Source organism: Canis lupus, chromosome 22, assembly GCF_048164855.1.
Source record: "Canis lupus baileyi chromosome 22, mCanLup2.hap1, whole genome shotgun sequence".
Taxonomy (NCBI): Eukaryota; Metazoa; Chordata; class Mammalia; order Carnivora; family Canidae; genus Canis; species Canis lupus.
The window spans coordinates 12,855,691-14,000,699 of NC_132859.1; the positions used below are offsets into that span (position 1 = coordinate 12,855,691).

Here is a 1,145,009-nt window from a genome sequence, read left to right on the forward strand (position 1 = left end):
TGAGGCAGGGGGTGATAAATAACTTCAAAATATTATTTAATGTCTATCTTCTAAGCTTTAGTACACCTCTGACTCTTTCTCATTCAGCAAAGCCAGTGCTGAGAATAGGTGGCAGTAAAAAAGAAAGGCTGCCTTTGCAGTTTGTTTCTACTCTTGGCTCCTCCTTGCCCTGAGCCTGACATAAGTTGCAGTTGTCACCAGCAGCTCAGGTAACAGACAGAAACCCCAGCCTGTTCTGAGACCTTGCCAAGAGCAGCAATTGTTTAGCACCAGTGGGTGCAGGAGTACGCCTGGCACCTCCATGGGAGCATTCTGAGCTGAAAGAGAAACCTCTATTAATGGTGCATACTAATGATCTTTACATTTTAATTAGAAATGCTTGAGTTAAGATCACTCGCTGAAACCTTAATGAGCAAAGGAAGGCTTACTACCTCTTGCTCCTCTGCTTTTCAACTGCAAGAAAAAGCAATAAGCTGACCTGAATCAGGTCAGAGCAAATATCAAGAAAACTCATTAGAAATCTGTGATTTAGTCCAAGCTGGAAATACCAGATATTTCCACTTCAAAGCCAGGAAACATAAGGTTAGCAAAGGAAATAGTCCACAGAGGTCTCTCTCTCTGTTTCCATTCACTTGCACGCGCATACATTTTTGACTTTGCCATATCCAATCCTTTCAATATGCAGAAACCAAAGCCACATGCTTAAATCAATGTCTAGAGGCTCCATCAAGTTTGAATATTTTCCTAAGCAGTTTGAAGGTTTTTGTTTCCTTTGTCTAAAAGCACCAAGTTTATGCTAAATAAACTCAAATTTATTCCTTAGCTATTGAAATAACAAAAAAGGGTAGATTTAATACTTTGGAAAATATTTTTGGAAAATTTCCTTTAAACTGAAGACTAACAGGCCCCCTTTGAAAATGGAGACAAGACATAGGCAGTTTTAAAAGATGATTTTATTGGGGAAGAAAGTTCTATGAGGTTCTGCTTTCCTAATGCCAATGACTTCTAAAGCACCATCATCACCATGGAAGCTATTGAACACTTGGTAAAAAGCTCTCAAATGTGGAGAAGAAAGTATCAGCTCTCGGCTCCATACCAGGAAATGGCTTTGAGCTTCTCCACCAATAGAAATAAATGCATGATGAGCAGCATCTCTTAACTATTCCACTTCTGTACAATTTTAACCCAGATGTTGCCTCAACTTTTATTCCTCAAATTTGTGGAGGAGAGTTTCCTGAAGTGAAGTTTCCAGACATTTAGGGGTCAATCAAGTAGTCTTCAGCTAAACATGAAAGCTTTAGAAGAAAAAGCAAAGGGACAATTATGTTAACAAGCATTTCATAAACTTGTGATGTGAAACAATTTGATTTTCACAGAAATCTTATTACATGTAAAATCATCATCTTATGAAAATTTGTCATAGGCACCATAAGTGTGTTTATCAATTCTTCTTGCTTATTTTTCGGTTAACAGAATACATTTTTGTTTCTGCTGGTGAATCATTCCACTATTTGTGGTATATTTTTTCTAATCATGAATTTAATATTTTCTATTTTAAATATCATGCTGAGTTAATGCCCTTATTTGAAAATTTGGATCAATGACTCAAAAAGGGTTCAATCATGCATGAAAGTAATGATGACAATAATAATAATTTCTATATCTCAGAAGGTCATTCAAATAAAGAGAAAATGGAACTCCATGGCAAATAGAGATTATGAGTTAGTATGTATTCGAATCTGCTTTTGTGATGATTTTCTATAAGCAGATGAAAGGAGACGTGAATAACTGAAAATGGATATTTTAGGGAAACAACAAAGGTATTGGATCCTAGTCCAATTCTATTTTCTATTTTGAAACTTTTTCCCAAATAATGACATAAACCCACAGAAGTTTCATTTCTAAAAATAGCAAAGTGATTTCTTATGAAAACAACTTGACTTAACACAATACAAATATTTAACAATGCTTTTCAACATAAAGTTAATTTTGTCATCTGGCCAAAAGGGACCAAACTAGAGTGGCATCATTCACCTTCCCATAAGCCTAGATCTTTTTGTTCTAACAATAGTGTAAGTCTCTTAAACCATTAATAGTCTTAAACACTTGCTCATTAAATTCTTGATTTTCTATTTTAGATTATTGCATCATTTACATATAATGATTTTTGCCTCTGCCTTTCCAATAGTTCTCATTTCCAATAGTTCTCATTTCTACTTTTTTTTTTTAAAGATTTTATTTATTTATTCATAGAGACACACAGAGAGAGAGAGAGAGAGGCAGAGACACAGGCAGAGGGAGAAGCAGGCTCCACGCAGGGAGCCCGATGTGGGACTCGATCCTGGGTCTCCAGGATCACACCCCAGGTTGCAGGTGGCACTAAACCACTGTGCCACTGGGGCTGCCCTACTTTTTTTTTTTTTTTAATTCAAACGTATTGCTTGGGCTTAGTTCTTGAGTACAGTGTTGAAAAGCTGCAGTAGTAAGATCTTCATCTTATTCCTAAGAAAGCTTCAAAAGTTACACCATTTTCTGTGATGTTTGCTATAGTTAGCCCATGTTACCTGTTAACACATTAAGAAGCTTCCCTTCTTCAGAGGTGCCTGGGTGGCTCAGTCAGTTAAGTGCCTCCCTTTTGCACGGGTTATGATCTCAGGGTCCTGGGATCCAGCCCAGTGTTGGGCTCTCTGCTCAACGGGGAGTCTGCTTCTCCCTCTCCCTCTGCCCCTTACCCCACTGCTTGCATCTCTCTCTCAAATAAATAAATAAAATCTTTTTAAAAAAGAAACTTCCCTTCTTTTCCAAGTAAAGAGTTTTTAGTATTAATTGGTGTTAGATTTTATTAAATGTTTTTACAGGGCATCGATTGAAATCATTATATGGTTTTTTCCCCTTAATTTGTTTCTATGTAGAATTGCATTAAATTTCCTGATGAAAAATCTGAATTAAGTTATAACCCCTACCTACTCATACCTTCAATACTCTGCTGCAATTTCCTTGCTAATAACTTATTTGAATTTTTGCATCTTTATTTATAATTAAAATATACTAGAAGTTTACCCTTTTTGTATTAAAATCATACTGTTTTGATATCACTCTAAAGCTAGCTTTGGAAGGTTGATTAGATAGCTTTCCACCTTTTTTTTAAAATTTATGATAGTCACAGAGAGAGAGAGAGGCAGAGACATAGGCAAAGGGAGAAGCAGGCTCCGTGCACTGGGAGCCCGACGTGGGATTCGATCCCGTGTCTCCAGGATCGCGCCCTGGGCCAAAGGCAGGCGCTAGACAGCTGCAACACCCAGGGTTCCCAGCTTTCCACCTTTTTAAATCATCTGGAAGAATTTCTAAAACATGAGAATTAGTTATTCCTTAAAATTTTTATAAAACAGTAAACCATCTGGCATCAGTTTTTCCTTTGAGAGAAATTCCTGACTACGTTTCCAATTTCTTCTACAGTTATTTATTGCTGATTTTAAATTTTCTACCTATTTTTGAGTCATTGCTGTTAATTTACATTCTCTTAGAAAAATAATAGCAATTTTATTGGCACAAATCTGTAAATAGTATTTTGTTCAATTTTGTTCGTCTTCACAGTTCCAGTTAATAGCCCTATATCTTATATTCTATCACTATTTTAGTATTCATGTTATTCCCCTTTGATCAAACTTAGCAAATATTTATCAATTTTGCCATCTATCGCTATTATTGATCAATAAGATTTTTATTCCATATATACTTCAAATTTTATGTGTATTAATTCTTTCTCATTATTTATTTCTTTATTCATCTCATATATAAGAATTGGGGCATAATTTCAATTTGATAATGCTATTCACTTAGATCACCTGATTAACATGGGATCTATCATGTTTCTCTAAAGTAAAACTTCTTCCTGTTTTATGAGAAGGTACTATGAAGCCATTTAAGTACCCTGTTTCTTATCAAGCTTTTAGTCCATTCATTTAATTGTATTATTATGGACTCATGATTTCCTATTTTATATGGGCTATAATCTACTAATTGTTTTGATACTCAAATTGAACTTTGTTTAGCCAATGGGAACCCCTCCGAGAAAGCTTTTATTTTTTTGTGTGTTATAAGATGACAGGCTTATCAAACTTCCCGCCTCAGGCCTAAAAGCAGCATTTCTCAAAGACCCCTGAATTCTTTCTGTGGAGAATGGTTGCTCCAGGGTACTCTCAGCAAACAGACCTAGGGAATATGTATACACAACACATTCATAGACACACACACACACACACACACACACACATATCAATATTCAGTGAGTTTATAAATATATAACTATATTTATTTTTAGTTATCTATCTTCTTCAATCTATACTGAGAGTCATAAATTCACACCAACAGTGAAAATCCAATCTACAGGGTCCATTCTAGTTTTCTCTCTTGCTATGTTTGTAATGCCTTTTCAACCATGGGGAACTGACTCCCATTATCTTTAATATATGCGTTTATTTAATTATTTCTTCTTTAGTATAGCTAATGTTCCATCTCTGCCACCACCCATTCCCTTTCTAGAGACTCAAACTGAGCCTGGATATTCTCTTCACCCCAACTGGGTCCTCACTTCCCATGCCGGCCACTCCACATACCACACACACACACACACACACACACACACCCTCAGCTTGCTTGGACTCTGACACCCTACAAAAGGCTAGCCATCCACATGGATTTTTCAGGTTCTGAATAACCATGAGGGGCCACCCTTATATGTAGAATCTCTTCTTACCCTGTGAGACCCCTGACCCAGCCCACTCTGGACCACCATGGCTCCCCATTACTAATGACACCGACACCTTTATCAACCTCATCTGAATTATTAAGGAAGGAAAGGGAAACAGGAAAAAAACCTTCATTCTATCCTACATTGATATTTCTTAAATATTATTAAAAACTCAAGAAAAGTTTTTACAAGGATAAGTATTTATTCATATAGCTCAATCAACAAACATTTATGGAACACCTGTTTTGTGCTCAACTCAGGTAATGAGAAAGAAATATGAAAAGGTTCTTGTCATATAGCTACTTGAAATTAGATTGGAAACTGAATAAGGAACAGAATAATAAAGGTTCATTATATTTTCTATAACAACAGGAACACAAAAAGGAAAATATATAACTATTAGATTCTCAAATTGTTATAATACATAGTTTGCTTTGAGGTAACCTTTTCACACCTGATGTCTACGCCTTTTCTTCCAATTGCATGGAAGCTCACTTAGCACCAAGCTTTTTATTAATGCTTCAAAATGGATGGTGGTAAGTTTCACTCTGTTAAATTACTGGAGCAGACACTATTATTATTTTAGTAGTACTGTCATCAGAACTAAAGCATAATAAAGTCACAATACAATGCAAAAAATCATGACTTAAAAAATAAAAGAAGAAAAGAAATATATTGCAGAGTAATTCTTAAAATGTGCTTGCTGTAGGTTGGTCTGACTCAGAAATGCAATTTATATTTTAATCATTTCCATAAAGGTCTACATTTCATTTTAGAAGTATAAAGCCAAAAAGCATAGCTCCCTGTTCTGGCTGAGAGGATGGAGGTTGTGATTGTGGACACATGCAGTCCTCTACAGGAGGATTAAAAAACAGAACAGGTACCCGCAGGGAGAGGAAAAGGTGAGGAGCCAAAGGAAACAAAGGAAAAGAACAGTCTGCTGGGCAGCCCTGAGGAGTGGACGGAAAAAGGAAGTAGCTGCTGCCAATTGCTACTGTCACCACAGCTATCATCATTTTTGATGGTTCAAAGAGAATTGCGGTCACTGTGTCTTAGTCTACATGGATTTTTTTTTTTTAAAGAGTGATTACAGTGGCTAAGCATATAACGTCATAGCTGAAGGCCAAATACTGACTAATGTCCATAGCAAGACATGACAACTGTTATGAAAATCATTAATTGTTGTCCTCAGATACTGCTTCTGTCAAGGTAAGTGTGCGGAAATTATCATTGAAGCAATTATTCATGCTTTTCTATTTTACAAGTATGTTTGAACATTACTCCCTTGCTTTCTACAGGAGTGAGTGAGACTCAGTATTTTTTTTTTTTTTTTGAGAGGGGATAAGGGCAGAGGGAGAGGGTGAAGGCAGGTGCTAAACCACTGAGCCACCCAGGCGTCCCAAGGGCACAGCTTTAATTAAGGTACAAAATATTTCCCCCAAAATATATCCTTCAAAGAGGAACTGAAAGCTGATTCCTGAATGCTCTGGTTGTCCTTCCTTGTAATGGACAAAAGCTCCCATCTGGTCTTCACTTACTGCAAATGTGTTCAGTCTTACATTCATTATATGAGATCTTTATAAATGCTGCCTCTACTAAAAGCCTTTCTCTGAAAGCCTACCTGGTAGTCAACCTCTAGGACTCCATCTCTTTTGCCTAATTTTTTCTGTTAGGTAGATACTCACCCAGGCTGGATTTATGTGATCCTCCCTCCTGTGAGTTTACATTAGGACTCAGGGACTCTCATCACTTACCTGATGACCCTGAATTTTTAAGAATCTCTAACTGTAGGGACTGAGGCAACATGCTTCATGTTTGTATTTGTAGTTTTTACATGAAGAAGCAAAGAAAAGTGATCTAAACGTGATTTGAAGGTGAAGCAGACAGGCATGCAGAAACAGGACATCTGTCTGTCACGTTTCCATTCTGGAGCCTTCCAGGGGGTGAAATTCCACCAATTCCTATTTATTTATTTATTTATTTATTTATTTATTTATTTATTTATTTATTTATTTATAAATTTATTTTTTATTGGTGTTCAATTTACCAACATACAGAATAACACCCAGTGCTCATCTCATCAAGTGCCCCCCTCAGTGCCCGTCACCCATTCACCCCCACCCCCCCCTCCCCTTCCACCTCCCCTAATTCGTTTCCCAGAGTTAGGAGTCTTTATGTTCTGTCTCCCTTTCTGATATTTCCCACACATTTCTTCTCCCTTCCCTTATATTCCTTTTCACTCTTATTTATATTCCCCAAATGAATGAAAACATATAATGTTTGTCCTTCTCCGATTGACTTACTTCCCTCAGCGTAATACCCTCCAGTTCCATCCACGTTGAAGCAAATGTCCACCAATTCCTTATAAACAACCCCCACCTTCATCCTGCCTTATATTTAATCTGACTAGAACTAGACAGAGTTGAGGAACCTTTTTGTTCCATGCATTTATTTGTCAGTGGTTTACAAGTCTAACCTCTCACTCATTGACCTATTGTTCTCACTGGTGGCAGCATGTACATGGAACACCAGTGAGATTTGTTTATAGACCTACAGGTGGCTATCAAAGGCTCCCTGAGCACCTGATCACAGCCTCATTGCTCAGGGCCTCCTTTCCACTCAAATTTAATACCATCAGTCCTGGAGCAGGTGATCCAAGTAGTAGCACCCAAGACTGGGAAGTTCTAATCAGCAGCTTAGAGTATCTCTGTTCGAGGTACTTACTGGAGATTTCAATGTTTCTTTCCTACTCAGGTCCTGAAAAGTCCATCTAATTTTATTAAGGCTATGGAATATGCTAGTTAATTATGCTAATCATCGGATTGATTATGCTAATTACCTAGTTCCTCAAAGAAAAGCCTCAACAAACAAGTTTTAATTACGTCAGAAACACTGTGCACCGTGTTCCCTTAGAATGAATGTACAGGAGATTGCCTTAATGAAGCTAGCTTTTTAGCTTTCTTTTCCCCAACCCATTTTTATTATTTGGCTCTTATTGTTTCACTTTGCTTTTCATGCTTCTTTGTTGTTTTTTAGTTTGGTTTTTATTGTGTCATTACTGTTTGTTTTTTGTTGTTATGTTCAGTTTTATTTTATCTATACTTTTTTATGGTTGATGTCCTCAAATTACTCTTGAGTAAAATAATAAAAACATAATAGTGAAGTTAACTATGAGAGGAGAATACTGTTTTCAGATTCATCCTCTTTGCTGATGAAATGGCCAGAGATGTTGGAGGCACCATGAGATGAAGCATCATGCAGAAAAGAAGCTACTGGATTCTTTTTCCTGCAAGAGTAATGATACCATGTGCTGCCATGTGCTTGGGCCTCTTTCAGGAAATTTTATCCATGTGAATAATTAGTGAATTAGTGAACAATTACTCTCTACACAGGAAACAGAAGTGAAGAAGAAAAATTCCTTGAACTTGAGGAATTTAGTCAGTGATAAAGACATGAAGTTAGCTAATAAGAACATAAGAAAGAATGAAATGAGCTCTAGGAGCAAGGCACATTTGCATGATAAGATAGTGAATAAGCAGCTGTGTCATGGACTGGACAAACAGGGAATGGTATTTAAATCTGGCCAGAAAGGAAGGATACGTTGAGAATGGAGGAAAAAAAAACCCTTAAGGAAATCAAGACATCCCAGAACAAAGAGATATTCTGAGCAAAAAGGTACAAATGCCTAAAGATTCATCTTCTGTTTGAGAAAGAGTGAAAAGCCAATCAGGAAAATCTTAATTTTTTAGACTTTGTTAGAAGTGTAATCTGTTCAGAAAGCTATGTTAGGATATTTAGACTGAAGACATATCAGATCATGAATCCTTCACTCATAAGGCTAAGCTTTTGTCATTTCAAGGGCTTCTGAAATAAAAAATAATCTAAAGAGAAGGAATAAAATGAGGAAACTCAAGCTGCATTGGTGGGAAGACAAGTGAAGAAAATACACGATAGGCCTCAGGACTGAAACCTGCTGTTGCTGTTTTTGCTGTTGTTGGATCCCAACATCAGTTCAATCACGACCTGAATAGCTTCATGTTCTACCAACTGGGCGAGTCAGCTGAAACCCACTTTTTAAATACATTCATATCCCTTATAAATCTTGAGATCAAATGTCTCCAAGGTAACTGATCTCCTCCCCTCATATGCCAGATGACCAATGTATAGCTATAGTGGCATCACATTGGGATTCTTAATCTTTCTGGAGTCATATACCATCCGAGAGTATAACATAAATACATAGAACAGTCATCTCCTTTGATAAAGTAAGCATCCCTATTTTCACTAATAAGACAAATTTGTACATAAATACAGGATGGACATTTAATGTAATAAAATCACTCATTTTTCTGTTCAAAACACTTCATTTCTTATAAACTAGATATTAAAACTTTTTTATATCACATAGACATGGTTCTTAATTCAACACAAAACAAATTAACTAAAAACTAATTTATAGTTTGTGCCCCAGGAGCTACTTCTGTCTTTTTCCTGGAGGATATATATTCAGCACATCACATCTCTTCTTGTCAGTGTATGGGTGACAATATGCTACAAGGAGACACATAACTAAAACTGTCAAAACTAAGCTACTGACAGCACATTTGTGTGACAGGACAAATCTAGGTTGACATACTGTGATAAGAAAGGCAACCCAGTCAAAGGGCCACAGGGCAGCTATTCTAACACCCAGTGGATGGTATCTGTCCAAAGCACAAGGCAGTTCTCACATGTTGAGATAAATCCGTAATTTTTAAAGGGAGTTTATGGGATGGCCTTACATTGCAATTTTTCACAAGTACTCATTTAGAGGATACCTTATAATGTTGGGTAAGGTAAGAAGTGGTGGAATGGGGAGGAGAGAGAATTCCACTGCCAAACAACTACGGAGGCTACATAATCAATTCGGTGCAAAGGCAATTGCTCTTCAGTCATCTCACACTGTCCTCCAAGGCCTTCTCTCTCACTGCAGTCACAGAAAGTATACAAATCTGCAAGGAAAATCTGTACATACACAAGCAAGCTCAAGGAGTTTCGGTTTAGTTCTTATCATTTATTTTGTTTCTGGAAACTACAGTGAAACAACACATACGATCTATCTACTGGAAATCAGCCAGACTTTGGCCCCCCTCTTAGCACCTTCACTTGTACAGCTGCCTTTGATCTATCTTCATACAAAAAAAGAAAAAAAAAATAAGTCAACAGGAAACTTCAGAGGAACTGATTACTAAAGGATTTGAAGGCAGATATAAAGATTTATCAGTTCTTGCAGAGAATTTGCGTAGTGACACATTTATGATGTGTCCTTACAGAGAAGAAACTCCTATCCAGCCAAGCAGAGATTGGAATAGGATTAAAAAACAACCTCATAACAGCGTCCTTTGAGGCCCACTGTTCTCTTGCCAGCTGGGCTGCTCCCTTCTCCTGTTGAGGAAGCAAACAACTGGGTGGCAGAGGTGCTTCTGGACTCGTGTCTAGGGCTGGACTAAAACAGATCAGGGAAGAGTGCTCTGCCCATTGTCAAGTGTATCAGCATCCCCCGGCTGTATGGGAATCCCCCGCCCATCATCCTGCACCTCAGAGACTCTCCAGGCATAAATAAAAAACATTCCACCCACAATCTATTATTTACAGACCTGGGGCTTCTCCAAGTTTATCAGTAGAGGCACCAGATGCTCCATTAACCCCCTTATCTCTGAGTTCTTCCATGGACAGTAAGGGAGCATTAAGTATATGATTACCACAGCAATTATCTGACAGTCAGACTTCCAGCCACTCAACTATTAAAAACAGCTCCTCCCTGTATTAAACAAGGAGAGGTCTCTGAATGACAAGGAAAGACTTATTTCCTTTCCATATGGGAGAGACAGTGGAGCTATTATAAATATTCATTTGACCAAAAAACTATTGATTTAATATTGTACCTAAAATGAAGGTTATCGATTGAATAAATTAGATTATGTTCATGCTAAGCGTTCCCATTCTACCCTAACAGAGGAGCACACATTAGAAATGGCAAAGGTTGATTGAAGCAGAACCAACTGACAAAGGAAGCAATGATACTTGAGAACAAGAAAGGAAAGAGGAAAAACACCCAAGCTTGGTAGATAAGAATGTAGGGCCCAGAACCAGACTTTCTGTGTTCAAATCTGTCTTTACCATTGGCTGCTTTATGAATTGAACCAGGTACTAAACTTCTCTGTGCCTCAGTTTCCTCAGTTATAAAGTAGGAATAGAAGTTCACACCTCATCTGGTTGTTTTGAATGAGTTTAAATGAGTTAATTCCTGTGAAGTGCATAGAACTGCATTTGGCCCAGAGAAAGTTCTTGGTAATTATTAGCTATTAGTAAAGATGGTATCAAGGAAACACAGGGTTAAGAGAATTTGAGTAAGAGCAAAGGATCTTACACATCACAATAAAGCCAAAGGGGATCTCTGTGTTAGAGTCTACAACAGACAGTAGTTGGTATTTATAATACAGCTCCTGAGTACTTCTGTAAAAAAAAAAAAAAAAAAAAAAAAAAAAGGTTCAAACTGTAATTAATATTCTATAGTCTGATTTTTTTTTTATTTAAGGTTTAGAGAACATATTCCTGTGACATTAAGCATAAAATTCATCATATGGTCATGGGCATATCTTGTGCCAGTTTCCTATTATCAAGTTTTTTTCAATTTTTGATATTGATAGATGTAGTGAGAAGAAAAATATCAATTTGAAAAAAAATGTATTACACAGGGCTATTTCTATATACCAGCAAAGATGGTTCTTTATTTAGGAAAATATTTGGAAAAGTTTCTTTGGATATGAAAAATAATAATCCATTAATGATCTGAAAGAAGAGGAAATTTCAAGAAGAAAGGTGACTGTCTTGCATAGTAAGGTGAAAGGAATTTTGTTTTTCCTTGGTTGCCAGGGGAGAGTAGATGGGGCTTGGGATTGAAGAGGCTCCACAGGGGAGAAGTGCTCTGGCTCCATGACTAGAATACATGAAGTGTATGTAAGGGCTCTATTGAGGACCTACTGGCAAGAAATTTCCCAAGGTGTAGGATGATTTTCTAGTCTTGGTAAAATTTGACATTGACATTAAAGCTGTTTCTGGTTAGCATGCTATTACTTCCCACTGTTATCCCTAGACCCGATTACCTCCAAGCAATACCTTCAAATCACTGGTAACAAAGGGAATTGAAGGAAGATCCATGTCTACTGTGGAGAAAAACAGTTCACCAAGAAAGGTCAACAGACAACTTTTCTAGCAGTGAGATCTTTAGGAGAGTCACTAAACTGCACTGTGCTTCAGTTTCCATCTTATAAAGTGATGATACTGACACTCATTTCAGATAGTTGCAATGTAAAGTTTAAATATTAGAAAGTGGCTGGCAATAGTTTGTGTTCAATAAACATTAACAATAAAATCTACTCCAGGGATCCCTGGGTGGCGCAGCGGTTTAGCACCTGCCTTTGGCCCAGGGCGCGATCCTGGAGACCCGGGATCGAATCCCACGTCGGGCTCCCGGTGCATGGAGCCTGCTTCTCCCTCTGCCTATGTCTCTGCATCTCTCTCTCTCTCTCTCTCTCTCTCTGTGTGTGGCTATCACAAGTAAATAAAAATTTAAAAAAAAATAAAACTTAAAAAAAAAATAAAAAATAAAAATAAAATCTACTCCAATGATTGTACACATCCCTAATTCAATTACTGCCTACAAAGTTCCCAAAAGAATTTCTAATAAAAATTTCAGGTTTTTCTTCTTCTGCAGATAAAAACTGAGAAGGAGTCAAGAATTCAAGTGAATACACAAATACTAGAACAAATGTGATTAACTACATATAGTATATAATCTTTCCAAATTCTTTTCTGTAAGAAATATGCACATAAGATAAACATTGTGGAGATAGAGAATAGACTCCTAAAAAAAGAAAAGAATAGACTCCTATTAAGGACCCTACTTCGTATCAATAGCCTTTGTTTACATGTGATATTTTTCAACCAAGCAAAAATTATACAAAAGAAGACTCCTAAAATATCTAGAACTCTGCCTAATTCTAATTATTTCTAAAATACAGTTTTCACTAATAAATATTAAGAGTAATGTTAAATTATACAGTATATATTCAATTTAATAAGGCAGAGAAGTAGGCCTTTTAATTGTTACTTATTTTTTCTAGACTTTATATATTTTTTTAAGATTTACTTATTTATTTGAGAGAGAGAAAAAAAGAGAGAGTGGAGGAGTGACAGAAGAAGAGAATCTCAAGCAGACTCCCCGCTGAGCGTGGAGCCTGACACCGGGCTCAATCTCAGGAACCTGAGATCATAACCTGATCCAAAACCGAGAGTTGGTAACTCAACTGACTGAGCCACTCAAGTGCCCCAGGCCACCTTTTTAAAGAGGGCTTATTCAAAAAGCAAATATATGCTTTGAAGAGTAAGTTTCACTTATTCAGAAAATTTAGTTATCTAGAATAAGTCATCTCCTAAAAGTGCCAGCTAACTTAAGTTCTAGTTTACTACTCTTCTGAGCTTTGTGCATTTCATCCCCCTCATGAAAAAGCAACTTGCAGAAAGTTTTTCCAGCTATTTATTCTTTCACTGGCTGCAAGCATTCATTTACCCATTGATCATGAGGCCAACAAATACTTATTGTGTAGATACCATATGTCAGGAATTGGGCACTGTGTGGGGATATATTCTGATTTCAGAGTTTGGTTTCACTGAACATAAGTCTACATATATATGCTGTTGTCCTTTGGTTATGCAGAGTACATACTCTTTTTGCTTGCCAACTGTCATGAAGGATAGCTTGGGAAAATTTCAACAAGGTCATTAGTGCAGACTAAAGAAAGGGCTTCACTGGAGACATGTTCAAGCCAAGCCTGCAAGGCAAAGGCCCCACCTTTTCATCATTCAGCAGACATATGTGCCTGAACACACCATGGGTGAAGTTTCCAGACTTCCTATTTATTATTAAAGCTATCATATTATTATGTGAGCACAATATTAGTGTTGTCCAAAATGTGCAAGAGATGATTTTACTTTTATTTTGATGTATATTTAAAAAATATACAACCAGTGCTTCAAATTTTTGCAAATATTGCTTGGGATGAGGCCAAAGGAGCAATAAATTTTAAAAATAGGTGTGTGTGGGGGTAGTTGGTTGTTAAAATGTGTTAAGGAAATAATAAGACAAACAGAAGCCAGATATAACTTTAAAATGTTGCTCATATGGTATGTGAATTACAAGTATGGGAAACACCACTCCCGGCCACTGAATCCTAGCAAAATTCTGTGAGGCAGGCATTAATATATATTACTGTCAGAAAATGGACTCAGAGAAATCTAGAACACTCTTGAGTTCCTCAGGACATGAAGGACAGATTTCCTGGCTCCACAGCCCTGCACTGACATCAGGAATGCCAACGATCATCAAATATTCTAATTCATGTAGGATTTTCCCAAATGCTAACCCTGTGTAATTAACTCTCTATCCCACAGAGCAATCTGGAGCCATCATGCTGAGGACCATGAAACGAGTGGCAACTTGCTTCTCCCTGCCAGGAATCAATTGCTCCGTGCTAGTAGCATTTACTGTGTCTGTGCCTGTGCATCCCCAAAACCTGAGGGCAGTTACTTTAAAATTCAGGAAAACATCTACCAATAATCGGTGGTCCCATGGAGAGGTTTTCCACCATAGGAAAAATCAAGGAGAAGAGGAACTAAATATGGAGTGAGAGAAAACTGCTGAGCTGGCTTCTACCATGAAAGTCATTAACCAAGTTGGATTAGTAAACTCTTCCAAAGCCACATCTGCCCTATTAAAGCTTTAAGGGCCATATGCCAAAGTGAAAATTAAATAAAGCAACAAAAAGACTGTGCCCAAATGAATTTGGTTTTATTTTTACTACACAGAGTGAGGCTCTGCACTATAAAGCAACCACAGAGAGACCTTGCCAAGTTGTGGCGGTTTCCCAGAATGCATTAAAAACTCAGGAGTCTCCACCATCTCCACTAATGATGCTAGCTACTGGATCACAAAATGACTTCTATTCTGACTGTTACGGAAAAGCCCATCTAGTGAAAATTTCATCAAGCAGTGTGAAATTTGCACATCAATTTCAGGATAGTCTGTTAGACATGGCTTAGAATCCTGCAACAATAAAGGTTTTAAAATGCCTTGTTATAATCAAAAAGTCTTATTCCTGTCCTAATCATCTCTTTTGCTTCCAAGGTTACTTAGTGGTTCATCCCATAAGAGAAAAAAAATCTTGGCTCTACATTTGATAAAGGACAAAAGATATATAGCTCCACAGAATTAGATCCTATGCTCAAATGCTGCTATGATTGCAAAGAACCTTCCCTGTGTTGTTCATTGCTGGTGGAACGCAGCATCAGAACAACTGTAGCCCTAGAAGAGTTTTAATATTGCCAAGTATTGAAGCTTAAATTATTTTCAAATTATTTTCATAGTATAACTTTTGTGTATCTTCACCAATTTTGGCAGATGATAAATCTGAACTGTGAAATATTTGTTTTGCCTCGCTTTGCTTCTTTCATCATTTTTTTCTTTCAAGTATATGCAGTAACTCAAACCAGACCCCCAAATTTTCCTAACAATCTGTTTCAGTGAATAAGAATAATAAAAATGATTTCTAATTAGTGCAATAAATGTTCTTGCTCTCAAGCGCCAAGAATGGTTTGTTCACCAAATTATAAAGACGTTTTTAAACCAAATTATCCTTCCCAATCTTTGTTCTATAATCAGTGGAAAAATCAAATTGGTAGACTATTACATAAAAAAAATTTCTAATATAAACATTTGGAAAAGCTGGATGAAATATAACAAGTTCATTTCTCAATACACAGAATAGCTTAATAAAACATAAGGGTAGAATCTTAGGTGTTAAAACTCGAGAGAGTTCTGAAAACCAATGCAGTGTGTGTATGTGTGTGTGTGTGCGTGCGTGTGTGTGTGAAATAATACTGGAGGTATTCAGGGAGACAGCATCAGTCTTATTAATCTAGGGACTTGGCTTTTTATGTTCAAATAGGGACTAAAAAGTAGTGGCATTGGATTCCCCATGGTCTCAATGCTTGAGACCCCAGCAAAAAGTCATAATATTTGAATCACTGGCCACTCCATGAATTGGTGGCTTTAGAGTATAGGGGAAAAATTTTTAAATTCCTATGGAGGGACCCACTCACAACTTAAGCCACACAAAACTAGTGGAAAAGCCAACCTTGCTAAAACTTACTTTGCAACCAAAGGTAACATAATGCATGGAAAAAAATATATCCAAGCAAGACTCAAAAGACATGACAAATAAGATTTGATCCCATAGAATTTTATGTAATAGAACAATAACCCAGTTTCTAGGTAAGCTGGAGTCACTTATGGCAGACCAATATTTTTTACAAGAATAATAGGAAAATCTGGATAATAACAAGAATGATATGTTTGGAGATAGTATTAGAGGACAACAGATCAAGGAAATCCAAGAGGGTCTAGATTTGGGGGACAGTAGAACCATAGAAAAATGAGCTGACTTTTTACAGTTGTCTTTTCTCTAGCCTAGTTGCTGATTTGGGGAACCAGATGAAAAGCGAACCATTCAGATTCTTCCCGGGCAGAAAAATTCTTCTAGGAATAGAAAAAACATCAGATTTTAGTGGTCTAAAAAGATAGATAAAATTGGAGACTCCTATTGACATTTGCCAAATTATGAAGCAACACAAGGAAGGACAATGAAGGTGTGCCAAAGAGGGAGCTCAGAAAAGCAGAGCAGAATTGTCTGGGAAACCCATGTTTCCAGGTAGAAAGTAAGCTAAGGTTCAAAAAGTTCCAAGGAGAGGAGTCCCAGGACCTAAAATAGGCTCCCAGATGAATGCTCTGGAGGGCTATGACCTAGAGAGATGAATGAGGGGTAGACTCCACGAAAACTGTAACCCAATTTTGAATCAACTTAACTTCTGATTGAATTAATGTGCTCAGCCCCACTCTATCAGACTTGTGAAGGAAGAAATAAGTCCCGATGGAGGAATATAATAAGCTCTGGATCTCTGTAATTTAACTTACGTGGTATCAGGCATTCAGTCAAAAGTAACTAGACTTTCCCAGCTTTTAGCTACTGTCCACATTCCTTGGTTTGTGGCCTCACTGCCTTCAAGACCAGCAACCACACGTCTCTAACATTGCTTCTATTCTCACATCTCCTTCTCTTACTCTTATACCTTCCTCATCCATCTTTGAAGGACCTTTGTGATTTTATTGGGCCTACTCAATTAATCCACAGCAATCTCATAAATATATGAGATTATATATATCTCATAAATATATGAGATATATATCTACACACTCATATATTTATGAGATATATATATTCTCATATATATATGAGAATTTATATATATATATATATAATTCTGGGATTAGGATACAGACATTGTTAGGGGACCATTTGTGTGTCTACCACAAGAATGAAATTTAAAAAAATAAAACAACAACGAAATCTGTTATACAGCAGGTTAGAAAATATATATTCGCCTATTGACAGCAAATCTTGGTAAAATGTAATGTAAAGGGAACTTTTTAAACACTACTGGTGAACATGTAGAATTTTATAGTCACTTTGGAAACTATTTTGACAATATCATTTCTTGGTGCCTACCCTAGAGAAAAGAGTACATGTGCACAAGTTGACAAGCCCAAAATTACTTATTGCAGCTCTGTGAGTAACAGTGAAAAGGGAAATAATCTGGTTTTTAGTGAGAAAAAGGGAAGTAATGGTGGTTTATTTGTGCAATGGAATTCTATACTTTAGATATAATCAATAAGATGTATATTAATACAGTAACATTTTATAAACTATTCTTAATAAATGTTAACATTATCTAAGCATCAGAAACAAAAAAATAGGGGGAAATTATTGGGTAAATTTATGGAAAATCATGGTAATGAGGAAGATGGAGCCAGTTCCCAGTACTACATTTACTTTTTTTTTTAAGACTTTATTGACTTATTCATGAGAGACAGAGAGAGAGAGGTAGAGACATAGGCAGAGGGAGAAGTAGGATCCTTGCAGGAAGCCTGATGCAGGACTTGATCCCAGGACCCCAGGATCATGACCTGAGCAGGAAGCAGATGTTCAACCACTGGAGCCACCCAGGTTCCCTAGACTTAACACTTTTAAAAGTACATGTGCAGGGCACCTGGGTGGTTCAGTCGGTTAAGTGTCTGACTCTTGGTTTTGGCTCAGGTCACAATCTCAGAGTTGTGAGATCAAGCCCCGCGTAGGCTCTGTGCTCAGTGTAGAGTCAGCTTGAGATTCTCTCTTGCTCTCCCTCTGCCTCTTTCCCATGCTCTCTCTCTAAAATAAACAATCTTTAAAAAATAAAAGTACGTGTTCATTTTCCAGTATATACAATAGTAGTATTTTGCATATGAATACATATCTGTATAAAATAATACCCCAAAATTTCATATTATAGTTGTTTCAGAAGTGGAAAGTGGCTGAAAAAATAATGTAAGAGAATTAGATTTATATATAATATTTAATTTTTTTTAATTGTGTAATAGTGAGGGATGCCTGGGTGGCTGAGCGGTTGAGCATCTGCCTTCAGCTCAGGGCGTGATTCCATGATCCTGGGATCAAGTCCCACATCAGGCTCCCTGCATGGTGCCTGCTTTTCCCTCTGTCTCTGCCTTTCTCTCTGTTTCTCTCATGAATAAATAAAATATTTAAAAAATAGATAAATAAAAAATTCTGTAATAGTGAAAAACTAACTTCTACTTAGTCTACCAGGAAGTGGTATGTTTCCAATGTTTCCAATGATGTTTCCAATGATGTTTCCAATGATTTTTCTTCATATTTGCATTTTTAAAATAATAAGTATATATTAATGGTAACTTTCTTTTTATTCCATTTCCAAATTACACAACCTTGAAATTAAAGGAATCAATGTAAGTAGGGATTGACATAAGCCAAATCATATGCATATTCGTGAATAGGACATAAAATTAAGCATAACAATACAAGTGATTAGAAAACAGTGTTAAGAAAAGGAATTACTAAATCTTACTGTGTGTCACAAGGCTAGATGTTTTTATCCAAAGTATTACTCAATGTTTATGGAACTTCCACAGAAAATCTATCCAAGAATAAGGGTTCAAAAACTTTAATGTCTAGCAATGTATTTTTATATCTACCATAGATTAGCATTTTCTCTAGAATATATTATATTAAATTCAGAATTTCACCCTGCTATTTCTACTCTTTCCATCATTCATAATGAGCTTTTGTTTTGAGGGGGGAACTGTTGGAGAACCTCCCGCTCTCTGTCTCATACCCTCTCATGGCCCTGCTCCTGAGACTTGATTGATACAATTTTGTTCTTTTTGTGTATGACAAAGAATGTGAAGAAAAATTTATTGACAAACCTAATACAAGAAAATCCATGCCAAGTAAATTCCTTGTCACAGTCAAATTGGGTCTCATAATATTTGGATCACACATAGGATTATTATACCTTTTGAACCTGCCTCAATTTTCAAACTTTCCCTATTTTAAGATCTGCTTCTAAAGTTGGTTAATTTTCCTCCAAGCTCAAATTGAGAAATAAAAGTCTAGAACTTGGTGCTAGCTCCTTCTGTCTTGCTACAGGAGTTTTAATTTACCCATAGATGAACAATAATAAATGAAATAACACAATTGTAATATATGTTGCTTCCAAATTCCAAGTTACAGCAGCCTGTCCTTTATTTTTGCAGAAACTTCCCTGTAAGACCCAGACTGCTAGGCCTCAGAAATTGTAATAAGGAAGCAAGCCTCTGTTTTCATGGAATTGCACTCCAGTCTTCTGGCATGCATTTTGCATTTTTTAATCAAAACATCTTGATAAGAAATTTGCTCTTGGTTTTCAATGTTGGTGAAAGAAGAAACATGAGGGCCTTCTATATAGTTCCTTGTATCATAACAACTGTCACTCAAAGATTGAGGAAGCTACCAATGAGAATCTACCATTTGCCAACTATATTTATAACAATTATATACACAGAACTTGGAGCAGAGCCAGATAAGGGTTTTGAGGCACCCATGAGCTATCCATGAAGTTGAAGTAGATCAAAATTCCTTTCATTTGATCCACATAAGCCTCCATTCTGACTGGTGGATGAAAGCAATGCCTGGGACCCAAGGATTTATGTCTGTTCAAGTTCATTTCCAATGATGCCTGAAAGGTCTGATTATTTCTCTTTTCCTAGTACATAATTACTATGGTAAATGGCCACAGAACATTTTGGAAGAGACTTAGGAGGGGTCTGTACATGCTTGTGAGATTTGCACCTGCTCCTTCCTTTTGTCAGATGTTCTAGTCTGTGAATAGACTAAGATTTGAGATTTGGGTGAAAAGCTATGTCACTTAAGTCAGAATTCTGTTCACTAGACTCTTCTTTTTAGGTTATAAAAGTCAAGTAGGGTATTGGTAGACTTTTTAGTTTGGGGGGGGCAGGGATCAATAACCTATTACCCTTTAACATATTTTACTGTGAGTTAAAGCTCTCTAATGATCACATCTATCCCTCTGTCAATTATTGCAGCCATGACTGTACCTCTCACATTTAAGGGCTGCTATGAGGGATCCACTGCTCCAGGACCCCATCTCTGCATTTGAAATGAAGCATTCCATTTCAATAGCAGTGTCCCCTACTAGTATCCCAGGCCAACAGGAAATAGTTTTCAGAACACTTATCAAAGATGACAGGGCAGCTCTCACTAATGCATTTTTTAAAATTCTAGTATGTTTAATATACAGTGTTATATTAGTTTCAAGTATACAATATAGTTATTCCACAATTCTACACGTTACTCAGTGCTCATCATGATATGTGTACTCTTAATCCCCTTCACCTATTTCACTGGTCTCCCCACCCACGTCTCTCCGGTAACCAGTAGATTGTTCTCCATAGTTAAGAATCTGGTTTTGGTTTATCTGTTTTTTTCTTTGTTTTGTTTCTTAAATTCCACTTGTGAATGAAATCATATGGTATTTGTCTTTCTATCATTGACTAATTTTGCTTGGCATTATATTTCTATATCCATCGATGCTGTTACAGATGGCAAGGCTTCATTCATTTTTATGGCTGAGTAATATTCATATATATGAATATTCATATATATAATATTCCTATATATTCATATATATATCACATCTTCTTTAACCATTCATCTATTGATGGTCATTCGGGAGGCTTCCATAACTTGGCTGTTGGAAATTTGCTGCAATAAAAATAGAGAGCATCTACCTTGTCTGATCAGTGTTTTTATAGTCTTTGGGTAAATACCTAGTAGTGTGATTACTAGATCATAGGTTAGTTCTATTTTTAATTTTTTGAAGAACTTCCATACTGTTTTCCACAGTGGTATACCAGTATGCATTCTCACCAATAATGCATGAAGATTCTTTCTCTCAATAAACTTCCCAACACTTGTTTCTTATGCTTTTTGATTTTAGCCATTCTGACAGGTATCTCATTGTGGTTTTGATTTGCATTTCCCTGATGATGAGTGATATTGAGCAATTTTTCATTTATCTGTTGGCCACCTGGATGTCTTCTTTGGAGAAAGAACTGTTCATGTTTTCTGCCCATTTTTAAATGGGATTTTTTTGTGTGTGTGTGTTGAGTCATGTAAGTTCTTTATATATTTTGGATATTAACCCCTGATAAGTTCCATTCAGTAGGTTGTTTTTGGTTTTGTTGATTATTTCATTTGATGTTTCAAAGGTGCTTATTTTGATGTAGCCTCAATTGTTTATTTTTGCTTTTGTTTCCCTTGACTTAGGAGACATATCTAGAAAAATGTTGCTACAGCCCATGTCAACAAAATTACTGCCTGTGTTCTCTTCTAGGATTTTTATGGTTTCAGGTCTCATATTTAGGTCCTTAATCCATTTTGAGTTTATTTTTTTGTATGGTATAAGAAAGTAGTCTGATTGCATTCCATCCTTTTGCAGGTAGCCATCTAGTTTTCCCAACACTATTTGTTTTTTTCTTCCAACACTATTTGTTGGAGAGACTTTTTCTAATTGCACATTCTTGCCTATTTTGTTGAAGATTGATTCACCATATGATTGTGGATTTATTTCTGGCCTCTCTATTCTGTTCCCTTGATCTATGTGTGTTTTTATGCCAGTATCATACTGTTTTGATTACTATAGCTTTGTAGTATATATTGAAATCTGAGATTGTGATACCTTCAGCTTTGTTCTTCTTTTTCTTTTTTTTTTTTCCAAAGATTGTATTTATTTATTTGAGAACATAAGGGCACGAGCAGAAGGGGAAGGCAGAGAGAAAAAGAGGGCACAGACAGAAGGAGAAGGTAGAGAGAAAGGGAGGACAAGCAGGTTCCTCATTGAGCAGGGAGCCAGATGTGGGGCTCAATCTCAGGACCCCAAGATTATGACATGAGCCAAAGGCAGACACTTAACTGACAGAGCCACTCAGGGGCCTGTTCTTCTTTTTCAAGATTGTTTTGACTATTTGAAGTTTTTGTGATTCTTCATGAATTTTAGAATTGTTTGTTCCAGTACTATGAAAAATGCTCTTGATATTTTGATAGGGATTGGATTAAAACTGTAGATTTTTTGGGGTAGTATGGACATTTTAACAACATTTTTTCCAAGCCATGAGCATGAAATATCTTTCCATTTGTTTGTGTTGTCTTCAATTTCTTTCATCAATGTTTTATAGTTTTCAGAGTACAGGTCTTTCACCTCCTTGGCTAAGTTTATTCATAGGTGTTTGGGGGCACCTAGGTATCTCAGCATTTGAGAATCTGCCTTCAGCTCAGGGTATGATCCTGGGGTCTGGGATCGAGTTCTACATCTGGCTCCCTGCCTGTGTCTCTGCCTCTCTCTGTGTGTCGCTCATGAATAAATAAATAAAATCTTGGGGAAAAAAAAGGTTTATTCCTAGATGTTTTATTATTTTTAGTACAGTTTTAAAGGAGATTGTTTTCTTAATTTCTCTTTTTATCAATGCATATGTAAAGAGAGTCTTTTCCAAAGGCCACTTGGTAAATGCAGGGGAGTAAATTAATGTGTTTTATGTGAACAATCCACTTGAAATTCTGATTTCTCTAAGTCTTTAGATTCCTTCCCAAAGCCTAACTTTCACACAAGAGACCTGACATGGCTGTGAATTTAGCTGCAAATAGTGACAAATGCAAGGTCAAAATATGGTTTTAGGTATTTCAGCCCCATGATAGAATTAATAAAATATTTTTTTTACCAGGGAAATTCCATGGCTTTCTTTCTCTCTCTTGAACAATGGATTTTGGATTTTGAGTTTGTAATTCTTTTTAGGTTGTCATGTGCCATTAGAATCAAACACTCACTCTGTATTCCTTGAATTCTTTATGTTCCTGCATATGATTCTCTGGCTGTGGCTCTGGTTCCCTCAAAGACTCGCATTCTGTGACTACTTCATTGCAGGTGTCCACTGATGAAAATTAGAAGGCTGTTTCACACTGCTTGCCAAGAGCATTTCATATTGGCTGGATTTCAGAACTTTTGGCCTGATTCAGACCAGATAACCAATTCCAGATACCTATTTGCTGAGGTTCTGTTTTCTAATATGACTTCTGGAGTCATAATCTATATAAGTCAGAGTTATTGGTTACAAACAAAAGAAGCTAATTCTGATAGCTTAAGCAGAAAATGAGTTTATTATAAAGATTTGGACAGCTGACAAACTTTCGAGAGGGATGGAGGAACAGGCTAAAGGTTAAGATTCCAGAAATTATGCCCACAACCATATCACAGAACTGGCCCAAGGAGGGAATAGTCACTGGCACCGTCACTGAGCACTTGATACTTGAATTTATATGACTGCCAGTGATAAGACTTTATTTGCATCTGATACTAAACACACTTCTATGCCAGGAATTCATTCCTGAAGACAATTCATCCCTAAGAGCCAAATGTTTAAGTACTGAACTAACGAGAGTGGTAGTAAAATGGATTCTTCACAGAGCCTCCTTTTCCTATGTTGTTCACTTCTGAACCACAGTCTGGCTCCAACTAGTTTAATCAGATTTACCTATATCACACTTTTGTGCCTTAAGTGCAAGAGAGGCTAACAAAATGATTTTTCTGATTTCTACATCGAGGATGCAGAACACATAAGTAGGAAATTCTGCAAACATAGGAAGTTTTTTAAAAATGCTAGATAACCAGAAAATATGATAAATATTCACTATTACTTATGTGTACTCTTTTATTTTTAATTTTCCTCTGTGAATAATTTTGTCTCAAGTTTATTAAGAATTAATAAATTGCATAAAGTCCTGTCTTTGGGTTTTGTTTTTTTTGTTTCTGGTTTTTCTTGTTTTCTTGTTTTGTTTTGTTTTTTTGTTTTTGTTTTTGTTTTGTTTTTGGTTTTTGGTATTTATGTTTTCTTTCACTTTCTCATTTTATTTTTCTTTTATAATATGTCTATGTTACTCAAGTGTTCTTAACATTTTTTTCTCATGTAGTTTAAATTTTCATTTTCAGTGCTTATCCTTTAAGTTAAATTAACTTTTAGAAGTTGAGCTATTATTTCTCTAGTACAATCAAAGAAAAGAAATCTCCCATCAGCAGGATAGAAAATTTAGCCTACATTTACTTCTTTCATTCTATACTCATGGTTTTCAGTAAAATTTTATATCTAAATTATTTTCTCTTACTGTGTCCTTTCTTGATAAAATAAGATCTTGACACATTATTTCATAACTATGGTAATGATTTTTTTGAAACTCAAATTTTCTGTGTAACTTATAGATTTATTTAGCCTCATTTATTAAGTAGCAAGAGAATGTTTTTTGGCAATTTTTTCCAGGAAGGCTATTTGGGTTGTCTACTTTCTAAATCATTGCCTGTCTAAAATTCCTTTATAAAGCCTTCACTTAAAAGTATAAATTCATAGGTTATAGAATACTTTGTTCACAATTATCCCCTTAAAACTGAAGAAACTATGTCACTGCTTCCTTCATTTAATGTTATGGGGAATTTAATGGCACCGTGTGTGTGTGTTTCCTAACTCCTTGTTAGGTAACCTGTTTTAGTTTTAAAAAGCTGGGAGGGAGTTTAACTATCTGCAAAACCATGAGTGGATTTTCTTTTTGTTCTGGAAATCCAGTTTTTACCAAGATTTATTCTTAGTGTGTCATTTTTGTTAATTTTACCTGTTTTTAAAATCTGAAAGTTTGATGATATTCTTTGTCACTGAGGCTATAGGGAAACAGTCTCATATATTGCTCTGTTGAATAATAAACATAACTTCTCTGGCAGATAATTTATTAATATCTATTGAAATGATTTATATATTACCTTCTGATCAGAAATTCTAAGAATTTTCACCAAGATACCCTGGCAAAAGTATGAAGTCATTTACACAAAGTTATTCATTGCAAGATCATTACCTTATAAAAACCTAAGTGTCCTTCAATAGAGCTAATTAAATAAAGCATGGGTATATCCACAAAGAGGGCTATGCAACTCTAAAATGGAGTAAGGGATTAGATGCTAATATGGAATGACCTCCAAGAAATATAGTATAAAAAAATTAAAAAGCAAAGCGGAGAAAATTGCATACAGAATGCTATCATTTGTGTCAGAAAGGAAGAATATGAACATTATTATGTATCTTCTTATCTTAAAAAGTAAACAATAGAAAAATTAACCATAAACAAAGGCAATGGTTTCCTTCAAAATGAGAGAAAGAGTATAAAGAGTTTACATTTCCTTGGAAGTATCTTATTTTTTAGATTTTTACATAAGTAAAACTATTTTTAAAGCAATCCTTGACAAATGAAAATAAAAGTTGGGAAATAAACAATGTGCATTTAGTTGATGCTCAGAGATTGTTCCAAGAGACTTAAAAGAACAATAATTTGTATATCCCCAGCAGGATATACTTCAGAAAGTAAAAGAAATTAAAAACACACTTTTTAGCAATCATATTGGAGGTGAAATGTTGGTATTGTTAGGTTAAATTCTGCTGTGGGTGTATTTTGGGACAAAAAAAATGTGAATGTGATATTTTTGTTCTACAATTTTTCCATATTGAGAAGCAGGATTCTCAGCATGAGAAAAAGGAGGTACAGATGTAATACTGAAACGTTTAAGTAAAATCCCTTATTATTTTGAATTGCAACTAAAAGCATCCACGCAGGGACATCTGGGTGGCTCAGTGGTTGAGCATCTGCCTTTGGCTCAGGTCGTGATCGTGGGGTCCTGGGATCAAGTCCCACATCAGGCTCCCCATGGAGCTTGCTTCTCCCTCTGGCTATGTCTCTGCCTCTCTCTATGTGTCTCTCATAAATAAAATAAAATTTAAAAAATACAAGTGCAAATTTGTGATGGGTTTTCCTTTGGAAAAAGCATTTCCTAACTCGGAATAGTAAAAAAGCCAAGAGAGAATGACCAATCCATTTATAACAAATGCTCTTAGCACCTAGATTATGGTAACTACATACTACTTCCCACTAGAAGTAATCAGGGCTCCTTGGAGAAATGACTGATTCCAGGGCTGCAGCAAAATTTTACAAATTTCCCACTATACTGTGCCATACCATATAGCAAGGAGACTCTAACACTACTATGGTCATATCAGAAGACTTTGAAGTCAACCTAAAGAGACTCATAGAGGTCAAAGATAGAAATTTTCAGGAATAATAAGATAAATAAAGTAGTGTGAAACTCATCATAAATACTTAATCTATAGGTGTCTATGATACAAAAAAATAAGTTTATAGGATGTTAGCAAAACAACTCATAATTTTAAAAACTAGTAATAAAGGGAAGGAATAACCAATCTCTTTTGCCTTTCCTTTATAACATTGCTTCTGGGTGACCAGATATTAATGAGGGAGATTTTTTTTAGATAACAATTCTAGCTAATAACTAAGGAATAAATGATAAAATTGTAACATTGCTATTTTTCAAACCATAAAGGATCTAGGCATTGATCATCACCGCTTGTAATATCACAAAAAGACAAAAACTCAAACACTATATGCTAAATGATAGAAACACAATGCTACTCATGAAGTGGCCTTTTTTTTTTTTTTTTTTTTTTCAAAATGAAAAGAAAAGAAATCAATTTTTTTTTTTCTTTCTGCTCAAACCTCTCCATCCATGTATTAACTTTTAGGAAATTCAGAGGTTAGAAGGTCTTTTTTTTTCAACACACCAGGGAAGCAATTTGAAAAATGCAGACTAGAAAACTACAGTATAAAAAAACTATGCTTCTTCAACAAATAATATAAAAATAAAGAAAGATATAGACAGGAAACATATTTTTAAAAAGGCACTTAAGATACATATTGGGCAATTCCTCTGTGAGGACCTCCTTTGGAGCTTGATTTGAGGAAGTGACAAAAAATATTTTATAATATTGAGACTAATGCAAATTCAAACAATGGATTTAATATTTAATGATATTAAAGAGCTATTAAAAATTAAATCTTAAGAATTATAATGGTTATACTTTTAAAAAGTTTTTGTTTTAGAAATAAAAACTAAAGTATTTATGGAGGAAATGATATGGTGTCTCTGAGATTTGCTTCCAAATAAATTGGGAGGATGAAATCGGTTTGAGTGTTTCACATGAAACATGATTAGCTAAGGGTTAATAATTGTAGCTGGGTGATGGATAGATGAGAATTCAATAACCTATTCTGTCTACTTTTGTATAGGTTTGCGATTCAACAATAAAAAGTTCAAAAGTATCTGCTACTTAATAAATTCTATGATTCTGAAGATGTGAACATCTGCATTTGAGGGCAACTAATTTAATATCTGTTTGATTTTGCTTTTCTATTTTGCCTTAGTTCTTGACATTTGGGATTCCTGTTGTACACATTTTGGATCTACTGGCTCTATCTTTATGGGCTTTTGTGTTTTCTCTTATTATAGTCTTCTCTTCATAAAGGCTTTTTCTCTGATTTAGTTTTTGAACTTTTATTTAACCCTAACACAAATTAAATTAGGTTTTTCTTCAGTATCCGAACTTTTATTCACTACTTTTATTGCACTGTTTTATTTGCTATTACATTTGCCATCTCCAAAGCAATGAATTTCTTTCTCAATCTCATAGAGAATATTATTTTTATTAAATAATGATAGTAAAAAGAGTTTCATTAAATGTGATGTTTCATATAAATTTGCATCCATTATACTTTTACATTATTTATATTTAACAGACAAGAAACCTGGGGTTTATAAAGCTTTACTAATATCATAGAGATGCAAGTTGGACTTGGCTGGGCTCACTCAACAGTTCTGGGACTGATATAGGTTGGATGATCAAGGTGAAATTACCTCGGGTAGTTCAACTTTGCTCCATGTGTGTCTCTCTTCCTCTTGCTGAGTCATATGAGCCACCCTACACACGGTCATTTCATAGTAATGGTAAAGATGCAAGGGGACAAGTAAAAACATGCAAAGTCTCTTAAGGCCTATTCTGGGAAACTGACACATCATCAGTTGAAGCAAGGAAATATGTATCCTGCCCCTTAAGTGGGAGGAATCTCAAAGTCACAGAGTAAAGTTCTCTGCAGATGAAATGACAAAGTCAGAACTGTGGACAAAAACCTGTGTCCTTAACCACAATTTGCAAATGAGCTTTTTAAAGTTTTCTGCTGATTTTTGTGGTATCTTTCTTCCAAGGAGAGGCACTCTCATTGATATAAGTGGTTGTTGGGATCTGTTAAATCTATCCACACACTTGTGATTTTTTTTTTCTCTTTTCTCAAATAGAAGAGTGAGGGACATTTTTTTTTTTTGTACAGTATTATGAACTGGGATGGTTTTTAGGTTTGTGCATGTGTTGCTTTCAATTTTTTTTTACATCAGGTAATTAGAAGCATTCCAAAAGATCTCATAGGATTATAAGAATTAAATGCAACATCTGGAAATACCTGGCACATAGTAGTAACTTGATTATCCCCATTATCTCCCAAGAGTTCCTTCTTCTCTTACATGTAAACATGAACAATGCTTTCTCAATGTTCCTCAAACTTTCATCAACACTACCTTCTATTTATGTTCCCTACTTTCTCATGTCTTAATTATTTTTCAGTCTAACTTTCCCCAGCCTCCATCTCTTAGCCACCTTGAAAAATTGAGCTCTCAAGTGACACCAGTAATCCAATTTTCTTCAATTCCCATGTATTCCTCAGACAGCTAACACTTCATAAATTATTTTGGGGGTCACCAACATCCTCCATACTGCAAAGTCAATTATCACATTTCTTTCCTCATAGAATTCAAATCCTTAAAAGTATTTTACACAACTGATCACTTATTCCTTCTGGAAATACTCTCTTCTCTTGCCCCATGACTTCATACTCCTTGAGTTTTCCCCCTTATCTCTCTGGCCATTCAATCTTTCTCTCTTCTACAATTTCTTCTCCTCTACTCAATCTCTAAACACATGAGTTCCCCAAGGCTCACACCTGGAATCATTTCTAATTTTCATAATGTGTTTCATCCTTTCCAATGGCTTTAGACAACTTCCAGATGCTGAAAACTCCCAAATTTATATCTGAACCTAAATCTCTCCTTCAAATATCATGTTCTTCCCTGACATAACAAAGTACTTTAGTATGTCCATAGATAATTCTTGACTTCTACTATTGGCTCCGAACAATTCTGACAGCCATCTCTTGGAGACATTAACCTGAACTAACTATCCCAAAACCCTAATTCACGTCACTTTGTTTTACTGTATTACCGACAAGAAAAAAAAAATCTAAAATAATCCTTTTTCCCATTTATTTGCATCTTGATTGTTTTCTATCTGACCATTAGTGTAAGCTTCATGAAAGCAGAAACTTTGTCTGTTTTGCTTGCTGCATTATCTTTAGTAGTGAGAATACCGCCAGCCACATAGTAATAATGTAGTAAATATTTTTGGAATGAAAGATTGAATGTTGTCTTACTTTGGTTGGTTTTCTAAAGAACAAGCTGAGATATACTAAAAAGTATATTAATTATTGATAATAATTACTCACTTACATATGCTGTGTTATGTTTTACAAATATTTTAATTTAAAATGTTTCATTTAATGATCATAGCAACCCTGAGAATAGAGATTATTGTCCTCATTATAAAAGTGAAGAATATTGTGACCAAGAGGGCTCATACAGATGTGAAGCTGAGTTTTGATTCTAGGTTTCCTGATTCCAAGCTCACTGATGTTTCTATCATACCATCACATTTGCTATTTTTTCCTATGGTGTCAATAAGCAAAGAAAATTTTAAAATGCATAACTTAAAAGAAAAAAGTTATAAAAGGCACATAGTAATAGCCAATATTCATTCATATAGATATAAACCATGATATCGATAGTTTTTCTGTTGTTGAATTTTTTAAATACCTCCATAATAAAAGATATGTTTAGAGTACTATGCTCAGTGACTTATAGCATCATTTTTCACCTGCAATTTTTTTAATGGTTCAAAGAAAAAGTTTCATGAATCAATATGACTGGATCTAAATGACAACAACAATCACAGTCTTCATAACCATTATAATGTTAATGCCTTTGTATGATATTTCGTATATTTTCACTGTGCTTTTATGATATCTGCCCTTTTGATTTTCACACAGACTATAATGTGAGATATTCTGGCTAACCTAAGCAAAAGAGGAGCTATTAGAAGGTTATTGAAATCTTGCAACACAAAGAAATGGAAAAATGTTCCATGTTCATAGATTGGAAGAACAAATACCGTTAAAATGTGTATACTACCCAAAGCAATCTACAAATTCAATGCAATCCCAATCAAAATAACACCAGCATCTTTCATAGAGCTAGAACAAGCAATTCTAAAATTTGTATGGAACCAGAAAAGATCCCATATAGCTGAAGTGATGTTGAAAAAGGAAAGCAAATTGGGGAAGCATCACAATTCTGGACCTTAAGCTATATTTCAAAGCTATATTCATCAAGACAGTATAGTATTGGCATGAAAACAGACACATAGATCAATGGGAGAGAACAGAGAACCTAGAAATGGAACCACAACTATATGGTCAACTACTCTTCAACAAAGCAAGAAAGAATATTCAATGGAAAAAGACAGTCTCTTCAAGAAATGGTGTTGGGAAAACTGGATAGCAACATGTAGAAGAATGAAACTGGATCACTTTCTTATACTACACATGAGAAGAAATTAAAAATGGATGAAAGACCTAAATGTGAGACAGGAAACCATAATCCTAGAGAAAAATACAGGCAGTAACCTCTTTGACCTTGGCTATAGCAACTTCTTAGTAGACAGGTCACCAGAAGCAAGAGAAACAAAAGCAAAAATGAACTATTAGGACTTTATCAAGATAAAAAGCTTCTGCACAGTGAAGTAAACAATCACCAAAACTAAAAAGCAACCTATAGAATGGGAAAAAATATGTGCAAATGACATATCTGATAAAAGGTTTGTATCCAAAATCTATAAAGAACTTATTTAACTCAACATGCATAAAACAAATAATTCAGTTAAGAAATAAGCAGAAGACATGAATAGACATTTTTCCAAAGAAGACATCCTGATGGCCAACAGATACATGAAAAGATGTCCAACATCACTCGTCATCAAGGAAATACAAACCCAAACCATGATGAGATACCACCTCACACCTGTCAGAACAGCTAAAAGTCAACAACCCAGGAAACCATAGATGTTGGGGAGGATTTGGAGAAAGGAGAACCTTTATGTACCAATAGTAGGAATGCAAACTGGTGGTATAGCCACTCTGGGAAGCAGTATGGAGTTTCCTCAAAAAGTTAAAAATAGAACTACCCTACAATCCAGCAATTGCACTATTAGGTATTTACCCAAAGGATACAAAAATACAGATTCAAAGGAGTACATGCACCCTGATGATTACAGCAGCATTATCAACAATTGCCAAACTATGGAAAGAGACCAAATGTCCATCAACTGATGAATGGATAAAGAAGATGTGAGACATGTATATGTATCTCACATCATATATATATATATATATATATATATATATATATATATATATGATATTCCCCATACTTGTATATATATGAATGACATGGATGGAAGTAGAAAGTATTATGCTAAGTGAAATAAATCAGTCAGAGAAAGACAAATAACATATGATTTCACTCATATGTGGAATTTAAAAAACAGATGAACATAGGGTAAGGAAAGGAAAAATAAAATGAGGTAAAAACTGAAAGGCAAACCATAAGAGACTCTTAATATAAAGAACAAACAGGTTGCTGGAGGGAAGGGGGGGGGAATGGGCTAAATGAATGACGGGTGTTAAGGAGGGCATTTATTGTGGTGAGCACTGGGTGTTATATATAAGTGATGAATCACTAAATTCTATTCCTGAAAAAAAAAAAAAAAGAACAACAAGAAGAAAATAAGTCTTGCAATACAGTTTGAAGGTAGGAAGCCTAGTGAAGGAGTTGTGTAGGGAACAAACCAGGCTATATAATGGACAATCAAGCCAATACAACATGACTACCATGACGAAATCTATTTCTAAACATAATATTATTAAACTAGATTGAAGAGGGCATCCAAGTCACTTCTCTTGGGTCATGTGCTGCCTTTTGGCTAAGGGAGGATATTAATGTTAAAACAGACCCACAAAAAAAAAATAAAAATTAAAATAAAAAAAAATAAAACAGACCCACAAGATCATATTTAGTGAAGAGGTAATTATTTGTGAGTGAATAGGAGGCTAGTTTAAAAAAAATGATGTTTTAATAATGAAAAAAATCTTCTACAGCCCACCTCTTTGACTACACATTATCTGTATGTCTGAACTGTCACATATACAATGCCAACAATATCCCTGTATGACAAAATTAATCTGTTCACCCAAAGAGACAATCAAAGTTCATCCAGTCCATGGTTTCTATCATTGTTCTTTTCCTCTTCTAGTTCCTTTATGATCCCCTCTCACTATTCTACAGTCTAGAAATCAAATGGAAAATGTAATCACCACCATAACATCTTTTATAAAATAGAGGGGTAGTGAAAGAAAAAGAGATTTTGATTTAAAATACAGAGATGTGTGCATAACACCCATGGAAGAAAATAATGGTAAAGTTTAATTCCATAATTTCTGCTACTGGTCTTGAAGCTGTTTCTTATTTCTTTCCTCTACAGGTTCTCATGGCCTTAAGCCAGTATCCCAGCTGGTAGAAGTTATTTATTTTATAATGTAATCCAAACTTCCATTCTGAGAGATCTCTGTGCTTGACAGTACTGTATATATAGGAATGTAATAGTCTTACATTAACTTATTCTTCTAGCCATACTAAAACAAGTTGATACCCTAAATAGTCTCCCAGTTTCCTACCATCCATCATCCTGTCTTGACCATATTGCAGAAACCCTAGTTCCCCTAGATAAGCAGGGCCAATAACCCTATTAATGCCATAATTTGTTTTTCGCAATTTTCCCAGTTTCATGACAAAGACCAAATTACTACATGGTAGTCCCAATGCAATGAACACATTGCTATGTTTCCAGGTGGAAACAAAAATTGAAACAAAACTAAAACCTGCATGGAAGAGTCACGGTATCAGAAAGTGAATATCAGCCCCGTCCACTTAGTTTTTTTGATTAATAAGTCCATATTTTCTAACACTAGGGAATCACCCATTTTACAAGATAACATTTGCCAAATGGAATCATAACTGAACCTTTAATAGTTTATTAAGCTATTTTATGACACTAGTGAATTCTATGGACATGAGCCTTTGCTTTTTACTTCTTTAGCTTAAACCAAATTCCTTGGTTAAAAGTAATGAAATTAGGGACATCATTACAGGGTATTAGGAATTTCATCAATATGCGGAGTCATGATGTGGAGAGTAAACAAATGCAAATTCAGAACAGATATCTATCCCAGTGAGTATGAACTGCAAGCAGTTCCAAGCATCATTAATCGGCCAGCATGGTCATAGAGGAACAAAATTATATTAAGACCCCAGGTTGTAGCTTTCTTGCAAACTGGACTCCCAGTAATTGTAATCACCACATCACCTTGGTGAGAAGTATATACTCATGGAGTCTATCCTACCAATATGGCTACTTTCTTTATGAGCTCATGAAACATTAGAGTGGCATTAGTTAAATGGTTGACTGAAAATCAAAGTGGACATCCTATCCATCTGATTTTTATGAACTTCTTTTATAATGGAGACTCAGATGAACATTTGTGGACTTAGTCTGAGAGATTCACCTAAATTTTTTTCTAAAACTTTTTGTCACTACTTCTCCAATTATATTGTTTTCAATTTTCCAAACATGTGGCTAAACCATTAGCTATTGCCCATTACTTTATATAAATCTCCACTTCATGCCATCATTCCTGTAACACAGGCCACATATAGAACAATTGTACAATATTAGGATGATTATTTCTTGGAGAAGAGGGTTGTCAGGCAGCCACAGGAGTGGAGGATTGTGCTGGGCATTTGATGAGCTTCTTTCTTTTCATTATCCAAATTCCTTTCTAACATCATCCCAGAAATCTTGACAAACTATTTCCAATTGAATTATTTTGAATATATTTTAAAACCAGAAAAACAAGACAGATGTGGCAGCCTTGCAACTTTCTGTCTTCCCAGCTTGTCATGGTAAAGGAGTATGTGGGAACCAGATGAAGAAGTTCAAACCAATAATAAAGAGTACACATTTGACCCAAGCACTTCCTGTAGTTTATGGATAATCCTCAGTATAGTAATTGGCAATTGGACCATATCTATTTTACAAAAGTAATCTTAAAAAACAAAAATCAGGAGAATGGAATTCTAAAATCTAAGGAATCCTGACAACCAAATTCCAAAATAACTGCCTTTTCCACAGTATGATGTGGATTCTTAACAATCCTTGTTCACTATTTTGCGTATGTACAATATTTTATTCTTCATCATTTTAATTGCTTTCTCTAAGATTTGGGGATGGTTGGATACTTGGGAATATTGGAAGTTGCCTAGTTCTCATAATTTCTTATATTTCTGGAATTTTATTCTTTTTTTACATCAAAAATAATTATATTTCCAATTGTTCTAAGAGCACTACCATGTTTCCATGACTTTTAGCGATAACATCGGTGAACTTTTGAGTTCTAGTTCCAATAGTACTAGAGACAAAAATTTATTTGGGAAAGTATGTGATTGAATCTCTATAAAATATGCATTGCATTATAAATCATGACTACCAGTGGAAGTGTATTATTAAATGTGCATAAAAGATGCAGCAGTTATTAATGCTACTGTGCATTCAGTCATCTGTTTAAGAATGTAAGCTGAAATTCCTAAATTGTAGGTCCGGTTAATCTTTCAATCTAATGAGCAGACTTTTGTATCTATCATTTTTATATTTATCTTCATCTTTTAAAATTACAGGTTATTAATTTCTTCTGGTATCAAGCCATCAGCCTTAAAGTTAGTTTTAGATTCTAAAAATCTTTTCAATGACTGTCTTTATTATAGATTGCTGGAACTGCTAGAAAAGAATATATTTTTACCACTTTCCCCTTGAATATGTGACCTGTTTCTAGGAAAGTGAACCATTTTCAAATTCTCAATGATTCAGATCTATTTCCTCATCCTGAAATAGCTACATGCAATGAAAATGAGGAAAAATTTATATCTACAAAATGGTGACATATCACCCTGAAAAAATTTCAGCATTCATGAACATCTGATTTGTACATGAAAGCTGATAATTGAATTTCAAATAGGTTCGAATTATTAAATGGTTAACTTCACATCTCTCTCACTTTTTTTTTTTTTTACTAAGATTTAATTTTCATTCCTACAAAAGTAGTTGAGGTTTACAGTTTAACAAAGAATAGAGGTGACTGGGTGACTCAGTTGGTTAAGCTTCTGACTCAGTTTTAGCTCAGGTCATGATGTCAGGGTTGTGAGATCATGCCCCACACCAGGCTCTGTGTTCAGTGAGGAATCTGCTTGAGATTCTCTCTTTCCCTCTCATTCTACCCCTCTCCTGCCACTCTCTCTCTCTAATAAATAAATAAATCTTTAAAATTAAAAAAATTAAATTAAAAATAAAAATGAATATGCTAGACAAAATGATAAATTGTCTTCTGTCTCCTCTCGCCCTACTCCTGAGTCTCCTCACCAACAATTGATTTCCACTCATAAGAAGTATCCACTTTCATCATTTTTAGTTTTTTGTTAGGGCATTTGCATTCAGGTTCCAAACTAACATGATTATACTGATATTAATTATTTAATCCTTATATGAAAGAGAAAGATTAGCTGTCTTATGTGCCATTCTCTATACATGAGTGCATGCAAGTGTGCGTGTGCATGCACATGCACACTCACACTCAAACACTCTTCACCAAATATGGTGATGGTTATATCACCTTTTTGGGTTCAATTAGTATTCAATGTTTACATTATCATGACCAGGTAAATATTGTTTACAATTAATCTGGTAAGTGCACTATTATTTCATTTTCTTTCTTGTACAAACTCTGCTTCTCTGCAGATACATTTGCAATATATTTTGTATTTTATTTAAAATGTATGTATATTGGGGTGCCTTGGTGGCTCAGTCAGTTGGGCATCTGCCTTCGGCTCAGGTCATGATCCCATCAGGCTCCTTGCTCAGCAGGGAGTGCACTTCTCCCCCTGTTTATGCTATCTCTGTCAAATTAATAAAATATTGAAAAAAATAAGTGAAAATAAACTGCATGTATATCTACAATTTATCCGAATTGCTCCAACTTCTAAATACATTTACCCAAAGTTCTAGCAATATTACCTATTCATTGGAATTTCCCTACTAAATCTTTTGTCCATCTACTTCAAACTGCATTGTTTGATCTACAGATTTTATCCTAAAATTTTGTTTAATCAATTTTCTTGCAAATCCCCTTTATCTCTTTTAGTAGCATTCTGAAAAGGGGTGTTTAGGAGGTAAAATATTCAAGATTTTACATGTCTGACAAACACCATTCTTCTACATCCATGGCTGATTTGTAGTGTGGCTGGGTTGCATTATCAGTTATAAGTCATATTTTCTCATAATTTTGGAAAGATTTTAGGTTTCCAGGTGTTGGCAAATTTTCTTCTATAAAGAGCTAAATATTTTTTTAGCCTTTGTAGGCTGTGTGATATTTATTGCAACTACTCATCTGTGCTGTGGCAGCTCAAAAGTAGCCATAGAAGATGCGTAAACAAATGGACATGACAATGCTCTCATAAAAATTTATTTACAAAAACAGGCCAAAATTTGTTAGTCTTTGTTTGGGATTCTAATGTTACTTAATGCCATTGTGATTTCTGATTCATTTGCATGTGACAATTTTTTTTTCCTTTTAGAACGTTTGAGTTTTAAAGGTTCTTTAGTCTGAACTTGACATTTGAACTATCCAGATGATATATTTTGTTAGGCACTTTAGATTTCTTGCTGAAAACTTAGTGGATTTTTCAAACTGGAGAGTCTAGAGAAGGTTCGTATATTTTGGTAATTTCCATCCATCTCCTTTCTTTGTTCTCTCCTTTTGGAACTCATATATTAGTGGAATGTCAGGCCTCCTGGATTTATCATTTTTAACTTAACTCTATTATTTTCATTTTACTTCTTAGAAGATATTTTAAAATTTATATTCCAAACTTCAGTTTGACTTTTATGTTACCAATTTTTTTTTTAATTTCTAAGAGCACTTTATTATATGACTGTTCTTTATTTTATGGTCCCTTGTTCTTATTTCATGTGTACAATCTCTACCAGGATTTTTTTTTAAGATTTATTTATTCATTCATGAGAGACATAGAGAGAGAGAGAGAGAGGCAGAGACACAGGCAGAGAGAGAAGCAGGCTCCATGTAGGGAGCCCGATGCGGGACTGAATCCCAGGACCCCAGGATCGTGCCCTGGGCCAAAGGCAGCTGCTAAACTGTTGACCCACCCAGGGATCCCTCTACCAGGGTTTTAATTAAGGTGGGGTTGTGTGTGTCTATGAGAGAGAGAAGAGTCTGTTTAGGCTGCCGTAAAAAAAAAATGCCAAAGACTGGGTGGTTTAAAAATAGCAAACATTTATTTCTCTTAGTTCTAGAGATTGGGAAGCCGGAGATCAAGGTGCCAGAAGATCCACTGTCTGGTGAGAATCCACTTCCTAGTTTGTAGATGGCTATCTTCTCACTGGGTCCTTACATAATTGAAGAACTTTTGGAGGTCTCTGTTAAAAGGGCACTAATCCTATTCATGAGGGATCCACCCTCTTGAGCTAATTGCCTTCCAAAGTCCCACCTCCAAATACCATCCCATTGGAGATTAGGTTTCAATATATGAGTTTGGGAGGGACACATACATTCAGGTTATAGCAGTGTGTGTGTGTGTGTGCGGTGTGCTCATGCATGTACACATGTGTTTGTCTGTCTGTTACCTCTATTTCTTCTGATTTTATTCTCGCCTTTTCTTTCCCTTCCCTTACTCTATTTTCTTTCTGTTACAGAGGTTTCCTTGAAAGTTGAGTGAGTTCATTATCCCTCAGTTCAGAACTTGTCTCACTATCCATAGTGAGAAAATTTGACTCTAGTCTTCTTTGTGGGTTGGAGAAAGGTAGTCATGTGTGATCAAGAAGGGAATCTAGAAGTCTGATGCTTTCGAGACTTTCATCAGATCTTCTTTTTTTTTTTTTTTTTCAGTTCAATCCTATATCTTGTCCTGAGGTACCTGATACCACCAGTTCTTTAGTCTTTCCAAGCATCCATAGTATAAATCAGCTTAGTTCTTGATTCTCCCACTAGCAGACTTCGATTTAAGATTACTGTAGTTTGATATGTTAATTACCACTCATCTATCAGCTTCCCAGAATTTACAAATTTTGTTAATGTTTTTAGTCTATCACAGTTTTCTCTTTTATTCTTTTTTTTCTCTGTGGTTTTTCTTAAAAATCTTTTTATTTATTTGGTGTCATTTTAGTAGGATTTCAGGGAGGACCAGACATAAATTAATATGTTTAATCTAACATGTTTCATGTAATTATATTCCAAATTTTAGGAAAATCATACCTACACCAGCTATTTAAAAGTTCCAAAGGGGGGCAGCCCCTGTGGCTCAGTGGTTTAGCGCCACCTTCAGCCCAGGGCCTGATCCTGGAGACCCGGGATCGAGTCCCATGTGGGGCTCTCTGCATGGGGCTTCCTTCTCCCTCTGCCTATGTCTCTGCGTGTCTCTCACCTCTCTCTCTGTCTCTCATAAATAAATAAATAAAACCTTTAAAAAATAAAAAAATAAAAATTCCAAAGGAAGCTCTGAAGCTGGAATGGACCTGAAGAGTTGCTCTAAATTAAAAAAGGAGGACTGGGCTTTTATATATGAGCATTGCCCAGTCAATGAATGCCAGATACCCTAGGGAGGTGACACATTCTTAAGCAAGGCAACTGAGGGCAATTCCAGGACAGGGCTTGGAGTTGAGGCCTGCTAACTCAGATAATGGGGACCTGGACAAGTACAGATATATCTGCTACATGTGTCTTTTAGCAAATTTAGTATATGAATTATCTGTACCAATAAGTAAACTTGAAAAAAATTAAAAGATCAAGTGATTTATTTAGCAAAGAAAACTAATGCTTCTTTTGAGACAGGCAGGGTTACAAATTCTTTAATTGTGGAGATGACATATAATACATCTCTTTATAGCATATTGCCTTCCACTTGGTTCATAGTTAATCCACACTTAATATTTATTTAATAGTTAAGTGACATTAGTAAATAGGTTTTAAGAATTAGCTTCTATTCAAAACTTATCCCTCATGTTGACATTATCTTTTATAAAAATAAAACACTTTTTCCTGAACAAAAAATTCAGTGTGTAGCAATCAATGAAAAGAAGATTGTAATAAATGGAAGAGTTTGATCCATGAGACACATCAAAATCGAAAGGCCACAAAATGTCACCATTGTCACAAGTAAGAGACAGAAGAGATATCTCTGTCTCTGATGCCTACAACCATACCAATTTATTTTTTTGACAAAAAATAATTTGGCTTATTTAGGGAAGTAGTCTAATGGCCAAGAATGTTGGGGATAATTTCAAGTCGATAAATGGATTATCTTCTCATCTTCAATAAAATCAAGGAATGGAAAGAGTCGGGATTAATGATGCTTAAAAAAAGTGATATTTAGAATGCAGGAATAGATTCCCAAGCCATTACTACATAGAGAAATAACACTGCAGAGAAGATCTCTCTGCTTTCAACTACCTGTTCTCTATTGGCCAGTTTACTACGTCTGGATAGTTGAGGAGCACAGATCCCCCTGGGCTTGTCCAGCTCATTTACATAGGCCAGTTGTCCCAGACTCAATGGTCACATGTTAAACTAGCAAATAGCTAGAAGAAAATGAATCCCTTTCAACACATATAGTTCAGAGTCATATTTTTCTCATGTTGATGGCTTGGAGAGAGCGCTGCTTCCCAATTTTGTACTCGATGCTTAATGTTATGCTGCATCAGTCAAATCACATTATATCAGGTTACAGAGCAGGTCAGCACAAATGGTCGTGTTCAAAGAAGTCTCTGTCTTCCTGCCAAGTCGTTTGGCACTGCTCAAGTTGTCATCAATTTGAATTACTTGTAGATCATTTCAGGAGATATTAAGATAATTATTGGCTGTTCTCATAAGAGTAGGAAGCCAGCAAAGCACTCACTGAACCTCTGCATTCATCTATAAATTGAGAAACACACTATATCTTAAAACAATATAATTCATGTCATGTTAATGTATGCACCATTTCAGTTTATATTCTATTATCCTACTCTTAAATTATATAATATATTTGGGTAATTTATCCAGTTGATATTAGAATGCATGCAGCCTTGTATTTAAGATACTTTCTCTTAGTGCTTTGCTGAATTTTCCCACAAAATAGGTATTAGAGGGTATACGGCACCTTAGTCAAGTTACATTCAAGAAACAATCGAAAATTGGGTTTCAAAATTTCTCTTTTTAAAAGAAATATGTGCACAACAACTACAGAAATACTCTCCATTTATAGTGAATTACATTCCAAAAGTCTGTTCAAACGTTGGTTGACTAAAATGACATTTCACACAGAAACAATACAATTATGGCTCCCATAATCTGGTTATGGTTCAATAATGTCTTAATAATGATGTCTTATTTAAAATGTTGATGCTGTGAAGAAAGCCACTCTATCCTAGAGGAAGCTTTAAGACCTCATATCCTGGCATGCAGAATGGAGAATAGCTCCTGGTAAAGGGGATTCATTTCCCTAAGTCAGTAACTTTTTCATGAAGAATGGAACTAGTTACTTCCTCTCTCAATGTCAACATTTATTCCACAGTTTCCTTCTCTACTCCTTTAAAGCTTATCTTTCTGTCTCTTTTCTTTGGATTACTTATTCCAATATATCAAAGAAAAGTAGTTAAAAGTGCAAAGTCAGACTGGACTAAAATAGACTCATTGCCACAAGACAATTCTCCATGGGTCTCTCACATTTATGCACATCCCTCCAGCTAAGTAAGGCACTGACAGCCTTTACTTGGGAATTTTTTTCAAAGCTTTTTGTATGGTGAACAACCTTGGAAAACAGAAATAATCCACATGTCTCCAAACAGAAAGCATATTAATTTGCTGTCCACTACAATAAAGATAACATCTCCATCCAGGGCAAATGTTGGACAAGTTTGCATGCAACCCATTAAAACCACCTGGCTCCACGTCCACATTACTTCCCAGGTTTGGGGGCAAGGGTAACCAACAGGACCATGATACCCATGCTGCCTGCTCTGACCTTTGTCTTTGACCCAGGTGTTGCATGTTTTTGCCAGCACCCATGAAAATGAGAGGCTAACATGTTACTTACAAGTAAGGTAAATCTCAGACCTGACACTCTGCCACTTACTAGGCATGTGACCTTGGAAATAAACCTCCAGTTTCACATGGAAAGAATGAAGTTAATGATAGTCTTTACCTCACAGGATTCTTAAATAAGAAATTGTACAAGAAATATTTAGGACAGTTTCTGGTACTGTAAATGCTCAAAAGTAAGTTAACTGTTATTGATTTGTGTGTGTGTGTGTGTGTGTGTTTAAAACATTTTTGGCTTAAAAAGTATTTTTGTTCCTCTTATATGTGTAATTCATCTTTTTGGGAGTACATATTTATCTTTTCCTTTGTTTTAACCATATGAATATTTGTATGGAAATGGAAGGTAAAAGCATTCAATAAAATACAATAGAACCTAAGATTTGTATACCTAAGCACCATCCAGAGATCTCCAGAGGCGAGAAAAGGAGCTTATTGCTTTTGCTCTCACAACTCACACAGCTTTGGGTTTAGCTCCAGATATGAATACAGAGAAAGTAGAGAAAGTGTTGTGCAATAAAGAAAAATCTCAAACAAATTAAATGAGTGCCCCCAGGCACTGACAGTCCCTCCATATTCCCCCAGGTGACCTAATGTTCAGCTGGTTGAAAACTACTGTGCTGGTAGAAAGGATTTCTTTCTCATCTTCGAAGATGGTGGTTCAATCTTGATTGGACATACCTGGAGAACTTTAAACAGTACATATGGATGCCTATGCCACATCCCAAAAGTTCCAATTTAATTAGGTTAAGTGACTTTGGCATCAGGATATTAGAAACGTCAGGTGATTTGAATCTATAGCCAATGTTTTAAGCAAAAGAAGCAGCCAGAAGCTAGACTTCTCTTTTTGAATATTTCAAGGAGGTATGGCAAGGGATGTAATAGAAGTATGAAAAATTGAAAGGATGAACCCATACTTTCTCATACTTCAGAGTTTTTAATGTCCAAAATTAAGTTGAAGACTTTCCAAATCATCACTCCAAGTCAACTAGCTTTGCTTTCAATGTGGTCAAAGTGGTGCTGCAATTCTTTCCCAACAGAAAAACTAAATTGTGGCACATTGTAAAATAAGCATTGTGTATTTCCATGTTGATGATTCAAACAATTTCTGTAGCCAAGTGTGCTATAAGCAGGCATTAGTCAGACGAATTGTGTAGACAAGTCTGTAGTTGATCCTCATGATTTGGGAAGGTTGTGTTTGTTCTGAATGAACGAGTCTTTGTTTTTTACATCAGCATGTTTCACTCATATGTTTTTAAAATGTAATACTATCCAGGGTAAGAAACTCAAAACAAGATTGTTATTGAATTATCTGCAAAATAAACAGTTTCATCTAAAACACTCGGTTTCAGACCACCCATAGACAAGACTTTACAGGGATCCTTCAAGTTAAACATGAATGTTTAAACCATAAAAATATGGCTTAACAAATGCTGTTTGAAAATGAGGAACTTGTGCAAGCAATGTAGAAAAAAGTATTATTTAAAAATTTGATTGGTGAGGGACATCTGGGTGGCTCAGTAGTTGAGTATCTCCCTGAAGGGATCCAGGGTGTGATCTCAGGATCCAGGATCAAGTCCCACATCGGGCTCCCTGCATGGAGCCTGCTTCTCCCTCTGCCTATGTCTCTGCCTCTCTCTATATATGTCTCTCATGAATAAATAAATAAATCTTAAAAAAGTTTTTGATTGGTGATCAACCTCATAATTCTTCTCCCCAAAATCAAATATATTGATCAAGACAAGTGAATCAATATTTCATTTTATTCCTTATTGGTAACATTAAAAATGAATTAACATTTGAACAGTTTATGTATATGCATATATATGTACACATATGTATGTGTACATGTGTATTGTTTAAAGTTCTCCAGACACTTTACCAACATCATTTCACTTTCATGCAGACAATAGCTCTATTTGGTGTTGTTATTACTGAGGCTCATGGAGCTTAAATTGCCTGGAGTAGTGTGGTGAAGGTAGGAGTGGACCTCATCAGTCTCACATAAAATTCTCACTCTTTCCCATAACATCACTTGGCATTAACAGTGAACTCAACACATAAAGGTACCTAATAATGGTGTTATGAACTGAATCGTGCCCCCCCCTTCACAGGTTGAAGCCCAAGTTCCAATGTGACTGTATTTGGAGACAGGGACCTTAAGGGGGTAATTAAAGTTAAAGTTAGTCATAAGGGTGGAGCCCAAATCTTATAGGACTTGTGTCATTTTAAGAAGAGACACCGGAGATCTCTCTGTCTCTCTGTCTCTCTCTCTCTCTCTTTGCTGCTGCTGCTCTGTGAATGGAAAGAGAAGAGGCTATATGAAGACACAATAAGAAGGTAGCCAACTACAAGCCAGAGGCCAATTCTACTGGTACCTTCATCTTGTACTACCAGCCTCCAGAAAGTAAATTTCTGTAATTTAAGCTACCCAGTCTATGATATATTGTTATGGTTATAAGAGCAGACTAATCAGAGGGAAATGGATCTCTGATTCACTTATAACCCAGCTATGTATGTCTAGAATCATGAACTGCTGAATAGTGAAGAAATCCCTGGACCAGGTGTTGGAAGATCTCATACCTTCTCCTACTAATCATATGAGCCCATATCATGTAAACTTGGACATACCAAAAACTCTTTGAGCCCCAGCTTACTTATTTGTAAATGGACATTCTGCTATCTGCTCAGCCTACCCTTCCAAATTATTATGAAGATAGAAGTACTAGGGGATCCCTGGGTGGCGCAGTGGTTTGGCGCCTGCCTTTGGCTCAGGGCGCGATCCTGGAGACCCGGGATCGAGTCCCACATCGGGCTCCCGGTGCATGGAGCCTGCTTCTCTCTCTGCCTGTGTCTCTGCCTCTCTCTCTCTCTCTCTCTCTCTCAATCTGTGTGTGACTATAGTAAATAAATAAAAAATTAAAAAAAAAAGATAGAAGTACTAATGCTTTATGAATTGTATGGAACAAAACAAGCATAAGGGCAAAGCATCAGTAAAATCTAAGTACATGTGCTATATACCCAGAAAATATCAACTTCCTTCAAACAAGCATGGAAAATATTTATAATACCAAGGTACTGACAAGAGTTACACTCAGAATAGATTTCAAATGGCCTGTTCTAACATATAAAATCTAAATTTCTCTGTCAAGTGCTTAATCTCTTAATAGAATGCAGGAGATCGCTTAGGAGTCTCCAGGTGAGCGGCAGTAGGTGTGCAGACTTACAACCCCTCCTTATGCATCACCAGCTTTTACATTCTCTTATTAGTCTTCCTTTCAAGGGATTTCTCTTCTACCTGCAGCATATTATAGGGTTTATTTCCTAAGTACCCAAGAATCAAAAGAGCTGCATTCTTATCCCAGAAAAACTACATTCTAACTATGGATACTGGCATGTTTAACCCCTGTGAACACAGCTTCTTTATCTAGAAAATGAACATGTTGGGCTATGTCTTGGGTTGCCAGAGAAAATACAAGAAGCCTAGTTAAATTTGAATTTCAGTTTAACGAAAAACAGTTTTTAAGATTTATTTATTTGAGAGAGAGAGACTGGCAGGGAGAGGCAGAGGGAGAAGGATAGAGAATCTTAAGCAGACTCCATGCTGAGCATGGAGTGCAACATGGAACTCAATCTCATGACCCTGAGATCATGACCTGAGCCAAAACCAAGAGTCGAATGTTCAACCAACTGAGCCACTCAGGTGCACCAAAAAAATTTTTTAGTAGTAGTATATTCTGTATTTTTATTTACTACATTTTACAACCCTGACTGAGTAACTTTTCAGGTCTTGCATTCCCAGAATGGTATTACTTCAGAAGATATAAACTAATAATAACAATAACAATAGCTGCTTTTATTTAAAGTTTACTCTGTACCAGGCACTATTCTCAGTGCTTTAACATATATAGTCTAAGTCAACTTTCAACAAAGCTGTGTATGGTGGTATGACATTAGAAACATAATCCACAAGGCTACCCTCATTACTGACACTAATTCAAAGCTCAGAGGTCCTCAAGACAACTCTTAGTTTCAATTATTTACTAGAGGGACTCACAGAACTTACTGAAAGCTATCATATTCACAGTTTACACTTTATTATAAGCTAAAGAATGCAAATTAAAATTAGTCAAGGGAAGATACACATAGAGCAGAGTCCAAGAGGGTTGCACACATTGAACTTCTAGTTGTCTTCTCTCTATGGAGTCATGGATGATATTAACTTCTCCTGGCAATAATGTCTGATGGTATCCACAGAGCTTTGTCAACCAGTAAAGCTTACTTGAGCTCTAATGCCTTTACTGGGGCTCTATCAACTGCCATATAGCTGACATTAGTCTTCAGTCCCTTTATAGATCAAGCTAGTATTGTAGGACTCAAAGTCACTACCATAAATCTCCTTTTAGACTTTTTGACATGGCTCAAAACCCCCAGGTAAACAAAGACACTTTTATTAGACAGCATTCCGAGGACCTAGAGATAACTTCAACTAGTCAAGGGCAAAGGCCAGACCTTTCTTTGGACAATTCTAGTCTAGAATTAGGAATTCTTACATATTTAGCTAAAATAACATCATTACTAAAACCCAATAGTTATCACATATATCATGCTACCAAGAGTAGAGAAAACTGAGGACCACAGCAGTTATGAGGAGGCCAGAGTCATATATCAAGTCAGTGGCTATGCCATCTTTTGTATATACTGGAGGGGTAGGGGAGAAGGAAGATAGGAGAGAGGGAGAGAAGGAGAGAGGAAGAGAAGAAGAGAGGGAGAGAGGGAGCAAGAGAGCCAGAGCCAGAGAAAGACTTTACTCCAGATAACAGAAGATTAACCAAAAGATAACAACAGGAAGCAATCAGCTGACACTCAGTCAAACATGAAGTAACTAAAAGATTAATAGCTTAGGGAAGATTTTCTGAAACCAACAGATTTTTTTTTTGCTATTGTTGTTTACACTTTACATTTTTCTTAGCAACACGTCAATAAAATGGTCTCTAAAAGGAGTATTTTGTTGTTTGGACTGAGTTTTTTATTTTATTACTTTGTTTTTATTGGAAGATATAGTAAAAGATAAGAGGAGTAGAATTTGAATTGTTGGAAGTTAGACAATACAAAGGCTTTTTTGTCCTTCTAGTTTTGAAATAGTCTCACAACAACATACTACCACCTTTGTAGTAGTTCAGCCACCAGTATACCAAGGAAACCAACTAATTAGGTTCAGACATCACCAATCACTCCATATGCTGGCCATAGGTCATGGGTTTGGAAAAACAAAGATACTGAAACATGTGAATGCCAATATTTTACAACTTATGAGTCCTAGTATTTATTGAGCATTATTATGGACTGAATATTTGTCTCTCCCTTCTTCTAAATCCACATGTTGAAATCCTAACCCCCAATGTGACGGTGTTAGGAGGTAGAGCCTTTGAGAGGTGATTATGTCATGACAGCAGAGTTTTCATTAATTGGATTTGTGTCGTCATAAAACAGACACCAGAGAATTCCCTTGCCACCTCTGCCATGAAGGACACATCAAGAATATGGCCCACTATGAACCAGAAAATAGGCTCTTACCAAATGCCAAATTTTTGGGCACTTCGACCTTAGACTTCTTAGCCTCCAGAAATGTGAGAAATAAGTTTGTTAATTTGTTGTTCAAGCCACCCAGTCTATGGCATTTTTCTTATAGTAGCCCGAACAGACTAATCAAGCATTTATTTTTAATGGGCCACCATTTTACAAACACCCTATAGAACTTAATATTCCCAAATCCCATTCTATAGATGAAAAAACTGACATCTAAAAAGGTTAAATAACTGCCCAATATTTCACAGCTAGTAATTGGCAAAGTTTGAATTTGTACCATTTCTGCAACTTCTGAACCCATAACACATAAAATTACCTCATTATATGGTGAAATAATAAGATATATTGGCTATTGATTAGACATTATTGATTGGATGGTTTGGCTTGGTTCATTTTGGTTTGTTTGGACTTAGTTTGGTTTTAAGCTGACAGTCCCAAAATAAAAATACTGGAATCAATATTTTGGTTTAAACCACTTTGTCTTGCCTCAAAGCAAGACATTTCAGCACATTTAACTTGTCAACCAAAATTCCACATATAACATTTCACATAATGAAGAAGCTAAAAGATTTAAACAAATAATAATAAGCACTTGTAAAGTACTTCTCATCTTCAAAGGGTTTACCAGTAGTCAGCCTATTAATTTTCTCAGACCTCTACATTTATTCTCACAGGTGACTGAGGAGTAAACTCCAGAATGAGGAAGATGGGCATGAGAGAGCTATGCTTTGTGGGAGCAACTATCCTCAGATCACAATATAGCTTTGTGCACCTGGCTATTTGCAAAGATTGTATAGCATGGAAATGCCACATTGATCTTCCTTCCTACATCAAGTCCAAGTGGACTCAGACTCATGAGGAGGGAGACAGTTGATTAATGCTGCACTTTTCCCACAGATGTTGGGGAGATCCAGTGCTCAGTAAGGTAATCATTCCAACATGTGGATATATAGGAGGATAAACTCCACTGAAACAAAAAGTATTACTGCAAGGCAGGAATTAACATTGAAATTAAATATGGAAACAGTTGTTTAAAGAATGGCTACATTAAAAACAATTCAAGTATGAAGTTATTTGGTGGAAGACCAAATCAGCATTTCTCTTTTGGTTATACTGACATATACCAATGCCTGGTGTTACTTGACTATACTGCTTCAGCATATTACAGGAAAAAAAAAAAAAAAAAAAAAAGAAGTGCTAAGAGTCAGCAACAGATCAAGGAAAATAACATGGAGATGAGGGCACATTATTAATTACACTGTGGTAACAATCGTGTAAACATGTTGATAAAAATCTAAGCCGAGTGTTGAATGAATCTGAAAGGCTTTCTTCTCCCAGTGTTAGCTTAGATAGCAGTTTACCTGCAATCCGAGGACAAAAAGAGTAGAATATTTCTACATCATCATCTGTGTGGGTCACATACCTGGGTCTCTAAATTGGGCAGTGGAGAATAAAATAAATAGCAACCAAAAGGAAAATATTGGGGAAAAAAAGGACATATTCAAGAGTCATCAACGACAGTTCATCTAACACCTGTGTTTGGAACTGTGGGTATTAACAAGCCGAGTTGCAGTGTATATCCAAACTCCAAAATTGACAAATCATAGACATGCCGGTTCTCACAGACGCATTAAGTTCACACCTAAAATCATCTCATGAGACTGTTCATCATTCCAAAGCCTACGAACCACACCAAAGAGTGACAAGACCAAGTTGCATGATAATATCAAGGTTCATTCCAAAGGTATTTCTTTGGCTTCTGAAGGAATCTAGGATATTTTGTTTCAATACAAATGAAGTCAGACTAGCACGTTATGAAACAAGTGCACTACATATGACTATTTTAAGCAAATGAGCCACTTACAATTTCTTTCCATCATTCCATATCAGCATCCACTCTAGTAATCAGCACAAAATTGGCCCAGATAATAATGATTATGGTGAGGTTTCATCAAATAAATAGCAATGGTTAAAATTCTATGCCAACTTGCTACTAATATTTGCATATGGGAAATAAGTAGATTTATTAGAGATTCAGGGTTGAGGGTAAGTGAACCTCTTCATTTGAGGGGCAGAAATCATATCAACCAAATTTGCCAGAGATTGCCCCCAGCTGCTACAGCAGCCCCACACCAATCCAGAAGAAAGTTTAGCTGGGTTTAGTTCCATCTGGACTCCGAGATTGAAGCCAATGAAGAGAATTAAACATCACTGTAGAATGGAGACCCCTAGAGTCTGATTGATTTACTTTGGAAATGGCTGATGGGTTTGGAAAAGGAAACTAAATTGACCATTTGTTTACTTCGTATCAGGACGTTTTGGAGAGAAATTTACTGTAATATGTGTCAACCCCTGTGTTCCCTAAGATTGTGCGTGTGTTGTTTTGCTTTGTTTTAAAATTCTGGTTTCACTACATATGTGGCATGAATCCTACTTAATCAGGAATGGCTTATAGGCTGCAGTAGTGGCTGACATTAAAGCTGTCACTTAGTAAAATAGTACTAAACTCCTGGGAGAGAATGTGGCATTGGAGGAAGCCAGAGCCTTAGCAGTGGGCAAGGGCAGCTGCCTTATTGAGAACAGAGATAGATCAGAGGGGCAGAGGAAAGGAACAGACTACAGATGTTTCAGTGGATCCCAGAAGCCTATATTCAAAATTACCCCAATGATAACAATGTGGAAGTTCCTTAAATTTTAAGAGTTAAATATACAAAAATCAGCAATTTAACTTTAATTTCATAAGTGACATAAAATGTTTTTTTTTTAAAACCCCAATATTATGTCCTAAACTTTAAAGTTTAATTTACACTAAAATTCTGTCCTACATGGCTACGGGGTATATTACTTTCAGAAATTATTTCTTTTGCTAGAATATTTTTGTTTCTTTGTACTCAGGTCACCCTTCCTCATTCCCAGCCCAATCTTTAGGTAATTACTATTAGCAGCCCAGAGTTAATTGTTTCACATCTTCCATTATAAATTCTGCTTATAAATATAAAACAGTAATTTATAGTAATGTAGAGAAAAATGATTGGAAAAATAACTAACATTTAAAATAATTTAGTTTTTCTTGCCATTAAAAAAAAATCAACTTTTTCTATTTTAAAAGCAATCGTGAATATAAAATAGAGAAAGAAAAAGAAAACTTTCACAATGGCTTATTCTAAGATGATTATGCTAATATTCTTGAAAATATCTTTCTTGAATTATTTCTCTTCATAGATTTAGGTTGTTTTCTATGGCTGATCTATCTATCTATCTATCTATCTATCTATCTATCTATCTATGTATCATCTATCTAGTTTTATTATATAGTTTTAAAGCCTTATTAAATTTACCCACAGCTTTCAATAAAATTAAGAATTGGTTTTAAAGACACTTATAAACATCTGCATAATATTCTACTAAATAATGCATTATGTATGTGGCAGGATGAGTCCACTCAGCACCAGTATCCATGTGCTTCACTTCAATCCCAAGAGTCCTTGCAGTTAGACCCACTATATTCTAGTCAGTGGAGCATAGATGAGAGTGGTGTTGGTCACAGCTAAACCTGTCCCCAGCCTCTTCCCCATAATTCCTTGTGTGCTGTCTTCTTTATTCCCTCACCTGGATACAGAAGAGCAAGTTGAAGACTCAAGAATCATAGAAGATGAAAAGAATCTGCATTGTTGAATCACTACACAAAAGGCCATTTACCCAATACCTGATGGGACTGTAACACGAGGAAGAATTAGGACTTTATTATATTATCTCATCCGGGTGGTTGGTTGTTACATCCTCAACCCTACTCTGACTAATGCAGCTTACCTTAAAACTTTACCTTCTAGACATATTGGTGATATGCTGTCATGGAGGTGTACTGCTCAGATCTCCTCCTGGAGGAAGTGCAGCAGTTAGTATAGTTAACTGACACCCCCAACTGACAGTTCCTTTGGCTCTGCCATAGTGTTCACACCAAGGACAGGTTCTCCAGGGCTGTTCCCAGCCAATGACAGACCACAGAGTGGGCTCTAGAGCCAGAATATTCCATTCAAAGCAGAAATCCCACAGCCTTTGTTCAAGGACCCTCATCATTATAGCCAAGACTTTCTAAGACTCTCCACTCCAGTCTGAGGCTCATTCTATCCAATCCTTTGTTCCTCCTCTCCTTTCACAGGTGTCAGAAAACTGTATCATAGTCTGAAAGCTCTTCCATCTCCTGCTTCCCATTATATTTCAAAGGAGTTTCATCCAATAAATTTCTGACATGCATAGTCTCATCTACATCTTTGTCCTGTAGGATCCAAGCTAATATAGGTTATTCCAAAACTTTTTCACTCCTATATATAAAATTGTGATGAAAATAGTTATGCATATTTTCTTGAATTTCAGACACGATTTTCAAAAGAGATTCTTTAGTAGGTAATATGAACATTTTTTAAAACTCTTGGCACATATTGCCAAGTAGTGTCCTAAATTGTTATATTTTACTCTGATACAAATAACAGAAGTATTTGTATCATCACATCCTCAACAGAACTAAATATTACAGTTAAAATTTTTTAATAATTGAAAGGGCAAAAATCATCATTCATAGTTTTCTTATCATGCACTTCTTCAAACCCAGCAAACTTGAACATAATTCTAGATATTTATATATTAATTGCATTTATTCTTTTGTGAGAATTCTACTTGCATCTATTGCTCATTAACTCTTACAGATCCAGTTATTTTTATAGTTTTAACATTTATTTTTACTCACTAAAATCTCTAGTCTTTCTTTAATTTCCTTTAGAAAAAAATTAAAATGAATTTTAAAGATATAGTAACTAAACAGAAAATGTGTCTTTATACATACATCAATGTTACATGTGGCTAATGATAAAATATGAGCTGTTTTTAAATAACACCCTTCCAAAGTGATATAAGCTCCTCTTTTACCAGAATGTCAACATCTATTTTTTGGCAAATTTTAAATGTTAACGATGAAATATGTTGTAGAATTACCTATCATGGAAAAACAGAACCTGTGCTAAAGATACTTAAGAAAATAAATGTTTTAAATAAATTTTGTTTTCCTTTTCCAAATATAGCACTGTTGACTGTTCTTTACCTATTTCTCTAAGGCAATGAACTCAGTTGTGATTATTCTTCACCTGTATCTTTAGTTGAAGAGACCGTAAGGGAAAAAATCACAAGGAAAAAGGCTTATAGTTTTATACAAAATCTTTGTTAGACCATTGAAGTAACACATGCTTGCATGCACACACACATATACTTTTAAGTCCTAATGTTGATATACAAACATATAGAAAATAATGTTACAAACATCTTTGTACTCACCACAAGTTTAAGAAACAGACACTGCAGGGTACCTGGGTGGCTCAGCAGTTAAGCATCTGCCTTTGGTTCAGGTCATGATCCTGGAGTCCTGGAATCGAGTCCCACATCAGGCTCCCCGTGGGGAGCCTGCTTATCCCTCTGCCTATGTCTCTGCCTCCCTCTCTGTGTCTCTCTTGAATAAATAAATAAAATCTTAAAAAAAAAATGAAAAGGACACTGTAGATCATATCAAGGCCTCAGATAATTTCTACATCTTTCCTGTCCACTCCCCCAGATATCTATTTGGAATTTAATATTTATCATTATTGTGCTTGTCTTTACTCTTTCGTGACATATGTCACACATCAGTAAAAAAAATATTTGCACTATTTAAATTTTATGTAAATTGTATCAAATCCTACATATCCTTCTGTAATTTATTTCTTTGCTCAAAGTTTTACTTTTGAAATTTATTTATCTTGGCAGGTATGGCTTTGGCTCATTTAGTTCTCAGTAGAAACTTACTACTCCAGGGGTGTCTGTGGATCATCAGCATTGTGTCCCCCAGGAGTCTGTTGGAGATTCAGAATCTTAGGATCCACCCGAGATCTACAGAATCAGAATCTGTATTTTAACAAAATCTCTGTGTGGTTTAGATGTACTCTAAAGTTTGAGAAATACTGGCATTCTATTCTATTATGTTAAAACTTTACAATTTATCCATTTTCTGCTAATGGATATATAGGTTTTTCCTATGTTTTTAATATGCTGATTTGACATTTTGCTTGTTTTAATGTTTTTAAGACAACTTTCCCATCCACAAAACAGTAAAAGTTTCATGAATGGTCCCCATTTAGACATGTAAATCACTTACTGAAGGAGTAGTTTTTTATCTATGGATAAAAATGGATTAGTAACGTATATAATCTTGCAACTGTTGACCAACATCAACAAAATGCTCAATATCATAGTTTTTTATGGCTTACTCACCCTCACACCCATTATATTAGAACCTAAATCCGCAAAGATATGTCTACCATGTGGATGGTAAGGATGCTCCCTGACAAGGCCTACAAAACCCTTTCAAAAGTCTGTGGCTCCACCACCCTCAGCATTAAGCACCAACAAGGATGAATTTACTGAGCCTAGTGGCCATCCACCTATAGGCAGACATTCACATCAAGGTCCTGTCACTTGCAGGATGCTGTGTCTCAGCCTTCCTTCATCAGATCACTTGCAACCCTTTTATTTCCCTTCTCAGTGCTTGAGGCATCAAACTCTAGGGTAGGGCGATTCCCCACTGAGCAAAGTATATCTTGCTCTTTGGGTCAACTCTTGCGTGCCTGAAACTCTGTTTTTCATGTAAGTCTGTTAATTCTCCTTTGGAGACAAAGGAGAGCTCAGATCTTGAGAAGAATCCCAAATTAAGTCATCTTGTTTCTTTAGGGAGAACATACAAGATAGAAAAATAATGCGAGGTACCAATTCATTTCTCCTAGCTTACTCTATTACAAGCTTAACATTTGCTAAAGTTAAAGGATCTAATTCAGGGAGAGCCAACCAAGTTCTCTTCAGGACCGACTGCCCTTAGCACTGAGTCACTATTATTTTGGTTTAAACCCATCTTCTCCACCTCAATACCTTCCCTTTTGTAAATTAGGAATTTGGCTGAAAAGAGTTTAAATGGATTAACCAGTGTCCCCAGCCTGCTCTGGAAAAGATGGAGTCCAGAGTTCTTCTGGAAAACATCACTTCAGAAATGGCCTCATTCTTTTCATGTAGCATAAAGTCCAAAAGGACTCCTCTTTCCTAGAACTATATGGGAGTTCACTCAAAATGCTTCTTCACCAATGAAGTTACAATCACACAACCAGCCCCTATTATCAAGGAATTACAAAGCAAATTTTTAAAAATGGAGCATTTGATGCCTAAGCAAAGTAGAAATGGATCAGAGGAATTGTTAAAATTGACAGGTTGTGTGAAGGCAAAATCCCATTAGTCAACAATAATTAAATACTTGTTAATGTGGAGAAGCTAGTTGATGGCAGAGCTAACAAAATTCTCAGCCTTGCTGCCCAGGCAACTAAGTCACTAAACATGTTCACCGCCTACGAGGTGCCAAGTACTCTATGCTTTATCGCACTCACTCTATAAAGTCATCCTATAGGGCAGTACAACAATCATCATATTACATATAAGGAAGATAAAAAAGGATTTATATACTTGATAAGAAACATAATTGGGTTTGCTTTAAGGGAGATTTCTGGTTGCAGGTCCAGCTCTCTTTCCTGTATACCTCACTAAATACTCAATAAAAATACCAGGCAGTTATCAGCCCAAAGTCAAATTAACAGTAATCATCCAGATCACTTCATCTTTGACCCTTTACTGCTCTGTTTGACTCAATCCACCTGAAAAGAAGCTAGGAGACACGCTCTGGAAAATACCTGCTCCTACCCCGACACAAATTCTGAAGTATTTCTTCTGATCAGACAGGCACCATTTTTCTCATCAGATATTCACAGGACACTTTCATCTCTGGCCACAGCTGGGACAACAGAGAACTCAAGATTCCAGACTTGCACTTTGTTCTATTGTGTTATAACAAAGAATTTCTCTATCCCTCTCTCTTTCTTCTCAATCTCTCTCTCTTCATTCTTTTATAGAGATACCCAAATACAGCTATTATTATTCTTCACACAGGCCTTATATCGAAATTGCTAATCATTTTTACCGAGATCTTTGTCCCTGCTCCCAGTCACCATAGTACTTAGGCACAAGTCAAATGAGGGCTTTGACATATCTAAGGGACCAGCCGTCACTTAAAGTTATTTCCCCTATAGTCTCACCTGTATAATAAATAGGTAATATGTAATAGTCAGGCTTCTTGAATCTAGATTCTTCTTTTATCAAGGATCCCCATATTAAGAGGCTTCTGGACATCCCACACCACCAGTGTTTGGCAGATATGATCCAGTCCCATTTGAGGCCAGCCCCAGGAGAGCCTCACAAGGATAACAGAGACAATATTTATTGGGTTCCTGCCCTGAGTAAGCCCTGGGTCAAGTGTTGTATTTATATTAGTTATTCTTTTCATAAACTTGAAGTAAGTATTACGTACCTTCATTTTTTATAAGGAAACTGAGACTTGGAAACTTTAAACTGCCTGAGCTTGTACAGATCATAAGTAAATCACTATTATTTTACCTCAAATCTTCCTATCTCTGAAACCTAGTCTATGAGTTATGTCTCCTCAAAATTCTTATGTTGAAGCCCCAATCCTCAATAAGACTGAATCTGGAAATGGAGTCTTCAGGAGTTAAGTAAGGTTAAATGAAGTCATAAGGATGGGACCCTAATACAATAGGACTATGGGTTTTTGAGAAAAGGAAGAGATTTCTCTCTTCTCTTCTTTCTGTCTTTTTCTTTCTCACCTTCTCCTCCTCTTCCTCTCTTGTGTAAGGATACAGCAAGAGAAGACCAACTGCAAGCCAAGAAGAAAGGTCTCACCAGGAACCAAATCAACCCAGACTTTGATCTTGGACTTTCCAGCTTTCTGAAATGTGAAAAATAAATGTCTGTTGTTAATTCACCTGGTCTGTGCATTTTGTCAGAGTAGCCTCAGATGACTAAGACACTCATTCTCTTACTTCTATGTCTATGTCTGTATAATGTGTGTATGCATGTGTCTCTGAAGTAGCTTCCAGGCCTTTCTATTCTCTCCGCACAAACACTCACTTACCTTATGTGCCCAGTGCTGTGTGTGGGAAATATAATGATAAGGAAAAAAAGACATGGCCCCTACCATCATGGAGCATACAGTCCAGTGGAAGAAGTAAATAGGAATCAAATTACCATACACTATATATCATAAGATTATTAATATCAGACTCTTTGGCCCCCGAGTCCATCAGGCATATCTCTATGACTCTAAAGGCAATTTGTAAATTCAAGAGTTATTTTTCTAAGAGACTTCTTATTCCCTAGGTTAACTAAAAGATACATAAAAGTTTCATTAAAGAGGGACATGATTCACCCAACCCTACCACTCAGATTCATCCAAGTTCAGTTAGGGTAAATCTAGATGCTGCGATGTAGCAATTAGTCTTAAAATAAAAATTACTCTGGGAGAGGTAGTACATGACTGCACTGGTACACTGAGGTATAAATCTAAAAGCAGACATTCCTGAGAAAAATTTTGCCAACAGAGTACGTGCAACTATTTCCTATAGTATCACTTTGCCTTAGGCCTGTCCTGAAGGAGAACTATGACTTCAGAAACTCAATACAAGTTTAAAGTCTTACTAAGGTAATTGTATCGCCATTTTATAAGTCTTGTGTACATTTCAGATAGTTTTAACTGCCTTGGGAAAAAATATTAGAAATGAAGGTTGGAACATTTCCTTTGAAGGAAAACACTCATACTATTAGACTGTTTGGAGAAAGGTTACTTATGGCAGAATGATTAGGAGAATTTTAAGATAATTGCTGCTCAGTGCTCCAGTTTAGAATTTGAGGTTGGAGTTTGAAAGGGCAGAGTTGGCAGAAACTTTATGACATCTTAAATAAATTAGAAGAGAACACTTCCACCATATTGAAAAGAGCATTATTTTTCAGAACCAGAGAAAGTCTCTCTCAAGAGCACATTACGCCTTTAACTGCTATAGGGTCAGTGAGTAACCTCATCTCCAAGATGCCTGCAATGGAGGGAAATGGTTGCTGGTATAGGGCCCTAGGATCTTTAAGAAAAACAAGTAGAATTTTTTTTTTAAGAAAATTTGATTGGGTAGGTCATAGAGGCTTGGTTGCATTATATATATATATAATTATATATTATCCCATATAATAAAGGGCCTATGGATTGGTCAGGGTGATCCTTCTACAAGCTATATAATTCTGTTTCCCTTGGGAGTTCGGAGATGAAATTGGAAAGGAAGTGGCTCAGAACTCTGCCCCTATCTTTTTCTGACTTGTGATAGCAGAACACCCAGAGATTTGATGGAGAAAAATCTTGTGGCTTCCTTGTACTTGGAGAGGAAATGATGTCATGCCAGAAACAATGCTTACTCTCACAGTGAGTCACCTTATGCTGGACAGTCCTTGAGGACATAGACCCATGTTTAATAGCACATCAGCTGACAGGCTTCAGTAGGGAATAAAGATGCTGCCAGTGAGCAGAGAGCTCATTAAAATAGCTCAATCTACACATCCAATCATGCCACTCTCCTGCTCAAATTTCTTCAATGGCCTCCTGATGCCCACAGAATAAAACATAAACTCCTCAGTATGGCATATTTCTATCTAAGTGCCTTTTATCTACCTTAGCTCTTTCCCATACCTGGTGATTGAGGATGCCACCATACTCTCCACCATACTGTCCTGTCCTCTGGGTATTGTTCTCACATTTCTTCCCTCCTACCCTGCCCCCAACTTTGGAGCGCTTTTTTTATCCTTTGGGGCTTGACTCCAGTATAATGTTGTCTTCTCTGAGAATATTCTTGTTCTAGCAGGCAAGAATACAAAAATCACAGCACTCCCCATGCCTCCCTTATAGCTCTTCTTATCTCTTTGTATGGTCATCCTTTGCCTTGTTATGAGACTATAAGGTCCCTGAAAACACGGCCCATCCTGTAGTCTTTCTAACTTACTAGTTGGGTGACTTTGGGCAAACTACTTTGTATCTCAGTTTCCTTGCTGGAAGGTGAATATTTATGCCCTATTTCCTTGTACTTTGAAAAAAAAGTAGATAATTGTACGACTTGCTGATGCTGAGTGTAAAGAAGTTGTACATAAAATTCACAACAGAAAAAAGAAAAAATTCACAACAGAGGAGGTATAACTGAGAAGTCAGAACTCAAAAACTAAAGTGTATCCAGAAAACTAATTCCCTGAGATCTCTGGAGATATTGGGAAGGACCACAGGGTTGGGGTTCAAGGAAACCTGATTAAATCTTGAGGAGTAAAGTTGTCCCAAGAGACTGAAAGACTTAAGGTTATCTATCCCAAAAATAGCTATATACACCTGTATTCCCTAATACTATATTATTGGTTTTGTCCTGATAGTTTCTATCTTCAATCTTTGCCCCAGGAGTTAGTTCTAACTTCTCTAAAGCCTTCTATCAGATTATGTTACACACAAAAAAAGACATTGGTAAGGCTTTCATAAAGCTCGTCTGGGTACTGGGTAAATGCACATGACTCAGCACTAATTAATTCAGAAGGCAATCTCTTCAGAGTGTACCTCAAGACTGTAGCCTAGAAATACTCCAGACTAGGAACAGTGAACCTGTAACATCTCTAAATCTTGATCTAGTGATCTTTATACGATAAGTATAACCATTTTGAGATGGTTACCCTGGTGTTTTTAAATTCATGAGGTTGACTCCATTTTAGCACTGATAGCATCCTAAGAAGGATTATCGTCACTTTCATCTATAGTGTCTGAAACATCCTTAGGTTAGTCAGCCAGTCAAAATACAGACCCTTGATATCTCTGGATGAGAAAGATACTGCTACTGTGACTGTTCCTCCAGCCTCATAAAAATAGCATCATAATTGAGGAAGAGCTCATTGTCACCTTTATATTGGCCCTCCATGACCTAAACTATAATGGCAAAACTTCCTTAACCTCCACAAAAATGCAAACCATTTTGGGATGGAATCTAAGAAAAAAAGTTTTCCTCCTGAAACAGTCTTTTAAAATCAGTAATGATTCTTGACTCTTTTCTTGGTCACCTTGGAAATTTGGTGTTTTCTCCAGGTTTGAATATCACTATCTTTTCCAGATCGTGAGGCATTGTTTCTTGCTAATGTTTTCAGGTAAACAATATCTGAAAATATTATGTATGTATGGTTAACATCTTCTAAAATAATATTTTGCTAGAAATAGAAATATGGTTTCATGTGTGGATAGTTCACATTGAATGCTTATGACAGTGTGAATCTTGAAGCATGAAGGCAGGTGAGGTCAAAATCTATCACCTGGGAAAAGTGGCAGAGAGGTGGGAGGCTTCAAAGAGGAGAGTTTACTTTCATGAGTCCAGCATGGTCTTAGATTAGTATCTTTAGCTTGCTAGGTTCAAACTTCAATTGCCAGCACGCTGAAAGCACCCTCCTATCTAGAGGGGAAATCCACATGAGCTAAACACACACTATTATCAAATAAGACAGAGTATTGTTTCTTTCTTACATATAATAATTCCAGAGGTGAGAACGAGGGCTGTTGTAGTGGTTGCGCTATCATCATAGACCTAAACTCCATCTCTACTCCACTATTCTTACAATTGACTTCCACCATCAGGGTTGCCTCATTATGCAAGATGGTCACTGGAGCTCCAATAATTATGTCCACATTACAGAAAAAAATAAGGAAGAAGAGGTAGAGAGAGAGGGAAAAAAATGACGTGGTAGTTTTTGGTCTGTTCTTTAAGGAACGTTCTGGAAGATTCACCCAACATCATTACCTACATGTCCTGAATAATTGAAAAGGTAGCCTGGATATTTAATATTTTATTAATTCCCCTTGGAATAAAATTGGGGTTCTATTAGTAAGGTAGAAGTGGAGAATGGAGATTATTTGGTAACTAGCATATCTTCCACAAATGTATGAATCAGAATATTAAGTTACTAATTTACACCAAGAATTATTACTGCATTATATTTAGGAGTAGGCAAAATTGGGATGGAAAGTCAGATCAAGCCATTAAATAGGACTTGGCTGCAGGTATGTGGAAAGAAGTTGCCAAGAACTGATCCCAATCTAAGCAGGTGGCCACAAAAGAACAAGGGAGAACAGAAGTCAAATAAAAGAGGACAAATGAGGAAACGAATGTCAGTGCAACAGAATAGCAAGGAAGCAGACACAAGAAAGGCAAACCAGATCAAAACTCAAAAAAATGTGTAAAAGAAATACATTTGCAGAACTAAAAATAATTCTGCTATAATAAGGTGTCTCAATCTCAGTGTTATTGACATTTCAGACTGAATAATTCTTCATTGTAGGGAGTTATCTTGTATTGCAACATCCTTAGCCTCTACCCACTAGATGCCAGTCATGACAATCAAAAATGTTTCCGGATATTGCCCAATGTCTTCTGACCTGGGAACCCTGTTGAATACCATTGTACTGGAAGCTTTGCAGGTTTTGTAGTTCCAACTCTGAAAATGCTTTAAAGGCATCAAGTTACTGCTATTTCATAGATCTTCTCTGAGAAGATATGACTCTCAAAAGCACCGATTGTGGCATCAGGGAGTTGGAAGTGACCTAAGAGAAGTGTCACTAGGGAAGGAGTCATAAAGTGGTGTGGCTGCATGCTCTGGAATTCTAGGTAGCTGGTGGAAGCAAAGATCTAGATGGATGTACAGCCACATGGGTTTAGCTTTAAAACATGATGTTGTTTGTTTGTTTGTTTTTCATAATTAAGGGAGAATCTATCAAGTAAGTGTATAGAAGTTTAAAATACAGATACATACAGATTTTACAAGAATATAGATTTCTAAAGTACAGGTATCAACCATATTAGAAGGGATGCTTATGTAGGGATAGGGACTGGGATTGGGAATAATAGAAAACAAAATTAAATTAAGGATGAAGCCTTGTATAGTACAGTGAGTTAGTATGCCATGAACGAAAGAGTATAACTAAATTGACTCTCAGTAGTTGCTGTTCAATAAGAAAAAAAAAAAAAGGAAGAAAAAATGACACTATCTGAAATTCACATTTTCACTAGATGGTTGACATATTGTCATGGCAAAGGTCCTCCTGGCACCAGGCAAGCTCATTATTTGTAGATAAGTTATGCAGCATCATGCTGATACCTTCCTAATTATGATACAGCTCCCAGGCTCTCAGTCATGTGAATAATCAAGACTCATGACAGAATGTGAGCTAAACTTCTACAGTACTAACTGAGCTCCATTTTGATTATTTTAATAATCAAGCTATTTTATCATCATTCTTTATGTAGACTCTGTATTCTCCTTCCCTGAACTGGACACAGAGCATTGGCGTATCACTTTTTGCCCTGATGAGTAATATTTTGCATGGAACTTGTTTTCAAACAATGGGAAGCATCTATGACTCAAACTGTTGACCAGCATTAGCCCCTCTAAAGTTAGTAGGTGGTCATAGAGATGATGTTTCAGCCGTGGATGGCTCAGGTGGTGAAGCCATTTCTCTACTCTAGAGTGATGCTGTCCTGACCCCTTCTTGAGCTGTTCATTACAATTGGCCAAAGTGATTGAGTCAGGAGGCATTGTTCAATGGCTTTATCATAAACTCAATATGCAAGAGAAGCCAATGAGGAAAATCTCCAAAAATGTTAGTGCTAACCTAGAGGTACAATTTTATAAGACTGACATAAACTCCCACAGCTGGCTCTTATGAACCTATGGCAGTTTAAACCTCTGAATGGTAGCTGGCTGTAGCAGACATCAAGATGCACCACTTAAGTTTCTTTAGGAAAGGACTCACTGCTTATCTGCAAGGACTATGATTAGTAGATATCCACCAGCTTATATCTCCTTAGGATTCCCTTTAAGAATTACCCCCAAGGTCTCACTATAGCCCAGAAAAACTTCAGTGATCAATAGAGCAAGGCAGCTGTTTAAGGGCCAAGCCATTCCTGCCCAGTGTGAGACTCCTCCAATAGACAACCTGAGCTGGAAAGTCCCCCACCATTGCATTAGCAGAGTTTTCTCAGTCCTACATAGTTATCTGGCTCCTCCTACCTGCCCAACCCTATTTCCTCCCCTTTTATTTCTACAAGTATTTTCCCCCCAAAATGCTTTAAATCTTCTAACTCCATCTAAGATCTACTTCCTGTGACACTTGTGGTCCTGCTGAAAAATTATCACTGATGCATTTCATATTCCTAGAGAACTTAGTTGGACTCAAGGGGAGATGAAAGTCTTCAAAACCCTAAAATCATATTAAAATATGTGTGTGCATATGTGAATTTTTTGAAAGGGGTCTTAGCTCTCAAAAAGATTCTTAAAGACATCTGTCCCATGGAATGATGATTGCCAACCTTCCCAATATCCATTCTTCCCTTCATTTTTGAAGACCAGAAATGGTCATTTCTGAGACCAGAAATGTCTTCCCAATATCCATTCTTCCCTTCATTTTTGAAGACCAGAAATGGTCATTTCTGAGACCAGAAATGTCAAAATAAAGACTGTATTATTCAGCTTCCCTTGCAGCAAGGCATAAAGAGGTGGCCATGTTACCAAATAAGAAGGTAGTATCTCCATCCTCCTTCTATCCAAATGATGGGCTGAAGCTTCACCAGACATCCTGGTATGTGAGGTGGAAGTCAAATGTTGAAGATAACAGGAAAATACATTAGAAGTCTACAGCCTTGGCAATCACGAAGGTGACATTCTAGTTACAGACTGCCCAGTTTTGCAGGAAGTAGAAATAAACTACCACTTAGTTTAAACCATAGAAGTTTGGGATTTTTCTGTCACTTCTAGCTAAATCTAATCCTAGCCAACCCAAGGTCCATGCCCTCCCCCCAAAATTAGAAACTATACAACAGTTCCTCAAATCGTCTAATTTGTAAACTTCTTGAGGTCAGAACCATCTCTTATTCATACTGTACAACAGTGTACCCAGCATCTAGTTGAAATTCAGTATGTATTTTGATCTTGAAAAATGTATGGTAAACGTCTAAGCCCCACATATTGTTGGGAGCTACACGTTTCAGCTCAAGACTTTCCATTTAATTTGTTTCTAAATTCAATGAAAGCCTCTCAAGCTATAAATCCCAGGAGGTGGGCTTTTGTCATCAAACTGTTGAATATGTCCCAAGATATCTATTTTAACCTCAGAATCTGATCTGGTTCCAATATTATTTCAGGGTTGATTTAAACTGTATACAATTATCCCGCTTTTTAAAATGGAATTGCCTTTTTATAATGGAAAAGATGCTCCCTTTATTGAATCTCTGTGAAATAACTAAGCAGATGACAAGCAGTTTGTCCCAAGATAGGGCTTCGGCTGGGAAATTACCATACATTAGTGAAGGACCCCTTTCTCTACACTGGCCAAATCACAGCAGCCCAGGAACTCAAAAGAGCTAAAATAAGAATACTGAAAGTTGATGTTTTATGACAATCACAGCCAAGAACAATTCAAAGTTGTTTTTTTTTTTTTTTCAACTTTCAGTATTCAGCCATAACTTACTTTCAATCTATTTCCCACTATCCCACTAACTATCAGTTCTGGGTTACATTTGAGGTATAAAATGCCCCCAGTTTTCTACTAGTAAATTCCATGTATCATTAAGATAAAACAAGCTCAGTTTGAACCAAGTGTCTCTGGCCAGTTTTGTATCTGACAGAGAAAATCTGAAATTTGAGTAAAGCAATCATTTCCCTCAAAGGCTTTGGAAATGAGTGCTTTTCCTTTTATGGCAAGTAGCTTCAGTCACTCCTCTGTTCTCTGGCAAGTCTAAACGACAACCTAACCACTTTTGTACTTTGTTCAAATCTTGGATAAGAAAAGTTATTCGAGGACACAGTGCTAATGCTTGAAGTTCCACCGCTTTCGCCAGAATGAATTACAACCTCTGCGAGATGCGGAAAGAAAGTTACAACCCCCAATGTTTTTACTTCCTTCCATGCCACCCTGGCCACCACAGAAGCCTCTAGAGGCTCAGCAGCTGTGTCAGCAAAGCCACACGAGGCCCCGTGTGCTGACTCTGCCCGGGGATTCGATCAGGGCTCCGGTCCCAGGCCCTTGGCTGGTGTGTCATGTTTGACTGCAGTGAATCCTGTGCTGACACAGACTCGAGAATGTGTCCTCTCTGCCAGTGGTGGCTTCTTGGAGCCTCACACTTGTGAGGCTTGTGACCAGGCTGCAGAAATTGCCAGAGGAAGTCTTGCACTCCAGTAACAGTTTTCCAAGAGAGAGAGAGAGAGAGAGAGAATCGCCCAGCACTCCAAACATGGTCCACACCCTTGGAGACACAGCGTGGAGCCAGGCTGACTGGGTTTGAACCTCAGGTCTGTCATTATTCACCATCTGATCCGCAATAAGTTACTTGCCCCTCCACGCCTCACTCTCCTTATCTGCAAATTTAGGATAATAGGACCTAACTCTTAGGCCTCTTATGAAGACCAAAGGAATTAAACTTTGGAAAGCACTTGGAACAAGGCCTGGCACATGGTAAAAATGACCTAAGTGTTGGTTAAATACATTTTTTTGTTTAAGGTTCATCCAGTAGAAGATGCATCCAAGGCCTCGTTTCTCACATGGAACAGGCTACTCAAGTGTGGCTTCTCATGAGATGTTAGTCTTGCTTCTATTCTCCAAGATAAAATTCACGGCGCATAGTTAAGATTCAATTTAGCTCATTTCAGCTGATTCGTACGGCACCATCAGTGCCGAGGCACTGGGCACCCCCGAGCACGCCCCAGCAGGTGCCACAACGGCGCCCCTCGGGGATGCTATCATGTACTAGGTGGAACAAGAAACTGTGTGATCTTAGGCAAGTCACGTAACCTTTCCCTCTGAGCTTGGCTGCCCAGGTGCCTGATTATAACCGATCTCAGGGGTATCTTCCAGCTTCTCAAAAATCAAATAATTCAAAATAAAAGGCTGACAGCAAAGAACGAAAGGAGAAGTGCAAAGTGCCGGGTGGGCCCAAGGGAGGGAGGACTCTGTGCTACTATTTCTCTAGGTTTAGTTGTAATACGACGCTCGCCGTCTCACCTTGAGTTGTTGCCCCCTCTCTACTAATTGAAATCATCGAAGGCATGCAGGTTTAGGTCAGGGAGCGTATTCTTTAGCATCAATCAGTACAATTTAAATTATGAGCTATTTCCTAATTTTAATGACTGAGCTTTAAATGTGGAGCTCAGAGAGAAGTCCCTCCCTGGCAGTGTAGGGGAATGTTTTGCCCCTAGCCTAAGTCACGCAGGTCTCTACTTGAAGGGACCTAAGTTGCCCTGAGTCTGGCTCCCATCAGCTTAAGCAAGAGCTCTGGCACACCCACCCGGACACTCCCTGTCTGAGGGGTCCCCGTGAGGGGTGTCACGTGTGCTCGCCCACCCGCCTACACACCACCGTCCAAGCTGCTCCCCCAGGCACTGCTGTTAACCTGCTCACTGTGTCTACTTAGAACTTTAGTGCCTTCTCTGGGTACGGCAATCTCTCCCTTAGCTGGGACAGGGGCCCCAAGGTGCCAGTGACAGCTGCACCAAGCACCCAAGCTGCCTTGTGTTGCTTCCCCATGGGGGGTCCTCCTCCCTGGAGGTCCCTCAGACTCCGCACAGTCCCATCTAGGCGCCCTCCTGGGTCTGCGAGGTGTCGAACTGCAAGGTCATATTGTGCGACAGGAGGAAGCTGGCTCTCCTATTCATGTTGAAAGCTACTGGAATGGTTCCCCAAAGCAATGTGTCTTGGGTCAAAAATGTTACAGGTTTTGGTAAAAACAGTTCTTTGGGGTGTTACACAATGCTCCTCGTCCCAGTGACCCAAACATGCTATCAGTGGTTAGGTGACAGTCACCACTGGGCTGTAGCTGTGCTACCCCCTTCCAAGGCAAAAAGGCCTCTTCTTCAGGCCCTGCTGGCCTTCGCAGCCTTCTTGCCTTTGGATGAGATCTCCCCGGGGAGGTCCTTCCCTCTGCACAGACTCCTGTTGGGATGTTCACCAGTTCCCCCACATGCCTCGAGGTTTCTTAAACTTGGCAGTGAACACGAGTTACGTCCTTTCCCCGGCATCTCCTCGATTCTCAAGAAAATGGGCTTCAAATAATAGTGCTCAAGCTTTGAAGGAAAAAAAAAAAAAAACACTTAATATAAACCAAGTCTTCAGGTAAACCTCTAGAGAGGTGGGTGGCCAAAATTAGGAGGAAAGAAAAACGTAAAGGAAGTGTGGCAGCTTGTGAGTTATTCCTCCAAAATCCATTCTTCCCTTCTTCCAAATTATGAAAGTTTAGCTGGGCATGAGGCCGCCCAGCCAAGACGGCTTTGCCCAAGGCCCACTTCTCCCAGAAGTCACTATGTAGCTGTGTTCTCACCCACAGGACATGAGTGAAAATCCTATGTGCGTTACTTGTGCCATTTGCTTAAAATGAAATCTATGCTGCCCCCCCCCAACCCTTCCCATTGAAAGTAACCAAGTTTCAGTCACCCAGAAGGGGACAACACCCAAGGGAAAATGAAGCAAAGGTATGGAAAAGCCATATACTTGGAAGCTGCTAAGAGAATAAATCTTAAATGTTCTCACCACACACACACACACACACACACACACACACACGTACACGTGCCACACACAAGTAATTATGAGAGGTGATGGAGCTATGAACTAACCTTAGTGTGGTAACCATTTCACAATACATACGTGTAACAAGTCATCACATTGTACACACTAAACTTACCCAATAAATCAATTTTATCTAAAAAAAAAAATAGGGGAAGGAAGACAACAGCAGAGTCCCTACTAGGAAGATCAACACTAGCATAAGAATGTCTCTTGAGGGAAGAAAAGTTTTCTCTGGAAATCGAATATTTATGCTACTGGTTCTCGAACTTCAGTGTGTGAATGACCTGGGGAGTTTGTTAATATCAATTCAGAGCTCTGGCTCCTGAAAACCTCATTTCAGCCAATCTTTGGTAGAGGTCTTAGGACCACATTTTTAAAACTCTGCTCTCAGCAGCCACAGCTGTGCCATCAAACATCTAAATATGTCTGCAATGCCTAGAAAACCCCACAGCAAAGCATAATCAAAGAACTGAAGAGATCTTGAGGACAGGGGAAACCTGTAAGAAGCCTCAGGAAATAATAGACTCATTTATTACCTTCCAGCCAACTTTACTTGTAGGATGCTCTTCTGAGCAAGTAATATTGCTTGTATTTTCTCATACAAAATATTTTCTACAGGGCATGTATCATTATTTCGAGCTTTCTATTATTTGCTTGTTTCCAAGTTCTTCTTATGATGAAGATTACAAAGAGATCTCATGGACTCATCTCTCCAAATTATTTTTACCACCCTAATTATGGAAACCTGAATCGATGAAGTTCCCTCCAAATCTTTCTACCTCAATTTCTGTATCATTCATGGAAGATAAAACTGCTTGGTGCTAAAAACCTTTTGATCTTAGTCCATATTAGAATCAGAGATTTAGGGATGCCTGGGAGGCTCAGTGGTCGAGTGTTTTATGAGCCCCGGATCTGGGATCCAGTCCCACATTGGGCTCCTGAAGGGAGCCTGCTTCTCCCTCTGCCTGTGTCTCTGCCTCTCTCTCTTGTATTTCTCATGAATAAATAAATAAAGTCTTAATAAAAATAAATCAAATTAAATTTTAAAAAAAGAATCAGAGACTTGACAAATCATGAATTTCCTACCTGATCTCTCATTTTGATACGAGCTGTTTCTAACTTGTTAATCCGATAGGCTGCCAATTCAGCACTTGCCTCGGCTTCCGAAGGAGGAGTAGATTTAAGCCATGGCCCACTGGAGGCAGAGTGGTGCATGTCACCTAGCCCAGAGGTCCTTGAAGTGTGGAACCCAGACCAGCAGCAGCAGCTGCAGCATCACCCCGGAATGTGTTAGAAATGCTACTAAGCCCCAGGCCAGAACTACGGAGAACTCGGGGGAAAGGGTGCTTTTAGGTACTCCCATTGCTTACTGGAGTTTGAGAACCATCACCCTACACTTCTCTCTCCTGTGTTTTCTAAATAGTAAGTGCACATCATCACTGTATGCCCCTTACTATTTCTATCAGTTTCCTCTTTTCCTATCCCAGTCTAATCCCTTATCATATGTCATCCATGCTCTGGAAGACACCTCTAGGTGGTCTCCCTGACTTTAATCTTGCGCCTTCTGTATCCACCCTCCACAGAGACTCCAGAGTCATCTTCCTAAATGCTAATTTGCCCGTGAATCTTCCTAAAATCCTTCTGACACCTACAAGATAAAATCCAAATGCCTTACCTTGTCAAAAAACCCTTTTTAATCTGGCCCCCCTTTAAGGCTTTATGCCTTGAAAAGCAACGCTCCTTCACCCTCTTTAATGTTTCTTGCCTTGGCATATGCTGTTCCCTCTGCCTGGAATGAAATAGCTAAGCCAGAAACTTTAATTTATAAAGTTGTGCACATCTATTCCCTAAAGCAGAATTTCCTCTCCTTAGTGTTCCCTATTCTAACCGCTGCTGTCATCTCATGTACACCCTGTAGCAAAAACAAAATCCTATTTATTTGTATAAGTCAGTCAAGTCTCACTTCCTCTGGGCAGCCTCCCGTGATCACTCCCGGAAGATTCAGCTGCTCCATCCTTTGTGCTCTGAGGTACTCTAAAAAGGTCTCTTCTGAGCCTCTTGTGGACTTCTTGCATCAATCACTATGATGGTCTTTCTACTGAGGACAGGGACTGTGTTTTGTTCCACTCGGAGTCTCAATAACGCCAGAACCTAGCATTGTACACAAGGACCAAAGAAACCAAATGAGGCTGTTAATTGGTAAAACCAATGAATGAATGGAGTAAATGAATAGCAAATGAGGGGAAAGGAAATATCCTGGGCTTTGAAGTCATTTACAACCTGGACTTCTATTTCCTGCTACGTTATTTTCCAGGTTGCAAACCAGTAGCCAGCAATCCTATACTCTCCAAGGCCGTGTCTTATTTTATCAGTACAGTGTTTAAATTTTTTTCAAATGCCTTTAGGTGGGACATGTACCCTTTTTCCAGCATCTAGTCCCCTCCATCCATTTTTGTCTTGTTTCTACCAGACCCACACATTCATGTCACCAGCTTGGCTCATGAAAGCATGTGAGTCAGCACAGGCCTCATGCATTTTCTGGACCTTTGGTCCTTTGCTCCTGTTTCTGGGCCATAGCTCTTGCACTCCAACTCAGCTGCTGCCCAGGTCCTCCCTTCTGCCACCAACTGGCACACTTACAGACGCAAGTACACATTCCAGAATTCTCAGCATCTCTTTCTGGCACTCCTGGTGAGCCTGTCTGAGTTTGAGACCTGCTATTTCTCTGGGTTGGTGCCTTCTCGTGGTCCCAGCTCAGGCTTCTCCCATCCCCCAATACATGTGGGGTGAACTTTAAGGCACGCACACCGGCTCTAACACATTCAAATTGTGTGCCCTCGGAATTCTCTATTTCTAAGCTTCAGTTTCCTCGTCTGTGAGAGAAAAATCATATCCTCCCTGTAGATTTGTTGGAAGAATTAAGAAATTCTTATAATTAAGAAATTATAAGTCAAAACATGTTGTATAGTACTGCAAACTAGTAGAGCCTTATATAATTCTATCTGCTTCAAGTTGGCTAAGGCAACACAGCTCCTATAACATAATTAAAGAGCATCTACTATGTGTTGCTCTGTTCGGATACATATTTCAATGAATTCTTCCAAACAACCACAAATGTGAGCTGGTACTATTATTCCCATTTTATACAACAGAAAATTGAAGCTCAGAGAAGTTAAGATATTTGCCCATCAAAAGAAATGTTGTACACCAGTAAGGAATGCTACAAGTAATGAAAGTATTTTTTTTTAACCATCTTACAAGGAATTAGAAACGAATAACCTCAGGGTTGCGTCAATGAATTCAACCAGGTAGGGGCACCAGGTCAGGGTCATAGGCATCTTCTAGTTCCCCCTTCTTGGTCAGAAGATAACTACGACCATTTTATCCACTTACAGATCCAGTTCACAAAGAAGCAGGGGTGGTGGCAAACAGGAAAGGACTTTCTTCTCATGTAGTTCTCTCTTGTTTTAGGAAAATACTTTCTAGAAATGCCCTAGGACCTTCCCCTTAGAGCTGAATGGCCATAAGTGGACCACACAGCCTAGTTGGAAGGCAGGCTAGGGAAGATAGAGTCTTACCTCTCAGCCTTTCTGTGGAACGTTGGGGGAAGTGGAGAAGTCTGGGAATGGGTTTGGAAGGGCTGAACCAATCTGGTACTGAACCAGATTCCAGTACAATCCAGTTTGACTTCAAAGGTCTCATCTCGGGATGCCTGGGTGGCTCAGTGGTTAAGCATCTGCCTTCTGCTCAGGTCATGATCCCCCGGAGTCCTGGGATCAAGTCCCACATCGGTCTCCCTAAAGGGAGCCTGCTTCTCCCTCTGCCTATGTCTCTGCCTCCCTCTCTGTGTCTCTGATGAATAAATAAATAAAATCTTTAAAGGTTTCATCCCTTTCACTATACTCTATGTTGTTATATAAATGTAAATTATTTTACAGAAATTTAATATATTGGTAAAAAATCCAGACTAAGATTTTGTTTTTGTTTTACCATTCTGAACTCTTTCAAAGAAAGCCTGATTACTCTCTCTAGTGACCTATGATAAAAATGGCATGTTATAAATACACCATTGTACCTTTATGGAATAGGATATAACCCTCTTAAAATTTGTTTTCCCTTTGATATCAAAAATATAAGTGATGGTATAAAGCAAGAGTCATCACATTGGCAATAGACTTCAGATAAATTTAAATTGGAGAAGGATGGATTACACGTTTTTCAAAGATCCATTTTATATTTTCTATCATAAATTCATGTAACCTAGGTAACATGTTTCCACTACATCTTTCAACCAAATATGTCTTCAACATTTTCAAATTTCAAGCCAGATTCTTTCTCCAAAGGATTTTTGTGTGTATTTGAGGACCCGAGTTGCATTTCAAATTATTTTAGCAATCTACTAATATTCATCAAGATGTGAATATATAGGAACTAGGATATTTCAATTCAATTCCTTAAAGATACATATTTACTTAACTCAATTGCAGTGCTGAAATGCAATTCAGATCCAAGTCTTATTTGAAAGTTAAAATCGCCATTCAGTTTTGTAAGAAATGATTGTATCTGCTTTATTAAAAGCAAAGAAAAGGACATGTCTGCTTATTTAAAATTTAACAAGAGGTTAGTTAATTTAGGACATAAGAGAACAATCCCTTCTCTCAGTCTAAAAAAATCATCATAGTTAACTAGACTAGTTGCCAATGATGGAGTAGTTTCTCTGGTTTAATATTTCACATTTTGATTCATGGAATAACCTTCTCTGTGTTATTGGTAGAGTAGGAAGGGATGGATTATAAATACTGTGCTCAGATTTGTCATCTAAAAGCAAGACATTTATAAAAGAACACGAAAGCAATATCATCTGCAGGGGTGCTAAAAACACCCCCATTAAAAGAAATTTTTAAAAGACTTCATGTATCTAATGAAAACAAGGTTTATATTGAAGATGATTACAAAATACTTGATGAATGCTAACTATGGTTATTGATCTGACTACTGATGAGCAGCATTAAGTTTAATGCTGCAATCATTAGAAATGCATTCAGCTCTTTGCAACAAAAAACTAAGGGTGGCTTCACTATATAAGAGTGTATTGTTTGAGGATGAGGGTGCTGGAAAGAAAAAAAATTGCAGTTTTACACAATAAGAAAATGAGAAAAGGCAAGATGGCACCTATGTGATCTCATTAGGGGCCCAGGTCCACAAATCTTAGTGTACAGGCCTTCATCCTCATGATCAGAAAGTAGCAGCTTTCCTGCCAGGTAATGATTCTCGTTCCAGGTGAGATGAAGAGGAAAGGAAGGTGCGAGGTCTGGCCGGCAGTCCTAGAGACACCATTCTGAAATTTTATGACACAATTTTAAAACCATTGATTCTAATCCCCTCATTTTTCAGTGGAAAAAAAAAACCCTAAAATACTGTGATAACAAAGGGCTTGCCCTAGGTGGCCCAGATATTATATCTAGGACAAGAATAAGTCCTTTTAGTTCTTGGGCTGATGTCATCTCTCCTGCACCCACCACTCTCTGGCTGTACATGGGCTTCCTTTGGAATGCTAGTAATGACGTCGTTGAGGACCTCTCCATATCCTAAAGGGGACAAGTTAGGAAAGGTTGGGTCTCACTGATGCATTAGAACCTTTACAGTATGGATACCAGGCAAATGGGGCATTCTTCTCTCTCATCCTTCTCTATGATTCCATGTTTTTCTATTGTCTACAGAGTCAACTCTTGGCTTCTTGGAACCAAAAGGCTGAAGCATAAAGAAACCTCAGTGAAGATAGCAGTGGTCACAGTTACAATGATCCTCACAGTTAAGAGGATCATGATGGTAAAGATGGTAGGACCTGTGGAGGAAAGAGAATCCAATTTATTTCAAAATGTAGATGTACTTGGCATCCATTTTCCTCAGCTTTGGCTACCACATTGAAGCACAGGGACGAATGCAAAGGTCTTATAGGATCCTTTTACAACACAAAGAGAGAAGAGAGCTCATAGTTACCATTACAAGTATACAGGCGGCCTAACACCTCAACCACTACCAAGCAGGTTCGGTAGTTCTGGTTTGAGAAGAGGACGGAATCCTGGTTATCAAAAGAACTGGGTCATGTAGTTCGATGGGATGACTGAGAGTGGAGCCACGTAGTTACTCAGAGCTCCATTTGGGGAAGCTGAGACACATCCTGCTCTGTGTAACAGCAGATGGCCTCAGCACGCCTTCATGCTTGGTCAGATGTTATTAATCTGTGACCAGAGAAGCAGGTGGCAACCCAACACCGCGTGATTGCCTTCAGAAGGCACCCGAGCTACAGAAAACTATGCACCGTCTCAACATGTTAAAATCTTCACAGTGCTTATTTTTAATAATTGCACTTTTTAAGCAAATGGAAATGAGGAACTGACATTTTATCTCCGTTTTCTTGGCATCTATGAAAGACTCCATTGCATATTTAAGTGAGTAATCACTCACTTAAATACTCACTGGACAAAAGTAATTCTAAAATAGAACATTAACTCCACATTTAAAGAAAAATTCATTAAATCTGAGTAGTTCATTACCATGAAATGCATTTGATCCTATTTTATAGCATGAATAGGAGTTTCCCCAGTATAAAGCATTCAGCCAAATGTTTACAGATTAAGGTGTATTAGGAATGTAAATTATTCTGGGATCCCTGGGTGGCGCAGCGGTTTGGCGCCTGCCTTTGGCCCAGGGCGCGGTCCTGGAGACCCGGGATCGAATCCCACGTCGGGCTCCTGGTGCATGGAGCCTGCTTCTCCCTCTGCCTGTGTCTCTGTCTGTCTCTCTCTCTCACTGTGTGTCTATCATAAATAAATAAAAGTTTAAAAAAAAAAGGAATGTAAATTATTCTAAACCAAAGACTATTTCCTTTGTGGTTCACTTCTCTGCAGCCCTAGGATATCACCCTAGGATGGGAGAAAGCAACACCTCCAGGAGTCTTCCTGGAGGAAGGGTCCTAATAGGCCTCATCAGTCCATCAGTCCGCATGGATATATTTCCGTAAAGCAGTTAAAATACCAGCATCACAAATTAAAACCTTAAATTTATTACCTACAGTTATTAAAATGCCATGGTCAGATGCTGTTCAGCATCCCCCAAATAGCTTTCCTTTCATATTATTATTTGTATTAGTGAAAGCCATTTAAAAAGAAAATCCCATTTCAATTTATCTTTGTGTTTAGATTGTTGTTCTGGCCTAGGAAAAAAAAAGAAAAAAACTAATCCCTTTACAAATGAAAATTGCCTTCTTGTGTTCTCAACTAATTTAATCTAAATTGTTAACTCTGCAGAAGGTGCATTCAGAAGAGAGAAATCTCATCCCAAGGGCTAGAGAGGTAACAGGTTTATCTTACTTATGCATCTGGTGCCCTAATTCATGAAGACTCTGAAACTCTGGACTTACCACACAGCTCACAGCCAGCAGCGGCCCCCTTCTCTTCAATAAATTCTGCAGTGGCAATGCAATAAGATAATAAGCTCAACCCAGTGGAGTGTCCAAGATAAATATGGAGCTACGACATAAACCTTCAGCAATTGCAAAGGAGCAGCTGTTCAGTATCACGGAAAACTGCCTGGGGTTGAAGTTTGGGAGGTAGGAGGAAGGCGACCGGGAGAGACAACAACTTCACTTTGCCCAACTTGCAAAGGGCAAATGCAGCATTCCAAAGCAAACAGCTCTGAACCATAAGTATGAAGTCTGGTTTTCCTATGTGCACGATGGCCAAAATATGTTTATTTGTAGGTCTTAGACTCACCTCTGCAAAAACAAACATATATTCTATATTTGGAGCAAAATGCTGAATGCTCTCTTAGATAAATCCACCCGAGGTCTGTTTCTCCATCTTGTATCAACAGAGAGCCCCAAGTTGATGGCCTAGGTTGCTTCTTTTCCACCTCCCACGTAGAGCAGCATTATATCTGGGATTCGGAAACCAGACCCTGACAGGAGTTTTAAAGAGCATAAACAAGTCTTCTATCTACAAGGAATTCGTTCCTTGCCACTCTTCCTCTTTAAAGCTCAGCCCCTGACACAAACAATTAGAAAACCCCATTTTACTGGATTGTGGTAAATGATTCCATCGTAATTTGCTTTCTAATTCCAGTTGATTTGAAGGAGGAGACATGGAAGTCATGGCTAAGATTTTCCCCAAGCCGAGCCCTTGAAAGAAGCGTCCCAGGCAAGTCTGTTCCTGCCTGAATATTTGTTTCACAGAACTTGAGAAACTTCTGTCAAAGTAAAGCTGTTCGACAGGTTCATGTTGGAGAGCTCTGGTAAACTCCACTCTTAGCTGCAATTACAGCACCTACTAAAAATAATTTACAGGGATCCCTGGGTGGCGCAGCGGTTTGGCGCCTGCCTTTGGCCCAGGGCGCGATCCTGGAGACCCGGGATCGAATCCCACATCGGGCTCCCGGTGCATGGAGCCTGCTTCTCCCTCTGCCTGTGTCTCTGTGCCTCTCTCTCTCTCTGTGACTATCATAAATAAATAAAAATTAAAAAAAAAAAAAAAAAAATTTACAGAGACTTGCAAAGCCCGAGTGTGAAGGTGAGTATTTGGAATATTTCTGCCTCCTGTAAGCAAGATAAAACAGCTTATCATTGTGGTTGATGAAGTCCACAAAACTACTGAGTACTCCCCTAACTCTGAAGCAGCTTGGATATTAAGTAAGAAGACATTTGATGTGTCAAAGCCCCCAGGTGGGTTCCAGCCGCCTCTTTCTTTAAGGAAGTCCACATCCATGAATGAATTCAGTATAGGCAGGAATACAGGACATTGTCTGGAGTCGTGTCTTCGCTCTGGGTTATAATGAAGGTGCCTTCATCAGAAAACAAGGAGCATGAACACAGATGGGTCCAGTGCTTCCAGGAGAAAGATCATGTTCACCTGTTCACATCAGCTTGGGGAGATTATAAATACAATGCAATGTGGCTGCTGACAAAACTAGGACTGTTGAAGCATCTGCCACTTGCTAGCGTGGCAATCTTGGACTCGGAAAGCTCTCTTTTACAGTTTCCTCATCTGTGAAATGTGGATGATAACTTCTGAGATTATTTTTAGGACTAAATAATAGACAAAACGCTCAGCATTGTGTTGATTCAGAGGATGCTTTACAAACCTTACTTTTCCATTCCAATCAGATAACCCTCCCTCTCTGTGGGAGGCTACAAAAGGAACCCTCCAAATGGTATCCATATCCTAATGCCTGAAACCTGTAAATGCAAATTCTTTGCAAAATGGGTCTTTGGAAAGGTTAGGGATTTTGAGAGGAGGAGATTTTCCTAGATTACCTGTGTGGGTCTTAAATCCAATCCCAACCATCTTTATAAGACAGAGGCAGAAGGAGAACATGCATGGAGAAGAGGAGACAGCAATAACCACACAAGCAGAGGTGGGAGCGATGAGGCCTTAAACCACGGAGAGCCAGCACCAGCAGCAGCAGGGAGAGGCAAGGAGCGATTCTTCCCTAGAGCCTCTGGAGGGAGCACAGTTCTGTGACACCTGAATTTGGGGCTGTGAAACTGATTTCAGATTTTGGCCTCCAGGACCGTGAGAGAATCAATTTCTTTTGTCTTAAATCATGACATTTGTGATTTGTTATAGAAGCTACAGGAGACTAATACTTCCCTAGCCTCATCAGTGTCACACACTGTGCTACCAGACACTGGCCAGCCTCCTTTTAAGGCCTTTTGCAATCCACAGATACAGCCATCTTGTCTACTATATGAAATGTTGTGCACTTTGGTTGGAACATCCAAATAAAAAGTATTCATTTTCCCTTTAGTTGCATACTTTTCACCTCAAAATAAAGAGGAAATCCTAGGAGGTTTAGGATACACTACACCATCAATTGTGTTGGTTAGAAGGCATTTTTGCAGCCTACACAATCTAATTCCAGCTGAAAGCCCACCATTTGTTTGCTCTCAAACCCTCCATTGTGAGGGCAGTTCCAGCAGGTACTCCAGAGCATCTGGCTGGCTGTGGCAGGACCAGCTTGTCCTGCACAGAAGAACATCTATTTTTCTCTTAAATTCCATATTTCCATGGTCGTCAACAAAGTTCATCGAAATGATTGTAAGAAATATAGCAGATGGTTTTTAGTGGTACATGGACACAGAATTAAACAGCATCATTTCAATTCTCTTTCAATCCTATTTACCTAAGGAGAAAAATCTAATAGCATGTATATTGATTATGACCTCCTAATTATGGCAAAGGTTTCTTTTTTAACCATTTTTGATAATCATACAAATATCTGTTTTTAAACAAATGTATTTAAGTAAAACATGGTGAATCAGTTTAAACAAAAGTATTAAAGAAATGACACTACAGGTATCAGAGTAAAGCTAGTCCTCCAATGCTTAACATTTGGGGCACACTACCCTAAAAAGATAGGAACTTCTGTGCGAAGTCCATGAACGACTACATCCAACTCCAAACTTTCCCAGACCATATACCAACTCACAACAAAACCTTACCCCCGCCTTAAGCCCCAAACTGCTCTCAGACAGTTTCAGTAGATTTTGCCTAAGAATCCCAAAGTATACTTGAAGGGCCCTGTTTACCTGGAAAGCACCCTGGGCATTCATTTGATCCTGCTGAGTCAGGCTCTGGCACATCTGAACTGCATTGTCCACCCACTCCCTCGACTGTCTCTATGATTGTCAGGAGAGTCATGTATATATGACATATATATACATTTCTTAATATAGAATAATTATAATTATAATATAGAATAATATACTAATATATATATTTCTTAAATTAAGCATTTGTCCTATATGATTTTACTATCCCCTATCTTTCCAGAAATAGAAAAGTAATTGGCTTCTACATTTATCATCAGAATAAATTATGTGGCTGAAGAGACTTGTGTTCAAATGGTCATTTAAAAAAATGCAGTACAGCAATCTTAAATAATTCAGGAGTCATGTAATTATAGTAATTTTTACGTAGAAAACAAAACAGAAACCACTTAGATAATCTTTGGTTGAGTCATACTCCCACTTTTTACTCTGATTAGTGGAAAAACGATAACAACATACCTAGAATTTATTTTTTCCCCCTACGGATGGTAACAAAACTATACTCCAGAACCTTCAATGCACAGAAAAAGAAAATTACTTCCAGTCTTTTGGGTACTTACATTAACCACATGTGCAGGGAAAATGCTGCTCCCTTAACTTATCTATTAAGAGTTAGCTTCCCTCCTGAGTCCTACTCACAAAGTGGCAGAGAAAATAACTAGTCCAATAATTAGTCCAATAGAGTCATCCCAGGCCAAACCCATCATTGAAACATCAATTTAGGCCACATAGTCTTGCTCCGATAAAGGCTATTCTTTATCTTTACTCCTTTCTTCCTCAAGTTGGCAGTAGGTATGTGACAGAGACTGACATGCTATTAGAGCAGCAGGTGAAGAGGGTGGCATACTTGTATTTGTGTTTTTTGTGTAACTCTCCTTATGCTGAGCCTCCTAACAACTCTTATTAATTAGTAAAGATTAGCCCATCACTTATCTACCTCTTCATCTAACTAGGGTTCCACAGGCTTCTTAAGTTGACTCTTGATGATGGTCTGGACAACCTGAGGTCTAGCCCAGGCAGTTTGCAGTGTAGGCCCTGGTTAGAGGATCACTTCATTCTTAGCAATGATCATCCTCCAGATTCTAATCCCAGATTGTGTTTCCAGATCACTGCTTCCTGTCTGAGACCTAGGGTAAAGCTAGTGAACATGCTAGTATCTGGGTGTCCAAATCTATAAAATGGGGAGGGACTAATGATAATGGCATCTACCCATCAGAGTTGCTATGAGGATGGATTAATAAAGATAAAATTTTTGACCAGTATCTGGCACATTTAAGTGTTATATAACTATGACAAGTGCTGTCATTGTTGAGCTAGGAAGGTATCTAGCCAGAGAGTCAGCTTACTTCTACATCTGCCATGGGAGCATGTGAGAACCTCTAGATTACATTTTGATCACATACGAGCCAAAGGAAAACCCAGATCGTTGCTATGGTAGGCCATGGTGCATTCTCAGTTGTAACCAGCTCCAGGATAGTAGGAGAGCAAGCTATGAGGCAGTCTTCTCCTAGGATCCCAAAATGAATCAGGGAAAATTTGGCCCCATCATTCCCCGTGGCTTGTCTGATCACCATGCCCAGGCCAAAGCCAGAGAAAGGAGCTGGGGCTCAGGCTCACTTTATCTCTCTGGCCACTCCTCCTCTTCCTCTCCCAACAAGCCTCAAAATGCTATCAGGAACTTGTCCCTCACTTTTTCCTCCTGTCTTCCTTCCCTTGCATCGTATTTTCCTCTTCTAGACTCCAGGTTTATCAGCTATGGCACCATGGTGAAAAGATGAAGGAGAACTTATTAACAATGAGACCTAAACTAAGAAGCTTTCTAAAATATCATACATACTGCACTAGTTTATAAGCTAAAATATAGCCAGAACCATCTTCAAACACTCAGCAATAAAAGGGGAAAAAGGTAACAACACTCTATGAGACTGAAGCCTGGAATTCAGAGAAGTTGCAGGAATCCAGGATTTTTCAGCTCATGGGAGCAATCTTCTGAAGAGACCTCTCCAAGCCTTCTTCCAGTGACTTTTGTGGAGAAGGAAGGACATTTTCTGCAAGAAATGCCAATTTCTAGACTTCACAATCAATACTTATTTTTTTAATGATACCCCAAAAAATAGCTAAAAAAAAAGGACAATCACTCAGCTCCTGGTAGCATCCTCCTGTGATCAAATAAGGTAGACCACATGACAGGTTCAAGACCTTCCTGCTCACCATTCTGCAATAGCATGAAAAACCATACTGTTCTGATACAAAGTGCTTTGGGACCTCTCCAAGCTACTCTACTAAAATATAAAAACAGAGAAGATTCCACAGAATATATAAATCTAGAAATACAGATATCTCCAAGCTTCAGAGCTGTAAATCACCACAAGGACCACCAGTCAACAAACTGCAGTGTCTCCTTATAAGCAGACGTCACTGCTGATGGTTCCAGATGCAAACTACACAGTCTCTTCTAGTAACACTGCAGCCACAGGTATGCTGTATATTTAATTTCCTGAGGTTCTATGTGTGTGTCCATGCACATGATGAAAAAGTTAAACAGGCTCAAAGTCAGAAAGAAAACTTTGGTAGTTCTAATTGTGTTGCCTATTTCTGTCTGCAAGGTCATTCATTAGCTGCAATTTTATGAAAGTGGCAGGCCTTACTCATTAAAGCTATTGGTGTTTTTTAAATGGAAATGGTTCATAACAGTTTAACAGAAGAAAAAAGCCCTGGGGTCATGCAGAAGTTTCTTCATTAAAAGAAAATTAACCCTGAATTTGTAGCACCGTGATTTAATAAGCAATGGTAATGCTTGCCCCAAATTTACAAGATCAAAAAAGTACCATATGGCTTGATTATATGCAGTAATTAGGATGGAATTGGGAAGTAATAGAATCATAGAATTTTAGGCCCCAAAGAGTTGTAACAGATCATTTCATCCAATCTCTTTAGTTTGTTCCTCCCAACACCGTCCCCATCCCTCCCTCCCTACAAACACATTTTACAGACAAAGCAACTGAGTCCCAGAAAAAAACTCCTTTATCTAAGTTGCATTTTTAAATATTATAACTAAAAAACAGTATACTCATTTCAGCACAGAAAAGGACAAAAGAAATTCTAGTGTACACAACAATCTAGAACAAAAGTTTATATTATATAGGATAAAGCGGTTAATAATTTTAATATATAAAGAATTTTCCACTAATCAATAAAATGTTTAACAGCCCAAAGTAAAAATAGAGAAAGCACATTCATAGAGAATTGAGAAAAGCATCCATAGGTATTCTCGATAAATATTCAATCTTAATAGAAAGCAAAGAAATGAAAATTGAAATAAAAGTTCATGTTCACCTATCCATTGATAAAAGATTTTTAAATAGGTTAATAGTATTGCTGAGGGTTATAGAAAGGGGTTCTTGTATAAGGGGCTAGTACTGATGAAATTTGGCATAAACTTTCTGAACTTCGGTTTAGTAATATATCAAAAGGCTTAAAAATATTTACGTCCCTCCACCTACTAATTCAATTTCTAAGCGTTTATTCTAAGGACTAATTAGAGGTACACATTAATAATTATGTAAAATGCAATGTTATAGAGTGAAGAGTTGAGATCACTGAAATGTCCAATAATAGGGATTTCATAAATACATTTTTTACATTTATTCAACTGACTACCACACAGTAATAATGTCATATGACAAAATAAATTTCATGCCACAAAAAAGCTTATAGAAATATCAGATTATGGAAGAAAGGTACAGTGTGATTTAATAAATTATTCTATCAATAAAAATAAAATATATGGAAAATAGCTAAGAAAATGTAAGGTACTAGCATTATAAGTATTTTTCTTCTTTATTTTCCATAATTTTTCAAAATTTTACCAATAAGTATGTATTACGTAAAGACTGAACCCAAACGATTTAAATGTCAACAAAGCATCTATTAAGATAAATCTGACTTGTTTATCAAAGTGGAAGTAGAATGTTATAATCTCTAGGGACCCTTCTAAGGATATCATTCTATAGTTGAAAACTAAGACTTTGGAAAACCACTCTCTCTGTTGATTCTGCCTTAGTGAGAATAAGACAAATGATCACACACACACACACACACACACACACACACACACACACAGAATTATTTTCATACTGCATTTAACCTTTTGACAGTGTTGGGGGTGAGGAGAAGGACCCAGTGTCCTTTTAAATCTTAAGCATCACTTTGTAACTTCCATCACTGAAATAAGGTCACTGGTTTAAATGCCTTTAGCACCTGATTAATTAGTAATCAGGACAGAGTAGATAGTTTTTCTGCTTCAGAGCCAGTAATTATCATTCCTGACACAGAATTCAACTTTTGGTAGGCAGCAGGCACACTGCTGTCACCATTATACTCTGCTCCACACTCCAAATTTATTTTAAGGTTCTGTTTGGAAAAAAGAGAAAGAATCCTTGTGAAGATTTTACCCAAAACAGCCTCTTAGTGGAGTCATGTTTTGTTTTTTGTTTTTTTTTAATTTCTATCAGATCAGATTATATTATATAGGTGATGTAATTGATTATTTGCCAAAAGCAAAGAAACTGTAGAACACTAGTATGTAGCTCGGGGTTATATTAAACATTTTTGAAACTCATATCATGATTATTAAAACAAAAAAGGGAGGAGATGAAATGGCCACTGTATTATAAGAAAGATTCCTAAAGCAGCATGGAGAAATTAGAAAATCTGGCTTTCCCCTTTTTAATTTTGAATGTTGTACCTACAATCAAACATATGTGCATCTAAGGCCTCTTAATTAAGGAACCTTTTGGGGAAACACCTGTACTGAATGGCTAGCATCAAAAAGACAAGAAATAAGCAGTGTTGGTGAGGATATAAAGAAAAGGGAACCCTGACACCCTGTTTGAGGATGTAAATTGGTGCAGCCACTATGGAAAACAGTATGAAGTTTCCTCAAAAAATTAAAAATAGAAACAACATACAATCCAGTAATTCTACTATTGAGTATTTACCCAAAGAAAATGAAAACACTGATTTGAAAATATACATATACCCGGATATTCACTGCAGTAGTATTTACAATACCCAAGATATGGAAGCAACCTAAGCATATATTAATAAATGGATTAATAAAGAAGATGTGATACACATATACACAAACACACACACACACACACACAATGGGATGTTACTCAGCCATAAAAAAAAAAGAAGAAAATCTTGCCATTCATGGTAACATGGATGGATCTAGATGGTATGATGCTAAGTGAAATAAGTAAGGCAGAGGAACACAAATACTGTATAATTTAAATGTGGAATCTAAAAAAACAAAACAAATGAACAAACAAACAAAAAAAAACAAAGGGACTCATACAGATAACAGACTGGTGGTAGCCAGAGGGGAAGAAGTTGGGTGCATTAAGTGGAATAGGTGAAGGGGCTTAGAGGTACAAATTTTCAGTTATAAGTAAATAAGTCACAGAGATGAAAAGTACAACATGGGAAACGTAGTCAATAATATTGTAATAACTGTATGATGACAGATGGTGACATATTCCTCATGGTGAACATATAGAATTGTCAAATCACTGTGTTGTATTCCTAAAACTAATATAAAAATGTATGTCAACTGTACTTCAAAAATAAACAAACAAGCAGATAAATAAATAAATACACCCATAATAAGTTAACTGCCATCGTATATGGAGTGCAAGTAACCAAACTACCAGCTATATGTCCATTTTTTCCTCTTTCAATGTTGGGTGCTGAAAAATACAAATGAAGAAACAAAAAATAAAACTAAAACACAGCAAAAAATCTTAAAATCCCTGTCCATGAAAGTGTAGTACCACTGTGCAGAGCCATACAGTCAAACAAGAAAACAGACAAATTCAGTGTACTATATGGCAGGTCCTTATCGGAGCAAACCTTCAGAGTCCCATTCTAATTACAATGCTAGACCTTTTGTGCTCCACTGGCATTTGTTGCCTTCCAGTTGGAATCTTGGGATATGCGGAGTCAGGCTTAAGAGGCATTTTTTAAATACTGTAAGTAATGTAGGATTCCATGATCAAAATATCCTTTACAAGAGTCTAAGTTTAGGGGCGCCTGGCTGGTTCAATGTGTAGAGCATGCGACCCTTGATTGCGAGTTGTGAGTTCAAGCCCCACACTGGGTGCAGAGTTTACTCAAAAATAAATAAAATCTTAAAAAAACAAACAAACAAAAAAAAACAAAAAAAAACAAGAGTTCAAATACATAGACCTCAGAAATGACGATTACCCATTTCCTTAAGATGCTGATGTTCTAGAGGGAGAGAAGGAAGCGTGTGTGATGCATAAGTGGTGGCTTGATGCTCAGAAACAGAAAAGTCCTAGGTCAGAGCAGCAATGCAGTATAGCAGTGACTCTATGGAAGCCAGACAAGGGGAGAAACATGCCAGCAGACAGCACAGTGACTCTGCGTCTTTGTGTTGAGTTTTGGACAAAGACACTGAGGATAAGATGAACAGGTTGTCTTGGAACCTGGCATGGTATTAATAAGGATCACTTAAGAAAATGCTAGGAAGGCTGTTAAAAAAGAACTATTGGAAGATGTGGTATAGTGAGAATGAAGGTTTCAGAAGTCTGCTCAGGTAGCCCGCATAATCATCCTCATATGTCCAGTTCTCTGACTTCCAGGAGCTTCCAGGCATCCCTATGGGTATAGTCATGTGACTATTTCTGGTTAATGAGTAATAAGCTGCCTATGGGAGACACTCAAGCTCCCTCTCACTTTTTTTGTTGTTGTTGTTCTTCTGGCATGGTAACTGGCCACATTCAAGATGGGCACTTTTCTCTCAACCTGAGTTCCTAAGGGGTTATGATGAATCTAACCTCCTGCAGATCCATAATACACATGATTGATTGGATGAGGAATAAAACTTGGTTATTCGAAGCCACAGATATTTGGAGTTGTTTATTACCTCAGCATAACCCAATATCCTAACTGGTATATACAGTTACATTCAAATGGATATAGCCTAGATAAAGCTTTTACTAGCCACTCAAGAAATCAGATATAAATGTTGCAAAAAGGCCCAAAGGGAGGATGCCTGGGTGGCTCAGTGGTTTAGCGTCTGCCTTCAGCCCAGGGCATGATCCTGGGGTCCAGGGATCGAGTCCCATATCGGGCTTCCTGCATGGAGCCTGCTTCTCCCTCTGCTTGTGTCTCTGCCTCTCTCTGTGTCTCTCATAAATAGATAAATAAAATCTGAAAAAAAAAAAAAAAGGAAATGTTTAAAAAAAAAAAAAAGGCCCAAAGGCCATAAAAATCCTAGAAGATTTAGAAGTGAAGAATGTAAAAGGGCTAGCAACGCAGCCTTGAACTGATAGATTGGGGCGGGGCGGGGGGGGGGTGTGCAGGAAACTGCCAGAAGAGGAAAGGAGTGAACCAAGAGCTACAGGCATAAATCCAATCCATAATTTCCACATAGAAATTCTCTTATGTTTCCTATAGTTTTTCAAGCAAAGCAAAAATAGCTCGTAGAATAATTAATTTTTATAAGTGCTTAGAAATAATCTCCTTACTTTTGATACATAAATGCACCATTCCATCATTCTGACACAACTGTCACTCATTTTCTATGAACTACCAACTGAAAAGCTATAGGATCATGGTTTTATTATACACACAAACACCCTGCCAACCAGTTAATCTTTCATCCTAAACTAGCTCATTTCTCAAAAAAAAAAAAAGAGATTAAAAAATAAAAATATGGAGGATATGGATTTCCATAAAGCATTTAATTCTGGTTTTACCTTGTTAATAACAAAAAAAATCTCTATTAATTTTGAGAGATTGAATTTGTGCTACTTAAATCTGGTGGTTTCAGTATAAAAATATATTGGAATGATGATTTCTATGATAGTCTCATTTCATAAGTGAAGAAAGAGATGCCCAGAAGCATCATGAAGTCAGCGAAAATGCATTTAAGGATCCATCTTTTAGTATTATTCAAAACTTCTGAAATGCTTGACATTCCTTGGTTAATGAGCCCCTACCATGTACTAGGTGAGCAAGACATACTCTAATGGGTAAGACAAGTATCAGTTAGTAAAAAGACACAATGGTAAGAAAACTGGAAGAGAGAGAGCCACAGAGAGTCATGTAACCCAAGACAAGGGGCTGAGGGAAGGATTCCCAGTAGTGATATCTAAGATGACACCAGACTAAGGGAGCGAAGAGCGAGAATTTCTAGGAAGAGCTTAAAAGGAAAAAAAAGAAAAAAAGAAAAAAGAAAAGAGCCTTAAGTAAAAGAGAGTGTGGGCTATTGGTCAGTAGCTTGGAGTCCTCATAGGCCAATGGAGACTGCCCAGAGATGCAACAAAAGAGGTAAATTTGACAGGATTCAGATCTTGAAGCTCCTTTTAGACAACATAAAAGGAATTGTACTTTTGATTAAAAACCAGGAAGCCCTTGAAGGATTTTCAGCAGAGAGCCTGCTGTGCTTGTATTTGAGCTTCAACAAGGTCATGCTGTCTGTGCTCTAGAAAATGGATTGGACAGGGCAAACCTGGCAAAAGAGTGGCTGATTGGGAAGCACCTTAAATAATCCTAGTGAGCTAGAGTCTTCCAAACTAGGATGGTGGTGGTCAAGATAGAGAAAAGTGTATAGTTGGAGAGAAAAAAGAGTCAAGAGAATGTCCACAGGTCAGAAGGTAGGAAGAACGGTCAAGGACATCCCCCAGGGACTCTGGGCTTACTTGCCTGGTGTGGGATTCTAGATGCACCGCTTACTATTAGGTGACCTTGAGGGCCTTTCTCAACCTCTTTTGCAAAAATTTCCTCACGTAACAAATAAAGATAACAATCATACTTACCTTATAGATTATTTTGAGTTTAGCAGTTCCATTAAGTATTAACACATAAGTCCTCAATAAATATCAGGCCTTAGGTTGCAAAGTAAATGAAATAGGATTAGGACCAAGAATATCCATTAATTCTGTGACTTTGGGGAAAATAACTCCAACATTGAAGGGAGAGAACTGAAGTCACGTTGCAGTGATCTGAGGAGTAAAAGAGATAAAGGAGAGATGGACAAATATGGTTAAGTCCCGGGAGAAGGAAGGATAAGAGGCAAAATAGCTCCCAGAAGGAAATATGAGACCAAAGAGGGACTTAAAAAAAATTTAAAAGGTGATATATGTAAGGATTAAGTGCTGATAAAAAAATAGACAATTCAGAGAGGAACATAGAAGCTTCTGGAGATAAAGGGCATAAGCAATGGCACAAGCTCCTCAAAAAGGAGAGAGAAATGAAGATCCAGAGCACAGCTGGGGGAAATCAGCCACAGAGGAAAGAGAAGAGCAGCTTTTTCAGATTCCAAGTCTTCCCTACAGCCTTTTTTCAGACAAATTGTTTATATTCCAATCAAAATATTTTTGTTCAGTTGGATCCTAAGAAGAGGACACTAAAACAAGTGACACATAGGACTCAACCCAAAAAATCACGTAACTGTGAGCAACAGTGAATGAACCTGAGTTGTAGGTTGTTTGCAGCTCACAGCGCCAGCTCCACCCTAGTCTTCTGGATGTCAGTGATAGAACCACGGGAAGCCACCGTTCAAAGAGTCCTTATGAGGTCAGGGAGAAGGGGCAATGATGGATTGGTGAGCAATCAGGAGGATTCAGCAGCAGCACAGTAAATTGTACCGAGCCAAGAAATATATAGATAACCAGAAATTAAACTCTGAGAGCAAGGATTTATATAATATAAGGAGAACAAAGTGTTTAGATACATTTAAAGGCTAGGGCAAGAACCAAGGTGGGTTCTTGTACAAAATATTTATCGGTAGAGAATATTTAGACTTCAGTATTTCCTCAGAAAATAGTCTACTAGGCTCTGTTACAAAGCAAAGGCCTAGGCTCACAATGCCTTCCAGGGTCAACATTCTATCGGGGAAGCTTATAATTGAAACTCAAGTTCACATGGTCATTTGCAAGGCTGTTAGCAATGTAGCGACCGCAAATGCCACTGGTACACAATTGATTTTCTGGACCACAGTAGACATATGTCAAACTTCATACTCTTATTCATGATTACCTCAGGTTCCTTCAGAAAGCAGCATATTAGAAACCTACTTGAATGAGCTTGGTTTATATTTTTCAGAAATTTGTCTAATGGATCGTGCTGTGAAATATCATGGGAACATGAAACTATCCTTTCAAATTATAATAACAGCACAAAAATAATAAGAGTGCTTGGATGTTAAAAGACCAAAGAGCAATTCTTTTCAAAATGTTAGGTACTTCACTATAAATAAATTTAGAAAGCAAGTTAACGATATGCTTGCTGAAATATTTAAGGAGTGAAGCGTACCAATATCTGCAGCGTCTTTTGAAATGCATCAAAAATTAAGATGCCGTGATGAACAGAGAGAAGGATGGATAAATGAGATACATAATAGAGCCAAAACAGGAAATGCAAAATGCTAGTCGTAGAATCTAGGTGATAGATACAGGGTTGCTAACTTCACAATTGTTTGACTTTTCTGCCTATTTTAAAATCATCACACCAAGATCGCTAACTTCACAATCGTTTGACTTTTCTGCCTATTTTAAAATCATCACACCAAAATGTTGTAAAAAAAATATTTGTGAGTAATTATTTCACTCAGGTTCTTGGTTTCATCAGCTACCATCCTCTCAAGGGCCTCGTTTCATACATTTGGTCTGTCTCACACCACTTTCTCATTTTCTCTCTACTTGTTCTCTCTACCTCTCAGCACTTTTAATTGTGTGTGTGTGTGTTATAAAAATAGAAACGTATTCCAATTAGTCTTATAGAAGAAAGGCTTCCATACTAGCAGTTTTCAAGCTACAGAAACCTAACTCATTCTGACTCAGGCAAAATGGAGAATTCACTTAACTCACAAGTCCCGCTGCAAGAGGTGGGGTATCTGGAAGCTTCAGGCACAACTGGAACCAGGAGCTTAAATTAGGTTGTCAGGTATCTGGCTTTCTCTCTCCCTTCCCTTCATTTTACTACGTTGGTGTCTTTTCAGGCACTGCAAGATTTTTTGAGAAGCAACTGTATAATGGGAAGGATTGTAGGACTGTCTGACAGGTCCATTGTAACGACCTCTCCTATTCTGGAAAACTCTACCTTTGAATCTGTGACCCCTTGTAATTATCACCTTATCCCTTGCCACATTTTTTGGAAGTTTCATCTGTATTCATTTTCATTCTTCCTCAGCTCAAAACTGCTCCTTGGTTCTCTGCGATCTGGATTCTGCTCCTGCAGCTTCACGGAAACTGCTCTTACAAAAGTGACCAATGACATCCCTTTTGAGGAAGCCACAAAAAAGTTTGGTTCTTATCTTATTAATCCCTCTGTGCAGCATTTGACTCTACTGGCCACTTGCTTCTTCTCTTACTTTTTATTCTCCCATTTAGCAGATCCTGAGACAGGATTTGGGGTCAAGCAGTTTATCTGAAAGATGATCTAAGAAGCATGAGTGAGGAAGCAGAAAGAGTGAGACACAGAAGGAAAAAATGACACTAAAAAGGCAGGCCTTCCTCAGTTTTCCTCTGGACTGCAATAATGGTGTCCTAATGGGCTACCTGGCCTGGGTTTTGCCTGCCTGAATCCATCCCTCAAAATGCGGTCAGGGAACACGACACACCTCTGACACCCCACTCCTTCTCCAAGGCTTTTCTTATTTAAGGTCCTACCAGATAAATCCAAGCCTCTTTGGCATTCAGCACAAGGCCTCCTACCACTTAACCCTCATTTACCTTTCTCGTCATCTCTTGCCCTGGTCTCCACCTGTAGTGTTGCACTCCAGTACTCCGTGACCAGGGGACACCCGATACTCTCACACCTTTTTATCTCTACCAAGGTTCCATTCCTCTGCCTACAGCAGTCTCCCTACTCTCCATGCCCAAAATGTCTTACACAACCTCCCTGACTAGACCAGACAGGCTTCTTCCGTGTCTCATTGCATCTTGAGCAAACTCTGACATTGGCACCATTAATGCTATCGTATCAACACAATCTGTTCTCTTTTTCCATCTTGCATATTAGACGGTGAGGACCTCAAAGATAAAGGTCATCTATTATTCAGCAGGCACTTAATAAATAACGAGCTGAACTGTAAAAATACTAATAGTACCATTACTGACATCTCTCAGTTCAAGCGTATAAAATTGATTATAATTTCTTTTTGGACAGCTACAAGAGCTATATCCTGAGGGAGTGAGGGAGTGCGCAGCAAAGAGGTCTGTTTCACTCTGCATACTAGTGTGTTGGAACCAGCAAAATGCCTATGGCGTAAAGGCTGGAGCTGATGAAGGGGGAGGCCAATAATCCCACTTTGTGCTCCTTGGCACATGCTGGTGAATTGGCCAGGGTTTCCCGGATGTGGAATTGGCTCTAGCTCCTAGACTGAAGATTTGTTTTTATAGATAAGTAACAAGAATTTAAGCTGCTCTTCATCTTACCTATTTTAGCTGGACATAAACTTCTACCAGAAAAAGTGGGTGACTTGGGGCATCTGGGTGGCTTAGTCCGTTAAGCGTCTGCCTTTGGCTCAGGTCATGGTCCCAGGTTCCAGGAATCGAGCCTCATGTCAGGCTCCCTGCTCAGCGAGGGGTCTGTTTCTCTCTCTCTCTCTCTCTCTCTGCCCCTCACCCTGCTAATGCTCTCTCTTGCTCACTTGCTCTCTGTCTCCCAAATAAGTAAATAAAATATTTTTAAAAAAAGGGGGGGGGGTGACTTGATTGCATTACTTGAGATTCCCAGAATGGGTTGTTAGTAGAAAATTTTTAGTCAACATTCTTCATTCATTCAACCAATATTTTGTTTTATTTTAGTTCATTTTGTGAAAAATAAACATAAATAGTAAATAGTAAAAAAAATAAAATAAAAAAGGATATAAATAAATAAAAAAAAGGATATAAATCAGTGCTATCCAAAACATCATTCTTCAATGAGGAAAATATTCTGTATCTGTGCTGCCCAATACAGTAGCCACTAGCCATATGTGGCTATCAAGAAATATGGCTAGTACAACTGTGAAACTGAATTTTTTTAATTTCTTAATTTTAGTTAAATCTAAATAGCCACATAGGACTAGTGGCCAATATCTTAGTGCAAGATAGATAATAAAACCTCTCTTGCCCTTTGTTTCCCCTCAACCACCAACTCCTTCTTCTCAGAGATATCCATTATTATCAGATTCTCAAACATTTTTCCCGTGATACTCTAAACATTTATAAAACATGTTTGTGCACAAATAGCAACATACAAGTTATACACACAACCACTTCGAATTCTGGCTTTTCCCTTAAGATATTTCGTCAACATTTCTAGAATACATGATTGTCTCATACAGAAGGACTGCAGAGTATCCCATTTGGTGTGTGTGCCATCACTAGTCCTCTCTATTCACAGACATTTGGCTTGCTTTACAATTTTTCTATAAAAATGATTTATAATGAGTGTTTCACAGATCCCCAAGACCACCCATATATTTCATGATTCATTAGAACTTTCAGATCTCAGGATATAGTTGTGCTCACAATAAGGTTTATTACAGCAAAGGGGTACATAACAGGGTCAGCAAGTGGAAAAGACACAAGCAGAGCCTGAAGAAATCCAAGCGTAGGCTTCCTACCATCTTTTCCTCCAGTGAGAAGACACACTGTGCCCCATTCCTCAGCAGCAAGACACGCAAGAACATGAATGCGATGTTTCTGTCTGGTGAAACCCAGTAGAGACTCACTGCTAAGGTTTTCCCTGGGGACTGGTCACATAGATACCCCCTGCCTAGCAACTGAAACTCCACATTTCCATCAAAAAAGCAGTTGTTCAGTGCTCCAAGTGGGTAAAACAGTCTTATCACCTTGGCAACATTTCATATCAGGGAACTGTTTACCAGCTAAGTTTCTGGAAGCCAACCAAGAGCCAACAGTGTAAGCAAGCCCTTCTAAGACAGCAGCCTCAGACTTGCTATGTGTGTACAAAATGGATATCTTTGCACATACCTGATTTTTCACATGTGCAAGTGTATCTGTAGAACGAACACCTACCATGAATATTTCAAATATTAGATCTTGCTGAACCACACCAATTTACACTTGCAGTTGCAATGCATTGGAGTATTCTCCTAATCACCACAAACACAGTGAAACAAAGATTTAAAAATATTTACTATGTACAAAGCAGCATTCTAGGTACTGGGAATTGAGCATTAAAGAAGGCAGAAGTTCTGGCTTACATTCCCTAGGACAAAAGGCAGAAACAAACAAAGGAGTATGTGAACAGAGTAATTTCATATAACAGTAAATCATATGAAAGGAAAAGTAGAATTAGATCACATAATATATGGGGGCAAAAAAAAAAAAAACTACTTTGGATTCGTGGTAAAGGAACTTCTCTCTGACAAAGTGATCTTTGAGAGATCTCAGTTACACAAAAAGAGATAACTATCTCAAGACTGGAGGCAGAGGCCTGCAGATAAGCCTGAGGGAATAGTCCATAGGCCACAAAGCAGGAACAGAAGAAAGGTCTCTATGACCACAACACAGTGCTGGACCAAAGGAGAGAATGGCTCACGTTAAAGTCAGAGAGAACGATAGGGGGTCTCTATCGATGTAAGAACTTGTGGTTTCATTCTGAGTGCTGCTGGGAAAACTAACTCCATGCATGCAATCTTTTGATCCCCTTCTGGCTACATAAGAATGGGACCTGGGCTTTCCTTCCCAAAAGCTAAGTACTCACAGTCTCACAGTCTGTGCTGGGCTTATCACCTTGTGTGGATTTATCTTTCCCTGTTTCAGACTCAACGCATCCTCTCTTGGTCTGCTTAAGTGTGTGGGCCCTATGGCACCTGGTCTGTCCCATTATTATACCTGTCCCACACAGTGAGGGGACAGGAAGCCCAAGAAGGGCACAGACAGGCCAACTACGCAGCATTGGCTGTGATGGAGGGACCCACTGGCCATCAGATGCCCACGACTGAAGCTGATCTTACTGTTTCTTCCCTTTATGAGTAAAGCGTTGTTCCACCCAGGGCTCGCCAGCATTGCGTTTTCTTGGCAACCCTGATACCAAGGTGCATGGGGCAGAAGTATTCAGACTTCCACCTCTGGTAATAGGTTAACAGAGGCCACTGGCTCATCAAGTACAATGTGACACTTGTGGAAGATTTTAAGTAGAGGACAGACAGTTCAGTAAACAACTGTGTAGAGAATAGATTTTAGAAAAGTAAAAAGAAAAGCAGAAAGAATTTGGAATTTATTACAGCATTCCAGGTGAGAAACGATGGTGATTAAACTGTAGGAGTGGCGGGGGGGTGGGGGAGCGGTTGGAGGAAATGAAGCCAACAGGAGTGGCTGAGAGTTTGGGTGTGTGTACATTGGGGACTGAAACGAACATGATTTCTGTCCCTGTGTCAAACAATCATAGGACCAGGCATATTTTCTTTTCCCTATGTTAAACACTAATGAGGACAAGCATAAAATAACTCAGCTAATTGCTTGAGAAAACACTTGCTCCTTAAGCACAGGATTGTGGAACCAAAGGAGACTAACAGTATCAATTACTGCCTTGATGTACCTATCTATCCAAAGCTATTATGTCATAAACTCTGTCTAATCTCAACTAGTTTCTTGCTTTGTAAGACCTACCTTACAAATCACCCATCCAAGGCCCTGAGACCCTGTAAATATCCTCCCTGAAGGTCCAGAAGGGGTTGGGAAAAAAGAGAAAGAAGCAAAGAGAGTCTTCTGGAAGATTATAATCTTATTGCTATTACTGTCGTTTCAGAATCTTAGTGTGAGATCCTGGTAGAGTGAGTCCTCGGTTAACATTCAAAATGCTTGGTCTCTGGCAAACCCATTGACTTAAACATCCCAAGGCCCCAAGCTCCTCTTCTTCTAAGTAATGTACAAATATAAAGTTAAACTCCAGCCCACCTTCAAATAATATGAAATAACGTATGTAAAAATGGAGTAGCTTGAGGGGAAAATTGAACTTTATGAAATCAAGAAACTGTATTATTTTCTGACTGGAGCGCAATGTTTGACTCACATTCAACCATCTATCTCTTGAAGTACAAGATGAGATTTTCTGATTCCTCAGGAAGTGCCTGGAAACCAACCTAATTATGTTTTACATGAATTTAGATTCTATCAAAATAGGTGACAGAAGTAGCATCTGGGTGCTAATTTTCCTTCACGTACTAGGAAATAGATAATAATCTCAGATCCAGCAGGGCCTTAAAAATAGACATAATCCTAAATCACACAGAATAATGGTATATAAAACAAGGAGTACAAATATTGGCAGGTAACCATATAAGGCTTTATTCAGGTTATGCGAAGTTCAATTTTAAGATATTATGTTTCTCAAAAGAACCCATGCTTATTATCATAGGTATATTAAAGTTTGGGGCTGACTTCGAAATGCATAGAAATCTTTGTTCAAACGGAGAGAAAATAATTATACTTCTCTGTGGCTTGAATTTATTTTTCAGTGAATATTTCTCATCCTTATACATTGCCTGGACCAGATGCTACAACAAACCAGTATAAATCTTTTCAATGAAAACACAATAGTTACTCAGAAAAATGAAGGCCAACAAACAGTGTGTCGTGGTGTACCATCTTGCAAAATCTAAATATAGTGCTGGGTCAACTCCTTTAGGTCACTAAACAGAACTGCTGGCACATCCAGACAATTACTTTTTGTATTTTTTCCCCTGAACATTTTCACCACCTGTCTTCATGTCTGACCTCTCCAGTCATTTCAAGCAGTTCACAAAAGGAAGAAGGAAAAAACCTGGCAAGCCCATATGCCAAACTAAATCATATCCAGGAGACCAAATGCCTGCTGAATCCAAGAAATGGTTATTTATAGACCTGTAATTAGTGATTAAAACCCCAGGGAGTATTTTGTTTTCCTTTTAACCTTAAACTCCTCTCAGCTTCTATGTATTCTCATACTAAATGTGATGCTGTACAGCTCTACCATTTATTAGAAAACAACCTAGTAATTATTGTGGGAAATGTGCACTTCACAGTATGTCTCGTTTGCCTCATGTTTTTAGTGGTCAATTATTTTCCAAAATAAGATCAGAGCCTAATTTTTCCTGATTGGCCATCAGAAAACTCAGCAATGTTTCCCCATGCAGAAATTAGGAGATAGATTAAAAAATAAAAAGCAACTTTTAATTAGTCGTGATATTTCGATATATTTAAGCCAAAATGGTGTTATTTAAGAAATGGGTGTACAAGCAGGAAAAACAGAACCACATGTACTGTATCATCACAGATTTAATAACTGAGAAGTGAGTAATGTTGGACTAAAAGTATGCCTATCTATTATCAATTGTTCAGAATATTTAGCAAGTCCAGGAGTATATATTTGCTTAATTAAAATGTGCCCAATAGAAACAGGCATTTCACATTCTAGCAGTGAGAAATCAATACCAGAAACCAGAACAAGAAAATGAATGACTAAAGATCCCATGCAAAGAATTTCAAATGATTCACTTTAACCTTTTACCTTAACCTTAACTCCATCTGCCTTCCAGGAGGGAGAACATAATGCTTCACCGCTTAAGTAAGGGCTGTGCACTGTGACTTTCTTCCAAAGAACCCAGGATGGAAAGGCGGAACAAGAGAGAAGCTTTGCAGTGGAGAAACCTGACAAACACTACCTCAGCCACATGATCAAGGTCAATACCAATAGGGATGATTCATGATGACAGTATGTACCCCTAATATGATATGATGAGAATGGCATTTCACCTCTAGATATTGCTCCCCCAAACCCATAACCCCAGTCTAAACATGAGAAAAACAGCAAATTCCAGTAGAGTTGCAGCCTATGAAATACATGGCCAGTACTCCTTAAAACCTTTAAGGTCATCCAAAACATAAGAAACTGTCACAGTCAAGAGGACCCCAAGGTCACATGACAACTAAATGTCATATAACATCCTGGATGCAATTCTGGAACAGAAAGAGGACATTATGCAAAAACTAAGAATATCTGAAGAAAGTTTGGACTTCAGTTAACAATATTTCAATATTGGTTCATTAACTGTAATAAATGCACCACAGTAATACAATACAAACTCTGCAAACTACTTTTCTAATTGTATCCATAAATCTAAAACTCGTGTTGAAAACAAAATGCACTTAAAATGATAGTAATGCATATGAGCACGTGAGGGCCTGGATCTTGGTTTCTAGTACTAACGAATGTTAGTTTTGTTACAGGAATGTGACTTGGGGTACCCGGGTAGTTCAGTCAGTTAGGCATCCAATTTCTGATTTTGGCCTAAGTCCCGATCTCAGGGTTGTGAGATCCAGCCCCAAGATGGGCTCTCACTCAGTGGGGAGTCTGCTTGAGATTCTCTCTACCTCTCCTTTTGCTTCTCCCCCTCTGTGTTTTCTCTCTTTCTCTGTCTCTCAGCTCCTTAGACAAGAGGCTGATTCTTGGACTAGAGCAAGGAATAAAACCTGGAGCATCTTGTAACATCAGAAAGTAAGAAAATGGTCACATACGCAAACACACACACAACGAATAGCGCTCCTAACAGACAAAGCTGAAAAAATTAATCATTTAGCTTTTACCGCTGATACAAGGAGGAAAGAAATGAATATTGATGGCAGGCTGTTTGTGAACCAGGCACTGTGCTGAGCATTCATGCTGCATTTAATCCAAGGACGACTCTATGAGGTAGACGTGATTACCTTAACTTTACAAACGAGGAAGCTGAAGGTCGACAAGTTTAGTTAACTTGACCAAGGTCACACAGGTCTCAAGGACACAAGCAGGTTTTAAGTTGTAGGATTGCCTAGCTCCTACATCCAGACTTTTTTCACTACCCAGTGCTGCCTCTAATTCAAATTCAATCTTCTTCTGGTCATGAAACTCAGTTCTAAATCACCTAAAGTTTTCCGCTAAATACCCCTTAAAGAGTCTTAGAAAATGGATGAGGGAGGGGAATCTTATTTTAGAATTATTATGATTCTGTTAGTGATCATGATGGACAAATTATAAACAAACAAGCTGCAAAGTGGAGGAAATGATAAAGCCAATCAAGGGACTCATGGCTTAACTGTTCTGGGAACTATAATTTGCATCCCAGCAGTGACATCTAACACTTAGTCTGCTCCTTAAAAAGCCGAATGTTTCTGCTTCATTTCTGTTTACATAGCCTCCAGGAGGATCGGTTTGTACTACAAACTGTTCATGAGTAAACAGCTAATAGAACCTTGGTGTGACCTCGTCAGAAGAAACAACCCAACATACCTCATAAGGCTGCTCCCATCAAGCTGTCACTCTAGAAAAGCCAAGAGGAATCTAGTTAAATAGAGCATCACTAGAGTGTGTTTTACTGTAAAAACACAACCCAGCATAGTATATATGCCCAAGTTGGGATTAATTACATACCACATATCTCCATTCCCATCTCTCCTGCCTGTCCCCACCAGCCACATCACGTGTTTCTGGCTTACCTTGTCACCTAAAGGCCTCAGTACCCAGATGCTGACCCAGTGACTTGTCACTTTTGTGTTTTTTTTTTTCACTTTTGTGTTTAATCAATATTCTTCTACATTGCTTTTGTCGAAGCTATTTCTACTTTAAAGATAATTAACTCACATTGGTTGTTTTTGGACTGTAGGAGTTTTATTTAAATGTTTCTTCCTTTGACCTCTATACCTAATGGCCCATTTAATCACATTTTCAAGTTCTAACCTAATAATTGTCTTGGGAATTGTGTAGCCTGGAAAGTTTAAGTCCTAGAGAATGGTCAGGTCTAGGATGTATCCCTTAATATAGATTTCTCACTTTGGGAGTATATCCTTTCAGATCCCCTTTCTTCCTTCCAAATCATGTTCTTTACTGTTACTCAGTTGGTTTTCTATGTAGGTCATTCTCATTATGTCTTTATTAACAAGCACTATATAGTATATGAAAGAACTTTTAAAATCTTCTTAGGGTCATGCTATTTTACAATTTTCTTTTTTTTTTAAGATTTTATTTATTTATTCATGAGAGACACAGAGAGAGAGGCAGAGACACAGGCAGAGGGAGAAGCAGGCTCCGTGCAGGGAGCCTGATGCAGGACTCGATCCCAGGTCTCCAGGATCACTCCCTGGGCTGAAGGCAGGCGCTAAACTGCTGAGCCACCCAGAGATCCCCTATTTTGCAATTTTCTCTGCAAATAAAACCCTAATCATTGAAGAACAGAGTAAGAGGTTGAAAAATATCAGGCCTTATTACACTGAGAAGGCATCTGAGGCCTTCCAAATTGGGTTTACAGACTCTGGGAAACTTTTATGAGGCCACAGACTCATGCCCAAAAGGCTTGATGTACAGTAAATCACTTCAAGTTTCTGTGTCAAAGAAAAAGTCCTGCTATTTGAGATCACTTCTTGGGGGTGGGTGAGGGCATTAACCAATAAAGATAACCAATCTTTTTGCAAATAAATTATGAAACAATTTTAAACAATTCATTTTCCTTTCTTAAAAAAATGTGTGGCTAACTTCCAAATAAAATGTATATTTTGCCCACCTTATAGAGATTAGCAAGAGTATAGGTGACAAAGTTTTATAATCAGAGTTTGAAAAATATTATTTCTAATATTTTCTCACAGCAACAGTCTGGGGAATATTTGTTCTTATGAGATAACCAAGAAGCTAATTCTGTATAATGTTCTGGCAATTTGCCTCTTTGGACAAGGGTGGGAAAAGCAAGTATTCAAACTCTGGGAAAAGCCATCTCCAAGGTAACCCCCATGTTTACCCTTCTTTGGGGAAGTTGTATGAGTGCAGGACAGTTGGTGTCTAGGCAGGTGACTGGCAGAAAGAGCTTTCAGAGAAGGGTTCAACAAAGCCCCTTCCCAGCAAATGCCTCAGGCAGTCATTAGCTTATTAGACTTCTTTGGTAATTAAATGTCTGTGTAACAGCCCAAAGCCACATGCTAACACGAAAAATGAAAACTCTGGGAATTTAGCCCCTGAATCTAATGGCTGACAGAGAGAAATGGCCAGAAAGAGAGATGGGGTTGAGGAAAGGTTGGAACTAGTTAAAAAATGAATGGGGTCAGAGCTCAGAGGCGCTCTCTCTCTCTCTCTCTCTCACACACAAGCATCCGGTGTTTCTAATTAAATTTGGATTATTTGAGAGTCATTCCCTTTCCTGTCACAAACTATTTTAGAAAGGATTAAGCATGATGCTAAAGAAGAGATTTGGGGTTCACAAACCACTAAACAAACAGCACCCTTTTAATATGATAGGTCAAATAAAAGCCTGCCTGCCAGTACAGAAAAACCTGGGAAATGTACATACTGGGTCTTACTATAGTTAATATTAGATTTTGTACAAAAAAGGGTGAAAGAAATAGCCAAATGTATCATAGATGTAATTCTATGCTACTTGAATCCCACTCAAGAGAGCTTCTAAATTAGAAAAACAACTAAAAGGATTCTCACAAAGACTAAGATTCTATCATTGTTCATCAAAGGAGCATGTTGTCTGGCAGGGTGATGAAGAAAGTGTATTCTAGAGTCATAGCAGTAATGGGGCCCAGGGAATGTAGAACCTATAGGTTTAGAAGAGTAAGATCTTTATGGGCAAAGCATATCTGAAATAAGCTACAAAGGAGAAGAACATACATTGAGTCTTGCTAGGTGGAGATAGGAGAGATAGCATCCAGGGAAAAAGCAATGGTTAAAAATTAATAAGAATAAATATTATTTTAGGTACAGAGAATTGGTAATTTGTTTAGGGCAGTGATTATTAAAGTATGGTTCCTGGACCAGCAGTACCAGTACTTGTTAGAAATGTAAGTTCCTCCAAGGAAGATATTCAAATGACCAGCAGGTACATGAGAAGGAGCCCAACATCACTAATCAGCAGGGAAATACAAAGCAAACCCACAATGAAATAGCATTCCACACCTGATTAGGCTGGTAATCATCAAAAAGACAAGAGATAACAAGTGTTTGGCAAGGACGTAGAGAGAAGGGAACCCATGTACACTCTTAATAGAATTGTAAATTGGTACAGCCAAGATGGAAAACAGTATGGAGGTTCCTCATTAAATTAAAAATAGGACTACCATACGATCTAGTAATTCCACTTCTGGGTATTTTTTCAAAGAAAACAAAAACATTATCTCAAAGAGATATCTGCACCGACATATTCATTGCAGCATTATTTAGAAGAGGCAAGACATGGAAACGACCTGTGTCCATTGGCAGATGTTTGGATTAAAATGTGACAGATATAATGAAATACTATTCAGCCATAAAAGGGAAGGATATCCTGCCATTTACGACAACAAAGGTGGATCCTGTAGACATTATGCTAAGCAAAATAAATGAGACCAAGAAAGACAAATACTACTCAATCTCGCACATACGTGGAATCTAAAAAAACCAAGTCATAGATTGGTAGGTGCCAGAGGCTCAGGACAGGAGAGGGGAAGGAGGGAATGACACATTTATTCTCCTCTTGTAATGGTTGCTATTCCTGCATTCTTTTAACTCTCTTATTTCATAAATATGTTATTTTTGGGGCTATTCCAATTCATTTTTTGAGATAGCTAGAAATTAATCATGTACATAAATATTATAAATCTTTCCAGTTCTGGGAAACAATAGATGCAATGCTGATTATTTCATTGCAGACTGTATCGTAATGAAGGGATGTCAGTATTCAGACACTAATAACTTTTAGTTATTTTTGAAGTAATTTAATGTATATGCAGAAGGAACATGTAGGAATAAACATTGACATGAGCTAAAAGAATTCATACTCCGATCGATATTCAGTGCCTAAGTGTAGTAATCTACCCAGGTTTTCTGGGCTGATTCAATAAAAGTTCTCAGTGTGAGAAAGCTTCCTTAGCTAACAAGCCAATAAATAGTAGAACTTATATCATTTATGGAGAAAATTTGTTACACTTGGAGAGAAGAGGGAACTATGAAGTAGGGGGTAGGAGTTTTGGCTTTGAGCTTGAAGGGGTTCACATTGATCTCCCCAATTTGAGTCTCCAAGTAAATAATAAATGCAGTGGATAATATTTCACTAAATAAAATAGGAATCCAGGAGCCTAAAACTATAATAAATGAGTGAATGAATGCATACAAGGATAAATGAGGGGTACTGGGGTGGCTCAGGCAGTTAAGTATCTGCCTTCTGCTCAGGTCATGATCCCTGGGGTCCTATAATCAAGCCTCGCATTGTGCTCCCTGCTCAACATGGAGTCGGCTTCTCCCTCTCTCTCTGCCCCTACCCCTGCTTGTGCTCACTCTTAAATAAATAAATAAATAAATAAATAAATAAATAAATAAATAAAAAAAATTGTTTAGAAAGATTTTAAAGAACAAAAACTTTGATAAGAAAGTTACCTCAAACTGCCTTTGCAAAAATTACTTCTTAACTGCAAGAGGAAAAGAACAATTTTATGGTGGAGAGACCTGTCAGGCACCACCTTGATCAAGTGATCAAAATGAAAATCATTAGACATAGAAAATACTGAAATTATGTGCCACCTGATGGGATGCAATGATAAGAGCACACTATCGCTTCTGAGATAGGCCTGACAAAGATGCCCGAATCTAATTAGAAAAAAAAAAAAAAAATACAAACCCATATGTCCACGTAAGGGGCATTTTACAAAATAATTGGCTGGTAATCTTCAAACATTAAAGCCCTGAAACGCAAGGAAAGACTAAGAAACTGTCTCAGACATTAAGATACATGACAATTAAATACAACCTATGATTCTGGACTGGATACTTTTGCTGTCAATCCATTACTGAAGGAAAACTAAAGAAACTAAAGACACTTGAATGGGATCTCAGAATTAAACGTTAACAATATGTCAATGCTAACTTCTTGATTTTTATAGTTGTATTATGACTCTGTGAGAATGTTCTTGCCCGTAAGAATTATATAATTAGATATGCAGAGGTGACAAAGCATCATGTTAGCAATTTACCCTAAAGTGGTTCTGTAAAAAAAAAAAAAAAAAAAAAAAAAGTTCTTTTACTATACTTGCATCATTTTGAAAATGTTTCAAAATAAAAACCACTAATAAAAAATTAAATAAAAACTTTTGGTTTTGGAAAGGACTGCATTCATTGCCAGTGCTTGAAATCCAATGTAAAATTACAAAGCCAATGCATAAGCAGGGAAAGTTCCAGTTGTAGGAGTAGGACAGAGCACCAGGAAGTTAATCTGAGTCATTAAAGGAGGCAAAGTGCCTGTAGGGCGAGTAGTCAGTCCCAGGGCAAGTCAGGCAAGAGTCAAAACTGTATTACTAAAAAAAAAAAAAAAATCAAAACTATTTTCCTATGTTTGGGGAAGATTCCATGGAGTTTAAGGAAAGTCTGGCACAGCAGCAACACAGAAGCCCAGCTAGCCAACCAGATCAGATAAAGCACAGCGTGTCATCTTCTGAAGAGGACTAGGAATGGTGAGCGTCTGAGGCCCAGAGCATTCCTTCAGCTCTTTCCCTCTATTCATTGCAGGATTCTTTTTAATAGCAAAAAATACTAGGGAAAAAACTTAGAGGTTCATCAATAGGTGACTGGTTAAATACATTGTATGGCTGTATTACACTTAACACTTCACAACTATTTAAAAGATGTGCCTTACCATCCTGTCAGTCCAGGGAGCAGGCAATTTGTCTATACCATCACGTCCTGCTCTATACCTGGTGCCTGAAAAGGGCATGGCATGTAGCACTTGTTCAATAAATACTTGTTGAATACTTGTTGAATACCTTTTTATACATAAAGGAATAAATATTAATTTTTTTAAAAAGTTTGCAAAGTAGTATGAGTAGTCCTATCTCATCTAAGTTTTACATGGAGGTCCCAAGTTCTCCAGTTTTTTTTTTTCTTTTCCTTTATTCAAATTGAACTACTCTAGCCCTAATCACTTTTAACTTTTTTTTGTTTTGTTTTGGTGGGGGCACATTTCTAGGGGAGAGTGGACTTACCCTCTCTTAGAGGCTGCCTGTCACCTCTCATTCCAATTCCCTGCTCAGCCCCTTGCCAGCCCTCCCTCTGGCATGTCTGTGTCCTGTTCCCCACCATGTGGCACAAGCATGGACTGTCCCCTTCTTCATTCCCTCTATAGCTACGAAGAAAAGGATGTTTTATACCGTGTATTTTCATTGAAGATTTGTGAACAAGGGATGGTTCTTAGTTCAGAGAACAATTTGAAAATGAACATGGGGCATCACTCACTATTCCTAAAAGCACAGAGCAGGCTTTCTGGCACTTGTCAGCTTCCCAATCCCCATAAAACCCCTTCATCAGCTCTTTACCGCTGGGTCTGCATGTCCATCTCCTATTGGCCCATATCCAGGGCTCCCTTCATCACATACACACGCCTGTGTTCATGTAGCTCTAAACAGTGAAAACAGCACCTACTTCATAACGCACAGCAGTTTTGGTTTCTTCTGGGTCTTAAGCGCTCTCATTCACCTAATCCCCAAGCCTCTACTTTTCACAGCCACTACATCAACCCACTATTATTTTTCTCCCACCAATATGCAGGGATCTCCCTAAAACAATTTGTGCCTTCCTAGATCAATCTACTCAAAGCTAAGGCTGTTTTGGAAATAGCAAATGCCCTCCCTTCATTATGCACAGATATAATAAAAAAGAATATATATGCCAAACTGTTAGCAGTAGTTGTGTCAGGCAGATAAAGCACCAAGTGTTGAAATCATAAATACCTACAGGACGAGGGAGGCAACAAAACCAAGCGAATCAGGCTGACCTAAGAAATTTCTTCAGGCGAAGCAACAAAGTTTGCAGGAGCACTGCTTTCCCAGATATGTGCCTAATTTACTTTAAAAAGTTACAGATATTAGTATAATGTAGTCAGGCTACCTCAGTGCACGTAGGTTTCCCTAAAATTAATGTATAAATACTTGCTTCAGATTTTCATAATTAAAGAATAGTCTACCTAAATCCTTAACAGAGCCCAGAAGAACCAGATCTGGAGATTTTTATCGCAGACATCTGAGATTCAGATAAACTCTTCTGACCTTTAAGGAATATTTCATTAAAAACAAAAAACAAAACAAAACACACACACACAAAAAAACAAAACCTAAAATCTGGCTCAGTCAGGGAAGTCTCTGCCTTCAGCTCAGGTCATGATTTCAGGGTCCTGGGATCAAGCACCGGGTCGGGCTCCCTGCTCAGCGGGAAGCTTACCTGTCTCTCTCCCTCTGCCCCTCGCCCTGCTCCTGCTCCTGTGCTCCTTCTCTCTCTCTCTCTCTCTCTCTCTCTCACAAATAAGTAAATAAAATATTTTAAATAATACTAAAATGACAAATCACCCAAATGTTAGGCCAAATTAGCTAAGCAAACATTTCTCCAAGGAGGAAATACGGATGGCTATGAACAACATGAAGAGAGACCATTCACCATCAGGGAAAAATAAATTGAAACCACAAACTGAAAGAGGATGCCACTTCATACTCACTAGAATAACTAAATTCAAAAAGGCAAATAACAAGTGTTGGGGAGGATGTAGAGAACTTGGGACCCTCATAAACTGTTGGCGGGAACGTAAAACAGTGCAGCTGCTTCGGAGAATAGTCTCGCAGTTCCTAAAATGGTTAAAGAGAGTTACCCATGACCCAGCAATTCTACTCCCAGCTGTATACCCAAGAAAAAAGAAAACAAACATCCACACCAAAACCTGCACACGTATTTTCATAATAGCCAAAAAGTAGAAACCTCCCAGATGTCCACCAACTGATGAATGAAGAAACAAAATGTGGCTACACCTATACACTGGAATTTTTTTTAATATTTATTTATTCATAGAGACACAGAAAGAGAGAGAGAGAGAGGCAGAGAGACAGGCAAAGGGAGAAGCAGGCTCCATGCAGGGAGCCTGATGCCGACTCCATCCCAGGTCTCCAGGATCACACCCCAGGCTGCAGGCGGCGCTAAACCGCTGCACCACGGGGGCTGCCCACACTGGAATATTATTTGGCAATAAAACAGAATGCAGAACTGACACGTGCTATAACATGGGTAAACCTTGAAAACATTATACTAAGTAAAAGAAGTCGGTCTCAAAAGACCACACATTGTATGATTCTACTTTGATTAAATCTCCAGAGTAGACTTCTATAGAGAGAAAGTAGATTAATGGTAGCCAGGTGGTTGGGGGAGGGGGGGGGATAAGGAAAAATGGGAGATAACTGCTCATGGGTACACAGTTTCTTTCTGAAATAATTGAAATTAGTTTTTAAGATGTTATCTATTTTTTTGAGAGTAAGAGAGAGTTTGCACACATGCTTGCATGAGCAGGGAGATGAATAGGATCCCCACTAAGCACAGAGCTCAGTACAGGGCTCTTCCCAGGACCCTGAGATCATGACCTGAGCCAAAACCAGGAGTCCGACTTCCAACCAACTGAGCCACCCAGGTGCCCCTCCTCAATTTTTTTTATTTTAATAAAAATAATGAAATCTCTAGTTCCTTACAGTTTGGTTTTATCTTAAAGATTGGAATGTAAGCTTCATGAGGATGGGAATTTCATCACTGGTGAATCCTGGCTATCTGACATAGAGCTGGAACTCAGAAATATCTGAGAAGGAAGGGAGGGAGGGAGGAAGGAATAAGATTCAGGGACCTAGGGCTGAACTTGCAGGTGGGGATTACGAACACAAAGCTAGGGATCCCCAGGTGGCTCAGCGGTTGAGCGCCTGCCTTCGGCCCAGGGCATGATCCTGGAGTCCTAGGATCGAGTCCTGCATCGGGCTCCCCACAGGGAGCCTGCTTCTCCCTCTGCTTGTGTCTCTGCCTCTCTCTCTCTCTCTCTTTCTCTGTCTCTCATGAATAAATAAATAAAATCTTAAAAAAAAAAAAAAAGAACACAAAGCTATAGCACCTATAGGGCTGCAGAAGCCAGGAGTCACGTACTCTGGGGACTTCATCCCAAAATTTCACCTCCTTCATTCAGGCGTCAGTGTTTACCTAAGCCTAACCTCAATTTAAAAGATAGGCAGTGAGCTGAGGTATAAGTGATTCACCGCAAGGCAATCCCTGAGCCCTGATTTAAACAATTCCAAATGACACAGATGTAGCAAGGCCACCTACACAGCGACATGGATCAACACATTGAATCAGAGGTCAAGTGGCAGAGAGTCAGAACAAGCCTCTGTGTGCAAGGAGGCGACAGGGTCCAGTCCTGTGTCTTGGTGGACCCTGACAGCTTGTGCAGCAGCAGACAGTGAGGTCAGGGTGGGAGGCAATACCGCAAGCTTCCTGGGGTTTTGTCTGCAACTGGGTAGTGCCTATAACCCGTGTCCCTCATCTGTCAAGGACGTCAAGAGTTGCACAGCATCCCTGCGACAGCTGCATTCCCGTAAGCCAAGCTGCTGACCACATCTCAGGGTGCTCCTTCCGTGACTTCACCCTCACCTCGGCTCACATCACGGTCTCACGTCCTCGCCTCCCCTCACACTCCACCTTGTTCCTTGAATGGACTTCCAGAGGCAAGGGCTGACATGTTTTACCTAAGGACAGAATCACAGCAGTGTCTAAAGGAATATCCAACCTGATTCTGCTTTTCAAGCACACAATCAAAGAACTCAGCAATTGGAGAGAAATTTCCAAGAAGCAGCAAAGAAACCAGAACAGTGTTTAAGTGGCTCTTGGCAAGAAATCCCGCATTATATTGGCATAGTTCTTGACACATAACAAAGCACTTTCACATATTTAGCCCATCTGATCTTTTTGAATCCTGCAGGCATTATCATCTGGAATCTGAAGCTCAGAGAAGGGAGATGATACAAAAATACTGCGGACTGAATGGAGTGTTTATGCGGTCCAGGCACTGCTCCTGGTGTTTAGATGTGTGAGCCCATTTAATGTTCAGGACAACACTGGTGGGAAGGTGGTTATTACCCGGCCAGGGAATGGGGCTCTCAGAGTGTAGTCAAGATCCCACCAGCAGACACAAGAGCCAGCAGACAGGCAGGGAGGCAAACTCAGCCTGGCTGGCCCCCGAGGCCCTGGCCGTGGCCTCTGCGCTCAGCGGCCTCCGTCTATGGGTAGCAGAAGCAGAAGCCAAAAAACCATCCTGGCAATTCCAGAACTTTTCTCCCATCCGTTCGTCCAGGTCATTACTGCTGGAAGTGGTAGTGCTGGAGTGGTGGGAGTATTTGATTTGAGTTTTAATAAAGGTAGATGATTTATAATCCTGTCTTTCTGAACTTCCATATCCTAAAACTAAGTGCATATGCACCCGCACACATGCGTGCGTGCACATGCACACACACACACACACACACACACACACTATACTTGTATGGACTCATGAATGAGTTTTCTTCTGCCTTTGGTCATTGAAATAAGAGGCATGCTAATTAGTCTTTGGAGAAAAGGGTATTATATACCTTCCCAACTCCCCGAAGAAGAGGAAGGAGCTGGAGGCTAAACACAGTGGCTGTGCAGGTGTTAGTGAAAGAGTGGGATGGCTGGAAAAATAGGTGCAACAAGACGTGCTTATTTTGCTTCTATTATTATGTGTCGAACTCTGGCAACTATAAAGATATTCTTTTCGAGAACTGTCCCTTAAGAACTTTGCATTGTCAAGGGGACAAACCTTGCAAATATAAAATAATTAGAGAACATCACTAACAAAAGTGCTAAACAGTGTGGTGTAGACAAGTGAATCTCATCCTGGGCATGAGGATCTAGGGCCACATATGGTTTATTATGTAAAAGTGATACAGTTGCATATGGCAGCCCTATAAGGAGCCTTTTGTACATGGGGGGGGTGGGGCAGAGGAAAGTGCATGATGGTATGATTATGATTATACTTTCAATCTCTAATGATTGAGCAAATACATGTAAGTGTAGATGGATTCATGAACACCTTGGAATAAGAATGCAGATCCCCCTTGAATACAGAACCCTCATGCTTTAAACTAAAAATAAGCAAAATGAGTCCGAAAAGATAGGAGACCGTGAGAATTAGGATATACAAAGAAAAACTAGTAAAATGTGGACTGAAAAATAAGCCTGAAATCATTCAGCGCAGAGTGAAGATGAAGCTAAGGCTTAGATGCAGGCATAAATTTTTGAATTTGGGGATTTTATATGGAGTAATGCCATTTTTGACTGTGACTTTTTTCATGGATTTCTCTGGTCATAATCTAATTTAGTCAAGCAAGTACCTACTTGGAATGAAATTGTCCTACATACTTTCTTGGACAAATAACCATGGAAGTTATTTGTGTAGCTGCTTTTCCCATCACAATGTTTCTACTTAGGTAATTCACAGCTGAAATGTATGGACCAAGCCAGATCATCTTTAGCACATTGTTTATATTCTCATTGGTTGGGAAATTCTAAAGTGAAAACCATAAAATGTCACATACTGATTTTGATAACTACCCAAAGACAAAATTGTGTATATAACTGAGATTCTTTTTAGCAACATCTAGTAAAATGGATCGTGCCACGTCTGGAGTAGTAAGCCCTCTGGAGGGGCACAAAGGCAGTGCTGCATTTACCACCAAGTCACCCACCTATTCATTGCACAATTGTCCTGAGAGATACCAGTGATTATTTCTGATTTTCCAAAGCAGATGAAACAATAGGGGGAGAAATGATTAAATTCTTCTCAGTGCACAGGGCAACCTTTTTAGCTTCATAGCTTGACATCTGAGATTACACACAGGCAACTTTCGGTTTCCTATAGCCTCAGGCTCACAATATTTTATATCCCAAAAAAGACTGTTGTTTCCCGGCTTCAAGATAGAAGCCCTAAAGAGGAAAAAAGATGTTAGACTCTTTTTTGTGTGTCCCACTAATCCAGAGAAATGGTGGCAGAGCCAGAGGTGCAGGACTTGTGCTGTTCCACAAGAGAGAGCAGAATGGAGAAAGAAGGATGATGTATCAGTCAGCTCCTGCTACAATAATGCAGCATAACAAAATATTCCAAAACTCAGGGGATTGCAACATAAGCATCATTTTTTCTTATACACAGGCATCCGGTTTGGCAAACATGACAGCTCCAGGCTGTAAATGGGCTCCAGAATGAACACTGGGACCAGATCTACCCCAGATGTCTTTCATCTTCCCTGGAAAGGTAACTACCTAAAGCAATTTCTTCCTAACACTCAGCAATTCATTATATAAAACCAAGAGTCAAATGTGAGAAAAAGCTGGTGCTTCTTAAGCATCTCTTGACACATAAGAAGAGGAAAAAACATACTATTCATGACTTGGGAATCAAGGTTCTCTCCAAACAGGGTTTCTGACCTCACATATTTGCTCCCACCTTCCACATATATTTTATGATGGGATTCTCAACTTTTTCTACTCCTTAAGATCTGCTGATATATGGCAAAATTCATAACTCTAAAAGCATTGATGTTAAAGAAAAACAAAGAAAGAGAACAGACACCCTTCGATAACAAATAACAGACCACTCTTTGTAAGTTACTCATTTCCTATGAGCCTCAGTCTCTACAAAATGCAATTTTTTGGTGGAGACAATATTGGCAGCCTAAAAGCAGAAAAGCAACTTAGAAGGGAATAGAATCCAAAGTCTTGAGTGCCTTGCTGAGAGAAATGCTAGAATTACACAAATTTAGCAGTATCTTTTCCATAAATAAAAATCACAACTAAGAGAGTTTCTAAAGCCCTAGTCTAAACCCAAAATAAATATGTTAAGAGATACTTAAGGGAAGGGGAGAGATACTTATTGGAACAACTGCCCTGAGAAAGAGATTTCATTTTGCAGCTGAATTTATGTTCTCCGAGGGTGGGTGTCAGGGTAGGGAGAGAGATGAGGAACAGGAATGAAGAAGGCCAGGAATGATTTATAGGACGCAGGTTTTTTTCTTGCAGTAATCACAGGTGCTGCTAGAACGCTATCCCCATCCCCATCGAGCTCTGTCTGTTCCCCACACTCCATGCAAATGAGTGAAGAGGGGGATCAGAGGGCGTAAGCCAGCAGAGCCCATGCAGGGGTGCTGGGTGCACTGGTCTACCTGGGTCGTGGCAAGTGGCCGGGTGCTGCATTTAGCCCTCTACAGAACAAGTTCACAGGCCAAACAGACAAGCTGCTGTGAGTTTCTTCCTACAACCACTTACCTCAGGTGATGAAGAGCAGAGCATGGCGGTGAAGCCACCTAGTCCTTGCCCTTCTGCTTGTGCTGTTCAGTCTGGGAGGTGTTACTGCCATGGGACTCCAGGCTCAAGACAAACACCTCAACCTGCCGGAACAGCACAGTCTTGTGTTAATCCCCGGAGTCCTGTCAGCTGCTGGAGGAAGCGGAGGCTCCTATTCCTGGGCAGTCAACTTGGTAGGAGGCACCGGTAGGCAGCAGACCCAGTTCTCTGCTCTGGGAGCAAACGGAGTGGGGAAGGGGTAGCCTCATGTGATGGGTAGTGGGGAAGGTGCCAGCTCTCATGTTGCTGCCCTGAAGCTGGAAACGGATTCCCTGATAAGGTGAGCAAAACTCAGTCCCAGTCCTTTAGGATCACCTTGCAGCATGGGGATGGGGACCAACCCCTAGCCCAGAGAGAAAACAAGCAAGAGTAGGATCATAAGACTGCCAGCTGGATGATTTCTGTGCTCTGGGTGTTTCCTTGGTATCCTTTTCTTGTGTTCTCCCTCAGTATTGACTAAGAGCATTGTGAAAAGTCATGTCAGCCCATCTCAGTGGTGAAACTTGCCAGAGGAAACAGGCCTCCCCCAACCCAGGGCTGTGCGTAGTGGCAGTGGTCACTGCATGAGAGTGCCTCGGGGGCAACGGGGCTGGAGCTGTCCTGTTCAGGTGCATTTCCCCAGAGCAAAAGTGGTTAAGTTTCCATTTGAAGGGAAGGATCTCCCTCTCACAAGGGACGGCGTGTCATTTGTTGTATAGGGAAGAAGGTCATTCGGTGGCCAAGAGTGTGGTCCCTGGAATAAGACCTATTACTGAATTTGGTCCCAGCACTTACAGCTGTGTGATCTTGCATAAGCTTCTTAATCATCTAAACCAGTTTTGTCACCTATAAAATGGAGATAATTATTATAACTTACAAGGTTGTTGTAAGGATTAAATAATGTAATGCATGTAAAGTTTTTGGCACGAGGCCTAGGAGAACTGAATATATATTTATCAGCATTACTATTATCATTATTATTACTCCTTATGCTTTCTGGAAATTTGGAGAACAGAGGTAATATTGTCACTCAAAAAGATGTGGGATGAAAGGAATTGCTAATTCTTTCACTTCCCACTCCTACTTCTTTCTCCCCATCATAAGTGAACTGCTGATTCCAAATAATTTAATAAAGGCCACACTTTCCCAGGTGGGAGAGAGAACAGTCACTTAGCATTAGTGAAGCTCTTTTGTAAGACCTGCCGGCTCCTGAGATGAGCAGGAAAGAAAACGAGTGTTCCTCGTGTGTCCTGGTGCAGAACTAGGGCCTGAATGTTGATTAAATTCTCAGGAAAAACAAAAATGAAAAACAAATGACCCTTTCACCAACACTAAAATTTGCTTTTGGAGGATAAGCTTCTCTTATTAAGCATACATTTTATAAGAACTGTCCGGAGGAAAACTTAAACTGGGGAAGCCACAACCCCCGCCCATGGAAATGAAACCCCTCCTCTCCCATAATCAAAGCAGCAAGGTTCGCAAATAAAAAATAAGAGAAATGATCCAAGGGGCCAGATGTTTTACTTTGAGGATGGGTATTTTTAGATCATCTGAAAAGGACAGGAGTGTCTGGGGGATGGGAGTGGAGAACCTGTGCACCGGGGAGTCAGATCAGAAGAAAAAGGAAGTGTCACCAGAGACCTCCCTGCAACATATTTTATACAGTACCTCCGACTTCATCAGGCTTTCCCTATGAGAATCAGTAGAAAATCTAAAATAACTGCACTAGTCTTCCAGTAGAGAGAACTACTTATATCTCCAGAGGACAGAATGCCAATGGTGGTGAGACTGAAGATACCCGGTGGAAAGACGGAGGAAGGGGTCCTGCTTGGGCCTATCTCCAAGCACACCTGAGAGGCAGCAGCCAACTGTCAGGTGAACAGCATCTTGAAATTCCAGGTGATCAGCGGTACAGGTTAACGAGGTCAGCAAACTCCAAAGAGACAGGAAGACTCAATAGGTCAGAGAAACACTGGAGGTGAGGGGCAGGGAGACGTAGACATTAAAAAATGAGGAAAACTGAAATCAAACAATAGCTGTTACAGAAACAATAGCGAACCAAAGCTTGCTCGACCAGAAGAAATCAGGCTAAGAAAATTATGTAGGCAGTTTTATCAGAACTTCAAGTAACTGATATCAATCTTACAGAAATTGTTTCAGTGATCAGAGACAGTAAGAAAGCTACTTAAGTCGTTTCAGAATGCCAGTATAGCCTAGATACCACAACTGGATAGTGACAGCACAATGAAAGAAAAATTATCTGTCTCACTTTAAGCCTAGATTCAAAAATACGAAGTAAATAATAGCACATCAAATTCAGCACATCCCCCCCCCCCCCAGCCTGTTTTAAAAAATGAGAAGGGTTACTTCAGTCTTAAAGTTTCAGGGTTTTGTCAAAAGGAAACAACCCTAAGTTTTTGAAAATCAGAAAATCAGGGCTCAGCGGTTGATCATCTGCTTTCAGCTCAGGGTGTGATCCCAGGGTGCCAGATGGAGTCCCACATGGGGCTCCCCACAGAGAGTCTGCTTCTCCCTCTTCTACCTATGTCTCCGCCTCTCTCTCTGTGTGTCTCTCATGAAATAATAAATAAGATCTTAAAAAAGAAGAAAGAAAGAAAGAAAAGAAAGTCAGAGAACTTCCAGTTTTTGCCAACCTGATGAGGAACTCTATTCCATAGTACAAAGCTCCAGGGAATGCATAAAGGGCACCTAAACAGGACCTTAAAACCATTTGCCTGATGCTTCAGTCACTGCATTCTGACACCAACCAATAAGAAGGGCATGACTCCGCCTTTAGGTGCACCGTCCTCAAAGCCTCATGGAACATACATTTACATACCATTGGCTGGAACTTTGTGAAATGTCCACCCTCAACTTCAAATGCAGATGGGAAATGTCTTTGTTCTAGGCAACCCTATTCCCAGTTAGCTCAGCAGATCCCCTAATAACATAGAAAGATGATGGATGGATGGATGGATAGATAGATAGATAGATAGATAGATAGATAGATAGATAGATAGAGATAGGCACAAAATGGATAGAAACACAATAGTAAAAATGTGATAAGGGTGCCTGGGTAGATCAATTAGTTGAGCAGCCAACTCTTGATTTCACTTCAGGTCATGATCTCAGGGTCATGAGATCAAGCCCCCATGTCTCAGTGCAGAGTTTGCTCATCTCTCTCTCTTCCCATCTGCTTCTCTGCTCATGCACATGCACATATTTATGCACATAAATAAAACCTTTAAATAACTAATGTAAAAAATGTTTCCACTGATAATATGGTACGTAGGAGTAAATCTAAAAATCAGCAACAAAAAAAAATATGTGGGCAAGGCTCAGTGGTTTAGCACCACATTCAGCCCAGGGTGTGATCCTGGAGACCCGGAATTGAGTCCCACGTCAGGCTCCCTGCATGGAGCCTGCTTCTCCCTCTGTCTGTGTCTCTGCCCCCCCTCCCCCACTCTGTGTCTCTAACAAATAAATAAAATCTTAAAAAAAATATGTTGGCAAAGATAGTTATTAAAGAATGAAATGGAAAATTTGAATAAGTAGAGAGATATACCATACCTATGGAAAAAATGATTCAGTAGCACAGTTTATTCTCATAATATTAATCAATAAATTCAAAGCAATTTCAAGAAAATTTGAGCTGGATTTTTAATGAAATCATCAAGTGAGTCATAAAATTCACATGGGAGGGACACTGGGTGGCTTGGCAGTTGAGCATCTGCCTTTGGCTCAGAGTGTGATCCCAGGTGTGGGGATTGAGCCCCATATCAGGCTCCCTGCATGGAGCCTGCTTCTCCCTCTGTCTGTGTCTCTGCCTCTCTCTGTGTGTAGTTTATCGCTGTATACCCCAATTCAAAGGCTTTCCCTGTCTACTTCTGCTCTTTCTCACCTTTATCTTCCTCCCCAATAAATCACCTGTACTTCTTACTGTTTTAGCTTCTGCTTCCTGGAGGAACTAAATTGACGTTAAGAGAAATAAATATTTTTGCCTCAAAGGAACTTATAATCTAGACTATAATATGAATTAGAATATAATATAAATCTATATAATATATATACAACCCATAATATAAATTATATTACTATGGAAACATGCAAAATTTAAAAATACATATGGTCAGTCCACTGAAAAACAATTATAGCTTAATTCCCACCACCAAAGCTAATAAAATTCAATGACTTAATATATATATATATATTTATATATAAATATATATATATATATTTCTCAGTCTTTCTTTCTATGATACTCTGAGAGCAACAGGACAAGGTGGGGCAGTAATGCAGAAAAATATCCAACTTTTAATTATTGGATCCTACCATCACTAACAAGAATAGTAGCTATAGTTACTCTAACCAATGCTACCTGACACTATTGAAATACTTTCCTGTTTGAAGAATTATAGGGTGTAACTGACTTTTACTTTTCAATTCCAAGAGACCATTCTTGAGTTTATTGATGGCTTTTTGAATTGATACAGTACATACAAGCAAGCTATAAAAATGGTGTTTGAGAAAAATATGGCAAGATAGCCAATGTATTTATTTATTCCACCAATATTTGCTGTACCGTATGGGCAAGGCTCAACATTACTGCTATCCTATTGGAAAATTATAAAAATGAAGCAAATGTGCATTTCCTCAAGGAGCTTACAGTCCAGCTGGAGGATTCAAAATTATTTGGCTATTTCCTTTTGGGGGGAGGATATTTCTTTTTTAAAGTCATCCTTGCAAATTTGGAAATATTTGAAAAGCAAGGAAAAGTAGTCAGGAGAAAAACATTTAAAAAATAAAGTTGTGGGATTCCTGGGTGGCTCAGCAATTGAACGTCTGCCTTTGGCTCAGGGCATGATCCCAGAGTCTGGAATTGAGTCCCACATCAGGTGCCCTGCATGGAGCCTACTTCTCCTTCTGCCTGTATCTGCCCCTCTATTTCTCTGTGTCTCTCATGAATAAATAAATAAAAACTTTAAAAAAAATAAATAAAAAATAAAGAATAAAAGCATTAATTTATTTAAAAGCCAAAGATAAAATATTTTGGGAATTCAGAATTGGAGGAAATACTTCCATCCAGGTTGAGAGAGGAGAAAAAGATTATCATAGAAAATTTCACAGGGAAGATGGAATTGAAGATGGAAGGGACAGGATTTAGACATCAAACATAGACATAGAGCCATGCCTGTGGAGAGGGAAGTAAATATGTGAGGCAAACAGAGCAGCAAAGACATGAGGAGGTTATGGAGGATGGGACGGGGAGGACATTAATTCAGGTTTTCTGATACAAAGAATAAATCAAGACATATAGTGAGAAGTTGGGTTGGTGAGGTAAACTGAGGTTGGAATTGGCAGGCCTTGAGGGGTACCTAGATGGCTTTTATTTTATATCATACATCCCACTGCCAGGAATAGGAGAATGCTGAAACAAATACAAAAGTGTGATTTAAAAAAAAAAAAAAGATTTACTTATTTTTTATTTTTAGAGAGAGAGAGAGAGCAGGTGGAGGGGCAGAGGGAGAGAGAGAATCTCAAGCAGACTCCCCACTGAGCACAGAGCCTGACACAGGGCTTGATCTCGCAATCCTGAGATCATGACCTGAGCTGAAATCAAGAGTCAGACATTTAGCTGACTGAGCCACCCAGGTGGCCCTCAAGTGTGATCTTTTATGGTAAGTGAGCACCAAACTAAATACCAGAATTGTCTTGGACTTCAATGTCACAAAGAGGCAAAACTTTTCCAACTATTTGGAAAAATGATTGCAATAAAGAACAAGTGTCCTAGCCTGCCTAAAGAGAAACAATGGTTAAAAAAGAAAACAACAACAACAAAAAACTATGCATTTCATTTAGTTAACTTTGTAAATATGTATTTCTATACCTGCTTTTATCCTGGGGAAAAAAGGTTTTCTAATATCTTTCTCCATAAAAATTATAAGATTTCATATCTGAGAAGGTCTGTGTGCAAGAGGACACAGCATATTCAAAGCTTCACTTAGCTTTGAGTAGCAGATTTAGGTTCTGGATTGTATCAGTTAGAAAGCTTTAAACTCTTAGTGAAGGAGGAAGTGAGGGAAGGGAGAAGGAAGGAAGGAAAGAAGAAAAGGAAGGAAGGAAGAAGGAAGCAAGGAAGGAAGGAAGGAGCCCAACTCAATTAAACAATAAAGAATGACTGCTTCATATAACTAGGAATTCAGGGCAGAAAGTTTCTGAAACTGGTTAATTCAGCAGCTCAACAACATCATCCAGAACCCCTCAATTTCCATCCTCTGCTTTGCCATTCTCAGCATGCAGCTCCCTTAGGCTAATGCCCATCATGGTGACAAAATGGTTGCTTCAGTTCTCGGCACTAAATCTCATTCAGCAACGTGCAGCTGAAGAAAGGAGGGTGTGTGTGTCTGCTTTCAGGAGCTAGAGAACCTATACAAGAAGCTCCTCAATAGATGTTCCTTCCCACTTTGTTGGGCACTTACCAGCGGGGGACAAGTTGACAAGCCCCCTCTTAAGGCTGAGACCCATTGGATTAGCTCTGGGTCAGTAATACAAGGGCGGACACTTAAAAAAATCAAAATCAGCCACCAAGAATGAAAGGCCTTGGGTTGACAACCAACAACGCCTGCTGTATCATCTACCACTATGTTCTTGTATGATTGTGTATGACATTTAACATCTCTGAGCCACAATATCTTCATCTGTAAAAGAAGGAATTTCATAAGTTCCACATGTTATTTTTTTTCTCTAGTTGACACAATGTTACATTAGTTTCGGGTGTACAACATAGTGATTTGACAAGTCTATACGTTATGCTGTGCTCACCGTAAGTGGAGCTAGCATCTGTCACCACACGATGCCATTATATTCCCTCTGCTGCACCTTTCATCCTCCTGACGTAACTGGAAGCCTGTACCTCCTACTCCCCTTCACCCATTTGGCCCTACCCCTCACTCATCTCCTCTCTGAAAACCACCAGTGTATTCCCTGTGTTTTATGGGTCTGTTTCTGCTTTTTTTTGTTTGTTTGTTTGTTCTGCTAAGTGAAATAAGCCACATGTTAGTTTAAAATTTACTGTTAATTATCCCACATGAAAATTTATCTTTGTCTTCAAAATTCTTCCCTAGAGTTGTATGTGTCTTGTTTTCCTTTTGACTGAAATTCAGTAATAGATGAGTTAATGTTGCAAAGGATTTTAGATAAAATTATGATGAGCAGAAAACAAACTGGTAAAAGAAAGCATTTGCCATTCACATGCAGAAAAGGGGCTGATTTCACATATATGTAATAAAGACAGAAAGAAAGAGAACTTCTTCAAATTGGAAAGAAAAAAAAAACAATTAAAAAATGGGTAAAGTTCATGAAGAGATAGATCCTGAAAGAAGAAATGCGTGAAAATGACACAAACGTGGTTGTAATGAGAGCAGTGATCATGAAGGCTACACTGTCATGCCATTTTTTAACCTGTTGGATTGGCAATGGGCCAAAAGTTTGATAATGCCTTCAGTGGGCAAAACTTCAAAACAGCAAGAACCACATGTGTTGCCTGCAGGACCGGAGACCAGGGAGACTCCTAGGAGGATAAATTGCCTGTAGCTTTCCAAATCACAAATGATCTCTCTGTCTCTCTTATGAATAAATAAATAAAATCTTGAAAAATAAATAAAATCTTAAAAAATAAATAAATAAAACCAAATCACAAATGAACTTGCCCTGACCCAGAAAAGCCAATTTTAGGAAATGATCCTGCATATGTACCTTTGATAACAAGATAACTCATTGCAAATTTATTGTTTTTTAATACCGAAAAATCTAAGTGTCTATTAATAGAGGATTGGTTAAAAAATAAACTCTACAGTGTCAAAACAAATAAAAATAAAGTACACTACATACATACAGAAAAATGATATAAACCTGAGGAAAAGCAAAGAGAAAAAGAAAGACTAAAGTGATAATGTATATACTAAAGTGAAAATATCGCAAAGAAGCACATAAAAGAATGCATATAGTATTCCATTCACTACAGAAAAGGAGAAATAGCTTAGAAATGAAGTACATTGATTACCAGTGTGGAAGAAAATTTGACAACTGGGGAATAGAGTTGGGAGAAAGACCTTTTTTTTTTTTTACTGTAAATTATTTTCTATTTTTTGAGTATATGGACGTACTGCCTATTCAAAAGTGAATAAAACACTTCTAAATTGTTATGAGAGATGCTTATATATTTAAAAAGGTTGTTCCCACCTATCTCACCGAATGTCACAGTATTCATCATAGGTTGAAAAAAAAACAACAACAATATATATTTCTATCCAGAAAAGGTCATTTCTTTTAATTTAAGAGAATATACAAATAGACCTTCTGACTTAAAAACAGTCTTTTGCTCTCTAATTATTGACTGTTCCTAGGAACAACACATATGGGGTAGCTGATGTTGATGCATAAAACTGTTCATCTAGAAATCTATTATGTACAGAAATCTAAACTTCAGAATTCTACAATCAGCTGCTGTGGCAGACATGTAGTCCATGCACAGGAGAGCCTTCAGGTCAGGAAAGATACCAGTACCTCTCCCTGTTTCTTGGCTCATCTGCCACAAACCAGGAGACCATGACCTGGCCATAGATAAAGATCAACCCTAAGCTTCACTTGTATCATTAAGGAGACTGGATTTTTCTTAAAGATGGGAATCAGGATGACAATTTAGGTGAGTACACATAACATTTATTTTGAATGCTGGGAAACAAGAAACTCCCCTCATTTTAGTTATAGCAAGCTATTTGGGGAAACTCTAAAATAGTGGGAGTGTTGTCCAGAACAGTCTAGTCAGCCACTGCCAGAAATGAAACTCCTATTCATACATTTCTTGTTGCATGGCAGCAGTGGAAGTTTCTTTACTTCATATCCTTCATATCCTATTTACAAATGAATTTATTTGCATATTATCTACATGTACTTCTTTAGTGATAAATTACATACATTATGAAATTTGCACAAGAAATAGCAATTTATAAAAGATCAAGAGAAAAACATATATAAAAGTTCTAATATTTTCTTTCCATACTCCAATATTATGTACTCCCCTTGATATGAACACCAACATAGGATATAAAAAATTAAGTAATTTAGCTATTTTGTCAAAATTTTCATACTATTGGACATTCTTCTTTGTGAGTATAATTACAATTAATATCTGTATCTAAATAGACATGGTGACTTATTTATCCAAAAAAAATCATAATCCTGAACTGCACAGAAAGCTGCATTCCACATGCTTTGAATGAAATGCTTTAAAGTTTAGAGGGCAGACAAAAGATAATTTCAATAGGAATCCACAAGAAAGACTTGACTAAAGAGGCTAGGTTATATCTTGGCTTTGAATCATAAGAAGGTTTTCAACTGATAAAGAAGGATGCAGGCAGAGCTGTTATTCCATGTGAGGAGAACGGCAGGAGCAATATGGTAGAATGATGAGAGGTCTCCGAAGGACAAGGAGAATGAAGCTGGAAATGTGAACTGGAGTTAGGTTGTAAAAGACCTCTAATTGTTGACTAAGAATTTTTTATGTTCACGTGATACACACTAAGAAAATTCTAGAGAAGTTGTGAAGGAATTAAAAGAATTCTAGAGTAAGAATTAGGGCACCTGATTCGAGTGCCACTTACATTTATTTGACATCAAGACCATTTCTCAATTTCTCTAAACCTCATTTCCCTTCCTAGATGAAAGTTTCCTGTATCACTAATAGTCTATAATTCCTCATGGACTTCAGAGCCTGCCTTGGCTTAAGCTGGACTCTGGTTATTGGTATATCATAATAATCCAGAGAAAGGTCATGGTGGCCTACATTGGGGATGGGGCAATGGGAGAAAGCAGCAGTGTCTATTAAGGCAAAATTGCTGTACTACTGGCTTTACTTACAGAATTGTTCAAGCAGGAATGGGAAAGAAGAAAGAATATGAATAACATTGCCAAGATCATGCCACTGGATCTTACTGAGTAACTGGAACAGGGCAATGGGGGAGAGAAAAATGCAAGAGTATTAAAAAATTGTTAGCCTACATTACCAACAGAATTTTAGCAACATTCACAGAGAGATTGGGATATTAAAAAATATGTATTCTAGAAGGAGGAGGTGAAGACAGTTAGGGCTTATTGAGTTTAAGTGGGCAGAAGATTGCTGAGGTCAAAATGTCCAGCAAGAAGTTGGTAACTTGAAACTAAAATGATTGATTTAAGAGTCATTCCCTAAGAAGGGAAAATTGAAAATCAAAATATAATAAGAATAAATGTTTTCAAAGGGTTTATAAATACATAGAAAATGTTCAGAAAATGTTTTCAAGTAAAAAAAAACCCAAGATTATATATACATATATAATATCTATAATATATGCATGTATATTTTATATTATATATGGTGGCAATGAATGCTAATATATGTTCATAGAAAAAGGTTGAAAGAAAATAATCAAAATATCAGTTATTCAATCCATATTAAGAATATATGAGCAATTTTTATTCTTTATACTATTTTTTGGTATTCTAGTTTTCCACGATGAACTTATAAGCAGAAAAGAGAAACAGTTAAAAGAAAAATGCAAAAATAAAGTGGTGATCAAAAAGCTGCTATTAAATCTTGATAAGACATTTTAAACATAAATTTCTCTGAAAAACAAGTCTGTTTCATAAGTGCTCAAACTGACCAAAAAAATCACACTCACCTGAAGTCCAATGGGGCATAATGCAAAAATCAATTATTTCAGGTCTACATAGTTCCAGTTACAAGAATGAGCTGTTTACTCTCACATTCCTGGTAGAAGCAAGCACATTTTACCTGTCTTCTTCCATCACAGGTTTCTGGAAACTTAAAGGAGATGGGGAAATACATCTGGACACCGAGATCTCTGAGGGAGAAAAGATAACACTAAGTTCAAGGTAGAAAACATGAGGTTCAACAATACTGCCCCATTAAATTAACTCTATCAGCAAGCATTAAAACTGAAACTTCATATTTAATGTTATGGTTTAATCCGTGTTGGCAGCATGTATCTTGTTCCTTACCCCCTGACAAAAAGCTGTATCAGGTATAGGTGGAGTCTTAAGCTATAAAAGAGATTCTTTTACTTTATTTGTAAAATATTTTATTTATTTATTTGAGAGAGGAGGAGAGCATGGGTGCGGGGAGAGTAGAAGGGCAGAGGGAGAGGGAGAAGCAGACCCCCCATAGGGAGCCAGATGCCGGGCTCAATCTCAGGACCTTGAGGTCATGCTCTGAGCCAAAGGCAGATGCTTAACCAACTGAGCCACCCAGGTGCCCCAAAGAGACTCTTTTATTAAATCTAGAATTAAGCATCCTAATTCATTAGGTCCAATGTAACCAAAGTATAAAAAATAAAATAAGTAAACTGGTTTTGTCTATTTAGACTCACACTTATGCTGACATTAGGCTAGAGGATAATCCAGTAGTCAATAAGATGCAAAGTTCCAGGATTCTTCAGAATGTGGTATTTTCCCTTCCCAGCTATTTGAAAGGGAGCCATTTGTGTTACACCACGTGGCCTGAGACATTCATTTCTCCTAATGAGAACTCTCCTATCGCCACTTGGATGTAGGTAAAAACATAAGTGACTCATGTGATATCATGAATTTAAAAAATAGGGACAGAAACAATAGTCATTCCTTTGTATAATATTCAGGTGGGAGGTAGCTTGGGTGCTAGGTGCTCATCTAGAATTTCTTAGCCCCATGGGAGTGATCACTAGCTCAGCCTAGGCTGCTGGTCCTACATTTGGAGCACCAGAGTGATGTCCAGCTTCATACCGAACCTAGCCTAGAAAAACTCCTCAAAACAACCATTGCATCATTGTTGACTTTCTAATATCCTCTGCTTGTGATCTCTGTTGAATTTTACAACACAACCATAGCACATTAGAAGGTACACAGGTTTAGGAACTAAAGAGACATGGATTTAAATCCCAGTGCCACCATCTCTTATCACCTTACCATATGATCCTATAATAGTCATTTAATCACTGGGAACCTGAGTTTTTGCATCTGTAGAAGAGTTAGGGGGGAATCTACAACAGCAATAATCATGAGAATTAAGTGAGATAGCAACATATAAATGTTGTAAATATATCAAATGTATTGCTAATAAAGCAACTTGCCACGTAGCAAAGAACTACTAGTCGTCCACTTCTCCAGAGAAGCAGAATATACAGACACACAAATGTTGTGGGCATTTAAAAAAATATTTCAAGATGAATGCAAATCTGACAAAGCCACTATTAATCCTAGTGAGAGAGGTTTGTGATAAGGAATTGGCTTACACAATAATGGAAACTGAGGAGTCCCAAGATCTGAAGTGAGCAAGCTGGAGACCCAGAAGAGCTGAGAGTATAAATCCCAGTCCAAAAACTGGCAGACTCCAGCCCCTAAAAGAGCTGACATGTGATTGAGTTAAAGGCAAGAAGAGACCCACATTCCAGCTCAAGTAGGCAGGAAGAGATTCCTCTTTCTCACAGGAGGCTTAGCCATAGATTCAAGCCTTCAACTGATTGAATAAAGCCCACCCCCACTGGAGAGGGCACTCTCCTTTACTCAGATTCACATGTTTGTCTCATCCTAAACCACCCTCACAGATACACCAAAATAATGGGCATCTTGCGGTCCTGTCAGGTCAACACGTAAAGTTAACCATCACTACAAAAACCTTAGTGATTTACAAGGAACATTCATCCTGCTTAGACCGGTGGCTACCCCATGCATCATCTCACAGCGATAGCAGAGACACGAGAATGCCCACTGCATGCACAAACACAGTTAAGCATCTGTTCACATCATGTCTGTTAACACTTGATTAGCTAAAGCAAGCCTCATGGAAAGCTGAACATTGATGGAGTGTGGAAATATATCCACCTCTGGTAGGAGGAATACAGCAAAGCCATAGAGGAAAGGGCTTGGATACAGAGAATGCCAAAAACTGAGGAAATAATGCAATTTACCATGGTAACCCAGTGCCTGGCACCTGTCAGATATTCAACAAATTTTATGTGTATGCCTCTCCTATCCCTCTACTCCAGTTCTACTTGTTGTTTTCCTAAAATTTTCCCTTTTCTTTTTGCAATGTTCTACATTGAATGCAAATACTGTCAACCTTGAACGATGCAGGGATTAGGGGTGCTGACCACTCTCACCTCCACATAGACAAAGATCTACATAGAACTTTTGATTCTTCCAAACTTAACTATGATTAGCCTGCTATTTACTAGAAGCCTAAAATAACAGTTGATTAACACATTCTGTGTGAGGGATGCCTGGGTGGTTCAGTGGGTCGAGCATCCAACTCTTGGTTTCGACTTAGGTCATGATCTCATGGATCGTGAGATCTAGCCCCAGGTCAGGCTCCACACTCAGCGAGGATCTGCTTGAAGATTCTCTCCCTCTGCCCCTCCTACCACCTGCATGCACACTCTCACTCTCTATCTCTTTCAAATAAATAAATACATCTTAAAATTAAACATATTTTGTGTGTTGTATATATTATATACTGTATTCTTACAATAAACTACAGAAAAGATGATGTTATTAAGAAAATTAAAAGGAAGAGAAATTACATTTATAGCACTGTACTGTATTTATTGCAAAAAAAAAAAACCTGCATGTAAGTGGACTCACACAGTTCAAACCCACAGTGTTCAAGGGTCAACTGCATAATATTTTTAAGAATTAAGATAAGGCTATTTTAATAAGAAAATGCTCTTTCACCCAAGGAAGGCTTCAGGTACCAGGCAAGTTGCTTCTTTAACCCACAATGTCTGTTAGTTCATTTCCCTGGGATGTTTTACAATCAATTAGGAATGTACAATGTGTGGAAGTAATTTATATCCTATTCTTCAGTGTGCCCTACTTCACATTTCCTTATGTTGAATTTCACCTGCTCTTATTTTGCTCAATTAACTATGTTTGTTCCACAATTATCTAATCTATTTAGTATGTTCTGGAAGTCTTTAAAGCTCCTTTCTCATCTTTTCCCTGACTAAATAATTTATCATCTGTTAACTGCCTTAACCATTCAGCCCTGCTTGTCAGAGAGGTCTTTGAAAATATGAACATTTCAAATCCCAGTGTAGAAGGCAAGGATGTTGTACAATTAATTTCTTTTCATGCTGTGACTTGCCTTTTTCTCTTCCTTGTTTTACTAATCTCTCAACTCGTTCTTAAATCCATAGTAGAATTTTAAGTCTCACCACAATGCTGCCAGTTTCTTTGTGTACTTCTTTATGGAACAAATATGAAGATCTTATCAAGATGTCAACAGTCACAGTTAATAACTTGAGGCAAAGTGAAAATCACTTATAAAGAACTGAAAGGTTCATATGGAATTTTAATCTTTAGAAGCCGAAGTCTAACATGAATGTGTATTTAGCCCATAAGATCTCTTATTTCAAAGGAAGAACATTAATCTTTATTGCTTCTTCTGGCATCTATCAAGCACCGTATGGGCATGGTCAGATAATTTATTTCAATTTAATTATCACCACAACCTTACCAAATTGTTATTTTTATATCTACTTTACAGATGAAGAACTGAGTTAATCTCAGTTTAAAGGATTTGGCCAGGGCTACCACCAAAGATGTGAATGTCCTAGTGATTGATTCCAAAATCCATCTTTCCTCTTCTAAACCTCACCTAATAGCTCTTTCTCATTCTATGACTCTTGGTGGTAAACAAAAGTTCTCAGCACCCCACAGCTATATTGAAAATTAAATATGTCATTTGAAAAATAAATTGAAGCAATAGGACAAAACATCACTTTTTTCAAACGATGTTCTTTCTCTAAAAAAAATTTAGATATGCATTACTATGGGAGTTTCCCCCTTTCAATTTGAGAATCAATCCCTTATAACATTAAAACCTATTATGGGGGGCAGACCAGGTGACTCAGCGGTTTAGCGCTGCCTTGAGCCCATGGCCTGATCCTGGAGACCTGGGATCGAGTCCCATGTCAGGCTCCCTGCACAGAGCCTGCTTCTCCCTCTGCCTGTGTCTCTGCCTCTCTCTCTCTCTCTGTCTCTGCCTCTGTCTCTCTCTCTCTGTCTCTCATGAATGAATAAATAAAATCTTTAAAAATAAAAAAAAATAAAAAAATAAAACCAGTTATGGGGTGCCTAGGTGGTGCAGTCCGTTCCCACATCCGACTCTTGGTTCCACCTCAGGGCTCACCTCAGGTGGAGATCTCAGGGTCTCTCAGGGACGTGAGTTGGAGCCACACACCAGGCTCCATGCTCAGGGTGGGAATCTGCTAAGATACTCCCTCTCCCTCTCCCTCTACCTGTCCCCACTCCCTCTCCAATAAATAAATAAATCTTTAAAAAAAACAGTTATAAAAAATACATTCCCCACACCATCTGCAAATTCACTAGGGTTACCTATTGCTCTCACTATACAGTATCTGCACATAGTTTTGGTCACACATCCCTCTTACTAAAATATTTTCCCTATCCATCTCCAATGTAAATATATTGATTCATAAATCATCCTCATGGGCCACTTTGATCTGTATGCTAAATTTTTCATGAGGTTAATATTTTTCCTGTTTTTAGAAAGTTTTTAATATCTCCTCTGCCACCTCATTGTGGGAAGAAGGTTAGACACCAGTGCAGAATTACAAGCTTCTCAAGGTCCTCAACAATGTCTTATTTGCCCTTATCTGACTCTTCAAGACCTGGACCATGGTAGACACAGAATCAAGGCTTTTAAGGCAAACAATGAATGACAGAGCTGATTTCTTAAGATCAGAGCCAAGCCTTTGTTGTACTTCTCTAACTCCAAAATAATATTGTTTGCCAAGGACATATCAGACCTTACATTCTTTCCCCAAATAATATGAATTTTCCCTGTGAAATGAACCTGCCTTGCCACCATTACACTCAAATCCCCACTCTGAGATGGGATGGTTCCTAGGAAAGAGCACTGAAGTGAGACTTCCAGATTTGAGTTTCAGCTCCATCACTGAATGACTTCATGACTTGGTACAGGTCCCTCCAACTCTCTGAGCCCCTTTCTTATCATGTATTAGAGAAGCTTGAAATAAATAATTACGAGCAACCCTGCAGGTGTACCAATCATAATAGGAGAATGCTTATGATTTTTCTCTAAAAGTTATATTGTATATACTTAAATATTTATATAAATATCCTGAAAAAATAATTACTTGAACCAGTCTAATAATGAGAAGAAAAGTCCAAAAGTAGTTCTTCCTTCTTGGTAATCCTTAGTAAAGGATGATGTAAGGATGATGAGTAAATCCTAAGCAAATAATGCCTAGAGGTGAGTATGGATGTGACTGGATTTGGAGTTCTGCTAGATCAAAACATACGAAGTGTTTTGATCATCCTTCAGAGACTCCCACATACACCCCGTGTCTGTAAACTCCATGCTCTGTTCCCCTATGAAGCCTACCCGTCTGGTGGACTCTAAGGAGAGATAAACACAATCCAATTAAAACTAATGAATGATGCAATGAGAACCAAGTCATAAATTTTTTTGTGCTGGTCTGTTTCTTTCTGCTCAAGGAATGAATGCAACTTGATTAAATTACAGGATGCTATTACAGGAAAATACAAATAAAAGAGAGTGGGGGTCAGAGGAGAGGCTCTTTCTTAGAATAGCTGAGAATTTCCATTTCAGAAGGAATAACATTTATTTATATAATTAAATACGTATAAATCTTTCTGCCAGATATACAATGCATCTAAAAAATGCCTCTTGGAGTTTTATCAGACTTTGATGTTTCAAAAACCACACTAATATGAAACTTTGAAATAAGTTATACTGTATAAATGGAAAATTCTACCATCAAATGGCAATTTTCTATAAGGGATCTTTTGTATTAGATCTAGTTGCCTTTCTGGAAACAAACATTCTTATCAGAGACTGAAGCAATCACAACACAAAGGAGAAAGTTTAAATACTCTAGAGTTTCACAAAGCAGGCCCCTGACTTCCCAGTATTTATTACTTTGACAGAGAGTAAAGTCACAAGCAGAATAGAGGTAAAATAGAAGATGGTAAATGTTAACGTATATTCAGAAGGGCTACAATAGAATCCTTAACTTTTTCTCCTCCACGTAATGGCTTACTTACGGAACTCCGTAATCAAATGTTCTCTGTGACAAAGGCTGTCCATTGGACAATCTCTCAGAAAACAGCAGATTGGGAAAATTCTTCCTTGTTTAAATGTTGCATTCTTTGCATAAAGGGTTCTGTTGCTTTTTTCTATTCTACTACAGCGCTTCCTACCACAGAGGTGAAATCCTGAGCAAGGAGAGCCCAAAGCCAACGTTTGGGTAACTACTAATAGCCAAGAGCTTTCAGTATGTCACCTAAGCATGGATAAGCCAGTATTTTCCCCTTTTTACAGCTAAGGAAAGGCTCAGAAAAGTTCAATGACTTGACCAAATCCAAACATCTAGCAAATGGCCAAGGTATACTTACCTCAAAGCTCACTAAAGCATGCTAGTATGTGGACAAGCTGCTGACACTCTTGATGTTCCACTTTTGTTTTCACCTCAGCAATGGTGGAATAAAATATAATTTCTTCCAAGCATTGCTGTTACCTCATACAAGGTTAATCCTTACTTTCAATGTGACTTTATGTTGTGGGTCTCTTTTAATAATCCAAGTTGGGCACAATTTTTTCTTCTAAAAACAAATCTAACGAAGCCCCAATTCCTTAATTAATCATGTGCTACATAAAGTTTAAATCAGAAAAAATGGGACACCTGTGTGGCGCAGTGGTTGAGCATCTGCCTTTGGCTCAGGTCGTGATCCTTGGATCAAGTCCTGCATCAGGCTCCCTTCAGGGAGCCTGCTTCTCCCTCTGCCTATGTCTCTGTATCTCTCTGTGTGTCTCTCATGAATAAATAAATAAAATATTTTTAAAAATCAGAAAAAGTGTGTTACATGGATGTATAAAGACTACTGTAACATGTAACATTTCTACTATAGTAATAACTTTCTCCTTAAGAACTTATGGTGTATCCATATCTATCATCCCACTCCTTACAACATCTCTCTACAAAATCTAATTACCACATCTCATGATTAGTCATCGTTTCCAAAGACTGCTTTCGCTAAGCTAGCTCATTCAAAGATGTGGGAGGAAAGAAAGATTTACTTCATTGTCTTAGCCTTAGCAAAGGCTTTTCCTAAATAAAAACAGAATCAAGGATGGAGAGTATATGTTTTAGTTGAATATAACTCTAACCTACCCATACCTACAGCTCAGTGGCTTTTCACTAAGGAGTACTTCTTTGTGTTCTGATTCTGCTGCTTCTTTACCTTTTTCCTCAAAGAAAATTAGGACATAATTTAGAATCATGATCAAGTGACTTTCTCCATCATTCTCGCAGCATACACAACGCACGTGCTCCTTATTTTATTTACTTATTATGTAGAAAAAATACAGCTTAGAAAAGCTACAATAATATGCCTTTCCTTACTAAAGCCTGGTGATTACACAAGCCCAGGCAAGAAGAATTTATCATTTTCTCTGGGATTCCATAAGCTTTGAATTTCTCACAATTTTCTTTCCTTAAAAACTAGTGAGTAAAGCACCACAATTATACAGATAAAGCAGGGTTGGGGGGAGCCGATATACATGACTTTAAACAAAACTAGACTAGTAATTAGACTCTGAATTTGATAATGAAATCAGCCTCAGGAAGTTTCATATGTACTCATCTCATTCCACATGTCCTTAGCCTGCTCAAACATAAATTTTCATGGCATTTAATAGATATTCACTGCAAAATGGGCAAAGGATTAGAATATTTTCAGTTTCAAACACAAGTAAAATAACACTAAGATCTACTCAAAATGCACAATATGGCCCTACTGTATGGCTCAGAGTTCCTGGAATAAGAGGCTTCATTGCCCTCCCAAAGCGAGTTAACAGGTCACCATGTGAGTTAATGATGGGGTTTCACTACTCATTGTCTCACTACCATACCGAGTATCACTGATCCAAGTGATATTTGCTCTTATTAGGAAACATATTTCATCCATTTGCTAAAAAGCTGTCCTTGTGCTTGAAAAAGAGTCTTATAGAAAGGAATGCAATCCAAACTGGAAATAAGAACATAACTTGATCTCCAGCTTTTCTTTTAGATGAGAAAGATATGAGTTTAGAAGTATCTTTATGACTTCACTTCCATACACCTATCAAATAGGATATCACAAAGAAGGAGGCATGCAGACCTCATAAGAGGGCTACCAAACTTCCCTGATTTGTATCTATCATTATGATAAATACCAATGAGTTTCCTGGCAATACACAACTCTTCTCTACGTGGTACAAATGACACTGGTCAGAGCCATGCCCATTTTCCCAAGACATGTGTTAGTTTGCTAGGACTAACAAAGTAACAAAGTACTACAAATTGGGTGGCTTAAATAACAAAAATTTATTGTGTCACATTGATAGAAGCTGTAAATCCAAAACTCAAGGTGTCAAGAGGCTTGGTTCTGTCTGAGGGCTTCGAGGAAAGATCTGTTCCAGCCCTCTCTCCTTGGTTTGTAGACAGTTGTATTCTCCGTGTCTCTTCACATCATTTTGCCTCTGTGCACACTCTGTGTTTAAAATTTCCCTTTTTATTGAGACACCAGTCATATCTGATCAGGACTCACCCTAATGACCTCATTTTAACTTGATTACTTCTGTAAAGATTCTAATTTTTTTAAGATTTTATTTGTTTGAGAGAGAGAGAGTACAAGCTGGGGCAGAGGTGGTGGGTGGGGGGTGCAGACAGAGAGGAAGAAGCAGACTTCCCATTGAGCAGGAGCCTGACGACACAGGGCTCAAACCCAGGACCCCAGGATCATGACCTGAACCAAAGGCAGATGCTTAACCGACTTAGCTATCCAGGTGCCCCAAGATTCTATCTTCAAAGAAAATCACATTCTGAGATACAGGACTTAGGATTTCAACACATGAATTTGGGAGTAGATGCGATTCCACCCATAACTAGAAATTACTAATTAAATATCATGTACACTTTAAGAGAAGTGGACCACATTTTATGCAGTAAGTTATTGATATTATCACCAAATTTTAAGAAGAGATTGGTGTGTGGGCACCCCGTTGGCTCACACTGGCGGTTTAGCACTGCCTTCAGCCCAGGGTGTGATCCTGGAGACCCAGGATCTAGTCTCATGTCTGGCTCCCTGCATGGAGCCTGCTTCTCCCTCTGCCTGTGTCTCTGCCTCTCTCTCTCTCTCTCTGTGTGTGTCTCTCATGAATAAATAAATAAAATCTTAAAAAAAAAAAAAGAAGAGGCTGGTGTGGATACAGGAGATTCAAATAGCATAAGGCCCAAAGTCTGCCCTCAAAAACTAATCTAATTTAGAAATTGGATATATATACACAAGATAAGTAATAATATGATGTGCTCCTGAAGAATAATAAAATAACATTTTATAAGCTAATGATATTTTTCTATATCCTTTTGATTTTTTAAAAGGTTTTATTTATTTATTTGAGAGAGAGTATGAGTGATGAGGAGAGGCAGAGGGAGAAGAAGACTCCGCACTGAGCAGGGAGCCAGACTAGGGCCTTGTATTTCCTTTTGATTTTAATTATGCATTTACCAAACACAACCAAATCTGACTTGTTTGAGCAACCAGAGCAGCAGCTGCAGCCATGATTTAATCAGAGGGAGTAGAAGCCAAATAGAAATAGAAAAAGTATCTGGAAATTGCCTAAAGGTGTAGTAGGCCAGTATCAGAGCTCAGCGCACCATTATACAGCCATAGAACCTTTATGTCTGGTTTACTTGCGCTCAATGCTAGCTGCCATAATTATGCTAGCAGAGAACACAAGTGCCTCCCATTACACAGGTCATTTTAGTTGGTTTCCCAACACTGAGAGATGTGTTGTAAATTTATAAATTAAGACACTGGAATGTGGGATCCCTTAGTTGATCTGGTCAAGGTTATACCAAAACTTGGCAGTAAAGACAAGTGTAGATCTTGAGTTCTTTCTGCTTCTCCACACTCATCTGCTTCTCATTCAGTGAAGGTAGAAGATCCCAATCTTACATGGCTAAGTTTGTTTTGTGCAGTTTTTCAGCTCATATATACCTGATCCAGGCAGCTGTCTCATAAATGTGTTTTGTGAGCTACAAGGCTTATCAGTAAAAGGTTGTGGGGGAGTCAATAAAAACAATTCAAAATTAATGCTCTACCAATTTTGGATCAAGAGCTACCTAGTCATTTTCTTAGATGAAAAATGTACTTATAATTATATTACAGATAACCAATTCAAAAACTGGCATTCTTTAGGGCTACTTCTGTTCCCATAGCCTTGATACAGAGTTTACAAATATGTTGCTATAAATCCATGCATTCCCACAATAAATACCTACTTTTCTGAGTCTTATTCCTCCTGGCTTTAAGGAATAAATGCAGAATCAGGACATTTGCAGAGTGGATGAAAGAGAGAAATACAATAGTCATTGGAACAGTTGAGTTTACACAGTGGTGATTCTCAAACTAAAGGAGTCATGTTCTTAAGGAAACCCCAGAATCACCTGGTATTTAGATTATGCCCCCAAATGATGGCAGTAATCCCCTCAGATCCCCCATGACCTTTCACAAATGTGATTATATCTTCCTCTCATGGAAAGGTTGTGTCTATTTCCCCTCCACTTAAAGTTTGTGCTGGCCTATGACTAAGTTTGACTTCAGTGCTCTTTGAGTTTTGGATGTAAGTCATACCAGAATTTATAATTTCTGTTTTAAACTTCTTGGAAGTGGTGCACCATGTAATGGAGCAGGGGCTAGCCTACTGACTGACTAATGGCCATTTTCTCAGCCTTCTAGACATCCTCTTCAATGCTCCAGACATATTAGTGTGGGCGAGGCTATCTTGAACCCTCCACTGACCTGGATGCCAGTTGAATTCAACAACTTGAGTGGCCCCAGGGAAGACTAGTAGAAGAGCCACTATGCCAACCCACACAATCATAACAAAATCATTGTGTTTGGATTTGTTTTTCTTTTAGCTACTCAATCGTCGAGTGCCTGGGTGGTGTAGTCAAGCACCTGACTTGGTTTTGGCTCAGGTCATGATCTCAGGGTCCTGGAATTGAGTCCTGCATTGGACTCCATGCTCAATGGGGAGTCTGCTTGAGAGTTTCTTCTCCTTCTGGCCCTCCCTGCCACATTCTCTCTCTGTCTCTTTCTATAAAATAAATAAATACAATCTTTAAAAATAAATAAACTACTCCAGTTGTGGGGTAGTTTGTTATACAGAAATAGAAACCTGAAAAATCTGAGTTTTTCAAAAATACCCATACATCCCTAACTCCTTCTTTTGGAGTTGATTCACTACCCACCTTCCTAGGAACTTAAGACTTAACATGTGAGAATCAATAACATGACATTTCTTGTCCTCCAGTTGTTCATGTGAGGATAATTAGTCATAGTACAAACCAGCTTATAGTAAGTGCCACTTATAGTAAGTGCCATAATTTAGGACCATAACAATTTTATACTTTATCAGGTGTGCACCTCACCCTGATTATCAAAATAAAAATTGAGAATGTCTGTTTTAAAGAATCATTAAAATTTATTCTTATTAAACAACAAAAAATCAAACAACCTGATTTTTAAGATAAAAAGTTTTGGTTAGGATATGTAGAAAAAGAACTCTCATGTACCATTGGTAGGAATGCAAACTGGAAAACACTATAACCATTCCTCAGAAAATTAAAAATAAAACTATCATACGATCCAGTAATTCCACCACTGGGTATTTACCCAGAGAAAGCAAAAACATTAACTTGAAAAGATATATGCACATCTGTATTTTATTGCACCATTATTTACAGTAGTCAAGATATGGAAGCAACCCAAGTGCTCACTGATAGACGAATGGACAAAGAAGGTGTGTTTTATTTATATATAATGAAATATTATTCTACCGTAAAAAAAAAAAAAGAATGAGATCTTGCCATTTCCAACAATACAGATGGACCTACTGGGTATTATGCTAAATGAAATAAATCAGAGAGAAAAAGGGCAAATAACAGATGATAAACTGGTGGTTGGCAAAAGAGAGGTGTATTAGGGGGATTAGGTGAAATAGACAAAGGGTATTAAGAAGTACAAACTTCTAGTTTTAAAATAAACCACAGAGATGAAAAGTACAGCATAGGGAATATAGACAATAATATTACAATATTATTTTTGGTGATAGATGGTGACTATACTTATTAAAAAAATGGATAGTGGACTTGAATAGACATTTCACCAAACAAGATACACAAATGTCCAACAAGCACAAGAAAAGATGCTTATCAGGGAAATACAAGTCAAAACCATAATGAAATAACACTAGTATGGTTTTCACCCATTTTTATGACTATTATCCAATAAACCAGAAAATAACAAGTGTTTACAAAGATGTGAAAAAAATGGAGCCCTTGTGTACTGTTGGTAGGAATGTAAAATGGTATAGTCACTGTGGAAATCACTGTAGTATGGAAGTTCCTCAAAAAATTAAAGGATTGGGATGCCTGAGTAGCTCAGTGGTTGAGTGTCTGCTTTAGGCTCAGGGTGTGATCCTGGGGTCCTGGGATCGAGTGCCACATCAGGTTCCTTGCAGGGAGCCTGCTTCTCCCCTGCTTATGTCTCTGCCTCTGTGTGTCTCTCATAAATAAATACATACATACATACATACATATATACATAAATTCATAAATACAAAATTTTTTTTAAAAAATTAAAGGAATACCATATGATCCAGCAATTTCACTCCTAGGTATATAACCAAAAGAATTGAAGCAGGAGGGACTCAAATGAAATTTGTACACACATGTTCACAGCAGCATATTCATAATAGCCAAAAGGTGGAAACAACCCAAATGGCCATTAACAGATGAAAGGTTTTGGTATATACACGCAATGGAATATTATTCAGCCTTAACAAGGAAGTAAATTTTGGTAGATTATATGACATGGGTGAATCTTGAAGACACTGTGCTAAGTGAAATGTTGAGAATCACTATGTTCAATACTGGAACTATCATCAGTTAAAATACGGAGAGAATGGAGAGGATCACTGTAACTACAAAATCATATTTATATTCTTAAAGACCTTTTCAGTTACTAATATAATATTTGATTGAAGCTATATTCAGATGATGCTGAAAACTAAAGCCCACCCATTCATTTTTTCATTCTGCAGCAAATGGAATTGGTATAATGTTAGGAATTGATATAGTTTTAGGAATAATAAATACATAAATAGGTATCATCACACAGCCTTTATATTATATATAATTAATGTCACCCTCTCACTTCTTCCTCACATTGCTCCCAGTTTTTAATTGGCTTCTGCCCCACATGAGGTTTGTCCAAACTTGATTCTGCAAAACTGCCTAAATATATTAGACTCTGGGAAAAGAGGGGTTGATATCATTTTTACCCCTGAGCCATCCACTTGGCCCTTGTTTTTCCTCACCAAGATATTATCTGTATCATTCTCCAACCTGATCTATAGTTTATCACTTTGCTGGTGACCTCTAGAGTGCCTGGGTACCAATCCCCCTCAAAGGCATGCACATTCTCTGTGTGGGCATCCATGGTGAGCTGAACCAGGTCCATGCCATGTTTCCCAATATTTTCATGTCCCTCATTGCTCTCCCACACACACACACATCATGTAGAGCTGAATAGGCTTATCACAAATTACTGAAAATTTGGGGAGCTAAATGAAGTAACATTGCAGCACTGAAAACAACCATAAAGAGGATAATAGACATCTCTAGTTTCAAAAAGCCTTCAACGATGTGGAGCAATTAGAACTCTAGTAGGAATGCAAAATGGTACAGCTACTTTAGAAAACAATTTGGTAGCTTCTTATAAAGTTAAACAAACGTTTACAATGAAATCCCAAAATCCACACTTATATATTTATCCAAAAGGAATGAAAGTTTATCTTCAAGGAAAAACCTATTCACAACTATTCATAATTGCCAAAAACTCAACTACCCTTCACTGATAAATGGATAAACAAACTATAGTATATTCCTAGCATGGAACACTACTTAGCAATTACAAGGAGCAAACTGTTGCTACGATAACATGGATAAATCTCAAATGCATCATGCTAGGCAAAAGAAGCCAGGCTAAAAACTCTACATATTCTAATTCCATTTACATGATATTTTGAAACAGGCAAACTTTAGGGACAGATCGATGGTTTTCAGAGGCTGGGGAAGGAGGAAAAGTAGACTATAGGGGGGTACTAGGAAATGTCATGTTGGGTCATAGAAGTGTTCTATATCTTGGTTGTAGTGTTGATTACATGACTGCTGCATTTATAAAATTCTGGTAACTGTACACTAAAATGGGTGAATTTTATCATATATGAATGATACCTGAATCCTTGATTTAAAAAAAAATTAAAACTCTCCAAACATAGCAGGGACAATGGGCTTTATAACCCCAATGCTTATCACCATGACTAAAATACAGTCACTGTTCAAATAATATAAACAGCCTCCTGGTAGTACACTAATATTTCTCACCAGTCACCCATCTCAGCTGGTTCCAGCTGCCTGTCATGTCCTCTGTCTTCTTCTCTCTGCCTGCTCTTCCTCTTGCACTCTTTTCTTCCTCTCTACTTCCCCAAATTCCTATTTGTTTTATAGGCTGAACTGTTTACCTATTTCATTTTTTACAATTTAATTATTAGCCCCATGATCTTGAATAGTGCCTAATATAGAAAAAGAGCTAAGGAAAGGAGGTCTTCCAACCTTTGCCCAGGGACCAAAGGTAATAAATTTTGACCTTCAAAAGTTAGAAAAATAAGATACAGGATCTTGAAAGGTAGTAGTAGAATGGCCAACAGATCATCAATATATGTACATCTAAGGGGACACTTTTGTTTTCTAGAAGTACTAAATAACATAAATAGAATAAGATAATAATTTTATCAGAGAAATGATAGAATAAGATAATGTGGCAAAAGAATGAAGAAGTAGTTCTGGTAAACTGCCTCAATTTCCCCAATGCAAATGGGGGTCATAAGAGGAGATTAGGTCTGAGAACACTCAGATAGAAACATATGAAGATCTTAATTTTGTGAGAATGGCTTTCTAACATATATCCCATCATTCATCATGACCAGGAAGCTTCCTGGTAGAACTGTAAAAGGCAGGCCTATGCCATACCAACAATGGGTAACATAAGGGAGGCACTCTATATGGTTTCATATCAGTCTATTCTTAATCACAATGAAGAAATGAGATATAGATAGAAATGAAGAATGAATAAATGACCGATCTCTGTCCTTGGAGCTCAAGTTTAGGAAGGAATTACACACCAAGAAATGCTGACCATCCAATAGTACTTGGCGTAATAGGGGTATGTATGGAGAACCATGAGAATACAAGAATGATCCAGGCAATCAAAGAAGATCTAGGAGAAGAGATATGGGGGATTTTTTTGTTTGTTTATCTTCTGTGTGATAATAACTTTTAAAATTTATTCTCTTAGCAACTTTCACATGTGCAACATAGTATTATTAAGAGTTTTATGTTTAACAATCATGTTAAGCCATCAAGGAAATATAACTAACTGAAAGCCACAGGATACCATTTCACACCCACTAGAATGACTAGAATTAAAAAGACAGATAATTAAAAATAAAATTTAAAAAAAAGACAGATAATAAGTGTTTGAGAATTTGGAAAAATTGAAACCCTCATATACTGCTGGTGGGAACTTAAAATTTTAAATGCTTTTGAAATAGTTTGGCAGTTCTTCAAAAAGTTAAACATAGAGTTACCATATGACCCAGCAATTTCACATAGGTATATACTAAAGAGAAATGAAAACATATACTCACACAAGAACTTGTATACAAATGTTAATAAAAGCCAAAAAATAAAAACAACCTAAATGTCCATCAATTGATGAATGGATAAATAAAATACGATATGTCACTGCAATGGAATATCATTTGGCAATGAAGCATTTGTACAATATGGATGAACTTTGAAAACATTATGCAAAATGAAAGAAGCCAGGAGCTGGAAGGGAGGAATGGAGAACTTCTAATGGACATAGGATTTCTTTTGAAGTGGTAAAAATATTCTAAAATTTATTAAGAATATGAATAAAAAGCCATTGAATTAAATAGTTTAATGGGTGGATTTTGTGTTTTATGAATTATATGTTAATAAAAATATAAACAATTTCAGAAGAAAATAAGACAAAAATCATTGTTTCTAAATCCTTGGGTTGAGGGAATGGGACGAGGGGAGAGCAGGTTATTAATTTAAGTTCTTCAGAGGAAAATATAGGAAGGGAATTCCAGGATAGAGAAGAGCATTATCCAAGGCATGGAGGCATCAAAGACAATGTTGTACCGAGGGATTCGTGAAAATCCATATGGTTCTAGATGAGCACGCAAAGTGTGGAGGATAAGACCCGAGGCTGGGGAGGGCTTTGTATATTTGGTAAGTGAATTTGAAATTTGTTTTGAAGGTAACTGAGAACAATATGTTTGTAAGCAAGAAAGTGAGTCATTTTTGAGGAATACTTTTTTGGTGCATGAGGTGAATTATTGAGGCAGTGACTGGAGACAGAGAGACCAGTGGAGGATAGCTACAATAACCAGCATGACAACAGTCAACGATTTGACACACTGTCATAGCAGTTGAGATGAACAAGGGGAAAAGGATATGAGAGTTAGTTATGAAAAAGTCAAATAGACTTGAAAAGTCACTTATGATGCTGAAATTTCTAGGTTGAAAAACTAGGCCAACACTGGTATCAGCTTTAATCCCAATAGTAAAAACGAGTAAAGACCAAATTTGGGGTGTAGTGTCCATGAAAACGCAGCAGTGAGAGTAATGATTGAGAATTCCAGAGGCTCTGAATCCCCCACTGTGTTAGTACCAAAGCTGTGTGCTTCCCCCAGGCTCAGCCAATTAATTATGATGTGGTAGGAATACTAAGGCAAATCCTTCCTGCAAATATGACTCCTCTAATGGCAAATTTGACTCAAGAACTTCTTGCTGCAGCTTTCTTAGAACTATGCAGTGATCTGTGGTTCAGCCAGTCCCATCCTTACTCCTTCTGTCTCCTACACAGAGGTCAGACCTGCATTGGTCTAACAGCTCTTTCAGCCTCTTCCAGCTCTCTCCCAGGTTCCTCTTACAAATTGTTAATGATTGAATATGTCCCCCCAAACTCACATGTTGAAATCTGAACCACCAATGTGATGGCGTTAGGAGGTAGGGCCCTTAGAGGGTCATTAGATCAGAAGATAGAGCCCTCATGTATGAACCCCCTCCCCCTTACGCCTTCTTTCATGTGACAATACAATGAAAAGATGGCCATCTGTAACTCAGAAGAGGCCCCTTACCAGAATCTAACCTGCTGGCAACCTGATATTGGACTTTCAGCCTTCAGAACTATAAGAAATAAATCTCTGTCATCCATAAGCCACCCCATCATGGTATTCTGTTATAGCAATCCACACTAAGAAAGAAATCAGTACTAAGAAGTGGGGATCCTGCTGTAACAAATACCTAAATATGTGGAAGTGGCTTTGGAACCGGATAACAAGTAGAGTCTTGAAGAGCTTTGAGGTACATAATTTTAAAAGCCTTCATTGCCAGAAATAGCCTGGTAAGGGTGACTGTAGTGACAGCTCCCAAAAGAGAAGAGGAGAGGTGGGCAGAAAATCTCCATCTTCCTAGGGAGTATCTAACTAATCATGAACAGAAGGTTGGCAGAAATGTGGACAGTAAAGTCCATCCTAATGAGGTCCCGGACAAGAATGAGGAACATGTTATTGGACAATGGATAAAAGGTAATCCTTGTCATAAAGTGGTAAAGACCTTGGCTGAATCGTGTTCATGTTCTAGTGTTTTGGGGAAGGTAGAATTCGTGAGCAATGAAATTGGATATTTAGCTGAAGCAATTTCTAAGCAAAGTGTTGAAGGTGCAGCTTGGCTCCCCCTGACTGCTTATAGTAAAATGTGAGAAAGGAAGAAATGACTTAAAAATGGAATTGATAAGCAAAAAGGAACCAAAGCTTAAAGATTTGGAAAATTCTAGGCCTTTGGATACTACAAAAATAATGAGATAGCATGATAGAAAGAGAACAAACACTAAGGGTGTGGCCAAGTGACCACTTAATAAAGAGGTTAGTCTAAGGACCTAGTCAGGTATTTCAACAGAAGCCATTCTCCAAATGGAAGAATGATCCCGAAGGCAATTCAGAGAGCACCAGAGTTACCACAGCCACCACAAGCCCAGAGTGCAGGGTAGGGGTGAGAGGTGGGGGGATAGGAGGGGCTGAGTAATTTCAAAGTCAACAGACCGGTGCCTATGGGACCTCCATGCATATGAGCTGCCCAGTGCTGCCTCACATTACAGCTTCCAGTCCCTGCATTCCAGTGGCACTCCTTAGCCACCCCAGGCACAGCTCTGGAGGCCTTGGTGCATCACAGGCTACACTGGCTGCCCCTATAAAGGGTGAGGCAGCATCACTTTGGCAGCCTCCATGTGAGCTTGGGATGCATGGCTGACTCCACCGGGATCTCAAGAGGCAAGGCTTCCCAGGAGAGCCTCTGGCTCAGGACTCCAACCCAGGAGAGCCCAGAGGCCCAAGCAGAGAGCTGCTGCAGGGCCATCCCACTGAGCCATGGGAGGTGGCATTGCCTTCTCCATGGGCCTGAAGGAGAGACCAATCCTTCAGTCAAAGAGGATTATTTGCAAGCTTTCAGATTTCATAGAGTTTGCATGTAATTTGTACCTATTTGGGATCTCTGTTAACTCCTTTCTTCTTTCCTATTTCTCCCTTTCGGAATGGAAATGTCTATTCTGTGCCTATTCTACTGCTGTATCTTAGAAGCACATAATTTGTTTGGTTTCACGGGTTCACAGCTAGAGAAGAGCTTGCCTCGGATGAGTTGTACTTTGAGTCACTCATATCTGATTTAGATAATATTTAGATGAGACTTTGAACTTTATACTTTCGAGTTGATGTTGCACCAAGTTAAGACTTTCGGGGCTCTTGGAATGGAATGAATATTTTGCATATAAGACGGATATGAACTAGAGGGAGGGCAGTGGTGGAATGCTATCAATTGAATGTTTGTATCTCCCCAAAATTTACATGTTGAAATCTTACCCCTCCCCAGTAGGTTGTATTTGGAAATAGATTCTTTGGACAGTGATGGTCATGGGGATGGAACCCTCATAAATGGGATTAGTGCTCTTATAAGAGAGGTTGCAGAGATCTGCCCTGCCTCTTAGCCCTGTGAGGACACAGCAAAAATATAATTATCTATGAACCATAAAGCAGGTCCCAGAAATTTGAGAATTACATTTTTGTTGTTTATAAACCACCTCATCTATGAGACTCTGTCATAGCATTCCAAATGGACTAAAAACACAGGTGTTTTCTCCAAGCAATTTCTTACAGTCTAAGTTTATCTGGGTATCTCCTTCTCTGAGCACCCAAAATAATAAATGGGGGAAAAGAGATGAAAATAATGCTCCTTATTCCTTTAGCTAATTTTCATTGAAATTCAACATTCATTGAGCATGTATGTTCTGAGCACCTATACATACAAAGATCCATAGAATAACTGAAAGAATAATACAAAGAATTTCTTGGTGACAGTGTTCTCCAAGGTTCTGTGGTTTTGTTATTACATATTAATGATTTGGCCTTGGTTCAGTACACCTTTTATATTGTAGAGGAATATCTGTTATTATAGAAAAAAAAACACTGTATAATACTAAGAAAAAGATAACAAAGTGAAAACCTTAAGGTTGCCCCCAATTTTTTAAATGCATTTTTGTATATATAGAGAGAAGACCAAAAGAACATAACAACAAAGAAGAATGTTGATTTCTGAGTGGTAGAATTTTGGGTTATTTTCTACATTTACTCTCTTCTTCATTATATTTTTCTAAATTATCCAAAATTTATGCAATAAACATTTTGGTAATGAGCAAGATTTCTATTTTTTGAAGTTACCTAAAGAAAGAACTAAACTTCTGGAAGCATATAAGATTATTTTCTAGTTTCAGAGACCTTGGCTAGACTCATTTAGTGTGTTGCCATGGGAATGAAAATAAAAATAAGAATTGCTATAATTTTTTAAAAATCTAGAAAGATCCATATATAGTGTTGAATCTCCTAGATTATCTGAATCATTCCCCTGAAGTTCTGTGTAAATGTTTTCTTAGGTCTTGTTATTAAAACCAGGTTTGAGAACTTACCCCTACAAATTGTGCTATGAACTAGGAGAACTAGGAGAAACCACCCTTTTAAATACAAGAATAAATACATGCCCAATGCTCACTAATGCTGAAGGGCTATTTAGATTCAACTCAATTCAATTGAATATTTAAATGCAATTCAAAAGAGAAAGTTTTGGGGTAGTAATATCTGCACCCCACATGCATTTCAGTTCCCTTTCCACCACACCCCCACTTTTTTTTTTCCTTTTTGATCTTTTTCATAAGAATTCATCCCTTCACCTTGGCTCCTTTTTTGCCCACAGCAAGAAAGTAAGATGTGGCACAAGCCTGTACCTAAAAGATAAAAAGTAAAGGACATTATACTTTTATCCTTGGGAGATTTCATTTTGCTTGCTTCATTATGTCCACAGCAAGCTAGTCTTTCAACATTTGTGCCATTCGATTTCTCAACCAGAATCCAGTCAAGAATAAAATATAAATGCTTTATAACTCTTGCCAACACCCTGAACAACCATTCAAATAGAACTCCAGTTTAAAAGATCCACTAGATACAGAAAAATGAAGGTTACCATTCAAGAACTTTAGAGCAAAAAAGCCATTAAAGTAAGAGAAATAATGGTGTGATTAGAAATATAGAATCATTTTCCTCTCTTTGAGAAGGCTAATTTAACTGTGTAAAAGACTATATTCAGTTTGAAGTATAGATCTCTGGGCCAAAATCTCCTTTTGGAGATTTTACGCAGCTTTGACCTCTTGCTTGACTTTCAGCCAGGATCAGTGGGTGCAGGTAGCTCTAGGTGAATGGTGAGAGCGATTTGATTTTGTGATAGCGCTAAGGAGGAACATGAGTTTGGAAAATATTGAGTCTATTCTGGAGGAACCAGAGTAATCTTTTACATATTGCTACAAATTTAACTAGTGTTCTCAATCTCAAATTAGCATCATTTTAAAAAAGTAAATGTTTCCATTACACAAAACCAACAGGACTCATTTCACAGCAACTACAACAGCAAAAATAAAGCAGGTTCTTTTTATAAGGTGGACCTTAATCAGTCACAAGTAATATAATAATACTGGATTGAGAATTAAAGAAAGCCAAATTCTAATCTCGGACATACCCTCTACTCGTTGTGCTAATTAAAGCAAACAGACTGAACTTTCTTATCTCTTCATTTACAGAATGGGTTTAGTAATACTTGCTCTACCAAAGTCAAGGAATTATTTGAGATTTTAATAAGAAAACAGCATAGGGACACCTGGGTTGCTCAGCAGTTGAGCATCTGCCTTTGGCTCAGGGCATGATCCCGGGGTGCTGGGATCAAGTCCCACATCAGACTCCCTGGCAGTGGCCTGCTTCTCCTTCTGCCTATGTCTCTGCCTCTCTCTCTGTGTCTCTCATGAATAAATAAGTAAAATAAAAAAAAAAAAAAAAGAAAGAAAGAAAATGGCATAAAAGTGCTGGGACATCATGAAGCATTACTCAAAATAAAGATGATTATTACTTCCAGCTGTAGTAAATTATTAACATACAGTAAATGGGAAAGGTGGCAGTGTGAATCCATACTCCATAAGCAATGTCAAATAGATGGCAAGGGACTTAGGACAGAAAGAATTAGATAGAATGCTTTCTCTCTCTCTCTCTCTCTCTCTCTCTCACACACACACACACACACACACACACACACACACACACACCCTAATCATTCAAAGTCAGCTATGAACATTGGGTGATGAAAGAGTAGTACTTTAGAGCAAATTAAAGATATTCTTTCATTCATTGAAGAAAAAATTCTTAGTATTTAATATATCAGTTGATAAAATATTTCTTTCTTTTTATATGCATACATGAGAAAAATAATAAAATTAGAACTCTACTTCATACCATTCACCAAAATGAAATCTACATGACAAGAAGAAAGAATTTTTTTCATTTAAACCAACCAGAAAAAAAAAAAAAGATGACTAAACATCTCATATGAAAATGAAAACTTTCTGAGCACAAAAGCAAAGGTAAAAATCATAAAATAAATCACTGATAGAATTTAATGAAATTAAAACTTTATGTATATCAAAACAAAATTAACAACAATTAAAAGGCAGATAAAAAAAAAGGCAGATGATGAATTGGGGAAATACTGATAACATATTTACATAGTATTAGTATTCCTTTTTTTAGGATTAGTATTCTTAACATATAAATAACTCAAAATCAATTAATATAAACATTACAATAAAAAATCTGATGACAATATAGTCAATAAAACATATTTTTAAAAGATCAATTTCACCATAATGAAATGATAAATTAAAATAAAGCATAATCATTTTTCTCCTATCAGCTTGGTAAAGGTTTCAGGAAGCCCAGCATAACCATAAATGACTGATGGGAATTTAAGTTGTTACAGCATCTATAAAATGTCATTTGGCCATATAAAATAAATTATCTCATTTGTTTAAGATATATTTTCTGAGTGTTAATACAAATCAGATACTCTGCTACAGACTGGGGAGACAATTCATGCAAAATCCCATCAAAAAGCTCATGATCTGGTGGGGGAAACAAGCATTAAATTGTTTTTACAAATAGCTGTAGTAATGTAGCACCAGTAAGAGATGACTGAAAGAAGGAAATGGACTTGAGATCTATTTTGAATATAGATTCCGTAGACCTTAATGTGCAGTATTTGCTTCAAGAACAAGTCTCTAACTTGAGCAAGTGACCAGTGAGTCACCTGGGTAGGCAGTGGCTCACTCATTAATAGAGGTCAAACCTCAGAGATGGAAGGGTGGGGGAAGAGGAGGAAGACATTGGGTCTGAAGATGTTAGATGTGTCATGCCTGTGAGACATTGAAGGTGAAGATGTGAAAAAGACAGGTCAGGAAAAAGATATGTATGGCCAATAGAAATTTTGAATTGTCAACATACAGTTTATATTAAAGGATTTTTTTTATTTAAAGGATTTTATTTATTTATTCATGAGGCACAGAGAGAGAGGCAGAGACATAGGCAGAGGGAGAAGCAGGCTCCATGCAGGGAGCCGGACGTGGGACTTGATCCTGGGTCTCCAGGATCACACCCTGGGCTGAAGGCGGCGCTAAACCACTGAGTCACCCAGGCTGCCCACGGTTTATATTTAAAGCCAAGGGAGTAAATAAGATAGGCTAAAAAGAGAATAGAGAGAGAAATTGGTGAAATTGCTGAATTATGGAGGAAAAAAAGGGTGGGTGCAACATTTCTGAGAAGTCAAAAAAATACAAGAATAAAAAGTGTCCTTGGGATTCTGCAACCTGGAGGTCATTGGTGTTTTAGTGAAAGAGTTTCAATCACTCTATTTCTAGGAATTTATTCAAAGGAAATAATTAAAGGAGTGCAGAAAGCATTAGGTACAAAGATGTCACAGAATCATTTCTAATAGGAAACTATTAGAAATTATCTAAATGAATGAAAAGAAGTATTTAATTAAATTATGTTTCTTCTATAAATAGAATACTGTTTAGCTATTCAAAATGGTTTTGAAGACTATTAAAGTATACAGGGAAATTTTCATGACAAAATGTTTTACAAATCAGACAAAATATATAGCATGATTTCAAATTTTGTGAAAATGCAAATGCGAATAACATAAACTATATTTGAAAGAAATATATCAGATTCATCTCTGTGTAAAGTTATTGATGATTCTATTTTCTTATTTTTTTAAGGTTTTCTCAATATTTCTACTGTGACTATGGGTTACTTTAATAGAGAAGAAACCATAAGTTATATACATATTTTAATAAGATTCTAAAGATGCTACCCATGTACCTCTGAGCTCCCTAGAGTTTTTAGTGATACTAAAGTCAATTTTTACAATTCAAGCATAAGTTTCAAATGATGTGTCTGACCAGGCACCTGGATGGCTCAGTGCTTGAGCCTCTGCCTATGGTTCAGGTCATGATTCCAGGGTCCTGGGATCAAGTCCTCACTGGGCTCTCTGCGAAGCCTGCTTCTTCCTCTGCCTAGGTCTCTGCCTCTCTTTCTGCGTCTCTCAAGAATAAATAAATAAAATCTTTAAAAAAAAATGATCCATCTGACCAATCCAAATGGTTTTTTTATAATAACAAATGTGGCAAATATTGGTCCAAAATTTTTTCACATGCGTAAAAAATCCAAAAATAGCAAAACTAAATCCCTCAAGTCAATAAATAGTATTCAGTAAGAGTTTACTGCACATATAAAACAGCTTCTGAGCTGCAAGTTTTCAAATTCAAAGACTGATATGAAACTCAGGGACGTGAAGTTACCAAATGCCTTACATAGTGAAAATGAGGAAGCTATTAACTCTTTACAATGATGGGTTATTACAACTCAAGTTTTTAGATGGCAGGGTATTGGTTAAAAGTGATCGTCTCATATAATTTTTAGGAAGATGACTTAAGTTCCTTTTATGATTGTCAGAGGCATTTACAAGTTAAGTTTAGCTTATGTTCATGAAATAAGCTAGTTTGCTTAAGGAGGCTAAATGGTTTTGTCTGCTTGAGAGGATTCTCAAGTCTGGTTTCGATTTTGTTTTTAATTTTAACACATAAAATAAGCCTATGTTATAGGAAAGAGATGGGAGAGAATGTATGACCCAAGGGACAGTCAAGGAGAAATTCTAATGTTACATAACAAAAATTCAATTGAGTAAATTTGGAGATCACATTGGCTTTATTCAATAATTTAGGAATCAAGCAGCATCTCATCTAGCAATATAAAGGAACTCTACCAAGTTGTGGAAAAAGGAAGTTTTTTTTAAGTTGGAAAGGGTGCAGAAAAAGGAAGTTATTGGTAAATAACAGATTGATTCAGACCAAGTCCCCTTTCTAAGGGGAATGGATGGGATCTATGGAATAGATTGTCTTACTAGTGCTGACCAGGTAATCCCATGTTGACTGGCTTAAGGTTATATTCCTTGGGATTTGAAACTGCAATTAGATTAGGTAAATCTTGATTTACTGACATGGGATTTAGCACAAGTAACTCTATTTTGGTCCTGCCATCTCTCCATTTAACATTCAAAAAGAAATAATCTCTTAGGTTTCTTACAAATACCAAACCCTAAACTCAGGAAGGCCAGCCCCTTGCATGCCTTCAGAAGAGCTGCAGAAACAGAGTGAATGAGCAAGCCTCACATCTCAAGCCAAGACACTTCCATTTCTATTTCTTTAGCTAATTTAGCTACTGAAACTGCTAACCGGTCGAAAAGCCAGAAACTCTCTACCAAGAGTTAAATTTCTGTATCTCTCTTTCTAATGTGGTATAAATTAAACTAGCAAACATCAGAAAGAAAAGGACAATAATTGATCTAGGCTTCTGGCTTCAAAACTCAGTGTTCAAATCCACTGCCTATCAAAATGACACTTTAGGGAGGAGGCTAATACATTTAGATAATAGCTTCCAGCTAAAAAACAAAAGAGCAATAGAGTAGGTTTTGAAAGGGTCATTGAGTTTCTGGCCTGGAGCAAGTCACTTTGCTTTTCAAAAAAAAAAAGAAAAAAAAATCAGTTTTCTACACTGTCAACATGCTTTCAAAACAAGAATTGAAAAAAAAAAAAAAAGAGGAAGTTTGTGATAAAAGACAATACCTCCTTGCAAAAAAGAAAAAAAATGTATGGTAAAACAATTATAGAAAATAGACAAAATTTTCATTACACAACCCCATCACAGACACACACACACACACACACACACACACCTGTCAAAGATAGATGCCTACTTCTTCATTCTGGATTGAAAAAATATTGAAAACCTGGTGGCAAAAATTACTGCCAGTATACCAAGACAAAGTTTGAGATAAGAAACCTAATATTTTGTTACAAACATCATACTTTGTTATTATTATTATTATTTTTAGATTTTATTTATTCTTGAGAGACACAGAAAAAGAGGCAGAGACACAGGCAGAGGGAGAAGCAGGCTCCTCGTAGGGAACCCAGTGTGGGACTTGATCCCAAGACCCCAGGACCAGGCCCCAAGGGAAGGCAGACACCCAACCACTGAGCCACCCACGTACCTCCCAACACCCTTCTTTCTGAACACTTCATATGTACTTTTCTACCCAACCATATGCCCTCGAAAGTTCTCCAGCACTACTTATTAACATGGAAATCCCTTGGTTCTACTTCAATATACCTTAAACTGAGGTTATCCTTTACTATCTGCTTTGCTTGCTTCCAAAGAAATTCTGCATTGAAGCAAAGAACTTAAAAAAAAAATTCAAGTATAAGTTCATCTGTTTTGTAATAACTTCAATCATAAAGGCTAATAAGGAAAATCACTTTTTTAATGGAAAGCATACATTAGCACATTTAAGTTTGTAATGTTAGAATATCTTTCTTGGTAATCTTACCGCCTTTCTTATTAAAAACCTATCATTTTTTAGTTATATTTAACTTTCTGCCTCAATTCTTAAGAGACATTAAATGTCTATCTTTCATTCTGACAGACTTCCAACTTTCCAAAGTTTTCATCAAAGTGGACTGTTAGTAGAAGCTTTAAGATAATTTACTCAGCATTTCCTTCTACTCTTTATCTCCTTATTACTATTGACTCAGTGTCCAGTAGGTCTCTAAAATATATCTGCAAAGTATGATAATCCTCTCAACAGACAGAATTGCTTATTTTCTAAGTAATGGTTAATTTTGACCACAGTAATACAAGAACTTACCCGTGATTTTAAAAGATTTAGCCAACTTATTAAATCTAAAAGATTTTTTTCTGATTATTTAAAAGCTGATTGATACCTGAAACTTTAGTTTGATATCAAAGCAGAATATTTAATTTATTAGTTTTACTTGCTCCCTAAATCTAAGGACAGGTGCATACACAGACCAACTAGACCAGGATTTCCAAACGCAAATGCCAGCCAGAGTCAAGAAGGTCAAGAATGTGAGAAAAGAAGAACTGCATTTCTCAGTAAGATGACAGGACCCACTAAGGAGGTCACTACCTCTCAGCACTAGCCAACTTTTGCCAGGAGGGATCATGGACCAGATGAAACCAAGACTTTGGATTTACCAAGAAAAGCTAGGAACTCAAATTTATATATATTAGCTACTAATGATTAAGAAGAAAAATAAAAACTCTGAAGGTTAAACCAAACAAACAAACTAAAAATGTTTGTGGCCCATGTCCAGCCACCATTTTGCTTCTTGTGGTGTAGAAATCCATACATGAAGTAACTTGGTGAAAATTTTTCTCACACTATGCCTGAAACTCCCACTGTACTTCCTCCTTTAGACTATAAATGATATAAAAGATATAAATGAGAGGCATCTGGGTGGCTCAGTCAGTTAAGCATCTGCCTTCGTCAGGCTCCCTGCTCAGTGGGGAGTCTGCTTCTCCCTCTCCCTCTACCCCTCCACCCAGCTTTCTTTCTCTCTTGCTCTCAAATAAATAAATAAAATCTTTTTTTAAAAAAAGATATAAATTATGGTTAAATGTAATTATGCTGACAGGAAAAACATGAATAATAGCATTTATCATACTATCTTAGCTTATAAAATCAGAAAAAAATTAACCTGAAACTAACATAAATGAAACACAGAATCAATTAATCAACTGATAAATACAGTATAGAAGGAGAGTTGCTCATTTTTATTTTCATTGATCATGTTAAAATTAAACACTAGGCAGAGCATTCAAACATTTAATAATCATATTATTAAACCACCACCAAGTCTTGGCAACCAAGACGCAACAAGGAATCAAAGCAAAAGAGGAATTTTAATAGGTCAGCAGCTGGTGTTTTTTGCAAGCCAATTTGTTTATAGGTATTGGGTAGCAAACTAGAAAGTTCTTACAGGACTCAAAAAGGGGCCAAATACTGAGATAAACCTAAATTACATATCCCAAGTACCATGAGGTCAACTCCCCCAATCTTCACTTCGATTACTTCTAATCTACTTGCACTCCTTTGTTTTTTTCTGATAAAGCACAAAATTCTCCTTTATTATGGCACTTACCATAAGCCGGCCTGTACTATGGTTAATTGTGTTCACTTGAACAACTGGAGGGCAGGAAAAGGTTATGTAATTATCACTAGCATACCTAGCAGAGTCCCTGATAGAGGACACTGGCTCGGCTCCATAAACTCTGACATGAATCAGAATAATGGTGGCATTTCCTAATGCTTACTGGTAGCTCCTTCTTCTTTAGCTATTCTCCACTAAACATCTGCTCTAGCTTCTTATCTGGCTCTGCTGCCAGCCTTATCAAGAATGGTCTCACTTCTCCCATCAGAATCTGCCATGAAGAAACTGTTTACAGAGTAGGCTTTTCATAATACTCTTACACTGGCTCTAATGTTGTGTTTTGGTATTGAAAATGGTCTTTTAAAAACTAGCTTATCCTTCACATTTTAGAAGTTATTCCTGATATAAAATTTTCCCAATCTCCTATAAAACCTAAAAACTATTAAAACTGTCCAGGATAGCCAATAATCTTCCTAAGGTTTTATGATGATAAAGACTTGAGCTCTGTCACATTTCACCTCTAAATTTTCTAGTTTTGCAAATTCCTACCTCTTCATAACCATTATTTAACTCTCTCTTAGGACACGATTTGGTCCCTAACAGGTACTGACTCTTCTTTCTGGCAGCTCAAAGACACCTTCATCCATAGCAATAGACAAGTTTTAATTTCTTTTCTCTCTGCTAAAATAGCTGCTAAGAGAGATGACATTGCTGAAAAGTGAAACCAATTCTTCATTTGGCCAATAAATCCCTGTGCTTGAGAGGGCATCCTGAAAGCCTACCAGTGACCTCGGGAGAGCACAGAATCTCATTGTGCTTGAAAAGAACCTTGACAGAAGAAGCACACAAGATTGGTGCTTGTTAAACTTTAGTGTGCATATGTGTATGTGTGTACATATGACTTACTGGGGATCTGGGTAAATGCCCATTCTGACTCAGCAGATCCAAGTCTTGTATTTCTCACTTGCAACTGGGTGCTTCTGTCTGGACCACACGTACCACATACACCACACTTTGAGTACCAAGCATCCAGACAGTGCTATGAACTCTTCTCTGATGCTTTTTCTACTTTTCTTTCCTCCAAAGCACCCACCAAACACTGCAATAACCTGTCCAAGCTACCATCCATGAACTACCCCACCTCAGTTCCTTATTATCCTCTATCCATCCTCTGTATGATTCCTGTAGGGCCCTGCCCTCAGTAGGTCACAACATTGCAAGAGAAAGCTAGTCAACTAACTCACATGAAATATTAATAGCTGTTTTTTGACCTATCCTTTATTTTACCAATCTCTAATTGATCCAGAGGCAGTGAGAGAAAGATTCTAGAGCTAGGATAGGGCCTTTTTCTGGACTCCTTAAATAGCAATCCATTGAAGCTACCTAAATTCACCTGTGTCAGCTGATTCACTTTTGCTCTTGTACTACACTGGAAATTTCCATTATTTGGCACCTCTCAAGTTCCTCTGCCTGGAGCAACTCTGATTCTCCTTATTTTCTCCTAACCCACAGGTTGCGATGCCATGACAGCTTACTCAGGAACTGAGACTGTTAGAGAGGTTGAAGAGTTTCTGAAATCCTATCAGACTTGGCAATATTACAGGGATAAATCAGACACAGAAGAATGTTCAACTTTTGGCTGAAATGAGAATGTCTTTATCTAAATTCCATTAAACCTGGCACCTCTCAAGAGAGTTCTCCGACAGGAACAAAACTCAAACACAGTGTCTGCAAGCCTGCCAAGTTCCCCTTATCGGAATAACCTTCGATTTAGGGCTGGTCTATATCACTGACTTTAGAAAATTACCTGTCATTCCATTTTTGCTTCTTGTGTAATTTAGGTTTTGTTATTGTCAGGTTCAAGTATCATTTACAGCATAACATTAAAATTCCTTTATGGTCATTATTTTAACCTCCATAAACATACATGTCCATGAATGAGAAGGAGAAGAGATTTTAAAATTAAAAAATTTAAAGACTGCATGATTAACTGTTCTTGTACCAACACAGAAGAAACCCCAATTTTGGTTATATTTGTTCTTGAGAAATGTTTTGAAGCAGAGTTGAAGGTTGGGTCCTCCATGAGGACACTCCATCCATGGATGAAAGTGTCCTTCCTCTTTCATGGATTAACCATCAATAGACACAGGACACATCAAGACAACAATAAATGAACCGTTTCACTAGGCAATGAAAAATAAGAGGATTACCAGAATGGGAATCAGAGAAAGTAGGATATTTGTATCAGGTTTCTTCCTTAATCCACTAGCGTGATTCTGATTAAAGCTCCTATATTTGCCTCTTTAAACAAAGATTATCTTAATTATCCTAATGATTTTTTCAACAATTATTTAGAAAAGCATTGCCTCACTTTCCCAATTAAGCAAACAAAAATAGGATGTGATTTTACAACATGGGCAGGATGAACTCAGCCCCATCCCAAGGTCAGCAGAGCAAGGCACTGACAGGCACTTCTCCTGAACTCCTAAAGGCGCACGAACTGTTTCCTACTTTTCCAATTCTGGAACTCCCCAATTCTTTCTCCTTAACCACAGAAAAGTTGAGACCAAAAATGTCAGTCTAAAATGGTATACACTGGGCATGGTAGAGTGATGTGAGGAACCTCCTATACTTCTGAGTACGTCTAAAGCTGACCAGCCTTAAAAGCTGGGATGTTCAATTTCACAAAATCCTGGTTACCTATGTGACTGAATTATCAAGAAAACTCCCAGCTGGCTTCAAGGCTCTGGCTTGGAAGGAATAAGCAAGAAATCATTAGTTATGGAGCACACACAGCAAGCATGTGCTGGGAAGTTATATAAATCCAACTAGCTCTCTAAATCTGAGATTTAGAGCTAGAATCCTGGGATGACCTCTTAGCTTCCCACCAGCAGCCTCTGTGGGGTATGAAAAAAAAGAAGCAGTGAAGCTAAGGCAAGTTAGAAATCCACTGTGATGGATTCCTCAGTGACCTTGGAGGATGAAGAGAGGGCTCTCGGGTGAAAGCCCTGGAAGCCTGCAGCTGTGGTGACTGCCTAGCAGTTGTGAAACATAATCCCAGAGTCAGGAGCAGCATCTAACAAGCATGAGCTGCTTGCAGGTTCCATATGTCATCCTTAATAAATGCATATTAGGTGTCTATCATGTGCAGGGTTCCAGTCAGACAGAAGGAGAGATAAGTATAGCAAGGTCCTTGCCCTGTTATCCTCTTGTTTACTTTATCTATGAACACCACTCAACCCCTTGGCCCCCAAGAAACTCTTAGTGAGCATCTGTTGAAAAGGCATATAGCCCAGAACTGAGAATGGGAACATTTCAATAGATTAAAGGACAAGAGCCAACAGATCCACTTATAAATTAAAAAAAAAAAAAATTGGAAGAAAGAATTGTAGACAGAAGTTGGCTTAGTGAGTCTGGAAATTAATCAAGTTACCATCAGTATTATCTGGATTTCAAAGACATGGCATTTTCAGAAATTGCCTTCTCTTAATTATAGAATGCCTAAGTTTTCCTTCCTGAAAATTACCAATTCATGGAATAAAATATGTTATATATACAATATATGGAGATGTATTTCTCCTCTATTCTGAACTCACATGAAATCTGGTCTGTTCTGTTTGAAAACACACTTAACAATACGCAGTTTTACAAATATCACCAACACTTGATTATTTTATATCACTTCTTCAGGAAGTAGGCCTAAGGTAAAATGACAGAAATATGTTTTACTCTTCACTCAGCAAAGACCATTATATGCCTAAGGCAAGCAATTATTTGCCAGACTAAACTATTAAAATATTTTATGACTCAGAACCGATTGTCAACAGTATAATGCAAATATTTTAGGAAGCTTGATTACATAAGACTAGCTCATGAATGAGAAGTTCAAAGTATATTTATTTAATAAATATAATAAATATGTATGTTGATCAATAAAATATTAGAGGTAGGTTAGGTTTTTTAAGGCATTTCCATTGCAAAACAGAAAAACAGCTATTGCCGTTATAGTGCATTTTGCTGTTCAATGTCCTCTACATTAGTAAAGTAGAATATTACCCAAATATATAGAAAGCCATACCCTAGAATAGATAAAGACAAGGGTCAGCAAACATTTTCTGTTAGAAGCCAGATAGTAAATATTTTAGATTTCATAGGCCATATAGTCCCTGTGGCAACTACCCACCTCTGCAGGTGCAACACAAAAGCAGCCACACATAATATATAGAATGAATGTAGCTGTAAGCCAATAAAACTTTATTAACTAAACAAATGACAGGCCAGATGTGATCAATAGACCATAGTTTGCTAACTCCTCAGTAAAGCCAAACCCCAGTATAAAAATTGAATCCCATAATGTTGTCAAGATTTACCTAATCATTTTAGCATTTGAAGTTTACTCCAACTGCATTTTCAAATTATACTGACCTTGTATTTTCACAAATAGGTAGGGAACAAAAAATTCTGATTAAGCATTAGGTCAACAGTTTTTTAATTAGTATCCATTAAACAAGAATACATCACATAATATTACGCTATTAGATTATGTAGACAACTGCATGAAAAGTGAATAATATTCTGCCGAAATATTATAATCATGACACATTTCAGGATCCTAAAATAGGCTGAAATGTAACATACACAATTTTCATTATATAATATTGCTAAAATATAATTTCAAAAAGGCAAATTGTGGCTCTCAAGCAAATATAGAATGAACATGTTAGAAGATTTTATTTAACTCGTTATTTAATGAGAAAACCAGTAAGATGGCAAAACTAATCCAAAGAGCATTTGAAAAGGTGTATGTAGGTAATTTAATAAGAAAATGTTAGGATAAGATTACTGAGTTAGATTTAAAACTGGTTAATGACCAACAACAGAGGTTATCTGTCCCACTGGACAGAAATTATTTGCATATCTACCTGACAAAAATCTGCAAGTTAAACTTTGTCCAACAGAGCTGTGAAAGGCTCATTCAGTAGAAGCCCATCACTGCATGGAAAGAACACCCCATAATCTCCTTTACCTGTTTGGAAGTTTCACATAATTTTCCTGACAATATTGGAGATTAGCCTATATCTTCTCTGCATCTATGAAACATCCCGAAATGTATTAACACATTCTAAGTCTTACCTTATTGTCCTATATTTTTTCCCCATTAAGAAAACAGAGTTAGAAAATAGGTGACCTTCTCTGCATCATAGCACTATGAAGACTCAAAAAATTAATGACAACAAACAGCCTTCTCCCAAGTTGCTCTGCACACCCATGTCCTTGGGCTTTACTGTTCTGAGAGTCTATTTACACAGCCAACGGTGGACAGCTGAATGGATGATGGGATATTAGCCCCATGGAATAACCGCAGCTGTTGCCGTCATGTTGTAGAAATATTTATTGGCATGAAAATATGTTCACAATACATTCACAGGTGAAAAAAGTAAGCTACTAAATGGTGCAGATAGGCATTTCTTTCTGTATGTACATTTTCTCAGTTTTCTGCATTACTTTTAGTTTAAAAGTTTATAGTTTTTAAAGTTTAAGATTCTCTCCCCATTCCTGTCATGTAAATCGTGCTTAATAACTTCCTTGCAAAAAGTCCTCTATGGAATGGTGGGAAAAAGGTAACTTTGCAGTGGAGAAACTTGATAAACATGACCTCAGCCAGGTGGTCAAGGTCAGTATCAACAGTGATAACCCATGTTGGTGGTATGTACCCTTGTCAAGATGTGATGAAATGGCATTTAATCTATGTGATCTTCCCCTTCAAAACCCATAGCCCTGGTCTAATCACGAGAAAAATTTCAGACTAATCTGAATTAAGGGGATATTCTAAAAAATGCCTAAATTATACTACTCAAAACTATCATGGTTATCAAAAACAATAAAAGTCTGAGAAACTGCCACATCTGAGAGGAGCCTAAAGGAGACATGATGGCTGAATTTAATATAGCATCCTGGAACAAACAAAAGGACATTAGGGGCATCTGGCTGGCTCAGTCAGAGGGGCATATGACTATTGATTTTGGGGTTGTGAGTTCGAGTCCCACATGAGAGGTAGAGATTACTTAAATAAATAAAAAAATTTAAATCTAAAACTTTTAAAATTTAAAAGTTTATTTATTTTTTTTTTAGATTTAAGAATCGCTATTTTTTGCATCATTATTTTTTCACTCAAATTTCTTTAAAATTTTTCATTCTATTTCATTTCATTTTATTTCCATAAGATATTTTAAGAAAGGGAGGCATATTCTGTAAATTTATGTATTTTCAAAGCTGCCTTCTCAAGTCTCAAATTCTCTTTTCTCAGGAAAAGAATGCTTATATATGTGTCACACCACAATATTTTAAACCTTTACTTAAACATTCCCTTTAAGAGAATTTTCCATGAAAAATTATAATTTTGTTTTTTTTTTTAAGATTTTATTTATTTCTTTATTCGAGAGGGAGAGTGTGTGTCTGTGTGTGTGTGTGTGTGTGTGTGTGTATAAGAGAAAGCATGAGCAGGGGCAGAGGTAGATGGAGAGGGAGAAGCAGGCTCTCTACAAAGCAGGGATTACTGGTGTGGGGCTCCATCCCAGGATCCCAGGATCATGACCCGGGAAGAAGGCAGACATTTAACTGACTGAGCTACACAACCCAAGAAGTGTAACTTTGATATAATGAGATTTAGAATTCTTCATAAGGCTCACATGGTTGATTTCTTATCACATCAACTATCTTCTGTAATAATATTTTACTTTATGAATATCACTCTGATAACCTAAGTTTAATCAATGCAGCTTTATTGGTAAGGTAAGAAATGAACATATGAAATGCAGGTTTTGCTTTATAAACATTCCAGAACAGGTTAATGTGACAGAGGAATCAAAAAGCGAGAAGTCAGAGTTGATTTGTGTCTCAAACTTCACTCCCTATTTATTGAGAAGTCAAATTATTTATGTGCTAATTTATTTTAAGCATAAATAATATGATATATATGTAACTTAATTTTAATCTATATCCCCACAGTGGCATATTAGTGTTTGGAAAAACCCTCCATTCAGAAATCTACATAACAGAGGAGTCCACTTCAAATGCCATCTTTGAAATCAATATCAGAATATCGTTAATTAAGTATATCTGGAAAACGATTTTCATGGGTGAAATAAAAGATGTTCAATGGTATTTTACCTGATTATATAGATTGCACCACATTTGAATGAAGTAGGTATAAAGTCGGGAAGCCCAACACTCTAAGCCTACTGCTCCATTGGGTTCTCGGTCCTCCCCATTCCCCAGGTGACCTTGTCGTCTGACTGCCCCAGAACACTGGTTGGTCCACTAGACCAGAGGATCATTGTTTGTGTCCAGGTCAGTAGTATTTAAAATACTATTTTAAAGTAAAAACAAACATTTGTCAATCACCTACTGTATGTCTGACACTGTTCTAAGCCTCATACATCTAGATACTCATTTGGTCTCTCTAAATCCTCTAAAATAGGCAAAGCTATATATCGCAAAAAAAGAAACAGGCACAGAGAGGTTATTTGACTTGTTGAAGTCTCACTACCAGTAAGTGATGTGAAGGAAAGAAGCTCTCCTAACTCACTGAACTTTATTATGTCCTGTATTCTAAAAATTAGAAAGTCCAATAATAATATCTTTAAAATGTTGACTCCCTTGATTATACCAGGGTGATATGAAAGCTCCAAGGTCACACTCTCCTCTGTTCTTCTGAAGCAACACTTGAATCCCTTTTATTTCAAATGGTTTGTTTATGGTGATACCCCTTCGTTTTAAAATGTTTGTCTAAATCTCTTTTGCAAATGTTTATTTGACCTTTTTTCATTGGATCTCCTAAAGTTGTGAAAGTAATACTTTGCTTTTATTTTTTTTAAAGATTTTTTTAAGATTTTATTTATTTATTCATGAGAATACACAGAGAGGAGAGAGAGAGAGAAAGAGGCAGAGACACAGGCAGAGGGAGAAGCAGGCTCCATGTAGGGAACCCAACGTGGGACTCGATCCCAGGTCTCCAGGATCACTCCCTGGGCTGCCGGCGGCGCTAAACTGCTGAGCCACCGGGGCTGCCCAATACTTTGCTTTTAAAGTGCTATATTGAAAACGATTGTGTGATAATCCATGGACTCTGGTCAAAATGATTGAGCCATCATTTTAGCCTCTAAAGTGACAAATATCAAATAAATTTCCACATTGCACTTTGGTGTAGTCTTGGCCTGACCTGGCATAATAGATCCTGACAAAGAAGAGATTGGCTACAGGAAAAAAAATCTCATGTAAAAAAATCTCACTGAAAAGATCTCGTGAAAAAAAATATCACTTCCAAAAACCTTCCTTGAGAAGTTTTCACTTCAAAAGGCTTTCATCATTTCAAGTAGGAATCATACTGAGCCCATCTTCTGTGTTTGCTTGTTCTATCTTCTATTCCTTCCCACCACTTAACATATTTTCTGTAAATATTTTACAAATCATTTTTTCTAGGTAGCCTATTTTCATAAATAGGCAAGACCTACTTAAAAAAAAAAAAAGATTTATTTTAGAGAGAGAGAACATGAGTGGCAGAGGAGATGGGAGGAGGGAGAGGGAGAGAAAGAATCCCAAGCAGACTTCTTCCCAATGTGGAGTTTGATTGCATGACTTGAGATCATCACCTGAGCCAAAACCAAGAGTCAGATACTTAACTGACTGAACCACACAATTACCCCCAACAAGACCCACTTTTTATGGGCATTCTCTGTCCAACAGTCAGAAAAGTGCAGCCCCAGCCTTGCACAATTATTTTTAACCGAATGGCCAAATGGACTCCATTCTGAATAATTGGTATACTAGAGATGACCCAAAGTATTCCTTTGATTACTTCTAGGACCATCAATGACATGAATCACCTAAGAGAAAACAGTTTTTTTTTTTTTTTTTTTTTTTGCCTAATAGAAAAATTTCATCCAAAAAAAAAAAAAAAGAAAAGAAAAGAAAAGAAAAATTTCATCCTGGCCAGATAAGGTCTGGTATCTATGGAAGAAGAAGCATACAAAAGAAAACCAAATTTTAGTTGACTCCTCAGATGCTGGAGTCTGGAAAGCTTAATGAGTACAGAGAGACAAGAGACAGAGTGAGACACAGAGAGACAGAGATAGAGAGAGAAGTTGGGGATAACCTTGTAAATCTATTAAAAGCCCCCATTCTCCATCCTTTATGGGGAGGCTCAGGTCCTCCCACCAGACTATGGGAGGAAACACCTAACTGTGAAACACCTGGTATTGATGAAGAGTATCCAATAACCTCAATAACCTTATACTTTGTTCCTAGACTGATGAACCACCCATGCAGTGAGCCCCTACCAGCTTCCAGATTTCCTTCTTCAGAGATGCCAGAAAAGTTTCTATACAATTAGTTCAGCATAAGATTAAATATTCAAACATTATTATTGAAGTTCCTAAGCCCTGAGGAGGTCACACCTTAGAAATAATAGCCAGTAGTGGCTACTCTGCTTCAGAGTGAATGGAACAAAGATCAATCCCTAGGAAAAGTCTATCTTTCAGAAACCAATTCCTTTGCTGTCCATTCCTTAACTTTAACTTTTAAATGATAGGAAGTAGATCAAAATAACCATTCTCCTAAAGTAAGCCTGAATTGCAAAGGACTGTGAGATAAAAAAATTATTAGTCCAGCAGGAAACAGTGAGTACATGTTGATATCCAAACAAGTTTAATTGTAAGCAACTCTGCTTCAGGTTGCAATGTAATTTCTCTTTTATAGATAGATACAATTAGGTGTTCTCCCTAAAAATACATACATACATACATACATGCATACTTGCTTGGATAGTTACAAATATAAATTTACTGAATTACAGATGATGTTAAGAATTTTTTAAAGAATCTTAACTGCCTTTTTGGGAAGCAATACTCAAATACATTTACCTTACAAAATTTCTATTTTTAAATGTATATGGTTAAAAAGTATAAAATATGTTGAATCTATATTAGAAAATTTTGATGACTTCTGCACAGCAAAAGAAACGGTCAACAAAACTAAAAGACAACCTACAGAATAGGAGAAGATATTTGCAAATGACATATCAGATAAAGGGCTAGTATCCGAGATCTATAAAGAACTTATTAAACTCAACAGCAAAGAAACAAACAATCCAATTATGAAATGGGCAAAAGAGATGAACAGAAATTTCACCAAAGACATAGACATGGCCAACAAGTACATGAGAAAATGCTCCGCATCACTTGCCATCAGGGAAATACAAATCAAAACCACAACGAGATACCACCTCACACCAGTGAGAATGGTGACAATTAACCATTGTCACCTGTAAGGCAGGAAACCACAAATGTTGGAGAGGATGCGGAGAAAGAGGAATCCTCTTACACTGTTGGTGGGAATGTGAACTGGGGCAGCCACTCTGGAAAACTGTGGAGGTTCCTCAAAGAGTTAAAAATAGACCTGCCCTACCACCCAGCAATTGCACTGTTGGGGATTTACCCCAAGGATACAGATGCAGTGAAACGCCGGGACACCTGCCCCCCAATGTTTCTAGCAGCAATGTCCACAATAGCCAAACTGTGGAAGGAGCCTCGGTGTCCATCGAAAGATGAATGGATAAAGAAGATGTGGTCTATGTATACAATGGAATATTCCTCAGCCATTAGAAATGACAAATACCCACCATTTGCTTCAACGTGGATGGAACTGGAGGGTATTATGCTGAGTGAAGTAAGTCAGTTGGAGAAGGACAAACATTATATGGTCTCATTCATTTGGGGAATATAAAAAATAGAGGGAATAAAGGGGAAAGGAGAGAAAATGAGTGGGAAATATCAGAGAAGGTGATGGAACATGAGAGACTCCTAACTCTGGGAAACGAACAAGGGGTAGTGGAAGGGGAGGAGGGCGGGGCGATGGGGTGACTGGGTGAAGGGCACTGAGGGGGGCACTTGACGGGATGAGCACCGGGTGTTTTACTATATGTTGGCAAATTGAACTCCAATAAAAAAAAAATATACAAAAAAAAATTTTTGAAGAAATATAACAGTTGATTTTTTTTTAGCCAGAAATACAACTAGTTGATTTTTTAACCAGATGAAATAAAACAATTAATTTCTTTTTAAGATTTTATTTATTTATTCATGATAGACATAGAGAGAGAGAGGCAGAGACACAGGCAGAGGGAGAAGCAGGCTCCATGCCGAGAGCCCGACGTGGGACTCGATCCGGGGACTCCAGGATCACACCCTGGGCCAAAGGCAGGCGCTGAACCGCTGAGCCACCCAGGGACCCCCAACAGTTAATTTTTAAACCAGATTCATACACATAAAGTGAGTGTATGAAAACTTAAAAAATAAAATAATCTAAAGCGCAGAAAGAAAAAGTTATCTTTGGTTTGGTAAAGACCAGCAACAAGCCAGTAATTGATAACAGGCTTGTGCCTGAGGCTAGCCTCTGAAAGTAAATAAAAAGAGAGGGAGGAAGGGAGAAAAGATGCCAGTTTACAATCTGCAAACAGCAAAGGCTTCAGCCCTCCAGAACTGGAGAAGGGGGTGTGACCTAATTACCTCCCTCTTTATTCATATTTTGTCTCATTTTTATTTCTCAAACATTCATGGCAAGTTTGAGGGTGTTTTCGTTGTTGCTGTTGTTGCTTCTGCTCTTTTAAACACCTCTGTTAGGAAAAACTTAGCCAATATAAGGAAAAAAGGCCAAAGGATGGCTCAGTCCTTTCATAGTTGTCCTGGAACATTGGTTAACAAGCCAGCTGCCTATGGGATTATACTTTTTGTTTGCCTTACTATTTACCATTGATTAAAGTTCAGACTCTGTGAAGTTAGGCATTAACTTGTAGAAGATTGATAAGCTGCAAATGTTTTTGATCTGGCAGAGATGTAAATAATTTCTACCCCATAGAAAATACACCCCCAAAAGATTAAAGCTCTATTGTCCCATTGGGCACCTAATTAATTACTCTTATTTCAGCATTCTTTTTTGAATCCTCCTCGGATCCAACTTTGCCACCCTGCTGGTTCCCTTTTTAAGGAGTTAAACATATCTTTGACTCACTTTACATTTGCATGAGAATTTTGTTTTTAACTATGTAAGTATTATATTTTGACATCTTTAAATCTAAAATTCCAATTTTAGAAAATATTGTATAATAAAAATGAAATTCTATTGGTTTACATAAGTTTTAAGAAATACAATTTTATATTGTACTCTATAGTTACAAGCGCAATTACTATAAAGTACGAAATTGGAAATCTTGAGCATGGTATATTTGTTCCATTTTAAGAATTTGAATTTCTGCACTATAACTAAAGAGCTAACATTTTATGTAAAACATGATATTTCTTTCATTTGAAATGAATTGTAACTGAAATGTGCTGCAGTTGTAAACCTGCATGTTTTTTATGAATACCATTCTAACAAGACCCAGATGATCTGAAAATTATATGAATCCACAGAAAAGTTTCCATTTGAATTTCTTGAGCATAAAATCTGCCACATTTTCCAATTATTTTTTAAATCGATTGCATTTTATTTTCATATACTCTTGATGTTTTTCTAACATTCTTAGTTGGATTTTAGAAGTCTGAATTCATAAGTCATAAGAGAATATCTCTTTGTATCTACCTAAAGGTTTCTGAAAAATAGTTGTGTTTATTAGACCTGTTATTAAACTAAGGACATCAATAATATATATGAAGTGGTTTTGACCCATTATTTTGACCCATCATGACCCATATATAGAAGCCTATATATCCATGTTTTTTGTTCTTTGATAATCGTAAGAGTTGTAACACAGGAATTATTGCCTTGATATTCCTGAAGCAAAATTAAAGACTTTGCCTGAATGGCTCAGTCAATTGAGAGTAGACCACCTGGCCCTCTGTTTGGGGTCAGGTCATGATCTCTGGGTGGTGGGATGGAGCTCCAAGGCAGGCTCTAAGTTCAGCAGGGAGTCTGATTGAGATAACTTCCCCATCTCCCCAACTCCCCACCCTACTTACTCTTGAGCTCTTTATCTCTTTCAAATAAAAAAATAAAATCTTAAAAAAAAAAAAAAGACTTTGATGGCACTAGGTTAATATGATCCTAATTGGGAGATTTGGATTCATATACTTTAAACTTGTATAACAATGTAAGTCATGAGATGTTGGATTTTTAAGGGGATACGGTAATTGTAAAATAAAAAATAACTTGTAGCTCAGAAAAAGAAGCAAAATAAATTTTAAAACTTGAAAGATCAGGAGATGATTTAGCAGAGTTTAAAATATATACAACTAAATACATAAAATATATAGATTCTGATATTTTAGAAATTCAGTAATATTTATATTTATAAATATAGTTTAATTATATGTTTTTATTAGGGATGATGATGTTATAGATGATGTACAAATTTCAAAGATTGAGCTATTTGCATTTTATTTTATCTCAAGTAGAGCAGACTCTTCTCTCTTGAGTTGACAATAGCCACCAAGAAAAAAAACTAGCAGCTAAAAGTTTCCACTGCTTTAAGAATTTGGATTATGAGCTGATAATATACCAAAGTCCTCAAAATGAAGGCTAATGAGAACATGTGAACCAAACTATCAATCACTTGGTAATTATATAGACACACAAAGACTATACAATTCTAGAACAAAACAATTTACTGCAAATCCTTAGAGTAAATGCAGTTTAAAATTAAAAAGAAATACATAGAAAGTTTAGACTTTGTTCTAGTCATTTTCTTGTTTGTATTAATGTTGTATTTTTATGTTGGAACTATGATATTGTTAGTAAATAACTATGTTGATCGGGTTAGGAATCTAGAATTCTATAAGATATACACAAAAGTATACTATATATTGTATAGTACAAAAGAAAGGAGGCAATATTTTAAAATCAATAATTAAGTTTGGAACACTAATGATAGAATGGGATTGGAGATTTCCCAAGGGAAATACACCCATGAGGCAAAATTATCTCACGTCTTTATAAAATTTAAAAAACAATACAAAATGAAACTCCCCCAAAACTTTCTTTTCTAGCTCTGTTATGTCACTTCTAAAATGTCACTTCTAAAGCCAGGCACCAGGTTCTATGGCCTCCCATACTATTTTTGCCAGGCTTCTTAGAAAAATAGTTGATGCCTCGTCTAGGACAGGAAGGTACAAGGCAAATGAAGATCACTCTACTGGCCAATGAGCAAGAGAGCTTTTAAAGTTTATGAGATCACGTCAAAATTATACCAGAGCCAAACAAAATGAGGGTCCCATTGGCCAAAATTATGATAATCTGAGAATAAAAAGGAGAAAACTGGCTCAAGTTCATTGTCATACTTTAAATCTGAAAAGCCATAAATCCATAGTAATACATGAAAAAGGCTAAAAAAAAATAACCTCAGAGAGAAGAGCAACAAAAAAATGGGGGTTTCTACCCAGTTTTATATTCAGCCAAGCAGATCTTACTGAATCATTTTTTATATCCATGAAGAGTATAGGAACAAATAATTATAAATACATCAGTGAAAAGGCATATTCTGATTCATGGAAAATATCAGTAAAAAGACTCCATAAGGTATGAGGTATAAGGTAATATATGAAGTATTTGGGACTGGGTGGCTCAGTGGTTGAGCCTTTGCCTTCGGCTCAGGGCGTGATTCTGGTGTCCTGGGATCAAGTCCTGCATCGGGCTTCCCCTGCTTCTCCCTCTGTCTATGTCTCTGTCTCTCTGTGTCTCTCATTAATAAAAAAATAAAATCTTAAAAGAAAAGAATATGAAGTATTTTTAAGAACTGTATGATTTGAAGAATATAAAGGAATACATGATTATATGAGATCCCAAGACTTTGTATTTCCCAGGATACCAACATGAGAAAGAGACTGACTTGGGTGGGAATGGAAGATTCTACGGCTAAGCAGAAGAATTTAGGCAAGAGAAATAACTGGAATTCAGGGATATGGGCTATAGGATCATCATTCTCTTGAAGTTACAAGAATTATTAAAATAACAATCATAAATGGGGCTTAGTATATCGTTGAAAAAACCATATGGTCGATGTTCCGCACATATACCTGTGACAGTTTTATACGTCAACTTGACTGAGCCACAGAGTATCTAGATATTTAGTGAAGCATTATTTCTGGATGTGTGTGTGAGGGCATTTCTGAGAGAAAGTAAAGCAGATGGCCCTCCTCCACGTGGGTGAGGACCTGAATAGATCAGAAAGGTAGAGGAAGAGAGAATTCTCTCTCTCCCTGACTGCTTGAGGTGAAACCAATTTTCCCCTGCCCTCAGACTGGACTTACACTCTAGGCCTTCCTGTGCTCAGGCCTTCATACTAGAACCTACACCACCGGTCTTTCTGGTTTCAGGCCTCTGGACTCAGAACACACCACTGGCTTTCCTGAGTCTCCAGCTTGCAGATGGAAGATTGTGGGACTTTTCAGCTTCCAAAACTGCGTGATCCAGTTCCAAATAATTGCCTACTATAACACGAATACAACATGACAACAAGGAAGTCTGGAGTAAGTGCTTGGAGGCACAGGACAAATAACCTCAGGACCATGTTGTATATTTTAAAAGACATTCCCTAATAGTAGCTATAGGAGTCATTCTGTCTTCACTTCCATGATAGTTGTAGTTTGCTGCTGCGTGACAAGAGGTCCCTTCTAACCCACGTCTTACCACATTCACCTTCCTCGAGTGTTTCTTACCATGAACAGTGATAGGGCTTGGAAAGGTAGAGTTAAGACTAAAATATATATAAGCATAAATGTGTGGATTTTTATACCCAAAAAGGAGATACTATGATGACAAAACCAGTCCCTACATCATCAACAGAAATGTGTATGAAGTGTTGTAAAATTTAAAATAGCAATTTGTCTTTAAAAAATCCTTTATTTTTACATATTTTCATGGGCGCTTCAATGTCCTACTGTTTTTCGTCCTTCCAAAATAATACCATGATTCCCATTCTTTTCAATGTGCATCTGAATTTTTTTCAGGTCTGTATTTACTTTATTTACTGGGTCTCCCTTTTTTCAAATATATATTTTAATTTTCTCAATTCCCATTTAATTTAGTGTTAATAGTCCCATTTTCAAAGCACATACTTGAGTCATTTTTAGTGTCCTAAGAACTGAGGTGTCTGATTTCTGGCTGAGAGATTATCCCTTGTTTTTTCCTGCATGCAAATCTTATACGGGTAACGAAAGATTGATTTTCAAAAGCCTGAGTCTATAATCTTTTTCCATATCTGTGGCAGAACCTGGGCATAAAATCTGATATCTCATTGATTAATTGATGACAGGGGATAGGGTGTTTAAGGTTCAAGAAGGTTATATGGTACCCCTCCACCAATAAGTAATGGTTTGCTTGATAGAATTTGCCTAAGACTTATTCTCATTCTAATATACCCCTGGCACATGGTGGTGGGAAACAGACATGGCCTACAAGATCTTGAATCACCAGAAGTTCCTATTATTTATTGGAAGAACCTAATGATTGGTGAACAGCTCTGATCATGGCACAAGACTATTTTACTACATTAAGTATTCTTACTGACTAGATCAAAATAAATCAATAATCAGAATTCATACTGTATTTTGTGCAATAATATTGGGCAAAGTGATTTTTCAGCTACTTTTATAAGCACCTAAAAAATAAACAGGCTGGGCAGCCCAGGTGGCTCAGCAGTTTAGTGCTGCCTTCAGCCCAGGATGTGATCCTGGGGTCCTGGGATCGAGTCCCACATCGGGCTCCCTGCATGAAGCCTGTTTCTCCCTCTGCCTGTGTCTCTGCCTCTCTCTCTCTATGTCTCCCATGAATAAATAAAATCTTATAAATAAATAAACAAACAGGGTAAAGTTTGTCGATTAATCAATAAAATATGTTTAAATTTAACATATATTGATTTCTAGTCATGTAGTCCAATTTTTAAAAAGTCCATATGCCCCTGGAAAGCCAGGAGATCCTAGATCCAATTCTCTTCCTGTATTACTTTGAACAAGTTATTTGGAGCTTAGTACCTTTTTTTATCATTCCTGTTTCTTAAACTATTGTGGTGAAAATCAAATAAGACAAGATATGGGAGAGTCCTTCAAAAATTTTAAATCAAATAAATAAGGCTACAGCTCTCAACATCATTTTCCTACCAAAGCACACATAGCAGACAACATTAACATACACTATTAACTCCTATGGGAATATTGATGTATTTTACAAACAGTCACACAGTCCTACTATATTCTAGAGAGCATTCTCAGCAATTTGTAAATAACAACTCATTTAATCCACACCCCCCAAAAAGTAGATATCCTTATAATTTCTATTTTACAGATGAGGAGACTTAGGCACAGAGAGTCATGTAACTTGCCCAAGATCATGCGAGCAGATGAGTCACAGAATTAAAATATAAGCCTAACACTGTAACTCCTTAAGTACCATGGGAAATAATCTCTAACAAAAAAGAAGAAGAAGTTGTTAATCATGCCACTGTTTCTGTTTGTTGTTTGCTTTTGAGTTTTCAGCAGTTATACAAAGTCACATGAGAGATAAAGTCAGCTATTTGAAGACCCCAAATGGTAATTTTTCATGGAGAAAATAAAAGGCCTGTTTTAAAAATTAAACTTTTTTTTAAAATGTCAATTTTTAAAATAAACTCCTCTCTTCTCACTTCAAGGTAATAATAATGATACAATCACTTGGGAGGTACATGGCATTGGAGTAGAGAGGGAAGTTTCCAGAGTTAGACTTCAGAATAACTTAGCACGGGAATGAATCCCTGAAAGATCCTGTAATTGTGAGACTTGAGTATTTCAGGTCAAAGAATAATTTTTGTGATTTTCCTCAATCAAGACCTGCTGCTGAATCATTTCCCACAGATTCAGGAACCCCAGGGCCTTTTATCTATTCTACATGGGAAAAAAAGAATTGGACATGATGCTTTTCAGGCTATAATATAAAATTCCTATGGTCTTTGTTGTTTTCTTTCTAATCAGACAGATAATGTTTTAATCATTTAAAAAAAAAAAAAACCAAAAAGAGATCTTTTTTTTCAAGCAGAAGTTCTAGTGATAGCTGCTTGTAAGGTATTTAGTGCAGTTTAGTAACAATGGATTTCCTCTTCAGCTAGTGTTGTCACTGGTAGACACTCCATTTTATGAATATTTCAGCAAGATAATGTTTCAGAAATGATGCCTTAACAATCCTGCATCCTTAACAGAAACAAAGAGCTGTAAGCACTAGAGCAAGAATAATGTCTCAGTTCTTATCATACAATAACCACTCCTGCTCATCAATGCCTATATGTGTCAGGTCCCCCACTCATCAAGGGAAAACAAGATAAATCATGGAACATGTCCTAAAAGACACCCCACAGCAGTGGTGGAAACAGTCGTAGGAGTAAATAACAGGATGATATGATTCGTGTTCTGACTCTGGCATATAAAATATTGTAGAAACACTGCAGGTGAATAGCTCCATCATCCTGGGGAATCACTGATGAAATGACCTTTAGTTTTGCCTTGAAGGGCAGTAGAATTTTAATAGGTGCAGAAGGGAGGCAGAAGGTGTCGATATTTCAAGGAGGAGGAACAGCACAAGAAAGGGCACAGAGGAATAATAGGCAATAATTTGTTTGTGGGACTGATGATAATTCCTAGTGGCTGGAGAACAGTGCCCAGGGAGGAGGTTGGTGGGAAGTGAGACTGGAGAGGACTATGGGGGTGACTCGTGAAGAACCTTGTAGGGCATTTTAAGGAGTTTATATTTTATGCCATAGACAAATAGGGGATTTTTTTTTTAAGTTTAAAAGCAAGCCAAATAACACTTTTAAAAAATTGTAGTTTTCAAAGGTCGCTCTGGTGATAATGCAGAGGTTAGAGCAAAGGAAGAAATTAAAGATGGGAAGGCTCACTAGAGTGCTGCAGTAATCCTAATAGAAGATAATAAGGGAGTAGCCAAGGAGATTGAAAGGATGATCCAGGTGGACTTCACAAGTAGATCAGTGGTAGCTGGTGACCATTTGGTTAATTGAGATGAAAGGATGACTCACAGGTTCATGGCTTGATCATTGATACCACTAGCTAAGCTGGGAAGAATACAAAAAGATAAATGTAGCCATAAAGTAAAAACTGAAAACATACCTGGAACTCATGCTCTGCAAGAAAATGACGATGGAGAGTCAATGAATCAGTCTCCGAAAGGAGTATTTGAATGCAAAACACAGAGAAATAGGAGGGGCTAGCAGGCTTAGAGGTTGAGACCGTGGATGCAGGAGAGAAAAGGAGAGTGGAGAGAAGTCACCAACAGAGGCAAGAGCAGTCGAACCAGAGAGGGTGCTCCATCATTGTCAGAGCCCCTCCAGAGTAAGGTTGCTGGCTTTAAGGAGAAGAATAAGTCCTAGAGGTTCCACTGGGCATCCAGGAGTGCGGCAGGTCAATTCCTGACCTGTGATTGCTGACCATATGGCTGTTCCAGGTCTTCTACTCTTCCCCCTGCATCCTGACAACAAACACCTAGCACCTGCGTCAGCCTGAGCATGTCCTTGTTTCTTGAAAACAAACAAAGACCAGGAATACAATGTGCAGCACCTTTGAGAGTTTCAGGACAATTAAACTTTTCTTTTTTTTTAATTTCCCTTTTATTTATTTATTTATTTATTTATTTATTTATTTATTTATTTATTTTATTTTTTTTTTTTTTTTGAGAGAGAGAGCAGTGGGGAGCAGGGGTAAGGGCAGAAGGAGAGGAGAGAGAATTCTAAGCAGGCTCCATGTTCTCAGCTCAGCATGAGCCTGATGCAGGGCTCAATCTCACAACCATGACATCATGACCTGAGCCGAAACCAAGAGTCAGACACTCAGCCAACTGAGCCACCCAGGCACCTCAACAATTATACTTTTCAAATAGTAACTTAGTTATTTCTTTTTGGTGTTTTTTGTTTTCATATTGCATATTGTTTTCATATTGTCTGTTCACACAGACACACAAATACAATAAACTACACTTATTATTGACTTTAAATTCACGCCATTGGACTTTCTTAGCAAGCACCTCTAGAGATTTGATACTATACTGTATGTAATGATATTCAAGGAATAGATCCTTCTTAGAAATTAATTTCTGAAAAAGCTCATGCTTTTGAGTTTAAAATTTCATGGTCATATGGATATGATTTTAATGCTGATGCAACTTCAGTACACAAAAGCTATCCTACAGACACTGTACATGGCTTGCTAATTATATCTGCCCATAAATTCTAATTCCTTTGCCTCTCACGTTAGACCAGGGTTAGCTGTAAGCTCTGAAGTTTTATTTGAATCTTAATAAAGAACTTGCTGTAGGAAAGTACAGGATAGATGATGTGGCTGCTTCAACAAATAAATCAGAGGGGAAAAAAAGAAAGAAAGGGTATGAAGCCCATAAATTGAGAGACTTAAAATCATATTTATCATAATGTGGGGGCCTGATTTAAGTTATTTAAATACACTTAAGTAAAAATGCAAGTAAATATAGAAAAACTATGACATTTATAAGACATTTGGAAATTTGAACACTGGGTTTTGATGGTGAGGAGGAATATTGTTAGTTATATTTATTTGTAATAATGCTTTGTAGTTATGCTTAAAAAAAACAATCCTTATCTTTCAGAAACATATACTAGTATCTGGGATTTGTTTCAAAATAATACAGGAGGAGGGAAATGAGTGAGGAAATAGATGAAATAAGATCAGTCATGAGATAATTATTGAGGCCGGGGATGGAGATTTATACTATATTTTAATTCCTTTTGTGTATATTGTAAAATTTCTCACCATAAAAACTTAAAAAATCAGTAACAACCTTTAGCATCTGCCCTTTCTGAGCCTTGATACTATATAACATAAGTAAGAGAATTTTGTCTCCCTCCAAATATGTGTTTATATGTATACATAAAAATATGATTAGAAACAAAATACCAAAATATTAATAGTGACTATATGTCAATGTTAGGTACTTTAGACTTAATGTATCCTTCCCACTACCAAAATTCTTATGTTTGAAACTACTCTCCAATGTCATGGTGTTTGGAGGTGGGCCTTTGGAAGGTGACGAAGTCATGAGGGTGGAGCCCTCATAAATGGGACTTCCAAAGAACTCCCCTGTTTCTTCAGCCATGTGAGGACACAGTGAGAAGATGGCTGTCTATTATGAGGAAGCACATCCTCACCAGACACTGAATCTACTGGCAACTTAACCTTGATCTTTACCTAAATATGTAGACATTCCCAACAATGAGACTCCCAGTGGAAATATATGTATGTGGGAATTAAGACAGAAACACAAGCAACTATAAATATAAGGCAAATATAGTGGGGAAAATAAAGGAGGGAACAGATTCCTTCTAGTGAGCTACTTTTGGAATTTTCTTGGAGTTAGTGGCATTTGAGCTGGGTCTTCAAATGTGGGTGGCATATAAAAAGCAGAAATGCATAGAAGGATATTTCTCCCATTGTCTAGGAAAAGCACTTTGGTGTTTTCCTTTACTCATATATTTAATACCTCTGACACCAGATGTGTGGGTTTTCCACACATCAGGCAATTCTCTATAACACCAAGTGGATGCTCTATAATTCAATTCAATTGTAACACTATTTGAAGTTAGCATCACATCCCCTAAGTTAAACGCTCAGTCCCACAAGACTGCTTCCGTTTCAGACACCAGTCTCAAGTCTCAGATTGTCACCTGTATTTCTGACTCATTGTCCATTATTTGAGGTTCCCACTACCACCCCCTTGGGCTCAACACTTTGTTAGAATGGCTCACAGAACTCAGAAAAACACATTTACTGGTTTATTATAAAGGATACTATAGAGGGCACGAATGAACAATCAGATGAAAAGACATATAGACTGAGGTCTGGAAGGGTCTCAAGTATAGGAATTTCTGTCCCTGTGAAGGTAGGGTGTGTACCCTCCTGGCATGTAGATCCAACAGCTTTTCAAACCAGTATTATTGAGATTTTTACGAAGATTTCATCATATAGGAATGATCAATCATTAACTCAATCTCCAGCCCCTCTCCCCTTTCCAGGAATGGGGGAGGTAGGGCAAGGACTGAAAGTTCCAAGCTTCTTAATCACAGCTTGGTCTTTCTGGTGACCAGCCCCCATTCAGCTCACCAAAGGTTACCTAATTAGAACAAAAGACTCTCCTTATCACCCAGGAAATTCCAAGGGATTTAGGAGCCTCGTGTCAGCAACCAGGGTCAAAGACCAAATATTAGAACAAAAGATGCTCCTAGTGCTCTTATCACTTGGGAAATTACAAAGGTTTTAGGAGCTCTGTGTCAGGAACCAGTGGAAGTGACAAATATATATTTTCTATTATTTCATACTCTCTGATTAAGGGAAAGGACTAAAGAAGCAGTTCAGCAGCACACAGCATTCAAGAGTCATGAGAGACAGGCCTGGAGAGATGAATTAGAGTCAAATCACAGGCAGCCTTGGATGCCATATTGAAACCTCAATGCAATTTTTTAAAAATGCAACTAAAAAATTAAATTTTACTCCGATGCAGTTTTATTGGTGTTATAATGGTCTCTAAATGTAATTGTCTAGTTAATGATCATAATCAATACCATTGAAAATTTTGTTCAAGTGGGCCCCTCAGAACAATTGGACCCAATGCTTTGGCTGGATCAACTTAGTTTTCCACTGACAGGCTCATTCTTGGCAATATCTACATAGTTAAGAAATAAGTAAAATGGGATGGAAAAGCATACTAATTGAAGGAATATCCCTCAAATTTCTTTGAGGTTTTTGCTTAAAACTCATGTGATACTTCTCCTCCCCATCACGTGTCCTCTTTCTGGTGTCTTATACATGCTTTTCCCTGACCTCCTAGTTGACATTCCTTCAACGGCACTGGGGTCTCTATGGTCACTGGGCATAGAAGACCTAGCTTGACTCTGAACAGGCCATATTCTGGCCTTTGTATCAAAGCTCATATGCAAAGAAATATTGTCCTTCTAAGGACATAGTTTTGATACTACCAGTGCCTGTGACAAATATTAAATTAGTAAAATTCCACCACCATACATCCCAGGTGGACAGAATGGAAAGCATTGTACATGATCCCTTCTTGAATAGAGCTGAAAGAACACAACTCAGGCTGGTCCATGTTCACTGAGCAGACCCAACTTGGGGCAGGACAGAAAAGCCCAAAGTGAGAATTTTATAATCAACAAATTTCTAAAACAAGCAGTTATACAAAGCAGCCTTAGGCGGCAGTATATACAACTGTGTGTAAACACAATGGCCAGTATTAAAATAAAATCCAAATGTCAGGCATAAAAATGCATTTTCTTACCTTATTCTGAAAGAATGCACCAGGGAGAAATTCAGCAAATAAAACTTGTTGAAAAAATGAGCCTTCCTGCAGGCTTATTTCCAGTGGGACATTAACACAGGCTTGCAGTAATACCTCTATTAATGAAGAGAATGTGTTCCAATGACATACTTTTTCATCAGATATTTCATAAGCAAGACAGAAAAAAACTACAAAAGATCGAGATGGTAGCTTCAGAACTTCATGTAGGAGGGTAAAAATATGACATATAATATAAAAATATGACAAAATACTAAAGAAAATAGCATCAAATCTGCTGGAAAACATGAAATAGGACTCCTACAATTTAGTACAGAAGTGAATGGGGAGAAATCATGCTAACAGATTTTAGGAAATAAACCCAACAGCAGCGTTGTTGTCAAGGTAGGTGGAAGGCTTGGGGGAAAGGTTGGTGAGCAAAGGTGCCCCAGGTGACCTGCTGAAAGGCAAGGCAGTGTAGGTTTCAGTAGGTCACAGTGATGAAGGACATCATTTCATCTAGATGCAGCCTTCTCTGTAGCTGCCACTGGTGACCCAGGGAGTAGAAAGAAGGGAAGAGTCTGGGAGGGGTATTCTAGGGAAAAAGCCAAAGTATCCAATAGAAGTAACTGGACTTCACTTTCATGACCTAAAGACCTCATGCATGACTTGAGTCTCTAACATACTTGTTTCCCGAGATCTGATAGTCTTTTAAGAGGAAACCAAAACTTTCCCTTCACAATTTGAATGAATACGTAAAGAACTTAAGTTCATAGGACGTAAGTGCTATTTAGGATAAAATTGTCATCAGATACAGGAGTCAAAACAAATGCTCATGAGGGCCAGCAGATGAAGCAGTTGAAGAATGGGAAGGAGACCCTTAACTGCAGAGGACGTGCCCTTCAACAGTGGACAGATGTCACTCACCCAGTTTCAATTGAAAGTGGCCAAGGGAAAGTCTGGCTGGTTACAAGGTGGTTCAAGAGAGATGCTGATCTTTATTTTTAAGTAAAACGTTTGTGCCTTCAAACATTGGTTCCCAGCTCACAAAAGCCAACAAAATGAAACACCGCAAGGGCAACCAAAAGAGTTTTGCCGCCAAACTCAAGACATAGATTGCCATTTTGCAACGTGCTCATCAAAAAGTATTGAGTCAACTAGTCAAGCTGGTGGAAGTGAGAGTTAAAAGCTTCCTCTTTGGGCAAAACTGAGAGTAAAGAGAACAAGAAGGCACTGGTTTAAGGGGGTAAAGCAAAAAGAAGGTGAAACATATTTTGGAAACCTCACAATTTTGCTCATTCTAGTCCTGTCTGCCTGTATTTAGATGGAACAATTGGAAGCTGTGCAGATCCATTTGTCAAGCCTTACCACATACAAAGCTTCACTTCCCACAGTTTTAATACTGCCAGTTTCATTATAAAGTAGATTAGTTCCCAGAGTTCTCACTAATCAAGGTATCACACTATATGTTTTTTGGCACAAAGCATATTCATGAATCACATTAAGTTCCATCTACAAGGATGATTTTTCCAAGATGCCACAGACTGAGTGTGGTTTTAGATTCTGCAGCCCAAACAATCTGAGATACTGGCTTTTTTTTTTTTTTTTTTTTTTTTAAGGAATTAAATTGTAATCTGCAATGCAGCAATAATTTACTACAGAGCTTTGGGCAAAAAGCCTGCTGCAAATCGTCAGTCTGAAATGTTATTAACACATCAGCTATCAAGGTCAACAAAAGACGCTATAGAAGTTTCTTTTACTGTTCTTAGATAGTGAAATATATAAATCACTTAACTGGTGCACAGAAGTTGTTCTAAACAAATAAATTCAACATTTGCTATCAATCTATTTCAAGGAAAGGAGCAAGCTGACAAATAGTTCTTATGATAGTAAGAATCCTAAAGCTTAGGTTAGGTAGTAAGAATCATTCACAATGATATCTAAAGATACACATATACCTCTGAGTAAAAGGAAAGTATATATGTTTATAGGTATATGCATGAGGTATCTGTAGTATATGTGTGAGTACTTTCCTGGAGAAACTAGAAACATTCATATGGTTTCACTATAAATTTTTTAAAGCTGGTACTGCTTGCTCGCTTCCATGCTTTTTGCACTCTGCTGTAAATTTATTTCTATACAAATAAATATTATCTCATTACCAACCATCTCCATTAGAATCTAGCAGACCATGAAATAGGCTTTGCAAGATCAAGCAATGCACTTAGGCCCAAAAAGACATTGTTTTGGCTTCTAGCTTAAGAACTCATGGAGAAATAAAATTTTACATAACAGTTTGGAGAAACATACACTATATAATCCTTCCCAGTCCAAGGCATTTCTAAAAAGGACAGCAGATTACTCATAACTGTGAAAAATAAATGTTTCTATTTCTACCTACTTCTTCTTTGTCTACCTTTCTAGCATTTCTAACTTTTACATTGTTTTCAACAATCCATATTTGAGTATATTTTTGCTAATGCAAAAATAACTTAAGAACAAAATGTCCTGCGATTTAAATCTACTCAATTAAACAGTAAGTTAAGTGATCAATTCACTCTTCCATTCATTTTAAGCACATAACTTCCAAAGATAATGCCACTAAGAATATTATAAAATTCAAGAGCACGTCAGAGGTCACATTCTAGATGCCATTCTGAAATGCTGCTAAAATATCAACAATGATAGAACATATTCCATTAATTACGAAAATGATGCCTAAGAGCAACCACAGCAAATACACACAGTTGATTATGGCTACAGGCATTCATTTAAATCTTTATTCAAATTGCATAAATTTTAGTACCTTTCGTATAGTACATGTGCAGAGTTCAAGTTCAAAAGGAATATTTAAGTATCCTCCCAAAGAAACAAAGAGTTACGTTTTTGCCCAGAATTTAAAGTGAGTGGGAAATGTAGCAACATAAATTTTTGCAGCATAAGTTCTATTGCCAGGTTTAGGAACTGGCAAAAAACCAGCAACCATGAAAGAGGCTGGCAGAGAGGGAATGGTCAGTTTTGATTGGCAGAAGGCAAGCCTTGAGAGGCACAGGAAAGCACACAAAAGCACACTTGTGTTCTGTGTCCTGAGAGCCCCAGAAAAGAGGGATTGTGAAGGCCCCTGGACATTTAAACAGCAAAAGCCAACAGTTCTGCAACATGAACAAAACATATCAATATTTCTACTTACTCACTTACTTATATTCCTACACACAGGAAAGTTTTAAAGGATTAAATTTATACTTGAAGAAAAATTAATCTGTTAAATCATTTGGTCTAATACCATGTTTCTATTGCTTATTATAGGAGGACATTGATTTGGGATGGCTATATTTCAAAGTCAAAGACATTTTTCACATACTCCAAGAGATTTCCAAAACTAAATGTATTTAAATATGAAGTTATATAGACAACTCTTTTTTAAAAAGCGATCAATCTAAAAGTTCAACTGCATGGTAGTTACCATAAAGCATTACCATAAAGACTATAGTTTGGATGGGAGAAATGTGGCTTTGTGGGGAGGAATCCGGCTAGGGCCTCTTACTCAGGGATCAGTCTTGGCATGATGATGGAGGGGCAACCATACATCATGCACTTTCTAATGGGATGTGTTAGGAGCTAGGTGGCTTCATTCCTAAAATATTTGTGCACAAAATGTTCAACCTGAATCTAATCACTCCTAAAGATCAAATTTTTCACTTATAGTAAAACAGGAGCTGGAAGAAGGAACTAAATCAGCACCATCAGGAATCAATTAAATAAATTTAAAAAGTAGGTTGTTCTACAAGTGTCCCAGTCTCATCATAAAGTTAATATCATGGAGAGGTAAGGAAGTAAGGGAAGGAGCGAGGAAAAAGCAGGTGTGGTAGATAAAAACAGTCAAGAGACATCACAAAAAAATGCACCATGTGTCCCTCTATTAGGATCCTGGTTTCAACAACTGGCTATAAAAGACATGTTGGGGACAGGACAGGATATTTGAATATGGGCTTAGTACTAGATAGTGTAAAGTAATTATTATTAAACTTTTAGTTGCAATAGTAGAATTGAAGGTGTGTGGGAAACTTCCTTCATTTTCTAAGAAATCCATTCTGAACTATTTAGGAATAAACTCTCATGATGTCTATATTTTACTTTAATAAAAGACTTAAGAAAAAATAGACAAAGCAAATATGGAAAAAATTTTAAGAATTAAAAAAATCCAAGCAGTAGGTATATATGTATATACATATACACATATAAGTAATATATACACAGACATATATATGTATGATACATATAGTATTCTCTGTATTTTGGGGTATGTTATAAAATTACAATAAACAAAACAAAATTATTTATTTTTAAGTTACTTCTGTTACAACCTTTCTTAACTTTAGATATTCAAAGCAAGATAGTCTCTGTATTGTATTTAGCTATCTTCCTGTCCCATAAGTTCTAATAAATATTTTTTTATTTCTATTTATTCATATTCTTTAATGCATTTCAAAAAAGCAGCAGCTTTCTATGCCTTGATTTGATAACTTGCACGAAACTTGTAGGAATATATCTTATTCCACTACTCTAAAATACAAATTAAACATATTTTTTAAAAGGTAGCAAGTCACTCAATACCATCATCCGAAAATGACTGTTAATTTTAATATTTTAATCTTTTTTAAGAGTAGATATATTTCTATGTACTCAAAATATTACATACACCTTTTTATTCTGCCTTTTTCATGCATTGTGATAGGACCCAGGCATTACAGTCTTTTTCTAAATATTTTAAATGGTTTTAAAGGACTCTCTAACCACAAGGTAGATTCTACAACTATAGCACACTTAAGCATACAAAATAATTTTTTTCCTAGCCGCAGCAATCAGACAGCAAAAAGAAATGAAAAGCATCTGGATTGGTAAGGAAGAAGTGAAACTTTCACTCTTTGCAGATGACATGATACTATATAAAGAAAACCCGAAAGACTCCACCAAAAAACTGCTAGAACTGATAAACAGATTCAGTAAAGTCACAAGCTACAAACTTGCATTTCTATACACCAGTAATGAAGTAGCAGAAAGAGAAATTAAGAAAACAATCTCACATATACAATTGCACCAAAAATAATAAGATACCTAAGAATAAACCCAACCAAAGAGGTAAAAGACCTGTGCTCTGAAAACTGTAAAACATTGATGAAAGAAATTGAAGACAACACAAAGAAATGGAAAGACCTTCCATGCTTATGAATTAGAAGAACAAATATTGTTAAAATGTCTATACTACCCAAACAATCTATACATTTAATGCAATCCTTATCAAAATACCAACAGCAGTTTTCACAGAACTAGAAGAAAGAATGCTAAAATTTTTATGGAACCACAAAATACCCTGAATAGCCAAAATAATCTTGAAAAAGAAAAGCAAAGCTGGAGGCATCACAGTTTTGGACTTCAAGCTATATTACAAAGCTGTAGTAATCAAAACAGTATTGTACCATTTTATACAAAATAGACATGTGGAACAATAGGACAGGATAGAAAATCCAGAAATAAACTCACAACTTTATGGTCAATTAATCTTTGACAAAGCAGAAAAGAATATCCAATGTGAAAAAGACAGAAAGACAGTGTCCAACAAATGATATTGGGAAAACTAGACGGACAGCAATATGCAGAAGGATGAAACTGGACCACTTTCTTACAACACACACAAAAATAAATTCAAAATGGACTAAAGACCTAAATGTGAGATGTGAAATCATAAAAATCCTAGATAGGAGTAGAGGCAGTAATTTCTGACATAGGCTATAGCATTTTTTTTTTTTTCTAGATAGGTCCCCTGAGGCAAGGGAAACAAAAGCAAAAATAAACTCTGGGGACTACGTCAAATTAAAAAGCTTCTGCACAGAGTAGGAAGCAATCAATAAAACTAAAAGGCAAACTACAGAATGGGAAAAAATATCTTCAAATTACATCTGATAAAAGGTTAGTGTCTAGAATATATAAAGAACTTATAAAATTCAACACCCCCAAAACAAATAATCCAATTAAAAATGAGAAGACATTAATAGACATTTCTCCAAAGAAGTCAGGCAGATGGCCAACAGACACATGAAAAGACGCTCATCATCACTTATCTTCAGGGAATTGCAAATCAAAACTACAATGAGATAGCACCTCACACCTATCAGAATGGCTAAAATCAACAACACAAGAACCAACTGGTGTTGGTGAGGATGTGGAGAAAAAGGAACCCTCTTGTGTTATTTGTGGGAATGCAAACTGATGCAACCACTGTGAAAACAGTCTGGAGAATCCTCAGAGAGTTAAAAATAGAACTATCCAACAATCTAGTAGTAAACACCCTATTTGGTGTTTACTCAAGATTATAAAAACACTAATTCAAAGGGATACATGCCTGCCTATGTTTACAGCAGCATTATTTATAATAGTCAAACTATGGAAGCAACCTAAGTGTCCACTGATAGATGAATGGATAAAGAAGATGTGGTGTGTGTACACAGTGGAATACAGTGTATTGCTATATATATATACACACACACACAGTGGAATACACATGTATACTATATTCCCCTGTGTGTGTGAGTGTGTGTGTATATATATATATATATATATACACACACACACACACATACATAGTGAAATATTATTCAGCCATAAAGAAGAATGAAATCTCACCATTTGCAACAACACGGATGATGGATGGAGTTAGAGAGTACAATATTAAGTGCTTCTCATTGTTTGCATCCAGCCCGAGATGCCACCAAAGGTTCATTCCCTTCAAAGCTGCACAATACTGACAACCAGTTTGCTTAGGTTTACACGACTTAAAGCAATTTACCCTCGGGGGATTCTCCTTTAGAAAGGAATAGCTGTGAAGTGAGATAATGAAAATTACATATAGAGATAAGACTTAGCTGAACCCAGAAGAAAGCACGGCATGGATACTTGGATTGGGAGTCAAGGTGAAGGTAAGAAAACAAGGGAAGTGATTGAGTTGGAGAAGCATTTGAAAATGGGTATCTCTGGCAGAGACAATATAAGCAAAGGCGCGGCATTGCGAAATGCACCTAGTACAGCCAGACACCAAGCTATAGCAGAGAGTATAGTCTGAGGAGATCTAAAAGACAATTTTTGTAAGTAATATTAGACCAACGACATAAGATGACCTGGAATGGCAGTCAAGTTCAGTTAGCTTTGAAACTTCAAGCAGGATAGTTACTGAAAGTTCTCCAAGCCGAAGAAAGACACAATGAAAGCAATGTTTTAGAGAGATAAACCTGGCAAAAATGTGGTGAACTGGGGGTAAATAAAATCTGGTAGAGGAGTGAAATTCTATAACAATAATGAGTCAGTTGAGGTTTTGTAGGTATGGGACTAAGAAGCAAGAGACTTTTTTCACTGTAAAGAAAAGTAAACAGGACCCCATGGATAATTAAATAAGGGAGATAATGAAGAGGAAAAAATTGAATAATGCACCCCTTAGTGACCAGAAGAAAGGTATGCCCTAAAAGAAAAGAGAGTGGATGATGGGACAAAATTCCAGGTGAAAGGGAGGCTTGATTTGGGAAATCTGAGTTTGAGCTGGAAGTGGGACATGCATGTGAAAATACTCTGTAGGCATCTGGAAAGATGAATCTAGATGCAGAGTGTATGGGGAAATCTGACAATAAAGTTAGGTAAAGAGTTTCATGAGTAGTTTGCAGAATCCAGCATCTTAACTGAATGGAACTCCTTATATAGGTCAATAGCTTAGGTGGTCATTGAAATGAAAGTAAGGGACAGCTGGGTGGCTCAGTGGTTGGCTGCCTGCCTTTGGCTCAGGGTGTGACCCCGGGATCCAGGATGAGTCAGTCCCACATCGGGCTCCTTATGGGAAGCCTGCTTCTCGTTCTGCCCGTGTCTCTGCCTCTCTGTGTGTGTGTCTCTCATGAATAAATAAATAAAATATTTTAAAAAAAAAGAAAGTAAAAATGCATTCATTCATTCATTCATTCATTCAACAAATACACATTTACTTTCATCATCAATGACATCCTAATCTCATTCTCATTAAGAAGATTGACAAGTAAAATTCAAAGTACCTGAGAGTCAGTTCAGGATATCTAGGGAATATGTGCTGTCCTCTTCTATGTTGCAAATTGCTTGTATGTTGAAAAATCAAGGCAAACTGTTTTCCTATCATGGAAAATATAATGTGAGCCCATCTCCACAGTTTGACAACACATTCCGACCATTTAATAATATATTAGCAAACCCAGTCTTAAAATGCTATTGCATCTAAATTCAACATTGCATTAAACCCACTTATAAAAAATTCCCTGCAATCATCTTTGTGATAACCGTCAATATTACTCAGACCCCATTATCCACAATATGATTAAGTCCCATTGAATCTATTCCGACTGTCTTACATAATTATTCATGGCATTTCTGCTAAGTCCCTAACCCAGGTAAGTAGATCACATAACAATTCACAAAACTGTCAAAAAAAAGTGAATCGAAAAGTCATTAATGTAACACCTTAATCATTCAAAAATGAGTGGTAGTAGCTTCAGACAGGCAAGTCATACCTTTTTAGTATTCTTTCCCACGGTATCAAATTATTGATTTTCTTTATCCTGTGCCATGATCTAAAGGTCTTAGCATAGCTTTAACTTTTTCATGAACATGTTAATAAAAGCCAAATATCAGAAATAACCATTTTTAGTATTTCATTTATCAGCTGATAATAGCTAGAATGTTTTCAGCTGCAAATAAAAATCTGATTTAAGCTAGTTCATATAAAGATATGTATCATCTTATACACCTAGAATTCCAGGGAAGGCACAGTAGTTTTGAAACAAGTCAATAGCTCCAGTCCTATTTCTCCATAATTCTCTCCACTGAATCCTATGTGAATTAATTTCATCCTAAGATTAGCTTCTGAGTAATGGAAAAAGAGCTGTGGCAGTTCTGAGCTTTTTATCTGCATCTCCCTGATGACCAGAGAAAGAGAGACTATCCCTTTTGACTGGCTCTTTTTTACTTGCAAAGAAATTTCTTTCCTTGAAACCCTCAGCAAGCCTTTCCTCACATCTTGCTGGCACAAAGGGTCACATCACATACCCATTTCTGAAGTAGTCACTGGCAAAGGAGAGGGATTATTTTGTTCATGACACTAATCCCTAGAACTGGGAAAAAAGGGTCTTTTTACCTGAAGCCCATGGTCTGGAAAGGGCAAAAGGGATATGTTAACCAAAAAAATGGGGGGAACCATGAGAAAGGAAGAAATGGATGCCAAAGCAGAGCTTGTTGGTCTGCAACTGGCCATTAACTTGTTTTTTAAGAGGGGATATTTGGTGTGTGGTAAAAGAGAAAATGAAAAAGAAGCCACTCGACAGTTCTTATGGTTATCCACTCCTTCTAATTACCTTAATTTTTCTGTTTTCACATTCCTCAAGATACTTTGCCTGCCACGGCTCTCCATGTATATGTCTAATTGCAAGTTTAATTTCTCAGTAAGATTAGTGACTAGGATCCCATATACTGGGACTACTTCTTCCAAGTAATTCTTTCATGTATGTATTTTTCTTTCTTCTATTTTTGGAAATATTAGTAAAGTTCCTAATAGTTGGAGGGAAAATTCATCAAGAAATAAAAACTTGCTGAGTGCCATGTCAAATCTTTTCCAGGGATGGCAGTTATGTGTGGTATTTTAAAAATAGCATCAGTTTATCGAAGGAAATCTCACATTATCACTGCTACAATAAAAGGTAAAATTCTAAAACACAATATACTTGAGACAAGTTGGATTTAATCTTTCCTCTATCTCCTACATGCTGCTTCTGAAAAGGCTGGAGGTTCATCTATTGCCTCCTGAGGGCCTTCAGGCACTGGGAGCATGCCATCATCGCACATGCCCCATTCTGCAACTGGGATGAAGGATAAATCCCTTGGCCCCAGTAGGAAGGTACCTCAGTTACTCCTCATATCAATCCTGCAACATAAATATTACTTAATTACTTTATTCCTGAGAAAACTGAGGCCCAGAAAAGTTAAATCTCACGAAGTTATCAGACAAATGATTGGTAGAGTCAAGATTCAAATAATGTTTTTCTGATTCAAGGGCCATATTATTTCCAATGTGTCAAATAGCTTCTCAATTCCAAATGCCCTTCAACATTTTTTTTAAATGAATACATTTTATTTTCTTAGAGCAATTTTAGATTCATGGCAAAACTGAGCAGACGCAGAACAAGAAGTACAGAGGTCCCAAGTATCCTCTGCACCCCACATGCATCACCTCCCCCACTATCGGTATCCCCAACCTGAGTGGTATATTTGTTGCAGTTGATTTACTCTTGTACATTCTATGAGTTCAGACATATGTGTGACACAAGTATCCACCATGGCAGTGTCATGTAGAATTAGCTTCACTGCTCCCAAAATCCTCTGTGCTCCACCTATTTATCCCTGCCACTACCCTACTTCTGGCAACCACTGATTGTTTTACTGTCTCCATAGTTTTGCCTTCTCCAGAGTGTCAGATAGCTGGAATCATAGTACGTAACCTTTTCGAATTGTCTTCTTTCACTTCGCAATATGCTTTTTAGGTCCCTCAATGTCTTTTCATTGGTTCATAGCTCATTTCTTAGCACTAAATAATATCCCATTGCTTGAATGTATCACAGTTTATTTATCCGTGCACCTATGGAAAGACACCTTGATCACTTATAAGTTTTGGCAAATACGAATAAAGGTGCTATAACATCTATGTGCAGGCTTTTATATAGACATAAGTTTTCGATTGAAGCAACAATTTCCAATCACTTCCATCCCTTAGAAATACAATCTAACAAATCCCTTAGAAATACAATTGTCACAAAAATATACTGCAGGCTTGTGCTCTGAGTGGGGTTTCCCAGGGACATAAAGAACTCTCTAAATAAAATGAAAATGTTTTAGAAATATAGATTAGCAGTTAATATTTTATGAGATAGTTTATATATCCTGATATTATAAAAATTGAATTTGAAGAATATTAGATTTATGTAGATTAATTTTCACTATTCTTCAGTTAATAGAAATGCAAGTCACAATGCCAAATGAAAATGACAAAGAGGAATTATTTTCCAGGAATTATATATTCATATACCATCCATTCTTCGTACATACTTGAGGGTAAACATATAAGGGAAGGGAAGACATTTGTATAAACAAACACAGGAACCTTATCCTCAGAGGTCTTAGATCCTGTGCTCTCATATGGCAGGTGAAGAGTGTGATATCTGTGGAGAGCAAAATAATTCCATATCATAAATTCTGCTGAGGGCCTAATGCCCAACATGGGCCAAGACGATCATGTTAAAACAAGGACACATAGGATAAATTCCATTCTTCAGTACAATTTTAGGATTTCAAATCAATTTGAGGGAGGGAGGCAAGATGGCAAGAGGAGGAGGGATCTTGATTTATCTGGTCCTCCAAACTTACCTAGATAACTTTCAAAGCATCCTGAACCCTATGAATCCAATCTGAGATGTAAAGAGAGAACAGCTGGAATGCTACAGAGAGAAAAGCAATCACTGCTGACAATGTAGGATAGTGGAGAAGAGGAAAGGCAGGAGAGGGGAGCTGTAGAAAGCTGGGACAAGAAAGTGGAGCTAGGGACAATTGGGAACTTTAGAAATCTGTGCCTGAAAGAGTCTTCCCTGACTGAAAAGCACTCAGTGGGGAAATAGGGTGAATCGCAGGAGGGGCAGTGAAGTCTCAATATTCCCAGGGCCCAGGAGAAAGCTCACCACAAACCGTGGCTCAATGGCGGTAAAGGGCTAGAATACTGCAACCCTCCCAGGGCAACTGGGAGAAGCTGGCCAATCACCCTGGCCAGCACCAGAGCTCTCTTTACCCTAGAGCCCGGCAACGGACAGAGGCGGGCTGTCCTCCGTTCCCTTCAGAAGTGGATCCCAGGAGCATCAGTCCAGTGGTGCAGGGCCCTCCATCCAACGGTGCCCCAGTGGACAAAGCCAGGTATCTTCCCTTCCCTCCAGGACAGGTGGAACCGAGGAGGGCAAGGGACAGCAAGAATTCTCCTGTGCTGGGCGCCCTTCAATTTGTGCAAATCAGCAACCTGGTGCCTGCCCCAGGAGGATGTAGGCCAGTGTGCATGGAAGACTGCGGTTTGGTACACTTGGGGAGCTCTTGGTTCTGGGGCTGGAGATCTGGCTGCCACCATTTTTGTTTTTCTTTTCGCCTTTCACCTGGGAGAGGTGCATCCTCTAGGGAACAAAGGCTTTACAAGATAAACAGCTCACACTGAGCCAGGCCACCTGGTAAGGGGAGGAGCATCTCCACCTAGGCACAGACACCTGAGAATCAACGCAGCAGGCTCATCTCCCAGAAGAACTGCTAGAAGAACAAGGGAAGAGCAAGTTTATTGACCAAGCAGCACTGGAAAGCTCCAGGACTGAGGGAAAACAGTATATAGAACTCATAGTTTTTTTTTCCTTACAATTCGTTTATCTTTCAGGTTTAAAATTTCTAATATTTTTTTCTCTTTTCCTGCCTTAACTACAATATTTTACCAACTCTTCATTTTTAAGCTTTTTCCTTTTTGATGTTCATATTTCTATAATTACATGTCTTAGATATACTCTTCATTTTTGGATTCCTTTCAATGTATTTAATTTAATTTTGGTAGATATATTAGTTATTGGTTTTTGTTTTTGGTGGTTTTTTTCTGTCTAGTTTTGTTTTATAATGGTGAAAGTTAGTACCTTCTAACATATGGACCAAAATACATCCAGAACCAAGTGGGAAACTGTCTTAGTTCATTCTGTGAGACTATATTCTCCCTTCCCATTCTGCCCCCCTCTTTTATCTTATTTCTGTTTTTGTAGTAGATGTTGGGCCTCTATATAAGTTTTCCTGGTTTATCTAAGTTTGGAATTTAGCATCTTCTAACATACAAAACAAAATACACCCAGAGCCAAGAGTATCACCCTCTAGGTCTACTTGGTGAGACTATATTCTCTTTCCACCACCACTTCATCTCCACTTTTTAAAAAAATTCTTACTATTTTTTTTTAATTTGTGTTTCACTTTTGTGGTCCTTTTGTTGTATTTTGTTCTGTTTTTCTTTTTCTTTTATTTTCTGGTCTCTGGCCTCTTCTGAATTGTCAAGTGTCTAGTTTCCTTAAGTGGTTGATATTCTTGACTCTGCTCACTCATACAGCCATTCTGAACTGGACAAAATGACTAGAAGTAAGAATTCACCACAAAAGAAAGAACTGGAAGTAATACTCTCTGCCATAGACCCGCTAGATGTGGATTTATGTTCCATGTCAGAGACACAATTCAGAAGTACAATTATAGAATTATTGGTGGTTCTGGAAAAAAGCTTAAAGGACTCTAGAGATCCTTTTACTGCAGAATTAAGATCTAATCAGGCCAAAATTAAAAATACTTTAACTGAGATGCAGTGTAAAATGGATACTCTAACTACTAGGGTTAATGAGGTGGAAGAGAGAGTGAGTGACATAAAACACAAGTTGATGGAGAGGAAAGAAGCTGAGGAAAAAAGAGAAAAACAATTAAGAATCCACAAGGAAAGGCTCTGGGAATTAAATGATAGCTTAAGAAGGAATAATATTCATCTTATTGGGATTCCAGAAGAAGTAGAGAGAGAGAGAGAACCACAAAGTATATTTGAACACATCATAGCTAAGAACTTCCCTAATCTGGGGAAAGATACAGGTATTCATATCCAAGAGACAGAGAGGACCCCCCAAAATCAACAAAAACCAATCAACATCCTAACATATAATAGTGAAGCTTGCAAAATTCAAAGATAAAAGAAAATTAGTTGTGAGCTCTCCTCTTTCATTCATGATTTTTTAATTTGAGTCTTTTTTTCTTTTTAATAAGACTGGCTAGGGATTTATCTATCTTATTAATTCTTTCAAAGAACCAGCTCTTGTTTCTTGGTCTGTTCTAAAGTTTTTCTGGTCTCTATTTCATTGAGTTCTGCTCTAATCTTTATTATCTCTCTTCTTCTGCTTGGTTTAGGCTTTGTTTGTTGTTCTTTCTCCAATTCCTTTAGGTGCAAGTTAAACTTGTGTATTTGAGGGTTTTTTTTTTTACCAGTTTTTTGAGGGAGGTTTGTATTGCAATGTATTTCCCTCTTAGGACCACTTTTGCTGTATCCCAAAGATTTTGAACAGTGTACTTTCATTTTCGTTAGTTTCCATGAATCTTCTCTAATTTCCTGGTTGATCCATTCATCTTTTAATAGGATTCTCTTTAACCTCCAAGTCTTTGAATTTCTTCCAAATTTCTTCTTGTGATTGAATTCTAGTTTCAAAGCATTGTGGTCTGAAAATATGCAGGGGATAATCCCAATTTTTGGTATCAGTTGAAGCCTGCTTTATGACCCAGTATGTGGTCTATTCTGGAGAAAGTTCCATGTGCACTTGAGAAGAATGTGTATTCAGTTGCATTAGGATGGAATGTTCCGTGTATATCTGTGAAATCCATTAGTCTAGTGTATCATTCAAGGCCCTTGTTTCTTTGGTGATATTCTGCTTAGAAGATCTGTCGTTTCCTGAGAGTGCTGTGCTGAAGTCTCCTACTATTAATGTATTATTATCTACGTATCTCTTTACTTTTGATATTATTTGAAATATTTGGCTGATCCCATATTAGGGGCATAAATATTCATAATTGTTAGGTCTTTTTGTTGTATAGACCCTTTAAGCATGATATAGTGTCCTTCTTCATCTCTTATTACCATCTTTGGTATAAAATCGAATTTATCTGATATGAGGATTGCTGTCCCAGTTTTCTTTTGAGGACCATTTGAATGGTAACTGGTTCTCCACCCCCTCATTTTCAGTCTGGAGATGTCCTCAGGTCTAAAATGAGTCTCTTGTAGACACTATATAGATGTGTCTTGCTTTTTTATCCAGTCTGATACCCTGAGTCTTTTGACGGGATCATTTATCCCATTCACATTCAAGTAACTATTGAAAGATATGAATTTAGTGTCTCTATACTGTCCCTGTTTCTGCAGATTGTTTCTTTGGGCTCACTCTTTCTCTTACAGGGTTCCCTTTAATATTTCTTGCAAAGCCAGTTTGGTGATCACATATTCTTTCTGTCTTTTCTGGAAGTTCTTTACCTCTCCTTCTATTCTGAATGACAGCCTTACTGGATAAAGTATTCTTGGCTGCATGTTTTTCTCATTTAGTACCCGGAATATATTATGCCAGCCCTTTCTGGCCTACCAGGTTTCTGTGGATAGGTCTGGTGTACTCTGATATTTCTCCCCATATAAATTAAGAATCTCTTGTCTCAAGCTGCTTTTAGAATTTTCTTGTTATCTTTGAATTTTGCAAGCTTCACTATTATATGTTAGGATGTTGATTGGTTTTTGTTGATTTTGGGGGGTCCTCTCTGTCTCTTGGATTTGAATACCTGTATCTTTCCCCAGATTAGGGAAGTTCTTAGCTATGATGTATTCAAATATACTTTGTGGTTCTCTCTCTCTCTCTCTCTCTCTCTCTCTCTACTTCTTCTGGAATCCCAATAAGATGAATATTATTCCTTCTTAAGCCATCATTTATTTCCCAGAGCCTTTCCTTGTGGATTCTTAATTGTTTTTCTCTTTTTTCCTCAGCTTCTTTCCTCTCCATCAACTTGTGTTTTAATTCAGTAATATGGCAGGATACAAAAGCAATGCACAGAAATCAGTGGCATTTCTATACACTAACAATGAGACTAAAGAAAGAGAAATTAAGGAGTCAATCCCATTTACAATTGCACCCAAAACCGTAAGATACCTAGGAAAAAATTAACCAAAGAGATAAAGGATCTATACCCTAAAAACTACAGAACACTTATGAAAGAAATCAAGGAAGATGTAAAGAGATGGAAAAACATTCCATGTTCATGGATTGGAAGAATAAATGTGAAAATGATTATACTACCCAGAGCAATTTACACGTTCAATGCAATCCCTATCAAAATACCATGGGCTTTCTTCAGAGAATTGTAACAAATAATTTTAAGATTTGTATGGAACCAGACCCTGAATAGCCAGAGAAATGTTGAAAAAGAAAACCACAGCTGGGGGTATCAAAATGCCTGACTTCAAGCTATGTTACAAAGCTGTGATCATCAAAACAATATGGTACTGGCACGAAAACAGACATATAGATTAATGGAAGGAGAATAGAGAACCCAGAAGTGGACCCTCAACTCTATGGTCAACTCATCTTTGACAAAGCAGGAAAGAAGGACACCTGGAAAAAGGACAGTCTCTTCAATAAATAGTGCTGGGAAAATTGGACAGCTACATGCAGAAGAATGAAACTGTACCATTCTCTTACACCATACACAAAGATAAACCCAAAATGGTTGAAAGATCCAAATGTGAGACAAGAATCCATCAAAATTCTAGAGGAGAACACAGGCAACACCCTTTTTGAACTTGGCCACAGCAACTTCCTGCAAGACACATCTATGAAGGCAAGGGAAACAAAAGTAAATATGAACTATTAGGACTTCAAGATAAAAAAAAGTTTTACACAGCGAAGGAAACAATCAACAAAACTAACAGACAACATACAGAATAGGAGAAGGTATTTGCAAATGACATATTAGATAGAGGGCTAGTATCCAAGATCTATAAAGAACTTATCAAACTCAACACCTAAGAAACAAACAATCCAGTCATGAGATGGGCAGACATGAACAGATATTTCTCCAAAGAAGACATAAACATGGCCCAGAAGCACATGAAAAAATGCTCCACAGCACTTGCCATCAGGGAAATACAAATCAAAACCACAATGAGATACCACTTCACACAGTGAGAATGGCTAATTTTTGTTAAATTAAAATTTAAATCTTGTTAACTTTAACAAGACAGGAAACAACAAATATTAGAGAGGATGTGGAGAAAGGGGAACCCTCTTACACTGTTGGTGGAAATGCAAACTGGTGCAGCCACTATGGAAAATAGTGTGGAAGTTCCTCAAGAAGTTAAATATAGAGCAACCCTACCACTCAGCAATTTCACTATTGGGTATTTACCCCAATGACACTGATGTCATGAAACGCTGGGACACCTGCACCCCAATGTTCACAGCAGCAATGTCCACAATAGCCAAATTGTGAAAGGAGTCACTATGTACTTCGACAGATGAATGGATAAAGAGGATGGGGTTGGGACGCCTGGATGGCTCAGTGGTTGAGCGCCTGCCTTTGACCCAGGGTGTGATCCTGGAGACCTGGGATCGAGTCTCACATCGGGCTCCCTTCATGGAGCCTGCTTCTCTCTCTGCCTGTGTCTCTGCCTCTCTGTGTGTGTCTCTCATGAATAAATAAATAAAATCTTTAAAAAAATTAAAAAAATAAAGAAGATGGGATATATATATATATATATATATATACACACACACATACACACACACACACACACACAATGGAGTTTTACTCAGCCATCAGAAAGGGTGAATATGTACCATTTACTTTGACATGAATGGAACTGGAAGGTATTATGCTGAGTGAAATTAGTCAATCAGAGAAGGACAATTATATGGTTTTACTCATATGCAGAATATAAGAAATAGTGAAAGGGACTACAAGGGAAAAGAGGGAAACTGAGTGGTGAAAAAATTAGAGAGGAAGACAAACCATGAGAGGCTCCTAACTCTGGGAAGAAAAATGTTGCAGAAAGGGAGGAGCATGGGGGTACGGGGTGACTGGGTGACGGGCACTGAAGAGGGCACTTAATGGGATGAGCACTGTGTGTTGTACTACATGTTGACAAATTGAATTTCAATAAAAATTTAAAAAATCAATTTGAATCTGATGAATTATGTTTAATACAAATTTTTATTTGTAGAATTCATGTTTAAATCATTCTTTTTATTATAACTGTTAGAGTTACAGATAAAAATTGTTTATAGGAAAAGAAGTATTGAATCAAGTCCTTGCAACCAGTAATTTCAGAGTCACTGTATAGAGATTGTATAGCTATGCATCAACCAAGAGGGATCGACCCAGTGTGCAAATTGGGTCTAGGAAAGGGTAAGGATGGAAGGAAGAGAGCTGACTCTACTCTAAATCATGTGAAACACAAACTTGACAATGACAGAAGTGGTCTGACAAATGGAAATAACTTTATTTCTCCTTTTGAACTTAGAAGAGAAATCAGTCAGGTAACTCACATTCCTGCAAGGACCAGGAAGGTACCAGGTAGGGACTGAAAAAAACTGGAAAATTCATGCCTAATCTAAGGTGGCAACTGCTATTCAGTTCCAGACAACTATCGCCATGTAGGAATGAGGATTCAGTGTGGCTGGATCTTATTACTTGGTGAATTGTCTTTTCAACCCCTTTGCTCATTTTTAAATTGAGTTACTTGTTTTCTTATGAAGTTTTGAGAAAGTTTATATATGCTGGATGTAAGTCTTTTATCAGATGTGTGCCATGCAGATATTTTCCCCAAGCCTATGGCTTGTCTTCTCATTTTCTTGACAGTGACTTTTGAAGAGTAAAGATTTTTGCATTTGATGAAGTGCAATTTATCAGTCTGCTCTTTTATGGATTGCACTTTTGGGGTTGTACGGTAGTCCTCCCTTATCTGTAGGGGATACGTTCCAAGACCCCCAGTGGATATGTGAAACCGGGATAGTGTCAAACCCTGTATATACTATGTTTTTTTCCTATGTGTATGTGTCTATGATAAAGAGTAATATGTAAATTAGGCACAGTAAGAGATTAACAATAATAAAATAGAACAATTATAACAATATATTGTGACAAAAGCTATGTGAATATAGTCTCTCTCAAAATATCTTATTGTGCTATATTTACCCCTCTTCTTCGATGATGAGATGATAAAATACTCAAATTATAAGATAAAGAGAGTGAATGATGCAGATATTATGACCTAGGGTTAAGCTATTATTGACTTCCTGATGATGTATTTTCTGCTTCTGGATCACGGTTGACAGTGAGTAACTGAAACCTCAGAAAGCAAAACAACCTTAATCTAAGACCACAAAGATATTTTCCTATGCATTCTTCAAGAAGTTTTATAGTTTTAAGGTTTACACTTAAAACTCCATTTCAAGATACTTTTATTATATTGCATGATTATAAATCAAGTCCATTTTTTTTGCATGTGATTTCTAACTGTTCCACTAACAATTGTTGAAGACTTTTCTTTCTCCACTTTATCACCTTTGCAATTTGTTAACAATCAGTTGTCTAGACTTTTGCTACCAAGAAAATAGAGCTAACGCCCTTTACCCTATTTCCTCCTTGAAGTACAACTAGAGACTCTGAACATTGTATATAAAACAAGGAGAAAGAGACGGACTCTGAGGGATGGAGAGAAAAAGACAGATTGGCTAGTGAACTTGGGACCCAAGGAATGACAAAGCAATGGGTTCTATGGGCCCTCTTTTTGCCTCATATAGCCCAGGCTTGGAGCTGAAGAAATCAATCATCCAGAAATGGCAATGGATTCAGACAATCAAAAAAAAAAAAAAAAAAAAAACCCAGCAAAAGCCTACTCCCTCTATCTTAAACGATCAGGAAAAGAACAATGTAGAAAACAGAATCTTTTATACAATTATCACTACACTCTGGCCAAACACACACACACACACACACACACACACACACACACACACAAGCAAGGCCTCCTTCACATCCAAGCCAACAAAGGATGAGTGGGGAGCCTAGAGGTCTAGCCTGATGAAGATGTAATGGGGTGCTCCAACTCTCTCTGGCCCTACTGTCAAAGAAGGCAAAGTAGGAAGTAAAAACTTCCATACTAGAATAAACATCCTTGTCTTGCATAGTTTCTAACAAATCTGCTGTCAATCTTATCTTTATTCATCTCTAATGTGTTTTTTTCCCTTTTTTCCTCTAGCTGCTTTTAAGATTATCCTTTTATCATTCTTACTAGCTAATTTAATTATTATGTGACTTTCTGTCATTTTCTTCATGTTTCCTGTGCATGGAGCTTCTTGAATCTGTGGGGTTTAAAATTTCAACAAGTCTGGAAATTTTTAGTCATTGTTTATTCAAACATTTTTCTCTACCCACCACCCCCTCATTCAGAGACTCCAATTACAAGCATACTAAGATGCTTGAAGTTGTTCAAAAGCTCACTGATGTCCTCTTCTATTCCTTTCTCTCTCTTGGTGGTTCATTTTGGATAAATTTTACTGGTACATCTTCTGCTGAACTCATCTTTTTTTCCCTTTCAATAGCTTATCTGCTGTTTATCCTATTCAATATATTTTAAGGTCTCAGTCATTCTGGCTCTCATCTCCAAAAGTTTAATTTGGGTCTTTTAAAGATATCCTTTTTAGCTCTTTGAACATATGGAATTGAGTTTAATAACTGTATTAATGTCCTTATTTTAACCCAGTTCTGCATCAGCTTCAATTGTTTGACTTTTTTCATCATATGGGTCATATATCCCTGCCTCTTTGAAAACTGGCAAACCTTTTATGCCAGGCATTGTGAATTTTATATTATTGAAGGCTGCGTTATTTTGTACAAATACTTTTGAGCTTTCTTTTTCAACACAGATAAGTTACCTGGGAAAAATTTAATCTTTTTTTCTTTTGTTTTTCAGATTTGTTATGTAGAACTAGAATAGCATTTAAGTTTAGGGCTAAGTATTCTCCACTACTGTGACCATTTCGAGTACTCTGCTCCATGGCCTGTGAATTGTGAGGTTGTTCCAGTGTGGCTGATGAAATCAGGTCCTCTTCCTAAGTGTATGAATACCAGGTTCTATGACCTCTAATCTTTTTTTTGGATGGTCCTTTCCTTGACCTCCGCTAGTTTCCTCACATGTATGTGTTGATTAGTACTCTACTAAATCCTAGAGGGGGACCCGCTGCAGATTTCCAAGATGTTCTCTTGGTGTAGCTCTCTCTTTTCAACACTCAGCCCTATAAACCCACGCACTAGAATTTTTCTGGACACCCAGAAGCACCTTCTTAACTCAGGGAGTCCACTGCTCTGTGCCTTAGTTTTCCCTCTCAGCACCACAGCCTGGAGACTCTCTTGGACAATGAAACAGGTAATAGTAGACCTCATTTCATGTGTTTCTCATCTTCCCATCTTTTAAGTATCACTATCTTTCATTGCCTGATGCCCAGAGCCTTAAAACTACTCTTTCATATATTTTTGTCTTGTTTCCTACAAGAGGGTATCTTCAATCTCTGTTATTCTCTCATGGGTGAAAGAAGTCTGGTGATACCTTGAAGAAAACTAGGTTTGGAAATTGTAAGTCAGAAGAGAAAGGGATTCTTTAGTGGAATTTAGCATTCCAGTAGCCACCACTAAGCAAGTTTCCTTACCTTCCTAGTCCCTACCTTCACTGACTCCTAGAATGCCTCAGCCCAAGGGAAATGTATGATTAGGAAAAGGGGGATAATTAGATATTGGACCTGGATCATATTCCTCTGTATAGGAATAGACTTTTTCTGGAAAGTCAGTGGAGATTCACTCAGCATGCTTTCAACAGAAGCTTGGAACTAAGGATACAGACTTGAGATTAGGACCTGACATTTCTCTGTGAAGACCTCAATTTTTTTAATGTATTTTCATCCAGATCTGAGAAGTGCACATGATCTGAAGCTACAAACTCTTCTAGGGAGAAATCAGGAGGAACATATGCCAAAATCTCCCCTTTCCTAATATATCATACAATAAGCATCTCAATTATTTAATTTTTCCCAGAATAGAGTATAAATAGTAGATTCACAAATACAGGGAGAAGAAACTGTGGTGAAAGTCACAAGTTACTAAAATTAGACTCATTTGTTTAGTCTGAGAGATTGCTGAAACTCGACATTTAGAGTGCAGTGTTTCCTGGCTGTGCAGAAGCAAGTTTGTTCTTAGAGCAAAACAATTAAAGAAATGACCATTGCTGGGGTGCCTGAGTGGCTTAATCAGTTAAGCATCCAATTCTTGGTCATGATCTCAGGATTCTGAGAAGGAGCTCCGCATCAGGCTCCATGCTCAGCACATGTTCTCTCTGTCTCTCTCTGTCTCTCTCTCAAATAAATAAATAAATCTTTTTTTTAAAAAATGACCATTGCAGAAAAAAATGGGGCATCATACTGCAACTTGCAACACATGTTGCAATGTTACCTAAACCTGCCATTCAAGGTGAAATTCTAGTAAAAAAGTTAATGCTTGTGACTAACCAGCACCTTCTTCCAAACACTACTCAAACTTCTTTTTCAGAGAAATTCATTCTGTTTAAGTAGACATATATCTTATATCCTCATGAAGTCCATTCCTCAGGAAGACAGCCAAAAAGGAAGAGAAAAGAAAGAAAACTATACTTGTATTACTTTGTTTGACTCTCATAAAGAACCGAAGACCTTGATCAACTTTATGAGAAAACCATGAGGTCCTAACACTAACATTCAGTCTTAACTGCAGATATCCTACCTTTTCATAAAATCTAACTCAAGTCTTTCAAATGTATAGAGATGATTTAAAATAAATTCTTGCTTCATTAACCAAATGAAAAAAAATCTCTACTAGAAACCCAGTTTAGTAAATAGCTATAGTCACTTCTTTGCTTCTCAAAAATTCTTTGTCTTCACTTGAATCTGGGATATTTGCAATAGCCATGAAATAATAACCTGTAAGTGACGACAAACACTTCCTCACAGAGGGTATAGGTGTCTGGTGTGCTCCAGGCCCCTTTGTAGTTTGAGTAGATAATTTATTGTCCTATACTAAGATTGGACCTCAAACCAGCTGGTAAGTCTTGATTTTCCAACTTCACTGAAGCATAGGTATAATAAGTACTTTAAGGCCCCCAATGACATGGGACGGCAAATCCTGCCTCCAATAGAACTAGAAAGAACTTCCCTCTGCTCCAGAACATCGAGGTACCCTATAATCTTCTAGCTCCTAGTGCTACATACTGCTCTTAGCTCCAACTCTGTAGTAGCAATCTATGCTCCTAGTCATTTATACAACAGATATTTATTGTGTACATTTTATGTGCTAGGTATTGTGCTAGATGATAGAGACACAAAGAGAACAAGTCAGAAAAGGCCTATTATGTCACAAAAAGCAGAAGGTGAAAACAGACAATAGATTAGTATAGAAATAAGATAATTTCAGAAAAGTAAGGACTTTAAAGGATACAAAACAAGGTAATTGTAAAAGAGTACTTTGAATGTGGTGTGGAGGTACTTTTAAATCGAGTGGTCAGGGTAGACCTCTCTGGATGGTGACATTTGGGCTAAGATGGAATGCTAGCCACACAAGGATTCCAGATAAAAGCATTCTCATAATTAAAAGAGCAAGAAGGGCAAGGTAAGGCTCTATAAGACCCGGGCCAAGCTGCTAGTCCTTTTCTGGTGTTTTCATCTCCTGGACATCAGGTGTTATGAACACTGACTTTCTGATTTGTGCTACTATGACACACTTGTTCTATTCCCAAACTCTCCCCATGTTAAGTGCAAGCCCTAAGGATTCCCATCTCTTTCAGAAGAGTCACGTCCCAGGTCTAGCTGTCTGTCTGATAATGACCAACACTCCATCTGCCACATTAATTTTATCTTTCAAGTCTATGTAGAAATGATCTTTGTGTGTCTTCCCAGCCAGGAGTTAGACCTGTGCTAAAAGTACACTTACGAAAAGAAGCAGAGACAAGGGCAGCCCTGGTGGCTTAATGGTTTAGTGCTGCCTTCAGCTCAGGGCCTGATCCTGGAGACCTGGGATCAAGTCCTACGTCAGGCTCCCTGCATGGAGCCTGCTTTTTCCCTCTGCCTGTGTCTCTGACTCTCTCTCTCTCTCTCTCTCTCATGAATAAATAAATAAAATCTTAAAAAAAAAAGAGAAGCAGAGACAAGGAATGGGGAAACACTGATATTTTCCAGACCCTGAATTTACTGTCTTCCTAAAGCCTGGCCACATTCATGTTTTGGAGTATGAGACACTTATAATATAATATAATATAATATAATATAATATAATATATATTTCACATATGCTAAATTGAGTTACTCTCTGTTACTTACAATCAAAGAATATTAACCATAGCACTCTCTCCACTTTTCCCTCTACCATGCAAGTATTTCTCTTTAGCTATGTACCCAGTGATTTAATATAATGATGAGCGACCACATTTGGTCAGCTTTCTCATGCACTTTCTTCCTGATGGTAGAGAAGTTTCACCACACAGTCTGCTATTTTTTAAGTGCTAGTGGCTTGTGCTCTTTTCCAAATATAATACTGGAAGTATCTAGCCTTCAAATTGCCCAGCTGCTATTTATATCATATTTTTCATCTGATGGCTGTGCCCTTTGATAACATAATGTGTTCATTTTCCTGGTCTTTTCATGTTTGCATGTTTTTCTTAATGTTCATTTTGACATTAGAGTCTTATTTTTCCCCCTATAAATATTTTAACAAGCCTTCTTATAATATTTGCCTTTATATCATTGAAAGTTTCTAGGTGAGTTCTATTGGAGCAAAATACCCATACTCTATTCTTTGATCTGTAATAATGTCTAAAAGAAATGTCACTTTTCCTTCCCACTTATTAATTTAGTTCAGTGTACTTGGTATGTAGTATAGACGATATCAATTTTAATCTCATATACAAATACACAGTGAAAGCAAAGTCAAGACTAGATGCTAAAATTTTACAGGAAAGGGGGCACTAGAAACTATTTCACAAAAAATAATTTAGAATCTTTTCCTGGTAAGGGCAAGGTTTCCTGAGGACACAAATTCTCTTTTCATGGTATCCATTATCATTTCTACTTGTAAGGAACAATTTTAATGGAAGAAGGTTGTTGAAAACAAACAATTGTTGCAAAGTTCAGACTTATAAGTCACTTTCCTTCTTACTATCAATGAATGATCCTTGTTACTATTTCTAAGATGATTTCAGCAATCCATCTACATTTGACTTAATTAATTATGGCAATAAATATTCTTAATTCAAAAAATAAACTTCATTTAAACAAGTGATATCTAATGGAAACTGGATCCAATTTCAAGTGTATAAAGAAAGACTTTGAAGATGTGATGTGTTCCTATTTGGTGTTTGAAGTTCAAAATGTAATGGAATAATCTAGGAATCTACTATATGTGTCTAAGTGGGATTGCTTATTTTCAAAATACTAGACCAATTCATTAGTCATTTACCCTATTCTCTTTCAAATGCCACCCCCCACCTCCGGCCCCAACACACTGAGCTGAGATCTGGCAGCCATTTCTGCAAGTGGCAATAAAAAATGAGCAACTGAAATACATAGTACATAGAAGACAAAAAGTGCCACGAGAAAAATAAACCAAGGAACAGGCATAGTCATATTCAGTGAATCTTTTCCACAGGAAAACATTCATGTTCTGTTTCAAATGTGAAAATAATTTTATTTCACAAATATTTGAGAGAAATTTGATGAGAATCATGGTGAGTTTAGGATCTAATAGAATGAATAACTACTTAGAAACTTAGAATAATGTGCAAAGGAGGGACGATATTATAATGCTTTAAAAATAGTTCCTATAAATAAAAAGGATTTACCAAATTCTAGAGAATAACAATTACTTAGCAACATGGTCATCCTCCACATTCATCTACATCAACACCACATTCTCCTCAACAAAGAACACACCACACACATACACAAATATGCATCAAAGCAAATATATTTCATTCAGATACTAAAAATCCCTCACAGGAAAGTATGGAAAAATAAGCCTAAGAGGAACATTATCCCTTGGTTTTACTGTCTGCATCAACATGTTTCTCATACAAAGTGTGCTATGACCCACCACAGCTTACAGAACATATCCAATCCTTCGCTAAGCTTTTAATATAAGTCATCTTGCTTCACACTATAGTTATAAATGTTCACTTCCCATCATGCTGACAAACTTCAATTCCTTAAAGGCAATTAAGGAAAGTATTTATTTATTGAAAGTATTTATTTATTGAAAGTATATTTTTAAATATTTAACAACTCTTCAGTAACTTGCTCATTAAGACTTATCCAATGATATAGTATTTGCTATGTTAGAACATATTTATTTAGAATATAAATTTTGAGAATTCTTAAAATATGGTTTTTTAAGTATATTCTAAAGACCACAATAACTTTATATCAACTTGAAACTATAGGAAATTGCAGCTGTAAATGTCCTTAGGAATAATTTAATCCTTCTTCCCTTTAAGAAGAGAAAATTGAGAATCAAATAAACAAAGTGATTTTCCCATGATTATTCAGCTGACTAGTGGTAAAGAGAAGCCTCAATCATGAGTATCCTGGTATCCAAATCATATCTCCTTTCTCTAAAACTTAGTAAATTCCTTCGGTCTTAAAATTTAATACTCTGAATTATTTAGCAAACTGAATCTTTTTAAAGAATTAGATAAAATATCCTTAAAGTGCTTAGATATACTCTGAGAATGTATAGCTCTAAATATATTCATAGGCACCACTAGTTTTAGCATAGCAAAATAGCAGCATTTAAATCTTCTCTGGCAAATCATGTTTAACAGAAGTCAACACAGCCTTTGCCTTGAGGTAGCAGCCATCCTGAACTTGTCACATCATTGTCTACGATGCAGACATTTAGGTAGACATCGTAGTAGCTCTCAGCAAAGAGCATCTATTCTGAAATCCAAAGAGCTAATTCAACCTTAAGGATGAGGCATTTTCTCATGTTATTCTCTAGGCTCCAACCTCAAAGACAAAGAGAGATTATTTGTGGTGACTCAGCTCTAGAGTGGCAGCAAAGGAGCTAAAAGGTGAGTGCAGATGGACTTTAAATCTGAAACATTATAAGAGAGGAGATTAAAAAGAGTTCTTTTAAGACCTTGGGGTCCATATGGAAATCACATTGAAGATTTGTGAAAGACTGCCTCCCTACATGTTGCAGAGTAAAGCACACAACTGGAATGTTATGTTTCTGAGTAGAGATCAAAGAAATGTCCAAATGCTCTCTTTCCTTCAGCCAACCCATCTACTGACCAAGCAGGCACATTTATTTACAAGGCAGCTGCTCAGAGGAATAAGGGGAAAACCCACAATTTCCCCCAAACTTTTAACTTACAGCAAACTAATGGACGAATGATTAACTGTGATAAGACAGCCCAAAGTGATGTAATTTTAACTCTCTTTAAAGTGGTAAAAGTGAACTTGCTTTCCTAAAGACTTCAGATGAAAATAGAAGAAAAAAAATTAATGAACGTGTCTCACTTTTTCAAATTAGGCTTTTCCATCCTTTAAGAATGATTTTCAACAGTCTCTTATTTGGAAACAGTCTAAAAATGGTTGGAGCATTTCTTCTTGGTCTTGTTGGAGACAGGAGGTGAATAGATGAAGGATAAGTTCCTGTGGTCACAACTCTTCTTCTTTATCTAGTATCTCATTTATGTAACTCCAGGTACATTCATCCACAAATAGAAATGCCCTCCAAAGAAAGGACAACCTCTCAAAGTGTGGTAACACGTACAAGCATATATTTTGTTCAGCTCAAGGCCTGGTGCAAACTAACTTTTTAGTGTCAAAAAATAAAATGGTGCAAGGCAAGTATTGAAGATCACATCACAGACATATATTTTTTAAAGCATCAAGTTGTCAGAAACTTGCCAAAAGGAAACAGATATCACACACACTGAAAAATCTTGCCAAAAACTTGAACAAAGTTGAAAGATCTGCAGACCCATAAAATTTTTTGCCAGTAGCATTAAATATAACCTAAGGTGGCATATAAACTCAAAAGCTAATCTCATCCGATGGGTCATTTTCTAACGTGACTTTAGAGTATCTTAAAAGCAAACACAAAACAGACATGAACGTTACTTTTAGCAGTTGTCAATATTCAGATTTAGAATTTTTATTAAAACCATATATAAAGGGTAAATAAAAAGTTCAAGGCTTGAATTCTTGGTTTTAAAAAATCACTTTTTTTTATCCCTATAGAAAGCACCAAAAAAAAAAAAAAAGCAGTAAGTAAATGTTTCTTAGTTAAAACAATTTAATGCTAGTTAAGTAAAAACTCTTATGAAAAAGAATTGCTGGGAATTTCAATTGGGATCCAAACTACTGACCTGTTTTTTTAAAAGGCTTCTTCATGCAAAATAATATGACATAAATAAATGTTATTTCAAGGACCAAATTATCTAGTTAGGTTTTTGACAGCCTGGACAGCATGTCAGAATAACAAAAACATTGCTAAAGATCTAGAGAACTTAATATTTTTTTTTGCCATGAGCACTAAGATTCCTCTAGTTTTTAGAAATGGTAACAGCATACTTATAATTCAGAATTTAGTTTTATGAATTCAGTTAAGGGTGAGCAAATCATTTTCTCAAAATCAAAACTGAAAAGCCTCTACTTGAGAAAAGTATGCATTGCAAGAAAAAAATTAGAATCTAGTGAGAAATTCAAAGATACTTCTTATAGATTAGAAATTACCAGAGCCTGGGGGAAAGGGGAAATAGAGAGTTATTACAAAAAGGGTAGAGTTTTGTTTGGGGTGATGAAACATTTTGGGAACGATAGTGGTGATATTTGTACAATACTATGAATGTAATTAATACCACTGAGTTGTACACTTAAAAATGGTGAAATGAGGGTGCCTGGGTGGCTCAGTCGGTTAAGTGTCTGCCTTCAGCTTAGGCCATGATCCTCGGATCCTGAGATCCAGCCTTGCATCTGGGTCCCTGCTCAGTGAGCAGTGCTCCCTGAGTAAAAATCTTTAAAAAAGGGTGAAATGACAAATTTTGTTGTATATATTTTACCACAAAACATGAAAAGGAAGAAAAAAAGACTCATGACATGCAGGGAAAACAGCACTATAAATCATCAATTATAATATAAATATTTCTTTGAATTAAAATTCATATCTCAAATTAACATTTGTTGTACAATCAATGGTGTCTTATACTTGCTGTTTGCCAGGCAGTAGTTGTGAAGCAGAGGCATTGCCTGCACATGTTCAAATTTGGTTGCTATTCACATTATTATTGGAAAGATAGAATCCTAACACTTCACTCAACACACTATTTAAGAACCATTTCTGAAGGAAAATGAGTCTGTTTTTTTGTTTTGTCTTGTTTTTATCTGAAACCTATTACATCTACTGATAAATTCATGAAAGTGCCAGCATAAATAATTAGAGAATTGGTGACTATGGCTTGAAAAAAAAATTCTAATGACAGTAATGAAGAAATATGGCTCTGAGAAATATGACTGCACCAATGTATTTGATGACACAGATGATATATAGTGTGGAAAAACATGTATAGCAAGGGCTCTGGACAGAAAAACTGAGTTAGGAGAGTTGCAAACTCCGAATAAAATGTTTTATGAAGGGGCACCTGGGTGGTTCAGATGGTTAAAGCGTTTGCCTTGGGCTGGGGTTATGATCTCCAGGTCCTGGGATTGAGCTCCAGGTCTGGGATCCAGTCCCATGTCAAGATCCCAGTTTAGCAAGGAGTCTGCTTCTCCCTCTCCCTCTGCTTCTCCCTGATTGTGTTCTCTTGCTCTGTCTCAAATGAATAATAATAAAAAAAATATTTAAAAAAAAAGTTTTGTGTATACCTTAGCCAATCTGTTTTGCTTATATTTACCTTTTAGTATACATACCAAAAAAAAAAAATCTGAGCAAGCTATTTCAATTAATATAAATTCTAAGTGATAAGACTCATTGTGAGATAGCTTACTTAACACGGTGTTTTTAACCTCCCCCCATTAGGAGTATATAAAATAATGGTGTCCTATAAGTAATGGCATCTTAATGGGCAAGGGAGGGACACCTGGGGGGCTCAGTGGTTAAGGATCTGCCTTAGGGGGATTGAATCCCCCATCAGGCTCCCCAGGAGAGCCTACTACTTCCTCTGACTGTGTCTCTGCCTCTCTCTGTGTGTCTCTCATGAATAAATAAAATCTTTTAAGAAATGGGAGAGGGATAAGAATAAGCAGCTCACAAAAAACTAAATGGCCATCAGACTCATTGAAAAGATGGTCAGCCTCACTGAGGCTGGAGCTGGAGTGTTCCGGGAAGACATGGACTTCCTACTCATGTTGGAAGAACAGTCTAAGAGCGGCATTCCTGGTGGGTCTTCCTCACTGCCCCAGTGACTCATCTAACTGGTAAGTATGGGAAAGGGAACTGATTGGGTGTAGTTCAGCCACTTTCTCTCTTTCCTTTTGGGATATGATTGTCTTATGAATCACAAATTCTGTTTCTTCATCTATGTTTTCCAAGGAGACTGCTAATGGCAGGTCTGTTATTTTCCAATATTGTCCGTGATAAAAAAGTGAGGAAGATTAATTCTAGGATATAGGATTCAGAAAACTGTTGTTATCACAGATACAGGCCAATCTGTTCAACAGCTTTATCAATAGCATAGGTGATACTCCATGTTTTGATTCCTGCATCTGCCTCTTAATTTGTTCTAAATCAGACAGGAACATAAAGGGGTGTAACAAATCAACAAATTATTAAGGAGTGCAAATAAAAAAAAGGACATAATATTTAATTTTGGTAAAAATAAAAAAAATGGTGTTGGCAGGTAGTAAGAGATCCATTTGCTTACAGTTTTGGGAGTATAAACTAGTAAAGGCCTTTGGAGAATTTAGAAGCTATATTTATAAACATACACATCTGTAAATAAATGAATAAATAAACAAACACATCTTTGACCTGTCAATTTCACTTCTTACAGAAGTACTCATACATGTACAGGATTATTTATATAAGGATGTTCATAACAGTAATGTTTAATAGTGAAAAACTGGACATGATTACCTAGAGAAATAGTTAAAACAAAATATGATGATTTTTATGCAGAAATACTATGCAATAATTTAGAATAGTTTGGTCAACTGCAACCCATGGGCTAAACTTGGCCTGTTTTAATGGCAGAATTTAGTAATTGTAACTAAGACTACATAGCCTGCCAAGTCTAAAATATTTATTATCTGATCTTTAAAGAAAATCTTTGCTGTCTCGATTTAAGAAAATGAAATAGTCATTTAAACTAATAGGCTGTGAGGTCAATCATGAAAAACAAAACTGAAAACAGCTGAAAGCTCACATGATCCCTATTATATAGTAAGCATGATCTTCATTATATAAATAATCTATATGTGTGTTTACATAAATCCAGTCCAACACAAACAACATTAACAGCAGTTACTTATTTGAGGGAAATAAGGGCTTGGGTAGGGGAAGGGAGCTGATTTTAATGTGCATATATTCACGTATTCCTTTTGGACAGTTTTGTTTAGTGTAGACATCAAAAAGGGCAAAAAAAGGGTGGGGGGTGGCAAATTAAATGTCCGGATCTATCCAGGAATTTCTCTTTGCCTTCTGTAGGGTATCCAGTATCTCCACTAAATCCTTGCCTAACACCATGTTTTGTCAAGCCAAGAGTTAAACTCTTTATCTGACTCTACCATTTTTACTGGGACTGTCACTTTCCAATGAGGAGGGTTGAGATGAAGTGGTTTATTAGTAGTAGTAGTAAGATTGCATATTTTGCCATGTCTTTTCCCACTGTGTTTCCTCTTTTGAGAATTCTCAGTAACACTTAAGTTATACAAACTGGTTCCATTTAATTTTGATCAGATAAACTAAGGAAAATTCTAAGTGAAACCATGAGCTGAAAACAAGTAGCCATACCTAAAGTATCATGGTAACTTACCTTTTTTTCTTAGTTTTGATATTTCAAAAAAAAAAAAAAGGTGAAAAAATAAGTTAAAGAATGAGAATTAACTTCACCAAAAGTTTGTGAAGTTTTTGCCTGCTGATTATAAATTATTATTCTATAAAGCAGGAGAAACTGGAATCCCTTAAAGTTATAATTTTGAATCACATCTTTGGCAATTTCACCTAAACTACAAAAAGTTTTCCAAAAATATCTGCTTCTCCCCTTCTGCTAAAAGGATTTAATCTGAGGGATGCCTGGGTGGCTCAGGGGTTGAGCATCTGTCCTTGGCTCAGTGCATGATCCTGGGATCCTGGGATGAAGTCCCATATCAGGGTCCCCACAGAGATCCTCCTCCCCCCTCTGCCTATGTTTCTGTCTGTCTCTGTCTCTCTCATGAATAAATAATCTTAAAAAAAGCAATTTAATCTGAGTTATAAAGAGATAAAAGTCATGGTGGTCATGCACGGACAGCAAGAAGCCAATTTTTAATTCTTAAATGAAGCTCCTTCTCTCTCTGGGCAAACCATCAATGTTTATTAAAATACACTTGTATACTGCTTTGCAGCTACAGTCTTACTCTACATTACCCTATCTGTCCAGTAAACTTACAATAGAGTCAAAGAGGAAATTCAGAGTTTCCTTGATGTGAACACTGTCTCATAGACGTTAATTTGTCTAGGGTAAAAACTGGTAACTAGTAAGAGATTGAGACTCTCCTTCTCAGAAACATCTAAGTATACATTTTTAATTGTTTCCTCACTTTTTAATTGCCTTTTCTCAAATGACTTAAGAGAAACATTATATTGTTAAGTGTAAGATTCCTATTTATTATGGTTTGAATAACAGCAAGTGACTTTTTTTTTTTTTTTTTTTTTTTTTAGAGAGAGAGAGAGAGTGTGCATGAGAGGGGTGGGGAATGGGGAAGATCAGAGGGAGAGGGAGAAGTAGACTCCCCACTGAGCATGGAGCCCAACACAGAGCTTGATCCCAGAACTCCCATATCATGACTTGAGCAGAATGCAGACACTTAACCAAATGAATCACCCAGGCGCTCCAAGATAGAATCTTAAGTAGGCTCCACAACAGCATGGAGCCCATTGTGGAGCTTGATCTCATGACCCTGAGAGCATGACCGGAGCTGAAATCAAGTCAGATGCTTAACCAACTGAGCACCCTGCAAATGACTTTTTTTTTTTTTTTTAAGATTTTACTTATTTGAGAGGGGAGGAGGGGCAGGGAGGGAGGGAGAGGGACAAGCAGACTCTATGCAGAGCGTGGACCCCAGAGCAGGGCTCAATCCCAGGACTGCAAGATCATGACCTGAGCCAAAATCAAGAGTTGGCCACTCAACCACCTGAGACACCCACGCACCCTGCAAATGACTTTTTAAAAGAATAATTGATCCTCAAAACTTCATCACATCTAAGAGTGAAACAATTATCATTAACTAGTTCCATTAAGGGCACAATCTGCTTGTAACTCAACTCTTAGCTTATCCTACTTTTCCAAACACTTGAAAATAAATGGTCTGAAAATCATTACATAAAATGACCACAAAAAATATATATAGTGTCCCAGTAAAAGTGAGAAAATCAAAGAAACTCAACCCATGGTATTACTATAAAAATATAGGCATTGATTTAAAATAAACTCTAAAAGGTTGATTTTTAAAGTTGCTGATGACAGCTAAAAACACAGCTTTTAAAGCAAATCTCAGAAAATATATAATTTGGGCTGGGTGTGTTTTTCTCACCACTCCCTCCCCACCAACTCAGTATTACTGATTATTCAAAAAATGGAAAGACAACCTCCATAAACATCCTTGGAATGCTGCAAGTATAATGAAGTAATTTAGGTAACTAAAAAAAAAAAAAAAAAAAATGGATGAAGACATATTACAGGAAACTAAAATAAATAAGAGTACAAAAAAAATTAGAGTCCACTTAATGACATTGGAGGGCCATTAACTTTCAGATTAAAATGAAATACTGAAAGATCATTGCTTTTGTAGTCCTGTCTTCATCTAACAGCCTATAAGACTTCTTTCAATATTTACTTAAACATGTGATACACATAGAAAACGAAAAGCTAAAATTAACAAAACACCATGCCTAACTGTTGAGCTTAGTTTTTAATGTCCCCTTACAAGGGAGACTTTTTTACGAATATATATTCTTAGAACTTAGAGTACAGGACAAGGCCTACAGTTTCAACAATATCTGTGGGATTAAAAAAAGGTGAAAGTAAACAAAATTTTAAAGGCTGGTAGATTCCCTAGAGAAAAGATATTTGTAAACTCATTATGGGAACAGTATTGTGGGAACAGTAATCTTACTATATAGATCTAAGAGAAGTCAAAGGGAAAAAGATCTTACTCCTTTATGAGATTTTGTTTTCAAACCTTTTTCATGTCTCTTCTGAACCCTGACTTCCACTTCTTGACCTTGTCTGTATCTCACTTGGGATTGCACTCTCATTGCACTCATAAATCTCCTCCAGTAATTTATAGCAATTGAGGAAATGCATATGAATGTGTTTTACAATTATATATACATATTCTTTCCTTAAACTATAACTTCTGATTCTCAAGAGCTGCAACATGGTATATAGTAGAAAGAATATTGAAGTCAATCAGAAAATCACTGTTGAGACCCAGGTCTGCCACTATTTTTGTGATCATGGGCAAGTAACTTTTCAAAAGAAAAAGAACTAAAATAGGGATGCCTAGGTGGCTCAGTGGTTGAGGATCTGCCTCTGGCTCAGGGCGTGATCCCAGGTCCCGCAAATGAGTCCCCTTTTCAGGCTCCCTACGAGGACCCTGCTTCTCCCTCTATGTCTCTGCCTCTCTATGTCTCTCATGAATAAATAAAATTTTTAGAAAAAAAAAAAAAACGAGAATACTCTTACTCAAAATTTAGACATGTAGTTAACTTTGTATAAAGTATATAACCCAGTATAGAATAGGTACTTTTGTTTTTTTCCACACATTAAAACAAAGTACACACTAAAGTGGATGAAGTTATCTAAGATCTTATTGTTTAGTTGTTCGAATCTGTTTCCAGTTTTAAAGTTGATTTGTTCGAATCAGGATACAAAGGTGACATTTCCATTTATTCTGTATGTTAAGATTCTTTTAATGTGAAATTTGTTAAACAAAACCAAGTCACTTATCCTGCAGAATTACCCATGTTCTAGATTTTGTTGACTGTAGGTCCATGCTATCTTTTAACACTTTTCCTTGTGTTATAGATCTCCTATTAATAGATCTAGGGGCTTGATCCGATTTTTTTTTTCCTTTTCTTGCCAATTTTTTTTTCTCCTTTTCTTGTGGTGCTGGATACTTTTCTTTGAGTCACAGTATAAGGCACATCATTAAGATTGACCAGTGTGTTCAGGTCTTGTCATCTTCATCTATCCATACAAAGTTCCTCATTAGCTTTTCAATTAATGGCTTCAGTAGCAACTGATGAACATTGTCTAGCTCTCCTTTTATTAGGAATTATGAAATGGTGATATTCTAATACTCCTTCTGCATTTAACTGTTATAATTCTATATATTTTATGAATTCTTCTGGTGAATTATTTGATTACCCTGGGGTAAGGCAGGATGAATGCTTCTTTGTCTCCAAGTTACCAGTTAGTTTGCACACTAACCCCTTAATATCCTTCTAAAGGTGAATGGATTGGTTTGTCTTTGTTTGCTGTTAGTATTTTGAATGCATAATTTACATATTTACAATGTTTTGGTCCATTTTAGTTATTATCCTTATTGATCATCAAATTAAATCCCTGTATATAGCCAGCAGGATCTTGAGTTTTTGAGAAAAGACAGTGGTATTTGAGAATTTTCCTGCTTTGGTGATGCTGAGGTATTACTGTTAATTTTTAGATGTAAAATGGTAATGTGATTTTGTTGGAAGAGAAATGTATATCTCTGAATCAAATAACATTTCAGATTTGCTCAAAATAACCTGGGGTCAAGTAAGTTGGGACATAGATGAAAGAAGTTTGGCCACATGTTTGCTAACTTTTGAAGTTAGTATAACCATAGTTAACTATTGTTCCTTACATTATTCTCCTGTATACATTTGAAAAATCCCATGTTTTATTTTATAACTCCCATTTCAGCAGTAAAAGTTATCTATTACAGAAAAGAGTCTACTACAGAAAAACAGAAGAAAACACACAAACTTTAAGTCCAGCACACTACCAACTGGATAGTTTCTGAAAATGGTATCATAATACATGCAAAAGGAAAAAAACAACTTATCTACACAACCTCACTTTCCATTCAAAAACATTTGGATATTTGAAGTTAAGAGATAGTCTGAAAAGTGTGATTCTTAAAGTATTCTTTATTAAGATCATTAAAAGTTGTAGAAACAACTTTATATTATAAAGGCACAGGGAGACAGTTCTGATAAAATATTCAAATTAAACAGTAACTTACAGTACAAAAGACAATTTTAATGCACATACAAACCCCAAATGTCTGATTCAAAAATATTTTACTGTGTCTATTAATGGGCAATGATTAAAAATATAAATTGCTGCTGTATAATAAATATCTGATAGTGAACATCTTGATAGCAAAGTGAACAAAATATTTATTGCTTTTCACGTACATATTTTTCCCTGTAATTTAAAATTCCTAATTCTTTTACTATCTTCTCAACTTTTTCCAAGGATAAAAGAAATTCCACATAATCTCATGGGGGAAATGGTAGTTTTAAGAACTACCTCCAGTAGCAATCACTGCTGGCAGTATTTTCTCACTTCCTTTTCTGCAATCACAATCACTTTTCCAAAGTAAGATAAAGGTTTGCTAAGCCGCATAAAGACAACCCTCTGTGACTGGCATTCTAAAGTTTGTAATGAACACTTATCAAATATAAAAGGTGCTCTGTTTTGAAAATGTGTATTTTATTTGAAGTTCTGAGTAATGGTGAATGACAAATAATTTTACCTGCTCCCCTCAAAAATTTCTGAAGTTGTAAAAAGTCAGCTTTAGTAAAATTTCTAGGACTTAAGTGTTTCTTTGAGGGCTAGTTGATACCTGTAATATATGGATGTATAGAAATTAACATAATGCAATCTATTTTATAATGGAGAGACCTTACTTTTCTCCTCCCAGTTTTATACTGGGGTTAACAGTATTCATTTCATCATGCTTTTTTGTAGCAACCCAGTTATAGATGGTACAAGTAGAATTTCTATCACAACAGTAAAATAACATGAATGTACCATACTAACTCAATGCTATCTCAACTTAAATACCTACATTGAAGTATTTGATAATCATTGTAAAGTTACTTAACCATATGTCATGTTCAGACAGTGTGTAGCAGCTAGTAATGTGCCTGGCACAGAGTTGATGCTCAATAAATAGTTGCTGAATGAATGAAACAGAAAAGAAAAACTTGGCTTTGGTTGTGCATATTTTAATCACTTTCTGATTTAGAATAAAGTCAGTTTAGAACTAGATACTGCGTACTATACCAAATTTTGCCATAAGTTAAAGCAGTAACTAAAAAAAAAGTTATCACCTATGTTAGTGATAGTCAATTTATATACTGTAACTTTTTAAAATAGCCCACAAATTTCACATAGTTGTTAATTTTTATCCAAGTATTTAAATTTGATGTTTTGATGCTTAACAATGGGGTAATGAAGACCAGGCTGGGCAGACTGGCTAAACTATGCTTTTGAATAAAAATTACTAGTCCATCAATAAATAAAAAGTTATGATGCCCAAATAAACTCAAATGATGACTATACTGTGTTAATTTCTGTTACTACCAATGAATATAAAGTAGGATATCTTGAAGTCACATATGCTTGGAAGCAGTAGCTTACCTTTGCAACATAAAATAACCAGTAAGATGTGAATGTAATAATGACATAGTATTGGAAGTGTGACAGTAAGAATATGTAGGTGATCAATTTTAAAGTCTAACCGTGACACTAGATCTAACATTTCTTTGGCATATGCATTGGACTATATTGGACTAGTTAGCATTTAAAAAATACTGTTGTTTTTTTTCTCAATCAAAATTAACATAAAGGTGTAGATTGCTAGTATACTCTTCTTAAAGCCTTTTAAAGGACAAGATGACATTTTGTAACATATGCCAAACTTCCGTGTTTAGTGTACACTTATAGGCATAGAGGGATGTAACTGTTAAATAACCTTGAATGATTTCATGCAATGGTGAAACCACAGAAAGTGGGGAGAAAAGTATTTACATAATAAAATATTCAGCTCTCTGAAAATACAGTAAACCTGGGAATCTTGCCCTACCAGGAAATGTGTACCGCATAGCACTGAACAAAAGCTAGTTCAAATTTAAATAAACACCTAGAATAACCTGAATGTGTGAAATTTAATAAAAAACATAAAAATGGGGGGAAAAATACCTACACATCAGAAGGAAAAAGTGGCCTATAAAACAGGCCAATCTAACTTGACATTCAAAGTAAATGCAAGAGATTCACAAAATCATGATAGTAATGCAAACTAAGTCAAATACCAAGTACCCTTTGATACACAAGCCAATGTAACTATCAGACTCATTTCCAATAGCTTCACAATATTTAATAATCCACTCAGGCATTCAAGGGAGCAAAGCAGTCAATGATAGCTCAAGTCTCCAAAGTGTAAGAACAAACTTATTTGCAGAAGCATCATGTGATTTTTGAAGTAATGTCTTATTTTGATGTTAACATAAGATATCAGTGCAAGGTTTATCATTCTCTGAATGTATTACTTCCAAATTTCATTTTTCCAGATAGTTTTTGGTGGTTTAGTTTTAGCCAGTGCTATTTAAATGGAGAAAAGAAAAGTTCACCATAGACTACCTCACATTGTTACTCAATTGTGCTAGGTATTCACGCAGTTCTTTTGCAGCCTGGAATCTGCCATAGCGCTTCTTTGGGTTGGCACACTCGTCCAGCAAGGCCTCTAGACGGCCATCTTTGGCAATTTCACTTGGTGGATCATGAAGAAGTCCTCCAGAAGTGCCACGCCAGGTGGCATGTCTGGATAAGAGGTTCTGACAAACAGCGTAGTAATTGTGGTCCACAGTTGCACGAGCACAAAGAATTTCTTTTGAAAATGATAAGCAAGCCTCCTTATCACAGTCATCAAATTTGCTTTCGTACCACACATCCCAGTTTTCAGGTTTATCTGTAAAAGGGGGAAAAGCAGAAAGAGAAAAATACATTTTAAGAGAGTTTCCATTCCTTCCCAAAATATTTTACTAATTAACAGAGTAGTATTTGTTCCTAAAATTGTATTATAATTTTAAATACTGAAATTTATTGATTTATATATAAACATGGGAATTCATCAATGCCAGGGCAAAAATCAGAAGAGGTCTCTAACTATTGAAGGGTTCAGTCTAGATGGAAACTTTCTATCACATAGAGAAAGTGCCACACAGAGAAGCAGGACGCAATGCTTCAAGAATACAGAGAAGCAGTACTTCTGCCTGGCACTGAAGAAAGCTGTGTAGAAAACATGTGATTTAGGTCTTTACTAAGCAAATGTGAAAATAAATGAGGGAAAACTGTATTTTGGGCCCAGTATAGTTTGTGCAAAGGCATACACTTAAGGGTTTGTTCAGCTGATTCAGGAGACAGTAATAAGTTCATGGAGGCTAACCTGTGAGACAGCTACCTGGGGAGATGGTACAGATGAGGCTACGAAGAGATGATTATAACAACCTGTAGTCCAGGAAAAAAAGCCAAATTGTAGAAACACAGGAGTTTAGTTTTGAGTAAAGTTTAAGGTTCTAATTGGATGGCAAGGTAGATACTATTTACATACTAGTATTAATATTTTATATATAAATAGAGAGTAAATATAAAGTAGCTATGAGGTATTCAGGTGGGTATATCACATATGCAACTAGAAATAGACTTGAAACTTAGAGGACTTAAAAAAAGAAACTTAGAGGACTTTGAAGTCAGAGGTACAGTACACATATTTAGAACACATCAACATACAGGTGCTTAATGGAGCCAAGAGAAGAGCTGTATTATATTGGAAAGCATGTTCAAAGCAAATGAAAAAAACAAAGACAGGGCAGACCCTTGGAACTTAAGGGGTTGGCAGAGGAAAGATAAGTGAAAAACATTCATTCAGCAAGTAACTATTTGCCTACTCTATAGCAGGCAAGGGTATATACTGGTAAAGAAAATAAATAGATGGTTTCTGCCCTCACCAGCTCACCAGCTTACAATCAACTATGTGAAACAGACATTAAATAAATAGATAAACAAATAATGGGAAATGCTACAAAGGAAACAAACCTTTTTATAGTAGAAAGGTTTATGAAAGAAACAACCCTCTAGCATTAGATATACTGGTCAAATGTAACATTTAAGCTAAGGTTCAAAGGACAAGTAGTTAGCTGTATACAGAAGAAAGAGGAAGCATTTTTTAAAATTTATTTTTATTTTATTTAAATTCAATTAATTAACATATAATGTAATATTGGTTTCAGAGGTAGAGGTCAGTGATTCATCAGTCTTAAAGAATACCCAGTGCTCATTTCATCATGTGCCCTCCTTAATCCCATCACCCAGTAACCCATCCCCCACCTCCTCCCCTCCAAGGAACTTCAGTTTGTTTCCTATGGTTAAGAGTCTCTTATAGTTTGTCTCCCTCTCTGATTTCGCCTTGTTTATTTTTTCAAAACTCTTTCTCTATGATCGTCTGTTTTATTTCTCAAATTCCACATTTGAGTGAGATCATACGATAATTGTCTTCTCTGATTGATTTATTTTGCTTAGGATAATATCCAATAGCTCCATTCACATGGTGAGATGAGGCATTTTAGGCAGAGGAAACAGTATATAGAAAAGCCCAGAAGCAAAAAGGTTCATTCAAGAAACCAAAAGGCCACTGTAGCTAAAGCATCAAGGGCAGTAGACAGTGGAGTATTAAAACTGAACCAGATTGGGCCCTGATTAAGAATTTTTTTCCTGGGGATCCCTGGGTGGCTCAGTGGTTTAGTGCCCGTCTTCGGCCCAGGGCGTGATCCTGGAGTTCCATGATAGAATCCCACATCAGGCTCCCTGCATGGAGCCTGCTTCTCCCTCTGCCTGTGTCTCTGCCTCTCTCTGTCTCTCATGAATAAATAAATAAAATCTTAAAAAAAAATTTTTTTTCCTTTCTTTCTCTTTAAGGTTCCTTTTAAATATTAGAGAGTATTAGTCTACTTTTGTTTGAAACATTCACATTCAAATGTTACAAAACATAAAAAATTCGTTCACCCTAAGCATTTTGTAATTTAAGTATAATTAAGATACAATATTATGTTAGTTTCAGGTGTACAACATATTGATTTGCCAATTCTATACATTATTCAACGCTCACTATGATGCTGTCAACTGTCACCACACATTACTACATAATTGACTATATTTCCCATGCTGCACTTTTCTTCTTTTGACTTACTTTGTAACTTTAAATTTATATACCTTTATCCCCTTTATCTATTTTGCCCATCTCCCCTCTGACAACCATCAATTTGTTCTCTGTATTTAAGTGTCTGGGTTTTTTGTTTGTTTTTTCCTTTATTTTTTTATATTCCACGTAAGTGAAATCATAGTATTTGCCTTTCTCTTTGTGACTTATTTCACTTAGTGTAATACCTTCTAAGTCAATCCATGTCATTGCAAATGGCAAGATCTCATCCTTTTTTATGGCTAAACTTTCATTTTGTGTATGTATGTGCGTGTATATCATATGTATATGTGTGTGTATCATGCGTGTATACACACACATATACCCACCACTCCCTCTTTATCCATTCACCTTGAATTCCTTCCGTATCTAGGCTATTGTAAATAATGGTATAGCAAACACAGGGGTGCATTTATCTTCTCAAATTAATGTTATTGTTTTCTTTGGATAAATACACAGTAGTGGAATTACTGGATCATGTGGAATTTCTATTTAATTTTTTGAGGAACCTCCATACTATCTATTTTCCACAGTGGTTGCACCAATTTATATTCACATCAGCAATGCATGATGGTTCCCTTTTCTCCACATCATTGCCAACAGTTGTTAATTGTCTTTTAGATACTAACCCTTCTGACTAGTGTGAGGTATTATCTCACTGTGGTTTTGATCTGCATTTCCCTGATGATTAGTGATGCTGAACATCTTTTCATGTGTCTGTTGGCCAGCTGTATGTCTTCTTTGGAAAAATGTTTAATTGAATTCTCTGCTCATTTTTTGATAAGATTACTTGTTTTTGTGGTGTTGATAGAATGTAAATAGGAGCTTGATTTTTACTTAAAGAATAATGGGAAGTTAACCCTACCATGAGACACTTGGAAAGAATTGGTGAGAGTTAAAGTAGCACTGGGGCAATGTTCACTGTATGAATATACTGGTGTGGCTGTGTTCATCCAAGATAAGGAATTAGTTGGTATAAAATTGTGACATATTATTCCAAGAATGTCTGCATAAAAAAAGTTACAAGAAATTATTTTTTTCAAAGAATTTTTTTTTTTAATTTAGTCAGGAGAGACACAGTGAAAGAGAGAGAGAGAGAGAAAGAGAGGCAGAGACATAGGCTGAGGGAGAAGCAGACTCCATGCAAGGAGCCCAATGTGGGACTCAATCCCAGATTCGGGGATCACACCCTGGGCCAAAGGTAGACACTTAAGTGCTGAGCCACCTAGGTATCCCAAGAAATTATTTATACAAACACATTTCAGTGTTTGTAAATTTGTAAAGTTTTGAAAATTTTAAAAGTTTAGGCAAGTTGCACAACTTTGTAAGTACACTAAAAACCACTGAACTGTACATTTTCAAAAAGAAAAGAATGGTATAGGGCAGCCCCGGTAGCGCAGTGGTTTAGTGCCGCCTAAGCCTGGGGTGTGATCCTGGAGACCGGGGATCGAGTCCCACATCGGGTTCCCTGCATGGAGCCTGCTTCTCCCTCTGCCTGTGTCTCTGCCTCTCTCTCTCTCTCTCTCTCTCTCTGAATAAATAAACAAAAATATTTGTATAAAAAAAAAGAAAAGAAAAGAATGGTATAAGTTACTGCAACATTCACAAATGTAGGAAGAAGTGGAGAATAAAACACTCCAGCAGGGTGTTTACTCCCTGTAGGAGGATCTATGTGGCAAGTCAAGAAATAATAGTTTCGTGAATATGGAATCAGAACAAGATACTGGGAAAAATCAAGTATTTAACAGGATCAAGGTAAGATCATGCCACATCTAAGCGTCAACATAATAAAATGCTGTTGTTGCTTTCACTACATTCCCCAGGTGCCACACATTTTTGGACTGGGTTCATCAAAAGATCCTTATATGACAGGGGAGAAGATTAAAAATATAAGACCCTCACACCATAAAACAACTACCTTTCAGTTTCTTTTATTAAGTAGATTAATTATAGAGTTACAGGCTTTGTCCCTGGCACTTTAAAATTCCTGTGCCATTTAATTTTCAAAAAACTACAGAGAGTCTGCCCACCTATACCTACCATACAAGCTCATAAACCAATGGAGAGCTAAGTTTGGGAAAGATGTAATATCAAACCAAAGTTAGGGGTCTGCAGTGCTAGAAATTATATAAATGGTTAAAAGAAAAAAAAAATCACCACAGGAACCCCAGAAAACAATGCACAGAACATCACTGTAGTGACCCCACAGAAAAATAAGACCTCCATGAGAGCAGAACAGTTTCTCTGGTAGTCTGTAACTAAATAAAAACCTAATTCTTCATTATACTCCTAAACTACAGAATGTAGATTAGATTGTAAGAAAAAGATGTGCACATACACACACATAGACACAAAGTATATCTGTGTCTGTTTATATCCAAAGGATATTTTATGAAACATGGAGAAACTGATTAGGAGTACAAATGTAATAAACTGGTATGCATTTACTGATACTGGTCAACTAAAACAATGAGGCAAGGCTTCCATCTAAGAAGGAAATTAAAAGTTTGTTTCATATAAATATAAACTTTGACATAAAAAATGTATACAAGAAGCAAATATAAGTTATGTACTTACTTTGTCTAATTAACCTTTTGTCAGCAACCAAAACATTTTCAGCATCCACAATGATTACCTTCCCATCTCTAGGACCAACTGCAAAATTGTCAAAGCTGACATCCAGGAGGTAGAGTGCAAATTCAAAGTCATTGTTTGTAAGTTGCTCTGCTATTTCCATTAATTGCCAAGCGAGGTCAACTCGTTTCTCCCATGGTGCATTAAAGTAACTCCACAGTTCTTCTCCAACATAATTTACAGCCACCATTCTTCCACAAGCTCCAAGATATTTTGCAAATGGCCAACCTTCATCAGATGGAAAACTCTACAAAAGAATTACCTTAATATTATAAGAGATTCAGATGAAAATATTTTAGGTCTACCCCAGATCCTCTCAGCAGACATTGTTACTAGGTATATGCTTGGATGTTCTGTTATATTCAGGAGCTGAAAAGAGATAAACTTGATTTCTTTTCTAATTCTACCATTACTAGGGAGGGACCTGAAAAAACTTAAATAGGTAACTTTACATCATAAAGCTAAAACAGAATAAATAAGTCTTGCTTATCAAATTGCAGAACCAAACTGATAAACATATAAGGCACCTTCCTTATTACCAAATCTAGAAATATTTACATTTTCTTGTATCTTTTTGACTTAAGTACAGTCAACCATCCTTACTTTTGAATGAACAGCACTGCAGGCCTATTAGTCAGCAAGTATTTACCAGGCACCATGCACTGTGCTATGCTGGCAATTAAGAGTGAACAAAACAGAGGGTCTCTAAAATACAAATTTTTGAAGAGAAGACAGATACTAAGCAAATAATTTTGAGTATAAGCAGTGTTAGTTACTAAGAGTAGTATAGGCCCTAAGAGAGCATGCATTTATTTATTTATTTATTTATTTATTTTTAAACAGAATTATTTTTTAATTTTTTATTTTTTTATTTATGATAGTCACACACACACACACACACACACACACACAGAGAGAGAGGGAGAGAGAGGCAGAGACATAGGCAGAGGGAGAAGCAGGCTCCATGCACCGGGAGCCCGACGTGGGATTCGATCCCGGGTCTCCAGGATCGCGCCCTGGGCCAAAGGCAGGCGCTAAACTGCTGCGCCACCCAGGGATCCCCCTAAGAGAGCATTTAATAGAGACTTTACCTAGCCCACAAGCAGGCAGGGGTACAATTTACAGAGAGATTCAAAGAAGTGTTTCTTAATGTACACCCAAAGGTTGGTTAAGAGCAATCTGATATCCTATTGATGCAACCTGCACTCTACGTACCTTTCCCAAGTCAGTCTCGTTTCCCTTTCTACTGCCACTATATTTTCTGTTCACCTTTAGTTCAATTTCAAAATTATTTATTCGCTTAATCTTAGCAAGGTTTCCTAATGGATTTTATAAACACTGGGAAAATTAATATCCTAAAACAAAAGTCTTTTGTGTTGATGAACAAGTCACTTTAAACTTAAAAGTAAGGCTTTATCTAAGATCTTTCCAGTGCTAAAATGACCACCTACAAAATAAGCACTGTGGTGCAAAAGGATGGGAAGTAAGGTTTTAAACTTCTTGGAAAATAACATGACTACATGAAGTATAGAAGAAGCCTAGCACCTTTCCTTAAGTTGGGGGGAAAAAAAATTACAAGATGATATTTACACAAACACTGTAACAGAAACAAAGCAAGACACTGCAGAATATAAATATAGATTACTTCAATTGCTAAAAATTGAACAATCTACATACATTTAAAGAGCTAGCGATGAGGCTCTTCTTATGAAAATAAGTAATATTAACTTTACCTTGAACGTTCATAAAATTGAAAAAAAGTCAGTAATATCCTTAATATTTTTATCAACTGTAAAACAAAACGTTCTTAGAACTAAACTTGATCCGTAATTACCTATTTTCATTTGTGCTTCCTTTCAACTATGACTATTAAGGCATAGTAACTATAACTTGTTTCTTTAGATGTGTAACTTTCTAAAGATTTTATGTATTTATTCATAAGACACACACACACACACACACACACACAGAGATAGGCAGAGACACAGGCAGAGGAAGAAGCAGGCTCCCTGCAGGGAGCCCGGTGCAGGACTTGATTCCAGAACTCCAGGACCAAACCCTGAGCCAAAGGCAGACCGCTCAACCACTGAGCCACCCAGGCATCCCCGTATATGCAACTTTCTTTTAAATTTTAATATCTGCAGTTTTGTGATAAAACACTAATTATGTAAATTAAAAATTTAGATATGATAGTATGAATCTTTAAATATAGTAAGTGAATTGAGTCCATCTTAATTCAAAGGCAACATCCGATTCTTTAGCAAGAAGGAAGAGGGAAACACATTTCTCATCTTATACATGAGAATTTTTTTTTTTTTTTTTTTTACTTCCTTGGGTACTGGGAAAAGTGAGATTGCTCATGTCCAATGTAAACTGCAAAAAACTGTCTGCTAACCAGGTTATTTTCAACTTTTTCTCTCAATTTTAAAATGCTTCCTTGACCTTGAAAATCTACACAAATTGCAAAAGATTTAACTCTTTCCCATTAGTATTCATGTACAAAGTCCCTGACGTAAAAAAAAGGGGGGGGGAGGGAAGACTAAAAATTGGTAATATATGAAAATGAAATTGTATAGTTTTGTCCCACAAAAAAGTAAAACAAAATTCCTCCATACATTATTGGTATATTATTCACATGCCATACTGTAAAACAGATACAAACATATCTTTGTGAAAATAAAATGGTCTTTGACAACAGGAGAAAAGGGAACCCTGCCAACATCTGCACATGTACAAATGCCTCCTTGTTTTTGGAGCCTTTCCAACTGGCAAATGACAGTCAAATATACACTTCATTACCCAAGTCCCTAATAGGAGAAGATAAAATATATGAACAAATGTCACATTGAGCAATTTTGTATTCATACAGTGATTTCTGACAATGTTAACTGAAATCCTGTTATGCCTCATTGTAAGAGCACTACAATTCTTTCATATAGCTTGTTACCTAATCTTTTGGAAGAACTTTAATAAATGAATCCACATTACTACTAGCTCAGATGACAAACATTTTTATTGTATAATCAAAATAGTCGGATTTCATTAATGATTAAGGAATTGTATTGAATACACTGTAGTACAAAGAAAATGCTCAAAGGAAGCCAAAACATAATTTTTATTTAAAACAATTCTGGCTTAGAACCAAATTATCATAGTCAAGCAGAGTTTGAGAGTTAAAATGTTAAGATGTAACAACATGGATTTGTTAAATATATCGAGCAATGAGAAACCTAACTTCTTACTTTTTGATTATCAAACTCTCAAAGGGCAAAATAAAATCCAGTGTAGCTGGAATAAGAATTTATTGCTGAGATCCACAGTTTTTATTTTAAAACAAATCTTAAAATCAGATTTTCAAATTGCCTACAACAGGCACGTGGTCTTCATAAAATGTGTGTATTTTAAGGAGTTATTTACAACTGAGAAAATATGTAAAATACTTTTCATTTGAAGGAAGGAGTCTTTAAACTTGGAATGGTTTAAATTCTAACTGGACTGGAGGCTCTTGAATTATCTGTCCAGGGCTTTAAATCAGGTGGAATGTACATCGAGGTGTAATATGTAAAGTTTTTAAAAGTAAATTATTAGTTTAAAATTCTACGGAGGTATAAAATAGTTATAAAACTATGTATTTCCTTCCATCACTGTATTTTTTTAATTAAATTGGTGAGCACCCAAAGACAACTTCTATGATTATAACTACCAATGTAAAAATTAAAAATGGAAACTTAAGATTAACACTCTCAACTGGTAAGATCTTATGATCCATTAAATGTCTCTTGTTATGAAATCTAAGATAAATCAGTATGTCCCTTTATCTCTCTCTCTTTTTTTGGTAACAGAAAACTGCAAGCTACCTCTTGGATACCATAAAACTCAATACTAATAACAGTATTACAAGCAGTGACAGTAGCTTAAAGCCAAAGTTTCAGAAATAAGTAAACAAAACCACTAAGGTCATTTTCCATTTTAAAAGAAAATGAAATCAAGGTGACAAAATGCACATACTTGATATTAAAATAACGATTAGGAAATTTAGGTATTTTATATTCTTTATGGTATATAACATTTTATAAAATTTGATATTTAAAAGACAACAGAATATACAGGTAAATAATGAACTTGAAATCACAAGGGGAGCTTGAAGGTCCACCTTCACTATGCATCTCATAAATGTGACTGTGGCAAAGCCAAAACTTCTTAGAGTTTTAGTCTCTTCCTCTGTAAAACTGGAATATTTGTACCACCATATATATTCATCAAGGCAATCCAAGAGCCAAAGGAAAAAAAGAGTATGAAGTGTACTTTGCAGATTTATACTACCTTATAAAGAATTGCTTACCAAAACATATTATCCTTCCTATTTAAATAAGAAGTCCAGGTATTCATCAGGTTATGCTTATTTTCATATTACATACTAAAAGTCAGCTACAAACAATGAACAGCTTCCAAATATAGTCAAGAACCACCAAATTAGAAAAGCATCACCACTATCCTCTAGCAGTTTCTAATTTACAATGAAATATATAAATTAGCTACCAAACTTTAAGAAGGCTTACTGCTATGAAAAATGTATAGGGCATCCACAAGCACCAAAAATACAAAAAAAAATTAAACCTTGATACCATGTATACACATAAACTTAGCATTGTAATTTGATTTTCATTTATATGAAAATAAATTCTAAATGCTGAAGTAATCTATCATCTATTTATTGATCAAAACCATCATGTTAGGTTATGTGATTCATAACGGGGATATGAAATCTAAGAATTCTTGAGTTGGAAGTACATGAGTTGTAAATCAAGTTCAATCTTACAAGCACAGTTTAAATGATTTGCCTAAAGTCATACAGATAAAAGAGGTAAAGTCAGGCTAGCTAATACAACCCCTCAATCCACTATCTTCATGTTTCAGAAGTTTCCAAATTTTGGAAAAGTTAATAGTGCATATATTGCATACTCATGTTATGGAGAGTCTGGGAAATATTATGTTGTGAATATAATGTAAGCTTATACATCCTAAATGGGATAAAGTACATAAAAATCTCATGTGTTTTTATATTTTTTTAATTTGACAACCCCTATTTTTTACAGGTTTTTAAGTCTGGAATTGCAATTAAGGGATTGTAGGTTAACCCACATTTCACTGACTGCTTACGCAGCTAGAGTAAGAGAGAGTGTCACTGTAGAATGAAGAGAATACAAGTTTTGTATAAAAAAATTCTAGATCTACCCTAACACCATCATGAAATGCTAAGTAAACAGTTGTAAATAAACAGTCCCTACTCTCAGGAAGCTTTTTTAACTTGAGTTGGGAGAAAGGTTACTAAATACACATAAATTATAAATTACAGAATTTATTACAAATTATAAGTAGAGTATGGTGAAAAAGAAACATAGGGATCTATTTCAGATTGATAAAGGGCAGCCTAAGAAAGTGCTACTTAGGCTGAGATCAAAAGGATGAGTATAATATTAGACAGACTGGGGAGGGGGCAGTAAGAATGTCCTAGGCATAGCAGAGTCAGAAACAGTATTCTCAGTACTGAAAAAAAGGCCAAAGCAGCTTCAGAAAAATGGATGAGGAAACGGCTTGAGGTAACAGTTAATAAGGGGAGGTAGGGATCAGATCATGTTGGGACTTAGAGAATGAAACTCAAAACTCCACAACATGGTTGATGTGCTTTGAAAAATAAAAACCCCAAAGCAACCAAAAAAAATAAAAAAATAAAAAAATCTTTAACATTCAGAAACATTGTACATACTGGAATTTAACAAATATCCTGTGATATATAATGCTCTTCTTAAAACAAGGTTTTTACAATACCACAATACCCTTTGATGAATAACCACACTGTCCTACCAGATTAATAAGATCATTTTATTCTGTCAGAACACAGTCACTTTAAAGACATACAGCATGTGAGTAAAACTGATAGATTAAAAATAAAGTCAACTCTAGAACTTGTGATCTATTCTTTTTCCTTCCTTACATGACCAAAAGTAGGGTTTGCATACTAAATTTAAAAGACTGGGGCACCTGGGTGGCACAGTGGGTTGTTTCCAACTCTTGGTTTCAGCTCAGGAGGGGATGGATCTCAGGGTTGGGAGAGCCAGCACCTTGTTGAGCTTCCTGCCCAGCTTAGGAGTCTGCTTAGGACTCTCTCTCCTCTTCTGTCTCCCTCCCCCACACTCACTCCTGCCCTCCCGAGTGCGCTTTCAAGTGCTCTCTCTAAACTAAATAAATCTTTTTAAAAAAATCATACTTTCTTTAATACAAGATATGAATATTTTATAAAAATGCCATTTACTTCCTCACAACATTCCATTAAAAGGAACATAATAACTTTGTAGTTTGCCTAAAGAGATATATTATAAGACATTTTTTAAAGGAGGAAATTCCTAGTAAAAAGAGGCTGACTTGAAAAAAGATCTACTAATAATCAAAACATACAATCTAAAATCTAGTTATAGGTTTTCTACAGAACTAGCATTTCTGCACACACACAAATTTAAACTTGAGAACACTTATAGAAAGCAAATGTTATCAAAAGAATAGAAAATGCTTAAAGGTTCAATTTAAGTTTCAAATTATTTTTAAAAGCCCAAATCTGAACAAAATCCCATTGTAGTAACGCATGTTATAACAGCTGTTCATAGAGATTAGTCAACCATACTGGTGACAGACTAATGTGTTCACAGTTTTGTGAACTGTCTAGAGGGGGAATATAGTAAAATTACTGGAATGATTTAATGGTTACCTAATTTTTACTAAAATTTCTCTAAGACCGTTGCTTCTTAATTTTTACTGCTAAATAGTGGCCAAAATCCATTGTAAATACTGTAGAATCTTAATAATCTCAAGATTTTTCAAGTTACAGGATATGTTCCATTTATTTCATTAAATCATTTCCTGAATGCCATTTTCCACCCACCTAGAATTCCAACAATATTAAGCAATGCCTTGAAAATAGCAAGGTTATGTTATTTCTCTGAATATCATATCCAACAGCTGTTTCTAAAATTGGAAACTAATGTCAAAACGCATCAACAACAAATCTACATAAGTTTAATAGAAATTAATAAACTTTAAAACTAAATAGCTTAATAAATGCACCCCCCCCAACCAAAAAAAATAAACATCTGGCCAAAGAGATGCCAATTAGTGACAACTTAATTAATTAATGCCATTTAAATATGCATAAATTTACTAGTCTCAACTGATGCTTTACCTACAGTCACAATCAGCAAGTGTGATCCACATTTCTAAGCTGAAATACCTATCTACAAACACTATACTCAAACATTTACTTCTAGTAAGACAAAACTTCAAAGAAAGAAAAAGGATATAATAAGCTTTTTTGGACCCAATAACCCAAGAATCCTTCCTTGCTTTCTTTAGTCAAGACCTGATTTCTTTAAAATCTGCCAAGTACTAACTTTTTTTTTTTTTTTTTTAAAGATTTTATTTATTCATGAGAGACACAGAGAGATGTAGAGACATAGGCAGAGGGAGAAGTAGGCTCTCTGCAGGGAACCCCATGCGGGTACTCGATCCCCATCCTGGGATCATGCCCAGACCTGAAGGCAGATGTTCAACCGCTGAGCCACCCAGGCGTCCCAGTAAGTACTAACTTACTCCCCTGGTTCCTTTAAAACATAAACTGAATTAACTTCGCCCTTCCAGAAAAAAACAAACTACCCGCTAGTAGCACAGTATCTCTCTCTAGTAAACCTGGTGCCTAGTTTTAAGATTTGTTTTCCTGTTGTTGCCTTAATTCAATATATACAAGACAAAATTCTTGGTTCCCCTACCCCAAAGCCATTCCTTCTCTGGGCTTACACATCATAAGAAGGATACACATCATAAGAAGGAATTATTCCAGTAGTTGCTCAGACCCAAACCTCAGGAGATATCCTTTATTTTTCCCTTTCCATCTTACCTTTCATCAGCAAGTCTTGTCAGCTATTTTTCCAAAATATTTTGGTTCTGACTTTTTATAACCTTCATCGCAACCATCTTAATCCAAAGCACTATACTTTCCCATAATCTCGCAAAAAAGTTTTTCAGATTTCTATCTTATCCTTTACAACCCATTCTGCCAAACCAAGTCCTACTAAAAACACCTCTATTGTTTCACATTACCCTGAAAATAAAACTCTAAACTCATTAAGTATGGTTACACAGCTGTATTAGGTATGATCCTTGTCTACCTCTATGACCTTATTATACATGCTTCCTACTCTTCTGGATTTGCCATATCTCTTGTCCAAAAACACTCCGCCCTCAGACCTTCGCATTACTGGCTATATCTCTCATCATCCACTACTCAGCTGAAATGTGACTCTTCCTGACCACCCAATCTAGAGTATTCTATCCCCAATCCAATTCTCTATCACAGGAGTCTGTTTTGTTATTTTTATAGTACGTAAAATCTGAAATTTCCTTTGTTTTTTGTTTGTTGCCCGCACATAGCATCCCAGAACACATCGGCTGCACGAATTGTACCCTGGCCTGCCATCTTCACTGTATCCTAAGGGTATATAGATCAGTTCCTGGAACTACTGAGCAATGCCACACAATTCTTGCCAGATCTTTTCACTTCAGTTAAAAATCCAAATGTGCTCTAGAAAGGCAAAATATGGAGAAGACCCTGAAGCATCTATCTTTTAAGATTCTGTCTCAGAGTCTAAGAAATTAGACCAGACTTAACCTTTTTTTAATTATCGCTTGTTACTGTACTAATTAGAATTACTAAACTATAATAACTTAGAGAAAAATTGAATTATTTGCTTTGTATTGCTGAATCTTTATCTAAACCCTATTTTCTACAATATTCTTTCTATTCAAAGTAATTCGTATGGGACAAATCCCTAACCCTCTTTTTAATTACTATTCAAAAAACCTATAGCCTGAAGCAGCAACTACATAGGTATTTATGATGTGTATATATGTAAATAAGTTAACATTTCAAAGTTTGTCATAGGAAGAGTAAAACATATATTTCTAAGATAGATGTCAACATAATATACTAAAGAAATTTTCAACTCTAGGTATCTAAGAATGAAGTAAGTTGATCTGCAAAGTAGTAACATTGTAAAAAACCTTTCCAATTAAAGATATTACATATATATTATCTGAATAACCCTATCTCCTTTAATCTTTAAAACAATATTCTTATAAGTAACTTATAATTCCTATTTTATTGATTAAAAAACTAAGGTTCTGGGATCCCTGGGTGGCGCAGCGGTTTGGCGCCTGCCTTTGGCCCAGGGCGTGATCCCGGAGACCCGGGATCAAGTCCCACGTCGGGCTCCCGGTGCATGGAGCCTGCTTCTCCCTCTCTCTGCCTGTGTCTCTGCCTCTCTCTCTCTCTGTGACTATCATAAATAAATAAAAAAACATTAAAAAAAAAAAAAAACTAAGGTTCTAAAACATTAACCATTCAACAACTTTGAGTTAGTATAGAATGCCATTTCAATACTACCCCCACCACTCTGCCTGTCCCCCCACGCCCCTACCCCTGACCTCATTCATGGACAAAATCTCATTTATCCTTCAAAACTCAATATGCCTATGAAATCTTCCCTGGTATCCACACCTAGAAAGGTACACTCAGATGTCCCTCCCTAAATGAGTCATTTGACAGAATATAGGTATCTTTTAATAGGACTTATTATGCTATACTTATTATAATTATTCTTTTATATACCTACCTCCTACATAGTACACTACTTGCTGCCTAGACAGATCCTTTGAATCTCAAGGCCTTCTAAAGGGCTATTTACCAAATGAACAAATAAAGTCCAGTTCTTCTGATTCTAAATCCAGGGCTACAAAGTCCAAAGAGCTTCCAGGTATTTCACAGATAACTCCCCATCAAAAATCTATTTTAGTAAAGACATACAAATTGGACAAAAGATTTGATTACATAATTTAAAACCTTTCAGGGTCTATGTCCAGGATGAATAACTATCCACATCTTACACTAGTAATTTACAATTACTTACTAAAGTTCATTGTATATGTAGGGAAACTGCAGGGCCTATATTCTAAGGTCACATTAGTTCAATATATGCATAATGAATGAAAAGTGAAGACAGAAATAAATATCAGCCGTTCTGTGAAGTTAGCAGCGATGACTGCAATACAGGAACTAGGCCAGAGATCATAAACCAGAAAAACAGAAAATAAAAACCAGTCTGATGATCCCAAGAAATTGACTACCCATGTCTAGAAAGTAGATACCCAAAACGTAAGCTTTCTATTCCCGACTAACATGTGTGAGGAATATGTAGTTATCCATATGGTGGAAATATGAAGGAAAACAGTTCGAAAATTAGACGAAAGTACAGAAAGAAACTCAGAATTAATAATGGTGAGAAGCGATGAATAAATCCAGAAAATAGGCCAGTGGAGCAAAATAATTTTGCTTCACTGATCTGGAAGTGGTGCTATCCTAAGGGTGAACGCCTGTTTCTTTAGGCTTTCCAAAATAAAAGTCTCCTTGGATATGAGGTACACAGAAATATTTTATTATTTTTGTTTTTTCATGAAGGGTGTTCAAGTGTCAATGTCTCTTCTAATTTAAAAAAACAAAACAAAACAGGAGAACACTAAACCTCCAGATTTAAGGTTATGATTACATAAAAAGTGCTCTACTTAGAACTACCTATGCAGAACCACCTCTGAAAACTAAATATGGGAATGCAGTTACCACCTTACCACTGTAGCATCCAGTGGGAAAGTAGGTGGCTCCCTAAGCTGTTTCTTGCAAAGAAACTCCTGATACAAAGTCTGGAACATCTTTTCATAATGCTATTACCCCACATGACACTTGGCTACATTTAGCTCCATTTTTTTTTTTTTTCCTTTAAAGGCAAACTTTGTTTTTTTGTTTTGTTTTTCGTTTTGTTTTAAAATCTGATTTAGTGTGTGTAAAAATTTGGGAGGAAAACAAGCTCAAAAACAGGGTTATCTACCTTGGCCTCCCTCCCATACCTTTTAGCAGGGACCAAGTACCAAACCCCCAATCCCCTTTTAGAAGTTTAAAGCCACTAGTCAAAATCAAACTCAGAAGAGAAGTAGAGAAACAGTAATTTCTCAAATCAAGGGTTTGAGATTCACAGGATACTGGGGCTAAAAAGGAAAGGACCTAATTCATTAGTTTCATTTTATAGGAAAGACCCATAAAATAGTTTACCAACTTGTCCAAAGTAAGGCAGCTAAATGGCCATAATCTTTTGTTTACTTCAAAACCTGTATCTTAGGCAGTGCACCTTAAAAATATTTTCCTCTTTAGGAAGTATTTTTAAGGACAAAACAACAACATTCACTCAAGGTTTTCTATAAAAACTCATTCTGTAATAAGGGATGAACTAAACCAATGTAACTAAAGGTACGGTTCATAGTCTGAATCGTAACTAATTTTAAGGTGATCCATATTCCAAACAAGCTTCAAAACAGCTGATTAAGCAGATGGTTAAAGTTACTTTTACCTTATTTAATGTCTAACACTTACTGAGTGCTTAATAGGCATTTAGCACTATACAATGCATTTTGCATGTACTATGTCATTTATAAGAATTGGAATAAAAGATAAAAATCTATGGCATAAGTGACAGCTACATACGGTAAAAATTAAGGAACTTCTATTAAAACCATGATTCAGGAAATTTAAGACAAAGTCCTATAAATGTAGTGAAACATATTCCTAAATCCTCCATCCTAAACAAACAGCTTTGTTTCTTTAAGTAAGATCATCGTCACTAGGTCTCTAGGTCATCAAGTCAGAGATAGTTTGGGCTTCAGGAAATCCAGACAGTATTTTTCTGTAACAAACACCCAACTTCTATAAATTCAAGAATAAGTAAGTGCAAATATTGGTAGAAAAATTTACCAACAAAGTAACAGAAAACATCTTGACATCTTGCCAAAACAGTTCAACATCTTGATTTTCCAATATTCCAAGAATGCTATTACACAATATAAAATCCACAAAGTCCCTCTCTCCATTTGCTTCATAGGATTATGGTACTTATAATCAAAACAAACTTCTTGGTGAAGTAAAACCATGAAGGAAGGAAGGAAAGTATCAGTGGAGAAGATAATAGTTCTAGCGTTATCTTGTTGTTTGAGGTTTATAAATTTTTTTAGAAAATGATAATTCTATGGCCAAACTACTTTCCTTTAGTTCAAAGGAAACTAGATAAGCTGCTGTAAACTAGTAAAACTATCCAATGATGGGAAGAGTTGTACTTTCACACCTTTTCATACTGGTTAAGTCTATATTACAAATCTACACAGCCTTAAGTAGATGAGGTATGTGCGTTAATAGGTCTTACAGACACTTAGTACCTTTCAAAGTCTTCTTTCAAGGCATAATAGAAAATGCAATTTGTTACTGTTTCTTAAAATCCGAAGAGGCAAATTTAAGTGAGCAAAATCTACCTACATTTTCAGTTCTTTCTTTAGTACCTATCAAAGGAAATCTTTAAATATTTATTTTGGAAGCATATTTACCACACTGAAACTTTTAAGAATAGTTTGATGAAGTCAGTTCAAAAGACTTTTTTCCCCCCTAAGTAGTTAATTTTAGGACAATATAAGAAAAATCTAATTTGTCACCAAGTGTCCAAAAATTCAATAAGTAGCTCCCTCTCCTGGAAAAAAGAAAAATGTGAGTTCCTCTTCAAGCTGTAAAATACATGCTTCGATCTTTAAAATATTTTTTAAGGTACATGAACCAAAATACATAGTCAAATTTGAGTGAGGTTTTCAATCATTGTTAATACCGCATACTACCATAAACAGCAATTAACAGTTTTATAGAAACCTATATAAATACCAAACTTGTATGTCTCGTTAGCAGAAATAACGAACATCATGATTTGACTTAATAATGATCTTTGTACCTGATCACACAATTTTAAGATTCACTTTAGTGGTTTTGCTCCATCATCAAACCTCAAGTGCATTGTTTATACTTCTTAACTCACTAATATTTCCCCCAGATGAAGTAGTTCTATAAAGAAAGTAGCATCTCTGTGAACATTTATTTGAAAATAAATCCTATTCAATGTGCTTGTTCATCATATAAAAAAATAAACATAGCAATAGGAGTACTGGTATTAAAGACCCCAAATTTATATTTCACAGAGCACTTAACAGTTATAGAACTGGACTGCCTAAATTTCAAATGCAACACACAGAAGTCAAAATAAGAAATGTTAACACGTATTTCCTCACATACTAAAACCAAACTCTTATTCCATAACCCATCTATCCACTCATTTAGAGCAATTGTGTCACCAAGTCTAAATTACAAGACTATAACTGATTTTTTAAAAATTGTTTATCACCAAAGATGAAAATAGAGAAAGATTGAGGGAAGAGTTAGTCAGAAAACAAGATACAAGCACACCTGACTATCTCAATCAGAAAGTAAACTGAAAATGTCAAGACAGCTTCAAACTTCAAAAATTCATATAAAAGCTTCCCAAATAAAACAGATTTTCCTTAGTGCAAATCAAGCGCGAAGCTATCTTTACAAAGAGCTGGACCTAGAATGTTCTTAAAATATCAGTCCTAGTATTTGTTGTTGCAACACATGCAAATGTCCGTGTTGAATACATCAATATTCAGAGTTACTTGATAAAAATCTTTCGGTAGGCACCCACTATTACAAGTGCAGAAGATGTGTACTACTACTCAGATAGGTCCTTTTAAATTTCTGGGTCCCAGGGAATTTGACAGATTATCTGCAAATACACTGCTAAAGCTTTCTACAGGGATCAATCTTCCTAATATAAACATCTATTCCTCAAAGAGAAAAAAAATAGTTTAAATAAAAAAAAAAAAGTTGAGGCAAATGTGTACTACAAATATGATCTTAAGCTTTATAGGGTGACTAGTTGCATTGAAACTACTTAATAATTTCTTAGAGGAAAGTTTAACCAGTTTTATACCCCATTCACTGTTAAAGTGTTTAACATACAATCTGTACTTGAAATGTGACCCATTATGTACATCCTATCACAGCTTAAAATTAACTAAGATCCACACTAAAGTTTTGAAAAGTAGTTATTTTGTGTTGAAATTATTCGGCTGAACTAATCAAATGAAGCTGGTTTCCCTTACCTAAGATGGGCATTAGGGAACTTGAGAAAAGAAAGCAATATAAATGAATACTGTACATTCCTATTGCACTTGACTTTAAAAAAAAAAAACCCACCAAGAATCCTGTTACAACCACACCCCCCCAATAGTAACATTCTCAGCCGCACAAAGAGCATTAAGTATATCAAAGTTAGTAATTACTAATTTTAAGTCATGCCCCCCTCATATTTGATAAACAGCAAAACTGGTATGGAAAAGGGGCAAGGTAACTTTCCTGCAGTTACAGGAAGGATCACAAACCCACAACTGTTACCACTATTAAAGAACCCCGCACGAAAGCGGGTGGGAATGTGTGGAAACTTGGGAACTACTCCAAAGGTCAACAGTTTTTTGTTTTGTTTTTTTTTGGAGGGGGGGGGGTTCTTTTTTTTCCCTGTCACCTGTTAAAAAGATGCCAACCTATTCCCCTAAAAGGTGTGTTTGTTTTCAAAACAAAATCACGAGAAGGCCAGTAACTCAACTAGACCAGAGAAAAGAATCTCTTTCCCCTGTTTCTCACCCTGGCCTAACATTTCATCTCCTTCCTGCAGCCAAATCACTAGATGAATAAGGCAGGTCACAGAATCAGGATGCAAATGTCCGTGTTGACCTCAAATCCTCGCAGCCCCAAGTCCGACGATGCCTCACTTTCTTTCCTTCCTCTTCCTAATCCCACGCAAAGCACAGCCCGAGGATTAACCTGACCGCAGCCTCGATTCCCCCAGCTTGCCCCCCAACGACCCGCCCGCCAGGTAAATGAGCTAAAGGATAAAACAAAGACTGTGGGGCCGAAGTCAGGCCAGGCAACAAGAGTACTGCTACTAGGGGGGGAGCAGACGCTCGCTCTCTAGGGGCTGGAAACACTGCAGAAGAACGAAGGCAGCTCCGAGGGCTCGTCCACAGACTGCGCTGGGGAAGTGCAAACCCCGGCGGATAAAAGCAGAAAGGCGGAGAGAAGGGCCCCCAAGGAACACTCACAGGAGAGACATTTTGGGAACGTACGAGACGAGACGCGCTGCTCCCTCTGGCGTTAAAGGATCCGCAGTCAAATGCGAGGCGCGCCCGAGTCGAGGTGCCAAGAGCGGGCTCTCCAGCAGCCGGGCCGCCGTCCGCCGTCCGGGGTCTCCCCGCGCCGCCCCCTTCCCGCGCTCGCGGGCTGGCCCAGCCGGGCCGGGTCCACGGCGGGCGACCAAGGAGCGCCGGCGGGGCCACTTCTCCGACTCCAGCCCCCGCGCCCCCGCCCCGCGCCGCCCCTCGCGGCAGGACGCCCCCCTCCCGGGCTCCGCGCCTACCTGTAGCACCAGCGGCTCGGGGTTGAAGGCCAGGGTCAGCAGCAGCTGCATGCGCTCCGAGTCCTTGAGGTTGCGCAGCAGGAAGCTGCCCGAGTCCTTGGTCTCGGCGTAGCGGCGCACCAGGCGGTCGAGCAGCCGCTGCGAGGGGCAGTGCACCAGGTCCGACCAGCCCTCCACCGCCTCGGGCGTGAGCAGCCGCACGTCGCCGTTGAGGCGCGCGAACTCGGTGCGGGGCATGGCCTGGAGCAGGTCGCAGCGCGGGCGGCCGGTGGCCCGCTTGCAGATGCTCTGGTCGAGCTGCGCCAGCTCGCGCTGCGAGCCGAGGCGCTTGAGCACCACTCGGCGGCGGCCGCCCTCGCGGGGCTCGCCGTACTGCGCGAAGTAGACGTTCTTCACGTTGAGGAAGTCCAGCAGGCGCAGGCGGCCCCACGCCTCGAACACCACCTGCCCGTTGAGGAAGCGGCGGCACCAGCTCGTGCCGAAGCACGCCGGGCACTTATTGAGCTGCAGGAAGCGCCGGTCGGCCAGCTCGTTGCGCTGCCAGGAGGCGAGCAGCGACGGCGAGTGCAGCACCATCAGCACCAACAGGCTGCCCAGCGCCGCCAGCTTCAGCGAGCGGGACAGGCGGCCCAGCTTCGGGGGCACCAGGCGCCACATCCCGCCCGCCGCCCGCCGCCCGTCCGCACGCACCCGGAGGGCGAGGGCACCCCGCGGGCGCCCCCGCCGCGCCGAGACCCGGGGAGCGAGCGGCAGGGGCCCCGGGCGAGAGACGGCGCGGGGCGCGGGTCCGGGGCGCGGGTCCGGGGCGCGGGCCGGGGCGGCAGGCGGCAGGCGGCGTGGGTGTGTGAGGCGGAAAGGCGGGGAGCGGGCAGGAGCCGACCCGAGCGGGCTGCCACTTCCCCCCGCCACTAGTCTCCACAACTCTCGAGCTCCCTCCTCCGAGCTCCCCGCCCTCCGACTCCGGCGGCGCCTCCCGCACGCCGACCAAGTTATAGAGGGCCGGGCCGGGCGGGGGAGGGAGGGAGCGCGGGGACCCGACGGCCGCGCGCGCGCGCACGCGCACTGCTCGCTCGGGGCGCGGGAGCGGCGGCGGCGGCGGCGGCGGCGGGCGCCTGTGGGGCGAGCGGGGTCTCCGAGGGGCGAGAAACAGGGACTCACGGAAGGGGAAGAGAAGCTGGAATGTCTCACACCGAAAAGTAGCAACAGTGTAGGAAGGTGGGGAGGAGGAGGCGCCCGCGCGTCCCTGACGCCTCACGCCCGGATTCGTACGCGCCGGCTCTCCAGAGGGAGGGAGCGGGGCGCGGGCGCGGGCGGGGGCGGGGGGGCGGGGGCAGGGGGCGGGGCTCCGGGGCGGAGCCAGCGCGTCGCGCGCCGCCCGGAAAGCGTAAGCGCGAGCCCGCGGGGGAGGCTTGCGGGGCCCGCTCCGCGGGGGCGGGGCTCGGGCTCGGGCTCGGGCTCCTGGAGGAGGGAGGAGCTGGCGAGGTCGGGCGCTGAAGCGACTTTGGCTTCGCAGCTCATCTTTTATGACCGCGGAGGCTTCCTGGGGTGGCCTCTCTCTGGCCGTCACGGAAACCGTCCTGTGAGGGGGAAGGGGAGAAAGAGACGAATCGGCGGAGGCCGCTCGCCCGCCCCGGGACTGCGCGCGCCGGGGGAGGTGGAGGGGGCGGGGCAACGTGCGCCTCGGCCCTCGGGCGGGTGCGGCGCGCGCCGGGGGGCGGGGCTGGGGGCGGGGCGCGCCCGGCGGGACTTGGCAGAGCCCGGGGGCCGCGCGCCTCCTGGCCGGGGGCGGGCCTGCGCTGGGAACGTGGGAACTCGTTGGGGGCCGCGGCCTGGGCGTCTGTTATTATCTGCGGAGGCCTCTCAAATTTCCTGAGCGGGTTGCCGGGGCTGGGGGGGCGGTTCAAAAGGCAGCTAAGTGGGAAGTGTGGTGAAGCGAGAGGCGGCGCGGCCCGCGGTGGCGGCTGTGAAGAAGCGGGGAGGAGCCACGTGGGCAGGTTCGCCTCGGCCCCCGGCCCCCGCCCCCCGCCCCGGCTGGTTGCGCAGCCCGCGCCTGGAGCCGCTTTCCCTGCTCGGAGAAGTGAGTTTCCCGGCGCCGTCCGAGCGCCGCGGGCTGGTGTTTCCAGCCCCGCCCGCGGCGCCCCCGGGGCTGGGGGCTGGGACCTGGGACCTGCCCCCGGGCCGCGGCGCGCTGCTGTGGCGGTAGCCATGGGGACGCGGCGGCCGGGATTCGCGCCACGGCTGCAAAAATAGCTCGGAAATGCCGAACCGTAGAGCGCCTAGTTTTGGTATAAGTTTCGGGGCTCTAGCAGCAAGCCGGGAACACGGGAGCCGCTCCGTGTTAGCGCCCTAAGAGTTCAGAGGAGTAGCTGGTCTGAGAAGAAGCGAGTTCCCGAGTTAACTTTAGGGACGGAGCCGTGATTTTTAGAGGACGGCGGTGCCCGGCACGTACACAGGCCGACTGACTGCGGGGCCAGCCCCGCTGCAGGAGCCGAACCGCCTCCCCGTGGTGGTCGCAGCCGCTATTTGATCGTCCCAGTGAAAGGCGCAGCCATCCTCTCGTGGAGGACTATTGAGTCCTTCCTGATACAAGAATTCAAGCTTAAAAAAAAAAAAAAAAAAAAAACCATCCTGTGGACAATTCAGTATATTCAACACAGAAGTCGTTTTTAAATGATGCTACATCGGATACAGGCACATTGGAAGATGTAGTGTTCAGTTTTGTGTAAAGCGGCTGAGAAAGCTGGCTGCTACAGCTAAGGACTTTTTGCCCCCCTCCGGCAGTAATTTTTACATAACTTGCCTCCCAGCGTCCCCCAAACTCCCATGCAATGTGAAATCATGAGCGAAATATCAAACGAGGACTTCCCAAAATAAAGCGTTTGTTGTGATTAGTCTGGATGTGTCCACTCTGCTGCCGCTGCTCCTACTCCTGCTGAATTGTAAACTAGGCAAGTCTTTCCTAAACCGCAAGTTTCCTATCCCTAATCTCTTTCTTACCTGTCCCGTAGGTGTGTTTGGTTAATACCAGATAATCAATGTGGAAATTCTTTTAAAAAGATAAAAGCATTACATACATACATTTTCGTATTTATAGATAGAATGGATGATTCCATTAGCATTCTTGAGGGTAAACTGATTAAGCTGAGAGAATTGGAGCATAGAGACTATTTAGGTGACTAGTAACAGGATTTAAGAGGTAGAGCTCCTCTGTATGGAAAAGATCTTGAGTTCTGAAACTATTCTCAGCCTCCAAATCCTTGGATTTTTATTAAGGCATTATCTGAAGAGTGGAAGTAAAAAAGGTTACTAGTTTATACAAGTTGAATTTTGAAAAGTATTTGCTTTGTCTCTAAATATTTTGCATTTGTTTAAAAGCTCCGATACTTTCAGTTAAGGTTTCTAGACCTTTATTAAGAAAGATCCAAAAATTTAATGACATTTTAAAGTATATTTTAAAAATGGCTTACACCTATAAGAGAGAAACTTAGAGTGTTCCAAGTACTTACTATATTAGGGTTTGGAGAAAGATCAGTAAGTGAATGTTAAAGTACGTTACCCACCTATCCTATAAATTACAGGATGCTTTTGGCTAATGGATTATAAACTAACATCCAAAGCTTTTCCCCTTAAGCTTAAATAATGGCAAATAATGTAATTTCCAGTGCACCGTAAAATGTTATAATATAATAACAGTCACTTTTAAATGTGTGCCACGGAGTGAAATACGGTATTTTGATACCCATCATCCATTTTTAAAAAGTGAACTAACACTTTGATTATGTAAGTATTTTATTGTATTGCTGTTTTATTCTTTGCAGTAGTGATTTTCAGGAACTATTGCCTCCTTCCCAGGGGACGTTTGACCATATCTGGAGACATTTTTGGTGTCCTAGCCAGAGAGCAGGGGCTACTGGTTATCTAGTGGGAGGAAGCCAGGGATATGGCAAAACATCCTACATTGCACAAAGCAGCCTTCAACAACAAAAATTCACCAGCCGAAAATGTCAATAGTGCTATGCTACTGAGAAACCCAGGCCTACAGAATTCTGCTCTTATGTAGAATGGTTTGGGACATTAAAGTCTTAGTGTGGTTATCATTCTTTGTTGCAGCAAAAAAAAGTTGTGTATATTGCCTGCATGTCCTGTGGTCATAATGTTCTAAATGTTAAGTTAATCCAGGGAAATTTTTTTTAGCACTATGACTATTATTAATATACAACTGATCAATATATAAATATTGCAATTTTGAATAATTATAAAAAACTATACTTTATTGAGATGTATTTCTTGGTAAGATTGGGCTCTATCATTTAGCTTAAGTTTTCGTGGATGAATATTATTTATTGCTAGCATCTGACAGAGTTCAACATCAATTCTTTTTCTCCTTTTCATTTTGTGAGGTGTAAAGGCCTAAACATCTTGTTCTTTTGAGAGGAATAAAAAGAATTGGTAATATAGCTGTGTTGTTCAATTCCTTTTATTCCTATTGAGTTATCTGCCAAAAATCATGGCATATCATGATTCTGACGGCCCATCATATCAATTAGATTCTTCAGTTAAGTTCGGTTTAGAATGGAAAGTATTAGGATCACAACTTGGAAAATAATACCTGACCTAGTTGTTTATTTTCTCAAAATTGACTTTTAGTTGCCCTGGCAGTTATGTCCTGGAACAATGCACCATAGTGAGATTCAGAATAGATAAGAGGTATTTATTTCTTTTGTAAAGGCTAAAAGGGCAATTCTCTGTGTACTGAAGTATCTCAAACAGTATCTGATTTAAGTAGTTTATTAGTAATTATTGGACGGGTGGATGAATAAATAGTTGAAGGAACACTTTAGGATTAAATATTATTGTCATAATCCAAGCTAGAAATGATGGGTGATGCAAGGAAGCTGGTGGGAACACTGGATATATTCTGAAGACAGACCTGACATAATTTACTCAAGGTTTGGATGTGAGAGAAGGAAGCATCGGCTATCACTGTGTGGTTTTTATCCTAAACTACTGGAAGATTTACTCTTTGCTGCTATGGGAGATGCTGAGAAGAAAAGAATGAGGCAGTTAGAAATACACTTCCCCCTGTCCATTTTCTTTAGTGCCATATTTGTGCTTCTAAGTGTAAAGTAGCTGTTGAAGTTTTTAGTTACCTATCAAAATATAAATAATATTATACATTACTCTCAGTCCAATTAAGACGTCCCACAAAATGATGGGGTCTTTTCCTTTGTTTCTAATTCCATTGCTTAAAATTCAAACACTTGACAATATTAATTGTAACTCTTTGCTAAGCAATGTTAATCATCTGATTTGTGTATATTAGGTTACCTTGAGGACAGCTTTTATAGTTGAAAGCTGCTCAGTGTTTTATTTATTTTTTATTTTAGGCAGATTGTATTTTAAAACAATAACTATACACAAGTACTTTTTTAAGACAGGTTCAATGTCAAACAGTTGGCTTCATTGGATATAGAAAACCCAAACACTCAAATTATGATTTTATTTTGATAATTGAATCATATAGTTTTCTGACTTGTGCAAAACAATGCAACTTAGTTCAGATGCAACTGCAACCTGTGTTTTATGATTTCTATTAATTCAAATTAACCTTCGATATTATTGGCTAGCCTAACCAAGAGAGGCACATACTTCTCTCAGTAAATTTTTATACTTGCTTTTTTTCCAGTTTGTTTCAGCAAAGAAAATAATATATGCAAAAACAAAAATTAACACCATTTCAATGACCGGTTATTTTCATACTCACTTGTTACGATCTTTTGAAAAGTTAGCCCAAAATGTGTACACTTGTGTAAATTAACATTAATACTACCTATTTTACAGGTTGGCATATGTACTGAAAGTGCCCCTTAAGTTTCACCCAAATTCAAGAGTCTGGGGGTATGGGTTCTCAGTCCAGTGGATGAGACAGATACATGCATACCAGCTTTATTACATATCTGTGATAAATGTTGAAGTATAAACAAATATTGGAGCATAAGCAAGTTGGAAATTCCTGTAGTTACTGGCATTATATTTGCATTGATAGCTCTCAGGAGAGGGAGTTGTGTGCACTAGGATAATATTGCTTCTTTCTCCTTTGACAGCCTGTTTTCTTCTTAAGCCTCGCATCATCCTATGTCTCTTGCCTCTCTGAATCTACTAACTTGTGCAGATGATTTTCCTGTCACCTCTAGTGGATGATGACAGCTGCAGCCCATTTCTCTAGCCAGCCAAGCATGCCAGAAAGCTTGGAGAACCTCAACTGCCCTTTACAGAGCAAAAGCATCCTCTGAGTAGCTGAAGCTCAGACTTCTAAATAAGGTATCTTTACCAAGATCCCTTTATGGAAACCACATGTAAAAGACTTGCCCTAGTCTTCAGCCTGCTGGCTGTGCCGGTTGTAAAGATGAGCCACAGGTGAAGAAGGCTATTTATGTTTTGCACTTAGGTATCAAATGTAATATGTATTTAGTGTTCAAAATTATATGGTTCAGATGTTTTTGTTTGTTTTCCTTACAAAAGGGCGTATAAACCCTGTAGTAAATAATTAAGAATTCCCATTTTGGGAAACTTAAAGATCCTGGCCAATTCTAACATGTGGGGTGTGTGTGTGTGTGTGTATTTATGTATATGTATGTATGTATTTATATGTGTGGAGGGGTGGTTTCCCACGTCAGCAAGCAATTCTCCCAACCCCAGCTGAGTATCCGACAACTTAACTCAATTCTGATACTATCTACCTGGAGATAGCATCAAATTCCACAGGTTAAGGGCTTGGTCCCATAAGACACCAGGTGCAAGTCCAGGTAGTTACCTATGCTTCTGAATGACCAGCTATAAGTCAGAGGTTCCCACGACTCCCCCCTTTGGGTTACAGGTTAAGGGTTCAGTCCTATAAGACTTTCTGTTCCCATATCAGATGCCAGTAGCAAGTCCAGGTTGTCATCTATGCTTCTCTCACATAACCCCTCCTCAGGTTTGATTAATTTGTTAGAGTGCCTCACAGAACTCAGAGAAATGTTTTATTCACTAGATTACTTACTTATTATAAAAAGACATAACTCAGGAATAGTCATATATATGGAAGAGATGCATGGGGCAAGGTGTGGGAAAAGGGCTAGGAACTTCCATGCCCTTCCCAAGTGTGCCACTCTCCCCTGACCATATGTTCACCAACCTGGCAATTCTCTGCACATCTTTTTGGAGTTTTATAGAAGCTTCATTACATAGGTATGATTGATTTGGTCTTTGGCCATTGGTACTGATTCAGCCTCCAGCCCCTCTCCCTTCTCTTTCTTTTCGTCAAAGAGTGGGACTAAAAGTTCTAACCCTCTATTCCTGGTTGGTTTCCTTGGCAACCAGCCCCCATCCTTCTATGCTATTCAAGTCATCCATTAACATAAACCTAGTTGTGGTGGAAAGAGTCTTGTTATGAATAAAAAGACACTCATTTACCTTTATGGCTCTGAAGTACTTTCAGGAACTGAGGACAAAAGACAAAATATTATAACAAAAGATGCTTCCATTGTTCTTATGCTCAGATATTCCAAGGTTTGGGGGATCTGTGAGCCAGAAACCATGGATAAAGACCAAATATGTATGTATTATAAATCACAGTATCATAGAAACTAATTGCAGGGATGTCCTGTCATCCAGTGTAATGTAATTACAGAATGTGGCCCATTAAACTATGGGTTTATGGCAGATTTACCATCTTTGAAATGTAACTGATTCACTGGTCTATCACTTTGACAGATCATCTACTACTTTCTATCTATCCTTGTGCTACCATGTACTTACTGTAGAGAGTAGACTGATATGCAGGGCTTTTTCCTACTCCCCCCCCCCCCCCCAGGAAATAGTAATGCTTTAGTTATTTTTTTAAGAAGCCAGAAATTAAGAATTGAAATCACAGAATTAATACATGTCTTTATTATAAGTAAGCTTCCTTGAAGATTTGCCTTATTCTTAGAAAGTAGAACTTGAATATTTATAGAGAAAAAATACTGTGTGCTGATCTAATCACAAGATAACACCATTAGAATGTGTTGACAAACTAAAAATAACAACTTAGTAGATTAAACTGAAATTTCATAATAATTTGTATTTTTATAGACGTTATATCATTCTAAGGTAGTGTAACATTTAATTTCAGTTTTGAGTTTGCAGACTCAGGAGTAAATATAGTTTTGAAGTTATAGGACTTGTTTTATTTTTTTTCTTTTATTTATTTATTTTTTAAGATTTTATTTATTTACTCATGAGAGACACAGAGAGAGAGAGGCAGAGACACAGGCAGAGGGAGAAGCAGGCTCCATGTGGGGAGCCGGATTGGGGACTGGATCCCAGGACTCCAGGATCACGCCCTGGGCTGAAGGCAGGTGCTAAACCGCTGAGCCACCCAGTGATGCCCAGGACTTGTTTTAAAACAAGCTTTAAATTTTCTGTAAGGGTAGGTTTTAATTTTTTTATTAGGTTTTGATTCCCAAGTCTTTAAGGCACTAATACTTAATTTCGAAGAGTATGTAGTGAAAGACAATTGAAAAAAAAGTTATGTAATCTCCAGTATCAAAAAGAAAAAAATAGTTCCGTGTGTTAAAGTCTCAAATATCAAAGAAATGAGCAACAGTAAATAGTAAAAACTTTCCTACAAAAATTATTAAACTGTAGCATTTCTTTTATTTACTTTTTAGAGCATATGTTCCTACCATGATGACTACCAACGAATTACATTTTTTACATTGTTCTTCTCTTGAAACTGGAAATAACTGCAAAGGAAATTTCAGGGAAAATATTTTTTTAGATTTTATTTTAAAATTATTTTCAAATTCCACAGATCTCTTTAAAAGCCATGCAGGGAGCCCAATGTGGGACTCGATCCCAGGACTCCAGGATCACGCCCTGGGCAGAAGGCAGCGCTAAACCACTGAACCACCCAGGATGCCCTAGCCTGTCTTTTTTAGATTTATTGCTTGTATTTGGAAATAAAGTATTTTTGTTTATTGTGTTCATATTGGCAATAATGTTGCATTTCTTATTCTGATTGAAGATTCTTTGGGTTTTTTTTTTACACACACCATTCATAAATTATAGTAGCATCATTTAAAAAAATAATTTTTAGGAGTAAATCTAAAGAAAGAAAAATGGACAACTCAATATTGAAAATTACAGATCATTATTGAGAGACAAGAACTAAATAAATGGAGATAGTGATATACCATGTTTGAGAAATAGTAGACTTAATGTTGTAAAGATGTTAGTTGTAAAGATGTTATTTTATAATTCAACATAACCCCCATCAAAATCCCAACAGGTTTTTTAGATTAAATTGACAAGCTGAAAACTCATACAGATATACACAGAGCCAGGAATAGCCAAGTTGTTCTTGAAGAACAAAAAGCAGGAGGGCTGAGTAAATACAAACAGTAAAAACAAACACATAGGTAGTCAGCTGATTATAACAATCTTGACCTGTGTCTTCACATGCCAAATACCAAAATCCAAAATCAGTTCTAAAGGAATTAAAAACTAAATGTGGATGATAAAATACTAAAGTTTTCAAAGGAAACAACATTTGCATGACCTTTGATAGGCTATGATTCAGAAAATCCCTAAGACCACTCCCAGGTTCAGTAATTCACTGGAAGAACAGAATTCAGCAAAGCTAGTATACTCATGGTTTTAGTTTACTATAGTGAAAGAATACAGATTAAAATCAGCAACAGGAAAAGGTGCATAGGGCAGGGTGCAGGACAGACCAGTCACAGAGAGCTTCCAGTTTGTTTTCTCCCAGTGGCATTATGTGAACAGTGCTTGCTTCTCCCAACAGTGATATGTGGCAATGCGCACAGAGTCTTGTCAACCACTAAGCGTTAGTGTCCAGGGTTTGTTTGTTTTGTTTTGTTTCTATTTATATTCAATTTATCAACATATAGTATAATACCCCTTGCTCATCCCATTAAGTGCCCTCCTTAGTGTCCATCACCCAGTCACCCCATCCCCCTGCCCTCCTCCTCAATGTCCAGGGTTTTTAATGGGCATCAGTCCTCATAATCATGGCTCTCTTCCCACATTGCTAATCTTAGTCTCCATTTCCTCCAAAGGTCAGTGTGATACCATAGGGGCCAAGGCCCCCCCATAAATCACATTGTTACTATAGACTATTTGGCATAGCTTAAGACCCCAAGTAAACAAAGACACTCTTATGAGGCAGGACATTCAAGGCTTATGGGTTACCTCCTGGGAGTCAGGGATAAGGGCCATACTTTTCTTTGGACAAGATTAATCTTTTGCTACCCATAGGTAAACAGAGTTCTTAAACAGGAAGTATCAAAACCTCTAGACATAAATATAAAATGATAAATTGGTCTTTATTAAGAACTTTTATTCATTCAAAGAATGATTAAGTAACTCAGTTTAGGAGAAAGTATCTCCAATGCACACATTTAACAAAGATGTATCTAGATTATGTAAAGAGCTTGTAGAAATTAATAAGAAAAAAAAACCAATGATGGTGGGGGGTAGGGGCACAACAAGCAGAACACTTAAGAAGTTACTTTAAAAAAGATAAACTTCACCTTTATTAAATCAATAAGAAAAAAACTCAGTGATGGTTGAGGGTTAGGGGGACAACAGGCAAAAGACTTAAGGCACTTTAAAAAACATAAATCTCACCTTTATTATCAGCCTAACAAATTAAAGTCATAATACTACTATGTACTTAGACAAATGACTAAAAGGAAAAATATAATACTAGACTTGGCAAAAATGTGGAGCAATCCTACCTCTTATACAATGCTGGTGGGAATGTCAATTAGTACTTTGGCAGAATCTACTAAAGGTGAACATAGGCGCTGAGTGAAGTAAGTCAATCGGAGAAGGACAAACATTGTATGTTCTCATTCATTTGGGGAATATAAATAATAGTGAAAGGGAATATAAGGGAAGGGAGAAGAAATGTGTGGGAAATATCAGAAAGGGAGACAGAACGTAAAGACTGCTAACCTGCGAAACGAACTAGGGGTGGTAGAAGGGGAGGAGGGCAGGGGGTGGGAGTGAATGGGTGACGGGCACTGGGGGTTATTCTGTATGTTGGTAAATTGAACACCAATAAAAAATAAATTAAAAAAAAAAGGAAATTTGCCAAAAAAGAAAAAAAATTACCATAAAAAAATAATAAATTAAAAAAAAAAAGGTGAACATAGGCGTACCTTATGACCTGGCAGTTTTATTACTAAGTGTATACCCAAGAGAAAACTCATGCATTCATTCATCAACAGACATATTCTAGAATGTTCATTGCAACTCTATAATACAAAAAACTGAAGAATGGTCAAATGTCCTTTAACAATAGAAAATGTGGTTATATTCAAATGGTGGAATATGACAGAGCAATGAGAATTAGCAATCTACAACTGGGTAACACAATATGGATGAATTTCACAAAATGTTGAAGGAAAGCCAGACCGTGGATTCTGCATTATTGTACTTACATAAGTACAAAATCATAAATTAAGAATCAATTTAGCAGTTATTCTTAGGCAATACAAACGGCATATAGTGACTGGGAGGTGCACAAGAAAGGTTCCAAAATGCTTAGCTTCTCTGTCTAAGGTATGTACATTCAAGGTATCTGAAGTTTTCCTAGATGTAAGTAGGTACTTGATTTTCATTTGCTTTACAGGCCATTCTTAAAGAGACAATCTACTTTAAAGGTAATTAACTTCTTAAAAGGTAGACATAACTTATAAATGACTTTTTTATGGTTTGTATTTATGAAGGTTTCAAAAGCAGTGTGCCACCATTTTGCACAAACATGAGATGATAAAATATTTTATCTTTGTCCCTGGTTCCTGACACAAAGCTCCTAAAATTTTGGAATTTCCTCAGTGATGAGGCAGGCCCCTAGTAGCTTCAGGATGGGGCTGGTCACTGACTGGAAAGACCAAACCATGATTAAAAGCTTGGAACTCCCAACTTCCAGAAAGGGGAGAGGGGCTAGAAACTGAGTTAATCACTAATGACAGAATAATCAGTCATATCTATGTAATTAATATCTTCATTAAAAACCCCTAATTGATGGGGTTCGGAGAGTTTCCCAATTGAACTCATTAAGGTGCTGAGCATGTAGTGCACTCAGGGAGGAGTAGAAGCTCCATACCCCTACAACCACCCCTATATCTTGCCCTATGCATCTCTTCTATTTGACCATTCCTGAGTTATGTCTTTTATATTAAACCAGTAATCACCAGTAAAATGCTTTCCTGAGTTCTGCAAGTTGTTCTAGTGAGTTATTAAACCCAGGGAGGCAGTCAGAGGAACTCATAAATAATTTAGTTTTGCTAAGAAGAAATGCAGGTACCCTTGGCATCTGTTTCCCTAGCTTCTGAAGTGGGTGCAATCTTGAGGGACTAAGCTCTGAAACTTGAGGAGCCTGATGCAAACTCTTAAGAGTTGCTGCTAGAATTGAACTGAATTGAATTGTTAGATACCTAGTTGGTAGAAGAATTAGTTGATGTGAAATAAAAAACTCAACAAATATCTCTTCTTACAGTGACATTATTTACGATCTGAATTGTGACTCCTCTCATCCTCCAGTTCATGGTGAAATCCTTATCCCTAGCACCTCAGAACGTAACCATATTTGGAGATAAGGTCTTTAAGGAGATGATTAAGTTAAAATGAGGCCACTAAGGTGGATCCTAATCCAATCCAATGTCCTCATAAAAATAGGAAATTTGGACATATAAGCAGAACCAGAGGTGTGTACACATGGAAAAAAAAAAAAAAAAACGTGAAGAGGCAACAATGTACATCCTCTACAAGCCAAGGAAAGAGGCCTCAGAGGAAACCAACACTGCTGGCACATTAATCTTAGACTTTCAGCCTCCAGAACTTTAAGAAAATTAATTTCTGCTATTTAAGTCATCCAGTCTGTGGTATTTTGTTATGGCAGCCCTAGCAAACTAACACAACAGTTTATTATTCTCTGATTTTATATGCTTATTCCAGACCAGATTCATTGCCACTGACTTTATATGCATATTTCAGACCAGAGGTGTTAGCCTGGAAATTTTAGGAGAGCCATTAACTAGTATCCCTATCTCATGCTATCCCAACCTAAGGATTTGAATCATGATTTTCATACTTAAAAACAACACATGAATCATACATCAGTAGTTGTAGCATGAAAGATCAAGTGGAGGAATAGCTCAAAGCACAGAACAAAAACACAAACAGATGGAAAGTATGAAAGAAAAGATCAGAGAACTGAAGGACACATACAGAAGACCCAAAACTAAATAACACAGGAGTTCCAAAAGGAGGAAGAATAAAGATGAGAGAACATCAATAATTAAACATTTTATGGGGAAAAAACTGCCTTGAACTGGAGAAAGCTGTTTGTCTACAGAATAAAAGAACTCACTCAGGATTGATGAAGAAAAATGCTGTTGTGGAAAATAAGAGCATAGGCTAAAACTTAAAGTAAGACTTTGTTGTTTACTAAGAATGACACGGCAGAAAAGGAGGAGAGTTCCCATCAGCTATTGCAGGGTGATCATAACTGATTTCTTAATATATCAAAATTACTGTGGTTTGCTTCTATACAATAGTGCAATCCAACCCCAATTCCAAGATTTACATTTATAATCAACAGGGAAGACACAACTTCAGTGACAGTTAACAAGAAAGGAAATACCAACAGTCACAAATCAGCAAATGATTACCTGAAAGAAGTGCCAGTATCATACAATTAGTAAGTGTCATGGAATCTATTAATATCTCAAGGACCTATCATTTTAAAAATGTTTTTAAAGATTTATTTATTTGAGAGAGAAAGCATGAACAGTGGAGAGGGGCAGAGAGAGAAGTAGACTCCTCACTGAGCTGGGAGCCCCACAGAGGGCTTGATCCCAGGACCCTGGGATCATGACCTGAGCTAAAGGCAGCTGCTTATCTGACTGAGCCACACGGGTGTCCCATTAAGGACTTGTCATTTTGTTGAGATTTCAACTTTTTTTTCCACATACTGGCTTAGTACAAAATTTTTTTATGGACATGTTAGAAATAATCTAGTTAAATTTCCAAGTCCAGAGAATAAAGAAAAAGAAACATTAGCTAATGGAGGAAGAATAATTATGAAAGAAAAAGAATCAGACCAGAACCAATTCTTTACTTAGAATATTAGAAGTTAGAAAGTTTAGTATAATTTATATTGAGAAAAAGGACTATATGTATGACTGTAATACAATCAAGATAATATTTATCCGCGTCAAAGAAAGTTGTTTATAAAGATGTGCTAGAATATATCAGAAGCACAACTGAGGAAATAGCACAGGAAAGGACAGTAACCAAACAGCAAAGAAAATACCTCTAGACATGAGAAGATGAGTAAATGAAAGAATGATGAGCTCTGACACATCTGTGACCTAGGAAGATATCTAAACAGATGTAGAGTGAATGAGTATGTGTAATATAAATACTAACTGGTGCCTCTTGAAATAAAAGTAGCATGCTGCATAGGAACCCTGATAATAGACTCTAACTAACGGGAATTAAAATATATCAACAAATCCTAGTTTGTAGGTGGGGAGAGGGGAAGTAAAAGTGTTTTAAAGGGCTCATCCAGAGAAGGAAGAGAACACACAGCAAACAGAAATAGTTGGTATCTTATTTGCTTATAACCTTTACTTTCATATGGATTTCATTTTGACTGTATAAAAATATAATCACCAGTTGCATGAAAAAAGTACAATAGAATTTCATAATTAAAAAGAGGAAAAGATAAATAATGATCAAACAGGAAAACTAAGGGAAATACTTAAAGTAAAATAGGGAAATATTTTTAAAAATGCAAACAAACAAAAAATAAATAAAAAATAAAAATAAAAAATAAAAATGCAAACAAAGTAGGGTGAAAGGAATAAAATATGAATGATTAATCTCTCCAATGTATAAAATAGTTTCTCAGATTGGGTTGAAAAAAATAAAATCTATCAATATACTCCTTAAAAAAGAGAGTTTAAATGAAGTTGAAGAAATGTTGAAAATTTAAAAATCGCATAAAAGAGAAACAACTACATACAAAAAAATGGAGGAAAGACAACAATAATAGATAAAAAGAGTTAAGGTTAAAAGTTCTAAATAAGATAAAGACTGGGCAATGACAAGGCACAGTCTACAAAGAGCATGTATAGTTATAGCCACTTTTTAAATTATTATCTCTCAGGTTCAAATTTACTGTTCTGTATTTTGCTTTTTTTTTTTTTAAAGATTTTATTTATTTATTCATGAGAGACACAGAGAAAGAGAGAGGCAGAGACACAGGCAGAGGGAGAAGCAGGCTCCATGCAGGGAGCCTGAAGTGGGACTTGATCCCAGGATTCCAAGATCACACCTTGGGGGGAAGACAGGTGCTAAACCGCTGAGCCACCCAGGATCCCCTGTATTTTGCTTTGTAATGCTGGAATCAGAACTCTGAAATTTGCATTTCTTATTTGTCGGTTTGCTCTCTGTTAAGCTCTGGCAATAGGGGGCATTAAGGGTTATCACAACACAGAAGATAAAAGAAATTATTCTTTTTCTTACCATTTGTATCTTGTTCCTATTAGTATCATCTTAATAAGCTTTACTCTGAGTGACATTTCCTCAGTAGGAGCAGTTGACTCTAGTTTGCAGTTTTCTGAACACTGTGCTTATTGTGCCACTTCAGGTAAACCAACAGCAGTGGTCTTCCAGTTTCTTCTATGGTTGGACCCCAATCCCATGAATCCACTCATCTGAACTCAAATACCAGCATCAGCCAAGCAGTACATACACCCTTCTTTGGCATCTCAGCTCTAGATATTGTAGTTGCTTCCTACAGTTTCTAGAACTGTGATATTCGAAGGCTCTTGTTATGCCTTTTGGTTCTTTAATATTTAATTAACTTTTTAATATTGTCTCAAGTGAGATTTTGAGAAGATAGTCATGGAGATGGTAGCATAGATTTGAGATTTTTTTTGAATTCCCACATAAAAGCAGACATTACAATTATATCATCATATTATAAAGCCAGCAACAAAAATATTTACAAACAAATAAAACAACAGTATATCCTCACAAGCTTCAAAATACGAGCAGGTGGGAAGAAGCCATTAATAGTCACAAGACCTGAATCTTGTGGGTATCTATGCAGGGAAAAGCAGAAAGAAGCAATGGAATATCTGATGGACCTGAGGACAGAAGAGCCCCACATAAACTAAAAAGTATTCACTGGAAGTCATGGCAATTCAATTTGAGGACAGTTAGCTAAAACTGGAAGAGGTTTAGCATATTTCAATGACCAGTAAGTCTTAAGAGCTGAGTAGTTCTCATAAGTTCTCATAACTGACCCAGAAGGGCTTCCTCCAAGTTCAGGCTTCATACTGAAGAGAAACTGCTTTTATGAAACAAAATTGTTCAGATTAGGAACAACTGAAATGAAGGAAAAAGAAGGTCTAGATAAAAGGGAAAAGGAGGCAGCTAGAAACTGCCCCAAGTAAGCCATTGTAGTTATATGCACTACAATGAAATATATGAAAGCAACATAAAAAGGATCTCATAACTAGTTAGAAAAGCTATCTGAACTAAATCTTCTAAGAAGTCATCAAAATTAAATCTACATAAAAATAAGCATTAGAAAACTAAGTAAAATACTAGACAAGTAACTATAAGAAAACATGACAAACGAACTAGGGGTGGTAGAAGGGGAGAAGGGCGGGGGGTGGGAGTGAATGGGTGACGGGCACTGGGGGTTATTCTGTATGTTAGTAAATTGAACACCAATAAAAAATAAATTTAAAAAAAAGAAAAAAAAAGAAAACATGACAAAAATAGAATAACCCTGTGGCAAAGAAAACACACTAGAAAGGCATGCTTAACATATATGCACATTGAAACATGCCATTTCAAAATGAGTTAAAAATATTAGGAAAAGATATAAGATTAAAAAACAACAAAAATCAGAACTAGAAAAACTCAAAATTAGCTGATAAAACTCAAAAAGAATTAAAAAATGATTTCAAAATTAGTGAATAAACTAGAGAAAGCATATACTTCAAACACAGCAAATAATATCTTATTAGGATAGTAGATTAGGGATGCCTGAGTGGTTTGGTGATTGGGCTTCTGCCTTTGGCTCAGGGCGTGACCCCCAGACTGGGGATTGAGTTATGCATCAGGCTTCCTGCGGGGAGCCTGCTTCTCCCTCTGCCTGTGTCTCTCCTCTCATTCTGTGTCTCTCATGAATAAATGGATAAAATCTTAAAAAAAAAAAAGTAGATTAAAAGAAGAGAGTTAAAAACAAAAATAAAATGAAAGTATAAAAGAAATTTGAGAGAAAATGACAAATATTGAAGATATAAAAAGATTCAACATACAGAAATGGCAGTTCATAAAAAAAGGAAATCTAGGTAGTAGAACAAATATTTAAAACCTGCTGAAAGTATTATTATAAAATGCATTAAAAGATCACACTGTTACCTGATAATATCAACCCAGAACAACAAAGACCAAGACATATTCTAATAAAATGACTAGACTCAAAAGAAGAGAGTCCAGAGGAAGAAGATGGAGATAGGGCCATGACTAAAGGAATGTAAGAAATGCAGCTCTAATCTCTAGAAACAAAAAAGATCTCACCTAGAACCTTTGGAATGAGTATGGCCCTGCTGAAACATCTATTTTAGCCCCAAAAGATTCATTTCAGACTTACAAATATAAATTAAAGAAACAAGCATTCGTTTCATCTTTCCTAAATGAACCATACTACTTGGTGAGTAGTAAACAAGGGAGAATCTTGTTATTAACTTATTCCAGCTAATAAATAAAAACATTAGGATATCACTATTTTATAAATATCAATGAATTAATGAATTTAGACATTGAATACACATGACTACTAACATCAAAACTGAACAAAAACACACGAGGAAATAGAAAAAAAATAGAACGTGGAATTATACCATGAGTATGTTATCAAAAAAATCCAGACTGTGAGAAACCAGAAAGGAGAAACATCTTACTCCCTTAACAGATAAATAATAAAAGAAAGGACATCAAGAACACCTGTATATAAAAGGAGACTTTTAAAAGACAATCCTAGTTAAAAATGGGTTAAACTAAGCTGTAGTGTCTAAGGATGTCCACTTGGATGATTAAAAGTCATAACAACAAGGACATGGGTATCATAAAAGTTGGGATAGGGGATATAGGTGGGAGGAGACTGTCAGTGGGAAAGGACACACAGAAAAGTTTCTAGGATGGTTAACCTTTTTTTTTTCCTTTGGCAAGGTGGTGGTTATAAGGGTATTGTATTAGACCATTCAGGCAGCTGTAACAAAATACCACAAACTGGGTAGCTTATAAACAATAAAAACTTATTTTTTACAGTTTTGGAGGCTGGAAGTCCAAAATTGTAACATTGGCATGCTTGAGTGAGGGCTTTCTTCCCAAACACAGACTATATCGTCAGTAGGCAGAAGGGGACAGGGAGCCCTTTGGAACCTCTTCTAAGAGCACTAATTCAAAGTTCCACCTATGAATACCATCACCTTTGAGGGTTAGGATTTCAACATATGAATTATAGAAGAGGGGGACACAAACATTTAGAATATAGCAGGTATTTAACCTTATAGTAATTCACTAAGCTACATTTTCTTTTGTGTGTTTTTATGTAATTTTATTTTATAATAAAAAGACAAAAATAAATAAGCAAGTAAGAAGTACTGCACTAATGCTCCCACCATAAACAACTAAAAATTTGGACAAAATGTAGGAAAGAACTGTTTTGAGACTTTGGAAAACAGTACAATAATGTGATCCTAAAGAGAAGAGAAACAAATAAAATGAGTTATTCCATCATTCTACATTCCTAATTAAAGGCAGTTTACAAACTGGAAAGCAAGAAGGGAGAACCTGAACAGGCCTAGGAAATATTTGAGCCAGAATGGAGGACATTATTGAGCAATCAAGGCATTCAGTCGAGATCCGCAAATGGTCTTACTTTAGTAACAGGGTTAAATTATGGCCATATTAAGAATTCTGTCATCACATGAACAAGCTTTTTAAAAAACCTTGCATAGATGAAATACCCAAGCCACAGGGAAAATCAGCATTCCTTAAAAAAAGATTAAAAATTCAGAATCAGCAACATAAAAATCATATTCAGCATTGGATCCAAATTTACTACACATGCAGGGAAAAGTGTCTAATAACTAGAAGTGCAATTAGTTAATAGAAATAAACCCATAAATAAAATAGATGATGAAATTAGCAGACACATTCTTTAAAATAGTAATTATAAAGATTTTTAAAGATTTAGAGAAAAACATGAAAATGAGAGGAATGGAATTTATGAAGAAAATCAAATGAAACATTTAGATCTAAAAAATATATCCAAATAGAGAAAAACAAAACCCAAAAACTAAATGAGCTAAATAGTTGACTGTACACTAAAATAAAAGATATATGAACTAAAGATATAGCAAACAACAAACTGTTCAAACTAGAGGACAAAGAGCAAAAGGGCTGAAAATAAATGAACACATTAACTCCTGTGACTGTGGGACAATATCAAGTGATCTAAAATAAATATAGTGTCCCCGAAGGAGGGGGAGCAGAAAATTTTTGGATGAAACAACAGTCAAATATTTTTCAAATTTGAAGAAAATTATTTATGCACAACAGACTAAGATCTAGTGAGTCCCTAGCAGAGTAAACACCAAGAAAATCATACCAACAGACTTAAATTATTGAAAATTAATGACAAAAAACTTTAAAAGAGCCATAGACAAAAAAAGACATCTTACTTGTATTTAATAGAATAAGAATTATTATTGACTTTTCATTAGAAATAATATAAGCTGGAGGGCAATGGGAAAACCTCTTCAAAGTACTGAAAGTAAGACTCAAAGATCTATAATCAGATTCTATATCTAGTTAAAAAATCCTTCAAAAAATGAAGGCAAAGACATTTTCAGACAAAGCTAAGAAAATATATCACACTCCAGCACTATAAGAAATGATGAAGTTATTTTAGGCTTAATAAAAGTAATGCCAAATGGAAATTTGGACCTCCACAAATGTTCTAACAATCCAATTAGAGGCAGAGATTTTCTGGCTAGATAAAAAAGAGAAGAAAACTTTATGGTGGGCACAATAATCACTTTGAATATAAAGACAATGGTAGGTTTAGCTGTAAAGCTAATATGGCTATATTAATATCAGAAAAATAAACTTCGGATGAAATGATCTTACCAAAGTAAAGAAGGTCATCTCATAATAATTAAAGGATCAATTCATCAAAAGAGTATAAAAGTCCTGAACATGTATTCACCTAACAACAGAGTTTCCAAATGCATGAAACCAAAACTAAGACAATTGAAAGGAAAATCACATTAATCTATAATTATAGTTGAAGATTTCAACACAGTTCCAAAACTGATAAAAGAAATTGACAGAAAATCACTAAGTTTATAGAAGATATGAATATCATCCTGCTTAGCCTAATTGAAATATAGATAACTACATCCAACAAAAATTACATGTTCCCTTTGAGCACACAGGAAATATTCATCAAGATAGATTGTACATTGAACCACAAAAAATTCCAATAAATGTAAAGTAATCAAAATCATACAGCATTACTCTCTGACTACAATGAAATGAAATTTAAAAATAACAATAAAATTTATCTGTACATAAATACTTAAATATTTGATAATTAAACTACACAGTTTTAAATAACCCATGATTCAATGAATAAATAACATGGTAATTTAGAAAAAAATGTTGAGTTAAACTGAAATGGAATGATATTATTTTTGAATTATAATGAGAATACACATCAAAACTTGTAGAGTGCAGCTAAAATGATTCCTGGAAAGAAATTTATAGCTTTAAGCTAATATTTAAAAAAAAAAAAAAAAAAGAGGAAACATTTAAAAGTCAATGATCTAAGCTTCTATTTTAAAAAGCTAAAAGAAAAAAAAAACTAAGCCCAATATAAGTTGAAACAATGAAATAAGGAATAGAATTATGAATTAAAATAAACAATAAAAGAAAAAATCAATTGAACAAAGAGCTGGTTCTTTGAAAGATCAATAAAATTGATAAACCTCTTGATAGACTAATCAGAAAAAAAAAATGAAGGAAATAAAAATTGCCAAAGATAGGAATGAAAAGGAGAAACCTATGGATCATACATTAAAAGAATGATAAGGACCTATTTTGTGAAAAAATTTTACTACTTAACATTGATAAAAATTGAAAATAATCTGAAAGATCAAATTAATAAAACTGGAATAGGAAAAAAATATATATGTGAAAAACTCTCCCATTAAAAATGAAATTTAGTTTTTAAGTACTCCCTACCTCCAAAATAAAAACATCAGTTTTACATGATAGGACTGGTAAATTTAAGAAAATATTTTTTTTTAATTTAAGAAAATATTAAAAGAAAAGTAACACTAATTTCATATAGACTTGAGAAAATAATGGGAATGAAATACTTACAACTCATTTTAAGAGGCCAACATTATCATAATACCCCAAAACCAGACAGAGAGATTACAAGGAAACAAAATTACAGACCAGTATCCCTTATGAACATAGGCGCAAACATTCTTATCTTGGAATACTGTAAATCCAATCCAGTAATACGTAAAAATACTGTAACATTACCAAGTAGTATTTATCCCCGGTATGCAAAATTGATTTAATTTTCAAAAAGCACAGATATTTAACTTGAAATGGATCAGAGATCTGAACATAAAAGCTAAAACATTATGGAACTTCTGGAAGAAAAACGAGGAGAAAATTATTACAGAACTGAGGTAGACAGATTTTTGAGATAAAACACCAAAAGGCTCCTATCATCAAAGCAAAAAATAATAAATTTACTTATCAAAATAAAAACTTTTTAAATTTTGAATGTCTTTTGTAAACTTTAATACATTATTTAATAAAACAAGGAATTAAAGCGACTGTGAAACTGGTCACAAAGGTTAAGAGAATGGGCAAGTGGGATCTGAGATGTAATTTTTGGATATGTAAATTTCAGGCATTCATGAACAGATCATCCTGACTCTGTTGACCTCCTGAAGTAATGCTCAATGTCAGGAAATCTCTTTGACCTTTAAAAATCTGTTTGCCAAGGTAAGGCCACACTTCATCCCAAGGTAGAATGCAAAAGCAGCCATATGCCTTAGGACTCATTTAAAATCTAACATTCCTTTGTAAACATCATTTACTTTTTGACTCTGAATCTCTTACTCTTTTTCTCCTTTCCAATTCCTTAATTATAAGCTGTTGGTTTACAATGCTCATCCAATTTATCCTTACTGAATTGTTCTTCTTTGCTTGATGCTGTAGAGATGCTGGAAGATCCTGTAGTGATAACTGCCTTTCTTCTTTTCTTCTGTGGCTTCCCATTCAGGATTGTTTTATAATCCTTTTCCTAGGTGTAAACCTGTATTATAGTGTATTTTGGGTTTTTTTCCCCCTTTTTTAAAAAGATTTTATTTATTTATTAATGAGAGACACACAGAGAGAGAGAGAGAAAGAGAGAGAGAGAGACAGGCAGAGACACAGGCAGAGGGAGAAGCAGGTTCCATGCAGGGAGCCTGATGCGGGACTCCATCCTGGGACTCCAGGATCACGCCCTGGGCCGAAGGTAGGCACTAAACTGCTGAGTCACCCAGGGATCCCCTATAGTGTATTTTGTTATGAGACAATTACACTCTTAGTTCCTTTTGGAGTGGTTTTAATAAACGTTATTATTTTAGGTTTTGCAATAGTATTTTTGTTTTATTTTTTTCTAGGTTTTTTGAGATATAATTGACATATAGCACTATATAAGTTTAAGGTTTTTAGCATGATTCAACTCACATATTTGTGAAAGGATTACCACAATAAATTTAGTTACCTTCCATAATTTCATATAGATATAAAAGAATGAAAAAGGAAATGCTTTTTTTCCTTGTGATTAGAACTCTTAGGATTTATTCTCCTAACAACTTTCAAACATATCATACAGCAGTGTTAATTATAGTCATCATGTATGTTATATCCATAGTATTATTTATCTTATAACTGGAACTTTGTACCTTTTGACCACCTTCATCCAATTCCACCCTCCCTGACCCACTATCTCTGGTATCTGCAAATCTGATCTTTCTTAATGAGTCTGGAGGGTTTTTTTGGTTTTTGTTTCTTCAGATTCTGCATATAAGTGAAATCATATGGTATTTGTTCTTTCTGTTTAACTTATTTCACTTGGTATAATGGCCTCAAGGTCCATCACTATTTTCCCAAATGGCAGGACTTTGTTCCTTTTTATGGCTGAATATTCCTCTGAATGTATATATGTATATGTATTATACATGTATATGTATATATGTACATATTACATATGTATATGTGTGTATATATATATGTATATGTATATGGACACTTAGGTTGTTTCCATGTCTTAGCTATTATAAATAAAGCTACCATGAACATAGGGGTCAAGATATCTTTTTGACATAGTGTTTTCATTTCATTCAGATATATTCCCAGATATAGAATTGCCGGAGCATATGATAGTTCTAATTTTAGGTTTTAGTGAAACCTCCTTATTGTTTTCCATAGCTGCTGTACCAATTTACATTCCCACCAACACTGTACAAGTGTTCCCTTTTCTCCACATCCTTATGAGCATTTGTTATCTCTTTACCTCTTTGGTTATGGCGTGAGGTGATACAGTGATTTTTATTTGTAGTTTCCTGATGTTTAGTGAAGTTGAGTACTTTTTCATGTACCCATTAGCCATTTGTATATTTTCTTTGGAAAATTGTCTATTCAGATTCTTTGCCCATTTTTTAATTAGATTATTTGTGGGTTTTTGCTATTGAGTTGTATGAATTCTTTATATATCTTGGTTATTAATGCCTTAGTAGATACATAGTTTGCAAATATTTTTTTCCATTTTGTAGGCATCTATTCACTTTGATTTTTTTTTTTTTTTTTTTTTTTTTTTTTTTTTTTTTTGCTTTTGGTGCAGAGCTTTTTAGTGTGATGTAGACCCACTTATTTATTTTTTACTTTGTTGTTTTTTACTTTAGGTGTCATATCCAAAAAATCATTGCCAAGACCATTTCAAGGATCTTTTTTCCTGTATTTTCTTCTAGGAGTATATGGTTTCCAAAATTCTGAGGGGGCCACAGAAGATAACTTGAACTAATTTGCTCTTTTCTAAATATCAATATGTAGTTGATAGATTATACTTCTCCAGAGAGTATGGCCCTCCACACCAGAAGGTGATATCTTCAGGAGCGATTTCCTCATTTGGGGGCCTATATCTACTTAGATCCCAGCTATCAGATATCCTTAAGTTTCAGGGGAAAGGTAATGTTGAAATGTTGCTGAGAATAGCAATATAAAAACTGTTTTCATTTATCTACTTTCCATCATACAGAGGTTATGAATCATCAAAGCCTTATACAATTATTAGTAATTCCAGGTCAGTCCAACCATGTAATGAGAATGATCTCATTCCTGTCATATCCCTTTGTCTAGATAATTTCTTTTTCTATATTGTGTACTAACTGTTGACATAGAGTTATGGTTTGGGGTTCTTCTGGTAGCAGACCTTTTAACTATAAACTAGTTGCTAATTCTTTGTTACCATTTTTATTGCTAAATATATCTTGTTAGTATCTCCTGGAACCGGTTTTCAAATCTCTCCTTTAACCCATATGCAATCCTATGATTTTCTTTCATACAAAGTGGAATTTTCTGGTTTTTTCTCTTTAAGACCTAAAGAATTTCTGGCTATGACATTTGTACATTTTTCTTGCAGATGATCTGGTAGTTGTAACTAGTGATAGAGTGTTGAATTATATCAAGTATTAAAAGGTATTTGAGCAGTAAAATAGCACCACATTTTATATTTCAAAGTCCTATTGAACTGCTCTAAATCTCAGCCTTAAACAATCACTGTTGACAAAATGATGGATGTTATACTCCTTTAAAAGTTTCCTTATGAGATTATTTAAAATTCCCCCTGCTTACCCTCCCCCATCTGTCTGGAGTGTCTGTACTTCCTTGGCCCAAATCAAATATTGCTTTAGGATTTTGGGCAACATAATGGCCTCCTTTGTCTTTTAGACCCTTGGCTAAGGTAAAGTTTAAAAGTACATCATTGAATGTTAAATCATCCTCTGTTACACTTATAAAACTGGATCATATTCCCCAAGTCTATTTGCCAATGTTATTCCATATCTAGAATCACCCTATTGTTCTCTTAAAGTGAGAAAATAAAAGGTGCTTTATTATAAAGAGCATAAACATTTTTTTCACTTAAAGACTTAAAGACTGTACAATCTGATTCAGTTTTCCTTCTTGTTCCTCCTTAACTGCTTCTGAAAAACAAGAGACACAGCCCATTAGCTGATAGTTCCTAGGAAAGAGTAAACCCCTAAACAAATCCTGGGCATTGTTAAACGCAAAGGACTTATTAAAATAGTAGTTGTATTTTCTAAAGTTGCCATAATAAAGTATCACAAACTAGGTGGCTTTAAAAAAGAAAATACAGAATGTATTGTCTCACAGTTTTGGAGGCTTGAAGTCTAAAAGCAGGTGTCTAGAGGGTTATGATCCCTCAGAAGTCCATATGGGTATCTTCCCTATCACATCATTCTAACTTTTGGTAGTTTGCCAACAATTTTTGGCATTCTTTAGCTTATAGATGGATTACTCCAGTCCTCCATCTTCATGTGGTGTTCTACCTATGTCTCCTGCTGGCAGCACTCTTCCTTTTGAAACTCAGACCTCTGGACCAGTAGAATGTAAGGTTGTGGGTATGGGAAGCAAAAATTTTGCTGGTGGATACTAGGAGTAATAGTGAATGATGCCTCTCCCATATCCTTCAGGAGTCTACTTATGTCTAAATTAGCATCCAGTATATGATGTTGTTTTTCCTTTAGCCAGGATTCACAGGTCCAGGAATCAAGGGATAGAAATGGGATTGAATCCATTTACCGTTTAATAAAACTATTTTCCATACTCCAAACGTTGACCAATAATAGTGTTTTGCTGATTACTTAAATTAACTCTTAAAAAAAACTTTCAGCAGTAAATAATTACTAAAATAAATAAATAATTATATATTTCTTATGCTGTACATTTTATAGGAGAGTTAAGTTGTTGCTTATTTGTCTTTTTTTCTGAATTCTTTATAGTTTTCTTTTTCTCCATTTGTCAGTTATTACTCTTTAGTCTTACCATTTCAAATATCTTATTTTTCCCTATAAAAGAGGGAAAAAGATACACCCAATCACCTTAACAGCTCACAAAAAAAATATAAACTAATACCACCAGAGAAACAAGTCAAAAAAAAAGAGAGACAAGATTTTTAATTTCATATTCTTGAGTTTGCTATACTTTTTCACTAGCTTATTATAGTGAGGTTAGCATCATTATCATTCACTTTGAGTTCTTGAGTACAGGATATTTATTTACCAATAGAAAAATATGTGGAGGGGCATCTTGGTGGCTCTGTGGTTGAGTGTCTACCTTTGGCTCAGGTTGTGATCCCATGTGGCTAGGATTGAGTCCTGCATCAGGCTCCCAATGGGGAGCTTGCTTATCACTCAGCCTATGTCTCTCCCTTTCCCTCTATGTCTCTCATATATAAATAAAATCTTTTTCAAAAGAAGTATGTGGACACTATATTGTGGTTTATTTACCTCTCTTTTATGTGTAATTTTATTTTTTTGAAATATTTTTACATATATATATTTTTAATATTTTATTTATTTACTCATGAGACACAGAGAGAGAGAAAGAGAGAGAGGCAGAGACACAGGGAGAAGGAGAAGCAGGCTCCACACAGGGAGCCTGATGCAGGACTCGATCCCAGGTCCCCAGGATCACGCCCTAGGCCGAAGGCAGGTGCCAAACTGCCAAGCCACCCAGGGATCCCCGACATATATTATTTAGACAAAAGACCTTTGAAGTAGATTTATTGCCTAAGAAAGCTAGATTCAAGGCAGTTAAACGATTTGTGGTCTGGTATGTAACTAGTTTATTGGGAAATATGAAGCTCAAAATCCTCTTTTTTTTCTTTTCCCTCCTACAACTCAGCTTTGAAACACTTTATAAATGGAATAGCCTAGGAAATATTGTAATAAAGATTATTTAATGTATTAAAATTCTCCTTTTAGCTTTTTAAAAATTGATGCTACTTCTATGACTCTCATTCTAAAAAATACAATAGCTTAAAATCTAATTTCCATTCATCATTTACTTCTTTTTTTAAAAGATTTTATTTATTTATTTATTTATTCATTTATTTGAGAGAGTATGAGTGGGGGGAGTAACAGAAGAGGAGGGAGGAGGGAAAGAATCTCAAGCACACTGGCACTGAGCACAAAGCACAAGGCAGGACTCGATCTCACGACCCTGAGGTCATGACCTGAGTCAAAACCAAGATTCAGAGGCTTAACTGACTGAGCCTTTAACTGATATCCCTTTTATCATTTACTTCTAATAAATACTCTTGCATTATTTGAATGAATATTAAGTATATGATAAAATAACTTTAAGAAAAACAGTTATAGCTGAGAATTATCATTTCTTAATCATGAAAAGTTTTTTTAGTTATAGTCTAAGAAGACCTCATGTATCATCCAAAATAATTTTCACAATTACTTTCTATATCCATTCTAAGGACATTTAAAAAGTTGTAAGGGCAATATTCCCTTTTATATATGTTTTCTGTAGTAAAGGAGTGTAAGTCAGCAGGTGCCAGTATTTAGGTCATAGATATAAGTCCCAAAGGAAGTAATATACTGAGAAAGAAAATGACTGCCCCACTTTGAAAACAGTCTGGTGTGTTAAGAGAGAAAAAAAGTATACCTTTATGTAGAGATGATGATCTAAATATATATCTGAAGCCTTGATAGCTTCTCTGAGCTCCAGATGTGTGTATCTGCCATAATGATCTTATCCACTGGGATGACCATTAGGCACATCAAAACTTAATCTGGTCCTACCAGAACTCTTGTGTCAGCCTTTTGTCCTTGTTTTCATAGAAGCTAAAATCCAAGAGATTCTTATTTCTTCTTTCCTTCACACTCTATCTCCAACCTCTCTGCAACAATTGTTGGATTTTCAAATTATATCCCAACCGCTTCTGGAAAACTCTACTGCTACTACCCTAGTTCAAGTTGCCATCATCTCTTAACCTAACTACTGCAGTAGTCTGCCTGCTTTTATGAGACTATCCCCCTACCATCCAGTCTTCTCATGGAAGCCAAGGTGATATTTTATATTTTTATAACGTAAATTAAACCATATCTGTAACTCCACAGCCCAGAATGTGGCCCAATGTCCTGATCTTGATTGAGGACCTAAATAGCCTGCTGTCTGGCCTCATCTTCTACCACTCTCCCTGTACCACTGCTGTCACCATACCATCTTTCCAGCTCTTTGTGTGAACACACCAAGCTTGTTCAGACCTCAGGGCCTTCCCATTTGGTATTTCTTTTGCCTTTCACTGGAGATATTTATGTAATTCAGTCCTTCACATCATTCAAGTGTCTGGCCAAATGTTCCCTGAGGAACTTTTGCTGGTTGCTCTATCTAAAATGCACTCCTCGGGGAGATCCCTGGGTGGCTGAGCGGTTTGACACTTGCCTTCGCCCCAGGGCGTGGTCCGGGGGTCACAGGATCAGTTCCCACATCGGGCTCCCTGCATGGAGCCTGCTTCTCCCTCTGCCTATGTCTCTGTCTCTGTCTCTGTCTTTCATGAATAAATAAATAAAACCTTAATAAACAAATAAATAAAATGCACTCCTCCACACTACTTAATTGCTTTTGACCCCTTGATTCATTTTTTTCATAGGAAGTGTTTATTTTTTTATTTTCACACTAATTGTTCCCCCTGCATGAATAGGTTTGTCTTTTTCACAGCTCCATCTCCAGCACTTGGTGCAATGCCCAGTGCTTAGACAGAAATAAGTATTTTTGAATGAATGGAGGAATGCATTTATTTAAATATTTTATCTAAAATGGAGGCAAAATAATTTAATTTAAAAATGTATAATGCTGGCTTAATAAAGAGTTACATTGGTTTGGAAAAATCATAGTTAAAATTGTCTGCAATTTGCTTAAGAGTTGATTGGCTGAGTGACTCAGCTATTATTAGGCACACCTGGTGGCAGATGCAGGCATTGCAGAAATAAAGACAAAACAGTCTGTTTTCATCTACTACAGTGGTTCTCAAACATGGTCATACATTAGAATCATCTGGGGAAGTTGTAAGAGTCTAATAACCAGGCCAAATCCCAGAACGAATAATTCAGAATCTTTAGGGTTGTATTTAGGATTCTATTAATATTTAAAAAAAAATCTCCCCATATGATTATAATGGATATCCAAAATTGAGAACTACTGATCCATGAGGCAAGGAGTTTTGCAAAACTATTCCTGTTGCCAACAACAACAGTATAGGAAGTATTCTAATACCTGTTAAATTAATTAGTGAGTTAGTTAATGAATGAATGGGTGAATATAAAGGGTGTTGATAGCCAATCGAACTGAATACCACTTGAAAAACATTCAGAGGGCTTGGCCTACCAATAGAGTTACTAGATTTAGTAAATAAAAATATAGGACATCTAGTTACACTTGAAATTTAGATAACATCTTTTTAAAAAGTAATGTAAGTCCCAAATATTTCAAGGAGCATACATATATTAAAAAGTATATTCATTGTTTGCCTGAAATTGAAATTTAATTGGGCACCCTGTATTTTATGTGGCAACCCTACCTATTAATGAGTGAACAGTTCAGGTTCTCTTGTAAAATGTTATTAAAATATTTAAAATAATTCACTGTTGAAGTGGCAATTTAATCCTCTCTCTTCAACTATACAAAACTTCCATAAAAACAGTCTATTATCTATCCTTAGGAATGAATTTAATTTTGCCTTTTTAAGCTATTAATAGAGTAATCATAAAAATGAGGTGAGTTCTTGCATATTATAGATTTTCCAAATGAACTTAGAATTAAAATCTTCAGTATCTGTTTTTTGAACTATCAAATCTAACACTCTAGAGTAAAAAAAGAAAATTCAGTGTTTTTAAGACCTATGCAGTATACTCTCAGCATAACTTCTGAATCAGAGACTATATCAGGTGCTGTATTTTGAATTCTCTTTGTACCTTTATGAAGTGTGAGAAAGACAGGAATCCTTCAGGCTATAGACCTGTATTTCTACCTAGCTATTCTCAACTTATTATACTGACCAATTAAAACTAAGATTAATGTGAATAAAACTGGAGTTTAATGCTGGAAAAATAAAGTGATTGAAGCAAATCAATTGAATACTCGATCATACAAGCAGAAGTCTCAAAGACACTACCTTTTTCTTAAAGGATTGATAAAATTCCCATATTTTGCAAATGGTGGATAACACCTTTCTACATGTGTTCAGAAACTCTCCCATGGGTGGGTGACCACCAAAGATATCAATTATGGTTCATCATGAGAGTGGAAAGAATGGAGTGATGACAATATAAAAAGGAAAAACTATTCACATTTCTAACATTTTCTTTCTCCATTTGGGTTGCACAGTATGGGGTAGATTCTATGCCCTGCAGAATTTGCAGGAAATGACTTGCTGAGAGTTAGTAAAAAAAAAAAAAAAAAAAAAAATTTATTTGCACGGTGTCTTTTATTGATTGAAGACCCCCTCTTCAAAATTTGCCCAAATGTAACAAAAAATAAACTTTTGCAGCAATTTTTCAGGTTACATGCCATTTCTTTGTAGACATTTTAAGCTACCATCCCTAAATCTAATGATGGATAAAAAAACAAAACCAAAAAATCTGAAAAGGATGAAATCTATGCAGACAGAAATTCTAATTCATCCATCCCATAATTCTGAGATGATTTCAACAGGGGTAAAGTCAGGCAAGCTATATATTTTCTGCATATCGCTCTGGCTGACCATCTGCAGTAAAGATACAAGAACATTAGAACTCAAATTGATTTTTCTGGCATGAAGTGTATCTGGCACCAGGTTCTTTCATAACATTAGTGCACCTTTCTTAGAGCTTGAGATGAGATAATTGCTGGATTTGTACATTTTCAGTAACACACACTATTTAAGATATCTGATCTAGATAGATATTACATAACTTTGAAATATAAAATTTTAAACTGTGTTTTTAGAAAGATTGTCCTGGGAAAGTGGATCCAGGTGGGAGCACTTAGCTCTATCTTGACTTTTAGTAGTCCTCATATTTACTTTGCTATTCAGTACAAAGGTAAATGCTCTCAATTCAAGATGGGACACTCTTCCTACTCTTGCTGATACTCTACTATATAATAACTGAAAAATACATAATTTGCTCTAAGTTTTTAGGCCTTTAAAAAAATCATAATGTTATCTTTTATCATTCAGACAATGGGAATATAGAGATTGCATAACCAAATGGGAATATAGAGATTGCATAACCAAATAAAAAAATAAAGAAACCAATATTTTTTAAACTATCCAAAATGTCTGATAAAATTATAGACTTAATTGTACATTTGGTGCATTTTAAGTGAGCAAGAAAGCTAGTATTTAAAACTAGAAGTATTTTGAACAACGATATTACATGGAATTATTATTTTTACTTTTAATGTTTAATTTTTACCTCAAGTATTTACAAAATGCACCTCGCTAAATATAAATAAGTCAATCAGTTAGTGTTCCAGATGTCTTGGGAAATATCCAGATGTTTGTGATCTTAAAAAAGGATATTTTCAAAACAACCATTTTATTTTCCCACTTTTCAGCTGCATGTGTTAGCCCAGCTATTACACTGACTTAGCTATAATTTGCTTTTTAGTGTAAAATAACCTGAATCTTTTCAAAGGGAAAATCCAATTCCAAAAAATATAAACTTTAGATCACTTTGAAAATATTTTAGAAAATCAGAATGGAAAGAAAAAGAAGGACTATCTAAACCAGGGATTGGTGAAATTTTCTGTCAAAAACCAGATAGTGAATACTTTAGTCTTTGTAAGTCACGTGATCACTCTTGAAACTATACAATTCTGCTTTTGTAGAATTGATAGGCATGGCTGAGTCTCAAAATTTTACTTACATAAGCAAGCAGCAGTGGGCTACGTTTGGTTGGCCTGGGTCTAACCACAGTGAAGATACCAGATATATTCTATTTTGGATAATAAGTAAACATTTGCCAACATAAGTTAGAAGAAATTTCAAAATAGTGGGATCTATCACTATCCATGTGGCCTTGAAGATGTAATAGTGATACTTCATTTGCCCCCAACTACTTACTCCTCCTGCTCTGACCTCCTTTGTCCTCAGGTAGCTGACTTTAACAAACTACATCCCCCTTAGACTTTTGGGTGACATCAACCAGATGTGAGAAGTTAGAAGAGAGAAATTCTTACAACTTTGGAGTGATTTACCTAGGTATATCTATACTTAACTGCCTTCCAAATCTGGACTGCTGTGTCCTAAGGGAAATTCACACTGCGCACAAATTTTCCCCCTCTCCTCCGAACTGCTTCTCTATTCTCTCAGGGTAAGCTTCCTGCTGATTCTCACTTAGAAACACGTGATACATCTGCTGAGTGTTAACTACTCCTCAGGGAGGGATTTCTCTTTATTAGAGGATTTCAAGAAATGTCTTAAAAAGTAAATAAGGAATTTATAAAGATGGTACTGACAGCTACTCTGTGGAATGTGGGGGCAAAAGAGCCATTCTGGCAACTCTTACCTTAGAGAAAATCATTATCCATAAGGTCAAACCTTGATACTAGTAACACACCAAGATTTGGGGACATTGATGTTTTTGTATCGTCTCACCAATTGCCAATCAGGCCTTTTTTAACAAGTGATGTAATGTTTATTCATCTTTGATACTGCCTTAACCAATATTCTCTTTCTATTTTTTAATTAATCTAAATTGCCAGCTACTATGGTACCCATGATGTAATTAAGAGATGATGACATAGAACAAAGTGGTAATTTATTTCGTGTTATCTTAATAACAATTAGAAATTGCTAGTTTGACTAAGTATGTGTCTACAAAGAATCTGCTGTTGAAAAAAAATCACTTTAAAAGTCTGTTAATGAACCATTTGTACTTTTATATTTCCTGAAGTGCACTTCTTGGAACACTAATCTTATGAGTCTCTATAAAGGAGTGTGGACATATTATCTATAGCCTGCTCTTAAAGGATGGCAATGCACAGGAGCAGATTGAAGGCTCTGAGAAGTATTATAGTAACTAATGTGTTTAAGTTTCTTCACAAAATATTTCCCAAGCCTACTTAACCATGAAATCTTATTTTGAATGTGATTTAGTAATACTTCATAGAACTTACTTTGGGAAATGCGGGTAAAGGGTATTAAAATATCTGGTTTGGGGGCACCTAGGTGACTTATTTGGTTAAGCATCCACTCTTGGTTTCAGCTTAGGTCATGATCTCATGGGTCAGGAGATTGAGCCCCCTTCTTCCACCTCACCCCCACCCCAACCCAGGTCCTCACTCAGTGACAAGTCTGCCAATAGATTCTCTCCCTCTACCCATTCACCCATGTGTACCCACGAGTGTGCTCCCTGTTTCAAATAAATAAATCTTTAAAATTTCTGGTTTTAATCACTAGGAAAATTGCCACTATTCCATTTGATTATTTTTGGCATCTATCAGTTGAATATTTGTTGTTTAAAATTCTTGTCTTTGAAAAATTTAGAAAGAAAATAAGTAAATAAGACATTTCCCCAAATATCTAGTAAACATAGCTTTTGCGTGCCTCCAGGTATTAGGACTGCTTAAGTCAGGTCACCAATAGTTCTTGAGAAGAAGTACTACCTATCCATGTTCAACATTCAACTCTGGTTCCTTTTTGGAAGCATTTTTGACCCATGATCCAGGTACTTGCCCCTTCCTTTACATTTCTCTTGTTACAACATTTAATGATTGTGTTTATAGTCCATGATTTACTTATCTAATTCCATACCCACTGGATCAGAAAATCCTAAAGGGTAGAGACTATGATTAATCATCTTTGTTCCTATTATATAACACAGTATTTGATTTTAAGTAGATATTTAACAAAGTGAATTCCTATGACAGTTCTACATGATTTGAGGCTCCTATAGAAATAGTTTGCACTCTCACTAGATATTTTGGCAGTTATATGCTGGAATTGACATGTGCCAACTCATGAGAGTAGATTGTCAAAATTTGAGGAAATTTGCAAGTTGGTTAATTTCACAGTGGTACCTTGATATCTGCTAATGGTGAGAGTCTTTTCACCACAGAAACTATAAATCAAGGCTTTTTGTTTGGTCCCAGAGAGCCAGTTGTTAAATATTTTCCTGCATACCACTATATATGATATGTTTTATTATTTTAAAATAGTAATTTAATAAAGAATAATAACATAAATTTAATGTTTTAAAAATAATTTCTAAATGAGTTTTTCTGTCTTCTCATTTGTATTGCAGATTCTCTGGGGAAAGGGCTATTGCTTTCTTTTCCACTGCCCCAGTGCCTAGGAACAAACATAAGCCCTCAATAAATAATTGTATGGGGAGGGATTAATGTCCTAAATAAGCTTTGTGTTTTGAGGAGTGGACAAAGGTGGGGTGGGCATGGCAGCATCTGAAAGGAATAAAAAATACAAGAAAATATTTTGAGTTGATCTTAACACTGAATTTTACGTTCAGAACTTTGACTATACCATATATTTTTTTCCTTCTAATTTTATATTTACTCTCAAATTTTAAACATGATGAAAAGTTTATTAAAACCAGTGACATAATCCTAGCCACAAATGATAATCTCAGGGATATAGAATTTTGTGGTGGTTGGACTACAGACAAAGACATAGTTTCACTGCCACAAAACTGCAGCAAAATTAGCTGGAGTTGTGGAATTGCATTAGCTTCCCATTTAAAAAAAAAAAAGTCTTAAAAGACCATTAATTTCCAGGGATATTATCCAACCTCATGAACTAATTTATTATATGGAATGTGATAAGAATTTCAATACAAGTTTATGACCACACATGAGGAAAATACTGCCTGCATATGTAATATTTATGCTTATGTTATAAATGAGACAATTCCTTGAAGTCAAAGGCATCTAAATCTAGAATTTTACCTAAGCAAAATATGTTTTTTAAAAATATTTTAAATTAAGTGATATTTTACATATAGAAAAATACACAAATGTTAAAAGTAAAGCTTGATAAATTTTTATGTACATACAAAACTTCCAACACCACTACCAGATCAAGATGTAGACATTTCCACCTTGCTAGGGAGTTCTTTTCTACTATTTTGACAATGTATTTTTTGTTGTTGTTAGCAAATATATAAAAAAGGAAAAATTACTGTTTGGGTACTAGTTTGGGACAAATGAATATAAAACAGATTAGTGGATATATTTAATAACAATAATAATTAGGTTGGACACTCAGGTACCTAGGAATACTTTATCAAAGTGATTTTTAAAATATCTACCAAGACTTTAGGTGTTGTCGGTAGCTACTGATTTTATTTACTCTTTGCCTACGGTTCAATTAAAGTCATGACTGTTACTGTAAGAAGAAGTTTTTTATATTCTTTGAGTCCATTGTTAAAAGACCAGAAGTAGAGATTAGACATATACACTTTTGTCAAGAATTTTATAATCTGATGTCTGTAGATCTTACATGCCTTTCATCATTCACCATTGTTTGCTTTATTAGGCTTTCTCTCCTAACTGGTATGTTTAAAGTCAGTCTAGTATTGGAATCTGGTTCTCCGCAACTTTTACCCTCGGGTTACATCAGCCTAGTAAAAAGAAAACTAAAAGATCTTTCCTTTGACAGTGGGCCACAGAGATGTAGCCACAAAGCCAAATACTCTTGTTCAAGTGGAACATTGTAGGCCCTGAACAGATGGTTTCTGGGAAAAACATAAAGGGCATGATTTTCCACAATGTGTCTGCACAGACAAGATGGACTTCAGAGGCTGGAATGATAATAATTATATTTTGTATGGTCTAGAATTTCCCTGCTTCCCAAAATGTTTTGGAGAAGGGGCAGAATGTGAATGAAATAAGCTCCTCAAGACAGCATTCTTTGGGTGTTGCTTTTCTGGGCTGCTGCCCAACTCTGAACACCGCAATTCTGTCTGTAATTGTCAATGGGGGTTCAGGGTAGAGATCAACTAGACCCTCTGTAACTTTAATCTCTTCATCCAGTATTCTATACTGGCTATTACTGTTGGCAGTCAACATCACACCCCCAACTTATCCCTCTATTCTCTTAATGGAGGGTAACAAAAGCCTTACGAAAGAAAGTATAGTGATTTCTGTATCTTCCCTTTAATCTTGTTTTAATTATTATTCCCTCTAAAAAGTCCTGTTTTTTTTCAAAGATATTCGATTCAATCTGGTTCCTTCAATATCTCAAACTTAAAATTCAAGTTAAAAAATGTACACCTGGAATTTTGCCTAGATAATTATTTTATTTCTCTTAGTTCTTTTTATTTTATTTTTTTTAAAGATTTTATTTATTTATTCATGAGAGACACAGAGAGAGAGAGAGAGAGAAAGAAAGAGAGAAAGACAGGCAGAGGGAGAAGCAGGCTCCATGCAGGGAGCCTGACGTGGGACTTGATTCCAGGTCTCCAGGATCATACCCTGGGCTGAAGGCAGCACTAAACTGCTGAGCCACCCAGGCTGCCCTCTTAGTTCTTTTTAAACTTAATTTAAATGAATTCAATTAAATAAATCTTTTTTTGGTTTTTGTTATGTGCCTAACACATACCTGAAGTCCTGGGGAAACGACAAAGAAGATCATAGTCTATAAGGCATAAGTTCTCAGAGGAGCCGAGGTCAGGGAAAAGGAGTAGATCTGGGAACATTTTTCTTTTTAAAAATATTTCCACTGTACTGGGAATTTTGGGAAACAAAATGTAGTAAATATTGTGGTGTGGCTATCTCCCCAGCATCTATTTGTTTCTTCTTAGAAACCTTCCTAAACTTTCATTTTAGTAGCCTTGACTACTTCATACACCTCTGGCTCTTTGGTAGGGCAGGAATCTCAGGTCTAAGGTAGATACCATATTTTCATGTTTTGATCTCAGTGATTGGTTAATAGTTGCACCACTATATGAAAGCCAGCCTCAGCATAGAAGACATAGAAAACAGAGACCTGGAAAGGAATGAGTCTTTAATTGAACCAATCCTAAAGCCCACTGAAGCCCTAGACTTTCCAGTTACATTAGTCAATAAATCTCTTTTGTTTTCAAATTTGTTTCATCTTATAGTAAATATTAAGCTACATTAGCTTAACAATTCCTTTTTTTTAAGATTTTATTTATTAATTCATGAGAGACAGAGAGGCAGAGACATAGGCAGAGGGAGAAGCAAGCTCCATACAGGGAGCCCGATGTGGGACTTGATCCCAGGAATCCCAGATCATGCCCTGAGCTGAAGACAGGCGCTTAACCTCTGAGCCACCCAGGAGTCCCTAGTTTAACAATTCTTAACAAAGAAATAAAAACCAAAACTGATTGTTAAAATAAGATGGTAGTTTATTTCTTGTGTAATAGTTTGACTTCGTTATTTAAGGGTAAAATGCAGCTTTGTTAAATGAAGTCATCCAGGGACTGAGAATCCGCTACATTATTACTCTGCTATCACTAGGATGACCTCCTTTTGGGGATGGTTGAAGCTGGGTCACTGCCACATCTATAGCCTAGCATACAGGAAAAGGAGAAAGAGAGATTGGGGAATATATCCCTAATGTTTTAAGGCCAAAGCCTAGAAATGGCAAACATCACTTCTACCCACATATCATTGGTCCGTTTCATTACCTGGCCATATCAAACTACAAAGAAACCTGGGGAATGTAATCTCTAGCTCCATGCCTACCTAAAATTTGATTACTAAATAAGAAGGAGAAAATGATTTTGGAGATAGCTAGCAATCTGTCACACATGTTTAAGTTTTTTTCTGTTCGTAATAACATCATAAGTTCTAAGACATAATAGGAAACATTCATGTTAACATTTGCATGTAATGAGGTAGACAATAAAGAGGAATTTTTCCTTCTAGGTCTTGCCTTGATAAAAATTACAATTCTAAGGAACTATTTCTTCCAACATTATTAGCAGGGCTGATTTAAGCCGCTAGAAATTTCTTGGTGATGTTCAGAAATTTTTCTTTGACTCATTGTCTCACAGTTCTTTCTAACCTGATCTATTATCTGTTTTTCATTCAGTCTCCTGCTTTACTTCAAAGCACAGTCTCCAGAATGGACATTTATTGAATATGTTGAGTCATTGTCTTTCTGAGCACATGCAAAACAAAACAAAAAAAAAATGTTTTCCAATGAATCATTACTTTTACTTGTTTAAATGAGAGTACAGAAATAGTCAATGGCATTTATAGAAAAGTACTTCAACAAAGCAAAACTTGGTTGATATTTATTATACTCTTTGGGCCATCTATGTGTAAATGGCTCATTTTGGTCATATAATTTCACTGTAAAATTACAATAATGGAATGTTTTAGTTAAAACCTAAGAAAAGGATATTATAATTTTATTTGAAAAAATATTTGCTTCCTATTAAAAAATAGCATAGCATAGCTTATAGATTTTTTAATAGACTTTACTTTTTTTAAAGCAGTATTAGATTCATAGCAAAACTGAGAGGAAAGTTCAGAGTTCTCACACTTCACTACTCCCACACATGCATAGTCTCCTTCATTATAAACATCTACTGTAAGATTGATACATTTGTTACATTTGATGAACCTGCATTTACACATCATGATTACCTAAAATCCATAGTTTATATTAGGGTTCGCTCTTGGTGTATATTCTATGGGTTTTGACAAATAGATAATGACATGTATCCACCAGCATAGTATCATACAGAATAGTTTCACTGCCTTAAAAATCATCCTATCCTTGGCAACCACTGATCTTTTTACTGTCTACATAGTCTTGCCTTTTCCAGAATGTAATATAGTTAGAATTATACAATATATAACCTTTTCAGGTAAGCTTTTTTCACTTAGTTATATGTATTTGTTTTCTTGATCAAGAGATCTCAAATATAGCTATCACCTTTTTATAATAGTCCAGATGATAATTTTCACTTGAATTAATTTTTTTCCATTTAAAATATTCTGATTCCACATTAGATCTAAAGTGAGGTTTTTAAATGCTTTGGGAATCATTACTGAGGTTTCCCAAGAAGCTATTTTCTTCCTTTTAACTACTAATATTTTATTTAACCCTTAATCTCAAAGAATTGCTCCTCTATGAAAGGAATTTCCATTATAGCATTACTTCCTTCTCTTTTCAAATTCTATATGGTTTATGGATACAAACACAGACACAAATTCATTTATTTATAGATATGTATATGTTTTTAAATTTTGAGATTTTTAGTATCTTTAAAAATATTTCACTTTCCTGAACATATCCTTAGCAACTAGGTCTATTTGCCTTTTTCATTCATCTTCTAAAAAGTTTTTCAAAACATTATTAGTATAGCAATAAGATTAATTATAACAACACCACTTCCCTTATTTTTTTAAAAAAATTGAGTAAAGAATCATAACTATTAATCGGTCAATATTTTATCAACTACGTAATAGACACTATATAATGACTATTCTGTATATTGTATTGGTACACCATTAAATTTATTTCATATTGATTAGTACAAAGGTAAAGAAATAGTAAATAAATATTTTATTTTATAGCTCTATATTCTCTGTCAGAATTCTAAGCTGGGATATTTATTTCATGCCATGTATTACTTGAGTTATCAATCTAAAATCATAAGACAATTTGGTGTCTGGACAATTGTCTAAGTTTGAAGTTGTTTTCTTACATTGACATGTAATTCTTAAATTCACATTACATTTTGAAAAAGGTGTATTCATCTGCAAAATAGTTCAATGGATACACTTGCACTTTACAAATACACTGTTTAAATATCAACAGGACAGATGCATTAAACATTGAACAACAGGTTCAGTGGTCTTCAAAGTGAGACATGCAAACACCTTAGTTGTCATGCAAATTGATCCAGGGGTGTGGCAAGAATATATTAGAATATGTATTTCTTACTAACTTTTGGAAATCTTATTTATTTAAACTGGCTATTTTTAGGAATTTCCATAACATATAAGATATCAGTATAGGAACACATTTATGTAATTTATAAATAAATATATCTAATGGGTATAGTACCTTTTCTCCTATTAGCATTGCGCTTTAAAAAGTTTGTAGACCCTGACTCTAGATATAAACCTCATTGTTCTCTGTTGTATGGCTCATACCTAATACAGTCCTTGATACAAAGTAGAGATGTTCAGTAAATATTTGTGAATGAATAATTAATCAGAATGGGTAAAGAAGGGCTCCATGCATTATTTAAATCTTGGAATGCCATGGAAATAGGCCCAATATATAAATAGGTCAACAAACCTTTTCTAGACCTGTTTTTTTTTTTTTTTTTCTTTTTCAGGACACTTAGACTTTTAGTGATTGCTGTGAAGCTAGATTATCCCAGAAAGCACAGAACCCTCTAAAATGCATCCCCCCATTGTTTTCTCTTAGCTTTACTGCAGAACAACAACAACAAAACAAGTAGTTGATATACTAGAATCACATTTGGACTTAACAATGAAGAGACAATTATGTAAGAATTTACTATTGAATCTAAAAATGTTGAAAAGGAGCAAAATGAGGTGTTGACAAGGATACTTACAAAGACACATCTTCTATAATATTCAAAGCCTAAACCTTTAAGAACAAATCTGATGTCATTAATTTAATTTATTAATTTTAATTTTAATGTCATTAACAAATTTCTACAAGGCTTTATACCTTTAAGTTTCTACAGTTTTTTTAGGGTCTTTAAAATTAAGTGAAAAGGAGAAATAGGAATTTAGAGAACAATTAATTTTAAAACGGAGTGAGTGACAGCATGGCTTCTTATACAGAAATTATAGCCCTGTTATTTTGGAGAAAGTGGTAGTATTTTCTCAGGAACCTATAGTGTGGGACTCAGCAAGGTGTTGGAAATAAAAGAAATAAGATTGCTTATTGACAGTTAAACTTGAAGGTCAAAGCAGAGAGGATAATTGCATAGGTATGCAAAGTCACTGGAAAGACAGTCTTAGTTGTCCCCAGACTGAATGAATTATTATGTCCAAAGAAAGACTTGCTAATAATATGGGGGCTACTCAAAGAGCACAGCTTACCTAGCTGCTAGACTTGAGTATCTGTCCTCAGATGAGTTCCAGTGTAGTTATGGATGCAGGGGGTGTTGCCAATGGACTTTCAAGGGTGTTTGGGTTTTTTTTTTTTTTTTTTTTTTTTTTCTTAAACAGGATCTTCCCCATCCTGAGGTTCAAAATAATGTTTCTGCTTGATCTGATTTTATTCCCCCAAGGGGCCTCCTGAACAAGGGTCCTTCTTCTGATTTGGTTGCTCAGCTGTACTCACCTACAAGAAGAAAAATATACTGATTATATGAATTTGAGCCCCTTTCAATTCCTGTGATAGTGGTTTCTTAAAGTGAACCAATTAAGTGGTTTATGATGATGTTTGGTGTTCAAGCTGAGAAGGTGACCATGCCAAAGATGCAGGCACTCCCATCTATAAAACAGAGTTTTTGTTTGCATGAGCTGGTGTTTTCCTTCAGTCTGGATTCATTTTAGGAACCATGAAAACTTCTCAGATCTTATTATTACTGAGAGAACAGAAATAAAGTATTTGGCTTTTTTTTTTTTTAAGATTTTATTTATTTATTCATGGGAGACACAGAAAAAAGGGGCAGAAACATAGGCAGAGGGAGAAGCAGGCTCCCTGTGAGGAGCCCAATGCAGTGGTGGGGGGAGGGGGGCTCAATCCCAGGACCCTAGAATCATGACCTGAGCCTAAGGCAGACACTCAACTGCTGAGCCACCCAGGCATCCTGTATTTGTCATTTTAAAATGTTAAAAGATTGACCTGAATCCAAGATTTGGTATACAACGAGTTCCACCCAGCTTCTGCTTAAAGAATTTAGTTTGGCTACCTCTTCTTTGTGTTTTCTCACTTACTCTGAAAGGGAATTGTGCACAAGCATAAAATACTTTTGTGTCTACCTAAAAGAACAAAAAAACTTGGCCTTTGGTATTTTTTTTTTTTTAAAGAGTGACACAGTAATTTCACATTGTGCATTTTATTTTAATTTTTTTTAAGATTTTATTTATTTATTCATGAGAGACACACAGAAAGAGAGAGGCAGAAAAAAAAAAAAAAAAAAAGAAAGAGAGAGGCAGAGACACAGGCAGAGGGAGAAGCAGGCTCCATGCAGGGAGCCTGACATGGGACTCGATCCTGGGTCTCCAGGATCACGCCCTGGGCTAAAGGTGACCCTAAACCGCTAAGCGACCAGAGCTGCCCACGTTGTGCATTTTATAGTAAAGCTTCTTCCAAATCTATTAGCTCTCCTCAATGTTTTCACCCTTGGAGCAGCTCTTTAAAAATCAATCTCTCTCCCTACCCCGTTTTCTTTGCAAGTGGTCTTCTTTCTTGTACACACAGTCCTCAGCACAGACCCTACCCCTTTCAAAGTCCCATCTAACATCAGGCCTGCTCTCCCCATGCGAAGAGCAGTCTTGTCTCTGAGTACTCTCCTTCTGCTGAACAGTCCCCCTAAGATTCTGAAGAAAAAAAATTCCATTACCTCAGTACAACAGTGAGAACAAAAACTTCCTTAGAAAGACAATTTGAAATGATGTAACATTTTTGTTTTAAAAATAAGCAAGTGGGGATCCCCGGGTGGCTCAGCGGTTTAGCGCCTGCCTTCGGCCCAGGGCATGATCCTGGAGTCCTGGGATCGAGTCCCGCATTGCGCTCCCTACATGGAGCCTACTTCTCCCTCTGCCTGTATTTCTGCCTCTCTCTCTCTCTCTCTCTCTCTCTGTGTGTCTCTCATGAACAAATAAATAAACTCTTTTTAAAAAAATAAAGGGATCCCTGGGTGGCGCAGTGGTTTAGCGCCTGCCTTTGGCCCAGGGCGCGATCCTGGAGACCCGGGATCGAATCCCACGTCAGGCTCCCGGTGCATGGAGCCTGCTTCTCCCTCTGCCTGTGTCTCTGCCTCTCTCTCTCTCTCTCTGTGACTATCATGAATAAATAAAAATTTAAAAAAATAAAATAAAATAAAATAAAAAAAATAAAAAAATAAAAATAAGCAAGTATCAATTGGGTGATTTCTTTAGCATCGGCACAAATTCTTTAAAAATGTGAAAATTAAAGCAAGAGGAAATAATTATTTAAACCTTTGAGTTTGGTAATGAATGACCCTATCATATGTGGGTAAAGCAGGAAGGACTTCGAAAAGAATTCAAGGGGTAGGGATGTTTGAAATTGTTAGATAATGAAAGAATACATAAATAATTACATTTATTTTTTATATTATAAAATTGGTTAATAGAAAGACATTCCTCTTAATCTCAGGCCATTATCCAAGTTATTGCATTTTATTTTTTAAATAATTAATTTGGTGGTCTTTTGTTTTTCTATTATTACATACTATGAGGTCTTTATACATATTTCCTCCTCTAGATTTATTGATATGTAATTGACATACAACATTGTATAAGTTAAGGTGTACAACATGTTGATTTTATGCACTTATATATTGCAAAATAACCACCCCAGAGCATTAGCTAAGACTGCCATCACACTCTCTTTTTTGTGGTGATAACATTTAAGATTTACTCTCTTAACTTTGAAAGGTTATTATATTTTGTTTTCATTTTATTCTAAGGAAAATCACTTGTCTAGTCTTCACCCAATGTCAAGCAATATGATACTAGGCAAGTCATTACATTTCATTGAACTTTAGTTTCTTCATCTGTAACAGAGGACTAATATTTGTACTGTTACAAAGATTAGATGATATAATTAGTATATGTATAATAAGGAAAATTTTAACAACTTCCTTTTTTTTTTTCTTTTTTTTTTTTTAACAACTTTCTCCATAAACTTTTCCAGGGAGGAAGTTAAGGGACAATTGCCTATTTATATGCTAGATTATCAGGTGAGACTTTGGGTTTTATTCTTCCCCTCAACATCATTTATCCCTTCCAAAAAAATAGGAACCTTAAATTCAAGTCTTATACATCTTCTTTCAATAGTTTCACGTTGGACAACAAAGAACTATTTGGGGAAGATTTGTCTGAAAGAGCTTCGATCAATGTTAATTTCACTTGTTTATAAAGGCCACCTGAGAGGCTTAGTTATAAAGAAAAAAAAGGAGGCAAAGAAATTTAACTCAGCTATAATCATTATTCCCCAGGGTGACGTCTGATTGTAAGTGTTGAATGTCATTGTAAATAAGGCTTAAAGGTCACCTTAAAAAGCAATAAATTAAATGATTACAATGGGGAACATAAATAACAAGTTCATTCTTATGACTTGGGATAAAATTTCAGTATAAGCAGTCTGGCAGGATTAAACATGCTGTACTTCCAACTAGTTAGAAAGAAATGAACTTGATGTGTTTCGGAGAACTATGTTAGATGACTTAACAATGGCTCTATTGATGGCGAAGACACCCATGTCAAGTGTGAAGAATTTTCGTAGACTGTGAGAACAAGGATAAAAACCCTGTATTATAAAAAGCAGTATAGTCCTATATCATCTGTGTTTTTAAGTATAATTGTGTGATTCAATTGATACACTCAATATTTTAAGAAAACATTTGAATGTGTCTCCTATATCAATCATTTACTTACATATTCAAGTTGGTCGGAAACTAAAGTTTTAAAGGGCATCTTCTCTTTAGGAAAATGCATTCTTGGATCGCATATTCAGGTACAGATGGTATCTTGATGAGCATCTTGTTAGAGAATTTGTGGCTCTAGAAGAAGAGAGGAGTTTATTTGCCCCTGAAAGTAGGGAGCAAGAAGAGAAGGAGGCTATAATCACCCCAAAGTATGGGGAGATGGAACAGTGCACATTCCCAGTGATGGAGAGACTGAACGACAGGAAAAGAATAGAGATGAATATGTGCATCTAAGATTACCTGTGTACTGCAAAACCCCTCCCAAGTCTCCCAACACCCCCTAACTCTTCAGAAATCTATACACTTTCATGTGCTTTGTGAGAGTAGAGTTTTTTGTAGAACTCACGAAGGGGGGGATGTCTTACATCTGAGGTAACACTGGAACTGGGGCAGAAGGAGCCTGGAGGCAAAAATGATCTTAAGAATATAGACTATTCCCTGCTCTCTCACCTTGTACTTAATGGAAAACTTGAGGAAAGCTCAGAGCTTTCACAGGAAGCCCGCCACAGGAAGGGGGCACCAATGACATGTAGGACAGAAACGTGTGTGTTAGGAGCACTAAAGCACTTAATAAAGTTATTATTATTATTATTTTCTGTCCAATAACTTGTATCAGAGTGTTAACTACTTCTGATATAAACACAATGGAGTATTTTAAGTGTCTAATTCCGACCTTAAGAAAACTTATTATGTTTGAGGCCTTTGTATATTTTTAGAACTCGGGTTAATTTTCTTTTATCTCATTTGAGACCTATTTTCAAAGAAAGAAATTTGAGTAATTGATTGTTAATTTGAAAATAAGTATTTATGAAATAATAATAGAGCGTCACAGTTTATTGAAACCAAACCTGTCACTAAGTGGGTTTAGATCTTCCTCACTTAGTTTTACATGAAAATTAAGCGCTTTTGCTAGAGTTGCACACTTTCTCAATTTTTCTGTGTACCAATTTTATAACTCATTTTTATTTTACAAAGAGTCATATGAGAAGTTCAACTTCATTATCTATGTTATCAGAGAGCTTTTCTTAGGAACATGAATACTGGGAGTAAAGAACATCTAGGTCATTGAACCCAAGTGGAGGAGGGCTCAGATAAAACATTTAGGAACATTACTTTTCAAAATTAATGATAAAAGCATTAGCTTTAAGAATCATAACCTATTCTTTAAAATCAACAAGATGGAATTCAAATATGTTCTAATTTTTTTCTAAAATGATCTTCTTTGTATATCTCTAGTTTCCACAACAATAAAAGGAGCTTTAATCAGTTTGGTAAAGAAAAGTAGCATTTTATAAGCTTTGGAAAGAAAAGCAGTTATATGAAGTTCCTTCTGTTATTAAGATTGCTAAATTAGTCTTATTTGAGCCATTTTACTTCTTAAATAATTTTAAGCATGTATCTGTTATGAAAGCATGCACCTAGCTTATGCAAGACTGAATGATTAAGGGAAAAAATCAAGTTAACAGCTAGAAATGCTTTGCAGTTTACTGTCCTGTACAGTAAGGATTTATTTTTGAGCATATTTAAGATTGGAGGAGTGGGGACGGGCTGAATGCCACTTTTTTAGTCTTGAAAGGGCTTTTATCGTGATCCTTATGTTTCTTGTCTTGAATCTATTTCTGTAAAACTTGTAGTAGCTATTTTCTAAAAGAAGAATTTGAGGCACAACTGCTGATATATAATTACAGCCGTATTATTGTGTCTCTTGGTATAATCCACTATAATCAAAGTTGTTTACTCCCTGATTATATATCCAATTGTTCTACCAACCATGAAACAGTTGCTAGGAATGTTCTTGAGAACCATTTTTTTCCCTCCTTCTCAGTGCATGAAATCTGCTTCTGTGTTTCCTATAAAATCTGGAAGAACTTGTCTCTTAGACACTCATCTTCTATACAAATTTCATATGAGGAATTTCTTTCAGAATTTAATTTTGAGGCCCCCAGTTTTCTCTACTGACAGAGAAGAATGAGAATTCAGAGACACAACCAGGAAGAAGAAACTAAAAAAATAATTCAGAGAAAAAAATTATCCTTGGCCTACCTTGTTTAAAGATTTTTTTTTTTATTCATGATAGTCACACAGAGAGAGAGAGAGGCAGAGACACAGGCAGAGGGAGAAGCAGGCTCCATGCAGGGAGCCCGATGTGGGATTCGATCCTGGGTCTCCAGGATCGCGCCCTGGGCCAAAGGCAGGCGCCAAACCGCTGCGCCACCCAGGGATCCCGGCCTACCTTGTTTATAATATTTTTGTTCTTCACACTGGAAAGCTTTTTTTGTTCATTCGTGAGGACTCCATTTTGTCCTGGGGTTGGAGTAGCATTTCTAATCCCAAGTTCACATGCTGCACACTCCACTTCTGTGCCTGTGACCAACGTTGCTAGATAATCTAGATTTTCTTTCATAACATGATCTCACAATCCCTGTCAATACACAGCATTGGCAGCAATTGCCAAGCAATCAATTGGCTTACAAGATGAAACCCATCTCTCACCTTCAGGTTAGAGAGTATGAGTAACAACTCCCCTTTAAACACTTTTATTGATGTTTGTGTGCAAATACTGCAACCTTCTTATCAAATTTGCAGATGACATCATGGTGTGAAGATTGATTGTTATAAGGGCAGCTTAGTGGTAGGTAGAGAATAGTGGCCTGGGTACAAATTCTGATTTTGTCCCCCTCCCAACTGTGTGACACTGCACAAATCACCTTCCTTCTTCTGTCCTATTTCCTCTTTTAGAAAATGAGTATTGTAATGTACCACTTAGATCTGTAGTTAGAAAATTTTTAAATAATGGATGTGACAAGCTTTGTAGATTGTCTAGTGATATACACATGGAAACTAGTATTATCTTTATGTTTTCCTTGGAAAACTGATTCAGGCATGTATTTTGCTCTTTTGTCTTAGTTTGCTCAGGCTGCTGTAACAAAATACAACAAGTTACATAGCTAAAACAACAGAAAATTATTTTCTCACAGTTCTGGAAACTGAAAAGTCCAACATTAGTGTCTGGCAAGGTTTGAATTCTAGTAATGGCTTTTTTTTTCCTGGCTTACAGACAACCATCTTCTCACTGCACCTTCACAGCGGAGAGAGTAAAAGCTCTGATGTCTTTCTTACAAGGACACCAATCACTAATGATCTCGCTTAACCTTAATTATTTCTATTAAGGCTCTATCCTCAAATACAGTCACATTAGGGGATAGGGCTTCAACATATAAATTTAATGGGGACATGGACATTCAATTGATAACATCTGTATATCTTGAACCTTTGACCTAGGAAGGCCTGACAGTCACATCAGCCAGTATGAACCTGGGCACAGGGAAGCCATATCTATTTTTACTATGCCAGAGGAAATCCAGGAGGGCTAGCTTGATAAGTGTAGTTCTTATAATAGTAGGAGAAGGGACGCCTGGGTGGCTCAGTGGTTGAGCGTCTGCCTTCGGCTCAGGGCATGAACCCGGGAGTCCCAGGATCGAGTCCCACATCAGGCTCCCTGCATGGATCCTGCTTCTCCTCCCTCTAACTATGTCTCTGCCTCTCTCTGTATCTTGTGAATAAATAAATAAAATCTTAAAAAAAAAATAATAGTAGGAGAAGCCAGAGAAATTGGAGTTCTGTTAATGATTCAAAAGAAAGAAGTGAGATCCGCCTTTGGAGGCTGGCTGAGGGTACCTGAGTATTGGGCCCTGGCTCACCTTTTCACAGAAACCTACTCAGGAATTATATAATGGAAGGCTAGAGGCCTAGAGAGACCCATGCCAAGGATAAGGAAGCCCTAGGATATAGCAGTCATGAGATCCTATACAAGGGGTAGATATGCTGTTATCTGCCCATTATCTCGACAGAACTAAAGTTAAACAGAGCACTCACCCCTAATAGGCAACAGAAGCAGGTTAGTCCATTAGACCCAAAGAAATTTTCTCTCCCTTCCTCTTCCCCAACCCTCTTCTTCCCTGTCTCCTTTTTCCTCTATCTTCCCCTCCTTTACATCTTTCTTCCAAAATATTTCAGGGGAATATTCAGCTAAAGGTAGAGAAGACTCCCTTCTCTCTGCCAGCCCTCAAATAAATTAATAAACGTTGATACACCAGTGAATAAAAGGTTCAAAGGCCAAGAGATAGACATTAGTCAAGTTTTTGATAAAGTTGTTTCATTGTCTACTCAAGAAAAGATGAAGTGATAATTATCAGATGTTACCTGCACAAGTTTTTCATCCCTGATAGATGAGTCCTTGCTTCTTCAGTTATTTTAAAGATCTGACCAAAAATGCATCTTAGGAAGGAAAGACTCGGATCCATGGTCAAGATTAGTGACACCTGGTTACTATTCCCCCCTCCCTGAGATGAAGTATCTCTCTTCTTTTATAACCCAAATGGATAATTAATAGTGAAGACATCATCTACAACTTTCCTGTTCTTTCTTGGGATGACAAGGTCAGCTTCCTTTATTCTCTTTTCCTTCTGACAGATTAGTTTACAATCATGCAAAACTATAGGACAAAGAGTGAGCTATAAGGAATATTATGCTTTTGTTCATTTCCCCTTGCTTTAACTAATGTAAATTACTTCATGGGAATGGACCAGGTTAAGCTTGCCAGGTAAGACTTTCGTGGAGAGCAGATTCCCATTGTATGTGTTCACTGACTGCATGAGCCCGGATGCTCTTTCTGTGTGCTTTACAGGATTAGGTAGAGGACCCTTTGAGTGGAACATAAGAGCCCATTCTGAAAATGAAATCTCACACAAGATCCCAATGTGAAGAGCAGATGGAAGTGTGAATGCTTTGCTGGGAGGGGAATGAAGGGGTGAGTTCAGTGAGAGGCACACTTTGAGAACCCTAGCTTTGGGCAAGGGCTCACCAGCAGACTGACTCACTTAATGGATTCTATCAAGCATTATGGAGCTAAGAGGAAGAGCCTGGATGTTATAGGACAGGATTTAACTCAGTTTGAAAGAAAACAACAACAACAAAGAAACAGAAACAGAAACATCTTTGTTTACAGCCTATGTAAAAATGGAACAGGCTCTTCCACAAAGCAGTGAACTTCCCAACACTGTAAGTATTGAAGGGATGGTTGCCACATGGTAGTAGAGTTTTCCTCATCAGGTGAGAGTTTGGCTCAGATGACATCTGACTGTTTATTATAACTCTAATATTAATGGATTTCCTAGTTCTATAGGACATCTTAGCAGGGGACAGAGACCACAAACAACTGAAATATGGAGAAGTAGTTAAGTAAAATAATGTTGAGCATATATAATATAGAATTCTATGCGCTAGAAATGTAGGTGCCAGTTCTAGCCACAGAAATTTATCAATACCAACCCACAAAAGCTGTCTGCAACTGGTGAGGGCTACCTCAGCCTTCCAGCATTTATATTAGGTCAGCATAATTTGCATATGTCTAATAATAGCAAGAGTGTAAAGAGCAGTAGTTCTGGGTGAAACAGTAATAGAAAGGAGCAGTTCCCTACAGAGAGCAGAACCCAGGCAGTTTCCTCAGAAAGAAAAGACATGCATACCTACAAGGTGACCAATGGACCAACGCAGCTACCCTACTGGAAACTCTACCCCTAAGGAATATACTGTGGGGGGAGGGAAGTAAAGTATTAATAGAAATGGTTATACATTTATAATATAACTCTATAATAACTGTAAGAGAAGGCTACTCTGGTCAATTTCCACTTATTACATCAAGGCCGTGGATATTACTCTATTCACTATCCATCTCAGACCCACCAGAAGCTTTCAGGGATTAATTTCAATATCTCAGTACTTTGGAGTCATTTCCAGAGAGTCCCCCACTCCAGGGTTAAACTCTTCTGGGAATCAGAGAGCACCTAGGGATTTTATTAACCAAGGTAAGTCTTACCCCCAGATCCACTCTGCTGAGACACTGAGACCATCACTGATAGATCTGCAGTCCCATTCTGGTTGATTCTGACTGTAGCAGGACCAAACAGGGGCATTAGGAGCTTTCATCTTGCCAGTGGGAGGACAGTAGGAGGTGGAGTGGGATGTAGTTTTAGCTTAATATATTTAGCAAGCCTTGGGGCTCTATGTATTAATAGCTCAGGTCTTCCACAATAGTAAGTCCCTGCATTAAGGGACTGATGAAAGTCAGCACTGTTTCTACCTCAACCTTCTGTTCACCACTCCAGTTCTCTAGAGAACTATATAGTCTTAAATAGTCCTTAAGCCTGGGTAGAAAGGGCCATTGCCTCAAGAGCTGGGTTTTGGGCAGCTTGCATATCAAATATCAAATTGTGGAGACTATGACAATTTTTTTTGGAAGATTGGTAACTGATACAAAAAATGCAAATTATAAGAGAGGGATTTATGAGCTGAACTGGGTGTCCATCAAAGCCAGGGGATTCAGGGCTGAGAAAACTTCATCTGTGATAGTGGTTGGAGGGTGGGGAAAGAGTGGGTAGAGAAAATCACAGATTCTGCCTGGGAAATCGAGTAGTTGTTTTTATTTGCTGCTGACCCCTATTCATTTAAAGTAGCACCTAAGCAAACTGGATTCTATAGATAATTGTCCCTTTCTCTCCTTTGGGAGGCACTACAAATTCTGAGAAGGAAAAATGCATTGTGGGGAGGAGAACTGGCTCCCTTCAGCATTCTAGGGAGCTGTCTAGGTCATCAGGCATGGGCCCAGTTTTTGCTCTGTGCTGCTATATCCCAACAGATCTGTGCAATATCAGAAGAGGGGCCTGATCCCTTTGTCATCAAGGCTCCAGGATAACATATGGAAAATTGGTGAGGGAGAGGGTGCCTTGCAGCCCCTCATTACACTTTTTCCAATTCCCTGTGCTCTGTTACATGAGAGAGACTGTTTCTTGAATCTCAGATTCTGGTCATGGTGTGGGGTCTGATTCCATAAACTGATTACCTAAAAGAACAATGATATTGCCAACTCTTTTGGGTTTGAGTTGTTATTGCCTAGAACCTTCTGCTGCTATGTCCTTACCCCCTAACTCCTAACATCACCACATCACCACCATGACTCTTATATTGGGTCATCTTGGATAACTTGGTAAGCCTGAGCTAAACCCCAGTTTGCCTTGGCATATTGAATATCAGGTAAAATTAATTCTCTCTTAACTCCATTTTCTCCCAGACTTGATTTTCTAGTGAAAATTGAGGATTTCAGGATAGTTGCAGACTAGATGAAACTTCTGGGTTGATTACTATAATTAGTTTTCTAGAACTATCATAATCAGTAACACAAACTGGATGGCTGAACAGAAATTAATTTCCTTGCAATTCTAGAGGCTAGAAGTCCAAGACTGAGAAGTTGGCAGAGATGGTTTCTCCTGAAGCCTCTCTCCTTGACTCATAGATGATTGCCTTCACATAGTATCCTCACATGGTCTTTCCACTGAGAATGCACATCCTTAATGTCTCTCTCTTCTTATAAGGATGCCAATCATATAGAATTAGAGTCTATCCTAATGATTTTATTTTAACTTAATTACTTCTCTAAAGACCATGTCTCCAAATACAGTTACATTCTGAGGTAGTAAAGGATAGAACTTCAACATAGGAGTTTTAGAAGGGACATAATTTAGCCCATAAGTGTCACTTGTAGACTATGTGATCTTTGGAAAGTTATTTAATCCTTCTGAGCCTCAATTTTTATAATTGTAAAGTGGGGAAAGGAATATCCACCCTACAAGGTTATTATGAGAATGAAATATATACTATATGTAAGTAATCAAAATGATCGTTGGTACAGAGTAAAACCAGAGACCCTGGGATGCCAACTTGACTACTGTGGAGTGGATGAATATGTAATCAATGGCTTCGCTTACACAGATCACTCATACTCCAGTGTCTGTATGTATATATGAATGTGGGTAGAAAACACTTGACTTCTAGATAACTATTCATGCATATGTCTTTTTAGTGTCTGATATGAATATTTGTAATTTAGTTTGAGGAAATAGCCCTGTACAATTTCAGAAATGAAAGTTGCAATCAAATTCACGTGTTAGAAAATGAAGGAAAGTGTGTTTTCATTTTGCTGCAGGTTTTTTTTTTTTTTTTTAATCTTTCAACACTCTAACTTTGGAGTGAAGCAATTCAAACTATGTTCCCTAATAATTTTTGGTGTGCATTTTACCAAGTTAAGAAACAGAGCAAAACAGAAGAGAGAATGTACCATTGGTATAATAATTTTTCTTGTTTCTTTTCAATATTGTTTTTGAAGTGGATTCCCACAAGAATAGAATTTCCTTCATGAAAGTTGAAATGAAACTGAAGAGCTCTTCATATACAGAACACCGTGTGATTCCAAATGTGCTTCCTATTTCTTTCCATGTTGAGAATGGATTTTCTGTGACATCATTCTGAGGAATGTGTGCACTATGGCTGGGGTTATTCAGTAGGGGAAGGTCCATCTCAGGGAACAGCAGCAACAAAGAGAAAACGAGCTAGAGAATTTGCTTTTCCTTAGTGTGCTTGCCATGCACAGCTGGTAATTTCCAGAAGCTTTGGTCGAGAGCTCATCTGGAGACAGGGCTGAGCAGAGCCCACTCTAATTCAGGTCAGTAGAGCAATTCAGGAGGAGTGCTCAGGCCCAAAGCTACTCCTGCAGCCTGATACAGGGGACAAGGCGTTTGCACCTAAGGGAGGGTGTTCTATTCCATAGGCACTAGCACATTTAGGAAGTAAGGAAAGGAGGCCCTGCATTGCTAGTTTGTCTTTTTAAAAACATTCTGGGGACATTTTTAGGATATCTTTCACTCATTTTTGGTAGACTTTTCCATTCTATCTAATAAGATAGTTCTTTTGCCCTGGCAGTTAGTCAAAGTGCAGATAGCTTTCCCTTATGCCTATAATCCACTTCTCCCATCTCTCTGAAAGCCCAAGACCCAAGCCTCATCTCTGGGCAATGGCTATGTCTTCTCACTGGTCTCCCCAGCCTTTCTCAAATCCAAGCTCCATACTGGAACCAAAGTGCCCAAATCCTTTTTAGATCTCATAGTAATGCCAGATAAAATACAGGATACCCAGTAAGTTTAATTTAGATAACAATGATTTTTTTTGTATAACTATGTGCCATTCATATTTATTTTAAAAAGTTTTTTGTTGTTTATCTGAAACTGAAGTTTAATAGGGCATCCTGTATTTTCATGTGCTAAATATGGCAAATCAGGGCCCTACATACTCTGGCCCAACCTTACTTTTACTTTTTTCCTTATCACAAGTTCTCTCTGTTGGTTAGCTGCTTGGAATCCCCCAAACAGGCTGCTTAGTCTGAATTCCCCAGAGCAGACCTTATAACAAGGACTGATGTGCAAAACCATGTGCTTATTTGGGAAGCACAGGAAACACTGGTGCAGAGTGAGGCAGCAGTGACACAGGAAAAGGAAGTGAGTGCCCACAGTGGGGAGTGGAGCCAAATCCCTGGGGAAATTCTGGGAAACATTGTGAAACACACTTAGAATTATTCTGTCTGAGCGGAGAATGAAGAGGGAAATTTACATATCAATTGCACCACGCTGTCATTGGTTGAGGACAACTCTCGGAGGTGTCATTCCTCCTAGGTTTTTTATCAGCATTTCCTAGAAGAAGGGAGGAAGCTTTTCTGCCTCCTGGGGGAAAACTCTCAGATGGGGATGCAGATGCAGGCAGATGAAAGTGCACTACAGAACAAGGAAATTGTCAGGCCCAATGGAAATGGGCAGGGCAGCCACCTGCTACACAGGTACTATTTGTCCTCTTCTAGGGCCTTTTCTTTGCTACTCTCTCAGACTGCTCCCACCTCCCCATTGCCCTGTGTTCTACTCATTCATAGTATTCAATTTAGATGTCACTTCTGAATGAATGCCTTCTTCTTCCACCCCCACTCACTCATACATTCAAAATTCAAGTCTTACCCACATCCTTGTGATAACTTCTCTTACAAACCTGAGTAATTTTCTACTGCAATGTTGAATAAGATTTTTCAGGCAATTTATGAGGATGTGTCAAAGGTTTATTAGAACTTTGCTATGAGGAAAAGACCTATAAGAGAGTATATTGGCCTACTTAAAGATGCTTTCTTGGCAAGAAATTTTACAGTTTGAAGAATGATTAGATAATTCTTGTTGAATCAGATAAAAATAAAAGAAAAAAAAGGTTAAAGATCATCAGACTCTTGATAGACAGTCATCAGGGTAATTGATCACTTGATTCCCCAGAGCAAATTTTTATCTATTAAAATTTGTAGGGAGGGATCCCTGGGTGGCGCAGCGGTTTGGCGCCTGCCTTTGGCCCAGGGCGCGATCCTGGAGACCCGGGATCGAATCCCACGTCGGGCTCCCGGTGCATGGAGCCTGCTTCTCCCTCTGCCTGTGTCTCTGCCTCTCTCTCTCTCTCTCTCTCTCTCTCTCTGTGTGTGACTATGATAAATAAATAAAGAAAAAAAATTTAAAATTTGTAGGGAAATTGCTTAAAAATTAATTAGGAGTAATACTTTATTGCAAAAGAACATCATGAATTACATCACTCAAAACATGTTCTTTCTCAGATCAGGATTGGGATAACTTTTTCTCTTTTAAAAATGTGATTATATGTTTCCTTCTATCTTCCCTCCCCCCAACTCTTTGAGGTTGGTAATTATAACTGGCTTCTATTATATATGCCCTGTAACTAGTATAGTTGCAGAACCCTCAATACACAACTTATCCCAACTTTGTTGGGACAAAATAAATGCATGCTAAACAAATATTTAGTATTCTCGTAGTCTGTTACTAGGCTGGTAATATAGCCTTGAATCTTGCTTCTCAGCTCTTATTGAAACTATGTTTCTGAAAAATAGTTTCAGCAGGGACTTCTGGCAGATAGGCCAGCATGTAAGGAGCCTAGAAGTGCACCACTCTGTCCCAATAACAAATAAAAAGCTGAACAAACCGGAAAATCCACATTTCTTCTTAGATCCATCAGAGCTGTGAGTTAACAGGGTAATTCAGTGCCCTAAAAATCAATCATAGTCAGTTTGGGCTACTATAACCAAAATACCATAAACTGGGTAGTATAAACAACAAATGTGTATTTCTTACATTTCTGGAGGATAGGAAGACCAAGGTCATGGCAGCACCAAATTTGGTGTCTGGTGAGAGCCCACTACCTAGTTTATAGACAGCTATCTTCTCACTGTGTCCACAGAATGGGGAAGGGCAAGAGAGCTCTCTGAGATCTTTTTTATAAAGACACCAAACTAAAGACCTCAATCTCATTCATAAGAGCTCTATCCTTACGACCTAATCACTTCCCCAAAGCTACATCTCCAAATACCATCACATCACCATCACATCCAAATACCAGGTTAGGATTTCAATAGATGAATTTTGAAGGGACACAAATATTCAGTCTAGAACTTTCCATCTCTGGTCTCCCAAAATTCATATCCTTCTTGCATATAAAATACATTTATTCCATCTCAACAATCCCCAAAATCTGAACTTAATCCCGCATTAACTTTAAATTCCAAATCTAAAGTCTCATCTAAATTAGATATGGGTGAAACCCAAGATAAGATTTATCCTGAGGCAAATTCCTCTCTAGCTATGAAAGTTATGTGCCTTCAAAATACAATGGTGGGATAGGCATAGAATAGACATTTCCATTCCAAAGGGAAAACTAGGAAAGAAGAAGGAGCTAATGGGTTTCAAGTTAGTCCAAAACCTAACAGGCAAATAACATTAAGTCTTGAGGCTTGAGAATAATCTTCTTTGGCTCAATGTTCTAACCTCTGGACCCACTAGGGTAACAATATCACCCTCAAGACTCAGTAGGGTGTTATCCATGCCTTGTTTTCTGTGGTGACACTGCCCTTGCTGCCATTTTCTGCTGGGGCCCCACCACTGGTCAGGGGCATTTTAGTCTACCTGAACTGGAAAGTCAGCCTCACTCTTTGAAACTATTCTGTTTCCTGGGCCTTTTCAGTCTGGGATGTGGTAGAAATGGCAGCCACAATGATCTCTGCATCACCTTGAGTGGAAGGGATGTCATTTGATCCTTGTCTTGAAAAATAGCACCTGGTTTTTGTTGAGATGGCTAGTTCTATCCATGGTTTGTATCCACAGTAATCTCTTCAAATGATCTCTTGGCTGTACCCTTAAAAGAGTGTCCTCTTCTGAACATGCTTCCTCAAGTTTTTATAATAAGGATAGCCTGAGAATTTTCCAAATCATTAGGTTTTGGTTCCTTTTTGCTTAAAAAAGAAAAAAATTCATTTTCAAAAGATACCTCTCTTGTCAAATTTTATTATAAAAAGTCAGGAGGGACCAGGCTACTCCTTCAATATTTTGCTTAGAGGTCTCCTCAGCCAAATATCCAATTTTATCATTCACAAGTTCTACTTCTATAAAACACTGGATCACAAATACAAATCAGTCAACCTTTTTTTTTTTTTTTTTTTTTTTGCCATTTTATAACAAGGATTTACCTTTTCTCCAGTTTCCAAAACCATGTTTCTCATTTCCATCTGAGATTGCATCAGAATGGCCTGTACTGTTCACATTTCTACCAACATTCTGCTCAGGATTACTTAGGTATTTTCTAAGAAGATTAAAGCTTTCTTTACAGCTTTTTTTTTTTTTTTTTTCTGAGCTTTCACTAGATCATCTTTAATGGTCTATTCATGGCAATGTAGCTTTTAACTAGCATGTACCTCAAAACTCTTTCAGCTTCTACCCATTTCCTAGTTTCACAGTGCCTTCACCTCCTTGGATAGTTGCAATAGCAGCATTCCCATTTCTTGGTACCAATTTCTGTGTTAAGGTTCTCCAGGGAAACAAAATCAATAGGAGACTATGTAAATATGAAACATAAATATGTATAAAATGAGGAATTAACTAACAGGATTATGGAGGATGAATAGTCCCATAAACTGCTGTCTGCAAACTGTAGACCTAAGAAAGCTAGCAATATAATTCAGTCTGAATCTGAAGGCCTAAGAGACAAGGGACCTAATGGTGCAAATCTAATCTGAGGGCAGGAGAAGATGAGATGAGAAGTTCCAGCGGAAACAGTGAGGCAGAAAAAAAAAAGGAGCAAATTGCTCTTCCTCTGTTTTTTGTTCTATTCAGGCCTTTGATTGGAGGATGCCCACCCAAACTGGATCAGTCTATTTTAAAGATTCCACTGATTCAAATGCTAATCTCATCCAGAAACACCCTCAGAAATACTCCCAGAAGTGATATTTAATCCAGGCACCCCATGGCCAGACAAGTTGACATATAAAATTAACCATCACAATCAGAGACAACCAGATGGATACAGAAAATCACAATTTACTGGATTAGAAACCCATGATAACTAGTGCCAGAGTAGGAAAATTTAAACTGTAAATGATGAATTTCTAGAGGCTCAGTGTGGACGAGTTTCAGAATTAAAAATTCCAGGAAGACCCAATAATAGGGATGTCCCTATGATATTTTAAGGTTTACCTCCAGGAACTCCACCAGATCCTTATAGTGAATATCAGAGACAAATCCACTCATGCATCCAGCAGGAATAGATGAAAAGGAACATTTTCAAATACACCAGAGCATTCTGTTCTTATTAGCTAATCCTGCCCTCAGGAGAAAGTATTTTACTAGATCCTAAACTTCCAGGCAAAACCTAATCTATCTGGGGAAAGGGAAATAACCAAATCTAGCTGGCTCTAGCCTTCCATGGGGGGGATGGTTCTAGCCTCCCACGTCAAAGTAGGAAAATACCCAATTCTTGCCCCTTCCACCATCCTATCCCATCTATGATGGGGGAACTGAGAAGCACTGGTGAAATTCACAGTCCAGGGTCACAGGCTCATCAAAAGACTGAAACCTAATCATAAGACTGTAGAATGTTTCACACCTCCACACACCTTACCACTACATTATTAAAGGCCTGTTTACCACAGTTCCTTTTTATCCAGTGCACCGTATCAACCTTTCAAAATTACAAGGCTTGCTGAAAGGCAAAAAACATGGAAGAGACTAAACAGGTATTGGAACCATGTCAGTTATGGCAGAAATGTTGGAATTGTCAGATCAGGACATTTTTTTAAAGCTATGATTAATATGCTAAAGGTTTTGATGGAAAAATAGGTAAGATGTAAGAACAGAATGATAATATAAAGACAGATGGAAACTCTCAGGGTTGGGGGGGAATTTTAAAAAGGCTAGAGATAAAAAGCACTGTAACAGAAATGAAAACTGGCTTTGATAGGCTTATTAGTAGACTTGGCACGGCTGAGAAAATAATCTCTGAGCTTGAGGATGTAACAATAGAAGTTATGTTCTATTGTTACATCCTCAAGAGATAAAAGGATATATTTTTATCTATAAAAAGATATATTTTTATCTTTTTTTCTCAAAAGAAAGAGAAAAAGGGACTGAAAAGAAAAACCAGAACAGAATATCCAAAAATTATGGGACAATTACAAAAAGTGTAACATATGCATAATGGTAATACCAGAAAGAAGAGAAAGATAGGAACAGAAGAAATATTTAAAGCAATAATGACTGAGAATTTCCCCCAAATTTATGTTAGATATCAAACCGCAGATTCATGAAACTCAGAGAACACTAAGCAGAATAAATGTCCAAAAAACGCTCTACATCTGGACATACCGTATTCAAACTTCAGAAAATTAAAGAACAACAAAAAAATCTTGAAAGAAGCCAGAAGAAAAACATACCTTACCTAAGACAGAATCAAAAATAAGAATTAGGGCAGCCCGGGTGGCGCAGCGGTTTAGCGCCGCCTGCAGCCCAGGGCCTGATCCTAGAGACCTGGGATCAAGTCCCATGTCAGGCTCCCTGCGTGGAGCCTGCTTCTCCCTCTGCCTGTGTCTCTGCCTTTCTCTTCTTTCTCTGTGTATCTCATGAATAAATAAATAAAATATTTAAAAAAATAAGAATTACATCCAACTTATCCTCAGAAAGGATGAGAGCAAGAGAATGAAGTGGAATGTGTAAGTCTTGAGACAAACAAATAAACCCACCAACCTAGAAGGCTGTGCCTTGCAAAATTATCTTTAAAAAATGAAAGAGAATAAATACTTTCTCAGACAAACAAAAGTTGAAGGAATTTGTTGTCAGTAGACCTACTTTGCATGAGATATTAGAAGGAGCTCTACAGAGAGAAGGAAAATAATATAGAAACTTGAAGCTACACAGAGAAAGGAAGAACACTGGAGAATAAATTAGTGAAGTTAATTTCTTTTCTTATTATGATCTAACAGTTTGTTCAAAGTAATAACAACAATATTAAATTAAGAATGCTTATGTATAAATGAAATCAATTATAGCGATGATACAATGGATGAAAAGGAGGAATTAGGAATATTTTATTGTAAGGCATTACACTAATTATGAAGTACTATAGTTTTACTTGTTTTTTTTAATATTTTATTTATTTAATCATGAGAGATACACAGAGAAAAAGAGAGAGGCAGAGACACAGGCAGAGGGAGAAGCAGGCTCCACGCAGGGAGTGTGATGTGGGACTTGATCCTGGGACTTCAGGATCACGCCCTGAACTGAAGGCAGGTGCTAAACCACTGAGCTATCCAGGGATCCCCCCCTCCTTTTTTTTTTTTTTTAAGATTTTATTTGTTTTGTCTTTTTTAAGATTTTGTTTATATTTATTTGACAGAGAGAGCATAGGCAGGGGAAGTGGCAGGCAGAGGGAGAGGGAGAAGAAGGCTCCACATGGAGCCCAATGTAGGACTTGATCCCAGGACCGTGGGATCATGACCTGAGCTGAAGGCAGCTACTTAACTGACTGAGCCACCCAGGTGCCCCCTATAGATTTATTTGAATGTGGATTGGATTAGTTGTTAATATATATTGTACCATAATCATTAAATTTTTTTAAATTACAACTGAAATACTAAGAAAGGAATCATGTAAAATCCTTAATTAAAGCCACAAAAGGCAGAAAAATAGCAAGAAATAAAAACAGGAACAAAGAACAAGGGCAATAAATCAAAAACACTAATATGGTAGATATTAATCAAACTGTATCAAGAATCATTTTAATAATTTACAGTCTATATATACCAATAAAAGGGAGATTGCCAGAGGAGATTAAAAAACAAGACCCAACTATATGTTTTCTATAAGAAACCCACTTTGGGGATGCCTGGGTGGCTCAGCAGTTAAGCATCTGCCTTTGACCTAGGACGTGATCCCGGAGACCCGGGATGGAGTCCCACATCAGGCTCCCTACATGGAGCCTGCTTCTCCCTCTGCCTGTGTCTCTGCCTTTCTCTCTCTTTCTCTGTGTCTATCATGAATAAATAAATAAAATCTTAAAAAAAAAAGAAACCCACTTTAAATATGGAGATGCATATAGATCAAAAGTAAAGGTGTAATAAGGATATACTAATCAATATACATTGCTATATTGTTTAAGATGTAGGATACTAATTAAAAAAAAAAACAACAAAACCCTGAAACTTGCTATATTAATTCCAGACTGAATAGACTTAAAGAGTAAGGAAAGTTCTCAGGGATAAAGAGGGGCATTATATAAAGATTAAGGGAAGATATAATCATTTTGTGTGCCTGACAGTGTATCAAAATACATGAAGTAAAAACTAATAAAACTACATGGAGAAATAAAGGAATACAAAGACTTTAACACTTCTCTGTCAGAAATGTACAGATCCAGGTGACATAAAATCAGCAAGGAGTTCAACAGCACCAGTAATCAATTAAATATAATTGACACAAATAGGCTACTTCATCCAACAACAGCAGGTTACACATTATTCTCAAGCTTAGACAGAATATTCACTAAGAAAAACCACATTCTGGGCCTTAAAAAACACTTATCAAATGAAAAACAATGGAAATTATACAATGTCTACTCTCAGACCACAATCAAATTAAATAGAATAAGAATCACAGAAAGATAATCAGAAAACTCCCCCAACACTTAAAGATTAAACAAACCACTTTTGTTTATTTTTAAAAATATTTTATTTATTTGACAAAGAAAGAGAGACCACAAGCAGGGGGATCAGAAGAGGGAGAAGCCCGATGTGGGGCTTGATCTCAGGACCCAAGGATCATTCTCTGAGCTGAAAACAGGCATTCAACCAACTGAGCCACCCAGGCACCCCAACAAACCACTTTTAAATAATACTTGGGCCAAAGAAGAAATCTCAAGAGAGATTAAGACATTTTTTGAACTAAATAAAAATGAAGACACAACTTATAAAAATTTGTGAGATCCAGCAAAAGCAGTGCTTAGAGGGAAATTTGTAGCCTTGATTTCTATGTTAGCAAAGAAGAAAGACGTAAAATAAATCCTTTAAGCTTCTAGTTTAGGAAAGTAGAAAAGGTGGATTAAGTTATGCCCAAAGTAAGCAGAAGAAAATAAATAAAAATTGAAGGAGAAATTAATGAATTGAAAACAGAAAATCAACAGAGAAAACCAAGGAAATAAAAAAGTGATTCTTTGAAAAGTTCAACAAAATTGATAAGCCTTTAGCTACACTAAGAAAAGAGAGTATAATACTTCATATAGTACTTTGTAAGTAGTGCAAAACCTCATAAAATATTTCTAAACTTTTATTATTTTTATGTTTGAAAGTTTTATTTATTTATTTGAGAGAGAGAGAGAGAGAGAGAGAGAGAGCATGAACTGGGGGAGAGACAGACTCACCATTGAGCAGGGAGCCAATGTGGGGCTGGATCCAGGATCCTAGGATCGTGACCTGAGCTGAAGAGAGATGCTTAACTGACTGAGCCCCCCCCAGGTACCCTCCTAACCACTTTTTGATACAATACCAAAAGTACTGTGCATGAAAGAGGCAACTGACAAACTGACTATTAAAATTAAGACTTCTGAAGGGGAGTGATGTCACCAACATAGTGACATAGATCACTCCTGACTTTTGCATCCCATCACAAGAAGGACAACTAGAAACTATTCAAGATGACAACATCATTGAAAGAATTCTAGAATATGAGGGGGAGTCTGAGGCAGCCCCCTGAACCACAGAGACAAGATAGACTGCGTTAGAAGGATAAGAGAAGTGAGTACATATTGATCTCATTTCACCTCCCACAGAGAGATCTTCCCTGAGCCACCAGGTCCTCCAGTGAGAAAAGAAAACCCAGGAGGAGACAACCAGTCCACCCCCTCAACCATTGGGGTTGCTTTGTGGGGACCTGTACTCCAATCTCACCCCATGGATTGCCCGGGAACGTGGGGGCTTGACCACTGGGATTCTGACTGTGATGGAGAAGCAGGGAAGATCTTATAACAACCAGCACATGGATCTTGGCAGACTGAGTTTTATCTGCAATGGCCAAATTGTAATCTCAAACAGTGGTTTTGCTCATTTGAAGAACCACACTGGTAGTGCACTTTGACAAGGGAACTCAGTGGGGTGCAGATCTGCCTGATTTGGATTTTCAAATAAGGAATATTGCCAGCCTCAGAGCCTGGTTTGCCCATGCCCAGGCAAGGAGATGAATCACAGCCCTGTCTGATATGGAGAGTGTCTCCTGGCCATATCTCACTAGAGGAACACCTAAAAGCCATGTAGCACAGTGATGCTCAAACTAAGAGGGGGGTAGATAGAGCTGTCACCTCCAGAGCAAAGCCAGTACCAAACATGAGGAGTTTCTGTGCTACACATAGACAGGAGGATTGATCCATAGCCAAAGCTGAGGGAATTCCCAACTAGACAATCTATTTGGGAAATTGAAAGTAACCCCTCCCTTTCCTGGCCAGATAAGGGAGCAGGGACATAGCCCCACCTGCTGTGGCTCCCAGTCCCATCTGACCAGAAGGGTTGGCAAGAATGCTTAGAAGCCGTGTGCCTTAGTAGTGCTTAGGCTGAGACACAGGCAAGAAGAACCAATAGTTTGCAGAATAAAACTAGTGGTCCTTTTCAGCCAGGGAATTTGGGGCATAGGCTGGCTTGCATTTTAGACAAGAAAGAGCTTTATCAGCTTTTCAGCTGCTGCTCCCACTATGCCCAGATAGGGAAACTAAATTGTAGCCCCACTTATCACTGAATACAGCCTCCAGCCTGCATAACCAGGGAACCTAACCAAAGCACATTGGAAACTGCATAATCCATCCAGCAGCCCTACTTACAGTAATACTTGAACAGAATCATGTGTGGCTTTCCCTCTCTGCAGAGTGGAGCTCATCTGAAAAGTGAATTTAGTGCACACTTTTGCTTCATTCAGGTTCCCAAACAATGAGCTCAGGCCCTAGGTCCTATCCTGCTGACAAGCCAGGGCAGAAAAAATAATTCATAACCCCATCTATTAATGAATATAGTACCCAGTCCTGACCATCTAGTAAGTCTAACCAGAGAATCCAGGCAGCCATGGAGCCCATTCTACAGCCTCACTTGGGTAATGAACCAAACCAGTAGTCCTATCCAACTGTTCTTAGTCAGTGGCACCCCCCTCATAGCTGGCTTCAGAATGTGGAAATTGCCTCACTTCAAAATAAATCATGATAGTGGTTCCCACCTGCCCAAAACATTATCAGCAGACATGCCCAGAAATTCAAACTGCTGACTATTTGAATCTGACTGTTGAAGACCTATCTCTGCCAAAGCAAATCTGTGGTCTGGAAGAGGAATGTGATTACTCAAATGCACAGACACCAATATAAGGAATCAAGGATCACAAAAAAGCAGGTAAATATGACACCACCAAAGGAAATTAATAAAACTCTAATAGATGATCTTAAAGAAATGATGATCTATGGACTGTCCAACAAAGAATTTGTAATAGTCCTCTCAAAGTAGTTTAGTGCACTACAAGAACACACAGAAAACTAAACAAAATTAAGAAAACAATGCATGAACAAAATGAAAGTTTAAGCAATAAAAATCATCAAAGGAAAGAAAGAAGAGAGAGAAAAGAAAAGAAGACAAGAAAAGAAGGAAGAAAAAAAAATCTAGAGTTGAAAAATATAATACTAGTGAACAAGAAGGTGGCTGAGTAGGTGCCCAAGTCAGTGATGTTTATGTGTCTGGATAACCTCTGTCAGTCATCCATTGCAGAAGCAGTTTTCAGAAACTTGTAACTGATCAAAAGCTTTAAGATAATTGGAGAATAGACAGTGTAGCAATATCCAGATATGAAATAGGAAACCTTCCTGATTATTGAGGGGAGAATTGCATAAAGAAGCATGGTATTCTCATGAATCACATTGCCTGGTAGTTTACCAAAGAAGACTTTGTCACATTTGATTATATATTATTTATGGATGAAAGCAAACTGGGAGACTTGAATAGAAAAAGTAATACCTAAACTGAAGAATTCAATAGAGTTCAAAAGCAGACTCAACCATGCAAAAGAATTAGCAACCTGGGGGATTGGACATTAGAAATTATGAAATCGGAGAAACAAAAAGAAGAAAAGAGAATGTAAAAGAATGAAGAGTTTACAAGACTTATAGGACACAATGAAAGGAAACAATATTCGCATTACAGGAATTCCAGAAGAAGAGAAAGAGAAAGAGAAAATATACTTCAAGTATTAATAGCTGAAAAATTTTCAAAACTGGGAAAAGAAATGAACATGCAAATCCATGAGATCTGAAGGATCTCAAATAGATTGAATCGAAATAGGTCTACACAAAGACAAATTATAATTAAATTGTCAAAAGTCAAAGACAAAGAATTTTAAAAGCAGCAAGAAGACAAGTACATACAAGGGAACCCCTGTAAACTATTGGTAGATTTCTCACCTGAAATATTTCAGAACAGGAAAGAATGGGATGACATATTCAAAAATATTAAAAGAAAAACCCATCAACCAAGAATACTATACCCAGTGAAGCTATTCTGCAGACATGAAGGAGGGATAAGGACTTTCCCAAAAGTTGAGGGAGTTCACTACTGCTAGACCTGCCATATAAGAAATGCTAAAGGGAATTCTTTGAATGGAAATAAAAAGGTGCTAACACCATAGAAACACAAAAAGTTAGTATAAAACTCACTGGTTAAGGTATATATAACCAAAGTTAGATTATGTAATTTGTAATTGTGGTGTATAATTTATTTACAACTATGGTTTAAAGTTAAGAAAGTGAATATAATAAAAATGATCATAACCACAATAATCTGTTATTGGTTACACACTATAAAAATATGTAAATTGCAATAGCAATGGCCTAAAATATGAGAGAGTAGATAAGTAAAAGTGTAAAATTTAGGAATTCTGAAGTTAAGTTTTGTCAGAACAAAATAAGAAATTATAATTTTAAGATATTTTATGTAAGGCTTATTATGGTCACCCTAAGGGAATAACCTGTAGCAATTATACAAAATAATAATAATAATGAAATCAAAGCATACTGATACCAAAAGACATCAAAATATAATAAAGACATCAGGATACGAAATGTGGAACAATGGTTATACAAAACAACAAGAAAACAATAAGCAAAATGGCAATAGTAAGTCTTTACCTATCAATAATTACTTTAGGGGCACCTGGGTGGCTCAGTAAGTTAAGCATATGACTCTTGATCTCAGCTTGGTTCTTGACCTCAGAGTTGTGAGTTCAAGCCCTGTGTTGAGCTCCATACCAGGCATAAAGCCTATTTAAAAATAATAATAACAATTACTTTAATATAAATGGATTAAATTCTCCAATCAAAAGACATAGAATGGGTGAATAGATAAAAAACAAGATCCAATGAAATACTGCTTATAAGAGATTCACTTTATTTTCATTCTTATTTTTTTAATAAACCTTTTACTTTGAAGTGATTTTAGGTTTTACAGAGAAGTTGTAGAGATGATGCAGAGGGTTTCTGTACCCCTTGCTCAGTTTCCCCTGATGCCAGCCTCTCAGGTTTCCACAGTACTTTTGTCCAAACCATAGAAGCAGCACTGGTTCATTGACTGACAGAAGGCTCTCTCCCCTAGGCATCCTTCTTAGGCCTGGCCAGGCCAGGCCCCACCTCACATATAGCAGTTCTTCTGAGCCTTCTTTGGGCTGTGACAGTTTCTCAGGGAGCTTTATTTAGGGTCTGCCTGATATAAGGTGAGGTTCTGGGCTTTCAGGCAGAAGACCACGGAGGTGACTGCCCTTCTTATCACATCATAGTGGGAACTTGCAACTTCTTGTCACCAGGATGCTGGCCTGTGGCCCCTCTGTAGCCACAGTGGCTTTCATTCTTTCTCCAAAAAGGTGTGGGCTTGCTCAAGAGAGTGGTAGTGTTTCCTCTTCTGTCTTTTTCTCCTTAGGAGGAAACAAGGGTCCTGCAGATAGGGTGGTTGGTGTTGTTTTCAATTGAAGGGACAGCTGGCATGTGCAGACTTCTCAATAGTGCCAACTGTCACTGTGCCTTGTTTTTTCCCTCAGGACCCTAGGTGTTGCTTCATTCTAGCCTTAAAGACAGACATAGACTCGGAGTGAAGGAATGGAAAAAGTCATCTCAAGCAAGTGGTAGCCAAAACAAAAAGAGAGAGAGACACCCACACATAGAGATAGAGACAGGGGTAGTTATACATATATCAGATAAAATATATATTAAACTGAAAATGAGAGAAAGAGATAAGGTCATTACATGATAAGAAAATGGTTAATCCATGAAGAGGATATAACAATTTGTAAATATATATGTGGCCAACATCTGAGGACCTAAATACATAAAGCAAAAACTATCAGAAAGGAGAAACAAACAATAATACAATAATAGCTGAGGATTTTAATACCTCACTCTCAACAACAGAGAGACCATTCAGAGAATCAATGAAGAAACAGCAGATTTGAACAAATTATGGACCAAATGGACCTAACAGACATACAGAACATTCTAACAATAGTAGAATATGCATTCTTCTCAAGTGCATGTGGAACATTTTCTAGAATAGCCATATATTAGACCACAAGTCTTAGAAAACTCAAAGAGATTGAAATCATACCAAGTATCTTCTCTGACCACAATAACATAAAATTAGAAATCAATAACAAAAGGAAAACTGGGTAACTAATAAATACTTGAGAATTAAATATTCTCCTTAACAACCAATGGGTCAGATTATATGATTCCATTTAAATGCAGTGTCTAGAATAGGCAAATCAATAGAGGCCAGAAAATAAATTAATGGTGGCCAGAGACTGGGAGGAAGGGCCATAGATAGTGATAGCTTAGGAGTAAGGGTTTTTCTTTGGAGTATCTTAAAGTAGATTGTGATGATGGTTGTACTAGTCTGTGAATGTACTAGAAACTATAGAAGTGTGTGCTTTGAACTTTCTGGTTTGTAAATATATCTTAATAAAGTTGTCTGATAAAAAAAAAAAAGGATGAGGCAAACCAAGAACTAAAATGACCATGGGGTGTAAGGAAGGGGAGATGGGAAGAGAGATTGAAAGGAGAGGAGTTTCCTGGCTATCCTCTGAACTCCAGCCTCAGAGAAATCTCCACTTGGGGATTCTTCATATTTTAAAGATTAAGCTTCAAGTTTCTAAGAAACTATTGACAAATAAAAGTCAAGAAGACAATCCTGAATCTCAGTCTTTCTGTGAACTATGTAGGGATTGGTATAATCAACTTGAATCAAAGGAAGAGGCAATTTTGCACATACTTCTGGACTCCCTCTGCATGCCTGTCTATCTAACAAACAGCGAGGCTGTTTGGGACCAACTTCCATTCACTCTAAAGGGAAATTCACAATAGGGAGTTACCTATTTTTGAATTCCTCTTGATGTTTTAAATTTTAACATTGGGTCAAACATGAACCTTGGAGAGCTATGTAACCAGACTATATTCTTTGGTCCTCATAAAATTGTTTTTATTTAATTGTGCTTTGTCATTTTGGCACCTTCCACTATTGAAGAGTGTATTGAAAGAAACAGCACTTGAAACTCAGCATTATCCTTATTGCAAGGGTGGATCTTTAGAGCATGTTTGTAGACTTGACTACATCAAAAGCACCTGAAGCTCTTGTCAAATGCACAGATGCAAAGCTACTCAATCATAAACCTGAGACCGGGGCCCAGGGCTATGATTCTATATGTTAACATATAATTGTGTATGTTAACAAAGGTCCCCTTCTGTTGCATATCCCAGCTGAAAAATACTATACTACATCATATATTCTTCTGTTATAAGAAACTATGAAAAACATCGCCCTTACTTCAGTTCAAGGAACAACTATTTTGAGCAGATTATCCCACTCCCACCTACATTCTAACCACCACCAATATAGAAATTAAGAGACAGTGAATTTTATAACTGATCATATTTTTCTCTTTAATTCACCTATCAGGATAGTCAAAAAACAAATTTTCTACCTGTTTATATGTGATCTGCTTGTGTCAGACTAAACTTGTTTTCCTTTTATTCCAATTACTGCATTAATTTATTTGATTCTGCTTGTTATACATCTTTGTAGGTCATCTCAAATGCTTTTTTGTAACAAAGGGGTATAAATTTGTTAATATGCAGGATCTTAACCTAAAGCACCAGAGGCTTACTTCATCTAGTCCTATACCTTTTTTCCCTTGAATGTGTTATGGCATCATTGTCCCCAGGGAACAATTGTACATCATTCTTGTCTGAGTAGCTGAAATGCACATATGTTATTCCTTAGTTTATTAGTCATAATATTAATTATGGAGATACCATAACACCCCTACATTTTTAGAAGAAACTGAGGCCCAGAAATAATAACTGATTGGCCAAAAGTTACTCAGGGAGTGAGAAGGCTGGGATAAAAAGGAAATTCTTAATTCTTTTCTTACTGTACTTATATCCACATCACTTACCAATCTTCTAATTTCTAGGGGTCAATCAAGGAGGACTCTTACTTCTCATTACAAGTAGACATATTCTATACACCTCTAAACATGAGAGAGATGCTCTGGATGACTCAAGAATTAAAAACTAGTAATACCTTATTCTTTGGGGTTAGCACATGAATGGAGTTGGTAACTAAGGGACTCTAGAGAAATCAGATATTAAACAGACCAGAAGTCCACAGGCTTTTGCCTTATTGTCCACTAGGTTTGTTTGGTTCTCCTCCCCGCTATCCCTATAATTCCAGTGTCTCTTCTCCTTTCAGTGGGAATATCTCTTAGAAATAAGAAAATCCTCATAATTTCCTTTGAGCAGCTCAGTATAATATGAACATTTTCAAAGAGAAGATAGTTCTTTGAAGAACATATTATTGATGAGATTTTTCCCCTTAAGAAACAAGAAAGGTTTGGTCTGAGAAGTCCATGTATTAGATGGAATCATTCATACTTTGGAGTTTCCAGGGACCAAAGTGCATACAAAATTACAACACTCAGAAGAGCAATTTATTTATATTGTATGTTCATTAGTAATATGTGGATGTCCTAAAGTTGGTTATGGTTGTATATTATGATAATTTCTAATCTATTACTCATAAGGTGACCAGTGAAATTACAAAATACAGCAACAGACTTGATTCCTCTTGAGTCAGTCCACCCCCATTCTGGCTCACATGTTCACTTTTTCTCTACACATGCACACATACACAGAGTACATAACTCAATCACTCAAAGATGGAACAATTTGGGGATAAAAGTTTATACATTTCTAGGTTTGAAGGTCTCTTAAATAATTAAACACATTCTGAAACCACTTAAATTTTCATAAATCTCATTTGCTTTTTTCAAGTTCTCTTCTACCTAGTTCATCAAGGGGGAATGTCTTGAAGAAAAGCACTTGGGGTTAATGTCCAGATGGTTTAAGAAATAAACCAAGCCACATTAAAGGTGATCTACATTTGTAGCAATTATCCAACTAATTTGATTCAGTTGTTATTATTCCAGAATTTATGCAACTGAATATAAGACTAGAGTTCCTGGTCTGTTCCTTGGACAGATCATGTTTTGGGCTGTCCTGTAAGTTTTTGAGCCTTAATGGAAATATTGGAAATGTGACCTTACTTCCCAGAACCTGTCTCCCCATGTAGTAGTTTCTATACTACAAGTTTGTAGTGAGAAGTAGAGATATAGATGTAAATCACTTAGAATGTGCCTGGCACATAATAGGAAGTTATCATTATTATTACTGATAGTGGCACAGAGGATCTTATTCTACCATAATAAGAAAAATCAGCTTGTTTTATAGCACAATTAGAACAATTATATAGTCTTCCTCAACTTAGGAAGTTATAGAGTTGAGTGCCAATAAAACCATCATGAGTTGAAAATATTTTAAGTAAAAAATGAATTTAATACACCTCACCTACCAGACACTATAGTTGAGTGTAAACTACCTAAAAGGTGCTTAGAACAATTACATTAACTTACAGTTGGGTAAAACCGTCACAAAGCCAATTTTATAATGAGGTATTGACTTTTTTATGTAATTTGTTGAATATTGTACTGAAAGTGAAAGCAGAATAGTTGTGTAGGTAGAGAATGGTTCTAAGTGTATAGCTTGTTTACCTTTGTGACCACGTGGCCAACGGGAGCTGTGGCTTGCTGCTACTGCCCAGCCTCACTGAGAGTATGGTACTGCATATCACAAGTCCAGGAAAAGATTAAAACTCAAAATTTGAATTACAGTTTCTACTTAATGCCTATCACTTTCCCACCATTGTAAAGTTGAAAAAGTCATAAGTTGAACCATCATAAGTTGGGGACTATCTGTGTAGCTAGAAACTACTTTCCATATCATTCTACAAGCATCATCTTCATTTTCCTTAAAATTCCCTAGGACTTCTTCTTAAATGATTTTAGAGTATTTATACTTCAAAATTTTCTGTAAAATTATGCACTGGTAATATAGCATATTGACACTTTTTTTTTTGTGATGGTGTCTCACATCTATTTAAATAAATTAATGTTATCTTGATTAACATCTTTGATAGAAGTAAATGTAGGAGCCAATGAAAAAGCTGATCCAAAATGTCTTTATTAGCAAAATTCTGTTTTCACGTCCCTTACTTTAACATACTTTGAGATGCGCCAAGAGTTTCTTCTTCCTTTCTGGTTGTGCAGTCAGTTTTAACCTTCTTCTGGCATTTTGTATACTAGAACCATGTCACTAGACAGGTACTTTTTAAATAGACCTTATCTTTTAAAAGCAGCTTTAGGTCTTCTGACATCAGTCCTGAGCAAGATTTGATGCTATAGCTGCTCCCTTCCTCCATGTGATTTGGCACAAACAAGGTTGCAAAATGCCAAGATTCACATTCTAGGGAGATGACACAATTGCAATAAAATAAAAGTTTTGCCCAGCTTTTGTTGAGTGAGTTATAGGATTTATAAAGACAAAGATACATTTCTTTATATTTTCTGTTTTTTTTTTAAGATTTTATTTATTTATTCATGAGAGAAACACACACAGAGAGGCAGAGACACAGGCAGAGGGAGAAGCAGGCTTCATGCTGGGAACCCGATGCGGGACTTGACCCTGGGTCTCCAGGATCAGGCCCTGGGCCTAAGGCGGGCGCTAAACTGCTGAGCCACCCAGGGATCCCCCTCTTTATATTTTCTTAAGAATATGAAAGCTAAAAAAATAAATAAATAAAAATAAGAAAGCTATACAACAACAAAAAGGATCACAAAAATATCAATGAATATCATCTTTTCCTATTAGTTCTTCTAGTATTCAATGATGAAATATTGATAATGAACATTGCAATACTTTATAATTTCCTTATTTGGATACATTTCCAGAAATTGATGTTTTAAAAATCAAAAACACTTAACAAGATCTATAAATGTTAATATTCAAGTATTGTATTAGCTCAAGTTTCCATAACAAATATCATAGACTGGGTGACTTAAATAATGTAAATTTATTTCCCAGAGTTCTGAAGTCTAAGATCAAGGTACAGGCAGATTCAGTTCCTGGTGAGGGCTGTCTTCCTGGGTTGTATATGGCTGTTTTCTTCCTGTGTTCTCATATGGTTGAGAGGAGAGGAGATCTATTCTGTTTCCCATCCACCGCCACCCCCCGCCCCCACCCCTGCCACCAAACTAACAATCCTATCAGATTTGGAGCCCACTCTTATAACTTCATTTAAACTTAGTTATTTTTCAAAAGCCCTATCTCCAAATACAGTTACACTGAGGGATGGAATTCAATATATGAATTTTGGAGGGACACAATTCAGTCTACATAAGGTATGTTTTTAATATAAAAAATAGAGTAGGAAGGGAGGGCAAACAGGCAGGGAAGGGAGAATTTTTCAGGGTACAAAGAGGTAAATATTGGTGTTTTGGCTTTTTAGTTATCCAAATATGGGCTGGATAGTTTATGGACTCAAGATTTATTGGTACAAACAACTATTAACTAAGAAACATTTTCTGGCATGCTGTCTCACAAAAAGGTGTGAACCAGCATCCTTCTCACAAGTTTCCACAGAATTCTCAGCTAACTGGCATTGTTATAGCAACTGGAGTGCCAGTGGAAGCAGTCATGGTCTTTATCATCATCATGTATCACTATGGCAACAGGAGCCTCTGGAAACTAAAAGAAAAAATCTTAAACTGTCAACTGGAATCAAAGAGGTTTGTGAGGGAAAAAAGGTGGAGGCTGAAATGAACATGAAGCTGGAGCAAAGGCCAGAGCAAAGAGAAATGATTGTACAGAAACTGAACAAACAAGAGAGAAAGGAAACAATAAGCAAAACAGAGGGCAGAGACGTGGCTTGCATAGGAAAGAGGAAGGCAGGGAGAAACATGCAAACATAAAATAGTGACAAAACGTTTGCAGTGAGAAGGATTTGTAAAATTTATTGATTTGAATAGCTCAGCTATCCAGAGATACATAAACATAGGATGTTAAAGTCTATATTGTTGGAACAATCCAGTATGCTGTTATTAACATTAAGGAAATATTTAGAATGAGGCCACAGATAGTAGGAAAGGGTAAACCAATCTGTGGAGTGGTCTTGGCATAGCATACTGCTGACTAGGAATTCTTATAATATTTGGTGTTCAGAGGCACCACATTTAAATGCGGATCTTCCTTTATTGGACAATATGATTGCTTTAGACAAGGGCATGTTGCCATTTGGTCCATTACAAATATATATTTCCGTCATTAAAGGATCTTAATGGATTTTTTTTCAAGAGAGAATTAAGATAATTACTCTAATACTATTAAAAAGTAAGTGGCAATGTCATTTGGAATAAAACATTTTTACTTAATATTTTCTGTTTTATTAGTGGTCAGACAGATCAAAGTTTTTATGGCCCAAAATTACTTTTGTGAAGGGAAGTGTATAGTTTATTAAAAGGTGTCACTAAAATATTGATAATTTTTTTTAGAATTAAGAAATGATTTTGAAAATTAGAGGTTGGAGAGGAAATGGAGACAGAAGCAGGGAAAGAAGTGATAATTGTAGTCTTAAAGAAATAAAGCAAAAGAAAAATAACAAACCTTGAGATTAAGCCACAGAAATAAACCCAATTGTCTGATCTGGGTGCTTTGCAGAAATTCAGTCCCAAGGATTTTAATAGGATTTAATATTTTTTCCTATTTTTAAAATATTAATTGCAACCATTTCTCTCCAGAACTGTATTTTAGGTGTCATTTGCTAACTTGGCAAGGGGTGGTTTGTGGCCATTTCTCTTCTGCTCAGGAAAAGTCAAATGGTTGACAGTAGGGACGAACAGACCTCTTTAAGAGGGCCTGAATTTTCAGTGGCCAGAATCCCCTGCTGACCTGCTTCCACCAGAAGTACAGACCAAGCCCCAGAGTACATCACAGGACAAACATCCATCTGGTCTTTGGATCCATTCCAAAAGCTTGGATACCAACAACAATGGTGCCTCTTTCTTCAAGTTCATGGTTTTCAAGCTATGTGAAGCTTTGTACTGGATAATTCTCACTTTAAAATAAATTTCATTCTTCTTTTCAATATGACAGCTATTTTTAAAAATTTTTTCCTATTTTTCTGCCAAAACACAAAAATGCCATTATTTATAAAATATGCATAAAATTCAATAAAATATGGAAATAAAATAGCCAATTCTAAATATTCTAGTTACTTAAAACATGAAACAAAAAAGTGAAGAAACATGCAAACAGAAGTCAAATTAGAGATTATACAAAATGTAAACTTTTTTTGAAGTATCCTGTATAAACAAAAGTGCATAAAAACTATATGTTGCTTGATGCATTATCTTGTAGTGAACAAACCAGTTTAATCATCCAAATCATGATATGAAGCATTATTATTATACCTTTTCCATGGTTTTCTAATAGTGTAAGAAAAGAGCTTTGACATACTTTGCAACTACATATATTTAGACTTTTAGATAAGCAAAACAAAAATATTCCATTGCAACTTCTAAGAATTTTTGAACCATGTGCAAAGAGAGACCCCTGCTGGAACAACTTTTTTTTTTTTTTTTTTTTTTTAGAAAATGTCTAACCCAACCCACAGAAACTATAGAGAAAAAGAAATAGTTTTGACTCTACTGGCTTTAAAATAATATTTCTGAATGGATTTTATTACAAAAATAAAAATGTTTAATTTCTACAGAAAAAAATTTTAATATATTTATTCCACCTCTTTTTAAATTTTTTTTTATTCATGAGAGACAGAGAGAGAAAGAGAGAGAGGCAGAGACACAGGCAGAGGGAGAAGCAGGTTCCATTCAGGGAGCCCGACTTGGGACTCGATTCCGGGTCTCCAGGATCAGGCGCTGGGCTGAAGGCAGGCACTAAACCGCTGGGCCACCCGGGCTGCCCTGGAAAATTTTTTTTTCACAAGATTCTATTTATTCATGAGAGACACACAGAGAAACAGAGACATAGGCAGAGGGAGAAGTAGGCTCCTCACAGGGAACCTGATGGGGACTGGATCCCTGATCCCTAGATCCCTGATCTCTGGATCCCTGATCCCTGGATCCCAGGATTGCACCCTGAACCAGGGCAGGTGCTCAACCACTGAGCCACCCAGGTGTCCCAAACAATTTCTACAGTAAGGGAGGCTTTGGGGTTTTCCTTCATATTTACTTCTCTGATTTTCCTTTGATCTCCAAGCTTGGGTAAAAATAGGATCTAACTTTTTCTGCATGTCTTGAGATCCCTCCCTATTCCTTTGCTCCCTGCTGGGCTGATCCTACTCCTCAACTTCTCTTTGGCACTATTACCTAGTTTTCAAATGCACTGTCTATGGAGGTGGCAGTTGATTCTAGAGCATAAACCACAGTTTCATAGTTGGATGGGATACATATCACTTATACTTTACCAACTAATTCATTCCAAGTTAGATACTATGTGCTTGCTCTTTATCATGGTCCTGCTGGTGGTATATCTGGAGTGTGCTATTGCAAATCATGATGACCGATTTTCCTACTCAGTCCCCTGATGAGGAGTACCAGCTGAGATGGGAAACCAAGAGAATCCAGATTTGACATGATAAGTGCAGGAGGATGTTGCTTATCTTGAAGTAGGAAAGTGAAGGCTAGAGCAATTCCCTGCCCCAACTTCCATGCAGGTGGGAAGAATTTATCAAGAGTTCCTTAGGCAGAGAATGGGGCATACCCAGAGGGAATCAGGCGTACAAAATGTGGGAATGATGAAAATAATTTTAGAACCTGCACTGCTTTAATTTTACTTAAAGTCTCCTTCCCCTAAACTCCATACTTACAGTCTTTCTGTGTTTCCTGTCTCAGCAAAATACTACAAAATAGCTTTTCTCTCACCCCAAAATGCAGGCTACCTGCACACTCATCTCTCTCCTTTACCTGAACAGCTCTTAAAAAGTTACCAAGATCTACTGAACTCCAATTCCTATCATGTTCTGTATCTATTCATTTTGGCTTCTGGAATGCTCTGGGGTTCCCAGTGAAGACATCATGATCTTTCACCTGGACCACCATGACAGTAAAGAATTAGTGTCTCCAACTAATCAGTTCTCCACATGACAGGACTAAAATCATAGCTCTCTTATAATGAAAACATTCATAATGTATACAAATATTGAATTATAAAAATGTATACCTGAAACGAATAGGATATTATATATCAATTATACTTCATTTAAAAAATTAAAAAGAGAAAACCCATTCTATCTCAGTCTTCAGTGTTTTTATGGTCAAAATTTCTTGGTACAGCATAAAAGGCCCTCCATTATCTAGATGCTTTTTGGGTTTTTAGTTCCATCTCTTGGTAGGCATTTCCTCACAACCCTACACTCTGACATTCTCAGCTGTTTGGGGTTTTCTGAAAAGCTGTTTGCATAAGCTATTCTAATAGGAACATCATTTTCCTCCCTTATTTACCATGCCAACAGCTTGTGAGGATCTCCTTTTTGAAGGTTTTGTAATCCTTCCCCTCCCACTTCAATTAAAAAAAGCCATTTCCTCTTTCATGCTATTATTTGAACCTGTATATTCTTTTATGGTCCCTCCTTTGCCGATTTCTTGAATCTATTTATTTACCTGCCAATTTCTCCAAGCTGGAATAGAAGAGTGAACCACACCTGATTGATATTCTTAGTGTTTAGCCCAGGCTCTGACTTCTGAAAAGAGCTCCTTAACTATTTGTTAAATGTGTAGTAAGATGCTTTAAGGCTGAACCTTAGTTTTTCTGAAGGAATGATTGCAGGAAATGTAGATAATTTGTCATTTTAGCTAAAGGGCAGACAAAATTTATTTTAAGAAAATCTATTAACGGGCCTTTTGTTGTGCAAAGGTAAAGACAAATTCAATTCTAGAATGTCCAAGTCAGGACATAGAGAAGCTGAACTGAGCCACATTAGTACATGCAGATTGTCTTCATTTTGGCCAGAGTGGTACTTTGTTTTTTGTTTTCTGTTTTTTGGCTTTTTTACAGAGATTATCATGGCATTCATTCAATGGACACCAGGTGGGAGATAGGTTGAAGTAAGAAAATAATATTTCTTCACCTTTGTGACATGGTCAAAGGCACTTAGAGGTCTGGGCAGTAGGCTGTCCCTAAAACATAGAATCTATCTGAGGGCTAAAGAGATAGTGGAGTAGCAGATAGGCCCAAGGTAAGATAAGAACACTGATAGAGTTTTACTCTTTCTTGTTTCTTTTTAATTTCCTCTGTAAGCTCCCAGCCTCCAGTTGTATTTAGTAGTCTTTCAGTTGAGTTTTGGGGATTGAATGGTAGTGAATGGTGGTATCCACCTAGGACAAAGCAGCTTCTTAGAGCAGTGAGGGTACCTCACAATGTGCCCAGAGAAGCTCTGAGTTTAGAGCAAAATGACCTGGAGAAAGCTGCTGCTAGCTCTTATGGCACTCCTGTAAAAGTTAGAAGAAGGTGCCCATTCTTCAGGACCCCTTACTTACCTCTGCCAGGAAATTGATCTAATATACTTATGTTATGATTTTTTAAAATTTATATTTGTTAAGTGGAACACAGAGTGCCAGATGGTGATCTGCAGTTCAACAACAGACCATAAGAAAAATTAAAATAGAGAAGTTTATTATTCACAACCCTGGAGGAAGTATCTGGTACTTTCAACAGTTATAACAACTGTTCCGATGGTTAATGAAAATTGGAAATGGGTAATTATTTTTGAGCTTTCTATGGATTCTGAGTTTCTTTCCAATAAACCAGCTTTCAGTGTAAATAGAATGGAATTTTCTTGCTTGTATCTGAAAGTTCTGCTCTCCATCATAGCTAATTGTCCTTTGGTTTATAAAATGCAATATTCTTTACTTGCTCTGGGTGAAGGGTGTGTGTGAGCATATACATACGTGTGGGGGCTTAGGATAGGCAAATATAATGTTTACAGCTCTAGAACAAACTACCAATTTTGAAAAATTTGAAAATTTTTCAAATATTTAAGATACCGTATTACAGGATATGAGGAAAGGAACTAGCATTTGCTGAGGGTCATTGACTATACCAAGCGTGTTGTGTATGTTATTTTATTTAAACTCCAGAACAACTTTTGTCATAGGCATCAAAAATACTACAGAAAGTTTCAACATAGCCAGAGTTGCTTAGGCATGCTTTAATTGCCCTTTCTTAGAAATTTTAATCTCTACTTTATGTAATATTCTCTCCCTTCAATATCTTTATTCCTGTTTTGTTGTTATCTTTGAATTCTTCCCTGTGTTTAATACAATACTTCTTACATAGTAGGTCCTCAAAAGTGTTTTAAAAACAGCATTGAAGTCATATGCCATATGCTACCCCAAACTGCCTTTTTCAGAGTAAGTAAAAAGCTACTTTGTATTCACTCGATTATAGCAATGGGTTTTCATTTTCTCCTGGACAATGTACAACATAGCAATTTTGATGTCTCATCAAACTTGTTAAAAGAATTTACCTATGTATGTCTGTGTATGTATAGGTCTTTTGTTTTAGAAAACGACAGTGACTGTGATTACTATCTGCAAATATTTTAAATGACTGCTATATAGTTAGCCATTATTTTCTACATTGTACACACAAAGATTCCCATTTGATTTTAACCCATTGGTGCTATTTGTGGGCTGTTAACTTTTCTCATTGTAGATTGCACCACTCTAATTTACTTTCTGGCAGATTATTTTATGAGACAATTGGGAATCTCTTGTCCCAGTAGCTCCTAATGGTGCTGCATTCATTCATTTAAAGACTGTTTATGAAGCACATATTTTGTGCCAGGTGCTGGGGGAACTTTGGCACTATTTGGACTTCAATGAATTGTGAGCATTGCCTTAATCTTTTACATGGGCCCTTGGTTTTTATATTAGTAACATGAAAATCTAAGTTGTTATAACAAAGAACCTAACAAACCAGTGGATTAAGGAATTTGATTCTTATGTAATGGTCCAGGATGGGTAGCTGGACTCTCTGTACCATATGGCCATTCATTCACCTACTTCCTTCTCTCTTGATTCTGCGGTAAATCAGCACACTTAATTGAAGGTCAAAGGTCTGTCACAAGCACTTTCCTGTTCTAGTTCACAAAAAAGAAAAGTAGGAAGGAAGCTGCATGTACATTTTTTTTAAAGGCCCAGGCTTAGAGTGACGCACAACACTTCTGTTCATAGTCCATTGTCCACATCTGCATGCAAAGGGGCTAGGGATGTGGTAATCTCTAGCTAAGTTTTCACACGCATAGGTCCAGGTACATTTGCACATAGGAAGGGAAGATGGAAATTTTTCTGTCACAGTCTCAGGACACCTAGGACTCCTTATGCTTTGCCTTTTGTCTTTTGTCTTTTGCCTTTTTAAAATCACCACCATTCTGAAGCCTCACTTTTTTTTTCTATTTTTTTAATTGAAGTATAATTAACATACAATATCCTATTAGTTTCAGGTATACAACATAGTGATTCAATATTTTGTATAACATGAAATAACCCCCACAATAAGTCCAGTTACTGCCTGTCACAAAATTGCTACAGTAGTATTGACTATATCCCCTATGCTGTCCATTACATTCCCAGGACTTATTTATTCTATAACTGGAAACCTGTACCTCTTAATTCCCTTTACCTATTTCGCCTATCCCTCAATTCTTCCTCACCCTGAAAACCAGTAGTTTTCTATATCCATGGGTCTGTTTCTGTTTTTTTTGTTTGTTTGTTTGTTTGTTTATTTGTTCACTCATACTATGTGATTTCACTTATATGTGAAATCTAAAAAATAAAACATGTCTTTTTCTGTTTGAATTTTTTCACTTTGCATAATGCCCTCTAGGTTTACCCATCTGCCACAAATGAAAATATTTTTTCTTTTTTATGGCTGAATAATATTCCATTATATATACATATATATATATACACCAAGTGTGTATGTATATATACATATATGTGTGTGTGTGTGTGTATATATATATATATATACCACATTTTTTAAAAAATTTTTATTTATTTATGATAGTCACAGAGAGAGAGAGAGAGAGAGAGGCAGAGACTCAGGCAGAGGGAGAAGCAGGCTCCATGCACTGGGAGCCCGATGTGGGATTCGATCCCGGGTCTCCAGGATCGCGCCCTGGGCCAAAGGCAGGCGCCAAACCGCTGCGCCACCCAGGGATCCCTATACCACATTTTTTAAATCTATTCATCCATTCATCCATAGGTTTCCATATCTTGGCTATTGTAAATAATGTTGGAAATGAACACAGAGGTACATATATCTTCTTGAATTGGTGTTTTTGTTTTGTTTTTTTGGATAAATACCCAGAAGCAGAATTGTTGGCAGTTCTATTTTTAATTTTTTGAGAAACCTCAGACTATGTTTCATAATGGCTCTACCAATTTAATCCCCACCAATAATGCAGAAGAGTTCCCTTTCTCTACATCTTTACAACACTTGTTATATCTTGTCTTTCTTATTATAGTCAGTCTAACAGATGTGAGGTGATATCTCATTGTGGTTTTGATTTGCATTTCCCTGATGATAAGTGATGTTGAGCATCTTTTCATGTACTTGTAGACCATCTGTATGTCTTCTTTGTAGAAATGTCTATTCAGATCCTTTGCTGTGTGAAATGCTTATGTTTTATATTTAGTGTTTATTTTCTGATTATATAGCCGGGCCTTTCCCTTCCCCTGCATTGAGTTAAGAAGAGGAGCTATACTGAAACCTGGAAACAGAAGTTACCTGATGTTCTTGCTTTTAAAAATATGAGTTAATTGAATGGATTGTATTAGGTCAATCTGTCTCAAAATTAGCCTCCCATCAGAGTCACATGGAGGGCTTGTACAAACACTTCCTACCAGACCCTTACCTCAGAGATTCCAGTTCAGTAGGTTTGCAGAGGGCCTGATAATCTACATTTCTAGCGAGCTCCCTAGGTGCTGCTGATGCTGTAGCTCTCAGGATCACACCTAAAAATCCCTGTAAGACGGGTAAAATGGGGAGAAGAGTGTCCTAAGAGTATTTCAGAATCAGGGTAAGAAAGAAAAACAATTTCCTTAGACTGAGAAGGAGTCAGAGGCTCCAGGGACCTGAGGCTTTCTAGATGTCCTGGGGAGATGTCAAATGTCACACAATAGCTGCCAGAGTCAACCATCTTAGCCCAAGGAGAAGCAGTGCCCCTGATCTCAAGGGAACATGTATGTTTTGCTAACTTACATCACAAAGAAGGACCCAACTCCTGGCTGCCTCCCATTCTTCCAAATGTTTTCTTCTGTGTAAGATTCCCTAGACCTTCCCATAACTCTCATGAGCAGGCCTAATAATCCTGAAGTTCAATTTCCCAACATCTCTGGCTGATCAAGACATAGACTTGAGACTGAATTTGATTTGAGTAAAGAAATATGACATTCTTGCACATCTGGATCTGTAGAGTAAAATTCTTATATGCTTTATTGACTAGGTTACTAACCAGGAATTGGCTTAAGGCACCAACCTTTCTCTTTATCCCTGTAAATCTTTTTAAGGCCACAGGGAGAGTACCTCAAAAGATTACATATAAGCCTTGTGATTTAGATCTGAAAGAGGACTGGAGCAAGAAGAATACATTCTTGAGCCTGTACTTATGACCCTGGCCCTGGCCCTCTGCCCATCCAGCTAGCACAGGTGTTCTGAGGGAGGTAAACTAGTACCCTGATTCAGCAGCCGTTCATTTGCTTTAAACTTCAGGGCTACACTCTGCTGCCAGACATCTAGAAACACTTTTACATTTAAGCACAGGTGGAAAACTTTTGCAAAAATTACTGTTCCCCATTCCTCCCAAACAAAAGGCCATTTTGTATATATCAAGATGTTTAAAACAAGTGTTCTAAATCAGAAATGCTTACTATCCAAACATTGTAAAGAAAGACACTTTTCCATTTGCCAGGTACTTACCCAAATAAAGTGTTTTCTGGAACAAAGTTTCTTCTGGGAAACATGTGTCAGGGAAATCTCCAAAATATCTGGAGTATGTCATATAATGCTTTTTTCTGTCCTTTCAAAATTACCCTTCATTTTGGCTTTGGCCTGTTTTTTACTGATTGAAGTTCTAAGCATAGCCAAAAATAGTGCCTGGTTTCTGAATTATTTTCTGACAGTTTCATAGAAACATGGAAGGAGAGGGTCACTATATTTAAAGGAACTGACAATAGAAAGAAAGAGTGTTATAAATAAGGCTTAAATACTCATCAGGTTTTGACAGTGAAGGAAACCACTGTGAAAGAAAATAGAAATGTCTGTATTATAAAAGCATGATGTTCATACTGGATTAATTCATACTTTTTTGTGTATAGACCACACAACTATTTGACATAGAACTTGCCAAGTTTGGTCCAGGGCTAAACTTTACATTATTTGTGTAGAGGCCACAACTCCTCACTTTCCGTACCTAGATGAACCCCTCAGGTCACATACTATATGATTCTACTGGGTGTGGCAAAAATGCAATACAACATGCAGCACCCCTTCAAAAGGCAACGCTGAATTATTATTTATCTACTGTAATATATTAGGTCCAATACACTTTTGGTAGCTGTGAAAGAAAATCAAGCTGCACATCAGAGACTGATACTACTTCACAGTTCTAAATTTGAAGTAAATCAGTAAATGTAGCAGCTTCTGCAGCAAAAGCATCACAGGATCCAAAACTTTTAGCAAGAAGAAAGAAATACAGTGTATGGGGGCACTTCTGAGTCAGCTGAACAGTCAGCTTCTGTCTACTGTGGTTTTCAGTTCTTTTTCGGTTAAAATGTAGGGAGTTCCTATATATGTCATTTGGTTACCATTTAAGGAATTTTTAGACATTGTGCTAGGAGATGCACATATATTTGTCATTTAATCCTTCCAATAATGCTATGAAGTTAGTACTTGTTTTAGCTTAGGCTACCATAAGAAAATACTATAGTTTGGGTAGCTTAAATAACAAAAAATTATTTCTCACCGTTCTGGGGTCTGGAAGTCCAAGGTCAATGTGTCACAAGAGTTAATATCTAATGAGAGCTCTCTCCTTGTATTAGATTACCACTTTATCACTGTGCCCTCACATGATGTTTCCTTGATGTGTCTGGATAGAGAGAGAGAGTTTTCTGGATGGAAAGAGAGTAAGTTCTCCGGTGTCTCTTCTTATAAGGGCACTAATCCCAACACCCTTATGACCTCATCTAAACCTAATTATCTCCCAAAGGCCTCATCTCCAAATAATATCACATGGGGGCATTAGGACATCAACATATGAATTTTGGAGGATACAGCTCAGTTCATAGCAGTACTACTAATATATCCATTTTATAAATGGAGAAATTGGAGCCCTGAGAAGTTTAGTTAATCAGTGAAGGACCCAGGAATTGTATGCTTTCTGATGCCTTAGAGACCATACTACCCCCATGGAGCCATCACTAGGGAAATTTCACTGGCTGTTGTCAATATCATTTAATTCCCAGGCCTCAGCAGCTTATATCTACAAATGGAGTCACAGTTCCAACTTGACATCTTTTCCTGATCATTCAGGCCCTCATCCCTTATAAAGTGTAGCCCTCCAGTCCTTCTGGGAGATGACAGGCAGATATTTCCTATGGGCAACAATAATTCACCTTCAGTAGGACTATCTCTCCTCAGGCACATATCCTCTCCACCCTAGTCCCAATGTCTCACCCTGGGCTGAGATCTTGGAGACTTCAAGCTTTATGACTTCCTACTGGAAATGTTTATTGAATGTTTTCTGTGTTTGAGATAGAATGTAAACAAATGAAAAATCAAGTATATATATGACTCCAAAATATAATACATGTTTGCATGTGTATTGCAGAGGGCAAAAGACATCTTTCTTCCCCTTTTTATAAATGTATTGAGGAAAAATACCCATACTCAGCCATCAAAAAGAATGAAGTCTTGCCACTTGCAATGACATATGGAGCTGGAGAGTATTATGCTAAGCAAAGTAAGTTGCTTAGAGAAAGGCAAATCCCATACAATTTTACTCATATGTAGAATTTAAGAAACAAAATTGATGAACACAGGGGGAGGGAAAAAAAGAGAGGGAGGCAAACTGTAAGAGACTCTTAACTAGAGAGAATAACCTGAGGGTTCCTGGAGAGGAGTTGGGCACTGTGTTGGGCTAAAAGGGTATTGGATATGAAGGAGGGCGCAGTTGTGATGAGCACTGGGTGTTATATATAAGTGATGAATCACTAAATTCTACTGCAACCAATATTACACCATATGTTAACTAACTAGAACTTAAATAAAATTTTGAAAGATAGAAAAAGAAAGAAAGAAAGAAGAAAGAAAGAAAGAAAGAAAGAAAGAGAAAGAAAGAAAGAAAGAAAGAAAGAAAGAAAGAAAGAAAGAAAGAAAGAAAGAAAAAGGAAGGAAGGAAGGAAGGAAGGAAGGAAGGAAGGAAGGAAGGAAGGAAGGAAGGAAGGAAGGAAGGAAGGAAGGAAGGGAGGGAGACAAAAACATCCAAAACTTGGAAAAAAGCAAAAAGAGAACTGTGTGCTCTTTTAAAATCATATTCTAAACCAGGGGCAATTTTGTCCTCCAGGAGTCATTTGCTAATATCTGGAAACAGCTTTAATCGTTATGATTGGGAGATGTTCAGTAGATAGAGGCAGGGGTGCTGCAGAACGTCATATATGACAACCTCCAATAACGATTATCTAAATTATCCAGCCCAAAGTGTCAATAGTACTAAGGTCAAGAAACCTATACTAGAGCATTATCTACCAAGCCTGATTGAGGGTCATCTGATGTTCTAGCAGACTGCAAGTTTGACTTTCTATTTACTATTGATTATGTCTCCATTATGTGAAGTTGGATGTTAACTTCTAGAAGATTGATAGGCTGCCAATGATTTCTGTCTAGTACAAAAGTTTTATTGTACTACTAGTTATAGTCACTGGCCACTTTTTTAAAATCTAGCTTTGCAATTTTATTCCAGTGTTCTTTTTTTCTCTGACTTATATATAATTGGTGCTCAGTATTTATGGCAGTTACATTCTATAAAGTCACTGTGAACACTGAATTAGTGAATAATGAACAATTAAGTCTCTACTCTGTAAAGTTGATGTTAAATTCTAGAAAATTGATAAGCTGCCAAAGATTTCTGCCTAGTACAAAACTTTTATTGCATAAATACATGGTTAGATTCCTTCAAGCTTCTTATCACATTTACATCAATTAACACATAACCTTGATTGATGTGTTTTTTAAAAAGACAATTCATTTAATATATATTGTTGATTCATTAACATTGAATTCACAGCCAACAGCACCATAACTCATGTTTGAAGGAAGCTTATCTAATACACATATTATCTCTGTAAGGCAAATCATAGTTTCCTTGAGCTAAAAACAATAGATGGCATCCCAACACTACATGTAGAAATCATTTTGAACAGTATGATCATCAGGAAAAATATAAAAATTTTTAAAAGGTGGAAATAGGGGATCCCTGGGTGGCTCAGCGGTTTAGCGCCACCTTTGGGCCAGGCCATGATCCTGGAGACCCGGGATCGAGTCCCACGTTGGGCTCCCTGTATGGAGCCTGCTTCTCCCTCTGCCTATGTCTCTGCCTCTCTCTCTCTCTCTCTGTGTCTCTCATGAATATATAAATAAAAATCGAAAGAAAGAAAGAAAGAAAAAGAAAACAGACCTCAGAAAGGACACTCATTTATAGTATGAGAGCTGAATCAAGGAGGCAGTGTCTTACTCTTTGATGGCAGCTGGGAACTTAAGTGTTGGGAAACTCAAATTTTTTGTTTCTTTGCACCACACTACTGCATGTCTATGAAAGCTACATAAATAACCACAAAAGTGCCATGAGTATTGATTTTGGGGTTACAATTAAATTTTAGTGAGTAGACAAGTTTACAAATATGAAATCTGTGAATAGTGAAGATCTGCGATTTTAGTTTCTTATATTCTTTTTTTGAACCAGATTTTCATCCTGTTAATTCCTTCATTACCGAATTAAATATTTGACACATGCTTACTACATTTATAAGAGAGCTATGTTCTTAACTTTTTGAATATTAAAATAGAAAATTTAACACTTTTGGGGTATCAAAATTTATTATTAGGTAGACAAATGCATGATATCTTGGGGCATGAGCATAGTGGGAACTAGACCCAGAGACCAAAGTACATGGCAGATAATTCACTATGTTCACAGCCTTCTCTCTCCTCAAGTGTTTCTGAGCTAAGTCCCCTGTGGCTGTCACTTATGTCCCTCAGGGTGAATTTTCCATTAGGAGTTTCTTAGTCCTTGGGAAAAAAGCTTCTACTGAGCCCACTGCACAATTTCCAGAAATGTCACATATGTCTGAATCCCAGGATAAATGCAAGCCTGAGACTTCTAGAGACAGGTAGGAAGCTGCTCTTCGGAGTCACAACAAGAGTAAGGTCAAGGAGGCTGAGGTCAGAAAAAGTTCAACAAGATTAAACGAAGAAGAATTGTGAGGGGATTCACTCCCCCAGAGTGAATCTTCTGGGAACTAAGGAAATTTGCTTTCATCAAAGAACTTTCTGGAACCTAAAGAAGTAAGGCCCACAGCCTGTAGCAAAATAAATGTATAGCATCCTCAGCATACAATTGAGAATCTACCAGAAAATTAACATGTAAGAAGTCTTTGCAAGTAGTAGGTGCTACATTATATTATGCTGCTAAAAGGAAGGCTGATTTCTTGAGAACCAAAAGTAACTTTATGATCCCTATGCCCTTAGGATCCATGTGAGTTGTATATTTTGATACCATCATATACTTTTTGTTTGGAGAGTTTTTACATTACAAAGGTTATTTGTAGTATTTTCTTTCTCTTTCCCTTCCCTTCTCCTTTCTTATCTTTTAGCAACCTGGATTATCCTTAGAGTTTTGTGAAGATTGCAGGGGTGCTGTTTTCATCATCGGCAGCAGTCGTTCTCAATCTGGATATATTTTTGTTAAGGGTGGATAGGGAGTGATCCAAAATATCAATAGTATCAAGATTTTGAAACTGATCTACCTAGGGGTCAGCAAACTATTTCTGCAAAGGAATGGATATTAAGCATTTTAGGCCATACTCTTTTGCAACAACTCTACTCAGGTTGTAATGTGAAATAGACAATGTGTAAACAAATGAGCATGTCTGTGTTTCAATAAAATTTTATTTATTGATAAATAAACAAGGAGGTCATTAGGTTCAGGTAGCTCTATTGCCACAGTGGTCTACATAAGCAAACTAAAGTCTAAGCCTGTAAATGACTCAAATTTATGAAATTGAAACCTCAGGACAACCAGTTACAAACAGCCAAGTATAGGCTTTTAACTAGCCAATCAATAATTTCCTTACTTTGCTTCCCTCTTTTCTCTATAAGTCTCTCCCCGAGTCCCTTGTCAGTGGAGATCTGCTAATTTAGCAATGCCCAATTACAGTAGATTTTTGCTTAAATAAATTTATTTAAAATGTAATATGCCTGTTTATCTTTTAGCACCATTGAAATTTGAACTTCATGTAATTTTCTTATATTACAAAACATATTCATTTGATGTTTTCTCAAAAATTTAAAAATATAAAAGTAAAATCATTACTGAGCCTGCAGCCCATGAAATAAGAGGTGGCAGGCATGATTTGGCTCATGGTCCCAGTGAACAGAAAGCTTTTTGCTTCCATCTATTTCAGAGGAAGCACAGTATTTTCATTCAGCAAAGCATTTTTTTTAAACTCAAAACATTGTAAAGTATGATCTCTGTTGGGTATTAAATACCAGTGATTCAGCTAAGAAGAGCTGTGGATGAAGAATAGTCCTTTTTATGCAAGCAATCATGTTATGTTCTGGTCATTAAGAACTGAATATTTAATAGGTTCATGGACTGAGGAAAATTATTCTTTTTCTTTAGTGTTTATGATTTGCTTATTTAATCTTTGTTCCCCCTTTCATCCTTTTTGGCTTTTTTTTTGGCTCAGTACTGGATTTTCAGAGTGAAGCAGACCCAATTTTCTTTGGGGTTGATATTTCACCAGTGGTGAGAGTTCATTCAGATTCTGGGTCATTTACATTTCAAGCCTGCAATTTGATCTGATTATCACTGGCTGAAAAGAAACACTAAGAGCTTTATTATGTGAATTGAACTGGATAACCCATCCTAAGGGCAGGGGTAAAATTGGGAGAAATTGGGAGTCTGGAGAGTAGTTGCTTTCTTTTTATTTCTTTGCAGTGGAATATCATGGAAAAGTTTCATAAACACCATTTTCCAAAGAATAACTGAAAAAAACTTGAATTTTTGCTAAAGAATCAAGGAGGGAAAACTACCCTTTCCAGGGTGAAAAGAAGAAAGAACGGGAGGAGTACAAAGAGGGGTTATTATGGAATGGCTGAGACATACCTAAGAAGAGGAACCGGGTACAGTATTGTGCTTCTAGTGCTTTATCCTTTCCTAAGTGGTGTTAAAGGGTACCAGAAAAAAACTTCTAGAACTGATAAAGGAGTTTGCTACAGTACTCAGATATAGTATAAAATATATAAAAATCAGTAGTTTCTCTAAGTTTACCTATTAGAAGACATGGTAAGGAAAACACAGTAACCCATTCTTGATGTTAACAAAAGGCATAAAATAGCTAAGAATTAAGCTTATTAAGGATTATACAAAATGTACATGATGGAAACTACAATATTTTACTAACAAGTACAAAGAAAAAAATAAATAAATGAAGAGAAATTATTTTAGTCAGGATTCTATTAGTGAAGCAAAACTATTATAAATGATGGAGAGTAAAGGATTTATTAAAGAGCAAGACTTAACTGTGGGAACCAGTTGAGAAATCAATGTAAGGCAGTTGTTTTTGCATCTGGCACTGGCCTTGTGTCAGCAGAGTTGGCAAATGGTAAAGAAACATGGTCTGAAGTGGAAAGAAGAGCAGGGAAAGACTGAGAGTTGTGTTTTTCTCTTGTCATCTCCAACCTCAATGATATGGGTGACCTGTAGGACAAGCTGACATCCTTTCCCATGGTGATCCTGGCACATGAACTTGACCCAGATTCAGTGTGGCATTAACTGGAAGAGCTGTAGGCCCAGCTGGTGCTTCATTTCTTCCCTTCAAATCTTGTCTACATTTCTTCTGTGGACAACCATAACCAGAATATAGGGGAGGAGAGTGTGAGAAGCATAGGTCCAGCTTAGCTAAGTTGACCCTGTATAAAGCAACCATACATATCATGTTTTAATAATACAGTAATAGAAACACATAGCATGTGTTACATGTTAGACACTTTTCTAAATGTTTTTCATTTGTTAACTCTTTTTAAGCCTCACTACAACTATCTGAAGTATGATGATTAGCCTCATTTCATAAATGAGAAAACTGAGCTTTTAGAGGTATTAGCTAGCCCACAGCCACAGAGTTTACAAGTGGCAAAGCCATCATTCAAACCCAAATGGTCTGGAAAAACTGCACTTTTTAAAATGTCAAGCCTTCCCAGATTGATGGATTTTAATATAATCTCAATTAAAATTCTAATATGCTGAGTGTTGAGAATTTGTGACATTTTTCTGAAGATGGTATCTTGAAGAGTGAACATGTAACCACATACTATAAAAATTCAAATAACTGAAATACGGAAATTATATTTCATAATATGAAATTATGGAAACACCATATTTTAAAAGAATCAACAAAGAATCAAAGATAGCCCTAAGCAGAGTTTAACATATACACCTAGAAAAAAAAAAAACAAACAAACAAACATATAGGCCTAGAGAAGAAGAAGTTGAACTTGACAAATGCACCCTTGGGGATAACAGGCTTCTGGGTAAGAATCTAGTGAGACCTCATTCCCTGTATTACACTGTGATCGACATTGAAAGAGATGAGGCAACATCAGTCAGTTTCATACTTTTCTCACTGCCATCCTTGTGAACCTGCCTTGTCAGCATTTTTCTTCCCATATACCTGGGTACTGTCCTGGGCATGTAAGTCCCATCACTTATCCAACTATTTCCGGATTGATGTCATAATCAGTCACATTCAATCATAAAATGGAGCAGTGGTGAGGAACAGAAAATTCTAACTGACAGGAATTGAGGTATTTTGAGCCTGCTTGCCATTGTTGTTACAGATGTCTAAAACTGACCCTGTTGTGCAAGGGTTTTCTGTTTGCTACTCTGAGTCCCCTGCTGGGTTCCTTCCGCAGAAGAGCTTCCAATGGGCTAATTTCTACCTCCCCGCCTTAGTCTTTCTCCCTTTTCTCATGACTTCTTGATTAAGATGTTAGGTTACCAACCACCTTGATTTACTTGCGACTGAGAGGTTTCCCAGGATGTGAGACTTTCAGCACTAATGTTGGGATAGTCCTGGACAAATCGGGAGGGTTGGTCACTGGAGAAGGTCCCTATTAAATAATAACTCTGCACCACCATACCTGTCCACATCTGCCCCCTGAAAAGTAAGCACTTTTGACCCACTATTACTTCCCAAATGCAGGCTTTGCTGCCATGGGTTACTTTGGCTAATCAGTCCCCAGGAACTATTGGCAAGTGGCTTGAGTCACCCTAGTACTCTGAGTTCCCAAATGCCAGGGAACTATATACCTTGCTCCCAGGATGGCTTCCTAGAAGCCCTCAAATGGGCTTCAGATAAAGAGGAAGAGTTCCTAATTTGTGCCGTAGCAGTAGGTGTGGGACTTACACCAAGTATCTCTAAAAAGCCACCCTCCCTTGACTTTTCATTGTCAATCTCTTTAGGCCTTTTTCTATGGGTTGGTTAAGGGTCATGCTCTGGTGTTCGTCGCTCTTTTGCTAGTGCTACTAAGGCACTTGGGAATCTGGGAGCACTTGCCACCCTTTTGTTTTTGTCATAGCCTCTGTAGCCCTTAGACAAAAATGTGACAGGAAGAATTAGAGTTTTAATATCATGTTTATAAACCCATTAACCACAAAGAAAGAAAATATCAGGACAAGAGAGGATGAAAATAACTGACTTGATAACCTGGAAATGCTAAATCAAAACTCATATGTCAAAAGTCATATACCAGTTATGAAGGTTAAATGACAACCAGCAATGTATTTCCAACAAAATAACAAACAAGAGACTGATAAACATAATTATATATTTTTTAAAGTTTACAAATAATAACCTAGAGTTCACTTCTCATCACTTGTCACCACTTCCCCTTCTGGCCATGCTTAAACAATTTCCTGGCCTAGAAGCATAGAAATTTAGGTTAATAGATATCTCCCGTACCTCCTTATGTTCTTTTCATAACCAACAGTAGGAATGAGCCTTTAAACTTGTAAACAAGATCATGTCATCTCTATCTGAACTTTTTTTATGTCTTTCCATTACATATAAAATGAAATTCAGGGATCCCTGGGTGGCGCAGCGGTTTGGCGCCTGCCTTTGGCCCAGGGCACGATCCTGGAGACCCGGGATCGAATCCCACGTCGGGCTCCCTGCATGGAGCCTGCTTCTCCCTCTGCCTGTGTCTCTGCCTCTCTGTCTCTCTCTCTCTGTGTGACTATCATGAATAAATAAATAAAATCTTAAAAAAAAAAAAAAAAAAAAATAAAATGAAATTCAAAATCCTTACACAGAGTGGCACAGAAGGCCTCAGGCCATCTGGTTGCTGCATTTCTGACCTTATTTACAACCTACCCCTCTGTGAAAACAGGGGCTTTGTTTATGGCTATCACTCAGCACTTAGAACTGTGCTTAGCATGGGGCAGGCTTTCACTAAATTTTTGTTGAATAAATGAGTTAATGGATGGATGACTGGAAGAAAAACACCAGGGAAACATAAGGAATTTATTTAAAGAAAGGATTCATCACTGACTAGTTGATAAGGGCACTCTCATATACCACTTGAAGAGATATAAATTTAGACAACATTTTTGGGAAGTAATTTAGAAGTAAGTTATGTCACGTATATGAAGTTCACATCATTTTAAGATTTAGTAGTTTTAATACTAGAAATCCAGAATATGACACATCAATTGATTTAGGTAAAAGGAGTTCATTAAAGCATTATTTATCATAATGGAAAACTGGAAACCACCTAAATGTCCAACAATAAGGGAAAAATTTAGTAAATTTTTATTTACTCACATGATGTAATACTAAATAGATACTAAAATGATTTCCTTTATTGGCATTTTTTTTAAAGATTTTATTTATTTATTCACGATAGTCACACACACAGAGAGAGAGAGAGGCAGAGACACAGGCAGAGGGAGAAGCAGGCTCCATGCAGGGAGCCCGGCATGGGATTCGATCCCGGGTCTCCAGGATCGCGCCCTGGGCCAAAGGCAGGCGCCAAACCGCTGCACCACCCAGGGATCCCTAAAATGATTTCCATCAGATTTTTACTTCTAGGTAATTCTTAGGAGAATATGCATACAAAAATGCTCAGTAAGAAAAAATGTAAAATTTTAGATATCATGTGATTGTACTTTTAAAGATCTTTGCATAAATGAAAGATTGGAGGAAATCCTTACAATGTTAACTATAGTTAATTCTAGTTGGTGGGATAGATTTTCTTCTTTATACTTTGTTTAAATTTCAAATTTTGTTATTTTTAGAATCATGAAGGTATATTAATTAATTTTAAAAATTATTGCAATTGCCAGAGAAACTACTGGTCAGTGGATGCTCGTGGTCCTTAACACTTTCATAAACAGGTGTAGGCCAGTAGATTGATGAAGATGAATCAAATGTGCATGAGATTAAATTCATTTCCTTAGAAAACAAGGCCAGAGAATGATATGATAGGATTTAATGTACTCCTATGGTCAAATGTGCATAAAAAGGACTTCCTTTATTTTTTATATCTGGTCCTATATTACTCTACCTTTTTGCAAGCCTCTTGATGATAGAAAATATTTGATTTGTCAGGTTAATTGTTTCCATCTCATCCAATTTAAAATAGTATATTTTTTATAATTATTCCGTGTTATTCCATCTTTTCCTTATGTGGTTGATGTAAATCTGGGAGCATGTTTCATGAGTTATCTCTAGAAGTATTTCATTTCATCTTTGTTGGCCCTGGTTACAGTTTCTCACTGTATCTCCCATTTGCCCTATCTGCCACAATGTCTTTTGCCTCTTAGTGACTGGGATCCTGCCCTGTCAACTATGGGAGTGAAGCTGGTCTATCCTGGTATTAAGGGCAGTGTTTGCAACTGATGTTTATAACAACTAGCTTTTATTGAGCACATACCATGTGAAAGGGTATTGTTCTAAGAACTTGAGGTATACTAGCTTGTGTAATTCTCATAGCAGTTCAGTGACATAGATACAGATAAGGAAACTGAGGCTCAAAGAGATGTAAATGCCTTGCCCAGAGCAAGTCAAGTCAGAATGTTCATGAACCTTGCCACTGCCCCTCATTGTCAGCTCTCCTCACATTGCAGCTTACTCAGTTGACCCAAGGACTCCTTGGGACCCCTTTCTCAGGTTCTAGAACACTTCGCTACTTTTCCACAGGCTAGCAGAATGGTCAGGCTCTGTGAATTGTTCTGAGATGTCTGTACCTTAATTCTCTAATCATTGTTGCCTTACCTTGCCCAGGCTGGATTGGAGGCCGGAATGAGAGGTTGGAAGTTTTCCCAGGGTTCTCACAGAGAAAGAAGATAATTTGTTTCATTGATTTCAGTTTTCCAAAGCCTGTTCTCCCACGGACTTCCAAGAGACATGCTCTCTCACCAGTTCTGTTCCTTTCGCCTCTGTAAGAGCTTTTTCTTTCTGAGCTTTCTTCTTTCTCCTTCTTGTCTGATCTTCAAACTTTAAACCTTAATGTGTGAAAACTCAGATATGGGATATTTGAGAAAAACATTGACTAGTTAGGTTTTTAGGAGAAAAAAAAAGAGAGACTCATTAGGAAAAAAGTTCAAACAAGTTTTCGCAACTTTAGGTGTTACTTGAGTTTGTTGCTTTCTTGATTGGTCTTTATAATGAAAAACCGAAGAGGGAAAAACAAAACAAAACACCTGCATTGCACAGAAAAGACACTGAGTGGTATTTGACAACATTACCCTGCTTCTCGTCATCATTAACCCTATCAGATCCGTGTTAGCCTGGCTATTCTCACCTTCCTTAGTCAGTGGTCCTGCCTCTCTCCTTCCGCCAACACACTCGAGAGCTATTAGTATCTGAATTCAGCCATTCGCATCCACATTTGGAAAGCTCTTGGATTTCAAAATGTTCTTACTTCATGGTGGCGAAAGTAGAACCTTAAACATCAAAACTAACATCTTAGCTATAATTAGGTTGCATGTGACAAGTAAGAGTGGGAGAAAGGACATAAAGAGGAAGCCCATAGAAGGCCCACAAGAGCATCAGCATTTTGCCCAAAATACCCTCTTCTTTCTATTATGAATGTTCTCATTGTACAAAGGGTTGTGCTACCTGTGCAGAAAATTACTTGCAGGCTAATTTATCTATGGGGCAAATCACTATCACAAAACTAGTGATAATGAGTCTTGTTGATATCTTTCATTTTGTCCATACATCTAGATGCTAGGTTATGTTTTCCTCATGCAGAGGAAATAATCAGCATTCTCTTTTTATATCAAAGCATTCAGACTCACATTATAACTCTATCCTCCTTCTAAAACTCAAGGCTGTTATTCTACTTCAAGATTAAGATATATATAATACGTTTGGTTCACACCTCTTGCCACCTAGGGCAATTGGAGAGGCAGGATGAAAAGACACAATGCTTATAGACTACAAATTTGGGGGTTATCTGGGTCCCTTTACTGCCTTGTAAGACTCCTCTAGAGTATGGCAGAGCAAGGAAGGAGGGAATCCAATTGGTCATTTGGGTTACTTATAAGGTCTCTTGGAAAGGCTTGAGGTAATGGGAAATGCTCCTTCATCCTCTTTGTATTTGCCATGGTGTCTACTTCCTATTCTGTCTTACTAAGCTCAGTATCGTGGAAAATCCAAAGTTGGTCATGTCCAGAGTGGTTCATCATAGCCTGATAAGGAGACTGCTTTATTAGCCCTTTGGTTTCAATGGATAGTCACCTTCCCCTTCTCCCGTGTTCACTGCCACAAAGCACCCCAAAACTGGCTGAACAGGATTTTCATCCTCAGTTAGACTTTTAGCTGATGATATATAACCCAAAGAATCCTATTCTATAATTAAAAATATATTTTCCAGTTTAGGAATATAACAAGATGAGTAAAAGGATCAAAAAAGCAAACCATAGATTGTGCTTACAATAGAAGAATCACTTTTACAGGTATTTTTACCATAAAAATCTTTTTTTAAAGAATTTATTTATTTATTTATTTATTTATTTATTTATTTATTTATATTTCTTTAAGAGAGAGCTTAAGCAGGTATAGGGGGCAGAGGGAGAGAGAGAATCTCAACCAGATTCTGAGCTGAGCATCGAGCGCCATGCAGGGCTCAATCTCATGACCCTGAGATCGTGACCTCAGCCGAAATCAAGAGTCAGGTGCTTAACCAACCAAGCCACCCAGATGCTCTTACTATAATAATTTTAATCAAAACAGTCTTGCCTCAAAATTGGGAACAGTCTATTTCCCTATGAAATTCATTTCTTTCTTGTTTTAAAAGACTAGGAGGCTGTGGGTGGTTCAGTTGGTTAAGTATCTGACTCTTGGTTTCCTCTCAGGTCATGTTCTCAGGGTCCTGGGATTGAGCCCCTTGTCAAGCTCTGCACTCAGCATGGGGTCTGGTAGTTCCTCTCCCTCTGCCTCCCCCGCCCCACTCTCTCTCATTCTTTTTCTCTCAAATGAATAGGTAAATAATCTTAAAAAATAGAAAAATAAAAGTCTCAACTAAAGGGTGGAACAGTCCTACCCTAGACACAAAGTTTTAGAAGTTGGAAGTTCACCTAAGTTAGCCTTTTATGGTCTTCTCCCTTCTTCCTCCTTTGAGTATTGTCATGTACTTGATTCCTTAAGTTACTGAAAATAAAATTCCTCTCTTTTCATTTGTTTGCTCAGAGCTATTTTAATATGTGAATCATGAAATTAAGAAAAGAAAACCCCTCTTTTTTTTTTAAGATTTATTTATTTATTTATTTATTTATTTATTTATATATAGAGAGAGGCAGAGACACAGGCAGAGGGAGAAGCAGGCTCCATGCAAGGAACCTGACTGGGACTCGATCCCAGGTCTCCAGGATCCCACCCCGGGCTGCAGGTAGCGCTAAACCGCTGTGCCACAGGGGCTGCCCAGAAAGCCCCTCTTTAAAAGATATTTCTTCTCAGGATGCCTCGGTGGCTCAGTGGTTGGGCATCTGTTTTCACCTCAAGGTGTGATCCCAGGGTCTGGGATCGAATCCCACATCAGGCTCCCTGCAAGGAGGTTGCTTCTCATTCTGCCTGTGTCTCTGCCTCTCTCTCTCTCTGTCTCTCATGAATAAATAAATAAATAAATAAATAAATAAATAAATAAATAAATAAAATATTTTAAAAAATAGATGATTTCTTCTCTGATGTTCATTATTTTAAGATCTTGCCCATCTTAGGTCCTGTCTCTGTCTTTGCTTTAGACTTCTGCATTGGCAATGGCATCTAGGGTATGGTTGTGGATATCTGCCAATGGATCAGAGCTGGTTCATTGCAAGAAGCAAAATAGCGGTAGTGGTGGTGGTGGTGGTGGTGGTGATGATGATGATGAAGTTTTTGCTTGTTAAAATAGTCCTTGAGGATAAAAGATATGAATACACAGTTCAAAGAAAAGCAAATATAAATATCTCTTAAGTCACACATACACAGATGCACAGCACCATTTACCATGAAATAAACATATATTACTCAAGGATGTTATTTTTCACCCAGTAGACTGACAAAGATCAGATAGTCTGATAATATCCTGTGTTAGGAAACAGGTTAGAAACAGCCACTCAGAGTTGGTGCTGGGATTTAGCAAAATCTAACAAAATTGCCAATGGTTGTAATTGTTAACCCATATATTCCACTTCTAATAAATTTGTCCTATAAATATACTCCTATACATGCAAAGTGAGAGATAAAGAAGATTGTTTATCACAGAGTTGTTTGTAATAGCATTATTGGAAACAATCTTAAATGTTTGTTAACAGGTTACTGGTTACATAAATTATAATACATCCTTATATTTGCATACTAAGTACCCTTAAAAAGACTGAGAAAATATATAGAGAGATACATGATAATCTCTAAATATAAGTGAAAAGAGTAAAATACTGAAAGGGGGATACCATTTGCATAGAATAGTTGGAAGAAAGGTCTATGTATATGTATCACATTTTCTTATTGCAGCAAAAAATAACTCTTGGAAGACTTACAGGAAACTGATAATATGTCTTGTCCCAACAGAGGGGAACTGAAGGTCTGGGGGGTAGGGAGTGACACTTTTCACTATATTTCCATCTATATACATACATGCACAAATTATTTTTTGTGTGACCTACAAATAATCTATTTAAAAATTAAATACACTTTGTAAGCAGAAACACTTTTATTTTTAAGTAACTATGAGCTGTTTTTACTTACAACACTTCTAGTATCAAATGTGTGGTATTTTCCCAGTATCGACAAATTCTCCAACTCTCCAGCCATCAACTATGTATTCTACAGTTCAATTCAGTTCTGACACTAGCTACCCAGAGTTAGTACGGACCACACAAACTAAGGGCTTATTGCCACAACAGTCCCTATTTCAGATACCATTTGCATCTCCTACCCTACTTCTGACCAACTTTCTATAAGAAAATTAATGATACATTGTTTCAGGCCACTAAGTTTTGGGATGGCTTGTTGTTATACACCAATGAATGAATAAAACGGGAAATTGTTGAAAGTTTTTGAGAAGACCTCTGGGGTACTTTCATGAAATAAAGGCAGCGATGCAGCTTGATGTCAGGCACAGCTAGAGGCAGATTGGTCACTTCCACAATTATCTCTCTCTCTAGTTTTTGCCCTATCTGTTGGTCATTGCTGCTTCTCTTTTCCTGGGTATCATTTTTGCAGGTCATGTGGCTTCATTTGCATGATAAGCTTTCCCAATTCCCACTTCATAAGAAGAACTAAGGCTCTTTTCTTAGTTACACATACATACTAGCCCCTGTGGCACAGCGGTTTAGCGCTGCCTGCAGCCCGGGGTGGGATCCTGGAGACCTGGGATCGAGTCCCAGTCAGGTTCCTTGCATGGAGCCTGCTTCTCCCTCTGCCTGTGTCTCTGCCTCTCTCTATAAATAAATAAATAAATAAATAAATAAATAAATAAATAAATCTATCTTTAAAAAAGTTTTAGTATAGTATGATCGCTAGTTGATCAGTGTGTGTTGAAAGGCAGCTGTGATGGGAAGGGAAGTGGCTTCAGCTTCCTGGTCCCTGGATCACAGAATTAGCAGTGAGTTTTGAGGTGACCCAACCCAAATGTCATCTTCTGAAGTCCCATGTCTCTATATATGTCAGAGGTAGCAGTTCTCTTGGCAAGTGTGTTGTATGATGTTGACTGGGAGTTATTTCTGTACCTTACTCCTCTAGTCTGTCCAACACTTACATAAGCATCCAACTTCCTGCATTATATTTTTTAAGCTCTTTTTCTTGCAGATAAACTGACTGATTTGGACAGGGAACCACAGAAGTTGTCTCCCCTGTTGCTGTCCTCTGTCAAATGATTAATTTTTCTAATTTATTCAATATGACCTTGCTGAACTTCTCTTTATAATGGAGAACAAGAAAAGGAGGGCAGACTGAGTGTGGGACTACTGATAAAAAATGATTCCTTGAAAACTAACAAGTTCATCATGTGCACGGGGGGAAAGTCATTTTTCTGCTGTAGTACCATTATGGAGGTATATGGGATCAAATAGTTAGAGTATCAAATAGTTAGAGTAAATAGGTAGGTTAGGCCTACCTCAGCATGATCATCTCTTGAAAAATCTCAGTTGACTATGTAAGTTATTGATAGCTATTTCCACTTAAGCAGAAAGATTCAGATCTCTTTTAGTCTTCTTTGCTGTGCCATCTTGAAAAAATGACTCTTTAACGCTTCTCATTCTTCATCAACATTAGCATTGGCTTCTCAAAGTTGTTCTCAGCCCTCTTATTCTTTCTACCTTTCTCTACAGAGCCTAAAAAGCCATATACCCACTGCCTTCCCTTTTCTTGCCCTAGCAAGGGTCATGTGATCTAGTTTTAGAGTAACTCTGCCGGGGATAGCTTCTTAAAAAGCTTTTGTTTTCCTTATAAAGGAAATCATGTCGTTAGTGTGGTTTCCTTATACCTTGAAAATAAATATGTTATCTGGAGCCATAGTAGCCATTTTGTGAACATGAAGTGACACCAAAGATAGCAGAGGGAAAAAACAAAATTCTAAATCTTTGATGACACCACTGAGCCTCTTTATCTGCCCTAACCTATTAACCCTGGGCTTTTCCTTAAGTGAGGATAATAAACCCCTATTTGTTTAAACGAGTGTTTTTAGGGTATTCTATTTCTTGTAGCCTCATTCCTACATAATATGTTATTTATACCTCCTAGAGTTTTTGTGAGGATCCAATAAGATTAACTGGTGTGAAAGTACTTTGAAAAACTATAAAAAGAGAACGAGTTTTAAAGTCTTATTTTAAAAAGAATCAGATGTTTTCTGAGTAGCTCAAGGTAGAGGAAGTTTCAGTGAAATGATAAATGATTGAAATAAATATGCCACATATTCCTTTCAACAACTCAGATGAAGGCTTGCTTCTCTCTTAAATCATTAATAACCCCATTTAATACTTTCAAAGTGCTTTGGCATCATTTGATATTTAAGCCTCAGAATTTCCCTAGCAGATTGTAAAATCTCATTTTACAAGGAAAGAAGTGAAAACAAGGTTTTTCAAAGACTTTCTCAGAGATATATGCCTGTGGCAGACTCAGAATTAAAAATCAAAGAATCTAACAGTCCAGTGTGTAATTGGCTTTCTCCTGTAAGTTTGATATGCGGGGTGTGACACAGCCCATGGAAGCCCTAAGCATTTAAAATTATATCTTATATGTATACTCAAAATAAAGTCCAACTAACCTATGATACTTCTTATACTTGAGAATAAAATGCCTCTATATAAAACATTAGAAGAGGGCAAAGAAAGAATATCTTTTACCAGTAATGAACTTAAGTCTACTTGATACTACCATAAACTACATAATAATTTTGTACCTCCCCCCGCCCCACCCCAACCTACAGCCCCTGCAAATTCCTTATGTTGAATCCTAATCCCCAATGTGATGGTATTAGGAGGTGGAGCCTTTGGGGGGGGGGCGGTGATTAAGTCATTAGTGCTCCACGTAATGGGACTAGTGCCCTTACAAAAGAGATCCCAGAGAACTTGCTTGCTTCTTTCACCGTGTGAGGACACAACTAGAAACTGTTTGTGAAACGGGAAGTGGATTCTCACAGGACACCAAATCTGCTGGCACATTGATTTTTGGCTTCCTGTCCTCAAACTGTGAGAAATAAATTTCTGTCGTTTTTAGGCCACCCAATCTGTGGTAATTTGTTATAGCTGCCCAAATTGATGGTAATACACACCAAAAGCCTTATCCAATGCTGACATCAAGTAAATGAGTCCAGATTACTTTATTGTTTTCTTTTTTCTTTAAGATTTTATTTATTTATTCATGAGAGACACACAGAAAGAGGCAGAGACCCAGGCAGAGAGAGAAGCAGGCTCCATTCAGGGAGCCCGACATGGGACTCAAAGGACTCGATCCCAGGACTCCAAGATCATGCCCCAGGCCAAAAGCAGACGCTCAACTGCTGAGGCACCGAGGTGTCCCTACTTTATTAATTTCTTGATATACATTGTTATAAGCAGTAAAATGGCTCTTTTGATTACTACATGTTGGGAAAAAAACGGGGGCAAAATAAAGTCAGATTTCTAACTGCCTAAACAGGAAGTGGGTTCATGCTCACCCTTAGAAATGGAAGCAAAGAATAGTGATAAATATTTCTTCAGAAGTGTGGTAATCAGGGGCCCTTGGTGGCTCAGTGGTTGAGCATCAGCCTTCAGCTTAGGTCATGATTCTGGGGTCCCAGGATTGAGTCCCACATCGGGCTTCCAGCAGGGTACCTGCTTCTTCTCCCTCTGCCTGTGTCTCTGCCTCTCTCTCTGTGTCTCTCATGAATAAATAAGTAAAATCTTAAAAAAAAAAAAAAAAAAACAAAGTGTGGTACTCAAAATATTCTTCTGCCTTCAACCCAAGAAAGTATTCTGGAAACTTTAACCTTATTTTTTTCTGATGAGACAGAAATTTCACTTTTAATTAATGTTATTTTTGAGAACAAGTTTATGCATTTCATAGCCTTTTATCCAAATTCTGACTTAGTAAGATTTTTGTGATAAGAGATCAAAGAGGGAAAAAAGAAGAAAGAGCTCAAACAGAAATAACAAAAAGATCTTCAATTAAGTCCATATTTTCACTATCATTATTTTCAAATCCAGAGATGGATATAAAGGGATTTTCTCTCCCTGTTCTACTACTTTCTAGTTGTAGGACTTTGGACAAATGCCTTTCCTCTGCACTTAATTTCCTCTTCTTGCAAATGAGCATAATGATAGTGCCTACTTCATTGGGAGAATGAGCTAATTGTATGAGTCAGTATGGTAACAGTAATGTTAGCTATTATTACTACCTGTAAAACAAAACAAAATGAAACAAAACCCATAAAGCAATGGGAAAAACTATGAAATGGTCACATAAGACAAATACTATAAAAGTTGTCTGAACTTCTAGCTTGGTTGGAGTGGCAGTGAAGGTGGAATGCATTTCCAGGACAGCACTGCTGCATCTTCTCACTTTGGGAGTTTGAATTATTATTTAGATCTGTTTCCTTGACTTGTTAACAAGCCTATGTCAAATACATTTTGTAATCTACTAAGGAGCAGATTGTTGAGGAGTGACAAAGCACACATTGGTCCAGTTCTGCCATCCTTAAGTGTGATAATAGTTACTGGACATTGAAGCAGGGGGGCACAGTTGAATCTGAGGAATGACAAAGGTGGGGTTCCACAAAAATCAGATGTGTTCCTGAATAGAAATCCACTGTTAATGGAAGAAAATTATCAAAACTATTGAGGAATTATTATCTGACACAATAGGAAGTAAATGGCTGCCCAGAAATGTGCTTTCCAGAAAGCCAGAATAGTAGAATTACAACATGCCCTCTGGATTTCTTACTGATACTTAGGAATTTATAGGAATAGTATACACCTTGGGAAAATGAGAATTCCGTGAGATGTTGAAATCTGTGTTACCTGGTGATTTAAGGCCGTTGCATATGTCCATTCTGTTTGTTAACCACCTCTTCTGCAATAGTTTTACAGTAATGCAGGGTTAGGGGCGCATGGGTGGCTCAGTTGGTTAAGTATCTGCCTTTGGCTCAGGTTATGATCTCAGTGTCCTGGGATCAAGTGCCGCATCAGGCTTCCTACAGGACGAGGAGTCTGCTTCTCCCTCTGCCTCTCCCCCCACTCATGTGCGTTATCTCTCTCAAATGAAAAAAAAAAAAAAAGAATAAGGGTGTAAGGTTATAATCTTGCCTGTTTTATATAACAGATATTCGCAAAGTGTAGTGAAGCTGGAATTGGAGAGATAGGAAACGGAAGCCAGAGAAAGGAAGTGCTTGATACTAGAATAATTAAATGGGGTGAACTCCAGGGGAAAAAGGTATATAGAACATAAGCATCAGGCCAATCCTGGCTTGCAGATATTGTTATGGCCAGGAGCACCCAGTACAGGACTTGACCCTTCACTCAGGACACCTAGTGTTCTCAGTGTACCAAAAGTGCCTTGCATATTTCCTGTCTGCCTCCCAGCTGGCTTAGCCTCTCCTGACTAAGTTGGTCTGCAAAGGGAAATATGCTGAAAGAAGGGTGAAGGAGAGAAGACAAGGGAAAGACAAGGATCTGATGAAGAATACAGGAGTGAAGGGAAATTTAAGAGAAAGGGAAGAGAAAGTAAATGAAGGAGTAAAATGAGATAACACATGGGGAAGAAAGAAAAGAAAGCCTGAGGGTGGGACAAGCATGGAATCACAAAGATGTCACTAGACAGCTGGGACTGGAAGGTTGAGGTAGAACCCAATGCATAACAGGTGAAAGGGAACATTGTATCTGGAGGAGCTTCCTCAGAGTAGAGGTGTTAGGGAGATAGGAGAGAAGAAAGGATAGAGGATAAGAAAACACTTTATCTCACATATCTGGATAATAATTATCTTTATGCTTATTGTGTCAACGTTCTTAGTGGCCGTGTGCACAGATCCACATTGAATATTATTTCAAAACAGCAATATACCTTTTCATGAGGCAGAGTGTATGAGGGAGAGAGGGGAATCAGGTAAATGATGAAGGAAGAGAGAGGAGGCCAGTCCTATGAGACACTGCAGACAGAAGCTGGTGCTGAGCCCTTGGGGATGCAAGTGATGCAATGCCTGGGAGAATGAGCAGGATGTTTACTGTCTTCTTGTACACTTAAAAAAAGAAAAGGAAAACGTTGTAGCACTGGCTACATGCAACTGTTTCTTAAATAACAACACATTGGCATCCAATTTATCCACGAGTGGGTTAATTAGTATCACCTCCAGGTTTTGCATGTGTGGTATTATTTACACGCAATGTTATGCAACAATTATTTCACTATGTATTTTTAAACCAGACTAGCACTTTTTCATCTGTGTATTAGATCTTTTCACTGTTTGACATGAGTCATTTCTTGTTGTATCAGTACATCCATCTATCAAGGCATCTCTTGGACCAGCAATTCTCAAACTTTAGTGAACATCAGTATCTCCAGAGGGCTTGTTAAATGCAGATTTCTGGGTTTTGCCCCACCAAAGTTTCATATACAGTGGTCTGGGGTGGAGGAATCTGCATTTCTAACAAATTTCCAGGTGATGCTAATGCTCCTGGTCCAGACTTTACTTTGAGAATCCCAGTATTTGGCAAATAATAGTGCTCCTACTATGTGAAATTACTATAACCACAGAGATATGAAATATGAGATTGTATTTCAAGGATGGAATTCTTAGAGTTTAGAAAACTTTATTAGAGTCATTACTATATAAAGTTATCAATTATACTATATGAATAGTAAAATCAAAGGGTTCTGTGATATTTTGTAGGGAAATCTTCTGAATTTGTGACTTTCTTTGATTAGATGACTCATTTGAAAGTCTGACCTTCCCAGTACACTCTCTTCAATTTCAAAACCTCAAACTTAAGAGTTGTGGAGGAAAATTTCTCTTCTTCACATAATTCCATCTTGGCACAAAGGGAGAGACATATTCACCAACACTTCTGTCCTTTTGGAATAGTCCTGGCCTGGAAGCTTATGTCCCTCCCTCTACCCCCTTCAGAGCGTAATACCTATTAAGTCATATTGGAAGCTGAAGGACTATACTCATGACAGAGGAAGAGTCCACTTTTCTCTCTTTCCCTGACCCCCTGAGCTTTCAGGTACAAAAGAATTAACCTCCACTTCTGTGGCAAGGCATAAGCCCACTTGGGTAGCATCCTTCTGCAGGCAGTACTCCTTACTGGAGACAGCACCCAATGTAGGCTTGTCCTTGCAGCTGGCTGGGTGAGTGGACACACAGTCTTATCCGCAGCCTGAACACAGCCCCATGGTGAATGTGCAGATTCTAGATCTAAGAAAATTTCATATCTAAGCTGCATTCTCCAATGTGCTTTATAGCAGACGCACTGCCATTATTACAATTGGCTCTGTGTTTTTGTGTTTATTTACTTCATCAGTCAGCACCCTGGAGGAGAGCAGGAGAAAATTTGGGACCCAAAATACCTCTAAAATATGGGCTGAGAAACAAGTATATACACAAAATGGGCACTTGGGCAGTATAAGGAAACCTTGGGAGACTGAGGATATTAGTGTAGGACTTGGTGGTGAGCTTAGGCTGAGGTAGCTCATAATGGCTTATAACATATCCACAGCTGGTACATCAGACACAAGGATGCTCAGAAGCAGAGTTCCAGTTAGAGAGTTCCACCTTACAATAGGTGATATTCACTATTTGAAGTCTTTTTATTCTTTTGATAGAGAGCACGCGGGGCATGTGACGGGAGGAGGGGCAGAGGAAGAGGGAGAGGGAGAGAATCTCAAGCAGGCTCTCCACTGAGCATGGAGTCTGACATGGGGCTTAATTGCACAACCCATGAGATCATGACTTGAGCTGAAATCAAGAGTCAGACGCTTAACTGACTGAGCCATCCAGGCATCCCTGCTATTTGAGGCATTTTTAAACATTTGTGGAAAGATTATTGCTTTCATGGCATCTTTTATCTTCATATAGTGCTTCTTCACCAGGTCTGCAAATTAAGTTTCCCATAGGGCACAGGGTACTTCTGTGTTCATTCTCTTCTCTAGTTTGTAAGGATCAGGCCTCAGTAGCAAATCTAGATCGATTGCTTCAATTCTGACTTCTTTACATCAAGAGCCAAATAATTTCTGGGGCTCATGAGGCTACTGCAGAGAAAACACCTCATCTCTACCTCCAGTCATAAATTGGTTCTGAATTGAGAATGTCAGGAATTCTGCTCATGAGTGTGGATTTCAGAGACTCTAACTATAGTGTTTTATTTTTAAGATTTAATATTTATTTGAGAGAGAAAGAGAGTGTAAAAGAGAGTGAGCATGAGAAGAGTGAGGACAGGGGAGAAGCAGACTCCCTGCTAAGCAGGTAGCCTTATGTGGGGCTCAATCCCAGGACTCTGGGATCTTGATCTGAGCCAAAGGCAGACACTTAACTGACTGAGCCACCCAGGTGCCCCATAAATATACTTTAACCATATAAGGTTAGTGGAACAAAGAAAGAGGAATAACCGACCTTCTCCAGTAGTAACTATGTCACATTTTTAAGTGGAAGTAGAGGGCAAAACACAACCATCCTTATTATGAACCAAAGGCCAAGGAGGAACAATTTTAAGAATTTCACCATGGAACACTGTCATTAGGAATTTTGTTTGCTTAGTGACATATCAAGGAAAGAAAACTCTTTGGAAAGAAGTTTGATCTTGCAATCAGAGCATCATTGGGAAAGGTGAAAGCAAATGAAGGCATACATATTGAGAAAGAGGTGAAGTGAGATCGAATTCTTAAAAAAAAAATAGGACTAGGAGAAAGGGAAATATTTTAGTTGTTAATCAAGGACTTTGGGGAGCTCAAGAGAACAACTAAAATAAGTAAGATGGAAAGAACTTAACTGTAACTCCCCCAGTGAGAACCTACATGGAGAAGACTGGGAGAAACTATTGGGGCACTGGTGGGTCAGTTGGTTAAATGTCTGACTCCTAGTTTCAGCTCAGATCATGATATTAGGGCCATGATCTCAGGGTTGCAGGATGGAGCCCTGCAGCAGACTCTATTCTCAGCATGGAACCCGCTTGAGATTCTCTACCTCTCTGCTCCTCCCCCTGTTTGTGAACTCTTTCTCATAAATAAATAAATAAATAAATAAATAAATAAATAAATAAATACTCTTCTCATCCTTTTCCTTTTTTCACATTATAATTATTATTAATTTAAACTTTTTTATTATAGAAATTTTCTAACATACGCAAGAGTTCTCCCCCCAAATCCCAGTACCTGCTGGATTATTTTAGTTTCAGATATCATGTGATTTCTTCTGTATTATCTTAAAGAAATAAGGATTTTTTAAAAACCAAATTTTTAAAAATATTTTGTTTATTTATTCATGAGAGACACAGAGAGAGAGAGGCAGAAACATAGGCAGAGGGAGAAGCAGGCTCACTGAGGGAAGCCTGATACAGAACTCGATTCCATGACCCTGGGATCATGATCTAAGCCAAAGGCAGATGCTCAACCACTGAGCCACCCAGCTGCTCTAAAAAAAAAATTTAACCACAATATTATTTCTCTTTTTTTTAAACCACAATATTATTTCACATCTAAAAGTACTGATAACAACTCTTGGACCTAATAAATGTTTATAGCAAGGTAGCAGGATATAATATTAACATATTGAAGTCTATTGTTTTTTCATATACAAACAATGAATAAGTGGAATTTGAAGTAAAAGCATAATATTATCACATTAACGTCTGAAGACATGAAATATTCAGGTATCAATTAACAAAATGTGTATTAAATCTATATGAGAAAAACTATCAAAAATCCAATTAATAAAATCAAAGAACTAAATAAATGAAGACATATCTCATGTTCATGGGTAAGAATACTTAATATTGTCAATATCTTAGTTCCTTACAAGTTGGTCTATAGATTGAATATAATACTAATAAAAATCCTAGTAAGTTATATGATGGATGCTGACAAACTAATTCTAAAATATATATGGGGAGGCAAAGACTCAGAATAACCAATGCTATATTAAAAGAGAAGAACAAAGTTGGAGGACTGACACTACCCAACTTCAAGACTTATCTAAAGCTACTATATTAAGATAGAGTGGTATTAGTGAAAGAATAGAAAAATAGATCAATGGTAGAGAACGGAGAGCCCAGAAATAAATATCTATAGATATAATCAATTGATCATTGACAAAGGAGCAAAAGCAATACATAGGAGCAAAGATAGTCTCTTCAAAAATGGTGCTGGAAAAAAAATGGACATCTACATGAAAAAAAAAAGGAAAAGAAAGAAAAAAGATCTAGGCACAAATTTTACACCATTAACAAAAATTAGAGACCTAGATCAGAGACCTAACTGTAAAACACAATAATGTTAAACTCAGAAGATAACATAGGAGAAGACCTGGAGTCCTTGGGTATATTGATGCTTTTTTAAGATACAATACTAAGGCACAATCCACGAAAGAAATAACTGATAATCTCAATTCCATTAAAATTAGAATCTTCCCTGTGAAAGACAAGATCAAAATAATGAGAAGACAAGTCGCAGACTGGGAGAAACATTTGCAAATGACTCATCTTATAAAGAACTGTTTAAAATATATAAAGAAGTCTTAAATTCAACAATGGAAAAAAAACAATCCAACTTAAAAAAATGAGCAAAAGATTTGAACAGACACCTCACCAAAGAAGATATATGGGTGGCAAATAAGCATATGAAAAGATGCTGACATTATATGTCATCAGGGAAGTGCAAAGTAAAACAACAATAAGATACCACTATACATCTATTAGAATGGCTAAAGTCTGGAATAGGGACATCAAACGCTAGTAAGGATGTAGAGCAACAGAAATTCTTATTCATTGTTCATGGGAGTGCAAAATGGTATTGCTACTTTGGAAGACAGGTTGGCAATTTTTTACAAACTTAAAACTACTCTTATTGTATGACCCGGGGATTGGAGTTGAAAACTTATGTCCGCACAAAAACTTATGCAGGGATGCTAATAGCAGTTTTATTCATAATTGTCTAAATTTGGAAGACACTAAGATGTTCTTCAGTAAGTGAATGGACACATCTGGCACATCCAGACCATGGAATATTATTCAGTGCTAAAAATAAATGAGCTCGGGGATCCCTGGATGGCTCAGCAGTTAAGCATCTGCCTTCTGCCCAGGGCGTGGTCCTGGAGTCCCGGGATCGAGTCCCACATCAGGCTTCCTGCATGGAGCCTGCGTCTCTGCCTCTCTCTCTGTGTGTAAATGAATACAATCTTTAAAAAAATAAAAATAAAAATAAATGAGCTACCAAACCATGAAAAGACAGGGAGGAACATCACTAAGTGAAAGAAAATAATATGAAAAGTCTACATACTATATGATTCCAACTATATGACATCTGGAAAAAGAAAACAATGAAGATAAAAAGATCAGTTGTTGCCAGGGTTGGGTGTAGGGGGTGGGAAGATGACTTTGCAGAGCACAGAGGCTTTTTAGGACACTGAAAATGTTCTGTATGATATTATAATGATGGGTATATGTTATTATACATTTTTCTAAACCCGTAGGATGTACGACACCACAAGTGAATCTTATGGACTTTGGGTGATTATTATGTGCCAATGTAGGTTTAGTTTTTGGTAAAAAAATGTACCATTCTCATGAGTGATGCCAGTAATGGGGAGACTATGCATGTGTGGGCAAGGAGTATGAGGGAAATCTCTGTTCTTCAACTTAATTTTTTTTTTAAGATTTTAATTTTATTTATTCATGAGAGACAGAGAGAGAGAGAGAGAGGCAGAGACACAGGCAGAGGGAGAAGCAGGCTCCATGCAGGGAGCCCGACATGGTACTGGATCCCGGGTCTCCAGGATTCCACCCTGGACTGAAGGCGGCACCAAAACGGCTGAGCCACCCGGGCTGCCCTTCATCTTAATTTTTTTGTAAACATAAAACTACTCCCCCCCCCCAAAAAAAAATAAAACAAAAAAAAACAAAACTACTCCCCAAATTGTCTTTAAAAATATTAATAATAACTCCTTCATATTGTATGTATGCATATATATGTATATAAATCTTGTGGAAATGCTGCACTGGTGTTTACAGAAAAAATTGGACAACATAAAAGGACTGGAAGATTAGCGAAAAACGCACTAAACATTGATAAGTTTGAAGGTGATACAATCATTTTAATTGGCAAAGCTCCTATGGCTATGATTTGGGGAAAGATGTCAGGAAATTTATAAGGTTAGGACTCTGAACAAGGATTTAGGAAAGATAAGATACCATAAAAGGAGCCCAGTAGTTTAAAAGATAACGCTCAAGCCAGGTTAGCTGCTAGGCTGATGGAAGGTAAATTATAGCTAGAATTTTCCAACCTAGAATGAAGAGGATGACTGGATATGTTTTTTTTTTGTTTTTTTGGTTTTTAATTTTTTTTTAATTTTTTATTTTTATTTTTATTTTATTTTATTTTTTTATTTATTTATTTTTTGGATATGTTTGAACAGTGAACACATTTCATTAATCCAGAACTCATTGATCTTGTACTGGGGACCCTAGAACAATTAATTGTCTTGTCTGAAAAGAAGAAGAGGTCAGGAGCTCTAATTCAGCTATCAGTACTACCCAGGAGAAAAAAATACGAAGCTCTGTGATCTTGTAGGATTCATAGAAGAACAGAAGGGAATGGAACACGAGAGGATTATCAAACTGCTGTAAGAAAGGACGTATCTGAAGGAATAGTTCTATCACTGATTATGTGGGAAAAATGTATTCAAGGACTGGAAAGTCCAAAAGCCAAGGAAAGGCAAGGTTTCAGGGAAAAACACATGAGAAAAAAAAAAAAAAAACATAAAGCAGTAATCAAAGAGAAATAAAAAATTCATTTGAAAAAAATTTTATTGTGGAAGTTTTCAGCTCTCATAAAAGTAGAGAGAATAATACAATATTCCCATCATGCAGCCTCAATAAACCATACAATTTTTGCCATTCTTGTTTTAACTATTCCCTCACATGATTTTATGGTGGAGTATGTTAAAGGTCCAGATGTTTATCATTTCATTAATAAATAATTAAGAGGTTTTCAACAACAACAACAAAAAGAGGTTTTCAACATACGGGGGTGGGGGTGGGGGTGGGCGGGGAACCAATAAAGCCATGGGTAAAACTGGAGGACTGGACTAGAGGTGTCCTCAGTGCACATTTCATAGTTTTAAAAGAAGATAGTATTTTAAATATTACGTTCTTATGGTGAGATAGTATATTCAAATGAATTTCCTCATTGGTGTAGGAAACACAATGTGACAATGAATGGACAATTTCTCCATTGTGGGTTTAAATTCACTGGTAATGGCCTTTGGACCACATGCCCAGATAGACATCTGTGTTGGTCAGCCTGATATCAAAATATTTTACCTGTAACTTTGTATTTTCTTCACATGCCTGCTTTTCCCGATGATAAAACTCTCAGCAATGTTCTGTGGATCCTAACAAATATATAGACTTGGGTTGTACTATTTACAAAAATGGGGACAGATAATTTTGAGTGGGATGATGCTCTAGTGGCACAGGAATTTCTGGCTTGTTTTTTCTTAACTTATTAGAGAAAGTCTGGTGCTGTGATTCTCAGGCATCCTGTTCTTTGGCACACCAAAATGAATTTGTGGCTGGATTAATTTAACTTTGTACTTACTGAAGAAGCGATGGTCATCTCAGTGCTGCAAAGATGGCCCAAAGTACCACAGCTGCTGAAGGAAATCTGGCCCCATCAGAATGAGACCAAACCAACAAAATCAGAAAGCAGGAAAAAAATGAATGTAGTTTACAAGGAGAAAGGGAATTTGATTTGGAACTTTAGTTGCTTCCTCTTACAACTTAATAAATAATTAATATTCAAATTTGGGATGTTTGTTATTTTATGGCTTTTCATAAGTGACTTTTCATCCTTTGGGGTGAAGTGGAGTTAAGGCAAATTTATAAGTTCTTATCTCTTCTCAAGGGCTTGGGGGCAACAATAAGCCCACTCAACACACTGGTTCCAGGAGGATTGAAAAAGAAGCATTCTCTTGAACATGGGAGCAGGACTGCTTAGACACCATGCTGGTTTCCTCTCTGGAGACAGCCTAATAGCCTTGGCAGTCGAATCCAACAGGTTTCAGATGGGGAGTGCTCTTGCTACTTACTATCCCTACATTTCACAGTGGTCTATGCAGGAGAGAGCTTCTATCTATACATCTGACCTTTTGGAAGTGCCATGAGGGAGCTTCCTTGGAACAGGAATGTTCAGTGGGTGATCCTGCTATCGTATCAAAAATTGATACAGACAATCGTATCAGTTGGGCAACACCTTACTGGAGTGAGTTTCCAGCTCAGGAACAGAGAAGGTTGAAACTTTTGTCTCTTTCTTTGATCATTGCCGTCTAAGTAAGACCTGAAAGTTGAAGGGTAGGTAGATCCCTAACATTCTTCTCTTCCTTTTCCTGCTGTGTCTTTGTAGAATACAACAGCTAAGTGCATGGATGTGGAGTCTGCCCTGCAGACTTAACTCAGGACTTACCTGCAAGTCTTACCTCAGGATCTGTGTCTTTGAAAGTGCTCTCCTCACCTTCCTTGTAGATCTTGGGTGAGCTGGGAGACCTCTGGTCTAAGCCAGGCTCTCAGATGTAGCTCACCAAAAGCATAAAGCTTGCTTACAATGTTCTTGCTCAGCTATTTGGGGTTTTTTGGGGTGTGTGTATATATCATCCTTTTGTTAAGATGATGGATGGGAGGAACTGAGGTTAAATTGCTGAGTCCTAACAGAACAATTCCATATTCACAGGGCTATAAACCTAATTGTAAGAGTAAGTTTTGTTGGAATTCAATACTACTTCAATCTTAAATTGCTGACGACCAATTGATTCTGCTTTTTCTTAATTTAACATTTCTGAAGATTATAGTGAGTTAACAGACAAGGTTCAAAGTAGAGATAGGAAGACATTTTTGTTTTTTTTTAAAAAAAATTCTTTAATTAACATTTACAAATTGTGTATTGTTTATACTCCCTCAATTGTGGAGTCCAAATGTCTGGAAAAAACAATTTTTGTAGAGAGAATATGGAGTGAGTATATATTGTCGATTTTTTGAAAATTGTCAATTTTTTCAGGAATTTTGTTAAGGAATCTGAGGACCTTGAAGAGCCTTTCTGATAGCTGCTATAATACAATGTTCTCTTGTTCTCTGTTACAACTTCAGCTGAGGTTTATAGGTTCTGATACTATCTTGAGTTAACAATTTTTCCCCTACCTAGTGCCTTAGTCTGTCTGGGCTGGTTTTTCCTTTTGTTTTTGTTGTGGGCTTTTTGTTGTTGTTGTTGTTTTCTGTTTTTGTTTTGTTTTCATTTATTTCTCATAGTTCTGTAGTCTGGGGAGCCCAAAATCAAGGTGCTAGCAGACTTAGTGTCTCATGAGAATCCTCTTCCTGGTTCATAGTTATTTTTAAGCTGTGTCCTCACATGATAGAAGGGGCAAGGGAACTTTTGGGGGCTTAAAAAAATTTTTTTAATAAGCCCACCAGTCCCTAATCGCCTCCCAAAGGCCCTATCTCCAAATATTATCATGCTAAGGATTAGGTTTCAACTTATGAATTTGAGGGGGACATATACATTCAACTGGAGCTTAGAAATGAGAATGGATTATTACCTACTCATGTCTTCTAACTGGATAATGCAATTATTTGCATATCCATACTTAGTCTAAGTTAACAAAGAAACATTCTTGGATCTAATGTAATTAGAACAACAACAAAAAAATGCCATTGAAAAGCTCTCTTGTGAATTTGTTGTTTTTTCCCCACAGTCATGCAGGACATTTTTACAGAACTAAAATCACATTGTCCTAGGACATCCCTTAAAACTTGTGAGGCTGGATTAAAATGAATATGTAGCCACTTATTGTTGACTGAAACTTTATTTGAAGTGAGACATTGGGGTTGTGTGTAATGTATGCTTGTATGCACATTCTCCAACTTACATAGTCTTCAAAGGGTCCCAGGGTAGCTTTAAACTTTTAATTTAAAACTTTAACTTAAAAAAAAAATAAAAATAAAACTTTAACTTTAGATATGACATAATCATCATAAAATAACATTTCAAAGCAAATTGAATTTCGTCTCCACAGGTGATTAGGGACTTTAACTCTGTTGGCCATAGGGCATGATTTCCTTTCTTATCTAACAGACCCATGTTATTTGTCATGGAATTCATTATGTAATTTAGTTGCCTTAAGCATTAATAAAATTAATCTTAGGTGCTGCTTAAGGAATGTTTTCAGCATGCCTATAAATTACTAAATTTTCAACGTACATAGACCCTAAAAGATATGGATGAAATGGGGAATGGATTAGACTACAATGAGGCTTATAATTTTATTTCTGAATAATAGCATTTCCTAGTCTTTAGGCAAACTTTCTCACTTGCGATTCCTGGGATCATCTAAATAAACAATCTGTGGCTGAGTCCTTGTCTCAGGCTGTGCTTTTGAGGTATCTCACATTGAGATATCATCCAACAAAGTCTGCCTCAAAAGATGGATTTTTAAAATAGATTTAAGAGACACTAGAGGCATTTCTGTCAAAACCTGCTTGTCATTTACATACTTCATTTCAGAAAAATATTTTCAAGATTATTCAACTTCACCTTTTTGAGAACTCTGCTTTCTCTCCTTCTATGTTCCTTTCCCTCACTAGAAAAAAAAAAGTGTAGAAATCAGGGGAAGGTAAAGGGCATGGTGCCTTTCTTTGTTAGTTCATATAAAAATTTTATAACTTAACAGGGAAGTGATAGGGCAAAATGTATTTTAGCTAATGAGATCAGAATCATTAGTTTTTAAGACATAGAATAGAAATTATATCCTGAGAAGAATGTTAATTTATAATGTGGACACTTAATAGGAAATCAAAGAAATAACGTTTTTTCAGATCTTTGATTGCTGGAGATTTTTACTTAAATAGCCTGCAGCTTAGAGTGGCAGTTTTCCACTTTGTCCTACCTGCCCTTGCCTCCAGAGCTCATACTTCCCTTTATCTCTGAAGCTTCCCTCTCGGTTGGGGGAAGCCAGTGTGGCCAGCTTGACTTACTTTACCTTGTGAAAAGTTGACAGAGATGAAACAAAACCAAAAGCCAGTCGGTGAAAAAAACCAATGGGTTTCTCAAGCCTGACTCTTCCAATATGTGCAAGACAGAAGAGGGGAGCAATGGACTGAAGCTTGTTAATTCTTTTTTTTAACCTTTTAAAATTAATAAATAATTGACATGTAACATTATTCCTTGAAGAGGTACTCTATACATGGAAAGGGATGATGATGTGCTGCCAAGAGAAAGCTGGGGACAAAAGGGAAAGAAGAGGTTGAGTTAGGAATTGAGGGCTATCCACTTGGAACCCTTTTAACTCCTGAGGTTTTAGCTGTGAAGCCATTGAACTTCAATGGCGTAGGGCTGACATGGCTAGTTTAGAGGCACAAGAAAGATTTGCTTTCTTCCCACCCCATAAAGCTTTGGGATTCTACAGTGAACAAATGCCTAAATAAAAAGTGGAGTTTGGTATGTGTTTGCTGGGGCAAGGCCAGCAAATGGCATGCAATGCAAGTGCAAAGGAATCTCCCTTCTCTCTGCTTATCCCTGGATGAGAGACCTTCTTATGTACCCCTGGGCGTCAAGGATCAACAATCCAGAGATAAGTGCTCCCCTGGGAAAACAGTGATAACTGTTTCCCAATTTTCCCACTTCAGAGCACTGAAGCAACACACCTTGTAGGATAGAAGAAGGAAGAGATCCTCATTCATGCCACATGTTTCTGTACATGAGTTATTTAAATAAAATTATGCAAATTCTCTCATTTCCCTAGTTTGCAATGACTTTTATTTTATCTTGACACCATAATGAAGAGCAGTGTAAAGAACATGGACTTAAGGGTTATGTCTTTGGTTTATGGCCCTGTGTTCCAGAGACCTAAGACACTGCAGAGGTGGAAAAAAATACCAGGTATTGGGTAGTGCATTTTTGGAGGAGTTAATCCTGTCTAAGTGTTTTTCATGGAATTTAACTTCCCTGTGAAGTTTTTGAACTCTCATTTCTCTGTGGAATCTACCAATGGGAGGGGTACATATTGTTCAAATTATGGGCATTTTTGTGCTAATGTGACTTTTTTGGGGTAGGAGAAGCTAAGATGTGTTAAAAGATAAACTGAGGTACATTAAAATTTTCAAGAGTTTCTTTGAGTATGCATCCATTCAAACTGGGCAGCGCTAAACTGAAAGTGTTTAGTAGGGGTACTCCACCAACAGGAACTAAGAAGTTTTTATAGAAAAGATATGGATGTGAACCCAGGAAATTGTTTATTGACTATGAACTTAAGTGATTGCCTTACACGGGATAGTCTAGGTGGCTAGAGGCATTTGGCTCTAAGCAAGAGCACTGGCTCTTGCTTATATGTGGTTTCCTTGCTACCAAGCAAGCTACCAAGGTGTTAGAGTCACCCCGGCCTGATGGTCTCCTTATTTAATAACTTTAACAGATGGATTTATGATGAGCTTGACAATAGAATAGGGGGTGAATTTTTGATGCAGGACATTGTATGGCCTTTAAGTAAACTTAATTACAGCCCTGCCCTGGTCCATTTCAGAAGTGTGGGGGCAAAATATACAACCCCACTCTCACTGGCCTCAGAGGGGGATAAATATTGATGGAGAGGCCAAGTGAAAGAGACAATGGGTTGACTTAAGAATTTCTTGTTAAGCCCAATGGTTGAGAGAGAACTTGGCAGGGTGGGACTCCAGTAAGTTAGGAAAGGGAACTCTCAGCATCTCTCCTCAACCTAGGAACATCTCCCTTCTTGATCTTCTGAGCCCACAGTCTCCTTTTTCCTTCTGAACAATGAGGAACTCTAAAATGATTGGTTAGATTCTGAAACGCAGTCTAATGGGTTCTAATTGGTCACATTCACTAGTGGCTGAGATTACTATGCTATACAAGGTTACCTGGCCTGGGATGCTCTTCTCTTCAAATCTTTCCTTCCATGTGCCAGATGGGCAAGCTAAGGCAGGGCATACTCACTATAATGGACTGAACCATCTTGTTTTTCGCTTTACTTCCTCTTACCTGCGTGTTACATCTTGCAGGAAGAACTTTTGATTCACTGGCCACCAGATTTTAAGACTGGGATTAAGGGAAAATCAAGAATGTTTCTTTGGGCCTAATGCCTTAAATTCTGGGTTCCATTCCAACTTCATCGGCGAACCTGGCACTAAGGGTTATTGTTACCAGCTAATAAAAGAATGCCTTAATTTTTAACTGATATTCATTCATCTTTGTGTGAATTCTCCCTCAGGAATGTCAGAAAGAACAGTTATTATTGACAGTACAGGATTTTCATGTTTTGGAAACCCTGGCTGTTAGGATGACTGGTTTGCCTATCAGTAAGGAATTTCCTGAGGAACAGGACTTTCAGTGCTAAAACCAGGAAAGTCCTTGACAGGCCAACATGAGTTAATCACCCTGCTGAAACAGCATCTCAAACCATTAAACCTCAGACATAAATTTAACTACTATTAGTTGTGCAACCTTAGATATGTTATCAACTTTATCTGAGCCTTCAATTTCTCGGTTGTAGAAGGGTTTTTATGAATATTAAATTATACTAAATTAAATTTCCTAGACTATTTCCTGGTCTGTCATAGACGCCATGTTAATATGTGTTTCTATTTTTTTTTAACTTTTATTAATGCAGCAGAAGATAAAATGATATTCTGAGGAAAAAAAAACACAAAACAGGAAAAATTGAAGTGCTTTTCTGATTTAAAGAATTGGAAAGGCTTTCTGAGTCTCCTTTTCTTCTCAGCTTTCCAACCTAATGGTAAGTAGCATCAGGATTGGACAATGAAACAGTGAACGTATTCCATTCCTATAATAAAGTAGGGGCCACGTATTTAAATGACTGCAGAGGCTATGTGGGAAACATGAATGAATGAAATGGGATGAATGGGGCTTGTGGCAAACAGATCGTGGCCCTGTGGGAAGGAGAGCCCAAAATGTGTCAGATCTTACCAGTTTTCTCTAGAGAAGCCATGTATATAATTTTTTTAAAAAGAGATTTTATTTATTTATTCATGAGAGACACAGGGAGAGAAGCAGAGACACAGGCAGAGGGAGAAGCAGGCTCCATGCACGGAGCCCGATGTGGGACTCGATCCCGGGTCTCCAGGATCAAGCCCTGGGCTGAAGGTGGCGCTAAGCCGCTGAGCCACCCGGGCTGCCCTATAATTTTTAATTGTGAAATATGCTTATTTGAATATGTTGACATCCAGTTTAGGACTTTTAAAACAATGTATTAGCCAATCGAAAACATCCCAAGGACCTTTAATCCTCTCATTGAATTGTCTTACTGGGGAAGAGAGTGCAATTGGATGTCACAAAAAGACAACTGAAGAAAGTCTATTCTACCCAAATGGAATAATCATTATTATTAAAAGGAAACCAAGGTAACTAAATGATGATTGAAACAGAAAAAAAAAAAAAGAAAAAAAAAAGGAAAGAAAAGACAGGGAATTGTCAGGCTTTGAATCTGGGTTATCTTGTAAATCTAGCAACTCAAGACTAAACCTGTGGGGTTGCAAAATTATAAAGGTAGGACCTGCTAACAAAGCTTCATGATATTCTTGCAAGCATTACCTGACAGATTTCAAAACAGTTTGAATATTAGTCATCACAGATATGCCTGCCAAAAAGGGTAGTGTGTTAAAAGAACATCTGCAGCCCACATAAATACCCCCTGCTGAGTTAAACTCAGAGAGGAAATCGCCTTCAAAAGTTGCAGAAAGCAAAGAAGCTGAAACAGCAGTTTCACAGTAAGTGGTTGATAGGCTTTCCTGTGGGTGAAACTGTTATGAGGAGTTAGTTAGCTCCCAATATATTACATGTTTGACCTTTAGCTTTTGGTGACAAGATCTTTTGAGGATATATTTGGACTCCTCCTACTCAAGGAATGGTGTACACCATAAATTGAATACCAATTCTGTCAAGTATGGGGATACTAAATGATTAATACTCCTGAGTTAAAATAATACCATGAAATGAAAAAAAAAAAAAAAACCAAAAACAAAACCTCACTTAACCCTTGAATGTACCTAATTGCCTTATAGAACCAATAAGGCAAACAAATCATAACAGTTGCTAAAAAACAGCATAGCATAGTATTGTCTTGAATGTTTTCAAACAGCATAAAAATATAAATTCAAACAGAACCAGCCTGCCAAATGGAAGGTGATCTGAAGAATCATCGCTGGTACTGTCTGAGCCTTGTGCTTTCTGAAGCCTTCACAGCTGATGGCAGACTGTTCCTTAGTGACCTAACCACATTGTTTTGCCACAGGACAGAGGAGGTTTGTGATTTGCAGCACATTTCTGTGGATCCTGAATGTCTGGGCTAGAAACTATAGAGAAATCCATGTATGTGGTACTACTGAGGATGGTGGTATAGTTTCTTCCATCAGAGATCAGTGTTTAGTGTCTCTTCTTTTTTGACTCAACATATCCAAACAGCACAGCTGTAGAGATGGGAACAGGATTTTCTTTCGGTCTTTTGCTTACATTTATTCTTGTTAAAAGGGAAACAATTGATTCAGAGTTTAAATGCTGTGCTTGTGACTACCAGTTACATAAAGCCAGAGAAAGAAAGAAAGAAAGAAAGAAAGAAAGAAAGAAAGAAAGAAAGAAAGAAAGAAAGAGAGAGAGACAAAGAATCATATCCTAAACTCCTTCTTGCTTCTCAATTTAAAAGAAAATTCCTGTGAAATATCTTTAGGTCAAATCAGAGCTGTCAATCAATCCCTATCACATTGGTAGACCTTGGCTGAAGAGGAGAAATCTGGCCTGTGAGTGAGTGAGGGTAGGACTCGGGAATCAGCCTCTTGAACTTAGAAAACGTTGCTGATGAAAGGTGATCTGTTTGACTCTTCATCTACGATTCACCAGTTATCCAGCTTAAAGAGCTCTGCTCCTTTGAGACAGTGAGAATCATGATTCGAGATCTCGGGAAGATGACTCGCAGGGCTGTCCAACGTGAAAGATAATTTCGTGGAAATGAATCATTGAAAGACATAAGAGTCCCTGATGAAACTACACCCTGGAGTTTGAAAAGAGCCAGGGCTGCTTTAAGAGAGAAACAGGAAGTTGTAACTAGAAGCCATCTGAATACTAAGCCAAGGCAGACGCTCATGAAGTAGCAACTTCGGTGGCAGGGCTTATTCTGAAATCTCCAGGCGGCCAGCCCATCTCAGCCCATCTGCAGATCCTGATGAAATAGCCCATATCCAGGGTTTTGGCTTCAGGGGTCCCAAGAAGACCCGAGAATGGAGAGACAGCAAAGGTTTATGTCAGAGAAGGATGAGTATCGGTTTCAACACCAGGGAGCAGTGGAGCTGCTGGTCTTTAATTTTTTGCTCATCCTTACCATTTTGACAATCTGGTTATTTAAGAATCATCGATTTCGCTTCTTGCATGAAACCGGAGGAGCCATGGTGTACGGTGAGTGCAGAAATCGCAGGATTGATGTGAAACTTGTTGCTTGGTCGCAATTAGAGACTTGTGCTCAGATGGCAAAGTACTGAAACTGGAGAAAATGTGCTGATTGAAATGTCATTAGCTTGATGAAAGGTGCCGCAGCATAATGAATGCTCATCTCTCTCCAGATGAGCTGCCGAAAATTTGCCCTGTCACAGGAGTAAGTGTCACAGTCATGTTATGTTCTCACGCCGCACAGAACGCGAGCCTGTTGACAGATGCAGGGCCATTGTCATGTGGGGAGCCAAAGGGAGCAAACTGTTTGTTTCTGTAATGATAGATATTGGGAAGTCATGGCTCCTCAGTCACAAAGAACAGCCCGTCTTTCACAGGAGGGACTGAGAAGCACTATAAAGTCCTAGAAATGACATCTTTTAAAAAATGTACGGAGTAAATCCTCTTTTTGTCACCTAGTTTCAAGGAGGAGATGTGCAGAAACATACCCCACCCCTCCTATTGGGATAATTGTACCCAAATCCATTTTAATTACATGGGCAATGTTTTCTTTTCTCATATGAGAGTTTCTTTCTGCAATACTTCTCATTTCTTAGGCTGATTTCAGACTTTCTAACTTGTAATTCTTGCCATTTTAATATTATGTGCGATGTGTCTTTTTTGGGAGGAGAGGGGGCAAGACGTGGAAAAGCATTTTACAATTTAAACTCCCAAAGTGTTACTCCTTCTGTGCAATTTACCATGTCATGCCTTTCAAAAAGTTGAATAAAACGTGACAGAGATTATCTGTACTGTACTCTCATCTTTGAAAGTAAAACGCAAGGCACTAGTAGTTTTAAAACAAATTCAGCTTGATAATAGGAATTTTGAACACAACGAAAACAGTGAAGCATTGCTGTAATTCATTGCAAAAAATGTACTTCTATATTTTATTTCCCTCATTTTGAAGTCTTGAAACTGTTTCTGTCCCTGAGGTTCAGGAAACAGGATCAATGAACATTTTACATGCAAACCATGTGACGTCCTGATGATAACGATGTACAGTCATGATTTGAGACCATGAGAAATTCTATGCCTTAACTGGATTCTGCTGTGAGATACAAGCTAGGAGCTACAAGTTTTAGGCTAAGCAATATAATTTCTTTCAGGAGGCTTGATGTGCTGATTTCTTCAGAGCATAGAGTTAAATTCCTTTGTATTGAGGTTCTTAAAGCACAAAACTCTCTTTTGAGAGGAGAACACAATCAGGTTGAAGAGAAAGTCAAAGAGAAAGAAGGTGATTCCATCAGATGTAAAGCCCTAGGCGGCAGTCATTTGCCCTTCTCCATCAAGAATGAACCACGATATTTCTCTTGACTTGGCTAATCAATAATCAATGAGGATATGGGATGTAATCTAAGAAGCCAGAAACAATGTAATTCTTGGCATAAAGTCTATGTATGGTTTTGTAAGACAACACAGATTTTAAAATCATAAACTTTTATAAAATTACTTCTAATAAGAAGAAAAGATTTCTTCACAGCACTAAGTTTGATTAAACTATGACTCCTTTTGCCAATTTCAGTTTATCTATCATGGAGATTCCATTTTGTAAAACTTTTGATTAAATTTTGGTGATTTATTAAAATTCAACTATGCTTTGTACTCACAATAAATACGTGCAGCTTTTACTTTTGAGCCTGAAAAAATCCCAGATTACCTTTAATTCTCAAAACTTCATGAAATACTTTTAAGTTATGATTAAAGTCATAAAATATTAGCATATTGCACATTAATTCAGATAGCACTTCTTTAAGTTGCTTTCTTAAAGCTTATGGTTTATAAGAGTGGGATTAAGTTGTCTAATTACTGTTCTTTCATGAACTTTTTATATGTCAGTTATTGAAGCAAGTTCTGAAAGCAAAGTAAAATGATTATAAGAATTGTGAGAACAGGGTCGCTTGAGTGGCTGACCCTTGATTTTGGCTCAGGTCATGATCTCAGGATCATGAGATGGCCTCAAATTGAGCTCCACACTGAGCATGGAATCTGCTTCTCTCTCTCTCCCTCTCCCTTTGCTCCTCCTCTCACTTGCCTACATACATGCTCTCTCTCTGAAATAAACAAATAAAACTTAAAAAAATTATGAAACATATATATATGCATAACTATTCCTTTACTAGGATCCTGAGTATCCTTGGGTTATGTTGAACTATATAAACCAATGAAAAAACTTTTATTTTATTGTTTAATTTTTTTGTTGGTATAGAATTATACTTGTTGAAATTTGAGGGGATCTTAGAGGTTATCTTCTCCAGCTCCTTTGTTATACAGAGGAAGAAACTAAATCTCAGAATAGTGAAGTAACTTCCTCAAAACTGGACACTCATTCATAACAAGGTCCATGTGCTTTTATACATCTATACACATGTCTAATAAGATTGGTTCCTGTTCATTGTTACCAATAGTCTCTGAAAACAGTCTATATGGATGGCATTAGTGACATACCATGTTTCTTCTTCAGGGATGATCTAAATGTTATATCTGAAATGTTTATCAAGACTTTCTGTCTGTGATAAAATAGTCTGAGACTACAAAAAAGGAACAGGATTGGACATTCTAATAAACATGTTTAAATGAGAAGGGATAGGAAATGCCAAGTGAATGAAGTGACCAGTGCCTATAAAAGAATTTGAAATTCATGAATTGGGAAGGGGTCTTAGAGATGATAATTCCAACATCTTAATTTCACAGGCAAGGAAAGAAAAACTTATACAGGCGAAGGTCATGTAATTAGCTGCTGATAGGGAATTCAACCTCATCTCTACTAAGACATTCTGCCTTTCTGCTGGTATTCTGTTGAAATATGTCTAAGATCCTTAATATCTAATAGATGTTAATGCATTTTATCAGCATATCAGGAATCCAATTTAAAAATTCTAAGGAGCAGGGGCTTAGGAAAGTAGTAAAGGAAAATGAGGGGGAAAGTTATCAAACAGCATTTAACTGTTATTGTTAGAAATAATTTCCAAGTTGTCAACCTTAAAATATCATCCAAAGGGTTGTAGCGGCCACGAAAAGTCATGTGTAGTGTTTGGTTTGATTCCCTGTTCATTGGAGGTAAATCTGATGTTCCAACTACAAATAATCTATTATATGAAAAATGTCTTCTTTTTTGACATAAAGGGGTCCTAAGATGCTTTTGAAGAGCAGTGGCAGCATTATAATAATATTTTTGCTTCATGAGGAACAGTAATGGGTAATTGTTTCTCATGACATTCTATGGCTCTCATTATTTCAGAATTCAAGGATTGGAATCTATAAGTGGTTTAATATCTAAGCAATGATGATATTCCTTTAAATTGGACTAAAAGCTTAAATGACTATTAATGGTCAAAATATTGATTGATAGCAGCTGGTGCACTTAAGCCTGCTCACTTAGGACCCTGTGTCCCATGTTCATTGTTCATAAAAGAAAAATTGCTCCATGTTCCCTGATAGCATTAAGAATTTCGTTACCCATCACTGGGGGCTCTCATACTCTAGAGGATATGCATAATGCTATACGTTTTAGGATTGGGATCTAAGCTTTAGGATGGAACAATTTAAACCTCTTAGAATTCTATCTTCGATTTTTATGGCCTTCCGATATGAGGGACAGTCTCTGAACTCATGTGGAAATTTGCTCACTGTTTAGTGGACAGAAGGAAAATTTCAAGCCACAAACTTTAGATTTTGAATTCATTAAACTGTGTCATATTAAACTATGTAAGCTATGTCTGATCTTTTAACAGTACACTTAGCAATTTTATAGGATCAAATAATTCACTCAATAGCATGTTTTTTTTAAAATTTAAAGATATTATAGTTACATGATGAATCACTAAGGTTTTAAAAGCTATCTTTCTTGAAAAATCGTAGGTTCTTAATTTCATCGTAGCACTGCTTGGAGGTTCCTCAGGATAAAATTGTGCTGCTGAACACGATGTGGCTCCACCCTACTGATCCATGTTGCTGCGTTTCCAGCACTGCCTTCCTGGCTGCTAGGACCATAAAAGATGTTTATTACCACTTTGCACTCCTCCCCCTGCCTGGAAGGCTCTTCTGAGGCTTCGTACTTACTCAAATGTGCTGTGCTTTATGGAGAAAGCATTGGATGCTCTTGTGGGGATTTGGGTTTTAAAATCCTGATGATTTTTTTTTTTTCAGTAGCTAGATGCATTACTTTGGGTGAATGACTTAATCTCTGGCCTTATTTGTTTCATCTGTAAAATGAGGAAGAAATGAAAGCATACTCCCAGCTGCAAAAGTCCTTCAAAATTTAGGCCAAGACTAACTTCAGCCATCAGGCATCTCTCAGCCACTCCAATCTAAACCAGTAACTTTCTTCTTAGAACCCTCTTGGACAGGGATTTAGTTAGTGTTATTTCACCACTCTTCTTGTAGTTCTGCTCTGATTTTGTAATGGGTGCTCGGGAAATTTTATTGAATTCCTGTCAGAAGGGTAAGGAGAGGGGTTCCTAGGTGGCTCAGTCAGTTAAGCATCTGCCTTTGGCTCAGGTCACGGTCCCAGGGTCCTGGGATGGAGCCCCACATTGGGAGGGTCCTGGGATGGCTCCCTGCTCAGTGCAGGGAGTAAGCTTCTCCCTCCGCCCCTCCCCCTGCTTATGCTCTCTGTCTCTCAAATAAAATCCCTAGAAGAAGAAGAAAAAAAAAAAAGAAAGGTAAGGAAAGCAAGTTATATCACCAGAACAGAGAGGGTAGGTTGAGGATTCAGGGGTTTATGGATGCATGTTCTGTGAAAATCAGAGTGGTTCTGGTTTAATTTGAAGGGACCTGCAGGAAAAGTAATTAGAGTTAAGAACCCAATGAACTGAACTTGCTCTCCCTTTAGTGTAAAAAAGTTGATTTTAAGGAGCTTCAGAGATCAGGGCAAGGTTTTCCGTGCTGTAAAGTGAATATTCAAATAAATGTTGAAAAGTAAAAAAAAATCCAAGGTATATTGCTTTCTGTAGGTTTTCAAAAGTTGATTTTAAGAAAATAACCTCCTATACATTCTGTTGTGCTTCTGATTCTCTAAGGAGCTGCAGAGGAAACCCTGAGTGCAAACTATTGTGCTGCCTCGGAAGATCTTCTCTCAGGGTATTAGAGGCTAAGGAGTGTACATACCAAGAAAATGAATCTATGATTCAAACTTCTTATGATGTTTACATATAATCTAGATTGGATTAAAGTTATATGGTTAGGGAAGAAGAGATATAAAGAACTAACATTTGTGAAGCACATCAAAATATAATAGTAAAAATAGCTAACATAAATAGTGTTTACGATGTGAACTATGTTGTCATAAGGGCTTTATGTATGTTCACTCATTTAATCTTCACAACAACCTTTTTTTAGATGGGAAAACTGACGCATCAAAAATCAAATAACTTGTTTAAGGTCACATAACTACAAAATGCCATAGCTGGGACTCAAACCTTGGTAGTTTGACTCCATGTGACCACTGGATATCACAAACCTGGGTGTATTCATGTGTGCATGTGTGGGTTGGGAAGGAGGTATTATCATTTTCATATTACAAATGAGGAAACTGATCCTCAGAGACATGAAATAACTTGCTGGTAACAGGGCTGTGCTTCAAGCCCAGGACCGTAAAACCCACGTTCTTTCACACAACTAGCCATTATTTAATAAATGTCTACTCTGTGCCAGGTGATAGTATCATAGGAAGTTTACAGAAGAAAGATAGAGGCTGAGATATCTAACTGTAAATATTGCTAATCCTTACCACATCCATGCAAAATACAGTACAAAATAGAGTTTGGATATAAGGACGCAAAAGCTCAGAAAATTTACAACTTTGGCCAAGGCTTCACAGAATAATTGTCAAGGCCATTTTGAAACCTGGGACTCTCAAATTTTGTTCTCTCACCGAAGTCTGCTGCTGATATATAGGCAGGAGTGGGGAAAGGTTGGGGAAAGGAAGCAAGTAGTTAAGTTTTCCTTCTACCTTAAGGCCTCAGAAATGTTATCCTATCATAGCAAAAAGCCCAGCATGAGAAATACAGTGGGAGCAATATTTTGAAAGTACATCCATGCCAAGAAGCTGGGTTAAAATATCCCAGGGAGAGTGATGAGGCTGCCCTGGAAAAATCTGCCCCAGCATCAGGGAAAGCAGTGTTGCAAGTCCACAGTCGCTCTGGTTTTAAATGTCTGGGGCTGTCAGAATGGGTGGGGGAAGTTACTGTAAATGCCTTATTCTTGTGAATCATGCAAAATAGGCTTTCATCGGATGTTAGTTTAATTGAATTGAATTTTAGGAAAGAACTGAAGGTAGAATCTTTAATTATGCCTCTGGGATCTCCATGCTGTTTGAAACCTGTGTGTATGAGCCTGACGTGGCATGGACATTGACAGAGTTCTGTGACTGAGATGGTACTCATATGGTAGAAACTATTTGTTGTCTTTTAAAAAAAAATAATTTATTTATTCAGGAGAGACACACCAAGAGAGAGGCAGAGACGCAGACAGAGGGAGAAGCAGGGAGCCTCATGTGGGACTTGATCCCAGGACCCTGGGGCCAGGACCTGAGCCAAGGGCAGATGCTCAAACACTGAGCCACCCAAGTGCCCCTATTTGTTGATCTTCTATGACAGTGCTTCTCATAGCATCAGCATCACCTGAGAAACTTAGAAATGCAAGCATGTGGGCCACAACCCAGACCTACTGAATAGGAAACTTGGGGCAGCGTCCAGCAATCTGTATTTAACAAATCTTTCAGAGATTTCTAATGCACTAAAGTTTGAGAACTACTTTTCTAGGAAAATAAAGTTGAACATGGTGGTTCCTGCTTTTGTGTCCTTTACTTTCTTCTATCTCTTCTCTTTCTCCATTACCCTCCTATGATGAAAGTGGGTTTGGGAGAAAATCTTCACTTATTAGAGAGTTCCTTACTCCCCTCTGCTCTTTCATTATTTATATTACTTTGTAATGTTTCCTCCTCTGGTCTAAGGAAAAAATAGATTGTTTTGTGTAAGCATTATAAAGTAATGGGGATCCCTGGGTGGCTCAGTGGTTGGGTGCCTGCCTTCGGCCCAGGGCGTGATCCTGGGGTCCCGAGATCGAGTCCCACGTCGGGCTCCCTGCATGGAGCCTGCTTCTCCCTCTGCCTGTGTCTCTGCCTCTCTCTCTCTGTGTCTCTCATGAATAAATAAATAAAGAATCTTTTTTAAAAAGCATTATAAAGTAAGAAATCATTTTATTTTAGTCAGTACGTGGCTAGTTAGATATCTCTACCTCTATATTTCTTCTGTAAACTTCCTAAGATGATTGCAAGGAAGGATGGTAGCTATGCATAAGCTGGTGGCTAAGATAATTTCTAGAGAAAAGTTACCTATAATCCTATGTTAGGAACCTCAGAATGCTGTGAAATGTGCGGGATGTGTATGTCTGTGTGTGTGTATGTTGTGTGCATGCGTGTGTGCCTATGTATGCTGTTTGGTGTATACCAAGAATGGGGAAAAACGTTGGACACCCTACCATGATAGAAGATCTGATTGGTTGTTTCTTTCCGTCATTTCCCATATGACCCTAACTTATAGGAAGATAGAACTTTGAATGAGGCATCCTAAGGTGGGACAGGTTCATGGACCCCTTTCCACCTTGGAATATCATGGGATACTCAGACTGGCAGGTGTCCCAGACCTGTTCTGAAACCCTTACAGGATTTTTTTCTTCACCAAAGCAAGATGACAGTGATCCAGCACAGAGCAATAAATTGTGTCCCTTTTAGCAACACCCACAATTTCCTTTAGTCCTTTGAATTTAGAAGATTGGTGGGAGGGCAGAGAAGGAATGGAATCCCTAAATAATCAGAGAACATTGTATATTTTTACTTTCGGTTCTATCTGTGATTAATCTCAGTGTAAAACTGAAGTACTCACAGCAAAATTTAGGCAATACATTTAACATTTGAAATTTCAAACCCATATCATCTCTAAATCACTGTTCTGGTAAAGGTTTTGATAAGATGGGGAGGTACATAACTATTGAGCAAAAAGGTAAAAATTGTGGAGATGACACTTAAAGTCTACTATTTGTGAATACTATCTTGCAGGCAGTTAAATGGTGTCCACTGATTTGGCTTCCTTACAATATTTGTCACACCGTTTCCTTCTTCATTTCCACATTTTTGAATCCCTAATTCATATTTTTTGAATCTGGGTGACTGAAATAGTACCTTAGAGTCTCTGCTTTAAAAAGTCCTAATAGGGGATCCCTGGGTGCCACAGCGGTTTGGCGTCTGCCTTTGGCCCAGGGCGCGATCCTGGAGACCCGGGATCGAAACCCACGTCGGGCTCCCGGTGCATGGAGCCTGCTTCTCCCTCTGCCTGTGTCTCTGCACCTCTCTCTCTCTCTCTCTCTCTGTGACTATCATAAATAAATAAAAATTAAAAAAAGAATCTTTAAAAAAAATTAAATAAATAAATAAATAGTCCTAATAATGGTAAACAACCCTTGGGGTTAATTTTACTACTGTCGTCTTAAAATTCCTGTACTCAAATTCCTTTGCTAAATTCTTCCTCAGGAAAATTAGACAAATTCTAATGTTAACTTCCTCTCCATGTCCTCACCGTATCTTAATTCTTATTTTTCCCTTCACATAATTGTCTCCCAATGGTTTCCTTAGCTAAAAATCACAGTGAATCTTTCTCCCAACAAGAAGGTCTTTCTCAAGACCTTCTTGTCAACCATCTCTCCTTCTTGAATACCCTCTCTGTTTCTCAGCTGTGGGGCCCCTTGATCTCAGCTACCCTAGTCAGCCATCCCAAACTGCTTGATGTGCCTGATTAGCACCATGCTCACTGATTTCTGAATGCTTCTTTCTGGAAAGTCCTTGCCCTCTACTCTACCTGGAGAATGCCTACATATCCTTAGAACCTCCTATGTGAGGCCTTCCCTAACACTTTGGGGAGTGGAGTTTTAGTCTCTCCTTTAGGGTTCCTTAGGACTTTGTACATTTACTTGTTTAAAAAATAGCTTACATATATGAGGATGCATTCAGTTGCTGATAACAGAAACCTTGACTGAAACAGACTTAAGCAATAAAGACATTTATTATCTCCCCTGACTAAAACTCTGGAGAATAGTCTTCAGGGCTGATTAATTCAGCAGCCCGTTTTGTCATCAAAGGCTCAGGTTCTTTCCTTTTCTTTGCTCTGCTATTCCTACTGCTGACTTAAAATCACATGAGGAGTAAGATGAATATGGAAGTTCCTGGTATCCTAACCAGGCCCAATAATATCCTGAGGAAGAAGAGAGCTCGTCACTCTCTATCTCTCTCTTTTAGGATGTCAAAGCTTTTCTAAAAAGCTCACTAAGCAGCTTCCCTTCATTTTTTATTGACTAGAATAGAGTCATATGCCATTCTAGTACCAATTATCAGCAAGGGGAATGGAGATACCCTTGGAGCGGAGGGAGAGGTCAACTTACCCTCAGTACATAGCTGTGTGAGGAGAGGTGGACAGCTGAAGAAATCAGGGCTTTGTTGGGAAAAGAGGGGGAGACGGATGCTGGGTTGGCAATCAACAGTGTGTGATACACTAATCAAGTTGATATATAATATATAGGATCAAGATTCATTTTCTTGTTTTAATAAGGGGCAATGCTCCATTTATCTAGGGTTATTCTTGGTAGCCACTCAATGCATGCAGAATGAAAGAACTACAAAACTCATTTCTTCTTTAGTCTTCACATATTAATAACTACATGCATTTGCTTTAGGCTTCTAAATTCTCTCTGATATCATGCTGCATTTAAATATGTACCCATGGACTAGTCTGATTAGATGCATGTGTATAGATGGGTTTGTTGCATTGTGCTCCAGGGGAGTATCTGGAATCATATAGAAAAAGAGTCTAAAGGGAGCCTGCTGGAGTGTGCCATGCAGTATGGCAGTGTGTGTGATAGTGTATGAACACAATCATGGATCGAACAGAGCCAGAGAGATTTTAACACTTTGTGTTTTCAAAATCATTCTGTAATCTGTTTATTATATATAAATATAATAATTATATATAAAAGTAAATCCCCATCTATATTCCTCTAAGAAAAACCCCTTTAGGAAAATGCTTCAGCATCATATAGAATGACTGTCAATAAGATGCAGGGGGATTGGAGATGAAAAATAGCCTTAATAGAAGAAGACACAGGAAATACTTGTACCTTTTTATTTCTGAGAATCATGATCACAGGATTGGGCAAGAGGAAAAGGCCTGGTAGGATTAAAATATTTTAATATTTTACGGTCAGGACCATATTTTTTCATTTTTATAATTCTCCCAAGTCTTAGAGCAATGCCTTGTGTGTCTGTGGCATGAAAGCACAATGAGGGAGGGAGTGGAGTTTTCTTATATTTTCAATGTGGAGAATGAAGCGAAAACCAGTTCAGAGAGACAAGGCTCATATTTCTAAATGTTTCTCTATTGCGTCCCATTAGGCACTTTTTCCTCCCTTCATCTCTCCTTTCTTCTCCTACCAACATCATATCCATGCCTGTTGGACATCTGTTATGGGTGTTATATTGCAAGCTCTGCAAGGAAAGGAACATCACAGCATTCAGTGTGATGTCCCTTACATTTGACATTTTGAAATTTTGGTCACTGACCAACTACATAAACTTGGAGGATCCTTTTCTTCTTGACTGCAAGGGAGTTTGTGGGCTTAGAGAAAGTTGGGTTACAATTCTGCCTAAAGTGTAGCTTTTCTCAAGGAAAAAGAGAGGAAGAATAGCACAGAGCCTCTGTCCTAAACAGTTGCATTGTCTAGTGGGGGAGACAAAGCCAAGGTCTGCAAAGCAATGCTGAATGAACAATGTAAGCCTTTATAAAATTGGGCCATAAAGGGTGTGGTTTAAGCTGTGAATGCTGTGAGAACTCAAAGATGAGGGAACTCATTGAGCACAGGCTGTATCAGAGCATGGGCCCCTCACAGTGGGACTTGAGATGGGATTTGTAGGACTATGAGTGCTTTAGGGATGAGGTATATTGTCCAAACTCCATCCAGGAGCTTGTATACTGATAGGGAGAGGTCAGAGTTCACTAGAGAGCACATCTATACTATTGTCATCCCAGTTGTCCAAATATATCCAAACTTGCAGGGGCAGGGGATGCATCTGGACTAGTTTTGCTTGGAGAAGGTGATGCCACCAGCTGACTAGGGAGCAGAGCTTAGGGAAATGTCATGCTTGTGAGAATATAACCTAGAACCAGGCCTGTGCATATGTGCTCCATGGCGTTGCTTTGCTGGGACGAGCTGCCTCTTTTTTCTCCTGGGAAGGTAAGGTCAGGGCTTTGTGGCTTACCACTGGGATTGGTGGTTTGTGTCCATAAACTGTGGCAGCCGGTCTCTTTCCTTCTGTGTATAGGTGGCCAGTGCTTTCTTTATCCTACACCTTTGTGGGGATATACAAACAACCCTTTTCAACAGCATTTTCTTCCTATGAGCACTCCTACTCTGTCACCTGCTTTCAAACAATATTGTGTTGGAGTGCCTTAATTCAACTCCCCCTATTCATTTCAACATATGGCTAAAGCACTGAATGGACGTTTGGCTGTCAGAAGCATCGTCAGGCTCTATGGGCAGGTGTCTGGCCTCGGACATTAAGAATTTTCCAGCTGCTGCTACTGTAGTGGGGTTGCACAAATGGGTGTTTGCATTTATTAACTGAGTACACCGTGCCACTTCAGTTTCCCCACTGGCCATCACACTGTGTCAAGATGTTGCTTCCTCTCAAGACTTGGGGTCAAGGGGAGCAGGACTAGAACCTTTTGTCAAGTGTGTTCATTTGGATCCTCTGAGGAGCAGACACCGGGAAGAGATTAATTGTGTGAAAGATTTCTTGGGGAAACTTTTCTGAGGGAAAATGGGGAGGGTGCTTTTGGATTCTGAGACAGCTGTCAGACTTTGGTATAGCAGCGGCCCCTGTGGAGGGAGGGAGGGAGGAGAGGAAGGCTGGGTCGGAAAAGGCTTAGATTATGGCACAATTCCAAGAAAGGTTTAGCAAGGCTGATGAGGTATCCTTAAGCCATGGTGACCCTTCAGAGCAGCCCCACCTCCCTGCCTTGATACCCTTACTGAACTCAGTCATTGACTGGCTTCAGTGAATTCGGTTGTGGACTCCGGAGCACAGTAAGTAGCTGACACCATCGATCAACTGCAGTCCTCAGAGTGGGAGATTTATTTGAGAGATGCCATTACACCTGGTCACCCCTGTTGACAAGCATCTTACTCCATTTAACTCCAGCATGCCTCTTGTTGAAAGCTGGGACCTGAGCTCTTACAAAGGTCCAAGCAGGGCCGTTCAGGTTTTGAGGACTTGTATGAATTTAACCACAAGGGCCCAGGGTACTACGCACTCATTATGACAAAAAGTTGAGTTCCCTGCTTGGGAATAAACAGTGGACACTTCATGTTAACTTGTTATTACACTGAAAGCATATTGCAAAAATAAGTGGCTCACCTTCTGGGAATTTTGAATGGTATTAGTATAGGTTCTCTCTATTCGGGCCCAATGCAGATAGCGCCTTGTGCTTCCTTTATTTATATCCCACTTAAATAGAAAGCACAGGTCATAGAATCACTCATGGTACCTGCTGAATAACTTAGAAAATGAATCCTTCTTAGCCAAAGAGTATTGGAAAAGTGATGTTCTTCACAGGCACCCTAAACCACTTGCAGCGTAGATAATGTGTTTTCCCTTCTCTTTCCTGATTAGTTTTATTGTAATTGTTTGACATGGCACATGACAGTCTGCCCCCTGTTTGATGGTGCCTTAAGCACTCACGGTGGTTAGGTACCCATCACTTATATTCTCTGCTAACGAAGGTTAGGACACTGTATTTCTCTATTATGGAGGAGTGGGCCAAATACTGAAACTGGAATGAGGTAAAAATATTCTTGAAAGAAATCTGTTTTTATTCTCATCCATCATTCCCTTCAGTTCTCCACATTGTTGCCAAAGTGACAGCTCTTACATAAAAATTTTATTGTTTTATGTTCCTGCCTAAAATATTTCAATAGTTTTAGATTACCATCAAATTAAAAATAAACACTTTATACCATGACTGAGGAACTTCTTTATGACTTGGTCTCTGCCTATAGTCTGCGGTCTAGAGTTTTCAACCTCTCTCTTTCTTTCCATCTCTATGTCTATCTTCGTTATCTCCCTCCATTTATTCTCTTCCTGCACCACTGCTTACTCTCTAAAACCAACATATTCCTTAAGTCATTCTGTATTTATAGATAATCTTCAGTACGTTATCCTGGTTATAGTTAACACATTAACCCTACAATTTCGGGAACAACACAACAGAAGTTAACTTTTCATTCACATAATAGTCCAATGTAAGGTATTCCTGGTTGGCAGATAGCTTCCCCCCATCTGGTATCTCAAGGACCCAGACTCCTTCAGTCTGGTGGCTCTGTCTCTCTATATGGCTTTGTTTCCTCCCCATCTGACACATCCAAAGCTGTGTTCCAGAAGTGACACCTATCACTTCTGCTTATATTCCATTGGTGAGAACCCAACCAGATACAAGACAATCAGGAAACACAATTTCTGGCTGAGCATCTACGCTCCTGCCAGCTTATGCTACACACTTGTGTGAACAGAAATCCTGGAGATCTTTTAGCTGTCTCTGCTGTTATGTACTGCCACCCACGTGTGCAACCTGGATCCCAACTTACTCCCTGATTCAGCTTATCTGGACAAATCTTACATGACCTTTTAAGATTCATGTAAAGCTTTGCATCATTCAAAGGGCTTTGGACTGTTTTCTCTCTATACTCATATAACACAGAGGGCTTACCAGCTGTCATAGCACATGTCACATTGCATTATAGTTGTTTGCTTAAGGGTTTTCATTTTACAAACTTTAGCTCCTATAGGACTGGGGCTATATTTTTATTTTAAGTCTGGAAATGTCTTGTAAAAAATATGCACCCAACAAATTATTAAATAAATGAAAGGCTATTAGGTGACTGGATTCACAAGAGTGGTAAAACCTTCGACATTTGATGTTTTAAAGACTGAATTGTGGATTTATCCTGAAAAACACATACAGCAGTCCTAATTTTAAATGGAGGAATGTACAGGCTTCTGAGGTTTCTTTGCTATTTATTAATAAATCTATAATATTAGGAGAGTTTACGTTACCAGATTACCATGAACATCCATCCTAACAGTATATAAACCTAAAAGTCAAATTGTTACTTGGGTTTAACTCTTCACTGAAAGGAATGTTTTATCTTTAGAATCCATTTACTACAGATAAACAGAAATTTGATTCAAAGTTGTTTGAAAAATGAAAGAATGTATTGTGTCACATAACAAGAAGTCTAGAAGTAGGGTAGCTCCACAATAGGTTGATCCAGTGGTTTGGTGAAGACGTTAGGACCTAAGTTCTGTCTGTATCTTGGTCCTACCATTCTCAGTATATTGACTGTTTTTGGACTGGGTCCCCTCATCGTCATAAGAAAGCTGCCAACAAAAAATGGGGAAACAAATTGCCTTTTTCATATCCCAAAAGAGAAAACAACACTTCTCTCCCAACCATGGTATATATAAGTGCTTCCTTTTAGTTTGATGGCACTGTCTTAGATATGTGCTGATTTGTGGACCAACAACTTTTTGGGAAATTTGATTCCTGACTGATTAGATTACTCAGTATCTGTTATAGAACAAAGGTTTTCTCGAAGCACTTAGTTGGATAGAAGTGGGTAGCTTTTCTTTCTAAAATGTGTGGCTCCATTAGGAAGTGGGTAGCATTTCTTTCTAAAATGTGTGACTCCATTAGGAAGGAAGGGCAAAGGAATATATGCTGGATATTTAAGCAATAATGTCCACACTACAAATATCTTAATACAATCTATTGAACTTAATACAATCTATGGCAGAGTTAACAATTTTCTAAGTCAGGTAATAACATAACCTTTCCTCCTGCCACTCCTACAAGTTCAAAATCATATATTTAAAAGCATCCAATAGTGAGCATTTTAGATTCAGTTCTTCCAATGCAATTGTTTATTCTTTATTCTAGGCCTCATAATGGGATTAATTTTACGATATGCTACGGCACCAACTGATATTGAAAGTGGAACTGTGTATGATTGTGGAAAACTGGCCTTCAGTCCATCAACTCTGCTGATTAATATCACTGACCAAGTTTATGAATATAAATACAAGAGAGAAATAAGCCAGCATAACATCAGTCCTCACCAAGGCAATGCGATACTTGAAAAGGTAAGGATTTCATCTGGTCTTATATTTTTGTTTAAAGAATTGAGCCATCGTATGCAACATATTAACACACATGTATATGTCCTTTTTAAACACCACACTATTGTGCCAATTTAGTTGACTAAGGGGATATACTTAATATAATTGTTTATCAAATCATAGATACATCCCATAAAAGATGGTAATACTTCTGACTCTGCCTTTCATGATACTTGTTTCAAGTTTTTTGTTTTTGTTTTTGTGGGTTTTTTTTTTTTAGAAGGAGTGAGCAGGGGAGGGCAGAAGAGAAAGAGAATCTTAAGCAGGCTTCACACCCAGGATGGAGCCCAACTTGGGGCTCGATCCCATGATCCTGAGATCATGACTTGAGCCAAAATCAAGAGTTGGACGCTTAAACCAACTAAGCCACCCAAGTGCCCCTACTTGCTTCAAGGTTTTACATGTGTTCTAAGTATCATTGTATATATTGCCAGCTGGCTACTCAGACCAAATCTCCCTTAAGTCAGAAGAAATACAGAGGGGAGTGAAAAAATCTTCACCTGTAAACCTTGATTTAGGATGACTGACTTTGGGGCACCTGGGTGGCTCAGTAGTTGAGTGTCTGCCTTTGATTCAGGTCATGATCCCAGGGTCCTGGGATCAAATCCCACATTAGGCATCCTGCAGAGAGCCTGCTTCTCCCTCTGCCTATGTCTCTGCCTGTCTCTTATGAATAAATAAATAAAATCTTAAAAAAAAAAAAGGATGACTGGCTTTTGGCTGCCAACACAAAACACTGGCCACTTGGCTATTTATAAATACTTTTTTAAAATGCATTTAAAATAATTTTAATATGAATTTACTCTAGTTCTGACTAGAGCTGGTGTTATCCAGAAATATGTTGGTGTGATGGTACAGAAGAAAAAGAAAACAATGAAAAATTTAAAAATGGAAATATGAAAACAAATGCTAAATATTTCTGATTTTCAGAGACACCTGGGTGGCTTAGCGGTTTAGCGCCTGCCTTCAGCTCAGGTCGTGATCCTGGAGTCCTGGGATTGAGTTCCACATCAGGCTCCCTGCAGGGACCCTGCTTCTCCTTCTGCCTGTGTCTCTGCCTCTCTGTGTGTGTCTCTCATGAGTAAATAAACAAGATCTTTAAAAAAATGGTTTTATTTTTGCAAATTTTGAACTGCTTCAGTTATTGGAAGGAAGTTTCCCTCTGCTCTCAGAACTCTGGGTCAGAAAACAGAATTCTTTTTTTTTAGATTTATTTATTTATTTTAGAGAGAGAGAAAAGGCAGGGATGGGGCCCTGGATCCCATGACTTTGAGATCTGGAGCTGAGCTGAAACCAAGAGTACAATGTTTAACCGACTAGACCACCCAGGTGACTCAAGATTACCTCTTGGAGTGTGTTATGCATTCTGGATCAGTCATTGGAATAAGGAATAAGTGAAATTGTGTTTAATGATACAAGTACATGCTAAGAACCAGGATCTCATGTGACTCATTCCAGAACATTTTGAGTTAGACCTGAGAGCTTCCTTGATTTTATGGAAGTTTGTTTTATTACTTTCACCCATACAGATTTAGTTTTCTTTTAATATATAGGCATTTGTTTCAATTTTGAGAATTTTGGGGTGGGAGGGGGAAATACTTAGTCTGTAATTTTTCCTCATTCATGATAGATAATTTTTAATGGCACTATTTTCATGTTATCATCCACTAGCATATTTCTAGATTAACTTCCTTCTAGCACTTGATGAAGGCTCAGTAAAGTCAAACTAATTATAATATTAGCCTAAGTCAGACTTAGGAGAGTGAATTGAAGCATGCAAAAAGCAAATTAAATAATGTGTTTCTGAAATAAATAGGAGCAACTTTTAGATTTTTTGCTCTTTTGGATGATTTCTTCCACATGATTCTTTCTGTTCACATGGATAATAGAAACTTATGTATCTTGAAATAAATAATTTTTAAAAGGCTTTGTTGGCAGCATATGACTTTAATTAAAACCACACTCTTCAGTTTACCTCTCTTTAGCACTTGGACATAATTATTTTTTTAAATAATTTTTAAATAATTTTTTAATTTTTTAAAAAGATATATATATCTTTTTTAAAAGATATATATATACATATATATGTACATCCTCACTCTCTTACCTATTTTTTTAAAAGATTTTATTTATTTATTCATGAGAGACAGAGACAGAGAGAGGCAGAGACACAGGCAGAGGAAGAAGCAGGCTCCATGCAGGGAGCCTGACATAGGACTCGATCCGGGGTCTCCAGGATCAGGCCCTGGGCTGAAGGCAGTGCTAAACCACTGAGCCACCAGGCTGCCCTCTCTTACCTACTTTTATCTACATTTCTAAGCAATACTATTTTACCAAACAAGTTGACACCCAACTGATAGCTGATAACTATCTCTTTTACTATAACAATTTTTTTCTAGCTGGATTGCCAATAACTGATCAGAAATTTTGTTACTGTGTTGTTGACATATTGATTCCTTTATATCAGCAGCCAAACTCCAGTGTTTGCTTTTGAAAAACTAAGGCAAGAGTTAGAAAAAATGTCCAGGTTGCTGGGGCCTTCTTTGTTCTTTAATTGGGTGTTATGAATTCTATACATAAAAAGTTTAATTGACCTTGAATGGTTCAAGTATTTTCTAGATTAATGTCTAAATCATGTGACTCATTTGTCGTAATTAGCATTTGTCCCTCAAGGTAGCCAAGATTGGCGATAGGCAACTCAGTACCCAGAGTAAACCCTTCCCTCGTTACTGGTGGGGAAAGAGGCATCCACTGGTACACTTATCATATTAGATGACTTAAAGTGGAAAGAACTTTGTTATCAATGGCCAGAGTATATTTTAATGTACATTTGTTTCTTATGTGCTAGTGTTGGGGGGGGTGCTAGTTAGTCTACGAAAATAAAAAACCCACAGTCTCTTTCTTACTAGGAATTCTCCACTGCACTCAACTATTCATATCAATCAATTATTCAACCAATCTATCTCAGATGCAAAAGCATTCCAAAAAAAGGTTCATACATTGGATGCCTTATAAGGAAGCAACATGGTGTAATGGGAAAAAAATTCAGGACCAGATAGATTTTCTCAATATCCTTAGTAAGTTCCTTAAACTCCAACTTTCTTATTTGTAAAGTGGGGAGATTACAACTATTTTGTAGGGTTGTTTTAATGTTTAAATGAGATGATGTATCTGATGAGTCTGGATACCACTAGACCCTTTACATTGTACTACTATTACTGTCTCTGTTATTATTATTATTACTGCTGCCAATTCTACTACCACCAGCAGTACCGTCACCACTGCACTACCTCTAACACCAATGCTATCATTGATTGCTATTACAAGGTAATGTTTAAATGCTTAGCAAATGCCAGGGATTAAGGAAATGTGTGGTTTTTTTCATTCCTTTAACATTTCTTGGGGAGAAAAGATCAATATATAATATATACCTGTATATAACTCAGTTCTAAATTATATCACATAGATTGTGAGGACTGTAAAATACCATATGCCAAGCTTGTTTCATTCATGCTCAATACATATAGAAGTGTAGAAAAGAAAAAAATAGTTTCACTTAGAGATTTAAAAAAATGATATTTTCCTATACATTGTGAACAACTGATGATCTCAAAACAACCTTCTGGGAAAATAAAACTAAGTGGTATTTCTTTGTATTTATTTTGTTCATGTTTCCAATTATTTGGAAGCCATTAATTATTCTGTGGACCCCAGTTATCTTTAACTGGTTTTAGCTGAGTGGGGCCTATATTCTGTTATATGATGGCTTTATGTTAATTTGTTATGTAATATTTAAGAACACCAAAATGTCTACTGAGAATTTCTGAATTTCATATCAGTAGGGAGTTTAAAACTTGCTTTTGAAAAGCAGATAATAAAATAAGTTTCCATCACTCATTCATTCTTTCAACACAAATGAGTTGGGTGAGTCCCATCAGTTTCAATTCTGAAATAAGGAATCATGTCAAGGAGTTTATTAATGAATCAGGGGAAAACACAGCAAATAAATAAATGAGTTAATGCCCCACAAAGCTGGTATTAAGGGAGGGGGCCAAGTACCACAGACTATTCAGGAAGGACAATGTTATTTCTTATTAGGGTGATAGAAAAGATTTCAAAGGAAGATAGTTGACGGACTCTGGTAGTGGTGATGTACATAATGTGCGGAGGTGGAGAGTCATTATAAGCAAGGCAGGGATCCCTGGGTGGCTCAGCGATTTAGTGCCTGCCTTCGGCCCAGGGCATGATCCTGAAGTCCCAGGATCGAGTCCCACATCGAGTTCCCTGCATGGAGCCTGCTTCTCCCTCTACCTGTATCTCAGTCTCTCTCTCTCTCTCTCTCTCTCTCTCTCTCTCTATCTATGTGTGTGTGTGTCTCATGAATAAATAAATAAAATATTTTTAAAAAAATAAGCAAAGGCAATAACATGACACAAAAATGGAAAGAAAAAGATAGAGAATATTCCAAGAAAGAAAAAAATTTCAATTTGTTGAAGTATGGAAGACCAATGAAGCATAGGGCTAGAAATAAAGGCAGAGTTTGATTACAGAAACCCTTGAATGCCAGGTTGAATAATGTATACTTTATTTGAAGTCAGTGGAAGAGTGTTATGTTGACAAAAGCAAAGGGATACTTTGCCTGCTGTGTAGAGGGTAGAAAGTGAAAGCAAGCAGAAAATGAGGCCTAAACTTGGATGATAACCAAGGGGCAGATGAAGAGAAGCAAGGAGGAAGGTGCTGTAGAATTTGGACCTAGTGAGCATGAGAAGGGAGAATGGCTTACTCTGCTACTAGGTCTTGTGGGTTCATAGAGATGGTAGGGCAGAAATAGGGAAGTTAGAAGTTAGGGGAAGATGCTGGTTACGGGAAAATAAAAAATATGGTTTAAAATTGATGAACGAATAAATCAATCTAATCTCATCACTAATTTATCTGTTATTGATTTAGCACATTGTTTTTACCATATTGAGTTTGGGGGAGTCAGCAGGCCGTTTGGCTGGAAAGGCTTGCAGATCTAGTCCATTTCCAAAGAGTTGTCAGCACAGTTAAATTTATACTTCCTATCATTCATAAATCAGTTGACTGTAATGTAAAAAGTCAAAGGAAACTACCCAGTGAAAATTTTGCCAAGTCTTCACTTCCTGTGTGACAAGTGACACTATCATTTGGTCAGGAAAGTTATTTTGGAGTATGTTACCCTGCTGAGTAATCAGTCCTGTCTGTTGTTTCAATGAAGAGAATTGCTAAGCTGCAAATAGGTCACACTGAGGCTATTATCAATTGTGTTGGTAATACTTTATATTTTAGAGATATTTTAAGGAAGCCTTTACAGCAACAGCTAATCATGTGACTTTTATAAATAATTTTATATTTGCAGTATTAAAACATCAGTGTCTTAATTTATTCTCAGTGTCCAACTTTTTCTAATGGTTAATTTAGACTTTTTGTGGTTCAGATCCTTAATTCTTATGTATTTATTTGTGAACTATTTTTGTTCTTTCCAGTTTTTCCCTTTGCTTGATTATTCTGGCTTCAGAGGCCAGAGGGCAAAGCTCTTCTGGTAACAGGAACAGCTTGACCAGAGTCACTGGATCATGGGATAAATATGTCCAGTTAATGCTAGGACACTTTTGGGAAGAATAAGAAAAGGCAGGAAAGAAATCTCTAAAATTGTTCTCAGCACACTGAGAGAAGAAAGCAGCACAATAGAATAGCACTTAGGATTTGGAGAAACATTTGTAGAATATTATCAATTATTCCTCCATTTCTAGAGAATATAGAGACCTGGGGGATCTCAAACCTGCCAGTGAATGGGATAAGGCTGTCTGAATAGACTTAGCTATTTTCATCCTAAACTTTGGTTAAGAGATCTATTGTTACTAAGGAAACTTAACATTTTTAAAAGTGTTTCTTTCGGCCTGAGAAATGATTTCAAAAATATCTCAAGACTCTTAAGTATTCCATTTGGTTTTGGTTTTTCCTTTTTTTTTTTTCCTGTGAAAGTATTTTTATTTTTTCTAGTCTTATTGAAATATAATCAATATATAAGATTGGATTACAACATTAATGATTCGATATATGTATGTATTGTGAAATGATTACCACAATAAGTCACTATCCATTACCTCATACAGTTATAATTTTTTCTTATGATGAAAATTTTAAGATCTACTCTTCTAGCAACTTTCACATATACAGTACAATATTACTAACTATAGTCACTATGCCATATATTATATCCCCAGGACTTACTATCTTATAATTGCAAGTTTGTATCTTATAACCACCTTCACTCATTTCCCTCACCTTCACCTTTCACCTCTGGCAACCACCAATCTGTTCTGTTTCCGAATTCGTTTTTTTAGGTTTGATTTAAGTGAGAACTTACAGTATTTGTCTTTTTTTTTTAACATCATTTCACTTAGCATAGTGTACTTGAAGTCAATCCATGTTGTCACAAATAGCAGGATTTCCTTCTTTTTTTATGGCTGAATAATATGTGTGTGTGTACCACATTTCTTTACCCATTCATTCATTGATGGACACTTAGTTTGTTTTCATATCTTGGCTTTTGTAAATAATGTAAATAATTGTAAATAATAATATTGTAAATAATGCTGTAACGAACATGAGAGGGCAGATATCTTGTAAAGATGTTAATTTCAATTCCTTTGGCTATATACCCAGAAGTGGGATTATCAGATCATACGGTAATGTTAATTATAGTTTTTTGAGGGACCTCCATACTGTTTTCCACAGTGGCTGCACCAGTTTACATTCCCACCAGCAGTGCACGAGGATTCCTTTTCCTTCATATCTTTGTCAACACTTATATCTTGTCTTTTTGATAACAGTCGTTCTAACAGGTAGGAAGGGTAGCTCATTGTAACTTTGATTTGCATTTCCCTGATGATTAGTTCCATTTGGTTTTAATTTAGTCATTGAATTTATTTTCTTCATTCATTTAGTCATTCAACAAATATTTATTTATTGGACATTCATCACATGCCAGGTACTTGTTTTCAGTGCTGCAAGGACAGTAGCAAACAAAACAAAGTCCTTGCTCTCATGCAGTTTAGATTCCTGGGTAGACATAGACAGGGGACAGTTTCGGACAATCATTTATAATGTAATTTCAAGTAGAGATATGTGCTGTGAAGAAAAGTTAATAAAATGAGAAAATGGGGAGCAGAGTGTATTTAGGTACATGCTGCAGGAAAGAACTCACTGAAGAGGTGAAATTGGAGCTGAGATCTGAATGAAGTTGAGAGTGAGCCATGCAGAGATCTGGAGGAAGGGAATTTTAAAGCAGGGGGCAAGATAAAATAACATTAGATGCCTTTGCTTTCTGGAAGTCATTTTTTTCCCTTGTCAGATCTTTGCTATATTTTTCATCAATATTTAAGATCATTTTGTCTATATCAAAAATCCTGGAAAAGTTCTATTTATTGTGGTAGGGAAGGGTAGAGGAGAAGAGACATGATTGACTTGGAATTGGGATTGAAAATGCACAAAATGCAAAAGTAACAAGAAGCCTGGCAGGTTCTACATGATGTTCTAGCCTGTTTTGCAGGCTTCCCTTCAGAATGCACAGCCCAAACACCAGGGGGTTGTTCTACTATACTTTGACTATAACTGGGAGCAGCCCAAACTGCAGGATTAAGAATTACCATAGACAGCATTCCTTTTGCAGGTATGTTTGGGAGAGTTTGGGTTAAGGCCTTGCCCCTTGGAATGCAGCTTAGCTTTCTGATACAAGGCTATGGACATGGCACTTGGAAACTCTTCTGACCTCTAGATAGAGGACTTTTTTCTTCTTTGCAAATCATCACTCAGGATTTACCTTCTAAGGAAACTAACCATTGGAACATTTATTTGGGGGCAGCGATTGTGTTTCAACCAGCTGTTCAATTTTATCTCTTAACAAAAACCCTAGCTATTCAAAACAATACAAAGGCTATTAATGACAAAGGGCTCTTGGAATGCCATGTGATTTGAGCACAAAGTTTCACACTCCATCTTGGTTGGGAAAAGAAAGGAATCATGTGATAGTGTATAAGTATGTTTAATACTGGAGTTAGTATTCTTTCTAACATGACAAAATTTAGTAAGAGGTAAGTGGCTAGGAGGGAATGAATTCTCAAGTTTCTGGCTTCAAGCCCTAGGAAATATCCCAGTGGGAAGAAACAACTGGAATTCTCACTCATCTCTCAATCACCCCTGCCTTCTGAACTATTGCCTTATCTGGGACCATGTTAGGTCACCAAGAACATGACGGTAGTTCTTGAGCCTTTGTAACCTTGGCCATGCATAGAAATCCCATGTTTTATCCTCTGACTATCCACTTACTACTCTCAGAAATGACTTACAGTGTAGTACAGACACATCTAGGAACCATGGAGCCAGCACTGCAGAACACACCACAGACCAGTGCTTTGTGATGCAGAGTAGTTGCCACCCATTCAGGTACCAAAGGACAAGTTTTCACAGCTGTTTTGGGAGGAGATTGGATGGCTGGGACCTTGGAAGCTGTTCTTTCTACTTCTCTATCCTACTGAGTTCAAGGTCATGATAGATTATGTTCCATGGGAAGCTGATCTTTGGAAAGTATGACTCATACTTTGTTATTGGATACTGTTTCCATACTTCTTAATAAGCTATGTATTTATTATGTGTTATTCCCAAAGTATTCCTCCTAAGTAATCTTCCCCCAAAACCTCAAAATATTATTCTTTTGAACATCAACACATACGTAGTGGCAATCTGGCATATATAAGATAGCTCAAGACCATGCTTAGAGTCCCACTCTACAGTTAGAATACCGGAGTTCAAATCTTCATGTCTACCTTTAATCTGCTTGGTCATCTTCAGCAGGTGAACTAACCCTTGGTGTCTTATTTTTGTCAAGTGAGGCAATACTAGTACCAACATCAAAATATTATTATTAGGGCTAAATAAAATTATTCATAGAAAGGGCTAATATGCTAGGCATATAGTAAGTTCTTGGTAAATTTTAATTATTATTATTATGTGGCAGCAAACTGATAACTACTTTAAAACACTGATTTCCAAACTTCTGATTATGCACCCCATCAGTAAAACACTCTTGAGTGTAGGTATCTAATACATGCCTATTTACATACAAATAAAATGCAAGTACTATTAATATTGTATATATATATATATATTGTGAACATACTACCAGACCGATATATTATGTATGTTATGAACCAGTATCAAATTAGAATTTTAAAAATATAAGATAAAAATGAGATATGAAAAGATCTTTGCAAGGGATCCCTGGGTGGCTCAGTGGTTTAGCGCCTGCCTTTGGCTCAGGGTGTGATCCTGGAGTCCCAGGATCTAGTCTTGCATCAGGTTCCCTGCATGGAGCCTGCTTCTCCCTCTGCCTGTGTCTCTCTTCTCTCTGTGTGTTTCTCATGAATAAATAAATAAAATCTTTAAAAAAAAAAAGAGGGGGATCCCTGGGTGGCTCAGCGGTTTGGCACCTGTCTTCGGTTCGGGGTGTGATCCTGGAGTCCCGGGATCGAGTTCTGCGTCGGGCTCCCTGCATGGGGCCTGCTTCTCCCTCTGCCTGTGTCTCTGCCTCTCTCTCTCTCTCTGTCTCTCTCTGTGTGTCTCTCATGAATAAATAAATAAATAAAATCTTAAAAAAAAAAAAGAAAAGGAAAGGAAAGATCTTTGCACAATCTTTGCCTCAATTTAGAGACCAATAGAGCAGGTAAGATTTTATTAAAATTTTATTTTTATATTAACTGTATTGGATATCTTTCTTTAATAATTATGCTGTTTTCTGAAATCTTAAATACTGTATTTTGAGTCTCAGCAGTGCTAGTATATATGTGGGCTCTTGGCCTGAGATAAGAATATTCTTAGGGGTTGATTAGCTTTGTGGAAACACTGGTTCTCATCCCAAGTAACTCCATGCTGCTATATACCAGTATCCAGTTATTTTGTTTCATAGCTCTACCTATGGTTCTCCCACTAGTATCTTAGCTGAATTATAAGTTAATATTTGTATCTGTGATGTTCACATTGATTAGACTATAGACTATAGCCACTAGACTGTAAACTCCAGGAGGGCAGGGACAAGGTCTGTCTATGGTTATACTGTATTTCCATCTCTAGGTGGGATGCCTGGCACATGGTAGATGATGCTTTGTGGATGCTGGTAAGTGAGTTGATGATATAATGAAGTATCAGTCTCTTTTTGCCAGCTGCAACTTCTCATTGCTACTCTGCACTGTCTTAGTTGCTGACCATCTTACACTCAAGTACCTATTATAGGTTTCCTCTCAGTGAAGAGCCAGGGCTCTGTGGTTGGTTGTTTGCTACTCAGATGGTTGAATTGCTACAAGTCTCATCTCCAAATAATCAAATTGGGATGGAGGGAGAGAGAGCAATAGAGGCTGGGCACAGGAAAAACAAACAGGGGAGAGGGAGAAAGAGATTTCCCATCAGACTTTTAGTCTGAATAGATGAAATGGATCTTTCAATTCTTTCTCCCTTTGCTTTGTTCCTTTTAAAAGATTAAACTGTGACAAGAGTGTACACTTATCATTGCTGGCCTTCAGTGAGTTCTTACATAAGGTTCCTTCCTACTGTATTTCCTGATTTTTCCCTAAGGTCAGTAAAAAGCTGCTCATTAGTAGCTTATACAGTCTGAAGCTAGGACCTACGTCCATCAGCACAGGAGGGGTGGAAATCATCAAGAAGGGTGGGAACCATAAGGAAACTGTGCATTTAAATGACTTGTCTCCTGTTGCTATTTAAGCCTATGTTGAGTTAGGTGTCTCCCAGCTGCTCCTTTGAGATCCATTTCCAATTGTAAGACTACCTGGACACTGTCTAATTTAGAGAGTTCTGCCTCAGGTGGGGATGTGTGGAGCAGAAATTTCCTGCAAGTTTAGGTGCTCTTCACTTTATCTCTGACTATTGCATATTGGGTTTCCAAAGAAGTAGACTCTGAGGTGGAGTTTAGTGAGTGGAATGGTTAAGTGTCCTTGAGATCAAGACATGAATGAAAGAAAGAAGGTTGAGTGGGCCAAGGGAGAAGTTAAGCTGTGGTACAAGCCCAACAATTTTGGCTAACTCCTTGGGAAGCTCTGGAGTTAGAATGGCTCGTCAGCCTTATACCCAGTTGGACTGAGATGGCCTGGCCTCTAAAATACCAAATCAATCTGTCTTTGTATGTGGACTACTCTGAAAAAGGGCTGACCTTAAGTGAGGTGGCTATTTGTAGCACTCCTAACAGCAGGACCAGCAAGGCCTTCACTGAAGGAGAATCCCAGTAGCCAATATACTGAGGAAAAAAAAAATCTTTTTTTCTACCAGTGTAGGTTCTTGACTAGGAATCTTAGTCAAAAGATGGCTTAGAATTTAGGCTTAAGTATCATTTTCAGCTAAACCAAAGAAAGAGGGGTATGGGAAAGGCAAGTTTTAGGAAGATGACCAGGAAAATTAGTGTAAACAAGAATAAGGTTGTCATGCAGATTTGTCTATGCCTTCTTCATTGATAAGTTCCTTATGATTTAGGGTTATACTTTTCTTCTTGGTACTGAGAAGAAGACAGCCTTACAAATGGAGATTTCCTTAATGTAAATTTTCCTTACAAAAGGAAAAACGCTCAGTCCTCAGAGCTTCTCCTGTTTCTCAAAATAATCAGCTCAAAATAATCCTTAAACCAAAAAAGATTTTTCTTCAGGGAAGGGGAGGGAGCATATTGTGGTATTCTATAATTTATGTAGGCTGGGAACCTTATATAGATTTTGTGCTTAACAACAGTACCCAAATAATAAGTTAACATATGGTCAGAGTAAAATGACAGAGTGGAGTACTAGAGTAGGCTTGTCCTGGCTTTTGAGAGCTGATTAAATATCCAGGTATTTTGTAAAGCAGTTGTTAAAACATTAGTAGATTGAAATGTACCATGGTAGGAGCATTATTTACACCACAGAGATTGTCAAATCAGGGATGCCTGGGTAGCTCAGTGGTTGAGTGTCTGCCTTTGGCTCAGGACATGACACCAGGGTCCTGGGATCAGGTCCCACATCCGGCTTCCCGCAGGGAGCCTGCTTCTCCCTCTGTCAATGTCTCTGCCTCTCTCTGTGTGTCTCTTATGAATAAATAAATAAAATCTTTAAAAATTTGTCAAATCAAAGCTTGTGGGCTTTTTTCCTTCACAAGTATGGTTTACCAGCACACCACTGAATATATTCCTATATAATCCCATTTTTAGGAGAATTGGAAATATCCAAACACCTCATTTTTCACCTTACCAACAAGTCATTTCCCACAAAATGATTGTCTTAAAATTCTACTATTTGAGCTTTATATTATCAGCTTAAACTCTGCCTTCAAGGTGATATAAGGACATGCATAAGATTTTTGTCTTAGTCTGAGCAGCTATAACAAAAATGCCATAGCCTGGGTGATTTAAACAACAAACATGTTTTCTCACAGTTCTAAATTCTGGGAAGTCTAAGATTAAGTCACCAGCAGATTCTGTGTCTGGTGAGGGCAAGTTTTTTTGGTTTAGAGATGGCTGTCTTCCCACTGTGCCTTTATTTGGTGGAAACAGAAAACTCTCTTGTATCTCTTTTGTAGGAGCATTAATTCCATTCACAAGGGTTCTACCCTCATGACCTGATCACCTCCTAAAGGCTGCACCTCCTAATACCAACATCTTGGGGGTTGAACTTCCATATATGAATTTTGAGGAGACACAAATATTCAGTCCATTGTGGTTTTGCAGTTAAGCAGGCTGAATCCTATCTCTGCTACTTCCAGCATTGAGACCTTGGACAAGTAAACTTCTCATATTTGTGTTTATCTATAATATCCACAAAACAGAGACTAGTGATACCTACTTTAGAGGGTTGCTTTCAAAATAAATGAAAAAAAGTTATGTTTAGTATTAGGTATGCTGTAAATATTACTCTGCTTCCTAAACATCTGCCCTTGATGGGCATGGATTTCCTCTTTGCGATGAAATTTGAGGTGGGCATGATGGAGAAAGTTTAGTGTTGTTTTTTAATGCACCATTTTTAAGGTGAATGCACCATCATTTTAATTTTAAATCAAGCTGTTTGGCATCTACTTTCTGCTGATTTCAGCACCTGTCTACCCCCTACACCTTTTCAAGCAAATCTGTGGTCCTTGCTGACTCAGCCCTTCCCTATCCAGCTTCCCCAGGCCAGTTGCTTCCTGGTGAAAGCTTGTGATGGGGAAGCTGAGCACACACTTCAAAGCTAAGGCCTGTAAAGATTATGCAAACTGAGAAAAATTGTAAGGCGAAATGGAAAACTCTAAGGGACTGTAATGCTCCTGTATATTTTGAGGAATAAAAGGCAGTTTCTTTTGCTTACAAATAAAGATTGGCCAAGATTGGAATCAATTCCAGAGTGGGGGGGAAAAGTCCATCTTGTTGCAAAAGTTTTCAGTTGTGTTGTATGTCTCTCCTTTTGCAATTCTCACCTGGGTATTGAGAAATGAATACTTGAGGTGGGATACTATGCCCTTCTCACACCCACTTGTTATGTTCCCTTCTCTTGCTGATATCAAGTTAGGCTTAGAATGGTGTTCCACTGTCATGTCAATGCTACGGCTAGTGAGAGAAATAGGTAACCCACACAATGAAGAGCAGGCCCACAGGGGACCAGCAGCCAATCCAAATTATATGCAGTTTGTTAAAAGGCCAGGAATCTAGATCTAGGATCAGGAGTAGGAAACAATATCATTTGTGATAGTGAAGTAAAGGGGGGCAGGGCACGATGGATAATTAGGCCAGGACAACAAGCATTATCTGGAAGTGTTCTGGTGAAAGCAAGATGAATGGCTACCTTCATAAAGAATCACAAAGATAATAGAGGTAAGTTTATGTGTTAAGAATCTTATGCAGAAATGTAGGAGACCCTCTGACCATTGATGACTAGGTGCCATGGCAACAATCTGGAAAACCTAGGTAGAGTCAATCTATTTGCAGCTAATGAGGACATATCCAGCAGTGGAGTTGGTAACCTAAACCCAGGAGAATGGCAAATGGAATATTGTAGTTAAGAGGATAGCTCCTGGAGCCTTGTTATTTGGTTCAAATACCACTTACCAGTGTATGATTTGGGGTGAGATAATAAATGCTTTAGTCTCCCTATTTATAAAATGGGATAATCCTAACTACTCTGTAGGGTCATTGTGAATTGCAAATGAAAAAGTACATGTAAAGTACTTAGAATAGTGCCTGGCTAAAGATACTAGGAAAAAGAGAAAAAAGAAGGAAAGAAAGAAAGAAAGAAAGAAAGAAAGAAAGAAAGAAAGAAAGAAAGAAAGAAAGAAAGAAAGAAAAAAGAAAGAAAGAAAGAAAGAAAGAAAGAAAGAAAGAAAGAAAGAAAGAAAGAAAGAAAGGAAGGAGAACGGAAAGAAAGAAAACTATAGGCCAATATCCCTAATGAACATAGATGCAAAATCCTCAACAAAATATTAGCAAACTGCATTTAACAATACATTAAAAAGATTATTCACCATAATCAAGTGGGATTTATCCTGGAGATGCACAGATGGTTTAATATTTTAAAATCAATCAATGTGATACACCACATTAACGAAATGAAGGATAAAAATCACATGATCATTTCAATAGATACTGAAAAAGCATTTGACAAAGTACATTGATTCATGATTAAAAACTCTCAATGAAGTAGGATTAGAGGGTACATACCTCAACATAATACAGGCTGTATATGACAGAGCCACAGCTAACATACTTAATGATGAAAATGGGGAGCTTTTCTTCTAAGATCAGGAAAAAGAGAAGTTGTCTACTCTTGTCACTTATATCAAATATAGTACTGGAAGTTCTAGCCCCAACAATCAGACAAGAAAAAAAAATTTAAAAAGGCATTCAAATAGATAAGGAAGAAATAAAATTGTCACTATTTGCAGATGGAATGATACTATACATAGAAAATCCTAAGGACTCCACCAAAAAACTATTAGAAGTCATAAATGAATTCAGTAAAGTTTCAGGTTACAAAATTAATATACAGAAATCTGTTGCATTTCTATATACTAAAAATGAAGTAGCAGAAAGAGAAGTTAAGAAAAAAAAATCCCATTTACAATTGCACCAAAAAGAATAAGTTATCTAGGAATAAACTTAACCAAGGAGGTGAAAGATCTGTACTCAGAAAACTATTGAATATTGATGAAAGAAATTAAAGATCACACGAACAAATGGAAAGACATCCTATGCTCATGGATTGGCCCAATTAATACTGTTACAAGTGTTCATAGTACCTAAAGCCATGTATAGATTCAATGCAATTCCTATAAAATACCAATAGCATTTTCACAGAACTAGAACAAATAATTCTAAAATCTGTATAGAACCTTGAAAGGGAGAACTAAGTTGGACCTTACATGCATCCCTCTATTTATTGCAGTATAATTTATAATAGCCAAGATATGGAAGCAACCTAAGTATTCATCTATGGAAGAATGGGTGAAGAAGATGTGGGCAAAATATAAGATATCATTTTAGTAATGATTATACTGCCAAAAATAGTGAAAGGTGACAGACCATCAACAATAGTTCAAAATAGTCCAGTTAATTTTTCCAAGTTGCTTTTTTATGCTTGTTTATATTTATAAAAATTCTTTCACTTTGACAGTGCATAGCAGAACTGACCTCCTATGGTTAGTAGGATTAAAAACTGCTGTGTCTCATCTTATTCTGAATTTTAGATAGATAGAGCTGTTTAAGATAGTGTATTCCTTTACATGATTTTTACACTGGCCCTGTAGACAAAATGCCTGAGTGTGAATACTGGCTCTGCTAGAGAATATGACTAAATTGCTTCTAGTATAATATTGTGGAGTAGTAGAATACAAGCAGCAAGCAGGAAGCTCTGAGGTCTAGCTTTGCCTTTACCCTGGCTTCCTGTGTGAATTTAACGAAAAATAAGAAATGGTGGCTTAAAAGGAAGAGAAGACAAATGGTAAACTTCAATGCCAGAGAATAGACTATACAACTTAGAAGAGATCATGTCATACAAGTAAATATACTTGTAACTCTCCAATTTTTTAAGGATTTTATTTATCTATTTATTTTATTATTTTTTTAAACTTTAAAAAAAAAAGATTTTATTTATTCATGAGAGACAAACAGAGAAAGACAGAGACATAGGCAGGGGGAGAAGCAGGCTCCCTGCAGGAAGCCTGATGCGGAACTTGATCCTGGGACTCCGGGATCATGCCCTGAGCCAAAGGCAGATGCTCAACTGCTGAGCCACCAAGACATCCCTATCTATTTATCTATTTATTTTAAAGAAAGGGAGAGCATGAGCAGGGGAGGGGCCAGAGGGAGAGGGAGAGAGAGATTCTCAAGCAGACTCCGTGCTGAGCCCTACGTGGGGATTGATCCCATGACCCCGAGATCATGACCTGATGCAAAACCAAGAGTTGGACACTTAACCAACCACCCGTGCACCCCTGTAACTGTCCAATTTAGTGACCATGGAACAGACTTTAATTAAAAATATGGAGGATCCCTGGGTGACTCAGCAGTTTAGCACCTGCCTTTGGCCCAGGGCTGATCCTGGAGTCCTGGGATTGAGTCCCGTGTGGGGCTCCCTGCACGGAGCCTGCTTCTCCTTCTGCCTGTGTCTCTGCCTCTCTCTCTCTCTCTCTCTCTCACTCTCTCTCTCTCTCTCTGTGTCTCTCATGAATAAATAAATAAAATCTTTTAAAAAATTAAAAACAAATAAAATACAGAAACTTAAAAAAATATGGAGGCCAGCTATTGATACCTATTTAATCTCTCTCTCTCTTTAGAGAGACAATGCAGTATTATTCAGCCATAAAAAAAAGAGTGAGGTCTTGCCATTCATGGCAACATGAATGGACTTAGAGGGTATTATGCTAAATGAAATAAGTCCGAGAGAAAAAGACAATTACCACATTCCACTTTTATGTGGAACCTAAAACACAAAGCAAATGAACAAACAAACAGAAACAGATCCATAAATACGTGAGCAAACTGATGATTGCCAGAAGGGAGGTGGGTAGGAAGATGGGCAAAATGAGTGAAAGACCGTAGGAGATATGTTTCCAGTTATAAAATGAATGTCATGGGAATGAAAGATACAGCATAGGGAATATAGTCGATGAAACTGTAGTGGCGGTGTATGGGGACAGAAGGTAGCTACACTTGTGAGAGTAGCATAATGTGTAGAGTTGTCCAATCATTATGTTGAAGCTAATGTGACATTATATATATATTAATATTGAAGCTAATGACACACATATATATATATATGTGACATTATACTTCAATTAGAAAAAAAAGAATAGTACCTGACTCATAGTAAATGTCCAAAGTATATTACCTATTAGTTTTGTTAGCATTGTTATTAATAAAGCAATGGACTTGGAAGGTAGAGTTTGAGTCTAAGTCTTGCTACTTACAAGGTATGTGACTTTGGAGAAGTCACTTAACGCTCTGAACCTTGGTTTCACCTCCGTTAAAAGGCAGTGTTCAGAATACTTATTTCAGAGGGTTGTTGTGAAGAAAAAAATGAGAGACTATATATGAAGGCATCTTTTCAAACTGTAACAGCCTCATGGAAATGTCAGTTGTTATTTTTTTATTAACTATTATTATGATTAATTGACAAGTGGTAACTGTACCATTCTAAAAGTGAGGAAGACGGTCTCTGAACTTCAGCCCCACCTAAGTTAAAATGACCGTGTATTCTCTCTTCCAAGGTAGTTTGTTATTTACAAAGGCTTTTCTTATTGCAATATCCATTTCTTTAAAAAAAATGTTTATTTTATTTGAGTGTGAATGCATGGAAGTGGGGAGGAGAAAGGGAAAAGAGAGAGAGAGAATCTCAAGCAGACTCCCTGCTGAGTGTAGACCTCTCCACACACACACACATGGGGCTCAATCCCATGACTCCAAGGTGACGTGACCTGAAATCGAGTCAGTCACTTAATGAGCTGAGCCACCCAGGTGTCACTGTGGTGTTCATTTCAATCTCACCATTATTCCATCAGGTGAAGAGATATTACCCCCACGCTTCAGAGTAGGCAACTGAGGTTCTGAAAGCTTATGTGACTTGGTCAAAATTGATCTGTGATAGAACTGGTTTTAGGACCAGGTTTTCTGACTCAGATTTCAATGTTCTTTTCAAAATTCCCTACACTGGGTTAAATATTTAGAATTATAAAAATGTTTTGTCCTCAATTCTTCACCTAATTTTACCTAGAGTTGCAAACATTTACCTACCTGTGTTAAAATACCAATATTTATATCTGTCATTTTTGCATGTATGATGTTCATAATGTATTTCTAATTTCTGGAATTTTACTTACTTCAAAAGTGAACATAGTTTTGTGGTATCATATTCTCATAATTTCTCAATGATAATTTAGGATTATTAAAATTTTCTCTTCTTTAAAAGTTCTCCTTTTGCCATTCCTCTGTAATTTAGTTCTTCTACAAACTGCAATGCAAAATGCTTACATTTCAGTGGTTCACCACCATTTTAAACCATTAACATTCATAATACTAGGTATTCTAATTGAGGGGAAGTATTTTTAGCCTTCCAGGAATTTTTGAAAAGAATGAAAATAATTCAATAAATTGGACATGACATGAGTTAACTTTTTTTTTAAAAGATTTTATTTATTTATTCATGAGAGACACACAGAGAGAGACAGAGGCATAGGCAGAGGGAGAAGCAGGCGCTTTGCAGGAAGCCCAACGTGGGACCCAATCCCAGGACCCTGGGATCATACCCTGAGCCGAAGGTAGATGCTCAACCACTGAGCCACCCAGGTGCCCCATGGGCTAACTATTTAAGGAGCACTGATTGCTCACTTGCCTGATTCTGTATCAGACCTTTTTTTTTTTTTAATTTTTTTTATTTATGATAGGCACACAGTGAGAGAGAGAGAGAGAGAGAGAGAGAGGCAGAGACACAGGCAGAGGGAGAAGCAGGCTCCATGCACCGGGAACCCGATGTGGGATTCGATCCCGGGTCTCCAGGATTGGGCCCTGGGCCAAAGGCAGGCGCCAAACCGCTGTGCCACCCAGGGATCCCTGTATCAGACCTTTTAAGATATCTTATCATATTGCAAATTATAACACATCTGGGTCCTCAATTCTTAACTTTCCCTCACATATTATTTATAATGTTTTATTGTCCCTTAATCTTTATAAATGTTCCATTCTATTTTAAATGTTCATAATTCTAAATGATAACTTTACAAGATGTTCATTTGGGACGGACTGGAAAGGTGTTTTTTTTCCTTTAAATAAGAATTCAAATAATCCTACAACATTATGCAACCACTATAAATTAAATAAATTTCTATCCAGTCTTTTTACATATATATTTTTCCATGTGGCTTAAATCTGATGGTCTCTAAAACTTTGTAACTTGCTTTATTTATTATCACAACCTAACCCTTTCCTCAGGCTTTTAAAAATTCAGGATAATGGATGTAAATGTGCCTGAGTTTTGAGTTGTTTCTAACTTTTCACTAGTGTAAATAATACTTCAGCGAATACCTATGTCTATAAAGCTGCTCTTATTTTGAATTATTAAATAGGCTATTGGGTAATAGATATCAAATATTTATTAGAATGAATGTCTTATGGATCTAAGAAAAAGCACTGGACAGAAGAGTCAACTAATATCAGTGGAAAAAGGATGAACTACCAAATACTTATGCATATCTCTGGGAAAATTGGCTCTCCATATGGAAGAAAAAGAATTTGATTCCTATTTCACATCATACAACAAATAAACTTGAGATGAATTAAACAATTATAAACAGCCAATTTTTAAACTTGAGAATATATATTTATGACATTAGGACAGGGAAAGATTTTCTTTTTAATTTTTTTATTGCAGTTCAATTTGCCAACATACAGCATAACACCCAGTGCTCATCGCACCAAATGCCCCCCTCAGTGGCCATCACCCAGTCACCCCAACCCCCGCCCACCTCCCCTTCCACTACTCCTTGTTCATTTCCCAGAGTTAGGTGTCTCTCATGTTTTGTCACCCTGACTGATATTTTCACTCATTTTCTCTCCTTTCCATGTATTCCCTTGGAAAGATTTTTTTTAAGAAGTTACCAAAAGTGAAAATCACAGGTAAAAATGGAATAAACTTTACTACATTAAAATTAAAACAAAAAATTCTGTGTGAAAAAGTCCACAATGATAGAGTTAAAAGACAAAAGTGAAAAGTTTGAGGAGGTGACATAATAGAATATATCTGAAATATAAATAACCAAAACAGAATAGTTACAATATTGTATGATGAACTAATCAGCAAGAAAAAGTCATCCTGGATAAAAGATATGGCTCCAAAATTTACTAAAGAGATATCACAAAAGATCGGGAAACAAGGACAATGTGCTCATTTCATTAATAAAGGGAAATACAAAGAAAACAACAATAATGTGATAAGAGCTCATACTTCGCCAACTAGCAAAAATTAGAAATTTGTCAATACTAAGTGTTGGATAGAATGCAGGGAAAAACTTTTATACTCTCATGTAGGAATCTACATCGGTATAACCACTTTAAAATATTTGCCAGCACGTATTAAAGTTGAAGATTCATACACCTTATCATCCAGCCCACCTCTGGGTATTTTACACTTGTAGAGAATCTTTCACATTTATGCACTTAAGTACAAGAGTATCCATTGCATTATTTTTAGTAATAGCAAAAAATAAGAAACAAACTAATTATCCTAATTCCCTTGTTAGAGAAAGGAAAAAAAACAATGATGATATATTTATCCAATAGAATACTAAACAGTTTGAGTGAATGGACAAAATCCACATGTACTAATATATATAAATCTTTTAAAATACTGTTGAATGTAAGAAACAGAATGCAAAAGGATATTTATGGTTAAATTTCTGTAAATTTTTAAAATACACCAAATGCAATATAGTATTTATATGTATATTAAGCTTCTGTAAAAAATTTAAATATACTGATTATATATAATATTCTGTACTAAAAAGAATATCAATTATTGCTCACAAACACATATATGTGAAGTACAAGAGCATAGTCATGGAAAGAAAAAAACACTTTCTAACTTCAGTGTATTGGTTACTTCCAGGGAGGGGTGGAGGGAAGGACTTTAACTTTGAGGCATCATTTAAGACATTGAGGCAAAATTAAGAACATAAATACCATAAAAGAGAAACAGCTGTGGTTTAGGATTTTTTTTAAGCTCAGTGCTGCCTCTGAGTGGCCCACTGACCTTCCACATGTTCCTTGAACTTTCTTGGGGGACAGTAATAGGTCGGAACTTAAAACTAAACATTTTTTAGTAAAGGAACTCTTCATTCAAAGAAAATCTAATGCTTCTTCACAATGTATAAAAACAAAGCTGCTCAGGCAGAAACGGGAGGGCAGATCCAGGGCAGGTGCCAGATCACTTGTTCCCACTTCCCATCAGCCCACCCCTTCCACGCAGCCCAGACATGGGCAGAGATCAGTTTGCAGACCCCAAGGTTGGGTGACCTATAAGGCAGCTTCTCCCTCTGACAGCCTGTGTGTCGGTGATATTAAGGACTTCTTAAACATCAGCCTATATGAGGTATTTCTTTGACGGATGCTTGTCACATACAAGGGCTCTGGAGGAAACATCCGGAGGAATGGAAAAGGCTTTTTAATGTGGATAACCATTTCCTAATGGGGCTGTGCCACAGATTTGAATGTCCAGAGTAGGATTTCTCCCCATTAAAAAAAAACAACAACCATGAATTGGCTTTTGCTGCTCATATCACTTATCTCCCTAAACTTATGCCCTTACTATTCTATGTTTTGATCCTCTCCTGCCTCCTTATCTTGTGGCTTTTGTCTCTTTGTTTCCTCCCTATTTCTCCATCTCCTCTACAAGCCATTTATCAGGTTCCCAAAGGACCCTGCCACCAAACCTCCCAAATGAGGGACCAAGACCACACTGCTTCCACTTTCTCATCACTCACTTTTTCCTCAACTCTCTGTACCCACTTCCTTGGTTGAAAATCAATTGAAAGCAACCACTTCCTAATTATGAAACTTAAAGGATTTCTTCTTAGCTCTCAAACTCCTTATTGTAACCATGGACATCAGAATGGGGGAGGTGGAGTCAGCTGCTCCTCTACTGTTCCCTCAGTCAGCCAGGTATAAAACACAGGTTCATTTTGGGGTCTTTCATTCTTGCCTCTGTCTCTACTTACTGAGTTTCAGATAAATAATTAATAATTGAGAAATGTCCCAGATGTGGTACTAAAGAATTATTCTAGAAAATAATTATTTATCTGAAGTTCAATTTAACTGGGCATCCTGTATTTTTATTGGCTAAATCTGGAAGCCCTATGTTAGGGAGTAGCACCTCCTTCTTACGCTACACTTCTTCCTGGCTTTATGTGGCCCTGAGCTTCATTCTCTCCCATTCTCTGAATATTTCTTCATTGTCTTTGTCTCCCTCCCTGGTAGTGCCTTTCTTTCCAATTCCAGGATTTGGTCCTTGGTCCTCTTCTCTTTTCTATGGTGCTCACTCTTTCAGAGATCCCATCTACACTTGTCAAATCATTTCCTCTATGCTGATGATTCTGGATCCTTTCTCCGTGGCCTTAACCTTTCTTCAGCCACAAATTTTCGAGTGTCTCACAGTCACCTTGGACTCCATAAGCAGAGGTGTCAATTAGCCCTCAGCTTCTCTGACCTCTCTTAATCTCGGCCACATCAGCTCCTCCCCAATCACGTTCTCTCAGTAATTGATCCAGGTGGCAAAACCATGGCTTCCTTTGCTGCTCTATTTTACCTGCAAGCCCTGCTCATTCTCCTTTCCACATGTGTGGCTTATTGTAAGTAAACACTTGTTGAATGTATGGTTATCTCTTGGGTTTGCTTCTTCCTTTCCATTCTGTCACAGCCACCTGAATTCACATGGTCATTACCTTGACTCATTTTGGTAACTGGAGCTTGACAATGGTTTCACTTTATTCAGGCCAATCTTGAGGCCCCTCCAAATTAATCTGCCCAAGACATCTTCTTAAAAAAAAAACACATTTTATTTTTTGATTGGGTAATACATTCACATAGCTCAGTGTTCAAAAGATACAAAATGGTAAGTGAGAATCTTGGAGAGGTCATTCAAGATCCTCTCGTTTCTCTACTAGTTGTATCTCTTTCGTAGCTAATTGAGACATAGGTACAAAAGTGAGAGAGACGAAGATCAAAAATTAGTTGAAACAGTGAGGACTGGTTTTGAACTGGCTTGCTCATATTTCTCTAGAACTAGAAAGATTTACATACCTAGCTACAGACTCATCTGGAGTGTATGGGCCTTCCTGCTGAGCTTTGCTCTTACAAAACTTAGGGCTGGGGGGAGCCAGGCTGAGTGGCTACTCTCAGCAAGCAGGCTGATTCCAATATGGAAAGAGGATAGCACTGAGCTGCACACACTCAATTCCTTTTTTCCAACTCAGTGACCACAGTAGTCACTCTGTTTCCTGGTTTCCTGGGGATGAGTGAATGAAAGGTGGGACCAGGGCCAGGAGTGTTAAATCCTGCACAGCACTCCTCAGCTGGTGCATGATGGGTTATATGTGTGCCACAACATATCAATCCCCTCATCCTTGGGCTGAGGATGGTCAGAGCCCCAAGTCTGATCCATTCAGTCCTGAGCAGTCTCATCAGAACCCTAATTTTCTCCCCACTGACCCAATATAATCATTTTCTGTGTCATGATGGGGAAATGCTGGATGCACTGCTCTAAGCAGTGGTCATCTCTTTATTTATAGATACAAAGCCAGGACACAGATAATCACCTGCTCACTAAGCATACAGAAAATCCTTCTTCCAATTTCCACCTTTCTTTTCTGCCACCAGTTTCTCTTTCCTAGCCTCACAGGAGGCAACCAATGGTTTATGTGTGTGTGTGTGTGTGTGTGTGTGTGTATGTGTGTGTGTGTAAATATTCTACATCCCCTTTCCTTGCACCAATCTTGGAATTAGCAAAATGCCTTAACAAACTACCCCTCAAATCTCAATGATTTAACATGATAATGGTTTATTTCTTGCTCATGTCCCAATCCATTGTGGACTTTGGGCCAGTGAGGGGAGTACTACAGTCTTCAGTAGCTGTTAATCATCCCAACTGACTTTAACCTACTGGCTCTGAAGTCCCTGGGGATTTGAGCCCTCTGCCAGATGCTCTATATGAGCTCACAAAGAAAGGAATAGAGCATGAAAGATTTAGGGGATTTTTAGGGATCAGGCTTGGAAATAATTCATATTACTTTTGTCCACATTTAATTGGATAGATAGATCTCTGTCTTTGACCCCATATGACTACAAGGATATTAAGTCTAGGTGTCTGACAAGGACAAAAATGAAGTGAGGTATGGTGAGCATATAGCAATCTTTGTTATATGCACCAGACATGCTGATCTTATTATACCTTGCTCTTTTGACTTGACAACAAATTATAGAGAGCAACCATTTCAATGCATAGTTTCCTCAGCCTTTCTAAAAGTTGTATTGTATTCACTTTTATGAATTATGCCATAATTTAACCAGTTCATCCCCAAGATCTTCTTTAATCATCTCCAAGATTTTTTTTCATGCTTTTATCTGCAGCGAATGCTCTTGTTCTTATGCTACTCCATACATATACAAGCATATCTGCAGGATAAATTCTCAGATGGAATATTGTTGAATTGAATGGTATAGACATTTAACATTTGGATATCTATTGCCATATTACCCCATTAAGAGGTTATACAAATTTATACTCCCACTGGCCATTTTATTGTTTAATTCTACCTCTATAAAATAGTTTTACTTTTCTCCATGTTTGAATGAATGTAGTTTAAATCTATCTCCACAGGATCAGAGAGAGCTCATAGTCTAGGTAATATCCATCTGCATTAAACTCCTCTCCTATCTCTCAGGAGCCCTACACTGTCTATTTCTATTTCCCAAGTGTGTCTGGCACCTCCTCTCAAAAGCATAACTTAGGGCAGAGGAAAGGAAATGCATACTCTTGAGCTGTCTCTAGGTATGTCTCAAAGCTGCCTGCCCTGAGCTAGCCAAGTTTTCTTTGAAGTCTCCTATTTATAGTAAAAGCACATACAGACTTTTTGAGATTTTTTTTTACTATGCATTTATTTTAATATTTAAAATGTTTCAAATCACTTGCTATAGAGTATAACTGAAACTCCAGGAAGCTACCAGTTTCCTCTGTGGCTTGGTGAATTGGCCTACTGCCCCCAGGACAGACAAGGGATCCTGTTCTGTATGGTGGTGCCCCATGGATAGGCTTCTATCTATCCTTCAAAACCCAGTTCATATGCTGCTTAAACATCAAACCTCCCAGGGTTGGCAAGCCCAGAATGGTGTTTCTGCCTTAAAGAACTCTGAATTACAGCCTAGCCCCATGCCTTTTACTGTGCTTGCATATCGTCTTTCCTTTCTCGGACTATAGCCTTAATGGATTTAGTAAATCTATCCTATATCTTTAAGTACTTTGTAGCTGAGAAAAGACTTGTTAAATTTTTAATGAAAAAAAGATGATTGAACACATTATTGTGTTAACTACTTCTACTTTTCCAAAAGACTCAGGAATTACCAAAATAATAAAACCCACTTCTGAGTCCCAACTCCTCTTAAACACTCCTAGATCTTATTCTAAATAGTTAGGTTAGCCTCCTGGTTCCTCAGAAACTACACATTTAGTTTGCCTATGAAAATACACTCAATTCTCAGTGATCTGCCTGTCACATTGATTAGCCCTGAGCCATTCATTTCTTCTCCTGTCTCTGGAAAATGGGCATAAATGCATTTGCCAGCTACCACTCGGGAGATGTGAAAATAAAAAATTCAGTCCTTCAGTTGCACTAGCCTGCAATTCAATTACTAGCTCATGTGGCTAGTGGCTACCATATTGGATAGTACAATTAGAGTATATTTCCACCATTACAGGAAGTTTTATTGGACAGGGATGGTGTTTACACTCTGTATCTTAATGGACTGATGTCTTAGCTGAAATAATTTTAGCTTTTTGCTTTCACTTGTTTTAGATTTTTCTCCCTCATACTATATTGAGAAATTTTAATTGTTTGGGCCTTAAAAACAGTCTCACCTCCAAGGCCATGATTTGAACACAAAATCTGAGGAAAATGACATGTGGAATCGCCATCTGGAGATTGGTACAGCAGCAGATCCAGCCATTTCTGAGAAATTGTCTGGGTTTGGAGTTACTCCCAGAACTCTGATTTAGCAGTTCCTAAGCTTATAGCAAGTCTGAAAGGAACACAAATCTGTTTTGTATATACAAATAAATCCTCGTATGCTGCATGCCATTCTCAGCCTGCCAGTTTCATCTGGCTGCTCCAGAAAATATAATTCAATAGCACATTAGTTAACCTGCATGCAGGGAATGGGGCATTCTGATTATTGAAATGTTCTGGTTGAGTGATTAACCTGATTTTTGCAGAAAAACTGCTGAGGCAAGGGATTTTCTGTCCAAAATGTTGGTGCCACTGTGTTTTTTTTTTCTTCCAGATGATCACAGCTGCATTGCTTCATTCCTGCAGCACTCAGAAATATATCTCTTTGCTAAAAACTTTCAAATATGCAATTGATATACTTTCAAAGAGACCTCATAAAAATAGATCAATAATAGTATATCAGGTAATCTTAGAAAAAAGAGCAAACTTAGAAGGAAACATAAATATCTTGGCCCAAATTTTACACAGCCATAGCCTTCAAGAATTCCTAACAACAAGGCAATTTCTTCAAATAGCATAACTTGCAAAATATTTTATTTTCTTTAGTAATAAGTACTTAAAAGTGCTTACTAAATATTAGGCAATGCAGCAAGGGCTTTACAAATATTAATTGGTTTAATTTTTATAACCACCTTAGAAATAGATATCACATTATTATATTCATTCCAAAGATGAAGAAACTAAGGCACAGAGAGCTATGGATGGGCCATAGTTGATCCACCTGAATGCTCATTGATACAAGCCGTGTAGCATCAATGGATGACTAAGGTTCTGAGAAGGGACCTGGCTGAGTTAGGTGACTCCTACTTCCTGCACCTACCCCTTCTCAAATATTACATGAGTAGAGTTGAGGGGCTGTTACGGAAACAGAGAAGGAAGATACAAAGTGCTGAAAGAGCACAGAAGTGACTGGGAAATCAAAGTGGATTTCAGAAAAGAGTAGCTTCTGAAATCCAGCTTTAGAGATGAGTTAGAATTAAGGCAAAAAAGGGAGAGAAAATTAGATACTATAGTTGTGAAACCCATACATCTGAAAGATTTTATGAACACTGTAATGGTAAAAAGGCCCTAGTGGTGAATAATGAATACCATTGTGTCTGTGTTTGTGGAGTGGGGTAGAGAAAGAAGAGGATGAGTCTAAGTGAGATTTAAATATTAAAAGAGTTTAATTTTCGGACTTCCTAGCAAATAGTGGATATTGGATTCAAGAGTCTTCATATTTCATTTCATTGTATTTCACAAGTAATTATTTTTTTTGCCCAAATTTAACATTTAAATAAAAGCCAATAAACAAATATCAGAAAAATCCATTTTCATTTTCAAATAGATTTTTCCGTAAATAATATCTTTAAAAAAAGAGAGAGATGCCTGGGTGGCTCAGTGGTTGAGCATCTGCCTTCAGTTCAGGGAGTGATCCCGGTGTCCTGGGATTGAATATTGCATCAGGCTCCCCACAGGGAGCTTGCTTCTCCCTCTCCCTATGTCTCTGCCATTCTTTCTGTATGTCTCTCATGAATAAATAAATCAAATATCTTTTTCCACAGAGTCTGGAAAATGTTTTAAACTCGGGAATTGGATAAAGTAAGGAAAACTAAGACCAAATTTTTAAAAATGTTTTATTTGGGAAAAGTTTAAATATATTCTTGTCAGAAGCTAAAATGTTTGAGCACTACCAGAAAATTTCTTGGACCAGAAAAAAAAGAAAACATTTAAAATGTGAAGAATGAACAACTAACCAAAATAAAGGCAAAGAGTTTTCTTTGCCCAGAGGGTTTTTATTGAGTTATTAGCCATGGAATGGACTATAGGCTTTACATTGAATGTATTACTTCGCAGTTGTATTGGATTTATGAATTTCTAAGCTTGCATTTTTTCTTACTTTCACCTGTGTAATTTAACAGCATGCTAATATGCCTCATAGAAACTTAGCAGAGATGACTATAACTGTATTTTTAAATCACATTTTTTAGTGACCCAAAGGGGCATCTTCCTAACTGCTCTTTTATTTTTTCTGGCAGATGACATTTGATCCAGAAATCTTCTTCAATGTTTTACTGCCACCAATTATATTTCATGCAGGATACAGCCTGAAGAAGGTAAATACACAGTGATTGTTTTTTTCTTTTATCCATAAGTAGAGAATTGTACCAGTGCTAATGAAAAAACAACTATTTTATGGGTTTATTTGTTTCATAAAGATATCATTATATTAGATTATGTGCTAAAGATTCAAATTCGACATGCTTAGAATTCTTCTAAATCTGCTCTGCCCAATATACTGGCCATTGGTCACATGTAACTATTAAGCCCTTGAAATGTGGCTAATTTGAATGAAGACATGCTGTAAGTGCAAAATATGCACTGGATTTCATAGACTCAGTATTTAAAAAGAATGTAAAATAGCTACATTATGTGATATTGATTTCATGCAGAAATGATAATGTTTTGGATATATTGGGTTAAAGAAGATATATATTATCAAAATTCATCTCACTTTTTAAAACTTACTTTAATGGGGCTACTAGAAAAATCTTAAACAACGTCCATGGCTTACATTATATTTCTATTGGACAATATTATTCTAGATGATTGTAACCAAAGAGTTAGCTGTTAATTGAGATAGATACTGGGTTTTTCAATCAGAGTGAAACCTCAAGAGGCCTTTGCTGATACTTAGCTGTTGATGCTCATAGAGAGAAAGCAGTTTTGTGGCTTCTGTGCTCTAGCCTCCCATTACTTAGGTACCACCCGACTGTGCACATTTCAGAGATTAGTAATTCCCTGAATAGTTTTAAGTGCTAGCACCCCCTGTACCACAGACTGAGGCTCTGGCCTGTATGAATTTTGAGAGGCAGAGGTAGTGCCACCGCTTTCCTGCTGCCCACACCCTGCCTCCGAGACTGGGGGACTCCCATCCCCTTGGCCTGGCGGCTCCAGCAGCCAGGCAGCTTGTTCAACACAGACCTGATTTTCTCACGTACTCCAGGCTCCCTCTTGCTGCTGTCAGTTTCAACTGCTGGGCTCCCACTTAAAGAGCTGGAAGGGAGCTTTCCAAAGCCAGCATTGCAGGAGACTTAGAAGGCTGCGTTTACTCAGGTCATCCTTCCTTATCCCTACAGCCTTAATACTGGGCATCATTCTGTGCGATTCATTAAAATAAATTGTCGGAGGTGATAAGATTTTGTTTCATTACATTCAGAAGAAATATAAGTCAGAGATCCAGTAATTCAAAGGCAACTAAAATCTTTTAGAACCGTATTTTTAAAATGCCCAAGGGGTTCCACTGACAACAAAATTTTTTTAAAAACTTTGTCTTCCGTTAATCATTCCAGAGTCCTGCATGGATGCTGCCCTGACTCTTTACCCTCTCCCTCAGGCCCAGCCAGTTTTGGCGGTCATTCTCTCATCTCTACCCTGTTGTTTTCTGGATGTATTTGTTCCCCCATTTCTTTGAGAACCCTCTGTCCTTTGCAGTATAAACCAGTTCAGCCTTATTTGTACAGTAAGACCAGGAACTAAGACTCCAAAGCCGAAGCTTGCCTAAACAGAGTGGGAAGGGAGGGTCCATGGTGTGTGCATTTTAAAAAATTTCCTGTTAAACTAAGAAAATACATGGATGTGCTATATGAAATATTCTTTTCTCCCCAGAGACACTTTTTTCAAAACTTAGGATCTATTTTAACATATGCCTTCTTGGGAACTGCCATTTCCTGCATCGTCATAGGGTAAGTGACATCCGGAACTCCTGTTCCAGGTGGCTGGGGGGCCAGTGATCTGTGGGAGGAATCTCACTCTTCCTGGACTCACACTGCCAGGGTGAATCGTCTACCTTTTTCTGTATATCACATCTTTACACATTTTTCTGACTCAATTCCAAAGCTTATGTGTCTTCTGACAAACACAAGCCTTCAAATCAAAGCAAACTGGAATTAGATTGCTGGCTTTGCTCTGTGAGTTTTGGACCTCTGACTTAGGGAATGTGGATAATTTGGTTTGAGTTATGTGAAGCACATTGCATTCCCCACCTTCTTTTTTTTTTTTTTTTTTTCCTTGAATAATGCAGGTAAGCACACTGCATTCTTTTTTCATCTTCTTTGCAGGACCCTACCTGTATTTATTTGCAGGAGTATAATAGTAGCTATATGTCAAGGGTTTGCTTTATAAGTGGAAGTTTATAAGAGACAGCCTGAGACAGACATTTATAAATATCAGCAGAGCTGCTTAATGCTGGGATGGCTTTTCAGTTAATACACTATAGAATGCAGCCTTGTTTCTTTCTCACTATATTTTATTTGTTATGTTGCTAAGCCCCCAAGTCTAACCATACAGACTCTGGCTTGCAGCTCACCACAAAGCAAAATATGATGCAAAATCATGACGCCAATCCAATTCTCTTATAATCCTATCTAATACGTTAAATCTCCACTGAAGAATATGTTTAGCTGCTATGACTCTGATGGTGTGGATGTCTTAAATTGTCTGATACAGCCAACTCTACCCTTGCATTTTACTGCATACAGCTGTTATAGCCCTAATGTAAGAAGCTGAAGCTAAAAACACATGTTCCTCACTTATTCAGTTCTTCCCTTATGAAGTATTCCATGTATATCACTAGAAAACTAAGGAGGTATCATTACTTGGACAGGGGAGTGGGCGGGGGGCGGGTTATGTTGAATTCTCTGTTAAATTTTTATTGATTCAAGCCTAGAATGACTCAGGCTACATTACATGAAAATGTCCAGCATAGTTAGGGCAGTGAGATAGCTAAAGATTTTAGTACCTGACGGTAGAGGCTTGCAGGAATATAGATTAAGTCTGAGCACCTAAGAGGTCTTTAAACTATGGCTGAGAGGCAAACATGGATTTTATCCTTCTCAAAGAATGTTTAGAGGAGAGCTGTTCTATTCTGTGGGTATGCCATAACTAAATATTCAAATTTCAAAAGTGGCAAGAGCCTTAGAGATTCATGTATTAAAGCCCCTTGTTCTGTTCTATTCTGTGGGTATGCCATAACTAAATATTCAAATTTCAAAAGTGGCAAGAGCCTTAGAGATTCATGTATTAAAGCCCCTTGTTCTGAAGATAAAGAAGGTAACATCTTGAAAATTTAATCAGTTGTCTTAAGAAATATGTGTGTGAATATATATATATATATATATATATATATATATATATATATATATATATATATGGCCATGGTCAGGACAGAATTCAGACTTTGGCTCCTGATTCAGCAGGTCTTACCATCATCCCCTCTTTCTTTTGGAATTCCTGTTCATCCCTCTACATTGTTCATATACATTGACAGAAGGCTCTGAAATGTCTGGACTCTCAACAATGTGCATCAGTTTGTAGCAAAGATTGATGATTAGCAGTTCTATAATGGGATCTGAAATGTATAATGGATCTAAATTTTCTAAACTTGTGGACAATGCTGTTAAATTATGGAATAGTCAGTTTTCATTATTACCCTATTTCCTTTGTCTGATTGTAAGTATACTTGAGTATATTATTTTATGCAATATGCTTTCACCATCATGAGAATTCTATAATCTATTTTTTAAAAGGAGCAACAATGTAGTGTGTGTGTGTGTGTGTGTGTGTAACTGACTTTTCTAAAAACATTCAGTTCAGGAGATTTGGTAAAATTCATTTACTGGAGCTGATAACCTCTTCTGATTTTAAGGCTGCAATCAATGATTTTTGATGGAAAGTGATTTGAATAAAAGTATAGCCCTGGGAAAACTTTTACAACCCTTTGCTTTGTTCGAACTGGCATAATCTGAACAACAAAAACTTGTAGGACACCTTCCTAATGTGGGTCATTAAAGTGCAGAAGGGATAGGTAGTTTGAAGATTTTAAGGTCTTATTCAGCAAGGTAAAAGAAACCATTAAAGAACTTTAGTTTGAGGGTGACAAGGTCAGATTTATACTTAAGAAAAGTCATTCTGGCAGTTGTGTGAAGGAGAAATTTTAAAGTGGGGAAAAGATGGCAGCCAGGGGACAATTTAAGAGGTAATTTCCATAAGCCAGGTTGAAAACTGTAAGGGCCTGGCCTCAGACAGTGGCAGTAAAGATGGACGTGGAGTCATCAACATGTTGAAATCCTGAGAGATAATGGAGTAATCCGAGGCAAGTTTATGGAGTGAGAAGGAAGTTACCTGGGCAACAGCATTATCTGAAGAACGGGAAGAGATAACCACAAAGGACTATGAAGTAATGGGCCCAAGATATAGGAAGAAAATAGGCAGGACATGTGTCTGGAAGTCAGTGGAAGAGAGAAAGGGAGGGTAGACAGTGTCTAACACAAAGAGGTTAAATGGGACAGGAATTGGAGTATCTGCTGGATTCAAACCCTAGGAGCTGTGATTTGTGATTTCACATTCATCCTGTGAGCAGAAGTAAAGAAAGTATTGGCAACTCCAGTTGTTTTGGGTGCTGTGTGATGAGAAACAAGAATTTATTTTTATGCTATTGTTCTCCAGATACAATTTCAGAACTTCTGAAGGAAAGGCACAAACTTGAATTCAGGCCAAACTGACACTTTGGCAAGTTAGTGATTCTCATTGTAGGAGTTGTTCAAACACACACTCAAGCCTTAGAAAATAACTGGTTATACTTTCCTAGTAAATTAATTAATTTTGATCATCAGATTCAATTAATTAGTTGTAAGAACAACACAACAAACATTCATTGAGTGCTTGATACATATGTAGCATGCCCTTTTTTAAAGTACATGGATTATTTAATTTAATCCTCAAGATAACCCTATTTAAAAAAAAAGATTTATTTATTTATTCATGAGAGACAGACAGAGACACAGGCAGAGGGAGAAGCAGGCTCCATGCAGGGAGCCCGATGTGGGACTTGAGTCCAGGACTCCAGGATCATGCCCTGGGTGGAAGGCAGGAGCTAAACCCCTGAGCCACCCAGGGATCCCCAAGATCACCCTATTAAGTAGATACTATTATTACCCTCATTTAACAGTTGAGACATCTGAGGTTTAGAGAGAACACAGTGTAAGTAACAGAGCTGACATTAATAACTAAATAGTTTGGCTCCAGAGTCAAATTCTTAATGCCCAAAATGTGCTTTACTTCTATTTATTATCATTACTGAAAAAATAAAATGTAAAACATTAAACTAAAAAATAAAATTGAATACATCAGTCAATATTCACTAACATACCACATGTTTCTTCACTAGCCCCATAGGAGTTCTCACAGATATGAAAGATTTTCATTTGGGAATCCCATTCAAAAGGAATTCACATTTTTAAGAGGTAAAAGGAATGCCTGGGTTTATGCAGGTATACTCATACTTGCATGAAATGGGCAGAAGCAGAGATTCAGGGCAGCCCTAGATTGAACTGAGAAAAATGTCACAGAGGAGGTAGATTCTGGGGAGTCACTGAGTGGAGAGGGATGAGGTAGTTGGATTTTCTATGCCTTCAGGTACATTAGTCCTGGTGGGTGCGGGAACATTGCATCAGATTCAAAGCTGGAAGGTAGGTTTCGTAAGCAGCGTAAGAGAGTGTAGAAACTAAAATGCTGGAGAATCAGCTGACAGAGAGCAGTGAAGCCTGGCATCAGGAATTTATGAGAATGTGAAGGCTATGAAGAGTGATTTGGGGGCATGAATGAAAACTGAGCTAGTGGGCCGTGGTCTTTTGTAGGTAAAGACTGGATTGAATCAAACTACAGGTTGGTTTTAGATCTGGACTCAGATGCTTTATAGGAATTGAGGTCATTGGGTCTGTTTGAATGAAGGAAATTCATAGTTAAGTTTTATTAACCTCACATAATTTCAGAAATTAGATGTAGACCATCTTTTATATTTCATGAGAAAGTTCAACAATACGACTTCTGGCAATAAAATCAAAGAAACTTTAGAAAAAGTTTAATTTTATTTATTTTTTTTTAGAAAAAGTTTAATTTTAATTTGTTTATGTTCTTCAAGAATTTAACCACCTCCCATCTTACCATTTAAGAAAAATCTTAGATACATCTCTGTTTTTAAATAAAACCCATATATTTAAAATATTTCTCTATTCATCTCCTCCACGTTTGGAGACTATTCCTTTATCTTTGGCCCTATGTCTCTACCCTTGTGTATGACACAGATGTATCATCACAAGGACAACCTACCTAATGCTTCCTGTCAGCACATACATTTTGTCTTTAGAACTTACTATTTTCAATGAAATGCTTCTTTAAGAGTAATGAAAATTACATTGTTTTAATTTTTCTGTTAGTGAGGAGTTAAATTCCATAATTTCAAAAATACTTGGAGAAAGGAATATGGATCTAAATGATGAAGAATGAGGTGTTAATTTTAAGAATAGCTTACTTTTTAAATTTCATCTCATGTGCCAGACACTGACCTATGCTTTTTACAGACATTGTCTCATTTTATTATCACAATGCCTCTGTGAGATAGGTACTATCATTAACCTTACTTGACATGGAAGGATGTTGAGGCTGAGATTTGCCCAGGATTGCACGATAAGTGAATGGTAGTAAATGGCAGATCCAGTCTCACTTCAAAACACATAATCTTAGAATCTCCTTATCCTGCTTCTTTTCCTAATATGATACTTTACATTTCTATAGTGTTTTACTATTGGTAACTATATCTGTCAGACAGACCATATCTTCAATAATTTCACATTCTTACACTTATCATGGTGGCTGACAATTATAAAAAATCTGAATAGTTAAGAATGAGCAATAAAATTGCAAAGTAGAAATGGTACCTGTCTTTTCCTAATGGAGGTAGTTAGAGGGATGATATAATTCATTTTACTTGGTTAGAATTGCTGGTCTCTGGGTAACCTGGATTCATAAATGTGAGGTTGTTTATATTATTTATCTTCCTCTGGAGTATTGATTTTCCCACTGGGGTGTTTAAATGCACACCACAGAAACTAAGCCTCACACTGCCCATCTGTCCATCAGGCATATGAGTGAAGGGGCCTCATGGAAGCTCTTGCTTTGCCTTCTGGTATCATCATGCCTGCTGACCTGGGGACCTTTAGGCCTAAGTACCCTTGGTGCTGGTTGTGAAATTACTGCTATTCTATTCTTAACTAGGATAAAGTGTGTTGAGTGTTAGTATTCTCAAAATGCTGATTCCTAAACCTGGAAGAAGGAACACATTTTCTAGTCTAGAGTCAAAACCTGAACAGGTATGGTTCCTAGATGGAGGCTAAGGCATACCTCAGTTCCTTAAATTCTAGCCCTGGAAAGAGAATGATTCAAGAGAGTTAGGAATTCTCTTAACCCAGAAAACATGGATCTGAGATGATACAGAAGGACTTTAAGGAGTCAGTGAGCCCCTTTAAATTCCCCATGAATTTTTCATGGGAGAGGGTCTGCACAGATTTCACTGTTAATTCAGATTTTCTAGGAAATTGCTATCCACAAACACAAAGAACTAGTATGTTTTTAAGCGCCTGAGCAGAAGTAGTTGGGACAGGAAGGATTTTACATATTGCCATATTTAATTAGAACTGAGGAAGTCTCTAGGCTGCATTCAGGGGAGTCATAAAGTCTGGAAATATGCATACTATTATTTTATCATGTATTATAATATAGTAACAATAAACCAGTTATTATGTATTTGTCTGTGTTCCCAGAATCTGTGGCCATCCCATGTATATACCTAAGGGTGGAAATGCCAGGTGGTAGGATCTACAAATGAACATTTATTTTTACAATGTAATGCCAGATCATTTTCCAAAGCAGTTGTATCAGTTTTTCCTCTTAGTTTTTTGGCAATCTAATAGGTGTGAAATGAAATTATTGTATTGTGGTCTTTATTTGTAGTTCCTTGATTCTTAATGAACTTGATTATATTTTCATATGATACTTGCTCAGATTCTTTTCTCCATTTTCCTGCTAAATTGTTTTATCATATTTTCATTAATTTGCCACACTTTTTATGTTTCATATTTCATTGATTTGCCATATTTTTTTATGTGTCAACCCATATTCAGCTATATATGTTGCAAGTATTTTCTCCTACTTTGGTCTTGTGCTTTTACTTTGTTCATGATGTCCTTTATTAAACAGAAGTTCTGAAATTTAATGTAGTGAAATTTATAAATTTTTTCTTTTATGGGTAGCATTTTTATGTTTTGCTTAATAAATCCCTTCCCACCCTAGAGTTAGAATCGTATTTTCTTCTGAAGTGTTTTTGAAGTTTTGCCTTTTACAGTAAGTTCGTTTTCTGGAACTGATGTTTTTACATATGATATGAAATAGAAAACCAATTTTTCTTTTTCAGATGGGTAACCAATTATTCTAACATCATTTATTGTCTAGTCCTGCCATTCCCCAGGACCTACTATGCCTCCCGTACTATGTACTGTGGTTTCTTTCTCTAGACCCTTAATTTTTTCTGGTTCTGTATTTGGTCTGTAATCCATTTCTGCACTACTGTCTCACTATCTTAATTGCTATAGTTTCATTATAAGTCTTTGTATCCCATAAGATAAGGCAAAAAGGATACTCTTCTTCAGGATTACATTTTATTACTTTTTAGCTTGTATAAATATAAGTATATATCTAGGAATGTATAATTTTTAAATTTATAAATATATTCTTATATACTTTGTTCATATTGATATGCCTTATAACTCTGTTTCTTAGAATTTTCCTTAGGGAACAGTTTGCACATATGCACTAGGAAACATGCATAAAAATATTTGTAGCAGCATTGTTCACAATAGCAAAAACTTGAAAACAACTCATACTCCACTAAAAGGAGAATGAGCAACTAAATCTGTATAACATGATATTACCCAGCAGTAAAAAACCATGAAGTAATGTTGCTTATGATAGTGTGGATGAATCACAGATTCAACAAATCCAGTCCCATAAGACTACATGTAGTATGGCAAGATTTTTATAATGTCCATAAATGATGAAGATTAAACAGTATTAAGTGTGCATGCATGTAGGTGAGAAGGCATAAATGCATTTGTGTAGTAAGGAGGGGAATTAAAAACAAAAATTCAGGGAAATGGTTATTTCTGGGGGAGAGGGAAAAGAATGGGATGAAAGAAACACGTAAAAAAAGAAAGAAGTTGTTAGTAATATTCTGGCTCATGGATTAGAGTGTGTTTTCGGGTGTTTTATATAATTTGCATATATTTTCTATATATTTTCTTGCATGTATCAATTATGTTAAAAAGAAAATAAAAGAAAAAACAAATAGAAGGTGCTATTTAAAACATTTATAAAACTCTGCTTGATTATGCTGCTTACTTCCATTTCTGGGAAACACTGATTCTTTTATTGTTTCTCTTTGTGTGTTTTAATAAGAACAACTCAGTTTGGCAGGCAGTAACAGGGAGGCAAAGGCGCCAAGAGTGTATTTGCCAGTATCCCCCTGGTTCATTCTTATCAACCACAAAGCCCTATATTTTTCTTCTCTTCTCTCATATATCTCCACCTTCTCTCTTCCTTTTCCTCTCCCCTTACCCCCTCCCTCCCAACCATGTTTTTCTCACCATCCCATGAGACAATGTCTGGGCTGCTGCTTCCTGAGAGTCCATTTTCAGTAGGCTGCAAAACAGCAGAGCTCAGGGAGGCTGTGTTGAGTCAGACTGGAAGGCCCCATGTCTCCTCTGTGCATTCATTTATTCTCTAGATTCGGAGCTGGCACAGTAATAGCTGTCACTTGTGTCAAAGAGAAAAATAAATACACTGCTGCCCTGACACAGCCAAATAAGAAAAAATAATCTCTAATCTGTCAAGTATAGCCCAAGCTGCTTAGCAGTGTGGTTTCTCATATCCATATCACAGCATGTATGGGCTGTATTTCTGGCAGTAGAGAGGAGAGTGAAGTTTTTGACGAGAAGAAACAAAAGGTAGGATGGAGGGGACTGTGGAGAACATCAGAGAAGTAGCTTGGAGATAAAGGAGTTGTCAGAGCCATATGGATCTTTGCATTAGTCACCTGTCTAGTTCTACTATCACACCCGTAGATGTCAGTGATAAGAATGACAGAACAGGACAGAAAAAAATAAATTCTGAAAGAATCAAGAAGGAAAGCCTATAAAACCTAACTCCAAATTAAGAAATGTTGAACATCATGCAGAAGGAAAAAAAATTAAACTGTTGAGGCAAAAAAATAAATGTACTAATGAAAGAAAAAATGTATGAGAATAATTGAAACATACTCTTTCTGAAAAAAAAAAGAATTTACTGAGAAGTCTGATTATTAAATAATCCCTACTAAAAGATTCTAGCTGTAGTATTCCTTTGAAATGAAATAGTCAAGTCTTGGAATTTTCCAGATCACTTTCATTCTTCAGCACTGTCAAATTAAAAATTTTTCTCAATGTGTCCAAAATCTGATGGAAGAGCTATAGTAAATGTGGCCCAGCTTTTACACACACACACACACACACACACACACACACACATACACACACAACCACCACCACCACACAACCCCCCTTGGATAAAAGATAATCAATTATCTATTGCTTTGTAACAAAACACTCCCAAAACTTAGTAGCTTAAGACAACAACCATTTTATTCACAATTTTGTGGCTCAATAGTTTAGGTTGCACTCAGTTGAGCAGTTCTGTGGTTCTCACCTTGCGTCACTTATGTGACCACAGTCATCTGGTGCTTGACTGGGATTAGGTAGACCAGGATGAGCTCGCTCAGATGTCTGGTGGCTGATTCTGACTATTGGCTAGTTGATCTGGGGACTCAGCTCTGTTCTATGGAGCCTCTCATCTCCCAGGAGGCTACCCTGGCTTTTTCCCATAGTAGTCTTAGGGCAGCAATCCAAGGTGATAGGAACAGAAATGCAAGACTTCTTAAGGTCCAGTCCCAGAAGTCACATAATATCACTTTCATCATGATGTATTGGTAAGATTATCATAAGAGCAGCCAAGATTCAAGGCATGGGGATATAGGTTTCAGCTCTTGATGGAGAGATATGATGAAGCCACATTACAAAGGAGTATGCATACAGGGATGGGAAGAATTATTGTGGTCATATTTGCCACATATTTGTGGTCTACCACTGGAAGGAATTATAAAATATCTTCAGGGATTTCAAGGTAAGGGCTTGCAGTAGCAAGAGAGATTCAGAACCTGGAATAAAGTCTATGGCTACAAAAGAAAACGATGGAAAATCAAGTCAACCATAGAGAGCCTAACTCACTGGCTTTCTCTGTTAGGCTTCCCGATATTCTGGAAGTGGTAATAATGAATTCCTAGCCTGATGACTTAAGTGACTTACTAAGAAATATCTTATAATGCTCTATCTAGGTTTCGATATAAAACTTTTATGGAAAGATATAGATATATAAAGCTCAAAGGAGATAAGGTAGAGAGAATGAGTCACTAATATTTTATGCTACTAGGGGACATTCATGGAAAATTGGCCCTTGCTCAGATAGAGCAGGCAATTATGGAGAAGTTTTGTTTAAGTCGGGAACTCCAGTTGCTCTTTTTACCATAGTGATGCAGAGAATGTAGAGGCGGAAATGTGGCCATATTAGTCATAAATGCAACAGTATCTCTGCTGAGGGGATTTCTTCCATGGCTACCCTTTCCTTGTCAAGGGCTATCACATCAAGCCTGGTTTGCATCCACATTCATTTGGCTGGTGGTGGTGTTCTGGAAAAGAGGGTAGCTTTGGAGAGGGCAAAAGCTTGATCCTGGCAGCTTATTCACTTTGCTTGAATAGTTTAAGAAGAAATAAGGTTAAGGAACTATGCCACATGGATTTTATTCCACCCTTCCAGGGTCTTGAAGAATTTCTTAAAAATGGAAGCCAATGAGTTCTTCACCTAACCATAAACTACATTATCCAAACTCTCAAACTTACCTGTGTATATTCCTCCCTATTCTCCATGATCTCCCATCCCTAGGGGTAAACCTTATCCTGAATTTTACTTATAGTGTTTCCATGTACTTTGGAGCTTTATAAAAATATTATTGTACTCTTTGTTGTCAAGCCATTCACTTTTTTTCCACTCATGACTTTTTTTAAAAAAATCCACCCATATTTTGGTTTTCAGCTATAGTTCATTCACTTTTATAGATAATATGCAAATATGTGAATATTCCACATTGTACCTATTCTATGGACAGAGTTGCTTCCGTCTATGAATATTCCTGTACAAGACCCCCGGGGCCCATGTAAAAAGATCTTTTAAGTAATGAATTTGGAATGGAATGTGCAACCAAATTGTTTTCCCAAGGGATGTCCCCACCAGCAGGTATAAGCATTTCCATTGCACCAAATCCTCACTAATGCTGACTTTTGTCAGACTTCTTCATGATCAATTTCTCTAGCCCTGTGACAATACCATCCTATTTTAATTATTATTGCCTTTTAGTAATTAACTCTTAATACCTAAATCTTACCTCCTTCCCTACATTATTCTTCATAAGTATCATAACTATTTGGATGTTTTTCTTTTATTGTAAAATTTTAGACTTATCTAATTTTTTGACTCACCGTGTTGGTATTTTGATTAGAATTGCATCAAATCCATAGATTAGTTTAGCGAGAACTGACATATATATGATACTGCCTTTTTGTTCCTAAAATCTGGTGTCTCCCTTTTATGTTTCCTGTAAGTCATTTAATAAAAATTGAAAGTTTTCACTCTAAGAGTCTTGCACAACTTTTATTCAGTTTAATCCTAGGAATATTGTATAATATTATAAATGGTTTCATTTTCAACATTTTGTTTTCTGAGTATTGCAGTTGAGCAGCGTGATGAGTAAGAAAATGGCCCAGTTCCAGGTAGCCTGGAGCTTATAGTCTATGAAGGGGGCAAAAGTACAACTACAGTGAGTCTGAGCAAGAAGTGAATGGTGCAAAGAAATAGAGTTGGAGGGTCTGCTTGAAGGTAGGGTCTGGTGTGGTAGGAGCTACAAAGAGATAGGTAGAAGGGGCTGTGGGAGCACACTCAGGGGCCAGGAGGAGGCTTCTGGGGAAATGACTGCTAACCTGAAATCTTAAATTTATTTCAAAGGAGGTAGCCAGGCAAAAATCTGGGAGATGCCCTTTCAGGCAAAGAGGATAGCATGTGGGAGGCTAGTAGCAAGATGGAACTTCAGTCCTGCCTTTTGTCAAGGGAGACCAGACCAAGGACAGGAAGCAGTGTGAGATAAAGATGGTGGAGAGGGAAGTTAGATTCTGAATGTAAACCTTCTTTGGGAGTTTGGACATGGTTCTGTAGGCTTCAGGGTGCTAAATGGGGGAGATGTATTTTCTAAAATGTCAGTCTGACTAGAATATAAAAATGGATGAGAGGAAGTTGAGGTAGTACGCAAGAGAACAATTAGGAGGTGATGTTTGTTTAAATCCAGAGACTACTTGGTTGGAGCTGAGAGCAGATGGGGAGATGCAACTGACAAGGCATGGCTATTGAACAGATTTAGAAAAATAAAGGCCATTATGAGTGATTATCCACTTTTTGGCTTTAACCATAAGGTCACTCTGCATTTGACCGTCAAATCTGATACAGTTTGGATCTCATGTGTTATTCTCTTCCATCCCTGTTTTATGTTCCCTAGTAGACTTAATCTCTTAGTTATGCTTTTTTAGTAGGAGTTAATAAGAGTTCGTGTATTGCCAAGTGATCAATGAATTAATGAGATTTGAGAAATACCTATCCTTTCACTGGCAAAAAGGTAACAGAAATAACAAAAGTTACAACAAAAGCTAGCTTTTTTGGGTCCATTTTCTATGTTCCTGGCTTTGAACTTACCATTCTGCATTTATCATCTCACTTAATCTTCACAACACGAGTAGAAATAGATACTTCTATTATTGCCTTTTTTAAAAATTAGAAGTCTGAATCTCAGATTGCTTAAATAACTTCCAAGGTGTGACTGACTCCAGAGCTTGTATGCTACACTCACCATTGCAACTTAAATTACATCCATTGACCTGCAGGAACAGCACCTGGAACTTTAGAAAGGTAATCTTAGGTCTCAACCCAGACTTCCTGAATCTTAATCCGCATATTACCAAAAGCCCTAGATAAATTTGCTATTCTATCCTCCCAAACTGATAGAGAGGTTTAATACCTTGCTTAGTATTTAGTAAGGACAGATTTATAAGAATCAAGGTAATTTTAACCTACGTTTAATCTATATTATTCAGGTATCTTTGAAACTAAACCAAATCAATTATTTTTCTATTTTGCATCTACAAGATTAATATGTAAATCTGTGTCCATGCACATGTCCGGGTCAAATATTGTATGTGTATTATGTAGAAGATAATTGGAAGAATTCTGTCAGTCAGGCACACAGAGCCGTCAATGAGAAAAGCCCAGTGTTCTGGTCTAGGGACTTTAGTACTACCAGTGGGGGAGGCGCTCAACCTGATTTAGCAATTACATTCTGATGTCATTAAAATGAAATGGCCCCAATAAAAGGAATAGAAGTCAATCTTGACTACAATTCTGAGATGCTTTATTGCTCTATCTTACCCTTACTTACTAAATCCCACTGCATGAGAGGTAGCTATAAAGGTTTCCAATAGGCAAGCTACATTATCAACAGAATCATGCATATGAAAGATGACGTAAGTGTTTTAGCTTCAGTGAGTAAGTGTAATCTTGAAGGTCAATGCTACTGGATCATAGGTACCTACGGTCGTTATTTCCATATGATTCTTGACTCTTTTTCCTGCGGTTGCATTCTCTTCCACCAATATGTAAGTGTGATTTTAACATCTATATGAATTTGACCTGATTTTCACTGGATTATTTTTTGGAACCTCTGTTCCAGTGGTTTGTAAAATAGATTACACGGTCTTTTCCTCAGATTCCCAAAGATACCGTATATCACCTTCCCTCTCTTTACATAAGTTCTACAAGTATGAAAAGTGTTAACTATAATGATGACAATTGCTTGCATTTATTGAGTTTTTACTGTGTGCCAACCATTACCATGTACTTTATATTGCATTAAGCTCATTCATTAGCCTAATTCCCCATTAAATTTTTTCTCATCATAAGAATATATATTTATATCTATAATAAAAATTTCCTCACTTTATCAAAACAATTTTTAATTTTTTCCTTAGAATGCTAAAGAGGTTAGCAAAATATTTTCATAAATATTCTTATTTATGGCATAGACTCCTGCTGAGTATTTTAACTTATGGTAGAAGCTTAGAGTTCTTAAGAAAAAGTGTCCACAAAGACAAAGAGTGAACCCTAATGTGAACTATGGACTTTAATAACCAATGATGTATCAATATTAGCTTATAATAGGGGATACTGAGGGTGGGAGTGAGAGATTATATGGGTACATATTTAGAGGTTGAATACTTTCCATGTAATCTTTGTGTGAATCTGAACTTACCCAAAAATAATAAAGAAAGAAAGAAAGAAAGAAAGAAAGAAAGAAAGAAAGAAAGAAAGTCTGTTAATTAAAAAAAGAATGTCGACATTATAAATCTTTAACGTAACCTCTTTATCTGACAGCAAATAGGATATACCAGATATTTTCTATGTCCCCCATGGTCCAATACTGGATGAAAACTGGAGACTTTTAGTTCTCATTAAACCTAGGACTCTGGGATCCCTGGGTGGCGCAGCGGTTTGGCGCCTGCCTTTGGCCCAGGGCGCGATCCTGGAGACCCGGGATCGAATCCCACATCGGGCTCCCGGTGCATGGAGCCTGCTTCTCCCTCTGCCTATGTCTCTGCCTCTCTCTCTCTCTCTCTCTCTCTGTGTGACTATCATAAATAAATAAAGAAAAAAATAAAAAAAAATAAAAAAATAAATAAACCTAGGACTCTAATTCTTGTAGGCTCATGAACTCCCAAAGTGCACCTGGTCTGTTTTGGTGGTAGTACCTTTGTTGACCAGTTTGGCAATGCCCTTAGTATACGCTTCGTCTCTATCAGTGTATCAGGGATCTGAAGAGTAGCACTGAAGCTGGGCTCTTATGGCTAATGGAAAATTTTTCCTCTGGTTAGCCTTACCTATACAGTGGTCTCCTTCCCAATGCCTTAGAATAGATGCTGTGAGACCAAAGATTTCTTAATTGCCCAAGTTAAACTTTACTACTTCTATTTTACGGAATGGATATTAGCCCTCTTGAGGGTCTTGCCTCTCCTCTCTAAGTGTCCAAACTACCCTATTGATAAAGTCATGAGTGGATAAGAGATTTCACGAAATGTTCATATGTTCATATGTCAATGTATTATATTAATTGACTGTGGTTCATTAATCACATTTTTTCTTTTTTTTAAAGATTTTATTTATTTATTCATGAGAGAGACACAGAGAGAGGCAGAGATATAGGCAGAAGGAGACGCAGGCTCCCTGTGGGGAGCCTGATGCAGGACTCGATCCCAGGACCCCAGGATCATGACCTGAGCCAAAAGCAGACACTCAACCACTGAACCATCCAGGTGTCCCTCAATAATCACATTTCTGAAGATCATTTTCTCCATCGCTATGATAATAATGGCTTCCAACATATACAGCTAAGTTGCTGACATGATTGTCAGGGTGTTGCTTTTAATTTGGAGGCAAAAAAAGGTATTTATTCTAGGTTACAAATTTAAGGCCTCTACAGAAATCAATAACCTGATTATTTGATAAGTTATTCACTGTGCTTCACAGAGCTAAATGCAATTACAACCTTATCCCAGCAGAGAGAAATTAAGAATGTAGGAAAAGGTAAACATTATCCTCTAAGAGTGGAAAATAAATGGAGACTCATTTGGAAAGTGGTTATTGTGAATGTCATTTGCTTTAAGAAAGAATTTCAAAATGAACTGTTTATATAGAGAGGATACTCTAATGTTAGAAATATAGGCAAAATGTACTATTGTCATAGTTTTTATCCTCTTCATATAGTGTTTTCATTTGCATTTCATAAGCATACAGTATAGGTAAGGACAGAAATTATCCTACTTTATGGATAAGACAACTGAGTGTTAGAGGAATTACTTTCTCCAATACTGTTCATTGATATTTATTAAAACTGAGGATGGTATTTATTTTTTCTAATTCTTAGATCTCTGGAAATGCTTTTTATAATGTATCAATGACCTGTGTCCTCCTTGAAATTCATTCTCTTGTTAATCACTCAATATACAAGTAAAGTTTGAGACTTATGGTAGATGGGGTAATAACCATATAATATATATATGGTATATATATACATAACAAACCTATGCATACATATATACACCACTTTCAATTTTTAATGAACTGTTTTTTTATATCTATTATTTCACTTGTGCATCAAGTCACTTGGGCTTTGAGATTTCCCAAAAAGCCTCCCCGAGCTAGATCTAGAAATGAATATAAATACAGTGAAATTGTTTGGGACACAGGAAGTATAACTTCATGTCACTGTAAAAGTCCCACAGTGGTAATAGTGCCATGTTCACAGAAGTTTGGAGAACTGTATTTAGGTAACCTCTAGAGTAAATTACATGCACAGAGCTTGCGAGTCAACTAGCATTAACTCACTCAATTACAGCCCAAATTATACTTTTTGGGAGTTGTGTCTCTAATCTTTTCTTAGACTCAACTGATCCATTACTTCAACTGATGTGCAGTTTAGCTTGGCTACTTGTAATGAATAACTTTTTGTAAGGAAATTGGTTTTCCTGTTGGAAAAAAAAAAGTACAAAAATCTCCCCAAAGATTTTTCTCTTTTTCCTTCTAAATTTAACTAATTTTCCATATATCCGATTAGGAAAATACAGCTATTTTTAAAGATATTTTCTTACATAGATTTTCAACCCTCCTTTTTCTCTTCCTCCCTGCCTCCCAAATGGATAAGTTTACCAGGGACATACTTAGGCATTGTTATATAGTTCCAAAAGCCTTTTCTTATTCAGTTGCTCCCCTATTGAAGAATTTCAGCATTTAGTAATAGTTACAAGATTTTTGTTTTAAAGTTTCACAAGATGAAAGGGACTTTACTTACACCTTGAGTTATTCATAGCTATTTAGAAATTTTGAAGCACCTTTTGGATAGTGTCAGTACTCTTTGGACAATGCAGTTAGGAGAACACATCAAGTTTTTTACCACTTTAAGAGGAAAAGCCATCAACATAATGCTATTGGAAGTGCTGTCTGCAGATCTGAGCTGGTCTGTGGCTAGACGATACTAGAATGAGAGGAATAAGTCACAAAAACTGAGAATATGCATTTTAGGAATGTCCTCAGTGATTTACCAGAATCATTTTATATCTGCTTAATCTAATAATGAAATATCTGGGCTTGTATTTGTATAATATAAAAATACCATTTATCCAGCATTTCATTTTTATTGTATTTTACACAAGTATTAGTGGCAATAGTTTTGAATAACAGTAACCAATTGGTTAATTATTGCTACTTCGCCACAGAGAGTTTAAGAAGCACTGCTCAGGGAGGTCAGTTCAAAGAGTTTTTCATGGTAGGGGCATTTCATATAGAAAAAGAAAATGGCTAGAAAATCATTTTTAGGTTATGATTTGAAAAATAGTTTGGTTAAAGTTCCCTAGATCACTAGTTTTTCAGAATAAATCTTAATTTCATTAAAGCTCATCAGAAAATTACTCAAGCATTTTTAAGGGATGGCATTTTTTTTTTTCTAGAAGGATATTCTTGATAAAAAAATGATTCTCACTCAAGTAACTTTACTTCAGGTTTTCTTTTATTGGTGTCAGAGAGAAGAGGGAAGCAGTTCATTCAGTTGGAATACCTGGAATCTGAGTAAACTGCATTCCTTCCTTCCTTAAGTTTTCCATATTGAGTAAGTTTTTTTTTTTTTCAGGCAGTTGAGCTTCAAGTAACTCTGGTTGTCCAGTTTTCAATGAAATAGCTGTTTTTCAGGAAGGGCCCAGTAGAACTGAGCTTCAAGCATGAACTCTGTAATGGGTACACCAGTATCAGCCTGGTATGTCTGAGGAAAGAATGAAGCTAGGAAGAGGTGACAAAAATGCTCTTTAGTCACACCGTTTGTACTTCCAAAGAACTAAATTAATTTCTTTTACCAGGTAGATATTCAGTTCCTTATGTTATGAGTTGTTTCTCCAAAAGATAATTTTTACATCAAGGGCAGATTTTAATGCTCCTTATAAGTGAGTTTACCAAATTCTTATGATGCGAGGTGTTCAAAGTTTGCCATCTTTCTAAAATAACAAACATATGTAGGGATAGATATTCCTCAGTTGAAGCATTCCTACCATGGTGTGAAATTCATTCACGTTGAAAGGGAAATAAAATATCGCTTTCAATGATTACTTGTGATTGAAAAGAATTCTGATGTAGAAAAATAGCCCCCACTTTAGATTCTCTCAGATTTTTTTAACATCTAATAATATTTATGAGGCTTTTGTTTTATTAATTTGAATTAATAAATAAAATAAAATAAAAATAATTTTGAATTGTAGACTTTTTGCTCTATTTACATAGTTTATAGAAATCTACGAGTCTATAGAAGTTAAAATCATGGGAAATAGTTTTTATATTATAAATAAATAATATGTACATATTATATATAATTTAAATGACATATTACCTGTTCTCTCCTTTTAAAAAGAGCAGGGGGTGGGGAGGGTAGGAAATATAACAAATTACATTTCTTAGAAATAAAGGAATTGACTGTATAATGCTTTAGAGTTTATTTTCACCACCTGCTTTGCTGTTAAGATTTCATGATTTTTCACTAGTCTACAACTGCACTATGAGTCCATTAAATCACAATGAAAAATGTCTCATACTAGGGAGAAATGCCCCTAACAAAATTTGGTATGACTAGAGACAGGGAAAATTCCTCCGACACAAAGATTGGAAAGGACTTTAATAATGATCTTTATACCTATTTCCTTCAAAGGATAGGAATAAAATATAGTTTGCAATTATATGTATTAAAATCACTTCAAACTGCCAATATTTTAAATAAACACATATTTTGAGAAAGCAGAAAGGAACGGTAGATTAGTTTTAAAATGTGCTGATTTTGGGATGCCTGGGTGACACAGCAGTTTGGCGCCTGCCTTTGGCCCAGGGCGCGATCCTGGAGACCCGGGATCGAATCCCACGTTTGGGCTCCTGGTGCATGGAGCCTGCTTCTCCCTCTGCCTGTGTCTCTGCCTCTCTCTCTCTCTGTGTGTGACTATCATAAATAAATAAAAATTAAAAATAAAATAAAATAAAATGTGCTGTTTTTGATTTAAAAAACCTACATTAAAGTTTTGAAGGTGATAGATTTTCTTTAGAGCATGTAAGGACATGCACATTTCTTCAGTGTCCCAAGGATTTGCATATAAACTAGATTTAGAGTACAAAACAATTGGAAAAGCTACACCCATGCTTTTTAACCACTAACATCCACACAAAGTTGAAGTCAGATTTTAGCAGTGTTTAAAAGCACCACGGTGTGTTATCATAACTTTACATTTCAAGAGCATTTCAAAGTTATAATATCTTGCCTATTGGAAAGAAAATTTGGAAGTTTAAAAAAGGTCTGTTTCAATAAGCAGATGTGAATAGCCTTTTTGGTAAAATTATTTGCAGGTTTCAGACTCAGGCAAATCCTAAACATGTGAAGAATGGATTGTGGATTATATTAAAATGGATGTTAAACAGAAGGGGGCAACTCTCACCACCTAGGAAGCTGAAACTCTATTCCAAAATCAACAGAATGAAATAATTATCCACAGTAAAACGCTGCGCCAGCTGTAACACAGCAGCCATTGGCTTTTATATTGTGCCCTCTGGTGGGAAAATTTATAAATCACAATTTTACCAGTTTTGAACTGACCGAACTCAAGTGGGCTTGTGGTTTCTTATTCCTGGGCTTTATGTATAGTCAAACTTTAGCCTGAGGGAAAATACTTGATGATTTTTGAGCAGAGTTGCTTTAGGTATCAACTAATCTAAACACCCAACTTTATCTGGAGGTGATAAATGATTTAGTCAGACTTGAAAGTAGTGAACTATTTATTATTCAGTTCTCCTGTGTCCCAAGGAAAGTATTAATTATTGAATACCTCTTAAGTGCCAGATACTGTATAAGCATCGTTTCACTTGACCTCGTTAACTCTGAATTTAGTCCAATGCTTTTCCTCTTCATTTCCCTGTTACCTTCAGGTCTTCCCAGGGCTAAAATTACATCTCCCGTCTATTCATACTTGCATATACAGGCTTTAAATGTTATTTGATTCCTATCCCCCTTCAGGCAGGGGCCTCTGAGGGTCAAGACTGGTAGGGGTGGGTCCCAAGAGGTGCTGCTATCTCTCAGGCTAATGAGATCAGAGGCCTGAGACCTGGGGTCCTTCACATAAGTTAGTAGTGGGACTGAGAAATTTAACTCCAGACTACCTTTTCTAGGCCAGGTGGGGACAAAGGTCCATGGTGAAGGGTTGCAGTGGGGTTTGTGAAGACAGGAAAGCTGAGGAGAAAAGAATGGAGAAGGTGAGTGAGAGGAGGCTAAGTGGGTCCGAGAAGGGGGTGGGAACACACTGGGGCATTTTCATTCAGCCTTCAGGTGGGCTTATCCACATGGACTAGGTCAATTTGAAAGACTCAGAATGGGCAAATGTGAGTAGAATTTTTTACAATTAGAAAATGTTGCTACAATATGTAGTTCAACTTTTGGATTTTTAAAAATTGTATTTTTTTTCTTCTTTATAATATGATACACGATTCACATAAAAAATTAATAGCTAACACTTTTAGGCTACCTTTTATGTATTTTGTTCTAAGCACTTCATATATCTTAACATATGCAATCTTCACACATACCCAATGAAGCAGGTAGTGTTGTCCTCAACCTGCCGATGAGGAGATTGCAAATCAGAGGAAATAAGTATCACGGCAGGTGTCACATGCACAGTAAGTATAAAAAACTGAGGTTTGAACCCAAGCCATCTGGCTTCAGTCTGTGCTCCTAACCAATACTCTATGCCTACCTGAAATTATGAAAGCATAATAAAAAACCAAACACCTATAAACCCTTAAGTTAGTTCAACTTAAGAAATAAAAGACATCACTGGTACCAGTGAAGGCCCCCAAACAACATGCTTTTCCCAGAAAGGCTAAATGACTGGGCCACAGTTGGTTATTATATCTCACTGAGCTTAAAATCCAACTCTTAGGGGCAACTGGGTAACCCAATCAGTTAAACCTCCAACCTTTGGTTTTGGCTCAGGTCATGGTCTCAGGTGAGATTGAGCCCCACATCAGGTGCCACACTCAGTGCGGAGTCTGCTTGAGATTCTCTCCCTCCCCCATCCCCACCATTTGCATGCACTCACTCTCTCTCTCAGATAAATAAATAAAATTTTTAAAATATTCAGCTGTTAAGCTATATGGATGTTATATAGTGGCAAAGATAGAATTTATCAGTTGATTATTTATTGATACCAACAAAACAAAATTTTTGCCTTATATGTCTTTTTGCCTTACTTGGAAGGATTACACCTTATATATCCCTAAAGTGATTTTAAACAAACCTGAGTGTTTTATTGCATTTGCATTTGGAAAACTTTTGGGCTCCAATAGTTACTCATTAACTAATGAACTAATTCACCCACCAAACATGTAAAACACCTACCGAGTGGCAATCACCATGCTAGGGATAGGGTGATTATCAGTGGCACCCTGGTGTAGCTTATACTGGCTCATGAGAACCAACAATTAATATTTCAGGATTTTTGTGAGTCCATTGTCAAATGCATTATTAAATATTAAATTAATATAGAAATATAGAAATACTTAAATTATATTTTTTAAAAAGTTAGTAAAGGCCTCTTGGAGACCACGGTGATGCCACGAATGTTTCTAATATAACTTGGTGAACTGGCAGTTTTTCACAAACTGATCTTTGGAGCAACTAACCAGCTTGCTTATTAGATCTTCACAATAGTGGTCACTACTCTTATTTTGAGGTGAAAAGGTCTTTTGAAGTATTTAACTAGTAGAGTTTAAAGTGCTGTGGTTTCTTGCAGGATCTGCTTTTCACTTCAGATAACAACAAAGCAGAGAACATGCTCAGAAACAACCACAGAGCCTCTGGGCTTACAGAATAAACCACACATGACTTAACCTGGAATTTAAGGCCCTTTTAACTACAACCTTTCTTCTCAAATATCTATACTGAATTCTACTGACTGTTTTGTAATCCACAAGCTTTAATGTGCCAGAAATAAAATTTTCTTTACTTTTTTTCTATAACTAAAATTAGTTTCTGTTTTGAGGCTCTAATATTCTGGGTGACTGAAACTAAATGTGTCTCCCTGGGATTGTGTCCAATACTAGAAGATTTTGAAGCAGGGGGTATCAGGGGCAGGAGCCTCCTGGATTTTATTTGGATATGCTGATGTTCACAAAGACAACCCAGTCTGGACTTCAGGCATTGGTCCACATGTTTCACTTCTCATACCCTTACTTGTCCTGGCAGCAAAATCTCACCAGGGCTGCCAGGAGTGTAAGTCATGTGTGTACCATTCTAGGGCCTATGGGAAACATTATGTTGTCCCCCACTGCCCAACACACACACACACACACACACACACACACACACACACATTCCCAGGGTCCTCTGAGGCTGCCTTGGATCCATCTGTCCAGGTCTAAAGCCCAGCTGTGGCTCAGCAGGACCATCTGGCCATCCTTGAGCATTTCTTCTTCCATTTCTGCTGCCCAGCCTGGTGGGTAGTCTGGAAAGGAAGCTGTTTTGTCCTATCAATTCAGAAATGGGATGTAGTTACTCCTCTGCCCCCTGGTAAGTGAAAAGAGGAAATGAAGTCCTTGACTGGCTACCTTCAAGTGATGCAAGAAGAGAAAAAAGTCTGAGTCATTTCTTTCACAGCAAAATATATGACAAGGAAAGGCAACAAGAGTAGAAATCATAATGTCTTATTAACTGTATCCACCCCAAAGTCAATAAAATTCCTGCCTATAATTAATTCATTTCCTGGAAATTCAATTACAAGTTAGGCTTAAATGGGACAGTTCCATATAAAAAATAACTTCTGATTCAGTATCTTTAGTTGTCCTTGAACTTGAGATCTCAGCCTTTCTCCCCATAGCATCTATTCTTGTAAGCTCAGGGTGTCTGTCTCCGTGTATGTTTGTGTGACTATCAAGAATATTATTAATATGGAAAGACAAGCTTCACTCATTCTAGTCTCTCCATCATTGCCCTTGTTTTGTATACACCGTGCACTAGATGCAATTGAATAAGAATCCTACTCAAAATGTCAAAAAACCAAAATAAATATCACAAAGGACAGCATCTTCATATGGTTGGCATTCAGTGAATATTGGTTCTATTTAGAGAACATTCCTTTCTCTATTCCCTACCGTTGCTCTTATCAGCCACTGATAAGCCACAATTCAGACCTGTTATGAGATCCCCTTGCTTCTTTGCATTGTTGTACTGTTATGGACTGAATGTTTGTATGCCCTCCCACCCCTCAGTTAAGGATGTTGAAGCCTTATAAACCTTGATAATGATGGCATTTGGAGGTGAGACCTTGGGAAATAATTAAATTTAGATGAGGTGATGAAGGTGAGGTCCCTATGATGAGATTAATGTCTTTTTTTTTTTTTTTTGATTAATGTCTTTCTAAGAAGAGGAAGAGAGATCAGAGCTCTCTATGTCATGAGGATATAGGTATCCCCAGGCCAGAAAGCAAGCTCTTAACCAGGAACCGAATCTGCTGACACCTTGATCTTAGACTTCCCAGTCTCCAGAATTGTGAGAAATAAACATCTGTTATGTAAGCCCTGCAGGCTGTTGTATCTTGTCATGGCAGCCTGGAATATAATGTAATGTGTACTTGAAATCAAGAATCCAAGTACAACACTATAGGGGAGGCATTTTTTTCTTCTACACACCTTTTGATCTGATCTTTGTCATATTGATAGATGCAGAATAATAGCTTGTAGTTTTCATTTCCATTTCTTTTATTATAAGGCTGAGCATCTTGAAATTTATGTAAGAACCATTTATATTTTCTTTAAGTGAATGACCCTTATCTTTTGCCTATTTTATTTTGTCTTTTTCTTATTGAATTGTAGAACTCTTTAGACTTCAATGAGAAAAGTCCATTGTGATGTGAGTTGCAAATATTTTTCACCCAGTTTGTCATTTGTTTATGATGAAGGCTCTTCCCTGCCAGGAATATCTTTTAAAAAAATAAATAAAATTGGTGTTAGTTATCAATATTGTATTTTATTAAGATTTAGGTCATTCTTACAAAGACATTTTCCAGTCTTAAATTTTATTAAAACTTTTTTCCTTGCTTGCTTTAGGTGCTTTCATGTCTGTTGGTTTGTGTTTGGATTTTTGTTTTGTCTATCTCCGATTTCTCGTAGGTACAAAAGTTGTGATATAAGGTTCTAACTTTACCCTCTTTCCAACCTCACACACAAGAGAGTTATCCATTTATTCCTATAACATTTGGTGAACAGTGCATCTTTTCCTCATCTATTTAAGATGTGATTTTTCTCATATGCCATACTCAAAAATTTATTTGGGCCTGTTCCTGAACAATGTAATTTATTAATTGTCTCTTTTTCAGTACCCTGCCTCACTATCTTAATTGTTATGGCACTGGAATAGGTTTTAATATATGATAGATCTAGTGTCTCTTCCCTTTTTTCCTAGAATTTTTCTGACTGTTCTTGCTTGTTTATTTTCAATATTAACCTATGAATCGCTTGTTTAATCTCATAGCCAAATCATCCAGAACTAGATGCTTTTACTAGGATAACATTAAATTTTATAGAATAACTTGTGAAGAAATTATATATCTATGAGGTTGAGTTCTCCTCTTCGAGACACATGACATGTTGCAAGTAATTTATTATGAGTGATAAAGCATCAATGAGAAAAAAACAATTTATATTCTTTACATAGTTAAAATGAATTCCACACTACCACAAGCACTTATACTTACTTGCATTCAGATACACCTTCCCTTGACTCAAAGAAAAAAAGGACCATAGTTGCAGCTAGCTCCCTATGAATTCCACACACCTTTTGGCATATCTTATCTCTGCACTCAAATGAGTGAATTCTGCATGTAAACACCATCCATCTCTATGTCATATTATGAGGGGAAAGGTTTTGAATTGCAGCCAGAGCATATGCTCTTATTTATCTAACACAGATTGCCGTGCTTTATTGACCTTTTCCTGGAGTACCCCTCACATCACTATTGGCCTAACTTGCTGCTATAGTTTTTATTTTTTATATGCTCGTATGTACTTTTTATTCATTAGCTAACATGGAATTACAAGTTAGTACAGCTTCCTGGAGATTTGGGGGCTACTCTTGGAAAATAGCAAAAGAAATCATTTATTGTATAGTGTGGAAAAGAAACAGTTCTCACATTTTCTAATGTTTTCTCCTGGTTTTGCTTTTGTTTCGGAAGAATACCTTAGGGACTGAAGAATAAAACATTAAATAGACTGGGCTGGTATCAGCAACTGAATTCAACATGGGCTTGTTTTCAATCATGTTAACATGGGTAAGGATTGTATAAATCCATGGAGGGGAATAAAGAGACATTTAGGTCTCTGAATATAGAAAAACCATGATGCTATACAGAGTCCAAAGCAAGTTGCGGCTGTGAGAGTTAAAGATACCAGTCCTATGTTTTTAAGATTATAAAATATAATTTTGCTCTCATTTACTTTGGCAACTACTGTTTCTTTTTTTTAAGATTTTATTTATTTATCCATGAGAGAGAGAGGCAGAGACCTAGGCAGAGAGAGAAGCAGGCTCCCTGTGGGGAGCCTGATGCAGGACTAGATCCCAGTTCCCTGGGGTCACTACCTGAGCCAAAGGCAGATGCTCAACCACTGAGCCACCCAGGTGCCCCTGGCGACTGCTGTTTCATCTTCAGTTGCTAGTAGTGACAGTATTTAGTGTATCCACCTATGTGTCAGTTGCTAAGTATTTTACATATATTTTCTCCTTTAATATGATAACTCTATCATGTTGTTTCTTCCCATTCTACAGATGAGGAAATCAAAGTTTAGAAAAGTTAAATAATTTGGCCAAAGTCACACAAACAGTAAATGGGGGCAAATGAGTGGATACGTGAACTCTTAACTAGTAAACCTTGCTTAACCTTTTATACCAAAATAAAAGATCTTATTTTTTTAAGCACTTCATATTTAATCTGAAACCTTTTTCTCAAAGTAATAACATATAAACATTCATATTAACTGTTGCACAGAGGTAAGAATCTAATTGTGTTTTAAATAAAATAGCATTAGTATTCTGGAATTGGAAACTTGGCTAAGAAATCCCATTTCTCTTCATTAGCTTCCATATTTTGCTGAATGAAAACATAATCATACCATTCATTCAACAATTACTTTTAAAGTATCCATCATATGCATAGCCTTGATTATCTCAGTAGCTACACTATATAGAATCTGTATTTCTTTTTATATGCATGAGTAGAAGCTCTTTTTACCTAAAGCCTTTTCGTATCTCAAACCAGTTTCCCCTATGGTTTAGATGAGGTACACACACCATCCAGTTCCAATACCTTTTATGTAATGTTCTAGAACTAGAATCACACGCTCAGGGGGATATGGTACATCTGATTCCGAGAGAACAATCTTTAATTTTCTTAAAAAAAAAAGGGGGGGGGACGCAGGAACGCCTGGGTGGCTCAGGTGGTTAAGTGTCTGCCTTTGGCTCAGGTTATGATCCTTAAGTCCTCGGTTGGAGCCCCACATTGGGTCCTTGCTCAACAAGGAGTCTGTTTCTCCATCTCCCTCTGCCTGATGCTCCCCCCTTATATTCACTCACTGTTTCTAATCTCTCTGTCAAATGAATAAATAAAAAATTTTTAAAAATTGAACAACTTTTTGAATATCCATAACTTGGGGATAAAATACAACACTGATTGTAGTGAAGATTAAATGATTAATATATGCAAAATTCTTAGGACAATGCTAGGAACATTGTGGTATTCTGGTTGCTTATTATCACATTCATAACTATTATTTATGGGTAGAAATGTTTGTATGGATTTTTTTTCTTCTGCCTGAGAGTCATTTAGAGAAAAGCCCCTCATGTGTGTATAATTGGCAAGTGAATGTTGTATGAAAGTGATATATGACAGTTGTATGAAAAGGAAGTGGTATAAAAATAAGAGGGTAATGGAAAGAAGATGGAGAAGTTCAGCTGGAGGGACAAGTGGGAGCATAAATAGATAACAGCTACAGAGATATGGAGCATATCTCTGTAGCTGTTATCTATTTATCTTTAATGCCTGGTACACACTTTGCAACAAGTAGACAAACATTAGAATTCATACCAGCTCTTTTCAAGAGAACATACTTTGATCATTAAGAAAATTCTGAGGGAGTGAAAGACTAGAAATATATAATTACTGCCTGTATAGTTAATTCTAAATCATTAAGTTTCCCGTTTATAATCTTTAGGTTAAAAGATAGAGAGGTGTCATAGAAATACATGAAATGATAAAGATAATTGGGAAACTAGACCTCTATCTAAATGGCCATTTCATTATGGAAATAAGTTGTTATTTCTAAATATTCATTGAATTTTTTTTAAAAAAAATCATACTATAAAGGATGGAGGATGATTCGTACTTACTGTTGAAGACATTCTCAACCATCTCACCTCTATAATACTAAGGATGCACTAAAAGTTCTTTACCACAAAAGAGGAGAAACAATAGAACATATTTATTGAGGGTCTACAGTGTTCATTCCAATGGGCTTGAATGCTACAGGTATATAAAAATGAGATGGGTCCCTGGTCACAGAAAGTTTTCTAGTCGAGATTAATGAGACATTTGCCCATGAAACTATCTCTCTTCTCTCAAAACACAGTAGGCAGCTAAAGCAGCCCTTGAAATTAATTTATTTTTCCACACTTGAAATTTATTTTTCCACTTTACAAATACACACACACACACACACACACACATTGTTCATTTCAGTAACCAAATCACCTTAAGGGCAGTGCCATTTCATATGTGTACATGATGAAGAAGGAGTAAGTAAATTTACTCAGTATGGGAAATTGCATATAGGTGAGAGATCATCTGAATATTCAAGGTTCTTGTTACTCAGTCCCATCTGAAGATACCCTAACATGAATAACAGGCATGAAATTTCCCATGTTATTCTGGTCAAACTTCAGTTCTTTCACTCTGTTCCCTGCAGAAATATCCAGAGATCCAATCAAGGAGCTTGCCTTCTAAATGAGACATGTATTCTCAACTCCCTAACCATATTATTAGCGTAATTCTCAAGAGGTATTCTTCAGCTCAGCACACCCAGATCATAGTGATCTTAATTCTATCAATCCTGTTGTCTTATTGCATATAGCAATTTGTAGGATGGCTACAATGCCTTTTAAGGTTTGTTTCACAAAATGATAAATCAGTATATGAAAATAATATAATTATGGGATATGTGGAAGAAGCTTTGGAACTCTTCTAGTATATCCCTCCATTTACAGCTAAAAATAAAACCCCAAGACCTAGTTGTAGAAATGATCTATTTGCAATTTTTAAAAGAAATTCATTATTTTAAAATCCGTAATAGGAGCAAATATTGGGTGGTAGCCACTTTCCTCCATCAGAATCCTTTTCTTCCCTACATTTTAGCTAAGTATGGTTATATTGATTCTGACTTTATTGTCTGATATTATATCCTTTTCAACTTTCTTAAAATGTCAACTTATGAAGTTGACATGAAGAACTTTCCCCATAAAGAACTTTCATACCTTTGTCTCCTCTCGCTTTCATCTTTCATATCCCAAACTATAGTTCTCCTTTGCTCAAAGATTATTGTTTTCCAATAAGAACTTCCTCTGGTTAACCCCTAAGCTATTCCAAAACTGAATGTGCATCCCCATCAGTTATTTGTTTTCTCTATAATGCTGCATACATAACAAACCACACAAAACTCACTGGCTTAAGATATTAATAGCTTAAGAACCTGATTGTCCACAATTCAGGCTTTGCTCTGCTGGCTGGCTCTTCTTGTGCCAATTTGTCTTATCTAGGCATGTTTTCATGGTGATGGCAGAAGTTTGCAAGAGGGAACAGAAATGTGCAGGTGCCTTGTTGGGCCTCTGTTTGAGACAAGTCTGTTAATATCCCATTGGCCAACAAGCCACATGGCTGAGGCCACAGGCAGAGTGAGAGGGAGGTGCAAAGAGAGCAAAAGAATGGAAGGATGAAGAAGTTTAGCCATTAGTGCAATTATCTCATCATGCATCTTAAATAAAAACTCAAATCTAACATGAAAGTAATACTGAATTTGGCTAAATAGAGCCTAGGGTGACTATGAACCACAGATTTATACACTGATCACAGACTTATAACTTTTATAGGTAGCAGTCTTTAGTCCCAAGTGACAATTGATACCTTTTTTTAATAAAGAAAAATTATAATGTAAGTTAAATATTATTTATTTCAATTTAATAAGCATTTATATACCAAATATGATGTGCTGGTGATGAATAAACAGCAAGCCTATTGAGTAGTATAACTATAACTAGATGCTTATTGAACCCCAAATGCTCCTCACATCTTTCTATGCAGCATATGGATAGAATGATGACAGACTCATAAAGTCTGACACTGAGGAGTTAGACAACAGGGATTTCTCTTAGTTCAGTGATCTCTCAGGAATTATTGCTGATGGACTCAGGTGCCTGAAACAAAATACCAATGTAACAAAAAGAAGATGGAAGATTCAGCAAGGAAATTCTTAGCTTTTCTATAGCTTTGGGCTGGTCACATGAGGTGGTAGCTATGTACCCAGAGGTTCTCCAGAAACTACTCTGAGGGCAGCAGTTTGTACTACTTGTGGAAGTGTGACTTATACTGCATATTTTTTATTTTTCAAGGGGAAAAAAGCTCAGAAGTGGTCTGTCTGTAAAACGACATGCTGTCATTGAAATTTCTCCAGCTGGCTACACAGAAACAGTCTGTATTCACCCTAGAAGTAAATGGAAGCCCCATGATTTATTATGTCTTTTTAACCTAACTGAGAGCACTTAAATCAATTGTTAGATACTATCAGCAACTTTCTCCATCAAACTTTTGATGACAATTACTAGAGGAAAAAATGGTCTTTTCTGAGCAGCAGTTCCTTTCCCTACCCAGTCAGAGTGGAATTTTTTAAAAGCAGTGAAATCTTTTAATATGAATTTGGCAAAGGAAAGGAGGAAGAACCCAAGTAACCTACCTACGATGTGACAAAAAAAATAGCTTTCAAGAGTCAGAGATCTTAGTGGAGAAAGTCTTTTAATAATAACCTAGTAAATGTGAACCTTTTCAGTTAAAAAGAAACATTGACTTATTGTATCAAACCCTCAGTAAATACATTTGTGTAGAAAGAAAAGAAAATCACTCATCTGAGTTAATGGCTCCATCCCCACGTTTCTTGTGTTTTACATTTTATAAGTTGCCACTTGAAAGATTCCACTAGGTGGAGATCCTGAGCCATATTCCATTTGCTTCATTTAAAAAAAAAAAGAAAAAGAAATGTGAAAAACATTTTATTTTGCTTTTTACTTCACTTTTAGGGCATTTTTTTTCTATTTTGTCATTTTTTTCCTTTGAAAGATTGCAGAGTGGAATTATTTATCAGTTGGCATATTAAAGAAAATTTGGCATGTACAAACAAGCACTTCAGAGGTTTTTAGTAACACCTATCATAAGAGGCTGAATTGATGCCAGAAACCAGGAGTGTAAAATCTGTGATGGTATTTTATTATAAAAGAGACATACAGGGGTTTGTACATTTCTTTAGAACCACAGTGGCCAAATCACATATCAATTATTTGAACTGATCTGTTTATAAAGGCATTTACCTTAAATCAGAGGACTGGATTCTTTGAACTCAAAATTGTTCAGAGTCTAATAAGATAAAGTCAAGATGAAAAAAAAAGTAGAAGGATATAAATTTCCAAGGCTTGTGACCGACCTGGCTCTTACTTTAGTGACTAACACAGATAACTGAATGTCACTGTGAGTTGGTTGTATCCCACATACCTTATCTGGGTTCTGAAGGAAGAGAGGTGCGGAACTCCCTTGGCTCCCAAGAATAGCATATGAATTTCTAGTTCTCCCCACTCATTAGGTAAGCCAGTAGAAGCTGTTACCAAGGGTCCTCCAATAGGGAGGCTAGCCAGGTCTTCTAGAGGCATCTAAGGACTCTCCAGGAAGTCAACAAGTCCTTGGGGCCAACACTTCCTCTTTTTTATGAATAGAACCCTAAAATATAACTCGATAAATGGCAGAGCCTGGACCAGAACCCCACCCTCCAATGTGCAGCCATTCTGCTAGCTGTCTCTCACCTGAATTGATCCAAGTTCCTCCATTCTGAAGGTTATGAAACTTGTAAAAGTCATCCATAAAGCCTTCTCAAAGAGGTAAAATGTAAAGAGCTTTAAATATCAGCAGATTGAAGATCTAGTGCTAACCTGGCTACTAAATTGTATGACCTAGCTTTTTAGACCTTAGCATCCTTATCTGTAAAACGAGGAGGATGGAGAAGACAATCTTCTTATTCTATCTGTGTTCAACCACAGGCATATTCATTGCTCAGACAGGCTCAGGTCAACTTGAAAAAATAATCACAGGTATTATCCTTGTCTCCATTTTCCTCATAAAAATATAGATCATGTGGGAGTATTGCTTTGAGGATCATCATACTAATAAAAAAAACCCACTGCAAATTTTTATTTGAGGAATAGCAGTTGAGCTTCCATCAGGGACTATTTAATTATTTATTAAGGATTGCAATAGAATTCCATTTTAATGAAATTGGTAGACCATCAAAATTGCTCATTAACATTAAAGTACCAAAATTTCAAAATGCCATTGAAATCCACTCTAAAAATAAAAGAAAAAGGGCACTGATGATAATAGATATGGTGGCTATTATTATCATTATTATTAAACCATTTCCATAATGCAAATGTGTACTGTCCTCACTGCATTTACAACAGTACCAAACTCATCAGGAGATGCTGTCTAAAGAGGGCTACTTGAGGAATTTAAAATTTAAAAGAAAGGCATATGAGAGTATGGCTCTGGGTATATTCATTTGCCTGGTTGCTATGTTGTATGTATATTCATTTTCTCTTCTCTATTAATTCCAAACATCTTCAAGTCTGCATATCCCTGAGACTTTCTTACTTTCTTTAAAGATATGTGTGGGTCATTAGTCTATCAGAGGGAATTCCTACAGCCATTAAGTTCCCATAGGTTACAACATTCTGCACTCAGAAGAAACAAAGGAGGCCTACTTTGAGAATTGATGCCAGATTTACAAAGGATATTATAACATGCAATCATCCAAAAGTAATTTCTATTTTTGAATGCAACATTATATCTCAATAGTTATATTAACTAGATTGACTGAACAATGACTTGAGAATACATCTGTTCTACATGAGTTTCCCATTTTAAGAAGCTAATTATATCCATAACAGCAACCTTTGGTTGATGTGGCTGTTGACCATGAGTTGGCAATGGCCTCATTATGTAGAACTGGATGTTATAAATGGTAGTCATTAGACAGGGTTCTACTTTTATTTAGGGGCCAAAGATACGAATGCAAAGTTTCTCAAATTGGACATTCTGGGAAAGTTCCAAGATGATGGAAAAGGATGAAAGAGAGCAGCTTTGAAAAACTGTATAGTGGTAGCAATAATAAAAATCACTAGTCCAGTCTCTACTCACATACTTTCCCTGCTGTTTCCTTTGCCTAGTGACTGCATTGACTCGTCCTTTGATCATTTCCTCCTCATCTCATTATCTTCATATTTCCTGCCAACTCCTTCATCATACCCTTTCTAATTCGATGTAAGACAAAGGAAAAGTTTGCTATTATACTGTCCGTCTTTAATCCTGAAAATCATGTTATACCTTTATCATGAAGAAAGAAAAATACAAGGTGGAATATGAAAATGTCACGAGATAGAATAGATGCGCTACAAAACGACACTATGGTTCTCACCTTGGAGGGCAAGAGACACATGTTTGAAATTTGTAGGGTTGGGGAAACACTTTCAGTTGTCTGAATGGTGTTATAGCTTTTGGTTCTTGGTAGACTCAGATGTCCAATGACCTGCAATGCAGCAAAGCTCTGCTTAGTGAAAAATTGTTCCATTCTAAGTGCCAGTGGTTCTGTTGTTAAGACACTTTATGGAGTAAAATATTTTGATTATTTAGGTTGGGGGGTCACAAAATGGCCATTGAGCCAACAACTATGGTCAACAGATGTGTTTTATTTTCTTTGAAGCATGTTTTTTAAAAATTTAAACTTGAATGGTGTGGAGATAAATTCCCCATTTACCTATAAGGCCTACCCTTATAGGTAGGGTTGGGTTTTTCACCACTTCGTTCAATTATGCTACCTACTTGAAACTTGAAAGCATTTGAATCGGCCCATTGATTTTTGATTTTTATTTAGGTGCCACAAATCTATATTATTGAAAAGAAAAGCAAATATTGAATTCTCCTTGTTATTGACTTAGTCTTTCTTCCTCTGGCATTTGGAAACTGGCCCTTAGACCATATGTGACATTGTTTCCAAGGGACAGTTCCTGGGATATCACAAATAAGAGCATTTATTCTCTTACTTCTCTTGTACCCTGATATGGATCTATTGGTTCCTCCTCCAATTTATCGCAGCCCCTGTGGAAAGCACTTTTATTTTCTTATTATTGTTTATATGTGACTTACAGCTTTTAAAAAAGCTTATAGTAACAGGACAATTAAAAATACAAACAGAACCATTTAAGATATCAATTAAAAGGAGTAGAACTACCAGTATTGTTACTCCAGTCAGACATTTAACTCTGTGCTTCCTTAGATAAACCAAAATATGGATTATTTAATACTTATTGCCCAATTAAGGGAAGCATACAGAGAGACAGATAGATTTTTTTGAGCTTATATTGAAGTCTGAAACTATTTTAATGCATAAATTCTTATAATGTGACTACTCTTACTAGTGTTTTCAGCCTATCTGTATTTATTTCTACAAAAATGGGTTATCCATCCAACAAACCAACACTGTCTTGAGTGCCCTGGTTTCTAATGTACAAAGATATGGAGCCCCAGTAAATGCTTGTGAAAATAATTCCTTTGAAAGGCTTTGGGTGTTTAATATACATAAAGCATATTTGCAAAGATTATAAAGCAAATGGATGTTTGGGGCATAGATATTATTTAGGAAGCCACTACAAATATGGTACTAGAATTTGATATTGTGTGGAGGCAGTTATAGGTAACTCCCTTTTCATGGTATAGCCCTTTCCTGGTAAGTCAATGTCTTTAATTGGTTTATTCCAAGGCTTTATAAGGCCTGGATACTGCCAATGTTCTTGGAAAAGAGCTTTTCTTTCCTAAATCCTGGGGTCTAATTATGGGATTGTGGCCTTCTTGCTTTGTGACCACAGGCACAGAAAGGCCTCTATTTTCTCTTTATGAGACAGTATGATGGATGAAAAGTGATTTGTTTGATTTTGTGTGGCTGCAGAGAGGAGGAAGAAGATCTGATTGGAAAGAAATGGTGATTTATCTGCCATGGTGTTCATAGAGACTTGGTCCCTGGAGCCTTCACCGCATTACCCTAAGACATGCCACTGAGCAAGTTTCTTACCAGAACCTCAATTACCCCAACAGTTATATGGTGTCTGTCATCTTTTCTTTTCTTTTTTCTTTCCTTCTCTTTTCATTTCTTTTCTTCTTCTAGGAATCTCAAAGAGACATTTAGAACCAAGCAACTTTATTTTTATCTTATTTTTTAAATGTAAATTCAATTAGCCAACATATGTACATCATTAGTTTCAGATGTAGAGTTCAGTGATTTATCAGATACATAGAACCAAGCAACTTTAATGGAATTCTTGATATCCAACATAATTCTCTTGTACTCTTCCCCTCATACATTTTAAAAATTACATACACACAAAGATGCATATTTGCACATATATATATATAAAATATGATATATTTGGCATAATATATATTATGAAAGTTTATTCTAAGTGACTTGAAACTCTCTTTGGAAGTCAGAGTGGTATATATTACAAATAAATTAGACAAAGAAATGAATCATGATATTTGTTTTTAGTGTTTTTTAGCAACCCTGCCATATTTCTCTTTACCTTCCAACTGACTGCTTAACAGGACATTTCTATGTGGCCATATAGGGGCCTCACAATAAATAGATTTTTAAAAGTCTGAGTCTTATTGCTCTCACAAGTTTCAAAACAGAACTTCTACATTTTAATATTAAATTACTATGACCAAGGTTGCATACTGATTGAGGCACTCCTTTCCCTGTGCCCTTGGATGTAATGTGGAAAACTCTTCCTTGCTCTGAGATGCCTGTGAACATGACAAACACTTGAAGACACACCTGTTGTCATTTTGGAGATCACTATCTTAGAAGATCACTAAGTCTTGAGGTTGTGTATTCCAGTGTGGATTCAAACATGTTCTCCCTGGAGAAACTAAGGCAGTGAGCCTTGGCAACCTACTGATAGGGGAAGTGTCTTCAGTGCCATTCTGATGTGGCTTGGGGGTGGTTGGGGAGAGCGCACCAGCCCTTTGTTCTCTCTGACAAGGTCTGAAGGCTCCTAATATCATCCATTGGGTAAACCCACCTATTCATTGCCAAATTATGGTTATGAGATTATACGTCTATACCAAGGTTTGATGGTGCTGTAAACCACTTAAGCCCAGCTCTTATAATTTATTGAAACATCTGCTCCTCTCAAGGGAATTACAGGCCAATAATTACCATTTGTCCAAGTACTATGAACCAAGTTGAGCAACTTCGGGTTTCTCCATGGCAGACTGAAATGCAATGTTGTATGTAATGAGAGGGGAGAGAATGTTTATTAAAACTAAACAATTTGACAGAAACCATGCCATCCAGATGGGGTACTTTTAATATACATACTCCCTCATCTATCCTCAACACCCACCCTTGTCTTAATCCCTGAATATTCCTTTTTTGAAGGAACTTCTGTGATAACCAGCTTTCCTTTTGAACATCTCAAGAAGACTTTATTTTCATCACAGGCTTTGTTTCAGCACTTCTGGCTCAGCTTCCACCCCTCTGTTTTCCCCCTGTCACTTTCCTCTCCTGGTGTCTGCCTCTTTCTGACTTGGCCTTTTCAGCGGCTCAGCCTTTTCAGTCACCAGCTCACATGGGGAAAAGTCTATTCTGCTCAGGGACCCACTGAGGCTTCCATGTCAATAAACCAAATTGATGGCAGGTTTAACACATTTCCCAATTATTGTCTGCAGATGCTTTTCAGAACAAACAATCCCTGAAACCCTTCACACACAAGAAAACACTCCCTTGGCAAAATGATCTTGTTGGGAGCTTGAAAAGGAAAACCCTGACAAAAGAAGAATAGAAAATATTCACTGGCAGGAGCTTCCTGGCTAAAGACTGCTCACTCCTGTTCAGAGGGATAAGAACAGGAAAAAGTCCCAGAGCATCATAGCCTGACCCTGGAGTTACCATTTTGGAACTAACTGCTGCAGGGAGAGAGGCTATAAGAACACTTTCCCTTATTTTGTCATATAGATGGTTATGTGTTTTGTTTTAGTTTGTTTTCTATTCCTTTTGTTTCACTGTTCTCTGTTGTGAATCAGGTGATTGACTCTGCCAGCTACTTGTCCCTTCTCCATATTTTTGCTTAGAGACTCTCCAACATAATCTCTGACAGGTCTATCCTGAACTGTGGAGGATGATTGGACTTCAAGCCCATCATAACTTTGAGAAGAAGGAGAAATCCTGAGACCTAGACATGCCCAATTTTAGGGAAAGATTCAGCAGATGTGTAGGCCTGTCCCCTGTCAGCCAGCAATCTCTGGAAAGTTGTTTATTGACTTTATTAACTTTACTTTTTTTTCCTCTTTATTAAAAAGTTTTGTTCTTCTATATCCCTTTTGCCTTCCTCTTTCCACATAAGGAATTAGAAATTAGTTTCAAGACCTTTTCTTATATCTGTTATTATTACACACCCTCTGGGCAATGTTGGCTTGCAAGTGACCCCAGCAAGGCTGGGGTTGACTGAACTGAAGGCCCGAGAGGACTAAGTCCCCTCTGCACCCAGCCACATGTGTCTACAGTGAGGGGCAATCAGGGTCTCACAAAGCTCCAGGAACTGCTGTGGCAGAGGACAGCATCCATCCCCTGGAAACCCTCTGAGAGGCTTGCCATGGATAGTCCCTATTCTGGAACTCAATTTGTGGTAACCAGTGAGGGTCCTGAAGGGTACTAGGAAAGAACAAAAGTCTGGCGCTGCAACAGACCCAGGGGGACAGCCTTTGTTGGCTTCCTTTCTTTTCTTCTCTTGGAGGAAAAATGCTACCTTGTTCTCCCACCCATCTGAAGAAGGGGCTGGAACTCTGCATGGCTGCAATCAATGGGAGATAGGGAAAAGAAAGTAGACCCTTCAATCAATGCTTGGTCCAGCTAGTCTGCTGCTCCCCAACTTGCATGCATTTGGAGTGGGCAAAGTGAAACATCTATACCTTTTTTCACATAGGCCAAATCCTAATTACAAGGAAGCTGAAAAGCTTTCCAAATGTGGCAAAACGCAAGGCAGAACTACAGCCTAGGGGAAGATATGAGCTTTCTAAGAGCAAAGAAAACTTCTTAGGAGTCATTCTGTTAAGGGGAGTGGGGTAAGAAAAGGAACAAAGGTCTGAACTTCAAAGAAATGTAAATAAAACATTCCTCCTGCTCTGATTTTAATCTTTTCACTGGACGCTTTCTATGAGGGGGTACCTAAGTGAGTGGATTTGCCTACCCCTTCCATAAATCAAAGCTTTTTTAGAGAAACATCGGTGGGGACTCTTTACCCCAGGAAACTATAATTGGAGGTAAATATTAATTCCAGAGGAAGGCCTCTGAGCCCAAGAAGTGCAGCAACAATGTGCCTCCAAGGAGCCACTTCTTTTTTTTTTTTTTTTTTCCTGTAGCCTTTGGAAGCAGATTGTGGGAGCAAAGCTTATCTCCCATTTTTATCCGTTTTAACAATGCTCTGCCTACTGCTAGTTAAACTGAGCTGCCTTAAGCTCAACACAAAAAGCTCTTTTCAGAGCATCTAGCAGATAACTTTTAAAAAAAGAAAAGGAACCTTTTCACACAGCTCTCCTGGTGCCTTTTTATGAGCTGAGGCTGTGTGCAGACAGCCAGGCCTGAAATGGCTTTTGGGGACAAAGACATCACCAAGTATTAGGTCTACACTTATTCTTTCAAGTTGCCGCTACGCTTTCGCTTCTACCTCTGCCTTTCTTATAACACCTGCCCCCCCCCCACTCCCCCTAGATGGGCAGGTCTATGTTGTCAGCTGTGATGGTTTTTTTCCTTGCATATTGGTCAGTAAAGCCCAGCGAGGCTCTCCTGTATTAAATCACGGTCACCGTCATCAGGTAGTGGTTTCTAAAATTCATGGTCTCACCTGGAGACTCACCTGACCTCCTGTGGTGAAAGTGATAAAAAGACAAAAAATGGCCAGGATGGTATCGAGATTCTACTAGAACTCTGTGAGTAGTTTGTTTCCATATGAGTAGTGCTAGAGATGGGCTGCCATTCTCTCTGCTAATGAATTAGATCCCTGGAATGCCGTTTTCCTTCCACGGTAAGGGCAGGGGTGGTACCTATCCTGCTGGTGCTGCTGCTGAGGAGATTTCTGACAACTCTGGAGTTTATTTTAAAATCTCTGAACATCACTTTGAAGTAAAGCTTCTTTGAAGTAACTCTGAAGCTGTTACTGAAGAGTTTGATGAGTGTCTGGGAGGTGATTAAAAAGACTCTGGATGGAGGAGTAGCCCCCTCCTTCCGACCCCAGTTGTCTTTCCTTCTCAGTAGCAAGCCAAGTCGGAGAGAATAGATTTTTCAACAGTCAGACTCATTGAGGATGCCCCAGGCTCTGGTCCAGAAACTACTGGACTCAACATAGTCTGAGGAGAAAGGAAACATTGCCTACTTCATTTTATTTTTATTTTATTTTATTTATTTTATTTTATTTTATTTTATTTTATTTTATTTTATTTTTCCTACTTCATTTTAGTATTCAGTGTGGCCTAGTCTCCACCTGTACCTCCAAGTACTCTCTTTCACCTCCTTTTAGCATTTACCTATTGATGCCATGCCCACCTTGTTACTCTGATCTTGATCAGTATCATACTATTTACTTCTTCTGGAATGGGACTTCCTGTCATCTCTGTCATGGGTCAGTTCCCCCAGGAAGCCTATTCCAAAGCAGAGGTTAATGTGCAGAGATTAGGAAGTGCTCTTGTGATGCAGGCCTGTGGAAGGAGGTAGGAAAGGCAGAGTAAGAAGTAGAGCTACAATGCAGTCCCAACAAAGGCCCAGCTGACCCCAGGAGGATGGGAGAATCTGATGAGGAAGCTGCGAAGAAAACCAACAAATGTGTACTAGTCTGGGAGGGTACAGCCAAAGACCGGAGCTTTGGGGAAATGAAGTTCAAACTGTGCCCTACAGAGAACATGGCTCGAGAACACTTCCAAAAGCATGGGGCTGAACACTACTGGGACCTTGCACTGCGTGAATCTGTGTTGGAGTCTACCGACTGAGACTACTGTGAGCCCTTGCCTCCCCTCCTGCCTTTGTCTCTTCAGTCCTCTTATTCTACTTCCCAGCCCAGTCCCACTTGTGTGTGTGATCTCAGAACTGTGCCAAGCTGACATTGGGACAAAGGAAAAACACCTTAGTCCCTTCCCCAGTCAGCCTGGTGCTGCCCTTTATTCCCCTTATGTGCATATGATTAAAGAGTTATTTTGGAGCCAGGCTGGCTTTTTGGAGTTGTCCTAAATTGACATGAGGAGGCCAGGTCTTTATATCATTGGAGGTAGGCTGCCCCTGAAAGGAAGTATGTCCTTGGACAAGGTGAGTCTCTTCAACTAAGGCTATCCCTATAGGGAGCCAAAGGCTGAGGGTTGTCTGTCTTTGCAGCATCAGAGGAGTAAGTTTTGCATTCCTGAAGGGAGACTAAGGCTGGGCATTGTATCATCTACCATGGTCTCCACATTAGACCATTATGGGGGCCTCCTGGGAACATCCTACCATGAATTTAAGGTGATAGATGCTTAGAGAGGAAGATGCCTTCCAAGAGTGTGCCTTCTCCTTTCCATGCAGCAGGAACCTGATAGAGCAGTGGTAAGAGCCTTGCCTCACCCTGCAATGCCAAACTGGAGTCCCAGTTAGCCTGGCTTCCAGCACAGAACTGCCCATTAATGATGACTTCATATCTCACTGAGGCAACATTTGATGTGAATCCTCTCCAGCAGGCCTGGAAACTGGTTCTGCCAGCTGGAGAGAAGAGAGCCAACGTTTAGACTCAACAGGAAGCCCAAATTTCAACAGAGAAAAAATATATAAATATTTATCTAATCACATAATTAAAGGAAATCCACTGTCCCTGTACAGTTGCAATCTAAATGGCCCACTTCATTAAAATGCAAAAGTTTTTGTGAAATACTTTAAACTCTTCCCTCAAAAGGTTCTTTTCTCCATGGATTATTTTTTTCAAAGAAAAAACAAATATTTAGGTTTTTATATAATATATATTTATATATTTAATATTTATATATTCCTTATAATATGAAGGGAATATATGTTAAATATATATATTTAATTGCATTTCACTTTTCTCCTGTACCTTCCTTCTCCTCATTTTGTCATAGGATGGTTACCAGTTACTGGTATTTAACAAAGATATTATCAAATAACATCATGAACCATTTCTTCTACATTACCCTCATAGGACAGTGGGTAGACTTGTCTACACAGGTGAAGGAAGTGAAAAGCTGAATTATTCAATGACTTTGATTAATGTTTATGTCAGAGCAGGAACTAATGTATCAGTAATAGGGAAGTTCAATTAGTGTTCTAATTAATTAGACTTCTGTTTTTAGCTCCATTGTGAACGATAATTATTTGTTGGCTTTGCTTAGGACCTGTGTGAAGGCCTTGATTACAAGTATAACAAAAAATATAATGCCATGAAGATTGGGGTTCTTTGAAGAAATGTGAAGTTTGTGAGAATAGAAAATGTCAGTAAAAATTCAAACATGTTATAATTTACTAAAGCTCTTAAAGTTTCCATTGAAAGTTAGAATAGGGGATCCCTGGGTGGCGCAGCGGTTTGGCGCCTGCCTTTGGCCCAGGGCATGATCCTGGAGACCCGGGATCGAATCCCATATCGGGCTCCCAGTGCATGGAGCCTGCTTCTCCCTCTGCCTGTGTCTCTGCCTCTCTCTCTCTCTGTGTGACCATCATAAATAAATAAAAATTAAAAAAAAAAAAAAAAAAAAAAGAAAGTTAGAATAGGAGCACCTGTGCAGCTCAGTCACATAAGTGGGGCTGCCTTCAGCTCAGGTCATGATCTCAGGGATCCAACCCCATGTTGGGCTCCCTGCTCACTGGGGAGTTGTCTTCTCCCTCTTGCCTCTCCTTCCCCAAATAAATTAAAAAAAATAAAAAATCTTTAAAAAAAGAACAAAGTTCAAAATAAGTGATCGTAACTGAAGATAGGATTGTAACACCCCTTTGATGCATTAATTGTCTTTCATTTGAATTTAGGGTCACTTTTACCTTCAATAACAACACAATACAGTATGATGCATTTTACCAAGAAGCTGACATGAGAGTCTTTCTCTCTCTCTGCAAGAAACTTTAATCCTTACAATGATAAATCTAACAAATATTAAGATCATAGAAGCTTAATATTACAACAAAATAGAGTAGCACCTGCAGGGGAGCCTGCATAATTTAGATTTCTACCCCTACTCACTGCTAGGGTTTAATCATATCTGGAAGGCAGAGTAATTTAGATGTCTAAGCATCTGCATATAGATGCTCCTTATTTTAGTCTGTCCAGTGGTCTTCAAACTTTAATGGTGAGCTCAAGGATTACTATACAGGGTGTGCTCTTGTAACCAGTATAGTTGTACCTCACGGACCAATTAAGAGATGTTCAAGGGCAATTTTGGCTGAGAATGATAATAAGAGACAAATCAACTATTGGGCCACATGGGCCTAGAAATTAACTAAAGATCAAAAGTGTTGGGACATCTGGGTGGCTCAGTGGTTGAGCATCTGCCTTCGGCTCGGGGCATGATCCCAGATTCCCAGGATGGAGTCCCACATCAGGCTCCCCACAGGAAGTCTGCTTTTCCCTCCACCTATGTCTCTGCCTCTCTATCTGTATCTCTCAAGAATAAATAAATAAAATTTAAAAAAAATCAACAGTGTTACCCCAAGTAGCCATTCTCCTCAACTCTGCTTATAAGATCTGACACAAATAATAGGCAATTGATAATGTGTCGAACATAATGAATGATTTGCTTTTTTCCTTTTGAATGAGGTAGAGAACACTTAACATCAGTTTTATAAAGTAGCATGCTTCATCTTTGTCATCTGGGGATGGTTTCTTGAGTGGGAGAGAAGGAATTCCAGCTAACTCTCCTGACACGAAATTCTTAGCCTAGCTCTTTGATGCTATAGCATTTTGCTGTGGGTTGTGACTCTTTGAAATTACTATAGTGTTTCTGAACTATTATATTACAGCTATTTTTCTTCTTAACTTTAACCGTAAATACATTTTTCAAAAAAGAAGGAAACAGAACAGTGGAAGAAAACATCGTGATTGTGTATGCTAAAGAATAACACTATAGCTATTTGTTTTTAATGTCACAAGAGTGGCAGTGCCCTGTGGTGGACAAGAACTTTTCCCTTATTCTCTTCTAGGTGATTTGGCTGTTCTAGTTATCATATTGACATGAGAGATTAACAGAAGGATAAAAACAAATTTAATTTAATATATACAGAAACCCCAAAGACATGTGGCTCCCTGACAGGCAATTGAGGCTTCTGTGCCATTCTGAGCTAAGAAAAGGGTAGTGGTCTGGGGCTTCAAAGGGGAGGAAGACAATGCACAGGAAGATGAGAAGAGCAGATGTTTGGTAAATTTTTTCTATGCCATGCAGAAAAGTCTTTCTGATGTAAAAAGTTATTTTTGGCCATAACTCCATTCCTGCCCTCCCCCCATCTAAATTATTTCAGGCAATTAAGGGAGAGGTAAAAGGCTCTTCTCAAGTCTTTTGGACTTTGTCTTCAGCTTAAAATAATACAAATTCTCATTCTGGGGCAGCCTGGCTCTGAACCTCATCACTCCCAAATAAGGCAAACAGGTATATGCAGCATTTATGGATATTAATTTAAAACAACAAGCAAATAAATAAAACTATGTGTTTATAATATTTAGAATAGCAGAGTACTTTAAAATTTCTTTAATAGTCTATACTTGAATTCATGAAGTGAATGTAGATCTACAAAATCAAAACTTACAATATTAAGTTCAGGTAAAAAATAGATATGCCATACTTAACTATTTTCTGTTAAAAATAACAGAACAGTAGCTTTTATTACTCATTTACTTATATAATGTTATCATGCTCATTTTTATTATGTTTGAGGTTTCTTGGTCTACAATTTTAGCTTTTTTCCTATCTTCAATTAGTATCATCCTTATTTTTATATCTTCTTTTACCCCAATTTCAACTATTTTATATAGTTTAAAGAAATCTTTCGTATTTTACATTTCCCTTGTAGGACTTCTGAAATCTTTTTTGTGAAGTGCATGTATGTATGTATGTATGCTTATATATGTTTTGGGAAAGAGGATAGTGCTAACAAACAAGCAAGTAAATAAACAAAGACATTTTTTTTTAAAGATAACCATTTGTTTTTTGTTTTTTTTTTAATTTTATTTTATTTTATTTATTTATGATAGTCACACAGAGAGAGAGAGAGAGGCAGAGACACAGGCAGAGGGAGAAGCAGGCTCCATGCACCGGGAGCCCGATGTGGGATTCGATCCCGGGTCTCCAGGATCGCGCCCTGGGCCAAAGGCAGGCGCCAAACCGCTGCGCCACCCAGGGATCCCCAAAGACATTTTTAAAACCATATAGACATATGTGGCCTTGTACCTCTTACATGGCAATACTTGAATGGATAAATAAATACAATCAGGAAGAAAGCTCTATTTGATTTTATATGCATTAAATATATGTATTGGGGGATGCTGGGTGGCTCAGCGGTTGAGTGTCTGCCTTCAGCTCAAGGTGTGATCCCAATCCATGGATCAAGTTGCGCATCAGGCTCCCTGCAAGGAGCCTGCTTCCTGCTTCTCCCTCTGTCTTTTTCTCTGCCTCTCTCTCTGTGTCTCTCATGAATAAATAAATAAACAAATAAAATCTTAAAAATAAATAAATAAATGTACATATTGAACATACATATTCATTGGGCTTATTGGATGTACTTCTCACTTGCAGGAAAGAGACAATTGATAAGATGTGACCCCTGCTTCATATGAGGGGAAAATGAAGTATTGCAGTACCAGATAAAGCATGAACATTCTTAAAGCAAGAGCTAGTGAGGCCAGAAGGTCATGATCACACATCCTATCAGAGGGAGGGGGAAGGAGGACCAGCATTTCTTAAGGGCTTCATGTGAGATGAGTGACCTACCTGTTTAACTTTCAGAGCAACCCTATGACCGGTATTCATTCAGGAGGTAGTTATAGAGCAAACACTGTGCTAAGCACTGGGAATGCAGCAGGGAACTAGCCAGCAAATCCCTGCGCACAAGGGGCTTCCACTCTACTAGGAGAAAAAGTCAATAAGTGAGCAAACAAGTGAACACAAAGGTTCTAGTAGGAAGTGATGTTATGAAATGAGCCAGGGAGTGGGCCATCAGGAAGTGATAATTGAGCTGGGAGGTATTTGGAAGAAAGTATCCAATCCTGAAGAGATGTAAGGATGGAATATTCCAGTTAGATATCAAGGACCCCCCAATGGAAATGAACACTGTGTCTAGAGGAGACGTTACTAGTGGAGACATCAGGGATGAGGGAGGATTCTGCCTAAAAAATCTCAACAGATTTCTTGCTGAAGGCAAGTCTAGGTGATTAGATATTGAGGATGGAGATTCTTAATAAAATGACTCAGGAGGATTCTTGCCCTTAAGGACAATACCTAAGGACAGACCTAGGTGAAATAGGGTAGGGCCCTGACTCAAGTTTGGTCAAGGAGAGAGACTTTGTCACTAACGGATCTGATTGTCTTGTTAAAAAGATTACTTTAGCTGCTGGGAAATGGACTGGGTGTGGGGGTAGGCAAGAGTAGAGACTCTGAAGTCACTGCAGCCGGGCAGGTAACAGGCAACTGAGGTTCCATGAACTTAAAGAATGTGCCACCAATAGTGGCAGAATTAATGCCCAGTCTGATTCCAAAGCCTCAGTTCTTGTTATTGGAGCCTGTCCCCTCTTGGCTATAGCAGTGTGCAAGAAACTTCTATAAAAAGTCTGATCAAGGAGTTCTAGGACAAAGAATGCTCTTTAAGCTAGCTATCAGACAGTAGGACAGAGGAAGTCACATAATGTCATCTTGGTGAGTCCAGACCTATCCACGAGTCTTTAACATTTGTGGAGCTCAAGACAAGAGTGTAGATGGATACCTACATACCATGTGCCTACATATTTAAAGTTAAAAGTCAAGTCAGAAGACTACTAAGTAAATATGTTCTTATGTCTACCTTGACTAGTATACGCTAAGTTCCAATTTGGAATTTCCAAGACTCCAACTTCAGTGCCAGAACATATAGTCAATTAGATCATGGGACTCTGATCTCTGGCTACCAGCCCACTGTGGCTCCATCTCAGTCTTAGGAAAAGGGCCCATAGAGTCCCAAGAAAAGGCATTAATGGTACGAGATCACAGAATCTCAGACACTGGAGTGTGGTATGAATAGGGCAGTTGTAGATTTATATAGGGTAGCCACATATCCTTGGCTCCATCCACTCTCTACCATGTGGGGAGGGCACTTCTGGGCCAGGTCAATAGTTGGGTCTCTAAGGCACAAGACCTTGGATAGGTGATCATTTCACCAAGTCTTAGAGCAGTGCTGCCTGTCCAGTAAGTTGAGATGTGAACTGGGAAGCTACAGAGGCAGAAAGCAGATCAAATCTCTAAGGAGAATTCTTAAAAAAATAAATCAAAGCATAGAATTGCTGTATTACTTTCGTACGGCTGCTGTAAAAACTATCACAAATGTGGAAGCATAAAACAACTGAAATGTATTCTCTCACAGTTCTCATGGCCAGAATCTGAAATTAAGATCACTGGGCCAAAATCAAGCTTCAGCAGGGCTACTTTTCCTCCCGAGGTTCTAGGGAGAATTAGTTCTTTGCTTCTGTCAGCTTCTGGTGCTACTGGCATTCTTTGGCTGCTTGTGGCTACATCATTCTAATCTTCAAGGCCAGCATCTTCAAATCTCTCTGTGATCTACTTTCATGTCTCCTCCCTGTGTGTTCAAGTTTCTCTCTTCCTCTGTGTTGTTAAGGATATATTTAATTGCATTTATGGCCCATTTGAATAATACAGCATAAATTTTCCACCTCAAGATTTTTAACTTTTTAAAAAAAGATTTTATTTATTTATTCATGAGAGAGGCAGAGACATAGGAGGGGAGGAGCTTGCAGGGAGCCTGATGCAGGACTCGATCCCGGGATGCCAGGATCATGACCTGAGCCAAAGGCAGCCCTTCAACCACTGAGCTACCCAGGTGCCCCCAAGATATTTAACTTAATCACACCTGCAAAGTGCCAGTTTTCATATAAGGCAATATTTACAGGTTCTAGACATTAGTATTTTGTAGGCCCATTGTTCAGCCTACCACAGTATTGTCATTATCTGATGATTCGAGTTATAGTATTTGGTCAAAAAGGGATTTAAAAAATACTACTTTTGAAGGAAAAAAGCCATTGGACTTATCACATGGTTTACCATGGAGAGAGAAATATTTTTATCTTGGATGTTGTAAAGACATCCAATGAGGACAAAAATGTTCTATTTGGTCATCTTTTTCTGTGGTGAGGGAGGAAAACAGAGAGCAGATGATTGAGAAAGGAAGGATTTCTAGCCAACTGTTTTCTAATTTTGTTTATATAATTGGTGCTATTTTGGGGATGGGTAGGTGGCAAACTGCACCATGTTGGAAAGGAATTATTTGAGCTCTTTAAAAAAAAGGTGAATGTACACAAAAAGGCAGAACCTGATGACAAGCTTTTTTCCTGAAAATTTGAGATAGGAGTCTTGAATTCAATTCAACATTTCAATTAAACTCAAAAACATTTATTGAGAGACCGCTAGATGCCAAGCACTAGGCTTTGGAAATAGAAAGATAAATTATATCCCATACATGGCCTCCAAGAGCTCACAATTTATTATGTGAGAGTCACAAAAACAAACAATTAAGAAAATAAAAATACAGTGTGTTAATGTTGTGAGGCAGTATGATTGAAGCACTGGAGATAAAGGTCTAAAAGGAGAAAAGAGATGGAATGTATCTGACACTCAAAGGGCACTCGGTAAATATTTGAAATGAAAGGACCACTTCCCCTTCCTCCCATACCTCCCCTACCCTACTCTGAGTTTGAGCTACCAGCATCTCTTGCCGGAACCACTGTAATAGTCTCTAAATTTGTCCCTGGTTACCACCCTCATTCCCCTAAATCCTTTCCCTATGTGGGAAATCCATATTTCCTCTGCCTAAAATCCTTTGTTTCCTACCATACGAGAATAAGATTCCATCTACTTGCCATGGCCTACTAGGTGACGTGACATCTCTGCCCACCTTTTGATTGTTGCTTCTGTTCACCTTTACCCAGCCGCACTGGCCTTCCTTCTCTTCCTGGAATCTCTGACTTCATTCCTGCCTAGAGCCTTTGCTCTTGCCTTTTCCCTTGTTCTATCTTAACCTCCTCCTTTCTATCCAGTCTCTGCTCAGGTCTCCCCCTTGTTAAGGAACTCATCTGACTACTGATCTAATTTTTTTTCATAGCAACTATCAATTTCCAAAGTGATCTCTGTGTTTATTTATTTTCTTCCTTTTCAATTGAAATGCAGTTTCCTTGAGGCAGGAACCTTGTTAATCCTCTACAACATTGTATCTCCACTGGTTGTCACACAATAGATAAACATTTTAGCACCTGGCATGGATATGAAAGTTCAAAATCTATACTGCCCCAAATCAGGGCCCTGATGAAAAGAATTTCCAGAAATATATACAGCAGTCCTAGTGTTCTAGGCATTGGTGACATTATTACCCAAAACCTTTAGACTTAGGAGTCAATTCCATAAAGGCCGCAGTGGACTGCTATAAAATTTTCATGAAGGATGATTTTAGTGTTCTTTCCAGACTCCTAGGCTAGTCATTGAGCTACAATTATGATATATCAGTAAAAATGAACTTTAAAAAATAAAGTATCACTTTAAAATTAGAACAATGCAAGAAATAAAATTGTGTCAGGATGTCTGGGTTGCGTAGTGGTTGAGTGTTTGCCTTTGGTGCAAGGCGTGATCCCAGAGTCCCCGGATAGAGCCCGACATCAGGCTCCTTGCACTTCTCCTATCTCTGCCCTTCTCTCTGCCTCTCTCTCTCTGTGTCTCTCATGAATAAATAAATAAAAATCTTTTTAAAAAATAGTGATAATTTGAATTAGGTATTTGGAAATCTCTCTTCTTTCTTTCTCTGGAATCTTTTTCTTGTACCTCAACAATAAAAATATCTGTAAGTGGTTTGCAACCAGAGAAGCTTATTTTAAAAACATATCTTAAAAAAACATATCTTGGGTGCTTAAAAATTCTCACTGGTCAGTACTTTTCATTTATCAGTCTCTGTGCTGTGTTTTGTCTGGAAGCCTCATCTGTTTCTCCTTTGAGTTATTGCCTAAGCTTCAAACTAGTATATTTTGTTTGCCAGTCCTATTATTACATTAGAGGTTAAACTGAAAAAGCTCCTTTGTGTAAAGGTCAAGCTCCTTTCAAAAGCTTCTGGCATTCAAAGTTGAAGCAGTAAACAGCGAAAGAGGATGGTGAAGTTGAACAAATGGGCCTTAATTGGCCATTAGACTTGGACTGATTTAAAAACGAATGTTTAACTCTGTGTTCTGGGTATCCACCATATGTAAGGTAGTTCTCCTTTAGTGGGCTCGCTTTAGATAACTATCATTTAATTCCGTTCTCATTAAAAACTTCCTTTGGATGTTGGCATAGTAAATACCTGGTATAAAAAGCTACCCCTGGCTCACACCCCTTTCCTCTGATTCTCCACTTAATCAGGCTTAATCATTATTCATTTGCGTAATTCAGGAAATGTTTAAAGCTGTTTTTCACTTAATCATTTTGACTAAAAAAGCCTCTAGACCAGTAGAGATTTTTAAAGCCTGTTAAAACCATTAGAGCATAAAATGGTGAATTTTAATTATTATCTAAAGTTGGGGGGAGGGGAAGAATCATGAAGTACTTTTAATGGTGAAAGGAATACATGTAGGTCCTGGGCAGACTGGTGAGTGAGCAGAGATGGGGCTCTGGGGAAAGGAAGAAGATGGGGCCCTGTGGCTTAGGAAGGGGTTTTGACTTAGGGACAGCTATGTGGGAAAAGACTATGCAGGCAACTGTCATCACCAATTAACACAGCCTACAGTCCTGTGATGGGGGAGCCACATACTGGGTCTGTTAGAGAGTCAGTCTCTCCAATCAAGAGGTGCCATGAGGGATGTCTTTGATAGGTGTGAAGCAACCTTTGCCAATATTCCTTTTTTTTTTTTTTTAAAGATTTTATTTATTTATTTGACAGAGAGCAAAAGCAAGCACAAGTGGGGGAGCAGCAAAGGGAGAAAGAGAAACAGGCTCCCCACTGGGAAACAGGGAGCCCAATGAGGGACCTGATCCCAGGACCCTGGGATCACGATCTGAGCCAAAAACAGACTCTTAACTGGCTGAGCCACCAGGTGCCCCCTTTGCCAAAATTCCTAAAGAGGACAAGGGCATCAGTAGATGTCTGAGGACACTGAAATGAAGGGCACAACTGGGACATTGTTATGCTGTAAAGAACTGGCATTACCCTGGGGCATTAAGGATTCTAGACTTTTCAAAATTACCTTGAATTCTATATTGCTGGTACCCGGGACATGGTTAAGTATTTAATTGATGTTAGTACTATTATTACTATTAATCATATTAGCTACTCACTACCTATATCCACAGAATAATAAAACCTGGATAGTCACCTGGTCCAAACTTCTGCCTTTAGGGGCTTAAATGTGTCAGAAGAATTTGAGGTGAATTTCTCATTTGCATTTATATCTAAAGAATTGTGTAGCAAAAAAAAAAAAGTCTTCGCCTCACACTAATACTTTCATTATTGAAATAGTTAGGAATGCCATGAGAAATTAACACACACCAACAAGCACATACCAATACCTTTATGCAAATTATGCAAAGATGCCCCCTCTGTAGTGGTGCAGCCTATTACCTGAACCACAGGCTAAATAAGCAGAGTGGGGGTTGGGGTTTAGTTCCAGCTCACCTTACTAAACTGGAATAAATTGCCACAATCCTACACAGCAGTATATTAGAATGAGCCAAAGAGAGTCTCCTAGAAACAAGCAGCAGGTTCTCTTGGAGAGGTTGATATATTTATTTTAATTTTTAAATAATAATAAACTATATTTTAGAGCAGTTATAGATTTATAGAAAAATTGAACAAATAGTACAGAGTTCCTATTGCAGCTCTTCCCAACCCCACATATGCAGTTACCCTTATAATTAACACTTTATATTAGTTTGGTACATTTGTTACAACTAATTGAACCAATACTGATAAGTTATTATTAACTAAAGTTCAGACTTTATTTAGATTTCCTTAGTTTTTACCTAGTATCCTTTAACTTTTTAAAAAAGATTTTTATTTATTTATTTGAGAGAAAGAGAGAGAGAGAGCACCTGCACACTAATGGGGGGAGGGCAGAGGGAAAAGCCTACTCCCTGCTGAGCAGGGAGTCCCACCTGGGGCTGGATTCCAGGCCCCTTGGAATCATGACAGGAGCAGAAGCAGATGTTTAACTGCTGGAGCCACCCAGGCATGCCCTAGTGTCCCTTTTCTGTTCCAGGATCCCATCTAGAGTGTCACATTACATTTAGTTACCGTCTCCTAGGCAACTCTTGATTGTGATAGTTTCTTAGACTTTCCTTGTTTTTGATGATTGACAATTTTGACTACTGGTTAGATATATTATAGAATATCCCTGTACTGGAATTTGTCTGATTTTTTTTTTTTCATGATTAAGACTGGATTTGAGGAAAGAAAATCACAGAGGTAAAGTGCCATTTTCATCACATCATATCAAGGATACAAACTATCAACATGATTTATGACTACTGATGTTGACTTTGATCACGTGCCTAACCCAGTGTTTATTTTTCAGGTTTCTGCACTACGAAGTCCCCATCCCCCTTCCATACTCTGCTCTTTAGAAAGAAGTCACTTTGTGTAGCCCACACTTAAGGGATGGAGAGTTATGTTCTCTTTCAGTAGAATATATCTATAAATTTGTTTTGAAATTCATCTACATGGAGAAATTTGTCTCTTCTCCTCATTTATTAATTTATTCAATTATTTATTTATTTTAGCCCAGACACAAATATTTATTTTAAGCTTTGGTTTATAAGTCAGTACTACTTTATTCTATTGCTCAAATTATTGAAATACTTTGACCATTGGCTCTGGCCATTGGGAATTCTTTTGGTGGGCTTCTGTGCTTTATTGACAGACACATTCCCATCATTTTGGAGTTTTTAGGGAGGTGAGTCACTTCCTTATTTTCTGCCAGTGTAAGATGCTCCAGACTCATGTTGTATATTTCCTGATCAGTGCTAGAATTAGCCATTTCTCCAAGGAGTACCGGTTCCTTTTATTGGAGGGTGATTAGATTATTAGAAACCAAGATCTGGGTGCTAGGTGTATTCATTGCTCCTAGTGTCATTTCTTTTAGGCACTCTCAGCTGACAGAGCAAGAAATATATACATGTTTGCTGTGTATATACATATATCTATAAGTATTTCTATATGTAACCATCTATAACTGTATTAACTTAGAAGTGAGTTCTTACCAATAATGTCTCCAACTCTAATCCATTACCACATGGATCATGCTAGCCTCCTCCCCTTCTGATCTATAAATTTTCTCTCCAATAGGAAGAAACCCCTTATTTACTTATTTAATTCTAGTACACATGTATAGCAGTATGAGCATTTTTAACCATATCCCTATGGAAAACAATTTTATCCACTAGTAATTATGGGCAGCTCTTTTGCCTTTAGTTTTACTTCAGTCCTTTTCCTGTACCCCCTTTAGTGTGGCTGCTTTATACATTTGTAATATAGCTAGATTCTCTTGTCACAGTCTTCGTTCTTTCCTGGGATTCCTTAATGCGTTTTTAATTTTAATAAATAAATTAATCTAGTGTTTACCAAACGTATCATTAATGGTAAGCAAGGTGGTTTTTAAATAGATTTCTTTATTTTAATAGATATGCATATATTTTAATTTGAAATAAATAGAAATAAAGTATATAACTAGCTTCTAAAAAACTATAATTTTATAACTATTACTGATTAGGATGGAAGTAAATATATTTAATTTTAAAACTAAGTCATATTAATGAAAATTGATAGTGACAGGGGAATGGCTGAAGTTTGAGAAAAACTAAATCAGTCTATGCACAGGACCCATCATGGTACATCATACCTGTATCTACTTTTAAAGAATAGCCAGGTGAGAATCTAATTTCAGCTTCAGATCCCAAACCTCTGGCATTCTTGATAGTTCAAAACAGTAATCTAGTATATAGATAATGATAATCTGATGTACGTTATCCATCTCTTAATTTTTTTGTGTAAAGTAGCAATGCTGTTCTTTCTGTTCTAGACTCATAAAATTTTATACTACTCATTCCATAAATTTTGCCAGCTACTCACTGAGTTCATAGCTCCTTTAAATGGCATAATCTAGGGAACTCCAGAATCTCCACATGGAAGAAGATGGACTTTGTCAGAATCTTAAATAAGACAGTCCTGTTGGCAACACTAAAATTCTAACTCACTAAATAAAACCCAACTGAGAGAAATAGCATCTCAGATGATAGATGGATAGGACCAAGATACTCAACATGAATGGGGATAAAGATAATATTTTAAAAATGACAAAAAAGTCTTGGGGAATTTATTTAAACAGATTACTGAGCCCCATCTTCAGAGTTTCTAATTCAGTAGGTCTCCATGGGGCCCAAGAATCTGCACCTCTACGAAATTCCTAGGAAATACTGAGGTGTTGGGAATAGGGAGGGACCATACTGTGAAAATCATTGGTCTAATTGTTCAGGCAATGGCTTAAAGAAAGCAAAAAGGCAGATTACCCCAGGATATGTTATTATAGAAAATATCATTCCTTGAAGGCAAAATCCTCAAATGAAATTTTAGTTACCTAAGTGAAATTAAACTTGAACCCTGCAGTTTCTTTAATTTTATCATGGTTATTGATCATAAGACCAAATAAGGTTAGTAAGGAAATTTCAACTTGTTAATTTAATAAAAGTGAAAATTATCATCATCACCTTTGTTGTAATTCTTTCGCTGTCATGGCAAAGAGCTTCAGATTTTTAATGAACATTAAATAAGAACTATTTAGTTTTGACCAAATGTGGTTTTTAAAATCAGAGATGTTGTTAGTTTAGGGGATGGTAGTTGACAGGAGTAAGTAGCTGAGGCAAGAGGAAAATTTTTTCAATATATTTTTTCTTTTGGTTTGAAAAAAATACCTCAAATTTGTTTCATTTTTCATATGCTCGTTTAAGGTTATCTTAAAATATAAGCATAAAAATCTTAAAAAAATTCAGAGCCTGAGATCTAGTAACCTAATTTTTAGAAATCTCTCTTTGTGGTACAATATGAAGTATAGACAAAGTTTGAGAACAGAGAGGATCACTTCAGCATTATTTAAGGGTAAACATTGGAATTCTCCCCAATGTCCAATATTAAGCGACTGTTTATTTATATTATGTTACGTAAAATGGAATGTTCTGTAGTTCTTAAAAGTCAAATGTGCAAATGACAAAGAAAATCTTGACATCATGTAAAAAAATTGCAAATTGAAACATTTTATAAATGACATGGTCACAAATGAGTTAAGTGCATAAAAAATTACACTGGCATAAAACATGCCAAAGTGATATACAGTTTATCATAACTGTTAAAAGTGCTACCTCTGAATACAGACCTCGTGGGCATAAACCTAAGCCCTAATACTTTCTACCATGTGACTTTAATGAATTTATTAATTTCTTTCTGTTCTCCACTGTGAAATGTCAGTTGTGGGGTACAACGGGAAATATATATCTGGCCTTTGTCCTAGGTTCCTGACACAGAGCTTCTAAAACCCTTGGAGTTTATGGAGTGATAGGAGTGTCTTTCATTATTCATAACATACTTCTTCCAATCATATACCTGAGTTTATTCTTATGAGGTACTCTTTTGGGTTTCTAGAGAGCTTCAGGATGGGACCTGGTCACCAGAAAGCCCAAGACTTTGAATCTTCAGCCTCACTCCCCAACTTCCAAGGAGGAGAGGGGGACTAAAGATTAGCTTTAGTTACCAATGGCCAATGATTTAGTCAATCATGCTTATGTAATAGAACTTCCATAAAAACCCCTAAATGATGGGGCTTAAATACCTTCCAGGTTGGTAAACGCATCAAGGTGCTGGGAGGATAATGTGCCTGGAGAGGACTTGGTAACTCTGTGCCTCCCTCTTGGCCCCATACTTTGTTCTATGCATCTCTTACATTTGGCAGTTCTCAAGTTGTATCTTTTATAACAAATTGGTATAGTAAGTAAAGAATTTTCCTGTGTTCTGTGAACCATTCTAGCAAATTATTGAACTAAGAGGAGTTTGGGGAACTCCCAATTTACAGCTGGTTGGTCAGAACTGCAGGGGCCCCAGAGCTTGCAACTGGCATTAGGGCAGTCTTGTGGGGCTGAACCCTTTACCTTATGAGATCTGATGTTGACCCAGGTAGATAATATCAGAATTGAATTTAATTGGACATTTAGTTGGTGTCTGGAGAATTGGAGAATTGGTTGTTGGTGTTGTAAAGTATCTTACGAGTTATATGATTATTTAGTTTAACACTAATGGTTCAGTTGGGAAAACAGATCCAGTATAGGTATTTCAAAAAAAGGATGTAATAATATTTGAGGACTTGTAAAACTGCTGGAAGGGCTGGAGGGGAAAGTCAAGAGGGTGGTCATTAGATTTTGCAGCTGTGTCTCAGAGAGTAGGGGAATTACAGAGCCCATTCAGTGGTGAAGGACTATGGAAAACCTTGATGTTACCTCAGTTATGTCTAGGCTCCTTGGCATGTGGCTGGAAGAGGATTCAGAGATCACTGAAAGACTAATTTCTGCTAAAGCCCACATATTTGCCACTGCAGGGGGAAATGCAGTTTCCTCTTATCTCCCAAATCTAATGCTAGAACATTTTACTAGCTGGCAAAATGTAATGGAATGCAGAACCTAAGTGGAAATGCAGTCTAGGGCGTATAGTTCTTGGCCTTTCAACCACTGTGATAAAGGGAAAAACACAACAAAGAATGGGGATAAAAGCTAATCTTTAAAAATAATTTTAAAAATCCAGCATACTATTTTATAGAGTTTTTGTGAGAGTTAGATAAGAAATGCATGTAAAGTATTAACAGAGCATGTGGATACATTTTAAGTATTCAGTTACTGTAAGCATTGTGATGATAATGATAATGAGGATAAGGTCTTAGCGGGTGAAGGAGACCATGTGTAGTCTGTCTTGCTGTACATTTCCCCCACACTTTCAAATTTTCTATAGTAAAACCTTTATTATATACTTAGTAAGTAAATCCTAACATAAATGTAAGAAAATCATGTTTCCTATAAGTGCATATAAAACATTAGTATAAGAGCATATTAGAAGAAATTGTAATATTAACTCATAAGCAAAGTATGTTTTCTACACAAGCCAAGTACATAGACCTTCGTTCTGCACGTTTGAAACTTGAGGTTGATATGTGTCATCAGCAAAGTCCTTTCTCGCTTTGCTATTCATGGCAGTTTAAAAAAAAAAAACTTTTTAATAGGGTTCTTATTTTAGATATTGAGTGAATTCTGATTCAAGCCTTACTTCTGTGATTCAAACTTAATTATTCTACCTGCTGTCTTCCAAAAATAAAAATGGTTCCAATTTTATGAGAACATCTTGGTAAAAATTGGAAAAGGCAAATGACTAACAGGAAGAACATTAAATGTACCTAGAACATAAAGAGTAATAAGAAAACGAAAAGACCTAATTTTTCAGGGAACACAAGGAGACAATTCTAGTTAAAGGACTAATTAAAATACAGATAATGTTGTTTTCATTATGAAATGATGTAAAAGACCTAGAAAGCATGATCCTTCCAGAACAAATTTTAAAATGAGACATACTGCCTTGACATTTTTAATGTGGCATGAAATCTATTAACTATTACCATAAATCTTTAATAATATAAAATATTGTAACTTGGTATTTTAATCAAAGAATATTAGTAGAATGACTCAATATCTGAGCTTTGCTCTACTTAGTGTATTAAAATAATTCTTTCAAATGTACCAATTATGATTGTCAGAGTAAGTGGAAAATAATTTATTTAGGAAGTAACCGCATTCTTAATGTTCCCTACCCACTGACTCAGAGCTGATTAATACTTTACAAACCAGATGTGATTAGCCAGCAGCCTGGCTCAGAAGCGTTGTCTCATTACTGGCCCATTATTGTGTTAGCCCTTTGCTCAAGAACTGATTAGTGAGCCAATTAACTACCCTCTCCTTGTGTTCAGGAGCACAGAATTGTGTGTTTCTCTTTTACACATGGCACCTACCATAGTTATTTATTTTGAATAGCAAATAGCAAATAGAAGAAAGATGTCACAGTCTTCAAGCTTCTCACTCTTGGTCTGAAAAATACCCCAGAAATTTAGGTGAAAATTGAAAAAGGTAGTTACTCGTTATATACTTCCACAGATTCCCCTATTTAGGGTGAGCTCTGTGTCCATTCAACATTTATTGAACATATGCTTTCACTAGAACATATATATATATATATTTTTAAAGATTTTATTTTATTTACTCATGGGAGGCAGAGAGAAAGAGATAGAGAGAGAGAGAGGCAGAGACACAGGCAGAGGGAGAAGCAGGCTCCATGCAGGGAGTCCGACGTGGGACTCGATCCTGGGTCTCCAGGATCACGACCCGGGCCGCAGGCAGCACTAAACCTCTAGGCCACTGGGGCTGCCCTAGAATATATTTTAACAGGGCAGGATTTTGTTTTGTTTACCTTGGAATCCAAATCCTGAAAATTCTGCCTGGCATGTAGTACATATTAAATAAACATGTCTATTTAATGAACAAAGGAACACTTGACCTGATGCTAGTGTATAATGGCAAAGAGAATGTGGTTTTTGCCTAAAAGGAACTCTCAGGCTAGAAGAGAAACATGCACAAACAGATAAGAATATAGGCAAATTATAATACATATGTAATAATAATGAACGTCATAATACAGATATAAGGAAGAATGTGAGGCAGGGAGAGACTAAGTTTGTGTCAGGACGAGGTGGAGGATTAGGGTAGGGGCAAAATTCTCAGGGATAGAGACACATAGATTTTAAAGAATTGAAAGGAATTCAGCAAACCAAATGGAAGGTTCCAGACAAGGAACACAACATATATAAAGGTACAGATTCTTGGAAGATCAATGACTATTAAAAATATAAGAGAAGTTGTTTGCATAACCTACAAATGTTTGAGGTTTTATGGTTATGACTTTCAAAGAAAGAAATGACAACACATGATAAAGAACAGGTAAGTTGAAAGGAAAATCTGAAAGTGGCATATTAAAATCATTATTGACCCTCAGTTTGTTTCCTATGATTAAGAGTCTCTTATGATATGGGAGATGGGTGGGGGGATTGGTAACTGGGTGATGGGCACTAAGGAGGGTATGTGATGTAATGAGCACCAGGTCTTATATGCAACTGACAAATCACTGACCTCTACCTCTGAAACTAATAATATGCTATATGTTAATTAATTGAATTCAAATAAAGTTAAATTATAAAAATGAAAAGTGAAATTTTAATTAAAAAAACCTTTTGTGATGATCATGAAATCCGACAAAAAGAAGGCTTATAGTTTGAATGTTTTTTGCAGAATCCTTCTTTCCCTTTAGCTTTCCTTAGATTCATTGCTTCTCTGTTTCATTCAGCAGTTCCTAGCTCATGTAGCCAGGCACAGTGCTGAGCCTGATTCATAACGGTCCTTGTCCTGAGCTTTGTAGGACAGACAATAAGAAATGTCTTAATCTCCAACTCTCCTTTCCCAGACTCACTGGAGTGTTAATGCAAATCTAATTTTACAAATAGCATATCTTTTTAAATCTAGGATTCTAGGGTTGAACAAAATATTACTTGAGTAATTCCTAGAGTTTCCCAAAAGGCAACAGTCCTTTTATTTAAGGACTTTAGGGGCTATTGCCTATTTTTCTGCTTCTCATTACTGAAGAAGCTTTAATCATTATTAAGATTTTCATTTAGGTAGTTGGTTCTCAAAAGCCATTCCATGATTGCTTTCTATTTAGGGAATGGGGGGAAATAAGAGAGTTTACTTTCATTTTTATTTTACCAACAGAACAAGAAATGTGGCTCTCAAATGTATGAATATAGATTTTGTCGAGGACTGCATTCTATGTCCTAGTGAATAGACTCTTCCTTCTACCCCAAGCAAATATTTGATTCTGAGTATGCTAATGATTGCATTTGTTAAATGGATCTGATTGGTCTGTAACCAGATTAAATAGTGCACATTGGCCAAAATCCAGGTGACAACACAGTTCACGATCTGTTCATCTTTATTATGACTTAATTACAAGCTACATCACCTGGAACTTTCTTTAGCCATCTAGAGAATGAGAGTACAGGAAAGTGCATGGACATTTTATTTGACCTTAGTTAACCCTTCAACTTGGCCTGTCACCTCTGTGACTTTGAGCACATTACTGAACTCTGATAACAGAGTTTACTTACCCATGTGCCTCTCCAACAGGATATTTATGGGGATTAGAGATAGTACCTACATATAAAGAAGTCCTCAATAAGTGCTAAGTGCTGCTATTATTATCTAGAACCCATAGATACTTTGTTCATTAGTATAGTAGCAAATATGCATAGGAGGACATGAGAACATTGAAAAAGGGAGAAGAACCACAAGATTATTTAGAAGGTTGAAGAATGAGCTCTGGGTGGAAGATTATAGAGACTGAAGTACATGATATTAGAGATGAGAAGGAGAAGAATCATTTATTAGTGGTGTTGAGCAATATGAAGGGTTATTATCATAAAGATGGCAATCAGCTGTTTGCTACTTAACTGAATACAAAGTAGGAAAGTTGGAGTCTGCACTATAGAATGAGGAGTAGAGGTTAGGTAAGCTGATATGATGCTTGCACACACTGGACTCTTGATCCAGTAGTTGAATGAAAACATACATGAAATAATGAATAAATGTAGAATAGTTTCCTAGTATTTACGTTTCTAAAACATTACAAAAAGGGATTGAAGAACTCTTCTATCTGGTGAAATAGATTAAAGATGTGATTGAAGAGGGGTCTTCGACTGCCTTGACAGCATTTTATTTCTGAGTTGGGTAGGTATATGTATGTGTTTATCATAGTTCTGTATTGATTTATTCCCCATTTCTCTTTGATGTTTGGCTTATTTTGCTTAACATAACGTTTTCAAGTTTCATCTTTGTTGTATGTGGCACATGTTAGAACTTCACTCTTTTATGGCTGACTAAATTTTGTTCATTATAAGTCCATTGAGTATCTACATTTTCACAGCCCTGGATTAGCTAAACAAACATAAATAAATAACACATGTTCTGTACTCTTAAGAAGTTCATGATGCAGAGCGAGATGAGGGAAGGAGGGAAGGACTCATGGAAGGTGGGAAACAAACAAGTAAATCAGTCATCATTGATTGTACCATATGCTAAGCATATACACCATGTAGCAATGCTGCAAGTAAAAGACCAATGAACAAGAACAATTCAAAATGCCTTGAACAATAAGTGGATTTACTATTTCAAATAGCCAGGCATCTGGAGGTCTCACAGTTGGTTAACTGGGCGACTTAAATCCAAGCCATTTTCCTTTCATCTTTTTTTAAAAGATTTATTTATTCATGAGAGAGAGAGAGAGAGAGAGAGAGAGAGGCAGAGACACAGGCAGAGGGAGAAGCAGGCTCCATGCAAGGAGCCCGACGCAGGACTTGATCCCAGGACTCCAGGATTGCGCCCTGGGCCAAAGGCAGGCGCCAAACCACTGAGCCACCCAGGGATCCCTCCTTTCATGTTTTTGCTTTGCCATCTCCAGTATTTTCCCATCAAGTTAACTCCCCTCCTCATGGTTGGACAGTAACTGACACATTTCCAGGCAGCTATTTCTCATACACAGACACCCAGAAGCTGAAAGGAGGATTACCTTTATCTTGACTCTCCTTTTAAGAGCTAAGAAACATTTTCTACCCATCCCCTAGCATATTTCCTCTGATGTTTCATTGGCTTAAATTGTCCTGCTTCATTCCTGGGTATGGGGCCTGCCTCACCCAGAGTGCACTGAGGGAGGCTACCTGAACAAACTCAGGGTTCTGCTGGTTAGGTAAGGGCCTAGGATGAGCAACTAAAAATTCCTGCTATATCCTGCCACAGAAATGCTCACATCAGCATGCAGAAAGGCCTAGATAGGATCTTTTCTTACTGAGGCTCATAGACTGGTTGCTTACATTGAATTCTTCTTCCTTTTGTAATGAATAGTTTTATTTCTCATATTAAGGTCCACATGTTTCTTGTAAAATGTTTAAAATTTTAAAAATATGTAAAGAAGAAATAAAAATAAGACATAATTATGAAGTTTTTATGTATTTATTTCACATATATATAACATTTCACCATTCCAAGTATTAGTTTTTGCTCAGCATATTAAATCTGGGACAGCCGTGTGTTCTGGCTAAACTTGTTATGGTGAAAATCATGTTATATTTTACTACATTTTGTTTCTCTGATCCAAATTTCCTTTCACTGGAGTTCATAAATTGGTCACTGTTATTTTCTGTAAGTAAGGAAAGCTCCTTTAGAGAAGAAGCTCAGTGGTGCCTTGGATTCCCAGGAGGTATCACTGGGGAAGAGGTTAATGAAGTATTTAGATGGACTCTATTGAAGCATGGATTTGTCTATTGTAAAATTGGACATTAAACATTTAAGCAATGGCTTTGTTAATGAGAAGTTAAAGTCAAAGTGGTCAGAGGCTGTCCTCAAATCCTCATTCACAATTCCCATAGGTCTCTCTGAGACATTCACACATACAGCTAGAGGCAACATTTTATAAAGTTCTTTCTTTGAGGTTAACACTATAAACACACACTTTTGTTTATGAGAAAAGGGTTTTTAATGTTGCTTGAGGTATCTCTGCCACATGGGGAGAGAGCAATAAAGAGTTGCTCCACTTTTCGCCTTAGACTCCCTACTTTGTCCATGACCAGATCTCAGATTAAACACAAACTAAGATGTTTACAGATGGAAATATAAAATAGGACTTAGTAGGCTAAATTAAAGGACTGGATATTTGACAGAAGCATAAACTGACACCAAGTTTTAGACAAAGTAAAATATTTTAAATTCATGGCACAGTGTGCTTATCTTTTGAGGTGTGAGATCTGGGCCTTCTGTTGTCATCAAGTTCATCTTCTGAATCCATGACACATGCTCCAATAAACATCAAGTGACAGCTCCTAGTCAGTAACCAACACAGGGTTCTTGGAGCAGATCCAATCCTTAGGAACAGAAGCCATGTAAATAAACTCTGTTGAGCAGGTCATGCACTGAGAGCAAACCAGACAAAGACATCAAAGCAATTCCTGGACATATTGCTGTAGCTGAACAGATGGCAAGCAAGAGAAGTGCTTAAAGGAGCCACTGGAGCACAATTTCAAGTGATGTCTCACATCCTTTGACAGTAGGAGAGTGATAGAAACAAACAGATCATGTGGATATATTACCACTTGGAAAGGAATGATTTGGTTCAAGGATGATGTAGGCAAAAGACAGTGGAATCTGCTCAGAAAACGGTAGTGGATATGGAGAGGCGGCTACAACTTGGGCATCAAAGACATAACCTGGGTCAGAAATAGAGCAAGTATGACTGGCACATCTTAAGAATCTCATGTTTATTGTGGTACGTTGTAATCCCCATCATCTTATCAGTAAGAAAACTTGATATTAGAAGGGGACAGGTGCATTTCTGGCAAGAGCTGCAGCCATTTTACAACTACAAAGGAACCAGTCTATGTTGATCAGGTGAAAATGCAGAGGTAAAATTACCAGTATGAGTCAAGGATTTTTTTTTGTCACTTGTAGTCTTTAGATCTTAACTGGCTAGATTTTTTTTAAGTCATAATGACTTCAGAAAGTTTAATAGACATGGGGAAGTGAGATGGCTTAGCCTATAAGGCCATATCTTCTGCTCTATCCATTTGTATATCCATCCATCATTTATTAGGTGCTTAAAATATTCCAGTCACTTAGATGAACATTAAAGATGTGAAGATGAATTGGAAACAGCCCTGCTCTTGCAGTGCTCACAACTCTGTTAACAGATGATAATATGATATAATAGGAACATAGGAATGTACAAAATGTCTTGGTACTCAAGAGTAGAGAGTGATACATTCTTATCTCCAGGTCAGATGAAGAGAAGTACCTACAGAGAACTTGCCCAGCAGAAAGTATGTTCTGGGGAGTGGGAACTGTAGAAACAAAGAGCAGCAGTAAAGAAATCCCGATTGTTTCATCCCTAACAATAAGTCCTTGAAGAAAGGCAGGCCATATGGAAAGGTCTTCATCGTAAGGGATGCCCAAAGAATGGTAAACAATAACAGAACAGAGGTCAGTTTATTTAGATACTGAAAGAGGAAGAAGGTAGATTTGAAGAAGGAGGGAAGGTGGGTTAGAAGATGAATCCTTGCTCTTGAGTTACACAGTCATGCCAAAAGTCTCCAAAATACTTCCCTTTCAAAGGGTGGGGGGGTTTCCAGAAGTGAGCATACTCTCTGAAGTCTTCATGACCCCCTTTCTGGTTCTGATTACCAGAATCATAGAAGTACTTTTTTCCACCCCACTTGACCTTAATATGTACATGTCAGTTCCACAAACATTTATGTAACAAACAACTTGCTATATGTGATACAATTTGAAGAATGAGATGTGGACTTAAATACCAGGCATAATAACTGAGGAGGTAACAGGATAAAAGAGAAAATATGGACATAATAAATACTTATCATACATTAGGAAACATTATAATAAAAGTAAATACACAAGTAGAATTCTTCATAGATATAATGAGGGGAGACTGGACAGATAAAGAAAGTAGATTATATTTCTGTTGATGCTGAATGATAAGTAATAATAGTAGTTTTCAGGCTGGGGAAACTTTTCCAGATGGAAGAACCAACAAAAACAGGGAACCCCAGAACAAAAGGGTGCCCAAGGTGAAAATCTTCTAGGGACAAGAAGTCACAAGGAGCTGAGTTGAGGGGGTTGGCACAGAGGAGTGGATGGAGTGGAGTCTGAGGTGACAGATGGAAGAGGGTTTACAGATCAATAAAAATATTATATGCCATCTTGAGGAATCTGGATTTCGTTTATTATGTATGCATCAAATATCTCCCATGTGCCCAGAACTGTTTGGATTCACAGATAAAAACACAAGACACAGTCCCTGCTCTCAAGGAGGCCTAGACCAGTGGCGCAGATAGATACATGGAATACAGTAAGGAGAGGTAACATTTATAGATCCTTGACTTTGTCCCAGTATTCTATCTAGAATATATCATGTATTCCTTGCAACATTCCATGAGATAGATACAATGCTGATTTTACAAATGAGGAACTGAGTTATAGAGAGGTCAAGTAACTATTCCAAGACCTCATAGCTAAAATATCAGAGTTTTAATTCAAGCCCAAGTCTATTGAATTCCAAGGCCAACACAATAATTTGTAAGTTTGGAAGCTCAATGCAGTGGTACTTATCTCAGGCTGGGAGTCAAGAAAGGCTTCCTTAGGGAGATGATGCATAACCTAAGTTTTTAAAATAAGAAGGAGTTGGCCAGGTAATGAAGGGAGCGCTCTAAGCAAGGAAAATAGCATGTGCAGGAGTGTGGCAGTAGGGAACTGCCTGGTCGTAGAGGGAATTAGGTGTTAGTATAGCATATATCATGAGGCAAGAGGGCAAGAAGATGAGCCTAAATATGTCAACTAGGATGAGATTATAGGTGACCTTGATATCAGAGGATGATCAGACATTGTCAGTCCTAATTTACAAAGAGGCATTTCAACTATATCGCTGTTACTGGCTCCCTGCAAAATATCTCCACCACGTCAGTTATCGGGACCAATATTTGTTAAAGCTAGACTTTGAGAGTCACCCTTGATTTTTCCATTCCCCAATTCCTTATTCAGTGCATCAGAAGTTATTTCAATGAGGTTATTTTCTCTTCTAAATATAACTCTAATCTGCTCCCCTCCCTATCCTCACAGCTACTCCTGAAGTCCAAGCAAATTATTCTCCACCTGGATACGAGAGCCTCCTTTGTGACCTCTGAACTTCTACTTGGCAGCCACAAATATCTTCTAAAAATTTAACTTAGAAAAATAAATAGGGCAGCCCCAGTGGCTTAGTGGTTTAGCGCTGCCTTCAGCCCAGAGTGTGATCCTGGAGACCAGGGAATGAGTCCCGCGTCCCGCTCCCTGCATGGACCCTGCTTCTCCCTCTGCCTCTCTCTCTCTCTAATAAATAAAATCTTTAAAAATAGATAAATAGATAGATAGATAGATAGATAGATAGATAGATAGATAGATAATAAATAAAAATAAAATATTAACTAGGGCCTTGTACCTCCCCATACCTAATTGAAATCTTGTGGCTTCTCTTATATTTCAGATGAAATCCAAATACTTGGCATGACTCTGCCTTCCTTTCCAAGCTCACCTCACCCCTCTCTCCCCTTCATCAATTTTGTTTTACTTCCTTCTGGGAAGCAGAGGATGCTATACTTCTTTGCTGTGAGGCCTTTGTCCATACTTCTCTCCCTGCCTTCAATGATCCTTTTCTAGATCTTCACATGACTCTCTCATTCCTATTCTGCAGATTTCAACTTAGATGATGCTTTACTTGATTCTTCCTTCTATTTCTCTCCATCCCCCTCCAATTTGTTATCCATCATTGGTATTGTTATTTTTGTAGCATCCTCACCATAAGCAGTCACTGTGTGTTTGATCATTAAATGTCTATCTCTTCTGGGGTCTGTAAATTCCAAAGAGGGCAGCACCATTGTGTTTTGTTCACCTTCTACCCTAAGTGCCTGGCCCAGAATGGCCACAGTCCCCAAAATGTGGTTGTCTCTTGTTAATTGTTTAGTAATAGCTCCACTTACTAACAACTGGGGCCCCCAACAACTTTAGGTAATAGTATAAGATGTAGAAGAACATGGAGAAGAAATAAAATCTGTATAAGAAATGAAGGGAAGCATAGTGATAACTCTGATTTAGCAGGCATGGCATGCGGACACGGGGACTACTCTGGACAGTGCCTGGCACAAAATAGGCATCAATAAATATCTGACACATAAATTAATGTTAGCTAAATGATTGAATCTGTTGATAGATAAGTAATTCAATAATAACAGCCTCCATAGTGGCAAGTAAAAGTAATAGCCCAAAAGGATCGTTGTCAAAAGCATTTTCTTCTTCTATGAAGGGAAAGGATTTAGTAAATTAATATGTTTTATTTGCTCAGCTGTCTTTTTTTCTTTGCTATACAAATTTGAAGCCAAGATGCACTTTGTTGTCAAAGTTGAGCCCTGCTAGCCAATACAGTTCTGACAGGATGGAAGTAGAAGCCTTTTTCTGTTAGTAGTAAATAGAATATGTTTCACTGAAGAGTAATCTAATAATTGTGAGAGAAATAAGTGTCAAACCTAAAGAGTGGCCAGGACATTTTTGGTCCTCATAAACTAATGTAGATAGGGAGATACTTTAATTCTAAATGTTTGCAATTCAAATGTTTATAATTTAAATGGCACAACACTTTGGGTCATTTGAGTTGGTTCTTAAAAGGTGACAGTTGTCCCACTGATGCCCCAAGTAGCATTTTTATTTATTTATTTTATTTATTTATTTTTTTTCCCAAGTAGCATTTTTAGAGAAAGTATCTAATAATGCAGATTTTCTTTATTGTTCACCACTTATATTTGGAAATGTAATCTTTTTTAAAAAAAAAAAAAAGATTTTGTTTATTTATTCATGAGAGACAGAGAGAGACAGAGACAAGCAGAGGGAGAAGCAGGCTCCATGCAAGGAGCCTGATGTGGGACTTGATCCTCAAACTTCAGGATCATGCCCTAAGTGGAAGGCAGATGCTCAACCACTGAGCCCCTCAGGCATCCCATGGAAATGTAATCTTATACTTGAACTACCTTGGTTAGAAATAATGATAAGATTTAGAGAGTTGTATCCTTTTCTCAAAGTACTTCAAAACTTCTTTTTATTTCTACTTATCAGTCAACAAATATTTATTGGATATCTGCCATGTGCCAGACAGTGTTAATTAAAGTTTGTTTCTCCTTTGTTATGTTAAAACTCTAGGCCTTTATCATTTGTTTACCCTATAATTAGGAAGGCAGCTTCTTTTCTTACTATTCATTTTGTTTTTTTTCCAATTACTCATGATTTTTTGTGGGGGTAGAGATCTCTTATGTTCAGAATCCTTTATGATTCATCTCAATCCTCAAGTGATTATTAAGAAATCCCACCGAAGCAGTAAATCCAATCTTAGAGGCACTGAGATGAGTCCTTTAAACTTAATGCTGCGTGCTTTTGCAATGATGGATTCCTTGAGAATTAAAGAAAGATAACTACTATCCTCGTTACTATATTTCCAATCAACCATATCCTCCCAGAGTATTTCCCTCAGGCATTTTAGAAAGGAGATGGATTTTTTCCCCAGTCTATGAAGATATTATTTAATTAACTGGGTCAATACTTTTTAAAACTCTGACCACAAAATGTACCTGTACATCTCCATGCCTCTTATCTGAACATATTTATATTATAGCTTATTCATGGGCAAATATTATCCACTAAAGAGATATGTCACAGACTGTATACAGAATGTTCAGAGGCAAGCATAAATCTAATAATGTGTTAGAAGACAAAAAATTAACAATATGTGTGATAGTTATTTTATGTACCTGTTAAAATGAATTTTATCAAGGTATAATTCTCAAAGAATAAAAGGCACCCATTTTAAGTGTACAATTAGGTGAGTTTTAACAAATATATGCCCCATTTAAACACTATTTCAATCGATGCAGAGAGCATTTCCATCGTCCCCAAAGTTTCCTTGTTGCCCCTGTGCAGTCACCCTGATCCTCACTGTAGTCAACCACGGATTGTAACTGTGTTCCTAACTTTATCCTAGTCACTGGACAGTATAAAGGACAAATCACATCTGCCTTCAAAGCCTTTATACAATAGTAGGAGAGGGAAAAATGAACACCAAAGAAGTTTAACAGCAAAATAGTGATATACTCAAGTATAAAAGTCAGAACATGGGAGTTCAGGCACCATCTCCCCAGGGTGGGAGGAGACCTGGATTCAGCAATACGAGGCCTGGGCTCTTTTTCATATGATCTGTTTCTAACTGTCTTGGTTTCCCATCTATAAGGCAAAGAGCTTGAACCATCTGACTTCTAAAGATCTTTTTTTCATTGTACCTTTGTATTTCACCTGTGAGGAGTGAATACTCTAGTCCCTGGGAATGCCACTGGTTTGGTAGTCTTTACCCTGTGGTTGGTAAAATGTCTGACTTCAAATACATTTTCATAAAAGTTAATTTTTTAAATGCTTTGTATATTAGGCTCTTCTCATCAGAAGCAATCAATGGAGTTTTATTGTAGTCTATTTACATAATTTGAAATAATTTGAAGGAGCTATTTTTTGGTTCAGTTTTGAGAAATATGTTAATTGCTGTTTTCTAGCCAGGAATTAGCCACAAGAGACTGTCCTCAACTATCCATCATCTCCCCTATTGGCCAATCTCCTTCACCCAAAGGTGGCTTTCCACAAGGTTTACAGAAATTTCCACAAATTTCCAGAAAGTTACAATTCATCAAGTCAAAGAATGAGATAGGGAGTGAACACATGGAAAAAGAGAATTCCACAATGAGAGGATGACTGGGTGGCTCAACGGTTGAGCTTCTGTCTTTGGCTCAGGGCATGATCCCGGGATCCAGGATCAAGTCCCACATCAGGCTCCTTGCATGGAGCCTACTTCTCCCTCTGTCTAGGTTTCTGCCTCTCTCTCTCTCTCTCTCGAATGAATGAATGAATGAATGAATGAATAAATAAATAAATAAATAAATAAATAAATAAATAAATAAAATCTTTAGAAAAAAAAGAGAGAGAATTCCACAATGGGCTTCAATTCCCACAATGGCAAAACTTTCATCTCCAGAAGTCAAATAAATGGGGAATTATCTGAACATTCTTCTGGTATCTCTGACCATTGGGGTCTTTTATTTTTATTCAATAGGCAGTGCTTCTTAACTTCTGAAACTCTATTCACCTGGGAATCTTGTTAAAATGCAGATTCTGAGTAAGTCTGAGGTAGGGCCTGAGATTCTGCATTTCTAACACACTCCTAAGTGATACAGATGGCCCTAGACCAGGTACACACTTGGACTGGTGATTGGAATGATGAGGTGTTTGATAGCTTGTCTTCTCTGTATAATTGTTCTACTGACCACCCTCCTTCAAATTCTTTATGTTATAAAAGGTGCATAGTTAAGAAATGTCAGCTTATCCAGAAATATGTTTCCTGTGTGTTGAGTTCAGTAGAGTCAATACTCTGACAGTGCTGCAAATGCCTTGAAATATATATTTCTATAGTGCAACCAACCTGTTAGCCTAGTCTCCTCATTAGAATATGTTTCATCCTTTGGATTAACATGAAAAGTATGAAAATCATTTCAAATCCCCAGACACCTGTATTATCAGATGTGGAGGTCCCATCCATTACCATCCTGGCCTTCTGATGGACTTAAACTTGAGGCAATGGCAGATTTGTGTACCCTCTACCCAGAGCATCTGGTTTTGGAGTTTAGTATCCAACTCTACGTGTGTAAGAGTCGATCAAATGTTTGTCCTGACCTTGCTTTTAGGAATACAGTTTTGTTTGGTTTTTCCTGCTTATTGGTCTGTTGATTTCTAAAAACAATCTTTGTTTCATCAATCACATACCCAGGAAGATACATTATTTTTATCACCTAAAGAAGGCAGATGCTGAAACTTAGAGCAGATTTATACATTGTTGGTTTGTTTATCTGTAGGGGTGCCAGAGCTCAATCAGCCTGTTGGGTTGACTTAAGAGGACTGAAGTGGAGAGTAATCATCAAACTATAGTCAGGAGACCGAGGGAAAAAATTACAACTTGGAAGTTATACAAAAGGAATAGGCAGCATTAGCACTAGCTAGAACTGATGATGTGGGCTAAGGATTATACAGGAATGCATTTTTATTTTATTCTTATTTTAATTTTCATTTTGGTGAAGGGAGGAACAAAAGGAGAAAGAGAATCTCCACTCAGGCATGGAGTCTGAGAAAGGGCTCCATCTCACAACCCTGAGATCATGGCCTGAGCCGAAATCAAGAGTTGGATGCTTAACCGACTGAGCCACCCAGGTGCCCTCAAGTTTTTATTTAAATTCTGGAAGGAAGTTAAGGGAATGCTCTTACGGGAAAGTTACCCACCTCCCCAGCCCATGTAATAGTTCCTCTCCCTGGAAGCCAGAATGGATTATTTGGCATACCTCTAGTTCTTCCCCTCCACTCCCCTTTTACTAATTACCTCTTTTCCAGAGGTTCCATCCCTGAATCTTCAAGGCATCCCCAGGTTTAGATAGTGGAAACTTATCACATCTAAGTATTTCTTTATACCACACCACAAAAAGGACTAAGAAATGGAAGTCCTCAGCATTTCTCCTCCTTCTATCTGCCCACAGAACTGATTTCTGACTTAGTGCTTTCCTAGAACTCTCTCTCGGGGTGTTGGATATGATTGCAGTAAGTTGGAGATATAAGGGGGCATTTTAAAAAGTATTGTTGTACAAAATTTGTATATGATGACTTGGACTTTGTTCTTTTAAGTAAGGTAAGGCTTAAGGAATACTTAAGGACTGAAGTATACATGGGTTGTAGTTGCAAAATATTAAATTGTCCTTTCCTGTACCTAGATAGCCAACATGCTCATTTACCCATTCTTTTGCCTTTCTAAACCAGACTTAGAAAAGAGATTTGAACATAAGAATCCAAGAAGGTGTTTTTCAACACTTTGCCTATTTTTCTGTTGAAGGCTACATATGTTCCTGAGGGACAGGTAGATGGAAGGTAGAAAGTAGAGGAAGCTGAGTACTGTTGGAACCCACAGAAGGTGGAAGTGGAAAGGATTTCTGGCTTGTTGCAGTTATAAAGGGTGTATCAGGACACATGTAGGCCTAGCAGACATTTTGGGGAGCCTTTTACTGGCAGGAGGGCCTGCTTCCCTGATACCTCTTTATGTCTTGGTTGAATTAAAAAAAAAAATAGAACTCTGTACCTGCTCATTTGTTCTTTCCTCAGCAAGTGAGGTCCAAATGTGTCCTTCTCAGGTGGCTTCCCCTCACAGTAATCCTGACTTTGATTGCCAGGGAAAGAACAGTAAAGAAAAACTCTGAGCCTGGGTAGGAATCTGTCTTGTTGTTTTGTTTTGCTTTGTTTTTCAAATTATTTGTCATGTGTATAGTTTTTTTTTAATTTTCATTTATTTATGATAGTCACAAAGAAAGAGAGAGAGGCAGAGATACAGGCAGAGGGAGAAGCAGGCTCCATGCACCGGGAGCCCGATGTGGGATTCGATCCTGGGTCTCCAGGATCACGCCCTGGGCCAAAGGCAGGCGCCAAACCACTGCGCCACCCAGGGATCCCACATGTGTATAGTTATATAGATAGAACTCTTGGAATAGTTGCCTCAAAATTCCAGTAAAGAACCCAAACATGGCATGTTTTGTGTGTATGTGTTTGTGTGTGTGTGTGTGTGTATCAAAATCTTTACAAATATCAATTGGGCTTAATTTAGAACATTCATTTGGAAGCTTTTTGAAAAATGCTGCCAGCTATTAGGGTTAGGAATTACAGCCAAGTATGAGAGAAAAAGTAGATTAGTTATCTAATTGAATAATTATTGGGCATGTACTTAATAGTAGGAGCAATAATAGAAGCAGTTTTTCAGGATGAATCTTAAAGGAGTGTTCATGTGGGAGGGCCTCTGATTCTCTGATTGAAAAGTTGGTCTACAAAAAATGTTACCATGTTCAACCTACATGCATATGTGTTGATGAGTGAAAAATAGAGGGTAATATTCCAGAATAAGAAGAGGGCCTTACACAGGAATGGGATTGGGGATAATTCAACACTACTACTATAGTATTGCTTTTTTTTTTCATTTATCATAAATGTTTTGAACAATATTTAGCATCTCTTAAATTCCAGGCACTGTGCTAGGTATTGAAGATAAGAAGAGTAACATATGGTACCTGCCCCCTAGGGCACCCGCAGCTTAGTTAAAGCAAGTAAATAATGTTACAAAACAATATGACAAGCTATATCTACCATGGAATCATGGATAGGAGAAGAAAGGAGAGAATACATATTACTATCTCGGAAGATCCAAGGTAAACAGTGAGCAGGTCGAGATGGCTTCCCAAAGATAGCAGCCACTCAGTTAAGACTTGAAGGATGAGTAGGACCATTTCAGATGGATATCAAAGGGTGGGAGTGGTAGAGGCAAATATATTTCACTTGAAGACAACAGCAAGGTACCGTGGTGTGATTTTATTAGCCCTACATGTTTTTCAACAAGGAATATCACACACATATTTGCATGTATTTTATATTCAGATAAAAATATGGATGCTGGTATTTTTCCAGACAACCATCTCTTACATGTTAAGATTCTTACCATCTCCCTGTTTGCAAAAAAAAGCAATACTCAAATAAAAAAAATGCCTAGCTTAATTGAAGACAAGGTAATTAAAAGCTGAGGATTCAGAGCTCTATTTTTTTAAAAAACTAATTCCTATTCCTGAAAAGGCTTACTTGAAAGCTAAAGAATATATTGTGATTGCATGGCTTCATCTGTATTTTTATTAAAGACACAAGAAAAGAAGGCTTTTTTTTCTCAAGTGAAAATGATTTAAATTTACAATTTACTTTATCATTAAGCATCATGCTTGAGCATTTGGTGCCCGTGGGCTGCTGCAGTCCAGATGTCTCCCCATAGGAATGGAGAGGCCTTGAAGGAGGTACAAGTCTTGCCCCAAAGATCTTATAGAATAGAAAGCAGTAAGGTACCTGTCTGCATGAGGGAAATCAGAGCTCTTTATCTGCCATGGAATACAAATTCGCAGTTAGATCCCCTCAGTAATTGTGAGTTGTGTTCTATAAAGAAGCAAATGTGAACCAAAAGAACACGTTAAGAAATTAATGTCCATGAACACATTAGTATGAATTTTTAAAATCTGGTTAAGATTTGACAGCCATTTTTTGAGCTACCTACTGTGTGTTACCCTAACAACTCTCCGGGTCAGTATTGTTATCCTCGTCATACGGAGGAGGAGACTGACATTCTGAGAGGCTAAGTTATCTGATTAAACAGCCTCTAAAGAGCAGTGCTTGGAGCTAAAGCCAGAATTTCTTACTGTTAATGCTCTTTGCTCTATATTCGGTTGTCACTTTGAAACTCAGAAAGCAGAGTCCTAAAGGAATGGAATTCATAATTAATAATTTTTGACAAAAGGATTGAGAAAAAGGAAATTTTCAAACCATGAGATACCATCTGGGTAGGCTGATCCAGGTGAGCTGTTATAGAATTGGGCCTGTACCGGTAAGGGTGCTCTGAAGGGATCAAGGGCAATAAACCTGCCTGTCCAGGTGGTATGTGGAAATGGTCAGGGGAGGTATTAGGATTGAGGCATTTCACTGCATAAAGGATTCAGCTCCAGATAAGAGCTGCTGGTAGAGTAGGGACATGACTGAGACTGATCCAGTTGTGCTGGCACATTGCTGCCTGCACTTTTCATTCAAACCTTGGTTCCATAGCAAGGGCAAAAATATTTACTCTGTGAGGACTTTGTTGGTGTTCTGGATAATGTTTCAACAAAAATATGAAAAAAATTATGCAAGGAAAACATTTTCCCCTGAGCTTCTCAAAATCTTATGAGTGGGGGAAAGAAATATGTAAGAATAGAAAAATGTAAGTAAACAGTGCAAATCAAGCCAGTAGGCGAGCTTGTATGTCCAACGATTGCATGAAGAAAAAGGAGTTATTTTAGCTTTATGTTGTTTTCTGAATGTTTCTTTTTTGTTCTTAATGTTTTCAAGTCAGAAGCTTATAAACTTGCCAATTCCTAAGAAATGGCTTAGGTGAGATACACTATCTTTTTTTTCCTTAGTTTCAGTCATTTGTTTCTCTCCTGTTGAACACACCATAACCTATTTGATCTTCAATTTCTATGATTTGAAATTTCCATCACTATCTAGATCCTTTAGTCACCATTGAACATGAGTAGCCTCTTAATTCTTATCACTTGAGAATGTTCCGTCCACATTGTGTAGTGTAGACTGGTTGACCCTGCCATTGTATATTCAGCTGTTCACTTTTTCTTTTCTTACCTGCAAATATATAAGGCCAACTTGCAACATAAAATGTGTTCTTTGTGGGCTCTTTCCATCCATAATGCCAGTAACATAGCCCTTCAAAAGTTGTATTGATAACTGAGCAGACTTTACTGGGAAAAAAATGTTCTTCTAATAAATGGGGTGCATCTTGGTTCAAACTAGTATATCAGAAATCACAAACACATATGCAAAGAGGAATCATGCAGGGAATGTCAAAGACCACAGTCACATAGATATAAGAGTAGGTTAGACTGTGGCAAGATAGAAAGTGCATACCTCACGTAAAACAGGAAGCCGCCAATGGATCATTCCTATGAGGGAACATTGTCTAACACTGCTAGATCTTATTTTACAGGATAGGTTCATAGTCTGAATTTTTATGTGTAATCTTTTACTGTGAGCCAGTTATCCTAACAATTTTGAAAGCACTCAATTGCTGCTCAGCAGCAGATTACAGCCTCTGTAGTAGGTGAGGAATGAAAGAGAGAAGTCGTGCTCAGATAGTGCCATTCATTGGAAAATGACTACTTTGTATGTAGTTTAGGACCTTGCTACTTAGTGTGGTCCATTGCCCAGCAGTATCCATATCACAAAGGAATGTATTAAAATTCAGAATATAGACTCCACCCCAGACCTACTGATTCTACATTTTAACAGGATCCGTAAGTGATTGGTCTGCACATCAGAATTTGAAAAGCACTGATATCGGTAAAAGGTTATGTGTAGTGTAAGGAAAACTCTGATCCTTGAAGGGGAGCTTCATCAGGGTGTGCCTACCCTTGGAGAGGCACTTCACCAGGGTGTGCCTACCCTGGGAGGACTAGGAGCTATAAGTTATAAAGCAGATGAAGGCTGTGATTTATTTGCAGTTCTTCTCTCCCTCCACTCTTGCTTTTTCCTCTGTACATTCTTGGTCTCACAAGTTGTAGTCAATGAAAATATTGCTGTTGCCCAACATAGACCTCTTGGACATCCACGCTAACAGCAAAAGACTAAGAATTTCCTAGATTTTCACTGTAGAATTATTTCTCCTTTCTTCTCTTCAGACTGCTGCACATTCCCTTACTCACCATCTCCCCCTTGATCATCATCTTGCTTATTTTTTTGTCTGTTTGATCTTGTTTTGCCTCAGCCTTGTCCATCACCATTCGATCTGGCAACCCCATTATGAATTGATTTCATAACTTTGACTTTATATGCCCTTAGGATACCTTTTCTGAGTGTTCTTCCTTTTATTGATTCTTACAACTTCATAACAAGAGAGACTTGCCTGAGTCTTGCATAGGCTCCCAAGCCAATGGTGGCCACTTTATTTCTACTTCTCAGGAGTCTGGGATGAGACACTTTAATCTCCTCTTTGACATGAACAGATGAACCTGAATTAACAGATAATAATACGAAATTAAGTATGTGTCCCTTTTTTGAGGGGGAGGGACAGAAGGGGAGGGAGAGAGAGAATCCTTAGTAAGCTCCATGCCCAGTGTGGAGACTGATGTGGGGCTCGATCTCACAACCCTGAGATAATGACCTGAGCCAAAATCAAGAGTCAGATGCTTAACTGACTAAACCACCCAGGAACCCCAAGTATGTGACTTTTCTAAAAATATTGACAATTGCTTCTTGAAGAAAAAATGCCATTCCTCTTTAGAAAATAGTTCAAGGTAACACTAATATGAAATCCAGTCAAGTTGCTATGGACTGTGATGACAGTAAGGAAGAAAATGACTTACTCTTTTGGGTATAAACCTCTTCACATTTTGAAAATGAATTCTAATTGAGGATACCTTCTTTGACAAATAATATCCTTATAAGATATATCCTGCCAAACAATTTTTTGATATCATGCTTTCCCCAGGTTTTCTATGATGGTGACAGGACCAGTCTATGTTCCCACACTACAAAGCCAAGTTGCAGTATGAGAGTCCTTGGTTTGTGATGATTCTGGTCACTCTGACCAGGGCTCTCTCACTCCTGCCCTGGTCTTCCTACCTCTGCTCCTCTCCACTCTCATCATCTCTTTTATTTGATAAATAGCCATTGAGTACATACATGTAAGTGCTCTAGGGACTTGGGGATAGCTAAAAGAAAAACGGACTCTGCCCTCATCCAAGCAGGAAAGACGGACATTAAACAATCAATCACACAGTTAATTAATGAATTCAATGATAATGGGGAATTATAACCATTATAAAAGCTTCTATTGAGCAGATTTTATTTTTGTAGGAGGGTGCAGGATAGTTTCCTTGAGTGAGTGATGTTTGAGGACTAATTAAAAGATGTGGACAGGGAAAAGAAAAACCATAGGGGTAGTCCATTTCCCCAAGGTTAGTAACAGCGGGGCACCATTATCTGAAGGGGAAAGGGATGAAGTGATAGTAGAACCTGAAAAGAGATCTGTGTGACAGGACCAACTAAATGGAGCTGTGACCTTTGACTGGAGGACAATTACAGTCCATATGGGCCCTGAAGGGAGGGAACTGAAATAATAAAAAATAAATACCCTAACCTAACTCTTATAACCCACTCTGATCTCCTACCAGTGTCCTTTCACCTCCATTAGTCAAATCTACCGAAAAACCAGCGAATAAAGGAATCCATACAAGTCAGTCTCATGGGGCACAGAGTAGGATGAAAAGGATGGAGAATGGACCTGGAAAAGAATAACTATTCACAAGTATTTGGGCATCTAATCTAAGAGCAATGGGGGAGTCATGAAAAGGTTTTGAGCATGGAGATACATGGTCAGATTTGTATTTTTAAATGACTCTGGCTACACATTGGCAGGAAGTGAGGGAGATACAAAGACACCATTTCAATAGACAGAAATATTCAGAGGAGATATAATTAGTCTGGACTGGATAGTGGATGTATTTGAAATCAATTCAAGAGGCAGAATGGCATTTTAGTGACAGATTGCACATGGAGAGGAGCACATCCAGGTAGAGATGTGTCCAAGATGATCTCAGGTTTTCTGAGTGGGAGTTGGTGCCTTAGCTAAGAAAAGATACACTGAAGTAACATCTGGATTCTGGATAAGATCCTCTATTCAGGTTCAGAGCTGGTGAGTTTGAGGTGCCTATGGGTCTCCTAGATGTCAGAATAGGAACCTTGGTATTAAATATGGTAGAGAGGCTGCTAGACATCGTGTTTAATGTTCTCTGGGAAAGCAAAATGAGTTGTTCTCCAGTCTTGAGGAATTAAATGAGTTTTGTGAATGTTTCCTTCTATCTCCTGAGAAGGTTGAGGTGTTTGACACAGATAGGGATAACTTCATCTGTTCTAACTCTAATCCCAAACCAAACATTTGTGAAGAAGCTATTGTCAAGTTAAGAAAACAGTTCTAGCTAACAAAATCAGTTCCTGGCATCAGATTTTAGGTCCTGTCAAACTTGTCTTTATTTTTACTTTGATAAGTGGCTAAACTCTAAAAATATTGTCAATTACAAAGTTTCTCATCATTTCTATTGGTCTTTGCTTTTATTTTATTTCAGATTTTTGTAAAATCGTAAGTTTCAGAGTGTGGAATCACCTTAAAATCTAGTTCCATCCTCCCCAATTCATTCCCTCAAGTATCTTTTTAATAGAATAAACCAGTATCCTTTTTGTAGAACACTTAAGGGATGCTTAAATTCCTCCATGGAGGGAAACTAACAACCTCCAAAGTGCATTTCCAGCTCATTCTTTGGACAGTTTTTCAGTAGTCTGATCTGACTCTAATGTCCTCACCTCCCCCCTCTTTTTGCCCCTGGCTTTCTGGAGGAACACAGACTAAATCCTCTTTCTCCCTTCCTATGACCACCATCCAGTTCCAAACTCTGGGTGTCATGTTGCTTGTTGGCCTTCTCTCAGATGCCAAACCCAGACCTACATCTCTTGCCCATCTAACATGTTTATAACCCCTTAGTTTCATAGGGGGCATTTCCAAATGGTTGTTTTGAACAAGAAACTATTTTAGCTGAGATCTGTCCAATGTTGAATATAATGGAATTATTATGTCTCAAAGTCTGCACAAGTATACTTCCATTGGGGGTACTTGGATGGCTCAGTCAGTTAGGTATCCAATTCTTGGACTGTTGATTTCAGCTCAAGTCATAGTCTCAGGTTTGTGGTCTAGCCCCAGGTTGGGCTCTGTACTCAGCAGGCAGTCTGCTTGCAGATTCTCTCTCTTTCCCTCTCTCTCTGCCCCTCCTCCTGCTCATAGGCATATTCACTCTCCCTGATTCTCTCGCTCCCTTTTTAAAATAAATAAATATATTGTATACATATATATACAATACAATATATATACAAGCAGTGGACAAGAAGGCAGCTGGAGCTGGCAAAGTCACCAAGTCTGCCCAGAAAGCTCAGAAGGCTAAATGAATATTATCCCCAATACCTGCCACCCCAGTCTTAATCAGTGATAGAAGAAAGGTCTCAGAACTGTTTGTGTCAATTGGCCATTTAAGTTTAATAGTAAAAGACTGGTTAATGATAACAATGCATCGTAAAACCTTCAGAAGGAAAGGAGAATGTTTTGTGGACCATTTGTGGGTTTTTTTGTGCGTGTGTAGCAGTTTTAAGTTATTAGTTTTTAAAATCAGTACTTCTTAATGGAAACAACTTGACCAAAAATCTGTCACAGAATTTTAAGACCCATTAAATCAAAAGTTTAATGAGAAAAAATATATATACATACACTATATATATATAAGTATATAATATATATAATTATACAAGTATATAATATATATAATTATATATATATATATATATAATTATATATACTTCCATTGATACAGGTCTCTTTTACCTCCACTACTTACTATTCCATAGATCTGTCTTTTATTATTTTATCTTGTCACTTCATTGGGTCTTAGGAATTTTGTAATATCTGTTTGAATATTTTTAGTATATGGGTGACTAAGCCAATTAAGCTATTTGTGACTTCCTGACAAATGTGTTATCACCATCTTTGATTACTTTCTTCAGGGAAATCTGAGATTGGGATGTGGTGGTATCGAAAAAAGTGATGTCTTTGATTTGGGTCATTTTTGCTGCCACCTTCTGTCTTTATTTAATTGAGGTATAATTAACATACAATATTATATTAGTTTCATTACAACATAATGCTTTGATATTTGCCTATATTGTAAAATTATTACCACAGTAAGTCCACTTAACATTCATCACCTTACGTGGTTATCAATTTTTTTCTTGTTATGAGAATTTTAATATCTACTCTCTTGACAATTTTCAAATATCCAGTACAGTGTCATTAACCATAGTTGCCATGAAGGTGGTCGCTTTGATGTGTGCCATGCCAAGGACACTAGATCATGTATGAAGAATCACTTAAAGGGTAATCTCTTTCTAATGACGTTGCATCAACTTTCCATAGTGAAATTAAATGAAAATATGTGTTTCAATACTGAAAACAACTTATTAAAATCTTCTCTTGAAAGCTCTGAATCTGAGCCTTTCTCAATTCGCTGGTTCTCTGAGAGAGATATTAATGCTAAATGGCCTTTTGTGTTTCCCACCAAAAGTAATAGCTGGAAGAACTAAGGAACCCCTTGGATTGTTCAACAGTAATCGCAAAAGGATAACTATTATCATACTCACTTTATGGGCAAGGAAACTGAGGAAATGATGAGATGGCTAACTTACCTAGAGTTAAAGAGCTAGAAATTGACAGAGGCACTTGCCATGCTAGGTTTTAACAGGCTGTTTTTTCTCTACATGCCTAAAAAGGCTGCCCAATACCTTTTTTTTTTTTTTTTCCATTTTATGCCCAGAACCCTACCAGGTGCTGGGTATATAGTAGACATTCAATGAACAGTTTATTATGTGGCTGACTAAATAACCCTGATTCCTTCTTCTTCCTCTGAACTTCATTTTTATAAAGAAGACACTTATTCCTTATGTGTTGTGTCCTTAAAGATAAAACCACACTTGATAATAGCATGTGCTTTGTTCTCCATAGGAATAGAGTTGTTAAGAAATGAAATCATTAACTATTGGCCAATTTACCTGGCCTTCATCTACTGATAGTTCACTTTACCAATTTCTGTCTTATTGTTCAATTCAAAGTCTATTCAATGCAAATCACATGGGGACATGAAGAACTGTCTACATTTCAGTTCAATGCCCAGTAGTGTAAAGCCAATCCATATATCAAGAGGATATAGGTTAGTAGATAGGAAGTAAGGGCATAGATGAAGAGTAATTTATATTAATTGTCAGGTATAGAACAGACATTGTATAGACCAGATGACTAATGATTTTCAGAAATGTTTCCATAGATTGGTAAGGCTGGCCCCATGTACATCTAGCCCTAGAGTCCAGTCAGTTAATATGCCAAAGACACTTGGGAGTAATAAGATTTAATAAACCAAATAACCTTCTTTAGTAGATGCTTATGTTGCTGGGGTGGTGTTGTAGGAGAAGTGATCTTAAGATCAGGGTATATATAAGGGAATAATTACTTTATGGTAGTAAATATTTCATTATTTTGTTGTTGTTCTTTATGGCATTTTGCTGATTTCTTCTTTATTTGACTAGTGGGTAAACTCTGTTATTAGAAGAGAAGCCCTTAAGAATAGTCTATCTGCTCTGAAAAGTGATTTGAAGTATTACCAAAAAAGTTCACTGTACAACTACAAGGGAATTTCAAGTAATAAGTTGTATTACATGCATCATAAGCAAAACAGGCCATTTGAAACTTTCCATTCTTGATCAAAAAGTTTTTGAAAATGTATTGACATGGTTGACAAAGAAGAATTGGAGCAAGGAATTAATACTTGATTTTCATTACTCATAAGATAAGTTGTTCATTATATCTTGTCACCAATAATGATAATAAATCCTAAAACTATCAATCAAACAGTAAATAGTATAACATCTTAATTTGAGCTAAATATGTTTTAAATATCTACATTATTTATGAGCTTTCTGCTTGCTGGAAAATTTATCTGATTAGGGAAAATCCAGAGAGTTGCATTTTCTTGTTATTTACATTTTATTACAACCAGCAGTTGGCTTTGGGATTCCAAATGATAGAACTATAAAATATAAATGTGCTTTAGGGTATCTGAAAAGGGATGGGAAATTTTCTGGGAATAAATTATCAAGTTATATTCAAATCACAGATTTTATTCCCTTTGCTAAAATTCCAGGCAGCAGAGAATCTGTGAAAACTGCCAATTCTGCAAAATCACTTTAGAAGAAAACTGGCATTCCAATCCTGGCTTTCTACCAGCCAGGTTCACTATTTTGACTAAGTCATTAACCTAGATGGACATGGTTTCTATATTTTTAAATAGATATTCTGGGCTAAATATTTTTTACGTTTTTTTTTCCCCCTGATGTAAACAACTGATTCCAACCAGTGTTTCAGTTTCATACTTGAGGAAAAATGGCAGAGCAGAGTCTATAAGGTGGTAGGCAGGCCTCTAAGCTCCTTGAGGTAGATCTTCATCTGTGAAAGAATAATGGACCTTGATTTTATCCAACTTCAAGGAAGAGTGAGAGCAAATGGGATAACAGTCATGCATGTGTCTTTACAGTGAAAAGTAGTGGCCAAGGACCTGCATGTAAAGGGCAGCAAAGCGCCCTTCTTGCTACTTTAGTATAGATGAATTTCATACTTTGAGATATTTTGTGCAAGCTTCTTGTTTTTAATAAAAATTATTGTATGTATGTGTATACATACACATGTACATATACACAATTGTACCACCAATCAAAGCTTCTGAGTTGATATAGCTCATCCCAAAGCAAAGAAACCTGTTTGTTTGTTTTTTTATAAAGATTTTATTTATTTATTCGAGAAAGAGAGAGAGAGAGAGAGAGAGGCAGAGACACAGGCAGAAGGAGAAGAATGCTCCATGCAGGAGCCTGACATGGGACTTGATGCGGGGACTCCAGGATCACACCCTGGGCTGAAGATGGTGCTAAACTGCTGAGCCACCCAGGCTGCCTGAAACCTGTTGTTTTATTTAACTGGTGCAAAACTGCTTTTAACAAACATGCAGTTTCTGCTAGAATTTTTAAAAATATTTAAAAAGAAAAGTTTGAAGATTCTCTCACCGGTTTTGAAAACTTGGTAGGACATTGCAGTTACCGGCCTCAGGTGAGACCAAAATAATCATCCGGTTCTTTCCCTCTGGCAGGGAAAAGAGGTTCTCTGTACCTAGGAAGAAAGTCTCAATGGAGCTGTAGATCACAGGCATAACAAAGGTCTGTTAAACTTTGTATTGTAGTGGGTGAGACATCCTTTCACTCTCTGGCCCCCACCCATTTTTATTTTCTTCTACAGGGAGTTCCAAATTGGAGCTGAGAAGTAATAGCACCTTGAATCCTCACGCGCTATGTCTGGAAGACCAAGTCACTAAGCTATAGGTGTTAGGTGCTTTCCATATGTGGATCTGTAACCTAACTGCATCTCAGGCAAGCTCCATTTATGAATTCAAAGTGCTGCCACATTACGGAGTTTACCATCAGAACCAGAATGCTCACCTATGGCTGAGCCATTTTGCTTAGTTAACGGGGTCCTTCCTCATTTAGAGTCTCTTACTCAACGTGTGGCCTGGGACCAGCAGCACTGGTACACCTGCAAGGTTAAATATGCAGAATCTCAGGTCTTACCCCAGATCTTCTCATCCCCAGGTGATTGGTTTGAGCATCAGAGAGAAGATGTAGTGATTTAGAACACTTGTTCTAGGTCCTGGCCACATTTCAGAACAATGGAAGAACTTTTAAAAAATACTGATGCATGGGTTCCATCTACAGAGACTGATATACTTGGTCTGGGATGTAGCCTGGGCACCATGATTTTCAAAGCTCCCTGTGTGATTCTAATATGCAGCAAAATTTGAGAACCATTGAATTAGACTACATAACAATGCATAATGGAAGAATTCATCACCCTGAGTTACCCAGCCTTCACTTTCCATAACTCTGTGTTACCACCCACTTGTTTTATTAGCCTGTGTTACCTTCTTCTGTGCTGATTACCCCTGTTACTCCTCCTCCTACCACAACTCAGGTCTGACCCCATCTACCTTTCAAGAAAAATTCATCTCCAATATCTTCTTCCCCCAGGCCATGTTTTCCATACCTCCTTTGAAACCCACATCACTTTGCCTTTAGCTTTTTTACTGAAACTACAGTTTTTTAAAAATATTTATTCATGAGACACACAGAGAGAAAGAGGCAGAGACACAGGCAGAGGGAGAAGCAGGCTCCATGCAGGGAGCCTGATGTGGGACTTGATCTCAGGACTCCAGTATCATGCCCTGGGCTGAAGGCAGGTGCTAAATACTCTGAGCCACCCTGGGATCCCCTGAAACTACAGTTTTTCACACAGTAGTCCAGTCATTTATACACATGACTTATCCTTTCTCCTAAGCTATGAGCTTCTGGAGGGCAGAAGCCACATCTGATTCACCTTTGTAACTCTTAGGATCTAGCAAGACTGGGTAATGTGTGCATAGAACGGAGATGGGAGCAGAAGACAGAACAGCCCAGATACGCTCTCTTCAAATTAGTTGGGTAAGATGAGCCCACAAAGAATGTATGGCTAGAATCTAAGGCTTTGATGAAATAGAGGAGAGAGCTTTGTAAACCACATCAGAGGATGAACAATGGGGATACAAATTGATAGAGGGATGGAGGCAAGAAAGTAGTGATTGTATCCAGTGAGCACTAAGCATCGTTTTCTGAAAGGAGGAGAAAGAAGTAGAGAGTAGAGTAGAAATGAGGGAGTAGGAGAGAAATGAGGAATTTAAGTTACTCAGAGAATTTAGGCATCCCAGCATGCTGGTGCAGGCGGTCATTGAGTAAGTGTGGCTCAATTCTGCACTGACTTCCATTGTTCCTTTCAGTCTTCTCAGAAGTGATCCCCTTTCATGCCTGAATGAGCCAGCATGCTCAGATAGCGGATGTGAGTCGACACACAACATGGATGCTTGGTTAAGCTCTTAGCTGTGTTTAGTTCATCTTTCGGTAGATCTCTACCTCTTAGTGCATGTCAGCATTGCAATTTATGCCCATTCCATATTCATGCTTGGGATTTATATCCCATTTCCTCCAAGAAACTTGAAGTACTTTACAGAAGGGAGGATTGATTGTCCGAGGCAATTGCATAAGTTGCTGTAGAAGCAGGAATTGTCATAAAAGTGCACAGGTGAGTGAGGCCTCCAGGAAAGGACCAGTAAGGTGGCAAGTTAAGAGGCAGATGGGCAGTAGAGTATTTGAGAAATGTACTTGCTTAATTTTGTTCCAAGGGACCCATGGTTTAGACCAGAGCCTTAGGCCCCCGCCATGGTTAAAAACAGTGTTTCATCACAACCTCCTCTCAGCAGCTTTTCTCTTATTGAAAAATGTGGCCATTTCTGGCTCACAGGAAGCCAGATATAGAACTGGCTTAAAGGACAAATCATGGAAGGCATGGTGCTTTCCAGACCCTTTTACACTCTAATCAAATGCCTGAACAGAAGGTCTCCTAGGCCACTCCTAACCCTTGAGGAGTTACTCCCAGTATAATATCATGTCAAAGACATTCTATCAGGGACAAAGAATATAGTAATTGGCTTCTTAAATTCGTAAAGCCAAGACAGAGATATCTTAAATTTTCTACTTGGCATTCAATAGTAAAAAGTAGAAAGTAGTAAAAAGTAAAAACAGTAAAAAGTAGAAAACATGTATTAAAATTTCACTTCTATTACTTGTTGGGTTTCCTTGTTTATAAAATAAGAATCATCATGGCTGCCCAACTGGTATGTGTGTGTGTATGTGTATGTAAATTGAAAAAACATATAAAATGCATTAACATGGGGTCTGGCATAGAGAAGGTACTCAACAAATGTTCAGTTGTTTGTTCTCTCTTTCCTTCCCTCACTTTTATTCCTATGACAGTCTTCTTAAAATCTCAGGGCCACTTGACGGGATGAGCACTGGATGTTATTCTGTATGTTGGCAAATTGAACACCAATAAAAAATAAACTTATTATTAAAAAAAAAAAAATCTCAGGGCCAGAGAGCCTACAAATCAATGGCAGATAGATGGCTTGAGAAAAATCAAGTTTCCATGGAGTGGTTGGCAGCTAAGAAAAGAAGAGAGGCCAGAGATAGAAAACAAACAAACAAACAAATATGGGAGTGTGGTCATTCTGGTGATGGCTTTTGCAAATAAAATTTTTGAGCAGTCAAATATCCTAGCATAGAATTTCCTTCCTAACCTCAACATACACACACTTAGGCCCTTGACAATTAACCCTCCCCTTATTGCTCTCCTTCCTCCTACCCATTACCTATTCAGCTTCCTCTTTCAATTTGGGACATTAAAACTGAGGGCAACTTTCCCCTTCCTCTAAAGTCTGTCTCCCTCCAACCCTTTCAAAGAAGAGAAGATGAAGGGCAGATACTTTTGACATGCCCTCAAGCCACCCAAATGACTCTTTAATCCACCCCCACCCCCACTGGCATCCCTCCCATCCCCACCCCACCCCAACCTTCAATAAAACAGAAGAAACAAAGTCTTAAGATTGGTGGGAAAAGTAGAATGGGCCAAGGAGGCCATATTGTATTGTGAGATCTGAGTACCTGCTTCAGTTACAACAGAGTCTCAGGATTCATGGGCCCCCAGAGGCAGAGCAGCCTGGACTGGGTGCTGAAGTGAAAAGCAGGAATGGAGTCACAGCTTAGTTAGGAAAGCCTTTTTCCCTCATCTCTACAATGAGTGGCAGATGGGAGATGGGTCCCTGGATTGCCAAAGGAAGGGTTTCATTTGTTTGTCCATTGGATTTTGTACTGATTGAAGAACAAGCCACCTTCAGTGGGAAAGGTTTTGCATTTTAGGGAAAAAAAAATCAGTAGTTGGGACATCCCACATATTGATGCAACACTGCTGGCAGTTTCCTTACTTGAATGTATATTTCAGGTTCAGCGGATATGCCACCTTCCTCTCAAGCCCTGTCCTGAGTTTCCAGATAAAACAGTTTCTTCTCTTCTGTGATGTTAGTGCACTTGATCTGCACTTCTTCCAGGGCTGTTATAGCACTTTCTATCATGTGTTCTGCTTATGTAGGTGACCTGTCACTTCTCTCTGAGGGTAGAAATCATGTCTGGCTTATCTTTGTATTTCTCATAAGACTAAGTAAAGTGACAAAACAATGGCAAAAGAAGAGAATCGTTTCTTTGACACCTGTAGGAGCCCACTGTTGTATAGACTATCTAAAGCTCATATCATTCCACCCAAAGTCAGATTTACCACCTAATGCCAGTAATCTTAACAAAGCAGAATTACTGTTTTGTGTCCTCTGTTTATGAGTTCTCATGAGATGTGAGCTTCTTTACAACTTCTTCCTCACACCTTTATGATCAACTCAAGTCTCACTTCAATCTCCCTTCTCTCTCTGGAGACAGGGTTGGCTTCCCTCATAGCCAGACTTCTCAGAGGAGTTGGGTATGTTGCCTGTCTTAATTTCCTCATTTTTCATAGGCTTTTCAACACTCCCTAATCTCACTTTAGCTCCCACACTCCTAATGACATTAAATAAAATGGCCTGCTGGCAACATTCAACTCTATCAATGCCCTTCTTCTTGAAACACTTTCTTCTCTTAACTTCTGTGACACTCTACTCTACTAGATTTCCATTCACGTCTCTGACTGATCCTTGGTATCCTTCACTGCTTCATCATCTTTGCTTCATCTTCAAATGCTGGATCTAGGCCTCCATCATGAGCCCTCTTCCACTTTATGTTCTCTTCTGACTTTCATGGGTACCTAAGGCTGAAATAACATACAACACACTATGTCTGCACTTAAATCTGTGTCCTGAGCCAATCCTTTACTGAGATCCAAATCTGTATACCAGTCTCACCAGCTGCTCAATCTCAACATTTCTTATTTTTTTTATCTCAACATTTCTAAAGTTGAACTTGTGATCTCTTCCATAAAATAAAAATCCCCCTTTAGTATTCCCCAACTGGAGAAGTGTGCACATGTGCAGTCTTTACTTCTCTCCATAGGATTTAGACACGATATTAATAAAATAATAAATTATAAATTAGCTATTAAATACCTGGTTCCCCCAATAAAATGTAAACTCCCTTGGGAGGAATTATATCTTTGAGTAGTTTTTTGTTTTATGAATGAGTCAATGGGCAAATTAGTGAATGCATGAGTGAATGAATAAATGAATTTGGCTAGAAGACCTTCCCAACCCCATCCAGCCCAGCATTAAGAAATTATTAATTCTCTGATAGAAATAGAGAATAGATTGGTGTTTGCCAGGGGGAGAGAGGGAGGATGAGAGATGTGAATGAAGATGATCAAAAGGTACAAACTTCCAGTTAGGAGATGAGTAAGTTTGGGGGATGTAATGCACAGCATGATGACTATAGTTGATAATACTCTATTGAATATTTGAAAGTTGCTAAAAGAGTAGATCTTAAAAGTTCTCTCCACACACAAAATATTATAACTGGGAGGTGATAGGTATGTTATCTAACTTTTTGGGTAATCGTTTTGCAATATATTCATTGTATATCATGACATTGTATACCTTACACACAGTTATATGTCAACTGTGTTTCAATAAAGCTCAAAATAAAAAAGAATTTATGAATTCTCCAGTGGGGTACTGCTCTTGAATGCATGCTTCAGAAAAAAAAAAAAGAAATGTGAGATATATACTATTAATAAAGTCTGAACAAATAAATAGGGAAAGATATTTATCTAAAGGAAAATGTTTGGGTACAGAAATTAGAACTCTAGATGTAGATTATAACCTTCATATTGCTTCCAGAGCCTGTTGGTTTGGGATTTTCCCACTTCAGAGTGAACTTCACATAGTGGCCTATTTCACAGGCAGGGATGTGGTTTTTCCAACAGTTAAGGGAACTGGTCCACACAGCTGTATCTACAAACTGACAACTCCCTTAACTTATCCCTAGCAATTAAAAAGAAACTTGCCTCTTTAGTAAATCTATTCATTACTTGATTAAAACTATTTTTTTATAAGAAGATATTTTTTCTTTAAAATACTGATAGAGATTAAGATGGCATACTTAAAAATCATCCAAGCAAATAAACCTTCTGGAACTTTTTTTTCTTTTTTTGTGAGTTTTTATTGAAATTGTAATTAGTTAATATCCAGTGTAATATTAGCTTCAGGTGTACAATATAGTGATTCAACACTTTAATACAACATCCTTTGTTCATCACAAGTGCCCTCTTTTATACCCATCATCTATGTAACCCATGACCCCACCCACCTTTCCTCTGGTAATCGTCAGTTTGTTCTCTATAGCTGAGAGTTGTCTTCTAGGTTTGCCTCTATCTTCTCTTTTCTATGTTTCAAGTTTTTATTTAAATTCTAGTTAGTTAACATATAATGTAATATAGGTTTTGGGAGTAGAATTTAGTGATTCATAACTTAAGTATAACACCCAATGCTTATCACAAATGCCCTCTTTAATACCCATCACACATTTAACCCATCTCTCACCCACCTCCTTCCATTCACCCCCCCACACACACAGTGGAATATTACTCAGCCAGTAAAATGAGCGATATCTTGCCATTTGCAATGAATGTTGTGGATGGAGCTAGAGTGTATTATGCTAAGTGAAGTAAGTCAGAGAAAGACAAATACCATATGATTTCACTCATATGTGGAATTTAAGAAACAAAACAGATGAACACAGGGGAAGGAAGGGAAAAAAAGAGGGAGGCACACTACAGAAGAAGACTATTAACTATATGGAACTTTTTTCACAAGTCTTTAGGTGTGGAAATTTAATAGTGTAAAATATCCTCATGAAATTTAAAAATGAGTTCTCATGTCATAAACACTCAATAAAGTGAGTGTGTAGAGTATTGTATTGGGCATTTCCCCAAATTCTCTTTTACCCAAAGCTTTCTATTAGCATCAATGACATGATTGCCATCCTGTAATACTCTACTTTTTGAGAGCAGGTAATGGATTTCTACTTTTAGGTCCTCCATAGCACAAGCACTTTGCTTTTCAAAGAGTAGAACTAAGTGGATATTTGTTAAAATCAATGTTATCAACAAATATGGTTTTTATGAGGTAGTTCTGCTTCTGCCCATCCCTATAACCCAGCCTGTCACTAAACACAGACTGACCCCTGGGGGACTTTTTATTCAGGTCTATCATCTTCACAGCATTGCACGCATTGGACTTCACCAGATTCTCTATCTCCATCAAGCCATATCCCTCCCAGAGCCTTCTGAAACACTTTCTGTGAAGTGCTAATAGAATGTACCCTATGAGAATATGGTAGTTGCTAATGGTTTCATTTTATTAGCTTCCCAATTAATATAGTTATAACTAGTTTTTATTAATAATAATGTAGCAACAATGACAATAGTTACCATTTATAAAGGAGGGTGTGGTACATGGTATATGCACACTAATCATTGGAGTATTATAATTGCCAATGATGATGACCATTGTTATTAGTATTGAGCTTGTACTGGACTGGACTTTTTTTTCTCCTTTTTTTAGTATTATCTCAAGTAAGCTATGGAATGATAGGTACTTTATGTCCAGGAGTTGATTTGAAGAAAATAAACAAATCATGTGTGTAGGTGTGTGTGTGTGTGTGTGTGTGTACATTCATGTGTGTTTCTCCTGATTTCAAAGCAATTAAAAAGCTTTATAGAGTTGGTGGTTAATGATGTAGGCTTAGCATCCAGCTCCCTGGGTTCAAATCCAGCTAACTTTTGTGACCTTAGGCAAGTTATTTAACCTGAGTCATAATTTTCTCATTTGAAAAAGGAATGATTATAGCCCCTAACTCAGAATTTTGAGGATTAAGTGACACAGTAAAAGTCTATTGTGTTACATAATAGCATTCACTAATGTATGTTATTTGGTTTTAGTATTATCAATTTTTTAAAAAGAACTAGAAGAATAAAGAAAAGCAAAAAAGAAAAGTTGTCACATTTAATTCCTTTAACCATTATTAACTTTCTAGACTATATACTTTTCATCTTTTCCTGTTTGTATGTATGCCTAAGTATGTTCAATTTTTATAAAATTAGAAATTATTTACCACTTAATAATTTGCTTTACCAATTTACTTTTTCTGTGTCTAACATAAAGTCTTGTATATAGCAGTATCAATTGCATATGAGCCCATTTATATGTGTTTTGTAATTTATTCACTGGATATTTAGATTTCTTTGACTTTTTTCACTCTTACAAACAACAGAAATCTGATGTAACCTGAATATACATGTTTTCGTATATGTTTGATTAACTTTTGGCATAAATTTGTAGGCAACCATTTAATAAGCTATAGAATATTTAAAAATTAATACTTTCATTAAGACTTTAATTTCATTTACATCAATAGTATATGAGGCTTTTAGTTTCTGTATAATATTGCCAAGCCTGGGTAGTATATATGCATGTATTTTTTATTTTACCCAATGTAATGGCTTCTGTGCAATATGGGAAAAGTCATTTTAATTCTGAGCCTAGGTTCCCAACCTGTAAGATTAACTAATGGGTATAAAATTCAGAAATATAGTCACAGGTCATAAAGTTTATATTGATTCCAGAGCCTGTAAATGCTCAATATTTGAATGTAGCTCGAATGGGAAAGGACTGTGGTGAAGTTGAGTTAACACCAGAAGATAATTTTTATTGCTATTTGCTAAAATGTATGCTTCCTAAGAGCGGGGATCTTTGTTTTATTCACTGATGTATCTTAAGCACCTAGCATGGAGCCTGACACATTGTAGGGGTTAAATAATAAATGTCTATTAAATGAACATATAAACTGAATGAAGCTGCCCTACACCTATCAAGAGGCTGCATGACCTGATTGAGGCCTCTGGTACTTGCGTGTTCCCAATAACCGTCGCTGTGTCCCGTGACGTAGGCTTTCTCAGATGTGTTAACACCTTCAGCCTAATTAAGATTTAGCCTCCCCAGTATAGTCCACACTCTTCACAGTAATGTTGCCCACCTACTCAAACCCACTATGTCTTAATAATTATAACTCAGAGGCTTGTATTATTTCCAAGTTCTTAAGGATACTCCATTGTTGTGCCTTTGTACAACCCAGGACAACCACCTAACAGGATAGTGGTGATTATATTATATGGGATAATATATAATGTAAAATATATAACTGTTCATCTAGGCAATATTATGTGGTAGTTAAATACCACATAGTATTTAACTGGGCTCAGGAGCCAGTTCTCCACAGTTCAAATCTGGATTTTGCAACTTAATAACTGTGTAATCTTGAACAAGTTACCTGATGGCATTGTGTTCAGTTTTCCAATCTGTAAAGTGCAAATAGTACCTTCCTCATAGGATTAATGTGTGGATTAAATCCATTAAAGTTTGTGAAGAAATATAAAAAGTAAGTAAATATTACCTATTTTGATAAATATTATTAGCAATAATAATAACCTCATTGAGACTGTACTCTGTGCCAGAAACCAAATGTATATTATCTCAGGAAATCCTTAAAATAATTCTATGGGTTATTATTATTATCACTATTTTATTAGTAAGGATATTGAGGCTCAGAAAATGTTATTAACATCCTAAAACCATATAGCTGGTGAGTTGTAGAACCTAGATTAAATGCAGATGTCTCCAAAATATTTTCTCATGGAGAAAAAGTTTTTAACAGAATCTGAAACATCTGCATTCTCATTAACATTATAATTTCTAATATCTCTTTTCTACCCTTTTTAGCCATGCTCACAACCTTAGAACATTTTTTAAGAAGTTAACTTTCAAAGCATGTAAATATTTAAACCCCCATCTATTGATCTGAGGATCTACAATTTCTAAGGACTCTTAGAGTCACTTACAGTGATTTTACTTTGGTCCTGTTCAGAAATCTCTGTATATCCTCTACTAGGATTTTGACAAAAATCAGTCCGTTAAATAAATACAATTTAAAAGCTATAGGGTGGCAAATAATGACCAAGACAGACAAATGGTGTTCCATGATGTGAGCTTGGTAAGCTTATAATCTCATGAAAAGAATAGCTATCCTTGCAAGATTAAAACATAAACCTTTCAGGATTCATTTTCAACAGTGTATTGAAGTTATAGGGCTCTAACCTGCCAGTGATTCTGTACCCAATGTGGCAGTGTCTTGACACTAGCATTAGTATATATTGTAAAGTAACTGGTTGGCTGGGTGTGCTGTGTGTGACCAATATCTTTCTCATCGGAATGACAGACTTGAAATTTGAACACTTTTCAGGCATGCAACCACACAAAACAATAAAACCTGAAAAGCAACCCATTAACAGATGCTAACCTGGCTGCTATATTTGTGGACATAATTTGCTATGACATATTTGACAGATTATTTTATATCCTTGAGATTTATTTATAATCATTGAAATATTCTATAAAATGTTCTGTTACTTTTTGCTAGATGATTGAGTTGGAATATTTGGTAAAAGTGTCTTTCATCGTCAAGAGTTTAGATAATGTACTGAGAGCCAGCATGGCCATGAATCGGCAGAGTGGTGGTAATTTATGCATGATGCTTATTCAGGAAGCACATTAGGATGTTAGCTATGATAGCATGGGTTTGCACAAGATTCAACTTGATGTTTGAGGATCTTATTTTTCTCTTTAACAGGTTAATTATGTATGGCTTTGTGAAAGCTATGGTATATGCTGGCCAGTTGAAAAATGGAGACTTCCATTTCACTGACTGCTTGTTTTTTGGTTCACTGATGTCTGCTACAGATCCAGGTAATTGCTCAGATAGTATTTTTTTTTTTATTTAAGAATCAAACATTTAAATTAAATGTTTCTCTAAAGACTATCATCTGTGTCCACATCATAATAATTCCTTATTTCTCTTCACTTGCAATTGACACATAGATTAGTGACTAAAAAAGGAAAGGAAAGAAATAGGTGAATATTCTAATGGCTTTCAAAAAATGGATCTGAAAGCAATTTCAGTAGTGGGAATTTCAGAATTTAAAATTCATTATAGCTTATTTTTCTAGGATGTATAGCTGTTTTGAGCTGAATGTCTTAGTTTTTTCTCCAACGTCTTCTTTCAAAAGTGATCTATTGAATTAAATGGTAAAACAATACTTTCAAAAAGATTGTTTACTATGGAAATTTTCAAACACATGAAGAGTAAGGGGAATAATAAAAAGAATTGTCATATACCCTTCAGCAATTACCAAATATGGCCAATTTTTTTGTCTATACCCCCCTACACTCCTTTTATCATGACTGGATTAAAGTAAATCTCAAACAGTATATCATTTTATTTGTAAATATTTTGAAAAATGAGCACTGACATTATGAAACCTAAAAATACTTATAATTATTCTTTAATATTACCAAAGAGCTATTATCTGTTCAAATATCCCCAATTGTCTTTTTTATCATTATCATTATTAGTTTGTGTAATAGTTTGTACAAATGGGGGCAAATAAGGTTACATTTTACAATTGATTAATATGATTATTGAATCTCTTTTAATTTATATGTTCCTCCTCCGTCTTCTATTTTTGTCAGTTATTTGGGGAAAAATAGGCAGTTTGTTTCATGGTTGAACTGAATATGGCTCCTTAAGATGTTCCTCTATACAATATATTTCTTGTAAAACTGATGGTTAAATCTAGAGATTTAAGGAGATTCATGTTCTTTTTGGGAAAAATTACTTTATAGATGGCGCCATGAGTTTCTATAGCAAAACATCACATAGTGATTAGTGACTTAGCTGTCAACCTGACTCATCACACTATTTTAGTTTCTCCAACAAAAACCACCAGAACACACCTGTAGCTAAACAAGATGTGTTTATTACATGTTATGATGAGAGATAATGAACCCCAGAGGAAATACTGGGACCTTTCAGAGGGTGTTAGAAAGGACTTATTATAGGCTTGAGCTTATGTTTGATGATTTTAGGGAAGGTTTAAGGAATTGGAGCTTTGCTCTGGAAAAGATGCTATCAGGAAGTGGCAGTGATTGGGCATTTTATTAAGTCTTATGCAGAATGAGGGAAGACTGGATTGAGCCTAAAGTTAAAATTGGTAAAGAAGTAGTGAACTCTTAAAATAGCCAGAATAGGGGGATATTTGGTCAATTTTGTGGTTTGGACAACGTTCATTATTTCTGTTGAAACATATTATGCAGTAGTCTTGTTTTTGTCTTTTTAAAAAATATATATTTTTTTAATTTATTTGACAGAGAGAGAGCAACAGAGACAGAGACAGAGAGATAGAGAGAGAGAGAGAGAGAGAACACAAGCAGGGGGGAGAGGCAGGCAGAGGGAGAGGGAGAAGCAGGCTCCCTGTGGAGCCTGGGATCATAACCTGAGCTGAAGGGAGACAGACACTTAACTGACTTAGCCACCTAGGCACCCCTTTGTCTCTCTGTTTTTGTTTTTTTTTTTGTTTTTTTTTTTGAGATTTATTTATTTGACAGAGAAAGAGAAAGAGCTCGGGGAGAAGGCAGAAGGAGAGAGAGAGAAACTCTCAAGCAGACTCCCGACTAAGTGTGGAGCCCAATGTGGGGCTTGATCCCACGACCCTGAGATCATGACCTGAGCCAAAATCAAAAGTCAGATGCTTAACCAACTGAGCCACCCAGATACTCGTTTTTGTCTTGATCTATCATAGTCACAGAGTGACCTTGTCTGATACTGTTCTGTGAAATTATCTGTGTATGCAGAACGCCAAGGTTCAGATAATAATACTAGGTCAGCCCCCAAATGTCAGGGGCTGTTTTGTCTTTCTTGGATAGCCTCTGACCAGTGGTATTGGCACCATGTGTTTGCTTGTTGTAAATGCAGAGCCCCAGGCTCAACTCCAGATTTACCGAATTGGATTCTAGAATTTAAAAGGGAAGCATTACCTTTTAGAATTCTCCATTTTAGCTAATGATTTTAGTATGTATTAATGGCTACTGCTTAGTTAGCCCAGTATTAATTAAGGGTTACAAGCTAGTAGTATGCTAATTCTAGCTGATGTTTATATTTATTGGCCAGTGCTCTCGTATAAATAACTATTTAAGTACCCCATAATGTCATTTGAACAAAAAAGCAGGATAAATGATTGATTCTTTCCCTTTATTTACCAATTTTCAAAATAATGAGTTGTTTCCTTGGCATCCTCCACATATGATCAAGGATATTTTTCTTTTTTAAAGTATTATTTCAATACATGGATTTTAACATGGCTGACATGTTTCTATCTACTGCTGTCATTATTCTTTTTGATGTTCAGAATACTCCAACATGATAACAGAGAACTTCTTCAGGTTTCTTCTATTTCCTTTTGTCATGACCCCATGGGTCTTTCATAGCTTTTTTGTCGTTGGGTAAGACTAGATGTTCCAACTTTAATTTGTGTGTTTCCTGCACCCTTACTTAGAACCAGTCATTTCTCCCAGAAGCCTTAGTTCTTTATAAGAAGGAAATTTATTTGGAGACCAAAATTTGGGAATTAGGGGTTTTCATTGGTACTGGATTGGTCATTGTTTCTAGATATTTTTATTTGTTTTAAAGGAGAAATAATATCAAAAATGTATATTAATATTTTCAGCTCAAATTTAAGATTACAGAAATTTTACTTAAATGCCTTAAATTTTTATTTTATTTTTTCTTCTGCCTACTTTTCTTCTTCCTATCACATATATAATTTCTTATTTCCTTAAAATAAATATTTTCAAAATTATAATATGCATATTATTATTTAAAAATATGATTATTGAAAACGCTTAAGATTTCATTGTGGTTCTTTTTAACCTTTGGATATATCTAACTGGGATGAACAGTTAAAAATTACTGTTCTAAGAGCTCTTGAAATAATTCCTCTGTGGATTGTATATTGTGAATATACAATAATGTTCATTTGTTTCATTTTGTTTTTAACTTTTATTTTAGAATTAAATAGCTACAGAAGTCCAAAATGAAAATCAAGAACCAAATAAGAGACATTGAGCTTCTATCCCTGTCCCCTCTACCCTAACTTTCCAACCATTTTGGTTGGTTTTTCTTAAAAAACTTCTACTTAAAACTTCTACTTTTAATCTAAGTCAATACACAAACATAAACATACTCTCCTAAATGCTACTGTACACGTTTCCTCACTTGATTCTTCTTTAACAATATTTTAGAGAATAGTCCATAGCAATATGTAAAGCTCTCTCTCTCCTTGTTTTTTAGAACTCCTTTGTACTCCATGGATTATTCAACCAGTTATCTGTTGACAGACATTTACTTTTCTTCTTGTCCTTTGCAATTATGAATGGCGTTGCAACTATTAACACTAAAATAAATACCTTTCCACATTTTTACAGTGTTTTAGAACTGGGATAGATTTATAGAAACAAATTAGGAGGTAAATGCATTTGTAATTTTCCTAGATGCCGAATTCTTCTCCATAAAGTTTGTGTGATTTTGCATTTATACCAGCAACATATACCTATTCTTTACAGCTTTTCCAATGCAGAATTCTATCACAGTTTTGGATTTTTACTTATATAGTTGGTGAGGATTTATGTCTCCATCTGGTTTGACTTAATACTTCTCTTATTATGAGTAAGGTTAAATATGTGTTCATACGTTTAAGAGACATGTGCTTTTATTTTTTTCTGAAAATGAACCATTTATAAGATGGATTTGCTCTAGTAGGGTTGTTAATTTTTATTTTTCAAGTTTTAGAGGACTTTAACATATTAGAGATATTAACCTTTTGTCTATAATAGAAGTTATAAATATTTTTCCAAGTTTTTTTATCTGTTTTTTTGGTTTATGCTATGAAAAAGGAAAAATAATCTTTTAATGCATGATGTTGACTCATTTCCTGGAAGAAGATGAAATAAAAGTAGGAAAAAAAAGAAATAAAAGTAGGTCTCAGATTAAGAACTCACGGTGTAGATTAGAGGACCAGAGCCCCAGAGTCATGTAGAGGTACAGACTGCTCCATCTTCAGGGTTAGAGATGACTCAACTCCCAGGTCATTGCTGGAAGATCTCATGCTACACTCTCACAGCTCCAGGGAAATGTAGAAGTTCCATGGTAGCGGTGGGAAGCATGAACTCAAAATGAGATATTTTCAACCTATTAGTGATTTCTAGTTATGTAGGGTTAGTCTTTTCTGCCCATATATTGACATTTTGCTTTTAATGGTCAGGTCCCATTTCATGTCACCTTTGCACAAATCTGCATGTTAAAAAGCATTGTATCCAGAGTTTCTCCATCCTAGTGCCAAAGGCCAAGTTTGTTGAATCCTACTGAGTGATTCAGTCAGCTCCAAGCACAATTGTATTTTGTTAAAGCTTTAATTCTTCTGTGGCTGGTGATATCCCTGAGGTTATGTTTACATGACACAGGAAAATTGATTGAAATAGAAAAATAAATCCAACTTGGTAAGATGGGTATTTATCTGCATTGTGTCAAACAATTGGGCTGACTAAACTTAAAAAAACAAACAAAACAACAACAACAACAAAAAAAAAACAGAATTGACTCATAGCCATGAAGAGAATCCTGGGAACCAAATCTACTTTCTAAGTCTGGCACAGACAATCTGTGCAACTTTGGGCACCATTTAGCCTTTCTAGATTTTATGCGTTCTTGGAAGTGGAAGATATTTGATCTCATTTCTCCCAACCCTTTCATTTTACAGATGAAGAAACTGACTTTTCATCTGTAAAATGAAAAGTTTTGACTAGAGCCCTTTCCAGCTGTAACATTCCCTGTTTCTTATTTCTATAAGCTTGGTTTTCATTTTAAAACAAGCTTTTGTTTTAAAGTACGTTAAAAATCAACCCAAAGCCCCTCCACTCAGGCATTCTTGGGTTCCAACACTGATTCAGCAAATGTTAGAGAAGATCTTATGTAGTAGAGACCCACATGTGAACAGGAAAAAGCTTTCTTCTTTTACTGGGAGCTAATTGTTATATTAAAACACGCTGAACCTACTCTGCAATTTAAGATCTTCAACAGCCTTAAAACACCTAGTTAATCTTACCCCACAATTATTCATTTATTGTCTAAATTATTGTGACTCACTAATTTATGAAAGAAAACCTGTGCTCCCCAGGTCTGACTTTTCTTGGCCTTCTTTAAATTAATTCTTTCTCATTTAGCCTTAGCTAAATCTTAGCTAGGTGTTATTAACTATTCATATTTTTCGTTTATAGACACATATTTAGACTTAAACCTAATTCTTCTTGCATGTTTGACTCTCCTCAGCCAATTTTCAGTTTACCTCCAGTTAGGATGATTTGACTATTATTTAATTGATTTAATTTCCTCTTGTCCTCACTGACAAAGATCCTACTGATGATGTAAAGGTCAGCAACAGCACTTAACAGAAAGTGGATGATTAAAGGCAGAGCCCCCAAAGAGATCATGTATGGTAAATGGCAGGATTAGGAGAGGAGAGAAGTACTTAGACGGCTTAGTCAATGAGTCTGCTCAAGAAAAAAGAAAAGACAAACAATATGGCAACAACTAGAAATGTTGCTTTGGTTAATATTCTTCAATTTACAAATGATTAAAGCCCGTAAGGGAACCCTCTGACCTTATACTATCCTCCTGTCTCTTTCATCATTGACTTGGCTCCCAGTTTGGTAAATTTGACTACCCAAGATAGTGGATTTTTATTGATAAGTCTGAAATGTCCCTTTATATATGGGCTAGGTGAGATTGAGAGGTCCTTAAGGTGTACAAAGACATTTGGGAGTCCTGGTGTACCCAACACATCAATAATGTTGCTGCCTCAGCACATTTGCATTTGTTGTTTCTCCCTCCTTGCTTTCTTCAGGTATTTGCCCAAATATTACCTCAGAGACCTTCCCTAACCATCCTATCAAAAATTGTACCCTGTCTCCTCTGCTACACAGTCACACTAAAATCGTGATGCAGCCCATCCCTTTTCCTTGCCTTACATTCTTGTACAGCACTAATCACTATTGATCTACTATTTATTTCCTTATTTTTTGTCCCCTATGAAGAAGTTTTTTTTGTTTTCCCCCACTTTTCACTCTTATATTTTTAGTATCTAGAACAACAGATTCTTAATAAATACATATTAAATTAATAAATTAATACATTTGTGAAAGAAACTGCTGGAGTAAAGTGTGAAGCTTGAAAGGGGATCTTTTCTCAAATAGAATGTGAAGCACTTAGTATTCCAGATCATTCTTAGAGATTTGGAGTCTCATGACCCCAGGAGGGACAGTGACTCAAGATGAGGGTAGAACTCATGCACATGGCTGAACTTCCAACTGAGTGGCAGTGCTGGTTTCTGTCCTCCAAAAAGGATACGTTCAACTAAAACACAAATACATGTCTTTCTTTGTGTCTGGCCATGCAGCCAATATTTTTTCCCCATGTTTACCAGTTGGTCATTGGTTTAAAATTTTCTAGAGCACCAAGCCATAGATTGTAGAGCTGCAAAAGCAGTTATAATAGTGTGGGAGTTTTTTGTTGTGTTTTTTTTTTTTGGGGGGGGGGGGGGCTTGTTGTTGCTGTTTTTTAGTTTGGAAGATGTTCAAAATAGGAGCTTCCTTTAGGAAAAGGAAAAACTCAGCACATTACATTAAGTATTAATCATTCAGAAGATGCCAGAAACCCATCCTGGTATTTACAGGGCTGAGATTTCTTTCAAGGTCTGCAGGAAGCCACTCATTCAAGCACATTTGGGCTGTGCATTTTCTCACTTCATCAATTTCTCTGTTTCCTATTTGGATTAAAGTGTCTTCATTTTATATGATGCAGCTGCATTGAGACTCAAATACAGCTGTGCTATTTTGAACTCCAGAAGTATTAGTCCAGTATTTAAAACTAGAAAATAATTCTTACTTCATAGACTTGTCCTATTTTTTCCAAGAAAATGGTTGTCCTGATTTAGGTAACTTCAGATAGGGCTTGCTCAAAAATTGCTCTGTCCGATATGATGGCTACAAACCACATATGGCTACTTGAAATGTGGCTACTCCAAATTGAAGGGCTATTAGTGTAACATACACCGTAGATTCAAAGACTTAATATGAAAGTACAATATCTCATTGATAATTTTTATGTTGATTACATTTTGAAATTATAAGACTCATTTCATATTGAGTTAAAATATATTATTAAAATTAATTTTACCCATTTTTTTACTTTTTTAATGTGGTTACTAGAAAATTTAAAATTACACATGTAATTTATATTATATTTTTGTCAGACCGTACTGCTATAGAGCAATATAGACATGAGAGCTTTTTTCCACCTTTATTGAGATAATGACATATGACATATGTACATTTAAGGTATACAATGTGATAATTTGATACCCATATATATAGCAAAATGATTACCGCAATAAAGTTAGTTAACATCTCTATCCTTTCACACAATTACCTCTGTGTGTGTGTGTGTGTGTGTGTGTGTGCACCCATGCAGTGTGTGTGGTAGCAACATTAATGATCTACTCTTTTAACAACTTTCAAGTACATATTATAGTTTTGTTAACTGTATTAACATGCTATATCTTAGATCTCTAAAACTTATTAATCTTATGGGTGGAAGTTGATACTCTTTGACCAACATCTACCCATTCCCCCCAGCCTCTGGCCACCAACATTCTGGTCTCAATTTCAATGAGCTCAACTTTTTAATATTACATACAAAAATATGATCCCTAATAAAAATACCACAACAATTTTAAATTGAGTAGAAAAATTAAGCACAAATACAATGCACTGCACAAATTATGGCATTTTGGTGAAATATAGGCACTTTATTTCTCTGATTTTGAACTAGTATGTCTGAAATTTTCTTCCTAATGTCTCTTTTTTCCAGTCTTATTTTTCTGCTGTAGCACATAATAACCCATAAACTAGCTTCACCCATGCTTCAGAATCAAAGCAAAGAGAAACAAGATTAACTCTGTATGATTTAAATATCATATATGTGCCATTCAAAACTATAAATACTGCAACCTCTGACTTGAGAGAAACAGATTAAATAAGTTCCTGTCCAAATGTCTCAACTGTGTTTATTCCCTTAGTAGAAACATAAATCACAAGTTCCTAAAGTCTGACAATCTGAGTTGTTTTTTAATGCCCATTACTGTTTTGTTTTATAGAGCTTGTCAGAAATCCAAGAAACTTGACATTTATATTATGTTACCCCTGTTCCAAAGTATGTTGACACATTTAATGGCCCTAAATTGGGTGGACTCAATATCAGAAATAAATATTTACCTCGAAGAAGTAAATAGAGACTACCTGTGTAGCCAATTGGGAAAGTATAGTTTATAATTCTTCTCATTAAGTTTAGAATTTAAAAATCTAGTTCATGTAAATTATTAGTTCAATTCTCCAATTAAGCAAGTCAAAATATATATAGTACTTAATAGGATCCATTTCTTTCTTTTTCTAGATTTTATTTTTAAGTAATCTCTATACCCAACATGGGGCTCAAACTTACAGTCCAAAGATCAAGAGTCACATACTCTACTAACTGACCCAGCCAGGTACCCCATATTTCTTTATCTTCATCATCAGAAGATACTTAATGACTAGATCTAAGAAAGCATCTATAGATCTCAAAATATAAAAATCCTGTTGAGTTTTACACAGGGCTAATAAATATTTACTGAATCAATAGAATAGTCATTGAATATTGATTAAGAGCACTGACCATAGAGTGGAATAGGTCTTTGTTTAAATCCACATTCTGTCTGGCCTATTTGAGCCTCAGTTTCTCCATCTATAAAATGAGGATAGTAGGACTTATTTTAAAGGTTCTTTATAAAAAAAAATAATAATAAAAAAAAATAAAAAAAATAAAAAAAAATAAAGGTTCTTTATAAGGATTAAATGAGATAATAATAATTATTATTATTACCACTATTAATATATTGTTATTTTTACCATATACTAAGATGAGGCCATTTTACCCTCAGCAAGTAAGACATGCACTTTTTTGCCTGTTTTCTTAGTAGCAGTAATGGATTTCCATGAATCTACATACTTGGTTAGTAGAATGCTCCCTTGACCAACTAATATTTTTTTGTGATTTGCATGGCTATAGCTGGGAGCATAATATATGTAATGTGGTAATTTTGCTTTTATAAAACACAAATATATAATATTTTTAGAGGTAACAGATAGTAATATATGAAAGCAAGTCTTAGACACTGTCATTTTATCCACATGTATTTTGGTATACATTTCTATAATTATGGGCATTGTTCTTATGTAACCATTATCAAACCTACAAAATTTGCCATAATCCATTAGTATCATCTAGCACCTAGTCTACATTCAAATTTCTGATTTTCTTTTTATTATAGTTGACATACAGTGTTATATTAGTTTCAGATGTAAAATATAGTGATTCAACAGTTCCATATATTATGCTATACTCACCATAAGTGTAGATACCATCTGTCACCATTTAATGCTATGACAGTGCCTCTGACTATATTCCCTATGGCGTACCCTTCATTCCCGTGACTTGTTCATTCCACATGGAAGCCGGTACCTGCCTCTTTCCTTCACCCATTTTTTCTATCTCTCACCATCTCCCCTTGGGCAACCACCAGTTTTAGTTTTTTCTCTGTATTTGTGAGTCTGTTTCTGCTTTTTTTTTTTTTTTTTTGATTCTTTGTTTGTTCTTTTGTCTTGTTTTTTAGATTCCACATGTAAGTGAAATCATATGCTATTTGTTTTTCTTTGTCTGACTTACTTCATTTATCATAATACCTCTAGGTCCATCCATGTTGTCACAAATGGCAAGACCTCATTCATTTAAAAAAAAAAGATTTTATTTATTTATTCATGAGAGACACAGAGTGAGAGAGAGAGAGAGGCAGAGAAACAGGCAGAGGGAGAAGCAGGCTCCATGCAGGGAGCCTGACGTGGGACTCCATCCCGGGTCTCCAGGATCATACCCTGGGCTGAAGGCGGCACTAAACCACTGAGCCACCTGGGCTGCCTGACCTCATTCTTTTCTATGGCTGACTAATATCCTATTTGTGTGTGTGTGTGTGTGTGTGTGTGTGTGTGTGTGTGTGTATCTCACATCTTTTTTATCCATTTATTATCAACAGTTAGGTTGCTTCCCTATCTTGGCTATGGTAAATTATGCTGCATAAACATAGGGGTGCATGTATCCTTTCAAATTAGTATTTTCGTTCTCTTTGGGTAAATATCCAGTAGTGGAAATTACTGGGTCATACGGTGTTTCTATCTTTATTTATTTTAGGACCCTCCATACTCTTTTCCTCAATGGCTGCACCAATCTGCCTTCTCACCAACAGTGCACAAGGATTCCTTTTTCTTCATATACCCATCCACACTTGCTGTTTCTTATGCTTTTTTTTATTCTAGCCATTCTGGAAGGTATAAGGTGAGATCTCATGGGAGTTTTGATATGCATTTCCCTGATAATTAGTGATGTTAAGCATCTTTTCATGTGTATGTTGGCCATCTGTATATCTTCACTGGACAAAAGTTTATTCAGGTCCTCTGCCCATTTGTTAATCAGATTATTTGTAGGGTTTTGGTGTTGAAGTGTAAATTCTTTATATATTTGTGATGCCTACCCCTTATTGGATAAATCATTTGCAAGTATCTTCTCCCAGTCAGTAATTTGCCTTTTTGTTTTGTTGATGGTTTCCTTCACTGTTCAAAAGCTTTTTGTTTTAATGTAGCCCCAATAGTTTAATTTTGCTTTTGTTTCCCTTGCCAGAGGAGATATATTTAGAAAAATGTTTCTATGGATGATATCAAAGAAATTACTCCCTGTGTTTTCTTTTGAGAGTTTTATGGCTTCAGGTCTCACATTTAGGCCCTTTATCCATTTTTAGTTTATTTTTGTGTGTGTTGTAAGAAAGTGACCAGTTTCATTCTTTTGTATGTAGCTCTCCAGTTTTCCCAACACTATTTGTTGAAGAGACTTTTTCCCGTTGTATATTCTTGTCTCCTTTATCATAGATTAATTAGTCATAAAAGTATGAGTTTATTTTTGGATTCTGTTCCATTTATCTATGTGTTTAGTTTTGAGAGCTCTGTTCTTCTTTCTCAGGATATCTTTGGCTATTTGGTCTTTCGTGGTTCCATACAAAGTAGGAGTATTTGTTCTACTTCTGTGGAAAATGTTGGTTATTTTGACAGGGATTATGTTAAATCAGAAGCTTGTTTTGGGTAGTATGGACATTTTAATAGTATTCTTCAAATCTATATTGTTTTTTTAATCCACTCCTTATAATATAAAAAGAATATGCTGATCTTATCTGGATCCTTGATCAAATAAAACAGCCATAATAAATTTCATTTTAAACATGTAGTTTAAACATAACCCCAATGTCATCATCACACCTAAATTATTAACAATAATTTTTGTTGTAGGCAAAATAATGGTCCTTGAAAGATTTCCTGGTACTAACCTCCAGAACCTGTGAATATGTTACTTTGATGCCACAAGGCCTTTGCAGATGTGATTAAATTAAGGACCTTGCAGTGTGGATATTACCTGAATTATCTGGGTAGACCCAATCTTCTCACATAGGTCCCTAAAAGCTTGAAGGGGAAGATGTGACAATGGAAGAGAAGCACAGAAAGATATAATTTTGCTGATTTTGAAGTTGGAGGAAAGGGGCTATGAAAAAAAGCATGTGGGTGGTCCCTAGAAACTGGAAAGGAAAGGAAATGGATTCTCTCCTAGAGCCCCCAGAAAGGAATGCGGCCCTACTGACACCTTGTTTTATCCCAATGAGACTCCTATCAGACTTCTGACCTACAGAACTGAAAAATAACACATTTATGCTGTTTTAAGCCACCACGTTTGCAATAATTTGTTATAGCAATGATAGAAAACTATTGTAATTTTAAATGTTATCAAATATATAGTTAGATTTAAATTCCCCAAGTTGTCTCATAAAATTTTTTATAGCCATCCTATTCAACCAAAGATCCAGACAATTGTCGACACATTGCTTTTAGATGATATAAGGAGTGATTTAAAATTAAAGAACTGTAAGACATTTTTGCAGAAAGAGACTTTAGGAATCAATCCAACACCTTTATTTTATAAAAAGAGTAAACTAAAGTTTAGTGATGAATGACCTAGCCCTAAGACAGTAATGTCAAAATAGCATTATAATCCCTTTGAAAAATTCATGAAGATTGGGCAGGCTGTAGCTCAGTGGTTTAGCACTGCCTTCAGCCCAGGGTGTGATCCTGGAGACCCGAGATCGAGTCCCACGTCAGGCTCCCTGCATGGAGCCTGCTTCTCCCTCTGCTTGTGTCTCTGCCTCTCTCCCTCTTTCTGTGTCTCTAATGAATAAATAAATAAAATCTTAAAAAAAATTCATGAAGATTAACAGTAGATTCCAGGAAAGATGTGACCTTAACTTGACCTCTTTGCCCTTTATTTACCCTCTCCATCTTACCTGATTTTACTAAAACCAAATATATGTCTACATTGTAGCTGAATGCTGGCGAAGTCTTGGGCTCTATGCGGCCCCCACAGAAATAACAGATACTGAGCTTTCTCTGTCATGAATAAGATGAGCACCTATGCACTAGCTTCAGAGATGTTTTTTGATAGAGACTAGAAAGCTGTGAATCCTCAGCAAAGGTTGAATGATAGGAATACATGGATTTTGGTGATGGGAAAGGGGGAAGTATGGTGCCCTGTTTGACCCTGCATGAGTAAACTTGGTGTCTCTGATTAATGGGTGAGGGAACGGCCTCCTCCAGGTGCTTGAGGGGTTTCTATTACCATTGGTCTACCTTACGGTACTTACAGGACTGCTATTCTGGAGGGTAGCCCAACAAACAGTCTTGTCTTAAGACTCCATAAGCCAATAAAGAAAAATAAAAACACAACGTGACTTTTCAGCAGCTTGAGAGAAAAAGATCAGTCAGAACAAATGGAACATACATGCATGGAATAAATTCCTGAAGTTGTCAGAAGACAATTTGAACAAAAACCTTATAATAAATCTTAGGAGGGTCAAGAACAGGGAAAAACAAAAAACAAAAAAACATGATTTTCCAAGTAACCAACTGAATAGATAAATTAAAGAGAATGGAGGAGTCAAGACCTGCCCTCCACAGCAGAGAAACATCTGGCCCCAAATGTTACTAGTGCCAAGATTGAGAAACCTACATTAGCCAATTTCTCAAGTTAGGGCTAATTAAGACCCTTAGGGAGAAATTCTAGTAGTAATCCACCAGCCCCAGGATTTGTAGAGAAAGAGAATGCTGAAGGGTTTCATCCCCTTCTCATGCTAGAAGATCTTCTGTACTATCCTGGTATTACCCCCCATGAACACCTATCTTAGTGCCTAGCCAATTGTGTATGCTTTCTGTGGCAAGGAGCTGAGTAATAATTACTTCATGGAAATCCAAGTGAGTCAAAAGGGTGGAGCTTAAACTTTTTAAATTATCTTTTCACAGCTGTGCATAGCAGCCCTTTGAAGGTTGTACCTTCCAGCCTCCCTCACCTTCCTTCCACAAGCAGCAATCCAAAACAGCCTTCCTTCTTCCTGGAGATTTCTTGGCTTTTCTTGGTATTATTATTTTTATCTCTTAGTGCCAATTCCATTTTTCTCTGTATACTTCCTCTATCATTGAGTTTTTGGGGAGCAAGACAGTAACCTGTCCTAGCTCACTGTCTTGGTAATGAGAAGAATGCTTTAATAAAAATGCCACCTTTTCCTAAATTAATATAAAGTTTTAATGCAATTCTCATGAAAATCTAATACTTTAAAAATTGGAACTGGACAAAATTATATTAATGTTTATGAAGTAGAATAAAAGCATTAAGGAAGGGACACCTGGGTGGCTCGGTGGTTGGGTGTCTGTCTTTGGCTCAGGGCATGATCTCTGTCAGGGGATTGAGTCCCGCATCGGGCTCCCTGTGGAAAGCCTGCTTTTGCCTCTGCCTGTGTCTCTGCCTCCTCTCTGTGTGTCTCTCTCATGAGTAAATAAATAAATCTTAAAAAAAAAAAAAAGCATTAGGGGAACTGCCTAACCAGATAAAAGAATATATTACAAAACTATTATAATCAGATAATATGGTATTGGCCTAGGATTAGACAGATCAGTAGAAAAGAATAAAGGATCCATAAACAGATGCCAGTATAAATGAGAATTTGACAAAATCAAAAATTTATAATTATGCATATAGTTATAAAAGTTATTTATAAAAAGAGTTATTCATAGATAGATAGATAGATAGATAGGGCTATATAGAGCTAACAGGTATTTAAATCCAGTGGGAAAGGATTATTTATTTAACAAATGGTACTTGCACAATTTAGAGGATAATAAAATTGGACTTATCTAACCATTTACAAAATATGTTTAGAAGAACTAAAATATAAATGAAAAATGAAGAAAATGAAGTAAAACAACTCCTGCAAGAAAATCTGTAAATCTTTATTTACCAACAATAGATAGGAAAATTCTTGTTAAAAAAGAATGGAAACCCAGAATTTATAAATAAAGAATAGACAGATTTGACCAAATAAAAAACAAATTTAATAAAAGATACATAAAAAAAATCCACAAACAGCACATTGGGGTAAAAGCATTCAAATATAGAGGACCAAGTATGACTATTTCCTCTTTTTTTTTTTTTTTTTTAAGATTTACTTATTTATTTTAGAGAGAGAGAGAGAACAAGCAAGCAAGCAGGGGAGTGCAGAGAGAGAGGGAGAGAGTCTTCCAGCAGACTTTCTACTGAGCACAGAACTCAAGGTGGGGCTCAATCTCAGAATCCTGAGATCATGACCTGAGTAGAAATCAAGAGCCTGAGCCAACCATCCAGGTGCCCCCAAATATTACTATTTCTAATATAGAAAGAACACTTTACAATGAAAATCTGAAAATAAATAACAGAAAAAATGGACAAAGATTATGAAGAGGAAGTTTTTAGAAGAGTGAATCAATGTGGGGTTCAAATGTGCAAAGTTATTCAAACTCGCCAGAAGTCATAAAAATCTAAAAAAAGTAACAGCATATCATTTTACCCCTAGCAGTTTGGCAACAATTGTAACACCAAATAACAGTCATTGCTGGCAGGGAGGCAGGGAAAAGTAGACTGTTACACATTTCTAGTGAAAATTTAAATCATTAACAGACTTTTGGAAAGTGGTGTGGCAACAGCTATTAGAATTTAAAATACATAGTTCCTTTTGACTCAGTGATCTGACTCCTGGGAATCTGTTCCACACGAGTAAAAATATTGGATTCTTAAGGATATATGGTCCGGGATGTTTATTGCAACATTTTTGTAAGTGGAGGGAAAGAAAGCAAGAAGGAACAAAGTGAATCCTATCAATAAGGGAATTATTGAAAAGGTTGTAGGACATCTACACAATATCATGTAGCCATTAAAGAGGATAAATTAGTGCTCATCCAGCTAACTTGAGAGTTTTCCAGGAGGCATTGTTGACTTTGTAAAGCAAGATGTAGGAAAGTATATATAAAATGTGATTCTAATTTTTAATATATAGATGAATACGTATATGTGTATATAAAGCAGAATTCATGGGATATAGCCAACGAAACTGCTTTTTTTCTTTCTACTATTCCTTTATTATTAATTTTTAAATTTTTAAAAAAACATTTAAAATTTTAATTCCGGTATAATTAACATGTTATATCAGTGGCAGGTGTACAATATAATGATTCAAAAATTCTGTATATTATTCTATGCTCATCACAGTAAGTATATGCTTAATCTCCTTCACCTATTTCACGCATCTCCCTACCCACCTCCCCTCTGGTAACCATCAGTTTGTTCTCCATAGTTAAGAGTCTGATTTTTGGCTTGTCTCTTCTTTCTGTGTTTATTTCTTTTGTTTCTTAAATTCCACATATGAGTCATATCATATGGTATTTGTCTTTCTCTCACTGACTTTCTTCACTTAGCATATACCCTCTAGATCCACCCATGTTGTTGCAAATGGCAAGATCTCATTCTTTTTGATGGCTGAGTAATATTCCACTGTATATTTACCCAGTCATCTATTAATGGACACTTGGATTTTTCATCCATTTATCTATCAAGGGACATTTGGGTTGTTTCCGTAAGTTGGCTCTTATAATTAATGCTGTAACAAGCATAGGGGTGTACATATCTTTGAATTGGTGTTTTTGTCTTCTTTGGGTAAATAGTAGTGGAATTGCTAGATCATGTGGCAATTCTATTTTTAACTTTTTGGGGAAACTTCATACTGTTTTTCTTGGTGGCTGCACCAGTTTGCCTTCCCACCAACAGCACACAAGGATTCCTTTTTCTGCACATCCTCACCAATGCTTGTGTCTTGTGTTTTTGATTCAGCCATTCTGGCAGGTGGTTTTTTTGTTTTTGCTTTTTTTTTTTTTTAAGATTGTGTTTATTTTTTTTTTTTTTTGACAGAGAGAGAGAGAATACAAACAGGGGGAGAGGGAGAGGGAGAAGCAGGCAGGGAGCCCAATGTGGGGCTTGATTCCAGGACCCTGGGACAGTGAACTGAGCTGAAGGGAAACACTTTAACTGACTGAGTGACCCAGGCACCCCCTCTTGTGGTTTTGATTTGCATTTCCCTGATGATGGGTAATGCTGAACATCTTTTCATGTGTTTATTGGTCATCTGTATTATGTCTGCTTTGGGAAAATGTCTGTTCATTTCCTCTGCCCATTTTTAATTGGATTATTTGTGCTGATGGTGTTGAGTTGTATAAGGTCTTTGTATATTTGGGATGCCAGCCCCTTATTAGATATGACATTTGCAAGTGTCTTCTCCCATTCAATAGATTATCTTTTTGTTTTATTATTTCCTTTGCTGTACAGAAGCTTTTTATTTTGATGTAGTCCCAATAGTTCAATTTTGCTTTTGTTTCCTTTGCCAGAGGAGACATATCTAGAAAAATGTTTCTATGGATGATGCCTGAGAAATTACTGCCTGTTTTCCTCTAGGAGTTTTAGGGTTTCAGGTCTCATGTTTAAGTCCTTAATCCACTTATTTTTGTGTATACTGTAAGAAGGTTGTCCCATTTCCTTCTTTTGCATGTAGCTGTCCAATTTTCCCAGCACCATTTGTTGAAAAGACTGTCTTTTTCCCATTGTATATTCTTGCCTCCTTTGTCATAGATTAATTGATCATATAATTGTGGGTTTATTTCTGGGCTCTTCCATTCCATTGTCTCCCATTCTTTAAAAGTATTCAGTGAGGTTACATTTTTTTTCCACCCGCTGGATAAAAGCCTTTGGTCTTTAAGTTGCAATTGGAGTTTCAATTCAGCAGTGAACATATCCAATCCCGTGTAATACTGGCAGTTCTCAATTTAATTTAAGACCCTGCCCTACCTCCCTTAGCCTGCCCTACTTCCGTTGAGGCAGGCTGCCACCTTTGGGAGAAGAGGTGTGGTTGGGTTCTTCATCCTTTCTCAGGCTTCTCATCTACCACTTGCTAGATGTAGTTTCTGAGTCCTAAAAACATAGAGGCAGAGATGAGGTAAGGGAATTTTTTTTGACTGATAATTAGGTGCCATCAGAGCAACTGGGCTCATTAGATTTCTCAGGTGAGAATCAAACAGTATTTCACTGTGTCCCCAAACTCTAGTCACAGAGTAGGCTGTCTGATAGCCTAGCCAAAGTCCCTCTTCATAGGCTTGAGATAAGGGTCAAACACTCCCAAGTGGGATTCACAGTTCACAAGTAGCAAAACAACTCCCTTCATAAATCTTAACCTCTAGATTAGAGTCTAGAGAGAAACACTTTCTCATTCTCCATGTGGGTGAGAGGTTTAAGGGAGTCATGTAACTGGCTTTTGGATATTTTAAAATTGTGTATCTCGCTGTTGGATATATTTTTTCTTCTTTAAACTTCTGATTTAATATCTATTACAAATCCTTATATTCTTATTAGAAAGAAAATTTGATGTAAAGAGATTTTGGTAGGACATATACTAAATTATAAATTGGGTTAGTTAAGAGGAAGGAAGATATGAGTTTAGGAAAGGAAAGATGAAGAAAAGGGAGACATGTTAAAAAGAAAAAGAAAAAAAGATAATGAAAACCAAGCAAATAAACAGAGTGTGCACGATGTGGATCACATTTATGCATTTATATGGATGTACATAGATGTACGTAAAAAAGAACTCTTCAAAATTTCATACAAGTGAGAAAATTAACCAATCACTTTTTATATCATGTTAGTAAATCACTGTGAAATGTGACAAGAAGATCTTAAAGGAAAATCTTCCAACTCAATATATTATTGCACATGCCATGAAGTAAAAAAATATTCAATGACTTTGTATATTACATGTAAGTCACACATCTTGACTTACTCTGGCAGCTAAAGTGTGCTAAGAATCCCAAGTGCTTGATGAAGCCCTGAGCGCTGGATGTTGGCTTTCATAAGGAGACTACTAGCTCTTGTTAATTGAATTTAGAAAATTCACTCTGGCATTATCCTGTCTGGAGCCTAAATTAAATGCATGAATGATAATTCATTTATTGAATTTAGAAGCCAAGAGGAATATAGATACAAAGTCAAAGTCTCTGCTTTCCTAATGTTGAGCCCAACCGGCTCCTATTTAACAAGTGTCATAACACCGTATTATTTTTATTACTGGGACTTGGGAGATCTGAGACCCAGTTCGGTTCCTGCTACTAATTCACAGGGCAAATCAGGTGGCTACATTGCCTTTCTAGGTTTAGTTTGCTCATATATTCCTAGAGGAATTAGATAATTGCTGAGGTAAATCCTGCTCTACTCAGTAGTTCTCCAACTTGAGTGTACTTAAAACTCACCTGGAGAGTTTTTTAATATGCATATTCCTGGGCTCCTCCTCCAGATATTCTGATTCATTAGATCTGGGGTGGATTCCAAAACTGCAATTCTAAGTGTCCAGTTGATGCTAATGATGCTAGTCCAGATATCTAATGGATATAAGAATCGATGGTAAATATTTGCATTTCTCAGTAAACTGGTGAATTATAGAGTGAAGCAAGCTACTTACTGCTCTCTGAGACTTCCACCACTTGCAGTAGGCACCTCCCTTCTGAGATGCCACCAGTCTGGCTATCTCCTGGCAATCTCCATTACCCAGTTCCCAATATGTGCTACTTGAATCACAGATAGGTGTCGCTCTAATTTTGGGGCGAATTGGTCATGAGGAGAAATGTGAGCTAGGACACTAGGGAGTATGTCACCAGCTCCTATGTTTGTGGATTAAATATCTAAGAGAGCTCTTAGGAAATTATCTGCATAAAATGATCTCAATTAGGGATGGGTCATAAACTTTCAATTCCCAGAGGAACTGCCACTAGAAATAAAATAGGTGTGTGATGGGGTAGGAGAGTTACCTAAAAGTAAAGTCAAAATAGGGTCTTCTAGTGGCTGGATTATCCTGAATATTGAAAATATCTGCTTATTAAGGCCATATTAATGTCATGGGTGAAAGGAGCACTACATTTTAGTGCTTTAACTTCTCTGAACCTCACTTCCCTTGTCCTTAAAATAGATACTATAAAAACAAAACAAAACAGAAAGTACCTCCAATGTCTTCACAGAATTGCTGTAAGATCCCATGAAATGCTATATAGAAAATTATTTGTAAATTGCTAACTTATTAAATACATTATTACTAACAATGAGTTCTTCTAAGGCTTTTTATTTTTATTGGCTTTTTAGATAACATTGCCATTACATTCTTATTTGTTTACAATTGAAAGTAAAATTGCCAGGTATCCATTCTTAAGTAGCCATGATAAAATAACTGGTTTCTCAGATTTCATTACTTGTTCATCCACTTTCATAGTTAATCTCCAATATAAAGAGATTTAAAAGAGAAATAAAATTGAATTATATTTATTTTTATGTGGATTCTCTACTTTTTTGTAATATCTGCTATACATTTAGATATTTATAATTCCATGTAGTTTCCCTGTGCTTTCAGATGTTGCTCTTATAGTCACATGAGGCATTACAAAATGCTGTATAAAGGCTTGTATATCTATTTGAATTATATAAATCATAGTTCCTCAGACAAAATAATTGGGCATGGGTATTCTAGCCTTTATTCTCTGTTCACCCTTTCCTCCCCATTCCATCCTACCCCAACCACAAATTATAAAGTCAAATTCAGGTCTGTGTTTGGGTTGGTACTTCACTGCTTTTTAAAACAAGTTCCACTGTTTCTCTAATGAAAAGCTCCTTTTCCTCATAATTGGACTGCCAATCCATATCCCGAATCACCATATATAGCTTATCCCATATAATGTATGTCTACAGTCACCACTAACCATAGCCATCCTCCAAACACAATGGACACAAAATATGGCTTCTCATCCTGCAGGGCACCAGAGGGTGGAGTTTTCCCTGTAACAATTTCCCCAACTGGGCAAAATGATTATTATTGTCTCCTTGGCATAATCAGATGAAAGCACTGGAGAAATGTATAGCTGAATTTTCATCTTTTAACACTTTGAGGGAATAAGAGTGTTCTAAAATGAGAGATGTTTTTATATACTGTACTTGCAAGTCACTATTTTCATTCAACATTAAGTTGTGGGGGGAGAAAAGCTACCTTTATCCTTTAAAGTTTGCCTCAGTGTAACTATTCCAGAGGCACATGAACTATCTTACCTTTGATCGTGTTGATAATCTGAAGACCCTTTCTATTTGGGGTTACTATGGTTACGGCTGCACGGGTGATGTGTGAGCTGCACTGCTGTTTTGATAAAAATAGGTATTAACTACCAGTCATAGTGCTTCTCATTTCACAGCAGTTCTTGCAGAAGAGCAGCATATAGAAAAAAGAAAGAAAAGAAAAGAAAAAAAAAAAAAACCTTTCCAAATAACCATGAAGGAGCATCTGCATAAATAATGGTGATTGATCATGTGTATAAAAATATTTTTAATTAAATCTTTTTTAATTAAACAGGGCATTTTGCTGAATCCTTGTCTGTTATTTGCACCGAGCTTAGCCTTGAGGAAGATGGCTGATTAACAGACCCAAGAACCTATAATTAAAAGTAGAACTGTTATTTTTGGAGAAATGCCTCTCCAGTAAGGGTGACTTAATAGGGCTGTCTCATATTTTTTCATTTTTCATCGAATTCTCTGGTTAGAATTTTGGGTGTTTTTTTTTTTCTTTAACATAGAAGAAATGATTACCAACATTGTCATAATCAGAAGAGTTTTTATTTCTTACCTTAGTTTTCCTTCAGTCCCTTTGATCACACTTTCCTTTCACTATCACTTTTCAATATTTATTTGTGGTCTTCATTTATTTCTTTTGCTCAGGTCATGTCCTCTTTTGAAAGTCGTATACATTGTGTTTTTTTCACATCTGACCCGCTCTGCCTCTGCATTTCAGAGTTTTAGACTACAGTAAGTTTGTGGTTTCTCATCACTGGTGTTATCAATATTCAGCACAGGAATTCAAGAGAAAACTGAAGAACTTTCTATTTGCAGTCAAAAATACGATGTAATGTACAAAGTGGTTCCTTCAGTACCAGGCTGGCTTAGAGAACAGAGACAACATTCATTTAATATCTGCCAAGCAGCATAGGAGGAGACTGTGATGGTTTTATGCCCACATTCGGAAGGAAAAAAAATTGCTCACGCATAGCTTAAGGTTCATGTCCTTGAACCATTTGTGCAGTTATTTGTGGACAGACTTGGGTGACTCTACTTTTAGTACCGTATTTGGTAGAGAAGTAGTGTATTAATGTTACTGTGGGAGAAGGGAAACAGTGAAGAAATATTCAGGGTCTTTTCTTATGCTTTCATTGAATTCCAGGGGGAGAAAAATGACACCTCTGAGGAAGTCAGAGGATATTAGACAGCACACTTCCCATTGAAAGCAACAGGCTTCTAAAGACTGCAGAGCAACTGGCCATTTTCACTATGCAGTGTGTTTCAAACCTGTATATAGTGTCACTTAACAGAATTCAACTGCATTTTCTGTATCTATCCAATTCCATATTAAGTGCACTGGGGTAGTATCAGTTTAAAAGCCTTTACAGAAACCTAGGTCTATAACACACCGTCATATAAACTCAGATACTATTCTTGAACAAATTTACTCAGAAGTAAAAATAACAGCTTAGATTTATATTGTGTATCTCTTTCAAAGAACTCAGACAGCTTCCACACATAGCACTTCAGTTATTTTTCATGTAGTGCTCTTGGGAAGAGAGGATGCATTTAAGTGAAATAATTGGGTGCAGAGAATTTTTTAAATTTTCTCAAGATTTCACAGAGAAAGATTGATACAAAAGCCAGAACCTCTATTTCCTTAAATAACTAGATTATGTTTTTGCAAGATACTAACAGCCATGTGATCAAAATATATTATTGACTTTAGCTAATTTGCAGCTAGTTCTAAAATCGGTAAGATCTTTATTCTACCCATCAAAATAATGGTGCACTTGAGTCAATATTTAGAAGCAAACCAAAGCCACCAATTGGCAGCAAATGAAAAGCTCCATCTGATTTTTTCTGCTTGGGAGTATGTCATCTAGTGATAACAACCATTAACTAAGTGTGTACACATATATCATCTAATTTGATCACCACCACAGTCAATTATCTCCATTCTAATAAACTGAGGTTCTAAATACTTAAATGGTTTATTTGAATGTACAAGGCTCATAAGTGCCAGAGATGGGAGACAAAGCATGTCCAATATTCTTTTTTTCTAGACCACTGCTACTTCTGAAAATAGAACAGTGATGTGCCAATTAGGCTAAGCACAAAATGAAACCCAATAGTCAAGTTTTCCTTTTATGATTAATTTCACTTAGCAAACATTTATTCAGTACCTGCTATGTATGTCCTAAGTACTATAGGTCTGGTTGAGGGAAGGGGTAATAAACCAGACGCAGATCCTGCCCTCAAGAAGCTCCAGTCTAAAGGGGGCTGTAGGAGCTTCTGGGTGGCACAGTTAGGCATCTGACTTGGTTTGGGCTCAGGTCATGATCTCACATTTGGAGATCAAGCCCAGCTTCAGGCTCCATGCTCAGTGTGAGTCTGCTTGAAATTCTCTCTTTCTCCCCCTGCCCTTCTCCCCACTCTCTCTCAAATAAATAAATAAATCTTTAAAAAAGAATCTGTAAAGGTGGCTGTAGATAAGAGAGATAAGACAATGGTAGTCTAAGCAGTTTGTAAGCACAGAGGAAGGGCCCCATGGGCCCCGGTTCCCTCTGGTGAAAGGGAATCTGGGAAAGCTTAGAGCTCTCTTCACTTTAAGCCAATATTTGCCTGATTGAATAAGATAACATGTCATTTGGAGGAAGCATGAACCATGTTTCTCTCCTGTAAGAGATGGCCCTATGATTAGCAGTTTTTCATTCCCATATAGGACCATGGACAATATGACCTGCTCAAACTTGGCAAGATCTCCCTGGGCTCACACACTTTTGGGGGTGTCCTGACTTGATAATCCTGAGGGTCAGGGTCAACGCAAGGAGGGCACGTGTACTTGCTATTATAACAACTTTCTCCTCACTCGTGCAGACAATAATCAAACTCAACGTCATTTGTCCATGACATTATTCTCTACTTGCTGTTCTGCAACTCCTGGTTTCAGTACTGCACATAGGCTCCATCAGCATAATTAGGAAAATATGTTCCCTCTACATCTACAGTCTTTAGTTTTGAAGTTTAAGTCTGAGAGCCATAGAATTTTAGCTTTGGAAGTATCTTAAAGGCAACCTCACTCATCCTCATTTTTAGATGGGGACCCTGGGTCTCTGAAAGAGAAAGTAAATGCCTAGTAAGAATTAGGTGCTTTTTCCAAGTGCAGAAATTCAAGGAGTAATTTGTGAGAGAGGGAGTCATTTGTGAGAAGAGTTACCATTGCTTCTCTGCTTGATAATATCCATTTTTCTCTCTTGAAGTAATTTTTGAGGGTCAAAGGAGAAACATGCAGGTAGAAGGTATCATTCCATCTTATAATGGACAAACTGTCTAATGATTTTGATGACATAAATAACAGTAATCATACCCACCATTAATTGAGATACAGCATACCAGACCCTTTACATGAATTATCCCACTTAATTGTCATCCAAAACTCTATAAAGAAGGGAATATTTTTATCTCCACTATACTGATGAACATTACTGAAAGCCTAGTGAGGTTAAGTAACTGGCTCAAGATCACCAAGTTTATTTGCATCACAGCTAGGATCCGAATGCAGGTTGGTTTTATATCAGAGTCAAGTTCCCAACCATCATCTCTGTATTGGGACAGACCTTGGCACAAAGGTGTGTCTTTAGATATTGGAAGCCCAGGTATGGAAAATCAGCTCCACAGAACAGAAGTGGAGAAGATAATAGATGACAACCAACTATATAAATGCTTCAGGATATTGAAAGTAGATAAAGCAAGACTCCAGGTGTTCTGAGGATGGGATTTCAAGAACACACTGAAAAAATCATTTGAAGCAATTCAACAGCTCCGTGGACAGCTGGGAAACAGCTGTGGCTGACAGACCTCTCTGGCTCACTGCTTTGGGGAACAGAATGGCTCTCTTTAAATGAAAGCAGTTCATTCTCAGCAATACTCAAAGACAGACCTGCAGGGCAGAAGTTTTGAAAGTCAGCGTCCAGCCCCCGCGTTCCATTTATGTGCTAACGAAGACATTGCACATTGTGGCAAATTGGATTTGGAAATTTCTTAGAGAGTATTTCCTTGGATGAGAGGCTGTCTGGCTCCCTCTAGGGCTCAGCTTGGCTGACTGAGGTCAAAACCCTGGAGGAGGAAGGCAACTAGGGAGTCGAGTTGAAGATGGCACTTAACTCAGGGTCGTGTAAGTGCAGAGTCAGCATCTGCACAGCTCGGAAAGTGAGTGCCTCCTTAAGAACAAGATGCCCAGAGGAGCCAGGAGCACCCACTAGTAGCAGACTGGGGTTGGGTCCTCTTGCCCTTCACAGCCCCTCAGAGGCCCCTTGCTTTAGAATTCCTTGTGAAGTGGCTTCCCTCCTAGAACACAGCCAAGAAAGGACAGAGGCTGACCTTTTACCTGGGCACTACAGATAAAAAGCATTGTATTGTTCAATTTATTATTTTGAACTGAAATGGAGACAGATTTTTATAAAAAGTGCTGCCAGGTGAGTGAGTGGGCAAGGAAGTGACTGATCACAGTGGGAGAATATAAGAGAGGCAAGAACTGCCTTGAGGTCTGCTCCTCAAGGAGTTTGCTACATGGTGCATGACCATCAGGCGTCATTCATTCATTCACTCATTTAATCAACAGAATTAATTGTCTACTGCTTGCCAGAAACTATAAAAGGCATCAGTGAATATGTAGATGAACAACCGACAACCAGCAATGACCAACTTTTTATTCAAGAGAACTAGTTCGAGGAAAAGTTAAAATGCTTGCAAGCTCTTTCTCAGGGTTTGCTTTGTTTTGTTTTGTTTTTTAATGCTGCTTTCACATAAGAAAATGCATTTATCTACAGTCGAACTTCTACGTTCTTATATTATTTTCCAGTCCAGAAAGGATTACCATAGAAGGGCTAAAATTTCAGATATGACAAAGTGAGTTCATGCTGCAGTATCTGATGTAATTTAGCACCTCTGAAACTGTTTTCTTTTTCTTTCCTTGACTGACCTTGTAAACTACTGAACTGCAAAGTGTGGTTTGCCTCTTGATATCATATCCTCTACAGTCCAGAGATCTTCCCACTGCAAATAAGATAAATCACAACATTTTTTAACACAAGCGAAGAGCTTCTTGGTTGGTGATAATGTCATTTCTGAGTAATTCAAGACTAAGAGCAGCAGATTGACTGGGTATGACTAGTGAGTGGGGAACACCCCCACCCAGTGTCAGGCACACAGTTGGTGGTTAATCAGTATTTGTCCCAGATAGAAGAACTCCAAGTGGAACTGTCTTCTCAGTGGCTGGATATGGGAGTCTGTTGACAGAGAGAAAGGGATGGACTGGAAATTAAGATGACTGGGTGTGGATAAGATTGCCCAGGACTAATTGGTAGAGTGAGAAGGGAACCAAGGAGATATTCCTGGCCAGTATTTGTATTAAAGGGATGGGTTCACAAAGGAGAGACAGGAAGAGAGGTTGGAGGGGCTGAAGGGAAGCAAAGAGAGGTTAATTTCCTCAGTATTAAAAAAAAGAGACAGAGCAAGAGCACTTGGGAGACAACAAGGGTCTACATGCCCTACTACTAAAGGGCTTGGTAGTCTGGAAACTCTGGAGGAAGTCCTAAGAAGGAGTGTGGGGAGGAGGGTCCTCATGCATTGCTTCCTGAGATGAGGGAAGAGACTTCGAGTTCCACATTTTATCTCCTCATTAAATTTTACCAATTTTTAAAATGACTTTTATCCTTTCTTATCTTACAAGGAATGCATGCTTATTATAGTAAATTTATAAAATACCAAAAAAAAAAAAAAGGTTCAAAGAAGAAAAATAAAAGTGGCCATTGCTTGCTTAAAAGCTGTTTTATGACTTTTGGCTTTGCTCTCTTCAGACTTGGTTTGCCCAGTTGTGCTGACCTCCCATCCTGGTTTAGACTTTGTTATTCCTGCCTCAGCACCAGTTCTTCATGCTGACCATGCTCAACTGTGTACCCTAGATAGGGGTAAACACTGGAAGCTAAAGTGATCTGATGAGCTATGAAAGAGTACATTCAGAGTGAGTGATCTGTTGTGCGTGACAACTGTACTGAGGGTGACACACAAAGATAATTAGCACATAGGGCCCCATAGCCACATATTCCCAAACCACAGCCTTCTCATTGGTCTGTGTTTTTCCTTGCTAAGCATGATCTAAGACATGGATGTATCTAAGTGACTTCTTTTCTACCAGTGGTGGGGTAGAAGAGAGGGGGCAGAGAGGACTGTGGCTTATGAGAAGTCATTCTAGCCACATCCCTACTCAGTAACTCCTATTAAAAAGTCAAATGCTGGGAGGCGTAACCTGCCCATTCATTTTGTAGCTCTTCCTATGAGAGGGGAGCAGAGTGTACTGGTTTGCTAGGGTTGCCTTAACAAATGACCACAAACAGTTTAAGACAATGTAAACTTATTATTTTTATACTGCTGTGGGTCAGTAGTCCGGGTGATTCAACTGGGTTCTCTACTCTGGGTCTCACAAGGCCAAAATCAAAATGTTGATTGGCTGCCTCTTATGGGAAAACTGTAGGAAGAATCCATTTCCAGGGTCATTCAGGTGATTAACAGGATCTGTTCCTTACTGACAGAAAGCTGGGGACACCCTTGCCTCCTAGAGATCTCTCTTTGGCCCTTGTAGGTGATCTCCTGCATCTCAGTCACTCAGTCAGCAACACTGTAGGTATCCTTCTCAAACATAAAATCTTCCTGACATTTTTTTTTTTTTGAGTCTCTTTTCTGCCTTTTCTTCAGCTGCATCTCTCTGACTCCAGGCAAAGAAGTTTCTCTGCATTTAAGGTCTCATGTGACGAGGTTGGATCCAACCATATAATCCAACATAATCTACTTGTTTTAAGGCAACTTTAAGTATATTCAGACAGTCTCTTTCACCACATATAATATATGCACAGCTTCCCCATAGATGTATGGACATCTTTGGGGGACACTATTCAGCCTACCACACAGAGTGATGAGGAGAATGAGTGGATTCATAATGTGATTTCTCTCCTCATGTTTTTTTTTCCCCTTTCTTTCTCACATGCTCAGTGTTGACTCTCCTCAATATTACTTTTGTTCGCTCTTACCAGCTTTGCTGATCTGCTTAGAAAACAGGAATATTCACCCTTCATTTTGAAACCTTCTTGAATTATCCCTCAGGGTTTTGATCCACAACTTGAGAAATGATAGTAGATGACACCATTTGTTTCATATATTTTTGTAGCAAGAGAAAAATTTGTTTGTGAGGCCCACTTATTTTACGTGCACTGTGATCATGACTAACACAATTATCTCTTTCCTTACAATTGTTACATTTAATGGGTCACAGTGATATCTTTACCTCCAAGTGCTGATTTCTTGGGACTCATCCAAATTTTAGCTGTTTTATGGCTCCACTGAGCTTTTCTCTGAAGTTATTTATAAATAATTTATATATAAATAAATACACATTTATATATATGTAAATAATTTATTATTTTGTGATTTGTAGGCAAACCCTTGTCTACCATGTTCATTTTTAAAATGGCAAAATGCTTAAGTAATGATCCTGATTGGAGAATTCTTGTACAACAGGATGAGTCATCCTCACTCAGATATTGGGCTTACTGCAAAAATTCCCCATTAAACTGCAGCATGGCTCATTAAACACCATTGGTGAGAAAATTGGGTCTTCGTTAAATGTTTATGTTCTGTGCTAATGTTAAATTTAGAATATTCCTATTGTAGATACCTTTGGGAAAAATTTTAAAGTACTAGCTAAAGTGTGAGCAGATTTCAGGCTGTAAATTCCCAAATACAGGATCTGGAAAACATCCCCCAACCCCAGATTTATTCTCAGGTTTCTCTCTTTTCTATCTTTATATATTTTATTTATTTTTCTCTTCTCAATGCCAAACATCATGATCTTCAAATGACCCTTTTATACTCCCTATGACTTCTAAGAACCTTACTTTTGGTTTTTAAGTGCAAAAGAAGGCAGATTATTCTGGAACACCATTCAGCCATGTTTGAATCAAGGACGTGATTATCAATGTTTTTATTATGCATCTAAATATTGAAGAAACAGTCTCTGTCCACAAAGCACTTACATTCCAAAACAAAGGACTTAAACAAATACAAGTACCAATGACAGAAATGTGATTCCAGGAGTGTGTTAGTGGAGTTAATGTGAAAAGAATAATTTCCTTCATTTAAGAGTTCATAGAAATCCTCTACATGTATGCCAAAAGAATCAACTTGTTATTATGTGACAAAAGACATTAAAATCTAGGGAGCCTTACTCAACAGGAATCCAACAAGAGAATTAAGCTTTACAGAAAATGATTTGAGGGACTGTTCTTTCACTTATTTACAAGATGATGCTTATCTTAATGCCTAGAATGTAAATTAATTCATTACATACAAATGCCTTAGGACAATGCTTCTCAAGTTTTTTGTTGTCACAACCCCTTTACAACTCTTCAAAATTAGGGAAAGACCCCAAGGAGTTTTTGTTTATGTATGTTATATCTATCAATATTTACCATATTAGAACTTTAAAATTTTTGAAACATATTTTGCTAATTGAAAATAGCAATCATAGGGGTGCCTAGGTGGCTCAGTTGGTTAAGCATCTGACTCTTAATTTGTCTCAAGTCATGATCTTATGGTCCTGAGATCGAACCCCGTTTTGGGCTCTATGCTGGGTGTGGATCCTGCTTGATTTTTTCTCTCTGTGTGTACTAACCTCCTTCTAAAAATAACAATCATAAACCATTAACATCTCAAATAACATATTTTTATGAAAAATAAATTAATTTCAAAATCAAAAACATTTTACTAGGCAGAGCCACATTGTTTTACATTTTTTAATGTGTGTTGTAATAGAAGACAGCTGGATTCTCACATCTGTGTCTGCATTCAATTGCACTATCTCACATCACATAGCCGCTGGAAAATTCCACTGTATACAGATGAAAGATTAAGAATGAAAAATGCAAGTAATATTTTCACATTATTCTGAAAATGGATTTGACCTTGGGGATCTTCCTGAATAGGTCCCAGAAAGCCCCAGGGGTCCCTAGATGATACTTTGAAAACATTGCCTTGGGGCATTAGAGCTTATTTCTCCCAAGGGTCCCTGGTAAAGAAGACTATAATAATGTGATTGCATATAGTATTTTCTCCACTACTAACTCTGTACCAAAATGATTCATCATATTGATGGCCAAAATAAAATTACAATGTTTTAAGGCTAAATCATTCATGATGTTTTGTGTAACTTCTCATTTAGAGTTACCTCAATGAAGTAACATCTAGTGATTAACTTTCTAGATCTAGTATTGTTTCTTTGATCTATTTTAGAAAGGTGAGGTTTTCTAGTTGCATTTCTGGGATATGATTAGCAGGGCTTGACTGGCAAAACCAATTTGTGTACTGATTCCGCTGCTGAGTCTCCACTGAGAAGGTTTAGGATAAAAAAAAAAAATCCAGTATTTCAACCTGTATCCAGGATACTTCAATTTTCTTTGGAAGCCTCTCCTTGAAATCTCACTGTGTACAATATTTCAGAAAAGTGGAGAAAGTTACAGGAGACTGTCTTCCTCTCTCAACCCTCTGAAAAAAAGAAAACACATTTGCACAATATTCACTTTTGGAAATGGAAAAATGCTACCTTGTTTATGAGAATTCCAGGGTTCTCCACCTGTCAGGCCTGACAAAATTCCACTGAACAAGCCTGAGGTATTTGATTCTCCATGTGTCGGGGACAAGTGTCCTACATACTGATTTGCCCGGAAAACCACAGAGAGTACTCTCCAGGGAAAGCCAGCATTTTGACAAGACTGAGTAATAGCTTAGAACAATAGAGGTAAGGATTATTGTGTGGGGTTGTCCATAGAACCCAGGCAGATCTTGTGCCAGGTTGCTGAAAGCTGCTGCATTAAAATATCATTTGAAATGTAAATTCCTTGTAAAACACACACACACACACACAAATATATATATATATATATGTCAGAAAGCTGCTAATGGAGATCCTAGGGAAGGGACTGTCATTAAATCACCCTGAAGACTTAGAAGTGACTGAAAGAGAAAGAGCATTGGGAAAATAGTTAAAATGCTAGCATTAAAAAAAAGGGGGGGGGACATCTTTTTAAGATTTGGCACATGGATGTATTGATGAGGTCTAGCAGTCCTTATCTGTATTTTCATCTCCAGTTATGCTTATTATATTTGAGAAGAGAAAGTATTAGTTTTGATGCTAAAATAAGGTTGCAGTAGGGGATAAGACTCTTGGTATGATGAAGAAATTAATCAAAATATATTACTTCACTGTTAGGGCTTTTCTCTTGAAGAATAAGAATTATCCTATATATGACCTTAACAATTTTTCACAAAATTTGAAACATCCCCCCCAGCAGATATTCTGGATATTTTCAACCCTCATTTAGCCTCTAATTCATCCGTTGGTCCCCTTGCACTGAGCAAATGTTCTTTACTGAGAAGACAACTTTATTTCAACTCCTCACTTGTTCTCTGCCTTCTCTTGATCTTGATCCAGCAGCTCCCTTTGTTTTTCCTCTGTCTTCAGCCTCTCTTTCCTCTGGCTTATTCTGTTCAACCTATAAATTAGAAATCTAAGAGAAAGCCCCATATGGCTTTCTACCCCATTGGCTACTACTTTTTTCTCCTTCCTTCTTTCATCACCAGCTTCTTAGAAGTGCAGTCCACACCACTGCCTCATCATCCATGTTCCCCACTACCCCTTGCTATTTGACTACTATAGTTACTTTCTCAGAAATCTCCAATGATTCAATGACATTTCTCAATCATCCACTACTCTCTCCTGGAGTAGCTGTGTGTGTGTGTGCGTGTGTGTGTTTGTGCTCATCTACTTAAGCCTAAGATTTTAAGTGCTTGTACCAATTTGAGAGACAACATGGGTTTTTCTCTAGCTAAAAAGTCAGATGGGGAGGGTATATGGTGGAGGAGCAGGAGTCCCAAGAACCAGTTGGAGTGTTAGAACCCGCCACAAAAAGATAAGTAGAACTAAAATTTGACAAAAGCAAATATAACTAAATCCCTGCTAAAATCGGAGGTTTAAGAAATTGGATTGTGTCTCCACCCCTTCCTATCTACATGATGTCCAATGTGTTCTCCTCATAGTCTCATAGGAAGGCTCATCTAAATAGGCGTTGCTTTTTGGCCAGCCTTGGGCCCAGGTTGTCCTTACAAACCCAGCCGTGTATGGGCAGAGCTGATGTTTGCGTGTCCACACCATTCCGAGGAGTTATCTCTTAGGAAGGTGCCACGGAGTCTTGGACATTCCGTGTAAGATTGAGCCCTGCCAGTGAGCTAATGAAATGAGTTTTTAAGAGCTCCAAGCTTAGCAGCAAGAGTGGGTTGCTAATTTCCTGACTCACCTATTCAACTCATTTGTGGTCCCAGCAAATATTCCATCTTGTAGGATACACTGCCTGGCTTTATTTCGAATTTGTTCCATTTCTTCACAGGGTAGATAGGAATGTGCACAGTAATAGTTTTTCTCTTTTGTGTGGGATATCGCTTATGAAGTGGAGTTCAGTTCTTTGTGCAAAAAGGAATTATGGGAATGCCAGAACAGTTTTGAACAAAACTGGATATTCAGTTAAAAGCCTTTCCCTCCAAATGCCTAAAGTTCTCACTGAAAAAATGAAGAGTTCCTCTCAGCACAGAGGGGACCCCATAACTGGGGAGGTGGGGAGAGGAACCCATGTTCTTCATCCCTATTTGTGAGCCTCGGAAACCTCTCTGGGAATGCAGATGAGCTGCAAGTCATCTCCAGAGCTTAGAAATACAAATAACTGCAGAGACTAAAGTCAACAATAAAGCTTCAATGATAGAATTTTGTAGTTTAAGAATAACTGCACTTTTATTCCACAAGATCCCAGTAAAAGGAAAATGTTGCTAATTAAAACCCCCAACTGAAACCTCTTTGTTTTGATGAGGTATAGGGTCTTGACTCTATCCAAGAAGGAGAAACAGATTACTTAGCAGAGATAATTGCTACCTTCTCCTCCTACCACACTACCTGCAAAGGCTAAGGGTTGTAGCAAATGTGAACAGCTACCCACTACTAGAGAGTACATCTCTGCCATTTTGCCCATCATAATTAAGGACCTATTCAGCTAGAATAATGAAATTGATTCTACGTCTGGCAAAATGGGATCTGCCTAATTGTCATGCCAATTCATGACATTTTATTTCTGTTGTCTCTTCTATCCCAAAGCTGGTTGTTGAGTTCAATATTCCTTCCTCTGGGATAATTTTTAGTAAATAAAAATCTGTCTACAGAAATTCATGATGGATGTAGTTTCCAGCTGACTTGTTCATGTTTAGGGTCAGGTTTGGCAAATATACCACATGTGTTTTTCATGCTTCTTTTTCTCCATTCAGCCCTCTAAAAATCTCTTATGGACTCTCTTCTTTACTTATATACTTTGCCCAGATGCTCAGCCATTCCTGTGGCTTTGCGTTTCATCTATATGCTTATAACCCCCCAATTTTTTCTTCTGCCTTAACTCTGGACAGTTCCAACCTTTTATTTCCAGCTTTCTTATTGAAATTCCCACTTGAAATTCCACCTATTTAAGTCAACATGTCCAAAACCAAACTTACTAGATTCCCCTGTCTACAAACTAATTTCTCGTTTGCAGCAGCCCATCCACTAATTGTCTAGGATTGAAACCCAGAGTCACCCTTTGCTGCCTTTCAAATACCAAGTCTCATCAATTCTCCATCCCAAATATCTTGGACATATAGTCTCTTTTACTATGTCCTCTCTGACATTACCTTTTATTTATTCACTCATTAAAGGCTTGCTATATCGTAGCCTTGTCCTAAGGGCTACTGACACGTGGGAAAGATAAGAATCCATGAATAAGTGAAGTACAAAGTACTGTGGCCATTGACCTATCAGAACCCAGGATGGTGGATGTTCTGGGTGAAGCAGGATTTCCAGGAGTTGGTGAGTCTGCATCTAGGACTCTTTCTAGCTCATTCATTGGAAGAACTTTCGGGAAAGCCTCTTGCCACATGTTCATTCTGCCCTCTGCCCTGCTGCCTGTGCTTTATTTCCAAAACTAAAATCAAATTGTCACTCTTCTGATTAAAATTCTTCCGTGGCTCCCCACTGCAGCAGAACAAGTGCCAAACTTCTTGACTCAACTTACAAAACCTTCCAACTCAGCTTTTGTTCCCCATAGTGCTATTCTTTTATACAATGTGGTTACTAACTTCACAGTCCATGAAGTAGGAAAGGAAAGAACAGAACTGAAAACCTACCATCAGTATCATTCTCAATCATCCTCTTTTCAATGGATCATTTTCCTAATGATTGCTGTTCATACTCTGCATAACTGTTTCAAGTATCAAGACACTGAATGGTTCTGATGAACACATATAATCAGTGTGTGATTATTTACTGTCCTAATGTCTACTCAGAGGCTCCATACAATATGTGTGCATATAGGAGCCATGCAGCAGGCTGCCAGAAACAAGTCCTTAGGTCCTGCTCTTAGGAACACAGGGTTCATGTTTGTAGTTGAGCATAACCTCAAGAGAGAATGAGACCAGGTGCTGCGCTACCTCTCCCGTCACAGGAGTAGGCCATGTAACAACACTCATTCATTAATGTATTCATTCACTCTGTCATTCATGCATCAATCACTTATTGTGCATTTGCCTAAGTACTTTGTGTTACAAAGATGCACCCTGTCCCTAGGGAGCTCACAGTGACTTCTGTGATAAGTTCTGTGATTTGATTCAAATATGGGGATCAAAAAAGATTGAGCCAGATTTCTGCTGAGGAATTGGGGTCCTGGGGGACACTTGAGAGGTTTCTGACTCTTGAAGAATGGGTTTGGAGGGAGCAAGAAGGTGTGTGTGTGTGTGTGTGTGTGTGTGTATTTAAGGAGTGGGGAGAACGGTAGTTCATGGATGGGAAAGAAATTGCTGCTCTGGTAAAGAGAACCAAAATGCAAAGTTAATTTAGAAAGTACCTGATTTGGGTGATTTGGGGAAATTATGGCAAGTTCAGTGTGACATGAGGCAGGCAGTAAAGGGCGAGCTGAGGACACAGGGGGAGATTCTGGAAGGTAAACAGGGTGCAAACTATAGAAGACTTGTACCAAGGAGCTCAAACTTTATCTGGGAAGCCTAGAGAAATCTGTAAGCAAGGGAATGGTGACTCATCATAATTTTTTAAAAATAAACATCCAGTGTGGATACAGTGGATAGATTTGAGAAGATGAGCATTTAATGAATCCTTTTTAGAGGTGACCACAACCAAGGACAAATCCATTGCTGTGTTTCAGCTAACTGCATATTTGTGTGTTTCCTCCTAGTGACAGTACTGGCCATTTTCCATGAACTGCACGTGGACCTCGACTTATACACACTCCTGTTTGGGGAGAGTGTGTTGAATGATGCAGTGGCCATTGTCCTCACATAGTAAGTACCAGAACTTGGCCTCTGTTTTTCTGACCACATGAATAAAATATGCGTCCTTCCAGTTGGTGATGATTCCCAGTAGCTTTAAAGTACCTTTTCTCTTATGTCACAGAGATGTGGCAATTTCTAGTTTTTAAGAATTGCTACCATAGACAATCTCTAATAATGAGTATAATTCATTAGGTACCTAACTTCTAACACTATTAATGAGTTTCATGTTTCCAACCTGTTATAAGATACTACCCAGAGGGTAAACTCTTTTTTTTCCTCAGGTGCATAGATTTAGCTGATTTACTTAGACTTCCTAAAATGCACATAAATGAGCTTCCCTCATTTCAAATCAACATCATTTCATTTTTTTCTTTCGACAAGCCATTTTCCAGATAATGGACTAATGCTAACCATTGTATTTATAGTAAGTTTGACAAATTGGAGATAGAACCTGAGAGTCAGAATGCTCTTAATTTCTCAGTCCAGTTGTAATGTGTTATAGGAACACACACATCTTTAAATCCGCATATGACATGTGAAACTAATGGAGCTTCAGCTAAGCGCTAACATAATTTTCTCTTGATCCTGGAAGAATTTTCCTTTCAAGATGGGAACTAGTGCTCTTTCCTCACCTCTCCTTTAGATACTTGCCATTTATATTTAATAAATGCTGCTTCGGTGGCTTTCATTATGTCAGAGGTCTCTTCTTCGTTTTAGATTAAGACCAACATTTTGGGCAACTGTCAAATACCCCAAAAGAAAATAGCTATCTGATAATTAAATGTGACAACAGGACTCCATTCCGGGTGTTAATTACCTCAAATGCATTTGAAAATGTATTGTGCAGTAACAAAAGATTTTTAAAAGTCAGATCTCACAGAGAGGAGTAGGAAACAGCAGTGCAGCACTACTCTTCATCTGCCTGATGACATTTCCTAAGGCTGCCACCCAGAGTTGCCACTGAACTCAGCAACTTTTAAGCAAGGTCTTCAAATAAACTCGTATTTCACCTGGCCTGAGAAGTGCCTTTCCAGCATTAAAGGAAAATATCAGTGACTTCAAATTGAGGGCAAAAGCCATGGCAGATTCATGGATACTAAAGGATGCTTTTAAAGAAACACCGAGAACAATTAATTAGGACATCAGGAATCTCTGTCTAGGAAATAGTCGTATCAAAGGAACATTTGGAGTAAAAAAAAATTTAAATCTGCTGAGTCCCTCATTTTTGCTTCCTGGCCTGCCAAGTTGTAAAAGGCCAAGCAAAATGAAACCACGAAAGCACAAATGAGCTTGAGAAAGAGTAACACAGCTACAACCAAGCGAGAGTTTGGCCTTTTCCACTTCCAGCACCATCGTTCATAGTAGTTCCCACTAAAAATGCAGACTCCAAGGATGAATGCTGTTGCTGTTGCTGTTGCTGTTGTACACCAGCCCTGGGGGCATTTGAAGCAGTCTATTCTCTCCTCAAGTAAATACATGGTTATTATGGCAGGGCCTTTTCTCTCATGTACCCATGGGTTGCATGTCTTAAAAAGTGTTTCCCACCATGGCCAGATCTCTTCCTTACTGGGCAAGACCCCTGCCATTCTAGCCAAAATCTTATAGTTCCCAGATTTGGCAATTGAGGTGTCACACTGAGTGACCCCAAAGAGTTCTACCTTTAAAGTAAAAGAAAACTAAGTTAGGAATACGTGACATGGGAACTTCTACACATTCAAATCTGCAGGCTCTTTAGTCTACCTGGTGCACCTGGACCCCACTGGCTTCTTCCTGAGCTCTCCTGAGTAGTGTGTGCCTGCACCATCCTGGGTCTGGACTGTTCGTCCACCAGAGCCATCTGTTGCTGGCCACATCCTCCGCCCTGTGCAATTTTCCACCATGTCATACTCTTCACTTGCTCACTTGCTTATGTGCTTTTTAAACTTTGTGTACAGCACATATGATGATCTCTTTTTATAAATCTACTCTCACACACACACATTTGCTCTCCTTTTAATGCACCATCTCCAGACTCTCTCTTCCAACTACCTTCTTGCTCCCTTGGAAAAGCCCTATTTAAAAGTTGTGCATGACTTTCAGACCAGAAGTTCAAATATTTGGCTCTTCACTTTTTTCTTCCTTCACATTTAACTGTGCATAGCACCCTGACACAACTCTCTGCCTGGTAATAACTTATACCTTTGCACACACACACAGTTCCCTCTTCCCCAACTTTTGTTTCTGTCAAATTAAGTCCTTTACCACTTACCTCAGTCTCTTTGAGGAACCACAAGCCCCTACTTCAGCCTAGCATGAACCTCCATCAGTTCCCATCCAGCATAGCAGGGCAATCTTGGGTTCACACTTATATTTGCCTTTTGTGAGATAGTAACTTTTTGAAGACAGAGTCTATATGCTTGAAATGCATATTAAAAGAACAAATGAGGGGTGCCTGGGTGGCTCAGTTGATTAAGCGTCTGACTCTTGTTAAGTGTCTGACTCCTAGTTTAAGTCCAAGTCATGATCTCATGGATTGAGGGATGGAACCCAACGTTAGGCTCTGCGCTTAGTGGGGCATCTACTTGGATATTCTCTCAAGATTCAAATTTGATGAGCACAACTATTGTACACAGCAGCCGGTGGTGGATGGTGTCCCTATGGCTTAAAATGATCCAGAAACTTTATTTAACAAAGAATGTTGAAATTAGCCTGTCTCTTTCTGACTCATACTGTCATTTTAAGTATGTAGGGAATGTCATGCCCAAACATGGAGAATGTGAATTGGTTCATAAATGAATGAATTCCACATGATGGTTGTGCATTTCTAAAGATTGTTTAATAGGTTATAAAGGAAAGCAAAAGATATACTGAAGAGGTCTTAAAGGATGTGTGTTTCTGAATCCCAAACAAAGACATTACTTTCAGAGGCAGCATGGTAGACTACAAAAAGCCCTAGATTGAAGTAAAAAGAGCTGGTGTCAGGATTACTACTAATTAACGGTGCAGTTATTCCAGTTGACAGGAAACCAACCCAAACTGGAGTAAGCAAAAAGGGAATTTGTGTTGGCTGATGTGACTGAATAAAGGAATAAAAATGGCAGCAAAGGATCCAGCAAAGAGCAGGACTCTTATTTTTTTTTTCCTCAGTTTCTTCAAAGTTAGTTTCTTTACCTGGTCACAGGTTGGCTGCCAGCAACTCTGAGGGCTGAAACTTTCTTCAGGAGAATAGAGCAAGAGTCCTTGTCCCATTATTCCCAATCCAAATCTTAATACACTTTATAGATTGGGATGTCTCTTCAGACCCAGTGTGGCCAGGGAAATAAATGTCCTGCATTTATTGGCTCAGCTCTAAGTAGCACACTTCATGAGTTTAAGACTATACCCATTTTCTCTTGGAAGCACATAAACTAAGACTGGGGAAAGGTAGGATTATTGCTTAGAGTAATATTGCCACCAAAAAGAAGAAGTGGATGTTGGACAGAAACAAAACCAAACCTAGAAGAACACGACAGTGACTGTATATGGCTATAAACTCTCCAGGCTTGTTTCTGTATCTATGAAATGTGAGAATAGTTGTTCTATATCCATTAAAAAATTATTCTGAGCAATAAATAAAGCAATATATTTGGAAAGACTCTAAAATCTCTATAATCTATGTAATCTATGCCGTATAAAGATATGTATAATTTATATAACCATTTATATCAATATCTTTCATTCTACTTACACAGATCCCTTTGCTTTCATTAAAATGACTAAGGATAGACTTGCTTCTAGTGGAGCATTCTTTCATAAATACGGCATTTTATGATCCAAGGAATATAGAGAATAACCATTTTCACATGTGATTTCCCCCATTAAGAATGAAGCACTTAGTTAAGGCGTACTGTCTAAAGTTGATAAATCAAGAAATAGAGGTTGAAGTATATTACATAAAGTTATAAAGGCACTCACAATCAAAATTGATGTTACTCACGGGAGTTAGTTGGAGAAGGGGAGAGGGAAAGGAAGGGATAAGTTAACTAAAATGTCACATCTTTCATAATAGTAAATCAATATATATCGTGTGGAGTTGATAAATCAAGAAATAGAGGTTTATCCATATTATTTAGAGTTCTAGGACAACCATTAGAAGAACTAAAAACATAAAGAGTTAAAGGAAATACTTTGCTTTATAGAACTCGGATTCATATAAAGGAGAAAATGTAATTTAACTGTTTTATAATGTTTTATACTACTTGAATGTATTTAAAATATTTAAATTTATTTAAAATATTCTTTTATTTAAAGAATAAATATTCTTAGGTGAATATTTATATTTTTTAGGTGATCAGGATACCAAAAGCAGAAACAGAAAAGAAAAGCCAATTTATTTGAGGGCAATAGAGTCCAGCTAATCCTTGCAGGCAAGAGTCACCACAAATAAAATTAAATGTTGGAGGATAAACCAATGAAAGCACTTTCAACCACATGTTGATAGGTTGATGGTCTTTGTAATGTGCAGGATGAATTGTTAATCTCCTTAATATAACAAATTTACTAGTTATGTTACCTTAGGTAAACTACTTAACTTCTCTATGCCTAGATGCCTTGTTTATAAAACAGTGCTGGTGAAAGCACTCACCTCATTAGGCAAGATTAAACATAAAATACCCAGAACTGGCTCATAACACTTAATACACGTTAGATATTAGCTGCTGATATTACTGTTGTTATCAAAGACCGATAAAGAAAAGGTAAACATAATAGAAAAATGGGCAAAGTATTTAAGTAGGTAATGAACAGAAGAAACATAGATGGCCAATAACACTGCTAAATAAGATCAGTTTCACTAGTAATGAAATGAAATAAATTAAACCAATAACAGTATTATTTTTTGATGAGAATATCTTCAAATCTTCAGAACTCATGAAAGAACAATGATACTTGGGGTAAATTGTAGTTTGTTTGTTTTTTTTAAATTGGAGTTTGAGGAAGTGGGAACCCTTCTACATTCTTGGTGGAAGAGAAAAGCAATAGGATTTGACAAAGGCAATTGCCATTATTTGTTAAGAATCATTGTTCATTCTCTGATCTACCTCTTTCATGTCTAGAAATTTATCCTAAGAAGTAATTAAGGGCCTGTTTCTCCATATAGATGAATGCATTGATTTGAGCAAGAAGTTGTACATAAGTTACTAGTTGGTTGAGTAAATTATAATATATTAATAGGTAATCTTTATGCAGTCATTTGAAAAGTGATAGAGGAAAATGCATTGATGTGAAAAGATATTCACAATATATTTTTAAAGAAAGTAAGACATTTTAAAATGATATACACAGTAAGACCTAAAAATCACAGCCAAATTTGTATCTATGAGTGTATATATAACATATTATAACCATAATCTATATTTAAAATCAACATGTTAGGTGGGGTTTTAGGTGATTTTCATTTTCTTCTTTTGGCTTATATGTATATTTATTGGAAATAGATTAAGCTACTTATGATCCACTCCCATCCAAAGAATCCCTCATAAACATACTTAATAATAGGCAATCTTCATTCAGATATAGACTCTAGGGACGCCTGATCACTCAGTCGGTTAAGCATCTGACTCTCGATTTTGGCTGAGATTATGATCTCAGGGTTGTGAGATTGAGCCCTGCAGTGGGCTCTGCACTCAGGGGGAATCTGCTTGAAAATTCTCTCTCTCTCTCTCTCTCTCTCTCTCAATCTCTCCCTCTCTCCCCCCAACCTGTTAAATTAAATAAATAAATCTTTAAAAGAAATAAATACAGATTCTATAAAGATTTAAGTCTAAAATTCTTTTCTACCCATGAAAGAGCAGAAAGAGGATGTTGAGTGTTCTTGCCCATTTATTTGCAAAACAGAAATATTGCCAGTATTGTACTGAAACACCTACTTGTGAAAGAGTTCCACAGTGTACAAATGCCTCTAGATTTTCTTAGAGATAAAATAAGAATCCCATTAAACAGCTGGCTCCTGGATGACAATAAATACACACTAGATGCCTTTGTTCCCTATTAAGAAAATGCTTCTAAGGAAATTCAATGTAGATCATCAAAAAGGAAGGGAAAAATGGAGCACTAATTTTCTTTTTTAAAATAAGAGTGTTAGGTTGCTTAGAGGTTCTTACCAGAATATGTCATTTAAAATATACCGATGAATGCCTGGCAGTTAGAGTGAGTGACATTTTGAAAGACCACACTTTTTATATTCCATGCATCTTAAGCAAAATTTAGCATGGAAGCAAATGGGATGGCTATGAGACTCAAAGAACCATGTGACTAGGGAAACTCAAGACATCTATCATCCATTCATTCAACAAAAATGTACTGAGGATCTATATGTGCTAGACTTTGCACTGAGCATTGATGATATAGATGAATAGGTACAGTCACCCACCTCTGTCCTCACTAAAATAGGTGAACAATAGCTTCTAGCTATTTAATTTAATGTGTGCACAAACCTTGCTCTAAAAATCAAAAAAAAGTAGCTGTGTAGGGTTGACTATAAACAAATATCACTAAGAAAATTCATTATTTCTCTTGGTGCCATCATCTCTAAATAGATTACAAGCTCCTTGAAGACAAGTTCTACCCTTCTGCATCCCCCACAACACACAGCTAATTACTTGGAAGGTTCTTAAATAATTACTGAAGGAATGAGTTAGTATACCTTTTCAGATGAAGGGAGAGGCATTTTACTAATCCTCTCATTAAAATCTATTCCAGAGCATGGATGTTTCATATTCCTCTTACTGCTTCTTCCAAATATTTTTAAAAGCTTGTTAGTTATCTCATTAGCTCAACTTCCTCTCCCATTTGACCCATAGTTGTAAACACAGAGGTGATACGAAAGTGTCTCCTTTTGATGAGAATAAACCAAAAGTGTTATTACAACCAGAAAACTTATTCCTCATGAATCTGCTTAACTTAAAAATAAGTTTCTTATATCTTGACACATCTTTCTGAAGGTAATTCACTTTGATATTTGCCTTGGAAACTGATCATCAGCATGAAACGCATTTATTTTGATGCCTGTCTAGATACTGCTATGACATATAATTTAAAATAAAAATGTTACAGCCCTTCTTGCTTGTCTGGGCAGTCAATTCCATGCCAACTTCATTTTTTGGACACCAGGTGGCATCACCTAGCAGGAATGGGTAGGCGTCCTGGCATCTTTAAGTGGCTGGAAGGCAGAGCTCAGCTGACCTCCAGCTTTAGTCAGAATGCCCAGGGCTTGCTGCCCACACCCCTGCCTGCTCCCCTGGCTGTTTGTTTTTTCTTATTCCTGATCCCTGGTTCCTGTTTCCGGGCTCTGACTCTGGCATCTCCCTATGCTAGCTCTTAATATCCCTGTTCAGATTACTGGGAAGTGACCTTGGTTTATCCTGTGACTGTTCCTTGTCTCTCAGATTAGATCTGATCTTCACTCACTGCTTCTCCAGATCTCAGCCTCATGACTTAGAACTTCCTTCGCTCCATGTTAAGCCATGCATGACAAATTGACCTACCAAAAATAAACAAACACACATATTGATACTTTCTTATCTTAATTCCATTGTACTTTATTGGCATATCAGTCAGATGTGACAAAAACCCAATTCAAATTAGCATAGGCAAAAAGAATTCATTGGCCTCTTTAGCAGGGTCTGGGCTAACTCTGGGCAAGCCAGGACTCAGGGATTCAAACGTGTCTATTTTTTCTTTTCTATTGACTATTCTTTCCTTTTCCTTATTTGGTTCTGATTTCCTCTTAGTGCTAGCCTCACTCTTTCCTAGTACAGATACATGACTTACTGTAACAAGCCGAAGAGAGTGGCTAATGGCATCTCCAGGCTTATCTTGTTCTAGCTCAAAATTACACTTCATACTCCCACTATTTGCATGTCAGACACAGGAAGGACTCCGGGTCTCTGCTCTGGATTGGCTGTGCTCAGATCAGAAGATCACCCCTAGGCCAATCACATTGTATTTTAAGAGAATTAAACATGATGACTGGCCATATCTGAATCATTTCCCTATTCCTGGGGGGGCCAATGGCATGGAATCTATAATTAGAAAAAAATGACTGGAGGGCAAATATAATGGGCATCCCAGAACAGAACTATGGTATTTCATGATAATAAAATATTCAGAACATGGTGGATTAAAATGAAACAGATAGGCCATATGCCATTATAAACTGAAAGAAATGCTTTGTTTAAAAACGCAAAAATTCCTTTCTAAATGTAGAATTGATTTTGAGGAAAAAGAAATTCCCCAGGTGTAGGAAACAAGAGAGAAATCACTTACTGTGGGAAGCTACCACTGTCAGTGGCCATAGGATTTTGTATGTTGGAGCTGCAGTTCTATTTCCATGTGAAGTTATAGAAATCAAACCTTTTTAAAAATAATTAATTAATTAATTAATTTTTTAGTCAAACCTTTTTGAATAAAGCCTGGAGTCCAAAGTGCTCCCTCAGTCACATAGACTCCATTCACCAGCCTTAAGGAATAGTGAGAAAACTTGCCATCTATGTGAAATTTGAATCAAAATCCCTGGTCTGTGCACTTGTGAGAGGAATCAGAAGCCAATAAATTAATATAAAAGTTTTCAGTACTATTGAAATGCCTGCCCCAGCCTCATTTCTCTTTCCTTATTTCCTAATATGCTGAACTGCTCTGAAATGAAACTTTCTTAATCCAGGCACATGGAAATCCCACAGAAAAATAGCACAATTTTTCCTGAAAATGAGCTCATAGTAAAAGTTTACAGGCCACGAAGGGAAAAGAATCCACCATGAAGAAAAGCCACGAGATAAACAAAAAAGTAAATCGTAACAAGGACCCCAAACCACTAAACAAAAATTACAAAAATCTGAGAACAATTATAAAATGGACATATTAAAAATGACTGAAGAGATAAATGGAAAAGCAAGGAAAATAGGAAAGAATACTAAATAAGAACTTTTCAAAAAGAAAAATGCAGATATTGGCTTTAAAAGCTGATTGAGAAAAATGTCATACTGAATCCAGCTGGTGACCTAGAAGATAAAGTTGGCCAATGACCCAGAATGTAGTACAGATTAAAAAAATATAAAAAGTTGGCTAAGAGACATGGAGGATAGCATGAAACATTTCAGAATATAGCAATAAGTTCAGAAGGAGACACTAAAGAGAATCAATTTGTGACAATATTTAATAAGGTAGTGGGTAATAATTTTTCAAAATTGAAGAAATTGAAACATCACATTATATACAGAGTTGGATAAATTAAAACTAATTCACACAGAAACATGTTGCAGTGAAACATGAGATCATCAAAGACTAAGTGGAAATTTTAAAAGCAAACAGAGAGGAAAGATGCATCCTTACAGTGGAAAACTTAGATGACATCGATTTTCTCACTTATGATAATAGCTACTAGAGGACAGTAGAATAATATGTACAACTACCAAGGGAAAAAACCAAAAACCTAAATTCTAAACTCAACTGAAATATCATTCAAGGGTAAGAATGATAAAAAGATATTTTCAGGTAGACAGAACTTACCACTCATCAATAATCAGTAATAGAAATAGGAACTGAACTACAAAGAAGTGGGAGACAAGGAGTGGTGAGCAAAAAAGTTGAAACAATCATAAATTTAATAAGGAATGATTGTGACAATAATAATAATGATTATTAGGAGAAGGGTAAAATAAGGTGAACAAACACTCTATTATCCTCTATAATATTCAAAGACAGTGGACACTAAATGATAGGGAGGGAGAAATGGTGTTATATAGAGAAAGTGGAGATGGCAAAAGACCTGTTTAGGAACATAATCCAATTTTCACTCAAGTAGCCATGTTCTTCAAAATGTTTCTCAAAATGGTGCCGGAGATGCTGACAACAGATTTCAATTTGGATGAGAAATGTTGAAATCAATTCATATGTTGAAATCAGTTGTAGTCTTCAATAATTTCAAACTGTGCGAAGGATTCCTATATTTTAGGAAGCTGGTAAAGTATCTTCCCTGGGGTCCTTCCATTTTCTTTGAGATTTTAGGCTCTGGCCTTTGTAGCTATAGTGTTTCCAGTTGTGGAACTCCTCATATTCTCTCTCGAGGCTATCTTTCATCTTCCCCATTGTCTTCCTAGTTTCTCTTACTCTCTATTCTGTTTACCTCATGTTCTCTCATTGTCAGATTTATAATCTATGCTAGGAAGCAAGCTGTTCAGTTCTCTCCAATTCCTTGAAAGAGGTTACCTCCATGAGTGGACAGCTGGGGACATTTTGTGCCATACCAGTTGTTGATTTGCTGTAAGATGCAGATATCTTAAAAATTGTCCTTTATGTGCTACAAGTAACTTTGAACTGATGTTCTAGGCAACAAATCAGTTTTGAGAGACAGTTGAAAAGTTATTTCTGGCTCCTGCTATATTTTGTCACTAAGCTATAGGTAGTTCCTTAATCATTTTAGCGTCGGTTTGAAATTTTAGCTTCCTACATTGAAAGGCTTAGTTATGTTCTCTAGTCTGAGTCCAGGAATGACCAGCCATGTAGTAAGAAAGTGACTTATACTAAGCAAGGTACATCTGAGGCAGAAGTAGACACCAGGGTGCTGACATAATAAACACCAAAAAATGACTGCCCCAATGACCAGAATATAGATGCTGGCATGATCAGCTCATTTTCTTTCCATAGTCAAGCTACTTAGAAAACAGAATCATAATCAGCATCTACTTTATTAATTCACCACAGGAAACTACCTTCACTAGAATCTCAAGTAACCCAAAGATCATGTGATAAAAGCAGTCTTTCCTATAGGCAAACTTGCACATTAAGGCCAATAATATCCAGAGGGTTGTCTGGTGAGCATGGGGACAGGTGACTGACAGATTGATGACTCAGTTGTTTATCTGCATCCTTCCCAGAAAAGATATTTTTTTCTGATAGACCTTGAAATTTTGAAATGCTTGGCATCCACCCCCAAATCCATACAAACATTTAGGATAACTTAAAACTACCATAGTATGTTAGAATAACTAAAATTTGTTTTCTCCTCTTTACATAGAGCTGGAATGGTCACTTGCAGTGTTTGATTCTGTGATTCTTCTAGATCTTCCATGACTAATCAATCCTTCTTCTGATTGATACATTGTATTTTTGCCACTATACATAAATGCTATTTGTCTTTATCCTAATATCCTTTACTATCTGGTGGGAGGGGGGTTAATAGTGATTCTCTCTTCTCTATGTTGTGACCAGTAGCATACATTCCCAAGACAGTGGCCTAGTGACAGGGAAAAGTTCATAACTAGATATCAGGCCCATCTATAAGAAGAACTGATTATGACTTTAGCCTCAAGTGAGAGTAGATTTAAGGTTGTTAAACTGGCTTCTATTAATAAAATGATCTAAAACACTACACATTAAACTTTTGAAGAGGAGGTCATAACTTCCTTTAGTGTCTGAAGAAACCTATGGCTCTCACCTAAGGGACTGAAGTGAAGTGTATGTAAACAAAAAGATAAAACTTTATAGTTTTAGGAGCTCTGGGTTAAGATTTTTTTGGTCCTAAGGTATATTTTCTCTCCAATGTGTTTAAACCTGACTTTATTCCAAACAACTAAGACCATGCCTTTTATTTCAGGTGATCAATTCTGATTTTTTTCCTAAAAAACTTTTCCAGGGGAAAAAAAGGGGGGCCCAAATCAATATGCCATCATTATTTTGGTCTAAATTAAAAGTGCTCTCTTGGCCTGAAGAATATAATCTGTTTATATTACTTGGGCTCCATAATGAATTTACATAGCAGGCTTATTGCAAGTTTTATGTGAGCTCTCCCTTACTGGGGCATGTAATGCTCAGGGAATCTGATTAAAACTTTGGGAAGGAGCAGCTGTTCAGCTATAGAGGGTGAACTCAGGGCCCATTTTTCAGAGCCTGACTGCAAGGCCTGACACCCTTGCCAGCTATTGGATGATAAATGAACTGTCTTTGAATGCCCAGCTCCTGTGTTAATAGCTTTAAAATATTGGTTGTTTATGAGAAAGAAGTTGGGAGCTCTTATCAATTTTCCTGACCCAGAGGTCCTCAAATACATCACTTTTTTTTTTCATTGCCGGAATGACAGGCACTGCTGAAGGGAAAAGGAAGACATTTTTTTTGCCATTTAGTTTGTTCTTCGTGGGTTAGCAGTTAGTCTCTCATTGCAAAAGATAGTGGAATGAGTGCCAGTGAAATTAAACAGATAAAAGCCAGACTACATACTTTCTAACATCATTCTGTGGTGTCAGAATCATAATCTAGTTAAATCTGATTCTTCTAAAGGTGTGTAATTCAAATTAGGTATATGGAAGTCAAATTCTGAAGCCTGTGCTAAATAGCTTACTACCGGAATGGCAGTTAAATGGTCAAACTACTTAAAGTTTAACCCTAATATGTTTGGAAATTTATCTTTTTTTATCTTTAACCCCATCTCCACCTGCCTACTTTGTTTTTATGGACATCAGAATATCTTCTAAGTGAGTGAATTCTTAATTATGTAACTGTTGACCATTTAGATTTTTAGGCATTGTCCTTTTCTTATAGCAGTCTACTTTTAGCCTTTTCATTAGCATATTTATAAGAAAAGTAGAAATATATATACATATATATATTCAATTTTCTTTTTATTAGTAATTCTGGTAAATGTTTTGGTGGAAAAAATTTAATCTAGAACATACCTCATGTGTGGATAGTATGTTTTATTTTTTCATGAAGAAGTTAAGGCTGGTCTGGAAGTCTAGATGATGGCTCTGTCCTTTACTAATTTTATACCATTGAGTAAACCAGTCACCCTCTTCAGTCTGTTTTCTAATTTCATAAAGAGAGCAGCTTTAGTATATATATATATATATATATATATATATATATATATATATATATATACTACACTAGCGTGCCTGGGTGCTCAGTCAGTGGGGTGTCTGTCTTTTGCTCAGGTCATGATCCCAGGGTCCTGGGATTGAGCCCCACATCAGGCTCCCTGACCAATGAGCAGCCTGTTTCTCCCTCTCCACCACTTGTGCTCTCTCTACATATATTTTTTAAAAATTTTAAAATAGAAAAATATATAAATCTATTAGGAATTTAGAAGTGAGATTGTGCTGAAAACATAGATTTGAAAAGAGATAAGACCAATGTTCTAAGGAAACAAAACTGCAGGAAACCAAAGCCTAAAACATGTTAATTATTTACTAAGATGGATACAAAAGACTATTTATATCCATAAAACAGGGATGAGTTAAAACTTAAAAAAGTAAAATCATAGGAATTAAAAATATAAAAATCAAACTAAAATTACAATACAAAAAATGATATATGATATGATAAGCATGATTATTTACTTAAAAATATAAGAGACTTGGAGCACCTGGGTTGCTCATAACCTGGGTTATGTGTCCTACTTTTGGTTTTGGCTCAGGGCTTGATCTTATGACTCATGGGATCGAACCCTGCATTGCAGGCTCTGTGCTCAGAAGTGGGCTTGGATATTCTCTCCCTCTGCCCCTTCCCTCCCTCTCTCTCTTTCTCTCTCTCTCTCACAAATGAACAAATAGATCTTCACAAAAATAAAAGAGACTCAAGTGGGGAAATATTAGAGAGCTCAGAAATTTGGCGGCACAGAAGATCAACACAAAAATCAATAGCTTTCCTGGACTTTAACAACAACTGATGATAAAATGTAATGGGAACATTATTTTGTTCCCATTAGCATTTTAAAATCTAAAATCATTAGAATAGCCCTAAGTAATAAATATACAAGATATCTGAGAAGATAATAACTTTAGTAAAGGACAAAAAAAGACCACCTCAATAAAGGGGGGGACCTGCTGTGAAATAGGATGGGGAGATTCAAGATTGTAAAGTAGTCAACTCTCCCACAAAGTAATCTATGCATTCAGTATAATCTCCCTCCTAAAATCCCAACAGATATTTTTAGGATGATTCTAAAGTTCATATGGAGCTTCTGCTTAAGACATCAGGGTAAATTATTTCCCTAGCCTCAAAACAAATTAAAATTATGAAAAACATTGAAAAATAGAAACTTTTAATAGTCCATGAAATGGAAATAGCCACCGTTCCAAACCATAAACTATGAAAGATTTAAGTATGAAGTATTACTGTCAATAATGTGAAATCTTGAACCAGAAATGGAAATATGCCAAGCCAAGTTGGTTTCTCTCAGACTTGACAGCAGATCACTTACTGAAAGGATCAGCCAATTCCGTTGTTTAGAGAACAGATAAGATCAGGTAAGCGGGCCAAGGGAGAAATGGGGGAAATAGTCTGACCTTTCAAAATGAAAGATGAGTAGAAATCGCGCTGACCAACATTCTAGTTTTCTAGCTAGGACACTGCAAAGGCTATTTACATTGGGGGGTGAGGGTAGCAATTTCCAAATCAAAACATAATTTGTCTGCAACTTATGGGTCTTTTCTCTATGCCACCTCAATTTGAATGCCATGGACTGTGAAAGGATGTATTCCCAGGAGAAAGGAAACAGATTTGGTGACAGATGCTTCAGGCGTTTTAAAACATGGCCCCCAAATTCTTTGACATTCCTTTCATGGAGAGATGAAGTCTATGTTCCCTTTCCCTTGGATCCACAGAAGACAGAGGTAGAGATGCTGTGCCAGTTTCCAAACCCAGGCCTTTAAGAAACCAGCAGCTTCCATTTCCTGTCCCTAGGGACATTCCCTCTTGGAACCCAGCCACCTTGCTATGAGATGGTCAAGCTGGTCTGTGGAGAGTACTACTACCTGGGAAGGGAATGATAGCCAGCAAGACTTCCCAGACAGGTGGATGATCTGTCCTTGGGGCTGACTGCCCAACCCCATTCCACTTGTCCCAGCTGATAATACCAGGTGCAGCTGAAATGAGCTGAAACTACTGAGCTCTGCCCAATTTGCAGGTTGTTGCAAACAACTGATTTAAATAACTGATTGTTGATTTAAACCACTAAGTTTTAGAGTGATGTTACACAACAATAGGTAATCAAAACAAAACCCAAATTAAAACTTAATCAGCCTCTTATTCAACTTTATTTCATCCCTTACCTTGTATCCCTATACAATTCTCTGATAAATAGCCCGTCTCTTTTAAAGATGTGTAATAATCAAAAAGGAGGGCAGGGACATGTTCATCAGAAGTGCAAAATATATTTTTTAATTTAATCCAAAGAAGAGCCCATAATCCCCAAATAAATTTACCAAAGAACTACGGAAAAGTTTAGACAAAAGAATTCTCCATTATCATGAAGGTCCATACAGATTTTCTCTATATCTATATTTATATCTATATCTATAATTCAGGATCTCAAAGAAGAGACATAAGATAATCAAAGGAGATTAAAAATGTACTAAGAGAGCTCAGGAGAAAGCCTGGAGAGATAAATAAGATTACCGAAGATATAAAAGACACTTTACAAGCAACAAAAATAGAATGAACTTCTCTGAAAACACTGTCAGAGACATAAAAAAGAGACTTGAAATAATCCAAAACAAAGTAGAATAGAACAAAGATGTAATAATGACTATAAAGAATATAATAGAAATGGATGGCAGACATTTGAGTGTTTTTGAAGGAGAAAACACATGGAAAATATTTTAAAACATAAAACAATATTCTCTTGAAATGATATAATATGTGGATTGAAAGACTTAAGGAACTCACTGAAAGCCAGGAAATTTTCATTTGGAATCATCCACAACATGAGATAATCTGGCAGACTTACTGAATTTCAAGTTAAAAGAAAGAATTATGGGGCCATCTAGGCAGAAAATCCAAGTCACTTACAAGAGCAGAAATAATCAGGTTGGCCTTGGACTTGACCACAGTGACATTCAATTTCAGAAGATGGAAAAGCAGCACATTTTCACTTATGAGGGAAAGAATGTGAATCCTAAGCCAAATTGTCCTTCCAATATAAAGGCAACAGATTGGCTGTTTTAATAAATAGTATGGGGCAATGGGCTATTCCTTTGGAAGAAAAAGTTAAATGCCTAATTCATACATTCTTAAAAAGAATGGGTTACAGAGCTGAATGTTAAGAAAAACTATGAAAATATTAGGAGACATTTCTATAATTTTGGAATGTTGATGGTCTTCCTAAATAAAATTTAAAAAACAATAAAGTAAAAAATTAAGCAATTTAACTATACAAAATTTTAAAAAATAAATAACAGCAGAAATAAAAAACAAATGATAGACTAGAAGAAAATAATTGTAAAATTTTTGACAAATAGCATTTTAAATACACAAAGAACTACAAATCCATGTGAAAAAGAAAACTGGATAAAAATTTGTATAAATAATTTATAGATCTCTCTGTATATGTGTATATATACATATACAGAATACTTATAGTCAAGTAAAATGATGTTTACTTACAGACAACATCAACATTTCCTTTTAGCTTACAGGAAAATACAGATTAAAATGAGACATTTTTTCATCTAGCCAATTAGCAAGCTTTAAAGTTTATTCATGTTTAGATCAGTATTGGCAAGAATAAAGAAAATCAAGCATTCTTACTCACTTTTTGTCACTATCACCCAAAATTTTAAATGCACCAAGTAAAACTATTTCTAGTGAAATACCTCAATAAATATTTGCTTATGTAGATAAAGATAACTATACAGTGCATCAGTAGAATGACAACAAAAATGTGAACAGCCAAAATGTCTATTGATAGGGAAGATATTAAATATATTGTACTATATACAAAGTAGGGAAAATTTTTGAACCTTTAAAAAGTAGATGACATAGAAAAATCTGTAAGACATTTTAAGTTACAAAATAATGTTTCTGAAGAATACATATTGAATACTAACACAGGCAAAAAATAACATTTGTACATTAGTTGCATATATATATAATGTCTTTTGCATTTTACTCTACATACTTTCACTTTTCCTTAATCTTTAATGCAGATAGTATATTTTTGTTTTGTGTCTGCAATAAAAATGATTTAAGTAATAAATGCCTTTTAACTGAAATAAAAATATCTCCTCTGTTTACATAATAGAGGTTTTAAGTTGTGTTTACTGTTACATTCTGGCCTTCTATTGTTATTAAGTCTCCATCTAATGAATAAATGAATAGATAGGCAGTGAGGACCCAGTGGGAGGATGCTTGTAAAAATCCTATATAAGCATAGGTATTTATATTACAGCAAAAACTGATTTAAAATTATGTGAATAAATCTTAGAGATGTGTGTGCCTCTGATGCCAGAGCAATTGATTGAAAATTGAAATCCTTGTCCAACCAACCAGTTTGCTTGACTGATAATTTAGACTTGATTGGCTATTTCAGAACAGAACAGGCCCAACCAGACCTGATAGAACCCTAATACTCCTGCAGAGTTGTGTCCAGGTTTGTAAAAAGGTAGCACCAGGTTCCCAAACTGTGGAGACAACTTATCAAACAGCTAAATATAAGATATATTACCAACTGTGTGAACTTCCAAAAATATAAATGAAATTCTCCTCTACCTTCAAATCAAACCTCCAATTTTCCTTTTAGATTATTTTTTATTTGAAGTTTTGAATTCCTAATCATATAATAATTTTTGATAGGTATTAAATTTATGTATCATGTATTTGACTCAGGAAATACATTTACAAAAGTCACAAATTATTGCTGGTGGCAAGGTGAGAGGAGGGGAATTCTAACTACTTTGGGGACTGGGCAAGTAATGTAAATTTGTGATAGACCAACATAGGAGACAACAAGAGATGGTGGGACCAGTGGCTAAATGGAGAGTGCATGCCCTCCAAAAGTACTTTATTCAATTTTAATTTTAAACAGTGTAATGGCCAAATATAACTGAAGGCGGCTAGTTTGAGACCTCAGGTTTAGTTGCCGTAAACCGACTATTCCATTAGAATCTTCTCATTGCCATTCTCATCTGAGGCTACTCTCATTTCCACCTTTACTCTTTGGTACTTATTGTTTTGTCAGTCAGGAATTCCTTCTCAGGCCTTCTATCTCTAAATGGTAATCATTTTGCAAAATGGAGATCATCCTACCTCTCCAGTAAATAGTCTCAAGAAGCTTCCAACCATAGATCCTCTCTCTGAATCCCAGGGAAAGCTTTATTTGGAACCATGGACTCTCAGAATGAGTCAGGATCTTAAAGATCAATGAATCCAGGGGCAGATAGAACTGCCTTCCGGGATCCCTGGGGGGCTCAGCAGTTTGTGCCTGCCTTCAGCCCAGGGTGTGTTGTTCCTGGAGTCCTGGGATCAAGTCCCACATCGGGCTCCCTGCATGGAGCCTGCTTCTCCCTCTGCCTGTCTCTCCGCCTCTCTCTCATAAATAAATAAATAAATAAATAAATAAATAAATAAATAAAATCTTTAAAAAAAAAAAAAAAAAGAACTGCCTTCCAATATGAGCAGCAGGTCAGTCCACCCAGATATGGTGGTCTGTTGGGAAATCAGAACAACTTTGAGTAGCAGTGAGTTTTTTCTTCTACTTATCTCTTACCTGATTCCCTGTATCTTCAAGCCAATGATCCTGGTCCAACTTCCGGGAATCATGTAGTATAGTAACTAGCAGCTGGGCTTTGATGGGCCTCGCCAGTGTTGACTGGCAAAGAGTTTTGTTTTTGTTTTTGTTTTTAGAAACATCTGAATTTATTGCCCAGATGTAAAATGCAAGAGAATTAACGTAAAAACCCAGACCTCTGGTTTCTTTTGAAAAAGCTGTAAGATATATTAATATTGTATTGAAGAAGACAACTTTCATTTCTATATTAGGAAAAAAAACCATTTATATATTAGAAAAATAAAATTATCAGAAGGAATTAATTTTCTCCTCTGCAAATCCCTACTTCTGTTCTATATAAGACATAGTTCCAATTCTATTCATCATCCTAGTTTCCCTCCTGTAAATGAGTTTGCTTCTATGTTTTTAAAAGTGAATTTGAATTTTTGACCCAAATTCAGGGATTATTTTTAATCCCTACTAAATTTTGTTAGGATTTATGCAAGGCACTTGGCCTCTCATCAGAAACTTGGGACTAACATGGAGAACTTAGATGTAAGCAAAATTAAATAATTGACTATTGATTTAAGTAGCAATAAAAGTCAATATTTCTAGCAGCTTGACAGAGAGGTCTATTTAAAGGCTTATTCTATTTAATATTTTTATCAATGACTGAGATCTAGGGATAGATTGCAGGCTTGTCAAATTTGTAATTGATATGAATCAGAGAGGTAGAGCAAATACCCTGGATAAAATATTCAGTTTCCAAGAGACAGCAACAGGCTGGAGAAATAAATTACCACATGTAGTTAAGGTTAGCTTGACATCACTAGTCTCTGAATTATTAACTACTGTATTATAATCATCCTATCAGATTTTGTTTTAGGCTATTAACTAATTAATAATCCTAGGTAAGTGCTTTCCCAGAGAAATATACTTAAAGCAAAGTTTCTGTTCAAAAACTACATTGGAATATAAATTTATTCTTAAAATTTTTCGAATGAACAAATAGAAATTAAGCTATAAATCAGAATTTCATTGTTTCCTCTATGATTTTTATATAAATCATGACCTGAAACGTAATCTCAGATCATTTTTTCACCATGAGCTGCATTATAATTAATACAATGGATGTTATCTGAAAAATTTCACGGTAATTGTCAAGTTAGAAAGAATTTATCTAAACTTCTATGATAAGAGGAATGGCTGACTCTGTGCTCTTACCCATAAGAATCACTTACTTTTCCCCCAAATAAACTGATGTTCAGAGCAAAAAGACAATTCACTGCAGTGTGAGCTTTAGATCAACAATGAATACTTTTAAAAAGAATATTTATATTTAATACTGGCAATTCTAAATACTGTACCCTGATCATAGCACTTATCATGATTTGCAATTACATATTCACTTGTTTACTCATTCATTGTCTATTATGTTTTACTATTTTGTAAACTCCACGGCAACCGTGACCATGTCTGTTTTCCTCATTAACATGTCACCACTCAGCGCAGTTCCTTGCACTAGTAGATGCTCAGTATATATTTATAGAACAAATAATTTATAGAGATCAGATGAGCTACCAAGATTGATTAGTGATTGTCCATTAATTGATGAGTTGAGTGGACAGACTATTTATTTCTCAGTGTTTTCCCCCAATGTAGTCAGTTACATGTGAAGAATATTACCTTTTCCTTTGATAACATCACCAAAAAGTGACCTCTTTACATGCAGATGACCCAGAGGAAAACAAAAGTAGTCATGAATTTACTCAAAAGAGATTTAGTTAGTAAAATATTTGGAGTGAGTCTCCTCTGCTGCTAGCATTTGTGTCTATTTAAACCTTTTTGGCAAAAGAGAAGTACTTAACTGAGCTTTATTTATTTATCTATTTATTGCACAAGAAGTTTTGAATATAATAATCTCAGAGAAAATAAAATAGTTTGACAATGATATTTCAGACATATTTAAACATACTCTTTGGGCCTTATTAATGCCATCTATAATATGAGTGTTGACTAAATGCCTCTTATTTCATGTAATGTGACTGATACCACCAAGGTATGGTTCCGAAAACAATTTCACAGTTCAGAAAATGATTGGCCCAACAGAAATAATCAATTTAAGTGACTTAAATAGCTCTCTATATTCCATCTCACTAACAATGAGTATTGTTAGCAAATTATTATGGCATTTTCCCTATCCTTTTATCCTTCCAACCTTCCACCCCCATCCATCTGTTTAGGGAAATATCTTCTGCTCCCTAGTTTCTCACATTCTAAACAAGAGCATGCTACTTCTAAGAGATCATGAACAATGAGAAGGTAGTGTTTTCCTAAGAAATTAGTGTGTTGAAATGATTAACACATATCCCCAGGGTAGGATACAGACTACATTAAATTAAATAAATAAAATATATTAAATATAGATACATTAAATAAATAATGGCCTGTTCTCCTGGCAGCTCACAGTTTAATTGGAGAAGTAAATATTCTTCACCTGAGCTTGTGCATTACCATTTTCTACTATTTTCTTTTTAAATTTGAATATCTATTGAGCATTTACTATGTTATGTACTAAGTGATTTACATACACCATCACATTCAATCCTCCCAACAACACTATGTAATAGACATTTCTTATCCCTATTTAATTTAAGATGAGACAACTAAGGGTCAGGAAGGTTAAGATATTTGCCCAAGACTCCTCAGCCAGAAAATGGCAGAACTTAGTAAAAGAGCCACTGCTCAGATATTTGGTAAATTCGAAGCAAAATAATTAGAATAAATGTCAAAAGCAAGAGGTCCTACAAGAGAAGGATCTTTGTGCAAATGAACACAAGGGATCATGTCATGATTTCCAGACATAGGGGTCACTAAGAAGAAGAAGGGTTCCCCTCAGTCTCATTGCTGTTCCATGGCCAAGGTACAGCTGTGACAAGGGATTCAGAGGGAAGAGCAGGAGGTGACCCAAAGACTGCCTGGATTGAAGCCCTATCTCTCCCACTTCCTAACAATCCTGGACAAGTTACTTGACTTATTTGACCTGCATTGCTGTCATCAACAAAATATAGAAGCAACTTTTATGAAAACTTAATGAGGGGGCTCTTTGTTAATAGTAAAGCACCATGAACATGCTATTACTTGACTTCTTCTGTTAATGGGACCAGGGATACTGTGAAAGAAAAGATTATTCTTAGAAGTGCTTCACTTCACTTCTTTCTCAAGCTTCTGGCCATGTGGGTAGCCCTCCAGAGTCAGCTGGAGGATAGCAGAGATTAAGGAGGACTAGTTTATCCTCTTACCCAGAGCTATTGTCCTGGTAAAATAAGGATTTATATGCCTTTCCTCAGGATTGACACAGCATGACACCCCAAGATGAATTTTTATCTGGGACAATGCAAAATGTTGTACACGTGCATTACACTAAATAAAAGGTTCTGCAAAGATTTTAATATTTGAATGCTGTGCATGGAAAATATCTGTGCATTATGTATAAAATGCAAATTTTTGCTAATTTGAAAATCCCGTTTTCATCAGACAAGCATAATGGTTCTGGTTTGCTTCGAGTTAGCTTCCTTTCTAAATATTAGTTCCTGTTTGGAAATGTGTTTTCTCTCTCTCTTTTTTCTTCATACACAAACAAAATTACTCTGCTTAGAGTGTTGATCACAAGTTCTCTCAAATACTGAGTATTCTCTGGGACTTTGCTTTAGAAACTGTAATCTTTAGAGTGACAACATTTTCTACATTTCCTTTTTAACCTCCTTGCTTTTCCTCTTGTCTTCCAGTTACTCCTTGTGGACATTCTTCAACATCTCTCTATAACATTAATAAAATATAGTGCTCAGAAAACTGCCTCAGCAACTCTGATGAATGGGTTAGATAGAGGTTCGTGAGTTGTTGAGGTAACATTCTTTCTTTCCTGTAGAGATTCTTTTCACTGTTATGATGGACTTGGCTGGGGGAGGCTATCACAATTTTAAAAATGCAGGATAGCATGCTATGGGTCCCTTTGATGTGATGCACCATAGAAACTGCCATTTCTCTCAGAAGAGAGAAAACCCATGTGTCTTTCATTCTCCATTTTAAGAACATTGGGACAATATCTATAGAAAATTCTATTTACTTGGGTTTCTTTTCTGTCAAATAATTGTTTTGAGATTATCGCTCTGTTTATAAGTGAAAGTAGCATTTCAATTCTTTTTTTTTTCTTTTTTGCATTTCAATTCTTTATAGTGATATTCCCCACTATTAGATGGGAATAGATCCTCATTGCAAGGCTCTGAAGGATCCTTCCAGCAGGAAAGAAATGATCAGGGAAGCTGAGCAGATTGGTATGCCTCCTCTTACAGTGCCAGGTTGGTCCTTAGGCAGCCTCTCTCCCACCATCAGAGACACCATTGGTTTTAGACACAGAATTATGAAACAGTGAGAAGAAGCACATGGATTCAGTACTGTCTTGAGCCCCTGTGAGCTCTCTGTATCTATCTACTAACTTTCCAAATCTGGGATGCACATTGGATCTCATGGTCCTTGACAAAGTTATTTCTCCATTTAACCACCCCAATGTTCTGCTTCTATCTGTTATGCAAGATCATGGCCTCTGCCTTCATGCTTTTTATAGTCTCTTCCAGAGCTTCTCTGCCCCACTTCAACATTTATCATTTCTGAAGTTCCTGATGCATAAGCCGTCTTGATGCAGGTTGATGAGTAGGCCACACAAAATAGGGCCTGCACCTTCTTGACTTTAGGACACTGTTGAAAAGATCCAAGTGGGTTCAGGAAATAGTAGGTGTTAATGCCCTTTCCACACCATTCCAGCATGAACAGTAGTAGTAGCTGGCTTTTGTCAATCTAATATCTCCTGCTCGTAGCTCGGTCCCAGCTATGCTCATGGCAGCCATGTAAATATTCCTAATATTCATTTCTTCTTTGCCTTACCTCTGACACTAAGTTAAGACCTTTCTCAATCTTTTCCTGGACTTCTTCAGCAAAATGAAGCCCATGGACCATCAGTTTATAATTTGCCCCTCGGCCTCTATCCACTCTAACCCAAAGTTCTGTAATTTTTTCCCTATAAATCATCAGATGATAAATATTTTAGATTTTACAAGCCCATATGGTCCGTGGCAACTATTTAACTCTGTCATTGTACTAAAAAAGCAGCCAAACACTCCATGCAAACAGATGAACATGGCTACATTCCAATAAAACTTTATTTATAAAAAATAGGTAGTAGGCTAGATTGGGTACATGAGCTGGCTGTAGTTTGCTGACTACTGCCTAATTAAACTAAGGTATCTGATATTTCTCTACAGACTCTGTGTGATGATAAATTCTCTTTCTTTGCCTGAAATGCCATTTCCTCCTTCACCTACCCGGCTGGCTTCTAGGCATCCCATCAAAACTGAACTCAAGAACACCTGCCTCTATACTGGATTCTTTCTAAATTCCATCTGCATTAGAGGTCCTCTGAGCTCCCATTTTTCCTTGAACACTCTTTCTACCACACTGAACTTTCTGTGTTGTCTTATTTCTGTCTCTCTAACTAGATCATGATTAGGCAAGCATTTATCTAATACCTAATTTATTGAACAAAATGGAGTAATTGATATGATAGAAAAGTAAAAAGTTAGATATCTAATTCAACAATGACAAATTATGAGATTTCTTTTCTTAATCCGTAGTTAGGAGAGGCTTTATCGGAGGTGTTACAAAGTGTTGTTAGGAGCAGAAGCCAGGAGGAACTGTCAGCCTCCTGAGCCTGGAGTTGGGAAAACAGAGGCAGAGATCTGTGCTTAGCTCTGCTAGTAACCAGTAAGTGTCTGGGTCAACTCTGAAACCTCCTGGGCTTCAGTAAAGTCAGCTCAATATATTGATCCATAAATATCCTTTCTATCTCTAAAAGTTTCTGGGAAATTTTCTCAATATTTTAAATCAGGATAGAATGAATATAATTTAACACTATTTAATGCCATAATCCAGTAATAACTTCAGAAATTATTGGGGAACACACAGAACCATTTTTGTCTTCATTCAATGTCTCCAGATTATTCATTTGGTGGGGGGCAAGTGTTTTTTTAAAATAGCTTTCTATTCTCCTAAATTTTCAATTCTAAGTTTTTGCACTTCTGGAAGTCTCTCAGATCTTTCAATTTCACTATTTCTAATATGTTTTACATCATAAAACCAGGTAGTCAACTTTTCTAAAAATCTTAGAATTCTGTAGAGGGTAAGGGTGAAAGGAAGCAGAACACTGTACTGAAAAGAAAACAAACTTTTGTCAAATAAAGATTCAGTTTCTACTTCTGTCATTCACAGTGTGCACCTTTGGGGAAGATACCTTCCAAACAGGTTTTCCTCATCTATAAAATGGCGATAATTATACATACCTCACACAATGTATAATTATACATAACTCACACAGTTGTTATGAAGGTCAACAATCATATATTGTTTACAGCACCTAATACATAGTAAAAACTCAGCAAATGATGCCTCCTACATTTATTTTACTATTTTTATTGGTTCTGAGGTATTCCTGTGGTCATTTTAATGCGTGGACTTAAGCTTTCACAGCCTTTTTTTTTTTTTTTTTTTTTTAAGATTTCAAATGTGTGGGCTCACAGCTGTCCTTTGAAAAGCTCAGATTGGTATAGTCAGATAGTACCTGTGAGAACACCAATACCCCAAATGACATGTAAAAGGATTCCATAAATGTGGAATCTGAATTGATAGATCTACCACTCATCACAACAGTGGAAAGTTTCCAATGTCCTAACTATGGTTTATATCTTTTTCATTCTAATAAAGAGACCCCCCCAAAAAAAAGAAAACCACCTTTAATCGCCCTAGATCCCTATTGAATGCCATGTGAGCAAAGACATGATCCAATTATAGCACATTCGGAGAGCAATTTCTCCTCATTTTATTAGGCAATCAGTAAGATGTACTCTATTGTCTGTTGGAGGACTATGAATTAAAGTGCCCAGAATCAGAAGAGAGCTCTGCACAGTCTATTTTCTCCCAAGCTGGAAGTATATCTGAATGTGCTTTGTGGCTCATTAGAAGAGAGAGGCAGAAATGATTGAGAGCCAGAAAGACTGATCAAAGAACTAAATATACAGCTTACCAAATGACGCGTAGCAAGGGTGAGAGGGGAAAATGGGATCAGAAATTGATACAGGCATACCACAGATTAGTAAAGGAGCTTGTTTAGAGAGCTAACCAGAAGCAGGACCATGAAATTGAGCCCAGGAAATACTAATCTTAACCCTCAGAGATGGTATACTCATCATATGGTTTGTTGAAGACTCGCATAGGAAACAAAGGAAGAACCCACACTCAGTCAAGCAAAGCAACTGATTGCTGCTCTGGAGCAGGTGGGCAATCGAAAAACACACACACACAGGTTATGCTTAGAACCTATAGGAAAAGAATTATAAAATTTTAATAGAGGAGGGATATACTATATTCTTGCTTAGGAAAAGTCAATATTAAAAATGCTACTTCTCCACAAATTAATTTTTAAAATGTAATGTGGTTCCCCAAAACAATAGGACCACTCTTTTTCTAAAATTGGATAAAATTATTGACAGTTCATATGGAAAAATACATGAGTTACAATAATGTCTAAAGCAATCCTGAAAAGAACAGATTAATAGAATGATACAATTACTATAATTATTGCAATGTGGTACCAGGTCAGGAACAGACAGGTCAAAAAAACAAGATAGAACACTCAGAAACAAACACATGTGTGTCTCAGACATGCATACACATGTATTAGATGTTTAAAGTAGATTGCAGTTCAGTAAAAGGAGATAAAATTGGGCCGTGTTGCTGGCTAATTATGAAAAAAACAAAAGAGAAAGTATGTTACAACTCTACCATCATAACTTACACATGAAAACAAATTCCAGATATTTTAAAATGTAAAAAAAATAAAATAAAATACATAAAATCACCAATTACTACTACTGAATACTACTCAGTAGCACTTAATAAATATTTGTGAAGTAGTGGTCATAAAATACGATTTAAAGAAATGATTTTATTGCAAAATTTGAGATTTTCTCATTTATATTCTAAAGACCCTGGTTGCTAGGGCTTGAAACATGCTGAAATTACCGAATATTTCACAAATTTTGCAGGACTCTGTAGTTAATTTTCTTTTTGGTATTATCTACGGCTGCCAGAAAATTAATCATTTGCTATTGGTATTTGGAATTCCTTTTCTATACTTTTCAATTCTAAGGTGGTTTTTGAAAAGAAAGAAAGGAAAAAAAAAAAAAAAAAAAGAAAAGCATACCTCAGACCCCCCTGAGTTAAACATTAATCATGTGACTCTGACCACAGCACAGCATTTGGGAGGAAGGTAATTGATCACAGTCAAAGCAGCTTGCCATAAGAAAATGTTTTGTATCTTTTCAGTAGTTCCTGGAGTCAAGGAATCAAACTGAGAGGAGAATACAAGCAGTATATTATTGGGAGGCTATTGCAATCAGCACAGCTGTTTCCAAATTGTTTGTCACATATTTCAGCCCCCGCTGTTTTCTTGTTTTTCTTTTTTTCTACATTAGGGGGAAAAAATCCATATTGTTCGGATTTAGCTTTCTTAAAGTGCTTCAGGTTTCTAAGGCAGTTCTTTAAGTAAGTTGCTACTGAGGTAATTCCTTTTGTTTATGTGTAATATGCAAATCGAAATAACAGTACTCCCCTCTATGTGGCAGGCTGGAACGTTTCAGTGAGAGGTGTCATAGAGTTTGCCCTCAGGGAAGTATGAAAATATAACTTGGTGCCAATCAGCTGGGAACTCCCGTGTGTGTCATTTCAAATCAGCTCACACTAGTTACAGGTATTTTGGTCTGTTTTGCTATAAACAAAAGGATACCATGAAATGGAGGTTTGACAAACACTCAGTTCTATTGGGGAACCTTGACATCACCTCAAAAAAGCAATTATTTGCCTCTACTTTCTTTTTAAAAAAAAATAATTTATTTATTTAGAGAGGGAGAGACAAATAGCACACGCAAGGGGAGAGACAGAGAGAGAAGGAGAGAGAATCCCAAGCAGACTCCACCTTGAGCTCTGTGTCCCATGGCTCTGACTGAGGTCGTGACCTGAGCTGAAACTGAGTTGGATGCTTAACTGACTGAGCCACCGAGGAACCCCTAACTTTGCTTTCAACTGGGCATCCATATTGGTGGCCTGGCATCCTAACTGCCAGGTTCCTCTTGCAAACCTGTCAGAGCACTAGGGCACCACTCTGAAGGTCAGTGTGACTTAATGCCAAGCCAGCTCCTTGCTAGCCATGAAAGATTATCCATGAGTAAGAGATTGTCTGAAGGCAATAGGATCGCACACGATTTGGCTCTACTTGGAGGGCAATATTCCACTTCAATAGGCTGCATTCAAACAAACTCACATGGGTTCAGAGTTTGAAACTTTGAAACAGGCTACACGCAAATTTTAACTGTTTTCTGTCATATACAGTGATATCTACTTCTCTGCAATCTTGATGCTGCCGATGGCAATCACTGTCTATGTGGAGACAAGGCCAGTGCAACTCTGAAGTGACCTAACCCATGTGGGGCAGGCTGGGATGCTGTCTTGAATAAAGGCCAGCACTCACTGTCTTTTAGATGCTTCTAACATTGATGATTAACCCAAATCGGTTTAAGAGTACCCCATGCTTTAATCTCTAATTGCTTCACATTGACCTCTATGTCATTGTCCTTGACCTCTTGATTTTCCTTCCAAGATACATTCTAAGTTAAGCTACTGTGTATTTTTTGGGTTATGCTCCCAGGCCCTAGAATACTTCCTAGTCACCTTATAGAAAAAGATCTAATTTTAAGGCAACTTTGCAGACTAATTGGGTGCAAAGTGATCCGTCAAAAATTCTTTCCATAGATGAATATTCCATTCTGAGGGTTTTTTTTTTCATGTATCATTTTGATTTTTGAGGTGCCACAGATCAGGTTTATACTGCTTTGTTTTCTTCTCTGAGTATCTTTTTGGTTTTTTGCTGTTTCCTCCACCCACTCACACCTCCATTCCCAGAATACAAGGGAAATTAAATGTTCAAAATGTATATTCATTTGAAAAAAAATCTAAATAATCAACATTTAGGATTGTGCCCAATACTCCTGATTGGAAAGGTTTTTAATGGATTGAAGATAAAAATTGATTAAAAATGAATGTTTCTCTCCACTATGTCATGATTTGGTAACCTTTTATATAAAGGATATGGGGTGGTATAAGAGGAGAACATAGAACAAACGTAATAGCCAGAGATTAGTTAGCTGAAGTTAACTAAGGGTTAAATTAAATTTTATAAATTAAAGAAAAAATATCGAAAGACCCAAGTCTGAAAAATTTTAGTACTTGTCCTTGTTTGTATTTTTATTGCTGTCCCACCTTTAAATTAATTGGTGCACTTTAGAAAACAATAAATTGTAGACAAGCAAAAATAAGTACACTAGAACCCCTGCCATGATCCAACCTACTCAAAGACAGCCACTATTATATATATACCATTTCTTTTGCTCATACATATACATAATATATACATATAAACAGGCATACCTCAGAGATATTGTGTGTTTGCTTCCAGACCTCTGTAATAAAGCAGATATTGCAATAGAGTGAATATTACAAGAAAGTAAGTCAAATGAATTTTTGGTTTCCCAGTGCATGTAGAAGTTATGTTTATACTATATATGGTAGCCTATTAAGTATATAATAGCATTATGTCTAAAAAATGTACATACTGTAATTTTAAAAATACTTTATTGTTAAAAGATCCTAACCATCATCCGAGCTTTCAACAAGTCATAATGAGGGGTCATGTGTCGATGTTGATGGCTGCTGACCGATCGGGTTGCTTGATGATTGGGTGGCTGTGGCAATTTCTTAAGATGACAATGAAGTGTGCTGCATCAATTGACTCTTCCTTTCACAGTGATTTCTTTGTAGCTGCTTTATAGCATTTTGCCCACTGTAGAACCTCTTTCAAAATTGGAGTTAATCCTCTCAAACCCTGCTGCTACTCTATCGAGCAAGTTTATGTAATATTTTACATCCTTTGTTGTCATTTCAGTAATCTTTGCAGCATCTTCCCCAGGGGTAGATTCCATCTCAAGAAAGCTCCTTTTTTGCTCATCCGTAAGAAGCAACTCCTTATCTGTTAGTTCAATCATGAGATCGCAGCGATTCAGTCGCATCTTCAGGCTCCACTTTTAACTCTAGTTCTCTTGCTATTTCCACCACATCTGTATCTCCTCCACTGAAGAAGTCTTGAACCCCTTAAAATCATCAGTGAGGCTTGGAATCCACTTCTTCCAAACTTCTGTTAATGTTCTATTTTGACCTCTTGCAATGAATCATGACTATTAGTGGCATCTAAGATGATGAGTCCTTTCCAGAAAGCATTCAACTTACTTTGCCCAGATCCATCAGAGGAATCACACTATCTGTAACAGCTATAGCCTTATGAAATGTATTTCTTAAATAAAAAGACTTGAAAGTTGAAATTACTCCTTGATTCATGGGCTACAAAATGGATGTTGTGTTGGCAAGCATGAAAACAATAGTAATTTTGTTTTATTTCTCCATCAGAGCTCTTGGGTGACCAGGCACATTGTCAATAAGCAGTAATATTTTGAAAGGAATATTTATTTCTGAACAATAGATCTCAACAGTGGGCTTAAAATATTCAGTAAGCCATGTTATGAACAGATGTGCTATCATCTAGGCTTTGTTGTTCCATGTATAGAGCACAAGCAGAGTAGATTTAGCATCATTCTTAAGAGTCCTAGGACTTTTTTAATGGTAAGTGAGCATTAGGTTAAACTTAAAGTCATCAGCTGCATTACCCCCTGATAAGAAGTTCAGGTTCTCTTTTGAAGCTTTGAGACCAGACATTGACTTCCCCTCTCTAGCTATGAAAGTCCTAGATGGCATCTTCCAGTTGAAGCTGTTTTGTCTATGTTGCAAATCTGTTGTTTTGTGTAGCCAGCTTCATTAATTATCTTAGTTAGATCCTCTGCGTAGTTTGCTGAAGCTTCTACATCAGCACTTGTTGCTTCACATTTTACTTTTATGTGACCGAGACAGCTTCTTTCTTCAAACCTCATGAACCAACCTCTGCTGGCTTCAAACTTTTCTTTTGAAAATAGGTTCCTCACCTCTTTTAGCCATCATAGAGTTGAGCAGAGTTAGGGCCTTGCTCTGGAGTAGGATTTGGCATAAGAAAATGTTGCGACTGGTTTGATCTTCTATCCAGACCACTAAAACTTTCTCCATTTCAGCAATATAGTTTCCTATATTTGTTTTCTTATCCTTCATGTGTTCACTGGAGTAGCACTTTTAATTTCCTTCAAGAAATTTTCCTTCGCATTCACAACTTGGCTGTTTGGCACAAGAGACCTAGCATTCAGCCTATCTCAGCTTTCAAAATGCCTTCCTCATTAAGATTAGTCATTTCTAGCTTTTGACTTAAAGTGAGAGACATGCAACCCTCCCCTTCACATGAACATTTAGAGACCATTGTAGGATTATTAATTATCCTAATTCTAATATTGTTGTGTCTTAAGGAATAGGGAGGCCCAAGGAGAAGGTAAGAGGCAGGGTGAAGGCTGGTTTGTGGAACATTCAGAATACAAACAACATCTATCAAGTAATTTCTCCATCTTATATGAGTATAGCTCATGTGACCCCCCAAAACAATTACAATAGTAACCTCAAAGACACTGATCAGGGATGCCTGGGTGGCTCAGCAGTTAAGCATCTGCCTTTGGCCCAGAGCGTGATCCTGGATCCCAGGATCCAGTCCCACATCAGGCTCCCTGCATGGAGCCTGCTTCTCCCTCTGCCTGTGTCTCTGCTTCTCTCTCTGTGTGTCTCTCATGAATAAATAAGAAAAATCTTAAAAAAAAAAAAAAAAACAAAACACAAAGACACTGATCACAGACCACCATAACAAATATAATATTAATGAAAAAGTTTGAAATATTGGAAGAATTACCAAAATGTGACACAGAGACCCAGAGTAAACAAATGCTGTTGGAAAATTGGTGCCAATAAACATGTTGGAAATAGGGTTGCTATAAACCTTCACTTAGTAAAAAAAAAAAAAAAAAAGTACAATATCTTCAAAGTATAATAAAGTGAATCACAATAAATCAAGCATGTCTCTACCTTATTTAGAGATTGTATCATACCATACAAAGTGTTTGAAAATATTTAACCAATCATCTTTGGTGGGATATTAGTTTTATTTTACTACATGTTGGCAAATTTTCACTACTACAAAGAGGAACAATAATAATTAGTAAAAATAGAAATCGAAAACTCAAGAGAAAGGCAAGAAAATTATTCTGGAAATTGACAAAAATATCTAAAAGCTAAACATTATAAATCAGATTCACTGAACACCCAAGCTACCTATTCATAAAAAAAAAATGTGTTGATGATAATTATATTCTTCTGACTAAATAATCTTATTTAACAAATTGCTTGTACCACCCAGTCCCTTTATTAGGTCCCAATAAAGATTTTGCTGCAAGTATGTGGTTCTTGTGAGAAAAGACCACTTTCTGAGCCCCAGGTGTTCTACATTTAACATACTTCAGATCTACTTCTTGCCCCTTCAACCTGCTATTCTTCTACCAACCTTTTCCTCCAGATGTTAATTTATAGGAATACTCAAATCATTGCTTATAAATTAACTTTTGCACAATCAACCAGACTTTAACATAACACTTAATTGTTCCTACCTTTATCTTCTTAATCTTTTTACTAATTTCAGATAAATTATCTTTCTTTCTTGACTTGGGGCTAGATTCCAGGACCCTGAGATCATGACCTGAGCCGAAGGAAGATACTTAACCAACTGAGCCACCCAGGAGCTCCCTCTTTCCTCCTTCTTAAGCAGTATTTTGGCTTGCCTCTACTATCTACTTTACTGTTAATATGTTTTTCTTCCATCACCAAAACTAGCAAATGAATTGTGTTACTCTGCTTTCTTATATCCCTCTTTAACCCCTATAAACTGGCTTCTTTCCCTTGACTTAACCAAACCTGCTTCTCCATTTCTTTTTTTTTTTTTTTTTTGCCATTTCTTTTATTCTATTCAAACTGCCCTTTCCAAGAACTCAGCCTTTTTTCTTCTCTGAAACATCAAAAACTGTTCAACTACCTACCTGTGAGAGCTCTCCTCTCTTCCATCCATTCCTTTCCCTGCTCTAATCTAGCTTTCTGTCTTTCCCTAAACCCTTGCTATGTTGTCTTACTACTTCTCTTTCTCCTGATCACCTTACGAATGTATCCCTACCTTTGTTTCTCTCTTGGCACTTTTGCCCTTCGGCAAGTTGTCTGTTCTCATAGTTTCACATCCACTCCCTGTTTCATGAATATAGGTTTCTGGATGAATATAGGTTTCATGAATATACTTTCTTGAATGTAAGTTTCTGCAAAGGGAACGTAAGGATCAATTATTTTGAGATACTGCATGGTGAATATAGCTTTATTCTCCTCTCATGCTTAGGATGATACTTTGGCTGGCTATAGAATTTTAGGTTAGAAATCGGGTTACTTCAAATATTTCAATACATGTTTCCTTGTCTTCCAGCTTTCAGTGCTGCTTTCAAAAATCCAATGCTGTATGACTCTGATACCTTTGTATGTGATTTATTTTTTATATTTCAAGGAATTATTTAAATTTTCCTTCATATTCCTTTTGTTTCAAAATGCCACAGTAATGTGCCCAGTATAATGTTCTTTTCTATTCACTGTGCTTTATATTTGGTGAGCCCCACAATTTAGAAATTTATACCCTGCAGTCTTGGAAATTTTCTCATGCCGTTTGTCTGATCATCTCATTTTCTCCTTTTTAATTCTTCACCTATATCTATCTAAGTATCTATCTATCATCTGCCTATTAATATAAACATTTTCTGGAAAATTTACTCAACTTTATATTCCAATTTTGAAAATTTCATTTCAACTCTTGCATTTTGTTATTTCTAAAAGCCCCTTCTTGTTTTTAGGTTGTTTCTTTTTCTAGGATCCTATTCTTATTTCATGAATACAATATCTTCTCTTGCCTCAGAATATTGATAATAGGTTTCAGGATATTTTTTTTAGTGCCTTAAATTTTGTCTGTTTTCTGCAAGTTCTTTTTTTCTGTCTTTTCATTCTGTTCTCTGTTTCTCCTCACCCCATTAGAAAGGCTTAACTGAATATCCATATTTAAGAGAAAGGGAAGGGGGGAGGCCTCAGAAGGCACAGGAAATGAGTTAGGGGCAGGTTCTGAGCTTGTCAACCAGTGAGCCTCATTGAAGGATAATTGGGGAAACTGGTGTTTATTTGGTAGCACCTCCAAATTTAAGTATCTGTGAACCAGTTTCTCCAAATAATTCCTGTACTAGGAGGTATAAGCCAATTACCAATATTCTGGCAGACCTATATGGAAAAGGGTTTGGAGGTTCTCACAGTTTATTACATGGACTTTTGCTTAACCTACCTCTGTATGCCTCTCTTCCTCTCCTCTGTACCTATTGTCCCCGGTCCAGAACATTCCTCAATCAGTCTCCGAAGAAAGAAAATCCTCATGATGTGGGGTATGTGATAATGGCAGGCTGCTCAGAGAAACAGATCAAATATCCTAAATTTAACAAAACAGTGTTGAAGTTTAGAAACATAAATATTCAAAAGCAATGGGTAAAATTATAAAAGTCCTGATTAATGCTGAGGAATCGGCTCTACCAGATACTAAAATGTACTTTGAAGCTCTAGCCATCAAAGTTTGATGCTTGTGAAGGAAAAGGCTGACAGCTTCATGGAAGATTGAGTCACAAAAAACTCCAAATGACACATGTGGGTATTTTGAATATCCTAAAAGTGTTTTTTTTTTTTTATCTTGTAGAGAAAAGATGAATTATAACAGGATATTCATTGCAATGTTATTTATGAAAGCAAAAAATTAAAAACAATCTAAGTGTTCACCAATATGAAACTTGTTTAATACACATGATAACTTCATACAACACTTGCAGCTGTTCAAAAGAATGAAATAATTCTGTGTGAGCTGATTAGGAAGAGATCCAATACATGACTTAAGAAGCAATTTGCTGACTAATATGTATGGTATTGTGCTCGCTTCGGCAGCGCATATACTAAAATTGGAACGATACAGAGAAGATTAGAATGGCCCCTGCGCATGGATGACACGCAAATTCGTGAAGTGTTCCATATTTTTTTTTGTATGTTGCAAAAAAAAACCAACAACAATATGTATGGTATTATCTCACATTTGTTCTGAAAGAGAGCGTATCTATTTGCTGATCTAAGCATGAAAGATCTAGAAGCATAAGAAATACTAATAGTACCCCAGGGAATGGGAATCCGGGATTGGGAATGGAGGGGAAGAGTCTTTCACTTTTCACTTTATACCCTCTGAACTCTTAGATTTTTTCTTCACTTTTTTTCCCAGGAGAATATATATCTGTATAGCTAAACTTTTGTTAAACATTAATAACTACAACATTGCTAGCTTGCCATCCAAATACTAGATTGTGAAATAGTTTTTAAATGTAATTGAAAAAATATTGATCCTAGGCTGGCCTACCCTATAGCAAATTGGCCCATGAGCTGGGATTTATTTCTTCAGGCTTGTTATCATACTATATCTTTGCCCTCAACAACTCCAGCTGCCAATCATCATGTTTCCTTGCTTGCTTTCTTTAGAGCCAGACATCTAAAGTTCTTAGATCACTCTCTCCAGAATTTTTATTTACTTACCTTGCTGCAACATAAGAGTTACCCAGATATCTGTTCTCCTCAATCATTTGCTACAGTTGCAACAGATCTGTATACAAAACAGTCTTACAAAGAATAGACTGATCTTCACCCCTCCCTGCTTTAACTCACTGGAGTGGGGAAATAGATCACAGTACCCACAAACTACACAACAAACTAGGATCCATCTAGGAAACTAGAGAATTTACATAATTTCACATTTCTTTTCTTCTAGAGAAAACTTTTTAAATGATTCAACTACATACAAATAGATGGCAAATAAAACATATTCATTACCCAGATCATTTTAAAAGATTGATATTATTTCAGAACCGTTTTATAGGAATAAAAATACAGCTGCTATTGTGGTCTTCTTATTTACTTCTTTCTCTAACTCTCTTCTCCCTGAGGGTAACCACAACCCTAAAGTCAGTATGTGTTTTTCCTGACCCTTTTTATATGCCCTACATCTGTATGTACCTATAAACAATATACAACACATTTCTGTGTTTTAAACAATTTACATAAATGGTACTATGTTGTACCTTCTTGTTTCAATTAGATTGCATTCAGCTATAAGTAACAACAACAACAACAACAAAAACAACAAAAAACCCTCTACCAAGCATTAAACAATTGTTATTTGTCTCACATAAGAGAAATCTAGGGAAAGGTGGCTCAGTGGTGATTGAGTGGCATAGTCATGTCATCAGAAATGGTAGTGACATTATCTATAATTCTGTTGCACTATCCTAGTGTGTGGCTTTCTATCTACTGGCTACAAGTTGGCTACCAAACCTTAGGAGCTCACATTCCAGAAAAGAAAAAGAGGGGAGTCAATGGCAGAAAGTCTTCTCCTTATTTTGTTTTTTTTCTTTGAGAAGGGAAATCACGCAAAGATTTTAGTACATCTCATTTGCTAGAACTGATGCACCATTTGCTGTAAGAGAGGACAAGATACTGAGTATTTTAGCTTTTCTGCTTCCTTAGTACAGAAAATCACTGTGAAAAGGGGGTTATTAGTGACTTTTAGGTTATTAGTCATGATGTCTTCTATTTTATTCTTTTACAACTTCCTTTTTCCATTTGCCATTATTTTTTTTACAACTCAGCCATATTGGTAATTCTAGATATAATCCATTCATGTTAATTGCTCTGTAATATTTTATTATATAAATATATCCATTTATTTGTGCATTGTTGTGCCCAAGATTGCAAATCCTAGAGCAAGGAGCTGACACCGATGCAAACACAGGAGGGTTTATTTACAAGCTCGAGCTTGGGTTCAAGTATACCCTACACAGCGGAGCAGGGACTTGGACCCTGAGGCTAAGAGGCGTAGAAGTTTTTTATAGGGGGCCGTGGCCAATGAGATTGTAACACACACAGAAAGTTGCACAGTCATGTCGGTCCACACGCAGGTGGCCAGTTGAATTACATTTTACCCTATAGTATCCATTTGAACTGGCCTATTACTTTGGTCAGAATTGGCACCCAGTTTTGGCGGGCACAAGGCGGGGTTACTTTGTTATGAGCCGATTTCCAGTAAGGGTGTGCCCAGCGGCTTGCCTAGGGTGGGGCAGCGCCTTAAGCAATAAGCAGGTCATGTGGGGATGATACAGGAGGTGGCAGGTGCAGCACAAAATGGAGTTAGTCCTGCTCTGCTTGTCCAGGGGTAGGGGATTTTTGTTAAATTTCCTGGGTCGCACATGCATCTTCCTGTTGATGGATCTTTAACTTGTTGCCACATATTCACTGTTACAAAAATGCCATGTGAGTATCCTTGTATATATCTCTTTGTGCTCGTGTGAGAATTTTATGTGTAATACATATTACATAATAGTATACTATACAATAAATGCATTATACAACATATCTTTATGTTTAGTATATTTATATTTATTTTATATTTAGTATATTGTATATTACATATATATTAAGGGGTGCCTGGGTGGCTCATTTGGATGAGCATCTGACTCTCAGTTTAGGCTCAGGTCATGATCTCAGGGTCATGAAATCAAGCCCCATGTCCAGCTTTGTGCTCAGTGGAAAGTCTGCTTGAGATTATTTCTTCCCCTCCCCCTGCAAGTTCTCTTCTCTCTCTTTCTCTCTCTCTGTCTCAAATAAATAAATAAATAGATAAATAAATAAATAGTATAAATCATTTATATATATAGTAGAATAGAATGATAGGTAACATTATTTTCATCTCTGATCTCACACACAAACATACACACGTATCTTATTTTGTGCTTTCAGTGTAAATACTTTTTCAATGCATTTTGTTTTTGCCTTTTCTGCTTTCATTTAGACTATGGAGTTCTTGCTATCCCTTTGTTGATGTTATTCTACCACCATGAAGTGATTCATTTTAGTTCCTTTTATTGTTTTAGTCAATATCCTTAAATTCTAAATGCATAATTCACATAACATACATAATCAACAAAGTCCAAAATAAATCAATGTCTCTGGCATCATCCTTCCTAATTCTGAGAAATTAAAATGCTTTAACTCTTCCATCATTCCTTCCATCATTCATGTCATTAATCATCTAGTATTTTAGTTCCACCTCATTTTAACCATTCAATGATCACAATTATTTTTACAATCAGTGCTTATTTTGGTTTATCTTATGTTTAATATTTTCTTTGCTTAGCATTGCATGTACCTACTCTTCCCTCTGTGTCCAGTTTTCTTCTTTCTGAAGCTTTTCTTTAATGATTCTTTTACTAAAGATATGTGATTAGTAAATTATCTCAATAGTAGTAATTTAGTAGTAAATTACTGTGTTGCATCTTTTCAGTTTATTGTGCATGACTCTTAGCATTCTTTTATATTTTTCTTCTCTTTATTTGCCTGTGTTCTGGATCATTTCTTCCGATCCTGTTCTCTGATCTTCTTTTGAGCTGTGCTGATTTTTTTATTTTATTGTCTGTGGTTTACTTTCTAAATTTTGGTCTGGTTCTTTTTCATATTGGCTATGTTCTTTCATTATGTTTTATATTTACTTTTAAGATATTAGTAATCATTTTAAAAGTAGCTGTTTTTTTTATGTCTTTTAGATTGTGCAGTTGTTTTTATTTCTTATCGTACTAGTTCTTTCTTTTAAATTTGTTTTTAATTTTATGCCTTCCCTTCATTGTGGTTACTATTTTTATATTATCGCATATATTTTTTATGTTTTGTGAAACAAAGTTATAATGAAAAGAGAGGGATATTGGTTTATATTGTACTTCAGTTCAGTTAAAGAAAACATACAAACACATCTTTTTGTGAGGCTTTTTCTTTTCTTTAATAGCGTCAGCTGGAGCTTGTCATTCTTGCTTTGAGTTTTCACTTTGTTTCTTACTCCTAGGGATTCCTATTCCTTTATTTTGAGTTCAGCTATGTGTTTAAAAGTTGTTATAATTTACATATAGATTTATATACACTAATACAGGAGGGAATTCTGCATTAGTTTAGTTCTATTGGTTTCTAGAACAATCTATTAATGACTTTCTGAAGACACTTAATTTGCTTAACACTGCTCTGTACTCCTGTCAGCACCTAATGATGTCATGAGGTCATTGAAAACAAATAGTGGTCTTAAAAGTGGTTTCTGTAAAAATTCCTTTAATATGTGCCAAAGATAATATCTGCTAATATGATTGTCTAAAGCGGAAGTAAACATGTAGGCCATCAGCCAGATTCCATCTGTAGACATATTTTGTTTTGTCCATCCATTGTTTAAGTATTTTATGTTAGTTTCCAATTAAAAATTGGCTAATTTCACATAATGGTTAAGAGTTTTAGTGTCTCTTAAAAACAAACAAGCGAACAAAAATAACCAGAAAAACACAGTTCCTCTTGCATCCTTGTGCCAGTATTAAGAGCTGCTGGCTCCAGTATTACAGTTCTCACTACCCTCCTTTGTTTCTACACATAGCTTGTTCCTTTACATTGTAGGTGTGGCCTCGTAAGCACCTGTGTTTGCAATTTCTGGTCTTAAGAATGAAAAATGTTTGTGGATTATCAGCAAATAAACCAGCATTCAGATCCTAATTATGTGTAAGGGCTAATTAATCTGGTTAGCTGTTGAATGTTTTAACATGTAGACACTTCGTAACTCATTAAGGTCAGAACGAGGATCCTGCTTTTTGGTATGCTCCACTGGAAGTGTATTTATGATCTAAGTGAGTGATCTAAGTGATCTAAGGTCCTGTATTACTACCTTAACTGTAGTAATAGAACATATGGGTTCTGATGTGGTTTAGGCAAGCAGAAAAGAGGCTTTCATTTCTGCTTTGTATTGGTCCATCTGTATCTTTGTGAGGTCTGGTGGTTCCTTTGGAAGCAGAAGCTCCAGAACTCCCTCTAATTCTTGTTTCAACTGCTGGGCCCCTTGATGGAAACTTGACAGAATCTGTGGGTAATTAATAAGAATTGGACATGCTTCCAACTCCAAATTATTTCTTCTTTCTAGTTTTGCAAGAATTCAGCAGTACTGTAAACTGTTATTAAATAGCTTTATTATTCTTTGGTAGGTTAGTTATTAATTTGGTCAGTCTTAATAGGAAAAAAAATAGCCTTTATTGTCTCACAATCTCTTCCATATAAACTGTGTTCCCAGATACTCAGAAGCATGTGTTTTTGACTCGTGCCCCATATACTTCTACCTCCATGCCCTGCCCCCCACCCTTGCTTTAGCTGCACTAAACCTTTCACCATGTCCTAGATGACTCCTATTCTCCCTGAGACCTGGTGCCAGCCTCTTTTTCATCAAGACCAGTTCTGGTTGCTGTGTTAAGACAGAAGTCATTTTCTCTCACTGACACTCTCATTTTGCTTTATTGACTCTGTGAAGAGCATGATGGCTGTCACCTAGTTTTATGGTTGACTTTCCATATTTCTGTTCACCACTAGGTTTTGAACTTCTTCTTCAACTTTATTTTTGTTTTGGTTTTGACCTTCTTAAGAGGAAGTCCCACTTCTTGTGTTATTCATCTTTGCATTGCTAGAGCCTAGCAGTCTGCTCAGCACCTAACACAAACTCAACAAACTCAGAATGCTTTGAATTCAACTTAATTACTTCAACAAAGGATATGAGTTGGTTTATAGGGCTAAGGAATATTTATTTTCGAAAAGAATAAGTAAATGTAAAAGATGATAACACATCACTTAAAAGAAAGAAGAATGTGGATATCTGGCACAAATCAGGTTCTTAGTTAACATTAAATTTTGTTCAGAGCCTCCTGGCAACGAGGTGAAAAGGGAAGTACGTAAGTTTTATATAGTTCTCTAAGTCAGTTAAATAAAGCACACAAATCATTTGACAGTGTTGTTTTGTTACTAAACTCTATGAAAAATAGGGCATAGAATGGCATAGTAGGCAATGTCCTTGATTAGCCTTAGGAAAGACCAGAAGTGTTTTTCAAATTGACCTTCTAAAATCCACCCTCCATAAAAGCTAAAAACAAAGCAACAATCCCTAACTGAATAAAGTCAATACTGTAATAGTTCCTTAAAGTTATTTACTGATGCTGTGATATAAAATAAAACTAAATTCTAAGTAACTCTTAGTTATATATTGCTGTGTAACAAATTACCTCAAAACTCTGCTGCTTAATGTGGAAAACATTTATCTCACAGTTTCTGAAGGGCTGTTAGGCTGGGTTGTCTTGTAGGGTCTTTCATGGAGTTGTAGTCAATGTAACAGCAGCACTGTAGTCTATGAAGACTCAACTGGAATGAAGGATATACTTCCAAGTTGATTCACAGGGCTGTTGGCAGAATGCTTTACTTCCTAGCCACACAGACTACGCTATAGGCCTCGGCATAAGTTGGCATTCCCCAGAAAGAGGAATCCAAGAGAAAAATCGTGATATAGCACATGTGAGAAAATGAGAGAGCAACCAAAATGGAAGCTACAGTAACTTTTAAAATCTACTCCTAGAAGTGACATACTATATCACTTCGTCTCTATTCTGTTGGTCACATAGACCAACCCTGGTACAGTGTGAGAGGGACTACACATGCGTAAAGACACCAAGTGTCAGGGATTGCTGGGGGCCATTTCACAGGATGGTGACCAGAGTAAATGCTTGGTACTCATATACTTTTGGCGGTCTTTCTTAAACTTCGGACATGAGCACTTTTACATACCTCATGAAGACCATTCAGAGTTGATGTCTATGGCTAGAAGTCAATATTTATGCTGTTGATTCATAAGAGATGTGTATATCCCAGAAGACAAATGTACTTGGTGTAGTGTGAAAATGTGCAAGCCTGATGTGTGTGTTTCTTTCCCATCTCTGCAGTGATAAGGTCAACAGCTTCCTCAAAGAAATTTGGATATGCTCAAGGGGCTTAGAAGAGCTGCACGTAGATTTCTACACATAGAATCTGAAAGAGAAACTCCTGCCTTTAAAACCTTTAAGCTCACATGCGGTCATAGGCATTCTCAGTCACAAGTCTGGGAAATGCCATTTCCACTGCCTGGCTTTTGGTAGGGCTGCATCTTAAATGGTCCTCAGGGACAGAGCTGAAACTGAAATAAAGAAATGGTCTTATAATGTTAGAGGGATTCCTTTGGAGAAAGTCAGGTACTATTATTGTCTGTATTATACAGTTGGGTTAAGTAATTTATCCCGTATTATAGAGCTAAGTATCAGATATCTTATTCAACCAGGTTCTCTCATTTTAGACTACATGCAGAATTATCCTACTTGTGCCTGTATTTCCTGTAGTTTTTAAAAAGGAAATATTAAAACATTAAAAATGAATGAAATATTAATTAAAAGAACACAGAACTACTATTAAGTAATGTATTTAAGTATAAGAATTTCTAGAGGGTAAAGGAATTGCTACAATTTAACTGAGTCCCTTTAAAGGCAGTAAGTAAATGTTTGAAGCAACTGACCCGATACAACTGCCTTTCCTTACTTGAGCGGAACTTCTGAGAGAGCAGACTTTAGCTAAGATGTCAATGTTGAGATCTTGAGAGGTGTTGACCTAGAGTCCCTGGATCTGAGCCAGAGCATCCAGCATGGGTCAGAAGCATGGACAGGAAGGAGGCCGGTGGCTGTGGGGCCGGCTACGTGCCGCTGGTCCCATAGTGAGCAAGCCAGAGATTTGTGAAAGCAAAACAGTTCAGCAGAGGTCCATTCTCTCCTGACTCTTGGCTGCTCTGAAACATTATTTTGAAACATTGAGTAATACAACAGCCAAGTGAATTTTTTATATGATAGTGTTAATGATAAATAAAACCTGTAGGAGTAAGAAGTTTTTAAAAATTGAAGAAAGGCATTGCCTAAGAATTTAAAACAAGTAGGGAAGAGGATGACAGAAGATGGTGGCACACAGACTGAAAATGCTAAATAGCAGAGCCTCCAGTCTTGGGCAGGGTGGAGCAAGGGCAGGGAGGGGTGGTGGGGGTTCTGCAGGCATGGGGCACTGGAGGAGGGATGGACTTGGGGTAGAGAGGCAGGCACAGGGACGGGGGAAAACATGGAAGCAGAGGAGGGAAGAGTGAGACTGTCTTGGGCCCCACAAAGGTGTTTCCTCCAGAAGAGTCTGAAAGGGAGCCTTTCAGTATTCTTGTGCAAACACATGGACACCTTCCATCTGATATAGGCACTTACCAAAACACATAGAACTGGGTCTTCCTTCCAGGTGGTTCTACATAATAGCTAGATAATGGGTTCAATAAATAATCCCTTAACGGTGTGCTCCATAGACCCCTGGTCATGAGGACCTAGGAAAGAGACCACCTGATCTGTTAGCTAGAGGTCTGCTGACACCATGACATTGATCCAAAATTTCAGTAGAACACTTGGGTTCTCTTTGTGAATGAAATAATGAGAATCTTAGTCCCCCTCTGCGTCTTCCATCAAGCATCTGTTTTAGAGGATTCCTATGGCGATCATTTTGCTTTCACCATTTACGAAGTCTTCCCATGTGTGTTCTTATGACAGCCATCAGAGGCAAAAAAGAGTAAACTAACATTTTTGTTCCTTCTTTACAGATGAGGCAACAGAGGCAGGGTAGTAACTCCTCGAGGTTGCCTTCGCAGCCGTCCTACTGTGTATGCTGCACATTGCACTGAATCCTTACAGTGACCTTGGAAGTTACCACACTTAGAGGGGTTGAGTGACTTGTCCAGTAGACTGCAGCCTCCAAGGTAGCAGAGCTCACCCTCAAACCCAGAGGGCCTAATACCAGCCCTCCTTTCTCTCCACTGTGAAATTCAAACATGGTGGTTAAATCTGAACTCTGCGGTACTAAATTAACAATAGGGGTGGGAAGGTTAAATACACAAATTTGGAGAACTGTTTGATACTGGATTTGGAAACCCTACATAGATACACACTTTTAAAAACAATCCACGAAGGTGATATGGTACAGTAAAGAACAGGGATTTTGAAGAAAGATGTCCTCAATTTAAATCCTGGCTCCCCCATTTGCTGTTGAAATGGATTTGGCCAAATCTACAGAATGGAACTCACCACAAAATTCATTTCATTGGAATGTGATGAAATTCAGATGTTGCCTATGAAGTCACTTTTTAATTTTTAAATCTAAATTATTTTTTTAAAGATTTTATTTGTTTATTCATGAGAGACAAAGAGAGGCAGAGACACAGGCAGAGGGAGAAGCAGGCTCCATGCAGGGAGCCCGATGTGGGACTCAATCCTAGGTCTCCAGGATCACGCCCTGAGCCAAAGACAGACGCTCAACCGCTGAGCCACCGAGGCTTCCCAAATCTAAATTATTTTGAATCTTTATGTGGGGAAGATCGCAGCTCATTCCCCATCTCAAAAGACGGATCATTGGTTTACATATTTTTGTCCGTCTCTTTGCCTCCCTGCCTCCCATAGTCACCTGTGTATCCCCAGCATCCACAGCAGTGCTGGGTACTTAGTAGGTACCCGGGAAATATTCATCGAATGAACAAACATGAATCCCAATAGAAATCATCATATTGGAATTTCATCAAAGAAAAGATATTTTTGAAAAATAGCTCCCCTCCTGTCATAATGGAGACTGTTTCCCCTTCAGCTTCCTGCGTCTAAGGGAAATGAAATGTGTGCTCAAACACACTAGCAGCGTTTCCGCTTACATTCCCATTCACCACTTTCTTATGATCAGTTAAAATAAATCACACAGAGCTTCCTCTCTGCATTGTTTTCTGATCTGTAGCAAGCCCTGCCAAGAAGGAGGGAGGCAACCCAGTGGGTCCCTTCTCTCAGCCTCCGGCACGGTGAGAAAAGAGGATTTGAAATAGTAGAAAGTATTGGTGGAGAAAATATTTCAGCCTTATGGTCTCCTTAACTGTCTTTATCTCCTATATTTCATTATCCTAGCTCCTCTCTATGACCATGAAACAATTTCCCAGTCCGAGCCTTAACCTGGTTGCTGACCAACAGGGGTGTTTTCATACTGATGTGTTTTTCTGATTTACTGCACATTGAATTTTAGGACGGTGATTTCAAATCCATTAGAGGAACGAAAATGTCACCAATCTCTGTACGTCATTAATATTTAAAAATAGAGTTATTAGCTTTAAGGGTTGACCTAGCAGTGTTAATATTTAAATCTGATAAATTGCTGAATTCTATTGTTTATTTCTCACACGCTTATAGTCCACCCAGGGGGGAGCTCCTCTCAGTTTTTGCTTCCTGTCGGGGCAACAGCATATCTGGAGGCAGCATTGGGCTGGTAGGTAAGAGGCCAGAAAATAATAGTTGGAATAGTTGCAACAGTTATTGATCAGCTGCATGACCTCAGACCAGTGACTTCATTCTCCATATTTCCTTTGATTTCTGAATTGAAAAAAAAGAAATGGAAAGAGCCGTTGATTGGTTTCTTACTTTGAGAGATGATGAGAAGGCAGATGAAATATTTTGGTGCACTTTGATTTCTTAGGGGTTTCAAAGGATCCTTAAAGTGTTTGTTTCTTTTACGTATTTCCGTGTCATTATATATTTTATTCTGTATGACCTTTTAACGCAGAACCCACCGTGGAGGAATTTGGGTTCTTTGTTTCTCCTGAAGTGCCTGTTTGTGTTGCAACTGCACAAAGGACAGAAGTGATATTTTGCTGGGTCACAGAGAGTGTCAGTGGCAAGTTAAGATCAAGCCCAGGCAATTGTTTAGCTCATAAAGCCCCACAGCTTCCTGAGGATTATTTGTAGGTCGCATCTCAATCTTAGGTTTAATAACAACAACCACCACAAAGATTGCTGATTACTCAGATGTTAAGAACAGCCGTTATTTCTTTGCAAACAAAGGCCCTCCTCCCAGAATAAAAGAACCACTTATGCTTTCCAAGTAAAGTCTTTTTATTATTAGATTCCTGGGCATTTGGCGATTTATACTGTTCATATTTCAGTGCTCTTGGTAACAACAAAATAGCTGTAACTGACTGTTTGATAAACTATAGAGAAACCCAGAAACATAATTATGTTTTTTTAAGAGTTAAATAGTCATATGAACTGGGGGAGGAGAAACGACGGGGGATGTAATTTCTTTTCAAACCCTTTCCCCATGAGGCACATGCCAGGCTTTCTTTTCCTACTTAATCTGTTGCCACCATCCCACTGCACCTGTGTGACAGCAAGAACTATCGCTCCAGGTCAATGAGGGGGCAGCGAGTTTGAATCCTGTTCAGAGTGAGGGATGGAGGCCATCACCACACTGAAGCTGTGACTTCTCCTCACATAATTTTCAGCATCCCGTTTGCCAAGCAAATCAAGACCCTGAAAACAAAAAAAAAAAAACAAAACAAAACAACAAACCAAAGATTTCTGCTCCCAAAGAGAGCAAGAAATGGCCGCTCCACAGGTATCCCTTTGTCTTTTTATTGTCAGTGCCTCCTGGACCCCACACAAAGAAAACCAAACTCCTTCCCTGCTGAAGGACAAGGACAACAGCAGGTAGCACACTCTTCCTAACTGAAAAGTAGAGAATGATTTTTTAAAATGCCGTGTTGACTTTCTGGCAGCATTTTAATAACACATTGGTAGGGGTAGGAGGGCATGGAACTTCAGATAAACCAGTACTGGGCTAGTGCTGTCAACAGAGCTTGCTTCTGGAATGTTCTGGGGGTAGCATGTGGAGATTCAGGGGATGAAGGTGTCTTTTTTCAAAGGTAGCTATCGGAGTAAGTTATGTAAACAGCATAGCCAGTGATGACCTGGTGCTAAGTACCTGCCTGAGAAAAATGGATGGAAGTTGAACTCTCGTCAGCTCTCAGTGACCCTCCCAGAAGGCCCTATCAGAGCATAGTCACAGCCCCACTTTTGGTTCTGCTTGGATTTACAGCCATGTCCTCTTCACTCTGGCAAAAGGCAGGAGCATCATTACATCTGGGCTTGTTTTATGATGCCTCATGGAAACAGCTGCGTTGCCTGTCTTTGTGTGGATACAGTTTTTAAAAAATGAAAATTGCCATGGCAACAGCTGCAGCCACTTATTACAGAGCAGTGGAAGTGACGCTGATATTTGTGGGGAAAGCTATGCTCTCAGAGTAATGTGTCCCTCACAATGAAGTGGATTTTTCCCACTAACATTTCCATTTTTAAAATATAATAAGGTATGAGAATATGTTCAAAAGAAATTTACTAGGGAACTGGAGAGCTCAGGGAATTGGTAGGCAGAAATGGAGCCTTTGATCTGTGGGCCCTGAGTTAAAATCCAACTGTTCATTACTGGCTCTCAATACTGGGATTCTAGGGAGGGCAGTGCTCGTTGCTTTCAACCTCCCCCTCCATAGACCACTCTGAACGGAATCGCTTCTCAGCAATAACAGTTATGATTAGAATTAATTGAAGCCAGTTTTTCTGCTTCTTTCAGCACCACACCTTTCTTTGAGCTCTGAGGAACCTCTAAATTTGAGACTATAGAAACCAATTTGCTCCCATCTCAGTCAGTAAGTGTGTAATAGTTTAAGAATAAGCTGCAGTTTACCTTTAACTCAGTTCTGAGATAAGTAACATCTTTCATGGGCTCATGCTAAATAGGCTTCTGGCACTTTCTTTTTGCTGAGCTTTAAGAAGGAGAGTGGTGAGGAAGGCTATTGAAGAAAGGTTTTGCCATGACATGTATTCAAGACTTTATACATTGTTGGGAGAGTTCTGTACACGGAGTTTTGAATGAGTCTTCCATATTCCCTAAGCATGATGTCATATCATTTTAACAATCTCATAGATCATATCCTTGATGGAAGCAGCCAGGTAATTCGACAGGAAGTATCTAATAATGAGGGAACAAAAAAGTGATGTCAATATTGGATAATTCTCTCTCACAAGGTTCAAATCCCTTAAGTAAAACTTATCCCATATATTTTTGGTTGTGCGCCCTAAAACTTTAGAGTGTATATTTTTCCACCAAAATGATATTTCATCCAAACTTCACTGAACTATGTTGTGTCCTGGATTATTTTCCTCCCATCACTCAGAAGAAGCAAAGAAGCCCATGGAGAAAGTTTTTGCCCTGGGCTATAGTAAACATATTGCAAAAGGCTCCTTCTCATCCTATTCCAGAAAATGACTAAGAACCAAAAAACCTTCCCTCTTTAAGTTCAGCCGCAGGGATTGTTTTATCTTACTAAAGGACAAGGTAGCATATTAGAATATATTGTACAGTAAGCAGTATATCCCATCTCCCTCTTTGCTGCTGCCAAGTTTGTCTCCCATTTAAGCCAACCAATAAATTGTTACACACAAATAAGCCAGAATTTCAGATTAGAATACCACTTGATGGAATCTTTCCAGAGAAGTCTTCATTGCTCTTTGATTGCCCACATTTATTCCACATTGTCACTTGCCCTGGCAATCAGTGTTAGTTTTTCAGTCAATAAATACGAGTTTCATAAGACCTGACCTTCTCTCTTTCTCTCTCTCTCTCTTTCTCTCTCTCTGTCTCATTTCTACACTACCCACACTGCCCTAATCAATTTATTCATGGTATTGCATCACATCTTAGTTGAGAGAGCTAAGAGAAATGCAATTCTAAATGACTTTATTTTCCCTAAACTAGGCAAGAATGAGGGATGTGCTGATTTAAATTCCGATGCAGGAGGGGAAACATTGAAAGGAATGCAGCAATGAAGGGAGATAATCAGTCTCTTCATAAGAAGTCAGTATATCTGCCTGGATATAGTAGCCTTAGGCAGATGTTTGGTAAGAGTTGTTGGTAGAGAAGAGATCACCATCTGGCATAACATGTATCTTAATATAATTAATTTCTCATTTAATAAATATTTCCAATTTTGCTGAACCACCTCTGAAGCCAAGGGAATATGGTTCTGCTGGGGGAGGAGGGAAGCATCAGGTCCACCAGCTGTACTTAAGGCCTTTGTTAGTGTGCTTAGGTCAGGAGGAACCACTGCCCCAAACTCTTGCATTTTTCGAAGCACAAATCAGCTCAAAGAGAACTTACCAAGACTCCCATTTCTGGTGACAGCCAGTCTAGATGTCCCCAAGTTCACTTTGGTGGTATAGATTCCCATCATTTTGCTCCCAGAGGAGTCACCTTTTGGCAATACATTCCACTCTGGTAGAAAAATAATGTTTTAATTATTTGTAAAATTTGGTAGCAGCCAAGAACAGATATGCAACTTCCTGCCAGATAGCAAGCAAAACACTCTACCCTTCAAACATAAACATTTTGTTAAGCCTAGAGGAAAGTCTGGAGGAAAGCAACCCTGTTCCACTTCAGTTTCAGTTGCTCTTGGGGCCACTTTTTATTTTTATTTTTATCTTTTGCTGGTTTACTATTAAATAAATACACAAAGAAAGAACTAATGAAATATGTAGATGCGAGTTAAACCAGACAGTTTAAAGAACTCACCAGTAGAGACTACCGAAGGGAAGCACTTACCCATTGGGACCACCACATATAACTAACCTTTTGCTGATGTACAAACTTGCCAACATACAGTTTACTGGGTGGCAGCAAGAGTGAGGGCAACATAAGGAGGTTTGGAACTGGATGGTAATGCCAGTCCTACCACCTACTCACCGCATGACTTTGGCCACGTAGATTTCCTTCCTCAATTTCCTCAATTTCTCTTTGAAATTCATAGATAATATTATCTCTCCTTTGGGATTATTGTGAAGATTACAACTAAGGTATACAAAATGCCTATCACAGTTCTGTCTTGCAAGAGACCTTCGATAAACAGCAGCTATTAACATTGCAATATAGAAAGTACAAAGCCCAAGAGAATTTTAACACTGAACATATTGCAGAAACAGACCATACAGGCCTTCCAAATTCACTATTTAAGACTCTAAAATTAAGCTGGCATTGCACAGACTGATCGCTCAATTTACCAACAAACTGTCTTTTTATATTCTTACTAGTTTATTCTATTATGATTCGAAAACCGAAAATTATTTTTTCTCTTTCTCATCATTTTGGTAACTTACTGCTTAAGTTCTTTTTTAAAAATCCAGAATTTTAAAGGCTGAACATTTTCAATGTAAATAATTGAGCAGAACCAATGCCCTCCTTCCTCTCACTGCCACCTACACAGACTGTTTGGTCTCAGAGCCAAGGTTTGTCAGGAAATTCCAAGGCAATAAATGGCAGAGACAATTGTCTGGTTTCCCTAGACCTTCCGTTTCATCATAGTCCCCAAATTCTGACATCAGGTTTGCGGGGATTATCATACTTTTCCTATGATGATGTTACTATGTTATCTAGACCTTTACCAGCACATTTCATAAGCATTTATGGTATCATAATCTCCAATTATGCACCGACATCCTCCTGATGAAGTTTCATTAGCATTAAGTGCTACAGCAGGCTTTTCACACACAAAAACAGGGATTTCACTATTCCTCAGCGTGATTTTTTTGGAGCTTTTCTCTTTCTCTCTCTCTCTCTCTCTCTCTCTCACACACACACACACACACATACACACAAACACACACACGGTTAATGAATATGAAAGCAGCTACAGTCCTCTATTACTTTTATTTAAATGGCATTCTCCTCTCCTATCACTGGCTCACCTCTGTTCCATTTGGCTGCTTTCTAACAATGGCCCTGAGGCATTTTTAAAAACTGGAATTTACCAAGAAGGTGGTAATATGTTTGAATAAGAATCTAATGAATATACTTAATCCAGAGGAGACAGTGAGGTATAATTATTGAATTCTCTCCTTTTTCTCAAAGACTTTGTAATTTCTATGTAACCTTAGTCCCAAGAAGTGCAGTTCAACACCAGCTGGTAGCATACCCATTAAGTGGATAGAAGGGGAATTCTCTTCTCCTTCTGACCCACCTTGGCTACATGCTTCTTCTCTTAAAAACTATAGGAAAGGGACGCCTGGATGGCTCAGCGGTTGAGCATCTGCCTTCAGCTCAGGACGTGCTCCTGTAGTCCTGGGATCAAGTCTCACATCAGGCTCTCTGCATGGAGCCTGCTTCTCCTTCTGCCTGTGTTTCTGTCTCCCTCTCTCTGTCTCTCATGAATAAATAAAATCTTAAAAAATATATATATAGGAAAAATTGACTAGTTTTAACCCATTTCTGAACAGTCATCTGTATCCCTAATGCTTTTTATTACCATGGTGTTACTAGTTATTTCATAATTTAGCCCTCAAGGGACATTCTTCCTCCAAATTTCTGAGGGAGCAACAGCTTGTTTCTCCCATTTGTTCTGGTAACACATAAACAAAGACAACCATTGAAGATCTTGTCATGGGCACATTGAACCAAGCCTACTTGCCCCACATGTTCTGGTTGACCTACAGAAAGCCAAGTGCTGGTAGTAGTGGTGACAGTGAATACTGGCATGTGACTTTAGATGCATTGAATACATAAAGTTGACATAAGCTCACTCATGAATAGAAAGAAGGATTGATCCAGGCCACATGTAACTTACGCTTCATGGTGTTACCTGCTATGGTTCCTAACTCTGTTATTCACTACTGTGCAAATATAACTCTCAAAACCTCAACTTTCCATCCACATATACTGAGATGTCAAGAATTGTCACTCTTTCTGACCTGTCATTACTCACTTGTGTTCTTCTGTACATTACCTGCTAGTCCAGAGCAGCCATATACAGCCCCTGCCCCAGCAGGATGTGTGTTCAAAAAGGTCATGACTTAGATATAAGGTTTCCTCCATTACCAAGGTACTCCTGTGCCTTGAGATGGTTATCTGATTCTCCCTCTTGTCTTACCTTCTGGAGATCACTATTTGACTCAGATTTTAACTACCCCTCCTTTTTCTGCCATCAGAATATGTGTACCCAAGCTTCAGTGGTTTTTTAACCTTTTTGAGGTCATGAACTAAATGGAGAACTTGACGAAAGTTAAGGAATTCCTTTCCAGAAAAGTGCATGTGTGGATTTATGTTGGGTTCACATTCATCTCTGGACTCATGAATCATTGATTTCCCGGCCACCTTGCTGGTTGTTTACTTACTTACTATGGCTTGCTTACCTGGTTCTAGTGTGAAGCCTTCCCCTGACCTCCCTTTGCCCCAATCTCTGAGGGTATCATCTGGCTTGCATGTTTCCCAAGCCTCTGAGCTATTCTCTGCCTAGATGTGCAAAAACCATTCTCCTGATACTTCAAGACTACTTCAGGACCCAGGGCTCTAGCTACTGGCACAGTAGCTTATACTCCTCCCCAGCTCAGCAAAGGCCTTGGTAAATGAAGTGTTCATCCTATGTTTGGCTTCTGACTCCATATCTTGTAACTATCTTTACTGCATGGGGTAGGAGAAGCCTATTAATTGCTTGAGTTAGGAATCTCTTAATTCTTACAAGTTGCATTAATTTGAAATTCAAATATACCTCAAAGTCCACATTCTTATCCCAGATAAAGTCGTGTCCTGAAGATCTACTCTCAGAAATGACTCTTCTGTGAAACTTAAGCATTCTGTAATATCCACTTGATAACAACTGCTAGATGCGTGTAATGTAATATAAAAACATTATGTAGAAGCAAAACTCTATTTGGTAGAACTTGTTGGTCTGTAGGTTTCATGCTTCAAACACAAAACTAAAATCTGTGGCAGTGAGGCAACTAACTTGGTAAAATACATTAGTTTAAGAAGGTAACTATGGGCTTTGCCCCCAGAGATACCCTAAAACTCAAGCAAAATTGTATTTAGCTCTAGAGAGATGGGTGCAGATTCTTAATTAAATTGATTTGTGATTTGGGGCCCAGAGACTCACTTAATTATTAATAAATGGAAGAACAGGGAAGGGTCTGGGGGAGTGAGCCAACCTGTGCAAGTAATTTCCAGGAGTTGCCTGTCGTTAGGTAAAACTCAGTCTGTCTCAGGAAATGGTTTATAATGGGAGTGGGATCTGTGTAATGTGGGAATAAAAGACACTCAGATTAGGAAGGCAGCCCATTGTCTATGAAAAGTCCTTTGACCCAGCCAGAGGAAACTAGCATTTCATTCAGCCACGTCTCTGTCCTCCGCATGCAGCATGCCTGAAACACTGCAGGCCCCAAGGCAAACAAGTGCCTGTTTTCAGATTCTTCTTTATCTCTATGTAGCATGCGGTGAGCTGTGTACTGGTGATCGCCATAAAAGCAAACTCCATTGGTTTCATGATTTTTCCTTGATTGTTGCTAATCCTCAATCCGACACAACTTCATTAGACACCCTCTGTTCACGAACATTTTTTGCCTTAGGTATAGCAACAGGATTTCTGTGGTATGTCTACCTTTCTGTCCCCTTCTCTGGCTAGGCTGCTAGAAGTTCAGCTTCATTGGATTTGCAAGACAACCATGGATCTTTTGTGCTTAGCTATTGTTAACAATTTACATGCATCTCCTTGTTTGATACTATGCTAGTAGCCTTCTGCTCTACAGGCCTCATTAAGAAAAAGATGAATTCAGTATTTGATCTAACTCTAAATGTATTGCTCATTTCACCCCCAAAAGATTCTTATAATGTTCTGACACACTAATTGGAATTCCTAAATGACTCCCATCTTCCAAGAAATAGAGCTTAGTTTTTATCGATTTTTTTTGAGCAAATGGTGAAAGATAAAGCAATCATTCCAATAATAATACTAATACATATAACAGTAACAACAATAATAGCAGCTAGCATTTATGGAGTGCTTTCTATGTTCCAGGTAGAAGCATTGTACACATATTGATACAGTTAATCCCCACTCTGTGAAGGAGACATAATTGTCATCACCATTTTTCAGGTGAAGACCCTGAGATACAGATAAGTAATTACTATAGAGACAGAACTTAGCATGTGGGAGCACAGAGTGATCAACCACATAGGATGATGGAGCTGAACTGGTGTTAATGTGAATGCCAAGATATTAAAGCCATTTAATATGGAAGAGTGGCCTCCATGAAAAAATCTTGGCCCAGAAGTAGTACCAGGTTGTCAGTAAAACTCTTCATATTGAAATGGATATACGAACAAATACAATTTTTTTTTCTGACAAATTATACCTAAAGTTCCCAAAATCTTAAACTCTGAAGAGTGATCTTTTCTTTGTTCCTATAAAGATGAAATGTTTGCTGGGTTATTTAGCTGTGGGCACACTTGGTGATAGATCCTGATGTTCCCACTTTCTAGCCTGCACTGTACATAGACTTGCAATTGATGAGATCTGAGTTGAATATCTGCTGCTCCATTGACTAGTGAGTTACCTTGGACAAATGATTTACCTTCTATGAGTTTGTGTATATCAAATGCAAATACTTTCTTCATTAGATTGTTAGAAAGATTGAATGAGATGATACATATGAAGTTACTCAATCTAAGCCATAGTTCCCTCATCTATAAAATGGAAATCACAATACCACCTACTTTAGGGGATCCTGTGATGATAAATCAGATGAGTTTGTAAAACTGCTTACCATAGTTCTTGACACATAGTGAATGCTCCATAGTAAAAATACAGGAAATAGTAAGTATTTTGAGGGCTGAATAAATGTTGGAGCACCTGACCCCCTTCTTCATTTCAACATGGGGGATTAATATTTGATCCTGCTTGCACCTGTTAATGATTATATTTTAATTTTAACTAGATTTCCATCTTTAGTGGCTATTAACCTACTTTTCTATATCTGTTTTTAATATCTATTATGACTAAAAGTTTCACAGATCACAGTACTCTTTGGAGCTAAGATTTCATTAGTGATGATTAAAGGAACTGAAAAGTAAGAGAAAGGGTTGAAATTCCCATTAGGTCATAAGAATTAGTCTCTCTCTCTCTCTTTTAAAAAGTCTCATAGTAGTGGGATTCAAATTTCTGTTTCTGTCTCAGGAAAGAAAGAAAGAAAACAAAATAAAAGAAGAGTATTTGCAAGTTACTTTTATCTTTAAGACTATCTCAAATTCACTTCCCTCTCAATATGAGGTGTTAGAGAAAATTTTCTCAAAGCCCACAGACTAATTCAATTCTGACAAGACTTTTCAGACTAAATTGCAAAGTAATTTAAGATGTCCTTTCAAAGAAAATGCACACATAATTCATAACAAACCTCCTTTAACTCTTCTTCCCTTTTAACCAATTTTAAACTCAGGGATCTCTTTGTCACCTTAAAGTTGGAACTTAATGGAGCAGAGCCACTTAGGAATCTGTCAAAGGCTTTATTCCATGCTGAAATTTGTAACTGTTCTTGATGTCATTATCAACCCAGCTCCAGCCTAAATCATTTGTGCCTTCATTGTGTCCCCATTGCAGTAAAGTACTGCTCCTTACTCACTGAGTGTTCAGCCATTTCTAATGGCAGGATTTGGGTTAGCACAGAAAGCAAAGCACCCTACATCCCTCTTCTGATATTCCTGAAGGAAGTTGGAAAAATACGTAGTGAATCAGTAACTCTTGGGGTGAGAATTTCCTAGAGGCCACATTATCCAACATATAGTGCATGGAATTTCTCCATAGCACCCTGGAAAGTAATTCTTTCATCTATGCTTAAGTATCTCCAAGGACAGAGAACTCACTACCTTTTCCTAGTACCCATTTCCTTTTGCATCGGATCTAAAAATTAGTAAATTTTGAAATAATATATGAAGTTGAAATCTTTCTCCCTATGGTGTTTTTAGTTTTGGGCCATAGCTTGCCTCTGGAACCCAAAAAACAAGGCCAGTCCTCGACTACATTACAAATGCTTACTGAAACTATTTCTACTAAATTCATCTGCCCTTTAAACTCTCCTCCTTCCTTCCATCTTCCTCTCACCACCCTACTCCTTCTCCTGTGGTTTGCTGTGGTTTGTCAGGTCTCATTTAGATGATGGCATCTAGACTGATGAAGAGAGATCTGGTCTGCCTCAGCCATTGGGGAATACATACAATGGGACCACGCTGTCTCCTGTTCAATTTCTTCTACTTTATTGACACAGACTTCATCTAAAATATTTCATACTACAGCTCTCCCCAATTGCAAGCCCTCCAGTGGCTGCCTGTTTATCCCTAGAAGAATATCTTAAGACCTAAAAATAGCCTGAAAGCTTCCATAAGACCTGGCCCAAGCCCTATCTCCAGCCCTATCTCCCATCACTCTTCCCCCATTCATTTCGCTCCAGCCACATTGCCGCCTTGCAGCAACTCAGACCCACCGAGCAAGTGCTAGCTAGAAAGCAGAGGGTCTAGAAAGCTCACTCTAGTTCTTTTGATTCAGGACTCCACTTAATAATCTTTCTCAGAGAAGACTTTCTTGACCACACTAACTAAAGCAGTTCCCCTATCACTTTGTATCCCATCCCCTCATACTGCTTTGTTTCTTTTCAATCTCTCTCATTAAATCATATATTTATCTGCTTAGCTATTTTTTATGTTATTTTCTCTACTGGAATGTAAGAAACGTGAAATTAGAAGCTTTGTTGTGTTGCTACTTGATCTTTAGTGCTTAGAAAAATATCTGAACATAGTAGATGAGTAGTAAGTATTTGTTGATGGTGTGAATCAGTACATGTAGCATGAGGCTATGTTATTCTGGGGGCAGCTATGACACACCAATTCATACTTGCCACAGAATTCCCCTTGTCTTTTTCTCTTGTGTCAGATGTCAAAATGGCAAAATGAAATTTGTCAAGGATTTGGAAAATCACACCTTGGTATGAATTTGGAATCTCAGGGAGCAAAGTCATTAACTAAATGGTCCTCCAGAAGCTGAAAGAGTTATTAATGTGCCCTCTGCAAACATGGCTCTCCACCCTGCAGGGTTGTTGGCCCTTGGGAAGGTGAAGCCCAACAGTTCTAACTGAAGCTCAGAGGAACTTCTGGCCAGAACCTCTTATTATTAAGAGGCAGCTCTTCTAACCTCCCAGGGTGCCTGGAATGCCCCCAATTCCTGAAGTCATTATGTTTTACAGCAGGTTCTCTTAACAGAGCTTCATTGGCTTTTGGCAGAACATAAGCCAGAATAATGGGCAGGCAGATGCCAGAATGAATTCCAATGTGTACACACAATTCTTGGCCCCATAAAAATCAATTCCTTATTCATAATTAAGCAACTTCTTGAGAAAGGGCAGGTTGGTATAGTTATTAAAAGATAAATAATAGATAAGGATCCACTTGTTTCTGTTTTTTTTTTTTTTTTTTTTCAGGACAAAACATTTTTTAAACACAAAATAGCACTGTAATTAGTTTTCTTCTACTTTGTTTCTTACCTATGACACTCAGGGCCAACTAAACAGAGGAGCTTTTACCAATTTTCATTTCCCCTCTATGTTGTATTTCTTCTTAAAAATGAGGAAACAACTCTAGATAGGGAGAAGAAAACTAGAAGCAACCTGACATAAAGGTCATAAGCTGTGTCATCCTGTGGGCCTTTTCCTGTTTGCCAAGTTGGGTTTGGGGAGCAAAGCTGAAAACAAAAGCTGATAAATGACTCCATACTAAAAAGAGCAGCAGCTTTCTCTAGCAGTTAACGCCTCACCTCCCAACTAGCTTAATTGGCAACAGAATCAGCCTCATTTCCCTCAACCTCCCCACCATCTCTCTTGACTCAAATTGGTATATGAAAGGGATGGGGAGGAGTGGGGTCATCCTTGGAAAGACTACAGTGTTTGAGGTGTCAAGCTGTTCCCTTTATCCAAGGGGGTGCTTCTTCTATCCTAAGTCAAGTGGAAGGGACTGTACTGGAAGGAACCACCCAGTAGGCTGAGGCTGCCTGCAAAAGAGGCCTTGCCAGTTCATTCCCCAGTGGAGAAAAGAGGCTAAAGCCCTCTCAAAAGAAAGTAAAGGAAGGGAATTCTTAGATGTGGTTTCTTGGAGTGGGAGTACACAAGAACATGGGGACTGGCCTAGAGATTTCTAAAAGGAATCAGTTGGAGCAGTCTGTGTCAGCAGGACATGAAGGCTCTGTGTGTTTAGGGAGTGGTCAAAGTGAACTGGCACAGTGGTCCATGGCCCAATAAAAGGGCTGGAATTCAAAAGAAGGGTGAGAGCCACCATGCTGCCCAGACGGCCCCTGATCTATAAGCCATAGGAAAGGACTGGGAATACACATAGCTGGCAGGGCAGATGGAAGATTGAGTGGTCCCTGTGAGGCAGTTCTCAGCAAAATGGAGGTGCTACTGTGTCAGCAGAGGCCTCTAAGAGAGGGACTGAGCAGGAACCAGCTGGACACCCCCCCCCCTCCGCCCCGTGTCTCCTATGACAGGGGACATAGGTGCTCAGAAGAGACTTGGAGGAACACCGCTCCTGCCTCTCCTCCCTTCCAAGTCATCCTGCCTGATGCTCTATAATATTCTGTAGGGAGAAGAAGAATCAATCCTGCTTTGAAGATTTAGGTTTTAAGCTAGACTCTACCAAGTCTTAACAACCGAAAGGAATTGAATAATGGAATTTGGCTAAGACATCATTAGTGGAACTACATACCCCCATAAAGAAGGATTCGACATAGTACAGCTGGAAGCAGTAATTGGAAAAAAATGAAATAAACCACTTTATATATAATCCCAACTAATCAGGAATTCTTTAATAAACTGGTGCCAGCAGTTAGAATTTTTTTTGTTAGGGATTAAGGATTTGGCAAAGAAAATAGTAGGTCCTTTTGTACATCTTTGGCTATAGTAGTCATTTTCTTATTTTTTTCTTTAATGATTACATTAATAAATCATCTGAAATGATTACAATGTGTTTGCTTAATACTTTCCTTTTGAAAGTTTTAGAGGGACATTGATTTCATGCTCACAAAAGAATTGAGACTAGACTAGGGACTAGGAGAAGCAGGTTGTCCCAGTCAGGCACCCGGGATGGAGAGACTGTGGGAGCTGAGAGGACCAATCAGAGGACAGCGTCATAATGAAAGAACAGCTGCCCAAAGCTGGCTGTTGTTGAGTAATTTAAGTGAATAAGTATGAGGCAAAATATTTTAGCAGTAGCAGTGAAAAATAACAAAGTGGATGGTGTTAGAAATCGAATGACCTTCATAAAGATTGTAAGAACCAGGAGAGAGAAGACTTGGTAGGACCCAGAATGGGAAGAAAGCCAGAGTCATGAGTCATGGAGGAGATGGCATTGGTGGCAGTGATGGTGGTACCATTTATAGAACACTTAACCTGCATTTTATCATTTTCATTTCCAGCATAATTGCATTACCTTCTTCTTTTCTTCCTCTTTTTCTTATTTCTTTCTTTTTTCCTCTTCTTCTTCTTCTTCATCTTCTTCTTCTTCTTCATCTTCTTCTTCTTCTTCTTCCTCTTCTTCTTCTTCTTCATCACTAGCATTTATTGAGCATAGGCATCATACACCATTCCACAAAACAAAACAAAACAAAACAAAACGACAATTTGTAAGATCAAATGGTCCCTGACACTCAGCAATCCTAGACCAGACCAGTCCAGTCAGGGTATAAGAGAGACAGGTAATGACACCTCAATTCTGTTTCAGTTGAGGTGCTGATTGGACATCATCTAGTTTGAGATGCTTGTTTTAGAAATAAACCAAACTCTCAGTTCAAAAGAGAGAAAAAGAGAAAGGAAGGAGGAAGAGCAGGAGGAGGAATGGGTTATTTGAAGAAGGATGATTTACTTAAGAAATGCTTGTCTAATTCCTACTATGTTACAGGTGCCACTTCAAGTGTTTTATAAACATTAATTCATTGAATTCTTGTAGCAGCTTCTGTGATAGTTACTACTGTTATCATCCTCATTTTATAGGAAACCAAGTTGCATATAATTTAAGTAAACTTGCTCGAGGTCACACAGGCAGTAAGTAGCAGAATTGAAATTTGAACCCAGATCCCAGATTCAGATTATATGCTCTTAATACTATCTGAGATGCTAGGTAAGTTCCCTGAAGGAACATCATAAAGATGAAAAAAATTGGTTATTGAGAAACTGGAGTTGCGATCCTGTCTATGAATCTTAAATGATACAGTGAGCAACACAATCCTGATTCATGTTGCTTTCATCAAAGGAATTGAGGATATTTCATCCATTTCAAAAATTGTGAATAAAAGATGCTGCACACATTTATTTCTGAGAACGGATACAATATACTATCATCAAACTCATTTTTGCTGAATAATCTATTCCTGAATAGAATGAATCAATAACCTGGACTTATTTCCAATTTATGAGATGAATATTTAAACACCGCTATGTATTTCTGCTCATATCATTTTCAAGGATATTGGTTTTATCTAACTCAAATATTCTTTCCAGAAATATAGGGATTGTAGATCCATCTTTACCAGCTTGTGTTATAAACAGTACCTCTATGAGTAGTGTCCCAAAGAACAAGCACCACACAGGTTAGCAGAAACTCTAATTCCTCTTCTCCTCCTCTCTCCCTTCCCATGTTTGCATCCACAAATGGTCCAAGCATCTCCCTCAGTGCAAGGGAGGATATGTTTTCTTTTCAAGTCCAAAGGTCTGCAACTGCTGGAAAATGCTATTTCTTCCTTTCTTGGGTTGAAGTTGGCAAACTCTGCATATACTACCCAAACCCCTGTTTGTTTCCAGAAAGCACCCTCTGCAGATGCTGCCCTACAATCCAGAGGCTTAGTGTTGCAACTGAAAACCAGAGCCCAAGGAGATTCCTCCTTCACCAGGATTTAGAGCCCAGAGGAATAGCTTCCTAAATCCTAGCAGTCAGGAAAGATGCGACCTCCCTGACCTCTTTACCTGCTTTCTTTACCTCACTCCTCATCAAAAGCCAGAGGGCTTTGCCTACAGAACATCCAGTAGGGGTGCCACTTAACTAAGCTCAAGTTAAAGAATCTCAAGTGTCACCTTCAGTTTAAGCTGATGAACCTTATAAATATAATATAAATATATATTTATATATATAAATACACAATATAAATATATAAAGTCATTGCTTACTAAAGAAAATCTTGTATATGATGATTCGTTTCAAGACTAGGATCTGCAAACCTCCTTCTTTCCTGCATTTCTTCTTTCTTTCCTTTCTACTTTCCAGTTATCCTGCCTTTATTCCATTATCCTTTTTGGCCTGCCATGTGCCAGGCACCAATGTGTGTCCTGGACATGCAAAGAGGAAAAAGACACAGGCCAGGCCCAGCAAAGCTTAAGTCTGAGAGCCAGACCTGAAAGCAGATTCCCCTGAGAAGCCCCGAGTCTGGTCATCTAGTGAGATGGGGGAGAGGATGATCTCACCCCATACAGTGCAATCTGCTCTATCTTTGCACAAGGGAGGGTGCTGCCTGTGTTCCGTCCAGGGATGAAATTAAAGGTTCTGGTACCTGAACTTCTACTGCGTTTACAATCAGTGCAGCACTTACTCAACTCTCCTGATCTGGCTTCTTGTTTTCCCTGTTTTCCTCCCAACAAAATAACTTTTTGAAGGAAGAAACAAATCTACATTTTTGAACTCAATAGCTCTATGATCTTAATTTCTCTCTTCATTTCTTTGTTTTATAAAAGAAAAAAGAAAGAAAAGGAAGGATGAAAATACCTGCCCTGTTTACCTGGCAGAAATGTTACAGGATGAAATGAAGTTAGAATGCAGGCATAAAGGGGACAAAATGTTATGTAAATGTGAGGATTTTTGTATATGTTTAATGTGAAATTTAAAGCTGAGCGATGTCATCTCCCCATCTCTACCTCCATAGGTGCCCACATACATGGTCCCTGTGTTCCAACCATAACCATATAATTCTGCCTGGAAGTGCCCTCAACCATCTGCCTTCTTGCCTTTGCTTACACTCTTTCTACTGCCTGAAGTACTCTCTTCCCATCACTGTCTGTTGACTTGCTTCCTTGCTCAAATGCCATCTCCTCTCATCTAAAATAGTGACTCTTGCCTCATTTGCACCATTAGATGTTATCTATCTAATCACACTTAGCACCATGACTAGAGCTCATTGTCATCTACATCTTAGGCCTCTGTGCCTGGATATGCCTTGTATATGTTCAATAAAATGTTTTTTGACTCAAATTCTTCTCTTCTCTATGCTCATTCCTGTCTGCCCCCCACCCCCGACACCTTGCACCTAATGTCCCACCAGGACCCTACTGGGTACCCACCCCATTCATCCTGGGAGTTTTAGGGGCAGCAAATTCAACAGACACGTCTTCATAAGACAAGGGAAGTTAAGCTTTTCCCTTAAGTTAAATCAAACATCACAGGGAAGTATATGAAGTTTGTCCGTACCCTTACTGGGTGGGGATCAGAGCCCAGGAAATGAATGTCTCCCAAAATGCAGACCGAGAACCAATGCGGGTACCCAGGTGATTGTAGGTGACACACAGGTTAACTTTTTATCAAATGTAATAGTTACATAATCTCATATGTATTAAAAAGAAATAAAATTAGCACATCAAATCTATGGCTTCATAAATATTCTTTAATAAAAGCTCTTGCATTCAAATACAAATGAACTGATTTAAAGGAAAACGTTTCATAAATAATGGAAATTATACATAGTGTTATGGCCAAATGATGTGATGATGATGCTTCAAGGTCAGGAAAATAAGACAGAGAAAATTTTTTCTGGAGTGCAGAGGTGGAGATGGGGGTGAGGAGCTACCTTTCTATGGATCAGATCTATTGATGGCCTCAGCAATTAACAGAATTATTCACAGGCTGTGTTACTATGCAGAACTCTTTGTTTGAAAAGCAGAATGCAAATAGAATGTTTTTTCATCACACTTGTTCCTTCTTTGGAATGAGGAAATATGCTACTGAATGTCAACTCACACATTAAGCTTTGCATTGGGCACCAAGTGTCAAAATGGCCATGGGGTTATACACCCATTCTCAGGACTGTCAGATACAAAGGATCTAAATATGGGTTTGCTCTTCCATTTTTGTCTGCAAAACACAACACTTTACAAAAAGAAAACACTTCAAAGGCAATCCTTTTCTCGCATACATTTCAAGGGCTCCATTTGAGATCCACATTCATCTTCCTTATCCAATTAATGATCAAAGTGGAAGTGTTTGGCCTACTTTAGGGGTTTAAAGACACCCAGGGAAAAACTAAGAACATTTAAAACTACCTTTTTAAAGCCACATATCTTCCTGTAAAAGAGCTGGAATCCATTCCCCCACCCCCTTAACTGGTCTCTAGATACTAAAAGTCAAATCAGGTAGTTAACATGCTCTAATCACCCAAACCATAAAAGATTCCGTTACATCTCTGTAAAATCCAATCTAATCTCAAGTCAGTGTGTCTAGTATACTTCTTGCTTTCTGTACTGCTACAAAGTTCTTCCAGAATTTATTACAAAACTCTTGATTTTCCTGATTGGTTTTAAAGACCTCATATTTAAAATAAAAACTATTTAAAAAAAAAAAAAAACAACTGAAAAGTTACTTCATTTATCTCCCCAAAGCTACTGGTTCTAGCACATCTGTTCATTTTAATGCTACAATACGGAGTTCATATTTTCTAAAATAGGATGTACCTTGTCCTTCTTATGAATATTCTGGGATTTGAGGGCCTGGTTAAAAAAATAGCAAATGTGGTGTCCTCAAAAATATTTAAGTGAACAGACTGCCTATTGGTGGATTGCTTTTTCTCTATAGAAATAAATCTGTTAGCAGCCACCAGAATTGGGGTATAAAAGATAACCTCGGGCAGCTGCTGCCATTTGTTTCGGTGGGAAAATGAGGGTTTTGTCTTTCCCCAGGGGTTAATACTGTGATGCTCTAAGCATCGTCTGGGCTCTGTTTCTGAAGGGTTACACTGGAGAGGAGGAATGCTTTGTGGTTTATGACAAGATCACAGCAGAATATTTTGTGCACGCTGTGATTTGTATTGCCCATTTGTGCACAGGCCATAAAAGTGCACTTTTTATCAGGAGCATTTGTGAATATATAACAGCACTGAAGACATATGGCCACTAAATAATTCACAGTTATCTATCTCCTCAGCAGATTCCTTATACACCTACCATGTTTTAATGCCTAGTTTGCTCAGAAACAATATTCTTTATGACCCTTCCAATATAAAAATGTTTACTGACTGGCAACAATATATGGATACCATGGGATTGGGCTGTAAGGAAAGGGAAAGCTCTCTACTTTCTCTACCTCTCCCTGTCCTCATCTGTTTCTCCTGAACTCTTCCAACCAGCAGCTAACCTCATAGAAGGTACCCTCCTCAAACATGGGTGCTAACTTCTGACATCTGGTATTTGGGCCGTAAGAGAGAAGTCACTAATTAACCTTCACCATCTTTTCTTTTCAGTTCTATATCCATTTACAGTCCCAAGGAGAATCCAAATGCATTTGATGCTGCAGCATTCTTCCAGTCCGTGGGGAATTTCCTGGGGATCTTCGCCGGCTCGTTTGCAATGGGGTCTGCATATGCTGTTGTCACCGCACTGATATCCTTTGTGCATGTGTGTGGAAAGCTGGGGACTATTAAGAGCTGTCAGTGTCCCTGGAATGTTTCTGAGGATGGACAACTTCCAGGCCAAGCAAGAAATGGCTAAACAGTCTGATTCAAATGTGATCCAATGCCACTGGAGCCATCTTAGTTCTAAGTCATCTTTGAGGCATAAGTTTGGTAGCAGCAGAGGGGCCCAGGATCTTTCTTGTCCAAGGCCTTTCTAGCACTACTGCTACTGTCTGACCCTAAGATAGCAATAATCTGAAAAATTGCCATGTAGGGAAATAGATGGGCATGGCGCATCAGGATTGGATGTATTAGGGTCAAGAGGGAACCTGAAGATGATCTGAGGTCAAGAACAAGACAAGATTGACTGGGAGTGATTTACTAGGTATTCTCTTCTTCCTTTTCAAACTTCTTTCAATCACTAGCTCATAGGACTGGCTGAGCCAAAGATCACTGTGGGTTTAAGCAAACATCCTTAGTGATTTTACTGAAGGGGATCTACAAGCAGGGCAGAAATGACATGTTTGCCATATCTGGGCAATTGTGTCATCCCATTCCCTCTTTTGTAGTAGTGGGGTGGAAGAATGGTAGAGTTCCTAGAGGATTTGAGCCAGGGAATGAGGCTGGTCTAGTGAGCTGTCTAGTGAACAGTCAGATGGGGAGAAATAGGTCAGAGTTGAGGAAGCAGGCCAGAAAGCCAATGTCAAGTGTGAGGGCTTAACAGAGGCCGTAAAAAGAGGCACAACAAAGGATCAAGGACAAAAGACCTTGGGGAAAAGAGAAGGTGCAAGATGTGTCAGGGCTCTACTAAAGAAAGCAAAATGTTGGATATTTTTTCATGGGGACTGACGCAGTGAACCCTACTCACTGAGCAGCTGCTAAAACACTAGGTTCTACTAAGGGTTTCTTTTTAAATATATATATTATATAATATATATAATTACAATAATATATAAATATATAAATAATATATAAATATATATTTATTATATATTTATATATATTGATTGATTCATGAGAGACACAGAGAGAAAGGGAGCCAGAGACACAGGCAGAGGGAGAAGCAGGCTCCACACAGGGAGCCCATGTAGGACTCGATCCCAGGACTCTAGGATCACGCCCTGGGCCGAAGGCAGGCGCTAAACTGCTGAGCCACCCAGGCGTCCCTACTAAGCATTTCTAATATGAGTCAAAGGATAAATAAAATATGACCTTCAATTAGTAACAACCTTGGAAAGACAAGCTCTACAATAAGAGTTGTGTAGAATATTGGTGCTAAACCCATAGCCACCTTATTAGGACTCTAAACATTCAAATGTGGATGAGTCCATTGTTTCTGAAATAGTCCAATAGACTCTTGACTAGTCTTATTATTCTGAAAAATAATTTAAAAAGCAATATTTACATACAGAGAGAGATGTAGGCTTGGCCTGAAATATAGATAGGATATAGACAAAAGCTATGTGATAAGCGATTCAGGAGAAAACCAGCATTCATTGAAGTGTGGGGATAGGGCTGGCATGAGAGATGGACGATGTGCCTGAGAGGACCAGAGGGCTCGGAATGGTGAGCAGTGGAAGATGGGGTGACACAGGTGGGTTGGACTCACCTTGTGGAGTCTCTTAGAGTATTATTCAAAGGAGTCTGAGTTTCCTTCTGTAGTCTACCATTAGCTACTGAAGGTTTCTGCTCAGGAGAGTGACATACTGAAAGCCCAGTTTTTAAACAATAAATGAGGAACTAGTTCATAGGATGAGTCAGAAAAGGATTAGAATCAAGAGAAACTGTGATGATGAGCTGTGGAAGAAACATCAAAGAGACTAAAGTTTAGAAGAATCTCTAGGACTTAATGATTAGAAGAGGGGAGACTCAAAGGCCACTCCAAAATTTTGGCCTAGAAACCCTAAAGAGTGTCAACTCCTTTGACAAAGAGATAATGTAACTCAGAAATCTAAGGCTGATCTCTAATAAAAATAACATTAATAATCTAATGATTAATATCAGTACTTATGATACCTAAGGCCTCTCACTATTTGTTTTATACGCTATACCTCACTGACCCTCACAATGACCATGTCACATAGATACTATTTTTATCGGACCCTGAAGCTTAGAAAGGATAAGGTATTACCCAGTGACATACAGCTGTAAATATTAGAGCCAAAATTCAAACCCGGAGATTGAAACTAAGAAACAGACCATGCATTTGATCACTGATCCCTATTGCCTCTTGATTATTAAGTGGAATTATGATGGAGCCCACATGTTGTTTTGCATAAGTAATGGTAATGATGATAGCAACATTTCATAATGTCTAACATGTGTCAAGGCCTTTGTATATATCTCTTCATTTGAATCAACCCTGTAAGATAGGCCATTATTATTCTCACGCTGCACATGAGGAAACTGAGGCTCAAGGAGGTTTAGTTGCTACTCTGGGTCACATATCAGTAAGAGTGAACGCAATTATTATTACTGTAATGTTTGTAGAGAACTTTACCATTTGCCAGCCATTGTCATTAGCATTTTGCTAATGGATTTTCTCATATAGCTTTTGTAAAAACACTGAGAGGGAGATACTGCTATTATCTCAATTTTACAGCTAAAGAAACTGACACATAAAGGTTAAACAACTTGTCTAAAGCCATACAGCTGAGACATCTCAGGGCTGGGATTTAAACCCAGGGTGGATTTAAACTCCAGAGCCTGCACTGGGTGGAAAAGCTGAAATTGGAGCTCTCTTATGCTCAATATGAACGGACTGTATGGAAACATAAGTAAACAAGTTGGTAAGGAAAGGGGAAAAAATTCCTGGAGATTAGAAGTCTGCCATGAGATTGGAACAAATCTGGAAAAAATGCTGCAGAAATGGAAGAGACAGGGGTTCAGTCTCAGGAGGAAGAGCTGTCATGTAGCACCTGCTGGCCTTGCCTCTCACAAACTCAGGCTGCAAAGGAGATGGGTGCACAGTCATTCCCTCCACCACACTGAGCCTTGACACCTTGTCCATGATGAGGTGGTGCTCCTCCGGGTATAGGCCTGTGAGCTCTATGCAAGCTTGGATCTTGACCCAGAACTAACCTACTTTCTGGAGAAGGTTGAAAGAGAAGAATGTCCTATGTCCTATGTCCTATGTCCACCTCAGCCTTCTCCACAACGAAGTAGAAGAGGGAATTCAGAGGAACAAACCCCACTAAAAACAAAGCCTGCCCTCCCAGTAATAAGAAGGAATGCTGAAAAGGGGCAAAGGGCAACCTGTGTTTTCTTCCAGATAAATAATTGCTTCCAGATCCTTACTGACTCTATTTCCAGAAAAGATGGTTTATGAAACAAATTCATTTAAATCACAAAAAGAGAAAAACGTGCATATTCCTTGTTGCATGCCCAGCACTCTTGTGAGTGCTTAACATGTCATAGCTGGTTTATATAACTAGGAGGTAGGTTGTGTGATTTATCCCCATTTTCAGACAGGGAAACCAAGGCACAAAGTGGTCGAGGGACACGCTGAAGCTGATACAGTGAGGTGGAATTTGTCTTCCAGAGGCTACACTCCCAATCATGAAGTCACTCTGCCTCTTCTTGACATTTTGTGCTTTCTAAAATTTTGCAAGACATTTTAAATATACCTCATCTAATTTTATTCTCCACACCTGGGTGAGTAGGTATTATGCTCATTGACAATTCACACAGGATAGAAATGAGGCTCAGAGAGGTTAATACATTGCTCAGAAATCACACAGCCAGTGACCAGCAGAGTCAAGACTCCAATCTTGGTCTTCCACCCCAGGGGTCATGCTTTTTTGCTTCCCCGCCCCTCTGCTAACCATCTCTTAATGTGCAATCTCTTTTAGATGTTTGTCTTGAAGCATAAAAATGCAACACGACATCTCATTTGTCAGGGCATTTTTTTCCCTAGCTGTGGGCACAGTTGCAATGTAACCCTTTTCTATGGATCACATATTCCTAATCATCTTCCCATAACCCATTCTCTGCATGATTTGGATCAGACCACTCTTCTCTTGCTCTCTGTGCAATTTATAGGCTATTGACCAAGTGTCATCCCAGCCAAAATGAACCATTGCCTCCCGAAGGGCTTCTTGCCTGACCTAGAAATAATATACCTGTCCTCTATCCTACTTATACTAAGATGGCCCCAGTAGTTTCCCTATCACTGAACATAAATGTCCCTCCTGATCCTATTTCCATCCTCAAGAGAGGAGTCTTTTCAGGTGATCTGTCCACAGACTCTCACTCCCCAGGGGGCAGTGGCCTCCTTTGGTGCTGACGCACTTGCAGCAAGTCACTGAGCCTCTGCTCTCCATCCATGGCTCTGTTTTCCTGATGTGCTGCAGTCCCCGAGGGGACACGCCCCAAGGGCCAGGGCCAAATTCAAGAGGCTCCGTACCCACAGTGAGCCGATGCTATCTTCTTACTTAGCAAGACACCTTTCTGTGACCTGAATACAGCTTTGCATTTTTAGTGGAGTGCTGACCCCCTAACGAAGCCTGGAACTCAAGCTGGCCTTCAGCGCAGTCCCAATGAGAGTGACAGTCTGAAAATCAGTTCCCTTACCCTAAAACCATCTCACCCAGATTTCATTTTCCTCAGCCAAGGAGGAGAGGTAGCTGTAAAAGCATTTGTTGTTTCCCTTAACCTGTCTTTGTCACTTGACCAAATTTACCAAACTGTGCGAGTTCCCCATGCTGGAAACAGGCCTGTTTTTCCTCCTGTCGTGGAGCGCCTTCCTGTCTGCTGAGGCCGCAGGCCTGACAGGTCAGTGCTGCCTCCTGCACAGCGGGCTGGGTGTGTGAGGCACCTGTGTGCTCCCAGAGGCTCCCCTCCCTGACGCTTCTACGGGGTTGGGTCTGAATCAGCCTTTCCTGGGTACCCTGAGGAGAAAAACACAATAATTCATCCATTCTGTACGCAACAACTTAACGGGAAAGTCTCCAGAATGACATTTCCTCTTCTCTCCTGGCTGGGCGGGAGGGGATGTTAAAACCTACAAATGACTGATTTATAGAGGTGATGGATGACTTTATAAATGGAAGTCTACTCAGCTGCTTTGCAGAAAAGGGTGCTGGTTTGCCGTTGGCTGCTAATGGCGAGCACCCGGGTAAGCAGCCTCTCTGGGGTGTGCACATTTCCACACACATCAGTGTGGAGAATCCTTGTCTGCAAAGAAACAAAGAGCTGATGTGGCGGGGCTACAGTGTAGTACCTCTTCCCACAAGAAGTCTACATATAGAATCTCTGAGGTGGATCAGTTAATAGAGAAAGGGGCAGCCCCTGATGTCCCAAGGGATCCTGTGATCTGGATTCGGCAATTAGATTGCCTTTCTGCAACAGTGAGGATTTGCGCTTGGATAGCTGCAACGATTGGGTGCTTTTCCACCTAGAAGAATCACTGTGGCTCTGAGCAAAATGTCAAAGCTGCTTCTGTCCTTTGGCCTAGTTCCCTGCTCCTTCCAGGTTTCAATCCTGGATCCCTTGCTGCTCACTACTGTCATCTTAATTGACATTCAAGCGGTGAGACTGGCCTCCTCCGCCCCTCAATTATTAACTGGGAACAAAGTATTCCTCTCTGGGTATTTACATGTTATTAGGTGGTACTTTAAGTATAATTAATAATAATAGAAGTTGACGTATATTGACAGAGTACCGTGAGCCAAGCACTAGCTTCCCGCCTCTCATGGACATTCTTATTAATTCCCAGACCTAAGACTCAAAATTAGGGCCTACACTCGTTACTGGGTCAACAGTAAGTAGTGGAGCTGGGATTTCAAACTAGGAGATCTGATTCCAGAGCTAGACTCTTGAGGAGCAAGTGTTGCTGCCTTGAATGAAACTACATTTGTGGACTATCAAGCAAGCCCTCATGAGGAGGAAGATATTTGGGGTCTCAGGAGCCTGCCTGGTCCACATGCCCATAGACTGGTTTGGCTCTCCTGTGAAAGGCATGGCAAATCTTTCTTGTAATGATAACCTGTCCTTCTGGGCAGCTGACCCAACTTACTGCAGAGTCACAGGGGCCACCCTGTTCCCACAGGCTTTGAAGGCGTCTGTTGCTGATGCAGAAAGCCATCTGCCAGTTCTTAGGAGACTTATGAAAGCTACATTGTCAGAGCCCGCCCTATGGGCCCTTGTATCTAAATCAATGTCTGTTATGGTAGTGTCTTCTCTTGTTATGAGGGAGGTTGCTGAAGAGCTTATTCATTCCAGAGAAAAGGAACAACAGTGTCCCTTAAATTAAAAAATAAAGGTATAAAATTTATATCAGCCATTCAAAATAATTTTGGTTCCCTTTCCTCCATATTCCATGCCCTTTTCAGCCCTCATCGTTTTGTAAAATGATGTAAGTAATGTTAACAGTAAGAACACATATTTGACCTTCTAAAAAAGTAAAAAAAGTATCTTAACTCACCTGATATTTTTTAGTCTATGTTGAATATTATAATAAACACACACACACACACATGCACACACACACCCCAGTACCTCAAAGCTGCTTATTTTTATGTGTGAAAATTGCCTTTTTATTTCCTGGTCCGTTTCAGCAAGATCTTGTTTTATTAACTATTTAAAGGTTACAGTCCATGTATAAATGGCTAGTTTACCTGTACCTTGCTCTTTTGCCACCCCTTTCAACCTGATATTCTTATTGGATGGCACACAGACTACCCCTAGAGAGCCAGCATCATGGGATAGGTGAATACAGGTGTGGGCCGCAGAAGCAGACCCAAGAGCCCATGGCTGCACCCAAGGGGCACACTCGCTCCAGAGCACTACTCCAGAGTAAGCAATGTGTCTAATAGGCATTTGATACAAACCGAACTCTAGGTGTAAGCATTTTCTACTGTCATATACCAAGCCTGCTTAGTCTAAATTACTTATGTATTTGTTTGTTTATTATCTAATCCTTGCTTCTTTCCAAATTGGATTTGAGACAACTCATAACATGAGGCATGCATATCATGGGACCATTTAGTTGAGAGTAAATACTCAAGTGCTTTGGGATAGAGTTTTTCTGCAAAATTAGACAGCTGTTTGTTGCTGTGGTTTGGCAATAAATATAGCTCTGAGCTTTCTGGCAGCCAAAGCCAAAAGGGAAACATGATGAGTTATATAGGAATAATAGAGCATTATAAAAGGAAATCATACTTATTTACAAAAATGGGCAAACTTCTTTTCTGGCACTAAAATTTTAGGGGAATTTATCACATGTATCCTCGTATAAGGGACCTTTGAATGCTGCAGTGGACACTATATTTAGTAATACTTTTAAGGGGGACACCCGGGTGGCTCAGGGTGTGATCCCAGGGCTCCCAGATGGAGTCCCACATCAGGCTCCCCACAGGAGCCTGCTTCTCCCTCTGCCTATGTCTCTGCTTCTCTCTCTGTCTCTCATGAATAAATAAAATCTTAAAAAAAAATACCTTTAAGGAAGATGGAGATACACTCTTCGCAAAGTCATTTCTCATTTCAACCTTCAGTGAAATCTGAGGGAATGGTATCAAATCATAATTGTCTAAGGGTGTGTCTGGTAATGATATAATCTTTTTAGTTCTAACCCACCCACAACTAAACCAAGGTATTGGAAGCCTAAAATCTAGAAAACATTTTAAAAAGTCCTTAACAAATGAATACATGGCAATGACTATAAAGAACTAAGTGTAATAAACTATTAAGCCATTTATGAGTAGTTATGGAGGGAAGCAGCATCATGGAGCCTGTCCGGGTTCACGAACAGCACATCATGTAGGTCCGAGGGATGGGATGGGGCAACATGCATTGGTTTCTCAGCAGAATTCCCTGAGCCCTGACATTTCAAAGTGGTGCTCAAGGATGCCCACCAAGTGAGCAGGGCTCTCAGCTTGCCACCCCTACACTATCCCTTTTATTGATTCCAAGAATTGGGTTTTCACATAAGATTTTATTTTTAAAAAAGGATTTCTGTTGTTTTAAACAAAGTCCATCTGTTTTAAGAAACAAATTTTTGTTTTTTCTTATGACCAAGTAATGTGTAAACATCATAGACAATTTAGGAAGTGTAAATTCACAGAAGGAAATCGAATTGGAATCACCTGTTTTCTTATTACCTATTAATCGCTATTGTTAATATTTGTCTGAATACATCTAATTATATGCATATCCGTACACTTCACTAAATATGTACATGCAGGTATGAATGTAATCATACTTCTTAAATTTTAAGTAACTTGCTTCTTTTCACTCAAGGATTTATAATGACTTTTTCACAACATTTTTCATCTGTATTATTTAATGGCTGCCTAATATGATATCATACCAACTTGCCACAATTTACTCAATGCTCCTTTTGATTGTTTATAGTTTTCGGTATTATTAATATGATTGCAATGGTTATCCTTTTATTTTTTTTTTAATTTTTATTTATTTATGATAGTCACAGAGAGAGAGAGAGGCAGAGACATAGGCAGAGGGAGAAGCAGGCTCCATGCAGGGAGCCCGACATGGGATTCGATCCCGAGTCTCCAGGATCGCGCCCTGGGCCAAAGGCAGGCGCCAAACCGCTGCGCCACCCAGGGATCCCCTGGTTATCCTTTTAGATTGATGTATGCATTTCTATTGCCTGATGAATAGAAAGGCTAACATTTTAATGCCTTGGAAAATTCACCCAAATTGTTCTCCAGAAAATTTGTGACCCTTTATACTTCCACAAATAATGAAAGAGAACTCATTTACTCATATCTTTACTACCCTAAATTGTACCCATCCCTGCTAATATGAAATCAATTTCTATTTCATTGTGATTTACATTTATTTTTTAAAAGATTTTATTTATTTATTCATGAGAGAGACACAGAGAGAGCAAGCCAGAGACTTAGGCAGAGGAAGAAGCAGGCTGCCTGTAGGGAGCCCAATGCGGGACTCAATCCCAGGACCCTGGGATCACGACCGGAGCCAAAAACAGATGCTCAACCACTGAGCCACCCAGGTGCCCCTGTGATTTACATTTATTATATTTGTTCTGAGGAAAGCATTCTAGTGACATGTCATTGGCAATTTCTATTTCTCTTTTGCTGAACTCCCTGTTTCTGTCCTACTCCTTTTCCCTACTGAGATGCTTGTTTGTCATATTAATTTTAGGAGCTTTTTATTTATTTAGAAAATTAACCTTTTGGCTGCCATGTAAGCTATAAATATTTTCCAATTTGTGGTTTTATCTCTTAAATATATTACATTTTGTTGGCTTAGTAAGGGAAAGGGATAGTATGGACATTTTCAAGTTTATGTGGTTAATTTTATCTCCTTAGAAAGCTCAAGGCTTTATTAATTTTTGCATAGAAAGCCTAAGTGTTTATTAATGATAATGCATACTTTCTTTTACGAGTCTTGTTTTATGAATCCAACTGGAATTTGTTTTGATATGTAGTACAGGAGATAGCAGGAACTTGATTATCTTCCTAGAAGATACGTTCCATTTGTCCTAACACCCTTCAACTATAACCTATGTATTTATAATATAATGTCCATGTCTATAGGTACATAAACGTATATATATATGTTCTGGGTTTTCTATTGCACCACTTTGGTCTTCACTGTTTTAATCATTTAAGCTTCATTGTTCATCTTAATATCCAGTGGATCAATGCCTCACCCTTCCTTGCCCATTTTCAAGAGCTTCTTTGCTGTACTCACATATTTATTATTCCAGATGGACTTGAAAATAACTTTGTTAGGTTTCAAGCAGAAAATGACTGAGATTATGATTGCAGTTGCATTAAATTTTTAGATTAATTTGAGAAGTGGTGTTTTTACAATGTTGAGTCTTCCCACCCAGGAATATGTTATGTCTCTCCATTTATTCAAGTCATCTTTTATGGCCTTTAGTAAATTTTTATAGTTGTCTTCACATTCAACCTACAAATTTCATGTTAAGTACTTTTTAACTATTTTATATTTGAGGATATTATGATGAATCAAAACCTTTTCCATTATAGTTTCCAACTGGTTACTGTTTATTTACACGCACGCAGACTTCACTAGGCGTTTGGATTTATTCTCTCTGTAGTTCTGAAATCTAGAACTCGAGCTGATGTGTAGAATCAGGATTGATAGGCCAAAGTTGCATCAGACTATCAGGTCCTCCAGGGCTCTATCAGCACCAGAAGTATGGCTGAAGCATTCTGAGCTCATTATCTTTTGAGCAATAGAATGGATGATTTTAGCTTGACAAGAGGAAACATTTCCAAAATCTGAATAAAAGACTGCTTTATAAGATAATGAGTGCCCTGTGCCTGATAATATATGGAAGATTATATATGTCCACTGGTCAGGATATTCCAGGGCAGATTCATACTTCAACTAAAAAATGTATCATAAATTACATTAATCTGCAATTTCATTTCCCTAATTATTAAGCTAAAAAAGAAACATGTAGACCTGAGGAAACAAGAGCCTAGTTGAGAGGAATATAGTAGACATATGTTGATTTGGACTGCCCAGCAATCATTCTTATTTTCACAGGTAATAGCATCCTGATGTTGCTTAGGAAACTGTCCCTCCTCCATCAGATACCATCTTGTTGATCAAGGTGTCTCATCCTCCCCTGCCAAAGAGAAAAAGACTTTAGAAGGAAAGTCAGTCAGACACTCTTTCCCTAGGATGTGATCCTTTAGAAGGGATATAGAAGGAAGTGTGACTGTTGGCACCTGTTCTTTCCAACAACAAAGCCCTATTGGACCCCCCCTATTTACCCCTGACACAGATTCCTGGGGCTGCCTTTGTGCATATTTTCTGAGAGCTATCACTCTTCTCTCCAGTAAATTCTTTTCTGATTACAGTAGCCAGAATTAGTGTTTATTGCTTGCAAACCAAGAATCCTAACCGGTACAAGGGAAGGAATAATCCATGATGTATTTCCACAAATGAAACTAAATAACTTGGTGACAGAACAGAAGGGGAAAGAAGCTCAAAGGCAGTGGAGCCTCTAGGCTAGGACACTTGGGACCCTCTTATGCCAGATGCACAGGGATAGGCAAACCAAAAGGATCAAGCTTTTGAAGACAGTTTGCACAGTGTTCATTATCATTTTTGATTCAGCTTCTTATAAGATTCGTTCTGAACACTTCAGTGTGAGGGGGGGCTTGCTCATTACCACATCTTCTGCTTTCACGTTCAGTTTTACTAATTTGATGATGATCATTTGATTTATTTTGATTATCTTTCACTTCAAGGGCCACATTTGCAACCGCCTCGTCCCAGTCACTTGGAAATTGCACCTGCAAGTGTTCAATAGTCACATAGAAGAACTTAGTTTTATGGAAACAAGTGGCTTTTAGACATGCAAATGAAGGCTGGCATTTCAATTACCCAGAAGTTTGATTCTCTGGTGTTGGAAACATACAAGTGCGGTTTGAGAAAACTTTTATGTGGGAGAACTGGGCAAAATGTCAAATGCAAGTGAGGAGTCTTTCTAGACGATAAGGGTGTAGAGATAGAAATGGACTTTAGGGAGTTCTTACATGCCAGGAGAGCAGAGAAAGAGAATGTATAAGGATGGGTCTGCCCTACTTACAAAATCAGCCACTTTAGGGGTATGTCTCTGGGTTCTGGCTCTTTGGCTTGCTTGCTGAGGGATGGGAATAAGTCATCCTATCAATTGGAATCTCAATTTTCTTTACTACAAAGTAAGAGGATTTTATTACTTTGTAATAGAAGGACATTGTACATGTACAAAATGTGGCTTCTGAGTAAATACATGACCCCAAGGTATTCTCTCTACGAGGCACCTGGTACACATGCATACCTAATTTCTAATCAGATAGAATTTTTCTTGTGCAGACTTCTATTTTCTAGAAGTCATTAGGTTACTGAGCTTTTATTTTAAATTGAATATTGAAAATAGTTCAGCAGTATTATTTATAGCATAATCTGTAATGGAATTGAATCCTGTCATCGAAGCCGCTTTTCAGTTTATAAAGATAACCAAAAAGCACAGCTGCATAGGCTGTTTGAAGACTCATTTTTATAATCTGTTTCCCCACTGAGACTTTGGGGGTCAGGTTTTTGCCAGAAGCAAACTTTCAGGGACTGTCATTAAACACCCGAAGAGTAAGATTTCTAATGGCAACATTGACACCGTGTCTAATGATTTCTCTGCTTCCAGGTACTGCTGTAATAAAGGCAGCTTCCATTTTTAGATTCCTGGGGCATATTTTATGTCCATTCAAGGCAAAGGCAGGAGAGGGAGGCCCTCAGTTTCTCATGCAAGAAGTTAAATAGAATAGCTCGCTATTTACTCATCTTAGAATGAACCCTATCTAAGAAAATAAACACATAAAAACCTGAAAGAAAAAAAGTCTGATTATTAAGTAATGTTTTTGGACTTTCTGGTCTGATTCTAGACAGTAAGAAACTCTGAAAAGTTTTTTAAATGTAGTAGGGTGAGAATGTATGATGTTGTGGCCCATTTCCTAGGGAACTGACCAAGATGTCTGAAAAAAGCATGCAACACACAGATATCAGGTATGACATAAACACTTAATTCATCTCAATCCCATCACTCAGGCATGTTCTCCTATTGGTCTCAAATGACAAGGGCCTAATTACATTGTCATGAGAAGGAAAAGTTGACACTTGGAAGTTCAGGTTCTGCTTATCAGGTCAATTCTTGATAGGCTTTTGTAGAGTACGTAGTCAGAAAAGGAAACTTGGGAAAGTCTTTCTTATTTACAATAGACAAGGAAGAAAGATTTCCAAATGAAATGACTATTACTGGATGTGTTGAGACTGCTCCATATGAGTAAGTTGGCTTATTACTTCTTATCTCCATCGTCTCTCAGCTTGGAAAAATTTTGTCTGAAACTCTCAAGAAGGCTTTAGCTTAGAGGTGAATGTGTTCCATTTGGCTTGCCAGTGATGCATTGCATGACTTGATGGAAAATATATTTCCAGATCTTCGTAAATAAAACAAATCACTGGGAGGGGACTTGGTTTGAGTTGCTTTTTAAAACAAATCTAGCCAGTTTCAGCTTCTAAGGACATGTCATTAGCTGACATCTCTTAAAATTGCTCATGCTATCCTATTGACAGAACCATGTGAATCCAACTTAATTAGCCAACAATTCATCAACAAATGAGGTGCGTTGAGTGTTTTCCAAGCCAAAAATAAAATCTGGAGGCTCAGAATATTAGGCATTCAAACTATAGTAATAGGCACCCAAAATTCTCAAGGGGATTAGTTAACCAACACACTGAACCAAGGGCAAACATGCAACGTTGCCGTCTCAATAAACACAGGTGTAACGTACATCTCCTCGCATAATAACTCATTAACTCACACCTGCACTTTCTTGAACTGAATAGCTCATCATTTCAATATTCAAACAACCTTGCACATGTAACTTAAGTAGTGGACAAATTTACCCCGGCTTTTTTCACTGTAAATATTTTCAGTCATTGTTTAATGCCTTCCTCATGGTGCCAGGAGGCATAGGAGCCAAAGAAAAAGAAAGTTCGTTCTCAAAAACCCATTTTCTTTACAGATAGAAAATTGTTAGAAGATAGATGGCACAAATATATAACATACAGGTGAAGGATAAGGTAAGAGTCAGGGATAATTCCTAGACCCCAGTATCAACTTGATCAATGGTTCATTCCACCAAAATGGGGAATATAAATGAATAAATATATGCAATAGAAAAAGGGACACAGAAATTATTTCATCCAAAAGTCTTCTGGATTCTATGAAAATGTAGAAACTACATGGAAGAGTATGATGGGAAATTGGACACGGACATCTTGGGTCAGGTTGTTCGTTAGAGGGTTAGGTGACTTTGGTGAAAGTGTGTTAGCTGACTCCAAGGAAATGAAAACTGAAAAGAGAGTAAGCTGATGAACACCAAGGCTTGAGATGGAATGTCAAGGATATAAGTGAAAACGTGTTTTTCTTCTTCTGCAGATCCCAACTTAATTTGCATAAAGACCCTCTGCTAAATTTTGAAGGAGATTTTTGTTTTAAATGGAAATTTATAAACCTTGCAACATAGACAGGAAGTAACTCTTAAATGCATGCCTACACTGCATTGGAGAAACCAGAAACAAGAACATAGATTCGTGCTGCCTTCTGTATTGATGTTATATTCCACAGATTCATGATTAATCTGCCAACTGTGGTGTTGCCAAATATGGTGAACTAGACAGTAATTGTACTCTTTGGAAACTTGGAATCTTTCATATTCCCTGAAGGAGTTTTCCATTTCTTTAAAATCTTTAACTTCTCAGTTCCAGGTTCACATTCAGCAGTGGTGGTAGGAAACCTGTCAGAAATGTCTCTTTTTACTAGATCAAAGATAAATAAAAGCGTGGCATGGAAAAATAACCCATCAACTTTAAAACCCCTCAGAGTACAATCTGAGAGCAAGACACATTTTTTCTTTCTCTCTCACTCTCTTTCTGTGTTCTGATAATATAATCAATATATCCTGTCCAAAAATGCAATATTCTTCAGTCTTAGAAACCCCTCAAGTCTCCATTTAATGTCAAAGAAAATCATGCTCCTTGTGACAGACGTTTATTTTTCAGCCTCTGTATCTGAAGGCTTCATCAACTTTTAATGAAAAAAGAACTACTGAATAATGTTATCAGTAACCAAGACTGTAGGTGACAATATTCTTGAATAAGAAAATTTAAATATTAGAAGAAAATGGACCCGGCCACTAATAAATCCAGATAAACATCTATTTGTATGTGAGGATCAAAAACTAATTTCTCTTGCATTCTCTTTTCAAAATTTTTTAAAATGGAGATTCATTCTTTTGACCAACCTGCATTTCCGCACCCAACGTCTGTGGGCACTGTTATGGGAGTGCAAAGAGGGAGGGTGTTCACCCAGGGCTGGAGATGCTCTAGGTCAAGGGACCTGGTAATCGGTAATTGAGCTGACAGGAAGTCAGTGTGAGGCTGTGGGACCCCGGGTAATTCTTCAGTTCCATATATGCAGACCTTGAAGCCAATGTAAAAACTGAGCCACTCAGATCACAGACATTTAAGACTGAAAAGTGCTTAGAGATCATTTAGAGCAGCGTTTGCCGGAGTTCCTTGACCCTATTGACAAAAAAAAAAAAAAAAAAAAAAAGCTTTATCATGAACCTATCTGCACAAAAAGGTAATTTTTTGCCCACAGAGTTACTTACATACTTTAGAATACACAAAAATTCTTTCTAATTAAAAACTGACATTTTTATATTTTCTTCCATCTTTCAGTGGGTTTTCTTTTATATTCCAATTTGATGAATACTAATGCAGACCATCTTCTTTAATTCATTGAAAAGAAAACAATGGACCAGGTGATGCGTTTAAATTGCCCCAGTTATGCAACTCAGTGGATGAACTGTGATCAGATAGGTCCCGGGCCCCTTGATGTCCAATGTCGTACATTTTTCCTTATATAATTTACAGCTACACACTGAACCTTGATCATGCAAGCTTAATATACATATACAATATTTAGTAGTACTAATGCTTTCTGAAAGGGTCCAGAAACGGGAATCAAGGATAACAGTGTACATGGCACTCTGTTAACCATAAGGTGTTAATTGTCCTATGAAAATTGATCTCTGTGGCAAGAATGTACTTGCCAGCAGAATCATTATTTTTCCCAAAGAATTATGGAGCTCCTCATGCTGTTTCCTAAATTTCTTTGCTTGCCAATTAATTTGAATTTAGCTGTGTACCTCTTTGTGGTTTCTCAAACAGCTCTTTTAGCTAGTGTCATAAAGTATCGGTTCTAGTTCTTACTTCAAATTGCATAAATGAGTCCCTGCCACCAGCCCTTCAGCGATCTTGTACACCACTAAAGTTCCACTGTGCAGACAGCTTTGAAAGGCAATCTTGAGTATACACATGAGGCAGGAAGTATTATTATTATTTTCTCTAGGCCACTTCTTGATTTCTTTCAGACCTCCTTTTTATTTTAGGTCTCGGCTATTTTCGAGCATGTTCTACTGTCCGTGGACCCAGATGTATGTTCTTGATTCCATCCGTCATTGTCAAGGACCCTGTAAATAGAACTTGAATCCAAGATCTTAGACATGCAATGCAGCCGTTGCATTTAGTGACTGCTTGTTTTTGCAGTAGAGATGGAAACAGAGTGATCAGTTTTTACTTCTGTTGGGAAGGAAGTTGTAATAATGTCTGCCTGCACAGGATAGACATACCGGATGCTTCATATTTCTAATTTTTATAAATAAAAGGATGAATAAAACATGTAAGATTCTGTACTTACAGTAATTGGTTTGACCATTTTAAGAATACAGTGTAATAGTTGTTTCCTTTATTAAGTTTTTTACATAGAAAAATGTGATTAATTCAATTTGTATTTATGCCCTAACCTATAATTGATTAAAACCCAAAGTGTGCAGGGAGACTGCATGTTTCTCACACATGCCCCACAGCCTCCTACTTCTCTCCCTTCACTCACATTGAATTCCCTACTCCTGACCCTCCATCCTCAAACTTTCTCATCTTTCAAGGCCCAAATGCCTCTGCACTTTTTTTGGAAAATTTTCTCCAGCTCTCTCCCACCTTCTATAGCCCAAAAGAAATCACACTGTCTCAGGATTTCTGTTTTCTTATCACCTACTGCATTATACCTGCTATGTCTTTGCGTACATGTTGTCTCTGTCAGGAGATATAAGGCTGCTTGAGGCCTAAGACCAGATTCATTCCTCCTTGTGTCCCCATAGCCATAACCTGTGCTTTGCTCACGATGACCTCCACACATGAATAGAATCTGAGTAGATGATAGTAGATACCCAAGGTAACTTGCAAAAACCTGGTACCTTAACTGTAGTATTACTGAGAATTGTCTAAGTTTGGATTACTAGAAGTAAGGAGCACATTTTCATTTGTTTTTCCTTGATGCAGGAGTTACTGTGGAAGAAATGGCAAAAAAAAAAAAAAATGATGATTAAAGGTATAGAATATGCAAGACATGGACTGGATGCTTTGTACCTCTTCCCCCAGCAATTTATTAAACAGGAAGTATTTAAAATTAATTAAACAGGAAGTGTTGTTGTGTCTATCCGTGGAATGAGCTTCTCTAAGTTGTTTCTTCTTTTCATGTCTTCTTTATTTCATCTACTTCTAGTAATAGTAAAATCTTATATGTATGTACTTATCAATGTTTAGTTTATGAAGCATGTTACTATCCATGATACTGCTTTATACACGGAACAGACCTGTAAGACAGATTGGGTGCTATCCAAATGAGGAAATTGACTCTTAAATGAGCGAAGCCATTGGCCAATGTCACCCCTTTTCTACCTGCAGCCACGACCAGAGAATGGGAAGGATGGAGACATAACAGACTCCAGGTCCTGAGAGACATAACCCACACGGTTACTTTACAACTCTCAATTTTACTAACCAAATCTAGTTTGTTTGTTTTTTTAAAGATTTTATTTATTTGATAGAGGGTGAGCGAGAGAGAGCACAAGCTGGGGTAGAGGCATAAGAAGGAGAAACAGACTCCCCACTGAGCTGGGAGCTTGACATGGGGCTCCATCACAGGACCCTGGATCATGACCTGAGCTGAAGGCAGATACTTAACTGACTGAGCCACCCAGGTGCCCCTCAAATATAGTTTTTATATGTTCTCTTTGACAATTTTGTTTTCACTTTTCTTTTATTAGGTTTTTAATCCTACTTTATTTGAGTCCATTATTGTCTTTTGCCTAGCTTCTTGAGGTAAATAGTCCAATTCTTTTATTTTATTTTTCTAATTGAATGCATGCAAGACTATAAAATTCCCTCTGAATAATCTGGTTTCATCTCATTGATTTTGATAAGAAATGTAATCTACATTTACTATTATTTATTTTTACATAAGCTAAAATTTCAAATTTGATCTAATCTTCAACTCCAACTTCATCTAGAAGCATACAATTGAAAATCCCTAATGGATACATTTTTGTAGATATACTTCTCTTGTTAATTTCCAATTTTATAAAATTATGATCAAAGAATGTGATTTATTTTCCTCTTTAGGAGGAAAATTATTAAACTGTTGACAGCAAAATATATTATCAATTTTATTCCATGCAACTAATTTCTTTCACATTCTAGTATTGCTGGGATTAAAAATAAATAATTCTAAAATAAAAAAATTAAACTCCTTAAATGTCCTTGATAGATAATTGTTCCATGAAATTGAAATTAACTTCATAGAATCATGTCAATTCTGAAAAGTACAGAAAGAAAAATAGAGACTAAAACACAGAAATATAACTTTATTTTTTTATTTTTTTAAAAGATTTTTTAGGGATCCCTGGGTGGCGTAGCGGTTTGGTGCCTGCCTTTGGCCCAGGGCGCGATCCTGGAGATCCGGGATCGAATCCCATGTCGGGCTCCCGGTGCATGGAGCCTGCTTCTCCCTCTGCCTTTGTCTCTGCCTCTCTCTCTCTCTCTGTGTGTGTGTGACTATCATAAAATAAATAAATAAATAAATAAATAAATAAATAAATAAATAAATAAATAAATGTAAAAAAAAAAAGATTTTTTATTTATTTATTGAGAGATAGAGAGAGAGAGAGGCAGAGGGAGAAGCAGGCTCCATGCAGGGAGCCCAACGTGGGACTCGATCCTGGGTCTTCAGGATCACGCCCTGGGCCAAAGACAGCACTAAACCACTGAGCCACTGGGGCTGCCCAGAAATACAATTTTAAAACATTTTTTTTGTAGTTAGGAAAAGACATTTTGGACCATACAAGGTCGAAGCCAAGCCATAGCAAAGGTGAATTGATACTTAATACCAAATGTTGCTCAGAGATTTGCTTCTCAAAGTGTGATGCTACAACCAGTGGCAGGGACTTTCTTGGTCCTACAAAATGCAGAATCATAGGCTCCACTGCAAGCCTCTGAAGCAGAATCTGCATTTTAACAAGATTCCCAGGTAATTCAGATGTACATTAACATTCCAGAAGCACTGGGTAGATTTTGAAATCTCTCTTGCCTAATCCAGATTCCTGGGCCATCGCTAAGTTTTCAGGTGGGGTCAAGAAGCTTCTGATGTATGGGAAGGACAGTAGTATATGCTGTAAATAAAGCACAGCCTGGAAGGGACAAGGATGAGCAAAACAGCTGAAATACAGCAGAAAGAGAAAAGAAAGGAAGTGGGTTCTTTGGAGGTGAGCTGCTTCTGTCACTTGAACACAGCCATCAAAATTCACCGTTTTCAGTGTCCTTTGACCTGAAAGTTTGTGGTCTAAAGACTTAGAAACATTTTTTTTTTCCTACACAGAGGAGACTTCCTGAGTTTATCTCTAAACCTCATAGCTCCCTTGAAAAAATTAAGTTTTTATGATTAGAAGGTATGGTAATGATGTGTTTTAAAATTTTATTTTAGAAGAGTCATCTGTGTCAAATTAAAAGGATATTAGGAAGTCTCTAAATTGATCTTGTCTTTACCTTTTGAGAAGCTTGGGCTACCTCTACTCCAAATGAGTTTCATTTGGAACCAGTATTAGTTCCTTGTCCTAAACTTAAAAAAAAAAAAAAAAAAAGACTAAATTGGGCTGTTAATCCTAGTGAATTAATAAAAAAGTATATAGGAAAATGACAGACCCAGGGAACTGGAGGATATCCACACCCTTACTTTATGAAGAGAAATTTTTCCCACAGCAGCTCTGGCAGACATTCAACCCAAACATTTCAGGTGATAGGGAGCTTCTCACACTCCACTGTAGGATAGTGCTCATATTTTGGAAAGGTCGGGTGACTGGGAATTAGAAGGCACATATCCAGGTGTAACCCATGTCTTTTTAATAGTTTTTGGCCTAACTTAGTCACTGCCCCCAAGCCTCTTGTTCTATCTAATCTAGTGGCTCAAACTCACACCTTTTCAAAATGTCAATTCTAACCATAAGTGGGATTGAAAGGAGACTTGAGTCCAGTCCTCTGGGACTTGGCACAGCATCTCAGCTACCTTTGGCATCTGCCATTGTCCAATTGTAACAGACTACAGGGTGGATCTTATCTCTGGATGACAAACCTTCAGTGGTTTCAGAGAACCATCAACGTTTAGAATGAAAAGGGACCCACTAGTGAGTCCTGGTCAGGAATCAGTCAGGAAAAAAGAAACTAGCTGGCTGTGCCCATAGTTTAGTGCAAGAGATTGGGTATACAGGTGGCAGAGAGCTGAAAATTTTAAAAGGGGACACCGAGGCCATACAGGTAGTGACTGTAGGAAGCAAATGTAAACACTGGGACAGGAGGAGCAAATGGAAGAGAATCTAGAATTTCCTAAGAGGGAACTGCTGGAGCTGGGACCCAGACCTCTGAGGTCACCCGCTGGCTCTTGCTGCTTTCTCTGAGGGTGGCCCATGAGGCTGGAACCAGCTGTGAAAGCTATGGTGAAAACCGTTGCTGAGATGCGCTGATAGAAGCAGCAGGCAAGCAAGAAGGCAGCAAGGCCTTTTCTCTACTCCTGCATCCTAGCCTCCCTTTGGGGCTCCTATGGGCAGAGCTCAACAGGTTCTGGCAAAGGGAGATGTGGTCTGCAGAGCCCCGGCCCCAAGATCACAGGACAAGCCCAAGAAGATAGGTTTGGAGCAGAGACACTGGCTTGCTGACTCCTAGAAAGAGAACTTGGTGCCCCTCCTTCCCCTTTTACACTGGAGAACGACATCCAGAGCCTGTAAGAGGGTTGTCTAGGGCCTCAAGTAACAGTAGTACAACTAGTGCCAGCAGGCATAGGTATGCAAAAATACAATGACAGCTAAAATGCAATTTTGTAAGAGAGAAAACTTCCAACTCTGAATATGCTTAGATGGCAGAGAATTTATAGATAATAGGTGCATTTAGATGAGACATTTAAGATATGTTTTGGCTTGTAAAAGTCATACTAATTACAGTAATTTGTGTAAGTTAATTAATAACTAAGGTAGAGAATTACGATTATGTAGGCTAATACTAAAGGTGAGATCAACTCAGTTGTTTTATTTTAATTATAACATCAAGCCTCTGGTCATATAGGCATACTTTTCATTGTTTGTTTGTGTGATGTATCTGTACACAGAACTAAAAAAAAAAAGAAAGTATTAGCAAAAACATTGCCTGTTAGTGTTCTAATGGAGGCAAGGAAACAAAAACCAATGGAGCTACTAGGGAATATATCCTGAAACAAGATGCCCAGCCCCTTCAGATATGTAATCTTCATCATCATATCTCGTTTTCCCTGGGACATCAGAAATGATATTTTTTAAATGGTTTAAGATTACCTTAAAAAAATTCACAGATGGTCTGTTACAGGCAGGAAAACACAGGGAGTTTGTGAATTTTGAATCTCAGCTCTGCCACTTTCAAGGTGACCTTAAGTAAATTATTTTTGTTTCTTACTTGTTAAATGGGAATAGGAATATTCATTAATTTATTCAACAAATACTCCCTGAATGCCTATCATGTGCCTGGCTTTGCTCAAAGGCTTAGGGACCAATGAATCCTCCCTGCCCTCAATGAGCTTTCCTTTGCAGTGCTGGAAGGCAGAAAATAAACACATGAACTTATAAAATGTTAGATGGAAGTAAATAATATTTAAAAAAACAAAGCAAGATTAACAAGTAAAGAATGATGGGAGGGATCAATGCATACAGAAGACCTGTCTGATATATAGCATCTTAAGGGAAAAAGAGAGCCATGTGGTTATCTAAAGAACTTTCCAGGGCATCTTGGTGGCTCAGTGCGTTAAGTGTCTGCCTTGGGCTCAGGTCATGATCTCAGGGTCCTGGAATTGAGCCCCACATCCAGCGCCCTGCTCAGCAAGGAGCCTGCTTCTCCCTCTCCCTCTGCCTCTCCCCTGCTTGTGCTATCTCTCTCTCTCTCTCTCTCATGCTCTCTCTCAAATAATAAACACAATCTTAAAAAAAAGAAAGGAAGAAGTCTGAAGAAGAGCTTTCCAAACAGTGGGAACCAGAAACTCAAGGGTCCTGCAGTGGAAAGTACTTACTTAGTAAGGATATAGTGTACAGCAAGAGGTAGGTATAGTATAGTAGGAGATGAGCTTAGAGACCTGTGGGAAGAGGAGAAGGGGGCAGGACTAGATCATATAGGCCTTTTAGTTATGGAGATCTATTACAAAATTTAAAGAAGAGGACTGACATGATCTCAATTGTCTTAATGACTAGATGGAAGCTAGACTGCAGGAGGAGGTTAACAGAGGACACAGGGGGACCAATCTGGAATCTGTAATCTAGGTGAAAAAAAAAATGATGGCGGCTTGGAAAAGGTTGTCAGGGGAGGCAATGTTGAGAAGTGGCTGGGTTCAGGTAAGTTCCAAAGGACAAGCCAACAAAATCACTGAAGTATAGAGAGAGGAAAAGTAGACGGTGATCCAGAATTTTGGCCTGAGCAGCAAGAAGAATGGAGATGCTATTACTGAGAAGGGGAGGACAGTAGGAAGAGCTGATTAATAGTGCTAAGCCTATTGTGAGATAATAAATCAATGCAATAAATAAAATGACGTTAAAACAACCAACAGTCCATTCTTGGCCTACCGTAGGCATTCAACCAGTCTTAAATCCCCTTCATATTCTTTAGAACACTTCTTTGTTACCACTTCTTGTTCTCAGAACATTTATGCACTACCCACATGCTCTCCCACCCTTTTTATTCACCACTTCTCTGAAAATCAATATATAATCAAAAAGTTTCCACATCAGTGGGAGGGTCAGCTAAACCTCACCTGAAAAAATCTCCAACAGACTAAAGAATCAGCATAGATAGATAAATTACATTTATAAATAAGGAAAGAAAAATATTTGACAACAAAACAACATGCATGGCAATCTTTTTGGTGCTTCAAAGTACTTAAAGTTCTTCAGTACCCTAAAAGTTTCCCCAGGTCTTGGTTGTTTTTTAATAGAATTTTTGTGAAGAGTACCTTATAATATTTTATAAGCATCCTTTTCTTAGAATTTCTGAAGAGAAGCTAAGAAACTGAAAAGTTACCCCAAAATCTATCGAATGCTTACTGCATATGTATTTCTTGGCAGAATTTCCTAGTCGTTTTTATTCTTTTGCCCAAAATTTTGAAGCATATTAAAAGGAAATAAGTAATGTAAATGTCTATGCACTTGTATTAGGTAAATATGTCCTAGCAATATTTTATCCAAAGCCAATCCAAGTAATAACCAACATATAAATGGAAGCATACAGTCTAAATACAAAAAGAAAAAAAGAAAAAAAGCTTGGTTCTTTAAAATTCTTTATTGTGGATTCATTTGCAATGTCAGTATTCAGTTCACATATCTCTATACTCTTAAGAATCATCAGCATTTAATTTATGAGTGTTTTTAGTTGGAAAGATTCTGCTGCTTAAAATTCAATTTGATCCCCTTGGTCTGACTTGAGGAATACTTACATCTTGTGTTTTTCCCAAAGCCCTCCTCTATCTCAATTTCCCATAATTAATAGAATCTTTAATCCAAAGTAGAATGGCACACCCACCACTTCCCTACCCCAGCTCAGGGGTGATAACAGAAAAGAGCAGCCCAGAGACAAATAAAATTTGTCCCATGGTTGCCACTCCTCTGCCCCCAGGGAACATCTAGTGTATGTATGGCTTCCTGTTGCATCGGAAGCTCGGTATACTGAGGGCTTAAGAAAGCAATCCTAAAGCCAGCCTAGAAGCAGCTGAGGCCCCACTGCGGGTGGGAAGCACACAAGCACAAACCAGCTTACCTGCAAGGAGCGTGTGGTTTGGATGTGCTCATTAGATTCTTCAGCAGAAAATAGAACACCCAGCTTTGTCAAGGAGGCACGGGGGCAAACAGAGACCTTTCTCTCATGCTCAGCAAGTAGAGGTATTGGCAGGGGCAACAAAACCCTTACAGATTTCTTAGATTTGTGACTCTAAAATTATGTATGGCAGGAACCTCTTCAGGTGCTTCAGGGTACCCAGTGAAAAATGTTTGACAAAAGCAAATCCTGATGGTGTTGACCCTATACAGAAAGCCAATGGTTGGACTCCCATATGCCAATGTTTGAGATAAAATGCAAAGAAGCTGTTGGCACTGGCTATGAAAAGCCCCTAGCTGACTATGTGGTCTTTTGTTCTGTTTCCCCAAGTATAACTTTCCTTTTTTTTTTTTTTTTAATTTTTATTTTTTCCCAAGTATAACTTTCCTAACTTGTGACCAGGGAATCATTTATCCTCAGGAAAAAAATGTGCTTCTTAAAACTTTTCTTTAGGTTAATCCTGTAAGACCCGTGTTTAAAACAAGGAGCAAGGTATACACCACTACAGGATCCCTTTAATTATGGAGACTGGTAATTATGGTAATTATTAGCAGCTTTAACTCTATTGACACCATGTCCGCCTTCTTCTAGCTGATGTGGCCCTATCCTTTGGCTTAGATGGGGAAGAAAATTGGTTTTGACTGGTGTGTTTTTGAATTTCAGGCATAGTTGCTGTTCTCTTCTGTGGAGTCACACAGGCACATTATACCTACAACAATCTGTCGTTGGATTCCAAAATGAGGACTAAACAGGTAAAAGAAAAAATTCACTACAGGCTTTGTCTCTTTTTACGGTGTAATGGTTATGTTGCAATTCTGCAATGCACTCGGAAAGAATTTCATTAGTGAAGGAAGAAAGTAAGCTTAAGGCATCATTATAGGTTGGATATTTATAGATTTTTTTTTCCTCCAGGATAACCATTAACAATTCTCTTGGTAAGCAAAAATATAGTTATAATCGTCTCTTCCTCCTGAGAAATGTGGAACATAGACTGACAGTCTTGAAGATGAAAGCCCCACAGTTGGTAATAATTCAGTCACTTACATCTAAAAGCATTATAAAGCATGTGAGATTGGGTAGTTATATAGAGAGAAGGAAATGAAGAAGAATAAGGAAGCGATGTTTGGTCTTTAATTGGGTGCTTTCGCTTCTAAGTAAACTCAGCTGCCAGTTGTCACACTAGCAAAATGTATCTCCCATATGCCAAAAACACATGTGTTTGGATATTTGTACGTGAACCTTCGTAGATTCCTTACACAAACATGTGCTGCACAGTCCCTCTGCGCCAAGTCGTATGCTAGATACTAGGGATAAAAGGACATAAGGTACGACCTTGTCTTTAAGAGGTTCGTTATCAAGTCTGCTGATGAGGATAAGGATATGGAATGAACAATTAATTATCCACAGTATGATACAGAGTGTGATAGAAATATCTATATAGGATGTTTGGGGAGCGTTCAATAGGGCATCCTCTGTAGTTAGGATTGGGAAGGTGGCAAGAAAATTTCTAGAGATGATGTCTGATCTGAAGCTTGAAATACAAATAGAAGTCAGTTAGGTAATCATTTGGGATTTAGTGGAGGGTGGGCAGGTAGCATGAAGAGCATTTGAAGCCAAAGCTGAAGATGGGCAAAAAATATCTTAAGCAGTTGATCAAAGCACTGTAACTAGTTCTGTGTGGCTAGGGAATGGGGTAAGAGTTGAAACCATAGATAGAACCAGAGACCAGCTTAGGAAAAGACTTCCATACCTTGCGAAGGAGTGTTTAGATTTTGTCCTACAGGTAATGGGGAGTGGCTTAACCAACAGAAAGCCACATTGCATGAGAAATGTAGAAGTCTAAGATCAAGGTGTCAGCAGGATTAGTTCCTTCTGAAGGGCTGTGAAGGAGAATCTGTTCTAATCCTCTTTGATAGCTTCCGGTGGTTTGCTGGCAATCTTTGCTATTCTTTAACTTGTAGACACATCATCTTAATCTCTACCCTCCATGTTCATACGGCGTTCTCCCTATGAGTGAGTCTGTCTCCAAATGTCCCTATTTTATAAGGACGTCAGTCATTCTAGATGAAAGGCCTACTCTACTCTAGTACAACCTCATTTTAACTCAACTAATTATATTTTAAATGACCCTATTTCTAAATAAAGTCACTTTCTGAGGTATCGGGGCTTAGGACTTCAACATATGAATTTGGGGGATGCCCCATTCAGCCCATGATAAGAAGTCACTGAAGTGTCTGAAGCAAAATAATTTTAGGATAATCGGAGTTGCATTTTAGTAATAGCACTCTGGTAGACAAGAGGAGCATGAATCAAATGGCATTTGTATCAGTTACCTTTTGCTATGTAACACAACCATACAACCTAACCTCAGTGGCATCTGAAAATAAGCATTTCTCACACGTCTGCACAATTTAAGCCTAGAGTGGGCTTGGCTGGGGCATGTGCCATTGCCATCTGTCTGTCATTCTTCTCCTAGCAGAAGAGCAAGCCCTAATGTGCAAGTTCAATTCAAGCCTATGCTTGCATCATATTATCACATCCTGTTGGCCAAAGAAATCACATGCCTGAGCCCAAGGTCAAGAGACTGAGCAGGTCACTAGCCCACAGTGGGAGAGCACTGCAAGGTTATATGGTAAGGAGTATGGATATAGAGAATAATGAAGAACTGGACCAAATGATTGCAATCTACCCAAAATGCAAATGGAGGCAGAGAATCTTGTATAATAAGCCCAACAATGCTAAAAATATTTAATGTGATATTGGGACAGTAGGAGTAGAGAAAGACAATGACATCTGAGCAAAACCTATAATTGGCAAAGAATTCCCAAACAGTTTTTGAAGATTTACCATAAAGCTCTCTAAAATGGTTATTATTTTCCTCTCTCTTTGTCATGTCCAAAGCTCAGCAGGACCTGACCCTACCTCCCATCTACCCAAGGATTCTGCAAGGTCACCCTTCCCCCTCTGACCATCAGAGGAATCACAAAGATGCTATTATAGATATTTTAAGGACCCACAGTTTTGAAAAATGGAAGAAAAAAGGACACCAATACATAGAAACCTCCAACGTAGGATCCTTTTCATTATGGAGACTACCGCATTCCCTGGGGCTTAAAGGGAAATGTCTTGGGATGGTTTTTTCTGACCTTGTCTGGTTCCCTGAGCATTTGTATTCTGGAGAACTGAACTCTGGTTGGGGACTTGCACTTTTAAGTCATGCTACCTAGACTGCTCAGCAGAACTTCCAAGATAACTCATCTCATGGTGAGACAGCAACCTAGCACCTAGAGGAGGCAAAGCCAAAATCTGCCCTACAGCCTTTTGTTCTCCTCTGAATGACTTGACAAGCATTCCTTGATGACTGCCAGCATCTGTTTTCATAGTGTTTTCTTTTAAAGAAGGAGACTTTTTGCAAGTTCATTCTTTAACATCCAGATGATCACACCCCTCCATCTTTGTTTCCCCCTTTTACCTTCTTTCCTGGGTGCCTGATTCATAGTAAGAGCTTAATGAATGCCTTCCCTTCCTTTCTCATACCTTTCTCCATTTCTTTTCTCTCAGGATTTGCCATTTTCTACTGATTTTTCTCTCATAACGTATGTATATTTAGCCTTATACATATTTAAACATACATGCATACCTACACACCCATATTTTCCACCCTAGTGTACAGAGTTTGCGGTTACCACTTTGAAAGAAATGAGACCCAGCCCTTTAATTAAGAACCAGACAAGAGGTTCATGGCCACATCTGTGCCAGTATAGCAAGCAAAGTTCAAACTCCATATGGGAAACCAATGACAAATTGCAAAGAAAGGCCGAGGCAGGTGTTATAGAGGTTACCATTATTTCCTTTCTGAAACTGGAAAAGATTTGGAAAATATTATATGATAATATGTGGTTATATAGAACAATATCTTCTTCTGTACCTCCCTATACTGTGTTCACTGTTAGTGAGAAAAGTAGAAGTTACACTGGCTCTGGGGCTCTGTCCCCAGAACTGTTGAAGGGGAACAGAGGAAGTCAGTTAGTGAAGTCTAGAAACAATCTATGAAAATCAACTTTGTATTATAAAATGCATTTTATTCGTGGACTGTGCCTATATCAGCTAATCAAATAGCTACATCTGGTAGCAAAGACTTTTGAGAATTATATATCCTTTATAGCTTCAATAATTAGAGTGCCTTTTAAAAATTGCATTTTCACTTTAAAATATGTTTTGTGAATTGATTTTCACTCCAATCTTTGAAAAAAACTGTAACATCACTATGTGTTAGGCAGCATAATAGAGACACTCTGGTGCTGTTACCCACCACAAGACATATATATTTAAGGTTTTTTATCTGTTTGAGAGACAGAAAGCAGAGCATGTGAGAACATAAGGGTGGGGGGAGGGGGTGTTGCTAGGGGCAGAGGGAGAGGGAGAAGCAGACTCCCCACCAAGCAGGGAGCCCAATGCGGGGCTCGATCCTATGACCCTGGGATCATAACCCGAGCTAAAGGCAGGTGCCTAAATGACTGAGCCACCCAGGCTGCCCCAAATCATTCTAATAAAAAGTATACAAACATGTATGGCAATCCCTTTCCCTGCACTTGCAGTGATTTGCTTCCCTTAGGGTATCCACACATAGCCCTAGAAATAGACAAATAATGTAAACTCTGACTCTTGCCCAAGAAACTGAACACTGTTAGAGATACTCCAGATGGACATCAGCACATAGCAGTCTGTGGGCCTACAGGTCTAACTCTGAACCATCCAGAAGACTACCTACGGGCCCCATGATACACTACTCACACAGATCCCAGCCTGCCTCCCAACCCTTCCTCCTTCATGCCTTCACTTGCTAAGCAGGCCTGGGAGCTGGTAATCTGGGCTAAACTCCAGGTGTTTCCATAGCTATCTTTACCTTGCCTGAGGCTAACTTGCAAAACATGCACTGCCACATCACCCCTTTTAACTAGAATTTCTCCTTCCCTGCCTGCAGTTCCCACCTAAAAATTGTTTTCAACTGATACACATGAACCTATAATATTAACTTAAATAATCAACATCTATTATGCATTAACATGTATGAAGTATTTATTTCATTCACTTTCTACTTACTTTCCTACCTAAGAAGTAACTCTCCTCATTATCACTGATTACCTTCATTCATACAACTAGTATTTTTTGAGAGCCTATTTTGTACCAGTTACTGTTCAAGGTGCTGGGGTACAAAAGTGAATAAAAAAGAATTTCTGGGAACCCCAGGTGGCTCAGCGGTTTGGGGCCGCCTTTGGCCCAAGAGGTGATCCTGGACACCCAGGATCGAGTCCTGCGTCAGGCTTCCTGCCTGGAGCCTGCTTCTCCCTCTACCTGTCTCTCTCTCTCTCTCTCTCTCTCTCTCTGTGTGTGTGTGTGTCTCTCATGAATAAATAAATAAAATCTTTAAAAAATAAAGAAGAATTTCTTCAGTAGAGGATATTTTTTTGTAATCAGAATGGATATGCTAAATTATATAGTGTATTTATGGCAAGTTATAAGCCCAATAATAAAGCAGAGAAGGGAGTTAGGAATATATGTATGGGGAAGTAGTGTTGCAATTTTAGAGGTGTGGTCAGGGAAGGTCTCAATAAGAAAGTGATACTTGAAAGAAATAAAAGAGAAAGTTACATGGACATTTGGAGCAGAGCTGTCCAGAAATTGAGAACGACAGAAACAGAGGTCACCTGAGGCAAAATGACCAATGTGGCTGAGGTAAAGTGGACCAAGGGAGAATATGACCGTACCAAAGCAGTAACAGAAAAAGGTCATGGAGAGTCTAAACAAGGTGAAGAAACACTGGAGGCTTTCAAGTAAAGGCATAGCATAATATGATTTAAATTTTAAAAGAATGAAGGCATCATTATTAGCCAAGGAGCAATGCAAGATAGCAGGTTTGAGGGACAGTTGGGAACAGAGTGTTGACTTGTTACATTTGAGATGTGGATTAGTCAATAAAATGGAACTAATGAATAGCTTGTTGGACATAGAATTCTGGAGCTCGGGAGAGAGGTTGAGGTGAGAAGTATAATTTTGGATGTCATCAGCATAGAGATGATACTGAAAACATGAAACTAGATAAGATGTCTAAGTAAAGGGGAGAGATCCAGAAACCAAGCCTTGAGGCACTCCAAAAATAAGACTTTGGGAACCAGCAAAGGAGATTGAGATAGTAGCCAGTAGGGAGAAGGAAAATCAAGAAAATATGGTGCCCTGGAAATCAACTGAAGAGAGTGTCTCAAAAAGGAGCATGATGAATTGTGCCAAATTCTGCTGAATGGTCAAGTAAGATGAAGAGCATGAACATCATTGATGACATTGATAAGAGCCTTATTGGTGGAGTGTCAGGGTAAATGCCTAGTTATAACCGGGTTCAAGAGAGGATGGAAGGAAAGAAATTGGAAACTGCATTTAAAGACATGTCTTTCAAAGGAATTTTGCTATAAAAGGGAGCAGGGCAATGAGATACTAACTAGAAGAAGTGAGGCCAAAAAAAATTATTTTCAAGGTGGAAAAATAACATTACTTTTATTGCTGATAGAAATAAACCAAAAATGAGAAGACTGTGTGTTAGAGGGTTTGCCAAAGCTTATAAGGGGCAGAGGCAAATTTTGAACTTAGATCTTTTGACTTTGTAGTTCAAACAATTTTGCTCATTAGTAAATATTCTTTTATTTCTTCTTCTAATAAAATAAGATTTTATTTATTTATTTATTTATTTATTTATTTATTTATTTAAGTTACTTAAGAGAGAGACAGAGACAGCACAAACATGAGCAGGGGGAGGAGTGGAGGGAGAGGGAGAAGGAGGTTCCCTGCTCAGCAGGAAGCTCAACTTGAGGCTCTATCCCAGGACCCTGGGGTTCATAACCCAAGCTGAAGGCAGACACTTAAGTGACTGAGCCACCCAGGGGCCCCAGTAAATATTCTTTGATTAATAGATGCAATAGCAGCAATTGTGGGGTTGAGCATCATTTATTCAGTAAACCTTGAGTGGATGGATAGATGAATGAATGAATGAATGAATGAATGAACAAATGAATATTTAGTGATCTATAAAAAAAGAATATTTGGCGCTGTATTATATTTCCATTAATACAGGTAATGAGTCATTTATCTTATATTTAATTCTATAATCTTTGAAAATCTAGCAATTTTAGTGCATTTTAATTTTTTTTTCTAAAGTACAGGTTTGGATTGACATGGATATTTTCATGCATTTATTTTTGAAAAGCCAGATTCTTTGTCTAACATTTATGAGCAAACAATGACATCTTCATTATAGCACATTCTTTCCAGATGCTTATTTTATTTCCATTCCCCCTCGATGATATTTTGAGTGTTTATCACCATTGAATGGAAAGGCAGCAATGCAAATCCAAATTTATATTTCCAATAAAAAAAAAAAACAATGGTGCCAAATTGGATGTGCTGTGTGTGCATGACTTTGTAAGAAAACTCAAGAAAAAGATCTGGAATGTGAGAAAGATCAGATGATATGGTGGAAAGAAGCCTGAGCATCCAGTACACTGGACTTTGCTCCTCATTTCTATGACTAATGGTGGAGGCCTTGGATAATTAATTTAACACCTGTGACTTCTGTTTTCTCATTTGTAAAATGAATGACTGAACGATATGACTGGTTTTTAAGGATCATGCTCTAAACCTAATATTCTGTGACTTGACACAGAGCATAACATATGCATCTGTTTCCTTCTCCCAGAGTAGGATTGGTCAGAGATCACTTGCTTACAGACTGCATGCACAAAGATGAGAGTGGGGATCAGAGTTTGCCATTGATCTTGAGGACAAATCATTGGGTAGACCATGTTTAATAAAATGTCAAATCAAAACCAAAGTCCCTGGTCTATCCTGGGGTGAAAAGTTTTACTGAGGGCTGGTATTTCTTCTGGAAATCTCTCTTGTTCCTGAGTGGTTGTAATGGCTTTTTCTAAGACTGTCTATATCCCTGAGGTGGAGAGTACAGGGCTTATATTGTTCCCATTGAGTCTCAAGATCTGACTGAAGGGCTTTCCAGCCTTTCAGTTCAAGCATGGATTGATGGTGGACTAAGCACCACATAACTGCATGGCAGACATCATGCTAGAAGCCAGAGAGACAAAGACAAATAAGACCCAACTCTCATCCTTAGGAGTTCCTGCTATAGCAGGGGACACATACTTGCATATGCACACATATGCATCCCCATGTATATACACATGCTAGCCCACACACGCACAAACAACGACACCACATAACAAATGTTAACACAGAAGGATGTGCAACATGTCATGGGAACCAGAAAACTGAATTACTTCCTGGAGGCAAGGTGTTCATGGGAAGCTTATTGTGAATTGGATGTTTGGATAATTGGAAGATTATCATACAGTTTTCATGGGATATAAAAGCAAAGAGAAAAGAGTAAGCAAAAGTACAAAACTAAGCAAGAGCTCAACAAGTCCCAGAAACAAAGAGGTAATGCATTGTGACTGGGGGTGGGTAGCCTTGAGGAAGTAGGTTGGAGTGTGTTGAGGCCACTGGTGTAGTTTAGGGAGCAGAAAGGGAAGGGTGTGGGAGAGAGCTGAGAATTAAAATGCAGAGGTGGTTGCAGGTGGACCTTTTAGTGTCCCACTGTGCTACATTTAGGACAACTGTATTCTATAAGGCTAATAACTGCTTAAGGCTTTTAGGCATAGGGATGATGATAATAATCAGATTCATGCCTTACAAAGATAATGAAGGAAATGACATCAATCCGCGACATCTATCTCACTGCTCACCACACTTCCTTTTGAAAAACTACTTATATATATATAACATCTAAATTTATCTTAACCTTTTGTACCTTTAGACATATTTCTGTCCTGTCTAACCTCTTCGGATGTTGTGGTTGATATGAAAAGTTATGGAAATTTACCACTTGATTTTTGCCTTAAACTTAGGAGTTCATTAAATACTTGCTGAATTAATAAATAAATGAATGAATGAATGAATTATGGCCATGAACATTCCAAGACAAAAAATAGAGAAGGGAAACAATATATGCTAATTAATGGTTTTATTTAATTCTGATATGATGCATTAATTTAAATGTAATGAGTTGGAAGCATAAAGCAAATGTCTAAGGTAATCCTGAGATATTGAAAGAAAGATCAAGTACAATTCCATTACTTATGTGAGTTTCCTGCAGTGTGCCTCCACCTTATTGATTTGCATTACAGTGGTTTTGATTATGGTTTTGTGCAATTTTTCTCCGTCACTTTTAACAAAAGCAGGCACGTTCCATCCCAGTTACCTGTTCCAAGGCACAGTGGAGAGAAAGAGAGAGAGAGAGACTGTCATGGGCAACAATGCCCCTGCTTCCCTGGCTTCTGAGAAGTAAGATCAAAGATATCTTCATAAAGCATAGAATTGACTTTTTTTATTTTTTTACTCTAATTACATTTCTTTTGTCAAGATTTCCACCACTTTTCTTCTTCCCTTCATTCAAAGTACTTTAAAAATACCATCCTAGAAGGGTTGAATTTATAAATGATGCCAAAGTGTTTAAATTTCTCCTTAACTAAGCTGGTGATTCTTTTCAATGAAACTCATTATATTGTATAAAGGACATTTAGTAGTTCAGCTAATAAGTGTTCTTTTTTAAATGCTAATGAAAGTGGAGCTCCCACATCATGGCAAGAGCACACTGTACTTTCAGTGCCCAGAAAGAACTATTGTCTGCGAACCCCTAGTTAAGAAGCCTTACTCTACAACCAGTGTGCATTATAGTAGGGGGTCACAAATGACCATTTGGCACCCCTGGCAGTGGGTGAGTCCTATATGCTGGGAACTGAGGCCCAGGGAGGAATGAAACTAAGACATGAATTGTGCTTTCCCTTGAAAATCTTTCACATACATGTTTTTCTTTGATAAAGCTATAATTGTACTGTAACTTCTCAATTAAATCTTATCTACTCTTTCAACCACACATCTGTGTCTGTTTATCATAGTATATAATTGCAGTTGAATTTTTTAAGTCATAAAATCCAAGAAATTCAGGGGCACATGGGTGGCTCAGGCAGTTAAGCATCCAACTCTTGAGTTTTGCTCAGGTCATGATCTCAGGGTCATGAGTTGGGCTGAATCCTGTGTGTGGAGGCTGTTTAAGATTCTCTCTCTACCCCCTCCAACGCCCACCCCCGGTGCATGTGCGCTCTCGTTCTTTAAAAAAAAAAAAAAATCCAAGAAGTTCAGGGTGAGGTGAGACTATAAAGATAAGCATTTAAACTCAGAACTGTATTGGAGGAAACTGAATCCCAAGAAAGTTCATGACTTGGAGGGGTAGAGTCAGTTCTCCAACCCAGGGGCCAAACTGGACATAAATCAGTACTCAAGGGATATGTACTATAAGCTAAAAAATACCTAGTACCAAAAAAAAAAAAATACCTAGTACCTACCTCTAAAAGCAACCTTTGATGTATTAGTTATTGTTGTGTAACAAATTACCCCAACACTTAGAAGCTTAAAACTTGTATATTTCATACAGTTTTTGAGGGCTCTGAGTCCAGGGGCATCAGTTTAGCTGGATAGTTCTAGCTCATAGTCTCTCATGATGCTGTAGACAAGCTGTTGACCAAAGCTGAAGCATCTGAAGATGGAGGCCTGGAGGCCTGAAGGACCCACTACAGGATGGTGTACTCACATGGCTGTTCGTAGAAGGTTCAGTTATTGAACACGTGTCATCCATAGAGCTGCTTGAGTGTCCTCCGTGATATGAACATTTACTTTCCCTCAGAGCAACTGAAACTAAAGAGAGAGAGAGAGAGAGAGGAAGAAGAGAGTTGAAAAGTCACACATTGTCACTACCATAATCTGTCTGTTAGAAACACTAAGTCACTAAGACCAGTCCACACTCCATGGGAGGAGAATTAAGCTCCCCCTCTTGAAGAGAGGTATATCAAAGAATTGTGGACATATTTTAAAACTGCTATGGTGCCTGATGACATTTTTTGGAAGCAATTTCTTGGTAATGGTTTCAATTTCTTATAAGGTTGAATATTCAGGTTTTCTACTTCTTTAGTCAACTTTACTTTCCTACTAAACTATCTATCCTCTCCAGATTTTAAAAAATGTTAATAACAATGGTTGAACTCTATATTGTGCAAGGCACTATAAATATATCTCATTAAATTATCCCAGTTAATATTCACTGAAAGATTCATGAAGTAAATACCACTATTAGTCACATTTCTCAAAGGATAGAATTGTGCATCATAACCCATTATTATTTTTCAATATTGTTTTAATGCATTTGATTATATACCTTTCCTAAAGAAAATAATGTGCATGTATTTTCTCCCTTTCTTCATTTATGAAACTGCATATTATATCAATCATTTTGAGAAACATCTTTTACATCTACTTATCCATTTCACTACTGTTCCCTCTAGTTCATTCTTCACTACTTATCACTCTTATTGTCCTTCCTCTCTTTGGGCTTCTCTTCACTTCTTCTTCACTCTTTCCTATAATAGAGGATATGAACCCAAGTAACCTTTTCCCTGCTGACTGCCACTCCTCCCTTTGCTCTTCTTCTTCTTTTTCAGCTTTAACACTGGCCTCAAAGGAGCTTAATAGGTAGAACCAAGAAAGTCTTTTCATTTTCCACCCAGGTATGGCTGCTATCACTTCTGTTCACCTCTTTATCTTGTGACAGATATTTTATTCCAGTTTGCTACTACTGGTTTTCTTTTTTCAAGATTTATCAGTATTCCTTGCAGCTAAGAATAATTGAGTATTATTAGTTGTTTTCTTCTGATTCTTCATCACCATCATAAAAGGCTCTGTAGTAGAGTCACCTACCAGGACTATCTTTATATCTACCCAATAGGCAATGTCTTTATGGCCCATATTAATTCACCTTTAAATTTATTTTTTTTAAAGATTTTATTTATTTATTCATGAGAGACAGAGAGAGAGAGACACAGGCACAGGCAGAGGGAGAAGCAGGCTCTATGCAGGGAGCCTGACATGGGACTCGATCCTAGATCCCAGGATCATGCCCTGAGCCAAAGGCAGATGCTCAACTGCTGAGCCACCCGGGCATCCCCATTTAGCTTTCTATAAAATTTAATTTTCTTTATTACATTTTCCCCAAAATAATGGCTTTGTATTCTTTTTCACTATGTAGAGCCTCAGCCCCTCAGAGAGATAATTCTCTCTCTCTTGCTCTCATTTTTGTTCTTTGTCTCACTCTTTTTTCTCTTATTCTTTAGCCTTTAGAAAACAAAACAAAACAAAATACTATCATTAATACTTGAATATCAACATGTAAGTATATATTGTCCTTCTATGTATGGGTCTGATTCAATGGGTAATGGAAGAATTTATCTGAATAGGATTTAAAAGATTGGCTGGCTTGGTCCATGCTTTAATGACATTCAGGACAGATGGTTGCTCATTATTACCTTAAAATTTCTAAGGATGGCAATGGCATAACCCCCTTGAATAGCCCATTATGGTTTTATTACCCTGCTTGATAGGTGCAGGTATGAAGGGCTTCAGTCTCATAATGGCATTTTGGGATGATAAATGGAAATTACTGTAATTTTTCTACTCATTTTAATTAAATTTTATTGATGCAGCACAGAAAACATCAAAGCTGAATACCTGTGCTGGAGTGTGTGTTTGTTAAAGAATGTTGCCAAGTTTAAGGATGCCATTTCCTCGATGGTCTTGAAAGATGCAGCAAATGGATTTAATAAAATGCTAAGTCTTTGTGCAATTCCTTCAGAAGAGAAATTGAATTGCTTCTGGAGACAACAGATCAAAAATCCAAAGAATCCCATCAGTGGGGATATGATAGAGAACCCTGATTAAAGTACCTGAAAGGGAAATCTAATAAATGAGAATAAGAATTTGGTTTTAGGAAAGTCACTTAACACAATTGTTCTGGCTTACACTGAGAAAGAGCTTGATTGGAATCAGCAGTGACTGATCTGTTCTTAAGGGAGAAGAGAATGTCCTTTATAATGGACCTGCTTTAGCAGTGAACATCCAGGTAACAAGCTATTTCTGATATATTTTTCCATTGGTTCCAAGTTGTTAAAAGATTATGCTTGAACACTTACTTCTTTTCCTTTTTTTTTTTTTTCTGTGCCTTGTCCCTTCAAATTAAAGTTTCAAGGACAAATTAGAGGGGCAAAGATATCTGATCAAAAATAAAGGAATTATTCTGTTGGGAAAGAATGTCTAATCTCTTCTCAGTCACTGTAGGTAACTGGATTTGCACAACTCTTCTCTTTCCCAGACACTATTTCCCAGCCAAAATGTGGCTGTTGGGACCTCTGAACAAAGTGTTGTTTCTGGTTTCTAGGACAATGACTTCGTATCTTAGCACTTGTCATCCTCCACCTTGCTCTTCCTTTCTAGAGAGGCTGTCCTAATGGTAGAAAATCTCTTGGCCATCTAGAAACAGAGAGACAGGGAGAAGCAGCTACCACATGGGATCAGAACCAGCGAGTGTCAGAATTCTGAGTTCTGACACAGCAAGTTTCTGGACAGTTAATATAAAGTTCTGTGAGTAGCCGCTGGGATCTTCCCTAGGGCCAGAAAGCACACTTACAACTTAACTTTTTATATCCTTATGCCGGTGTTCTTGAATGGTGGTCTACAGGCTGGTGGTGTAATGATTCAGTTTTATGAGACTGCCTATACTCCTTTCTGGCATAAATTAATAATTTGCACTGCCCTTTTAAGGAAAACACCACCATTCTTCCCTTTGTGCTGATTTATTGTTTGGTTTGGAGCTTGCTTTTACATACCAAGTTAGGACAGGTGGTCTACAGGAGTCTTTAGCTTCATCGAAGTGTATTAGAGACCGAAAGAGTTTGGGACCCTCTAACCTTCCAGAGAAAAATAGTCTGATTTTCAAGGGAACCTTTCTTCCTCATTTGGCCCTACTGAATGTTTCATGTAATGGTTATACTAATTGTCAGGACTCAGATATGCACCTGTGGATTAAGGCAACAGCATTCTTTGAGGGTATTCCTTATGTTCTGAGAAGAAAATATTTTATTAAAAGCTCCAGAATATTTTTGGCACTAACACAGGTGTCTAGTTCTAGTTCCTGATTTGCCCAAGGTCCACGCAACCTAAGGGAAGGAGCTTGAATTTTATCTGTAATTGGAATCTAGGCATATAGTGATACATGTGTGAGGAAAGAGTTAATGAAAGAAGTTAGAGGGAGAAATAAGGAAACACTTAAGAGAGAAATTTCTATAAATGGGAAGGCATCTGGTACATTCTGAGGATCAGCATCCTCCTGTGGAACCTCGTGAGAATAAACATGGCCCTCCCAACCCACTCACCTGCTGGCATGCCTGCGCTCTGAGGGGGAGCACACTGATGGCAAAATGGGGGTAGCAACATTGCTTCACTGCTGAGACCCTCCTCTTTGTCCAGAATGTTGAGTGTTAAACTTGAGATAATTTAAGCAGGTATCCAAGTAACTCTACTAGGCCATCTCTAAAAGAACTAGGCACAAGAAAATGAAGTTCTCCCCTACTGATTGGAGGGAGAGGGGAGTGTCAGAGACCCAGGAGTCAGGCAGAAATAGTGTATAAGGTGCCAGAGGCAGGTGCCCTGAGAAGTGAATTGCAGATGGCAGGTGGCTGCGGCGTGGGCAGCACTAGGCAGCATGGTCAGCAGCTTGGAATAAAGCAAGAATAGGTATGGTGTAAGCATATATTCAAGTATCAAGTATGGTGTAAGCAGGTCACCATGGCTTAGCAGAGCAACCATACGGGCAGCCAGAGCCGAGGTATGGTAAGCTCTAGACTCTGATCATACATATCATCCCTTTTCCCTTCTGTTGAAAGCTTCCAGAGCACTAATTCTCAACTCTGGGTGCCTGTCAGAATAACTGAGGAAATTTCAAAAATGCCACATGACTGGGCCCCCTGCCCAGGAGTTCTGACTTATTCACTCTGTGTTGGGGCCTGGGCTACAGTATTTTTAAATTTTTACCTAAGTCATTCTAATGAATGGCCAAAGTCGAGAGGCTGGAAAGACACTGGACAGTTAGGCCTGAGCTCCTGTCATTTGACCAGTGGGGGTTTTTATCCAGCAGACTGGAGACACACTGTCCAAATGACTTCATGTGGGAACCACATGCTGGTGGGCTTGAGACACTGATTATCCAACCAGGCTGTAAACTAGATCACCCAGGGAGTTGTCAAAATTATGATGCCTGGTGCCTCCCCCAGGGATTAGATTGAACCCACGTAGGGTGTGACCTGGCCAGCAGAAATGTTCCAAACTCCTTGGCTGGTGCAGCCACACTTGAGAACCAGTGACCTAGGGGACATTGGAGTCACTCATAAGGCACTCCTTTGGAATTCTCATAAATATTTAAGAGAAAAGGAAACTCTGGAAGGGATTTTATATTCTATGTGAGTAGGTGGAGGCTTAGAGACATTAGAATTTGGCCGTTTGTATAAATAACTCTATATTTGAAGGCAGGATGTTTTGGAGACATTATCCACTTAAGTATTCCCACAGTTCCTCGATGTGGGGAGGCAGTCACACTGCCCAAATCAAAAAGACCAATTGAGGGCACCTGGATGGCTCAGTGGTTGAGCATCTGCCTTTGGCTCAGGTCATGATCCCAGGATCCTGGAATCAAGTCCTGCATCGGGCTCCTCACATGGAGCCTGCTTCTCCCTCTGCCTATGTCTCTGCCTTTCTCTCTGTGTCTCTCATAAATAAAGAAATAAAATCTTAAAAAAAAAAAGACCAATTGACAGACCCTCTTACAGGATGACTTACCCATCTGAAGCAAACAAATGGAGGTTTCATTTTAAAATTCAGATTCATTACAGTAATCACAGCATGGAAAACTGTTATACTACCTAAAAAATGGTACTTCAACTGGAATGAGTTAGGGGTATCTACTATTACCTCTTTAATCTTTAACTTAGTGAAAAGCAGATTTGACTAATATTTACTGAATATCAAATAGCTGCCCATCTAAAGCAGTTTGGTGAAAATTAGTATATTTAATCTTCATGACAACAACTGGTGAGTTAGGTCTAATTAGCAGCTATTTTACTAAGGAGGACACTAGGGCACAGAGGGGGTAAGTAATTTACCTGGGACCACACATAGATGGGGAAAATGGGATTGGAACAAGTTCCTCTCCTGCCTCTCCAAACTGCCTTTCTTCTATCTCTAGTTCGTAACTTAAAAGTATCCCACAACTTAACTCTCATTTGCTAGTTTTAGTTTCACGTGGCAATTTTTACGTGATAAATTTCATGAAATACCATTTAGAAAGTTGCTAAGTATGGGATCTATATGAATCTAGACTACACTATCTTCTACTATAGGTAATTCTAAGAAAGTTTTTGCACTTCTTATCCACTCAAAATTATTTGGAGCCCCAATAAATAATATCTTCTTACAATCAATACTCTTGAGGCTTAAGAGACTACAATCAAATCTCTAACTTCATCAGCCGAGGAGGTGGTGTTTCTTAAATGTCAGTGATTCTAATTAGTGTACTCTATCAAGTATAAATTGGTAGAAAGCTTGCCATGTCTGTTTCTCAGAAACTACGGCTAAGGTAAACTTTGATAATTTTTCAGACCTCTGTAAAAGGAAAATGAAATGTTTTCTACATAATAAATGTATAAAGAAGAATCAAGTGTGTGTTTAAAGTCATAATCTATGTGCAAATATTACACGTGTTTGTGTTAGAAATTTTAGATTCTTAACATTCTGAAGAGTTTTCAACTTAGAATGCTTTATTCTATTCACTGAATCCCTCCTTAAAGAACACATTTGTATCAAAAGTCACAAGTATGTCAGAAGCTCATATCACCACAAGGAACATATTCAACTACTTAGAAATACAGAAAACCTTGTATCCAAAAGCATATGTTAATAATTTTTAAGGAAGAAATGCAGTGTTTTTCAGAGGAAAGCAAAAAAAAAAAAAAAAAAGATGTAAATTCATTCACAGTGTTCAACTGGACCTGAAAATATACCACCCGAGTATCATTGGCAGAAAGTAAGAGAATTGAGCCAGACTCCCGGTTTCTGCTTTATATGAATCTTTTTGTTCAGAAACTGTATGTGCTCATGGATTTTGTGATATAGAAAGTATTTCCATGACAGAGCACTAAAGTGTTTTAAACTGTCTTTAAGAATTGCTCCAGTCTGTGTGTTCATCAATAGCTTAACTTTACTTTGGCTTGAATATATATGCCTTCTCAGCACTGCCAGGCTTTTAAGTGTTTCTTTTCTAAATGTTTTCCTTGGGTATGATTTATTATTACAATATAAGTGGTAACCTAGAGGAGTTAGGCTTCAGATCTGCTTTTATAAGAAAGATGGTTTCACTTCTATTATTCACCCAAATATTTATGATTAATGATTTATGAGATCAAAATTGCCTTTTCATCACTTTTTTAAAAGGCCTCGACCAGGGATGCTTGGATGGCTCAATCGGTTAAGCAACCAACACTTGGTTTTGGCTTAAGTCATGATCTCAGGGTCATGAGATTGAGCCCCACATAGGGCTTCACGCTGGGCATGGAGCCTACTCAAGATTCTTTCTCTCCCTCTCCATTGCCCCTCCCCACCCTGGGCTAGTGCACACACTTTCTCTTAAAAGAAAAAAAAAAAAAAAAAAGGAGAAGAAGAAGACCTCAACTTAAGAATTCTATTTCAAAAGAAAATACTTGATTTTAAATTACATCAGAAGCTTTGGTTTTTGCCACAGAACACAAAAAGTGATTTTTAAGCTTTTTTTTTTTTAGGTGTACTGTTAGTTTCCCAATGACTTACGGGTTGCAATTCAAAGAGAAACATAAGCCAAATTGAACATATTTATCCCAAATATGTTTTTCTGATCCCCTGTCCAGCATTGCAACTCTTTCACCAGTTTCCAAATGTCAAGCCAAACAACTGCTAGGGTTGATAAAGAAACACTTATGTGTACGGTTTGGTCAGCACACAGGACTTAGGAGAATGCCAGGCCCCCAACTCTGCACTGCCACCACTTTGTACTCATATACCCAAGTTCTGTGGATCAAAAGGGTCTGGGGCTTCTGAATGCTCTGAAGCTTAACATGAGCCAGTGGTCCTCCTAGGAAAACATGCCCACCACTTGCATCCAGAAAGCATCATTGCCTGACCCTGGGGAGGAGCAGCCCCAGGGTTCTGCAAAAGGTGTCTAATACCATTGTCTCCATTGCCACAGGAATATGAGACTTCAGGTGGTCATGCTGAGAAAACCAATAAAAAAACTTCACATTTTTACAGTCAAGAGTTCATAAAATCACACTTTACCTTTCAAATTTTGACCTTGATGAACATAGAGATGATTTGATTGGTGGCTCAGCTGGACTAAAGTTACACACCATTTAAAAAATAATTTTAGAATTTTCAAATTTTGAAAAGCACAAATAAGTAACTTTTGTGTTCCTTTGACTGCCAGATTTACCTGATTCTCAAAACATCACCATCTTTTAATTGCTATGAGCTGGTGTTGAGTTTCAAAGTATTATCTGATAACTGAGTTAATTTTCAATGTGTAAAATACAGGCTTTCTTCCCATAAACAGAACTGATTTTTTTTTTAGGCGAAATCTGGGCAAGGTAATTATTACACTCACTTTTTACCATATGAAATCTTTAATAAAAAAAAGCCTTTGCTATAGCCTTGTGAATTGTTCCAACCTGCAATATAAGACTCACTCTATTCACAGATGCTTATGTTAGAAATCGCATTATATTTTAGACAATAGGTTTGGTGGACTAAACCGAGACATTTATTGCATTACAGGAAAGATCTACATTATTATTTTTTGAAAAATATGCATAATAGCTCTTCATAAATGTTCACCTCATTAACAAAGAAATGCCATTTCACTTTAGCTACAAAGACCTTTCCCTGACAGAAGAGCATTCCCTACAAATGGTCTGTTTGAATTCTCTCTCTGTCTCTCTCGGATACATTTTTAAAATACCTCTACCTCAAATTGAGTCAAAGATATATGATATTTAAAGATGCAAGATTTTTTTTCTTCTTGGTTATGCATCAGTAACACAACAAAGGTCAGCTTTGCTATGTTTTGCATATAGTATGCTCATATATCTGACTACTTCTATCTGATTAGCCTCACTCACTGTTTTTTTTCCAGATTTCAGTGTGTTTATCCTTTTCAAAACATCTTCTGCTGGGTTGGATCCCTGACTTTTTGAATTATTAACACCTGGCACAATGCCTCCCAGAAGTGAGAGAATAAAAGTACTAAATTCTCCTGTGTGTCTCGAGGTCAGTCTATACGTGACCTTGGCATCTGGGGAAGTGAGGCTGGTAGGGGGACAAGAATGGAACGTGGGCTCTCAGCCTGGGTCTGCTCGTGCATTTGCGGTTTCTCCCTATGCAAAAGACTCTTCTCTTTGACTTTTTACTATTTTTTTAAGCTTTTTCAAAAATTTCTATGTCATAGGTGATTTGCCAGGCCATGATATAGATATACTTCATTAAAATGAAACTCTTGGGTGTAGGCTAAACAACTACCTACATCATTTGGTTGTGTTTTTCCTACTGTTTCTCATCATTTCCACCCACGTACTGTATTTTATAGAGTTAGGCTATAAAGAGGAGAAGTGAAGGAACTCAGTAAAGAAAGGTTTGTGTAGACTGCTCCTTTCAAAAGATTTTTAAGACAAGTTTCCCACATATTATGTTGTCTATGTTGTCCTTGGTTTGGTGCCACTTCTAGCCAAAGGACGGACTGTGGACCGCCCATGGTTTCAGCTCCTTTATTTCCTCATCAGAATCCCTGTCCCCAAAGAAATGAGAAGGCACTCTCAGTCCTCTTTTGAGGAGAACTCAAATAAATAAAACTCAGCAGAAATCAATGTAGGCTCTAGAGAGTTCGGAGCAGTGACCAGGAAAGAGGAAGTTTGGGGGTTGTGGTTTGCTTTCTTGTCAAGAGAGCATTCAAAATCCCAAAAGCTGGGACGCTGGGTGGCTCAGCGGTTGAACGTCTGTCTGCCTTTGGCCCAGAGCATGTCCCATATCGGGCTCCCTGCATGGAGTCTGCTTCTCCCTCTGCCTCTCTCTCTCTTTCTCTCTCTGTTTCTCATGAATAAATAAATAAAATCTTTAAAAAAAAATCCCAAGAGCTGAGTGAGACCAGGGTGCCTAAGAGGAGGCATAAGGGGGTGGTGAATCAAGTTCGTTGTTGAACAGAGATGGTGACAGCTTCTACTTCATAGCAGCAGAGTAATAGTACTCATCCCCTAACAGCACTCACCAAAAAGCTATTGATGAATGAATAGGACTGTTGTGGGGATCAAATTAGTTTGTACCCATTTGTTTTTTCATACTGTTTGTAGCACTATATATGCATGTTGGGTTTTGTTTAGCTTATCCTGTTGTTTTGTTTTTGAGTGCTAGAATTAGGACTTATCATTATACCTTGCAGTTCAAGCTTCCAATCTATATTGGGCTTATCTTATTCTGTGAAATCAAACTTAAAATGCAGAAAGAAGACAGGTTGACACAGACAACTCCTGAATCATGTTATGGCAATTTTTCAATGAATTTAGAGAGTAGCTACTAATCAGTAGCTGGTTAGATTGGAAAACATGCAGTGACTAACGCTTGTCTTAACAGAGCAATGAGAGGCCAGATCTGCCCTTTAGATAGCTGTCTGATCTGATTCTTGTCTCCCTTTTTTATGTGTTGCAACAACTATTTAGTGTTTTTGAGATTTCTGATGGACTTGAGAACATGCATGAGCACTTTTCCATCTGGTCATTAAGGAGACATCTTGACTAGATAATATAACTTGAATATTTTACTAATCATGATAATTCACTAACTTATTTGCCACTTCCTGTTTATTAGGCTCAACTTTCTCAATTCCTTGAATATTCATCCTCTTCCCTGCATGCAGTGCATGTTACCAACTCAATAAATGCAGGCTGCCATAAACCATAAATCTGAAGTGCAGCTGCCTTCCTGCATTCTAAGAACAGATGATGCTCGGGTTAGACTCCAGGCAAGCACAACTCAGGGCTTCTCATTTTCACTCCTCCATCCTGGAGTAGCGCGGGGCTCATCTTTTCCTCTTACTGACAATTCAAAGCTAAGACTTTGTTTCTTCGGCAGACTTTGTTTTGACAGACAAACCTTCGATGGACTTGTCTTTTGCCAAATTTAATAGACATACAGCATCAGATACTTTACAATCTTTCTGGTCTTCTTTGAATTTTTCACTTTTTAGTGTACATATAAACAACTTCATGTAATACTTTATAAATACTATACAAATTTATACAAATATAAAATCCGTTATAAAATACTGTGGTTTTTCCATCTCTCCCTAGAAACCAGTAATCATTCATAGGTCTCGGAGTCCTGGGAATTGAAAGCTATGACTTCTATCTTCTTCTCTTTGTTAAAATTTACTTTAAGTTTTTTTTTTTTAATTTATTCATGAGAGATACAGAAAGAGAGAGAGAGAGAGAGAGGCAGAGACACAGGCAGAAGGAGAAGCAGGCTCCATGCAGGGAGCCCGACGTGGGACTCAATCCTGGGTCTCCAGGATCACGCCCTGGGCTGAAGGCAGGCATTAAACCACTGAGCCACCGGGGCTGCCCAACTTTAAGTTTTCTAAAGAGTTAAAAATCCTTGCTCATATGTGTTCAGCTCACCTAAATATAAAACTATCCAATAAAACAGTGTTGGATCCTTCCAACAACCATTCACAGAGCCTGTCACAGGATGACATTCCCTAAATAAAACATCATAATGCCTTTGTGGTATCTAAACCCCTAAAGAGGAATATATATCAAAAACAATTAAAACTTCTTTAGCAGAAATGGGACCAGGGCAGTCCGGGTGGCTCAGTGGTTTAGCGCCGCCTTCAGCCCAAGGCCTGATCCTGGAGACCCAGGATCAAGTCCCACTTGGGGCTCCCTGCATGGAGCCTGCTTCTCTCTCTGCCTGTGTCTCTGCCGTGCTTGCTCTCTCTCTCTCTGTGTCTCTCATGAATGAATAAATAAATAAATAAATAAATAAATAAATAAATAAATAAATCTTTTTTTAAAAATGGCACCAAAATACTTCAGATGAATTAAGAAATTTTCTTAATTCTTTTCCATAAGCCAAGATGAATTTGGACTGCTTCTCCATCCTGTGTTTTTATCAAATAAAAAATTTTTTGTGTGTATGTGTGTGTGTTCCACACACTATTACAACTATCTCAGTGTTGTAATGCTGACTTCCTTCCAGGAAGACATTTGCCACCCTGAAATAAGATGCTGTGATTCCTGTTCAAGAGGCTCGGCCGGGTCTCTGAACCTCAACAAGTTAGATTATTCAGGAGTCAGTATACCTCATTTACAAGCTCTGTCTCTTCCCTCCATGACCTTGGATCTCTCTTCATCTTTAAGATGAATATGTTCTCCTTCAGGCTTTTTTTTCTTCCTTTTTCCTTAGAGTTAATGCTCTTGCTGGCTTCATATTTCTATCTTTTCATGTTGTTGATTCTCCTGACTTATGAGTCATAAAGATCAACCAAAGTAAAGTTAATAAACTCCTTATTTGTGAAATTGTTCAATGCCTAGCACACAGTCTGTGCTTAAGAAATATTTGTTGCCTTTTCTTTCTTTTGATCTAGAGGGACAAAAAAACATCTAGAGGGAAGTTAAAGCATGGAAAGCTCCTTCTCCTTATCCCCTTCCTCAAAAGGTTAGGACTTTCTACAAAGTTGGATCATGTGAAATTGCTACTATTTGATGGTTTGGGCTTCCAAAAATGGCAATTTCACATAATTCAATCACTAAATCACTATCATGCTGCTAAGCAGCTGGATGTTCAGTTTATAAAGAGCTCACTCTTATTGGTAGTGTGACCAACCCACAGTTTGCCTAGCAATGAGGGGATCCTGGGAAATGGTACTTCCAGTGCTAAACCAGAAAAAGATCCTAGAAAAGTGATACTAGCTAGTCACTCTACTCACCATACAGTATGGAAATTCTGCTCTCTATGCTTTATTATTTCTTAAATGTATAATGAAAAAAGTATCACAAACATGATAATATAATAATTAGCAAGATTTATAGAAGGCTCACCATGTACAGACACATGAGTTAATTTGTTTAATCCTTCCAATAAGTCTATAAGTTCTAACCTGTCTCCATCTTACCAATGGAGATTGAAGGAAGCACAGAAAAACAAAGTAAACTGACCAAGGTCACAGAGCTGGCACAGAGCAGGAAGGTGAACATAAGGACTTTGGGTCCAAAGTTAGTGCTCAGAAAAGGAATGTGAACTGCTCCCTTCCTTGAGGGCTTGTAGTGCCTGCAATGCCTGCCCATGGAGGTATGGAGGTGGTTCTGAGAGCAATAGAAATAGAAATGGTTTTCTCCATTTCTCTTTGCCTTTCGTCTTCTTCCTTCTCCTGCATCCATGTCCTGAGTATCTATTTCTGTTGTAGTTAGTTAGCTTTGGCCATCCATAGCCTAGCCCCAGCCTGGTGACATTTCTCTCACCTTGTCCCAGGTACACACTGCGCAGCTCTTGACAGGAGGTGCCACTCTCTTTCCTGCTATGCTTGTCCCTAACTTCTGCCAGGACCACCAGTCCCCATGAAAGAGTTTCCTGTATGGCCCCTACTACCCTGCCCCCACTACTGACATCCAGAAGGGCAAAGATTTAAGCATGGGGGTGGGGAGGGGGTCCAACCTATTGTTAGATCTTAGAGGGTCTTGCATCTTGAATGTCATCTGAAACAATTTGACTTTTATTTGATAGACAGTAAGGACCCAGGTAAAGTTGGTAAGCAATGACATGACTACATCTGTATTTTAGAAAGATAAGATGAAAGATGGACTAAAGCAGGTAGTCTACAGGATTGTCTTTATTATATGAGAGCTGATATAATTCTGAGGCAGTACTGCTAAACACATACTGTGTGGCACCAAGACAACTAGTCAATTAAATGAAAAAAAAATTAACCTAATCTAGTTACTTCAGCTTTGTGATGATGTTTTCTGTGAAGGAGAGCAACCCATAAATCCCATTTTAATGACAATGTTCAACGTACATGTGATAATGTTTTCTGACTTTTATTCTCCTGAAGCAATAGAAAATTCTAACTTAAAACAAACACACATTGTCAAGCTTTGTTACCTGTCAATTAAACATTTTAGCCATATGTTGGAACTTATTATATACTCCAATATAGCTAATGCATTTAGATAAAATGATAGTTTATTAATCTTATGATAAAGCCTAGAAAAAAGCAGCTGGAAGACATTTCACACTATCCATAAAAAATGGTTTAAAAAGGCAATATTTAAATCTATGAAAGAGAATTACAGGTGCTGAAATTTGTTATTAAATTATCTTATCACTGTTCTCTATATGCTTGTGGATTTGTATAAAATCACACGGCGGTAGTTTCAGAACTAGAATATAAAAACCTACTTTAAAATAAGAAAATATCACCTCAAATAATCCTGATCCTTATTACCAGGAGGATCTGCTTTTAAATGAATACGACAGTTATCTATGCACATGTCCACGGTTCTCCACGGGGGCCCAAGCTCCGCCCCAACCAGAAATTTGATATATACTTCAACACATAAAATAACATATACTTTGCCCTGTGACTTCCTTTTATGCCTTGCTAAGTTCAAGATCCTTACAATGGTTGCCAGCTCCTAATATTTCAAAGACTGTCTACATTAATATCTTTCAAAGCCCCAAACCCTGGCAAGGAAGAAAAATTGTTTTTGAATCTGCTTCAAGAATTAATATTAGAGAATAGGAGGTTTTCCTCTCAGCAAATTGAAGCTGAATAAATTGTTCTCTGTCTCCTTAGAAATGGAATTGATTGCTGGAGGTGAGTGCTGCTGTGAGGAGGCAGGGTGCAATGCTAGGGAGGGAGATGTGCGGGCTGAGAGGGGCCTTTGTTCTCTTAAAATTATTGGCAGGTCTGTTTCTTTAAACCTGGTGTGGATGCTAAAATACAGGAAGTAAGTATATTAGCTTGGAGTTACATTAAAGACAACTGGAATTGCTGGGCAATTACTGCCTCTTTTCTTTTATTACTGCATGCCCACAGAGCAGCCTGCTCCTAAGTCTTCCTGGGCGGCCACTCGTCCTCGCTGCTGTGACACAAGTGAATTGAAACAGTCCTGTGCAGAGTTGCATTTGGCTTTTTCCCTTGGAACAAGAGAACAAACCCAAGAGACTTTGCTTTGTGGTGCTCCTGGCATCTGCTTTGCCTACTCCCTACCCCAAACAAGCAGGGATTTGTGGTTTGAGGGTTTGGTATAGTTCACCCTGTGGATTTAAAACACCCATCAGAGCTACCTGCCAAAAGGTTTCAGTGATGGCCATGACTTCATTATTTTTTTCTATTTATAACAACAACAGAATCCTTGTACAAAATTAGTAAATATAAAACAAAATAATGAGACTAAAAGAAATCCTTCTACCTAAAAGCAACTGTTGTAATTACTAATATTTTGGCATTTTTTCCTTCCATCTTTCTTAGCTATTTTAATTTAGTCAAGAATAAAACTGCATGTGTATGATTTTGTTTGTATCTTGCATGGTCTACCTGGCAATTATAAGCTCAGCATTTCCCATCAGTTCTAATTCTTCTTTTCTTTCTTTCTTTCTTTCTTTCTTTCTTTCTTTCTTTCTTTCTTTTCTTTTCTTTTCTTTTCTTTTCTTTTCTTTTCTTTTCTTTTCTTTTCTTTTCTTTTCTTTCTTTTGTCATGACTGGCCAAACAGATATATCTAGATACCATCAACTTTTCTTTTCTTACAATCTGTGGATTTTATCATTTCATGCTTTCTTATTTATATATCAATTTAAATCAAATTCCACAACAACTGATCTGTACTATCTGAATGAGAAGGTATGCTTTAAAGGGGTAAACTATTTCTTGGTACTCACAGGCACAGCAAGATGTTCTAAGGCTGGGTTGAGATTTGAATGCTAATTCCTAGAGTAAATGAAGAAATGATTCCCCAGGAGACTGACAGAGCAAAGAGAAGATTGTGGGAAGATTTAGAAGATAAGATTTATATACTACTCCAGCATTCTATAGAAAATATCTATCAATAAGCTGCTAGAGTCAGAGTCCTTGCTTGTCATTTACTTGCTGTCAGATCTTGAATACATTAACCTCCCTGAGCCACAGAGGCCTCATCTGCAAAATGGGAGAAATAAAACTTATCTCACACAGGGGTACTGTGTAGCATATAATTGGTGCTTGCTGGAGCTCTGTCCTTAGCATTCAAAAGAGGTCTTTTCATAGTGAATCCATGTTAGTTTAAGAGATAGTTTATAAAAATTTTAAAAACGACATTTCCAAAAGCCTTAAAAATGCGAGCACCAGTTCCTAAATTAACTGCATCCTCTTTTGGCCAGCATTTTTAAAAGCAGATAGCCCATATCTTGCCTCGACTGACAATTTCTTTTGACATTGGTATGACATTCAGGGTATTTGTTCATCTTCAAGTAGGGAGGTAGATTCTTAAGAGATCTAATTCCATGAATTGGTCATAACGGTGGGCACTCTGGAAAGACCGTACATTTAGTATAGATACAATTTTGGGGGCTTATTTCAAAATATATGTGCATAAAATGAATTTAGCTCTGTCAAACATTTTCAAAACAGCTACTGACATGTAAAGAAACAACACGCTCAACACACATTCTTCCCTGCTTATTAAAGCTGATCTACTCTCTTCTCTTTCTGTGCATTCTGCAATCCACCCTCCCTTGATGGAGACAACTGAGGCCATCAGTAGAATAGGGACTCTGTTAACCTTGATCCTCCATCTCATTTCAGCCTCTTTCCTTTCCCTTTCCTGTGTCAGCATAGACTTGGGTCATCCTCTCACGCCTTTGTATTCTCAACCTCTCAGTCCCTTCTAGCTATTTCTCCTCAGCGCAGTTGTTCATTGTAGGCAATGGATACATTCTTCAAAACTCCTCTTCACTCGGTTTCTCTGAGACAATCCTTTTCTGATCCTCCTCCTACTTTCTGGTCTTCCCTTCTCAGTCTTCCATCTGCTCTGCTATAGCATCAAAGTCTACATTCAGAAAGGACACCAAAATCATGTCTTTTCAGCATACCAAAGAAACATAACATTACCATTAAAATTCAGTGCTTGACTTGGGTTAAAGAGACACCTATATTCAACTCTTTCTTCTTTTTATATAGCTTATGTGGTAGAACTAAAAATAAATGTGTGCCATCAATATTTCATTCCATCTCATTGCCTTCTTAACTTAGGTATACACAATGTTGTCATATGGCATATACAAATATGCTAGACATCAAGAGGATTACAGAAAAATAAAATGATAGCAGTTACCCTTCATTGAGCCCCTCAGGTTTGCCAGGCTGTATATGTAACAGCTCCTAAGAGGTACAAATTATGAGAAGGGGTAATTACTGGGGTTAGCTTTGAGTTTTGATAAAATTAAAAACAGTTTTTAAAGTCTGCTCATTTGTTTTTCTAAAAGCTAAGAAAAATATGAGTTCCTCAAAATTTTAGAGTTTTGTAAAAGGTAAAAACAAGACACCCCTATCTATACTTTTCTATACTCTTATCTATATTTTTCATTTCAATTTACAAATCATGTTTTCCTACCTTACAAAATCATGTAACTTGAAAGCAAAGATAAGCATTATTTTCTGAAAAATATGAAAATATATTCAGAAAAGACTAACCTTTTGCCAGCCATTCCTAAGACCTGTGGACTAGGGATTTCTACATAGTTCAGGAGGTGCTGAGCTGTGTCTCCGTGATGGCTTGTTAGTTATTGCCATTTTCTCTTTTACTCTCCCTGGAATTCTGGGACTAAGAGAGACCCTGTTATGTAGCCCCTATATGAAAATAAGCAATGATTGGAAAACAAGTGAAATCTGAGCAGGCTTAACAGACACATGAAAAAATGCTCAACATCACTCATCATCAGAGAAATACAAATCAAAACCAAAATGAGATACCACCTCACACCAATCAGAATGACTAAAATTAGCAAGACAGGAAATGACAAATGTTGGCGAGGATGCAGAGAAAGGGGAATCTTCTTACACTGTTGGTGGGAATGCAAACTGGTACAACCACTCTGGAAAACAGTGTGGAGGTTCCTCAAGAAGTTAAAAATAGAGCTACCCTATGACCCAGCAGTTGCACTACCAGGTATCTACCCCAAAGATACAAATGTAATAATCTGAAGAGGCACATACACCCCAGTGTTTACATTGACATGGATAGAACTGAAGGGTATTATGCTGAGCTAAATAAATAAATCAGAAAAAGAAAACTATCAAACATTTTCACTCATATGTGGAATATGAGAAATAAAACAGAGGATCATAGGGGAAGGGAGGGAAAATTGAATGGAAAGAAATCAGAAAGAGAAGCAGACCATGAGAGACTCTTAACTATAGGAAACAAACCGAGGGTTGCTGGAGGGGAGGTGGGGGAGGATGGGGTAATTGAGTCATGGGCTTTAAGGAAGGCATGTGATATGATGAGCACTGGGTGTTATATGTAACTGATGAATTATTGAACTCTACATCTAAAACTAATGATGTACTTATATGTCAGCTAACTGAATTTAAATAAAAAATAAAAAGAAAACATTTCTATCTTCATGAAGAAGATGTTAGTTTTAAAAAAAAGAAAAAGAAATCTGAGCAGGCCTAATGAGAATCAGGAGGTATGCGTGTAATGAGAGTCAGGCTGTAGTCCTAAATGAGAAACTAAACAGACTCTGTCTCTTTTTTCTATTACCATTTCTGTATTTTTCAGGGCAATGTTTTAGGGTGTTTTAACAAAAATTTTAAGCATATTTCCACCTATACTTTCTTACATCATTATAGACTTCTAATATAGTGAATATAATGGCATGAAGTGGCATTGTATAATAACATAGAAAGATACATGAGGCAGTGATAAAGTAGCATGCGGAAGTCCTTGGAAGATCTGGTTGTTTCTGTGCCACCTCAAAGGTGCTCAGTCTCTCCTGATTTTGGGAGCTTGTCATATTTGGTAGGAATAGTAGGTGCTTCGGGTCTTTCTCCTAAGTAAGAGAAGACAAGAAGGGATGATATATGATGACTCAAATGAATTGACAATACAATGTGGAGGTAAAGTTTGTGGCTATATTCAAAATCAATGGAAAAGAAGGCTGGGGTCAATTAAATGCCTGCCATGGCTGTAGAAGGAAGAGGTTATAGTGCCCACAGTAGGTCTTGGCCATTTCTATATAACAAGACTATAAATCCCTCTATTTGACTATTAGTTCTTTGAAGATAAGAATTGTATTTTACTCTTATTGTATCCCTGAGTGGGTAGGATAGTCTTAACACAAGATAACAGTCAATCAATATTTGGAAATAAATGGGAATTGAATTAAAAGGATAGAAATAATGACCTTAAACTGTTTTTAAGTTTGATTTATGGACAAGATTTGGCTAGTAAGTAGCTCCTAAATGAGAGTCACTATCTCTACAATATCTCAGAAAACATTGATAGGTTCTGGGTGGGGAAAGATTTATTTCCAGAGAAATTTAACAATTGAGCTTACCCTTTTAAGAGTTTGTGGCTTACGTTTATATTGCCGGTGATATTTAAAAGACCCAGACTTAAAAATTAACTTAGAACCCCATCTCAAATTGGAAATATCTTTGGAACAACTGGAAAAAACAAAAATAAAGCATCTTTAGGAGGCTACCCTCCAGGCCAAGGCCATGAAGGTGTCATCTTTGTTAAAGTTCCACCAACATTAGTTCACAGTTCAAAATTAAAAATACACAAGGAAACAAACCACCATGAAACATAGCGGAGATAGCAAACAACAGAGTTAGACACCAGGATTTTCATATAATGACCAGTTAAAGATTATAAAATATTTCTTTTAAATAATTAAAGATAAGAAAAGTGGAAATAAAAATATAAGAAAGGAACATAGATTATTAAAATAAGGTGCAAACAGATTAAAGGATTTAAATTCTCATAAGAAAATATTAACAGTAATTCACGTTATACAAAATATATGTGTTGTATTAGAATGTATAACTTCCAACCCAGTGGAGGAATAAGGAAGAAAAAAAAAAAATAAGTCAACCAATAAAAAAGAAAACAGGAAATGGGAGCAATAACAACAAAATCCTAAAGCATAGAAAGGCAGGGTAATTTGAAAGTAGATAGGAAAATTAATTCAATTATATTAATAGTAAACAAAACTGTAAATTGGCTAAACTCATGAATTAAATAGGAGAGGCTGGGTTGCCTGGGTGGCTCAGTGGTTGAGCGTCTACCTTTGGCTCAGGGTATAATCCTGGGATCTGGGATTGAGTCCCACATTGGGCTCCCTGTGGGGAGCCGCTTCTCCCTCTGCCTATGTCTCTGCTTTTCTCTCTTTGTCTCTCATAAATAAATAAATAAAACCTTTTAAAAAAATAAAAAATAAAAGGGAGAGGCTGCCAGATTTAACTTTTTAAATTTATCAAATATAATATACACAGAGGAAAATACATATAATTGCACAGCTTGCTGAATTTTCATAAACTGAAAACTATGTAAACAGTACCCAGGCCAAGAAACATTATTAGCACCTTATAAGCCTCTCTCATGTCCCTTTCAGCCACCTCCCTGCTCTCCCCCAATAAAATAATCACTATCTTGACTCTAACAGCATAGATTTCAGCCTCCTTCCTATTCTTCCCAAATAGAATAACCACTGTCTTGCCTCTAACAGCATAGATTTTTTTTAGTTCATATTACATTAAAGATGTAAATATGAAAGACAAAACTCAAAGTTTTCAGAAGACAGTTTTTATGATCTCAGAGTCTGCAAAGACTTCTAAAGCACAAAAATATATAAAGGAAAAGATTAATCAGTTTGACTACACTAACGGACTTTGTTCATCAGAAGGCATCATAAAAACAATAAAAAGTCTAGTCACAGACAAGAGAAAATATTTGCAATTTGATATATAACTGCCAAAGGATTGGTATCTAGAATATATAAAGAATTCCTACAAGCCAATAATAAAAAGATAAACTACTCATTATTTTGAAAAACAAAGATATTAATAAGTACTTTTTTCATACAAGAGGAAATCTTAATAGCCATCAATATACCCACAAAATGTTCAACATTCTTTCTATTCACATAGGGAATTCAAATTAAAATGGCAATTACCAGATTGAGGATAAAATGAAATATGTGGTATAGTGGTTAAAAGCACAGACTCTGGAGTCACACTAGCTGGGTTCAAATCCCAGATCCACATACCAGTTGTACGCTCTTGGGCAAATTACAGCATTTCTTCAGGCTTTGGTATCCTCATTTATAAAATGAGGCTAATAATTCTTTCTACCTCATGGAGGCATTAACCTTATTAAGAGCCTTCTAAGTCTTCCATTTGTTCTGGCCAAAATCTTGCATCACCTTTGACTCTATCTTTGATCCTTCAGCAAATCTTCTGACTTCTACTTTCAAAATAAATGCAGAATTTTATTGCCACCACTTTGGTCCAGGTTCACCATCATCTCCCGCCTGGACTATTACAATGATCTTCTAATTAGCTTTTCTACTTTAGCACTGATCTCTGTAGGCTATTTGCAACACAGCAGCCATAATCATGGTGTTAAAGCATAATCGGACCATGTCACTCTATTCCTTCAACCCCTCCAGTGCTTTCCCATCTTCTCCAGTAAAAGCCAGAATCCTCTCTGAGTCCTGCCAGTTCCTAGATTGCCTAGCTTCTAGCTTTCACTCTGATCTCCCTTCCACTCTGCTTTTCTGCTCCAGCCATACTGGATTCCTGGGTATTCTTCAGAGCCTTTGGTTGCTGCTTACTATAATGGGAATGCTCCTCCAGGTGTCTACCTGGCTTGTGTCTTCACTTTTCTTTAATGTTTTTACTTAAAAGCCTTTTCTCAGTGATGACTTCATTGGACACTACCCAAAATTTCAACACACACCTTGATATTTTAAATCTCTCTGTATTTTTTTTTTTTACTTTTGCTCTTATCATCAATATACTAGATATATTTTAGTTATTTATCTTGTTTGGTATCTCTCTCCTCTACAGGATTTATATTCCAAAAGGCAAGGATTTTTGCCAGCTTTGTTCATTATTGCATCTTTAGGACCTAGAACAGTGTCTGGCACCTCATAGGCCCTCAATACCTGAAGAAATAAATGAATAATGAATATCAAATTTGGCAAAAGTATGGAGCAACTGGAATATTTACACACTGCTGGTCAGTGTGTAAATTTGAGCAACAGTGAGAAATAACTTGACAGTGTCCAGTAAAGCTAAAGGTGAATGTACCTTATGACCCTGCAGTTCCACTTCTGGTAGATACTCACTAGTTAAATGCTTCATATATACATCAAGAGACAGATATAAGAATAGTCAAAACTCCACTAGTTGTAATAATAAAGAATTGGAAATTTCATTAACAGAATAACATTTCCAGTTTTTTCTCTTATATTGCATGGAAAATGAATGAATCAGAACTATGACAAAACAAATGAGTCTCAAGAACAAAATATTGAGCAATATATGCAACATGATTTCATTTATATAGATTCGAGAAAAAAACAACCAAATAATATATGTTCAGAGAAACTAAGATATAAAACAAAAGTGTAAAGAAAATCAAGGCGATAAAGTACACAAATTTTAGGATAGTGATTACCACAGAAGCAGAAAGGAAGGGACGGGATTACAAAGGAGCACAGAGTAACTTTGAAATGTAAAGTTATGTTCTTTCTCTTCAACTGTATGGGCGGTATACAGATATGTGTTATATTATTTATATTTCATAGTTATAAGTATTTCATAATGTCTACTCAATATATAATAAAAAAATCAGGTTAAACAAAACTCCAAAGAAAATAAAAGAAATGTTTAAATAAATGGATGTTTATTGAACACCAATTCCAATGGTTAGTAAACATGAGAAATTGCTCAGTATTAATCAGGGGCTACAAATTAAAATAATAATAAGATAATATTAATGAGATTGGCAATTTTTTTAAGTTGATCAAATTAGGTGTTCAGGAGGTTTCAGAGAAACAGATATTCCAATAAACTGCTCCTGAAAAGGTTAAATGATATACTTATTTAGAGGACAGTTTTATAGTATCTGTTAAATTAATGAGGTATAAACCTACAACCAATAAATTTTCAGAACAATGCCTTTTTTTTTCTTCAGTATATTTTTTAAATATACCATTTTTTGAAAAACATATACAAAAATAATATTTTGTGAGTATATATATATTTTTTAAGATTTTATTTATTCATGAGAGACATAGAGAGAGAGAGGCAGAGACCCAGGCAGAGGGAGAAGCAGGCTCCATGCAGGGAGCCCAACATGGGACTCTATCCCTGGTCTCCAGGATCACACCCTGGGCTGAAGGCAGCACTAAACCGCTGAGCCACCCAGGCTGCTCAGGCCCAGATTGTTTTATAGGTGAGTTCTATCTAATTTGTAAGGAATCAATCACCTGATTTTATACAAAACTTTCAAGAAAAAAAGATGGAGGAATGCTCTCCCAAATTATTTCATGAAACTATTATAATACTCTTGAAATCAAAACTTGTCAGCAGCAGTAATAAAAATAAAATGTATATGCCAGTCTCACTTATGAATATAGATCCAAAGTTTATGAACAAAATACTATCAAATATTTTGATAATTTATCAGTGTAAAATAAAGTACATTATGACTGAACTGAGTTTATCCTAGGAATGCAAGGATACTCTAATATTAGAATATTGTAAGTATAATTTACCATGTTAACCAATGAAAAAAATATCTCAGTAGATATAGAAAAAGCATTGATATGAAAGGTTCAACTTATAGATTATAAAAATTCTTGGCAAAGTATAGAAGAGGACATCCTTTACCTGAGAGAAAATATCCATAGTAAAAATCCATAGACAACATCATACACGATGGTGAACATTTAGAAGTATAATCCCTTTTAAATCATTTAAGATTCTCCTTTTGATATATTTTGATTGTTTTCCATGTTTTTTTTAGGCAGTGAACATCCCTATGTGAATCTATGTATACTTGTCATGTTATTTCTTTAGGATAAATCCAAAAGGTAGAATTGGTCAGATAAAGGTTTTAGGTTCTATAAATTTTATTCTATTTTCCTAAATTTCCACATTGAAAAGTTGTACAAACTTACAGTGACAGGAAGCACCAGGAATTACACTTTTATCCATTTTATTAATTCAGCAGATACTTGTTGAGCATTATGATATGCTAAGGTCTCTGCTGGGAGTTGATATTCAATGACAAACACCACAAATCGTGGTCAGCGCTCTTCTGGAGCATACAGATTAGTTTTAGGGTCATTTGTATATCTCCTTTAAGAAACTGCTTGTTTATGATTTTACTTCACTTTTCTGAGTAATCAGTTTGATTGACCAGAAGACAAGAATCTAGAATATTCAGAATCTGAAAGATAAGGGGCTCAAAGAGTGATATCTTTTGCATTAGTATAACTTTGTTTTCCAAACCAGAAATAGAATGGTGGAAAAGCACAATTCTACTTAGATGAACAAAAGTATCTGAAAATAGGCTAGTCCCCCCAAATCTGAAAAGTATAACTTCCTCATCCATGGAAAGGGGAAGAAGGGCTATATACAGAGAAGCTGAGGGCATAGGCCACAAACTACATCATTCCCGTAGTTTTATCTTGAGCAGGCCATGCAGTACTCCTGATCTGAGCTGTAATTGGACTCAAACCCAAAACCCCTGTAAAGGAGAACCCTCAATATCATTTATCATTCTCAATCTGCAACCTTAACTTTAAAAAATAATACAAAAATTGGGAGCACCTGGGTGGCTCAGTCAGTTAAGTGTCTGACTCTTCGTTTCAGCTCAGGTCCTGATCTCAGGCTGGTGAAATGGAGCCCCATATCAGGCTCCACACTCAGTGCAGAATCTGCTTGAGATTCTTTGCCCCTCTTTCTCCCTCCCTCTTAGCTCTACCTCCTGTTCCTGTTCTCTCTCTCTCTCTAAAAAAAATAAAATCTTAAAATAATAATAATACAAAAATCAGTGCTAATAAGAGCAAACTAGCTTCAGCCGCTGGCTCCTTCCTCTGGAATCAAACCTAGAGAAACTACATAATTGAGAGGAAACATAGATCCAAACAAGTTACAAAAGCTATGGGAACACCTGGAGAGGTCAGCGGTGGTCTTAAAGTGGTATGGAGAATGGTCACACCTGGACGGCAGTCTGAAGCAGGAGTGGGAAGAAAAATTCAGTTAGAGATTTTAACTTCTAAATTCACTTCTTTTTCTGATTTTTGGGATGGTCTTTGCCCCCCTCATTTCAACAGTCTAGGGCATCCACTGTAAGTGTCAGTGTTAGCATCTGGGCAGTAATGAAGTTGATGAAGGTGCAGGATGACCAGTTGCCCTGCCCTTGGGCATCCTCTTCTCCATCTCTTGTGCCTACACATCCCCAGGCTGATGAAAGATGACTTGAGATATTACCTCTTCCCAGTGTTCCTTTGTTCTAAATCTCTGACATAGGAATTGGCCAGAGTTGTGAACCCAAATCAGTTTTTCTGGGTGATCAAAAATGTGATGATGCTAAGGGTTTTCTCAACCCTGAAGCTAATCCCCTCCCATCTCCTAAAAATCACTTAAGTTACACTCCAGTGTGCATATGGGCCTTTCCTTATAACATTGTCAAACAAGATTGACCCCAGGAAAATATGAGCTCACAGGCAAAATAACAAGATATACCATGAGTAAAATTACTATAAACAGAGACCAAAATCTAAACATAGGCCACATCAAGTAAAACTATTGGGACAGACTAAGAATTTAAAATGGTCATAATTAGTGTCCTTAAAGAGATAAAGAAGAATATTAGTAACATGAAGCAAGAACAGGAGTTGTAGGAAGAACCAAATGGAAATATCAAATACAAAAAAAAAAAAAAAAGTCTAAATGGAGAAGGAAGAAACACTACTTTTATCCAACACAAAATCAGAACCAGTCAATTAATGGAAAAGTCAGTTAAAGCAAGGAATCATTAAAAAAAATAATACAAATAACTCCAACACTTAATTATCACTTATATAAATGTATTATTTGCCAATCTTTTGATAGAGTCAATTCTTTTTCTTTGACTCTTAGAGTTTTAGGCTGTCTTTCTTGTACAATGCACACTGAAAATATATCTACCAGAACTTCCAGTTTCTATTTCTGTGTCTCTAATTCAGAGCAAGAATTTAAAAACATTGGCAAAGCAATATAAGCCAAGAACCCTTCTATATTTAGATATATATATTTGCAACATTTTACAGTTGTCCTGCTCACTACTAATTTAGTAGCATTTTCAAAGGAATTAAATGTTACCAAGTCTTTTCTACACATTTAATTTAGGTTTTTTTTTAAATCAACTATTTCTTTCATATTCATAATTAATCAATCTATATAGTTAAATTGTGCAATTACTAATACCAATTTAAAGCAGAAATAAACTGATCTTGGAGCAAGTGGGACTAAACGTTGTTAAGCCTATTCATATGGTGGGAGGAGAAGGGACCTTAACACCCTGGAGAAGAACTCAGTAGCCATCAGCATTCAGTGTGCAGAAGGCCAAGGTCATTGTGCTTACAGAAGGAATGGAGGGTTAAACTAGAGAGTGGCAACTGATGAAGAGCTTTTAGTGCACATCTATAGTAGTCTTTCCCTCTATATATGTATATTATGTTTTGTGTATCATCAAATGTTTTATATATTGTGTTAAAATACACATATATGGCCCAAGAGAACTTTCTGAAGAATCTTTGTGGATTACTTTGAAGTACATAAACCATTTGGAACAAGAATAAACTTAGCTCTAAGCCACCAAAAGAAGTCAAAGCTAAAACTCTCATTCAGATTGATTTATGCGTGCATGGTTTTTATATGAAAATATAACTGCCTTCCCTGAAACAAAAAGAAATGCATTCTCAGTCTGTAATAATTTATAATTTTTTGACATGTCACCTATATTGTCAAGGATGTGCCATAGCTTCAATACAAGGAAGTTTTAAGGAGAGGGGTTTTATAAATCTTACTGAAAAAGAAAGCTCAATGAAGTTAATCAGTGTACAATAAAAGTTTTCTAGAGTTCAGTGAAAGTACTGACAATCTACATCCACTACATTTTAACTATTACAAAGAAATAAGTCAAGCAAACTTAGTTTTTGTCAACTATTGATTTATTGATATTTGCGCCTTCATAAAAATCAGTTGATAGCTGTTCTTCAATTGAATGGCATTATTCAAATGTCATATACTTTTTGTCTTTTATTTTCATTGATTTCTCTGATTTATAAAGACTCTTTCACACTCTCCAATTTCTCATCTTGTTCAGCAGAATCAATGTTCTACTCTAAACTTCATTGAATGCCTTTCATTCAATGAAAGCCATCTATTAAATGCCTTTCCATATTCTACTCCACCATAGTTCAAAAGTTGAATTCAAAATCTTCTGCATAATGAAACTGATTTTTAACCCTTAGCTGGTTTTCTTTCCTTTACCAGTCAAATCAATTAAATCTAAAACCATATGGAGAATGATTAAGAGTTTGAAAATTAATGTTTGCATACAATATAAAGTATGTATACTTTATATATATACACGTACATGAATTAGACATAAAATCATATTGAAAGACACAAGAAAAAATCTGTACCTCTTTACCTTCTCAATTCTGAAGTATCTACCCCCATACGTTATGCAAAAAAAAAAAAAAAAAAATGACCCAAAGCAAAAAAAAAATTTAAAAAGTTGAGCAGAAAATTTGGTCAGCTTAAATAGCAAATCAGTTTAATTAATCTTCAAATTCTTTTCCCTCAAAAGTAGGAAATTGGGGAGGATGGTAAAAGAAAATTTTCTGAAAACTTCTAATTATTGCTGTACCATTACATACAGTAGCATATTCAAAATTAGCTAATTTAGAAAGTCTGTCAAGGGAATTTGAATGTAGTAAGTGCACTATCATAAATGACAGTGTTTATTAGGAATAATGTAACATGAATCAAAGAAGCTCTTGAAATGTTCAAGCTAGTGATACAACTAAGTGTTATTCCAAACAAACTCTTCAACCCCTGCCTCTAAAATAGGGAAGAAAAAGCCTTTCTCAGTGAATACTCATTTGATTCTAGCATTTTGCATTTGTCCTGATGTTCTAATGCATTTCACTCTGAAATAGCTGGTATAAAACAACACTGAATAATGCCCTCAATCTTAAGTATTTTAGTCTCTAACACTTTCATCAAGAAAATGGGACAGTGGGATCCCTGAGTGGCGCAGCGGTTTAGCGCCTGCCTTTGGCCCAGGGCATGATCCTGGAGACCCAGGATCAAATCCCACGTCGGGCTCCCGGTGCATGGAGCCTGCTTCTCCCTCTGCCTGTGTCTCTGCCTCTCTCTCTCTCTCTCTCTCTCTCTGTGTGACTATCATAAATAAATAAAAATTTTTTAAAAATCTAAAATCTAAAATTTAAAAAAAAAGAAAAGAAAATGAGACAGTCTGGAGAGGTCAGACACAGCTCATGGTGTTTGGAGTTTAATATCCTTTCTGTATGTTGACAGTGGTAAATCTGCCTGTAGTAAGAGCACGTTGTTGTCATTGAGAATGGGGAGATATACACACAACCGTGTCGTGGGTGGCTGTCACTCAGATCACTAGCGAGAGCTGGGATATTGGTATGCAACTCAAAGACCTAAAGAAATGACATCATTAGAAATCTTCCTTTTGTGTGTACATTCTTCATACTCTCACTCAAGAAAGAATTTAGCATTGGATAATTACAACGATAAAAAGACACACAGGATGAATAAGAAAGGAAATTCATCATAGCTAAATGAAAAAAGTTAAAGAAATGGAATATGAGCCTTTGAAATTTTTTGATAATGTGTGAATTTCATGCCAGTGCCTAATATTAATAGCAATGTTTCGGTCTTTTCATTAAGAGAAATTTTTTTTCTTAATGAATTTCTGCACAGAAAATATGTTGTTTCAACGAGGTTTCTTTAGCTAGTGTTTATTGGCAAAATCACAGAGAAACTAATTATGTTATGCCATGACTTTTTTCCCCTAAGGCCAGTAGTTTTAGATTTCCTGAGATGATTCTTCTAGAGAACATTGCTTTTAACATAATTCTGATTCTCTAGCCCCACCCCCACCCCCAGTCTTTGCAGTTATTCTAGACTCGAGGTTCTGTATGCCAACCACAAACTCTAAGCAAAATGTTTACTTTCAAGACTAACAAGACTGTGGAATGAAAACTGGCAGTTGCTGCCTACACCATAGAATTGCCTACTACTGCAAGGATTCTGGTTGAAATCCCTTTTCTGCTCTTAGAGCAAAGCAGTATGCAATAAATGATACTGTATTTGACTTTTTTTATGAACCAAAGGAGTATTTGAAAGTGATAGAGAACTACATTTCAACTCAACATAAGGAAGGATTTCCTAACAGTTTTAAATGTCTAAAAATGCCATTTGCTTCCTTGGAAAGTAGTGAGGGTTCTGTTTTTGGCAGTATTCAGTTACATGCTGAGCAGCCCCTTGACAAGAGTGTTAGAGCAATCAAGCATTGGCCAGATGTCTGGACATACATTAAAAGGTGACTCTATCCTTGAAATCTTGTAATCCTATATCGTGGGTGTGTGTGTGTGTGTTTGTGATTCATCAAAATAGATCTAAGTCCAATTTTATTTGGGGGCCGATATTTCTGACCAATACCACGATAATAATCACTCTGTGAGGTTACAGACTTTAGAAATCATTCTTAACTCAATAGTATATTAACTTAAATGAGACCTTACAAAACTCTGTACTTTTACTTTAATATCCCCCCTCAAAAAAAAAAAAAAAAAAAAGAGAAAGAATCAAAAATGGAAAACCTCCAGAAATAAGAACATTATTATCAGTATTTACTGGCTATAGTAATTTAGCAAATTCATAAAAAATAACCTTCCCCTTAAGTTATAAGCTCAAGGATTTCAAGAAAATCTGGCTACAGTATTTATTCAGCTTAATGAAGCTGAATTCCTTGTAGCTGTAACTACATTTATTTCCTATATTAACTTTACTTACTTAATGATGCCTATTCATCTTCCTAAAATGTGTTTTGTTGTGTTTTTATAGGCTGTGCTTCTGAAATTCTCATGTTTTTAAAAAGTCAAATTAGGTTTAAAAGAAGACAATGAAATGTAGGAGATGGGAGGGGGTTGGGCAGCAGCCAGGAGTGCATAGGGAGCTCAAGAATTCTGAAAGAAATATAGAACAAAATAGAAGCTCTCTGAACACTTAAGTGGTATGTATACCTTCTCTACTTCAGAGACTGTATAGTCCTAAACTTAAAGAATCTGATCTTCGACTTGGAGCCTACCTCCTGCTGGTAGAGCAGAGAAAGAACATGCACACCGTGCAAAGTTTCTTTTATTTTATATATAGAGATAGATAGATAGATAGATGATAGATAGATAGATAGATAGATAGATAGATAGATAGATAGAGATAGATAGAGATATATAGATATATATTCTTTTATTTTATATTATATATATAATTTGTGTGCATAATAATATATATATAACCATATATAATTATGATGGTACTATAGAGCATAATGCAAAGCATTTCTCTAGGATTGGAAAGTTTTGTCTTAACATTACGGATGCATGGCAAAAGTTCTGTTTTCACTTTTTGCTTTTGGGGGGAGATTGTTCTGGGTAATCGGGTGGTAGTAGACATTGAGAGGAGTTAAGTATCCACCACCTCAAGTTACCATCTGTTCCTTCCACTAGTTGGATACTAAGAAATTTACCTTTCAGATTCCTTTACTTGACCAAAAAATGTGGTCAGAGTCACAGATACCTTCCATGCCAACCTCAAAGTTGATCTGATGATTAAACAAAATGTATGTATTAAAAATATCCTTTGTAAACTCTAACGCCTCATAAATATTCACCAATACTATTGTTAACAAACATCTTGCTGCCCCAGAACCTGAATCTCATATAATGAAGAGACAGCCTAGTCTGGCAAAAATGATTTGGGCCTAGAACAAAACTCAAGGCAGCTCAGTTCTTCCCTTTATTGTGTTTTATATGGGCAGGTGCAGCTTGCCCAACTGTAAAACAGAAAATAAAATTATCAACTTATGAGTTTTGCTGTCATTATAACATAAATTGTTAAAAATTTAAGTAAGTAAAAGCCTTTAACACATTCCTTAGTATAATTTAAATCCTAAAAAAATAGTTCCATTAATATTATTACTATTTTAGAAGTAGTAATACTGCTATTATTACAATGTCCTAAATTTAGAAGAATCTCAAAGGATTGCATATTTAGCTAGATGTAATTATAAATCTTCAGCTTCCTAAGAGAGGCTGCACTCTAGGAACCATGACCATGACAGGCAATAAAGCCTTTACATCATTTTCATCCTAGTGATAAAGTTCACAGATCTTCAGTACAATTCATCTCTTATATTACCTCTAAAGCCTGTAGGAATTATTGGATTTACCACAAACAAATTTCCTCAGGACAAGGACTAAGCAAATATTAGAATACAGAAGCAAAAGTTATAATTCCAGTAAAATATATTACAATGTTTGTTTGCAAATCCACCAATACAGGAATAAAAATTATTCATTTATGCCCCAGCTTATTCAAAATATAGATACTCAATAGTATATAAAAAAGTTAAATCTGAGGGACACCTGGGTGGCTCAGTTGGTTATATGGCTGCTTTCAGCTCAGGTCATGATCCCAGGGTCCTAGGATTGAACCCCATGTTGTCCCGTTACTTGCTCAGCAGGGAGTCTGCTTTTCCCTCTCCCTCTGTCTGCTCCTCCCCCTGTTTGTGCTCTCTCTCTCTCTGTCAAATAAATAAAGTGTTAAAAAAAAAAAAAGAAAAAAGAAAAAAGAAAGAAACCTGAGATGTTCTCTAAAGAACGCTTCCAGTTAGGAAGAAAGGCAAATTTTTAAAACAAAAAAAATTAATCCTGGGACAAAATTATGGAGACAATAAAAGTTCTTTCTTCCTTCTTTCTCATTCTTTCTTTCCGTTCATTTTTATTACAGTTTTGTAGGTTCTTTCACCTCCCAATTAAAGGGGATTCCAGGGTAGCCCGGGTGGCTCAGCGGTTTACGCTGCCTTCAGCCCAGGGCGTGATCCTGGACACCTGGGATCGAGTCCCGCTTCGGGCTCCCTGCATGGAGTCTGCTTCTCTCTCTCTGTGCCTCTCATGAGTAAACAAAATCTTTTATAAAATAAAATAAAATGGATTCCAGTGTATTACTTGGACAAGTACATGAAAGTCAGTAGGTTGTGTCAAACTGTACTATGCCAAATAAAAGCTGTGCTGAGGAATCCATGTGAATTTAATTGGTATTAGTTAAGTAGGGTATGGTATAATGAACTGCTGTAATGTTTCTCTGTACGAACCATAGCAATATGGTAAATTGTCATTTTTTGGCTAATAGAGAAAAAAGCCAATCAGCATTAGTGATGTAATTTTATAAAATAGATGTGACTTTTTAAAATTTCTAGTAAGTACAGTAAATAACTTATACTAAAAAAAAACTATATAGTAAGTCTTCAGAGAATATGGTTTGCTGAGTTAAGTTGTTTAAACTATATCTAAGTTGTTTAATTAACATATGAGTGGTTACCATGAACTTTCAGAGTTTTTAAACACTGATTATCCTCTTATTTAGTTAATATTTCCCTAGTCTTCTTCGCACTATTAACTTCCTTTTCATTTTCTTGAAGAAAAGCTTTGCTAAAAAAAAAAAAAAAAAAAGCTTTGCTAAGCAAAGATTACTTAAGTTGGGTTCTCTCCAAACGCTTACAACTAAGAATTAATGGAAATAAAACAAATGTTGATTACTATACTGGATAAATAAAATGTTGAGTCAAGTTTTTTTTTTCATCCACTCTGAGTGAGGATGAAGTAGATATGAGGTTATTTATAGTGAATACTGATCCTGAATCTACTAGTTCCACATTTGTTGTTGTTGGTTGTTAATATTATTATTCGCTTGGAAGTGGAGTTTTGGTTTGTTTATTTTTTTTCCCAAAATTGACCAATGAATCTATTGCCTCAGTAATTAACTAATCCAGGCCACACTCAGGCATTGACGTCCTAATGGTCAAATTAGTTGCTTCTGTCAGCGTGGCCTTAATGTAGATTCTCCTTTTGAAATATGTCTTCAGGGATCCCTGGGTGGCGCAGCGGTTTGGCGCCTGCCTTTGGCCCAGGGCGCGATCCTGGAGACCCGGGATCAAATCCCACGTCGGGCTCCCGGTGCATGGAGCCTGCTTCTCCCTCTGCCTGTGTCTCTGCCTCTCTCTGTGACTATCATGAATAAATAAATAAAATCTTTAAAAAAAAAAAAAAAAAAAAGAAATATGTCTTCAGGAGATTTTTGCATGTGAAACAAAATTGAATTCACCCACACATTTTCATTAAGTCCTCCAAGAAGGAAATTATTACGAAGCCTGTTTATTCAGGGGAATGTTGTCACATGATATAAAGAGACAAAGGAGTGCTAATCAGTGATGCTGCCTTGCTATGAAGAGAAACTTTTTAAAAATGCTAATAATCATCTATAATTTAGAGTAAGTGAGTCTATCAGATTGTCAAGGTTTTTAAAAATTGATAAAAACTACTTTTGGCAAGCATGTGGGGAAAGGACACCCTCTGCGCCATTATTAAAGGTGCAAATTGGCATATCCTTTCTGAAGGGCAGACTGGTAGTATATTGAAAAAGAAAAATTAATGTATACCCTTTGACAGAAGTAGCTCATGTCTAGGAATTACCTAAAAAGTAATCACTTAGTTGGGGAGAGGCATTTGTATAAAGGTGCTCAATGTAGCATTGTTTAAAAGGAAACAATCTAGAAACAACTGAATGTCCAATTATGGGTATGTGAATTAAAATTTGGAAGGAAGATACATAGGGATATTTTGCTGCCATTAAAAATTGTCCAGTGGATCCAAGTTTATTACCACGGAAAGAGGCTTATGAAATATTATTGAGTTAATGAAGTTCCCTTCAAAAATGGTCAGATTTGTAGAACATAGTGCATGTTGTCTATACATCTATGGATCTATGAAAAAGAAATTACTGAAAAAGATGTTCCCAAAAAAGATAAATGTTTTTGTCATTGTTGTTTGTATTTTTCCTCACTTCAAAACAATTTTAAAGAAAATAAGAAAAATATAAAAATGGATAAGAAGGCTTGATAACCTCTCCAAAATAAAAAGATGAAAGTTTGAGAAAGTCTCAAAGAAGAAAACATTTGGAAAATGTTTTATTCTATTTTAAAATTCTTGTTCTAATTTAATCTAGTTTTATAAATTATGAAAGTAATTCAAGTGCATGGTAAAAAATAATAACAGTGTCAATATCCATACTGTAAAGTAAAAGTTATGTGTATATGTAAATGTGTATTAATATATGGATTCATATAAACACAGAAATATCTTTTATTTCTTTTAATTCACCTTTTATGATTTAACCATGGATCTTGGATATCCTTCTTTATCTTTCTATAGATCATAAAATTTATTTTATTATATGAGTGTACCATAATTTATGCAAACATTTCTCATATTATAGATATTTATTTCTAGGCTTTTGCGAATATAAATACTTTATAAAATTTCTTGATTAAAAATCATATACAAAATTACTGGTCGTTTCTTGAATACATTCATAAGTAGTTTTTGTTTTTGTATTTAAATTCTTCATTCTTCTGGAATTTATTTAGGTATAAGGAGTGAGTTAGAAATCCATCTTTAGTTTGGTTATTTTTTTCCAAATCAGTCAAATTTTTCTGCAATCTTTCTAAACAATCTGTATTTTCCCTCAGTGATATTATTAAATTGTCATTCTCTCTAAATTGATACACATATTCTGTGTGTTACAAAATAAAATACCATAAAGCTCTAGGTAGAAAATTGACAAAAAATGATATTATTCACCTGGAAAAATAAACATGCAAGAGCTTGCTGTGAGGGTTTGCTGATGTTAGAACAGCTCTCCTTTAGAAAGCAATCAGAAAAGTTGGATAACATGTGGAAAAGCAGGTGTTCCAAAGGATTGACAAAGAACCATATCATCTAGGGCTTAAGGGCCAAGATACCAATAAAAACAAATTAAACTAAAGCATGTTGAAGATGAGAAATAATAAAAAAAAATAGAGAAATTAATGAGGAGAGGAAAGCAGAATACAGAAAAATCAACAAAGCCAAATTTGCTTCTTAGATGCACTCAGAAATCTAACAAGATTTATCAGGAAGAAAAGACATATTATCAGTATGAGGAGGGAAAGACATAACCACAGACTAAGATATTGAAGATATTACAAACAACCATATGCCAGTAAATATGAAAACTTAGATGTAACAGCAAACACAAAACATACAAAAATAAATAGAAAATCTAACTAATCCTATATCTATTAGAATAATTGTATCTGTAGTCAAACATCTTCCAACAAAGAAAACTCCAAGCCCAGAATTCTTTAGCTGTTTAAAGGAAGAGAACAAGAATCTGTTTTATCAAACTTTAGTAACTTTAATAATACCACCTGGTAAAGACTATGGAAGAAAGAAGCACTATAACATAGTCTTTTGTGATATAGACACAAAAATCCTAATATTAGCTAATTAATTCTAGTGATGTATAAAAAAGGATAAGCATCACGACCAAGTAGGGTTTATTGCAGGAATGCAAGAATGTTTCAGCATTTGAAAATCAATTAATATAATTAATTACATTAAAACAATGAAAGAAAAAAATACATATGATCATCTTAATAGGTAAAGAAAAAGCATTTGATAAAAATAAACACATGCTTGGTTTTTTTGTTTTTCATGTTGTTTTCTTAAAATGTCTAGTCCTAGTATACTAGGAATAGAAGGAACTCACTTATCTGTTTAGGGAGTTTTTATGAATTTAGTAAAGAAATTTTTTCCTTTAAAATTGGAAATAAGACAAACATGCCCCATCACCATTTTTATTCCATACTGCACTGGACGTGTGTTACCTAACGAGTATAATCAGGCAAGAAAAAGAGATGCAAAATATATAATGAATAAAAAGGAAAAAAAATCCTTATTTGAAAACAACATGATTATGAAAATCCAAAAGAATCTACCAATAAGCTATGAAAATTATTGAATAATTTTAGTAAGGCCCCAAATACAGGATCAATAAAAAATTAATTGTATAGGTGTATCTAACAATCAATTAAAAAATGAACTTTGGAAAGGGTACCATCTACAATAATAACAAAAAAACAGCAAATATCAAGGAATCAATCTAACCAAAGTATGCACAATCTTTATATAGAAAATACTGAGAAAAATTAAGGAACACCAAAATCCTTATGAGGATATGTGATGCTCATGGATTCAAAGTTCAATATTTTAAAACTGTGCATTCTATCCAAATTTCTTTATAAATTTAATGCAATTCCAATTAAAATGCCAGTGAGTTATTTTTGTGGAAAACGACAAGTTGATCCCTAATAAGTTCAAATGGCAATGTGAGGAGGCAAAGTGTTAATTAAAAAAAAAAGAAAGGCAACAAAACTGGGTGTTGACAAGAATGTCAACAAGGACTGCTGATGGGAATGCAAATTGGAACCACCATCTTGGAAAACTGCTTGGCACTATGTCCTGACACTTCCACAGAAATGCAAACATGTATATATAGAAGCAAAATTCATTATAGCCCCAACTGGAAACCACCCACATATCTATCAGTAGTATTATAAACAAATAAATGGTGACATTCATATAATTTTTAAAAATGAACTACTTCTGTACTCAACGACATAAAGAATCTCACAAACGTAATATTGAGTGAAAGATGACAAACACAAAAGGGTATATATTGCCCGATTTCATTCTTATTTAACTGAAGGAAAGGTTTTTTTTTTTTGTGATGTCATTTGTGATGACAGAAGTACTAGTAGTAGTGCATTGGGGTGTGGAAGTATAAGTGGGAAGGGGAACGAGAGTAATTCTGGGGTGCTGGTGGTATTTTCTTACATAATCTGAAATTGTAAACATGATTTATATGCTTTTCTGAGCGATTAAACATTGAAAACATTGCATTTTTTAACATGCAAAAATAATCAGGAAGATTCAGAAGACTATGGGAACAATCTAAATCTATGGAATATTATAAATGTATTATGGATCTACATCATTTACGAAAAGCATGATATTGGTAGAGGAATGGGTAACACAGAAACAAAGAGCCAGTCCAGAAATGGACCTAAATGGAAAATGGAACTTCTGTGCAATGTGTATATAAACAGTTACTTGTAATTTTGGTCAGTACTAGATTTCAATAAACTGAGTTACTACATCAGGTTAAAATCCCGAGTTTTCCAAAGGAAGCAAATCTCTAAACAAATATTTAATACCAAGGGTCTCCATGTAGACATATAAGACAAATTCCAATCACATCTCAACAACCAACAGAAAAAGAAAAAAAAAAAACTTTTTTTTTTTTTTCCATTTAATGTAAGGAATAGATTGAAATTGGGGTTGGAAGTAGGGGCAGGGAGTGAGCAAGGGTAACTGACTTTGCTGCTATATGAGAAAAGTCAAGAAGTTGACCACCCACTCTTTTTTTTTTTTTTTTTTAATAACCCATATTGAGTCAGAGAGATGTTTTGCTTTGTTTTGTTAAACCGGTACAGGACTGTGAAGGAATATATATCATTGTAAGCAATAGAAACCTCACCTTTAGCGAAAAAGTGATTTCTTTTTAATTCAATAGTCCAAGGTAGATTTTGCTTCAGGAGAAGCTGAATACAGATTAAGCAGTGTGGTCAGGACACAGCTTCGCTTTCAGACAGCTATTTCCCCTGTGATCACAAGATGGCTAGCAGCAGCTCCCTAGCCTGCATCCTACTGTCTCACACTGAAAATCTGGGGGTCTTTGTCCCAGCATTTCCTGCCAGGTCTCGTTTGTATTTCTTTGGCTCTGAATGCACCACACCCATTTCTGAACCAAACATGTTGGCTAGAGAAATGCACTGATTTGAGTAGTTTAGTCCTAAATCATATATTCCATGGCTGAGCTATGGAGGTTTCAAATGTGAGCTGAGAGTGGGGAAGAAGGTGGACCCCAGAGGGAAATTAGGGTGTGACCACCAAGAAAAGGCTAAATGGATCCTAGATGGCAAAAGGTCCCCTCTACTGTACTTGGGATGGGGACAGGAGAAGAGGCTCTGTGAATTTAATCTGGCATGTGTTTATTAATGTTAAAAACTGTTTAGCTGCAATGGACTGAATGTTTGTGCCCCTCCCATGACCAAATTCATGTTGAAGTTCTAACCAACAATGTGATGGTGTGGAGAGGTGGGGCTTTGGGGAGCTGATTAGGTCATGAGGGTGGAGCCTTCATGAATGGGCTTAGTGCCCTTAATAAGAAGAGACAAGAGAGGATATGAGGATACAGCAAGCAGGCTGCTGATTGCAAACCAGGAAGAGGGATCTTGCCAAAACCTAATTGATTGATTGACACTTTGATCTTGGACTTCCCAGCTTCCAGACTGTGAGAAATAAATCTCTTTTGCTTTAGCCAGCCAGTCTATATAGTATTTTGTTATGGCATGCTGAGCAGATTAAGGCAGTAGCCAAATCTCACTTTTTGAAAAAGTAAAGATTTGATGGGGTAGCAAAGTGTTCCCCATCCCCTATATTTTCTCCCATGTTTTCAAGTTTTCTGTGGTTATTTGGGTGACAGTGTTAAGATGAGCTGGTCTAGAATGTGAAACAAGTCCTCAGGATAATTGATGATTGCTGCCACTGCAGAAAGACCATCTTGTACCACAGGAGCTGTGTCTTTTTTAATCCTTTATTTCTATTACTGGCTCTAAATAATGTTTCTGACAGGATTCTGCTTTTCTTTCTGTCAACTGTCGGTAAGCAGGTATTGGGCATTATTTGTGAGGCTGTAAATACATTACATGAAAAAATAATGAGTCCTTAAAAAGTCAAGAGAAATGCCTCCAGAGACGTTTACCTAACACGGTGATTTATGTAGGTCTGAGAATGAAGTTTCAGAAACTTCCAAATGAAAATTCTGGAACATAAACTAAAGTCTCTTCCAAATGAGTGTTTGATGTAGCCCCTGGACACATTTCCCTTCTACTTCTAATCTGGAAGTTAGAGAACGTTTTTCATGTTCAACTTAAATTGTTTAGTTAATGATCTAAGAATAACTCTTGGGAGCATCCCCCTGCATAGCATGTTATTACTCCATTCCTCTGACTGAATTTGATGTATCTATTGTGTTCTCATTGCATAAACTGATCCCTGGGATTAATCATTTTCTTTTTACCAGCAAGAAATTGTAGACATTTAATGGATATACCTACATCAGTCAATTTAATGAGTCTCATTGTCTGGAGTTTGAAATATACTGATCATTCTAATGTTGAAATATAATTGACATTCATTCTTATTCCAAGTTTCCAAGTTTTCCAAGTTTGTCCCTCCTGCCTGCCTGAGAAAGGTAATTTAGCTAAAATTTTTTTTTAAGTTCTTAGGGCCTAGGAACTCAAGGGCATCTACTGAGTAATGCCAGAAGGAGCTAAACAATCCTGGCATCCTCTCCTATGGTATACCTTAAGCAATCACATAGATTTCTATAACAAGGAATATTCTATCATCCAAGTAGGAATTGTTCTGTGGAGGATCATGCTGGCTAATATACCCAGGTGTATCTCTAGCAGCCTGGCAGCTGGAAAGGAAGATGGCTGCCACATCTGTCACTGGGTTGTGTCGGAGAGCCTGACAGGGTAGTCAGCTGAGCACAAGGCCAAAGGGTGGCCTTCCCAGATAAAAGAGGACCATCCACTTACCAGAACAGTTAAAGATATTAGTTGGATTCCAACCTGAATAATCATTAATGGTTTTTGGTTTCTGTTTCGTTTTCAGTTGTTTGAATTTATGAACTTCTTGGCCGAGAATGTCATCTTCTGTTACATGGGCCTGGCACTGTTCACGTTCCAGAATCATATCTTTAATGCTCTTTTCATACTCGGAGCCTTTGTATCCTTTGAAATACAGAACATGGAGTGATGAGGGAAAAGAGTAAACTACTTACTTTTACTGATTATTCTGTTAAATTGTTAAAGTAATTTCCTCAAGTTTATTGCAAGGCTCAAATTCATGGCAGATATGTAATTTCTAGTAGGAGGGAAAAGATCCCAAGAAACTGGGACCTTTATTAAATGCTTCTGTCTCAAGATAAGAAATTTGGAACATACTGAAAGAAATAAAGGGAGAAAACTGAAGGAGAATAGAATACTCAAAAAACGAATGTTCAAAATATATTTATTTCCTAAATATTCAAAGTATGTTTTCAAATTATGAATCATTTACATAAAAATATCAGTCCGTTCTTTACAGAGAAATATACTTAATCTGCATTAGAGTGTATCAGAATATAGCCAGGATTATTAAGCTTTAGAAATATTTTCATCACAAGATGGTAAAATCTCTTTTCCAGTGAGGACTTTGAAAATAGGATACACAGAGTGAAGATCAGATGAAATTAGCATTATAGATGTGATTTTAATGTCTTATGTAAGTGTACATGTGAGTTTATTTTAATAAGGTCGCCCTTTCCTGCAAGTAAAATAACATAAAATCTAGACTTCCCATTTAATACAGAGGACTTTTGCAGCTCTAGGCCCCAGTAGGAATGGATGTCTATTTGAAAGGATACTGAGTTGCTAGGGATGTCCCCAAGGGCAATCAACAACTGTTGTCCTTTGGAAATGGGCAAATGCCCCTCAGATCACAGGCATGTGATCCTGACAGCCAAAACAGCTGACCCTTTTCTGTAAGCCCTGCTCTAGCCAAGCACCACCATTTGCCTTCTGTCCCCTTTTCACTAAACATTCAGCTGGACACTCCAATTTCACCCAAAGACCTCTACATCTTAGAGGGAAGTTCCCTCTTCCACATAACTCCACCCCCTTTGAGGACAACCTAGAACCTACAGACTCTCAGGGAATGAGTCCTGGGTGACAGAAGAGGAGAGATGACTACGACCAGTATTTTTGTATATTTTAACCCGTAAAGCTTGGACTTTAGCAAAATGCTTCCTAGAGAAGCAATTGTATTATACATTTAGACAGGCAATTCCTGTCAAAATTAAATCCACTAAGAAAAAAAAAAAGTAAGTGAAGTTTGCTAGATACAGGGAGTAGACACTGATGGAAAGTAAGATAGCAATCATGAGCAGAAGTACATTTATCCTTTCTAAAGTGCTGCTTGAGAAGATAATGCACCAACCCCTGAATGGTCTCTGCCTCAAATTTTACAGCAGAGTTGAGCAAAGAGTCAGTCATCAGTAACATAAATGTGATGAGAAAATTTACAGTGATTGAAATGGTTTGGGGTTAACAATTCTAAACCAAGTAGATATTGAAAGAAAGGCAGAGTTCTCTATTATTTTTGGAAAGGAATTGACATTTAAAGATGAATTTTGGAAGCAAGTTGGACATACACATATTGACATATTTATCCCTGTTTTCTGGGTCATAAAATAGAGAAGCTTAAGAACATAACAGTTAAAGCTCAAGGACTCACAGCCTCATTGCAACAACATTTTCCTCAATGTGTCCCTGTGCTTATCTGTAGCTCGCAATTTTTGTTGCCAGAGCCTGCAACATATATCCCCTCTCCTTCCTCCTGAATCTGGGCCGGAAACAGAAGATCCCTTGGAATTTTCAGCACATGATGATGTTTTCAGGTATGTGAACTATGCTATGTGCTAGAGTTCCTGTTGTCTCACACTTTTCCTGAGGGTGCACATGGAAAGCCCCCTCAGAAGATGTAGAGACCTCTTGGTATTACCACCCCATTGTATCTACTAGTCTTCACCCCATCATACCTAGTGCCATGCCGATACTCTATAAGTTCTAAGCAACCGTGGGATTTCTCTTTCCAAGAGGAAAATTAAACAAAAGGGAATTTTGTTGGAAAATACAGTATCTGCCAGAAACTGACTTTGAATAGGTATTTGACTTTCCCCTGACCTATTCCAGATCAATTTTCATATCAGGGAATCTGCACAGTCATTTCACAAGTTGTGTACTTGAAGGTAAATAGTATGCAAGTGGTGCCATCTTTGCCCAATGTTAAGACTTCTCCCTAGCATCCCTGCTCCTTCCCTATGCAAAGCTCCAGGAACTTTCCATAGTTAATATAGAAGTGAGTCGTATCTAAGTGTTCTCAGTTATTAGTTGAGAAAACAAGTATTAATAGCACATTCCCCTAGTGTGCCAAGCGCAGTTCTAAACACTGGTGGATATAACTGACAAGGTCTCTGCTCTCAAGAAGCTTATGTTCTAATTGTTTAAATCATACCTGAAGGTTCCTTCTTCCAAAAGAAAATAAACCAAATGAATTTTCTGGCCCTGAACTACTCTGGGAATCGTGATTACTTTCTGTTCAATCAATTTTCCTACCATCAGTCTTCCTTATTCAGAGACATTTTCCCTTACATGCGTTCTATGTAGGAGTATACTTACATTACACTCAGGGGCAGTTCATGGGAATATATGTGAGAGTACGACAAATACTCTCAGAATGGAGTAAACAAAATTTGGGGTATACAGGGAGATATGGAAAAACTGAGGAAACTATCACTTATTGAATATCTACTATTTGCCACTCACTGTAGATCAATTCTATGAAGCAGATATTAAACCATTTTTTAGATGGAGAAACTCAGGCTTAGGATCTCAAAGAGGTTATATAATTTGGCCAAGGACAAAAGCATTCCTGAACCCAGGTCTGTTTGTAAGACTCCACTTCGAACCCACCCAAGTGTCTCAAAATCCATATTTTCGGCAGAAATACTAAGATTAAAAGGCTTGTCTCACCTTCCATTCCAGTTTAACCTGTTCTACACAGTAAAAGGTTGGTAGTTCCCAGGTTGAGAATGAGCTATTTAATCAAGGATGAAAAAATGAAGATCCAGAGTTCAAAATTGCCCTTCTGTTGTCTTCTAACAGTGCTTCCCTCCATTTCCAGATAAGCTAGAATGAGAGAAAGAGTCATAAATAGGATAAGTTGAACTGGAAGGTGATCTTTGACTTAGAACAGCAATGAACTTTGGAAATGAGTTGACTTCTATTATGGGAAAACAAAAGAAAAGCTTGATCACTCATAAATAGGAAGTCAGCACTGGGTTGCACTTTAGCAACTCATTTCTAGGAGCTGGAAAGTACTTTCCTTCCTTCCCATCAAAACATCAATAGTTTTACTCTGGAGAATAAATATCTGGCTTATTTTTAAAATCTTAAGTATTATATTTTAAACAGTGCTTTATTTTACAAAGATTATTTTGAGAAAGGTGTGAGGTTTTGAATAGCCATGTTGAAATGTGAAGTGTCTGCCCAAAAAGCCAGCTGGCCTGATGGTTTTTCTGGGGTCTGGCATCTTCTATGTTTGCTTAGCTGTTGAATTAGAGCTGTGCTAAAAACTGAGGCCAGCAATACGGTACGTATGGCCAAAGGATGTGAGAAGGCCCAGAATTTGATGATATCTTTATGATATTCTGAAGGAGGGACTCAGCAAACTATGGCCTTTGAACCAAATGTAGCCCACACCAACTTTGTAAATAAAGTTGAAACACAGCTACACCCTTTCGTTTACATTCGTCTTATCTGTTTTTGCATTACAAAGGCAGAGTTGAGTTGTTTCAGTAGAAACCACATGGCCCCAAAAAACTGAAGTATTTACTATCTGGCCTTTGTTCTAAAGCATCTTCATCCTCTAGAAAGAAAACAATAACCTCATCACATTAAGGGAGTTGAAACTATTAATTTAATTCAGGAGAATGCCAATCAGTTAGCTCCCATCATCAAAAGACCATCATGCCAAATTTTCAAGACATCTACTATTATACATGATTATAGTCCAGAGAATGCCCCCCATTGCCTTCCACATTGAGCGTCCATGTCATCTGCCCAGCATCAGTCACTTACTGTTAGCAGTTCAGCAGCTTGACCTCAAGGGCTGCAGTCATGTTGGGCCACAGTGGGCTTCTTTCCATAGTTTTGCCTAGATTTTTGTTTTGTATGCTTTTCACATTGAAGTGAATCTGAACGAGAAAGAGATTGGGTTACTTCTTCTATTTTTAATGCCATTTTAATTACAAGTTAATAATATTGTTGATATTCCGTGGTATGGTGGAAAGAACATTGGATTTTCCACTAAAAAGATATCTTCTTAGCTTTCAAACGAGGACATAGCAATGTTATGTGGTTGTATAATGGAATCATAGTTGCTCAACTCAAACTCTAACTTTTCTAAGGCCTTTAATGAGCAATGTTTTGAGACTCAGATCCAGAGCAAGGTAGGACAGACATTATTAGTCTCTTTCTATAGATTGAAAAGAGAGAGGGAGCCAGAATGAGGGAGATGTGGAGAGTATGGGTATCTTACTCACAATCTTACAACCAATGAGAGATGAAAATGAGACTTGAACCCTAGCCTCTTGACTTTGAATTTAGAGCATCTTACCCGCATAACACTACTTTGGATTTACCCTCAAGGTCATGAGAATAAAAGTTGAATCAAACCTGGCCCTTCCTAATATAGGCCAACCCCAACATATCTAACATATCTCTCACACAAACCTGATCCTCATCCATTTCACAACAAATCAAACATGTGGATGACACCCCTCCCACGTCAGTTCAAGTTCTACACTGCACCCACTGACCCCCATCAGAGTGTAGGAAGCATCAGGTGAGTTCACCATGGGCAGTGCAGTATTTTTCTTCAAAAGAGAATGCTCCAAACTCAGTTTTGATATCTGCATGAATTTTGTCATGTTCTACTTCACTCAGGATCTAACATTTTAAATGTATTTGCCAGGAAATAAGAATTTAAAAGGTCAACCTAAGGTAACATAAGCCAGAGAGGAGGTAAAGAAACAGATCATATAACATACTGTCTAGCATTTTCTGGGTGTATGATAGCAACACCTGTGGAAACCAGAAGAGAAAGCCAGTCCCTTTAAAGAATATTTGCCTTTGGGCACCTGGGTGGCTCAGTCAGTTAAGCATCTTATTCTTAATTTTAACTCACATTTTGATTCAGGGTTGTGGGTTCAAGACCCACGTTGGGATCCACGCTGCACATGGAGCCTACTTAAAAAAATTTTTTTTGAGATTTTATTTATTTATTCATGTGAGACACACAGAGAGAGAGAGAGAGAGAGGGAGAAAGAGAAAGAGATTGAGAGAGAGAGGGGTAGAGACAGGCAGAGGGAGAAGCAGGCTCCATGCAGGGAGCCTGATGTGGGATTCAATCCCGGGTCTCCAGGATCAGGCCCTGGGCTGAGGGCAGGCGCTAAACCACTGAGCCACCCGGGCTGCCCCCACAAAAATTTTTTTAAAGAATATTTGTTTTAGACTATAGCCTAGTGTTCTTCACTATGCCTAGAGTAGTTTTGGTTATCCAATGGACTTTCTTTACATAGCTCAAAACATTTTTCAGAGTCTTTTAGAGATGGTAAACAATGACCCTTTATCTAAAATGGGAGTATGTAGCTAGTCGGAGCCAACAGTACATTAAAAGGATTATTCACCTTAACTAAGTGGGATTTATTCCTGGGCTACAGGGGTGCTTCAGCATCCACAAATCAATCAACGTGATACACCATATTAATAAAAGAAAGGATAAGAACCATATGCTCTCTCAAATGATGTGGAAAAGGCATTTGACAGAATGCAGCATCTTTTCTTGAAAAAAACCCTCCACAATATAGGGATAAAGGGAACATACCTCAATATTATAAAAGCCATATATGAAAGACCACAGCAAATATCATCCTCAATGGGGAAAAAACTGAGAGCTTTTCCTCTAAGATCGGGAACACAGGAGTGTTCACTCTCACCACTGTTGTTCAACATAGTACTAGAAGACCTAGCTTCAGCAATCAGACAATAAAAAGAAGTAAAAGGCATCCAAATCACCAAAGAACAAATCAAACTTTCACTCTTCACAGTTGACAGATACTGTATGTAGAAAACCCAAAAGACTCCACCAAAAAATTGCTAGAACTGATAGAGGAATTCAGCAAAGTCACAAGATATAAAATCAATGCACAGAAGTCTGTTGCATTTCTACACACTGAAGCAACAGAAAGAGAAATCAAGGAATCCTGTTTATAATTGAACCAAAAACCATAAGATACCTAGGAATAAACCTAATGAAAGAGGTAAAAGATCTGTACTCAGAAAACTATAGAATGCTTATGAAAGAAATTGAGGAAGACACAAAGAAATAGAAAAATATTCCATGCTCATAGATTGGAAGAACAAATATTGTTAAAGTATCTATGCTATCCAAAGCAATCTACACATTCAATGCAATCCCAATCAAAATACCACCAACATTTTTCACAGAGCTGAAACAAACAATTCTAAAATTTGTATGGAACCACAAAAGACCTCAAATACCCAAAGCAATGTAGAAAAAGAAAACCAAAGCTGGAGGCATCACAGTTTCAGACTTCAAGCTATATTACAAAGCTGTAGTTATCAAGACAGCATGGTATTGGCACAAAAACATACACATAGGTCAATGGAACAGAATAGAAAACCCAGCAATGGACCCACAATTATATGGTCAACTAAGCTTTAACAAAGCAGGAAAGAATATCCCCTGGAAAAAAGAGTCTCTTCAACAAATAGTATTGGGAAAATTGGACAGCCACATGCATAAGAATGAAACTGGACCACTTTCTTATACTATACCCAAAAACAAATTCAAAATGGTTGAAAGACCTAAATATTAGACAGGGATTTATCAAAATCCTAGAGGAGAACACAGGCAGCAACCTCTTTGACATCAGCTATAGCAGCTTCTTACTAGACATGTCTCTGGAGGCAAGGGAAACAAAAGCAAAAGTGAACTATTAGGGTTTCATCAGTATAAAAAGCTTTCATACAGCAAGGAAATAATCAACAAAACTAAAAGGCAACCTATGACATGGGAGAAGATATTGGCAAATAGCAGATAAGGGTTAGTATCCAAAATCTATAAAGAACTTCTCAAACACCCGAAGAACAAATAATCCAGTCAAGAAACAGGCAGAAGAAAATAAGACGACACTTCTCCAAAGAAGACATACAAATGGCCAACAGACACATGAAAAAATGCTCAACATCACTTGGCATCAGGGAAATACAAATCAAAACCACAGTGAGGTACCACCTCACACCGGTCAGAATGGTTAAAATGAACAACTCAGGAAACAACAGGTGTTGGCAAGGATAAAGAAAGGGGAGCCCTCTCACGCTGCTGGTAGGAATGCAAAGTGCTGCAGCTGCTCTGGAAAACAGTATGGAGATTCCTCAAAAAGTTAAAAATAGAGCTACCCTATGACCCAGGAATTGCACTACTGGGTATTTATCCAAAGGATACAAAAGCAGTGATTCAAAGGGGCACACGCACCCCAATGTTTAGAACAGCAAAATCCACAATAGCCAAAATATGGAAAGAGCCCAGATGTCCATCAAGAGATGAATGGATAAAGAAGAAGTGGCATATATATATGTATACACACACACACACACACACACAAAACAGAATATTACTCAGCCATCAAAAGAATGAAATCTCATCATTTGCAACGACATGGATAGAACTAGAGGGTGTTATGCTAAGTGAAATAAGTCAGTCAGAGAAACACATATGACATATGATTTCACTCATATGTGGAATTTAAGAATAATAGTGGATGAGCATAGGGGAAGGGAAGGAAAAATAAAATAAGTTAAAAACAGAGAGAGGCAAACCATAAGAGACTCTTAACTATAATAAACAGAGGGTTGCCAGAAGGGAGGTCGGGTAGGGTGGGGTGAGGGTGGGGGGACAGGGTAATTGGGTGATGGGCATTAAGGAGGGCACTTGAGGGATCCCTGGGTGGTGCAGCGGTTTGTCGCCTGCCTTTGGCCCAGGGCGCGATCCTGAAGACCCAGGATCGAATCCCATGTCGGGCCTGCTTCTCCCTCTGCCTGTGTCTCTGTCTCTCTCTCTCTTTCTCTCTGTGTGATTATCATAAATAAATAAAAATTTAAAAAAAAAAAAAAAGGAGGGCACTTGATGTAATGAGCACGGGGTGTCATACACAACTGATGAATCACTGGATTCTACCCCTGGAACTAATAATACACTATGTGTTAACTCAGTTGAATTTAAATTAAAAATTTAAATATAAGATAAAATAAAATAAAATGGGAGTACGAGCTTACCTACACATTTACTCACTCACAGTCCTCCAGCTAGTCATTCAGTGGACATTCACTGACTTGCTCTTTGGGTAGGTGTTTATGTGAACAGAGACAAAGATACTGGCTCTGCCCTTAAGAAGCTTGCAGCCTAGAGAGAGCTTGGTTTTGTGTGGCGTAAAGTTGGTTCCCTGAGACAGTGCACCTCAGGTGGTTCAAAGTCCAGTCAAATAAGAACTAGATCTTTCTGTCTCAGTCAATTACATCTACCATTTAATAAATGGTAGATCTTTTTTCCATCATCTTTACCCTCACCTCCTGCATACCCTTATGGCACTGCAGGAGAACAGCTGGTGATGCTGTTCCCCACACTGAAGTGGGTTCACTTGTGAGGCTATCAAAGCTTTAGCCTCAGTCTTCCTCATTCACACAGGCCCCTTCCAAGATCCCTGGAGGGGCCCTAGATGTGTGTTCTGATGGTGTGTAAAGTTGGTAAAAGGTATTCTTTGTATTATTTTTCCTAAAGAGGGTGCCCAGGATAGAGAAATTTCACCTCAAGGTGAAAGTTTACAAAGTGATCCAGCTGTTTATCACTCATCTTCTGGCAGTGAGTGGGGCCCGCAGTGAGCATTGAAATTAGTAGATAATGTTTTTGAGTAAAGCTCACATTGTTTACGGATGACCCCACTACCACTGCTGCCACCCGCTTCCCCGGCCTCCACCTTTTGCCACTAGAGTCAATTAAACTGAGTGAAGCAATGTCAGAACCCAGATTGAGTTTCTCACCTAGCACAGACCTTACCCAATTTATTTTGTACAGACTAGTAATCTACACACACAAAGCCTTGGAACCTGCAAATGAGGAATGGTCTCAAGGTCAATAGTGGTCCTCTGCCTTGGAAGGCTTTCAATAATGCAAATTCTCTTTTTGGTAGCTAGGTTGCAGTTTCGAGTCAATTGGGGGAAGTTTCCCCTGAGACATTTTTAAGACCTTCTTTAAATTCAAGGCCAGGAGTTCGGAACTGCCTTGGTGTATCGTGTGACACCAGCACAAAGGGCTTAAGAGGAACACTAAGCTCCCCCTGAAACTGTTCCTGTTGCCCTCGAGCACAGCCCCAGTTAATGCCAGGAGTGAGCTGCCCCGCCCCAGCTCTCAGTTCCCCTGAAACCAAAGAGGCAGAGTTCTGTGGTTTAAATTAAAGGAGGAGATGTGCTCCGCACAAATTAGCCTTCCTCTTGATGTGGTGCGTATTACAAAGATCAGGCCTCTTGTTTTAATTCAAATCCATGTGCTGCAATTTTTATTTAATTTAAAACTAAATAAGAGCCGAGAGTTGCTGGAAGGAGGGGAAATGCCAAGCCCAATTGAGCCCTGGCAGCCTTCCTGAAACCACTGTGACTTGGAGACTGTGTCCTGCTGGGCTGCAGAGCCTCCATGCAGAGCTGCTGGGCTGATCTGAACAGGAAGGAGCCCTGGTAGCGCTTGGGCAGGTTGAAGGAGCCTGATGACATGTCAGAGAATATGCTTCTCAATTTTGTCCATTTCTGCTATGTTTGGAAGAGACACTGAAACCCTGATGTGTACGATTGCAGAAACTAAGAAGAGTTTTTTAACCAGGAAAGTGTGGCCACTGTGTACAGATAGACTATCAAACCTCATCCATGAGCTCATGTGGCCATGAAGACAACAGCACCAGTGTCTCCAGGCTTTGCCCCTAACATTATTGTTGCTCATTCGGGTGTCCACCAGCACTCATTAGCATTCAAAGAGCTGCCGGCATCGAAGGATTAAGAGAAAATCATGGAAGAAAAAGTTAAATTAAGAAAAATGTCCCATTAGCATTCTTTTTTCCCCATCAGGGGTGAAGCGACTGCCTCAATGATTCAAGTGTTGGGGAACGCTGTGTCTACGGCTCACAGAACAGTGGTCTTCGATGGAAGGACTGCTTAAGAACCACTGTCGAGGAGTAGGAGACCACCTTTCTCCATGTCTTTTTGGTGAGCCACCAGTCATGCTGTGGTCAGGGCCAATTGGAGGCTGACTCAAAAATGGCCTGACCCAGCAGACTTATCAACTGCAGCCAGGAAGAAAACAAGAGGAATTCATGGAAACGAAGAGCAAAAGTCATTGTTTCAGCAATGCTTAGGAATCTGTGTCTATCACTCCCCAAGCTACTGCACTCCAGCAAGCGACCAGGACTGCCCCCCAACAATTACCAGCCATCAGGTGAAGGGACACTTCCCTGCTTTCTTGGTCTTTAATAACTGAAAATGTGCTCCTGGAACCAGCCACTTTCACTGGTTCGCTTGAAAGCTTCTTAGAAACACTGAATCCAAACCTGCCTTTTAATAAGATCTCCAGGTAGTTCCTGTGCATGTGAAAGTCCGAGAAACATAATCACAATTCATGGTTTTTTGTTCTGAACCTCTTTCTTCGGTCTGTTCCTCCTACCTTCTTCTGTTTCGCCTTCCTGGATACCAGTCTTGCTTCTTGTTCTGCCGTTTGCCAACTGATGAGCATAACAATGTTACCCAGTTATTGAATTTCTTCCATTTCTTGAGCTTGCTGAAGTCCTTCCCTCTATTCACTCAGGCTCTCCCTCTGCTCAAAACCCTTGCCACACCCACCCACCTTCAACTCTTTTATTCAACTAATTCCTTTTTCTCTTCACATCTCCGCTTAGACATCACTTCCTGTAGGAAGCCTTGGTAACTCAGGTCTGGGTTGGTCCCTCTCATCTGTTTCCATAGCACCCAGTACTTCTCCTCTTCTAGTACCTATCACATTCTCCTGTGAATTTTGGCTTTCCTGCCTGCATTCCCTTCTAGACTAGGCCCTTTGTGAGCTCCAAGGCTGATCTGTTTGGCTTATTCTGTACCTCAGCACTCTGCGCATTAGGTGAAACTGAGTAATCTTCCATAAGCAATCGGAGGATGAATAAGCAAATGAATGAACCTACAACATTTTCTACCCAACTAAAATTGTGCATTCCCCTAAAATGACAACTCAAGGACTTTCCATTCCTGTTCTGTCAGCCCTGGGAACATCTAATCCCAGAATTGGTCCTCTAGGCACCTCTCAGACCAAGTTTACCTGGTTCCACAGATGGGAGCTAAGCAATAATTTTAAAGAAGGAGATCAACAAAATACACCTTTCATGTTTTATTTTTTTTATTTTTTTATTTTTTATTATTATTATTTTTTATTTATTTATGATAGGCACACAGTGAGAGAGAGAGAGAGGCAGAGACACAGGCAGAGGGAGAAGCAGGCTCCATGCACCGGGAGCCTGACGTGGGATTCGATCCCGGATCTCCAGGATCGCGCCCTGGGCCAAAGGCAGGCGCTAAACCGCTGCGCCACCCAGGGATCCCACCTTTCATGTTTTAAATGAAAGAAAATATTTTTCACCTACTCACTAGGCTAAAAACCTTCCCTGAGTGTTGATAACAGTAAACATTGTTAATACTTCAAAAAAGAACCATTTGGATCTGAGAATATTTCTTAGATCTCTGCTTGCTTTGTGTTGGAGGGATGTGTTTTTCAATTAAAAACCCAAGATCTTATTAAAAACCCTGGGACTTTTATGTGGGTCAGATTATTTGAATCAAGATCAGGCTAACTCTAACTTCAGCTTGGGAAAAGACTTCTTTCAATGTATATACAAAGATTATTTGAGAGTCTGAGCCCCTTAAGCAACAGGCTTTTTTCTACCTTTCCTCTTCCCTTCTTTATAATTCCTGAAAGAGACAGTCTGGATGATGCCATCATACAATCAAGCATTCCTACCCCTTTGCAGCTCCCTCACCCAGAGTCCAATGTTCCCTCATCCTCCCATACTATACACCCTTCTTGCCCTGGGCACATTTTGCGAAATTAATTGGGCCACTAAATAGCTAATGCAGCAGAGCCACAGAATGTTTTCTTCATTAGAGATGAATTTCCACTGAGTCCTCATCTCTCACTGTTGTCTGGGGTAGGCATTGTGAGCAAAGTGGACAACTGGAGTAGATCTTCAGAGATCTTCAAATGCAAAAGAGTTAACCGCTTCTGCGGGAAATGTATCAAGCTATCACAGCAGAAATCACCTTAAATAATGAAAAAACACGTGCACCATCGTTGTGACAAAGCAGACCAGCAGAGTAGGCCCATATGAACTGCAGATCCCATTAAGTCCTCATAGTTTCAAATGCGGAGAAAAGTTTATATGGTTATGATAAATTCAGAACATCTGAGAACTAGCTTAGACTTGTGGCCAAGCCCATAGAGTTGTTTTCTCTTATCATTAGGTCAAAACATTATCATTCTTCACTTTGCTCCAAAACAAATTTACAGTAAAAATTACTAGCTCTTGCATTTTTAAGCAACAAATTAGATTCTGCTATTTGGCACACCATAATATTTTCTAAATATAAGCTACTGTTTTGGTGAAGTGCAATGAGTTCAGACTTTCAAGCAGGCTCGGCTACATGGAGCTATTTGATTAACTCTCCCTGAATCTCACCTCCCTTGACTGTAAAATGGGGATAATCATGCTTACTTTAGACAGTCAGTATTGAAAACCAAACTAGAAAATATATATAAAATGACTGGCACTGGACTACCACTTAAGAAACACTCAAAGGATGGGAATTTCTATCACTTTCTTTAACCATCACAGATGAGACAGCGCATTAGTGCTTCACAGAGACATGATTTATATAAACTCACAACTGCTCTCCGGAAAACCTCCTATGAGAGACTGAGGTTTTCATTCCAAAAAAGGTTTGACTATCAAATCACTGCCAAGGACACTGTCTGAGGCCAGTGCAAAGTGTTAGTGACATGCCCTTGAAAAACAAGACCCAAGGCCCCAATTTCCCTTCATTTGAGGACAGTCATTGACATTCTACTCTTCATTCTAGCAGTGACTCACTCCCGGCACTAAACACATAAATCAAAATGTTATAACTCAAAGTACCAGTTTTTATAAGAAGAATATATTGGAGCCCCCTCTGGAACAAATTGACCCATGCAAAATGTCACAATCAACTTAGACATTTATTGAGTGCGAGAAAGTGGCAAGATCTTGTAGATAACCCAATCATCCTATCTAATGAGATAGTGAAGCCAACAAGAGCATGCCAGCCGCTGAAAGACACTGAGTAATGAAAGGAGACAATCTAGAATGCTTGTCACCTCTCCCTGTTTCAAGGATAAGGTTGTAGGATACAGGAAAAGAAATAATTTTATCATTTAATTCAGGAACTTTCTGTGTACATTTCAGTTTTTCAGTATGTCCAGAATGTCAGAGATATCACAAATATCTGATTGATAATTTTAACCAAATTAACTTGTCCATTGAGGCAAATGGGCTACATTAATTTTCCCCATTTTCTGCCTGAATTTTCTTACCGCTTGCTTGTTTTGGCGTTATGTAGACATAGCCTTAGAAAACTATCAACACACATAAACGGAGTTCAAAAAAATAAGTCTGTCTATGCCAGACACCAATCTCTCTAATTCTGCCCTCAGGTTCTATGGATAGAGTTCAAAAGAAGTCAATAAGATTGACTCAAGTAAGTTATATGTGCAAATGAGCAAGAAGCAGTTACTTTTTAAAATGCCTGTACTAAATTTCTATACAGCCATTAAGTGATTTAGGAATTTTCAGCATTAGTTTTATGTATTGGAGAGGTTCAAATGCTGTTCAGGTCCTTCATAGATAGACCAAACTTCTAGGAATAGGGCTGGGTGTCATCCCCACTGCCCTGCCTCCCCCTGGTTTTGCCTGGAAGCTCTTTCTTCCAAAAGCACTGGAAACTATTTTAGAGACCCATAGTTCCACATAAGAAGTAGACACCAGGTGGGCCGCCAGGGTCGATGAAGGATCTCAAGATGGCTGGGCGAAAACTTGTTCTAAAAACCATTGACTAGGTAGCTTTTGGGGAGATCATACCCCGAAACCAGAAAGCCATTGCCAGCTCCCTGAAATCCTGGAATGAGATGCTTACCTCCAGATTGGCTACTCTTCCTGAGAAACCACCTGCTATTGACTGGGTTTACTACAAGGCCAATGTGGCAAAGGCTGGCTTGGTAGATGACTTTGAGAAGAAGTTTAATGCCCTGAAGTTTCCTGTGCCAGAAGATAAATACACTGTCCAGGTGGATGCTGAGGAAAAAGAAGATGTGAAAAGCTGTGCTGAGTTTTTGTCCCTCTCTAAAGGCCAGGATTGAAGAATATGAAAAAGAGCTGGAGAAGATGAAGAACATAATTCCATTTGATCAGATGACCATTGAGGACCTGAATGAAGTCTTCCCAGAAACCAAATTAGACAAGAAGTATCCCTATTGGCCTCACAAGCCAATTGAAAATTTATAAACTTGAGTTGAGGAGAAAACCCTGATCCTTATATTGTAAATGTTGGACATTAAAAATAATGATATGGTAAAAAAAAAAAAAAAAGAAGAAGAAGAAGTAGACACCAGGATAGGTGCCCTGCCTATGAATGACAGCCTTGCCCTCCCTTTACAAGACCCTCATCCTACTCACCACCCACTTTCCTTAGAGCCTGAAGAGTGTCACTGGACTTTCTGGAGATGTTCTTCAAATTCTGCAAGTAAACACGGGAGCATGCATGTTAACAGGTATTTTTAAATGCATGCCCTCTAGGACGATTGTGTGCCATCCTTTCTCAACAGATTTCTTCCTTCTGATTGTTTTCAATTGTTTTTTTCCTGGCAGGAAGCTAATTTTGGCTGCATGAGGAAATGGGAATTCTGACTGGAGAGTCTAGAACAGGTCATTTTAGATTAGACTGATGCTGAGAACAGGGAGAAGAGAGAGAAGAGAGAAGGAGGGAGAGAGAGTGAGAGAGAGTGCAGGAAGAGTAGGGAGCAAAAGGCAAAATAACTATTTCAAAATGTTGTCTCAGATTGATCTCTGCCTAGGAAAGGGAAAGAAGATTTTCTTCTTTGCATTTTTCCTTAAAACTCAAATTTAAGATAACCATGATGTTTTTTTAAATCTTTGTTATGAGTTAAATATTCAATAGAGGGAATGAAACAGATTGAATAACCAGCCATGGAATTTACCGTGTAACCTTGGCCACTCCATCCCTTCCAGCCCCTATTTTCTCTCCTATTAGAGAAGTATTCTGTGATTCTATAGGGACTTGTAGTGGGGAGAGGGTGGGGTAGGTAGATGTAGAGAGCTTTAGGATTAAGCTAAACTGCTGAAACACAGAAGCTCCCAAAATTCAGTGGTTGAACCACAACAAGTAAATCCTCTCTGGCTCGTATTAACATGGAATCAGGGGAAAAGATGCTTCTCCTCTAGATACGTGATTCAGATATCACGGGGGTCTTTCCATATTGTGATATCATAAGTCCCTAAGTCAAGGGTTCTAAATGTGCGGTCCCTGGACCAGCAGTATCAGCTCCACCTGGGAACCTATTTAAAAATGCAGATTCTTGAGCTCCACCACAGATCTACTGAATTAGACACTGGGGATGAAGCTCAGCAATCTGAGGTTGAACAAGTCCTCCAACTGATTCTGATGCAGCTAAAGTATGGGAACCACTGCTCATTGAGATTTATAACCAGCCAGCATAAGGGGAAGGAGAGACTGGGATAGGAACAGCTGCTTCTTAAAAGCCTTGGCCCAGGAATGACATCTATCACTTCTGCTTTCATTTCACTAGTAAGAAGTAGCCATCAGGCTATACTTAGCTGCAAGAGATGCTAAGAAATGTAGTCTATGCAATTAGAGGAGCATACCATGGATGATAAGAATAGATGACAGATAGCCATCTTTGCCAACATAGCCCTCCGTAAGAGGAACATTATCACCATTTATAATATCGCTTCTATGGGAAAAAGCAATCCAGCATCGACACTAGGGTTTCTCAACCCCAGAAACCATTGACATTTGGGGCGAGTTCATTCTTTTTTGGAGGGGCTGTCTTGTACATTGCAGAATGTTTAGCAGTACCCCTGATCTCTACCCACGAAATTAAGAGTAGTGTCTCCTGTCCCCTAGTTGTAGACAAACACAAATGTCTCCAGACATTGCCAAATATTCCCTGGGGGGATAAAATCACCCAACTTGAAAACCACTGGTTTATACAGAAAACCCGAGTTGGCTTTTGGAATGCAACCTGGCCATAAGTTGGATACTATTCATCGAATATTGACTTTCTTCTGATCTCTGTTAGCCTTTCTTTTGAAACTCTCTGTTGAAGATTTCAGCTAGTGGCAAGGATTATTCCGCAGTTTACTACCACATCCAATTTACCTACATAAAAATAAACTTCCAAAGCCAGAGGCATCTATGCATGTTGACTCAGAGCTGTGACAGAGCTAATCCTATTTACAGTACCCTTCCTGGCTGCCCAAGGCATCCAAAAAACAAACTTCATTTTATGCAAAAATATACCAAAGTCATGTTGCATTCTTTCTCAGTGGCCTTAAGTTTAAATGATTCAAGTTCAGGAAGAGAGATGAAGGAAAGAAAGTTCTGCTTGTCTAATACAGACAGTTTCAAAAAAAAAAAAAAACTAAATTTATTTTTGAATTCAGAAGACATTTCCACTAAAACAATCTGTTGGCATCACTTCCATGTGATAAAATCATGTTGAACTGAAAATGGAACCATGTAGCAAGGTTGTACTATCCTGGAAAATGTAGTTTGAAACCAGACTGACATTTTTGCTGAAAGTAGTTACCCTTTGCAAGGTCACGGAACTTCAGCAAGGTTAAAAGCAATACATAATTCAATTGTAGATCCAAACTAGGTTTTGATTTATCAGATTATTGATGAGAGTGTATTAAATCTTTGAAGTCAACTCCCTCACAGTACTTGAAATGAAAAGAAAGAGAGGATTGCAATTGATTATATCCCAAATGGAAAGAGAGTCAGCAAAATAACTTAAGAGACATTTCTTTTAAGGAATGGGTCAGTTTCTCAGGGACATTTCTGCATCCCTGTCCATCTACTGTCATTTTCTTTTGGATTCCAGTTGTGTTTCATATGCAAAACATGACCTTTCCGTCATCTGTTCGTTCATGTATTCATTGAATACTGGAGTGCCTACTCTCCAGGAGTAGCACTGGATATGCTCTCACTGACCTTGCTTTCTTGTGAAGGGATACAAATCTTAAAGATTAAAAAAAGTGATAATTTCTGATGTTGGTAAGTGCATAAAAGATATACAAAAAAGACCTGGCTGAAAGTGGAGGGAATTTAGGTAGCATGGTCAGACCAGTCTTTCTGAGGACTGAAATAAGGAGGAACAGCCAAGGGGCAGACTAGGAGGAGATTGGAGGTGGGAGAAGCAGCAAATACAAAGGCCTTGAGGCAAGAACAGACTTGGTTTAAAATAAACTTTATCTTCCTACACTCTCAAGCTCCAAATTCCTTTCCCGTCTTCCCACTCTCTCCAGTAAAAAGACTCTAACCTCTTCACTGAACTCCAGACTCTTAGATATAACTACCCACTCAATCTTTTCATTTGGAAAACCAATAGGCATCTTGGATTTCACATGTACACCAAACATGCTCTTTCCCCAGTTTTCCCCAGTTCTTCCAATGGTTTGGCCTTAAGCTTTTGGAGTTCTCTCTCTCTTTTCACACCCTTCATCCAACCCATCAGCAAATACTGTCAACCTCTGAGATTTTTCCAGTGTCTATCATGCTACCACTCTAGTCTGATTCTCTTTTACTTCTTATCCAGACTAATGCAGCAGCCTCCTCACTGACCTCCTACCTCCAGCCTGGGAATCAGTTTTTTATAGCAGAGCCAGTGTGATGCTTTTAAGCATAGAGTAGATCATATCACTACCCTGCCAAAAACCTTCCTTAAGTTTTCCATCTCAAAATAAAATTCAAAAGCCTTGCTGTTCAAGAGCCCAATGTAATCTGGCTCTGCTACGTCTTTGGCATTATCTCTTTCCACTCCCTGCCCCCTGCCACATTCATTCCATTCCAGCCATGCCAACCTCTTTGCAGCTATTTGAACATGCCAGACATATCCTTACCTCAGGGACTTTGCATCTACTGTTCCAGAAGGCTGGAATGCTTTTCTTCCAGATATCTACATGGTCTCTCCTCATTCTATTAGAGTCTCTGCTCAAATGCCACCTGGCCAGAGTGGCTTTCCTAACCACCCTAAACACCTCATATATATATATATATATATATATATATATATATATATATATATATAGTTTCCAAATAATGTGGAAGTTCTTTTAAGACAGAGACTATCTCTTATTTACTACTATCCCCTGGAGCCTGAATGAATGAAAGGATGAATGAATGAATGAATGAATGAATATATGAATAACACCACCTCATATCTAGAGAACCAGAAACCTCTGCAGTTGTTCAATTTAAAAACATTTACTAAGTTTTATGTTTCAGGTACTACAAGTGTAAGGAAGATGTAATTCCAACCTTTAAAAGATTAAGAATTGAGGGTAAATAGCAGATTAAATTAAACTACTGATTCTTTTCAGAATATCATTTACTGATGAAAGCAGCATGACAATATGTTTTATGGGATTTCTAAGAATGAGAGAACAATGTGGACTGGAGTATTCTAGGAAAACTTCATGGGGGTAGAATATAGGCAGAAAGGAGTGAAAGGGTTAACAGTGGAGTCATAGCACAGAGCTAAGGACAGCAATTGTTTATGGAAGAGGGAAGACCATCTTGTTGATATGAAAAGTACTCAGTGGAGAAGAGGAGGTAAATGGGAAAAATGGGGTAAGGTTCTGATTGAAAGGTTTCTATGGGCTGTAGGAAACCACTTATGGTTGCTAGGTCAGATAAGAACCTGATAAAGCTAGGTTGCAAGGAAACTGTTCAGAGGAATATGGATAGTCTGGAAAGAGGAGAGGATGAAGGCTGTGAGGCCAACATACCAGAGTGCTGGCCAGCAGCATATCAGGGTGTAAGGTAATGGGCCTTGGACCAAGGCAGTATAGTGGAAAATGAGAGGAGCCTGAGCCATCATATAACCCACTCTCTGCTAAATCTAAATATCTAGATTCAGGACACTAGCATCAATAGCTACATATATTTTAAAGTTCCAAACTGATTCTGATGTGTACTTCCAATTAAAGACCATAAGTCTAATCTTAAAATCTCCATCCAGATATGAGACAACATAGATCCAGATGAGTCAACCTGCTTATGATCATGCAACCTATTAGGAACAGGCCTGAGAACAGATCCTGGGTCCCTTGACTCTCAATATAAGGGTTTCAATAAATAATAAAAAGGCAGAAGCTGAACTTGGAGAAACAATTACTCAATCATGTCATTGAACTAGATGGTATTAAGGATTAACTATATGTAATCAGGAATGGAAGAATCAGAACATTTATGCATTCACTGATCAACAAATATTTATTGAGCACCTATTATGTGCTTGGCATTGCTGTAGGCATTGTGGATAAACAACAACTAGCAACAGTAATTGCAGTGTAATGTCCTAAGTCCCCTGATAAGGCAAGCACAGGTTGTACTAGGCATATAAATTAGCCCAACCCAGGCCCAGACTTCAAAGGGGACTTCATAGAGAAATCGATGGTTCAGTTGAGCTCTGAAGATCGGTTGGAATTAGATGAAATTTGAGGAGAGTTATAAAAAGAAAGAACTGGAGACAGGATGGGAGAAGATGACTCAAGCCTAGGAAACCATGTAAGCAAAGACTTCTTTTACCTCACCACTGATTTCAGCTCCTTAAACATTGCATATCTGTTGACAGTCGTCATAATTTGGAACCTCATGAAGGTTAGCCATCTTTTCTTTTCCATCAGACTATACATGCAAAGTATACACTTCACACCTCTAATATACCTTATCCCCACTTACCTGTTAAGAAAGTCATTTTTGTAGGACCATGAGCCCTGGAATAAAGAAGCCTAAACTTCCTCATTACTGCACTTACCCACTGTGTCTTGGGTAATGTGTAGCCCACAGTGAGTGCTCAATAAATGTTTAGTTTTCAACTGTTGCTTTGCACCTTCAGTAAAAATGCCCTAAGGAGTACTTACCTTCCTGTGATTTAAGTGTAGCTGTATTTGACCTTCAACCATTCAGAATACATTTGCAAATTTATAGCAGATTAAGTTTCACTTTTGCTCTTTAAAGATAAACAGGAAGCTGCACAGTTTCTGCAGCAGGGGTCCTTGCTAGAAAGCTTTCTTTGGTTGATAGTCTTCTATTGTTATGAATAGAACATCAACATAATTAACATAAGAATCCCTTAGAGGCCAATTTTAAAAGAAACCACATTTAATTGCAGGTAATTCTTTTATTCCCCAAGATGATGCTAACTCTCCAACTGAGTATGGAAAATATGTCATATCTCTGCAAAGTAAACCCATCTCAAAAGAAATGGTATAGTCTATCAACCCCCAAAAGCATAAAATCATTTCCATTAGTTGACTAAAATAAGGAGAAAAAAAAAAAAAGGTAAATCCGAAGGCTCAACATACCCATAAAACGAAACAATACACAAGCTTTGACAATGAGTTCTGGATTTCTTGAGTTTCCAAGCAAAATGGATGTGTTTTTGGAGATAGTGTTTGCTGAAAGAAACTTCTAAGTCATATCTAGTATTTTGCTTGTAGCTGAAGGAACTTATTTCAATCCTAAACCCCTCTGTTTTCCAAATGCATGTTAAATAGATAGGATAGGTGAGCACAGAATCTCCACAAAGCAGATGAACTGAATTGTGTCTCTTGACATTTTTATGTTGAAGTTCTAACCCCAACATGATGGTATTTGGAGATGGGGTTTTGGGGGAGATAATTAAGTTTTGATGATGTTATTGATGTGGGAAAGATGTTGGAGTTTGGGGCCAATGGCCAAGAAAAAAATTCTTGAGACATCTTTGGTGGAAAAGGTGGTTTTATTAACGGAGACGGAGGACGACACGGAGACAGGACCCGTGGGCAGAAAGAGCTGCACTGGAGTCATGAGGAGTAGCAATTACATACTTTGAAGTTGGGAGGGGGTTAGGGATAGCCTCTAAGGAATTTTAGAAGCAAAGTTTCCAGAACTTTGAAGGGACTAGCTATGGTTGGGAAAAGGTTGTTTATTCCTGTCCAATAAAATCTGAGTCATGAGAATCTTTATATGTGTATCCCTGGGTCATGTACTTGGAGGATGACTGCCAACATATACATTGGGGAGTAAAGATAAAGGATGTTTCCAAAGGAATTTTTATAAGTTAAAGTAGGATCCTGGGGGTCAGGCTAAGATTGCCTTTTGCCCCTAGCAAAGCATTAACATCGAGGCAGCTGAGTTCCTAGAGGAATGTCACTCTGCCTGTTTCAAAGACTTGTCAGTGGGCTATAAGTAAGGAAATTTAATTTTTCTTTTGCCTTTGTTTCCCACACCATTATGAGGGTGGGACCCCTATGATGGCATTGCTGCCCTGGTAAGAAGAAACACCATATGGAGCTTGCTTTCAGAAGGTGGGCTTCTGAAAGCCAGGAAAAGTGCTCTCATCAGAACCCAACTACACTGACACTCTGATCATGGATATGCCAGCCTCCAGAACTGTGAGAAATATATTTTTATTGTTGCAACTACCCAGTCTATGGTATTTCACTATGGCAACCCATATGGTATTTTGTTATGGTAGACTAAGACACGTATATGTATTGAATGAAGCAATGAATGACCACTGATTGACAATTATGTAGGCTCCAAATGTGTAATAAATAACTTTGAAATCATAAAGGATGGAATATAGGCATTAGTTCTTATCTGGGGTTCTAAAATAGCTTCACTTTGTCCACTTAGCAACCTCAACTGTCTCAGTTCCATGTTTCCCATGGTGCCAACCTATCTCACAAGTGGCATATGCCATATGTGCCACATGTGACCAGGGCTACAGACAAATGATCCCTTCTCTAAAAGCATCCTGTTTCTGTGGTTTTTCAGATGATTGTTCTATGGAGAATGTATCCTCTTGTCAACATTTTGGAGTTTGGCCCTTTTAGCAGACTTCCCAACCTGCTACAAGTAAAAGGTGGTGGCTGAACTTTTCCTTTTTTTTTTTTTTTTTTTTTTTTTTCATCTTCAAAGATCTTTACATTGCATCTCCTGTAGAAAATCAAGTTTTATATATGAAATATATATTTCATAAAAGTCAAAATAACAGCTATCTTTTGAGTATAGTTTTAAACCAAGAACTGTTCTTGTATAGACAATTGAGCTTTAAGAACCTAGTTATGCTAGTTTAATATAATAATACATCATCAAACATATTTAGAAAAAAAATGACTGTATACTTTCTTGCCCTTGATATCTAATGTGAAAGAATTTACAATAAGCATGATAGAACTACTTTTTCTTTTATTCTAGTCTAGTCTCTTCTTTCTCAGAAAAACTCAGAGTAGAAACACACATATTCAATAAAATAAGAAATACATAGTCTCATCTCTTAATACTTCTAATACTCACCACCTAATTTGGAGTGATGCTGCTTTATGAACATTTCTAGCAATGCAAGCTTGAGGAAAAGAGAAAATGAAAACATCACCTTCTATCTCCAATCTTGTACTGTGATACTGCTCGGAGCTTTACCTTGACCTATAAATTCTCTCCTCTGCTACCCAAAGTCTGTTGCAAGATTGTTTCTTTTAGTTTCTGTTCCCTAATGACACCATTTGTACTTCCAGGAGAGAACATTATTAAAATATTTCCCAGTATTAAGAGTTATTAATATCCCCACTCTTTTGTTCCTAGCTGGGCCTGAATGTATGAAAATCTCTGATGGGGGACTTTTCTTGAGTACAGTCATCTCTAGTGTTCAGAATTTCTGATGTATAAGAATTTTTTTATATTAGTATCTACTTCAAATGTTACCTTCCTTATCTTAAGGCCATTTCCTTGTCTACATGGAAATTTAGAATAATTTCCTTCTTCCATTACATTTTGTTCCTTCAAGGTATTTTATAATCAGAGTGCATGTTCCTCTTTCTGAAGCTTCCTTGTTTCGTGCAAAATATATTAAGTCTCCCTAGCCTAATCCTCTCGATCTTGTGTTATGCCATTTTTCTCTTGTATATTGGTGGCATGGAGGTAAGAAAGAACATTATATCTAAGTCAAGAACCCAGGTTATAGTTTTCATCCTACCTGTGTCCGATTTCTAAAATTCTTTTAATGTATGAATAAAGATTTAGAAATTTAGATATAGTAAATATTATAAAACGTGGAATACTGAAATCTTACGTACATGATTCAAACTTTCTTATAAAAATAACCAAATCCCTATTTCTTTGACTTTTTCTTACTGTCATTATAAATGGTTATTTGCCCTGTTATCTGATATCACAGGGCCCGTAAATGTCTTATAAGTCTTGCGTTACCCAAAAGAGATCTTCCATTTTAACTTTTTTACTTTACTATTTGTGCTTTTATTTATTCTTCTTCAAAGTCTTCAACTCTGTTCTATTCATGTCATCACACTTTGATTTGAAGTTTTAATGTACCTCCTCTTGCAAATACATTTAATGTGGATTCATAAAAATTCACTTAGCATATTGTTGTTAAAGAAGAAAAAAACAAGAAAAAAAGCAGGTTTAATAGATAGTTTAGATTATAGACTTTATAATAGTATGTACTCAGGCTAGAATAGTTCTTAAATGTTATTTAATTATTTATTAATTTCAATGGCCCATAAGCTTGGTTTTCCTTATTGTCTGACACATTTGATTTTTTAAAAGTAATTTGCCCAGAAAGATTTTTTGTAGCTATACACAGTATTATTCTTAAATTTTGTGGAAGGTCAAAAGACCTAGAATAGTTAAAATAATTCTGAGAACAAAATATAAGAATCATTCTATCCAATATTAAAGGCTACTATATATCTACAGTAATCAACACAGAGTACTATTAGTTGAGGGACAGACACATAGATAAATGGAATAGAATAGAGAACCCAGGAATAGATCCGTACAAATATACCCAACTGATTTCTGACAAAGTTGCAAAATCAATTCAATTAAAAAAGTAAATATCCATCGGCAAAAAAAAAAAAAAAAAAAAAAGAATCTCAACCTAAAATTCACACTTTATACAAAAATTAATTCAAATGATCAGGGACTAAAATGTAAAATGTAAAGCTATACAACTTTTAGAAATAAAATTTAAAAACATAGGGGAAAATCTTTGGCACCTAGAGCCAAGTGAAGTATTCTTGGACTTGACTTCAAACACATGATTCATAAAAGGAAAAATCAAAAGATTAGACTTCATCAATACAAAGCTACAAAATGGGAGGACATATTTGCAAACTATATATACAACAAAGGATATTATCTAGAATATATAAAGAACTCTCAAACTCAATAACCAAAAATCCAGTAATTCAATTAGAACATGAGACTTTTTTTTAAAAGAATGTAAAGAAAAAATAGAAAATGAGATAAAGACATGAGGAGCCATTTCAACCAAGAAGGTATAAAGAAAATAAATAAGCCCATTAAAGAATGTTCAACACCATCAGTTATTAGAAAAATGCAAATTAAGGCCTCCACATTGGGTGTGGAGCCTACTTTAAAAAGTAAATAAAGAAAAGAAAGAAACATGCAAATTAAAACCACAATGACACCTACCAGAATGTCTAAAATAAAAATAGTGACAACATTAAATGCAGGTAAGGATGCAGAGAAATTAAATGACTTCTATATTCTTGGTAAGAATATAATGGCATCTAGCCACTCCTGCAAACAGTTTGGTAATTTCTTTTAAAAATATGCAATCAATGATTATACTCCTGGGCATTTACCACAGAGAAGTGAAAACGTATACCTATAAACACAGCAGGCTTTTTTTTAATAGCCATAAAACTGCCCAGATATCCTTCAACAGATAGATAGTTAAACAAACTGTGGAGCATCCATACAGTGGAATACTACTCAACAATAAAAAAAGATAAACTATTGATACATTCAGCAACCTGGATGAACAGCCAGGGAATTATTCTGAGTGTAAAAGGCCAATTCCAAAAAATTACATGCTGCATGATTCCATTTGATTCTTGAACTGGCAAAGTTATAGAAATGGTGAATTGATTACTGGTTGCCAGAAATTAAGGAAGGGATATGTGTGAAGGAAGTAGATATGGTCATAAAAGTGCAACATGAGGAACTTTGGTGATGATGGGAATGTACTGGATCCTGACTGTATCAATATCAGAATTCTGGCTGTGATATTATACTAATTTTGAAAGATGCTATTACTGGGGGGCAAGTGGGCAAGGGCATGCAATAAGTATATTATTTCTCACAATAGCATGTGAGTCTATAATTATCTCAAAAGGTTAATTTAAAAAAGTAATTGTGGGGGCACCTGGGTGGCTCAGTGGTTGAGCATCTACCTTTGGCTCAGGGCGTGATCCTGGGGTCCTGGGGTCGAGTCCCACATCAGGCTCCGTGCATGGAGCCTGCTTCTCCCTCTGCCTGTGTCTCTGTGTGTCTCTCATGAATGAATAAATAAATAAAATATTTTTTTAAAAAAGTAATTGTGTTTGTTAGAAAATTATAAAGATGAATACAGGAAAATGAGAATGAGATTCATGCAGATATTCACTTTCTCTTATTCCCTCTTGATTTTTCCTGTAAGGTTTGCGAGGAGCAATAGCATTTGCCCTAGCTATTCGGGACACAGAATCTCAGCCCAAACAAATGATGTTTACCACCACACTGCTCCTCGTGTTCTTCACAGTCTGGGTGTTTGGAGGAGGAACGACCCCCATGCTGACTTGGCTTCAGATCAGGTGAGTGACACTATTTAACAAAGGATATCATTACAAGTCTTTGCTACACTGTTTCATTTCTGGTGTTGCTGATTTGGTCAAGGGTACCATTTGGTCAAGGGTACAATGACTGGTCTATGCATTAACTTTCCCTGGGGTGAAGTTGACTTTCATTCACACGGTGAAACAGTCTGTCCTCTCCTAGACCTATCACCAAATGAACTGACTTTTCCAAGAGTCCTAGAAATCTCAGAGTGCTGTTTACAGTCTGTCTCTAGAAATAAATTTATGTATCTATGAATTTCCCCATCCAAAAATACTTATGGAATACAAGTAATATGTCCTGGAGTTTACAAAAATGAGAAACACACAGGTCTTGTCCTCAAGATACAATTCAACGGGATTTATACAAAAAAAAAGCTGTAATATCATGGAGAAAGTAAATTCGTTTTGTTTTTAATTCCTTATAGCATTTGGGATAGAATTAGGGACAAATGAGATCCTTAAATATATTTGATTAGCGAACCATATGTTTAGCCAGAAGGATCCTATAGACATAGGTTAAACAGTTTCTCAAGGGAAAAGGCAATGAAGCTTCAGTCAGGGGCCCTCCAAGAAATGCCTGGAAGATGATTGTCATAAATCTAAAGTATATAGATAGTGGATAGTGGTATCCATTGATTTTAAATATGTATGTATGATGTATTTATGTAATTATATATTTAAATATGCTTTGTGTTTAGGGAAAGGGCCTGACAGGGTTCTAGTATAATAGGCAAAGTGGAAATTTGACAAAAATGGATAGCTTGTGCCAATTGTAAAAATCGGTGAATCTATTTTAAAATGTTCTTGCCTTTATTTAAGTATATTTTTGACCTGGGTTCTCATTTTCATATCCCTAAATGTAACAGTGCTTCAGGTAAATCACATTTTATCTCTCGATGCCATACATCTTGATGATCGTGCAGCTAGCTCCTCCCTGGTCTCCACCCAATCTCTGTAAGACAAGTCCATACCCATCATATCTAACAGGAAAAGATCCATCTGACTGGAAAATGACTTCCAGAAAGATTCAGACAAGGATTCTTATTCCAGTACCAAAACAGTGCCTAGGACATAGTAGAATTAAATAAATAATTGCTATATAAAACATTAAATGAATAAACCACAAGGTAAATTGCTTTTTGTTAAGCACTTACTGATCATTTTCTATCCATCTGACAAAGAAGAAGCAGAAACAAGACTCAAAACTTTAGTACAAGAGAGCTTATGCTTAAACTGGGCCAAGTGGCCATGCATACATTTAACCAAATTCAAGGAAATAAAAAACTTCTTGAAGTACTGTGAATATCGCTAACCACATTAAAAGACTTTGACCAAAGGTGAATGGAGAGTGTTTTTGAAATGCTTGTTGAATTGTTTTCTAGGCATATAAATGTGACCTGTAATTTCCTTCACAGTAGTAGCTACTTGTAAGTTCCAATGGATGAGCACACATATTGCATTAAACTCTACAACACCAGGTCCCCTGTGAAGTGTTAGCAAGATAGTGGTGTGTTCAAGTTTCTGGAAAATAAATTTCAGTAGGGAGATCCATGCATGGAAATATTAGGGCTTGGAAAACAAAAGTTACAGGATCCTAATCCCTACAAAATAAAAGAATTAAGTACCCTATCAGGTAAATTAGAGTATTCAGAACATGAAGTAGTGACATCAACATTTTCTGAAGTAAATTCAAATGTAATTTATTTTCTACTGTTGTTTTTCTTCATCCTGAAGCAGTCACCCCCAAATCAATAATATGTTTTGCCCCTAAAGTGTTTACCTAACTCTCCCCTAGTGTTTTCTAACGGTACTATTGATTTCAAATAGATGTCATAGCTTATGCAGTCTCTTGATATCCAAAACAACAAGGAGAGGGGAGTATAACAATGGGGCTTTTGGCAGGTTAGAATGACTATCTAGGTTATATGACAGGGCCTAATAAGGAAGGATAGTAACAATGGCATCCACAGGCAACCAGTCTGGAGGTCAGCCTAGGCCAGCATTATTATGGCCTGCTGAGGGGCAAGGCATGGGGGTTGTCAGGACATGGAGATGCCCCAATGGGAATTAGCTGCAAATGGCCCAACTGACTCAAGGCCAGACTTGGCCACCAGCCAGGAGGGGAGAGCATTAAGGACAGGACCATGATGTATTTAGAGAAAGGGGCTCCATTATAATAGACAAGGTGGAAATCTCAGCTAGGAACTAGTGTGTAAAATCTGGAATTGGCAGAAATCCAGTCAGAGAGATCAGACACCCAGTCATGAAAAAAATCAGAGAAGGAAAACTGAAATTCATAGATATATGAATACCCAGGGCCTAAGAATTTGCATTTCTACCACATTCTAGGCAATACTAATGCTTCTGGTTCCAAGGCTACATCTTGATAACCACCAGTTGAGACTTCCTAACCCCAAATGAAGATAGGGCTAATAATAAATATTACCAGATTTGAATGGAGTTGCCCCAGGGCCAGGCACATCTAAGCCCTCAGTTTAAAATTCTTACACCTCTGCTGGATGGAGGCAGGGGCTAACTCAAGAAGGAAGAGTCACAATGCATTGATTAATGGGAGAGAAATAGAACATAATAGAATAAGCATAAAGAATAGGAATAGGAGTTCCTGGGTGGCTCAGTTGGTTGGGCATCTAACTCTTGATTTTGGCTCAGGTTATGATCTCAGGGTTTCGAGTTTGAGCCTCACATCAGGCTCCAATTTGGGTATGGAGCCTGCTTGGGATTCTCTCTCTCCTTCTCCCTCTACCCCTCTCCCCCCTAAAATAAGAAAAATAAATTTTAAAAAAAGAATAGAGACATAAGTTAATATGTATATAAGTGTACACACAAACATGACATAAATTTGATTCAACCATGTATGAACAATACCATCATCATATGCTCTACTTCCCTGTCATGTTTTAGAGTGTTATCAAAAAAATCTTCAATTCAATCATAGCTTCTAAATGATAATTGTCCATTATTTTAGACTGTATTTATCAAGGCTTTGCTTGTTTATAGAGCAATACCTCATTTACCAACTTTCATGTCAGACTCCTTCTGTAAAATACTAGAATGTAAGTAAACTGGAGCTTTAATAAAATGACACAAATGGAGAAGCCCAAGAAGCCAGAATGCAAATGTGATATTGAATAAACTCAAACATTCTCACTTGATATATAATTTATTTGTACACTTTACATTCCCTTCCTTTCTTGATTTAATTTTACTTCTCTTTTAAATTATTAGTATTTACTTGAGTTAGTTTTTGCCCCAATAAAACTTGCCACTTAGCCTCAAACTAGCATAGTAGGATGCAGATGAAATGTTTTATGTAAGATAACAACCGATAGTAGTAAGATGAATTGTACTTCAATGGAAATGACTTTAAAACAGCAATGATCTTGTGCTTAGAGAAATTCAGGATGATCTTTACACAATTCAAGTAATCTACACATTTAATGCAATCCCAACCAAAATACCACCAACATTTTTCACAAAGCTAAAACAAACAATTCTAAAATTTGTATGGAACCACAAAATTCAATGTTGATAAAGAAAACCAAAGCTGGAGGCATCACAGTTCTGGATTTGAAGCTGTATTACAAAGCTGTAATCATCAAGACAGCATGGTAGTAGCACAAAAACTGATCAATAGAACAGAATGGAAAACCCAGCAAAGGACCCACAACTGTATGGTCAACTGAGCTTTGACAAAGCAGGAAAAAATATCTAATGGAAAAAAAGTCTGTTCAATAAATGGTTTGAGGGAAAATTGTACAATATGCAAAGGACTGAAACTGGACCACTTTCTTACACCTTACACAAAAATAAATTCAAAATGGATGAAAGACGGAAATTAAATACAGGAATCTATCAAAATCCTAGAGGAGAACACAGGCAGCAACCTCTTTGACATCAGCTGTAGCAACTTCTTACTAGACATGTCTCTGTAAGCAAAGGAAATAAAAGCAAAAATGAACTATTAGGACTTTATCAAGATGAAAAGCTTCTGCACAGCAAAAGAGACAATCAACAAAACTAAAAGGCAACCTATGAAATGAGGGAAGATATTGGCAAATGGCATATCTGATAAAGGGTTAGTATCCAAAATCTATAAAGTACTCAAACTCAACACCCAAAATACAAATAATCCGGTCAAGAAATGGGTAGAAGACACGAATAGACATTTTTCCAAAGAAGACATCCAGAAGTTTAACAGGCACATGAAAAGATGCTCAACATCTCTCACCATCAGGAAAATACAAATCAAAACCAGAATGGATAAAATCAAAAACACAAGGAACAACAAGTATTCACAAAGATACAGAGAAAGAAGAATCCTCTTACACTCTTGGTGGGAATGGAGGCTGGTGAAGCCACTCTGGAAAACAGTATGGAGGTTCCTCAAAATAAAGTTAAAAATAGAACTACCCTATGACCTAGCAATTGTACTGCTAGGTATTTACCCAAAAGATACAAAAGTAGTGATTTAAAGAGACACATGCATCCTCATGTTTATAGCAACACTATCAAAAATAGCCAAATTATGGAAAGATCCCAAATGTCTGTCGACTGATAAATGGATGAAGAAGAGGTGTATATATATGTATATAAGTATACATACTGGAATATTACCCAGCCATCACAAAGAATGAAATCTTGCCATTTGCCACCATGTGGATGAGCTCAAGTATATTATGCCAAGCAAAACAAGTGAGTCAGAGAAAGACAAATACCGTATGATTCCACTCACATGTGAAATTTAAGAAACAAAACAGATGAACATAGGGGAAGGGGGTGAAAAAGAGAGAGGGAGGCAAACCATAAGAGACTCTTAACTATAGAGAACAAACTGAGGGTTGACGGAAGAGAGGTAGGCAGGGGATGAGCTAAATGGATAATAGGCTTTAAGGAGAGCACTTGTAATGAGCATTGGGTGTTATATGTAAGTGAAGAATGACTGAATTCTACCACTGAAATCAATATTACACTATATGTTAACTAATAGAATTTAAATAAGGGGCACCTGGCTCAGTCGGTTAAATGTATGATTCTTGATTTTGGCTTAGCCATGATCTCATGGTTGGGGGACTGAGCCCCACACTGGGCTCTGCACCAGGCGTGGAGCCTGCTTAGGATTCCCTCTCTCTCCCTCTGCCCCTCCTCCTGCTCTTACAATAAATAAACAAACAAACAAACAAACAAAACCGAAACAAAAATAAATAAAATAAATTCTGTTAAGCTTTGTCTTAAGCGCATTCAAATTTCTTGTCCTCAAGCTATTTTATTTTGTTTTTAAAAATAATAAAATATTCTTAATGCAGCATTTCAAAAAAAAAAAATCACAGAACTTTGTTTCTTAAAATTCTAGAAAAAAAAGAAAGACTCCTGCAGTATTATTTTGGAGGTTTTTATGTAAAAGAAAGAAGAATGGTTTCTTGATTAGAATCCGGATCTCCTCCCTTCTGTGGAATACATTAATACCGGTGGTAGGAAAAGCCAACCTTCAGTCTCCAAGGATTAGCTTTGCTGTTAGCCAGGAAACAAGAGATCAAGGGTATCAGTCTTCTCCCTACAGAAGCCAGTAAACAGGATTATCCACCAAATGATCACACATGCTTACAAATAAACCTCAAAGATCAACAAGGCAGAGAACTCTCTAGTAGCAGTAACCAATTTGGTTGGTAGCCCCATCCTTGGTTTAGGACAGGGCACCGCATGGAGCTAACCAAGCACATGAGAACGGAGCATATAGACAGTGCAAACCTTTCCTGGGCTCCCCCACATAGGAATGCTGGACCCATCTCTTCAAAATATCTTGGTCACAGTATAAAAAGCCTTATAGACCAGAGCAATACAGAACTTATATTCCAGACAGCATTAGAAAGTGTCCTCAGCAAGATGACTTCTAGAGCTTCCAGAATTTTGGCTTCTAACATCTCAATTAGTAATAGCTTATATTAGGTACTTAATCTGTGCCAGATGCTAGGTAAGAAAGTATAAGGCACATAACCTCCCCGTGACTTAGCCTCTAATCTATAATATAGGATAATAATAGGTACCTCCTAGGGTGTGTAAGGCCAGGCAAACTGCTCCAGGTTTGGGCTGCTGGGCTGCAGAGCCAGACTCCAGCCCAGGCAGCCTGAGTCCAGGCCTGAATGCCCAACTAGCGTATTCTTCTGTGGTCCTAAATAAATGAGCTTATTGCTGATGCCTGCAATCTACCTTGATTAACAAATTCTCGGGGGTGGGGAGCAGGGGAAGAGATGTGCTTTTATAACTAAGACAGGCCTGTTAAAAACAAACACAGGAAATCTTCATCCATCATGAATGATTGGGTTGACTTGCTATGCAGCACAGAAATGTTTTGGTGCAGATTTTCTCTTTGACCTAGAACAGTTAAAGGTAAACGAGGCTAACCCTGGTCCAATGTTGCCAAGTAAGGAAGTTTGTCTTTTTCACTTACAGGAATTTGGAATTGTAGGAATTGGTCACCTGCACACCTGTCTCCCAACCCCATTCAGGATTCCATGTCAGCCTTTTGTTGGCCTCTTCCACATATCACACAAAAAATTAGCAGACGGGACCTGTGTCCTTTGTAGAGTGAATAATTTAGTCCAATGGCTCCATCGCTATCATTAATTTAGTTAAAAATGTAATGCCATGCTAAAATGCTTTCTTTATCATTTATACCTGCTGACTACAAAGTTTCTAATAATAGCCACCATAGGAATACACACAGATGTAATGGAAAAACTATCCTTTGTAGTGTTTGTAATTTTAAACAATAGCAAAGTTAAATATACCTGCTTACAGACTTCATTTATTACTGAGGCAAGGAAATGTCAATTTAATATAATGGAGGAATTCAAATAATTAAGTTCCCTCAATATCTAGCTGTGTTCCATCTCTACTATCCAAAGTCTCATGCATGTTTCACAATTTGCTTCATTGGTATATTAATTAATATACCAATTAATATTGGTATATTAATATAGTAAATCAGCACACATAATCTGAAGCTGGACAGTGTGGGTTCTAACCTTGCCTCCTTTTCTTATGAGCTGTGGGACCTTAAGCAATAAATTCAGCCTCTCTATTCCTCAATTTTCTTATTTATAAAGTTGGAATAATAATAATACTTACCTCTTTGTATTGTTATAAGGGTTAAATGTTGCATGTATGAAGAATTTAGGGCACACGGTAAGTGCTCAACAAATGTTTCTAGAACAATATCCAAATGACCAACTATAAACCTTTTCTTATCCATTCTTACTGCTTATGGCATATGTATATACACACATACATACATATAAATATTACTAGTTGTGTTTGTGAAAACACAGTTTACAAGGGAAACAAAAAAATAGCCTCTGGAGACCTTAGTGTATTTTTAGTAACTAGATTCATCAATTTTACAGGCAGCTCCTATTTCTGCATTCAAAATGATAAACTTCTTAAAGAAAAATGTTCACAAAAAGCATTACCATTATCTAACAGCTCAGAAAAATTCTAGAGCATGCTTCTATTTTCTTCTTAATATAAGCTTTGCTTAGAATCTTATTTGATACTTAATTTGTGCTGTTTCATCAATTTGTTTAAATTTTATTATTTTACATTGATTTTATACCAATTTGAATATTTTGTATTAATTTGTATCAATATACACACCTCAGAAATAACTTCTGTCATGAAACATGGGAAACCAATTTACTCATTTAAATGTAAACTTATACTTTATATTCCTCAACCTTAACCCCCATGTAAAATTATGTTCTATTTTCTGTAAATTCTTCCAAAAAATGTTTCACAACTCCAGATATTTATTGCTCAAAGCAATCTAGTTTGACACATTCTATTAAAGATATTGGATAACAGTCATAACTTACTGCTGATCTAAAAGTATCCCAGATTTATTCCAACTATATGAACTAGAAGCTCCTAAATTTGCTTCCAATGTCATCTGAGTTCTTTAATATGCTTTCTTTCTGTGTACAGAATTGTCCTAGTTCCAGAGATAACAGCCTTTATCTTCACACTACCAGCTACCCTCCACTAGGCATGTTCTTATTTATCTTCTCCAACATACTCTTGAGAACATCGATATCAATAAGCTTTACCCATTTATTAAGTTTACCAAACAATGAAACTTCTGCTGTATCGAAGAGAATTTATTAGCCTATTATCATAAAGTATGATCCAATATAGTTACCTTACTTTAAGTAATAGATGTATCTTTGCTTTGGTAATAGATGAAGTCTGAGAAAAAAGTAATTTTAAGTTCAATAGATAAAACTTATTATTCAAAAGTCTGTGGAGAGGGTTCCAGTTCTGGTCAAGACTGAGTAATATATACTCCCCCATGCCTCTTTCACTAAATATAACTAGAAGCCCTGAACAGAATACCTGTATCAATTATCTAAAGTCTCTTAAAAGTAAATAGTAGCAGAGAGATTGGGAAAGGAAACCAGAATTCGGAGTATGTACTATCAAACCAGCAGTGAATTTCCCTTTTTTTCCTCTCTGAAATCTCTTGACCTGACTCAAAAGGAGTTCAAAGACCAGAATTATGCAACAAGGAAGATAGAACTGCAAGAGAAATTCTCTGTTTGGGGCACAGGAACAGGAAAGGAGCCCCTGTGGGTCAGAAGAAAGGGGGAAATCCCTTGGTTACATTTTTGTTGTTTATTTCATTCTGTCTCATCCCAATGCCAGGCAATCCTGAGGCAGCAGCAGTGGTGATGGCAGCAACAGTTGGGTAGACCTTTAAATTCCAATCAGAGGAGCTCAGGTCCTAAGACCTTGGGAAGAATTTCCATTGATTTTTTTTCTCTTAATCTTCTCACTGCTTGAGCTCTGATGCAGACATAATATTATGGAAAAATTATGAAAAACACCTAACAGTGTAGGGAAATGAAAGCCCTGCGAGGGCTTGAAAGTGATCCAATAAAGTTGTGTATAAATTTTGGAGCTCACCTTCAAGTTGTGTATACATGTATCTGACCTTAAACAGCACACCAAAGGCTTTGAGAAATAAACTACAAGGTAGAGAATCACTCAAATTCCAGACAAAACACTGGATGGCACACATTCAAGACAGATCTGAATACACTGTAAAGACTTTGAAACAACTGACATTGAAAACATAGGCAACAGAAGATTGGTAAGACTTGTGTCTTGGACCTAATGTGGTTGATTGCCTGGGAAAAGACAGTATCAACATTCTGCATAGGAGAATCCTATGCCACTTAACATATCTAGATCCAGAGACACTTAACATATTACTTAAAATTATCAGAATAAATCCAAAATTAGTCAGCATGTGGAAAACAGAAAAATCTCAATATTTCACAAGGGAAAACACAATCAACAAATACTAACCCCAAGATGACACAGATTTTGGAATGAGCGGATCAAGACTTTAAAGCAGCTATTATAACCACGTTCCAGAAAGAGCAAACACAATGAAAACAAATGGAAACTGGGAAGAAGCAGAGAAACAGAAGCTACAAGAAAGAAAGAAATGGAAATTTTAGAACTGAAAATGCAATAACAAAATGAAACATTCACTGGATTGGATTAACAGCAAAATAAATGATGACAGCTATGTCAGTGAACTTAAAGGTAGATTATTAGAAATTATCCAATTTGTACAAAAGTAAGCATAAAATTTTTCACTAGCAGACTTGCTCTTAAAAATAAAAAAGCCAAAGAAATTTCTTCAAGTAGAAGGAAAATGATATTAGAAGGAAACTTTGAACAACAGAAGTGAAGGAAGAGCAACAAAAATGGTAAATATCTGTTTAATATAATAGGCTATATTTTCCCTTGTAATATCTTTCAAACATATATGATTGCTTTAAGAAAAATTTAAACATTGTCTTATGGAGTTTTCTAAAAGGGGAATGGGTAAAGAGACCTGTAAGGTGGTAAGTTTTCTACTTTCTACCTCAAATAATAAAGTAACTAGTAGATTGTGAAAGTTGAATATTTATATTGTAATTTTTATTTTTTAAAAAAGATTTTATTTATTTATTTATGATTTTATTTATTTATTTATTTATTTATTATACACACACAGAGAGAGAGAGGCAGAAACACAGGCAGAGGGAGAAGCAAGCTCCAAGCAGGGAGCCCAATGTGGGACTCAATCCCGAGACCCCAGGATCATGCCCTGAGCCAAAGGCAGATGCTCAACCACTGAGCCACTCAGGCATCCCTATATTGTAATTTTTAGATCATCCACTTAAAAAGTGTAAACAAAGCGATATAGTAAAAAACCGAATGGATGATATGGAGTGCACAGCAAATTCACATAACCCCAAAGAAGACAGGAGAAGAAGAAGAAAAAATAGCAACAAACAGAAAACAAGTAATAAGATGATAATTCTAAATCTTAACAGGTCAATAATTATATTCAATTTAAGTGGTATAAAGATATAACTTTGAAAAAAGAGATCATCAAAGTGGTTAAAGTAAGACTCAGCTATATGCTGATATGCTGTCTATAAGAAATACATTTTAAGTATAAAAATATAAGTAGGTTAAATATAAATAATGGAAAAGATGTAAAATATAAGTACAATGCAAACACCAAACTAAAGCTGGAGTGGTCATATTAATATCAGACAAAATGGTCTTCAGAAAAATTCTCATGGATAAAGGGGACATTACACAATGATAGTAAAAGGGTCAACTTACCAAGAAAGATACAACTATATAAAATGTATATAAACCTAGTAACATAACCTTAAAATACATGAAGCAAAAATGGGTACATCCAAAAGGAAAAATAGACAAATTCACACTTGGTTGGAAACTTCAATAGTCATTCCTAAGTAATTGGTATAACAAGTAGGCAGAGAATCAGCAAAAGAATAGAAGAACTGAACAATACCATTAACCACTGGATTTAATTGACATTTATAGAAAATTCAACCCAATAGCAGCATAATACATATTCTTTTCAAATGCATGCAGATACAGCAAAATAAACAATATGTATTAGAAATTAGAAAATATCTTGAAACAAAGGAAAATGAAAATATAGCATATCAAAAGTTATGGATGCAGCTAAAGCACTGTTCAAAAATAAATGTATAGCACTAGATGCTTATATTAGAAGACAAGGATATTCTCAAACCAACAATCTAATCGTTCAGAATTAGAAGATGAAGAGAGCAAACTAAACCCAAAGCAAGCAAAAGGAAGGATGATAAAAGGTTTGTGCAGAAACTTAAAATTGATAATAGAAGAACAATAGAAGAAAAATCAGCAGCCAAATATGGTTATTTGGAAAGATAAATAATAATGACAAATTTCTAGCCAGACTAATAAAAAGATGAAAATCACCAATATCAAAAATGAAAGAGAAATATCATGATATACCTTAAAGACATGAATAATATGAACAACTCTATGCACATAAATTCAATAAAATGGATGAAATGTAACAATCCTTGACAACCTGCCAAAAACCATTCAGAAAGAAATAAACTGAACTATTTTATATCCATTAAAGAAATAGAATTTATAGTTTAACATCTTCCAAAAAAGAAAACTCCAAGCCCAGATGGTTTCACTGGCAAAATCTTCTTTAGAAGAGGATATAACACTAATTCTAAATAACCTCTCCCAAGACAGAAAAGGAAGACATTTTTTTTTCCAATTTATTATAAGAGGCCAGAATTACTCAAATATCAAAGCCAGACAATGATATCACAAGAAAGTAAAATTATAGACCAAAATCTTTCATGACCATAGATGCAAAATAAAATATTAGCAAATAAAATCCAGCAATACATAAAAAGACTAAATACAACTGTATGAGATTGATCCTAGAAATGCAAGATTGGTACAATATTCAAATATCAATCAATGAAATCTACCATATTAATCATTAAAGAAAAACATGATCATATCAATTGATGCAGGCAAAGCATTTGGCAAAAAAACAATTTTCATTTATGTTCAAAAAAAAAAAAACTAGGAAACTAGGAATACAAGGAGACATCCTTAAACTTATAAAGGACATCTACAAAAACCCATAGCTAATATCATATTTAATAGTGAAAAACTGAACACTTTCTAATATGTGAAATGAGTCAAGAATATCCACTCAACACTTCTATTTAACAGAAATTAATTTTTAAAAATACTAACAATAGCTCCAAAAAATTTAAGTATTTAGAAAATATAATCTAACAAGCCACATTCAGAATCTGTATACTGAAAACTACAAAATGCCAGTGAAAGAAATCAAGAAAGACCTAAATAAATGGAGAGTTATACTATGTTCATGGATTGAAAGACTCAACATAGTTATTAATTCTCCATAAATTGGTCCATAAATTTAATTCAAATCTAATCAGTATTCCAGCTGAATATTTTGTAGATACAGAAAGTTAATTTTTGAGTTTAAGAGACTAGAATAACTAAACCAAATTTGAAAAAGAAAAATTAAGATGTAAATTCCCATTGCTTGATTTTAAGAATTGCCACAAAGCTACTGTAACAAAAAAAATGTGATATTGATGAAAGAGACAAGCAAACTAAACAGAAGAGAGTACAAAAATAGACCCCCACAAATATGGTTCATTGATTTAACAAAAGTACAAAGGCAATTCAAAGAAATTGATTTAACAAAAGTACAAAGGCAATTCAAAGAAATAGGGATAGTATTTTCTACACATGGTATTAGATAACTGGGTATTTGTGATAGGTAGAAATCTAAAATGCCTGCCAACATTTCCTGTCCTTTCTCACTCTTATATACATGCCTTGCATACTCCTTTGACCTGCAAATATGATGGATTTTACTGCCAAGCATAGATTCCATTATATGGCACAGTTGACTTTAAATTAGGGAGATTATCTGGGAAGTGTTTACATGAGACTTTCTATAAATAGAGAGTTTTCTCTGGCTGGTCATAAAAGAGGAATTCAGAAACTCAGAACACAAGAAGGATTTGATGCACTGTTGCTGCTTGAGGATGGAAGTAAGGAATACAAGGAATGTGAGCAACCCCAATTCCTAAGAGTATCCCTGACATAAAAAAGGGAGTCACAGGCATACAACCACAAGGAACTGAATTCCACCAACAGTGAGAATAAACTTGGAAGCAGATTTTCCCCTAGAGCCTCCAGACAAGAATTCAGACCAGCTCATACCTTAACTTTAGCCTTATGATACCCTGAGCAAAAGATCCAGTCACACTGTGCCAGACATCTGACCTACAGAACTGTGAACTATTAAACGGGTGTTGTTTTAATCCTCTAAGGTTGTGGTAATTTGTAACACAGAAATAGAAATTTAATATAATATCCAAAGATTTAAAAAATGAGTCTTCACTTAAACCTCAGACTTTATACAAAAATTAATTCAAAATGGGCCATAGATCAAAATGTTAAATATGAAACATCTAGAAGAAGGTGTAATAGAAAATCTTCATGACCTTGAGTTAGACAAAGGATTCTTAGATGTAATACCAACATCATCCCTAAAAGAAAAAAAGGTAAATTGTAACTTCATTGAAATGAAATATATATATTGCGAAGGACACTGTTAAGAGAATGAAAACATAAGTTACAGGCTTGAAAAGAATTGCTAGTGGGACATTGCTGGAACATTACTTGGAACATTGCTGTTGGGAATGCAAAATGGTATGGCCAATCTGTAAATCACTTTAGCAGATTCTTATAAGGTTAAATATACAATTACTATATGACTCAGGATCCCCCTCCTAGCCATTTGCCCTTAGAGAATAAAATGGGGATAATAGCATATACCTCTGAAGATTAAATATGTGAAGTTTAATGACAAAATATATGTTAAAGTCCTTTGAGCAGTACCTAGCTCCCATTAAATAACCCTACTTTACTCAGAGCTTTTATTAAAAATGTCAGATGAATTTTAATTCATTTTCAGCATAATCACATAGTTTTTTCTTCTACTTTATTGATGTGATGAAACATATTGATGAATGTTTTGATATGAATTATCCCAATATTCTCAGAATAGCTATTTTTCCTATAATTTTATATCTATAATAATTACTGAAATTAGCCTATAGTTTTATTTTTCTCTTTTGGGGAGTGGAAGCTGTCTTTATTGGGTTAAGATATTAAGGTTGTGCTATATTCATAACATGAAGTAAAGACAATTCTATATTTTTATGATCTGAAATAGCATAGAAATGATCAAGTCTTTATTTTTTTAAGTTTTTATTTTATTTTATTTTATTTATTCATGAGAGACACGGGGCGGGGGGGAGCGGGTGAGGGACAGAGACACACAGGCAGAGGGAGAAGCAGGCTCCAAGCAGGGAACCAGACCTGGGACTCCATCCTGGGTCTCCAGGATCACACCCTGGGTTGAAGGTGGTGCTAAACCGCTGAGCCACCCGGGCTGCCCTGATCAAGTCTTTAAAGATTAGTTAAAAGTCAGCTGTAAAACCATTTGGTCCCTGAAGTCATTTTATTTTATTTTATTTTATTTTATTTTTTTTTTTTTTTATTACTTATTTATGATAGAGAGAGAGAGAGAGAGAGAGAGGCAGAGACACAGGCAGAGGGAGAAGCAGGCTCCATGCACCGGGAGCCTGATGTGGGATTCGATCCCGGGTCTCCAGGATCGCGCCCTGGGCCAAAGGCAGGCGCCAAACCGCTGCGCCACCCAGGGATCCCCCTGAAGTCATTTTAATGGTAGATCTTTAATCACCTTTCCAGAGTCTTCTATGGTATTTGGCGTATTCAAATGTAAAGTTGTCATCTTGTAGCTCAAAAATGGTCATGTATTGGCAATTTCATATAGTTCAACCAATTACTGAAATAAATATCCAAATGCCCCTTACCTCACTTTATCCATTGTTAATAATTTTTTCCATTTTGCTTTTTCACCCTTTTTGCATATACATGTATATCACAGATATTAAACATGTAAGTACTTTTTATTTATTCTTTTATTTTTTACTGAATCATTTGAATGTAAGGACAAACATCATACTCTTCTGATCTAAAGGCTGAAGCATACATCTTTGAAAAATAAGGACAGTCTCTTAGATAACCAAAATACTAATATTACACTTAAAAATACTTTAAAAAAATAAATTAAAAAAAATAAAAATATTTTTTAAAAAAACAAGGAATAGTTTTTATCATATCAGTATATGTTCAGATTTCCCCAGTTAATGCAAGAAAACATATATTGTATAGAGGTTTTTTAAGATTTATTTATTTATTTGAGAGAGAGAGACTGCACAAGGTTTGGAGGGGCGAAGGGAGTGGCGGAGAAAGTGAGAGAAGCTAATTCCTCACTGAGCATAGAGCCCAATGCAACTGGGCTTTCCATCTCACAACCCTGAGATGATGACCTGAGCCAAAATCAAGTCACTCAACTGATTGAGCCACCCAGGTACCCTATATAGACATTTTTAAATTCAGGATCTAATCAAGGTTATACACTGCATTTGGTAATTTTTCTTTCTTTTTTCTTTGTCTTTTTTTTTTTTAAATCTCTTTAAATCAGTTTCTTCTTTTCTTTCATGACACCAATTTTTAGAAGGAACCAGGTCATTTGTTTTGCACACTATTCCACATTCTAGATTTGTTTCCTCATAGCATCAATTAATGTATTTTTCTCTCTATTACACTTCCTATACACTGGAAACTAGGTCAGGTTGTTCCACTTGGTGAGGCCGAGTTTGTTCATATGGTTACGATAGTAACCTCCACTGTAAAGGTACAGTTTTACCTTTGTAATTAGTATTTAACCATGGCTCAATACTTGAGTACTGTGTGAATATCCTGTTCCCAACAATCTTTTACCTACCGTTTTTAGCATCCGTTGATGATCCTGGCCTAATTCCATGAGTACATTTGAGATGATTCAGTTTTTGTTTCTCTTTGATAGATAAGTTTTTAAAAGTTTCTTAGTTTACCAAATGATTACAATTTTTGATAGCCTTTTTATTATTTCTAAGTGATCAAATTATGAGGAGATAGCCTATAATGATTCTACTTTTAAAATACAAGATTTTCTTTGTGACCAAGTACATGACTGATTTGGGTGTATGTTCCCTGGGCATGCAACAAATGTATATTTGCTACTTTTGAGGGAAAAAAGTTCTATAGATATATATTAAATTGAGTTTCTTGATTATGTTACTCAAATTCTTTATGTCCTTACCTATATTTTTACTAGACGTCAGTTTCTGAATAAGATGCATTAAATTTCCTACTATACTTTTTTTGTAATCAAGGTCTTCCATTCTGATTTTATGCAGCCTTTTATAAATATCTGATATGTCGTGTGTGATATATCATTTATGATAGTTAAAAAAATCTTCAAATCGTCTGGTATATCTTTCTCATCCCAGAAATAAAACTTAAAATGCTCATATCTTTTTTACATGTTCATGCTCCTTTTCTATTCTCTACTCCTGGTAATGTGAAATCCTAAAATATAGAGTGAAAGCAATATAGAAAAGTCATTTTTATAAGTATGACACAGTGGGACTTCCTCTCCTTCCCTCCATTTTATTTTGGTTATAAGTGAGCGGTGAGCTAGTGTTGCTTGAAATAGATTTCAGTGTTTTGATCAACATCATTTAATTTCCCAGGGTCCTTAACTTATCTTCAGAAAATAAAGTCTTATTTTTTAATCTTTTACCTGCTAGTATGCATTTTAAACCTTAATGAAATGGTTTAGGAAAAATTACTGTATAAAATCCAAAGAGTTGCAATAAAACTCCCATTTTGCATTCACCCTAAAGATCAATTGCATAGCCAAAATATGTGTTTTTAACTGGAGTTTTTAAAAATAAGTGCTGGATTCTATCATACAGAGTCACTTTGAAGAAATTGCTTAAGACAGGGAATTGCCTGTTAGAGGCAAAATATGCTTTAATGCGGGTTTCATTGTACTCAGTACAAGGAATGTTTGGAAGAACATTAGCTCTTTTTTTTCTTTTTTAATAGGAAGAATGTTCCACCCATCTCAGTGCTAGATTTGTAAAGTAGAATATAATTGGTCTGTAGTGAGGTAGCACCCATATTTGGAGATGATGGTACAAAAGCATCTCAGTAGTTGGCTTCTCAGTGGCACAAGCTGCTTTTTTCTTACTTTTTGTAAGCTACAATTTGGACATTAAGGGTCACCTGATGTCCCCTTGAGCCTTCTTGACTCTCTCCTCAGGCACAGCACCCACATATGAGTTCCCTCCACCAAGCAAACTATTGCCTTTGTTTGGAAAACTTGAGCTGAAATGCTGGGAATGAATTCTGGGGCCACCATCACCTGGGTTTCTTACCTGACCCTCTGGTGTGGCCCTCCCAAGGCTCTGTCACAGAATCATGCTGTCTGCAGCCTTTATCCATGTAGGTTGTAGTTCATCTTGGTCTAGTCATCAAAATAATCCTGCCCTTTTCTTTCTTTAATATACTGTCGTCATGGATCTATTCATGCTTGTATAGCATTCTTGTCATTTCCGTGGGATTCTCAAAGAAAGAGGAGAAAATGTATGTGTTTGAAATAGTAATCTCTTGCTGTTTCATTAGCCAGTACCAGGCATTTAAACAAATGTTTATTTTTTTATGAATATAAGCTAATATGTGCTTATTATATACAATTAGATAACTAAAAAATTATTTATAAAGATAAAATTCACCTGAAGTCCTTTTACATAGAGATAATTACTGTTAACATTCAGTATATATTTCTATAGACATTTTTTGGCAAATAATCTTTTATACAAAATTCAGATCTGTTATTTTTTTCACTTAAAAATATAGCCTGATAGGGGTGCCTGGGTGGCTCAGTGGGTTCAGCTTACAACTCTTGATTTCAGCTGAGCTCATGATCTCAGGGTGGTGGGATAGAGCTCTGCATTGGGCTCCACACTCAGCGGGGAGACTCCTTGAGATTTTCTCACTCTTTCTGCCCCTCCCTCCATTCACATTCTCTCTCTGAAATAAACAAATCTTATTTTTTTTAATTTTTATTTATTTATGATAGTCACAGAGAGAGAGAGAGAGAGAGAGGCAGAGACATAGGCAGAGGGAGAAGCAGGCTCCATGCACCAGGAGCCCAATGTGGGATTCGATCCCGGGTCTCCAGGATCACGCCCTGAGCCAAAGGCAGGCACCAAACTGCTGAGCCACCCAGGGATCCCTGAAATAAATAAATCTTAAAAAAAAAATACAGCATGATAAGTTTCTAATTTTATTTTTAAGGACTGAATAACAAAATCATATGAATATACCAAGATTATTTATTTAAATTGGTATTAGAATATATCTTAAGCTAGAATTATCTTCAACTATCATAAATGATACTATGATTACTCTATGTATGCATATACCCATATAAAAATTTTTGTATTTCTGATTATTTTCTTAAAGTAGATCTTTAAACATGAGATTAAGGAGTCAAGGGATAGACTATGCTTTAAAGTTCAAAATGTATTTTGCCAAATTGCTTTCTAGTAAGGTTGAGTTAAACACTAGCAATGTAATTTATTCTTTTCTTGGTGTCTTTCCAGCCTGTTTCTTATGGTCCAGAATTATTGCATGTTTTTGAGGATGCCTAATAGTTTTCTGAAACTCTGCCATAATTCCAGAAGCTCATTTCTTCTAGATCTTCGGAAGATGTTTCTTTTTCTTTATTCTATAGGATATCTTGATAAGCTCTACGCTACTTTTCTTGTCTTTGCTAATATTTTAATATGGAGAAATCTCTCCAGACTCCATATTTGCCAACAGACAGATGTGCGCATTGCCCTTGGCTCCCCTCAACGTCCATCTGGTTGTTCATCACATTCTTTTCTTGGAGCCATAGCTAGCAAGTCAATTTGCAACATTTATAACCCAGGTCCTAGGATCAAGCAAATATTCATCTTTGAAGCTATGCCGTATGTGTGCAGAACTTTCTGTTGTCCTCACTGTTAGTTTTCAGGCCCTTTGAGCCAATGTAGCATACTGTTCTTCTGGCATCGCCTCACCTTCATCCTTGGCTACAATTCTACATATGGGACATATACTCCACAGAATGCAGATGCCAGCTTCTGTCCCCCATCTTTTCCCTCATTCAACAAATATTTATTGAGCTATTCTGTGCCAGCAACCAGTAAAGCATAGAATAGACAAAAGTCCCTGCTTTGTATAGCTGACACAACACCCCCAAGTCCTACCTTCCACCACTGCCCTATGACTCTTTGCCATAGGTTTTTTTTTTTTTTGGTTGGTACAAGTTCTCTAAATTGGGGCCAATAGTGGGGCTAAGAACAAGGTGTGTTTCTGGCAACGATGTGGTATTCCATTAGGGAGGGATAGGCCCCTGATGGCTTTTCTCAAAATAACTCTATAAGCCTTATGATTGTTGAAAACTCTTAGGAGATTCTAACACTCATTTTCCATTGTTTTGGGTTTTCAATGTTATTGGAATTGTTTGCCTTTTCTGGGTGTTCAAAAGCATTTGAGTAGGAATTTAGCCAGGGCACCATTAGGGACTACTAACTGGAAACCATTTTAAATAGAAGTCACACAGGGCATTTGTAAACTGTGACTTTTACTGTTTCCTTTTTCAAGGTAAACTTTGAGGCGATAGTTTTTGGAGAATTTTTTTGCTGGCAACAAAAGAAACATGAAGCTGTAGGAGGAAATGTATTTGTAAAGCTATTGATGTATGTTGATAGCATTGTTTTTATTTTTTGTTTTACTTAATATTTCTGCCTCCAATCCTCAGCATAAACATTTGGCTAGGATTTTTTTTTCAATCACTGAGCCAAATCCCTAGACTGTAATTCAGTAGGATACCAAGGTGATTGGAATCCCCACCTGTATTTATATCTTACGATGAACTTCTCCCTGGATTGTTCAGTGTGCCCTATAACTTATAATATATGCTCTAAAAATAAATAACAACTTTATAATTTTGGCTTCTTCTAAATGTATTTGCAATAATAGGTGGGACTTGGGGAAGAGTTTCAAGTATGTGACATACATCATACGGAAGTAGGAAGGCAAAATGCTGCTGATCATGGAAGTCAACACATGTATCTCTAGGAGTCACTTGGTCACACCTAAGCCCCTCCTCTAAACATGCATGTGTGTGAGTCCATACACATCTGTGCACATGCGCATACACACACGCACACACATAGGTCAGCCACATTGAAATACTTCTATTTGTCCCAAACAGGCCACCCTACCTCCTCACTTCAGGGCTTCTCTCTCTACCAGAACCCTCCTTTGCCCCCCCTCATTACCTAGATGACCCCTATTTGTCCTTCATGCTTCAGTCATCCACTCAGAGAACTTTTGCCTCATTACCAGCATCCTACTCCTCAGCTAGAATAGCTTCTTCCCTGCTTGGTACTCTCACCACAGCCCCCAGGCTTCCTTTCCTAGTAGACCATACTTCACAGAAGGAATTTATAGTTCAGTGATGAATCTGAATGACAGCTCTCTACCTTGGACTGTAAAACTCCTGAGAGCAAGGTCTAGATCTCTTCCCTTTGTCTCTTAGTCTGAGCATAATGCTTAGCATGCAGTAGGCTTTCAGGCACTTTGGGGGCTCCTCCAGCAAGGCCAGACCACTCAGGGCGCTCAACCCCCAAACACTTCATGTCCTAAAGTTCCCTCGCCCATTAACATTCCAATTCTGCCAGACAACTTCATTCATACCTTGTCTCCTTCCCACCCCTCCCCTTAAGTCCCTGTTACCTCTTCCCCAACTTTTTCTTTCCAATGATGATCTCCCCCATTCACTAAGAGATCAGAAGCAAGCAAAAGATAACTTCCGCAAATTCTCCCTATATCTACCTGCCTCCTTGCATCAGTGCCCTTAAGTTCCACCTTCCATTATATAAGGAGGAACAAACTGACCTTGCTTCAATTAAGGCCCATCCTTCTATTCATCTGTTAGTCACATCCTCCCTCACTTATTGGAAGATATCACTCCAATATTATCTCTCTTCTCTCTCATTTTGTCATTTGGTCCTCTTCACTGAATAATTTAAAGACCAGTTTAATTACTTTCATCTTTAAAAAATAAAAACAAAAAACCTTTCTTGTTCCAGTACCCCCCTCCAGCCACCGCCTCATCCTTTGCTGTCCTTTATTTTTTTTTTTTTTTTTTTTTTTTGCTGTCCTTTATCTCTCAAAAGAGTTTCAACTCACACTGTCTACAAGTCCTGGCCTCTCAATCTCTCTTAAACCTACTCTGAACACAGTGACAGCCATCATTCCACCAAAACTGTTCTTATTAGTCTTGATGCCCCTCATCATGTTGCTAAATCCAATGGTCAAGCCTCATTTTTCATTTTTATTGGACAACTGTCAACAACATTTAATTCAATAGATCCTTCTTCTTATTTGAAACTTTGGTCTTCACTTAGACTCTAGGACACAGTCCCTCTAAATTTCTTAACGCCTTCCTAGCCACTACTTGGTTAGTGTATAAGTCAGTTTTTACTGGAGAAATAATAGCCCAAATATCTAAATGATTAGCAATCACAAAGATATGTTTCTTTTTCAAATTATGTAAAGGTTAGGGGTCAGCTCCAGGGCTACTTAACTCTACTGGGCTCTCATCTGTGGCTTAGCTTATCTAGACTCTACATGGCTGCAGGTTGGTGGAGGTTCTGATATCTGTTTTCTCACTTTAAGACCCAGACTAAGGAAGCAGCCCTAACTGGAACATGCTATACTCCCATGACCCTTTCTCTAAAGGAAAGAGCAAGGGGCTAAAACTCCCAAAGTTTCTAAAAACTTCTTACTTGCTCATGATGTATATCATATCTGCTCACGTGCCATTGGCTAAGGTAGATTTATGAGTCCCATTTCCCATGAGAAAGGAATAAGACAGAGAAGATTTGTCCTTCATCCTAACACCATGAGATGGGATTCAGCAAGACCATTGGCAAACCTGATACATGTCCACAGAAGTTTGAGAGACCCAGTGGCAGACCTGTTACTTGACTCACCTGAGAAACCTAAGGGTCAGAAGCTGGCTAAAGAAGCCTTGAACAGACTGAGATCTACAGTTTGGGAAGTTGACGCATTCCCACCAAGAACATTCCTAAGGAATTTATTTCTTATTGATTGATTGTGTGGTGTAATAGAGAAAGCCTGTGTGGAATTGTCTTAGATCCTGCCCTAGAATGTCACCTGGAGAGGTGAGGTGATCACAGCAGAAGAAAGCCAGGTCTAAATAGTTAGATGTTCAGAGCCAAGGGAAGGGTGGATGGAACACACGATCCATGTCAGGAATCCACAGATTAGAGAGCCCATCAGTAGATGGGCCTTTGAAGAGCCCTGGCAAACACCTGCACAAATAAGCTTCCAATACCTGCCATAGCCAAAGGGAAACAAGGCCACAGTTGTGCCAGGCAGACATTATCTTTCTTCCACATTAATCACTCCTCCTCCTCCTCCTGTTCCCTGACCTTGGAGAGGCCCAAGTGGGAGTAGGGTGGAAAGGAGGAGGAGGATAGAAAGAAGGACTTGATCCTTGCAGCAGACCCAAGCTACAGACTCACTTTGAATGAACTTCACATTCTGGTATTATTACATGTAACTGGGCATAGTTGCTGAACTGAGACTATTTCTGTGATTACAAATGACCAGAGGACTCTTTTTTAAGCTATCTGAGATTAATAAAAAGTCACAGGAGACTGTGAAACTGGGGTCTGTGTGTGTGTGTGTGTGTATTTGTGTGTGGGGGGGGGTGGAGAGGAAGTATGATTAAGTTATTTTCTTTTGCACTTCCTGAGCCACATTTGCTCCAAGGGCTCTAGACCTCTGTGCTGGTCCCTGGGCTGATTATATCCATCTGCCTGGTTTCTCCATACTAAGAAGTTGCATCACAGTTTTGTGGAAACTAGACAACTTCATTGGCATCTTTGACCATGAGGATCTGGGAGGCCAGAATCTTTAGTTTACCGTTGGTTGGCCTCACATTTGACCCTGTTTACGTAAAGGAAATCTAGGCATCTGGCCAATTCAGGACCAAAGAATTCTGTGGCTGGGGTGTTGAGCTTCATTTCCTTTTTCATTTATAAACGCAGTTGGAGCTGATTCCAAAGTGTTTTCAGGAAGTCAGTAAAAACATCTAGGCGTAACTACTACTGTTTTATGAAATTTCATCTATTGTTTTGACCTTGCCTGTGCTTAAATACAGAAATAAAAAGCTCAGTGTGGCTGTGGGGGCATGGAGGGGAGTTATGTCATTACAGCACCTACTTCAAGTCAGGAAACCCCAAGCCAGCAGTCCATTTCCTACTTTATTAAGCCAAGGAATGCTATCAAGTGTGTGACTAAAGGTAACATGACTCAGATTGAGAACTGGGTCTATGAAATTTGTTCCCTGGCCAAGAGAACTATCGTTCAATTGCTGCTAGAGTTAAATGGAAAATATATACTTTTGCCTTCACTAGAGCTATTGTTACTTTTAAAGACTTGTTGAGAACATAAGATCAAACTTAAACATGATAGCATGAATTCTAGTTATTGGAAACTAAGAGAGCCCTTGGGAATATTGCCTTCCATTCCCAGTTTTACCCATGCTCCGTGTCTGACCTTGGACGTCACAGCTCCATCCTTATGCTTGAAAGAGAGACTTACTGCTTACTAACACTCAACACCAGGCAAATAACAAATGCTCATTTAGACACAGGTTTCACTAATGTGATTCTTCACCTGTGAAGTTATTTGTTTATTTAATCCTTCATTTCTGAAAATGGTACCATCCGCAGAAGCACCTCGGGGTACAAGCAGTACATTAAAACAGTAATTAAAATAGATAAAACATTACAAAGCAGCAATTAAAAAAGTAGCAAATGAGGTTACATCTTAAAATACTATTATGCTTAAGATCTTAAAACAATGCTCTCACCTCATCAGTATAGCAGGTTCCTATACAAGTAGGGCAGGAGACTTTGTGGGAGCTTTGAGAAATCCTAAACAGAAAGCATGATGTGACACAAATGACTAAACTTTGCCTCAAAATATAATTTTCCAGCCTTCCTCACTTTACCCTACTCTCTTCACTTTAGAGATGGCTTGTTGTATACCATGCTTTCCTGTGTCTGTTCAGCCAGAAAGAGTTACAGGGGATTCAAAAAACCTCTTTCTTTCCCAGAAGCTGTAACTGGAATCCTTAGTCATACCTACACTGCTTAAATGGCAGTTGATCATACCTAAGTACTGGAAACAGTCAAAGAATCATAACCCCAGAGAACATTCTTCCCACGAAACTAGGAAAATCCGTGTCCTGCATCCCCAGCTCCTGCCAGGTCAGGCCCTGCAGACCTACAGGTCTCCTTATACTACACCGTGTACTCTCCCGTCCTGTAGACACCTAAACAAGCCTCTGCCAGTCTCCACTACCTGGCCTCACCAGTCCCATTTCACTTTACCGTGCTAATAAAAATTACTTGAAACGTGTGGCTTTTAAAGGTTAGGATTTATATGGGGAGCGAGCAACTTACAAAAGCTGATAGCACTGTGTCTGGTTTTTAAACATAGAGATCTTGGTGAGCCTTCTGAACTGGGGAACTGAAAATGTATTCTCTGTTTTATCAAAATACCTTTAGCAAGATGCTGCTCTGTAGCAATACACAGAGTCCTTCCAGCAAATGTGTAAGAAGTCCATCTTGTTGTTTGTATAAAGTTGTCACTGTACACTCATTTTGGTCAATATGCGTATCTACATGTACATGTTGCCATCATACTTACAGGGTAGTAGTCCATCGTGCCGGTGCTTGCCTCTGCAGCCCTCATTTCCTCTCCACCTTCCCACCCTCTCCCACTCCAGCAAGGCCAGGCCACTCAGGGTACTCGACCACCAAACACTTCATGTCCCAGTGCTTTTGCAACATGTTGTTTTCCTACCTAATATGACCTCTCCCTTTTGACTAGCAAATATTTTCCATCCCAACTAGATTCATAGGGAGTTAAACATTTCCTTCTCTGTGCCTTGTCCAGGTATTCACTCTTCCTTAATGTAATCTATTTCTGTCTGGCCCCTTCTGTTGCTCTGTGAACGAGCAGAGGGCAATAATTAATTGTGTCCCATTTGTCTCTATGGACCCAACATCTAGTCTGAGAGTAGCATGCAGTTGCGTTTGTGAGGTAAAGAGAACTGGACCTGGATTTAAAACTAGATTTGGGTCTTAGGTCCACCACTTGCTGCATGTCACTTAAGTCCCAATTACCTCATCTGTAAAAGGAGGATAACATAGTACTTACCTTAGACAATCATTCATTTGTTCAATGAATACTTACTGAGTGCCTACTACTGTTAGGTGTTTCTCTAGTCTCTGGGGATAGAGCAAAGAGGAGAAAAGACTAAGATCCTACTTTCCTGGAGCTTATATTGTAGGAAAAGTGACAAGTAGAAAACAAATATGTATCTGTGATCTTACATGGTGATGATCTTAAGTAAGTGTTGGAATAAAAAGTTAAGTGAGGTAAGGGGACACTATGTGGCCAAGGGACTCTATTTTAGAAAGGAAAACCTTTTGAGAAAGGAACTTTGGATCAGAGACCTGAAGTGTCTCAGTGAAGGAGGTTCTGAGCAGAAGGATAGTGAGCAAAAAGGCCTTCAAGGAATATGAGAAAGCCCAGTTATAGGAGGGATAGGCAGGGGTTTGGGTATATGGGAGCTTGTTAATGATGGGAAGGAGTCATGGGAGTGATGGCAAACTATTAAAAACATTTGAGCAAGGGAATGACAAGTGACCTGATTCAATAAAATGATGAATGGATGGATGGATGGGTGGATAGATGGATGGATGGAAGGAAGGATGGAGGGATATAGGGATGCATGAATATACAACCTGCTGCCTACAGGATATTTTAAAGAACACTTTATATATAGCTAAACTTAGTGTACAGGGCCAAGGTGAGGAATTCTGGGAAAAGGACCCACAAAAATCCTGACATAGAAGAGACTTTCTTTCTGTACAGGCCATCTTGAACACAAAACCCACTTCAATATAACTCTGTCCATCAAAAAATGACAATGTTTTCCTCTAAAAATAAGAGGTACAGATATTGGTTCACATAAAATTAGCAATTACAACGTTGGGTGGTCCTAAATGCTTGAGAGGTATACTTATTTACCTGCGTAGATGCATTCGGCTAACTTGTGGGTGCTTTAGGAAAGTTAGAGGTGCTGATGACTAAAAGGAAGTGGCTGTGAGTATATGCTAAGGCATCTGACACAGTGGGAATGGCACATAGTTTGATGCTAAGACTTTTCATCCATGGTTTTTTATGAGCATCCCAGTTTATTTACAAATACATCTTTCCATACTCCTAGCATAGCTCCACACTCTTTTTCATATGAAACACCCTTTCAAGTTCCAAAGAGAACCTATTAAATAGGTACGGTTATTCTACTGCAAACTAGAGAAAGGGTTTGGGAGAAGGGAGGGATTCTAGTTCATCCCATTTATTCATGAATACAAGTGAGATTATCAGTTACTGTTTTCCACTTGGGCAGACAGAAAGTAGAGCCCTGAGAAAATGAGACTTAGCATATGTGAGTTTTGCTGGAAGGGAAGGGCTAGAAAAATGAGAAAGATAAAAAGGAAAAACTGTATAAAACAAGAATATCTATATCAACCCAGTAAGATCGTGGAGAAGGGTGAGCCTGGCTGAAAGGGTACAGCGCAAGGATGGATAGACTTCTGACGTACAGAGTAGAGGTGACTGCAATTCAGTAAAGAGAATTCCCAAGAGCAACACTTTTAAATCTGTAGTTCTAGACCGAGCTCTGTAGAATGGCAACTCACAAAAGTTATGCCAGGCTTGTTTAAAGTCTCTTCTATGTGAACATATTTAAACAGCTGCAATTTTGCCAGTAAAAATCCTCTGGGGGATGCACTGTTCAAGTGCTCTTCTACCACAAAGCCCTCAGTGATCATTCTGGAATTTCACATCAAGAAGAAAATCGCGATGTTCAGTAAAGACCCTGCCTTGGGAAGCAAAGGCTTGAAGAACTCAACTCCTCCAGGTTCCTAAGGCTCATTTCATAAATATCTCCATGTACCCAATGGGGTGTGTTCCTACTCTGCCAACAATAAACAACGAGGAAACCTCCCAGAATTCAAGCAGCATTAACATAGCGGCAATTAAAGAAATCATTAGAATGCTTTAAAGGACCTTTTGATTTCCTACAGGAAACATTATGAAATTCCGTGTTTTCAGAGCTTATAAAATCCTGAAGTGGGTCTCCCCTGCAGAGGAAAGTGGCAAACAAAAGTCAAATGACATTCTCGGCTATCATCAGCATGTGTTCCCTTGTTTCCTGCACCATTCACTCCATCTTAACTGTCCTCTTCCTGCTGTAAACACAGTATGAATGTGGCTTAAGTGAGCATGAACACAATGCAACTTGCATTGGTGAATTCCGCTGCCCTGGAAAGCCCACAATGTCAGGGGCAGACTGAATTTGGCACCAGGGTAACCTCTGAACTCCTGAACCCAGAGAGCCATTGTGGTCTTAACTTTAAAAGCCCAGACTTGGGTGCCAGAGCTTTAGAGAAGTCACCTCTGCCCTTAGCATGACCAGCTTCTACTGTGTGATGTGCTTGTTGCCACTCACCCCCCTGAACTGCGTCCACTCCACCTGCCAGGGCTGTAACAGACCACTTAGCCTCCTCCCAGAGCCCGAGTCTGTGTTCTCTACCCAACCCTTTCTTTTCATTCACCTTGTATTTGTGGGGTGCTCTGGGGAATCAGAGGATGGCAGACACAGAAACCAATGACATGATCCCAAAATTTGGTCCTTGACTGGGGGACGGATTACATGTGTGAGAAAGCTGCAAGACTCCACCAAACCAGGGTGTGACAGGGAACCCACTGTGAGGTCCCTCCAGCCTTTGCCTCGGAAACCCCCATGGCTCAGGCTGTCTTTTTTGCCCAGTTCTCCTTCCTACTCCATCTAACACCTAGTGCTGAGTTGTGGCTACTTCTTCTCCATGAAGCTTTCCTGATCCTGCAGAGAACTGACCCCTTGCTCTCTGTGCCCCCATTGGACTCTGAAGGTAGAATGAGCTTAGCAAGAAGCAGTAGGAGGTTGTGGCTAGGAAGATGGGTTCCAGAGGCCCACCTATTGGGGGTGCTAGTCTGGGTCTCCTTAGCTGTGTGACTTGAGGCAAGTTATTTCACCTTTCTGCACCTCTGTTTCATCATCTGCAAAACGGAGACAATAGCACCTACCACATGGGGTTATTGTGAGGATTAACTAAGTTAATAGAAAAGGCTCTGAATGGTGCATGTGATCACTTCCTATGATTATTGCATGTTATTACTGCTGTCAGGCTCTGCAATTCCCCAAAGGATAGATACTGCTCATTTATCTTTATATCCCCATCATTGAAGCTATGCGTAACACAGAGCGAACCATCACACAACTTTAATGCTATAAGAATTGAACAGTTGCGTAAATGACTTAATCAACAAATGCATGCACTTCAGTAAGGACACAGGAAGCGGCATCTTATTGTAGCAATAGCCCTGGTCAGACCAAGAGGCCTGAGTTCAGCAGCTTGGGCCACCAGACTGTACTTCCTTTGCAGAACTCCCTCCACTCGTCTCCCAGCCCTTACCACGCACACCCATGCGCACCGGGGGGATACTCAGTAGAACCAAGGAACTCTGTTCCTTCAACACAGAACCTTGGGCCCTGCCAAGTCCCTCACAAACCTCTGCTCCGTGAGGGAGCGAAGAGTTGTTGTTCAGAAGCCACCACTCGGAGGACACCGGGCATCTCCTCCCCTCCTCCTTCCCCAGCACACATGTGACAAGCAATGGAATGAATTACCACCTGCGATTGATCCATGCTAGTTATAAACTGTTATGGACCTGGTTAATTGTTTTGCCTGTATAAGCACATTTTGCTTCATCCATTTGTCAAGCTGAAGGAAGGTTGTTTTATAAAAGGGGATTTAATTAAATGTTTTGTCCCAGCCCGGCCTTTCCTTTCCGCATCTGCATTATGCTTGTGTCATATTTTCCCTGGAGGGCAGGAAAACAATTTAGTGAAAATGAAGGATCCATTGATTTACTATTGAAAAAGGAAATGCCAAGCTAACAACTCCCCTCTATAATTTTCTAGTGACCAGAAGAGAGAACCCAGCCATTTAACTTAAAGACAGTGTGTTTTCTGGTGCACCTGGCTCTTTATATCTTCCTGTACCATTCAGGCTGTTATGTTTATAGCCTTGCCCTTGATTGCAATTATTTCATGAATACTCTTAAGAGCTATTTTTCTTCCCTGAACAAAATAGATGTTTCTGGTAAGTAAGGTCCTTTCATTGTTGCTTCCTCCAGTTGGGGGGATGAGCGTGGAGAATCTTTCTTTCCCCAAGACCCTATCAGTGGGATCATGATATGTCTCCCATCATTTAACGAGGGGTTTCCCCTGTTTATAGAATTTAATTTGACCTACTTTCCTGTCGGTTGAGTTGCCTCAGGCCTCAAATGTTCTTCTAGTAGAGATCAGCTGTTTTCTGGGTTAAACTCTTAGATCTTGAACTCAATACAGTGTCCTGTGCTTCAAAGGAAGCAGGATGCATTAACAATCTACGGAAGCTGGATATGATAGGGCTCTTGCTGGGTGTCCCTTTCCTCTCACCACCCTATGTCCATTCTAGAATCTGAGCTGAGGCCAGGGACCAGGATGGTTCTGGGAGCAACTTTTTCATTCTGAGGGGAGGGGCTCACAAGTGACTATAGAAAGGAATGGGGGACTAAGAATCAGGAAAATATAATTTGTCACAAGAAGTAGTTGTATTTTGGGGCAAATTATGTCATGTCTTGGGACTTCAGTGACCTTCCTGGTGCTAACGGTCTATAATTCTTTCATTCAAAGTATATTGAGCAGCCGCTAAGTGGAAGCCACTGTGGCTGGAACACTTGTGGGGAACCAAGGCAGACCTAAGTCCTGCCATCATGAAATTCATAGTCTAGTGGGAGGAACAGGTTGGATCAATTGTGAATTAATAATATTCTGGTAAGAGCTATACATGAATGGCCCATAGGTACCATGAGACATAACAGGAAAATCTAGCTCCAGCCTGGCTATGTATAACCCAGGGAGTGGGGGAAAGCCTTTAGAAGGGAATGATATTTGAGTGTTCTCATTAAGGGTGTGTTAACTAGGAGGAAGGTGGACCCAGGCAGACCCCTTCCAGATAGAGGAGCAGTGCTCAGACAGATATGGTTTGCACATCTCGACTGAAGATGCTTATTCCCCTGTGATGAGCATTTGCCTTCTCTCTTGTTGATCCATTAGGAAACCCATCAGCTGACCTCCAGGTTAGAGTTGGTCAGCCAAAATGCATTTACACCTAATTAGCCACAAATTACAGTCCATGAAGAGGAAATGTTTTATTTTACTGTATTAGACCAAGAACCAGGGCAGCTATACTTTTCCTGTTTCCTCTTCCACCTGCACCATGAAGAAAGCAAGGGAGAAGACCTTGCTTCTGCTATGATTTTCACAAATCATCTGACCAAAGTGGAAGAGACTCATTGGAACAGGACAGTATCTCACCTATCATTTGCTGATGGATTGAACAAGACTAAGCTGAGGCTATTTTGCATTTATAGCACTTTCCACCTGAAGGCCTCGAAATGTTTTGTGAGCAGTGACGGGCAACAGGCCTCATGCTAATACTAAGTGCTCTCATAATAAATTTTCACAGGCCAGGATCTGGCTCATTAGCCAGCTGTAGTGAGGGAGGGGCATGCCAGGGAAGGCGGCCAGATGCTGAGCTCGCCAGCAGCAAGACGAGACCCTTTGCCTGCCACCCAGTGTTCTCACCACAGACACCGAGTAGAAGCCTCGGGCAGGCTGGAACCCACTTCTCTCCATGTCAGGGGGAATCCCCACAGCCCTGGTATTTGGAGAGGTACTGTGAGGGCTGATTGGCAGGAATTTAGAACAAGAGAAGGGCAGAGAGAGCCTGGAGGTAAACAAGAAAGTCCTGTCTGAGGATGAGGGAAGGGTAAGTGACACGTGGATTGGGCCTTGGGGACTGGTTAGTTAGAGAAATACAAGCTGATGCAATCACCTTAAAGGATTGTTGTCCATGTCTGTGACTTTCCTTTCTATACAATTTCTCCTGGCCCTACCTCCAGCCCTGGTATGTCCTTTCAAAGATGGAAGGTATAGAAAATGTCAAGCAATTCTATTTTGTGCATAATTGTGTTTGCCCTCCAGGGGTATTAGTGGTTTAAGAAGAATAGAGAGAAGTATTCTCATGTGCCATTTTGTACTGAGTGACATTCAAACCACGAACTTTGGGAAAAATCTAAATGGGGTTTCCTGTCAACCCTCAAATCCTGCCACTCCACAGGCTGCTCTGGATACCTGCCCCAGACCTACATGCCCCTAGTCTTCTCATTCCAAAGCCCCATATCTTCTGAAAAGCTTGATTTCATAGATTCATTCCTTCAAGATAATTTAGTCAAAGTCTAATGTATCAGGCGATGTGTTAGACTGAAAATGAAGATATCCTCCCTTGCTCCAACTTCTGAATTTCCCAAATATTCTGCAATGAGTCTGCAAATGTTTCTGGGCAATAGAGTTTTCTGTAAAATTATATTTGGAAGTGGAAATATATATAAGCTGAGCATTTTAATAGTATTAGAGAAACAAATTATTATGACCTTTTTTAAAAAGGTTACTTTAAAACCTTGACTTTGATATCTTCTTCACCAAGAAAACACAGGGCTATTGACCTCAGACTCTCTCGCTATCTATCTACAAATGCCTTTCCTCCAACTCAGAGTAATAAGGTGCACTGAATTTGTAATGGGAAAATAAAAAAACTTCTTTCAAAAGGAAAGACATATCAGCCATGCATTCTCTCCTCAAAATGTTTATAAGAAAATCAAACAGGAGAGTAAAGACCGAAATAGAATTTTTTATAATACAAAATATTTTAATTAAACATAAGACAAGGTTGAGAGGAATAAATGCTTTAAAGGGGTCTTCATAAGGCCCAAGGGTCCTACACCAGTAGAAGGTGTTTACTCTTGCTGAAGGATGAGAAATCTTGATGACAGAGAGGCACAGGGGCCATCGAAAAGAAATCAAGACCCAGAGATACAGACAAGGGAGCTGTTGGGTGGCCAGGGAAGGATTAACAAGTGGTAGGAGAGAGGTCAGAAGGGGCTCTTGGGGTGGACCACATGAGCTCAGTTAGGATGAATCCCAGGGGCCATCAAAAAATGGGAGAGCTGAGTGTGGAGAGGTCATGGAAGGTGCTGGGGATAGGGCAGAGGGGTTTGATTCTCTAGGCAGAGCCACTGAGGTGATAGGAGCTCCACCTGAGTCAAATCTCCCCACAGTAGAGTTTATGGATCCAGGGGGGGAGAGATGGAAATTGACAGGACTGAAGGCAGGTGAGATAAGAGGAGCACCCAACCTAGAGGAGGGGGAGCAGGACAGGCATAGAAAGCATTTCAGAGGAAGAATCAGCAGATTCTGGAAAAATAAGGACTACAGAGAATTTTTCATTTGACCTTTTTGCCCTCAAACTGGATGGGGCCAGCAAGAAGAGGTTAAGGTAGTTAGTAGTTGCAATAAAACACTGCAAAGGAAAATGATAGCATGATGCAGAGGCTAGAAAGGAAAATTACAGGATTTTCTCTCAAGAAGACTTCTTCAGCTCAGAGGAGCTGCAGGATATGCCCTCGTCAAGACAACTAAACATGGGATTTCCAAATAAGCAGAAAAGATAACCCATGAGGCTCCTCTCTCTTTTTTTCCTTTTTGCCTTTCTTTCTTTTTCTTTCTTTCTTTCTTTCTTTCTTTCTTTCTTTCTTTCTTTCTTTCTTTCTTTCTTTCTTTCTTTCTTCTTCTTTCTTTCCTTCCTTCCTTCCTTCTTTCTCTCTCTCTTTCTTTCTTTCTTTCTTTCTTTCTTTCTTTCTTTCTTTCTTTTTTAAAAGTCATTAGTCACTAATATCCACTAATATCTATGAAGCAATTACACTGTGTAAGAAACCAAAGAAACACAGTTCGACACCCAGTCCCTGTCTTCAAATGACTCTCGGTGTATTTGCAGAGATAGAACTGCATCCCCACGTCAACATAGCATCACACACCACAGTTCTTAATGAAGGCCACCTTGCAAAAGGTGCTTGGACTTGAAGTGAGCTTGAAACATTGCTTAAATTAGGAGAAACAATGTGAGGAGGGGGAGGAAGGTGGGTGTCGTACAGAGTACAACGCTACTATGTGCCATATACTTGACTTCTTGTCTTGGTTTTGGGCCCACTTTAATGATAAGAAAACAAAGCTAAGAGAGATTGATTTGTTCAAAGCCACACTGCTGATTAGTGGTAGAGCCAGAAGAGCCTGACCCAAAGGCCATCTGCAGCACCTCACCCCCTGTGAGATAGCAGGTAAATGAAAACTTGGTATGCAAAGATATGGAAGATGTAGACTATCGAAACTCTGGTATGTACCTTCAGCTTACTTTCCTTTCCTGTTGATTTTAACAAAGGTTTCTAAGAGATTCCTTCTGCTGCCAAGAATCTGCACATTTCCTCAAGATTTGGGGCCGGGCAGGACAAGATAGAAACACATGTGTAAATAGGATATAAATTATTTCCCTGTCTAGAGTGTGTTTGAGAGTCAAACAGGTTTGTTGCTTGTATTGTTCTTTATGCTTGCCTCCTGAGGTTTATAGGGTTAAGAGACACCCAACCTTTTATAATATCAGCAGATCTCGATTAATCTGGCAAATGCTATAAATCAAGGGACAGTGTGAAATTGGACACTAAATGTATTGGACGTTATTATAAAGAGAGAAATTGGATAATTTCTACTCATTTCTATCTGAAAATGAAAAACCGCCAGGGTAATGAATCTCCTTGATCTGCTAAAATGCCTATCGGTTATAAAGTACTTTTCCATCAAAGGGATATGCAGAGTCGAAACACACAATAAAAATTATTCACCATAATATTTTTTAATAAAAGTAAATAAATCTCCATGCTGCTTGTGGAGGACTTCTCCAGAGGACCAAGTGACCGTCTCTTTAAACAAAAAGCCAAAAAGTTAAAATTGAGAGAAATTCTTGTTGCCCTGACATCTTTGAGTAAAGAGAAGAAATCTTGGCATCCATTACATGAACTGTCCGTTTTTACATAAAATCAAGAGCAAACTTATCAAGTTTAAATCCTACAATCAAATCTAGTGAGATTTGCAGGAATAGGAAAGCTGGCCCAGGGGCAGTATTTAAATTCTTCCTTTCATTGTTAAGTTCAAAGAAAGTTACTAGAGCTGTGACTTCTATCCAAGGGAGATGGTTGACACTGTTAGTCCAGTCAGATCATGTCTTGGATTCTGATTCCTCAGCCATAGTCCAAAAAGTGAGAAGTGACTTCAGTTGAGATCAAATGTGGGCAAGATCAGCCTTCAGGCCTCCCATCTTAAGGAAGAGAACCCTGGAAATGCAGATGCCTAGGCCGCCAGCTTATTATACCAACATCTTTCTTTGTAGAGTTCTCCAAAACCTGGAACCATCTGTTTCCCTTTTCTGTATGAATTATAGATGTGCTTGTAATCAAGTAGTGGGAATCAACATTTAAACTCTTATCTTTCCTTTATAAGAAAACACCCTCTGCCATTAGTGAGACTAGTTTGGGTGGGGTAACTGCAGACTCTCAGGGGCCAGGATACCATCTCATTCCCACCACAGCCCCAGGAGCTGAGAGGGTTTGGTGCATGGTATGTCCTCAGTGCCATAGTAATTTTATATGAATCGGTTTTTTCATGCACTCACTCACAAATATTTATCTGCCAAGCACTGTTCTGGGCACTTAAAATAAATTAGCTAACAACCACAACGCGCGCGCGCGCACACACACACACACACACACACACACACACACACAAAGGCAAAAATTCCTGCCCTCGGGGAGCTTGTAATTCTGGCAAGAGGAAATAAAGCATAAGCAATTCACATAATAATAGGTAAGTCACATAGTGTATTAGAAGATGATGGCTGCTATAGAAAACAATAGAGCAGAATAAGCAGGGAGTGGAGGGCTGGGAATAAGGAATGGGGTCAGGTTGCAGTCTGAATGGGGTGTCCAGACCCCTAAATGAAGGGGTCTCTTAAAAAAAAAAAGAAGAAGAAGGGGTCTCTTAAGCAAAGACTTGAAGGAGGGGAGGAGAAAAAGCATCTTATCAGAGGCAACAACTTCTGCAAAAACCAGAAGGTGAGAGGGTGCCTGGCACACTGCAGACCCATAAAGTGGGCCAGTGTGGTTCAAGAGCCAGAAGCTAGGAGACTAGCAGGAGTGAAGGTTGGAGAAGTAAGGGGGGGCGGGGGGCAGAAAGATCCTACAGAGACTTAGAGGCCATTGTAAGGACTTTGCCTTTTACTTTGAAAAAAAAAAAATGAGGCAGTGGAGGGCTTTGCAAAGAGGAGGGACGTGGTCTGACTGGTGTCTTAAAGGCGCTGTTCCATCTGCTGTTTGAGAATACACCATGGGAGACAAAGTGGAGGCTGGGAATCGGGTTTGGAGACAGTTAAAAGAATCTGAGCGAATCAACAAATAATACATGGTTTTACATGCTGTCATTAGTGGTATGAACAAGGCAAGAGCACAAGGCAGGGAGTGCAAGCAGTTCTCCCAGGGGAGACTTTTCAAGGCTGTGCCTTTTGAATTGGAAAAAAAAGTGGTTTGGAGAAGGGACGAAGGTGGCAGGAGGTGAGATGGAGAGGTTTTGTGGCACCTGACTGGGAAAGGCCTTGAATCTCAGGGCCCATTGCTTGTTACGGAACCAGGAAAATACCCAACCCAACAGCTTAAACAAACAGGGCTTTATTTGTCTTACATATTAAGATACATGGGGGAAGCAGTCCAGAATGAGTATAGAAAATTGATGATGGCAATAGTAACAGGTTCTTCCCGTCATCCTTATTGTGTTCATTTGTCATGGTCATAAGGGGCCACAGATCCATGTTCCAGGGAGAAGGAAGAGAGCATGCATCACTACTCTTTTTTTTTTTTTTTTTTTTTTAACCTGGATAGCAAATCTCCTAGAAGCCCTACCCAACAGACTTCTATTTATGTATCTTGGGCCTGACTGAGTCACATGATCACCCCTTCGGGAAAGGTAGCTGGACAGAAGGGCTGGTGGACCAGGTGTGTCAGTGACTAACACTACTGTCACAAGTTCTTTCTGCAGCTGATGCAAGTGAAGAGGATGCTTCCCCCAAAGGCCACGTGCAATTCCCCCCACCCCTGCCCCCTGCCTCTTGGAGCCAGGTTCCACCTTCCCTGTGGTCACCCTGCTGCCTCCACAAGGGCCCTGGATGGGCCAGCTGGGGCTTCCATGTCCTGCCTTTCTGCATGTCTGTCTATGAGCATCACTGATTCAGTAGTGGGGTCAGTCCCTGTGCCACCTCTGGAATCTGCCTCTGTGGAGAGGAGGGATGTATGAATGTACATAACACTTGGAATTTCCCTGAGACTGCAGGGCTCGCTTCTATCTTGTCAGAAGAGGTTTCTAACCTGTCGGCCCAAATGATAAGGCATGAAGGCGCATGTGTGGGGAGACCCTTGGCTGTGCACAATTCAGCCACACTGTGAGTTGGCAAAGCTTGATTTCAGTGGCCTCCACCTGTTCCCCCTCACCCTTGGTGCCTACTCCCATCTCTCTTCAGCTTCTTTCCAAATCCATTCTCTAAAAGGCTCTGATGAAGTCATTCACCCTGAAGTATAAATGACTCAAAAGACTAAAAATGCCCCATCTCCTAGGTGTGTCCTCATTTTAATAGCTGCCAAGCCCCTGTGGCCCAGGCCTAAGTGTGGCATGGATAGGGCATCAGAGCATCTAGTTTCTGTGTCTAGCTCTGCCACTCGCTGCCTAGTGTGAATCAGTATATCTCTGGACTTTAATTTCCTCATCTGTAAAATAACAGATTTGGAAGAGATGGCCTCTAATGTCTACGTAGCCCAATATGAACACAGGACACTCCATGACTCTGACCTTGGCTAGAGCTGAGCTACCATGATGGGTGCAGTTGATACAGAGACTTTGCCCTACATACTCTCTGATGACCAGAACTCCACACACTCTGCCTCTCCATCTGCAGGGATGAAGTCCATCCAGGGGTCATAATCCTTCCTTCCAGACCTCTACCTGACTCTCTCTAGAAGAGGGTATCTGGGTTTGGACAGCCATGGAGAAGATCTGCCTGTTGGTGTCATTCTCTAGGCCATGAGCTCATTGAGGGCAAGGACATGTCTGGATCACCATGGTACTTCTGGTATCCAGCACTGTACTGGCACACAGCAGGCACTCAATCAATGTTTATAAAGGTGAAGTGCTGTAACTCTGGTTAGAAGAGTAACACGGATAGATTTCTCTCTCCACTCCTCTCCTTGCTAATAGCCTCAGTGGGGTTTTGCCTTCTGCCTTCACCCGCTTTCTTCCCTCTTGTCTCCCTAATACAAGGCAAAGCCTGCTTTATACACAGTCATAATATGAGTCCCAAGTTGGGCCCCTCACCTCGAACATCAGCCAAACATCTTCACAGCCTATAAAACTGCTTGAGTTACCATTTGATTCAATTTCCTACTTTAAAAGTATTACTGCTTTAAATGTCCCATTAATAATAACAACAAATACTTGTAACACCTTTTCAAGTTTTCCAAGTGCTCTCATTTATTCTACCCCAGGTCTCCTGGGAGAGGTAGTTTCTCAAGCCAGTATCAAGCTGTGGCTTCTAAGAGATGAGCTGACAGCCAGCTAAGAGACCCTGGGGGGAAGGAGCCGCAGGAGACATGCCTGAGAGAAATATCAGCATTAAGCGCCAGCAGCCGGTAGAGGAACAAGGATAAAAGATGAAATCTCAGAAGCCAAGACACATTTCACCATTGCACTGTCGCCTTGTGCTGGGCTCAGTTGTAGTAACTATGCCTAGCCCTAAGTTTTCTGAAACCAGCATTTTCTACCCACCCCTCTCCCCACCCCACTCCCTTTATATCACATAACACTTGTCCTTGTTCAATTACTTGACCTATATCGTAAGTTGCCTTTACCTCTAACTTGTAAAAGGATAGGGTACAGGTATGAAGTGCCTTACTTAATAATTATTAGCCATCATTTACTCCTCCACACAAGATGCCCTGATGCAAGAAGATCCAAAAATAGTTTTGAATACCTAAAAAGTAGCCTAAGTATCTGAATAATAACAATAGTTTTAATTATGTGGCAAAATATGGCAGTTCTTTCTCTTAGATTTAGGGTCTAAGGTCACAGAAGGAGGTACAGGCAACTTTAATAATCTCTTATGGTCATGAACGTGTTACACAAGCATAAATTTTGCCATTATTTTCCATGGGCACCTCCTCGGTGTTTAATACTCTTCATGCTTTTGCCTGACACAAAGTAAGCAAATGGAAGATTCCCTGGGAATCTCATCAGCATTGATTGTCAATAGGGATGTGAAGAGACTGCTTTTCAAACCTCTTTTACTTCATTTTCATGGATTTAAAACAAACAAACAAAAATTGGTTTGACCTTGCTCTAATACTCATGTTTTATGGATACTAGTAGACTATAGTGGCTGAAAGCATGGGCTCTAGGGCCAGCTGCCTGGATTTGAATTCCAGAATCACCCCTTGCAAATTCTGTAGCCATGGTCTAATTACTCAGTCTCTTGGCTGAGTTAAATGAATTAATATGTGGATAGCATATACGGTACTTAAAACAGTGCCTAGCACACAAGTACACCCTACGAGTGTTAGCTCTTATAATTATGAATAGTCATCTACTGTTACACTTAAATAATTTCCATTTCTAGTGCCTTTTTTCCAACATGGCATTGCTTATTATCTAAATTATCAGCTTCCTTCAAATAGGTTGTGTCCATATAAGGGTGATCATAAAAAGTCTAATTGACCTTGAGTAAACCTCCTGGGAGAGGTAGTTTCTCATGCATACTGCATGTGTGTAAGAATATGAGCCTACATCGGGGCAGCTGGGTGGCTCCGTCAGTTGAGTGTGTGACTCTTGGTTTTGGCTCAGGTCATGATCCCAGGGTCATCAAGCCCAGCATCAGTCTCTGCATTCAGTGGGACATTGGCTTGGGATTCTCTCCCTCTCTCTCTCTCTCTCTCTCTCTCTCTGCTCCTGCCCCTCTCTGACTCTCCCTCTCTGAAATTAATTAATTAATTAATTAATTAATTAATTAAAAAAGAATATGAGCCTGCATTGAGGTAAAATAATTTATTTAGAGTGAACATGAGCAAAAAAGGTGGTTGGGAATGAAGGGTATGCAAGAAAATTGCTGCCACGTTTCCCAGAAATGGAGAATCAATGAACTCTGAGCAGGGTATTTTAAGAAAGGAAACTGATAGGTTTCCACAAGATGCTTCTTATAAACCCAGATCAGCTTGGAAATTTCCAGTGGCTTAATTGTGAGGGGCCAAAATGGTTCCACACTAGTGACTGAATATAAAAGGGTTGATTAAAATACTTTTTTAGTAGTTCATATCCTTGAAAGTAAAGTCTCTACTACGGCCTGAGCCAGTAATAGTCAGTAAACAGCTAATTACATTATAACGTGTGTTTTTTAATTGTTAATTATAATAAAAGAAGCAACAACCCAACAATAATTCGCCCGTCCGTACATCTGTGAAGTTTAAATGGGAAAATTGCCTCTTGTCTCAGCAAGGATGTAATTGATTCTTGGGCACTTAACGATATAATACCAGTTGCTGCTTGTTCTTTCTTCCTTCAAAGAACTGACACCATTATGTCACTGATATAAATGGAATCTTGAAGGTGCATCAAAAATTTTCTGCCTTTTGAGAAAAAAAAAAAAAAAAAAAGCCCATGTGGCTCTTTAGTTAGGAACAGGGGCATATTCAAGTGGGCATCCCAGGGTCAAGGTTAGAGTTCAGCCCCACTGGAATTTTTCACTCTTTTCTGTGGGGTAGCTACAGCCCATTTTGTCATGTTAGCAGTGGTCATTGTGAACCTCTAAAGTATTTTAAAGTAACATTTTGAAAGATGATTAAATGAGAGAGCAGAGAGGCTTTGTCAGAGGCCATCTGCTCTCATGTCAACCAAAGCTAACTGGAAAAGAACTCAGGGTTCTTAAAACTGAATTTCATTAGTAGAGATGAACCAAAAAGTACACATTGTAAAATACCAGCCTTACTCCCCATCCCCAAATTCATCCCTCATAGGGCATTATTGAAGCTTGATATTAAATATCCAAAGGCAGAAAAGAGATAAATTCAAAGAATCAACATCAAAGTGCTATCTGTATTTCCTTTCCAACCAGAACATTGTTTTCATTTCAAGTTTTAAATTTGCATTTTTAATTGAATTAACCATTTTTAGTAGTGGATATACTTTAATCCTTTGTAATAGCCATGCATGTATATGTTTAAACTGCTTAAGAGACATCTTGTCAATGTGGTAATCACTTTTCTTCATACTAATGCCTAGATTATTCCTAACACAATATTTAGGGCTGATACAATGGTTATGTATAGTCAAATGAAAGAAATCTAATCCCCATTGGACTCCACATCAAAACTAACTGTATACCCGAGGATTATAAACATACTGGTATTATTTTAAACTTTCTCAGTCTATAAAATCTCTGGCCAGCTGCCTGAATAATACAATTGACCATATAGCAAATGTTTTCTAGCTGAATTATATTTGTAGCTGAACAAGTCAGAAGGGATACACCACATCTTTCTTCCTGGCATGTGGTCCGAGGGAAAAATAGATCACAGAGAATCCTGTTGCCAGCATGTAATAAAAACAACAAACGGTATTAAGCACTGATATTTGATACTTTATGGTCTCTAGTGCATTTAAATCCCCGAGGATCTGATGTTGGTGCTTCTATCATCTCCATTTTACAGACCAAGAGAGTAAGTCACGAATAACTTAGGCCTCAACTCACATAACTAGTAAATGGCAAACCTGGAATTCAAACCTGGGGCCTATGTTTTTAACCACTTTACTACAATCCCTGCGTGCAGCACCTGTGTTCCTTTTATTTTGAGGTTTTTTTTGGGGGGGGAAATAACTTTTTATTTTGAAAAATATCAAATTTTAAAATAGCTGCAAGGACAGGGGTGCCTGAGTGGCCCAGTTAAGCATCCAATCCTTGGGTTTTGCTCAGGTCCTGATCTCAGGATTGTGGGATGCAGCCCTGCAAAATGCCCACAGTCAGCACAGAGTCTTTTTAAGAGTCTCTCTCCCTTTGACTCTAACCCTTCCCCCCATTCCCCCACCCCACTCTCTCAGGCTTTACTCTCTCTCAAATAAATAAATAAATCTTTTTTAAAAAAAGAGTTGCATGTACAATACAAATACCCTTTTTTCTGAACCATTTGAGAGTAAATTGTTCACGTGATCCATCATCACCTTGAAATACATTAGCATATAATTCCAAGAAACCAAATATTCTCTTACATAACTGCTATACAAACACCAAGATTAGGAATTTAACATTCAAAACATTTCTTCCATCTAATTTTCTCACCTCTTTCAAATTTTACCAATTCGCCTGGTAATGCTTTTTAAAGCAAAAGGCTGCAGTTCAAAATCATGTTGTTGTGTTCACTTGTCACGTCCCATTGGTCCCTTTTAATTGGGAACAGTTCCTCAATCTTTTAACTTTAATGACGTTGATACTTTTGAAGATTATAGGCCTAATATTTTGTAGAGATCTTTCATTCAGGGGTACCTGATATTCCCTCATGATTAGATTCAAGTTTTACATCTTTAGCATGAATATCACAGAAGTGACGCTGAGTTCCCATTGCATGTTTTTGAAGGGCACATGATTTAGACTTGTCACGTTGTTGGTGATCTTCACTTTGATCACCTAATTAAGATGGTGTCAACCAGGTTTCTCCGTTGTGAAGTCACTATTTTTACCTTCCATGATTAATAAATATTTTGGGGGGAGGTTCTTTGAAGCTGTGTAAATATTCCAGTCCTTATCGACTTTGAAGCCATTCATTTATTTATATCAGTGTGTGGACTCATGCCTTTCTATTTTATTCAATGGATTATACTGTGTTACTACTATTATTTATCTCAGTGTTCAAGTTGTCTTCAATTTGCCTTTTGGGAGCACCTTCAACCTGTCTGCTCTGTCTTTTTTATGTTTTCCCATCATTTTTAGAGCACTTCCTTGCTAATTGGCACAGTAAGATATGTCGGGCTTATTTTGTAACCTCCCTGCTCCAACCTTCATTTCTCTAAGGATTCCTGGTTCCCTTTAGTGAAGAATGGTATTTAGAAACCAAGATCTGATGGTAGGTATGCTCATTTCTGCTTCAAAGCTGGCCCTAAAGGTGTAAAGAATTAGAAACTCATGTGTGTGAAAAAAGAGAGATTTACATATTTGTTCTTTTCTATATATGGAGTTCACACCAATACCTTTAGCTCTAGTCCAACACCATTCTAGTTTTTCTCTTTCCATATTTCTAACAGTAAGAAACCAAACAACCTGTGTTCTCAACCATTCTACATATTGTCTGCCCCCAGGGGCTCAAGGAAGAAGAGGAAAACTGACCAAAAAGCAGAAAAACTAGGACTCAGTCTGGAGTCTCCTCTTCAATAGCTGTATGACCTTGAAAATGTCACTTAACTGCCCTGGTTTGGCATCCTTCATCTGTTAAACAACTATGACCATCAATATCCGTCTCAGGAAGCCACACAGGATAGAGGTCAGAGCAAAGAGCCTGGGGCCAGACTGGCTCTGACACTCACTGGCTGTGTGACCTTGAAAACAGTGACTCAACTTCTCTGAGCCTTGGTTTTTTATCTTTAAATGTGAATAATGCTACCACCAAGCTCCCAAGTTGTTGTGATATTTAAATGTATCCAAAACCACTTGGCACAGTGCCTAGTCAATAGAAACAGTCAGTAAATAATTCTTCCCTTTACCTTTCTCCTCACCACAATGTTGTAATAATAATAATAATAATAAAAGCATAATTTAATATATACATATATATAGCAATAGAAAGTCCAGCACAAGTTAAAATGATTGTGTAATTTCTTAAGTGGAGTCTAGTGATAACCTTCTAAAATAACAACTGAGTATATAATAAGTTGCATTTAAAAAAAAGTTGCATTTTTATGGCCTTTTCACCCTCTCTGAGTATGTCCAAGGTGAAATAGAACTAGAAGGAGTAGGTGATTGTTCCAACAATAAAGGATATATTCACGAAAATTTTGCCATAGAGTTTTAACTTTCATGTTTAATTCTATAATAATAAATAATGATGGCTTTAGTTAATTGAATGTCTAATATACTAGTAACTTTACAAACTCATTGCTAATCTCTACAACATCCCTGCAAGGAAGGTATTACTTTCTCCTTTTGTAAATTAGAAAACTGCAATTTAGAAAGCTTAAGTATCGGGACACCTGGGTGGGTTGAGCGACTGCCTTTGGCTCAGGGCGTGATCCTGGAGTCCTGGGATCGAGTCCCACATCGGGGCTCCCTGCAGGGAGCCTGCTTCTCTCTCTATGTCTCTGCCTCTCTCTTCTCTGTGTCTCTCATGAATGAATAAATAAATAAAAATTAAAAGAAAAAAAAGAAAGAAAGCTTAAATGTCTTCCCCAAGGCCATGCAGCCAGTAAACAACCAGGTCCAAAATGGATCCTATGGGTGAGAGGCTCCAGACTTGTCTTGTCTCTGCTCAGCCCACTGTCACATTACCCATCACAAGAAACACTCCCAGGACATGACCTTGTTTGACTGTTGTATAGAACTCCAGCCATGTCCCATTTGGTCAGAGACAAATTAGAATTGCTAAAACTGAGCTCAGAACATCACCTCCAGTTCCCAACATTCCATACTCCCCATGTTCAGGAAATTCAAGAGCTCAGTGACAAGAGTTCTTGGCATCTTGTTGCCAGAGTAATTCTCCAATACAACTGGACCAGTTGACATCTATCTACTCAGGAGCTAAAAAGGTTCCCATTGAGGCTGAAATAAATTCAGCATTATTGACTTTTTCTTTTTTCTTTACAGAGCTGGTTTATCTTAGGATCTCGTGTTTATGGGGGTTTACCTGTATCCTTTGTTGTTCTGACCCTGTTCATTTGTTTGATCCCCAGCTAGACTGAGCTCTGTAAATGCAAGGAGAGTGTTTTGGTCAATTTTAGCTCATTTGTACTAAAATGGGGTAGGTCTTTAATAAATACGTATTGGCCAGCTGGATAGATGATACTCCATAATCTTTATCCTTAAGGATGTGGGGGAGTGGGTAGATAAATACAGTGTGATAGGAAAGTAATGAAATGGCACAGTTAAACGTAGGTAGATCTACTATGAATTACCTCAGAAAGTCAATATTGCAGAGAGATACAAATGTTTACCTTAATAACTTACTTTCAAGGGTGCATTAGAGAAGCATAGAAGTACAGAGCATGGACTCTAGAGCAAGGCTGCCCAGATTAAATCCTAGCTCTGATACTGACTCACTCCGTGACTTCATGCACATTGTTTAAGCTCCCTATGCCCTACCTGTAAAATGGGGCTATTGTGAAAAATGAATGAGTTCACGTACACAGGGTGCTTAGAACAGTGCCTGGTGCATAGTATGTGCTTTATAACATGAGCCTCTGTTATCGTCCTGTGCTTTTGTTGTTCTGGCAGAGATTAAGACACCGAAAGGGTAATGAAAAGAAAAATATAGTACCCAAAGCCACATAAACTAAGAAAATGGTTTCTTTGTCCAAAGCATTCCACAAATTAAATTACCATAAACTGATAATTTACACATGTAGGCTCGGGGAGAAAGGACAAGGGAATAAAAATGAAATTGCAACAAGGTGAGAAGACTCTAATATATTGCCCTTTACCATTAGCATAATGTGTCATGAAAAAAACTGGCACAATTGTTGTCTATAAAAGCAGACTTTAGTGCACAATGGACACCTACCTACTCCCTGCCCCCCCCCCCCAACAGCCCCACTGCCCAACAAATGAGGACAATCGATCAGAAAGCAACTCCAATGCTTTCTCCCTGCCAACACCGGAGCTGCTGGATGTTGGAAGAAATTCACACCATCAAGCCTCCGTTTTCACTTTAAATTCATAATCTCAAGACTCAAATTGGCACTCAATATTGCTTAACAAGCTAACTAGGTTTCTCTACAAGGTTCATTTTCCCCCTCTCTTAGACATTTAATTCATTCCTTCTCCATCTCTCACAAACCTAACATGGTCCCTCCTCCCTGCTCTCATCAACTGATGACGTTGTTTCACACATCACTGAGAAAACAGAAACCAACAGGCATGAACCCCTCCACCTTCAACTACCAAACCTGCCGCGCTGTCTCCTTCTCCTGATACAGACAGCATTTTCCTTTAGAAGCATGTGCCTAGGCCTGAGCTGCCCAGGCATCTGTCCAGGAGCTGCCACAGGTCCCCTGCTGATAAGCCTGAGGAAGGGGATCAGCAAAAGATAATAACAGCCAACACTGAGTGTTTGCCACTTGCTAAAATTTTGTTTTCATGTATATCTTAACTTTCTTGATTCTTTAAACTTACAAAGTAGATGGATAAGAAAACAAAGGCACAGAGAAGTTAGGCAACTTGCCCTAGGTCACAATACCAGTAAGTGATGAACTGAGGTATCTGACTCCAGAGCCTAAATTCTTAACCAAGTACAAGCTCGCCACAAAGACTGGGTAGCAGATGTGGGAAGAAGAGATAATAAATCATGAATTTTTATGAGAACCTTTTGGTCGCTCAGAACAGAACCTCCTCCTGGTTCTGCATCCTGCTTGGGGGACTGAGTAGGAATTAGCCAAATAGAATGCCATGGTAGAGAAGCACAAGATATGCATGTAATAAAGCTCCTTGGACTGAGAGGGAGACTGCAGAATCCCGGCACCCCTTCTTCTGAAGGTCTCTCATTGTTCCAGCCTCTGTCACTATCACATAAAACAAGGATGTGCCTTTCCCAAAGTTAGAGTCTCTCTGGGCCTTGGAGGCTACTTGTTCACAAGTCAGTGGCTGCCCGGGCAGAGATCCTGAGGGGTATCTTAGCTCCTATAACAAAATACCACATACTGGGGGTCTTAAACACCAGAAATTTATTTCTCACAGTTCTGGAGGCTGGGGAGTCCCAGCAGATTCTACTCCTAGCAAGGTCCCTTTTTCTGCCCTGCAGATGACCTTCTTCTGACTATAGCCTGACATGGCTTTTCCTCGGTGTATGCAGGTGGAGAAAGATCACTCTTCTTCTTATAAGGCCACCAATGCTTTGGAAATAAGACCTCACCCTTTTGTCCCATTTAGTCTGAATTACCTCCTAAAAGCCTTATCTCCAAATACAATCATATTGGGACTTAGGGCTTTAACATATGAATTTTAGGGGAGCACAATCCAATCCATAGCAACGAGTATTTCAAGTCCGCTGCTACCATTGCTTCTTCCCTGAGAGCGGGTGAAACAAGGTAATTCCACTTGGAAAGAGCCTCCTAACTGAGTAAAAGTAAAAGACTTGCCTCTTCTTTCTATAGCAACCCTCTCCCGAGCTCTGGATTCTATCCTCTGTCATTTTTCAGATCTCATTTCCTTCAGCTCTCTCTTCCTCCTCTGCTGTACCATCAATATCTCCTTTTAGACTGGATGGCTAATGTCAGGATCCCAAAGTCCACTAAAGTGATGATTTCTTCTTTAACCTCTTCCATCCTCCTTCACTAATGCTACAAGACTCAAGGAATGAACCCAAGCAAGATGGCATTTAGAATCTTTTCAGCTAATTTCTATGAAGATGTGGTTTGATCACTAGGCTGTAGTGGGTATCTAATATATACACATAAAATGTATTTATGCACACATATACACATATGCCTACATACATAGTGCAAATATATGGTATTATACACATTTATACAAGTACACACACGTACATATTCATATAGGTATATAGACACACACAAACACAGCCACACATAAGCACACACAATAAAGAGATACAAACACACAGATTGACAGATATACACACAAATATACTCACAAATACAGACATGTATACAGATATACACACATACACACAAATATAAAGACAAACATACCTTTACCCCCAAAAGTACATATAAACATAAACAAACACACATACCTATATAACACATGCAAAAATACATGTATAGTTTTGAGGGGGTTATAGAGGAAGAAAAGGAGATGGAATGCAATTATAAAAATAAATGATTTGAAGTCTGAAAAGGAAGAAAAGATCAGACTTTCTACCTTTTCACTGAATCCTGACTATTCCATTTCAGCACATTTTTCAAGAGCCTGCTAAGTGTCTAGCCCTGGGTGAGGCACTGGCCCTTGCCTTTAAATGGTCCATTTAAAGCAACAGCATGCTTTAATGGGATTCTTAAAGGGGGCAATAGGCTCCTCTCCAGGAAGAGCTGCAGTGTGTTCTCACCCAGGGAAAGCTGCTTGGAGCATGCTAACATATCTTTGCAATAAACGTGCACGCGCGCACACACACACAGAGTTAATAATACTGGTCTCTCTATTTTAATGCCTTCAACATGGCTTCCAGAGCAACAGCAAGAAAATGGCACCAGAGACCAGCTATTTCAAAGGGCCCCCAAGCAAAGAGATGGTTAGACCAAGTCAATATTCAACTATTGCTCACCCAACAGCCTTTTCTTTGCTCACTCTCAAGTCACACAGAGGTCTGGTGACAGGTGAAGGGTTGGTCCCTCAGTAAGTTCTTGTTCCTCTTTCCCTCCACAGCGTAACCTCCTCCCACACAATGATTCTGCGCAGTAGCTCCCACTCCCCTGCCCTGTGTCCAGCTTCTGTCTGTGAGGTGCGAGTTTACAATCAGGGATGAGTAGAGTGAGTCTTGCTGCATTATAGTGAATCACCTTTGAAAGTGCCTTTGAAAGAAAGAATTTTTTGTGTGTGTACTTTATAGGACTGCCCCTTATTTGCTCATCTAGTCTTTCTACATTTTTTGCATTTTTAAAAATTTTATTTAAATTCAATTAATTAACATATAATATATTACTGGTTTCAGAGGTAATCTTTCCACTTCTTGACACAATGTATGTTTTCAAATTTCCTGAAATATTAGGGGCATTTCCCCTCCAAAGTTCATTTTTTTAATGGTTCATGTACAACAGATCTTCTGAGAAGCACAAACTTCTGGGATGGATTACTTTAGCCAGCCGTCTTTGACTTTCCTAACTTTCATGCTCTCAGACAACTGAGGAGAAGGTTCTGCATGAATTTCAGTGGCTGTGACCAACCATGATCCCTGTTACTCCACATCCTATCACTCTTTGTACAATAACACCTCTGTGGGGTAGAAGAAAATAGTTGGAAGTCCCTTCTGTGAATTCAGAGGACTTTTCTGAAGTTGAAAGCCTATAAACTGATGCTTAAGCAGCAGTTCCTCTGTTAAACTTCAGCAGATCTTCATGGCTGTATCTCTTTCCAATAGTAAGAAAAGCTCAGGATTGGTCCATCAATTTCCAGTTTAATTGCTTTCCACTGTCAGTTCAACACTACAAAGATCAGGTACCCAATTCATGTAAGACACTGCAGGAAAAGATAAAATGGAACAAACCAGCAATCTGCCTTCATGTTATTTAAGGCATGGAGGGGTAGAGAGAGAAAAGTACACAGATAATCTGAGAAAAAGCAGGTTCTGTTAAGTACTGCCACTGAGGAACAAATTGGAGCAGCAGGGGCACTGAGGAGGGAGAAATAAATTCCAAGTAAGGCTTCCTGTAAAAGGTGGTATCTGAATTAGAGAATGGGAAGGAAAAAAGAGAGAGAGAGAATGAGAAGGATGCCAAAAGTCAAAGACAGGAAAAGTGGCAGTACTACCAGATGAAGGGAACATGTGCATCAACACAGAAGGGGGAGCACATGGCATAGGCTTGGAGAAAGTGAAGAGTCTAGTTTGATGGAAAACATAGAGCATAAGATATGTGGCCTAGTTCAATGCATTCAGCTTGAGGAGGGCTCAGTTCAAAGGACTTAGAGTCTGGAATTGTGCTCTGGGAAACGGGGAGCCACTGAATGTAATAGGATTATGGTGCATGCACTTTAGGAAGGTAACTTGGAATCTGAGAAGGTGACTACCAGAGAAAAAACATGGACCTTGTCCCCTGTCCTTTTCAATCCCTTCTCTGTAGTCAAAAGTGAGGTTAGAGGCAGAGTTCAGAGGACACATGAAGGGGAGAGGATGTTGGAGTCTTCTGGTTCCATGGCGTCCAGCAAGGCCTAATGACCAACAGCACAGAAGGGGCCTGAAAGTAAAGGCCTTAGATTTTGTGGATCCCAAAAGAAGCCCATCTGGTAGATATATTTCTCATAGAACAGGGCTATGTCTCTCCTGACTACAGGTATGGAATTCTAAGAGTATGATCACCAGGTCATACACTCTTGGGCCTACATGGGGTTTCTCTGATGAGCTAGATTGATCTCAGTCTGTTATGTTGAGAAAGAATTCAATCAGCACATCAGCCAAAGTTAAGTTTGCCTGCTTGCTGGCCACCAGCTCACAAGAATGGATACTGGCATGCCTCCTGTCCCCTGCTCTGCCATCACTGATGGAATGCCCCAACAGTCTGACCAGTACAGATGTTGAGAGAGCACACAAAATAAGTAGGTAATGAAAAATTACAACCCACTTAAGGGGACTCTGTAACTAGAGGGAAAAAAGACCAAACTGAGCAAGTAGAGATGGCAGCTTCATTTATAGTAGAACTAATAGAAGAGAGAGAGAGAGGGCATTAATAAAAGTAATTAGAACACAGATATAATTAGAGCACAGAAAAGCCTTTCTGGAACTAAGAATGATATTTCTGAATTTTAAAAGTTCAGTAGACAAATTGAAAAAAATGAATCTTCACTGCTGAGAATAGAATTCATATTCTGGAAGATCAAGTTAAAAAAACATCTCAAGACACAGAGAACTAGCCCCCAAAGTAGAGATCATATGGAACAAGAAAAGGGACTCAGAAGACAAATCCAGAGGATTTACCATGTTAACAACGGGAATGCCAGAGGATACGAAATAACAAGTGCATGGGAAGTACTAAGCAAATAGTAGAAGAAAATATTCCCTAAACTGAAGAAATACTCAGTACTTCAGATTACAATCCCTGCTGAGTCCTAGAGAGGATGAAATAAGAGGGTAAAGCAACAACAAAAACCTGAGACATAACTCTGGTGCAATTCCCACATTTCAAAGATAAAAAGCAAATCTTACAGACCTTCTGACAGAAGGATCAGGTTATATATCATCTGGAGTACTAGCATCTGAAGAGTACTGAAATATCACCTATAGAAAGAAGGAAGGATTATTAATAGAAACAGATTATGATCCTAAAATACTATCCAGTGAAAGTATGACTCATCCAAAAGAGAAAAGAAAGGGGAAGATTCTCTAGCTATAATCCATTGACATTATAAATCAACAATAGGTGATTGCCAAAAAATTTCAATTAGTTGCAAATTAAGAAGCATTCTTTTAAATTATCTTCTGTATAATAGGTAAGTTCTAGCTAAAATTTATCATTGTCTAGAGACCAATAAAAAAGAAAATATTTCATACCAAAGAGAATAGGAAACAGCTAAATCTGTGTTCAAAGGAAAATGGATAGCTTTAAATCCTTTTAGCATATTAGAAAAATCAAAACAAAGAGTGAAAACAAATAAAATGTTCCTATTCAACTTTTAAAAATTAGAAAAGCAATAGCAAAGAGCAAAAGAGGACAATTCAGGCAGCAACACCCTGAGATTAAGGGTGAAAATAATTCTGTAGCAAAGTGATGAAACCCTAAAATACAGAAGAAGCAAGATTAAAAAAAAAAAAAAAAAGAGATTGAGAAGCTGTTCTGGAAGTGGAAAGATCCTGGCATCTGGAAGTAGAGAATAGGAAGTGAAAAGACTTCAAGATGAATAAGAGTTTGAGATTGGGTGACTAGGTTAAAGGTAACACTACCAGTAAAGCATAAAATGGAGAAGGAAGAATAAGGCTGAGAGGAAAGACAAACTTCAATTTCAAATATATGGAGTTTGAAGTGCCTGAAATGGGCAAGACACTGTATGAGGCAACATACTCATTATAAATATGAATATATCCCCTGCTCAACCCAGATTCCTTTGTTATCAGTCCAGGGCTGCAGTTGACACATGCAAGGTGACAAATAAGCCAAAAAGTATATGTTTAATAAAGGCTGATCTTAGAAATGCCCAGCTCAAGCTCTGGAGTGAGGGAAAAGAAGGCTCCACCCCGTCCAACACTCTCTTCTATTGCAGTTCAGAGGGACTGCCTTGGAAATTAGAAATAGAGGGTGGAGGGCAGAGAGAAGCAAGTAAGGGCAGCATTTCCTCAGTTGGACTCCATTATTCAGCTTAAACACCCTAGTAAAAAAAAACAAGTAAGCTTCTCAAAAGACTTTTCCCTAAAGTAAACACAACCTCACACTATTAAATACGACTTTAGCACGTTAGCATAATTTACATCTTTTTGTCCTTCCCCCCCCCACCCGCCCCCCCACTCCCTACCTCTTGCAGCTCACAACCCCAGTAACACATTACTGAAAGATTTAGATCTTGGGAATCAAACAAAAGAATCGCTGGTAAAGATCTCTTAATATTCAAATAACTCTTTCAAACAAATCTTTTAATATTCTGGATTCCATACCAGTCTTCCTGCATAGCTTCTAGGAAAAGCAGCAGGTCAATGATGATATTCACTTGGAAAAAAAAAAAAAAAAAAAGGAGCCAAGCAGAGTGCCTCCAAAAAAACAAAAACAAAAAACAAAAAACAAAAACAAAACTCTAGTCTTCTATCCTGTGCCTCTACTTAGGCCAGCTTGATTTCTTCCTTTGATGCAGAAGGATAGCTTCAGGCAAAGTTTATTTGCTTAATCCTCTGCCACTGATTTGTGCCATGTTAACTTACTTAGTCCTTGGTGAAAAGGTTTAAACTGTGAATGAAATGGGAACTTTGAATACTGGCAGCCGATTTAATCAAACCTTCCTGTTGCTTTGTTCAAGGCTGTGCAAAAAAAGGACTGAGAGGCTAAGTCACTATTCTAGACTCCCAGGGATGCTTTCAACGTGGAGACCATTCTGTTGGTTCTCCTACCATGACCCAGTGTCTGAAAATGTCTGTGCAGTATCCTGAAAAGGGTGTTCCCAAGTTCAAGCCATGGGAGATCAGATAATTATTTTTATGCCTGCCACTTTTCAGTCAAAAGAAATAGAAGGGCATCAGATTATTTACAATTGAAGCTGCCAATGTTTTACCTTGGGTTAACACCAATACTGTACACCAATGGGTACAGTAACCTGATCTCACATCCAAATGAGCCCAGTGCATGCTCAAGGAAAATAAAGACACAAACGTCCAGAATATTTCTGAGAACCACTGACATGTCATTAGAGAAAACTGGTATTCCTGAGCCCAGAATTAAGGAAATTGTCAAAATACATCTGGGAATGCCTTCTTTTATTTTTCTTTTCTTTTTACTTTTATGCAAATCTTTCGTAAAGTTGGTCTTCATTTCTCCTGGCTAGTGAGGTACAAATTAGCAGTCCAAATAAAATGATAGCAAAATGGCCTCATTTTTCATCTGTTTTTAAGCTGTATCTATTTCTATAAGTGAATAGAAGTGTGAATTTGGAAACTCAAATGGGATCTTCCTTCCTCTCTATATGCTAAGATTATTTTTCTCATGTGGTACTGATGTTCTTATCTCTTCCCATTAGCTGAAAATGAACTTTTAATAATGTTTCAGAGAAGCAGTCTTTGGTAACAGATTTTCAGATTTGGAGACATGAAGCATTTGATCTGGAGAATTTCATGTCTTAGAAGAGATCCAGAGATCTGAAAGATACTGTTCAAGGTAGTTTCATTTGGGGTCATTTTTTGAAGAATTGGCTGCCACTGGGGGAATCTCTTCATGTCTTTTTGCTTTCTTTGGTGACATCTTACATATAAGTAGAATGCAGCACTGTTATTGTCATCTGCATCTTTCCTGAACAAGCCTTATTAACCTGATTAGCTGTATCTCATCCCGTTCACCACTGATCACCCTCACTTTTTCCTAAAGCAGGACCTGGGACTTAGACTCTAGTTCCTTAATACCCAAAATGTGGTCCAAAGGCCAGCAGCATCCACATGACCTGATGCAAAATCTCAGGCCCCCCACACACACTTACTGCTAAGAACTGATTTTTGTACTCCCCCTCAAATTCATGTTTGAGGCTCTAACCCCCGTGTGACTGTATTTGGAGATAGAGCCTATTAGGAGGTAATTAAAGTTGAATGAGGTCACAAGGGTAGGATCCAGTAGAATCAGTGTTCTTATAAGAAGATGCACCATAGGGATACCTGGGTGGCTGAGTTGGTGAAGCATCCAACTCTTGATCTCAGCTCAGGTCTTAGGGTCATGAGTTCAAGCTCCATGTTTGGCTCCATACCCAACATAGAACTTACTTAAAAAAAAAAAAAAAGATGCACTAGAAAACTAATGCTCTTTCTTTCTCTAAACATCACAAAGAAGAGATTATATGAGCATACAGTGGGAAGGCAGCCATCTGCAAGCTAGGAAGAAAACCCACTAGTATCTGAATTAGCCAGCACTTTGATCTTGGACTTCCCTGCCTCCAATACTGGAAGCAATAAATGTCTGTTGTTTGAGCCATCCAGTCTATGGCATTTTGTCATGGCAACCTAAGCTGACTAAGACATCTGCTGAATCAGACTCTTCATTCTAACAAGATCCTCGGGTGATAAATATGCATATTATGAGAAACACACTGCTTTAGTTAACCTTGATCATGACATTATTTAAATTCATTCCCTGTTGTCATTTTTTCTATGGAAAGAACTTGAGCCATGGATTTGGTTGAACTTTTAAACAAGCCTTAGGCTTGGGTAGGCCCTGACTCTCTGATTCTAAAGATCCTGGTCAGCTTCAATTTGCCAATCAGTGTCTGAAATGGAGAGAACCTATAGGTTGTGGTTAAAAGAGAAGAGGTGCTCCTTGAAAAGCCCTATACATCTGTAATCCTAGAAAGTTACACTTCTTTTGCAGGAAGAGTGTATGAGAGGGTCACTAGGTATTGTATGTTCAAAACTGAGCCAACTACACAATTCTTTGGATTATACCAGAAGCTTCATACCACACAAACACATTTATTTTTATCTATGGTATTGACCTGCTCTTCAATCTATTTGGGGGCAGGGGTTGGTGTCCATCAAGTTTATAAGACTATGTTGTTTGGAACCACACTACTTTTAGAAAACCTATATATTTTTTCACTATAGAAGGTGATCAGTAAATACTTGTTTCTTCCTTCCTTTCTCCTTGGTATCAATAATGTTGGGTGAGATAGGATGCATGACCAGTACACAATAGTGACAAGTGTGTCATTATCAAACAGAACATTACAAATAGGAATTGGCATTTAAGGTAACAAACAGATAAGAAATACATGTTTTCTATGGCATGATACCAGAAAAATCCAGACCTCGTTGTGGAGTTGGAAGGAAGAAAGGCTCCACCCTCTCCAAGCTTCTACCACCTTTAGGGGGAATGTCCTAAGTCAAGCTTTCCACCTGTTTGTGTATGGTACAATAGCTAACAATGACTTTTACATTTTTGATGGTTGAAGCAACATTTTTCAGAGAACTTTTTGAGGAATAATATTTCTTGACACGTGAAAATTGAAGGAAATTAAAATTTCAAGTTTCATGATAAAGTATTATTGGAATATAACCATGCTCATTTGTTTACGTATTGTCTATGTATGGTTTCACCTACAACCACAGAGCTGAGAAATTGTAACAGAGTATGGCCCCAAATAGTTACTACTGGCCATTTACATATAACATTTGTTGACTGCTGTGCTAGGATAACTGAGATGGAGGTGAGGAGATAAAACACTAAATTGTTTCTAGATGTCTAGGTTTTCAGACTGTTGGTGAAAATGAAGATTCTTTTAGTTTGGATTTTACTTTAAATGCCAGTTGGATAGCTTAATTTCAGAATCAATTCCCAGAAATAGACCCTTGGCGCCAAATAGTATATGTCTTTTACATATTGCTTAATTGTTCTCCAAAAGAGTTATAGTGGTTCCTTTTTTTTTTAAGGTTTTATTTGTATTTATTTATTTGAGAGAGGGAGAGAAAGAAAGAGATAGCAAGAGAGACAGAGAAAGAGAGAGAATGAGCAGCGTGGTGAGGGAGAAACAGGCACCCCGCTGAGTTGGGAGCCCAATGGGGGGCTCAATCCCAAGATTCTGGGATCATGACCTGAGCTGAAGGCAGACAGCTAACTGACTGAGCCACCCAGGCCCCCCATTATAGTGATTCCTAGTAACACTGACAGTTTTACCATATTTTTCCTAAATATTATGAAGTATGCCTTCCTAAAATCAGAGAATATACTTGATTGAGTCTACCATTTCTGCTTCTCACATTAATAAATCCCAGAATGACATGGCAACCTCCCCATTCCTTCTATGTCATCACTGTTCTGCCTTCTTGGTCAGTAGGGAAAGCAAAATAGCAATGCCTTTTGTTGCTTGCATTTTCTTCTGAGTAATAGTAATGAAATTGTCAATAGGAAAAAACAAGAAATAATCAGACACGCTGTGTTAAAAAAAGAGTGGGAGACTTAAATTTCAATGGATATCTGAACCACTGAAGACCAAAGAACAGGAGCTCTTGTTTTCTCTCTTGTTGGTATGTACATATTAAGAGAGTAGCACATCAATGTCTCTATCAGGCCTGGAAATTTTCATCATACTCCCATGATATAATCCTTCCACTTCTCTTTCATTCATGCATAAACAGTCTTTATCTCATTTTTCCACTAAGATTTGCTATTTTCATTTAATTGTATGTCTATAAACACATGTGCATGTGCACAGCACATGGATGTGTGCGCACACGCGCACACACACACACACACAGTACCATTCCTCTATTTGTGATGTTCATTTTGAGCCAGACCTATTTTTTTAAAGATTTATTTATTTATTTATTTATTTATTTATTTATGATAGAGAGAGAGAGAGAGGCAGAGACACAGGAGGAGGGAGAAGCAGGCTCCATGCCGGGAGCCCGACGTGGAACTCGATCCTGGGACTCTAGGATTGCACCCTGGGCCAAAGGCAGGCGCCAAACTGCTGAGCCACCCAGGGATCCCCCAGACCTATTTTTCTATTAGTCATAATCTAGTCATGCATCCTCCTCATCAAAGATTATCAATATTAAGGAGAAAAAACGGAGGAAGCAAGCATTTATTGACCACCTATTGTTTCCTAGTAAATATGCTGGATGCCTTGTCTTCATCACTGAATCACTGAATATGATGCTAACTCTGCAGAGCAGACTCTATTACCGTCTTTTTATAAATGAATAAATGAGGATTCATAGAAGGGAGGATTCTTGTCCATGGTCACACAGCTAAAAGGAGTGGGGCCAAAATTAAAACTGAGTCATCTTGGTTCCAAAACCATCAGGCACTCTAGCACATCTCTGTGTCTAATGTGTCATTTACATGAATGCAGTACTATAGGTGGTACAATGATGAACTTTTTTATATTTTAAGACATTTTACAAATGATTTTCAGAAGAATAAGAGGATAATGAAAAGCACCTTTATTCAAAATTTTGACAAAAAATATAAACATCAAACAGTATTTTGTGAAAGAAAGAAAGTAAAAAATCTGAAATGAGCAACATTCTCTGAGTTCAACTAATTGCTCATCAACTATCATACATGCACTTGGAAGATATTTAATTTGTAAATTAAATACCGCCGTAAAACTTATTCCAGATTTAAAATTCATAACTAAGAGCTTCTATCTTATCATTACTTATGGATCGTTTTCTTGTACTTGCATTATCAAAATGAAAAACTTAAAGATTTGGGAAGACCTTTTGATTAATCCTAATTTTGTTGAACAGAAGGCCATATTTTAAATTCCAAACTACAAAACATTTCCATTTTAGATTTACAAACAGCAATTAGAATAATGAGTCTTTTGAATTATTTTAATTTCCTTCCACTAATCTTTGTATACATTCCTGATTCAGCATTTGTCCACTTATAAATCATATCGAGTAATTTTGACACAAAAACATCATAAAAGTTGAAAGAATAATGGATATGTCCTTTTGAAACATGGGATAATCTAAGTTCTTGTTGAAAAATATTACATGACAAAGTTCTTTCTGTTAAATGACTAAATAAATGGGAATGCCATATTCCTTTATTCTCTTAGAATTCTATTCATCACTTATGCATTCTTGAGTTTAAAATAATTAATCTAAAAAAATAAAAAATAAAATAAAATAATTAATCTAGGACATTGTTATCTGGAGAGTTATGGCATAAGATTTTGCTAATACAGTCAATTTGACTATCATCCCTAGAGTATAGAGTTTTGATGTCTCTTTATATTTGGCTTCTCATTTGTCTAATAATTGTGAAATACCTTTCATTGTAATTTTTTTCTTTTTTGTTATTATGGGTGAAAAAATGAAAAAATTCTGCATTCTTAGTTGCATCCAATGAAAGCTAGGAGACTACAAGGAAAGTGTCTCTGGTCTTTTTTTTTTTTAATTATTTTTTAAATTTTAGTTCCAGTATAGTTAACATACAATGTTACATTATTTTCGGGTGTACAGTATAGTGATTCAATAATTCTATACAATACTTAGGGCTGTACAGGATAAGTGTAATCTTAATCCCCTTCACCTATTTCACATATCTCCCCATCCACCTCCCCTCTGGTAAATATTATTTTGTTCTCTATAGTTAAGAGTCTATTTCTTGGTTTATCTCATTTTTCCTTTGTTCATTTGTTTTGTTTCTTAAATTCCACATTGAGTGAAATCATATGGCATTTGTCTTTCTCTAACTTATTTCACTTAGCATTATACTCTCTAGATCCATCCATGTTGTTGCAAATGGCAAGATCTCAGTCTTTTCTATGGCTGAATAATATTCCATTTTATGTATATATGTATACAGTGGAATATTATTCATATATATATTACTGATATATATATATATATCAATAAACACTTGGGCTGCTTCCATAATTTGGCTATTATAAATTATATTGCAAAAAAACATATTGGTGTATATATCTTTGAATTAGTATTTTTGTATTCTTTGGGTAAATACCCAGTAGTGGAATTATTGGATCATATGGTAATTCTATTTTTAATTTTTTTGAGGAGTCTCCATACTGTTTTCCATAGCGGCTGCACCTAGTTTATATTCCCACCAGCAGTGTACTGGGGATTCCTTTCTCTTTGCATCCTTGCCAATACTCGTTGTTTCATATGTTTTTTATTTTAGCCATTTTGACAAGTGTGAGGTGGTATCTCATTGTGGTTTTCATATGCATTTCCCTGATGATTAGTGATGTTGAACATCTTTTCCTATGTCTGTAGGTCATCTGTATGTCTTCTTTGGAGAAATGTCTGTTCATATCTTCTGCCTATTTTTAATTGGATCATTTGTTTATTTGGTATTGAACTGTGTATGTTCTTTATATATTTTGGATACTAACCTTTCATCAGATATATCATTTGCAAATATTCTCCCAAACGGTTGTACTTTAGTTTTATTGATCATTTCCTTTACTCTACAGAAGCTTTTTATTTTAGTCTCCATAGTTTATTTTTACTTTCATTTCCATTGCCTTGGGGGACATGTCTAGAAAAATATTGCTCCATCCAATGCCAGAGAAATTACTGCTTGTGCTCTGTTCTAAGATTTTTATGGTTTCAGGTCTCATATTTAGGTCTTTAATCCATTTCAAGTTTGTTTATGTATATGGAATAAGAAAGTTGTCCAGTTTCATTCTTTTGCATGTAGTTATCCAGTTTTCCTGACACCATTTGTTGAAGAGACTGTCTTGTCCCCATTGCATATCTTCCCACTTTGTTGAAGATTAATTGGCCATATGGGCATGCATTTATTTCTGGGATTTCTATTCTATTCTGTTGATCTATGTGTCTATTTTGGTGCTAATACCATACTGTTTTCATTACTACAGCTTTGTAGTATATCTTGAAACCTGGGATTGTGATGCCTTCTTCAGTTTTGTCCTTTTTCAAGATTGCGTTGGCTATTCAGGGTCTCTTGTGATTCCATACAAATGTTAGTGTTATTTTTTTCTAGTTCTCTGAAAAAAGTTGTTGGTATTTTGATAAGGATTGCAATCTTTAGATAGCTTTTGGTAGTGTGGATATTTTAACAATATTTGTTCTTCCAATCCATGAGCATGGAATCTTTCCATTTCTTTTTGTTATCTTAAATTTCTTTCAACAATAGTTTGCAATTTTCAGATTACAAGTTTTTTCACCTCCTTGGTTAAGTTTATTCCCAGATATTTGGTTATTTTTGGTACAACTGCAAATGGGATTTTTTTATTAATTTCTCTTTCTGCTGCCTCATAAGTAGTGTACAAAATGCGATGTATTTCTATATATTGATTTTGATCCTCTGGGACTTTACTGAATTCACTTATCAGTTCTAGTAGTTTTTTGGTGGAGCCTTAAGGTTTTCTATATATAATTTCATGTCATTTGCAAATAGTGACTGTTTTATTTCTTCTTCATTAATATGGATGCCTTTTATTTCTTTTTCTTGTCTCATTGCTGTGGCTAAGACTTCCAGTACCATGTTGAGTAAAAGTGGTGAGAGTGGACATCCTTATCTTGTTCCTAATCTTAGAGGAAAAGCTGTTTTTCACCATTGAGTATGTTAGTGGTGGATTTTTTTTTTGTATGTGGCTTTATTATGTTGAGCCATGTTCCCTCTAAATCTACTTTGTTGATGGTTTTTATCATGAATTGATGTACTTTGTCAAATGCTTTTTTTTTTTAATTTTTTATTTATTTATGATAGTCACAGAGAGAGAGAGAGAGAGAGAGGCGCAGAGACACAGGCAGAGGGAGAAGCAGGCTCCATGCACCGGGAGCCCGATGTGGGATTCGATCCCGGGTCTCCAGGATCGCACCCTGGGCCAAAGGCAGGCGCCAAACCGCTGCGCCACCCAGGGATCCCATCAAATGCTTTTTTTGCATTTATCAAGATGATTGTATGATTTTTATCTTTCCTCTTGTTGATGTGATGTATCATGTTGATTTGCAAATACTGAACCACTCTTGTATCCCAAGAATTAATCCCACTTGATTGTGGCGAATGATTTTTTTAATGTGTTATTGTATTTGATTTGCTAATATTTGGTGAGGATTTTTGCATCTATGTTCATCAGAGGTTTGCCCTATAATTTCCCTTTTTTGTAGTGCCTTATTAGATTTTGGTATCAAGGTAATGCTGCCCTCATGGAATGAATCTGGAAGCTTCTATTTTTTGGAATATTCTGAGAAGAATAAGTATTAATTCTTTAAATGTTTGGTGGAAATCACATATGAAATCATCTGGCCTTGCACTTTTTTTTGTTGGGCATTCTTTGATTACCGATTCAATTTCACTGCTGGCAATCAGTCTGTTCAAATTTTCTGTTTCTAACTGACTCAGTTTTGGGAAGTTATGTTTCTAGGAATTTACCCATTTCTTCTAGGTTGTCCAATTTGTTGACACAATTTTTCATAATATTCTCTTATAATCCTTTGTGTTTCTACGGTATTGATTGTGACTTCTCCTCTTTCATCTGATTTTATTTGAGTCCTCTCTCTCTCTCTCATTCTCTCTCTCTCATGATGAGTCTGGCTAAAGGTTTATCAACTTTGTTGATCTTTTCAAAGAACCAGCTCCTAGTTTCATTGATCTGTTCTATTTTTTTAGTTTGTTTTGTTTATTTCTACTCTAATCTTTATTATTTCCTTCCTTCTACTTGTTTTGGGTTTTGTTTGTTCTTCTTTTTTTAGGTCCTTTAGGGTTGAGGTTAGATTATTTTTTTGTGATTTTTCTTGCTTCTTGAGGGAGGCCTGTATTGCTATAAAATTTCCTCTTAGAACAGCTTTATTGCATTTAAGGATGTAGATCATTGTGTTTTCATTTTCATTTGCTTTCATGTTTTTTTTTTTTTAAATTTCTTGGTTGACCCACTTTTTGTTTAGTAGTGTGTTATTTAACCTCCATGTGTTTGTATTCTTTCCAGATTTTCTATTGTGGTTTATTTCTACTCTCATAGTGTTGTAGTTGGAAAGAAATGTATGGTGTGACTTCAAACTTTTTGAACTTGTTGGAAGTTGTTTTGCAGCCTAATGTGATCTATTCTGGAGAAGGCTCCATGTGCCTCAAAAAGAATATGTACTCTCCTGTTTTAAGATGCAATGTTCTGAATATATCTGTTAGCTCCATCTGGTCCAGTGTGTCATTCAAAGCCATTGTTTCTTTGTTGATTTTCTGTTTGGATGATCTATCCATTGATGAAATTGGGGTGTGAAAGTCTCCCCTACTATTATTGTATTACTACCAATTACTCCCTTGATGTTTTTTATTAGCTGCTTTGTGTATTTGGGTTCTCCCATGTTGGAGGCATAAATAATTATAACTGTTATATCTTCTTGTTGGGTTGTTCCCTTAATAATTATGTAGTGTCCTTTTTTGTCTCTTGTACAGTCTCTGTTTTAAAGTTTATTTTTTCTGATGTGTAAGTATTGCTACCTGGCTTTCTTTTCGCTTCCATTTGCATAATAAATGCTTTTCATTCCTTCACTTTCAATTGGCATGTGTCTTTAGGTCTGAAATGAGGCTCTAGTAGGCAGCATATCGATGATCTTGCTTTTTTTATTCACTCTGTCACCCAATATCTTTTGATTAGAGGATTTAGTCCATTTACATTGAAAGTAACTATTTTTTATTTATTTAAATTCAACTGATTAACATATAATGTATTAATTGTTTCAGAGGTAGAGGTCAGTGATTCATCATTCTTATATAATACCCAGTACTTATTACATCACATGTCCATCATCCAGCTACTCCATTCCCCTATACCCCTCCCCTCCAGTATCAAAGTAATTATTAATAGGTATGTACTCTTTGCCATTTTGTTACTTGTTTTGTGGTTGCTTTTGTAGTTCACTGTCCCTTTCTTCTGTTGCTCTCTTTTCTCACAATTTGCTGGCTCTTTTTAGTGACATACTTGAAATTTTTTCTCTTTTTTTTCATACTTATTACTTGCTTTTGATTTGTGGTTAACACTAGGTTTGTATATAATATCTTATGTATATAGCAGTCTATATTAAGTTAATGGTCCCTCAAGTTTGAATCAATTCTTTACTCATCCCTCCCCCCACTTTTTAGGTATATGGTATCATACTTTACATCCTTTTATTCTGTGAATCCCTTGACTTATTTTTACACATATACTTAATTTTTCTGCTCTTGTTTTTCCTAGTTTTCTTATTCCTGCCTATGGTCTTTTCTTTCCACTCACAGAGGCCTTGTTAATATTTCTTGTAAGGCTGATTTCGTGGTAAGGAATTCCTTTAACTTTTGTTCATCTGGGAAAACTTTATCTCTCCTCCTATTCTGAATGATAGCCTTGCTGGATAGAGTATTCTTGGTTGTAGGTTTTTTTCTTTTCAGCACATTGAATATATCATGTCACTCCCTTCTGGCCTGCAAACTTTCTACTGAAAAATCAACTGATAGTCTTCTGGGATTTCCCATGTATATAACTGTTGGTCTTTTTCTCTTGCTGCTTTAAAAATTCTCTCTTGATCACTACTTTTGCCATTTTAATTACTATGTGTCTCTGTGTGGACTTCCTTGGATTGATTTTCTTGGAGACTCTATGCCCTGGATCTGAATTTCTATTTCCTTCCCTAGATTCAGGAAATTGTAAGCTATTACCTCTTTGAATAAATATTCTGCCCTCTTTGCTCTCTCTTCTACTTCTTGGATCCCTATAATGTGAATGTTATGCTGGATGGTGTTAATGAGTTCTCAAAGTCTATTTTCATTTTTTTCTTATTTTTTTCTCTCTCCTATTCAGCTTGGTTGCTTTCCATTACTCTTTCCTCAAGGTCACTGATCCATTCTTCTGCTTCATTTAGTCTGCTGTAGTCCCTCTAGTGTATTTTTCATTTCAATTATTGGGTTCATCTCTGATTGGTTCCTTTTGTTTTCTCTGTCTTTGTTAAGGGTCTCATTGAGGTCTTCCACTCTTTTTGCAAGTCCAGAGAGTATCTTTATGGCTATTACTTTAAATTCTCTATCAGGCATATCTCTGTTTTTGTTTAGGTCTCTTGCTGTGATTTTGTCCTGTTCTTTCATTTGAGATATATTCCTCTATATCCCCATTTTACCTAACTCTCTGTGTCTATTTCTATGTGTTAGGAAATTCAGCTATATCTCCTGCTCTTGAAATTAGTGGCCTTAGGAAGGAAAAAAAACCATAGTGCCCTGCAGTGCAATATCTCCTGTTCGCCAGAACCTGGTGCTTCAGGGGTGTCTCCTGTGTTCATTGGATGTGCCCTGATGTTGTTGGCTGAGTCACTTTTGCCTTCAGTCCAACCAACCACAATAGCTCTTTGCCTGTTGTAGGTCCCTGTGTTGTTAATGGGCCAGTCTGGGGCCACCGTGAGCTTAAGTTGAGCCAGAGCAGGCATTTGCCAGAGATGCAGTAGCATAAACTGCAGGTACTTTTTCTGTTTTGTATCCTAAGAAACTCTTATTGGTGGGTGTGGCCTGTAGTCAGACCAGATGTCTGCCCCCTACCCACTGCTGAGGATGCAGTCATATTTTTGTGTGTGGTTATCTTCCCCTCTTCCCAATGCAGGGGTCACTTTGGGGTGGTGCTACCTCCCTTACAGCTGCTTGTACATTGCTAGGTTGGTGGCACTGCATTGCATGGGCTCCAGCCAAGAGCACTTTTGAGGGGGCAGGTCGGCAGGAGAACATGGGGGCAGGGCAAGTGGCATTAGCAAAGTTTGCATGAGTCTGCTGTGGGAAGGAACTGAGGCAGAGGCCTGGTTGGAGGGGGCATGTCCACAGAGAATGTGGAGGTGGGGCACACTGTTAGCAAGTTCGGTGAGCAAGGGTGGGCATTTTGCTGGTTCCCACAGATATAAGTGGGTCTAGGTTGGGGCCTAGGGGAAGGAAATGGCTCTTACCAGTTCCTTCATTTCCTGGAGAGGTCTCCCAATAATCACTGCTCCTCCAGCATATGCTCTGAGATTAGTAAACAAATCTCCCTCCCATAATACTGCAAGCATTTATTAACCTGCTGCTTCTATGCTTTATCTCTGCAAGGCCATTTGTTATGCTTTCTTCTTAAGGGGGGAAACTCATTTTCTTCTCACCCTTCTGGCTCTTCCAAAGCTGAACCTGCTGATTTTTAAAATTCCAGGTATTAAGTCCCACTGATTATAAAAACTGGTGAAATTTGGCCTCTCTGGTTTTCAAAACCAAATGCTATGAGGACTCCTTTTTCCCGTGTCAGTTTCCTGTGCCTGGGGTACCTGGGGTGAAAGTCTGTTTCTCTCCCTTCTCTGAGCTGATAGCATCTTCCCTCCTATGGACAGACCCACAAATCATTTAGCTCCTGCCCACATCTCCACACTTCCTATTCTCTTAGATAAGAGAGCCTTCTCTCTACATTTAGCTGTGGAGAGTCTTCTGCTAGTCTTCAGATTATTTTCTGAGTTATTGATGCTAATGTGGGTGTTATCTAGTTGTATCCATGGGATGAGGTGAGCTTAGGATCTTCCTACTCCACCATCTTCCCCAGAAGTTGGCTCCTGTCTTCTTTTACATCTTTTTGACAGATGTAACATAACTGAAGGATAGTAAAATAATGATGATTAATTTCACTATTATATCTAGGTCTCCCATCAGTCTTCTTGTCTTTTTATTAATTTTGTATTTTTTAACATCACTAAATAATGATGACATCGTTTTTGGATGATAAAATAGCAAAATTTTTCAAGAGATGGAAAAAATATCATTATCAGTTTATAATATATCTTAGATTTTTAACAGGATCCAATGGACCTATGTAGTAACTATAAGGAAAAAATAATATTTTATTTGCTTACATAAATAGGACCTCTCTTTGTAGTTTGGAGGAAGTATAAGAAATAATTTTTACAAGACATGAAATATCAATACTTATAAATAGAACTACTCAAAAAATAAACTAAAAAACTGGGACACCTGGGTGGCTCAGCGGTTGAGTGTCTGCCTTTGGCTCAGGGCATGATCCCGGAATCCTGGGGTCAAGTCCCACATCAGGCTTCCCATGGGGAACCTGCTTCTTCCTCTATGTCTTTGCCTCTCTCTCTGTGTGTCTCTCATGAATAAATAAATAAAATTTTTTAAAAACCTCAAAAACTAAAATTAGGTCCAATGAATCCTGACGGTATACTGAGGATTAAGGGATATTAAATATGTAGCTCACATAATAAATCACCATTTCATAAATATTATTTAAGATAAACTAAACTTCTAAAACATAAGCTGACCAGAACTTCCAAAATAGAAATAGGTTTTACATAATTTGTCCAGGTAAGCCACTAAACCAATAAACTAACCAAAAAAAAAAAAAAAAAAGGTAACATCAACTTGCAGTGGGAGTGGGAAAGGGAGCTAATTAAAATCCAGAATTGTTAAAATATATATCTATAATGTCTAGTTTTGACAAAATATTATGGAACATGGAAAGAGACAGTACAGTGTGACCTATGTACAGAAAAACAACAATAAACACAACAAAGCAACAAAACTGCATTTAGGTGGCCCAGATGAAGGCAACAAAGACTTCAAAGAAGCTATTATAAATATGTTCAAACAACTAACTGCAATCACATTTGATAATTAAAGGAAAGTATGATGACAATGACTCATTAAATAGGGAATGCCAATAAGGAGATAAAAATTATATTTAAAAAATGGAAATTCCAAAGTTGAAAAGTTCAATAGCTGAAATGGAAAATTCACTAGAATGGCTCAACTATAATTTGAGCTAGAAGAAGAAAGAATCAGTGAACTTGATGATAGGTCATTAAAAATTATTCAATCTGAAGAACTAAAGGAAAAAAAGGAAAAATGAACAGATCTTCTGAGACACTGTTAAGCACACCAACATGCATGTAATGAGAACACCAGAAAGAGAGGAAAGAAAGGCGGGGGGAGTTTTTCAAGAAATAATGACTGAAATTTTCCCAAATGTGATGAAAAACATTAATCTATACATCCAAGTTCAATGAACTCCAAGTAGGAAAACCAAAATGGAGTTGTATATAAATATATTACAATAAAAATGCTGAAAGTCAAAGAGAAAGTCTTGAAAATAATAGAGAAAAATGATTTATCACATAGAAGAAAATTCCAATAACATGAATAACAGCTAACTTCTTATCAGAAACAATGGAGTCCAAATGATAGTAGATAACATATTTGAAGTACAGGGTGCCTGGGTGGCTCAGCAGTTGAGCAACTGCCTTCTGCTCAAGGCATGATCCTAGGTCCAGGGATAGAGCCCCACATGGCGCTCCCCGCGAGGAGCCTGCTTCTCCTCTGTCTGTGTCTCTGTCTCTCTCTGTGTGTGTCTCTCATGAATAAATGAAATTTAAAAAAAAAAAAACATATTTGAAGTGCTTCAAAAAAAGCTGTTAGCCAAGAATACTATAACCAGCAAAATTATCTTTCAAAAATGAAGAACACATAAAGATACTCTAAGATAAACAAAGACAGAGAATGTGTAGCTAGCAGACCTGCCTTCAAAAATTCTAAAGGAATTATTTTAAGTTGAAAGGAGATTACACTAGAGCATAATTTAATATACATGAATAACTGAAAAAATGCTAGCAAAGAAAATTATGCATCAACTATAAAAGACAGCATAATTACATACTTTCTTTCCCTTCTTTTTGTAATTAATTTAAAAACAAGAGGATTAAAACAATATTTATAAAATTCAGTTGTGGGGCCTATAGCATATAGAGCTATATATTTGACAATAATAATACAAACAGGAAAGGAGACTGCATAGAGCAAGCAAGGAAGTGACATGAGATGATATTAACTTCAGTCCGCAGGGAGAAATGAAAAGTACCAAAAATGGTAAACAAGAAGAGTAATACAAAAACCTTGTTAATATTTTTCTGGGTTTTTTCTTAGTTTCTTTTTCATTATGTAATTCATTTTTATGTAAACTATAAATCAACAATTATAACACTATATTTTGTTTGAAATATATATAGATGTGAGACCACATTATATACTACATTACATAGTACATTACTATTGTGTACTACATTATATACTACATTAATAGTACAAAGGAAGGAGAAGAGAATAGAATGGAGCAAATTTTCTAAATCTCACTGAATCAATGTTGTATGTGTCTGAAATAGAGTCTGATAAGTTAAGATGCGTCATGTAATTCCTAGAGCAATCACTAAGAAAATAACTCCAAAAATATATTTTAAAAGCCATTATAGAAATGTTTAAAAAACATAGAAAATTATCCATTTACTACCAAAGAAAGCAATAAAGGAAGAACAGAAGAATAAAAAATATATGAGACATAGGGAAAATAGTAAAATGGCAGAAGTAAACCTGATTATATTAATAATAACATTATATGTGAGTGAAGTAAATAATGTCATCAAAAGGCAGAGATTATCAGACTAAATTAAAAAAAAAAAAAGATCCAACTAGATTCAAAGATACAAATAGGCTAAAAAGCAAAAGATAGAAAAAGATATACCCTGAAAACAGTAACTGTAAGAGAACTGGAGGGGCAGCCCAGTGTCTCAGGGGTTTAGCGCCGCCTTCAGCCCAGGGTGTGATCCTGGAGACCCGGGATCGGGTCGTCTCAGGCTCCCTGCATGGAGCCTGCTTCTCCCTCTGCCTGTGTCTCTACCTCTCTCTCTGTGTCTCTCATGAATAAATAAATAAAATCTTAAAAAAAAAAAAAAACTGGAATAGTATAGCAATAGCCGACAAAATGGACTGTGACATACACATGTTACTAAAGACCCTTTTATAATGATAAAAAGGCTCAATGCATCAGAAATCTATAACAGTTATAAATATGTTGATAAGAAGAAAACCCCAGAATACATGAAGCAAAACTGACAAAATGGAAGAAAGAAAGAAATACTGAAGAAATAATGGTACACGTGACTTTCAGTTCTGTAAAAATTCACAAAGGTGCTACGTGAATGATCAGAATTTGAGAAAGACCACATCACACCACACTATAGCCATCTTGCTTTTAAATTTCAAATTCACTCTGTACTGTTATATGCTGACAATTGGGGAATAGGCATCTTTTACTAATTTCCATGTTTTAATCTTTCCTTCTCCTGCAAGTTCATTCTCACTGAAGTGATTTAAAAGGTTTTATCATCTCCCCATGCTTATTCATTTGTTTGCTTCAGGTAGGCAGCATACAAAGTTGAAAGGAAACAACCTGAATCTAAAAACTGGTTAAAGTTAGACACCTGGGTGGCTCAGTGGTTGAGCATCTGCCTTTGGCTCAGGTCATGATCCCAGGGTCCTGGGATCTAGTCCCACATCAGGCTCCTTGCAGGGAGCCTGCTTCTCCCTCTCCCTGTATCTCTACCTCTCTCTGTGTGTCTCTCATGAATAAATAAATAAAATCTTTAAAAAAATTGGTTAAAGTCTTGCTTCTGTTACTTACTACCTAATACCTTCTGCCAAGTAATCCCTACCAAGTGAATCTTTATGGATCTTAGCATTTTCATTTTTAAAGTGATATGGTAGGATGACATGATCTGAGTTCCCTTACACGTGTAGTTCTGAGCCTGATGTGAATTGTTTCCACCAAGCTCACTGTTAGGAAGGTCAGCAGGATCCAGGCTGCTGAGCCTGAGTTAGTGAGCTCCACCTTATTACTACTCCACTAGGGTACAATTTCAGTTTCTAGAAGACTTCTGAGAACGGTTAACATTTCTACAGAGTTCAGTAGTTTAAGTTGGAGCATTTAATAAAGCATGGTTGCCATTGGGCATAATAAGTGGGTTCTACTCTGGAACACTTTCATTCCTCCTGTTTAGGTCTTCTGGTATGATCCGTACTCCTCACATCTGCAACTGGCAGACGCCACAACTTATATATAAATTCCCTGTGAAAACCTGATCCTGCCTAGGGCTTGGGACAGCGTAGTCAAATGGGCAGGAATATTCAGGCTCCCTAGAGAGACAGTAAAAAACAAACAAACAACAACAACAAAAACACCAGTGTAACTTTAAGGCTGGAAACAAAGCTCTGTTTAAGATTTATTAAATTCAGGAGTTCCTTAAGAAATTTCAAATGCCTATAAACTTAAAGTTCCCAGTTCAAGCGAGACCTTTCTATAGCTGCATGCTTATGGATGTGAAACTTTCCATATGCAGGAAGGAAACAAGTAGCACATCCAAACTGAGTCATTTAAAGAAAATTAATAAAGGGGATATTTACAAAGATAGGGGCTGGTTTTAGAAAACCAATGAGGGATAGTGCAGCACCCCAGGGTCAGAATCCATGGGAAGTAGTTAATACTCTTTACTCAAAAGTGCAGAGAGAAGTATTGACCAGAACCCAGGGAGAGCAGCTGCTGTGTAAAAAAAGGCTGCCCGATTCAAAGCTGAGGCTTTGGGAGAGGGAGACAGACAACCTTGGTGACCTGGCAAGGAGGGAGCCTGAGGTATAAATATCTTGTCTTCCCTCTCTCTTCCCTCCTCCCAATATCCTGCCATTGCTTCTTTTAGGCCGGAAGCAATCCAAAGTTAGAGGGCAAGAGAATGCATTCAGTGTAGTCCACATCAGGGAGCATCCTGGAGCCCAGAACAGGGTAGGGGAGACGGGGAGAGTCGAGTTGCAAATGAAAACAATTGTGAGGCAACAAAAACAATTGTGAGGTTATTCCATCCAGGTCAGAGTTAGGGTTAGTGAGGCAAACCTAGCACTCAGGATGCAAAAATCTACACTCTCAGGATCTGACAAATGCTCAGCACTTGCGTAGCCCATGGAGAGAGGGTGCCTCGCTTACCTCACCTAGTCCCAGCTCTGATTTCACCTAGAAACGTAGAGTTGTTTGCCATAGAATTAAGAACAGGAATGTATTATCTTTTAATCTGCAAGCATTACAAGAACATTTTGATAAAAGATTTAAAATATCTCTTTAGACTTTTCCCCAAGGAAGGGGCAGGTAATATACTACTCATATGTCCAGAGGCTGGTGTGCTTAATGGTCTGGTGTTGTTATCGAGCACTGGATTTTGATTATTTTGTGTGGGTGCGTCTTTGATTCCAACTGCACATTTTTTCACATCTTAACATTTCTAAAGTCAAGATGTGTCTTATAATGAATAGTATCAGAAATATAATTAGCAGCATGTTTCTTCTTAGAAATACATAAAGTGATAGTGTGCTTCGTAATTGATGGCACCTTTGACTTAATGAAATTCAGCGTAAGTACTTGGAGGATGTATCTGGTTTAACACATTTTTATATCTATCAAAATATCTAACATGTGATAATGGTCATCGTATATCTTCAACCAGGATTTCATGAATGAATGAAAGAAGTCAGTAAAGAAGGGAATTAATGAAAGAGTCCACTTGTCCTAGCCGGTATATACTTTTAGGGCTTAGGTAGTATGGTGTCAGGAAAAATATCAGTTCATATCAATAGTTGTTTAAGCTGTCATCATGATCTTCTGGAATGATAGACTGAAAAAGCCTGAATGTTGCATTTGCCATGAGCATTCACTTAACTCTCATTATTTCATTTTCTGCCAAATTGATGCTAATTCTGTTCCCATGCTGTGCACTTTCTGCGATCTTCATGGTAATTTGAAAACCTGTTTTATAGCAGATTTTTATCCATTCCTTTCGTCTTCCCCTTTTTTATCTGCTCTAAGACAACTTCTTCCCAATGGCATTTTCACTAATTCTTGTCTCACATCCCTGATTTTAACCCTTTAACTGTGAAATCAAAGTGCAGTTTTTCAATATAATTCTAGCAGTAACCATGAATTCTTTTACTTTTTAAAGCTTAAACATTTAATTTCATTTCAACACAGCCCTAAATGCAAGCCTGTGCCTCAGCCTCATCGTAATAGCAGCTGGTTTGGTCAGAGAAAAACATTATTTTTCTAGTGATTTACTTTAATCCCTCTCAGCAAGAAACAAATTATTTTCCTCTCTTTTGATGAGTCATGCAATAGCAGCTTCCTAGCTTACCCATTATCTCTACCTGTCAATTTCCCTTTTAAAATTAAGATATTTATTCATGTTTAGCAGAAAAGCAAGATAATGCAATATTAAGACTAGTATTTCTGATTTAATTTTTCTTGGAATAAGCAAAAAGTGTTTTTATTGAAAAAGGTAGTAGGGGTGTATCACAAAGCTGGATAGTAATTATTAAAAGCATCACATGGCCTTCCAAAGTGGTAAGTATCCCAAAGGAGAGTGAGATTCCAGTTGTTTGTGGAGGTTATAGACAATAATCTACTTCCAAATGTGAGCTAAAATGATTTTGGTAACTATTATTTATCTCAAAGCTATTTTAATTTCTATTTCAGTGATGTATTAGTGTTGGTGAAACAATATTCCTTGGCTACTTTTTCATGTTTTAAGTATACATAATTAGTAATTGTCTACCATCTCTAGGATGTTGGTGATAGCCAGAAGCGAACGATTTACTGATGAAAAACTATTGCAGAACCCAGTTGCAAGGGTTTTTTAATGGCTAACTTATAGAAATGGATTATAAATCTTTCTTTTTTATTTTTAATTACAAAAATGTATAGTGTTACAATGATAACTTCAGATCTTCTTCCCAACCTCCATATGCTTTAGGTGATACACAAATATTACCTAGTGCACGTTCTAGCACTCCATAAGCACTCAATAGACGTTAGCTGCTACTGTTATACTTTTACAGCTCCAACTAGCTTTTTATCCTCCGCCTCCCTTACTTCAGTGCCCGCTCTCAAAACCTGGTGTCCTTTTGCCCTTGGGATTTGTTCTCACCTATTTCCATTTTATTCCTCAGGAGTCCATTTGATCCACTGGCTTGTACCTTGGGTGCATACAAGCCCTAATATTACCTCTCCCAAGTTTTTGCCTTTATGTCTAGTCCTCAATGAGGAATGAAGAGCTTTAGCTCATGCTAAGAAAATTTAGGATTAGAAATTATAAAAGGTCATGATTTGGGTAGGTAGCTTTCTCAAAACCTCTTGTAAATCACCTGCCCTACTAACAAGTAAAATCATTTGGGGACGAAGAGGTCAGAACCAACCATTGGAATTGACCTTTTTCATCATTTGTGCTGTAGGTAAATGTCCATCAGCTTTGCAAAGTTTTGTTGTTCTCCCCTTGATTACTTTCAGGACACCATCTCACATAAATGTCTCCTGGTCATCATTTCCTTTGACTGAGTCACCTTTTCTCCTGCATTATTGCATAAAGAATTTTATGCTTCCCTAAATGTATGTTCTATTTATTTCCCTTCATTGTTGAAGTTCATTCTTGATTTTGGTAGATGATTTCTTATACAGAAAATATGTTCCTCGTATCCAGAGAACACATTCCCATCCAGGCTCCTTCCCACTGAAGCCTGAGCACATCAAAGAATAACAATATAAAGACTTGCCCTGAGATGACACTTCAAATCCACATTGTACACCAAGCATGGTCTTTAAGGGAGAGCTGGGATTAGGCCACAATTACACCAGGAGTTCTTAATAGCTGGGGATGGTTTGGAGTGAGAGGAGATGCACTTTTGATACTGCCATATGAGCCTGTTTGACTATGAAATAACCATCATGGTTTCTAGGTTTTAAGTTTTCCACTTCTCATTCAGACCTCTGACAGTTTGGGATTTATTTTCAACCACTTTTAGTTTCATACCAACATAGAAAGCAGACTCCTACAACAACCTTATATTCAGTAATAAGTTGTCTCCTTTTTTCTCATACAACATCTTCAGTTTGACATTAAGAAGATGCCCCACACAGAAACACACTAGAATTTAAACAAGCTAATCCACTTGAAAGGATAGTTTTTCTGGGGAATATGCACTTGGCTCTGATAAATCCCTAATTGCCCAAGTAGGGCACCCTGAGTGAAGCCTTAGGGAAGAAAGTCCCAGTAACTTGATAAGCTATTGCATCTATCTTCCCACCAAAGGATGTAGTGTGCTTATGGCTTAGGTCAAAACAAATTAGTCTAAGTATTCAGTCTCAATCCAGTTTCTGATTGACTGTATTCTGCAGCCTGAAATTAGCTTACATCTTGGCAGAACTAAGTCCTCCAAATTCAGAGGAAATCTTGCCAAACTTAAAGAACAGGATGTAGATCTGTATTTGTGTCTGTGACATGTACTTGTTTATTGGTGTTTATTTTTCAAAGAACATGTTTTCCATCTACTTATATGTTCCTGGATGTATTTCTAAATTGTCAGACATTGTAAACACTAGCCCCAAGGCTCATCTACACATCCAAAGCACACCTACTCTAATTACTCCTTACACTGTAAATAAGCCTTCAATGGAGCCAGACTCACAAGGAAAGCCTACTTTAAGATCAGTTGAGGAAAAGATCAAAACTCTTTTTTTTTTCAAGATTGTATTTATTTATTGAGAGAGAGAGCATGTGTGCGAGCCAGGGAAGGGGCAAAGATGGGGTGAGAAAATCTCCAGCAGACTCCACACTGAGTGCAGAGCCCAATGTGTGGCTTGATCCCACAACTCTGAGATCATGACCTGAGCCAAAACCAAGAGTCAGATGCTTAACTGTCCGAGCCACCCGGTGCCCCTAAGACATAACTCTCATGCTGGAGATATTCACAGCTAAATCTTCATTCAAAAGGCCTACGTAGCAAAGACAACATCAACAACCACCTTAGCAAGAATAGCAGCTACCACCTCTAAGCACTTTCTAGGTGAAGCCCTGTGCTGAGCCCCTTGAATGCATTATCTCACAGTCACTCCTGGAATAGTTACTATTCATATTCCATTTTATTAAAAAGGATATTGAGGCACAGCCTCTTGGCAGCGGTCACACACATAAATGATGGGACTAGCTGGTCAGGGTGACTAACTCCTGATGATTATGCTATGTAGCTCTTATTAGCTGTTAGCTGGTATGTTCAGTAAACTGTGTAAGCACAGGTTAGAAACCAGACCCTTCTTTACTCAGGTCAGCATGATGATGACCCACCCATTATCTCTAGGAGAAAAAAAAAGAAATGTGGGCAGCCATTGGACACAAGGACAGGAATATCACATGAACCTTGATCCAGCCGGTTTCAATCTGGTAATCAGACATGTCCCACATATGGGAAAGTGTAACCTAGGAAACCAATCAGGAAACCAACAGATGACAGTGTGTCCATGCACTTGTGGAAACCCAGAGTGGCAGCTCTGCTCTCAGCAGCATCCCCAGACTTGTGTCTTACTCTTCTATGGGAGTTCGCAGTCATCTCACATGCTTCATGTCCCCACATTGTAGGACATTCTTTTCTTTCTTCACTTCACTGGCACATATGTCACCCTATCACTTCCCAAATTTAAAATCAGGGTTGCCTCTCAGTACACAGTAACCTTGTGCTCTAAAACCAGTCTTCTGATACAAGTATAAAATCACCTACCCAGTTGCTGACCAAGACACTCACTATCACACCTCTGATATAATCATCTTTTGCCTGAAAGCAAGAAAGAAATGGGGGGCTGTTATTTTCCCTGATACTGAGCCCACGCTGACTACATTTGGGTATCTCCCACATGGTTCTGTCCCATGTAGTGCATATTAGTCCAAACCAAAATTTTCTGCATCTATTGCTACTACATTCGTTCAGAAAATGTTCACCTCTTTCCAAGGTTATGAAAAATTACTCTCCTGAGCCTCTTTCCTACCAGTCTCTCTGTAAATAAGAAGCCCAAACTGTCTTCAAATACCAAGCATGACACCCCCTTCTCTAGCTTCCATTAACATTCCCAGTCCACTGATCTTGACCTTGAAACATCCATTATACCTCCTTTATTCCTTAGACTTTACTGTTTGATCTCAACCTCCACTCCAGACAGCAAGTAGCCAAAACTCTGAAGGGGAGGAGAGGCTATTTTTCTGGAGCTAATAAGAATGTGTAGAGCTAACCTTGCATCACTCACAATAGATATGCTCAGACCCCACTGACCCTGAGCTTGTTTCATTTTTCTAACAGGATATATACCTCAGGAGAAATTCCCACACATACTTCTCCTATAATATGGTTAATGGCAGGGGTGAACGGTTCTGGTATCCTGAGTGGAAACTCAGAAACATTTCAGCACTTTCCTCTCCTTCACTTCACGGTCAGTTTGGCACGTGCCACCACCACCCCTCTAAATATACATGCCTCAGATCCATCTCTTCTTTACCAACTCTATCTTCCATTAGGCTCAAATGGACTCTTGGGCAGCCTATCACAATAGTCTACTACTAGATGACCTTCATGCGTCCAGTTTCTTTCTTTAAAAAAAAAAAATATTTATTTATTTATTTATTTATTTATTTATTTATTTATTTGAGAGAGAGAGAAAGTACACACACAAGCAGGCAGGAGGGAGGGGCAGAGGGAGAAGCAGACTCCCCGCAGCAGGGAGCTTGATTCAGGGTCCCATCCCAATAAGATCATAACCTTAGCCGAGGGCAGATGCTTAACCTACTGAGCCATGCAGGCGCCCATGCTTCCAGTTGCTTAATATCACAATTTTGCTACCAGTGATTTTTCTAGAACATAAATCTAATTATTTCAACTCCTACTACCTGCAGGAAACAAAAAAACAAAAAAAAGCAAAAAAAAAAAAAAAAAGAAAAAAAAGAAAGAAAAGAAAAGAAAGAAGAAAGAAAGAAAGAAACTTTTCCTAAGCATAGCATTCAAGGCCCTTTATAATTTTTCCTCAAGTTACTTTCCGTTCTCACTCAAATTAACTGCCTACTTCACCATGCTTGAACCTTCACAGTCTAGCCACACAGTGCTATTTACCATGCCTTAAACCTCCTTGGTACTTTTTAAACTTCTATGGGTGGGCTTTTGCCCATGCTGTGCCCTCAGCCAGCAGTGCCCTCTCCCACACTCCTTTTCACTCACCATTAACCTCTGCTGTGATGGCTCAAGTCTATTGATAGTGATGTTGTGGGCTAGGAATGCCTGAAGCACACACCTGGTTGTATTACTCATACAGAGATCCCACAGACATTTTCTCCACCCGGGCCAATGTTGTGCCTGAACCAGCCCTTGTGATTTTCATCATGATTTCAAGATGCCCGCACTTCAGCAAAAAGCATCAGGAAACTGGGACGCCTGGGTGGCTCAGCAGTTTAGCGCCTGCCCTTGGCCCAGGGTGTGATCCTGGAGACCTGGGATCGAGTCCCATGTCGGGCTCCCTGCATGGAGCCTGCTTCTCCCTCTGCCTATGTCTCTTCCTCTCTCTTTCTCTGTCTCTCATGAATAAATAAATAAAATCTTAAAAAAAAAAAAGCATCAGGGAACTTTGAGGAATAAGATTTATTACTTACACATCCTGGAGGGCATACTCAATATGCTGAGGCCATGCAGCAAGGTTGTGGGCAGAGAGAGAGAAGGAGCAGAACCTGGGGTTCTGCCTTTATAAGGGTCCAATGTGGAGTATCTAGGTTTTCACTTTTTCACTCTTCAATGACTAATGTAAAGCACAAGAGCAAGAACTAGGCCATGGGAAATCAGAAGTGGGATCACTCAAGTGCTCAGTCATCTAGGTTACCCAGGGCTTTCTGAAAGGGGAAACTTTATGAATGGGACAGCTTAATTCCTTGTCTGGTTGTTTAGCTCGTAGCTGTATCATACAGCTGGCAATATGTTTATTCAGGATGGATATATTTTGAAATGGATGCCTCAGCAAACAAAAGCTTAATGTCAGGCACTTGCACTACCAATCAAAAACCTCAATGTCAGGCACTTCCACAACACTCACTCTTCAATATCCTACTCCTTTGTGAAATGTACCCAACCTCTCTACCCATCTTGGGTGGGCTATTCGTTGGTGCGCTCAAATAACTCTGCGTACCAAGCTGATCTCACCATACCATAGCTCTTTGTTTCCAATGCCTGTCTCCCTATTAGACCTTGGGCCATTGAGGACAGGAATCCTGTCCTTGACCTTTAGATCCTGGCATATGTCATTTATAGAAAAATCTATTCTTGGCTTTAACCTATATTGTATTTACCATATTACCAGTGCAGGGTATATCAAATTTTTCCTAACAATAACAAGAACAATAAGAACATCAGCAAATGTTTCATGAGAGCTTTGGAGGTGGCAGCCAATATTTTATACACTTTATATGTATAAACTTATTTTATCCTTATATTAGCCCATAATGTGTATTTATATATATATATATATTTATATATATACATATATATACATACACACTTCTTATCCCCATTCATTTCTGAGAAAACAGGTTTAAGTAATTTGTCCCAAGGTGACAAATCCTGTAACTGATAGAAATGAGATTTGAACTCACACAGCCTGGCTCCATGGTCCCAACTCTTAACTATTGTGCCACATTGAAATAATGGAATGGGGGATCCCTGGGTGGCTTAGCGGTTTAGCGCTTGCCTTTGGCCCAGGGTGTGATCCTGGAGTCCTGGGATCGAGTCCCACATCGGGCTCCCGGTGCATGGAGCCTGCTTCTCCCTCCTCCTGTGTCTCTGCCTCTCTGTGTGTGTCTATCTCTATCATAAATAAATAAATAAATCTTAAAAAAAAAAAAAGAAATAATGGAATGAAGCGAGATGAGTTTCTTTGTGTACTTTAGTTCGTGTTCTTATTTCCTCAAAACAAATTTAAAATGTTTGAATGATTAATTAAACTAATTTTGGTCATACTCAAGCTCCACTAGTTATTTACTCAAGTGAGATGGGATGGAGGTGATGAAGCACCAGATTTCGGCCCCTGTGTGATGTTCTCATACCTACATGCTAGTCCCCAAACGTCTCTCTGGAGGTGTCTTGCACACTCTTCCTTTGTCCTGCAATATTTATGTGCTTAATATCCAGTCACTTTTCCCTTATTGAAAATGTCATTTTTTTATGCTTAGCAGTCAAACACAATTCTTAGAGAAAATGGTTTCTCCTCCCCCACCACCCAGCCCCTGTCAGCAGGGGCTCAAAGAACCAAAATTGCACCTAGGACTATTGGGATTCACACAATAAGACTAAGCCCTAGAAATATTTCATTGCTTTTCTGGAGGTGCTAAATGATAAGGATCAGAATGGATTTTGTTGACTTTAATGGGAAAAGTGAGCCTTTTGTTAGTTACTCCTCTTGCTTCCCCTCCAAGAAAAACCCAACTCTGGAGCATTCTTTTCGGCCATGACTGGATATGGGAGCATCCTGAGATTTCAATATGTCTAATAAAACTCACCAAAGAATGGAGGAGAGATAGGAGGGGAAGTGCATTATGGTAGCACAGAGATGTGTTTTGCTCTGAAAATGGAGCTGGATGCTCATTGTAAATGAGGAACCCGGAGTGAGATGTTTGAGAGCACAGCTGGGAATATCTGCGAAGCTCACTTTCATTTTCATTTGAATACCATAGAGGCAGCACTCGACTCGCTTAAAATTAAAAGGTACATCAGGAATGCAAAACATTGTATAAAATTTTAACCAGTCTTTCTAGTTGCTTTTTAATCTCTTTCTGGTTCTTCATCTCTCTGTATTTTGATAAATGTTTTGGGGGCTGTGTGATTGTCCATCCATCCACCCCTGGCTTCCCCTTTCTAAAGCTGCAGGCACCTTTGCAATTCTTTCCCTACCACGTGCACCTCTCTCTATAACCACCTGGTGCTTCCTTTTCACCTTCCGTCTCTCTCCAGTTTTTCTGCTCAGCTCCACCCATACCCTTCTCTTGCTCTTGGTCTTCAGACACCTTCCTTTCCTTTTTCATTGCCCTCTTACTCCACCAGCCTGCCAGGAAGTTTGTAATAAATTCCAATCTGGGAAATTTGGCTCTCCTTAAATAGAAATGATGCTTTACTATGAAATCCCTGATGTGCACTGGCCACTCACTGTGCTTAACTGTAGGTATTTCTATACTTTCAAGGGTAGTCCATTGCACAGCTGGGGACTAGGAGGGCTGATCTTGAAATTAGTTACCAGTGAGCATGGTAGTGAGCATTGGCCCCAACGAATCTTTTTAAGTACTGATAATAATAAAAATAATAACAGGGACAATGGCTGCTAACATTTCTTGAGAGCTTACTAGGTACCAGGTCCTAAGCTAACCACTTTTATAAGTATTTTCCCATATAACCTTTACCAGAACCCTGGGGAGCATGTTCTGTTATTATGGCCATTGTGCTAATGAGGAAAATGGAGCACAGTGAGTGATGCAGATCACACGGCAGTGAGAGGCTCTGAAGAGCTGTGTTTCACTGATACTTCAATAACCATAGGGTAGTTGTGAGTCCTGGGTTTCCAGCTAGGGCCAGTATATCATGATGAGCACTGGCTTGGCCTGTATGGCTGCATATAACCAGACAGGTGAACACAGGTTGGGCCAGAGTTGCCATAGTCAGAGCAAGGTGATCACAGGTGCCAGAGAATGGGTTTGGTCTGGGAACAGAAAACAGAGTTGGAGATATACAGCTACTTAGAGTCCAAGTCAGCAAAAACATTATGTGATGGGGGATCCAAACCAATATAGGGCAATAAGATGGATGGTCCATGGTGGTGATCAGAAGGGGAGGGACAGTAGTGGAAAGTTCAGGAAAGGAGGTGGTGCACCAGAGATGCCCAATGGTGGCCATGCTGGAGTTTGGAGGGAGAGGATTCAGTCAATGGGAGAGGCATTGGCAGATCTGGGTAGGGCTACAGCTCCAGGATCCTATTGAGTAATAGGGCTCGGAAATAAAGACAGGTCCAGTTAGCACCCTGGGGCGCGGTGTCCAGATCAGATGAACAGAAAGGGTAGCTTAACACCAGTTAAACAGTGCAAAAGAGCCTTGGATATCACTAAGGAGGTTGGACTTCATCCCATACACCTGTGATCTCTTACCTGGGGAGCCGCTGCGAACACACATGGCACCACAAGCTTTGTGACATCGTGTCTTCTTTCCATTCATCTCTCAAAACCCATAGTGTGTAAATGATCTTTCATACCTAAGAGTGAGTGGATTCAAGGTTAACCCTAAGAGAATGCCACTTTCACACTCTGACTTGCTTTCTTGAACAGAAGAATAAGAGGTACAGAGGCAGCTGGCATGTTTGCTTAACCCTGGGGATGCTGTGTGAAGGTGCCAGGCATGCTGATGTCAGTTTATACGCCACAATAGAGAAAAGGTAGAAAATTGCCCTCGGAAGCAATGGGGAGTTAGTCTGGGGAAGTAGGGCAGAGAGTAGGGCAGACAACAACTGTGTTTTACTTGTAAGAACTTCTATAATGTTTCAATTTTATTGTTTTACTGTGTCTGTGTCTATGTCTGTGTATTATAAACTTGAAAAAATGTATTAAATTTGACCATCAGGTAATCAGTTCTGTGCTGAATTAAAAGGTAGGAGGGAGCACAGAGCTCATCTGCGAATGTACGGTTGCAGGCAGGAAATCAGAGCAATCTAACTGGCAGATGATAAGAATTTTAAAAAGAGAAAGAACAGTAGCCAGGGACCATTTAACGTGGGCATAAAGAGGTTCATATAGCACTTGGAAATCATTGTAACACAGCGAGTGTTAGACTTTATGGGGCCAGTGGTGATGCTGAGACCTCCAGTAAAGATCTGAGTATCCCCATCACTCCCTGTTTAAGGAGGCAAGGAGCCAGGTAATATAATTTAGCAAGATTTTTATCAAAAGGAGCTAAAAATCACAAGTAAAAGAAGGCATTGTTCTTATGACAGTAAATGTTTTAGGTTTTTCTAATTCAATCTGCCAAACTGCATGCTCTGTGAGGGCAGGAACCACATGTGCTCTGCTCACCCCAGCTGCCCCAGGAGGGAAGTAACTTCTACGGAGTTTCTCTTTCCTCAAGCCACTCGAGATGCTTAGTCTGCTCCAAGCCAAGAAGGGCTACGGGGCCGGTCCCAGGAGCAGACCCTGACCTTCCATGAAACGGGAGCAGGGAGGAGGCATTGTTCTTGCTCCCAGTAGAACAGCATTTCTCAGGCCTCTGCGGGGCTCTTCACCGAGTCCCCCATAAAACTGAAGAACTTAATCCACTGCCATCATTCCTCAGCTCCATCTGGCTGCTGGAATAATTGAAACTAGAAATGTCTGCTTTGATTGCTGCTGGAAAGGAAAACTCAAATTTTCGCGGAAAACCTCAGTACTGCCTCAAACCTTCAATATGGGGTTTCTTGTGAAATTCGATTTTCTGTTCTTTCCGGTTCTCTAGACAGGGAACCTGAAAGAGGCCCTAAACAGATGCAGCAGCAGGAAGGCCCCGGGGTTCCATTCACAGCTCAACAGGTGCCAGGGAGCCCTCTGGGGAAGGGCACGGGAGATGGGGGATCTGGGCTTATGGAGAAATAAAGGCTCCTGGAGGCTCCCAGCATCAGCCACGGAGCTCAGGCCCCGCAGAGCCTTGAACATGACCCAGCCTCATGAGAGAGAGGGCCAGGGTGTCCCCACACTCGTGCCTCACTGTTCACAGTCACGGCCTGGACCCGCCTTGGGAGGCTGGGCCTGAACCCGCCCTCCACTCTCTCTCCCCTACCCCTCCCTCACGTCCTCCCTCTCCCTCCTCCTCTAGCCTTCCACCCTCGGTGCCCCTTGGCCTGCTGGGCTCCTCCTGGACTTCTCTCTCCCCCCTCCCCTGCCCTCTCCTTCCTCCCTTCTCACTTTAGGAGGCCAATGCCTTATCCATGAGGCCACAGGGTGACTCTCCCCTCTCCCTTTGTCTCTCTCCTCACCCCTCCTTCTCTCTCCCCCCTGACCCCTTTCCCTCCCACCTTCCTTCTCTCTCTCTGACTTCAAATAGATCAAATGGCTCTTTCTACTCAGAGAAAATCAAAAGTGAGTCCCCACCAGAGGCTCTTCTCAGTTCCACATACAATAAATAGCTACCCATTTCACTCCCTGGGTTAGAAAGAAGAGGCTATTCATGCCCAGAAGACACTGATTTTTGAAGTATCGGAGGTATTTTAAACAAGCTGTCTCTGCACCACTTTCCTTTCACAGGCCAGCAGTCTGCCAACTGGTGGCTTCTGACCCTGCTTTCCCCTCCCCCACCTGGAGAACAGGACTGCAAGGGGACCAAAGAAGTCTTTTCGGGGGAGTTAAAGGGAAGACCCTAAAGCTCTAGGAACTGCAGTGTTCACAGGAAAGGCTCTGGAGAGCTTGAGCCAGGTGTCTGAGGTTCTGAGCTGTGCCTCCCCGCCCCGCCCCCTCCAGTCCCCCCAGCCTACCCCCACAACAGTCAGAGGCCCACTCTGGAGCGGAGGAAATTCAAGCTTCAGGCCCCTCAATTGCTCTGGCCCTTTCGAGGCCGTGGGAAGAGACCCAGCATCGTGATCCCATGGTCCTGTGTTTTTGCAAGATCTGCAGAAGGAATATATTTTAACCACAGTTGGGTTTGATGACAGTTTCTTTCCACTACTGTTTCCCCTCAGTTGTACCTCTCCCCTGGTCAAGTGGCCCTGGAGTGGGCATTTGGGGGATCTGACTACAGGGAAGCTGAGCTGGGAATGCATTTAGTTTATATTTAGTAGGATAAGTGTGTGTGGTCCGCAGTCACTTCTGTGCGTGGGCAAGTCGTGGCTGGCCATCCCAGTGCAGGGAGGACTCACAAGAATAGTGCCACAAGGCTGAAACAAAGGTGGATGTGTCCTACGGCACCAGGCTTCAGACGTCTGTGGGCAGTGTTAGAAAAACAAGGCTTGAAATGCACTGAGCCTAAAGCTAGTCTGGGGGAAATTCTTCTAATCACGAGATGTGTAAGATTCCGAGTGGTGGATTCCATTCTCATTGGTGCCCTATCAGAGGCAGAAATCAAGAATATATTCAGTGATGCATTATGCACACTGCTAAGCACACTGCGCTTTGTACATGGGACTCGTGTGACATGAAGTGTATCAGGAATCTTGTGTTTGCAGGGCATTAACCTCAAGCAGCACTGCACACAGCGAGCATGTCTGGTAAGGAGGCATGCTTTAGTGCCTCCCAATCATCAATAATTGTGATCGATCTTGCTAGAGAAAAGGTTACCTTATCTTCCTATTCTCTCTTGTACAAAATCATTGCCACATAAAGGAAGCATCAAAGTATACAGGCAAAACTTACAGAGGAAAAAGTTATTTTAGAAGTATGCCAGGCAGTTAATGAATCTGAATATTATTTATTTTATGGATTTGGAGATGTCTGCTGCATTTGCCGGATTTTTTTAATAAGGAAACGTTTTGTAATTTATTTTTTCCTTTCTCAAGAGTCACTTCCAAACCTAATTTTATAGATGTATTTTTGTATTAATTCTCTTAAAGAGAGGCCCCCTCCCCAAATTGTTTAAGCCTGAGGCCCTGCAAACCTGGATCGTCTCGACTGGGCAGCCTCAGTGAGCATCTGGACAAAAGAGTGGGGTTTCTTTTGCCTCCAGGAGGCTCCATCTCGAGCCCCCACATTCCCAGAGCAGTTTGGTCAGCGAGTTCTACGAGGTTAGCATGATCTCTATTTTCCATGGAGGTCTGTTTTTTTGAGGGCTCCTATCCCAGGTTCTCAGGCTCCTGCTCTAATCTGGAGACAGCAGTGAGGAACAGCTGGTGGTACTCAGTCTCACTGGCAGTGCTAAGGCCCAGCTGTACAAGTTCTCATTCTGACATAAATCCATTTGAGGTTCTTTGGATTCAGGGAGAGGCAGGATGGTTTTCTGTCAAACTTTTCCTCTGATTTGTACCATATTTGGTTCAGGTGTCCGGCCACCCAAAACTGTCTCGTGTATCTACAGCAAGGCCCTTAACCAGCTTTCTGATTTCTTTAACAGAGTTGGTGTGGAGCTAGAAGAAGAGCTGAAGGAGGCACCCACCTCACACCAGGCAAGTCAAAGAAGTCGATTCATAGAGTATAGAGATACGAAATGCTCTGTCCCGTGGAATGGTCCATGCTTGTCCAGCATGTGGCCAAGGGGCTCAACCTGGAAGGGGTTGCATCCACTGATAAAACACATTCAAGGACTATAAAATACCTGGGAATTCAGGACATCAATAACCCTTGTATCACCTTTAGAATGCTTAGAACTAGCATGCCCCGCGCCCTCTCTGAGGCAACAGGAAGCTGGAAACTCTACAGCGTAGAAGCAAGAGCATGGATCCGGGAATGAGGTAGTGTGGAGTTCAAATCCCTGCTGACTAGGTAATCCCAGGGAAATGTAGTCAATGCATGTCCAATGCATGTTGGGCACACAACAAATGGACCTCTTTCTCCCACATGGCTCCTCATTAATCGCGTCTAGGTGTATAGAACTATTGAAACATTGAAAATTTGCAAAAGCACAGCAAAACTGTCTAGGTGATCCATTCCTCACTGAGCTGAGCAACCATTATCTGCAGCGACCTGAAAATCCTTAGGGAAATCTGCTCCGAACAATGTGCTGTTCCCTCGAGTGCAGGAAGTGTATTGTCCTAACTCTGAACTGGAACCTGACATCCCAGTAGAATCTGCCACTGGCAATTTTGCATCAGCCATTTTTAACTCAGTACTTAAACAATTGTGTGGAAATGTTGCCCCTTTTGTTGAAGTCGTAATCCGATAGACACGATAGAATAATGTCATAAATAAGTGATGTTGCTTAATGACTCATGTTATGATCATACCTGGATTTGAAGAGGATCCGTCTCTCGTTTTGTGATTTTTTTTTTTTTTTTTTTTTTTTTTTTGTCTATCATGCCATCAGCAAGGCACAGCTGGTTAGTGCTGCTGAACAAAATGCTGCTACCTTCCTGGTTTACATAGACATAAAGAAGGAATGATCCTGTGCTCTATAAAAAAGGGCTGAAAAATTAAGTTGGTGATGATCCTGGCTTATTGTACTTTGAAATTTTTTTTGTAGCATGTGTTTCAAGGCCAGGCCAATGCTTGTTTTCACAGACTCGTATCCCAGGAAACACACCTAACTGCAGGAGTGAGCACAGCAGGGGTGCCAGCACATTGGGATTGGGGCCAGCTCTGTGTGACCTTAGGAAGGAGATCAAAGCCCATCTCCCTATACGAGTGGGCTGTAATGAGTAGTTAGTAAGGTCTGGTGGTGGCTGATTTTTGAAAAGCATTTTCATCTCATATAGGCCAACTAATCCATTCTCCTACCTTCAAGCAAAACTTTTATCTAAATTCTATCTTTCTCTTCTTTTTCTTTAAAAGAAAAGAGATAGAATAAGAAAATTCATCAAAGAAAATTCTCCGTCTTTCTCTAGCTGCCTATATTTTGAAATCACATATAATTATTGTGAAGTCTGGGCGCCTGGGTGGCTCGGTGGTTGAGCATCTGCTTTCGGCTCAGGTCATGATCCTGGGGTCCTGGGATCGAGTTCTGCATCAGGCTCTCTGTGAGGAGCCTGCTTCTCCCTCTGCCTGTGTCTCTGCCTCTCTGTGTGTGTCTCTTGTGAGTAAATAAATAAAATCTTTAAAAAAATAATTTTGGGGGGAGATGACCTACCAGCTTAACTCCTTCCTTTTACAATTTAAACATTTCACTTTAGCTCATTTACAGGATTGTTAGTTAATTTATTAATAACTCCTTGGTGTATTTTTCTGTTAGAGAAATGAGACAGTGCAACCAGGTACAGTGAAAACTACACTGTATTTGGATCTTGGACAGATTTTTTTATGTCTTTGGGTCTCAGTTTCCCTATCTGTAAAATGTGGACAATAATAATGTTTACTTCCTCAGGTTGGTATGACAATCAAGTGAAATTATATTTATGAAAACTATGTAACTTAATTAATTTAGTTAAACCCACCTCTTTAGGGCAGTGAACACATATACTAAAATAATAGTATAATATTTTGAGAGATTTTCAAATTCAATAAATAATATTAGTCGGAGCAAAAAGTCAAAACCAGAGGAGTATAAAGAATCATGAATAAGTAAATCATAAGGTCCTATGTGCTTGCTTAGTCAAACCACAAGTAAGCTTTGGTAGCCAAAGGGGAAAGGAAGAAAAATGAATGAACAATATATTAAATTATTATCATTAGAGGGAAAAATCATACTCTCAAGTGGTACAAAACTCCACAGCCCACTGTTTTACAAGAAATTTCTCACTTGGGGCTTCCCGTACAGGACACATAAAGAGCTACACAAATGTTAGCTAACTAATCTTATAAGTCATACCATTCCTACTGAACTGTTGCTGCTTAAAAATAATGTCTTTAAGAGGTGTCCAGGCAGTGTTCTTATCCACAACAATGTTTCACTCCAAGGTGGCTATATTTCAGAATGTGGTTGCCCCCAGACCTTGAAATAATTCCTATTTTCAGTGTCAAGTATAGGAAACAGTGAGATCGAGCTAGGAAAAAAAAAAAAACCACAGTGTCCATGCAGCTGCCACCTAATCTGGACAGGTTTTTTTCGGTACTTTCCAAACCATGTGTCAAGAACCTTTTTGCCCTCATTTTGCCTGACAGCTCTTCTCTTATTATCAACATCTGTTGCTCTGTTGGACTGAAGAGCATAAACTCTAACTCTTAGGAGGATTGCATGTTTCCACTCGGTTTGCATTTATTTAAATTGGGCTTGCGTTAACAAATAACATGATTTTCACACTGGTCAACTTCTAAAAAAAAAGAAGACTGTTTTTACCAAAAAGCTAAAAACTTTACAGTTATGCCAATTACTGATCATATACCCTCAAAATCAATAATAAATATGATATTATATTTTTTAAGGAACCTCCTCTTTCTCTGTTGTAGAGAGTGAAACAACCTTTGAGAAATATGAACTTCTAGCTGTGACTAACTCATAACTTTAGAGTGAGTGGTATTACAGTCTTGTACCAGATCCAGAAGCTTCAGAAAGCAGGTTCCACATGCAATTATTAAAGTTTAAATATATATTCTATGCAAATGTGCTTCTTTGAGAAATGGGAGATAATGCAGTTGGGAGATAATCTTATGTCTCATAAATTCAAAACAAAACAAACAACACAAAAAAACCTCTGAGACTCCCCCTCCCCCTCAACCATAGGAAGTTTTCCTTGTAATTGATTCTGTGTCCTTGAAAGCAGAGCAATGCAGAGAAGTTAAGAATCACTGGAGCACCACACTTGCCTTAATCTTTTAATAGATATTCCTGCTGCCCAAGAAGGGCTTCCACTATTGCTTCTCTTTTTCCTTTTTTGCCGTTTTTCTCATGATCATCCTAATATTTGTTGAGTACAGACTATTGTTAACACCTCTCACCTTATCTATATTAACTCAATTTCCAAGATAACCCTATGAGTGGGTACTATGATTATCCCCATAATACAAATAAGAAAACTATACACAAATAAGTTAAATAGCTTGCCCAAGGATACATAGTGGAAAGAGGTGGAATGTTAAACCAGACCATCTGGTTCTAGAACTTCTACTCTTAGGTGGAATGCATTCATGCATGCATTCATTCATCCATACAACCCATCATGTCAAGCACTAGTCTAGGCGTGAAGAGGATGCAGCAGTTAGCAGTTCAGAGTTTTCACCCTCACCCTTAGAGCTTGTACTCTAATGGGGGATGCTGATAAGGAAAAAGGTATGCAACTACATAAGTTCAGATAATGATATGAGTACAGCAGATGAGAGGATGGGGAACAACCTCATCAGGGCAGGCCTCTCTGAGGAAGCGGCATTTGATCAGAGGTCTGATGATGTGTAGGAGTGAGCCATGTGAGATCTGGAGGGGAAAAAAACAGTCCAGAGAGAAGATACTGCAAGGATGAAGACCATAGAGTCTCAGTGGGTTATGGCATGCTCCATGAGTAGCAGGAAGGCCAGTGTGGCTGCGGCTTGGTGATCAAGGTGGGAGCAGATAGACATGACTGGGAAAGACACAGAGGAGTCGCCGGATCATTGGCCATGGTGATGAGTTTGACTTTATTCTACATGCAATGGAAGTAAAAACTCCTCCAGATTTGGAGCTTGGAAATTATGGGACGAACCCTTTTTTAAGAACTCCTTTTTCTCCCATCTCTCTTTCAATTGTTACAATGAGGTTAATTTTCATTTTTTCTTCTCACATAACTTTTATTTTTTAACACTATGCGTGCTTCTCAGTGTGATCTCTCTCTTTTTTTTTTTCAATGTGCTCTCTTAGTGCTAACTTCCAATTTTCTCTTTGCTTCCCATAGTTCCTTCATTGAAATTCTGTTTTTGGTTGTCACTTATGCTTGTGTGTAACCTGTGTGGATCAGTTCTGGTCACTGCCGCTCAAGAAAGTCAGAGCGGAGCTGAGAAAGGTCCAGAGAAGGGCAACTTCAATAACTTAGCAGGGGGAGATTAAAAGGATTACTATTTCTCCTGCAGAAAGATTAGCACTAAGAAGGAATACAATGAAGTGTCTATAAAAATATGAAGAGTGTGAGTAAGGTGAGCAAAGACTCATTGGCTAATTCCCAGAAAACCATAACCTGGAATACCCCCTGAAACCTGAAAGAGCTTGTTTGGGGAAGAATAAAAGGATTTGTTCTTCTGCACAATTGATACTTATTACTCATGGTCATCTAGAGTTGCAAAGGCTGGAAATATAAGTAGATTCAGGAGGAAAAGAGATTAATTAGCAGATGGTGAGGTCATTTCATCATTAAATAATTTTTCCCCTGTGAATATTTTCAAATATCCTAATAAACTTCTAGAAAACAGAGTAAATATTCCCATATATATTCCCCCAGATTTAACAATTATCAACATTTTTCCAAACTGCCCCCTATGCTGTTGGAGTTGATCTCATAGAATATAAATTCCATACTACACTTCCACAACTATTTCAGAAATAGAATACTAAGCTCTATAAAATTGATCTGACCCAGATGAGGAGTTTTTATGTTGCAATGTAACTAATAATATTTTGAGAAAAATAAAAGGCGGTTTTTAGAGCGAATATCTTGGGTTTTCCTTTGGTAATATTGATTTTATTTTGGTTACAATTACTTGGTTTTGTACATCCAAAAGTATATTTCCTCCCACTAATTTTCTACTGCTTAGGACTAAATTCCATATACTTATCTATACATTCTACCATTGCCTGCTCTAGAAACCAGGAATGATCATGAGAAAGAGAAAGTGGAGGAAGATGGCAGCACTTTTTACGTATTAGGTGCCATCTGTATAACCACGTTTCTTTACCTTGACCCATCAAGTCACCTCTTATAACCCCCATTTTAAAAATTATGAAATTGAAATTCAAAGAATTAAAGAAACTTTCCCAAGATGACAACAACAATGACAAATTCAAGATAACTTCAGCAATACCCAAACTCCGGTCTCTAGCTCCTCAACTCGGTGCGGTGGCTGCCCTCTGCATGGACTGTTCGCTGTTTGGACTCTCCTGTCTCACACTGCAATTGGAATAGGGCCTCCAGGCAGAAAGTTTAAGGAAAGTGGAAGCTCACATCATTCGTTTTCCTTCTCTTGAGAATCACAGCCCTTCGCTGCCTGTTACCTAATACTATCTATAGATATATTCATAAATATAGATAGAATTCTATCTATATTTATGTAACTGGTTATTCTGTAATAGTCAACCATTGCATATTTTGGAAGTAGTTTGGTAAGCAGAAACATTGTTTTGTTTTGTTTTCAGACAAATGCATAATATTATATATTCAAATCACAAGCCTCAATGTGAGACTTATCTTTGCTGTAGTGTTGTGGTTTGGGCACTGTCACTAGGGGACACCTTGAGTTAGGATCTTATTCCAAGGTGCAATTGCTATTAGGATGTATGTGTACGAGTGTAAGCGTGTACATGTGTGTGTACATGTATATAAAGGAGTTAACACACTATCTAAATTATGACATAAATGAGGCATTAAGAATACTGTGAATTAAGTATAGTGAGATGATGTGAATTTCCTTCTGCCTCTAAATCGGTCCATCATCTTATGTCTTGCATTCAATCTAAAATCCATAACATGGTATACTGCATCTAGGATAAATTTTGATATAATTTTAAGGGGGGAATATACCTTCTATACTTTTGTGGATATACTTTGTAAGCTACAAAAAATTGTGCCTTTTCATTTTAGTATCTCTTCCCAACTCCCACTCCAATGCCTTTTACGTGTTGGACTTATGATTCCAGTATATAGTCGGATTAGCTTTCTATTGATGCAGGACAAATTATCTCAAAAATTAGTGGCTTAAAATAAGAAACATTTATTATCTCACATTTCCTATGGGTCAGGGATTTGAAAGCAACTTAGCTGAATGTTTCTGACTCAAGGTTTCTCAGGAAGTTGCAATCAGAATGTCAGCTAGAACTACAGCCATCTGGAGGCTTGACTGGGGCTGGGAAATCCACTTCCATGTTGGCCATCAGTTCGCTGCTGACTATTGGCAGGAAGATGCAGTTCCTCACCACCTATATCTCTCCGTACAGCTGCTTGAGTGTCCTCACAATATGGCCACTGACTTCCCTCAATTGGTCTAAGACAGACAGGGAGAAGGAAGCCACAATGCCTTTTTTATGACCTTGTCTTGGATATGACACAACATCACTTCTGCCTCATTCTATTGATTAAAAATGAATCACTAAGTACAATCCACACTCAATAGGAAGGGAAATTAGGCCCCATTTTTTAAAAGAAAATATGCCAAAAAATTTATAGATGCACCTTTTTAAACCACTGCAATATTATATTTACCTGAACCAAATAATTTATTTTCCCTTGGATTAACTTGGATCTCCTATCCAGAAAAGCAATTTGAACAGGACTTTTCTCTAATTAAACCATGAGTTTAGCCCATCTTGTAGTTTGCCTATGTCTACATGTCATCTCAACAGTTTTATCTGTCCTTGACTAGTTATCTCCTTCATTTTTTTTCCTCCCTAAGCATGTATTTTCTGACTATACCTTCTTGAGAACATTTATGAATTTATCATGACACGGGGAAGGTGGAAGGTAAGAATATTTGTATAAAGTGCTTTCTATGCGGAGGCTAAAAATTAATGATTTACCTTTTAAAATGTAAATTTGAAAAGATTTCCTATTGACCTTCAATTATATTATGCTCCTTCTTGAAAATCCAAAAATTTTTCTCTTTCGGGGCATACAATCTGATCCCCTCCTTGGAAATGAGAAAATTAAAGCAATAAACTTGAAGTTATTATATAAATACATTCCAAACTGTGGGCAAATGGCAGGGCACAAGTACTATTATCGAATTCTATTCACACGTACCACTTGAAAAAATGCTCTGGAACCCATAAGGAGCTCTACAAATTTGTTATGATAATTATTTGTCTTTATTACCATTCTGTGCAACTTCTACTGACATTAATATTGAATATGAACTCTGAAGAAATAGAAAAGAAATCTCTCTCTCTTAATCCATTGAATCCCCCTGAAATGAGGAACAATCCCACATGATTATCCCAGAGCAGAGTTCATCCAGTTCACTTAACAAAGGCCCCACATTTGAATATTGATAGAGGAGTGTATTTGCATTTGCTTAGTCCTTTTTCATTAGGGTTAGTACAACAAACAATCCCTTCTTGCTTCAGTGTCTGGTTTGCAGAGATTTCTGGCCTGAGCCTTTTGTTTTCTCCCAGGGGTCCAAATAAGCATAAAACAAAGAGTACCTTCCTAATTTTCCTGTTGCTCCTTCTCTGGGGTAGTGCTAAGGGCGAGGGGGAGGGGGTCACTTAAAAGATAAGGACTCATTCCCTACTGTGCTCAGTCACTTCCCAACCTCTGGCCTATTCCTTTGTTTAAGGAGGAAAAAGAAAGATATCAAATGTCCCAGTCACTTTTACCTTTTCCCAGAAATAGAAGCTAATAAAGGAACCAGAAATTGCACATATATCAAACACTCTGCTTCTTAGAAGTATCAAGGGCAAATAAAAGTAAAGATTCAATGCGCTTGACTCTCCAGTTCCCATTTACAGTGTGAAACATGAGGCTCAGAGTTGATAAGTGTATTGTTATTAAATGGTAAATGGTAGAGAGTCAGAACTCAAATCTTGGTTTTCAGTTTCTGAATCCTCTGTGTGTTCCAAACATGCGCACCACATCCCCGCTGGGATAAAGGAACTCAAAAGAAAAGAAATACTGTTAGTGACAAAGAAAATACCATCAAGTTCCAGATTTCGCTTCTAATGATCGCTCATATCCATTGTCCTTGGGTGTGAGTTGATCTCTGCTTCAGAATAATCTTGGTAAATTAATGCTACCTGCTGTCCTCTGCCCATCTGGACCCTCCCAGAATCTTGCCCTCTGTGCTGCCTCATCAGATACCTTCCCTGTTCCAGGGTGAATGCAAAGCCTGGCCTTCCCTTGGCACATTTATCTTCAACCCCCAGTGAACAAGCAGAGCACACAGTAGACTAACTCATTTATTTCTACTCATTTATTGATGGCCTTTCATAACCGAGTTATTAAGTCATCAATAACTTCAGAGAAATAAATGAACAGATCCAGAACTGGGCCAACAGATATTTAAGATACCCACTGAAAATTTTGTCTAGGATCAGCAGAAAAGTCAATGCTGGGTCGTCAGTGGCATTTCCCTCACCTGGGAAAACATGGTCTGTGTTTTATTCTAATTAAAACCCAGTCCACTTCTTTATAAACTAGCAAATACCATCACCAATCTCCCAAGTAAAAGAAAGTCTGAAAAAAAGATTACATTTGTTAACATTTTTCTAGATGCTACCCAATATGTGTTGCTCTTATCAGCTGTCAAAAAAATATCTCTGAAAGTTTTGCCAGAAATAGAGTATAAGATCTTTCACGAGTGCTTGTGAGTTCTGGTATATTCCCCTCAGGAAATAAAATAAAAAAGATCTGGAAGGGGGAAAGAAGGGCAGAGAAGTTTCCTAAGACCTTGGAAAATGCTTGAAACCCGTAGGAGTCTAGAGGAATTCCTAACACAGATGTTAAGTTTCTATAGGGATGCTCTTCACAGCCATCAACACGTTACCCATGCATCTTCATTATGTTTTGGGGTGTAGGTAACTGCTCTGTCTCAACCTACATGATCACCCCAGAATCCAGACCCCATCTCCCTGTTCAAATATTCCCTTACCTTAGTTTGCTCCCCACTTATACCTTGGGGCCCCATCTAGATGAGAGGAATCTTGGCTGCTGAGAGATCACAAACATGCTTGGAAGAAGACTCTCTGTGCCTCAGTTTCCTCATCTGTCAGATAGGAATAATAATAGAACTAACATACTTCATCAAATTGTTATAATAATTAAAAGAGTTAATACATGAAAAGCCCTTAGAATAGCGTCTGATACATGGTGAGTATTCACAAAGTGTCAGCTGTTACTGCTGTTGTTGTCATTAATAAAAATATAATGTTTTCCATAAGATTAGAACCTTGGAGTCCAGCCAGTCCCAATTTCCTCAATTCGTTTTGCAAGCGAGGAAACTGTAGCCCAGTAACTTATCTTGCAGTGTCTGTGCTTTCCAGAGTTTAAAGACTAAATGAGATAACTTGCAGAAAAAAAACATCATCTTTGGAGTCCAGCAGTCTTACATTCAAAGTCTAGCTCTGTCGCTTGCTAACCGTGGGACTTTGGGCTCCTCTCTTCCCTTCTGTGGGGCTCTCCAGGTCCTCACTAGTAAACTAGGTATACATGGCCACCTTTCTAGAGTGTTTTGAAAACTGAGAAGTAATGACTGAAAAAGTTAATGACTGTGACTAGTGTGCTGCCAAGGAATTAAGGAGCATTCGATAGCTGGAGACTATCACTATCATCAACATCATTGAGCGGGGCAGAGAGGGTGCTAGACCTCCGAGTTGACTGCCAGGCAAGCTCACCATCACATAGCCCACGTTTACTTAAAAACAACCAACCAAACCAAAAACATGAAGTTACTTACACTAAGTTCTCTCAGTTTTCTTCAATGACTATCTATCTTGTCACCAGTAGATATTATCAAAAATCACCTGTGCCTGCTGATGGATAAGATTTTGTAAGTCCTTTATTGTTCTTAGAAAAAGAAAAGGAAAAAGAGAGAAAGAGAGAGGCAACTCCCCACTGTTGGGTCAGAGTTTTTCTAACTAGCTTGTTTCGGGGTAAGCAGTTTTCCTCTGCCACCTGAACCCCAACAGACTGTGCCTGTTGGAGAGATGGTGACTCAGAAACAACTTACAGATGTTATAAAATAATAAAGGAAACACTATGTGCAGCAGTGATTTTGCAAATCTGAAACCTTTGTTGGGGTAGAAATGGCTAGAGAAAGATTCAGGGAAGGACAGAAATTGAACCGACACTCTGGTTTTCTTTTAGGGGGAATATGATGAATCAATTCTAACTCTAGATAATAAGGCACAACACTCAGGTCTATCAGAAAACAGATTTTTAAAACTTCATGTCCATGAAAAGATCACAGATGTCCCATGCACCGGGGGGCTTGGGAATGAGGAATGGGTTCCATGGCCAAGTAAGTTTGAGAAATACTTCCCTCTTAAAGATTTTACAATGCTGATTTATAAACAAGAGTCTCTGAGAAGTCCTGTGTTAAGAAACCTTTCTGGGTGGCTCAGTGAGCATCTGCCTTTGGCTCAGGGCATGATCCCAGGGTACTGGGGTTGAGTCCCGCATCAGGCTGCACAGAGGGAGCCTGTTTCTCCCTCTGCCTGTGTCTCTGCCTTTCTCTGTCTGTCATCAATAAATAAATAAAATCTTTAAAAAGAAGAAGAGAGAAGAAGAAGAAGAAAAGAAAGAAGAAGAAGAAGAAGAAGAAGAAGAAGAAGAAGAAGAAAGAAGAAAAAAGAAAGAAAGAAAGAAAGAAAGAAAAGAAGAAAGAAAAGAAAAGAAAAAAGAAAAGAAAAGAAAAAAGAAAAGAAAAGAAAAGAAAAGAAAAGAAAAGAAAGAAAAAAGAAACCCTTCTGACACTATCAAACCCGCATTTTCCAAGCAATGAGAACAAAATTTCCATCAACACCATATAGGACAGTGGTATTCTAGGGAACACTATTCAGGAAACCATACAAGATTTGAAATCAGAGATCTTAAACAACCAAAGAGAAGAGTTTCCAGTTTGGATTTTAATTTTATTGTGAGTCTCTGCTTCAACCATTTTAGACAAAAGATACAGACTAGAAATGGACCCCATTTGGCTTTCTTGTATTCCCATTTTATTTCTGGGGGCTGGAATTACAGCATCTGCTAGTACGCATGTTTTAGAGAGCAGAACAGAGCTCTTTAATGTTAACCATCAAGGGAACTGTCTGGGAATGGGGGAAAAGTAAATAAAATAAAATGAAAGCAAATTCACTTGGGTTCATCTAAGCGCTATCTCAGGAATAGTCAGGGAATTGCCATTGTCTTCCATGTCATAGTTTCTTGAGAGTGTTCACGTTGTTAATGGGCTCTGAACAAGTGTTACAATTTGGGGGTGGAAACTGTGGGCCCAAATAAAGCAATGAAGTCCCTGTGTACAGATCTATAAATGCTTTTAATGATGGAGAAAGTTACAACCAGTTGAAACCCAGGAGTCTCTTTTCTTGATATGCAAAATGGGATTCACAAAAGAAGTAAAAATGCCACTGGATCTCCTTCCTACCACAGTGCAATCAATCTTCATTGTCATCTGTCTGTAAGGTTCACAAAAATTTTTCACCTTCTTTCCTTTTTCTCACATTCATCCTCTACTCTCTCATAAATATACATCAAATACTTTCTCTTCTTTTTTTGTTGTTGTTGTTTAGTTTTTATTTCATAGTCATAAACTTAACTGTGCAATCCAGCTCTTGGAGGGGAATAAGGAAAATATGGAATCATAGACCTGCAGTGAGAGCACAAAGATTATAGGCTATTTCAAGCAGGTGGGGGTGAACGGATACCCTCCAGAACTACAGAAGGAATGGTCTCATAGTTGAGATAAAACACAAGTCAAATGTATTAGATTCATCCACAGTCAGGAATGGTGATCTTCTTGTGGGGTCTTAACCACTCCTGGACCCAAACCAATCCATGGCTTCCACAATATTCATGCCCTCTCTCACTTTGCCAAAGACCACATGCCAACCATCCAACCACTCAGTGTTGGCAGCACAGATGAAAAACTGGAACCCATTTGTGTTAGGTCCAGAATTTGCCATAGGCAAGATGCCAGGACCTGAGTGCTTCAAGACAAAATCCTCATCAACAACTTTGTCCCCATAGATGGACTTGCCACCAGTGCCATTATGGCGTGTGAAGTCACCACCATGGCACATAAGTCCTGCAATAATCCTGTGAAAGCAGGAAACTTTATAAACAAATCCTTTCTCCCCAGTGCTCAAAGCACAAAAGTTCTCTGCTGTCTTTGGAACTTTGTCTGCAAACAGCTCGAAGGAGACAAGGCTCAAAGGCTTGCTGTCCATAGTCGTCAAAGAACACAGTGAGGTTGACCATGGTTAGCGACACAGGTGGCTCTGGGGTTAGTGACACAGGTGGCTCTGGGGCAGCGGTGTCAGCAAGGCTGAGTGCTTTCTCTTCTTAATTCCCCTCCTACTTTGGCCCTTTTGAAAAAAAAGAAATAAAAGGACAAGCACATTCGAATATTACAGGCTTTTATAAGGAATATCTATTTCAAAACTCTTAAAATAGAAATAGAAAGCTATCAAATATTAACCATAGCCTTTGGTAGTAATCACAAAGAAAAGGAATGAAAACTAGCTTAACAATTATTAGACTGTTATCACCCCTTTAGACTTGACCTTTTGGTAAGTCATAAATAAATACCATCCAAATTTGACAGAAGTAAACAGCAAAAATCATGCAACAGCAATCTGACAGAAATATCACTTTTATTGATGTCAAAAAATGGCATTTCTTAGCTGTTTAATAAAATAGGGATTATGAAGAAAAGTAAATGTTGAATTATGCCACAAGAGTCTCATCCACATGGCAAGATCTATGAGCTAATTTGCTTGGCAGCTGCTTCGCCATTTAGATAAAAATGCCTACAACCTAGAAAGTTTCTTTTTAAGTGGTTACATTTAATTTGGTTTGACATGTATTTTTATAGTGAAAATATATGAATATATTCTATATTAATTTATATTGATATTAATATATATTAATATGTATTGATTATTTATCTGATACCTTTTTCTATTGTCTTTCTCCAGGAAGCAAATAGCTTGGAGAAAAACACAACCAAAACAGAGAGTGCTTGGCTCTTCAGAATGTGGTACGGCTTTGACCACAAATATCCTTTGATAATGATAACCTTCCAGATCCTGCTGCCTGGTAGAGACTAACTTCAAGCACTTAGTCATTGAGGTATCCGCTCTTGCTCTTCAAGAAACCCAGAAAGGTAAAGTGAATTCATGACCAAATTTGTCAAAAAAATAAAAAGCTGTATAGTCTATACGTAAGTAAACTTTATAAACAAATATACGTAAGTGTTTTACTTACTATACGTAAGTGTTACAAGGAACTAAAGTGAAATCTCTCAGAGTCAAATGAACTTGGTGTATTCATGGCAATCTAATATTTCCGAAATGCCAGATGATAAAATATTTCAGTCCTGAGGACTGATCTACTTTACTAATTTTACTATTCTTCCCTTTGCAAAGATCTTACTTCTGGTCCAGTTGGCCAAGGTAACTGGACAAAAATCCTTCACCCTTCTCCCACCCCATTTGTGTGTGCTCTTGTTTCATGCTATAAGAAAATGGAGTGGGGCTAGGGGCAAAGGGAATGAATGGTCTGAGAAGAATGAGTCTGATCACAAGATTATAAAATAACATTACTTTGTTTTCCAGAAAGATTTGAGTAAGCCTTTCCTAGTGAAGGTCAATTTTACAATTCTCCCAATCAGTACAAACATAGTGGCTCAGTTCCACCTTGCCATGTGACTGGCAGGGCTGAGAAGTCAGGCCTGAAGGGCTGTGCCATTGTGAGGTGCAGTAAGCGGTCCATCTCTAATCCCAAGCAAAAGCGCCACGGAAGAAAGGAAAGAACTGCACTGAAAATTGAATGTGTTGGGTCTTTGTAGTTAGTTTTCCACAGTCACAAATCCTCTTCCTTTCAGGGAGAAAATGTCAGTCACTGGGTGATTTTAAAGTGCCCAAGCAATGATTAAAACCACAACAGATCAGTAGGAAAGGAAGAAGAATTAAGAATAGGAAAAATAAATTCAAAGAATAAGGTGAAGAAGAGGTAAAATGGAAAGGGGAGAGGAGGCAAGAGAAGTATAGGAAATTCACAGTGGGAAGGAGAGGAAGGCAAATTGGAGGAATTGCTACATTAGAAGAAAATTAAATAAGAATGAAGAGAAGCCAACTGAAAATTGCAGAAATAAGCAAAACAGGCGAGAATTTATAAAGCAATTCTGCAAAAGTAGAGCATTCCAAGAATTACAAAATGCACATGTGGAAGGTAGAGGGTTCTTGAGTCTACAGTTTTCTTTTCCCACAGCTCTGCTCTCTATGGACAGATAGCATGCCTTGCTCAATCTTGAGCCTTTATGGACAGTGTAGGTTTCCAACACCTTAAAAGCACTCCCTGTTGGCCGTTAACTACCTCATGGAGGTTCTGGTATCTCATTAGCTACCCATCGCCTTGCCTTCTTGGTCTCTCTAAGGGAAGCTGTTTCGTAGCAGGTAATGCTGGTTTATGTTCCAGGTTGATTTCTCATCTGGAAACACAATTTTCCCCTGCCATTGCGTCACCTAGCTGATAACCAAATTTTAAGAACTTATAAAAATTTGACAGAGGAGTACACAAAAGTCTGCTTGATTATGAAAGGTATACAGTAAGAAAATGTCTTTTTGGGTTCCTGAACCCAATTTTCAAGCTCCCAAGATTGTTACTTATGTGTCTGACCCACTCACTACAGATTGGAGGTTCCCATGACCTCCTCTTTGGGTTCAATTAATTTACTAGGGCGGCCCACAGAACTTGGAGAAATGTTTTACTTACTAATCAATGGTTTATTATAAAAGGTTAAGAGATACACAGGGCAAGATATGTGGGCAAGGTCACCTAGCTTTCATGCCCTCTCATAGCGCACCACTCTCCCCAAATCTCCATATTCACAAACTAGAAAGCTCTCTGAATCCTGTCGTTTTGGGTTTTTATGGAGGCTTCATTATATAGGCACGATTGATTAAATCATTGACCGCTAGTGATTGAACTCCATCCCTAGCCCCTTTCCCCTCCCAAAGGTGCATAGAGGAGGGGAAATTAAATTTCCAGCCCTCAAATCACAGGTTGGTCCTCCTGGCCAGAGGGGTCCAAAGCCCACCTCATTAACATAACAAAGGATACCTTTCTTCACTTAGGAAATTGAGGTTCTTAGCTCTGTGAAACACCAAATATATGTCTTATTATAAATCATAATCACACAAAATGGTAAATCAGAAATGAGATGAAAAATGTTTTTGCTCAAATCCTGACAATGCTGTGAGGAATGCTTTATAAGGAAGAAAGAGGGTAAAAGTGGAAAAAATAACTTGGAGACCAGAAAGGAAAGTGGAAACTCACCCAAATTTTTAGCTTAGAGCAGTGACACCAAATTCAGATGATGTCATAGTTTTTGTCTCACTTTTCACCAGGGGTTTATTTCCATATGATTATGGACAGACTTGCAAAAAATGAAAGTAGATTTACTCTGTCAGTAATATCTCTTCTCATGGTAATTTGTCCTCCTGTGCATTCATTCTAGAAATTGCAGTGCTACCATCGCTGCACAGATATATTTTCACTTAGACAACAAAGTTTTTATATCCGAATTACGCTCTGAATTCATACCCAGAGAATAGCAAACCAACCAGTCTTTACCCTGTGACCCCTTGATATATCTGTATTTCCAGAGACAAATTATCCACTTGCCATTTATGTTTTTTCTACTGTTCACCTAGAACCCAGGTGATGTGCCCTTGGACCCTCATAGGTAGGCTATTCCAGCCACCGTCAGTGTAGGGATGATCCCTACCCCAGGGTTAGGTGGCCTGGCCAAGGCAAAAAAAGAAATTGTTGCAAGGCTGAAAGAAACTGACTCTGAAGTTTGGAGCTGCTTGAGTTTCATTTCAGCAAAATTGCATCATGCAAATGAGGCATCATGAAGAATTACTGACAAAAGGAAAAGAAGAATAAGCCTTCATGTGCACCTGTATCAGTCAGCATTCTCCAGGGAAACGGAAACACAACCGGTAGGAGTACACACACGTACACACACACACAGAGGCATAGATACACATACATATTCATACACATATACACATACATATACATAGACACTTACATAGATTTATTTCAAGAAAATGGCTTTATGGGTGATGCAAGTGCAGAATTTGTAGGGCAAGCTCTCTGGAAACTCTCAAGCAGGAGTTGATGCTGCTGCCTTGAGGCAGCTCAACTGTCTTTCTTCCTTAAGGAAACTTCAGTTTAGCTCTTAAGGTCATTCAACTGGCTGGATGAGGCCCACCCACATTCAGGATTATCTCCTTAAAGCAACTGATTGGTAACTCAGATGGGGACCACACCTACTGAATAGTTGGGTAGGCTAGTCAACTATTGGGCAGACCCATAAAACCAAGCATCACAGTATTCAGTTTGCATTCAATTTCTGCCCAAAATTGAGACCCTAGAAAGACCCTCTTAATTCACCAATGGTATCAGTAAAACAAGCCACTGTTGCTTGAATAGTTTTGTTTTCTTTTTACTTTTTCATAGCATAATTAATACACATATACATTTCCATAACATTTTCCCAAAAACTACAGGGGTATAAAAATAATAAAAAATTAACATTCAATGAATAATGGCCCAAGTACTATGTTGAGTGCTTTACATTGATAAATTCACGTTACCCCCACAGCTCTGCGGGAGGTTAGGAGGGGCTAGAGCATATGATGCAACCCAAATAGATTGCTGATTGTGTTGGCCATTGCTGAAACAACCTGGGCTCCTTTGTTCAAGAGCCTTGCTGGAAGCCTATGGTGCCAAAATTGAGGGTTAATTAAGATTTCATTGTGATTCAATATGGGCAGCAATTCTGAGTCATCTAGTGCAAAGGAGCAACTGAGAAGGGGAGAGGAGAAGGGAATCTATTTTACTGACCTGCTGCTTTGCCAGTGGATACATTATTTCACTTAATCCTCATAACCACCCTTTTTTGTTTTATTTCATTTTACAACCACCCACTTTGAGTGGACTCAACGAGACACCAAATTCCTAAATCATTATCTATATCCCTGGGGAGGATTATCCTTTCCCTGCCACAAGAAGATTCAAGTCACAATCTGGCCTCTCATGGCCCTCTATCCATCTTCTACTCTCACTCCCTGGCTCACTCTGCTCCAGCCACCCTGGCTTTCCTAGGATATATCAAGCACATCTCTACTTCCAGGCCTTTGCACTGACTCTTCTCCCTGCTTGGGATGTTGTTCCCTCAGACATTCCCATGCCTACCTCCTTCACCTCCTTCACTTATTCTTTCAAATTATCAGTGAGACCTTCCTGGCTCCATCTTTAAATTAACAGTCCCAAGAGCACTCCCTCACCCTTCATTTGCTTCATTTTTTACCTTAACACTTGTCACCATCTGACACAGTATATAGTTTATTTATGTGTTTTAATAGTTTCCTCCAACCAAGATATGTGCCTTCTTAGCAGGGACGTGGGACACATCTCATTCACTGATGTGTCCTCAGGACATAGAACAGTGCCTGGCACATAGTGGACATTCAGTAAATATTTATTGAATGAATGGATGGATGGATGGATGGATGAATGAATGAATGAAGCAAGCCAGCAAACAATATTTTCTGTTTATGGCACCTTTATTCTAGACATTGATGTAGCAGGAAAATCCAAATAATTATTTGAAGATTGCTAAGTGAGCTGGAAAGCAGAGCAAGGCAGAGTGCATCATTTTGGTGTTTCCACCCAGACTGCCATTTGGTAACCAAGGAATATCTACCACCCAAACCTCAGTGTCCCTCTCCCTAGGCAGGGACCACCACCCCAGCAGACTTGCATCTGTTTCTTCACTGACTTCCTTCCTATGGCTGGTTCATCCTTCCTTAGGTTTAATTAGTACACCTGATCTGCTACATGCAGGCCTGGATCAGGTTTAGAAACCATTCTCTGTCTGGGTGACTTTGAATACATCTTATCTCACCAATTGTGTGTTGATTTTATTAGTATACAGAGCTCAAAACTTTAGAGCCGCCTATCATCCTCACTAGCAATCTCTTATAATGATGAGGTTAGAAACAGAAATTGATATCCCTTTATCCATATTTTCTAAAACATCAGATAAAATGATTTGCTTAGATCCACATTGTTACAGCTGGCATGGGAATCTTAGGTTGCCTTATTCATAGGTGACTAATGACCCTGCTCAACTGTCTGCCTCTTACAGCCTCTTTCCATTCTATCATTTATCATCTCTCTCCTTAAGAGATGTGTATATATTAGTCCGTAAGCATGTGTATATATTAGTCTTACAAATGTGAATGACACAGGATAAGCATGACCTTTTCCAAAACAAAAAGGGCAGCCAAAATCATTTTTAGCACTTCCTGTATACCGACATCAACTGAAAATAAGAAGTTATTATGTGGTTGCCAACATTTTACATAAGCGTAAGAAAGTGCAAAGATAACAATGGATTGGCGAGTTGACACAGTAACAGAATTACATAAAGCCACGTGGATGGAGACTTCCTTCCCATCACTGGTTTGGAATGAAGAGTGCACTGAGGTATTACCAGCAAAATGAAAGGCCCATGGCAGATGTGCGGATGCTACAGCTCTGGAGTTTTCCATTAAAGTGTCTGGCAAGGAAAGTGGCAGATACCAGACCCCCTCCTCTACTGAAGTGTGACAGGCTAGGGCTGCATTCCAGGAAAGTAAACACGAACATGAGTATCATTCAAAATGACACTTGCAACCAAGTATTCAATGGGTTTAAATGTAATGGCATTATAGTCCTGGAAAAAAAAAAAAAAGAGGGGGGAAAAAACCCTTCCCCTCCTAAACCTTGACAGAATTCATTATATCCCACACAGCCAAACTTATTTTAAATCGTAGGTATGAATATTGTGAGCAGCAATTTCCATTTTAAATGATAATCACTGCATTGCAGTTTTACTTATTCTGACTAGCAGAAGCATCCATGAATTATTTATTGAGGTAGGACTGTGGCCTTGTGAATGACTTGAGTTTACTTCACAAAAAAACTCTCAGAGGAAAAAGGACTGTTAGCTCTATGATCCCCGTTTTATAAATGAGGCAACAGAGCCCAAAGGGGGGGAAAAGGCACATCCAAGGTCACTGATGGACTTGGAGGCGGCATTCATAATCAACAAAAAGCAGGCTGCGTCCACCTAAAGAATCCAAGGGTCCTGGTTGTGGTGGTCCATCCACTGAGTTTTGGTAGCATGAATGTATGTGTGATGTGGTTGTAAGTGTGCCTGGCATACAATCAATAGCTTTATAGGATAGCTTCTTTGGTAGCTTATCAAAAACTTCACTAGTTTGGAGGCAGGGTGTGTTTCACTTTCAGTAACAAACAGGAGGGCTAGCAGAGGATGTAAGATTTCCTTCACTCCGTTTTATTTAGTGCCTACTATGTGCCAGGCAATATCCTAGCTTCTGGGGGCCCAGCAAAAAACAAGGTGGATATCGTTGACCTTCATGAAGTCTTGCTTATTTGCCTGGTTAAAAAGAGTCATGACCCCAAAACCCCTTCAAACAGCAGGTAGTCCTTAGCATAGGAAGGAGGGACACTGGCATCCCTAGAATTTAACTGGGAAGAGGGGGACCTCTGGGGGCCTGGGGGGTGGAGGAGAGATTTCTAAGGAAGCCGTAAATTAAAATAATTTATAACCCTCACTTTGCAAAATGTAACCAGATATTTCCACAGGTGGTTTCAGAAAGCAGATTTCGAGATATTGGAAGTGTAACTAATCAGCTTTTTAAAGACTCTCTCTGCATGATAACTGTCCCCCTGAGAAGCTGGCCGTAGGGAGGAGCTAAGCTTGCACTGGGCAGGAGGGCAGCTACCACTCGCATCCAAATGGATCATCCATTGGGTATTCAGCTTGGCTTTTGGTCATCCTTGTTCTCATAGGTGCTAGTGTAGAAAGATCTTGTAGGTAGCCCCTGACATAGCATCTAAGTGAACAGAAATTAAAATTCACTAAAAGAAAACACTAGTTTCCTGGATCCTTGTGTTCCCACAACTCGTTGGTGAGAACCAATGAGGAGAATGTTAAGGGTACCCGGAAACATGGGCTGTTTTGTGTTCAGGTCATAACTTGGGTCTTCCATGATTTTTTATTCCATGTAGTGGGAATAATAAATACTGTCCTCTGTTTTGGCTAAATCTATGAGAAAAGTTGGTGGGTTATTAAAACTGTTTTTTACTAATGGTAACTTTTTCATTTACCTCCAGGGACCAAACATGATTAAGACAGTTAAATAGTGCAGTTTTCTCAAGTTTCTATAACCTAAATACACTATAGTATTCCATAACTGGACTAAAACTCTTCTGAAGGCCTGAGAAGTGACTACAAGTATGACTTTGTGAGCTGTTGCCTGAAAATGTTAGATTTTCCACTGTGAATATGAAAAGCTGTGGGTCCCAAGATTATAACTGAGTTTTCTACAATAATCTTAGGATTCTACAAGAATTGAGATGCCCCTAATTTATTTTGTCTTTTCTTCTGTAAAAGTTTTAATGATATTCTTATTAAGTGCACGGGAATGAGAATTCCTATTAAGTGAGAATGTTTTTTCATTTCATCTTTATTTTAAGCAAATGATATGAAAATCTGGATTTATGCAAATGAGAAATCAGACGGTGACTCTTCTTCTAGAATGGATTCATAAATTCCTTTAAAACCAATTTTTAAAGAATTTGTTGAGCACTTTCTCGTTGCACAGTACTATACTAGATTCTCCCCACTTAGTCATCACATATTTTATTAAGAGCCTACTATGAGCCAAGTACTGTCCTGGCACTAAGGATACAGCCGTTGACAAATTCTCACAAAACTTACATTCTGGTTCTGTTTTAAAATTTCTCATTTACAGATGTCTTTTCAGGAACATGATTGTGGTATAAAGGTATACACACTTAGACATTCCACTATTGGTTTTTATCAAATTGAGGAAAGTCTGGCTCACAAGTCAGGATGTACTGATTGGTTATTGTAGCCTATCTACTTACTAGCTGTGTAATTTGGGGAAAGTTATTGACCATCTCTGTGCCTCAGTCTCTAAGCTGCAAAATGGGAATATGGAAGTCCCCATCTCATAGGTCTGTTTTGGGAATTAAATGAGTTAACACAAAGCACTTAGAAAAGTGCTCAAAAAATATTAGCTTTGTCATATTATCATTACTACCTGTTAATGTCTACATCTCTTAAATGGAGACACCATGTAATTTGTTTAGTATTCATTGTCATTTATTATCTCTGAGTGACCAAAGTATCTATTATTTTGTATGCCTGTAATAATTTTCAGTTGCAACAGCCATATTTTAATATGATAAGAATATCTCCAGTCTCCACATAAATGAAAGTTTCCGCATAGGCTATAAATCATACATAATTCTTCTTATTTGGTCTTGAGTCAATGGATGTAGCTGGATGCTAGGCAATTTCTTTGTGTCCTCTGTTCTGCACATGTGATTGTTTCATTTATGATTTTTCTAAGTTATAGTCCATCATCCCATAGTTATTTTTCTGGAAATTACACCACAGATAGCAATTTTGACTCAATAGAGAAGTGCAGGCAATTTTTCTGTTCCACAATGAAAGCAATACAAGCCTTTGATGATAATTATTCCTCTTGTCCCTTCTCGTGATAAAGGAAATCTTTCAATTGCACCTTTCAGGTGAAGCTGTGGTGTTTTGTCATTAGCAATAAGATGTTATGTTTGAAGATTTCTAGGTCAGCATTGAATCATTTTATTTGAAAAAAAAAAGAAAAAAGGAAAAAATGTGAAGACTGACAAAAATATATGTATTACCTCCCTCAATGTTGCCAGTTTTGAATTTAGTTTTAATATTTCTTGCCTATGAGAAAAGGAGTATTTTGCTTAAATTTGCTTCAACGGTTACTTGGTCACTCGTTCTCAACTGTAGGAGCCAAGATGTTTACCGGCTGCCAGCAAATTCATGAGCTACCAGAGACACATTATCAGCATGAGCCATTGCTACCAGCCCCACATATTATCACCTGACAAGGAGACAGAGACTGGTGTATCCTGGGGACCACACTACTCAGCCCTTGTCTGCATGTGAAGCTGTGGTAGACACAACACAAAGCATGTGGGCAGCCAAGACTCTGCCTAATTAAAGTCCACTTCACCAGGTAGATGGTGATGACAGATTCTCAATGTAAATAAAAGTGGACAGAGAAGTTTGCTGGTAGTTAATGGAGGAAGAGACTGTTGGCGAAATAAATACCGTTCTTTTAGTCATGTGGCAAAGAGACCACAGAGGAATTGGGAGTTCCTAACATGAAATTAAACAACAGGAAGGGAGGAAGAATGTTCTGAGCAGAGGGAACACTATGGAGATCCCATGACAAGTGTGGTATGAATAGCTGAAAGGAGCCTGAATGAGTCTGCCTGCAAGACACAGAATTGGAAGGTGAGAAAGGAGGCCTTCTCCAGAGAACAGTGCAGTCAGCCTTTGAAGCCGAGGATGAAGCTCTTATTCCCTACCCCCAGTATTATCAGAATTCTCTCTTTTTGGTACGAATTTCATATTTTTGTTTGGTAACTCAGGTAGCTAAAGGTAGAGAAATGTACCATAGGCTAAAGGGCCTCTAAAGTTTCCTTTCTGTCACAAATCTGATTCATCTGTGTGACAGCCATTTATCAGTACCTGCATGATTAATGCTTCCAGAACTGGATTTAGTTTTAATATTTATTCCCCTGGGGGGGGGGAGGGAAATGAGTATTTTGTGTAAATTTTCTTCATTTGTTTTAACTGAATTTAGTTTTAATACTTCTTCCCTAAGAAAAAATATTACTATGTCTTCAAGCTTCTTTTGAAGTCACAAAATAAGAAATGGTAAGATAAGTTAAAAATGCTAGTTGTCCTCAAGATGCCAGCATCCTAATGAGGTGGAGACAGCAGCCAGCCATGCAGTAAGCACTATATTAAAGTCATGAGCAGAGGGTTATGGAAGCCAGAGGCCAGTATAGCCAACTAACCAGCTGTGGAGAATCAGGGAAGCCACACAGAAGGCACTTTGCAGCTGGGTGGGGAAAAAAAAAAAGTAAGAATCTCTAGGGAGCTGGGCTGAGGTTGTGGGGGGACTTCCTGGCAATGGCAACAACTCAGGCAACAGCACAACCCGGGAGTGAGGTGTGTGAAAAATGGTGAGAGTGTCAGTGTGACTGGATCAGTGGGAAGTGAAATTGGAGAATTATCATGTGGACACACTGGGCAGGACCACATGTGTCACGGTCAAGAAAATGGATTGTGTCTTATCGACTGCAGGAAACCAATGCGGTGCCTTAAGCACAGAATCACACAGTCCAATCTGCTGTAATGAAGAGCACTCATGGCCATGTGGAAAGTGGTGTAATGGGGAGAGCGAGAAACTTAAAATGATTCTGATAGTTGCTTCCGAAGACACCCACCAGTTTCCCATATAGATAAAAATGAGGACAGCAATGTTTTCATTCTTCTTGGAAACATCCTTTGGAACACCCATTATGTGTTTCAAAATATAAGTGCATTAAATTATCAAGGTATCATTTCAGTACGAGATTGGTTCTTAAATTTCACTAAAGAAAATGGCCCAGTGGTGTAATTGTTAGAGTCTACCAAAATGTTTTCTAGGTTTTTTTTAATTATTAATATGCTATTTATTTGTACTCAAGGGAAAAAAATAGACTGATATCCTCTGATAAAGGAAAAAAAAAAAAAAAGCCAAACAATCCAACTGGACTTAAATATGAGAAAGAGAAGTAGGATAAGCAAAAAAAAAAAAAAAAAAAAAAGTCTTTTGAAGCACAAACTTTGATTTTCATACTTGGGGTACGATGCTGATTAGCTGGCAGCCAGCAAAAAAAAAAAAAAAACAGTCAGGGATCCTGTCCTTGAGCAGCCAAGTGGCTCATCAAAAGAACCGTTTCAGTTGTTTGTTTATTCTCCAGAAGACCCAAGGGGTTTCACTTGGACACTTAGGAAGCAGGCAGTCTCTGCATTAGGTCCCATCCCGGTATCCTTGGTCAGCACGTCCCGCCCAATTTAGGCCAAGTCTGCATTTTCCTTATTTAAACTGTTCCCTGGTCATCAAAAAGCTAAATTAAAGAAGCCAAGGCAATCCAGATTTTAAACGAAATTGCAAAAAAAGAAAAAATACACTTCCCCTGTGGTAGATGCAGCAAGTCATGGTGGGGCTTGCTTTCCCGTGTGAAGTTGGCCTCCCCCTTGCTACCTCACCTTTGCTCCCTGGCTAGCAACCTGACCACCTGGTCTTTCTTCAAGATGTGCCTGTGCTGGGTACTGTGGAGGTGCCCGACTTTTTCCTCTTTTCCTGTTTTGGCACTTACAGTCCTGCCTCCTGAGAAGCAAGCCCCTGAGAAAACCCCTCAGGCCCAGGCATGGTGGGGCAACTGGTCACCCCAGTACTCTTCCCCCTGGAATTTAAAAATCAACTCCACACCGCAGTGGTGATAAGATCCAGGAGTGCTGCCCCTTGAAGAGGTTTCTGGAAGCATTTGCATCTTCTATCAAATTCTTTCAGTAATACTCTTTCATTGTGGTAAAATATACAATACATAAAATGTGCCATTTTAACCATTATTTATTTATTTCTCTCTTTTTTTAATTGAAGTAGAATTGCCATACTGTGTTAAATTAGTTTCAGGTATATAATATAATGAATCATCAATTCTTTACCTGACTCGGTGCTCATCAAGATAAGTGTATGCTTGATCCCCTTTATCTATTTCTATTTCCCGTCCCCCACCCACTTCCCCTCCGGCCACCACCAGTTTGTTCTCTGTATTTGAGTCTGGGGTTTTGGTCTGTCTCTAAATGTTTCCCAGTTTACAGAGCCAACTCAGTCTTTCAGCTCAGCTTCTCATACTTCAGTTACCAACCCATGGTCAGAAGTGAGAGAATTTCTGACAGAGGCTTTAACTAATCTAACAGAAATATAGAATTCAAATTTACTTTCAGAGAAAAGGCGTTTTTTTTTTTTTTTTGTTCCTAAATTCCTGCACTAGCATGCCACCAGCCCTCAGTCCACACTCAGCTTTTTGGGACAGCCACTTGCCAACGGTAGCTGATGCTGTAGGCTTTTAAACGTAGGGGAAGTAGCACTAGAGAGCTAACCTTTTTCCGAAGGAAACAGATATATCCTCAAACCACTGCTTTTCACATCCCTTGAAACCATTTCCTTAAAATTTCTTGAAGTCCACCAGTGTGTTGGATTTCACTGACCTGTGCCCTATAAACATGACCAGAGCTGATTTCCAGCTTGTATATACAGGCTCCTAAGCAACTCTAACTCTAATCTTTTATTATGTGGTTGATAGCTGGAACAGGAAAGACCATAACTGCTTCTCCCTTTCCTCACTACTCCTTCCCAGCAATAGAAAACACCTCTTCCCACATCCCACACGAGTGCGTAGGACTTGGACTGCGGGTGCCAAACCCTTTGCCTTTCTGTCCCCTGCTTCATGTAGACACAGATCATGCTTGGAGCTCCTGAAAGCAGTGTGCCAGCGTCAGTCAGGAGAAGTGGCCCGCCCCTAGGCTGGCTGCACGCACTGAAGACTCTGGGTGCTGAAGGAAGAGAGGACCACACTCAGAAGCAGGTACCCCACGTTTGCGAAGCTCCAGCAGCACAAGCTCAGAAGCCTGATCTTTAGCTTGACCAATTCTTTTTCTGTTTTGTTTAGGGGTGTGCTTTTTTAAATTCTTAATTTGAAGTCCTCAGGCCTTCTCTGAACAAAAATGTTCAGAAGATGAACATTATGATAATTGGTAATTGTACAAGCACTTTGCAAACATCAAGTGCTTCATAAAGTTGAAATGATACTAAATTCAGTGACAGGTTTATAAGCCTGAAGGCCCTCAGACTCACTGTGCAGATATAAACAAAGAATTTTATTAGATTTTTATTATTTTTAAATTCTAGCTGATTTTCTGCGATATTCAAGATTATGATGAGCATATAAGTCTCCTCTCAGTCTACAGATATGCCTTATTGAGAAATCCTCCCTAGCTATCTGGCACCCACAAATTCCATTCCTTTGAAGATGGCTCACAATGAAATGGATGTGCCCCATGCCTCCATCAATTAGTCCATGAAGAATCCCTATCCCTTAAATTCCTAGAAACACAAAACTTCCAAACTCAATGAGGAAGAGATAGAAAAGTTTAAACAGAACAATTACTAGTAACAAAAGTGAATCAGTAATCAAAAAACTCCCAACACACAAAAGTCCAGGACCAATGACTTCATAGATGCATTCTACCAAACATTAAAGAAGAATTAATACCCATCCTTCTCAAACTATTTCAAAAAATAGAAGATGAAGGAAAGCTTCTGAATTCATTCTATGGGGCCAGCATTACCCTGATACCAAAGCCAGGTAAAGAAAAAAAAAAGAAGAAGAAAGAAGAAAGAAAAGAAAAGAAAGAAAGAAAGAAAGAAAGAAAGAAAGAAAGAAAGAAGAAAGAAAGAAGGAAAGAAAGAAGAAAGAAAGAAAGAAAGAAAGAAAGAAAGAAAGAAAGAAAGAAAGAAAGAAAGAAGGAAGGAAAGAAAGAAAGAAAGAAAGAAAGAAAGAAAGAAAGAAAGAAAGAAAGAAAGAAAGACCTGCAGGCCAATATCCCTGATGAAAATATCACCAAATATTAGCTAATCAAATTCAACAATACATTAAAAGAATCATTTGCCATGATCAAGTGGGATTTATTCTAGGGATATAAGGAAGTTTCAATATTTGCAAATCAATCAATGTGATACATCACATTAGCAAAAGAAAGGATAAAAACATACGATCTCAGTAGATGCAGAAAAAGCAATTGACAAAACACAACCTCTATCTGTTCGTGATAAAAACCCTCAACAAAGTGGGTTTAAAAGAAATATACCTCGACATAATAAATGCCATGTATGAAATCCCCACAGCTAACATCATACTCAATGGTAAAAAACTAAAGGCATTTCTTCTAACATCAGAAACAAAAACAAGGATGTCCACTCTAACCACTTTTATTCCATATAGTACTGCAGGCCCTGACTGTAGCAACCACACAAGAACAGAAATAAAAGACATCCAAATTGGTCAGAAGAAGTAAAACTGTCACTATTTGCAGATGATATGAACTATATATAGAAAACTCTAAAGACTCCACTGAAAAACTGTTAGACCTAACAAAGAATTCAGCAAGGTTGTAGGATACAAAATGAATACATGGAAATCTGTTGTGTTTGTACACTCTAATAATGAAGTGACAGAAAGAGAAATTAAGAAAAGAGTTCCATTTACAATTGCACCAAAAAGAATAAAATACCTGGAAATAAATTTAATCAAGGAGGTGAAATACCTATATTCTGAAAATTTTATGACACTGATGATAAAAATTGAAGACACAAACAAATGGAAAGATACACTATGCTCATGGACCAGAGAAACTAATATTGTTAAAATGTCCATATTAAAAAAATCCATATTACCCAAAGCAATTTACAAATTCAGTGCAATCCCTATCAAAATACTAATCGCATTTTTCACAGAACTAGAACAAATAATCCTAAAATTTGTATGGAACCACAAAAGACCTTGAATAGCCAAAACAATCTTGAAAAAGAAGAACGAAGCTGGAAGTATCATAATCCAAGATTTCAAGATATTCTACAAAGCTATAGTAATCAAAATAGTATGGCACTGGCACAAAAATAGACACATAGGTCAATGGAACGGGATAGAGAGCCCAGAAATAAATCTATGCCTATATGGTCAATGAATCTATAACAAAGAAGGTAAGAATATACAATGGGGAAAAGACCACTTCTTCAATAAATGATGTTGGGGAAGCATGACAGCTACATGCAGAAGAATAAAACTAGACATTTTTTATACCAATCCCAAAAATAAACTCAAAATGAATTAAAGCCCTAAATGTGAAACCTGAAACCATAAAAATCCTAAAAAGAAAACACAAGCAGTACTCTCTTGGATATTGGCCTTAGCAACACATTTATGGATATGTTTCCTCAGGCAAAGGAAACAAAAGTAAAAATAAACTATTGGGACTACGTCAAAATGAAAGCTTTTGCACAGCAAAGGAAACAATCAACAAAACAAAAAGGCAACCTACTGAATAAAAGAAATTATTTGCAAATGATATATCCAATAAGGGGTTAATATTCAAAATATATAAAGAACTTACACAAATCAACACCAAAACAAATCTAATTAAAAAATAAGCAGAGGACTTGAATAGACATTTTTCCAAAGAAGACATACAGATGGCTGACAGACTCATGAAAAGATGCTCAACATCACTAATCATCGGGGAAATGCAAATCAAAACCACAATGAGATACCTCCTCATACCTGTCAGAATGTCTAGAGTCAAAAAGATGAGAAATAACAAGCATTGGTGAGGATATGGAGGACCCTCGTGCCCTGTTGGTGGGAACATATATTAGTACAACCACAGTGGGAAGCAATATAGAGGCTCCTCAAGAGATTAAACATAGAAAGACCATTTGATCCAGTAATTGTGAGTAATTACCTACAGAAAATGAAAACACTATTTCAAAATGATATATGCACCCTGATGTTTATTGCAGTATTATTTACAATAGCCAAGATATGGAAGCAGCCCAATGTCCATCAAATTCATAAATGGATAAAGAGGGTGTGATGTACATACACAATGGAATATTACTCAGCCATAAAAAAGAATGTGATTTTTGCCATTTTTGACAACATGGATAGACCTAGTGTCTTATGTTAAGTGGAATAAGTCAGACAGAGAAAGACAAATACTACATGATTTTATTTACATGTGGAATCTAAAAAAAACAAAGCAAATGAACAAACAAACAAAAAAACCAGACTCTTAAATACAGAGAACAAATTAATGGCTGTCAGAAGGAAGGTAGGTGATGAGATAAATAAAATAGGTAAAAGGTACTAAGAGGTACAAACTTCTAGTTATAAAAGTGTCACAGAGATGCAAAGTACCACACAGGGAATATAGTCACTAATATGGTAATAAGATTTTATGGTGACAACATTTATTGTGATGAGCATTGAGTAATAAATAGAATTGTTGAATCACTATGCCATATACCTGAAATTTACATATAATTGTATGTCAACTATACTTCAATTTAAAAAAAAATCCCTAATCTTGTATAACCTCCCTTATATGTGGAATCTAAAAAATTCAAGGTCATAAAAGTAGGAAGTATGACAGGTTCCCAGGGGCTGGGATTTGGGGAAAATAGGAAGATGTTGGTCAAAGGGCATAACATTTCAGTTAGGCAGGATGAGTAAGTTCTAGAGATCGAATACACAGCGTGGTGACTAAAGTTAACAATACTGCAGGCGTTATAACTGGGTGTTATATGCAACTCAGGAATTACTGAACTCTACATCTGAAACTGATGATGTACTCTAGGGCGGCTAATTGAATTTAAATTAAAAAACAGTACTGTATTATATACTTAAAATGTGCGAAGATAGTAGGCCTTCTGTATTCTCACACATACACAAATGGTAACTGTGAGGTGATGGATTTGTTAATTAGCTTGATTGTGGTAATCATTTCACAATGCATTTGTACATCAAAACATCACATTGAACACCTTACATTTATACAATTTTTTGTCAATTATACCTCAGTAAAGCTGGAAAAAAAAATAATCCCTATCCTTGACCTTCTAGCAAGTAGAAGCAGATGTTCTTCAGCTGAGGCCCTTCCTTCCTGCCCTAGCCATTGTGAGAGCTGTTTGTGTTCCTGTTAGGAATTACAGATTAAATGCCCGATGAACATAGCTCTCTCAGTCTTTTGCAAATCTTTGAAAATGTTGTCTAGGCCATTTAGAAGAGACAGATTTTGAAATAAATCAGTAGGAGAAGGACAATCATCTTATGGTTTCACTCATACGTGGAATATGAGAAATAGTGAAAGGGATTATAAGGGAAAGGAGGGGAACTGAGTGGGAAAAATTAGAGAGGGAGACAAACTGTGAGAGACTCCTAACTCTGGGAAACAAACAAAGAGTTGCAGAAGGGGAGGTGGGTGGGGGATGGGGTAACTGGGTGATGGGCACTGAGGAGGGCACTTGATGGGATGAGCACTGGGTGTTATACTATATGTTGGCAAATTGAATTTAAGTTAAAAAAATTTTTTAATAAAATAAATCTTTAAAAAAAAAAAAATCTAAACCAGAGTTTTCCAAACTGCTGATCAGAACTCACTAAAGGTTCTCAAAATCAATTTAGTGGTTCCTCACCAGCACTTTTTAATAGATGAAAGTAGGCTAAAGAAAATATGAGAATGCACTGCAAAATTAGAAGTAAATATTATTTCATAAACTTGCTCAGGCAGGTTGGGGGCGGGGGGAGGTGGGCATGTGCATGCGTACTAGTTGGTGATATATAATGTGTTTCTTAATTGGAGTCATGATCAAAAAGATCAAATACTTGATCCGTACCGGCCTCGAACCCTTATCCAGGAACTCCCAGGCCTTTTCACCTAAGTGCTTTGAGCTCCGGGTGAGGTGGAAGGTGCTGTGAAGAGCTCGAGGAGAGAGAGAGAGACATTACTTCAGAAGAGTTCTTGGAGTCAGCAGATGTGAGCTGGACTTTGAGGAAGAGGTAGCATTTGACAAGCAGCAGTTAGAGGGAGGCAGAGGAGAGGCCAGATGCAGGAAAGAAGAATGCAAGACAGAGCTACAGAATAAAGTGAATTTGAAGATCTGGCTCGTAGGCCGGCCTCCACCCCTTAGCTACAGAACCTCAGGTTCTAGACGTGCTCAGAGCCAATATTTTCTAATCTGTGAAGTGAGTATAATTGTATCTGCCCCTCTCTGTAACCATAATTTTTATGGAAAAAGGGTAAGCGAAACCACTTTGAAAACTATGAAGTACCAAATAATGCCTATTAAGATAATGCTCATTAAGTTTTTTAGGCAAAGCAAAGGTAAGAATGTGGGGAAGTATGTATACTCGGGATAAAATGAGGATGGTAGCTTGGCACGTTTAGGGTTGGGTATTAGGGAAGAAGGGACTAAAATGCTGAGTTTATGCAACTCTGTAAAGATTTTGAGCATCAGGTGAAGGTGTCTGGATTTGAGTCCATAGATAATGGGGAATCTGATGATTTGTAGGCATGAGAGTGACACAGAGGCTTGTTTTGAAAGATTGATCTAACAGCATTGATTCAGGAGAATTCACAAGGACCTAAATGATGGTTGTTGCAATAGGAAAGGAAGAAAATGGGTTTATGCTAGAAAATTCTGGCCCCAAATTCATAGAATCCAAAGCTGTCCCCCTAGGGGTAGCAGGGCTGCAGAGAGGAAGGGCCAGGGAGGTGCAGTTACAAGGAAGTGGAGGACTCGGAGTGGCTGGGTGGTTCCAACCCTCCTGACTGTACATCTGTTCCTGCCAGCCACAAAAACAATGGAGGCAGGGGACACCTGGGTGGCTCAGTGGGTTCAGCGTCTGCCTTTAGCTCGGGTCATGATCCCAGGGTTCTGAGATGGAGCCCCACATCATCGCATCATAGGGGGGCCCAGCTTGGTAGGAAGTCTGTTTCTCCCTCTGCCCCTCCCTCCTGCTCATGCTCTCTCTCTCTCTCTTTCTTTCAAATAAATAAGATCTTTCTTTCTTTTTTTTTTTTTTTTTTTTAAAGGAGGCAGGAAGACTGCTTTTGGGGAGAACACAAGTGGTTGTTTTACCCCAGGTGGAAACTTGTTTATATGAGCCTGCTCTGTCTTCTTGCTGGGCCTATTCTTTGGGATAAACAAGCCACTCACCCACTCTTGCCTCATAAATGGATTTCTCTAGACCTTTGAGTGAACTTTCTTCTTCTGAGCTGCTCTCTCATAAGGAGATGCTCTGCAATTAAAACCCTACTCAAAAGGAGACAGCACACTTATTTTAGTATTTTGTAAAAATTCAGTCATATCAACCTGTCATGTTTATAGACTTCACTTAAATGAACCCTCGGGTTAACTTATGTCATGAATACGTCACTGATAGTATATCCAACCAAGTCAAGTTCAAACCCACTGGTCTGGAGCAAAATGGAGTCAAATAACTAGGTTTAAGTCTCTGCCAATTACAAGCTTTGTGATGCTGAGGAAGTTACTTGAACTCTTAGAACCTTGAGCTCTTAATTTTTAAAATGGGGTTGATGATCAAGATAATACCTATCTTTCAGGATTGTTATAAGATTCATTATATTAAACTTAGTAATTATACCTAACGTAAAGCTTAGAAAAAAAATAGGTCAATAGCCCTCAATACAGGGCTGCTATTGTTATTATTATTTAAGGGCATGAAATACCATGCTCCACCCGCCTTCCTAGCACACACAGAGTCCTCTCCCTCATTCCAAGAGATGAGGCCTACCCAGGTTCTGCCCAAAGAGAGGAGCTTCCAGGGCTGACCTTGAATCACCCACCTCTATAGGAGCTAAAAGGCTATCTGCCCCCCTCTGCCCTCAAGTAAACAACTCTAAGCCCACCTACAGGCTTTTTAGGTGAAATAACTTTGTTCCAGCCCAACAGTGGCCTAAAAACACCACGTGTACCTCACTGGCAATTAATACACAGAGGTGGGACCACTCGATATGTACCACTCCAGGTCTCCCAGTAGCCAGGAGCAAGGTATTTAGAGCAGAAGGGGAAATTGAATCCCCATGGCTACAGTCAGCCGAGAGCTGGGGCAGCATGCAGTCGGGCCCCAGGGATCAGAAAACAGCTAGATTATGAATCAGAAGTCCTGATTTTGGACTCAGTTTCCCCATCTGTACAGTACATGGAATGTAATTCCTATGTTTTATTGATGAGAGAAACTCCCCCGCTGCACAGCAGTCTGGGTACAAGTTCAGGACCCCTGAGGCCTTGACAACTCATGATTCCCACACAGTATCCTCCATGTTTCTTAATCGGCTTTGGAAATTAGAGCTCACTTTTCAGGCTTTTATGTCTATTTATGCTTTCAGCCAACGCCATATTACACAATGGAAGTGCTTAAAACAAATCCTTCATTCAGAATTTGACCAAATAAAAGCCACTCTTATGAAAAGGAGTATATGTTCTTTCGTGGTTTTTGTGTGAAGAAAGAAAAGAGGTGCCTGGCTCTCTGCTGCACACTTGGAATCTGTTTTCCAGAAATAGGGCACACTTGTCATGTTTTTATTCTAACAAACTTAACAGAATGTAATAGCCCATTTTGATGGCACACAGTTAAGAAAGGCACGTTCTTAGACTCCCAGGAAGTAAATAATTGACCTATTAACTTCCCATGATTCAATCACAGGAAGCATAAATGAAAATGAAAGAAAGAAATGGAATAAAATCCAAAATGCCATGACCAGTAGCAGCTCACGTTCTCATCTAGCTTCCAGAATGGCCTGATATTGCCTCATTTCTGATAGAAACAGAGAAAGCAATCTTACATTGCTCCTGACAAGCCACGAACACATCTTTTTTTTTTAAAGAGGTTCCTTAAATTGTCACCTTACAAATATTTTTTTCTAACTAGACCTTTTTCATCATCTTGGCTTTGGAATAATTCTTTTAAGACAGATTAGAAATAGCTGCTCCCTCACAGGTTATCTGTAAAATACATCTCAAGTGTTTGGAAGAAGTGTTGAAAAGATAGCTATCCTAAGTAGGATGGCTGTGGATAAGGGTGGGCAGGTGACAACTCTGGTGGCTTTTTTGCTTTAGCACAGACCAAAAGGCATTTCTCTCCTTTCAGGTGGGGACACAGAGACTCGGCAAAGCTAAGAGCATGGGACATCCCCATCCAGGAGCCCTGTCCCTATCTTGTGCTTTATACCTCTGGACCACAGCTGGGAGTAGTTTCCACTTGGTTACTTGGTTTCAGTTTAGCCAAAAAAAAAAAAAAAAAAAAAAGTCTACAATTTCTTATAACAAATTCTCTTTGGAGCAATTTCATTTTTACTCCTTCTCTTATCTGAGTGATCTTCCTGAGTTCCCCTTTTCTATGTCTCACCACTCCATTTGTTAACACAGACAAACACAGCTATTCCTGCTCCTTTCACACACCACCATCTGATTAAACCACACTAAAAGCCCCTTTCCCATTAAAACCCTAAATTACTGGTCGCCATGCTTGTGAAAGTGCCTAAGCTAGCACGTGGTCAAGGTCATTGACAGAATATACATTGGGTGTTCCTTGCTGAGAAAAATCTTATCCATCCTCTCCTAGGCTCTCACACCCTCACATTCTGGAGTTCTAGCAATTGCTTCAGTGTATGTCTCTTGCCAGATTCAAGTTCAGGTCCTTGAATTGTGAGATGTTTTTGTTTATTTGAGGTTTAGTTGGTAAGGAGAAAATTCCATTTCCTTTCATTTGCTTTTCCGGAATAACTAGTCATTTTCCTTTCTGGAAAAAAAGAAAAGTTAGATTTGCCCTTGGCTGTGATATCACCTATTATGTAGCGAAGGAAATTGACAACAGTCATCTGAACATTTTGCGGAGTTTGAATGCAAAGTTCTTTCTCACTGTTTTTCTCTTGAGTTTTGATGTGAGTGTTTCATTTCTTTCCCTTTCATTTTATCCAAAGGTTTTAGTAAAAACAATATGGCTTAAAAACTCACATAATGGGCTGCCTGGATGGCTCCGTTAGTTAAGCATCTGCCTTTGGCTCAGGTCATGATCTCAAGATCCTGGGATCCAGCCCCACATCAGGCTCCCTGCTCAGCGGGGAATCTGTTTCTCCTTCTCCCTCTGCTGTACACACCAACACCCCCCTACCCCCCCGCCCCACTTGTGCTTTCTGGCTCTCTCTCTCTCTGTGTCAAATACATAAATAAATTTTGTTTTTAAAAAGTCATAGAGTGCAGAAAAAGAAATGAGGCTTTTGGATGATTATTTTTAAGAATATTTTTTTAGAACACCAAGTATCACTTTCCCCAGCAATTAGCTCAGCACTCATTTTAATGAGAATAATGAGAAAACTAAATGAGGTTCCCCTTTGAGTCAAGTTATGATTTTTATCTTCTCTATTTTTTTTTCCTCATCTGGACTACAGTTTTTTGTGCACAATGATGTTCCTTTACATTTAACAAATGAAGAGAGTATTTTTCCCACAAATTTATTATGCTGAAAGCGTTTTGACTAGCATATAGGGAGAAATCTGTATTCAGATAAGAATATATACAAGCCTGAGCTTGTCTTTGAAATTTGTTTTGTCCTCCTATAAATTTGGAGGGAGAGGAACAGTTAAAATTAGACTTCATTCTCTTTTGCCCTTTAGGATAATCAAAAAGAAATTGTTTATACTTAATGGCTTTAAAAATTTATAATTTTAAATAAGAAATATTTTTTTCTTCTTCTGTGGACAAGCTGTACTACAGGGGCATGTGACTAGATGATCTCCTTGTTTGACATGATAAGGACTCCAGTTCACTAAGGTCTATCTTTTCTCTACATTTCCTTTTTTTAAAAAAAAGATTTTATTTATTTATTCATGAAAGATGCAGAAAGGCAGAGACATAGGCAGAGGGAGAAGCAGCAGGCCCATTGCAGGGAGCCCACTGAACTCGATCCCAGAACCCTGGGATCATGACCTGAGCCAAAGGCAGATGCTCAACCACTGAGCCACCCAGGTGCCCCTTCTCTACATTTCCTACACTGAATTCATGCTCTATCACTTCAATAACACCCTTGTAAGCACCCTAGATTCCTTTGCTCATTCTTTTCAGTATACAAATCTGGCAAAACCCCAAGCAGTGATGAAGCCAATTCTCTGCTGCTGGGGGGACCCCATCTGAGTAGCTGAGCCCTGTTAAATTTCCATACCTGGAAGGACTGTTTCCCTTGTAAATTATTGATCACCCACCTCAAATGGACCTGTATTGCCCAACTATTTTACCTCACATCTATCATAACTTTTATCTTTAATTACTCTTCAGAACTAATCTGCTCTCCTCAAACTTCAACTCTCCAACTGTCCAACTTGCTCTCAATAAATGAGCTCACTTCCTACTTCATAGGGAATATAGAAGCCATTAGGTGGGAACTCCTCTCATCAATCTATCAAACATTAAAACTAAACTGCTTCTATACTCTCTCTTCTTATAACATCAACCAATTCCTTTCCAACTAAATCCTTTGAAATGGCTTTTAAGCATGCCTAAGTCTTAACCATTTAACAACAACATAAATAAAAGCTTCCAGGAACCTCAAACAACTACATCAATAATCTTCTATCACTTTCTTTTTCACAAACTTCTTAGGAAAGTTGACTATACTCACTGTCTACATTTGCTCTTCTCCTACCTCAGACTACTTACATCTGGCTTCCACCTCATCTGCTTTACTAAAGTGTCTTGTTAGGTCAACCATGAGCACCATATCCCTAAATTAGATGGATATTTTTTAGTTCTCATTGGACATATCTTTTTTAGCAGCATATGATACTATTGATTGTTCCCTTCTTATAAGTCTTTCTTTGCCTTGTCTTCCCTGACTCAACCCTCTTTGAGTTTTTCCTACTTCTCTGGCCATTTTTAGACTCATCTTCTCTTGCCCATTAAACATACTATAGTTAATCAAGATTCTATCCAAGGCCCTCTTCTCTTCTCTATCTCTAAGTGATTCCATCTATATTCTTAAATTAAAATAGTATGGAAACAGCGATGAGTCACGGATTTATAACTGTCAGAATCCAAACACATAGACGCAACTTACCTGATACTCCATTTTTCTACCTTAAAGATTCATTGCTGTTAATATATCCAAAACCAAACTCTAGAATCCCCCTCCAAACCTAATCAATGTCCCGTATCTCCTTTATTCTGTTATGCAAACAGAAAGCTCAAGTGTTTCCCTGAATACTCTTTCATCCTTCTGCTATGTAAAGCATCCTTCACTAGTTTTACTACTTTCATAATTTACATTCAAGGTAAATTCTTTAGAATGTTCTGATTGTTATTGTTTGGTTGAATTTTTTTTAAACAACTACATAACACCTTTTTTTCCTCCAACACACTGAAACCAGAAAGGATTATAAATGGGAAATGATCTAAGTGTAAAATACTGCAAAGAGTCAAGTATTTTTTGAAAACAAAACAAAACAATGACATGCCAGGAAATACTTTGTTTTTTAAAAGAGAAACATTAATAGTGGGCATTATCCTTGTTACTTTCTCAAGGTCAGAGTACTAAATTCAAAGAACTGAGGCACATAAAGGACTGCAAGCTTCACCAAGAATTTCAAAAGGTCTAGGTAGATTAGTAACTTATCTTCTTAGATACATATATTTCTTACATTTGGTAGAGTTATAAAACAGTTTAAAAGTTAATTTTCTATCGTAAAATCTTATAAATGGGCATCATCATCATATTGGATTTCTCAAGAGATCTGTAACTTGGCCTATAAAAGAGATGTCTTTTAATATATTTTAAAATTATCCTAAGCAGAAAGCACTAGAGTTAGAATGAACATTTTATCCTATTCTAGATTGTATAATACTAAAGAGAGAGATTCTTCTGCAAAGCTTCCTGAGGATACAAAGTATATCAGCATATTGAATTATTGGGGAAAATAAGAGTTACATTTTTGCAAATAAACCCTGTACCTATATTGAAAGCTCAGTATTCACAGGAGCTTTCCCAGATAATATGCCTCCTTCTGCCAAAATACAAAGCAACCTCCATCAGTTAATAATGAGCATGACTAATTATTAACCTGAACAACAGATGACATCAGAGAAAACTGGCATAAATTATCCCAAAATGAACTGTGAGTGAATCTGTCCATTTAATGAATCTAATTTACATGATTCTTCTCCCTGCTGTTCCCTTTGTAAATAGTCTTTCATTTAAATAATTTTCAGCCCAAAAGCTAGAATCATAATTATTCTGGGAGTTATGTGGGTTTGATGGATAAGCCACTCTTTTAGCCATAACTTGCAAGCTGTTCAGATCATTGATCACTACACCTGGCTGATAGTTTAGATACTATATTGCTCAGGTATTTGGCTCAGGACTCAGTTCAGAGCTCAGATCACAGATAAACTCCTTAAATGGGAACTCATAGGACATAGAACCATGCTTCCAAGGCAGTAGTGTTGGGCAAGTAGCCCAGGTGAAAATACAGACAAAAGTGCTTCTTTTGTACATAAGCACGAACCATCTTTGACACCATCTGAGGAATGAGTGGTAGACATGCCACCTTCACAGTCCTCCAAGTTCCAGAAGACCCTTTCAATTCATTCTGAGGGGACACAATTGGGTCTTCTGCATTTTCTTGCCAAATCTGAGACCACATTATGAAGCCATGTCATTGCTTTGATCAAGTACCCCTTGTGGCAATTCTCCCCTCACTTTTGAAACTTACTTTTTCCTCTTTAAATCTTGGTAGAACACCTCATTCTGAGAATTGGTTTACTCTTGCCCTCTATTCCCACCGTCTGCCTGGAAAAAAAAAAAAGAAATTTTAAAAGAATACTCTTCTGTTCCTATCACCACAAAAGGAAAAATCAAAAGGAATTTAATATTTCCTGCCACACATGTACTTATGTGCACAGGTACACAATTAGTCTTCTTCATAATAAAGAGGAAAAGAACCAAGGGGGGAAAAATCCATAACCTCTTCGGTATTAAGTCCATGGGATACTCTGCACAGTCAAGCCATCTATTAAGGTCAAAACCATAATCTCCTCTTCTGGATGTCTAAACTGCCCATATCAATCATTTCAGTGAATACAGGAATAAAGACTAGAAAATAGGATAGTTGAAGATTTGAGAAATAGTAGAAATGCCAGTTCCGTGGATGGCAACAGTACCACTTCTATTATTACAGTCATTTTTATATTACTAGAATTTGAGGATTATATTATCTAGCATTTGAGGATTGTTTTGACAATTTGTCCTAAGAGAGATAAAATAGACAGAAGGAATAATCTTTTCAAGAAGAAGCACATTTGTGTGTGTAGGTGTGTGTGTGCATGCATATGTACTTCAACATGCACTAGATACATCATACCCAATCTGAGTGATTCAATAGATCACCTGGTACATAGAAAATGAAGCTAATTTTCAGTTTGCTTCATCTTTTGAAATATGGTAATATGTTATGGTGTCTACAAGCATTGTAGATTGTAACAATGCTTATCTTGCTCGAGTTAATCTTGACAAATCTAGGTCCTAGCCTAGATTTGGCCTTGGAAGGTATTTTATTTGTAGATACTGCTCTGGTTGCTACATAGTTGGTGGCATTGGGTGGAAGTATTTTAAATCTAAGATAGGGGGATCCCTGGGTGGCTCAGCGGTTTAGCGCCTGCCTTCAGCCCAGGGCATAATCCTGGAGTCTCAGAATCGAGTCCCGCATCAGGCTCCCTTCATGGAGCCTGCTTCTCCCTCTGCCTGTGTCTCTGCCTCTCTCTCTGTGTCTCTCATGAATAAATAAATAAAATCTGAAATAAATAAATAAATAAATAAATAAATAAATCTAAGATAGTTCAATGGATAAATAGGAATACATCAGCAATAAGCTTTGAAAATGGCCTCATGAGAAAAAAAAAAAAAAAAAAAACAGTAAATACTGAGAGCCTGTTGGTCACAAGGAGGTAGAAGTCCTGGTGTTTGTTTCATTGAGAAGCCCCTTCCAAAAGAATCAACAGTAGCTTCTAAGATGATCAGCAAAGCACTCCAATATGCTATGTGTGAACCTTAGAAAAAGAGTTTTCACACTTACCTTTGCCTGTCCCCTCCTAAAATGAGAGAAGAGTTGGGCCCTGCCCATGACATGGGTTCTCATAATACAGCTCTAAATATCCAGAAGTAGATTCACCAAGAATCAATAACTCTCAGGGCCCTTTGCTTGAAGGACTCTCTTCATAAAAGATCTATCCTTATTTTATATTCAAAAGTTTTTATTTTTTATGTTAAGAAGGGTCCCTCCAAATCGGGTATCCTTCAGGCTCTACAAAATCTGGATCCACTCCCATCTATGTGAGTAAGCATGATAAAGAACATGATGAATTTATGGCCTCACTGTAATATTATGATATATCATTGTGAAAGGTTTCAATCTCTAGCATTCATATAAGCACCATTTTCTGCATTTGCTTATTGGAGTATTTTTAGTAAAAGAATATATTTTCAGGGATCCCTGGGTGGCGCAGCGGTTTGGCGCCTGCCTTTGGCCCAGGGCGCGATCCTGGAGACCCGGGATCGAATCCCACGTCGGGCTTCCGGTGCATGGAGCCTGCTTCTCCCTCTGCCTGTGTCTCTGCCTCTCTCTCTCTCTCTCACTGTGTGCCTATCATAAATAAATAAAAAATTTAAAAAAAAAAAAAAAAAGAATATATTTTCAGTTTACTTGACCAGGGTTCAAAAATTCCTCAGATAGTTTAATTTTCAATTTGGTGTCTGAAGCCATTATTCCTCTCCACCTCTCTTCCCAACCACTTTGCACCATTTCTCCTGCTCATCATACCATGGCAAACAACTTGGCACCTCCTGAAAAGTGTGTCTAATTCACAGATACCCAATAATGGTTATTACAGGATCATATAATATTATACTCTAACTTTGTATTGTATAGCTATGACCAACCTAGAATGACTCTCTTACCCTCCTTTGCAACTCAATCCAGTTATGAATTGATGATTAGTTTTAAATCCTATTCTGGATCCACCAGTCCAGCCTTTAAAGTCTTTCATGTTAAGCATTGGAGGCTCCCAAACTGGTCCCATCTCAGGTATACTTTCTTATAACCAAAAGTTCATGGGAACTAAGCACCTATGAGCCCTCTGCTCCAAAAGGCCTGCACAATAGAAGCTGAAGAACGGTGAAAAAAATCCTAATTAAAGAAAATCACCTCCCAATCATACCAAATTAGTGCTATCCTGAGAGAAACTCAGAGAAAAGAACTGATTATATTCAATGTAAGTACCAAAAGCCACTTGCACAGACTTTTCAGCCTAAACGAAGATGGTGGGAGAGTTAGTCTTAAGAATTTTGTTAAAGATTTCTTAAGAATTTTCCTAGAATTAAGTACCCCTTTCAGCTTTAATTATGATTCTGCTACTAGCAAGAATGATAACGTTCAGATAAACTTAACTGCACAAAACATGTAGAAATTAATACAAACTTTTGTGCTGATGACTGACAAATTACAATAAATTTCCCATCTCTTTTTTACATTCCTCATACTGACCTATTCATACTGTCATCTTAGAAAGAACAAATGAAAGGATACCTGCTAACAGGTTTTTGGGCCTTATGAGAATCTTGACTGAGTGAAGGTCTGAGCAGAAGACCTTTTCTGAATATATTCTGAAATATAGACAGATGAATACAGTCAGGGCAAATAATTATTATAAATTGCATTTGAGGGAGAATTGAGGCCCCCTTTCCAGCAGAAATCTTAAAAAAGGTGCAGAGAGCACTGGGAAAGCTGCCAAAGACATGAACCAAAACCCTTTTGAGAGAGTCTCTAAAAGATCAGCATGGTTGAGATGGGGACTCATCTGGTTTTCCATTGAAAAATTCCTGCCACTCACTTAATACCTGTTTCCTGACCATGATAGCCTCAAGGCTTACCACTGTGCCTGGCACATAGCAGGTGTCGTAGTACATGTCTAATAAATGTTGAATCATCAAGTCATCAAAAGTCCTTCAGTTAAATGATAGAAAAAACACTGATGTATTCCATTCAGAGTCTTGCTCTATTTCAGGTTGATGTTGGGCATTGTCTTTTGACCTCTGCCCACTCTTTTATTTATTTATTTGCTTTTCACTTAATTTTTGTGGCTTGGCGTGGTTGTGCACAAAACCTGGAACCTAAGACTATTAGGCCAGTCAAGCAGGAAATTATAGTTTGTTGGCTGACAATGTGCAAGGGTGTCCAGGAGACTAAACATGATATAATAGTACAGGGGGCTTCTAACATGAATTTAATCAACCATGATTCCAGGTGACTTATTATTTTGTTTACAATGTCATAATGCAAAAGTTTTTATGTTGTGTCCTCAATGCTTTTGAGATTTCTCCTATGCATTAGTCTTCGACATGGTTGCTTTCTTTCCCATGTCAGTTAACACCTTTTTAGGAGCTGTAACTGTATGTAGCACAGCCTCTAGTTTAGGTAGCACCACCCTTTTACAGAAGCAGCTGTCATTCCCAGAGTCATATTAATAATTGTAAGAAAACAGCGAATTGAGCAACAGTTGTTAACGTGAACCTAATGATCAGAACTGAATATAGCCAAGATCGGCTTTGGAACAGGAAAGGAAATCATCAGAATAGATGTGATTGTTGAGAACTCCAGAGTACACCTCAACAATCTGCACTTTTAGTAATAACTATTGTTCACCGGGCACAACAATGGTTTTCAACAATGTGGCAATATCGTGTGATGGAAAGCCCTAAGAACACCAGTAAAAAGGATCTGAAGAGTAATTTATTCATGTTAGAAACAGAGTAGTATGTCAGTGTAGGAGGGAGTGGATATAAAGAGAGGTAGGAGGAAAAAAGAATGCTGTGCATTGAGCAAGAATTGCCACTTGGGACTCAAATAGAAGATCCTCACCCAAGGCTTGAGCCAAATAGGTGAGCAAGAGAGCTGGAAATTGCATTTCTTCCCTCCAGCCACTCTGCTCACATGCAGCTGTGCAAATTGTAGTTAATTACAGAAGAAAGAGATGGCTGCCAATACATACTAACAGTGAAGGAGGCTGAGGGCACCTGTCCAAGGAGCCACGTGATGAACCTCCACACCAGGAGGGAGCACTAATGAGAAGATTGTGAGATAGAGCAAAGTGGACTTCCAAGGGACTCACAAATAATTACTGGTGATGATTAAGAGTGAAACCATCAGTGGCAGATAGTGGCATGGGGAAGCCAAAATTCTATCCCTTGGGCTGTCAGATGACAGAGTCTTGTGTAGGAGGAATCAATAAGATTTAAATTATGGAGTCTGAAGGTTTCCAGCATTCTCAACCACTCCTTGGCTATAATTCCAGCCAAGAATTGAGAAGAGAAGTGAGGAAATTCTCTGAACACCTAACATTTTGTTATGTTGTAAGTTAAAGGTGGTGTAACATTGTGGAACTTAGAAGGTCTTTGGATTCAGAACAATGGGTTCAGACCCTGTCTCTTTCACTTGGGCAAGTCACTTAACTTTTTCAAATCTCTATTTCCTAATCTTCGAAATTGGAAGAAGCTGTTATTATAATGGTAAAGTGCCAAGCATCATACCCACATTCATGAAAATTTTAATAATTTGGAAGCCTAGACATACAATCCTCAGACTGTTTTAAGTTTGGGGATTTTTTTTTTAACATAAAGGTGATTGCTTTGCCCTGGGCCATTCTATTTCGTATCTTCTATCCAGTGATTGCTGTAAGCAGAAGCAAGCACCCTGTAAGGCCATCATCTGATTTAGGATATAGTCCAGTGTATCATTATTTTTATCTTATTTTTATTTTTTATCATTATTTTTAAAGACCTATTTAAAAATATATGTATGCAGGTGCCAAGATTTATACACTCAGTTTGGGCTGGGAATGAGTTAAACCAAAAAGAAACGATTAAACAGAGTTGACTGGCTCCTGCTTGCTTCCTTTCTCCCGCTCTCTATGGGTTTCACAAAAGTGTTTGTTAAATCTAACACTGCCCTGTCTGCCTGTCAGGATTTTCAGTTTGACACAGAAAAACACAAAGACCAAATGGGGCCAAAAATGTTTAAAATGGCCTTCTCTTTGCCACACTCCTTGTGCAAACTGAAATATTACAGAAAACAAGATTTAGTTTTATTTATAATGAAACCTCTTAAAATGTATTTAGGCACAACTGCTTTGACAACCATAGCACTTTGACATTGCAATCAAAATGAGAGCTCTTTTCTTTCTTGAAGTTCTCCAAGACCACTAAGATAACATAGCCAGTTCTCAGCCTGGTACAAGAAGTACACATTCATACCTCTTCAAATATTCATGAGCATGCATTTTAATAGGACTATTCATTTAAAGGGACATCCATATCAGTCTCTTATATACAAAAGTTACTTAATTGACATTCAAGGATCCTTCCTTGCTTCTTTTATCCATTTCCTTAAGGACAGAAGAGCAAAAAGCACATTGGATTCACCTTCATGAGGACTTGACTGGTTCTACTCTAGCCCTAACAAGAAGCAGTTATGAGTTCTAACATCCAAAGTACCAAGGAAGATCCTTCTCTGCCAGCAGAGAGGATACAGATTTTGGAAGAAAGGAACATAGGGTCAGGGTCACCACAGGCTGGGGATTCTCCTTACAAATACTTTAGTTCCCCCAAAAACCTTTATCAGAGTTTGTCAAGCTCCCTGTAAAGTGGAGGCAGCTCAGAATCCACTGGGGCATTGTGGTTATATGTTTAGATCTCTAGCCTTTCCCTTGAAGATTCTGATTCAAGCAGCCTGGAGATAGGAGATCTATATGTCTAACCAGTATCCCAGGAGATTCTGCGATAGCGGGCTGACAGGAAAGTCCAGATGTTCTGTGAAAGAGCTGCCCTGTCAGATTCAAGTAGAACTTGATTGACTACTATGCCCATTTTACAGAAGATAACACTGAGGTTCAAAGTCACAAAACAAGTAAAGGGCCAAATTGGGTCATGAACCCAAATCTATTACAGTCCAGAGTCCATATTTCACTCTTATTAGGAGTAGTCCCCCCAGCGCAGCAAGTGACTAAGTCTTAACACAGCTCCTCTGCTGTGGCATCTATTACTTTTCAACTCATCAGCTTCCAGCAGCTCTCTGCTGACATATGCTGTCAAAATCTAGTAACCAGGATTGTGAATTCATAAACCTCTCTTTAAACCCATTTGAAGTCTATTGGCCATAATATAAGGACCTGCAAGTAGATCCAGACCTCTCCTGAGAGTCAAGTTCATGCGGTTTGTGACAACTTTTTTCTGCTATATTCAGGCCACTTTTTCCAGACATGCATAGGATCAAAATTGGATTTCCAGATGATTAAAACTGAAAGAAGTCCAACTGATTGACATATGCAAATGTTTTACCCAGAGATTCCTTATGTCTAGAGCTCTTCACACTAATTATAGCCTTTATTCTTCAAATAAAATTAAAAGCAAAACTTCTCTGGTTGAAGACGGGATAAATATTCTAAAGCCTAAAGTTCAACTCCCTCTTCCACCTTCTCCTCCCCATGACATCCACTGAGGTCCCTCTTACCCACCAAGGAATCTTGGTGATCCACAGAACATAGCTGGAAATTCAAGGTCCTAGGGTCGCCTTCCAGTAATAAAAAAGCAAATGCAAATGAAATGTGTAATATTTTGCCAATAGAGTAACTCATAACAAATCAATTTTTACTTGGTTCCATCACTAGGAATTAATATGATCTGATAATTGAAGGCATTAGACTTGGACTTAGCAATTCTGCACTCTGTTGTGCATTCCATAGCTGGCATTTTTAGTATCAGGACAAGCCACGGGGCTCACCTGGATGCAATAACATGCTCCTCTTTAAGCCCGACCTTCATGGCTTATTATCCAAGCCAGGAAGCAGCCTGCTGGCTTGTAGAGGAGATACAGGTTGTTTAATTAAACACACATCATGGGTGCTGGCTCTTACGGCTGCCCTGATTTTGTACAGATTCTAGAACTGAAGTTCCAGACCAAGTAAGAACTTAGTGTTTCCCATGAATACTGCTGCTACCACTAGCTCTCTGCTTACTAGTTCTGAAATGATCCAGATTATTAGCCAGCCACAGAGCATTATTTGGTTGCTAAATAACAACTGGTGAAACAAATCCAAATTTTATAGACATTTGCAAAAAAGACATGTGAGTGTGTGAATGAATGAATGAATGTGTCTCTTAATTTTAGAGGTTTCTTTGTACTGTTTGTTCACAGGAATCACAACCAAACAAAATGCATCTAATCTAGGGCAATGATACGATATGGATATAAGGAAGATTTGAGCCAAACAGAACACAAAGTAAAAGCACAGTTCCTGATGGGTGAGAATGACCATATCCTGACCCAGAGAGAAGTACTCATGTTCCCATCAGACTTCTCCAAAAAGACTACAATAAGTATAAAATCACCCACTTCCTGGGCCGGAGAGCCTGCCTAGCCTACCCCAGAGCAATGGTACTTAGGTTTTAATTTTTTATTTATTTTTTTATTTTTAAAGATTTTATTTATTTATTCATGAGAGACACACAAAGAGAGAGGGGCAGAGACACAGGCAGAGGGAGAAGCAGGCTCCATCTCCATGCAGGGAGCCTGATGTGGGACTCGATCCCAGGTCTCCAGGATCACACCCTGGGCCAAGGGCGGCGCTAAACCGCTGAGCCACCCGGGCTGCCCGGTACTTAGGTTTTTAGTTTCTGAAAATAAATTTGATCATACCCAAAAGTAGCAATACACTACCCAACTGCTGTTATTTCTCCTAACATATTTTCTATTTCTTATATGTGATTTAAATAAAAGTCCTGAAAGTAACATGGAAGCATGAAAAGAATATAGCTTTTGGCATCAGATTGCCTTAAGATCTTCAGCAAGTTACTTAAGGTCTCTAGGACTTGGTTTACCTCACTTGCAAATCGAAGATAATGAACACCTATTCAGAGGATTAATGTGGGAATTAAATGAAATGGATATATCCATATATGAGTCAGTTGACAGAAACACCAAGAAAGCATAATTGTTATTAGCAGTATTATTTGAGTAAAGACCAAACAATGGCAAATCCTTTCCCATCTTCCCCAAACTATCTTCTCTCCTCCCCAAGCCCATACTGAAGGAGAATCAAACTTCATTTGTTTAGTGAATATTCTCATTAACTAATAGCCAGACAAGGGATCCCAGTTCATGGTACACATGAATCACTTGGGTTCATTGGTTGGAGGTGGGACCTAAGCATAAGACATTTTGTTTAATATTTATTTATTCATGAGAGACACAGAGAGAGAGGCAGAGACATAGGCAGAGGGAGAAGCAGGCTCTCTACGGGGATCCTGATGCAGGACTTGATCCCAGGACCCCGGGATCATGACCTGTGCTGAAGGCAGACGCTCAACCACTGAGCCACCCAGGTGCCCCTAAGCATAAGATATTATGCTTATATTAACAAGTGCATGAGTATTTCAATATGCATCTGGGTTGAGAACCAATGACTTAAACTATTAAACAGCTTACTATTAGTTTTCTAATAAACTAAACTATTAGTTTTCCTGATTCAAAAATCCCCCCACTCCAATCCATTCTCTAGTGTAGTAAAAGAGTCTCCCCAACAACAATCAGATCTGGCCTCGTAATTCCTACATTTAAAAACCTTAGTTAGCTTCCTTTGGCTGTAGCAAAGATGACGAACATACTTCTTTTATGTACCAATTCCAGTAGGTTGGGGGTGGCTTCCTGAAGCCTTGTGTAGAGAAGGATTCCACGGATTGGCCTGGGCTCAGCCGGAAAAAAATGCCATTCACGGCAGATTGAGGACATCTGTCATGAGGATAGAAAGTGCAGAACTCTGGGATTTGCCATTCCCGATATATGAAATACAGCTAAAACTCTAACATGGCAGAGAAGATCTTACACAGTTTATTTCTCTAGCTGCATTTCCTGCCTGTGCAGCCACAAGCTATATTCACAATTTCTTATTTTTCCCCCCAAGCATGAACCCTTAACTTCTTTACTTTGCTTGCACTATTCCTTTGTTAGGAATGGCCCCATCCTTCTCCCCTCCTCACTTAATCCCCTAATCCTTCTTCAAGATTCAGGCTGAATGTCACCTTTTCTGGAAGAATTCCTATGCATATGCCAGATATAATTAGTCTCTCTCTCCATCTCAATGCTTGTGAAGGAGTTTTTCCCCTATCTTTATAACTGACATTGTCATAATACCATATGGTAAGTTACTCTATGTTTACATATTCAAGTCCCCAAATATATGATGCACATCATTAATGCTCAGTAAATGTTGATGAATGAATAAATGAATGAATGAATGAATGAATGGACTCCTTGGATGCAGATACTATCACTTACTCATCTTTGTTTCCCAATGCCCAGCCAGTAACTGACGCATAGTAGGAATTCAGGAGTCGGCTGAGTGACTGAGTCAGTGTCTACAGGCTCCGCTGCCACCCATATGGCACAGTGATCTGGGCTCATTCTGAGTCACAAATCACAATCTGCCAGAAAACTTCCATCTGGAGAGATCGCTCCCCGCAGCAGCTTTTCCTTTCAGTCTTTAGGCCTGTTTTGTTCCTTATTCAACAGGAAATAATTGAATGCTAGCACTGACTCAAAAATAACTCGGGAAGCTATAAAAATTGTAAAAGGTCTATTAGTAATATTGTGCAGGATGCTTTATGGCAGCCCTGCAGAGCGCCATGCATCTAGTTCCCAGGGTTTCTTTATGCATTTATGTTGCACACGCTCTTCTTATCCAGGTGGTCAAGGCAGCCCACCAGCCCCTCACCACTCTCTCCTGCACAACTCGGAACTGTGGACTGCTCAGTGCAGGAAAACCAATCAGCTGGCTATGTGTGGGATAAAGGGGAAGTGCTCAGGGCACGCTCAGGATGATCCCTGATCAGGTAACATTGTGCGAAGGAAAGGCTACATCCATTCTTTCTCACCCCGTCCCACTTGAAGCATAAGTGTTGTACCCTCTCCACTGAGAGAGTACTGTTGTACTCTTCTCTAAGCATGATAATGCTGAGATGCACAAGGAGTTAAGCTTTCTCGATTCAGTGTGGTTTACTCATTTAAATCGGCATCGCTACAGAGCAGAAACTATTTTAGCTCTATGCATAAGTGGAATATCTAATATAGAATTACATTATAATGAAATATGCATTAATGCAAGCCTCATAAAATGCTTTTCATGTTCTGCAGGCATCCAAAAGTTGGAAATGCCTATAATCTTATTTTACTTGCAGCTCAAATGATGACACATCAGGTTAATATGCTTAATTAAAAGTCACATTTGAAACATTCAAAAGGATAGTTAATTCACTATTGACATTTGCTATAACACAGTTAAGTATTGTGGAGACAAGACAATGGGACCTGTCACTCCTGCTAGGAACAGGACGACAATATTTTATGATTTTTCAGGAAACAGCATGTGCTTGACACCCAAGAAAATGCAACTAACCATGCCCTAAAATATTTGCCATTAATAATAAATTTTTGCTTAAAGAGACATTGTCGAAATAATATCCAAACTACTTAGCTGTGTACTTGTAAATGAAGATTAATGAGAAAAAGATCGTTCAGGTGCCATTTATTCCACATTTGGGGTTTGATTAGTCGACTTTTGGGCACATTCCTCAGAAATGGCCAAAGGCTGCCTGAAGACTGTCCCTTTCATCTTCTGATAAGCAAGTTGTCCCCATGTTGAATATGAGACTTGAAGCCAACAAAGTCCCCTCCCTGCCACTTGACACTGAATTTTAAATGAAACAACAATGCATATTCCATTTACAAATGGTTGACTTCCCATTTTTTTGACTTCCCATTTATAAAGCTTTATCTTTTTATTCTCCTGCCCTAAAGTCCATGTTGGTTTCAGATGCAGTTGGACAGTCCTTTGCTCATCAGAGCTCTTGTGGATGATTCTGGTTGGTCCATCAGATGGCACACCCCGTTCCTCACTTTACCATCTGTCTCCTCCACCCTGGAGTCAGAGCCTGGCCACATTCTGCTTCCCAGAAATTGCACCTACAGTGGGGTTTTTTTTTTTTTTTTACAAGTATTGCGAAGGTTCTTTCTTAGGATTTCCTCTTAATTACTCTCCCTCATGTATCCTGGAGAAAAAAAGAATACTACAGAGCAGTCCTGCAGGGAGCACAGGTACAGAAGAGAAGCTGGAAGAAAAGTGAGTGCCTTGGCCCAGGAGGTGCCACCCCCAGGGATCTGGACCTGGACTCCAGACTCCAAGGCCCTGCCAACAATGACTTGGCTGTCCCTGTGGAGGAGGGAAGGGGCCTTCCGAGAGGGGGAAGGGCTGGACACCCCGAAAGATGAATGGAAAGAAAATGGAGCTCCTCCCAGGGGTCAAGAGCATTGGTCAGCTCCAAGAACTGCCAGGCGAGAGGAGCTGCCACTGGGTCAGAGAGGCCACCGAGAGAGTGAGCTGGAGGCGCAGGTGTCAGGCATGCCTGCTCTGTTAGTGTGTCGGGTCGGGGTGAGAGCAGCTTCACCTGTATCTTACACACACACACACACACACACACACACACACACACACACCAAGAACTTGTTAATGATTTCAAATTTCCTGTCAATAGAGATCTGCAGCCACCAACACAGAGGGGGGTTTCCTTTATAAGTTCTACAAGTTATTTATTGTTCATTTTGGCTATTTTGCTCTTCATGGCTCTACTGAGTTCCCTGTTCTGCCCCTCGAATCAGGTTCTCATCTTTTTTCTTTTTTTACTCACTCATCAAAGTGCTACCACTTCTACCCCAAACACACACATACACACACACACACATGACCTTCAAGGGACAATAAATGATCAGATCTGTAAGGTTGCTCTAAATAGAAAACATTGGTTATACCACAGAATTTACTGTGAGTATTATGGAGCAGTGTGTTGTTTAGGTTATGGCTGCACTGAGGCTCGAACAGCTCCCTGCTCTTAAGCGGTTGGATTCTTAAAAGTCAGCTGTTTGTCTTCCTGATCCTTTCACCACAAATACCACAAGCAGAGGTCAACTTCAGCGGAAAGTTCAGAACCTACATCAGGCAATAAGGTTATATTTTCAAGATTCTTTGACAAGATCTTTAAAGGGTCAAATGTGGTCCTTTAAAGGGTCAAAGTTGATGCAGTATGTGAAACGTGCAAGCTTGCAGGCAGGCAAGGAACTGCCTTACCAGAGAGGGAAAAACCCATGTTCTGTTGTAGCAGTCCTTGGGGTCCATAACAAATAGGGTGTTGAGAGAATGGATCAAGATAATCAGGGAAAACAACCCAAATATCCTACAGCAGCTACAGCTAACTTGTGGTTAAAAAAAAAAAGAAAAGAATAAAGAATTTAAAAAAAAAAAAAAAAAGAACAGGCGAAGCCCTATGTACAGCATGCAGAAGCAAATTACCTCCAGGTTCAAGAATGATAAAATTACTTCCAGGTGGAGAGTTGGAAGTTCTGATAGGGAGATCACAGGGAGCTGGGATTTGAATGCTGTGTTGGGGTTTGAATCAAGGAGATGGAGGAAGGGGAATGTGTCAAACATAACCAGGGGCATCTAGACTCCATCCAGTGTTACATCAGCCTCCCATTAAGATGGCAGGAGAATTTCTTCTGTTTCTTTATGGTTCACTGTTGTAGTGTTTTCAGGCTGTTCAGAATAGTTCAGCAGAACAATCTTCAATACCATCAAAGATCTTAAGACTGAAGGGATTATAAACTACTCTGTATGTTTTTAATTACTAGACTTTTCAGGGAAGTTTTTGTTTTACAGAATTTTAAGCAGAAAGTACAAAGTTCCCACATACTTTATCTCTCTCTGCACAAAGTTTCAAAGTTAATGTTTATTAACATTTTGCATTAGTATAGTACATTTGCTATGATTGATGAGCCAATATGGGTACATTAACTAAAGACTATAGTTTACGTAAGGTTTACTAAAGTCCATAATCAACATTAGGTACATGTTGTACATTCTACAAGATTAGAACAATGTATAATGACATGTATCCACCAGTTACAGCACCATATGTAATAGTTTATTTTTTTTAATATTTATTTATTTATTTATGATAGATAGAGAGAGAGAGAGAGAGAGAGAGAGAGGCAGAGGAGGAGGGAGAAGCAGGCTCCAAGCACCGGGAGCCCGACGCGGGACTCGATCCCGGGACTCCAGGATCGCGCCCTGGACCAAAGGCAGGCGCCAAACCGCTGAGCCACCCAGGGATCCCCAATAGTTTATTTTTTTAATGAAAGCTTAGATTCTGATTTCCTGATATCTATTCTTGATTAAAATCCATGGAGGCAGGGAAACCAGTACTTGTACATGCAGCAGAAATATTCAAATAGAGAAACTCACCTTGTTGACGTGCATTCCGACAGGAAGAGTGGAGCCTCTCAGAATCTCTCTTAGTAAGAAGAGCTTATCCAGGTTTGCAACTTTTAGTGGAACATTAAAGGTGGGGATTACTAGTTAGTGTTCAAAGAGTTTAGAACAAATTTGGCGTGATTAGCCCTGCTCCTCACAAAAGTTACTACGTGTACTCGATTTTCATTCAATAACCTAGAAAATCTAGTTACTTGGGATGCCTGGGTGGCTCAGGGGCTGGGTGTCTGTCTTTGGCTCAGGATGTGATCCTGGGGTTCTAGGATCAAGCCCCGCATCGGGCCCCCTGCAGGGAGCCTGCTTCTCCTTCTGCCTATGTCTCTGCCTCTCTCTGTCTCTCATGAATAAATAAATAAAATCTTTAAAAAAAAATAAAAAGAAAGAAAGAAAAGAAAATCTAGTTACTACCACATTTCAGAAAGTGTGGGAATACCAAAGGTTTGGGGTCAGAATATCCTGTTCATTCTGTGTTACAACCAGAGTATATCCCCGAGCACATTGAACAGGAAAGATATTAGATGATATTTCTATATCTCAAGTAGCTGGCCATAGATGGAAGACATCTGTAGTAGAACTAAGAATAGTGAAGGGGAGATGGGGCAAAGCAGGGGCCCAGAGGAAAATACTTCTAAGTTCAAATGATAGGAAACAAGAAAAGCCTCAGGGCACAAAGAAATAGAATCAATCTACTAGCAGTAATAAGAGGAGATGGAAAAAATAAAACAGACAAAAGCTATGTCTTCTTTTCCTCTTGAATTAAAACTCGTATTTGTTCCACATGGCACCATTATACTAAGGGACTTCTTTTTGTGCTGTCTAATCTAGTGTCTAAATTGGCTTTTCTCCCCCACATTTTAAGAGGCAAGTTCCTTACTGTTTATTCACCCCATTTAACTACCATCCTCCAAGTCTACTTTTATGGATTTCTTTTTCTTTAATTGTGGGAGGCAGTGATTTTAAGAGAGGAAGTTTAGCGCTCATTTGGACTTATTGTCTGCCATTTTTGGAGAATTTAAACTTCCTTCTTCTTTCTGCCCTGTCTGAAAGAGCCTCTGTAAGTGAGTTCTAGTTGAAATTCTAGAGGACTATGTTTCCAGCTCCCCACTGTACTCTCAGAATACTTGCAAGGACCATTTCCGAGCTTTTCCAACTGGAATTATCCTAAGACTTATTTCTGAATGTGTGTCTGCTGACAGATTCAAGAAGATCATTACTGCTGAGGGAAAAAAAATTATTTTACCACAAGATAGATGAGTGCCTCTGTCATCACTTGTACGAACTATGAGCACAAAGCAAGAGAAAATGGGTCCCCAAAGGAGAGACACGTGACCATTGATTTTAAGTGCACAAAGATATAACACCTCATTGACTAATCTCAAACTTAACATGTTTAAAACTGAATTCTTGAGTCCTCCCTGCCCCCACCCAGTCCTTCCTATCTTTGTAATTGGGACCACCATCTATGTGGTTGCTCAGGTCAGAAACCTGGGAGTCGCTCTTGATTTTTCATTTCTCTCACTCTACTCCCACACCAAAGGCATGAAAGTCCTGCGAGGCTACTTGCAGACGACATCTCAAAGCATCATGATTCCTTGCATCTAGGCACCCTTCTCTCTGGCCTGCACTAATGTAACAGCCTTTTAACTGCCCTTCCGGAGATGCCATACTCACTTTCCTATAATTCACCACAGCACAACAGGAGTGATCTGTACAAAAATAAGTTAGATCACATTATTCCCCTGCTTAAAACCATTTGATGGATGCCTACTTCACTTAGAATAAAATATACACTCTTAGCCTGCACAATCTCTCCTCCTTATCGGCTTTCTCTTGGACCTTCCTCCTCAGTCATTCTCTCCTTTGCCACACTTTTGACACACAGCTGCCTTTCTGTTTCATAGATAAACACAGTGTTTCCCCTGCCTTCTCACATGCTGTTCCTTTCACCTGGAACCCTCTTCTTTCTACTTTTCAAGAGGCTGGCTCTTTCTCATTTTCAGTTTTGGAAAGCCCTTCCCTGACTACCTTCTCTAATGTAGCACTACTTAGACCTAGAGAGAGAGATGGAAATTGCAAAGGAGAGACCCATGAGTAGGGAGGGGAAAGCAGAGTCCTGAGAAGTCAGGTAGAAGAGGGTATAGAGAAGAGTGGCCAGTGTGCCAGTGGGGCTGAGGCACACAGAGAGGGGTTGGCACCACAGAAGTCATTGGTTGACCTTGACAAAATCATTGGAGTGGCAGGAGCAAAAGCTAGTGAGGGTAGATTGAAGAGTGAATAAAAATGAGGAAGTGAAGACAAATATAAATTAACTTTTTGAGTGAGCTCTAAAAGGAAGCAAAGAGATGGGGCAAAATGTGAAGAGAAGTTAAATATGGTAGATACTAGATCTTGTTTGCATGTAGCTGATAGAAATGATTCAGTAGGAAGGGAGACAGCAGTGACAAAGAGCTAGAATAAAAAGGAATTCCCTGAAAATGTGTCAGAGGATGGAATCCAGATCCCATGAAGAGATACTGGCTTTGCGGGGGAGGGGGTGTCAAACCCATGGAAGAAAGAGTAGAGTGTGTAGCCCAGATGGGTAGGAACATGATGGTTGGAAGATGATGTGGTTCCCATCTGATGACTCCCCTTTATTTACAACAGAGGATGCAGTGAGGTCATCCCCTGATTACAAGGGTAGAGCAGGACTAGAGGAAAGAAAAGCAGGCCATATCAGGAGGGAAAACAGGTCCTCTTAAAAAAAAAAAAAAAAAAAAAAAAAAACCCACAGTAGATTATCTAACAGAGCTGAGGACTCAGTTAAGGTTTGTTACCACGACTCAGTTGAACAATTTTCTCCAATGCTGCCCAGAAAAGGGATCATTCTTGCTTTGCTTCCAGCATATGGCTCCATTTGTAAGACACATACACCTTGAGGTATGTGTCCAAAAAAAGTCCTTTTACTTGCCAGAAAATGTATCCCTGTTTAAGTGCTAACGTTAGGTAGCTTCAGAAATGCCTAAGGACTAGAAGCTTTCCATGAAATGGAGCCCAAACATTGTACAGGTACCTGGGAATAAGGGATAGCCAGCAAGAGCTGACAGATGAAATGGACGTAGGGAGGAATTTCTTCTTTTTTATCCCATTACATCCAAAGTATTCACTTCTCTAATAATTGGGTCCAGAGATAGTCAAAATCGCCTTTCCCTGCACATCCAAGATTTATATTTTTTTCTTTCCATTATTACTAACAACTTTTTATTGAATTTTTTGTGAATTTCCACATACAAACCGCTTATATAAAGGACTCACAGAGCAGTTGCATGCATGAAGAGAAAAACCAATATCAAATGGTATCAGGGCTTCAATCATAAGAAAACACATTCAACCTTCTTAAAGAAATGCTTTAAACCAGAATGCATTATGATGCCTAAGGACTGATTGAAGGCATGTGTGTACATTCCAGAACATGCCTGAGTGATGGCTGTTATGACCCTCTGTTTGTTTGCCCTGAGCTGATCCCATAGACAAAGACCAGGTCCGAACAATTCACTCTAAACACCAATAGATCTTCTGTAGCTCCCCTTTGGGCACTGCTGCTGATAGTACTAACTGGCATTTGGCTGTGGGCTTCCAAAGATTTGAAAACTCCACAGAGCCCAATGGGATGTCTTCTGGAACTGGCCAAGGCCTTCCAGGAATGTCTGTGCTACTCAGTTGCTCCTGCCCATAGGCATCTTCACCCTTAACAAGTTAAGGAAGACTTTTATACTGATTTGCACGTGTGACATGTAAAGGAGGTTCCAGCCTTGGGAGCCTGCAGTCCGAGACAGAAGGACAGAAGGACAAACAAGCTGACTCTGCCAGAGGAAAACTCGACCGGACAATAAATTCCATCTGAACTGAGGCCAAAGACAAAGTTTTGGATTATGGAGGATGAAGAAATGAGAGACATGGTTGACTAGGTTCTACAGATCTGTTAACAGATACTTATACCAATACCAGTATTTGAGGTACTTCCTGGGGCTCAATACGTAAGCACCCATGCTGGTATTTTACACGTATTTTCCCATTTGAACCTTGCACAAACTGTATCTTATCAGTGAAGAGAATCTGGAGTTAAGGCAGGTTCACTGACATGGTGATATGGTGGTGAGGAAAATTCAACCAGACCCAACAGAGAGTAGGCTCAGAACTGTTCTCACCATTGTGGAAAAAGGAGTATTGGAGGCTTGCTTTTTATTTATTTATTTATTTATTTATTTATTTATTTGACTGGTCAGTGAAAAGAGATAGAAATACATTTTAAAAAAAGAAAGAAAATACCAAGTCTCCTATTATCTGACCAGCCAGAGTAAAAGATCTGGGGAATTTTTGCTTATTTTCCAAAAGTTTCTGATGAAGGAGGTGACATTATTTTAAGATGAAGTTGACAGTCGTGTATGAGGTGGGAAAAGCAGCCTCTCAGAGGTTGCCGTGAGATCTTCATGTGGACTAATGGAGATGCAGTTACATTTATTAAGCCCCAACACTGGACCAGCATAGCCCTGGTCTTTATAGTGATGCTGTCCTCACTCAACCCTAGTATGCGGGTATTGCTTCCAAATGGAAGGAGGAACCCACCCAGTGAAGATCACACACTAGTAAAAGGAAGGTCCATGAATGCGACTAAAGCCCAGGTTGGTGGACCTGCATGGTGCTTTCCCAGTGAGCTGTGAGCTGTATTGTTGGAGTTTCAATCCCAAGGAGGCTGTGAGGATGGAGAGGAAGATTTAGACCAGGCTCACATGTTGCCTAGGGAGCACTGCAGTGACTCTGTGATGTTCCCACACTTGTTTCTAGGTCTTGTACCTAGGTCTTGTTCAAATAAGGCTCATGCTGTTCTCCTGCCCTCATCTCTGCCCCCTCTCAGGAGTGTAGGAGTTTTAAGCTGAGCAAAGGAAAGAGGTGAGGATAACAACAAAGAGCAGTAAAGGGAAGTAACTTCCACCTGGATTGTAACCTCCACCAGCAAGAGCAGACTGATAAATATAATGCAGAGAAAAAGGGATACATTGGAACCAAGTATATAAGACCAATTAAATAATTAGAAAATTAGGTAGCCATTTTCTTAGGCTGACAAACTGAAGACTGACGTAAGCCAACTTTAAGAATCCATTTTTAAAATGTCAGTATCCTCAAGGTGTATGTGTCTTAAAAATGGACCATGTGCTGGAAACAAAGCAAATATAACCATCTTTTATGATCACAATTGTGTGACAAACATGCCAGAAACTCTGGTCTAGTAGACTTCTTTTTTCTTTTAATCTGTAAGTATCTTATTTTGTCCTAAGAAATACCTTAAAAGTAGCCCTTGGCATTTCTGACTTGAAGACACAAAAAAAGAAAGGCCTAGATCCACTGAGGAAGAACTAGTTCACAGGCAAAAAGAGGTACAGGTCCTACCTCCTCTTTCCCTGGTTGTATTAGTCAGGGATCTTCAGAGATACAGAATAAATAGGAGCTATGTATAAAAAGATTTATTTTAAGGAATTGACTCACATGGTTATGGAGGCTGAGAAGTCTCAAAATCCTCAGTCCAGCAAGCTGGAGACCCAGGAGAGCTGATGGTATAATTTCTAGTCTGAAGGCCAGCAGGATCAAGACCCAGGAAAAGCCAATGTTTCAGTTCAAGTCCAAAGTCAAAGAAAGGCCAGCTCAAAGGCAGTCAGGTAAGAGGAATTCTGTCTTATTTCTGGGAAGTTCAGCTTTTTTTTTTTTTTTTTTTTTTTGTCCTATTCAGGCTTTCAGCTGATTAGGTAGAGCCCATGCACATTGGGTAGGGCATACTGTTTTACTCATTTTGCATATTCAAATGTTTACATCATCCAGAAATACACTCACAGACATATATCCAAAATAATGCTTGATGAGCTCTCTGAGCACCTTATAGCCCAGTCAAGTTGACACATAAAATTAACCATCACAATGGTCAACTATGTAAATTAAGGAAAAACAAATGGATGAGGTCAACCAAAAGGTCAGGTCTACTGTCTTCCCAAAACCTGGGCAGTCAGTAGAGAAGTCAGTGGAAGTCAATGGAAGAGTCAAGTGGCTTTTTGACAAGCTGAGATGAGGGAGATGATCTACCTACGGCAGAGCATAGGTTCCTGATGTGGAATCCAGGAACAAAAGGCACCATCAAGATGTTGTATGGAGGTTCACCTGTATGGGGAGAGACTCTGTAACATCAGCAGACTCTCCAAGGATCTGTCACCTAAACAAGTCCAAGAATCACTGCTTCGAGTGAGTAGAGTCTTCTTAAGGAGCTAAAATTCAGAATCAAGAACCACTGACATTCCAAAAATATTTGAATTTGTAAATATTCCTTAGTTACGAGAAGGAATATACTTCAGAACAATGTAGGTACTATTCTGACTGGCTCTTTGGACATTAGGGATTAAAATTAATGTAAAAGGCAATGTCCTAAAACATACCTGACCTACAGACCACAGTGCCTCCGGCAGACCCCTTGGTCTCTCTGGAAGCAGAGATATGGAACACACAGAGTAAGAATTTGAAGCTCCAGAATGAAGGGCAGCCAAAGAATAAACAGCTGGATGTGCCAAGTGAAGCTAATCATGGGAGAAACACTTTCTGGAATGTGAAGGATTTTGGGGGGCCATATTCGAGGACCAGACAGACCAGCCAGGATCACAGGGCTCCTTGGCACAAAGAGAAGTCCTCCATAGGTTACACCCACTCCCCTCTCTTCCTATCCTTACCTGTTACCCCTCTGACAAATCTGCTATGATTAAAAACGTCCTGCTTTGCTCTTCAGTGGAAGCCGTAAGTAAGCTAAACTTCGAAGCAAGGGAGAGGAGGCTTCTCATCTCATTTCCCAAAGGTGTCCGGTTGATCTATAATAACGTTCACATATTAGTTTCCTAGAGTTGTAACAAAGTACCACAACCTGGGTGACTTAAAACGACAGAACTTTATTCTTTCACAGCTTTGAAGGCCAGGTATTTGAAATCAAAGCATCAGTGGGGTCATGCTCCCTCGGGAGGCTCCAGGGAAGAAAGCTTCCTTGCCTCTTCTAGCTTCTGGTGGTTGCTATCAGGTAATCCTTGGCATTTTTTGGCTTGTGGATACTTCACGCCAATCTCTGCCGTTGCCTTCATATCATCTTTCTCCTGTTTGTCTGTGTCTCTGTACAAATTTCCCTCTTCTTATAGACACATCCGTCATTGGACTTAAGGCCCACCCTAATCCTGTCTGACCTCATGGTAACTTGATTACATCTACAAAGAACCTATTTCCAGATGAGGTCACAGTCACAAGTACCAGGGGTTAGAACTTGAATGTATCTTTCTGGGGGACACGATTCAACAATTCCAGTACAGAAACTTCCTCTTCTAAATAGGTGTTTGTTGTCATCGGAGTGGTAGTGTAGAGAGGATGGGCAGTCATTCAAGCAATATTCATTAACTACTCAATGAATTAATAACTATTAATAACTACTACTATTCAATAGCTACTCTGCACCAGGCCAGATAAGATGCCTGGCCTCATGGAGTGCACCGTGGAGTGAAGAGAAGCAGAGTAGGAACAAGTAAACAGGAAAATAACTTCAGAGAGTGGCAAGAAGGGTCATCCCAGCCATGCCAGCGTGGCCATCCAGGTGGCAGAGAACTAAGTGGATCTCCAATGGGCAAATAGCTTGTGTGTATAGGACACGCTGTGGCAAAGATCTTGAAGCAGTGGACACTGGTGACAGCACCAGCCGTACAATATGCCAGGAAAGCAAAGGGATAGCCAAGGACTAGTGACCCACTTCAGAGTCAGGAAAACAGAAACACAAAAAGGAAAGGCATTTACCCATAGTCCCTCTAGGCCTGCACTCCGCCTGCTACCTTTTTGCCCTGATAATCTTGCAGATGTTTCTAGCAAGGTTTTAAATTTCAATTTCAGCAGAAATCCTTAGTGGCTTGTCATCGTTGCCACTTAGCTTTCTCCCCAGTATGTCTATCCTTTAGGAATTTGTGACTTGCAACAGACTGCAAATGTCAGCTGGGGGGAAAGACAAATGATAATAATACACTGGGAGTTGTAGCCTCTTTGCTAATTCACAGAAGCTGCTTCCAGAAAAACATGGCCTGCTAATTAAACAAACCCCTTTCTTCTGACAGATAAAAACATGGGGAAAGATCTTATCCCATCAGATGGAGAGCAGCCACTGCCCTGTGAGATGGCCTCTCTTTCTAAGGGAATTGACTTCTCAGGAACAGCAGTATAAAGCTTTTACAGTAGGTAGAGCTGTGATCTTCAAAGTACTTGGCAAACATGGACTAATTAATCTCCCCACAACCTGTGGATAGGTATCATTCATTAGCTACTGTTTGCAGGTGGGAAACATGAGCCAACAGCCAAAGTGCTTTTGACAAGGTCAAAAAGGGAACGTATGGGCAGCCCGGGTGGCTCAGCAGTTTCGTGCCACCTTCAGCCCAGGGCCTGATCCTGGGGACCCGGGATCAATCCCACATTGGGCTCCCAGCATGGACCCTGCTTCTCCCTCTGCCTGTGTCTCTGCCTCTCTCTCTCTTTCTCTCTCTTTGTGTGTCTCTCATGAATAAATAAATAAACCCCCCCCCTTTTTTTTTTTTAAAGGGAACTCATGGGACACCCAGGCTGCCCAGGGCCCACCCTGGGGACCATAGCCTCTTTTGCATTCATTCTCAAACTGCTTTTAAAACTACATCTCGTCTTCTCCAACACTTCACGTACCAGGGACTTGGGCTCCAGCATGCCTAGCCATTGACCAGGTCTGCAGTGAGTGAGCTCCCATTTTATTAGGTACCATTTCAAGAGCACCAATTTATGGCAATTTCCATTATCTTTACATACTGGGCATTTTATTTTAGTTTGACAATTATTATAAGAAATCAAAGTTATTTATTGTAGGAAACTGAGGTCAAGATAAGAGACCTTGCCAGAGCCCAGAACAAGTGACATACAAAGCCAGAAGACAACCGAAAACCAGCCTTACTCTACCAACTCCTTTATTCAGTGCCACCACAATCTGTACCTTCTCTGCCACCTTCCCATTTCCCTCTCCATCTCGCTGGTCTCTCTCTAGCAAGGCTAAGCTCAAGTGTCTCTCTACCAAGAAGGCCTCTGTTCATGTTAGCGTCTCCCATCACCTCTAACCCCCTTTGTCCTGCCTCTATCCCATGTGACTAGTTTCAAGAATCCTGGCAACAGCTACGCTTGAGTAGGTGGGATGTCTTATACCTTATCCTCAGGCAGGCAACATAACTGGGCATTACAGGCTGAGTAAGGACAGGAATGACAACTGAGGTGCCACCCCACGTCAGAGAGAACTGGTGGGGACTCCGGCAAGTCCAGAGTTGATACCCCGTAAAGAGCAGCCGCTTGTGACAGAGGGTTGTTTTGTTTGATTTGATCCAATGCATCCTTCTAGACAGTTGACTCTTACATTTACTGGCTAATTGTAAGGTTTGTGTGTCGTTACAAGTCCTGCTTGAGTGCATTGTGTATTCTGAATGAGCAAAGCACTTTTCCTCTCCATGTTTGTTTTCTCATGAGAAAAATGCACCTAATAACATTTCTCTCATATTTACTTCACAGGGTTAATTGAATGTTACTTTGAGTTCCTCAAAGAAATAACACAAAATTGCTTGCTTATCTTATTCTAAAAATTGCAGTAATGACAGCTTCTTCCTAATACAGTTTTAATTTATTTCTCATCTTCCCTTTGAGAAAAATCCAGTCTTGATTTGTTGGAAAAAAGGGTAAAATGCATTTGGGAGTATTTATCAGTCAATGGTGAAACAACCTCAGGTGTAGTTTTTAAAAGTAGATTGAGAAAAAGTTAAAAAAAAAAAAAAAGCACAGGCGACTATATATCAACATCAGCCCTACAAATCCCTTTGGGTGGCAAAGGCCTACAAAGAGATTGGGATGGAGAGAGAAGGAAGAAAATGGAGCACAGGACATTTCAAATCTCTAGAAATAAATAATAAATTTTGTACACACTGCTTTCTTTAAGAGAAAGAAAATAGATGTCTATTTTCTCCAGTGCCCAGAGTGTTATATCTTGGAAAAAAAAAAAACTGGTGGGAAGTGTGGTTCACTGAATCTCATCTATCAACCCTCTGAAAGACCTCACACCCTCCTGCTGGTGTGGGAATCAGGAGGATTTTGACTAAGAGAGTCTTTTAATCTGGGTAACATGGAGACATCCAATCCGAGAGAAAAGCAAAAGGCAAATGGGGTAGGACTTCTCCCAGGCATGGACTCAGGAAGAGCCTTGCTAAGTTCTACATGGGCAGCAAGCTCCTCAGGCGGGAGCCTGGCCCTGAGAAGGCCTGGCAAGGCACACCATGTTCTCATTTCCCTGCGAGCCTGATGCCTGGCTGGCCAGAGGGAGCAGGCAAGCTCCTGCCTCATTTCTTTTCTCCTTCAGAAGCAGATAATTAGTGACTTTAATTACTGAGGGGTCTGCAGTAGGTTGGTTATTTGAGGGGAGATCGTTTGTTTTTCTCTTAGAAGACATCTGCAGGAGAGATTTATCTGTGTTAATAAGAGTGGTTAACACATATTGAGTGTTGGCTCTCTTCTGGGCCCTGTTTCTAACACTTTACAATTATGAATTTATTCCGTCCTCACGACAACCCTAGGGTCAGAACTAAGATTGAATCCTGTGCCCCTCACTTAGTATTTGGGTGATACTATACCCATGCAAGCTACTGGACCTCTCTAAGCCTCAGCTTGCTCATCTTTGAAATGGGAATAAAGACAGTTCCTTCCTGGGAGGTGTGTTGTGAGAATTATGTGACGTAACACTTGCAAACGGTTTTAAGTGCTCAACACGAATTTTCTCTCAATATTGTCTATATCCTTCTTGACTGCCTCCCTGGTGTGTCCATTCTGTCCTGCGGATTCTGGCAGAGCTGGCTTTCCCCTTTGTTCTATTTTTAATCCTTGTCAGATAGGTTCTTATCCAATGTCCAGAATGCATTATTTCCTATTTATAAGCCTGATATAGGGTCAACCAGATATTTTCTTTCCTTCCTTCCTTCTTTCTTTCTTCTGTTTTTTTTTTTTGTTTTGTTTTGTTTTGTTTTGAAAAAGAAATCGGTTTTATTCCTCTTGGCACAGAGCAATATATGAAGGTGGCTATCTCTTGGCTCCATATATCTCTAACACAAAAATGCCCCCTCAGATAGGCCCACTTATTTGCCCTACTTCAGTCTTGGAGAACTGGCAGTTAGTCGGTGGGGCAGAAGGCTTAAGTCTCAGGAAGGTTTTTTTGAGACGTTTTGTGGGAAATTTTGGATCAAGGGGAAAGATTAGACCCAAGAGTGGGTTGCTCATTCCTCTGTCTTCTGAAGGGAAATCCAGATCCCACAGGTTTTCAGAAACAAGGCACCTCTCTAAGCGACCTAGGGAAAGAAAGAACCCAGACCTGACACCTGGGTATAAGGCTGAGGCAGAGCGAAGACAGGGTTAATCGGCAGAGACTGCAGGAGGCAGAGGAGTGAAACCAAGTACTTTCTTAACAGCCTGCAGTACCAACGTCCGTGCAGTCCTAAAGGCAGATCTCAGAGGCACTCACTGCATGGAACGTTGTCTGCTTGGCACTTTGCTGCAGACCAGCTCTTAAGAGAAGAAGCTCTGCAATATAGGAGAGGTCCTTTTGCCACCGAGTTTGGTAATAACTGCTTTCCCATATACTCCCAGAGATTCCTATCTAGCCCCTCTAGGAGCACTGAACACAGGGACAAAAGGTGCCTGTTTACTTTTTGTCTCCCACACTAGAATAGGAACAAGTTTGAGGGCAAAGATTATGTCATAGTTAGGTTTATATCCCCGTTGGCTAATAAGCTCCTTGACATGTAGCAATTGCACATCATACAAGTTGGGTAATCAATACAATAAAATATGTGGCCTTTGTCCACATGGCCCACTTGTGAGTGGCAAGTGGTTTTCGACGATGAAGATGAAGGGGAATGTTTACCCCGGTGTAATTTCAGCAATGCCTCATTTCTTCCTCGTAGCTTAGCTTCAAACCTTCCAACTCCCTAAACCCAACATCCCTCAATTTTGACTTCCTAAGCCAAGAATAATCCAACCTTGATTACTCAGAAACTCAGAGTCATATCCTAGAACCCTCTAGATATAGCTTTGGGCATGGGGACAACTCAGTGTCATCTTCCCTCTCTGCCTCTTGATTTCTTTTCACCAGCCAAAGACTCTTCCTGGCTGCCATTTGGAGGTCTTTTCTCTCTATATGGATTCAAGACAGTCTTTTCCAGTGCCTTCCACAGCACAGGGCCAAGGGATCATGTTCACTCTACCAGTACACAATTAATACACGTTTTAGCATTCCCCAGGGAAGCATTAAACACTCAGTTTATTTTAACTCTGCCCAAGTGGGAATTATTCCAATTAAAGAAGATAATGTAAAAACCTAAAATTGGTATAGACAATAAGTAGGTGTCATCAAGTCTCCTTGACCAAAGGCCAGGCAATCCCCTGAGTCTTTTCTATCTTATGGGTCTTGCACCATGATTCTTACACATGGTTTTAAACAAAACCAGGTAGGAAAGTGACTAACTACCGTCTTTCAAGTCTTGTCAGGGATGACATGGATGTTTGGCTAGGGCCAGCCATGTATTTACTCTGTGTGCTAAGCAGCACTGGACAGAGAATGGACCACTAAGTTTGTTTTGTGCCATGTAGCAATCCATCAACTCTTGAAACACAAAGATGCTTTATAGAGCTGAACAGAACAGAATCTTCCCAGATGGAGTGTGTTGCTGCTAGAAGCTCTCACCACCCATCAGCCCTGTCAGGATGAGCCAACTCTATCTTTGCAAAGATCTAATTTTAGAGAGATCAGAGCTTGGTAATATGTGCCCGGTATAATGGGAATAAAATGTGACTTCCATTAGTTAGATGACCAGAAGATGTACTATAACTCGTCTTTGCTGAGGCCTATAGCTGACGCATTTTAAATTTAATTTATTCTCAAAAATTGATTTTCTTTATTTGATTTGCCTCCTCTTCCAGACTTTCTACTAAGACTGCTCATTGTTTGGTCATTAATAACCACAGGACTCTCTGAAATTTCCTTGAGTATCATACCTTGGGGTTATTTGTTTCTGTGAATTAAATTCTTAATTCTCTAATGAGAACATTTGGGAAAACCAAACAGTATTTTATATGTAACTTTCCAGGTGCTAAAAGGTTAATGGAAATAGCATTGCCCACCAGCCTATCAGCTATTCACTTTTGAGTGTCGTGATCGACCAATTCCGAGAGTCCCAAGGGCTGCTCTGAGGTTAATCTCCAAGAATGTGGCTCTTTCCCCAAACAGAGGAAAGCTAGCCTGGCCACCTCAGTCTTAGGTGACATTTTACTTCCAGCTTTGCAGACAGTGCTGGGGCATTTGCTCGAGGCCAGTTAAAATTAGTGACAAGCAGCCAGCAGGAAAGAATTGGGATGCATTTCATCTCTGTGATGTGGGGGACCGTAGCTTCCAGGAGCTCTGGCCAAAGGGGAAAAGCAGGACTAAGGGAGATCTTTTTGGTCTTCAGCTGGAGAAATTCTTCCCTTCGACCAGTTTAGAATGATTTAGAATGATTCGTTTCCATGGAGTTTTGTTTTAAATTCTGAGTTCATTTGTAGTGATACTTGCTAATCAATTTTAAGTGGAAACAGCTGCTGTGTGTCACTCACACAGTGCCCCCCTTCAAACCCCGGAAAACTATAATTCAAACCAGTCTCTCCCCACCCCCAGCCCTCCTCATAATGCTCATTCATATGGTTCTGTGTGCCAGGTTCCTTATGTCTATTCCCTGGGGTCAGCCCCAATGTGGGGACAGGTCAGAGGGAGAAGTCCAGAACAACGTGAGGAGAGGCTGGTGAGCAGTGGGAGCGTGGGATCCCGACATCTCATGTGCTAGAGCAGTTCATGATCTGAGCAGCAAGAGTGAGAAGGGTGATCTACATGGGGTAGTCCTGTTTCTCCCCCCATTGTCCAATAAGTACTAGTAAAAAATTACTACATGTTAGCAAACTCCACTGCCTGCTAAGGATGCAAATGAGAAGATGCAGATCCTGTTCTCAAGAAGCTCACAGTCCAGGGGTGAAACAGAGGTTTCGAAAGTCATAATTGAGGGAGTTAAGTACTATGATGGAGGTGGGCACAAGGACAAGGTCACTGAATTCCCTCTCCACCCCGCCTATGCACACCCTCATTCTCGGTCCCACAAAGAGGCAGGTCCTGGCAGCACGGTCAGCTCCACACCTGGGCTTGGCATGAACATTCCCGGGGGATGGGTTCCACCCATGTGAAATCAAGGGAGAATTCCATGCCCTTCTCTGCCTCCCTGTTCTCTGCTGCAGCACTTTCCACTTTGAAGCCCAGCATCCCAACCGGGCTTTTTTGTAGGACATGCTAGGAGAAGAGAGAGATGCTGCTTTGCCCCTAACCAGAAGGGAACAGGAAGGAAGATCCCTTCTAAAAGCCAAGCAGTCAAAAATGGTGAGCTCTCACAGCTTCATTGTTTTTAGAACATGGGTTTCTCTATCTGCAGCATGGGAATAACACTTGGGACATTTTGGGAGAATCCAGGGAGAAAACAGAACTGTTGACATTCTTGTGCTACAGAGCCTGAAGAAATCTTATGACAAGAAGCAGTGTTTCTGGCCACCTAGGCTTGAGCAGGGCTATAGCTTCGATTACTCTTTCAATCTCAAACCAGCTGCTCCCTGGCTGTGTTCTGTGAATTACAGGTGCAGCTACATCCCTATGGCTCCACATAGAGGCTCCCCATGTTGTTCCAGGGGAAGCAACAACCACCAAAAAAAGAGGCAGGGGTAGAATTTAACCTTTCAGATGGAATCCTTCCCCATCACTGGGCCCCTGCCCTCCATGAGTAGCTGTGTGGCCTTAGAATCAGCAAGACACTGGACTGCATGCAGTTCTTCCATTCACAATGGACCCAAGGCTCCATTTCCCAAACTGCAAAAACAGCAACCACTAAACCAACCTTGAAGGGCCATCCTGAGGCTTAACTGTGACAGTCCATGTGGAAGACCTAGGTACGGTGCTCAGTCCATAGTAGAAGATGAATTCTAATTTTTTCATTTTTTAAACCTCCTCAACCTTGGTTCTGTTCTTGTGTAATATTACCAGCTTCATCATCAAAGAATAAGATGAATTGTTTAGCTTTCTTGCCCAGAGAATGAGCTGAAGGAGGGTATCTGAAAGGAGCACGTCCTCTGGGATGGAAGATTGTGGAATTCTCTGAGTCAGCAACAGAAAGCAGAGGTTACCACAGAGCACAGGCTGCCATCTTGGTCTGAGCAATGGTCGGTGAGTGGTGTGAGAGGAATGCTGTCGTCTCCAAATGCCTGATATTATTAGAAAATAGCAAGCAGCTACACTGAAGGAAGATGCAACATGAGGGACTCAGTTTCACGAGTGAGACGACCCGCTAGGAAACTGGAGTTGCACTTTAAGTAATGAGTAGCCTAAAGGAAGGTGAAGAATATTACTTCTCTGTCAGTTGTGTAAGGCAGGATAGGTTTTCATCTACCAGACAGAAAAGCAGGATGCGGGAACAGATGACTTTTCTGATTTTTCTGGGTCTTTTCTAACCCTCTGGCCTGATGTTTCATTCGGAAAGACCATGAACTACCCTGGTGTGGCATTATCAGCCTACCCGCTTCTTGCCTTTGGGACACATTCAGAGATGGTCAGATGGAGACTGTAGCAAAGACTTAAGAACAGCCTCTTTCCAGACAAATGCTCATGCTTCTGAAAACAGCAAGGCCAGACCTTTTGTAGAAGTGCTTTTTGTGACCTTACAATTGAGGGTGAACTTTTGGGCAACCATTTCTGTGTTTCCTCCAAAGTTTATTCCTGCTCCTCTGACTTGCTACTGGTTGGAGCTTTGCAGCAACGCATTTTCAACCATCCACCACCCCTCCCACCCACACACCCACACATCAGTTCTTGTTCAACAAATGACAGAAGTAGGTTACACCATATCCTCTGACATTGTGAGAGGGCAACTGAGTATTTTCCTGGGGTGTTTTGATTCTCTGTAACTTAAAAAAGATTTAATAGACCAAATTGTCAGCATTCAGACTCGTTTCCTCCCTGAAGATTGGGGCTTACTGCTTTGTTTTACCTTCTTATAGACAAATAGAGTATGTTTCATCCCTCAAAAGGACTAGCTCGTTTCATTTTTCTCCATTGAGTAGGGAAGTGTGATGCATTTTCAAAATATTTTCAAAAGCTGAACCTAGAAGGATCTTAAAGAAACTTAAATATGGAATGGCAATCCTCCCGCTTCAGTCCCATAATGTTTAAAGTTGGTATTCAGTACACAAGGGAGCCAAGTCAGCCAGAGCAATAGGCAGAGACAGAAGAACATTCAGAGCCTAGGTCCTCTCCCCACCATTGTCAACACAGTCAGAAAAGACATTTTCCCCAATATTTTATTTTATGTAATAAGATTGGACATATCACCTGCTTCTAAGTAATACAACTTTACTTAGGCCTAATCCTCGTCATTACTGTTGTTTAGTTCTGCAAGGCAAAATGTGTTGTTATTGATAGTAGAAGTGCTTAACCTTCCCAGGAGTAAAGTCTGCTTTTATGTGGGTCCCAAAGAATTTCTAGAAAAAAAAAAAAAAAAAAGAATTTCCCACAACCTGAAAAAATTGAATTATGATATGGTAGCAACAGAATTTTGAGCTGGGATGAGAAGTCCCAGGGTCAAGCCCCACACCTGCCACTTCAGTATCGCCCTTGAGCAAGTCATTCTTCCCTGTGCTTTTAACTTCTTTGTCTGTAGAAATGGGAGCATATGCCTCACCCAGCAGAATTTGGTATACATGAGATGATGTGTCCTCATTAACTAGGTGTTAGACAAATGTATGATAAAGCATGTTATTTACATGGTTTTATTCCATATTTCCCAGCTAACCAAAAGAGAGGGTCATAACCAAAGACAGGGACGTAAGTTTATTCATGCAGAATGTTTATGATCCCATGCCAGAATCATACGCCATGTCACTTCACCAGCCACTTAAGGTCTTCCCTAGGTAGACTCAAATTATCAAAACCAGGACCATCAAGGCATATTCATTTTGATTTCTGGCTACTGGAAATATTTCATTGTCTTTTCTGCTCATTGAGACATCTGTCCCTTTCCTGAGAAAGTATAAACCCTCCCACACAAGAGAAAGATGCTGGGCAGCTAAGACGAGGCCTGATCGCTATAGATAAGGCAGTTATTCCAGGGCAGATTAGTGCACGGTGGACTGGCTTTTAAGAAAAGGCCACCATCTCCCACGGACAGCGTGGGGCAGGTAAGAGGCCACTTTTAGTCTTGGCTGAACTGGATGGGAAAGGTTCTCTGGAAATCAAGTTGTTTATGCAAAGAGTCTTCCCTTTTACAATCTCGGAACTCACTTAACCTTTCTGGGCACCCATTTCCTGATCTCTAAAATAAGAGGCCTAAGGACGTCCGACATCCTCCCAAATAAACAATCCAGTTTGACTTAAGGATGTTCTGAGCCCCAAAGGATTTTAGGCCCAGAATATTTTTTCTAGAACTTACATTTTCATTCTGATTTTCTATTCATGAAAATTATGACCACCGTGTTATTAGTGTTTACACGATCTTATGAGCCTGTGAGGGCTCCTATGGCACAAATTCTTCTGGATACACCATTTCTCATCACTGCCCTCTCTGCGCACACAGGATTATGCCCACTAGCTTTCTTGTCCCTCTAGGGAATGCTCCATCCACCTACACAACTACAACTAGATCTCTGCAACTCTCCAATCTTTACAATCTCTAGGAAGCATCCCTGTGTCAGGTTAGTGGGCAGGAAGCAGAAAGTATCCAATTCTGAAGTAGGTGCAAACCTAGATTCTAAATTAAGATTTTTTTTTTTAAAGCGTGAGACTTTCTGGTTTTGCTTTGTAAAGGCCTCTCCAGCCCCACATTTCACTCTGAGTGTCTCCAAGCTCTCACATGACCTGATAGCAGTTGAAAATGCATGGCAGCCCCGGATTTATGTGAATTTCTTCTAGAAAAGAGATTATTCCTTCCTATTGAAAGGGAAGAAAGTGCCCACTGAAAATTGTCCTTAGTTTACTAACCTCATTCACAGGCAAACTCGAACTGGTTGGCAAATCATAGTTCCTTAGAATTTGAGCCCTTGGACTTCCTTTCTAAACTGTTTAAAATGGAGAAAATGGCATATTGCCCTAAATCTCAGTGAATGCTGAGGGTGGCACCAAAAAACTCTTTCCAGTTGACTCTGAAGCATCTGTCAGGTCAGTAATATTGCAGCCAAAGAAGGTTGGATTAAACTAAGAGAAGAACAGAAAATTACAGTCTTCTTTTCCACTAAAACAATATATGTTTTGTCTGGCCCTGAGCCAGGTCACGTGAAAAGTACAACCTTAAATTAAAAAATAAATCACTCAAAAAGTAAGCTGGATCCATTGTCCAGCCAGGGATCCCTTGGTAAAAGGACCAGCACAGACAAGGGTGGGAATGATTTTAGGAAAGAACAGGATTTCCAGAGACAGGGACTTTTTTTTTTTTTCTTTAACTCTCATCCTTGGGAAAAGCTCAAGAATTTCCAACCACCAGCCACATGATCAGATGCCCATGGAGAGGTCTAGTGGGAGTTCACATGGACCAGACCCAAGAAATGGCTGAGAACATTCCTTCCCTCCTGCCAACCTTTTCTTTTAAGGGAATAATTACATATCCCCTAAAGACCAGTTGTGATAGGAGGTAACAAAAGGTTAAGAAGATGTGCCATTAAAGGAACATCTGCTTATTCTTTCTAAAGCACAGAAACATTGCGAAAGGGTCTGAGAACCTTACACTCAAATGGGAAGAGAGGAAACCCTTATCCTTACTAAATAGAGACTACTAGAGAAATCCTGAACCTGAGCATAGGTCAGGTGTCCAGGGTTCAAGAAAAATGGGGACATACTTGGGGAAAAAAATCCAGTGAGCCCAAATGGAAAGTTACTTTTTTTTTTCTTTTCTACTTCCTCTTTCTTTTTATAAGAAATGTTTTAGGAAAGAATAATTGCAAAGTACAATTATAAATGTACCCTCTGGTGTTTCCTTAGGCAGGAAAGAAACAATATAATACTGTGGAGGACTCAGGCTTGATTCTTATAGTTCTCCATCTCATTATATGGCTCCAGGCGAGGTGTTCAGCTACCCCAAGCCTTAGATTGCTCAGGTGTAAAATGGGTTGACTTTTGAATTAGAAGAACTTTAGAAATAATTTAAGAATGCTTGATTTATTCAGGGTTGGAGGGAGAGACTCTTTGATTTGAATGGAACTTGAAGGCCAAATAGCATCCCAGCAAACCCAGGGAGGGAGAAACTGCTTTCAAAAGAACATTAAGACCTTGCTCATATGTATAAATGTCACGGAGTTGGCCGAAACAGATTTAGAGCTGGTAAGCTCTTTAGAGATTTCCTGCAATCCCCATGTTTTATAGAGGGAAAAAATCTGAGCCTAGAGAAGCTGAAGTGACTTACAAAAGATTACTGAATTCACGTTACTGTCAAGGTAAAAATTTCAGGGGTCTGTTCTGGGAGAGGCTGAGCAGGCCAGGAGGAAGCAAGATCAAACCTCAGAAACAGTCATCACCATCTTCTGAACATCATCCCTGGGCCAGGCATCGTACTCAATGCTGTTGATGCTTTGGATCACCGAATCCTCACAAATTTGAATGACAGGTGTTATCATTTATCTCCAGAGCCAGCTTCCCGGGCTTGAGAGAATTGGAGTCACAGAGAGACCCCCATTCAGAAGGGCCTCGTGTCTTTGGACACCATCTTGAAGTTCTTCATAATTTTTGAACAAGGGACCCCATATTTTCATTTTATACTGAGCCCCACAAATTATGTAGCTAGTCCTCATTACCTCCATGTTATAGACATGTCAGCCAACAGAGGCTTCGAGAAATTAAATGATATGCTCTTGGTCCTAGTCACTCAACAAAGATGAGGACACAGACACATAAAATCAGCAGACAGCATGAAGGTGGACCTAAGGAAGTGGCTGTGTGGATGCTGTGCTTTGAGAGATTTTGGGATTTCCGTTTATCTACTGGCCTCAGATCTCTCTGTGCCTTGAGTGGGGTGACCAACCATACCAGGCTGCCTGGAACTGTGGGGGATTCCCAAGACATGGGACTTTTCCAGTGCTAAAATGGGGAAAGTTTCAAGCAAACCAGGATGAGTTAGTTACCCTATTGCTGAGTCCCATGCATGGGGCTCCAGAGGCTTCATCTGTTGTGCCATGTTCTGTACCTACGGGGCCGTATGCCAGTCCCCAAAGGCAGGGCCCATCCAGAGGACAGGCTGGAGACTTGATCCAGGCAGAAGGTGGGCAGCTCACTGGCTATGATTGTGAAACTAGGGACCAGGCAGATGAATACAGAAAGACAAATCTGCTTGGGAAAAGACAGGCTGCAGTCCCTATTTAGAGACCCAACCCATACTGAAGATAGCGTGAGTGCAGACAGCCAAGAGCAGAAGACAACAGGCTGGAGCAGCGCCCCAGGGTACAGGCTCAAGGGATCTTCAGCTTACTCACTCTATGACCCTGGGCAAGTCGCTTACTTCGCTGAGTCTAAACATCCTCATTCAAAAAATAAGGGATGCAATACTAGCTTCATGAGATCACTGTCAAGATTAGAGATTTTATATATATAGTGCACAGTTCAGTATGGCCACACTGAAAGTCTCAATTTATGTTTATTGAATTCCATAAATATTTATAGAACCCTATTATGAGCCAGGCTCTGTGGGAGGAACCGGGATACCTTCAGTTCTTATGGGAATAACCAGTGGTTTGCTCATAAATGTTTAACAACCAGCTATCTGGGGGGAAAGTTAAAAACTGCCATGTAGCATTTGCTAATTTCTATGGTATAAATCCTCCCACCATTCGTTGCTGTCCATCTGCTAAGGTGAGGTCACTGAATACAGAGTTGGGAAAAGTTGTGCTTAATCTGCTTGCAGGAGACTCTACCAGCCATTCTCAGTCCATACCCTTGAGTTACTTGCTGGTAGAAAGAACAAACTTATACCTATAAGTATTCTAGAAGAGGGAAGGGGAAAACAGGTCAACATAACTTTTTCCTTTGAGGAAATGAGATTGCTCTGAGACCTGAAGGAAGCATAGATATAATCAGGGGAAGGACTCAGCATGTTTGTAGGTCAGGAGAAAAGAGAGGGAAGAAGAAAGAGGGAAGCATATTTGAGAAAGACCTGGAACAGGAGAAAACAAGGTGGGGAGGGGTAGAGACCAGACAGCACAGGAGCCCGGTTCACCAGGTCCCAGAGCAGAAACTGATGCTAAGGAAGCCTCAGGCATAATACTTCTATTTCAGAATCATCACTCTGATACAGGGGATGTGTCCGGGGACAGAAGGCAAGCAGGGACATCAGGCCATGCCAATACCCCAGGCAGAAGATGCTGGCGGCCTGAGGTCTTCACTGGAAGCATGTGGGTGCCGAAATGATGGCAGAAGGTGGCCAGGTCCTCCGGGGAGCCCTCAGCCTTCTGCCAACAAATCACTGCCGTCCTGTTCAGTGCTCCTGCTACCCTTCTTCATGGACCCCCACCCCCAAAGGTGCTTCTAAGGCACATTTGAATCCTTCAGGAAGAAAGTAAGGCTAGAGTGAGACAGTAAGGAAAACAATGTCCATATTTGTCACTGTCATATTTTAGAATGTTATTTTAAGGAATTCCATTTTCATGATTTTTTTAGATCATACAAAGAAAAAAAAATGTTCACAATCTGATTAAATTGCTGATTAGAATATACCACAAAAGGTTTTCTGAGACTGTTTGGTCCATTCTCAGATAAATACGAATTTGAATTTGACAAATAGCAAACATTCTTCTGCACCACTCGACAACTGAGAAATTGAGACAGGCCAGGAAAGAAGCCGAGGAGATCGTTGTATGGTTTGAACTATATTTCCTGCCAGCCCACTTCTGGTTAAAGATGCACATTTCATCTCAGTTATTTATTTATTTTTTTATGAGGTGATGGGCAGTTAGTTTTGATGAGGGGCTTTTAAATAGAGTTGGTCTTCATTAACCAGTTGTGTCGAAATTTGCCAAAACATTTCCCTGAGAGCATTCCACACTGTGGTATTTATATTTTCATTGGCAACCTCCTCCCTAAACTTTCTCTTCCTATTAATTGGCTCTCTCCCAGCATAGCCGCCATAAAGAGAGCAAAACCCAAGTGGTTGTGAACTGTTATCAAAGCAACAAAATTGCCTTCAGTACTTTGAGATCAGATAGCCCTGGTTCGAGTCTTGGTTTCCACCACTTACGAGATCCGTGACTCTGGGAAATAGACTTAGCTTCTCTAAACCTCAGTTTCTCCGCTGTAAAATGGTATTGCCTAGCTTACATGGTTGTCAAGAAGAAAAAATGAGATCAAGAATATAAAGTGCTTAGCACTCAGTTCATCTACTGCTATCATCAACATCAGGCGCTGCTACACCCCAAGGAAGTAATTGTGATTCAATAAGAGGTTTCAAAAAGGGAACAGAAGTCACCCACTAGAACATGGTGAGAAGCAGCAGGAGAAATGCCTAATGGAACTTCTCAAGCAATTGTCGTCAGCTTTCCCTTCCCCAGACTATCCAGAGGGCACACAGCAGTTGGCCTTTTAGGAATCCCGAACACACAGATACTGATGCAAAAGCTGTGAGTTGGCCTGGTCACTGCCTGAGCAAAAGAAAAGGGAATCTTTTTCCTAATCCCCAAAGTATTTCTAATTTTGACATCTGGTCCAGAATCAGATATCAAAACATAAAATATTCTCTAAAGTTATTATCCAATTGACCTAAATTAATTGGTCGACCCGGAGTTACAAAGTTAAAAGCAGAGCTGAGCAGTCACCAGCAGGAGGAGCTAGAAGGCCAAAGTGTGTGTGTGTGTGTGTGTGTGTGTGTGTGTGTGTGTGTGTGTGTGTGTGTAAGGGGGAGTTTGGTGTGGAATTGTGACCTAAGGATGGGGATGCTTTTCACCATGGCTTGCAGGTACACAGTCAGCCTTTAGAAATTAAAACTAAGGTGCTTTATGCCACCAGCCTTAATTTTTAGTAGGAATGCTCTAGAAAGAAAGGGAAGATATTGAACCAACCTTTGCTAAAAATTACTAATATGCAATGGATTTTGAATATCTAAGGGAACATTTTGGGAAGGGTCATGATTCACATTTTCTTCACTGAGAGAAACCTCAACGAGCCCCAGCCTTATCAGCAGTGATAATAGTAATTTATTGGCTTCTCTGAAGACAGACCTTGGGTGTCTCATTTACGAGACAGCCTTGGCTGGACTTTTATCAAGACTGTCAACTTGAAACCAAGTTCTGGCCTGAGGCCTGAACATCACCAAGTTGAAGCCAAGCGTAAACAAGGCATAAATATCCCCTTACCCCAAGGTGCCTCTCTTACAAAACTCCAGGTGATTAACAGACTTTGGGTTCCCCTCTGTTTCGTGGCTTAGACTCATGTGTTTCTCCCTGCTGGAGTGAAAACAAAGGCACTTCTCAGGTGTGGCCACCAAGGCTGGGCAGGGTGGGGCACTTCCTTGAATGTCTCCAACAACCAGAGATTCACAAGATCAACCCCATCAATTTGATTTTCAAGGTTCTTTCTCATCCCCTCTTCTCCCTGAGGCCAGTCTCTCTGTTTAGTAGAAATCTCACCTGTGTATAGCAAACAGGAAATAGAGAAACACACAGAAGAAATTCCATTTTATTATCATAAACAGACCTGGTATGAAGTTCTGTTGAAGGAATAGACCAAAGCAAGTGCATACAACTTGGCTTCCAAAATCCACCTTTGCAGGGGGGTCACTAAGAATGCACAGTCTTCCTGTGGGGATCTTAGAGATGCTTGAGTCCTCTACCCCCCTGGCTCCTGCTTTCCCTCTTTCAGCTGACAGTAGACATGTGTTCTGGAACTCAATGCCAATAAATGCCCAATGGAACATTTTGGTTTAGCTTTGTAAAAAATAACCTGGTATGAATACAGTCCTTCCATTAAGAAATGAAGGAACTCGGGGTGGGGGGGGCGGTGAGGGGTTAATGGCTTTTTGGAGGCCCAAGGAGCCGTATCTGTGCTGGCCTGAATCTAGTCCTTTTTGGCTTTTGAGTGAAGTGAGATGGGCCTAGCAAGTTCTGCAAAGGAAATCTCACAGAAGTCTCTCAGGCCTGAAGAGACCCAGGCTTAGCACAAAATGGAAGCAAATTCTGGTTCTGCCATTAACTATGGGACACAGAACTGGTCATTTATAAATAGCCCTTTAAAGGTGAGTTTGCTCAGATAGAAAAAGCAATGAATAATACCGTTCCAAGGCACTTACTCTCAAATGCAAAGCTCATGTCCCACCCCTGCTTAAAACCAGACACTCCCTATTTTCTATAAGGTGACATCTGGTTCTGAGCCTGGCATTCAAGTTCCTTCATGACAGGGAAGGAATCTTCCTTCCATCTCTAACCCTATACCTCACTCGGTCCCCTCCTAACTGCCTTTTACATGAATCGTCCAGCAATACCGAGTACCTTAACTTTTCCGACCTCTGCTCCTTTGCACCTGCTGTTCCTACCCTGCAGAAGGCCTCTATCCTCATTCCACTTTCCCCACCACAAAAACAAAACAAAACAAAACAAAAAGCAGCCTGACCACCCAGAACAGGAAAAATGTATTTTGCTTATCTTTGCTAAGTCAGTTCAAATAGCACTTTCTGTGAGAAACTTGCCCTAAACGCTGCTCTACCCATGCCCCACCCCCTCACACACAGAGCTGCTGCGGAGAGTCTCTGACTCTGATTCTCGACTCATCTCCCCTGTAGCCCTCTCTAATGCATCTGCCCCAGACCCTCACGGGCCCCTTTTCCTGAGCTACAAAAAGGCTGCGGATGGGCCTGGGCTGCCAGCGGCCTGAGGGAACAGGAAGGCGGCCTAGATGGTGGTGCCTGGAGGTCAGGAAGGGAAATGCCTGGAGACGCAGTAGTGGGAAGGCCGCCAAGGAGGTGCTGGTGCCGCAGGAGGGCCTCTGCTCTCTTGTGGAGGATAATCGGGAACAAGGAGGATTATGCAATTTGAAAACCTCCATTTCCAGAAAACGTGATAATCCCTGACCGTGACCCAGTTCAATTGTACCAGTTTGGCTTTTCCCTGCAGCCCCTGGTGTCTCGAGCCAGAGCCACAGTGGGCTGTCCTGGTGGGGGGGGGGGGGGAACGACGCACTGCCCCCCCCAGCTTCCACCCCCTGTGGCAGCTCTCCCTGCCCCCTGCCCCCTGCCCAGCTGCTCCTGCTTTCCCTCCACTTCTCACTTCCCTGGTCACTACCCTCTCTGCTGTCTCCTCTGTCATCTCTCGCCCTCTCTCTGGCGGTCCCAGGGGCCTCCTCCTTCTCCCTGGTCCACACAAACCTCACTCAGACCCCCTGGCCTTCCCTCCATCTCCTCCACGGGGCCTTTTCCACCCTCTGCTTCAGTCCCTCTACTGTTTTTAGTGTCAATACCTCATTTTCTCCTTTTGGCCTTGAATAGTGGTTCCTCTCTGTTTTCTGGAAGCCTTTGGCTCCTCTGTGCTGTCTTATTTTACTTCTTTCGGCCCCTTCATTCCCTCCTTCACCAGGGGTCTCGGAAGACCCCCTGGGCAGCGTGCTGGGTGCTAGGGAAGCAAGGCTGTCGGAGCCCCTGTCATAAAGCTGAAGTCCCAGGGGGGCACCTGATGGGATGAGCACTGGGTGTTATACTATATGTTGGCAAACTGAATTTAAATTTTAAAAAAATGTAAAAAAAAAAAAATAATGATAATAAAAAATAAAGCTGAAGTCTCGGCAATCATCCAGAAGCAGCATGGGTGGGACACAGAGTGGACCGAGTGGACAAGTGAGGGACGTTTCCGGGGGCGGGGGGATCGATAAGAAGACTAACCCTGCATGGCCAGTCTTCTCCGCACAGCTTTTAAAAGCCCATTTCTGCTTTCATGCTGATTTTCATGAATTTCTAGCGTGCATTAAGCCTAACCCTTGCGTGAATAGAACAGGAAGCAATTGGTACCATTAAGAGAGGGAAAGAGATAGAAGACTATAGTGTAAATGTGACAGATTTTCGAGACTCACAAAGTATGCATTTGCATAAATGTCCAAAGTTAGTCAGCAAATCAGAACAATTTAGGAGCCGTGCAGCAGGAGTGTTTTTGAAGTCACATCTGACCATACACCAGTCCCATGGTCATTTTGTGGGATTAGCTAGGTTTTGCAAATGAGGGAATATGGAAAATGAACATGAAAAGATTTCCCAAGGTCGCACTGAAGACAGTGGTGAAGGGGATTAGGAGCTTAATGTTCTCTCGGGCCTATTTCTGAGCTACTAGACAACACAGCTTCCTGAATGCAGATGTTAAACAGGTTTTTGCCTTTAAAATAAGGGTAAAAAATGTTCTTATTTTGGCCATATTTCAATGCAAATGTCTTAGGGCAAAGGGGGTTCATCTGAAGGGAAATTAATTATTTCAAGCTTCTGGAATATGAATCAGTCCAATTTCTCCCTGTGCCTTACTAAAGAGGGCTTTGGACTTCTGAGAGAGGTTCTCCAACTTTGCTGCTTATTAGAATCATTTGAGAGCTTTGAAAAACCCTAATGCTCAGGCCTCAGCCTGACCAAGTCAGAATCTCTGGAAGTAGGACCCAAACAGCATTTTTTTTTTAATTCTCCACTATGCAGCCAACTTTGAGAACCAGCTCTGTCCAAATGATGCACAACGGGATCACCTGGGGAGCTTCAGCCATTGGACCCTACCCCCAGGTTGTGATTTAATTGGTTTGGAGCATGGCCTGGGGTTATTGAAAGATCCCAAATGATTCCAATAGGCAACCGGGTTCATGAGGGAGTGCTGAAGAGTCTTGCTACTCAAAGTGTATCTCTGTGGCCCTGCCGTCACCTGAGAGCTGCTTAAAAATGCAGGATCTCAGGCCCCACCCCGGGCCAAAGGAAATAGACCCTGCATTTTGACAAGTTCCTCAGGTGATTTGGATGCGTGCTAAACGTTAAGAAGCATTCTTTTAGAGCACTCTCCCCTTCAGAAAAAAATTATTTTAATTTTTTACATTTCTAAACAGTGAAGGTTTATCCCCTTCTTCCAATAAGGTACAGGATATAGGCCCAAGGAGTGAACCGCAGAATTGTAGAAATGGAAATAATAACAGCTAATAATACCTGCGCAAGGCACTGTGCATGCCAAGCATTCTACATGCATTACATCATTTGATATCCACCGCAAACCCATGATAGAGGTACAAACACTGTGCCCATCTCACAGCTGACCAAACTGAGGCAGACTCCTAAGCGAACAGCTGCAAGACCACACTAGGCAAAAGGAGGACTTACCCTAAGATTTTTAGGACATAAGAGCACACAAGCTCTCAACCCACTCGGTCAGACTTTCTCAGCCTGCATGCCAAACACTCTGGATGGGTTGCAGATGTGCCAAGGTATTGATCCCCCTCCGCCCCCACGTCAATCTGGCAGGGCCTGGGGGTGGCCACCCACTACAGAAAAAACCATTAGGAAACTCTGCTCTAAATGACACTTTTTCCAAATTATACTTTTTGCCTGTTGTTGGACAAAGAAGCTGTATCTCCTGGGGCTTAAGTAACTTGCCTAACTAAGGTCAGGCTGCTACTTAGAGACGCAAATGGGCCCGGAGCCCGGGAGTCTCAACTGCCCACACACCTCCTCCCAGTAAGTAGTGTTTCTTCAAGGGTAGTCCCCAGACCAGGAGCATCACCATCATCCGGGAACTGTAAGACATACAAAGGTTCCCGTCCCACCTAACAAGCTGTTTTAACAAGCCCTGCAGGTGATTCTGATGTTGGTTTGTTGGAGATGGGGAGCCCCGATGGCCTTGCCATGCGCTGGCCTACAGCTCCTGGGGCCCCTGCTTCTCGGGCTGCGGCTTCTCTGCAAAATAGAGATTTCTTAAGGGGCTTAGCTTTGAACTAAGCTAAAATTTACATGCTGATTTAATCCACCTAGGGCCTTCTTTACCTCTCAGAAAAGAGCTGTAATGCTTTAGAAAAGAGAAAGTAAATGATGAATAACAGATAAAATATTAAACACCCTTTCCATGCCTTCAACCCACTTTCTGCTGGGACAGCAAATACGTGGGCATCAGTAAAAGGAAAAGAGAACGGACATTCCCTGAACACATCCCGCATGCGAGGGACCAGGCACACAGTGATGCAAGCACATGCTTTGCCGGCCCATCGTCTCGTCGAATACAGTGATCTCGGTCTGAAAAATAGGCAAACTGAGGCTCAGAGAGATCCTAAAGCTCATAAAGTGGCAATAGTGGCAATGGCAGCCCCACGGTTTACCCCACAGCCTGTGCTCCTGTGTTCCTTGCTCTCCAGTAGGAAAGGTAAAGGGCTTAGGACCCTCAGTACGTGCAATGACTGGTTTCCACACTTCTCAGAGCAAGCTCCCAAACACAGCCACCTACTCAAAGCCCCCAGGATGCCCACGTCAACAACCCCTTCCTGTTTTCTGTGTTTTCACTGCACTATGAAGCTGCTCTAAAGATATAAGAATAGATCAGCCAAGAAATAGTTCAGCTGTGCTCGAGCACCCCAAAACCCTTAGAAATGTATTCCTAACTGACAGCATCTGTCTCCCGGCAGCAGATCCTTTGTCGCCAATGCACTGCTTGCTGCCTTGAGCTTTGCTCTTCAGGAGACCGGGGAACCTCTTTGCCGCATCTAGAACTTGGGAAAGGAACTCCCAAGAGAAAGAAGCATATGAAGGTAGTGCTGGGGAGCCACATCCTCTCCACCTCCCCCAGGAAGCGCTCATGTTCTGGCCATGAAATGCAACAAGGCTCTGAGCTATGATCCAACAAGTAGAACAAAAAGGACATTGGCTAAGCCAACTATAGAATGGAACAGACGCCTGGTTAAGCGTCAGTGTTGGGCCATGAACCCATGCAGACTTCCTTCCCTGACTGTTTGTCCCAGTGCCTGCCCAGCACAAGCTCTGAACACCCACTTCCTAGTCCTCATGCTCATCCACAGTGTGGACACACAGTAGTTAACCTGAACCCTGCGATGAGGGAAGCTCTTTCAACATTCCTAGGCCAAAGGCAGGCGCTCAACCACTGAGCCACTCAGGCATCCCACTCTGAGTGATTTCGTTTGAATTTTATGCTTTTGCCAAAACGCAGGTCAGTTACTTCTATAAGGGCCTCCGTGGGCCATCTTCCCTCTTGTTTGAGGTGAAGTCAGTCAGGCCTGGGACTCTGAAAACCTGCATCTGGCACATGGGTTACGATTTGCTTGTCCCTATTGGCACTCCAAGTTCGACTCCTCACTGCCCATTCCACGTGCATATACCACCACCACAGCTGACGCTCAGATTAAAATCAGGAGGAGGGACGCCTGGGTGGCCCAGTGGTTGAACGTCTGTGTTTGGCCCAGGTCGTGATCCCGGGGTTCTGGAATTGAGTTCCATCAGGCTCCCTGCAGGGCAATGCCATATTATTAATTATTGCAGGCCCTTTGAAACAGGAGTGACAATCGAACGATCCCCAATAGTAGCCAAATGCCAGAAAGCTCAGTGGCCTCCCTTCTCAGTAGGCCAAGAAGGGTGCCAAGAGCAGCTGTGTGAAGGAGTGTCAGGGGTGGAGGACTGGAGCCTCTGCACATTTTGCTCGATTGTTCCACTTTGTATTATGAAAAAATGCTGCTATGTAATTATAGTAGTGTTGGAAATGGTCTGAAGCACAATCACAAATTACTTGGCTAAAAAAGGCATGAAAGGGAGGGGGAAATGGTCTAGAAAAGGGCATAGGTGGTTAGAAAGGTTAGCTGTGAAGATAGCTATGAGAGGTTGTGGGTACACTGTCAGTTAATCCACTGTCCTCTGTGGATTGGTGCGGGGGTGGGGAGGCAAAATTTCTTTAAAGAATGTTTTCCAGAATGCCTTAGGATCAGTTAACATATACTGAGCATAGTATCATGGACTATTTTACTTAATCCTTCCCAAACCATCCGCCATCCCCATGTAACAGAAGAGGAATCTGAGATTCAGAACGATTAATGGGCTAGCCTGAGATGACAGAACTGATTAGTACCATGGTAGTTTCTTGAACGCAAGTCCCTATTCTTCTAGCTGCTACTGTTTTCTGAATCATGAGACCCACCCAAAGGTGCCTATGCCTTCAGGGACAAGGTAGGCAGTGCAAATAAGGGGAGTTACCAGATCGGAGGGGGGAAAAAGAAGTAAAAGCAATCAACATAAGCTTCAGTCAGTGAACATTTGGGATTGGTGGGGACTATGGCAAAATAGAGAATTGCGGACAGCATCTAAAGTGAACAGCTGGTTCTCAGAAGCAACTGTCTGCTACCTTTCAGGAGTGCAGACTCAATTGCCAGATCTGATGATGGTTTAAGAAAAACTGGAAGTCAGATTTTTATATAAGCTGCTCTGTTTGTTTTAATGTTAGCTTAAAAAAAAATTTTTTTTTTTTTAATCTTAAACATCAGACGTTTGTCTCTTCCATCAACAGGCAAAACAAAGCCTATCTGCAAACCAAATTCAGCTCGTGGACTACCAGAGGTGGCCTCAGCTTTTTCTAAACCAATGATCTCAAATCGTTAAATTTTATTATATATAGGACCTCAGTGATCTTCTGATCGGCAGCTTTATCTTACAGATGAAAATGTTACAAGTCATAAGCACAAGTTGAGTATAAATATTAATCCTCACGATAATGTTATTTTAGACATTCTATTTCCTGCATGGACCATGTGTAGGAAGAACATGTTGTCCCACGAAGGCTGGAATCCCAGTCCTGCTAAGTAGGAGTTGTATGACCTGAAGTAGCTTAACCCCTTGGAGCACTCAGGTTCTTCATGTGCAAGATGGAAACGCTGACATATAAATTACCAAGCCGAGATAAGAATTCAATAAGGAAATTATTAGAAGTTACAGTATACAAGGCCTGCCAGAGAAGCCTGGGCAAGAAGCTTAGAGATTGCTACTGCCCACTCTCCTCCCCTCCACCCGGCCTTGTCTGTGAATTCCTTTTCTTTTAGTATCTGGACAGCCCATTTAGAATCCAGCCAATTTCCTTAAAAAGTTCATGTAAAATAGAAACTGGAATTTCTAATTTTATCTGATGCAGGCTCCTCCACTAGATTTCGCGGCTTCCTTGTCATCCCCTCACTGAGAGTACCTTGTTTGGTGATAGTCTTGCCTTGTCAAGATATGAAAATGCACTGTAAGGATTTGAGTCTTACCCTACCGGAAAAGAAAGACCTAGTTTTTTTTTTCTTTTCTGAGTGGGAAAAAAACAGTTCTTCCGTACTGTGTTTCTTCCTTGTGAGCCCCCTGTACCATTTCCATGGCACACTTCACTTCTGATACTTCTGATCACCAAATGAATGGCGGCTTTCCTCACAACAACAAGCAGGTCTCAGACACCAGCTGGATATCCTAAAATTAAACTCAGTTTTGACACTGTGTGCCCAGAGATTAGCATCAGATCTCACAGGGAAGGGCTCAGCCCCACAAGACTGACCCCTCAGCTTCAGAAGCCAATCCTAAGTCCAGGTTGTCACCTGTGCTTCTGACCTACCAGCTATAGATCAGAGGTTCCAATGACCCCTCCTCAGGTTTGATTTATTTGCTAGAGTGGCTCACAGAACTCAGGAAAACACTTACCTATATCCACCAGCTTATTAAAGGATATGATAAAGGATACAGATGAACAGCCAGATGAAAGGTAGATACAGAGAGTTCTAGGAGGGTCCTGGGCCCAGAAGCTTCTGTTCCTGTAGAGTTGGGGTGGGCCACCCTCTTGATATGGATGTATTCACCCACCTGGAAGCTCTCCAAACCCCCTGCTATTGGGATTTTATGGAGGCTTCCTCACATAGGCATGAAGGAAAGAAGCCCATCTTTCCTCTCTAGAGGATGGAGTGGAGCTGAAAACTCCAAGCTTCTTATCATGCCTTGGTCTTCCTGGTGACCAGCCCCCATCCAGGAGCCCACCCAGGGTTGCCTCATTAGGACAAGAGATGTTCCTAGTGCTCTTATCACTTAGGAAATCATAATGGTTTCAGGAGTCCTATGTCAGGAACCCAGTGTGAGGTGAGGAGAAGAAAGAGACTGGTATTTTCTATTATCTCACACCTATTCTAGGTGTTTTTTGGTTGAAAGCAGGCAGAAAACCAAAGCCTACATCTCTCCCCCTTCCTCCATTAGCTGCATAAATTCAGCATGTCCTTTCTCACTGTAGACACCAACAATTACAAGAGAGGGTAAGCAATTTGGGTTTGGTTTTCTTTAGTTTTACATGATGTTAGGTGAATCCCACAGCAATGAAAAATCAATACTGTATTTGGTCAAATAGACATTATTAAAGCACCTAAATTGAATGAAATATAAATAATAGTTCATCGATTTTTTTATCCTACTTTGTAATTTAGTTTACAAGAAACTAATGCACCAAGCGCTTAACTTGGCTAAGCGTATTCTACAACAGTTTATACAAATTTATGTTTTATCATTCCATCTTATTTGTCTTATTTGTTTTTACAGAGGTATAAGAAAAGAAGTTTATAACATTTTTCTTTTTTTCTTAAACTCTCTGGTCCCAATGAATGTTTGATTTTAACAGAATACCTCCTGCAAGGGTTACAGAGGAATTCAAAACATTGACTGGCTAAAAGATGCAATTCTTCAGTATTAGTAAATACTGTAGGAATCACATTTTAAAATCTGATCATGGAGATTAAGCCGACTTCCAATTCTGAGACTACCCAATGCTCGAGTGTCACATTATTCAGGAATTTCCATTTCCAGGCCAAATAAGACTCAGATAAGCTCCTGTGATTGACACTAACTTACTAAAATTCACAACCGCCAACCTCAGTCTCAGTCACATTCAACAACAGAAAGTGAACTTGCACAATGCCCAGTCCTCAGGTGGATTCCATCTCATAAGCACTGAGGATACCAAAGCCAATTATTGGGAAAATGCCAATTATGCCAATAACAGGACGAGCCATAGAATGATAAACAGCATGAATTAGTCTCTCCTTCCCAGGTATTTCCAAAAGTATCCATTTATGACAGTTTTCCTATCTAAAGGGGTGATGGTAAAGCTAAATTTATGCACATACTATTGATTTTTGACAGAGTGACGTCAAATAATGCTTTAAAAGTGTAAGAACAAGGAATACGTGCAGATGCACATATCTGCCGGGCCACTTGTTAAACCCTGCCTGAACCAGTGCACACAAGTAGGTCACTGAAAGTCAATGCAAACCAGAGCAGCTCCCCTGGCAGGAGACATTAACCTACAGGAGGAATCTTGTAGACAAGTGATACATTTTAGCCAAGCAGCTATATATTTTATTTATGAATTGATATAAGCATCAGATATATGGAGAGGGGACTGCACATAATATGTATCGTTAAACACACTCCAAAATAAAGATAGTTGGGAAGAGAAATTTAACACCCACACATTCTCCAGTTTAATAGGTCTTTTGCCCCCACTCCTAAACCCTCCAGGCAGGGGGGTGAGGGAGAAGAAAGAAAGAAAGGAATCAGAGCTCTAATTACAGCTCTGGGGCCTTAATATGGTTAGTGCCTTCTATTTTGTCCCCACAGCAGGTGTAGCATTAACCAGCCCCAGTGTCAGTTAAGACCACTTTTGCTGTAGCCAGAGCAGTGCCCTCAAGCACGGAGGGATCAGGGGACTCACAGATGTCACTTGGTCCAAAAGGTGCCAGGGGCTTGCATTTTAGAAACGGGATCCTACAGGAGACAGATTATTCTTCCTAAGTGACTGCTGAGGTGTGAACCCCATTTTAGACATTGGATCACATGCTTGCTTTTCATGGAATGCAAGGTCCAGAAGAACCTTCAAGATCATCTAATCCATAATCATTTTACAGCTCGAGGATGTCCTCCAGCCACAAGGGCTGCTCCCCAGACACAAGAAAACACAAACAGAGGATCTCCATGTGGCCTGGAGGAGGCAGGATATAGCAGAAAGCCTGTGGGCTCTGGAACTAGGCCAAGTTGGGTTCCAGGCACAGATGCAAGAATTGAGCCAAATTCCCTAACCTTTCTGATCTGGGTTACTCACTTACACATGGAAATAATAGTACAAGTCTACAAGTTGTCATCAGTAGTTCAGAAATCCAAACTGCCCTGAAAACCAAAGTGTTTCCTAACTCATTTGGTAGCCAAGTCAGCCCAGACTGAACTTCCTTAGAGGTAAAATCTGCCTGAAGTGATGAGGCTACATATCATCATTCCTTATCCCATGGCAGCCAAGCACCATGCCAGGGCCTAATGCTCAGGATTCTAAGTCAAACGGAAGGCCCTCTGGTTCTGTGTCCTCCCCCCCACATGCTCAATGGAGAGGCCTCTGCTGCTTCTAAACCTCCAGCTCAAGCCTGCTGTTCCAGTTGGAGTAATAGGTTAGGCCAGGAAGGAGTCCAAAGGATGACTCTGCTTTGTAGGAGCAAAGGAACCTGTGTGAGAGGCCCTTCAAGCCCCACCCTCACTGGCTTAGGGCAGCCCTGCGGCTGACCATCTCTTCAGCCCAATTCACCGGGAGCTCCGGTTGACTCACATGCAAAATTTCACTATGACATTTCTTGACATTTTTCCCACTCTAGGTGGGAAAAGGGACAGTGGAAAAAGAGACTTGTGACTTCACGGAATTCTTTTCACTTTATAATAAATTTGAAAGAAGGAATGGTATCTCAGAAGAAAAAAAAAAATCAAAGTTACCCTGCAAAAAACCTCTTGAAGAGAGACTTTTTAAACCTGCTCCCTGGGAGATGGATTGAACTGGTGATTGCTGTCTTTTTTTCCCTCCATTACTGGGTAGTTTTAAGTTGAGTTTGTGCTTTTCTTTCCTGATGTCTCAAAGCCAAGATCCTCATCCTTTTCCTCTCTGAATGCTTCCTTTAAGTGCTGGAGAGAACATTTGGCCTTGGTACACCATCAGGGCCAGCCTTACAAGTGAGTCAGGTGAGAAATGCCACATGTAGTAGAGGGGGCAAGATCCTGCTTGGCGTAAGCCCTGCCACCTGGCCCTCTGCCACTCACGCTGCATTCTTTTGAGGCCAGGAGAGCATTAGTCAGTGGGAACCATCTAAGAAAACATCACTAAGACTAAGCCCCGTCGGCTTAGCATTTTGGTGAACAGACACTGATAGTCAAATCCTGTGGGCACGCATGCTGGGAAGGTGGGATAGAAACAGGGTGTGAGGCCAAGGAGGGCACCGCTTGCAGGGAGGGCAACCGGCCATGAGAGATAAGCTTCACCAGCCTCACTGTTTCCCATGTCATCCTCATGCAGTTCAACTCCTTCCCCATTGCTAAGGCCGCTGCAATGCCAGAAGGGCAGGGTTACCTGGTTTCCCCCAAGCCCACGTTCTTCTGTCCTCAGTTGGATGCATGACATCCTAGTCCACATGCAACAGACATTTGTTGAGCATTGACTATGTGCCAGGCAGTTCCCAGCCTTGACAATGGGAAGACATAAAGTACAGCTCTGCCCTTGAGGGACTCAAAGCTTTCACCTACCTAGTGATGTCTGGCCAACATGATTTCATTAATTCTCAAAGTAGGTTCCACGGAACATGAAGTCTGGGAGACAAGAGAAGTAAGGGGCCCTATCTAAATTTGAGAGACACTGTTTACTTTAGAATATATAGAAAGGTTTTAGCAATAAAGACATATGCTTAATTTCATGACTTATTGGGGCCCAGAGCCCATTTATCATGTAAAGTGTCCTAACATCATAAGATGCTTAATCTGCCATGAAACACAACTGGGGACCCAACCCATCTGCTTCATTTCAGCCAGATGTGCCTTGGAACTCAGAACTTTGAGAGAGTTAGCAAGGTAGCCTAGTACACCCCTCCTGGGTGCTATTTGCGACGGCTGGGGGCTGCTTCAGAGAGGAAACAGAGATCTAGCTCCATTAGACATCCAAGCCTGCCAGCAGGGTTTGGGGACAAATGGCTTCCCATCTTGTGGGACCACATGACCAGACTCCTATTTGTTTCAGTCATAGTCGTCCCTCCCTCCACTCATTGAACAAAAAAAAAAAAAAAATGTATTGAGCACCTATTATGGAAACAACTACATTGAAACTGGTTATTCTCTGTCATCAGAGAACTTGCAGACTGCCTCGTAGGGTGAGGGGAGGACTGACCAGTTGACATGCAATTTGAAGGTGTGATAAATGCCATGATTAGGGTAACCATACATCCCAGTTTGCTTGGGTCAGGCCTAATTCACACCTGTTGTCCTTGTGTAACATGTACAGGTGCCTCCTTTTACTCCTGTGAGTGTCCCAGTTTTGACAATACATGACATCGTTACAATAGGTTCAGGCTGTGGAAGTCCACAGAGGAGGGAGAGTCATAGAGAACTTCTCCGAGGACCTGATACCTGAGCTGAGTCCTGAACAACTGAGGAAGAAGAGGTAGCCAGGGACGGTGAAGGCGTCAGCACTCAGGTGGAGGAAATAGCAAATGTGAAAGATGAGAGAAGACAGGACTTAGCACGGGCAGTCCATTGAAGGAGGCTGGAGACGGGTCTCAAAGGGTCCAGTTTAGACTCCCCAGGGCCATGGGAAGCGTTTGGCAGAGCCATAGGCAGGGGAGATCATAATCTAGCCAACACTACGGAAGACCCACTCTGGCTGTGAATGGGAACGGGGTGGGGGGGTGGGGGCAGTGAGCTGGGGCTGCTCAGCAGAACCCCTAGACCAGTGAGGAGACTGTCGCAGCCCCCAAGAGGAGAGATGCTGGCAGCCTGAGTGGTGGCAGCACCTGTGGGCTAGAGAGAAGTGAGTGGGTGGGTGGGTAGGTGGTTGGGTGGACGGATGACAGGGATGTCTTTAGCAGGTGGAATGGATAGAACTTGGTAATTGATTGACTGTGATGGGAGGTCAGAAAAGAGAGATAAAGGTCAGGCCCCCGCTTGAGCATGACAGTGCGTGGTGAAGCCTTTAAGGAAACAGGAGGGCAGGAACAGGGCTTGGGGAGAGGGAGACGAGGAAGTCAATTTTGGTCAGGACAAATGTGAGGTGTCCTTGCTCTGTCTTGGCCATTTCCAGAGCTTCGGGGCTGACAGGGTAAAGACAAAGGAACGTTTTTAAAAACTATTCAGAAACATTCTTGAAACTGAATGAAACAAAAAGCCAAGTCAAAGTGTACCAGAGCAGCCTTGTTACTGGCACGACATGTCACTGGCTGCTGTTGTTTGGGAGGCAGTAAATTGAGCCTCCGACACCAAGCTCCTCTGTTTGGCCCTACAACAGAGCAGGTGTCGACAAGGGCCCTGTAAGCAAGTCTCCCACCCACCCTGAGCACAGAACCATCTGCCTCCAGCCTGTGCTACCACTGACAGCCCCGCTGAGCAACCCAGCAGCTATCAAGTGGTCCCAGTCCCTCCTCAGGCTGAGGCAGGTTTACGTTCCAACAATGCAATTCTCTCAAAGCCTTCCATCAGCCCCTGCACCATCCACCAGCAGTGTTGGTTCTCTTGCGACTACTCCCTCATCATCCTTGGGGCTGTCATGCAAGCTGGATGAGGGCAAAAACATGGGTATTTGGTTTGCTTTTGGCCGGGAAGGATCAGAGCTTTCAATTGCCAATGGCAGCCCTTGGGTCTTCCAAGGTCATTTGAAGTTCTCTACTTGACTGTCTGACCATTTTGGCTTTAGGCTCTTGGTTCAAAGTTTATTAATATTACTCACATGGGTTATGGTCTGAGAAGTTACGAGTGACTGGTAATGAGTCTAGTCTTTCCACACAAAGAACAAGAAACATCGCTTCATGGAACATCACTGTTACCAGGCTCCGCTCCGTAGTGACGCGGTGGCAGGAGGCATCCCCTGTGCAGCAGTGATGGAATCATCTCACTTTGGACTGTCTGGTTCAGAGGCTGGAGTGAGCCTATTGTCTGGAACCCTGAGCCATCTGCGGATGTATTATTCACCCCCAAAGGCTTCCTGTTGTAATCCAGAGAGCCAACCTTTGCGTGCAAAGCAAGAAAATTCCAGATTCAAGTTTCATTTCATAAGTTGTTACAGTGACCCAGGGCCAGGGTACACCTTTTAAAGGAAGGCTACATAGAGTTCTTGGCCCTGAAAATGCAAATAAGTGGAACCTGAACTGTATATTTCTATTTTACTCAGCAGTCCCAAGAAACCTACGGGAATTTGGATTTTAGAAAGTGTGATGTGTTCTTCGGGTTTTGTTATAATGGGAGCCTAGGCTTAGCTTTTTATTCCATGCTCTCTCTGTGTATAGCTGGAATTACAATCATCATAATCAAGCATTTAAGCAAACAAAAATAATCATTTGAAAGCTATTTTCCATAAGCTCTTTAGTTCTCAATTCACTACAATTCTGTTCAGAAGGAAATGTTCCCCTTTTCCCTATTGTAGTACTGTCCACAGTAGAAGCAATGACCAGTTCTGCACATATAAAATTAATTCCATTTCAGCTTTTCTGAATAAAAACAAATCTATCAAAAGCTCAAATTTGTTTTTCTTCCAGGAAGACATTTTTTTTTTTGGTCCAGGCCAAAAATCTGCTACACCCTAGTTTTACTTAAACGTAAGCACTTGGTATAATTTTGAGCCCTCTTGGAAAACCCAAACGGTTATCTCTGGGAAAGATTTTAATGTTTAAAGTTCCCTTTGGGGTCCACGTTATGCAATTCTCTTAACCTAGGCCATTTCTAATTAAAGTGCAAAGGTCCATACATGCAACAATTCTATAAACTAACTCGCTATTATTTCATTACCGCTGGAGGACAAGGTGCTGAGCAGAAAATGAGGAAATGATTGTACTGGCCGGCAGGAATAGCAGGAATAGCAGCAACGGGAATTAGTCCAAACCCTGAGGGAATAGCTATACAGTCAGCTCCTTCACTGTGTAGGCAAAGAAGAGAGAATTTGCAAGGATAACTCAAAACAATGGGCAATCTGCTCCAGGTTCTTCTTTCAACTTCAGGAACCTGTGAATCATAGAAATGAAACACCAAATCACAAGAGAAGCTGGCAATGGTAAGCACAGGAAAAGAAACTCCCAGAGTGTAACGAAGGGGTAAGAGGAGTTTTGCTCTTAATCTATAGCGCCCTTTGATGTCTGCCCCTTAAGAGGCTAGTTTTTGAGTCATCAAATAAATCAGTTTGCCTTCTTAGGAATCTTCTAAATTGGCAAAGAAAAATCATTTGCCCAACGTGTGAGCTGGCCAAGCCAAAGGTCAAACACAGAATAAGAAATGTTGTCAGCTTTGCCACTTCCTGCAGGTCATTACCAACTCTCTATCCAGAGCTACCTTGCTGGGCGTTCTTAGGCCTTCCCTCCTTGCCAGCAATTATCCCCCATTTCATGCCAATCCAGCCACCAGGACAGAGGAAGACCCGAGAGATGGAGATGTTGGCACACACTTTGTGAGGTCCAGAAATAGGGGAACCACATTTTGCTTTAAGACTTCTAATGACCTGGGTTACAGTGACTCAAAAGTGACTTGCATTTTCTAAAGAGTCTGGAATTAATCTGAGCTATTGTCTTCCTGGAGGAACACCAGAAGATTCCATCCTGATGGTTATCTGCAGTCATTGAAATCTAGTGTGGTTGCTTTCCAGCTCCACTTATATCTAGAATTGCATCCCTAAACTGGGAAGTATCAATGGGAGAAAAAGAATATCGCTCTATGGTGCAAAACGATGTAGGATTAGCTTATTAGCAAGAACACTCTGTGAGTCCCCAGCTGAAAGGAAGTTTGAGAGCTGGAGGGATGTCACCAAGGGGTAAACCTCAGTGATCAGTGGGGACTCTGGGCACTGCCTCTACTAAGAAAGCCTTAGTCTCCTTTCAAAATTTCAGATTCACTCTACAGGCTCTGAACAGGAGTCCTGTGCCCCACAGAGGCCAATAGAAAATGCCCTGGATGCTTGGCCTCCTCTAAACCTTTAAGAAGGTCACAGAGCCTCCATGTCCAGCAGCACTGTGTGCACAGGCCCAGGGCCTCGCCTTAGCTCTCAGGCAGGACCTAGGAGGGTGTACTGAGACCCTCACTCCTTCCCTACCACTACTACCTCCGGAACACACACACACCTCTCTTTGCAAACACTCTTAAAACCAGCAACAACAACAAAAAGCCCAATTAGGAGAAAATTACAGCTATCATTCAGTCGGCAGATGGCATGTGTAATATGAAAATTTTCCAACTTCCAAAGTCACTGATTTTTGAAAGCCCATGACCTCTCTTTTGTTGGATAAAAGAGAAAAGAATCTTTCAGTTCTGCGTACATTGCTAACCTCTATATTTCAACCTGTCCTGGGTTCTGGGTTATAAGCCACATCTCATAACCTCTCAACTGTGTATCCAATTCCTTAAATGCTTGAAACACTACTGCTTATGAATAGAACCTCAAAACTATAATAGAAAGCGGGGATTGTGAGAAACCTCTGTTCTTCCATGGCATCTCTATTTTGCTTTCCTTCTATTCTTTTTCCTCAAACCACCCATGGTGGTTTTCCTCAAACCGTCCCATGTCAGTGATACATGGGACGAAATGTTAAAACTCCAACCATTGCAACTGGAAGTCCCCAGTAAATTCTCCATGGCAAATACCAAATTGTGGGTAATTCTCCCAACCCAGGCTCACAAATCATGCCACAAAGTTTCTGGGCTACTGTCATCTGTTGGGTTGATGGCCTTAGGTATGAATGGTGCCAGAGTAGCCTCAGAGAATTCAAAAAAGTGAAGATCTTATCTAAGATCTTCAGATTTTATCTTATCTACCTCAGAGTCACCTCTGAAGACTCTTTTCAAGGCCACTGATATGCTCATGCTGCCCTAAGCTCCAGAGTCAAAGAGATGGAGTTGTCAGGCTGACAGTACAGCAGCCTGAGTTCACATCCGGGCTTCCCAGTTCCTAGCTGTATGGCATAGTCTGGCTCCTTTGTCTCCCTGTGCCTCAGTTTCCTCACCCATTAAATGGGGATAATGATAAAGCTACCTCTCAGGATCAAAGGGGATTATTCATATAAAGTGCTCAACACAGTGCTTCCAATACACTTAGCGTTTAGTAAATCCCAAACACCATTAACATTGCAATTTTGAGCTTGAGGGTCAGAGAGACATGAACTTACTTCTTTTTTATTCTAACCCAGGTCAAAAACTCAACAATTTTGCATAGAATTTGAAATTGGAGAGGCAACAGTAGCAGAAACTCATCTCTACTATGGAAAGGCCCATTGATATCAGCATATATTTACCTTTCCCATCCTGACTTGCAGTTGATCAGCAGGGATGCAAGGTTATTTGAAACTTCATGAACAGCCAAAAGGATGAGGCTGTCTGTCTCACTGGGGTTGTCAGTAGAAAGTTTTACTAGGTTTGACAGCTTACCCATAAATGATCACTTCAGTGTGAGATGGGGAAAACCCCTGAGAGCACGATGGAAAAGCAAGGACCCTCCCACCACCACACAGTGGTTCCCAAAGGCTTCAAGTTTTTCTCTAGACACCAAGGTGGAAATCTCTTAAGATCTATAGTTTCCTTGCCAGATTCGAATTCCTAAGATTCAGGTTGAGCTGGAAATGTCCTCGAAGTAATCATATTTCTGAGAAACTGCCAATACTTCCCACCCGTGACCACTACTGAGTAGCAGAGGGATGTAAATGAGGGGAAGTTCTCCATACTGCTCAAATATTTAGAGAGGAATTCTGACTGAAGGTCACAATCAATTCAGCCTTCCCAGTTCCTCAGGGTGATTTCAAATTGGGTTTCAAAAAGAGGCCAAGAGCCAAATCCCACAGAAACTTCTGGAGCTGGCATTAAATGAATCTTTCACAGAACTCCTAGCAGCGGTTAGATATTAACAAGGAGAAAAGAACAATTATCGTTTGGGACTCCAAGTGCCACTTTATGTCACTTTAAAGAATGAATAGACTTCCAGCTCCACTCAGCTGTCTGCTCACAATTACAAAGCAATGGTAAATAATCATGGCAAATGGAAGGTTTGATTTAGGAGAGTGAAGTTGTATAACGACTCAGTGCTTTCTCTTCCTTTTCTGTGGCAAGTGGGACAGTTCCTGCCACTGGTTTGGCATCTGTCCAGGTCTGTGACTTACAGAAAAAGGCCCTGGAACTGTTTATTAAAGCAGGCACACAAACCCACAGAACAAACCTACCAAAACATTTTTTATTATTTTTACGAGGAGAGAATAATCATATTATGAGGCATGGTTTAATTTGCTCTCCAGTGGGGTTTTTCTTTATTTAGCCAAAAGATTGTATTTGTCCATGCCAATAAAATTTTTGAGTGGCTTTAATAGAAAGTACGTCTTTCCATTTTCTCAGTACATTGGTTTCTGAGTACACCATCTGAGCTCTCCTCCTGAGAAGATGTATTGATACGGTGCATATGGGCTGTACTTCTCTCCTTTTGCACCCATAATTCACTAGAAGGGGAAGGCAGGTTTTATACCTGCTCTGAAAGCGGTCTAGACCCTGAGCAGTGAAGACTTTGATCTAGGGCCCAAAAGCATCTTATCCAAACATGCATTCATTTAATCTTGCAACTCAAGAGTGACGGACCCTTCCAAAGTGGTTCAGGAGGACCAAAAGGACAGGGTTGGGGCATACAGGAGGGACTGGCAGGTATGCCCAAGGAGCCAGTTATCTGTGATACCCAGTCTCAGGAGAGAAGCTTTGCCTTTCAGAGAGGCAGGATGGGCAATGTAACGCATTCCTAATGCAGGCAGTCTCCTTGCAGGGCTTTCCAGGGGAGTGAGGTTTTGTATACGGGAAAACATAACAGCAAAGGAGAGCCACCCTTGGGAGATCCAGACTGAAATCCATGGCTGCAGTTTTTCCCACCTTCCCTTCCAGGGGTCAGTCCGGCCCTACTCATCTCTCTCAGCCCATCCCTAAGACTCCCACCCAGTGCCATTTCCCATGACTTTATTTCTTGCCAACTAAATCCCAAATAAGGTTCAGGTTTCAGAAAACACCTTTTCCAAAATAATTTTCATATTAACAGAAAACCCAAAATGCTTTTCAAGTCTCAATTAAATTCAACAAACATCAATAGAGAACACTCATTTCTGGTTACTGGGCATTAATCACCACAGACACAAAAAGGAATGAAAAACTGCTCCTCCCTCAAGGAGCTCACAGTCTAACAGAAGAAGAGATATATAGGCAAATAATTGTGACGTATTATGATAAATGTAATCAGAAAGGTCTGAGTCTGAAGGTCCATGGGAGCCCCAGTGAAAAAGATTCTCTAGTTAGAATATAGGGATAGACACAAAGAGGTACTATTTGCATTGAGCTGTGTCCATTAGGACTATGTTTGGCTGCATATACCAGAAAAATCTAAATAACCATAGCTTAATCAAAATAGAGTTCTCATCCCATGTAAAAGGAGTCCAGCATTAGGCAATCTACAGCTGGTAATAGAGTTCCATGATGTCATCAATATTTCTCTGGTCCTTCTATCTCTCTTCTTTACATCCTTAATATACAGCTTCTACCCTCAAGTGTACCTAATGGCCCCAGTATGGTTCTTGGAGCTCCAGACAGCTTGTTTAAGTTCCAGGCAGGCAGGAAGAAAGAGCAAAGCTGATGCTGTCTTGAAGGAACTTCTCTAGAAATTCTACCCCACAAACTGTTTCCATTTCACTGGCTGTTCAATCTGCTGAGGAAATAGAACCTCCTTCTGTTGCTTCTGTTGTAAGAGAATGGAGATTGGGTAGGCAAATACTAGTGATCTATTCCACAGGCTTTAATGAGTAAACAGGTCTCCCTGAAAGATAAAGTGAGGAAAGACATTCCTGGTAATGGAAACAGAGGATACAAAAATAAAAGTCTATAAAGTATTTGGTAGATATGGAAACTGTGAGTCGCCAAGAAAGGCCTTCCATGTCAACCTTAGTAAATTAACCATGTTTTTTTTTAAGTCAGTGGGTTTTCTAACTTTGATGTATGTGTTGTGGTTATTGTTCATAGGAATCCTTTTATCGGGATGAAATTTTATGAAAAAAAAACTAAAAGAGGGGCACCTGGGTGGCTCAGTGGTTGAGCATCTACCTTTGGCTCAGAGAGTGATCCCGGGGTCCTGGGATCGACTCCCACATTGGGCTCCCCACAGGGAGTCTGCTTTTCTCTCTGCCTGTGTCTCTGCCCCCCTCCCCTCTCTCTCTCTCTCTGTGTGTCTCTCATGAATAAATAAATAAAATCTTTAAAAATGAAAAAACTAAAAGAGAAGCAGCTCTGGCTCAAGACAAGATTGGAGGGGAATTATACTTTAATAACCATAGGGTAGAAATACAATAACTATAGGGTAGAGAGTGGTAAATCCTAAGAAAGCAGTAAATAAAATACCAATAGGATTTCAGAGGCAGTGGCAGTTGAGCTATGTCTGAATGAATGGATTTAAGATTTCCAAGTACCAGCTAAAAAGAAAAGTTGTTCAAATGGAGGGAACAGCATATGCAAAGGCCCAGAAACAAAGTGATACATAAATGGGAATCAGCTCTTAATTCTATTTCTTAGGAACTAAGGTTTGTGAAAGAGTGGAAAGAATAAGGTTGGAAACATAAGTGGGATGGGATCAACAGAGGGCAATGAAGTTCAAGTGCCAAGAATATATGAGGCCTGAATCTGTAGCCACATACATCTAAAAGGCAAAATCCCACAGAAAGAGTAAGTTCACTACTCAATCACCTTTGGAACTAGTCCCTGGCACCTACCCCACCAAAGCAATCGCAACCTAGTTCTCTAGGACCCTAGTCTCACAATGACTTAGTCCTTATTCCTGACATCAACCAACTCCAGAAAGTTAGGACCCTGATGACAGACAGTGCTGGTATATGTTCTCCCTCCACTATGGAGAGTCCTCTATCTACCTATATTATGGGGCTATCAATGTATCAGATGATTTGGGAAAACAATTTGCAAACTGTAGGAGGCTACACATAATGGATCATGACCAGCATTTCTAAACAACAAATGAAACAGAAGAGAATACTGTATTAGTCAGAATAAGATAGACTATACCATGGTAACAAACCTTTCCCAAATCTCAGTGGCCCATCACACCGTTTATTTCTCTTGCACTTAAAGGCTCCAAAGGATGTGTGGGCAGTTCAGTGATCCAGGCAGCTTCGGCCTATGGCTCCACTATCTCAACCTGAGGCCTCCTTTGGTCACTGTGGCAGGGAAGAAGTCAGCTGCAAGGTTTCATACCACCCCGAAAAAATCACGGATTAATCAAAATAGAGGTTTCCAGTCAGTGTTTCAGTGTAGAGATGACACTAGCCACTTATAACCATGCACATTGGCCAAAATTAGTCATCCAGCTACCCTTCCTTCAAAGAAGCTGATGCAGTTACTTCAGGTATCTGAAAAAGGAGGAGACTTGGATATTAATACACACTAGTGATATCTAGTATAAGCATAATAGAAGGCAGATGGAATGGAATTGGGTAAGATCGGATAGGATAGGGGAATACGATAGGATAGGGAATAGGAATAGGAATAGATCCAAGTGCATCACCGAAGTTTTTTTAGTGTTATATATGTATGATATATAACTGAGCAGATGTTAGGGCATGTACTGAGTAGCAATTGTAAAATGTATTTCCAGGCAGGGGTTGGAGGAGAAAAAAAGAATAAATGAATGAATGAATGAATGAATGAATGAGAGAGAGAGAAAGAAAGAAAAAGAAAAAGAAAAAAAGAAAGAAAGAAAAAAGAAAAGAAAGAAAAAAGAAAAGAAAGAAAAGAAAGAAAAAGAAAAGAAAGAAGAAAAGAAAAGAAAAGAAAAGAAAAGAAAAGAAAAGAAAAGAAAAGAAAAGAAAAGAAAAGAAAAGAAAAGAAAAGAAAAGAAAATCTGCATCTGAGAGAAAAATGTGCCTGGAGAGGAGAATGAGATTATTTATGACATGTGACCCTGTAAGAACAAAGAGCTCTCCTTTGGTGTCTTGTCAGTCAAAGGAAATAGAGCTTCTAATGTCTCCTGAACGGGCTTCATTTCATAGCTCAAAAATAACTTAATGTCACATACCCTGATTCCCATATCCATAACAAACTTAGTGGGTTACAGCAGTCAGCATTTCTGGGGTGGGGGCGGGGGAGGGAAGGAGGATGAGAGAAAGTTTTGTCTTTTTCAAAGACCACAAGGCATGCATTCTACTGAGTTTGCTGAACGATCAGAGAAGGTGTCCTTAGAGTACAGGAAAGTTAGAGTGGCCTCAAGGACAACCAAGGCCCAGAGAAACAAAGGTGATGATAAGACAGGTCTGCTCTAAGGTGACCTTAAAAACCTGATGCCCTCTATGAAAACACCCACCTTCTGAGCAAGCACCTCATTCCTTTGGAGATGGGTCATTCCTGTGTCAGGACTCTCACAATAGAAATGCTCCGCTGAAATCCTGCTGTCAGGAAACAATGAGCCGTGCCTCCCTGGGCACCCTGTGTGGGGCATTGCTCCAAAAATAGAAGGGGATCTTCTGAAAGAAGCTTTGCAATATCTGTCTCAGGGCTCCAGCACCCAGCGGAAGAAATATTATGAACTCTGTAGGGTATGTGGTGGATGTTTCACAATTGACTTGGGGGTGTTTGAAATATATTTCTAATACTTACAAAACTCCTTAAGGGAAACAGTAAAAAATAATAATAATAATGTTAACTAATATTTATTGAGTGCTTATTATATGCCCAACACTGTTCTAAAAATTGTATCTATTTTCATCTCACTTAATTCTCTTTCCTATGAGGTCACTATTATAAGCTATTTCCGTTCTAGGGATGACAAAAATGAGGCTCAAAGAACTTAGGAAATTTGCCCACTCATAGATAATAAGTAACAAAGCTATGATTCACACCCAGCCTTTTTAACTATTACAAAAAAATTAAAAATAAACAGAAGACTTGGGATTTTTCAGAAGAAGCAGGAAGTTATAGGCTGAATAATTTACCCCCCAAAAATATCTATTGAAATCCCAACCCCCAGTACCTCGAAATGTAACCTAATTTGGAAACAGGTACATTGTAGATGCAATTAATTAAGGTGAAGTCATACTGGAATGGGGTGGGCCCCTAATCTAGTATCACTGGTTTGCTTATAAGAGAACTTTGGGCATAGGAAGATACAGAGAAAACAGTATTGGAAGATGAAGGTAGTGGTTGGAGTAATGCATCTCCAAGCCAAGGAAAACCAAGAATTGCTATAACCAGAAGCTAGGAGAGAGGCATGGGACGAGCCCTCAGAAGGAACCAACCCTGCCAATAACTTCAGCTCAGACTTATAGCCTCCAGAACTGTGAAACAAAAATTTTCTGTTGTTTTCAGCCACTCAGTTTGTGGTACTTCGTTACAGCAGTCCTGGGAAACAAATAATTGCAGTATCTGAGAAGTTACCTAACCAGATCTAACATAGCACCATGTGGCTCCTTAGGATGAGAAAATCAAGGGCATAAAGAGTTGGAGATTTTGCTCAAATTGAGAAGCAATCACAGCAGGCAGAACCTCAGCCATCTGTGTTTGGTGTCTGCTATCTCCCACCCCATGATTATTTATGACATGTGACCCTGTAAGAACAAAGAGCTACTACTAGCTCTGAAGGTAGTTTTCACTTTCATGCTCTGAGTCCTGACCCATAGGCTCCACACTGCAGTTACCAATACAGAAGGGCCTGTTCCTATTTCCCCAGATGGAGAAGATGAGTACAATTATGCATCCCCCATGGAATACCTGCCCATGTGCACATGGAGGTCAGTCCCTCTCAGACATGCACTCTTCTGAGAGTTGAGGGCCCCAGGGCCTGGCTCCATGGGGTAGTGAATGAGAGGGCTTGGGCAGGGCTGGCCACCTGTGTGTTAAATGTGAATTCTGGGTTAGCCAGCTGAGACTCCAGCATTCATAAGACCACATCCAATCAGGGTTAGAGGTGGAAATCAAATAGAAATTTCCCTCCAAACCAGAGTAGAGACTTGGAATGCCAGAGCAGAGTTACTTCTCAAAGCCCAGTTCTCTGACACACTGCCAGGAAGGTAACTCATAAAGATCTGTTATCAAATCACTGTGAGCTAACAGAGGGGGACTGGCAGTTTTTTTCATCAGAGGCCACCAAAAGCCAAGATGCACTCCATGTGAATAGCAGCAGCATTTTTTCTCCAGAACCGTTTTCTCTCAAAACACCTTGAGCCAAATGTAGCTTTCCATATGGCACAAGTGGATTTCAACTGCATGTGATAGGCAGCAAAAATTCCTGGAAATCTGTTGATTTCCTGTGTCCAAAGGGAAAAGTTCTGAGGACAAAATAGTGGGAGGAGAAGCAATACTAGTAAAAGCAAAAGTGATATTATTTTTATCATCCAGAGTCCTTCAATGTGATATTATTATTACACATCCAGAGTCCTTCAATAGACCAGATGGTATTCTTCTCTGCACTATTTAGACCAGTGGTTTTCAGGGGACTGGCAAAATGCAGATTACTAGAAGATCAGGATCAAGACCCTGGGAATCTGCATTTTAACAAGCAAAACAGGAAATTCTGGTACAGATGCTCAGGTGACCACACTTGAAGAAACCCTAGGTTTAGACTTTCTAGTCTATTAATATCTGAGACTTTGGATCAGATGAACTCTCAGGTTTCCTCCAGCCTCATGATTCCAACATTTCCCCTTGTTTATCTGATGTTCACTTGTCCTACTTACGTTGGTTGCTTTGGTATTCTGCCACTGTCGTCTTTCCTTTAACCTTTCCAACAAATTCCACTGTCCTTTTACTGTCTCTGGATTGTCTGTCTGGAACAAAGGGGCCCAAAAGAATTATCTTAACATTTGATAGGTAGATCTTAGAGATACCACTGATAAAACAACTTCCAAAACAAAGAGGGTAGCAAGTACTCCACTTTATTGGCCTCTAGTCTGCCCTCATCCTTAATACTTAATTGCTCCTGACCAGAGTTTCCTAGCTCAGAACCTCTAAGGGAGCATGAATGTACTTCAATGCATCTAGGAACTCTTTAAAATGTCATGTGAAATTTTATGTAAATGATGAGCATATGGACAATTTTTCAGGCTACTCAGTCCAAGGCCAGGGGAGGTAAAGAACCCTTCTCCATTCTGGGAAGATGACAGTGGCATCAACAGCAGTCTTTCAATCTCTCTAAACCCTTAGATAAAAGTAGGCAAAATGAGTAGATGATAAAACCAAAATCCATGGATACATTTAAAACAAAACTAAAGACAAGTTTTTTCACAAACTCCAAATTACAAGTTAGTAGAGACAGACTACCATTAATATAAGTGTCCACGAAGTGGGAAAAAAGAAGCAATAGAGTAGTATCTGACGGACCTGAGAATTGGAGAGCTCCTAAATAGCCAATAATATTTCCTAAAAAGGGTAGGTGGACTAATTTGATAAACATCTCTGAAACTCAAATTGGGCAGGGAGTGCGGGGTATTGCCCTCTCTACTAGGAGTAAATGAAAGGTCTCAGTAAAAAAGGATGAAGAGCTGGAACGCTCAAGAGCTCTAAAAATGAATCCCTCTCAGGGTTCCCTCAGGGTCCTGCACTCAGGAGCAGCCACCTGGAGTGGAATAAAAATTGAGCTGGACAAAGACAATAGTGATGAAGGAAAGACGAGGTCCAGATCAGCTGAGGAGAAAAACTGGTCAGGAAAGTCAGTATGCAAGCCACCATGCTTACCATTATACAAAAACAACAGAAGAAGGAACTAGGAAGTTGAAAAAGCTTTCCTGAACACTACCTCCTTCAGGGAGTTTAGGAAAACTAATTTTACATTTTTAAAAAAACCTACAGGAAAAGACAGAAGTCAAATCTCATAGAGAGTTATTGAAAGAAAAAAAAAGGATAAGAAACAGAATAACATCCCTATAGACAGTGAGAGCATGCCAGAAAGACATGCCAGAAGTAGGTCAAAATTATAATATACTATAATAAAACAAGTTAAAACATTATAAAAATGATGAAATGGAAGATCAGCACAAATCAGAAATAGAAAAAAACTCTGAAAATAATTTCAAATGAAGAAAAAACTCATATCAGAAATGAATAGTAAATTAGAAGAAATAAAAAAGCAAATAAACACAATGGAAAATACCTTAAAAGAAATAGCAGGTAAAAAGAAAGAAAAAAATTTTTAATCAAAAAGAAATGAATAAAAAGATAAAAAGGATTCAAGGGTAAGTGACAGGGCAGCCCGGGTGGCTCAGTGATTTACCGCCGCCACCTTCAGCCCAAGGCATGATCCTGGAGACCCGGGAGCGAGTCCTACATCAGGCTTCCTGCATGGAGCCTGCTTCTCCCTCTGCCTGTGTCTCTGCCTCTCTCTCTCATGAATAAATAAAATCTTAAAAAGAAAAAAGTGACAAATATTGAAGATAGGCAAAGATGGACAAGAAAGCAAAGCAAAGAAACAGAATACGAATACAAGCGAACTTCGCTAAAACACAACACATTTAGCACATTTGAAACTATACATTGGAAGAGCATATCATGTACCTGAAACGTTCAACCTAGAACAACCAACATCAGAAAAAATTTAGTGAAATTAATGAGTTTTTAAAAAAAGTCCTTTGGCATCTAGGGGAAAGGGCCATTTGATTTATAAAGGAAAGAAAGTGGGCAGCCTGGGTGGCTCAGTGGTTTAGTGCTGCCTTCAACCCAGGGCGTGATCCTGGAGATCCGGGATCGAGTACCATGTCGGGCTCCCTGCATGGAGCCTGCTTCTCCCTCTGTCTGTGTCTCTGCCTCTCTCTCATGAATATATAAGATCCTTAAAAATAAATAAATAAAGGAAAGAAAGTTATATTTTCATTATACTTTTAAGGAGCAACTACTTATGTCAAAATAAACTAGAAACATACATGAGATAATCAAATAAAGAAAGTTATAAGCCAATCAGTTTATTTCCAGAGAAAGACTTTCAAAATATAAAAAGCACAAACTGTTATCAATGTTCAAGAACTCAAGAATTTTTCCATGAGTCCTTCCTGAGCAATCTACTAAAGAACAAGCTTCAGGCAATCAAAATGAGCAGAAAAGCATGGATATAAGGCCAGAGGGTTAGTATTAAGTATATAGTTACCCAGGGTGCAAGCACTGAACAAGACCTAAGAGAGACAGTACAGGATGTAATGGCTATCTGATCTGACAATGTAGATGTAGCATAACTATATATAGTTGCACAATAGTGTTTTTTTTTAAGATTGTATTTATTTATTCATGAGAGAGAGAGAGAGAGAGGCAGAGATACAGGCAGAGGAAGAAGCAGGCTCCCCACAGGGAGCCCTAAGCAGGACGCCACTGAGCAGAAGGCAGATGCTCAATTGCTGAGCCACCAAGGCATCCCATAGGGTATTTTTTTTTAATGGGAAGTTAAAATAGAGGGAGGATACACAAGTTTTTAAATGTATTATGTAATTTTTGATGGTGGTACTATCAGTATTATCATTCTGAGACTACTATATATTTAATAAAGGATAAAACAAATGAGTAGTTACGGACTATTCTAACATTCCTTATGTCCTTGAGAATCAGAAATTCTTAAGCTTGAATTGGAAGTATCCATAGTAACTCATGAGATACATAACTAGTGGCATGATGAAGTTGGTCTGCACTAGCTGGTGAGAACAGATTGTACACTTCTTGTCCCAACTCCACATTCAGTGACTTCATGTTGATATATAGAAATCAGCCATAATGGGAGTGTTTATACCATGGAAACTGGGAAATGCTACAAATCCAGCTTTAAAAAAGAAAGAAAAGAAAAAAAAAAGTCAGTTATTGAACATTTACCAGTACTTCACTGTGTATCATAACCCTTTGGTACCCAGAGTTTGCAGTTAAAACACCATTTCTCACTAAAAGAAATCAGAGAATTTTGGAGAAATGGTTGGTTTGAGATCTGAAAGAGGCAATGTTCAAGATGAGCCTAGAACAAGTTGTCAGGCAGATGACAAAGAAGCTATCAACAGACATCATGTCAATAGGACTCAGGAGCCAATTTGAAAAGACTCCCACTGATCAAAGATGGGTCAGTTTGAGCTTCAACAATGAGCATAATTGCAATCAAATTCATTTAAATTCATTACACTTTAATGACATTTAAACAAAGAATCATTTTCAGAGGATGATAATGAATCGTCTGAAAAACTGGTAAATGGGTGGAATAAACCAAGCATTTATCTTGTCTTTCCTATATTGACTATTCCACTGAATATGCCAATAGAATAAATGAAAAATGTCTCTTTATAAAAGTATTCTATGTAATAAAATAATAAATATACATATATGTATCTTGTATGTATATATAAAATTAGAACTTCACTATTTGAAATCCTCAGAGAGCAAACATATATGGTTATAGCACATAAGTGGCTGCTCAGACCACACAAAGAGACACAACCAGAGATGATGTGCCTTCCTTCATCTTGCCAAGGAGATGGAGAGAACCTGAATCCAATTTAATCTCTGGATCCACCTGGCAATTTACAGGAAATACCAAGGGCAGGGGACCATGCTAAGCTGCACATCAGCAAAATTCAGACCATGGAAAACTCCGCAGGTCAAAGGGGCCAGGTTCTTCAGATAAATCGTAAAGAAATTAAAAGGGTAGAGGAGGAATCTACAGACTAAAAGGCATAACACATTTTTTAAAAATAGGCCAGACTGAACTGTAGTGTGTAAGAACACACACTTGAGTGCTAAAATTATACTATAAACTCAAGGAAGTGATTAGTATACAAATCAGGATAGTAGTTCCTTGTGGGGGAAAGGGCGGAGTCTGCATTAGGATGAGACACCTAGAAGGGGCTCCAGTGCTGGGAGACAAAGTTCCATTTCCTGGTCTGGGTGATTTCCTTGCTTTATATTGATCCATTAGACTATACATTGGCCTACACTGTATAATCTGATTTCCATTCTACAATATGAATATTTTGTTAAATAATAAGAAAGTTCTTGCCCTCAAGGGGCTTAGAAAGAGATGGGGATGTAAGCAATTAGCTTTCAGGCAATGTGACGAATGCTACCAGACAGACGCATACACATTGCTACAGAACAGCCATGGAGCTGAAGCAGTTCAGCACGACAGGTCTGAGAAGGCTACTGGGGGAAGGGACACACCAGCGTGAAAGGAGAGCCCTTCACCAAATAGACATAGGAGTAGCAGAGCTCAGAGACAGGGCTGAAGGGGGTTGCGGTCACTCCATGCTGGCTCCCTCCAGGCAGGTCTGCTTACCTGTCAGGTGTTTATTCTGGCATTTGCTGCTCTCTTTCTACCCCAGCTGTTGTCTAAAGCAATTTCCTTTAAGATGGTAAAGATTAGGATTGTTAAGCAAAGAAGCATATGTTCATCAGTGTATGTGAATAGAGGGTTTCTGCTTTTTCCTTATTTTAAACCATAACTCATGGACAGCCTAGGAGGCGCCATCTTGATAGCTTGTTCTTGAAATAGAGTGGCTGCTACAAAGACAGGATCCTACTCCTATGTTCTCTGCAAGTGCAGGGTGCAAAACTGGATGTCCACCCTCGAGGTAGAACAGAGGGATAAAACAGCTCAAAGAGGAAGGCTTCTTGTTTGGACTCTTAGAGCCTTCCTCCAGCCTGAACCCTAAGCACCAGCTCCGCAGAATGGCTCTTCGCAGGCTCATCCAAAATGGCAAGACAGTGAGTGTTCAATTACAAAATCTGATATATCCAAAGGAAAGAGGGAAAACACATTCAATTTGTTAGGGCACGTTTCCTGGGAAACAAAGCAGAAGGGGTGTGATTTGTGTATTGGAATCAAAAGGTGATAGGGTGTATAAAATGTGGGGTGTCCTCTGCGAGTTTCATTCATGGATGCTGTGTAAACAGCAGTGTAGGGACTCAGCAAATCAATAGCAAGTGGACCTGGTTTTCTGCATGAATGTATGGACTTGGAGGGCAAGGTTGATTTCCACTACAGGATATATTTATCCTTCCCCACCCACTTGTCATTGATCCCTGACTATTTGGTGACAAGCCAGCACTGGAAGCTAAATGCACTCGGGAAAAAGAGGCAAGAATAGGTTAGAAGAGGAGCTCCGGGGTGGCTCAGTTGGTTAAACATCCAACTCTTGGTTTCAGCTCAGGTCATGATCTCAGGGTGGTAAGATCGAGCCCTAGGTTGGGCTCCATACTCAGCAAGGAATCTGCTTAAGATTTTCTCTCTCTCTCTCTCCTTCTCTCTCTCCCCTCCCTTGCCCTTACCCCCCTCACATGCTCTCCCTGCTCCTAGATAGATAGATAGATAGATAGATAGATAGATAGATAGATGATAGATAGATAGATATTTTTTAAAAGAATAGATGAGAATTGAAAAACCATCTGTTTACACATTTCTTAATCTGTAAAATGGGACTATAATTCTCACCTACAGCTGTAAGGAGAAAATAAGACATATTAGAAATGCTTTATAAATGAAAAAGTGCAGGATATACTCTTGAAAGGCCTATACAGAGATAAATGTGCTTTGTTCTTTACACAGCTATGCAGTGATGAGTATTTTATCCAAATAACAAGACTGTGTATCGAGCTCACACATACAAACACATGCAAATGCTCCCACAAGGCACAAAGTCTTCCTATACAAGCCCAGATATGGTGCTTCATTAATTTACTCTCAGGTGTAACATCATCGAGGCTTCACATTTTTGAGCCAACTATCTGACCCCTCCCCCAGACAAGACGGAACCTTTGACAAAGGCCATTACATTAGATAGATGTGGGTTCTGGGCCAAATGGACTTCCCTTATACCTACCCTTACCCTAAAAATGATGGCTTTGAAGACATAAGAGACCATGTTCTTTTTCTTCCCATTTAAAATTTGAATCCCCTATGGAGGGCAACACTCCAGAGAGAGAGCAATATGTTCTATCCATCCTTGCCTAATCACCAGTCACCTGGGGCACCTAAAATACAGATTCTCCATAAAATTGAGTCCCAGGCCACTTCCTGGACCTGCCAAGTCAGAATCTCCAGGGGAGGACTTGGAAATCTGAATTGTTAACAAATATCCAAGCCGATCTTCATGATGAGGCAAGTTTAGGGAAGCCGAGATAGAACATAGCTCTTCAGGGCTCTCAGTGATTTTTCAAGAGGTCCAGAGAGGAAGTGTGTTAGTCTGCCCAGGCTTCCATAACAACATACCATAGACTGGATGGCTTATACAACAGATACTCATTTTCTCACAGTTCTAGAAGGTAGAAGTCTGAGATCAGGGTGCCAGTATGATTGGGTTCTGGTGAGAACTCTCTTTTGGGCTTGAAGATGGTCACTATCGCACTGTATGCTCACTTGACCTCTTCTTTGTAGATATGTGGAGTAAGAACAAACAAACTCTGGTATCTCTTCTTATAAGGGCAGTAATCCCATTATGGGGGCACCCCCCTCATGACCTCATCAAATCTAAATAACTTCCCAAAGGCCCCAACTCCAAATACAATCATATTGGAGATTAGGGCTTCAGGATATGAATTTGGGAAGGATGCAAACATTCAGCCCAGGGTAGGGGGCAATGGAGATGACTCCCCTCAAAGGGCCAGACATTCATTGGTGGAGCTGGATCATTGTTGAGCATTTTTGCATCTCACCAGTCTATGTAGGATTATGTCATGTGAAGCATAGGCATGAGCAAGCTGTATGCTGATTAGTTTTGGCATCTTATGATGGGTAAAACATGAGGATCTAAAATAATTAAAACAAAAACCAACAAACAAAAAAGAGAAAGAAATCAACATTACCAGGAATTTGGGATGTGAGTTCAGTTAAGCACATAATTTAGCTCTGGACCTTCTGATTACTCAGGCCAAAGGAGAAAATGGCATCTGTTAATTGTCTTCCTTATTGCACGCATGTTAAACTCTGGGTAGAATTCTGGCTTTTACTTACATCTCCTGAACCAAGCTGCTATTCCCAAACCTCTGCCCTTTGGATGGGAAAAGCCATTGTTTTTCTCCCCCAGAGCTTCACATTTCATCTCGATACATTTCTAGCTTATTAGAGAAGCAAAACTAGCTGCATCAAAAATACCCAGTGGGGAATCTCCCTCCCCAAACATATACTAGAACCTGATGAAAAAAATAACACATTTTGCAAAATCAGCAGTTGGGGTTTTTATTTTTTGTAGATCAAAAGAGTTTTCTTACTCTTTAATAATTTAGGTAACCCTGGAGATCCAGCCACTTTCCAGACATTGCTCAGCAATAAAGAACTCCAAAAATCTCTGATTCCTCCATTCCAAATCAGTTGTCCAATCTGACAAGATCTGTTACTTGGTGTGTCCGTAGCAGAAGAAAGATGGCCTGTGTGACGGAAATGTCCTTGATCCCAGGCCCAGATCTGCCATTAACTATCTGGCTGGGCTCCACTGAGCAATTCTTTTCTTCTCTCTGAGCCTGTCATCTTCATTAATTCAACAACTATTTCTTGAACTTCTAAAATGTGCCCAGCACTGTGTCCAGGTGAATGGGACAGCCTGCTCGCCCTCAAAGAGACTACAGTCTTGAGACAAGGGAGCTTCCCATTCTATAAGGCAATTGTCCATTTCTTTGTGTGGATGCCTCACTGGATTAGTACATAAAACAAAAATAAAAACATGTGAGCATATGAAGGAACAAATGAATGAGTGAGTAAAGCATAAGATTATTTTTAACCACTCTATTTCATGTCATTCCCACTCTTTCCATGGTCCCCTCAGTCTAATAACTCAGGCCCAAGAGGTTCATCTTCAACTTAACCTTTCTTAGCCTTTTATCCTCAGAAAACTTCATTTGATGGCTATAATCTGCCCCCTTCGTCTTCTCTTGTCAAGTTACTCAGAATCTACTTCCATCACTCATACCACCCCTTTATATTTCCTAAGTCAGAAATTCAACAAACATCCACTGAGCACATAATATGTGGCGAGCACTAGGCAAACCGAGAAGTTCAGCAAAGATTCTGGGCCAGGCCACATCTGCCGTGGCTCTGCGTGGAGCTTGGCACATCCTACTCACTGCCACACTTTGACCCACAGCTACTGAGACACCAGAGCAGCCAAAATGGTATATCGTGAGTTTCCTAGAAGAGTCATACATCAACAAATTCTGCCCACTTCTCACCTACCACCTCACACTAACTGCCTGTATGACAAATTTTAACCCAAATAACTACTTTTGGTGTAGGAGTGCCTTAAATTTCCCACCTACGACATAGCCTGTGAGTTCCAAGGCCAAGCCAAATGCCTGGAGTGCCATTATCTTGTCTCTCTCTCTCTCTCTCTCTCTCTTTTTTTTTTTGTTTGAGATTTTATTTACTTATTTCAGACAAGGGGGGTGAGAGAGAGAGAGAGAGAGAGAGAGAACGAGTTGGGGTAGGGACAAAGTGAGAAGCAGATTCCCCACTGAACAGGGAGCCCCACATTGGGCTCGATCCCAGGACCATGGGATGATGACCTGAGCCAAAGGCAGATGCTTAACCAACTGAGCCACCCAGGTGCCCCCCATTGTCTCTCTACCCTCAGTCTCATTCCCCCATTATTATCCAAACAACGATTGAGACAACATTTCTCAGAAGTATTGCTTAGAGAATAAATTTTTAAAATGAAATAAATAGCATTTGAATAGTGCATAGAGTTTAAAAACACTTTTACATTTCCCATCAGTATTCACAACCTGTCCAGAAGAGGCCAAATGGTACCTGATGTGGTCCAGGCCCCACATTCACAAAAAGCTACAAATTTCATCACTAAGTGTTAGCTCCAATAACATTATACATTAGTGTTAAAGAGATACCTCATCAGGATTAAAAGAGAAAGTTTATTACACAATTCTAAATTTGCACTTTACCTTTGTTCCATTATTGTGGCATTTTGGCATTTAATTTTTCAATATTCTGAGAACCTCAAACAGTGGAAGCCACCCAGGCCTCTTTGAAACTTTTAGAGCCTTGACAAACCTCTTCAATTTTTTTACATGACATCTCTAGAAATGTAGCTTACCTACTGTCACTTCTCCATCTTGAAATAAAATTGGCTGGATTTTCCTTGATTTACACTCTAGTTGTACATATATGTTACCCACCATGCCTCCCTAGAAAAGTGTTTTTTTGTTTTGTTTTGCTGACCTACACCATAAACCCTAATAAACCACGTGTCCTCATGTGCCCCTGTGTGAGAGGGTCTGCAGCTCGCCAGCACGGATGAGGTCTGCAAGCTTTTCTCTCTAGAGAACCCTCTGGTCACATGCATGATTCTGCCCTGATAATTTATCTTTTGCTAGCGATGTTGGTGGTGGATTCAAACAGCAATGAGAGCCTTTGGATTATTTAAAATCATTATATCTCTAGGCCTCAATTCCTCCAACCATAAGATGAAGGAAATAACAATTTGTAGTGAAAATTAATGGAAGACCATCACAGGATTTCCAGAGTCGTAGATAGGCTCAACAGATATTACAAGGAGGGCAGCCTGGGTGGCTCTGTGGTGTAGCACCAACTTCAAGCCAGGGCGTGATCCTGGAGATCCGGGATCGAGTCCCACATCGGGCTCCCTGCGTGGAGCCTGCTTCTCCCTCTGCCTGTGTCTCTGCCTCTCTCTCTCTCTCTCTCTCTGTCTCTCATGAATAAATAAATAAAATCTTAAAAAAACAAAACAGATATTACAAGGAATGCCAGGCTCTCAACTTTAATATCTTCCTTGGTCCTTCATTGAGCACAGCAGCTGCCCATCTGAAAGGAATTGTCATGTTTTCCATTTGCACTTGGAATTACAGACTTGCTTAAGCATCTTTGCAGTAACTCCCCTGGCATCGTCACTAGGCTATATTCACAGGCATCCCCTGCCTTATCACCACTTCGTCGGTGGAGCATTTGAAGCCAGAGACACCGAGATTCCTGGCCCCCGGAGGCTGCATCTTCCCTCTGTCCTCACATGCTCAGGGCATCACAGGAATGACAGAGCAGTGGCCAGCTCTAGATGGCCTCCAGTAGGGCCATCTCCAAGATCTCCTCACATCCTCGGTGCCGGGGGTGACTTCGGATCTTTACAAGCCAACCAATGCTAACTGCTTTCCACTTTTTCCCTTTCCCTATTTATTAGTTTTTCAGAAAGTTGATGAGGTGAAATATTCTCCAGCAGAGGAAATAATATAAAGCTTAAAAGTTGTGTCTGATGGAACGGTGAAATAATTCCACCACGTTCCTTTGAGCAAAGAAAAGAAATACTAAGGCAACCCAAGGCAGCTTCTAGGGGTTTCACTATTGCTAGATTGGAGGGAAACAACGGCTTTAGATGAACACGGTTTTCTTTGAACTTGTTAGAGCACTTTGGGATGAAGAGAGAAGAAAGACAAGTGCTAGACAATAGAATGAACCTGGCACCAGTTTATTTACATAATTTCGTATGGGGATGCATTGATGTCTGAAGTATAAAGCGACTGTGTTGAATAGTGAAAATAAAGTATTTTGGAAAACAACCTATGTTCACTACCCAGTTCTAAAACGACTGAACATTTTATGAAATACCTCTTGCTTCTTTGTGAAAATTACTGGTGGTTTAAGCACTGTGTGCAGTTTTAAGAAAACACAATCCTTTATGCTATTGTTTAAGATAATTCTTAAGAAATGCATTCTCAAGCAGATGAGACATTGAGGGAGAGGGGGGGAGGAGGAGATGAACATTTACCCCCTCGCTGATGTTGGCTGGCCCAGTCCCCATTTCTTCTTGATTAAAGGCTACCAGCAGGGATGGAAAAGTGTGTGGAGCAAAGATTATAAACAGCAATTTTTGCAGGCCAAATTGCCTCCTAAATGAGGGAGTAGGGGATTTAAAGGTGAACATAACTGTCTCTTTCGCTGCATGCGAAGGTTTGTGCTGTGTGAGAAACGAAATTCTAACTTCCTTTTCTTGCCAAGTATTCCTTAACAGGCCTTGCAGATATCTGAAACCAATTTTAACCCACTCTGGCCCTCCACTGACCACTACATTACCTGAATGGTGTGGTCCAATTTCCAGGCTGCTCACCAGTCCTCAGGCCTACGGGGTGAGTAACTACCCTGGGTGGGACAGGCTGCTGGGTGCCGAGGAGCCCAAGAACCTCAGGGCTGTCACTCCCCAGCTTGAGGAGGAAGCGTTTTAAAATTCGCTGCACCGAGAGGCATTTCTCTTTTCTTTTCAGATGTTGCTGATGTGGGCTCATTCTTCTTTTTAAAATGCAAGTTTTTTTTATTGTTACCAATATTTTTTTAACCATAAAATGAATTGAGAAAATGTAAACGAAGTCATATGTCCTCACAAACTGCTGTGTTCTGAGGTTTTAAATATTAGGCCTGCCTGTGCTTTATAGCTCAAGGGAGTGGAATAAAAAATGCTGAGAAGCGATTAGAATCTTTACCAACAAACCAGTGTCAGGAATTGGAGAGGAGCAAAATCTTAAGGGTTTGTGGCACTCTTGGAGGTTGTCCAGCTGGCCACCCCGTTGCATAGACAGAGAATAATGCATCTCAGATGTGCTCCAGGCAGAGCAGCCTAAGGCAGCGGTTCTCGAAGTGTGTCCCCAGACCAGCAGCCTCAGCATCACTTGCGAACTTGCTAGAAATGCAGATTATCAGCTTCCCACCCTCAGAACTCTGAGCTTGGGGCCCAGCATCTCTGCTTCAATGGACCTTCCAAGTGATTCTGATACAGCCTAATACTGGAAACCACTGACCTCGGTCACCTAGCCCGGGCTCATTCTATGAGTAATTTTGTATGGTCTTCCCAAAGCCAATGAAAGAAGAGTTGAGATCTTAATTCTTCCCTTCAAGGAAAGCTCTGTCTGAGGAAAACTAAGTTGACCAGATCTGGTTAGTTTCTGCCATTATCTACTCTTGGGACTTCCAACCATTTTGAGCTTTGTGACACTCATCCCAAGAAACATGCTGTGGGGACACACTTTTCAAATAAAATACAACAGAAACTGCATTTGGAGAATTTAGTGATAGGCAAGAGTGTTACAAAACCAACGTGGAGAATCATTCTGTACACTGAGGGGCCAGGATTCTCCTCTAACTCCTAACTCCTCTCAACCTAGTTAAGTACCAGTCCAAGAAATCCACTGAATTTTAATTCCCTTAACCCAAGGAGGCATTCAGTCAGCGCGCCCTCTCTACCAACTGTCACCTCAGGCCTGGAGCCCTCACGTGGCTGTGTTAGGGCCCCCAACGTGGCAAGGCGGTGCCCACTGCCACAGAACCTCAGCCAGGGCAAGCCAGGCCCATTAAGAAAGGAAAACAAGCCCCTGTGGTCTTACACAATGGGACAGCTGTGGTTTTCTTCATCACAAAGTGACCTCTCTCTCTTCCCAAACTCTAGGAACAGCTAAAAGAGGAAGACGTGGAGTGCATTGTGAATCAGGACGAACTGGCCATGAGCTACCAGGAGCAAGCCCCCTCGCCCTGCAGGCCTCCTGCAAGCCTGAGTCTGGCCCAGAAAGCCTCACCGCAGACTCCAAGCAAGGACAACATTTATGAGGGGGACCTCGGCCTGGGAGGCTACGAACTCAAGCTTGAGCAGACCCCGGGTCAGTCCCAGCTGAACTAAGGGGAACAGCACCGATGTGACCACAAGTGATGCGAGGCTCGCAGCGGGATGCTTGCCAAGCTGGGGAGGCAGTGTAGGAGAGAGGCTGGACCATGTGGTAAGAGCATCCGTCGGAGAGAATCACAACCTTGTCACAAGTTATCCTCTGGTGCCTGAAGAAATAAGAATTTCTTCTCATCCCTCTATATTATGCAACTGAATTGAAGTTTCTGGCAGCAGCCATTTTTATGAGTGGATCGGTTGGGGTGGGAAGGGCGGGGAAGGAGGGAGTCAGGAGTCTGGCTGCTGGAAGGATGGAACAGATGTGCTGCGTCTGCAGGTGTTTCTTTTCGGTGTGTAGCTCTCCAGGCCCTTTCACTTTGATTTTGGATTTTACTCCCTTCATTAGGGAGAGTTTAAAAATCAGAAGAAAAAAAAAGTTTCTGAGCATAAACATGTGGCTTCTAAGCTGAAGGGAATGCCCAGTTATTTTGTTAAGTGGAATTTTTATATTATAAAGACCTAGACTCCTACATGCTCTTAATGACTCCAGGGCTGTTTGCAAAGCCCAGGCAAGGGATCGATACCACTGTCGGTGGCCTTGCAGAACCCACGCTGTGTGGTGACCCACTGTTCTCCTTGGCATTCTTTTCAAGCCGCTTCTCCTATTAAAGGCAGGGGTTAGTTACAGCTGGGCGTACCCTGCACTCAATGCAGTTCTGCTTTCCAACTTGGTAGGACCCCTTCCAGGGAAAGCTGTTTTCTCTTCCCCCATTCTGTGTTGTATTGGAAGAATGAGCCTTTCTGTCCTGCTTGCATTTAAGTCACTTCTTGGCCCTGTGGCAGGTCCCCTCTGTATGCTGGGTAATGAGATTCTACAGCACAGGCCGGTCTCCATGTGGCAGGAGACGGTGCAAGAGTCCCGACCCATCCTCCAGTTCCAACACTCACAGCTGATTAGCAAAAGCAGAAGCTAGAGGAACAGAGCTGATGATGCGTACACCAGACTGAAGGGTCAAGGACACGGCACCAGGACTCCCTTATGACAGGTGGCTCACGGCCCATGACAGAGAGACCAACACAATAGCTTTTAATTCAGCTGCATGACCTGTGCCTTTCAAGCCATAAAGATACCTCAAGCCTAGCTTCTCTTGAAATACAGATGTTAATACTAGATTCCAAAAAAAAAAAAAAGTCGGCTCCAGTCTTAGGTGCCCAGACTATGATGAGCCTGTTTCTGAAGGAGGTAAGAAATGATGTTTTCCTCATCACTCCCCAAAGCTTGGAAGTAACATACGCTTTGCTAACCAGTTGTTAGGCTATTAACCGTGGCGGTGTCAGGCACACCGCTATGTACGTCGATTTTCTTACTTTCCAAACAGTACAGGGCACAAATTGTTTTATACTCAGCTAAGTATAATCTGGTCATTCCAGGTTAATACAGCAAAAATGGCAAAGCATGAAGTTTTCTAATGTGACCTAATCCTAATAAACTTTTGTTATAAAGTATGATTGTGTTGGCCAATGCTTTATTTAGAGACATTTTCTCTGCCCATGCTAATTGGCAGTTCTTCGCCTTTACACTTGAAATGCCGGATGAAGCAAGCACCAAAAGATAATGTAAGGGAACTGCAAGGGTCCTCTGGCCTGAGGAAAGCCATAGGGGCTGGCCCACCAAGCCACTGGAGGAATGAGAGAGAGCGGATGGCAGCCAGAGAAGGGAGAGCTAAGTCAGGCCCAGTGGAACAGCCTCCTCCTTTTGCACTGCTGGAGACCAGAAATCCTGTAGAACTTCAAAAAGAGAGGGAGGGGGTCCTGGAGGAGAAGAAAAAGGAAAGTCAGAAGACAAAGACTCATCTCTTTCTGCCCTAATGTGAAAGGAAGAGATGAGAACTTGGGTGCTTTGTGTGTAGTTGGAGAAAGACACGCCAGGGAAAGAGAAGATCCTCTCAAAACAGACAAACATTAGCATGGGCAGGAGTGGAGAGAAGGGAGGGAAATATGACATATGAGATGGAAATGAGAAGGGGGGGAGGCACACAAACTAAACCCAGCACGAACTCACGAAAGCCCGTGACACACAACACAGCACAGCCATCTCATGACACACAGGAAAGCCCGCTTTCTGCATAGAAAAAAACTCTTCCCAGCTGAACATCACGAACCATCACAAATAAGGGGAATCAGGGGCTGTTTAATCTGGGTCGAGCCACGTATCCCGCTGACTCCAAGTAGGTAAAATACTGCAAATTTGAGGAAATTGTGCCCTGTCCAATCTGTAAGACAGTGCTCTAGATTCAAGACGTGATTTCCAGCCTCCTTCCCTCGGAACCAGCCCAAGACCCGAAGAGAGGCGAGCTAGTGTCCCAGTTAACAATTCATAAAACCAAATTCCCTTTATGCTCCTGTTGTGAGGGATAATAATTTATGATCTTAAGATCTCTGTGCTTTGATTAGCAGCATGAGGACTGTGAAATTCAAACCTATTACTTACTGCCAGTTTCTAATGAATAATAAAGGCAAAGAAGCTTTATTCAAACCACTAATGCTTGCACTCATTATTAGAGCTTTAAACAGGACTCTAATTAATTAATTGACTGATGGTTTTTCCTTGAGCTTCTTACCATGTGTACATCACACACACACACACACACACACACACACACACACAGTTCCACTCACTGTCAGGCTCCCAGCTAGATCCTCTGTAGTGTCCCCCTGGCCCTCAGTACATGTCTGAGCCAAGTTGGAAGCCTGGTGGCAAGCCTTCATTCATGAAGTTTCTAGAAACTTCTTGGAGAGCAACTTAATGATATGAGTCAAAGCTGAGAATTCAAATACCCTTTGACCCACCTATGTCATGTGCAGAACTTTTATTCTAGCTATTTAAGAATATTATACATAGAGTATTTAGTGAAACAACTCTAATTGCCATCCTGGTTAAACAGATCAGCACAGCCATCTCAGGACACAGCATCACATGTACTGCTATAGAATGATCTCCAGGACATATTGTTAAATAAAATAGCAAGGTGCAAAACAGAATGCATGGTATGCTGGCATTCTGGAAGATTAAAGAAGAAATTGGTAGTATAATTGCCTCTTAAGAACTGAGGGAAGACTTAATTTATCACTTTTGTACCTTTGGGGTTTTGTACGTTAGAGATGAATTATTTATTCAAAAACAAATTAAATAATAATAAGAGTCCTGTGTAATAACTCACTGAAGTACTGAACTACAATAAAAAGTGGAATAAAAACCAGAAAATTTGTTATTTGCACCATGATCTTTGAGACCTTGAGAATATAAACGGTAGCATCAATAGTGCCAATGCCTTCTGGGTTTACTCATCTGCATCACCCAAAACACATGGAGACAAACTATGAAAAGGTCTTTAAAATTCAAAGACAAATAGGACTTGGTCCCATCCACCAAATATCTAGTAGGAGAAGACAGCTGCTAAAAAGCAATAGGCTCCTCATAAGACACCAGAACATACAATTAAGCTATAGTAACCAAAACTGTGTGGTATTCACCGAGAAATAAGAAAAGGTATCAAGAAAATCTATTATAAACTACAGAAGCAGGGGATCCCTGGGTGGCTCAGCGGTTTAGCACCTGCCTTCTGGAGTCCCAGGATCAAGTCTCACATCGGGCTCCCTGCATGGAGCCTGCTTCTCCCTCTACCTGTGTCTCTCTCTCTCTCTCTCTCTCTCTGTGTGTCTTTCATGAATAAATAACTAAAATCTTTAAAAATAAATAAATAGACTACAGAAGCAGACTCATGAATATAGTTAGAAAGTTAGTTCATAAAAAATGGCATTGTAATTTGGTTTGAGAATAAATAGGCTGTCATTTACTAAGTAGTGTGGATAAACTGACTTTCAGTTTGGAAAAAGAAAAAAAAATCAGGTAATGCTCTGAAAAAATACAAAACTAAATTCCAAGTAATTTAAATGGCCAAATGCAAAAAATAAAAAAATAATTTTAAAAAACCCAAAAACTATAGGATAGCAAAGCAATAAAATAGAATATGTAAATAACCGTGGCATGTGAACAGTTTTCCTAAGAAAGACAGAAACCAAAAGCAAAGAATGATAGATTTGGCCACATAAAAAACATAAAATTTCTTATGACAAAGACAATAAAATTTTATAAGACAAACTTGGAGAAATACAAACACACACACACACACATATATACATTTATGTATATTCATGTATATATCAGAATAAGGATTATTCTTCAAAATATACAAAGAACTCTTATCAATGCATGAGAAATTAAAAATATACTTTCAAATATAAAAGTATCTTTAAAAATAAGTAGAATCAAACATGTATACCTTCTATTCAGACTTCTACTTTTAGGCATCTCTGCAGAAAAGAAGCACTTGACATCTGTGCATAAGGAAGCATACAAAATGATATTCTTTGTGGCAGTGTTACTGTAATTATTGGGGAGGAAAATATCCATCAGTATCAGAAGAGTTAGCCACAATACTCTCATACTAGAGAATTCTCTGCAGCAATTAACTACACTCTGTGTAGAACGGGTCCATAAGCACACACTCACATGGAAATATTTCCAAGATAAACTGTCGGTGAAAAAACAATCTGGAATGATCTACAATAAGCTGATAAGCAAGAGGGAAGTGAGATTGCAAGGGCTAAATCGAGAGAGCCTTTGGTTTATCCACATTATTTTTAAATTTTATAATGATATCATATTCATGTATGGTCAGTTTTGAGAGTGGCTCTGTCTTCAAGATGTGGGAGGGAAAAGAAGGCATGGTCAAGAAAGGCTTTAAGGAAGAAGTTACACATGAGATCTTGAAAGATGAGAGGGTTTAACCAAGCAGATATGATTGGTGCTGGTCTGTGGGGCAGGAGGTAAGACTGATCACTAGAATATGGGAAGAGCATTCCAGTTGAAGGGAACAGCGTGGGCAGAGACAAAGGGGTGTGAAACACCCTGGCACATTAGAGAAATTGTAAGTTATCCCACATGGCTACCATATAGCCTGTTTGTGTTTGGGGGCAAGAAAATGGAAGAATAAGATAATTTTGGAGCTGTAGATCAGAGGAGTCTGAGCCATGATCTTGTGAGAATGGGGGGGCTATTGAAATTTTTTAAACAGGAAAGATAATTAGATGGATTGTAGGGAGATAGGGTACAAGTAAGCCTGGAGGAAGTATAATAGCCCAGTTGGGGTGTTATTTCAATAGCCCAGGAAAGAGATGATGAGAACTTAAATAAGACAGAATCAGGGAGGATGGACCAGAGCATAGGTTCTAGGTAAGTTTCCGAGCTACAATCTACAAAGTTAATAACTGATAGGCTATGGAAAGTGAGGAAGCTGGAGGAGCCCAGGATGACCCCAAGCTTAAGGCTGAAATGATGGCATTTTGATGGTTCCATTCATTGAGGGTATTGAGAAGAGGAACAGATTTGGGGGAAAGCCAACAAATTCAACTCTGTACATGTTGAGCCTGGGTTTCTGGTGGAGAGCTGCATGGACAGGTCCAGATGCTATTTACATGGATCTGAAGTTTAAGGAAAAGGTCTCACCTGGAGATGTATATTTGGAGGGATGAGATGTGCCTCACAACTTCACCAAAGAGGTTCTCAAATACCACATGAACTTCCTCACCTTTCTCTAACTCGTGCAGAGAAATCCCGATACGCCCTCCCCACAAAAGAATCATGCCAGCATCTTTGCAAGGATAAGCACATTTATCTTCAAGGCACCATGGATGATTTTCATTCAAACCCTGGGGAGAACCATTGACAAGAAAAGGAAAGAGGGAACAGAACAGAGAACCAGGGAGTGCTAAAACCAGTGTATGGACAGAGTATGCACCTGGGAAACAACCCTTGGAGAATCCCTTCCAAGGAGATCTGGCACTCCTGGGAACAAGGGTTAGAGAGAAAAATAGTGATTTCTGTTACTGTGCTTGTGGTCTTACACAAGTGCCCAACCTTTCCTCAGCTGTGATGGCCACAGATTCACTTGTCAACCAGACTAGGATAAAATCCCCAATTATTCAATCAAGCACTAATCTAGGTGTTGCTACGAAGGTATGTTTTGTAGGTGTAATTAACATCGCAATCCGTTGACTTTAAGGAAAGGAGATTATGCTTCGTAATCTGGGTGTGCCTGATTCAATCAGTGCAGAGACCTTAAGAGCAGAACTGAAGCTTCTGGGAAGAAGGAGAAGTTCTGCCTTTGAACTATAGTTTCAGCTTGTACTGGAGAGTTCCACCCTGCCCATTCTGAAGGCCTGCCCTGAGCTGAGACTTCTTTTCCCTCATCTGATCTCCCCCGCACCTCCCCGTCTCCCTCTACACTGGAGCAGAAGGACAAAGGTTGTAGGAGGAATACTCGCACGAAATTAAGGAAACAGGTAGATTATCTGCTGAATTCAAATGTTTTTGAAAGGAGCACGTCAGGGATTTGTTTCTAAAACACACACGGCATGCTATATTCTGATTTACCCAGTGTTGATTCGGTCTCCTACCCCTTCTCCATCTGTAGCACAGTTCAAGGATGGCCCTGAAGCAAAATGTCGAAGTACTTGTGAGATTAACAAAGAAGCTTTTCAGGTATTTGTTATTCAGAGCAGGGCAGCTTTTAGGCTAGGTGTAGGGGAGGTGGCAAGGAGTGAGAAGCTTACCTATGGAAGGTTCCATATATTTCCCAAATATTGTCCATCAGCCTGTCATTCATTCAGTTTGACAAACATTTATTAAACCCTTACAAAGTACTGCTGATAATCAAGGTTAGGAATTGCCAATGTCAGCATCATTAATGGGATAAATAAAGATGGAACAGATGAGCAATGATAGAGTCCAGGAAGCACATCAATTCAGAGATGTCTTGGCTCACCTCGCCACACAGATCAATTAGGTAAAGGAGGGGAATGAACCATCTGAACTGCAGGGGTCAGCTTCTTCCCGGAAGGCATCCTCCCCAAGGCTGCCCACCCCTACAATTGGTCTGTGGGAGGCTAGTGCCTCAGCAAGGATTTAGTTGTGAGAGATCAGATTCAAATATCCTCTGCTTCAGAACGTGGCCTAAGGCAATGCAGTCATACTGTGAAACTCACCCGCCCTCAGTTAAGCAAAATTACCTCCCAGAAACCCCATTGTCCACTCATCATCTTGCAGATGCAGGCATTCAGGATATGCTAATTTATCAGAACTGAACTGAATTCAATCCTGCTAGGTAGAGCTCTAAAGTACCTGGGACCGTGTCTAGAAAGAAAAAGGAAAAAATAACCCTTTAATATGAGCCTCGCTTTTCCATATGTGATATCTCATTTCATCCTCATGACAGCCCCGGGAACATCACGTTTCAAGTCCTGCTTTAGGTGCACGGAGCTGGGAGACAGAGATGTTAAGCCCTTGGCCTAAGATCACACAGCTGATTAATGGCAGAGAGGAGTCTTGAACCCAGAACTGTATAGGTCCAAAGATCATGATTATATCCCCTGTCCCAGGCTGCAGGCAGAATTAGTACAAGTCTGTCAATATGCACTAAGAACTCTTGATGCCTCAGCACCAAGGACAGAAAACTACATATATGCCCCTCAGCTTCCTAGGGTTTACAGTAGAAAGACCAGAGACTGGAGAATGACCACACACAGAGCAGTGTGAGCCAAAGCGAGCTGGGGGGCCCCAGGCTTCCAGGCCCTGGATTAGTCAGGATTGATTTGGTACAAGAGGCAAAAATCTAGGGATCCCTGGGTGGCGCAGCGGTTTGGCGCCTGCCTTTGGCCCAGGGCGCGATCCTGGAGACTCGGGATCGAATCCCACGTCGGGCTTCTGGTGCATGGAGCCTGCTTCTCTCTCTGCCTGTCTCTGCCTCTCTCTCTCTCTCTCTCTCTCTCTGTGTGTGACTATCATAAATAAATAAAAATTTAAAAAAAATTAAAAAAAAAAAAAAGAGGCAAAAATCTAGATCAATCTAGCTGAAGAATGAAGTCTTCACTAGGATAACAAGTCCAGGAGCTTTGGTGCAGCTGATTATAAGGGCACAAACCAGGCCATTAAGATATTTCCTCTCTCCGTTTCTCTCTCTCTCTCCTTCTCTCTCTCTCTCTCTCCCCCCAAACATACACACACTCTGTTCTTCTCCATTTTTGCCTTGTTCTCAGCAGGCCCACCCAACAGTTTCAAAGATGTCCACCAGCAGCCCTGGACTTCCATTATTCCCACAGCCAATAATCCCTACACCAAGAAGACATTTTCTCTTGATCGCTCTAGCAAAATCCTAGGAATTCCTAGGAATCCTAGGAATAGGTTGACCTAGGTTGTGTCCATCACATGCCCATTTTTACACCAAGACTATTCACCCAAGGGACATAGTTATCCAGTTGGCCAGCCTACATCACATGCCCATCCAATAGAGGATCACCAGAATCATTTAAATGACTGTCCCTCCAGTAAAGAAAAGACAAGTCCTTTTTGTTGTCCCCTCCCACATTGACCTGTGTAGCCAATATGATAGTGGAGATAACGGCACATAATTATAAAAGACATTTCACCTTCTGTCTTGCTGTCTTGGATCACTCTGAGGGGAAATAAACTGCCATGTTGTAGTGACACTCAAGCAGTCCCATAGAGGCCATGTGGCAAAGAATTGAGGCCTCTTGCCAAGTCAGCACCAACGTGTCGGTCATGTGTGTGAGCCACCTTGGAAGTGAATCATTCACCTCATTCGGCCTTCCTATGACCACAGTCCTAGATGACAACTTGACTGCAACTTCATGAGAAAGCCTAAGCCAGAACCACCCAATTAAGCCACTCTCGGATTCCTGATCTACAGAAACTATGTGACTGAGTGTTTACTGTGGTTTTAAGCCACTAGATTTTGCAGTAATTTGTTATGCAGCAAAGATCATTCAAACGAACAGTTTCTAAACAGACAAAAAGACGTCTATAGTCCTCTATCCCTCTAAGTATGCTTTTTTCCAGCAAAATACAATTCTTTCCTGAGTGGATAAAAGCCTTGGAATACCAGAAATATTGGCATATCTCAGCACATATAGATCTGACTTCTCCTACCTCTAATCCCTGAACCCAGAAATGGAACTGACGGTAGCAACAAGAGCCACAGTAATCACACCCCCTCTGATCAAGGTCGGTGGCCACCCTAGGGCCCCACAGCAGGGTGAATGACTGGTAAGAGAACAGTGTGCAAGTTCCCTGAACTACATACTAGATGTTATTGAGGGATACAGAGATAAGAAAACTCTGCCCCTGATTTCTGGAAGCTTATAATTCGGGCACAGAGATAAAGTGAAAGCAGTGGCCTCTTGTGTGATACATAGCAGAGTTAGGTTTAAGAGGAACTTTGAAGGGAAAAGGATTATGGGACTACTTCTCCACCCTCGCTTAGCTCTGGACTCACCTGGTGAGCTTTAGTCTACTGATACCTGGGTCTCAACCGCCTAATTCTGACTTAGTTGGTCTGGGCTCTGGCCTGAACGACGATAGCTCTTAAAGCTTCCCAGATGATTCTAATGTGCAACCAAGGTGGAGAACCACTAGAGCACAAAGACTTTCTAGGAAGGAAAGACATGATCCAGTTGCAAAAACTCATCCAAGTCTTCCAAGAGGAAGTGGTGATTAGGATGGGCTGTAAAAGCTAGAAATGTGGGGAGGACTATCTAAGGAAAAAGAAGAACGAACTGGAGCAAGCTGGGACAGCAGGGGGCTTAGGGCCTGTCCAGTGGTATCACAGTTGCTGGAGCAATAAGGAGCACATGGGCTAAAACTAACCAAGAGGTGCTGAGGACGCATATTCTCAACCCTTGGGCTATAACTACATGCACCGCTGAGACCACTGTCCAGCTAGAAAAGCACCAACTCACAAAACCTGTGAATCATCAAGTTCTAAATCCCTGGCATACAACACATTTGGGATATCATTTATAGGGAGCCACAGCTGCTGCCTGAACAAAAGAGGAAAAAATAACTGCTCCCTTCAAGCCCCTGTGACCACGCAACATCATCTGCCAAATCGCTTCAAATTGCTCCTTTTCATAACACTGGATCCAAAGATGAGAACTGCATCAGAATTTGGCCCAACCTTGGCTCAGTCAACCTTGGCTATGGGTCTCCAAGAGCATCCTTTTCCTGGTGAAACCTTGACCAAGAGCCACCCTATTCCCCACCCCCACCTTACAGTCTGTGCCCGCCAGAAATGAAAAGCTGATTACTGGGTCAGTGAGGGATTGCATAGGGGCGAAAAACTTTTTCATGTTTCCCTTCTAGGTTCTTCGGCCTATCTAATAATTAAATTGACATAAGACAGATTAACAAGAGAAAAACAAATTCTGTATACATACAGGAGCCCCATAAAAATATGGGGAGCCCCCCCCCCCACCCCGCAGTCAGGTAATTGAGGCTGATAGGTCATCCTGAGCTCCGAAGGCAGTAGTGGTCTGGGCCTTCAAAGAAGAGGAAGACCGTTCACAGGAAGATGGGAAGAGCAGATGTTGGTAAACTTTTCTCTGTTACACAGATAAGCCATTGTGATGTAAGAAGTTATCTCTGGTGACAGCTCTGGGGGAGGAGGGCAGTTTAGGTGCAGGTAAAAAGCTCTTCCTGAGTCTGAGCTCAGAGTCTTCAGTTCAACAGGATCCACATGGCCAAAGTAGCATGTTCAGGGTCCTGTTGCTACTCCTCTCCGACTGCCAATTCAGTTGGTGTGGATTGACATCCTTAAGGGCTGCGAGGCTGCTGTTCTTTATTAAGAGAGTAAGTACACCTTCCTGATACCCATCTTTGAAAGAGAAGCCTAGAATAGCTTCTCAGACTTCAATGTGCATTTGAATGCCGTGAGGACCTTATTAAAACACAGATTCTGATTCCAAAGGTCTGGGGCAGGCCCCTAGATTCTGCATTTCCAGCCGGCTCTCAGGTGATGCTGACCTGCTGGTCCCTGGACCACACTTTGAGTAGCTGAGGCCAGAGCAAGGTTTCTCAGGCTTGGGATTTGGTTAACAGGCGGTCTTTAATGATCTGTCGAGGGGTCTGCAGGCAGGTTGGCAATGAAAGGACAGAGCCATTTGGTTCACAGCCAGGCCACTCATTTTAAATGGAATATTGACTGTGATTTTCACAAAAATCCTCCCACTTTTAAAGTTTGTCCATGACTGATAAGGATAGTACTGGTCAGCTTGCTCTAGCAACCCTTCAGTTAGCTACTCTTCAGTTAACAGGGTGCAGCTCATCTCGATTAACATATTTTCTCCTTATTTATGCATCACTCTTTACAGTAGTCAAATATACGTTTTGGTTGTTAGTATCATGTCATCACAATTCGTAAAAATGGATCAGTGATTCCTAAGTTGTTCACTGGAGCGTTAAAGTGGAGACAGACACAGTAATGTAAACACTATGATTCAAAATGGTATGTGTATACATAGGTAGCAAACAAGACTCAAGTGAGAACATGGGCTGTGGCTCCAGTGGCTGGCCTGGCAGGTGAGTCCACAAGGAGACACGGAGCAAGAACATCTGAAACTCAGTAATAATCACCTCCCTCCACCTCAGAGGACATCATCTGGTACAAAACTTGTCAGAGGAGGGTATAAAGCCTTACTTTCATTGTCAGAGCTCAAAGAGCTCCTCTTTTCTCTAGTGAAGCCCTTGAATCTGTCTAGAAAAAGTACAAAATAGCACATTCCAGTACAAAATTGACATATTTGGCCCAAAGTTGAAGAAGGGTCATAAGCCACAGACGCATCATTCAAAGTTGTGTGCCTAACAGTCAAATGGGCCAAGCCATACTTTTGTCAAAAGGTTTGTTAAACTAGTTTCATTATAAATACGCTCATGAGGAAAATATGAATAAACTTTAGCACCCAATTTTTTTTGTCGTTTTTTTAGCACACAATTTTTGAGGTGAAAAGCCTTTGTGATCACATATGTTTGCTAGTTGGCATTTTCACTTCTCCGTTGGACAACACCACCAATGAATAGAATATACATCAGCTCTTGGCTTATGTGAGATAAATAAATGAAGTAAAAATGCCCCGTAACATTTCATTTTCTTTGTTACTAAAACAACTTGCTACCGAAAAGACTTTCCAGTTTAACGGTGATTGTTTTACGCCTCATCAAGTAGACTAGAAAAGGTGTGTTAAGATCATACTGGCAAAATACTATTAGGATAGCCAGGGAGCCCTTTGATAGGCAAATAAAAATGTCCATCCACATACTACATTATTCAGAAAGAACCTCAGTGGTCACCAATGTACATCTTGACCTTTATTCATCAAATATTTAATGAGTACCTACAAGAAATATATCAGTCACTGTTTCAGGTACTTAGTTAGGATACATGAGTGAACATTAAGAACAAAAATGTCCTACCCTCATAAAGCTTACATTCTAACAGAGAAAGACAGACTTTAACAATGAATGTATGTATATGGTGAAGTGATACACTATAGGAGAGGAAAATAGGGCTGGATGAGGAAGGTTGAGAATATATGGTGAGGAGTATGTGGAAGTTGGAACTTCAAATAGGATGATCAGAGTAGGCTTGTGAGAAGGCACAAAAAAAATGACAAAAAGACAAAAAGACAAAGACATTTGAGCAAAGACTTGACAAAGGTGAGGGAGCAAGCCATGGAGATATCGGTGGGAAGAAAGTTCTAGTCTTATCTGGGACGTTCAAGGACAGCAAGGAAACAAGTGAGGCTAGAATGGCTAGCATGGAGGAGAGTTGTGGAAGACGAGGTGAGAGAGGAAATGAGAAGGGGAGGAGATCATGTATGTTCTTATAAAGATTTTTGTTTTACTCTTGGTGAAATGAGAGAACCAATTGCAGGAACAACAAAGAACTGATAAAAATCTGGCTTTTAAGAGGATTATTCCACCTTCTGTGTCGAAAAGAGATTCCAGGGAGATAATGCTAGAAAGAAGGTATTTCTGGCTGTTGTTGCTACATAACAAACAACCACAAAATCTCAGCACCGCACACAGTAAGCATTTATTCAGCTCATGTGTCTGTGAGGTGTTGGGGTCTGCTAATCCCAGCTGGATATAGCTAAGGTGGCTTCGGTGCCACTTAGGGACTGGTCCTGCTATACCTTCTATTCCTCTGAGACCAGTAGGCTAGACCTACAATTTTCTTTTTGTGAGAACCATCAGCATATAGATGGCATTTTAAGCCATGATCTTGATTTAACATTTAAAAATTGCGTATCAAATCAAATTGTTGTATAGAGTTTTTCACTGTGTCATGTAAAGACTGGACAGTGAGTCTTCTATGCTTTCACTCACCCAAATATTCTGAATGTCAAGGGAAAAGGGACTAGGATTTTTTTTTTTTTAAATGGTGAATGTTTTTGACTTCATGACTCTGGAAGCCAGTAGAGAGCATCTCTATCTATAATTGATCATCTAACTGTTGCTCAAGTTATATATCACAGTCATTTATTCAGTGTCTTGAACAGCGTGAACCCATTACTTCGGAGCTGAAATACCATACTTTTAATATTGGAAATAAGACATGTAAAATTTTGAGAAACAACCAGTGATGCAGACAACTCCATCCCTCCATCCCATTGGCTATTTTCCAAAAAATTATATTATTCTCTCCTGAGAGAGAGAAATACATGGTTTCTTAATGGCCACATTTAAAGGCCATATCTAAATGCTACAAAAGAATATGAAGAAGACTTACAAATACAACCAAAAAATAAATAAGGTCTCCGCTCACTATCATCTTTCTTGTTGAAACATTACCACTTCCACAGTAGGACATACTAATTGAAAGAGGGGCTGATGCGTATCAAGACAATCACGAGAAAGCACTCTGTAATTTTGGGTTTATGTTCTAGTCAGATACCCAGAACTATCTGACAGAGAGATACCCTACATGTCCCTGCGTTACTAAAGACATATTACGAATTCAGATTTCCAAATGTAGGAGAAATATGAACTAAAAAGCAATCGACTAGATAGGGAAATTCATCTGTGGCTCAGACTCTCCATCACTGGACAGGTATATTTCTGGGGTCTGTATACATACGTGGATTCATTAGTGAAGGATGGCAAACCCTATCATGTCTCTCACGAGGATAAAACTGTTGTTTTTCATTCTGAACACAGTTTTTATTTCACTTTTTAAAATTTGTATTGTAGGGGGTGCCTGGATGGCTCAGTGGTTGAGCATCTATCTGCCTTTGGCTCAGATCGTGATCCTGGGGTCCTGGGATCGAGTCCCTCATTGGGCTCCCCTCAGAGATCCTGCTTCTCCCTCTGCCTATGTCTCTGCCTGTCTCTCATGAATAAATAAATCTTCTAAAAAAATTTTGTGTTGTATCTTTTTGCCTATGAAAATGGTGGTCCACGGGTGTATCAAATGCCTGCTAGTATCCTTATCTGCTAACAATGTTTTGAGAAAGACATGCCAAGAAGCTGCAAGCAAATCCAATTCAGTCATTCACCTACCACAAGTCAGGTTATACTAAGTACTTTTGACAGATAACCGAGGAAGAGGTAGAGGAGACTTTCCATTTGAAGGGGAAAAAATTACTCCTAGTAATGTTCAGTCCACAACACCCAGCTGTGCCAATAAGCCAAGCCAGTTTTAAGAAAGATGAAACAAATACAGCCATAAAAACGGTGACCCAACCACATTAAAAAGGAAAAAATACACACAACTCCATTTAGCAGCTCAATTAAGATGACCTCCAGCCATCACACTTGTTACAGTGACAGCGCCTCCCTCCAACACCCACTAGGCTTGGCTTTCTCGGGTGGCCTGGAACCGACAAGGGAATTATTAGCTCTTTCTATCCAGGCATCAGCATTTTACAAGCATTTATGGTGGCTTTAACCTCAAAAGGGTTCCTGCTCTGAGAAGTAAACTTTTCTCCATTGTGTATAATTAGCCCAGTGATGCATCTCTCACACTGTGTGGATCCCCTGGAGAGCAGCATTAGTGGGTCAAGTTCAAGTGATGAAGACACATAGCACAGCTGTGTAACATGAGAAAGCTCTCTGTGGAGACAGGGTGGGGCCTGAGGGTCTCTGAACAAATACTGATGCCCCCCAGGGGGACAGGACAATAGTTTGAACCATATGGCTGGCATGTGATGGAAGTGTTGGGGTGTAAGGGGCAGGGAGCATGTGATTGGGATGTGTCGGTGTCGTCGTCTATCCTCTTCAACCTTTCACAGAAATTCTGAGCCAGGGAAGGCAGAACTGGCTGTGATGAGGGCAAAGCAGGAGCAGAGAGGGAGACCAGAAGCTATAAGGTATGTAGGGCCCCTGTAGGATGCCAGGGGGAGAAGACAACTATTGTTTTCAAGTCAATGTTAATCAAACACAATTACAAGAAAGAAGTCACAACCAGCTCCAACCGAAATAGCAAATGATTGGAAGAGAATAAAAAAAATACGGATCCTAAACCAAGCAAGGCTGAATTAGCACAGTCTCACTGAAGACTGAGATGCTGGGATGGAAGTGTCATTAGCAGTTGAGTTGTCCCTGAGCGCTCAGCCGTTTTTCTGTTCTAGATTGGTGAAGACATGGGGATTTTGCATTGTTGTAGAACAAAGAGAACCATGACTTGAGGTTCTTGAGTTTTGAAGCTGAGTTTAGACACATCTGATGGTTCTAATCCTATGTCAAGCCTTACAATTCCCTCCCCATTCAGAAACTTGGAGGGAAAGAAGAAAACGTGTTCTCTGCCCCCCTCACAGGCACCATGCTACTGGGTGGGTTTCCCGTGAGGAGAGTAGGTGGCTCCGTTCAAAGTGAGACCCTCACCACGGGATAAGTCATGGGAGTGACCAGAGTACTCAGCAAATATTCAGGAATAAATTTGCCCTCTGAGGCACCACCTGTAAAACCCATACATAATGCATGAATTGAGCCATCTGTAGAAATAAGCCAAAAGATGGTAAATGTGTGACTGAAGAGATTGGGAACATTCAAAACTCCAATCAAGGGAACCAGAGTGTTATTTCAAAGAAACAAAACTGAACTGTAATTGTAATTTAGAAAAATAAATCCTAATCAATTGTATTGTACCCGGTGTTTAAGAACAGGCTCTGGAACACAAAGGGGTTTGGCTGGCCTGGAACGCACGGTGGGGAAGCTCAGAGACCCCCTCGCTGTTTGTCCAGCCCTGTCAGTCGGGATGGGAGAGATACCAAGGCTGGCATCAACAAGGTGTATTCTGATATGGCACAGGGCTCACGCACCCAGCCTGTCCCTGGCAGAGCCACGGTGGCCCTCCAAGGACCACCAGGGGCCACCACAGGTGAGAGGAGGAACCCCCACCCCGACGCACCCAGAACAGCCCTCCCTTGCTACTGTCACATATCGAACTTTGCCAAGCATTTTTTTAAATTTCTTCTTTTGAAAACAGTTGTCCCAAATTAAATATCCTCTAAATTTTTATATATTAATATCTTCCCTTTGTGCTGACTTCACAGATGCTAAGCGAGCTTCTGATAATAATCGTTCCCTACTAAAGGGAAGAACATTCCCAAATGGAAAGTGTAAATACCAGTCCCTGGCGTTAAATATACTGGGTAGGGATGGATAGAAGCAAGTTTAATCGCCAGTTTCTTCTGAGTTTAACTGGCTCCAATAACACCCAGTCCTATCCCGGGTCCAGTCATCCTCCTGTCCAACCGAGACCCAGTACCGTGATGAAATCAGGGTCCTCAAGGCCCTCAGTAACCCGGGGCAAGCTGGCCTTCCACTGTGATCTCCAAATTACAACATAGAAGTGTGACTTAACTTTGTATTGATCAACTGACCAGACCTCTGCTCTACAGTAAAACCCGGTGACAGAGCAAGTGGACAGCTTTCACTGGCAGCTGCTGTGGCAAGGGGACCGTTACTAGTGTGACAGAGAAAGGGAGTGGAGAACAAGGGCCTTGCCAGCGAGGGGAAAGGTTTTTGAGGATGTGCACAAATCAGAAGTTATTCTCTTTCGTCTTAAAGCCAGAGGAACCCATGATGCCCACCTAGATGGAGCAGGGGGAGGTCACGCGTACACCTCCACAAGCCCCTCACTGAAATGCTGTGTGGCAGGTATTTGCAAAAGGCATTTGCTGAAGGAAAAAAATAAATCCCTCCAACATCTAAGCTTTGGTCTGGAGCATATGCCGCTGTAACAAATTACCACAAATTTAGTTGAAGACAACATAAATTTATTATCTTACAGAGCTAGAGGTTAGAAATTCCAATCAGACCCATTGGCCTGAAGTCAAGGTGTCAGAATGGGTTCCTCCTGGAGGCTCAGGGAGAGAGGCCATTTGTCTGCCTTTTTTCTACCTCTGGAGTTGAGGCAGTGTGAGGCTCATCACCACGTCCCTCTTGCTTCTGCTATCGTGTTTCCTTCTACTCACACTCAGCCTCCTGCACCTCCTCAGAAGAGGACCTTGTAATAATTACACTGGGTCCAGGAGAATCCGGATAATCTCCCCCACCCCTTAAAATCCTGAACTTAATCACAATGCAAAGTACCTTTCACCATGTGGGGTAACGTGTTCACAGGCTTCAGGGACTAGGACACGGACATCTGTTGGGAGTCATTTTCAGCCTACCACAAGCAGATAGCTATGGGGGCCGCTAAGAGCCAAACAGGCATATTAAAATTTTTCACTTGTACTTGAGCAAAAATCTATTGTAATGGGGCACCACCGAGCCAGAAGTGGTTAAGAGCATTCTGTTTGCTGACAGGTGCTAAAAGAAAGACTTAGAATGAGAAAGTGTGAAAGCCAAGAAAGTATTTGATTGGCTACTGCTGAGAGCCTCGTTGGCTCTTTGGGATTGGTTGCCTTTAGCATTTTGATTTTATAACCTTGAGGCATCTGCAGGCTTAGATTTTGGTTTGCTTACATAGACAGCAATTATGGCATTAGAGCCACCTCAGTCTAACGGGTTCTTTGTTTAATTAATTTAACAATTGGAACAAGAGTACATGGCATGACTGAAATGGAATTGATAAACCTTTCAGACTGAGTTCCAAGTGGTTGCATTCTAAAAGAGAACACTTTGTAACTGGGATATCGACTCTGATTCCGAAAGAAGAGTACACGTCTCAAGTGGGCTGGCATGGATCAATGTGGGACACAAATCACCACAGGACATTAGCACAGATCAACAGAACTCCTAGGACTCACACAACATACGGAGCGAATACTAATAGGCCCTGGCAAACGCCCCCTAAGCCCAGCCAGCTCCACATTTTACCAACTAGTAATTAACACCAGATGCTCAAATATAAGGAGCATCCAGTATGTTTATAATATGTGTGGGTTTATTCTGCAATATATAGGCTGGATGAGAGCTGTGTTCTGCACTGTGTCCTTAAGGATTCCTTCTTGTCTTTCGAAAGTTCTGGGTTGAGAACCCTTTTAGATCTTGGTAAGCAAATAACCTGACCAGAGGCCCCAACTGCAGCTGATGGTCGCTATGCCTGGACCCAAGGTGGGCAGCACCACATATCATTTATTCCCAGTGAACTCATCCTTCCCTTTCAATATCAGGCAGGCTGAAAAGCCCTCCTTAGCCCAAAATATCTAGCTGATCAGACCCACCACAAGCCTATTAATGAAGCTCTGTTTCATAATCAAGCTGCTTTCAAACTGGGTCTGTCTGAATGCAGATTTATTCTCTGTCTTAGCTGTGCGATGGTGAACTTAACCTTTCTGAAACTTGGTTTCATCGTCCATAAAATATAGACTGAAATCTCTACCTTGCAGGTTATTATGATTATAAGGGATAAAGTAGAATTAGAGTCAACATTAGAGCGTAGCACTCAATAAATAGTAGCTATTACTACCGTTGATAGTATTTTCTGATCTGTAAAACAGGGATGCTAATATACATTAGATCTGTGTAAGGAGTGAGGTAACATGTGTGAAGCATCTGACACAGTACCTAGCACAGAGAAGTTACTCAGTTATGATTCATCCCCAACCCCTCCTTCCTTGCAACCCTCACAACCATTCTGTTGGGTTAACCAAAAAAGAAAGAAGTGTTGGCTCCAGAAAACTGGTATTGGAATGTAAACCCTTTTCCAGAGACAATCCTCTCAACATCTCTCTCCCAATGGCTCATGAGCATGGACTTACTTCTTAGGTGAGCTCACCACACACCACTGGCCCCAAGAGCCTGTCCCCAAGGAGATAGGACAGGTCAGTTTTAATTGGATGGTACATGAGTGTGCACAGGAAAGTATTCACCAGGAACCTCTTATGAAAGGATCCTATGAGTTACAGAGACACAGCTTTAACCAGCTGGAGGAAAGACAAGTGGGAGGGGGGGTATTTGTTGACTAATGTAACAGAAAAGTCTGATGGGCATATCTGATGAATATGACTGGATCCACACACTCAAAAGACATCAGGAAGTAAGTATGTCATGCTCAACCTCTTGACACCGCTTCCTTCTGTTTCCCTTTCTCAAGAAGCTACCCTCCTCATGGTGACCCCTGGGCCCCAGCTCGGCAAAAGCAACAGACAGAAGGAACTTCTTTCTCAATAGTTCCAACAAAATCCCTGAGCCAGAATTCTTAAGATCAACTTGAATAAGGCGACCAACAACCCCACGCAAGTCACTGAGGCCAAAGAGATGGAATATGTTAATTGGATAGGCCCAGGGGACATGTCCGTCTTGGAGCTGAGATATATAGATGTTGAGGGAGCAGGTTAGTAACGGGTTCCACCTGAATTCCATGGATTGAGTGGGTGATGAGTCGTTTGTCAAAGAAAAAACACAGTGCTAAGATTAAAAGAAGCAGGAGTGGATGACAGAGAAGCAAAATCCTCCAGAGGATCCAAGAGAGGGGGCCCTGGGTTACCTGGGCAACAGGAGGTCTCCAGGCCAATGCAGCAGGCCCTAAAAATGGGAGAAAAGATATGTAATGTCTAAGCAGCTCATCCTCTTAGAGTTCTAGCCCTATCTGCTTATTATCAAGTGATCATCACATCCCATCAGCCTTTCAAAACAGTCTCTAGAATAGCTATGATTCATTTTCTTTATAACACTTTAGAAGATTCTACATTTTCAGAATGTGAACCAAGAACTGAGGTTAAAGCCAAACAGCCACCCAACCTTGCTGCCGCTCTGTCCTGGACAAGCTGCCTGGGACAAGGACGAGGGTAGAGAGCTGGTTCATTAACCCCATCTGCTTAAGGAGCCTTGTTTCTCAGAGGGTGCTATGAGGTTGGGTAATTAAAATGAAGAGGAACCTTAAAACTCACGACATTTGTTCATCAGATCACTGTGTGGGTCCCCAGCAAAGTTGGTTACCCTGAGAAATGCCCATATGTTCCTAACTCGAGCTGTTCTCATCCGTGATCAGTCCTCAATCCCTGGCAGTTTTTCACTTCCCTCCCCAGTTACAAGTTCCCTTATGAAAAACTTATCAAAGGCTTCTGAAAAAAAAAAACCAAATAAATTACAGCCACTGGTCCCTTTTATCCACTGCTTTATTTCAAGAACTTCTGACAGGTTAAAGAGACACAATTTTCCTCACTCCAAAGGCATGCCAGTCTGTTCCATTCAAGCCCTACCTTTTCCAGCTGCTTTAGAAGATGAGAGCTTCAGTTTGCTTCATTTGTCTGGGCCTCCTTACAGAGAAGTCAGATCATTAGTCTGTGACTCCCGAGGCTAGGCCAGCATTCTTCAGCATCTGCAGAGTACAATCAATGTGGCTTAAATTAAAAATAGAGCAAAGTTCTGACCTGTTTGGCCACAATTCTACAAAGCCTGCTTTTAAGGATGAAGTGGTTCTGAACCAAATCGGCAAGAGAGCCAAGAATATTGGTTCTTAACCCTGGTCATACATTAAAATCATTCAAAGAGATGTTTTTAAAATAACCATGCCTAAGCCTCGTCTCAAGCCAATTAAATACAAATCTCTGAGGTTGGGGCCTAAGTTCTGGAATCTTCTTTTAAACATGCAGCCAAGAACTACAGCATGGAAGATGTTGGAATTCTCAGGGCATCAGTCCAGGACATCATTTCTGATTTGTCCGCAGGCTGGTGTCACCTGGGAAAAGACATCTGCAAGCATCCTAGGAGCTGTGTGTCCCATTCATCGTGTCTTGAGTACCTGAGGATGACAAGCTTATGAATTAAAGGATCCTGAGGTCAGCTTTAAAGGAGGCCAAATCCCCTGTGCTTATAGAAGAAAACTTCACCTAGTCACAAAGGAAGACAGTGGCTGATAAAGGAAGTGTGTCATCTAAGCTATAAAATATCAGGCCATTAGGGTACAGTTGACAAAATTTTGCAGTGACAGCATGTCAGGGCCTGGGTGTTTATTCTTCCCAGACTCTGACACTTAACTTGCTATGCGACCTTGGATCAATCTATTAACCTCCCTTGTCAAGTTTACCCACTTGAGGAATGGGCATGGCCTTCTTGGCACTTAAAAGATCCTCTCCATAGAAATAAAAGGCATTAGCCCTCATCTAAAAGTAGCTTTTGACCTATAATAACTGAATGAAAGAAAAACAGGAAGTTTTTCATCGACGTTGTTCATAGTCAAGAAAGGGGCAAGTCCTCCTAATAAATTCTAACTCTATCCTCTCCCCATTGCTTTAATTCACTATTCACAGAAATAAGGGACAGAAGTACTAAAAATGCACCAAACGAGGCAAAGGACCCGTTCAAACTCCCTCAGTATGCCGAAGATAAATGCTTTGAAAATTAAGTTGATCAGAGCTACTCAGAACTGAAATACATTTAGGGTAAATTAGAGATTCAGAAGTTTCAACAATCTGATGAAAAGCATAAAAACCCACAAGCTTTAAAAGAGCACCCCAGATCTACAGAGATATCCACATGTTGTCAAAATTTCTTTTTTGTTACCGAGAAACAGGAAACAATGAAAGAAAGGGAGGTGGAAGGGTTGTTATTAATCATTATAAGGCCACTCGAAAATAAAAATTGATACAGAGAAACTGAACAACATCCAGAGACAAAGGCTGATATTGGGGCCCATAGACCAACCCATCCTGGCATTCGTTCCCTCAAAGTCTTCAGTATTTCTAGGTCAAGTGGCTGAGAAGATGGACTTAGACTCTTTATATGATCTCCATTGTCAGAAGGACAGAACCTGGGAAGCAGACTGATTTACCCTTCCCAGGCCTGGCACCTGGCTCTAGAAGACAATGGTAGTTGATTCTGGAGGGCACAGCGGGTTCTGTCCATGTGTAGACAGCCAAGAGGGCACACAGGTGATTTATCTCCCAATGTAAATTCCAATTCGACTGAGATGTCGACATCAAGTCTCAGAGGACCATCTACCTTCTAGACTTATTCCCATCAAGATGATCCATTCCTTCCTTCCTTCTTCTGTTTGCTCTTACAGAAAATATACTCTATTTCTATTGTGCGCCGGACTTAATGCTAGGTACGGTAGATGCAGAGCTTCAAAATAAATTCCTTTCCTTTAAGGAGTGTGTAAGAGTTACGGAGAAGGAATGCCTAGGGCACACCATGCAATGGGAGGGAGAACCTAACCCAGATTTGAGAATAGAGTCAGGAAGGACTCTATGGGAGAGTCAACTAAGCAGAAATGAATTACCCAATTCATTAATTAATAACACAAGGTAAAAATTAGGGAGATTGCATTCCAGACAGATGGAAGAATTTATGCAAAGTTCAGGAGATGGCCATTGTTCAGGAAGAGTGTTCCAAGCATTCCCATGTGGCTGGAATGGGAAGAATTTGAAGGCAAAAGGGAAAGCCCCTTTGTAGAAGCAAGAGAGGTAGACCAGATCAGGAAGGGTTTTGCACGTCCTGTTAAAGAGTTTGGATTCTACACTGAAGTTAATGTGGAGCCACAAAAGGTTTTTAAATAAATAAGAATGGGCAGCCCGGGTGGCTCAGCGGTTTAGCGCCGCCTTCAGCCTAGGGCGTGATCCTGGAGTCCTGGGATCGAGTCCCACGTCAGGCTCCCTGCATGGAGCCTGCTTCTCCCTCTGCCTGTGTCTCTGCCTCTCTCTCTCTCTCTCTCTCTCTCTCTCTTTGTCTCTCTGTGTCTCTCATGGATAAATAAATAAAATCTTAAAAATAAATAAATAAATAAATAAATAAATAAATAAATAAGAACAACAGAGGGAAGGATGGACTGGTAGGTGGAAAAAAATGGAAACGAGGCCAGTTAGGAATGCTCATTACAGTAAAGCAGAAATCCAGGGGCACCGGGACAGGAGTGAGGGGACGGGCGGAGAGGGCAGAGGACCAAGAGCATCAGTGAATCCCTGGGGGTGAAGAGCCAGAGAGCAAGCAGGGCTGGGATGAGCCAGGTTCTGCACGGGGTGACTAGGGGCCCCCGTGAGAGAGAAACCATGGAGGTAAAGCGCATCTGGGGAGAGGAGAGTGAGTTCAGTTTCGGTATTACTTGCAAGCTGGGTCCATCAGCAGGTGACTGGCTAATTCTGGGCTGGGAAGAGAGATTTCGCTAGAAGTAGAAACACAGAAGTAGAGCTACAGGATGGAGGAAGATGCAGTCACCTCAGAAAGCCTGTTTTTTGAGACAAGAACGGGGTCAAGGCCAGATCCTCCCTTGGGGAACGTATGGGTTGACAGTGATGAAATCGGTAGGGACAAAGAAGGAACTTAAAACCCATAAAATGCATAAATAGGATGAAGCAGTGTCGGCTACCAGTTATTGAACATTTAGCAGGTGCCGGGCAGTGCATGACTGTGCACAAGTGATGTCATTTCACCCTCAAGCACCCAGGAAGGTGTTTCCTGTGATTACCCTAATTTTTCAGAGAAGCCAACCTAGATTTATAGAGGTAAACAAACTTGTCCCAGGTAATACATTAGTAAGGGAAGGAGCCAGGTTTGAAATCTAGTCCTGTCAGATCACGGGGCATGAACCTTGAACTAATGTATCTGTGTATTAAACCACCACGCGCTATTTGCAAAAAAAAAAAAAGGAAGAAAGAAAAGAAAAGAGAAAAGAAAAGAAAAAGAAAGAACTTTCCTTTTCTTCTACTCTTTGTGAAGATGAGAGGTGAAATTTAAAAACACAGATATTAGAAGAAGAAACGATGATTCCAGGGCTAGGAGAAGCATGCAGAAAGATGTGGTTTACTAAAGTCATGTCACAAAGTGTCTCAGCTTCACGCTGGCTGTGCCGGGGCCAAAAAGGAATCATGGGGACCAGCTAGATGTCCCTTAGTCCAGCCCTCCCTTCCTGCAGCCAACAAGCACATGCTGCCATCATAATATGGTTCGTGCAGCGCAGCAAAGATCTCTGCAGGGTGGGTGGGCCAGGGACCGAGATGCTAAAGAAAACAAACTTTCAAGGCAGAGTGGAACTTTGCCAAAAAAGTGTTATTTTCTTCAGCAAACCATCAAAAAAGGAAAGTGCTGTTCACTTGTTTGACATCAGATAAGATGATTCTCACACTTTTTTTTTTTCTTTTTCTTTTTCTTTTCTTTTCTTTTTTTTTTTAATTTTTATTTTCCTCTGGAAATCTGTATCTGCACAGGGCGGACTGGCCTAGAGCCTGGTTTTGTTTTCCAGGATTCGCAGTTTTCGGACCGCAGGCTCAGCTGGAGCCCGACCTCATCTCAGAGATGGGGTCCTTGAGGGGGACTGTCCCCGTGAGCCCCTTCCACAGAGTCCCACCAAGGCCCGTGTTGCCTCTCTGATTTCACACCGCTGCCCAGAGCACAGCATTTCAGAAACCAACTGTTTTAAGGTGAGTGATTCTCTTCGCTAAACTCAAGACTGGCAACCCTAGCACACATGCACACACACACACACACACACACACACACACCCCTCTTCATTTCTAGCAGTATCTTATCACCTTGGTGAAGAGTGCAGTGAAGCAGAAAACAAATTCAGGAAGTGACAGATGACACAAGCATTTGTCCAATTAGCAATAAGAAAATCACAAGCGCCAGTGGTGAGCACTCATGTTGAACAGCCAGCTCAGCAAAGAGCCTTGCTCCGCGTCTCTCTGATCTAATTAGAACCATTCAAGCCACGACTGACCAGCTTTTCCCTGCATTTTTAGTATCCTGCAGACCCTGTGCTCTCTTGGGCGTTAATGAGGAACATGAAGCCATCAATAGTTTTGATTAAGCCAAAGACCATTGCGCTATTTAGATGCACCATATTTCATCCATTCAAAACATGCCTTTTCCCTCCCACATTTTAACATCTTTAAAATCAAAACGTGCCTTAGAATCAAGGCAATCATGGTACAGTTGTCATTGCCTCTGCGTGGCAAACTTGGTCCCAGCTGTTTATATTGTCATCTGAATTTCAGCTGAGTTCAATATGTGGTTGCAACAACGGGTATCGAGGTTCAATGCCATTTAAAAGGCTCCCGAAAGATTATCCTACATTTTGGCACTCAAATAATGAGCTATTGTGTATGCATAAAGAAACAGAGGAGTGGGGTGTAAATTGACATTTGTGAAGCAAATATTTGTTGTTATAGGAACAACTGCAATTCTATACTTTCTCACAAAGCTACAAGCGACTGCTTTCAAGGCCTTAAAAAAAGAAGAAACCCACAAGAAATGAAGCAGTTATATTTGCCCCACACCATGCGATGCAATGGAAAGCAGGAGTAATGACAGAAAACCCCTCGGAAGGGATGAAAGAAATTTCACAGCAGTTAAGGGGCTAGTATTACAGACTCAAGGGCCACATACAACCACTGTTAGGACACTGTGTTAGAGTTTAAAATAACTTTCTTATCTTAGAGGTTCATAAAATGATGGTGAATCTTATACTCCATGGCTTCTTAGGTTTGGTGAAACCTAGCATGTCCAGAATCACTTGCACCCAAGAACCCTCAGCCACCCTTTAAAGTACTTGAGAATTTGCCAAGAGCAAGCCCACATTTCATGAGAAGGTAGCCACTTGCAGACTTCGACTTGAAACAGAGCTGGGGCCGCGTACCCAAAAGTATCACCTACCCTGTGGCAGATGTCATTGTTTGACATCTTTTTTTCGTCCCCTCTTTTTTTCGGACACAACTCTGACTTGATTTAAGCCATAGGGGGCCCTGTACTTCAGAGGAGCCTCATTTCCTCTCTACTCTAGGGAATCTCCAGTAATCAATCCCAACATGATGATCTCTTCTCTTTCTCATTGGTTATTTTAGGGGTAGCAGGTAACCCAGTTTTGACCAATGAGATAGGAAGGAAGGGAAGAGGGTGGGTGGGATCTTAAAAACAAATATGCATGAGAAGGAAAAAAAAATGGTGTCTTTTCTACCTCTGGGCTTGCCGACGCCTGGAGCTACTGCAGCCACCTACAATCATGAGGAGGGAACTGAAAGACAAAGACACACACTGAAGATGGAGAGGACCTACATCCTTGATGACATCACTGAGCTTCTTTCTTAAGCAAGCCTAAAGCCTGGTTTCCATCTAGTTTCACTGGTTATGTGAGATATTGCAAATCTTTATCATTCAATCACTGTCAGTAGTTGGATTTTCTATGACTTGCACCCAAACTCATGTAACTAATCCACCCCCTACGCCACCCCCACGCTGCCATGATACCACCTTCCCTTCTATACTCCTTGAAGTATAGCAGCTTAAAGCAGCTTAAATAGCAGCTTAAAGCAACACACATGTATTTTTGCACAGCTTCTGAGGGTCAGGAGGCCAAGAATGGCTTATCTGGGTCCTCTGCAAAGCTGAAATCAACGTTCAGTCAGAGGCGGGTTCTCATCTGGAGGCTCAACTGGAGAAGGTTCCCCTTCCAAGTTTCCATGTAGCCATAAAACGCACAACAGCTTGCTTCTTCAAAGCCAGCGTTGGAGATAGCAAGACAGTCTGCTAGGGACATGGAGTCTTATGTAATTTAATTGTGGGAGTGACATCCCCTTTGCCACATAGTATAATATAATCAGAGGAGTGACAACCCATTAGCCTTGGCATATTCCATAGGTTAGAAGTGGCTCAGTGGTTGAGTGGCTGCCTTTGGCTTAAGGCGTGATCCCAGAATCCTGGGATAGAGTCCCGCATCGGGCTCCCTGCAAGGAGTCTGCTTCTGACTCTGCCTGTGTCTCTACCTCTCTCTGTGTGTCTCTCGTGAATAAATAAATAAAATATTAAAGAAAAAAAAAAGAAGTAAGTCTCAGAACTCACCCACATCAAGGGAAGGGAATTACACAGGGGCATGAACACCAGAAGGCAGGGGTCACGAGGTCATCTTAGAGTCTGTCCAATTCACACAGTCAGTGGCTCTTGTGGATCTGGAGACCAGTCCTATTCCAAAACCCATTCTCTTTTAGTTTAACTACGAAGCCTGAAAAATAGAAGAATATGTTTCTAAAAATGTAGAGCCTTCTGAAAATAGAATATACTGACTGTAGAGGTCCTGAACTTTCTGTCACTGGAGATGGCTGTGCTTAAGTTGGGCAGTCATTTGAGGTGGATGTGGCTAAGAGACTTGCCTTTAGCAAGAGTATCCTGGGGCAGGAGCCAGGGAGGAAGTTGAGTTAGGTGACTTCCAAGGTGCTTCCACCTTGCACTTCTGATTCGTTCAGGCACATCATAGAATCACAGAATGTTAAGACTGGGGGGACTCTTTGAGATGAAACCCCTGCACTTTACAGATGAGAAAACAGGTTTAGAGAAGTCAGCACCTGCCTTGGGCTCATCGAAATTTGTTGGTGAAACCTGTTGCTGACAGGTTTCAATGCAGAGGGTGAAAACCAGGACTTAATACCTGTCTTCAAGAAGCTTATAATCTAACAGGGAGAATGCAGTAAAAATAAAACATACTAGACAATGAACAGGTTCTATGATGACAGTTTGAGGCACCCCAGAAAGCCAGAGGAAGAGAGAAACCTCAGGAGCAGGATGAGTTGTGAGGACAGATGGTCAGGTTAGATTCAGACCAGCAGACGTCGAGTACTTCGGGGACGTCCAGGTGATGAAGTCTGGTACAGGGCTTCTCAAACCTCGGTGTTCACACAAACATACCCAGGGACTGCGTTAAAATGCAGCTTCTAATTCAGCAGGTGGAGCTTGGGGTTCTGCATTTCAAACGAGTCCCCAGGTGATACAGATGCTACTCATCCTCAGACCAACACAGTCTCAGTAGCAAATCTAATAAAGCAGCTGCATAATCAGATCTCAAATACTGGATCTTCAGCCCTTTCCCCCTCATTCCATTGTCCACTCTGTATAGGGTCAAAACTGAAGGAGAGACACCAAGGGGACTCTCCCCTTGGAGCACCAGATAGGAGCACCTTCACCAGAAGGCCACCATGGCTAGCCACGTCACCTGGGAAGGGAAGATGCCTTTTAGGTGGTTCAAAGAATTCATCCCCATTTCTAACCTTCAACTCACATTTATGAAGCCTCATTTTTGAGACAAAAATCAATGACTCAGCCTAGCACTGCAAGTATTTAATAATGCGGATCAGGAGCGGCTGGGTAGTTCAGTTGGTTAAGTGTCTGACTCTTGGTTTCGGCTCAGGTCATGATCTCAGGGTCACGAAATTGAACCTTGCATTGGGCTCCACGCTGGGCACAGAGCCTACGTTTAAGATTCTTTCTCTCCCTCTCCCTTTGCCCCTCCCCTGCTTTCTTTCTATCTCTCTTTCTCTCTCATAATAAGTAAACAAATCTTTAAGAAAAATGATGCAGGGATGCATGGGTGGATCAGCGGTTGAGTGTTTGCCTTTGGCTCAGGGTGTGATCCCAGGGTACTGGGATCGAGTCCCACATTGAACTTCCTGCATGGAGCCTGCTTCTTGCTCTGTCTGCCTCTCCCTCTCTGTCTCTGTCTGTCTCTCTCTCATGAATAAATAAATAAAATCCTTTAAAAAAAGAAGAAGAAGAAGAAGAAGAAGAAGGAGGAGGAGGAGGAGGAGGAGGAGGAGGAGGAGGAGGAGGAGGAGGAGGAGGAGAAGAAGAAAAATGATGCAGATCAGCGTGCTTGATTAGCCAAGAATTGTAGCCGTGAGGGCAGGTGATGTAACTGGCCGGTTTCAATGCAGAGGGTGAAAACCAAAAGAGGATGGAGCAGGGGTGGGGACAGAACACTAAAAGGAGAAACAGGGCTGAATTGAGAGGAAGCCAGAGCGAGAAAACAGTCTCCTAAGATGACCTTTCCCTTTTCCAGACAGTACCTAGGCCCACTCCTGCTATATCAGAAATGCGCTAAGTCCACAATCCTATGAGACTATTTTCTCCATCTCACTCTAGGCCCAGTGCCCGTGTCTCATAAGTTTTTCAGAGACCTACAAAACTGTTGGAGGCCAGAATATAAAATCATTGGCTCTGAAATGTGAAAAGAAACCAGCAAAATATAAATTAATACATGTTTATTGCCAAAGTATAATATTATTTTAACCTCATTAATAATCGTTGGGTTTAGTATTCATACAAATTTCATTCCATTTAAAATCACTTGTAAGTTACTTCTGCGCACTTTGCAAAAAGTCCTGAGTAGGCATAGTGATTGCCAAGAAATCCTAGTAAATTGTCAATTAAGTAAGTTTCCAGCAGCCAGTAATTTCTAAAGCATCATGCAGAAATCTTTTCATCAATTTACAGCAAAATATTTTTTAATGCGGGCTTTGGTTTGGGTGTATATGTAATGCTATATGAGGTCTGAGACCTGGTACTGACCATAGGAAGTGTCAGCAATTTGCGAAAAACCATTAAACTGAAAAGGAAGCGAGATCTCCGGGTGACAATAATTGTCCAGGTGCAGACTATGGAATTTCTAGGGTTTCACTCCAAGTAGCCTAATGATAAAAAAGACGAATTCATTGACTCATTAAACACTTTTATACAAAGTGATACAATAGCAAAGAAGTTAGAAAAAGCAGCAGATTGCAATGTACCTTGAGACAGAGCTCACTAAGCCACGCTCACCCCACCCGCACCCCCACTCCATGCTGAGGCAGGCTCATGTGACCTAATGGGAGACAGACCTCCAGGATTCCATGGAAGGTCATCCCTGCTTCCTCAGAGAGAATGAAGAAAATCTTATTAAGTGCCAACCTTGTGCCAGACTACGCAAAGTACTAATTCCTTTCTGTTAACCCCCTTGACAGTTCCATGGGTTCCTTTAGTTCTCATATTAATAGCAAGGAAACTGAAGCTCAGAGAGTCTAGCCACCTGCCCATGACCAGATAGCTCATTAATGAGCAGGTCATTTGGGATTCAAGCCCAGGTATGTCTGACCCCAAAACCACACTCCTTCCCCATGACACCATTCCTGAGTGTTGGCTAGCCCTGACCTCCTCACATTTGGGAAGTTCTCCAAGCTGGCCTGACTGGTGAGAGCCAGAAACATGGGGCTGTGCCTCTGTCACTCCCAGGAGACATGTCCCACCCAGGCCCTGGCTGTGTCAGAGAACCCCTGGCAGCCCTAGAGGTGCTTTGTCTCTGGGATCATTACCAGCCCCTAGACAAACACCTGTCTGGCCTAGGGCAGGGTTGTCTGGCATCTGGGGAGCCCTCCCATCCCTGCCCTCTCCGGCCCCTCCAAGTCTTTCACCTGGTTGTCTGCAGCTACAACAATGCTTCGCCTTAGGCTCCAAGATCAACTGTCCTTTGCGTCTCTGACCAGCGCAGAGAACTCCTTTCCTCCCTCTGGGTGTTTGGGTTCGAGGCCGACCTATCCCTGGTGGTGCTGCTCAGCCAGCCTCTCGTCCTCTCTCCTCCCCAAGCCCCCTGCTTTTCTCAGGGTACACCTGTGCCTGGCTGTCTCTCAGCCCAGGATGCCAGGAGCACTGGGCACAAGATTTCCCTCAAGAGCAATTATCCAATGGGCCTTAACTTCTCACTTCCAAGTACCCCCCGAAGAGCGGTCCCATTCTGCAGGCTGCTGGGGAAATGATGAAGGACCCTCACGCCCCTCTCTGGTGTCCCTTTAAGGTGAGGACAGAAAGCAATCAGGCTTCTGCTTCCTTTTCTGGCTTTCATCCCCTATTTTTTCCAAAGTAGTTAAGATGAGGAAAGAGGCAGTAATTACACTTCTTTTCCTTCCTGTAAAAGAGCTATTCTAGAAAGTTTGGGGGGTTGCACACACCAACATAAACTAATTCTCTCTCATTCCCCCCACTCTCTTATTTCCTCTCCTTCTCTCTCTCTCTCTCTCTCTCTCTCTCTTTCTCTTCCCCATCCCCACCCCCTCTCTAGCTGGCTCAATGTCCACACTCCTGGTCTTTCCACATTGTGTCCAAAGCCTCACCTCCACGCTCCCTTGCAGCAAGGCCGAGGCAGGCTCCTGTCTGTCCTGCCAGCTTCCCTTCAGCCGGTGAGGATTTTGGACAGGGTGACAGAGATGTGGTAGCCAAAGCAGAATTTCAAACAATGAGATCCATCAGTTTAAAGAGGCCCTACATGCCTCATTCCTTTCATCTGTTTGGGATTTATTTTTATAAATGATACTGGATGAGAGTCCTCTTTAATTTTCTTCCAGACAGATAGCCTGTTGTGCTCACATTATTTATTAAGTAAATCATTCTTCTTCCACTGGGTCAAAATATCACATTTTCATATATAAATTCTCATATAAAATGGGATCTATTTCTGAATTGTCCATCTGTGCTGTGATCTATATAGCTGTCCCCATGCCCGTATCATATTGATTTATTATGGTGGCTTTTTAGTGTTCTAATACCTAGTAAAGTAGACGCCGCCTTGCTATGCTTCTTTTTACACATTCACTGGCTATTCATAGGCATTTTTTTCCTCCATATGAAATTCAAGATCATCATAATCAATTATCCCCCCAAAAGCCTTCATTGGAATTCTAATTGGAATTGCACTGATATATTAATAGTGACATATTTGATTTTATATGATACTAACTCTTCCATCCAAGAACATGATACATTTTTCCATTTATTCAGTAAATTTATATCCTTCTATCTCATATTATCATTTGTTCCATGTATGTGGGTTCTGTATTTTTCTTTTCATATATTAAAATTTTTGTTGGTGTTGTAAATGGAATGTTTTCCCATTTCCATTTCTAGATTCTTATTTCTAGAACATAAAAAGCGTGTGTCCAGCATTACCAAATGCTCCTATTTGTTCTAGAAATTTTCAAAACTAGAATTTCTTGGGTTTTTAAGGTTTGGAATCGTATGACAAGTTTAGCTCTTTTTTTCTCCAGTACTTATGCATGTATTTCATTATTATTTTGTCTCATTACATTCAATAGAATTTCCAAAGTTATATTAAGTAATAAAAGTAGTAGTTGGCATCTTGTTTCTGAATTTTATTGACTTGCCTTTATCATTTCAGGACTTAGAGTGATGTTTCCTGTTTTGTTTTTAAAAATAATCATTTCTAAATAACCTCTTTTTATTGCCATTTATTTAGAAGTGTTTTGTAAGAATAACTGCTGGGTTGGTGTTTTGTTTTGTTGTTAAACCAAATGCCCTTTTAGCATTTATTGCTCTGATCATATGGTTTCTCTTTTAATTTGTTGACTTGATAAATTATATTGATAAATTTCCTGATATCCAACTACTCTTGCCTTTCCATTCAGTTACTATTTTGCTATATTCTTTTGCTAATATATCATTTTTTATTTTTGCAGCTATATCCATAAGTACCAACGATGTATACGTTTTGCATACTAGTTGTGTGACAACCGAGTTTGCTATTAACATTATGCTGGCTTCACTAAATGAATTCGGGAGATTTCCATCTCTTTTCTGTGGTCTGTAAGAGTTTTCAATGGTCAGAAACGTTGGCATTATTTGTTCTTTAAATGTTAAATATTATTCAACTGTTGAAACGAGCTGGCCCTGGTCTCTTTTTTTTTTTTTTTTTTTTTTATTTATTATAGTCACAGAGAGAGAGAGAGAGGCAGAGACACAGGCAGAGGGAGAAGCAGGCTCCATGCACCGGGAGCCCGACGTGGGATTCGATCCCGGGTCTCCAGGATCGCGCCCTGGGCCAAAGGCAGGCGCCAAACCGCTGCGCCACCCAGGGATCCCCCTGGTCTCTTTTATATTAGTAGTTCTTTAAGTATTGTTCTAGTTTCTTCCACAGTGATTGTTCTGTTCAAATTACCCACCTCTAGGGACACCTGGCTGGCTCAGTGGTTGAGCGTCTGCCTTTGGCTAAGGTCGTGATCCCAGGGTCCTGAAATCGAGTCCCACATCGGGCTCCCCACAGGGAGCCTGCTTCTCCCTCTGCCTGTGTCTCTCATGAATAAATAAATAAAATCTTTAAAAAAAAAATTACCCAACCTTCTTGGGTCATGTTTACAAATTGTATTTGTCTGGGAAAATCATCATTTTCTTCTAAATCAAGTCAGCAAACAATGCTCATGGGCCAAGTGTGGCCCACCTTCTATTTTTCTACAGCTATTGAGCTAAGAATGCTTTACACATTTTTAAGTGGTTATTTAAATACCTACATAATATCTTCGATTTATCTCTTGAATTGAAAAGCCTAAAATACTATCTAGCCTTCTACAGAGAAAGTTTGCCAACCCCTTCGCTTGATTTTCAAGTAGTTTGCTGATGAGTTGCATAACATTCCCTTATTGTTTTAATCTGCATTCTCTGTAGCTCTTTTCTTACTCCTAATCTTATATATTTTTGCTCTCATATTTTTTTTCTTAATCAGGCTCATGAAGAGTTTATGCAAACATTATTAATCTTTTTGAAAATCTAGTTTTTATAGTTATTTATACATTCTACTCTTTTGGTTTTCTATTTCATTAACATTAACTTTTGGCTCTGTTACCACATTTCATCATTATTTCGGATACCACTAAGAAAAATACAACACTTTCACATAATTTAGGACATAAGGCCTCCTTATCGCTCAGAATGTTATTTTGTATTTATTGGAAGAGTTGTTGTTTTTTTTAATTCACAAGGCATAAATTTTGATCATATTTCTCCTATGTATCCCTAAAAGGAAAATACAAAATTGCTTGAGATTTCTAAGTTGTTTTCTCATTGAGAACTCAGTTCTTTCAAACCACTGTCCACTCATTAATGTTACCTTTTTTCCATTTAAGGCTGTCCTCTGTGCTGATGACTCAGCACTGTTTAAAAGGATGATCTCCCAAATTGCCAATACTCCTTCTGCAAGTTTTACTGCTAGTTCTCTTCCTGGAAGTGTCATTCAAAATATTTCAGACATCCAACAGCATTCACATCCCTTCCTCAAATAGAGCTCAAATGGTTTTTTGACTGATGTGCCAAGGCATTTCAGTAGTGCTACCAGGAAGAACAGCCAAGTTCTTATATGCACAAGAAAAAAAAAACACACTATCACACTGCGGCATGGTCAAGAGAAATTGAGGACACGTTCTGATTTCAGAGGTGTCACAATAAAAAATAAAATAGATCTGAGAATCAATGAAATATGAAAGGTATTTTGTTTATTGGGGATTTTTCCTCTTTTTAAAGATAGGTAATATGTTTATTTTTAGTCCTTCTGTATTAATGAGGATATTTAAGGTTGTGAATTTTCCTACGAGAACAGCTTTTGAAATGAGGTTTAACCATAAAGCTTTATTTTTATTGCTTTTACATAGTCATAAATCATCATTTTTACTTTTGATTATATCAAGTGTTTCCTATGTAGCAATATTTTGGTTATCCTCCAGTATTTTTGTTTTGTTTTGTTTTGCTTTCTCCAGCATTTGTTCTTTACTGTACTGGATCATGACCATACAACTTGCCTTGTAAGATCTCTTTTAAAATGTAATAGGATGGGGACACCTGAGTGGCTCAGCAGTTGAGCATCTGCCTTCGGCTCAGGGCCGAAGCCATGGGATCCAGGATCAAGTCCCCATTGGGTTTCCTTTCAGGGACCCTGCTTCTCCCTATGTCTCTGCCTCTCTGTGTGTGTGTATATCTCTTATGAATAAATAAATAAATTTTTAAAAATGTAATAGGATGTCTTTTTGTAACATGTATAACTAATTTTTAAAGTTTTTATGGACATACAAGAATGCATATTTATTCAAAAAATTAAATTAAATTTAAATCCACTAAGAATTTAAGTCAGTTTGATAATACTTTCATTCAATTCCTCATTGTCTTATTTTTTTTCTACTACTTGTGAAAACTAGAAAATTAAGAAATTTCAAGGAGCCTAGAGTTTCTGGGTAATACGGAAGCTTAAGTGGGCCAGAGGAGGGAGATTCTTTTTGAACCACATGGTCAAGTAGAGGTCAAGGTACAACCACAGCATTAAAAGTCAGGCAGGCAGGTACTCCTGCTGGCTTGTGACTGAAAAGGTCCACGAGGAGAGCTTCTGGGATCCTGCTAACACTCTGAGTGTTTGAGGTTTCTATATTCACATGCCGGGCATGTTCAGTTTCTGAAAACTTTGTGATTTTCATACACTTCTGTCTATATTTTTTTTCAAGTTTTTTTTAATGCAACCATAGGATAGAGTTATTTCATGTCATTTCTTCTTTCCCTAGTCCCCATTCTCTTCAACAAATATCGATCTAAAAGAAATATTGATTCCACCTTTAGACCTCCAACTGCGAAAACTGCTTCATGCTCCTGTTCCTTCCTTTCTTCATAGTTCTTTTCCCATATATTAGGATAATTTAACCTATGGTTTAACCCAGCATTTCTATGGCTGAACTTACTCCCGCAAAGCCCTGTATGGGTCAGGAGAAACTTCCTCTTCTTTGTCTCCATCTAGAAAGTATGACCTTTAAACATCATGGCAGCAGAAAAAAGAGAAACCTAGAGCATCCATCTGGCTTTTAAGAGCAGGTATGCAAGTGATTTACCCCACTTCTGCCCTCATCAGATGGCCAGAACCCAGTCATAGACCCAAACTAATCACAAGAGTGGCTGAGAAAAGGGGGCTGTAACTTTGCTTCTGGTTACACGCCTTGATGGCCTAGAAGAACAGTTCCACACATCAACCCCACAATCTTCTCAGCTGTTCCAGATATCTCTTAATCCTGCAGACCAGCTCTTTAATTCAAAACTGGTATCTTAATCCCTTTGTCTTCATCATAAAACTAAATGATGTATGTAAACATTTTGCTTCATAAGGAGCAAAAAAGCAAAAAAAAAAAAAAAAAAAAAGATTCCAGTGCTTGTCTCTAGTTGGGTTTGGGGTGCGAAAGGGAGAGTTTTACTTATCTATTTGATTATTTAACCTCTCTAATTTTTCTTGCATATTCCTTGTCACTTGTCCAATTTTACCTTTGCTATTCCCATATAACCAATATGTTCAAAGAATCAAACCCATATGATATAATAAAAAATGGCTTGATCATTTTTTCCTCCTACCTATTCAAATTCATTCTGGGGGGTTAATTTTTCCCCTGCCCACTGGATGAAGTGTAAGGCAAGTCTCATGGATTTATGGTCAATTGTCACCATTTTTAAAAAAAAGTTTGTTTGCTACCTGTAGTCATGAAAATGGTCTCAATTCAATAATGAAAATATCTAGCCCTGTGTCATAGTCACAAGATTCAACTCTGTTCAAAATTTAATCTTTTACCTGTGCCCCCAGACAGACATGCTTTGAGAAGGAAACAGGTGTGGTGAACTCTTTCTATTTCTTCATCTTGGGCTTCTATTCTCCTCCTCCATTCTCCAGGCTGCTTCCACATCCTCTAGGCTGAGAGTGCAAGGAGAGGTGAGGGTGGAAACACTCTTACTAGACAGATACTGTTACAAGTTGGTAACTATGAAGGTGAATTCCAGCAAGCCTGGAATACACCTGAGCTTTTCTACTCAGATAAGAAATATATACCAGCATGGCACTGAATCCTGGCCAAGGCACAGTTAATAGTCACTTTATGGCCATTTGTCCAAGTTTGGGGCTGGTTTGTACTAGCTTATCAGCACCGTTTCATGGTAACAGTGAGGTTGATGATTTGTGCCTGCTCTTACCAAGATCCCCAGAAGTCTGGCCATTGGAGCTGGTCCCGGAGCAGAAATACACCTATAAGACCAGCAGAGTATAAGAAACCCTGGTCAGGACTACTTTGGGTTCCCTGTGCACGTAGCAGTGGCTCCTGCTCTGAGAGAGCTAGGACATCTTGCTGTGGCCCTTATAGAAAGAAGATAATTAGAGCTTGTCCCAGTCTTTCCTGGCCCCTGGCTGTGACACAGCCTGTGGTTGAGATATATATCTTTCCTTTAATGCTGCTGCTATGTTTTATCCTTTTCCTGTAACAAACTACAATGTAAACACTGACTTTTGGTGACCTTGAGTCTTCTTCAGCAATTTGTACCCCACCTGTCACCATCAGTGCGGTTGACACCAGTGCCTCCCAAAACCTGCAGCCGTATGTGACCGACTCTTTGTTTTGAGGAGACTTTTGCTCTTCAAAGAACCCCCTCCAATCCTGGCTTCTCCCATACAACTGGGTCCAACAGTTCCAAACTCTCTGCTGGGTTCACCTTGTCCTTTAGGCAGTCTTCTTGATTGGTATCTAAGACAACCCTTCCCAGTCTTCTAGGACCCCCAAGCAACCACTGTCAAAAGGAAACATATATTTTTCACCCCAGTCAACTTGGGAGTGAAAGTCCCCTTCTTTGCAGCAAAATCTTTTCACTTCTCTCTCGGCGAAGCAAAGCAACAACAGTCTACCCTTCTGCTTTCTCAGGTACAATTCAGATTTCAGTCCATTGGGACACACAGCAAACTCAGTGGTGGTTCCATTGAAGATCTTCTCCTTAGGCTTGAGGTGAAAGAAAAATGCTCCACTTTTCCAAACAAAAATCTTTATTAAATCTCTATTCAACCCTTTTAAATCTTTGGTAGCTGAGGGGATAAGAGACCCAAAACTGGTTTTGGACACTTTCTTGAAAGTCCCCTTGATAGTTTAATACATCACTTTGTAATATAAGTTAATAGCATAGTCACCTTGAAACCCTTGCCAAAAGTGATACCATGAACGATTTATCTAAACATCCTATTATGCTGATATAAGTGGAAAATCAAGGATTGGAACCCACACCTACCTGATTCCACAATTCATGTTCTTTCTACTATGCCACCAACCTTCACCCATGTCAAATTAAGGATTTAATGCCATTTAAGTTTATACCATTTAGAATTTATTTAGTACTTTTTTGATAGTCTTCATTTTAATCCTGGAAAAGATGCTTTTCCAACTGTGTGTGTGCACCACACCCTTCTGTTTTCTTTCTTCTTCTTTCTCTCTCTCTTTTTTTTTTTTTTTTACTTTACTTTACCAAGGGATGAAAAACCAAAGAAAGCTCTTGGTTTCCCTTTTCTTGGTCATGTGGAAAAATTTAATTAGCTCCTATGCTCAATAAATGGTGCAGTTTTAACCTTAGTCTTGTGGCATTTATTCTTAGAGAAATGAAGAGGTTTGGTGGAGTACAAAAAAATTTTTTTTTCCTAAACAATTGCTTGAAAAGGTGTTTGAAAGCTTTTGCTGCAGGTTACTGGCTCTGAAGCCTGTGGTTTCCAAATTTTCATTTCCAGCTAAGCCCATATCAACAAATGTGCAAATTTCTCTGCATGCTGTGGGTGCATTGTGAGCAGTAAATTCAAGGCTGACTCCCCTTCTCACCCTGAGCTTTAACCATGTGGTCAGCTAGTACGAATCACTAGGGACATGTCTTCACACAGCTTAATTATTTCCCTCATTCATTCTGTCCATCTCTTCCTACAACTGCTCCACAGTGGAAGCAAATCAAGAGATAATTTTGTACAAAACACAACTGTTCCTCTTTTCTAAATACAGAATAATCAGTCTTCCCCAGTTGCTCTTACCCAACTACATAAAAAGAGCCAGCAGCCACCTCTATCTAGAAACAACTTTGTAAGAATGACCCACAAATATAAATCTCTCAAGCAGAGACTTTGACAGAACAACATGGGTTTCTGATCCTGAACCCTGGCCTCCAAAGCTTTCACCTGTATGGTTTTGTTTTTTGTTTTTTTAGAGAGAGTGTGGAGGTGGGATAGGGGGCAGAGGGAGAGGGAGAAGCAGGCTCCCTGCTCACCAAACACAAGCCTCCAACCCAGGACTCCAGGATCACGACCTGAGCTGAAAGCAGATATTTAACCAACTGAGCCACCCAGACATCTCTCAACCCTGTGGTTTAAATAAGCACTTTCATATTAGCTACATCAATTTCAGGAAGACTTGAGATAGTTTTTTCTGTACATTAAAAAAAAAAAAAAAAGTTTTTCTATTATAAGTCCCCCAAAAAGATGTTAAAGAAAAATTAGGGAGACAAACCATGAGAGACTCCTAACTCTGAGAAACAAAGGGTTGCAGAAGGGTGAGACCGGGGGGGGGTGAGGGGGTTGGGGTAACTGGGTGACAGGCACTGAGGAGGGCAATTAATGGGATGAGCACTGGGTGTTATACTACATGTTGGCGAATGAACTTCAATAAAAACAAAAAACAAAACAAAGTGTGAACGCCTTCTCCCTCCCCACCTCTTAGGAAATCAAAGTTAGAAGCTTGACCATTTATTTTCCCACCTTTTTCACAATAATTTACACATTTACAAGCATATATGCATCTGTACAGGGTAGATTCTTTCACAGATATTTTTAAATCGCATCATGTTGTGCACATTACAACTGAATTTCTTTTCCTGCTTAGATAAGGTATTAATTGGGTGATAAGTCTGGCTGCAGGTAACAGAGATCCAAATTAAGAAGACAGAAGTTTCTTCCTGACTTCAGCATCCCTAGGCAGACAGTCCAGGGGCCTTCTGGAACTCTGCTGCACACAGTGAGTCAGGCATTCAAGCCTCTTCTATCTTGTTGCCCATCCTCCCCAAGCAGTACCCTTCATCCACATGGCCTGTTAGTTTGCCACATTCCAGGAAATAGGGTGGAGGAAAGAGGGGGGGAGGGGTAATGGACATTCCCCACCTCCTTCCTCCTTTTCAAAACACAACACAGAAGTTGGCCATCTCCCAACCCCTCACTTCTCATTGACCAGGACCTGGTCACCGGGCTATACCTTGCTGCAAGGGAAGCTGGGAAATGTAGTCTTTCCCCCCTGACAGCTAAGTGCCCAGCTAAAAATCATGGAAAAGGGTAGACTTATTTGGAGGATGGAGGTAGTAGCTAGCAGCCTTTGCCCCAGCAGAGCTTTTACTATAACACACATTGCTCTGAATCATTTTTTTAAATAACTACTCAATTTTCTTAAGTGTGGGTATATCATTGTTTATCCAACCACTCCCCTCTATTTCTGAAAATTTATGTTATTTCTAGATTTTTGTTGTTTTCCCTTTGCCACACAAGCAAGAGTACTGGAATTTGAGAGGAGATTTACCAACTTTATTTAAAGAAATGAGTCACATTTTGATTCTCTTTGACTGACAGGTGGAGAGACTGTCAAGTCTCTCTTCTTTTATATTAAATAACTGTGAGAAAAGACGAAAAAACTCATGTAAAAGGCCACAGCACCCTCTTGTCTTCCCTTGTCTGCTGGGTGCTCATTATTCCTTCTCATTGAAAGGCGCTGTTGGCGATCATGCAAACAGAACCAGACATATGTACTTAACTAGGAGGAGGCTGCCTTTAGGGAAGACAATGACCTTGCTTATTTTCTTTAGATAAGAAGAGATTCTGAGAGGTAGACCCTCTCAGTTTAATTTATCCTTCAGAGCTGAGGGTTTGTCGCTATGGGATTCTTGGCAAGAAAATGACTTTGGGTTAGAACAGGGATTCTCTGTAACCTGAATTCATCATAATACAGTCTGGCCGGAGGTGGGGAGGGGAGAGAATTAAAAGAAAAAAGTTAAAGAGAGAGGAGGAGTGATGGAGAGTGAGGGGAGGGGGAACAAGGAGAGCTGTGCGGCCAGGTGCAGGCACCAGAAGCACGTTCACGCCGAAGGACCTCTGTCTGGTTAAGTCTCTTTGGTTGTAAGTAACAGAAAATTCCTCAAGTTAGCCCACAGGGAGGAGGAAGGCTTTATAAAGATATAGGAGTATCTCAGAAGGCAAAAGGGAGGTGGCATCAGGAAAGGGGGGAAGCCCAAAAGAAGAAAGCTCTCTGGAAATCTCGTTTCCTTCTGAAGACCTGCCTTTGATGCTTCTCTGCGCATGTGTGAGCAGAAGGTGAGCACGTCCCAGGTCCCAAGATTCTGACCTCTCTCAGCAAAAGACCTGCCCAAACTGACTGAGTCATAGTCTCCATTCCAAGTCCCCAAGAGAAAAAAATCTGGTTGGTTCAACTTGGGTCAGGTGACCACCCTTGTTCCCAACAGCTGTGTCCAGAGAGGCAGAGTCAGGGGGTAGAAAGCTGGCTGCCAGAACTGTGATCCCCGGGAATAAAGGCATAGTGCTCTAGAAGGCCCGTGATTGTGAACTGGGAAGACCAAACCAAGTACCTACTTGAGTCTCTTACTAAAGGGATAAGATATTCCACCTCAAATAAAATAAACTACAATGGCCATCTCTGGATAAATGTTTCCTGGATTAAAGATTCAGATTACCCAGTTAAGGCTTAATTATACTGGATGCAGCAGTCCTTGCCGACAATATGTGCAAATCTTAGCATCCAAGCCAATAAATCAGAAAGGGATCATCAGTTCTTGTGCAACCGTCTGAACACTACCCTAGCCCACAGGAAGGGATGTCTGGGGTCTTCTCGCCACACTCGGACCAGCTATCAAGAAAGTCATTTCAATCTTAGACATTTCAATCTTAGACATAAAAGGCCTACCTGCTCCTAAGAAGGTATAAGCCAGGATAGAAACAAGCTCCGGAAATGAGAGAGAAGTTAAATTTAAGAATGGTACCCCCTACACACAGCCTGGAGGTGAACTGATTGGAACACTGAAATAAAATGTTCTCCAGTATTCACAGGATACACTGTGTGGCCACTCCCACAGATCCATCCATCCATCCACACGCCTCTCTCCCAGCCCTTCCAGCCCCCAGCATTCTGAGCTTTCTCCTGCCAGGCCTCTGACCAACCAGTCAACCCATTCACCACTGCCTAGAGTCCAATCATATTCTTTCCTTGAGTTTCTTCTCCTCCCATAAAAGTACACAACTATATGCACCCCTCAAAATTCTGCCCTTTGAAAGGGTTTAGGTCTTTATCAGTTATACTAATCTCTGTCATTCCCCACCAGGTTGCCATACTGTTCCTTCATTCACAGTTGTTTATTTGTTGCTGAATAACAAAATACCACAAAACGTGGTGGCTTAATACATCAACTCTTGTAATTATTTAGCATGATTCTGTGGGTTAATAGGAGCTTACGTGGATTGTCATTTTGTTGGTCTTGCTTGGTGTCTCTCATGCAGATGCAGTCCAATGACAGCTGGGACTGGAGTGTCCAACATAGCTACACTCCCATGGCTGGTACCTTGGGAGAGAAGGCTGGTAGACTGAGGCCTCTCCTTCCACGTAGTCTCATCATGTAGTTACCTAGAGCTTCTCCATATGGCAGCTGGATCCCAAGAGCAAGCATTCCAAGACAAGTGCCTCTGTGCAAACTTTTTTTTTCTTTTTTTGGTTTCCAACACAAAGCTAGATTCAAGGTCATTTAAAAAGGAGTCAATTCTGGGGTGCCTGGGTGCTCAGTTGGTTAAGTGTCCGACTCCTGATTTCGGCTCAGGACATGATCTCAGGATCATGAGATCGAGGCCGGAGTCAGGCTCTGTGCCCAGCACAGAGTCTGCTTGACTTTCTCTCTCCCTCTGCCCCTCCCCCAGCTCACATTCTAAATAAAAAAGTAAATAAACAGGAGTAGATTCTGCAAGAAACCAGTGAAGGACAAAGCAGCAAAAAATTGGGAAGCAGAGTCCCCTAACAGGACCTGAGAAGACCCCCTTTTTATAGGCAAGCCAAGCAAGGTAAACCTACGGGGCTGACCCATTTCCCTAACTCCCAGTATCCACTTGTGCAAACTCTTATCAAGTCTTTCCTTGTATCGTGCCTCCTTATATCCATTTTCTCAAGTTCAGAGTCAATGTTGGAGGGGTTGATACAGAGGTATAAATATTGGATGGCATAGTTCATTTAGGGTCACCAAAGAAACTGCCTATTTTGTCATTAGGAGGAGAGCCGCTCCAAAGGCTTCCACTTGGCTTTTTCCACTGCAATATCCCTCAGCTTAGAGGCCATGGAACAAGTACTTAGTACATTGTCTCTAGCACACTCACTTCTCTGATCCTTTGATCCCTCCTACCATCTGCTACACAGTTGTGGCATCTCTCCTTCACTTAACATAGACCATCACTTTCTCCAAGCTTCTAAGAACAATGTGCTAGCAGCATATTAGCATCATTCTCCAAGGTTCTCTCCAGAGTGTCAAGCCACAGGTCCTGTGAGACTGTTCCCATATCAATAAACTCTTCTTTAGCCAACTTTGTATTTCCCTTCCCCCTCACTCCCCTCCCTTGATCCCCTCAGCTCTTCTAGTTCAAGATACCACAGATCCCCAAATTTTTGCTGCTCCCTTTCCTCCTGCAGCAGACCCAGTACTTCTCTGGCCAGGTCACACTATGACTCAACTCCAGTTATCGATCTAGAGAAGAGCCAGAGATAGATCCTAGAGGTGGTCAGGATGAGTACCTCTGCCTTGTGTCAAGAAAAGTGTGAACTAACATTTAATAGTGAGGACTATGACCATTTCTACAGGCCTAGAGAGGTCAGGGGACTCTAGGAATTAAAATTTTCATTTACATTAACCCAGGTGACCCCATCCCAAGTATCAGAGATCCACACCTTTCTCATCGGGACCCTGACCTTAGGATAGCAGACTTGCCAGGTTTGAGAATTCAACCTCTTCTGGAGCTCCATCACCCTTAAATTAAGTCCTAGACCTGATGCTGAGCATTTTCTGCCTTTTGGCTGTAGGTAATGGGAGTCTCTCTATATGCTGCCAAGGAGGCCCTCTGCTTTTTACACTTCACCTTAAATGGGTAATTAATCACCCTCAGCTTTTCATTTTCTCAATGCCTTGATATCCCCAAATAATCACCAGCCAATTTCATCATTCCAATTCTTTTTACTTTCCCTGACCTCTCAAATACTCCAATATTGGGGATCCCTGGGCAGCTCAGTGGTTTAGTGCCTGCCTTCAGCCCAGGGCATTATCCTGAAATCCCGGGATCAAGTCCTCAGGAGGGAACCAGAAGGCACATCTCTGCATCCACCCTATAGCCCAAAGAGGAGAATGTACAGCACAAACCTAATCCTCTCCATGCACTTCTTAATTGATAATAGTGAGATATTAGGAAATTATAATGATGTTTCCAATATTACCTAAAGGCCCGGCCAATACACAATCAAGGCAAAACAGAGAGAACTCCAATCTAGAAAGAAGCAGCTGGTCCGTGGCTTCCTTCGAGTTGCCAAGCTGCTCTAAAGCAGAAGCACAAGTCCTCTCTCCAAGCTGAGTTGGCCTACGTGGCCATTCAGCTGGTTTCCTCCATTACCTCTCAAAGGTTTTCCTGATGGACTTTCTCCAAGGCTTGTATTGAAAACGTCCTTGGTGGTCACTCCCCTTCACCCAGTGGAGAAGTTGCAGATGAGTGTGCGACCTGGGAGCCGCACCCTGACGAAGACGTGTCTCTCCAGGGTCCAAGTTCCATGCCCAAAGATGATGCAGAGCCTTGGGGCCACCATCGCATCCTGCTGAGACCCCCCTCAATGTGCTGACTCACCTGGCAGAGAGCAACTGGAGCACCCCTCCGAGTCCCTAGGAGCCTGCATTCCTGTGGACAGGTCCAGAGCTCATGAACACCCCTATGCGCCACCACCTGCTGCTACAGAAGAGTCCCTTTCAGCAGCAGAAGTAAATAGCTCTGAGGGCCTAGGAGGCTGGAGGCTTAGGGGACAGGATTCTATGAATGTGTCCCAGGAATTCCCTGGCAGCCCTCCTGCACTGATGATGGGGGGCAGGGGTCAGCAGTGGGGGCACCAAGAGACATGGCAATAATGCAAGGTCATACATAGCTTTGCCATGAGGTCAGGGGTTCGTTCCACCCAGGGGTCCACAAGTAAGAGCCCCCCCACATATCCCCACAATTAGATCAGGAAATACAAGAAAGGCCAGCAAGGAAGGGCTATCTCGTGATTCTTTCCCACAAGGAAGCCAGTGGCATCCCACAGAGAATTGGTCAGGGTCTCTCCCCTTGTCTTCCAGTACTCACCCTACTGCTCATTGCTTTATACCTCCTCGACCTCCGAGTTTCAGTCCATTTCTTGCTATGCCTATTGCTTTTGCTCCACCCCCGATATTGGGTCCTCTGCTGCCTTCTTATTTTGCCAATTTTCCTCGCTGGGGCACGTGCACCCTCAGAGAGAACAACCAATGACAATACATGGAGGGGAAAAAGGGTTGGGGGAAGAGGTGAAAATTACTCATTTATGTTTTTATAGTTGAAACCCCCTATCTTCTTACACTTTGCTTAGCACTAATGTGCCTTACATGCTTGAAGATTCAATTAAAATTCTAAAGTTTGAAAAAAAATAATAATGGCAGAAGAGTGAAAAAGAACAGAACTTCAAAAGCCTGAAAACCTCAAAATCCTACAATACATGATTAGTGAGAGAAACAAATTAAAAAATGGATTCCGCCAGAGCCATTGACTAGGCTTGAGTTTAAATCACCCTGAACTTGAAAACCAGGTCCCATGCCAAAACTCTACTGTTTATCCTGCCATCTAAGATGCTCTAGTAAAATTACTGCTACCCTGGGAAGGTATAAGAAATAAGAGTGAGAATGAGGGTGTGGATATGGATAGAAACAATAAAACGTTGAAATCAGTAATGTCATTGTGAGAATAAGGCCTGCAATCTTTGCAATATTCCACAAATTTATCTCCTTCTTAGGGTGTTTAGAACATTTAAGAGAATCTAATATACTGGAGGCACGAAAATTAACTGTTTAAAATAGCTTCATCAAATAAGTTCCTAAGTCTGGGAGGAAAAATATCATGTCAAACTCCTAAATTTTGACTGCTTAGTCATGTTAAGTAGCGTGAAAATATTTTGAGAAGTATTATTCAATGTTTAAAGAAATATCTATTGCTTCATAAAGTCCAAAAAGTTAATAAACTGAGAATCAGTAAAAAGGTAGCAGCATGTGTTCCTCTCTAAGCAAAAAAGGCCTTCAGACAGTAAATCCTAGAATCAATAGAGAGGTTATCCCCAATATGAAATTGCTTTACCTCAGGCTTGGCACAGAATACATATTTGGTATAGGTGAGTATTGTTTTAACCATAAAATCCCTCATATTTGGGGGATCCCTGGGTGGCTCAGCGGTTTTGCGCCTGCCTTTGGCCCAGGGCGCGATCCTGGAGTCCCGGGATCGAGTCGGCGTCAGGCTCCCTGCATGGAGCCTGCTTCTCCCTCTGCCTGTGTCTCTGCCTCTCTCTCTCTCTCTCTCTCTCTATGCCTATCATAAATAAATAAAAATGAATCTTTTTTAAAAAAAAATCCCTCATATTCAAAATACAGTACCAAACAAAAGACATTTCAAAGCCAAGTATCAGTACTTGGGTATTGACCACAGCTTTTACCTGTTTATATCCATCATGTCCCATTCACCAGGCAATTGTGGGCTGACTCTACAGGCAAACATTTATGAAATGCTCTTGATTGGCCACAATCCAGGGGGAGCTCTTGATCTGGCTCTCAAGCAATTCCTTCCATCCTACGTTCTTTGGGGAAGGCAGCAGATAGAGCACGTTCCAGGGTTGCAGTGTCAGCTGGGATTGGTAATTATTTAAGACTTTATCCAAAGTCATTTGCACAGAAAAGGCTGCTCTACTTCCAGGGTAGAAGGAAATCAGAAAAATCAAAACAAATTCAGATTTATTTGTGATGGATGCAATAAACACAAAACACTAAACGACCGACACTTCAGAGAAGCCAAGAACCAGGCAAAGATTCAGATTTTAAGATCAATCCCTTCCCAAGTGTGTTTTTAAGTACCCAGGCTTCCAAAATTCATGCTGTACGTTCAAAGCAACTCTCCTCAAAATATTAGAACAAACCCCAATGAGTTTATTTCCTTTTCTTTGTAAAACATTTAAGCTCTGCACCTGCAAAGGGAGACCTCTGTCCCTGGACAATAACCCCTCTTGGAAGTTTTTAAGCCTCAACTAAAATGGAGATGTGAGGGCTTCTTGGTCTGATTCAAAGCCACTTTAATGTTGAAAAGAAGCATATGCACAATGTCCACTTCGTTCTCATGGATTTGTTTGTGTTTGGGGGTTTTTTTTGTTTGTCTTTTTTTCAGATTCTTGATTTCATTTTCTGTGGAATATTTACTTTTCCAATCACTTTCCTGATCCAGCTTGTCAGCAAACATGAGCCAAATTGGCCTAGGGCTGCCCTGGCGAGAGAGTCGCTGGTGGCATTGCCAAGCCTGACTGCCATCCTTGAGCACGTCCTCCTTCCCTACAGAACCACAAATCATGGAGACCATCCCCTGGACAAAGGATTTTCTTGTCCTCCAAGGTAGCTTTCCATGAGATGCTGTGAAACAGAAGGAAAAACATCTCTGGTCTCTCCAGCACCAGCACCACCACTAGCTGGCTGTGTGACCTTGGGCAAGTCATCTCCCCTTTCTATGTCTGAATCCTCCTTGGTAAAATGAGGGCGCAGAACTGGATAATGTAGTAAGTCTGACTCGTCTATTATCAGCCCTCGGAACGGACACTTTTCACCTCACCTTCCACCTCCCCCTTCTGTCTCAACATCTGGGAAAGCTCAAAAAAAAAAAAAAAAACCAGCCCAGGTATTCCCCGGGGCAGTTTTAAGTCTCACAAGCCTCTGTCGGCAGGAACCCTCACCACAGTCCTGTACCCTAAACCACCCGAGAAACCCCAAGATAATTTCCTTTCCCTCCTCTCTCAAGCCATTTTTGGACCTGCCCAGGATCTACTCTACTCTCCCCAGAAGGAGGGTATGATATGCAGCATAATCAGTCTTGACACCTGAACCAAATCTGGAGCTAAAGTCCATCGGTTTCTAACGGGTGGCCACCACAATCTCTGAGATCTTCTTCCAAAGCAGTGCTGTCCAGGAGAAATGCAATGCGAGCCACACACAGGAATTTAGAGTTGCTAGTAGCCACTTTAAAAAAGTAAAAAGATGAAATCAATTTTAATAATGTAGTTTATTTAACCCAATATATCCAAAATATGATCACTTCAACATGCTATCAATTTTAAAAAGTGTTAAGGAGACATTGTAGCATTATTTTTTTCCATACTAAGTCTTCAGAATCCGGTGAGCATTTTGCACTATAGCAGGTCATAGGGGGACTCACCACGTTTCAAGTTCCCAAAACCCACATGGGGCTAGTGGCTACTATGTTGGAAGACACGGTTCTAAGATAGCCCAACGCAGGCCCTAGATTCCTGCCACTGTTGTTGTTTATAGAAAGTATTACCATATTCATCAAAACTAAGATGCCATCAATTATGAAATATAACATATATCATTTTAAAAGTCATAATTATAAATGCCATAAATTGTCAAATGAATTCAAAGCTTGGATGTTAAACTCTGAAAAAAGTGTGTACCTTAGAAATGATCTTTTAAAAAAAATCTATACGTACGTGTAAGTCATTTCCCTAAAAGGCCCAAATTCAGGGAAAGCTGAAAGGTGAGAAAATCCATGTCTTTGGTGCTATCACCCATTTCCTACAAGATTCTGACTCTCTCCTTTGACCCTCTCTACTTAATTCCTGTCAATCCTTGCTTTAATTATCATTATGTGATGAAGGAGTCCTCATAGATAAGCACGTATTGTATTATAGGAATCCTTGATATGCACTTGAATTTTCAAAGAGGGTATCTAAAATGAGACATTTATGAGCACTACACTAGGCAGTGAGCTCATCTAATCCTTCCAACAACACTATGAGTTAAGCATTATCTTCATTAAAAAAAAAAAGAAAGGCAGCAGACTCAGAGAGGTTAAGTGACTTACCCAAGGTCAAACAGTGTCTGAACAGCAACTTCAGCTTTCCAATCTAGATCTGTCTCACTTAAGGGGCCAGGTGTTTTCTCTATAACCAAAAAAAGGGAGGTGGAAAAGGCAGACGACAGGTAGGGCCCCAGAAGATGACTGCTTACCTCCCCTCTTCCTGATGAGACCACTTCACCCCTTCACAAATCCCTAAGGGTTCATAAAGTTGAGGATCCACTTCTGGATTCTCTATTCTGCTCCATTGATCTATGTGTCTGTTTTTGTGCCAGGACCACACTGTCTTGATGATCACAGCTTTGTAGTACAACCTGAAATCTGGCATTGGGATGCCCCCAGCTATCTGGGGATTTACCCCAAAGATACAGATGCAGTGAAACGCCGGGACACCTGCACTCCGATGTTTCTAGCAGCAATGTCCACAATAGCCAAACTGTGGAAGGAGCCTCGGTGTCCACAAAAGATGAATGGATAAAGAAGATGTGGTCTATGTATACAATGGAATATTATTCAGCCATTAGAAACGACAAATACCCACCACTTGCTTCAACGTGGATGGAACTGGAGGGTATTATGCTGAGTGAAGTAAGTCAATCGGAGAAGGACAAACATTATATGGTCTCATTCATTTGGGGAATATAAAAAATAGTGAAAGGGAATAAAGGGGAAAGGAGAGAAAATGAGTGGGAAATATGAGAGAGGGAGACAGATCTAGAACAGGAGAGACACCTAACTCTGGGAAACGAACAAGGGGTGGTAGAAAGGGAGATGGGCGGGGGGTGGGGGTGACTAGGTGATGGGCACTGAAGGGGGCACTTGATGGGATGAGCACTGGGTGTTATGCTATATGTGGCAAATTGAACTCCAAAACAAATAAAAAAAAACAAATCCCTAAGGGTTCCACTGTCAGTGGCCTCCTCCTCAGAAACACACTATCAAATGCCAGCTCTGGCCACCCGTGGTGATTCAGCAGGTTTTCCCTGCAAGACTGCAAGAAGCCCTCGGAACGACAAACCCCTGGAAACACGCACCATCCCGAACTCCAGGGAAATGCCTCAGTGAGCAGATACAAGTGCACAGAAAAAGAAAGGGCCGCGTGTGCATTTTTGGAGGTGAGGCTGTGCACAGCTGAGTGCTCATGGCCCATCGCTCATGACACGATGGCTACACAGCTGCAGCTCTCCGGAGCCCGGCAGCCCAGAGCCTGGTGGGCAGACTTGACTTGTTTTTCCTCCTCGGGGCTCTGACAGAGGCAGCCCAAGGACTGGGCCAGACAGCCTGGGTCCCCAGCAGGCTCAGAGCTGGAATGTGAGAAGCAGAGACTCTTCGGGATAACCAGGGCCGAGGGAGCACAGCCCCTAAGTGATGCTTCCAAACACACAGGAAAGCGCCCCTCAGCTAAGCCCCTCAGCTAGAGGTGTGGGTGGGTGTCCAGTCTGCTCTTAAGCACTAGCCTGTGACAGGCCATGACTATCCGGGAGGAAGTAAACAAGAAAAGGGCAGTTGGACGTGTTCATGGAGAAATAAGACAGTGCGAACAAAGCAGACTGGGTTCTAGGAGGGGGATTAGAAGCAGGCCATCTGCCGAAAGTGTTTCTCTGCCCCTTTGAGCTGGGAGGCAGGCACTCAGTAACTACTTCTCGAGGGATCATTTTATCTTCACAAAAATGCAATGATGAAAACCTTTTTTTTTTTTTTTTAAGATTTTGTTTGTTTATTCATGAGAGACACAGAGAGAGAGGCAGAGACACAGGCAGAGGGAGAAGCAGGCTCCATGCAGGGAGCCCGACGTGGGACTCGATCCCAGGACTGGGGATCATGCCCTGAGCCTAAGGCAGATGCTCCACCGATTAGCCATCCAGGTGTCCCTGATAAAAACCTTTTTATCCTAATTGTACAGATAAAGAAACAGAGTTAGAATGACTGAAATTCGATTTTACAGCAAATAGGTGACAGAGCCAAGATCTGAACCTGGATCTTTAGGACCAAAACTTAGGCTATAAAATATCAAAGGGCAGTTAGGAAGCTTTGACTGAAGGTCCCAGAAGGTCCAATGCAAACAGGCTTAAACAATGAGGAAATTCCCAGGACATAACAAGAAGTGTGCAAAGGTGGTGGCAGCTCGGGGACTGGGCATCACCAATGCTGTGCATCACCAAGGACATAGCTTCCCCATCCTTCTCTCTTTGACCGGCCACCTTCAGTGTGTGGCTTGTCCTCTCGAACTGTTGGCTCTCCTGAGAGTCCTAGGATGGGTATCGCAGATGGAGGCACCACGTGCAGACAACAGCATCCCAAAGCAGCCCGAGAACCACCCCGTCCTGCAAATCTTATTAAGGATAAGGGGACATGTCCTGAAAGCGGCCCCAGCAAACTTCACTCCTCTTACAGGCCAGGACTGAATCTCCGGGCCACACCTAAGGTCAATATGTAGTAAGAGAAAGGACATGACCATAATTAGCTTAGACAAGTCAAAAGTCACCCTCAGGGGGTTGGGAAAGGACCACAGCCCCTCCTCCCGGACCTAACCGTGCAGAGGAGGGCAAACAATTGGGGCTTCATCAGTGCTCGAGTTATTACTGCCAGTTAAGAAACGTCCTTCAACTGAAACCAACGCAGTAACAGATGCTTTACCCTTCCACCCTCAGGAAATGTGGGCTGACCTGCCTGATTTATGAGCTTGCTTTGCAGAACTTTACCGACCACCAATAAGACTAGTTAAGACTGGGTTAAATTGGGAAGAATTCTTGCATTGGCACAGGAAGGATGAAGAGCGAAGGAAAGTAACCTGTGTGACAGCACACGGTGGGCCTCCGCACACGCGCACACCCATGGCAGGATTATGCTGCTGTTTAATTACTGAGCAGGTGTCCCAGGAAGAGACAAGGTTCCAGACTGTGCATGCTCAGAAAGGAGGCTGCCCCCCACCCTTTGTCCCTGTATCCAATCAGCATGTTGCATTCAGCCTACATTGCCTGCCCCGGCATGACAGTCCGACCCCCTTGACCTTAAATAGACACAACCCCCAACCCTTGGTGAGGTGGGTTTGAGGCCTGCCTTCAGCCGTGCCCGTTTGGCTGTCTCTCCAATAAACTCTTTCTTGCTGCGTACTCAGTGTCTCCGTGATTGGCTTTGCTGCACGTTAGGCATACAAACTTGGGTTTGGCCATAAAACTTAGTGGCATAAAACAACAAAGATATAATTATTCTTACAGATAATTCAGAAAGGGCACAGTAAGGGTAGTATCTGTTTCACCATGTCAGAGGCATCCGATGGGACCACTAGAATGGCTGGGAGGGCCAGAATAATTACCCAGAGGCTTCTTTACTCACATGTCTGGTGCCTGGGTGGCAATGACTCAAAGGCTGAGCTCAGCTGGGATGGCTAACCAGAGTCCCTACACACAGGCTTTCCATGTGGCTTGGGTTCCCACACAGCATGGCAGCCCTAGTCAGGCTTCCTACCTGGCTTCCCTGGGCTCCCAGTGTCCGTGAACAAGGAAGACACTGTATCGCCTTCCTTGATTCAGCCCAGGAAGTCATATAGCATAACTTCTACAATACTCTGTTGGCTGAATCAGTCAGAAACCCACCCAGACTCAGGGGAGATTACAAAGACCCTATCTCTCAAGGGAAGGAATATCAAAAAAATGTGTAGCAATTTTTTTTCAGTCCACCACTGTTAACAAAAAAAGGCAGAGACAAACAACAGGATCTGCGTTCAGATCAGAAATGAACTACATTTTCTGAAAACAATCACAGGATAATCACACTTTTAGAGAGCTGTCAGCGTCATGCAAACTTTTCCCGTAGCTGATTCTCTGTTCAGCAGTGCGGCTGTGCGAGAGACCACCTACCCATTGATTTCATCTATAATTTAGCAATCGGCAAAGCTGGTACTTTTCAAAATATATAACCAATACATTTTCTGCTCCCTAGGAGTTATAAAGTTTAATGAGAAAAAAATGGGCTGGTTTACAGCTCTCTTTCTTTGTTGTTGGTTTTTTTTGTTTTGTTTTTTTTTTCCTATTTGTTGGAAGTTCTCTCTGAATCCTGCCTGGCTAGCTCTATCACCTGCCTCAAACGGCCCCCTGTGCTCTGTTAGCTCTGGCTTAGCCATCTGTAAAATGGAGCTAGCCATCCTGGGAGGACCAAGTTCTTGTGACTCCTTTTCTCTGTTCACAACAGTCTTGAAGGGCCTTGGAGACTGTGCTGTTTAAATGCAAAATGTTGTGACTATCATTTCATTATCTGAAAAGCTAAACAACATGAGGATGCTTTTGTAGCCACGTTGCTAGGTTACCGACAGACCTCCCTGCCTGCGTGAGATGTTGAGCCTTGCTGCAGCTTTGCACCAGGGCAGCCTTTCTCCGGCTGAGATGAAGGTGGCAGAGAGAGGTGGTTGACCTGGAGTCGAATTGCTGTGGACACCACTGCGAAGGGAGGGTATTTAGCTTTCAGGTACCGTGGCTGGATTTGCTTGCTCTTTGAATCCAGCAACCCCAGCTTGTTGTATCAATGCTAGAAATGGCTCAAGACCCAACCGATGGGCTTAATCCTTACCAAGTTCAGATTGCTTCTCTAAAGAGCCAAGTTCAGACCTACTTTATTTTCCAGAGACTGAGGGGTGAGATAATCAAATACGGCAAGCAGGCAACACTACCTGGAACACCTGTCATATTCTCAAGGCATGATATCACCCTTCTGACACATTTGCCCACAATTTTTTTAAAGGGGGAGGGAGAGTGGGAAATTTCATGCCATTAATATTGGACCATTAAAAAGATTCTTTCCAAGGCTGAGTCCTCTCCATGGTGGCAGTCCCAAGGTGGATGCTATTGTAAATGTCTAAAGGAAGATAAGCTCCCCCAGATATGACATTTAGATATGGTGACAAGTAATTGCACACACCCAAGAAGGAGCTCTTGCCCAACGTACCTCCAGGTGAGTACTATTTAGTGAATATATTCTACTGCTAAGGAAAACTTCCCAGCAGCTTTATCCTGGTGAGCCTTTGTCTCTTTAATAATGATTTAAACCTGGCAGCAGCAGCGTCCCGACTCTCAAAAACCCAGGGATATTTTCTCCCTGGCCATGTAACCGTGAAGAATAATTTTAGAAAATTCTGAAATGATCTCATCAATGGGGATGTGATATTCAGTATTCATCTGAAGTCCTCTACCCATCTGTTTCCTTCTGGAGAAACATGGGAGAGAAAAAAAAAAAAAAAACAAGGAAACCAATAAAGTTGTTACAAATGAAGAGGGGGAAGGGAGGAAGGACAGAGAAAAGGAAAGAGAAAGTAAAAAGGAGACAGATGGAAATCAAGCTGTTGGGGAATTTTGCCTGGACAAGGCAGGAGAATGGACACCAGTCACTCTGGGAAAACCGCAGAGTTCCCCTGTTTGTCACCAAGGTTTCCCGGGTGCCTCTTCTATGGCCTGCCTGTTACAGGTGCAGGGAGCGGCAGAGAGCCCTGACCACAGCCTGGTGGGAGAAGCCAGTAAGCACACAAGTAAATGCACATCCAGAGACGGCGGTGGGAGGCATGAAGGAAACCTGCAGGATGCCTTGAGCGTATCTAACTGTGAGATATAACTTAGCCGGGCAGGTCTTGGAAGACCAACCTGCAAGTTAATGACATTTGCTCTTGAGGAAACGTGGGAGCCTGTGGTGTGTGGCTGAGAAAGAGATGAGCCCGCAGTGAGCCCTGGAATCTGACCCCTGAAGGTGACCAGAAAAGAAAGCAAAGCCTATCCACTTGCACAATTGCATCTGGACTGAGAAATCCGTGATGAGCTACAACTGTGGGCCCCTCCTTCCCTTTGCCAGAGCCCCCGAGGGAACAGTGGTTGGCAGGGTGATTGGTTTACAAGACAGCTTTCTTACATCTGGAATGGAGTCCAAGAAAATTGTCTGTTGGGTTTTCCAATTTGGTGGATGATCCTCTCTTTCAATGGTGTCACTTTTCATAGCATTTCCATCATCTTTTTTATCCACACGAAGTGCCCCTCCCTCGGTATGTAATTAAATGCTTCCCAAAACCTGGCTATAAAGGAGGCTTTGCAAGTAAGCTGTCTTCCACAATGAAATGCAAAAGGATGTCGATGAGTATAAACAAGGTGAATTTATGTTATGCCATCTTTAAAAGGGAAAAGAAACGAATGGTTTCTGGGACTGGGAGAAACCCATTCATTTCTCCTGATGCTGAAAGAGTTGCTTAAGTTGTTCACCTTACAGAAACCTCTAATGGTACTATGTCAATTAGCAAATTAAGTTAAAATCATATAAACTTTATGGAGAAGGCCTAATATTGTCTCTCGATCCCTGGAATCATTTTTCTTAATGCAGCATGGTCACAGTTTCCAGATGCTGGGAGCCTGGACAGAGATGGGAGGCAACATCCACAAGAACCGGCTCCATTTATTCAGAGTCACATCTGCCATCCTGCAATAAACATTCTATATGCAAATTGCCTCAAGTGACTCTCCAGAAATTGACTAGTTTCTTATGCTGTATCTTAACACCAAAAGAAATTGAAAACATTTTTATGGCTTATGTCCATAATACATTCCTCCAGTGTGTGCTGTGTTTTTATCTGCCAATATATTAAGCTCTTCTTTAGCACTTGCTTAGGTATCACCAGTTCATTTTTTGTGACAATGAAAAAAAAATTTCAAAAATATCTGTCCAAATGAGAGCTGCCAACGGCCACCCCCAAAGGGGGTGCTAGCTTCCATTGTTCTTGAAACTGAATTGCTTCGAAAGCGGTAGGAAAGTTGTGCAGATTAAAACCACTTATGATGTAGAAATTAAGCCCCATTTTTCTAGGGATGAAAGGTTCTGAAGCCCTGCTCTGAGTTATCCCCTCTTGACCATAAAGCTTTGGCCACTTTGTCTCAAAAACAATTGCCATCTGAGGTTTATAATCCAGTTAAGGAGAGCAGCAAAGCCACTGTCCTTCTGTTTTCTTTTTAATGAGATGAAGATGATTGTATTTTTTGTTTTGTGGGTTCCGAGGGGGTATTAAATGTTTAGTCATGCTCTTAGAAGCCTCATTTTCTTCCTAATCCTGTTGCTCTTGAGAGATTGGCAGGGATATTCCTTTGTTTGGCTTTCCTGGAGCTTTGCAAAGTGGTAAAGGTAGTCAAGAGCTAGGGTTAGAGTCCATGTCTCCAACAGGAGGCCAGCTTCTTCCCACTGGGGTCTCACATCCTGCCCCTGCTTGGGAAATGCAACAATGGCAAGATTTCGATAAAAAAATATTTAAATAAATTGTTTGGTTACATAGAGAGATAGATAGATCCATATAAATATAAGGAGGAGAAAAATTCTTAACCTATGGAAGTCTTACAAATACATTATTAAGAGAGAGGCATACTAACAGAATAATAGGCAAAGATGGGAAAGGAAAAAATGACAAAAGAGGAAATGCAAATGGGCTAGGTAGATAGGTATTTAATCTTGCTAAGAATTAAAAATGCATGAGATAAAAATGCTGAAAAATATTTTCTCCTATCATGCTGATAGCAAATCTTTTCTTCACAATCTCTCTTTCTCTCTTTTTTAAGATGATATGCTACATCGGCCAAAAAGGAATTTTTACACACTAACAAAAAGTACATCCATTGAGACAGCATCAAAGGAGGGACAGTTGGCCTGCACGTATCAAAAGCTTCAGAATGTGTTGAGACACTTAGGCCTATTACCTGCTATTCTAAGAATTAATTCAAAGAATTAGGAGATGTGCAAAAACAAAACAAAGTGAAGATTTATGAATGAGTTTATTTCTCATAGTACTATTCATAATAGAAAAACTTTAGAAATATTCCAAACATCAAAAGTGGAGAAAAATATTGCACCATAGTGTACCCATGCAACCATCAAGGATCATGTTTTGGAGAATATTTAAAAACACAAGGTATAAATTTTTTTAAGTCAAATAAAAACTGTACACATTGTATGCTACCTAATTTTAACCTTTTATCTCAGTGGTGGAATATTGAGTGATATTTAATATTCTAACTTCTGAATCTTTCAAATTTCTACAATGCTCTTATATTCACAAGAGGAAAGATATATGTTACTGGTAAAATAGGCATAAAATGAGAAGTTAGGAAGAAGCCAGATCTGGTCCAAGGGTAGCATGCCCAGCCCCTTCTCTAAATAATCGAGATGTAAACAGTTGCTCTCTATTCCAAGTCCTGGATGTCTGCTGTGCTGCTAAGGGTGATGGCCGGACCATAACTTTTTAAGATAACCAGGGGCTTGAGGAGACAGTTCTGGCAAAGGAGTTAAAAACAGTCTAGTCTGGAAGCGACCAAGACATCCTTCACTAGGTAAACAGATAAATAAACTGTGGTACATCCAGACAATGGAATACTATTCAGCAATAAAAAAGAAGTGAGTCATCAAGACTTGGAGAAACTTTAAATGCATATTACTAAGTGAAAGAAGCCAATCTGAAGAGGCTGCTTAATGTGTGATTCCAATAATATGACATTCCAGAAAAGGCAAAAACTATGGAGACAGTAAAAAGATCAGCGGTTGCCAGGGATTGACGGGGGAAGGAAGAGAAGCACAGAGGGCTTTTTGAGCAGTGAAAATACTCTATGTCCTAGAGTAACAGGTACACGTTATCCTACATTTGTACACCAGGATTGAATGTAGACTCTAGACTGGGTAATTATGATGTGTCAGTGTAGACTCATCAGTTGTAACAAACATACCCCACTGGTGGGGAATATTGATAGTGGGAAGAAGGGGGTGTATGTGAAACCTCTGTACCTTCCCCTCAATTTCACTGTGGACTTTAAACTGCTCTCAACACATAAAGCCTTCACTTGAAACAAAAACAAAAACCCTCTAGGGTTCCAATGTACACAATCAGCAGCTTTAAATATACATGGCAGAAGTATCACCTGTCAGACACTATCCCTCAAGCCACACTTGGACTTATTACCATGCCTTTGTCCCTAAAGTCTTCCCATGATACTCACTTTATTCTGGTTTCAGCTGGATAAAAATACACGAGGTTATATACGGGGAGCAAGCAGTGTGAACTGCCCCCAGAGTATGAATAGCTCGGAGACATCTTTTTGGAAAGGAAAGATGGTAAGTTCTGCTGTAGAAACAGATCTACTCAGCTGCAAAAGAAATTTACCTTAGTGGCCCATATTTTTAAAATCTGATCCTTTTTTTACAAATAGAAAGAAGCCACCAAGTCTCAGCAAACATTTAAGGAAACTGACAGCATGAAAAAATCCCTAAGGTAAACAGAGCGAATGACTACAAAAGTGTATGCAGATTCAAAAAGAGACAGTGTCCATCAAAATTGAACAGGATATTTGAACATGGTGCAGAGAACAACCACAATACTTTGGCAATTAAATACATAATTGTCAAAAGAAAGATCCATAGGGGGGCCAGAAGACAAAATCACAGAAAGGCTGAGGTTTAAAATATGGAATACAAAGAAAAGAGAAAGAGAAATGTGTTTTAAAGGAAAGGAGGAGAAAAACTTAAGCAGAATGGTAGGTCTAACTTCCATCTGAGAACTCTAACACCAACTCCACAGGAGTTCCAGAAGGAGAGAGGGAAAAAAAGAAAAAAAAGAACTGAAAGGAAGAAAATCAAAAAAATCATGGAAGAAAGTTTCCTAGAGCAGATGTAAACACAAGTCTTGGATGCCCCCATTACTGAACCAAAAGGCCCCTACCCCTAAACATAATCTTATGAAGTTTAGAAATATCAAAGATGAGGAGAAGAACATAAAGCTTCCGGGAGAGGCGGGTGTTGAAATATCTCCAAAATAACTGGCATCGGACCTCTCATCAACTATTCTGGAAGATAGTGGAGCAACCCCAGCAAAGTTCCGATACATTATTTTCAACCTAAATTCTAGAGCCACGCAAACCGTCAACCAAGTGTGGGGGCAATATGATGCAAGGACTTTTTAAACATGCCAGGATTCAGAAATTTTACCTTCCAGTTGCCCTTTCTAAAAAACTTGTCATTGTATGCCAGCAAAAACTCACATGAAACAAAAGAAACAGAAGACGCGTGGACCAAACCAGGAGTACAATAAAATAAAATGTCAAGATGACAGCTCTGCAGCAGCACTAAACCCGAAATTCACATTGAAACAGGAAGTCAGAAGTCCCCTCCAGCCATTCCCTCCCCCACTTCCTAAAGGCCATGAATTTAAAAAATAGATTTATTTCAACGGCAATGTAATTAAGAAGGTTGATATGCTAATTGGATAAATATATCACATAATTAAAATCTCCATCTCCAAAATCAGACAGCTTTTGTTCAAATTACCAAAATTACAAACTAAGTATGTGACCTTGAACAGTTACTTACATTCTCTTTGGCTTAATTTTCTTGCTTACAGAATGGGTATAAAAATAATCTCTACTTTATAGGGTCATTGTGGGTATTGAATGAAATAATGCACAAAATATTTAGTGCCTGGCCCTCGGTAACTTCCATAAGAAAATTTATTTTATTATTATTATATTCCTATCAACAAGAAAAAAGAGGCCACTAGAGATTTTGGAAAAGGTAAAGAAAGCTGTCAAGAAATGTCAAATGTCAAATCAAAGCAAATTAAACCGCAGTTATGATTTTAGCAAGTAAAGTAATATGAAGTGGAAAACAGAGAACTCATTTGACCTTGAAGATTGAATCTTTTCTCCTGTGAGTGCCATGAGTTTGGTAATTTAGGATTATTTTTCTTTCTTTACAAGTCTAATCAAACTACTTGGTTCTCCACTGAATAATATTTACATAATTATAATTTCCAATTGCCATTTAATGGTTTTCGATTTTAAGAAACTAACCTATCGTCAAAGCATAGAAAACTTAATTATAGTTACAGATCAGAATATAAATGTGATAAACCCTAATCAGGTAAAAGTAATGACCCAAGTTGAGGGGGGGAGGGGCCTGAGACTAGGGGAAGGAAGTGTCTAAGGTCCACATTTTCTCTTCTTAGGTAAAGGGGACCCAAGAAACAGTTATAAAGGTAACCAAAAGAAGACATTCTAAACAATAATATAAGTTTTAATAATAGAAGAGGAGAAGAATGATATTCATGGACTAAGTTTTATGTTCTAAATTCTACAGCTTCCCAAACCAACTCACTTCTTGGGAGTAGGATCTGGAGAAGGCAGGAGGATAATTTACTATTTATTTTATGCCTTGATGTTATTTGAAAATTTTCTCATGTGCTTGAAGTACTTATATTATTCAGTAAATCAAAAGAACTTTCAGTGAGTCAATAAATATCTAGAGTACATACTCTATGCGAGGCCTTGTGGAGACCCTGGGAATCACAAGATACAGTCTTGCCTTCAAAAAGCTAACATTCTGGTGAGGAAATTAACAGTAAACATAGGAACAATTTGATGAATAAGCAAATTTTAGAGGCTGATTGCAACGAAGAAAAAGAAGTAAGGGGATACAGGGTATCTACAACGGGGCAGGTGACATCTCCTTCACTAGGGTATTCAGAGAAGGCCTCTGGGAGGAGGTGATTTGAACTGAGATGTGAATGATGACACCAGCCATGCAAATGTTTGAGGGAGTGTCACATTCAAAAGCCTGAGACTGGAAGGAGCACCGCATGCAGACTTGAAAGAAGGCCTGCTGGTTGGAACAAAAGTTAGAAAGTCTCTATTAGAAAGTCAGAAAGTTGCATGATTTTTCTCCAGAATCACTCGGGTCCTCAAATGCGGGCATGGAGTGCATTGATGGTTGGGTTTGACCAGGTCAGGAATATTGTCAGGAGGAAGGACGGGATGGGGGCGGGGAGGTCCTGGGGGGGGTTGGCAGGTAAGAGAGCTACAAGGGCTTGCAAGGGAGAAATTGTAGTGCTATGTTCACGATTAAATTAGGTTTCCAAAGATGGCTGACCCAATACCCCCGCATGCACATGCTCTTTTGTGGCTGTGATCCACCAAGGGGTAGAGTCCACTTACCCTCCCTTCAGTTCTGGGCTCACTGTGTATTTTTCTTTGACCAAAAGAATGCAGCAGAAGTGCTGCTGTGTACCTTCTGAAGCTTCTAGTTTTGCCAAGTACAATACTCCCTCTTGACATCCAGCTGCCATGTAAAGAAACCCAAGACAGACCCTGGAGGCAACCCTGCATGAACTGCGAGTGAGTGAGAGAGAGCAAGAGAGAGATCCCAGCCATCACCACCAAGGTGCCAGACCTGTGAGCGAAGCTGTCTTGCAAATTCCAAGCCCAGCCACCATCTGACTACAACCTCCTGAGGGATGCTGGCTGATGCCACATGGAGTAGAAAACCCATCCAGCCAAGCCTTGCTCGAATTTCTGGCCCACAGCATTGTGAGCAAATAAAATGTTTGCTGTTTTGAACCACTAAGCTCTGTAGTGATTTGTTATACAGCATTAGATAAATCGGGAAGCAGGAAGCAGTCCCTCAGCTCATTGCCATCATCCACTGAAACGAAATGAAGATTTGTTTTTTTGGAGAGAGGAGGTGTTGATACTAGTGAAATAACACAGGGCCAACAGCATTTGTCAGAGTTGAGGCTTTCCTGAGGTGGAGGAATTTCTGAAGTGGAAGTACTACTGTGGAGGGTTAGAAAGACAGGAGGTGATGCCACAGAGCGGAAAACTCGAAATCTATCCGGTAATGCTGTTATAACTGATGACAAGGCCATGGGTGTGACCGTAGAAGTAGGTAGGTGCGGTCGAGCAGAGGAGCCAGGGAGACCAAGGTGTCAAACAGCCCTCTGCTTAGGTGTTAAGGTTGCCAAGAACATCGACAAGGAAACAGCATCATGTAGGGTTTAAGTGCACGTGCTCCGGAGCCAGGCTGCATTTCCAGCCCCGACTCCCCATCACTAACTGTGTGATGCTAGACAAAGTATATGAGTCTCTGTGCCTCAGTTTACTCATCTATAAAGTGGGGTGGTAGTTGTACCTATCTCAGAGCATTATAGAAATTAAACAAAATAAAGCTTTTGGAGAGTTTAGAAGAGTTCCAGGAGAAGAGAGAAAACTCCGTGGGGGCTGTCATTGTCATTTTCACTGGCAGTAGAGATGAAGACAGCAAAGCAGGTGCTGGAGGCCCCAAGGAGTAAGGTCAGTGAATGACAACAAGGTGGGGTAGCAGGTGGTAACATCTGATGATGTGCTTCAAAGGAGCTGAGGGCTTTGAAATTGGAAGCAAGAGCAATGATTAATTAGAAGTCGCAAAGGCAAGTAGGAAGAGACTTGCCCTTTCTCCAGGCTTTAAGGTCCATGGGGTATGAAATCAAAAGTCTCTCCTTGAGAGGACGGCAGAGGAAAGTGTCCTCAGGGAGAGCCAGGTTCTGGGCAGAGTTGAGAGAGTAAAGGGAACGTCCAGGGGAGGGGATGAGACCGTGTGTGTGCTGATGACAGAATGACAGCCCAGGAGCTCCAGAGGGCAGAGAGGAAGGGTTTCTGCACAGATGAAGAAGAGCAGAAGAAGGGTCATGTTTCAGGACGTACAGAGTAGTGCAGGGATAAGGGAACGTGCCTCGAGGGCTTATCTGATGGGGATTAAGGATTAAGGCAAAAAATATTCATGACCCACATGAGGCTGGTCCAGGAAGCCTCTCCGGAGTCAGTCAGGAAGTCTCTCACATTTGTGGGAAGACCCAGAGCCGGTCTGTGGGTCTAGGGAGTAGCAGGGGCCTCCTCAGAGTTGAGTGGCTGGGCAACTCACTTCCCTAGGCAAGTTTTTAAAAGTACAGGGGATGGTGAAGGTGAAGGGGCTATTGTTCCCCTCCAACTCTAGCTGGAAGGGTGAAGGATCAGAGCAGCCATCTGTGATCCATTTGTGGAAGCCTTAAGGGTGATTATTTCTCTTTCCAGGGCATAAAGGCTGAGCCACCCAACTCTAGGCGATGAAAGGGTACCAGGGGCTCGACATCACGCATAGCAAAAGGAAGGACCATCACTGGCCTTATAGTGTGCCTTACCCCATGTGAGCTCCTCTAACAAAAATACCATAGGCTGAGTGGCTTACAAACGTTTATTTCTCACCGTTCTGGAGGCGGGGAATCCCAGAACCCAGCACCAACAGACTTAGTGTCTGATGATCACTTCCTGGTTTGTAGACAGCCACCGTCCTCACTACATCCTCATGTAGCGGAAGAGGTAAAGCTCTTGGAGGTCTCATTGATGAGGGCATTTGTCCTCATTTCTCACCCCTTCCCCTCACCCTTCCTGCTCCAGTCACACTGGTCTCCTTCTGTCCTTGCCCACATCAAGCAAATTCCCACCACAGGGCCCTTGCTCCTACTGTTTTCCTGCCTCTGAAGTATGTACCTGGTTCATTTCTGCATTGCCTTCAACTCTGCTTAAATATCCCCTTGTTAGAGATGACTTCCCTGACCCCTTCGCACATAAAATAGAACTGTCATCCACACAAAGGTTTTCCATCTCCTTATCCAGCTTTCTTTTTCTCCATTACACTTTTCATCATCTAATATACTATATTCACGGCGGGGGGGGGCGGGGGGGGGAGTTGTTCCCTGCTGTATCACTGGCACCTACAACTGTTTCTGTAACAAAAATATTTGTTGAATAAATAAATATTGAATATTCAATAATATTTGTTGAATAAATAAATTTGTACTCTCATTTCAATACATTCTATGTGCCTCACCTTACATATGAGGCTTACATTCTCTAAGTCTCATTTCCATGAAATGGTGATATCAAAACACCTATCTCCTACTGTTTTTGCTCAATTAAGTGATACAATATGTGCAAAGTCTCTCCCATGGTGCCAGAATCTGACAGAAGCTAAATAAACACTTGTTGCCATCGTTGGGAGTTATCATTAGTTAACATTACTGTGGCAAACTGTGTCCAAGAATTTAGTTTTTGTGTCTGCAGAAAACCCTCCTGACCCACTTCTAGAAGCTTTAGGGACCAAACACTATCCCCATGCTTGCCCCATTCTGGCAGACATCCTTCTGACACCAACCCCCTCCACCAGACTCAGGCTCTCACACCAGCCAGAGCCCTTTGTGGAAGTACTACGTTTTCTCAGGGAGAAAATAGCTCACCCATGTGACACCAATTCCATCTTCCAGGACACCAGGGTGGTATTCTGTGCAATGAAAGTAATTTACTAAATGGTCCTCTGGTGCCATCAAAAAGTGAATTCATTTTGCACAGGTCACAAGTTTACTTCCAGAGAGCAGTTTCCTCCCTGCCGGAGCAGGCCCAAATCTAATGGAAAATTGAAGAACAGCATGGAGGGTCCATGCAACAGTGGAGCGGGAGCCAGTTGAGGGAGAGAAACAGGAGGAGCAGTGATGACTGTAAGAAGGCCACGCTGATCTCCGTCTTGCTCTTGGGCCTGTTGACTTCTTATTCAGAGGGGCCAAGAGTTAGGGGGAGTGGTCACTACCATGGGGAAGGTGTGGGAGGAGAGGACAAAGTCAGAGCCCACAGACACCACAATCAGAACCAGTTGTCCAGAAACACAATAAACCCAAGCCTGACTGGTGTTGAGAGAGAAGGAGTTCTGGTAGAGAGAATACAATGTTCTTAACCATATTCTTGGAATGTGGTTGGGAATCCCAGCCCAGACATAGATAAATTATAGCATGGAGTGATTACCAGGACTGCAGAGCTATCAACAATAACAAATGCTTACATCAAGTTCTCTCTCTCTCTCTCTCTTTTCTCTCATTTCTGTTTTAGAAAGATCTCCTTTTCACATCTGTGTGTGCACTCCATGGCTGTTCTTCTCAGATAAGTAACAGCGTTTCTCACCAGATCTGGATTTAGAATCTGCCCTTTTTGAACATTGAGAAATCACTCTAAAATGTCAAACAAAGCAAGGCTATTTGAGGAGCTCTTTACAGCACACACAGGGAAGGCAAGTGAGATTCACCGCTACTCTTCCCAGATTTGCATCGAGAGCTGCCTCAAATCAGAAAGAAATCCAACAGATGACGGTATTTGGCGACATGCCATGCTGGGAAATGCCCGTTTTGCAGGTTATTGTAGACCTTAGAAGGTGAATTTGGACAGTACAGGCAAGAAGATGACAGACTGTATCTACGTTTCACTTGTTAGTCATTTTCTTCAGTTCCTCCCCGCTTTTCACTTGCCTTCTAGAAATCTCAGAGACAACACTTTCATTTTAAGGAACCAGCTCAAAATTGTACAACACAGGCTCTATCTGTTAATAAGTGTTTTATGAAAAAAATACTAATTTCTTGGCCAACTTAACTTGGTAAATTTTAGGTTGAAAAAAGTTGACCAGGTGTCTTTACCGAGGACTTTTTGGTACCTTTAAGATGTGAGCTGTGAATCTCAAATATATGGATATAACATGTGATGTTCTCTAAACTTATTTGATGATAGAAACCTTTTTTAGGGAGCACCCTATAGGGGTATTCCTGCAGAGAACACATTTTAAGAAATGCTGATTAAATCTTTTCCTTTTATTGGCACAAAGAAACATTAATGGATTCTGCTATAATAATATTCTAATCAGCAGAATTTTTAAGGTCAGGACTTACATCCTAGGCATTTTGAAAATGTTGGTTTAAATGTTTGGTACATACTTCAATTCATAATATGGAAATCTCAACCTCACAACAGTGGAATTATCATAAACTCGAGCCTTCATTGAATGCAGACAGCCTGGTACAGTGGTGCAGGCCACAGACTCTGGAGCCAGATTCTCTGGGTTTGAATCTGTTTTAACCCCATTTATGACCTGTGCAGCCTTGTGTTAGGTACTTAACCCCTCTGTATCAGTTATGCATCCCCATATGTATAATGAGGTGATAATAATAATGGTACCTACTTCATAGATTTGCTTGAAATTTAAGGAGTTAACTATTTATAAAGTAGAATGGTAAATACTAAGCTTTTGAAAAGGGATATGTAAAAAAAAAAAAAAGAAAAGAAAAGGGATATGTAATACAAATCCTTTTAAGCTCTCAAGGACAAAATGGTACGCATGTCATTAGAGTCAATAAGATATACCTCGTGCTCTTCCCCATCTAAGAACTTTCCTATTTTCAATGCAAAAGAGAAACAATAGAAATTTAAGTTCAACATTAACAAAAACATATTGACTGAAAAATTATATAAAATTCCAATGTAGAATGAAAGGTTATTCAGTTTGGGAAATTTTAGACAAAATATCAGACATGGACTAAATACAACTTAGCCCAAATCCACAAAGTCTCAGGGCCTGGGGATATTGACATTCAATGCCTGCAGACAAGTATGTACAGGTGTTTCTCTAGAAATGCTGAGCACTTATTTGAAGATTTTGCTATTTTTAATTGCTAAATTGAAAAGATACCTCTTTGGTATCTTTGGAAAAGATCCACTCTGGGTGTCATAAAACCACACTCATATCAGTGTCACGAATCTTTCTTTAGCAAACACATATTTCAACATAAAAGACATGACTAAAAATCCTTCAGGTTCTCTAACCTCGGTTGAGGAAAGACACTTTATATCACACAGGTCCTAGTTGAGGCAGGGGCTCCAAAAGAAGCCTACAAACTCACTTCAGACCTATTATTGCTTGTTATTTCAAAAGTGGACATGTGTGCATTGTGGCTCATTTGTTTCCTCCCCCTACCGGCGTCTATCCTTGGTCCTTGTCCGTGCCAGCTCAGAACCCTACAAACCAATCCCTGTGGTCTGCATTTACCAGGCTCCACTACCAGCTGGCTCTTGGGTGGGTTTGGCCAAGGGAGGCACCTCAAGATGAGGCAGGAGAAAAGGGAAGACAGGACATTTCTTTCCTGCCCCCTTCCTGCTCCAGGCCATATTTTCTGGCAGTGGCTATACCCCTCCCTGACTTCAGTTTGCACTGGACTAAAGTAATGGACTTTGGGACAGTAATGGCTCCCACCACTGCGAATGCCCGGGTACTTCACCATCCTTTATTGTTCCCTTAGCCCTGCCCAAACCCCTGTAAGCAGCCTCTTATGTACAGTCTCTTGAACCATGTGAATTGGGTTTTGTTTTTTGCTACAGATACAGAGTGATACAGAGATGTAGTAAAACTATAATAATTTTATATAAATAATGATCAATGTGATTGTTAAGCAAAGAGTAGCATATTTGCAAGTTCAGATAACCTCAAAGGTAAGGAAAATTCAGTATTGTTTCTACTCAACTCTGCGACCCGGATGGACAAGGGACCCTCCCGTAGCAAGTTATGCCTATTGCAGATATCTTAGTTCTTTCAGGAGCCTTAAGAAATATTCATGATTCCTAAATGACTGAAGTACTTCAGACATAGCACGCACTTACCACTTATAATTAGAAGCCATTTCAAAACATATAAAGTAATGTTATCTTTTTTAAAAAAAAAAGTTTATGTTGACATTTTTAATCTAAAATCTCACAAAATTAATCCACTTCAGCAAACATCTTGGGTCCCTTGCCGCTGGTCCTCCCTCTCCCTAGATTTACCTCAGGTCTCCTCATGCCTGATTTTTTTTGTCGTTTAGACCTCAACTTAATGATGACCCACTTAGAGAGGGCTTGCAGTAGCCATCTGCCTTTCATTCCAGCATCCTAATTTAACACTATTTATAACAACTTTTACTACTTGGTATTTTTGCTGCTATTTCTTGTGCACCTTCTCCCCCATTAGAATATAAGTTCCACTACAGCTGAGACCTTGTCTATTTTATTCACTGATATATCTTCAGAACTTAGCCCATAGTGGGTACTCAAAAAATACTACAACGTAATGAATGAATTGGCATTTTGCAGAGATAAATGGAATAAAATACTGTTCCTGCTTTCAAGTAACATAAATGAGAGAACGAAACACACCTAGAAATTTATAATAGAAGAAAATGCTGTGATAGAAGAGTCCCACTCTCAGCTATAGCAGACTCTGGTATAACAGAGCAATCATCCCTCTGAATAAATTATGAAAGTGTGATAAAATGAAAACGTTTCTGTTGAAAGACATTAGGAACTCTCAGGGAAGCCAGGATTTGCATGGCCAGGAGCCCAGAGAAAAGAGAAAGTCGTGGAGGTGAGTCCAGCATTTGGTATTTCATATCTCCTTGGGGCATTCGCTGATCCATACATGGCATGACTGGAAAGGCTGAGAAGCCAAGCAGAAAGCAACTACTCAGAGGCAAAAATGCTAAGCAGAGATTTCATCATCTCAGAGAGATATGGAGACAAAACTTGGAGTTCAAGGCCAGACAGTTAGGACTTACAGGGCCAAGATCCAGGAGAGGAGGAGAGCCAAGAGCAGGGAGCCCAACAATCAGAGCAGCATTTCCTCATGTAGCACTTGCCGCTTCCTAAGGAGCAGCTCTGAAGAGGCAGACAGTGGCCTCTAAGTCTCTGGGAAGCTGAGCAGAACTGCCAGCAGTGTCACAGTCCTGGAAGATTTTTTTATATTCTCTCTGGAGGAAGAAAGTTCCATATATAATCTCTGCAGGTTTTTATATACATGGCTGGAATTTCATAAAATGTTACCAGATATCCAAAAGAGACGACCAAGGTGGGGGGGGGGGGAGAAAAGACCATAGGAATAGACTCAAGAGAGTCAAGGAGTTATTGAAATACTTCAAAACCCCAATGATTTCTAGAGTAATGAAAATAAATGGTAAGATAATTGTAATCTATAAAAAAGAGTCAAATGTAAGTTCTAAAACCCATATCAGAAATTGAAAACTCAATAAATAGATTTGATAGATTAGACACCACTGAAGAAGGGACTAGTGATCTGGAAGATAGAAGAGTGGGAATTATCCAGAGTGAAGCACAGAAAAGGAAGATGTAAAATACAGAAAGAGGCACAGAGAACCCAGTAGATTTATATGGAATTAGAGTCCCAAGGAGGGGAGTAGGGGGGAGTGGAATAGGGAGGCAGAATAATATTTGAAGAAATAATGACCAAGAATTTTCCAAAGCCAACAGAATACATTAAGCCACCGATTCAAGAAGTCCCTCAAACCCCAAGCAGGATAAATACAAAGAAAAAGCACCCCAACCCACAACATTGAAAATCAAATGCAAAGAGAAAAACTTTGGAGATAAATACAAATTGGTATAGCTATGTAAAGGAGAGAATAATTTTGCTTCCAGGGATCAGATAAAGATTCACAAAGAAGGCAATCATTCAAGGGGCACGTGGCTGGCTCAGTCAGCGGAGCCTGTGACTCTTAATCTGAGAGTTGTGAATGAGCCTAAAAATAAAATCCCTTTAAAAAAAAAGAAAGGTATTACCTAAAAATAAAATCCTTTTTTAAAAAAAGAGATTACCTAAAAATAAAATCCCTGTTTTAAAAAGAAAGGCAACAATTCCTTTAGTTATTCACTCAACAAGAGGAATTCATTGAGCACTAAATATATATATCACTAAGTTGAATCTTAAAAAAAAATAAAAATAAAAATGACATACTCCCTGCTCTCTAGGAGCTCTAGTTGATGTGCAAGAGAGACAGAAATGCAAACAAGGTCCCCATAAAACCTGCCACAAGGGATTGTTTTTTAAAACCTAAAAGAAAGAATGGTGCTTGGGGCAAATGGGGGTGAAGTACTAGGGGAAGTTACAGGACAATGTATGATGTCTTGCTGAAGGCTCTAGGGGAGAAAACAACCCAAGCAAAGGACGAGGAATGAAAGTGAGTATCTCATTGAACAGTAATCAGCTGTTCTCTTGGGGTTCAGTATGGGAGACGGAAGGGTGTTGCAGAAAATACAGCTAGAGAGTTTAGATTAGAAGCAGATTCAGTAGGCAGTGGGGATCCACCACAAGTCTTTTAGCATCACCTAAGTCACCTTTTAGGAAGAGCACCATTGGGGGGAGGGGGGTGGTTACATGAAGGACATTTTTGAGAGAGAATCTTGGTAGCTCATGAGACCAATTAGACAATCATTAGTTGCTATGACCCAGGCAGGCACAAAAGGGTGTGACCTAGTTCAGCAGAAATAGAAATGGGAACCTGAGAGAGTATTCTCTAAACATTTCAAAAGTCTGAATCAACAGGACTTGGCCACCATTGATTATAGGAAACAAAAAAATAAGTCAAAGTTGATTCAGGTGTGTCGAGAGCTGTCAATGGCATTAATGCAAATATTGCTAGGGGATATATCATGAGGTCACTTTTAGCTTGTTGAGTTAGAAATATCAATCAGACTCTTCTAAAATGTTTATCAGGGAGCTAGAAAGTCCAGACTGGAGCCCAGAAGCAAGATCAGGAGCTGACACCAAGCTGCATGGACCCAGAAAGGAAAGCCTAGCCGAGCAAGCCGGTCTGAGTAAAGACCAGTGACTCCAAAATGTACACATCTTGGTAAATACAGATTATTCTAACAAAATATCCTTGGATTTTTCATCCTGAGATAAATGAAAATATATTAATTGAAAAAAATCATTAGGATGCTCATTACACAGGAAAGCTATTTGAGAAACAGATCTATCACCCTTCATATTTTATGTTTTCCTCGGCCTTTGCTAAGCTGCATCCCAATTTTTTTCTGCTTAGACAGCAGAAACACTAATGATGTGAGCTGTAGTTAAAAGTGCTTTCCAAGTTGGCTGGTTGAAAGCTCCAGTATGAATAATGTCAGAGGCATGGGGTGGGGGGGATGGTTTAAAGACTATGTCTGTATCATATTTTTAAAATAATACACATCACACTGAGAAAAACACCACTTAAAACTGGAATAATTTTTCCATAATATTAACCAATTACTTTGATTTAAGTATACACACACACACATTGTCTACTGTCTCTGGGGAAATTTTTCTCTGCTATCAGCTTCCCTAATTCCAGATATGATTTATGGATAAAAATGTAACTTTGTCAGTGAGATTAGAAGCATTTTTGCAGCCCCCATATTATCACAGAACACTAAAGTTCAGGTCAAGAACAACAAACTTCCTTCTGCTGCAAAAATTCTCTCACAGGCTTACACCGGATGCAGTTTGAACTTTGCTGTTTTTCAGCTACTTGTGGTTTATTTCTTAAAAAGTCTGTTGATCTGCCTCAAGTCCCTGGAGGACTAGAGAGAGGCGACCTCAGTTAATATTTACACTTTTGGTCTTTGGAGATGACGGCCCCAAATTACTTTCCTACATCCCTAAAAACTAGCGCCTTGTAGTATCTATTCCATAATGAGCCTAATTAGAGAGTAAAAAATTAATAATCACTGACTTCCTCCTAAGTGCTCAACCACTTCATGTGACAAGAAGCAAAGAAGCAATGGTAGAGATGAGCTCCGAAACAAATAAAGACAGATGTTATTAAAGAAACTAACTAAAAATAGCAAGACACTATAATCAAGGACTTGAGCAGCGCCAAGTAATAAATGCTGTAGGATCTTTTGTAAAGGAGTAATGTGTGTGGACTACACAATCTGAAAGATTCCATGGAGGAACGAGAATTTAACCCTGGAAACTCTAATTCTCTTTGGTCTGGGTGTATCATCTGTGTTTTTCTTTCTTTTTTTTTTTTTTAAGATTTTATTTATTTGAGAGAGAGAGAGAGAGCAGGGTGCAAGCAGGGGAAGGGAAAGGGACAAGCAGACTCTGTGTTCATTGCAGAACCCAACTTGACCTCATGACCCTGAGATCCTGACCTGAGCCAAAATCAGGAGTCCAACGCTTAACCAACTGAACCACCCAGGCAGGCCCCTGTGTGTGTTTAATTTGCCAACCAGTCAAAGATTGTATTTATCGTGGACCTGGTATTTAGACCTGCTTAATTTATGAAAATTCAAAACTTCTGCACACACTGGAGTAAGTGGTCAAAGCCACAACTTCCCTTGCTCCCAAGCCCACATTTTACCTGCCTCCCCCTGTCATACACACACACCTGAGCATGCAAGAGGTCAAGCAAGGAGGGGATCCCTGGGTGGCTCAGCAGTTTAGCGCCTGCCTTTGGCCTAGGGCCCAATCCTGGAGTCCCGGGATCGAGTCCCACGTCGGGCTCCCTGCATGGAGCCTGCTTCTCCCTCTGCCTGTCTCTGCCTCTCTCTCTCTCTCTATGACTCTCATGAATAAATAAATAAAATCTTTAAAAAAAAAAAAAAAGTCAAGCAAGGAGATGGGGGGTGATGTTCCCTCTAGGCTGCACGCCTACAACCTGATTACATGCCAATCCCAGGTCAGATGACAGCATGATGGAGATTGGTCCCAAGAGCCCCTAGTTCTATATCCCTTCCACTAGCCCTCCTTTACTGTCCTTTAGCTTCTCTCCAGAGTTTTTCCCCCTGTAGATTTAGGTCTCATAGGTTATCATTCACTGAATATTTATTAAGCACCTACAAAGTACACCACATGGAGTAGGTAAAAGTGTGTGCCCAATGAAGGGATTGCCTAGAAGTACACTATCTATCAGGGGAACAGACAGAAAATTCTAAGGCTAGGGGCACCTGGGTGGCTCAGTGGTTGAGCATCTGCCTTCAGCTCAGATCGTGATCCTGGGGTCCTGGGATCGAGTCCTGCATCAGGCTCCCCGCAGGGAGCCTGCTTCTCCCTCTTGCCTGTGTCTCTGCCTCTCTGTGTGTGTCTCTCATGAATAAATAAATAAAACTTTTTAAGAAAAGAAAATTCTAAGGCTAGTAGGCAGTAGAGTGTGCTAGAATTGTGTACAGACAATACTATAGGATGATGTAAACATTAAGTCTACAGCTACAGAAATTTTTAAAAGACTTGTCCTCCACTAAGAGCTTAAGGGTAGGTAGGAGGGGAAAGTTCATCAACCAGTTCCGTAACATATAAAATTTACAAAAGAACCGCTCCAAGAATTACCTTGGGTCAACAGGGGAACGGAACCTGGATGACTCTCGAGGGAGAGGAGGGATCATTCGATTCAATATGAAAGACAAGGGTAAACCTTAAAGCTGTAAATGATTAAAAAATAAATCCAAAAGGCAGGAGGGATACTGATGACATATGCTTGAAGGAATTCCCAGTGTTTTCCCAATAAAACTACCATGAGTTGTCATATCGCTGAAACTGTACCATTCTTTCTCTAACTCTTGATGTGTAATGTCCTCTTAGTAAAGCAGGAGCTGGTTTCTGCACGAAGGGTCACTAAGGGAGAGAGAAATCAATTGGGAAGTAAGAGGAAGACGTTCTGGAGAAGGTGGCATCTTAACCCAGCCCAGTGGGCAGACTTGTTAAAGATGATGATGGAGAGAAGAGCACGATGGGAATGAGGGAGAAAAGTGAGTAACGTGTTCAAGAGGAGTCAAGGACTCCAGAAGAGCTATATTGACTTGTGGGGTAAGATGGGAGAAGTTAGGAGCCCAACCCAGAAGAACAGCCTGAGACTGGTTCCTGGAGAGCCTGCGCGCCAACTAGATTGTTTAGACTTAATTATGTAGACCCTGTGGAGCCACTGAAGCTTTCTGAGCAGGGATGGGGACTTGATCCCATCAGACAATCTACTGAGGTCATTGATGCTAATTCAGGTGCTGACTTCCTAGAAATACTTATATCTCAATTAAATACTTCTTAAAGGCAAAAAAAAAAAAAAAAAGTGTTTGCTAATTGAAAGAAATAGAAGCCAAATGAGACAGTATCTACAGAGGATGTAGCTTGGAACAGGGGCCTCCACTTACTTCCCAGTCCACTCCTTGAGCACCAAAACAGCATTTCTTAAGGCTGAGATATAAAAAAGGTCTAGCCCAAAAGTTCCTTAACCCTTTCTTCCCTGAAACACTCAGTACAGACAATGATCACCTCCCATGGCTGCACCCAGGCTTACATGGGAAACCAGCTCCGAATGGCCTGAATCAGGCGGGATTCAAATGGAAAATAGCCTTGTTTTCCTCAGCCACTGCTCTCACCCTGCCCCATAAGATATCCCTTATCTATCCCTAGACCACACTTGACAGATCTCATAACTTGAGCCATCGCCAGTTCTAAGAAAAACATTTTGATCATCAAGGCTCTCTCTGGCCTAGTCCAGTCTTAATCAAACTATCAATCCCATGGGGCACCAGGGTGGCTCAGTCTGCTACGTGTCTGTCTTTGGCTCAGGTCATGATCTCAGGGTCCTGGGATTAGGCCTTGTGTCAGGCTCTGTGCTTAACTGGGAGCCTGCTTGAGGATCCTCTCCCTCCCCCTCCCGATTCATGTTCTCTCTCTCTCTATCTCTCTATCTCTCACTCTCAAATAAAAAAATAAAATCTTCTAAAAAATAATTAATCCCTCGTAATTGGCACTCAGCCACGTCTCCCTAAACAACGTGATCACCCCCTCTTCCACCTTAGCCCTGACCTGCATGGGGGTGGAGAGTGATCTGCACTTCCACTGCGCTTGCATACCTTCTCCAACTCCACCCATGTCTCTTCGAGGGTAAGAGCACGGAAAAGGAGGATGGTGCAAAGTAGACTTACATTCTATCTCATTGGCGCTCATTGGTGATGCAGTGTTGGGTTCCTGGAGGAGCCCCTACCCTAGGCTTGGAAGGAAAAGCCCGGGGGATGTGATTCATTTCCTTGATGATCCCCCTTGAATTTCAAGTCTTCTCCTCATATAAGTTGGAGGTGGTTGTTGGGCTGATGATCACTGGGCTGTCTGGCCACATCATTAAGTGTGCTATAGGGACATCACTAGCAGCAACTCCCTAGGAACAGAAGTGCCCTTCGACATCTGATGTATATGCAGTTTACCACTTACTCATTGCAACAAAACCTTCCTCTCCCACTCATTCGTGAAATCATATCAAATGCAAGTCAGTGAGGACAAAATTATTAAACAGCAACTCTTGAATATATTCTGCTTTATATTCTGTATATTTTATGAGCAAACTTGAATGCTTTAATCATGACCAATAACCCATTTGTTCTGCACACCTCATAATTGATGTTTTGCAACAGAAGTGGAACTTTTTCTGTACTGGGGCAACTATAATCTTATTCCAAGGTGAAGAAGGCAGCAGAGAGAGGTCCATTGATGTAGATATATAAGTTCTGAGATGTCACTTTGCATCTCTGATTCACCCCTCTGACTGAAGCAAAGAGGAAAGTGACAGGGAATCACGACTGGACAAGGACCATGGCAGAGAGCACGCGGCAGAGAGGCAGTACCGAGGGCTCACATGTGCAGCCTCCACAGCATGCTTTGTAGTGTTTTCTAGCCACTGGGTTGTGAATACTTTTGTCTCTGTGGCCTAATGTGAAGTGTCCCAGCATTACAGGGATTGCCTGAACACCTGGTCAAATGCACCAGTGCTTAGACACCAATACCCATCCTCATTCCTCAGCTTCTTGCTGAGGGTCCTCATCTCCATAGTAATTTCTGACACCACTGCAGTGTGCATTAGCCTCCGCTTCTGCTGGGCAGAAAGAAGTTAATAAGAGATAGCCAATTTTTGTCAATTATTTTCATTTCCTCTCAGTTGTCAAAAATATTTAGAATCACAGGCCAGTCAATCAATCAACAAACATCTAAGAAGGACCCATTAGGCTCAAGGCCCTACGGGACCCCCCAGTTCCATGAAAAAGTACAAGCCAATCTACCCCTAAGACTAGAGACCCTTAACCAATGACTCTACAGCTCACAGTATATTTTCTTTAGGTATGAACTTCAGAGTATGAACTTCAGAGTGTGTTGTGGGTCAGGAGGTGAGGGAAGAAAGGAAAAACTCATTCAAGAGCTGGAAGAAATAATTAATTCCTAACAGAAGATGCTCAACTAGTAGCTAGAAACTAGGAACTATGAAGATTTAGGATTCTTAAAAGAAGACAGGTCTAGCAATATGGTCAATCCCGATAGTAGGAAGTATGATTCGTAAACGAGTCAGATGTGTCCATTCGACAGATCAAGTTTAAATGACTTGTAAGTCCTCGCCACTCAAACACATTCCACAGACTAACAGAATCTGTACCACCTGAGAACTTGTGAAAAATGCAGAGTCTTATGCCCCATCCAACAAATTATGACTCAGAATCTACATTTTAACAAGATCCCCAGAGGATTCACAAGTGTGTTAAAGTATGAGAAATACTGGCCTAAGTGTCAAGCACTAACTGTACATACACATACAAATGGAAACCAGGAGATCTGCTTGAGCAGACCCTTCTGAGCTGCTGAGAAAGAACTGGGCTGAAGCTTGTTCTGCTCCACCACCAATCTAGAGAATTCTCAAGTCACCAGGCCTCCCACCTGGCACCTGTTTGCTTCAGTGTTGTCACAGCTGCTTCCGAACTCCAAACAGCCTGCTTTTCAGTTACTAAGACAGGAGGAGAGATGCAGAATTAGAAGTCAGTATGCATTTTTCTTATAGAACAGTGTTTGCTGGGGTGCCTGGGTGGCTCAGTCAGTTAAACATCTGGCTCAGGTCATGATCCCAGGATCCTGGGATTGAGCCCCACATGGGGCTCCCTGCTCAGTGGGGAGCTTGCTTCTCCCTCCCCACCCCCAACTGCTCATGTTCTCTCCGGTTCTCTCTCTTGTTCTCTCTCAAACAAAATCTTTAAATTAAAAAAAAAAAAAAAAAAGGAAAGAATAGTGTTGTGTGTTGTTATGTGTTGGCATTATTTATACTTCCAAATTAATTTATATAAATTATTTATAATTCCAAAAAAGATCTGCAATGACTTGCACCAACAGAGATACATTGAATAAGACCATTCTAATGCAAAAGAAAAACCAGACATCAGGTAGGGGAAAAAAAGAAGCAAAAGCAAATGCCTCAAGCATGTGGTTATTTAGACTAAGCAATAGTGGTAGCCTTGAGGTTCCTGGTAGCCAAAGCAATAAAAGAAACATGATGAGTTATGAGATTCTCGTTATCTGAAACATACCTCTCAAGGGAAGTAAGAGGTATTCTTGTAGTACCTAAATATCAATGACAAGAGGAAGAAGTCAAGTTATTTAGAGAAAGAAAGATTAAGGAAACAAGTCTGGCCCAAAATCTGCAGACAAAACAAAAGACTTCAGGCGGGGTTTCAAGAGTAAATGGTTTGCATTTTACATACATCCTCTAAACTCTGTCTAAAACTCTTCAGGACAGGAAATATGTTTCCTAATTCTCTTGTGCTCTTGCCAAGGCACCAAATACAACCTGCAAATTCAATCTGGTAAAATTATATTTCCTTCCTTTCCTCTCCCTTACAGACTAAGAATTTAAAACACTCAGATTTTCAAAGCATTTTCAAGTGTTGTATCTTACCGACTTCACAACATCCTTCTGAGACTGTTTCGTCCACCGCACAATGAGGAAGGCAGGTCCAGGGAGGTTATGTCTCTTGCCTAATATCAGCCCCAGAAGTTAAGCTGGAATCTATATCCCCAACACCCAGTCTGAGGTGCTTGACTCTACAACAAGTTGCCCATTCCTGGAAGTCAAGACTTAATTCCAGGGACCCGTCCGAAAATCTCCTTTCCAGCTACCAAATGGCAGATTCGGAGGGGCAGTAACTCTTTAAGGCAAGAGGAAGATGGATCTGATTGCTTGCACTTGGGGAGCTCGTTCTTAAAAGGTTCGGTGGGAGGAGGGCTCTCTATCGAAACATCCAGGCACTTGATAGCTCCAGCTGAAAGGCTAAGAGGTTTTAAAGTCTAAAATGACTCTGAGAAGGGGAAGGAAAAATATAAGTCTACCATAATCAAAGAGAAACAGCCAAGATGAATGAAAAGAGACCTCTGCTGGGATGGGCCTTTCAGCAACAAGCTTGTCTGGCCAGAATTTAACTCGAGAAAAGGTGTCAACATCAAAACTGAAATCACAGAAAAACAGCAGGAAGATGAACCGTGTAGCGAGAACAGGCTGAGCACACAGAGGATGACCACAGAGACCCGGAATACAAATAATGCTGTCTCCACGGCAGGGAGTGCCCCAGCGCCTCTCCCTTCCAAAAGGAGACTCTCAGTGTCTCTCTGCCAGGAAAACCAGCCAAGGGGGGGGAAATCTCTGGTTCCTTTTCTCCTCACCACTAATCCGTCACTCAGGCAAACAAATTGGAAACCTGGGCCTCTGAACAACAGATAGCAGCCCCAGACACTGCTTTGTGATAAAGTTAATCTGCTCTGTGGGCTCTCTAGTAACAAATCACATTTCTCTTTTCCTTGCTGTGACCAGGGAGCTCAGAGCCCAATCTGTAGCCTGCCTCCACCCAGGCTTCAGGACCAAATGGTGTCTATCTCGTCGTGGCTTTGTTTTTACATTTCTTTCCACACCATTTTATCCAGTGGTTGACATGTATTTTTATAAGCCACATTAAGTTGGCTTTGGGAAGAGGTGGGGTAAAGATGATAAATGATAAGAGAAGAGGGAGGGAAGGAAGGAAGGTAGGAAGGAAGGAAGATAAGAATGAAAAGAAAGGAAAGCAGACCCGTGATTGTGCACATGAGAGACAGAGAACGAGAGCAAGAAAGAGCAGTGAGGGGAAAGAGCATATGTGTGCGTGCGGAATCCAAGTGCATCACTGTGGGGGACAATAAGAACATCCCAGCACCTGCCAAGGGTCTCACATGAGTCCCAAGGGACCCTACTGTCAAAGGGGATGGCTAAGCCACTGGCTTATTGGGCAAGAGATCAAAACTAAAACCCCCAATATCATCGTCCGTGCCCGAGCCATAGCCACCATTCCTGAGAAGTTACCACACCCTGTGTACTTTACCATGATGTTCTGTTGTTTTTAGAAATAATTTACATACAGCAAAATGCACAGATCTTTAATATTCAGCTCCATGAAGGTGGTGTTTTTATGTTTATTTTTTCGTTGAGGTATAATTAACATGCAGTGTTATATTAGTTTCAGGTGTACAATATAATGAGTCAATAATTCTATCCATTAGGGTTTTGACAATTATACAGTGAGTTTTGACAATTGTACACATTTCCATAACCATCAGTCCAGTGGAGACAGAGATCCTGTCTGTCATCCTACAATGTTCCTTTGTCCCACTTTCCACTCAGTTCCCTCCCACAAAGACAATTGTTTGATTTCTATCACTATGGGTTCATCTTGTCTGTCCTAGAATTTAGCATAAATGGAATCATGCTGTAAATTCTCTTTTGTGTCTGATTTCACTCAGCATAATGAGGTTCACCCATGTTGTTATGTGTCAGTCATTTGTCCTCCCTATTGCTAAGTAGTGTTCAATTATAATGGTTATCCCATAATTTGCTCATTTTTTCATGTTGATGAACATCAACTAGGTTCCTAGTTTCTGGCTATTATGGGCGAGACTGCTCTGAACAATCTTGCAAAAGTCTTTCTGTGGACGTAAGTTTCCACATCTCTTGGATAAATATCTATAAATTTTAAGTGCTGAGTCATAGGATAGATGTATGCTTAACTTTGTAAGAAATTGGCAAACAGTTCTCCACGGTGGTGTATGCCACTTAAATTTCTACCAGCAGAGGGTGAATGTTCCAGATCTTCTACAGCTTGGTCTTATCAGTTGTTTTAATTTTAGCCATTTTAATGGCTATCTAGCGGTATCTTATTCTGGTTTTAAATTGCTTTTTCCAGATGAATAAATGTATTGATTCTCTTTCCATGTATTTATTATCCATCCATATATCTTCTTTTTTTTTTAAGCTTTCTGTTCAAATCTTTTGCCCATGTTTTATTGGGTTGTCTTCTTATTGTTGAGTTTTAAGAGTTCTTGGTATTTTCTGGATAGAAGTCTTTTGTCAGATATATGCATTACAAATATTTTCTCCCAGTCCTGCCTTTTTATTTTAACAGCATCTTTCAATGAGCAGAAATTCTTAATTTTGAAATAGTCTAACTTACCAATTTTTTCTTTCATGATTAGTGCTCTCCACGTCCTGACACTTGCCTGCCCCAAGGTGACTCAGATATTCTCTTATGCTTTCTTTTACATTTATGATTCTGGTTTTATATGTTACATTTATAAACTATCTCAAATGAGCTTTTGTATGTGGAGTGATGTAGGGGTCAGGCTCATTTTCTCCCCATATGGATATCCAGTTGTTTCAGCACCATTTGTGGAAAAGTCTTTCTTTTCTCCCATTGAAACAATTTGGCACCTCAGTCATTTGCCATGTATAACCTTCATAACCCTATGATGGGTTTTCTGTATTTTGCAGATTAGGAAATTAAAACTCAGAAAGATGAGATAACTTACCCCAAAGTCATACAACCCATACAAATGAGCATGTGATTCACACCCAGGACTGCCCATCTATAAAGGCAACACATTTAGATACCAACAGATGCAGCTTCCTTCCTTCAAGGATCCCCTCAAAGCCACTTCCCCCAGGAAGACCTCCCAGCAATCTTAATCTTCTTCTCTCTCTCTCATTTTTCTAAACTCTAATTGCACTTAGCACATAAACTTAGTTACAGCCGCGTCAAAGTTGTACTGACGTGCACCATTTTCTAACTGATACCTACATTAATTCCCAAAACCTGCTTCTCTCTTTACAACAATATTGTTTTGAAATTAGCAGAAGCCAGGTCTTAAGTTTGATCATGCCTTCTATATCACCAAGCACCATGTGGGGATATAGTGGGAAAATGCATTCATTTCAAGGGTGGAGCCCTGTGCCTGTCCTAACTTGTCCAAGGCACATCGACTTTCACATGGTGTCACCAGATCCTACCTCAGTTCACCCAGACATGAATAGTGTCATTGCCCTCACATGCAGAGGTTCAGAAGGAAGCAGGGCAGACTATTCACTGGCCCACTCCCCAAGTCTCCACATTGACAAATGCCTCCAGTAGTTTACGTAAGCAGGTGATGATGCTAACAGATTAGCAAAAGAGTGGCGGGCTTTGGAATTTAAACGGAATTAATTTCAAGAAGCTTTCTAAATGCCCCCAAAATTCATAAGCAAAACTCAAGTTATGAGCATTCTGATTAATACAATGACTTTTCTCCACAACACATTACCTTCCTCAAGCCCATCCATAGTTTACAATTTGGAGAGATTCAGAAGAGAAGGCTAACACTGAGCTTGTTTTGCAAATTTTGCAAATTTTGCTCTTTTAGCAGGAGAATTCACCTATGCAAAACTTGGAAATTAAGGAAATGGACAATTAGCAATTAAAGAAAAGGAGAGTTTGAAGGTAATAGTGTAACCCCCTTCAGAAATAGTTAAATGCCCAGAAAGCCGCAGCTTTGTCATAAATATGAAGCATGCCAACGCTACTAGGCACACTGGAATCTCAAAGGGGATTGAAGACTGAATCATGGGCACTGTTGGACAGGGAGTCTTCTGAGCCATCCTGAGGAAGTCTTTTTGAAGAATTAAAAAGGCCCATCTCAACAGAAGATGTCAGGTTCTTGAGCTGAGCTGCAGGCCCCAGAGGCCCACTCTGGAAACACAAAGGGCACCAAGAAAAACAATTAAGAATTAGCACCCTCCTAGGGCAGGGGTGTCTGAGAGTCAGAGAGGCCCCACACCCGGAGGCCCACCGGAGGTGGTTAGTTAGAGGTTAAATTAATTTTTCAAAAAAGCCTGTCCCTTTGGAGGAATTGATGGAGCGGGTTTCCATCCCAAGAACGTTATCTGCTTGAAATCATGAGATGGCTGGGACAGACCCTGAGGTCACCAGGAAAGAAATCAGGCAACCTCTAGAGAAGCACGGAGGTGATAAATCATGAGTACAGAAGGGCAGTGTCCAAGAATTCAAAAGGGATGAAAAAGCAGAACGGGAAAACTCATGATGAAGATATGAAATCTAGGTCATAGAAAGGAAAACTCTCCTGATGCCGAAGCCCGGAAAGAATTTAGCTTTAAAGTCACTTTGGTGAAAAAAAAAAAAAGTCACTTTGGTGGGATCTGTGGGCCTCCCCGAATACCGGGCCACAGTGGAACATTTCCGTCTCCACCAAGTTAAGTGGAGAATTCAGCAAATCTCCGGGAAACTGGGGACAAAGAAGCCAGGCTTTTTTAAAAAGGACTGCCTGTTGTTTTCTTCATCTAAATTAGACTCCATTTAGAATATATTTTCAGCTCTACCTTTAGAGCTCTCCAAATAGAAACTTGCAGATAAGGGTGAGTCTCACCACTTCAGTAACTCAAGAGGAAGTTAGACTGTTGAGTCAAATCGGCTTATTAATCAGTTTTCCAAAAGCCTCCTCAGGTCTTTGCAATCTTTTAGAATTCTCTGAAGATAATAAATAAATAAATAAATAAATAAATAAATAAATAAGCAGCAGCAAGTCTCTCACCAGGTACAAGGCAATGTACTAAAAATGTACGTATGTACACAAAAACTCAATCACGCTCACAAATAAAAGGAAATGCACTTAATTCACAAATGGCCATTAAGCCATGCGGTATCAACGGTCACCATGATTAAAGGTTGGCCATAGTAGGGAAGGCCCTATGCCATGCACCTCATGTACAGGAATTTAATCCTTAAAGAAAATTTTGTGCTAATAATAATGTTGGTGACCTATGTTAAATGATCTCATTCAGTTCTCAGATTAAACCTTGGAGGAACCCGCTACTGTTAATCCATTTTACAGATAAGGAAAGATTTGAAAGACACTAAATACTTTTCCATGGTCATATAACTATTGAGGGTGGACCGGGGAATCAATCCAAGTGTCTCATCCCATTGCTTGTGCCTTTACCAACTAGACCCTTCCTACACTTTACAGACATGAAAACTGAGCCCTAACGAAGTTAAATAACACCAAAGAACATACAAAGGGTGAGTGGCCACATCAGAATTTGAATTCTAGTCTTTCTCATTCCAAACTTCCATGCTTTTAAACTCCATGTTGTATTAAATTGACCTGCACACCCCACCTAACTTCTACTTGGATCTTATTTGAGGATTTCATAAAATGTGAAATCAGGGAAATTCCAAGGGCTTCAACTCAATATCCAAACTCCACAGTAAAAAGCTGTCCCAAAAGAAGGTCCAGATGATCTGCCCTGACCATGGACTTTACATTGCCCTGAAGGATGGCCTCGAAGTACCTCTTGGACAACAGTAGAGCCAATCACATATCACAGTCTATTCACACCTGCCCTGTCAGGGAGGACATAACTATTTAGGATTTAAAGTGAATATCTGTAGGGAATATGGGGAAAGTTTGCCTATTGCTTTGTTTTTTTCATTGACAAATTAAGTTAGAGCTCATAATAGATGGATGGAAGATACATACATCATAGAAAGTAGTGAACATCTGCAGCTATTATCCTCTCCCCTTTGGTGGGGCTCTATTCAAGGTTCTCGGACTTCCCTCAAACCAGGAGTAGGAATGTGACCCAGGCTAGATCAGTGGAACTCTCCCAGAAGTCGAGTCTTAAGTGGAAAGATGGAGAGAGTTTTCTGCAAGTGATTCATTCTGGTACCCGTGGCCTGGACCCAGGGACAAATGGTTCCTGCTACCAAGCTCCCTAGAGCTTCTAAGTCACTGTTGTTCAGAAACAGGGTCCAGCAGCTTTCTCTTTAATTCTGTCATCTATCACATATCCTCCCACACATTCCTGTTCTACTCAAGTTGGGTAGGGTTGGTTTCTGTTGCCTGCAACCGTAAAATCCTAACTGAATCTCCGGTTGACCAAGGTGAGGCATCTTGACACTGGAATCTCAGCATCAGAATCCACTGTAGATGATGAAATGAGCACTGGGTGTTATACTATATATTGGCAAATTGAATTTAAATAATTTTTTTAACAATCCACTATAGAGATCAAGATGTAAGTGGCTAATGTGGAAAAATGGATGAGAGGAGAAATGAGGGCTGTTTTGAGACATTTTGTGGGTTTCTGTATAGTTTTACACACCTGAAATCTTCTCTATCCCTTGCATGATTCACACCTTTCACTGTTACTCATCATTTAAACCTACAGATTTATTGTCCTGGGAGAAGCTTCTCAGCTGTCTAAAGCATGATGTTAATGAGGACAGCTCTTCGGACTTGATTTTTTGTGGGCTGGTTACCCGAGTTCTGAGTCACAGACAAGAATGGTACTTGAAACCCGATCAAAGCTCTTTTGACATTTCATAGGGCTGGAGTAATGAAGCTGATGGACAACACTAATCACCGCCACAAAATCAAGTTCAGCTCATATTTCTTAAGATCCTGTTTCATGCCAGGTAGTGCATTAGGCATCTCACATGCATTATCTCATTGGCCATCAAGCAGGCACTTGTGAAAAATAGATCCAAGTGTATTACAAATGAGTGACATAACCACATCGAAGAGGGTGAGAAGGGGAGGAGCTGAGCTAAGTAACCTTGGAAAATAGTATCTTGACTCAGTACTCTAAGGCTAAAGATGAAAAAAGGAAGTCATAAACACTGTACTCTAGTTGGTAAATTTGTCTCGTACAGGAGTATTGGGTTAATAATTCTGAACTCACTTTATATGTATGCCAGTGTGGAACATATAAGAAAATATATTGCAGATAATGGGAACCAAGTTTCTTACTGCTAGAGAAAGAAATTGTATAGAAGACAAGGGGGAAGCTAGAATAAACCCTGCAGTGTTTGATGGGAGTGGGAAGGAGCAGTGTGAACTTATTGCTATTTTTTTAATTATGGTCAAATATACGTAACATAAATGTTTACTATTTCAACTCTTTTTAGGTGTATAAGTCAATGTCATTAAGTACATTCACATTGTGGTGCGACCATCACCACTATTCACCTCTACAACTTTTTCATTTTCCCAAATTAAAACTCTGTACCCATTAAACAGTAACTCCTCAAAAATAAAAATAAAAAAATAAAAAAATAAAAAAATAAAAAAATAAAAAACAGTAACTCCTCATTGTCACACTGCTCTGCTATTGTAGTGTCTTTGACTTTGGTATCAAGTCTAATAGTTATTTTAGGCAATAGAAAGATGATGATAGATGTTAAATGATAGGTAAACAGATGAGATAGATGATAGATAGATAGATAGATAGATAGATAGATAGATAGATAGATAAGATAGATAGATAGATGATATACATGTTTGCGTAGCTTAGGATACACACATGTGTGTTCTAATTCAGTCTGTCTCCTGAGAGAGCCTACAAGTAGTAATAGCCCAGTAGCAATGAGTACACCTAGTGTCCTGATCTTGGTTTCTAATACCATGTTCCAATGAAAAAAAGAAGTGCTCCTTGGAGAGATGGTTGATTCCAGGCCTGGAGCAGGAAAAATCCAAGATGAACTGGGAGCATCTCATGGTGGTAAAAAGTAAAAAAGTAATTAGAAAACAGAAGAAGAGAAGGCATGTTAAAACGCACAGGATTCAACTTGAAAGACCTTGCAATGACTGGAGCTGGAGCAATCTGGGCAATAAAATAAATAACAATACTATTGGATTATAACCCCCCAAAATAAATATTCCTGAGTCCATAGTAAGTAAATGATTGAATGAATGAATGAATGAATGCATACATACATTCATAGATGGGAGAGAAAGTACAACCCTTGCTTACAGAAGAATTCCAATTAATAAATGTAAACAGAATGAGAAAAATAGAAAATCTCTATTAGAACACCACAGGAGTACGTGCAGAAGGCATAATCCACTGAGAGACCCTGGAAGTAGTGAATGAATATTTAAGAAGGAACAAGATATTTCCATAATCTCAAACTATTCCCCTCCCCAATAAATATTTATTAATTTCAAAGGTTAAAAAAATGGTTATTTTACAGAAGGGAAATCACTTTAGCCAAATGATCAAGGCTAATATCACTGGTGACATTATTATGATGGAATGCGCCACCTGACATGATCCACTGTGAGGGGCAGACACATCACCTCTGTAGCATTCCTTCCCCAAATCCATAACCCATATCATCCTGAGAAAATGGCAGACAAATCCGAATTGAAGGACATTCTACAAAACACCTGATCAGTATTCTTCACCACTCTCAAAGCCATGAAAAGCAAGGAAAGAGTGAGGAACTGTCCTCAATAAGGTAGGGGTGGGTAGGCCGAGGAGACATAATGCTCAAATGCACGGTAGTGTTCCAGATTGGATTCTGGAACAGAAGACTTCAGTAGGAAAACTGGGAAAATTCTTCCATCATCTGTAGTTTAGTTACTAGCATTGTGCCAATGTTAATATCCTAGTTTTCATAATTATACTATATTTATGTAAGATTTTAACATTAGGGAGAGCTTGGTAAAGAGCCTAACTGGGGAACTCCCTGTACTGTTTTGGCAACTTCCCTATAAGTCTAAAATTATTTCAAAATAAGAAGTTTGTAAGGAATAAACAATAAAAGTTTCTTAAGCATCTGAAAGAAGATGAAAGCACACACAGAGTAAATACACCATCTTTCTAGACAAAGAAGGCACATTTTCATTTTTCATGAATTAGTCACTCATAGTAGGAGTTCACCATCCCTCCCTCCCAGGAGTGTAGAAGTCTAAAGGGCAATTGGTCAGGCAATGTATTTAGGAAGCACTATGGCATATGGTGAGGCAGATCTAAATTTGAATTTGGGGAATTGGCCTCGGGAAAGCTGTTTCATACCTCCAAAAGGTAAAAATATCCTTCCAGGGTTATTGTGGAAATTAATTGAGGTCATGCTAAGAAAGCATTTTATCCATAATTGGCACCCAATAAAAATCCTTTCTTTTCTTTTCTTTTCTCTTGCTTTAAACATTTTTGAATACAAAAGAAAAACAACATGTGGTAGCTTTTACATCAAGCCCTTATAATCTAGACTGAGACAAAATATACGCATGTGTGAAACAATTACCAAAGAACAGCTTTACAGTCTGATGAAATCAAATGCTGAGTTCCACGGGTGGGGGGATGAGGGGGGTGGCCGCAGTGCATGCTCGAGTGCAACCCACACTAAGGCAGAGATGGGAGCATTGGGAGCTAGCAGCCAGCCCCCCTGGCAGTCTTCAAGAGGATGGTGTGCACAGACAAAGGATGCGACTGGGAGGGACGTTTGAGCCCAGAGGGAAGAAAGCAAAAGCCTGAAGACTGGAGTGGGTCTGGGGGGTAGAGGGGTGCCAAGTATTTCCACCTTGCAGATTAAAGCAGACCAGTGGAAGATACGCTCATTTGGAGCACAGGGGTAATTAATGTAGGAAAACCCCAAAACCATCCTGACTAACAAAGGAATGGAGCCAGATTCTGGGGGGCCTGAAAGGCAGGCTGAGTCATTCTTGATGCCAGAGGCAAAAGTGGCTGTGACAAGCCCGTGAGTAAAAGTGGGGCTCAAGGGAAGCAGATAATGTTTTCGTTTGAACTGGATTTGGTAGCCACAGAAGTGTTTTAGGCAGAGGAGATGTGTGATCATAGCATGGTATCTCAGGCAGGGCTCTGTTGCAGGAAATCGGAACCGCTGTGGAAGGAATTCAGTGCTTAAAAAATCATTGAAAGGCCTGGAGGATTGAGCCCTGGGCTGTTCTATTAGAGGCACTGCAAACTGGCGAAGCCTTTTTGAAAAGCTGTTGGTTGGCACCTATCGAAATGAGATGTGTATAATGTTTGACCCAGGAATTCCATTTTAGGAAAAAACCTCAATTCCAGAAACATCTGTCCAGGAAAAGATATTTGTGCATCAACACAAAGCTAAATACACAAGACTGTTGGTGGGAACATTTATTTTTTTCAACTCGTGAAAAATTAGAAACTCTTAAATGGGAAAGGTTAAATAAAGTAGGACACATAAAGGTTAGTTATTTAGGAGGTTAAATAAAGAGGATATGTGCTCGTTAAGAGAATATATGGAGCCTTTACGGAAGGATATCCCAGATAAATTGTTACTTGAAAAAATAAGTCACAACTAAAAGTCATAGTATGTCCCAGTGATGTGTTTTCAAGTGTACAGATTGAACAAATGCAAAGCAGCGTTCACTGTGCCTGCCACGTGGGGCAGGAGGCAAGAGTGATGGGGAGACAGGCCTAGAAGGCTACGGTGGTTTCCTCTGAATATTCCTGCGTTGTTTGAACCTTCTATGAGGAGGACGCACTTGTGCATGACCTGTGTGCTAAAAATATCACTCAGTGGTCACTTTCTCAGAACTTGTCCGTCCAATGCAGTAAAGTAAACAAGCTTGGCCTTAATTCAGATCACGATGGGTGGGGGGTGGTGGTGGTGGTGAGCAGTGACATTCCTCTTGGGTAAAAAATGAACTATTGTCCATCTCAGGTAAAAACGATGATGGAAATGGAGTGCCAAGCCAATGTCTCCTGATTTTTCCCTAGTGGCTTGTGCGTAGGGCGGAGGGGTGGGAGAGTTCATGTTTCCCTCGTGTGCCGGTTAGGTTGTACCAAAAGAAACATATTGAAAAGATAGGGGCACTCGGGATTGTTGGGAAGACTGAGGAGCTAGGCTTGGAAAGCAGACAAAAAAGGGGAAGCCAGAGACCCCAGGAACACAGAAAAGCTCCGATCCAGGCGGAGTGTTGTCAGGCCATCCCCACTGGGGCCAATGCCACCCAGCTCTGTCTGCCATGACTTCTCTCCAACAGACTGTGCATCCTGCATCACTCCCTAAAAATCCCAAGCTTTGGTGGAAGTTCTTACTTGCCAAGCAAACAAGGAACAAGGAATGAAGGGTATTTGTCACCCTCTTGGTTTTAGGGTGGGCATCTGGGTCCTGCCCCTCTCCAGGACCCCACAAGGAGAGATGTGTCTCCAATAGGGAGGATGGATGCTCTGATGCTGAGGGAGCCAACAGTGACAAATGTCAACCACACTTGGGTTGACTGAATATTTCGCCTGCTTATTAATCTGATGCCCCACCTGCCTGTTTGTTTGTCTAAGTCTAGAAAATTCATTTGCTTCTGATTTCTGAGGACTTCAAGTTCACTTGACACTATACCAACTGCATGAAGAAAGAAGGCTCCATGGAGAAAAGGGAGGCTCGCTTCTGCAGAGGGCATCAGTAGCGGCGTCCATGAGACATGTATTTATTGAGCTCGGGAGCAGAGGAGGTGACTGATGCCCTATCCCCACAGGTCTCAGATGAAGCTATGTGCCCCATTTCAAGTGCCCCATCGTATCAGGAAATGAAGCAAATGATTGGAAAGAGTCTAGGCTGGCTGGCTGTGAGGGCTGGGGGGGTCGCATTCATTGCCTTCAGCAGGCTGATAGGTTATATTCCAGAAAGAAGTTATTCAGCCTAGACAGGGAGACAAAAAAGCAAATTCAATTGAGGTTCATAAAACTTATGAAGCATATGCTGAAAAGTGTCTCAGCAACTCACTCCTCAGCCTTGTCCCATAAATAACACAAGGACAAAGGGGTAAGGGAAATGAAATTGGAGACAGGGGGAAAAAAAAATCTCTTCTGCACAACAAGGAGTTTAGATGAGGAGCAGTAGTCGCCAGAGCCCGCGAGATAGCAGAGTGTCTTTGGAGAGGCCCATTTCATTTTGATTTTTTTTTTTTTTTACCACTTTTGGCATTTGCAGGTATGTGGTATTGGCACTTCTTGATTTAGGATGCAATTATATGTTTATTGGAAAAGGAAGGACTCAGGGGGTGATTATTTCCCACATGTAAGAGCAGGTCATAAATGCCATACTCACTTCTGCTTTTCACCCCAGGCTCTCCATATGACCCTCGGCACTTTGAGAAAGGAACCGCGAGAATTTTTTCTCCCAGGGAAATCCCTGGGCGGATGCGGCCCCGAGCAAAGAGGGGTCTGGAGATCTAGCCACATCTTGGCACGCATCGGAGTCCCTGCGTGCGGATGGCTGAAGCAACTTGCCAAGGCCGCTTCCAGCATTCTCTTGCTTTTATTTTACCAAGCCACCCGGAGGAGTGAGGAGGGGAATACCAGACTCCAAACTGCAACCGTACCCTAAAAGCCCCTTGCCTAAAACTACATCCCTCTTTCTCCTCCAGGAGACCAGCAGCCAAAATAAAGGGGCGAGAAGATGCAGTTAATTAGGAATGTTGTTGAATCTTTTCCTACGGGGCCCAGGAAAGCAAGTAGGACTATGGCTGTTCTCTCTCTGGCCATTCTCTTGGTTTTAGGTCGAGTCACTCCCGGTCAAAGTGAAGAGGCAAGAACTGCCTCTGAAATCATAAGAGAGCAGTATCAGTGTGGTAAGCACAGCCAAGAAGCTGGGGCTTGTGACCAAGAAGAAAAGAGGCAGGACAAGAAATCAGGCTAAAACAGGAACAGAACGAAAGCCCAGCCAGATCTGGAAACCCCGTGGCCTGTCAGTCAGTGTCCTCGCAAAGGACTGCTTCCATTTAAATTTTTTTAAGGAACAAAAGACATAGGAGGCCAGATGCCACAATTTAAGACAAAGCAAGAGCCAGGAAGGCCAATTCTCCTGCAGAGAGCTACATTATCTATTGTTTCCGTTATCCACTCACACACCCTCTGTTTTCACATAAAATCTAGTGCCTATTTCAAAAAGAGGAAATTATGTCAGCTAGCCCATTGTTACGGAAGTTCTTGGTATCAGTTAGAAATGTGCACAGCCGCAAAGAACAGAACACCTGAGCACCAAAGACTTCAATAGATAAGGATTTATTGGTCTTCTGTGAGAAGCAGGCTGGCGATCAGAAGTCGAGCAATAGTTCAGAAACTCAACATTGGCATCAGGATCCCAGGCTCCACGCTACCTTCTGCCCTACACGCCTTCTGCTTTAGGCTTCCAGCCTCATGCTTTGTTGCCTCGTGCTTCCAAAACAGCTGCAGCACCTCAGTCTTCCCATCTACGTTCAAGCGGGAAGAAGAGGACAGAACAGAAAGGGGAAGAGTTTGTATTGAGAAAGCAAATGCTTTCCTCTAAATCGCTTAGCAGCATTTTGCTTACAGCCCGGTGACCAGCATGGCATCCCCTAGCCACTCTCAGCTGCAAGGGAGTCCGAGAGGTGCGCATTTTTAGCTGGACATATGGCCCACCCCTAACAAACTTACCATCCTGTTAAAAGTGAAAATGCATGTCGGACAGACCACCAGCAGGGTCACCAGAACAGTCGGCCTGTGCGTCGTGCACAACCACAAGCAGAAGCCCAGACAAGCAGCGAGTCTGCCATTCGGTGCGAGTGTTGTCATCTGCTGAGCTCCGAGGGTTGTGTGAAGAGCACCGGCATCGTATCCTAATGTGCAAATGTATAACGCTGACAAGTTTGCATATGGATTGGTCTTAATGGCTCAGGCTGTCACATCTATAAAGTGGGTCTAAGCAGAGCTGGAATTATCTGGCGTGAAACATGCGTTTCATTTCGTTTTCTCCTCAGTTGCACAGAATCTTCTATTTTTGTGATTGTTTTCATAATTACCCAGTTTCCAATTCCTATAAATAAAAAAAAAGCCCCTAACGAAAGTCTGCCTTTATGATTGTTGCTGTTAAGTGAGGGGGCATGGATCACACGGATCTTCGAGTCCTATTGTCAGAGCTCCTGCATCCCCCCCCACCCCCACTGCTGCTGCCGCCAGCCCCTGGGCCCTTCCAGGCCGAGGCAGAGGGAAGAGAGGGAAGTGAGAGAAGGGGGTGAGTGGTGGGGAGCTGACACAGAAGCTGCTCTGGCACCTGGTCCGACAGCCCAAGCAGTTCCTAGACGCAGGTCCCGAGGCCAGGGCTCTCCAGAGAGGCTCTTGGGCCCTCGGGGATGACGCTGGGCTGGAGGGTGCTCAGATTGGAACCGGCGGCAGCTACAGAGGGCCCAGGAGAATCAAAGTCCCTCAGCCCTGGTCCCTCTCTGGGCCTCACTTCCTCGATCCACGCCTCCAGAAAACAATGAACCATCGGACGCGGAGGCCAAGGGCTACCACTGTGCACTGTAGTTTCTTCCAGAAGATTCCTTCTAGAATGCACCCCACTCTGTGTGGGATGACCTTGCTGACAGGCCACTGCCGGTGCTCCTGCGGCTGTGAAACAACCCAGTAGCTCAGGGAGTTCCTGACCACAGGACCATGTGACAGGTCTGAAACCCTCTTGAAGGTCTCTCTTTACCTTCGACTCTTGCTACAGGCTCTGAGCTCCCTAGGCACCATACTAAATGTCATTTTCTCCGAGAGGCCTTCCCTGGCCACCCTCCCTCCCACGTTAGCTGTTTCCTGGCTCTCCTTCGTTTTCCTTCAGAGCACTCCTAGGACAGCACGTTGCCTACGTGTCCGGGAGCACCGTGAGGGCGAGCACCGAGCCAGCACTCTCCCCTGGGCCTAGTGCAGGGCCTGGCATGCTCGGTAAATGCCAGCCCCATGATGTGGGAGCAAATCCTTACGGAGACACCTAGTCATGACCTTAAATGCTTTGCAAACATTAATTCATTTAATTCATTTAAACTTTATAGCAACACTTTGAGGTCAATGTTGCCATCTCATTTTTTCTGGTGAGAAGAGTGAAGCTCGGAGAGGTTAAGGTCGCAGAGAAACTGGCAGAGCTAGATCCAATGCCAGACAGCTGCTTCCACATCGTAGAAGTTTCCATAACACGGTGGGCTGGGCCGTTAGCAGGGTACGGGGATCTCACTCAGCTCCGCTGTTACCTTTTTCTCTCTTCTCAGACGTCGCTTCCCTGCAGCTTAAAGTGACCCTAGATCTCCATTAATACTTCATTAATTGGGCACAAAAAGAGTCACTGGTAAATGTATTTAAAACAGTCTCAAGGTCCTTAAATGCTCGGGAGAGTCCTAGGTTTGTTGGAAATAACATTCATTTTAAAGCCAGCTGTGAACATGGTCATCTCTTTCTGCTCAAGGAATTTCAGGGACAGCAGAGAGAACTTACTGAGCGCCTACTGCATGCCGACAGTAGCAGGGCTAAGGCTTTTCAGATCCTTTCAACGATCCTGCAACGAAGGCAACATCATCCCATTTTCAAGTTGAGAAACAGAGGTGTCACGAGTTTCAATTAATTGTCTAAGTTGTGTCATAAGGAATAAGTAAGTGGGGGACTGGTATTCCCATTCCCCAGGTTTCACCATTTTGTGAAAGAATTAAGCACCTACCAGGCCTGAGGTCCTCACAAAGAAAAAAAATCTATGAGGCAGGAAACATTCGACCACGGTCTCAAAGGAAAAAAAAAAAATCCATAAGGCATCATACGATCCGTGAGAGGGTTTAACAACCTGAACTTCTCCATCCCAGTGAGAGAAGGTGCTACATTTCTTCCGACGATTGTGCCATTTCTGAAATGACCACAGAGCCACTTCACAAATCGCGTAGGGGAAGGAGCATCGTGACTGGGCTGATGTATCCCTGCCCAACTTCTCCCAGAGAGACAGCCCACCTTCCTCACTGCTCCTTTCTGCAAAGATTTGGTGTGGGGTTTTGGGCTTTGGTTTGTGTGTGTGTGTGTGTGTGTGTGTGTGTGTGTGTGTGTTTTGTTGTTGTTGTTGTTGTTGTTGTTTAGTTTTATTCCAAAGACCAAACCCATCCTCACAGGATGAAGACTGGCCCATCACTAGAGATGGTGATGAGGTTGTAATTATCTCCATTTCACAATGGAGGAAGTAAAGACTTAGGAGCTTGAGTAAATTGCCTGAGGTCATTTTTTTGTGGTCAGCACAGCCTCCACAACCTCCATGGGATAACACTCCATGGATAACCTCCATGGGATAACACTAAACCCTGGCTTTTCCTCCATTTCGAAGAGGAGCTTCATTGTCCAGCATAGGATGGAGAGGCCAAGTAGAAGGATGAAGACAACCATGTTGTGGGCATTGGCAGCATCACTGGAATAAGCTCAGATTTTGACCTTGGAGGCTGCCACATCTACATGTGTTAAAAAGCCACTGGATTACTTCATTGTCCCAACTCAAGAGGTTTCATTAGTGAAGCATGGGTGGTTCTTGCCTCCATAGAGAAAACGTCATCAGGTGCTCTCTGTAAAATGCATTCCCCTAGACATTGGGGCTTAGAGATTTCTAGAATTACTGTTCCTCAGTCAAGCAAATGGTATGTTTGAAGGACCTCTAGGTCCTTTAGATGACAGACCACATATCATGGTGGTCATGATGGCTTGGAGCCTTCCATGGGCTCTGGAGTCTGACTTCTGGGTCCAGCCCCCAATCTCTGCCACCTATCGGGTGAATCACCTTGGTATCTCCCACCAATAAAATGGGAGTGAGCTGGAACATTCTTCTGAGGGGCCGAGGGGGCCCTGGGCTGCCCGGCCACCTGACCGTGTGCTGAGGAGTGGATAAGTTCATGGAAGCCAAGCCTTGAGCACAATGCTGGCACTCAACAAGCTCTGCTATTATTTCTGCCCCTTCCAGCTGGAAGTCAGGGGTCCCACAGGAGCCACTTCTGTCCAGCTGGGGGCAGTTAACAGGGCAGAGGGGGCCTAAACTGCTCTTCCCTCAACCATCAGCAAGACATTGCCTTAGGGTGCTCTGACTCCAGACTGAACCACACCGGCTCCCCACATGAATCACTCGGAGTGTATGAGCCAGGAAGCATCCCTGCCTCCTGCCACCACGGCCCGTGGGCAATGTTTGCCGAGGAACACCATCGCTCATGGAGAAAAGCGACGCGAAGGGAAATACCCAGGAGCAGCTTGTTTGCAAAGCAACCATCCAGAATCTAAGTACACTTTTTCAATAAAAATGCGCGAAAATACTGTTTTCCTTTGTTTATACCATTTCTAGCAACGAAACGTTGTCTAAGAGACACATTACCATAACTGCAGTCACCCTCTGTGCACATAACCTGCTTCTTTCACAAAATATAATTATTCCCACTCTCCATGCTTTTAGCCAAAGATTAACTTGTAGCAATTTAAAAGGTCAAAGCTGGGATCACACTGCGTGTGTTTTAATCTCCAAAAAAATGTAAATTGGGCAAAAATTTCAAAAATAACAAGCCCTGTGGGTAGACTATATATTCATGAAAAGTTTCCCATGACATATGAACTGGTCTTTGGATAACCAGCTTTGCATCTGAGCAGCAGATGTAACCTCTGATGAGGTATTAGCCATGGTACAGAAAATGCTGATGCTTTATTGAAAAGGAGCAAGCAAACAGAATAGAAGTATCGTGGCCTCCGAAACATTCCATGGTTGAAATGAAGGTTGTCTCCAGGACGGTGGCCACAATGATTTATTCAGCCAAATGTTTAAAATAAATGCCTCGGTATGTTTGTATTGACTGTACTTATTTTCGCTGACAGAAATCATATCTGCCAACCCCACGTGTGGGTAGAGGGGTTGGATCTGGAGATATAAATTCCACCAATGGGCGCCATAAACCGTCCTGAAAAAATGAGCTCCACTTTGCACAGAAACAAAATGCATTCCTTTCCACATGGTTGTTCTTCAACAAGAAATAATGAAGGAAAACAGTGCTGAAATGTGCGGTGCGGTTCTTAATGGCATTTTAATAGTCTAAATTAGGAGCAAAAGGCCTCTCGGCATGCGGTTTCGCATAAACATTGCCCTTTCGTGATATTAATTGGGATGGGGAGAGACGTCAGGCGGCAGGCCTCAGCCCTGCACACGGTCAGGTGGCCGGGCGGCCCAGGCCCCCCTCGGCCCCTCAGAAGCAGCAGCCAGACCTGGAACGTCACGGTAAAGCAAATCCTATCCGCACCCACCCCTCCTTATGAGATGACTTACAGTGTGAAGTACACTCCACACACAGTTGACAGCTTGCTGGCTTGGATGCTGCAACCGCTTAATTTATGTAATGCTCAGCTAGGGAAGAAGGCTTGAAAGTAAGTAAGAGGCAAATGACTCTTCACTTGCCACCAAAATTCATCTTTTCTAATCTCTACAAAGACAGCGAGCATAATAATGAAACTCCAAGAGACAGGCTGCTATGGGAGCATGTGGGTTTATAATTTGGTGATGTGCCTGAGACCACAGCATACCAATGAAGGAGGGCCAGAGACTTGTTGCTTCTGGGTAAAGTTGACAGCTCTACATACGAACCCGACACAGACCTGTTGTAAGACAGGTCCCACCAATTCCGGTTCTAAACCTTGGGTAATGCTCTCACAACCAAAACAGACGAGGTCACTGCTTTCAAGGGGTTCCCAGGTATCAGGTAAACAAATCAACAAAATAATGTCAGATAATAAGTGCTATGAAGGAAACGAAACTGGAAGACAAGGAAGAGAGCGCCTGTGCTGTCAGAGAAGGCTCGCGGAGAAAAGTATATTTAAGCTGAGACCTGAACGTCAAGAGAGGAACAGGCATGGAAAGATCTCAGGAGATAAACATTTCATGCAGAAGGTACTGTAAGTGCAAAGGCCCTGGGGTGAGTCTGTGCTATGTTCTCTTCCTTTCACCATTCAAGCAGGTCATGTTAGGTCAGATCTTCTCACTGCGACATTTCTTGAACGGATGACCTATCTCTCCAGGGTAGAACATGGGCATGTTTCTCATACAGAAAAAGACCACCTTACTGAAGAAGTGAATGTGGTGGTAGGGGATCGTAATGGCACAGAATCCCAAGAGAGTTGGAAAATATAATTGCTGTTTTCTGGGTGCAAGAACTAGTTTATAGAACTCCTTCTGAACTCTCTAGGGCAATTACCAACAGCAACAACACAGGGAACTGAAAGTCCTGGCAAAGGGAGAGGGAGGACAAGAGAGAATCCTGAAAAGGAGTTTGACAAACACCAGACTGTTTGTTAGGTTTTTTAATAAATACTGACAGATAACATACTCTGCTGCCAAGGCGGCTGATCCGGGTCAGTCATGAGTTTCCCTCTGTCCCACAGTTCTCACGATGGCAACAATACCTGCTGTTGGGGGGTCACCTGTGAAGGGGAGTTGAAATTAAGGATTATCAGCTGGAGGAGCAGAAGCCACCAGGACGATGAGTCTCTGTGTACTGAAGAGAGAGAAGTTGGCTGTCTCCACAACAGGAACTCTGGATGAAGAAATGATGCTCCCAAGTGGCTTCAAAATGGTATTAGATTGTGTCTCGAGAGGCTAGGCTAGAAGTTGAACGGACCCTGGTTTTTCAGAATACAATTTTAGGGGAAGCACTGCTCCTATGAAGCACCCTTCTGTTGAAATAGCCCCTCGAGGCACAGAGGAAGTAGTAGAGGCATCTGGATGGCCTTTCCAAGCCTGATGGGGATGCTCTTCTCTTTGGAAGGGCGATGCCATTGTCAAGTCTGGTACACATCCTATTCAGGTGTATCTCTTGAACAGGGACTACTTTTTATAATGACAACCCAGGTTTGATCATATCAGGAACCGCTCATCTTTTAGGGGAACTGGCTCAGGCAATAGCAACAACAAAAATGTATTTAAAAAAAAAAAAGGATATAGAATTCCTCCTACCTTCTCTCTAGAAGTCTTGCATTTTCCTTCTTAATCTATCACTTGGCACCAGATACATCAAATACAATGTAGAAAAGTTTCTGACTTTCTAGAGAAGAATTAGGTGTTTTGATTTATATGATTGCTCTAACTGTATTACCCGTGTGGGAAATTGTTGGCTAAATCAACATGATTGAATCATGTTGCAAGAGTTTCCTCACTGCACTCTTGTTTGAGCTATAGAGTGAATTTGATGAGGAATCCATAGCAGATGAAATAGAGACATCCCTCACCAAAAGCTCACCAGAATAGATGGGTTTTTACACTGGGACGTTTGGCCTTGGAGTTCATAAATTACCTGTTGACTATGCATATAACTCTATGATATCCTTCAGGGGAATAGGTGTTCCAGCATATCAGCTATGCTGAGACTTGATATGACTCAACCATCTTGACAAATGCATTACAAACTGGGAAACTGAATTTCTAACTAAAGTCGGATCTACGCAACAGCACAATTGTTTAAAAAATGAAAAATGCAGTTAGTTAATTAGGATCTAACCATGCCAAACAGCTATCCAAACTGATTTTTGCTCCACTAAATTGAACAGTAGCCTGAGCAAATGGTTTGAGTTAACCAGTTGATAAAGAAGAAAAAAAAAAGAAGAAGAAGAAGAAGAAGTAAATAGATATAGTCTACTTGCAGCAACATGTAAGTACATAATCGGACTTAGATCATCTATAACTCATCCCTTTTTGGCTATAGTAGCAATAAATTTTGGTGTTCATAGGTAAAAAGATGAATTGTTTTTTTATTTTTTTTGAATTGTTAGAATAATAAGTGTTGCATAAATATTTGCTGAAACATAGTAAATAAAATTAAACATAAACACTAGTATTTCTGTGACCAATAAAATTTTAGCTTATATTCTGATACCTCAGGTATCAAAAATAAGTGGATGATCAAGAAGTGACTGAGCAGAAAAGAATGAAAAACAGCAACACACAACCAAGCCCCCCTGTATTGAGGTTTTGATTATTCTGGCTTATAACTATATCTAACACCCAGATCTTAATTTCTAAATAACACTTTCCAATGAAAGGAATCTTGGAGAAATGGCTGATTCCAGGACAGGGAAGGAAAAGTAAAAGACAAGCCCAGCTCATCTTATGATGCCAAAAAGTAAGACATGCTCAGGTGTGCCTGGCTGGCTCAGTCAGTAAAACGGGTGACTCTTGATCTTGGGGTTGTGAGTTCAAGCCCCATTTGAGTATAGAGATTACTTTAAAAAGAAAAAGAAAGCAAGACATGCCCCAAAAATGATGGATATGTCAAAATGACACAGTTGAAACCAACTGACCAAAAGTGAAATAAGCATAACAATAAGATTAACAGTGATAGTAATAGATAATTGCCCATAGAATAAAATAAAATTCATTAACCCATACCAATATGCATAATTGAATCAACAAATAGATGAGAGAGAAAAGAAAGCTCTTTTTTGCTATTGCAAAAATTAATGGAGGGAACCCCGGGTGGCGCAGCGGTTTGGCTCCTGCCTTTGGCCCAGGGCGCGATCCTGGAGACCCGGGATCGGATCCCACATTGGGCTCCCGGTGCATGGAGCCTGCTTCTCCCTCTGCCTATGTCTCTGCCTCTCTCTCTCTCTCTCTGTGACTATCATAATTAAATAAAAATTTTAAAAAAATTAATGGAAACAGAGAATTGCCATTTGACAAATGCTATAAGAAACAAGAGATTTACATGGGTCTCAGAGTATCTCCCCATAAAGTACTTACTAATTGCAAAGGAGAAAATAGTAACCCTTCACTGGAAAAATCTGTCAGGCATCACTTTAGCCAAGTTACCAAAGTTAGTATCACCAGCTATGGAACAGGTCAATCTCACACGCCTCTTGATATGTTGCACAAGAAGGACATGATATCCCTTCTGCAGTGTTCTTGTCAAAAAAGCATAATGTGAATTTAATCATCAGGAAAACTGGGCCAATGCTAAGTGAGGGAAAATACTGAGTACTGGCCACAAAATAACTGGCCAGTACTCTTCAAAAATATCAAGGTCATAAATGATGAAGACGGAGGAGCAAGCGGTCACAAATTAAAGGAAACTAAAGAGACATTGCAACTGAATGTAACCTATTAACCCTGACTGGATCCTGGACCAGAGAAGCGACATTTAGATGGACAACTGGAGAAATGTGAATAAGGTCTCTAGATTATACAACAGTACTGCATCATGTTACGTTTCTGATTTCTATCATTTTACTGCAGCTATGTGAGATGGGTTAACATTTGGGGAATCTGGGTGAAGGGGCTCCGAACTTCCTTTGTACTATTTCTGTGACACTATGCAAGTCTGAAATCATTTCAGAAATCAAGTATTAAAAAAATAAAAACTTTCTAATGGTCTCAGTTGGGGTTTGGCTAGAGTTGGCAAGCAGGAGGCAGGATGTTACGAGAACCAGCTTTGTAAAGACCAGACTGTGTGGTCTGTCAGAGAGCTGAGGAGTGAGCCACCAACAGAAGGCAGCAGTGACCTGAAAGTGCAGAAGTTTAAGTAAAACCCTATACCAAAAAAAAAAAAAAGAGAGAGAGAGAAAAAAAAAAAACCCTATACCAATCTCATCCCATTCCTTTGGCCACACTTACCTATTTATACCCACCCGTGTTTCACACTGCACCCCGCTGCTCTCAGAATAGAGAACAAACTTCTTCATGGGCCTTGAGATGAGTTACTGAATCTCTTCCCTCCTCGTCTGTCAAATGGGGACACAAAAGCAGGTCAGCACACAGTCGGGCTGTGTGAGGACTGGCTGAGGTCATGTGAATGTACTCAGCACAGTGTCCCACATAGAGGAAGCTCTTGATAATTGTTGGCTCTGCTTAATCATCATGATCATGATCATGATCATCATCATCATCATGCTCTTCCTTACAAAGCCCTACGCCCTGCCGCCCAGGACTCTAGTTCCATGGGAGTGGACACTAGGCCCAGCCCGGTCACCGCTGCAACCCCAGCATGTCACGCAGCCCCTCCACAGAGCAGACACTCAGCGTGCTATTCAGTTGGAGGAAAGAAACATCTGGCCCCAGCTTCCCTCCTGAATTACGGTGAACGTAAACATAGCCACTCTCCCTGAAAGCCCAATTACCAGGAACTGAAATAAGACAGAAGTGTATTTGTCTTTCACAAAACCATCTGGAGCCATGAGCTGTCTGTGACTGTAAGGTGCTTCCAGTTTCCCAGGCCCTTTCTCAGGGCAGGGCCATCCCCAGAACGTGTATGTCGTCATCCCCCTTCCAGCCGGCAGGAAGCAGGAAAGGCAAGGAGGAAGGACACCCTCTCTAAGGGCACAGCCAAGAGGATATGCGCATCACTCTATTTCCTTCTCACAGGCCTGAACTTGGGACCACACCCAGTCGCGAGGGAGGCAGGGAAATGTAGTCTTTATACTGGGTGGCCACGTGTCTCAATAAAATTTGGTGGTTCTGTGACTGTCGATGAAGAAGATTATGCTGTGGGGAAGCCACGGGCAGGCCTGCCAGGCTCTCCAGCTTCGTCAGGCACGTCTACAACGCCAACTCTACTCCCCTGCCCCCTTGGCGTTTGCACACACTGCTCCCTCTGTTAGACACCCTTAATGTGGTCTCAACTCCGCCCCTCTAGAGAATTCTTCTTCCACCTTTCAGACCCCTGGAGAGGCATCACTTCCTCCTTGAAGCCTTGAACAACTCCCCAACCACCACTACCCAGTAGGAGTTAGCTCCTCCTTCCATGTAAGTTTTCCTTCTTCCCTGAACTCGTCCCACAGTGGCACTTGTCACACTGTGTCTGAACTGTTTATTAGTCCATCTCTCCTACTCCAGGGTACACTCCAAGAGGACCGAGAATATGATTGTCTGTGTCCCTTGCACATCTCAACTCTGTAGTTTCTGCAGAATTACGAACTATATACTGCTGAGAACCTATATTTCACCTTCCAAGCTACTGTTGCTTGGCCCAGTGGAAAAATATTCGTGGCATAAATATGACCACCCCACCCCAGACACAGGCAGGTTGTAGATAAGGTACCAGTGAAATGAGATCCACTGCTTAACAAAGAAAGGAATCCAGATGCTGTGGGCTCCACAGGACCCTGAGAATGCTTGTCCAACTCCTTACTTATGTTTATGTCCAACTGAGCTGGAGGATAAGAGAGACCCATGGCCAACGCCTCCCTAAGTGAAATCAGCTGGGCTGGGGGCTCAAGACAGCACATGCTCACTTCCTGGGCAAGGAGACTTAGTGTGGCAGCATCAGGACTCTGCTGGTTGAAGTCACAGAGCAGATGGCTTATGAACATGAAAAGACTGTTTAATGTTAAAAGCCTTTGATTTTTTTTTCCAGATGAATTCCTTCAGAGCCCTGCAAGCTGTAGGCAAAATTATATGAGCCAAGGAGAAAGGGCATTTCAACCAAAACACTAAATTTCCTTGCTTAATACCATTTCTGAGAGTTCCAAGGCATAGTCTTAAATATATGTTTGTGGATTCCAGGTTAGTTTTGTTTGTTTGAGGAAGGGGAGTGAAGGAATGGTTTTAGGCTGTTTAGTTGCCTGAGTTTTCAACAAAGGGGAAGAGAGAAAAATACCAAGCTCCGATGGAAGAACAAAGAGAAGTAACTGTTTGCTAAAGATGTCCTAGCAACGAAACCTAATCTTAAACCTAATCCTAACTCACTATTACCGGGCTTGGAATTCCTGCCTCGCCCCCTCCGTTCCTCATCTAACACTGTTTCCCTCACTTCCAAGTCAGAATTTTATTTATTTTTTTTTATTTTTTTTTTATTTTTTTTTTTTTAGAATTTTAAATATGGTTCAGGAGTGAGGGTTTGCTTTTGTTTGTTTAAGGAAGAGTTCCTTCGATCTTAGACCATCCAGCACTCTAAGTGTTGGCTCTACTGGGAGTTTCACCTCATCTAATTTTCTTGCCAACTATATAAATTCAGTAACAAAACAGGGTTCAAAATGGTCCTCACACAGTTAAAAGACAGTGTCTTCTCATCGGAGACCACCACCTGGAAAAAGAAACTAAAGATACAATGTTTTCTCTGAATAGTCAGGGAAAGTTAAGGGGAATCCAAGAACTCTTTCATAAGGAAGTAAATAAGCCATAGATCATTCTGGGTCCTTTGCCCAAACTAGTCTGTGATGTTGCCAGTTGATAACATCTCTTTTAGTCAACAGCAACCTGACTTCTTGACTCTTACTGGCTGCTCAGTGGGCCAAAGGGATTTGTATTTTCTGGATAACCAAATCTATGCTCCACAGCCACCTCCTTTGTCAGTGAACACAGAGCTATGACATGAAAAAGTAGTAGCTGTCTCACACACACACACACACACACACACACACACACATTGTCTGTACCCTTATTCTTAAGTACGTAATACTGTAGATTTTGTTTTCAACCTACTGTAGACATCATACCATATCTTCATAATGCCTTGAGGACCCAATCTCTAAAACACCAATATCCACATGTGACTATGTTTTAAATGTGGGTCTTTATTAACAGTGGGGTCCTTGAGGTCCCCTGCTTAGACTTCTGATTAAGAAAACACGTAAATAAGTCCTCCTAAATCATTCCATGTTGGCTGATTCTAAATGGCCCCCAAACAGAAATATTTTTTTTCCTCATGCACCCTGAATATGATTGACACAGACAATCATATTCTCGGTCCTCTTGGAGTGTACCCTGGAGTAGGAGAGATGGACTAATAAACAGTTCAGACACAGTGTGACAAGTGCCACTGTGGGATGAGTTCAGGGAAGAAGGAAAACTTACATGGAAGGAGGAGCTAACTCCTACTGGGTAGTGGTGGTTGGGGAGTTGTTCAAGGCTTCAAGGAGGAAGTGATGCCTCTCCAGGGGTCTGAAAGGTGGAAGAAAGGTTGGGCATTTGCATTAAAACCATTCATTTGATTCAAAATATGGACAATACATGATGATGATTCAAATAGGAAATTGGGGGATGCCTGGGTGGCTCAGTGGTTGAGCATCTGCCTTTGGCCCACGGAGTGGTCCCGGAGTCCCAGGATCGAGTCCTGCATCAGGCTTCCTGCATGGAGCCTGCTTCTCCCTCTGCCTGTGTCTCTGCCTCTTTCTTTCTTTGTGTCTCTCATGAATAAATAAATCTTTAAAAAAAAATCAGAAACTAGAGGGGCACCTGAGGGGTTCAGGCCATTGGGCATCTGACTCTTGAGTTCAGCTCAGGTTGTAATGTTGGGATGGTGAGATCAAGGTCCACATGGGGCTCCACGATCAGCACCAGGTCTGCTTGAGATTCTCCCTCTCCCCCTCTCCCTACTTGTACTCTCTCTCTGTCTCTCTAAAAAATAAAAAATAAAAAATAAAAAATAATCTAAAAAAAAATATATATATATATATCAGAAATTAGGTCCTAATTAGGATTAGATAACTTGAAGTTTTTTCTTTTTTTTTTTAACTTGAAGTTTTTTCTTAAATATTTATTAATTTATTTGAGGGAGAAAGAGAGAGCACAAGAGGGAGGGACAGTGGAAGAGAGAAACTCAAGCAGACTCCCTGCTGAGCATGGAGCCGGACTTGGGGCTCTATCCCATGACCCAGAGCTCACGACCTGAGCTGAAATCAGGAGTCAGACGCTTGACCAACTGCATCACCTAGGTGCACCCTGAATTTCTCTTTAAACAACAGCAACCTGAAAAAGTGAAAAAACAAAGATTGCTCAGTCAGTACCCTGGGTGAGGAAGGAGTTATGTGATGTTTTCCTCTTCTCGGCAAACAATCAGGCCTAGTCTATGTTTTTAACTTGACAGAAGGTAGCCATGTCTGTCTGAGATGAGAATAATCTCTAACTGGGAAAAGAAAGTTAGATGGTAAGACCTTGGGCTCCGGGCTGAGATGGCTGGCTCTACGGCCGCTAGTGTGCAACACTGGGCAGGTTCCTCTACCTCCTTGAGCCACCATCTATCTGTAAATGGACATGTGTAGTGGCTGCGTCAGGGGATAACCGTGAGGTTGAATATATGCACGGCACCGGTGCTACCACAGTACATTCAGTCAAGGTAGGCAGATTATTATCATCCTCTGGCAGTCAACGCAGAATCTTTTGTACCCATTCTTTGCAAATACAAAGTTGCTTTTGAAAAGTGAACCAACCACCGCCTTGGCAAATCTAAAAGGGCTGGTACCTCTCCTGGAGGAAGAAGGCATTATCTGCACCATTGGCTATTAGATTAAGTACCTATTAGATGAGATACCAGCCATTAGGTGTGCTTAAGCCCAAAGTGGAGTGTTTAGCTCCCCTTTGTTCAGCTCTGATGTGTTGAAATGCTATTTGCCAATGAAATAGTTTCCTTAAAAATCCATATGTGTATTTATTTAGATAGACGGATATAGCATGTAAATAACCATCTCTCGCCATGCTCTTGATTTTTCCCCACACTCAGGGCTGTCTTCAGCCTTCACTGGTAAGAGCCGGTGTAGCCAACTGTACCTAATTCTTCCAAGGAGCGCTTCTCCAGGCTACCTCAAGTTGAATGTGTGTTCCACTGTGCGTCTTGTCTAGTCAATAGTGGCTTTGCTTTCTACCATTTATTGAGTTGTAAACCATGTTGGTTGTCAAAAATTGTGTAAACGAAGGCCCTTAGAATGAAGGGTGCCCCAAAGAAACAAAGGATGAGTTACATGTTAGATATTAAAATGCAACTTACCACACTGGGTTATTTTTATCAGAGTGGTAAGGTCACAATCTATAAACAAGTAAGAGCTCATGGAAGTCCCCTGATAGTATCACCAGAAAGTTACTGCAATCCAGAGAACTGACACACAACCGACTGACAATTGTAGACCAGAGCCTGGAAGAAATGGTGGCCAAAATTCTGAATTATTTCAGGTCTTTTGAAAAGCCTAGAAGAGCAAGTGCCAATGGCAATGCCAGAACCATGTCCCCGTAGGGACAATGCTGAGTCAGTCATCGCTCCCACTTCCAGGACAGCAAACTGCAGTTAGAGGGATATGAGTGTGTTCTTCTTCCCCCAGCTGAAAGTCTCCTAGCAGCCATTTTTAAACAAATTCTCAAGTTGCAGAAAAGAAATGACTCATTCTTTCTGCCTCGTGTTATTCAAACATTGTACAGATCATTGATGTCACATGTACACACGTATAGAAGACACGCAAATACGATCCTTACATGAGATCGTATTTGGTTTCCTAAATTCAGTCAGACTTCATGTGCTATGGCTGGGTGTAAACCTCATGGTAAAATACATTTGCACTAATTGGAGTGAGCAGAAACGGGGGGGCGGGGTAGATCTATATTGCCCTTTAATAGCTAACATACAATTTTTAGGGGGTCTGACAAGCCACACTGTCTCCTCACCTGAAAATAAGCTACGAAATGAGAATGTTCCTCATCTTTTCTATTTACACAATAATTGTCTGCCTTTACCTCTCCTAATAATGCATGCTCAAAAAGACTCCTAAAAACCAAATTCTTGAGTCAGCTACATGGCTAAAACATTGCAGGATGGAAGCCCAGAATTCATTTTAACGTGTAGTATTCCCTAGACTGTGACAGTTCAGGTTTCAATTAGCCGCCTCCAGGCTCCCAAAACCAGAAAGAATCTAGTGGGTTGTTAACATATTCATAAATAAACAAATGCTCAGTCTCTTGGCAGGCTGCCAGGACGTGGTGCCGGCGAGGGATCCAGGCATCTATGGTGAAGCCATGGGGGTCTTTCACTTCCCTCCCTCAATGGGACTGGACCAGCTGCGGATGCCACTCCTGGCTTTCTGAGCATCTTTATCTATACATTTATGGAAAGTTGTGGGCAAAATGCCCATGGAAGAGGCCTGACATGCAGCCAGAATTTACTGAACCAAGGTGCTGCAGCATGTGCTCCATCACTCCAGGCTGGATGTCTGCAAAAGGAAGTCGTCTATAGGTCTGCAGAGCAGTCCTTCCCAAACTTTAACGTGCATAGAGATCACCTGGGGATCCTGCTAAAATGCAGATCCCAATCTGGCAGGATAATGGAGCACTGATGCTGCTGATCTGAGGACCCCACTTTGAGTAGCAACGCTGTAAAGTGAGGTCAAGACCATTCGGTTCACCATTAAATAAATATGGTTTGGAGAAGTCCCAGGTGCCAGGCAGTGTGCCTTCTACTGAAAACACGAACATGATAAGACGAGGGCCCTGCTTAGAGGAGCCTGCCATGTAATAGGAGAGGCAGTTTATAACACAGTATTCATTGAGATTCTTGCCATTTACAAGGAAGAGAAAGCTCATCCAAAATGGATCAAGCAGGAAAAAAGGGACTGTAACTGGCTCCTGAATTTGCAGAGTCCAGGTGAGAGCGACTTCAGGTCCAGTTTGAAGCAGAGCTAAAATGACATCACCAATACCTAGTTTCTCTCTCTCCATCATTTTGTTCTTCTTCCTGGGGTTCAACTCCTTTCTCCTCAAGGCAACTTGGATGCCAGTCCATATACCCTGTCCTAATAAGAGTGCCTATCAATTCCAGATGTCTCTGAAAAATTTCAAGTTATCTCATGGGAGCTAATTGGGGCATGAGCTCAGCCCCAATCATACCAATCACTGTGTCCTGAAAGGTCCGACTTTCAGGCTGGCAAACCGTAGAGTTTGGGGTGGAGGTGGCTCCAGCAGAACCCCATGTACCAAGAAAGCAGGAGGCATGGATTCCCAAAAGAAAATCAAGGGTTGGGTGCAGCCAAAGCCCACCATCACCACTACAAAGGCATGATAGAAGCATGTGCAGGGAGGCAAAGAGAGCACGGAGAAAAGCACGGATGCATGATAAATACTATCAATGATGTGGAGGGAGGAGAACAGACCAGCCTCAAGGCAAAGCATGCGAGGTCCGGAAAGGACTGGGCACGCACTGGTTTGCTGGAGGCCTTCAACTCAACACTACCCCCACCTCCACCTCCACCACGGTATGATTCAGTCCCTCCAGAAATATTTCATTACACTACTTTCTGTGAAGGAGATAAGAAATGAAAAGTGTGGTTAAATTGCTCCTGAGATTAGAGGTAAATTGGAACGCAGACTAGACTGACACACATCAAAGATTTTAAAGCCAGTATAAATACGATGCAGCTGAGTGCTAATTTGCACTCAAAGGAAAAAAGCATTGGTGTAAACTTCTTTTCCATTGGTGGAATAGAAGCTTCCACGAAGCACGAGCACACCGATGCGGATTTATGCATTGGGATGTGATGAGACCAAACAAGTAGTGGGCAAGGACAGTGTCATCTTCAGAAACCAGGGACACCTGCAAGATCTGAGCACTCTGATCAATGACCTCCTCTCCACCATGGCCTCTGCCACCATTATCTGTGACTTCAAGATTCATGTTGGAAAAACCCGTCTGACATCTTAGCCCTTCAGCTTCTTAACATTTCCACCTTTGATCCAACACAACTCAACTGTCTTAGCCCTTGACCAGTAACAACCACAGGACTGGAGGTTTCAAAAATTCCTGATCAACATTCTACATCTTATCCTGTCCAGATTACTTGATTTTTTTATTTTTATTTATATAAAATCTCAAATCTTTGATCTCATTGACAGTCTGAATTTAGTATCCCTCCTATGTTTTCCCCTATCCATTAGCCATTTATCTGGTGAGCCATCTTCTCCACACCTAACCTAAAACAGTAAAACATAGCTAGAGAAACATGCAACTGGTATATTCATCATCACCACAAATGCCCAAAATAGCAGTGATAATGATGCTGCTGCTGATGGTGGTATCATTATCATTTCACATTTATTGAGTATCATTATGAGCCAGCCTTTTCCCTGACTTTGAGTCAGTAAGTTCATAATTCTCTTTGGCTTAATTTAGTTCTGTGTTTCTCAATAGAACCACTATTGGCATTTCTAGTGGGACAATTCTTCATTACGTGGAACTCTTCTGTGTATAGTAGAACATTCAACATTACTCCCCAGTCATGGCAAAACACTACACATACACACACACACACACACACACACACACCACGGCCCCCAACCCACCCTCCCGGTAAGATTGTAGAAACAGTCCCACACCCAGTTGAGAACTGCTGGCTGAATGAAAAGAGCACTAACTTGAGCATCAAAAGTGACATCGACTACACTGTGAGACCATGAGCAAACAACTTAGCCTCTCCGACCACCGGGTCCTGTAAAAGGTGGATCAGGATCTTACTTCTGCCTCAAGTGATCCAATAAAACATCGGTGAGAATATTTAGTATATTCATTAAGATTATGTTTGGCTGTGACAAAAACATTGGCAGCAAGAGCGGAAACAATTAAATGTTGATTTGTCCCACATCACAGGTATTCTGAAGACTGGCAGTCCAAAGCCGGCTCCCCTGTATCGCCAGTGTCCCCCGCTTCTCTTTCTGCAAGCTCCCCTTACCTTCATGGCTGCGTCTCACTCACAAAATAGAGGCCCCACTTCAGATTCAATCTGCAGGAAAGATGAGCAAGAAAAGGAGGGAGGGAGAAAGGAAGAAGACAAACCAGGCAAGAAAAAGCTCTGTGTCAGAAACATAACACTGGCCCCCAAATCCCCAGCAGACTTCCATTTACCTACAACTCACTGGCTGTCACGTGATCATACCTATCTCCAAAGGAGACTGGGAAATATTTTCAGCTGAGTATATTGTCTCCTTGAACAAAATGAAGGTTCTGTGAGTAAGAAAGAAGGGGAGAATGGATAGTGGGTGGGAAACCAGCTTTATCTGCCATCCTGGGCAAGTTACAAAGCCTTATGGAACTATAGGGTGGCATTATTACTAAAACCTGAAGGAAAGCACATAACAAAATACAGTATCTACATGAATTTTGCTACATAAATTCCATCTGGAGCCTCATTTATCCACATTACTTAAGACAAAATTAGTAAATGTTCTTATTTATGTCCAACAGGCATGGTGGCCCAATTAACTAATGAGGCACAGCTCTGCCTCATTTTAACACAACAATGCGGAGTGAGCCACCTTGTGTGTAGTGGACTCTAAAGAAAATAGCCCCCAATTATTCAAGATAACAGGAGAATAATAAGTGTGTAAATGAATATAAAAGACATTTATTGGTTTAAAGCCACCTGGCATCCATCCCCCTACTTTTGATAATTGCATTCTGATTTTCTTGTGGGAAACTACTTCCCCGCATTGTGTGCAGGTGTCCTGCTCAGATGCCAAGGAACAGGCACCTGACCCAACCTCAGCCAATGCAGCTCTCTCACCCAGCATTTTAAAAACTGAATGTGTGAAGCAAGGCAAAGAAGGGAGAAAGGGAGAGAGGCAGGGACAAAGGGAAAGGGAGAGGGAGACAGACAAAAAGGAAAGTAAAAAGAAAGGAAGGAGAGAGGGAGGAAAGGAAGAAAGGAAGGAAAGATGGAAGGAAAGAAGGGAGGGAGGGAAGGAGGGAAAAGAGAAAGAAAAGGAGAGAGAAAGAAGAGAGGAGCGGAGAGGAGGACAGGGGAGAGGGGAAGAGAGGAAACCAGTGTCCAGCCTTGCTCCTTAGCTGTTCTTCAATTTTGTAGGCTCCACACATCTTTTCCAGTTAATCTGCTATTTTTTCAATGTAGATGAGTCAGTTTTGCAACCAAAGGACCTTGACTGATGCCCAAAAGAATGACATTTTCAGACCACCCAGAAACTCAGCCTTCTGCTTTGCTTTCAACCTCATCTCCTATTATATCTTGACCAGAATCCCAAAGGGCACTCCTTCTCTGACCCTAGACATTCTATAAAGACATTGAGAAACACTGCAGTGGTCAAAAGACTGGTAGGAACCAAGAAAACAAAAAGTCCTAGGACGAGAATATGTCAGAGCCCCCTCCACCCCCCACCCCCACCCCCTGATTGGGAATCAGGAGCTGTGATTTCTAGTTTGTGCTCCTCTTCCAACCGGGGACACGGAGCACATCTCACGGCCTTTCTGCACCTCAGCTTTCACACTTGTAAATGACTGAGCTGACTCTGTCACACCAATTTTTATAACACGCCAATACTTCCCGACTTCGCTAGGTCTCCAGACGCCCACCGCGTTCCTACCCTTGAACAGTTAACAAGCCATGTATATCAGCCTCCTGACATTCCCCTTCCTTGAGCTGTGCTCAGGCTACCTTGTCCTGTATAACTTAGATGAAGATTGCCTAGAAGCCTCATCTCACTCTGGGAGAGAAAATCCCCTCCGTCCCAAATTCCCCCAGGGACTCCTGGGATAAGCCAACACTTCCCAAGTCAACTACAGAATTTGCAATTGCTTCTCTGCATTTCGCCTCCTGTGGTCTCTTGCCCCATGCCAGCCGGGCTAGCACTACTCTGATCCCTTCCGCCTGCAAAGCAGCAACCACCCAAGGTGAGGCATGTAGCAGCCTTTACTGGAGGTTTGGGCCACATAGGCAGCTACAGTGCTGCTCAGTACGGCAAATAATGCCAATTTTCCTGCCCCTGGCCATTCTCTTCTGGGGAGCATCCTTGGACCCCAACATCCTGAGACCCCTGTCACATTGTTTGTCCCCTGTCATTTCCTCCTTTAGCTCTCCCATCTCCATTCACTCTCTTTCTCCCAATTCCCAAATGTCCTGTCCAGGTGTCACACAGATCTTCCTCCCACCCCCCAAATGGCCCGTTACTTGTTTGGCCAACGAAGGCCATTCTAAGAGGAATTTTGTCCAACAGCACTGAAACCAACAGTTCCCTTTCTCTTTCTGCTGCGTAAAAACGCATCTCTAAAGGTACAGATCCATTCCTGTTTTTTGGCTGAAGGCATAATGCCTCCAGCATTCAGGAGGTACTCCTCAGAAAGCATTTTGGTGGGGACAAAGAGACTTGCCGTTTTGTTGATACCCCTTAACGAAACAGTGTGATCTCTGATCCACCAAGCAAAAGGAAAGAGGCTTTGTCACTCACTAGCTATGTGACCTTAGGAAAATGACCCATCTGAATCTATATTGTTCTTCTGGAAAATAGGGACAATAATAATACTTATTCCATAGGATTGTTGTGAGAATAAAATAGAATCACACAGAAAAAGTGCTGTGCACAGTGACTGGCACATAACAAATGATCTACAAAGGGTAAACGATGGTATTATGATTATTACCACCACTACTGCTACTGACGGCACTTAAAAGTGAAATTAAAATGGGGATCGCAAGTTATAAAGAGCACAGCACATCAAGAAGTCACTTGGGAAATGGGGAAAAAATAAATGAAAAACTATGTGCAACAAAGACTTAACCTAAAGAAAGCACACTTGGAATTCACGTCCTGGGAAGGATACTGGTCTCACCAGCAAGTAGGGCTGGTTAAATAACAGGGCTAAAACCTGTAAATGCGGATGCCATTGTTCCAGAAAGAAAATGTGTTTCATTTATATGTTTCCTTTTAAAAAGGAATAACAGATAATACCCTCCTTCATCTAAAGGTACTGAGCACCAATATGAGAACATCAAATATTTCAATTCCTCCCAGGAGCTCGGTCAGCCCTCGAGAGGATACGAGTTTGCCAGGGTAACTGGGACATCTGGAAATGGAAATGGAATATTTAGACCTCCATGTTGTTTCTCGAAAATTTCCAGTCCCTGGAAAGGTTAAAAGAGAATCGCAGTGGAGGTGAGCTCCACGTGTCAAAAACAAATACACAGCCTCGGCCTCCTTTACAGTAATACATTATCCTACTGGGCTCTTTAAAAATTGCCTCATTTCTCTTTGACCGGGGTCCAGTTGTTATTTTTCTTTTTGTGGGCCTCCATTATGGTGTCTCTGTTTCAAACACTAATATGTTAGGATCGCATTTGAGGCCTTTCACAGACATTATTTGGTATATTATTTTCGTCTATATTAATGTGCCTTCTTTTTCAGCCTCTGTCTGCCACACATATGTAGTTCAAGACATCATGGTACTACTGGGAAATGGGTGCAAAGGTAGGAGTTACTGTGTGCAACTGTAATTAAGGCAAAGGCATCCTAGCGAGACAGATGCACTTTGCATGAAGGAATTCTAAGGAGGGGAATGCACACATGACAAGTAATCCTTAGTAATTGTGGCAGGTGATTGTACTACTCCAAAGCCCCTTGGACACAGCGTCTGCCCCCCAATCCCTTTTGCTCTGTCTTCTTGGGCTACATCTCCTATTTTGTGCTCACTTACTAAAGACCTGTGTTGGGGAGACACACACGCAAATGGGCTCTGGTCCCTTCCCTCCTGGAGAACCTAGACTAGGAGAGGAAAAAGGCAATGACCAGAGTCTCAATCTACAGTGGCCCACACCGATAGATCGATCTGTGCCCGAGGCAGTAAGGGGAAGTAGGGAACAGAAAGTTCTGCATCTTCGAGGAGGACCCATAAATAACACCTTTGGAAAGATCCAGGACCTTCAATTATGAGTAGGAGTTCACAAAGCAGAAAAGAAATGAGAGGCAGGAGAGAGGTGGTGAGGGTGGAGAACTGCTACCCGGAGGGCAATGGGATGTATCACACCTATAATGAAAATAAACTTAGCCACTATACTTAGCACGAGGGGGCACCAGGTGGCTTAGTGCATCTTGCACCTTTACTCCTTGAGTTTACCGTGACTGGACCTTTTGCTCTTCCCTACGGTAGACTTTCCCTCTCTATCATACACAAAGCAAATAGAGTCCCGTGGTAGTTCCAGAAGAAACATTATCATTAGTGGAACTTGCCAGTATCCACATGCTGAGGACGAGGAGGGAGTGCATTTTCCATCTTCATGGAAGATGTCTAACCTGTTCTTATGGCCGTTCGCACAAATACACAAGCTGTCTAGGGCCGGACCAGTCCTGAGAACACTCAGCCTCAAGTGTTCTCAAGCCCAACTGATGACTCACAGGGGCTTGTCAATCACCTGCCACAATTACTAAGGATTACTTGTCATGTGTGCATTCCCCTCCTTAGAATTCCTTCATGCAAAGTGCATCTGTCTCGCTAGGATGTCTTTGCCTTAATTATAGTTGCACACAGTAACTCCTACCTTTGCGCCCATTTCCCAGGGACTTGCAAGCCACCATTACTTGCTCTCTCCTGCTTTTAGGCATTTCTGTCTCCACACCTGGCTGCAGGACTGCCTCCACGGCACACAAGCTGTGCAGATATGCAGGCCCCACGCACAGAAGGACCCCGGCTTGGTTTAATTCGTTGCTGTTGCTGAGTTGAAATGCTTCAGAGTTTTTTAAAAGAGGCTCCCCACTTTCATTCTGCACTGAGCTCCATAAATTACGCATCTGGTCCTGTCTAGAGGGCTAAGTGCTTCACGGTGTGTTTCTGTCAAGCCCTGCCTACACATCCCCAAGATGGGAGCCATTCTGATCATCGTGATCATCTTCACCAGTCATTCACTCGGCAGGGTGATGATCACAAACTGCAAGCTTGAGCAGCCCCAAAACACTTTGACATCTGATTACAAATAACTGGTTTGACCAAAAGTCAAGCTTTGGCCTCAGCCATATAGGTTCTCGTTGTCTGTCATCCTGCCAAGTACGCAGATAGGCCCTCACTCCTTCCAGGCTCCTTCGGGTTTACAAACAATACCACCTCCAAACACCGGTTCATAAAGTTTCCCATTCTATAAGCTTAATGTGTTATTCAGAATTTAACAGTTTCCTTAGCATAATTTGATTAAGGGTGTGCAGAATTGCATCAGCTGTAATAAAAGTCAAGCCCTGTAATTTCAATTATTAAACACTTGTACGGGAGCCTGTACCCGAGCAGCTCAGTGGCCGTGAGCTGGAACTGCACACGTAGCAGCTGGGATGTCCAGAAAGGAGGGAAAGGATCCCGTGACAGATCTGAAAGGGCCTCCTCAAGGTGAGTGACAGAGGGGTCTGTCAGCTGCACATCTGCCTCAAGCCACCCCGTGACGCAGCTCAGGCCGATCCTCGCACTGCGATTGTCATTCACTAGCTGTCCACCCACACCGGACTCTGACACAGATCTGTCAGAGGTTCTGATAGAATCATTGGCCACTCACTCTCCCGAGGCCCAGGATCAAAAGCATCCCTCCCCACATACCTCTCCGCTGGCACTTAGTCTCTTTTCCAGACCTGAAGACAGTGCAGGAACTCAGTTACCCCTGTGGGTGCGCGTGGGTGTTGTGTGTGTGTATGGTGGGGGGGGGTGGCTGGGGGAGGGTAGGAAAGTGACACCTCGGCCTCATTCACGACTACAGATAAGACGAGCCTTTTTATTTCCCTCTCGGTCTTTCTCAAGTCATCTCTAGAGACGGGGTTTCAAACATGATCTTTATTTCATTGCTCAGACCCAGGGAATATTAATTAACAGCCTCACTCAGATTCACATTAATGTCACACCGACAGTGTAATCCAGCCGCAACTATACCGTTTGCAACGTGAAATCCTGGACAGCCCTGGCCACAGGCAGCCGGGGATGCCCGGGAACAGGCCGCCTGGGTCTCATGCAGCGTCCACAATGGGCCAAACTCCCTGAAAGTAACTATTCCTATGCCTGGCCGAAATCCACCTCCCGGTCCTTTAAACTGTACGTTCGAAGCACGCAAAATAATAAATAAATATTACGACCTTATCGCCCTCCCTTGAGTACCAAGGCAGCATTTGTTCTGCAGGGATGTTTCGATCCCTGCCTTTATCTTGTTAAAGCAAGTGGGGAAACAAATAATAAACGCCAAACCCCTCGTTTGGAAATGTTTACTTCTTCTCCACGCTCAGAAATTCTGCATTTTTGTTCCTAATTCATCTGCGGGAAATCCTAGCCTCTACCGGGTCACCGTGGAAAAGATCGAAGATGTTCCCGTTGCCCACTCCCCACATCTTAGTAGAGCCCAGGGCCCCCTTTCTCGGGCCAACTTGGGGGGAACGGCCTGAAGATTTTTCCAAACAGGTAACACATTCTTTCCACTCTTTCCCTTCCGAGCACTTTGCAATTTTGATAGTTCTGTGTTTCATTCACTTACTCGTTGAGTGTTTATCAAGGACTCCCTAGGCGGTGGACACCAGAGGGCAGAGGATTTGCCCCAGCCCCTGCCTGCAAGACATCCACGAGTCAGCCTGAATGAGGCCTTTGAGGGCCTCTGAGCTCCCTGAAATTCAAGCCCCCAGCCGGTGCCACTGCCTTGTTCCAAACTCATATTTGTTGACTAAATGCACCCGGTAGACTTCTTTATAAATAGAGCTTTCTAATTAACAAAGGCATTCCAAAGGCAAAGGGGTGGCTCAGGCGTGCTATCAGCTGAGCGGAATTTGAAAATAAAAATCACTCCGATAACCTGCTCTGAAGATTTCCTCCCGCTGATGGCCAGAGCGCCAAGTTGGGAAATCTGAAAGGATCTCCTTTCCATGTGCTGCCTCAGAAACACTCACCACGGGCTCTGTTGCAATTTGTTGTGGCACAGGTCTGCTTGCACCAGGGGCTGACAGGAGCTTATTAACACCAAAGGGAAAAAAAAAATGCTGCTCTCCTTCTCAAACCCGTGGAAGCTGAATGTCACCGATACGGCTAGCTCGGCTGTTAGGGGCAACTACACCTGTCTTGCTTTCCTAGAATGCAGCTAGGTACAAATCTCCAGGAGCAACAATTCACCTTTGCAGATCACAGAGCAGCAGAGTGGAGAGAACGCATCTGCCACAAACAAGGGTATTGGGCAGAAACCCCGTTCAAACACAGCAAGGAGACAAATATTGGTGTTTATGCTTAAAATTTCATCTGAGCAGAAGCCACAAATGCTCTGCAGGCTGCAAAGGCTCCACACAGCATCCAATATTTCCTTAAATACAAGATCCCAAAACATCGCAATTCTACTTTAACCCCAGGGACCTAGATATACTGAGGGAAGAATGAATTCAACTGTTTAGAAATCCTTCACTCCGAAACGAAGCATGAATTTCACCGTGATTAAGTGCTGAGAGCTGATTTCTAACGCCACATGAAATTTGTTTTTAGATGGTTATTTTATTCAGAATGGTTGCTTTTTAATGATGCTGCCTTGATTTCCTGTTAAACCTGTTTCGTCTGTAGTCATCCAACATTAATATTTATTTTGTTCACTTAATTTTAAAGTATTCTTAAATTAAAGCTATTGCAAATATTCTACTGTGGCCGATGATAATTCAGCAGAGGTGCTACCATGAAAATATCATAGAAAACATGATCAGTGTGTTATAGCCGTAATCCGGTTTAATAAACACAGCACTATAAACTACTTTAGGACGTTAGGAACTAACCAATCTAGCGTGTGTTATAAAACCCACTGCTAAATACAACTGTTTTTTTTAAACTTCTGTGCTTTTTTTTTCATCTTGAATTCTTAACAGTGTAGTTAGATTTCACATTGTAATGAATATTATACTTGAGAATCATCTTGTGTTAAAGTCTTTCCCATGTACATATTATTCTCCATATTTTCCTTAAAATCCCCAGCATTGAATCAACACAGGTTGGCCTACAAGAGGTTTCACAATAAATTATAGTAAAATAAAGCCATGATGTTATTGAACTTGTACCGTATATAATGAGATAAATAACTACACTGCCTCCTGTTCCTGTTGGGGCTCTGTGACTTCATATTGTAATGTGACATTCCACAGAATGCTTCCATAGAAATAGGCTCAGGACAGCAGCACACCATTGCCACTACAGGAAAACTGGCATGGTTTTCTCCCTGGAAAATACCAAATCTCCAAATCCAACACACTTACTCATAATTCATTTTCATTTCCTCTTTCCCAGAATTCATTTTCATATCTAAAAGAGGCTCTTGGCTGAAGCCTTATACTGTCTGCAACATGTTATAGCTTCTTGCAATTTTACTTTTAGGAAACACAGTAAGGAAGGAAAAGTAATGCACCCCCATGGGCATCCCAAGTTAAGCCATTATAAATTCACATTCTGTTTTGCACTCCTTTGAATGGGAAGCGAGGAAGAAAAGGAAACGCCTGGGAGTGCCCTTATGGTTCTCAGGTAAAACTTCCTTTTCAAATGCCTCCATGTACTACTGTTGTCACAGGCAGAAAAACACTCCAGACATAGATACTTGTCATTTTTCTAACCAAAGTAGTGGCTACAGTCGTCAACAATATGTTCACTCAGATTCTTTGAGCTCTGTGTTTTAATCAGTAGAATTTTTTGTTCTTATAGACTTTTCTTCAAAAAAAAAAAAATCCTTTTTCTGAACTAAGCTCAGAACCAAAACAGGTCTCTGCTTCAAGGTTCCCCAGTCTTAACTGAACAGTAATCAAAACCGAATGCCTGCAAATCCCCAAGGGGGGTCGCTTCTTCCTTTCTGAGCTCAAAGTGCAACAGGAAAGTAGTGGGAGCTTTTCCCTCCACTGCCTCGCTTGGGGGGTTTTTTTGCCTTTAGAATTTGAAGGTTTGTTCCCATTCCTGCGCACCTGACAGGCTGTGATTTACATGTGAGAAAACAACTCCAAGGTTCTTATGGAGGAGTCAGAAGCTGCTCCCACCCATCTCAGCGGGTTTTCTAGGAAACAGACTGGGAAAAGGGGGTCGGGGGAGGGGAAGCAAATTCCGTCTGAAGCTGCACAGGTAAACCCAAAGTAATGGAGGCAGATAGTAAAAAGAATATTATTTATTATCTTTTTTTTTATTAATACTCACGAATAACCTTTGCTTTTTTTTTTTTTTTTTTTAACACAATCTACTTTTAGAAGAATGCCTCCTTGGTTTATCATGCCCAATCGGGAGCTCTGAGCTCCTGGACGACTTCTCCTTTCTCCACCCCACCCCTCACATCCAAATTACTCTTTTACATGTTCACAGATACCACGAACGTTTTGTAAACAAGATTTAGGGGACTGGGCCTTGATGGAATCAACATCCCACTTCAAAGCGGAAGGCGGGTAGGAGAGAGGGGAGGAGAGGGGAGGAGAGGGGAGGAAAGGCAGGGGAGTGGAGAGGAGGGGAGCGGGTCAGAACTTTCAAGTCTTGCCTTTTCTGAGATGGGTGTGTATTGTGGCTGTTCCTTGAAATTCAATGACTCAAAACATTGACAGCAAGTGCCTGTGTGGTTATTTATATTATATATCTATAATAGAATATGTGGGCTTCCTCAGTTTTGGGTCTCGGCTGTTTTGTTTAAATACACCACAGTCCTCCCGTGGGTGTTGTCTCCACAGGGAGTCGGGTCTCCCAGGAAACCCTCTCAGAGCCGGGGCTTCCGGAGCAGGGTCTTACTGAGGTCTTTGACCTCCTCGGGGCTATTGACCCGCTCGTAGCCCAGCACCGCCATGGGCTGGTAGCAAAACTCCTCCACCTGCTTGATCTGCTGGAAGGTGAGGGCCGTCCGCCAGGCGTTGGCGGCCTGCGTGGCATTGCGCGCCGACACCACGAAAGGCTTGGAGGAGGAGCCCGAGCCGCTGGTCATGTTGAGGGCGAACTGCTCCATTTCGGGGCTCACCAGCAGCCCCACAAAGTCGTACACCCGCCGCAGGGTCTTGACGGGGTCTCCCACCAGGTCCTCGTACCGCACTACCAGGTAGTGGCCCTGCAGCCAGTCGGGGGGCTGCAGCGCCGTCTGCAGCGTCTTGGCCATGCTGTTGCAGATCACCTCCATCGCGCCGAGCGCGTGGTAGTCCGCCGGGCCGCCCACGCCCTCCTTCTTGACGCCCAGCTTGTGGCCGGCGGCCTCCAGGAAGGGCATGCGGTGGGCTCGCGGGTCCCGGCTGCGCACCACCTGGAGGCTCTCGCGGATGAGCCCGTGGCGCGAGCGGATGCGCGAGGAGGCCACGGCGCGCGGATCGCGCACCAGGTGGATGACCTTGAGGTCCAAGGCAGGGTCGCGCAGCAGCGGCGCCAACACGGCCACGTCGAAGACACGCACGCCCTTGATGACCAGCGTGCGGTACTTGCGGCACTCCTCCTCGAAGCGCGCCAGGCGCTGCGGCGGGCACTTCTTGCACACGCGGTCGTCCACCAGCCCCACGACCTCCTTGCGGTAGGCGGGGCAGAGCGGCGACGAGCACACCACCTTGTTGGTGGCCGCCCCGAAAATGCCCAGCGTGGTGAGGTTGCGCCCCCCGCTGCCCGCGGGGCTGTACAGCTGGAAGACCGAGAGGTCGCAGCGGTAGAGCGCGCTCAGCATGTCCCGCGCGGCCCCTTGCAGGGAAACCGCGTCCCCCGGGTACAGTTTTTGCCACACGTGCCACACCGGCTCGTAGAGGAAGAACACCTCGGGGTTCTGGTTGAAGAGCTCACCGAAGAACGATGAGCCCGAGCGCCACGTGGTGAACACGTACACCAACTGCCTCTTGTCTCCGCCAGCCCCGGGGCCCCGAGTGCCATTGCGGGGAGGGGCCCCGGCCCCCCCGGCCCCCGCGGCCCCCGCGGCCCCGGCTGCTGCGGCGGCGGCTGCGGCTGCGGCGGCGGCTGCGGCGGCTGCAGCGGCGGGGGCCGCCCCGACGGCGGCAGGAGGGCGGTACGGAGTACGGGGGTCCAGGCGGGTGTGTGCGCGGGGCGGCGCCGCCGGGGGGGGGCCCGGGCGCCCCCAGCCGCCCCCAGCAGCCCCCGCCGCGGCGCCCGGCGGCCCGTCGGGGCCGCACTGCTGCAGCGGCTCCTTGTGCCACTTGTAGTCCAGGAGGTTGAGCATGGTGAGCACCAGCAGCAGCGCGTAGCCCGCGCACAGCACCAGCGCCTTCCTGCGGAACACCTTCATTCCGAGCGGGGACGCGGGCCAGCGACGGCCCGGGCGCCGGGGCCACGGCGAGAGCAGGGCGCGCGGCGCGGCTGCAGGCGCGGCCGGGAGCAGCCGGGGGGGCGCGCCCGGGGGCAGGGCTCGCGGCGGGCTGCGGCTCATCACAGGCACAGCCGGGGCCGGCGGCGCGGCGGAGGCGGCCCTGCAGCCCAGGACCGGGACGCGGCGGGCCGGCTTCGGGCGCGGGGACTGGGGCCGCGGCTCCGGGGCGGGCGCGGCGGCAGCGGCGGCTGGTCCCCGACGCCCAGGGCGGGCTCTCCCATGGCAGCGGCTCCGGGAAGGACCTGCGAGGGCAAGCGGAGGGAGCCCGTGAGCCCCAGGCCTCCTCCCCGTGCGCCGCCTCCACCTGAGTAACGCCCACCCTCGGGTCCGCCGGGCTCCCCGCTCACCTGGAGCCGCGGGCGCACCCCGGAGCCGCCCGGGATCACGGCCGGCTGGTCGCTGCTGCTGCCGCCCGCTCCCCGACTTCTCGCGCACGGTCTGTCCCGGGAGTCCCCGCCTCGCGGGGGGCCGCGGGGCCGTGCAGCCCACGCCCCGGGCAGTTTCCGGGCGGCGGGCGCCCCGCGGCTCGGGAAGGGAAACTTTCACGGGGCCTGGAAGCCCGCTCCGCGCTCGCCGAGCCCAGCGCGCCCGGCTCCAGGCGCCTCCGCCGCCCTCTCGAGACCGCAGCTTCCTTCCTCGCCCCGGGGGGCGAAGCCGGCGGGGGGAGGGGGCTCAGGCGGGACCCAGCTCCCGGCAGAGCGGCTCCGCCTTCCCGGCTCTCGGCCTCCGCGCCCGGAATCTTCCCATCCCTCCGGCGGCGGCGGATGGGGCGCAGCGCGACCCCGCAGCGGCGGCGGCGGCGGCGGCGGCGGCGGCGGCGGCTTCTCCCATCACTCGGAGGATGCCCGGGCCGGCATTGCCGGCGGCGCCCGCCGCTCCGCAGCCTCCGACTGGCCCGGGAGGGCTCGCCGCGCACAGCAGTCGGCCGGGGAGCCCGAGTCCGCAGCGCCCCCTTGCCGGCCCGCCCCCCGGCACCAGCCGCTCCGGGCCAACGAGGTCTCGGGGCAGAGGAGGCAGAGGAAGCCGCCGCCGCCGCCGCCGCCGCCGCCGCCGCGCGAAAGCGGCGCCCGGGAGGATGCTGCTACCCGACTCCCCCTACGCCGAGCGGCTGCAGCGCGCCCGGGCCAGCCTCTGCGCGCTCCTGCCAGCCTGCGCCGGGTTGGTGCGCGCCGCCGTCCGTCGCCGCGGCTCCTCCCCCTCGCCGCGCCGCCCTCCTCCGCCGCCCGTCCCGCGCCCGCCCCCGCCCCCTCGCCGAGCCGGGCTCCCGCCGCCGCCGCCGCCGCTGCCGCCGCCGCCGCCGCCGCGGGGGCTGGAGGTCGGGGCTCGAGTCCCCGGACGCCGCTCGGGCCGCCGCCCCCACGACCCGGGCCGTAGCTCCTGGGCGCGGGCGCGGGCGCGGGGCTCGGAGAAACTTGGGAGACTCCTTGCGGCCGCCGGGCTCAGCCGCACGTTTCTGCGGTCGGAAAGAGCCGGCGTTAAAGTTCGGGCAGAAGCCCGCAGCCCCGCCCCCCGCGCCCCCAGCGGCCGCCCCGTCGGCTCCCCCTCGGCGTCGGCACCGCCCGCCCCTCGCGGGCCCAGGACGCCCCCGGGCCCGGAGCGCGCTCCCAGGACGCCGAGCGCCGCTTGCAGGCTTCCCGCTCCCGGCTCGCGCGCCCCGGCCGGTCTGCGGCTTCTCGCTCGCCGAGGAAGTAATAAATCTTTCTGACCCCGGGGTCAGGGGAGACGCGTCAGTTTTGGGGAGGAGTGCGCGGGCGGGCGCCTTGCCCCGGCTTTCCTGCCGCCGCGCAGCGGGCCGCCTGGGTGTCCCTGCGCCCCCCGCACCTGCTCCCCGGGCCGCGGCCGGGAACGACGCGTCCGCCGAGGGCGAGCGCTCGGGACCCGGGGTGGGGGGGTCGGGGGGACTCTGTGTCCCAGTTCACAGTAAGATTCCGGCCTTGCTTCTTGCCTTTACAGATGAGCGCAAATGATTTGGCCAAAAGGAGAGCCGGTCTTTGGAAGTAAAACGTGATTTTGAGTTGGTTTGAGTTCAGTTTAAGTTCTTTTTTTAAAAAGGTGAAAAATCTCTCGCCGGCTCGCGCTCTCTCTCTCTCTCTCTCCTCTCTCTGTCAAGAGAACCAGAGACGACTAAGCCATACCCTCACGTGCATCCGTAAAATAGGGACGCGTATCCTAGCATCCAGGAATTCGACGGTGATTGGGCGATTTACGATGATCAAACCCCCTGGAGGCCTTGCGTAAGTTGCCGCAAAACCCTGGGAGTCCTGAAGCTCTGGAGCTGCCCGTAAACAGAGCCCTGATCTCCTGGAGGATGTTCTGTTGCCTCCTGCCCCAGGAAGTTTTTGGAAGTTTGACAAAGTCGCTGCAAAACTGTATTTGTACTATTTTGGGCAGCTTCTCTCAGCCAGAGGATCCTTCTAAATTTAAAATGTTGCTGTTTGCGCTATTATTCCTCCCTGAGTTTTATAGACTCTTAGGAGTGCAAGGACTCTTGGACAAAAGTGACTTCACTCACGTGGGTTTTCAGAATAGAAAGATGTTCAAAGAGCTTGACCTAACCGCATTTTCTAGTAAAAACCCACAAGGCCCGAGTAAGTTGATTTTTACTTTTTCCCCCTGTGGTTCTGATACAGGGTGAGGATGAGGTGTTCCTAGGACAGGTTTTATGCCATTAGGTGAGGCTTTCTCAACTGGCAAGCGCGTCACCTCTAGGAGCAGGTCAGACACGTCTTTAATCCCTGTTCGCAGGAAAGTGGTAGAGTCTAACTGAGTGACTTCCCATCACACCATTTCTGGCCCACCCACCTCCCTTCCCCTGCTGTCTCAAAAGTCCCTGTACCGTTTCCCCACAGTCACAAAAAGAATAAGTGATACTGGCTCATTAAAAGAGAGAGGGGGTAGTGGAGGAAAGAAAATCTCAATCTTACTGTTCGGCATGATTCCAAGGAAAGTCATTTCTAGTATTTTTAATTTAGTCTCCGGCTTTGTGGTTACTCAGAAAGCACCATGAGTTGCAGTTATTTGATGTAAGACCCTTTTCTAAACAATCGTTTGCATAGAGACAATTTTGTTGCAATTTTCTAACATTTTACTAGAGTTGGCAAACTAGTCAACTTGCCGTTCGCCCCCACAGTGAGTGCTCAGATGTGAGTGCTCAGCTGGCATAAATTTACAGGTTCCGACATCTCCACCCTCTCCTTGCTTGCAAATATTTTGCCATTTTGCATGGTGTCATGATTAATTCCAAACTTTGTGACAACTAATGACATCCGAAGACTTGATAACACCCTCCTTCCCATATTTGTTCAGAAATTCTTTTTTATTTTAACCCATTTGTCTTTTTAGCATAGTGATGACCCAGACATATAATAAGTCACATAATCATTTCATTGGCAGAGGAGCCAGTCGTGCCGCAAGGCTGTCCTTGATTCAGCTTGTTGTTTAGTTTAGCAATTCAGAGTATTTTGCAGGATGCTCCTTTAGTCTCTCTTCTTTGGTGCCTATGATGTGGAAAGGAACCGCTATTGGAAAGTTGCCATGACTTTTGCCCAATCCTGGACAAATAGGGGCCTAACATCCCCGGGGTGCTGTAGGCTTAGTACATGGCCTGTCAAATAGGGTAGAGAAATCTTCCAAGACCTTCCTCCATGATCAGGATTGGGGAAGAAAAAAATGTAAGGGTGGGTCATCCGGACAGCTTCTGGCCAAGCCTGTCAGTGTCGCCGGAGCCTGCAAGATTCAACTTTGGAAAATATCTGCTCCTGGACACCAATATAGATTGACTCACTCAGATTTTCAACAAATGTGCATTTTCAGTGGGACTTAGAGCACAGAATTGGATTAATCACAATCTTTGATTTAAAACAACCATCATTATTAGTCCAAGGATGGCCCTTTCCTATTTTATATGATTTTAAATAATGAGTACTCGTGAGCCCTCTATAGAACCCAGAAACCTCCAGAGATAGCCACTCTACTTAATTGAGTTTAAAAATTTTAATGAAATGGTTAAGTTCCAAGAAAAAAAAAAAAAAAGCTTGCCTTAATTGTCAAAAAAAGAAATAGCCTAAATAGTCATGACTATTAAAGAAATGAAGCAGCCATTTAAAATCTTTCCATAAGAAAAACAACAGGTCCAGAGGGCTTTATCAGATTTTCTACCAGACTTTCAAGAGCTAAATCATTTCTCTCCTACACAAATTCTTCCAGAGAAGGAAAAAGAGGGAATACATCCCCCTAACTCATTCTAAGGGCCTGATAACTAGAAAGGGATTTCAAAGGAAGAAATAGGTCCTTTTCATTGACTAATGTACATATCAAACTCCTAAATAAAATACTAGCAAAACAAATCTAAGACAGTGTGGGAATAAACAGAGAAGATTGACAAAAAAGCCTTGGAGTTTCTTCCTGCAGATTTTCCTTCCTGACATCAGGGACAAGCTAACTGGACAAGGACATGTTCCCCTGCCACAGCCAGAGACCCCACCTCCTCAAGTCCACCAGCCACTTCTCTGCTGCCTGTATGGGCATCCTCCTGGGTTCTGCTGACCCCCATCCATTCTCACTTCCTTTGGGAACAGTGTCTGAACACCACACCCAATTGAGTGTGGCTTTTCTTTTTTTAAGCTTTTTTATTTACTTATTCATGAGAGACACAGAGAGAAGCAGACACTTAGGCAGAGGGAGAAGCAGGCTCCCCAGTAGGACTCAATGGATCACAGGATCCTGGATCACGACCTGAGCCAAAGGCAGACGCTCAACCACTGAGCCACCGTGGAGTCCCTGAGTGTGGCTTTGATGGGAACTTCTGCCAAAGTATTCCTCTTCTCCTCCAGAGGGATGTGAGACCCAAACTCAGCAAGTTAAATGTTCTGTCCATGAAAGCTCCATTCATTCATTCATTCATTTGATCTACATGTATTGAACTCCTACTATGTGCCAATCTGAGCCTCCATCAGAGAGACTGGAAAACAGAAAGTAGTTGCAGCCCCCTCATCCCAACAGTGAAGTCCTAGAGAGATGCCCTATTACCCTTTTAGGGGGGGGGGGCCCTGTCTTTAAACCTATTAACTTGGAGGGGTTTTTAGATCCTGTAAGCTACTCCAAATGCATCCACAAATCCTCCCCTCTCCCCCATTAAGTTTGTCAGAATCTGTTTTTGTTACTTACAACCAAAAAATTCCTAATTGACATGGTGTCTTACTGCCTAATTACAGATTTAATTTCATTCAGGCTTTGTCTTTATGCCTTATTCTCCACCTGCCCTCAAAGCTGTGCTTTCGCTTTGGAGCTTCCACCTTTAAATTCTAGTATCTAGCCAGGCAGCCTTCAGAAGGAACTCCAGCCCAGCCCTCACATAAGCATCAGGGACCTCACCACTCACACCTTTCCTCGACCTTATTTATCACTGGCCAGCCTGCTTACTTGTAACCCCTAGCGCCCCCAGCCACACAGCCAGGACTGCTCTCACATTAATTAACATACCTTTAGTCAGATTTACTCCCAGTAACCACATCTAATCATCAGTACTTCCTGACCTCTGGTCCCAAGATCTACTGGGCTCCTTTATTATTATTTAATTATAGACCCCTTTAAAAAAAAAAGATACTAGGGATGTGAGATGGCCCACAAAGGTAAATACAAGAAAACTCATCAAAGGGAAAAGTAACATGAAGCCAAGGGTGTGGTTCTCTATAGCAATTCATTCCCTGAGATCCTATTCATTTTTTTAAATTTTGTATATTGACTTTTTTTCATTTGTTTTTATTGAAGTTCGTTTTGCCAACATATAGTCTAACACCCAGTGCTTATCCCACCAAGTGCCCTCCTCAGTGCCGGTCACCCAGTTACCCCAACCCCCGCCTACCTCCCCTTCTGCAACCATTTGTTTCCCAGAGTTGGGAGTCTCTCGTGGTTTGTCTCTCTCTCTTATTTTTCCCTGAGATTCTATTCATTTGCTAGATGTGAGCCAGAAAAAAATGGCTCTGAGCTTCCTAGTAGCCAGTAAGGAAGGAGAGTCACTCAGGAGAGAGAGAGCTTTACCTGACACAGCAAACCAGGAAAAAAAAAAAAAAAAATCATCTTCCTTCTTTTGTAAGCTTCATTCATGTGATGTCTTGGTTCACTACTCTTTTCCCAATACTAGCATAGTGACTGACATGTAAGTGCTCAGTATATATTTATTGGCTGACTTACTGTGGGGTCCTCATAAAAGAATTATGCAGTATAGAAAGCGGACTAAGTCCTTAAATGTGTCTCTATTATCTACAATAAAAACAACTACAGAGGGGCACCTGGGTGGCTCAGTGATTGAGCATCTACCTTTGGCTCAGATCATGATCCAGGGATCCTGGGATCGAGTCCTACATCAGGCTCCCCGCAGGCAGCCTGCTTCTCCCTCTGCCCAGGTCTCTGCCTCTCTCTCTCTGTCATCAATCAATAAATAAAATCTTAAAAAAAAAAAACAACACTACAGAGTTGGGGCAGAACGTGCTGGTTCCTATAAGACCAATCAATGCAATCCCATGGCATAATGTCAATGCTCATTTCACTAAAGGCAATGTAGCGTGGTCTGCGTCCCCCCTCTGATGATCTCGGCGGCTGGCTCATCCCAGCATGCTGAGTGAAGCTGTTTGTCATGCTGAAGTGCATAAGGATGAATAACCTCTAGGACGAGGCTTTCTTGGAGAAACTAATACCTGGAAACAAGAAACCCAGCTTCTGTTATTTCTTGCCACATCTCCATGCCAGGCATCACCCAGGGGCAGTTAGAGCTGGGCCTTGCACCATCCTGAGCTAGAAAGTGGTCTTGAAGCCTTTGCAAATCATTTATTTGCCCTGGCTTTCCCCCTCAGTTTGTCAGGACTCGTGACTTATGAGCACACTAACTAGGGTAGAAGCTGGGAGCGTGCAGGGCGCTTTGCCCTAACCATGGCCCCTCATCCCCACTGGGGAGCTCCAGGTCACAGGAATTCCTCCTTGGGGTAAGCCTGTCCTCTCCTCAGAGGGTCTGTCCCCTGACAGGTACCCAGAGGCCAAGCCTCCCTGTATCTGCTGAGAGGTGGCCACCCCACTTCCCGCAGACTGCCTGGACCCATCTCCATGCCTCTGCCCATCCTTACCAGTCAACACAGATGACTCTCAGTATTTTGAGATCAACATTCGAAAGAGTAGCTTTGACACTGAAGTTTTAGCCCTTGATCAGAAATGCTTTAAAAACCATCAACCAGTCACCCAAATCAACGGTCATGAGGACGCAGAGATAACATCGCATTATCAGAAACTCCATGGGACACCCACACGGCTCTGCACTAATAGGATTCTGTTTAAAACAAATAAAGAGATGTCTACTGTAACACCCTCGTGCCTTCAATGTGACTTCTGCCTCAGATGCCACAGTATCTGATTAAAGGCTGTCAACTGGAAACCCCTCTATTTATTAACAGAAAGAATGAAGTTCTTTGAGATTTAAAAACAGATAGTGGCTCATGTACAGAATTCGGAATCAGCCCTGGATTTAATTCCCTACAGGTCCACTTGCAAGTTTGATGTCCTTGGACAAGATACGTAATCTCTTTGAGCCTCAGTTTCTCATCCGCAATAGAGGGTAATAATATATGGATAATAATATCTGTCTCGTGGAACGGACAGGAGAAGCCAGGGAGAGCGCAGAGGTCAAGCACCCAGCACAGCACTGAGCAGCATGGAGCCGTTAGGAGGTAGGCATTCCTTCCCTTGCGCGGGGCAAAAGGCCTTTTCTCTTTGGGGAGGAATGGCACAAGGTGAAAGAACTCGGGATCTCCATGAAAGAAGAATGTCCTACCACCTTTTCTCCCCCTCTTTTGTTCAGGATATTTGGGGGTTTGGTTTGGTGAGGGCTTCTTTTTTCAGAGTGGGGAGAGTTCTGGCTGAGGTTTGGAGGGGCAGCAAGATGGGAAGAAGTGTTCAAGTGGTTAGCAGAGCGGATGGAGCCCATCACAGCTGGAGTTGACCTGTGTGTTTCGTTGGCCTTGAAGTCTACTGTGGATCAGCTGGACCGAGGTCCCCTGAGAGCTTGTTAGAACATAAAATCTCAGACCCCAGACATCTTGCATCGGTATCTGCATTTTAGCAATAGTCTTGAGTGACTGATCCACACATTAAAGTTGAGGAAGCAAAGTAGCAGCCACTTTGATGTTTAATGGTGGGTGAACACCTACAATTATTTACTCAGGGTCACGCAGGTGGGTGGACTGGTTCCCCCCACCCCATTCTCACCTGTGGGCTACGGAAGATTATCAGATGGCTAGTAGAGGAACCTTCTGGAGCAGTGCCAATTGAAAAGAGATGCCTTCCTACCCCCATCGCTGCCCCAGGTACAGGCCCATGTCCTGGTACACAGCTAATGAGCAGGTGCCGGAGCCTTTGTGCTGGATACAACCTGCACCATCACCTGAGAGCCTGCTCTTAGCACAAAATATAAGTAAAATAATGCTTACAAATTCCCAGAACTAGTTTGTCACTCTCAACTTCTGTGTTTACCTAAAGCAAGAGAAATCACTGTTTTGCTTGCATTAAACGGAAAGAAAAAGAAATTATGGCAGCACTTAATTACAAGAGCAACATATTGTGACATTGGTTCTTCCTGCAGAAAAATGAGTGTTTGGGGCATGCCACGAGTCTCACAGTACACGTTGCCACACACAAAAGCCAATTCCATTCTAGGTGGTGTGATCTGTGTTCTTGTAACTTATAGACAAACCATTATACAGAAACATCGCAATTTTCCTTAGGTGACCTCGGTGCTTATGTATGTAATTCCTAAGATGTGTTGGGGAATGAAGTGGAATGTACAATTTCATACCTGCATCGTTTTGGCAGTCACAAGGTAGCCAAGCCTACAGGGGAAGAAATTGGAGATAGAAAGTAGTCCTCAGCCTGGATCATTTCATTCTGCAGCTCCTCAGCTCTATAGTTCATCTTTTGCCCCCTCTCATTTTCTGTCCAAATCCTAATTCCTGAAGTTTTATGTCAACTCTTTATCCCTGGCTCAGCTCCTGCCTAGTTACATGTTAGAAAGTTGGATGTGGGGTACCGGGCTGGCTCAGTGGTTGAGCGTCTGCCTTCAGTTCAGGTTGTGACCCCAGGGTCCTGGGATCCAGCCCCCCATCGGGCTCCCCTCGAGGAGCCTGCTTCTCCCTCTGCCTGTGTCTCTGCCTCTTTCTCTGTGTCTCTGACGAATAAAGAAGTAAAATCTTTTTTAAAAAAAGAAAAGTTGGATGCAACTTTGGTTCAAAAATGCAACATCTCATTAGTTTTCAAATGATATATCCTTGTCCTTTTACAGATCCCTCTTTTCTCAGTCACGACACAACATGTGGTTTTACTCACTTCAAAGAAGCAACCTTTCGGCTCCACTGCAGTTTCTGTCACATTCGTTTCTAGAGCACAAAATGTTTTGTTGATTTGTTGAACTGTTTCTTTTCCTTTGCCTTGTTAGCTGTCTATTTTTATGCACGATTTCATTGTTAGGGCACAACTTATTATGCAGAAAAGTCTCTTCTGCAGGTCTGTGTCCCACTTACAGTTTTTTTTTTTTTTTTTTTTTTTGGGAGACAATCTGCATTTTAATGCCACAGGTCAAATTCCAGTCCAATAAGTATCTAAACTCCTTGCCTTCATATGAAAATATGTTGCTTTCTTCATCTCCAGCCAGTGCCCCATTTGTTATTTATTTCAGGATCTAATCGACCTGATGAAATTTCAGTACAACATAAGAAATTAGGGCCTGATTGTCCTAAGATATCTCTTCTGGTTTTTATGACAAACACCTGGGTTCATTCAGACTTATTTTTCCACTGTTATTTTAATGATGGATGTGTCATTTCTTTTCCCCCAAAATCTCCCCTGCACAGAACGTCAGAGACTGCGGGGCTTTAAACATCCTGGTTCAGTTATTCCCTGTACACTTATTATGGAAAACCAATGCTCAGCCATCGCCATGGCCTGGACATTCTCTGTGCCCAGAGAATGAAGATTTGATGTGCAGCATCATAACACATAATACTGTGCTTGACACAATAGTGGTGCCGACAAAGTGGGAATAACAGTCGCTGATGAGAGAAAGAAGCCCTCTCCCTCTGGTGAAAATTAATTGTTCTCAATTAATATGCATGGCACTGCTCTGGAAGCTTTTGGATGCCTGGTTTATTTAATTCTGTCCAAAATGATGTGGAGGCCACAACATCTTCACATATTTACTGCATTTCTGCTATGTCACCAGGTCAGGACACTCGGGTGTCCATCTCTCAAATTTTATCCTTCTCCTTGACATGGCATATTGGAAAAGAACCCAAGAAAGATGGTGCCATTTGGTGTGTTTTGGCTGGATGGCTTTGTTTCTGTAAACAGCTGGATTTGTCCAACCATGTTGGCCATCAGCTTGGGTGTTTATGGTCCTTATGAAACTCCCATATCACTCAGGCAGGCAATTGTTTACTTATGTTTTGCTGGAAACCCTTAGAAATATGTGCTCAATAGCTGCAGATGTGCCCACAGCTTGCATACAGTCCCAGCCTGGGTCAGCAATCTTTTATATTCTTTTAAATAACCCACACAGAATATCCCCTAACAGATTATTATCCATCTGGTAGTTGAAGGCAAAGTGCTGAATATGCACTGTGTGCATTCGGGGCTCACATTTAGTTTAATCCCATGATTCCTCCCGATTCGAAAAGTCTTTATTTACCTACAAGACTCCCCACATTCCTGATTCTTGCTGTCAGGAAAAGGTAGATAATGTCATCGGCTTACACAATCATGGTTCATTTTCAAAGCAATTTACAGATGCTCATCCTTATAATCACTCACTAGAGAAGGATAGATGTTTCAAGAAGACTGGAAATGAGGCACTAATTTTGCCCATGAATTGCTAGGTCCAGTAGAACTTTAGCATCCTGACCTCATGGTGTTCCCCAAGGACCACTGAGAGCCTAACCCTGTACTTGTCTTAGATAGAAAACATGAACAGAGAATTCAGATGAGAAGATCTCTCTCCAGCCTCCCACATCCAAGCATTCTCCTCCCAATCTCTCCCACGAAAATGGTTCCCAACTGGTAGCTGCTATGCACGGAAGCCTCATGGACAATGGGAGAGACGTAAATGTGCTGAAACGGAGCTTAGTCATCAAAGGCAGTGAAAAGCTGAGGAAAATGGAAGCACCTAGTTGAACTGCAAGTCCGTGACCACAAGAAGATGAACACTCCAAGCTCAGGGCTTTCTGAGCTTCTGACCTCCAGCTCTGTGTTTATTCTCTAGATTCACAGGCCTTCTCAAATTGCCATCCAATGACCTTCTCAAAATGAGGTTTAAACGCTCCCTTTCTCCCCCTCACTGAACATTACCTCTGAGGGTGAGTCCTGGGAAAGCCCCTCTGCCAATTCTTAACTCAGGGTGCCACGGGCACCTGCAGCAGACCCCCCTTGACCCTCAGGTTTCACAGTCATTTCCGCCATCTGGAAGGCCCTTGCTCCACTGCCAGTCTCCATCCACAGAAAGACTGGCTGAAGAGCCTCCCCCGGGGCCTTCACAATTACCAAGGAAAGGAGAGGCGGCCAATACCCCCGGCTTTCTGTGGTTCATGCTCCAACCACAGAGTTAGCTGAGCAAAGAGCGTGTGCATGCGTGCCTTCCTGCTCCTTGTGGTTTCCCAAACTTCATGCATTCCACTGCCACCTCCCCTCTTTCTTGCCACGTGCACATCCTGCTTATTCCATTAGGTATTTACTCTTCTCTTTCATCTGACTCCTTGTTCAAGACCTAACCTAGGTTTAAATAAAGACTGTATGGGACGCCTGGGTGGCTCAGCGGTTAAGCGTCTGCCTTTGGCTCAGGTCGTGATCCTGGACTCCCTGGATCGAGTCCCGCATTGGGCTCCCTGCATGGAGTCTGCTTCTCCCTCTGCCTGTGTCTCTGCCTCTCTCTTTGTGTCTCTCATGAATAAATAAATAAAATCTTTAAAAATACATACATACATACATACATACTGTATATCATATGGAAAACCATTATGTTCCAGAAATGAAAGGTAACCAAAGACAAAAGAAAGTCATGAAATTCTAGTTAGATTACTGTCCATAAAAGAGTTAGACATGATCTCTAGGTTGTTGTTGTTTTTTTAAAGGGGAAGATTAGCAAGTATTAAAACACATTAAACCCAAGACTAAAACCCAACCCCAGACTAAAAATCATCCTTCATTCTTCAGAAAACTATCTGACATGCCATGAGTGGTAAGGTTCAAATCTTTCAGAAACACTGCCCCAGAAATGAAGTTCCTTAAGACAAAGACCATATTTTGTGGGAAATGTAACAATTCAAAGGCAGGCATGTTGCCACTTACATAATCAACGTAAACGTTTATAGTACTGCCCATGCGCATCTTTAAAACTACTTTAGGACTTAGCACGAGTGCTTTGCATATGGAGTACACTGAGCAAATATTTGTTGAGTGAATGAATGAAGGAATGTGCAAACATCCTGCCTGTAAAATTGATTTTGCAACTTTCCTCAGCTTAACTGCTCCATTAACCTTTAGTGGTTCAGTTCAGTGTCTCCCTCGTCCAATCCAAGTTCTACCCTATGAATTTCTTTCCCGTGTGATGAGTTCCAATTACACAATTCAAGTAGACAGCACCTGATTTGCATGTGATTTGAGTGCGGTCAGCATGCTCATTAAGGGAGGCTTTTTTTGTCTGTGTGTTTGTTTGTTTATTACACTTTCCATCTTGCGTGCCAAATCACCCCTTTCATTTATGTTCGGTCATGAACCACACGGTTTATTGGAGCCTCTGGATGGTTTTTATGTTTGGATTTGGGTTCGGGATGGTGTGTCTAATATTAATCCCTTAGTAGCCAGCTTCCCTGTTGCTAAGGGTTTGTGTTTATGCCTGTGCACCTAAAGTGGTTTCACTCAACCTGCAGCTCCAGCTCCAGCTCCAGCTCCAGCTCACTGAACAACTTCTTCATGCTATTTTCTTATTAACTTAATGGTAAATATTTTCATTTCTGACTCCAGAGCGTTTGCAAGGGTGCTTGCAAACTCCATGCATCCAAAATCCGATAAATCCTTTGAATGCTTCTGTAAACTATATACATACATACAGTTTGCTCTTGCTGTTAAGGCTTATAGTTAATAGTTTCCTAAAACACTCACTTTGCCTTTAAGTGTGCCTGGGCCTTCTTTTCAGAATAGCATATAATCAATTATTTTCAAATATCAGATCTATATGGGTACCACACATACAGTTACAATGATAAGGGGAAATACCATTCCGCTTATTATTACACTTGGCATTTTTATCATCCAAAAGATTCATATATTCAGCACGTACTTTAGGAGCAGCTACAAGAGGCACAAGGTCAACATTCCATTCCCACCCAAGTTAAATCGCAAAACATATATAGAGCATTTTTCCATTCCAAATCTTGTTATGACCCACTTGTGGGAGAGTACTTGGTAGCTCACGTTTTGCAGAGTTCCATTTGCTGTGATATATCTAAATTCAAATTTTAAATGTTATACCCAGAGAGTACTGCTTCCACTAATAACAACTGTGGTTATTCAGATCAGCAGCCCCACAGACTACAAAAGTTGGTGGATATGTAATGTAGAGGGCCAAGAAGAAGCCAACAAAAGCTCAAAGGAGAACAAATAGGAAGACTTGCTCTTGCAGATATAAAAACTTGGTAGAAAGCTCTCATTATTCAGACAGTATGATATTGGTACAGGGACAGAAAAATAGACCATAGACTAGAATAAACCATCACAGACTCCATCACAGACTCATGCATATATGGACGCCGAGTGGTGACAAGTTGTTACTGCAAAAGGAGAAGACAGAGACAGTCTTTCAATAAATGATGCTTGGACAACTGGATGTTCATACGGCAAAATGACAATGAACACCTACCTCATATTATACACAAAACTCAATTCTAGCTAACTTATAAATCCGAATGTTAAAGGTAAACAAAATAATGCTTTTAGAAGATGATGTAGGAGAACAGCTTGATGATCTCGATAGGGGAAAATATGTAACACAAAAGCCCTAACCACAAAAGAAAAAAATATATGTATTTAACTACATTTAAAATAAAGGTTGGGGTGCCTGGGTAGCCCAGTCTATTAAGCATCAGACTCTTGATTTTGGCTCAGGCCGTTATCTTACGGTCATTGGATTGAGCCCTTACCTCAGGCTCTGCGTTGAGCATGGAGCTCACTTGCGATTCTCTTTCCTTTCCTCTACCCCTTCCCAGCTCGTGTTCACACACACACACACACACACACACACACACACACACGTAAATAAGGGCTTCTGTTCATTAAAAAAGAACATAAAGAAAATAGAAAACAAATGGGGTGGGAGAAGATACTGCAACACATATAAGTGACAGAAGATTTCTAACCATATGACAGCCTTCCCACAGATCAGTAGGGAAAAGACAGGTAACCTAACAGAAAAAAAAATGCTGATCTGAATGGGCTCTTCACAAAGAAATAAATTGAAATTACCAATATACGTGAAAAGGTGCTCAATTTCATTAGCGATCAAGGAGATGCAATTAAAAACCACAATGAAATATTGCTACACACCACCAAATTGCTGAAGACGTCAAAATATCTGGCAATGTCAACTGTTGGTAAAGATGGGAACTCTCATTCGCTGCTAGTGAAAATCATCAATTATGGATATTATGGGGAAAAGGTTTTGGCATTATCTAGTAAACCTGAAAATGCTTATACCCTATGACCCAGCAATTCTACTCAGAGGGCATATTCGCTAAAGCATCTGTGGACTTGCACACCAGGAAACCAGAGTCTTCAAGACAACAACACTGTTTATAAACTCCAAAACATCAAAGAGATAAATAAATTGTCTAGTCAAACAACAGAATATGAAATGAAAAAAAGATGAACTAGAGTACAAACAAAACATGATGAAGCTTACATACCCTGCTGACTAAAAGCAGTGAGACCTATAGTATTATTTATACAAATTCCAAGAACAGGTAAAATTGTACTATATTCTTTTGGGATATATACATAGGTGACAAAATTATATTTTTTAAAAATCAAGGAACTACTTTCCATAAAAGTCAGATGGGAACTACTTTCCTTCTTCTCTGTGGAAGAGAAGGCATTTGGAAATGCTTGAAGGAGACTCGTGACATTACATTTCTTGACTTAGATGGTGGTATGGTGTTCATCTTATCAGTATTAATTATAACATATATTTTACATTCTTTTCTTATGTGTGGTGCATTTTACAAGATAAAAGGAAATAGGTTGCCTTTTAGTTTTGCCTTTTAGTCTTTTAGTTTTGTTGACTGTTTCTTTTGCTGTGCAGAAGCTTTTTATCTTGGTTAAGTCCCAATAATTTTTTTTTGCTTTTGTTTCCCTTGCCTTCATAGATGTATCTTGCAAGAAGTTACTGTGGCCAAGTTCATAAAGGGTGTTGCCTGTGTTCTCCTCTAGAATTTTGATGGATTCTTGTCTCACATTTCATCCATTTTGAGTTTATCTTTGAGTATGGTGTAAGAGAGTGGTCTAGTTTCAATCTTCTGCACATGGCTGTCCAATTTTCCCAGCACCATTTATTGAAGAGACTGTCCTTTTTCCAGTGCGTAGTCTTTCCTGCTTTGTTGAATATTAGTTGACCATAGAGTTGAGGGTCCACTTCTGGGTTCTCTATTCTGTTCCATTGATCTATGTGTCTGTTTTTGTGCCAGTACCACACTGTCTTGATGATCACAGCTTTGTAGTACAACCTGAAATACGGCATTATAATGCCCCTGGCTCTGGTTTTCTTTTTCAATATTCCCCTGGCTATCGGGGCCTTTTCTGATTCCACACAAATCTCAAGATGATTTGTTCCAACTCTCTGAAGAAAGTCCATGGTATTTTGATAGCGATTGCATTAAATGTGTAAATTGCCCTGGGTAGCATTGACATTTTCACAATATTAATTCTTCCAATCCATGAGCATGGAATATTTTTCCATCTCTCTGTTTTCCTCAATTTCTTTCAGGAGTGTTCGTAGTTTTTAGGGTATAGATCCTTTACCTCTTTGGTTAGGTTTATTCCTAGGTATCTTATGCTTTTGGGTGCAATTGTAAATGGGATTGACTCCTTAATTTCTCTTTCTACAGTCTCATTGTTAGTGGATAGAAATGCCACTGATTTGGGGCATTAATTTTGTATCCTGCCACACAGCCAAATTGCTGTATGAGTTCTAGCAATCTTGGGGTGGAGTCTTTTGGGTTTTCTATGTATAGTATCATGTCATCTGCAAAGAGGGAGAGTTTGACTTCTTCTTTGCCTATTTGAATGCCTTTTATTTCTTTTTGTTGCCTGATTGCTGAGGCTAGGACTTCTAGTACTATGTTGAATAGCAGTGGTGAGAGTGGACATCCCTGTCGTGTTCCTGATCTTACAAGAAAGGCTCCCAGTGTTTCCCCATTGAGAATGGGAAAAGATATTTGCAAATGACATATCAGATAAAGAGCTAGTATCCAGGATCTATAAAGAACTTATTAAACTCAACAGCAAAGAAATAAACAATCCAATCATGAAATGGGCAAAAGACATGAAGAGAAATCTCACAGAGGAAGACATAGACATGGCCAACACGCACATGAGAAAATGCTCCACATCACCTGCCATCAGGGAAATACAAATCAAAACCACAATGAGATACCACCTCACACCAGTGAGAATGGGGAACATTAACAAGGCAGGAAACCACAAATGTTGGAGAGGATGCAGAGAAAAGGGAACCCTCTTACACTGTTGGTGGGAATGTGAACTGGTGCAGCCACTCTGGAAAACTGTGTGGAGGTTCCTCAAAGAGTTAAAAATAGACCTGCCCTACGACCCAGCAACTGCACTGCTGGGGATTTACCCCAAAGATACAGATGCAGTGAAACGGCAGGACACCTGCACCCCAATGTTTCTAGCAGCAATGGCCACAATAGCCAAACTGTGGAAGGAGCCTCGGTGTCCACAAAAGATGAATGGATAAAGAAGATGTGGTCTATGTATACAATGGAATATTACTCAGCCATTAGACACGACAAATACCCACCATTTGCTTCAACATGGATGGAACTGGAGGGTATTATGCTGAGTGAAGTAAGTCAATCAGAGAAAGACAAACATTATATGGTCTCATTCATTTGGGGAATATAAAAAATAGTGAAAGGGAATAAAGGGGAAAGGAGAGAAAATGAGTGGGAAATATCAGAGAAGGTGATGGAACATGAGAGACTCCTAACTCTGGGAAACGAACAAGGGGTAGTGGAAGGGGAGGTGGGCAGGGGGACGGGGTGACTGGGTGACAGGCACTGAGGGGAGCACTTGACAGGATGAGCACTGGGTGTTATACTATATGTTGGCAAATCGAACTCCAATAAAAATATATATACAAAAAAAGGAAGTAAAAGGTGAAGCAGGATCGCCACTGAGCAGGGAACCCCAATGTGAGGCTCAATCCTGGGACCCTGGGATCATGGCCTGAACCAAATGCAGGCACTTAGCCAACTGAGCTGCTCAGGCGCCCCCTGCCCTTCATCTTCTTAAAGGTACTGTATTTTGAAGTGTACTCGCTACAGCAGGATTCTCTTTTGGTTGTCTACATTGCAATTAGGAGATTTCACACAAAAATTCAGATTTCTGTTGAAAATGTGCATTTCAGCAACACTGGACCTGTATTCTTATACGATGATCTTTCAGAGCTCAGTGTTAGCTGCCCCCTCAGAGGGGCCACGTGATGGATAGCTCACCAGCGTCCCCACCTGGTCCACTTCATTCTCTGGCTTCGGAGGAATTTACAACTCCAGGACTAAATGCACTTTTATCAATCCATTCCCCTGACCCAAAGATTTCATTCACTCCCCACTGCCAACAAGATCTTGCCCAGCCTCCTGAGCCGACGTGGGCATGAGAAGTGCTGCAATCTCACCTCTCTGTGCTCGTACTCCTAGAATCCACGTCCGTACCTTTGCTCCTGCTGGATCCCCCAACCAGAAAGACCAGTCTCCTCTCTTCTCAGGGCACAGCACCCCTGTAAAGCTCCTCAGTGCCCAGCAACCTTGTCATTCTCTAAACTGCTAGGACACAAATGGTCTGTGCTTCTCAAAGGATCACAGAACCTCAGAGTTGGAAAGAACTGTAAGGAAAGGAGATAGGGATGTAGGGAGAGTGTTTGAAACGACAAAACCAGGTAACGGTTGAATTCTGGAGGGGAAACCTTAGACTCCCCAATGCCTCGCAGTTTTCACCCCATCTCATTCATGAACCCTTCCAAGCCAGAGTTTCATAACTATTTTTTTTATCACAACACACAACCAATTTTACATTATAACCATACACAGACACACAATTCACGAAACATGAGCTGTAGTCTGACATTCTCCAGTCTATTCTATTTTGTTAATATTGTTCTGGTTTCACAATGATTTCCATAGCCCACTGATGGCTTATAATCCACAGTCTGAAAAGCAGTCAGCTCTGTGCTTCCTCCCTGTCTGGCCAGGAGCTCTGCTTATCTTCAATCCTAGATCCGCCGCATAAGGAGCTGGGAGGCCTTGGGCAAATTACTTAGACACTTTGGGTCTCAGGGTTCTCATCTGTAAAATGGGATAATAATGTTTTCTTTACTAGATTGCTGTAAGGATTCAAGATCATTATTATTAGAGGGATTTAGCACACAATGCCTTATGCATAACGAGTAGTCAATAAACCGTGATCTTGTTGTGTATCAGGGACAGTGTGTCCTGTCACCTTCTGGTCTCCTGCCTTGAGGTCTCAACCTCAAGGGTCAGCTGATAGAGTCCAAATGGGAACCAGGGATGATGAAGTGTGGAAGGAAGAAAGGAAAGAAAGGGCAGAGTTTTCCTTCCTCGGAAGCCTGCGAGCACTGACCATTCCATCCTCCTGGGCACAGATCCAGAGGCTGTCAGAACTACAAAGGGTCTTCAAGATGATCAGAACAAAATTCTTAATGTGGGGTCCAAAGGGAACACTACCTGGCAGCAGCAGGAAGCTCAGATTAGCACAGTGGTACTCAGTTTGGGGAGGGGCAATTTTTTGGGAGGGCAGCTTTTAAAGATTACAACACCCAGGCTCGCACAGCCACACACATGCACACATACGCACATGCTGAACCGGCTGGTGAGAGCAACAGCATAACATCGTGTGACAGCCTCGTTTCATAGATGAGGAAACGAAGGCCCATGGAGTGACTGGCTGAAGGTCACAAGTTAACCCAGATCTGGGCCAGGAACAGAGTTCTTTTCTCAGTCAGTGCCTTTCTCTCTGTGCACCTGCCAGCTGCATGCTTGCAAACCCTGCCCCTGACGCCCACTCCGCTTCACTCCCCGCGTCCAGTGAGCTTAAACATATCGCTTGTGGAAAGCCATGGGCACTTAACCTTCTGTTCCTATTTCTGTAAGAACCAAGGTTGGTTTTGTTTTGTTGATTTTTGTTTCTTAAATCTCTGAGGACAGTAACAGTGATGACACGTGACGCTGGAAGCACATAACCATTCTACGGGCCTTGGCCTCTGCGTTAGCAGCTGTGAAGCCTCCACAGTGAAAACGTCTCCGTGGGTGGTCCTTTCTGAGGGTGCTGCAGTGGCCACATAGCAAGTGTCTCTCTTCCCAGCGTCACGTTTGCCTCATTTGATTCTGGAAATCAGAAAATAACGGCTGAACCGCTAAAACACTGTGGAATCGCTGAGTGATGAGGAACCGAGCAATCTCATTGGCAGCTGGCACTGCTGGCTCCCCAGCCAGTCTGGGGGGTGCAGAATGTCCGGGCTCTAACACAGGGCCGGGGGCCAGTCCGCTCGGTGCATCACGCAGGACTTTCCCAGATACAGGAGGCCGAACAACAGCTCAGGCTCTAAGTTTCTAAGCCTTTGTCAGTGTAAGTTAGGACTTTAATACAATTTTAATAGGTAGTGATTTTATTTTGTATCTAATGGAATCAACGGAGCGTGAAAATAGACATCAGAATTTGGAAGATAATGAGTCTGTTAGCTCTGCTGCCAGCGTAGCTGAGCGAGGTGGAGTACTTAAGGTACGAAGGATAGACGGCTTCAGAAGAGGCTTTTATTAGCTTCATTAGGGTGGTCATCAAATGAATGATTTCAGAGCAGATCTAATTAACCAAAGAATGTGCAGGAGCTGCATCTTCTTCCTGCTAATTGGGCATGTAGGCGCAAGGCATATTAGCTACCTCAGAAATTTAGCACACAGATAAACTTGATAGATTCTTTGTGGGGAAGCATTTCACGTGGGAGCATTTTAGAGCAGAATTTTGAACAACTTGGAATAAAAACTTCCCACCCTCTGGCTCCTGACGCTGGGGCTGAGGACCCAGGGCCGCCTCATCTCCTGCCCCGGCCACCAGGAAAGGCGGCACCAGCAGACAGAAGTTTTGACGAGTCCCTGACGAATGGCCTGACCGGGGGACAGAGAAAGGCAGTGCCAGATGGTAGACGTGAAGGGGTGCAGGTCGGCCTGAGGGAGGTCTGGAGAAGGGGCAAGTCCTGCCAGACACAGAGGGCTGTGTCCTGGAGCAAACCATGGGATTGCAGGGAAGGAAGGCACAGAGGCCAGGCAGGCCTCCCGGCAGGGCCTACACACACAGGCCGTGGTGAGGGGGCTACAGAAGCCCTCCACCCCAGAACGAGACCTCCTAACTCGGGCAAGTGTGGGAGTCCAACACTTGGCCGCCGGCCAGTGTGACTTGTCAATGTGCCCACACGGTTGGCCTTTCCATGTGCCCCATCCACTTATATGAAGGCACCAGGCTCCTGCTTCAGGAAATCTCAGACCCACACATCTCCAAAGGAAGTTCACGTCAGCTACTGGGGGCTCCAGAAAATGGTCAATCCGGGAGGAAAAAAAAAAAAAAACAAGATTTTGATTATATGAAAAGCATGATCATCAGTATAAAAAGAATAGAAGGAATAGTGGGAAAGATTGAAGAATGAGCTATTGGTCTCAAAGGCAGAGTCAAAATCTCCCAGAATATAGAGTGGAAAGACTAGGAAATCTGACAGAAAGGTAGAGAAGGGGAATATATTCAGGCAGTTTGACTTATATCTAAAGGTAATTCCAGTAGGAGTATATGGTCACACCTCAAGAGAAGAAGTAATCGAAATTATAATAAAAGAAGATGGTCCTGAACTGAAGAAAGATGTGTCTTTTCAGACCGGAAGAGCTCACCAAGTTCCAAACAAGATTAAAGAAAAAGAACCTCATCGTGACACATTCTGCTAACATTTCTTGACTCCAAGGATAAAGAGAAAAATCCTAAAAGATTCTAAGGGGGGAAAAAAAGAGATATTACCAAAAAAGAACAAACATTGGGCTTTTCTCAAACAGCACTGGATTCTGGAAGATAATCTTGCAATGTATTTAAGCCTAGTGAAAAATTATTTTCTACCAAGAATTTTATGCCCTGGCAAATTGAATCAAATCCTAGAGTAAAATAAAAATATTTCCAGTCAAATAAATACCAAACAAGCACCAAAAGATTTATCATACACATGCCCTGTATGGAAGAACTAAACAAGCAAGATTCGGTGAAACAAAATAAATCTGCGTGAAGCAGTAGAAAAGTGGTCACTGAACATGAGCCCATATAAGTGAAAGGAGCTAGGAGAATTTAAGGGAAAATCCATTGAGATGAGATGCTTGGAAAAGTGTTCAATGAGCAGGTTTTTTAAGACAAAGATTATGCAGGGCATCTGGGTGGCTCAGTGTTTAAGTGTCTTCCTTCGACTCAGGTCATGATCCCAGGGTCCTGGGATCGAGTCCTGCATGTGACTCCCCACAAGGAGACTGCTTCTCCCTCTACCTGTGTCTCTGACTCTTTCTCTGTATCACTCATGAATAAATAAATAAAATCTTAAAAAAAAAAAAAGATTATGCGTTCAGCTATATGGCTTAAGTCATAGTTGGCTCTACAATGACCAACACCTACCTAATAACATTATTGTAAATGCCATTGATAGGCTTTCAGTTTTTAGAATTAACCTAAAGACAGGAGGGGAGCCTTAGACAGATGGTCCCAACTTACAATGGTGCAACTCAGTATATTTTTTGACTTTATATTTGATCTTAGCCAAAAGGCCGAGAAGCAATTTTTTTTTTTTTACTTTATGATGTTGTGAAAATGATACACTTTTCAGTAGAAATCAGACTTCAGATTTTTTAATTTGGATCTTCACTGGCACTAGTGATACACAGTACAGTCCTCCCTTGTGATGCTGAGCAGCGGCCACAACTCCCAGGCCACCATCACGAGGGTGAGCAATTGATACACCAACAACCACTGTGTTCCCTTACAAGCATTCGGTTTCTCACTTTCACCACAGCTTTCCATAAATTAATGAGACATTCAACACTTTATTATAAAACAGGCTTTGTGTCAGATGAATTTGCCCGACTGTAGGCTGATACAAGTGTTCTGAGTACGTGTAAGGTCAGCTAGGCTAAGCTATGATGTTTGGTAGATTAGGAGCATTAAATGCATTTTCTACTTAATGATATTTTCAATTTGCTGTGGGTTTATCAGGATGTAACCCCAGCTTAAGTGGAGGAAGGCTGGACTGATGTGAACAGAATGCAATTGTGTCAGATGGTGACACTGTACCTATAACAAGCATATACTGGGAGGTAAAGAAAGAGGTCATGGGGATATAAGGGAAGATGGAAGGAAGAGTAAGTGGGTCATCTGTGGGGATTCCCTCGGCTGATGTAGGCAATGACTAGAAGAATTCGGTAAATCACAGGCAGCAGGTAGCCAGTGCAGAGCTTGGGAAGTGGATAGAAGCATGAGTGAACCGAAGTCATCTTTCCGGATGGCAGGAGGTTAAAAGTTTCCATTTAAAGATGATAAATCAAGAACTAGAGGTACAAGCATATTACATAAAGTGATGGTGGCAAGTGCCAGAAGAATTTATGATAGAAACTATTGACAATGGTTACCTCTGGGGATGGGCCCTGGTAGTTGAAGAAGATTTTTAATCTCCTTTTCTCTCTCTCTTCGTGAGGTTAATAAGAACATACTGAATTGAATAGTTTCATGGCTTTCACCAGATTTCAAAATCCACTTATCTTCAAAGAATTTTATTTAGTGAGATGTTAAAGATGAAAATGAAGCCTTAGAAATTTTTCTTTTTTCTTCCTGAGAGAAAAAATGAGTAGCTGTCTGTAGGAGAACTCTAAGTACACACACACACTCACACACAAATAAGCACTTTTAGGCTAAAATAGAAGCCTAAGCCTCCAAAGCTATTACTTTTGCCCCGAAATATTTCATGCCAATATTAAGAAAAAAATGTGCAATGTTTTTTCCTTTCTCTCTCTCTCTAAACAATAAGCTCTTTGGAAGCTTGATGATAGTGATGATGGTGGTGGTGATGCTGATGATGGTAATGATAATGGTGAAGACCATGATGAGGATGGTGATGACGACGTGTATATGTCTCCTTAATAGGGTTGGAGGAGACAGCTAGAGACCAAGGAGAAGCCCTAAGGAAATCCCAAACCTCTTTGACTTCTAGGATCTTAGCAAACAATATCAGAAGTCCCCTTTCCACAATTCCTCTGATGAAATCACTGGAAAATGTTTCTCTCTTCATATCCATTAAAGATGCCATTAAAGCCCTGGCATCTTTGTAGAAAAGCAATAAAAATGTATCATCTTATATTGCGTTATAAGCAAGGCTCTTTCCCTCTCTGGTGTCAAACAGTTTCAAGCAAGGCCTTAAAATCTCAGCTCTGGAATGTACGTCCTGGTGCAAAATCTGAAGGCGCACCCATTGCTCCCCACCTTAGACGTATGGCATCAGAAGGCAGCTGTAACCCAGAGCTGGGGAGAAAGTCATGTGGTTCAGATCATCTACCTGAGAATTACTATTTTTTTTTAATCTCAATAACAACCTTGACGGTTGTGTATACATGTGGTGAGAGAACAAAGTTGATGTTAGAATTGCTATTAGAAAAATACAGACTTGTCTTTTAGTCGGGAGTAGGGGAAAACATCCGTCCTCTGTACTTAATGCAAGACCAAATGTGTTCCCAATGGTGGTTCCAGAGTCCCAGGCCCCACTGTCTAAATGCACACCAGAAATCTTCACGGGAATACCTAACACTTACAGCACACTTACACTGCAACAGTTCTAAGTGTTCTCAATGGATCTGTGTTACTCAATAGCCACATGACCCTAGGAAGTAGGTGTTATTATTAGTGTCCCCACCTTCTAGATGAGATAACTGAGAGGCAGAGAGGTAGAGGAGCTTACTTGAGGTTACACAGCAACAAAGAAACGGAGTTGAGATCTGAATTACTAGGCAATTGCCGTCTCCCTTAAGCTATGCTGCCTCCAAAAGCAACACTTTCACATCCACAACATTTTAAGTGCAAGTGATTTTTTAAGAATCACAGTTTGTGCCAGAAGAGAATTTAGAGTTTAGGCAATGATGCCTGGCACTCTCTCCATGATTCACACCCCCTCTGTCCAATGTCCTTTTGTTGCTCCCTTCTAGAGAAGGAGTCCATCTCCCTACTCTTTATACCTGAGCTGACCTTCTCGATGCTTTGACCAAGAGAATGCAGTGGAAGCAAATACCTAACACTTGTGACTTCACTGTGTGACTTCAGTTAGGCCTTAAGGGGTCTTCCACATTTCAGCCTCGTCCTCACCAGAGACCCTGTGACCAACCTGGCAAGAAGCAGCCCAGAATAAAAGATCTCACGTGGAAAGGGGGTCCCAGATGTCCCTGGCCAAGCACCTGCTGAGGGCTGATCCTGAGTACACAGGGGGAGAACGGCAAACAAAAACCCAATTAACAAATTTTGCAAAATTGCTGTTGCAGGCCACTAAGGTGTGGGGCGGTCTGTTCGCAGCCATAAATAACTGATACAGAGATCAGATAGCACAGCCCACCAATTTTACAGCTAAGGAACCAGAGGAAAGGCAATTTACCAAGTCCTTAATGGTGGAATCTGATAGAGGCCCCGTGACTTTCCGGCTGACACAGTGTCTTGCTATGAACAGAATAACGCCCGTGTTGAGGAAGCCACTAGGTCTTGTGGCGTTTGCATCCACCACACCCTGGAAGGATGAGTGAGCAACCACTGGGGGAGCAGAGCCACAGGTGGAGGAAATCCCAGGGGTCAGACCCTCTCCTTCTCTGACGTGGCAAAGTACCAGGAAACTGGGGGATTAGGGTGTGGGGTGGGCGGTGAGGGGTGGTAGGGAAAGGCGCCCACCCGCCTCTGGATGCTGCTGGGTTCCCCGCCTTAATCACAGAGCCTGAGCTTAGAGGTTGGCAAATGAGAGAAACAGTAGAAAGCATCTAGGGAACCCTCCTGATGACCTGAGCCTCAGCTGAGAGGTGCGGAATTGGAGTTTCACTCCACATTCATCCCTCTGTCGGGGGCAAGTAGCCTTGGGAGCCAGACAGGCCCGAGTGGAAGTGAGGGAGGGGTCAGGGCACACTGAAATGCTAAGAGCGGGGAAGAGGGTACAAGGAGAGAAAGAGAAGAAGCCCAGAGAGGGGCTCCCCGAAGTGCCCTGTCTCCCACCCCTTCTCAGCTGACCTCTCTACACCTGGTGGTGTCAGGAGTGGTCCAGGCCCTCCTCTCCAGCCCCACCTGCCACCCTGGGGCCCTCTCCCTAGGCCGTGGCAGGAGGCCTCTCCTGTCCCCAACCTGCCCTGCAACGGCACAGGCGGATCTTCCCAAAACTTCCTTCCTTTTGGGAAAGGGGTCCTTCCTAAAAGAGGATCTGGTTCCTTTTTCCTGCAAAAGCATGGCAGGCCCCATGGTCCCCACCAGCTACTCACACACCTTTGAGAATTCTGTTCACGGACACCCATACTACGACGTAGCACTTTTCTTTAAAATGACTCACTTTCTGACTTAAATAATCATATCCTGGGGCACCTGGATGGCTCAGCAGTTGAACGTCTGCCATCTGCTCAGGTCGTGATCCCAGGTTGGTGGATCAAGTCCTGCATTGGGCTCCCTGCACGGAGCCTGCTTCTCCCTCTGCCTGTGTCTCTTCCTCTCTCTCTCTCTCTGTGTGTCTCTCATGAATAAATAAAGTCTTAAAAAAAATCATATCCTCATTCTAAGCCCATAACATAATAGGAATCCCCATAACATGGTAGGTTTGATGTGCTGTCCACCACTTGCCCTGATACGCAGTAAAATAATTACGTAGCTGCCCAATTCCCCAAATGATCCCACTGACTGTATTTCACTCCGGAGCCATCCTGAGAGTACGTTAGAATCCCTGTGTTGCAAGAAACAGGAACAGAGCCTGACCACTATAAATAAAAAGAAGATTTTATCAGAAAGCCACGGGGGCATAGTCCTTCATAGTCCATGAACAGTCATGAAGGACTGGGCCGCAGGTCTGGTCACGGGGTGGCATGCCCAGGAAACTGAGCTCAAGCCCTATCCGGGCCCCGACCCTGGAGGGAAGGACAGCCGAGCATTTTCTGTCCCTAAATCACACTGTGATTCAAATCCCAGGAAGGGATTCCCGTGGGCCGGCTTGGGTCCCTCATTCACCTCCTCACTACTGGCTCAGGTGCAACTATACGATGGATGCTGCACCAGCCGAAAAGCACTGTCTGCTCTTGTTTCCTTCTTAACTGAAAACTGATCCTGCCACAATAATCACGGGTACAGTATTCCACCAACTTCTCACTGAAGGTGAAAATAATTGTGTGTCTTTTAAGCAGATTTGGTTCCTTTTGGGGATTTTTATCATGTTACCTTGTTTGACGTTGGAGCGTTTTAGGAAGAAGGGCAACAGAGAATATTAATAGCACTAAAATTGTCTGGTTTTTAAAAGTAAATCTGATTTGGGGCGCCTACGTGGCTCAGTTGGTTAAACATCTGCCTTTGGCCCAGGGCATGATCCCAGGGTCCTGGGATCGAGTCCCTCCTGGGGCTCCCTACTTAGCAGGGAGTCTGCTTCTCCCTCTCCTTCTGACCCTCCCCTCCACTCGTGCTCTCTCTTGAGCTCTCAAATAAATAAAATACTTTTTAAGTAAATCTGATTTAAATAGATTAAAAGTACTTTTATCATTGTAATCTACTGATTATCTTGGCCCTCCCCCAAAATTCCTCTGGCTCATGATCTAAGACCAGTTGGGCTCCTCTTAGTTTAACTAGAAAGCTCCGAGCCAAACGTTGGTTACTGATAGTAACTGTGTGGTTTTTAGCCACACTCCACGTTTATAGATCTAGACTTATTTTTCTTTTTTCTGTCACTCCTTCTCAGCTCTACCCACTTACTTTTACAGGTATTGTTTGGGTTTTTTGTGTGTGTGTGTGAAAAAAAGAAAAAGGTAGCTTGAAAGCTACCTTAAATTTGATACATAACATTTGGGAGATGTAGATGATGATGATGAACATTTGCATACACACACACAACACGGTAAGATGGGTTTCTTTCAGTCTCTACTTTGGTCAAAGCTCCATGTGGCCAAAGCTCCATGTGGCCAAGAACAAATCAATAGGTGTCAAGTACTCCCACATTTCACACATTAGTACTATACTGTGCATGCAAGACTTGCAAAAGAGGGACTCCGAAGTTGCTGTCCTTGGGCCAATACCATCTTGAGGGTATTAAAGGGTTGAGATGAAGAGGTTATGGAGAAAGCCATCAGCAGAATGAGAACATTTCCTCTCCCCGCTTCTATGGGGAGAAATGAAGGGAGAGAGAGCTCGTAGGAGACCAAGGGCAGGAGGAGAGAGTAAGTGTTTTTGTGAGTCCTCAGGACTCCCAGTCTTCCAACACATCAGTCTTAACACTCAGAGTTGAGATCATACGGATCAATTCTTCACACCACGTTGGTCCCAGGATCCCTGTGTGCCAGTCTGCATGACTTCCATGAGAAACACTATCACTAAAATAATTGAAAGCTCTTACTTGCTCTTGTACCATAGAATTGTTCTAAATCCAGCAGAATGCCACTCCACCCAGATGCCCGGACTCTCCCTAGGGGGTCTCTGGATTTTGTTTTCATAATCCGGGAACTCTCCGAGATTTCTCTTGTTTTGCATTTGGTCTTTGGAGGTAAGGTCTGGAGAGCTCCTTCTCCCTTCTCATAAAATCTGCTGACAGAGGTCACTGCCCAGTGGCTGGCAGTATGTGACACAAGTATGTGCCCCTCTGGAGAGGGAATGGGTAGAGGAGAGAATGGAGCCCCAGAAAGGTATGGGCTCAGCCAACAGGGGAATCCCAAGAGGTAAATCTTAGCAAAGCCTGTGAAATATCTTGACCAGATCATCAAGCCAGAAATCAGGTGGTGAGGTGTCCTTGCCTGACTTCTCCAAAGGCTGGGAGGTTAACCGGCTCTGCTCCTTGATGAGACGCAGTAGCTAAATGCAGTGCTCTCGCAGGAGCGAACCCACTTCACCTAATTGGTAAATGCTTCGAGATTAGGTCTTTCCACATCTCCTTAATGATAGGTTGTTCGGAATGTTCAATACATGTTAATAGATGTGGTAGGAGAATGGATTGTGCAGTTTAAAGCAAGTGGTATGAAATTCCAGCAGATCGATGCACTCTGGGTTAAACGTTTTATTACAATTACAGAAAAAACTAAGACACTCACATAATGGGCTCAAACTAAACTGTTCCTAGGTTTTCTGAGGTTATGGCTTCAGAACATTATCTTTTCTGATCATTAAAAACACAACAAAAAAGGGTTTTTTTCCCCTCAATTGTTTAATTATTTTCCATTCACCTCTGGGAATAATCCTGATAGCTAGAAAAAGGAGAGATCAAAGCCTCCCAGGGCTCCTTATTAATTCCGCACACCACACATTACCAATAACCCTATGTAATGCACTGCTGACAATAAATATTTTAGTCCGAGAAATAAATATATTTAATTTTAAATTTATGGTTTGGGGATAAGCTGACTCTCGGCTTCTTAAGCTTTGTATTGTTTCCCAGAAATTTCCCAAATACAGATGTTAAGGAAGGACTCGTCAGAAATAATTTTTAATGGATTATCAACTCGATAAAGAAATGAGCAAACGATATGAACAGACACTTTGCCAGCAATCAAATCCCTTTCCCCTATTTGGAAACATTTCAGCATGAGTCCATCCTCGTAGAGAAGCCAGAAGGGATGACACACGCATTCCCAGACTCTACACGGAGCAGCCAGGCCTGTGACCTCATGCAGCTAAGAACTGTGACTCTTTCAGTATCAAACCAGGAATGCGGGGACATTGTGCTCGGTCGGGCAGGGCATTGGACCTTAAACGTGCCTCAGTTTCCCACCTACAATATGGAACTGCTAACACCGGCTTCTATTTCACTGAATTCTTGCAAAGCTTGTAAAAATGCAGAATTTCTTAGGGAATATTAAGTGACATGGACAAAACAAGTATGCGTACATGTTTTTGAAGCAGCATATTTTACTAAAAGGAATGAGAATTTCAAAGCCAGAAGAGAAGACTTTGTGCAGAAATGCCATTCATGATCTGAATTCCAGTCCCTTCAGGCAGCGGGTGGAAAGCCAGCCCACGCCGCAGCCAGGGTGGATTTCAGAATCGATGGAGCCACCCGGGGGGAAGAGTTCCTTCAGGGACCCAACAATGCCATCCACGGCTTTGAAAAGCATTCCACGTGGCCATGATTCTACCCGTGTCGCAGCTTCTGTGCGTTCCCTCGCCCTGTACCTTTTTCAAGCAACGGAGATACGTACAGGATCGTGGTCTCCTAAGAATTCATCAGTTTGAGCCTTTTTCTTCTCACCAGCTGTAACCTGCAATCATAGCACCCAAGGTAGAGGCTCAGGACATGGTCATCGTGTCGCAAAGAATGAGGCCAGAAGGAGAAAAAGCAGCAAATGCAAGGAAACCCTGCACGTCTGAGGCCTACTCTTAAAGAAAAGGTCATTTACAGCGGAAAAGAGAAAAGAACATTGAATGCAGAGCACCTGGGGAATATTCCATTATTAAGAGTTCCTTTTTAGGGGGAGCACCTGGATGGCTCAGTAGTTGAGCGTCTGTCTTTGGCTCAGATCGTGATCCCGGGGTCCCAGGATCGAGTCCCACATCGGGCTCCCTGCGTGGGGCCTGCTTCTGCCTGTGTCTCTGCCTCTCTCTCTCCCTGTGTCTCTCATGAATAAATAAATAAAGTCTTTAAAAAAATAAAAGAAAAAAAGACTTCCTTTTTAATCCTATAAGGTCGGGGTACCTACAGCCTTTCGAGAATATCACACACTCAGGGGGCCGTGAAAGGCCTCCCCTCGATCAGAGATGGGCATTTCCTTTGCATGCTTCCAAGGTGTATGAAGCCCCCTGAGCTTCAGCCGCTGCACGTTCCAGCAGCTTCGGCCCTTCGTTAGCCCTAGCCCGCAGAGAAGAGGAGGACGGTGGCGCCGACCGGGCCTCCGCGACGGTGCCCAGCATGTCCCCGTAACATCCCACGGTGTACCCCGGTGTACATCCCCCACGGTGTACCCACAGCCCATTCTAGCAGCCCCAGCGCAGAGAACCCTCTTCAGGGTGTTTCAACAATTTGTGTTAGCATTTTTCAATATTATTCCTGGATGAGACACAACTTTATTACCATCTCTAGCTGCCCTTTCCAATTCTAATATTCTCATAGTCTGCGCATCCCATGAGGCCCCTTTCCTGACAAAGATATTTACCTTAGATATGTGTAACTTCCAGGAGTCTAAAATATGATCATAAAGCATTTGCTAACACGGTGGCTTTTAGCTTCTTCAAAGCAGAACTCAACATCCTTAATAAGTCTTTTAGGATATTTATCTTTGCCAGGCTTTCCTTTATCCCCCAGTGTGGGGAGGACTTATTACAGACTATATGCTGGCTCCACCTGGGAAACACAGAAATGAGGCCTGCATGGCATTTTATTAGCCCAGTAGATTATGTTCATGATGGAGAGGAAGGAATAGCAAGTTAATACCCCCAAGAGACTTGTAATGGTCCAAAGCTTTTCCTTCGGGCTGAAACAGGGGGGAGAAGCCCCAGCCTGGGCAAAGAAAATGTCAGGGCTCACTTCCACCCTTGGAAGGCCAGACGGTGTGCAGCTTTCTGGAAACCAACTCGGAGAAGTCGCCTGTGGATTCAAAGTTGGTTTAGACAGCAGTTCTCAGTCTTGAGCACCTGTCAGAATCACCTGGAAGGCTGGTTGAAACATAAATTCCTACCAGAATTTCTGGCCCTGCTGATGTACCATGGGCTCAAGAATCTGCATTTTTAACCAGTTTCCAGGGCTCCTGCTGCTGCTGCCATTGTCAGTCCGGGGACCACTCTCTAGGATCCCTGGACTTCTAAGATGCGTCACTGTGTTCGTACACCCTAAGGAACCAGCAAACACAGGCTCTCACGGGTGCCTCAATCCAGCTGCAACTCAGGCCCCTGGTTCTCACTGTGATCCCTGTCTTCAGAAGTCCAGACTTCCCTGGACCGGCCCAGGCCTGTTCCCTTTGATCTCAGGGCCAAGTGCTACCCATGCAGCAAATCCCTCACCGCAAGGCCAAGTGCTGCTGCCTCTGCCCATTCCCCACCCCACCCCACTCTCCACAGGAGCCAGCTACATAATTTGTGTGGCCAAATGGAAGATGAAAATTTGGGACCCCTTGTTGAAAAATTATTAAGAATTTCAATATACTGGGGCGCCTGGGTGGCTCAGTCAGTGAAGCATCCAACTCTTGATTTTGGCTCAGGCCATGATCTCAGGGTTGGGGGGTTGAGCCCTAGTCTGGCTCCCCATGAGCATGGAATCTGCGTGGGATTCTCTCTCTCCCCCTCCCCCTCCCCTACTCATACACTCTGTCAATCAATCAATTGATAAAATCTGAAAACAAAAAAAAAAAAGAATCTCAATATACTGACAAGAGAGCATTAAGTTCAGCATGCGCCTTTTTTCCCCGGATGTGGTCTCTGGGCCTCCACAATTCTGACCCGAGAATTATGATGATCCTTTCTCACCCTGTCCTCCTGTCCCCCTCATGTCTTCATACAAAAATCCATCCTCCCTCCGCACCACGCCCCGCCTCCTTGACTCCACAGCTCCTGTCTCTCGAAAAGAAGGCATTGGTATCTATTTGGAGGGAAATTTGAATATCTATCAAAATCATAAAACATTTCTACTCATTAATACAGCAATTCCACTCCAGGGACCTTATTTGTCCTCCCGTGGGTAGATCCTCTGAGGTCTATGCTCTCACGGTGCTCAAAGGATGCTCGATGATACAGTATTTGTACTAAGAAAAAAAAATGGAAACAACTTGAACGTCTATCAATAACAGTTAACGAAAAGGAATAGTTACAGGTAATGACGAGGAAGTATATTCGAGATATAGCCAAGTACAAAAGGCAAATTGAAAGCATCTGTGTGTGTCTGTGTGTGCACGCAAGTGTGTTAGCGTGAGTAGGAAAACCCTCGGGTAATCCCAACGACAAACTGTCAGCCGTTACCACGGGGAAGGGTCACTGTAGAGCGTATACACTTTCAATTTTTTAATATTTCATTATTTCTTGTATTATTTCTGAGTACATGTAGAACTACAGAAATGTGTGTCTTCCACCCCGGCTCTTCTCCGCCAGAAACCTCGAGCCCCAGGCAGGGCAGCTCCCGGTACCCAGCCCCTGGCCGTCCAGCCCCGTCCCTCCTGCGCTGCCACACGTCCCATCCCTGGAACTTCCCACCCCCGTCGCCGTGAAGCCTCTCAGGTACCCCATAAAGTGAGACCATGGCCAGTTCGGGCAGCCCCGGTGGCCCAGCGGTTTAGCACCTGCCTTAGGCCCAGGGTGTGATCCTGGGGGTGTGATCCGGGGGTCCAGGATCGAGTCCCGCATCCGGCTCCCTGCATGGGGCCTGCTTCTCCCTCTGCCTGGGTCTCTGCCTCTCTCTCTCTCTCTCTGTGTTTCTCATGAATAATAGATTAAAAAAATAAACAAATTTAAAAAAATAAATAAATACATTCAGTTCCCAGAAGGGAAGAGTAAAAATCACACTCCTCTGGTCACATCCTACTGGCCAGAATTTGGCTTCGTAGGCCTCTAACTCTGTGGGAGAAGAGCATGAAGCGTACGGCAGACAGGAGAATGGCCCCCAAAGATGCCCCTAGAACCTGGGTTACCTGTTCCATGCCAAAAAGGACTTTGCAGATGTGAATGAGAATCTTGAGACGAGGAGATTGCCTGGGCCTACATGGGTGGGACCAGTGTAACCACGGTGTCCTCCTCAGAGAGGGGCGGAGGGTGAAAGGTGGAAAAGGGAGATGTGAGGGTGTGAGCGGGGCTTGGAGGGACGACCCTGAAGACTGAGGGAGGAGCCCAAGCCAAGGAACACAGGTGGCCGCTAGAAGCCGAGGAGGCAAGGCTCTCCCCCGAAGCCCCCAGATGGAACAAAGCCCTGCCAATACCTTGATTTTCGGTTTCTGACCTCCTGAAATATAAGTTTGTATTGTTTTAAGCCACTAAGTTTGTGGCAATTCGTTACAGCAGCAATGGGGCCGATACAGGTGGTCAGGCTGTGTGCTAAGGAGGACAAGATGACAGGCTGTGGTGAGTAACAGCGGCCTTTTCACGGGTGGGTAAATCCATCCTGCTCTTGCTGCTGCCACCACCTCTGTCCAGCTCCTGTGGCCTTTCTTCACCTGACCTGTGCTTTTGGCTGCCCTCTCACTGATTTTACCTCATGCCAACCTCTTTCCTACACAGCTGCCAGAGCGGTTCTCCTGAATCACAGGTCAGATTGCAGCGCTCTCTTGCTCAAAACCCGGGTAGTTCCTACAGAAGAAAATCCAGAGTTCTCAGGCCAGCATTCCTAGGCGTCTGTGATATGGCTCCTACTTGCCTTCCCATCTTACCCCTCACAGGGTCCTCTCTGCCATGAGAGGGAAATACTGGCAAGTGTCCAGGAATAGATGTCAAGAGATGTGGGTGAAAGAGGCCTGGGTAGGTGGACTTATCCCTTTCCTCATCTTCAGCTTCACCTCAAGCACCACCTCCTGTCAAGAGAGAGAAAGCCAGGGCAGGGCCTTCCAGGTCCTGGGGGCGATGGAGGTTGAGAAAATATGCCTCACATACCAATAAACACAACCCAAAGTAGCTTGTTCTTTTTTTTTTTTTTTTAAGATTTTATTTCTTTATTCATGAGAGACACACGGAGAGAGGCAGAGACACAGGCAGAAGGAGAAGCAGGCTCCATGCGGGGAGCCCTATCCCAGGACCCCAGCATCACAACCTGAGCCACCCAGGTGCCCCCAAGGTAGCTTGTTCTACGGTCAATCACGAAAAGGGCAAGCCCCAAACACATTTTCATTGACATGCCCTTGGTTACTTGAATAGATTGAAGCCAAATTCCTCAGCATGCCAGCCTGGACCACCATCCTTGCCATGGAGCCACATTCTTTGAAATCCTTGGTGTGAAAACTCTCCGAACACTCCCTCCCAATGAGGAAACGCCATGCTTCCTCATGCTTATAGGTGAACTGTTTGTGAGCCTCATGAAGACAAAGCTCAGGTAAGACTGAAGGGGAGGCACAGTCATGTCCACTGTCACCACCCTCCCCCCGGCCCTTCTCAGCCTGCTGCTCATACCTCCTGTTACTCCCCAGATAATACCCAAACTCTGGTTTCTGCCTTATGCTCTCTCGCCTCTCTTCCCTAAGCCCGGTTGTTTCTAAACAACAAGGGATTGCATGGCAGTTAATCATGCAACAGCACAGACTTGCAGAGTTTTCAAACACATGTGTAACTAATTTGGGGACAAAAAATTGGAAAATGGGGCGGGTAGAGAGAAATCACCCATTAGGCTACTAACCAACTGCTATCATTTTGGTATACTCCACTTTAAACATTTTCGTGTGCATATTTTAACATAATGTCCTAAGTAAAATTTTGCATCTGGCTGCATGGTCCTCCCAGGCATCGTTTAACGGCCTCATGATATCCCTTCTAGTAAATTCTCTGCAATCTACCTAACTACTGTCCTATTTTTAGATGCTTGAGCCATGTCTAACAATTTGCAAATAAATCTTTGATGCATGCATTTTTCCACTTTTAAAATTATTTCCTTAGACCAGATTTCTAACAGTAGGATTTCTGGGTCAAAGTGTGTGAAAATATTTAGAGAGTGATAGATTGGATCAAACCGCATTTTAAAGTTGGACCAATTTCCAGTGAGCTAGGAAAAGAATATCGGTCACCGAAATATATCTTTATTTCATATAAATATTTTAAAATAATTTCAAATATATTTCTGCTACTTTAATTGGCAAAAGGAAAACAAAATAGAATTTTGGAAATGGAAGGAAAGTCAGATTTAACCCAGTGACTCCCAAATTTGGCTGCAAATCAGAATTAACTGAGGTGTATTTTAACAGTATGTCTTCCACTAAAGCTTGAGAAATGTTTTAAGTGGGGAGTAAATCATGTACAAGATGAGCCTGGAGAGCTTGACATTTCAGAAAACAAGGAAGCTATAAAAGACCGTTGTCATGTGTCAAAAGAACTCAAGAGACAACCTGAAGAAACTCCCACTGGCCAAAGACAGGAATTCTAAGAATAAGAATTGCAATGGACCGAAGCACATCAAATATGTTAAAATCCATGAGGTTAGAATGATACTAAAAACAATAAACCTAAGTGCTCATTTAGGAGGATGGTAGTGATAATCTCAGCATCAGAATGACTTTGAAAATTAGAAATAATGGGAAAGAATTTAGGCTATATTTCCTAATGAACTGTACTGTGGAATAAGCAAACAGTAGGGGAAGGGAAGTTTCTCTGTGTTATTCCAGCTTATAAATGACAAAGAAATGATAAATTTAGGATATCATTATTTGCAACCATAATGAATTAGTGGACACAGGCAATGACCACCAATGGCTGCTTAATGTTACAGAAAGAGACACAACCAGTCATTATGTGGCCCTAACAAAGATGCACACCACCTCTTACAAAGTATCCTCTCCCCAATTTTTGAATCCACAATCAGAACTCTAGGTCAAATTACTGCTTTATAGAAAATAAACATAGGAGGTGGGGGTGCAACCAGCAAAATCCAGACTACGGGAAAGTCTTCAGGACAAATAATCCAGTTTCTTCAACAAAAGATTTAAAGGGAAAAAAATTAAATTAAGGAACACCAGTGTATTAAAAGTTACTTAAGAGATATGTTAACCAACCATAATCCATGATCCCTATTTGGATTTCAAGTCCAACAAAATGAAAAAAAAAAACTTTTTATCAGATGATTGTAAATTGGGATCCCTGGGTGGCGCAGCGGTTTGGCGCCTGCCTTTGGCCCAGGGCGCAATCCTGGAGACCCGGAATCGAATCCCACGTCGGGCTCCCGGTGCATGGAGCCTGCTTCTCCCTCTGCCTGTGTCTCTGCCTCTCTCTCTCTCTCTGTGACTATCATAAATAAATAAAAATTTAAAAAAATTAAAAAAAGATAAATGTAAATTTGTAAACATTGATGGAAGTTTTTACGATATTAAGGGGTACTGTTAATTTTTTTCTGTTATACAATGGTATTGTGAATATTTTAAAGTCTGTATCTTGTAGAAAAACATACTAAAATACATATAAGTAATTAAAGAATAATTGTTGAAGCTGGGTGACATTATATCAATATCTATATCTCTTAAATAGAGGGTTCATTATACTTTCTCTACTTTTGCATATGTTTGAATCTTCCATAATTAAAAGTAAATACATATATATATATTAGGTGCTAGACCCTATCCCAGGCCCGCTGAACCAGGATCTCAGATACAGGAACCAGGAATCTGAGCTCTGAGAGCCCCCATCTGACGCTCATGTAGCTAACCTGTGGGCTAGTGTCTAGGAAACTGTGATTTGACCCACAAAGAAATTGAGGCCCAAGGACAGTACATTTCCTACCCAAGGTCACACAGCTAGTTCTAGGAGAACCTTAGCCCATGGTCTTTTTCAAGATAATAGGCAGCCTCTTGAATACAAATACCCTAGATCCAGAATGTGTTCCCCTCTTAGGCAACATGATGCTCTGGCCCAGTTTGAGTGCCCATGTTTCCAGAAGATGCCCTGAGAGTTGTCTAGGATCTTTTATCTCTTTACAATCATAGTCCCATGGGGCTACCCATGAGATCTCACTATCTATTTAACAAAAAAGAAGGGGGACTTCTGAGATGTACCTGTACTTAGGAACACAAACTTAAGAATTCTGGGGTTATTTCCAAAAGAGATTATACGGGGAGATCACAAATCTTCCCCAGTTGCCTTCCAGGATTCACAGTCCAATAGTGGCAAAGCCCCTATAGCTTCAACGTCTTTTCTAAATGGAAACCAGAAGACAATAGGAACATCCAGGAAGGAGGCTGAGGACATAGGGAATTTTGCTTCTGTTCGACTGTGAACCCTGGACAGAATGGGGGATGTTCAGCCTGACATGTATTAAGTGTTGGAGGTGGTGTGGGAGTCTAGGGCTTCTCATGACAGCTGGTAGGACCTGGGATAAAGAATTGGATAAATACAGTCTTGGTGGACTAAAGCAAAACAGTGGTAGGAGTGGTTGTGAGAAGTTGTGAGGAGGGAAATGAGAGGTGTCTGTGGTTTTCTCCCGACCACTGTGTAATATGGCTTCTTCTTGACCTTTGAGGATGGGGACAGAGGCTTAAGGGAGGTTCACTGCTAATCTGACCTCTGTTGTTAAAGGGGCAAACCCACACCAAAAGTGCTGGGTCCTCCCTGGCCCAGAAACTGGGGGTGTCTCACCACCCATGAGGAAGGGAGCAGGAAGGTTAGGGGAGATACGTCCCACTCTCCAACCTCACTACCACATTTGATGTTCAATATTGCTACTATCTTAATTAAACACAAGATTTGTAGGATAAGAACCTTTTTTTCCAATTTTTTAACTCTTAGTGCAGGAAGAGCTACAGCATTCCATCTCAGGAGTCATTTGGGGGTGCCTGGGTGGCTCAGTCAGTTAAGCATCTGACTCTTGATTTCAGCTCAGGTCATGATCTCAGGTGAGATCGAGCCCTCTGTTGGGCTCTGCACTGGGCATGGAGCCTGCTTAAGATACTTTCTCCTCTTCTCTCTGCCCCTCCCCACCTGGGTGCTCTTTCTCGCTCTCTCTTGCATGCTCTCTCTCTCTCTCTCTAAAAAGAAAAAAAAAAAAAAAGGACACCACATTGCTTGGCTTGATTTTTTATTTTTTAATGTACCAGAAATATATTCCTATCACTCCCAAACCTCATCCTGCAACACACAACCACACTCCTACACTTTATACACATGAAAAACTAACCTGGAAAATCACATATAAAATTTCAAAAACAGCTAAGGTCATCCAAAAACTTACATTTAAGTTATTATATGATCTCTCTTCTAAAAATAGTATAAAATAGTGATTTAAAAAAAAACTGAGTTATCATAGATTCATATTGGGAGTCTTTTTGGCCTTTCAGCTCAGCTGTCAGAGGCCGTTAGTGTGGATCTAAGGACATGGCTATCACTCAGTATGGTTGGTGCAAGTGGGATTGCTTCAGACCCACACATTTCTTCAGATGACTAGACTAGTTACCTCACTCATCCATATAGCCTGCCAAAATCACCCTCTGTTTTATAGATTCCAGAAATCTCCCCAGCTGGGAGCAAGTAATTTCATCCAATTTGAATTTCTTTTGAAGTATGTGTCACAAATTCCCAATGCTGGCAAAGGTTTGGTGAAATACCCCCCCCCCCCCCACCATCACAGAAAGTCTAAAATGGTATAATTTTGGAAGGAAAGTTGGCAATACGTAACACATGAGCTTTAAAATGTTTATGTTCTTTGACCCAATAATTCCATATCTTAGAATCATCCAAAAATGATTTAAAATAGTGAAAACAAAAATATCATGCATAGTGATATTTATCACAGCATGATCGAGAATAGAGAAAGGTAGAAACAACCCAAGTTTCTAACAACAGGGTGTCGGCAAACTACACTAAATGATTGTTTGTAGCCATTAAAGTTTAATTTTCTAAAAGTTGATAACTGGGGATCCCTGGGTGGCTCAGCGGTTTAGCGCCTGCCTTCGGTCCAGGGCGTGATCCTGCAGTCCCGGATCGAGTCCCGCATCAGGCTTCTGCATGGAGCCTGCTTCTCCCTCTGCCTGGGTCTCTGCCTCGCTCTCTCTCTCTCTGTGTCTCTCATGAATAAATAAATAAAATCTTTTAAAAAAATAAAAATAAAAATAAAAGATGATAATTTAGAAAGCTAGGTCCATCTGGGGCCACCTTCCTGCAACCTGAACCTTCAGCAGAAGCAAGTGGCTACCGAAGGCTGGAGCTGTGATCTGGGTGGGCAGCCTGGCTGGATTCTGGCTCCCTCGGCCCCCTGCTTTCTCCTGTTCTGCTGATTCCCACATCTGGCTTGCCAGCTACACTTCAATCCTCTGAGATTCCATAGGCTTCCACTGAATTCCTTTTTGCTTAACTTAGCTAGAGATGTTCTCTGTTGTTTGTGCCAAAGGACATAGACACATCAAACTAACCCATTAATCAGATCATCAGACTCTGAAAAACAGTTGCCCAATTGCAGCTTGAAAGTGTTTTCCAGTCTAGTCAGTGGGACTTTAGCCTTCTGACATCAGAACAGTTGGGAGAAATATGACATAATGTCTCCTGCCTGGGGATACAGAGCATATAGTACTGCTGAAAACGCCTATTAGCCCAGGGCTTCCCAATGTACTTGACCACGCACAACTCTTTTCTAAGTAACACCTAGTAACACCCTGCAGTGAGTACAGGAGGTAGGAGCAGCAGTGGGTGGTGGCGCACCGAATACATGAGAGAATGCTTCTGTAGTCTTCACAACTTACAACTTCCTCATCCACCAGCCCCAGAGCAACAGGGAGCTGCGTATGTCCTGATCTGGTTGGGTTGGTTTAAGAGAGGCCAAGTGATGTTAATCTCAGGGTGAGTACTTAGCCTCTGTTGGGGGAAAAGAAATCACAATATCTAAGAAAATGATGAGAGGAGGGGTTGAATTATTTACCAGGGAGCTGCTGTTTGCTTGGGGGCAATGCTGGATACTTTAAAGACTGTTTAATCTTCACAGCCAAGAACCTCCTAACTGGTTTCCCTGCTTGTCCCCTTCCCCCTTCCATTCTCTATGCACAGCCACCAGAGTGATCTTCTGAAACGACATTGACGATGGGTCACTCCCTTGCTTAAACTGTCAAGTTCTACAGAAACTCATTTCATACCACACCTTCCTTTCCCCACTGTCCTCAAGCCACTCGGCCTGCTTTCAACTGCTTTTCCATTCCTCAACACACCAACACTGTTCCGCCCTTCAGAGTTCATACTTGCAGCTCCCTTGTCCCAGAGGATTCAGTGCCCTGTCTTCACGTAGTTAGCTCCACCTTATTACTCAGACCTCACCTTATTACTCAGACCTCAAATTAGCACCATTGGGAGGGCCTCTTTGACTACCCTACCTACAAAAATACCTCTCAGCCACTTTGTCTCACCATGGTGTTATTTTGCAGTACATTTTACCATCTGAAATTATTTTGTCTGATGCCTCCCACTAGTATGTAAATTCCAAAAGACCTTGTCTGTCCTAGGCCCTTGGTGCCTAGAATAGTGCCTGGTGCACAGTAAATGCTCAGCTTGTTGATGACCTCTGTAAAGTGGATGGCACACTCTGCTGCAGATGAGGAAATGGGCCCAAAATGCCTTGGTTAAGCATCTTGATCAAGGCCACACAGCTGGAAAGTGATCAAAACCCATGCTTTGTGATGGCAGAAGACCGATTAGCGTCTTTGGGTCTTTGGAGTCCAGTTACTATGTTGTATGGTTGGCCAAGTCCTGCTGGGTCTCAAGATACAAAGAGCTGGGTTTTCCAGGAAGCACTCGGCTTCTGTAACTTTCTGCTTGTCAAGCCTTGTAGAAACTAATGTAGATTTATTAAAGATGATCAAGGTCAGAAATTCATCTTTAGAAATCATGTTCCAGGGATCCCTGGGTGGCGCAGTGGTTTAGCGCCTGCCTTTGGCCCAGGGCGCGATCCTGGAGACCCGGGATCGAATCCCACGTCGGGCTCCCGGTGCATGGAGCCTGCTTCTCCCTCTGCCTGTGTCTCTGCCTCTCTCTCTCTCTCTCTGTGACTATCGTAAATAAATAAAAATTTAAAAAAAAAAAAAAAAAAAAAGAAATCATGTTCCAAAATATCCAGAGCTCTGGTCTTGAGGTTTGAAACTGGACTCATTCATACAGGAGATTGTGGAAGTGATTACATCTAATGTTTCATAACCTCATCCTAGTCTTTTTTCTTGCATTGGGCAGTATTTTGGTCAAAGGCAAAGATCTGTACAAATTATCCAGCGAGAAATATCACTTTAGCCAAAATCAGATATTTTATCATATTTACTTTGCTGCCTGCAACACATTCTGCAAGGAAAGAACTAAAAGCTTCAGAGCAAGTGGGGAAGAAACAAAAAGCACAAGTCAATCAGATGCAGTAAGGAGAGCAGGACAAGTCCTCTATTTCTGCCAAAAGCACATTATAGCCTCCTCCATTTTCATCAAAAGGGTGTGTTCCAACAGAGGTAAACCATCTTCCACACAGACACAAGAAGCTTTGCAAGGTCCTCAAGGGCCTTTGGACCCCCCAGTGATTGGTGCACGAAAGGACACACGACAGACTGACAAAAGGTCAAAGTCAAGGATAAAGAGGTGTAGGCATGAGTGTACTCAGGCACTAAAAATAACTTGAAGGCTTTTTTCCTATAACCCAAGTTATATAAGGACAGAGGAGGTACAAAGAAAGCTATGAGGAGGTGGTGATCTGTGTAGCTAAGTACTTTGAATTCCACTGTGATAGGCTATGGCACTTGAAGAGAATCATTTAAACTCTTCACTGGATAGGATAATTATCAGTGTATGTACCATTATTAATCATGAAGAATATAAGATAAGCTGTTCTAGAATACTAAACAAATCTAGATAGTTGAATTCTGCACCTTATCACAAACAGTATTATAAGCTCTGAAATACACAGTAGGCAGAGTAATTCTTTCTCAGCACCAAACCTTTCTCTCATTCTTCATACGTTTAGTCATAGTTTTATTATGTAATAGGCAAAGAATACACTAGGTTTAATTACAAAATACATGCAAATAAAGAATATTCTGAGGGGGTTTGACAATTTCCATGTGAGTCAGGAAACAGATAAACAGATCATTCCTTGCTTAAAGACTTAGCGTACACCTGCTATTTAAGTAAACTAAAGCATGCTTTTAGGGCAATCAATCCAGAATTAAACCAGTATTTTTAGAGGTTGATGCCTCTTAAGTACTTGATGAGTGATATTTCTGCTGGGTGGCACCTACACATATATAGTATTTGGCACAGAGTTGGACATGCTACAGATTTTTCTGGGGAGGACATATTTTTAAAATAAGATGGGATATATCAGAAGTTGTAGATAAGCACCCTATAAAATAGCACCCAACGGTACACATAATATGTGATCTTGAGAGTTGAAATTCACATTAGCCAAATGTGATGGGAGAATATAAAGATTAAAAATCGACTTAGAACACCGTTTGAGTTTTGATACCTCACAACACTCTGTGAGGGAGGCCTATATATTAGAACCAAAGTTTACTTTTCCAGAAGTAAATGGACAGTTTGACAGATGCTTTAATAAAATGTTAGCATGGCCAAAAACCATCCAATACACATTTTCCTGAATGCTCTTAACCAACTGCTCACACCTAATAGCTATTGCAATGCAATAAAACAAAATACACTGTAACATAGAAAAATCATCTAATAGCACTTCATGTAATAGGGCTATTTAGCTGCAAAGGTAGCCAATGTATAGTGAGGTGCTTATTCTTTTCAATTTCAATGTTTCAGCTTTATGGAAGACCAAATAGTGTTTTGAATCAGTTTTGCTCTTCCAGATTCATGTTTGTGCAGTTGCAAGAACTCCAAATTTACAAATGTCCTGAGGCCATTACTACAAGCCATTATTTCTGAGCAGAATTTAAAATGTAATTTCCTTTTCAAACTCCATAGTTTCATCTCTCCAGTCTTTTTAGGTACATTACCCTAAATGTATTATCCCTGCATAATCTGAAAATACCAACTGTAACATGCAAATATACACAAAACACAAGAGTTCAAGTCCACTCACATCACTAACCCTCTCCTTCGTCTTCTCTCAGGGATACTGTTCTCTATCCACTCACCTTGTGAAAATTTCCACATGGCTGCTCACTTCAGGTAATTTGTGATTTCTTATAGATTTTTTTCTTTGAACTAGGGCAAAAAAATCCAGTACTTCATCACATTTTATACTATCTTCCATGCTCCTTGCCCCATATACCATATTTAAAATTGTTCACACTTAGATTTTCCTATATTATGGGCTTCCTTTCAGAAACTTTGATCACAGAGCTCTACAATAAGTGACAACTAAGAAGTATTTTTTAAAACTTAGTTAATAAATTTTTTTCTTAAAGGGGATTAACAAATGTCATATCGTACAACTGGGACAGCAGTATATGTACTGATATTCAATATGCAATAAACCAACATATCCCCAATGTAAGTTTATATATTCTATTACAGTGCTATGGAATTGTAGAGTTACCGTTTTATTTTAGTTACAAGATGTTCCCATCATTAGCTTTCAGAAATGCTGTTAATTTTAAATACCACTGTGTGACAACCATGTCATGACTTACATGTGATTTCACTGTTAGGATAAACACCCAAGGTTATTCCCCATTTTATATGTGAGAAAATTAGATTCTGAAACATGACACAACTAGTGGCAGGGAAGAGCTGGTATTCCAGTCCAAAGAGGACTCCACAGCCCCAAGCTCTTCCTCCTTTTCCTCCACTCTAGGCCATGCCGTATCTCGTTTAAAAATCAAAACGCAAGTTCCTTGAACAGTTTGAAGCTCTGTGTTTTCTTGATAAAATAACTTAAATGAGAATAGGTTTTTTCTTCTTTGTGGCAAATGAGTATCTAATCCAAACACTGTGTTTATTAAATGCCAAAGTTTTATTTTCAGCAGGCAATAAATAAAACTAAAAAAAAAAAAAAGAAAGAAAAAAAAGCATGAGTATGGTCATTAATACAATTTCAAAGTCACACAGCTTGCTTTGAAAGTATACTTTGTACCCCATGCTATGAAATGTAAATATGAAATTATACTAACCATTAAAAAGAACAGCACAGAAAGTGATAAAAATGGTAAAGAATGTGGTGTGGAGTGGTTGGCATATATACTTGGTATTACTTTGTTTTCTTTTGAAGTTTTTACTCAAAATAGAAAATGCTAATGTGCCATTTGGGAAAATCCTTTTCAAATTCTGTAAGGAAATAGAGAAACTTTAAAGAAAAAGTAGGTTTTAAAAAAAGAACTAATGCACATGCTACCACATGGATGAACCTTGAGGACATTATTATGCTAAGTGAATTATGCCAGTCACAAAAAGACAAATACTGTATGATTCCACGTATTTATCTGGAGTAGTCACTCCCAGAAATAAAAAGTAAAATAGTTGCAGGGTGGAAAGGAGATGAAGAGTTGCTTATTGTTATAATTTCAATTTTGTAAAATGAAAAATTCTGGAGACTGGTTGCACAATGTGAATACACACTTAACACTACTGGATTATACACCCCAAAATGGTTAAGATGGTAAATTCTGTACGACAATTCTACCACAATTAAAAACCTTAAAACTTTAAAAGAAACAAAAGTATTACTTTTAAGGTAATGATATTGTGATTATGTTCAGTTTTAAAAAGAAAACATTCGGAGATACATATATGCAGGTTGATAGATATTTGGAATGTTCATTCTATGTTTTTTATGTTTGAAATCTTCCCCAACGAAATAAGGTGGAACAAAATAACTCTTCAAAAAAGGGGAAACCAATAATAAAATTTCCTGATCAAGAGAATCATCTATCATGAAAATATTTTATTAGAGTTTAAACATAGAAAATGTAACATTTTAGCTACAACTGATAAATGTGACACATCACTTATTCCACTTGAGAGAAAGCTGCTGATAACCAGACATGGTTTACTGGACTTGCATTAGAAAAACTACATGAAGAAAAATTACATGAACAGGCTAAAGTTTGCTATGAAAACAACGTATTTTTATTAAAGTAATTAAAAGTCAAAAAACAACAACAAAAGGGAAATTCCACAACCTTTGCAACTATATAATCTTTATGTAGAAAAACTATAAAGTGACAGTCTGGAAAGCAGCTCCACAATAAACTTAATCCTTACATCAAGAGTAACTAAATTATGGAATCAGTTCACCCAAAAGAAATTGTCTTGCTGCAAAAGATTTCAGCTGAGCTGAGTTCAACTATATTATTCTCATTCCTGAAAAACTGTCTTTCCTGATATTTCAAATCACCAGAGATATAACGTACAGGAGCCTGCTGAAGTAAAAAGGATAAAACAAATACTCCAAGCACAATTACATGAAAATGAATGAGGGCATTTTATCTATAGATCTACAAAACTATATAAATAACCAATTATACACATAATCCATTTACACTGAAGCTCCATGAGGTGGTACTGAATAAACACTGAGGCATTGAATTTTCAACAATGGAACATGGCTCACTCTGAACAGCAGCACATTCCCACCTTTCAGTCTATCATCACAACACTTCCCCTGGGATCTGCATTTGTGGATATCTAAGTCCTGGGAAGTTGATGACAAAAATGGAGGAAAGAAAGCCAAAAGGGTAACAAATTAAATACCCCCTACAATCTGCCTAAAACCTGCATGTGAAATACAAAGAAACCAAGCACTTTGTGAGTTTTTACAGTCACATGTTCTTTTATACTAGTGTCTTCAATACTATCTGAACTGTATTTTCTGTAACTAGCTTTTCCATTAAAGTATAAAAGGAAACAGAAAAAAGCTATTTCATAAATGCAGTCTTAGAAAAGCGGTACTATTTATTTTTAAAAACAACCTTCTCTGTTGAGGAAATCACACTGTTGTGGTCATTAGAATAGCTTACGTCACTTTGGCAATACAGGGATTTATTTTTTCTCAGTTTTAATAATCATAATGATAGGCTATTATCATGGCCATATAACGTCAGAATTTATGTGATCACAAAGGCAAATGTGTGAGAAAATGTCTAATAAATTTAAATCATGATTAGAACTTCTTAAAAATATTTTCAAGAATATTAAAATTGGGGGAAAATACAGAAGTCATAAGCAAGTATTTCTTCTAAGATTCTTTAATTGGGATAAAAGTCTCAGGGTTAGCTCACAGGAATGGTCTGCAATAAAGAAAAATTAGGTCAGTGTATAGTAATTTCTGCAAACTTTAGCAGAAAAGCCAAGAACAATCTGAGCATCATAAAAGCATTCTTTTGGGTCAGGACTTTTTGTTGTTTTAGTTCTTTAATCTCTAACTTCTCAACATGTTACAGTTTAGAAATGTCCATATGCTTACTAATGGTAATAATGAAATACAATGTCAAAGAAAAGATAAACAAACATGATCCTTTTCAATCATAGGTCTCTCTTTGGTAAGAAATAGACCACCATTTATTTACTTTCTCTCAGTGTAGGAGAAGGAGACTAAATGGTATTAACCTGGTAAGAAATCCCTGTTTCTTATGTTAGGATAGCGGGTAGAGTTTAAGCCACGCCCTTTGTAAGAAGAGTAGGTTAACAGAGGATTTCTTCTTACTTGGTAGAGCATAATAACCATCTATTACAGAGCTGGAGCATGGTATTTCCCCTAACTAGGAAGTTACCCTACAAAAATCTTAGTCAACTTGTAGAAATTCTGCTATCTAATGAAGAGTGTTCTTTAGATGCAAAACAGATGAATAATATGCTATTTTTAAAAAATGGTAAAGTATCTCCCACCTTAGAATTCACCAATTTCTCATCCTGTTAAGCTTTCATAGAATCCATGAAGAATTAAACAGATCTACTCTACATATTTTCTCACTAAGACTGGAAATAACCTATGCAACAATACCATTTGCAATTCCAGAAAAAAATCCAATATAATCTAATACACACATTAGCAAACTTTAGAGACTATATACTCTATCAAGCCTAAGCAATCCCCACCCACCTCCCCAAAAGGAAGCCAGTCTTTTCCTCTGTAAGATATTTGTTGTATCTGGATCCAAATTAAAAGAACTGCTAAATTCCATTACAGTAGCAAAAATACTACAAATAAGCACCCAAAACTGACCTAACAATTTCTACTCACCCCTCCTTCTCCAGGATATATATATATATATATATATATATATATATATATATATATTTTTTTTTTTTTTTTACTTAGAGAGAAATAAGCATTCCTTGTAACTTGACTGAAAAAAAACATTACCTGATCAATTATTTCTAAGCTATACTAGATACCAACTAATGATGGAATGCCCAAATCACTAGCAACTCAACATTATTTTTGCACAGAAAGGTAATATATAAAATTCCCCTCCCTCCAGGCAATGAACAGAGGAAAAAAAAGCATGTTACTTTAAAAATGGCTGTATCTGTAGGTTTTTAAAAACCAGCACCAAATGTTCATGTTTAATTATTCTGAGCAACATTTAGGAATTAACATTCCCTAACATTATGGTCAAACAAGAGTGAACAATAAGGGAATAACTTTCAAACATTATTGCATGTTGATAAGAACTATTAAGTCAAATAATCTGATTGGCTCATTTGTAAAGCTGCTGTAGGTTTTCCCCAATTTGGAAATAGCACGCCTCACTGCTCAGGTAATAAACCTCCTCCCCAAATCATTGGTACAGCGTAATTTTGTAACTAGGCAACATCAAGTAAAATTACATGAAAATATAGTTTTAAAAAGGTTACTCAAAACAATCCCTTATTATAATGGTTTTCTACTTTCTCTATTAAGGGGGTGGGGATGAAGGGGGGACATCAAACCACAGCATAAAGTGTCTAGAAAAGCTGAAAGATTCACAAATAGTAGTAATATCAGTTCAAGTCTACATAACCCTTTATGACATTATATTGATAGCAATATTATGATCAACATTATACAAGTTTTCTTATTTCTTCCTCACACTGTAGCAATTTTATTCCCATTATAAAACAGATTTTAACTCTGCAAATTGTTTAAATCAACTTTTTGCACCTTGAATTTACAAACCATTAGATGTTAAGTTTCCTGAAAGCTATTTTTACTTTTAAGCTTTACTTAAACTAAACCTAAAACTCAATTCTTGAAAAAAACAAAAAACTAAGGTGCTTTAAACAGAACTTTGTAGAAATATACTGATACCAGTGTTTGAAAGATAAACTACCAAGAGCTATAAAAGGGCAATTATCATATAAAAAACTTCTATGGCCAACTCTTGTTAGAAAATTTATTTTATAAATAAACTTCTTTCATGATACAAGATGAAATCAAAAGATGGAGATTAAATTTTTCCCTAAAAATAAGTAGTTGCTCAGGACATAGGCTGAGTATACTGAAATCATATTGCTTCTTTGATGAAAGAAAAAATATTTTAGCCAGGCATTCCATTAACAAAAAAGACCATGACACCTTTCCCTAGTCTTTTGATCTCTGGGTACTACTATTACCCAAGATAACCTCATTGAAAAAGTTGGTTGGCAACCCTACCTAATAGGAGTCTCAGGTCCCTTAATTTTGATAGTCATCTTGGTAAATATAAAACTTTAGCTACTTGAACAATGGAGCTTATAAAGTGCATTAAGTATAAGAAACACAACAGAAGTGCTGAACTCACTTGGTAGGACTTTAAGGGACTTGATGTCACCAATAGGGCAAAAAAACAACATTATAGTTTTCTGTTCAGATTTTATTTGAAATCTAATTCAAATTGTCAAAGCTACAAAAGGGGGGAAGACATCTGTATTATTTTTGCTAAGTCACAACATCCTAAAACAAAATACTACTACTGCCAGCAGATCCATTATACACATTTCTGATGAAATTCATTAGCACAATAAAAATTTCATCTTGAGAAACAGCCACAACGAAAGTAATTTATACAATATAAAACAATGACAGGTCTACAGATGCAGTTACTCATGAGTTTACACATGCATTCACAAACAAATAAACAAAAAATCCAGGAATGCTCTTTCATTTGATTTTTTGTTGTTTTTTTTAAAAAAAAAAAAAAAAAAACAGACCATTCAGGCACAAAACAAAACTGCATTTCCAATAAGTGACAGCATCTTAAAAATTTATGTCAGTGTTTGTTTTTCTTTGACTTTTTATGAGACCTGTGTGGAGATCGGGACTGGGATCTGGATTTCTTCCCTGACTTTTTAGGGGATCTAGACCGTGATCGCCTAGACCTTTTAGGTGTCCTCGAGCCAGATGGTGATCTGAGGAAACAAAAACAATTTATCAAAGTCATATAATCAAAATGGACTATCCTTTAATTATCTAAAATGATCTTTAAGAGAGCGCAATGAAAGTCAGAAATAAAAAAGGTTGTAAACTTTCTGAATTTATACTTTGCCTACTTTACACACACACAATTTTGTACCACCTGTGCACTGCATCAATGATTAGTAGTGTGCTTGCTTAAAAAGACAGATTCCTGGGGATCCCTGGGTGGCGCAGCGGTTTGGCGCCTGCCTTTGGCCCAGGGCGCGATCCTGGAGACCCGGGATCGAATCCCACATCGGGCTCCCGGTGCATGGAGCCTGCTTCTCCCTCTGCCTGTGTCTCTGCCTCTCTCTCTCTGTGTGTGACTATAATTAATTAATTAATTAATTAATTAATTAATTTTTTGAAAAAAAAAAAAAAGACAGATTCCTGAGACCTACCACTGCTCTATTTAATCAAAATCCCAAGAGGTAAGGACTGGGAATTTGCATTTTTAATAAGCTCCCCAGGTTACCAATATGCCCCAAAGTCTGAACCTCTAAATCTACAAGATAAAGTTCAAAATGGCATCTAAGATCATTCACAAAATTTTTAAAACACAGCAGCACTGCAGCCTATCTTGAAGGAAAAAACACCGACTATTGCATATCATTCAAAGCAATCATTTAAGATACCATAATTCTGTAAAGTACAGCTCATGAACATTACCAAAACAAATGCCATAAGAAAAGGAAAAATTTATTTTATAAAAATTTTATTAGAAATGCTCACAAAAATAAATTTTTAGGATACAAAGCAGTTTTAGTTCTCAGGAAAATTCCACTATATAACACCAAATGAATAAAACATTTCTTAACCATTTTTCTGGAACTATAAGGAAAAAAGTATATAACACTAAATTACCCACTGAAGAATGGTATTTATTTCCACAAGTCTCTACCCAAGAACCTGCTAATAAGATGCAGGGGCAGGAGGAAGAGAGTAATGTTATCTTTCTCTCAGCCTTGACAAAAATCAAAGAATATTCTATAGAAACTGAGGAACAGAATGAAAAGTAAAAGCAGCTATATCTAGTCCACATAAAACACTGGATATAATGTTTAAAATTCTTGGCTGGTCTTTACTTGTTGGAAGCCGCCTTGTGCTTTAGTCATGAGAAGACTAGGGTAGGGAGGTGGGAAGGAATAATCTAAAATGAAAGTATACTTCTCTGGTTTTCTAAAGCCCTTAAAAAATGGCTGCCAGCCAAATTATTTTCAAAAACTGGTACAATGACAACGAAACTGGCATTTGAAATATTACAAAAAAATAACTTGCATTTACCTTTTGGCCTTTTTGCTAACATCTCTAGGAGAATCTTTGTGAGATGACCTGGACCGTGAGCTCTCTTTATGAGATCTTTCTGAACGCTCTGATCGCTCCGATTTGGGTGAAGGGGATTTCACTCGTCTACCACTGCTACTGCGAGATGGGCTAGGGGATGTGCTGTGTCGCCTCTTCCTATGAAACAAAGCCCCCAAAATATTCCATAAGTGAGCAAAGGATCAGGTATTCATTTTCCTTCTACTAAATTAGCTATTAATTCCTATCAGTTTACACTAATTTTATTTTCATTAACCTTGTTAATGTTATTAATGTTATATCCAACAACATTCATTAGCCTTGTTAATGTTATATACAACAACATTCAAAGCCCTTTATAAAGAACAAGAAAGTCTTAAAGATAGGTTGACCAAAACAAAAACTGGATTCAACTAATTGGATATTCTTTAGCTAGAAGACTGGGACAATAGATAAAATTTCATTAAGGTCTCTGGTTAGATAACAGTGTTTTCTTAAGGTTAACCCTCCAATCTCTAACTTTTATTGTGGTTATATAAGAAAACAGCGCATCATTTGGCAAGTTACTCTTAAATGGTTGGGAAGAGGGAAAAAGAAGGGGGTAAAATTAAGCAGAAGTAGAAATATTTCAACATTTGGAGAATGTGGGTGAAGGATATCTAGGAATTATTTATACTATCCTTGCAACTTTTCTATAAATCTCACAGTATAACAAAATAATAAATATAAAAAACAAACAAGTGGTAATTTAGCATTTAACCAATTAGTATACCTATGTTATTTGTAATTACCTGTAGAGTAACTAAGCCAGAATTTATTTGCATTCACTTGGTTATTAGGAAAATCTCAGTTAACTAAAGCAATTCTCTCTATTAAATGAGATATTTAAGAAATGTGAAAATAAAAACTAAAAGAGAAACAATTTTGATTAGAATGAAGACTTAAAGTGAGGAGCGAGTCCCTATGGCTTATGTACACAAACTGCTTTTAGACAGGATTGGGAGACTCAAGGTTACAAAGGCAGCAGCCTCAGCACAGAAGAAAAGCTTATACTGGAGCAACAAGGAGGATGTAGCAAGCCTGTTTAGTTATTTAAACCTTAGGTTTGATATCTAATATGGTAACTGAATTCTTGCACTTAACTAAGGCTAAGGTACCATACGAACCATGTAATGGGATGATGTCCCAATTAACAAAGTGCCAACTAACTGTCCCATTTCTCAGTTAATTCCGCCTCTCACAGGCAGGAGCCCAACATGTTTATCATGAAAAAATACTTTTCCAGTTTGTTGGCATCAGGGATGAAAAGATTACAAAATTAAACATCATTTCAAAACTTGAAAGCAGTGTAAGTATTAAATGAGAAATGTATACCTTTCTTTCCTTGTTGGAGTACATTCATCTTTTTCTTTCTTGTCTTTGGATCGAGATTCCAATTTTTCTTTATCCTTTTTATCCCTTTCTCGTTCTCTTTCTAATTCTTTCTCTTTCTCCTGTTTTTTAAAGAAAGAATATTTAGTCATTAAAAAAATACCAATTATTTATGCAATAATATTTTAACTACTTTTTAAATCACTACTAAAGGTATAATAACATTGTTTTAAAAATACCTACTCTTCCAGGAAAACTAGTTATTTCTTCTACTTATACTGAGTGATAATACCAGTGACAGCAGCTAAACAGTTGTTGAATCCCTATCATAGACCAAATAATTACTAAACAATTTTCTATATACCATTTCATGTAATACTTCAAAACATCTTTAGAAATATTACTATTATCCTCATTCAAGAGATTAAAAATGAGACTCAGGAAGATTAAGTACCATGTTCATAGTCACACTGGACGGTGTAGTCAGGATTTGAGTCCAAGCTGTAGGGCCAGGACTCTTAACTACTAACTCTGTCCTTCCACTAAAATAACAAAAGAAAAAACGAAAAAGCCAACAATACATTGACCTTTCTATCTTAGACTACAATAGAACAGTCAGTAAGCAGCGATTCTATAGCACGCTGATTTAATCAAAAGAGAGTTCTCTCCAAAGCAATAGACTGAATAGGAAAAATAGTCACATTAATCATCCATCAGAAGATCTCATTAGTAACAACTACCATTTTTATTGGAAATTTTAAATCCTAATTTATAAAAGTACTGACCACATGATTATACAATTATATAAACCAGAAAGATGACCTACCTGCCTACTCCCACTGCTACAATTGCCACTCCTCACTTGAAATTATTTGTTAATAATATAATTAAGGGAGTAGCTACAGCAAATGAACTCACAAAGCCAACTTAGTTCTTCATAAACAGGAATTTAATTTCTCTAAGATTTGTATGCATCAAGAAAGCTATCTGGTAGCTGATAAAAAGCCTATCCCAGAAGCTGCAAATATTTTTTGTTAAGAACTATACAGTAAATATTTTCTGCTCTGTGGACCACATTCAGTCTGTTCCAAGATTCACCTCTGTCACAATAGGCCAAAAGCCACTATCGATAATACATAAGTGAAGGGGCATGGCTGTGTTCCATTAAGCTCATTTAAAATGAGGTGATGGCCTGTGTGGTGATGAGTCTGCTGACCTCTGGTGTATACCTTCAAGAAACACATCCTCCTCTCCAGTTACAATTGTGGAATGCAAAGAGATTAAAATGATAATACATGCATTACCACCATCAGGATCAGTAAGTATCTCAAGGTGTAGTCCTCCATGCAGATCAAATACCTGCCACCAATTCCAAAGGGACTCATGGAGTACAGATCTATCTTTTAAAAAAATCTCATTTTCTTTTTTTGAAATAAAACACAGAGTACAGAATTAAAGAGTAATATAGAGGACACTGTCTTCCTCTAGTGATCTGGATATATTTTCCTGTTTAATAAATTTATAGGAATTAAACTAGTTAAAATACGTGAAATATTTTAAACAATTTAATCCAATAAAAGAGTAATAGTAGCTATTATCTCACACTCCTGCAAAATTGAGACTATCAACTTAGTTTCACAGTGAAATACAGGCTCAGTGCCTTGTCTAGGAGTACACAACAAAGGGCTGCACCAGCAATGGCGCTGCACAGCGCTTAAGGTCTTTTACCATACTGCTCCCATCACCAGTTCGCTGTTAATAGCTTTAGTGATTCTAAGTTTTGTTCTAGCTTGTTGTTCTTTCTCTATGTAGTTTTCTTTGTAATGACAGTCAAGATACAGATAAAAATTAAGAGCAGTCCCAATAAAATTCCTGGATTCTTCCAACAATTAATATGTGGGCTTCCTTGTTTTAAAATTCTCTGTATATCGCTACATATTTTTTATGCATAAAGAATACGAGGCTTAAAATTCACTGATGAGGTATTTCTACCACTTGGTGTCCTTCTTCAGAAACAATGGAAAAAGAGTCCTAATAGAGCTTCCTAAATTAACTCCATCTTTGTCTTTGTGCCACTTCTGAAGGCTGCTGGTGTTTTACCGTCACAACAAATGCTGATGCTTCATATCAGGCCTTTTAATTCTGAAAGCATGCTTTTAGCAGATTTTCTAGTCCTCAGGTAGTATATCCAGAATAAAACTGTGTGCTGTTGCTCTAAGACCCTTTTCTAAGTTGGAATAATAGTAAAATATCAAATTTCAAATGTTCCTAATTGTCTACCAGTATTCAGCATTTTACACATCAAAGGATGTAATGAGATATACTTTTCCTTAAGTATACCAATATACCAATATTGTAGATAGTCAAACAAGTATCTTTGGAAAATGCATTATTATTCCTTACTCGTTGAAGAAGTTTATCTCTGTAGTGTTCTACTTGCTCCTGAAAGCTCTGGCCTGGTTTTTTGGGTCTTTTTCCAGATTCCAATTCATCCTGAAACTTCATAACTTTAAGCTGTGAAATAAGACATTTTAAAAATAAATATTTTCATCACTGTAGCTTTTCAAGCAGTGCTTTGCTCCTTTAAAAAATTTTTTTTCTTTGAAATAAATGTTTTAAAAAAGAAAATTATAAACACAGCAAAGTAGTAACTAATTAGGACTCAGTCAACATAAAGCTCCCTCATGGGAGGGCCACTTGCTAGATGAGCCCAACTATGCAGATCCAAGTGATCAGACATGGGCCCACATGCTATCTGCACAGTCACATGAGATGACTCAAAAACCCACGAACTGTAGCTCATGCCCTTAAGAACCTACTTATTATTCTCAACACAATGATAATGAATTTGCTATATGGCTCCCCAAATGTGAAAGGCAAGGTTGCTAAATGCAAGCACACCTCCAACAAAACAGGACAGCAGGCAGAACACAAGAAGATAAATAATTTTTTTAAAGCAGCATTCTTTACAGTTCACGTAGGACCAAATACAGAGCTGCAGAGTTTAAAGGTTTCACTGTTTATAATACAGGGCAATCAATGTTCAACTATAGACATTTTTATTACAATATATTTATAGAAGAGCTTTCAAAAGAAAAACTACAGTATACAATATGCTGTAATAATATACAGTAATATGACAACAAACATTATAACAATGACTTTATATATATGTGTATATACATATATACATATATACACACACACACACACACACACATATATATTCCTTATTGAACTAAGGAAGGACATAGAAGGACTAAGAACAAGAACTTAAGAGGATGCTGGAGGCAGAGGTGGAGAGCACATGGATCCTGGATCAAATATAGGGGCAGAAAGAGTACAGGAATGAATCTCATGAGCCCTGAGTTCTAGTTCACATTTGCCACCAGTAGTGAATCTTTATTCCACACAACTAAATCTCAGAGTAAACAATGGAGAAAAATTAGGTAACTCTAAAATGAAGCCAAGGGGTGCCTGGGTAGCTCAGCTGGTTAAGCGTCTACCTAAGCTCAGGTCATGATCCCAGGACCCTGGGATCGAGCCCTGCACATCCCTGCTCAGCTGGGAGTCTGCTTTACCCTCTCTCTCTGCTGCTCTCCCTGCTCATTCTCTCTTTCAAAAAAATACACAAAATCTTAAAAAAAAAAAAAAAAATTCAAAATGAAACCAAGACCTAGGTTTGAAAATTAGGGATTTGGTTGACCATCTAAATCTCAAAAGGGTAGTAAGTTGTGAGAGGTAGGCACTAAAAGAACAAGAGAAACAAGCACTGAGTAACAATGGAGAGGCCAGATTATTAAGGAGCACAGGAAGTATGGAAATGTGTGTATGTAGATGCGTATCTCTCTCTCTCTCTCTCTCTCACATATATAGATACAGTGTGGAAATAATAATGTTCACAAAAACCATCTAAGTTACCAAAAAGCCAAATTATGTGGTTTTCTTCTCGTTAAGCCAATAAGGAAACGTAACATTTAAAAACTATCCAACAGTCTGTTTTGGCATTTAAAAGGGGTAACTTCATTATCAAGAAAATATTTTTAGAAACGCCTGGGTGGCTCAGCAGTTGAGCATCTGCCTTTGGCTCAGGATGTGATCCCGGGGGTCCTGGGATTGAGTCCCGCATTGGGCTCACTGAAGGAAGCCTGCTTCTCCCTCTGCCTATGTCTCTGCCTCTCTCTCTCTCTTTCTCTCCATGTCTCTCATGAATAAATAAAATCTTAAAAGAAAAAAAATACTTTCCCTGTTAACATTCTGGCTTGGTGATATCCAAGAAAGAGTTGGGCAAAAACCTGTAACAGCCCAACAGTGATTAGAGAACTGGAAATATGGTAACTACTATGGTAGATATTATAAAGTAGTAAGAGGAAGAATCCTGACACATAATAGGCATGCAAAATACTGTTAATTAAATTAACAGATAAAGACCTAAAATACACTCTCATATACACTTTTGAGACTGGCTGACTGCTATCTATACCAACATTTATCAGGAATGTTTCTCCTTGGGGCAAGGAATGAGGAAGGTTCCCATTACAACAGCCTTTCCTGATATGTCTGACTATTTTTGGTAATAAAAAAAAGGCACTGAAAAAGAAGAGGGGATTGAGGGAGGGAAAAATCTGCTTGAGATAGTTTGGACTCATTCCCATAAGTTTTCCCCTTCTTACTGTTAAGTCCCACTTAATGCTCACTCTCCCCATCACAAAAGGATGCAGGCACTTAAAATGGACCCACTGTCATAAAATGTACACATAATTTGAATGTGCCAGAAAATATCTTACTTTTCCTTGTTACATACTATGTACACTCAAATGTAATGGGACTTCATATTGCCAAATGTAATCTATTCATTAGAAGAATTAGTATCTTCAGAGGATCTCCTATGTGCCAGATACTGTATTAATGATGATGAACAGACAACAGACATGGCCCTTTCCTCCTGTAAATCACAGCCTAGTAGGGAAGAAGACCTTAAACAAGCAAGCTAAGAACAGAGAAATAAAACACAAGCCACAATACATGTAAAATCACAAGAGAAAGTAAAAAGAGGTAAGCAAATGCAGAAGTGTAAAAGAAGGATAGCAGGAGAGAAGGGATGCTTAAACTAAAAGGCCTATTAGAAGTCAGCTGGTATAAAGATTTCTAAGCAGAGAGAACACAGCATGCAAAGGAATGATGCCAAGAGGGGAACTTAGGTCAGTGGAAAAGTGACAGAAGACCAGTGAAGTATAGTTTCAACTTCACTGCAATACTAACCTCAATTTCACGAAGTTTAGCTCTTTTTTCCTCGCTCATTTCAGAGTACTTAGAAAACTTGGACTCAGTCATTTCTTCTTTGATTGGGTTAGAGTACAAATGATGTTCTTCTGATTTGGAACTTTGAGTATCTTCTTCATCTTCACTTTCTTCTTCTTGACTTTGGAAATAAGCAGAAGATATTGTATGTCAAGGCAGAAAAAATGTTACATTTTACAGTCTGGCTTTTTTATATTTTACTGCCTTAGACCATAAATAATATTAACAAAACAGAAGAGTCCAATTCATCACTAAAACATTTCCATAAAGTATTTTACCAAATAACAAGCAATTTTCGTAAAACTCTTATGTTTCTTCCACTAAAAAGTCTAAACTTCAACATAATCACTTAAAAGAATTCTGTGTATGTTGATGTTATCTGTGTGCCTTTCATTCAGCAACAAACTTTCCTTACAGTGTTAAGTGAAACGAATATTAGACAATGATTCCCCATACTTTTCCAGTTCAATTTCAGGAAGTTTATCGTTAAAAAAGCCAAACATATTTATTACTCTTTCTTCAGCAGAGCCACACACTAGAAAATACATGAGTTTGTATCATACAGTTAACTATGAAACAAGGTAGCATGTAAAGACCTTATCTAATTAAATTAGCACATAACCCCAGGAATAAAGCAATGTACAAATTTTAAATATTATCATACATTAGTACTCATAACAGAGTTGATTCTGAAAATTGTACTGGTTGTACATCAGATAAGAAGAAAACGAAAAACTAAGTGATTACCATGAGTAAGGATACAAAGAAGAAAAAATCTGCTATCCCTCCAGAAGCAGTATAGTGGAAACGGGCAAGCAACTGTGTGCAAAGTTGGTGGACTTCATTGCTAGACTAGGATTGAAAAAATGTTCCTGAAACATAAATGAAGACACTCCCAAAAAAAAAAAAAAAAAAGTTGTGGGATCCCTGGGTGGCTCAACGGTTTAGTGCCTGCCTTCAGCCCAGGGCGTGATCCTGGAGTCCCAGGATTGAGTCCCACGTCGGGCTCCCTGCATGGAGCCTGCTTCTCCCTCTGCCTGTGTCTCTGCCTCTCTCTCTCTCTCTCTCTCAATCTCTCATGAATAAATAAATAAAATCTTTTTTAAAAAAGTTGTATGCTCTGGTACAGGGCTTTGGTGTGTACATATGTCAAATCTGTGCAAAACAAGTCATTCACACATAAACTCAGAATATTCATGTATATGCAAACAAAATTCCTTTTACAAATAATATTGTGACATTAACATTACTGGCACAGCCTAGAAAACATGCCATTTTCCCTTTAATATATGAACCTTATTTGTTGGTATTTGGGTACTAAACACATTCTGCCAAAGTAGGAATCCTTTCAGTACATATTTAAAATTATTCATAATAATGTAAAAGTAATTATAAAGAAATTCTTTCCAAAAAATTAATTATTTGAGAGACTGATAAAAGAACTCACACACTGATGAGAAAATTTTAAGCAAGGCAGATAAAAAGTGTTGGCAATTCAGAATCAGAAACATGGTACTAAGAGAAGACTATGCTACTAGCTTTGTAATTTCTTACCCAAAGGTAACATTTCTAAAATGCTTTCCAGAACATTTCTAAAATGCTTTACAAACTGTATACTCTCAGAGCCCCACAAATCATTAGTACCACATAAAGGTACACCTACTACAATGCTTAAAGAAGAAAATAGTAAAAGCAAATAACTTTTAAAAACTATATTCTTTTTAGAAATAAATATTTTATAACACTTCTCATTAATTTATCAGAAACTTCCTAAATGCAGTTTTTAGTTAATTTTTTTAATCACAATTGTCTTTTATGGTGCATAAATTTTTTACAAGTGTTTCAGACGCTTTTAAATGGTTAAACTATATATGCATGTGTATGTATAAATACAGAGGTTTGCTGGAGGATTATTCTGGAGAGAGTCACTCAAAAAGGATAAAACATAATTAATTACATTGTGGTATCTATGCAACGGAAATGAATTAACCAATTCCAGCTTGTTATTTACAATTTTTCAAAAATTTTTTTCAAATTCAAATATTCCTTAATTAACATCTTTGTACACTTTCCTGAATGCTTTCAACTACAGATAAATATAGAAGAGATTAACTATGGATTGACACAGAATAATGCCCATGACACTTAAGTGAAAAATGGAGTCTTGGAATAGTATGTGCAGTATTATACAATTTATGTTTAAAATAGAGAATACATGTTTTCCATATACAGAGAAAAAAATCTAGATGGCAAGACACGAATCATTAACCATATTTACTTTTAAAGTGAGCTACACTTGATAATCTAAAATACATATTCATTTTACAATTGCTATGTTAATTTTTCAGGGCCCAAGCAGTCTGTTCTAATTGGTTTTGACTTTAGCTCTTAGTTACCAGTTCTAGGTTCAGATCTCATCACAGCTTCATCTTACTCTTTTAAGGAAATGGAAATTCAAGTCTATAAAACCATACAATATTCACTATAAATGAAATTAAATTAGTATCTGGAAGTTTTCTACAAAATAATAGTAGGGCTAAATTCCCTTTCTGCCATAAAAAAAGAATTACTAGTTTCAAAATGGCATTTTGGATTCAGCCACTAGAGGACAGTAGTAAGGCATAAAAAATTTTCAAGGACCAGAAAGTTCTACATGAGAAAATACACCTTTTCCTTGCTTTTGTACTTTTATAAAGTTATTTTTATGTTATCATGATTTATTTGGAACTCTTAAGAAAAATCCAAAATAAAAATTATATTTCCAGTGATCCAGGCCTCACTGTATAAACATGATTATTCTGTCAACACTAAAATACAGTCACATTCCAAACATTAACATAAATACCGACTTTATACAAAAAAAGTTAATACCTTTAGAAACAAAACCAACTGAAGAAATATCTTAAGTTCTGCAATGGCCTTCTCTACCTTCTTTCCCCTTAAATTAAATAATTATCTCATAAATGCACATAATTATTTTAAGCCAGTGATGCTACAATGGTGAAAGATGTTAATAATGATATTGTAGAGATTAAAAAAGGTTAAAGCACTGTTTTAAAGCAAACTCGATTGTCTCAATTCCTGTACTCCTAAACACCCATAGAGAAGTATTTTCACCAGCAAACCACATCTACATTTTGCAAGTATTTTGTCATAATCATTGCTGACTTGTTCTGACCATCTCAATGTTTCTAGAAAACATCACTGCTGCCAAGTTTCCTCCACATATCAAATTGTGCTCCCACATATGCTGATCAATCACATTCCCTTAGCAATCTAAATGCTACTAATACCCATTTTCTGAATCCATAAGTCCCATACAAATGGGACTTAAAAGAAACTTTCCTTTGTTCACTTTTCCATTTGAGAACCATAAAAAAAAAAAAAAAAGATTTTTTTTTTTTTTTAAAGCAGAAACCTCTGCTTTGTGTTCCTGAACTCATCTGTTCTCCCATTTAATAAAATTAAGTTCCCTGCAATGATTTAAAGCAGTATCAAGTTCTACCTAAAATCTACCAATACAAACTTGCCAGGAGAAACCAGGAGCAGTATTCCTATAATCACATTCAATGTTAATGCAAAAACAATCTTGGGGTAGGGTCGGGGGCACCTGGGTGGTTCACTCGGTTAAGCAGGTAAGCATCTGCCTTCGGCTCAGGTCATGATCCCAAGGTCCTGGGATCAAGCCCCACATTGGGCTCCCTCTTCAGTGGGAAGCCTGCTTCTCCCTCTCCTTCTACTCATGCTCTCTCTCACTCTCTCAAATAAATAAATAAATAAAATCTTAAAAAAGAAACAATAATCTTGGGGTGATTATCAAAGAGCAAAATTCAAAATTATAATTTCTCTGTATGTTAAAGCTTTTTTTTCCTTTTATTTATTCTTTAGTTATATTATTTAGTTCTTCTGAGATGTTTATATTTAAATGACAGAATGGCCATAATGCAATGTTTTTCTTAGCAAAGTACAATCCAAATAAAAAGTGCATAACTTTCCCATTCACATTTAAAAAATCACTTTTTGCGGAGCCAAACAACACTTGTTAACAAAGATCTGAAATAAATGCAGTTGACCATTTAGTAACTACCCTGTGAGATTATACACACCTAGCATAGAAAAATCAACTCAGAAGCAAAGAGAAACCAGATCCATCAAGACCAGAAACCAAAAGCTCTTTATTCATTGGATAAACAATGACGAACTAAAAATGATCCTCTCAAGTTTTTTTAAGAGTGAAATTTTCCTCTTCACTATTATTTCAAGTATACCTAATGAAAAAGGGAGCATATATGGAATAAGAAACTAAGTATATTCGAAACTTAGATTCTTACTTTTGATTTTCTTCTTCTTCTGATTCTTCATGCTGGTCAAATAACTCCCATTTAGAAGTTGTTACAGCTGAACGAAAGAAAAAAAAAAGGGGGGTGTAATTCCATAAGGTAAATTAGCATTTTTGCAGTAGCATAGAAGCCCAGCTTTAGAATTCAAAGTCTATATTACAGAAGTTATCCACAATTATCTATTCTTTGAATAGCCATTTCTCCGTACTAAATTTCTTTCCTTACTCCTATAATTTTATTCAAATTCATGAAGTGAAAGTAATGTTATCATTCTTATTTCTGTAGTGGATGGTAAGACTTACTTAATTAGAATCTACAAATATTAACAACGACAGATTATAAACACTAAGGACACATGTCCAAAAGTAGGAAAGGCAGATCTAAATTACTGCATCTAGCAAGTCAAGCATCACAGGAGGATCAAAGTCTGGTTTCTCCAAAACTGACCTCTAAGCAGATTTCCAAAGAGGTATACCTTCCCCATCTACATTTTCTATTAAATTGCCTTAATCCAAAAGTGTTTAGTGATTTATCTGATTACTCTCAAAGCATCCAAACTGAAAGATCTATGAAAACTATAAGAGCAACTATGATGAATACTTAGCCACTAGACAAAATATAGTAACTCTGGGTCCTAAGATTAAAATGTTCTAAAATACAAAAAGAAAACACACACTGATTAATTATAAATACTCAATTTTTAAAATCTTAATACTTATTGTACTTTTACTCACCTTGTGCTTCCAATTCAGATTCATCTACAGCTTCCCATTTTGATGGGGCAACTTTAAATATAGGCTCATTCTTCTTTGAGTCCTCAGCTGCATCCACTATTAAGGAAAGATAAGCCATTAGCCCTGACTACTAGGGGATGACTTTAGTAGTCCATGTGTATTTCACTATATTATAAAAAGTAAAATAAAATAATAATAATAATAATAATAATAAAATAAGGCCACACATGGACTAGTGTTAAGAACAAGAATTAGGACTAATCCAATTCTCTGCACCTAAGGTCCAATTTTTAAAACATATATGTCAATTCAGAATATACAAGGTATGATTTCAAGCAAATGGAAAAGTTGGGGCAGTAAAAAAATTATCTCTACCTAATTATTAAACTATACAATTCTTATACTGTTCAATCTTCTCATGTAATTCAAATGTGCTAAAGACTGTGTACACTTCCTATTTCCAAAAATGATTCTAGACATCTAGGAAAACTGAACCCACAAACTATGAATAAAAAGAGAACTTATGAAACAAAGCATCTGGGATTATAAATAAAACTGAGCACAAGATTTTTCCTGACAATTAACACAAAACAGAAACTTACTAATACTATATGAGGTTGACTATCCCCAAAAAGAAATGTAACCAGAAAGCTTTTTCTTGGCAGAGTCAAACATATAACAGGGTATTTGAATTTTGAAAAGTCAGATATAAAAGAAAAAAATTAAAGACTGACACCTTAAGCTTTTTCCATTATCAGCATGCATAGATATAAAAGTGTTTTGGAATCCAACTTATTAGCTCATCAGTTTGAAATGTGAACTTACAAGGCACTCCATCAAGATCATCATCAAGACTCTTTATAGGGACCCCATCAAGATCATCAATGGGAGTAGCATCAATAGGAATTCCATCCACATCTTCTAGAGGTGCACCATCAAGCTCTTCCTCAATGGGGGCACCATCAAGGTCATCTGGTACATCCTACAGAAACATACAAACTGCTATAATATTCCCCTTTGCTTACTAGTCATATTGCTACAAGATTAATTTGCAATCCAGCACAAACCAACCAGCTGGATATCCATATTCCCAGGTAAAATATGAGGACATAATTAGGATATAATTTATCCTCTTGTATGACAAAGAAGCAGTCATTCTTTCATTATTTATGAAGTATCTACCAAGTGTCTGCTAAAGCCAGGTACCATATAAGACATCAAGCATACAATGATGAGCATAAATAAGTTTGTTTCTTTAGGTCCCTACTGTAATAGGGTTTAAAGAGAACATATCTTAATCAAGGCCATATATGAAAACCTACAGCTAACATCATATTCATGATAAAATACTGAAGTTTTTCCTCTAAGATCAGGAATAGAACAAGAATGTCCACTCTCAACACTTTTATTCAACACAGCACTACAAGTCCAGCAATGAGATTAAAAAATAAATAAATAAAAGGCATCTGAATTGGTAGGGAAAAATAAAACTGTCATTATTTGCAGATGACACTGTTCTATATATAGCTTAAGGATTCCACCAAAAAAAACCTATCAGAACAAATGAATGCAGCAAAGTTGCAGGACATAAAATTAACATACAGTAATCTGTTGTATTTATATACAAATTAATAAAGTGATAGAGAAATTAAGAAAACAAGCCCATTTACAACTGCACCAAAGAAAACAACACACCTAGGAATAAATTTAACCAAGGAGGTAAAAGATATATTCTGAAATCTATAAAACACTGATGAAAAAACTGAAGACTAAAAAAACCAATTAAAAGATATTCCAGACTCATGGACTGGAAGAATGAATATTATTAAAATGTCCATACTATCAAAATAATCTACAGATTAAATGCAATCTCTATCAAAATGCCAAGAGCATTTTTCACAGAAATATGGAACCACAAAAGACCTCAAATAGCCAAAGCAATGTAAGAACAAGGTGGAAGTATCACAATCCCAGATTTCAAGATACACAAAGCTATAAAAATCAAAACAAGGTAGTAATGAAGCACCTGGTGGCTCAGCCAGTTAGGAGTCCAACTCTTGGGTTTTGGCTCAGATCGTGATCTCAGGTCATAGGATTGAAGCTAGCAGCAGGCTCCGTGCTTGGCAGGGAGTCTGCTTATCCTCTCCTCCACTTCTCTCCCTCCCCCCGCCCCGCTCATGCTCTTTGCTCTTTAAAATAAATAAATAAAATCTTAAAAAAAAAAAAAAAAAAGCAAAACCAACAAGAGAGCACAAAAATAAATACATAGATCAACAGAACAGTACGAGAAAAATACCCAGAAATAAGCCCACACTTATATGGTCAATTAATCTACAACAAAGGAGGCAAGAACATACAATGTGGAAAAGAGGGTCTCTTCAATAAATGCTTGGGAAACTAAACAGCCACATGCAAAACAAAAAACAAACCACTTTCTTACACCATACACAAAAGTCCACTCAAAATGGATTAAGACCTAAATACAAGACCTAAAACCATAAAACTGCATAAAACACAGGCAGTAATCTCTTGGGCACTGGCCTTAGCAACATATTTATAGCTATGTCTTCTCAGGAAAGGAAACAAAAGCAAAAATCAACTACTGGGACTATACCAAAATAAAAAGCTTTTGCACAGAAAAGGAAACCATTAACAAAACAAAGAAGCAACCTACCAAAGGGAGATGATGGTTGCAAATAATATACCCAATAAAGCATCAATATTCAAAATAAAGAACTTAGACAACTCAACACCAAAATAAAGCAAATAATCTGATAAACAAATGAGCAAAGAACCTGAACATATATTTTTTCAAAAGACAACATAGATTATCAACAGACACATGAAAGGAGGCTCAAAATTATTAATCATTAGGGAAATGCAAATCAAAACCATAAGGAGATGTACCATCTCATACCAGTTAGAATGGCTAGTATCAAAGACAAAAAATAACAAGTGTCGGCAAGGATGTGGAAAAAAGAGAACCATCGTGTACCATTTGTTGGTGAGAATGTAAATTGATACAACTGTGGGAAACACGGATATTTTTCAAAAAATTAAAAATAGAAATACTATATGACCCAATAATTCCACTGTTGGGTATCTACCCAAAGAAAACAAAAACACTAATTCAAAAAAAAATACACTCCTACTTTTTTTCTTAGCATTATTCACAATAGCCAAGATATGGAAATAATCCAACTGTATACTGACAGATGAATGGATAAGATGTGATGTACATGCACATACATATTACTCTGTCATCAAAAAGAATGGATTCTTGCCAGCTATGACAACAGAGATGTACCAAGAGAGTATTATGCCAAGTGAAATATGAGAAAGACAATATAATTTCATTCATATATGGAATCTAGAAAATCAAAACAGACAAAAAAACACAGGGACTCGTAAATACAGAGAACTGGCGGTTGCCAAAAGGAAGCAAAATAGGTGAAGGAGATTAAGATGTACAAATTTCCAGTTATATAAAGTAAATGTCACAGAGATGAAAAGTACAGCATGAGGAACACAGTTGATAATACTATCATAATAACACTGTATGGTAACTACACTCATCAGAGTGAGCATTAAGTAATGTACAGAATTGCTGAATCACTATGCTGTATACCTGAAACTAGCATAACACTGCATGTCAACTGTACTTCAATAGTTAAAAAAAAAAAAAAAAAAAAAAAAAAAGATTGGAGGAAAGAAAAAAACAAAAACACAAAGATTGAAGGAAAGAAACCCAGTCACCCAGTTTTCACATAAGATCACAAAACAGGTAATTCCTGTTATACATCATTTCATCTCCTGGGCTCCAGCAATTCCAGCAACAAAAATCCACAAGTTAGTGGTAAATAGTAGATATTTTTCACAAAGAAATGCTACTCACATCTGTAACATACCACACACCCACTGCATTCCCAGAAAACATTTCTAAAATAATCACATAAAGACATTGAGTGCCCACCTCTGTTTCCTTTTCTTCAATAATATTTACAAGTCCTAAGAAAATATTTTGTAGTTTGATCAAAAATGGTTCTGGATAAATTGCCCAATCCTCCCATGCTCTGAAGCAGGTCATTACCCGTTGCTAAATAAATAGGAAAAAGACAATGAATTATTATTTAGGGCAATATATCTCAAACTTTATCTCAGGATAATGGCCATCACAATTTGCTGAATTTTGCTTTAAACCAACATCCTTAACAGAAAATAACTATCATTATATTTTTAAAAAATCAATGTCACCTCCTAACTAAAAGGGAATAAAATTAGAAATAAGTATAATGAAAAAGAAACAGTAACTGTTTGTTTGGTTCTTGACCACCTAAGATTAATGTCCCATATCACTAGTGGTACACATGAGGCCACACTCTGGGAATAAAACCTTAGACATTTGTGAAAATTAGGTATCAAGGTAGTTTTGATATTCCTGAATTCCTTTATGGTCCAATGAAATACTTCCTGATTCTGGCTAATACTTCTTCCTCTGTCCCATCTCTAAACTTTTCTATAAGCTCTGATTTACAGTCAAAATTTAAAGTAAAAGAATTTTTAAATGGAGTTGTTTAAATTCCCTAAATGATGGGGTCATTGGGCATCTTCCCAGGCTGAAAATTTCCTTAATAGAAGTCTTCCTCCCATGAAAATAGCATCTATTTATTCCATTACATGCAAGGTATTTTGTTTGGCTTTTCTTAACACTGGTCCACAGCTAAAAGATTATAAAAAATAACTAAATATACTTTCTAAACATGAATAGCTAAAAGCATGTTCCTACTCCAGCCAAATTATACATACCATTCAAAACAAGTGATATTCTGAATGGTTTTTTGTGAAAAGACTAATATTTAAAACATTTAAACAAAACACTTCAAACTAAAACAAACACCCAATCAAGTAACACTACATAATATATTTCAAACTTTCAGACATTTTTGATACTAAAGATAAAATGGCAGTAAATTTTAAAACAATAATTTCTGAAAAATACACAATGTGTCTTAGACTTGTCCTATGTACTTTTCTAACCCTCCAATGTGCTTGCCAGCCCCTACCCCGTTTAACACTAGGGAAAAAATAAAACAATAAACATACCTTGAAGTTTTCAGACTGTAAATGGCCTTGAATTGTACGATAGGTAGCATTGAGGTCTGAAAATATCTGACATAACTTTGTTTCAAAACTGAAATTCAAATAATATATATTTACAATAGAATTTATTCAAAAAATCCGTATCTATTTCAGCATGCTAGCCAATGAAAACCTCTCTAGAACTTTAAAAAAAAAAAAAAACCTTAAAAATAAATTAATCAAGTAATTCTTTAAAAATCAAGAACGAGGGGAGGAGGGCGGGGGGTGGGAGTGAATGGGTGACGGGCACTGGGGGTTATTCTGTATGTTAGTAAATTGAACACCAATAAAAAATAAATTAAAAAAAAAATCAAGAACGAGGTGTCTTAATCCTTAAAACTGTAATTAAATGCCTTAACCTAAATTACTCTCCTGCAAAAAATTAGTTCCCTTGATTAACAAGGAACTTTACATTTAGGATACTTTCTGCTACCTAAACTGACCTCTTTGTTTTATAATATAGGAAAAGTAACTTGTCCAAGGGAAAAAGAAAAAAAAAAAAAAAAAAACCTAATAACAGAGCTAAGATTAAGACTCATATCTCCAAATGTCATTTCAGCATCGACTTCTGGAGAAAAGTCTCCCTGATTCATAAACACCAAAAAGGAACTCTGAGGAGGAAGTATATATTAATTACAAGAGAGCAACATAATTTCCTACTGCCTCGGAAAACAATCACAGTGAACTACACCAATACAATGATGATCAAAAGAGAACATAGCTTTACAAACAGTTCATGTTCTGTCTTTGGTCTCTTCCTTTATGCCTGCCACTATTTCTATTGTTTCCGTTTATTTACTACACAAGTGGCTAAATGTTCGATAAAAATAGTTATTTTTTAACTCTTATTTGTTCTAGTATAATTTATCAAGAAACTGATATGAAAACTTTCTATACATTAAAGTGGTTTAATGAATGCAGCAAATTTTTTAGAAAATTCTATAAACTAAGAAAAAATTCAAATTATTTATTACTGAGACTATTAACTAACAGAACAGTCCTCTTTTTTTTAATTCCTTACCCTTAATGTTTTATTTCAGGAATATCAGCTTACACCATTATACTTACAATTTTCTATAATATGAAGCATTGGCAACTTTGGCTGAAGAGTTATACAAAACATCAGAAACCAAATATAATCTGGCAATCTAGAATACCAAAAGATAACATAAAAGAGATTAAAAATAAAAACCAGCAGCAAATAATGTATCTAGAAAAAATTCAATACTGAAATTTTTTTGCAATCAGTGGTGTAAGGCTAATGTTTAGCTACAGTAAAAACAGCTAATTAGAAAAGTTATAAGAAACTCAACATTACCAAAGCCACTACTTTGGCAGGGATAAAATATGTAACTTCTTTACATTTCAACCTGTTGATAACCTGTATATAGAATTAACATAACAAGTTTCCCCAGAGAGGAGGAAAATAAGACTACATGGGAAAGATCTCTTCAGTCAAGTTCTTCATGCAAAAACAAAACAAACAAACAGAAAAAAAAACCACCAATTTCAATCCAAAAAGAAATCAACTATTATCTCTCTTTTACTTAATTAAGTGTTCCATAAAGAGAAATCACTTCCATACCTTTTTGGGGAGGGGTGTCTTTAAGATGGACAATGACTCAGTAATGCAATCCACTATTTCTTCAGCAGCTTCAGCATTATTAAGACAGAAAACCATTGCATCTCCAATATCATTTTTCCTTGGAGTTAACCCCCGTAGGATTTCTTCTAATTTGTCCCTCTGTCTGAATACAAATGTTTTTAGCTTATAAATATTTACAGATATAAATTTCAAATTCCATTATAGTTTCTGCTCACAAACTAATTTCTTTAAAGCCCAGTTGGATAAAATTCTGAAGACTAAATTGTGTTAAGTCTGATTTAAATCCCCCAAATAGAATACATTTCTTTGAAGAGCTCATGGGGAAAGAATATTTCCTTTGTGAATAAAGGATTCCAGTGATTTTTAGTTTACAAATAAAGTAAATTTTAAATTATGGGCATTTGTTTCAAGAATGTTTGAGAGTGTCCCAGTCCTATTACCCCATTACAGTGGGGGGAAAAAAAAAGGCCTCCATGTTCTTCACTCTCTTTTGAAGTCAGTTACTTTAGCACTTCTGAAATAGAACAGGCTAAAGCAGGTGCTGGCAAACTTGGTAAAGGATCATACAGTATATATTTTAGGCTTTACAGGTCATATAGTCTCTCTTGTAGTTACCTGATTCCACTGCTATTAACATGAAAAAAGCCATAGACAACATATAAAGGGGGTAGGGGGGATCATGATTGTGCTCCAATAAGTCTGTTTACAAAAACATGAGACAGCCAGATTTAACATACAGGATGAGTTTGCAGATCCCTGGGCAAAAGTAATGATGAAAATACCTCTTCAGAAGCAAATATGTTTCAAATACATATAGCTCTGCATTAGCAAATGCTTTTACAAACAATGCATCAATGCAGCTAGTATTCAGAGCATACGCCACAATCTTTTAGCCGATTTTTTCCCATGAAGCATACAGAACTTCCTCTTAATACTTAATAGTACTTGTTTCTGCTTCTTAAACCAGACTAACTTCACTGTACCCATGCTGACTGAACTGAAGACTAACAAATATGTTTTCATGGTGGCCACACACTGCAAACTCTTGTGGAAAGACTGCATAACCAACCATCAGACTTCACAAAGCTCTACAGTAATTTTTTCTTCTTTAATGTTGCATTCAGAGAGCCAAGAATTCTAAAGGTCCCAAGATAATTTCTGTAAGAATCACAAATACTTCACTGCTAGAGAATCATTGCTAAGAGATCACCACCAACCGATGAGAGGTTTAGAAGGTTTTTTATCAAAAGGAGAGAAAAAGGTCAAAAGGACACACACTTATACTTGCCAGGACATTTCAAATTACATAGCACATGATGAGAAATGTTAATATTTTAATCATTCACACAAGTAAAAGAAAAAACATTTTATTTTAGGGCTAACATCTCAGTAAGACCATTAATTAAAGCGATTATTAAAGCAACTTTTCTGAATATGTAACAGGAAAAGAAAAAATTCTTACTCTTCCTTAAGTGCTCCCTTTTTACTGGGCTCCTCTACAAAAGCTTCTGTTTCTTGCTCTTCTGACATCCCATGCAGGTATGGATTTAATGGTGGTGGCCTCCAGAAAGACCCATTTTTGAACATACGAAAATCTTCTGTCCGCCACTTAGTTGGAGAATCTCCCTAATAAATGTCCAGAATGTTATTAGAAAGGCAAAATATCTCAGAGCTAAAGTTAACAAAGTTTTGATTCCACTTACCTGCAGAATAGAATAAAGCTTCCACCTATAGTAAACATGGGCTGGTGTCTGGTTTTCAAATAAGAATCTAAAACAAAACAAACAAAAAATTAAACATCATACACTTTAACAAAGAAATGTCTTCAATTAAATGTAAACAAATGAGAAATATTATTTGCCTATTTCATTTTAAATAAAACCAAAAGCAAAGATCCCTAAAAGAAATCCTCACCCACTGCCTTCTGCCATCTATTCCCTTCTTCACCCTAGCCCCCAGACTGCCTTTGTGATGAACATTAGTTCTCAGAAGGTATGTATGCATCTTACTGAGTCTTACAACCAATTTTATTGAACACTTATGTCAGGTATTATATATGGCAATGGATTTTCCCAAAACAGAAATTTCAAAAGGAGCGGGTTTTAGAAGACTTAGGAGTGTTAAATAAATGTCTTAGATACCATACCTATCAGAAGATAAGCAATTTTCTATAAAGCTCTATTGTTCTACTATGAAGAACTCTTTCACTGGAAAACATAAAGAGTAGTATTTTCCTCCCAGAGACTGCTAAAACCAATGTTATTTAATTAACTTAAATTAAAATCAGATGGAAAACTGACCCAAGTACATCCAGTCTAATTACTAAAACTACCTTCTCAACCCATTGCAAAAATCATCACACACTTTTAGAACTTTATTCTTGGAAATATTTTTAATTCCAAAAAATAAGTTAAAAGTATTTTTTAAGTGCACACCTGAGGATAAAAAACGTGGTAAATACATGCAATGGACTAGATTCAGCTTTAAAAGGTAAAGAAATTCTGATACATGCTTCGACATGGACAAATCTTGAAGATCTGCTTAATGAAGTGAGTCTCAAAGTACAAGGACTGAATGATTCCACTTATATGAGTTAACTAGAGTAAATAAATTCAAAGAGACAAAGTAGAATGGTGGCTACCAGAGGCTGGAAGACCCAGGATATAGAGTTACTGTACAAGGGGTACAATGTCAGTCACGGGAGATGAGAAAATTTCTAGAGATAGTGGTGACGGTTTGCACGAAAATGTGAACGCACTTGATGTCACTCAACTGTACATGTTAAAAATGGCAAAAATGGTACATTTTCTATTATTTGTATATTTTACCACAATAAAAAAAATGCACACCTGAACATAGGATTGTTGATTTCTCTGTTCATAATCATAGCTTCAAACATTGGCCCTTCACGTACAACAAACTCTATCATTCGATGTATCAGGGCGAGCAAATTCCTACAACAACAACACAGTTAAAGAAAATGGATTCAGACCTACCACTATATAAAACTATACTTGACCTAAGTTACTATAAATGTGCAGAAAAAGATTATTCTGCTGACTAATACAAAATTTTATGCCAAAAAATAACCTGGAGCATATGTTAATGCCTTGTGCATTAAGAGGGAGTGGGACAATGGGGATAAGGGAGTGGGAGGGGAAGGAAAGGTGAAGGGAAGGTGGGAAACCACAACACAGCTTCATAGCAATAAATATTTTTTTCTAAATGCCACTTAATTTTATTTTCCAAATGCAAAACATTAAATTATGAATCACAACTAATTGGAAAGCTGCAAATATATAAAATCAGTAAACTTACAGCTTACATGTTATCATAGCCATCTAAAAACTTACACACTATCTCAGTTTTAAAAGAAAATATTCCTAAACCAAGCACTTTTGTGGTGGTATTGAAATGTTATATACATGACTATAATTTGTAAAAAATGCAAAACTAATTAACAAGTTTAAGGCCTGATTTAATAAAAAATCCATCCAACTCTAGTGCTTTTCTGGTACACATACAGCAGACAGAGTTTTTATTGAATCTGACCTTTAATGAGGCAACATCCCTTTGGATCACACTTCAAATGGTTCATACAACTCATGACATGTATAATTCTGCCTGAATATTATGACTCAATGAAGCAATTATATTGCCAAAGCCTTAAATGGAGTCCTCTTTCCAAAATATTCCAAAATAAGGGACATGGTGAGATGCCTTTCCCATTTTTCAGAACAATTACTTTCCAATATTTAAGCCAAAAAGAAACTTCAATTTTTTAGTAGTCATTTTATTGGCTGGGTTCATAAGAAAATCTTTATTTTGAAAATCTAGGTTCTAAAATCATGTGACATAAAACACTATTTTAGACATTGATTAAAGCATCTAGCAAAAATGACTCAGCTTATTATAAGCTGCTTTTGACTTCTCACTTCACCAGTCCCCAGCATACAGAGTAAGCAAATGGTAATTGGGAAAAGCAAAAGGATATTGGCTCTTGGTACAAGGCACACACTAAATTACACCTTTAGCATTCCCAGCTCAAATTAAGTTCATGTAATTGCTAGAATATAAATAGATATGTAGTTATAGAATAAGACAGATTTTTTTGGCTCTATAATGCCCTGCTTCAGAGTACATAAACAATAAAATAATTTATCTCATGGTCACTGTAATTATTTTCTCACAATTCAAACCAACCTACTTAAATGAACACTAAAATCTCTATATGGTGAAAAAATTTAATTTTTTTGACCTCCACTAGGTCAAAAAAATTATACGAAAGTTTAAATCTTTAATAAAGGGGAAACTAATATTTAAAACTATTAATTCAACCTCAAATTGTTAAAACAAACAAAAAAGCATCACTGAATTTTATATCTAAAAATTACTTGTCTTTCACAGAAGTATTAATTATTCTGCAAATATGCAGCTCTTGATATCCAAATGAGAATGTATTCTCAGCACCCATATAGGTATATTATTTTGAGAGAAGGGAGATAATGTAAACTTATGATTCAGTTCCAAAACTCCTGCTGGTATATGTCAAATTCAAGTGAAGGGATATTTTATGCGAATATCGTAATATATAAAATCAATTACTGGGGGACAAATACTATACATCCAGAAACTTGTATGAATTAAGTCAAATGCAACTTGACTTGAATATTATAAATGAAAAATGGTTTAGCAAGTTTAAACAAAGGATTCACTGTAATGGTGAGTTAAGAAGCTTCAACAAAATGTATACTCAAATTTTAGTTTAGAAATAAGCTGAACCACTGTAAAGCTACTACTGGAATATGCTTTTTGAATGCTACAAAAATACTTTCCTCTGAATGCTTTATCAGTGGAAAAATAACCCACTATAGTTTTAAACAGGCTTGTAAACTGGTAAAATGTATTTTTAGAAAATTTAAAGTTTAAAAGTTTTAAAATGTTTCATGTGATTATTTAAAATCAAAATCTGACAATTAGTTGTTACTAGCTTGAATTCAAGATTATTAAAGAATTGTAATCACATTTTTATTTAAAGATTGTGTATTTAACATCATTTTTAAAAGGGTGACTTTTCTATCAGAATGAAACAGTGTAGTACAAAAAGATGATATATTTTAAAGTGCATTATTTTATTTTAAAATGGCAATTATCTTACTCTGGGCAACAATAACAAAAAAAAAAAAAAACCAAAAAATTGTCTCTAGTTATAATAAAACCACATTTATTGGAGTCGATCGTACCAATGTCTGGTCAAAAACTGTATACTTTCCCAATCCATCCCATGATGTTTTCCTGGTCCCCCGCTGCCGCAGACAGTTCAGCTGGTGTTGCTCACCAAGGCCAATGTCAAAGAGAATTTGGTATTCTTTTGTGTTCATTTATTATTCAACCAGTGTTGTGTTCCTGTGTTTGGGAAAAGGCTTAGCTTGACTGAGCAAGAGCATACCTAGAGCATGAATTCTTCTGCTTTATCATTATGTTGAAAAAGAAAAAAAGGAAGAAAGGAAAATAAAAGAATTCCAAACACCTTTGTTACCACGAAAAAAATTTCTAGTATGTTCAGTGTTCATGAAAATAATAGGAATTCCTAATCAATTAGAAAAAACCAAAGCTATGCCCTTCCATAAGGAGAACTCAAACTAAGGTTGCATATTAAACACAGTAATTCAGGAACCAAGAGAAAAAAAACAGATTGGGTCAAATTGTAACATTATATGCAATTTAAGATACATTAAAACACCTATTTTCCCATCACAATAGTCTAATATTATCAGGCTAACAACTCCAGATTAAATCAAACACATTCTAACTACTAAAGCTATAAAATTCCCTACTTTGACAACAATAAAAACAAAAAGATAATGACATAAAATTGCAAAGTATACTAGAGTTAGTCACATATCCCCCCAAAAAAGTACTGGGAAGGAACCATTGCTCAGTCAAGATATTACCTTTTCCTCAACACCAGTTTTTTTTTAATTCAGAAGGGGATATTGTCTATATTTAGATCAGTAATAATAAAGAAAAACATGTACCTTTCTGTTGGGATAACCACTTTGACTATGGCTTGCGACAGAGTCTGTATATGAAGTCACATCAGATAATAAACATAGAATATGTGAGTATTGTTAACAAGTAACAAGCAAAAATATACATAATGCATTGAAAACACTACACATCTAATCACAAAGTTTTGCAGGCAATCACTGCATTTGAAGTAATTATACACTAAGCAATTACATAAATGCAAATGGATGTGTTCAGTGAACAATAAATGTTCACCAAATGCAAAGAATCAGAACATTCCTGCCAGAATGCACATCAATGCACTGAAATAGGTACTACACTGAGAATTATCAGATAAAGATTTTAATTTGTGAAATAATTAACTGTTTGCCTCTGACCATACAGTTTGCTACTTTGTTCCCAAGCCTTTAAAACCAGCCCTGTCATTTTAAGTGTAATTATTTCATAATAGAACCAACAAATTCTTATAAACTTGAAATTAAGTTGGTTTTATGTTTAATAAAAAGAAAATACTCACCCTTTGCTTTTAACTAGAGCAGTTAACTGTTTTAAAAAACCACATACGCTCTCAAATACTCTAACATCTCAGATCCTGAGAACTAAGTTAGCTAGCAGCCATCCAAACAGTTTAACTATTTAGGTTTTTCTAATTGAAAAGTCACTTAACCAAATACAAAATATCACTTTCTCAGAACAAAGTAAATTTAGATACTGCACTTAAGCAAACCTGGATACAACAGTGGACAAAAGGGAAAAAAACTTAAGTGGTCAAAAAAGGAATGGTAGCCACAAATAAAAATATGACCTAGTATTTCAATATAGGGTTTCCATGGGCTAAGGCAGGGAACACATCTACTTATTTCTTTCAGAGTTGTCAAACAGAATTACACACACACTTTCTATAAAATTATTGAAAAGAAAGACTACCACAGATTTAGTATTTACAAATTAAGATGCGGCCCTATGTACATTTTTTAAATTACCTTCTCAAAATCCTCCTTGTTTTTAGGTGGCGGTAACATTGGAGCATTGGGGTTTTTTAACCTCTCTCTAGGCTGCGCATTAAAAGGCAGTCCTGATGGAGGTGGGGGAAGTGTATGTTCCATCATAGAAGGCGGAATGTATATTGGATGTGGAGGAATAGGCACAGCTTTACCCCAACCTAACTTCATTTCAAAAGACATAATCATCTTTCCTACAAAAAAGAAAAGAAAGGTCACCCTGGTTAACTCTCAAAAGAAAAAATTTCTGTTAATTTGAATTATTTTTCATGTTTAACCTTTCCAGTTCTGGTCCATTTTCCCCCTAGAGGTGTTTTGTTTGTTTGTTTTAAAGATTTTATTTATTCATTCATGAGAGACACAGAGAGAGAGAGAGAGAGAGAGAGAGAGAGGCAGAGGGAGAAGTAGGCTCCATGCAGGGAGCCCGACATGGGACTAGATCCCGCGTCTCCAGAATCACATCCTGGGCTGAAGGTGGCGCTAAACTGCTGAGCCCCCAAGGCTGCCCCCCCCCCCGAGTTTTTATAAATACTTTTCAGAGCCAGGAAAAAAAGTGAATTCTATAGTAGACAATAAAAACTTTCTTACCATTTAAATTTTTTAAAGCTCTTTCAGCATCTCTTCTATTCATAAAAGCCACAAAGCCACAATTTCTCTCTCTTGCTCTTTCTTCATCAGTTCTAGGCCACATAATTTTCACACTGGCTAAGGGTCCAAATCTTCCAAATTCTTGACAAAGCATTTCTTCATTCATCTATTAAAAAGCATATGAGGGGTTTTTTTGGTATGCAAATAAAAGGGGGAAATTCTATCCAAAAGCAAGCAAATGTTTACAAAATGAACAGTGAGACATATCAATGCTACAATTTTCCACTGAAGCACCAGGACCTCTATACAGTAAAATCTTGCCCTCAGGTGACATTCACAAATCTTTTCATACCAGAAACACAAGTGTTCAGGGTGAGGAGGCTTGGTGGCTAAATAAATCAAAAGTACACCTCTATCTAGCTCTCCTCCTGTTCCTTTTGAGATCTTGCATATTTAAAATAAGCTGTTCTTCGGCACTGGTTTGTTTTTGCATTTAGCAACGTTTATCAGGCAACAGTGATTATCACATTTAAGACAAGTAAAAAATATATGTTGGTAATGAAAGCAAAAAAAAAGATCTGATCACTTTCTCTTTTTCCAATACCCAACATTATCAAGAAGAGAGAAAAGAGTAAATACACAATGAGGTCCAAAACATACATAATTTAAAAGAGCATATTATGGATAACTACCACTACATTCTTCATAACACAAGTAACGCTGAAGTGAGGAAAAGAATTAAGAAGAAGCACAAATTACTAGTTTGCTATCGTGAAAAGAAAAAAGAAAAAGGATATCATTAAGGAAGCAAGCTATGCATAAGGTAGTCTCAAAAGAGCACTGTCCACCACAGATCATGATTTGATAAATAAAAAAAAATCAGTACACAGTAAGACATTTCAAATTCAGATAGTCTAGTCAGAGAAAGACGAGATAAGCACTGTGGCAAGACAGTTCAGCCATATCAACAAGCCTCAATTTTATAAGATAATTTTAGAGACTTCTATAGTTTCTGAAGTTCCATCAAGTCTGCTTACTTCAGGTGCTTGATTTTATTTTTTCATTGACAAGGCAGTTTTCTTCCATAATTATAAAAAATATGAGCCAATGTTCATCTAACTTTTCTAATATTACCTGTGGATTAATGTTTCCAAGATATAAATTAGTAGTGCTTGGATCTCCTACATCATGTGAGCCAGGTGCATAATCATCAAGAACTAGGACAAAGAGGGGGAAAAAAATTATAACCTGCAAACTACAAAATTTGGACAATTTCTATTAATTAAAAAAGCAAAAAACTGTATTACCACCAGATGATCTATTTCTTCTGGAAGGCGCATCCACTTTAAAGGAAGGAAAAGAAAACAGTTCTTAGTTTTTTAGAATAGTTAATCACAAATATAAACATTAAAATAAATGCCACTTACTAGAACGACGCTGACCATCAGAATCTGACTGAGGAGGCTCAAATCGGCTTAACCTGCCTTTTGTCTTATGTCTCTCATCACGCTCTTCCTGAATTCTGTTGAAAACATTTGTTATCACTAATAATGAGCCAAAAGTTGTTCATTCACAGTTATTAAGAATATAAGTTATCCAGGTACCATGTTCATATAACTTGAAATATTTGTAAGTAATTAAATGCCAGCACTAACAACCGAGATTAGAAAGAAAGTCCCTCAGCTATTAGTCATGAGCAAATTTCTGATATGTCATGCAAGCATTAGAATACAAAACCCACTTCTAAGGTGAGGAGCAAATTCAACATTAAAACCACTGAATCTGTCCTTTCTTGGTTAAGTTTGCTCACTCCTCACCCCTACCTCAGTGACTACATTGTTTCCACTGCAAACAGGACTCCGGACATTAGATAAATCAATTGAATTGCATCCATATTTTGTTACCAATCTAGATGCTGGATGACATGCTAATACATTTTCAAAAACACCCTAAAAAAATCACTAATATCTAAAGCAACTTCACCATAGGTAAGGGAGTTAGTGATAGCTAACTGGTACACTATACCTGCTTCTCCATACCTGCTTCTCTAAGTATCGGCTCAATATACCTATGATAACCATTCTCCATACTATAAAACTTACTGTTTCAATTCTTCTTTGAAGAGTTCCAAATTGCTTTTTTTCTTTTCTTTCTCCCCTTTCTTCAGTGGCTATGAAGGATATGACAAGTTATACTTCAAACAAAAATGGTTAAACAAAACTAATGGTTCAATAATCAGATCATTTTAAATAATTTTTATTTTAGTGCCAATTATGTTCAAATTAAAATGAATGCTTCTGTTCTCACTGCATTTCCTTCCTGTTCTCTCGAACTAAGAATTTAACAATTTGATTATTAAAGCAATTAAAGAAAATGACATGCAGCAGTCTTAAAGCAAAGCAGCCACAAACTTTATCTCCCAAAAGCCTGTGATACTTAGGCCTGAATATTGTTAGAGGGAATCAGGGGGCAAAACTAATGAACATAAAGGAATTGAACTGCCAAGTAACCACCATGAGCAACTACCAAAAATACGCTCTTCAAAACAGTCACCTTAAGAGGACTATGAATTATTGAAATAATCAGTAACATCTTTGGAATTCCTCTTTAAAAACTACTTTTGAGGGGCACCTGGGTGGCTCAGTGGTGGAGCATCTGCCTTCAGCTCAGGTCCTGATCCCAGAGTCCCGGGATTGAGTTCCATATCAGGCTTCCCACAGGGAGCCTGCTTCTCTCTCTGCCTATATCTTTGCCTCTTTCTTTGTCTTTTGTGAATAAATAAAATCTTCTTTAAAAATCTAAAAATAAATAAATAAAACTGCTTTTGAAATCGCTCTCTTAAAAGTGCCAAAATAATTTAAGGGGGAAGAAATAGCCTATTTTCACAAAAAGTGTGAGAACCATCGAATATCCACATGCAAGAAGAAACTGGGGTTGGAACTCTTCTTCTCACCACACACAAAGATTAACTCAAATGACTCAAATACCTAAATTTAAGCACTAAAACTATAAAACTCAAAGAGAAAAACACAGGAATAAATCTTCAGGATTTTGAGGCAATAGTTTCTTAGATATGACATTAAAAGCACAAGTGACATAAAAATAAAACTGATAAACTTTCATTACAATTAAAAACTTTTGAAAAAAAAAAAAAAAAACAATTAAAAACTTTTGTGCTTCAGGGTGGCTGGGTAGCCACCTTGGGTGGCCCTGGGTGGGCCTGCCTTTGGCCCACAGCGTGATCCTGGAGTCCCAGGATTGAATCCTGCATCAGGCTTCCCGCATGGAGCCTGCTTCTCTCTCTGCCTGTGTCTCTGCCCACCACCCTCCCTCTGTGTCTATCATGAATAAATAAATAAAATCTTTAAAAAAAAAAAAAAAAAACAACTTTTGTGCTTCAAATGACACTATCAATAAAGGACAAAGACAAATCACAGAATGGGAGAAAACGTGTGCAAATCAAATAGCTGATAAAAGACTTGACTTCAGGAAGCATATAATACTTTTACAGCTTAATAATAAAAAGACAACAAATCGCCCAATTAAAAAATGGGTCAAGGATCTGAAAGACATTTCTCCACAGAAGACTACAAATGGATGATATAAACATAAAAAGATGCTCAACATCATTAGGGAAGTGCAAAACAAAGCCACAATTAGGTACAACTTCACACTCACTGAGATGACTAAAATTTTAAAAATAGAGAATTTTAACAAGTGTTGGTAAAGATGTATAAAAATTAGAACACTCATATGACGCTGATGAGACTATAAAATGGTATAGCTAATTTGAAAAAGTTTTGGCAGTTTCTTAAAAGGTTAAACAAATTAATTACCATATGACCTAGCAATTCCACTCCTAGGTATATATAAGAGAACTGAATACATAAGTCCACAAAAAAAAGCCTACGTACAAACGTTTATAGCAACATTATCCATAATGGCAAAAAAGTGGAGACAACCCAAATGTCAAGTGATACACAGATAAACAGTATGTGTTATATCCATAAAACAGAATATTATTCAACTATAAAAAAGAATGCAGTACTAATGTGCCAGAATACAGATGGACCTTGAAATATTATGCTAAGTAAAGAAGCCAGAAACAAAAAGCCACATGTTGTATGATTCCATCTGCATGAAATGTCTCAAACAGGCAAATTTCATACAGACAAAAAGTAGATTAGTGTCTGCCAGGGGTAAGGGGTGACTAAAAATAGGTATAAGGTTTCTTTCTGGGGAAATAAAAATGTACTGAAATTAGAGATTAGTGATTGTTGCACAACTGTGAATACACTTTAAAAAATAACTGTATACTTTATAAATGGTAATGTGAATTACATCTCAATAAAACTGTTTTTTTTTTCCATTGCTTTCAGAGCTATTTTCCAAGTCACACTAGAGAAGTGAATCTCATCATTCAATGTAATCATATTCCTTCACCAGTGAGGCTCCAAATGACATGACCCACATCTATCTTCTGACCCCCATGAAAAATCCCACCATCAAAAAATAAAAAATCTTCTAACACTGAGAATATTTAAAAGAAAGTGCCACTAGCTCATAGTAATTCCAAATAAAATTCAAAAATGTGCCTAGGCTAAAGATACATTATTGGAATACGTATAAGTCTTCCAAGGTAACTGCCACTACACATGTTGGTATTATTTCAGTTCAGAATTACTTAAAAAGACAAACCCGTTATTTTATATTTATACCTATAGTCAACATTTTACTTGCAGTATACTCTTAGTATAACACCAAAGGTTCACTGCTCAAAGAATATAAGAAGAATATTGCCTACATGCCCTACTCTAATTTATGAACTCTTCTCTAGGAAGATTAAACACCAAAACTCAACATCTACTCCCAAAATAATTAAAAACAAGAAACCAAAGTCCTGCTTACAGTGGAAGTACTAAAATATCATTGGCAGTATGATCTCTGAACATAAATAGTCACCTATTTAATTATGACTTACAGGTTTTTTGGTTTCTATCACAAGAAGAGACGGTGGTCTTTCATTGGATGACTGATTTGGAGGATTTTTTTGATCTGCAAATCTTGAAGATGGTTTATAAATTTTACCTCTTTTTTCATCTGTTTCATGTTCTTCTGAAATTTAAAACACTAAGTTTTAAAACTAATTTTCAAAAATAATTTATTATTTGGAGTTTTATTATTTATTTGAAAATGAACAGAAATTAGTAAAATGCTTTTAGCACTAAGATATAATATGAAATTAAATTCACATTACCTACCACCTTGCTCTCAAAAATACTAATTTAATCATTTTATAGTAAAATATGAAATATATTAAAATTTTTGCAAAGTGCTCTGCTATATTCAACACTGAAAGGTACTAAATATTTTTAAAATTTATCTGGCTCCAATTTCTCGTTAATCCACATCTGGCCATTTATTCTGCTAATTAATGAGTAATATCAACACTAGAGGGTGCTGATAAAAAAGAAATGTGAAATTCAAAAGACACCAAACATCTTTCATAATTGCCTACAGTCATTCTACCAAGAATTTTTGGTTTTGTTCAAGGATTATAATATTGACACTAACCTTTAGCTGCATTAACCACACCTCCACGCACAAATGTCTTCACTTTATTACCATCACTTCCTTCAAAAGCAGCAAGAAATTCCTCATAAATCTCAGCAGCTGCCTTTTCATCTTCCTAAATACACATGAAGATATTAATATCACTTAAGATGAAAATTACTATTGTACACGGGGTGAAACTCATTAGGGAATAATGTAAATAAAACCTTTCCCTTCACTAGGAAAACCTAATAGTTAATAATATCTAATGTTTAGTAGATATTAGATACAAATTAACACTGAAACTAAGGGAGACTTTGATCCTCTACTGGCAATTTATGAAACCAGTAAAGGACCCAGTAAGTAAATTTGTTTAGAGACATCAAAAGTCAAACTGTATGACAACTAACCATATAAAACATGTAACTCCATGTTTTTGACATTTTCAAAGCATGACAATTTAGTTATTATAAAGATTTCCCTCAGAAACCATGGAAGACATAAGTATTAGAAGTTGAAGCAGCAATAACCCTACAGTTGGCATTAGGAAAAAAGCTCAAAAAGAACCTGGACAATTTCAATTATAATTCTTCTCAATGTACCCAAAACATGTATGCATAAAAGGCCAATGGAACAGAACAGAAAATAGAGAAGTAAGTCCAACAACACTAGGAAATTTAGTATTCAATAAAAGGAGCATCTCAAATCAATGGAGAATAGATCAACTTTTCAATGATGTTGGGATAACTTGATAACTATTTGAAAAAATAAAAATAAAAATGAACCAGTTCTCCACATCATATACCAAGGAAAAACTGCAAATGAACCAGATTTAACTTTTTTTTAAGTGAAACTATTAAAGTATTACAAAAAACATGAGGAAATTTCTTTACAAGCTCCAAGAAAGAAAAACACTGAAAACTAGAAATCTTAAGGAAAGTTGTATAACAATAAACAATTTCTGCATGGAAAAAAACACAAGCAGCAAAATAAAAAAACAATCGACAGACTGGGAAAAAACACTGCACCTTGTGTCATAGACCAAGTGTTAATATATTTAATATACAAAGTTTCTAAAAACAGAGATAACCCAATAATTTCTAGAAAGACTGGGTTAGATATACGCAGACAGCTAGCTCACAGAAACACAAAAGCTGTTCAACCTTACTTACAAGAGAAATGTAAATTTAAAACTACATTGAGATACTATTTTTTACTGAGCCAACTGGCAAAACTTTAAAAACATCCTCTGTTGGTAAGGCTATAGGTAAACAACCTCTCATACATTACTGAGAGTAGGTGGAAAATGGCCCTGGCTTTATAGAGAGCAATTTGTCAATATTCAACAGAGCTACATTTATGCATTTACCATTCAACCCAGTAATCTCACTTACAGGTATATATCCCAAAGATAAACTAACAAAGAAACTATATGCATAACACTATCCATTAATAGCATTATTTGTAATGGCAAAAGACCAAAACAAAAATGCCCAACAGAGTATTAGTAAATAAGTACTGTATGTCTCTACACAGCTATTTAAAAAAACAAAGGAACATTTCAATTATACCTGCAGTAATCTCTGAGATACAATGTTAAGTGAAAAAAGCAAGATGGAGAAAAGTACACTGTATATAGCATATTACTGATCATCTGAGAAAAAGGAATACAATATATTTTTACACACACTTGCTTATCAAAAAGAATAGACCACTGTTTCTAGGTGAGGAGTTTCTTAAAAGTTCAGAAAATAACCAAGTCTTACACAGAAGAAGCCATGGAGGGGACAGGGATACAAACAGGACTCTTCTAAACGTACCTTGTGTTACAGAGTTGACTTGGTGGTGGGAGCTGAGAATACCCCGTTCAAGAATCTTTGAAAAGTATTTCTCTACACCCCCTGCCTTACTTTGACACCATTTCCAAGGATAACTCAAAATATAAACATTACCTTTTTCTTTAACTCTTCTTGTTCCTTCTTACTTAAGGTTCGCTTAGCTGTACTCATTTTTCCAATACTGAATGCTTTAAGTTTGTTTTCGAGAAGAGGCTATAAAAAGAAGTAAAAAGCATACCTTTACACACACATTCTTAATGCTATCTATAACTCAACTGGTAACCAACTCTTCAGATTAGAGGACTTTTAAAAAGAAATTTCACAGTAAAGCAGAAAAGCTGAGGCTATTCTTAAGCATTCTTAAGCTATTCTGAAGTGCCTACCTTGGGCTTGATTCTCATGTAAGTATTTCTTAAAGAATGTCTTCATTTGCTAGCTAAAGGTTAATAACATACAAAAGCCATTTTCTTTTAAAAAGGTAAAAAAAAAAAGGGGGGGGGGGGGAAATCCCTGGGTGGCTCAGCGGTTTAGCGCCTGCCTTTGGCCCAGGGCGCGATCCTGGAGTCTCGGGATCGAGTCCCACGTCAGGCTCCTGGCATGGGGCCTGCTTCTCCCTCCTCCTGTGTCTCTGCCTCTCTCTTTCTCTATCATAAATAAATAAATAAATCTTTAAAAAAAAAAAGAGAGAGAAAGAGAGAGAGAAAGAGATGCTAAAGGCTTAGAACTCATTCAACCTACTTGCCCACAGCAAGAATAAAAGCACTTGAGAAAAAGTACAGATGGTTCCAGGCAAAAAAAGCAGTGATGGAAAACGGACATTCAAATAGGGAAGAGGCAGCATATATTTCCAAAGTTCAGTAGCAGGAATCTAAATACCATCTATAACCTTCACTTCAGGTCCTACAAATCACATCACTTCCTTTTATAATTCAGCAGATTAACTCATTTTTCATCAGTAATACTGATGTTTATGAACATTATAACTGTATTTCAGGTTTCAGCAGAAGTAAAATCATCTATAGATCTTTAATTGTTCAGTTATTCATTTAAATGTTAGATTTTGATTCATAACCTTAAAGAAAGTAATGTCTGTTAAATACAACCTAAAATGTTAATCTGTAATTGAGGTCAGCAAGTTTCACTCTTGCCCACCTAAATTTAATTTAACTAATTAAAATTTAGACTTTATCAATCCCCTGGTTATTAAACAGGCTTGCCCTTGAGAGAAACAGAAGAGTAATATTGCTATCAATTATTTTAAAGTTACATTACAATCACTTTGAAAAAATAAAAATTTATAACCCAAAAGTTGAAATAAGGTTTCAGGAACAGATTCAAAGTACATTTTTTCCCAAAGTAGAAAGAAAAATGTTTGGCCACCATTCAGCATCTGTGGTTTTAACTTTAAAACTTTAAAGAGGGCAGCCCAGGTGACTCAGCGGTTTACCGCCACCTTCAGCCCAGGGCATGATCCTGGAGACCCAGGAGCGAATCCCACATCAGGCTCCCTGCAGGAGCCTGCTTCTCCCTCTGCCTGTGTCTCTGCCTCTCTCTGCCTCTGTGTGTGTGTGTGTGTGTGTGTGTGTGTGTGTGTCTCATGAATAAAATAAAATCTTTAAAGAAATGGCAAAATTACATATAAATTCAATGAAAAACATAATTTTACAAAACAAAATTGGAGGGGTTCAAATTCTACTTATATCCTAACAGCTAAACTTAAACACCCAAGAGAAAAATGATTATGGAAATTATGGAATGTTTACACCAAGAATATAATCATCCATCAGGAAGTTTCACAGAACTTTTGCTAAAATTTAAAAAAATTAGAACTGAAAATAGAATATTTTAAAATATATTCCCATAAAACAGATCTTAGCAAAGTAAAAATATATTTTTATGCTAAGAAATATTAAACAATAAAAATTAAGTGTTATCAATGTTAATACTGGCTGGTGAGGCCTACTTCCATTTTATTTCCAAATTTAATTTCTGGGATGCCTGGGTGGCTCAGTGGTTGAGCGGCTGCCTTTGGCTCAGGGACTGATCCCGATCCTGGGATCAGGATCGAGTCCCACATCAGGCTCCCTGCGAAGAGCCTGCCTCTCCCTCTGTCTATGTCTCTGCCTCTCCCTCTGTGTCTCTCATGAATAAATAAATAAAATCTTTAAACAAAAAAATTTTAATTTTTATTCATTCCCCAAATTTAATCACATGAAAAATTATATGAAACAAAAAAGATTAAAGAGCATGAGAACGCTTTGCAGATACACGTAGTAAAGAAGCTCCTTCTTTGAGTTCTCATACTGCCCTGGGCACTACACTAACCAGAGTAAATAGTACCTGCTCCTATTTACTTCCCATGGTGAGACTATAAGCTCTTTAAAAGCAAAAACTGCATTTTAATCATCTATTTATTTCCAGTGACTGGCATTTGGTACTTGGTTCGATGTTTGGTATAAGGGAGGAATAATGAACGTAACCATTAACCATTTTATATCCAAAAACACTTCTTGGTTTCTTAAATAACTTTTTAAATTTTAAATGAAATCTATCTCACATATAAGCTAAAAAAATTTTTTTCCTTCCATGACCTTATCATTAACTCAAATACAACAAAGAATGTTTTCAAATAGTACATGATAAAAGAACCAGTACAAAACCAAAATATTCAACCATTAAATTTGATCAAGGACAAATTAAACTCATTAATCCTTTCTTATCTTTATCAACACTTACTCTTGAAAGATTTTGATGAGGAGAATCACAAAGGCTTTCACGGGCACTCTCATTCCTATAATTATGTTTTCTTGGGCTCTTAGGTCGTGTCCGACTTGGCATGTCACTATCTGAGGGTCCAGATGCATCCATCTTCAGGAAAAGTAAAAGAAGTTTTTCAAATCACATATGTAGACAACTACAAACCACCCAAATGTACAAATAGTGACAAATTTCACTATAGACTATCAAAACTCTCATCCCTTAAAATCACTGATTTCATCAGAAAAGTCCTTCAATACAGGGAAAGTTTTCCGTAATTCTAACTTGTACCTGAAAGCTCAAATTTGATGTAACAATTTTCTTTGAAGTAACAGGTCTGTTTCCTTCATTTTCAAGAGGAAACACCCATGTCTGATTAACCACAGTTTAGTTGTTCCGTCAAGTAAAAATGATGTTCCATTAAAAAAGGAGCCAGTTTTCAATTTTCAACTTACATAATCCAACAAGTACCTTTCCTCAAGGCAAACATCATGAGAAGAGGTAATGCCTTATACTTTCCACTTAATCACATAAAACATAAAAAAGACCCATACACAAGGAAAAAATTTAATATTAATAATTTTTACTGCTTCATCAAGAACATTCTTAAGTGAAACTAGCATACTTTTACTTTTATTGTGCCACATTGGGAAGAATACAAGGACTGCTAGTACATTTTGACAACACTGGCTTAATTCATGTTAGATGCCAACAGTTTACCCATCAATTACTTTTGTGTCATTAATGCAAATGTCAACATGATAAAAAAAAAAAAAAGGCAAATATCTTTGCATTATTATAAAACAGTTGAACTCACAAAGCCCATGAAAAGATTCTCAGTAACCCCGAAGGGTCTCAAAACCATACTTTGCGCACTGTTGTAATAACATGTAAAGGAAATGTCTACTGAAGAATTATTCAAAATGTCAAAGAGCTTTAAACAACAAACATATGCCCATCAATAGAGAAACAGCTTAAAAAATCATTTGTACCTCCCCCTATGGAATATCATGATGCCAGCAGAAAGACTACAGTAGAGCTTTAACTGTTGACTTACAGGGACTTCCAACAGGTACACCGTGCAGTGAAAAAAGAACGAGTGTGGATAATGCAAACCATAGCCAATGTACAAGTATACACAGTTGTGAATGTGCAGAACTTTATAAGCACAATAAAAATATAAAGATACATACATACTTGGTTTCTAACATGGTCTGAGGGAGCCAACTTATGCAAAAAGAACACGTAAAAAAAAGAGAGCACCTAGCTAAAAAACATGACAGAAAATAGACACATACAATATAATATTCATTTATCAAGTAAAATAATAAATATAGGAATAGACAGAGAAAGAAATTAAATGTTAAAGAAAAAAAGACGAGGACTACCTGGCTGTCTCAGTCCATGGAGCATGAATGAACCTCTTGATCTGAGGGACAGGAGTTTGAGAACCACACTGGGTGTAGAGATTACTTAAATAAATGCTTTTAAAAAAAAAAAAAAAGACAAAGATTGCCTTTTATACTCACATGTGCATCTGAAGATCCAGATGAATGAACATCTGATGATCTGGTCTGCAATTATTAAGAAGTCAGTATTTAAATGATCTGAAAATGTATTATGTTAACAAAGCAAGTTTGTCTCAAGTTATACAGACTTAATCTTCCCAAACTTGTAGCAATTTCTACTCACCTAATAAAACCAAACAAAGGAAATCTAAGACTTACAAAAAGGTTGAGATCCATAATACATGTGCAAGTCAATTCTGTAAAATTGAGAATGCATATTGCCAAAATATGGTAAAAATGAGAGCAGAATATATTTCAGGCATAAAACTTTTAAACCGTAGACTGGAAACCTAACCATTACTTTTACAACAGAATTTTTGTGCAAAAGCTCTTCCCAAGTCATAAGATACACTGTTTACTGCCACAACACTGACAGAGAGCAGCAACTTCTTGCTATGCAGCAAGAAGCCTCCTTCCTCCACCTTCCCAATCATATAAAAGATGATTTTAGTAACAAGAAAATTCACATATAAACCCTTAATGTAAAAGGTATAAATGTCACTGCAGAAATAGTTCAATAAAAAGAAAACCCTAGGGGTGCCTGGGTGGTTCAGTCAGTTGAGCATCTGCCTTCAGCTCAGATCATAATCCCAGGGTCCTAGGATCCAGCTCTGCATCAGGCGCTCTGCCACTCTGCCTACTTGTGCTCTGTCAAATTAATTAATTAAATCTTAAAAAAAAAAAAAAAAAGAAAAAGAAAACCCTGTTATCAAATCCACAGCTGGCCACAATTTACAACTTGTTTTAGGGGGCTGCTTCTAATTCAGCATGCCACTATTGCTGACTGTTGCACTGAAAGAGATTGGTCTTCAAATAATGGCACATTGCAGCAATGTCAACTGTTAAAATTTCATCTTATTTTTTCTTAATTGATCTACAAATCAAATTACATATGACATCCAGTATTTTTTTCACTATACAAAGAAGCCAAGTTGCAAGACCATTAACTAAATAACGTGTGGTATCTGTCTGACATTTTTACTTGGAATCCCAGAATTTAACTCAGTCACAGAGTTTTTATTTTGCAAGATACTGGGTAGTGAGATTTTACTTATTTTTATGTATAGCCAAATGTTAAAAGTGAAACCAAGAATCTTGACACCACAAATATCAGACCCTAGTACCAAGTTTTAGATTTCAAAAAAATGCACAAGGCATTATATTAATTTTTAGGAGAAAATTGAAGATTTGTATGACATATGAAAGTGCAAATACAGTAAAACCCATGTAAGTCTACATGGTATTGCTTTACTTACCTTCTCTAAACTTAAGGTAATAACATCTGGTCAGATTTTCACAACTGAATCGATTTGTTCCTCTGAACTCTACTGTGCTGGGCCCTAAGCAAAATAAGCCCAAGACGACCAAGCACTGAGATATCTTCCATCACTGTCTTTTCTATCCATTTATCTCCGACTTTAATTGTGTCCTTCCTTACTTTCTTCTCCCATCTAACGTTTCTTAAAAGGCAAGACGGTATAGAAGAAGAAATTTTTAATAAATTTAATTCTCTGAAACACACTTTGAAATGCAGTTTGCAATGTGTCCATTTGCAAAATCCAAGAGAGTAACTATTCTCAGAAAAGAAAAAAAAAAATCAGTCAAGATGCTAACAGATGAGAAAAAAATCAACTGCTTGCCAATATACTACTATCAACCTGCTAGGTAACAAAAATAATATCCTAATTACAAGAGTCACCAAAAGTGTAAAACACCTAGAAACCAGCAAAAGAAATGTATACAACCTGGGTGAAGTAAAGACCAACTATATAGAAGGATTCAGTTATTCAAGTCACCTTGTGAAAAGATTCATCATATTCCTGGATGGGAAAACCCATTATTAAGACAATGTCAATTATACCCAAACTTATTTACACACTTAATGCAATTTCATTCAACAACTTGATACCGAAAGGAAAATCTTTGCAAGGGGCATAAGGGTTGCCAAAAATAATTCTAAAGTTCTCCCAGAAGAATAAGCATGCAAGAGCAGCTAAGTAGTGCTAGCCTTTCTTTCTTTAATCTTCTATGCCACATCCAAAGCACCATTTGTAAGATTTAAAAATAACAACATGGCTTATGAAGAGGCATCAGCTGATTTCAATTAACCTAAGATGGCATGGTCACATTTACCGCAAACCAGACATTTCCACTCATATGCAGCTATAACTGCACAGCATTCAGAATGGAACTTCTTTAGGATTAAGAGTTAGATGCAAATAGTTAATAAAATTTTCAAAATAATCAACTTTTAAAGCTAGTGGTCCAAATAAACAGTAAATGTAATGCTACTTCAGAAGCTGAGTCTCTCCCTCTCCCGAACCTAGAACTGACTATATTATTTACCTTGGTTTGGTTTATATATTTTTTAACTGAAGAACAACATATTAATGATGCTTACAGATCTTCTGAAGTCTAGCACACAATTTTTCATCCATATAAAAAGACCCAAAAGCAAAAAACGAATGAGCAGGATAAGGAAAACTGAAAGCAATAAGGCAGCAGACATATGAGAAAGTTACCTCAGGACAGAGAAAGCAGATAATGCAGATGTGGTGAAGGATGGCAAAAGAATCCAAAAGAAAAATGGATCATTCTCATGATTGCTAAGGAAAGGTAAAGCCAACTACACTATTAACGGCCCTGTATGTTGGTGGCTGATAGTAAAAATTTTTTTCTATTTAGCAACCTACCCGTAAGAACATTCCTCCAAAACCGCCATTCTCCATCATCAGCTTTCTATTCCCATTACTGACTCCTAAAATGTCTTTTTTTCCTCTTATACTCTAAAGCATCATTTATATCTCCACAAGTTTAACACTTTCCTATAGGAAGCATATCAAACCTTTATTGTACTGAGATGACTTCTAATTCTTTATTTTCAACCTTAGTCCCTCTCCTGGGTTCCAATCTGTTGTCAAACTACCTCCTGGACATCTACCTCCTGGACATCTTCACCCAAATGTCTCCTAGCTCCTCAAACTCAATATATTTAAAATTCCTTCCAAACTAGCTTCTCCTATTGATCTTATTTCTGATACTGGATTATATCATCTCTCAATCACTCATAATATGGAAGGAGTAAAATGTTTTTAAGAGGACAGATTCTGGAATTAGACTTCCTGGTTTTAGCACTTACCAGTTTTGTAACCTTGGCCCTCGTTCCTCCATTTATAAAGCTGAATAGCATCCTGCCTCATAGGATTGTTGTGAAGGACAAAAACTAAAGCACTTAAAACAGTGTCTAGCAAACAGTAACTACTCAGTGTTAGCCAGCAACAATTATAACAGAGGATCATCCTGGACTCCCTTTATCCCGTCACAATCACGTGAGTCAAATTCTGTTCATCAGGCCCCTAATACAGCTCTTCTAAAGGGACTCTTATTTTTCTTTCTAAAGACACAATTGTGGTCCAGATCTTCCCTTAATTCAACCACTTACTGGTACTATGCCTTATATTAGTAAAATAAGACATACCCCCTGCCTTTAGAAGCTAATAAAAGAAAGAGTCGTTAAGAACTGGGGAACCTAGGTGAAAGATATACAAGGTATACATTATACTCTGCTTTCATGTGATTTTTCTGTAGAACTGAATTTTTTCCAAATAAAAAGCTGGGTAAGATACAGTAGGCAGGGTAAAATACAGTAGGCAGGAAGTAGGGTGGAGGGAGAAAGAAAAAAGAGAAAGGAAGAAGGAGAGAGAGGAGAAGGGGAGAGGAAGGGAAGATGGGAGGAAGGGAGGAAGGAAGGGAGGGAAGGAGGTCCAGCAGGAAACATCTAATGATGAAAGACCCTTAATCCTCATTGCTAACACCAGATTTCCCTGATATAAAAGCTTAAATATAATGTTCCCATAATCACAAATGGACACAAAACAAGATACTAAGATATAAAAGAAAATTCATCAGTGCGTTTTATAAAATTTGGGATTAATCTTAATAATTATAAACTCAATTTTAATATATTTATATAATGAAATAAGTAGCCATCAAAACATTATTTCAAAAAGTACTGGAGGACACAAGAAAACACTCACAATGTAATATTGAGTCAAAAAAGCAATAAATAAAACCCTGTGATCTTCATTTTCATTTTTTATTATAGCATTATTAACATACAATAAAATGCACAGATCTTGGTGTTCAGTTTCAGGAGTTTTGGAAGTTGTGTACACTAGTGTAACTACCACCCAAAACAAGAAATAGAACATTTTCATGACCCCCAGAAAGTCCCCTCCTGCCTCTTTCCAATTGATTCTCTTCGTCCATTCTCTCTAGGCAACCATTTTCTTACTTCTATTTCTATACATTAGTTTTGCTGGTTCTCGGACTTCATATGAATGGAATTATACATTATTTACTTTTTTGAGTCTGGCTTCTATCCCTCAATCATTAAATCACTATGCTTCAAGTTTCATTCTTGTTGAGTTTTACGAGTTCACTATTTTGTATTGCTCAGTAATATACGATTGTATGATCACACCATTTTCTAAGTATTCCATTGTTTGTTTTTCTTTCTCCCTGTCAATAAACATTAGACTGTTTTTAGCTTTAACTGTTTATAAATAAAGCCAATATAAGTATTTTTTAAACAAGTAAAGTAAAACAATGGCCACTAGAGCAGAGGTAGCAGGCAAATCTTAATGGGGGTAGGGAAGATGTTAGGAAAAGCTTCTCAGAGAAGATCTGAGGTGAGATTTCTGAAACAATCCTCAATATTTATCAGGAGCACTGCAACAAACTTCAAACTGATCCTCCTCACTCCCAAATCCTTTTAAAGTATGTTCCAAGAATTCTTTCCTAAAGGACTTTGCTGGGCAGCCCGGGTGGCTCAGCGGTTTAGCGCCACCTTCAGTCCAGGGCCTGATCCTGCAGACCCAGGATCGAGTCCCACATCAGGCTCCCTGCATGGAGCCTGCTTCTCCCTCTGCCTGTGTCTCTGCCTCTCTCTCTCTGTTTCTCATGAATAAATAAATAAAATCTTTAAAAAAAAAAGACTTTGCTGCCTCAAATTTTCCATGGCTCTCTAATTTTACTCTGTAGTATTCAAAATCTCCACCATTTATCCCAAACTTACCTTTCCATTTCAGCAACTTTTATTCCCTATGCAAGCGCCCTATGCACTGGCTAATACACGAAATCATTTACCAACCCATTTCCCAGATTTATTTTTCTTTACCTCACCCATTTCTTTTTATATCCCTCTCTCCACCCTTCAAACCTCTGCTCATTGTTTAGAAGAACTCAATCAAATTTCTCTATTCTTGGAGCCTTCTCCTTCCCATCCTCTATTAACCAGCTGTCACTTCTCTCTAAACTTTTAGATACCTCTACTCTGTACTATTATGTGTTGATTTTCTTCCACTAGAGAGCATACTCCCCAGTTTGTATAGTCTTATTCAATGTTTTCTTCCTCAAAGTTAAGCACAAGACCTGCAAGTAACGAAGACCCAATACACTTGTTGGCTTAACCTACTGGAGTAAGTACCTACCCAACAAAACTAAGTTACGCTCTACCGTCTAGATACTTTGCTGTCCACTCACTAACAAGTAGCAGCTACCTACCTTAATACCACTCTCCAAGGCAAACCAAGGGCCACCTCTCAAAACAACTTTATAAATCACTAAGATGTGTACAATGTTAAGATAAAGTGAAATTAAAAACCTGAAATGATCTTTAAAATTACATTTAAAACACTACCAATACACAAAAAGTTGTAAGTACATTTTGAATGTCCTGTAGTCAATCTAAACTGAGGAAAGTTAAAAAATTTAACTCCTGAAAGGAAGACACAGCTAACAGTACCATATAGCCTCAAGTGCTACTGGCAAATGCATCCTGCTTTTTGAAAAGTTATTTCAGCAAAATATCTAACACATGGCTGGTCTGCAATAAAATATTAAAACTACTTAATAGTAGTAAAAGAGGCAAGTTATTTCTTTCTTTTTTTTTTTTTGAGGCAAGTTATTTCTAATAGTAATGTTTTCAAGTTTAATATCCTGTAGCCAAGTTTTTATTTTTATTTAAAAATAAGAAAAATGAGGGCAGCCCGGGGGGCTCAGCAGTTTAGTGCCGCCTTCAGCCCAAGGCGAGATCCTTGGATACCGGGGATCAAGTGCCATGTCGGGCTCCCTGCATGCAGCCTGCTTCTCCCTCGGCCTGTGTCTCTGCCTCTCTCTATGTCTCTCATGAATAAATAAATAAAATCTTTTTTAAAAATTAAATTAAAAATGATGTTCTTCATAAAAAAGTGGTAGAGAAGCAGGAGTCTTCAACTTGCACACCAGATGAACCCCCTCTTTCATATGCCACAAAGGAAAATGAGAATCTTCCATAGGGTTTACCTTCCAGAAAGAATAAACCTTCAGGAATAAAAATAAAAAAAATAAAAACTGCGCTTTCAGAAAACCAATCCAACAAGATAGGAAATTTTTAAAAACATCAAGTCATATTCAAGGAACAGTGCTACAAATACTCAAATTTCTAAGAGTATCAATCAACAGAAGTTGTAATTCCACTCTCCAACCAAAAAGACAACCTTCCACCCATAAAACTATCCACCTTATATTTTAAGATAAGGTTACAGTCACACCATAACAAATTTTCACTCAAAGCTGGAAACCATGAAGAACCTAATTTTCAAGATTTGTGTTTATTTAAATGTTACATATTTTCAGGTACCAACAAAAGAGTGTACACAAGCAGTAATAAATACCTAAGGATCACAAGCCTTGAATGTATCTTCATTTTACTTATTTCTTAAAAGTGAAATGTTTTTGTTAATCAGCAATTAAAACGGTTCCCTAACCAATTTAGCACTAACTGTCCAAAGCAGCCAGCACTCTCTTCTACCTGCTCGTAAATTTACCTAACCCAGTTTTTGACAATATGGCAAAAAAGAAACGCTGTCAGAGAGGGAAATAACAGGGCACGTATTGGGGCGCCCAGGGGGCTCAGCGGTTGAGCGTCTTCCTTGGCTCAGGGCCTGATCCTGAGGCCCCAGATCGAGTCCTGCATCGGGTTCCCTGCATGGAGCCTGCTTCTCCTCTGCCTCTCATGAATAAATAAATAAATAAATAAAAATCTAAAACAAACAAACCAGGGCACATAATTCCATTATATTAGCAGTATAACCCACACAGGACATGCGGAAGTAAAGAAAATATCACATTCTCTTCATATCTTCATTTTGCTGTGCAAGCAAATAAAATTCTTAAAATCAAAATATTAATCATAAATTAAATTCTAAGCAATTATGTTTAACAACTTTCTAAGGGAACAGTTATTATCTCTCTTCCCAAAATCAAAGCTACAACATGATACTAACAACCCTTTCCTCTAAAGCAATATTTCTGTCTGGTGATAAACAGAAATAAATGCATAGAAAATAATTATTATTAAGGCACATCAAATAATTTTGCCATCGTCAATTTAAAAAACTCTGCATATTGAACATTTTATTTTTTAATTTATTTTTAGTGAAGTACAATTGACATACAAAAAATTTGTTTCAGGTATACAACATAATGACTTAGTATCTGTACATATTACAAAATAATCACAATAAGCCTAATTAACATGTCACCACGCAGAAGTTTTTTTTCTTGTGATGAGAACTTTCAAAATCTCTTTGCAACTTTCAAATATGCAATACGGTATTATGAACTATAGTCACCATGCTGTACATTACATTCCCTGGTACGTTTTTAAAGTAATATTTTCCTCAATGTGTAGAACTATGATTAACAAACATCCCAACCTATGTCAATGGGAATTCAACTAACAAAAAAGAGCATGGGGGATCCCTGGGTGGCGCAGCGGTTTAGCGCCTGCCTTTGGCCCAGGGCGCGATCCTGGAGACCCGGGATCGAATCCCACGTCGGGCTCCCGGTGCATGGAGCCTGCTTCTCCCTCTGCCTGTGTCTCTGCCTCTCTCTCTCTCTCTCTCTCTCTCTCTCTGTGACTATCATAAATAAATAAAAATTAAAAAAAAAAAAAGAGCATGAAACTGAAGAATCTGTTCATTCCATCTGTATTGTAGAATGTCACTTATCTGCTCTCCAAGAAGAAGGAAAATCAAACCAGAGATCAAAGGCTAGAAATTCCAAATATTTGCCAAAATGATCTAATACTCCAATAAATTCTAGACTTTTATATGAGAAACAGAAAGCAGCAATCTGGGCAGTCATTATATGATAGTTAGAATGATAGAATCAAAGTCTTGATTCTAACTAAACCTTAGATTAGAATTTAACCAACATTTTGAAAAGTAAGCACTTTTTATTTCCTCTAAGGACAAAAAGGAGAGAGGAAAAAGGAACTAAGATTTATTATGTACTTTGTAGACATTAATTCGCTTAATCCTTACATCAACTCTGTAAAACAGAGATTACATCCATATTACAAACGAGAAAAGTGAAGCTCAAGAGTTTAAGCAACCTGCCTTAATATCGCAAATATACTTATCAATTCAAGATTTAAATCCAAATGTCTTTTGCTTGTTATCAAAATCCATAATCTTTAACTGCGTCATGCAGCCCTCCACATTAATGGAGAATATCACATTGGTATCATCTGAGTCCTGAGATACTGATTCCTTTTACAACATGAACTGTAAATAATACAGTTCTTAATAGCATGAACTGATGATAATCTAAAGCAATACACAAACCGAAAAGATTTATTACTGGAAGACCCAACAATTTACTTATAGGAACAGCCACACATTCAGGACCACCAGAGGTACTACTTTAGAAGGATGAACATGTACATTAAAATGTTTTCAATGTATCCAAGGCATCGAGTAGGAGATACTTAAAATATTACCTTGAGAAGAAACTAAAATTGCGCGGCTTATGCTCGAACTATTATGCGTGTAGTAGCTTTAGCAACGGTTCCCTAATAGCAGCAAGCAGGGCTGTTTTTGTAAATCTTTGAGAAAGTGGCCTGAGTGATGTACCCAACTATCCCCCTCCACGCCGGCGGATACAGTGCTGCAAAGGGAAGAAACTGACAAGGAGTAAAAAGCAGGGAGATAAAACAGCCGAAATTGACCCTCTACCATAGTTTCTACAAAATTAAAGGATGAGTGTGGTAAAGACATTACTGATTACAAACTAATTATGAACCACCATTCACAAAATGGCATAAAGGATGTGATTAGAAACTGACAAAGCTCTTATAAAATGGGTTGTTTCTCACAGCAAACTAGAGGTAGGGCTCGCCAGGTCCACCGTAAACCTAACTTCCTAATAACCGATTTAGGATCATACATGCTCTGCAAGATGTTAACAGCCCCTGGAACCTGGAGCGGTTATGCAACTTCCTGCACTAGTACCGAAAAAGCTTAAGAACTACCCCGGGCAGGATCTATTACTTGTAATATCGTCTTGGAGATGAGAAACTCAAAGAAGAAAAAAAAAAAAAAAAAAACTTAAGGACCGACCCAAGATGGCAACGAGGAAGACCTGATGCTGGCCACCCACCTAACCTACCGCTAAACTACTTCTACAGCTCAATGGTTTCTCAACACTTGCACATCGTTCCCTGTGGACTCAAAAATGAATTTAACAGTCGGTCTTAAGCGGCTTCTAAGGGCTTGGGTGGAACACACGACCTGGTGATGCAGGGGACCCCGAGTCCTTGAAAACCAACCCTCAAAAGAAGGGCTCGTTTGATACTTCCTCTTAAGTGAGATAAGACCACGTGTGGGGCGCAGCTTTAACCTTGGCGACGCGGCTCTTGCAGGCGAGAGCCGCTCCCGCCTCTGCACTTCCCGCACCTCGCGCGCCCCTCCACCCTCGGCCCTCCCCTCACGACTTGCAGCCCGAGCCGTCGTTATTTACTCCCCGGAGGGCAAGGGGGGAACCCGAGGGCGACCGGAAGCGTGGCGAGATCCAAAAAACCGTAGAACTGAGGGAAGGGAGGCAAACGCTCAGGCACCGGGAGGCGATTCCCGCCTCTCCCCAGGTGCTGTCCGGCGGCCTCAGGGCTCAACAAACAGGAACGCACGGGCGCGTTTTCGCGGCTTCGAACCTCAATCTAAATCCCTGGTTTCGCTCCAATGCCAAACGCAGGCCGAGCTACTCACGCCACCCAGCCCGGGCCCGCGGGTCTCGAGCCGAATCCAGCCTGGGACTGAGGGGAGATACCAGGCCTCTCAACCTGCGCACCACAGTGCGTCGGCGGCGGGGCCTACAGCCGTGACCAGAGCGCGGACCCCCATTCCAGGCTCCTCCGGCTGGCCAGAAGCGCCCGTAGGCTCCAGATGACAGCTATAAACTCACTGACTTACGAAGTCCTCTAAGAAATTACCTTCGAACTGGCCTTCTGAGATCCGCCTGGCGTTTTGTCCGCCATCTTGAGCTTTGCCCCTCCTTCGGCGGCCGCAGCAGCACGGGCGAGTCGAGCGCCGAGAGAGCGGATCTCGGCGGAGCCCGCCAGAGGCGCCTGCAAGACTGAGGAGTCGACTGCCGAGATAGGGAATGCGGGCGGAGCTGTGCCACGTGACTTCCGGTGTCAGCAATTTCCCCGGCCCAGACCGCTTTGCGCGATTTCCTGGGTGTTCCCGGGGCTCCGCCTTTCGTGCGGTTCTGGGATTTTGGAGCGTCTCCTCGTGCTGACCTTCAGGACCGGCTGAGGTTTCACTTGTTTCCCGGCGCCAGCCCCCGATAGGCGCGAGCCAGTTGAATTTCCTGGGTGAGGAGGGAAAGGATCCTTAGAGAAGATACGCGCTGGGTCCGGGGGCGGGGCGGGGGGGGGGGTCCCGCGCTCAGCGGCCCAAGACGGGTTTTGCGACAGCCCCGGAGCGTAACCCCATAGCGCGCGAAAGGCGAACTCGCAACTTGCTCTACGTTACTTTTCGCATAGAACGGTGCCTGGAAAGTGGAGAAAAAGGAGCGTTTGACCCAACCTGAGAATCCAGCAGTGGAGTTTCCGATGGACTGTTCGGGGATCTGCAAAATGGGTACCTGCAGGGACGGAGAATGAGAGAAAATCATAAATAGACGGTATTCTAAATCTAGCGCACTTGAAAGCTCTGTGTCATTTAAAAGCGCATTTCATGGTTTAGTATTGTTTTTTTTAAGATGTTATTTACTTATTCATGAGAGGCAGAAACACAGGCAGAGGGGGAAGCAGGCTCCACGCAGGGAGCCCGATGCAGGACTCGATCCCGGGGCTCCAGGATCACGCCCTGGGCTGAAGCTGGCGCTAAAGCTCTGAGCCATCCGAGCTGCCCTGTTTTCATTTTTAATCACACAAATGGAGAGGAGCACCGTAAGCTTTTCCGTACTTAGTACCTTTTTAAAGTTCTTAATAGGATCTGTATTCAAAGAAGGAACACTTGGGGTGCCTGGGTGACTGGGTTAAGCCGCTTCCGACTCTTGATCTCAGCATAGGTCTTAATATTAGAGTTGTGAGTTCAGGCCCCGGAGATGGGCTCCACACTGGGCATGAAGACTACTTTAAAAAAGGGGGGAGGGGGACTTGCTTAAGATCTTGCCTCAACTGAGCCAGGTAAGGAAAATGAAAAGGGCATTCCAGGTAAAGGGAATAGTTGAAATTAAAGCCTGGTGACGTGAATCATTACAGCCGGTGTGCAGTCACCATAAGCACTCAAGTTTTACAAGAAGGTATAGAGAGGGTCATGGCTAGAGAGATGGGTGGGAGTACGTTCACATAGGGCCCTGAATGAGCAGGGTGCTTAGGAGTTAGAATTCTAGTCTGAGATAAAAGTGGCCTTCAACAAGGTTAAGTAGGGCTGTCATGTCAGACTTCATGTTTTAAAAGATTGCTCTCGGGGCTGCTGGAAGGGAAGAAGGATTCATCGCTTTCTCTCCCAAATTCAGTTATTCAAAATATTTTTGAGCCCCGTTTTGTGTGTAAAATCCTGTCCAAAGTGTTAAGAGGTTTACAGAGACAAAGCTAAAAGAATGGAGGAAAGGAGCAGCAGGATTAGATTGATGCCCTAAGGAGAAATCAAAGCGTGGGAACTCTAAAAGAAGTAATTCTGAGAGTAAGGATTGGGTAAAGAGATGGGGAGGTTTCACAGAGAAGGGAGCATTTGAGCCAACTCTGAAGAAGTAAAATTTTGTCTGCTGGTTGGTGTTGGGGAGGGGAGAGGGAAAACCATGAGGGAAGCACTTATCACAGGATCTGACCTATGGCAGGCCTTCAGTAAAAGCAGTCTTGTGGATCTGGCACTGAGGAGTCAGCAGATGGGGCTCCTGCTCTGCGTGAGCAGATGGGGAGGGAAGAACAGACAACAAACAAGTAAGCAAACAGGACATAATCAAAAAGTGACAAGTGCTGGGCTTTGAAATTAAATTGGAATGATGCTCTGCAGTCTCCAGTCCAATTGAATTTATTTCCAAGTTTCAGATTTTATCACACTTTTTCAATTCCAGGCTTCTTCTCCCACCCTCATCCTGGTCCCTAATTGAAAGATAATCAATTGCATGCTCTTCCTGAAGATGTCACTTCCTCCAGAAAGCCTTACAGACCTCCCTCCCTGCCACCAAGTCTGCCTAAGATAGAGACTCTGCTTCTGTTTCCATAGGAACCTAATAGGTTCCCACTCAAAATGCTCATCAAACTAGACCTTAATTGTTTACAATCTAGGGTTAGAAAGTGAAATCATCAGCTGAGATGAAGGAAGGAGTGGGACTGGCTGTGCCTAGCCATGTTCCAGCAGTGCTGCAGGCTGATTGTGTCTATAAAGTGAATAAATGCATGCTATTCATTCAAATCCCCAAAGTTCTACTTCTCAGAGAGATAATTTTTGCCAAATGATTTCCCCTAAAGAGTTAGAAATAAAGGAACACAGACTTCTTCCTTCTCTTCTTTTTCATACAGTGAAGTCCCAAAGGAAGCCAGACAAATGTGACTTGACAAGAAGGAATACATAGGTCTTTATTAAGGCCTAACTAAATACACTTTTAAAAACTCACAATCATGATTATGAGCAAAGTTTTCCTCAACACATATGTGTCACAAAATCTTGGCCCTATTACTCAAACCACAAATTAAGGAGGATGACGTAGCATGAATCTTACGAATGGAATATTACAGAATCTGAAACTTTTAGATTCAAAATTACTATTGACAAGGGACTACACCTAAATAGTAAGAAAATCCTACAATTTACTACAGTTAGTATTACTTTTTTACAGTCACACTAAAACCAGGCTCTTTGTCTCCTAATAATGTTGGTTCTCTAGTCCCTGTCATCTGTTTAAAAGGGCTTTCCCTGCAGCTATGTTCAACAGAGATTGCAAGTCGTGACAGATGCAGTCCACAGAGGTGTTTTATTTGCTTCACCCAAGGAGGTTTTTGTTCTTTGAAATTTCAGCTGGCACTTTAAAACTGGTAGATTTTATGTTTTTATACTTAAGTTTTCCAGTGTTCCTTGAAAAAATAGGAAAGCACTAAGGAGGGCACTTGATGGGATGAACTGGGTGTTATACTGTATGTTGGCAAATTGAATTTAAATTTAAAAAATAAAATAAAACCATGAAAAAAATATTTTTTTTAAAAAAAGGGAAGTCTAACAATCAGTGGAGGTGAGCCATAGCAACCTCTTGGTTCACCAGAGGACAAATGCCCCACATCTGGCCTGCTTGAAGGCATTTGAGTTTTCTACTTCTCATGTACAATTTAAGTCTTACTAGTGATGATGAACATAATATTCAATAATCGGTCTCCCAGCACCAATGAGAACCACTTACCCATTAGGCACAAAGGCTCAGTGCCTAGGACCCACAAAGCTTTTAGGGACCTCCCAAATGTTAAATTTCTTTTGAAATAGGGGGATAAAAGGTGGATTGGAGAGGCTGAAACAAAAGTATCATTTAACAGTACATACAATGAAAGAGACCTTACAAAGGATTGCCCCAAAGCCAAAGTCTCCTGTGGTGCGCCAATAGACTGTTTCTACTTGGTGGTGCTTTCATTCTACAGAATTTCTTAAGCAGCCTCTCCCTGCTCTCTAGACTTCAAGATAGAGGCTGGTGAAAGCATAATCTCATCCATTTGTTTATTTGGCAGTTACTGAATTTCTAGCATATGCCAGTGATGAAGGATAGTTGGAAGGCAGGCAGACAGGGAGGAAACCACCCTCCAGGATTTTACACCTGGAAGGAGCCCTCCATCCTTTCCCATGTGATAGAGAGATGGCAAAAACCTTATTGGATGACAGACACAGGGAGGGTTAATCCCATTAAAACCGTCCACCAAAAAAAAAAAGAAAAAAAAAAGAAAAAAAAAAAAAAAACCGTCCACCAACAAGCCCACAGAAACCCCTAGACTTAGGAACTCCAGTGGCAACCCTCGAAGTACCCCCGCTCCGGGACTTTGTACTATCACTTTGCTGTCACTCAATAAACCTTGCTTTTCTGGCCACCACTCTGGTCTACCTCTTCATTCTTCGAAGTGGTATGACCAAGAACTGTGGGCACTGACAGAGAAAAAAATCCTATAACATTTACGGGGGCTCATCCCAGGATCTCCACCATTAAGGACAACTAACCGTGAGTAGTGGGCAACAGGTATCTCTGTCTCCCCCCCCCACCTCCATTTTGTTTGTTGAAACAGTGGGCACCCATCAGCCATGTAAGAGCAATTAGCGCAACTGCCATTCTGAAGTCTCCGGTGACAGGCTCTCTGGGCTCCTTTCCGACTGATCCCCAACAGAATTTGGGAATGTTGATTTGGTAAGGATTCAGAACTCCTTTCAGGGTACACCAGATGTAAGGAATATAGAAAAAAATGAGCAGCAATTGAGGGACCTAACGAAGGTTACCCTTTGGATACCCAACGGCTCTCTTTCCTTACTTGACCATCCAGGCATCCAAAGAGAAGCCCCTCTACTATTTTCTCATCTGATTCTTCCCCTATGAGAACAAGTAGGAAAAACCAGGACAATCCCCCAGACATTCTCTTGTGAGTGGTTAGAGTGGCCTCCAAGGGATCTTAATCACAGTGACATGAGAAACTGTCTCCTGTTTGTGACCCCTCCTATCTTGGGCAGTACTAGGACACCCCTCAGACTGGCTACAACACCTATATGAGGAATGGCCAGGTAGGGCAAAAGAACTAAGATCTAAGGGATCTCCCAACTTTGTGGTTCCATCAGGGCTTATCCCAGCTGGATTTCCCCTCCCTGGGTGTCCCATCTTGTCCCTCCATGTGGCTATACAAGACAACAATTCTACTAAAATCTGATTAGGTGGCTATGCCCAACAGAACAACTCTACTAAAAAAAAGTCTAGTTTGTCCATTGACTTCTAAGGGAGTCTTATGAGTGGGGGAAACCAGTCATTCTCTGGAGGTAGGGCCAAGCCTGGGTAAACAAGACTACTCCCAGCACCCCCACAAAGAGGACAGGGGCTCTGGCCTCAGTTGTGTGAGTAGCTAGGGCCACACATCAGGTAAAGATGAGGAACTGAGGTGGAAGTTCTATTCTTGTAGATGGGTAATTCCTTGACAAGAACCTTACTCCTTTAGAGTCCCTTTCCTGACATAGGCTATAGGAAGTGAGATCCATATAATGAGATCCAGGGATCCCTGGGTGGCGCAGCGGTTTGGCGCCTGCCTTTGGCCCAGGGCGCGATCCTGGAGACCCGGGATCGAATCCCACGTTGGGCTCCCGGAGCGTGGAGCCTGCTTCTCCCTCTGCCTATGTCTCTGCCTCTCTCTTTCTCTCTCTGTGTGTGTGACTATCATAAATAAATAAATAAAAATTTTTAAAAAAATGAGATCCATAACTCAATAATCATTTACTTGGATGACTTCCTGGTTTTAACTGGGCAAAAGCAACTCATTTTCCTTTGTTCTGGCACATGGTCACAATACAAGTTGGAGGATGAGACACGGCTACCTGAGAGACTTTGCCTTCTTGGTTTTAACTGGGGAAAAGGTGGTTCATTTTCTTCTGATCTCAGCAATGTAGGATTGATCCCAGCCTCTCCTGGCTGCTCTCTTCTGCCCCTCCTCCCCACCTAACCCCCCCACTCACCCGGTGGGGAGGAACAAAGGAACACTACATCCAAAGTCCATAGGCAAATGGAGTCCACAGGGGAGTCTCCACACTTGGCTTCATCCTTCCTAGGGTAAGATCAGTTCCCCTTACCTGTCCTGCCCTATCCTGGAATTCTTGCCTGTGCTTGAGGGCTTTATCCTCTGCAATAATAGGTAGTGCTTGAAGATGGACCAAGGGGAGGTGCCACTACAAGACCTATGACAAACAGGGACCTCAAAGTTTTCCAAATTGGGTGTAATGCTTCTGTTAAATCAGACCCTCTCTGAAGCAGAAAAACATGGGATTCTGGCCTCTGCTGAAAGATACGGGGATCAAAGGCTGGGTGAGGCCAGGGGTGGCTTCAGTTTCAAACTGGAGGCCCGGCTATACCTCCTCAAGACCCCAGCTGGGATCCTCTCAAGACCTCAGACAGCTGGTACCCATCTATTAATGTGGGATCCAGAGTCAGAGAAAGCTTTTTTAAAAAATCTCAAGAGGGCCTTGCCAATACCCCAGCTTTATAACTGGTATGTGACAGAAAAGGAATGGCTTTGGGTGTCCTAACCCAGGCCCTGAAGCCAGATCAACAGCCAGTAGGATATTTAAGCAAAGAGCTGGATCTGGTGACTTGTGGCTGGCTGCCATGCCCAGCTTTTTTTTTTTTTTTTTTTTTTTAAGATTTTATTCATGAAAGAGAGAGGCAGAGGGAGAAGCAGGCTCCCTGCAGAGAGCCTGATGCAGGACTCAATCCCAGGAGCCCACCTGAGCCAAAGGCAGACACTCAACCCCTGAGCCACCCAGGAGCCCCCTGCCCGATCTCCTGATTTCCAAAGCTACAACACGAACTATGGAGTGGGAAGAAAGTAACTCTGGGATAGGAAAAGAATAACCCATTCTCCCATCCCCAAGTCCCCAGAGGCATACAGCCGGGAAGAGGTTACCCTGGGGAAGATTGGCAAATGGACTTCACACATGCCTAAAATACATGGGTACAGCTACCTCCTGGTTTGGGTAGATGCCTTCACACACTGGGTTGAGTCCTTCCCCCATAGAACCAAAAAAGCCTCAGAAGTGATAAAGGCTCTAGTAAATTCCTCAGTTTGAACTCCCCCAGTCCCTTCAGAGTCATAACAGAATATCCAAGGTTTGGGGCATTATCTATCACATTGTATCTGAAGACTTCAATTCTTGGAAAAATTAAGTAGCACAGGAAAAAGCCAAAGGGACACCTAGGTGGCTCAGTCGTTGACTGTCTGCCTTCAGCTCAGGTTATGATCCCAGGGTCCTGGGATCGAGCCTTACATCAGGCTCCCTACAGGGAGCCTGCTTCTCCCTCTGCCTATGTCTCTGCCTCTCTCTGTCTCTCATGAGTAAATAAAATCTTTTAAAAAGGAAGAAAGAGAGAGAGAAGCCAAAATCGGGTGTCGACTCCCTATTGCCTTACTCCAAATTAGGAACATTCTCATGAAAAAGAGGTTGAGCCTATCTGAGATATGACCTGCTGATAGACAAGAAAGTCTTGGATAAATCATTTTATCCCTCTTGCAAGGAGCTTCCCAACTTTCAGCCCCAATATAACCAACCTGTCTCATTTCACCCCAGGGACCCAAGTGCTTGTTAGAGCCAGTCTGGGAAGGCCTGTATACAATTTTAGCCATTCCAACAGAAGTCAAAGTACCTTAATTTGAAGCCTGGATCCACCATTCCAGAGTCAAACATTGGTCCCCAATGGGGACTAATAACAAGGAACCAAAATCCATCTGTGAACCAAGAGAGGACCTCAAATTCATCTTGAAGTGACAAGACACAGATAAGTCTTTTTCTCCATATCCCATCAATTCTTACTACATTGCTTTCACCCAACCTCTCCTCACAGTATGTGGGGAATTTACCAAAACACCCTCTATCTCTTGCAGGACCCCTAGCTATGCTTGGTCTTGCATTGTGCTTTGGGTAATTGCCTCCTTAATGGCCTAACCCACTTTATATCTTCCAGATAAAGGTCATCAAACTCCAAATGGTAGTTCAGATGGAGCCTCACATGGTGGTCAAACCAGACTTCTACAGGGGACCCCTTGATAGGCAGAACTACAGGAACCTTGACTGCCACTCCATCCAACCCAACCCTAATCACCCCCCCCCTCCACCCCCACCACCACCACCAGGAAGTAGGTAGATCAGTGGTCACCCTATTTCCCTAATAGCAGTTAGGGTTACCTCTTCAGAGTGGGGAATGATGAAGGATAGTTGGGAGGCAGGCAAGGACAAGGGGCCTCCCACCCTAAGAGGAAACCAAAAGGATTTTACACCTCCCTGGAAGGATCCCTGCATTCTTTCCCATGTGATAGATGACAAAAACCTCATTGGATGACAGGCACAGGGAGGGTTAATCCCATTAAAACAGCCCACCAACAAGCCCATAGAAACCCCTAGACTTAGAAACTCCAGTGGCAACCCTCACAGGCCCCCTCCTCCAGAACTTTGTACTATTACTTTGCTATCGTTCAATAAACCTTACTTTGCTGTCCACCACTCTGGTCTACCTCTTCATTCTTTAAGGTGGCATGACCAAGAACTGCAGGCACTGAAAAATCAGGCTCTAAAAAAAGGAAGATACGAGGGAGAAAGAAACAGCTAAAATTCAGACTTAACTCTTGTGTTTAGAGAAATCCCAGCTGCTTCTAGGAATAGTCAGGGAACAGCCTTCAAGGAGGATGTGTTCTGTGTGAGATTAAAGATTCTGATAAACTTGATCACCTGCCCCACCCCACAATGCTATCCTGACAAGATTTCAATGATAATAGCAGTTTTCTCTCCTTTCACCCTCCCTCACCAAAAAAAAGTACCCAAATTACTTATTGATATCTAGAATTCCTTTGACAATAGTAATTAGCAGAGGCTTTTTTAAAAAACTAAAAGTGCCTGAGAAATAAAAGATATGTAAAAGTGGTGTCAAGAAGCATAGAGCCCAGAAATGGGCTGGTGACATGTTGAAGGCAACAAAAATTGCTATTTTAGCTATGATCCTGGTGAGAAGACTACCATGTAGCAGTTATTTTATCAACAAGATAAAACTTAAGATGGTCTAGATGGCATATGCTAGAAATGGTGTTCCTAAGTGAGTGAGTGTGTGTGTGCATGTGTGCATGTGGCAAAGGTGTACGTAACTGAAGGTACGTACCTTGTGGCACTTGATGGCAAATCAAGACAACCAGCAAAGGGCAACATCTTGGAAGTCTCATTGGCCATGAGCTGGCAGTCCAAATGGAGGCTTGGCTTAGATCACCAAGAGATCACGCCTCAACTTGTGACCTACCTTGTGCCATTCAGACCCTGGATATCCCCATGAAGATAATTTTTTTTTCTTTTTAAGATTTTTGTTTTTTTATTTGAGACAGAGCACAAGGGGGCAGAGGCAGAGGGAGAAGGAAAAGCAGACTCCCCGCTGAGCTAGGAGCCCAACACAGGGCTTGTACCAGGACCCTGAGATCATGACCTTAGCCAAACACAGACGCTTAACTGAGCCAAACAGGTGCCCCAAGACTGAAATTCTTAAGACAAGACCAAGTAATATAAAGGCTAGGTGAAGAATGAACTTATGAAGAGAAAATAAATTATTTCCCTTATCAGTTTCACTTGGTTGCCAAAAACAAAAGTCCAACTGTAGTGGTCTTAAACACAAGGCTTTATTTTGACATTGTTATCATGGTAAGTCTCAAAAAATCTTCTTTTTCAAGTTTTGTTCTTAAATAAGAATAAATAAGACGTAGGCAAAGTCAATGTGAAGGAAACAAATGTGTCACAATAAGAGTGTCATAAATGAAAAAAAAAAAAAAAGAGTGTCATAAATGAAGACTGAAATGTTAGTCTGATTTATTTACTGCTGTATCTGCAGCGCCTAGAACAAAGTAAGCACCAAGCAAGTACTCAGTATTTGTTAATGAATGAAATCTGTATCAGAGGCAGTTTAAGGTAGCTCAGAAGATTGGCCCTGCAGAAGAAGAAAGGGGAGACCTCATGAAGGATGCTAGAAAACTTTGGGGCGTGTTTTTCTCAATCTCAAGCTTCACCTCTGGAGCAAATTCCCAGGAGTTACCTAGAAGCTGCACAGAGATCAGAATGAGGACCTTACAAAATGTCTCATTTTAAGAAAATGCAAATTTTTCTATTTGGAAGGACTTAAACATCTCCCTTCGTGTACAAATTTTTAAGTAATGCAGCTCTCCTCTCATCTCCAATTTAAAAACAATTTTCAAGAATTGTGTCACTTCCACATAAGCAGGCTCAAGTGACAGCAAACATCTTCTACTGTTTTGCCACCTGGCGGCGCTGCTGCAGCCGGTAAACAAAAACACCCATCATCCTTTGTAGGTATCCCATGAACACATACAGAACACCTGTGATGATGTTGGTGCACTTGCCGTATTTGTTGCTACAATGAAAAATTGTTCTAATATCCTGTTGTCCACCAAGCTTTCATTGAGCAATTGTGCCAATGCTGTTGCTTTAAAAAAAAAGGGGGGGGATAAAATCATGGAATACTGTGTTGTTTATCTAGGGGAGAACAGTCCACTAAATATTAGAGATAGTATCTTCACAGTCAGGCCTGCTCTATTTTTCTAGGAAGGCAGGGTCAGGGCTGAATCCCAGCACCTATTTCCATACCTGGCACACAATAGGCAAACAATATATATTTGTTGAATAAATAATAAATAAACATGGAAGAAAAACAATAAATCACCTTATGGCTCCCAACCACATATTTCTCAGTTTTATCTCTGTATAGAGACCCGCAAAAGTTCCTGAAACCAAATTCCAAAATCACAGGAATAAGTTTCTAAATAGTTCAGCTCGGGTCAACTGCTCATTTGTGATCTACTCAACTGTGCTAAGGAAAATAGTGCCACATAGTACAAATGGCTCCCAGAGGCTTACCTTGGGATGAATGAAGATTGCAGGGAGGGGGATGTGTGAGCCAAGGCTAACTGTAAAGCATATGAATAATAGGTGTCAGATACATATACAATTATTTTTCAAATGTTTGGAGATGCTGCTGTAATTGATAAGACACAATTTATTTTACTATGGTCAAATACACATAAGATTTGCCACTTTAACCATTTTTAAGTGTACAGTTTGGTGGCATTAAGTACATTCATGTTGGGCAAAGTGTCACCACCATCCTTCTTCAGAACTTTTTCATCTTCCCAAACTGAAACTCTATACCCATTAAACAATAACTCCACAATATCCCCTCCCCCCACCCCAGGAAACCACCATTGTATTTCTGTCTTTATAAATTTGACTATTCTGGGTACCTCACATGAGTGAAGTCATATACCATTGGTCCTTTTGTGACAGGCTTATTTCACTTAGCAGTGTCTTCAAGGTTCATCTGTGATGTAGCATGTATCAGAACTTCCTTCTCAAGGCTGAATAATATTCCATTCTATGTCTAGACTACAATTTGTTCATTCGTTCAACTACTGAGGGATATTTGGATTGCTTCCAGCTTTGGGGGATGGTGCATAATGGTGCTATACACATTATCAAAGCATTCTTGAACTCACAACAGCTCTTTATCATCATGCATACTCTCAATTGATGGGCCTAAAAGTATACCTACTATCATGCGAGGATCAGCAGAAAAATTGGCTCTCTTGAGTATCCTCATGCTTGCTGTCTTTAGAATCTTAGAGACAGAGAAAGTTGGGGTCGAAGAAGTCTTAGAGCCCAGATATAATTCTCCTCCTTTCTACAGTCAGTTCTCATTTATGTATTTTTACAGAGAAATGCTTGTTTCATTAAGTTAGATTGTTCCATTGTTAAACAGTTCTAGAGGTTAAATCATTATTCAGTGTATACTTGGTTTGATAGTTATTAATGTCATGTCCTCCAGGTGAAGTTTGAATCTGATAAGCTATCTGTTGAGTGGCTTTAGAAATCCACACAACCTTAGAGGAGGACATTACCTAAGGTTATAGTGACAGGAGCCAGAACAGATTATCAAGGACACTGACACCTAAACCAGGGGCCCCTGCCCTTTTATGCATAATGTACTAAGAGAATACCCTGGTAAACCCAGAAATTTATAGCAGAGCCTTGTTCCATTTTCATTTAATAAAAACCAGTGACTCCAATTTGTCCTGTTCATTAGCTTTTCTTTTTTAGCTTTTCTTCTAGGATTTCTTTTTTCCTCTTTCATTAAAATGTGTGGGGGGGAAATGCCTCAAGAAGCTGTGGAGAAGTAGACAATTCTCATCGTTTGGAATTAGAAAATAAATAGGTGCAACCTCCCTTGAATGGCAATTTGGCCACAGTTATCAAAATGTGTGCGTGTATACCCTTTGACCCAGCAATTCCATTTATAGGAATTTACCTTCCAGATGCATTCTTAAACTGGTAAAGATGTGTAGCAAAAGATCAAAGACACCCTAACTGCCCATCAATAAAGGACTGTTTAATAAAGGCATGGCACATCTAAAAAGATCTCAGTATGGAGTCAGGCCTGAAATCCTATGCCTTTGCTAGAAAAATAAGCAGTCTTTATGAACTGACTTGGAAATTGTTCCAAGATGCAAGATACACTGTTGTATGACAAAAACAAGGCGGGAAACATTTTTGTGCTTTAAAAAAAAAGAGGCATCTATAGATAGAAATATAGTATACATATGTGTGCTAAGTATCTTCTAAGTTGACCCCAATGATTTCCAACCCCCAGTAACCATGCCCTAAGTAGTTCCCTTCCCTTGAGACTGGGTTCAACCTAGTGACATACTTCTAATGGACAGCAAAAGTGAAATATTTTTTTTAATTTTTATTTATTTATGATAGTCACACACAGAGAGAGAGAGACAGACAGACACAGGCAGAGGGAGAAGCAGGCTCCATGCAGGGAGCCCGACGTGGGATTCGATCCCAGGTCTCTAGGATCGTGCCCTGGGCCAAAGGCAGGCACCAAACCACTGCACCACTCAGGGATCCCCTGGACAGCAAAAGTGAGAGAATGTCACTTCTGAGGCTTGGTTATAAAACAATTTGGGGGTGCCTGGGTGGCTCAGTAAGTTAAGTGTCCAACTCATGATTTCAGCTCAGGTCTTAATCTCAGGGTCATGAGATGGAGCTCTGCGTGGAGCTCCATGCTCAATGGAGTCTACTTGAGATTCTCTCCCTTTCCCTCTTCCTCTGCCCTTTCCCCACTCATGTTCTCTCTCTGTCTCTATCCCTTTCAAATAAATAAATAAATCTTAAAGAAAAAAAAAAAAAAAACCAGCTTCTGCTTCTTGTCTTCCTTGACTTTTCTGGCTTTTCTTGTCTATTTGCTCTGATGAAGCCAGCCATCAGGCTGCAAGGTGCCCAATGCTACTCACATAACAAGAAACTGAGGGGGGCCTCAGGCCAAAAACTAGTGAAGGCATGAAGCCATCAGCCCAACAGCCTGTGAGAAACTAAATCCTGCTGACTACCCCTTGAGTGAGCTTAAAAGCAGATCCTGCCTAAGCAGAGCTATGAGATGACTACAGCCCCAGCAGGCAGCTCAACCACAACCTTGCAAGAGACACTGAGCCAGAGGCCCAGCTAAGCCACTGGATGCCTGACCAAAGAACATGTGAGATAATAAATGTTTACTGTTTTAAGCCACTAAGTCTTGGGGTTGTTACACAGCAGTAGACAACTAATACAAGACGTAACGTGTGTTTATGCATATATACAATATATTTCTTTAAAAACTGGCCACTGTAATTGCCTCTGAGGAAGGAAATTTAAAATCCTGGAGATCAGGGGTGGGAGGAAACTTACTTTTTACTATATACTCTTTGGTCTATTTGAATATATTGTTTATTCAACAAGTGAACAGAGACAAATAACATTTTTTTAAAGATTTTATTTTATTATTCATGAGAGACACACAGAGAGAGAGAGAGAGGCAGAGACACAGGCAGAGGGAGAAGCAGGCTCCATGCAGGGAGCCCGATGCGGGACTTGATCCGGGTCTCCAGGATCAGGCCCTGGGCTGAAGGCAGTGCTAAACTGCTCAGGTTGGTCCCAAATAATAACATTTTTAATACTTTCCAATAAAACAGTAATTCCAAAGACCATTTCTAAAATTCTCATATGAATTTTTTTCTATATCTGCATACATTAGCTACTCACGAAGAAATTTTTTCATACTTCTCTAATTTGGGCACATATATCATTACACATTTAAAAAAAAGAGAGAGAGAGAGAGACTCCTTTTATACTTTTTAAGGAGATGGGAAAAAGGCCTTCTTTTCAGTCTCCTTGTCTGCCTCTCCTGGTCTGATTCCCCTGTGCTCCAGCGACACCAAGGTTCCAGTTCCCCCATTAGGCTGTTGTTTCTTGTCTCTGCCCCTTAACTCACACCTCTCAATTTGGAATACTTTTCCTCCCAGCCCCCTCCCCTGACTAGTTCTTATGCAAAATACAAGACCCAACTCCAGGCTCCTCCTTTGACACCCTCAGCCCACTCCTGCCACAACCTGCTTCTTGCCCAACCCCCCGCCCCCATCCTGCAATTCTCTTTCTGGCTATGCATCCCAGATAAGTTGGTCCCTCACTCCTTTGGGCTGTTCATTATATTACACAGTCCAGGATAGGTCCTCACCTACTCTGCTGCCATTTTTCTGTCTTGTCTACTAATCAGTAAGCTCCAGAGAGATGAGAAGGGAAGGGATAGAAGGGCAGGGATGTGGGAACTCTGGTACAACATAACTTTTCACTTCCCTATTCCCAGTGCAAAATCCTAACCAGAGCAGTGGGAGTGGATATGTTTAGCTCACATATAGGTCACTCACATTCTTGACACAAATTCACAAGGGATATTTGAAGATTCATACATGCACCCCTTAGGGTGTGTGGATAAAATACCTTAGGTTGCAATTGACAGAAGCCTCCTCACTTGTATAGCTTAAACTGAAAGGAAATGTTATTTCACCATTAAGAAGCTCAGAGGGGGGCAGCCCCGGTAGCACAGTGGTTTAGCGCCACATGCAGCCCAGGGTGTGATCCTGGAGACCCGGGATCGAGTCCCACGTCAGGCTCCCTGCATGGAGCCTGCTTCTCCCTCTCCCTGTGTCTCTGCCTCTCTCTATCTCTCTCTCTGTGTGTCTCAAATAAATAAATAAAATTAAAAAATAAAAAATAAAAAAAAAAAAAGAAGCTCAGAGGGAAGACTGCTGCAGGATTTGTTAATTTAGCAGCTCAGTCTCATCAAGGACCCAGTTCTTTCCACCTCTCTGCTCTGCCATCCTCAGTGGACCTGCCTGCCTTTCTGGCTAATTCCCCTCAAAAGTCACAAAATGGCTACCACAGCTCCCAACACCACACCAGAAGTGTTCCTTCCTCCTGAAAACTTGTATATCTCTTTCTTTAGGACCGAGGGAAAAATTCCTAGAAGCCACTTCGGTAGACTTTCCCTTTATGTTCATTGGCTATAAGTGGATTGATGCCCGTGCCTTATCTATCTGATGGCAAGGAGAGAAAGACAGATGATCATGATTGGCTTATGGAGCACTTGGCTGATTATGGCACACATTATCTGAAAAAATCTGTCTTCCACTAAAAAGAAGGAAGGGGGTGGGTAACAATAGTGTTGTTGTCTTCTATATTGAGAGTACCTGGGCTCTCTTACTTTTTTTTTTCTCACTGTTATGCTAAATTGCATATATTATAATTAGAAAACACTGCATCACTCCCAGCACCTGCAGATCTATTTTTAAAAATACCACACATGTGACCTAAATCCAGCTGAGAATATGGATTTTTAAAACTTTGACCACTGGTGCTACTAGTCTTATTTGGGAAAGATGACAGCCTTTGAGTGAGAAAAGTGAGGCAATTAAAACTGGGACCATGCTGGTGTTTTCCAAGGGACTGGGGTGATGATTTTCTCCCCTTTCCCAACTGACCAGTACTCTTCAGAGAGTTTAAAGAACAACCAGACCAGAAGCTGACAAGCTGGGCTTGTTGTAGAATAGAACACACAGGCTCTCTAGCCAGATTAACTACTTTATTTTTTTTTTATGGTGAAAAAATTTATTTTTAGATTTATAGCTGGCTGGACTCAGTTTAAATGATCCCAATTTTGTTGGTAACATCCAAAGCATCATAGTCAGGAGCCAGTCAAACACATGCTTTCTTCTCTCCATCAGGCCTGATCAAGGTGTTGACCTTGGCCACATCAGTGTCATAGAGCTTCTTCACAGCCTGTTTGATCTGGTGCTTGTTGGCCTTGACATCCACAATGAACAAAGGTGTGTTGTCTTCTATTTTCTTCATGGCTGACTCAGTAGTCAGAGGGAACTTGATGATGGCGTAGTGATTAAGCTTGTTTCTCCTGGGGGTGCTCTTTTGAGGATATATGGGCTGCCTTTGGAGATGCAGGGTTTTGGGTCATCGGAATATAGGTGATGTACGGATCTTCTTTTTTTGTGTGTGACTGTGCACACCTTTCAGCACCGCTTTCTTAGCTTTCAAAGCCTTTGCTTTGGCTTTGGCTTTGGCTTTGGCTTTGGCTTTGGCTTTGGCTTTGGGAGGGGCAGGGGCTTCCTTCTTCGCCATCAGCGCCATCCTCCTGAAAGGGCCAGATTAACTACTTTAAATCCTAACTCCAACACTTAATATCACATGAAATTTGAGCAATAATATTACATTTTCTGGGCCTCTATTTCATTAAGTGTAAAACAGAGATAATAAATTTTGCTGATTTCTTTTTTTTTTAATTTTGCTGATTTCTGAGAGGATTAAGTGAATATCTGAAATAAAAGCATACAGCAGAATGCCTATAACATAAAAAACTATCAAACCTATCATAGTAAAGACAAAACAAACAAAAAACAGTGTTATAATAGCACAAGAATTGACAAATTGGCCAATAGAATAGAAGAGAGATCTCACACATAAACCCATTTGCACAAGGGAAGTTAATGTACAACAAAAGTGTCACCAGAAATCCATGTGGGAAAGGATGAATTATCCAGCAGATGGCGGTGGGGAAAATGACTCACTGAGAAGAAAAAGAAAACCTGGTACCTACCTAACACCACACGCCAAAGTAGGTTCATGGGACTGTGGTGCAAAAGTCCCCTTTCACCTTCCAAATTAGCAAGATGGTTTCAAGGTTTCAAGATGAATGAAGAATCTAATTGTCTAAGGAAGAACTCTAAAACTGATGGCAAAAATTGTAGTAGGGTGTCTTTGTGACCGTAGTTAGTTGGGAAGCATTTCCTAAAAAAATTTCACAAGCACAGACCATAAAACAAAAAGTTGCATTTTAGGGGCACCTGGCTAGCTTAGTTGGTAGAGCATGTGACTCCTGATCTCTGGGTTATAAGTTTGAGTCCCATGTTGGGTATAGATATTACTCAAAAAAAAATTTAGAAGGGGTGCCTGGCTGGCTCACAGTAGATCACATAACTCTCAGTCTCAGAGTTATGATCACATTCAAACCACATGTTAGACATGGAGCTTACTTAAAAAAAAAAAAAAAGTTGATGCATTTGATTGCATAAAAAATTAAAGAATTGGATCCAACAAAGGCTATCATGGAAAAAATAAGAGATTCCATGATAGAAAATATTTGTAGTATGTAAATATGAAAAGGTATTAATATCTACAATATGCAAGAACCACAAATCATCAAGAAAAAATTGCAACTTCACAAGAAAAATGGGCAAAGGACATGAACAGCAATTTAAGAAAAGGAAGCCCAAAGTCCACCAAACATATAAAGAAATATTCAATTTTATTAGTAATCCTAAAGAAATCCAAATGAAATAAGGTATCATTTTAAATCTATAGGATAGGCAAAAATTAGAAAGCTGGATGATGCCAAGTGTTGGTGAGGATGTGAGACATATCATGCCCTGCGATGAGGAGTTACCACTTGTCTTTTTTTTTTTTTTTACCTATCAATTAAGTGCATAACAAAACATCTAAAATTTAGTGGCTTAAAACAACAACCATTTTGCTTAGCTAATAATTCTATGGGTTCTCAATTTGCACTGGGCTCTGCTGGGTAGCCAAGTCTGGTCCAACTGTTCTCAACTCAGTTAGATGTCTGGGGCTTCAGCTAAGGTGGCTTCAGCTAAGGTGGACCCACCTGGGTCCTCTTTCACATGTTCTCATCCTCTAGCAGGCTAGCCTGAGCCTGAAGACATGATGGTAGAAGGGCTCCCAGATCAACAACAGGAATTGTAGGATATCTTGAGGTCTAGGCTCAGAACTCAACCATTTTCTGCCGCCTTCCATGAAAGCAAATCACAAGGTCAAATCAGATTCAAGTGGGAGGGAAATAGGTTCTACCTTTTGATGGGAGTTGCTACTAAGAATTTGCGAACACTTTTTTGCCCTCTGATATGATGAATGCATTGGTTCATCCATTCTGGAGAACAATGTAGAGTTATAGTCAAATCAAATACACTTATAATCTATAGCACAGAAATTTCCTCCCTAAGTATATATTCCAAAGATATTCTCACTCAGGTTCATTAGAAGACAGCATTATTTGTGGTAGCAGAGAATTAGATACGCACCAGGAGTATTATGCAACAATTAAAAATAATGGATACTTTAAAAAAAATAAATAAATAAAAATAAAAATAATGGATTAGAAGTACACATGGCAATATAAAGAGATCTGAGAGACATATGCTGAAAGAAAAGAAACAATGAGTACTACAATTACTATATAGGACAGTACAATTCAATTGAAAATGCATGTACAGGGACGCCTGGGTAGCTCGGCAGTTGAGTGTCTGCCTTGGGCTCCCGGAATCCAGAATCCAGGATCAAGTCTCACATCCGGTTCCCTGTGGGGATCCTGCTTCTCCCTCTGCCTATGTCTCTGCCTCAGAGTCTCACTGTGTCCTTGATGAACATACAAATAAATCTTTTTAAAAAATACATGTACACAGAGCAATATACATTTTATAAGAAATATGCCAATGCACATTAAACACATTGTTATGGTTGCCTTTGGGGTTATTCTTAAAAGGAAGCAGATAAGGGAAGAGAAGATAATAAATTATTTAATGAATAAATCAATGACAAGAGGAGCCCTGCCCAGACCAACAATGACAATGTAACCTGAAATTTGAAACCTCTGTGTCTGAGGTCCAAGAAGAAAATGAGGTACAATAGCTGCTTCATCTCTTCCATCCCTTCCTGCACTAGAGTTTCTTTTCATCATGAAACATTAAAGAATAGTCAACTTCAGAAATAGCAAGAGCCAAGGAAGGGGAAGGGCTAGCCCAGGGACAAAGTCATATTTAAGGATCACATCTCTTTGCAAGAGCCACTTTCACAGGTGGCAAATTCAAGAAAATGTGACATGTTAATATCCTAGAGTCCAAGGGCAACAGGCATGGGAATTGCATGTTCTTCCTTGAAAAGTACTCAACACATATTCTATTTTCCTACCACTGACCTGGGTAGAATGGTTGGTCACTCTCATCAAGATGGCCACAACTCATCCCACTCTGTGCTGAACTCCCTCTTGGAAAAAAAGTGCTTTCAGAAGATCACATGCCAACTTTCCATAAGCCTCCCAACCTCTTCAAAGTGGTCCTGGTTTACCGTGATCAAGCCCAAGGACACTTTGCCAATGAAGAACATTGCAAAACTCTCTGTCACACTCTTAAAAATGTCTATGAATTTTGTTCTTAGATCATTTACTAAAATCAAGCATTCTTTCATTTACCAATTCCAAAGGCTATTTACTTTGGATGCATCCTTTGTTTCTTTCATGGGCAAATTAAAGCCATGGTCAGTTTAGTTCTTTACTTACAATCCAGTTATCCATACGTAAATCTAGACTTGGAAAATCACATTCTATCTGTGTATTTGGCTTCAGAAAATTGGATATTAAAGGAAATTAAACATGTGTTCAACCATTCTCTTTGTTAGTTACTGTTTGTTTCTGGCTTGCGAAACATATCTGTTGTAATGGGCTGAATGTTTGTGCCCCCCGACCCACAGCAAAATTCATGTGTTGAAATCCTGTCTTTCAGTGTGATGGTATCAGGAAATGGGGGCCTTTGGGCGGTGATTAGGTCATGAGGATGAAGCCCTCAGGTATGGGATTAATGCCCTTATAAAAGAGGCCCCAGAGATCTCTCTTGCCCCTTTTGCCATATGAGGACATAGTGAGAAGATAGCTATTTACAAACTAGGAAACAAGTTTTCACCAGATACCAAATCTGCCAGCATCATGATTTTGCTTCCCAGCCTCCAGAACTATGAGAAATAAATGATTTTTGTTTCAGCCACCCAATCTCTGGTGTTTTTGTTATAGCAGCCTGCAGGGACTAAGACTCCTACTTTGTTTATGTTTCTCACCACTTTTTTATTTTTTACATTAGCACTTAGAGTTTTCACTCAGATTTTTTATTTTATTATTTTTTATATTTTATTTAAATTCCATTTGCCAACATATAGTATAACATCCAGTGCTCATCCTAACATGTGCCCTCCTTAATGCCTGTCATCCAGTTACCCCAGCTCTCCACCCACCTCCCCTTCTGCAAGTCTTTGTTTTTTTCCCAGAGTTAGGAGTCTCTCATGGTTTGTCTTCCTCTCTAATTTTTCCCCACTCAGTTTTCCTCCTTTCCTTTAAGTCTGATTTTTGAGGAAATGAGGGGTTGGCGAAAGAATAGTTTGTTTTCTTTAACCACTAGAGGGCACATTGCATCAGATGTTTTGTTTTTTTCCATTTCTATTTAATTTAAATGTGTATTTCAAAAGAATGTGAAAGAATAAGAGAAAGAATAAGAGAACTTTGATTTTTCAATGTAAGTGATTTTTTAAAAAACTTTCATTAACTAAATAATAAATGATTAAGTAGAAGAAAGAGACAAAATAGAGGGGGAGGGAATAAAAATCCTTAAAACCTAAAAACTGATAAATCCAGATACTGTACTTGACAGTCAAATAAATAAATACACAAGTTTTTCTCTTCCATTGTTAACCAGAAAGAGGATAACTCTGACTCTCTAGGGAGATAAAAAGAGCATTGCAGCACCAGAGAAGAGTAAGTGTGAAGTGTACACAAAAGAAGCTCTACAGGGCTGTGATGAGAGGAAATTCTGTACTTCAACAGAAGTCATTAGATGTTTTATTTAGTTTTATTGAACTAGCAATATCTGTATATATAATAAAATAAATAAATATAATAAAATATATAATAAAAATATAAAGTATATTTATAAATATATAAATTATAAATTATATATTTATTTATATATTATATATTTTATATATTTATATATTATTTATATGATATATATGAAAATTTATATTTTTATATATGGATAAAATGTATATATAAAATGTAAAGCTACAAAATATACATAGTGAAAGGAAGTCTCCCTTCTCCCCACAATACACAATTCCCCTCCTTGACAGCTACCCTTACTATTGATTTCTTATACACCCTTCAGAAAACAAGTCTGTACATTTACAAGCATATAAATGAGCAAATATATTGAGTTTTCCTCCTACAGAAGCAGCAGTGTGTTATATATGATGTTCTCACTTTGCTTTTTTTATTTAAAAAATTTTTTGTTAAAGATTCTACTTATTTATTCATGAGAAACAGAAAGACAGAGAGGCAGAGACACAGGCAGAGGGAGAAGCAGGCTCCATGCAGGGAGCCCGACGTGGGACTCCATCCCGGGTCTCCAGGATCACGCCCTGGGCTGCAGGTGGCTCTAAACTGCTGAGCCACCCAGGCTGCCCTTTATTTGAAGTTTTTTGAAACATGATTGGCAAATTAGTTTCAGGTGTACAACATAAGGATTTAATTTTGTATATATTGCAAATAATCACGAAAATAAATCCAGTTAACATACATCATACATAGTTACAGGTTTTTTTTCCTTTGATGAAAACTGTCAAGATCAACTCTCCTACCTACTTTCAAATATACAATACAATACAATATCATTAACTACGTCACCATGCTGTTCATTACATCATGATTTTGCTTCTTTTTTTTAACTTAATATATCTTGGAGATCCTTCTTTGTATATATAGATCTGTCTTATTTCTGTCTTATTATTTTTAGTAGCTGCCTGAAATTGAAATTACATAATTATTTTAAATTCTGTTTAAAAAAAAGAAAAAGAAATTGTTTCAAATATACCCTTCAATTATTTAAACACTCTATTAATGGACATTTTCTTTTTCTACCTGGTTCCTTCTAAGTAGGCTCCATGTCCAGCATGGAGCCCAACATAGGGCTTGAACTCACAACCCTGAGATCAAGCCCCTGAGATGAACTCAAGAGTCAGACACCTAACTGACTGAGCCACTTAGGCACCTCCTTTGCAAACTTTTTAAAAAATCAAACACTATTGCAATGAATCCCCTTTTACATATCCCATCATTTTAGACTATTTATATAAAGAAGTAAAACATTGAGGTATTATCAGCCAAGTTAAGATCAAAGTGGTGTACATTTTATTTTATTTTTATTTTTTAAAGATTGTATTTATATATTTGAAAGGCAGTGTGAGCACAAACAATGGGGAGGGATAGAAGGAGAAGTGGACTCCCTGGTGAGTAGGGAGCCTTATGCAGGACTCGATCCTAGGACCCTGGGATCATGACCTGAGCCAAAGGCAGATGCTTAACCTACTGAGCCACCCAGGCACCCTAAAGTGGTATATACTTTAATGAAGAAAAGCATCTGAGAAAGTCCTGAACTGGCCCTATAAAAAAGACCCTTGACCTCACCCTGCAACGCCTATACTCAGGCCCATGCTATGCAGAGACACCATCCCCTCCACAGATCTCATAGGAGCCCTCCCTAATAAACCAAGATCAGATCAGATACCACTTGGGACCAAAATGTACCCAAAGCCTCAGCCCTGCTCCGACCTGATCCCCTGCACTTTTTAGATCAACTCTGTCCAATAGAAATATAATTCAAGCTATATATGTAACAACATTTATTTTCTAGGAGCTACATTAAAAAATATGGAAACAGTTGTAATTGCTTGAAACAATATTTTTATTTAACATAATATATCCAAAGCATTATCATTTCATCATTTAATCAATATTAAAATTTATTAATATCTTACATTCTTCTTTTTAGACTAAGTCTTTGTAATCCACTGTGTGTTTACACTCACACCATGTCTCATTTTGGACTAGCCATAGGGCTCAACAACAACATATGGCTTGAACAGCATTGTTCAAAGGACCTTTATGCAATGATAGAAATGTTAGGTCCTTGTTCCTATAAATACCCTTTACCCTCCTATATAGTCAGCCTTTCTGAAGAGCAATTTTTTCCTCTTCCTGTATCAGTAAGATCCAGGCTCTGCAAGGTCACTGCACCACTTTGGGCATTTCTAATGGAGGCCACTTATTCTTTTATCTCCCAAACCACTAGAACCAGTCAGTGCCTCATACAAGCTTCAGTCCAGATCTGTGCTGTTCAATATGATAAACATGAATAAACATGTAGCTACTTAAATTTAAATTAATTAAAATAATCTCATTTTCTCAGTTGCACTAACCTCATTTCAAGTGTGCAATAGCCACATGTGGCCAATGGCCATTGTATTAGACGGCAGAGGCCTCAACCATTTCTCTTCCACCGTCAGATAAAACTCTCTCTCCTTGGAGACTTGTGTTATAGAGCTCTAGAACCTTCACAATGCCCTCAGGGAAGTCATGGAACTACCTCTCGATTAAAACATTGAACCTTGGTTCTCTTCATTCTTCATAGCCTTCAGAACACCCCATGGTGCTCTACCCCAACTCCCAGTATTATATGGGCTTTTAGCATCTATGTACTTCTAGGTAAGCTTGGCTGAACATTTCTTGTACCCCCCCCCTTTTTTTAAAGCTTTTTATTTATTTATCAGAGAGAGAGAGAGAGAGAGAGAGGCAGAGGGAGAAACAGGCTCCATGCCTGGGTCTCCAGGATCGCGCCCTGGGCCAAAGGTGGCGCTAAACCGCTGAACCACCGGGGTTGCCCTTTCTTGTACCTCCTTAACCTTAACTTTACCTTCACTCCACCTACTCACAGAGCCTGCACTGATCTGTCATCACCCAGCACTACTCCACCTCAGAAATCTTTTTTATTCTTTTATTTATAACAAATGAACAAGTAATACATACTACAGCTTTCCCAGAAAACAATAACGACTGAATCATACAGCTAAAGGGGAAGTCCTTGGCCAGCCCACTCCTGGTTTCAAGCTTCCTTTTCTTTTTCTTTTTTTTAAGATTGATTGATTGATTGATTGATTGATTTAGAAAGAAAGAAAGAAAAAGAGAAAAGAAAAAAAGAAAAGAAAGAAAAGAAAAGAAAGAAAAGAAAAGAAAAAAGAAAAGAAAAGAAAAGAAAAGAAAAGAAAAAAGAAAAGAGTGTGCGCACAGGTGTGGGGGGGTGGGCAGAGAGTCTTAAGCAGGCTCCACTCTGAGCAGGAAGCGGGATCCAGGACTTGATCTGCCCACCCTGAAATCAGGACCTGAGCTGAAACTGAGTCAGTCGCTTAACTGACTGCACCACCCAGATGGAGAGGTAGTATGTTTGCACAGTTAATGCTCAAAAGTACAAAAAGATGTATAATGAAGTTCCCATTCTTATCCTTTATCTATGCCATTCCCATACTAGTTTCATAAATAACCACTTTTCTCAGTTCTGTATTATAACTAGTTATTCTTCATGCATTTCAAGCAAATATGAATATAGATTCTTATTTCCTTCCTGTTATACTCCCATTTCATGCACATTCTATACACTGTTCTGCATCTTGAAGTGCCTTTTTTTTTTTTTTTTTTTCAAGAATGAGAGTGCAAGGGGCAGCCTGAATGGCTCAGCGGTTTGGTGCCGCCTTTGGCCCAGGGTATGATCCTGGAGACCCGGGATCAAGTCCCACGTTGGGTTCCCTGCATGGAGCCTGCTTCTCGCTCTGCCTGTGTCTCTGCCTCTCTCTCTCTCTCTCTCTCTCTGTCTCTCATGAATAAATGAATAAAATCTTAAAAAAAAAAAAGAAAGAAAGAAAGAATGAGAGTGCAAGAGCACCTGGGTGGCTCAGTGGTTGAGCGTCTGTCATTAGCTCAGGTCATGATCTCGGGGTCCTCCAATGAGTCCTGCCTCAAGGTCCTCACAGGGAGCCTGCTTCTCCCTCGACCTATGTCTCTGCCTCTCTCTGTATGTGTCTTTCATGAATAAATAAAATCTTAAAAAAAAAAAAAAAAGGAGAGCACACATGAGAGTGGTGGTGGGGGGCGCAGAGGGAGAGAATGTTACTCAGGCTCCATGCTCAGCACAGAGCCCTACAAAGGGCTTGATTTCATTATGGAGCTTATGACCTGAGCCAAAACCAAGAGTCCCATGCTTCACTGACTGAGCCACCCAGGGACCCCACGAACATGCCTTTCCATGTGGATACACAGAGAGTATCTTCATTCTTTTCTCTGTGCTGCAATATTATTCCATCATATGGCTATACCATAAATTAATCAGCTCCTGTTGATTGGGTGTTGGATTGTTTTCAGTACTTACTATTACAACCAGTAATAGGTACAAGAAAGAACTTTGTACCTATGTCACTTTGTGGAAACACATCTGTAGGATGAAATGAATTTCCAAAAGGGAAATTGTGCAAATTGTATCTGAATTGCTAATTTTGAAAAATATTGCCAAATTGCTTTCCACAGATGTTGTATCAACTCATACTCCCATCTCAGTGTTTTTAACTGCTGCATAATATCCCAAAGCACAGAGGTTATACATCATCGTGTATAGGTCCTGCCTACTGACACAGAACATGAGGTTATTTTCAGGGTTGTCTTATCAAAAAATGCTGCAATAAACATCCTCTCGTGTGGTGCTTTGTGCATGTCTATCTCTAGGATAGAGAAAATAGAGACCAAAAGAAGCAGTTGTGATAAGAACAGAGTTCAAAGTGATGAAAAACAGAGAGAAAGCCTGTGTGGCTGGAGCACAAGGGCCAGGGTGGAGGCCTTAGGGCAGATGTGGGCAGTGGCCATAATAGGGCTGTGGAGGTCTCTGGTAAGGCTTATGGATTTTATTCTGATATCAAGATGCTATGATGAACATTTTAAAAGATCACTCTGGCTGTTGTATGGAAAATGGATTTGAGGGATAGAGTAGAAGCAAGAGATCAGCAATGATGAACATAAGAAGGGGTACCAGAGCCTGAAGTGAAAGGAAAAAATCCTTAGCAAGTTGCAACAAATGGGAAAATGAATAGAACAGGGCAAGTGCCCTGCTCCCAACAGAGGAATCTCTCAAGGGTGATGAGGGACACACAGATCCACAAGGCAGACATAGCTTCTGCTCTCCAGGAGCTTATTCTCACAGAGATTAAGCAAATAATTTCTGGTGTAGACAACAGTCTACACACGGTGTGACAGAAAGAACACTGGCTTTGAAAGTCGCATGGCTCTGTACTCACTGGGAATTCTGCTCTCCCCTTATTAGCTGTGACTTTGTTGAAGTTTCCCTCTCTTTCTCTCTCTCCTTCTCTCTCTGTTGGTCTCTCTCATCTGATTTCTTCATCACTAAGGCTTAGTGAGGGGATTAAGTGAGATCATTTTTGAAAAGCACCTAACATTGGTAAAAAGGAGGTATTTAATTATATTTGGTGAATGAATGGAAAAAAACATTCCCCTTCCTCTGCCATCTGTCTCCCTGTGCCCCTGCCCGCCTTGCCAGGCAATCATCTTGGTCTTAAATTCCTACCCTCCCCTCTGACTGCAGAATGTGGTTACCAGTGGAGTCAATCCAGCTCATTAACTCTTTGCATGTGGTTTTGTCAGAATCATGAGTTGCGGAGTAATGCAAATTAATTGTTTGCACTCCTTTGGGTTTATTCTTTTTTTCCAAAGTTATCCTGTTTAAAATTAAAATTAAATTTAAATTTAAATTTAATTTAAAATTAAAATTAAAATATTTCTCCCTTCCCCACCCCCTTATTATCAGGAAGTTTAAAATATACCAGAAACAATAGATAGAGGAATTAATTTATTTGAAAAATGGATACCAAATTATTATAGTTAAGTTTATTGTTTTCAACCACATTTCCATGGGGACATTAATAAATGTGATTGCTTTTGCTAGAATATTCGTTAATCCTGTGGTTTAGTGCACTGATAATGGAACATGCTGTTCCAGTGACTTTTAATGAACATACTCAGGAAGCAAAGAAAATAATTTTACAAATGCGTACATATTAAAAAGACTAAGGTAGTTTTTAAATCTCCTTATGCTCTCAGAACATGTCACAGAATTGTTCTTAAATGTAACTTCTTTTTCCTTTAAGTTTTTCTCTATAGATCTTTGTAAAATTTAAAATAGAAAATTGAGAAAATTGCTCTTAAATTCTGAAACAAAAACAAAACAAAAAACCAACCAAACAAACAAAAATCTGAAACAATAAGAGTTACTCCTGGATATTGGAGTTTTAAAAGACTTTCTTTGGCTTGGAGGCCTTAATTAATTAAGATGATATGTTTGGCAGTTACTGGGTTTTGTCTTTCTTGTGAGGAAATAATTCTAAACCAACAAAGTAATATGCCGATAATGGATACAGTACCTTATTAATCCGGGTCATATCCACAATTGCAAAGTGAAATAAAAATAATGTTATTTAGAAAATCATTGGAGCTTCCCATTCAAGGGAAATATATTGCTGAGGTGCCAAATCAAATGTTAACTCTTGCGTGCACCCTTTCATGCCTTCCAACACCCTCACACCAATCTATATAAATCAATGCATGCATTTGCAGGGTAGTTTTCCCCCTATTTCTTGTTTAACAACATGAAATTAAAGGCTTCTGGTTCAAGAGAGTAGACCACACATACACATTTGCCTCCTGCTGTTCCAGAGATCATCACTGTATACACAATTTTTAAGAGGTGGTGGTGGGGGATGTAAAATTAAAACAGCAAAGAGAACAGATGAGGAAGTCACCAATGGACAATAATTTCTGGAACACAAGTCAGATAAAATGGAGCAGAAAAAGACCAAATCCAGGATATACCAGGAAGGGGGATGCAGACACATCCTGAGAGAGTCCCCTGGCAATGATGTTTAATGAAGGTATCATATGTCAATGGTTAAGCACATTGTAAGTGCTCAATAAATTTTAGCTAGTATGTCATTACACGAGAACATGCTTCTGTTAGTCCAGGTCAATACATCCACATGTAATTAATTTTTTTGTAGAAGTACGTAATATTCCATAACTTATTCATCCATTTTCTTATTTAAGAAACCTTCAGATTCTTTTCAGGTTTGTTTCTTTTTTGATAGAGTGGTCTGCCAAAAAATGATACAATAAATTTCCTTATACACCTGTCCTTTAATTATTGGAGTTTTTATTTCCATATGCTAGATCTTCAAAAGTGACTCTGCTGAATCAAAAGGTATGTGCAGGTTTAGTTTTAATTGATTCACCAACTGAATGAACCGTTCTAAGAATTGTAGCAGATGAACTCTGGCCAGCAATGCTGAGGACTTTCTGTTTCTATATCTTTCAGCCAGAGTTGGATGTTATCAGTTTTATAAATCAATAAATATATAAATTGTCATCAATTTGATGAAGAAAAGGAGATGTCATTACTAGTGTAATTTGCATTTTTCCTGGTCTAGTAGAGTCGAACATCTTTTTATACATCTATCAGCTATATGAAGTTCTTAATTTGTGAACTAATTGTTCATATCCTTTATCCATTTTTCTTTTGCTGTTTGATTTCTGAATTCTTTGTATTTTTTTTAAGATTTTATTTATTTATTTGACAGAGAAAGAGAGTGCACAAGCAGAGGGAGGGCCAGGCAGAGGAAGAAGGAGAAGCAGGCTTTATCCCAGGGCCCTGGGATCATGACCTGAGACAAAGGCAGACATTTAACCAACTGAAGCACCCAGGCGCCCCCAGAGTTCTTTGTATTTTAAAGATATTAATTTCTCATCTGTCTTGTAATGAGTTTGATTACCATTGTTTGCTAGGCCGAGCTTCTAATTTTTATGTTGTTGAACTCACCAGATTTTTCTTTTATGGCTCCTGGGCTTCTGGTCTTGCTATAGGCTAGGCCTCCCCCAAATTGAGATTATACAAATACTCTCCCATATTTCCTCATTATTTTTACTGTTTTATGTTTCAAATCTAGTTCTTTGAGCCCCTGGGTGGCTCAGTGGTTGGGTGTCTGCCTTTGGCTCAGGTCATAATCCGTGGGGTCCTGGGATTGAGTTCCACTTCAGGCTTTCCACAGGGAGCCTGCTTCTCCCTCTGCCTACGTCTCTGCCTCTCTCTGTGTGTCTCTCATGAATAAATAAATAAATAAAATCTAAAAAATAAAATAAATCTAGTTCTTTAATCCACTTGCAATCTATTTTTATTTATTTTTATGCCACTCTCATTTTTTTAATTTAAAATTTCTTAAAGTTTTTATTTTAATTCCAATTAACATACAGTGGAATAGTAGTTTCAGGCATACAGTATAGTAATTCAACGCTTCCATATGTCACCCTGTGCTCATCACGACAAGTACACTTCTTAATCCTCATCACCTATTTCACCCATCCCCCAACCCCTCCCCTCCGTAACCATCTGTTTGTGCTCTATAGTTAAAAGTCTGTTTCTTGATTTGTCTCTCCCTCTCTCATTTTCCCCCTTTTCTTGTTTTGTTTCTTAAATTCCACATATGAGTGAAATCATATGACATTTGTTTTTCTCTGACTTATTCACTTAGCATTATAGTCTCTAGTTCCATCCATGTCATTGCAAATGGCAAGATTTCATTCTTTTTTATGGCTGAAGAATATTCTGGTATATATGTATATATCACCTCTTCTTTAACCATTCATCAATCGATGGACACTTGGGCTACTGCCATCTTGGCTATTGTAAATAGTGCTGCTATAAACATAGGGGTGCAGCTATTCCTTTGAATTAGTGTTCTTGTATTCTTTGGGTAAATACCCATTAGTATGATTGCTAGATCATAAGGTAGTTCTATTTTTAACTTTTTGAGGACCTTTCATACTCTTTTCTACAGTGACTGTGCCAGTTTGCATTCCCACCAACAGTGCACAAGTGTTCCTTTTTCTCCACATCCTCACCAACCCCTGTTGTTTTTTGTGTTGTTGACTTTAGCCACTCTGACAGGTGTGAGGTGATATCTCATTGCAGTTTTCATTTTCATTTTCATTTCCCTGATGATCACTGATGTTGAGCATCTTTTCACCTATCTGGTGGCCACCTGCCTGTCTTCCTTAGAGAAATGTCTGTTCATGTCTTCTGCCCATTTTTAAACTAGATTTTTGCTTTTTTGGTGTTGATTTGTCAAGTTCTTTATATATTTTGGATATTAACCATTTATTGGATACATCTTTGCAAATATCTTCCATTCCACTGATTGCCTTTCATTTTTGTTGTTTTCTTCACTGTGCGGAAGATTTTTATTTTGATGTAGTCCCAATAGTCTATTTTGCTTTTGTTTCAGGAGACGTAATTAGAAAAATGTTGTTACAGCTGATGTCAAAGAAGTTACTGTTCTCTTCTAGAGTTTTAATGATTTCCTGTCTCACCTTTAGGTCCTTAATCCGTTTTGAATTTATTTTTGTGTATGGTATAAGGAAGTGGTCCTGTCACATAGATCAATGGAACAGAATAGAGAACCCAGAAGTGGACCCTGAACTTTATGGTCAACTAATATTCGATAAAGGAGGAAAGACTATCCACTGGAAGAAAGACAGTCTCTTCAATAAATGGTGCTGGGAAAAAATGGAACATCCACATGCAGAAGAATGAAACTAGACCACTCCCTTTCACCATACACAAAGATAAACTCAAAATGGATGAAAGATCTAAATGTGAGACAAGATTCCATCAAAATCCTAGAGGAGAACACAGGCAACACCCTTTTTGAACTCGGCCACAGTAACTTCTTGCAAGATACATCCACGAAGGCAAAAGAAACAAAAGCAAAAATGAACTATTGGGACGTCATCAAGATAAGAAGCTTTTGCACAGCAAAGGATACAGTCAACAAAACTAAAAGACAACCTACAGAATGGGAGAGGATATTTGCAAATGACGTATCAGATAAAGGGCTAGTTTCCAAGATCTATAAAGAACTTATTAAACTCAACACCAAAGAAACAAACAATCCAATCATCAAATGGGCAAAAGACATGAAGAGAAATCTCACAGAGGAAGACATAGACATGGCCAACACGCACATGAGAAAATGCTCCGCATCACTTGCCTTCAGGGAAATACAAATCAAAACCACAATGAGATACCACCTCACACCAGTGAGAATGGTGAAAATTAACAAGGCAGGAAACCACAAATGTTGGAGAGGATGCGGAGAAAAGGGAACCCTCATACACTGTTGGTGGGAATGTGAACTGGTGCAGCCACTCTGGAAAACTGTGTGGAGGTTCCTCAAAGAGTTAAAAATAGACCTGCCCTACGACCCAGCAATTGCACTGCTGGGGATTTACCCCAAAGATACAGATGCAGGGAAATGCCAGGACACCTGCACCCCGATGTTTCTAGCAGCAATGGCCACAATAGCCAAACTGTGGAAGGAGACCCGGTGTCCATCGAAAGATGAATGGAGGGGATCCCTGGGTGGCGCAGCGGTTTGGCGCCTGCCTTTGGCCCAGGGCGCGATCCTGGAGACCCGGGATCGAGTCCCACGTCGGGCTCCCTGCATGGAGCCTGCTTCTCCCTCTGCCTGTGTCTCTGCCTCTCTCTCTCTCTCTGTGTGTGTGACTATCATAAAAAAAAAAAAAAAAATTTAGAAAGATGAATGGATAAAGAAGATGTGGTTTATGTATACAATGGAATATTCCTCAGCCATTAGAAACGACAAATACCCACCATTTGCTTCAACGTGGGTGGAACTGGAGGGTATTATGCTGAGTGAAGTACGTTAATCGGAGAAGGACAAACATTATATGTTCTCATTTATTTGGGGAATATAAGTAATAGTGAAAGAGAATATAAGGGAAGGGAGAAGAAATGTGTGGGAAATATCAGAAAGGGAGACAGAACATAAAGACTCCTCTAACTCTGGGAAACGAACTAGGGGTGGTGGAAGGGGAGGAGGGCAGGGGGTGGGGGTGACTGGGTGACAGGCACTGAGGGTGGCACTTGACGGGATGAGCACTGGGTGTTATTCTGTATGTTGGCAAATTGAACACCAATAAAAAATAAATTTATTAAAAAAAAAAGAAAGTGGTCTGTTTCTGGGTTTACATTCTGTTCCATTGATCTATGTGTCTATTTTTGTGCCAGTATCATACGGTTCATTACTACAGCTTTGTAGTATAACTTGAAGTCTGGAATTGTGATGCCTCCAGCTTTGCTTTCCTTTTTCAAGATTGCGTTGGCTGTTTGGGGTCTTTTTGTGGTTCCATACAAACTTCAGGATTCTTTGTTCTAGTTCTGTGAAAAATCCTGCTGTTATTTTTATAGGGATTACAATAAATGTGCAGATTGCTTTGGGTAGTATAGACATTGTAACAATATTTGTTTTTCCAATCCATGTGCGTGGAATGAATGTCTTTCCATTTCTTTGTGTCTTATTCAATTTCTTTCATTAGTGTTTTATAGTTTTCAGAGTACAGGTCTTTTACCTCTTTGGTTAGGTTTATTCATGGTATCTCATTATTCTGGGTGCAATTCTAAATAGGGCTGTTTTCTTAATTTCTCTTTCTGCTACTTCATTACTGGTGTAGAGAAATGCAACAGAGTTCTGTACATTGATTTTGTATCCTGGGACTTATTACCAAAACCCACTACAAAATATATAACACAAAAAGTTACAAACACTTTTCCTTAAAAGATAGAGATAAATAATTTTAAATAAAACATTAGCAAATGATATCTTGCAGTGTGTTAAAAAATGATAGCAAATGATATGGGAGTCTAATTAGAAGTCCTAAGAAATTTAATCACAACAAAAATACTAAAGGAATCTGAAAAAAATGGCTAGACATCAAAAACCAATAATATCAAAAATTAATAAAGCTATTAATTATAGCTTTTCTATACACTTCAACCAGTTAGAACTGGAAATGAAAGAAAATATGCTACTTAGACCATAGTTTTATTTTTTAACAGATTTTTTTTTGGAAAAAATTGTTTTAAATATTATTTGGGGATTCATAAAACATACTCTTGAAAATGGAAAGTAAACATGGGTGGAGCCCTGCGTGCTTTCTGATGATTAATTCATGCAAGACCATTTGGAGATAAAGCACCAAATGCATCGCTGACTCATCAGATCTTCATTCCCTTAAGGAGAACAAGTGCACCAGCTGAATTCAAAATGATCCTGTAGTTTCCCTGAAAATTACTACTTAAATTGTGTTTCACAAGAGAACTTCTGAAATTAATTTCCTTTTGTTTGGGCTGGTCTTTACATCAAGGGCATGGCTGATGTCCATGTGCAGTTTTGTCAATGTTAACTATTAATAAAACACAAAACTGTCACATGTACCTTGGATAGAATGTCCCCTGGAGAGAAAGCACTAGGTTGTCTCTTTTATTGGAAGCTTCCCGTTTCTAAGAATACATTCATTCATTTATAAATATAACAAATATTTACTACATGCCAGCCACTGGACCAGGTGCTGGGGGTAGAGTAGTAGGCAGTGCAACCGGACAGGCCCTCTCTCTCATGGACCTGATAGACTAGTGAGCTAAGGTTTGTGTTCTACAGAAATTGTGACTGATCCATCGCTTTTCTCTAGAACAGGAAAATGGAGAGCAGTGGGTGAATGAAGAATTGGTAATCTCCACTTCTAACTGAACAAATAGCTCTTATCATGAAAAGACAGGACAGCAGTACACCACAGTGAATCAATTCCTAATGCTGGTAGGAAAGTCCTTTGCAAGTGCAGTTCTCTATCCTGCTCCCCTCTGCTGCCCCAGGCATGTGTTCTCCAAGCAGAAGGAGCAGCAGCATTTCCTCTCTGCCTTCTCGCTGGGGCTGAGGTCAGCCTTGGGCCAAGGCCAGCATGAGTCAGCTTGCCCAGCATGGACTCTCGCCTCTGCCTCAAGGATGGCCTTGTTGAAACCTTGATGCACACATGCAGTGTTTGTATCCAGGGTCCAGGACAAGGGTGTGGCATGGCCCTGTGGAATATGGGATATGCAAGCCATGTGGGATTTGGATTCACAGAGTAGCGAGGGGAAATATTTCTTTTTTTCAAAAGAAATTTGAATATCATAACAGGAGCCATGAAACTGTTCATATCCTTTGATCTCATAATTCCATTTTGAAGAATTTATGCTAAGGAAATGACTTCAAAGAAAAAGAAGTCCAAAGATATTCTCATAATTGCCATCGGTAATCATGATAAATTCTTAGCATCCCAAATACTGCCAATAGAGAAACTATAATATAATCCGGATGAACCATTACAGAGGTATTAAAAATGGAAAGGATGAGGACTATGTTAATTCATGAAAATATCTACATTTAGAACAGAACATAAGATGGAATTCACACATGGATTATAATTATCTGAAACATCTGTAGATATATCAAAGAAGATTAGAAGAGAATTTTGAATATTGCTAATGGCTTCAAATTTAATTAGTTTTTTTCCCTAGAATTCTCTATGAAAAAAAAAAATTCTTTTATGCAAATAAGACTACATGGCAACTGACATATCAACATACACCAGCTATTCAGACCAGGTTTAAAAGGGAAGAACAGAAGTAGTTGTCTGCACATTAGGATTTGTCAGTATGGCCCACCTCCAATCTCTCCAGGTCCAGAACAGAAGACCAGGTTCTGAAGCCCCACCACCATCTAACAGATCACCCTGATGTCAGCTACTCAGACCTAGAGCATGCATCTCAGCTCTTCTGGGCTTCTGGTTGCTGTGCTCTGTCCCTCATCAGTCTAATTATATAATATTACCTGAATACGACTACCTCCCCAGAGGCTGCCTGCCTGCCTGCCTGGGACACCACCATGTCTGTCTCCACCCCTTTTGTGTGCTCCTCATATGAGCTCCTTCCCAGCACCGTCAGGTGAGCTGTTCTAACACCAACAGACTGCATGGAGCTGGATTGTGTCCTGGTGTCCTCTCCATTACTTAAGCTCATCAACTCTGTATCTCAAGGACTTTTCATTTCCAAGGATCTCTACTAAAAGATAAATATCCTTGAAAGTTGTACTATCTTAAGCCAGTGTTTTGTAATATCGTGGCTGGGTTTGTTGTTCTTTGAGTAAGGGCTGGGGTGGGGGGAGGTGCATAGGAAGAACAGTAGCAACTACCTTTCATTGACACCTTGTTTGTACCTAGCACTTCTTCAACATAAATCTTCGCAACAACCTTGCAGGAAAGCATTACAGCTTCCCTTTGCCTTCCCTTTGCAAACTATTCCCTTTGCAAAGTTTAAACAACCTGCCCAAGCTCACATGGCTGATCCACGATAAAGTCAGCCTGCAGGCTCAGGCCCAGCTGACTCAAAAGCCAGGGGTCCTTCACCCACTTCACACCGTGTACCCAATTCAGTGTCAGAGAAAGAAAACACAAAGGCTGAGAGTCAGAAACCCAGCTGTGTGGTCTTGCACAAGACTGCTCCCCTGGACTCTGGTTTCCTCATCTGAGTGAGCTGGACTTAAAAAGTTGCCCATTCAGAAGGAATAGAAGGGGCTAGGCAAATGGCCAAAAAGATTTCCAAAGGACTTTCTCTCTCATTTCACCCCTGAGACCGATAGGTGGTCATTCGATGCATGATTCCGGGCAGCTATCCAAGCACTGGAGAGAAGAGAAGAAAAGGCCAAGGGTGGTCACCACCATCAAAACTTCCCCAGTTGTCACATGAAAGAACAAGCACAGGACTCCTTACCCATTTGGAAAGAGCTCCCTTTCTGACAGGGAGCTCTCAGCTGGCGATTTTAAGCCCTGTAATATAAATACTTTCCCATATGATGTGGGGAAAGTCCTGGTGGAAATGTTACTGGCACCACCTCGAGTGCAGGATTTAGCAGTGAGGAGGTCCTCTTGGAACAGACTGAACTTGCAGAAAGGGTTTTGGAAAGAAGTCCATGCAGATGTAGTTTTTGCGCCCAGGGCTAAGTAATAGCATCATCACAGGCTCTGCCATCAAAGAAAGCATACAGAACTCAAACGAGGGAAGCAGCATTACAATTGGAATCTTCCCCCTGCCCCCCTCGAATATGTCAGGCAATAAGGCACAAATTATCCTTTTCCCAGGAGCTACCACCATGGTGCACACATATATAATCACCCCTTTTGAAGATACAAGGCTCTACTTCCCTAAGTAGATACATTAGGCACATTTAGGTGAAATGAAAGCCAACCTCAGTCAAACTGGAAGAAACAAAGTTCAGCTTCCAGCCATTGGGGATTAATGCAGAAAAATCTTCCTCCTCCACGGGTGTCCTGGAGCTGTTTTCCCTCATGAGCCTCTGCAGCCCGCACTGGGCTTTTCAGCTTTGCTCTCTGCAGGAGGCTGCAGGGCATTTGGCACCTGCAGGAGCTTCCGCGTCCAGAAGAAGGCACAGGGAGAAGGTGGTGGAGAAGCCACCTCCGGGGAGGTTAGCCTGCTGGCAGGCAGCTAACACTAACCGCTGCCCCTGTTCTTCCCAAAGGCAGCTGGCCTCGGGGCACCTGTGTGCCAGCGAGACAGGTCCACTGGGTGTTAGTGCCTAGCACCAGGGGTAGGGGTGGGGGTGCGGGGCGGCGTGGGCACAGGGTCCTGTGTAGACCAGATTCTCCTGCGGTTGGGCTGTGCTCTCAGCAGTAGGTCAAAAATTCGTGTGTGGCAGTCTCAGAAGCTCTTATGACATTTGCAAAACTCCGAGTATTTTTAAACCAGGCTTTCAGGAGGAGGATCTGTTAGGTTCTAAAAGCTCAGGCCGTAGCCAAAGACGGTGTAAATTTTTCATACCTCTATGGCACTATATCCACGCTGACATTTGCCTCTCTCTAGCTTGGTGAAGGTGAAACCATGGTGAGACAGAGTCCTAAACAGTCCCTGCTGAGCTGCAGGGGTGCTAAATGGTGCTATTAATAGAAGAGATTTGAGGAATTCTCTTTGATACAAACTACTTTGTTAGAATTGACCTTTAAAATCCAAAGCATTGTAAATCTTTCCTATCATAATAGCTCATGTTATATGTTGTCTCTTTCCCGATAAATCACTAGGCCACCAAGTCGACCTTCTAGAAACTCAGCTGAGTGGGGGTGGAAGGTGGGGGCTACGCGTGTCATTTTTTTGGTGTTGTTTTGTCGTTGAGATCCCCACTGGGAGATTGATTCTGAAGTGCAGCAACCACTGTCCTGGTCACTGAAGTTCACAGCCAACAGCTTTTGTGTTTTCTATTTTTGGTTTAGCTTTTCTAGGTTGTGGAGGTCGGTTAATTAGAGAAGAGTCCATCCGAGCAGGGTCAATACAAATATTCTGAGCTGAGCCTAAGTCTGGGCTTAGAAAGCCTTTGGAGGGGGATTTTTTTTAGACATTCCACCAATGTTTATTAAGTACCTACTATGTGCCAGCGCTCTGATAGGTGCTGGGGAAGAGCAGCCAGCAAAACTCCTGCTCTCAATAGAGCTCGTATTTTAGTAGGGAAGGAAAAAATGAATAAGTTATATGTTATGCCATGTATTATATAATGTCCAATAATAAAGTATGAACAAACTAAAGCAGAGTAAGGAGGCAGAGAATGATGGGGACTGTCACTTTAGATAGGATGGGTAGCAGAGTTTTCTGAGAAGTCATGTTAAGCAAATAACAAAATGAAAGGAGAATGTTGGGATGGGAAGCATTTTGGGCAGAGGGAGGCAGAAAGAAACAAGTGCAAGGGCCCAAGGGCAGTTGTCAGCCCACCAGCGAATCAGGAAAAGACGCCCCTTTTTCTGGGCAAATGGCCCATGCCTGGGCTCAGAGCATGGCCAGCAGACCTATCAGCCTCCCTGCCCCCGCAGCGAGCCGGTGTGCAGAGACAGCCAGTGCAAAGCCATACAAAGCCTCTCCTCGTGGTACGTGCTTCGGACTTAGAGGAATAGCAGGAAGGCTGGGGCAGTGAGAGTGGAGAGAAGATAGAATCAGGGAGAATGATAACTATCAACCTCGGTCATAAAAGATTAATGATTTAGAATAAAAATCCCTCTGTTTCGTGAACTAACCACCAACTACATGGGATAGGATTGAAGAGCCACCCCTCCATTGGCCACCAGTCTCCTCTTCATCCCTCATTGTAGTGATGATTTTCTCCCATCAACCATGAGGCTGATACCGAATTTAAGATCAGACCTAAAGAAAATATCATTCCAATTCAGAAATTCAAGGCTGGCTCTTTCCCAGCCCATCTCACAGAGGAATTCTCTCCTCCCTCCCTTCTTTGGATTCCTTCCTTTATACCATTTGTATCATACCTGCCTTCCTTGAGGCAAGACATTCTGCACAGCAAAGTCAAAAGAACCTTGGCCTAAGTGTAAAATCACTAATATTCTTTAAGTTACATAGAAAATAAAAAAAAAAAAACAAGTAAAATAGACTTTCTTCATCCCTTCTTCCATCTCTAACTCCCTTATGGGAGACTTTAATTTTCTGCTTTATTTCTAGATTGTTTATAAAACGTTTTACAAATCTATTTATTGCTTTGACAAGCCCATAACCAATTACTTGATATTAGTTTTTCTTAACCATTTAAGAAGAAAAAAAGTGTTGTCCGGATTAGCCTGTCTCCCCTAAGTGGTTATTACTTAGAATTTTGAGGAAAGTAGAAAGTATGTACATTGCCAAAGGACGTGTTAAAAATGTTAAGTTGAGGGGATCTCTGGGTGGCTCAGCGGTTTAGCACCTTGCCTTTGGCCTAGGGCGTGATCCTGGAGACCCGGGATCGGGTCCCGCATCAGGCTCCCTGCGTGGAGCCTGCTTCTCCCTCTGCCTGTGTCTCTGCCTCTGTGTGTGTGTGTGTGTGTGTGATGAATAAATAAATAAAATCTTAAAAATAAAAGAGAGAGAAAGAAATGTTGAGAATTTCCAATGCAATCTGGAGCTGGGAATATGAGATAGAATTGTAGCCCACAGAGCCATTCCATTCGCACTCCACCTCCCTCCAACACAGACCCAATTAAACAAGGTTAGTATAATCAGGAAGCCTCCAAAATAGAGGAGTGGCCATTCATGTGATTTAAAATGGAAAACAAAGGGTAAGTTCCTTCCTCCAGCATTCAAATCTATTTGTTAATTAAAAGTAAAAGAGCATGGACATTGTTAGGATAAAGGAGAAATCAGGAAAGTGAGATGCAAGCCAAGGGCCAGACAACAAATAATGCAGGGCTGACAGTTCTCTTTGAGATGAACAAGTGTGGTTGACTCATGACTCTTAGTTTTACATGGTTTGCCTGCCAGATGGCGCTTAACCCTCCCCCCAGCCCTGACCTCTATGGGGTGGGGACCGAGGCTGGGGTGCAGGTGTCTATCTAGCACATTACT

The 1,145,009-nt window shown here is 38.9% G+C and overlaps 4 protein-coding genes, 6 long non-coding RNA genes, 1 other non-coding gene and 3 pseudogenes across 46 annotated transcripts; 5 read left to right on the forward strand and 9 right to left on the reverse strand.

Annotated features, from left to right (window-relative positions):
- Nucleotides 1-935: 935 nt before the first annotated feature.
- Nucleotides 936-51,200, reverse strand: LOC140614431 (uncharacterized). Its single transcript, XR_012015293.1, has 2 exons — nucleotides 51,061-51,200; nucleotides 936-1,295 (listed from the first exon to the last, which is right to left on the reverse strand). It is a non-coding gene; the product is annotated as an uncharacterized lncRNA (long non-coding RNA).
- A 14,316-nt stretch (nucleotides 51,201-65,516) lies between these two features.
- LOC140614432 (uncharacterized) lies at nucleotides 65,517-72,765 on the reverse strand. The gene is made up of 4 exons (XR_012015294.1): nucleotides 72,002-72,765; nucleotides 70,408-70,681; nucleotides 68,793-68,980; nucleotides 65,517-66,327 (listed from the first exon to the last, which is right to left on the reverse strand). It is a non-coding gene; the product is annotated as an uncharacterized lncRNA (long non-coding RNA).
- Nucleotides 72,766-208,341: 135,576 nt separating this feature from the next.
- Nucleotides 208,342-238,856, reverse strand: DIPK2A (divergent protein kinase domain 2A). 3 transcript variants are annotated; one of them, XM_072792395.1, is made up of 3 exons: nucleotides 238,742-238,856; nucleotides 216,056-216,359; nucleotides 208,342-211,192 (listed from the first exon to the last, which is right to left on the reverse strand). In XM_072792395.1, the coding sequence occupies exons 2-3, from the start codon at nucleotides 216,300-216,302 to the stop codon at nucleotides 210,861-210,863; spliced, it is 579 nt and encodes a 192-aa protein (XP_072648496.1). In that variant the 5' UTR covers nucleotides 216,303-216,359; nucleotides 238,742-238,856; the 3' UTR covers nucleotides 208,342-210,860. The 3 variants fall into 3 exon arrangements, with proteins under 3 accessions (XP_072648496.1, XP_072648495.1, XP_072648497.1); XM_072792394.1 differs by lacking the exon at nucleotides 238,742-238,856 and adding an exon at nucleotides 231,565-232,236; XM_072792396.1 differs by lacking the exon at nucleotides 238,742-238,856 and adding an exon at nucleotides 231,251-231,390.
- SLC9A9 (solute carrier family 9 member A9) lies at nucleotides 232,630-888,541 on the forward strand. Of its 11 annotated transcripts, XM_072792386.1 has the most exons (20): nucleotides 232,708-232,779; nucleotides 236,212-236,271; nucleotides 237,669-237,885; nucleotides 349,347-349,472; nucleotides 351,420-352,141; nucleotides 367,213-367,415; nucleotides 395,807-395,884; nucleotides 397,437-397,513; nucleotides 489,329-489,444; nucleotides 524,680-524,785; nucleotides 588,679-588,822; nucleotides 593,501-593,601; nucleotides 613,270-613,358; nucleotides 662,717-662,830; nucleotides 664,430-664,541; nucleotides 688,673-688,826; nucleotides 772,849-772,904; nucleotides 786,134-786,209; nucleotides 885,410-885,515; nucleotides 886,826-888,541. In XM_072792386.1, the coding sequence occupies exons 5-20, from the start codon at nucleotides 351,967-351,969 to the stop codon at nucleotides 887,051-887,053; spliced, it is 1,935 nt and encodes a 644-aa protein (XP_072648487.1). In that variant the 5' UTR covers nucleotides 232,708-232,779; nucleotides 236,212-236,271; nucleotides 237,669-237,885; nucleotides 349,347-349,472; nucleotides 351,420-351,966; the 3' UTR covers nucleotides 887,054-888,541. The 11 variants fall into 11 exon arrangements, with proteins under 11 accessions (XP_072648485.1, XP_072648487.1, XP_072648488.1 ...); XM_072792384.1 differs by lacking the exon at nucleotides 236,212-236,271 and having other exon boundaries at nucleotides 232,630-232,779; XM_072792387.1 differs by lacking the exons at nucleotides 232,708-232,779; nucleotides 236,212-236,271 and adding an exon at nucleotides 232,898-232,948.
- Nucleotides 304,841-306,300, forward strand: LOC140614433 (uncharacterized). Its single transcript, XR_012015295.1, has 2 exons — nucleotides 304,841-304,945; nucleotides 305,954-306,300. It is a non-coding gene; the product is annotated as an uncharacterized lncRNA (long non-coding RNA).
- Nucleotides 414,455-423,320, reverse strand: LOC140613901 (uncharacterized). Its single transcript, XR_012014822.1, has 3 exons — nucleotides 423,248-423,320; nucleotides 417,132-417,201; nucleotides 414,455-414,725 (listed from the first exon to the last, which is right to left on the reverse strand). It is a non-coding gene; the product is annotated as an uncharacterized lncRNA (long non-coding RNA).
- On the reverse strand, nucleotides 504,254-574,738 carry LOC140613899 (uncharacterized). 18 transcript variants are annotated; one of them, XR_012014810.1, is made up of 13 exons: nucleotides 574,484-574,738; nucleotides 573,492-573,605; nucleotides 572,019-572,303; nucleotides 558,799-558,939; nucleotides 557,608-557,743; nucleotides 553,860-553,891; nucleotides 532,145-532,274; nucleotides 531,438-531,626; nucleotides 519,797-519,910; nucleotides 515,298-515,371; nucleotides 510,885-511,038; nucleotides 508,480-508,608; nucleotides 504,256-507,151 (listed from the first exon to the last, which is right to left on the reverse strand). It is a non-coding gene; the product is annotated as an uncharacterized lncRNA (long non-coding RNA). The 18 variants fall into 18 exon arrangements; XR_012014811.1 differs by lacking the exons at nucleotides 519,797-519,910; nucleotides 531,438-531,626; nucleotides 532,145-532,274 and having other exon boundaries at nucleotides 504,259-507,151; nucleotides 574,484-574,736; XR_012014807.1 differs by lacking the exons at nucleotides 531,438-531,626; nucleotides 532,145-532,274; nucleotides 553,860-553,891 and having other exon boundaries at nucleotides 504,260-507,151; nucleotides 574,484-574,736.
- Nucleotides 559,427-559,533, forward strand: LOC140614545 (U6 spliceosomal RNA). The gene has a single exon (XR_012015383.1). It is a non-coding gene; the product is annotated as a U6 spliceosomal RNA (small nuclear RNA).
- Nucleotides 784,128-785,516, reverse strand: LOC140613898 (peptidyl-prolyl cis-trans isomerase A pseudogene; annotated as a pseudogene).
- Nucleotides 888,542-928,059: 39,518 nt separating the features above from the next.
- On the forward strand, nucleotides 928,060-932,292 carry LOC140613749 (proline-rich protein 32-like; annotated as a pseudogene).
- Nucleotides 932,293-1,004,638: 72,346 nt separating this feature from the next.
- Nucleotides 1,004,639-1,006,891, reverse strand: CHST2 (carbohydrate sulfotransferase 2). Its single transcript, XM_072792397.1, has one exon. The coding sequence runs from the start codon at nucleotides 1,006,874-1,006,876 to the stop codon at nucleotides 1,005,227-1,005,229; it is 1,650 nt and encodes a 549-aa protein (XP_072648498.1). The 5' UTR covers nucleotides 1,006,877-1,006,891; the 3' UTR covers nucleotides 1,004,639-1,005,226.
- Nucleotides 1,006,892-1,055,748: 48,857 nt separating this feature from the next.
- Nucleotides 1,055,749-1,105,989, reverse strand: U2SURP (U2 snRNP associated SURP domain containing). Of its 7 annotated transcripts, none has more exons than XM_072792423.1 (28): nucleotides 1,105,794-1,105,989; nucleotides 1,095,440-1,095,484; nucleotides 1,093,890-1,094,021; nucleotides 1,091,268-1,091,366; nucleotides 1,089,337-1,089,451; nucleotides 1,088,744-1,088,877; nucleotides 1,085,865-1,085,932; nucleotides 1,085,190-1,085,284; nucleotides 1,085,070-1,085,105; nucleotides 1,084,897-1,084,979; nucleotides 1,083,763-1,083,928; nucleotides 1,083,157-1,083,368; nucleotides 1,082,182-1,082,225; nucleotides 1,078,993-1,079,097; nucleotides 1,077,847-1,077,913; nucleotides 1,077,606-1,077,769; nucleotides 1,076,123-1,076,285; nucleotides 1,075,606-1,075,685; nucleotides 1,074,502-1,074,589; nucleotides 1,073,372-1,073,494; nucleotides 1,070,224-1,070,380; nucleotides 1,069,399-1,069,494; nucleotides 1,068,656-1,068,722; nucleotides 1,064,286-1,064,445; nucleotides 1,061,427-1,061,537; nucleotides 1,059,027-1,059,145; nucleotides 1,057,635-1,057,811; nucleotides 1,055,749-1,056,304 (listed from the first exon to the last, which is right to left on the reverse strand). In XM_072792423.1, the coding sequence occupies exons 1-28, from the start codon at nucleotides 1,105,836-1,105,838 to the stop codon at nucleotides 1,056,166-1,056,168; spliced, it is 3,090 nt and encodes a 1,029-aa protein (XP_072648524.1). In that variant the 5' UTR covers nucleotides 1,105,839-1,105,989; the 3' UTR covers nucleotides 1,055,749-1,056,165. The 7 variants fall into 7 exon arrangements, with proteins under 7 accessions (XP_072648524.1, XP_072648520.1, XP_072648522.1 ...); XM_072792419.1 differs by having other exon boundaries at nucleotides 1,085,073-1,085,105; nucleotides 1,105,794-1,105,960; XM_072792421.1 differs by having other exon boundaries at nucleotides 1,085,073-1,085,105; nucleotides 1,088,744-1,088,874; nucleotides 1,105,794-1,105,939.
- Nucleotides 1,105,990-1,106,035: 46 nt separating this feature from the next.
- LOC140613918 (uncharacterized) lies at nucleotides 1,106,036-1,106,502 on the forward strand. Its single transcript, XR_012014836.1, has 2 exons — nucleotides 1,106,036-1,106,177; nucleotides 1,106,349-1,106,502. It is a non-coding gene; the product is annotated as an uncharacterized lncRNA (long non-coding RNA).
- Nucleotides 1,106,503-1,121,518: 15,016 nt separating this feature from the next.
- Nucleotides 1,121,519-1,129,242, reverse strand: LOC140613904 (large ribosomal subunit protein uL23-like; annotated as a pseudogene).
- Between the last annotated feature and the right edge of the window lie 15,767 nt (nucleotides 1,129,243-1,145,009).

What these genes read in the sequence shown, in the direction of transcription:
- SLC9A9 (XM_072792384.1), top strand. Translation starts at nt 351,967, where the DNA reads ATGGAGAGACAGCAAAGGTTTATGTCAGAGAAGGATGAGTATCGGTTT. An exon ending in CGGAGGAGCCATGGTGTACG is followed by an intron (nt 352,142 to 367,212) that starts GTGAGTGCAGAA and finishes TCTTTATTCTAG; the next exon opens with GCCTCATAATGGGATTAATT. An exon ending in TGGTACGGCTTTGACCACAA is followed by an intron (nt 786,210 to 885,409) that starts ATATCCTTTGAT and finishes CAGGCCTTGCAG; the next exon opens with ATATCTGAAACCAATTTTAA.
- CHST2 (XM_072792397.1), bottom strand. Translation starts at nt 1,006,876, where the DNA reads ATGAGCCGCAGCCCGCCGCGAGCCCTGCCCCCGGGCGCGCCCCCCCGG.
- U2SURP (XM_072792423.1), bottom strand. Translation starts at nt 1,105,838, where the DNA reads ATGGCGGACAAAACGCCAGGCGGATCTCAGAAGGCCAGTTCGAAG. An exon ending in AGCTTTAAAAAATTTAAATG is followed by an intron (nt 1,083,369 to 1,083,762) that starts GTAAGAAAGTTT and finishes TCTTTTTTGTAG; the next exon opens with GAAAGATGATTATGTCTTTT. An exon ending in ACAAGGAGGATTTTGAGAAG is followed by an intron (nt 1,082,226 to 1,083,156) that starts GTAATTTAAAAA and finishes CTTCATATACAG; the next exon opens with ACTCTGTCGCAAGCCATAGT.
- DIPK2A (XM_072792394.1), bottom strand. Translation starts at nt 232,221, where the DNA reads ATGTGGCGCCTGGTGCCCCCGAAGCTGGGCCGCCTGTCCCGCTCGCTG. An exon ending in CCGAGCCGCTGGTGCTACAG is followed by an intron (nt 216,360 to 231,564) that starts GTAGGCGCGGAG and finishes ATTCTTTTGTAG; the next exon opens with AGTTTTCCATCTGATGAAGG. An exon ending in CAAAAGGTTAATTAGACAAA is followed by an intron (nt 211,193 to 216,055) that starts GTAAGTACATAA and finishes CCCCTTTTACAG; the next exon opens with ATAAACCTGAAAACTGGGAT.